Here is a 1077500-nt window from a genome sequence, read left to right on the forward strand (position 1 = left end):
ATTTTTCCCCCCAAATCAAAAATCCGGGAAATTTGGGGCAAAAACCTTTTTGGTTTAAATTTTAAATCAAAAAAAAAAGGGTTAATCAAGGTTTGGAAAATTTTAAAAACCCAAATTTAAAAAAACGATTAAAAATGCGACACTAATTTTTAAAAACGTTTTTTTTGTAGTTTCTACAGGATACCCAATTTTAAAACTTAACTAAATCATTTAAATGAAATGTCTAAGTTGCGTTTTTTTAAGCATGCTTGAAGCAAAAACTAGAGGTATTTTTTCCCAAAATTAAAAACCCAAAAGTAATGAAAAAAAAATTCGTTATTTTTTTAAATACTCTATATCTTTGAACCTCTAAACCATTAGAGAATACAGTGGGAATTAAAAAAATTTAAATTAATTAGTATTAATAATAAGAAATTAGACAGTATCTATAATTAGTTTTTTACGCAAAAATCCCCCTTAGATTCTCCCACGGGGCCACATTCCCTTTGCAAAAAAAGCTTTATTAAAAATATTTTTAACCCCAAGGGAAATTTAAAAAAAGGGAGGATTTTAAAATAATTTTGGAAAACAAACCACAAAAGGTTCAGAAATTTCAAAATTCAGAATATTTAAAAGTTGCAGGTCGGTATCACCTAAAAAGGGGAAAGAGGTTGACACAGTTTTTTTTAGCATTTTTTTTTTCATATGCGGGTTTAAAGGGAAAAAAACTTTTATATTGGGAAAAAGGGGGAGAAAAGGGAAAAAAAGCTGAAAAAAGCTGCAAAAAAGCTGCAGAAAAGCGAAAATTTCCGAAAGCGGGATTTTTCCCCCTTTGGCTTGCAAATAAAATATATGGCTTGCCCAAAACCATCGGGATCGCCCACTTAAAATTAAGGGCCACCATTTTTTAAACCCCGGTATTACGAGGGAAAAAAAATTAACCCCGAGTTTCGGGGTTATCCCTTGGGGGAATTTGCTTGAGCACTTTTCTTTAAACCCATTCCCAAGTTTGAACATGGTGCACAACGGCGCACTTATCTCTTATTATATTAATTATTTACACTTATTTTATTATTTCAGCCCCTTTTCCAGATAGAATGTGGCAGATATGATCACGTGACAGAGCAACAATACTATTCATGACGTGAAATAAGGAGTGATCTATGATAATTAACAACTATCTTAGTTCGACTCCGTGACAGGTGTCGGTTAGAATATAGCAGATAAACTTTAAAATGAGAAGGGAGACTTTGATTTCTACAATCAGGTAGTACTGTAGTGACAGCTTACAGTTCTTATATATAACTATACAGTATACATTTCATATACCACTGTAGTATTGATCGTGTGATTTCACTGATTATGTGTTGTATTTAAATTACTTGATCTCGGAATGGCTTTTTGATAATTGGTTTTTGATAACTGTTTCAAAAAATATAATTGGTTTTTCTTGACTTTTGCAGCTTGTTAAATAATGAATGCTTTCTTTTTTTTAGGTGCACATTTTAACAATAGTCCCAATACACGATGAATATTTTATGTTTTAAATTCAGACTCACAACTTAAAAATAACATCAATATATAAATCATTTAAAGATGAAGCTGTTGGTGGTCCTCTCCGCTATTTGCTCTGTGTGATTGCTACGGATTCTATCTCAGAGGAATCCGACAGGTACCGATTAATGCAAACCAATATAATGGTTATATTCATATCCGTCATCTGATTTGTCAATTTACTACTGAGGCGGCTTAATACAACTAGCTAAACTTGGTGCTATAAAGTCACGTGACACGACGTGACGTCACACCACCTCACAGAAAGTTGCTGATAACAACTAACCAATAACCACAGTAACCACACATAGTAACCATAGTAACCACAGTAACCACACATAGTAACCACAGTAACCACACATAGTAACCATAGTAACCACACATAGTAACCATAGTAACCACACAGAGTATACGGCTACCCAGATGAAGCTACATTAGCTGAAGCTGATTCTATTGTTAACAATGAGGTTGCCTTCGAAATGAATACTGAGCCTATTAACATTGGTGAGTGTGTTATGTTATAATAAGATTGAAATAACCAACAAATTGATATATCGACTGTTTAGACTCTACTGATGAATAATATAGCTTGAAACTAGCTGGAGGGGGTAGTCCCCCAGCATAGCAAACCTGTGTTTCATATTTAAAATACTATAAGTTAAAAGTAGTTAAATAACTGAGTTTAACGGTTTCTGAATTACAAACCCCTTCAGAAGCGAGGACTACTGTGGGAGATGAACTAGTAGACCACGAGGATATTGATGAAATATCAGTCGCTGGGATGGGCAGGAAGTAAACAGAGATAATGAACACTAGCGATAACACGTGACACATGACACGTGACACATGACACGTGACATTATAAAGAGATTATAGAGTCAATGACTAAAAGGTCTATTGTAGGTCGAAATAAGGGCGGGCCTTTATTAATGCCAATTTTAAATGTATTCCTTGTCTTTTTGATTATTTTTGAATTCAAATCGAATTTTGTCAACGAATTGCTGATCTTTCATTTTAATCTTTATTTCGCAGTAGGAATTTAATTTACAACGATTACTAAATAACCCGCTTAATCCGAAAATTCTGATTTTGCCGCAGACTGCAAGCCTAACAATCTCACAGTGACATTTATCTATACTTTATCGCTTAACTAATACAAATATAAAAGAACGAACCATCCTATTATTTACTATTTAGTATTTACTATTTTTCTACTTACTAGCTGACTGAGGGGCTGCTTCTACACATACAGTAACCTGTAATGGAGCTTCTTGTTTTTGCAGCTGTGCCCGGCATTGTCGCCTCCCTGTGGGGTATATCATATTATATATAACATATACAATGTATACTCTTGTAAGTTTGTATATTTACAATGTAATTGTAAATAATTTATATCTTGTGGATGTAAAGTATAATTTCGTTCCAAATCATTGGAATTGCTTTCTCTTCACAGTTCCCGTTACAGCTAATACATTTCCATTTTCGTAAGAATCTGTGTTCAATGTTGTAAGCTACAAGGCTGTAATCTGTCTCATGGTAGCTGTCTGGTAATTAGTTACTAACCAGGTAACTGGTAATTACTTAGTAATCTGATAACTGGCTACTCATCAGGTTACTAATTAGTAATCAGGCTGGTAACTACTTCCGGCATGGGAATTGAAATCTTGTAGACTTTTACGTTCTACAGGCTCTATTTAGCGGGTGTGAATGTTATCTCCATTATCTCTAACAGTTGAGCTTATAGCCTAACAGATAGTCTGTTACAAAACTATTGGTGATAATTTACAAACTACACAAGAGAGAGTTATTTAAACTATGTTAATGATTTTAAAGTATGTAACAACTAACAGCCATGAGAAGAAACATAATAGTAAAATAGCTGATATTAACTACAAGGGGGAATTTAAATTAACACCCAATTATAGTGATCGGTCAATAATTATGTTGTACGTGCGATAGTATTATCATGATATTAGTACAGGTTGTACTACGCAACAAAACTGTTGAAAGTGACGAATATATAATATATATATGTCCACATACTGTACATTATTAAATTTAATTTGGTGTTATTCAGCCAATTTCAGGAGGGGGGTCATAAGTATTTTTGAATCTGAGAATTTGACCATTTTCGCCGGGAATACTCAAAAATGTCTCAAAAATTATTTTTGAATCTGAGAAATTCAGCATGGATTTCTCATTTTCTAAAAAATTGTCCGCTCAAAAATAGTGATATACCAAATAATTCTTCATATCAGTGCAATGTGGTCCAATTGATGGTCCAAAATAATCAAAATCAATTTTTGAGAATGAGTTTTTCGCCTCTCCCGGAAACTTTTTCTCAAAACTACTCAAAAATAATTTTTGAGAATAAGAATTTAGCCCTTTCGTCGGGACTCTCAAAAATACTCATGACCCCCCCCCCCCCCCCCCTCAGAGGTATAATTTACAACTTGACAACATTTTTGCGATTACTATCCCGTACATGCTCCATAATTCAACAATCAATTCAATGTCACATGAAATGTATGAAATAAAAACATCTAAAAAATAAACTTAAAACGTAGCAGATTACGGCTCACAGCAGTAACATAAGATAACAGTAAGTAATAAGAAGCTACAAAGGATTACAAGTGTGACATGTTACAAGTGTGACACGTAACGAGCCCTTAAAAGTTCCCACATTGGATCCAGCTCTTGCCTCATCAGCCACACCCGCAAAAAGAGCAGGAGTCATCCTCTCCTAGTGAATATATTCACCAGAACTACGTAATTCATGCATGCTACAGTGTGGATATTTGATCCTCACCAGTAGTATCCTAGCATTCCCAACATTCCCGAAAAACTCCGTTTGTATTTGCTGAGGAGTGAGGATGCAAGGGAGAAATCCTAGAAATTCAGTAGCTACTGATAGTATGTGACTGACAAGATGCGGTGTAATATAGGAAATGCGGCGGAAGATGGGGGAATTCTCAGCAGTCTCGGTAAATGGTAATATATCTTAACTTAACAGACAAGCTTGAAGGAATTTGTGCTCATGTTTGAAAGAGGGACGCCACTCTGTATAACTATAATCGCCATTCCTTTTCCAATAATTCCATGAGATCATTACAAACGCTAATATTTCAAATCTCTCTGATCCTCATAAATCATTAGAGTATTATAGGTATACACTATCACAAGAAATTTAGATACTGGCAGAACTTAAGACAAATAGATTTTAATTATAACGCTGTGGTAATGAAAATAAACTATTAAAATCATTAACAAGAACGGTTCGGAAACATAGTCTATTATTTATATTGGCTGTATAGTAGGGTATAAGAGTATAAGGCCGCGAAAACAACAGCACAAGCACTTTTAAAGTTTTAACACCCAATTAAGAAAAAACATAAATTTGCTGAATAAACGAGTTCCTGAGTTATTGCACATATCATGTAATCAGCCGAGGGGAGGAGGTTTTCAAATGATTGCTGCTGATTTGGGGACGCACTTGTACTTTTGGAACCAGGCTCGAAAAGTAGCACTTGATGGTCTTAAATTGTGATGGCAATGTTATTATATAACATGACTGTAAAAATATGGCGAGAAATCAAATTGAGTAGGACTATCTCTGGGACTGTGGAGTGTGGATCGTGAAGATTCTTTATCTCACTCCAGTCGAGTAAACAAAATAACTTATAACTATAATAAAAATGAAACTTATCAAGGCATCAGAGGCCCGTGCGTCAGCACTGTGGGTCTTATAAGTGGTTAGATTGCCCAATATCAAACTTCCAATATAATTTAACAAAAAGAATGTTCAGGAATTAAGCTGGGAAACGTTTGATCCAAAAGACCCAATAGAGTACAAAATCTTCTATATCATGTCAGTGGCTGGTTGATTAATGTTCGTCACAGATATTTGATCCTCGCCAGTAGACGTATCCCCGCATTCCCGAAAAACTCCGTTTGTATTTGCTGCGGATATCATCAGGGAGAAATGCAACTTCAGTAGCTTCTGATAGCAGGATACGGAGCAACATAAGAATGCGACCCGTGTGTCAGTACTGCGGGTCGTATGGGAGATAAGATCTCCCAATATCAAACTTCCAATACATTTTGGGAAGGAGAGTGTTCAGGAATTAGGCTGGGAAACGCTTTATCCAATAGACCCGATAGAAGGGTACAAACTTTCAACACTACTATATATATAGTAGTGTTGAAAGTTTTATATATATAAGTATAATTAATAATATAACAAATAATTGATATTTTCAACACTAGACAATAGTTAATATAACAAACAATTTGAGAATATGAGTAATGACACGACGTAGAAATTTCGATACGTGATTTATCTATTCATCTCAGTTAGAACATTTTCATCACTGAGTCTATTCAGAAAAAATCAGAAATTTTCTCGGAAGAATCATCAAATGAGACTCAATAAAACTACACGACTTAATCAGGTTTATCGATAACTGTACTACTTTACGAGATATATTCAAATTTGGTATGAAAGTCGGTGGTTTTTCGAAAAAAACACCATATTTTCGGAGTACCAAATTTTGGTCACCGTCATTATTTTTTCCCAAATTATTTTTCACGTATTTTCCTTAACTATGACTTTATCGATTTACTAGATCAATATAGTAAGTTATAATTATTATTCATCAAACAAATGAACACTAGTATTCTATCATGAATTGCTTTAAAAATGATTTTGGACACGTTCCATTAAAAGTAAGCAAGCTCTGTCAACAAGACAGCACAAATAAAAACAGTGTGTTAACTGAGCTACACTAACCAGACTGGTGCTCTTCTTTTTTCGATCCCACGTCCCTAGGAAGTCCCCCCAAGGTGACTCCAACGACCTCCGAGTAGGGATCACAATGTGACCTCTGTCGTTGGATATTACCTTTGTAGCTCCTCTCCTTGATACTGGACGCTGTGGGAGGATTTCTTGTTTGCATGTCAGTTTCACGTTAGGTTTACATATGGAAGATCTTACTTTTCATAAATTACGAAACGCTGTCACCTCAAAATTCATATTGCACAAATATCAGTGATTTAACAAATATCAGTGATTTAACAAATATCAGTTATTTAACGGTCATTTAAAATTTAGAAAATCATGTCCTACCTCTCTAAAGTTGTCAGATATTTGGTAATTTTGCAGTCTATTACTGCTGTATGCATCTTCGTACTGGAATAGTGTTAGGTATTACATACAAATAAAGAGGGCTGGTATTTTGGTAAAAAGATTACATTTTTATTTGACAAAATTTTTCTCCATCGAGCAAGTTTGATTATTGTCCTAATCGCACTGCAAGGGAGTGATATTGTTGTTATTTACATCTGCAAAACACCACACCAGAAAGGAAAAAGGGCGATTAGTGAAAATAACAGTTCTTACTAACAAAACTGCATTTCTATCATAAATAACACAAAGCTGCTTATCACACAACACTTACAATTAATTAATTGGTAAATTAAACAACACTTACAGACCAAAACATTACCTGATTAGCACTGAAATGAAACGCCATCCCTAACAATTTCCCTAAGATAATATGATTAATTAATGTTATTTACTTAATTTCTTAATCAAAATCAGAAAATAAATTTTGTATTATACAATTGGTAACTATTTTGATCAGTTTATAATCATTACATAATATAATTAAATAAAATATATTTACTTTACTTTAGGTAAATGTGGTAGAGTTTTAGCTAAGGACTGCTTGAATCTATTAACTCATGTTTGAAAGTAAGTCAAAGTAGGTCAAGTTAGGTCAAGAATCCGAATTATCTCTATTGGGATAATTTAGAAGAGATTGTTGTAGCCAGAATTTTGAGATAGATATAAAATTTTTTGAGATAAATATAAAATTATATTGTTATTGTAATTCATCTAAATAATATCCAACTAAATTTTGGCGCTAGATGATAACATCAGACACTATACTATTATAAATATACAGGGTGGGCCAAAAGTTAGTGGGCATACGTTGGCCTTAATAGCTCAGTCACTGATTGCCCAATTGAAATAATTCTTTCTGGTATGACTTACTACCACCACTGGTTCGAGGAATTTGTCAAATCGAAAAATATTCGAGATCATTTTTTTCAAATGAAGGTTTATTTTTGGATTCATTTGATGGTTTGGATAGTCGGATCGAGCTAAATTTTATTGAATTGTGTTTGGCCATTCGAATTACGTTTGTCCTTAAAAAATTAGAACTGTAGCTTCTCAGATGACCGAGATATGAAGCATAACGAGTTTATTCATTACATGTGATCAGGTGATTGGTTTACTTAATCACGTGATTAGGTGAACCCGTTAACCACCCCGTTAAACATTATGGGAATTGTTAAGGGTGCCCAATTAAGGTGTCGTGTCACGGTGTCACAAAATCACCCAGTCAATTTTGTTAACGAGATACAGAAAATGCTTGATAACTTCGTCATTTCTAATCTGTTTTGCCTCATGTTTTCAGATTATATGCAAAATTTAATACTCTACCGTCTCTGAAAAAATTAGGCGGTCAGCATGTTCAGAGAAAACAATATAGGTGTTTTAATATTGAATGGGCGTGGTCTAAAATATTCGAATTTTCAAATTTTGACGACGGAATCCTCGAACCAGTAAGTACAGTATGCCATTTGCAAAGCAACAGCTCTCAAATATAAAACATGGTGGAGCTATTAAGGCCAACGTATGCCCACTGACTTTTGGCCCACCCTGTACTTTAATGGAGTGCTAGCAGCTAGCTGGTATATAATGGACGAGCTGGTAAAGTCGACCTGACCACACTGTCACTCTCATTGGCACAGTTGGTGAAAGGACCCATGCGCAGTTAAGCTTTTATAAGCCCTGGTTGACTGCTCAGAGTGGCGACGGGTTCATCATTATTGATCAAAGTATATTCAAAAATCTGATAATATTGCTACACTCAAGTTAAATGGTCTCAGGCCGAGACCAACATTGAAAACATTGTTATCGAAAGCTGCAAGCTTATTATTGTGTGATTCCACTTTGACCCATTATTATGCAGTCACCTTCAGGCAGTGTCGATGGTCATGTGAAAATCTTTATTGACACGCTATGCCCTAACCATATAAGTATTAAGTAAATCGAAGCATTGCCTGATGTCAATCTGAGTGCTACATTAGTGAGACGTGCATGCACACGCGTATTTGTGTCGAACTGACCAATAGTATATGAGTTATTTAGTTACATAAATTAAACTTCCGCGTTATGTAAAAATATCATTTTATCTTTAGTTGATGTGAACGGTACACCCGTGTGTAACCTACTTAAATGGTTTTTGTGTTTGTGAGGTGGAGCGAGTGTAGAGTGTAATGATTGGCTGAACCTGTTTCTTTCACATGGTGTTCATATGTTGAGATCGACAGGTGTAAAGTGTAAAATCCTATAAATGGTGAGCCTTTCAGACTACATAGATATTATAGTGGCACAACAACTTAAAGTGCACGAAAACACTTCAGGTCACTAGAAAACCTGAAAAATCAATCCACAATTACGAACATATGTAGTTTCATTATGCATAAATTATAATGACTTGCAAAATGCAGCGATTTCATTGAACGAGAGCAACTGTATCATGAGGTTAATTGCTTTTGGCAACGTTTGACCACGATCACAGATCACAAATGGCTACAAATGACGGCGTTTGATCGAAAACCTGGTTTCAGCCCCCCCCCCCCCCCTGTGTGGACAAAAAGAGCTTTAAAATGAGACAATAACACTGAAAGAATTCTCGTATAGGGTATTCAAGTGAAAGTATAGTATTTTGTATTTGCTTCAGCGCTCAATTTTAATACTACAGTGTGAATTGGCGAAAAAATCCGCGGCGCGCCTAAAATTTTAGTTTCATTTTAAAATAATTTTTGGTCATAATTGTATTATAAAAGATACTAGAAAGCCCGTGATCACAGGGAGGAAGCCAATAGTATTCTTTGGTAGTCAGTTTTTAACGGGTGATACTCGTAAAATATCTGTTCCATATACATATACAGGACCGTCGACGAGTCCAACTTGGCGCGCGTCCTGGTAGGTTGTAAACCTACAAGTCAGTTTTTATAGCATCAACAAATATCCGTCACAACCGAAGATACAGCCGATTAAAAGGTAGCTTGCACTGAACACAATGTAATTACCACAAAACCGATCAAAATTTCGCTCGCAAATCTTTGCACATGCGCTTTTGAATACCGTTACCATGGTTACTATGCAAATTCCTATTTCTCGTGTAATTTTCACGTGGGCGGTCGTACATACAGAAATATATAATATCTTTTATATATAACTAGAAAGCCCGTGGTCACAGGGAGGAACCTAATAGTATTCTTTGGAAGTCAGTTTTAATCGTGTCAAAAAGTATTCATCCACCGAAGATAAAGCCCATTGAAATGTAGCTCGCACTGAACACAACGTAAGTACCACAAAACCGATCAAAATGACGTTAAAACAATCATTGCATGTGCCCGTGGGAGTAACAACCCCAGTTACCATGGTTATTATGCAACTACCTATTTCTTATCTATTTGCACGTGGGCTGTCGTACAAACAAACAAAGGAAAACAAATTTTTAAAAAAATAATAATAATAATTCTCTGAATTATAAGTAAGACAAGAAAACCCGTGGTCACAGGGAGGAATTATATATAAATTATTCAAACAATATACACATAATATAGCAATGACCCTATATAAAATCAACCCTTTAAGAATTCAAAAAATTCCCTTAACAATCAAAAAATTTTTTACCCTTGGCCTTGTGGCTCCAAGTTAAGATCTAGACTGTTTATATCAACAATGTTTTTTCTCGCACCTCTGTCTCCACGGAGAGAAATCACTGTTGGAGGAATTACCTAATAGTATTCTTTGGAAGTCAGTTTTTATAGCATCAAAAAGTATTTATCACAACCGAAGATACAGCCAATTAAAATATATCTCGCACTAAACACAGCGTAATATCAACAAAACCGATTAAAATGACGTTAAAACAATCATTGCACGTGCATGTGCGCGTTTCAACCCTCGTTACTAAGCATGGTTACTAAGCAGCTACCTATTTCTTATCTATTTGCACGTGGGCGGTCGTACAGTGTACAGACAAAAGGAATTCTCTGAATTAAAGTAGAGATAATACAATTATGACAAAAAATTAATAAAATTTACATGGCACGAAAGTACCAAAAATGAATCCAAGAAAACCTTACCACTTACTGGTGGGCTTGCTATGCAGAGCTCAAGAAAATTGTTCATTGTTAATGGACAAACCCAGCACGCGCTACTTCACTTCGTAGCACTTGCCTCGGGTAAATATTTCAAAAATGGAGAAGAAAGTGCAGACGCGCGCTACTTCGAAAAAAAATTGAGAAAAGTAACATCCTTGATTATCAATCCTTCCAGATCGTTGTTTTGCAACCATCTCGATGCGAAGCCAGAAGCAAGAATGCTATAGTTTGCGCGCGGCGCGTTGAAGCGGCGAAGTCCTCCAAGTAACATCCGTCAATCTTAGACAATTTGAATATAGTCGATCTGCTTGAATTTCAAAAATTGTTACATGTTCATGTTATCTGGAGCCCAGTCTTTAGCAAGTTTTACACAATTACAAGTCTTACAAGTTTTATTTTGACGTATCAGAGCTACTTTGGACGGATGTTACTCCATACTCGTCTAAATTTATTCGAAGTAGCGCGGGCTGCTTTCTTCTCGAGGTATCGAGCGCCAGGCTAGTACATATTTAATAATGGACAAAGCTACTTCAGTCAGTGAGTTATGTCCAATAGTCTAATCAAAGGTTAAGACTGGATCTGGAGTGTGGAGGAGTCATTTTAGGGCATACGAAATAATTTTCACCAGTATTATATCAAGAGCTGAACACAGGAGGAGCTAAGTGCAAAGAAACTGCTGCTAACTGCTGCTCACTGCATGCTGCTCACTGCTGCTCACTGCTGCTCACTGCTGCTATTGTCCAATTTAAGGTTAAGAATTAACGGGTGTAGGTGATACTCGTAAAATATTTGTTTCAAATACTATACCATGAGACCGTCGACGAGTCCAACTCGGCGCGCGTCTTGGTACTAGGTTATACTTATAAACCTACAAGTTAAGACTAAATCTGGAAGATTCTTACCTGGTTGCTGGGGACCTCAGGCTATCATGTTCATAAACATAGAAATTAGGCGGAATGACTTGTCATACGTTGAATGACCCGCCGCGCGCACGAGTGCGCGGCTCCCCCTGTATCGCGTAGAAACTCTACAGTGAAACGACCGTGTCACGACGTGATACAAGGAATGACGACGTGATACAAGGAATGACAGGCTGAGCGCGGCCCAGTAAGAAGATTCATTCTAGGGTCTACGAAATAATTTTCATCAGTGTTTGGTCGAGCTGAACCATGAACATCCTGCACCCTTTATGCTTTAAACATCCTCGATTTGCTTGAATCTCTAAAATGGCGAACTGGAGGCCAGTCTTACAGGTTTTTTTCCGACGTATCATATCAAAGCTACTTTAGCTAGTGAGTTATTGGTTATGTCAAATTGAAGGTTAAGACTGGATCATATCTGGGGGAGTCATTAAATTTTACTTTTAGGGCCTACAAAATAATTTCCACCGGTATTTTGTCGAGCTGAACATCTGCACTCTTTGATAGTTTGAACTTGACCATTGTTAATGATCTGGCCCGGCGCACGCTACTTCGTAGCTCGTGCCATCGTGCCATCGGGCCATTTCGAGAAGAAAGCGGCGCGCTACTTCGAAGAAATTTAGACGAGTAACATCCGTCAAGTTTGAACATCCTCGATTTGCTTGAATCTCTAAAATGGCGAACTGGAGACCAGACTTTGGTCGAGCTGAACATCCTGCACCCTTTATGCTTTAAACATCCTCGATTTGCTTGTATCTCTCAAATGGCGAACTGGAGGCTTACCTGAGGACCCCAGGCTATTATGTTCATCACAATGCTGGCAAGCATTAACATACACGAATAAAGATTTGGCGGAATGACAGGCTGAGCGCGGCCCAGTAAACTGGAGGCCAGTCTTACAGGTTTTATTTCGACGTATCATATCAAAGCTACTTTAGCTAGTGAGTTATTGGTTATGTCAAAGTGAAGGTTAAGACTGGATCATATCTGGGGGAGTCATTGAATTTTACTTTTAGGGCCTAAAAAATGATTTCCACCGGTATTTTGTCGAGCTGAACATTTGCACTCTTTGATAGTTTGAACTTGACCATTGTTAATGATCTGGCCCGGCGCACGCTACTTTGTAGCTCGTGCCATCGTTGATCGTGCCATCGGGCCATTTCGAGAAGAAAGCGGCGCGCGCTACTTCGAAGAAATTTAGACGAGTAACATCCGTCAAGTTTGAACATCCTCGATTTGCTTGAATCTCTAAAATGGCGCACTAGAGGCCAGTCTTACAAGTTTTATTCCGACGTATCATATCAGAGCTACTTCAGCTAGTGAGTTTTGTCAAATTTAAAGTTAGGACTTGATCTGAATTGAAGGAAAAAGGAGTCATTTTAGGGCCTACGAAATAATTTCCACCAGTATTTTGTCGAACTGAACATCCTGCGGCTGCACCCTTTGAACATCATCGATTTGCTTGAATCTCAGAAATTGCGAGCTGGTAGCCAGTCTAACAGGTTTTATTCCGATGTATCATATCAGAGTTATTTAGCTAGTGAGTTATGTCAAATTGAAAGTTAAGACTGGATCTGGAGGAGTCATTTTAGGGTATAAAATAATTTCCACCGGTATTTTGTCGAGCTGAACATCCTGCATGCACTTAGTTTGAACATCATCGATTTGCTTGAATCTCAAAAATTGCGTGCTGGACTGCTCGTAAAACAGAAAACCGATCAAACTGTGCATGTGGCAGGCTGGTCATTCTCCGTGCGTGATCGCGTGATGATACATAATTGATAATTAGCGCAAAATTTCTCTAACTCTAGCTAGCAGTAGCTCTACTATACGTAAAGGAGGCTATATATTAAGAGATACCACAAAACTAGCCAACCGTCACATTTGATAATTTGGCAACAATGGCCGGTGGGATAATTAGTCTAATCTTGACTTTCACTTAGATAAGCCGCAAATTCTGATTGTCTCAAATTCGATTCGAACCGATTTTGAACGATTGATCATACCCTTAACCATTTATAAATCGAAGACGCTATGTTAATGTATATGAGATTTTTAAAATATTAAATTATTTGTCCAGATCCAGCTGTTCAAGCAACATAATTGAAAATGTGCCACATTATTTGGATGTGTTGGCAACAAATCTTATCTCAGTACAGATCATCCTGGATATATTGTAGACACAAACAAATTAAACAAGTACAACAAGTTATACGTTAATTGAAACCAGTGGAACCTGAAACGGGACGAAAAGATACGGGTAATGTAATAATACTAATAGGCTTATCGTGAAATCCTTCCGGAAGAAATTTTATGAAAACGAGATTAATACAGTGATCAGCTTGGTAAAACTACATGCAGCAAAGAATCTTCAGATCTTGAGTAAAACTGACGGCCGATAAGGTTGATCTCATTAGCAGTTTCACAGATTACTGACCTATGATGTGGGTCGGACGTCGGTTGTTCTCAAATGGTGCGATCTGCCAAGTAGGTCTTCAGTCTCATTTTAAATTCATAATTCGATCAGTAGTCAACATCATAAACTGGAAAAAACCAGTTTATTCCATACCATTATCGGCTAAGCTGAAAAATTTTTTAGGAGCATTCTCAACCAACTCGTCCATACACGTAGTATAGCTGTAAGGTAACTGAGCTTGCTGAGTTTACTTTAAGAGAAACATTTTTCTTTTCCATTTGTATGCCACATTTTCTAGCAGTTGTTGGGTATATCCTCATCTAAATTACACCCCAAGTGCGTCCCATAAAACCATTCAAATAGCCTGTAGGGCCCAATTAAATATATTACTGATTTCACGTGTCTTGCTAACCATAATTTATTTTAGACATCCTTTCATCAAGTTGCGAGATGAACCTATCACGTGAGTACAATACAAATATTTCCTACAAACCACAAACGCTTTCTCGTTCTGCTTTTCTTGCATTTTTGATTGTATTTGTACCATGTCTATGTAAAAATTGTAAGCTAAGGAGATTTGTTTTCAGAAGAGGAGATGTATTCCAAAGAAAAACGTGGTAGTTCGATCAGGAAAGTAATTCTTGTCGTAGTGATGGTTCTCTTCGGTATGACCTACAGCATTTGCAATTCAATACGGTACGGCTTTCTTGCTGACGCCTTTGAACGACGTCATCTCCCAGGAAAAGTGTTTGGTCTACTTGAAAGCAGCATATTCTTAGGTTTCGTGCTCATGTACCTTTCTAAAGGTACAGAATTTATTATGAAAAGAAAACGACATAGGTTTATTTTTGCAGCAATATTAATTGCATTCACGGCAATTTCCTTATCAACTGGATTTGTTTATCTTATAGACAACAACTTACTCATGCTGGTCCTCTCGTTCATTTTGAGAATCCTACAGGGAGCAGCTACCTTCGCTTCTAATCTTCTTCCAGTAGACTTCATTCATGTTCATTTTCCTGACCAATTCGATTTTATGAACAGTGTCGCACTGATGGGATGCTTTTGTGGACACGGAATCTCTGAGAGTATTGGCTGCTTATTATATGACAGATTTGGATACGTTGTTCCTTTCATATTCTCAGCTTCCCTGACCTTTTTGGCCGCTATTCTTCTCCTCCTCACATTCCCTGACACAGAAACCTACCTCTCCTCACAAGATACTGATAAGTCTGGTAACGCAGTCCTCGAACTCTTCTGAAAAAGCTAACCCTCCATTAACAAAGGCTCTGATCTTTCCTTTGATGGTGACCATGTTGATCAATGCCAACCATGGAGTGTTACAGGTAAACCTTTTATAGTGTTAACATTAAACAGCTATGCCAATATCATATTCCATCATGAGAACCAAGATTTTAAGAATCAGGACCAGGATAACAAATCTATTTCTAACAATTTAGCGATACTTACAATTACTTGTAATTGCACATTCTGCAGGTTTCCGTTACACCCTTTCTTCACGAGAACTTTGGTGTGTCTATATCGTATGCAGGGCGGTGTCTAATGTTTCTTGCAGTAGGAATGGCATCAGGTGGTTTACTTACGGGAGTGCTTCTTCAATCTAAGAAACTCAGCCATTACACGGTAATGGCTATCGGAACAGGTTGTCTCTTTGTGGGATTGAACCTAACGTTTCCACCGACCTTCATACCATCGCTCTACAAAGTAGCTCCAACAACTGCATTTCCTGGTGTTTTCCTAGCTGGATTAGGAGATCCTTTAGTCACTATAACTACCCTCACAGCACTCTATGACTTGCAGGTAGGAGAACATGGTTACTGAAATCTATATACAAGTGTAATATTTGCTCCTGTAGCTCTCACACTATTGACTATAAGTATGACAGATCTTGATATGAGATTGTAAATATAATCATGTTTATACATTATATTCCTAATTGTGAGCAGTGCTCTGAAATATATATAATGGATATATATTAAACTGAACTGTTCTCTCTGTCGCAGGAATTGAGAATGGGGCCGCTAACACCAGAGGTAGTGACAAAAATAACTAGTATCTGGCTGATGGGTTATTGTGCTTTCTATTTCGGCGGACCTTTCATTGCTGGATTTCTCACAGACTATCTGTCATTCTCGGGTATGACCATTCAACATTAAAAAGGACAAGGTCGACTTACGAAGATCTTTTAATATTTAAGATTTTTTGTAAATTTGTAAACCGTCAAAAATAATAATTATTGTTACTAATTTGCATGAAAACATGCCAGCACCCTCCGTACACTAGTGAATTACACTATCCTGTAAATTTCCATCTACAATCTACATTCTACATGACTACGATATAATCTACCACCTACCCTCCTGCTACTAGTCTAGTGCACTATAAATAACACTTACATAATGTTATTTTCAGATTCCTCCCTGATTCTGTCGAGTTTGTGTGTGCTGTCTTTAATGATATGTATCGTCATGAGGACAATGACTGCCCGAATGAGAATAAGAAAAAACAGCGAGAAGAGACCTTTGTTGCAGGACAATTTAACGGACTAATATTGAAACTATCTATTTTATCAGACAGTTAGGTAATGATACTGTCAGCTCGTGTAAAATATTATACAATTTTATGGATAGTCAGCTCGTGTAAAACATTATACAATTTTATGGCGCGGCTCACCGTTTCAAAATTGATTTGGGAAAAACCAATATTTAATCAATTTCGATGTTTGTGTAGAATTAGAATTTCATGGGTCAGAAGTCAGACCCGCCACTGTTTTATAATTGAATTGTCAATAAGTGCAAACATATTCGAAGAATTAATATTTTCAACTTCAAGACTTTTCCTCCGAAAAGTTTTGTCATTTACAAAAATACTAACGGTACTGTCGAAATGGACCTCCTATTAATGCGCTCCAAACTCAATTATTCTAGTGTAAGATTCAAAGTTAAAAAATGTTTCATCGCTAAGGATTCAATCAGAATGGCTCTTTACAATTTGATTCATGTTTATTGTCTCCACTTCCAGTTGATTTAAATGATATTCATATCGATATTGATATATGTAAAATCCGGATCGGAATATTGTTTATGAGTCGCATGGTTGCAATCTATTCTTGTATAAATTTGTATTGATCCCGTTTGATGCGACAAGAAAAAATGCTCTTATCAGGAAAGGAATTTCTCAACGTTTCGATGTTACAACATCGTATTCATGATCTAAAAATATTTATATCAAGATCATGAATATATTTAGTGTGTTGCATTCAACACACTAACCTCAATCAAGCCATATTTGGCTCCCACGTTCCACACTTCTCATTGGTCAAAGACCATTCCCGCCATTTTTCACCACGCTATAAACACATACCTACACACGTCAAAAATCTTTTACCTGTTCACCGCGGCTGTAGCATTCCATGCTCATGTAATCACTAATCATGTGTCGTATATTTAGTCTTGTAGTAGTTTTGTATCGCATTTTTGGATAAAGTTGATTGAATTTAAAGTAAATAATCGTATACTAATTTAACCTCCGATCTATGTTTTACGTTCTAAATTTTGATATAAATATTTTTATATCATGAATACGAATGTTGTAACATCGAAACATCGAAAGGTTGAGAAATTCCTTTCCTGATAAGAGCATTTTTCCTTGTCGCATCAAACGGGATCATACAAATTTATACAAGAAGATATTGATATAATTATACTAGGTCATCGAAAATCAGTCTACGCCATCGCCATTTTAAACTTAACTGTGTTACGTTTTTGCTCCTAAGAAACGATGTTCAATTCGAAATTCGAAAGAAAACAAAATAATATAATTCACAATTATACAGCAATTATGCTTATTGCGAAAATAAAACATAATTTAACAATAAATGTAAGGACGAAAACCCCTAGGTTACAAATTGAATAAAATATCGGCAATTCAGTAGTGTGGCATAACACGGTTAAGGCACGGTTAAGGCACGGTTAAGGCACAGTTAAGGCACGGTTAAGGCACGGTTAAGGCACGGTTAAGGCACAAGGGTTACATAAGGCACGGTTAACGCACGGTTAACGCACGGTTAACGCACGGTTAAGGCACGGTCAAATATATAGCACTAAATGTTGGGTGTGTCTTAATTTGAGGGGTTACCCGTTTGAGTTAAGCAGTGTCTTTTTACTTTAAAGAAGAGTTAGGGGCACGTTTAGCTCCGCAAAACTCGAATGTGGCCATTCCAAAACTTTTGAAACTTTAAAAGAAAATCCAGCCTACATTTAGCTTTTTAGAAAAAAAATCCAGCAGCCCATTTTGAAGGGTCCTCCTATTGATGGAGGATTAAATCTTTTTGTGTTTATACCCCCATTATAATTAAGTCGCCTTGCAAGATCTAATTTACTGGAAAACAATAATAGCAGCATTTTCATGATTCGCTGCAAGTAGAGCTGAAAATAAGTTTTACGCTAAAAATCTTTAAATAAGCATTTATAAATATGATCGTTCCAAACACTTTGATGCTTAGGTCAGTTTCCCTGTTCGATATTATCTTGGACGTCTTGAACATCTTTTACCAGACAGTTTTTTCGTCTTGTTCGATGTCATTTTGAACATCTTTTATCAGGGAATCAGTTTTTTCGTCTTGTTCGATGTCATCTTGAACATCTTTTACCAGAGTATCAGTTCTCTCGTCTTGTTCGATGTCGTTTTTAACATCTTTTATCGGAGTATCAGTTTTCACGTCTTTTTCGATGTCATCTTGAACATCGCGAAATTGGCTATCAGTATTCTCGTCTTGTTCAATTTCATCTTGCACATCTTGAACTCGATTATTAGGGTTTTTGCCTTGTTCAATAACATTTTGCATATCTTGAACTTTGTTATCAGTTTTGTTGCTTCCTCCAGTATCATATTGCACATTCTTCACATTTCTTCCTGATTTTTTGCTTTCTGTTTTCATAAGTACCCTCGTTTTTGGGTGACCATCTCCTGCAGCAATGTCCGTATCTGTGGGCACATGAGCACACTTCCGTTTCACTACCGTTTTCGACCATTTAAGCGCTGAACTTACAGTGTCTGCCACGAAATCACTGTACAGTAAAGGGTTGATAACCGAGTTCATTGGTAGAAAAATTATTGAAATGATTGGGTACCAGGGTGTGGCGTTGATAACTTCACTAGAATGAAGGCAGCATGCGATGACAACAGGTAGCCAACAGAAGAAATCTGTTACAATAATCAGTGATATTTTTTGTTGAAGCTTACTGTTTCTGTTTCCAATTTTCTGGCTGACTGCATTAGCTGTAACGTTGATGTACAAGTAGGATACTGAGATGATGATAAAACAGAGCATGTTTATCGATAGAATGATCCAAGTATAAAATCTTTGTGGGTCATTTGGTTTGACAAAAAATTTGAAGAGGCAGACCCCATCATTTCCATAAAACTCGAGTTTCTTTCGGCCGAGAACATCACCTCCATAATCATTGGAAAACATTCCATCAACGAGATCGTTTATAATTCTCCAGCTGAGAGTCCCAGATTTTATTTCCCCGTAGTATTCTTGTAATATACCAAGATGAGCTTCTTTCCCTGGTGCCCCTATGAACAATCTTACTGAAGGGTTATACGTCATACCATTCACAAAGGAATCCTCAAAATAAGGCACCAAGGGGACCACTGCTATGGTCACTGATATCACTAAAATCGCCGCCATCACCAAAACTATCTGCAGAATTGCTTTATTTTTAACTTTCCTCCTCGTGTTATGTTTCCTGTTTACCCCAACTATGCGAACAATACTGAGAACAGTCATGGAAAATAATGACAATTGACTCCCAATCGTGCTGATGACGCCAATAACTGAGCAACCAAAGCTTGACAGCCAAACGAGCTGGTTGAAGCAGTAATTTGCGCCGTACACAATCGTGTCGTTGACAGCCAACCACAGCAAATATACACCCATTAGGAAGTCTCCAACAGAGATCAGAAACACTAAGAGCCTGTTTTTCATCACTGTGGTGTTCTTATCTTCAACGACAGCCCAGGTTCGACAGAATGTCATGAGATTAAAAAGTATTGCTAATATCCCCAAAATCCAACACAACATCTTGAGGAAGGTTTGTTGAACGATATTTTTACCGCAGTCTGAGTTACACTCATCCGAGAAGTCCAGGCAGTCCACGGTTCCATCACATTTCTCAGTTACTGGAATGAACCGCTCTTTTGAGTGACAGCGAAACACATTGGTACAGGTCTCTTCGTCAGAACCATCTCCACAGTCGTCCACAACGTTGCAAACTTTGTCTTGGGTTATACAAAGGCTGTTGCGACATACAAAGAGATCGTTGGTGTAACCGTGTTTTGTTTTCGTTACGAATGTGAGAAAGGAGTTTTGTGCCACTGTATAAACCCGGTTTGGGTATTGCTGAGGGCAAGCGTCGTATCTAATAGTTTTCTTTAATGGGCATTTCGAGTTTTTACAACGGCCTGAACAGCTCAAAATTAAATAGAGTTCTCCAAACGTGTAGTCGCAGTCAATCATTTGATTCGGATAAACGACTGTGATGTCTGAATTTACTCCAAATATGTCTTGTTTTGATAAGTTTACTTTTTCTCTTATACATTTTTCTGAAATGTGTTGAATATCGCTTAGTCCTTGCAAGCAGTACATGAGGCGCTTTTCTTTTTTACCCGATCTTATTATGGTCAAAACTTTGTCAAAGGTAGGAGTAATCTCGTGAGATTTTTGACACACCCCTTTTTCTTGACCGCAAGTCTGCTTACCGCCACAAAGGTCCTGAAACTCAACATATTTAGTCTCTTGTCCCAGTTTACAAAGGAAAACTTCCTCACAAACAGGATTTTTTTCGGTCATGAATCGTTTTGTTGGCCCAAAACCGCAAACTGGCCAGCTATCATCCTCATCAATACCATTCATACAATCTGTCACACCATCTTGAAGCCATGCCAGAGGAATTCTGAGCGGTTGTTCATGTCTGTAAGCTCTATAACACTTTTTTCGCGTGAGTGATTTGCAGCGTTTTAGATCCTCATCTTCATCATTCAGGCAATCTTTTATGCCGTCACAGAGCCTGTGTTTGTGAATAAAACACGTCGGTGAAGCTAACACGCACGCCTGAAAATTGTGAAAAGATTGATTGGTTTAGTAATAAACGTTTATAATTGGGGCATTAACTCTATTACTTACCTGAAATTTTATTTAAGGAGAAAAAGTTGAAGATTCTTACCTGGTCAACTCCGCTGTCGCAAAGTCGAGGAATTATCGTCAATCTATGACACACCAAAAATCTTGACACAGTTGACCTGTATCCTCCTATATTGCAAGTCAAGATACCCCTATTGAGTATCAGGATTACAGTAAATAACGTTTTTCTTGCAATTCAAATTGGTTCAGTAGGTTAGAATAATAGAATTAAAAACAAAGAAATTAAATTAGTAATTTAACCTGTTTGGATCAGTGCAATTTGTCTGGTCCCAAAAGTTAGCACATAGTGGAATGATCGGGAAGGCGTTGGCAGGTTCTGTCCAGGGTGCTACACATCTTGTACTGTTTATTATAGAGCCCACCTGGAGGTCCGTGTATCAAACATTTTACACTTCTCCGTCCAAGTCAAGTTGGTTACATCTGGGCACCCCCGTTCATCCTCACCATTTTCACACAAATACGAATCCAATCCGTTACACATGTCTCCGGGATTAACATAGTTCAGTGCTCCTTGGTAGTTGTTACAATATATTCCATAGAGATAGCCCCCACATAGCGCCTCATCCTCGCAGCGGTAGTGAACGTCACATTTACCATTACACACTGTGGATTGGGGCACCACCATACCTGTCTTTAGCCGGACAGTTGTCTCTGCTGGGCCCTCTGCATCTGTGCAAGCAGGACCGGATAAGTCCAAGTTAGTGCAGACTGGAATTTTCCAACAAGGGTCGACCATCGCAAGGTTGTCTCTGACAAGCCATATTCGGGGGGAGTGAGTATGAACCTAAATATTGGTCAAGAATTGGTGGGAGCTCACAAATGTAGTCCCCACAGAGGGTTTTATTGTTTGATGTTAGTTGATCGTTCCCTTCGCCACAACTCTGATAGAAACGAGGGTCCACCTCGCAAGTGCGATCAAACATACTATAATAGTCCATCTGCTTAACGACGTAGTAGCTGTCAGAGTTATGACACTGGTGAACAGTGTAGCCATGGTCCTCAATGCAAACCTTCTTTAGGAATTTGTTCTTTTCGACTATCGGGCAGTCCTCTGAAATTAATTTGAATTATAACTGGATATTTTGAATTTATAGATCAAGAATATGTTGATCATTCAAAATAAGAAAAAAAAAAATGGTTTGTAAAATACCTATTACTGGTTCACACAGGAGCATCCAACTATCTGCGGGAATCATTGACGAAGATAGTTTACGCTTGAGCTGAACGTCCACATCAAGTGATCCGTTTTTAGTATAGTCACACTTAACTACGTCCAACTGAGCATGCACCCAGTTTCCTTTAACTTTCGTACTGTGATAATCAAACTTGGTTTCCCCCGAGAAGCTGCTGATGGCCTTAGTAAAACCCATTCTTTGGCACATGTGATCAGAAAGGCATTTGGAGTCTCCGTAGATGTTTGCAAGGGGAATTATCTGAAGATGAGCAACTTTTATAATATAATGCAACAAAAATAAGAGGGAATATGGTCCAATTTCAGTTCCTAAAATCAGGACGGTACTCAAAGACCTTGTTCCTTTATGATATTTCGTGATTTCGTTAAGGAAGGAGTCACAAGGACAGTGAACAATATCCTTCCTATGATATGTGAACATGTTGTGTTTTCCATCAAACATTCAAAAGTTATTTCGCGTAGGTATTTAATATCACGAAAAAAAGGTTTTACCTCTTGATTTTCTTCAACAAAGATCCCTCCAAAACTGTTTGTAGAAATTCTGTTGCCACTGTTCACCAAATGAAATTTAATTCCACTGTCCCCTGCAACAAATTAGCAATACTTATGTTGCTGTCCAATTCACGAGAACCACAAATAATCATGAGTAACAAATCATCAAAATTTCGCCGAAAGTATTGATTGCACTTATTTTGTACGGTCCTAATGTCAAGGAGCCTATAGTTTGAATAATGTATGACCTCATCTGCATCGGAAATATAAATTATAAAGAACATCCAAAAAGAGTCAATAAAGCGCCTAAACTGTTAATTCAAGTTGAGTTAACATATTTCAAATTTAGAATCGTACAACCTACCGGTCAAAGATGATCGTACATTATGGATCACTAATAATGATAAGAGAATCGTGTAATTTAACATTGTAGAGACGCCAGGCTTCAGATTTCAACCTATTAAGAAGTTTCTAGAGGGTCTTAACTCCAGATAACTAAAATACGAAAATTTAAAATCGCGCCAGCTAAAAATCGGTTTAACAAATAACTTGAAAACAATACATAAGAACATATTTATTATATAATTTCTGTATAATTTGTAATTAAATATTGCTATTGAGAACATTTTGAGAAGGTACATGTTTAACTTCAAAAAACTGCAACTTTAACATTTTACGATGTTCAGAAGCAAAATACGAACTTCTCAGAGAGGAATAGTTCATTGTATTAAATATCTCCCATAGAAAATCCCCTCATTGGATCGGGGATCCCCTTGAAATGGTGGGCACGCTTTTGACTCATTTTGAACATATATGGAAGAAGCCAAAAGCTAATTTATTCGAAATAATTCATCACAATGCTGGCAAACATTACCGTGCCTCTTATATTCACAATACTATTTACCCCCTTTACTATTTACCCCCTTTACTATTTACCCCTTTATTATTTAGTATTTACCCCCTTTACTATTTACCCCCTTTACTTTTATACCCTCTTTACTACTATACCCCCTTTACTATTATACCCCTTTATTATTTTTCAGGCATTAAGACTCATCGAAAGTAGTTCAACAGGTATATTTAAGTTCAAAACATTCTAATTCAATGTTAAAGATGACAGGAATAAGAAATTTAATAGTTATGTGGAGGTTTTTAAGAAATTTGCGCAAAATACGCGCCAGCATGTTATACGAAATTCGGTAAAAACCCAAAATTGCCATATTCAGGTGCCTTAAAAACCATGTTAAAATTGAGTTAGAGATCTGAAACTTTGCAGGGCGTCTAGACGTTGACTAAATCGACAGCAAAAAAAGTTTAAAGTTTCAGGAGCATCGGAAAGTGGGTTTTCCAGAACCCCTGTTTTACGACAGATTGTCGTGATATATACATATTCAGGGATAGACGCTTTGCCAGTAAAATGTAGTCAATTGTAGCCTAAATTTAACGGCCAGGTAGCGCAGTTGGTTAGCCAGCTTTGCAATCGTGAGGTTGCGGGTTCAAATCCCACTGTCTGCCTGGTCGTGGGGTGAGCGTCGTTGACGTTCAGCTAAGGATCGTGAGTGGTCTATGCAGCCCCCCGGTCTACTCAGCCGAATATTCGAGAAATCGGGTGTGTGGGTTAAATGAGGAGCTGCATATTGCAGCAAAGTCTCGGGCGAAGAAAGTATGGTACACACTACCTTAACCGTCACTGGCTAAAAACAAATCCTTCGGCTTCCTGTAATTGGCTGGTGTCTAGATAAAAATAAAAAAAGTGTCCGTAGATTCAAAAGTATAAAAGATACAGCCATTTCCGACAACAGGTCTTAAAGATAACTGTTTACACTTTAGTTTAAATATATGAACAAAAATTTAACGTCATTATCACCACTTGATGACGTCATCAAGTTAACCGTTTTTAAAACTTGATTTTTGACAAAGTAACACCTTTTCAAATCGATTTTAAACCATTAAGGAGTAATTTAATTAAAATTTTAAGGGAATTTTGAAGTTAGATAATTATTTAAGCATTCTGAAAATCTACCGAAAGTTTGCCTAGCTTGCTTCTTCATAAAGATATTCGTCATTGAAGTTGGCGCTTTTTTGAAGAATTATTTTATAAAAACGTCAATTTTGCGATTTAGTATTCTCTAGTGTTGGGCCATGCCTTGGGTGGTGGAGCTCAGTTCTGCTTCTTATAGGTATAAATTGTGTAATAGGCTAGTTTCAAAGTTGAAAGTCGAAAAGTTGCACACCTGGGGACACGCCCAAATTGATAGAAAATTGCTAAAATCACTGAAAATTGCTGTTTTCATCATTTTCTGTCAACTTTGGAGTGTCGTTGTGATTACATTTACAGTTCTTCTTGAAATACTTTGAAACTTTGTATGGTTATCAAACTATATATAAAACACCAACATGCACAAATTTACGGCAATTCAACATTGGATGCGCACGCAACGTCCGCTCAAAGTTTGCACGTGCGAAAGGTGAGAATTTTGCTCATTCGTGATTTCGAAAAAATTCTGCTTTGCCACGACAGTTCAATGTCATTATATATGAATTTAATGCCAACTTGAGTGAGTATAAAGTGGCATATTCAGTCAGTGATTGACCGATATGCTTACCTAAACACAAGGAAATGTTTTTAAAGGAAACATTTCGAAATCGTTGAAACTTCCTCCTTATTAATGAAGATATCAGTTTATATTTCGACTTTATAAAGTACCCTGACATTATAATCAAAAAGAGATGATATTTGACCAAAACCCATAATCATGGGTAGAGTGGACCGCTGCCAGTGTCTCTCTTTCCCAAACAAAAGGAAATGATATTATTTTGATTGACCGTTCTCAAATGCAAAATGATACCGAGAATAAAATCGGTCGCTCGCTTTTCCCATTCATTTACAATTGTAACAGATTAGGAAGAACTACCCGAAGGCAGCTGTACTCGGCAATAAAGATTTAATAAACTTCAGCTAATTCACTAACTACCACCCTTATCCCGAAATTTACTAGGTATCGACCCTAACGCAACCCAAAGAGATTTTTTCCATCGACTTTTTTTCTTAAAAATCATAATATAAAAATAAGGAATACAAGTTCAATGTGTAAACATTTATTTAATGGTTGAAGCTACAAAATGTTCACGGACATGTCGACCTGCCATATGATATTTTCATCGGTAAGGGAGTTTTAGAAATGAAACACCTCCAAACTTATTGTGTTGAACTTGAAAATGCTCATTGAGCCATTACCAGATTATGATAGCTCCAGTACCACTAAAAGTAAATGTCTTTTATCTTACCTGAGGACCCCTTACCTGAGGACCCCAGGCTATTATGTTCATTAACACAATGAATAAAGATTTGGCGGAATGACAGGCTGAGCGCGGCCGGTGGCGATTACGATATTCCCTCTTGAGGGAATGCTACGCATGTTGTTGACTGTCAGTCTTTGGACAAGGATATGTTCTCGCGCCGTACGTTTATAGTAAAGCATGTTGGTACAATTTGGTACAGAAAGTCAAACGCTTTACTTAGACTTTATGCTAGAAGTCGTTTACTGCCAGTAGGCGGTGCACGATAAAAATAAACTTGCTCGGATTTTCAAAATTTTTGTACCATCGTTTTCTAGAGACTGTGAGAATTTTCACAGTACCAAATTTATTATACCTTTTTGGAATGATCAGTGAGTTTCTCCTAGGTGCCATATTTGATGGTGCGCGGCTTTTGGAGCAAAATTAGGTGTAAAAGTCGCGTAATTTGACGAAATTCGTTGATTTTTGTCGTATTATTCTGTCATATCTTCGGTTCCTGAACATGAATCATGCTGAAAATTTGTCAAAATCTTCCAATCATACTTAACTACCGAACCTAATTTAGTTGGGAGAGATTGGCCTTGATTAAGAGGTCTAAAAATGACAAAATAGGTATAAATTCGTTGATAACTCAAATTCTGACCATCGAAATTGCTCAAACTAAATTAGGGTCAGTAGAACATAAGTGTTTACGTATGCTGACCAAATTTCAACAAAATTGTTATATGGGAAGTATTATAACTTTTCGATTGTTTCCAAAATAATGTGCTGGCCGAAATAAAAGCTAAAAAACCATTCAATGGTCAGCGCGCGCGTCTTATTGTCGATGGCGCACTTTACATATTACGTAATCATCCGAGGGGAGGGAGTTTCCAAAATATGTGAACGACTGCTTGTACGTTTATAATAGTTAAATGCACACAGTTCTGTGAAACCTTAACTTCTAAAAGCTTTAAAAGTTTTTACTTAAAGTCAAAAATATGAATTGAACCTTAAATGCATATAAAAGTTGCTAAAAAAGTAGTAAACGTATAAAAGTGGTAAAAACGTAGTAAACGTATAAAAAAGTATTATAAAAATTTCTGTACTTATTAAGAACATTAATACGTGGTACTTTTTTATTCATTAAGATCAAATTTTTTCCTTGGTCGGTGGCATTTAGCAACTACACATGTTCATATTCAAACACCATAATTTAACCGGTGGTAACAGGCTAGCTGACAGTTTCATATCACTGGGAGCACTCTCCCGTCTCCGCCTTATTAGTCTTAAAAGTGCTGGGAATTCTGCCAGCTTTTAAGAAGTCTTGAACAAGGTAACAAAGTTCAGGTAACAAATTTTTCTTGATCACGTGACAATTTAGAATAAATAAACGTGTGAGATGTTCGTCGGAAAAGTTCCAGAAACGCAGTCTTGACTCGGTTCGGTTCTTGGTCCTCGGTTCTTCTGATGTTGTTCTTAAATCTTAATTGGCTTCTTTCGTTCTCAGTTGATTTGCGGTCATCTCCTGAAACGATTTTACATATCATTCAATTTGCAAAAGTAAGGGCTGCTCTCGAAAATCTCAAAATTCCAGCATCAAACTCCCATTTAGCTTTAAAAAGACACAAATAATTAAAGAATAATTCGACAATGAAGATTATTAGCATAATCTATCTAGATTTTATAATTCTATGTAGATTGTAGAAACCAAACGATATTAGGAGAGGACAATATGTTCACTTCGGTCAAAGTCTTGAAATTTGTATTTCAAATGCATACTGCACTGTGTTTTAAAAGATTTCAATTGACCTTTATAAAACTTTAAGTACATGATATTGTCTAGTCATTGACCATTGATTGCTCAATTATAGAAAACCTTAGAGTTACAATGTGCAAATTATAGATAATTACCGCAACGGTTGCGAGCATCGAATTAATGTTTAATGTGCACTTATACAGCTCAGCTTCTGATTTAGAGCCTCCTGACTCGCGTAACTCAGGGACCAGATTCATTGAAATCTGTTTGCTCATAGCAAGCAATCTTAGGGCCAAAATCTCATGTTGGGGTAAGGGGGCTGGCTCGACAGAATTGTCCAGTCCTGTGTTTTCAACGTCAAACTCGATGGGCAGGTCATCCTTTGGCAGGTCATGATCGTTTGGAAGATTTATTTCGAAAACATCTGCTGAATTCTGTGCAGTTATTCCTGAAAAAGATACATAAGTATAAGTAATAACTTGACAATTCTTTCAGAAAATATGATTCATTAAAATATTGCCGGATTTAATTTAAGCTTTAAAAGTTTCTCATTTTTGTCGGGGAACACCTTTTTATAGTTATTAGTTGATTAGTGATTAGCTACTAACTACCGTAACTATAAATCATAAGGATAATTCGGGTTCGGATCAGGAGGCGGTGCTCCCAAGGAGGCATACTCCCTCATTCCTATGGAACCTGGTAGTCGATAATCTCCTTGCTTGTACAGTTATGAAAGATAACCAAGTTACCCGCAGGTATTTGCAGATGATGTGGGCCCTCTACGAAAGGAAATGATTTATATATCATCTGGGACAGAACATGCAAAACTATCAACACGATAGAGAAACGGTGTAAAACTCAAATAGCCATGTTCACCTGGGATGGAAAGCCGAGAGATCTATCAATACCAACCATGATTGATTCTGGAATGGCACTTAACATAACAACTCCTAGTGCAAACAACACTGAATTCGAATACCGAGACAATTACTTGTTACACAGATGGGTCAAGCACAGACTCAGGAAGTGGGACTGGCTATATCATTACCACTGACAACATTAATAGCACTCTAGAGGAAAGACCGCTCCTGCAATTTTATCTATAATCGTTGCACATAAAAACCACAAAAATAACTCTTATAATTTGAATGTTAAATTGTACATTCAAAGGCCTGTATGCCCATATTTGGACATTATGCCAAATGATCGGCTTTTTATGGAGCTGGAAATCGTTCCCTTTGAAGTTTTGACTATTCTGACATGAATTGACACCAAAAAATTACCCCGTTGTTAACAATTAACATGGCCCCAAATTATCTATTGATTGGGAATTTCAAATACGGAAATTTCGATTCGTGCAAAGATTTTGTGATTGGTCTTCTAGTAATTTGCCCTTTGTGGGACAAGTGTCCAACAGATTCCAAATACGTTTTATAGTACTATTAGAAATTGGTGAAGACTTACTAGTTGGAGAGTTGATAGAATATCAGATATTTAAAAAAATGTAAGCATCCTGTATATTATGTGGAGCTTGATTGAAGTTATAACCCTTACTTATTATTCGTGTTTTTAGCAATCTTCCCAATTTACAGTTTTTACAGACCATTTATTGAACACCCGATTTTATGCGTTTGACATCTTTTGATCTACCAAGTCAAATATCGACTCAAAGTCAAAGTATCACCTTGCCCGAGGGAAATTGCGTTTTATCACATATTCCCACTGTATACCAAGCAGAGCTTTCAGCCATCATTGATAAAAATACCACAATCTTTCGCCAGCTCTCCAATATCCACCTTGAAGCTGCATTTTATATCCTTGAACTACACAATATAAAATAAAGCATGTTTTAGTGTAGACTTTTTGTCACAGTAAGACTGCAACCTATAGTAACAACTATAAACAGAACCCCCAATGTCTGCTAACAATTTTTCACTAACTTATAACACCACGCCTCAATTCAACCGCCAATTACCTCCATCTTCTACACATAGATGTCTCCGGCAACCCTTTACAGGGTTGCCACACCCCAGTGGCAGGCAAAGCATCCTTATGCTGTCCTGCTGTGGACCATATAGGTTATGGTCAGCCTATCAATAAACATTCAAGATTTTAAAAATATAGTTCAAACTGTCGATCGAAATTTTGGTGGAGATATTGATACACTTTAACACTTACCAACTTCCATATCCTTGTTAAAGTAGGGCAGGTTCTGGTAGCCGGTCGGCAGGTCCTTCCATTTTATACTGCCTTCCTCTAAAAGGAAGAAGAAGTGCCGGCAAGGTAGCCGGGTAGCATAAAAGCTTCTACAGCTACAACAGGGCACGCTAACATCAATTTTGTGGTAGATGTCTTCGAAGCCACTACTGATCATGAATACTGACCCATCATTTCGCAGGATTTTTCTCGTTGTTGTCAGCCCTGTAAAATAGTACATATTGTTTCAATCTCACATGAAAGATTTTGAGAACTTGAGTTCTTCTTCTTCTGGTCAGCGTCCTAACTGTCTAATGTCTAATAGCCTTCAGATAAGATTGTTCATTGTGTAATTTCTACTCAACTGGACATTATGTACTATGTCCAGTGGACATAGTACAAAGAAAAGTCTGGATACAAGGATGTTGCGTATGTATGGTGTTGTCATCTTATGGAAGGATTAGAGGTAAGACATTTTTTTGAGAGAATTTTTATTTATTACTGCATCAGATACAGGGTCGATTAAAACAAAACTATTTGTAAAATGTTACTTAATTTTTACCTTTTTCTTCTTTCAACTTCTCTTTGTACTTGCTATCCAAACATTTCTCCTCTTTCCACCGATTCTGGAACAGGATAGGCCGGTCAGTGAGGTAATCAGGAACATCTGAGTTCAACCTTTTTAGGTTTGCTGACATGGAGACATTGCTGGTCACATAATATTTTTCTCTATCCGGCAAATATCGCAGCAGTAAAACCTGTTAATGATAGGGGTTAGTCGTGACCAATAGTTGAATTCATCCAGTGACAACATGCTCGACCGGCGGTACCGCGACAATTGACCCCCCCCCCCCCCCCCCGACAATTGACTTATTGACCCCCCCCCCCCCCGACAATTGACCCCCTATGTAATTACACCGGGGTCAATTGTTTAGGGTTTAGTACAACAATTGACCCCCCGACAATTAACTCCCTGACAATTGACACCCGACAATTGACCCCCTATGTTATTACACTGGGGTCAATTGTCGCGAAATCTAGGGCTTACTCTTAGTACGACAATTGACCCCCCCGACAATTGACCCCACGACAAATGACCCCCATGTACAATTACACTGGGTTTAATTGATCGGGTTAGGGTTAGGGTTAGGGTTAGGGTCAAGATCAGGGTTAGGGTTAGGGTTAGGGTTAGGGTTAGGATTATGGTTAGGGTTAGGGTTAGGGTTAGGGTTAGGGTTAGGATTAGGGTTAGGGTTAGGGTTAGGGTTAGGGTTAGAGTTAGGGTTAGGGTTAGGGTTAGGGTTAGGGTTAGGGTTAGGGTTAGGGTTAGGGTTAGGGTTAGGGTTAGGGTTAGGGTTAGGGTTAGGGTTAGGGTTAGGGCCGGGTTAGGGTCAATTGATCGGGTTAGGTTTAGGGTTAGGGTTAGGGTTAGGATTAGGGTTAGGGTTAGGGTTAGGGTTAGGGTTAGGGTTAGGGTAAGTGTAAGACCCAAAAGTCGGTTCAAGAAAGAGCCGACAGTTGGTATTATCTCACAGTGTTAGTCATAACATCTTACACAATTATATAAAGGCTCCATCTAATCGAGACATGATTAGAATCTGACTACGCCTGGTTAGCATTAGTAAGCATACTTACGGCCGAAGCCGGCAACATGTAGTCAGAGTGGAAGAGTGGTGACGTAACATAATAGTAGAGGCTCTTACGGGCAAAAAGACGTGTTTTCTGCTACGAGTTTAGAGACCTAACCGCTAATTGGACACAATAGTATGATGTCTAAGGATCGATAATATGTTAAGAAGTATAAATTTGGACTTATTAGTCACGTGCTATACCAATGCGCGTTTTAAACTTTGACAGTCTATTACTCTAAGGCAAATAGAGTAATTATATTCATATTTTGTCAGCAATAAGATCACATTATTTTCTATTTAGTGTGAAAATATGAGCTAGAACGGACATAATCTCGCTGAGTTATAGCTGTTTGAAATTTATGATGAACGCGCGGGTGCCAATTGATAACAACTAAATGCTTTTGCGCGTAGTGCGCGTCGAAAATTTGGCAAAAACGCTTGCGGAGTGACAATATTCAAACTTCGATAAAGTATATGAAGTGGGTACTTCTCGGAAAGGAAAAATTTAGGCAAACACGATGTGACTATTTTTGGGTTGATTTAATACAACTGCAAAAAATTATTCAAACTTCAAGCAAAAAAGTCAAAATTTTTACCACTTTTTTGGATTTTTACCTCAGAACAAATAGAGGGATTTGTTTTATTTTTATACAATCTTGTGCGGCTGTCTTTTAGCTATCTTTATGCAAGTTTTGCCGACATGCCAACAAAATTAACTTGCTCAAAATATCAAAAAACATGGTTTTTTGGCCTATTTTTGGCCCAAAAATCGGTTTTTTGCGATTTTACCCCAGAACAATCAGTCCAATCATCTTGAAACCACTTTCAATCGATTCTACGGTCAAAAATACGTCTAGTAAGGTGTATCTGGGGTCCCTAACGTATCGAGCAGACAATGCCCGTAAGAGCCTCTACTATAATGTCACAAGGTTCGGTAAGTCCCCACCAAATAGGTGACACTTTATCTCAAAGAGAGCTTATAGAATTAGTAATTTCAATCACAATTTTTAGAGTCCGGTGCAACCGGCTGTACTTTAGATTAGTTATTGTTATTTCTTAATTCATCTGACTCAAGTTTGAAGAACTTTTGGTAGAGGCTAAAGCCACGGTAGTCATATTACTTTTAGCAGTCTATAACTTAACAAAAGATAGAGTCACATAATTAGGCCGGCAGAATGTCCGGTATTGGGTTTAAAAGAGTAATATATTGTAACTATTGACCAAGGGAACTGACCCGGGATAGGAAAGGAGATCCGTTAGGTGGAGAGCAGGAGAGGTTCCAGTGCGTACTGGATAGCGGATATCCAGGACAGTCTGCATCGATATTGACTGTAGGCCTAGTCAGAGGTCGAGAGAAAGTACTATGTCCGCCGTCGTGTCCAGTGAGAGGTTCCAGGTCCAGCAGCAGGAGAGAGCGAGAGCGGGAGAGAGTGAGTCCAACCTTTTGTTGGAGTGAGAATGAATGTCCAACCTTTGAACGGGGTTCTGGTGGGGTTATATCAAAGAATCTTCCTGTGAATTGGAACGATAAATAAATATACTGGAATACTGTGTTTCCCTGAAGAGGTCTCATTCTAATTGGAACCATCAAGGGGAATTAAATTGAATTATTGGCTGCTAGGAACTAGAAATAAATATACTGGAATACTGTATTTCCCTGAAGAGGTCTCATTCTAATTGGAACCATCAAGGGGAATTAAATTGAATTATTGGCTGCTAGGAACTAGAAATAAATATACTGGAATACTGTGTTTCCCTGAAGAGGTCTCATTCTAATTGGAACCATCAAGGGGAATTAAATTGAATTATTGGCTGCTAGGAACTAGAAATAAATATACTGGAATACTGTATTTCCCTGAAGAGGTCTCATTCTAATTGGAACCATCAAGGGGAATTAAATTGAATTATTGGCTGCTAGGAACTAGAAATAAATATACTGGAATACTGTGTTTCCCTGAAGAGGTCTCATTCTAATTGGAACCAGCGCGGCCCAGTAACTTTTATCAAACTTTCAAGCAATTTGGTTAAATAATTAATCAATTAGTAATAGTATTGATTCAAGACACTGTACATATAGTCAGTGTAATAAGCGCCAAGCGCGAGCACAGAACTTTTTTTCTCCAATTTCGATAAATTTGGTACCAAAAGCTGTCTAAAAATGTGAATAAAATAAATCCACCGTGTAGCAATTTTCGGAAAAAATGCTACACGGCGCTTGTTCGCCGCGCGTGCTTTTTTCGCGCAAATTTTTAGTTTTTGAATTGGCCTATAACTTTCACATTTTAAATTATTATTACATAGTTATTATTGTATCGTAATCAGCTCATCGAGACGAAACTTTTAGTACTAATATTTTAAGATTTAAAGGAATTTTTTTTCAAAAGTTTTTAATCTGAACACAAGGGTCCCCCCTTGTGTAAAATTTTGAACAAATTTTCGAAAAATTTTGTGCTTTAAATATTATAATTTTGGTACCAAAAGTTGCGTTTGATTAAGCTCATTACGATTCTGTAAGAATTATTTCAAAATATTCAATATTTTAGGAGTTATAGGCATTTTAAGCAATAAATTAACCATTTTTCGTCCATAGTACACTTTTGCAATGCACAGGAGGCCCACATACATCTCAACGAATCGTGCTACACGGTGAATTTTCATTATTCACAGTTAAAGGCAACTTTTGGTACCAAATTTATCAAAATCAGAGACAAAAAATTCTGTGCCAACTCATGGCGCTTATTACATAGACTAATAATAATTATTTCATTTAAATACGGTTTGTAAAAACATGTTACTTTTTTATTTTCCTTAACAAAGACCACGCCAAAACTAGTCTTGGAGTGTCCCCCTGTGCTGTTCATTAAATAAAATGGAATTTTACTTTACTGTTACTGTTCCCTGAAACAAATTGAGAAGCATTTTCAGTAAAATTCGGAAAAATGTTATTTATTCTCCTTTACACATATATTCCCTTTATTACTGATTTGAAATAGCAAATTCTGAACGTTCGCGTTTTAATTAATTTTAAACTTCTAAATCTAACATAATGAGAACATGAAATATAAAATTTACCGGCAAACGAGGGTAGTAGATTCAAATAAATCATTATTGAAAATAATATCGTGTAATTCAACATCATGGAGACATCGACCTACGGATTAGATTCATCATTAAATTATAGATTTATCGAAGAATCTACATGAATAAGTAGGCAGTTATGCTATACAAAATTTCGGAGTTTAAGTATAGTCGTGCGCAATGCCGGCCGTGCAATCTGCAATCTGAAAACAAACGAACGAAATATTTTTGAATATATCCCACACATAGTATTTCTCCTCGGTACTAAGAGTAAGACACAGAACCACCGGGACTAAATTTTAAAATAGCTTACAATAGCTTAGTTTACGTCACAGCACACCCGACACGTGCGTAAAATTAGCACGTGCGTAACAATAGCTTGCTCTGTGACAGTGTGACACGTGCCTTAAAAAACACCCTGCGTGACCCGTGACCATACACTATTAATATTATGCATTTTCTGTATTCTATAAAATATAAAGAGACGATTTATTTTGCTGCCCAATATAATGAGATGTAGCAACTTGGGACATATATTTGAGTTATCAAAAACACGATGCTGGCAAGCATGACCGTGCCTCTTATATTCACAATACTATTTACCCCCTATACTATTATATCCCCTTTATTGTTTTCCAGGCATTAAGACTTTTTCGAAAGTAGTTCAGCAGGTACATTTAAGTTCAAAACATTCTAATTCTATGTTTAAGATGACAGGAATAAGAAATAGTTATATGGAGGATTTAAAGAAATTTGCGAAAAATACGCGCCAGCATGTTATACGAAATTAGGTAAAAAACCCAAAATCGCCATATTCAGGTGCCTTAAAAACCATGTTAAAATTGAGTTAGAGATCTGAAACTTTGCAGGGCGTCCAGACCTTGTCCAAGTCGACAGTAAAAAAAAATTTCATGTTTCAGGAGTATCGGGAAGTGGGTTTTCTGGAACCCCTGTTTTACAACAGATTGTCGTGAAGATATATAGGATTTCAAAGGATTTCAAGGATTTCAAAATAAAATGATCATTACAATAAACATTGTGTCGGATCTAAATATTAAAAAATAAAGATAAAATGAAAGTCAAAAACGAAAAAACCGAAACCTGTCCTGAAAAATGCACGGTTGACGGTTATAGTCTAAAGAGTTTAAAAACCGAGCTATTCTAAAAAGGAATGTTCATGACGCGAACAACCAGTCCTTTGTGTCCATGCCTAAGATCCACACATAAATTCCACACTAAATCAAAAGTGTGAAACGCACACGAAAAATAACACACTGTCGGATCCACGTTTCGCATGTTGAGTCCGTGAGTCATGTTGTAGGTCCTTCCTTTTCTTTTCTGTCACTCGGGGGGAACCTCCGCTTGTTCACTTTACTCAAGAATCTGGCAGTTTCTCTGATCAATAGGATATCCTTGAAGAGGTCGGCAAAGGTCTCCGCTCCAGAGGTGATCATGGTTCTCGCCTGCTGACCTATGTTTCGCCTCAGGTCGTCGTAAAGCGAACAATCCGTGAGAACGTGTTTCTCATCTTCAATGATCGGCTCAAACATCGGTAGTTCGGCAAGTATACCGACAGCTTCAAGGTCTGATGAAGAACAGTGCTTACAAATGCGACTGAGCGGATTTTCACGGTTGATGGCGTATCTACCGGTCTCGATGTTGAACTTATGAGCACTCATTCTGAACTGCGCCAGCCGCTTCACCTCTTCTCCACTGAGCTGCAGGTTCAGGTACGCTTCAGCTGTAAATTCACTTTTGATAGTGTTGTAGAAACTGAGCTTCCGGTTGTTTTGCCGCTCATCGTTCCAACAGTTAATAAAAGTACTACGTAGTGCTGTTTTGAATTGGTTGGGGTAGGTCAACCTGCGAGATGATACTGACTGAAGGCTTTGTCGGAGATCTTCTATACCTTTGTACCATGGCAGATTGAGTGTGCGTTGTTCTATGAACGCCTGTCTGGCTAGACTTGTGCAACCAGCTCTGTCCATTTGCTCAAGTCGGTTGAAATACCCAAATACTTGCTTTGATGCCTTTATCACTAGGGGGCAGCGGCCTGTATCACCCCATACACTCGCATTTGAGGTTTTTCTGCCCACTCCTAAGGTCCACTTGAGGAATGAGAGATGAAGCTTTTCGAGAGGATCTCTTGCAGTCTCCTTCAGGAGAGATTTGGTGTTGATATTATCTTGATAGTTTCTGACAAAGAGAGTCTCTGGGAGCCACACCTGACATCCGTATGTCACAATCGGTACCACAAGCGCGTCGAATAGCTTGAATACGATTGTTCGCCTGAAGTGTCTTAAGTCAATACTGCTTTTTAGCGCGAAGTAGCTTCTGAGACCTTTTTGCTTCAGTTTGTTCTGTGCTACTGCTGAAGAACCGTTGAGGGTAAAGGTTATCCCGAGGTAGCAATATTCTCGAACTGATGTGATGTTGGTTTCGCCGAGTTGGAATGTCAGACTCTCTTTAAGGAGCCTCCCGGAACGGTTGAACACCATCACTGCCGTTTTTCCGATGTTAACGGTTAGTCCCCATTCGATACAGTAACTGTGTAAAACGTTTAGAAGTTTCTGTAGTCCAGTATGGTCAAGGGCAAGAAGTATAAGATCATCAGCCCAGAGGAGATGAGTGATATTAACATTATTCAGTTCAGGGACGTTGACTTCCTCAGCGTTATCCAGATCTAGGGAGAGTTGGTGGATGAAACACTTGAACAGCTCAGGAGACATCGGGTGACCTTGCTCAGTCCCACAGTGAATGTCGATTGTCTCTGACAATCTGTTCAACAGTTTGATTTTTGCTGAGGAATGTGAATACATCTGCTCGATACATTGAAAGTATCGACCTCTTACTCCTAGCTCCCAGAGTTTATAGAGCATGGCATCTCGGCACACAGAGTCGAACGCCTTCGCGTAGTCGACGAAGCATCCATATAGCCTCTTTTTCCGTTGCGTTACATACTTTTGGATGCAAGTTGAGAGTGTTAGTATGTGGTCACTCGTCTGTGCTTTTTTACAGAACCCTAGCTGGTTTATGGTGTCTGGACAGTTCAGTGACCGGAATGTGAGTAGGCGCTGTAATAAGATAGTTGAAAACAGCTTCCCAACATTGCTCGCCACGGCTATCGCCCGGTAGTTGTTCGGATCGTATACACTCCCCTTTTTGTGCAAGGGGGTAACTAGAGAGGTCGTCCATGGATACTCCCCGAGTTTCAAACAGTGGTTGAACAGGTTGAGAACAGCTGACAGCATTGGTTCATCTGACGAAATGAGGAACTCATTCAGGATTTTATCTTCGGCGATGGCTTTCCCTTTCTTAAGGCCTTTGATGGCGGTCCGAAGTTCCTCTATTTCGATATCTTTGTCCAGAACTTCCACGAGTTCATGAACACGAAGTTCAGTCTTTCTGCGTTCCGTGAAGTCAGCAGTTTCTTCATTCGGGATGGAAGGTTTTGAGTACAGCTCTTTGAAGAATTTACAGAAGTTCATCATATCGAAAACGTCCAGCTTTGAGCCATTTGAGGAGAAGCTTTTAAGTTTCTTAAAGCGACTCCAGTTTATGTCGCGCCCCTCGTCAACATCACGACAAAGAGATTCCACGAACTTGGCCTTCTTCTGTCTCACGAGCTTTCGGTATTCGCGGCGTTTGTTGTAGTAGCTGTCTCTCAGTTCTTTATCAAGAGGACTTTTACCGTATGTTTTAGCTAATCGATTTAGTTCACGTTTTTCGATGATGCAGGCAATATCAAACCATGGAGACTTCGGTTTTGCCCTTTTGTATCCCCGAGTTTTCCTATTGAGGGGTTTTTGTTTATGTTTTCTAGGTCTTGGTAGGGCCTGATCAGCCATATCACGATAAATGCCGACGATGTTTTCATTGAGCTTAATGACATCCTCCTTTTTTACGCAAACAGCTTCAACCAGTTCCGCGATTCTGCTTGCAAACTGGGGTTCTTTTTGGACATCTAGGAACTGCTGTTTATTCTCTGAAGCATTCTCGTCCCATTTGTGTTTTATTGGGGCTGGCTGGAGTGAGGATAGAATTTCGTCCGGATCAATTATATAATTATGACTCAGTTTCAGTGTGCATAAGCATGGGCGGTGGTCTGAGAATTTCGTAAGATCTAAGACCTTAAGACTTTGCACCGATTCCCTTAGCATGGGGGATGCTGTTACGTAGTCTACAACGCTGTGTCCATTGTAATTAATTGAGGTGGGTTCCCCGAAGATGTCTCCTAGTGTATCACCATTAAGAATGCTAAGGTTCAGACTGGATATGAAGTCCAGAAAGAGTTTTCCCCTTGGGTTTATCACAGAGTCTTTGCTTGATCTTGTTGATTTTTCTGGAAAGCTTGCGATCGTTGAGAAAGCCTCGATGTCAGCTGGAGGTTCATCATCAAAGTTAAAGTTGAGGTCCCCTGTTCTTGCATTGAAGTCTCCTAGAACCAGTTTCTCGCCGAGATCTGTGTTTTCAGCAACAAAGTCAATAATGGATTCGAGTGTTGACTGGGATGGTCCACCATTGCTGTTTTTCAGTCTCTTTTTGTAGGATGACTGCTCTGGGGAGTCGTATACGTTGATTATTGTGAACTTAAGAGTATCATCAGTGGCGGGGCAAAAAGTCACCGCTTGAATATCTGGATGGGAGCTTTTTACGGGCTTGAAGTCTCCTGACAGGGATCGATGGACCCCCACACATAGCCCACCGGAGCGCGAGCCAGTTCTAAGGCTATTGTAGCATTTGAAGTTTGGAAGGTGGAACTCAGCCTTCGTTTCCTGCAGGCAGAATATGTTACACCCAATGAGAAGTTTGACGAAGTCCTCATCATCGGCCTTGGGGCCCTCTTTGAAGGACATTGCGTCATGAATGTTCCACGACAAGATCCTCATAAGGTCTTGTTGGTGGCTCGTAGTCCTATCAGGTATAGAATTAATCATTGCGCTTCCTTTTCGGTTTGTATCCAGTTTCGTCCTCGTAATTCCCGTGACTGGTCTCCATGTCTACAGTTCTATAAAGAGAATCACGAAACTTCAGCCAGGTTTTCCGTTGGCCTCTTTCTGAGAGGAACAGTTCTACGCCATTTTTTCCTGTCCCTTTGTTTATGAATCCACCGAGATTACGATTACACGATGTAAAGACACGGTTTCGGTATTTTTGTCCTGATCTGAGGTTGCTCACAAAAGTTGACAGCAAGCCATTAAAGGATTCAATCTCCTCGGTCAGACGAGGGTAGCCAGGGATTGGGATGATCGCTGATAGGCAGAGTTTAGCCGTTGTCGATTCGAGGATGTTGTAGACCATCTGTTTATATTTACCGAAAAGATCGTCAGCAGAAAGTTTGAGCCAGAATAGGTCTTGAAATCCTGTATGCACGAACACGACATCTGGTTTTGTGTTTCGCACTTTTGATACGAGGCCTCCTTTCGAAATGATATCGTCGACCGAGAAGGCTCGATATGTGCTGATCTCAAAACGACTGCTAAATTTGGTCCCGTCAAATTTGTTGAAAAAATCATCGTGAACAAGGAGACATTTTCGGTTCGACCGCTGGGTCGGATGTGATCTTCCTCTTGGTGTTTCTGGGCTGGTCTGGGCATTCTCCTTTGGTGATTTTTGTTCTGGCTCCATGTGGCTTAGGTTGTTAGCAGATACGGTTTCTCCATGAGTGCTATTTACTGTTGCCACATGGCTAGTTGGGATAGAATCTCCTGTATTTTCAGTTTGATCTATTCCTGGAGTCTTATCCTTATCAAGATCGGTTTTTCACCGTCGTGTCAAACGATATTTCGGAGAAGTCGGGAATACTCCCTAAATCACTAATCATTGACAGCTCACCTATCGGATCCATATTTTGCTCCCGGCGGCCGAATAGGGACACGTTCTTTGTAGATTCCCATATCGAGCGTGATATTCTGGAGATGCCTTGAAGTACGGACATATCGAAGATTGGGTAAGCTGATTTGTCATGTTCCACCTGGGTTGAATTAACAGCGACAACCTGGCTGTTATTCATTGCTATTGGAGACATTTTGGTGAGGTCAACACGCTCCGTAGTGAGGTTCACTATGCTCCTTGTTTCATTCTTGTTTGTATGATCACTGTCTTCTTCTTTATCTTCCTGATCAGTTGTCACACTAGACTCGCATTCATGGAGTAGGCGAGATCTTTTATTGTTTTCATCCTCCTCGTCATCCCCGTCTCCATTTCCATTTGATCCAGTGGTGCTGCTACGGGATCCGTTAAACAATGCTCCTCTGCTTTGGATATGTTTTCTTTTTGACTTTGATGCCGCTGCTGCACTGGAGGAGTTGGTAGAGGAACTGCTATTGGAACTCTCTCCAGTGCTTCCACCTCCCTCCGAGTCTGATAGGTCATTAGAAGCCCTGAGCAGGTCGTCTTGAGAAGAAGCAGCAGAAACTTGATCATTAGGGTAATTCACAAGTGGAAGTCCTGAAGGGACACAAACGAAGAGCAAGCTATCAACTGGCAAATGAGAGCTGCAATCAAGAAACAGATCCCCGCTGATGAGGAGATAAGATACACTGTCAGCCTGCCGATAACGTAGCGTGGTTGGTATGCGCTTATATTTACTAGCAGTCGCAGAGGAGTGCGCGTTGTCATGGCGACGCTTTTTCGCTAATGACGTTAATCCAGCGTCGCGTGACGTAGTTAGCGTGCGCACGCGCTCACCTCGTGCTTCTAGGTATAGTTCTAGTTTCGCTTGATCGAGTGAGTTAGGTGAGTTACTAAATACCGTACACTCCTCATTGTAACTAGAGCTAGATGTGTTATCAAACGATTGTGATGAATAGCTATCGTGAGATTGCATGCAGGTCACCTCCCGCCATGGTGTAGTGGTCCGCAGCTCGGGAGAACACAGTGAGAGGGAGGCCATGCTCCACCCGTGGGCCAAAGTTTTGCGTGTCCCCTCCGTTTTTTGGATTTCTACAGCAGGAGTGGGAAGCAAGAAATTGGACACAGCGGCGCTTGGCTCCCAATCATCAACATACTTATCAACAATGCCTTCATTCTTTGAGCACTGTACAGTGTTCGATTCTAGCCTGTGGTAATAGTAATACAGATTTTTACCACGTCTACTGATCTCGGAGTTAATTGATAGTAGAATCTGGGTAATCATCATAACAATTTGAAGGCTCCACATTGTTTTCAGTTTATTATACAAGATAATATGGACTCTCGCCTTATCAGTTGCAACCTTCATTACAAACAAGATAATCGCTTTAACCGCAGTGCGACATACAATGCGTAAGATCATAGTCAGGCGCAAGCCAGCTCTTATCACTAACAGTTCACCCAAATAAGGAATAATAACAGGATAAAGTTTAGGGTAGGTAAGGCAATTGGAGTTTGGTTTAGTGTTTTGTATCGTGATTAATTCTGTTGCTGGCATAGTGATTACCGGAATAAACATCGTTTCGCTTTGCTCCCTCTGTACGGTTGAATCTGACGTTTCGTAGTCACGTGATTTGCTCCAGCTCGTCTCTTTATCGTCACTGGGGGGTTGTGGGGAGCAGATCCAAGCGTTTGGGAAGGAATCAGAGAAATCCACTAAACTTCGGTAGTACACATACAATGAATAAGGTGACTTGCCTTCCGGGAGGAGGAGAGGAGCCAGTGCGGCAGTTGTCCCAGATGTACAGGGGTCTCCTCGGAGCTTGACCAGAAGGCAGGTGTTGCGAGTTTCGGTGTTGGGGGGCTTTCCTCTAAAGAATCTGTCGGAGATTCTCAGTGTGTGATGATAGTTCATCGTTAGTAGTTACAGCGTAAAAATCGCAACAAAACTGCGCGCAGTAAAGATATATGTATATGTATATAATATGTATAGACGCTTTTTGCAGTCAATTGTAGCTTACATTTAAGTGTCCGTAGATTCAAAAGTATAAAAGATACAGTCATTTCGAACCACAGGTTTTAAAGATAATCGTTTATACTTTACTTTACTTTATATTGAAAAATAATTTATCATCATCATCATCACTTGATGACGTCATCAATTTAAGTGTTTTTAAAACTTGATTTTTGACAAAACAACAACTTTTCAAATCGATTTTACACCATTAAAGAGTAATTTAAAATTTTATTCAAAATCTGAGGACATTTTCATCTTAGATAATTGTTCAAGCATTCTAAAAATCTACCGGAAAAGTTTCCTACCTTACTCTTTCATAAAGATATTTGCTATTGAAGTTAGTGCTTTTTTGAAGAATAATTTTATAAAAACACAAAAGTTGTAAATTAGCATTCTCTGGTGTTGGGCTATCCCTTGGGTTGTGGAGCTCAATTTTGCTTCTTAAAGGTGTAAATTGTGTTATAAGCTAGTTTTAAAGTTAAAAATCGAAAAGTTGCACACGTGGGGACACGCCCAAATTGATTTAAAATAGCTAAAATCACTAAAAATTTTGATTTTCACGATTTTTATCAACTTTGGAGTCCCGTTGTGATCCAAGTTCTATTTGAAATCTTCTGAAACTTTGCATGCTTATCAAACTATATATTAAATACCACTATGCAAAAATTTACGGTGATTCAATATTGTATGCGCACGCAACGTCCGCTCAAAGTTTGCACGTGCGAAAGGTGAGAATTTTGCTCATTCGTGATTTCGAATATATTCTGCTTTCCACGATATTTAAATGGCATTATATATGAATTTAATGCCAACTTGAATGAGTAAAAAGTGCCATATTCAGTCGGTTATCGACAGGTATTCCTAACTAAACACAAGGAAACGTTTTCAAAGGCAGAATTTCGAAATCGTCGAAATTACCTCTTTGTTAATGAAGTTTCGACTAGCTGTGTAAATTATCCTGACATTATAATCAAAAAGAGATGATATTTGACCAAAACCCATAATCATGGGTAGAGTGTACCGCTGCCAGTGTCTCTCTTTTCCAAACAAAAGGAAATGATATTAATTTGAGGAACAGTCCGCTAATGCAAATTGATACCGAGAATGAAATCGGTCGCTCGCTTTTTCCATTCGATCACGGCTCACGAATTGTAATAAAGCTTATTGATTTGAAAAAGCGAGCGACCGATTTCATTCTCGGTATCAATTTGCATTAGCGGACTGTTCCTCAAATTAATATCATTTCCTTTTGTTTGGAAAAGAGAGACACTGGCAGCGGTACACTCTACCCATGATTATGGGTTTTGGTCAAATATTGTAAATGAAATAATAAAATTGGATCCTGAGCAAGAGTTAAAATGTGCACGAGATGTTACTAGAAGTAGGGATGCAGTGCACACTCACACAATATTCTGTACTCAGCCAAATGAGTGATTCTCTGATACATTTAGTGGACTATATTAGTAGAGGCTCTTACGGGCAAAAAGACGTGTTTTCTGCTACGAGTTTAGAGACCTAACCGCTAATTGGACACAATAGTATGATGTCTAAGGATCGATAATATGTTAAGAAGTATAAATTTGGACTTATTAGTCACGTGCTATACCAATGCGCGTTTTAAACTTTGACAGTCTATTACTCTAAGGCAAATAGAGTAATTATATTCATATTTTGTCAGCAATAAGATCACATTATTTTCTATTTAGTGTGAAAATATGAGCTAGAACGGACATAATCTCGCTGAGTTATAGCTGTTTGAAATTTATGATGAACGCGCGGGTGCCAATTGATAACAACTAAATGCTTTTGCGCGTAGTGCGCGTCGAAAATTTGGCAAAAACGCTTGCGGAGTGACAATATTCAAACTTCGATAAAGTATATGAAGTGGGTACTTCTCGGAAAGGAAAAATTTAGGCAAACACGATGTGACTATTTTTGGGTTGATTTAATACAACTGCAAAAAATTATTCAAACTTCAAGCAAAAAAGTCAAAATTTTTACCACTTTTTTGGATTTTTACCTCAGAACAAATAGAGGGATTTGTTTTATTTTTATACAATCTTGTGCGGCTGTCTTTTAGCTATCTTTATGCAAGTTTTGCCGACATGCCAACAAAATTAACTTGCTCAAAATATCAAAAAACATGGTTTTTTGGCCTATTTTTGGCCCAAAAATCGGTTTTTTGCGATTTTACCCCAGAACAATCAGTCCAATCATCTTGAAACCACTTTCAATCGATTCTACGGTCAAAAATACGTCTAGTAAGGTGTATCTGGGGTCCCTAACGTATCGAGCAGACAATGCCCGTAAGAGCCTCTACTATATAATGTGCATCGCCCAACTTCTTTTAGTAACATGTGAATATTCCCCTACCATTTATACCAGAAAAATTGATAAAGGATGATTATGAGCTAGTTTAATGGAATTTGCTTGTTTAAAAATATGGCCGGGTTTGTTTAATAACCTTTAATTAAAGAGCCTTCGACGAGATAACAAAACTAAAGAGCCTTCGACGAGATAACAAAACTAGTGCACATGCAGTGGGGAGACGACTCACAGTGTATTGACACGAGACAGACATTTACGGGTGACTGATGAGTGATGATACTCGTACATGAATATTTGTTTAAGATATTAACATCGTCGATGGGTTGCTAAGCAACTGGGCGCGCGCGTTAGTTGGTTATGAACCTACAATCAACAATATGTATATCAGTATATGTAATAATTTCTAACGTGTTAAAACAACAAGAATTGCGCCCGTTGTTTCGTTGTGGCGGACGCTAGATTTCCATTCACTTCAACTACAAGCTCTAATCACTGTAGAGTCAATCAGCTCACGTCATAATATGATCATTATGTTTTAAATAGGGAAACACTTGTGATTCAGATTGAATTCAATTGCCGTAGAACTTAATTTTTATCTGTAATTTAAGAAATTGTAAGCAAAAAGTGAACTATCTATACATCTAGTAGAGGCTCTTACGGGCAAAAAGACGTGTTTTCTGCTACGAGTTTAGAGACCTAACCGCTAATTGGACACAATAGTATGATGTCTAAGGATCGATAATATGTTAAGAAGTATAAATTTGGACTTATTAGTCACGTGCTATACCAATGCGCGTTTTAAACTTTGACAGTCTATTACTCTAAGGCAAATAGAGTAATTATATTCATATTTTGTCAGCAATAAGATCACATTATTTTCTATTTAGTGTGAAAATATGAGCTAGAACGGACATAATCTCGCTGAGTTATAGCTGTTTGAAATTTATGATGAACGCGCGGGTGCCAATTGATAACAACTAAATGCTTTTGCGCGTAGTGCGCGTCGAAAATTTGGCAAAAACGCTTGCGGAGTGACAATATTCAAACTTCGATAAAGTATATGAAGTGGGTACTTCTCGGAAAGGAAAAATTTAGGCAAACACGATGTGACTATTTTTGGGTTGATTTAATACAACTGCAAAAAATTATTCAAACTTCAAGCAAAAAAGTCAAAATTTTTACCACTTTTTTGGATTTTTACCTCAGAACAAATAGAGGGATTTGTTTTATTTTTATACAATCTTGTGCGGCTGTCTTTTAGCTATCTTTATGCAAGTTTTGCCGACATGCCAACAAAATTAACTTGCTCAAAATATCAAAAAACATGGTTTTTTGGCCTATTTTTGGCCCAAAAATCGGTTTTTTGCGATTTTACCCCAGAACAATCAGTCCAATCATCTTGAAACCACTTTCAATCGATTCTACGGTCAAAAATACGTCTAGTAAGGTGTATCTGGGGTCCCTAACGTATCGAGCAGACAATGCCCGTAAGAGCCTCTACTAATCAGTACACTATACTATATAATAGTACTACGCATGTCAGTGTCACATAAAAATTGGGCTTATTGCCTAGTTCTAATACATTAAAATACACTCGCGCCGTGCATACACTAACTACAAGTACATACACACAACAACAACAATGGCGAACCTAGCAAGCTAGGATCGAGGGGCCGATCTCCTTTTCTTTTGCGGTGCGGCCACGGTCCTTTCGGTACAGATTTCCCTGCAGCATAGTCGGGACGCAACCCCAGGCATGTGCACTCGTGTTATTTTCGCAGCTCTTATGAAAGCCACTACCATTCACACCATGGTTTGGTGAGTGACGGCTGCCCATCAATTTTGAAATCTTGGCCCTACTGCATGGGATTCGAACTCGCAACGTCAGGGGCCAGCAGACAAACAGATTAACCAACTAAGCCACTGAGCCACTAAAGTACATAAAGGGCTATAATAATACATAACAGGCTATAATATACATCTAACATCACATCTCCGCAATTGCAACCCTTGCGCGTCTAGTTGTGTAGTTGTCATGATACGGTTTGACACTTGCAGGTTTATTACCTACCAAGACGCACGCCGAGTTGGACTCGTCGACGGTCTTGTATTTGGACTAATATTTGAAAAAAAAATTTTACGAGTATCGCACCCGTTCATTTTACACTGCGGTTGCTGTTGCTGCAACCACAGAACATTCTATGATCACGAAAAGTTACACTTGGGGGGGGGGGGGGGGGGGGGTCCAACCCGATTTTTCCGATCGATTCCGATCCCGATTTTTGGCCTCATCAACCCTCATATCGGAAAAATCGGGAAAATTTAAATCTTTCCTCTGAGGTTTCTAGGCGATATAGGTAGCTATTTCTGTACTTAAATATGACAAGAAATCGATTGGTGGTGGTCCCAGAACCCCAAAATGGTTTCTAGTTCCAAACAGGAATCGTTTCGTCCGAAAAACGACACACTGTCGTATCAACTCTTGTTTGACAGAAACATCCACCCCGGTCCACATTTGAAAGAGGTACGGTTGGTAATAACAATCGTAACAAATAGGGAACGCTTTAGTAACTTTTGATTTAAATTGTCTCCACAATTTGTAACAGGCTATCTGCAGAAATTGGTAGCACGGTTAATGACCATTGACCATGGTCCTTTCTCAAACTTCCAATCCTCAGTTAGATACAAAGAATAGTCTACACAATTTTAAATAACATTAAAAGAGATGAAAATCACTTTATTCATCAAAATCTTTATTTATCATGTAACAACTTTTCCATAGTACTGGAGAGTAAAACTCTGTTAAACAAAAAATTCTCGAGCACATTTTGAGTCAGTAACAGTAACATGTCAATATGTTACAGACTCAAATGCGTTTAAAAACATTTTAGTAAGTACAATAATTGTGTAAACTGATGAGGAGGAGGAGGAGTACTGAAGAGTAGGACTGAGGAGAAGGAGGAGGACTAAGGAGAAGGATGAGGAGGATGAGACTCATGAGGAGGAGGAGGAGGACTGAGGAGGAAAACTAAGGAGGACGAGGACTAAGGACGAGGACTAGGAGGATGAGGAAAAGGGTTAAGGAAGAGGAGGAGGACGACTGAGGAGGAGGACTGATTAGGAGAAGAAGGAAGAGGAGGATGAGGAGGAGGACTGAGGAGGATAAGGAGGATAAGGAGGAGAATGAAGAGGAGCATGAGGAGGACTGAGGAGGAGGAGGATAAGGAGGAGAATGAGGAGGAGGATGACTCAGGAGGAGGACTCAGGAGGTGGAGGAGGATAAGGAGGAGGACTCAGGAGGAGGAGGAGGAGGAGGACGGGGAGGAGGACTGAGGAAGAGGACTGATAAGAAGGAGAAGGAGGAGGAGGAGGACTGAGGATGAGGATAAGGAGAAGGAGGACTGGGGAGGACTGAGGAAGAGGAGGACTTGGGGAGGACTGAGGAGGAGGATGACTGGGGGAGGACTGAGTAGGATGATGAGGAGGAGGATGAGGCAAGGATGAGGAGAAGGAGGAGAATGAGGAGGAGGACTGGGGGAGGACTGAGGAGGAGGAGGATAAGGAGGAGGAGGACTAAGGATGAGGATGAGGACGAGGACGATTATGAGGAGGACAGAGGATGAGGACTGATGAGGAGGAGAAGGAAGAGGACGAGGATGAGGACGAGGACTAAGGACGAGGACTAGGAGGATGATAACGAGGGCTAAAGAAGAGGACTGATTAGGAGGAGAAGGAAGAGGAAAAGGAAGAGGAGAAGGAGGAGGACTGAGGAGGAGGAGGACTGAGGAGGAGGAGGATAAGGAGGAGAATGAGGAGGAGGAGGAGGAGGAGGATAAGGAGAAGATTGAGGAGGAGGAGGATGACTCAGGAGGAGGACTCAGAAGGTGGAGGAGGACTCAGGAGGACTCAGGAGGAGGACTGAAGAGGAGGAGGAGGACTGATGAGGAGGAGGAGGAAGACTCAGGAGGAGGAGGAGGAAGAGGAGGAGGACGAGGACTAAGGACGAGGAGGACTAGTGTAGGACTGAGGATGAGGACTGATGAGGAGAAGGAGGAGGAGGACTGATGAGGAGGAGGAGGAGACTGAGGAGGAGGAGGAGGAGTGAGGACTGTTGAGGAGGAGGAGGAGGAGGATGATGAGGAGGAGGACTGAGGAGGACTGAGGAGGAAGACTGAGGAGGACGAGGACGAGGACTAAGGACGAGGAAGGGGGGAGGACTGATTAGGAGAAGAAGAAAGCGGAGAAGGAGGAGGGGGATGAGGCTAGGAGGAGGAGAAGGAGGAGAATGAGGAGGAGGACTGGGGGAGGACTGAGGAGGAGGATAAGGAGTAGGAGGACTAAGGATGAGGATGAGGACGAGGACGATTATGAGGAGGACAGAGGATGAGGACTGATGAGGAGAAGGAGGAGGATGAGGAGGAGGAGGACTGGGGAGGGCTGAGGAGGAAGAGGAGGATGACTGACAGAGGCACCTATTAGGTGCGATGGGTGCGGGATCGCACAATTTACCGTTTTCAATAATTTATTGTTTTCCGCACATTTTGTAATTTTCCGCATATTTTCGCATAATCTAGCATTTTCCGCATAATTTTGAAATTTTCGCGTTAAGATTTTCGAGTGTAAAAACTAAAATATGTTAAAAGTCGGGCCCTTTTAGGAAAACCGCACAATTCCAGCACAAATTTCGAAAAATCGCCGCACATTTGCCGCATAATTGCAGGTAAAAATTTACCGCACCTTACCGCACATTTTACCTTTATAGTCGGGTGCGGTACCGCATAATTTCGATTTTTTACCGCACCTAATATGTGCCTCTGCCTAATATGTGCCTCTGATGACTGAGGAGGAGGATGCGGAGGAGGACTCAGAAGGAGGACTCAGGAGGTGGAGGAGGATGAGGAGGAGGACTCAGGAGGAGGAGGACGACTATGAGGAGGACTCAGTAGGACTGATTGGGAGGAGAAGGAGGAGGAGGATGAGGGGGAGAAATGAGGAGGAAGAGGAGGAGAAGGAGAAGGAGGAGGACTGGGAGTAGGACTGAGGAGGAGGAGGGGACTGAGGAGCAGGGTGAGGAGGACTGAGGAGAAGGACGAGGACGAGGAGTCAGGAAGAGGACTGAAGAGAACTGAGGAGGAGAAGGACTCTGGAGGAGGAGGAAGACTTAGGAGGAGGAGGAGGACTGATGAGAAGGAGGAGGAAGACTAGGGAGGAGGAGGACATGTAAATGTTTTGTCTGTTTTTGTCTGTTTTTGTCCGTTTTTGCTCGCCCTACTTTTTGTCCGTTTTGAAAATATAGGGTACCGAACGGACACAACGTACATGAACCCCCAGCCAAGCATGTGTTACGATACAAATGTACTTGACTATACATTTAAGGTGCAGTGTACTAGAGATATTATGGTATGTTTAAAGACCGGACCACAAAATATAACCCGGTACCTAGTGTTGTACTAATACATAATAACAAGTAACAGGGATAAAATTAATGAGCAGAAACAATCGATCTCACGTCAAAAGGCCAAAGCACTCGGGTCTGGGAGTACATGACAACTCCAACTGCAGTAGAAAAACACATAAAACATACTATTGGAATGTCCAATTGGATCGTTTTCTCATAACAATATAGCATATGTAGGGGTTCTGGTTGAATTATATCACTTCTGAGAGGTTTTAGAGATCGATTCTGTAAATTTCTCAATTTTCCGATTTTTCCGATTCCGATTTTGGCCTCATCAACCCTCATATCGGACATCGGGTTGGACCCCCCCCCCCCCACACTTGACAGCGACCATGTTAACGGTTGATACTCGTGAAATATTTGTTCCAGATACAAAATATTGACCAAAATATTAACCTACATAACGACCAAAATGCAACTGTAGATCAAACAATGTAGAACTAGAAATGATGAAGAAAAGAAAGTCAATACTTTTATTAAACTAAATTAATTTAAAAAATCACATTCATAATCATCAGTATCTTCAGTAAAACTTCAAATCAACTCAAAACTCAATGAAACTTAAAAGCACTCCATCAAAATAATATAGTTACTCCTTCATAATATTATAACATAGTTTTAAAGTTTTAAAAATTGTATATATTTCCCCATAATTACAAACATAAATGATCTTCAAATTAAAAACTTAAAATCGAAACTCATGACTCAAAAGGGGCGGAGTTCTAGATCTCGTTTGAGTCTCAGAACTTTCTGGCACATCTCGCTATACGTACTCTTGTAGGTGGAGCATGTCTTCTCCAGACCTGAAGTAACCATGGTAACTAATTACTACAGACCTGAAGTAACCATGGTAACTAATTACTACAGACCTGAAGTAACCATGGTAACTAATTATTACAGACAGCTGCTGTAACGAGTGAAGGGGCGGCGTTCCTTTCCAGCTCACTAAATATGGGTAGTCTCATTAACAAACCATAACCCCCTCCTTTTGGTACACATTGAAGTCCAGCAACCCCACTCCGTTTCTTACGAAGCTCCAAATATACTCTAAAAAATCCAAAGAATATTTATCGATGAGCTTAATAATATTACAATGCTACATAAATGTCACAAAGTTTCTAACTGACATGTTGCGTCGTGACAGTAGATAAATGTCACAAAGTTTCTAACTGACATGTTGCGTCGTGACAGTAGATAAATTTCACAAAGTTTCTAACTGACATGTTGCGTCGTGACAGTAGATAAATGTCACAAAGTTTCTAACTGACATGTCACAAAGTTTCTAACTGCCATCTTCTCGTTCAGCCTCTTCTCGATCTCAAACAGCTGTTTCTGAGAATCCCTGCGTTCCTCTTCACATCTCAGAGTTAAATCAGCTACTTTGGTTTCTGCAGCAGCTAGCTCCAGCTTCTGCCGCTCCCACTCGTCTCTGTATACCTGCGATAGGGTGCTAAGTAACAGTTAGTAACTATGTGCCTCAGGTAACGATAGGGTGCTAAGTAACAGTTAGTAACTATGTGCCTCAGGTAACGATAGGGTGCTAACTGCTAAGTAACAGCTAGTAACCATAACGATAGCTTTATCAAGGCATGACTAAACACATAGACTTGTGTGAAAGAATGGAGGTCAGGAAGTGCTATAAGTTTGTTTTGACACGTGATACTGATTTGGGGGGGGGGGGGGGGGGGGGGGAGGGTCAACCCCCATCCAGTAGGGGGATGTTCCAGTATGGGGGGATGTTCCAGTAGGGACTGCCTAACTTATAAAACTGACCTGATTATATAGGTCCGCTCGTTCTGACACTGCCTAACTTGACTCAGATATCTTCTGTTCCGCCTCTCGTGCTGAAATCTCAGGTATTTCTCCAGCATCAGCTCCCCTTCCGGTACCACTGATTGGTTACTCTCTGCAAAAAGGTTGGTAAAGTAATACCACGTTTCTGTTAACCCTTTTATTTAAGTATTGTAAGTCCCTAAAAAGCTTTTCTACAAGTCTTTTCTACAGCTTCCTCAAGAGAATCATCGTACCTACCAAAACTATCATTTTCAAATCGGTGGCTGTTTTTTCTGCGGTGGACCATTCCAGGAGAAGATACTAATGTCTTGTCCAAATATGTTGATATCAGACCGTCGCTTATCGTGTTAACTTCTGAAATTTTGAGGAGTTATAGATTCGAACATATCACACGGATAAACTTAAGAAAATCCAACGAAAAATAATTTGAGAATGCGTTTTCGAACATGGTAAGATCAATGAATCGAGGCTTAAAGCATACCATATAGAATCAGACAGATAATAATATGAGTAAACTGTGACCAACAGAACGTAACAAGGAAAGCGGCTTGTCGGCCACGCGCGCGGCGTGGGAAATGTTTATATTAGCTGTAAGTATTTACAATTTCAAAATGTTGCCGCGTCTTACGAATATGTTGACAATATTTATGTCCCACTGAGACCATTGGTCCGTTTTGCCAGAATGAAAATGAAGAACTTTTATTGAACTAAAAAGAAGAAATAGGTTCAGTTCTGCCAACAACATTTTAAGTTCAGATTTTTCAATGGGATAAAATTGATTCATAATTCTTGTTCAAAATAGATCTTTTGAAATACTTAAATACTGAATGATTCGGAAAATCCTGCTAGAATGTGAAACACAAGCAAACATCTTTAGAAGAGAAATTTAACAATTCCGCTCCAATAGGGAATTTTTTGAGAGGGTGACCCTTTTTTGGGTAACGTGACCCCTAAAATGGCCCCCCCATTTCATCTGAATGGCCGGCCAAACCTGAGAAGAGGTCGGAACAGTGTCAAGAGCACTGTGATGTAGTGTGTGCAGCATCGAGCTGCATCTCCAACACGTCCAATTACATCCCTTTTAAGGTGGCTAATGGGAAAGCCATTATGGGCAACATGAGATGGTCAGGTGACCACTTTGGCGTTAAATCATGCTATCTTGTGACCTCACGTGTCTCATTACTTGCCGCTCTGGAGGGTAGCAAGGAAATATTCTACAGATCCGAGCAAGGAAAGAGCTAGGTTGACATATAAGTAGGCCTGGGACCACTCAATGGGCAGTTTTAATACTTTCAACACTACTATATAACAAATAATTTGAGGTAAGATTAAGTTCCAATGTGTAACTGGTTCTCTCCGGAGACCAGACTTCACATCTTTTGGTAAGCCTTCCACAAGGAGGGCTCTAATAAACGATGCAATAATAAAGATAAACAGAGCTCCCGGTATTGTATCCCGACAGCCAGCTCCGAGTCATGTCCTCTTAGCATGGTTTTGTGATCACAACCAAAAAGTAGCCAGCAATGTTGTTACAATCAAAGTGCTAATCGCCAGCCATAAAACTAATATTTGCAGGAACTGAGGAATTAATTATTAAATGTAGTGGCCGTAATTTCATAACTTTCGGATACGGCCATACTCGGTTGAATACACCCCATCTCGTTCGATCTGGGAAGTTAAGCAACTGCAGGCCGGGTTAGTACTTGGATGGGTGACCGCCTGGGAATTCCCGGTGCCGTATCCTTTTGCAAATGATTTGTTAATTTCCTCATTTTTTGAGAGGGGGGTTTTTTTGGTAACGTGACCCCTAAAATGGGCCCCCCATTTCATCTGAATGGCCGCGCCAAAACTGAGAGAGGTCGGAACATGTCATGAGCACTGTGATTGTAGTGGTGCAGCATCGAGCTGCATCTCCAACACGTCCAATTTATCCCTTTTAAGGTGGCTAATGGGAAGCCATTATGGGCACATGAGATGGTCATGGTGATCACACTTTGGCGTTAAATCATGCTATCTTGTGAACTCACGTGTCTCATTGCCTGCCACGCTCTGGAGGGTAAGCAAGGAACATATTCTACAGATCCGGCAAGGAGGAAAGAGCTAGGGTGAATATATGTAGGCCTGGGTCACTTCAATGGGCAGTTTTTATACTTTCAACACTGACTTTTTAACAAATAATTTGATGGTATGGATTAAGTTTCTATGTTGTAAATCTGTGTTCTCTCGGAACCAGACTTCACATCTTTTGGTAAGCCTTCCTACAAGGGGGTCTAATAAACGATGCAATAATAAAGATAAACAGCGCTCCCGGTATTGTATCCCGACAGCCAGTCCGTAAGTAAGTACTCTTAGCATGGTTTTGGATCACAACCAATAAAGTTAGCAGCTATGTTGTTAAAATCAAGTGCTAATCGCCAGTTAAAACTAATATTGCAGGAAAACTGAGGAATTAATTATTAATGTAGTGGCCGTAATTCAAAACTTCGGACACGGCCTTACTCGGTTGAAGACACCCCATCTCGTTGTCGATCTGGGAAGTTATGCAACTGCAGGCCGGGTTAGTACTTGGATGGGTGACCGCCTGGGAAATTCCCGGTGCCGTATCCTTTAGCAAATGATTTGTTAATTCTCATTTTTTGAGAGGGTGACCCTTTTTTGGGTAACGTGACCCCTAAAAATGGCCCCCTCCCCATTTCATATGAATGGTCACGGCCAAACCGAGAAAGAGGTCGGTACGTGTCCATGAGCACGTGATGTAGTTGTGCTGCATCGAGCTGCATCTCAAACGTCCACGTACATACTTTTAAGGTGGCTAAGGGGAAAGCCATTATGGGCAACATGAGATGGGTCAGGTGACCACTTTTGGCGTTAAATCATGCTTTCTTGTGACCTCACGTGTCTCATTTACTTGCCGCTCCGGAGTGGTAGCAAGGAAATATTCTCTACAGATCCGAGCAAGGAAAGAGCTTGGGTGACATATAAGATGAGCCTGGGACCACTCAATGGGCAGTTTTAAATACTTTCAACACTACTATTTTAAACAAATATTTGAGGGATGATTTAAGTTCCATTGTGTAACTGGTTCTTCCGGAGACCAGGACTTCACATCTTTTGGTTAAGCCTTCCACAAGGAGGGCTCTAATAAACGATGCAAAAAAAAAAAAAAATAATAAAGATAAACAGAGCTCCCGGTATTGTATCCCGACAGCCAGCTCCGGTCATGTCCTCTTAGCATGGTTTTGTGATCACAACCAAAAGTGCCAGGCATTGTTGTTACAATCCAATAGTGCTATCGCCTGCCATAAATAATAATATTTCGCAGGAAATGAGAATTAAATTAATAAATGGAGTGGCCGTTAATTTCATATACTTTCGGATACGGCCATACTCGGTGGAATACACCCCATCTCTTCGATCTGGGAAGTTAAGCAATGAGGCGGGTTAGTACATGGTTGGGGGACCGCCCTCGGGAATTCCCCGGTGCCGATCCTTTTGCCATAAAGATTTGTTAATCTCCTCATTTTTTGACGAGGGGCACCCCCCCTTTTTTGGGTAACGTGACCCTCTTAAAATGGCCCCCCATTTCATCTGAATGGCCGGCCAAACCTGAGAAGAGGTCGAGCAGTGTCAAAGAGCACTGTGAATGAGTGTGTGCAGCATCGAGCTGCATCTCCAACACGTCCAATTACATCCCTTTTAAGGTGGCTAATGGAAAGCCATTATGGGCAACATGAGATGGTCAGGTGACCACTTTGGCGTTATAATTCATGTCTTTCTTGTGACTCACGTGTCTCATTACTTGCCGCTCTGGAGGGTAGCAAGGAATTATTCTACAGTTACGAGAAGATAGTGCTAGGTTGAATTAAGTAGGCATGGGACACTCAATGGGCTTGTTTTATTACTTTCAACACTACTATATAACAAATAATTTGAGGTAAGATTAAGATTTCCAATGTGTAATGGTTCTCTCCGGAGACCAGACTTCAATCTTTTGGTAAGCCATTCCACAAGGAGGGCTGCTAATAAAACGATGCAATAATAATGATATACAGAGCTCCCGGTTTTGTATCCCGACAGCCAGACTCCGAGATCTGTCCTCTTAGCATGGTTTTGTGATCACAACCAAAATAGTAGCCAGATATGTTTTTACAATCAAAGTGCTAATCGCAAGCCATAAAATTAATTTTTTGCAGGAACTGAGGAATTCATTTATAATTTGTTGTGGCCGTAATTTCATAAACAACTTCGGATACGGCCATACTCTGTTGAATTACACCCCATCTCGTTCGATCGGGAATTTAAGCAACTGCAGGACAGGGTTAGTACTTGGATGGGTGACCGCCTGGGAATTCCGGTGCCGTATCCTTTTGCAATGATTTGTTAAATTTCACTCATTTTTTTTGATAGGGTGACCCTTTTTTGGGTAACGTGACCCCTAATAATGGCCCCCCCATTTCATGAATGGCGGCCATACCTGTGCAGGAGGTCGGTACCAGTGTCAAGAGCACTGTGATGTAGTGTGTGCAGCTATCCGAGCTCGCATCTCCAACACGTCCAATTACATCCCTTTTAAGGTGGTAATGGGGAAAGCCATTTTGGGCAACATGAGAAATGATCAGGTGGACCACTTTGGCGTTAACTCATGCTATCTTGTGACCTCACGGGTCTCATTTTCTTGCCGCTACTGGAGGGTAGCAAGGAAAAATATTCTACAGAATCACGTGGAACGGAAGGAAAGAGCTGGGTTGACTTATAAGTAGGCCTGGCACCAACTAAATGGGCAGTTTAATACTTTCATCTCTACTATCATACCAAATAATTTTGAGGTATGATTAAGTTTCCAATGTGTAACTGGTTCTTCCGGAGACCAGACTTTCACATCTTTGGTAAGCCTTCCACAAGGGGGCCTCTAAAAACGATTGCAATAATAAAGATTAACAGAGTCCCGGTATTGTATCCGACAGCCAGTCTCCGTAGTCATGTCCTCTTAGCTTGGTTTTGTGATCACAACCAAAAAGTGGCCAGCTAATGTTGTTACTATCAAAGTTGCTAATCGCCAGCAAATTTAAATAATAATATTTGCAGGAACTGAGGAATTATTATTAAATGTAGTGGCCGGAATTTCTTAACTTGCGGATACGGCCATACTCGGTTGAATACACCCATCTCGTTTCGATCTGGGAAGTTAAGCAACTGCAGGGCCGGGTTAGTACTTGGATGGGTTGACCGCCTGGGAATTCCCGGTGCCGTATCCTTTTGAAATGATTGGTTTAATTTCCTCATTTTTTGAGAGGTGACCCTTTTTTGGGTAAACGTGACCCCTAAAATGGCCCTCCCCCCCACCCCCCCTTTTTCTGCATGGCCCGGCCAAACCTGAGAGAAGAGGTCGGAAACAGTCGTCAAGAGCACTGTGATGTAGTGTGTGCAGATCGAGCGCATCTCCAACACGTCAATTACATCCCTTTTTATGGTGGTAATGGGAAAAGCAATTATGGGCTAATGAGATGTCAGTGTGACACTTTGGCGTTTAAATCCTTGCTATCTTGTGACCTCTCGTGTTCATTACTTGCCGCTCTGGAGAGGTAGCAAGGAATATTCTCACAGATCCGAGCAAGGAAAGTGCTTGGTTGTCATATAAGTAGGCCTGGGACCACTCAATGGACAGTTTTATTACCTTCATCACTACTATATAACAAATAATTTGAGTAAGATTAAGTCTTCAATGTGGAACTGGTTCTTCCGGAGACCAGACTTCACATACTTTTGGTAAGCCTTCCACAATGGGGGCTCTAATAAACGATGCAATAATAAAGATAAACCAGAGCTTCCGTATTTGTTCCCGACATGCCATGCTCCGAGTCATGTCCTTAGCGGGTTTTGTGTTCACACCCAAAAGGTAGCCAGCAATATGTTGTTACAATCAAAGTGCTAATCGCCAGCCATTAAACTATATTGCAGGAAATGAGGAATTAATTAATTAATGATGTAGTGCCGTAATTTCATAACTTTCGGCTACGCCCTTACTCGGTTGAATACACCATCTCGTTCGAATCTGGGAAGTTAAGCAACTGCAGCCGGGTTAGTACTTGAGGGGTGACCGCCTGGAATTTCCCGGTGGCCGTATCCTTTGCAAGATGATTTGTTATTTCTCATTTTTTGAGAGGGGTGAACATTTTTTGGGTAACGTGACCCCTAAAATGGCCCCCCCATTTCTTCTGATGGCGGAAACTGAGAAGAGGTGGAAACAGTGTCAAGCGCACTGTGATGTAGTGTGTGCCGCATCGAGCTGCTTCTCAACTCGTCCAAAATTACCATCCCTTTTAAGGTGGCTAATGGGAAGCCATTATGGGCAACATGAGGATTGGTCAGGTGACCACTGTGCGTTAAATCAGGCTATCTTGTGACCTCAGTGTCTCAGTACTTGCCGCTCTGGTGGGTAGCAAGGAATATTTACAGATCCGAGCATGGAATGAGCTAGGTTGTGACATAATAAGTAGGGCCTGGTACCCACTAATGGGCAGTTTTAATACTTTCAAACTACTATATAAACAAATAATTTGAGGGAAGTTTAAGTTCCAATGTGTAACTGGTCTCTCGGAGACCAGACTTCACATCTTTTGGTAAGCCTTCACAAGGAGGGGACTCTAATAATACGATGCTATAATAAAGTTAAAAGTGCTTCCCGGTTATTGTATCCCGACAGCCAGCTCCGGTGGATGTCTCTTAGATGGTTTTGTGACACAACCAAAAAGTAGCAGCATCGTTGTTACACATCAAAGGCTATTCGCAGCCATAAAAACTAATATTCGCAGGACTGAGGAATTAATTATTAAATGTAGTGCGCCCGGAATTTCATAACTTTCGGATACGGCCATACTCGGTTGATTACACCCCATCTTCGTTCGATCTGGGAAGTTAGCAACTGCAGGCTCCGGGTTAGTACTTGGATGGGTGAGAACCGCCCTGGAATTCCCGGGGTGCCGTATCTCCTTGTGCAAATTATGTGTTAATTTCCTCATTTTTTGAGAGGGTGACCCTTTTTTGGGTAACGTGACCCTAAAAATGGCCCCCCCATTTCATTGAAATGGGCCGGCCAACCTGAGAAGACGGTCGGAACAGTGTCAAGGCGCACTGTGATGTTGTGTTGTGCTCAGCATGAGCTGCATCTCCAACACGTCCAATTACATTCCTTTTTAGGTGGCTAATGGAAAGCATTATGGAACTATGAGATGTCAGGTGACCACTTTGGCGTTGAATCATTGACTGTCTTGTGAATCCTCACGTGTCTCATTTCTTGCCGCCTCTGGGAGGGTAGCATAGGAAATATTCTACAGATCCGAGCAAGGGAAAGAGCTCTAGAGTGACATATAAGGAGGCCTGGGACCATCAATGAGGCAGTTTTAATACTTTCAATCACTACTATATAACAAATATTTGACGGTATGATTAAGTATCCAATGTGTTAATGGGTTCTCTCCGGGAGACCAGTACTTCACATCTTTTGGTAAGCCTTCCTCTATGGAGGCGCTTAATAAAACGATGCTATATAAATTATAGATAAACAGAAGCTCCCGGTATTGTATCTCGACAGCCAGAGTCTTCGAGTAATGTCCTCTTAGCATGTTTTGTGATCACAACCAAAAAAGTAGCCAGCAATGTTGGTACAATCAAAGTGCTAATCGCCAGCCATATAACTAATATTTGCGGATCTGAGGAACTTAATTATTAAATGTAGTGGCCGTAATTTCATAACTTTCGGATGACGGACATCTCGGTTGAATACCACCCATCTCGTCGTTATTGGAAGTTATAAGCTGCTACTGCAGGGCCGGGTTAGTATTGGTGGGTGACGCCTGGGATTTTCCCGGTGCCGTATCCTTTTGCAAATGATTGTTTATTTCCTCATTTTTTGAGAGGGTGACCTTTTTTTGGGTAACGTTGAACCATAAAAATGACCCCCCCATTTCATCTGAATGGCCGGCACCAAACCTGAGAAGACGGTCCGGAACAGTGTCAAGGTGCACTGTGATGTTGTGTGTGCAGCATCGAGCTGCATCTCAACACGTCCCATTTTCTTCCCTTTTGAGGTGGCTAATGGGAAAGCCATTTGGGGCAAACATGAGATGGTCAGGTGAACCTACTTTGGCGTTAAATCATGCTATCTTGTGACCTCAGTGTCTATTACTTGCGCTCTGGAGGGTAGCAAGGAAATATTCTACACGATCCCGAGCAAGGAAGAGCTAGGTTGACCATTATAAGTAGTGCCTGGGAACCACTCAATGGGCAGTTTTATTACTTTCAACACTACTATATATACATATATTTGAGGTTAAGATTAAGTTCCAATGTGTAACTGGTTCTATACGGAGACCAGACGTCACCACTGTTGGTAAGCCTTCCACAAGGAGGGCTCTAATAACGATGCAATAATAAAGATAAACAGAGCTCCCGGTATTGTATCCTCAGACAGCCTGCTCCGAGTTTCAATGTCCATCTTAGCATGGTTTTGTGATCACCAACCAAATAGTAGCCAGCATGGTTGTTACAATCAAAGGCTAATCGCCAGCCATAAAACTATTATTGGGGAACTGAGAATTAATTATTAAATGTAGTGGCCGTAATTTCATTACTTTCGGTTACGGCCATTACTCGGTGAATACCACCCATCTCGTTCGATCTGGGAAGTAAGCAACTGCAGGCGGGTTAGTACTTGGTTGGGTGACCGCCTTGGGAATTCCCGTTCTCTCACGCGGTGCCGTTTCCTTTTGCTAAATGATTTGTTAATTTGCCTCATTTTTTTGGAGGGGACCCTTGTTTGGGTATCGTGCCCCTAATAATGGCCCCCCATTTTCATCTGAAGGGCCGGCCTAACCTGAGAGAGGTCGGATACAGTGTCAAGTAGACTCATGCGGGAGGTAGTGGGTGCTGCTTTCAGGAGCTGCATCTCAACACGTCCAATTACTTCCCTTTTATGGGGCTAATGGGGAAAGCCATTTTGGGCAACATGAGTTGGTCAGCTTGACACTACTTTGGGCCGTTAATAATCATGCTATCTTGTGACCTCAACGTGTCCTCATTACTTGCCGCTCTGGTGGGTAGCAAGGTAAATATTCTACAGATCCGAGCAAGGAAAGAGCTTAGGTCCCTTGACATATAGTAGGCCTGGGGACCACTCAATGGGCAGTTTTAATACTTTCAACACTACTATATAACAAATATTGAGGTATGATTAATAGTTCCAATCGTGTAAACTGGTTCTCGCCGGAGGACACAGCTTCACATCTTTTGGTAAGCCTTCACAAGGAGGGCTCTAATAAACGACTGCAATAATAATAAGATAAACGAGCTCCCGGTATGGTTTCCCGACAGCCGGCTCCGAGGTCTTGTCCTCTTAGCATGTTTTGTGATCACAACCAAAAAGTAGCCAGCAATGTGGTTACAATCTAAGTGCTAATCGCCAGCCATAAAACTAATATTTGCAGGTAACTGAGGATTCAATTATTAAATGTAGTGGCGTAATTTCATAAAATCTTTCGGATCGGCATACTCGGTTGAATACACCCCATCCGTTCGATTGGGAAGTTAAGCAAACTGCAGGCCGGGTTAAAGTACTTGGATGGGTGACCGCCTGGGAATTCCGGTGCGTATCCTGTTGCAATTGATTTGTTAATTTTCCCTCATTTTTTGAGAGGGTGACCCTTCTTTTGGGGTAACGTGACCCCTAATAATGGCCCCCCCAATTTCTTCTGAATGGCCGGCCAAACTGAGAAGAGGTCGGAACAGTGCCAAGAGCATGTGATTAGTGTGTGCAGCATCGAGGCTGCATCTCCAACACGTCCAATTACATCCCTTTTAAGGTGGCTAATGGGAAAGCCATTATGGGCAACATGAGATGGTCAAGGTGTCCACTTGCGTTTTATAAATAATGCTATCTTGTGACCTCACGTGTCTCATTACTTGCGCTCTGGAGGGTAGAAAGGAAAATACTCTACAGATCGAGCAAGGAAAGAGCTAGGTTGACATATAGTAGCCTGGAACCACTCAATGGGGCAGTTTTAATACTTTCAACACTTCTATATATCATAGAATTTGAGGTAGATTAAGTTCCAATGTGTTCTGGTTTCTCTCCGGAGACAGTCTTCACATCTTTTGGTAAGCCTTCCACCAAGGAGTGCTCTAATAACGATGCAATAATAAAAGATTAAACAGGCTCCCGGTTTATTGTATCCCGACAGCCAGTGCTCCGAGTCATGTCCTCTTCGCATGGTTTTGTGATTCATCAACCAAAAAGTATGCCAGCAATGTTGTTACAATCAAAGTGCTAGTCGCAGACATAAAACTAATATTGCAGGACTGAGGAATTCATTATTAAATGTAGTGGCCGTAAATTCATAACTTTCAGGATACGGCCATACTCGGTTGAATACACCCATCTAGTTCGGTCTGGGAATTTAAGCAAACTGCAGGCCCGGGTTAGTCTTGGATGGGTGGGACGGCTGGGAATCCCCTGGTGCCGTATCCTTTTGCAAATGATTTGTAAATTTCTCTTTTTTGAGAGGGTGACCCTTTTTTGGGTTAAACGTGGACCCCTAAAATGGCCCCCCCCCATTTCTTGAATGGCCGGCCAAACCTGTGAAGAGGTCGGCAACCAGTGTCAAGAGCTACTGTGATGTAGTGTGTGCAGCATCGAGACTGCATCTCCACACGTCCAATTACATCCCTTTAAGGTGGTAATGGGAACGCCATTATGTGCTAACATGAGATGGTCAGGTGACCACTTTAGGGCGTTAAATTCATGCTATCTTGTGACCCTCCACCGTGTTCTCATTACTTGCCGCTCTGCGAGGGTTGCAAGGAACATTTCTACGGATCGCAGCAAGGAAAGAGCTAGGGTTGACATATTAATAGTAGGTGGGACCACTCAATGGGCAGTTTTAATACTTTCAACATACTATTTTTTTATTTTTTAACAAAATTTGAGGTAAGATTAGTTCCAATGTGTAACTGGTTCTCTCCGGAGACCCCAGACTTACATCTTTTGTAAGGCCTTCCACAAGGGAGGGTCTAATAAACGAGTGCAATATAAAGATAAACAGTGCTCCGTATTTGGTATCCCGCACTGCCAGCTCGATTATGTCCCTCTTTAGCATGTTTTGTGATACAACCAAAAAGGAGCATGCAATGTTGTTTACAATCAAAGTGCTAATCGCCAGCCATAAACTAATATTTGCAGGAATGAGGAATTAATTATTTAATGAGTGGCCGTAATGTCATAACTTCGGATACGGACTATACTCGGTGAATACACCCCTTCTAGTTCGATCTGGGAAGTTAATCAATGCAGGCCCGGGTTAAGTACTTGGATGGGTGGACCGCAGGGCAATTTCCCGAGTGCCGTATCCTTTTGGCAAATGATTGTTAATTTCTCTCATTTTTTGAGAGGGAGACCCTTTTTGGGTATACGTGACCCCCTAAAATAGAAAAAAATGGCCCCCCCATGTCTTCCTGATTGGCCGGCAATCCTGAGAAGAGGTCGAACAGTGTCAATGAGCTAAGTGATGTAGTGTGTGCGCTTCGAGCTGCATCTCCAACACGTCCTATTACATCCCTTTTAAGGTGGGGCTAATGGGGGAAAGACCATTATGGGCAACATGAGATGGTCAGGTGACACCTTTGGCGTGTTAAATCATGCTATCTTGTGGACCTCACGTGTATCATTACCTTAGCCGCTCTGGGGAGTAGCAAGGAAATTATTCTACAGATCCGAGCAGGAAAGAGCTAGGTTAGACTTATAAGTAGCGCCTGGGACACTCAATGGGCAGTTTAATACTTTCAACACATACTATATAACAAATTTTTGAGTCAGATTTAAGTCTCCAATGTGTAACTGTTCTTCCGGAGACCAGACTCATATCTTTTGTTAGCTTCCACTAAGGAGGGCTCTATAAACGAATGCAAATAATAATGATAACGAAGCTCCCGGGATTGTATCCCGACAGCAGCTTACGAGTCATGTCCTCTTTGCTTGGGTTTTGTGATCACAACCAAAAGTAGACAGCAATGTTGTTACAATCAATGTGCTAATCGCCAGCCATAAAACTAATATTTGCAGAATCTGAGGAGATTAATTATTATATGTAGTGGCCGTTAATTTCATAACTTCGGATACGGCCATACTCGGTTGAATTACACCCCCATCTCGTTCCGATCTGGGAAGTTAAGCAAACGGGCAGGCCGGGTAGTACGTGGATGGTCAGTGACCGCCTCGGGAATTCCCCGGTGCCGTATCTTTTGCAAATGATTTGTTAATTTCCTCTTTTTTTGAGAGGGAGACCACTTTTTTGATTTGGTATACTTGACCTAAAATGGCCCCCAATTTCATCTGAATGGCCAGGCCAAACTGAGATTGAGGTCGGGAACAGTGTCAAGTGCAATGTGATGTTAGTGTGTGCCTGCATCGAGCTGAATTCTCCAACACGTTCCTATCTCATCCTTTTAGGTGGCTCATGGGAAAAGCCTATTTGGGCAACAGGAGATGGTCAGGTGACCACTTTGGCGTTAAATCATGCTATCTTGTGACCTCCACGTGTTCATTTACTTGCCGCTCTGGTGGGTTTAGCAAGGAAATTTCTACAGATCCGAGCAAGAAAGAGCTAGGTTGAACCATATTAGTAATGCCTGGGACCACTCAATGGGCAGTTTTAATCTTTCAACACTACTATATAACAAATAATTTGAGGGTAAGATTAAGTTCCATGTGTAACTGGTTCTGCTCCGGGAGGACCAGACTTCACATCTTTTGGTATGTAAGCCTTCCACAAGGAGGGCTCTACTAAACGATGCAATAATAAAGATAAAACCAGAGCTCCCGGTATTGTATCCCGACAGCCAGCTCCGAGTCATGTCCCTCCTAAGCATGGTTTTGTGATCAAAACCAAAAAGTAGCCTGCAATGTTGTTACAATCAATGTGCTAATCGCCAGCCATAAAACTAATATTTGAGGAAACTGAGGAATTAATTATTAAATGTAGTGGCCGTAATTTCATAACTTCTCGGATACGCATATCGGTTGATACACCCCATCTGTTCGACTCTGGGAAGTTAAGCAACTGCAGGCGGGTTGTGACTTGGCATGGGGGACCGCCTCCTGGGAATTCCCGGTGCCGTATCCTTTTGCAAAATGATTTGTTAATTTCCTCATTTTGTTGAGAGGGTGACCTTTTTTGGGTATCGTGACCCCTAAAAATGGCCACCCCATTTCATCTGAATGGCCGGCCAAAACCTTGAGAAGAGGTCGGAACTCAGTTCAAGAGCACTGTGTGTAGTGTGTGCAGATCGTGCTCGCTTCTCACAAACACGTCCAATTACAATCCCTTTTAAGGTGGCTAACGGGAGCCATTATGGCGCAACAATGAGATGGACAGTTGACCACTTTGGCGTTAAATCATGTATCTTGTGACTCTCGTGTACTCATTACTTGCCGCTCTGGAGGGTAGCATAGGAAATATTCTACAGATCGAGCTAGGATAAGATCAAGGTTGACATTATAAGTAGGCCTGGGACCACATCCAATGGGCAGTTTTAATACTTCAACACTACTATATAACAATTAATTTGTGTATGTTTAAGTTCTTGTGTACTGGTTCTCTCCGGAGACACGGAAATTCACATCTTTTGGAAGTTCCACAAGGAGGGCCTCTAATAAACGATGCAATAATAAAGATTTAAACAGAGCTCGGTATTGTATCCCGACAGCCAGCTCCGAAGTCATGTCCTCCTTAGCATGGTTTGGTGATCACAACCAAAAAGGAGCAGCAATGTTGGTTACAATCAAAGTGCTAATCGCCAGCCATAAAAACTATTTTTGCAGGAAAAACTGAGGAATTAATTATTAAATGTTAGTAGGCGTAATTTCATAACTTCGGATACGGCCCATATCGGTGAATACACCCCTTCTCGTTCGATTGGGAAGTTAAGCAAATCTGCAGCCGGGTTAGTACTTGGAAGGGTGACCGGCCTGGGAATTTCCCGGTGGCGTTATCCTTTTGCAAATGATTTTGTTAATTTGCCTCATTTTTGAGAGGCGTGACCCACTTTTTTGGGTAACGTCGTGGACCCCTACAATTGGCCACCCCCCATTTCATCTGAATGGCCGGCCATAACCTGAGAATGAGGTCGGAACTGTGTCAAGAGCACTGTTATTGTAGTGGTGCAGCATCGAGTGCATCTCCAAACAACGTCCAATTACATCCTTTAGGGTGGCTAATTGGGAAAGCCATTAAGGCAACATGAGATGGTCAGGTGACCACTTTGGCGTTAAATCATGCTATCTTTGTGCCCTTCACGTGTCTCATTACCTTGCCGCCTCTGGGGGTAGCAAGGGAATATTCTACAGATCGAGCAAGGAAAGAGTGTTAGGTTGGAACATATAAGTAGGCTGGACACTCAATGGGAACTTGTTTAATACTTTCAAAACTACTATATAACAAAATAATTTGAGGTAAGATTAAGTTCCAATGTGTAAATGGTTCTTCTCCGGAGACCTGACTTCACCATCTTTTGGTAAGCCTTCCTCAGGAGGGCTCTAATAAACGATGCATAATAAAGATAAACTAGCGCTCCGGTATTGTATCCGACAGCGCTCCGAGTCATTTCTTTAGCTTTGGTTTTGTGATCACAACTCAAAAAGTAGCCAGCAATGGTTGGTTACAATCAATGTGCTAATCGCCAGCCATAAACTAATATTTGCAGGAACTGAGGATTTAATTTATTAATATGTTGTGGCCGTAATTTATATATTTCGGAATACGGCGCATACTCGGTTGAATACACCCACATCTCGTTCGATCTGGGAAGTTAAGCAACTGCAGGCCGGGTTCTTAGTACTTGGATGGGTGACGCCTGGGAATTCCGGTGCCGTATTCTTTTGCAAATGATTTGGTTAATCTCCTCATTTTTTAGAGGGGTGCACTTTTTTGGGTAACGTGACCCCTAAAAATGGCCCCCCATTTCCATTTGAATGGGCCGGCAAACTGAGAAGAGGTTCGCGGAACAGTGTCAAGAGCACTGTGTTGAGTGTGTGCAGCATCGAGCTGCTTCTCCAACACGTCCAAGTACTCCCTTTAAGGTGGCTACTGGGAAAGCCTTTTTGGGCATCATGAGATGGTCGGTGACCACTTTGGCGCTTTAATCATTGCTATCTTGTGACCTCACGTGTCTCATTACTTGCCGCTCTGGAGGGTAGCAGGAAATATTCTACCAGTTCGAGCAAGGAAAGAGCTAGGTTGACATATAAGTAGGCTGGGACAACTCAATGGGCAGTTTTAATACTTTCACACTACTATATATCAAATAATTTGAGGTAAGTTTAAGTTCCAATGTGTTAACTGGTTCTCTCGGAGACCAGACTTCACATCGTTTGGTAGCCTTCCAAGGGAGGGCTCTAATATACGATTGCAATATAAAAGATAAACAGAGCTCCCGGTATTGTATCCCGACAGCCAGCTCCGAGTCATGTCCTCAGCATGGTTTTGTGATCACTACCAAAAAGTTGCAGCATTGTTGTTTACAATCAAGTGTAAATCGCCAAGCCATAAAACTTAATATTTGCAGGAACTGAGGAATTAATTATTAAATGTAGTGCCGATTTCATAACTTTCGGATCGGCCATATCGGTGAATACACCCCATCTCGTTCGTCTCGAGGAAAGTTAAGCAACTGCAGGCCGGGTTAGTACTTGGTTGGGTGGACCGCCCTGGGAAGATCCCGGTGCCGTTTCCTTTTGCATATGATTTGTTAATTTCTCTCATTTTTTGTGAGGGTGACCCTTTTTTGGGTAACGTGACCCCTAAAAATGGCCCCCCCTTTTCATCCTGAATGGCGGCAAACCTGAAGAAGAGGTCGGAACAGTGTCAAGAGACTCGTGATGTAGTGTGTGCAGCATCGTGCGAATCTCCAACACGTCCAATTATCATCCTTTTAAGTGGCTAATGGGAAAGCATTTGGCAACATTGAGATTGTCAGGTGACCACTTTGGCGTTTAATCATGCTATCTTGTGACCTCACGTGTTCTCATTATTGCCGCTTGGAGGGTAGCAAGGAAATATTCGACAGATCCGAGCAAGGAAGAGTAGGGTTGACATATAAGTAGGCCTGGGACCACTCAAATGGGACAGTTTTAATACTTTAACACTACCTATATAACAAATAATTGAGGTAGATTAAGTTCAATGTGTAACTGGTTCTCTCCGTAGACCAGTCTTCACATCTTTTGGTAAGCTTTCAACAAGGAAGGGCTCAAAATAAACGATGCCTATAATAAAGATAAACAGAGCTCCGGTTTGTATCCGAAGCCAGCTCCGAGTCATGTCCTCTTAGCTTGGTTTTCTGTCACACCAAAAAGTAGCCAGCAATGTGTTACAATCAAAGTGCTAATCGCAGCCATAAAACTAATATTTGCAGGATACTGAGGAATTAATTATTAAATGTAGTAGCGCCGTTAATTTCTTAACTTTACGGATACGGCCATACTCGGTTGATATACACCCCATCTCGTTCTGATCGGGGAAGTTAAGCAACTGCAGGCCGGGTTAGTACTTGGATGGGTGACCGCCTGGGAATTTCCCGGTGCCGTATCCTTTTGCAAATGATTTGTAATTTCCTCAATTTTTTTTGAGAGGGTGGACCTTTTTTGGGTAACGTGACCCCTATAATGCCCCCCCCCCCATTTCATCTGAAATTGCGCCGGCCAATCCTCGAGAAGAGGTCGGAACAGTGTCAATGAGCATGTGATGTAGGTGTGTGCAGCAATCGAGCAGCATCTCCAAACACGTCCTAAATTACATCCCTTTGAAGGTGGCTAATGAATGCCATTATGGCAACATGGAGAGGGTCAGGTGACCACTTTGGCGTTAAATTCATGACTATCTCTGTGACTTCAGTGTCTCATTACTTGCCGCTTGGAGGGTAGACATGGAAATATTCTACAGATCCGAGCATAGGATAGAGCTAGGTTGACTTATAAGTAGGCTGGGACCACTCAATGGGCAGTTTTAATACTTTCAACCCTTACTATCTAAACACATAATTTGAGTTAAGATTAAAGTTCAATGTGTAACTGGTTCTCTCGGAGACCGGACTTCACATCTTTTGGTACAGCCTTCACAAGGAGGGCTCTAATAAACGATGCAATAATAAAGATAAACAGAGCTACCGGTTATTGGAGCACGGACAGCCAGCTCCGAGTCTTGTCCTCTTAGCATGGTTTTGTGATCACTACCAAAAAGTAGCTTGCAAAGTTTTTTGTTACATCAAATGGGCATTAATCGCCAGCCATAAAACTCATATTGCAGGAACTGAGGAATTTATTGATTAAATGTAGTGGCCGTAATTTCATAACTTTCGGATAATGGCCATACTCGGTTGAATACATCCATCTCGTTCGATCTGGGAAGTTAAGCATGCAGGCCGGGTTATTACTTGGATGGGTGACCGCTGGGAATTACCGGTGCGTTTTCTTTAGCAAATGATTTGTTAATTTCCTCATTTTTTGAGAGGGTGACCTCCTTTTTGGGGTAACGATGCCCTAAAATTGGCTCCCCCCATTTCATCTGATTGGCCGGCCAACCTGAGGAAGAGGTCGGAACAGTGTCAGAGCACTGTGATGTAGTGTGTGCAGCATCGAGCTGCATCGCCAAACAGTACCATTACTATCCCTTTTAGGTTGGCTAATGGGAAAGCATTAGGGCAACTGAGATGTCAGGTGACCACTTTTGCGTTTAAATCATGCTACTTGTGACCTCACGTGTCTCATTACTTGCCGACTCTGGGCGGTTGCAGGAAATATTCTACCATGATCGAGCAAGGAAAGGGAAATGAGCTAGGTGACTATAAGTAGGCTTGGGACACTCATTGGGCAGTTTTAATACTTTCAACACTATATATAACAAATAATTTGACAGGTAAGATTAAGTTCCAATGTGTTAGCTGGTTTCTCTCGGAGACCAGGACTTCACATCTTTTGGGAAGCCTTCCACAAGGGAAGGGCTCTAATAAACGATGCAATAATAAAGATAACAGTGGCTCCGGTATTGTTATCCCGACCAGCCAGCTCCGTGAGTCAGTCCTCTTAGGGGTGGGCTTAAAATGGTTTCTGTGTTCCAAACAAAAAGTAAAGCCAGCAATGTTGTTACAATCAAAGTGCTAATCGCCAGCCATTAAACTAATATTTGCAGGAACTGAGGAAATTAATTATTAATGTAGTGGCCGTAATTTCATAACTTTTAGGATACGGGCCATACTCGGTTGATACACCCCCATCTCGTTCGATCTGGAAGTTAAGCAACTGCAGGCCGGGTTAGGACTTGGAGGGTGACTCGCTGGAATTCCCGGTGCCGTATCCTTTTGCAATTGATTGTTATTTCCTCATTTTTTTCGATGAGGGTGACCTTTTTGGGTAACGTGACCCTAAAATGGCCCCCCCATTTCATCTGAATGGCGGCCCAAACCTTGAGAAGAGGTCGGAAACTGTGTCAAGAGCACTGTGAGTAGTGTGTGCAGCTCATCGGCTGCATCTCCAACACGGTCCAAGTACATCCCTTTTAAGGTGGCTAATGGGGTAAGCCATTTTGGGCAACATGAGATGTCAGGGTGACCACTTTGGCGTTAAAATCATGCTTTTGTGACCTCACGTGTCTCATGTACTTGCCGCTTGTGAGGGTAGCAAGGAAATATTCTAAGATCCAGAGCAAGGAAGAGCTAGGTTGAAACATATAAGTAGGCCTGGGACCACTCAAATGGGCGTTTTAATACTATCTACATTCTATATAACATAATAATTTGAGGTAAGATTTAGTTTCCAATGTGTAATGGTTTTCTCGGAGACAGACTTAACCTATCTTTTGGTAGCCTTCCACAAAGGAGGCTCTAATTAACGATCAATAATAAAGATAACAGAGATCCCGGTATGGTATCCCGACAGCCAGATCAGAGTCATGTCTCTTAGCATGGTTTTGTGATCACAACCAAATATGTAGCCAGTCCAATGTTGTTACATTCAAAGTGCTAATCGCCAAGCATAAAAAACTCTAATCATTTGCAGGAAACTGAGGAATTAATTTTTAATTGTAGTGGCAGTAATTTATAACTTTCGGATACGGCAATCTCGGTTGAATACACCATCTCGTTCGATCTGGGTAGTTAAGCAACTCGCAGGCCGGGTTAGTATTGGATGGGTTGACCGCATTGGGATTTCCCGGTGCCGTATCCTTTTGCAATTGATTTGTTAATTTCCTTCATTTTTGAGTGGGTGACCTTTTTTGGGTAACGTGACCCCTAAAAAGAGCCCCCCCCATTTTCATCTGAATGGCGGCCAAAACCTGAGAGAGGTCGGAACAGTGTCAAGAGCACTGTGATGTAGTTGTGTGCTGCATCGAGCTGCCATCTCCAACACGTCCAATTACATCCCTTTTAAGGTGGCTTAATGGGAAAGCCATTATGGCAACATGGGATGGTCAGGCGACAACTTTGGCTGTTTAATCATGCATCTTGGTCACTCACAGTGTCTCATTACTTGCGCTTGGAGGGTTAGCAAGGAAATATTCTACACGATCCGAGAAGGAAGAGATAGTTTGACTTATACAGAGGCCTGGGACCACTCATGGGCAGTTTTATATCTTTCAACCTTACTATATAACAAATAATTTGATAGGTAGATTAAGTTCCAATGGTGTAACTGGTTCTCTCCGGAGACCAGACTTCACCATCTCTTTGGTAAGCCTTCCACAAGGATGGGCTCCTAATAAACGATGCAATAATAAAGATAAACAGAGCTTCCGGTATTGTATCCGACAGCCTGCTCCGAGTAATGTACTCTTAGCATGGTTTTTGTGATCACTCACCCAAAAAGTAGCCAGCAATGTTGTTACAATCCAAAGTGCTAATCGCCAGCTTAAAAACTAATATTGGCAGGAATGAGGAATTAATTTTTACATGTAGGGGGTCCGTAATTTCATAACTTTCGGATACGGCTTATAGGTTGAATACCCCCATCTCGTTCGATCTGGGAAGTTAAGCAAGCTGCAGGCCGGGTTAGTACTTGGATTGGGTGACCGGCCTCGGAATATCCCGGTGCCGTATCCTTTATGCTAAATGATTTGTTAATTTCTCATTTTATGACGGAGGGTGACACTTTTTTGGTATCGTGACCCCTAAAATGGCCCCCCCATTTCATTCTGAATGGCCGGACAAAAAACTGAGAAGAGGTCGTGAACAGTGTCAAGAGCACTGTGATGTAGTGTGTGCAGCATCGAGCGGCTTCTCCAAACACGTCCAAGTAAATCCTTTTAAGGTGGCTAATGAGGAAAGCCATTATGGCAACATGAGATGGTAGGTGGTCACACTTTTGGCGGTTATAATCATGTTTTTGTGACCTCAAGTGTACTTATTACTTGACGCTATGGGAGGGTTGCAAGGAAATATTCTACAAGATCGAGCAGGAAAGAGCTAGGGTGGTCATTTAAGTAGGCCTGGGACCACTCATGGGCAGTTTTAATACATTTCAACACTACTATATAACAAATATTTTGAGGTTAAAGATTAAGTTTCCAACTGTGTAATGGTTCTCTCCGGAGACCTGTCTTCATTCTTTTGGTCCGCCTTCCACAAGGAGGGCTCTAATTAACGATGCAATAATAGATATACAGAGCTCCCGGTAATGTATCCCGACAGCAAGCTCCGGGTCATGTCCTCCTTAGCACTATGGGTTTTGTGATCACAACCAAAAAGTTGCCAGCATGTTGTTACATTCAAAGTGCTAATCGCCATAGCCATAAAAACTTATATTTTGCAGGTAACTGAGGAATTTAATTATTAAATGTAGTGGCCGTTACTTTACATAAACTTTCGGTTACAGGCCATACTCGGTTGAATTAACCCCATTCGTTCGATCTTGGGAAGTTAAGCACTGCAGGCCGGGATTCGTATCTTGGATGGGTGACCGCCTGGGATTCCCGGTGCCGTATCCTTTTGCAAATGTTTGTTTAATTTCCTCATTTTTTTGAGTGGGTGACCTTTTTTTGGGAAACGTGACCTAAAATGGCCCCCCCCATTTTCATTGAATGGCCGGCCTAACCTGTGAAGTAGGGTCGGAACAGTGTCAAGAGCACTGTGATGTTGTGTAGTGCAGCATCGAGCTGCATCCCAACAACGTCAATTACATCCTTTTTTTAAGGGGCTAATGGGAAAGCCATTTTGGGCAACATGAGATGGGTTGGTGACCACTTTGGCGTTAAATCATGCTATCCTTGTGACCTCACGTGTCTCATTTATCTTCGCCGCTCTGGAGGGTAGCAAGGAATATTCTACAGATCCGAGCAAGGGAAAGAGCTAAGGTTGACCATATAAGTAGGCCTGGGATCCACTCAATGGGCAGTTGTTACTTTCATCACTACTATATAACAAATAAATTGCAGTAAGATTAAGTTCCATGTGTAATGTCATCTCCGGTGACCAGACTTCTCATCTTTGGTAAGCCTTCCACAAGGTGGGATTTATAAATCGATGCATAATAAAGATAACAGAAAGCTTCCGGTATTGTATCCCGACTGCCCGCTCCGGAGTCATGTCTTTAGCATGGTTTTGTGATCACAACTAAAAAGTAAGCCAGCTAATGGTTGTTACAATCAAAGTGCTAATCGCCAGCCATAAAACTAATATTTGCAGGTACTGAGGATATTAATTATTAATTGTAGGGCCGTAATTTCATTACTTTCGGCATACGGCCTACTCGGTTGATACACCCCATCGCGTTCGATCTGGAAGTTAAGCAACTGCAGCCGGGTTAGTACTTGGAAGGGTGACCGCCTGGGAATTCCCGGTGCCGTATCCACACCTTTTGCATATATGATTTGTTAATTTCCTCATTTTTTGAGAGGGTGACCTTTTTTGGGTAACGTGACCCTAAAATGGCCCCCCAATTGTCTTCTGAATGGCCCGGCCTAACCTGAGAGAGGTTCGGAAACAGTGTCTAAGTGCACTGGGATTTAGTGTCGCTGGCACATCGAGCTGCATCTCCATACACGTCCAATTACATCCCTTTTAAGGTGGCTTAATGGGAAAGCCATTATGGGCACATGAGATGGGTCAGGTGACCACTTTGGGCGTTTAATATGCTATCTTGTGACCTCACGTGTCTCTCTTTACTTGCCGCTATGGAGGGTAGCAAGAAATTTCTACAGATCGAAGAAGGGAATGAGCTAGGTGACATATAAGTAGGCTGGTACCACTCAATGGCAAGTTTTAATACTTTCAACACTACTATATAACATAAATAATTTGAGGTAAGATAACGTTCCAATGTGTAATAATGGTTCTCTCGGAGGACCTGACTTTCACATTTTTGGTAAGCCTTCCACAAGGAGGGCTTAATAAACGATGCGATATTAAAAGATAAACAGAGCTCCGGTATTGTATCCCGACAGCCAGCTCCGATCATGTCCTCTTAGCATCGGTTTTTGTTGATATCCATACAACCAATAAGTTGCCAGCAATGTTGTTACAATCAAAGTGCTATATCGCCCGACATAAAACTTAATATTTGCAGGTAACTGGAGTGATATTAATTTTTAAATGTAGTGGCCGTTATTTCATATCTTTCGGAGACGGCCATACTCGGTTGAAACCCCATCTCGTTCGATCTGGAAGTTAAGCAACTGGCAGGCCGGGTTGTAATTGGTATGGGAGACCGCCTGGGAATTCCCTCAGGTGCCGTATCCTTTAGCAAATGATTTGTTAATTTTCCTCATTTTTGAGAGGGTGACCCTTTTTTGGGTAACGTGACCCCTAAAATGGCCCCCCCATTTCATCCGGAATGGCCGGTCCAAAAACTGAGAAGAGGTTAGGAAAACATTGTCAAGAGCACTGTGATGTGAGGTGCAGCTTCGAGCTGCATCTCCAACACGTACAATTACATCCCTTTTAAGGTGGCTAATGGGAAAGCCATTATGGGCAACATGAAGTTGTCAGGTGACCACTTTGCGTTTAAATCATCTATCTTGTGACCTCACGTGTCTCATTTACTTGCGCTCTGGAGGGTTGCAAGGAAAATATTCCTACAGTCCGGAGCAATGGAAGAGCTAGGTTGACATAGAAGTAGGCTGGGTCCACTCAATGGGCAGTTTGAATACTTTCAACATACTTTTTAACAAATAATTTGAGGTAGATAAAGTTCCAATGTGTAATGGTTCTCTCCGGAGACCAAGACTTCACATCTTTTGGTATAAGCCTTCCACAAGAGGGCTCTAAATAACGATGCAATAAATAAAGTAAACAGAGCTCCCGGTTTCGTATCCCGACGCCAGACTCCGAGTCATGCCTTCTAATGAATGTTTGTGATCACAACACTAAAAAGTAGCCAGCATGTTGTTACAATCAAAGTGCTAATCGCCCAACCATAAAACTAATATTTGCAGGAACGAGGAATTAATTATTAATGTTGTGGCGTATTTTCATTTAAACTTTCGGTTACGGCCATTACTCGGTTGATACAACCCCATCTCGTTCGATCTGGGAAGTTATAGCATCTGCAGGCCCCGGGTAGTACTGGATGGGTGAACCGCCTGGGGAATTCCCGAGTGCCGTATCCTTTTGCATTGATTTGTTAATTTCCTCATTTTTTGAAGATGGGTGACCTTTTTTGGGTAACGTGACCCTAAAATGGCCCCCCCATTTAATCTGATTGGCCGGCCAACTGTGAAGAGGTAGAACAGAGTCAAGAGCACTGTGATGTAGTGTGTGCAGCTTCGAGCTGCCATCTCCAACTACGCTCAATTACTTCCCTTTTATGGTGGCTAATGGGAAAGCCATTTATGGGCAACATGAGATGGTCAGCGTGACCACTTGGGCGTTAATCATGCTATCTTGTGACCTCCCGTTGTCTCATTAATTGCCGCTCTGGAGGGTAGCAAGGAAATATCATTCTACGATCGCCGAGCAAGGAAAGAGCTAGGTTGACATATAAGTAGGCTGGGACACTCAATGGGCAGTTTTATTTCTTTCAACACTATATATAACAAATAATTTGAGGTAGATTAAGTTCCATTGGGTGTAACTGGTTCTCTCGGAGTCCAGACTTCACATCTTTTGGTATGCCTACCCACAAGGAGGGCTTATTAAACGATGCAATAATAGATGATAAACAGAGCTCCGGTATTGGTATCCCGACTGCCAGCTCCGAGTCATGGGTCCTCTTAGCATGGTTTTGTGATTCACAACCAAAAAGTAGGCCAGCAATGATGTATACAATTCAAAGTGCTAATCGCAAAGCCATATAAAATCTAATATTTGCAGGAACTGAGGAATTTATTTTTTTAATTGTAGTGGCCGTAATTCTTAAACTTTCGGATTCGGCCATACTCGGTGGAATAACCCCATCTCGTTCGATCTTGGGAAGTTTGTGCAATGAGGCGGGTTAGTACTTGGATGGGTGACGCCTGGGGATTTCCCGGTGCCGTATCCTTTTGCAATTGATTTGTTAATTTCCTCATTTTTTGAGAGGGTGACCTCTTTTTGTTGGGTAACGTGACCCCTAAAATGGCCCCCCTTTTCATTGAATGGCCGGCAAACTCGAGAAGAGGTTTCGGAACAGTGTTCGTGTGCAATGTGATGTAGTGTGTGCAGCATCGAGCTGCATCTCCAACACGGCCATAGACATCCCTTTGATAGTGGCTAAATGGGAAAGCCTTTATGGGCAACATGAGATGGTAGGTGACCACTTGGGCGTTAATTCATGCTATCTTGTGACCTCACGTGTCTCATTACTTGCGCTTCTGGAGGGTTAGCAAGAAATATTCTACAGTATCCGAGCAAGGTAAAGAGCTAGGTTGACATATATAAGTAGCCTCGGGTCTTGGGCAACTCAATGGGCAGGTTTTAATACTTTCAACATATATATACAATTAATTTGAGGTAAGATTAAGTTCCAATGTGTAACTGGTTCTCTCGGAGACCAGACTTCCTTCTTTTGGTAAGCCTTCTCAAGGAGGGCTCTAATAAACGATGCAATAATAAAGAATAAACATGTGCTCCGGTATTGTATCCCGACAGCCAGCTCCGAGTCATGTCCTCTTAGCATGGTTTAGTGATCACAACCAAAATTAGCCAGCTTGTTGTTACTATCCAAAGTGCTAATCGCCAGCCATAAACACTAATATTTGCAGGGAACTGAGGAATTTATTATTAAAGGTAGGTGGCGTAATTTCATACTTTCGGATACGGCCATACTCGGTTGAATACACCCCATCTCGTTCGATCTGGGAAGGTAGCAACTGCAGGCCGGGTTAGACTTTGATGGGGATACCGGCCTGGAATTCCGTGCCGTATCCTTTTGCAACATGATTTGTTAATTTCCTCATTTTTGGAGAGGGTGACCCTCTTTTTGCGGTAACGTGGGTCCCCCTTATAAATGGCCCCCCCCATTTCATCTGAATGCGGCCAAACCTGAGAAGAGGTCGGAACAGTGTCAAGAGCACTGTGATGTTGGTGTGTGCAGGCATCGAGCTGCATCTCCAACACGGTCAATTACATCCCTTTTAAGGTGGCCTATGGAGGCCATTCAAGGGCAACATTGAGATGGTCAGGTGACACTCTTTGGCGTTTTTAAATCATGCTTATCTTGTGACCTCACGTGTCTCATTACTTGACGCTCGGAGGGTAGCAAGTAATATTCTACAGATCCGAGCATGGAAAAGAGCTTGGTTGACATATAAGTAGGCCTGGGACCACTCACATGGCAGTTTTAATACTTTTCAACATACTTATAACATATAATTTGAACGTAAGTATTAAGTTCCAATGTTGTAAATGGTTCTCTCGGTGACCAGACTTCCACATCTATTGGTAAGCCTTCCACAGGAGGGCCTAATTAAACGATGCAATAATAAAGATAAACAGAGGCTCCCGGTTTTGTATCCCACAGCTTCTCCGAGTCTTGTCCTCTTAGCCATGGTTATGTGATACACAACCTAAAAAGTAGCAGCATGTTGTTTTCAATCAAGTGCTAATCGACAGCCATAAAACTTATATTTGCAGGAACTGAGGAATTATTATTAAATGTAGTGGCCGTAATTTCTTAACTTTCGGATTCGGCCATACTCGGGTTGTCTACACCCCATCTCGTTCGATCTGGGAAGTTAAGCACTGCAGCCGGGTTAGTACTTGGTATGGGTGACCGCCTGGGAATTCCCGGTGCCGTATCCTTTTGCAAATGATTGTTAAATTCCTCATTTTTGAGAGGGTGACCCTTTTGGGTTAACTGGGAACCTAAAATGGCTCCCCCCATTTCATTTGAATGGACGGCCAAACCTGAGTAAGAGGTCGGGAACAGTGGCCAGTTGCACTTTGATGTAGTGTGTGCAGCATTGAGCTGCATCTCCAACACGTCCATTTACCATACCCTTTTAAGGTGCAATGGGAAAAGCCATTATGGGCAACATGTGATGGTCAGGTGGTCACCACTTTGGCGTGAAATCATGCTATTTGTGACTACGTGTCTCATTACTGCCGCTCTGGAGGGTAGCAAGGAATTTCTACAGTTCCGAGCATGGAAAGAGCTAGGTTGACATATAGTAGCCTGGGACCACTCATTGGGCAGTTTTAATACTTTCAAACACTACTATTTAACAAATAATTTGAGGGTAAGATTAAGTTCCAATGTGTAACTGGTTCTCTCGGAGACCAGACTTCACATCTTCTGGTAAGCCTTCCACAAGGAGGTGCCTAATAAACGAGTGCAATATAAAGATAAACAGAGCTCCCGGTATTGTATCCCGACAGCCAGCTCCGAGTCATGTCCTCTTAGCTTGGTTTTGTGATCACAAACTCAAAAAGTAGCCAGCAATGTTGTTACAATCAAGAGCTAATCGCCAGCCTTTAAAACTAATATTAGCAGGCAACATGTGGAATTAACTTATTAATGTAGTGGCCGTAAGTTCATAACTGTCGATTACGGCCATACTCGGTTGAATACACCCCATCTCGTTCGATTGGGAAGTTATGCAAAATGCAGGCCGGGTTTAGTACTTTGGATGGGTGACCGCTGGGATTTCCCGGTGCCGTTTCCTTTGCTATGATTTGTTAATTTCCTCTTTTTTGAGAGGGTGACCCTTTTTTGTGGTAACGTGACCCCTAAATTGGCCCCCCCATTTCATTATCTGAATGGCCGGCCCAACCTGAGAAGAGGTTTCGGAACAGTGTCAAAAGAGCACTGTGATGTAGTGTTGTGCAGCAATCGAGCTGCATCTCAACCCGTCCAATTACATTCCCTTTTAAGGTGGCTAATGGAAAGCCATTATGGGCAACATGAAGATGGTCAGGTGACCACTTTGGCGTAAATCATGCTATCTTGTGACTCACGTGCTCATTACTTGCCGCTTGGAGGGTAGCAAGGAATTATTCTTCAGAATCGAGCAAGGTATGAGCTTAGGGTGACATATAAGTAGGGCCTCGGGACCCACTCAATGGGCAGTCTTTTAATACTTTCAACCACTACTTTAACACAATAATTTTTGAGGTATGATTAAGTTCCAATGTGTACCACTGGTTCTCTCGGAGACCAAAGAACTTCTCATCTTTTTGTAAAGCTTCCACAGGAGGGCTCTAATAAACGATGCAATAATAAAGATAAACAGAGACTCCGGTCCTTGTATCCCGACAAGCCAGCTCCGAGTCATGTCCTCCTTAGCATGGTTTTGTGATCACAACCAAAAAGTAGCCAGCAATGTTGTTGATAATCAAGAAGTGATAATCGCCAGCCATAAAACGTATATTTGCAGGAAATGTGGAATAATTATTAAATTGTAGTGGCCGTAATTTCATAACTTTCGGATACGGCACAATATACTCGGTTGAATACACCCCATCTCGTTACGATTGGCGGATGTTAAGCAACTGCAGGCCGGGTTGTACTTGGATGGAGTTGACCGCCTTGGGAATTCCGGTGCCGTATCCTTTTGCAAATGATTTGTTAATTTCCTCATTTTTTTGAGAGGGTGACCCTTTTTTGGGTAACCGTGACCCTAAAATGGCCCCCCATTTTCATCTGAATGGCAGGCCAACCTTGAGAGAAGGATCGGAACAGTGTCAAGAGAGGAATGTGATGTAGTGTGTGCAGCCACGGCTGCTCATCTCCAAACGTCCCCAATTACATCCCTTTTAGGTGGCTAATGGGAAAGCCATTATGGGCAACTGAGATGGTCAGGTGACCACTTTGGCGTTAAATCTGCTATCTTGTGACCTCTCGTGTCTCATTACTTGCCGCTCTGGAGGGTAGCCATAGGATATATTCTACTGATCCGAGCAAGGAAAGAGCTAGGTTGACATATATTATGAGGCCTGGACCACTCATGGCAGTTTGAATACTTTCAACACTATTATAACAAATAAATTGAGGGGGAAGATTAAGTTCCAATGTGTAACTGGTTCTCTCCGGAGACCAGACTTCACACTTTTGGTAAGCCTTCCACAGGGAGGGCTCTAATAAACGATGCAATATAAGATAAACAGAGTCCCGTGTATTGTATCCAGACACCAGCTCCGAAGTCATGTCCTCTTAGCCGGGTTTTTGGTGATCACAACCAAAAAGTAGCCAGCATGTTGTTACAATCTAAGTGGCTATTCGCAGCCATTAAACTATATTTGCGGAAACTGAGGAATTAAGTATTTATATGTAGTGGCGTAATTTCAAACTTTCGGTTACGGCCGTACTCGGTTGAATACACCCCATCTCGTTCGATCTGGGAAGTTAAGCAAACTGCGCCGGAGTTAGTACTTGGATGGGTGACCGCCTTGGGAATTCCCTGGTGCCGTTCTCCTTTTGGCAATGATGTGTTAATTTCCTCATTGTTTGAGAGGGTGACCTTTTTTGGGTACCGTGACCCCTTAAAATGGCCCCCCCCATTTCATCTTCTGAATGGCCGGCCCATTATACCTGTGAAGAGGTCGGTTACAGTGTCAAAGAGGCACCTGTTATGTAGTGTGTGCAGCATCGTGCTGCATCTCCAAAACGTCCAATTTACATCCCTTTTAAGGTTGGTAATGGGAAGCCATTATGGCAACCATTGAGATGGTACAGGTGACCACTTTGGCGTTAAATTCATGCTATCTTGGACCTCACGTGTCTCATTACTTGCCACGCTCTGGAGTGGTAGCAAGGAAATATTTACAGATCGAGCTCAAGGAAAGTGCCTAGGTTGGGGACATATTATAAGTAGGCTGGGACCATCAATGGGCAGTTTTAATACTTTCTACACTTACTAATTAACAAATTAATTTGAGGTTAAGATTAAGTTCCAAGTGTAACGGGTTCTCTACCGGAGAACCAGACTTCACATCTTTTGGTAAGCCTTCCACAAGGAGGGCTCTATATTAAAACGATGCAATAATAAGATAAACAGAGCCTCCCGGTATTGATCCCGACAGCCAGCTCCGAGATTCATGTTCCTCTTAGCATGGTTTTGTGTTAACATACTAAAAGTAGCCGCAATGTTTGTTACAATAAAGTGCTATGCGCCAGCCATAAAACTTGTTGCAGGAACTGAGGAATTAATTTTTAAATTGATAAGTGGCGTAATTTCATAACTTTCGGATCGGCATACTTCGGTTGAATACACCCCATCTCGTTCGATCTGGGTGAGTTATGCAACTGCAGGCCGGGTTCAGTACTTGGATGGGTGACCGACTGGGATTTCCGGTTGCCGTATCTTTTGCAAATGATTTGTTAATTCTCTTTTTGTGAGGGTGACCCTTTTTTGGGGTACGTGACCCTAAATGCCCCCCCATTTCATTGAATGGCAGGCCAAACCTGAGAAGTGTCCCGGAATCAGTGTCAAGAGCACTGTGTGTTTGTGTGTTGCAGCATCGAGCTGCATCTCCAACACGTCAATTACATTCCTTGTAAGGTGGCTAATGGGAAAGCCATTATGGGCAAATGAAGATGGTCAGGATTCGTGACACTTTGGCGATAATTCCTGCTACTTGTGATCTCTAACGTGTCCATTACTTCGCTCTGGAGTGGTTGCAGGAAATCTTTCTATGATCCGATAGCAAGGAAAAGAGCTAGGTGACTATAAGTAGGCCTGCGGACCATTCATGGGGCAGTTTTATTACTTTCAAACATACTATATAACAATAAATTTGGGTAAGATTAAGTTCAAATGTGTTACTGGTTCTCTCCCGGAGACCAGACTTCACTTATGTTGGAAGCCTTCCACAAGGAGGGCTCTAATAAACGATGCAATAATTAAGGATAAAAACAGAGCGCCGGTATGTATCCCGACCGCCAGGCTCCGAGTCATGTCTATTTGCCATGGTTTTGTGATCACAACCAAAAAAGTACGCCAGCAATGTTGGTACAATCAAAGTGCTAATCGCCTTCCATTTAAAACTAATATTTGCAGGGAACTGTGGAATTAATTATTAATGTAGTGGCGTATTTTCATTAACTTTCGGATTTCGGCCACTACTAGTTGAATTCGCCCCATCTCGTTCGATCTGGGAAGGTTTAAGCAACTGCAGGCGGGTTAGTACTGGTTGCGGTGACCGGCCTGGGAATCCCGGTTGCCGTATCCTTTTGCAAATGATTTGTTAATTTCCTCCATTTTTTGAGAGGGTGACCCTTTTTAGGGTAACGTGACCTAAAATTGGCCCCCCCATTTCATCTGGAATGGCCGGCCAAACCTGGAGGAAGAGGTCGGTAACAGTGTCAAGAGCACTGTGTATGTGTGTGTGCAGCAGCGTGCTGGCATCTCCTACACGTCAATTTACATCCCTTTTAAGGTGGCTAATGGGTAAGCCATTTATGGGGCAACATGAGGATGGTCAGGTGACACTTTGGCGTAAATACATTGCTTTACTTTGTGACCTCACGGTGTCTCTTTACATTGCCGCACTGGAGGGTAGCAGGGAATATTCTACTGATTCGAGCAAGGGAAAGAGCCTAGGTTGACAGATATGTAGGCCTGGGACCACTCAATTGGGCAGTTGTTTACTTTCATAACACTACTTTTTAACAAATAATTGAGGTATGATTAAGGTCCAATGTGTATCTGCGTTCTCCCGGAGACCAGACTTCAATCTTTTGTTGCCTTCCACAAGGAGGGGGGCTCTTACTATACAGAATAATAAAAGATAACAGAGTCCCGGTATTGTATCACCGCAGCCAGCTACGAGTCATGTCCTCTTAGCATTGGTTTTGTGTTCACAACCAAAAAGTAGCCAGCAATGTTGTTTACAATCATAGTGCTAATCGCCAGCTCATAATACTAATATTTGCAGGAACAGGTAATTAATTTATTAAATGTAGTGGCCGTAATTCATAACTTTCGGATACGGCCTTACTCGGTTGAATACACCCATCTCGTTACGATCTGGGAAGTTAAGCAACTGCAGGCCGGGTTAGTACTTGGAAAGGGTGACCGGCCGGGAATTCCCGGTGCCGTATCCTTTTGCCAAATGATTTGTTAATTTGCTATTTTTTGAGAGCGGTGACCCTTTTTTGGTAACGTGACCCCTAAATATGGCCCCCCATTTTCATCGGAATGGCGGCCAAACCTGGAGAGAGGTCGGATACAGTGTCAGAGACACTTGTGATGTAGTGTGTGCTAGCATCGAGCTGCTTCTCCAAACACGTCCATTCATCCCTTTTAAGGTGCTAATGGGAAAGCCTTTATTGGGCAACTTGAGATGGTCTCTGGTGACCACTTTGCGTTAAATCAGGCTATTTGTGACCTCACGTGTATATTACTTGCCGTCTGGTGGGTTGCAAGGATAATATTATACAGATCCGAGCAAGGAAAGAGCTAGGTTGACATATAAGTAGGCCTGGCGACCACTTCAATGGGCAGTTGTTATACTTCAACAATACTATTGTACAATGAATTTGAGGTAGATTTAAGTTCAATGTGTATCTGGTTCTCTCCGGAGACCAGACTTCACATTCTTTTGTAAGCCTTCACAGGAGGCTCTAATAAAACGATGAATAATAAAGATACAGAGGCCCCGGTTTTGTTATTCCGACAGCCAGAGCTTCCGAGTCATGTCTCCCTTAGCATGGTTTTGTGATCACTACCAATAAAGTAGCCAGCAATGTGGTTACAATCAAAGGTAATCGCAGCCATAAAACTAATATTTGCAGGATGGAGGAATTAATTATTATATGTAGTGGGCCGTAATTTCTATATACTGTCGTGATACGGCCATACTCGGCTTGAATTACACCCCATCTCGTTCGAACTCTGGGAGTTAGCAACTGCAGGCCGCACGGTTAGTACTTGGATGGGTGACAGCTCCTGGGAATTCCCGGTTGCCGTATCCTTTGCAAATTGATTTTGTTAATGTTTCCTCATTTTTTGATGAGGGTGACACTTTTTTGGAGTATAACGTGGACCCCTTAATGGCCCCCCCCATTTATCTGAATGGCCGGCCAAACCTGAGATGAAGGTCGGAACGGTGCAAGAGAACTGTGATCGTAGTGTGGGCAGCATCGAAGCTGCATCTCTACAAGTCCAATTACATCCTTTTTAAGGTGGCTAAGGGGAAAAGCCCATTATGGGCAATACATGTTAATGATGGTCAGGTGGACCACTTTGGCGTTTTAATCTGCTATCTTGTGGACCTCACGTGGTTATTACTTGCCGCTCTGGAGGGTAGCACGGGAAATATTCTACAGGATCCGAGCATGGATAAGAGCTAGGTTGACATCTAAGTAGGCCTGGGACACTCAAGGAGGCAGTTTTAATACTTTCCAACACTAATCTTTGACAAATAATTTGAGGTAAGATTAAGTATCCAATGTGTATACGGGTTTCTCTCGGAGACCAGATTACTTCCCTTTTGGTATGCCTTCCACATGGAGGGCTCTTATAAACGATTAATAATAAAGATAAACAGAGCTCCCGGTTTTGGATCCCGACAAGCCAGCTCGAGTCATGTCTCTTAGCCATGGTTTTGTGTTCACAACCAAAAAATGTAGCCAGCATTGTTGTTTCAGTCCATGTTGCTAATCGCCAGCAATATAACTAATATTTGCAGGAAACTGAGGAATAATTTTATTATAATTTGTAGTGGCCGTAATTTCTAACTTTCGGATACGGGCCTACTCGGTTGAATACCCCCCCATCTCGTTCGATCCTGCGGAAGCTAAGCAACTGCTCAGGCCGGGTGTTAGGACTGGATGGGTGACCGCCTGGGTATTCCGGTGCCGTATTCTTTTGCAAATTGATTTGTTTAAATTTCCTTTTTTTTGAGAGGGTGTCCCTTTTTTGGTAACGTGACCCCTAAAATGGCCCCCCCATTTCATCTGATGGTCCGGCCAATACTGAGAAGAGGTCGGTACAGTGTCAAGGCACTGTGATGTAGTGTGTGCAGGCATCGAGCTGCAATCTCCAACACGTCCTAATTACATCCCCTTTTAAGGGTGGCTTATAGGGAAAGCCATTATGGGCAACATGAGATGGTCGGGTGACCACTTTGCGTTAAATCATGCTATTTGTGGACCCTCACGTGTCTCATTTACTTGCCGCTCCGGATGGTGCAAGGTAAATATTCTACAGATCGACCAAGGAAAGGAGCTTGGTTGACATCATAAGTAGGCCTGGGACCATACATCAATGGGGGCTGTTTTTAATTCTTTCCAACTCTACTATTAACAAAATAATTGAGGTAAGATTAGTTCCATGTGTAAAATCTTGGTTCCTCCGGAGACCAGAACTTCACTTCTTTTGGTTAGCCTTCCTCAAGGAGGGCTCTTAATAAACGTTGCATTAATAAAGATATAAACAGAGCTCCCGGTATTGTATCCCGATCAGGCCAGCTTCGGTGGTCATGCTCATCCGTAGCATGGTTTTGTGATCACATACCTAAATGTAGCCAGCACTGTTGTTATCAATCAAAGTGCTAATCGCCAGCCTATAAAAACTATTATCTTGCAGGAAAACTGAGGAATTAACATTATTCACTGTAGTGGCCGTAATTTCATAACTTTCGGGATACGGGCCATACTCGGTTGAATACACCCCATCTCGTTATGATCTGGAAAGTTAAGCAACTGCGGACGGGTGTACTTGGATGGGTGACCGCCTGGGAATTCCGGTGCCGTATCCTTTTGCAAAACTGATTTGTTTATTCCTTCATTTTTGTTGAGAGGGGGACCCTTTTTGGGTAAATCGTGACCCCTTAAAATGGCCCACCCATTTCATCTGAATGGACGGCCAAACCTGAGATGAGGTCGGAACTGTGTCAAGTAGCCACTGTGATGTTAGCTGTGTGCAGATCGAGCTGCATCTCCAACACGTCCTACTTACATCACCTTTTTAGGTTGGCTAAGGGAAGCCATTATGGGCAAAATGAGATGGTCGGGGACCACTTTGGCGTGAAATATGCTATCTTGTGAACTCACGTGTCTCATTACTTGCCGCTCTCTGGAGGGTAGCTAGGATATTTTTTAGACAGATCAGTGCAGGAAAGAGCTAGGTTGAATATAAGTAGGCCTGGCGACACAATCAATGGGCAGTTTAATACTTTCAACACTACTATATAACACAAATAATTTGAGGTATGATTAAGGCCAATGGTGTAACTGGTTCTCTCCGGCGACCAGACTGCAACATCTTTTGGTAGCTCTTCCACAAGGTGGGCATCTAATTAAAACGATGCAATAATTAAGTAAACTGAGACTCCGGGTTTGTATCCCGACAGCCGCTCCGAGTCATGTCTCGTAGCATGGTTCTTGTGATCACAATACCTCTAAAAAGTAGCCAGCAATGTTGTTACATTCAAGTGCTAAATGCACTGCCTTAAACAAACTAATATTTGCCAGGAACTGAGGAATTAATTATTTAATGTAGTGGCCGTATTTTCATAAACTTTCGGATACGGACATACTAGGTGGTCATCACACCCGCCATTCGTTCGATCTGGGTAGTTAAAGCAACTGCAGGCCGGGGTTTGTACTTTTATGGGTGACGCCTGGGATTCCCGGTGCCCTCGTCTTCACTTTTTGCAAATGTCTTTTGTTAATTTCCTACATTTTTGAGAGGGTGACCATTTTGGTAACGTGACCCTAACATTGGCCCACCCATTTCATCTGATATGGCGGCCAAACCTGAGAAGAGGTCGGATCGTGTACTAAGTGCACTGTGATGTTGTTGTGTGCTCGCATCGAGCTGCATCTCCAAACTCATACAAATTACATCCCTTTTAAGGAGGCTAATGGGAAAGCCATTATGGGCACATGAGTGGTCAGGATGAAACACTTTGGCGTTATAATCATTGCTATCTTGTGACCTCACGTGTCGCATTTCTTGCCGCTTCTGGAGCGGTAGCAAGGGAATATATTCTACAGATCCGTGCAGGAAAGAGCTAGGTGCTTATAAGTAGGCCTAGGGACAACTCAATGGGCAGTTTTCATACTTTCAACACTACGATATAACAAATATTTGAGTAAGATTATGTTCAATTGTGTATACTGGTTCTTCTCCCGGAGACCAGTTCACTATCTTGTGGTAAGCCATTCCACAAGGGAGGGCTCTAATAAACGATGGATTAATAAGATAAACAGAGCTCCCGGTATTGTATCACCGACAGCAGCTCCGTGTCTATGTCCTCTTGCTTGGTTTTGTGATCACAACCAAAAAGTAGCCAGCTTGTTGTTTCAAATGCATGTGCTAATCGCAGCCTTAAAACTAATATTTGCAGGAACTGAGGAAGTAATTATTAATTGTTAGTGGCCCGTAATTTCAATATACCTTTCGGTTACGGCCATATCGTTGAATACACCCATCTCGTTTAGAATCTGGGAGTTAAGCAACTGCAGGACGGGTTAGTACATTGGAATGGGTGACCGCTGGGAATTCCCCGCATGGGGGTCCGTATCTTTTGAACTAACTTGAGTTGTTTTTTCCTATTTTTGGAGGGGTCACCCTTTTTTGGCGTAACGTGACCCCTAAAATGGCCCCCCCCTGTTTCATCTGAATGGCCGGCCAAACCTGTGAAGAGGTCGGAACGTGTCAAGAGCACTGTGTTGGTTGTGTGGGCAGCACTCGAGCTGCTTCCCCAACACGTCCAATGACATCCCTTTTAAAGGTGGCTTATGGGAAGGCATTATGGCAACTATGATGATGGTCAGGTGACCACCTTTGGCGTTTTATTCATGCTATTTTGTGACCTCACGTGTTCTCATTTACTTGCAGCTCTGGTGGGTTGCAAGGAAATATGCTACAGATCGAGCAAGGAAAGAGCTGAGGGTGACATATAAGTAGGCAATGGGACCTACCTCTATGGGCAGTTTGTATATACTTCAACACGAAGATATATCATTTAATTTGTGGTAAGGATTTAGTTCAATGTGTGTAAAACTGGTTCTCTCGGTGACCAGACTGACATCTTTTGGTAAGCCTTCACAAGGAGGGCTCTAATAAAGATGCAATATAACGACTAAACAGAAGCTCCTGGTATTGTCATCCCGACAGCCAGCTCGAGTCATGTCTTCCTTAGCATGGCTTTGTGGCACCAACCATAAAGTATGCCAGCCCATATGTTGTTACATTCAAGTTTGCTAATCGCAAGCCGTTAAAACTAATATTTGCAGGAAGGAGGAACTTAATTATTAAATGTGTGGCCGTATTTCATAACTTTCGGATCGGCCTTACTCGGTGAATACCCCCATCATCGTTCGTTTGGAAGTTAAGCACACTGCAGGCGGGTTAGTACTTGGATGGGTGACCGCTAGGGAATTCGGTGCGTATCCTTTTGCAAATGATTTGTTAATTTCCCTCATTTTTTGGATGAGGGTGACCCTTTTTTGGGTAACGTGAACCCTTAAAAGTCCCCCCAGTTTCATTGAATGGCCGGCCAAACCTGAGAAGATGGTCCGGAAACAGTGTCTAAGCAGCACTGTGGATGTAGTGTGTGCAGCATCGAGAGGCATCTCCAACACGTCCAATTACCATCCCTTTTAAGGTGGCTATTGGAATAGCCATTATGGGCACATGAGTTGGTCAGGTGACCACTTTGGCCGTTAAATCATGCTATCTTGTGACCTCACGTGTCGCCATTACTTCGACGCTCTGGTGGGTAGCAAGGAAATATCTACAGATCGAGAAGGAAAGAGCTAGGTTGAACTTATAAGTAGGCCTGGGACACTCAATGGGCAGTTTTAATTCTTTCAACACCTATATATAACAAATATTTGAGGTTTAAAGATTAGTTCCAATGTGTAAATGGTTCTCTCCGGCGACCAAGACTTCAACATCTTTTTGGTAAGCCTTCCACATGGAAGGGCTCATAATAAACGATTGCAATAATCAAAGGATAAACCGATCCCGGTTTTGTATCCCGACAAGCCAGCTCCGGTCATGTCTCTTAGCTTTGGTTTTGTGATCACAACCATAAAGTAGCCAGCAATGTTGTTGTAACAATCAAAGTGCTTAATCGACAGCCATAAAACTATTATTTGCAGGGGAACTGAGGAAAGTAATTATTTTAATTGTAGTGGCTCGTAATTTCTAACTTTCGGATCGGCCATACTCGGTTGAATACACACCCATCTCGTTCGACTCTGGGGAAGGTAAGCAACTGCAGGGCAGGGTTAGTACTTGGAGGGGTGCACCGCCTGGAATTCCGGTCTGCCGTACTCCTTTTGCAAAATGATTTTGTTTAAATTTCTCATTTTTTGAGAGGGTGACCCTTTTTTGGGTAACGTGCCCTAATTGGACCCCACCCCATTTCATTGAATGTCCGGCTCAAACCTCTGAGTAAGAGGTCGGACGGTGTCAAGAGCACTGTGGTGTAGTGTGTGCAGCATCGTGCTGGCATCTCCAAACCACGTCATTACATCACCTTGTAAGGTGGCTAATGGGAAAGCCCCATTACTGGGCAAACATGTGATGGTCAGGTGACACTTGGCGTTAAATCATGCTATCTTGTGACCTCACGGTCTCATTACTTGCGCTCTGTGGGAGGGTAGCAGGAAATATTCTACGATCCGAGCAGTAGAGCTAGGTAGACATATAAGTTGGCCTGGGAACATCAATGGGCCAGTTTTATATACTTTTTCAACATAACTATATAACAAATAATTTGAGGTAAGATTAAGTTCCAATGTGTAAACTGGTTCTCCCGGAGACCAGGACTTACATCTTATGGTTAAGCCTTCCACCAATGGGGCTTAAATTTACGTTGCTATAATATAAGATAAACCAGAGCTCCCGGTATTTGTATCCCGACAGCCAGCTCCGAGTCATGTCCTCTTAGCATGGTTTTGTGTATCACAACCAAAAAGTAGCCAGCAATGTTGTTACAATCAAAGTGCTTAATCGCCTGCCATAAAACTATTAATTTGCAGGAACTGTGGAATTAATTATTAAATGTAGTGGCCGTATTCTCATAACTTTCGGATCGGCCCTACTCGGTTGAACTACACCCATCTCGTTTTCGTATCTGGGATTAAGCAACTGCAGGCCGGGTTTGTATGGATGGGTGACCGCTGGGAAATTCCCGGTGCGTATCCTTTGCAAATGATTGTTAATTTCCTCATCTTTTTTTGAGGGGAGACCCTTTTTTTGGGTAACTGGGACCACCTAAAATTGGCACCCCCCCCCATTTCATCTGATATGGCGGGCCCCAATCCTGAGAAGAGGTCGGTAACGGTCAAGAGCTGTGAGGTAGTGTGTGCAGATCGAGCGTGCATCTCCAACACGTTTCCAATTACATCACTTTTAAGGTGGGCTAATGGGAAAGCCATTTGGGCAAAATCAGATGTCAGGTGACCACTTTGGCGTTAAATCATGCTTTCTTGTGACCTCCCGGGGTCATTACTTGCCGCTCTGGAGGGCTAGCAAGGGGAAATATTTACAGATCGAGCTGGAAAGAGCTAGGTTGACATATAAGTAGGCCTCGGACACTTCAATTGGGCAGTTTTATTACTTTCAAACACTTACTTATTATATACAAATAATTGAGGTAAGATTAAGTTCCAATGTGTAACTGGTTCTCTCGGAGACAAGAAAGTCACCCATCTTTGTTGTAAGCCTTCCACAAGGCGGGGCTCTAATAAACGATGCAATAATAAAGAATAAAAGAGCTCTCCGGTATGTATCCCGACAGCCAGTCCGAGTCATGGTCCTTTAGCATGGTTTTGTTGGATCACAACCAAAAATGTAGCCACTGCAATGTTGTTTACCAATCAAAGTGTAATCCGCCAGGCCATTAAAACTAATATTTGCAGGAACAATGAGGAATTAAATTATTAAATGTAGTGGCCGATAATTTCATAGCTTTCGGATACGGCCATACTCGGTTGAATACCTCCCCCATCCTCGTTCGATCTGGGAAGTTAAGGCAACTGCAGGCCGGGTTAGAAATGTTAGTAGTGGATGGGGTGGGACCGCCCTGGGAATTCCCGGGTGCCGCGTATCCTTTTTGCAAATGATTTGTTAATTTCCTCATTTTTTGAGAGGGTGACCTTTTTGTGGGTAACGTTGACCCCAAAATGGCCCCCCCAAGTCATCTGAATTGCCGGCAAAACTGAGAAGAGGTCGGAACAGTGTCAAGAGCTTGTGATGTATGTGTGTGAGTCCGAGCTGCTCTCCATACACGTTCCCAATTACATTCCCTTTTAAGGTGGCTAATGGGAAGCCATTATGGGCAACATTGAGATGGTCAGGTGACCACTTTGGCGTTAATCATGCTATCTTTGTGACCGACGTGTTCTCATTACTTGACAGCTTGGAGGGTAGCAAGGAAATATTCTCAGATCGAGAAGGAAGAGCTAGGTTGACATATATGTAGGCTGGGACCAACTCATATGGGCAGTTTTATACTTCAAACACTACTATATAAACATATAATTTGTAGGGTAAGATAAGTTCCACTGTGTAACTGGTTCCTTCTCGGAGACCCGACTTCAAATCTTTTGGGGTAAGCACTTCCACATGGAGGGCTCTATAAACGATCTGCAATAATTAAGATTATAAAAACAGACTCCGTGTTGTAATTCCCGGACAGCAGCTCCGAGTTCATGTCTACTTAGCAGGTTTGGTCAAAACCAAAAAGTAAGCCAGCAATTTTGTTACAATCAAAGTGCTAACGCCAGCCATTAAAACTAATATGTTTGCAGGAACTGAGGAAATTAATTTTATAATATGTAGTGGGCCGTTAATTTCATAACTTCGGAAACGACCATTACTCGGTTGAATATACCCCATCTCGTTCGATCTTGGAAGTTATGCAACAGCAGGCCGGTTAGGTCTCTTGGGATGGTTGACCGCCTGTGGAATTTCCGGGTGGGCCGTAAGTCTTTATGCACTTGGATTGTTTGACTTTCCTGACCCTGCGCCCCCGGCTCCCCGGCCGTCCCACGCTGCGCCCCCGGCGCCTCACAACTTATTTGGGGTAACGTGACCCTAATTGCCCCCTCATCTTTCATCTGAATGGCCGGCCCATTCCTGAGAAGAGGTTTCGGAACAGTGTCAAGAAGCGCACTGTAATGTAGTTGTGTGCAGCATCGAGCTGCATCTCCAACACGTCCAATTTACTATGTCCCTTTTTAAGGTGGTAATGGGAAAGCCATTATGGGGGCGACATGAGATGGTCAGGTGGACCACTTTGGCGTTAAAGCATGCTAATACTTGTGACCTCACGTGTATCATTACTTGCCGGCTCTGGTGGGTAGCAAGAAATATTTCTACTGGATCCGAGCAAGGTAAGAGCTAGGTTGAACTATAAGTAGGCCTGGGACACTCATTATGGGCAGTTTTTTATACTTTTCAACACTACTTATATAACAAATATTTTGAGGTAAGATTAAGTGCATGTGTTAACTGGTCTCTCCGGGAGCCCAGGCTTCACATCTTTTGGTATGCCTTCACAAGGAGGGCTCTAATAAACGATGCATAATAAAGATAAACAGAAGCTCCGGTATTGTATCGACAGCCCGCTCCGAGTTCCATGTCCCTCTTAGCATGGTTTTGTGATCACATCCAATAATTAGCCAGCAAAGTTGTTACAATCAAAGTGCTAATCCCAAGCCATAAAACTAATATTTGCAGGAAACTGAGGAATTAATTATTAAATGTTTGTGGCCGTAATTTCATTAACTTTCGGATTCGCCATACTCGGTTGAATATCACCCCATTCTCGTTCGATCTGGGAGAAGTTAAAGCCAACCTGCAGGCCGGGTTAGTATTGGATGGGGGTGACCGCTGGGAATTCCCTGGGGCCGTATCTTTGTCAAAGATTTGTATTCCCTATTTTTGAGAGGGTGACCCGTTGTTTGGGTAACGTGACCCTAAATGGCCCCCCATTCATCTGATTGGCCGGCCAAACCTGAGGAGAGAGGTGTCGGATCAGTGTCAAGTGCACTGTGATGTAGTGTTGTCAGCATCGAGCTGCATCTCCAAACACGTCCAATTACATCCTTTTAGGTGGCTATTGTGAAAAGCCATTTATTGGGCACATGAGAATGGTTCAGGTGACCATTTGGCGGGTTAAAATCATGCTATCTTGTACCTCACGTGTCTCATTACTGGCCCCGCTCCCGCTCTGGAGGGTAGCAAGGAAATATTCTTACTTGATCGAGCAAGGAAAGAGCTAGGTTGAATATATAAAATAAAAAAATGTAGGCCTGGGACCACTCAATGTTGGCAGTTTTATAATTTCAACACTTACTATAGAAAAATAAATTTGAGGTAAGGTTAGTTCCAATGTGTAACTGGTTATCTCCGGGACCAGACTTCACATCTTTTGGTAAGCCTTCCCAAGGAGGGCTCTAATAAACGATGCAATAATATAAGATTAAACAGAGCTCCCGGTATTGTATCCCGTACAGCCAGCTCCGAGTCATGTCCTCTTAGCATGGTTTTGTGATCACCAACAAAGTAGCCAGCAATGTTGTTACAATCAAAGTGCCCCCAAATCGCCAGCCATAAACTATATTTGCAGGAATGAGGAATTTATTATTAAATGTAGTGCCGTACGTAAATTTCTTAACTTTCGGTACGCCATACTCGGTTGATATACACCCCATCCGTTCGATCTGGGAAGGTAAGCAACTGCAGGCCGGGTTAGTACTTGGATGGGTGACCGCCTGGGGAATTCCCGGTTGCCGTACCTTTTGCAAATGATTGTTAATTTCCCATTGTTGGCGAGGGTGACCCTTTTTTTGGGTAAACGTGAACCCCTAAAAATGGCCCACCATTTCTTCTGAATGGCCGGCCAAACTGAGATGAGGTCCGGACCAGTGTCAAGAGCTCACTGGGATGTAGTTGTGTGCAGCTTCGAGCTGCATCTCCTACACGTCCAATTACAGCCCTTTTAGGTGGCTAATGGGGAAAGCCATTTGGGCAACATGAGATGGCAGCGTGTCCTCTTTGGGCGTTAATTCATGCTTTCTTTGTGACCCTCACGTGTCTCATTACTTGCGACTCTGGAGGGATAGCAAGGAAAGATTCTACAGATCCGAAGCAACGGAAAGAGGCTAGGTTGACATATAAGTAGGCCTGGCCCACTCAATGGGCAGTTTTAATACTTTAAACACTACTATATAAATATAATTTGAGGTAAGATTTCAAGTTCCAAATGTGTAACAGGTTCTCATCCAGGAGACCTGACTTCACATTTATTGGTAAGCCTCTCACAAGGAGGGCTCTAATAATCGAAGCATTCTTAAAGATAAACAGAGCTCCGGTTTTGTATCCCGACAGCACAGCTCTGAGTCAATGTCCTTTAGCATTGGTTTTGTGATCACAACTAAAAGTAAGCCAGCAATGTTGTTACAAATCAAAGTGCTACTCAGCCAGCCATAAAATAATATTTGCAGGAACTGAGGAATTAATTATTAAATGTAGGGGCCGTAATTCTTAATTCGGATCACGGCCATACTCGGTTGAATACTACCCCATCCGTTCGATCTGGGATGTTAAGACTGCAGGCCGGGTTTGTATTGGATGGGTGACCGCCGATGGTATTCCCGGTGCCGTATCCCTTTTGCAAATGATTGTTAATTTCCTCTTTTTTTTGGAGAGGGTGGACCTTTTTTGGGTACGTTGACCCCTAAATTGGCCCCCCCATTTTCATGGATTGGCCGGCCTAAACCTGAGATGAGGTCGGAACAGTGTCAAGAGCACTGTGTATGTAGTGTGTTTGCAGCATCGAGCTGCATCTCCAACACGTCCAATTACATCCCTTTATGGTGGCTAATGGTGAAATCCATTTTGGGCAACATGAGATGGTCGGTGGACCACTTTGGCGTTTAAATCTTGCTATCTTGTGACCTCAACCGTGTACTAGTACTTGCCGCTCTGGAGGGTAGCAAGGAAATGGGGAAAATATTCTTACGTATCCGAGCAAGGAAAGAGCTAGGTTGGACATATAAGGTCTCAGGCCTGCGGACACTCAATGGGCAGTTTTAATACTTTCAAACACGACTTATATTAACAAATAATTTGAGGTAAGCATTAAGTTCCAATGTGTAATGGTTCTCTCCGGAGACCAGAACTTCACATCTTTTGGTTAGCCTTCCACAGTAGGAGGGCTCTAATAAACGATGCAATATTAAAGATAACAAGGTGGGGGGCCCCTTTTCCGGTATTTGTATCCGACAGCCAGCTCCGAGTCATGTCCTCTTAGCATGGTTGTGTTTGATCACAACCAAAAGTAGCCAGCAATGTTGGTTAACAATCAAAGTGCTAATCGCCAGCCATAAAACTAATATTTTGCTGGAAACTGCGGAATTATTATTATATGTATGGCCGTAATTTTCAAAAATTTCGGATACGGCCTATCGGTTGAATTACACCCCATCTCGATTCGATCTGGGAAAAGGTTAAGCAACTGCAGGCCGGGTTAGTACTTGGAGGGTGACCGCCTGGAATTCCCGGTGCCGTTATCCTTTTGCAAATGATTTGTTAATTTCCTCATTTTGTGAGAGGGTGACCCTTTTTTGGGTAACGTGACCCCTAAAATGGCCCCCCTTTTCATTCTGATTGCCGGCCCTCAACTGAGAATGGGTCGGAAACAGTGTCAAGAGCACTGTTGATGTAGTGTGTGGCTGCATCGAGCTGCATCTACAACACGTCCATATTACATCCCTTTTAAGGTGGCTAATGGGGAAAGCACATTATGGGCATCATGAGATGGTCAGTAGTGACCTAACTTTGGCGTTTAAATTCTTGCTAATCTTGTGACCTACGTGTCTCATTATTGCGCTTGGAGGGGTAGCAAGAATATTCTACAGATCGAGCAAGGAAAGAGCTAGGTTGACATATAAGTAGGCTGGGACCACTCAATGGGCAGTTTTAATACTTTCATCACTACTATTTAACAAATAATTTGATGGTTAAGATTCACAGTTCCATGTGTAACTGTTCTCTCCGGGACCCAGACTTCTCATCTTTTGGTAAGCCTACCACATGGGAGGCTCTATTAACGATGTGCAATAATAAAGATAAAACAGAGCTCCCGGTATTGTATCCCGACAGCCAGCTCCGAAGGGCTTGTCCTCTTAGCTTGGTTTTGTGATCAAACCAAAATAGTAGGCCAGCAATGGTGTTACATCAATGTGCTAATCGCCAGCCATAAAACTAATATTTGCTGGAAACTGAGGGAATTATTTTATTAATGTAGTGGCCCGTAATTTATAACTTTCGGTACGGCCATTACTCGGTTGATACACCCCATCTGTTCGATCTGGGAGTTAAGCAATCTGCAGGCGGGTTAGTACTTGGTTGGGTGACCGCATGGAATTCCGGGTGCCGCTATCCTTTTGCAAATGATTTGTTAATTTCCTCATTTTTTTGAGAGGGTGACCTTTTTTGGTAACGTGACCCCTTAATTGGCCCCCCATTTCATCTGAATGGCCGGCAAAACCTGAGATGAGGTCGGAAAAGTGTTCAAGAGCACTGGGAGGTAGTGTGTGCAGCATCGAGGCTTCATTCTCCAAACCGTCCAATTACATCCCTTTTAAGGTGGCTATAATGGGACAAGCCATTTATGGCAACATGAGATGGTCAGGTGACCACTTTGGCGTTATAATCAATGCTATCTTGTGACCTCACGTGTCTCAGTACATTGCCGACTCTGGAGGGTTTAGCACAGAAATATTCTACTGTATCCGAGCAAGGAAAGGAGCTAGGTTGACATATAAGGAGGCCCTGGGACCACTCATTGGCAGTTTTAATTATTTCAATACATACTATTATACAAATTAATTTGAGGTAAAGATTATTGTTTCAATGTGTAACTGGTTCTCTCGGAGAACCAGTCTTCACATTTCTTTTGGTAAGGCCTTCCACATGGGAGGGCTCTAATAAAACGATGCAAAATAAAGATAAACAGAAGCTCCCGGTTTTGTATACCGACAGCCAGCTCCGAGTCATGTCTCTTAGCATGGTTTTGTGATCACAACCAAAAATAGTAGCCAGCTATGTTGTTACAATCAAAGTTGCTAATCGCCAGCCATTAAAACTAATATTTGCAGGAACTGAGGAAATTAATTATTAAATGTAGTGGCCGTAATTTCATAACTTTCGGATACGGCCCATACTCGGTTGAATACACCCAATCTCGTTCGATTCTGGGAGTTAAGCAACTGAGGCCGGGTTTAGTACTTGGATGGTGTGACCGCCTGGGATTCCCGGTGCCGTATTTTTTGCAAATGATTTTGTTAATTTCCTCTCATTTTTTGAGGAGGGTGACCCTTTTTTGGTAACGTTGGACCTTAAAATGGCCCCCCCATTTCATCTGAACCATGACGGCCAAACCTGAGAAGAGGTCGAACAGTGTCAAGAGCACTGTGAGGTTAGTGTGTGCTGCATCGGTGCATCGCCAACAGTCCATTTTAATCCCTTTTATAGGTGGCTAATGGGAAAGCCATTTTGGGCATCATGAGGATGGTTAAGGTGGACCACTTTGGCGTTTTTTAAATTTTGCTATCTTGTGTCCTCAAGTGTCTCATTACTTGCCGCTCTGGAGGGTAGCAAGGAAATGGAAATATTCTATGATCCGAGCAAGGAAAGTGCTAGGTTGACATTATTTGTAGGCCTGGGACCCAATCTATGGGCCAGTTTTAATACTTTTCAAAACATACTATATATCAAATAATTTGAGGTAAGATTAAGTTCTCAATGGTTGTAACTGGTTCCTTCTCCGGGAGACCAGACTTCACTTCTTTTGTAAGCCTTCCACAAGGAGGGCTCTAATAAACGATTGCATTAATAAAGATAAACAGTGATCCCGGTATGTATCCGGACAGCCAGCTCGTGGTATGTCATCTTAGCATGGTTTTGTGATCTCAACAAAAAGTAGCCAGCAATGTTGTTACAATCAACGTGCTATTCGCCAGCCATAAAACTAATATTTGAAGGAAAACTGAGGAATTAATTATTATATGTAGTGGCGTAATTTCATAATTTCGGATACGGCCATACTCGGTTGGAATACACCCCATCTCGTTCGATCTGGGAAGTTAGCAACGGCAGGCTGGTTTAGTTCTGATGGGTGACCGCATGGCAATTTTCCCGGTGCGTATCCTTTTGCAAATGATTTGTTTATTTCCTCATTTTGTTGTGAGGGTGTCCTTTTTTGGGTAACGTGACCCCTAAAATGCCCCCCCATTTCATCTCTGAATGGCCGGCCAACCTGAGAAGAGGTCGGAACAGTGTCAAGGCACTGTGATGTAGGTGGTGCAGGCATCGAGCTTGCAGCTCCAACACGTCAATTACATTCCCTTTTTAAAGGTGGACTAATGGAAAGCCATTATGGGGCAAACATGAGTGGTCAGGGACCACTTTTGCGTTAAAATTCATGCTATCTTGTGACCCTCACGTGTCTCATTACTGCCGATCTGGAGGGTAGCAAGGAAATATTTCACAGATCCGGCATGGAAAGAGGGAAAAGGACTAGGTTTGACATATAAGTAGGCCTGGGACCACTCAATGGGCAGTTTTAATACTTTAACACTACTATAGAAACAGATAATTTGGAGGTAAGATTTAAGTTCAATGTGTAAAACTGGGTTCTCTCCGGAGACCAGACTTCACATCTTTTGGTAAGGCCTTCCACAAGGAGGGCTCTAATAAAACGATGCAATAATAAAGATAAACAGAGCTCCCGGGTTTGTATCCCGCGCACAGCCAGTCCGAGTCATGTCTCTTAAGCATGGTTTAGTGATCACAACCATAAAAGTAGCCAAGCCAATGTTGTTACAATCAAAGTGCTAATCGCCAGCCAAAAAACTAATTTTTGCTGGAACTGAGGAAATAATTATTTAGTTGTAGTGGCCGTAATTTCATAAACTTTCGGATACGGCCTATACTCGGTTGAATACACCATTCGTTCGATCTGGGAAGTTAAAGCAACTGCAGGCCGGGTTAGTACTTGGAGGGTGACCGCCCTGGGAATTCCCCGGTGCCGTTTCCTTTTGCAAAATGATATTGTAATTTCCTCATTTTTTGAGAGGGGTGACCCTTTTTGTTGGGTAACGTGACCCTCTAAAATGGCCCCCATTTCATCTGAATGGCGGCCATAAACCTGAGAAGAGGTCGGAACAGTGTCAATAGAGCACTGTGATGTAGTGTGTGCTGCATCGAGCTGCATCTCCAACACGTCCAATTACATCCCTTTTAGGTGGTCTATATGGGAAAGCCATTATGGGCAACATAGATTGTCAGGTGGACCACATTTTGGCGTTAAATCATGCTAATCTTGTGGACCTCACGTGTCTCTTACATGCCGCTCTGGAGGGTAGCAAGGATTTTTCTACAGATCGAGCAAGGAGGAAAGAGCTAGGTTGACATATAAGTAGGCCTGGGACCACTCAATGGGCAGTTTTAATTCTTTTCAACACTACTATATAACAAATTAATTTGAGGTAAGATTAAGTTCCAATGTGTAATGTTCTCTCCGAGACCAGACTTCACATCTTTTGGTAAGCCTTCAAAGGAAGGGCTCTAATAAAACGATGCAATAATCAAAGACAACACACACACACACCCAGAGCTCCGGTTATTGTTTCCCGACAGCCAGTCAGAGTCATGTTCCTCTTAGCATGTTTTGTGATCACATACCAAAAAGTAGCAGCAATGTTGTTACAATCAATGTGCTAATCGCCAGCCATTAAAAATATATTTGCAGGAACTTGAGGAATTAATTTTTAATGTAGTGGCAGTTTTTCCATAAACTTTCGGATTCGGCCCATACTTCGGTTGAATACACCCCATCTTCGTTCGATCTGGGAGTTTTAGGCAACTGCCTGGCCGGGTTAGTAAGTGGTGGGGTGGTCGCCTGGAATTCCCGGTGCGTATCCTTTTGCAAATGATGTGTTAATTTCCTCATTTCTTGAGAGGGTGACCCTTTTTTGGGTTACGTGACACCTAAAATGGCCCCCACATTTCATCTGAATGGCCGGCCAAACTAGAAGAGGTATCGGAAACAGTGTCAAGTCTCTGTGATGTAGTGTGTATGCTGCTCGAGCGGCATATACCAACATCGTTACAATTACATCCCTTTTAAGGTGGCTATAAAGGGAAAAGCCAGTATGGGCATCATGAGATGGTCTAGGTGACCACTTTGGCGTTAATCATGCTATTCTTGTGACCTCCCCACGTGTCTCATTACTCTGCCGCTCTGGAGGGGTAGCAAGGAAATATTTACATATCCGAGCAAGGAAAGGCTAGGTTGACATATTAAGTAGCCTGGGACCCACGAATGGCAGTTTTAATACTTTCAATCATACTTTATAACAAAATAATTGAGGTAAGATTAAGGTCCAATGTGTAATGGTGCTGCTCCGGAGACCAGACTCGCATCTTTTTGTAAGCCTTCCCACAAGGATGCTCTAAGAAAAACGATGCAATATATTAAAGATAAAACAGAGGCTCCCGGTTATTGTATCCCGACTGCAGCTCCGAGTCATGTCCTCTTGCATGGTTTTGTGACACAACCAAAAAGTAGCCAGCAATGTTGTTACAATCAAAGTGCTAATCGCCAGCCATAAAACTATTATTTGCAGGAACTGCTGGAAATTAATTATTTAATGGGGGGGTTTTTTAGTTGGCGTAATTTCATAATACTTTCGGTATACAGGCCCATTCTGTCGGTTGAATACACCCCATCTCGTTCGATTGGGAAGTTAAGCAACTGCAGCCGGGGTTAGTACTTGGATGGGTGACGCCTGGGAATTCCGGTGCCGTATCCTTTTGCAACTTGATTGTTAATTTCCTCATTTTTTGAGAGGGTGACCTTTTTTGGGTAACAGTGACCCCTAATATGGCCCCCCCATTTCATCTGAATGGCCGGCCAAACCCTGAGAAGAGGTCGGAATCAGTTGTCAAAGAGCATGTGATGTAGTCGTGTTGCAGCATCGAGCTGCATCTCCATCACGTCCAATTACATCCTTTTTAAGGTGGTAATGGGAAGCCCATTATGGGCAACATTGTGAGATGGTCATGGTGACCACTTTGGCGTTAAATCATGCTATCTTGTGACCTCATCGTGTATCATTATTGCCGCTCTGGAGGGTTAGCAAAGGAATATTATCTGATCCGGAGCAAGGAAAGAGCTAGGTTGACTATAAGTAGGCTGGGACCTCTCAATGCGGCGTTTTAATACTTTCAACTACTACTATATATCAAATAATTGAGTATGATTAAGTTCCAATGTGTAAACTGGGTTCTATACCGGAGGACACTGACTTATAACATCTTTTGTAAGCCCTTCCACATGGGGGCTTAATAAACGATGCATAATAAAGATAAACAGAGACTCCCTGGTATTGTATCCCGACAGCCTACGCTCCGAGTCATGTCCTCTTAGCATGGTTTTGTGAATCAAACCAAAAAGTAGCCTGGGGTTGGGGGGGGGGGGGACCGCAATGTTGTTACAATCAAAGTGTTCGCCAGCCTTTAAAACTAATTTTTGAGAACTGAGGAATTAATTATTAATTGTAGTTGGCAGTAATATCTTAATTTCGGATTACGGCCATTACTCGGTTGATACACCCCATCTCGTACCGATCTGGGAAGTTAGCAAATGCTGGCCGGGTTATAGTACTTGGATGGGTGATCCGCCGGGGGATTCCCGGTGGTTGCCGTCAATGTATCCTTTTGACAAATGATTTGTTTAACTTTCTCATTTTTGAGTGGGTGACCCTTTTTTGGGTAATCGTGACCCTAAAAATGGCCCCCCCATTTCATCTGAATGGCCGGCCAAACCGGAGAAAGAGGTCGGAACAGTGTCTAGAGCACTCCGTGATGTAGATGGTGTGCAGCATCGAGCTGCTCTCCAAAACCGTTCCAATTACATCACCTTTTAAGGTGCTAATGGGGAAACCATTATGGCTACATGAGGATGTCAGGTTGACCACTTTGGCGTCTAAATCATGCTATCGTTGTGACGACACGTGGTCTCTTACTTGCCGCTCTGGAGTTGGTAGCAAGGAAGTATTCTCACACAGATCGTGAAGGAAAGAGCTAGGTTGAATATAAGTAGGCCTGGGACACTCATTGGCAGTTTTATTACTTTAACCACTACTATATAACTCAAATAATTTGAGGTTAGATTAAGTTCCTATGTGTAACTGCGTTCTCTCCGGAGACCAGACTTCACATCTTTTGGGAGCCTTCCTCAGGAGGGCTCTATATAAACTATGCAATAATAAGATAAACAGTGCTCACGGTATTTGTATCCCGACAGCCAAGCTCGTGGTCATGTCTATCTTAGCATGGGTTTGCGATCACAACCAAAAAGGTAGCCAAGCAATGTTGTTACAATTCTAAGTTGCTCATCCCCAGCCATAAAACAATATTTGCAGGAAGTTGAGGAAAAAAAATTAATTATTAGATTGTATGTGGCCGTACATTTCTATAACTTTCGGAGACGGCCCCATACTCGGTGTTGAATACACCCATCTCCGTTCGATCTGGGAAGTTAAGCAACTGCAGGCGGGTTTTAGTACTTGGGATGGGGTGACCGCCTGGGAATTCCCGGTGCCGTATCCTTTGCAATATGGATTTGTTAAATTTCCTCATTTTTTTGAGAGGTGACACCTTTTTTGGGGTAAACGTGACCCTATAAATGGCCCCCCATTTTCATCTGGATGGCCGGCCAACCTGAGAAGAGGTCGGAACGTGTCCAAGAGCACTGTGTGTGATGTTTGTGTGTGCTGCCCATCGAGGCTGCATTCTCCAACTCGTCCAGTTACATCCCCTTTTATAGGTGGCTAATGGGAAGCCATTATGGGCAACATGAGATGGTCAGGGAACTTTGGCGTTTAAATTCTTGCTATCTTGTGACCTCACGTGTCTCATTACTTGCCGCTCTGGAGGGTAGCAAAGGAAATATTCTTACAGATCGAGCAAGGAACAGAGCTTAGGTTGACATATAAGTAGCCTGGACCCAGAATCAATGGGCTCTGTTTTAATTACTTTCAACACTACTATATAACAAATAATTTGAGGTAAGATTAAGTTCCAATGTGTACTGGTTTCTCCGGAGACCAGGACTTCACCATCTTTCTGGTAAGCCTTCCATCAAGGTGGGCTCTAATAAACGATGCATAATAAAGTTAAACAGAGCTCCCTCACGGTATTGTTTCCCGACAGCCAGAGCTCGGTCATGTCCTCTCTTAGGCATGGTTTTGTGATCACAACCAAAATGTAGCCAGGCAATGTAGTTACAATCTAAGTCTAATCGCCAGCCATAAAACTATTATTTGCATGGACTGAGGAATCTAATTATTAAATGTTAGTGGCCGTAATTTTCATAACTTTCGGATACGGCAGAACTCGGTTGGGAATACACCCCATCTCGTATCGATCTGGGATGTGTATAAGCAACTGTCTGGCCGGGTTGAGTTCTTGGTGGGTGACCCTGGGAATTCCCGGGTGCCGTATCTCTTTTGCATATGATTTGTTTAATTTCCTCATTTTTGAGTGGGTGACCCTTTTTTGGGTAACGTGACCCCTAAATATGGCCCCCCCATTTCATCTGAATGGCCGGCCTAAACCTGAGAAGAGGTCCGGTACATGTTGAGAGCCACTGTTTGTTGTGTGTGCAGCATCGAGCTGCTCATCTCCAACACGTCAATTACATCCCTTTTAAGGTGGCTAATGGGAATGCCATTATGGGCAACATGAGATGGTCAGGTGACCACTTTGCTTTTTCAGCGTGTTAAAATCATGCTATCTTGTGACCTCCGGTCTCATTACTGCCGTCTGGAGGGGTAGCAAGGAAATATTCTACAGATCCGAGCAAGGAAAGAGCTAGGTAGACTATAAGTAGGCCTGGGTCCACTCTTTGGGCAGTTTTAATACTTTCTACTCTACTATATAACAAATAATTTGAGGTAAGATTAGTTCCAATGTGTGTACTGGTTCTTCTCCGGAGACAGACTTCACTTCGTTTGGTAAGCCTTCCACAAGGAGCTCTAATAAACGTGCAATAATAACAGATAACAGAGCTCCCGGTATTGTATCCGACAGCCAGATCCGAGTCATTGTCCTCCTTTGCATGGTTTTGTGACTCAACCCAAAATAGTAGTCCAGCAATGTTGTTACAATCAAAGTGCTAATCGCAGCCATAAAACTAATATTTGCATGGAACTGAGGTAATTACTTATTTAAATGTAGGGCCGTAATTTTCATAACTCGGATACGGCCATATACTCGGTTGAATACCACCCATCTCGTTCGATCTGGGAAGTTAAGCATACTGCAGGCCGGTTAGTTACTTGGATGGGTGACCGCAGGGAATCCGGTTGCCGTATCCTTTTGCCTAACTGATTTGTTTATTTTCCTCATTTTTTGAGAGGGTGACCCTTTTTTGGGCGTAACGGACCCTCCTAAATGGCCCCCCCATTTCATATACTGAATGGCCGGCCAAACTCTGTGAGAGGTCGGAACAGTGTCAAGGAGCACTGTGATGTAGTGTGTGCAGCTATCGAGCTGCATTCTCAACACGTTCACTTACATCCCTTTTAAGTGTGGCTAATAGGAAAGCCATTATGGCAATCATGTGATGGTCAGGTGACCACTTTGGCGTTAAAATCATTGTAATCTTGTGACCTCACGTGTCTCATTTACTTGCCGCTCTGGAGGGTAAGCAAGGAAATTTCTACAGATTCCGAGCATAGGAAAAAGAGCTTGGTTGACATTAAGTTGGCCTGGACCACTCAATGGGCATTTTATATACTTTCAAACTACTATATAACAAATTATTTGAGGTTAGATTAAGTTCCAATGTGGTAACTGGTTCTTTCCGGAGACCAGACCTTCACCATCTTTTGGTAAGCCTTCCACAAGGGGGCTCTAATAACGCTGCAATAATAAATATTAAACAGAGCTCCCGGTATTGTTTCCCGACAGCCTGCTCCGAGTCATGTCCTCTTAGGCATGGGTTTGTGATCAAAACCAAAAGTAGCAAGCATGTTGTTTACTAATCATCGTGCTAATCGCCAGCCATAAAACTAATATTTGCAGGGTTCGGCAGTTGAACTGAGGAATTTTAATTATTAAATGTAGTGTCAGTTAATTTCATCATTTCGGATACGGCCATATTTCGGTTGAATACACCCCCATTCTCGTTCGATCTGGAGTTAAGCAACTGCCAGCCGGGTTTGTACTTGGCATGGGTGACCGCTGGGGAATTCCCGGCTGCCGTATTCCTTTGCAAATGATTTGTTAATTCCTCATTTTTTGAGAGGGTGACCCTTTTTTGGGTAACGTGACCCCTCTAAAATGGCCCCCCATTTCATCTGAATGGCCGGCCAAACCTGAGAAGAGGGTCGGATACAGTGTCTAAGGGCACTGTGATGTAGGTGTGTGCGCATCCTGAGCCTGCATCTCCAACACGTCCAATTCATCCACTTTTAAGGTGGCTAATGGGTAAGCCATTATGGCATCAACAACATGAGATGGTCAGGTGACCACTTTGGCGTTAAATCTGCTATCTTGTAACTCACGTGTCTCATTACTTGCCGCTCTGGGGGTAGCAAGGAAATTTTCTACAGATCCGAGCAAGGGAAAGAGCTAGGTTGACATATAAGAGGCCTGGGACCACTCAAGGGGCAGTTATAATACTTTCAACAACTATATTTAACAAATAATTGAGGTAAGATAAGTTCCAATGTGATAATGGTTCTCTCCGGAGACCAGACTTCACATTTTTGGTAAGCTTCTCCACAAGGTAGGGCTCTATATAAACGATTCAATAATAAGTTAAACAGAGCTCCCGGGTATTGTATCCCGACAGTCATGCTTCCGAGGGCATGTCTCCTCTTAGCATGGTTTTGTGATCACAACAAAAAGTAGCCAGCAATGTTGTTTCAATCAAGTGCTAATCGCCAGCCTCATAAAAACTTATATTTGCCGGGTACTGGAGGGGAATTAAGTTATTAATGGTAGTGGCCCGTAATTTCTTAAACTTTAGGATACGGCCTTATCTCGGTTGAATACCCCATCTCGTTCGATTGGGAAGTTAAGCAACTGCAGGCCGGGTAGTACTTGGAATGGGTGACCGCTGGGAATTCTCCCGGTGCCGTTTCCTTTTCGCTATATGATTTGTTAATTTTCCTCTTTTTTGAGAGGGTGACCCTTTTTTGGGTAACGTGACCCTAAAAGGGCCCCCCATTTCATCTGAATGGCCGGCAAACCTGTGAAGAGTCGCGAACAGTGTCAAGGAGCACTGTGATGGTGTGTGTGCTCAAGCATCGAGCTGCTTCTCCAAACTCGTCCAATTACATCCTTTTAAGGTGGCTATATGGAAAGCCTTTATGGGCAACATGAGATGTTCAGGTGACCACTTTGGCGTTTAAATCATGCTATCTTGTGACCTCACGTGTCTCATTACTTGCCGCTCTGGAGGGTAGCAAGGAAGTTTCTATGATCCGGCGTGGAAAGAGCGAGTTGACATATTAAGTAGGCGGGGACACTCAATGGGCAGTTTTATACTTTAACATACTATAATAACATTTTATGTGAGGTAAGATTAAGTTCCAATGTGTAAACTGTTCTCTCCGGAGACCAGACTTCAATCGTTTGGTAAAGCCATTCCAACTAGGAGGGCTCTAATAAACGATGCAATAATAAAGAATAAACAGAGCTCCCGGTATCTGTATCCGACAGCCAGCTCCGTGTCATGTCTATTAGCTTGTTTTGTGATCACAACCAAAAAGTAGCCAGCCAATGTTGTTACATTCAAAGTGCTAATCGCCAGCCATTATATAAAACTAATATTTGCGAGGAAAATGAGGAATTAATTATTAAATGTAACGATGTCGGTCGTGATATTTGCATAACTTGAGGATACGGCTTACGCGGTTGAATACACCCCATCTCGTTCGATCCTGGGAAGTTAAGGCGAGCTGCATGGCGGTTTGCGTATCTTTGGATGGTTAGTGACGCCTGGGAATTCCCGGTTGCCCGTATCTTTGCAAATTGATTTGTTAAATTTCCTCTCATTTTTGAGAGGGTGACCCCTTTTTTGGTAACGTGAACCCTAAAATGGCCCCCCTTTCATTCTGAATGGTCCGCGGCCAAACTGAGCAAGAGGTCGGAAACAGTGTCAAGAGACACGGTGTAGTGTAGTGTGTGCCAGAACGAGCGGCATCTCCAACACGTCCATATTATATCACTTTTAAGGCGCGCTAATGGGAAAAGCGCATTATGGGCTCAAATGAGATGGTCAGGTGAGCACTTTGGCGTTTAAATCATGCTATCTTGTGACCTTCACGGTTCATTACTTGCCGCTCTGGAGGGGTAGCAAGGAAATATTGCTACAGGATCCGAGCAAGGAGAAAAGTGCTAGGTTGCTATAATAGCGCCTGGGACCCTCAATGGCAGTTTTTAATACTTCAACCACTTTACTATATAAAATAATTGGAGGAGTATTAGTTCCAATGTGCTATACTGGTTCTCTCCGGATGACAGATCTTAAGCACTCCTTTTGGTAAGCATTCCCATGGAGGGTCTAATAAATGCGATGCGCGCATAATAAGATAAAACAGAAGCTCCCGGTATTCGTATCCCGACTGCCAGCTTTTTTCGAGTCATTGTCCTCTTAGCTATGGTTTTGTGATCACAACCAAAGAGTAGCCAGCAATGTTGTTACATTCAAAGTGCTCTAATCGCCAGACATAAAATTATATATTTGCAGGAACTGAGGAATAGATTATTAATTGTAGTGGCGTTAATTTCATAACTTTCGGATACGGCCATACTCGGTTGATTTCACCCCTATGTGCTCGGCTCGATCTGGGAAGTTTAGCAAAATGCAGGCTCGGGTGTTAGGACTTGGATGGGTGATCGCCGCGGAATTCCGGTGCCGTATCCTTTTGCAAATGATTTGTTAATTTTCCTCATTTTTTGAGGGGTGACCCTTTTTTGTGGTGAAGTGACCCCTAAAATGGCCCCCCCATTTGTCATCTGAATGGGCCGGCCAAACCTTGAGAAGAGGTCGAACAGTGTCAAGAGCACTAGTCGTGATGTAGTGTGTGTGGCTGGCATCGAGGCTGCATCTCCAACACGTCCCAATTACAAGCCCTTTTAAGTTGGCTAATGGGAAAGCATTATGGGCACATGAGATGGTTCAGGTGACCCTTTGGCGTTTTATTATGCTTTCTTGTGACTCACGTGTCTCCTTACTTGCCGCTTGGAGGGGTAGCAAGGAAATATTCTACAGATCCGAGCAAGGAAAGAGCTGGTTGACATATAAGTAGGGCCGGGGACCACTCAAATGGGGCAGGTTTAATACTTTCAAACACTACCGATTATTACAGAATGTAATTTGAGTAAGTATTATAGTTCCAATGTGTAAATGGTTCTCTCCGGAGACCAGACTTCACTCTCTTTCGGTATGCCTTACAAAGAAGAGAGGGCTCTAATAAACGATGCCATATATCAGATAAACAGATGCTCGCCCTGGTATTGTATCCCGACAGGCCAGCAGCTCCGAGTCATGTCTCCTTTCTTAGCATGGTTTTTGATCACAACCAAATTGTAGCCAGCAATGTTGTTACAATCAAAGGTGCTAATCGCCAGCATAGAAACTAAATATTTGCTGGAAAACTGAGGATTTAATTAGAATGTGGTGGCGTAATTTTCATAACTTTCGGATACGGCCAGATCGCGGTTGATATACACCCATATCTCGTTCGATCTGGGAATAGGTTAGAGCAACGCAGCCGGGTTAGTACTTGGTCTTATGGTAGTGACTCCGCCAGGAATTCCGGTGCCGTATCCTTTTGCTAATGATTGTGTTAATTTCCTCTATTTTTTGAGTTGGGTGACCGCTTTTTTGGGTTCACGTGACACCTAAAATGGCCCCCCCATTTTCATCTGAATGGCCGGGCCAAACCTGAGTGAGAGGTCGGACAGTGTCAGAAGAGCACTGTGATGTAGTGTGTGCAGCATCGGCTGCATCACTCAACACGTCCAACTTACATCCCTTTTAAGGTGGCTAATGGGAAAAGCCATTTTGGGCTCTGTACATTGAGATGGGTCAGGTGGGACCACTTTGGCGTTTAAATCATGCTATCTTGTGACTCTCAATGTGTTCATTACTTGCCGCTCTGGAGGGTAGCAAGGCATTATATTTCTACAGATCCGAGCAAGGAGAGCATTAGGGTGACATGGTTAAGTTAGGCCGGGACATATCTAGGGGCTGTTTTTATACTTTCAAACACCTACTTTATATCGAAAATTATTTGAGGTAAGATGAAGTTCCATATGTGTAAACTGTTCTCTCGGTGCCTAGATTCAACGTCTTTTGGTAAGCCTTCCACTAAGGGGGGCTCTAATAAACGATTGCAATAATTAAGATAATCAGTTGCTCCCGGTTTTGGATCCGAATGCCAGCTCGTGTCATGTCCTATAGCTTGTTTTTGGATCACAACCAAAAAGTAGCCAGCAATGTTGTTACAATCAAAGTGCTAATCGCCAGCCATAAAATAAATTTGCAGGAACTGTGGGAATTAATTATGAAATGTAGTGGCCTAATTTCATACTTTCGGATACGGCCTTTACTCGGTTGATACCACCCCTTCTCGTTCGATCTGGGAAGTTAAGCAACCTGCAGGCCGGGTTAGTACTTGGAGGGGTGACGCCTGGGAATTCCGGTGCCGTATCCTTTTGCAAATGATTTGTTAAAATTTTCCTCATCTTTTGAGAGGGTGACCCTTTTTTGGGTTAACGTGCCCCTAAAACGCGCGCCCCCAAATTCATCTGACATGGCCGGCCAAAACCTGAGAAAGAGGTCGGTACCAGTGTCAAGAGCCTCTGTGATGTAGTGTGTTGCAGCATCGGCTGATTATCCACTCGTCCAATTACATTCCCTTGTAAGGTGGCTAATGGAAAGCCCCATTATGGGCAACATGAGACTGGTCAGGTGACCACTTGGCGTTTAATCATTGCTTTCTTGTGACCTCTCGTGTCTCTTTTACTTGCCGCTCTCGGAGGGTAGCAAGGAATATATTCTACAGTTCCGAGCAAGGTAAGAGCATAGGTTGAACTATAAGTAGGCCTGGGTCCATCTCAATGGAGCTGTTTTTAATACTTTCAAACACTACTTATAACAAATAATTTGAGTATGATTAAGTTCCAATGGGTAACTGGTTCTCTCCTGGAGACCTGACTTCTCATCTTTTGGTAATGCCTTCCACAAGGAGGGCTCTAATAAACGATTGCAATAATAAAGATTAAAAACAGATAGCTCCCGGATATTGTATCCCGACAGCCAGCTCCGAGTCATTTGTCCTCGTAGCATGGTTTTGTGATTCTCGTAACCAGAAGTAGCCAGACAATGTTGATTACAATCTTCTCGCAAAGTGCTATTAGCCTCGACCATAAAAACTATCTTGGCAGGAAAACAGAGGAATTAATTATTGTAAGTAGTGGCCGTTAATTTCACTGTACTTTCGGATACGGCCGTATATGCTCGCGCGAGCGCATTGAATACACCCAGTCTCGTTCGGTTCCTGTGTGAGAGCAACTGAAGGCCGGGTTAGTACTTGGATGGGTGACCGCCTGGGAATTCCCGTGCCGTGTTCGCTTTTGCAGATGATTTGTTGAAATTTCCTCCATTTTTTGTGAGGGGTGCCCTTTTTTGGGGAACGTGACCCTTAAATGGCCCCCCCTCCACATTTTCTATCTGAATGGCCGGCCAAACTGGAGAAGATGGTACGGTGGTATCTAGTGTCAAGAGCACGGTGATGTAGTGTGTGCAGCATCGAGCTGCTGCATCTCAACACGTCCAATTACATTACCTTTAAGGTGGCTAAGGAAAGCCATTTTGGCATACTTGAGTTGGGTACAGGTGACCCATACTTTGCGTTAAATCATGCTAGATTGTGACCTCACGTGGTCTCATTACTTGCCGCTCTTGGAGGGTTGCAAGGAAATATTCTACAGTCGCCGAGCAAGGAAAGAGCTCGGTTGAGATATATAATAGGCCTGGGACCACTCAATGGGCAGTTTTAATACTTTCAACATCGTACTATTATAACAAATAATTTGAAGGTAAGATTAAGTTCCAATGTGTAACTGGTTCTCTCGGAGACCAGACTTCAGCATATTTTGGTAAGCCTTTCCACAAGGAGGCTCTAATAAGCGATGCAATAATAGAAAGATAAACGGAGCTCCCGGTTTTGTATCCCGACAGGCGACAGCTCCGAGTCTGTCATGCTTAGCATGGTTTTTGTGATCACAGACCAAAGAAGTAGCCAGGCAAGTTGTTACAATCAGAGTGCAATCGCCAGCCATTAAACTTATATTTGCAGAACTTGAGGAATTAGATTTATTAAAATGTAGTGGCCCGGTATTTCATGTTAACTTGGGAGGAGCGGCCATACTCTCGGTTGAATACCACCCGCATCTCGTTCGAATTGGGTAGTTAAGCATCTCTGCAGTGCGGGTTCGGGAGTATTGGATGGGTGACCGCCTGGGAATTCCCGGTGCCGTATTCTTTTGCAATATGATTTGTTTAATTCCTCATTGTTTTTGAGATGGCGGTGAGACCCTTTTTTGGGTAACGTGACCCCTAAAATGGCCCCCCCATTTCATCTGAATGGCCGGCCAAAACCTGAGAAGAACGGTCGGAAACAGTGACAAGAGCACTGTGATGTGTGTGTGCAGCATCGAGCTGCATCTCCAACAGTCCAATTACTACATCCCGTTTTAAGGTGGCTTAATATAGGGAAAGCCTTATGGGCAACATTGAGATGGTCAGGCTGACCACTTTGGCGTTAAATCATGTATCTTGTGACTCCACGTGTCTCCATTACTTCCGCTTGTGAGGGTAGCAAGGAACATATTCTACAGTTAACGAGCAAGGAAAGAAGGCTAGCGTTGACAAATAAGTAGGCTGGACACTCAATGGGCATCGCGCTTTAATACTCTTTCAACACTACTATTTAACTACTAATAATTTGAGGTAAGATTAAGTTCCAATGTGTAAATGGGTCTCTCCGGAGACCTAGACTTCACATCTTTTGGTAAGCCTTCCACAAGGAGGGCTCTAATAACGATGCAATAATTATAAAGAATAACAGAGCTCCGGTATTGTATCCCGACAGCCAGCTCGAGTCCTGTCCTCTTAGCATGGTTTTGTGATCACATCCAAAAGTAGCCTGCATGATGTTACAATCAAAGTGCTAATCAGCAGCCATAATAAAACTAATATTGCAGGAATGAGGAATTAATGAATTAAATGTAGTGGCCGTAAATTTCTAACATTTCGGATACGGCCATAACTCGGTTGAATACACCCCATCTCGTTCGATCTGGGAAGTTAAGCAACGGCAGGCCGGGTTACAGTACTTGGATGGGTGACCCCCTCTGGAATTCCCGGTGCCGCTATCCTTTTGCAATTGATTTGTTATTTCCTCATTTTTTTGACGTGGTAACCCTTTTTTGGGTAACGTGGACCCCTTAAAAAATGACCCCCCCATTTCATCTGAATGGCCGGCCATACTCTCTGAGAAGAGGTCGGAACCTGTGTCTCAGAGCACTGTGATGTTAGTGTGTGCAGCATCGAGCTGCATCTCCATCACGCCAATACAGATCCCTTTAAGGGGCCTAATGGGGAAAGCACATTATGGGCAAAATGAGATGGTCAGGTGACACTTGGCGTTAAATACGCTTACTTCTTGTGACTCAGTGTCTCATTACTTGCCAGGCGCTTGGAGGGTAGCATGGAAATATTTCTTCTATCCGAGGGCAACGGGAGGTAAAGATGCTAGGTTGACAATATAAGTAGGCCTGGGGACCACTCGATTGGGCCAGGAGTTTTAATACTTTTCATCATACTATTTAAACAAATAATTTGAGGTAACGGATTAGTTCCAATGTGTACTTGGTTCTCTCGGAGACCAGACTTCACATCTTTTGGTAAGCCTTTTTTTCCCACCAAGGAGGGGCTCTATTAACAGATGGCGCAATATAAAGATAAACAGTGCTCCCGGTTTGTATCTCGGCAGCCAGCCTCGAGTCATGTCCTTGTTAGCATGGTTTTGTGAACACAACAAAAATGTAGCCAGCATTGTTGTTACAATCAAAGTGCTAAGCGGCGAGCCATAAAACTAATATTTGCAGGCACACTGAGGAGATTTAATTATTAGAATGTATGGTCAGGCCGTGAAGTGTCATAAACTCCTCCCCACCCCCCCCGCCCTCCCCCGTCGGATTCGGGGCCATACTTCGGTTGAATACACCCCATCTCGTTCGATCTGGGAGTGTAAGCAACTGCAAGGGCCGGCGTTAGTACTTGGATTGGGTGACCGTCCTGGAGAATGCCCGGTGGCCGTATCCTTTGCAAATGATTGTGAGATTTCTCATTTTTGGAGTGGGTGACCCTTTTTTGGGTAACGTGACCCCTGTAATGGCCCCCACCGCTTTCCTTTGAATGGCCTCGGGACCATATCCTTGCGAGATTGGGTCGGAACAGTGGTCAAGAAGTCACTGTGTGTGTTGATGTAGTGTGTGCAGGCATCGAGCTGCATCTCCAACACGGTTCAATTACATCCTTTGTAAGGTGGCTAACTGGTGAAAAGCCATTATGGCTTGCAACATGGATGGTGTCAGGTGGCCACTTTTCTGGCGTGTATATCTTGCTATGACTTGTGTCCTCACGTGGTCTCTTTACTTGCCTGCTTCGGAGAGGTGTAGCAACGGAAAAGTATTCTACAGTCAGGGCAGGGGAAAGAGCGTAGTTGTCGCCTATAAGTAGGCCGGGACCACTCATATGGCAGTTTTAATACTTTCTCAACGCTGACTGATATAACAAATTAATTTGAGGATGAAGATTAAGTTCCAATGTGTTGACTTGGTCTCTCCGAGACCAGGACTTCACATCTTTTTTGGTAAGCCTTCCACAAGGAGGGCTCTAATAATACGATGGCAATAATAATGATAAACAGAGCTCCCGGTATGTTATACCGACAGCCAGCTCCGGAGTTCATGTCCTCTTAGCATGTTTTGTGATCACCAAACCAAAAAGTTGCCAGCATTGGTGTTACAATCAAAGTGCTAATCGCCAGCATAAAAAAAATAATATTTGCAGGACTGAGGAATTATTTATTTGTAGTGTAGTGGGCACGTTATTTCAATAACTTTCGGATACGGCCATATTCGGTTGAATAACCCCATCTCGTTCGGATCTGGGAAGTTTAAGCCAACTGCAGGCCGGGTGCATGTATCTTGGAGGGTGACCGCCTGGGAATTCCCGGGGCCGTTTCGTTTTGCAAATGATTTGTTAATTTCCGTCATTTTTGAGGGGTGACCCTTTTTTGGTAATAGTGACCCCTAAAAATGGCCCCCCATTTTCATCTGAATGGCCGGCCTAACCTGAGAAGAGGTCGGAACAGTGTCAAGAGCACTGTGATGTAGTTTTTGTGTGCAGCATCGAGGCTGCTTCTCCAACACGCGTCCAATTACATCCTTTTAAGGTGGCTAATGGGGAAAGCCATTATGGGCAACATGAGATGGTCAGGTGACACTTTGGCGTTTAATCATGCTGATCTTGTGACCCACGTGTTCATTACTTTTGCCGCTCTGGAGTGTAGCAAGGAAATTATCTCTACAGATCGAGCAAGGAAAGAAGCTGAGTTGATCATATAAGAGGCCTGGGGGACACAGTCATGGGAGGTTTAGATACTTTTCCAACACTACTATATAAGCAAATAATTTGAGGTAAGATTAAGGTTCGCAATGTGTGTAACTGTCTCTCGGGACCAGGACTTCCATCTTTTGGGAAGCCTTCCAATGGAGGGCTCTAATATACGATGCAATAATAAAGATAAAACAGTGCTCCGGTATTGTATTCCGACTGCAGCTTCCGAGTCATGTCTCTGTAGCATGGGTATTGGATCACAACCAAAAAGTAGACAGCAATGTTGGTTACAATCAAAGTGCTAATTCGCCCGCCATAAAAACTAATATTGCAGGAACTGTGGAATTTACATTATTTAAATGTAGTGGCCGTATTTCATTACTTTGGATACGCCATTCTCTCGGTTGAATACCACCCCATCATCTCGTTCTCGATCTGGGAAGATAAGCACTGCAGGCGGGTTAGTACTTGGATGGGTGACCGCCTGAATTCCGCTGTGCCGTATCTTTTGCAATTGATTTGTTAATGTCCTCATTATGGAGAGGGTGACCCTTTTTGGGTAAACGTGACCCCTTAAAATTGGCCCCCATTTCATCTGAAAGGCGCCCCCCGCCCCCCCCCGGCCAAACCTTGAGATGAGGGTCGGACGCAGTGGTCAAGAGCACTGTGATGTAGTGTGGGCAGCTCCGAGCGATCTCCAACCACCGTCCAATTAATCCCTTTTAGGAGGCTAATGGGAAAGCCATTAGTGGGCAACATGAGTTGGTCAGGTGACCACTTTGGCGTTTAAACATGCTATCTGGGTGACCTCGGATGTCTCATTACTTGCCCCGCTCTGGAGGGTAGCAAGGAAATATTATACAGATACCGAGCGAAGAGAAAAGAGCTAGGTTGACCTCTAAGTAAGGTCCCGGGAGACACTCTCAATGGGCTGTTTTTTATAACTTTGTCAACACTACTATATTAACAAAATATTGTGAGGTAAGGATTAAGTTCCAATGTGTAACTGGTTCTCTCCGGAGACAGACTTCATCTCTATTTGGTAAAGCCTTCCAACAAGGAGGGCTCTATAATTCGGATGCAATAATAAAAGATAAAAAGTGAGGCTCCCGCGTATTGGTATCCCGACAGCCAGCTCCGAGTCATGTCCTCTTAGCCTCAGGGTGTTGTGAGCACTAAACCAAAAGTAGCAGCAATGTTGTTACAATTCAAGAGTGCTAATCGCCAGCATAAAACAAATATTTGCTGGACTGAGGAATTAATTATTAAATGTAGTGGCCGTTATTTCATAACTTTCGGATTACTGGCCATACTCGGGTGAATACCCCCCATCACGTTCGATCTGGGAAGTTAAGCAACTGCAGGCCGGGTTAGTTCTGGGATGGTGACCGCCTGGGAATTCCGGTGGCGTATTCCTTTTGCATATGATTTGTTATTCCATCATTTTTTGACGAGGGTGATCCCTTGTTTGGTACGTGCATCCCCTAATAAATGGCCCCCCCATTTCATTGAATGGCCGGCCAACTGAGAAGAGGTCGGTAACAGTGGTCAAGAGCACTGTTGATGTAGTGTGGTGCAGCATCGAGCTGCAATATCACCTTTTCCATTTACATCCCTTTTTAGGTGGCTAATGGGGAAAGCGTTATGGGCAAAATGAGCATTGGGTCAGGTGGGACCACTTTGGCGTAAAATTCATGCTATCTTGTGACCTCAACGTGTCTCTTTACTTGCCCGCTTGGAGGGTTATAGATAGGATTATTCTACAGATCCGAGCACGGAAAGATCTAGGTTGACATGAAGTAGGCCTGGGACCACTCTATGGGCAGTTTTAATACTTTCAACACTATATTATAAAATTATTGAGGTAAGATTTAAGTTCAATGTGTAACTGGTTCTCTGTACGGCTCGACCAGTCATCACAACTTTTTGGTAAGCCTTCCACAAGCGCAGGGCCTCTAATGAAACACGATTTGCAGATAATGATAACAGAGATCCGGTCAAATTGTATCCCGACAGACAGCTCCGAGTAATGTCCTGCTTAGCATGGTTTTGTGATGCATGACAACGCTCTAAAAAGTAGCCGGCTAATGTTTGGTTACAATCAAGTGCTAATCGCCAGCCATAAAAACTAATATTTGCAGGGAACTGAGTAATTAATTATTAAATGTAGTCTGGCCGTAATTTCATAACTTTCGGATGTACGGCCATACTCGGTTGAATCACCCCATCTCGTTTCGATCTGGGTAAGGTTAAGCAACTGCAGGCCGGGTTAGTACTTTGGATGGGTGGGACCCGCCTGGGAATTCCGGTGCCGTCTCCTTTTGTCAAATGATTTGTTTAATTTCCTCATTTTTTTGAGAGGAGTGACCCTTTTTTTGGGTAAGTTCGTGACCCGCCTAAAATGGCCCCCCCATTTCATCTGAATGCCGGCCAAAACCTGTGAAGAGGTCGGAACATGTGTCAAGAGCACTCTGTGATGTAGTGTGTGCAGCATCGAGCTGGCATTCTCTCAAACAGCGTCCAATTAAATCCCTTTTAAGGTGGCTAATCGGGAAAAGCATTATGGGGCAACATGAGATGGTCAGGTGAACCCACTTTGGCGTTTAAATCATGCTTTCTGTGACCTCTCGTGTCTCATTACTTGCCGCTCTGGTGGGTGCAAAGGGATATTCTACAGATCAGCAGCAAGGAAAAGAGCTTAGGTTGACTTATAAGTAGGCCTGGGACCACTCAATGGCGCAGCTGTTAAGTACTTTTCAAACACTTGTATAATCAAATAATTTGAGGTATGATTAAGTTCCAATGTGTATCTGCCGTTCTCGTCCGGAGACCAGACTTCACATCTTATTGGTAAGCCTTCTCACAAGGAGGGCTCTAATAAACGATGCAAATATAAAGATACAGAGCTCCGGTATTGTATCCCGACTGCCGCTCGGAGTCTGTCCTATCGTAGCATGGTTTTGTGATCACACCAAAAAGTGTAGGCATGCAATGTTTGTTACAATTTCATAAGTGGCTAAATCGCCAGCATAAACCACGTATATTTGCAGGAACTGTCGGAATTAATTATTAAATGTAGTGGCCGTAACTTTCTTAACTTTCGGATTCCGGCCAGCGGTGAATACAACCCCATCTCGTTTCAGGATCGGGAAGGTTAAAGCAACGGCAGGCCGGTGTTAGTAATTGGATGGGGTGACCGCCTGGGAATTGTCCCGGTGCCGTATCCTTTTGCAAAAGATTTGTTAATTTCCTCGCATTTTTTGAGAGGGTGACCCTTTTGTTGGGTAACCGTGACCCTCTATGAAAGGCCCCCCATTTCATCTGTGTATGGCGGCCAAACCTGAGAAGAGTCGGAACAGTGTCAAGAGCACTGTGATGTAGTGTGTGCAGCATCGAGCTGCATCTCCAACCGTTCCAATTACTTCCTTTTAGGTGGCTATTGGGAAAGCCATTATGGGAAACTATGAGCTGGTCAGGTGACCACTTTGGCGTTAAATCATGCGATCTGGGACCTCCGTGTCTCATTACTTGCCGCTGGACGGGTTGCAAGGAAATATTCTACCAGGATCCGAGCCAAAGGAAGAGCTATGGTTGACATCTATAAGTAGGCCTGGGACACTCAATGGGCGTTTTATACTTTCAACACTACTATATACATATTAATTTGAGGTAAGATTAAGTTCAATGTTGTACTGGTTCTCTCCGGAGACGGCTTCACATCTTTTGGTATGCCTTCCACCACGAGGGCCTATAAAACGATCAATCATAAAAGATAACAGAGCTCCCGCGTATTGTATCCGACAGCCAGCTCCGAGTATGTCCTCTTAGCATTGGTTTTGTGATCACAAACCAAAAAGTAGCAGCAAGTTGTTCAATCAAAGTGCTAATCGCCCAGCATTAAAAATAATATTTGCAGGAACTGGGACAATTAATTATTTAAATGTAGTGGCCGCCGTAATTCATAACTTTCGGAATACGGCCATACTCGGTTGAATACTCCCCCATTCTCGTTCGATCTGGGGAACGTTAACGCTCAACTGAGGCCGAGGGTTTGTACTGGATGGGTGACCGCCTGGGAATTCCGGTGCCGTTATCCTTTGGCAAATGATTTGTTATTTTCCTCATTGAGAGGGTGACCCTTTTTTGGGTACAAGAGACACCCTAAATGGGGGCCCCCCCCCCCATTTCATCTGAATGGCCGGGTCCAAACTGAGAAGAGGTCGGAAAGTGTCAAGAGCACTGGTGATGTAGTGTGTGCAGCATCGTGCGGATCTCCCAACAAGAACTGTACTCAATTATCCCTTTAATAGCGCTGCTAATGGGAAAGACATTGTATGGGCAACATTGAGATGGGTCAGGTGACCACTTTGTCGTGAAAATCATGTATCGTGTGACAATTCACGTGTCTCACTTGACTTGCCGCTCTTGGAGGGTAGCAGGAAATATTCTGTACAGATCGAGCAAGGAAAGAGCTAGGTTGACATATAAGTAGGCCTGGGACACTCAATGGGCAGTTTAATACTTTCAACACTACTATATAACAAATAATTTGAAGGTAAGATTAAGTTCCAATGTGTAACTGGTTCTCTCCGGGAGACCGACTTCACTCTCTTGTTGGGTAAGCCTTCCACAAGGATGGGCTTAATAAAACGATGCAATAAACATAAAGATAAACAGAGCTCACGGTATTGTATCCGATACAGCCAGCTCACAGTCTTGTGTCTTCTTAGCATGGTTTTGTTGATCACAACCAAAAAGCGCTCGTCAGCAATGTTGTTACAATCAGAACAGTTGCTATTCGCCAGCCATCTTACTAAACTATTATTTGCAGGAACCTGAGGAATTATTTATTTAAATGTATGGCCGTAATTATCATAATTTCGCGATACGGGGGGGGGCCTATACTCGGTTGGAATACACCCATTCTCTGTCGACTCTGGGAAAGTTTAAGCACCTGCAGGCGGGTTCAGTACTTGGACTGGGTTGACCGCCTGGGATAATTCCGGCTTGCCGATGTCCTTATTTGCATTTGATTTGTTCATTTCTCAGTTTTTGAGTGTGGTGACCCTTTTTTGGGTAACGCTGAGCCCCTAAAATGTGCCTCATCCCCCATTTCATCCTGAATGGCCCGGCAATAACTGTCGAGAGGTCGGAACAGTGTCAAGAGCAACTGTGATGTGAGTGTGTGCGCATTCGAGCTGCATCTCCAACACGTACAATTAATCCTTTTAAGGTGGCTAATGGGAAAGCCTTTAGGGGCAACGGAGATGGTCAGGTGACCACTTTGGCGTTAAATCATGCTATTCTTGTGACTCCAGTGTCTCTCATTCTTGCTGCGCTCTGGAGGGTTACGAGAGGAAATATTCTACAGATCGAGCACGTAAAGTCTTAGGTTGACATATAAGTAGGCTGAGGACCACTCATATGGGCAGTTTTTAATACTTTCAACACTACTATATTACAAAATTATTTGAGGTAATATGTATGATTTAAGTTTCAATGTGTACTGGTTTCTCTCCGGAGGACCAGACTTGTTCAATATATTTTGGTACAGGGCCTTCGTCACAAGCGAGGGCTCTAATAATCGCGAGATGACAATATAAAGGATAAGACAGAGGCTCCGGTATTGTATCCCGACAGCACTCAAGCTCCGTGTACATGTCTCCTTTCTGCATTGTTTTGTGTCACAACCAAAAAGTAAGCCAGCAATGTTGTTCAATAAGTTGCTATCTGCCAGCCATAAAAACTAACGCATTTGTAGGATGGAAATGAGGATATTAATTTATTAAATGTAGTGGCCGATTAATTTATAACTTTAGGATACGGCCATACTCGGTTGAATTCACCCATCTCGTTCGATTCTGGTAGTGTTAAAGCATACTGCAGCGTGGGTTTAAGTTACTTGGATGTGTGGACGCACTGGGGAATTCCCGGTGCCGTATCCTTTTGCAAATGATTGTAATTTCCTCATTTTTGAGAGGGTGACCTTTTTGGGTAACGTGGGACCCCTAAAATGGCCCCCCCATTCATCTGAATGGCGGCAACCTGAGAAGAGGTCGGTACCAGTGTCAAGAGCACTGTGATGTAGTGTGTGCAGCATCGAGCTGCATCTCCAACACGTCCTCAATTACATCCTTTTAGGAGAGGCTAATGGGAAAGCCATTATGGCAACATGAGATGGCAGGTGACACTTTGGCGTTATAAATCATGCTATTCTTGTGACATCACAGTGTTCATTTCTTGCTCGCTCTGGAGAGGTTGTGCAAGAAATAGTCTACAGATCCGAGCACTAAGGAAAGAGCGTTAGGTTGAATATAATGTAGGCCTGGGACCCACTCAATGGGCAAGAGTTTTAAACTTTCAACACTACTATTTTAACAAATAATTTGATGGTAAGTTAAGTTCCAATGTGTAACTTGGTTCTCTACGGAGCCCAGACTTCAATCTTTTGGTAAGTGTGCTTCCACAAGGAGGGCCTCTATTTAAACGTGCAATATAAGTTAAACTGATGTCCCGGTCTTTGTATCCGACAGCCTGCTCGAGTGCTCATGTCCTTCTTAGCATGGTTTTTGTGATCTCAGAACCAATGTGAGTAGCCAGCATGTTGTGTTCAAGTCAAAGTTGCTATTCGCCAGCCTAAAATAATATTTGCCTAGGAAAACTGTGGAATTAATTATTAAATGTAGTGGCCGTATATTTTCATAACTTTCGATACAGGCCATACTCGGTGATACACCCCATCTCGTTCGATCGCTGGATGTTAAGTCGAATCTGCAGGCCGGCGGTGAGTACTTGGATGGGTGCTACCGCCTCGGGGTATTCCCGGTGCCGTGATCTTGAGTGCATAATGATTTTTTTTTTCTCGTTATTTCCTCATTTTTTGCGAGGGTGACCCTTTTTTGGGTTAACGTGACCCTAAAATGGGCCCCCCCATATTTCATCTGAATGGCGGCCAACCGAGGAGGTCGGAACAGTGTCAAGAGCACTGTGACTGTAGTCTGTTGCAGATCGAGCTGCATCTCCAACACGTCCAATTTATCCCTTTTAAGTGGCTAATGGAAAGCCATTATGGGCAACAATGAAGATGGTCAGGTGACCACTTTGGCGTTAAATCCATGCTATCTTGTGACCTTCCGTGTCCTCATTACTTGCCGCTCGGGAGGGGTAGCAAGAAAATGATATCTACAGATCCGAGCAAGGAAAGAGCTAGGTTGGACATATGAGTAGCCTGGGCCACTCATGTGGGGCAGGTCTTAATACTTTCAACTCTACTATATAAAAAAGAATTTGATGGTAGATTAAGTTCTCCAATGTGTAACTGGTTCTCTCCGCGAGACCAGATCTTCACATCTTTTGGTAGTGCCTTGCCACAAGGGAGGGCTCTAATAAACTCGATGCATTATAAAGATAAACAGAGCTCCCGTTATTGTATCCGCAGCCGCTCCGAGTCTGTCCTCGTAGCATGGTTTTGTGATCATCAACCAAATAAGTAGCCAGCAATGTTGTTACAATCAAAGTGCCTAATCGTCCAGCCCTATTAAAAACTAATATTTGCAGGAATACTGAGGGAATTTATTATTAAATGTAGTGGCCGTAATTTCATAACTTTCGATACGGCCATACTCAGGTTGAATACACCCAATCGTTCGAATCTGGAAGGTAAGCAACTGCAGGCCGGGGGAGTTACTTGGATGGCGTGATCCGCCTGGAAGTTCCGGTGCCGGTAATACTTTTGCAACATGATTTGTTAATTTCCTCTCACTTTTTTGAGAGGGTGAACCTTTTTTGGGTACGTGACCCCTAAATGGCCCCCCTCCTTTCATCTGAATGGGCCGGCCAAACCTGAGAAGAGGTCGGAACAGTGTCAGAGGCACTTTGATGTTAGTGTGTGCAGCATCGAGCCGCATCTCCCAACACGTCCAATTCAATCCCTTTTCAGGTGGCTTTGGGAAAGCCATTATGGGAACATAGAGGATGGTCAGGTGACAACTTTGCGTTAATTTCATGCTATCTTGTGACCTCACGTGTACTTCATTATACTGCCGCTCTGGAGGGTAGCAAGCAATATTCTACAGATCCGAGCAAGAAGAGCATAGGTTGCATATAAGTAGGCGCTGGGACCACTCATCTTGGCAGTTTTATATACTGTTTCAATCATACTAATAAAACAATAATTTGAGGTAAGATTATAGTTTCCAATGTGTAACTGGTTCTCTCCTCGGAGACCACAGACTTCGAGCATCTTTTGGTAAGCCTTCCACATAGGAGGGCTCTATTAAACGATGCATAATAAAGATGTGACAGAGCCCCGGTATTGTATCCCGACAGCCAGCTCGAGTCCTTTGTCTTTCTTTGCCTTGGTTTTGAGGATCCAACCAAACAGTAGCTCAGCATTGTTTGTTACAATCAAAGTGCTAATCGCCAGCCATTAAAATAATATTGCTGGAGGAACTGAGGAATTAATTATTTAATGTAGTGGCCTGTAATTTCATAACTCCTTTCGGATACGGCCTTACTCGGTTTGGAATACACCCTCACATCTCGTTCGATCTGGGAAGTTAAGCAACTGCAGAGCCGGTGTTAGTAATTTGGGATGGGTGGACGTCTGGAAATTCGGTGCCGGATCCTTTGGCAAATGTATTTGTTAATTTCCCTCATTTTTGAGAGGTGACCCTTTTTTGGTAACGTGACCCCTAAAATGGCCCCCACCTTTTCATCGAATGGCGGCCCAGTAACCTGAGAAGTGGTCGGACTAGTGGCAAGTGCACTGGTGATGGCTAGTTGCTTTTGTGCTGCATCGAGCTGATCTCCATCACGTCCAATTTACATCCCTTTTAGGTGGCTATGGGAAAGCCATTATGGGGCAACATGAGATGGTCATGGTGACTCCACTTTGGCGTTTGTAATTCATTTGCTATCATGTGCCTCACGTTTTCATTACTTGCCGCTCTGGAGGGGTAGCAAGGAATATTATTCTACAGATCGAGCTAGGAAGAAAGGTTGGTTGACATATAGTTGGCCTTGGGACCACTCATATGGCGCAGTTTTAATACTTTACCAAAATACTATTATAACAAATAATTGACTGGTAAGATTAAGTTCAATGGTAACAGTTCTTCTCGTGCCGGAGACCAGATTCACATTTTTGGTAAGCCTTCCTCAAGGAGCGGCTCTAGATAACGATGCTTCTTATATAAGATAACAGAGCTGCCGGTATTGTATCCGCAGGCCAGCTCCGGTCATGTCCTTCTTAGCATTGGTTTTGTGTTCACAACCAAAGTAAGTAGGCCACGCAATGTTGTTACAATCAAGGTGCTAATCGCCAGCCATAAAAACACTGTAATATTTGCAGGAACGGAGGAATTAATAATTCAATGTTGTGGCCTCGTATTTCATAACTTTCGGATTACGGCCATACTCGGTTGAATACACCCCATCTCGTTCGATCTGGGAAGTTAAGCATCTGCAGGCCGGGTGTAGTACTTGGATGGGTGAACGCCCCTGGGAATTCCCGCTGCCAGTATCTTTTGCAATGATTTGTAATTTACTCATTTTTTGATCGTGGTGACCCTCTTTTTTGGGTATACGTGACCCTAAATGGGCCCCCCATTTTCTTCTGAATGGCCGGCCAAAACTGAGAAGGAGGTCGAACAGTGTCCAGAGCATGATGATGTTGTGTGTGCAGCCATCGAGCTGCATATCTCCTACTCGTCCAATTACATACTTTAATGTGCTTAATGGGAAACGCCCTTTAGGGCAAACATGAGATGGTCAGGTGACCCACTTTGGCGTTAAATCATGCTATATTGTGACCGTACGTGTCCTCATTACTTGCCGCTTCCTGGAGCGGTAGCAACGGAAATATTCTACAGATACGAAAGCAAGGAAAGAGCTAGAGTTGACATTTAAGTAGGACTGGGACCACTCAATGGCAGTTTTAATACTTTCAACACTACCTATCTTAACAACTTACATTTGAGGTAAGATTAAGTTCCAATGTGTAAACTGGTTCTTACGGTGACCGACTTCAATCTTTTGGTAAGCCCTTCCACAAGGACGGGTCTTATAAACGATGCAATAATAAGTTAACAGAGCCTCCGGTATTGTATCCCGAACAGCCAGCTCCGGAGTCATGTCCTCTTAGTTGGTTTTGTGATCACAACAAAAGTAGCCTGCATGTGTTACATTTCAGATGCTAGATTCTCTCAGCCTATAAAACTTATTTTGCAGGAAACTGAGGTATTAATTTATTTATTGTAGGGGCAGTAAGTTTCATTTCACTTTCGGATACGGATACTGGGTTGAGATACACCCCATCTCGTTCGACCGGGATCAGTTAAGCTCAACACTGCAGGCCGGGTTGGTACTTGGATGGGTGACCGCCTGGGGATTTCCCGGTGCCGTCTTCCTTTTGCTTCATGATTTTGTTAATTTCTCATTTTTGACCTGAGGGGTGACCCTTTTTTTGGGTAAGTGACCCCTAAAATGGCCCCCCATTTTCATCTGAATGGAGGCCAAACTGAGAAGATGGTCGGTACAGTGTCAGAGCTCTTGTGATGTTTGTGTGCAGCTTCGTGATGCATCTCCAACACGGCCAATACATCCCTTTTATTGGTGGCTGTTATGGGGAAAAGCCTCATTTATGGGCACATGGAGCTGGTCAGGTGACCACCTTTGGCTCGTTAAATCATGCTATCTTGTGACCTCACGTGTTCATTACTTGCCGCTCTGGGGGTTAGCAGGAAATAATTCTACAGATCCGAGCATGGACAAGAGCTTATGGTTGACATTGTAAAGTAGGCCTGGGACCACTCAATGGGCAGTTTTTTATACTTTTCAGAACACTCCTATATAACAAATCAATTTGAGTGGTAAGATTATGTTCCAATGTGTATGGTTCTCTCCTGGAGCCCAGACCTTACATCTTTTGGTTAAGCCTTCCACTAGGTTGGGCTCTATGAACCGATTGCAATAATAAAGATACTCACAGAGATATCACGGTTATTGTGTTTTATCCGACAGCCAGCTCCGAGTCATGTCCTCTTAGCATGGTTTTGTGATCATCAACCAAAAAGTAAGACAGCAATGTTGTACAATCAAAGTTGTAATCGGCTAGCCATGTGAAAACTAATATTGAGGAAACTTGAGGGAATTAATTATTTATTAGTGGCCTCGTAATGTCAAAACTGTTTCGGATACGGCCTACTCGGGTTGAATACACCTCTCGTTCGATCTGGAAGGTAAGAAACTGCAGGCGGGGTTGTACTTGGATGGGTGGACCGCCTGGGAATTCCCGGTGCCGTTTTATTTTGCAAATGATTTGTTATGGCTCCTCTTTTTTTGAGATGGGTGCCCTTTTTGGTAACGTGACCCCTAAAATGGCCCCCCATTTCTTGTATGGCCGGCACAAACCTGAGAAGAGGGGTACGGAAACAGTGTTCAAGGCACTGTTGGGGGGGGGAATGTAGTGTGTGGCGGGTATCCGAGCTGCATCTCCAACACGTCCAATTACATCCTTATAAGGTGGCATATGGAAAGCCATTATGGGCGAACATGAGATGGTCAGGTGACACTTTGCGTTAAATCATTGCTATCTTGTGATCCTAACGTGTCTCTTTTACTTGCACGCTCTGGTAGCGGTAGCAAGGAAGTTGTCTACAGATCCGAGCTAGGAAAGAGCATAGGTTGTCATTTTTATGTAGGCTGGGCCTCACTCGTTTGGGTCAGTTTTAATACTTTCAACCTACACTATTAACAAAATAATTTTGAGGTATGATTAAGTTTCAATGAGTAATATTGGTTTCTCTCCAGGAGACGACTTCAATCTTTTGTAAGCTTTCACAAGGACGGGCTCATAATTAAACGACGCAATATTAAAGACTAAACAGAGCTCCCGGTAATTGTATCCGACAGCCAGCTCGAGTCTAATGTCCTTTACGCATGGTTTTGGATCACAACACAAAAAGTATGCCGCAAGGTTGGTTACCATTCAAAGTTGATGATCGCCAGCCATAAAAACTAATATTTGCAGGAAACTTGAGGAATTAATCTTTCTAAAAAAATAAAAATATGTAGTGGCCGTAATTTCTTAACTTGTTGGATACGCCTCATACTACGGTTGAATATCCAGACCCCTTTTTTTGTTTTTTCCCTCGTTCGATGCTGGGAAAGTTAGCAAACTGCAGCCGGGTTAGTACTTGGCAAGCGGGTGACCGCCCTTGGGAATTCCAGGTGCCGTATCTTTTGCAAAAATGATTTGTTAATTTCTCATTTTTGAGTGGGTGACCCTTTTTTGGGTACGTGACCCAAAAATGGCCCCCCCCATTTCATCTGAATGCCTGGCCACACTGTGAAGCGGTCGGATACAGTGTCAAGAGCACTGTGATGTAGTGTGTGTTTTCCCCCCCCCCCCCCCCCCCCCCCCCCCCACCCCCCCCCCCCCCCCCTTTTTTTTTCCAGCATATTCGAGCTGCACGCTTCCTACACGTCTCAATGTACATCCCTTTTAAGGTGGCTATTGGAAAGCTCATTATGGGCAACATGAGATGGTCAGGTGACCAACTTTGGTCGTTAAATCTTGACTATCTTGTGGACCTCACGTGTGTCATTACTTTGCCGCTCTGGAGGGTAGCATAGGACTCTCACTATTTACAGATCGAGCGCAAGGAAAGAGCTAGGTTGGACATTATCAGCTATCTTAGGCCTGGGGACACTCAATGGGCAGGTTTAATACTTTCCAACACTAATATTTGGACAATTAATTTGCGATGGTAAGATTAAGTTCAATGTTGTAATCTGGGTCTCTCGGAGACCAGACTTCACATCTTCTTTGGGTAAGCCTTCCACAAGGAGGCTCTAATAAACGATGCATTTAATAAAGAATACAGAGCTCCCGGTATTGGGATCCGACAGCCAGCTCCGAGGCATGTCCTTCTTAGCATGGTTTTGTGGTTCACTCAACCCAATAAGTAGCCAGCATGTTTGTACATTCTAAGTGCTTATCGCAGCCTAAAATATATTTGCAGGGGGAACTGTGGAATTAATTATTATATGTAGTGGCCGTAATTTCTTAACTGTTCGGATACGGCCATACTCGGTTGAATACAACCCACATCTCGTTCGATCTGGATAGTTAAGCAACTGCAGGCCGGGTTCAGTCTTGGATGGGTGACCGCTGGGAATTCCCGGTGCCGTATCCTTTTGCAAATGATTTTGTGAAATTTCCTTACTTTTGTTGAGAGGGGACCTTTTTTGGGTAACCGTGACCCCTAAAATGGCCACCCCCATTTCTTCTGAATGGCCGGCCCAAACTGGAGAAGAGGTCGGAACTGTGTCTAGGCACTGTTTGTAGTGTGTGCTGCCCATCGAGCTGCTTCTCCAGAACACGTCCAATACATCCTTTTTAAGGTGGCTAATGGGGAAAGCCATTTATGGGCATAACATGTGTTGGTAGTGACACTTTGGCGTTAATTCATCTATCTTGTGACCTCACGTGGTCTCATTACTTGCCGATCTGGAGCCACAGGTTGCAGGGAAATATTATACCAGATCCGAGCAAGGAAAGAGCTAGGGTTGCATTTAAGGTGGTGGGACCACTATGGGCAGTTTTTTTATACTTTCAACACTACTATATAACAAATAATTTGAGGTAAGATTAAGTTCCAATGTGTAACGGTTCTTCCGTGTGAGACCGACTTCAAATCTTTTGGTAAGCCTTCCACAAGGAGGGCTCCTAATAACGATGCAATAATAAAGATAAACAGGGCTCCGGTATGTATACCGACCGCCCTGCTCAGAGTTCTTGTCCTTTTAGCATGGTTTTGTGTTCCACAACTCAAAAAGTAGCCAGCAATGTTGTTACAATCAAAGTGTGCTAATCGCCAGCCACATAAAACTGAATATTTGCAGGATACTGAGGAAATTAATTATTAAATGTAGTGGCCGTAATATTATAACTTTCGGAGTTACGGCCATACTCGGTTGAATACACCCCATCTCGTTCGATCTGGGAAGTTAAGCTTACTGCAGGCGGGGTAGTATTGGATGGGTGACGACGCTGGGAATCCCGGTGCCGTATCCTTTTGCAAATGATTTGTAATTTCCTCATTTTTTTGAGAGGGTGACCACTTTTTGGGTTAACGGACCCTAAAATGGCCCCCATTTCATTGATGCCGGCCCAAACATGAGAAGAGGTCGGAACAGTGTCAAAAGAGGCATGTGATGTAGTGTGTGCGGCCAGCATCGAGCTGCATCTCCTTCAACGTCTTCAATTACATCCCTGTTAAGGTGGTAATGGGAAAGCCAATTATGGGCTACATGAGATGGTCAGGTGACCACTTTGGCGTTTTAATCATGCTAATCTTGTGACTCTCACGTGTTCTCATTATTGCGCTCTGGAGGGTAGCAAGAAATATTCTACAGATCCGAGCAAGGAAAGAGCTAGGTTGACATATAAGTAGGCCTGTGACACTTCAAATGGGCAGTTTTATATTTCACATACTAAATAACAATATATTTGAAGGTATGATTAAGGGTCCTATGTGGTAACTGGTTTCGCTCTCCGGAGACAGACTTCACATCTTTTGTAAGCCTTCCACAAGGAGGCATTATCTAATAAACGATGCAATAATAAGCTATAAACAGAGCTCCCGGTATTGTTTTCCCGACAGCCAGCTCCGGAGTCTTGTCCTCTTAGCATGGTTTTGTGATCACAACCAAAAAGTAGCCAGCATGTTGTTGTTACAATCAAAGTGCTATTCGCCCAGCCATAAAACTAAGCATTTGCAGGAAACTGAGGAATTAATTATTTAAATGTAGTGGCCCGTATTTTTAACTTTCGGATACGGCCATACTCGGTTGATACACCACCATTCGTTCGATCTGGAAGTTAAGCAACTGCAGGCCGGGTTAGTTAGTACTTGGATGGGTGACCGCTGGAATTCCCTGTGCCGTATTCTTTTGCAAATGATTTGTTATTTTCCTCTTTTTTGAGAGGTGACCCTTTTTGAGGTTAACGTGATGCCTAATATGGCCCCCCCCATTTCATCTGTGAATGGCCGGCCAAACTGAGAAGGAGGTCGGAACAGTGTCAAGAGCGTACTGTGATGTTAGTGTGTGCAGCATCGAGCTGAATCTCATATCACGTCCAATTACATCACTTTTAAGGGTGGCTAATGGGAATGCCATGATGGGCAAATGAGATGGTCAGGTGGGGACTCCATCTTTGGCGTTTATAATGATGCTTATCTTGTGACTCACGTGTCTCATTCTTGCCGCGTCTGGAGGGGTTGAGTCAGAAATATTCTACTGATCGAGCAAGGACTAAATGAGCTAGGTTGACAGATATGATAGGCCTGGACCACTCAATGGGGCAGTTTTTAATACTTTTCAAACACTACTATATAACAAATAAGTTGTAGGTAAAGAGTATAGTTCCAATGTGTAACGTGGTGTCTCTCGTGAGACCAGACTTCACATCTTTTGTCTAGTGCTTCCACAAGGAGGGGCTCTAAAAACGATGCAATAATTAAGATAAACAGGAAGCTCCCGGCGTATTTGTTTATCCCGACAGCCAGCTCCGAGTCATGTACTGTTTAGCAATGGTTTTGTGATCACAACCAAAAACGTAGCCAGCAATGTTGTATCAATCAACAGTTGCTAATCCTCAGCCATCAAACTAAGCTATTGCAGGAACTGGAGGAATTAATTGTTGTGTAATGTAGTGGCCGTAATTCATACTTTCGGGAGGAGGATACGGCCATACTCGGTTTTGAATACACCTCACGACTATCTCGTTCGATCGGGGAAGTGTAAGAACGTGCAGCCGGGTTAGTACTTGGATGGGTGACCCGCCGGGGATGACGCTCCCGTGGTGCTATCCTTTGCAAATGTGATTTGTTAATTTTCCTCATTTTTTGAATGAGGGTGACCCTTTTTTGGGTACGTGAACCCCTAAAATTGGCCCCCTTTTCATCTGAATGCGGCCAAACCTGAGAAGAAGGATCGGATCAGTGTCAAGAGCACTGTGATGTAGTGTGTGCAGCATAGAGCTGGCATCTCCAAAACACGGTCCACTTACATCCCTTGAAGGTGGCTAATGGAAAAGCCATTCGATGGCAACATGGGATGGTCAGGTGAACACTTTGGCGTTAAATATGCTATTTGTGACCTATTGTCTCATTACTTGCCGCTCTGGGGGGTAGCAAGGGAAATATTCTACAGATCCGAGCTGGAATGAGTAGTTGACATATAAGTAGGCCTGGGACCATCAATGGGCAGTTTTATTAATTTCTACACTAATATATAAACTTATTTGAGGGAAGATTAAGTTCCAATGTGTAACTGGTTCTCTCCGGAGGACCAGACTTACACATCTTTTGGTAAGCCTTCCACAGGGATGGGCTCTAATAAACGATGCAAATTCTTAAAGATATAAAAGATGCTCCCGGTATTGTATCCTGACAGCCAGCTCCGACAGTCTTGTCCTCTTAGCATGGTTTTGTCGATCACTCAACCGCAAAAAGTAGAGCCAGCAATGATTGTTACAAACGAACGTGCGTAATCGCCTAGCCATAAAAATTAAAAATTTGCAGGAACTGAGGAACTTAATATACTGAAAGGTTAGTGGCCGTAATTTATAACTTTCGGATATCGGCCATACGCGGGTTGAATACTCAACCCATCTCGTTTCAGATCTGGGAAGTTAGCAAACTGATATGGCGGGTTAGTATTGGATGGGTGACCGCTTGGGAATTCCCGGTGCCCGTATCCTTTTGCAACATGATTGTTTATTTCATCATTTTTGGAGGGGGACCTTTTTTGGGTAACGTGGACCCCTAAAATGGCACCCCCCATTTAGTCGAGAATGGCGGCCAAACATGAAGGGAAGGGGTCGGATCAGTGTCAAGAGCACTGTGATTTGTAGTGTGTGCAGCATCGGCGCTGCCATCTCCACACGTCCAATTACATTCCCTTTTAGGTGGCGTGTTGGAAAGGCCATTTATGGGCAACATGATGATGGTGCATGGGTGACACTTTGGCCGTTAAATCATGCTGATCTGGTGACCTCACGCTGTCTCATTACTGTGCCGCCTCGTGGAGGGTAGCAAGAGAAATATTCTACAGTTCCGAGATAGGAAAGAGCTTAGGGTGTGTGCATATAAGGTAGGCCTGGGACCACTCAATGGGCAGTTTTAATACTTTTCAACACTACTATATAACAAATAATTTGATGGTAGAATAAGTTCCTATGTGTAAACTGGGTTCTCTCCGGAGACAGACTTCACATCTTTTGGTAACTAGCCTTCACAAGGAGGGCTCTAATAACGATTCAATAATAAAGTAAACAGAGCTCGGTATTGTATCCGGCAGCCAGCCTCCGAGTCATGTCCTCCTTGGCATGGTTTTGTGATCACAAGACCAAAAAGTAGCCAGCAATGGTTGTTACCAATCATAGTGCCTAATCGCCAGCCATAAAACTAATCTATTTGCAGGAACTGAGGAATTAATTATTAAATGTAGTGGCGTCAATTCATAACTTTCGGATTACGGCCATACTCGGTTGAATACACCCCTTTCTCTCTCCGATCTTGAGTAGTTGTAAGCAACTCGGCCAGGCGAGGGTCCGGGTTAGTACTTGGTGGGTGACCGCGTCTGGGAATTCCCGGGAGCCGTATCCTTTTGCAAATGATTTGTTAATTCCTCTTTTTTTTTGATGGAGGGTGTCCCTTTTTTGGGTAACGTGACCCCTAAATATGTGCCCCCCCATTTCATCTGAAATGGCCGGCCCAAACCTGAGAAGTAGGGTCGGACGTGTCAAGAGCACTGTGGATGTAGTGTGGCAGCATCGGCTGATCTCAACAGTCCAATTACATCCCTTTTAAGGTGGCTAATGGGAAAGCCTTTATGGGCCGAACATTGAGATGGTCAAGTGACACTTGCGTTTTAAATTCATGCATCTTGGGCCCTTCACGTGTTATCATTACTTGCCGCTCTGGTGGGGTAGCAAGGATATATTCTACGATCCGAGCAGGAAAGAGCTAGGTTGAATTATAAGTAGGCCTGGGACCATCAATGGCAGTTTTAATACTTTCATCACTACTATATACAAATAATTTTGAGGTTAGATTAAGTTCCAATGTGAACTGGATCTTCCTCCCGGAGACCAGACTTCACATGTCTTTTGGTAAGCCTTTCCACAAGGGGGGCTCTAATATAAAACGATGCAATAATAAGATTAACTGAGCTCCCGGTTATTGTATCCCTGACAGCAGCTCCGAGTCATGTCTTTAGCATGGTTTGTGGATCTCACCAATTAAAGTAGCCTGCAATGTTGTTTCAAGTCCAAGTGCTATTCGCAAGCCATTATAACTATTATGTTGCAGGAAGGAGGGGAATTAATTATTAATGTTGTGTGGCGTTAATTTCCTAAATTTTCGGATGTAAACCTCGGGGGCCCTCCCATACTCCGGTTGAATTACATCCCCTCATCTCGTTCGGACTGGGAAGTTTTTAGCAACTGCAGGCGGGTTAGTACTTGGATGGTGTGACGCTGGATTCCGGTGCCGTATCCTTTTGCAATTGATTTGTAATTTTCCCTCATTTTTTGAGAGGGTGGCCCTTTTTTGGTAACGGACCCGAAAATGGCCCCCCCATTCATCGTGAATGGCCGGCCAAACCGAGAAGAGGTCGGATAACAGTGTCAAGAAGCACGTGATGTAGTGTGTGCAGCATTCCGAGCTGCTCATCTCCAACACCGCATTAATCCCTTTAAGGTGGGCTAATGGGAAAGCATTAGGGCATCATGAGGATGGTCAGGTTGACACTTTTGGGGGTCGGTTAAATCATGCTATCTTGTGATCACGTGTCTCACTTTACTTGCCGCTTCTGGAGCGGTTGCAAGGAAATATTCTTCGATCGAGCAAGGTAAAGAGGCTAGGTTGGACTTGCATAAGTGAGGCCTGGGCCACTCTGAGGGCAGTATAAATACTATTCAACATACTATATACAAAATATTTGTGTGAGGTGAAAGATTAAGTTCAATGTGTAACTGGTTCTCTCCGGAGACCAGATTCACTCTTTTGGGTAGTGCCTTCCACAAGGAGTGGTCTCTAATAAACGATTGGCAATATATAGATAAACAGAGCTCCCGGTAATTGTATCCGACAGCCGCTCCGAGGTCTATGTCCTCGTTTTAGCATGGTTTTGTGATCAAAACCAAAAGTAGCCAGCAATGTTGTTACAATGTCAAATGCTAATTCGCCAGCCATAAAATCTAATATTTTGCAGGAACTGAGGAATTTAATTATTAAATGTAGTGGCCGTGTAATATCATACTTTAGGTATACGTGCGCTCCTATGGTTGAATACACCCCATCTCGTTCTCGATTCTGGGAAGTTAAGCAACTGCAGGCCGGGTTAGTTACTTGGAATGGGGTGACCGCATCCTGGGATTTCCCGGTGCCGTATCCTTGTTGCATAATGATTTGTTTAATTTCTCATTTTTTGAGACGGGTGACTACTTTTTTCGCGGTAACCGGTGACCCTAAAATGGCCCCCATTTCTTCCTGAATGCCGGCCAAACCCTGAGAAGAGGGTCGGGAACAGTGTCAAGAGCACTTCATGTGTATGTAGTGTGTGCAGCATCGAGCTGCATCTCCAAATACACGTCCAATTAATCCTTTTAAGTTGGCTAATGGGAAAGGCATTATGGGCAAACATGAGATGGTCAGGTGACACACCTTGGCGTTACAATCAGGCTCTCTTGTGGACCTCACTGTTCGTCTCATACTTGCCGCTCTGGAGGGGTAGCAAGAGGAAAATCTTTACAGATCCGGCAAGGAAAGAGTAGGTTTGACATTAAGTAGGCCTGGGACTCACACAATGGGCAGTCGTCTTAATCTTTCAACATTTACTAATATACAAATAATTTGAGGTAAGATTAAGTTCCAATTGTGTAACTGGTTTCTGTATCCGGAGACCCAGTCTTCACATCTTTTGGTAGAGCCTTCCACAAGGAAGGGCTCTAATAAACGATGCAATAATAAAGATAAACAGAGCTCCCGGTATTGTATCCGACAGCCAGGCTCCGGCATGTCCTCTTAGGAGGGTTTTGTGATCAGACAACAAAAGTAGCCAAGCAATGTTGTTTACAATCTAATTAAGTGCTAATCGCCAGCATAAAAAACTGTAATATTGTTGCTGGAACTGAGGAATTACATTTTTGTAATGTAGTGGCGTAATACTTCATAACTTTCTGGCTACGGCCATACTCGGTTGAATACACCCATCTCGTTCGATCTGGAAATTAAGCAACTGCAGGACCAGGGGATAGTACTTGGATGGGTGACGCCCTGGAATTCCCGGTGCCGTATCCTTTGAAAATGATTTGTTTATTTTACTCATTTTGAGGAGGGTGACATTTTGGGTAACGTGACCTAAATGGCCCACCCATTCTTCGGAATGGGAACGGCCTACCTGAGAAAAGGTCGGAACCAGTGGTCAAGTGCACTGTGAATGTAGTGTCTGTGCCAGCATCGGAGCTGCATCTCCAACACGTCAATTACATCATTTTAAGGTGGTAATGGGAAATGAGCCATTATGGGCAACATGAGATGGTCAGGTGTGACCACTTTGTGGCGTTAAATATGCTATCTTGTGACCTCACGTGTCTCATTACTTGCCGCTCTGGAGTTGTGTTAGCAAGAATAGTCTACTAGATCGAGTGCAATGGGAATGGCTGGTTGACATTATAAGTAGGCCTGGGACCACTCAATGGGCAGTTTTAATTCTTTCAACATACTATTTAACAAATATTTGAGGTACAGATTCAAGTTCCAATGTGGTAACTGGTTTACATCTCCGGAGAAACCAGACTCACATCTTTTGGTAGAAGCCTTCCACAAGGAGGGTCTAATTAAAACGCATAGCAATAATAAGATCTAAACGCAGAGCTCCCGTATTGTATACCCGCGACAGCCAGCTCCGTAGGTATGTGTCCTATTTAGCTTGGGTTTTGTGTCACTGAAACCAAAAAGTAGCCAGCAAGTGTCACAATCGCAAAGTGAGCTAATCGCCAGCCTTAAACTAATATTTGCAGGAACTGGGAGGAATTAATTATTAAATGTAGTGTGTGTAATTGTTCATAACTTTTCGGATACGGCCATACTCGGAAGTTTACACCCGCATCTCGGTTCGATTTCGGGGAAGTTAAGCAATCTGCAGGCGGGTTGTAGCTGGTATGGGTGACCCTGGGAATTCCGTGTTGCCGTCGCTATCCTTTTGCATAATGATTTGTTAATCCTTCAACTCGCATTTTTTGGAGAGGGTGACCCTTTTTTTGGGTAACGTGACCCTAAAATGGGCTCCCCCCCTCGTTTCATGCTGAATAGCCGGCAAACCTGAGAAGAGTGTCGGAACTGTGTACAAGTGCACTGTGATGTAGTGTGGTGCAGATCGAGCGCATCTCCAACACGTCCAATAACATCCCCCACCCCCCACTTTTAAGGTGGCTTATGGGAAAATAGCCATTTGTGGGCAACATGGGAGTGCTGGTCAGGTGACCACTTTGGCGTTAATTCATGCTATCTTGTGACCTCTGACGTGTCTCTTACTTGCCGCTCTGTGGTGGTTAGCAAGGAAATATTCTAAAGTATCCGAGCAAGGAAGAGTCTAGGTTGACAGTATAAGTAGCTTGGGACCACTCATATGGGGCAGTTTTAATACTTTAACATTACTATATAACAAATATTGAAGGTAAGATTAAGTTCCATGTGTAAAACTGGTTCTCTCGGAGACAGACTTCCACATCTTTTGGTATGCCTTCCACAAGGAGGCCTCTAATAATAGTGCAATATAAAAGATAAACACTGTGTCTCCGGTATTGTATCCGACAGCCAGCTCCGTGTCATGTTTCTTCTTAGCATGGTTGTGTTCACAACCATAAAAGTAAGCCAGCAATGTTGTTACAATCAAAGTGCTAATTCGCAGCCATATGTAACTAATATTTGCAGGAACTGAGTGAATTAATTATTAAATGTTGTGGCCGTTATTTCATTAACTTTCGTCGTTACGGCCAATACTTCGTTGTATACACCCCATCTCGTTCGATCTGGGAAGTTAAGCAACTGCAGGCCGGGTTTGTTCCTTGGAGGGTGACCGCCTGGGGATGAGATTCCCGTGCCGTTATCCTTTTCGAAAATGATTGTGTTATTTTTTCATTTTTTGATGAGGGGTGACCCTTTTTTGGGTGACGTGACCCCTCTAAAATGGCGCCCCCCATTTCATGCTGAATGGCCGGCCAAACCTGAGAATGAGGTACCGGTACAGTGTTGCAAGAGCTCTGGGATTGTAGTGTGTGCCAGCTTCGAGCTGCATCTCAACACGTCAATTCCATCCCTTTTAGGTGGCTAACTGGGAAAGCCTAATTATGGGCAAACATGAGTTGGTCAGGTGACCTCTTTGGCGTTAAATCATGCTTATCTTTTGTCCTCACGTGTTCTCATTACTTGCCGCTCTGTGCGGGTAGCAAGGAAATATTTCTACAGATCGAGAAGGAAAGAGCAGGTTGACATTATAAGTAGGGCTGGGACGCCACCTCTATGGCACAGTTTTTATACTTTCACACTACTATATAACAATATAATTTGAGGTTAAGATTAAGTTCCAACTGTGTGTAGCTGGTTCTCTCCGGAGACCAGACTTCACATCTTTTGGTAAGCCCTTCCTCAAGGAGGGCTCCTTATAAACGATGCATCAATAAACGATAAACAGAGCTCCCCGGTATTGTATCCCGACAGCCGCTCCGAGTCATGGCCTCTTTGCATGGTTTTGTGATCACAACCAAATGTAGCCGCAATGTTGTTACAATCAAAGTGCTAATCGCCATCATTAAAACTATATTGCAGGAACTGGAGGAATTAATTATTATATGTAGTGGCGTAATGTCATAAATTTCGGAAACGGCCATTCTCGGTTGAATACACCCCATCTCGTTCGATTGGGATGTTAAGCAACTGAAGGCCGGGTTAGTACTGGATGGGTGACCGCCTGGGGAATTCCCGGTGCCGTATCCTTGTTGCTAATGATTTGTTAATTTCCTCATTTTTTGAGAGGGGTGACCCTTTTTTGGTACCTGTGACCCCTTATTTGGCCCACCCAGTTTATCTGATGGCCGGGCCAAACCTTGAGAAGACGGTACGGAACGTGTTCAAGAGCCACTGTTGATGTGTTGTGTGCATCATCTGAGCTGCATCTCCAACACGTCCAATTAGTCATCCCTTTTAAGGTTGGCTAATGGGGAAAATCATTATGGGCTACATGGAAGGTCAGGTGACCACTTTGCGTTAAATCATGCTATCTGGTGCACCTCATCGTGTCTCTATTACTTGACGCTGGGGAGGGTTAGCAAGGAAATATTCTACTGATCCGAGCAAGGGGAAAGAGCTTGGTTGGACATATAAGTAGCCTGGGACCACTCATATGGGCAGTTTTTAATTGACTATCAACACTACTATATAACAATAATTTGAGTGTTAAGATTAAGTTCACAATGTGTAATGGTTCTCTACGGGACCAGACTTCAATCTTTTGGTATGCTTCCACAAGGGAGGGCTCTAATGAAAACGATGCAATAATAAGTTAAAACAGAGCTCCGGTATTGTATCCTCGATCAAGCGCTCCGAGTCTATGTCCTCTCTTAGCATGGTTTTGTGATCACAACCAAAAGTAGCCAGCTATATGTGTTTACAATCAAAGTGCAATCGCACAGCCAGAAAATAATATTTGCAGGAATGAGGAATTTCATTATTAATGTAGTTGGCCGTAATTTCATAAACTTTCGGGATCGGCCATACTCGTGTTTGAATTTTACACCCCTCCTGTCGTTCGATTCTGGGTAAGTTAAAGCAACGCAGGCCGGGTTAGTTCTTGGTATGGGTGACCGCCTGGAATTCCGGTGCGTATCCTTTTGCAAATGATTTGTTAATTCTCATTTTGTGAGAGGGTGACCTTTTTTGGGTAACGTGACCCTAAAGAATGGGCCCCCCCATTTCATCTCGATTGGCCGGGCCAAACATGAGAAGAGGTCGAACAGTGGCAAGAGCACTGTGATGTGATGTGTTGCAGCCTCGAGCTGCATCATCCACACGTCCATCTACATCCTTTTAAGGTGGCTTAGGGAAATCCATTATGGCAACATGATGATGGTCAGGAGTGACCCTTTGGCGTTAAATCATGTATCTTGTGACTCACGTGTTCTCATTAACTTGCCGCTCTGGAGGGTAGCAAGAAATATTCTACAGATCCGAGCAAGGGAAAGAGCTGGTTGGACATTTAGTAGGCTGGGAACCACTCTATGGGCAGATTTAATACTTTCAACACTTAGCTAGTATAACAAATATATTTGAGGTAAATTAAGTTCCAATGTGTAAGTGGTTCTCTCGGAGACAGGACTTAACATTTTTGGTAAGCCTTCCACAGGAGGGTCTAATTACGATGCATATAATAAAGATATACAGAGCTCCCGGTATTGTATCCCGAAGCCAGCTTCGAGTCTTGTCCTTTAGCAGATGGTTTTCGCTTGTGCGCAACCATAAATAGCCAGGCTCATGTTGTTACAATCGCAAAGTGCTTAAATCGCCCAGCCATAAAACTTATATTGCAGGAACTGCTCAGGTACATTTAATTATTTTAGATAGAGAGTGCCGTATTTTCAATAACTTTCGGATACGGCCATACTCGGATGAATACACCCCATCTCGCTCAGATGTGGGAAGTTTAGCAACTGACAGGCCGGGTTAGTTCTTGGTGGGTTGACCGCCTGGGATTTCCGGGTGCCGTATACCTTTGGCAAATGATTTGTTAATTTCCTCATTTTTTTTTGAGAGGGTGACCTCTTTTTGAGGTAACGTGACCCACTAAAATGGCACCCCCACCTTTTCATCTGAATGGCGGCCATACCTGAGAAGTGGTAGAACAGTGTCAAGAGCACGTGCTGTGTGTGTGCAGCATCTCGGAGAGCTGCGCGATCTCCACTTCGTCCAATTACATCCCTTTTAAGGGGGTTTTGGGAAAGCCATAGGGCAACATGAGATGGTACAGTGTGACCACTTTGGCGTTCCAAATCATGCTATATTGTGAACTCACGATGTCTCCATTACCTCGTGTCCGCTATGGTGGGGTTGAGGAAATATTCTACAGTATCCGAGCATGGAAGAGAGCTTGGTTGACATATAAGTAGGCCTCTGCCATTACGTCGTGGGACAACTCATATGGGCGATGTTTTTCAAGATACTGTCTAAACACTACGCATATAACAAATAATTTGAGGTAAGATTAAGTTCCAATGTGTAACTGGTTCTCTCCGGAGACCATGACTTCACATTTTTGTAAAGCCTTCCACAAGGAGGGCTCTATATTATAAACGATGCAATTATAACAGATAAAAGTGATCCCGGTATTGTATCCGTCAGCCAGCTCACGAGTCATGTTCCTCTTAGCCAATGGTTTTTGTGATCACAAACCAAAAAAGTAGCCAGCAATGTTGTTACAATCAAGTGCTAATCGCCTGCCTTAAAACTAATATTTGTCAGGAACTGAGGACATTAAATTATTAAATGTAGTGGCCGGAATTTTCCATAGACTTTTCGCGATACGGGCATGACTCGGTTTGATAGATACACCCATCTATCTGTGCGATCTGGAAGTAAGCTACTGCAGGCCGGGGTTAGTACTGGATGGGTGACCGCCTGGGAATTCGGGTGCCGTATCCTTTTGCAAATGATTTCTTAATTTCCTCAATTTTTTGAGAGGGTTGACCTCTTTTGGGGTTACGTGACCCCTAAATGGCCCCCTTTTCGTCTGAATAGGTGCCGGCCAAAACCGAGAAGAGGTCGGAACATTGTCAGAGCACTGTGATGTAGTGTGTGCCAGGCATCGCGAGCCTGCTATCTCCAACTCGTCAATTAGACATCCCTTTAAGTGGCTAATGGGAAAGCCATTATGGGCAACCCCTCCCTTCTCCTGAAGATGGTCAGGTGACCCAACTTTGGCGTCCGTTAAATATGCTATCTTGTGACCTCTACGTGTCTCATTACTTGCGCTCTGGAGGGTAGCAAGGGAAATATTCTTCAGATCCGAGAAAGGGATGTAAGAGCTTGCGTTGACTCATTATAAGAGGCCTGGGACCGCACTCAATCGGTGCAGTTTTAATACTTTCAACACTATATAACCTACAATAGTGAGGTAAGTAAGATTAAGTTCCAATGTTGTAACTGGTTTCTCTGCCGGGACCAGACTTCACATCTTTTGGTTATGCCTTCCACAAGGTGGGGTCGCTAATAGAACGATGCAAATATATAAGATAAACAGAGTTCCTGGTATTGTATCCCGACAGCAGCTCCGAGTTCATGTCCTTCTATCTTAGCTTGTGTCGTTGTGACGCACGCAACCTAAAAAAGTAGCCAGCAATGTTGTTACAAGTTCAATAGTGCTAATCGCCAGCCATAAAAAACAAACTAATATTTGCAGGAAACTGGGAATTAATTATTAAATGTATAGTGCCGCGTAATTTCAATAAACTTTTCAGGATTCGGCCTTACTCGGTTGAATACACCCCTTCTCGTTCGAATCCTGCGGGAAGTTAAGCAACGGCAGGCGGGTTAGTCTTGGATGGCGTGACCGACTCCTGGGAATGCCCGGTGCCGTTGTCCTTTTGCTAATGATTTGTTAATTTCCTCATTTTTCTGAGAGGGAGACCTTTTTTGGGGATAAACGTGACCCCTAAATATGGCCCCCAATTTCATCTGTATGGCGGCCCAAACCTGAGAAGAGGTCGGAACACAGAGTGTCAGAGCACTGTGAGTGTAGTGTGTGCACGAGCATCGAGCTGCATCTCAACACGTCCAATTACATTCCCTTTTAAGGGGCTACATGGGGAAGCCATTTATGGGGCAAAATGAAGATGGTCAGGTGACCACTTTGGCGTTAATCATTTGCTATCTTGTGACCTCACGTGCTCTCAGTACTTGCCGCGCTGCTGGAGGGTAGCATGGAAATATTCTATACAGATCCGAGCTAAGGAGGAAGAGCTAGGTTGCACATATAAGTAGCCTCGGGAGCTACTTTCAATGGGCGTTTTAATACGTTCAACACTACTATTTCAAACAACTAATTTGGGTATGATTAAGTTCCAATGTGTAACATGGTCTCTCCGAGGACCAGGACTTCACATCTTTTGGTAAGCCTTCCACAAGGAGGGCTTAAATAAACGATGCAATAATAAAGATAAGCAGATGCTCCCGGTATGTTATCCCGTCAGCCAGCGCTACTCGAGTCATGTCCCTACTTAGCATTGGTTTGGTGATCACAACCAAAAAAGTAGCAGCATGTTGTTACAATCAAAGTGAAATCGCCATAGCCATAAAACTAATATTTGCAGGAACTGAGGAATTAATTATTTAGTATGTGGCCGTGTTAATTTATAACTTTCGGATACGGCCATACTCGGTTGAATACACCCTCTCGTTCGATTCTGGGAAGTTAGTGAAGCAACTGCAGGCGGCGTGAAGACATCAGATCCATAGAAAGGGATGGTGACCGGCCTGGGAATTCCGGTGCCGTATCTGTTTGCAAGATGATTGGTATTTTCCTCATTTTTTTTGTGAGGATGTGACCCTTTCTTTTGGGTAACGTGACCACTAAAATTGGCCGCCCCATTTTTTTTAGTTCCAAATATTTTTCTGAATGGGCCGGCGTCAAACCTGAGAAGAGGTCGGTCAGTGTCAAGAGCACTGATGATGAGTAGTGTTGTTGGAGCAGTGAGCTGCTCGCCTAACACGTCATTTACATCCCTTTTAAAGTGGTAATTGGGAAAGCCACATTATGGGCAACTGTGAGATGGTTCAGGTGACTGCACATTGCGTTAAATTATTGCTGATTCTTGTGTCTGCTCCACTAGTGTCTCTTTTACTTGCGCTCTGGAGGGCTAGCCATTGGAAATATTCTACAGATTCCGAGCAAGGAATAAGAGCTAGGTTGAAATATAAGTAGGCTGGGACCACTCAATGGAGCAGTTTTAATACTTTCAACAGACTACTATATATAACAAATGTAAGTTTGAGGTTAAGTTTATGTTCCAACTCGTGTAACTGGTTTTTTCTCTACGGAGACCGACTTCACATCTCTTTGGTAAGCACTGTTCGGAGCACAAGGAGGTCGCTTATAAACGATGCAATAATAAAGATAAACAGTGCTCCCACGGTATTGTATCCCGACAGCAGCTCCGATCGCCTATGTCCTCTTAGCATGGTTTGTGTTAGATCACAACCAAAAAGTTGCCAGCAATGTGTTTACCAATCGAAAGTGCCTAATGTGGCTGCCAATAAAACGCAAGTATTTGCTAGGGAACTGTGGAATTAATTGTTTAAATGTAGTGGCGTAATTTCATAAATCTTTCGGATTCGGTCCATACTTCGGTTGCTAGATAGCACTCCCACTCTTATCGTTCTGAACTGGGAAGTAGTTAAAGCAACTGCAAGGCCGTGTTAGTACTTGCGAACTGGGTGAACGCTGGGAATTCCCAGGTGCCGTATCATCAGTGTGGATCAATGATCTAGATAGTTACATGCGCGCTATACATTTGAATCTCGAGAGTGGTGACCTTTTCGATGGGTCTCACGTGACCCCGATCTAAATGGACCCCCCCATTTCATCTGAATAGGCCGGCCCAAACTGGCAATGCAAGAGGTCATATGGACACCAGTATGTATATGTCAAGAGGCACTGAGATATGTGCAGTCTCGTGTGCAGCATCGAGCTGCACCTCCTCTTCTAACCAGTCAAATTAACATCCCTGTATGAGTCGTTGGCACTGAGAATGGGAATCACGCCCTCACTGTCTCGGGATCAACTGATGAGATGGCTTCCAGCGTTGATCCTTCTGATACTGGCGTCGTAAATCATGCTAATCTTGTGTACCTCACGGGTCCAGTTACTTGCCGCTCTGAGGTAGGTAGCAAGGATACATGTATTCGCTACAGATCCGCTAGAGCAAGGAACAGAGCTAGGGGCTCGATCATATAAGTAGGCCTGGGACCACTCGAATGGGTCAGTTTTAATTCTTTCAAAACATACTAGATAACAAATAATTTTTGGGGGATCGTAAGATTAAGTTTCCACCAAATGTGCTAACTGAGTTCTCTCCGGAGACCTCAGACTTCACATCCTTTTGGTAAGCACTTCCACAAGGAGGGCTTTAATAAGAAACGACCCGGCAATAATAAGATAAAACAGAGCTATCCGGTATGTATCTCCGACAGCCAGCTCCCGTGTCATGTCCTCTTAGGCATGGTTTTGTGATCAAACCAAAAAGTAGCCAGCAAATGTCGCGCTTTCCTATAATCTCAAAGATGCCTAGTAATCGCCAGCTTAAAATAACTAATTTTTGCAGGGACTGGAGCAATAATTATTAAAAAATGTTGTGGCCGTCTAATTTCCATTACGCGCTAGGGATACGGGCCCCTCTAACCTCGGTTGATCTTTCACCCATCTCGTTCGATTGGGAAGTTAAGCAACTGCAGGCACGGGTTAGTACTTGGGATGGGTGACCGCTTCGGGCGGGATCGTCCCGGTTGCCGTATCTTTTGAAATTGATTTGTTAAGTTTCCCTGCTTTGTTCGTTTGAGAGCGGTGACCCTTTTTTGGGTATCGTGACCCTTTAAATTGGCCCCCCCTTTCCATGAATGGCCGGCCAAACCAGTCGAGAAGAGGTCGGAAACAGTGTCAAGAGCACTGTGATGTAGTGTTGCACATAGCATCGGCTGCATCTCCAACTCACGTCCAATTACATCCCTTTTAAGGCTGGCTATTTGGGAAAGCCATTATGGGCATACATGAGCTGGATCAGGTGACTCACTTTGCGTTAATCATGCTATCTTCTGACCTCACGTGTTCATACTTGCCGCTCTTGAGGGTAGCAAGGGAGATATTTCTACTGATCGAGCAAGGAAGAGCTAGGTTTGGAATATAAGTAGGGCCTGGGACCACTCAATGGGCAGTTTTAATCTTTCAAACATACTATATAACAAATAATTGGTAAGATTAAGTTCCAAATTGTGGTAACTGGTTCCTCGGCGACGAGAGCGTTCCTACAGCTGTTTGGTAATGGGGCCTCGTGTCACAGGTGTGGCTCAATAAACGACTGCAATATAAAAAATGGGGTTTTTTTTTAAACAGAGCTCCCGGTATTGTATCACGACAGCCAGCTTGCCGAGTCAGTCCCTCGTGAAGCAATGGTTTTGTGATCACAACAAAAATGTACGCCAGCAATGTTGTTACCAATCAATGTGTCTAATCGCCAAGCCATGTAAAAACTACTATTGTGTGTGATAGACGAACTGGAGGAGTTAGTATTAGAATGTAAGTGGCCGTAATTTCATAACTTTCGCGGATACGGGCCATTACTCGGTGAATACACCCATCTCGGTCGTCTGGAGAAGTTTAAGCAACCTGCAGGACCGTGGTTTGAGTACTTGGGATGGGTGACCGTTACTGGGGAATTCCCGGTGCTCTCCGTAGTCCTTTTTGCAATTGAATTTGTTAATTTCCTCATTTGTTTATATAGAGAGGCGTGTACCTTTTTTGGCGCTAACGGTTCGCTCCCCTAGTGTATAAGCGGCCCCCCATTTCTTATGAAAGGGGCCTGGCCAATCCCTGAGATAGATGGTCCGGACCGTAGTCAATCGAGCCTGTGATTGTAGTGTGATGCAGGCATCGCGCACGGCATCATCCAACACGATCCAATTACATCATCCCTTTTAAGGTGGCGAATCGGGGGGAAGCATCATTATGGCAAATTAAGAGGGGGCCAGGTGACCCACTTCATGGCTCGCTCTAATCAATCTATGCTATCTCTTGTGACCGCCTCACGCTGTCTCACTTAACTTGCCGCTTCATGGAGGGTTCTAGCAAGGAAATATTTCTACAGAATCCGAGCAAGGAAAGAGCTAGGTCTTGACATTAAGTAGCCTGGGACCACCTTACAATGGCACAAAGAGTCTTACCTCTTCCCTTTTCGAGACGCACTCACTACTATAAACAAAGTTTATAGATTTGACCCCCGTCCCCCCCAAGATTAGCTCCAATGTGTAACTGGTCTCTTCCGGGAGACCAGATCCTTCCTACATCCTTTTGGCTAGCCACTTCACATACAGGAGGCTTCTAATAAACGAAGCAACTGCTGACTAAGATAATAAGAGCTCCCTGGTATGGTAGCCCCGACACCCCAGCCAAGCTCGTCGTTCATGTCCTCTTAGCATGGTTTTGTGAGTCTCAACCAAAAAGTAGCAGCAATGTTGTACAATCAAAGTGCTAATCGCAGCCAAAAACTAAATATTTGCAGGAACTGAGGAATTGATTATTAAAGGTACGTGGCCGTAATTTCATAACTTTCGGTGATACGGGCCATACTCGCGGTTGATACACCCCATACTCGTGTTTTCGTTCTGGAGTTAAGCACTGCAGGCCGGGTTAGTACTGGATGGGTGACGCTGGGTAATTCCCGGTGCGTTTCCTTTGCAAATGATGTGTTAAGTTCACTCATTTTTTTGAATGGGTGACCTTCTTTTGGGTATACGGTACCCCTGAAAAATGGCCCCCCCATTCAAATGAATGGCCGGCCAAACCTGAGAAAGAGGTCGGAACAGTGTTCAAGGGCACTGTGATGTAGTGTGGTGCAGCATCGGCTTGCTTCTCCAACACGTCCAATTTCAATCGCCTTTTTAAAGGTGGCTTAATGGGAAAGCCGTTATGGGCAACATGAGATGGTCAGGTGACCACTTTGCGTTAAATCAGGCTAGCTTGTGAGTCCGCACGTGTCTCATTACTTGCCCGCTCTGGAGGGTTTAGCAGGAAATATTCTACAGATCGAGAAGGAAAGAGCTAAGGTTGACATGATAAGTAGGCCTGGGACCTACTCCTATGGGCAGTTTTAGATTCTTTCAACACTACGGTTAGAACAAATAATGGCTTGAAGGTAAGTTTTAAAGTTCCAATGTGTTAACTGGTTCTTCCGGGAGAACCAGAGTCACATCTTTTGGTACAGCAGCCTATCCACTATGGAGGGCTTAAAAACGATGGCAATTAATAAAGGATAAACAGAGCTCCCGGTATTGTATTCCCGACAGCCAGCTCCGAGTCAATGGCCTCTTAGCATGGTGTTGTGATCACAACCGAAAAGTAGCCAGCTATGTTGATTACTATCAAGAGTTTGCTAATCGCCGAGCCTATAAAACTAATATTTGCAGGAACTGGGAATTAATTATTAAATGTTTGTGGCGCGTAATTTCACATTACTTTTCGGATTTACGGCACATATCCGTCGGTTGAATACACCCATCTCGTTTCGATCTTGCGAAGTTAAGCTACTGCAGGCCGGGTTAGTACTGGTAGGGTGACGCCTGGGATTCCCGGTGCCGTTCCTTTTGCAAATGATTTGTTAAATTTCATCGCATTTTTGAAGAGGGTGACCCTTATTTTGGGTAAACGTGACCGCCTAAAATGGCCCCCCGCCTTTCTTCTGAATGGCGCGGCCAAACCTGAGAGAGGTCGGAACTGTCAAAGTGCACTGTTGATTTACAGTGTGGTGCAGCATCGAGCTGGCTCTTCAAACAGACGTCCAATTACATCCTTTTAAGTGGTGGCTAATTGGGAAAGCTCTCGCCTTTATGGGGCAACGATGAGATGTCAGGTGACCGCCTTTGGCGTTAATTCATGCTAATCATTGTGACCTCCTGTGTCTCATTTCTTCCGCACTGGAGGGTAGCAAGGTATATTCTACAGATCCGAGCAAGGAAAGAGTAGGTTGACATATAAGTAGGCCTGGTGGGTACCACTCAATGGGCAGGTATTAATACTTTCAATACACTACTATATAACAAATTTAAGTTTGAGGTAAGATTAAGTCCATAATTGTGTATCACTGGTTCTCGCGGTGACCAGACATTCATCTTTGTGAAGCCTTCCCACAAGGAGGGCTCTGAATAAACGAGTGCCAATAATAAAGGATAAACAGAGCGCCCGGTATTGTATCCGACCAGCGCAGCTCGAGTCATGTCCTCTTAGCATGGTTTTGTGATCTCAACCAAAGACAAAAGTTAGCCAGCATATGTTGTTAACACAAAGTGCTAATCGTCCAGCTCATTAAACTAATATTTGCAGGGGAACTGAGAAATAATTATTAAATGTAGTGGCCGTTATTTCATAACTTTCGGATTCGGCCATTACTCGGTAGATCTACACCCCATGCTCGTACGATTGGGCGTATTAAGCTACTGCAGGCCGGGTTCAGTACTTGGGAGGGGTGCCGCGCCTGGGAATTCAGCCGGTGGCGTATCCTTTGCAATATGATTGTTAAGTTTTCCTGCGCATTGTTGTTGAGAGTGAGTGACCCTTTTTTTGGTAACGTGGGACCCCTAAAATGGCCCCCCCATTTCATCTGAATGCCGGCCAAAACCTGGAGAGGTCGGAACAGTGTCAAGAGCACTGTGATGTAGTGTGTGCAGCTTCGAGCTGCATCTGCCAACACGTTCCAATTACTTCCCTTTTAAGGTGGCTAATGGGAAAGGCCATTTTGGGCAACTATGAGATGGTTCAGTGACACTTTGGCGTTAATCATGCTATATTGTGACCCTCACGTGGTCTCATTACTTGCCGCTCTGGAGGGTATGCAAGGAAATATTCTAGCAGGTATCCGAGCAAGAAAGAGCTAGGTTGACATATACGAGTAGGCCTGGGACCATCATATGGGCAGTTTTAATACTTTCAACATACTATATAAACAAATAATTTGAGGTATAGATTAAGTTACAATGTGTAACTGGTTCTCTCCGGAGGACCAGACGTCACAACTTTTGGTAAGCCTTCCACAAGGAGGGCTCTAATATAACGATGCAATAATTAAAAGATAAAACAGGAGCTCCAGGGTATTGTATCCCGACAGCCAGCTCCTGGTCATGTTCCTCGTAGCATGTTTGTGTGATTCACAACCAAAAAGTAGCCAGCATGTTTTTACAATCAAGTGCTAATCGCCAGCCATAGAAAAACTAATACGTTGCGAGGAACTGAGGAATTAATTATTAAATGTTGTGGCCGTAATTTCATAACTTCGGATACGGCCATACTCGGTTGGTACACCCCATATCGTTCGATCAGGAGTTATGCAACTGCAGGCCGGGTAGTACTGGTGTGGGTGACCGCTGGAATTCCCTGGGTGCCGTAGCCCTTTTGCAAATGATTTGTTTTAATTTCCTCATTTTGTTGGAGAGGGTGACCCGTTTTTGGGTAACGTGTCCACCTATAAATGGCCCCCCCATTTCATCTTGAATGGCCGCCGAAACCTGAGAAGAGGTTCGGGAGTTCAGTGTAAGAGCACTGTGATGTAGTTTGTGTGCAGCATCGAGCTGCATCTCCAACAACGTCCAATTACATCCTTCTTAAGGTGGCTAATGGAAGAAGCCATTATGGGCAACATGGAGATGGTCAGGTGACCACTTTTGCGTTTTAAAATCAGCTATCTTGTGACGTCACGTGTCTCTTTACTTGGGCTCTGGGGGTAGAGCAAGGAAATATTCTACAGATCCGAGCAAGGAAAGAGGGAAAGAGCTAGGTTGACATATAAGTAGGCCTGGGACCATCATGGCAGTTTGAATACTTTCATACAATTCTAAGTTAACAAATAGAATTGGAGGTAAGATTAAGTTCCAATGTTGTAAACTGGTTCTCTCCGGAGACCTGACTGTCAGATTTTGGTTAAGCCTTCCACAAGGGAGGCTCTAATAAACGATTGCAAATAAGTAAAGATAACAGGCTCGGGGTATTGTATCCCGACAGGTCCAGCTCTCGAGTCATGTCCTCCTTAGCATTGTTTGTGATCACAAACCAAATAAGTAGCAGCCAATGTTGTTACAATGCTCAAAGTGCTATTCGCCAGCCTCTATAACTCAATTTTTGCAGGAACTGACGGAATTAATTATTTAATGTAGTGGCCGTAATTTCATAATACTCTTGTCGGAGATACGGCATTCTCGGTTTGAGTACACCCCATCTCGTTCGATCTGGGAAGTTAAGAACTGCAGGCGGGTTAGTACTTGGTGTCATGGGATGACCGCCTGGGAATTCACGCGTGTTGCCGTGATCCTTTTTGCAAATGATTTGTGAATTTCTCATTTTTGTTTTGAAGAGGGTGACCTTTTTTGGGTAAACGTGACCCTAAAATGGCACCCCATTTCATCTGAATGGCCGGCCAAACCTGAGAAGAGGTCCGGCGGAACAAGTGTCAAAGAAGGCACTGTGATGTAGTGTGTCTGCAGCATCGAGCTGCATCTCCAACCGTCCAATTACATCCCTTTTTAAGGTGGCTAATGGGAAAGCCATATGGGCAACATGAGATGGTCAGTCGTGATCCACTTTGGCGTTTATTAAATCATGCTATCTTGTGACCTCACGTGTCTCATGTACTTGCCGCTCTGGAGGGTAGCTAAGGATGTGTAAAGTATTCTAACAGATCCGAGCAAGGGAAAGAGCTAGGTTGAGACATATAAGTAGGCCTGGGGATCGCCACTCAATGGGCAGTTTTAATATTTCTGACACTACTATATAAACAAATATTTTGAGGTAAGATTTAGTTCCAGATGTGTAACTGGTGCTTCTCCGGTGACCAGGGACTTCACTTTGTTGTAAGCCTTTCCACGAGGAGGGCTCTATTAAACGATGCAATAATAAAGATAAATACAGGCTCTCCCGGTTTTTGTTTCCCGGACAGCCCAGCTCCGAGTCATGTCCTTCCTTAGCATGTTTTGTGATCACAACGCCAAGAGAAGTAGCCAGTCACAATTGTTGTTACAATCAAAGATGCTAATCGCTCGCCATAAAAATAATATTTGCGAGGAAAATCGAGGAAATTAATATTATCATAATGTAAGCTGGCCGGAATTTTATTAACTCTTTCGATACGGCAATAATCGTGTTGAATAAAACCCCATCTCGTTCGATCTGGGAAGTTAAGCAAACTGCAGGCCGGGTTAGTACTTGATGGGTGGACTAGCTGGGAGCATTCCCGGTGCCGTATCTCCTTGCTTTGCAACATGATTTGTTAATTTCCTCATTTTTGAGAGGGGACCCTTTTTTGGGTTAACGTGACCCCTAAATGGGGCCCCCCCATTTCATCAGAATGGCCCCGCCAAACCTGAGAAGAGGTCGGACAGTGTCAGAGCACTGTGATTAGTGTGTGCAGCACTCGAGCTGCATCTCAACCTCCAATTAAATCCCTTTTACGGTGGCTAATGGGGGAATGCCCAATTTATGGGCAAACATTTAGATGGTCAGGTGACCACTTTGGCGTTAAATATGCTAATCTTGTGACCTCACGTGTCTCATTCTTGGCCCGCTCTGAGGGTAGCAAGGAACTATGCTACTGATACTGAGCAAGGTCTAAAGAGCTAGGTTGACCTATAGTAGGCCTGGGACCACGCAATGGGCAGTTTTATTACTTTCATCACTATACTATAACAAATAATTTGTAGGTAAGATTAAGTTCCATGTGTAATGTTCTCTCCGGCTGCTCACCAGACCGCGCTCACATCTTTGGTAAGCTTCCAAAGGAGGGCTTCTAATAAACGACTGCAATTATAAAGATAAACAGAGCTACCGGTTTGGTATTGTCGACAGCCAGCTCCGAGGTTCATGTCCTCCATTAGCATGGTTTTGTGCTCAATACCATATAAGTAGCCAAGCATTGTTGTTCTCAATCAAAGTGCTAATCGCCAGCCATCTATCTCACTACTAATATTTGCAGGAACTGAGGATTTAATTATTAAATGTAGTAGGGCCCGTAATTTCATAACTTAGATAGGAATACGGCCATACTCGGTTGAAGACACCCAGTCTCGTTCAGATCTGGGAAGTTAAGCAATCTGCAGGCCGGGTCGAGTACTTGGATGGGTGACCGCCTCGGGAATTCCCGGTGCCGTATCCTTTTCGCAAATATGATTTGTTAATTTCCCATTTTTTGAGAGGGTGACCTTTTTTGGGTAAACGTGACCCCTAAAATGGCCCCCCCCATTTCATCTGATGGCCGGCCAAACCTGAGAAGTGGCGGATCACAGTGTCTAGAGCACGTGATGTAGTGTGTGCAGCTTCGAGTATGCAACTCTCAGACACGTCCAATTAGATCCCTTTTAGAGGTGGCTAATGGCGAAAGCCATCTATGGGCAAACATTGAGATGGTCAGGTGACACTTGTGGCGTTAAATCATGCTATCTTGTGAATCCTCACGTGTATCATTACTTGCCGCGCCTCGGAGGGTAGCAAGGAATTATTCTACAGTCCGAGCAAGGAAAAGGTGTCTAGGCTCTTGACATATACAGTAGGCCTGGGGACCACTCAATGGGCAGTTTTAATCACTTTTAACACTATCTATTACAAATAATTTGACGGTAAGATTAAGTTCGCAATGTGTAAAATGGTTTCTCCCGAGACCTGACCTTCACCATCTTTGGTGAAGCCTTCCAACAAGGAGGGCCGTCTGTAATAACAACGATTGCAATATAAAAGATAAACTCCAGAGCTCCCCGGTATTGATCGCGACATAGCCAGCTCGAGTCATGTCCTCTTAGCATGCGTTTTGTGATCACAACAAAAAAGTAGCCAGCAATGTTGTTACTCAATCAAAGTGCTAGATCGCTCAGCCATTCAGTACTAATATTTGCAGGAAACCTGAGGAATTAATTATTAAATGTGTTTGGCCGTAATTTTCATAACTTTCGGTACGGCCATACTCGGTTGAATACAATCCGCATCTCGTTCGATTGGGAAGTTAAGCAACTGCGAGGCCGGGTTAGTACTGTATGGGTGACCGCCCGTCTGGGAATTTACCCTGGGCTGCCGTATCTTTTGCAAAATGAGTTTGTGTTAATTTCCTGTCATTTTTTTTTGAGGGGACTCCTTTGTTGTGGTATGCGTGACCCTAAAATGGCCCCCCATTTCATCTGAATGGCCGGCAACCTGAGAAGAGTGTTTGCGGCTGTGTCAAGAGCGTGTTGTGATGTTTTTTGTGGTGTTGCAGCATCGCGAGCGTGTCTTGATCTCCGTAACAGTCCAATTACATCCGCCGTTTTAATGTGTTTGGGCTAAGGAATAGCCATTATGTGGCAACATGAGATGGTCGGTGACGACTTTGGCTGTTTAGAATAGCATGCTATCTTGTGACTCAGTGTGTCGTCAGTACTTGCCGCTCTGGAGTGGGAGCAAGGTAAATATTTCAGAGTCCGAGCAGTGGATAAGATGCTTAGGTAGACATTTTTTAAGTAGGCCTTTGGGACCACTCAATGGCGTTTTGAATACTTTCAAGTCATACTATATATACAAATAATGTTTTTTTTGATTGGTATGTGTGTTTAGAAGTTCCAATGTGTAGAACTGGTTCTCTCCGGAGACCAGATTCCACATTTTGGTTAAGCCTTCCACAAGGTGACGGGCTTCTAATAAACGATGCAATAATAAAGTTAAAACAGATGCTCCGGTCTTGTATCCCGACAGCCGCAGATCTCCGAGTCATGTCCTGTCCTTGGCTATGGTTTTGGATCACAACCCAAAAGAGTACAGCATTGTTGGTTACAATTCAAAGATGCTAATCGCCAGCCTAAAACGTAATTATTAGCAGGAACTGAGGAATTAAGTTATTTAGAAGAATGTAGTGGCCGTAATTTCGTACTTTCGGGTTGTACGCCATACTCGGTTGAATACACCCCCATCGCGTTCGATCTGGGAAGTTAAGCAAACTGCAGGTCCGGTTTAGTCTTTGATTGGTAGTGACCGCCTTGTCCTCGGAATTCCCGGTGCCGTATCCTTTTGCAAATGATTTGTAAATGTGTCCTCATTGTTTGTGAGAGGTCTGGTGACTGTGTTGTTTTGTGGAAACGTGACCCTAAAATGGCCCCCCCCATTTCGAGCTGGAATGTTTTGGCCGGCCAAACGGTGAGGAGAGGTTCGGAAAGTGATCAAGTGCACTGTTGAATGTAGTCGTGTGCAGCATCGAGCTGATCTCCAACACTCGTCCAATTACATCCTTTTACAGGTGGCTAATGGGAAAGCATTATGGCAACATGATTGATGGTCGAGGTGAGCCACTTTGGCGTTTAAATCATGCTATTGTTGTGACTCTGTCAACGTTGTCTCATTACTTGCCGCCTGGAGTGGTTAGCAAGGAAAATTCTACAGATCCGTAGCAAGGAGAAGTGTGTGTAGGTTTGACATATTATAGTAGCCTGTGGGACCATCTCATTGGGTGCTAGTGTTTTAATACTTTCATACACGACTTATATAAACAAATAAGTTGAATGGTGAGTTTAAGTTTCAATGTTGTAATGGTTCTCCCGGGACCAGACTTTCACATTATTTTGGAAGTCCTTCCACAAGGATGGGCTCTTAATAAAACGATTTGCAGTAATAAAGATAAGACAGATTGGCTCCACGGTCTTGTATCCGACAGCCAGCTCCGAGTCATTGTCCTTTCTTAGCATGGTTTTGTGATCACAACAAAAAATAGCCAGGCTATGTTTTGCAATCAAAGGTGGCTAATCGCCTTTGGCCATAAACTAATATTTTGCAGGAATGATGGAATTTAATTATTAAATGTATGTTGGCGCGCGTAGATTGTGTAACTTTCGGAGTGGGCCATAGCTCGTTGCATTCACCCCATCTCGTTCGATCTGGGAGTAGTTTGAAAGCGCGTGCAGGCCGGTTAGTACTTGGATGTTTGTTGACCGCCTGGGGAATTCCCGGTTTCCGTTTATCCTTTTGCAAATGATTTGTTAATTTCCTCTATTTTTGAGAGGGTGATCCCTTTTTTGGGTAATCGTGACCTCCTAAGTTAAAAATGGCCCCCCCATGTTTCATCTGATGGCCGGTCCGAGAAACCGCTGAGATAGAGGTCTGACAACGAGTGTCAAGATGCGTGACTGTTGTGTAGGTCGTGCGCTCGAGCTGCATCTCCAACACGTTCATTCATCCCTTTTAAGGTTGTGCTAATGGGAAAGCATGTTATGAGGCTAACATGAGATGGTGAGGTGACCACTTTGGCGTTAAATCATGCTATTCTAGGTGACCTTCACTGTGGTCTCTATTACTTGCCGCTCTGGAGGGTAGAAGGAAATATTCGACAGATACTGAGCAAGGAAAAGAAGCTAGGTTGACATTTATAAGTAGGCCTGGGACCACTCAGATGGGCAGTGAGTTTTAATACTTTGTCAACACTACTTTATATAACAAAGTATTTGAGGTAGATTTAAGTTTCCAATGTGGTATAACTGGTTGTCTCGTCCGGAGTGACCAGATATTGTAGCGTCTTCTTTTTGGTAAGCATTGCCACATGGAGGGCTTCTCAATAGATCGTATTTGGCAATGAATAAATTTAAACAGAGCTCTCCGGTTATTTGTATCCCAGACTGCCTGTCCGAGTCATGGCTTGGCGAGCATGGTTGTGTGAGCACAGAGACCAATATGTGGCCAGCTATGTTGTTAACTAGCAAACTGCTAATCGCCAGCCTTTAAACTGTATATATTTGCAGAACTGAGGATATTATTTATGAATGGTGGGCGGGACCGTAATTGCTGTCACGGGTGGTGACGGCCTGGGGGGGAGTTAGGGGGGGGGGGGCGGGGGGTGGCGGGGGGGGGGCGGGGGGGGGGGTTGGGGGGGGGGGGGGGGGGGGGGTGTGTTGTGGGGGCTGGGTGGGGGTGGTTTGTCCATTTTTTGTTTTTTTTCCATATCGGTTGAATACACCCATTCTCGTTCGATTGGGAAGTTAAGCAACTGCTGGAGGGTTAGTACTTGGATGGGTGACGCCTGGGAATTCCCGGTGCCGTATCCTTTGCAAATGATTGTTAATTTTCCTCATTTTTTAGAGGGTGACCCTTTTTTGGGTAACGGACCCCTAAAATGGCCCCCCCCAATTTCATCTGAATGGCCGGCCAAACCTGAGAGAGACGGTCGGAACAGTGTTCAAGAGCACTGTGATGGTAGTGTGTGCCAGCATCGAGCTTGCATCTCCAACCACGTCCAATTACCATCCCTTTTAAGGTGGGCTAATGGGAAAGACTATTTATGGCAAACATGAGATGGTTCGGTGACCACTTTGGCGTTAAATCATGCTATCTTGTGACCTCAGTGTCTCATTACTTGCGCTCTGGAGGGTAGCAAGAAATATTCTTCAGATCGAGGCAAGGAAAGAGCTAGGTTTGACATATAAGTAGGCCGGGACCATCAATGGCAGTTTTAATACTTTCAACACTACATATAAACAAATATTTGAGGTTGTAAGATAAGTTCCAATGTGTAACTGGGTTCTCTACGGCTACCAGACTTCACATCTTTTGGTAAGCCTTCCACAAGGAAGGCTCTAATAGATGAACGATGCGGTATTAATAAAGATAACAGAGCTCCCGGTGATGTGTGATATCCCCGATACAGCCAGATCCGAGTCATGTCCTTTCTTTGTGCATGGTTTTGTGTTCACAAGTGCCTAAAAATGTATGAGCAAGGTTGTTGACATATGTCGAGAAGTGCTAAATCTGCGCTGCCATAAGAAACTATGATTTGCAGAAGGATAGTGTTGGGAATTAATTATTGTAAATTGTAGTGTGCCGTAATTTCGTATTAACTTTCGGATGTTGGGCATTGAGTCGTTTGTTAATTACACTCCCAAATATCGCGGTTCGCGCTGATCTGGGAAGTAAGCTGAACTGCAGGCACCGGGTTAGTACTTTGGATGGGGTGGTCGCCTTGTGGGATTGTTGTTCCCTGTGTGCCGTATCCTTTTTGCAAATGATTTGTTAAAATTTCCTTCATTTTTTGAGAGGGTGATCCTTTTTTGGGTAACGTGACCCCTTAAATTGGCCCCCCATTTCATCTGAATGGCCGGCGCCAAACCTGAGAAGAGGGTCGGAAACGTGTCAATTGCACTGGAGTATGTGTGCATGTCAATATTTTTTTTGTCGAGCTGTGCATCTCCAAACACGTCCAGAGAGTCATCCTGTTTTATGGTGGCTAATGGGGAAAGCCATTTATGGGCAAGTAGTTGAGATGGTAAGGTGGTCACTTTGGCGCTATATCTTGCTTATCTTGTGACCTCACGTGTGTCTCATTACTTGCCGCTCTGGAGGGTGTTGTGCAAGGAAAATATTTGTACTGATCCGAGCAAGGAATAGAGCTAGGTTGACATATTAAAGTAGGCCTGGGACCACTCATTCATGGGCCAGTGTTTAGATACTTTACAACAGTCTATATATATATGAAATAATTTGATTGGTATGAGTTGTTAATGTTTCCAATGTGATACTGTGTTTCATCTCCGGAGGACCAGACTTCACATCTTTTGGTAATGCTTCCACTAAGTGAGGGCTCTTTAAAAACGCTCTTGATATTGGCATGTGTAATAAAAGATGTAGTAACAGAGCTTCCGGTATTTGTGTATCCTGACAGCCAGCTCTTGAGTATGTGTTGTTTTTTTTTTTCTGTAGCATGGTGTTTTGTGAATTGCACAACCATATAAAGTAGCCAGCAATGTTGTTACAATCAAAGTGACTGAATCGCCGGTGCCATATGTAAAACTATTATTTGCAGGAGTATGGAGGATAATTAATTATTAATGTTGTGGCCGTTAATTTCAAAACTTTCGGTTACGGGCCATATCGGTTGAATTACACCCCATCTCGTTCGGTTCTGGGAGTTAAGCAACTGCAGGCTCGGTTAGTACTTGGATGGGGGACCGCCTAGGGATTCCCGGTGCTGTATCCTTTTGCAATTGATTGGTTTTAATTTCTTCATTTTTTGTGATGATGTTGTGTGTGTGCCCTTTTTTTTGGGTAACGTGTACCCCTAATAATGGTCCCCTCTCCCTCTTTCATTTGTGAATTGGCTTGGCCAAACCTGTAGAGATGGTCGGACAGTGTCAAGAGCACGTTGTGTTGTGATGTAGTGTGTTGCTGCGGCATCGAGACTGCATCTTCCAACACGTCCAATTTACATCCTCCTTTTAAGGTGTGTAATGGGAGAAAGCCTTTATGTGGCACATGATTGGTTCATGTGTTGACATTTTGTGGCTGTTAAATTAATGCTATCTTGTGATACTTCTGTCGGGTGCTCTATTATTGCCGCTTCGGGAGTGGTAGAGGAAATATTCTACGCTTGGTGTGCAAGGTGTAAGTGCTAGTGTTGACATATAAGTAGGCCTTGGGATACCACTTCATTTATGGCGGCAGTTTTAATACTTTCAACATCTGGTATGTACGCAAATAATTTGAGGTAAGTTAAGGTGTCGCAATGTGTAAAATGGTCTGCTCGGGACCAGACTTCACGAATCTTTTGTAAGCCTTCCACAAGGTGGGCTCTAATAAAACGATGGCAATAATAAAGATTAAAACTGAGCTCCCGGTTATTGTATCCCGTCAGGCCAGGTCGAGTTTCATGTCCCTTATTAGCATGTTTTGTGATCACAACCAAATAAGTAGCCAGCAATGTTGTTACAATCAAAGTGTGTATTCGCCAGCCTTAAACTAATATTTGCAGGAAACTGAGGAATTAATTATTAAATGTAGTGGCGCCGTTTAATTTCATAAAACTTCGGTGTGTGTGGCCATACTCGGGTTGAATACACCCCATCTCGTTCGATTGGAAGTTTAAGCAACTGCACGGCCGTGGTGTTAGTACTGGATGTGCGTGACCGACCTGGGAATTCCCAGGTGCCGTATCCTTTTGAACTATGATTTGTTTAATTTCTCATTTTTTGTGAGGGTGACCCTTTTTGGGTAACGTGACCCTAAAATGGCCCCCCTTTTCATCTGAATGGCCGGCCAAAACTGAGTAAGAGGTCGGGCAACAGTGTCAACGAGCACTAGTGATGTAGTGTTGCAGCTCGAGCTTGATCTCCAACTCGTCCAAATTTTACATCCCTTTGTGTGTAATGGTGTGCTATAGTGGTGTGTAGCCATTGTTGGGCAATGCATTGGAGATGGTCCATTCTTTGGTGACCACTTTGGCTGTTAATGTCATTGCTATGTCGTGTGACCTCACGTTTTGTGTTCATGTGTACTTGCCGCTCTGGAGGGTAGCAAGTGAAATATTATACAGATCGAGCAAAGTTGGAAGGAGCTATGGTTTTGACATAGTAAGTAGGCCTGGGATCCACTCATTATGGGCAGTTTAATAGAAGTGTTTCAACACTACTATATAATAAATAATTTGATGGTTAAGATTAGTTCCAATGTTGTAATCTGGTTGTACCCTCTCCGGAGACCAGACTTTCGCAACATCTTTGTGTTGGTAGCCTTCCACAAGGAGGGCTCTAATGTAAAAACGATTGTGCAATAATAGTAAGATAAACAGTGCTCCGGTATGGTATCCGATCTGAGCAGTTCCGATGTCATGTCCTTTCTTTCGCATGTGCGTGCGCGTGTGATCGTCACAACCAAAATAGTGTGTGTCCGCGGCAGTGTGGTTATGTGAATCAAGTGTAATCGCCAGCCATTAAATACTAATATTTGCTTGGAATGAGAATTAATTTATTAATTGTAGTGGCCGTATTTCATAAACTTTCGGATACGGCATACTTCGGTGGAATACACCCCATCTCGTTCGATCTGGGAAGTTTAGCAACTGCAGGCCGGGTAAGTATTGGATGGGTGACGCCCTGGGAATTCCTCGGTGTGCCGTTCCGTATCCTTTTTGCGCAAATGATTTGTAAATTTCCTCATTTTTTGAGAGGGTGACCCGTTTGTTTTGGGTAAAGTGCGTGACCCCTATAGGAAGGGCCCCCTCAGTGGTGTCTATCTGATTTGTTGGCGTCCGGGTCAAAACGTGAGTAAGAGGTCTGGAGTACAGTGTCAATTGGCATCTTTTCTGTGTGATGAGTGTGTGCTGCATCGACGAAGTGTTGCAGCTGCCAATCACGTCCAATTACAATCCCTCTGTGAAGGTTGGCTAAGTGGGGAAGCATTTATGGCAAATGCGATGGTCAGGTGATCCACTTTGGCGTTAAATCAGGCTATTCATTGGACCTCACGTGTTCATTACTTGCCGCTCTGGAGGGTTAGGCAGAAGGAAATATTCTACAGATTCGGAGGCAAGGAAGAGTAGGTTTGTGTCATATGTAAGTAGCCTGGTGACCATCAGTAATGTGGCTTGTTGTAATACTTTTCAACACTACTATTAACAATAATGTTTTGAGGTAAGATTAAGTTCCAATGTGTAATTGGTTCTTCCGGAGACCGTAGACTTTCACATCTTTTGGTAAGCCTTCCACAAGGAGGGCTGCTGATAAACGATGCAATTATTAAATGATAAACAGAGCTCCCGGTATTGTATCCCGACTAGCCAGCTCGAGTCATGTTCTCTTAGCATGGTTTTTGTGATCACAACCAAAAAAGGTAGCCAGCGCAATGTGTTATACAATCCAAAAGTGCTATATCGCCAGATAAACTAATATTTGGCAGGAACTGAGGAATTAATTATTATATGGTAGTGGCTGTAATTTTCTTAACTTTCGGATTACGGCCATACTCGGTTGAATACCCCCCCATCTCGTGTGCGTATTGGGAGTTGAAGCGCAACTGCAGCGGGGTTAGAGTACTAGGATGGGTGACCTGCTGGGAATTCCGGTGCCGTATCCTTTTGTATATTGATTGTTTAATTTCCTCAGTTTTTTTGAGAGGTTATGACCCTGTTTTTGTTGTAACGTGACCCCTAATATGGCCCCCCATTTCATCTGTAAAGTGGCCGGCCAAAACCTGTGTAGAAAGAGGTCGGTACTACAGTGTCAGAGCACTTTGGTTGTGATGTAGTGTGTGCAGTCATCAGAGCTGTCCATCTCCATCACGTCCAATTACATCCCTTTTAAGGTGGCTAATGGGTAAGCCTTATGGGCAACTTGAGATGGTGCATTGGTGTCTCACTTTTGTGTCGTGTGAAATCATGCTATTCTGTTGTGACCTCACGTTTTCATTATCGCTTTCCGTGCTCTGGAGGGTAGCAATGGTAATAATATTCTACAGATCCGAGCAAGAAGAGCTAGGTTGATTTATAAGTTTGGATGGGACCACATCTATGGGCAGTTTAAACTTTCAACATCTAACTATTTTAACAAATATTTTGAGTTTTTTTTTTTATTTTTTTTTATATTTTTTTTTTCTTCTTATTTTTTTTTTTTTTGGTAAGTTTGAAGTTTACCAATGTGTTGTAACTGGTTCTCTCCGGAGACCAGATCTTCTACATCTTTTGGTAAGACTTCCGACAAAATAGGGGGGGTGGGGGGGGGGAAGGGGGTGGGCTTCTAATATAACGATGCAATAATTAAAGTTAAACAGAGCTCACTGGTATTGTTTATCCCGACATGTACAGCTCCGTTGTCATGTCTCTTTTAGCATTGGTTTTGTTGATCACAACCAAAAAGTAGCCAGCTATGTTGTTTACAATGTGTGCAAAGTGCTTCATCGCCGCTCATTAAACGTTATTATTTTGCAGGAACTGTGATATTAATTATTAAATGTAGTGGCCGTAATTTCCATAATTCGGAGGATACGGCCATTACTCGGTTGAATACACCCCATTCTCGTTCGATATGGAAGTTAAGCAACTGCATGGCCGGGTGGTTGTACTTGGAATGGGTGACCGCCTGGGAATTCCGGTGCCGTCTTTTGCAAATGATTTGTTTTTTTCCTCATTTTTGAGATGGTGTGACCTCTTTTTTGGGTATACGTGACCCCTAATGGCCCCCCATTTCATCTGAATGGCCGGCCAAACCTGAGAGAGGTCGGAACAGTGTCAAGAGCACTGGACTTTGTAGTGTGTGCAGCATCGAGCTGCTCTCCAACTCGTCCAATTACATCCTCTTTTAAGGTGGCTAATGGAAAGCCATTTGTGGGTGAACATTTGTGAGATTGGGTTTCATGGTGTGACTCACTTGGCGTTGTAATTTCATAGCTATCTTGTGTGTGAGCCTTGCAGTGTTCTTTTACTTGCCGCTCTGGAGGTAGCAAGGAAATTTTCATGTGTAGTTCCGTTTGCATGGAGAAAGAGCTAATTTTAATTGACAATATAAGTAGGCTGGGACCACTCAATGGGCAGTTTTAATACTTTCAAACATACGATTATAAACCAAATAATTTGAGGTAAGATTGAAGTTCCTTGTGTGTAACTTGTGTTCGCTTGTCCGGAGACTAGACTTCACATCTTTTGGGTAAAGCCTTTCCACAAGGAGGGCATGTCTAATAAACGATGCAATAATAACGTTAAAAACAGAGCTGACGGTATATTGATCCCGACAGCCAGCTGTCCGAGTCTGATGTCCTTTAGCATGGTTTTGTGATCAGCAACCATAAAATTTAGCCAGCAATGTTGTTACTGTATCAAAGTGCTAATCGCAGCCATAAACTATTTTTGTCAGGAACTGAGGAATTAATTATTTAATTGTTGTGGCCGTAATTTCTAACTTTCGGAACTGGCCAATACTCTGGTTGATATAATCCCCATCTCGTGTCGCGATCTGGGAAGTTGTAAGCAATGTGCAGGCCGGGTTTAGTACTTGGATGGGTGTCCGCACTCTGGATTCCCGGTGCTGTGTATCCTTTTTGCTATTATGATGTGTGTGTTGTAATTTCCTCACTTGTTTGACGAGGTGTTGTACCTTTTTTGGGTTGTCACGTGACCCCGTAACAATTGTGCCCCCTATCCTTTTCATCTTGAATGGCCGGCCAAACCTGGTGGTAGAGGTCGGTTATCGTAGTGTCACAGTAGCGTACGTGGTGATTTGGGTGTGTGAGCAGCGTGCTGGCAGCTCCTACTCGGTCATTTGTGATTTCGCGTCATTTGGTGGGGGCTTTGGGGGGTTTATCTAGGCCCTCTGGGCTCCCGGTCTGGACAGTTCTTGTTGCGGTCTTTCTTTTCCTATTTTCATCCCGCTCCAGTTCTCATACGTAATTATGGGCAACAATGAGATGGTCTGGTGCCCTACGTTGGCGTTATAAATCCATGCTAATCTTGTGACTCCTCACGTGTCTCATTTACTTGCCGCTCTGGATGGGTAGCAAGGAACTATTTACAGTATATCGAGCATAGGAAAGAGCTAGGTTGTCAGTATAACGTGGCCTTGGGACCACTCAATGGAGCCTGTTGTTTTAATCCTTTCACACTACTAGATAACAAATGTGTATTTGATTCGTATAGTTATCGCTAAGTTCCAATGTGTAACTGGTTCTCTCCGGAGACTGACTTCAATCTTTTTGGTAAGCTTCTCACAAGGAGGGCTATAATAAACGGGATGGCAATAATAAGATAATCAGTGCTCCCTGGGTTATCTGTATCCCGACAGCCAGCTCCGGTGTCATGGTCCTCTTAGCATGGTTTTTGTGGAATCACAGATAAAGGTATGCCAGCAATGTTGTTCAGATTCAAAGTGCTAATCGCCAGCATAAAAACTAATATTTGCAGGAAAGTGAGGAAGTATATTATTAAATGTAGTGGCCGTAATTTCATATCTTTCGGATACGGCCATCTCGGTTGAATACACCCCATCTCGTTCGAATGCTGGGAAGTTGTTTAAGGCAAGTGAGGGCGGCGTTAGGACTTGGGATGGGTGACCGCCTGGAATTCCCGGTGCCGTATCCTTTTGCAAATGATTTGTTATTTCCTCATTTTTTTGAGGTGGTGACCCTTTTTTGGGTAACGTGACCCCCTAAATGCCCCCCATTTCCTCTGAATGGCCGGGCCAAACCTGAGAAGAGGTCGGAACTGTGTCAAGAGCACTGTGATGATTGGTGTGTGCTTGCATCGAGCTGCGTCTCCAACACGTCCACTTAATCCTTTTCGAGGTGGCTAAATGGGAAAGCCATTATGGGCAACATGAGAATGGTCAGGTGACCACTTGGCGTTTATTCATGCAATCTTGTGACATATGCTCAGTGTCTCATTACTTGCGCTCGGAGGGTAGCAAGGAAAATATTCTTCAGATCGAGATGGAAAGGCTTGGTTGACATATAAGTAGTCCTGGGGAGCAGAGTCAGTGGGCAGTGTTAATCTTTCAAACATACTATATAAACAAATTAATTTGAGGTAAGATTAAGTTCAATGTGACCTGGTTCTCATCCGGAGACTGACGTTCACATCTTTTGGTTTAAGCTTCCACAAGGAGAGCTCTAAATTAAACGAGCAATAATTATGATAAACAGAGCTCCCGCGGTATTGTATCCCGACAGCCAGCTCCGGTCATGTCCTCTTAGCATGGTTTTGTGATCTCAACAAAATGTAGCCAGCAATGTTGTTACAATCTTCGCAAAGTGCTATCGGCCAGCCATAAAACCTAATATTTGAGGATTGAGGAATTAAAATTAAATATTAAAATGTAGTGGGGCTCCGTAATTTCATACTTTCGGTACCGCCATACCTCGGTGTATACACTTCCCGATGTCGTCGCCGATCTGGGAAGTATGCAACTGCAGGCCGGGTTAGTACTTGGTGGGTGACCCGCCTGGGAAGTTCCCGCGGTGCCGTAGTCCGTTGTCGCAAATGATTGTTACGTTTCCTATTTTTATGTGGAGGGTGACCTTTTTTGGGTAACGTGACCTCTAAAAGTGGCCCCCCCCATTTCATCTGAAGATGGTCTGGGCCAAATCTGAGAAGAGAAGGTCGGAAACAGTGTCAAAGAGGCATGTGATGTAGTGGTGTTGCAGCATCGCATGCTGCAGACTCTCCAACACGTCCAATTACATCCCTTTTATGGTTGGTAATGGGGAAAGTCATTATGGGGCAACTTGGAGATGGTCAGGTGACCACTTTGGGGCGTAAATCATGCTATTAGTGACCTCACGTGTCTATTACTTGCCGCTCTGGAGGGTAGCACAGGAAATATTCTACGATCCGAGCAAGGAAAGAGCTTAGTTGAACATAGTAAGTAGGCGCTGGGACACTCAATGGAGCAGTTGTAATTACTTTACAACACTACTTTATAACAAATAATTTGAAGGTAAGTTTAAGTTCAAATGCGTGTGAAATGGTTCTCTCGGAGCCAGACTTCACATCTTTTGGTGAAGCCTTCCACTAGGGAGGGGCTCTAAATTAACGAGTATGACAATAATAAAAGATAAACTGAGGCTCCCGGTAGTTGTATCCTCGACAGTCCAGCTCCGAGTATGTCCTACTAGCTATTGGGTTCGTTGTGAGTGTCACAACCCTCAAAAAGTAGCGAGCATGTTGTTTACATCAAGTGCTAAGTCGCCAGCCATAAAACTAAGTTTGCGGGATAATGAGGAATTAATTATTAAATGTAGTGGCCCCGTAATTTCATAAATTCGGAGTACGGCCGATACTCGGTGAATACACCCATCTCGTTCGATCTGGAGGTTAAGCAACTTGCAGGCCGGTTAGTTCTTGGGTTGGGTGACCGCCTGGGAATTCCCGGGTGCCGTATTCCTTTTGCAAATATGGTTTGTTAATTTTCCTCATTGTATGAGAGGGTGACCCTTTTTTGGGGTAACGTGCTCCCTAAAATGGCCCCCCATTCATCTGAATGGCGGCAAACCTGAGAAGAGGTCGATCAGTGTCAAGTGCAGCTGTGATGTGAGTGTGTGACACATCGAGCTGCATCTCCAAACACGTCCAATTTACATCCTTTAAGCGCTGGCTATATGGGTAGCATTATGATGGCAAAAAGGAGATGGTCATGTAGACCACTTGGCGTTATAGATATAAATCATGCTATCTTGTAGACCTTCACGTGTTCATTTTTGCCGCTCTGGAGGGTAGCAAGGAAATATTCTACAGTATCCGAGCAGGGGAAAGAGCTGGGTTGCAAATATAAGTAGGCATGGGACCACTCAATGGGCAGTTTTAATACTTTCAACACTACTTATATAAACAAGGATTTGAGTAAGATATAAGTTCCAATGTGTAACTGAGTTCTCTCCGGGACCGAGACTTCCACATCTTTTGGTAGTGCCTGTTGCACAAGGTTGGGCTTCTAATATAAACGATGCCAATAATAAAGATAATCAGAGCTCCCGGAGTATTGTATCCCTGACTGCCAGTCCGAGTCCTGTCCTCTTTGCATGGTTTTGTGATCACCTACCATAAAAAAGTTAGCCAGCTTATGTTGTTACAATCCAAAGGGCTAATCGCCAGACATAAAACGAAAGGTTTGGCAAGGAACTGGGGAATTAATTATTAAATGTAGGGGCTCGTAAGTGTCAGAACTTTCGGGATATCGGCCTATTGCTCGGTTGGAATACACCCCAGCTCAGTCGTTCTGGGAAGTTATGAGCAACTGCAGCCGGGTTAGTACTTGATGGGTGACCGCCTGGAATTCCCCGGTGCCGTTATCTTAGCAAATGATTTAGTTTTATTTCCTCATGTGTTGTGGGAGGGGGTACCCTTTTGGGGTATCGTGTACTCACCTATAATGGGCCCCCCTTTTTATGTAATGGCACGGCCTATCAATGAGAAGAGGGTTCGGAGACCGTGTCAAGCACTGTGATGTAGGTTGTGCAGCGTCGAGCTGCGCATATCCAAACACGTTTTCTCCAACTTAAATCCCTTTTAAAGGGTGGCTAATGGGAAAGCCATTATGGGCAAATGAGATGGTCGTGAGCTTTGGCGTTAAATCATGCTATCCTTGGACCTCACGTGTGGTCGCATTACTTGTCGCTCTGGAGGGTAGAAGAACATATTCTACAGATCCGGCAAGGGAAAGGAGCTAGGTTGACATTATAAGTAGGTCCTAGGGGACCACTCAATGGGTCAGGTGTTAATACGTTTCAAAAGCATACTATATAGACAAATAATTTGAGGGGGTAAGGATTGAAGAGTTCAAGTGTGTAACTGGTTCTCTCGGAGGACCAGACTTCACATTTCTTTGGTAAAGCCTTCCACAAGGAGGGCTCAAATAAAACGTTGCTATGAATTAAAGATTAACAGAGCTCCCCGGGAAATGTATCCCGAGCAGCAGCTCCGAGTCATGTGGTCCTGCTTAGCATGGTTTTGTGATCACAACCAAAAGTAGCCTAGGCGAATGTGGTTACAATCAAAGTGCTAATCGCCTCCAGCCATGAAAAACTAATATTTGCAGGAACGAGGAATATTAATTATTAAAATGTAGTGGACCGTTATTTAATAACTTTCGGAATACGGCCATACTCGGTTGAATAAAGCCAATCTCGTCGAGCTGAGGAAGCTAAGCAACTGCAGGCCGGGGTTGAGAACTTGGAATGGGTGGACGCATGGGAATTCCCGGTGCCGTATACCTTTTGGCAAAATGTATTGTTAATGTCTCATTTTTTGTTGGGGGTGACCCCCTTTTTTTGGGTAAGCGTGGACCCTCTAAAAAATGGCCCCGCCATTTCATACATGAGATGGCCGGCCAAACCTGAGAAGAGGTGGACAGTGTCAAGAGCTACTGTGATGTAGTCGTGTGCAGCATGAGCATGCATCTCCAACAGTGCCAATTACATTCCCTGTTTTGGGGCTAAGTGGGGAAGCCATTAATGGGCAACATGAGATGGTCAGGTGACCTCTTTGGCGTTAAATATTGTATCTTGGACCTCACGTGTCTCATTACTTGCCGTCTGGAGGGTAGCAAGGATGATATATACAGATCCGAGCAAGGAAAGAGCATAGGTTGACATATAAAGTAGGCATGGGACCACTCAATGGCAAGTTTGTTAATACTTTCAACATACTATATAACAAAAAATTTGAGGTAAGATTAAGTGCCTATGTGTCACTGGTTCTCTCGGAGACCAGACTTCACATCTTTTGGTAAGGCCTTCCCCACAAGGAGGGGCTTCTAATAAACGATGCAATATAAGATAAACAGAGATCCCGGTATTGTATTCCCGACAGCAGACGCCGACAGTCTTGTCCTCTTAGCATGGTTTTGTGATCACAACCAAAAAGTAGCCTCAGCAATGTTGTTCCAATCAAAGTGCTAATTCGCCAGAAGGCCATAAAACTTATATTTGCAGGAACTGAGGGACATAAATAGAATTTATTAAATGTAGTAGGCCGTAATTTCGTAACTCTTTCGGATACGGCCATACTCGGTTGAAATACACCCATTTCGTTCGATCTGAGGAAGTAAGCAACTGGCAGGGACGGGTTAGTTCTTGGATGGGTGACCGCCTGGGACATTCCCGGTGCCGTATCCTGTTTGCCGAATGATTTGTTAATTTCCTCATTTTTGTGAGAGGGTGACCCTTTTTTGGGTAATCGTAGACCCCATAAAAGGGCCCCCACCATTTCATCTGAGATGGCCGGCCAAGCCTGAGAGTAGAGGTTCGGAAACAGTGTCACAGAGACTGTGATGTAGTGTCGTGCAGCAAGACGAGCTGCATCTCCAAAACACGTCCGCGTGTACATTACATCGCAGTTTAGAAGGTGGCTAGGGAGAGAAGGCCATTATGGGCAACATGAGTGTGTCAGGTGACCATTTGGCGTTTTTAAATCATGCTATCTTGTGAACCTCAACGTGTCTCATTACTTGGCCGCGCTCTTAGGAGGGTAGAAGGAAATATTCTACAGATTCCGAGCAAGGAAAGAGCTAGGTTGACATATAAGTAGGCCTGGGGGACCACTTCAATGGGCAGAAGAACTTTTAATACTTTCAACATCTACTGGAGAGTATAACAAAGATAATTTGATGTAAGATTAAGGCTTCAATGTGTAAACTGGGTTCTCTCCGCGAGACCAGTACGCTTTTCAACATTCTTTTGGTACGCCTTACACGAAGGAGTGGCTCTAAGAACGATGCAATAGTAACGATTAAACAGGCTCCCCGGGTAATTGATATCCGCGACAGCCAGCTCGAGTCATGTCTAGCTTAGCATGGTTTTGTGATCATCAACAAAAAGTAGCCGCCTATGTTGTTACATATTCAAAAGTGCTAATCGCCAGCCATAAAACTTAAAGATTTGGCAGGAAACTTGGGGAAATTAATTATTAAATGTGGTGGCCGTAATTTGACTATAACTTTCGGATGTTACGGGCCATACTCGGTTGGAATTACACCCCATCTCGTTCGATCTGGGGAAGTTAAAAGCTAATGCAGGCCGGGTTATAGTACTTGGATGGGTGACCGCCTGGGAAGTCCCGAGTGCCGTATCCTTTTGCAATGATTTGTTAATTTCCTCAGTTTTTTGAGAGGGTGATCCCTTTTTTGGGTAAGCGTGACCCCTGAAAGATTGGCCCCCCTTTAATCTGAATGGCCGGCCAAACCTGAGAAGAGGACGGAACAGTGTTCAAGAGCACTGATGATGTAGTGTGTGCTCAGCATCGAGCTGCATCTCCAAACACGTCCTATTACATCCCTTTAAGGTGGCTAATGGGAAAGCCATTATGGGCAACATGAGATGGGTCAGTTTGACCACTTGGCGTTAATTGGGATCTTGTAGGAGACATCACGTGTCTCATTATTGCAGCTCTGGAGGGTAGCAAGGAAAGTAGGTCTACAGATCCGTGCAATGGATAAGCGCTAGGGTTGACTGTTATAAGTAGGCCTGGACACTCAATGGGGCAGTTTTAATACTGTTCAGACACTACTATTTAACAAATAATTTGAAGGGGTAAGATTATAAGTTCCATTATGTGTAAACTGGTTCTCTCCGTGAAGACAAGACTTCACATGCTTTTGGTAAGCCTTTCACAAGGAGGGCTCTAATAAACGATTTGCAATAATAAAGATAACAGAGCTCCCCTGGTATTGTATCCAGTGACAGCCAGCTCGAGTCATGTCCTCGTAGCATGGTTTTGTGATCACAACCAAAAGTAGCCAGCAATGTTGTTATCAAAAAAATCAAAGTGGAATCGCCAGCCATAAAACTAATTATTGCAGAATGAGGAATTCAATTATTAAATGTAGTGGCCGTAATTTCATAACGTTCGGATACGGCCGTTACTTCGGTGAAAAATACACCCTTCTGTTCGATATCTGGGAGTTAAGCAACGGCAGGCGGGTTAGTACTTGGATGGAGCCTGTCGCCTGGGGAATTCCCTGGTGCCGTATTCCTTTTGCAAATGATTTGGTTTAATTCCTCATTTTTGAGAGGGGTGGACCTTTTTTGGTGTAACTGTAGCCCCCTAGAAGAATTGGCCCCCCATTTCATCGTGAATGGCGGCCAACCTGAGAAGACGGTCGGAACCAGTGTCTAAGAGCACTGTGATGTAGTGTGTGCAGCATCGAGCTGCATCTCCAAGACAACGTCCAATTACATCCCTTTTAATGTGGCTAATGGGAAAGCCATTTATGGGCGAACATGAGTTGGGTCAGTTGTGACCACTTTGCGTTAAATATGCTATCTTTGTGGATCTCACGTGTCCTCATTTTCTTTGCCGCTCTGGAGGGTAGCAAGGAAAATTCTACAGATCCGGAGCAAGGAAAGAGCTAGGTTGACTTATAGTAGGCCTGGGGACCAGACTCAATGGGCAGTTTTTTGAATACTTTGAACACTACTATATAACAAATAATTTGAGGTAAGGATAATTTCCAATGTGTGTAATGGTTCTCTCCGGAGACCAGGACTTCACGTTCTTGTTTGGGTAAGCCTGCCACAAGGACGGTGCTGTGTCTAATGTTAAACTGAGCAATAATAAAGATAAAACGAGCTCCCGGTATTGTATCCCCGACAGACAGTCCGAGTCATGTCCTCTAGCATGTTTTGTGATTCACACCAAAAAAGTAGACCAGCAAATGTTGTTACAATCAAAGTGCTAAGACGCCCGCCATAAAACTAATATTTGCAGGAATGAGGAAATTCATTTTAAATGTAGGTGGCCGTAATTTCTAACTTGGATCCGGCCATATCGGTTGAATTACACACCATCTCGTGTTTCGACTCTTGTGAAGTTAAGCATCTGCAGGCCGGGTTGTTCTTGGTATGGTCGTGACCGGCGCTTGGAATTGTCCCGCGCGCGGTGCCCGTATCCTTTTGCAAATGATTTGTTAATTTCCCTCATTATTTGAGAGGGTGACCCTTTTTTGGGTAACGTGACCCCTAAAATGGCCCCCCATTTCATCTGAATGGCCGGCCCCCCTAAACCTGGAAGAGGTCGGTAACAGTGTCGAAGAGTGCACTGGTGAAGTTAGTGTGCCTGCAGCATCGCGTGCTGCATCTCTCGAAAACGTCAAATTTAGATTCCCGTAAAGGTGGCTAAATGGTGAAAGCCATTATGGGCAACATGAGATGGTCAGGTGAATCCACTTTTTTGTTTGGCGTTAAATCGACTATCTGTGGGACCGCTCGACGTGTGATTGACTGTAGCCTGTCTTTCTGGGAGGAGTAGGAGAAAATATTCAGTGGCGGATTCGGCTAAGGAATAGATGCTAGGTGACATATAAAGTAGGCCTGGGAACGCGTCCATGGGCAGTTTTAATTACTTTCAACACTTGTATATAACAACTATTGAGGAGGTAATGAGTAGATGTATCGCAATGTGTTAAACGAGGGAGACTTCTCGGCGAGCAGATGTCAGCTTATTAGATAAGAGCCTTCCCGAAGGAGGATGGCGTCTAATAAACGATGCGATAATGAAAGAAAACATGATAGTCGCGTCGGCGTATTTGTGATGGGTGTGGTGTGGGAAAGCTCAGAGCCAGCCCGAGTCATTGATAACTTAGCATGGTTGTGTGAGCAACAACCAAAAGAGTAGCAGCAATGTTGTTACAATCAATCTAGTGCTAATCGCCAGCCATTTAAACTAATTATTTATTGTGAGGAACTGAGGATTAATTATTACAATGTAGTGTGGCCGTAATTTCTGTATCTTCCGGAAGGATACGGCCCTCTACTCGGTTGAATACACCCCTTCTCGTTCGATCTGGGAAGTTAAGCAAACTGACAGGCCGGGTTAGTACTTGGATGGTTATGTGACCGACTCTGCGGGAATTCCCATGGTGCGTCGTATCTCGTTGTGCAAATGATGTGTTGTTAATTGTTTTCGTCGTGTTGTTGAGAGGGTGGACCCTTTTTTTGGAGTAAACGTGACCCTACAAATGGGCCCCCATTTCATCTGACATGGCCGGCCAAACCTGAGATAGAGGTCGGAACGCAGTGTCAAGAGCACTGTGATGTGTGTGTGCTGACATCGGCTGCTATGTCCAACACGTCCAATTACATCCCGTTTAAGGTGGCTCTATGGGGAATGCCATTATGGGCACATGGATGGTCAGTGTGACCAGATTTGGCGTTAAATCATGCTATCTTGTGACCTCACGGTTATCATTACGCTTGCCGCTCTGAGGGTAGCAAGGAAATATTCTACAGATCGAGCAAGGAAAGAGCTAGGTTGACATATAAGTAGGCCTGGACCCACTCATGGGCAGTTTTAATACTTTAACCTACATATAACAAAAATAATTTGAGGTAAGATTACGTTCCAAGTGTGTAACTGGTTCTCTCCGAGACCAGACTTCACAATCTTTTGGTAAGCCTTACTCACAGGAGGGCTCAAAATAAAACGATGCAATAATCAAGATAACAGAGCTCCCGCGGTATAGATCCCCGTCAGCCAGCTCGAGTCCATGTCTTCTTAGCATGGTTTTGTGATCACAACCATAAAGGTAGCCAGCAATGCTTGTTACAAAACTCACAAAGTGCTAATCGCGCCAGCCATAAAACTAATATTTGCAGGTACTGAGGAAGTTAATTTATTTTTACTTGTAGTGGCCGATTTTCATAACGGTTCGGATACGGCACCACTATCGGGTTGGATTCACCCCATCTCGTTCGATCTGGGAAGTTAAGCAAAACTGCAGGCCGGGTTAGTGATCTTGTGATGGTTGTGAGGACATGACCTGGGAGTTCATCGGTGCACGTAAGAATCTCCTTTTTGGCAGAGGAGATGTTTAGTTTGAATTTCCTGTTGTTTGAGAGGGAAGTGACCCTCTTTTTTGGGGTAACGTGACCCTTGAATAATGGCCCCCCCCATTTCATAATTGAATGGCCGGCACAGAAACTCTGATGAGGGAGTAACGGAGAACTCAGTGATTTCCAAGTGCACTCTGTGATGTTAGTGTGTGCAGCATTCGGCTGCATCTCCAACACGTTCCAATTACATCCCTTTTAAGGTGGCTATTGGGAAAGCCATTATGTAAATAAAAATAAATAAACCAAAAAATAAAACGGGACAAATGAGTGGTCTGGGAGACCACTTTTGGCGTTTAAATCATGCTTTTGTGACCTCACGTGTCTCTTACTTGCCGCTCGGAGGGTAGCAAGGAATATTCTACAGTCCGAGCAAGAGGAAAGGGTAGGTTGACGTTAATAAGTGGAAGCATGGGAGACGTCTACGTAAGCGCAATGGGCATGTGTTAATACGTTTTTGCTAACACTACTTATAACAAATAATTTGATTTGGGTAAGAATAATATCCAATGTGTAATGGTTCTTCCGGAGACCAGACTTCACATCTTTGGGAAGCTTCCACAGAAGGAGGGGCTCTCTAATAACGAAGGCCAATAATAAAGATAAACAGAGCTCCGGTATTGTATCCCTTGACGCAGCGCGCTGCCTGGTCAGTGTTTCCTCTGTTAGCGTATGGTTTGTTGGTGTATCATGATTCCAGATAAGTAGAGCCATCGCAATGTTGTGTTTGACTATATCAATTAGTGTCGATATCGTCCAGCCATTGTAAATGCTTATTATTTTGCAGGAACCCTTGAGGAGATATTAATTATTTGAAATGTAGATGGGCCGTAATTCAATGCTTTGCGAGAGATACGGCATATGTAATTCGGTGTTGAATAGTACCCACCTATGTTCTCGATATGGGAGAAGTTAGTAAAGCAACTGCAGGCGGGTTGAGTATCGTGGAAGGGTGACCGCCTGGGAAATTCCCGGTTGCCGGAGACCTTGAGTGGCTCAAGATGATTTGGAATTTCCGTCGTTTTTTTGAGGGTGACATTTTGATGGGTATCAGTCGTGTTGCCCGCTAAAATGGCCCCCCATTTCATTGAATGGCCGGCCAAAACGAGAAGAGTCGAACAGTGTCCAAATAGAGCACTGTGATGTAGTGTGTGTCAGCATTCGAAGCTGCACTCCAGCGTCCAATTACATCCTTTTAGGTGGCTAATGGGAAAGCCATTTATGGGCAACATGCGTATGGTCAGGTGACCACTTTGGCGTGTTGTAAATCATGCTATCTTGTTGACTTCACGTGTCTCAATTGTGCTTGCCGCTCTGGAGGTATTAGCAAGGGAAATATATCTAAGAATCCAGAGCAAGGAAAGTGCTTGGTTGAACTATATAGTAGTTAGGCTGGGACTCTGTGTTCAGTGTGTTGTGGCCGTTTAATTACGTTCTAATCTAGACGCTTACTATTGTAAAAAATAATTTTGAGGTAAGATTAAGTTTCGTCAAGTGTAAAATGGTTCTCTCCGGAGACCAAGACTTCACATCAATTGTTGTTGAAGCCTGATCCACGAGTGGGCTATCTAAATGAAACTGAGATGCAAGATGTAATATGAAGGAATAATGTGCAGGTAGCTCGCGCGGTTATTGTATCCCGACAGCCTGCTCCGAGGCATGTCCTCTTAGCATGGTTTTGGGATCACAAGTCAATGAAAGTTAAGCCTAGCAATGTTGTTACTCATAATCTCTGAAGTGTCTAACTACCAGCCATAAAACTAAAGATTTGCATGGAATGAGAATATAAATTATTAAAAGAGTAGTCGGCTCTCGTAACTTTCATTAAATGCTTTTTGCGGAGTACAGAGCCAAGATACTCTCGGTGTGAATGAGACAATCCCATCTCGTTCGATTTGGAAGAGAAGCAACTGCCAGGCAATAGGTGTTAGTACTTAGGATGGAGTTGGATCAGCTACGGGGATTCACGAATGCGGATGATATACCTCTTTTGCAAATAGATGATTTGTATAAATTCCTCATTTAATTTGAAGGAGGGATGGACTGTTTGTTTTTGTGTGTAAAGCGAGACCCCTAAAATGGCCCCCCATTTTCTATGCTGAATGGCCGGCCAAAACCTGAAGAAGGTGGTCGGATACTGTGTGTCAAGAGCACTGTGATGTAGTGTGTGCAGCATCGAGCTGCATCTCTAACAGTGTTTGTCAATGAGATATTCCCTTTTAAGGTGGCTAAATCGGGAAAGCCAGTATGGGCAACTTGAGTTGTGGCAGGGGTCCGCACTTGTGGCGAGTTAATCATTGCATATGTCGTTTGGGACCTCTTTTGTGTCTTGATTACTTGCTCGCTCTGGGGGTAGCTGAATGGATAGTGTATTTCTACAGTATTCGAGCAAGGAAAGAGCTAGGTTGACATTTAGATAAGTAGGCCTGGGAAATCACTCAATGGGCGGTTTTAATACTTTTCAACCACTACTATATAACAAATGATTTGAGCGTAACATTATAAGATTAAGTTACGGATATGTTTGTTTGTTGAAAATTCTGGGTGTTCTCTCCGGCGACCAGACTTCATCATTCTTTGGTATGCCTGTTTCCACAAGGAGTGGGCCTGTCTAATAAACGATGCAATATCTAAAGATAAACAGAGCTTGAGCGGTATGTGTGCTTATCCGCCGACGTGACCAGCTCGCGATGTCATGTCCTCTTAGCATGTTTTGTGTTCACAACCAAAAAGTAGCCAGCGCGCATATCGGTTGTGACAATCAAAGTTGCTAATCGCCGGCCTTAAAACGAATTATTTGCGGATTCTGGGAATTATATATTAAATGTAGTGGCCGTAATTTCATAACTTTTCGGATACGGCCATACTCGCTTCGTTGAAATACCCCCATCTCGTGCGTTCTGGGAAGTAAAGCATTCTGCAGGCCGGGTTAGTACTTGGTTTGGGTGACCGACTGGGAATTCCCGGTTGCGTAATCCTTTTGCAAATGAGTTGTTAAATTTTTCATTTTTTGAAGGGTGACCCTTGTTTGGGTAACGTTGGACCCCTTAAAAATGGCCCCCCCATCTATTCTCTGAATGGGCGGCCAAACCTGAGAAGAGGTGTTTCGGAACAGTTGTAAGAGCACTGTGATTGTAGTGTGAGCAGCATCGAGCTGCATCGCCAACACGTTCCAATTACCTCCCTTTTAAGGTGGTAATGGGAAAGCATTATGTTTTAGGAAGGCTAAGGCTAAAATGAGATGGTCAGGTGGTACCACGTTTGGCGTTAAATCATGCTATCTTGTGACCTCACGTGTCTCATTACTTGCCGCTTGGAGGGTATAGTCAAAGGAATTATTCTGAGATCCGAGCAAGGTAAGAAGCCTAGCGAGGTTGTTTTTTTGTTTTTTTTTTTTTGTTTACATATAAGTAGGGCCTGGGACACACTCAATGGGCAAGTTTTGTAATACTTTCAGAGCACTGTTTGATAACAAATAGATTTGAAAAAGGGTAAGATTAAGTTCCAATGTGTAACTGGTTCTTCCGGAGACCGATTCAACATCTTTTGGTAAGCTTCCCACAAGGAGGGCTCTCTTAGATTAACCGATTGCATAAGAAAACAGATAGACTCAGAAAGCAGTGTTTTATTTTCGGTATTGTATCCCTCGACAAGCATCAGCTACCAAGTCAAGTGTGACCTCACTCTTGTAGCAAATGGTTTTGTGATACAACTCCAAAGAGTAGCCAGCCAATGTGGACGTTAACAATCAAAGTGCGAAGTCGCATAGCATGAAAACTAAAGATTTGCATAGGAAAGTGCGGAATTAATTATTAAATGTAGTGGGCCGTGAAGAATCGGTGTCTAATAACTTTCGGGAAGAATAAAATAGAAAAAGAAAGGAGAGGATCCATACTCGGTTGAATACACCCCCATCTCGTTCGATCTAGGGAAGTTAGAGAGTGACTGGATATGGACCGGGTTCGTATTGATGGAGTGGACTATCCTGGGAATTACCCGAGAGAGATGCTAGAGAATCCTATATTTGACCAAATGATTTGTTAATTGATCCTCTCATGATTATAGAGGAGAGAAGAAGGTGACATCGTTGTTTGGGAGAAACGAGTAATGAAGACCTACTAGTGAAATGGTACCCCTCCTGAGTCAGCTGAATGGCCAGCCAAACCTGAGAGATAGGAGGGTCGGGAACACGTTAGGCGCAAGAGCAATCTGTGATAGTAGGGTGTGATTTGGCAGCAATCGGCTGCATCTCCAACCCACGTCCAATTGATAGATCCTTTATTCTGGTGGCGTAATAGGAAGCCATTATAGGGCATGTCAAGGATGATGGTCAGGTGACACTAGTTTGTGGCAGTTAAATCTGTGCTTATGTTTGTGGACCTTCACGTGTCTCAAGATTACTTGCCGCTTGTCTGGAGAGGTGGAAAGGAATATATTTACAGATCCGAGCAAGGAGAGAAAGAGCTGTGGTTGACATTTAGAGTAGGCCCTGGGACCACTTACTCAGATGGGCAGCTTTTTAATTACTTTCTCAACACTACAATATAAGAGCGAAATAGATCGAGGTAAGATTTGAAGGTTTCCAATGTGTGACTGGTTTCTCTCCGCGTGAGACCAGGCTGTGCACATCTTTTGGTAAGACCTTCACAGAAAGGAGGAGCTTCTAATAGAACTGAAGAATATGTAAATAGATAAGAATAAGGGAGTGTGTGCCGGGTATGGTTATGTCGCGTGACGAGTCAGCTCCGAGTGTCGATGTCCTTGTGTTGAGATGGTTTTGTGTGCTGACAACAAAAAGATAGCCAGCGATGTTGTTACAATCAAAGTGCTAATCGCCACAGCCATAAAACTAATATTTGCAGGAATGAAGGAATTAATTATTAAATGTAGTGGCCGTATTTATAACATTCGGGATACGCGCCATTACTCGTTGAATAAACCCCATTCTGTTCGATCTGGGAAGTTAGCAACTGCAGGCCGGGTAGTATTTGGATGGTGTGACGCCTGGGAATTCCCGGGGCCGTATTCCTTTTGCAAATGATTTGTAGAATTTCCCTTAGATTTTTTGAGGGTGAACTCCTTTTTTGGGTAACGTGACCCCTAAAAATTGTGCCCCCCCATTGATCTGAATGGCCGGCCAAATCCTGGAAGAGGTCGGACAGTATCCCACAAGCTACTGTGATGTAGTTGTGTGCAGCATCGTGCTGCATCTCCACACAGTCCAATTACATCCCTTTTAAGGTGGCCTAATGGGGGAAAGCCATTATGGGCAACATGAGGATGGTACAGGTGACCACTTGGCGTTTATTCTGCTATCTTGTGACCTCACGTGTCTCATTTACTTGCCGCTTGGAGGGGTAGCAGGAATTATTATACAGATCCGGCAAGAAAGAGCTAGGTTGAATATAAGTAGGCCTGGGAACCACTCAATTGGCAGTTTTTATTACTTTCAACACTACTATATAACAAATAATTTGAGGTAAGATTAAGTGTCCAATGTGGAAACTGCGTTTTCTCTCGGAGACTGACTTCACCATCTTTTGTGAGTATGCCTTCCACAGGGAGGGTCTCTAATGAAACGAGGGCAATAATAAAGATTGACAGAGCTCCGGTATTGTATCCGACAGCCCTGCTCCGAGTCCTTGTCTCTTAGCATGGTTTTGTGATCACAACCAAAAAGTAGCAGCTATGTTGTTACAATCAAAGTGCTAATCGCCAGCATATAAAAAACTTAATATTTGCAGGAACTGCGGAATTAATTTTCCATCGACTTTTTTTTCTTAAAAAATCATAAGATTATAAATTTATCGAAGAATCTACATGAATAAGTAGGCAGTTATGCTATACAAAATTTCAGAGTTTAAATATAATAATTAGTATAGTCGTGCGCAATGCCGGCCGTGCAATCCGCAATCTGAAAACAAACGAACGAAATATTTTTGAATATAATTATATCCCACACAAAGTATTTCTCCTCGGTACTAAGAGTAAGACACAGAACCACCGGGACTCAATTTTAAAATAGCTTACAATAGCTTAGTTTACGTCACAGCACACCCGACACGTGCGTAACAATAGCTTGCTCTGTGACACGTGCCTTAAAAAACACCCTGCGTGACCCGTGACCATACACTATTAATATTATGCATTTTCTGTATTCTATAAAATATAAAGAGACGATTTATTTTGCTGCCCAATATAATGGGATGTAGCAACTTGGGACATATATTTGAGATATCAAAAACACAATGCTGGCATGAAGCATTACCGTGCCTCTTATATCACAATGCTGGCAAGCATGACCGTCGCTCTTATATCACAATGCTGGCAAGCATTACCGTGCCTCTTATATCACAATGCTGGCAAGCATTACCGTGCCTCTTATATCACAATGCTGGCAAGCATTACCGTCGCTCTTATATCACAATGCTGGCAAGCATTACCGTCGCCCTTATATCACAATGCTGGCAAGCATTACCGTCGCCCTTATATCACAATGCTGGCAAGCATTACCGTGCCTCTTATATCACAATGCTGGCAAGCATTACCATGCCTCTTATATCACAATGCTGGCAAGCATTACCGTCGCCCTTATATCACAATGCTGGCAAGCATGACCGTCGCCCTTATATCACAATGCTGGCAAGCATGACCGTCGCCCTTATATCACAATGCTGGCAAGCATGACCGTGCCTCTTATATCACAATGCTGGCAAGCATTACCGTCGCCCTTATATCACAATGCTGGCAAGCATTACCGTCGCCCTTATATCACAATGCTGGCAAGCATTACCGTGCCTCTTATATCACAATGCTGGCAAGCATTACCGTGCCTCTTATATCACAATGCTGGCAAGCATTACCGTGCCTCTTATATCACAATGCTGGCAAGCATTACCGTGCCTCTTATATCACAATGCTGGCAAGCATTACCGTCGCTCTTATATCACAATGCTGGCAAGCATTACCGTGCCTCTTATATCACAATGCTGGCAAGCATTACCGTGCCTCTTATATCACAATGCTGGCAAGCATTACCGTGCCTCTTATATCACAATGCTGGCAAGCATTACCGTGCCTCTTATATCACAATGCTGGCAAGCATTACCGTGCCTCTTATATCACAATGCTGGCAAGCATTACCGTGCCTCTTATATCACAATGCTGGCAAGCATTACCGTGCCTCTTATATCACAATGCTGGCAAGCATTACCGTGCCTCTTATATCACAATGCTGGCAAGCATTACCGTGCCTCTTATATCACAATGCTGGCAAGCATTACCGTGCCTCTTATATCACAATGCTGGCAAGCATTACCGTGCCTCTTATATCACAATGCTGGCAAGCATTACCGTGCCTCTTATATCACAATGCTGGCAAGCATTACCGTCGCCCTTATATTCACAATACTATTTACCCCCTATACTATTATATCCCCTTTATTGTTTTCCAGGCATTAAGACTTTTTCGTAGTAGTTCAGCAGGTACATTTAAGTTAAAACATTCTAATTCTATGTTTAAGATGACAGGAATAAGAAATAGTTATATGGAGGTTTTTAAGAAATTTGCGAAAAATACGCGCCAGCATGTTATACGAAATTAGGTAAAAAACCCAAAATCGCCATATTCAGGTGCCTTAAAAACCATGTTAAAATTGAGTTAGAGATCTGAAACTTTGCAGGGCGTCTAGACCTTGTCCAAGTCGACAGTAAAAAAAATTTCATGTTTCAGGAGTATCGGGAAGTGGGTTTTCTGGAACCCCTGTTTTACAACAGATTGTCGTGAAGATATATATGTATACCTTATCGGACCTTATTTGGACGGACATTACTTGAACGCTGGAGGCCCTAGCGTTCATCTTAATGTCCGTTCAAATAAAGTCCGTTCAATTAATGTCCGTCCAAGTTAAAGTCCGTTGAAATTTTTTCAAAAATTTTTCCATTTCGAACTTTTTACCCAGAATTTGACAACTATGAGAACTTTATTGTGCCGTAAGTTAACGACGGAAAGGTTCTCCTTGGTCTGCCGGAGGCACAGAAAACTCTACTAGTATATGATGTTTTCAAGGGTCACTTGGCGGAAAAAGTCAACGAAATCATGACACTCAACAACATAGTTCATGAGCTAGTCCCCGCCAACATGACAAACTTGTTCCAGCCTCTAGATATTACGGTAAATCGTGTTGCCAAGGACATTGTCCGACGTTTTTATAGTTCATATTACTGAGGGGAGGTAATGAAACAGTGCTAGGAAAGCTCCACGTGATGTTAAGGTTACCCTTAAGTCGTCTAAGATAAAATCACTTCACGCCGAATGGCTTGTAAAAGTTAACACTGAAATGCAGGACCAGGGTAGTTTGATAAAAAAGGTTTCCACAAAGCTAGAAATCACTGATGCTTGTTTAAGCATGGACTATTTCATGCACGAAAACCTATTTAATGAAGATGATATGTGATATTAGACACTGATCATGTACACATATTTTAACATTTTTACTGCTTAATGACTGCTATTCTTACTTACTGTATAAAAATGGATTAAAAAATCATTTGCTGAAATTAAAAAAACGTCAAAAATTTAAACAAATTCGGATTTTTGATGGTTTTGAATGCCTTCGAGCGTTCATATTAATGTCCGTTCACAATTATGTCCGTTCATGTAATGTCCGTCCAAATAAGGTCCGATAAGGTATAATATGTATAGACGCTTTTTGCAGTCAATTGTAGCCTACATTTAAGTGTCCGTAGATTCAAAAGTATAAAAGATACAGTCATTTCGAACCACAGGTTTTAAAGATAATCGTTTATACTTTACTTTACTTTATATTGAAAAATAATTTATCATCATCATCATCACTTGATGACGTCATCAATTTAAGTGTTTTTAAAACTTGATTTTTGACAAAACAACAACTTTTCAAATCGATTTTACACCATTAAAGAGTAATTTTATTCAAAATCTGAGGACATTTTCACCTTAGATAATTGTTCAAGCATTCTAAAAATCTACCGGAAAAGTTTCCTACCTTACTCTTTCATAAAGATATTTGCTATTGAAGTTAGTGCTTTTTTGAAGAATAATTTTATAAAAACACAAAAGTTGTGAATTAGCATTCTCTGGTGTTGGGCTATCCCTTGGGTTGTGGAGCTCAATTTTGCTTCTTAAAGGTGTAAATTGTGTTATAAGCTAGTTTTAAAGTTAAAAATCGAAAAGTTGCACACGTGGGGACACGCCCAAATTGATTTAAAATAGCTAAAATCACTAAAAATTTTGATTTTCACGATTTTTATCAACTTTGGAGTCCCGTTGTGATCTAAGTTCTATTTGAAATCTTTTGAAACTTTGCATGCTTATCAAACTATATATTAAATACCACTATGCAAAAATTTACGGTGATTCAATATTGTATGCGCACGCAACGTCCGCTCAAAGTTTGCACGTGCGAAAGGTGAGAATTTTGCTCATTCGTGATTTCGAATATATTCTGCTTTCCACGATATTTAAATGGCATTATATATGAATTTAATGCCAACTTGAATGAGTAAAAAGTGCCATATTCAGTCGGTTATCGACAGGTATTCCTAACTAAACACAAGGAAACGTTTTCAAAGGCAGAATTTCGAAATCGTCGAAATTACCTCCTTGTTAATGAAGTTTCGACTAGCTGTGTAAATTATCCTGACATTATAATCAAAAAGAGATGATATTTGACCAAAACCCATAATCATGGGTAGAGTGTACCGCTGCCAGTGTCTCTCTTTTCCAAACAAAAGGAAATGATATTAATTTGAGGAACAGTCCGCTAATGCAAATTGATACCGAGAATGAAATCGGTCGCTCGCTTTTTCCATTCGATCACGGCTCACGAATTGTAATAAAGCTTATTGATTTGAAAAAGCGAGCGACCGATTATGATACTCGTACATGAATATTTGTTTAAGATATTAACATCGTCGATGGGTTGCTAAGCAACTGGGCGCGCGCGTTAGTTGGTTATGAACCTACAATATGTATATCAGTATATGTAATAATTTCTAACGTGTTAAAACAACAAGAATTGCGCCCGTTGTTTCGTTGTGGCGGACGCTAGATTTCCATTCACTTCAACTACAAGCTCTAATCACTGTAGAGTCAATCAGCTCACGTCATAATATGATCATTATGTTTAAAATAGGGAAACACTTGTGATTCAGAATCAGATTGAATTCAATTGCCGTAGAACTTAATTTTTATCTGTAATTTAAGAAATTGTAAGCAAAAAGTGAACTATCTATACATCAGTACACTATACTATGTAATAGTACTACGCATGTCAGTGTCACATAAAAATTGGGCTTATTGCCTAATTCTAATACATTAAAATACATTAAAATACACTCGCGCCGTGCATACACTAACTACAAGTACATACACACAACAACAACAATGGCGAACCTAGCAAGCTAGGATCGAGGGGCCGATCTCCTTTTCTTTTGCGGTGCGGCCACGGCCCTACTGCATGGGATTCGAACGTCAGGGCCAGTAGACAAACAGATTAACCAACTAAGCCACTAAAGTACATAAAGGGCTATAATAATACATAACAGGCTATAAAATACATCTAACATCACATCTCCGCAATTGCAACCCTTGCGCGTCTAGTTGTGTAGTTGTCATGATACGGTTTGACACTTGCAGGTTTATTACCTACCAAGACGCACGCCGAGTTGGACTCGTCGACGGTCTTGTATTTGGACTAATATTTGAAAAAAAAATTTTACGAGTATCGTACCCGTTCATTTTACACTGCAGTTGCTGTTGCTGCAACCACAGAACATTCTATGATCACGAAAAGTTACACTTGGGGGGGGGGGGGGGGGGGGGGTCCAACCCGATTCCGATCCCGATTTTGGCCTCATCAACCCTCATATCGGAAAAATCGGGAAAATTTAAATCTTTTCTCTGAGGTTTCTAGGCGATATAGGTAGCTATTTCTGTACTTAAATATGACAAGAAATCGATTGGTGGTGGTCCCAGAACCCCAAAATGGTTTCTAGTTCCAAACAGGAATCGTTTCGTCCGAAAAACGACACACTGTCGTATCAACTCTTGTTTGACAGAAACATCCACCCCGGTCCACATTTGAAAGAGGTACGGTTGGTAATAACAATCGTAACAAATAGGGAACGCTTTAGTAACTTTTGATTTAAATTGTCTCCACAATTTGTAACAGGCTACCTGCAGAAATTGGTAGCACGGTTAATGACCATTGACCATGGTCCTTTCTCAAACTTCCAATCCTCAGTTAGATACAAAGAATAGTCTACACAATTTTAAATAACATTAAAAGAGATGAAAATCACTTTATTCATCAAAATCTTTATTTATCATGTAACAACTTTTCCATAGTACTGGAGAGTAAAACTCTGTTAAACAAAAAAATTCTCGAGCACATTTTGAGTCAGTAACAGTAACATGTCAATATGTTACAGACTCAAATGCGTTTAAAAACATTTTAGTAAGTACAATAAATTGTGTAAACTGATGAGGAGGAGGAGGAGTACTGAAGAGTAGGACTGAGGAGAAGGAGGAGGACTAAGGAGAAGAATGAGGAGGATGAGACTCATGAGGAGGAGGAAGAGGACTGAGGAGGAAAACTAAGGAGGACGAGGACTAAGGACGAGGACTAGGAGGATGAGGAAAAGGGTTAAGGAAGAGGAGGAGGACGACTGAGGAGGAGGACTGATTAGGAGAAGAAGGAAGAGGAGGATGAGGAGGAGGACTGAGGAGGATAAGGAGGATAAGGAGGAGAATGAAGAGGAGCATGAGGAGGACTGAGGAGGAGGAGGATAAGGAGGAGAATGTGGAGGAGGATGACTCAGGAGGAGGACTCAGGAGGTGGAGGAGGATAAGGAGGAGGACTCAGGAGGAGGAGGAGGACTGATGAGGAGGAGGAGGAGGACTCAGGAGGAGGAGGAGGAGGAGGACGGGGAGGAGGAGGAGGAGGAGGACTAAGAGGACGCGAGGACTAAGGACGAGGAGGACTGAGGAGGAGGACGAGAGCGAGGACGAGGAGGAGGACTGAGGAAGAGGACTGATAAGAAGGAGAAGGAGGAGGAGGAGGACTGAGGAGGAGGACTGAGGATGAGGATAAGGAGAAGGAGGACTGGGGGAGGACTGAGGAAGAGGAGGACTTGGGGAGGACTGAGGAGGAGGATGACTGGGGGAGGACTGAGTAGGATGATGAGGAGGAGGATGAGGCAAGGATGAGGAGAAGGAGGAGAATGAGGAGGAGGACTGGGGGAGGACTGAGGAGGAGGAGGATAAGGAGGAGGAGGACTAAGGATGAGGATGAGGACGAGGACGATTATGAGGAGGACAGAGGATGAGGACTGATGAGGAGGAGAAGGAGGAGGACGAGGATGAGGACGAGGACTAAGGACGAGGACTAGGAGGATGATAACGAGGGCTAAAGAAGAGGACTGATTAGGAGGAGAAGGAAGAGGAAAAGGAGGAGGAGAAGGAGGAGGACTGAGGAGGAGGAGGACTGAGGAGGAGGAGGATAAGGAGGAGAATGAGGAGGAGGAGGAGGAGGAGGATAAGGAGAAGATTGAGGAGGAGGAGGATGACTCAGGAGGAGGACTCAGAAGGTGGAGGAGGACTCAGGAGGACTCAGGAGGAGGACTGAAGAGGAGGAGGAGGACTGATGAGGAGGAGGAGGAAGACTCAGGAGGAGGAAGAGGAGGAGGACGAGGACTAAGGACGAGGAGGACTAGTGTAGGACTGAGGATGAGGACTGATGAGGAGAAGGAGGAGGAGGACTGATGAGGAGGAGGAGACTGAGGAGGAGGAGGAGGAGTGAGGACTGTTGAGGAGGAGGAGGAGGATGATGAGGAGGAGGACTGAGGAGGACTGAGGAGGAAGACTGAGGAGGACGAGGACGAGGACTAAGGACGAGGAAGGGGGGAGGACTGATTAGGAGAAGAAGAAAGCGGAGAAGGAGGAGGGGGATGAGGCTAGGAGGAGGAGAAGGAGGAGAATGAGGAGGAGGACTGGGGGAGGACTGAGGAGGAGGATAAGGAGTAGGAGGACTAAGGATGAGGATGAGGACGAGGACGATTATGAGGAGGACAGAGGATGAGGACTGATGAGGAGGAGAAGGAGGAGGATGAGGAGGAGGAGGACTGGGGAGGGCTGAGGAGGAAGAGGAGGATGACTGAGGAGGAGGATGAGGAGGAGGACTCAGAAGGAGGACTCAGGAGGTGGAGGAGGACTCAGGAGGAGGAGGACGATTATGAGGAGGACTCAGTAGGACTGATTGGGAGGAGAAGGAGGAGGAGGATGAGGGGGAGAAATGAGGAGGAGGAGGAGGAGAAGGAGAAGGAGGAGGACTGGGAGTAGGACTGGGAGTAGGACTGAGGAGGAGGAGGGGACTGAGGAGCAGGGTGAGGAGGACTGAGGAGAAGGACGAGGACGAGGACGAGGAGTCAGGAAGAGGACTGAAGAGAACTGAGGAGGAGAAGGACTCTGGAGGAGGAGGAAGACTTAGGAGGAGGAGGAGGACTGATGAGAAGGAGGAGGAAGACTAGGGAGGAGGAGGAGGACATGTAAATGTTTTGTCTGTTTTTGTCCGTTTTTGTTCGCCCTACTTTTTGTCCGTTTTGAAAATATAGGGTACCGAACGGACACAACGTACATGAACCCCCAGCCAAGCATGTGTTACGATACAAATGTACTTGACTATACATTTAAGGTGCAGTGTACTAGAGATATTATGGTATGTTTAAAGACCGGACCACAAAATATAACCCGGTACCTAGTGTTGTACTAATACATAATAACAAGTAACAGGGATAAAATTAATGAGCAGAAACAATCGATCTCACGTCAAAAGGCCAAAGCACTCGGGTCTGGGAGTACATGACAACTCCAACTGCAGTAGAAAAACACATAAAACATACTATTGGAATGTCCAATTGGATCGTTTTCTCATAACAATATAGCATATGTAGGGGTTCTGGTTGAATTATATCACTTCTGAGAGGTTTTAGAGATCGATTCTGTAAATTTCTCAATTTTCCGATTTTTCCGATTTTTCCGATTCCGATTTTGGCCTCATCAACCCTCATATCGGACATCGGGTTGGACCCCCCCCCCACACTTGACAGCGACCATGTTAACGGTTGATACTCGTGAAATATTTGTTCCGGATACAAAATATTGACCAAAATATTAACCTACATAACGACCAAAATGCAACTGTAGATCAAACAATGTAGAACTAGAAATGATGAAGAAAAGAAAGTCAATACTTTTATTAAACTAAATTAATTTAAAAAATCACATTCATAATCATCAGTATCTTCAGTAAAACTTCAAATCAACTCAAAACTCAATGAAACTTAAAAGCACTCCATCAAAATAATATAGTTACTCCTTCATAATATTATAACATAGTTTTAAAGTTTTAAAAATTGTATATATTTCCCCATAATTACAAACATAAATGATCTTCAAATTAAAAACTTAAAATCGAAACTCATGACTCAAAAGGGGCGGAGTTCTAGATCTCGTTTGAGTCTCAGAACTTTCTGGCACATCTCGCTATACGTACTCTTGTAGGTGGAGCATGTCTTCTCCAGACCTGAAGTAACCATGGTAACTAATTACTACAGACCTGAAGTAACCATGGTAACTAATTACTACAGACCTGAAGTAACCATGGTAACTAATTATTACAGACAGCTGCTGTAACGAGTGAAGGGGCGGCGTTCCTTTCCAGCTCACTAAATATGGGTAGTCTCATTAACAAACCATAACCCCCTCCTTTTGGTACACAGTGAAGTCCAGCAACCCCACTCCGTTTCTTACGAAGCTCCAAATATACTCTAAAAAATCCAAAGAATATTTATCGATGAGCTTAATAATATTACAATGCTACATAAATGTCACAAAGTTTCTAACTGACATGTTGCGTCGTGACAGTAGATAAATGTCACAAAGTTTCTAACTGACATGTTGCGTCGTGACAGTAGATAAATTTCACAAAGTTTCTAACTGACATGTTGCGTCGTGACAGTAGATAAATGTCACAAAGTTTCTAACTGACATGTCACAAAGTTTCTAACTGACATGTTGCGTCGTGACAGTAGATAAATGTCACAAAGTTTCTAACTGACATGTCACAAAGTTTCTAACTGACATGTTGCGTCGTGACAGAACTGCCATCTTCTCGTTCAGCCTCTTCTCGATCTCAAACAGCTGTTTCTGAGAATCCCTGCGTTCCTCTTCACATCTCAGAGTTAAATCAGCTACTTTGGTTTCTGCAGCAGCTAGCTCCAGCTTCTGCCGCTCCCACTCGTCTCTGTATACCTGCGATAGGGTGCTAAGTAACAGTTAGTAACTATGTGCCTCAGGTAACGATAGGGTGCTAAGTAACAGTTAGTAACTATGTGCCTCAGGTAACGATAGGGTGCTAAGTAACAGTTAGTAACTATGTGCCTCAGGTAACGATAGGGTGCTAAGTAACAGTTAGTAACTATGTGCCTCAGGTAACGATAGGGTGCTAAGTAACAGTTAGTAACTATGTGCCTCAGGTAACGATAGGGTGCTAACTGCTAAGTAACAGCTAGTAACCATAACGATAGCTTTATCAAGGCATGACTAAACACATAGACTTGTGTGAAAGAATGGAGGTCAGGAAGTGCTATAAGTTTGTTTTGACACGTGATACTGATTTGGGGGGGGGGGGGGGGGGGGGGGGGGGGAGGGTCAACCCCCATCCAGTAGGGGGATGTTCCAGTATGGGGGGATGTTCCAGTAGGGACTGCCTAACTTATAAAACTGACCTGATTATAGGTCCGCTCGTTCTGACACTGCCTAACTTGACTCAGATATCTTCTGTTCCTCCTCTCGTGCTGGAATCTCAGGTATTTCTCTAGCATCAGCTCCCCTTCCAGTACCACTACTGCTGATTGGTTACTCCCTGCAAAAAGGTACTGCTTGGTAAAGTAATACCACGTTTCTGTTACCCCCTTTATTTAAGTATTGTAAGTCCCTAAAAAGCTTTTATACAAGTCGCAAGTCTTTTCTACAGCTTCCTCAAGAGAATCATCGTACCAATTGAAATCGGTGGCTGTTTTTTCTGCGGTGGACCATTCCAGGAGAAGATACTAATGTCTTGTCCAAATATGTTGATATCAGACCGTCGCTTATCGTGTTAACTACTGAAATTTTGATGAGTTATAGATTCGAACATATCACACGCATACACTTAAGAAAATCCAACTAACAATAATTTGAGAATGCGTTTTCGAACATGGTAAGATCAATGAATCGAGGGTTAAGCATACCATACAGTCTACAGAATCAGACAGATGATAATATGTAGGCCTTACACTGTGCTTTCAGCAATACTCATGAGTAAACTGTCAACTGTGACCGACCACACAAGGCACGCGGCTAGTCGGCCACGCGCGCGCGCGCCGTGGGAAATGTTTATATTAGCTGTAAGTATTTACAATTTCAGAATGTTGCCGCGTCTTACGAATATGTTTCCAATATAAATGTCCCACTGAGACCATTTGTCCGTTTTGCCACAATGAAAATGAAGAACTTTAATTGAACTAAAAAGAAGAAATATGTTCAGTTCTGCCAACAACATTTTAAGTTCAGATTTTTCAATGGGATAAAATTGATTCATAATTCTTGTTCAAAATAGATCTTTTGAAATACTAAAATACTGAATGATTCGGCAAATCCTGATAGAATGTGAAACACAAGCAAACATCTTTAGAAGAGGAATTTAATAATTCCGCTCCAATAGGGATTTTTTTGAGAGGGTGACCCTTTTTTGGGCAACATGACCCCTAAAATGGCCCCCCCCCCCCCCCCCCCATTTCATCTGAATGACCGGCAAAAGTTGAGAAGAGGTCGGAACAGTGTCAAGAGCACTGTGATGTAGTGTGTGCAGCATCGAGCTGCATCTCCAACACGTCCAATTACATCCCTTTTTTTGAGAGGGTGACCCTTTTTGGGCAACATGACCCCTAAAATGGCCCCCCCCCCCCCATTTCATCTGAATGACCGGCAAAAGTTGAGAAGAGGTCGGAACAGTGTCAAGAGCACTGTGATGTAGTGTGTGCAGCATCGAGCTGCATCTCCAACACGTCCAATTACATCCCTTTTTTTGAGAGGGTGACCCTTTTTTGGGCAACATGACCCCTAAAATGGCCCCCCCCCCCCCCCCATTTCATCTGAATGACCGGCAAAAGTTGAGAAGAGGTCGGAACAGTGTCAAGAGCACTGTGATGTAGTGTGTGCAGCATCGAGCTGCATCTCCAACACGTCCAATTACATCCCTTTTTTTGAGAGGGTGACCCTTTTTTGGGCAACATGACCCCTAAAATGGCCCCCCCCCCCCCCCCATTTCATCTGAATGACCGCAAAAGTTGAGAAGAGGTCGGAACAGTGTCAAGAGCACTGTGATGTAGTGTGTGCAGCATCGAGCTGCATCTCCAACACGTCCAATTACATCCCTTTTTTTGAGAGGGTGACCCTTTTTGGGCAACATGACCCCTAAAATGGCCCCCCCCCCCCCATTTCATCTGAATGACCGGCAAAAGTTGAGAAGAGGGTCGGAACAGTGTCAAGAGCACTGTGATGTAGTGTGTGCAGCATCGAGCTGCATCTCCAACACGTCCAATTACATCCCTTTTTTTGAGAGGGTGACCCTTTTTTGGGCAACATGACCCCTAAAATGGCCCCCCCCCCCCATTTCATCTGAATGACCGGCAAAAGTTGAGAAGAGGTCGGAACAGTGTCAAGAGCACTGTGATGTAGTGTGTGCAGCATCGAGCTGCATCTCCAACACGTCCAATTACATCCCTTTTTTTGAGAGGGTGACCCTTTTTTGGGCAACATGACCCCTAAAATGGCCCCCCCCCCCCCCATTTCATCTGAATGACCGGCAAAAGTTGAGAAGAGGTCGGAACAGTGTCAAGAGCACTGTGATGTAGTGTGTGCAGCATCGAGCTGCATCTCCAACACGTCCAATTACATCCCTTTTTTGAGAGGGTGACCCTTTTTTGGGCAACATGACCCCTAAAATGGCCCCCCCCCCCCCCATTTCATCTGAATGACCGGCAAAAGTTGAGAAGAGGTCGGAACAGTGTCAAGAGCACTGTGATGTAGTGTGTGCAGCATCGAGCTGCATCTCCAACACGTCCAATTACATCCCTTTTTTTGAGAGGGTGACCCTTTTTTGGGCAACATGACCCCTAAAATGGCCCCCCCCCCCCCCATTTCATCTGAATGACCGGCAAAAGTTGAGAAGAGGTCGGAACAGTGTCAAGAGCACTGTGATGTAGTGTGTGCAGCATCGAGCTGCATCTCCAACACGTCCAATTACATCCCTTTTTTTGAGAGGGTGACCCTTTTTTGGGCAACATGACCCCTAAAATGGCCCCCCCCCCCCCCATTTCATCTGAATGACCGGCAAAAGTTGAGAAGAGGTCGGAACAGTGTCAAGAGCACTGTGATGTAGTGTGTGCAGCATCGAGCTGCATCTCCAACACGTCCAATTACATCCCTTTTTTTGAGAGGGTGACCCTTTTTTGGGCAACATGACCCCTAAAATGGCCCCCCCCCCCCCCATTTCATCTGAATGACCGGCAAAAGTTGAGAAGAGGTCGGAACAGTGTCAAGAGCACTGTGATGTAGTGTGTGCAGCATCGAGCTGCATCTCCAACACGTCCAATTACATCCCTTTTTTTGAGAGGGTGACCCTTTTTTGGGCAACATGACCCCTAAAATGGCCCCCCCCCCCCCCCATTTCATCTGAATGACCGGCAAAAGTTGAGAAGAGGTCGGAACAGTGTCAAGAGCACTGTGATGTAGTGTGTGCAGCATCGAGCTGCATCTCCAACACGTCCAATTACATCCCTTTTTTGAGAGGGTGACCCTTTTTTGGGCAACATGACCCCTAAAATGGCCCCCCCCCCCCCCCCATTTCATCTGAATGACCGGCAAAAGTTGAGAAGAGGTCGGAACAGTGTCAAGAGCACTGTGATGTAGTGTGTGCAGCATCGAGCTGCATCTCCAACACGTCCAATTACATCCCTTTTTTTGAGAGGGTGACCCTTTTTTGGGCAACATGACCCCTAAAATGGCCCCCCCCCCCCCCATTTCATCTGAATGACCGCAAAAGTTGAGAAGAGGTCGGAACAGTGTCAAGAGCACTGTGATGTAGTGTGTGCAGCATCGAGCTGCATCTCCAACACGTCCAATTACATCCCTTTTTTTGAGAGGGTGACCCTTTTTTGGGCAACATGACCCCTAAAATGGCCCCCCCCCCCCCCATTTCATCTGAATGACCGGCAAAAGTTGAGAAGAGGTCGGAACAGTGTCAAGAGCACTGTGATGTAGTGTGTGCAGCATCGAGCTGCATCTCCAACACGTCCAATTACATCCCTTTTTTTGAGAGGGTGACCCTTTTTTGGGCAACATGACCCCTAAAATGGCCCCCCCCCCCCCCCCATTTCATCTGAATGACCGGCAAAAGTTGAGAAGAGGTCGGAACAGTGTCAAGAGCACTGTGATGTAGTGTGTGCAGCATCGAGCTGCATCTCCAACACGTCCAATTACATCCCTTTTTTTGAGAGGGTGACCCTTTTTTGGGCAACATGACCCCTAAAATGGCCCCCCCCCCCCCCATTTCATCTGAATGACCGGCAAAAGTTGAGAAGAGGTCGGAACAGTGTCAAGAGCACTGTGATGTAGTGTGTGCAGCATCGAGCTGCATCTCCAACACGTCCAATTACATCCCTTTTTTGAGAGGGTGACCCTTTTTTGGGCAACATGACCCCTAAAATGGCCCCCCCCCCCCCCCATTTCATCTGAATGACCGGCAAAAGTTGAGAAGAGGTCGGAACAGTGTCAAGAGCACTGTGATGTAGTGTGTGCAGCATCGAGCTGCATCTCCAACACGTCCAATTACATCCCTTTTTTTGAGAGGGTGACCCTTTTTTGGGCAACATGACCCCTAAAATGGCCCCCCCCCCCCCCCATTTCATCTGAATGACCGGCAAAAGTTGAGAAGAGGGTCGGAACAGTGTCAAGAGCACTGTGATGTAGTGTGTGCAGCATCGAGCTGCATCTCCAACACGTCCAATTACATCCCTTTTTTTGAGAGGGTGACCCTTTTTTGGGCAACATGACCCCTAAAATGGCCCCCCCCCCCCCCCATTTCATCTGAATGACCGGCAAAAGTTGAGAAGAGGTCGGAACAGTGTCAAGAGCACTGTGATGTAGTGTGTGCAGCATCGAGCTGCATCTCCAACACGTCCAATTACATCCCTTTTTTTGAGAGGGTGACCCTTTTTTGGGCAACATGACCCCTAAAATGGCCCCCCCCCCCCCCCATTTCATCTGAATGACCGGCAAAAGTTGAGAAGAGGTCGGAACAGTGTCAAGAGCACTGTGATGTAGTGTGTGCAGCATCGAGCTGCATCTCCAACACGTCCAATTACATCCCTTTTTTTGAGAGGGTGACCCTTTTTTGGGCAACATGACCCCTAAAATGGCCCCCCCCCCCCCCCATTTCATCTGAATGACCGGCAAAAGTTGAGAAGAGGTCGGAACAGTGTCAAGAGCACTGTGATGTAGTGTGTGCAGCATCGAGCTGCATCTCCAACACGTCCAATTACATCCCTTTTTTGAGAGGGTGACCCTTTTTTGGGCAACATGACCCCTAAAATGGCCCCCCCCCCCCCCCATTTCATCTGAATGACCGGCAAAAGTTGAGAAGAGGTCGGAACAGTGTCAAGAGCACTGTGATGTAGTGTGTGCAGCATCGAGCTGCATCTCCAACACGTCCAATTACATCCCTTTTTTTGAGAGGGGTGACCCTTTTTTGGGCAACATGACCCCTAAAATGGCCCCCCCCCCCCCCATTTCATCTGAATGACCGGCAAAAGTTGAGAAGAGGTCGGAACAGTGTCAAGAGCACTGTGATGTAGTGTGTGCAGCATCGAGCTGCATCTCCAACACGTCCAATTACATCCCTTTTTTTGAGAGGGTGACCCTTTTTTGGGGCAACATGACCCCTAAAATGGCGCCCCCCCCCCCCATTTCATCTGAATGACCGGCAAAAGTTGAGAAGAGGTCGGAACAGTGTCAAGAGCACTGTGATGTAGTGTGTGCAGCATCGAGCTGCATCTCCAACACGTCCAATTACATCCCTTTTTTTGAGAGGGTGACCCTTTTTTGGGCAACATGACCCCTAAAATGGCCCCCCCCCCCCCCATTTCATCTGAATGACCGGCAAAAGTTGAGAAGAGGTCGGAACAGTGTCAAGAGCACTGTGATGTAGTGTGTGCAGCATCGAGCTGCATCTCCAACACGTCCAATTACATCCCTTTTTTTGAGAGGGTGACCCTTTTTTGGGCAACATGACCCCTAAAATGGCCCCCCCCCCCCCCATTTCATCTGAATGACCGGCAAAAGTTGAGAAGAGGTCGGAACAGTGTCAAGAGCACTGTGATGTAGTGTGTGCAGCATCGAGCTGCATCTCCAACACGTCCAATTACATCCCTTTTTTTGAGAGGGTGACCCTTTTTTGGGCAACATGACCCCTAAAATGGCCCCCCCCCCCCCATTTCATCTGAATGACCGGCAAAAGTTGAGAAGAGGTCGGAACAGTGTCAAGAGCACTGTGATGTAGTGTGTGCAGCATCGAGCTGCATCTCCAACACGTCCAATTACATCCCTTTTTTTGAGAGGTGACCCTTTTTTGGGCAACATGACCCCTAAAATGGCCCCCCCCCCCCCCCATTTCATCTGAATGACCGGCAAAAGTTGAGAAGAGGTCGGAACAGTGTCAAGAGCACTGTGATGTAGTGTGTGCAGCATCGAGCTGCATCTCCAACACGTCCAATTACATCCCTTTTTTGAGAGGGTGACCCTTTTTTTGGGCAACATGACCCCTAAAATGGCCCCCCCCCCCCCCATTTCATCTGAATGACCGGCAAAAGTTGAGAAGAGGTCGGAACAGTGTCAAGAGCACTGTGATGTAGTGTGTGCAGCATCGAGCTGCATCTCCAACACGTCCAATTACATCCCTTTTTTTTGAGAGGGTGACCCTTTTTTGGGCAACATGACCCCTAAAATGGCCCCCCCCCCCCCCCATTTCATCTGAATGACCGGCAAAAGTTGAGAAGAGGTCGGAACAGTGTCAAGAGCACTGTGATGTAGTGTGTGCAGCATCGAGCTGCATCTCCAACACGTCCAATTACATCCCTTTTTTTGAGAGGGTGACCCTTTTTTGGGCAACATGACCCCTAAAATGGCCCCCCCCCCCCCCATTTCATCTGAATGACCGGCAAAAGTTGAGAAGAGGTCGGAACAGTGTCAAGAGCACTGTGATGTAGTGTGTGCAGCATCGAGCTGCATCTCCAACACGTCCAATTACATCCCTTTTTTGAGAGGGTGACCCTTTTTTGGGCAACATGACCCCTAAAATGGCCCCCCCCCCCCCCATTTCATCTGAATGACCGGCAAAAGTTGAGAAGAGGTCGGAACAGTGTCAAGAGCACTGTGATGTAGTGTGTGCAGCATCGAGCTGCATCTCCAACACGTCCAATTACATCCCTTTTTTTGAGAGGGTGACCCTTTTTTGGGCAACATGACCCCTAAAATGGCCCCCCCCCCCCCCATTTCATCTGAATGACCGGCAAAAGTTGAGAAGAGGTCGGAACAGTGTCAAGAGCACTGTGATGTAGTGTGTGCAGCATCGAGCTGCATCTCCAACACGTCCAATTACATCCCTTTTTTTGAGAGGGTGACCCTTTTTTGGGCAACATGACCCCTAAAATGGCCCCCCCCCCCCCCATTTCATCTGAATGACCGGCAAAAGTTGAGAAGAGGTCGGAACAGTGTCAAGAGCACTGTGATGTAGTGTGTGCAGCATCGAGCTGCATCTCCAACACGTCCAATTACATCCCTTTTTTTGAGAGGGTGACCCTTTTTTGGGCAACATGACCCCTAAAATGGCCCCCCCCCCCCCCCATTTCATCTGAATGACCGGCAAAAGTTGAGAAGAGGTCGGAACAGTGTCAAGAGCACTGTGATGTAGTGTGTGCAGCATCGAGCTGCATCTCCAACACGTCCAATTACATCCCTTTTTTTGAGAGGGTGACCCTTTTTTGGGCAACATGACCCCTAAAATGGCCCCCCCCCCCCCCCATTTCATCTGAATGACCGGCAAAAGTTGAGAAGAGGTCGGAACAGTGTCAAGAGCACTGTGATGTAGTGTGTGCAGCATCGAGCTGCATCTCCAACACGTCCAATTACATCCCTTTTTTTGAGAGGGTGACCCTTTTTTGGGCAACATGACCCCTAAAATGGCCCCCCCCCCCCCCATTTCATCTGAATGACCGGCAAAAGTTGAGAAGAGGTCGGAACAGTGTCAAGAGCACTGTGATGTAGTGTGTGCAGCATCGAGCTGCATCTCCAACACGTCCAATTACATCCCTTTTTTTGAGAGGGTGACCCTTTTTTGGGCAACATGACCCCTAAAATGGCCCCCCCCCCCCCCATTTCATCTGAATGACCGGCAAAAGTTGAGAAGAGGTCGGAACAGTGTCAAGAGCACTGTGATGTAGTGTGTGCAGCATCGAGCTGCATCTCCAACACGTCCAATTACATCCCTTTTTTTGAGAGGGTGACCCTTTTTTGGGCAACATGACCCCTAAAATGGCCCCCCCCCCCCCCCATTTCATCTGAATGACCGGCAAAAGTTGAGAAGAGGTCGGAACAGTGTCAAGAGCACTGTGATGTAGTGTGTGCAGCATCGAGCTGCATCTCCAACACGTCCAATTACATCCCTTTTTTTGAGAGGGTGACCCTTTTTTGGGCAACATGACCCCTAAAATGGCCCCCCCCCCCCCCCATTTCATCTGAATGACCGGCAAAAGTTGAGAAGAGGTCGGAACAGTGTCAAGAGCACTGTGATGTAGTGTGTGCAGCATCGAGCTGCATCTCCAACACGTCCAATTACATCCCTTTTTTTGAGAGGGTGACCCTTTTTTGGGCAACATGACCCCTAAAATGGCCCCCCCCCCCCCATTTCATCTGAATGACCGGCAAAAGTTGAGAAGAGGTCGGAACAGTGTCAAGAGCACTGTGATGTAGTGTGTGCAGCATCGAGCTGCATCTCCAACACGTCCAATTACATCCCTTTTTTTGAGAGGGTGACCCTTTTTTGGGCAACATGACCCCTAAAATGGCCCCCCCCCCCCCCATTTCATCTGAATGACCGGCAAAAGTTGAGAAGAGGTCGGAACAGTGTCAAGAGCACTGTGATGTAGTGTGTGCAGCATCGAGCTGCATCTCCAACACGTCCAATTACATCCCTTTTTTTGAGAGGGTGACCCTTTTTTGGGCAACATGACCCCTAAAATGGCCCCCCCCCCCCCCATTTCATCTGAATGACCGGCAAAAGTTGAGAAGAGGTCGGAACAGTGTCAAGAGCACTGTGATGTAGTGTGTGCAGCATCGAGCTGCATCTCCAACACGTCCAATTACATCCCTTTTTTTGAGAGGGTGACCCTTTTTTGGGCAACATGACCCCTAAAATGGCCCCCCCCCCCCCCATTTCATCTGAATGACCGGCAAAAGTTGAGAAGAGGTCGGAACAGTGTCAAGAGCACTGTGATGTAGTGTGTGCAGCATCGAGCTGCATCTCCAACACGTCCAATTACATCCCTTTTTTTGAGAGGGTGACCCTTTTTTGGGCAACATGACCCCTAAAATGGCCCCCCCCCCCCCATTTCATCTGAATGACCGGCAAAAGTTGAGAAGAGGTCGGAACAGTGTCAAGAGCACTGTGATGTAGTGTGTGCAGCATCGAGCTGCATCTCCAACACGTCCAATTACATCCCTTTTTTTGAGAGGGTGACCCTTTTTTGGGCAACATGACCCCTAAAATGGCCCCCCCCCCCCCCATTTCATCTGAATGACCGGCAAAAGTTGAGAAGAGGTCGGAACAGTGTCAAGAGCACTGTGATGTAGTGTGTGCAGCATCGAGCTGCATCTCCAACACGTCCAATTACATCCCTTTTTTTGAGAGGGTGACCCTTTTTTGGGCAACATGACCCCTAAAATGGCCCCCCCCCCCCCCCATTTCATCTGAATGACCGGCAAAAGTTGAGAAGAGGTCGGAACAGTGTCAAGAGCACTGTGATGTAGTGTGTGCAGCATCGAGCTGCATCTCCAACACGTCCAATTACATCCCTTTTTTTGAGAGGGTGACCCTTTTTTGGGCAACATGACCCCTAAAATGGCCCCCCCCCCCCCCCATTTCATCTGAATGACCGGCAAAAGTTGAGAAGAGGTCGGAACAGTGTCAAGAGCACTGTGATGTAGTGTGTGCAGCATCGAGCTGCATCTCCAACACGTCCAATTACATCCCTTTTTTTGAGAGGGTGACCCTTTTTTGGGCAACATGACCCCTAAAATGGCCCCCCCCCCCCCCATTTCATCTGAATGACCGGCAAAAGTTGAGAAGAGGTCGGAACAGTGTCAAGAGCACTGTGATGTAGTGTGTGCAGCATCGAGCTGCATCTCCAACACGTCCAATTACATCCCTTTTTTTGAGAGGGTGACCCTTTTTTGGGCAACATGACCCCTAAAATGGCCCCCCCCCCCCCATTTCATCTGAATGACCGGCAAAAGTTGAGAAGAGGTCGGAACAGTGTCAAGAGCACTGTGATGTAGTGTGTGCAGCATCGAGCTGCATCTCCAACACGTCCAATTACATCCCTTTTTTTGAGAGGGTGACCCTTTTTTGGGCAACATGACCCCTAAAATGGCCCCCCCCCCCCCCCATTTCATCTGAATGACCGGCAAAAGTTGAGAAGAGGTCGGAACAGTGTCAAGAGCACTGTGATGTAGTGTGTGCAGCATCGAGCTGCATCTCCAACACGTCCAATTACATCCCTTTTTTTGAGAGGGTGACCCTTTTTTGGGCAACATGACCCCTAAAATGGCCCCCCCCCCCCCCATTTCATCTGAATGACCGGCAAAAGTTGAGAAGAGGTCGGAACAGTGTCAAGAGCACTGTGATGTAGTGTGTGCAGCATCGAGCTGCATCTCCAACACGTCCAATTACATCCCTTTTTTGAGAGGGTGACCCTTTTTTGGGCAACATGACCCCTAAAATGGCCCCCCCCCCCCCCATTTCATCTGAATGACCGGCAAAAGTTGAGAAGAGGTCGGAACAGTGTCAAGAGCACTGTGATGTAGTGTGTGCAGCATCGAGCTGCATCTCCAACACGTCCAATTACATCCCTTTTTTTGAGAGGGTGACCCTTTTTTTGGGCAACATGACCCCTAAAATGGCCCCCCCCCCCCCATTTCATCTGAATGACCGGCAAAAGTTGAGAAGAGGTCGGAACAGTGTCAAGAGCACTGTGATGTAGTGTGTGCAGCATCGAGCTGCATCTCCAACACGTCCAATTACATCCCTTTTTTTGAGAGGGTGACCCTTTTTTGGGCAACATGACCCCTAAAATGGCCCCCCCCCCCCCCATTTCATCTGAATGACCGGCAAAAGTTGAGAAGAGGTCGGAACAGTGTCAAGAGCACTGTGATGTAGTGTGTGCAGCATCGAGCTGCATCTCCAACACGTCCAATTACATCCCTTTTTTTGAGAGGGTGACCCTTTTTTGGGCAACATGACCCCTAAAATGGCCCCCCCCCCCCCCATTTCATCTGAATGACCGGCAAAAGTTGAGAAGAGGTCGGAACAGTGTCAAGAGCACTGTGATGTAGTGTGTGCAGCATCGAGCTGCATCTCCAACACGTCCAATTACATCCCTTTTTTTGAGAGGGTGACCCTTTTTTGGGCAACATGACCCCTAAAATGGCCCCCCCCCCCCCATTTCATCTGAATGACCGGCAAAAGTTGAGAAGAGGTCGGAACAGTGTCAAGAGCACTGTGATGTAGTGTGTGCAGCATCGAGCTGCATCTCCAACACGTCCAATTACATCCCTTTTTTTGAGAGGGTGACCCTTTTTTGGGCAACATGACCCCTAAAATGGCCCCCCCCCCCCCCCCATTTCATCTGAATGACCGGCAAAAGTTGAGAAGAGGTCGGAACAGTGTCAAGAGCACTGTGATGTAGTGTGTGCAGCATCGAGCTGCATCTCCAACACGTCCAATTACATCCCTTTTTTTGAGAGGGTGACCCTTTTTTGGGCAACATGACCCCTAAAATGGCCCCCCCCCCCCCATTTCATCTGAATGACCGCAAAAGTTGAGAAGAGGTCGGAACAGTGTCAAGAGCACTGTGATGTAGTGTGTGCAGCATCGAGCTGCATCTCCAACACGTCCAATTACATCCCTTTTTTTGAGAGGGTGACCCTTTTTTGGGCAACATGACCCCTAAAATGGCCCCCCCCCCCCCATTTCATCTGAATGACCGGCAAAAGTTGAGAAGAGGTCGGAACAGTGTCAAGAGCACTGTGATGTAGTGTGTGCAGCATCGAGCTGCATCTCCAACACGTCCAATTACATCCCTTTTTTTGAGAGGGTGACCCTTTTTTGGGCAACATGACCCCTAAAATGGCCCCCCCCCCCCCCCATTTCATCTGAATGACCGGCAAAAGTTGAGAAGAGGTCGGAACAGTGTCAAGAGCACTGTGATGTAGTGTGTGCAGCATCGAGCTGCATCTCCAACACGTCCAATTACATCCCTTTTTTTGAGAGGGTGACCCTTTTTTGGGCAACATGACCCCTAAAATGGCCCCCCCCCCCCCCCATTTCATCTGAATGACCGGCAAAAGTTGAGAAGAGGTCGGAACAGTGTCAAGAGCACTGTGATGTAGTGTGTGCAGCATCGAGCTGCATCTCCAACACGTCCAATTACATCCCTTTTTTTGAGAGGGTGACCCTTTTTTGGGCAACATGACCCCTAAAATGGCCCCCCCCCCCCCATTTCATCTGAATGACCGGCAAAAGTTGAGAAGAGGTCGGAACAGTGTCAAGAGCACTGTGATGTAGTGTGTGCAGCATCGAGCTGCATCTCCAACACGTCCAATTACATCCCTTTTTTTGAGAGGGTGACCCTTTTTTGGGCAACATGACCCCTAAAATGGCCCCCCCCCCCCCCCATTTCATCTGAATGACCGGCAAAAGTTGAGAAGAGGTCGGAACAGTGTCAAGAGCACTGTGATGTAGTGTGTGCAGCATCGAGCTGCATCTCCAACACGTCCAATTACATCCCTTTTTTTGAGAGGGTGACCCTTTTTTGGGCAACATGACCCCTAAAATGGCCCCCCCCCCCCCCATTTCATCTGAATGACCGGCAAAAGTTGAGAAGAGGTCGGAACAGTGTCAAGAGCACTGTGATGTAGTGTGTGCAGCATCGAGCTGCATCTCCAACACGTCCAATTACATCCCTTTTTTTGAGAGGGTGACCCTTTTTTGGGCAACATGACCCCTAAAATGGCCCCCCCCCCCCCCATTTCATCTGAATGACCGGCAAAAGTTGAGAAGAGGTCGGAACAGTGTCAAGAGCACTGTGATGTAGTGTGTGCAGCATCGAGCTGCATCTCCAACACGTCCAATTACATCCCTTTTTTGAGAGGGTGACCCTTTTTTGGGCAACATGACCCCTAAAATGGCCCCCCCCCCCCCATTTCATCTGAATGACCGGCAAAAGTTGAGAAGAGGTCGGAACAGTGTCAAGAGCACTGTGATGTAGTGTGTGCAGCATCGAGCTGCATCTCCAACACGTCCAATTACATCCCTTTTTTTGAGAGGGTGACCCTTTTTTGGGCAACATGACCCCTAAAATGGCCCCCCCCCCCCCCCCCATTTCATCTGAATGACCGGCAAAAGTTGAGAAGAGGTCGGAACAGTGTCAAGAGCACTGTGATGTAGTGTGTGCAGCATCGAGCTGCATCTCCAACACGTCCAATTACATCCCTTTTTTTGAGAGGGTGACCCTTTTTTGGGCAACATGACCCCTAAAATGGCCCCCCCCCCCCCCATTTCATCTGAATGACCGGCAAAAGTTGAGAAGAGGTCGGAACAGTGTCAAGAGCACTGTGATGTAGTGTGTGCAGCATCGAGCTGCATCTCCAACACGTCCAATTACATCCCTTTTTTGAGAGGGTGACCCTTTTTTGGGCAACATGACCCCTAAAATGGCCCCCCCCCCCCATTTCATCTGAATGACCGGCAAAAGTTGAGAAGAGGTCGGAACAGTGTCAAGAGCACTGTGATGTAGTGTGTGCAGCATCGAGCTGCATCTCCAACACGTCCAATTACATCCCTTTTTTTGAGAGGGTGACCCTTTTTTGGGCAACATGACCCCTAAAATGGCCCCCCCCCCCCCCATTTCATCTGAATGACCGGCAAAAGTTGAGAAGAGGTCGGAACAGTGTCAAGAGCACTGTGATGTAGTGTGTGCAGCATCGAGCTGCATCTCCAACACGTCCAATTACATCCCTTTTTTTGAGAGGGTGACCCTTTTTTGGGCAACATGACCCCTAAAATGGCCCCCCCCCCCCCCCATTTCATCTGAATGACCGGCAAAAGTTGAGAAGAGGTCGGAACAGTGTCAAGAGCACTGTGATGTAGTGTGTGCAGCATCGAGCTGCATCTCCAACACGTCCAATTACATCCCTTTTTTGAGAGGGTGACCCTTTTTTGGGCAACATGACCCCTAAAATGGCCCCCCCCCCCCCCCCATTTCATCTGAATGACCGGCAAAAGTTGAGAAGAGGTCGGAACAGTGTCAAGAGCACTGTGATGTAGTGTGTGCAGCATCGAGCTGCATCTCCAACACGTCCAATTACATCCCTTTTTTTGAGAGGGTGACCCTTTTTTGGGCAACATGACCCCTAAAATGGCCCCCCCCCCCCCCCCATTTCATCTGAATGACCGGCAAAAGTTGAGAAGAGGTCGGAACAGTGTCAAGAGCACTGTGATGTAGTGTGTGCAGCATCGAGCTGCATCTCCAACACGTCCAATTACATCCCTTTTTTTGAGAGGGTGACCCTTTTTTGGGCAACATGACCCCTAAAATGGCCCCCCCCCCCCCCCCATTTCATCTGAATGACCGGCAAAAGTTGAGAAGAGGTCGGAACAGTGTCAAGAGCACTGTGATGTAGTGTGTGCAGCATCGAGCTGCATCTCCAACACGTCCAATTACATCCCTTTTTTTGAGAGGGTGACCCTTTTTTGGGCAACATGACCCCTAAAATGGCCCCCCCCCCCCCCATTTCATCTGAATGACCGGCAAAAGTTGAGAAGAGGTCGGAACAGTGTCAAGAGCACTGTGATGTAGTGTGTGCAGCATCGAGCTGCATCTCCAACACGTCCAATTACATCCCTTTTTTTGAGAGGGTGACCCTTTTTTTGGGCAACATGACCCCTAAAATGGCCCCCCCCCCCCCCATTTCATCTGAATGACCGGCAAAAGTTGAGAAGAGGTCGGAACAGTGTCAAGAGCACTGTGATGTAGTGTGTGCAGCATCGAGCTGCATCTCCAACACGTCCAATTACATCCCTTTTTTTGAGAGGGTGACCCTTTTTTGGGCAACATGACCCCTAAAATGGCCCCCCCCCCCCCCCATTTCATCTGAATGACCGGCAAAAGTTGAGAAGAGGTCGGAACAGTGTCAAGAGCACTGTGATGTAGTGTGTGCAGCATCGAGCTGCATCTCCAACACGTCCAATTACATCCCTTTTTTTGAGAGGGTGACCCTTTTTTGGGCAACATGACCCCTAAAATGGCCCCCCCCCCCCCATTTCATCTGAATGACCGGCAAAAGTTGAGAAGAGGTCGGAACAGTGTCAAGAGCACTGTGATGTAGTGTGTGCAGCATCGAGCTGCATCTCCAACACGTCCAATTACATCCCTTTTTTTGAGAGGGTGACCCTTTTTTGGGCAACATGACCCCTAAAATGGCCCCCCCCCCCCCCATTTCATCTGAATGACCGGCAAAAGTTGAGAAGAGGTCGGAACAGTGTCAAGAGCACTGTGATGTAGTGTGTGCAGCATCGAGCTGCATCTCCAACACGTCCAATTACATCCCTTTTTTTGAGAGGGGTGACCCTTTTTTGGGCAACATGACCCCTAAAATGGCCCCCCCCCCCCCATTTCATCTGAATGACCGGCAAAAGTTGAGAAGAGGTCGGAACAGTGTCAAGAGCACTGTGATGTAGTGTGTGCAGCATCGAGCTGCATCTCCAACACGTCCAATTACATCCCTTTTTTTGAGAGGGTGACCCTTTTTTGGGCAACATGACCCCTAAAATGGCCCCCCCCCCCCCCATTTCATCTGAATGACCGGCAAAAGTTGAGAAGAGGTCGGAACAGTGTCAAGAGCACTGTGATGTAGTGTGTGCAGCATCGAGCTGCATCTCCAACACGTCCAATTACATCCCTTTTTTTGAGAGGGTGACCCTTTTTTGGGCAACATGACCCCTAAAATGGCCCCCCCCCCCCCATTTCATCTGAATGACCGGCAAAAGTTGAGAAGAGGTCGGAACAGTGTCAAGAGCACTGTGATGTAGTGTGTGCAGCATCGAGCTGCATCTCCAACACGTCCAATTACATCCCTTTTTTTGAGAGGGTGACCCTTTTTTGGGCAACATGACCCCTAAAATGGCCCCCCCCCCCCCCATTTCATCTGAATGACCGGCAAAAGTTGAGAAGAGGTCGGAACAGTGTCAAGAGCACTGTGATGTAGTGTGTGCAGCATCGAGCTGCATCTCCAACACGTCCAATTACATCCCTTTTTTTGAGAGGGTGACCCTTTTTTGGGCAACATGACCCCTAAAATGGCCCCCCCCCCCCCATTTCATCTGAATGACCGGCAAAAGTTGAGAAGAGGTCGGAACAGTGTCAAGAGCACTGTGATGTAGTGTGTGCAGCATCGAGCTGCATCTCCAACACGTCCAATTACATCCCTTTTTTTGAGAGGGTGACCCTTTTTTGGGCAACATGACCCCTAAAATGGCCCCCCCCCCCCCCATTTCATCTGAATGACCGGCAAAAGTTGAGAAGAGGTCGGAACAGTGTCAAGAGCACTGTGATGTAGTGTGTGCAGCATCGAGCTGCATCTCCAACACGTCCAATTACATCCCTTTTTTTGAGAGGGTGACCCTTTTTTGGGCAACATGACCCCTAAAATGGCCCCCCCCCCCCCCATTTCATCTGAATGACCGGCAAAAGTTGAGAAGAGGTCGGAACAGTGTCAAGAGCACTGTGATGTAGTGTGTGCAGCATCGAGCTGCATCTCCAACACGTCCAATTACATCCCTTTTTTTGAGAGGGTGACCCTTTTTTGGGCAACATGACCCCTAAAATGGCCCCCCCCCCCCCCATTTCATCTGAATGACCGGCAAAAGTTGAGAAGAGGTCGGAACAGTGTCAAGAGCACTGTGATGTAGTGTGTGCAGCATCGAGCTGCATCTCCAACACGTCCAATTACATCCCTTTTTTTGAGAGGGTGACCCTTTTTTGGGCAACATGACCCCTAAAATGGCCCCCCCCCCCCCCATTTCATCTGAATGACCGGCAAAAGTTGAGAAGAGGTCGGAACAGTGTCAAGAGCACTGTGATGTAGTGTGTGCAGCATCGAGCTGCATCTCCAACACGTCCAATTACATCCCTTTTTTTGAGAGGGTGACCCTTTTTTGGGCAACATGACCCCTAAAATGGCCCCCCCCCCCCCCCCCATTTCATCTGAATGACCGGCAAAAGTTGAGAAGAGGTCGGAACAGTGTCAAGAGCACTGTGATGTAGTGTGTGCAGCATCGAGCTGCATCTCCAACACGTCCAATTACATCCCTTTTTTTGAGAGGGTGACCCTTTTTTGGGCAACATGACCCCTAAAATGGCCCCCCCCCCCCCCCATTTCATCTGAATGACCGGCAAAAGTTGAGAAGAGGTCGGAACAGTGTCAAGAGCACTGTGATGTAGTGTGTGCAGCATCGAGCTGCAATCTCCAACACGTCCAATTACATCCCTTTTTTTGAGAGGGTGACCCTTTTTTGGGCAACATGACCCCTAAAATGGCCCCCCCCCCCCCCATTTCATCTGAATGACCGGCAAAAGTTGAGAAGAGGTCGGAACAGTGTCAAGAGCACTGTGATGTAGTGTGTGCAGCATCGAGCTGCATCTCCAACACGTCCAATTACATCCCTTTTTTTGAGAGGGTGACCCTTTTTTGGGCAACATGACCCCTAAAATGGCCCCCCCCCCCCCCCCCCATTTCATCTGAATGACCGGCAAAAGTTGAGAAGAGGTCGGAACAGTGTCAAGAGCACTGTGATGTAGTGTGTGCAGCATCGAGCTGCATCTCCAACACGTCCAATTACATCCCTTTTTTTGAGAGGGTGACCCTTTTTTGGGCAACATGACCCCTAAAATGGCCCCCCCCCCCCCCCCATTTCATCTGAATGACCGGCAAAAGTTGAGAAGAGGTCGGAACAGTGTCAAGAGCACTGTGATGTAGTGTGTGCAGCATCGAGCTGCATCTCCAACACGTCCAATTACATCCCTTTTTTTGAGAGGGTGACCCTTTTTTGGGCAACATGACCCCTAAAATGGCCCCCCCCCCCCCCCCCCCCCATTTCATCTGAATGACCGGCAAAAGTTGAGAAGAGGTCGGAACAGTGTCAAGAGCACTGTGATGTAGTGTGTGCAGCATCGAGCTGCATCTCCAACACGTCCAATTACATCCCTTTAAGGTGGCTAATGGGAAAGCCATTATGGGCAACATGAGATGGTCAGGTGACCACTTTGGCGTTAAATCGTGCTATCTTGTGACCTCACGTGTCTCATTACTTGCCGCTCTGGAGGGTAGCAAGGAAATATTCTACAGATCCGAGCAAGGAAAGAGCTAGGTTGACATATAAGTAGGCCTGGGACCACTCAATGGGCAGTTTTAATACTTTCAACACTACTATATAACAAATAATTTGAGGTAAGATTAAGTTCCAATGTGTAACTGGTTCTCTCCGGAGACCAGACCTCACATCTTTTGGTAAGCCTTCCACAAGGAGGGCTCTTATAAACGATGCAACAATAAAGATAAACAGAGCTCCCGATATTGTATCCCGACAGCCGTCTGCCAGCTCCGAATCATGTCGTCCTCTTAGTATGGTTTTGTGATCACAACCAAAAAGTAGCCAGCAATGTTGTTACAATCAAAGTGCTAATCGCCAGCCATAAACCTAATATTTGCAGGAACTGAGGAATTAATTATCAAATGTAGTGGCCGTAATTTCATAACTTTCGGATACGGCCATACTCGGTTGAATACACCCCATCTCGTTCGATCTGGGAAGTTAAGCAACTGCAGGCCGGGTTAGTACTTGGATGGGTGACCGCCTGGGAATTCCCGGTGCCGTATCCTTTTGCAAATGATTTGTTAATTTCCTCATTTTTTGAGAGGGTGACCCTTTTTTGGGCAACATGACCCCTAAAATGGCCCCCCCCCCCCCCCCATTTCATCTGAATGACCGGCAAAAGTTGAGAAGAGGTCGGAACAGTGTCAAGAGCACTGTGATGTAGTGTGTGCAGCATCGAGCTGCATCTCCAACACGTCCAATTACATCCCTTTTAAGGTGGCTAATGGGAAAGCCATTATGGGCAACATGAGATGGTCAGGTGACCACTTTGGCGTTAAATCGTGCTATCTTGTGACCTCACGTGTCTCATTACTTGCCGCTCTGGAGGGTAGCAAGGAAATATTCTACAGATCCGAGCAAGGAAAGAGCTAGGTTGACATATAAGTAGGCCTGGGACCACTCAATGGGCAGTTTTAATACTTTCAACACTACTATATAACAAATAATTTGAGGTAAGATTAAGTTCCAATGTGTAACTGGTTCTCTCCGGAGACCAGACCTCACATCTTTTGGTAAGCCTTCCACAAGGAGGGCTCTTATAAACGATGCAACAATAAAGATAAACAGAGCTCCCGATATTGTATCCCGACAGCCGTCTGCCAGCTCCGAATCATGTCGTCCTCTTAGTATGGGTTTTGTGATCACAACCAAAAAGTAGCCAGCAATGTTGTTACAATCAAAGTGCTAATCGCCAGCCATAAACCTAATATTTGCAGGAACTGAGGAATTAATTATCAAATGTAGTGGCCGTAATTTCATAACTTTCGGATACGGCCATACTCGGTTGAATACACCCCATCTCGTTCGATCTGGGAAGTTAAGCAACTGCAGGCCGGGTTAGTACTTGGATGGGTGACCGCCTGGGAATTCCCGGTGCCGTATCCTTTTGCAAATGATTTGTTAATTTCCTCATTTTTTGAGAGGGTGACCCTTTTTTGGGCAACATGACCCCTAAAATGGCCCCCCCCCCCCCCCATTTCATCTGAATGACCGGCAAAAGTTGAGAAGAGGTCGGAACAGTGTCAAGAGCACTGTGATGTAGTGTGTGCAGCATCGAGCTGCATCTCCAACACGTCCAATTACATCCCTTTTAAGGTGGCTAATGGGAAAGCCATTATGGGCAACATGAGATGGTCAGGTGACCACTTTGGCGTTAAATCGTGCTATCTTGTGACCTCACGTGTCTCATTACTTGCCGCTCTGGAGGGTAGCAAGGAAATATTCTACAGATCCGAGCAAGGAAAGAGCTAGGTTGACATATAAGTAGGCCTGGGACCACTCAATGGGCAGTTTTAATACTTTCAACACTACTATATAACAAATAATTTGAGGTAAGATTAAGTTCCAATGTGTAACTGGTTCTCTCCGGAGACCAGACCTCACATCTTTGGTAAGCCTTCCACAAGGAGGGCTCTTATAAACGATGCAACAATAAAGATAAACAGAGCTCCCGATATTGTATCCCGACAGCCGTCTGCCAGCTCCGAATCACGTCGTCCTCTTAGTATGGTTTTGTGATCACAACCAAAAGTAGCCAGCAATGTTGTTACAATCAAAGTGCTAATCGCCAGCCATAAACCTAATATTTGCAGGAACTGAGGAATTAATTATCAAATGTAGTGGCCGTAATTTCATAACTTTCGGATACGGCCATACTCGGTTGAATACACCCCATCTCGTTCGATCTGGGAAGTTAAGCAACTGCAGGCCGGGTTAGTACTTGGATGGGTGACCGCCTGGGAATTCCCGGTGCCGTATCCTTTTGCAAATGATTTGTTAATTTCCTCATTTTTTGAGAGGGTGACCCTTTTTTGGGCAACATGACCCCTAAAATGGCCCCCCCCCCCCCCCCATTTCATCTGAAGGATACAAGGATACAACAAGGATACAAAAGTGATAATTACTTTATTGAGTACACAATAGTTGTAATTCTGAAATAATTTAAGTTACACAATTCTAATTATTTACAAGTGTGTAGGGATAATTTAGAAATGTTATATAATGCTAGTTTTAGAAAAATAGATAAATCGAGTTTGTATGGTTCAATCTTATTTTAAGGTCCTATAGCATTATGCACTTGCCAGTATTTGAGTGGAAATCTGGGCTCTTATAATAGGCTGTATAATTTTCGTTCACAGAGAGAATTGAATGGATTGCTCTTGCTGTGGCAGTGAGTGTGGTAGGATCTAGAGTTTTGTTGGAGAGCAAACCGACTAGGTCAGTAATGTTTAGGGGATGGAAATTGAATTTTTCCCTAACTGAGGAGTAGAGCAAACAGTCAATCAATACGTGACTTTCGTCCTCAATAGGCTTTAGCCCTTTGCTGAAAAAGCAGTAGGTGCACCAACGTTCTTCTCTTGGTACAAGGGGGGTTTCATATCTGCCCCTTTCGATGTAGAGGTTGTGGCAGCTGATACGAAACCTTGTCAGACTTTTTCGAACATCCGGTATTTTGATAATTCGTAGGTATGCCTCTGGTTCGAAATCATGTTTAATTAAGTTATAGAATTCTAGTTTTGGCGAGGAGGCCTTGGCAGCTTTCCAGGTATTCACGAATTCTTCCCTCATGTTATGACTGATTTGGGTGGAGAGCTTAGATTTTGAGGAAGATGAGGGGGTGAAGTTGTATTTGGTGAGAAGCTTTGAGATGTTGGTATACCAAGGAAGTCCCAACATGATTTGTTCGTAAAATGCAGCACAGAGTAGTTCGTTTTCAGTGTTTTCAAGGCGACTATAGTAATCTATTGCAAGTTTGCAGGCTTCAAAGAATAGAGGGTGGCGCCCGCTTTCGCCCCAGCAACCTATATTTGATGCTTTTGAATGTACAGACAAAGACCACTTGATAAACTTTAGGTGGAATTTTTCATAGTGGTCTTGTGCAATGTACTTCAAGGTATGCTGGGGGTTGGCTTTGTCATCTATTTTTGAAAGGTATCTCATGGTTTTGAGTGGGGCATAAGACTTGACAGCCATAAAGCAGGATTGGTTTTATTAAGGAGTCAAATAGAATATTAAGGGCACGGTGTGAGAGGGCATCCTTAACTATTTTGCCTTTGAGGCCATAGAGAGCACGGAGAGCCTTGGCCCTCAGCTCAGTATTTGCTGCTGTAAACGATCCATTTCTGTGGAATATTATGCCAAGATAGCAGTATTTATCGGTGTGCTGGATGGGCTGACCTCCCAGTGCGAATGTTTCATAGGACTGCTTTCGTTTGGGAGGGCTGAATATTACAATCTTAGTTTTCTTAATATTTACTTCAAGGCCCATGGAGTTACAGAAATCAAATAGAATGTTGATATTGACTTGCAAGGCCTCGGGACTTAGAGCAAGAAGGACAAGATCGTCAGCCCACAGCAGATGTGATATCAGAACGTCAGCAAGAACTGGATAGTCACCAACAGATTTCAGGAGAGATGAAAAGTCATTAATGTAGATTTTAAAGAGGTCTGGTGATAGGGGGTGTCCTTGCTCCGTTCCTTTGCCAATTTCAATTTTAGGCGACAAGAGTTTGGAAATTTTTATATGGGCAATAGAGTTTTGTACATATCACTTAGGCAGTTGAAGAAGTTACCGGTTATTCCAAGGCATGTAATTTTGTGCAGAAGGAGGTCCATACATACAGTGTCAAAGGCCTTTCTTAGATCAACAAAGCATGCATAAAGACGAGCCTTTTTAGCTTTTGTGTATTTGTCAATTACTGTCTTGAGGGTGAAAACGTGATCGTTAGTTTGGGCACCTTTCGAAAATCCAAGCTGTTCTTTTGGGTCAGGACAGTAGAGCTTTTTGAAGTGTAACAGACGTTCAAGTAAGATGCTAGAGAACAGCTTACCCATACAACTGCCAACTGCTATTGCTCTGTAATTGTCTGGGCTGAAGGGGTTGCCTGATTTATAGATAGGAGTGATAATACTGGTATGCCATGGATAGTAGCCTGAGACCAGAGAGTGGTTGAATGTTTTGAGGATGACTTGGAAACAAAGCGGAGTTAGGCTCTGAAGCATCTCGTTTGAGATCAAGTCATTTGAGCAACTTTTACCCTTTTTGAGCTTTTTGATTGCGGAAGTAAGTTCAGAATCAGATATGGGCTTGTTTAGGATGTCCAGATCTGGTGGTTCAGGGTAATGTCTGTGATTGTGGTGAGTGAGATCTGGTTCCTGGTCTGGTTTATTATAGAGGGAAGCAAAGAAATCATGAAAGCTAGCCAGATCGAATTTGTCTAGTAGGGGACTAGTGTCATGTTCTTGTTTTAGCCTTTTAAATTTTTTCCAGTCAAGAATATGACCCTCTTCAATAGCTTCATTTAGCTTCCTAAGAAAGGATAATTTCTTACTGTTCTGTTCTTATTGAATGACCGGCAAAAGTTGAGAAGAGGTCGGAACAGTGTCAAGAGCACTGTGATGTAGTGTGTGCAGCATCGAGCTGCATCTCCAACACGTCCAATTACATCCCTTTTAAGGTGGCTAATGGGAAAGCCATTATGGGCAACATGAGATGGTCAGGTGACCACTTTGGCGTTAAATCGTGCTATCTTGTGACCTCACGTGTCTCATTACTTGCCGCTCTGGAGGGTAGCAAGGAAATATTCTACAGATCCGAGCAAGGAAAGAGCTAGGTTGACATATAAGTAGGCCTGGGACCACTCAATGGGCAGTTTTAATACTTTCAACACTACTATATAACAAATAATTTGAGGTAAGATTAAGTTCCAATGTGTAACTGGTTCTCTCCGGAGACCAGACCTCACATCTTTTGGTAAGCCTTCCACAAGGAGGGCTCTTATAAACGATGCAACAATAAAGATAAACAGAGCTCCCGATATTGTATCCCGACAGCCGTCTGCCAGCTCCGAATCATGTCGTCCTCTTAGTATGGTTTTGTGATCACAACCAAAAAGTAGCCAGCAATGTTGTTACAATCAAAGTGCTAATCGCCAGCCATAAACCTAATATTTGCAGGAACTGAGGAATTAATTATCAAATGTAGTGGCCGTAATTTCATAACTTTCGGATACGGCCATACTCGGTTGAATACACCCCATCTCGTTCGATCTGGGAAGTTAAGCAACTGCAGGCCGGGTTAGTACTTGGATGGGTGACCGCCTGGGAATTCCCGGTGCCGTATCCTTTTGCAAATGATTTGTTAATTTCCTCATTTTTTGAGAGGGTGACCCTTTTTTGGGCAACATGACCCCTAAAATGGCCCCCCCCCCCCCCCCCCCCCATTTCATCTGAATGACCGGCAAAAGTTGAGAAGTGGTCGGAACAGTGTCAAGAGCACTGTGATGTAGTGTGTGCAGCATCGAGCTGCATCTCCAACACGTCCAATTACATCCCTTTTAAGGTGGCTAATGGGAAAGCCATTATGGGCAACATGAGATGGTCAGGTGACCACTTTGGCGTTAAATCGTGCTATCTTGTGACCTCACGTGTCTCATTACTTGCCGCTCTGGAGGGTAGCAAGGAAATATTCTACAGATCCGAGCAAGGAAAGAGCTAGGTTGACATATAAGTAGGCCTGGGACCACTCAATGGGCAGTTTTAATACTTTCAACACTACTATATAACAAATAATTTGAGGTAAGATTAAGTTCCAATGTGTAACTGGTTCTCTCCGGAGACCAGACCTCACATCTTTTGGTAAGCCTTCCACAAGGAGGGCTCTTATAAACGATGCAACAATAAAGATAAACAGAGCTCCCGATATTGTATCCCGACAGCCAGCTCCGAGTCATGTCGTCCTCTTAGTATGGTTTTGTGATCACAACCAAAAAGTAGCCAGCAATGTTGTTACAATCAAAGTGCTAATCGCCAGCCATAAACCTAATATTTGCAGGAACTGAGGAATTAATTATCAAATGTAGTGGCCGTAATTTCATAACTTTCGGATACGGCCATACTCGGTTGAATACACCCCATCTCGTTCGATCTGGGAAGTTAAGCAACTGCAGGCCGGGTTAGTACTTGGATGGGTGACCGCCTGGGAATTCCCGGTGCCGTATCCTTTTGCAAATGATTTGTTAATTTCCTCATTTTTTGAGAGGGTGACCCTTTTTTGGGCAACATGACCCCTAAAATGGCCCCCCCCCCCCCCCCCCCCCCCCATTTCATCTGAATGACCGGCAAAAGTTGAGAAGAGGTCGGAACAGTGTCAAGAGCACTGTGATGTAGTGTGTGCAGCATCGAGCTGCATCTCCAACACGTCCAATTACATCCCTTTTAAGGTGGCTAATGGGAAAGCCATTATGGGCAACATGAGATGGTCAGGTGACCACTTTGGCGTTAAATCGTGCTATCTTGTGACCTCACGTGTCTCATTACTTGCCGCTCTGGAGGGTAGCAAGGAAATATTCTACAGATCCGAGCAAGGAAAGAGCTAGGTTGACATATAAGTAGGCCTGGGACCACTCAATGGGCAGTTTTAATACTTTCAACACTACTATATAACAAATAATTTGAGGTAAGATTAAGTTCCAATGTGTAACTGGTTCTCTCCGGAGACCAGACCTCACATCTTTTGGTAAGCCTTCCACAAGGAGGGCTCTTATAAACGATGCAACAATAAAGATAAACAGAGCTCCCGATATTGTATCCCGACAGCCGTCTGCCAGCTCCGAATCATGTCGTCCTCTTAGTATGGTTTTGTGATCACAACCAAAAAGTAGCCAGCAATGTTGTTACAATCAAAGTGCTAATCGCCAGCCATAAACCTAATATTTGCAGGAACTGAGGAATTAATTATCAAATGTAGTGGCCGTAATTTCATAACTTTCGGATACGGCCATACTCGGTTGAATACACCCCATCTCGTTCGATCTGGGAAGTTAAGCAACTGCAGGCCGGGTTAGTACTTGGATGGGTGACCGCCTGGGAATTCCCGGTGCCGTATCCTTTTGCAAATGATTTGTTAATTTCCTCATTTTTTGAGAGGGTGACCCTTTTTTGGGCAACATGACCCCTAAAATGGCCCCCCCCCCCCCCCCCCCCCATTTCATCTGAATGACCGGCAAAAGTTGAGAAGAGGTCGGAACAGTGTCAAGAGCACTGTGATGTAGTGTGTGCAGCATCGAGCTGCATCTCCAACACGTCCAATTACATCCCTTTTAAGGTGGCTAATGGGAAAGCCATTATGGGCAACATGAGATGGTCAGGTGACCACTTTGGCGTTAAATCGTGCTATCTTGTGACCTCACGTGTCTCATTACTTGCCGCTCTGGAGGGTAGCAAGGAAATATTCTACAGATCCGAGCAAGGAAAGAGCTAGGTTGACATATAAGTAGGCCTGGGACCACTCAATGGGCAGTTTTAATACTTTCAACACTACTATATAACAAATAATTTGAGGTAAGATTAAGTTCCAATGTGTAACTGGTTCTCTCCGGAGACCAGACCTCACATCTTTTGGTAAGCCTTCCACAAGGAGGGCTCTTATAAACGATGCAACAATAAAGATAAACAGAGCTCCCGATATTGTATCCCGACAGCCAGCTCCGAGTCATGTCGTCCTCTTAGTATGGTTTTGTGATCACAACCAAAAAGTAGCCAGCAATGTTGTTACAATCAAGGTGCTAATCGCCAGCCATAAACCTAATATTTGCAGGAACTGAGGAATTAATTATCAAGTTGTTATATATGGTAATTTATTATGTATTATTATGTAACTTATTTACTAATGTATATATTCCTTAGTCTCCTATGACCATAGTTGGTACAAGAATCAGTGGGTTTCATTTGTCAGATACAGTATATAAAAATGGCGACGAGCTATAAACGGACTTACAACGGCGGATCAGATTTTGATGAGTTTAGTGAACAATTCGAGTTATGGGTGAGCCTCAGAGAAGACTATATCGAGGAGTTACCGGTAAGAGAGAATTTTGCAAATGACGAATCGTTCAATACTCAAACAGGGTTGTATAATGCATGTGAACTGAAGAAACGCAAACAGTTTTTGACAGCGTTGGAGCCATCAGTCTATGCCGATATGAAAAACGTTGTGTATCCACGTCAGTTAGTGCAAATTCCCTACACAGAACTGAAACAGTTAGTGAGAGATCATTTCTGTCCAAAGCCAACAGTGCCAACCGAACGTTTTACATTCAGTCGTATGAAGCAAGGAAACAATGAATCAGTGCAAGCTTATGTTTCAAGATTAAAATCTTGTGCGCAACGGAGTAACTTCACTGGTAATGTGTTCAACACAAGATGTCTTGAACAGTTTATTTCTGGATTGTTTTGCGATGATTTTCGGGACATGTTGTTAGCTGAGGACTGGGAAACGCTCACTTTTATTACTGCTGTAGAGAAAATTGTTACTAAAGAGCGTTCAAAGAGGGAGACTCAGATTGTTGGTAAGGATGCGGTGACGCCGTCTACGTCCGGTGCAGCTGGTGTGAATCGCGTTAACAAGTGGAGGAAACCAGCAGGGGACTATTCTGGCAAGCAGCAAGGTAAAGGTAAGAAGCCTGGTAAACCTAAGTCAAATATAATTTGCAACAAGTGCAAATTGCCGGGACACATATTTAAAGATTGCAAAACGAGATGTTTTAAATGCAAAAGCATGGGACACATTAAGAAGAATTGTGTAAATCATGTGCAACAAGTTGATCATGTAGATACTGATTTTGATAACGATAGTAATATTGCAAATTGGGAACCTAATTCAATTCATATAGTTGATTCTATTAACCGAGTTGATTCTAATCCGAAACCTAGAGTTTCTGTTAAGTTAGATTTAGGTGATGTTCGTAAGTCTGTCAATGTATCTATGGAGTTTGACACAGGTTCCAGTGTTGCTTTGTGTTCGGAACGTTGGTTTGTACAGTCAAGTTTGTCTTGTGTGTTGTCTCCGCATCATCAGCTTCTTAAAGTAGCTAACGGTCAGTCCGAGGAAGCTAAGGGAAAGGCTACTGTTAATGTGACATTCAAAGGAAAGAGAATCCCTGGTTTAGACTTAGTGATTGTCAAAGGGAACTTTCCGGCTTTGTTTGGATGGAACTGGATAACAGCATTCCTGGGTAAGAGTTGGTTGAAAGAGATACTGGAAAGATTCAACGCTGAGGGTAAGAGTAGTTTGTGTCAGTATGTTGTGCGAGAGGTTGAGTCAGTTGGTCTAGACCGTGAGTCCGTGTTGCAGGATCGTGTGTCTGTTGAGTGTGGCAGTGAGGTGTCACATGGTGAGACCATGGACGAGTCAGTCAGTTTGGACCGTAAGTCTGTGTTGATGTCGCAGGAACGTGTGTCCGTAAAGTGTGACAGTGTTTTGTCGCATGGTGAGACTGAGCAGCCTGATGTGTTGTGCAGTGTGAGCGAGAAGTCTGTTGTTCGTGTTAAAGACCCTAGCGAGGATGCTAAGGGAGTCAAAGACTTTGGTAGGAATACCAAGGGAGATCAGAGACTCGATGTAAGACTCATCGAGGATAAAGAAAGAAGAACAAAGACAAAGAATCAACCTGCAGCTACAGTTCTATTCAGAACTCTGGACCAGTTGAAACAGAGTGAAGTGTTCACTAGTGGTCTGGGACTTGTAGAAGGATTCAAAGCTCAACTGAGGATCAAAGACGACGCTACACCTATATCGTTGAAAGCTCGGATGTTACCGTTTGCTATAAAAGACAAGGTGAAAGAAGAACTCCAAAGAATGGTAGAAGACGGAATCTTAAAGAGTGTGGAAAGTTCTGAATGGGCAACGCCCATTGTTGTGGTTACCACAAAGCAAAAGATAAGGATCTGTGGTGATTACAAGTCAACAGTTAACAAGTGTCTCGCAGTGAAGCAGTATCCTATTCCTTCGTTAGAGGAATGTCTTCATGCAGTCAGAGGAGGTGTTGTGTTTACCGTGGTGGATATAGCCAAAGCGTACAACAATCTCGAGCTGAGGGAAGCAGATAAGACATTGACGACGTTAAACACACCTTTTGGACTCTACCGGTGGAATCGTTTACCTTATGGCGTATCAAGCTCGGGTGCTATTTTTCAGGAAGTAGTGGATGAAGCTCTCAAGGGAATACCGATGACTGCATGTCGGATTGATGACATCATCGTGTCTGGGAGAACAAAGCAGGAACACCTGGAAAACTTGAACCGTGTGATACAAATCTTGGAGAAGAAAGGGTTTAAATGCAACCGTGAGAAGAGCCAGTTCGAGAAAGAACAAGTTGTTTACTTGGGTCACGTTATATCGAAGGACGGTATTAGAACTGTGCAGAGTAAGGTGAAAGACTTACAAGCATCTAAAGTTCCAACGAACACGGAGGAGCTAGTCAGTTTTCTTGGAGCAGTTAACTATTATCGACGATTTCTACCAGATCTATCAACAGTAGTTGCACCACTAGATAGATTGAGGAGCAAAGATGTGTCTTGGAAGTGGACAAAGACGGAACAGAAGTCTTTTGACAAGTTGATTGAGATGCTAGGATCAGATCGAGTTTTGACTTATTATCAGCCGGAGTTGGAGCTAAAACTCGACACAGACGCATCTAGTGTTGGATTGGGCGCAGTGCTGAGCCATGTACTACCTTCAGGGGAGGAACGTCCAATAGAGTATGCTTCTAGGACTCTATCGTCAGCAGAGCGAAATTATGCTCAAATTGATAGAGAAGCGTTAGCGATTGTATGGGGGATCAAGAAGTTCAACATATACTTGTATGGACGGAAGTTTAAGCTGATCACCGACCACAGACCGCTCACTTATATCTTTGGAAAGAACAGACTTCCGCAGATGGCTTCAAGTAGAGTAAACCGATGGTCATTATTCCTATCAGAATATGATTATACAATTGAGTACCGGTCAACAAAGCAACATGCAAACTGTGATTTCTTATCCAGATTACCGTGCAGTAAATCTGTGAAAACTTCAGAAGTTCAAGATGATCTAGCTGAGATATTTGCTGTTACTCTGGAGGATGCTTACATTGACGCAGAGCTGATTGCGAGGGAAACTAGAAAAGACCTTGTTTTGAGTAAGGTATTTGGTTACATTCATGAGGGATGGCCAAGTAACTTGAAAGCAGAGGGGGATATGCAAGCATTCTGGAACAGAAGAGATGAGTTAGCATTGGAACTTAACTGTATTACCTGGGGAACGAGAGTGGTGATACCTGCACAGTTAAGAGGTCATGTCATGAAGATCTTACACAGCACGCACATTGGAATGTGTGGTATGAAATCGATAGCTAGAAGCTATGTGTATTGGCCGAGAATAGACGCGGATATTGAAAACACATGTAAAACATGTGATAGTTGTGGAAAGTATGGTAACTCAAAACCTAGAGTCGCTGATCATCCCTGGAATCAACCAACCGGACCATGGCAGCGGGTTCATGTGGATTATGCAGGACCGTTCATGAACAGCATGTGGTTAGTATTGCAAGATGCTTACAGCAAATGGCCGGAAGTTATCAGGATGAACAGTTCAACAGCTCATGCTACCGTGAAAGCGTTACATACGATATTTTCTAGAACAGGATATCCTTGTGTACTGGTTTCTGACAATGGAACACATTTCAAGAACCAGGAAATGAGCGAGTTTACCGAGAAACACAGGATCAAACATCTGTTTATTCCAATCTACAGCCCTAAGACAAACGGGATTGTTGAAAGGTTTAACGGAACATTCAAGAAAGCGCTGAAAAAGATGCGGGAAACTAATAGGGATTTGGACGAATGTTTAGCAGAGTTTCTAATCTCCTACAGGAACTGCCCTCATACGGTGACAAATACCCCACCCGCAGTTCTAATGTACGGTAGAACATTACGTTCTAACCTGCACGCATTAAGGCCAGAGGGGGGGGTAAACGCTCAAAAATTTTTACAAAAATATCATTCTTTAAATAAATTCATTTTTTGATGACAAAAGTTTTGCTGCCATTCACATATTTGTAACTGCTTAACTTTTTTTGATTAATGAGGTTAACCGATTCTTACAAAATTAGGGTTGCAACGTTGAGGTTACTAAAATTGAGGTTAAGATTTTATTTTACTCCAAGATTTTTTGTTATTTCGGTCAGCAAATGTTAACTCTGAATTCTAGGTTCATAATTGTCAGTAAAAACGCTATCTAAACGTTTATAAATGAGGTTAACCTCTTAATTTAGGTATAGCGAAAATAGATAAGACGATAGGGTTGTTATTTTTATCGTAAGATTACGACATACAAATTTCTAAATAGATGTAGTGCTGATTCACTTAATTTTATCTCGAGAAAGTGTTGAAAATGAGGTTAACCATCACACTTGGTATTTTAAGAATTATTTACATACGATTCTTACTTTTGTTATGTACCACAATATCACAGTGAGGTATCTATTTGTATTACAATGCCTCAAATATTATCACGTGACAAAGGTGATTTGGAATGACCATGTTTAAGTAGAAGAGTTCACCCGTAAATGGCTCAAAAATGAGGTTAACCTCTCATTTGTTGAATATTGGGCCAGTCAATCACATGTTAACCTCAAAAACTTTATCGTTACACTGAGCAAATGTTTTATTACATGTATAGCAATGTATTGATAAACCAATCCCAGTGTAATATGGTCTATAGCGAGGTTAACAATCATATTTTTACAACTATTACAAGATATCATGATCTAGTTAACCTCATTTTTAGACAAATTTTGGTTTATGATGTTGATTTTCCCAATATAAAGTATCTCAATGAAGATCTTTACACCTTAAAGCAAAAATTGTATGGAGACGCTACTAAATACGGAAAACAATGCACAATTTGAGATTTTGGCAGTGAAATGAAAACACCAAAACTCATTTTACTCGAAACGGTTTTTTTCATACCAAAATCCTTAACTTGAGAAGACTGGCCACATTCAGAAGCTGAAACTTGGCACAGGTGTTCTTTGGGGTGTTAGGCAAAAACGTTATGTTTTAGAATTTTGATTTTTGCCTTTGTTCTTGAAATATGAGGTTAACTTTACCCCAAATTCGAAATAAAATCGAATTTGGGTTAAAGTTAACCTCATATTTCAAGAACAAAGGCAAAAATCAAAATTCTAAAACATAACGTTTTTGCCTTACACCCCAAAGAACACCTGTGCCAAGTTTCAGCTTCTGGGTGTAGCCAGTCTTCTCAAGTTAAGGTTTTTAAACTTTTTACAGTTTAAGTTAAAGGTTTACATGTAATTACAGGTAAACCTCAATATTTGGCGCGCGATATCTCAAAAACGCAAGGTCAAATTTCGGTCCGGTTTTTTTCTTCTTGTTCGTCTCCAGCAGCTCTGATCAAATATGTGAAAACTGGAAAAACGAATTTTACCCCCCCCCCTCTGGCCTTAAAGCCATCGGATCAACAGAAATTGAAATCTTTACACCCCGACAAGGAACAGAAACTTCTAAATGAAAAGAGGAGAGAGTTTGTGGATAATCAAGACGTCTGGATTCAAGCTACTAACGATAAGACTTGGGAGAAAGCTAAGATATTACAGAGAGTTGGTACGTCGAATGTATACGATGTGGTATACAGAAACCGAGTGATCCAGAAACACGCTGATTCGATAAAAGAGAGAGTAAAAGATGTGTTAAGAAGATCTACAACTGTACCGGACAATGATCACCAGGTTAGAGTTGTGCCGTTTGTACCTGTTGTGGAACCTGTGTTATCTGAGATTGCTGGACCAGTAGTAAGTCCATTGGTTGTGAGTACACCTGAATCTGTGATAACAGCTGAACCAGTTTTTAGAGAACCTGATATTTTAACCGATAGTTTACCTAGTAGAAGTTCTGATATTTCGAATAGAGAGAATGTAAACAGTACACCAGTTAATGTTGATAATCGTAATGTGACAGATGATATTATACCGTTACGTGTTAGTCTTCGATCTAAGCCGAAAGTTGATTATAAGTTACTTGCTGGTTTCAAGAAAACAGCATGATGAACTTAAGAGTTGTTTTTAAAATATTTAGTCCAGTATGATAATTGTTCACTGGCAGTGAAATAATTGTTTTTGATGATTTGGTATTTACTTTATGTTGAGCGCGGAATTATTTTCAGAATACAGACTAGCCAGTTAGTAATCTTTTGTACGTGCGCGGCTTATTTTAATATATAATTTAACACGAGGTATATAATTTAATCTTTGTTGTTTATGTCAAGTGGTTTGAAAATAGAAGGGGAGGTGTTATATATGGTAATTTATTATGTATTATTATGTAACTTATTTACTAATGTATATATTCCTTAGTCTCCTATGACCATAGTTGGTACAAGAATCAGTGGGTTTCATTTGTCAGATACAGTATATAAAACAAGTGTAGTGGCCGTAATTTCATAACTTTCGGATACGGCCATACTCGGTTGAATACACCCCATCTCGTTCGATCTGGGAAGTTAAGCAACTGCAGGCCGGGTTAGTACTTGGATGGGTGACCGCCTGGGAATTCCCGGTGCCGTATCCTTTTGCAAATGATTTGTTAATTTCCTCATTTTTTGAGAGGGTGACCCTTTTTTAGGCAACGTGACCCCTAAAATGGCCCCCCCATTTCATCTGAATGGCCGGCCAAACTTGAGGAGAGGTCGGAACAGTGTCAAGAGCACTGTGATGTAGTGTGGGCAGCATCGAGCTGCATCTCCAACACGTCCAATTACATCCCTTTTAAGGTGGCTAATGGGAAAGCCATTATGGGCAACATGAGATGGTCAGGTGACCACTTTGGCGTTAAATCATGCTATCTTGTGACCTCACGTGTCTCATTACTTGCCGCTCTGGAGGGTAGCAAGGAAATATTCTACAGATCCGAGCAAGGAAAGAGCTAGGTTGACATATAACCAGGCCTGGGACCACTCAATGGGCAGTTTTAATACTTTCAACACTACTATCTAACAAATAATTTGAGGTAAGATTAAGTTCCAATGTGTAACTGGTTCTCTCCGGAGACCAGACCTAACATCTTTTGGTAAGCCTTCCACAAGGAGGGCTCTAATAAACGATTCAATAATAAAGATAAACAGAGTTCCCGGTGTTGTATCCCGACAGCCAGCTCCGAGTCATGTCCTCTTAGCATGGTTTTGTGATCACAACCAAAAAGTAGCCAGCAATGTTGTTACAATCAAAGTGCTAATCGCCAGCCATAAAACTAATATTTGCAGGAACTGAGGAATTAATTATTAAATGTAGTGGCCGTAATTTCATAACTTTCGGATACGGCCATTCTCGGTTGAATACACCCCATCTCGTCCGATCTGAGAAGTTAAGCAACTGCAGGCCGGGTTAGTACTTGGATGGGTGACCGCCTGGGAATTCCCGGTGCGGATCCTTTTGCAAATGATTTGTTAATTTCCTCATTTTTTGATGCGGCCTCAATGAAGGTGGGCGCCAAAACGTCAGAATATGGTTATTGGTTACCGAATAGTTTGATTAATACTAATAACTAGGGCCTAATATTCGGCATTTGATAATAGAATACCGGAATTTCAAGTAAAATGTAAGTTCTTACCGCTATTATTCTTAGAATTGGAAACGTCTGAGGTCTGACAAGCTATACTCCTATTCGCCTGGAATTATCAAACATTGCTACTACTACTATTAAAGAGTTAGTAGTAGTAGTAAACAGTTAGGTGAAAATTGAGAATTGAGATACTGTGTTATATTGTGTGGGGTTAATGACCTGAAACAAACAGATGTAAAAAGCCAAAACGATATTGATATAATCTACAACCATCTAGTTTCAAAAATTGCCCAGATTCAATCTATTAATCCGGGTGTGCATGTATATGTTTGTCCAACAATTCCTTCTAAACGTGCTGATTTAAATAGAAAGCTTATATACTTTAACAGTTTGATTCGATGTAGGCTGCTCCCGTCCAATTTTGGTGTCAGTTATGTGGATGGATTTGATGAGTTCTGTGATAGGGATGGTCTCCTTGACCGCTCTCTCTCTCGCGACCTCAACAAATACCAAAAACCGGACTTCCTTCACCTCAACTGGAGGGGACTAGCAAAGTTAGGTCAATTTATTCGTAACACTGTTCTTCTCAGGATTAACGGTGGTATCGACAAAAGGAAGAGGAGGTCCACAAGGGTAGACGATAGATCCTACAGGGATGCGACTGCTGGAAGAGAAACTGGTCCTGTTGTTCCTGCTGCTGCTAGTCAGGGTCACGTGGATGGTTACCAACCATGACTCCCCTCATTAAGGAGGTATGTCCTGTCTGTTCTAAGAACATAGTCATCGGCCAAACAATAGTTGAATGTTTTCACTGTGACTGCATAATGCACCATAAATGCTATCGCAAATCAAATCCAAATAGCCAATCTAATGAGTTTTACTGTACTCGTTGTATCCATTTAGACAAGGTTAAATACAACCCATTTAAACTACTCACTGACAATGACGACGACGACAACAACCTAGACGAATACACAACCAAAATCTCAAATACTTTAAATGATTGTAACTCATACACTGCATCTGACCTTACAAATATTCTCTGCAACCAAGTAAAGAAACAATCATCTATTCTCTTTCAAAATATTGATGGAAATAAATCAAATTTTGACAACCTTGCCATTGAAACCTGTAGGTACAAAACAAAATTCTCCGTAATAGCCCTAGCTGAAACCAACACTGGAAAAGAATTAAGCAATCTATTTCAGCTCGACGGTTATAATAGTTACTATCAGGACACAGCACCTAACAAACAAAAGGGCACTGGAGTAGCCCTTTATGTTGACGATAAATTAAATGCTACTGTAATTGAGAATATATCACAAGTCACAGAACATCTAGAAATACTTGTCTTATCATTAAGTAACGAAGATCAACCTGTTAATGTAGGTGTTTTGTATCGTCCACCAAGTGGCTGTATTTCCCAAGCTCTAGTTGAACTTTCTAACCTTCTTGATCACATGCCGAAGTTTAGCTATCTAGCTGGAGACTTTAATATCGATCTTCATGATAAAGATAACAAAAATGTTCAAAAATATGAAGAAATATTATTCAGTAAAGGATTTTGTCCGTTAATATCGATTGTTACCCACGAAAAACCAGGCTGTAAAGCATCCTGCATAGACAACATTATTACTAACGATATTGAGAATGTGATTACTTCAGGCACCCTAAAAGAACGAATAACTCATCACTCACCTATTTTTAACACATTTAACTGGAATGTTGAAGTCAACTCTGAAAAAACTTCTTTTAAACAATATTACGACTTCTGTCAATCAAATGTTAACGGCTTCCTAGTGGATCTTGAAGATGAGCTTAAAACTAAAACAATCCATAACTTTACTGAATTCCATGACACTTACAAAAACTGCGTCGAAAAATCGTTTAAACTAGAGACCCCGAAAACGTATAAGAGAACTGTTCAGGTTAACCCTTGGATAACTCCCGGTCTCATTTGCTCAATTAATAATCAGCATAAACTGTACGAAAATTGGGTTGAGATAAGAAATAGAAAATGTAAACTCGGGGAAACTGATAACAAGGGCGGCATTTGCCAGTGCCCTGAATGCTCACTAAAACGTAGTCGCTACCTTATCTACAAAGAATACAGAAAAGTCCTAAAGAAAACACGTCAAACTGTGAAAACAGAATACTTCTCTGGTAAATTTGCTGAAAATAGCGGTGATAGTAAAAAGACCTGGGAACTAATAAATCGTATAAGAGGTAAACGGCGGCGTGAAATAAAGCCGCTGTTCACCATAGACAACGTTAAGATAACAAATAGAAGTATCATAGCAAACGAATTCAATAAATATTTTGTATCATTAGCCTCTGACCTAAATACCGCTTACAATGATCTTGGACAAATTAACATAAACAGTATACCTAGTTTCTATGATTATCTACCGCTTTCAAACACTTCCAGCATTTACATGCATGACTGCACAACAGACGAGGTTAGCAAAATCATATCTGAACTTAAAAATGGCAAGGCAAGTGACATACCGATTCATGTAATTAAGCAGTCCTCTAAAATAGTTACTCCTTTACTCACTGTACTGTATAACGAATGTATGAAAGATGGCATATTTCCAGATGACCTTAAAGTTGGAAGGATTAGTCCCATTTACAAGAAAGATAACCAGGAACTCCTTGAAAACTATAGACCTGTATCAACGCTAGCTGTGTTTGGTAAAATATTTGAAAAGATTATATTCAATAGATTATACAGCTTCTTTCATTCACAGAACTCCTTATATGAAAACCAGTACGGATTCCGTAAAAATCACTCGACCAGTTATGCCCTAAATTACTCAGTGAACCACGTAGAATCTTGCCTCAAGAAAAAACAACACGTTCTTGGAATATTTATTGATCTTAGTAAAGCCTTTGATACAATATCACATGAAAAGTTACTGCATAAGTTAGAAAATTATGGAATCCGTGGAAATGCAAATAACCTTATAGCAAGTTACCTGTCGAACAGATACCAGTATGTCTCAGTATTAGGTGAAGAATCCGAGAAACTTCCAGTAGTCTATGGAGTGCCGCAGGGGAGCTGTCTTGGTCCCTTACTTTTTATTATTTATATTAATGACATCCGTAACTCATCAATTATAGGAAAGTTTATACTATTTGCCGACGACACTAACATATTTATAGAAGACACATGTGTCAAAAGACTATACGAAAAAGGAAATGAAGTTCTATCATTTGTGTACAAGTATATGAAACTAAACTTATTACATATTAACATTAAGAAATGTTGTTTTATTCATTTAAACCCTCACGGGCCAAAGAGGAAGTAGAAAATGACGAGAACATACTAACTTTAAATAATGTAGTTATTAATACTTTCAACACTACTATATAACAAATAATTTGAGTGTTCAGGAATGGTATGTTACAACTCCCCCGAAGGGGCGTACTAAGCTAAGGGTCATCTACACTCTATTAGGGTCATCTACACTTTACTAGGGTCATCAACTCTGAAGTCCTAATCCCCTCCAAAACAAAACACTTAACGGGAGCCGACCCCAAGTCGGATCTATTTGGTCAGTATTACTTATATTTGATTTGAGAATGGCGACAAATAGGAAGAATTCAGGTACTCCTAAAACATCTAATAGCTTGTCTCGCAACATTTTAGCTGAATCTACAGTGGACAATGAAGATCAGGAAAACAGGAAACATAGGGACAAGAAGAAATGTCCATGTCAACGCTCTTTTAACGGTAAAGTTTACCTCATTGACTGTTCTAAGTGTCATCAAGAGTGGCATGTGGACTGCCTGTCTATGAAGGGTATAACGAGGTCAGCTATCAACTCCATGGTAGAATGGCTGTGCCCATACTGCTTCGTGGCACCAGTATCAACACTGAAGAAACAGAGAGGTGAATTTTGTTACAGCTGCAGGAACACAAGGGCTTTGCAACAGGCCAACTCAGATTTTGAAGCATCTACAGCTGTTAAGAATCTCGAAACTGTCAGTGCACTCGTGGCATCAGCAAGCTCAGCAGGCTCAGCTCTTGAAAAATTTGACTTCGAACAGTTCTCTAGGAACCTTGACACTCTCTCCCAGTTCGACGTTCACCTTCAACACCTGCTTCTTAAAGAGAACTCCCTTAATGGGCTAAATAATGAAATAAAGCTTCAGGACAAATCATTAGAATCAATCAATACTAATATTGCCGAACTTCAGAAGGACCTGAAACTTCTGTCATCCAGACCATCTACAGAACCATCCTCACCCTCAGCTTCATCTGAGCAGTTTCTGAAGGACATCTCTGAACAGCTCACTGTACTCTGTGCCAATGAGCACACTGCAGCTGCAGGCATAAGTGAATTGAAACAATCCTTAGACTCATTACAGCCATTGCATAATCCTGGCCCCTGCATTCCTCCCACCCCATTGCATCCAGGACCTCCTACTCAGCACCTTCGTTCTCCAGTCCCTACAGTCCCTGTGCAGCTACCCAATCATGAGCAGAAACCTGTGGAAATGTTCAAAGATGACTACATTGATCAGCAAACAGCAAATGATTTAGGAGAACTTTTTGTTAAGGACAGCAGTCACTTCAAAGTTGAGAACGACCGCTCCTGCCTAACATATGGGGAAAGGTATGATTACCCAGGTTCCAAGTCATCTGAAAAGCCACAGGCAATACCATCGGTTCTCAAGGAACTCATTGACAAAATCAATAATGAGTTCTGCCAGGGTGATCTACCTCAGATCAACAGCTGCTTAGTAAATCGGTTTGAAGGAACAGACAGCAAGCTACCTAGACACTCTGATGACGAGGCTACCATCCATCCAGAGTCTAAAATATTTACTGTCTCGCTTGGTTCTGCATGTCAGGTTTCTTTCTCTGACTCTCACACAGGCACTGATAAGCACAAGCAGCAATGTGACCCACGGTCCTTGTATGTTATGACACGTCATAGCCAAGCACTGTTCGACCATCGTATTGATGCAGGTGATATAGAAGGGCTACGTTACAGCATCACACTTAGATCCGTGAATTCGTTGAACAGAAATGCCACATGCATCATCGGGGATTCAAACACTGGAGGCTTGAAATTTGGTACTGATCCTGCTAAGTCATTCGGCAAGTGGTTACCTGGCAAACGCATCTTCGCTCCGGTCATTGATAATATAGATCCTTATGTCACGTTGGGGTATAGAAACTGTGTAATATTGTGCGGGGTCAACGACCTCAAAAACGAAGACGTCAAGAACCAACATGACATTGAAATTATTTATAACGCATTAGCTTCAAAGATTGCACAGATACAATCTGTCAATCCGTGTATACATGTTTTTGTTTGTCCAGCAATTCCCTCTAAACGTGCTGACTTAAATAGAAAACTTATATATTTTAACAGTTTGATTCGACGTAGGCTGCTCCCGTCCAATTTTGGTGTCAGTTATGTGGATGGATTTGATGAGTTCTGTGATAGAGATGGTCTACTTGACCGCTCTCTCTCTCGCGACCTCAACAAACACCAAAAACCAGACTTCCTTCACCTCAACTGGAGGGGACTAGCAAAGTTAGGTCAATTTATTCGTAACACTGTTCTTCTCAGGATTAACGGTGGTATCGACAAAAGGAAGAGGAGGTCCACAAAGGTAGACAGTAGATCCTTCAGGGATGTGACTGCTGGAAGAGAAACTGGTCCTGTTGTTCCTGCTGCTGCTAGTCAGGGTCACGTGGATGGCTACCAACCACATGACTCCCCTCATTAAGGAGGTATGTCTTGTCTGTTCTAAGAACATAGTCATCGGCCAAACAATAGTTGAATGTTTCCACTGTGACTGCATAATGCACCATAAATGCTATCGCAAATCCAATACAAATAGCCAATCTAATGAGTTTTACTGTACTCGTTGTATCCATTTAGACAAGGTTAAATACAACCCATTTAAACTACTCACTGACAATGACAACGACGACAACAACCTAGACGAATACACAACCAAAATCTCGAATACTTTAAATAATTGTAACTCATACACTGCATCTGACCTTACCAATATTCTCTGCAACCAAGTAAAGAAACAATCATCTATTCTCTTTCAAAATATTGATGGAAATAAATCAAATTTTGACAACCTTGCCATTGAAACCTGTAGGTACAAAACAAAATTCTCCGTAATAGGCCTAGCTGAAACCAACACTGGGAAAGAATTAAGCAACCTATTTCAGCTCGACGGTTATAATAGTTACTATCAGGACACAGCACCTAACAAACAAAAGGGCACTGGAGTAGCCCTTTATGTTGACGATAGATTAAATGCTACAGTAATTGAAAATATATCACAAGTCACAGAAAATCTAGAAATACTTGTCTTATCATTAAGTAACGAAGATCAACCTGTTAATGTAGGTGTTTTGTATCGTCCACCAAGTGGCTGTATTTCCCAAGCTCTAGTTGAACTTTCTAACCTTCTTGATCACATGCCGAAGTTTAGTTATCTAGCTGGAGACTTTAATATCGATCTTCATGATAAAGATAACAAAAATGTACAAAAATATGAAGAAATATTGTTCAGTAAAGGATTTTGTCCGTTAATATCTATTGCTACTCACGAAAAACCAGGCTGTAAAGCATCTTGCATAGACAACATAATTACCAACGACATTGAGAATGTTATTACTTCAGGCACCCTAAAAGAACGAATAACTCACCACTCGCCTATTTTTAACATATTTAACTGGAATGTTGAAGTCAACTCTGGAAAAACTTCTATTAAACAGTATTACGATTTCTGTCAATCAAATGTTAACGGCTTCCTAGTGGATCTTGAAGATGAGCTTAAAACTAAAATAATCCATAACTTTACTGAATTCCATGACACTTACAAAAACTGCATCGAAAAATCGTTTAAACTAGAAACCCCGAAAACCTCTAAGAGAACTGTTAAGGTTAACCCTTGGATAACTCCCGGTCTCATTTGCTCAATTAATAATCAGCATAAACTGTACGAAAATTGGGTTGAGATAAGAAATAGAAAATGTAAACTCGGGGAAACTGATAACAAGGGCGGGATTTGCCAGTGCCCTGAATGCTCACTAAAACGTAGTCGCTACCTTATCTACAAAGAATACAGAAAAGTCCTAAAGAAAACACGTCAAACAGTGAAAACAGATTACTTCTCTGGTAAATTTGCAGAAAATAGCGGGAATAGTAAAAAGACCTGGGAACTAATTAATAGTATAAGAGGAAAACGGCGGCGTGAAATAAAGTCGCTGTTCACCATAGACAACGTTAAGATAACGAACAGGAGGATCATAGCAAACGAATTCAATAAGTATTTCGTATCATTGGCCTCTGACCTAAATACTGCTTACAATGAACTTGGTCAAATGAACATAAACAATCTACCTAGTTTCTATGACTATTTACCGCTCTCAAACACCTCCAGCATTTACATGCATGACTGCACAACAGACGAGGTTAGCAAAATCATATCTGAACTTAAGAACGGTAAGGCAAGTGATATTCCTATTCATGTTGTAAAACAGTCCTCAAAAATAGTCACTCCTCTACTTACTGTACTGTACAATGAATGTATGAAAGATGGCATATTCCCTGATGACCTTAAGATTGGAAGGATTAGTCCAATTTACAAGAAAGATAACCAGGAACTCCTTGAAAATTATAGACCTGTGTCGACACTTGCAGTATTTGGTAAAATATTTGAAAAAATTATATTCAACAGATTATATAGCTTCTTTCATGCACAGAATTCCTTGTATGAAAACCAGTACGGATTCCGTAAAAATCATTCGACTAGTTATGCTTTAAATTACTCAGTTAACCACATAGAATCACGTCTCAAGAAAAAACAACACGTACTTGGAATATTTATTGATCTTAGCAAAGCTTTTGATACAATCTCACATGAAAAGTTACTGCATAAGTTAGAAAATTATGGGATCCGTGGAAATGCAAACAACCTTATAGCAAGTTACCTGTCGAATAGATACCAGTATGTCTCAGTATTAGGTGAAGACTCTGAGAAACTGCCCGTTGTCTACGGAGTGCCCCAAGGGTCCTGTTTAGGTCCCCTGCTGTTTATCATCTACATAAATGACATCCGAAACTCATCAATTATAGGAACGTTTATACTATTTGCCGATGACACTAACATATTTATTGAAGAAACATGTGTCAGAAGACTGTACGAAAAGGGAAATGAAGTTTTAGCATCTGTTTATAAGTATATGAAACTAAACTTATTACATATTAACATTAAGAAATGCTGTTTTATACACTTTAGACCGTCACGTGCCAAAGAGGAAGTAGAAAATGACGAGAACATATTAACTTTGAACAATGTTGTCATTAAAAAAGTCCAAGAAGCTAAATTTCTAGGTGTCATTATCGATGATCAACTTAATTGGAAAACTCACACACGGTCACTTAACTCAAAACTTAAATGTGAAGTAGGTAAGTTATGCAGAATACGACACATTGTCCCTAAACAGTATTATAAGGATTTATACCATACTTTATTCGAATCACATTTGGGATTTGGAATATCTGTATGGGGTGGTATTAGCAACAACCGACTCGAACCTCTCTTTAAAACACAGAAAAAGTGTATAAGAATTCTATTTGGGGATAAAGAAGCTTACTTAGAAAAATTTAGAACTTGTGCCCGGACACGACCATTTGGTGAGCAAAGACTAGGTGTGGACTTTTACAAAAAAGAACACTCTAAACCCTTGTTTAAGAATCAGAAATTGTTAACTGTTCACAACCTGTATAAGTACACTTGTCTCTTAGAACTATTCAAAATTAATAAGTTAGAGGAACCATTATCACTGTACTCATCATTTAACAGGTCACCACGACGAGAGGATTATTTCATCACATCACAACCATCCTCACAATTCATCTACCAATCATCCTACATGTGGAACAGCTGTCGACAAACATCAAGTAAGATAAGTTTTAATACTCCGACAAACGGGTTTAAGAATACATTGAAAATTGCTTTACAAGAATTGCAATTCAAGCATGATACACTTGATTGGTGTGAGCTTAATTTTGCCACGAATAAGCTCAAGTTTTGATTAATGTGAGTTACTAAAATAACCACTTATCTTTCCTCATACATGCAACCACTGCACTCCAACTAAACACATTATTTACCACAGTCCACACACCATACTCCACAGATGATATATTTATATATACACACAAACACACTAGTACCGAACAATTGCACTGTAAAACATGCTCACGATACACTCAAAATTAGAAATATTCGGCTCGTATATGAAACTTAGCGACTTACACTCAGTGTACACCCAGTGTTAACCAGTATTACACACTAGTAAATTCTACGTAACGCGCGAAAACAATAATTCTGTAGCGTTTTCATTGTCACATTTCACGTCGACGGGATTAAACGCGCGCGCGCGTAACAACTTATCTTACTGCTAACTCAGCGACTAAACACACAACGACTTTGACATTTGACAGATGACTAAACAATTGTGAGTTATGACGGACTTAACTGTATGGGTCAACTACTGAAACTATATTGTTTACTATCTTATTCATTATACTGGACATGAGATGACGAAGTATCTTAAGCAGCACTTTATACCCCCACTTAGAACTTGATTAGTCACGAACAATAGAATCATCAAAAACCAATACAATAAAACATCTTGATCAATAAATGCCTAGCAGCACCAGACAGCAGCCGTGTACCTTTTTCGACTCCGTGGAGTCCCTGATGGACTTTTGTTTACTTTTGTTAATAATCGGACTAACCTTTCTTTCTCGAAACATGTATCCTATTGTAATTCATTATAGTATTAAGATGTGAAGATATATAATACTAGATATTACAACGAAATAGAGGTATACCAAATTGGCCCTTGATATGAACTATAACCGTGTTGATGGTTTTAAATTTTGTATGTTGTAAGCACTTTAGTTTGTGAAGCGTTTACTCCTCCCCCTCAGCAAGACAGCTAGATTATAGATTAATGATAATAATTGTCAAATGTCGTTATATATTATATAACAGTTATAAATGTTCAATAGTTGTAGAGCGACTTCAAGAGTAGTGGTCCACAGGGGTCCGAAAAAGCCGTACAGGCACTTGGGTCCTTATCCTTGTCACTAATCTCAATTCTATTCGGTTTACACAAAGCATGAACATTTAGACGTACACATTGACACGATATTTATTAGAAAGCAAAAAGTATAAAATAATACGTGCGTGCGCGGCTTGAGCCGCGCCGCATAAGAACGGATGCGTGCAGGGGCTGGAGTACGCTTGTATGTAAATTAATGAAATGTTGCATTGTAAATATTTAGAATTGACGATATATTTTGATCTAAAAGTAAATTTTACAAAGCTGGCTTTGGATTTAGGTAAGATTATAATTTATTTTAAAAAAAACCACGGATAATTTTAAATGTATTTCTATTTGTCGTATAATCATAAACAATTTAATCATGTTTTTAAGAATGCGCGGCTTTGGCGGCCAGTTATTGACTTATACATTAAATTAAATTTTAAATAGAAATGTGAATATATTAAAATTTAAAACTTTCAAAACGGAGGCTTATAAATATTATTATATTATGATTGTAAAATAAAGGATAAAATTTTAAATTTGTTTCACTAAAATTTGTTTCACTTAAAAGAGTTCAAGAAGCTAAATTTCTAGGCGTTATTATTGACGACCAACTTAACTGGAAATCACATACGCAGTCACTTAACTCAAAACTTAAATGCGAAGTAGGAAAGCTGTGCAGAATACGACACATTGTCCCAAAGCAGTATTATAAGGATTTATATCATACTCTATTTGAATCACATTTAGGATTTGGAATATCTGTGTGGGGTGGTATTAGCAATAACCGACTTGAACCTATCTTTAAAACACAGAAAAAGTGTATAAGAATTCTGTTTGGGGATAGAGAAGCTTACCTAGAGAAGTTTAAAACGTGTGCCCGAACACGACCTGTTGATAAGCAAAGACTGGGGGTGGACTTTTACCAAAAAGAACACTCCAAGCCCTTGTTTAAAACCCACAGGTTGTTGACGGTCCACAATCTGTACAAGTACACTTGTCTCTTAGAACTATTCAAAATTAATAAGTTAGAGGAACCATTATCACTGTACTCATCATTTAACAGGTCACCACGACGAGAGGATTATTTCATTACATCACAACCATCCTCACAATTCATCTACCAATCATCCTACATGTGGAACAGCTGTCGACAAACATCAAGTAAGATAAGTCTTAATACTCCGACAAACGGGTTTAAGAATATATTGAAAATTGCCTTACGAGAATTGCAATTCAAGCATGATACACTTGATTGGTGTGAGCTTAATTTTGCCACAAATGAGCTCAAGTTCTGATTTATGTGAGTTACTAAAATGACCATATATCTTTTCTCATACATACAACCACTGCACTCCAACCAAAAACATTACTTACACCATACTCCACAAATGATATATATATATATATACACAAACACACTAGTACCGAGCAATCGCACTGTAAAACATGCTCACGATACACTCAAAATTGGAAATATTCAACGGCTTGTATATACACTTACACTCAGTGTACACCCAGTGTTAACTAGTATTACACACTGGTAAACTCTACGTAACGCGCGAAAATAATAATTCTATGGCGTTTTCATTGTCACATCTCACGTCGACGGGATTAAACGCGCGCGCGCGTAACATCTTATCTTACTGCTATCTCAACGAATAAACACACAACGACTTTGACAATTGACCGACGACTTAACGATTGTGAGTTATGACGGACTTAACTGTATGGGTCAACTACTAAAACTGCATTGTATACTATCTTAATCATTATACTGGACATGAGATGACGAAGTATCTTGAGCAGCACTTTATACCTCCACTTAGAACTTGATTAGTCACGAACAATAGAATCATTATAAATCAATACAATAAAACATCTTGATCAATAAATGCCTAGCAGCACCAGACAGCAGCCGTGTACCTTTTTCGACTCCACGGAGTCCCTGATGGACTTTTGTTTACTTTTGTTAATAATTTGACCGCAACCTTTCTTTCTCGAAACACAAATCCTACTGTACTTCATTACAGTATTAAGATAATATAAAGCAAATCATGTGAATATATGACTACGAAATAGATCTATAGATTTGTCCATAATATTTAATACCGTATTGATGGTTTTGAATTTTGTATATTGAATTTTAATGTGAAGCGTTTACTCTTCCCCCTCGGCAATTAATTAGAAAGTTAGATTAATGACAATAATTGCCAAATGACGTAGTAGATATAAATGTTCAATGTTGTAGAGTGATTTCAAGAGTATTGGTCCACAGGGGTCCGAAAAAGCCGTACAGGCACTTGGGTCCTTATCCTTGTCACTAGTCCCAATTGGATTCACTTTACACAAAACATGAACGTTTACAATTTAGACGTACACATTGGCACGATATTTATTAGAAAGCAAACAGTATAACATAATACGTGCGTGCGCGGCTTGAGCCGCGCCGCATAACAATTTATGCGTTTAGGGGCTGGAGTACGCGTGTTTACAGATTAATGAATTGTTGCATTGTAAATATTTAAAGTTGACGATATATTATGATTTAATAGTAAATTTTTCAAAGCTGGCTTTGGACTTAGGTAAAATTATAACTTATTTATTTAAAAGACCACGGATAGTTTTAAATTTACATAGTCGTATAACTATAATCAAGTTAATCCTGTTTTCAAGAATGCGCGGCTTTGGCGGCCAATTATTGACTTGTACATATAATTGAATTTTAAATAGAAATGTGAATGTATTAAAATTTAAAACTTTCAAAACGGAGGCTTATAAATATTATTATATTATGATTGTAAAATAAAGGATAAAATTTTAAATTTGTTTCACTAAAAAATTTGTTTCACTGAATGAAAGCAGAACATTATTTTTGATACATTTATTTTCATTAATTCTTTTTCTCAAATCATTTTTTGAATATTCTAAGTCCAATATTCTGAAGCAAGCAAAATTTTATTAAAAATACAATAAATTAAGTTAATTTTAACATACACTGTTACTATCGACAGATTCCCAACTTATATCGTGCATTTCCGTCACCTCGCCCTCTTTAACCCCGGCTATCATCCTCGCCTGAATAAACAATTCTTAATAATAACAATGAAGGGCACACAATAACTAGAACCTTCTTATTTAAATCCCTTTATATAGAGACTCTAGGATATAGATTCGTTCGAGTATGTCATACTAGAACGAATCTATATGCTAGAGGGAGTAACTAGTAGGGTAACTATGGTAACTATGGTAACTATGGTAACCTCGTACAAGAGATCCAGTGTTTCTGTGTAGCAGCTCACCTCCCAGATTATATCATGTGATTCCCAGTCGGACATTGAGTGGGGACACTTCATGCCTTCCTCCTGCAACACAAATATTTCAAATACCTGCACATTCCGCAAATTATATAATTTACAGGTTCCAATATTGGAAGATTTTAGATATTTGTCCCATCTGCAGGACTCTGGGATGTTTATTAAACTAGGTAGCGGTGTGGTGCATTAATAGAGTGACAGCCTACTGATTTAGAGTTGTTTTTAAGTGAGCATAATGGGTATATTTTTGGACCTAAAGGCTGCAGTATGGCAACTTTAAAATTGGTTCTTTTAATCATTTATTAAATATCAGTTTAAAAATATATGAATCTGGAATCTGTTCACACTGTGAACCAGTCCTATAAAAATTTCAAAAACCCTCCTAAATTAAATATTAAAAACGTCTCAATAATGGAAATATTCATACAATTAAGACATTTACCAAATTATTAATATCTACCTAAGAGAAAAATACCTACCTAAGTCAATGTCTACCTGTAATACACTAAATATTAGGTTATATACATAGGTGGTGGAGTCAGCACACATTTACCAAAATTAAATTTTTTAATTGGAAGAACCTGTGGGCCGAGAAGTGAGAACACTGGATTAAATTTGTTGAAGGGGATTGTTTTCAAATGACAGCTGCATTATGTCATTATTGCTTGAGGTCCATGCTGAATCATCATAAGCATGTTGCAGATTTAGAAGTGCTGTTTTCAGGCGACTTTTAGCAAGGCTAATCTTGTAGGAGTAGTCAAAAAGCTTAAGTTTAGGTGCAACTGTGCTTCAAATTTTGGTGGATCTTGATACAAAGTCATTAGATGGGAGTTGTGAGATGAGATTGGTTTGCTGTTGCAGTGATGTTGGGCCGGGCACCTAAGTAGTTTGAGTATTTTAAAAACTTCCATAAATGTATGATATGTATATAATAAAACAACAATTCAAGAAAACAGCAATTTTATTTAGTATCAATTAAAGCAGATAAAAATATATTTCATATATATATATAACTAGCACGAACTTTAGATCAGATATCTTAGGGGACTTGGAGTAGCAAGAGATTGACTAGAAGGTATATACCTTTTACAAAGATACGTCGAGAAGAATCCAGGGTGATACAGGATCGGAGAGTGCAGACCATAAAGTTTACGCACCCACCTTTGCCTCCTATAAATTTTTGAAAGCCAGGATGTTTTGTTGCTTGAAAAGTGGTTTACAGTGCTCTAGTTGGAAGAATGTATGGTCAAGTGCCTGTTTGTCAAACTCTCTTGTTCTTGCACATGTTAGGAACTTGTTTAGGTATGCATCTTTATCACCAAAGAGGACCCGTACGCAGTGCTTCTGAGACAGCCAGATACTTGCTGTCCTAAAGAGTGCTGCATCACCCCAAACTGAGATACAATATGTAAGTTGGGATTCAAATAGTGTGTGGTAGAGGTCTTTATGGAGTTCCTTCGATACAGTGTCCCTAATTCTATTTAAGGTGGCAGAGGCATAGTTTAGTTTACGTTTAAGTGCTGTTATATGAGGCCCCCAGGAAAGCTGTTCGTCAATAACAACTCCAAGAAACTTTGTTGTTTTGCTTTGCTTTTTTTAATTGGAAAGCCATCAATAATCCAACCTTCCAATTGATAAAGTTTAAGTTGCCAAAGGTTTATAAAAATGGGTAAAAGTCTTCTGGGAGGGATGTGATGAGTGTAGACTGTAGGTGTACTGAGAGGTACCTTTACAAGATAAGATAACCTTAATTGACGATGTCAATTCATCGCAGCTCGGCGTGGCACAGTAGCGCATCTCGCCGATCTAGCCGATGTCGCTGTGAGAAGCCTCATTGAGTGCGCATCACGCTACAAAGATAACCGAACCTAGAATCTAGAACCAAACCAAACCTGCGCAAAAGTTTGAAACACGGTACTAATTACTTAATCAGAGACAGCTCAATGAATTGATATTAAATCGATAAGTTACCACTTTATGCACTGACATCTTTCAAAATTGGCGAGTTTGCCTGGATATGGGCATACTATTATTCAAAACCATTTATCATATGATATGGAGCAATTTAGATTTACCTAATTGTTTATATTGACATTTTGTTGGGGACTGGCCCGTGGTACCAGCCAATGTTTACTCAAAAAAAATATATATAATATCAATGGTAATAAGAAATTCATCCCCGTGGGGCACATGCATAAATATAAAATGTAAAGGAAATCTCAAACTATTCAATTTAGATTCTACCGGTAAAGTATGCAATGAAGGTTTATAATTTAAAGTTTTATTTTCCAATGGTTAATAGGTAAAGATAAGAAAAGTAAAACAAGACTGAGCACTTCAAAATTTGTAGAATTTGTAACTTGATTTGAAATCGCGGCGATAAAAAAGAATGTCCTATGTTGGCAGTGTAATTGATGAGATATGCGACTTTTATTGAGTGATGCATAAGTGTGTGCATATAATCTAAGATGTAGAGACAAGGTTATTATCGGCATTTTGGTTTATGTTACGCTTTGATTTTCTTAGTCCTGTTATACAATATAACATGAAATTAGGCCAATCGTCTTCGATGTTTTCATTTTGCTGATCGATGAGCATAGTTTTTATACAAGTTTTGTAAATGTTCAGGTTAAATAGACTCGGCGGGGAAGTTGCTGCAACATTATATCGGTTTATTGCTAATAATGGACCTTTAAAAAATACTGAGTTGTTGTAAGGGTGTTGACCATACTTTTCTGACCATTGTGTAGTGAGAATAGAATCCAGGTTAGTATTAAATAATGGTGCACTTTTGGGAATTGTTTTCTTGAGAGACAATGGTACTAGATTAGGAAAGTTTTTCAATTTATGCATTAAAATGAGTGCGTTCTTTACAATGATACTGTGTACTGTCAATATTTTATGTGAATAAAAGCCAGACTTGGTACTTGCTGGGGGGATACCGTCCTTGTACCAGTAATTGACGAAACCAGGTAATACTGCTCGAAGGCCAATTTTCTGTTTTACAAAAAGCGATTCAATATGAGACTTGGCAGCAAAACCCCATACAAGGCTGCAATAATTAAGGTGTGACTGCACAAAACTTTGATAAATTTGAAGACGTGCTTCGAGAGGCAGATATTTTTTAAGTTTGTACATGACTCCTATGTATCTGGACATTTTCATTTTCATGGCAGAAATATGATGGGACCAGTTTAGTTTATCATCTATTATAACTCCTAAAAAACGGGCTTCTGTTTTTCTCTCAATTGTGACACCAGAAATTGCCACATCGCGATAATTAAGATTTCTTTGTCGAGAGAAGATCATATAATTCGTTTTTTTAAGATTTAGAGCTAAACCATTATTATCTACCCATTTAACTAAAGCATCGCTAAGAGTTATTAGTTTATCGTAAACTTCATTAAGATTTTCTCCTATCAGGAAGATGTTGGCATCATCTGCGTACATAATGAAATTTGCTATATCTGATATTTGAGGTAGGTCGTTTATGTAGATTATAAAAAGTAAAGGTCCTAATATTGACCCTTGAGGCACGCCGTATAAAATTTGGTTGGTTGAAGATTTTGACGAGCCAATTGATACAAACTGTTTCCTGTTAGTGAGATATGACTTAAACCAGTTTAAGGCTTGACCCCTTATGCCGTAATGGTCCAGCTTGCGCAAGAGTATGGAATGATCCACAAGGTCGAAAGCTTTGCTGAAGTCGATTAAAAGAAGTAAAGTTACCTGCTTTTTGGACATTGAATTAAGAATGGTGTCTTTTGCGTTGAGAAGAGCATGTTCACAAGACCTACCCGGGCGAAAACCGTATTGGTTTTCACATAGTATGCTGTATTTATCTAAAAAACTTATAACTCGGTTATGCATTAGCTTTTCAAATACTTTAGAGAAAGAAGCAAGAAGAGATATTGGCCTGTAATTTTTTATGTCAGATTTAGATCCACCTTTGTGAATTGGGACCACCTTCGCTTCTTTCAAAGCCTGTGGAAAGATCCCCTGTTCAAAAGAACTGTTGACAACGTGGGCTAGTACACTAGTAAAACTGGGACAGCTGTTAGCGATTTTTAGAGGTTCAATTTTAGTGTCTAGTGTGGCTTTATTCTTAAGCAGGTTTATGACGTCCTGAATTTCTGTGGCAGTGACTGGCTTTAAGTAAATACTACTTGGAGTGGCGTTGCGAAGTGTGCTATGGGTTCCACCAGGATCAAAAGTGGTCCTACTACTAATTTCAGACTTAATTTTAGGAGCGATGTTTGAGAAGTAATCGTTAAATTTTTCTGCTACAGCTGCCGGAGTGCTGATTGAGCCGTCTTCGTCAGTCAGTTTAATTGAAGTAGGTTTAGATTTTTTCCTATTAAGAAGACTGTTTATCATTTGCCACTGCTTCTTAGAATTTTCTTTGTTTTGCTCAAAAAATTTTTTGAAGTGCTTGTTTTTAGCTTTATCGATGTGTTTATTACAAAACTTCTTCAGACGGTCATATTTACTGCGGTTACTATCAGATGGTTCCTTAACAAAATCGTAATATGACTCATTTTTACGTTCTATAGCTTCTTCGAGCCAGGGCAGCATCCATGGTTTCGGATTAACACGTTCATTTTGTCTTCGTGATTGTCTTTTTGTGGGATAGGCAGACTCGTAAATCTTATTATAAGCCGTATTTAAATTATTGAACTGTTCGTTGGCATCATTGGTATTGTTAAAAATTTCTGACCAACTTTCATCTGTAATTAAGTCTCTGAATTTTTGATTGTTGGTGTCGTTAAATCTACGTGTTTCAGTTTGAGATACATTTTGTGAGTTAGACGCAGAGCGGTAGCTGCTGGTTGGCGTGTTATCAAGATTTATTGTAGTGACTATTGCTAAGTGATCAGACATATCTGTCGTTAAGACGTTACAGCTTATTGTATCCTCAAGATTGTTTGTGTAGATGTGGTCAATAAGCGTGGCACTATGGTCCGTTAGGCGAGTTGGGCGTGATACAATTTGAATAAAACCGTAAGAGGACGCAATATCTATAATGTTCTGACATGCTTGGTTGCTGCTGTGCTTCAGTAAATCAAGGTTGAAATCTCCATGAAGCGTCATATGTTTACGGGTGTGTCTCCCTAGGTTGTGCAGCGTATTTTTGAAAATTTCTAGAAACGCTTCAGGTCTCCTAGCGGGAGAACGGTAAACATTGCCAATTATTTTCGTTCTGTTGTATCCTTTGCACTGATGGAGCTTGATAAATTGGAATTCGCCACTAGTATTAGTTGGTTCAGGGTTTGGAGTGAAAATATCAATTTTATCATAATCGACTACACGTTTGTGTACATAAGTGGCTAGCCCCCCACCTTTTCCAGATGGGCGAATTGGATCCTGGATAAATGGTTCATGAAATCCATCTAAGGTAACGTCGTTTATTCCGTTCGGTAATTTCCCTAAAGTGCAATTAGTTTCGTTAAAACACAATATATCATACTTATCATAAGTCTCAATATCATCACGTAGTTGATCTATATTCTTAATAAGGGATCTTATGTTCATAGAAAATGTTTTAAGTTGAGAGCAGGTAGATTTTTTCACGTTACGTTGTTGTTTATACTGACAACTAGTTAGGAAAGATGAAATATTGCTCCAAGTTGAATCTTGATGCTCTTCGTTGGTCATGGCGTCGCCAATAAGATTAAATCGACTATTCTGATCGTACGGATTAAATATGTCACTATTAAGTTTACTGTAGTCGTCATAGATTTCATAGTAGGTTGCGTGAAATCCAGGAATGATACTTTCACAGCAACTCGAACAGCCTAAATTATCCTTAAAACATTTGACATGGACATTACTTTGACACCATGAGCATGTGCGAATATTTCTAATAGAGTAACACCAGCCGCTGAAAATTGGCCACAGGCCTAAATATTACATATCAATCAATTACAATTCATTACATTAACATTACCAATATTAAAAATTGTTTATATTTGAAAATCAAAAATATAATCTAAAATACACAGCATCGCTCCTACTAAATCGCTCGCCCAAATTTTAAGAAAATTTTTGTGAAAAGGCCCTTAGTACTCTAGTAGCAGAGAGGAGTTGAGTGTGCACTTCGATGTACACAATTTCTGACCACACAGGGTCCTTCATTAGGTCATTCTAAACCAAAATCATCTAGGTACAAATTTGTAAATTGCCCTCAGTCGCGAATGGGGATTTTTGTATTTTGGCCCCTGAAGGTCGTAAAGGCTTCATTTTTAGCTTAAAATGACCGCAATGGGCATGTTTATATACAACTTATGAATCAATATGTGGTCTAAATGTCATATTTTTGGAAATAATCTCAAAAAATTGATTTTTTTTAATTAACACAGAAAAAAAAATTTGTAACTAAAAATCAACGTTTTCGTAGTTCCAAAACTTCTACCTCGTGTTATTTTGAACAATAGGCATCAAAATAAAGAACAAAATGAAGTCCTAATGTGGAAATATCACCCCTGGAACAAATAAAAAGCCTAAAATTTGAACTTGAATTATCTAAGAAAATGTGATAAATTATGGATCATGAAACTAATATATCTTTGATCTCGTATTGCAGATGGAATGGTCGTTCGTTTGTGGATGATGGCTGGATGTACCAGGAATTAACAGCTGATGATATCGTAATCACGCAAATGCCGAAAGCTGTTCTGTCATGAAATATCAGAAACCATTTGAAATTCGACCTGACACGTTAAGTTGAAGATTTATATGAAGACCTTTGATGTCTTTTAACCTAAAGTGGGACGGCAAACATGCATTGGTCTAAGATTGTCATGGGGGCCATTGGAAAGTGGCTAAACGCCTCAGGGATCGGAGAGGCATTTACTAACTCTGGTGTGTTTACCTTAGGAGCAGCCAAGTCAAGTGTTCTACAAGGAGGAGATTATGTTAAAGCCAAGGACGGAATGAACATCATTGCAGAAGCGAGGACTACGAACTAAAGAAGCATCTTCTTGGCCTTGAAGACATCAAGTATGACATGAACGAAGTTTTCGAGAACTTGTATAAGTCCTCTAATGTAGATGCTTTCCAAGGTGCATGGGAGCTGGCTAAGTTGACTCTCGAGAAGCTGAAATCTGCTTTTAATGAGTTTCGAAAGTCCCACAATGCAGATTAAAACTACGAGTACATATGTTTTGGACAGTGCAAGAGCATATTTAGAAATGATTCATGATTTAAACTTTCTGATTTTATTTGTATAGCTTTGATTTATACTGTATGACATGATTTGGAGGGTTTATTTATTCGATTTTATCTATTGTTAGAGAAATAATTTAATTTAAAATCGTCTAACAAATATTGACGAGATAATAGTAGTACCAAGTATCGTAAATAAAATTTTTTTAAATCAATTTTTTGAGATTATCTCCAAAAATATGACCTTTAGACCACATATTGATTCATAAGTTGTATATAAACATGCCCATTGCGGTCATTTTAAGCTAAAAATGAAGCCTTTACGACCTTCAGGGGCCAAAATATGCCCTGTAGCACTAGGACTAGCGACACAAATTGGGTACCTAGATGATTTTGGTTTAGAACGACCTAATGAAGGACCCTGTGTGGTCAGAAATTGTGTACATCGAAGTGCACACTCAACTCCTCTCTGCTACTCTAGTATAGGGTGTGAAATTGATCTGAATCGGTGTATTTTTGGACGCTGATTTCGAATCACCCCCTATGACGTAGGGTAAAAATGCTTCCACGGAGAGTTATGGGTTACTGGGCCGCACTCAGCCTGTCATTCCGCCAAATCTTTATTCGGTTAATGAACATAATAGCCTGGGGTCCTCAGGTAAGTTATGGGCAAAAAACCGTTTTGGTCACGTGACAGGCTAGTAAAACATGGATTCGATTGTTTAGGGCTCGGGTTAGGGTTAGGGTTGTGGTAAGTGTTATGGTTAGCTTCGGGGTTATGGTTAGGGTTACGGTTGGGATTAGGGTTTTTTACGGTTGCAAAATTGTAAAAACCAAAGTCACGTGAAATTTTTGAGCGAGCGAATTAGTAAGAGCCACATAGCATAGATCCCAGTCTCAAAAATTTAGAATAAGGCTTTTGACTTGGACTAACTTCCTTTTCAGAAAAAGATAAAACAGATGTTTTTCTCAGAAAAGGAAATAAGAGATGAAAAGGAAATAAGTCACATTCTTCTCGGAAAAGGAATTATATATCAAGTATATTTCTCAGCGATTGTACACCAGAAGAAATAGAGAAAATCATTAGCGAACTCAAGAATAGAAAAGCTAGTGACATCCCTATTCACGTCATCAAACGAACGTCTAAGATTATAAGCCCACTCCTGTCAGTATTATTTAATGAACACATGAGAAATGGAACTTTTCCAGACCGACTGAAAATTGGTAAAATTAGCCCTATATACAAAAAAGACGGTACAGAATATCTCGAAAACTATAGGCCAGTATCTACCCTAGCTGTGTTCGGAAAGTTATTTGAGAAAGTAATCTACTCCCGTTTGTACAGTTTTCTTGTGTCGCAGAACGTTTTGTTTGAGAACCAGTTTGGTTTTAGGAAGAGTCACTCAACTAACCACGCCCTTAATTACTCAGTTGACTATGTAAACTCCCATATAAAGGAAAAGCAACATGTATTAGGTATCTTTATCGACTTATCAAAGGCATTTGACACTATCAGTCACGATAAACTTCTCTTAAAACTTGACAAATATGGTATAAGAGGTAACGCAAACGAGCTTATTGGAAGTTACCTATCTAACAGACAGCAGTACGTTTCAGTTTTAGGTGAGGAATCTGATAAACTCCCTGTTATTTGTGGAGTACCACAAGGTAGTGTTTTAGGACCGCTACTGTTTATAATTTACATAAACGATATCTATAACTCATCAGACCTAGGAAAATTTATACTTTTCGCTGATGACACCAATATATTTGTAGTCGACAAATCTGTCCAGAATCTCTACCAAAAAGCTAATACTATAATGAATTCTGTTTACAATTATATGAAATGCAATCTTCTCCACATTAACATCAAGAAATGCTGTTACATTCACTTTACACCAGGAAAGAAGGATGTAACTAGTAGTAGTAGTAATAGTAATGATCTTATTTTAACATTGAATAACACAGTCATTAAACGTGTTGATGAAACTAAATTCCTCGGCGTTATTATAGATAAAAACCTTAACTGGAAACCTCATACTGCATATCTTAGTTCTAAATTAAAGTGTGAAGTCGGTAAACTCTGCCGTATGAGAAGATTTATACCTAAAGAGCTGTATAATGACCTCTACCACACCCTCTTCGAATCTCATCTAGGATATGGGATCTCAGTGTGGGGAGGCATATCAAACAATAGGCTTGAACCAATATTTAAAATTCAAAAAAAGTGCACTCGTATTCTATTTGGTGATCAAGAGGCATACAGTAATAAGTTCAAAACATGTGCTAGAACCCGCCCAATTGGATCCCAAAAACTTGGAGCTGACTTCTATAAACGAGAATCAAGTAAACCCCTTCTCAGCAGAAACAAAATACTCTGCGTGCATAATTTGTATAAGTACCACTGTCTACTTGAAATGTTTAAAATAATCAAACTTCACACTCCAATATCGATGTACAATTTATTTTAAAAGTCACCCCGACGTGATAACTACTTTATTAACCCCGCTGCAACCAATTTGTTTGTATATAAAACCTCGAATATGTGGAATAAATTCCTTAAACCTTCTAGTAAGATTGACTTCTCGTCCCCAATTGCACTTGTTAAAGGTCGCATTAAAACTATGCTACTCAATGCTCAAAAAGCTGGAAACACTGATGAATGGTCAGAACTCAACTTTGATGGAAATGACATGTGCCTATAATAAGAACACACAAACTAGTCCATATAGATTTCATACTACACACACAAAATAACACACACAATACACACCACAGTCAAACATAGAAACTATATATTCATGCATATAACACAGAACACTGATCAGCTCATCCGCTTTACACTAGTGTCTGGACTTGTCTGGAGTGTACGTCTGGAACGTGGGACGGACTCACAAATATATTGTGTAAACGTAGCGCGCGAAACTTAAATACTGTATAACTCTATCATTTCATTACCCGGCGTGATTTACCGCGCCAGAATAATGAAATGATGCCGCGCTATATCCGTGAACCTACAGTCGTCACTTATATCTTATATTTTATATTTTGTATCTCTTACTACGTAACGCGAAATTAAGTTGTATCACACTCCCGGTTTTGGACCCCAATGTTAACCTTGCAGCAACTGTGTCAGCCCAATATACTCTAGAAGTATGATCACACTTATTTTAATGAACAAAAGACCCATAATTAATATAATCAGATACTCGTCAACAGCAGCAGTTTCCGTCCGTGTGATGTGTTGTCCTTCTCCTTTCTGTGTCCCCGTCGTTTTGTTTTGTGAAATGTATTGTAGTAGTGTTTTAATATTTAAATCGAACGCAACTCAATAGTTAATAATAACAAACACAAATACAAATACTATTTTAAATAATTGATTAATATCGATTTATACGAACCAAACATTAATTATTCTTTAATAACCTTTTATATACAATATATGTGTTAAACGATCCAGGGCATATCTAAAATTCGATAATGAACTTCATATATTATTAGTGCCGCGTGCTGATAAATATTCTGGGAATCAATCCACCCAATCGTGGCGATAACATATTTTTGTGCTTGGCCGGTTTTAGGTTTGAGTTTGTGCTCCAAAAGTGGTAAATCGGGTGCTAGTAAAGCTCTTGCAGGCAACTGGCTCCTTTTGCCAACTGCTTTTGGTTTAAGCGCTGACTCACATTTGGAACTGGCACTGGTATAATTGTAATATCCTACGAAGTCAGCATGCTATATTATTTTGCAAAACTCGTTTAATATCTTGACAATATTTAAAGTTTATGGTTTTAGGTTTAGGCGCGGCGCACCGCTTATATGTTATAGCTCATTTCAGCGAACTGTTGCTACACACTGTATAACATGTGGGTCAAGCGCGGTGCCGCGCCTAAGCAGCAAAAGAGTTATTTATTTTAAAATTTATTTTTGTATCTCAAAAAAGTTTATGGTTGGTGGATGGTGTGTGACTGTAACGGGTCCGCATGACTGTAAAAGTCAGTACGTTTAACGCCTCGAGGAAGATCGCAGGATTCCTAGTCTACGCTACTCTTTTCATCATGGCTACGACACTCAATTTTGGGACATGGAATGTTTGCGGTCTATCGACCACATACAGGCAACACTTCGTTGCAGAGGACATCGACAGATATAACTTAGACATTTTAGCACTTCAGGAGACCAAGACACGTGAATACTTGGAAACAACACTCCCTGGACATCATCGATTGTTTTTGTTTGATCAGAGACACGATAGACACGGTGGACTTGGGTTTATTGTTAACAAGCGTTTTTTGGAATGTATAGTATCTCATCATCAGATCAGTGACAGAGTTGTTTATATGGACTTTAAATTAAGTGCTAAAAGGGTGGATCAACCACCTTGTCATATCAGAATTGTTAATTGTTACAGCCCTACGAATCCCAAGTCAGTTCAGAATCCCCGATTAGCAACTCAATTTTACGATGAGCTACTCGAGGCTATCAGTGTACCTGCTAGATTTGAAGTATGGATGTTAGGCGACTTTAATGCCAAACTTGGCAAAAGAAGCCCTGTTGATGTAGAAAATGGTTTACATGTGAATATTGGTAGACATGGTGTTGGGAGGAGGAATGAAAACGGTGAAAGGTTGCTACACTTTCTCACTGCTAATGGCCTGTTTGCTGCCAACACTTCATTCTCCCATAGCAGCAGACAGATTACCACACGGACTGGTTGGATTCGGGATCGAGCAACCAGGAAAAGTAAACCTTATTTCCAACAGATTGACTTCATACTCTGCAAGTCCAGAAGCAAGGCACTGCTAACTGATGCCAGGTCATATGCAGGTACAAAGCACCGCAGTGACCACAAACTTGTTGTTGCCAAGGCAGATTTTTCGCAGCGCTTCATTTTGTACAGGGAGATCAGAGCATTTCAGAAGACTTATAACACAACAACCTTGATTGGAAGCAAACAGGCTCAACAACAATATCAGCAAGAACTTCGTCAGAAACTTTAGCAAACTGTATCAGATCCTGACTTTACCTCCAACAACACGAAACAGCAATTTGATATACTTTTTGGTGAATTTAAAGAAGCTGCTGTTTCCACTGTGGGTTTTCGCGAGCCACAGCGAAAGAGGAATCATTCCTCTGACAGTCAAGTTGTTAGCATGTCTGAAGAAAGGAAACAACTTTTACAACAACTGAACAACAACGAATACAGAGACAGGACAGCTCTCAGAGCTAAAATCAACAGGCTCTCAAACGACATTACTAAACGGTTGAAAACATTGAGAGTTGAGTTAGCAAACAGCCTAGCTAACTCTATAGCCACCATAGACGAAGGACGGAGAATGTTTGAAGCTGCTCGTCAACTATCAGGCAAACAGAAAACGGGTGCAGGCTCTGTGTCTGTTTTCAACAATGACAACCAACTGGTAGATAATGAACGAGACAAGGCTGAAATCATTCGCCAGTACTTCGAAGAACACTACACTGGACCTGACAGTGAACCACCACTAGAACCGTTCACAGGTAACCCTAGGCCCCTTCAAAACCCCATTACAGCGTTTGAAGTTGAGCTTGCGGCCAAGAAACTCAAGAACGGTAAAGCTGTTGGACCAGATGGGATCCCAAACGAATTTCTCAAACACTCTCCTGAAATCTTTTTTTCCACATTTGCACAACTTACTAATCGATCCTTTGAGCTCCATGAACATGTACCTTCTTTCACAGAGGGATACCTTACTCCGCTCCAAAAACCTGGAAAGCCACTAGGCCCCCCTAAGAATTTGCGCCCACTTTGCCTACTAAACGGTACTAGAAAGATATTGTCCATGATAGTCTTGAAGCGCATCCAAAGGCAAGTATCTCAATACACTGGTCCTTGGCAGAATGCCTATAAACCTGGCCATAGTTGTGCAAATATCGTTTGGACCCAGCGAATACTAGTGTCAGTTGTCAAAGAAAAACGCTGGTCTCTTCATAAGATGGGCATTGACATGTCCTCTGCTTTTGATACCATAAAGAGGTCGGTATTACTTGACATTTTAGCTGATGCTGGTTGTAGTGAGGACGACATTCGACTGGTAAGGTATTTGCTCGCAAATACTAAACTGAAGATCAAAGTGAACTCAACAATATCGGGAGAGTTAATTGTCACGATTGGAGCTTTTCAAGGCGACAGTTTGTCTGGAAACTTGTTCACTCTATATCTGGCAGCAGCACTTTACCACCTGCGTGCTGTTATGTCCTATCTAAGACCTAACCCTCCCATAGCTGAGAATCTGCTACCCCTCGAGTGGGAGTATGCAGATGATGCTGATTTTACTGATGAGGATAAAAGCAACTTGGAGTCTTTGTTGCCAATATGTAAAGAGATATTGGAAGAGTGGAATCTTTTTGTCAATGAGTCAAAAACCGAGTTCACCCACTTCTATCTGGCCGGCAAGAACGAGGTTGATGACAAAGGAGAGCCACTCAGAGGTAGAGAACCTTGGAGGTCATCTATCTCTCTAGGCTCTAAGTTGTGTAGCATCGAAGATGTCAAGAGACGATGTATACTTGCTAACATTGCTTTTCAGAACTACAAAAAAGTCTGGGAACAAGGTAGACGTATACCCTTGAAGATTCGACTCAAGATATATGAAGCACAAGTTGTTTCAATACTGATGTATAATTGCAACAGTTGGGCAACATCTAAACAACTCCTTCAAAAACTTGATGTCTGCCACAGGAATCATCTCCGTACGATCATCGGCATGACCTACCCTAATGTCATACGAAATGTGACTCTATACAAACGCTGCGAAGTTGTTCCACTAAGTGAGCGTGTTGCTCGTGCACGGTGGAGAATGCTCGGTCACATCCTCCGCAGTGATAATAACTCACCTGCCCAGCTTGCCTTACATTTTGCTGTAGAGAGTCAGAGTTTGATGAGAGGTAGAGTCGGACGACACCAGTCAAACTTGTTAAAAACTATTTTGAACGATTTAAGTGACAGAAACTTTAGACTTGTAAATACAAACGATTTATACCATTTAAGACTTTTTGCAACAGATAGAAAAGCATGGAGAGAGTTAAGCATGATTTAGTTTATTCTGTGTTATTTTTCTCTTGGTGACTTATCAGGTCATCAAGATGTTCTTTATGTTCTATTTTTGATTTGAATAAAGTTATATAATAATAATAATCTCAAAAAATGATGTAAAGTTTTTAATATGACGTAGAATTAAAGCTATTTCGGTACAGCCCAAGTGCTAAGCATGCTCGTTAGAAAAACTATGAACAATGAACATAACATGCTAGCTTTCTTTATTTTTGTAAGTCGCGTCGGCTGACATCTTGAGTTGTACTGGATGTAACAAGTTTATTATCGGATGTCTACTTATATTTATTATGATATCATTATTCATTGTAATGGCAATAAAATTTAAATTTTGTTTTACTTAAAAAATTTTGTTTTACTTAAAGTCCATTCAGTATACAAAATTAACTCAATTATTTGGCATAAAATGGTTATTTCTAATCATATGGATCGAAGGCAGAACGTTATATTTTTTTTGACTAATTGAAATTTGACTTATTATTGATAAATCAACGTGTTTACTTTTGATCTTACAAAAAAAGCGGAGAAAAAACAAAAAACGCAAAAGGAGCAACACAGGAGGAGTAAACTGCAAAGAAACTGCCTCAAACTGCCACAAACTGCTACAAACTGCTATTATACTTACTGCTACAAACTGCCACTAACTGCCACCAACTGCCACCAACTGCTTATACTAACTGCTGCAATCGCGCCCACGCATTCGCGCGCCGTTTGTAGCAGTTTGTAGCAGTTGCGCGCGTGTCTTTACTGCGCAACGCACCCCGCGCGCAACTGCTACAGACTGCTACAAACTACTACTAACTGCCATTAACTGCCACTAACTGCCACTAACTGCCACGACGTGTTACAATAGAAAAGTATTTTGATTAAAAAGCAGAGCGCGCTACTTCGAAAAATTTTACTTGGGGACCCCAGGCTCTTATATTAATTTACTGGGCCGCGCTCAGCCTGTCATTCCGCCTAATCTCTATTCGTTTAACAACATTAAAGCCTGGGGTCCTCAGGTAAATATTAATATATAATGAATTATACATGTGTATTATATATTCATATGCTGTACGTTTATGAGATACCGCGCTACTTGATTCACGATGTCAATCCTTCGCATCTCGCCGATCTGCATACCACATACGTGGTTGCGAGAACAGAGAAGCATTATTTGATGCGCTAGAAGCATTATTTGATGCGCGCGCGACCCAGTAGTGCATCGCGCTACAACCGCGCTACGTATTCATTATCCTTGCAGTTTAACCCTTAACGGCCGGTGATACTCGTAAAATATCTGTTCCATATATTGTTAGGACCGTCGACGAGTCCAACTCGGCGCGCGTCCTGGTAGGTTGTAAACCTACAATTCAACCCGGGTACCAGACGTTGCTGTCACGTGACTCCCAGCTGCGTTTTGATTGGACGTCAGATGAATTTAAGTTCCTTTACTGGGCCGCGCTCAGCCTGTCATTCCGCCAAATCTTTATATGTTAATGAACATAATAGCCTGGGGTCCTCAGGTAAAAGTTCCTCTATAACTAATCTCTACTATAATTCAGAAAATTCTTTCTGTATGTCTGTATGTACGACCGCACACGTGCAAATCAGACGAGAAATAGGAAGTGGCGTAGTTACCATGGTAACGAGGATTGTTACACGCACGTGCACGTGCAATGATTGTTTTAACGTCAATTTGATCGGTTTTGTTGATATAACGTTGTGTTTATAGTGCGAGCAACATTTTAATCGGCTGTATTTTCGGTTTGTTTAGGATATTTTTTGACGCGATTTAACATTATTACTAACAAAAAATACTATTAGCTTCCTCCCTGTGACCACGGGTTTTCTAGTCTCTACTATAATCCAAAGAATTATTTCTGCTGTCTGTATGCTGTATGTACGACCGCCCACGTGCAAATTAGATGAAAAATAGGAATTTGCATAGTAACCGTAGTAACTGGGGTTGTTACACGCACGTGCACGTGCAAAGATTTGTGATTGACATTTTGATCGGTTTTGTCGATATTACGTTGTGTTTAGTGCGAGCAACATTTTAATCGGCTGTATCTTCGGTTGTGTAGGATATTTTTTGACGCGATTGAAACTTATTACTAACAAAAAATACTATTAGCTTCCTCCCTGTGAGCTGTATACAGGGCTGTGAAAAATTTGAGGTATTTTAAATTCTAAAACTTTGATGCACATAACCCTGTGTTTTAATAGATGTAAAAGATAAATATATCACTTAGAAATAATCCCAGGAAATAGCACAAGTGTCCTTACAGCAGATCAAATTAAATATGATTGTCTGTCTGGAATGTTATGAGATATTATTGTGCATTAGAAGAAGTCGGTGAATCCGTTGTGCTGCTGTCCGGTAATTTCATTCCTACTGTCGAGGGGCGGCCCGAGATCTCTGATCAACATTCCCTCCCGAAGGTAGGTGTCGAGTGTGTCCCGACCTGTTTGGAGTATCTCAGGTGTCCATTTTTGAGGAGGGTGCTGATATCCACTCGGCCACGTTGAGGATCCGTGGGATGGGCTGAGAGCGTGTGTCCCCGGAAGCAGTTCGTTCGTTGACCAGTCTCGCACTTGCTTCGTGGGCTCTCATTTTCTTCGGAACTATCTTCCTAGAGCAGCCTACGAACGTGGGTTTATCTTGTGCGGGGCACATGTTGCATGTCAATTGATATTTGATATACATACTACATAGTGCGTGGTTCGGCTTGGCATACCAGCAGCGCAGAAGAGTCAGTCGTATTTGTCACACGATTCGTTGGGTGGAGGGTTGATCATGGATTTGATGGGTCAGCCCGACGTCACTACCAGTCTTGCGTCAATTCCACTTCTATTCACTATTGAGCGCCGTTCTAATTAGTCTAGTGTGGGCTTCACTTATGTACGGCACCTTCAGGATGTATTTGGGGTTGGTCCTGGATTGAGTGGTGATTCAATAACTTCAATAATTGAGAAAGAGAGACACAATGGGAGCGGTCCACTTTACCCATGATTATGGGTTTTGGTCAAATTTAAGAAATGCTTTCAAAAATGCTTTCAAATGTGCGTGTTAACCGTCGCAGCTATTCAGAAGTTATTCAGCTTTGTGCTCCTGTCTAATTCCTTCCGAGTCGGTCAACACCCCATCAATTTTGACTAAGTGTCTGGAAACTTTAGAATCGAAAGTTGCTACTTTTGCATTCTCGATGGGACTAAATCAAATAAGTCAGAATTTGTAGGTTCACGAGGTATGTAATGTGTAATGCCTCATGAGGTTTATCAATAAATTATTCATAGATTCATATCGATCGTGTACACTATAATCTGATCAGTCCTAGCAGCACAACAGTGGAGTGCTATTCATATAGTACAGCTCGCCTGTATAATTATAAAGGGTAAACACGGAATGCAAATGTCAAGTTTGTGATTAATGAAGTAACTACACTGCTACTTATATGATAAATGCTACTAATAAAGATGGACATGTATAACAATGCTTACGGAATATGAATGGTCCACAAAATAGTAATCATACACAATACAGGAACTGGAAGAAGCTTGAAAGCTTCTTGAAAAATATAAATGATGCGATAGTTTGTTAGTAAGAAATGCTATCAAAAATACGTGTTAACCGCGTCGCAGCTATTCAGGAGTTATTCAGTTTCATTTTAATAAAGCGATGGTAGAAATGACATATTTTAACGAAGTACGCAAAACACTCTTGAGAAATACGTATTCGTATGCCGTACGTATTCAACATCCTTGCAGTTCAACCCGGGTACCGGACGTTGCTGTCACGTGACCTCCCAGCTGCGTTTTGATTGGACGTCAGATGAATTTAAGTTCCTCTACTAATCTCTACTATAATTCAAAGAATTATTTTTGTAGGATGTACGACCGCCCACGTGCAAATTAGACGAGAAATAGGAATTTGCATAGTAACCATGGTAACGAGGGTTATTACACGCACGTGCACGTGCAATGATTGTTTTAACGCCATTTTGATCGGTTTTGTTGATATTACGCTGTGTTGAGTACGAACAATATTTTAATTGGCTGTATCTCCGGTTTTGTAGGATATTTTTTGACGCGATTTGAACTTACTTACAAAAAATCCCTGTGACCACGGGTTTTCTAGTCTCTACTATAATTCAGAGAATTATTTCTGATGTAGAATGTCTGTACGACCGCCCACGTGCAAATTAGACGAGAAATAGGAATTTAGGTAACAACCAAAACATTCCATAGCAACGGTGTTTTAATGCACACATGCACGTGCAAAGATTGTTTAAACGTCATTTTGACGGTTTTGTGGTAATTACGTTGTGTTTAAAGTGTTTTATATTTAAATCGGCTGTATCTCCGGTTGGGATGGATATTTTTTGATGCGATTAAAACTTTCTTTCAAAGAATACTACTAGCTTCGTCCCTGTTACCACGGGCTTTCTAGTCTCTACTATAATTCAAAGAATTATTTCTGTATGATGTCTGTACGACCGCCCACGTGCAAATTAGGTGAAAAATAACCATGGTGACGGTATTCAAAAGCGCACGTGCAAAGATTTGCGAGCGACATTTTGATCGGTTTTGTGGTAATCACGTTGTGTTCAGTGCGAGCTACATTTTAATCGACTGTATCTTCGGTTGTGACGGATATTTGTTGATGCTATAAAAACTGACTACCAAAGAATACTGTTAGCTTCCTCACTGTGATCACGGGCTTCCTATATATTATAATTCAAAGAATTATTTCTGCTGTATGAGGTATTGTATATATACGTTAGAATAGCAATAACTTAAGCAGCAATAATAATTAATAAAATGTGCAGGTACGTGAGAGTGTACTCCACACCACACCACACCACACCACACCACACCACACCACACCACACCACACCACACCACACCACACCACACCACACCACACCACACCACACCACACCACACCACACCACACCACACCACACCACACCACACCACACCACACCACACCACACCACACCACACCACACCACACCACACCACACCACACCACACCACACCACACCACACCACACCACACCACACCACACCACACCACACCACACCACACCACACCACACCACACCACACCACACCACACCACACCACACCACACCACACCACACCACACCACACCACACCACACCACACCACACCACAGTTGGTGTGATGTGGTGTTTTTATCCATCTAATAGTACATAAATAATATATACAGGGTGTTTAAAAAATCTTGCAAGGATGTTCTTTTTTGGATAACTTTTAATCCCTTTTATTAATATTTGTCTGAACTTCATTCTGTAAAACTTTATTGGTAGTTCTAAGGTTTAATGGTGACTTCTCAAGTTTTTACGTTACCATGACCACCATAGCAACCGCAATCAGTCCTCTAGCAACCGAGGTAAATTTAGGTAATTTTTTCTCTTATCGACCAAATGGTAGACCAATATTATCTACAAATGATATTGTATTATACTAATGATCATACAGCTTTTCTGAAGAGGCATATTCAACTCTGTTCTAAAGTCCACCCTAAAGTCTACCATAAAATCTAACCTTAAATCTACCATAAAATCTACCATAAAATCTACCCTAAAGTCTAACCTCAGTGGTTCGGCTTCTTAGCTGAACTGCCCATAATTTGAAATGTAACGTGCTATAAGTAATTCGAATTTTGAATTATACAAAGAATAACAGATTCTACTTGAAATTTATTGAAGCGAAAAAGCAATATTACATCTTGAAATGAAAAACTATTATTATTAAACGATTGCAATAAAAAGCTCAGTGAACAACAAAAAGCAGAAAAAAATTATAACTATGGAACATATAACAAATGTTCAAGTTCGGGGCGCTTAAGTTCGGGGTCGGGGACCGGGGTCGAAGTTGAACATCAGAGTTACGAAAGTTTGGCATCTGTTGTTCAGTATCCTGGTATTATTGTCATCTCTGTAACCTAACCTTTCTACACGTGTATCGATTCTGAATTGGCAGTGCAACTCTAACAATGGTTTGCAGAAACATCTGTATGGAGAGAATCTTCAGTGCACTGGTAGGAAGTTTATAAATACCTCCCAAGATTAAGGTAGTGCTAATTTCGCAATCAGACGTCGCTCCATTAAGTAAGGAACCGAACATTAGTGCACCCTTATCCTGGATTCTATTCCAGAAAAGGTAGCAAATTATTCCCAAGTCAAAGCTTATCTCCACCAAACTCGTTAGAAGACACTGCTTGAGATTTCTTTTCTGGTTGCTGCCCACGTCTTGTGTAGAGTTGTGGTAGTAGCCCACTATGTAGATGATGCAGAGTATTGCTGACCCAGCATAGCCCAGAAGGAGCAGTGTTGTTTCTATCACGGACATAATGTTGATGTGCCATCCGAAGTCATCACAGCGCCCACCCCAAACTGCTTCAAACTGCCAAATTGTTAAGGGTACATAAATCATAACCAGCTGAACGAAAACAGCAAAACCTAAGATTTTTTCCATCCTTTTTTTGTGTTCCCTGAAAACGAATGGCTTGTATAGTATGAAGCATTGAAATGAGTAAACTGTTTCTTGATAAAACTTCAGGAAAGTGATCGTTGTCTGGTGCAAACGACCTGAAAAGCTGTAAAAAGCAAGAAAAAGATCATAAAAACTAGACACAACACCTCTTACTATTAGATTTGCAGCGATTTCCTCGCTCAGAATAAACATTCCCATTATCATGTTCATGACAGGAAAAATACATCTCACCAATCTTACCATAATTTTCGACTCCTCCTTCAATTTAAATATAAAATCAATCAAAGCTAAGATAACGAAAACTGATCCAGCTATAAGAATTGCTACTGTTTTTTGTTCAAACGATTCGCTACTCATCAGGGTACCTCTCGTGTTAGACCAGTTTCCGGCTATGCTTCGGTTATTCATTACCTCTTGAAAGCCGGGCAGATCATTTAATGTCTCCTCTAAAGATTTGTGTATGAAATTGATAGCAACATCGACGTTAAGGGTCTCATTTTTTATCTCTAAATGAGCTACGCCATTTTCCTTCAACTCTTTAGTCAAGTCCCAGGTTTTAATCACTTTTCCATCCAACTCCAAATCAACCATAAACATGTCCGCAATATTTGTGAGAGTTTGCTGCCCCGTTTCTTCTAATTTTTCTAGCACAGTTTGAAACCAATCGATGTCACCAGTCTTCATGACGATCGGACGATTATTTCTGCCTCGACCTATAATGAATGAATATATTTTGTTCATTTTGTAAGTGTATGTCGTTTAAGTAATAAACAATTGAGTAAATTTAATATTTCTTATGTCGCATAGAACACATTGATTGTTAGAAAGCCCAAGAGAGCGTTGCTGCTTTATCGATTTATGACGAAAATGGAGAGAATACTGACAAATTACTAAATAAATCCAAAATAATATTGCTAGAACTACTAATTACCTTCGATTAATTAAGTTGAGGTTATAAAAATGAAGTTATTTATAATAACATGAAAGGAAACAAACTATTTTCCAGTTCAAAGAATATAACAAAATCAGGAAAGTCTTACATAAGTAGTGAGTACTCCAGACTTGTGTCTCCGCCGAAGCTCTGATCGACAATTCGGCGGAGAGAGAGAGAGAGCTTGTCCTTCTCATCGAGTTTAATATTCATGTGACGGTGGGCGCAGATTTATATTTATTTATTTTCATTTGTCTCATAGCAGTATTAGTAAGCTGACAACTGTATTGGTCAGTCTTTACCTCTGAGAAACTAATTACAATATTACATGTCACCCAACAAACTACTCGCTGTCACGTGATCCCACGGGCACGTGATCCCACGTGCCCGTGCCCCGACTAACAGAATAGTAACTCAGTTTGTAATAGTCCGCCAAAAATACTTTACATCAAACGTTGAGGGTCATTTTGTCTTACAATCGTCATCCAATACATAATTCATCACTCCTATAATCTGTTGTCCATATTAAACTGGAATTAAACTGGAATTAAACTTGAAATTACCAATGAGAACACTAACGAACTCGTTTTGGCTATACATCAATCATAAATAAATAAGTTCAGATATAAAATAAAAGCCGAATAAAAGTATGAAAATAAAATCCTAAAATTTAACCGCGTTACAATATCACGAAGTGGAAATAAAATCAAATATAATAATTTAAATGCTAGTAAAAATACTGAATGTGTGCATAAAAGCAAGTCCAAGGAGATAGGTTAAACTCAAATACTACTTGATAGGACGATGAAGGAGATGAGTAGGGGAGTCGGGACGTGAAGCGAGTATTAGGACTTAAACTTAGGATTTCGAAGGTTTGAAGAGTCTGTTAGGTGGTGATTACTAGGACTTCTTAGGAGGTGATTACTAGGACTTCTTTTCAGGAGGATGTCGAAGGTGAAAGGATTCTGTGAGGTACTTTCCAAATTCAGTTGCATGGAATGAGTTCATGATGGCCCCATATTCTTTGAGCATCATGAGGCTTTTAAGGTTGTCTGAGAGGTTGGACCTGAGGGAGTTGTAGCTGGGGCATTCATTTATGACGTGGTCCTCGGTTTCAAGGATAGGTGTTTCAAAGAATGGTAGTTCTTCGAAGAACCGCATGACGTCGGTGTCTGACGAGCAGCAAAAGCGACATGTTTTCAGTGCTGTGTTGTAGCGATCTCCAGTGTAGCGACCTTTCTCAATTCTCAGATCGTGACTGCTAGATCGAAGTTTCGCTCTTTTGACCCTGCATGGGAGCTGTAAGTACAGTTCTTCACCAAACTCAGCTTTGACCGCAGCGTAGAATGACATTTTAGGCTGGTTGTGAAGATCCTTCTTCCAGTGGTTAACAAATGTTTCGTGTATGTGTTCACGAGCCGCAAGGGTGTGGGGTAGGTGTGGCTTAGCGACAGTGCTCGTCTTGATGATAGTAGACCTAAGACCATGCATCATACCAGGTAAGGTTCAGCTGTTTCTGTTCCTGAAATGTATGGTGCAAGAGGGTATTCACGTTACCTACTACCGCTTGTGATGTTCTACAGAAGTAGGCAATACATTGAGGGAGGACGGTTACTGTCCAGGGGGTTCTACCTGTATCTCCGTAGCAGAAGTTGTTATTTGCCTTTTTGTGGACACCCAATATCCATTTAAGAATTTTCAAGTGAGTAGTTTCAATAGCATCTTTTGCTGCTGCTTTGGGAAGACTCGCTTCTTGATTTTTCGAGAGGATGGCTTTAACGATGTTGGTTGATGGCAGCCAAATAGGGCATCCATATGTGGCCACTGGCTTGACTAGGCTATCAATGAGTTTTAGCATCGTGCTAGTGGTAAGGGCTCTCGTGTCAATAGTTCGTCTCAGAGAGAAGAATGAGCGAAGAGCTTTCTTCCTAAGTTCATTGATTGCTTGCTTGAAGGAACCGTTCAGGGAGAATTGGATTCCTAGATAGCAGTATTTACTGACAGGTGCGATGTCCAAGTTGCCTAGTTTGAAGCCGTAAGCACATTTCAGTATTCGTGAGCTTGTGTTAAAGACCATCACGCTGGTTTTGTTGATATTCACAGACAGCTCCCACTTTTCAGCATAGTCATGCAAGCAATTGAGCAGTTTCTGTAAGCTGCCCGCATCCAGCGCTAAGAGTACCAGGTCATCTGCCCATAGGAGGTGACTTACTTTTACACCGTTTAATAAAGGTACATCCAATTCCTCGATTTGTTCAAGTCTGATAGAGAGCTCGTGGATATAGAGTTTGAAGAGCTCGGGGGACATTGGATGTCCTTGTTCTGTGCCGATGGTGACGTCGATGGCTGCGGATAGCTTTTGAATCAGCTTGACTCGGGTTGAAGAGTTATTGTACATGTGGCTGATGCAATCGAAGAATTTGCCTGTTATGCCCATGTTGCCCAGCTTGAACAGGAGTGCTTCCCTGCATACGCTATCGAAAGCCTTGCGATAGTCGACAAAGCAGGCGAAAAGTCGCTTCTTCTCTTTCTTGGTGTATTTCTCAATAATGGTATTCAAGGTGAGTAAGTGGTCGTTACATTGGGCTCCCCTCCTGAATCCAAGTTGATACGGTCGGTCCGGACAGGCGCTATTTCTCTAAATTCGATTAACCGTTTAAGGAGAAGGTTCGAGAAGAGTTTGCCGAGACAGCTCCCAATAGTAATAGCACGATAGTTATCAGGGTTTTGCCGGTCACCCTTTTTATGGAGGGGAGTTGTGATCGAGTTGTTCCAGGGGTAAGTCCCATGCTGAAGGCAGGCATTAAAGAGTTTTACCACGACGAGTTGAAGTGTCTCATTGGAGTTTTTCAACATCTCGTTGGATATCAGGTCATCGGACACACTCTTATTGTTTTGGAGTTTTTTGGTCGCATCTTTGATCTCCTGTAAGGTAAAGTCGCGATTCAGTTCATCGACCAGTTCCTTGATAGGCTGCGAATCATTGGACGTAGGAGTAGAAGTGCCATCATCCTTGGAGTGATTGTTCGCGCCACACTTTCGATTGTAGAGATCATTGAAGAATTTGTGAAAAAGGAGAAGATCGTAAATGTCGAAGGGTTCCTCATCTTTGTGCTGGTCAGATAGCCGTTTGAGCGCTGCCCAGTTAACCTCACCACATTCGTTTATCTTCTGGTTCATCTCGTACAGAAATTTCTCCTTTTTCATCCTCTTCATTTTTCGGTACTCCTTTTTTCTGAGAAAGTGCTGGTCACGTAGGAAGTTGCTGTGTGGGTTACTGTTAGCATTTCTGTCAGCTCTGTTGGCTTCCCTTTTAGCCTGTTTGCAGCTTTGGTCAAACCATTTTTTCTTGCTGGTGCGTTTGCCGCTTTTGGTGAATGACTGATCACTCTGTGCTAGCCGGAACTTAGTCGCTGTATCGGCAGAGAGGTTCTCTGATCTGTTCCATTTAAAAGATTTAGGAGCATCTTGGATATCTGGTGATTCAAGACTGGTAGAAATCCTTCTTAAAGGATTTGTGGATATTGACATTGATAGCGCCCTGTGATCAGAGTATTGAGAGATGCTCTCAATTTTCAGGTGGCGGACTCTGTCGTGAAGACTCGTCGAGACGCAAATGTAATCAACTGTGCTGACGCCATGGCGCTGAATACAAGTGGGTTCACCGAATATATCACCGAGAGTTCTACCATTGAGGATGACTAGGCCTGCCGTTTGGAGGAGTTCAATGAAGGGTCGCCCATTCGTGTTTAGCTTAGGGTCTGAGTTATTGCGTTTAGCCAACTGTTTAACGAAATGGGGGTCGATCGCGATGTCTTTCATTTGACTATGGTCAGACAACATGTCGTCCAGGGTGCCAGTTCTAGCATTGAAATCCCCGAGAAGGATGACATCCTCGTTCAGCGGTACACCCGCCAAGAATTCTTGAAGATGCTCTAGAGTTGTCATACTGTCTTCAGTTTCTAGACCTCTTCTTCGCTTCTTGAAGGATCCATTAGTGGGTGAGTCATAGACGTTTATAAGATAGGTGTTTCTGTCTAGGTCGAAGTAGTTAGCTTTCAGTTTAACTACAACGATATCTTCCGTGGAGTTCATACGAACATTGGTTACACCGGCTTTTAAGCTTTTGTGAACTCCTATACATACCCCTCCTGAATTTGATCCCTTCCTGTTAGAATTAAAGCAACAGTAGTTACTTATGTTGATCTCCCCTTTAGTTTCTTGAAGAGCAAAAATATCGTGGTTGTCGAACAGCTCACGAATTTCGGGAATGTCAACCTTGGCTCCTTCAACTTTGTCCCGAGAGTGGTTGATATTCCAGCACAGGAACTTAAGGGAGTGGCGGGACCTCGTTGGTGTGGGTTTAGTCATTGCTAAACCTGTTGGTGCTGCGTCTTGTAGTTGTTTCATCATTGTCGTGGTAGCTTATTCGGGGGAGGCGCAGGGTCTTCCTCAGGCCCTCCCGGAGGCGAAGCCAGAGCATGTTTTGACCTCTCTGTCTTAGTTCGAATCCTGTGTTGAACGAATAAAAGTTTTGATCGCCAATTTTGTCGTTGGTAAAGGTGATCAAGATCCTATCTTTGACATCCGGCCTGTGTTCGCGGAGCCAGCTAACATGGTTTCTAGTCTCCTCGTTGACGACACGTATTCTTTCATTAATGCTAAAATCATTGGAGGATGGTATCAGCGCTGAGAAGCATATTTGGGCCTTTGTGGTGTTCAGAAGATGTTCGTAGAGTTCCTTCACATTACCCACAAGGCTTGATTTCTTCTTGAGGAAATCATTGCTCCCTGTGTGGATATAAATGCACTCCGGTCTGAGTCGCTTTATAGTATTGTTAAGCTGCCTTGTTTTTTTCAGCATGTCTGAATAACTTTTTGCTTTAAAGCAGTGAACATTGAACTGACTGTTAAAGCGCCTTGGATCAAATTTGTCAAAGCTCTCGTCATGGACCAGAAGAACTGTGTGTCGCCTGTAGCTTCCCGTAGCTTTGGCGGCAGAGTTTGCTTCACTAAGACCCCGATCGGGGGTGTTGGTTTGCTCTACTTGGTGTCCAGAATCATTTGTTCGGCTTCTACTGATGAGGCTCCCTTGATTTAGCCTCATTTATTTAGTAGGTTGATCATCTTTGGAGCCCCTTTCATTGTGGTTTTTCATGTTCTGCTTGTTTGCCACTGTGAATCTTTTGTTGTTGTTTTGTTCGACCACCTTTGCCCAGGAAGTCGCTGATTGATTGGGCTCGTTTTCTCCTAGACGTGCTGTGGCATTACTTGAACTGTTACTGAGTGCACTGGGTTTATCGTGATTGGATGTTGATTTAGTGTTCACTGTGAGAGGACTGTTGGGAGCCACAGTTATGTTTGTCGCTGCAGGTTGGTCAGCAGTATTTAGAGCTTGTATAGTGTCCTCTAAGTTGATCTCCAGGGCTTCTATTCTCGTCCTGTTGGAAGCGCTTGTGGTCTCAATTGCATCGACGATGGGGCGAAGCTCGTGTTTGAGTTCTTGGGTTGAGGCATGAGATTGGTTGAGTGCAGACTTGGCAATTCCCTTCGTGACCTTCGTCAAGTTTTCTTTTATTTAAAACTAAAATCTACATGTCCATCTCAATATGTAAATCTGCCCTCACCCTCCTATTAATTTATTATAATTATATGGTAATTAAATCATTTGTATCAACAACTATTGCATTAATGATCAGCTTCACTACGTCCAACATCCGTGGGCTCGGTGTTCAGCAAGATGACAGTCATTAGTCAACATAGTAAACGTGAGTTACTAGGATTAGACTGTGAAAAGTACAATGTCGACATTTGCGCTCTGCAGGAAACTAAAGTCACCGAATCAGACAGCCTTGTTTTGCGCAACGGTTTTAAAGTGTATGTACGACCGCCCACGGCCCACGTGCAAATTATATGAGAAATATGAAGTTGCATAGTAACCTGCATGGTAACGATGATTGTTACACGCACGTGCACGTGCAATGATTGTTTTAAGTTTTAACGTCTTTTTGATCGGTTTTGTTGATATTACGCTGTGTTTAGTACAATTAGCAACATTTTAATTGGCTGTATCTTCGGTTGTGTAGGATATTTTTTGACGCGATTTAAACTTACTAACAAAAAATACTATCAATATTAGCTTCCTTCCTGTAACCACGGGTTTTCTAGTACTTTTATGATTTTAAAAAATATAGTTATAAAATTTTAATAAGTTTAAGATTTTAAAAGGTATAACAATGAAAATGCTTCGTCAATTTAGTTATTTTTTCTATTAATTTTGCTACTGGTTTAGAGTCAAAGTACTAAAAAGGGTAGAGTAGGTAGACACCAGTCGAACTTGCTTAAGACTATTAAATTTGATTTAGGTAGCAGGAACATTCCATTTGTAAATACAGACGATTTGTACAATTTAAGACTTTTAGCCTCTGATAGAGCGGGATGGAAGAAGTTGTTATAGCTTGTGTATCAGGTTTTCTTTTTTTCTGGCTACTTATCAGATCTTTAAGATGTTCATTTATGTTCTATTTTTGATTTGAATAAAGTTATATAATACTGGTTTAGTATTGTCTCCTTTGAAAGTGACGAGAACCTTATCTTAACACACATGAATATTAAATACCAATTAATTAGCAATACGATATAACGAGCTATATTAATTAATAGTTAGCTTACACTTGGATCAGTGACGTGATCAGATTTATAAACAACCAGTCCCACAGTATCTTGAAATAGTAATAATAGATCTGCAACTAGAACTCACAATATCACAGTACAATGTACATTATTTCATGAATTACTTCATGCTGTTGTCTCATTTTTTAACTGAGATTTAAAATAGCTAATTTCCTTGCTTTTAAATACCATGTTAATTTTTGACGATGATATTATTGTTGTTGTTATCGTCGTCACAAGGCTTATGTGGGACGTGGGTGGGACTATAGTCATTATTATAATTCAAAAAATTATTTCTGTCTGTACGACAGCCCACGTGCAAATAAGATGAGAAATAGGAAATTGCATAGTAACCATGGCATGGTTACGAGGGTTGTTACACGCACGTGCACGTGCAAAGATTGTTAGAACGGCATTTTGATCGGTTTTGTAGTTATTACAGTATTAAGTTGTGTTCAGTGCGAGCTACATTTAAATTGGCCGCATCTTTGGTTGTGTAGGATATTTTTGATGCGATAGAAACTGACTACCAAAGAATAGTATTATAGGCATAGCTTCCTCCCTGTGAGTGTGACCACTGACCACGGGTTTTCTAGTCTATATTATGATTCAAGAAGAATTATTTTTGTACGACCGCCCACGTGCAAATCAGTTGAGAAATAGGAAGTTGCATAGTTACCATAGTAATGGTGTTGAAACACGCACATGCACGTGCAATGATCGTTTTAACATCATTTTTATCAGGTTTGTGGTAATTACGATAACGTTGTGTTCAGTGCGAGCTACATTTTAATGCTTTAATGAGCTGTGTAGTTGTGATTTTTTTTGATGCTATAAAAACTGACTACCAAAGAATACTATTACCTTCCTCCCTGTGACCACGGGTTTTCTAGTCTCTTCTTAAAATAAACCAAACCAGCAATCTTGACTAAGTGTCTTGAACTTTAGAATCAAAAGTTGCTACTTTTGCATTCTCGATGGTACTAAATCAAATAAACCGGACGTTGCTGTGACAGCAATGTTGTCACGTGACCTCCCAGCTGCGCTTTGATTGGACGTCATATAAATTAAGGTTCTTCTACTAATCTCTTCCTAAAATAAATCAAACATCCATGTAACTGCATAACATTTTAAGTCTAAAGTCATCCAATTGCAATATTATTCGGATAATCTTTTTCCGTGAGCCAGAAACAATTCTTGAACTGATAGCACCCTTCGGTTCTTTAACCAAAATACCTTTCTGTGCGTATACACTACTGCAGTGTTCCCGGTCTGATATAATACACCTAAGAAAATAGTCATAGTACGGGCGGTACCTTCTGCTGGGCTGAAATATGATTTATGGTCTGAGTGAAATATATAGACTTGCTTCTTCACTAAATTATAAGGGGGAAAAGTTTAAAGTTTAAAGGTTTCCACGAGCTGTATACAGGGCAGTGAAAAATTGGATGTATCACAGTGCTGGCAAGCACGACCGTTGCATTTATTGTGGGTATACTATGTTCCCCATTTACTATTATACCCCCTTTACTATTATACCCCCTTTACTATTATACCCCTTTTACTATTATACCCCCTTTGGTACACGTTACAAGCCTCTTTTGTGCACGCGAAGCGTGCACTCCGGCCGGAGGCGGCGGCCGAAGGCCGCCGCCTCCGGCAGGAGTTTTCCAGGCATTAAGACTCATCGGAAGTCGTTCAGCAGATTTATTTTTAGTTCAAAACATTCTAATTTGATGTCAAAGATGACAGGAATAAAAAATAGTTATGTTCACATTTTTAAGAAATTTGCATAAAATACTCGCCAGCACTGTTATACGAAATTCGGTAAAAAACCCAAAATCGCCATATTCAGGTGCCCTAAAAACCATGTTAAAATTGAGTTAGAGATCTGAAATTTTTCGGGGCGTCTAGACGTTGACCAAATTGACTGCAAAAAAAGTTTCAGGTTTCAGAAGCATCGGGAAATGGGTTTTCTAGAACCCCTGTTTTACGACAGATTGTCGGGACATATACATACAGATATACAGATATATATATTCAGGGATAGACGCTTTGCCAGTCAATTGTAGCCTGTATTTAAGTGTCCATAGATTCAAAAGTATAAAAGATACAGCCATTTCCGACCACAGGTCTTGCAAATAATTGTTTACACTTTAGTTTACATTGTATAAAAAATTTATTTGACGTCATAAACACCCCTTGATGACGTCATCAAGTTAACCGTTTTTAAAACTTGATTTTTGACAAAGTAATAACTTTTAAAATTAATTTTAACTCATTAAGGAGTAATTTTATTCAAAATCTGAGGAAATTTTCATCTTAGATAATTGTTCAAGCATTCTGAAAATCTACCGGAAAGTTTTTCTAGCTTGCTCCTTCATAAAGATATTTGTCATTGAAGTTTGTGCTTTTTTGAAGAATTATTTTATAAAAACGTCAATTTTGCGATTTAGTATTCTTTGGTGTTGGGCCATGCCTTGGGTTGTGGAGCTCAGTTCTGCTTCCTATAGGTATAAATTGTGCATTAGGCTAGTTTTAAAGTTGAAAATCGAAAAGTTGCACACGTGGGGACACGCCCAAATTGATAGAAAATTGCTAAAATCACTGAAAATTGCTGTTTTCGTCATTTTCTGTCAACTTTAGAGTGCCGTTGTGATTACAGTTCTTCTTGAAATTCTTTGAAACTTTGCATGCTTATCAAGCTATATATAAAACAATTACATGCAAAAATTTACGGCGATTCAATATTGGATGCGCATGCAACGTCCGCTCAAAGTTTGCACGTGCGAAAGGTGAGAATTTTGCTCATTCGTGATTTCCAACAAATTCTGCTTTGCCACGACAGTTTAATGTCATTATATATGAATTTAATGTCAACTTGAATGAGTATTAAGTGGTATATTCAGTCAGTGATGGACCGATATGCTTACCTAAACACAAGGAAATGTTTTTAAAAGGAAAAATTTCGAAATCGTTGAAATTTCCTCCTTATTATAATGAAGATATCAGTTTATATTTCGACTTTATAAAGTACCCTGACATTATAATCAAAAAGAGATGATATTTTACCAAAACCCATAATCATGGGTAGAGTGGACCGCTGCCAGTGTCTCTCTTTCCCAAACAAAAGGAAATGATATTAATTTGATTGACCGTTCTCAAATGCAAAATGATACCGAGAATGAAATCGGTCGCTCGCTTTTCCCATTCATTTACAATTGTAATAGATTAAGAAGAACTACCCAAAGGCAGCTGTACTCGGCAATAAAGATTCAATAAACTTCAGCTAATGCAATAAGTGATAACTACCACCCTTACCCCGAAATACTAGGTATCGACCCGAACGCAACCCAAAGAGATTTTTACAGCATCTGATTGACATGTAATCAATCGAAAATTATTACAATTCGTAAGCCGTGAATGAATGGGAAAAGCGAGCGACCGATTTCATTCTCGGTATCATTTTGCATTTGAGAACGGTCAATCAAATTAATATCATTTCCTTTTGTTTGGGAAAGAGAGACACTGGCAGCGGTCCACTCTACCCATGATTATGGGTTTTGGTAAAATTTTAAATTCTAAAACTTTGAGATGCACACAACCCTGTGTTTTAATAGATGTAAAAGATAAATATATCACTTAGAAATAATCCCAGGAAATAGCAGAAGTGTCCTTACAGCAGATCAAATTAAATATGATTGTCTGGAATGTTATGAGATATTATTGTGCATTATTATTACTTTATTAGAAAAAGTCAGTGGATCCGTTGTGCTGCTCTCCGGTAATACTAATTTCATTCCTGCTGTTGAGGGGCGGCCCGAGATCTCTGATCAACATTCCCTCCCGAAGGTAGGTGTCGAGTGTGTCCCGACCTTTGTGGAGTATCTCAGGTGTTCATTTTTTGAGGAAGGTGCTGAATGCTGATATCCACTCGGCCACGTTGAGGATCCGAGGGATGGGCCGAGAGCGTGTGTGCCCCGGCAGCAGTTCGTTCGTTGACCAGTCTCACACTTGCTTCGTGGGCTCTCATTCTCTTCGGAACTATCTTCCTAGAGCAGCCTACGTACGTGAGTTTATCTTGAGCGGGGCACATGTTGCACGCAATTGCTATACATACTACATAGTGTGTGGTTCGGCATGGCATGCCAGCAGTACAGAAGAGTCAGTCGTATTTGTCACATGATTCCTTGGATGGAGGGTTGATCATGGATTTGACGGGTCAGCCCGACGTCACTACCAGTCTTGCGTCAATTCCACTTCTATTGAGCGCCGTTCTCATTTGTCTAGCTGTGGGCTTCACTTATGTACGCCACCTTCAGGATGTATTTGGGGTTGGTCCTGGGTTGAGTGGTGATTCAATTACTTCAATAATTGAGAAAGAGAGACACTGGCAGCGGTCCACTTTACCCATGATTATGGGTTTTGGTCAAACTTAAGAAATGCTTTCAAAAATGCATTCAAATGTGCGTGTTAACCGTTGCAACTATTCAGACGTTATTCAGCTTTGTGCTCCTGTCTAATTCCTCCCGGGTTGGTCAACGCCCCATCAATCTTGACTAAGTGTCTTGAACTTTAGAATCGAAAGTTGCTACTTTTGCATTCTCGATGGGACTAAATCAAATAAACAGGACGTTGCTGTGACAGCAATGTTGTCACGTGACCTCCCAGCTGCGTTTTGATTGGACATCATATAAAGTAAGGTTCTTCTACTAATCTCTTCCTAAAATAAACCAAACCTCCATGTAACTGCATAACATTATAAGTCATCCAATATTATTCGGATAATCTTTTTCCGTGAGCCAGAAACAATTCTTGAACTGATAGCACCCTTCGGTTCTTGAACCAAAATACCTTTCTGTGCGTATACACTACAGTGTTACCGGTATGATATAAATAATACACCTAAGAAAATAGTCATAAGTCATAGGATCGTTCGGAAAAGCGAGCGACCGATTTCATTCTCGATATCATTTTGCACTTGCAGACGGTCAAGCAAATTAATATCATTTCCGTTTGTTTGGGAAAGAGACGTTGTTAATTTCATCTTCTCTTCGTGTTAACCGTCGCTGCTATTCAGAAGTTATTCAGCTCTGTGCTCCTGTCTATTTCCTTCCGAGTTGGTCAACGCCCCAGCAATCTTGACTAAGTGTCTGGAACTTTAGAATCAAAAGTTGATACTTTCGCATTCTCGATGGGACTAAATCAAATAAGTCAGAATTTGTAGGTTCATGAGGTATGCATCTACGAATTTTTTCGATTAGACTCGTGCAAAATGATATTATGATCAATTAAGCAACGAAATACCTTTACAAAATGTGAGAAATTTCCTGAGCTGACGTGGGCTGATCATGGGGGGAGGGGTATAAAGGGGGGTATTGTTTAACGGTGTGCTTAGTTGGTTTATTTCCCGTGTCCTCGCTTCTGCATTAATTTAAGCTGTTGATCGCCCTTATAGTAGGTGGTCAGCCTATCTGACGATCGCATCCACTGACTAGCCTTTTAAGTTTTAACAGGGTCTCCTATATTATATGGGGAAAACTGTCTTAGTGGTATAACATCATATTAGGCGGCTGCAATACTTTGCTTGAATATCCTGGAGTTTCCCTTGGCCTTACTGACTTACTGAGTTACTCTTAGGTAGCTGTCTGAATATGGCATTGGCTTCACGTGGTGCTGTGACATACCATGGGTGTGATCCAGTGGTGCACGCTGCCGCCGAACGCTGCCACCGCCGAGTTTTTGCTCACGCCGCCACGCCGAAGAATAAATCAGCGGCGGCGTGAAAGAATTTTGAAATATCTTCCATCGGTAAAATTGAATTGATTTATCAATCCTGTATCAATATATGTCTGACGTCATCAGCTTTAAACGTGGCACATGCAATGTTACATGTTATTGTGCATTGTAGCATGCTTGGGCATTTTCTTGTTCGAAAACTACAATTGCCAAGGGGCCACGCCGCCGAACGCCGCCGCCGCAAGTTTTGGCCTCGCCGCTGCCGATTATGGCAAAACGCGGCGGCGTGCATCACTGCTGTTATCTTTAAGTTTAACCAAAGGTTCACTTCACACGCCGGAGATATCATAGTCTATTCTCCGTCACAAACACTTAAACACAAGGTCCAATGTCCATCTAATATCCAATATCAGTATTGTACGTCTGACTATTGTACGTCTGACTATTCGCTTTATATTCCTATAAATTGGAATATAAAATTGGCCTGGTAAGGTTATTGGAATGGAATCCTGCAGATTTTTAAAACAAATTTCGGCCTATTTGTTTTGAACACTGAACAATCGGCCACATTTTTAACTAATTTAATTTTAACCCGCCCATTGCACCTGCATGTTGCATATTTTGTTAAAATATAATTGTTTCACGAGTAGCTCCGCAAAAACTTAAGGATCTGCATTTTCGGACCTTATCAGTGGGCCATCCTATATTTCTGAAAATAGAAGAGACGTGAACTTTATTTTATTTAAAAATATCTCAGTTAGTTTGTAGATTTATCCCATTTGTTAGACGGTATTGAAGTTATGAAACAGTGAGTAAACGGTATAGAATGAACTTGCTATCTAAAAAATAGGAGTGTGATGTAATTATATCGAAGTACCTGGTATATAAAGATGTTTCACATTACGTTATATAAACACTGGGCATTTAATAAATAAAATAATGTGTATACTAATAATTAGTAATTACGACATATTTTTATTATCATACCTAATTTTATAGTCGCTATGAGTTTTATGTTTTATTTAATCAAAACTTACCATTCAGGCTGGAAAATGTTATGAAAACTTAAACAGCGAAAACAGTGGACAAGTTTGCCTGCTGACTATTTCTTACAAATTGTGAGTAGTAGAAAATGTATACCTTTTTAATTAAACATTCCTCATGTGCAATAAAACACATGCAGAAAAACGCATGCATTATTTGTCTACTATTTCATATTTCCAAAAGGATATTTCTCAGTATCCTTTTAAAATAGTAATCTTACTATATATAAAGCGAGAAAATATATATGGATGGATCCGTACCATTTTACTGACACCAGAGCATCAACTTTAACGCGACTTTCCGCGAAAACCGTAAAAGAAATAGGAGTTTTAGAACCCAAACCAGCTCACGGTTTTAACATATTGTGAGTAGTAGAAAATTTATAATTTTTATTCGTCTACTATTTCCAAAATATATTTGTCTGTGTCCTTTTGAAATGGTAATTTAAGTGCGGTCCAAACTCTAGAACCCGAGACTCTAGGGAAGCGACCTACAAACCAGGGCTCTAGGGCGTGGAGACTTGAATTGATAAATACATAAATACACATTAGTTACACAAGTATCAAGAGTAATTAGAATTTTGAATTGTAATCATATTTCTTGGTAAAAGCCTGGTAACACAGTCAAATAGCTTTAAGTTTAAACAAACCGTGTTAATTAAAATCATTAATGGGACACATTGCACTGCACCTTGAAAAGCAACACTGTACTGCAAAACACAGCTAGTGTAAAATAGAAGGCGGCAACCAGACTAGTCCTCCCGGGGCGTGCCAATGATAAACTTTGCCTGCTCACAAGTACTACACACTCGTTTAGCGACTAAATTACTAAACTATTATCACCATAAAGTGGGAACGCTTTCAGTTAGGAACTTCAAAATTTCTAGACACATTTGGCTTGATAATTGAAGTGGTTTCCCAAAATTTCAAGTTAGTTGTTCACAAAACAACTTATAGGACAGCAACCGAAGTAAAGCGCTATAAGTTTTAAGGAACGTCAATATCAGTATTCACTCAAAGTGATTAGATCGTCATCCACCAACAGGCTCGTTACCGCCTAATGAGTCTCTTTGTTGCTCGCTAGCGAATAGTCCCGATGAGATTACTGATTAAAGTTATTAAAGGGTTGCTTGTGGGCAGTTACTTTTGGGCCACCCTGTAGTAACTAGTATTGGCCAAAGAAAACTACAACTTTTTACTGCAAAACACGTCTATGCACTGTAAAACATAATCGCAAACTGTATAACACAACACGGAACTGTAAAACACAACACTGAACTGTAAAACACAACACTGAACTGTAAAACACAACACTGAACTGTATAACACAACACGGAACTGTAAATCACAACACGGAACTGTAAATCATAGCACTGCACAGCAGTCAGCACACGACACAGTAACTGACTACTAACATTTCTCTAGGTAACTACCAGTCAAGATGTCTGACCAGAGCATTGAACTGCATACAGCAACTTTACTGGGTAAGGCAAAGGTTGTAAAAGAACTGTTGAAACACAGTAATATTGATGTTAACTGGGAGGATGGGTCAGGTACACCACTATTTATAGCAGCCAATTTGGGTAACACAGAGATTGTAAAAGAGCTGTTAACACACCCTGATATTGCTGTTAACTGGGATGGTGTGTTAGGTACACCACTTTATCAAGCAGCTTATCGGGGTAACACAGACGTTGTAAAAGAGCTGTTAACACACAGTAAAGTTGATGTTAACAAGGGGACTCAGTGGGGTACACCACTGTGTATAGCAGCTGTAAAGGGTAATACAGAGGTTGTAAAAGAGCTGTTAACACGCAGTGATATTGATGTTAATAAGAAGGGCCTGTCAGGTACAGCACTGCATTGGAAAGCTGGGCAGGGAAACACAGAGATTGTAAAAGAGCAGCCGTTATCACATAGTGAGGTTAATGAAGGTGACACTCCCCTCCTGATAGCTGCTAGGATGGGTTATTTGGACATTGTGAAACAATTGTGCCAAGTCGATGGCTTGGATAAGAACCACGTTAATAAATTTGGTTATACTCCCTTCCTCGCTGCTGCTGAGGAAAGTCATGTTGATATACTTAAATACCTTCACAAATTAGGCTGTGTCAATATGGAGCAAGTGGATATCGACCAGGCAATATATGTGTTCTGTAAAAGTTCCGTCTTCAAAACACTTGTTGACATCTTCGTAGATTCAGACGTTAATGAGGAACATTTATCAAGTTTATTGAATGTATTGTACGTAAGTTTGCAGGCTAACATCAAATGTGATGAGGACTGTGGTGAGTCTAACCATCTCCTCCTCCAACTACTCCTCCGACTACTGACCTATAGTAATATGTTACAACTGAGTCTCCAATGCAGTCCAACGAAACCCAAAGAAGCAAAGGAATCTGAAGAAGCGATCGAAAAAGACTCGATTGAAAAGTTTCTTCGAGAAACATTGGGAGGGAATGTTTTCGAAAGATTCTCCGCCCAAATATATAAAATTTCAGATGAAGGATATAGAGGGGACATTGAGGCAAAACTTGTAGCAAAAAGTATTGCTAAAACCTATTTGAAGAAGAAAAAGCAAGGATACTGCGCTCCCATAGAAAATGTTAAAGAGAACATCGAAAAGTGTCTGTTTTCTGCATGCTTTAGCAAGTTTTTTCACAAGTGCAGTATTCGACGTAGCTCTGACTTTTTTACCTGCTTATTAGTAATATTTATTCATATTTCTGATATTGCTTCTGATGTTTATGTAGGCTACAAAACGCTAAACGGCTTTTCTTCAAGATTAGGCATACTAATGCTAGTCCTTGTTTTTGTGACATTGTTCCAAGAGAATATCCGCTCATCAATTTCAACATTTGCTACTGGGATAGAGCAACTCCAGACAAATCTTGGAAAATTCACATTAACAACAAAAGATTTGAAAGGTTCCGAACTAAACTATGGATATGACTTGTGGGTGCCATTTAAATATATAGGACGATTCTTTTGGCCGTTCAAAGTAAAAGGACATACATCAATATTAACATCTGTTAAAGCCGTATCTTTCAACGTACTCTCGATATTTTGGCTTCGGCCAGTCGTTGATCGTCTGCAATTTGTCATGCACTCACCTTCTAAATTACGAGTCATCTATAGGCAGCAGGCCAAAGACAAATCTCTTGCCCAATACTATATGATAATGGAACAGATTCCTGAGCTTCTCATCCAGTTTTATATTTTTCAAATCTACTTCAACATTTTGAGGAAAGATGGGGATTTCAGAAGCTCTGGATGTACGGACTATCATAGTTTCGATTACGATTCAGGGGATTTTCAGTGTGTCGAAAACCTACTGAGATTAAAGATATGCACGTCATGGGTAGAAGTATATTCAATGATAGTGCCGTTTTTGAAGATTCCCAACAACGTGATCGGGTTGGAAGTGATACTTCGGAAACTCCATCCAGCAACACCAAAGATGTCTACTGTTTCCCTCGTGCTATTGTATATAGCTTATGTTCTGATGATTCCTTCTAGACTCTTCCTAATTGCAGCAGTTATGCACTCAGTCCCCAATCACTTCTATGTTGCTGGATATGTTGGATTATTAATTTTAGTTTGGTTTGTTGTTAATAAGATCACGATATTGATAAGTAGAGCCAGCAAGAAAATACCAAGTTCAAAGGATAAAGAAGAAGAACTTACGATACTACGACGTATTGCAAAGGTGACGTCTAGTATTGGTGAAATGTGGTCTCTCCTGCTATTCAGTTTTAGAGATGTTATTGTCATTTCGTTACGTCGACCGAATGCATATCTTATTTCCCCCTCTAAAGTAGGCTACGAAACTTTAAGGACCTGGAAAGAGATGATGGTCATATCAACCTACATGTTTGTCGAGGGAGTTATAGGAGCGGTTTATGTTGAGAATAACTACCCCTGCGGTAGGAATACTGATATCTTCAAATACCAGGGATGGCTCTACCTAATACTACTGATCATTTCAACTACCCTCATAACTTTGCTTTCTTACATTCTCCAGGTCAATAAAACGAACTTTAAAAACTTCCGAATGAAGTCAGCCTTTATCTGCGGATATGGGTTAATTATGTGGTTAATAGCATCTTTGACCTTGTGTATCTCCAAAACAAGATTTAGCCTGATGGAGCTGAAATGGGTGATCATGGTATTAGTGATCCTGATGATTATCTTTCTTGCAGCAGCTATATTATTAAGAAAGTTTAGTGAAGCAAAACTACCGAAAAAAGCTTCCGCCTGCTGTCCGAGCTCTTATTTCAAAAAGCCTTGCTCTAAATCTATCTGTTGCAGATGTAAGACTACTTCAGATGAACTTTCTTTGTCAACCCTGCCACCATCAACTCAGACTCATCGTTGTGAAACTGAAACGGAACGCAGCCCGCTTTTAGCAACCAGACAGGAAGAGAAAATCAGTGATATTGAAGCTCAGAATGTAGAAGCTGACATCACACCAGCAGAAGACGAACACAGGGAGCTCCAAGACTCGCATGTATAGTTTAAAAGCTTTATTATGTTTTTTATTATTATGTTTTATTTATTATTTGTAAGTATTAAATGATGCCTATCGTATCATTCAAATGTTTCAAGAACCCACCTTGAAGAAGACACATATATCTAATCTAAGGATGAGAACCGGTGTTCACAACTTTCATCAGAAGTGCTTTCCTCTATAAGGGAAACAATTTCATACTTTTCACGGATACAAAGATGATATTTTTATCCTCTCACCTTAATCTTATTATCATTAATTCTCTTTTACTTTCTTTTTCCTTCTCAACTTAACACTATCCAACCCGACTCTTTAAAGACAAAAACCTCCGCAAGCAACTCAAGAATCGCTACATTTGAGTTCTCAAATAACAGGTAATTTTAATTTTCGTTCATTTCCACTTGCTTTTAATGATCCTAAGATTTGTTACAAATTTCACTTTAGGTTACTTACTTTGTGTCGTTCTTCAAAATGATACGAGTTCATGTAGGGTTTTTAAGTATTCTATAATTCCGGTATTTACTAAATAATAAAAGGGACAAGCCCGTAGAAAGTCAGGAAATAACCTTGTTTTATCTAATTTGTTTCTCACTAGGCGAGGATCAGTGAAAAGCAGTGATCAGGAGCAGTTTACTTGTGGTTTAGTTGGTCGCTATGGTAACTCTAGACACTCACGTTTAATTGATCCTGTTGAGGCACCTGCACTAATTTGGTAAATTGAGATTAAAGTGGGTGGATCACGTGTATACTATATATCAACTGTTTTAAATAAGTTTAAAATAAGTTTCCAATACAAGTTATCTAGAAACGTTTTGTTATCCCTTGTAAATTGGAAACATGTCTTTCATAAAGATTTCTATTATTACCATGTTTATAAAAACATTTCCTATTGCATAAATATAGCTTAATTATGTATCTATGCAATTACATCTCAGGAGATGTGACTGAAAGGCGACTGAAAGACACGTGATGCCCATATAAGGACACTTATCTTCCAAATCACCTCCATCATTATCTCCTGTACTCCTTCACTGATACTGCAGGTTGAAATTATGGTTATGTTGAATTAATCACATCTACGTATTGCTTTCAATGATATTATATTCAGTGAAAAATCAATTTGGTACTCGGGATACAATATATCCCTTATATGGGCATCACGTGCCATTAGTATACCATGAGATCGCTATATAGGTAACCACGGTTACCAAGGTTACCGTTGTTGTTCCAATACGAGTACCACTACCATGTTGCACTTTTCAATTAATGTTTGGTAAAGCCTAAGGTGTTTGTAATAGGAGATGGCCCATATAATATATTATACCCTTACTGTTTCAGAGAAGAAAGCGGTGTTTATATCCCTTATGTGGGCATCAAGTGTTTGTGAGTCAAGAACTTCTTTTTGTGTTAGAGCTAACTTCACTTCCTCATTGAACAAAAGGTGAGTTTCAATTTTAGCGGATTATACTTGATACAACCGCACAGAAAAACTAATGCTATAAAATCATCTTTCTAACTATTTAAACTTTAATCAATGTCATCATCATCATTAATCAATTAAATGAAATCAATGAATGTAATAAGTTAAATCCTTTTCAATTTCATTTTTAGCCTTTCTGGTGAAAACTTACATCGTGGCAAAATAATAATTTTCTGTCTGAAAATTTTGAGTTTGTCCAGATTAGTACTGTAGTTTTTGAACAACAAACCTGTTAAACTTTATTTTCCTCAGGTTATGAGGGCTGCCAACTTTGACATCCTTCCAAAGAATACACTGCCACCCTTTCCACTCCTCTTCAAAAAGACAGTTGTTCCTGGTTCCATCATCTTAAGTAAAATATATCTGCATTATATAGCTGATTGTGCGATATATTCCGTCTGGTTACACGATATTAAAAATGTGGGGTAAATCAATAATTATGTCTGAGAATTGAGTTGTCAGAACAATGAACATTTAGCTATAGGTTTTTATTGTGAGTCTAGTTGTCAGTTAACAAATCTTACTAAGTTTTTAAATCCAGCTGCACTGCTGTAGTCAATAGTTACCGTCCAGTAAAAATGTAAACTTTTTATTAATATCACTCAGATATTGTTCCGTATATCTAAGTTTTCAGCTGTTTTAGCTAGGTTATGTAACCTCAATTAACTTTCGTCAAATTACCTAATTAAATTATCATTAATTTTTTAACTGATATGTTAGTAAAAGTATTAAACTGTTTTAAATTTGACCGATCATAATCAGACTATATCAGGGCATTTTAAAAACAGCGATTCAGTCGTTTATTATTAATTTTATTTGCAAAGCTACTTTAATTTTGCGGTTTTGATACTGTGTTAAATCCACAGGGTTGTTATAAATTTAACTACTTCAACGTTGTTTTTTATGGCTTGGTATAATGACCTTCAGAACTAATATACATAATAGTTTTCTTTGTAATACAAACTTAAATTACTAGAGCGAGGATAATAACGAAAATTAAGTATTTTCCGAGAATTTTTCAAAATAATACTTTAATTGCTTTGAGCCATCAGAATGTTTAAAGACTAAGCGGTATACAAATATTATGAATAAAAATATAATATGAATACAAATCACTTGGAATACTTTTCCAATAGAGAATAACAAACCCAAAACGCTAATGTCTTCTTTCTCTTTGAAACCATAACACTAAGGGGCCGTTCACTTAATTTTTAACCCCCTTCCCCTCCGCAATCATTTTTAAACATAGCTATTGTGTCAAAATTACACACACTCTCTCTCTCTCTCTCTCTCTCTCTCTCTCTCTCTCTCTCTCTCTCTCTCTCTCTCTTTGACCTATCAGGAAGTGGACTTATTAGTATCAGGAATTATCTGTAGCTCTAAAATTGACTCGTGTCAAAATCGCCAGTTTCGGGGTCTGCGAGACTCATTGTGCCTGGTTCACCCCCCGCTGAGGGTGAAGCTGACCCTTCAGGAAGATATATTTGCACTGAAGCATCTCCTAATTCGTAGGCGAGGGTTCAGAAGCAGAGATGGACAGCAATTTACCCTTTGATTCAACACTTGAGGATCTCGGTCTTTTCCGTTTGCAATTAGTGCTGCTCGTGAGAGGGAAGTTTTAAGCTTGGAGAGGAGTGACCCCTGGGGCCAATTTGCCGTTAATTTTGACTTCTCTGCTTGGTAATCCTGACCATGAGTGGATGTCTGCTGATGAATCTATCAGTGACACGCTTCTGGTTGGTAATAAAGTTGATGACCATTCTGAACTCTGCTCTTACAAAACAAACCAAATTTATTGACAACAAGCCTGAAGGAACAGTTGACGAAGTATTTTCGGGACCAGAAAACGTAAAATCGGTTATCAGAAAACCTCATGAAACACAAGTTGGTCGATCAAAACTTCCCAACTCTCAGTCTAAATCTGAGTCACTGAGACACTCCCAGCACACCTCAGCTTGATGATATGAGAAATAGGAATTCTTCAAAGTTTTATAGCTGAGAAGCAGTTCCAAAATCTTGAAAGGCAATCCCCACTTCCGACTCTGAACACAATGATTCTCTTGCTAGACCGGATACTTGTGTGACTACTAGTACTGAACCTTCGTTTACCAAATCAGATGATAAAATAGTCATGAGTAAACATCCCTCCAATCCTCGGCAGTCATCCAAACCAAAATCTAACGAATTTATAATTGACCAGAGGAGTCTCTTTGATACATGTTGCATGCAACGTATGTCAAGAGCCTCTCAGTAACAATACTAAACTTGACAACACAACTGAAATACATCATTTCAGTAGCAATGCTAAACTTGACAGCACAACTGAAATACTGAATACAGCCTCTCAGAGATTGGAGATGAACCTGGCCTGATCTTTCAAAATAAAAGGCAGTAGGAGCTTTTAAAATAAATATTTAAGCTTTAAATATTCACCAGCTTATATTATTCACTTGTCAATTGCTAATGGACATGGACTTACGGCCCAGCGCGCGCTACTTTGAATGCAGAATGGCAATGTATTAATTGACGATGTCAATTCATGGCAGCTCGGCGCGGCACAGTAACGCATCGCGCTACAAGGCAATGTACAAATATTTCGAGAAGAAAGCGGCGCGCGCTACATGACACGCTACTTTGAAGAAATTTAGACGAGTATTAGTAATATATAATAGTATTATCATCGGTTTAATATTCACCAAATTTTATTAACCAGCTAGAGCGATTGAGTAGAGCTTGCGCTTATATTACAATTATTTTTTTGTGAAATAGTGACATCAAATACAAATTATAATTTAACTTATTTTGTATTGATTGTGAGCATAAACTGATTTCAACACTAAATTTAAATTTTCTTTTTACTATGATAATGATATAATATTTGACCAAAACCCATAATCATGGGTAGAGTGGACCGCTGCCAGTGTCTCTCTTTCCCAAACAAAAGGAAATGATATTAATTTGATTGACCGTTCTCAAATGCAAAATGATACCGAGAATGAAATCGGTCGCTCGCTTTTCCCATTCATTCACGGCTTACGAATTGTGATAAGTTTCGATTGATTAGGTACATCAATCAGATGCTGTAAAAATCTCTTTGGGTTGCGTTCGGGTCGATACCTAGTATTTCGGGGTAAGGGTGGTAGTTATTACATATTGAATTAGCTGAAGTTTATTGAATCTTTATTGCTGAGTACAGCTGCCTTTGGGTAGTTCTTCTTAATCTATTACAATTGTAAATGAATGGGAAAAGCGAGCGACCGATTTCATTCTCGGTATCATTTTGCATTTGAGAACGGTCAATCAAATTAATATCATTTCTTTTTGTTTGGGAAAGAGAGACACTGGCAGCGGTCCACTCTACCCATGATTATGGGTTTTGGTCAAATATCATCTCTTTTTGATTATAATGTCAGGGTACTTTATAAAGTCGAAATATAAACTGATATCTTCATTAATAAGGAGGAAGTTTCAACAATTTCGAAATTTTTCCTTTAAAAACATTTCCTTGTGTTTAGGTAAGCATAGCGGTCGATCACTGACTGAATATGCCACTTAATACTCATTCAAGTTGGCATTAAATTCATTTATAATGACATTAAACTGTCGTGGCAAAGCAGAATTTGTTGGAAATCACAAATGAGCAAAATTCTCACCTTTCGCACGTGCAAACTTTGAGCGGACGTTGCGCCGTGCGCATCCAATATTGAATCACCGTAAAATTTTGCATGTAATTGTTGTATATATAGTTTGATAAGCATGCAAAGTTTCAAAGTATTTCAAGAAGAACTGTTATCACAACGGCACTCTAAAGTTGACAGAAAATGACGAAAACAGCAATTTTCAGTGATTTTAGCAATTTTTTATCAATTTGGGCGTGTCCCCACGTGTGCAACTTTTCGATTTTTAACTTTAAAACTAGCCTAATGCACAATTTATATCTATAGGAAGCAGAACTGAGCTCCACAACCCAAGGCATGGCCCAACACCAGAGAATACTAAATCGCAAAATTGACGTTTTTATAAAATAATTCTTCAAAAAAACACAAACTTCAATGACGAATATCTTTATGAAGGAGCAAGCTAGAAAAACTTTCCGGTAGATTTTCAGAATGCTTGAACAATTATCTAAGGTGAAAATTTCCTCAGATTTTGAATACAATTACTTTTTAATGGTGTAAAATCATTTTTAAAAGTTATTACTTTGTCAAAAATCAAGTTTTAAAAACGGTTAACTTGATGACGTCATCAAGGGGTGTTCATGACGTCAAATAATTTGTTTATATAGGTAGTGCGCCATCGACAGTGAGCCGCGCGTACCGACTGTAGGATGGTTTTTTAGCGCTAATTTCGGCCAGCACAATTTTCTTCAAACAAATAGATATTAAGTATCCTTCCCGACCTCCGATTGCAACAAAAATTGGTAAGCTTACTGATAGACTTACAAGGAAAGTGTCCGAAAAGTTTGAAGCATATCCAACCATCAAACATTATGTTACAGCTAAAAGCAGCGTATTTTGCCCCATTTTGATTACTATATCAACTCCGATATCCACCAAATTTTTCGGACAGTTGTGAAAGCCCTATTGGAAGGTCGTCGCCAATTTTCAGAATGATCTCATTCAAGGAACTGAAGATATATCCAAATAATACGACAAAAATCAACGAGTTTGGTCAAATTTGGTCAAATTACGCGACTTTTACAGCTAATTTTGCTCCAAAAGCCGCGCACCATCAAATATGGCACCTAGGCGAAACTCACTGATCTTTCCAAAAAGGTATGACAAATTTGGTATTGTGAAAATTCTCACAGTCTCTAGAAAACAATGGTACAAAAAATTTTAAAATCCGAGCAAGTTTATTTTTATGGTGCACGCCCTAGTTTATACAATGTAAACTAAAGTGTAAACAATTATTTTCAAGATCAAGACCTGTGGTCGGAATTGGCTGTATCTTTTATACTTTTGAATCTACGGACAATTAAATACAGGCTACAATTGACTGGCAAAGCGTCTATCCCTGAATATATATGTATGTATGTATATGTCCCGACAATCTGTCGTAAAACAGGGGTTCTAGAAAACCCACTTCCCGATGTTCCTGAAACCTGAAACTTTTTTTGCAGTCGATTTGGTCAACGTCTAGACGCCCTGAAAAATTTCAGATCTCTAACTCGATTTTAACATGGTTTTTAAGGCACCTGAATATGGCGATTTTGGGTTTTTTACCGAATTTCGTATAACAGTGCTGGCGAGTATTTTATGCAAATTTCTTAAAAATCTCAACATAACTATTTTTTATTCCTGTCATCTTTGACATCAAATTAGAATGTTTTGAACTAAAAATAAATCTGCTGAACGACTTCCGATGAGTCTTAATGCCTGAAAAACTCCTGCCGGAGGCGGCGGCCTTCGGCCGCCGCCTCCGGCCGGAGTGCACGCTTCGCGTGCACGAAAGAGGCTTGTAACGTGTACCAAAGGGGGTATAATAGTAAAGGGGGTATAATAGTAAAGGGGGTACATAGTATACCCACAATAAATGCACCGGTCGTGCTTGCCAGCACTGTGATATCATTTATTTGTTAATTTATTTGTAGCGCGATGCACTACTGGGTCGCGCGCGCATCAAATAATGCTCCTTGCAACCTTCGGTAGATCGGCGAGATGCACCACTGTGCCTCATCGAGTTGCGAAGGATTGACATCGTGAATCAATTAATTTCTTTTGTATCGATTTTTACTGCCAACACTATATAGTTATACTGTTACCATCGGCTACCTGTCACCGTGTACATATTGTATTCACCGTATACATTGAATCATGGGAAGTAATCCAAATGCAAAGCAAAATGACAGTGAAAAATTTATTAACGGGTGATATCAGTGGCGTAACGAAAGGCCCTGCTGACCCCGCTGTGCAGGGGGGCGCCGTCTTAGGGGGGCGCCAAATCGTCGTTTAAATGTGGGACAATTTCGAAAACTTAACTAAAGTACTAGCAAAACTACGCGTTTTGCTCTAGATACACACTTTTTTAGAGATTTTACCGGCGTATTCTTTAAAATCACCTAATTTGTTCAATTTTAGGGAGGGGCACCAAAAGGGAAGGGGGCGCCCACAGGGGGCGCCTTTTCGGCAGGGGGGCGCCAACAGGCAACGTTACGCCACTGGGTGATATTCTGTACTCGTAATATATTTGTTCCATATATATATTTAAGAGAGGCTGGGCCAAGATAGCCCACGAGAGGATAGCATTGAGATGCTCTGCCTACCTCTGGGGTGTGGCAACCTTGGGGAAGGTTGCCGGTGAAATCAGAGTGATTGGTGGAGGATGGTGTAAGATGATATATGAGTCAAAATGATACGCTTAAATGCCAGCTGGGTTTGGAAAAGTAAAACGAGACGAGACAGCATATGAGATAATACTTTAAGTCACCCCGGTCTGATCCAGCTCTTCCGGCACAATTAAGCGTTTGGTGCGGTTTGCGAAATTGACAATTGTGGTGATGTGTTGGTTGTCAAATATGTCATTGACAGAGAGGTAGTAGTCCTGGAAATATTGACCTCTAATTTGGGCAATAGCTGGACACTGTCCAAGGAAGTGTGAGACAGTTTCCTCTCCGTCGCCGCACATAGGACAAGCACTGGTGTTTGATTTGCAAATGGTGTGAAGGTGTTTGTTTAAGCCGCAGTGACCCGTGATGAGGTGAACTGCAGTTCTGTAATCTTGTCTGTTTTTGCTGAGTGTAGTGTTGAGGTTTTTGATGATTTTTGGCATGCTTGTGGCCGAGTGTCAGTTTGGTGTGTCTGGGACCGTCAGTTAACCAAGTTTCCTGATTCAGTCTGTTGACTTTGTTGTCGATTTGACGCTTGATGTAGGATTGTGGAATTGGACACTTTAAAGTGGATTCACTGGTTGTACCAAGCTTGGCCAGCTCATCTGCTTTTTCGTTCCCCCACAATCCGATGTGTGCTGCAATCCATCGTATCTCTAGCGTGTTGTTGGATCCGAGTGCATTAAGAGAGTCGTAACAGTCTCTTGTAGTTCTACTCCGCGTTGAAAGCGCAGAGATAGCTTGTATAGATGAGAGACTGTCAGATCATATGATGATATGTGTGTTGGTATAGGTAGAGAGATATTTGCAAGCTTCAATGATGGCGGTGAGCTCTGTTTGGTAAACAGTGCAATAATCAGGGAGCTTGAATGATCTTTCTTCAAGGGTGGTGTTATTGTTGTCAGTTGTGATGATATAGCCAGCCCTGCATCCTGAGTCTGTGAGTGACCCGTCAGTGTAGCAGGTGATTGTTTCACTGGTAATGTTGTCAATGGTGTTTTGAAGTGAATTTCTATATTCAGTGGTATCGGCTCCAGGAGTTGTGACGGTGAAGTGCCGTCCCAGCATCATGGTTGGTGTTGTTAGGTCTCTTGTTGCTCTAGGTGGGATAATGAGGTCTGCCATGAATTGTTTGTTGATAGTGGTATGATTTTTGATAGTTCCCTTCCTGAAGGCGATAGTTTCAAGAGTGAGGCTGCCATAAGCTTGTAGCCTGGCCGCACCCTTTGCTGCTTCACCTTGCAGGAACAGTATGATGTCAGAAGTGTCGGTGAGGTGATTCAATGCGATAAAAGGTATGCTTGGCATGGCACCAGACATCATTCTGAGTGCCAATGCCTGAACACGTTTGAGTTTCTTCGCGTTATAGTCCGTTTGAGTGGCCCTGATCCATATACTACAGCAGTAGGATAGGATTGGACAGATGACAGCCGTGTACATCCATTTGCATGTTTTGGGGCTCATACCCCATGTGGGGCCGACAGCTCTTCGACATTGCATGAGGGATGCCGTGAGTTTGCTGTCCAAGGTCACTCCTAGAAATTTAGCAGACTTGGAAAGACCTAGTAGGTTATATAATAAACTTACAAAAAAATTAAAATCACTGTTTGTCATACGTTGTATGACCCGCCGCGCACGAGTGTGCGGCTCCCCTGTATCGTAGAAACTTTACCATAGTCAATAGTGAAACGACCGTGGGGGTCACGACGTGATACAATTAATTTCAAATCCGTTTTTATGTAATTTTTTTTGATCAGATGCAACATGTAATATAAATAATCTACCTGTACTGTTCAGAGAAAACAATATAGGTGTTTTAATATAATGAATGGGCGTGGTCTAAAATATTCGAATCTTTAAATTTTGACGACAAAATCCTCGAACCAGAAGGTATAGTATGCTATCTGCAAAGCAACAGCTCTCAAATATAAACAATAAAACACGGCGGAGCTATTAAGTAAGGCCAACGTATGCCCAATGACTTTTGGCCCACCCTGTACTTTATCAGACAGTTAAAGTCTACTTTCTACTTTTTACTTTATCAGACAGTTAATGTCAATGATACTTTCTACTTTATACTTTATACTTTATCAGACAGTTCAAGTATACTTTCTACTTTTTACTTTATCAGACAGTTAATCAGTTAATGATCAATAATACTTTTTACTTTCTAGTTTCTACTTTATCAGACAGTTAATGATACTGTCAGATCGTGTAAAATAGTTTACAATTTTATGGCGGCTCAGACCCGCCACCGTTTCAAAATTGATTCGGGAAAAAACAATATTAAATTTGTATCACGTTGCGACCCCCACGGTCGTTTCACTAGGTGACGATACAGGGGGAGCCGCGCACTTCGTGCGCGGCGGGTCATACAACGTATGACAATATTAAATCAATTTGGATTTTGGTATTCACATTACATAGCCATGTGTATACGCGTACTGCGGTCGCGCGCTACTGCAAGCGAGAGGGCTCTGGTTAGACTTAGAGCAAATTTTGTTATAGAATTGGAATTTCATGACTCAGACCCGGCTTTTAGTTCTACTAATTCGCTCGCCCAAAAATTTCACGTGACTTTGGTTTTTATGGTTTTGCAGCCGTACAAAACGGTTTTACATAAACCCTAATCCCAACCTTAACCCTAACCATAACTCTGAAGCTAACCATAACCCTTACATGTTACAACAACCCTAACCCTAACCGGCTAACCCGGGCCCTAAACAATCGAATTCGTATTTTACTAACCTGTCGCGTGACCAAAACGGTTTTTTGCCCATAACTCTCCATTTTAACCCTACGTCATGGGCGGGTGATTCGGAATCAGCGTCCAAAAATACACCAATCTTGATCTCTTTCATGCCCAAAGGGCCTTTTCACAAGAATTTTCTTAAAATTTGGGCGAGCGATTTAGGAGCGCTCAGACCCGTCACTGTTTTAAAATTAAATTGTCAATAAGATTAAGGGGTCGTTCAAATATTACGTAATTGGCAATAATTTAAAGTTTTAATTAAAATTCCACACAATTTCACAGTTTCACTCTGTTAGTGATCAAATTTAGAAATTGATCGAATATCTGGCTATAATACTAATAGTAAGTAGTTTAGAAGGTGATTGGCCGGATATCATAACAGTGATTTCAGCTCATCATGATAGCATGATCATGGTAGCATGAAACAAGCCGAGTTGGACTCGTCGACGGTCCAATATATGGAACAGATATTTTACGAGTATCACCCGTTAACATGAAACATAGAGAAAAGTGTTTTCTAGGGAAAAATGTCAAGGGGGGGGGGGGGGGGGGGGGGGGGTCAGGCCATGATTATTGATTACATAATATTGCTGTCAGGAGGGGTGGGTTGGGGTAAAAATTGCTAAAATATTGATTACGTAATATGTGAACCGGAACGAACCCTAAGTGCAAAAATATTCGAAGAATTACTATTTTCAATTTCAAGATACGTTTCCTCCTAAAAATACTACCGGTCCTGTCGAAATGGACCTCCTATTAATGCGGTCCAAACTCAATTATTCTAGTGTAAGATTCAAATTTGAAAAATGCTTCATCGCTAAGGATTCAATCAGAATAGATCTTTATAATCCGATTCGTGTTTAATGTTTATTGTCTCCAGTTGATTAAAATGATATTCAGATTGATATTGATATAATTATAGTACTATAGGTCATTGAAAATCAGTTTACACCAACTCCATTTTAAATTTAACTGTGTTACGTTTTTGCTCCTAAGAAACGATGCTCAATTCAAAATTCGAAAGAAAACAAAATAATATAATTCACAATTATACAGCAATTATGCTGTTTGCGAAAATAAAACATAATTAAACAATAAATGTAAAGACGAAAACCCCTAGGTTACAAATTGAATAAAATATCAAATATATTGCACTAGATGTATATTGTCTTTGTGTTTTGTCAATCTCGCAATCTCTTAAACAAATCATGCATATTGGTGAACAGTATTCCTTAACCCCAATAAACTGCGCTATAATGCCTGAACAGCTCCCTTCCTCGGCCATGTTACATGATCTAGAGGTTACGTTCAATACTGAAAACAGCCAGCACCTGAACATTTTAAAGCGTTTTGCGTGACGAAAATACATAGTGGCCGCAAAATACCGTAGCTAACATTCGCAGCTCTACGAGCTTACTAGTGTTTCATGTTCCATTGTCGATAAAGACGCTAAGGGGGTCGTTCACATATGATCACGTTTTGGCCTATTTTAACCCCCCACCCCCAGCTCCGTAATCAGTTTTACACATAGCTTTAATTACACCAGCCCTCCCTCCCAACGGTTGTCGGTTATAGATATATACATAGTACATATATGTATCATATAATATGTTAACGACCCCTAGACTAACTCTACAAATAATTATCCTTAAAATGAAGATGTAAGTTGCGCCGGTTTGAAAGGTTCAAAAACAGTTATTCCTTTCTCGAATGCTGGGAAACGAACTGAGCGCAGTTGGATAAATTAAAAACTTCCTAATCAGATTGCTAGAGAAAGTTATCCTAAATTGAAGCTTCGTGCTGAGTAAATTAGGATTGGAAGACAACTTTTGGAAGTGTACACACTACACAATACTGTTAGTGTTAGTTGTAGCTGAAAAATATTGTAGACGAACAATGAATAATATTGTTCATGAACAATATCTTAGATGAACAACATTGCATATCCAAGAATATTGTTAACAAAGACCCAGTAATCACTTTCAGGAGAAATAGGGTTATGATAGCTCGGCTGAATAAGTAACACAAATGTTCGTTATATTGGGATAATATCGCTAAAATTAGAGAACTATCATTTTATAATGTCTCAGTTAAATCCTATTATCTCCAATTTTATCCGTCATTATTATTATAGAACTCTTGCTCTTAACTGTCATGTTAGTTAACAATTATATAATATAGGTTGGAAGTTATCTAACATTTAATATTATTGTAAAAAAGACTTGAACATTTGTGGGGAGGCGCTTCATTTTTGTTTTAACACGTTAGAACTTATCACTTATAGTTATACACATTGTAGGTTTATTACCAACTAACGCGCGCGTCGAGTTGCTTAATGCTTAGCAACCCATCGACGATGTTAATATTTGAAACAAATATTGTACGAGTATCATCAGTCGCCCGTAAATGACTGTCTCGTGTCAATACACTGTGAGCCGTCTCCCCACTGCACTAGTTTTGCTATCTCGTCGAAGGCTCTTTAATTAAACGTTATTGAACAAACCCGGCCATATTTTTAAACAAACAAATTCCATTAAACTAGCTCATAATTATCCTTTATCAAATTTTCTGGTATAAATGGTAGGGGAATATTCACGTGTTACTAAAAGAAGTTGAGCGATGCACATTATATAGTCCAATAAATGTATCAGAGAATCACTCATTTGGCTGAGTAAAGAATATTGCGTAAACTGTAAGTGTGCACTGCATCCCTACTTCTAGTAACATCTCGTGTACATTTTAACTCTTGCTCAGGATCCAGTTTTTACCCGCTTGCTTGGGCTTTCCTCTGATTCTTCAATGTTTGCTCGTTTACTACTCGGTATTTTCTCCTCAGATTGTCCCTCCTTATTTTCCTCCGCATCACAAGTAGGCTCTTTCTCAGTGGTTGCTTCAGTTGTATCTTGTTTGTTTGAAGGACCAGCGTCCTCACTTTCCTCCTCCTCTTCTTCTACACCAGAAGAGTTACTATCATCGTCACTCATCTCGTTGTCGCTTCCTGAATCTGAAAAAAGAGTCTTTAGTACGTTGTTGGTGGGAGATATTATACAGTTGATACGTGAATAATAATCAGAACATGTTCAACATGTTCAACTATAGTAGTAATTGGGTGTAGAAATAAATGATACGATATTTTGATAAAAGAGTGTTAAAAGCTTTAAATGACTCATTTTTCTTTTGACGTAAAGACTATCATAAATATCGAATAATGGGGACAAGTTTATTAATAAAAAACATAATACATGATATTGCAGTCGCAATAATGCGAACATTTTCATTCACAATATTATTATTTAAAAAAATTATATCTCAAATATATTTCTCAAGTTGCGACATCTCACTATATTGGACAGCAAAATAAATAGTCTTTATGTTTTATAGAATACAGAAAATGCATTTAGCGGTCACGGGGTTCAACTATAGGAGTAATTGGGTGCAGAAATAAATGATACGATATTTTGATAAAAGAGTTTTAAACGCTTTAAATGACTCATTTTTCTTTTGACGTAAAGACTATCATAAATATCGAATAATGGGGACAAGTTTATTAAATAAAAAACCTAATACATGATATTGCAGTCGCAATAATGCGAACATTTTCATTCACAATATTATTATTTAAAAAAATTATATCTCAAATATATTTCTCAAGTTGCGACATCTCACTATATTGGACAGCAAAATAAATAGTCTTTATGTTTTATAGAATACAGAAAATGCATTTAGCGGTCACGGGGTTCAACTATAGGAGTAATTGGGTGCAGAAATAAATGATACGATATTTTGATAAAAGAGTTTTAAACGCTTTAAATGACTCATTTTTCTTTTGACGTAAAGACTATCATAAATATCGAATAATGGGGACAAGTTTATTAATAAAAAACCTAATACATGATATTGCAGTCGCAATAATGCGAACATTTTCATTCACAATATTATTATCATATCTCAAATATATTTCCCAAGTTGCGACATCGCACTATATTTTACAGCAAAATGAATAGTCTCTTTATGTTTTATAGAATACAGAAAATGCATTTAGTTGTCACAGGGTCAAGCCGGATGTTCTTTTCTTAAGGCACGTGTCACAGAGCAATCTATTGTTACGCACGTGCTAATGTTACGCACGTGCTAATGTTGCGCACGTGCTATTGTTACGCACGTGCTAATGTTACGCACGTGTCACGTGTGCTGGGACGTAAACTATTGCAAGCTATAAAAAATATATACAAATATTTCGTTTGTTTGTTTTCAGATTGCGGATTGCACGGGCATTGCGCACGACTACTTAACCTCCGAAATTTTGAAGCACAACTGCCTACTTATTCATATTGTAGATTCTTCGATAAATTCATAATTTAATGATGAATCTGATCCGTAGGTCGATGTCTCCATGATGTTGAATTACACGATATTATTTTCTATAGTGATTTATTTGAATCTACCACCTTCGTTTGCCGGTAAATTTTATATTTCATGTTAGATTTACAAGTTTGAAATAAAATAAAATAAAAAATCAATTAAAACGTTCGGAATTTGCTATTTCAAATCAGTAATATACTTATAGGGAACATATGAGTAAAGGAGAATAAATAATATTTTCCCGAATTTTACTGAAAATGCTTCTCAATTTGTTTCAGGGAACAGTAAAGTAAAATTCCATTTAATGAATAGCGAAGGGGGATACTCCAAGACTAGTTTTGGCGTGGTCTTTGTTAAGGAAAATGAAAAAGTAATATGTTTTTACAAACCGTATTTAAATGAAATCATTATTATGTATAGTGTATTGAATCAATACTATTACTAATTGATTAACTATTTAACCAAATTGCTTGAAAGTTTGATAAAAGAAATTTATTTTACCAAGCTATCATAAGCTGGTAATGGTTTAATAAGCACTTTCATGTTCAACACAATAAGTTTGGAGGTGTTTCATTTTTAAAACTCCCTTACCGATAAAAATATCACAGCAGGTCGAGTTTCGACATGTCCGTGAACATTTTGTAGCTTCAACCATTAAATAAATGTTTACACATTGAACTTGTATTCCTTATTTTTCTTCCCATATTTAACAGTAACCCATCCTCAGAAAAGCATCCTAACTTCCGTCCAAGGTAATTCAAAATGCCTTTCTAACCACATATGCCAGACAATGGGTTTTAAGCAAGCCCTCAGCTTTTTCTCGGGGACCTCTGACTTTGACTATAACATGACAAAACGCTCGCGCTGGGGTAGTATTACACTGGATCATGTCAAGTGTGATAACGGGACCTCTGGTGCTGACTTTAAGGTTCACGTTAAACGAGCTTTTGATGATTTTAAATATTGGATACTGTTTTGTGAACCGTTAAGAGGTTTGTGAAGCTGTATATAGGTTTATATAGCTAAGATAGGGAGGTGTTTTATTTTCCTGTCCCAATAAGATACCTAAATGACCACAACTGCACGTTTGTGAATTGTGTCTAATGCGCGTGAATATGTGAGATGCGGGATGCTAAACGAACAATTTCTAGCAGTTTAGAAACTAGCTGAGAACTAACTCTATTAAATTAGTAAATACGTAAATTATCATTACGTTTATAATCACTTATTGACAATTGATATATTCCTACAAATATTCGCAATAATTTATGAATTAATTTAATATTGATTTCAGAGGACTGCCCGATAGTTGAAAAGGACAAATTTCTAAAGAAGGTTTGCATTGAGGACCATGGCTACACTGTTCACCAGTGTCATAACTCTAACAGCTACTACGTCGCTAAGCAGATGGACTATTATAGTATGTTTGATCACATCTGCGAGGTGGACCCTCGTTTCTATCAGAGTTGCGGTGAAGGGAACGATCAACTAACATCAAACAATAAAACCCTCTGCGGGGACTACATTTGTGAGCTCCCACCAATTCTTGACCAATATTTAGGTTCATACTCACTCCCCCCAAATATGGCTTGTCAGAGACAACCTTGCGATGCTCGACCCTGTTGGAACACTTCAGTCTGCACTAACTTGGACTTATCCGGTCCTGCTTGCACAGATGCAGAGGGCCCAGCAGAGACAACTGTCCGGCTAAAGACAGGTATGGTGGTGCCCCAATCCACTGTGTGTAATGGTAAATGTGACGTTCACTACCGCTGCGAGGATGAGGCGCTATGTGGGGGCTATCTCTATGGAATATATTGTAACAACTACCAAGGAGCACTGAACTATGTTAATCCCGGCGACATGTGTAACGGGGTAGATTCATATTTGTGTCAAAATGGTGAGGATGAACGGGAGTGCCCAGATGTAACCAACTTGACTTGGACGGAGAAGTGTACTGCGATGGCAGGAGGTCCGGACGAAGTAAGTGGACTGTTAATTGGGATTTCTATTTAGACTTCGTTTTGACGAACTATTATTCGTCATAGTTATATCTAAGCTGTGGTTTACTAACTTCAAACTATTTTAAAGAATGCCAATGATTCCATGTCAGTATACTGAAGGACCTAGTTATGTCTAAGCTGTGGTTTACTAACTTCTAACTATGTTAAAGAATACCAATGATTCCATGTCAGTATACTAAGGGACCTAGTTATGTCTAAGCTGAGGTTTACTAACTTCTAACTATGTTAAAGAATACCAATGATTCCATGTCAGTATACTAAGGGACCTAGCTTCTATTAGGAGGGACTCTCTCCTGGTGATATTGTTTCTGATTTATACTGGTAACCAACCAGAACCCTATCTTGATGAAACAATTTTTCTAAGCCTCATTGTCCACTAACTGAAACACCACATCCTTATTATTGCTTTTAACCCAGTTGTAAAACTGTTGGCTTATCTAGGGCAGGAACCGAGAGTGCCCATTTTCCCACGGTTTGTCACATTTTGTCAATCTGTCATTATATTCTGTCGAATATTGTCGTATATTGTCATATATTGTCATATATTGTCAAATATTGTCAAATCTTGTCATATATTGTCTGAATAGTATATTGTCGTATATTGTCGTATATTGTCAAATCTTGTCGTTTATTGTCACATCTTGTCATATATTGTCATAGTATTATATTGTCGTATATTGTCAAATCTTGTCGTTTATTGTCACATCTTGAAATTGTCATGACATTGGGCACTCTCGATTCCTGCCCTAACATGACGTCACCCTAGGTAATCCCTATCATAAACAGCACGAGATGTGCTGCACTCTGGATGACGCCAGGGGATTACTTTAGTGTCCTCCCCATCTGCACTAACTTCCTGGATCAGACAAATTGCACTGATCCTGACAGGTTAATTGAACTTATTCATCAGGACTTATTCAATTAATTAATTTTCGAATTTCATCAACAAATAAACTTGATTGTCAATTCATTGTACAACCCCAACACCCACAACAGGGGTATATTGACTTGCAATATAGGAGGATACAGTTCAACTTTGTCAATATATTTGGTGTGTCATGAGTTGACAACAATTCCTCGAATGTGCGACGATGGAGTGGGGCAGGTAAACTATCTAACGATTTCTGTAGTGATATTCTACCCCCTGAACTAAATACATTAAAGCCCTAATTCCATAACCATAGAAATCCCTTTTTCATTCACATTGTGTCATAAAACTCATCACGGCCCCGGAGTAATAATCTTGTTTCATATAATATGATCTCTCAGGTATGCGAATCAGTTTCACCGACGTGTTTTATTCACAAACACAGGCTCTGTGACGGTATAAAAGATTGCTTGAATGATGAAGATGAGGATCTAAAATCTTGCAACTCCCTTACACAACGAACGTGTCATAGAGCTTACAGACATGAACAACCGCTCAGAATTCCTCTGGCATGGCTTCAAGATGGTGTGAAAGATTGTGTGAATGGTATTGATGAGGATGATAGCTGGCCAGTTTGCGGTTTTGGACCAACAAAACGATTCATGACCGAAACAAATCCTGTTTGTGATGAAGTTTTCCTTTGTAAACTGGGACAAGAGACTAATATGTTGAGTTTCAGGACCTTTGTGGCGGTAAGCAGACTTGCGGTCAAGAAAAAGGGGTGTGTCAAAAATCTCACGAGATTACTCCTACCTTTGACAAAGTTTTGACCGTAATAAGATCGGGGCAAAATGAAAAGCGTCTGTTGTACTGCTTGCAAGGACTAAGCGATATTCAACAAATTTCAGAAAAATGTATAAGAGAAAAAGTAAACTTATCAAGACAAGACATATTTGGAGTAAATTCAGACATCACAGTCGTTTATCCGAATCGAATGATTGACTGTGACTACACGTTTGGAGAACTCTATTTAATTTTGAGCTGTTCAGGCCGTTGTAAAAACTCGAAATGCCCATTAAAGAAAACTATTAGATACGACGCTTGCCCTCAGCAATACCCAAACCGGGTTTATACAGTGGCACAAAACTCGTTCCTGACCTTCGTAACGAAAACAAGACACAGGTTACACCAACGATCTCTTTGTATGTCGCAATAGCCTTTGTATAACCCAAGACAAAGTTTGTAACGTTGTGGACGACTGTGGAGATGGTTCTGACGAAGAGACCTGTACCAATGTGTTTCGCTGTCACTCAAAAGAGCGGTTCATTCCAGTAACTGAGAAATGTGATGGAACTGTGGACTGCCTGGACTTCTCGGATGAATGTAACTCAGACTGCGGTAAAACTATCGTTCAACAAACCTTACTCAAGTTTCTGTGTTTGATGTTTGGGATTTTAGCGATAATTTTTAATCTCGTGACAATTTGTAAAACCAGATTTGCTGACAAATATAAGGATACTACAGCTATGAGGACTAGACTATTGGTGTTTCTGATCTCCGTTGGAGACTTCCTAATGGGTGTATATTTGCTGTGGTTGGCTGTCAACGACATGATTGTGTACGACGCAAATTACTGCTGTAACCAGCTCGTTTGGCTGTCAAGCTTTGGTTGCTCAGTTATTGGTGTTATCAGCACGATTGGGAGTCAATTGTCATTATTTTCCATGACTGCTCTCAGCATTGTTCGCATAGTTTGGGTAAACAGGACACATAACACGAGGAGGAAAGTTACAAATAAAGAAATTCTGCAGATAGTTTTGGTGATGGCGGCGATTTTAGTGATATCAGTGACCATAGCAGTGGTCCCCTTGGTGCCTTATTTTGAGGATTTCTTTGTGAATGGTATGACGTATAACCCTTCAGTAAGATTGTTCATAGGGGCACCAGGGAAAGAGGCTCATCTTGGTATACTGCAAGAATACTACGGGAAAATAAAATCTGGGACTCTCAGCTGGAGAATTATAAACGATCTCGTTGATGGAATATTTTCCAATGATTATGGAGGTGATATTCTCCGCCGAAAGAAACTTGAATTTTATGGAAATGATGGTGTTTGCCTCTTCAAGTTTTTCGTAAAACCAACTGATCCACAAAGATTTTATACTTGGATCATTCTATCGATAAACATGCTCTGTTTTATCATCATCTCAGTATCCTACGTGTACATCAACGTTACAGCTAATGCAGTCAGCCAGAAAATTGGAAACAGAAACAGAAAGCTACAACAACAAATATCACTAATCATTGTAACAGATTTCTTCTGTTGGCTACCTATTGTCATCGCATGCTGCCTTCATTCCAGTGAAGTTACCAACGCCACACCCTGGTACCCAATCATTTCAATAATTTTTCTACCTATAAACTCGGTTATCAACCCTTTACTGTACAGTGATTTCGTTACAGATGTTGCAAGTTTAGGATTCAAAATGGTGGGAGAAGCAAGGAAGTGTGCACTTGAGATGGACGCGGAAAGTGATCAGCCAACAGAGATAGAAATGCAAACCTTCGACAGAACACCAGTTCAATATTTCCAAGATGATATTGAACAGGACAAAACATCCGATAAAGTATTTCAGGATTTTCAAGATGACATCGAACAAGGCAAAACATCTGTTAACGCAGTTCAAGTTTTCCAAGATGACATCGAACAGGACAAAACATCTGTTAACGCAGTTCAAGATTTACAAGATGATTTGAAACAAGACAAAACATCTGTTAACGCAGTTCAAGTTTTCCAAGATGATTTGGAACAAGACAAAACATCTGTTAACGCAGTTCAAGTTTTCCAAGATGATTTGGAACAGGACAAAACATCTGTTAACGCAGTTCAAGTTTTCCAAGATGATTTGGAACAAGGCAAATTATCTGTTAACGCAGTTGAAGTTTTCCAAGATGATTTGGAACAGGACAAAACATCTGTTAACGCAGTTCAAGTTTTCCAAGATGACATCGAACAGGACAAAACATCTGTTAACGCAGTTCAAGATTTACAAGATGAGATCGAATCTGAAATCAGATTAGATACAACTCGTGATTGATTATTACAGTCGTGACATTAGAATAAGTCATGAAGTTGTTGAAGCAGAAAATTGTCCAAGATCGATTTATTTATATTATACATCATATCATATTATTGTAATTTTTAGATACGTTAGACAATTGTTCGGTATAAACTTCTTCCATTTGATTGAAATATCCTCATGCTACTCTAAAATGCAAAAGATTCTTGATTAAAAAACATAACTCAATCTTCAAAACTAACTTTACTCTCAAATTTCTAACCGTTCTAAAATCTGCAAGTGGATACCGCTCTAGAGTCCTCATAGTATGGGTCCGGTAAGGGAGTTCCGCTCTAGAGTCCTACCCTGGCGATTTGACTCCGCTCTAGGGTCCTACTTCCGACCAAGTCGGCTCTACAGTCCCCCGCTCTAGAGTCCCCCGCTCTAGAGTCCCCCGCTCTAGAGTCCTACAGCCGATTGTTCTATTCATTTGGTTGTCTTTTCACTTTTGTGACTCATACATTTAGTCTTGGGGACAAGCTGATAGTTTATAATATAATTTATGATTAATTGATGAATTTTGCGAATATTTAACTTATGTTTTATTTGGTATTAAAATAAAAATTAGGATAGTAGTAGAAGAGTTCCTGGACTGGTCGAAGAAAATGAAGGCTAAACCATCGAAGTGCCTGTCTATGTCTATGAAGTGTACTGGAGGAAAGTACAACACCTATGATGCAGAGTTTGTACTAAGCGAACAACAGGTGCCGTCCATTATCCAAGCACCAATGAAGTTCCTAGGAATGTACATGTATGTAGATCTTGAGGTGAAGGAAATTCGGTCCATGATTAAGAAGAAGTTAGAGGACCTTTTGGAAACAACGTCTAATGATGAAATCACCGGTCCAATGAAGGCGTGGGTGTATAACCACCTCATCATTAGTAAGATGTCATGGGGGTTTACTGTTTATAACCTGCCCATCACATTTGTGAGAGAGCTTGAGGCACTGTGTAACAGATACCTTAAGAAGTGGCTAGGGTTTGCGTATCCTTCTACCACCACCGTCCTCTACAGGAGTAGAGACCAGAAAGGATTGCAGCTGAAAAACATCTGCACTGAGTACAAAGTCATCCAACTTATTAAGGGACACCAACTTTGTAACTCAAGTGACCCCTACATCAAAAAAGTGTACTCTAACCATAAGGCTATTGCAGACACACAGAAGATGTGGTCTTATCCCAAAGAGCTGAAAGACCGTCAGCGCCAACTTTACTTCCAAGAGTTAGTTGGAAAACCTGCAGTTGGTACAACTGGCCTCGTGTATGGGACAAGATATGAGGACACATCAGAGAGGAAACTGCTAACCAACATGGTGAGGACCTTTGATGAAGAGACACTTATTTGTTCACTTTTTGACAAAAAGCGGCAAAACCTCTTTCTCACATGGGAAAATACAATGACATTTGACACCACGTGGAATAACCTGATCTATCAACTTAGCCCGGAACTGGTTTCATGTCAATGCTATCCATGACACTGCGTCAACACCTAGCAACCTAAAGCTTTGGAATAAAGCCGTTTCAGGAAACTGTAAACTCTGCAGCAAACAAGGGACACTCAATCATATCCTCACGTTCTGCAAGGTTGCACTAAGACAGGGACGTTTCAACTGGCGCCATGATCAGGTCCTACGTGAAATCATGAAGACTGTTTCATCACAGATTGAAGAGTTTAATTCCGACATCGCCAAGGAATCGAAGAGGGCACCGTCGGTCTTTCACAAGGCAGGCAATAAGCGCGAGAAGGTTACCTTAGCTGACCCAACTCATCATAAGACCCAAAGATATTTCTTTTCAGATGCCAACGACTGGAAGATAATATTTGATGGGGATGAGAGACAGAGGAACTTCTCGCAGCACATTGCAGCTACACCACTAAGACCTGATGTAGTGATCTATTCAGATAAAGCAAAGAAGGTTTATCTAATGGAGCTGACTTGTGGAAATGAGCAGAATTTTGCTGATCAAGAGAAGCGAAAGATGAAGAGATATCAGCAGCTGACAGAAGAGATAGAAGCCAACGGATGGGCTTGCAAGCTCCAGACAGTAGAAGTGGGAGCTCGAGGCATTTACAACTATAGCCTCCCAACCTTTATGAACCACCTGAACGTAAACAACAAAGAGAAGAAGAAGGCCTGCATGAAGATCGCTGAGATCAGCCTGAGGGCATCGTATACCATCTATTTGTCCAGAAACAATACCATATGGACAGATGATTGGGAGTTAGTCAAGAGACCAGTAATAGCATAGTAGGAGCGTAGAATGTTTGGACCCAGAAAAACATGTTTAATACCGCTATGAACCCGTCATAAGCCGGGGACTACCATGAAAGTGATGATGCTGTGTTGTTGAAAGACCTTCGACCAATCAAAGATGCACCTCATCACGCCAAGCAGTTATGCTTGTAGGTGAATATACACTTATAGAGTACAACAACTTTATAACACTCCTTCTTAGTTACAGAGCACTGTTTTTGTTCTTGATGCCGTATAAAATATTATATAGTGGTCAAATCATCCAGCCATTTTTTTGATGCACGTGTATGGCGGCCGAGATGGCTCACCAAAATTTTCACTGAAAATTTTGAATTAAAAAATTAATTATACAATTAATCGCAAAATAAAAACGATTTTGAATTTGATTTGTAAAATGATTTTAAAATTTAAATAAAAAACGATTTTCATTTTGAAATTGAAAACGATTCTCATTTTTAAAACGATTTTGAGTTTGATTTTGAAAACGATATTGATTTTGATTTTGATTTTGATTTTGATTTTGATTTTGATTTTGAAAACGATATTGGTTTCGATTTTAAAAACGATATTGATTTTGATTTTAAAAACGATATTGATTTTGATTTTGAAAACGATATTGATTTTGATTTCTAAAACGATATTGATTTTGATTTTGAAAATGGTTTTTTTTTTTTTTTTTTTTTTCCGGTGGCGGCCGAGATGGCTCAGCTAGCTAATTAGCCGTATGGGATTTATGTTCCGGGGTATTTGGAACAGGTTTAGGGGTTTAAATAGTTAGTACCTGTCCCAAACCATCAGAAAAATCAAGTTTCGACCTCCCAACCCACTCAGGCCACTCCCAGGGGCCACGCCCATCCCAAAATAGCTGAAATCCAGGTCGAATCAAAATAGTTAGATGGGCGTGGCCCCCTGTGAAAAAAAACCATTTTCAAAATCAAAATGGTTTTCAAAATCAAAATCAAAATGGTTTTCAAAATCAAAATCAATATCGTTTTTAAAATCAAAATCAATATCGTTTTTAAAATCAAAACCAATATCGTTTTCAAAATCAAAATCAAAATCAAAATCAAAATCAAAATCAATATCGTTTTCAAAATCAAACTCAAAATCGTTTTAAAAATGAGAATCATTTTCAATTTCAATATGAAAATCGTTTTTATTTAAATTTTAAAATCATTTTACAAATCAAATTCAAAATCGTTTTTATTTTGTGATTAATTGTATAATTAATTTTTTTATTCAAAATTTTCTGTGAAAATTTTGGTGAGCCATCTCGGCCGCCATACACGTGTACCATTTTCTTTTCGATGCTGCAACTAACTTAAATTCTATATACTATACCTAGTCTCATTGATTTTGTCGACAAATAGTTTCCGACAAAACATTAACTTAGGAACACTCTCCAAAAAATGCAGATCTCAACCCTATAAGTTAGTCACGTGACACTGACTTACTTTTGAGCTTACTTTTGTAGTCCCGGTCAGGCGGTCAGGTGACCTTGGAAGAAGGCAACGAGAAGGATGCGGCTATTTACATATCCATAGAAAACGATCCACCAAAGATGTATTCTTCGAAAAAATAGCTTTAGGATTCTTCCATATATCTATATATGTTCAAAATGAGTCAAAGGCGTGTCCACCATTTTACGGGGATCCTATAAAGGGCTTTTCTAAGGTACATATATAATACAATCAAATATTCAATATTTATCTTTGAAAAATTCGTATTTCGGCTTCTGAACATCGTAAAATGTTAAAGTTGAAGTTTTTTGAAGTTCAATATTATGCAATGTACCCCCTCAAAATGTTCTCAATATTACCTACAAATTATACAGCAATTATATAATAGATATGTTCTTATGTATTGATTTCAATTTATTTGTTAAACCGATTTTTAGCTGGCGCGATTTTAAATTTTCGTATCTGGAGTTAATAACCCTCTAGAAACTTCTTAATAGGTTGAAATCTGAAGCCTGGCGTCTCTACAATGCTAAATTACACGATTCTCTTATCAATATTAGTGATCCATAATGTACGATCATCTTTGACCGGTAGGTTGTACAATTCTTAATTTGAAATATGTTAACCCAACTTGAATTAACAGTTTAAGCGCTTTATTGGCTCTTTTTGGATCTTTATAATTTATATTTTCGATGCAGATGAGGTCAAACATTATCCAAACTCTAGAATCTAGGCTCCTTGACGTTAGGACCGTACAAAATAAGTGCAATCAATACTTTCGGCGAAATTTTTATGTTTTGTTCCTCATGATTATTTGTGGTTCTCGTGAATTGGACAGCAACATAAGTATTGCTAATTTGTTGCAGGGAACAGTGGAATTAAATTTCATTTGGTGAACAGTGGAAACAGACTTTCTACTAACAGCTTTGGGGTGATCTTTGTTGAAGAAAATGAAGAGGTAAAACCTTTTTTTCGTGATATTAAATACTCATAATTGTTATGCGACCTAATTTTTGAATGTTTGATGGAAAACTCAACATGACAACATGTTCACATATCATAGGAAGGATATTGTTCGCTGTCCTTGTGACTTCTTCCTTAACGAAATCTCGAAATGTCACAAAGGAACACGGTCTTTGAGCACCGTCCTGATTTAAGAAACTGAAATTGGACCATATTCCCTCTTATTTTTGTTGCATTATATTATAAAAGTTTCTCATCTTCAGATAATGCCCCTTGCAAACATCTACGGAGACTCCAAATGCCTTTCTGATCACATGTGCCAAAGAATGGGTTTTACTAAGGCCATCAGCAGCTTTTCGGGGGAAGCCAAGTTTGATTATCACAGTGCGAAAGTTGAAGGAAACTGGACACATGCTCAGCTGGACGTAGTCAAGTGTGACTATACTATAGACGGATCCCTTGATGTGGACGTTCAGCTCAAGCGTAAACTATCTTCATTGATGATTCCCACAGATAGTTGGATGCTCCTGTGTGAACCAGTAATAGGTTTTTTACAAACCAATTTTTTTCTTATTTTGAATGATCAACATATTCTTGATCTATAAATTAAAAATATCCAGTTATAATTAAAATCCATTTCAGAGGACTGCCCGATAGTTGAAAAGGGCAAATTCCTAAAGAAGGTTTGCATTGAGGACCATGGTTACACTGTTCACCAGTGTCATAACTCTAACAGCTACTACGTCGTTAAGCCGATGGACTATTACAATATCTTTGATCACATCTGCGAGGTGGACCCTCGTTTCTATCAGAGTTGCGGTGAAGGGAACGATCAATTATCATCAAACAATAAAACCCTCTGTGGGGACTACATTTGTGAGCTCCCACCAATGCTTGACCAATATCTAGGTTCATATTCACTCCCCCCGAATATGGCCTGTCAGAGACAACCTTGCGATGGTCGACCCTGTAGGAACACTCCAGTCTGCACTAACTTGGACTTATCCGGTCCTGCTTGCACAGATGCAGAGGGCCCAGCAGAGACAACTGTCCGGCTAAAGACAGGTATGGTGGTGCCCCAATCCACGGTGTGTAATGGTAAATGTGACGGTCACTACCGCTGCGAGGATGAGGCGCTATGTGGGGGCTATCTCTATGGAATATATTGTAACAACTACCAAGGAGCACTGAACTATGTTTATCCCGGCGACATGTGTAACGGATTGGATTCGTATTTGTGTGCAAATGGTGAGGATGAACGGGGGTGCCCAGATGTAACCAACTTGACTTGGACGGAGAAGTGTAAAATGTTTGATACACGGTTAGGAGGAGGTGTGTGGGTCAGGGTAAGTTAGCTGTAATATCTTGATTCACTTTCTTATTTCATGGGCCCAGCAAAACGTTTAGCAAGTCTGTGACCACTGATTCTGTCGAAGGGCTTCTTTCAGGATGGGCTTTCCAATGCAACCATACAATTTTCACATATGTTAACATTAATAAGTGGACTATGAATATAGTTCACAGTCAACACTACCTACAGCTACTGATGACAGAAACATGGTAAAGAATTAGGCTAAAACCAAAATTTAAAAAGCTATGAATTTTCGCTGAAAGAAAAGCTTTCAGCTTTTAATCTGTCCATCAACTGAGGAAACCATGCGACCCACCACCTCTAACATAGTGACCTCCCAGGTGAGCTCTATAATAAACAGTACAAGATGTGTAGCACCCTGGAAAAAACCTGCCAACGCCTTCCCGATCATTCCGCTATGTGCTAACTTCTGGGACCAGACAAATTGCACTGATCCAAACAGGTTAAATTACTGAATTTAATTTCTTTGTTTTTAATTCTAATATTCTAACCTACTGAGCCAATTTGAATTGCAAGGAAAATGTTTTTTATTGTAATCCTGATACTCAATAGGGGTATCTTGACTTGCAATATAGGAGGATACAAGTCAACTGTGTCAAGATTTTTGGTGTGTCATAGATTGACAACCATTCCCAGACTATGCGACAGCGGAGTTGACCAGGTAAGAATCTTCAACTATTTCTCCTTAAATAAAATTTCAGGTAAGTAATAGAGTTAAAGCCCCAATTATAAAGGTTTATTACTCAACTAATCAATCTTTTCACAATTTTCAGGCGTGCGAGTTAGCTTCACCGACGTGTTTCATTCACAAACACAGGCTCTGTGACGGCATAAAAGATTGCCTGAATGATGAAGATGAGGATCTAAAATCTTGCAACTCCCTAACACAACGAAAGTGTCATAGAGCTTACAAACATGAACAACCGCTCAGAATTCCTCTGGCATGGCTTCAAGATGGTGTGAAAGATTGTGTGAATGGTATTGATGAGGATGATAGCTGGCCAGTTTGCGGTTTTGGGCCAACAAAACGATTCATTACCAAAACAAATCCTGCTTGCGACGAGGTTTTCCTTTGTAAACTGGGACAAGAGACTAGATACGTTGAGTTTCAGGACCTTTGTGGCGGTAAGCAGACTTGCGGTCAAGAAAAAGGGGTGTGTCAAAAATCTCACGAGATTACTCCTACCTTTGACAAAGTTTTGACCGTAATAAGATCGGGGCAAAATGAAAAGCGTCTGTTGTACTGCTTGCAAGGACTAAGCGATATTCAACAAATTTCAGAAAACTGTATAAGAGAAAAAGTAAACTTATCAAGACAAGACATATTTGGAGTAAATTCAGACATCACAGTCGTTTATCCGAATCGAATGATTGACTGTGACTACACGTTTGGAGAACTCTATTTAATTTTGAGCTGTTCAGGCCGTTGCAAAAACTCGAAATGCCCATTAAAGAAAACCATTCGATACGACGCTTGCCCTCAGCAATACCCAAACCGTGTTTACACAGTGGCACAAAACTCTTTCCTGACCTTCGTAACGAAAACAAAACACAGTTACACCAACGATCTCTTTGTATGTCGCAACAGCCTTTGTATAACCCAAGACAAAGTTTGCAACGTTGTGGACGACTGTGGGGATGGTTCTGACGAAGAGACCTGTACCAATGTGTTTCGCTGTCACTCAAAAGAGCGGTTCATTCCAGTAACTGAGAAATGTGATGGAACTGTGGACTGCCTGGACTTCTCGGATGAGTGTAACTCAGATTGCGGTAAAAATATCGTTCAACAAACCTTCCTCAAGATGTTGTGTTGGATTTTGGGGATATTAGCAATACTTTTTAATCTCATGACATTCTGTCGGACCTGGGCTGTCGTTGAAGATAAGAACACTACGGTTATGAGAAACAGGCTCTTGGTGTTTCTGATCTCCGTTGGAGACTTCCTAATGGGTGTATATTTGCTGTGGTTGGCTGTCAACGACATGATTGTGTACGGGGCAAATTACTGCTCCAACCAGCGCGTTTGGCTGTCAAGCTTTGGTTGCTCAGCTATTGGCGTTATCAGCACGATTGGGAGCCAATTGTCATTATTTTCAATGACTGTTCTCAGTATTGTCCGCATAGTTGGGGTAAACAGGAAAATCAACACGAGGAGGAAAGTTACAAATAAAGCAATTATGCAGATAGTTTTGGTGATGGCGGCGATTTTAGTGATATCAGTGACCATAGCAGTGGTCCCCTTGGTGCCTTATTTTGATGATTTCTTTGTGAATGGTATGACGTATAAACCTTCAGTAAGATTGTTCATAGGGGCACCAGGGAAAGAAGCTCATTTAGATATACTACAAGAATACTACGGGAAAATAAAATCTGAGACTCTCAGCTGGAGAATTATAAACGATCTCGTTGATGGAATGTTTTCCAATGATTATGGAGGTGACGTTCTCGGCCGAAAGAAACTCGAGTTTTATGGAAATGATGGGGTTTGCCTCTTCAAATTTTTTGTAGAACCAAATGACCCACAAAGATTTTATACTTGGACTATTCTGGCGATTAACGTTTTATGTTTTATCATCATCTCAGTATCCTACGTGTACATCAACGTTACAGCTAATGCAGTCAGCCAGAAAATTGGAAACAAGAACAGAAAGCTACAACAAAAAATATCACTGATCATTATTACAGATTTCTTCTGTTGGCTACCTATTGTCATCGCATGCTGCCTTCATTCCAGTGAAGTTATCAACGCCACACCCTGGTACCCAATCATTTCAATAATTTTTCTACCAATGAACTCGGTTATCAACCCTTTACTGTACAGTGATTTCGTGGCAGACACTGTAAGTTCAGCGCTTAAATGGTCGAAAACGGTAGTGAAACGGAAGTGTGCTCATGTGCCCACAGATACGGACATTGCTGCAGGAGATGGTCACCCAAAAACGGGGGTACTCATGAAAACAGAAAGCAAAAAATCAGGAAGAAATGTGAAGAATGTGCAATATGATACTGGAGGAAGCATCAAAACTGATAACAAAGTTCAAGATATGCAAGATGTTATCGAACAAGACAAAAACCCTAATAATCGAGTTCAAGATGTGCATGATGAAATTGAACAAGGCGAGAATACTGATAGCCAAGATGTTCAAGATGACATCGAACGGGGCGAGAAAACTGATACTCTGGTAAAAGATGTTCAAGATGACATCGAACAAAACGAGAAAACTGATACTCAGATAAAAGATGTTCAAGATGACATCGAAAAAGACGAGAAAACTGATACTCTGGTAAAAGATGTTCAAGATGACATCGAACAAGACGAGAAAACAGATACTCTGGTAAAAGATGTTCAAGATGACATCGAAAAAGACAAGAAAACTGATAATCTGGTAAAAGATGTTCAAGACGTCCAAGATAATATTGAACAGGGAAACTGACTTAAGCATCAAAGTGTTTGTAACGATCATATTTATAAAATGCTTATTTAAAGATTTTTTTAGCGTAAAACTTATTTTCAGCTCTACTCAGCGAATCATGAAAATGCTGTTATTATTGTTTTCCAGTAAATTAGATCTTGCAAGGTGACGCAATTATAATGGGGGTAGAAGCACAAAAGGTTTAATCCTCCATCAATAGGAGGACCCTTCAAAATGGGCTGCTGGGTTGTTTTTTTCTAAAAGTAGGCTGGATTTTTTTTAAAAGTTTCAAAATATTTGGAATGGCCACATTCGAGTTTTGCGGAGCAAAAAGTGCCCCTAACTCCTCTTTAAAGTAAAGCTCAGACACTGCTTAACTCAAACGGGGAACCCCTCAAATTAGGACACACCCAACTTGCCACATCTCTGCTTCTTAATGTCCGCTGGTTTTGCAACAATACAAATGTCCGTAATGTGGGTTCTGAACAACGTGTTTAATTCTATTTTAGCTTTTTAGGAGGATGGTTGCCATGGTTGGTTCATTGATGAGTGTGTTGAGATGCAATAAAGCAACAAAAAATAAGAAAACCTCAATGACTTTCTACTGAAACGAGCAGCATGGTGTTATATGAATAACCAACAGTTCTGAGCTCAAGATTTCTTTGCTTTATCATTGGTTGGATAAGAGCACGGAGTCGGTTGCTGTGTTGTGATTGGTCAGGGCTCGAACACGTGGCCTCATGATTCTTACAATCAGAAGCTTTAATAATACTACTGCTTATTATTATTTATGTGCGAACTATAGCAAGGTAAAAAATAATATAGCTCTATTTTGACCACCAATATTAAAGTATTAACCAATATCTCAATATTCTTATTAAGATGCTAGAACAAATATTCTTCAACATCTTGAAATGCAAATACTTACAAAAACAATGGTATTCTATTGTCAGAAAATGAGTTCAGGCAGTCCCAACTTTCTCATTGGTTTGATGACGACAGTTATTATATTGTGATAGGTCGAGATTCAGTCACGTGGTCATGTTGACCTGTCACGTGATGTATCCTGGTTACAGCAGGATTGAAACTATTTCTAACTAGCTCTACTCAGTTCCTCATTTCTAAATTTCTGTTTTTTTGTTAACGTGAGACGTGAGTAAGACGAGAGATAATGACTAAAATCATAATCCTTCTCATCGTCTCAGGAGTGGTGACAGTAGGCTCAGCTTCAGGCAAGCATATTGAGCAAGGTTAGGTTATTGTATCCAATCCGACGGTCGATGGCTCTATGTTGTTGATTTACACGATACTATGTACGCACCATACTCCCCAATTCTACTTTCAACTGAACAGTTAAAGATAATATGTTACAGGGGGCAAGGAGCTAACATTTCATCTGGTGAACGGAAGTATAGACTTGTCTACTAGTGGCTTTGGAATTTTCTTTGCTCAAGATGGAAATAAAAGGGTATGTCATTAAAATTGCTATGTTAGAGCTATATTAGCCATCATATTGGATCAACAAAAAATGTTTGTGCTACTAATGAGTTTGTGTATATAATATACTTCAGTCATCATCATTATCAAATATTTGTCCATATTTAGAGTGTTTCGATTTATCATTTTATTTCATCTTAAAGTTAGTTTTCTTGAACAATTAGTTTTTTTTGAAAATTGTTCAATTGGCTACCTTCTCAAGAATATTACTATCATGTGATATATAAAGATGCCGATATAGAGATTCGCTTCCGAACTGTCTATTATCGACCTCCACGGAAATATTTCCACACTGAAAATGAACTGAGTTCCCTATTATTTCTTTCGAACATAACATTTACTCAATATTCATTTTCAGATAATTCCTGTTACAGATATCCAAGGATATTCCGAATGCTTTTTTGACCATATTTGCCAAAAAATGGGTTTTGAGGAAGGAATTAGTGGGTTCGTGGGGACAGTTAGGTTCGAGAAGAAGAACCCATACCGCAAAAGTGCCGTGTTAGATAACATAAAATGTGATTACAAATCAGACGGAACCGCTGAAGCTCACTATAATTTTGGAATTTCAAAAAAGAATGGGGATGCTCAGAGATCTGATCCAAGTTATTGGATACTGTTGTGTGGACCGATGAAAGGTTTGTTGGTGATTGTTTGGCAAATTATAGGTTAAATGCCGACCGGCTATTACAGTCGGCCGTTACGGTAACAGCCCTCTCACAGCCCTATCAAAACACAAGTAAGCGTCTAATAGTAGACGATATGGCGATTAACTGGCTGTTAGAGGGCTGTTACCGTAACAGCCGGCTATTCTAATAACATCACATATTTTTTTAAGAATATTCCACACTATAGTTGAATTTTTTCCTTTTCACCCTTTTGAAAAAAGGCAATAGTGAAAGGTTACGAATGGACGTTTTTGCAGAAAAACGTGGATTTTGGAGATTGCAGTAGGTGAGTCTGAATATGTCGTCAGTCCTTCCTTACTTCCGTTAGTAACCATGCAACGAAAAAGTTGCGCGCGCGAGGATTGCTTGCGGAGATGTGATGTATAGATAGCCTGTGATCTATGAATGCGCGGCGCAACTGTGTTTTAATGTATACGATGTAATGTATAATATTAGGTTATAAGCCCAATTTGTACGTGGCACGCGTAGTGTATTGATGTGTACACGAGTATAGTTACCTTTGCTTACAATTTAAGTTCTTTGCTTTACAAGTTAAGTTCTTTGGCAATTGAACTGAATTTCAAGTGTTTCCTCAATTCCTGTACTTAATGCATAATTTATCAATATTATTATCATGAAGACTGAAGTGAGCTGATTGGAGCTTATACTTAAATTTATAGTAAATGTGAAATGGAAATCTAGCGTCCGCCAAAACGAAACAACGGGCGCAATTCTTGTTTATAATAACATTGGTTTAAGTTCAACCGTGGTTTTTCACGTAGGGTAATATATGCATTTTCTACGCGCTGCTGATAATAAGAGCAATACCGAAAGTGCATTTTGGTGCTGACAATTTTTAAGCCGCGCCACAACTTTAAATTCTCAGCTGAATGTTTGTTTCCAACAAACTTAGACGCAAAAATTGAAGCCATTTATAAGGTTGCAGTTAAAAATATACTAAAAATTCAAAATACCCTTTTTAAGTTTGCGTTGCTTTCAGAGGACTGTGCGATAGTCAATAAAAACAACTACTTGAAGAAGCGTTGCATCGAGGACCTCGGTTACTCAGTCCACCAGTGTCACAGCTCAAACAGTTACTTCGTGGTTAAAACGTGGGAAACGCAAAGATTAAGTGTGTTTGACCGGATCTGTGAAGCAGATCCTTATTTCTATCAGACTTGTGGTGAAGGGATCCATAACCTAGCATCGAACAATCTAACCCTGTGCGGGGACTACATGTGTAAGCAACCGCCACCGCCTAAAAAGACCTTATCCAGCTACTCGATACCCCCAGATATGGCCTGTCAGAGACAACCTTGCGATTCTCGGCCCTGTTGGATTACTCCAGTCTGCACTAACTTGGATCTGACTGGTGCTGCCTGCATAGATTCACAGGGACCAGTAGAGACAGCTGTCCGACTGAGGACAGGTATGGTGGTGCCCCACTCCTCCCTGTGTAATGGTATATGTGACGTTCACTTCCGCTGTGAGGATGAGGCAGAATGTGGGGGCTATCTCTATGGAAGATTCTGTTATGTAGAAGGGCAGCCGAGACCAAACTACGCTTATCCCTCTACAATTTGTGACGGGGGTATTTCGCACTTGTGTGAAAATGGGGACGATGAATTCGAATGTCCGAATAATATAACTGATTTGCCTTGGACGGAGAAGTGCGAATCCTTTACGAGCAGTTTGGTTAGTGAACTGCTATTTCTATTGAGAGTTTGGTTAGTGAACTGCTATTTCTATTGAGAGTTTGGTTAGTGAACTGCTATTTCTATTGAGAGTTTGGTTAGTGAACTGCTATTTCTATTGAGAGTTTGGTTAGTGGACTGCTATTTCTATTGAGAGTTTGGTTAGTGAACTGCTATTTCTATTGAGAGTTTGGTTAGTGAACTGCTATTTCTATTGAGAGTTTGGTTAGTGAACTGCTATTTCTATTGAGAGTTTGGTTAGTGAACTGCTATTTCTATTGAGAGTTTGGTTAGTGAACTGCTATTTCTATTGAGAGTTTGGTTAGTGAACTGCTATTTCTATTGAGAGTTTGGTTAGTGAACTGCTATTTCTATTGAGAGTTTGGTTAGTGAACTGCTATTTCTATTGAGAGTTTGGTTAGTGAACTGCTATTTCTATTGAGAGTTTGGTTAGTGGACTGCTATTTCTATTGAGAGTTTGGTTAGTGAACTGCTATTTCTATTGAGATTTTGGTTAGTGAACTGCTATTTCTATTGAGAGTTTGGTTAGTGAACTGCTATTTCTATTGAGAGTTTGGTTAGTGAACTGCTATTTCTATTGAGAGTTTGGTTAGTGAACTGCTATTTCTATTGAGAGTTTGGTTAGTGAACTGCTATTTCTATTGAGAGTTTGGTTAGTGAACTGCTATTTCTATTGAGAGTTTGGTTAGTGAACTGCTATTTCTATTGAGAGTTTGGTTAGTGAACTGCTATTTCTATTGAGAGTTTGGTTAGTGAACTGCTATTTCTATTGAGAGTTTGGTTAGTGGACTGCTATTTCTATTGAGAGTTTGGTTAGTGGACTGCTATTTCTATTGAGAGTTTGGTTAGTGGACTGCTATTTCTATTGAGATTTTGGTTAGTGAACTGCTATTTCTATTGAGAGTTTGGTTAGTGAACTGCTATTTCTATTGAGAGTTTGGTTAGTGAACTGCTATTTCTATTGAGAGTTTGGTTAGTGAACTGCTATTTCTATTGAGAGTTTGGTTAGTGAACTGCTATTTCTATTGAGAGTTTGGTTAGTGAACTGCTATTTCTATTGAGAGTTTGGTTAGTGAACTGCTATTTCTATTGAGAGTTTGGTTAGTGAACTGCTATTTCTATTGAGAGTTTGGTTAGTGAACTGCTATTTCTATTGAGAGTTTGGTTTGAATAGAACTTTAATGATTGATGATATTTGAACACCATATAATATGTATTATATACTATTATATTATATGTAGAAATGTAAAAGACGTCATAGCACACCGCCAGGTAAAAGTAAGAGGTAAAACTGCTGCAAACTTAGAGAAATATGTAGCAATACACACCCAATTGAGGGCGGTTTAGCTTATAAGACAGCTGCAAATATACCGGATCCAAACAGCAGGATCCTGGTAAAATTTATCATAATATGAACATACTTCAATGAAGCAAAAGGAGTAATTCACATAAATTATGAAACCAAATTGAAATTCAGTTTGGTGAACAAAGAACACCAAACTGTAGATACTGCATTTAATCCACTTCTAAAACTCGCAGCTGTTCTAATCAAACAACACCTTAGCAACAACACCCTAGCAACAACACCCTAGCAACAACACCCTAACAACAACACCCTAACAACACCCTAACAACACCCTAGGTAAGAGCTATTGTTAACCGTACAAGATGTGTAGCAGCCTGGAGAAAACTTACCAACATTTACAGAATTATACCTATGTGTAACAACTTTTGGGACCAGACGAATTGCACTGATCCAAATAGGTTTATTGACCGAATAGGCGTTGAATTCAATTTTACTTATATTTATAACTGAATTACGGATATAATTCTATTTGAAAAAGAAGATTGTTACTAATTGTAACCCCACAACACCCACAACAGGGGTATATTGACTTGCAACATAGGAGGATACAGTTCAACTTTGTCAATATATTTGGTGTGTCATGAGTTGACAACAATTCCTCGAATGTGCGACGATGGAGTAGGTCAGGTAAGAATCTTCAACTGTCTCTCTTAAATAAAATTTTACCATTTCTGATGGTTTATGTTTACATCTGCAATAATTTAAATGCTTTTTTATTTAACTGCGAACCTTTGGTCCAATTGGTCCAAATAACTATTATAATATGTATATAATTATAACTTTTAAGATTCGTGTAAACAATTCTATAATTGAAATTAAACACACAATAAAATGGTTTCGTATAATGTGATCTCCCAGGTATGTGAATCAGTTTCACCGACGTGTTTTATTCACAAACACAGGCTCTGTGACGGCATAAAAGATTGCCTGAATGATGAAGATGAGGATCTAAAATCTTGCAACTCCCTAACACAACGAACGTGTCATAGAGCTTACAGACATGAACAACCGCTCAGAATTCCTCTGGCATGGCTTCAAGATGGTGTGAAAGATTGTGTGAATGGTATTGATGAGGATGATAGCTGGCCAGTTTGCGGTTTTGGGCCAACAAAACGATTCATTACCAAAACAAATCCTGTTTGCGACGAGGTTTTCCTTTGTAAACTGGGACAAGAGACTAGATATGTTGAGTTTCAGGACCTTTGTGATGGCAAAGATGCTTGTGGTCGAGAAAAGAGAGCTTGTCAAAAATCTCATGAGATGACTCCTACCTTTGACAAAGTTTTAACCACAGTCAAATTTGGAAAAAGTGAAAAGCGCCTAATGTACTGCTTGCAAGGACTCACAGACATACAGAAACTTTCCGAAACGTGCGTGAGGAAGGAAGTGAATTTAACAAAACAGGACGTTTTTGGAGTAAATTTAGATATCACAGTCGTTTATCCGAATAAAATGTTTAACTGTGACTACACATTTGGGGAACTCTATTTAATTTTGAGCTGTTCAGGCCGTTGTGAAAATTCTACTTGTCCATTAAAGGAAATTTATCGATTCGACGCTTGCCCTCAGCAATACCCAAACCGGGTCTACACAGTGGCACAAAACTCATTTCTCACATTCGTCACGAAAACAAGACACGGTTACACCAACGATCTCTTTGTATGTCGCAACAGCCTTTGTATAACCCAAGACAAAGTTTGCAACGTCGTGGACGACTGTGGAGATGGTTCTGACGAAGAGACCTGTACCAATGTGTTTCGCTGTCACTCAAAAGAGCGGTTCATTCCAGTAACTGAGAAATGTGATGGAACTGTGGACTGCCTGGACTTCTCGGATGAATGTAACTCAGACTGCGGTAAAAATATTGTTCAACAAACCTTCCTCAAGTTCATGTGCTGGTTGTTGGGGATTTTAGCGGTCCTTTTTAATCTCATGACCATTTGTCGAACTTGGTTTGCCGCCGAAGATAAGAACACTACGGTTATGAGAAACAGGCTCTTGGTGTTTCTGATCTCCGTTGGAGACTTCCTAATGGGTGTACATTTGCTGTGGTTGGCTGTCAACGACACTATTGTGTACGGGGAAAATTACTGCTCCAACCAGCTCGTTTGGCTGTCAAGCTTTGGTTGCTCAGCTATCGGCGTTATCAGCACGATTGGAAGCCAGATGTCATTACTTTCCATGACTTTTCTCAGTACAGTACGAGTAGCTGGGGTCAACAAGAAAAACACGTCGAGGAGGAAAGTTAAAAATAAAGCAATTCTAAAGATAGTTTCGGTGATGGCAGCGATTTTATTGATATCAGTGACCGTAGCAGTGGTCCCTTTGGTCCATTATTTTGATGATTTCTTTGTGAATGGTATGACGTATAAACCTTCAGTAAGATTGTTCATAGGGGCACCAGGGAAAGATGCTCATCTTGGTATACTACAAGAATACTACGGGAAAATAAAATCTGGGACTCTCAGCTGGAGAATTATAAACGATCTAGTTGATGGAATGTTTTCCAATGATTATGGAGGTGACGTTCTCGGCCGAAAGAAACTCGAGTTTTATGGAAATGATGGTGTTTGCCTCTTCAAGTTTTTTGTTAAACCTAATGACCCACAAAGATTTTATACTTGGACAATCCTGGCGATGAACATGCTCTGTTTTATTATCATCTCAATATCTTACATATACATCAACATTACAGCTAATGCAGCCAGCCAGAAAATCGGAAACAAGAACAGAAAACTACAACAAAAAATATCACTGATCATTGCGACCGATTTCTTCTGTTGGTTACCTATTGTCATCGCATGCTGCCTTCATTCCAGTGAAGTTATCGACGCCACACCCTGGTACCCAATGATTTCAATAATATTTCTACCAATAAACTCGGTTATCAACCCTTTACTGTACAACGATTTTGTAGCGAATTCTGCAAGTTCACTGTTTAAGTGGTTGGAAACAACTCTGAAACCAAAGTGTGCTCAAGAAGTGCCTGCTGATCCGGGTGATGGTATTGGTCACCCTACCACAGGGATACACGTAAAAACACTCACCAGGAAATCGGAAAACAATGTGCAGAATGTGGTAAATAACGTTGAACAAGGTAAGAAAACCGATAGCCCATATCAAAATGTGCAAGTTCACATTGAAGGAAGCGAGAAAACCCATAGCACAGTTAAAAATGTGCAAGTTCACATTGAAGGAAGCGAGAAAACCCATAGCACAGTTAAAAATGTGCCAGTTCAAAATGACATTGAACAAGATCCAGTTCAAGATATGCGAGATAACGTTGAACAAGGTAAGAAAACCGATAGCCCATATCAAAATGTGCAAGTTCACATTGAAGGATGCGAGAAAACCCATAGCACAGTTAAAAATGTGCTAGTTCAAAATGACATCGAACAAGATCCAGTTCAAGATATGCGAGATAACGTTGAACAAAGTAAGAAAACCGATAGCCCATATCAAAATGTGCAAGTTTACATTGAGCGAGGCGAGAAAACCCATAGCACAGTTAAAAATGTGCTAGTTCAAAATGACATCGAACAAGATCCAGTTCAAGATATGCGAGATAACGTTGAACAAGGTAAGAAAACCGATAGCCCATATCAAAATGTGCAAGTTTACATTGAAGGATGCGAGAAAACCCATAGCACAGTTAAAAATGTGCTAGTTCAAAATGACATCGAACAAGATCCAGTTCAAGATATGCGAGATAACGTTGAACAAGGTAAGAAAACCGATAGCCCATATCAAAATGTGCAAGTTTACATTGAGCGAGGCGAGAAAACCCATAGCACAGTTAAAAATGTGCTAGTTCAAAATGACATCGAACAAGATCCAGTTCAAGATATGCGAGATAACGTTGAACAAGGTAAGAAAACCGATAGCCCATATCAAAATGTGCAAGTTTACATTGAGCGAGGCGAGAAAACCCATAGCACAGTTAAAAATGTGCTAGTTCAAAATGACATCGAACAAGATCCAGTTCAAGATATGCGAGATAACGTTGAACAAGGTAAGAAAACCGATAGCCCATATCAAAATGTGCAAGTTCACATTGAACGAGGCGAGAAAACAGATAACCCAGATCAAGAGGTGCAAGATGAAATTGGACATGGTAAGAAAAAGACTGATGATCAAGATCAAGACGATATTGAACAAAGGAAGAGCACTGATAACTCAGTTCAAAATGTGCAAGTTCACATTGAACGAAGCAAGAAAACTGATAACTCACACCAAGATGTGCAAGATGACATTGAAGGAAGCGAGAAAACCCATAGCACAGTTCAAGATGTGCAAGATGACATTGGACATGGTAAGAAAAAAACTGATGATCAAGATCAAAAGGATATTGAACAAAGCAAGAAAACTGATAACTCAGTTCAAGATGTGCAAGATGACATTGGACATGGTAAGAAAAAAACTGATGATCAAGATCAAAAGGATATTGAACAAAGCAAGAAAACTGATAACTCAGTTCAAAATGTGCAAGTTCACATTGAACGAAGCAAGAAAACTGATAACTCACACCAAGATGTGCAAGATGACATTGAAGGAAGCGAGAAAACCCATAGCACAGTTCAAGATGTGCAAGATGACATTGAAGGAAGCGAGAAAACCCATAGCACAGTTCAAGATGTGCAAGATGACATTGAAGGAAGCGAGAAAACCCATAGCACAGTTCAAGATGTGCAAGATGACATTGAAGGAAGCGAGAAAACCCATAGCACAGTTCAAGATGTGCAAGATGACATTGAAGGAAGCGAGAAAACCCATAGCACAGTTCAAGATGTGCAAGATGACATTGGACATGGTAAGAAAAAAACTGATGATCAAGATCAAAAGGATATTGAACAAAGCAAGAAAACTGATAACTCAGTTCAAGATGTGCAAGATGACATTGGACATGGTAAGAAAAAAACTGATGATCAAGATCAAAAGGATATTGAACAAAGCAAGAAAACTGATAACTCAGTTCAAAATGTGCAAGTTCACATTGAAGGAAGCGAGAAAACCCATAGCACAGTTCAAGATGTGCAAGATGACATTGGACATGGTAAGAAAAAGACTGATGATCAAGATCAAGACGATATTGAACAAAGGAAGAGCACTGATAACTCAGTTCAAAATGTGCAAGTTCACATTGAACGAAGCAAGAAAACTGATAACTCAAACCAAGATGTGCAAGATGACATTGGACATGGTAAGAAAAAGACTGATGATCAAGATCAAAAGGATATTGAACAAAGGAAGAGAACTGATAACTCAGTTCAAAATGTGCAAGTTCACATTGAACGAGGCGAGAACACTGATAACTCATACCAAGATGGGCAAGATGACATTGGACATGGTAATAAAAAGACTGATGATCAAGACGATATTGAACAAAGGAAGAGCACTGATAACTCAGTTCAAAATGTGCAAGTTCACATTGAACGAAGCAAGAAAACTGATAACTCACACCAAGATGTGCAAGATGACATTGAACATGGTGAGAAAAAGACTGATGATCAAGATCAAGAGGATATTGAACAAAGCAAGAGAACTGATAACTCAGTTCAAAATGTGCAAGTTCACATTGAACGAGACGAGAACACTGATAACTCACACCAAGATGTGCAAGATGAAATTGGACATGGTGAGAAAAAGACTGATGATCAAGATCAAAAGGATATTGAACAAAGGAAGAGCACTGATAACTCAGTTCAAAATGTGCAAGTTCACATTGAACGAGGCGAGAACACTGATAACTCATACCAAGATGGGCAAGATGACATTGGACATGGTGAGAAAAAGACTGATGATCAAGATCAAGAGGACATTGAACAAAGGAAGAGAACTGATAACTCACACCAAGATGTGCAAGATGACATTGGACATGGTGAGAAAACAGATGATCAAGATGGGTAAACAAAAGGGTTAATTACTAAAGTGACCTCAGACGAATTATATATAACGTGTATTTATGTCATGTATAATATGTATAATACAATGTATAATATGTCGAGTAATTTTATAAACGAGATCTCACCTGAGTTCTGATCTGACTTGTCTTTCTTTGCGCCCGCTTTTTTACCGTTCTTATAGGAGCACTTGTAATCCTGGGTATTTTAAACATGAAAACATTTAACTAGTAACTACGGTATCAGTAATATAATCTAAATAAATAATGGCTTTCTGTAGCCGGGACTCATTTTCAGTTTCTGAGGTAGAAAATGTATTTAAGATTTCAATGAATTACAATGGTTAATCAACTTACAGCGTCGTTTTCCTCGTCATAGAATCCTCCGTACAAACCAGAGTAGAAAGGGTCAGCTTCGTTCTTTTCCATTACCTCCTTCATCCGACAGCCGGCGTTGGCTCGTCTTGATCTTGACGCCGCCATGCTAGTAATTCAAACAGTTATCGATCAGGGTTGATACGAATACGATCAAGCGAATCTAAAATCTAAAATTTGTTTCGGGTTCAGTTATGCAATCACAGAATATGAGCTAGTTAATTTAATACATTCACAAATTCATCGACTAAAATTCAGACTTAAACGAGACCAGCGATCTATCAAATCAGGCATAGAACGCGCATGCATGCGCGCGAAGCATCTTCGATAGATATTGAAACTTTGTCTTCGCCGCATACGAACATGTGAATATATTAGTGTACCGACACTGTGCCAATGACATGGAATGCAGGAAAGTTACCAGAACGAATTACATTCATGATATTTAGCATAATATACATGCATAAACAATAAATTATATGATCATTCCAAAAATTAACAAAATCTGATACAATCGAAACTATAATTCCCAAAAGGAAGTTAAATTAAGGGGTTAAAGATTATTATTAATATCGAATCATATCTGGTCACGGGTTAGATTTCATTCTTTTATATAATTATAAATTCTAAATCTATCTTCTACATAAAAAACCCGAATTTATAAATACAGAACTTAAACCAGGAGTCTGCAATCTATTTAACGAAAACTTTTAATGCTTATAAAAACCCTCGCCAGTCTTATTACCAAGCTTTCCCTCTGAAACCAGCTTTTTGAGAGACTCTGGTGTTTTGAAGAGCTCAACATCAGGGTATTTCTCGCTCCACCCATCAAGGATAAAGCAACATGTGTCGAGTCCAACATAGTCAGCAAGTTGGAGGGGACCCATTGGGTGACCAGCACCTAGCTTCATTGCTGTGTCAATATCTTGCGCGGAGGCAACACCTGAAATTGATACGGGTTCAATCATTTCTCATTATTTTTATTTGTTTTCGCCAAAATATATTTCAGTAATATGTGTCAAACCTCCTACCAAACCCTTCCTTCAAAATGGTAGGAAATCTTTGAATATGAAGTATAAAATGTTTAAAATTCTCTGAAATTTCCCCCAAATGCATACCTCTTTCCAGCATTTTGATGGCCTCAGCCAAATTTGGCACCAACAATCGGTTAACAATAAACCCGGGGGTATCAGAGCACTCCACAGTTACTTTTCCCAGCTTCTTTCCGAATGCTGTCAGGGCTGAAAGTGTCTCGGCAGATGTGTCCGCTGTTTTCACTACCTGTTTAGTTTTTATCAGTTTAAAGTTTTACAAGTTTAAATACAAAAATGAATCAGATATTAGCAATGTAAATAATGTCAGATCAGCGGTACTAAAATGTAATCCGATATCGGTTAATGAATTAAAGTGCATCAATGAAGATTGTGAAAGTTGCTTTCAAAGTCAATTTTTCAATTTTGCTATAATTTAATTTTGTGTCTTAAAAGATAAAAGCTTGTAAATACAGAAGATATTTATAATTTGAATTTGTTAGCCCAAGACAGACCTAAGTGGAGAAAGTTATTTTAGTTTTAGTAGGTTACTTATCAGATTTTTAATTTGTTTATACAATTTATTTATTTGAATAAAGTTTTATAATAATAAATAAAGATAAAAGCTGTCAAACTATTCCTAAACATGTACAGCCAAATTGAATTCTCACAGCATTACGTACGATGGTATTTTGATCTATTATCTGTACATTTTTAGGGGTTGCTAAACACCAGGATACCACACACTGTAGAAGGTAACAAAATTGTCGCAGTTTTACGACAGGCACGAGAAACTAATTGGTGTGACGTCATGACACGTGGTGTGACGTCATGACACGTGGTGTGACGTCATGACACGTAGAAGGTAACAAAATTGTCGCAGTTTTACGACAGGCACGAGAAACTAAGTGGTGTGACGTCATGACACGTGGTGTGACGTCATGACACGTGGTGTGACGTCATGACACGTGGTGTGACGTCATGACACGTAGAAGGTAACAAAATTGTCGCAGTCTTACGACAGGCACGAGAAACTAATTTTCCCAATTTTTTGAGATGAGAAAATGACGGAACACTTATTTATTCATCGCAAAAGGACGGCGATTATATTCGTGAAAATAATGAAATGTCTGCAAATCGAAACAAATGAATTGCCACAATAAGATGTCAATTTACTCAAAGAAATAAACTGTCCTGGTAAGGATACAAAAGTGTCAACTACTTTATTGAATACATAATAGTAGTAATCATGAAATAATTTAAGTCCAAAACAATTCCAATTATTTACAAATATGTAGAAATAATTTAGAGGTGGCACTGTAGTATAAAGATATAAGTACAAACCTCCAGCAGTTTCATGACTGGAACAGGGTTGAAGAAATGTAAACCCCCAAATCTGTCTTTTCGTGAGGTTACCTCTGCGATCTCAGCAATAGACAAGGACGAAGTGTTACTTGTAAAGATAACACTCTGAAATTAATAATTGGTTAATAAATGCTACTAAGTTGTGTAATTAATCAATTAATGAAATAAAAAGGTTCCTATTTATGTAAATCAGAAGGCCAAGGGGTCTTCAAAATTAAATTACTTATAAATTCAGTCATTTTCCAACATCATTTTTTAATATCATGTCATTCAAGTCCAATTCACATGATCAACTTTATTTGATGTCTCTAAATTCACCGACATGTTTCTACGCTGCCCTTACAAATAATTTGGCAGCTCATCAGGATGCCCCCCCCCCCCCCCCCCTGGCCCCGGCCACACCCCCACCCCTCTACTCACTCCTCACAATCTACTAACAAATCCAAACTATAATTTGAGATGATACCAAGAAACAAACTTTTCATTCACTGAAAATACGAGCAATTGTACACCCGGGAACTGTCTCCCGAACTGCAGAGTGTAATAATGCACCTAACTTATCTACTAAATATTTGACATACACATGACACAAGGAATGTACTACCACCCACCAAGGGATGTACTACCACCCCCTGATATAGGGTTACACAGCACACTTAAAATGTCAATACTCCGCAACACGGAAATGAACATTACCTTAACAATTTACATGGGTATGTTAAAACGTGTGTTCTATTCTCATCCTGTGTGTACATTGTGTGATGATGGTTCGTCATTTGGAGATTAAGAGGGTGTCTTTATTATAAGATTAGGGGTGAGTTGCACAGTGGATTCACAGAAGAAATAGACGAACAACATGTATGTGTCAAGATTAAACATTAGCAGTTAGCTTTGGTAGTTGGTTTTTTGGCCAAAAAACCATCTGTTTTAAATTCACTGAAATTATTGTATATCTAACTTATGTAATACTAGTAAACGACCGAGCTCGCTCAAATCATGCAGATGTGTGACATTTTGTGGCAGGAACTAAGTAACTAAGTAACTAAGTAACTAAGTAACTAAATAACTAAGTAACTAAATAACTAAGTAACTAAGTAACTAATTAACTAAGTAACTAAGTAACTGAGTAACTAAGTAACTAGGTAACTAAGTAACTGAGTAACTAAGTAACTAAGTAACTGAGAAACTATGTAACTTAGTAACTAAGTAACTAAGTAACTAAGTATGTAAGTAACTAAGTAACTGAGTAACTAAGTAACTAAGTAACTAAGTAGTAAACTTGTTCATATATTTTATTGTTATAGTTGTAAAATCCTTGGAAGTAGGCAAGAAACAAAATCCCAATCTCCGCCACAAGTAGGCTGTAACAAGGAAATTCTTCTGTCACACACCACACACTCCCTGTAACACACTCCGTGTAACACACTCCCTGTAACACACTCCCTGTCACACTCCCTGTAACACTCTCCCTGTAACACACTCCCTGTAACACACTCCCTGTAACACACTACCTATAACACACTCCCTGTAACACACTCCCTGTAACACACTCCCTGTAACACACTCCCTGTAACACACTCCCTGTAACACACTCCCTGTAACACAGTCCCTGTAACACACTACCTGTAACGCACTCCCTGTAACACACTCCCTGTAACACACTCCCTGTAACACACTCCCTGTAACACACTCCCTGTAACTCACTCCCTGAAACACACTCCCTGTAACACACTCCCTGTAACACTATCCCTGTAACACTATCCCTGTAACACACTCCCTGTAACACACTCCCTGTAACACACTCCCTGTAACACACTCCCTGTAACACAGTCCCTGTAACACACTCCCTGTAACGCACTCCCTGTAACACACTCCCTGTAACACACTACCTGTAACGCACTCCCTGTAACACACTCCCTGTAACACACTCCCTGTAACACACTCCCTGTAACACACTCCCTGTAACACACTCCCTGTAACACACTCCCTGTAACACACTCCCTGTAACACTCTCCCTCTAACACACCCCCTCTAACACAATCCCTCTAACACACTCCCTCTAACACACTCCCTCTAAAACACTCCCTGTAACACACTCCCTGTAACACACTCCCTGTAACACACTCCCTGTAACACACTCCCTGTAACACACTCCCTGTAACACACTCCCTGTAACACACTCCCTGTAACACACTCCCTGTAACACACTCCCTGTAACACACTCCCTGTAACGCACTCCCTGTAACAAACTCCCTGTAACACACTCCCTGTAACACACTCCCTGTAACACACTCCCTGTAACACACTCCCTGTAACACACTCCCTGTAACACACTCCCTGTAACACACTCCCTGTAACACACTCCCTGTAACACACTCCCTGTAACACTCTCCCTCTAACACACTCCCTCTAACACAATCCCTCTAACACACTCCCTCTAACACACTCCCTGTAACACACTCCCTGTAACACACTCCCTGTAACACACTCCCTGTAACACACTCTCCCTGTAACACACTCCCTGTAACACTCTCCCTGTAACACACTCCCTGTAACACACTCCCTGTTACACACTCCCTGTAACACACCCCCTGTAACACACTCCCTGTAACACACTCCCTGTAACACACTCCCTGTAACACTCTCCCTGTAACACACTCCCTGTAACACACTCCCTGTAACACACTCCCTATAACACACTCCCTGTAACACACTCCCTGTAACACACTCCCTGTAACACACTCCCTGTAACACACTCTGTCTCTATGTAACAATGTAACACACTTTGTGTAACACACATAGTAACTCATGATGCTGGCAGGATATTGGTTTATCTACATAACACCTCACCGACTACCAAGACACTAAGTCCGTCGTATTATATACAGTACATAGTATACACTGTATACTGTATACTGTATGCAGTGTGTTAACTGTTAATGTAATATTTACATAAACAACAACGTTTATCACCTATTACTATCTTAAAGATGATATCATAAACACGATGTGTATCTAGTGCCCAACATAAAGGCACGCTTTGCAGCGAAGAGATTGAAAAAAGCATCCGAGCGTCGGGTCACAATTCCACTTTGTTTCTTCATTACTTAAGATAAATCGAGTGACAACGTTATGTGTACACAGTGAATGATCAGCAACTAGTATACTTCTTAAATGAGAGATGATCTCATCAGAGCATAATATATATTATAATATCCCTATCATATCTCACTGAATACCTCTAGACAAATTAACGCCATCACTGACACTATAGAAACGAGTCAGCCGAGCAGTGGAGAGCATTGGTAAACATACATAATATTAATAAAGTCACTTTTAAAACATTTCTATATCTATTATAATATAATAATACAATTTCACGAAAGCCAATATATTATTAGAAACTTTTAATGGTGAATGATGATGTAAAGGAAATTAGATACTGTGCCTGGTAGAAGTCTGTGAAATTAGATACTGTGCCTGCTAGAAGTCTGTGAAATTAGATACTGTGCCTGCATCTTTTGTAAATTGCGATAAGTTCAGTTTGCTGCTACCGCGTAGTTAGCCTTTGCGTGTGTACTTGTACATTCCTATACAAGTACACTATGGAGGATGATCGTAAGGTGACCCAATCTCTGGACCAAATTCAAGGATTCGAGTATGATGAACAGACAAAATTGAAGGACAGTGTTACTAAGTGGTTCATTGCGCTGGGAAAAGAACTGAAAATCGACGACAGAGATATTTGTGGAGATATGGACAGAGAAATTTTTATGGCTCCAACTGTATATAAAAAGCATCTGGCACTTCGGCTTGTGGAAGCAATAGACCTCGTTCAACGGCATGAATGCCAGATGGCTAAAATGGAGGAGATCATCTATTTCTTGAAGACGGAAGCGTTAGAAGACAAGGATAAGGTGATCAGGCTGCAGGGCCAGCTGCTTGTGCAGAAGGACAAAGAACTACAGTTGTTTAAGACGTCGGTTAAGGAGACAGTGCAAACAACGGTGGAGTCAGGGATTAAGAGCTACAGTGCAACTGTACAACAGAACAGTGCAAGTGGTACGGTCTGCAACAGTAACATCCTGAAGAAGGTGATGAAGAGTGTGGCTGCAGAGGAAGACAGGAGCAAGAACCTGATTGTGTTTGGGTTGAAAGAAGAAGAGGGAGAACAGCTTCCAGCGCTAGTAACCGCAGTTCTGGAGGAGATTGGGGAGAAACCTCACTTCGAAGCGACTAGAGTCGGCAGGAAGAGGCCAGGTAGTACGACTATCCGACCAGTCAAGATCACTGTCCCAAGCTCAACAGCGGTTCAACAGATTCTGATGAAAACAGGGAGACTGAGGCTAGTTGAGACCCACAAAAATGTATGCATCTGTCCAGATAGATCTAGTGAAGAACGAGCAACGAGGAAACATCTGGTTACTGACCTGAAGAAGAAGAGGGCTGAACAGACTCATCTCGACCACTATATCCGGTACGGGAAAGTCTGTAGCCGTGAAAAGAAACCACCATGAAGCAATTCATGTCTCTCGGACACTGATCAGTATTTGAATGAGTATTGGGTATCTTAATAGTTTTCGGACGTTATTTGTATTTGAGAGACAATTTTATAAATTATATACTCTATTTCTTGATTGTTTCACACTTCATATTTCATAATTTGTTTCACACTTCATATTTCATAATTTTATTTCTAGGTGGAGGTGACGTTATTGAGACTTTGGGCGGCCATAAACATCGTGTTTTAAAAGTTGTCCTCTGTACTTGTTTCACTGACCCACGCTTTATAGCATTTATACATTTCGGCCCATTTTATATGTTTGTTCGATTTGCTGTACATTTGTATATTTGCTATTTTGTAAAAGTTTCAAATGAAATCAAATCAGAAGTCTGTGAAATTAGATACTGTGCCTGCTAGAAGTCTGTGAAATTAGATACTGTGCCTGCTAGAAGTCTGTGAAATTAGATACTGTGCCTGCTAGAAGTCTGTGAAATTAGATACTGTGCCTGCTAGAAGTCTGTGAAATTAGATACTGTGCCTGCTAGAAGTCTGTGAAATTAGATACTGTGCCTGCTAGAAGTCTGTGAAATTAGATACTGTGCCTGCTAGAAGTCTGCGAAATTAGATACTGTGCCTGCTAGAAGTCTGTGAAATTAGATACTGTGCCTGCTAGAAGTCTGTGAAATTAGATACTGTGCCTGCTAGAAGTCTGTGAAATTAGATACTGTGCCTGTTAGAAGTCTGTAATTAGATACTGTGCCTGCTAGAAGTTTGTGAAATTAGATACTGTGCCTGCTAGAAGTCTGTGAAATTAGATACTGTGCCTGCTAGAAGTCTGTGAAATTAGATACTGTGCCTGCTAGAAGTCTGTGAAATTAGATACTGTGCCTGCTAGAAGTCTGTGAAATTAGATACTGTGCCTGCTAGAAGTCTGTAATTAGATACTGTGCCTGCTAGAAGTCTGTGAAATTAGATACTGTGCCTGCTAGAAGTCTGTGAAATTAGATACTGTGCCTGCTAGAAGTCTGTGAAATTAGATACTGTGCCTGCTAGAAGTCTGTAATTAGATACTGTGCCTGCTAGAAGTCTGTGAAATTAGATACTGTGCCTGCTAGAAGTCTGTGAAATTAGATACTGTGCCTGCTAGAAGTCTGTGAAATTAGATACTGTGCCTGCTAGAAGTCTGTGAAATTAGATACTGTGCCTGCTAGAAGTCTGTGAAATTAGATACTGTGCCTGCTAGAAGTCTGTGAAATTAGATACTGTGCCTGCTAGAAGTCTGTGAAATTAGATACTGTGCCTGCTAGAAGTCTGTGAAATTAGATACTGTGCCTGCTAGAAGTCTGTGAAATTAGATACTGTGCCTGCTAGAAGTCTGTGAAATTAGATACTGTGCCTGCTAGAAGTCTGTGAAATTAGATACTGTGCCTGCTAGAAGTCTGTGAAATTAGATACTGTGCCTGCTAGAAGTCTGTAATTAGATACTGTGCCTGCTAGAAGTCTGTGAAATTAGATACTGTGCCTGCTAGAAGTCTGTGAAATTAGATACTGTGCCTGCTAGAAGTCTGTGAAATTAGATACTGTGCCTGCTAGAAGTCTGTAATTAGATACTGTGCCTGCTAGAAGTCTGTGAAATTAGATACTGTGCCTGCTAGAAGTCTGTGAAATTAGATACTGTGCCTGCTAGAAGTCTGTGAAATTAGATACTGTGCCTGCTAGAAGTCTGTGAAATTAGATACTGTGCCTGCTAGAAGTCTGTGAAATTAGATACTGTGCCTGCTAGAAGTCTGTGAAATTAGATACTGTGCCTGCTAGAAGTCTGTGAAATTAGATACTGTGCCTGGTAGAAGTCTGTGAAATTAGATACTGTGCCTGCTAGAAGTCTGTGAAATTAGATACTGTGCCTGCTAGAAGTCTGTGAAATTAGATACTGTGCCTGCTAGAAGTCTGTGAAATTAGATACTGTGCCTGCTAGAAGTCTGTGAAATTAGATACTGTGCCTGCTAGAAGTCTGTGAAATTAGATACTGTGCCTGCTAGAAGTCTGTGAAATTAGATACTGTGCCTGCTAGAAGTCTGTGAAATTAGATACTGTGCCTGCTAGAAGTCTGTGAAATTAGATACTGTGCCTGCTAGAAGTCTGTGAAATTAGATACTGTGCCTGCTAGAAGTCTGTGAAATTAGATACTGTGCCTGCTAGAAGTCTGTGACTTACCTCGGTGAGCTGAGTCCTAAATTTAAAATGCAAATTGTTTCCTATTAAGTTATTAAACCCTTAGTCACATGGATATGCAGGTTTTACTTCAGTCTGATTGAAGAATAAAGTGCACTATTTGGCAGAAATGTCACTATGCCATTGCAGGTGTATACTGTATTGTCTCCCTAGTTGCAGGTTGCTTTTACAGTCATTTAAAGATTTAAACGATGGCTTCCACTTTCAACCGGATAAATATTATATGTTTGATACAGGCATGGCATAGGCGTAAAAAAAGTGACAAAGTGACAGATTGATGACCTCAATGGCTAGCTCAATCTACCAACTTTACTCGTAAAGTTACAGTATCTAGTGCTAGACAAATTAACACTAGTTGATACTGCAAATATCTGACTGTCACTAGATTCTGTGCTACTCTAATACGTCACCTTGGCCCTGAATTAAAAGAGCTGAAACAAGCAAAATGTCTCGTTTAACAGAAGATAAATCAGTCTGCTACATAAATGGGTGACTGTATATTATAATGTACTCATAATCTGAGTTACATGAAACAATCCAGTACTTTACTGACATACACTCTGTAAACTATGACGCATTATGAGTTACTACAGGGTTAGAGGTATTGTATCGCGTCAGTCTGTCACGCATGTAACATGTAACATGTTTTAATCAATTAACAGATCAACACACACGGCGAGGTCTGCTTTTAAAGAAATTATGTCAAACCAACGAGCCTGAGGCTGCGTGGAAAGTAAGTCCGTGGAATTATGTCGTGAAATTGACTTAAAAGGTAGGCTGGTAGGGTCCGACCTAAATTGAAGTTTAAGAACACCACTATTAAGATAAACGTATACTCAGCTGTGTTTAATCTAGTCATCCCAGAAACTATCATGATAAAAGTTAGGACTGCTATCAAATACTTGAAAATATATAGTGAAAAAGTAGTACTTAATATATGTTATAAAAACAGCTGACCGTACCGATGTAAATCAAATTCTATACCTTTCAGCAATTTTATTCACGTAATTCTAATATTCTGGTCTGTATTTGTTACATAACATTATCTAACTGATAATATTACATAATTTTACCTGAGGTGCAACAGAGTCCAGTTCTTTGAACAGCCTGTGTTTCACAGCCATGTTCTCCACAATTGCTTCTATTACAAGATCAGTGTCCTTTACCACGGAGCCTGAAAGCAACATAACGATTAATTGTGTCATCCAATTACAGCAACAACAAAAACAATGAAAAGAGTGTAAGGTTCTTTTCATAAACGGGGGGTGGGGGCTACCGGCTAACTGACATAGTTTAGTTTGCTTTTATCAGTTTAAAATTGATTTGTTAATGTTTGGGCCAGAAGATTCTAGGTTGCATCTTGCAAAATAACACCTCCAGTACTAGTTATATAATTTATATATAAGTAAGTATATATATATATACTTATAAGTAATAAATAGTTGTTGTTTGGTTTCCCAAAGAGAGTGCTCGACTGCAGTTAAGCAGGAGCATTATAATTCGAACAATTGAAACAAATCAAATTGGCGGGCAAACGATCCGTTTCATGATATGTATAAAAACAATACCAATCATCAGTGCCAAATAGAATAATGAATTGTAGCGCTATGACATGTTGCTCCTTTATAAAATAGTTTTTATCGATCATGAAACATTTTCAAAATTATCAAAATTTACAAAATTTACAAAAAAAACAGTTTACGTATTGTGTCCGTCCCAATTTTAAAATTGTCTATGAAGTAAGGTAGTAAGATATCTTTGGCTTTTAAAGTTGTAAACTGCGTTGGCCTTCGTGTAGTGGTAGAGGAAAATTCTTTACTGAGTTCCGTGAAGCTGGTAGAATTAGGATCCGTATTTGAGAGTTAATTGTTGATTCTGGTTATCAAACAAGAGTGCTCAACAACGACGAGTCGAAGGAGCATAACTAATAAATAGTTGTTGTTTGGTTTCCCAAAGAGAGTGCTCGACTGCAGTTAAAAGCAGGAGCATTATAATTCGAACAATTGAAACAAATCAAATTGGCGGGCAAACGATCCGAATTCATGATATGTATAAAAACAATACCAATCATCAGTGCCAAATAGAATAATGAATTGTAGCGCTATGACATGTTGCTCCTTTATAAAATAATTTTTATCGATCATGAAACATTTTCAAAATTATCAAAATTTACAAAATTTACAAACAAAAAAAACAGTTTATAAGTTTATTGTGTCCGTCCCAATTTTAAAATTGTCTATGAAGTAAGGTAGTAAGATATCTTTGGCTTTTAAAGTTGTAAACTGCGTTGGCCTTCGTGTAGTGGTAGAGGAAAATTCTTTACTGAGTTCCGTGAAGCTGGTAGAATTAGGATCCGTATTTGAGAGTTAATTGTTGATTCTGGTTATCAAACGAGAGTGCTCAACAACGACGAGTCGAAGGAGCATAACTAATAAATAGTTGTAAATTATGTAAATTTTGATAATTTTGAAAATGTTTCATGATCGATAAAAATTATTTTATAAAGGAGCAACATGTCATAGCGCTACAATTCATTATTCTATTTGGCACTGATGATTGGTATTGTTTTTATACATATCATGAAACGGATCGTTTGCCCGCCAATTTGATTTGTTTCAATTGTTCGAATTATACTTATAAGTATATATACATATTGTATTATTTATATAATATATACCAATTTATATGCCAACTTAATTCGATTCTTAACTCGTTGCCGGACATTCCAAGCTTACATATTTCTCTTATTTGATTACTTTCGGACACATAACCCGTACAATTACTGCAGTGTTGTCAATTTAATTCGGTGTTTGAAATAAGAAGTGTAATAAACATACAGGGTGTGTCAAACGAAGGGAGAGGGTGTATTTTTGTGAGATATATCTTAAAGATGTTTTTACAGCACCATAGTTCCCATAACATACATAAACTAAATAGATTCCACGTGATTATTGTAGCAATAATGTCTCTGTAACAAAGGATGCTGGCTCTAGTAGCATTGCTCCAATATTTTGTTTGTTATAGTAGCTCTACGTAAACTACTTACAAAACTGCAGTACTCGTCGCAATAAATCTAGAAGAATTTTAACTATTCATAAAGAAATAGCACGCGAACCTTAGATAGGATTATCGTTGCTAGTAAGGAACATATTGCACAAGATAAAGAATGCAAGTTTGAAATAAAGTCACCCCGGTCCGCTGAATAATGAATTAGATGATAATAACAACACAACCAGCACAGAGTTATGCAATATGGGGCAATATGCAACTTTGCTCAGTTTTGTATACTGGTCGAAGAAAGAACTGCGAGGAGGAGAAAGGTACGACATGATTGAAATCTCTCGCGAGTTACACTTCTAAACTTTTGTTTGGGTTGAAAGAATGGAGCATGTTGGAAGTATTAAATCTGATATTTGACAAAAGACTGATGGTGAAAATTGAACAATTTTTCCCATTTTCCGAGGTTTTAAATAAATATTAGCACTAAAAGCATTATCCTTCACCTCCCTTCGAATTTTTGCACACGCTTTCTAGCTTAAAGAGCTGGAACATCTAAATGGGGTTCTTAATTTTCCCGTGACATCTTTTAAATTCATACTTTAAAACCTTAATGTAAATCGGCTTCTCGTTCAAACCTTTTAAGAAGCTAACTTACAATATATTTATAAACATACATTTTCCAGATACTAATCCAGCGAACTTACAAGCATCAGTAGCAGTAGAAATAGAGCCCATTGTGGTATCCATGAAAGCTTTAGCTCCATCTGCGTCGTCCCCGAACTTCTTCTTGGCGACACGCGCAAGAGACTTGGTGATGCGCGCTGTGGCTCCATCGAGGATGTTTTGGTCAAGATCGACTAGTGTGACTCTATGCCCTGTTTGTGCTGCTACCTAAGGTGGGTAGAACATGTTGAACATAATTCATTAGAAAATAATGTCTTTAAATTTATTTTCAAACAAATTAATGTTTGTAAACCAATAGAATACTAGGCTGTACCAAAATACTAACGTTTGTCCAAAATTAAAGAACGATTCCAGAAAGTTGTATTGGGTTACCGAGAGTTCACTTTTTTGGAGCCCTACTCCAAAATCTTAGGGTTGCTCTGCTCGTTTCCATGGTTACGGCCTAACGCGACGGTGCATGGACCCATAAATGCCATAACATGAGAACTATAGCACCTAGACAGTCGAATAATAGCTTAAAAGATGATAAATGTGTATGTTTATGTTCAACTTATTGGTCAACTATGTGTCTAAAACATTTATTTAAAAGGTTATAGCGAAAAAAACTGATTTTCAACGCGTTTCCATGGCCACCGTTTTGGACAAACTTTAGTATTTTGGTACAGCCTAATAGAATACTCGAAACATAGTTTTAAACTAATTACAACTCTACAAGTACAAATCTATTACTTTTATTGAGAATTATGTGATGTAACGTGATGGAAATATTTTAAACGGGTCATATCCTGTCCAAACCCAGGATGCATAACATGATGAATTCGTTGTAACTTTGTATGAAAAGTAAAGTGTACTTCACTAACACATGGTGTTTACCTGGGTTATCCCGGAGCCCATTAGACCACCCCCAATAATAGTCACGTGACTGACAGATCTGGCACAGGACATAGCTCCCGTTACTAATCCTCTCGTGGCAAACATCCTGCACAATACTGTATTACTAATCCTCTCGTGGCAAACATCCTGCACAATACTGTATTACTAATCCTCTCGTGGCAAACATCCTGCACAATACTGTATTACTAATCCTCTCGTGGCAAACATCCTGCACAATACTGAATTACAAATAGTTGCGTTTTGCATGACAATTCAGGTCGCAATTATTATATATAGATTACGTGATTTAGGTTTAAGGTGTTATGATTTTACGATTATATGAAACATAAAGTATGGGAACTTCATATTATTTTCATCGTAGAATTAAAAAATGTATCATCTAGGGTCGAATAACTGCAGGATGAAGTAGATATTGTTAATTATGTTATATATTTTATGAGAATAAGGAGAAATGTACTCCTTTTCAATGAGCATGCAGTATTGATCTTGTTGTTATCCACGTTTTCTATTAGAACTTCTAAAGTTACCACTGTTTAATTAGAATCTATCAGACTGATGATTGCTCATGATTTACAACTGCTCTGGCACAAACAGAAAGGTTTCTCTGATAAGTGGTAATCCCAGAGTAGCGATATTATAATCAGTAAACCATGGTCCCTATTATTAGTGAGCGTCTCCAACCCACCACAGACAGTACAGTGAGACCTATCACCTGCAGTCTGCACAGTGAGACCTATCACCTGCAGTCTGCACAGTGAGACCTATCACCTGCAGTCTGCACAGTGAGACCTATCACCTGCAGTCTGCACAATAACCTTGTAACCCTCCAACAATAGACCACAAGAATCCTGCACATACACCTCCCACTACAAATACAGCTATACATTTCAGCGCTTTTCACACCTTCCAGCCCAACAAAGAAGATTAGCGTCGTGCCTCTAACTACCCACCACTAATAACGATCCAGTGTCAACACAACACCAATCACAGTCCCAATTGGCTGGTACCTGTCACGTGACTCTGCTAGAAGAGCTCTGATTGGCTGGTACCCGTCACGTGACTCTGCTAGAAGAGCTCTGATTGGCTGGTAACTGTCACATGACTAGACTAGAAGAGCTCTGATTGGCTGGTACAGTGGTACCCGTCACGTGACTCTGCTAGAAGACGATAACGTGAATTCATATCTGCTGTCAGGTTGGATGTAAGTGGTCACGTGGGAACGGGCAACCATTGGTGAGTTTGACGAAGCTTGGCAGTTTATCAAATGTCTGGTTCCTGATCACCACATGACCTCAGGACCTTATCAGTAGTGGAATTGTAGTGGAGTTTATTCTGGAACATTCCATGACATAGCTCATTCTGTAATAATTCTTAAATCACAAACTAGTCCTAACTTCCTAAGCAAACATATTTATACTAGCTACACCTGTTTGACTGCCTTTCATTTCCTTCCATTTTAACCATTTGCAAGAGTAATCATAGTCAACTGAACATATTTGTATATCATGAGCGAAGTTCGTAAACTGATCTTTGATGGTCTTGCAGCCACCAATATTGTTGATAAGAATAATAATTGCATTTATATTTTCATTCATTCCGGACACATTCTTTAACACATTCTTTAAGCAAGTGAAACAATAATTGTATGAGTGTCCAGCACCTTAAAACGAAGCGCATAAGTAATTAACAAAAATAATTATCTTTACACAAGTAAACACAATGCAATACAAAATCACTGATAAACGATAAAACGCAAATTCTTGACTCATGAGTCTACGATAAGGCTCTAGTTAAAGCATATTCAATTACATATTATAGGCATATTCAATTACATATCATAGGCATATGTAGTGGTGGAAAATGGATTGTAATTTTTGGGGGCATTACATATCCCCCTCCCCGTGAGCGGTGAGCGGTATGTTACGGGTATGTTACGGGTTTGTAATATGATAGCGTTAAATTATACGGCACAGCACTGTCTTCAGAACATTTCAAAATTTTTTTTTCCTTTCAAATGAACAATGAAAAATTCCGGACACACTTCACCAAAAGGATTAAAGGTGAATATTATAGGATCAGAATTTCTAACTTTGCGTATTGAATAAATTATATTATTTAAAACACACCATCAACAACAGTTCCTTTCATTGCAGAGGCAACACATAAGATAACATTTTTCAAATAGTGCGATCCTGCACCTGCCTGGCAGTGTTGGAAGGGAAAACACTGCAATTAAGCTGTTCGACAATTTGCAAAATTTCAGCCTTTAGGTACTCCAAGGTTAGATTATTCAACAGCGTAGTATATAAAGGTTACACGATTGTCGAGTTTAACATAACAAATAGCTTACAAGATTAATGTATTAGTTATTACACTGGCTTGTTGAGGTGGCCATGAGCATAATTGTTGCAGAGTATTCAATATTGTTACTCTACAACATCAGATTCAAACACTGTATGTATAACCGTAATCTAAAATGCCTGGAGCCTGCAAGCTATAATAGTATCTAACTTTACCTATTATATAACTATGATTCATGATTATACATCTAATTTAGGCTAATGTGACTAAATTTCAATGTGTTGAGGGATTGCGATCCAGCAGGAGTTGTTCATTTGCCAAAATGCTTCATCTTATGTTTTTCTCAATTATATCGGCCGATGGTGCGGAAAATTGCACTGTTCAATAGAGCGGTCAATAGAGCGAATCTACACCCACTGTACTTATATGTTACCTCTGTAATGCATTGGAGTGTTTTTGGAAACAAATAATTATTGATAAAAAAGTTTCAACTCCTGTAAAAATGTTATCTTTTACACGTGGAGAGGGTGAATCTGAAACTGAGAAAGATAATAATATCCCCACATAACACACACATAACGTGTTATTCAATGATAGATTGATCAGCTTTTTCGCTTATTAACCAATTATAATTATAAATTAACTGATTTATCCCCAAGCAGGCTGAGTGGCATATTGCACTACCAATTTGTCATTAGTCCCAAAACAGTCGAACAAGTTGCCCACGTGCTGATCTAGAGGGGGCGCGAAGTGTTGGGCGATGTACAGGATCACTTGTTCGTCCTGCGGTGTCGTTATGTTATGATCAACAAACTGAGAACTAATTGAGTGTTATTTGAACGTTAATTGAGTGTTAATTGAGTGTTAATTGAGTGTTAATTGAGTGTTAATTGAACGTTAACAAATGGAAATTCTGATATAAAATAATTGTTTAAATACAAATATGTTAATTAGCAGCACTTCAAATTCCTTACATCCTTAAGTTTGAGTTTTCCTTTGATCCAATTAGACATCCACTTAACCGTCTTATTTTTGTCCACCTGACGGGAATTATAAATTAACAAAATTAGATAATTGGGTAATTTTGCGTTTTTTAATTAACAGATTATTAACCAAATAAAATGCAAATAGAAGACCGTTTACATTACAAATTACGTAAGCCAGATTTTTGCCATTTCAGACCCCCCCCCCCCCCACTAGCACTATCTAACAGATAACCACTCTGTATAAACTATACTAGTGTGAGCATTTCAAAACTTTCTCCCACCTTGAGCTGATTACGTTATAACATGAACGATCCCAAACAACACTTATTCAAAAGACCGTGTACAAAAACACAAAGGTATCAATTACAAATCTGACAATGTTCCTGCGTGTAGGCTAAAATTGTAATTTGTAATTTAAACCCTACAATTGTAAGCCCCCATAACTCAAAGATATTCTATTTCGTTAAATCGATTCGTAAAATACGTATATTAACTGTTTGCGATTGCACAACACTTTAATATGACATGTAACTGAAAGGTTTAACTAATATCCCATGTTAAACTCGGTTAGGAGGTTTAATTTTAAACGGTTCTTATGTCACCAACTATTATGTGTTATAGTTATACGTCTGAAATAAATAGAACTTGAAAGTGGGTGAAAGTGGCAAATACATAAATGGGCGCATCTTACACGTTCATTTTTCTACAACAGATAAATAAGATGGGACTTTATAATTAGCAATGCCACAGTATTTATTACTATCGTGATATAAGATACTGAGGTATATTATAGATGACTAGGGAGGGGGCCGGGGCCGCGGCCAAGGTAGGGGGTTTTGCTCAAGTACTCATGTTTCTTGAGTACCCCTCTTACAGACGTTGAGAAAAGCATGTATTCGTGATAACATACCAACGTGACGATGACAAATTACAGATCTGGTATGATTTGTCTCTAACATATAAAAGTTGAGGGTTCAGGTAATGGTACCGTCTTAATGGTACACAGTGAACACCTGATAGCGCTAATAATCTGGCTGGCAAAGAATAGCTTTATAATAGCTTTAATATGTGCGGATATTGTATTTTACTTTCCGCAGAATCTTTTTGTTTGAGAAGTAAGCAGGACTATTGTTACCTACTGAGCTGTGCACCATGCCGGGTAGGCTCATCAGAGATAAAGCAGTATACAGCAGAGATAAGCTGTTCATGAAGAAGTGGCACTGTCATGGTAGTTGTAATGATACCCTGACAGCTGTACACACAATACAGTGAGTATACACGTCCGCACTCCGCACACACCGTGTTATGTAACTAGACACACTACACACACTACACACACTACACACACTACACACGCTACACACACTACACGCACTACACACACTACACACACACACACACACACTACACACACTACACACACTACACACACTACACACATTAAACACACTACACACACTACACACACTACACACTACACACTACACACACTACACACACTACACACACTACACACTACACACATTACACACTACACACGCTACACACACTACACACACTACGCACACTACACACGCACGCCCAGTGTAACTAGATACACATGACATCACCCTCTCACTTGTACAGCACCTGTAAAGACAGCTAAGAGGTTGGAGTAGCTATTCTTACCTTCACACTAGTAGGGATGCGTTACTTATACGCCAAACACCCCGGTAAAATTAGATCAGGCCAGGGTTATTCGATTTTTGGAAAATTTACAATTTATATGGGATTAAACTTCCCCGGAGATTCAATGTAAAATAGAAGAGAATATTTAGCGTTCGTTCTAAGTATAGGATGGCTACCTCATTGGTCAGAGTTTGTTTTAAAGAGAATGCAAGCGAAGGAAACCGGTAACTTCCATGCTTTTGTAGTACCGTTTATAATTTAAACAAATATTAACCAAACTCTGTGTTGTTTGCGGTGCTGGACTAAAAGCGTATTATAGTTTTGCTATGCATGATTTAGGATTTTATAAACCTCTCACTATACAATATACATTAAAGGGGCAGGAGGGTCTTTATGAAATTTCTCTCGAAATTGATTTTATAGTTGTTTCTGATAGAGGAGAGTGATATCTACTAGTTGTTTTTTGTCCCATGGAAAAAGTTTGTTCCTAGCCGAAATTATCGCCAGTCAAAGGTCAGCACTCATGTGTAATTGTATTGCCCGAGCGATTTTCAATCGCGCGCCCTGAAAATCGAGTCTAAAAATCTATTTAAATAATGACCGACGTTGTACATATTATAATGACAGACGTTGTACATATAATTATGTAGAACACACGATACAAGGTGTACAGCAGTAAGTTACGTAGTGTTTGTTGGTTTACACGCCAGATTTGTGGAGGTATGCAGTACCCTGTACCTACATAAACATGCTACAAGTGATCATTAACCATGACGTACAGAATAACAGAATACTCCCGCTTTGGAACCCACCACACCCTACTAGAGTACTAGGAACCTATTAGGAACCTACTAGAGTACTAGGGACCTACTAGGAACCTACTAGGAACCTACTAGGAACCTACTAGGAACCTATTAGGAACCTACTAGGGACCTACTAGGAACCCACCACAACCTTCTAGAGTACTAGGGACCTACTAGGAACCTACTAGGAACCTACTAGGAACCTACTAGGAACCTACTAGGAACCTACTAGGAACCTACTAGGAACCTACTATGAAGCTGATAATCCCGCGTTTAACCGGCCACCACTTTCTTTTTGAGGGACATTTGGAAATGAAAGAGGATACATGATCTTCAATTCTGAATTCCGATGATTAGTATACTATTGACATCATACGTGCGTCATGTAAATTGTAAGTCATAACAATAAAAGAAAATTTGTCAATCTTAACTGCTGAGTAGTGAGAATTAAGGATTAACAGTGTGTTGTTAAACTTCAATATTTATATTAATATTTATTTATGTTACTCTTCTGTGCACGTCAGTGGTAGGATGCTCATCGAAAAACGCGACAGAAAAGTCAAAAGTGGCAAATTTATTTCTCAATATACTGCTTAAAACCGTGCTACACTTTGATCTTAAGCCACGCGTCTCCTCACTAATGAATTGATGGCAGCCAGGAAGTTGCTGGGAACTCCAAAACTGATAAGATTACAAAGGAGCATACAACTAAACTAGCAAATTCCAGGATTACACATTATGACTATCTTGACCTTGCTAGATTCGATTCTATGAATGATTGAGTTAAATAAATTTCTTATAAAACTTTAAAATACAAATTTTCAAAACATCGGATAATATTATAATTAAATGAGATCTTCGTCTAACAATTATTGTTACAAGAAAACATCCGGGTGTTTGGAGGGTTATGAATTATATAACAGTATTGGTAAATTTAGATGTACAACATGAACATGGAGCTATTTTCAAGTAACCGTTCGTTATTTAACCACTCCCCTACGGATTTGTTCTACATCTGCTCAACAATCAAAATGCCGTTCTGAACCACACTTCACTAACCATTCACTGTGACACACGTGATATTTCTGACCCGTGGTATTCTAGAATACATGCTAATTGCAGACGGTAACCTTTTAGTACCTCAAATTGCAATTGGTAACTCGTATGTATATTGGAGGTGCTGTAACAGGTAACAGGGTATTTGGTAACATTTACAATGTAAACTGGGAACAATATAAACGCTTACATTACCGTGGTTATGGTGGTGGTTATTGTGGTTATGGTGGTGGTTAATAGTATTTTATCTAGTATGATGCAATAACTATCACCACCATCTGTGATACCTCTATGTTTCAAACCCTGTTTGAGTGATTACATCTTTGTTAGAACTATGATAAATTATTTAGCCATATTATGAAACAATTGAATATCGAGTGTCATTAGGTATCATCTCATAGCCGACCTAAAGCTATACATAATGGATCATGAAACACACTAGGTACATACAGCAATACACAATACACACAATATAATAATATACAATATATACACTACACCTCAAAATAATGTATAATTTTGGGTTCTACATTATGCTGCATACTGTGTTAATTATAGCGTCTTGACTACCTGTCGTCACTGTTAATTAATTACAAAACTCTGACTTCAGGCTTCAAGACAATTCTACAACATTCCATCACTTTTTACAAATTTTAACGATAAATGCGCCCCCTACTACACATCGCAGCTAGTGTACAACATCTAGCCAGTACGCCAGTTTAAACCCAAGTAACTGTGTATCCGCATCTCTCCTGCCATGATTTCATAGTAACTAACTGCACAGTCTGCATGACAGTGTGATTATGACACAAGGATAGCCGGGGATGACGTAACCGTGACAGAAACGGCCGCCCTGCGGAACGCGGCTGCAACTGTCAAGCCGTACAGTTCAAACTGGACCACTGAGCGGCAGGTGTTGGCAAAAGTTTTGTAAAAACTGTGAGACCTGGTGAACAACACCCTTGTCATGACCTCCCAGAAACCCACTACTAACTAGTAAATCAGTGATCCCGACACACAAACACGATGGTCACCGTCCGGTGTCCCCCGAATCCCAAAATGGAAGGGTCAAGAAAGGAGGTGTAAGGAAAGTTCACGATGTAATAATGAAGCCGTAGAAGCAGCAACAAACAGGAGCTAGTAAGAGAGTGGACAGGTGACAACTGCGGCCGACATGGAGTAAGAGTACTGGTCACTGGAGAGGGTAGTTTATAATAAACTGTTATAAATATATTATATATTACTTGTTGTTAAACTGCAGGATCATGATGGTATGAAATTATGTGGTGAGGTATTTTAAGAGCCGGCGTAAAGTTGACGTCTGGCTTTCTCCTCCAGAGAAAGAACATTCTGATTACAACTGAAAGCCACATAAAAACCTCAAAACTAAAAGTTGAAGGTGTAATTTACAGTGATGTCAGACAGAATCTTTAACTCACTTCACTATTCTACACTAGTTATGAGCTAGACTATCCTTACATTATCCTTACACTATCTTACACTATCTTACACTATCTTACACTATCCTTACACTATCCTTACACTATCTTACATTATCCTTACACTATCTTACATTATCCTTACACTATCTTACATTATCCTTACACTAATTATGAGCTGCACGGTGGTATGTAAAATAAAGAGTTACAATTGGTTGGAAGATCAACCTGGATCAGTATGCAACCTACTAAAACCAATGGAGCCCTCTTCAGGGTCATTCCTCTCGCATTTGCGAGAGTCGTCCCAAAGCTTCATTTTACTTAATTACTATACTCATAATTTACTCATAATTTTTTGTCTGAACACAGCATGGTGATATAAAGTTATAAATTAACTGCTACATAACATAAATTAGCTGCTACATAACCCTGCAATAAATACCTACTAAAGTGACGCCTAGAGAACACGGTCACTAATATTAAATATAGAAGTATTCAAAACTTTACTGGCTGTAGATAAATTGAGGTCGGCTAGCTACGAATGAAACATTATATTATGTGTTACTATGGTTGACTTATTACTACACACTATACAGTATACATACAGTATACATGTATGTTTTCATGGTCACTGATAAAGTCTACATTATGAAGACGCACATTAATTAATGCAACAATATCTTACATAACATTTACTTACACTGTTTAACATATCTGTGACTGGCACGTGTCAATATATTCCAGGCACGTGTCAATATATTCCTGGCACGTGTCAATATATTCCAGGCACGTGTCAATATCTAACTGGCACGTGTCAATATATTCCAGGCACGTGTCAATATCTAACTGGCACGTGTCTGATTTTACTCACGTTGTACTTCTGTTTCTGGAGTATAGGGGCGTTTCCCACATTCCGGAGCACCACAGCTATTTTATCTGACGCTGGGGCTGCAGCCTTCTGAAACAGTGTGAATGTATGTACTGTGTATAATGTACTGTGTATATTGTACTGTGTACAGTGTACTATACACAGTGATAAGGGGTATGTACACTGTACACTGTACAGTGATAAGGGGTCGTTCACAAATTACGTAATCAGCCGAGGGGGGAGGGGGTTTCCAAATGATTACGCTAGTGTAATTTTGAGACAATAGCAATGTGTAAAACTGATTACAGATTACGGAGAGAGGGGGGTTGAAAATTGTCCAAAATGTTATTACGAAATATGTGATCGACCCCCAAGAGACTTTTCCTTGTCGCAATAAACGGGAACACTACAAATTTTGCCCCAGAATCATTACACAAGGGACTACTAAATTTTCCGATCCGGATATTACATACAGTGATAAGCCATCTTAAGAATTACAAATATATCTCATTATTTATTATTGTAAGTGCATGAGAGCATGAGATTAAGTTTTCTCCTTTTCAGTCTTTTGTAATCACTTGAAACAACCCTGAAAACTAGGCCCTGAAAATTAAACCCTGAAAATTAAACCCTGAAAACTAAACCCTGAAAACTAAACCCTGAAAACTAAACCCTGAAAACTAAACCTTGAAAATTAAACCCTGAAAACTGAACCCTGAAAACTAAACCCTGAAAACTAAACCCTGAAAATTAAACCCTGAAAACTAAACCCTGAAAATTAAACCCTGAAAACTAAACCCTGAAAATTAAACCCTGAAAACTAAACCCTGAAAACTAAACCCTGAAAATTAAACCCTGAAAACTAAACCCTGAAAACTAAACCCTGAAAACTAAACCCTGAAAATTAAACCCTGAAAACTAAACCCTGAAAACTAGGCCCTGAAAACTAAACCCTGAAAACTAGGCCCTGAAAACTAAACCCTGAAAACTAAACCCTGAAAATTAAACCCTGAAAACTAAACCCTGAAAACTAAACCCTGAAAACTAAATCCTGAAAACTAAACCCTGAAAACTCCACCCAGATTTCAATGACTTCAATCTTGCCGAAGTGCAACATAGCATTATAAGCTTTAGATTTGACTAATGAGTGTTTTTATGATACTAAATTTAATTAACTTATAAAAGTGGGAGGAGTGGACAAAAGCTGATAAGTGATAACAAACTGTTAATACCCACATCAGTATTATATATATTATATAATATATAACAATTATTGAACACTACTAGTACTAATGCACGGATTACTCATTATAATTGTCATAATATAAAAGTGCCTCATTCATAAATCATTACAGCATACAGTAGAAAAATTCAGCAGAAATATTTATAATTACAACAGTAACCTTCTTGGTCGCTTCACTTGACGTCTCATCTTTACTTTCGTTTTCTTCCGCCATTTCCTACAACATCCGGGTATAAAATAAGATTTTGGAATGTCACAAATTACAAAATTCATTACTTTAATTTTCTCGGTTAATCAAATTACGTAGTAGTATTTTAGCACATACAATACAATTGTATCCCTGTATCCTTATATGTCAAGAATCAAGATCTGCCATTTTACCTTGACATCAACACGTCGCATTAATTAGTATTACCAATGCAGTTTATACAATCATTAACGATGATGTATTCAATTGTAGGATATGCTTTCAGGTTAGCTCTATGAATGACAATTGACAAGCTGAAGAATCTTAAAACTTCTGACAAAATTCCGATTAAGACAGAATTTAGACAATAAGCATTTGACCAGGTACAGATATCCGGCAAAATTAACTTCATCTTAATATAGATATAAAAAGTAAACTATTAAATGGTCATAGCGTGATGCTGATTGCAGATGGTGCCTTTTTATTTTAGTCATTTATTATCATTGATACAAAACAATGGCCAGTTTCCGGATAATTTCCATTGAATGTTGTCTTGTCCTAATTGTATGACTGTATGTCGTATGATGTCGCTGGTGACCATTGTTTTACAGCCCGTATTTCCTGATGATGGTGCATGTAATACGTTTTACAGTGTTCCTAACATAATGACGTCACGCGATCATGTGGTCACTATTAGTGAGCTCTGTAGTGGAGAATTGAACAAAATATGACATAGAACTTGATAATTTTATTTAAAAAGAAAGTGTATCAATTTGAACATTATCATTATGAAATAAGTTAACATAAAATTATTTGTAAAATTCTCTCTGAAAATTTAAAATGGAACGGTGTGTAAAATGTACCCTATGCTATGCAGCATAATATTATAACTATGAAGCTAAAAAAGAAGCCGTAACTCAGTAAATATACTTTATAAATTTTAGAAGAATTTCTCCCAATTACTTAGAAAGGATTTATTTCAACATTCAAATCAACACGACAATTTACTACTTGACACACCAAGCTTCAACACACAAAATTCAGAAATGTCCACCAGAAGAGCTCCCTAAAACCGGTAATCTCCGAAAGTTTTCCATTGATGGTACTGCTGTCTACCACACGCTAACCAAGTAGGAGTACCTCCATCTGCTGGGTTCATGTTATGCTGGTCACTATTGTAGCGCGGGGGACCGATATCACTGTAAGTATTACTGACAGTACCGCTGTAAGTATTACTGTAAGTATTACTGTATGTACTGGTGTGTCTGTGTCGAGGGTGAGGTATGTAGAAGAAGAGTGAGGGCAGGGTGTCAGCGTGTGTGGAGGTGACAAGTTCTTCTACCAGCTGTCTGAAGAGGAAGACATGGTTTAAGTTGGAGGATTACATAGTTGAAATAGTTCTAGTTGAAATGGTTGAAGTTGCGCAAGATCAGGACATGGCAATTTCATATCTATTCATTTAACAAAAGATTCACACACGTATTATAGTGCTATAAATATCGCACGTGCACTATAAATATCGCACGTGCACTATAAATATTGCACGTGCGCCGCGCGAAGGAACACTATCTGACCTAAGTCCATCCCTCATCTGTTGTCTGTGCCCAGTAACACTGATAACACACTCTCCCTCTACTGTCCCCTCATCTAGTTGTATCCACACCCCGTTACTTTCCTCCACGTGCTGTATTACTCTCTTTCTCTTGCGGAACCGTAGTAACTGAGGGAGTTGTTTTTAGGGTTAATTATATGCTTTACAGATATTAGTATATACAATATAATATACGATTTTGAAAATTAATATTGATACATAATACTTATCAATATTAATTTTACTAACATCTGTAGCATGAATCATAGTAGCATGGATTATACAAAATAAAACGACGGATTACGTCAAATATTCTACATCTTAGTTATCACTGAGAAGATCATATTGTTTTGATCGAAGCTTTTGTTTGACGTAACTCGTCGTTTCATTTTGTTTCCGCTCTCGGCTAGCCGATAAGCACTGTCAGCAGACGACGCCTCTCAAAGTATAATATCAGGGATATCGAGGTTGTAAAGCATTGTTTATATTCGAGGCAGTCTCCTAAAACGGAAGTTTCAAATGAACGAATACAGATAAACCGTCCAACATAGATCACAAATTATTAAAACTCACCTAAAATTAACAACAACCTCTAATATCGACTAACCTCTGAAGTAATCATAGCAGGCATAACAATCAACATAGTCTCTTCCCGGGTTTTGCCCACGCTGTTTCTTCTTCTGTCAAAATGCTTGCGGAGGTCCTCTGTTATAGTGTACAAACATTCCAGTACCTGGTATTTATAATTATGTCTATGATTTGTTTATTTTTGAAAATGGAAAAATCTACTTCAAATCAGATATGTCGCCCATTTTAAACTTTTATATTCAAACTGAGAAAGGCTTACAATTGAACTCGACGCGTAATTCTAATATGGTCTGAATTGTTGTATAATTTAATATAACATGTACATTGTAAATATCATAATTTGCTGCTAGTATATAATACTATAATAATATTAAAATGTTGTACCTGTTTGGGACTACCCTTCAGATAAACCTGACACTCTTTATACACAGGGTAGAGGGTTTTAGTGAACCGTAACACACGCAACCTGCAGGGTAGAGGGTTTTAGTGAACCGTAACACACGCAACCTGCAGGGTAGAGGGTTTTAGTGAACCGTAACACACGCAACCTGAATGGCAGGGTAGAGGGTTTTAGTGAACCGTAACACACGCAACCTGCAGGGTAGAGGGTTTTAGTGAACCGTAACACACGCAACCTGCGGGGTAGAGGGTTTTAGTGAACCGTAACACAAGCAACCTGCAGGGTAGAGGGTTTTAGTGAACCGTAACACATGCAACCTGCAGGGTAGAGGGTTTTAGTGAACCGTAACACACGCAACCTGCAGGGTAGAGGGTTTTAGTGAACCGTAACACACGCAACCTGCAGGGTAGAGGGTTTTAGTGAACCGTAACACACGCAACCTGCAGGGTAGAGGGTTTTAGTGAACCGTAACACACGCAACCTGCAGAGTAAAGGATTTTAGTGAACCGTAACACACGCAACCTGCAGAGTAGAGGGTTTTAGTGAACCGTAACACACGCAACCTGCAGGGTAGAAGGTTTTAGTGAACCGTAACACACGCAACCTGCAGGGTAGAGGGTTTTAGTGAACCGTAACACACGCAACCTGCAGGGTAGAGGGTTTTAGTGAACCGTAACACACGCAACCTGCAGAGTAGAGGGTTTTAGTGAACCGTAACACAAGCAACCTGCAGGGTAGAGGGTTTTAGTGAACCGTAACACACGCAACCTGAAGGGTAGAGGGTTTTAGTGAACCGTAACACACGCAACCTACAGGGTAGAGGGTTTTAGTGAACCGTAACACACGCAACCTGCAGGGTAGAAGGTTTTAGTGAACCGTAACACACGCAACCTGCAGGGTAGAAGGTTTTAGTGAACCGTAACACAAGCACCTGCAGGGTAGAGGGTTTTAGTGAACCGTAACACACGCAACCTGCAGGGTAGAGGGTTTTAGTGAACCGTAACACACGCAACCTGCAGGGTAGAGGGTTTTAGTGAACCGTAACACACGCAACCTGCAAGGTAGAGGGTTTTAGTGAACCGTAACACACGCAACCTGCAAGGTAGAGGGTTTTAGTGAACCGTAACACACGCAACCTGCAGGGTAGAGGGTTTTAGTGAACCGTAACACTGCGGTAATTCCTTAGTGAGCAAAGATGTTTTTTACAGTAGTTTGTTACAATAAAAGGTGTTTATAAAAGGTGTTTGTTAAAGGTGTTACACTGTTACAGGTGTTAAAGGTTTTTGTTACAGCTACTAAACTAAACTCTCTCCAGGAGGCAGGAGGTAAGTTATAAAAATGGATGGTATTTTTTAAACACTGCCTGTAATTCATATCGAAAGTGATAGAATATTCTACAGTATTCTCGAAGGCGAAAAGATTTTATTTTTAAATTCTAAGTGTATTAATTAATAATTACCCTTCTTTTATGTAATATTCCTTCCCACGTTGGTTCATGATCCTATTTATCTCTTCAGTTACCAGCACTTTCATAGCAACGTTGTATTTAAGCCCTGATAGAATTACTGTTAATACTAAATAAAAGCAGCAAGTCAGTAACTATAATGAGAAGTACGCACGGTGCTTGGCTTAAAGTACGTACGGTACAGCAACTTTTAAAGGTACGTACCGTACGCCCACATCCAGAAAGTTTTATATTTCCTCCCAGATGCGTTTTTTTCTAAATTCTGTGGCCAGCTCGCTTCGCTCGCAAGTTTGGGGGGGGGGGCTGTCGGCGAGCGAAGCGAGTCGACGTGTCCAATCCAGCTGCGCAGCGAGCAAGCTGTGGCAGGGGTCTGGGGGCGCAGCCCCTAGCGGGGTCCAGGGGCGGAGCCCCTTGGCGGGGGCTAGGGGCGCAGCCCCCGGAATTTTTTTGCGAAATAGGGTGTTTTAGACGGCATTTGGCATTAAAGAAATTTGTAGGACAGCAATAAACTGGGATTGAAAAGAATCAAGTACTCACGTAAATTTGGTAACTTCACAACAGCAATCTGCATTCTCCAATCAGAATATTTCACTGTGTTCCAAAACTGACGGGATGTTCCTCTTTGATTTTTATACAATCGAAACATTTTCTTCAAAAATTTCCTCAATTAATTTGTCTTTATTCCAAAAAAATATTTCGAAATTTAGGAGTTACTTCTCAAAAATTTCCTCTTTTTCTCCCGTTTTTCCTCCCAAAAAAAATTTCCTCCAAGGCTGCCTTGCAAGATGGCGTGTTTCTGGATGTGGGACCGTACGTATTTTTCATCTCAAGTCAGTATATATTCACCCCAAACATCATAATATTATGTCAAATGCGCTAACTGCCTCAGATATAATCATGATAAATCATAACAATCAAAATTACAATTACAATAAGTCATGTCATTAGGTATGAAACTCCAAAATCACTCCGAAATTCTCGATGAAGTCAAAAAATGTTTTTTTGGGAATGGAAGTCTCACAAAAATCCATGCATGGCCATATTCTCTCTAGATATTCTTTTATAATAATAATAAATTGAAGTTTAAGAACACCACTATTAATTAAGATAAGCTTATACTCAGCAGTGTTTAATCTAGTCATCCCAGAAACTATCATGATAAAAGTTAGGACTGCTATCATATATATTATATACTTGAAAATACATCGTTCATACTAAAATCATAGAGTGAAGCTTAAAATTAAAGAACTAACACTAAATATAGGCCAAAATCAGTCATTGATAAAATTATTGAACATTCCTAATGTATTTTAATTCATAGCTAGCTTATTCAATGAGGTATTTTACTTCATAAGACTGCACGCTCCTTTTACAGCTTTTACAAGCATCACTTTACATGGCTTTAGCTTAATCGTAAAATCTTGAACCTATCATAGACTTTAAACAATTTATGTAACTTATTACTACATAATATTACTATATTTATATTGTGTAAAGTACCTGAGTAAACGTTAATCCTGTCCTGGGCTGCTGATGAAGAGTCTCCACGTTGGTCTGCAGTAGAACTGGAGGGCGTGGTCTCTCCTTCCGATGTCGTTATCTGAAGAATGTCTGTCAATTACACTAGTAATTAACACCATGCACCATTAACTTTCCCTGCTATTGGAATTGCATCGTCAATTGTAACACCAACAGCCGATATTCTAGACTCCCAGCCGCGAGCCAAAATAACATTTTTACTATAAACTAGAATTAGATATCAAACCTACACTCGAAGAAGATGTGGCCTCTGAGCTCCTCTTCTCCTCGTGTTTCTTCTGAATAAGTGCCAGTCTCTGTCCCAAAGTCAGTACTCTCCCATCATCACCACATTTGGGGATATTCGCCAGAGAGTACGATCTGATCACTGTAGGCGTGTTGTTTGTCTGTGTGTTTGTCTGTGTGTTTGTCTGTGTGTTTGTCTGTGTGTCGGTCTGTGTGTTTGTCTGTGTGTTTGTCTGTGTGTTTGTATGTGTGTTTGTCTGTGTGTTTGTCTGTGTGTTTGTCTGTCTGTCGGTCTGTGTAATTGATTTTGAGTCATCGGCCCTATTATCATTATCATTACTGCTCAGATTAACATTGTTCTGATTATCTCCGGGTGAAGGCTGGTTGAACAGTTCGTCGTTTAGTGGGTTGATATAGTTGTCACGTAGGTTGCTATAGTTGTCACGTGGGTTGCTATAGTTGTCACGTGGGTTGCTATAGTTGTCACGTGGGTTGCTATAGTTGTCACGTGGGTTGCTATAGTTGTCACGTGCAGCAGAGCTGAAGTATTCCTCAGGGGGGTCCAGGGGCTCATCTTTAATTGTGGTAACCTCTGTTAGCTGCTCCTCATTTCCAATCACCATGCTGAAAATTCTAGTTAAATTATTAGAAAGATGAAACACGTGACAGGTTGTAGTTGTTATCTTCTCGGTGTTCAGATGCAACCAATCATACTATTGTTATAATGTCAGGTGACGATGTTTTTCTTATAACCGAGTCTAATTTACTGTGATATATTTATAGCAAATTGCTGAACGTGGAATTCTATTTTATTTAAACTCTCTCCGGTGATTATTTTTTAAATTATGATTTTTAAATTCTAATGGCACACTTTAGACAGTAAAACGAGAAACTTTATGTCAAAACTTAATAATCAATATTTACACAAGTTTGCAGAAAGATAATAGTTAATATAATGTAACAGAAATGTATAATGATACATCACATCATCAGTCGACAACCAAACCATTATCATTCTTTCCTTATCGCTTGCTTTAAAAACTCATTTTAACGCACCAAACGGCTCTACCATACACTTGTCTAAAAAGAAACTGGAAAACCATCATCAATACAGGATGCACAAATTTAATTCTACGATAGACTACCATACAAATTGAAAGTAAACGAAATAACATTGACTTGTTAGTATAATATACCACGTGTGTTACTATGGTTACTAGGCTTTGTATCGCTGCTAGAGCTAACCCTTGAAAATAATCATATTTGTACGACACGTTTACTAATTTGACTAATTATACAGGACTTTTGTTAGCTACTCGAAATAACTCGAAACTACTCGAAATCAAGATCAAGTGAGCCAACTATTTGTTATCCTGAAACTTCCTAGCATCTATGGTAGGAATTTAATCTAATTTATAGTATACCAAATATCTTAACAAATTTCTGTAGAAAGCACAGTAGAAATTATAAGATTCAATATATTTTCGTAACATTCTAATATAACCCGCGCTACACTATAATAAGAATTTTAAATTATAAGTTTTATGCCATCCAAGTTTTTAAGCCCGACATAACAAAGATTTATTGAATCTCGAATTTTAAAAAGCGGAGCACTGTTGAAAACAATTATTTAAAGGATTCATTATTATTATAACCACAGCAAACATTAACTACAAATTGTAGAGTTTGCCTACATACCTTCGTAAAAATAACAAAGCTTAAATTTACAACAAAAATCGTCCAATTCGGTTTTTATCATCAAATTAAAACGCATATAAAATGTACCTCTTTTCGGTCGTGTCGTTGTCGATCAATAAAAAATTGTTGAAGGTGCAAATGATTTGTACTTCGGACCATGATGAAGAAGATCACAAAGCCCAGTGAGTAAACCACACTGACTTATTTAATTATATCAAACAGTTCTCTCTCTCTCTCTTTTAAGATGAAAAACAAAAAATACAAAGTCTTTAATATTTCAGATCACGACGTGATGAAATAATTCATTTTCCATTTATACAGTAGGTTCATTCGATAAATCTGGAAAATTCGCTTTTTGACACCCTCGAGAAATGGTATTTTTACCATCATAACAATATGATAACAACATGCCGGTGATTTGATAAGTTTTCAGTCCCGTCAAAGTTTTTTCAGTTTTTGTCTCACGTGAGCTGTGTCACGTGTCGTCATCACGTGTCGTCATCACGTGACGTCATCACGTGTACACAGTTTATCTAGTAGTTAGTCTAACAGTGAGGCACAATGCAATGATTACACAACAAGGAGAATTCATCAAACCTATTAAATCTTGCAACACAATATTATGAGGATGAGGATGATTTTAGGACATTATAAGCGTTTTGGTTCCATGCACAGATGCCTGCAAATCACGTGACACTACACGTGACGTCATCACAACACGTGATGTCATCACAACACGTGACGTTATCACCAGACACCAGACTAACAGTTACTACAGACAGGGGCACGATGTCCCACACTCGTGTATCTTTTAAAAACATTACAAAATGTCCCTCACAGGATGGTACACTTTGATTTCTTGCCCCTGCGCCTGTGCCTACCATAGCTCTGGATTGGGATCCTCTCCATCTCCCTCACTAGAGCGGTGAAGATGTCCTGAATACCGATCTCTTGTTTAGCTGATGTCTCAAAAAACGGGCACCCCCACTGCTTTGACAACTCCTTGCCTTCTTGGAAACTTGCTTCACGCTGGTCTTCCAGATCTTTCTTGTTTCCCGCCAAAACTATCGGAACTTCGTCCACATGCTTGATGTTCAGTATAGTGTCCTTTAACGTTGACGCGTCACGCAGAGAATGATAGTTAGCGATGGAGTATACAATAAGGAAACCCTGTCCGTTCTGAATGTAGAGGTCTCTCATACTGACAAACTGCTCCGTTCCCGCTGTATCCAGTATTTCAAGACATATGGGAGTGTTGTCTATTTCGGTGTCTTTTCTGTAGAAATCCTCGATGGTAGGATCGTATTTCTCTACGAAGGTTCCGCAGCAGTATTGGACGGTTAGAGCACTTTTACCGACTCCTCCTGATCCGAGGACCACTATCTTGTACTCTCTTCGAGGCATTTTCCTATAAGCAGTGGGGTGGTTAGAATATGAAGTTATTAATTAAATATTTAATTAATTAAATATTTAATCAATTATTGGCTGACAATACACTTGTACGTGTTGTATAAAGATCACAAGATTAGCTTTTAGTTCTTAAATATATTATTAAAACAGATGTAAATTTGATGATACTTTGACATTGAAAGGCACTCAACAGGTTTGGACGATTGGGAAAATACTTAAGAGTCGAATAAAAACTAAGGAACGAATTGAATAACGGTATATTATACTGCAAGGTGTACACTGTACAGTGCAGTATTATTAAAATATTATAAACTCGTTGTTATAAAACAGCGTCGATAACGATAATAATTTATTGTTAATAATGGTGACAATAATTTAAATTTGTTGGCGAATAGAATAATATGAACTGGAATATAATTGATTATTAAATAATTGATAACTTGTGGGATAGTGCTAAGATAAATCTTAGAAACCTTCAGACTTTTTTTAAAGCAGTCATTTAGAAAACTATCTTGACTGTTTTCTACAATGCTAAACAAGAATAAAGTTAGCATGCAGCTTAGGTGTTTTCTCAGAAATAACATATTAGGTAACTTATCCAAAATATATTCCGATAAGTAACGGACTTGCTAGTTGCTGCTATTCTGAATATAAAATCGTATTTCAAATTAAGCGTATTCTTTAACATAATAACATAATAATTTGATGTAGTGAATTGTTAAATAATACACGTTTAAATTACACGCTACAAAAAAAATGGTTAAAAACGATTGTGATTTATACTTTAATAATGCAGAGTAAAAAATACGATAAAAAATTGTTTGATAAATTTCCGTTTGGGGACACCACATTTGGAATAGTTTTGAGAAATATTTATCACTGATTATAAGGTTTCAAACCTGCAGTCTATTATAAATATCGATAAAATAAAATCTATCTTAAACAAAACTCGGCAGTATCGAAGTAACCCGCCCCTGCCCACGGACAAGCTGTCCGTGGACACCTGCCGGCGGAAAGGGGCGGGCTATTTGGATACTGCCCGAAATTCTGCCTCAAACCTTGGCCTTGGGTTACAAAAATAAGATTAACAAATTGAAAAAACAACTGAAAATCTGCTAACAATTCAAAATATACACAGAAGAGATCAACAACTCTCTGTACTGGTCTAGCCAGAGTAATAATTCAACAAGTAACACTTCATTATACGTGGTTATTTATACCAAAACGTTTATCATGAGAACAAATATGTGTTCTACACAGTAACCACATATTTGCAGTAACCATACAGTAACCACACTTCTACAGTAACCACACTACAGTAACCACACTTTGTGGTTGCCAGTATCACATACGGCCACATTGCCATCTTTGTCGACAGCCACAGCCAGGGGCTTCCTAAGGGTGGTGGCTGCTCGTTCTAGGGTAATAGATCGGATGAAGGTTCCCTTACTATCAAACACCTGAAGTAAAACACTATCAAACACCTGAAGTAAAATTTGAAAAATTTTGTAAATTTAGTGTTACATAAATTCATCCTTGATAGCGTAGGATGGTATAAATCTGAGTCGTTAGTAAGCGACATAACACTATTTACACGATTCACTATCTCATTATTCAATTCAAACAGGTTACTTCAACATTTTAATTGATCGGGGGCCGTGTACGGCAACAACACGAAAAATATTTTTAAATTAGATTCACAAGGAAATAAGATAAGTAAGTTTCATAATTGCATACCTGTATACGGTTATTATCACAGTCACAGACAAACACATTGTCACAAATATCCACAGCTAGATCTGAAGGGAACAGGAACTCTCCATCACCAGAACCTGACAATGAATTACCGATAGAAGATTAAGAATGCCTTAGTTCCCAAATATTGTGCGACGAAAAAATTGGGCGGTCCTCTCGCCCGGATTCAACAAAAAAAACGAAAGAGCATCTTATTGGACGGGCCCTTTTACCACAAGTAAAGATAGCTGTAATAACTTATGAAGGAGTATGAAAATTAGCGAAAGAGCTAGAAGAAGCAGAAGCAATTAATCAAAACACAAAATGGGGGCCGACTATTTTCTGTCTAACTTCAAATTTTAAGGTTCACCTGAAAGAAAAATGAACTTAAAGCCACCCTTACCCCCGCGCCGAACGAACCTTTTTTGCCGAAGTGAGTGATGTATTGTCCCGGTTATCTTGTAAGCAGTGATACGGTGCAGTTCCGTATCGGTCACGTACACGTTATCTAGGGAGTCTAACGATACTCCGCTCGGTGTCCGCAACTATCGGATAGTGCGATTATTACATTTTTAGTGCGATTATTACATTGTTAGTGCGATTATTACATTCCAGGTGCGATTATTACATTCTCAGTGCAACAGATACATTCTCGGCGAATTGCCAAACTATCAGATTAAGATCAAAACGCAATCCTCTTCAAAACAATACACGAGTGCAGTAGTAAGATTTGTGCGTCAAACAAAAGACAAAAGACACCAATTCAAAATACCCAAACAAAATACCCAAACTACTAATCTAAAAGCATGTACAAACATTCTTCTCCAGAATCAACTTTATAAATAGAGTTGGAAATATGTTATTAGCCGAGCCAGAGCATGACTTTAAGGGGGCTCAAAACGGGGGAGAACACGTCTTATTAGGTGGGATTAATATTTAAGAATTCTTTCGGGTGAAGTTATGCTGTTCATTAATTAGCAATCTATGATAAGCCCTAATTAGGTTACATTTAAAAGAGGAAACTAATTAGCTAATTAGCTACCTGTCCTGGAAGAGCACCTTCTTCGCCAATAGTTCTCAAATAAACACCTTCTCGTGTGAAAACCTTCACCTGCGAGGGTTTGTGTGACAACCAGTTAGTGTAATACTAGAACAATGGTAACAAAACGTTGAAACATTATATCAATCAACACGAGACATTAATTAGGGCTTTTCTGAAAACAAAAACGTAGAGATCAAAGTTATGGAAGATCTCATCCTTTTATTTTTATAGAATAGTAACTGTGGGGCGGTGGTGCAAGTGCCTCTGACAGCGATAAATTAATTAGCTTGCAAGCTTACAGTATTCAAATTATTAAATTCCAGAATCACTGTCATGCCCCATGAGTCACCATTACCTTGCCCCACCTCCCCACTAGTATTATCATCGTGTCATAATCTCTGGTAATAGTTCCCCGGGATACTGGTAATACTGAACCCAAATATGTATGGGAATATTATGCTAATTTCGGCTTCAAGTAATAACAACAAGATGAAAAGAGTAAAGGTTAATATGACAGAAACAAGGCTGTAGACACGCGCTGACACAGTGTCACCCTGTGTTATTCACATTGTCATTATGATAAGAATAGACAGCAGACTAGACAAACGCACAAACTGGCTAGTTCCAGTAACCAATAGGGGGAATATTAGTAGACAGCACGGTGGTAGTATTAGACAACATTAGGCAACGTTAGGCAACGTTAGGCAACGTTAGGCAACGTTCAAACTAAGCAAATTGAACTGAGCTTGTAGTGCTTCAAGCTAACATCTGATATAAAATGCAATACTAGTTCTACTCAAATGACAAAGCAACTAGTGACAAAAGCTCAAGCAAACAAATCACGGAATGGTTATCAAATGATCAGAACAAGCTACAGACGCTCAATCAAAGCGGGTGCGGGGTTGCAGCGGTACCTAATTAAATGATCACAATCACGTGAAAATCTTCAAACATATAAACTGTGCTTTGATCTGACCACCTTTATTTTCTTCAAATCACCGTCTTTAACAGTCGCTGGTAACTACACATTCCTTTCAGGTAACTACACAGGTAACTACACATTCCTTGCAGGTAACTACACATTCCTTGCGTGAGCCAGGTCTGAAAATGTAGCTGAAGAGGTTGAGGTTAGTCAGGTGGGTGTGAAGTTTAATTTAGAAAATTAGGAAATTATTTTAACTTTAATGTACTGAGTAAAAGTGGTGGAGCTAGCTTATTTTGAGAAACGTGAAATAAGGGGCTTAACTGGAAATTGGTTAATAAATGGATTAAGTTAATTGATTGATTAATTTAGGAGAAACCAACACAGAGTGCATGCAAATCAGATGCAATGTCAAAAGAGAGAAGAGCGATTCATTCTTAGAAATTATAAAGACTAAAGAGCTTTTAGATAGATATAAGCAATTCAGCATTCAATAATTTAGGAAATATCATGAACAACACAATAACATAATTCTTAATTCTCTTCCCGGATCATTAGTTCAAATAGCTGTTTAATTTGATGGACGAACAATTTGTTATTTGCAAAACACCAAATAAACGATGCTGTCTACTGAAAAGTGAATTATTAAAATCTAGAAACAAAACACGAAACAAAGAAACCATATTCGTAACACAACCTGTGCAATGTGCATTGGCAACTTCAAACAAAATCGTATCAAGAAAAGGTATGAAATTAGCATTAACGACTAAAACGCATGTATCAAATTAAACTGTTACAACGTTCGATCGACAAAATACTGATTGATATCACAAAATAACTGGACGCATAATCAAATACAGTACGATGAGCAATAATAAACGCGATAAATGTATCACTCGTACCATGACGTTTCTATGAGTTTCATTTTCACTCTAGGAATGCAAGGACATATCTACAGTGTAATTAATTCTATTCAGAATTGCACAAATACATACCTGCCCAGCGTAAAATGTTCAACATTATATGCGCGAAATCGCTTACAGTAATTCAAAAAGAGAGCTGGTGGAGATGGGATAGCAGAAGAGGAATTAAAGCTGATAAAATCAAGACACAGACATGCAGTGTAATTAACTAATTGATTAGCTAATTACAGTGTAATTAACTAATTAGACAGTTAAACTCACACAATGATTAGTGGTATCAGCAACCACCACCAGCCCGGTCCTGCTTATCTCAACCCCACGTGGGCCCTTCAACTCTACATCAGCTGGGTTCAGCTTTCTGGGGAGGTGCGTAAAACTCAACATTAAATACTCAACTCTACATCAGCTGGGTTCAGCTTTCTGGGGAGGTGTGTAAAACTCAACTTAAATACTCAACTCTACATCAGCTGGGTTCAGCTTTCTGGGGAGGTGTGTAAAACTCAACTTAAATACTCAACTCTACATCAGCTGGGTTCAGCTTTCTGGGGAGGTGTGTAAAACTCAACTTAAATACTCAACTCTACATCAGCTGGGTTCAACTTTCTGGGGAGGTGTGTAAAACTCAACTTAAATACTCAACTCTACATCAGCTGGGTTCAGCTTTCTGGGGAGGTGTGTAAAACTCAACTTAAATACTCAACTCTACATCAGCTGGGTTCAACTTTCTGGGGAGGTGTGTAAAACTCAACTTAAATACTCAACTCTACATCAGCTGGGTTCAACTTTCTGGGGAGGTGTGTAAAACTCAACTTAAATACTCAACTCTACATCAGCTGGGTTCAACTTTCTGGGGAGGTGTGTAAAACTCAACTTAAATACTCAACTCTACATCAGCTGGGTTCAACTTTCTGGGGAGGTGTGTAAAACTCAACTTAAATACTCAACTCTACATCAGCTGGGTTCAACTTTCTGGGGAGGTGTGTAAAACTCAACTTAAATACTCAACTCTACATCAGCTGGGTTCAACTTTCTGGGGAGGTGTGTAAAACTCAACTTAAATACTCAACTCTACATCAGCTGGGTTCAACTTTCTGGGGAGGTGTGTAAAACTCAACTTAAATACTCAACTCTACATCAGCTGGGTTCAACTTTCTGGGGAGGTGTGTAAAACTCAACTTAAATACTCAACTCTACATCAGCTGGGTTCAACTTTCTGGGGAGGTGTGTAAAACTCAACTTAAATACTCAACTCTACATCAGCTGGGTTCAACTTTCTGGGGAGGTGTGTAAAACTCAACTTAAATACTCAACTCTACATCAGCTGGGTTCAACTTTCTGGGGAGGTGTGTAAAACTCAACTTAAATACTCAACTCTACATCAGCTGGGTTCAACTTTCTGGGGAGGTGTGTAAAACTCAACTTAAATACTCAACTCTACATCAGCTGGGTTCAACTTTCTGGGGAGGTGTGTAAAACTCAACTTAAATACTCAACTCTACATCAGCTGGGTTCAGCTTTCTGGGGAGGTGTGTAAAACTCAACTTAAATACTCAACTCTACATCAGCTGGGTTCAACTTTCTGGGGAGGTGTGTAAAACTCAACTTAAATACTCAACTCTACATCAGCTGGGTTCAACTTTCTGGGGAGGTGTGTAAAACTCAACTTAAATACTCAACATCTTAAAAACTGAAGATCATCTACAGTGTCATCACTCATCATCATTTAGAAATAAATTTTAAATTAAATCAATCATTGAAACTTTATAATGGTGGATTATTAGAGTAGGAAGGAAAATGGCTAACATTTTCTTGGGGAGGTATGGATCACTTGTTTCACGCTTAGTCACATCAGACTTAGTCTCTAAAGAGTCTCTACTATCTCTACGAATGTAAGAGTCGTAGCCTTTCCTTTTAGAATCTCTGTGATGGTGATTATCACCTGTGAATGTGAAAATGTGATTATTTGGGGTATTAATTGCGTTCCAATCTCGATGTTGTACGATAATTGAGATTAAAAACTTACGATAATTGAGATTGAAAACTTACGATAATCTCTGGAATCCCTGTAGTCCCTGTAATCCCAGGAATCCCTGTAGTCACGTGAGGACCTGATGTGATCTCTGGTGGAAACACTGAGCCCAGCTGATTTGTAGTCGTAGTATCCCGCTGGTGATCTGTGTTCATCGGACTGTGAAGAGTAAATTGATTATAGAATTGTACCAGATCAAAATTAAATGCAAGACAGGAAGTCGATTTTAGCCTTTTTAAGGCAAACATTCCATGTCATTATTGAATGATTCTAATTTAGGTGTTTTTTAAAAGTTGGATCAATGAGAAATACGTACCCGGTAAGGTTTGCGGTGAGCTGTATCAACAGGACTACCCTCCAGAGAAGAAGACCTCTCCACGGAGTGTCCTATCACGGGTGAGTGAGGCTGTGTTTTACCTCTCGCTCCTATTTCATGTGTAAATTTACCCTCTGAGGATATTTTGTTTTAACAAAAAACTCCCACGCACAGAGCTAGAGCTTGTAGGTAAAATAATCGTGTAATTTAAGAAGCTTTAACTTGTGATGGAGGTAGATTTGCAAAATAAACGTCGACTTACTAGGGCTGTAAAATAAATGTCAACTTACTAGGGCTGTAAAATAAACGTCGACTAACTGGGGCTGTAAAATAAATTTAGACTTACTGGGGCTGTAAACAGCTATTCTGTGTTTAGAACTATCAGCTACGTAGAAATATCCAGCCTTGTCGACAGCTACCCCATTAGGGTTCTTTAGTTGTCCAAGAAGATTAGTGTTCATCTGTTGGTGGAATGCAAATTCATGATCAATAAAAAACAAAATTATAGACTCCCATGTTTCATTGAAATCATTGAAACTCTCTTATCTGATGAGATATGCACAATCTTTTTAATTTTACGAAGTTAGGATGTGAAATTAAAACTTCATCAATTTGCTAAACATTCTCAAAATCTATTTGGTTCCTTATAACTTACCGTAGTGATCTCCTCAAGGAAGGATCCAGTTTTCTCGAATATCTGAAGAGAATTTGCCCTGTCTACAACAACTACATACCCAAGAGGGTGGAATGTAACCCCCGTCGGAAACTTGAAATCTCCAGCCTCTGGAAAGTGCAGGAATAAAGTTTAGAGGATAAGAGGATTATAGGAGGATTTGCTAACATATTATGCTAACAAGGCCAAAGATGAATATTGTCATGTAGGCTTGCGCTTGGGCATGATATTAAGTTAATATAGATTAAGTGGTCTTAAGTCGAACTAGAACGCACAATATCAGATGAGGTAAAATATCTTACCCTGTCCCTCAGTGCCGAGCAAATGAGGATTTTCTCCAATACTGCAGTAATTGAAGGAACCATAAACTCTTCCGAGCGATGGCATCTTGCTTATCGGACACAACTTGAACTTAGGAATCCTCCTGTTCAACTCAACTTCAGGCCGATAAGCTGTTATCTCAGCTATCCGTGTACGCACCAAGGGTGCCAGTCCTACAAGGTCTTTCATGTTTCCTTGGTAGAAGAGAGCACTCATGAAGTCGAGGCTGCACTGGGAGCTGTCCACAGCGTATCTTAGTTCTTTATATTTTCCTCGTAGTCGATCTGAGCGTGACTTAGCCTTCGTTGATATTTCTTCTAGCAATGTTTTTTCTTGTGCTTTCATCTGATAAGAAAACGATTTTAGAAGACAGGCATTATTAAGGTTTACATTAAAGAGTTTTTAGGATGAACAGAGATTTCCATTACATTAAATTTAAACACTTCCACATAATACCTGAGCGATCAAACTTTCAGTAGCCTCTTTAATTTCTTGTTTGACTTTCTCATCATGCTCTGACTCTTTGGTGTCTTCTTCAACTGCATCTATCAGGCGCTTTAATGGCTCTATCTTGGCTCTTGCCCTCTCGACCTACAAGCAGAAAAGTCTTGAATTAATCTTCACACCTTTTAAATCAAATAATCATCATAAATTGTGATTTAGTTTTTGTTGATTTTTGAATGCTCTGTTTGGAATTTCACTTAATTAACTGTAGAATACAGAGAACTGAAAAATAAATAATTTCTTAATTAAATTTAAATTGTTTTATTAACTAACCTCCTCTTGAAGTTTTCTCCTCTTGGCTGAAGTAAACTCTTTAACAAACCCATAATTGTGATTCTTATGGTTAATGAGTGTGCAATCCCGACAGATCATAGCATCACACGGTTCACAGTACAAGTTTAGTTCATGTTCCTTGTGGTGTACACAGTTCTCTGATTTGACATAAGTGACAGCAATATTCTCTTTTAGTTCCTTGTGGGTCAGGAGCTGGTGGTTGCTGACTGCTTTTATGTTGAGGTGCACTTTTTTACACTTTTCACAGAAATCTGTTTCACATTCCAAACACCTGAAGGAATTTCAGTTAATTTAGTTTTCACAGATTTGATAAGCAATGTACAAACATTTTTCAGGTGCCTTCAATTGAGTGCTGTTTTAAGTTAAAGTTTCAGCATCAAACATTTTAATAACATTCATTATTAATTTATAGCATATATTTGATGATGTTTGACATTTTAAATTTAATTACCAATAGAGAGAAAATTCCTCACAAGTACTACACGTTTTGACCTCTTTTTCCTGAGTTGTTTCCTCACCTGCCTCTACAAGTTTCACATGCTTATCCAGAATAGCGTTTATTGGCAACAAGTCAACTGTTGGCAAGTTTAGTTTGACATTACGAAGGCAGATTGGGCAACTCACTGCGTTTTCTTCACTGATCTGCAATATTCAATTTGATCAAGTCACAATTTATCTGAACTGAATTTCTAATGAAGACAAATATCCTGTAAATGTTAATTGGATTCCCTTATTTAATGGAATTAAATAAGAGTTTCAAAAATGTTTAATAGTTACAACAGTACTATAATCTGAAACATTGAAAGATACTGATTAATTTCCTAGTTAAACATGACTTAGTTATTAAGACGGAAGGGAATCAAAACTACTCACTCTTTTCTGAATACACGAGCTGCAAAAGGTGTGCATACAAGGAAGTATTCGAGGGTGTTGGAACCGCTCAGTACACAGAGGACAGTCTAATGACTTTATACTTCTTACAGCCAGAATTGCCATATCTTTTTTAACTTCAATCACATTTTCTTCTTCTATCTCCATTTCGTCTGCAAAATTATGATTCAGATTGCCAAATTATAACTATTATAGCAGCCCGATACAATCTTATTCTGGAAATTTATTCGGTAAATCTGAATTCTGGGAGCGCACCTTCAGTGTTCTCGTCATCTAATGAGTCACTCCCAGCTCTTGATGATTCTGGGTACACGCTTCTTATTGATTCCAACTGCTTCTCAATTGAAACAACTCTTGGTTTGATGTCTGATCTCTGTTCAAATTTCATTTTAATAGGACTGAAACTGAAAAAAGGGGTTTTTCACAACGAATAATGTTCTTTATCAAAGTGTTCTTTGGTCTAACTAATTTGAATATTCATTCTTCACAGAAAATAAAATTAAACAAACAGCCAGTAAGAACAGATAATTTAAGTATCAGAAAAATAGTTGTGTTAACTTCATAATTATTTCAAACCTCTCAGACATAACTGGAGTTTTAGTGATAGGCAATGTATCTATTTCTTTTGCAGGCAACTTAGGAGTCTCAGGACTTAATGATTTGGCTTTGGATTTTGGATCTTGAAACATACCATCTAGTAATGCTCCAACTCCGCGTGTGTACAGCTTGTGATTGTGGTTGTTTTTGTCTTCATATTTGATAATGGGACTAAGTTCTTGAGATTCGGGAAATTCACCATCTTCCAACTCACTACTTTGAGACATAATCTGTAAAGAAACTGTTACAACAAAACATGATAGCATATCACTTAAAATGAAGACTCTTAATTAACAATAAAATAAATTTGTTTTGATGATTAACCCTTAAACAGCGAAGAGCACTCCATGTGGAGTGCCCCTCCAATGTTTTACCATTTGTGTTCCACATGTAGTAGCAATACCGGTGATACGCCAGCTATCTATCGGCAAGAACACTACCTATCGCCTAAACTATCTGTTTTTTACAAAAATTACTATTTAACATAGTTATGGTTAATTATTAGTTAAAAAAAGGCCAAAAATTGCATTAAATATGTCTAGCGGAGAACCGTCCAGTTGGACGACTAGGTATATGTTACTTTAAAGTGATCTGATTGGTAAGTAAACACCACGTGGACAGCGGATCACATGTCATGTCACAAAGCGCATTGCAATCCAATCGGAGGAGCTTCAAATAACTCAATTATTGAGTTGCACCTTTGAGCTAATGCTCGCTAGTATAAAAACCAATGAGAGCGCACGATTATCTCTTGTGACTGATATTAACGAATCACGAAACCGGATCAAAATATTCGGTAATTTGTCATCGATGATTTATGCTTTGCTCCTGTATTTGTCTTCCTATAAAGAAACCCGGCTACTGTGATTGTGATATCGGCCACTCTTCTTCATTGTTCTTCAGTGTGATTTGCATAATTTCGGCAGATGCTCTCATTTGATAGTTTGATGTCGTTTTTTGCAAAATTGCGAATCCCCACTTCGTAGTATTGTGCAATCAATTTGAAATACATTTTTTGTTTCAGAGTTGCAGCTCAGCACTTATATTCTCCTTTATGGACAAGGAAGTTGGTATTCTATTGAAATAGTACAGCTACAGCTAAGTTCAAATCGACAGTAAAAATAATCCATTTATTTTGTGTGTTGCAATCTATTCAATTACGTTCAAAGCTGATACTTTGACAAACTTTTCTCATTACGTACGTGTGAACATCAAGAATATAGTTATTAAACCAGTGCTATTTAATTTTAAAGGAGTAACAGAAGACGATAACAAAGAGAAGCCGCAGATCGGAAAGCTGTACGACCTCACTAAGTACGGAACTGATTTGATGGATCAGAGGATAGGGTTATATATTAATTATATAGTTTAATTGTCACTAAAATTCCTATTAAAAAAGTACTATATGTATTATGTGTATTATTACTCGAGTAGTACTAATAATAATAATATCTGAACATTTTAGAAATATTTCACAAAATGAACAAATGTTCTTGTTTCAGTCGATACAGTACCAAGGTGAAATCCAACAAGTGGAAACACTGCGTGTGGTATTACATTCTGGACACCACAAGGGTGAACATCCACACTGTCGTCCAACTAAGCAATCCATCAGAGTGGACTCATTCAGGTGGAAAAATTCCTCCTCTGACTTTGGATTGGAATAAGGGCTATCTCTCATGAAGCCTTGGCTAATAGAAAAGCCCATCATTGGACTGTTAGAGCACATGTCCTGACAGCAGCATTCAACATAACGGGGAATCCTAAATTTCGGAGGACAGCTGAAGTCCCAAACAGCATGATTAGTTTCCCCAAGAAAGTTGAAAGCAAGAAGCAGTGTCGTGACTGCCTCTCGAACTGTAAGGGAAAGACTATAAAAAACAGCAAAAAGGTTTCAGCTGTTTATAGCATGTGTGAACTGTGTGGTGAGAGGATTTACCATAAACATCACATGGTGCAGAATGTGCATCTCCTCTTGTTTTATGAAACTTGCTAATGAATCACAATCCTGGTTGTGCAATCTGTTTAAAATCTTCAACCCGCGAATTAGGGTCTTTTGAATTTATCCATGTTTAACAATCAAGTTTTCTTTGCAAAAACTGACAGAAATGGGCTACAATTATTACAAAAATTCGGCAAATAAATCCATGTATTGACACAACCAGGGTTGCGAAATATGTTTATTAGTTTATTATTTATTTTATCAATGAGATTCTTTGAAATTATGATCGCTTGTTTTTGTAGCATAAAATGTTGTTTTGTTTCTTATCAAGTTATCAGTCAAAATTAACGCAGTTATAAATATCGTGTGCACGATCCATTATTGCTGCATATTTCTAAATTTCAAACTGTGACGAAATGAGCCGATTATAAAATAATAGGACGAAATTGTTGCCGTTGATTTAGCCTGTGGCATATTCACAACATTTATTTTCTAAGATACCAGGAAAAAGTAATTTTATTTTTCAAACCTCACAGCCTCATGGCTAAAATAAGACCAAGCTCTGCAATAAAGCAATAAGAAAGAATGGAGCTTTGTACCTCAATTCTCGATACTAAATTTCCCTCGCCTTGGTTATGGTAGAGTATGTTTGCGCTAAATGAAATTAGTTAGCGCTAGTTTTAGATGGGTGCGCTTTTCTATTATCCATATAGTTAGCGGTAGCTACCAGTACCACAAACAGCAAACTGTCAACATTGAACATGGGATTTTGCGATATTTATCGTTAGCTAACCCGAACCGGCGTTAGTGAGCGCTTTTGTCAGTAAATTAGAAGGTGCTAGTTAGTGCTATCATTAGCGTTAGCTAGCTCAACGTAACAGTATAGTAAGTAAGTTGTGGCAGTAGAAAGTAAATAGCAATAAGCAAGTAAATTATTATTGCAGCCATACTCATAGTTAAATGAAGCACAGTAGTGCCGTTACCGTAAGCGCTAACTAGCGCAAGTAATGCTAATTTACAGTTACACTTCCTTCTGCTTGCGCTAATGAGCGTCAAGCGCCGGCTACTGCTTAAGGCCCCGTGACACCCTGGACATTGCGCTTTGGCGCAAAAAAGATGCCTGCTTAAGCTCAAAAGATGCATTTCTACGCTGAAATTTCTTAAAAAACCCGAGTCGTGAACGTGCATCTCTCGATTCTTTACTCGCATCTTTTGGAGTTAGTCTTAACGCCAAAAGATGCGCTTTAGACCGAAAGCTAGAATCGTAATTCGTGTCGTTAACTCGAAAAGATGCGGTTTAAGAAATATTTTGAAAATTTTGTAACGCGTCGCTAAATCGCATCTTTTGAAGTTAAGCTTAACGCCAAAAGATGCGGTTTTAGAAATATTTTGAAAATTTCACAACGCCTCGCTAAAACGCATCTTTTTGAGTTAAGCTTAACTCTTAAAGATGCGATTTGGCGTTACGAAATTAAGTATTCATATTGAAATCTTTAAAACTCCCCACTAAAAAGTGAAAACTGAAATCTTACCTGACAACACAGATTATAATAGTACCATTTTAACTCTCGTGCAAGTTTACTCCTCTACTGCACTGATTTTTATTGAACTTCCAATGTTCCAAGAACTGTCCGGAAGATAAATCAGTCAAAAGCAAATGCCTAAATAGCTAAATTACAAATCTCATCCACGCCCCCGAATGAATTGTAGCAACATATAGTCGGGAGTTTTCCATATCAGCACAGTATTGTACACAACCTTTGTATTTACCCAATTGTATTTGTACACTGTACAGACAGTTCTAATCAAATGCAGAAGAGTTGTTCCCACTTCCCAATTACAATCATGACAAACCCGAAATTGAGGATTGTATGCGGTACTAATTTCTGCCATATAAGCACGGTTCATGTCTTGCAAAAATATAGTCATCAAAATTTAGTCTTGTGTAACACAGGAGTGGCGTGCAGCGTAGAGCGCTTGTCTTGCCAGCCTTGCGGGATGATCGCAGGTTCGATACCCCGTACAGTCAATGTTAATTTTTTTGCACAGATCACTCTGAGCAAAATCATTTTTCATGATAAATATATCATAAACAAAACTGACATGGGCTTTGCTAGGTAACTCGAGCAGCGGTAATGTGCCGATGAATTTTAGCAAGCTAGTGAATAAGTAGATGATGTATTAAAGATACAAATATAGTCTGATAGTAGTAAAAATTCTTATTTTCTTATTCGTACATTAAGAAAGTTCTAAGTCTAGGAAGTAAGGAGGAAGAACAGAAAGTGTAAAACGCTATATCTAATTTTAACAGGAGGTGACCGGGACATGATTTTAGGCCTGACCGGGACCGGGACCGGGACCGGGACTGAGATTATCAATTTACCGTGACCGGGACCGGGACCGGGACCAATAATTTCTGGGATTTCTATCTTACCGGGACCGGGACCGGGACCAACAATCCAATTTGACTGGGATGACCGGGATGACCGGGATGACCGAGATTTGACCGGGATGACCGGGATTTGACCAGGATGACCGGGATGACCGGGACCAAAACTGGTATTCTCATATTGAAAGCTGCAACTTTCATTTACATTATAATTGAACAATTTGAATAAGTAATAACTACAATATTAAATTAGAAAAAACTATAAAAAAACCGTCAATATGGGGCATGGGCCTAATGTACTACACCAATAATGTTCATGTACTGATTACTCAAGTTCACCCTCATTCCTCACTCCTCAATCAATGATCCCTCAAATTATTCAACAGTTTCATTCTCCAATTCCAATTGACAATTGGACGTAGCCCGAGTTGAAAACTTGATGTTAGTTTGCACTTATGAGTTATGTAACGATATTAGTTACCTAAACTTGTTTAGCAATTTTAAACATTGTTTTATTTGGCTCAGAGGTTGTTTAAAGATGAAATTCACAAAAACTTAAAATCACAGTGAATGAAATTATGTAATAGATCCCGGTCAAAATCCCGGCAAATTTGAGTGATTGACCGGGATCGGGACTGTACCCATGTCGTTCTAACTGTTTTATCCCGCTTTATGAATCTCTCGTCATCCTGTAGTCCTGTAAAATAATCTCATTAAATACGCATATCTGACATATTCTTAAATCATATTTTCCATCGAATACTGCCCCTCCCTTTCTTGACAATGGTTAATTAAAACAAATAAAAGGAAAATATAAAAATGTTGAAAAAAAAAGAAACAGCGCAGAGATATTAAAATATCACTGCTCAACTAACTGATAAGCTGTTTGTCACAATTGAAACTGGCGGTTTGTGGCAGATTGTCCTCCGAGAAAGCATCGTTGTCGCAAGCTATGGCACCAAACATGGCCCTGGATCAAAATGTGAGTTCGAGAGGTCGATGCAACTTCTAAATTAAACAGTCATCCCATTAAACATCGTGCAAAATCTTACAAAAAAACTTTTACACGGAACCGCCAGTTTCAAGTGTGAGCACTTTAATTGGGAGTATTACATAACAGCATAGTATTGTATAGAATAGAAATATTGTACTTAATTGTTTACATACAGTCCCTATATCAGTACTTGTGTTTGGTACTATACAAACTCGAAATTGACTAATCCAGTTATATATGCGATGCTAATTTATGCCAAATAAGCATTTTTTACCAAAATATAAAGACAATTATATGATCATTAAAATTTTATATAGGACATCTCCCAAGTAGCTCAGCGGCCAGAACGTTGTTGCAATAAACGGGAGGTTGATGGTTCAAACCTGCGTAAGCGCCGTCTCAGCTTTTGCCCAAATCACTTTTGAGCACAAATTTTTTTTCGTGATAAATAGAAAATAAACTTTTGAACCTATCGAGCCAGTAGCATGAGCAAATAATTTAGACAAGAGCAAAAACTAAGGTAATCCTAGTGCTCAGGATTGAGGACCTAATGAAGAATCGTCTGAAAATATCGGAAATAGCCGAAATTCACGACTAGCTGAAAAGGCCAAGGACTATTTGAAAATTGAATCCGGAAAAGCACTTGCCAGTTACAAAGAGGCTAGGCTTCGACTAGATAACAGACTCCAGTAATCAGTATCAGTACCCAGTGCAGAAGAAAAGAAGATATTTATCACACTCCACTCTTTCCGCTGTTCTTACTGTGTTTCATCTCTGTTTCAGTGTCATTAACCGCTGCTGGTTCTATCCTGAATGCTTGTTAAACCGGGGACCTGTATAAATATATAAGTTACAGTTATTTTTTAAAGTTACAAATATCAGCTGATTTGCAAAATGTAGCAATTCAAGAATTCGGAAGAAGAATTTTGAAATTTCGCGCGAAAGTTTTTCCTAAATCGCATCTTTTTGAGTTAAGGTTAACTCAAAAAGATGCCATTTGAAAACGCATTTTAAGATTTTACGACTTTATCCGTCAAACGGCATCTTTTGGCGTTAAGCTTAGCGCCAAAAGATGCGATTTGGGGATAAATCTTGATTATTTCAAGTCAAAATTATTTGATACGACGTCAAATCGCATCTTTTGGAGTTAAGCTTAACGCCAAAAGATGCGAGTTATTGTAAAAAGATGCGAATTGCTTTGCATTTTTTCAGATAATCGGCATTTTTTTGAGTTAACGTTAAGTCAAAAAGATGCGAATTACGAAAAAATGTCCATGCTGTCACGGGGCCTTGCTTATACTGCTAGCGGCAGCGCTAATGAGCGTCAAGCGCCGGCTAGTGCTACTGCTAGCGGCAGCGCTAATGAGCGTCAACTGCCGGCTAGTGCTACTGTTAGCGGCAGCGCTAATGGGCGTCAAGCGCTGGCTTCTGCTACCATGCTAGCGGCAGCGCAATGAGCGTCAAGCGCCTGCTACTGCTAGCGGCAGCGCTAATGAGCGTCAAGTGCCGGCTACTGCTACTGCTAGCGCCAACGGGCGTTGGGCGCGGGCGCCGGCTACTGCTGCTGCTAGCGCTAACAAGCGCCGGCTACTGCTACTGCTAGCGCTAACGAGCATTGGGCGCCAGCTACTGCTACTGATAGCGCTAACGAGCGTCGGGCGCCGGCTACTGCTAATGCTAGCGCAAAGAGCGCTGGCTGCTGCTAGCGCCAACGAGCACTGGCTGCTGCAACTGCTAGTGCTAGCACAAAGAGCGCTGGCTGCTGCTACTGTTAGCGCTAACGAGCGCTGGCTGCTACTACTGCTAGCGCTGGCTGTTGCCACTGCTACTGCTAGCCCTAGCCATTTTGCTTTGTTGTTACCACTACACTTTTAGTATTACTATTACAAAAAACAAATCATTCATTGAAATGATGATAACAATGAGAATAAATTGATGACGATAATTCACCAAAATATTTTTACTGAACACTTTTGTCATCCTGTGTTTCAATTTGTAAAACAGTATAAATTTAAAATTCAATTTTTGGATACTGCGAGTCCAGCTGCAAGCTGACGGTACGCTTGTGTGTGACTAGGCAAAGATTTTTCATTTTACCGATAGCAAAGGTAAATTTCGGTAAGCAAAATGAAAAGTTAGTCACTGTAAGGCTTTTTCAGCTTCATTAATGAACCTTTAGGACAAACGAGCTGTATATTCAAGCTTTGAAAAGGGGAAACAAAACTTTTTATAATAAAAAACCTCGTATTTTTATTACCTAATTTCGACAGTTTTAGTCAAAATATAAATTCATAATCATAGTTCCAATAAAATCATAGTCATAATTCAAGATATGATTTACGGAGACATGAACATAAATATACAAAGTTGATGTCTTATAATCTTATATGCCTGTTGCTAGTGACTTTACTGAAATGTTTCTCCAACTGACCAACGTATGTTGTGTTTTCTTTCACCTTGGTTATACTTAATATACGGAGATTTGTCACAATTTTATCAACAAACATTACACCAGTGTCACGTAGAACATACTACATGCACAGAATACACAGTTATATGAGTAACATGCTTATCACGTTAACACAGCTTAACTTTAAAGTACACCGTGCCAAGGATCTGATGTTTAGTACACTTTTGACACATATCGAATCTTCAAATATAAAGTAAAACCGATGAAAGACTAAGTTTTATTTCAAGATGGTCACTTTCTAGGATTCCAAATTGTAACTGCACAGCTAGATTTAAATTTATCCGAGCCAACCTTAGAAAAGTGTAATAGCTTACACGGACATAATTGAGTTATTGATACTAAAGTAGCTCTACTTTTGCAGGATATAATGATGATCTAATTTGATGAACAGCGCCTATGCCTTAGATATTAGCGGGAAAATTATTACGTTATTTCATGACACGGGACCAAAATTCTTACCACGTGACCCAAAGGATCGATATCCAAATTGTATGTCACGTGGGGGCCGTCCATATGGAGTGCTCTTCGCCGTTAACAAGCACATATTTGCTTCGCTGTTTAAGGGTTAAGACAGGGCCATTTAGGCCAAAATATTGAGAACAAATGGAATTACAATTGATTATAATATTATTATTGTTATTGTTACATCTTAAATTGCTATTTAATGATGTAATTACTAGCCCCTTTCTATGACCACTCATAATCCTTTCATGAACATTTGTTTACAATTATTTGTCTCTAAACATTACAGCAACTTTTAATCCAGCTATAAGTGAAAATTTGTTGAATAGTTTTTACTTAAAATTGTCTGTGGTCGGGGTATATTTCACTTCTTTACTCAGCTGAACTATCATTTATTACTAAAACCCGCAAAAAATAAGGTATACATACATTTATTTCTAGTTCCTACTCAACCATCATGTAGGCAATCCCGTCTATACTTGATCGAATTAGCAGTGCAGGGTTGTAGCCAAATGAAGCTAGCAGGGGGGGGCGGGGGGCGGGGCGGGGTCTTTATGAAATTTCTCTCGAAATTGATTTAATAGTTGTTTCTGATAGAGGGGAGTCAGATATCTATCTGCTGCTTTTGGTCTCATGGAAAAATATTGTTCCTAGCCGAAGTTATTACCGGTCAAAGGTCAGCGCTCTTGCGTAATTGTATTGCGCGAGCGATTTTCAATCGCGCGCCCTGAAAATCGAGTTTAAAAATCTATCTTCTCCTACATTTTTTGAGCAATCACCTTGAAACTTTCGGGATATCTTCTAAGGACCATTTAGAAGATTCCACTCGATCAGAATTTTAAGATGGGCCTCAGAACATTTTTTATTCCATTTTGAAAATCTTGGACCTGGAAAAATCGTCAAAAACCGAGGTCCGCCAATATCCAAGATGTGTTTTTGGCACATAAGCGGATATTGGCGGACATTAGCAGACAAAAAGAGGGATAAGCTCACATATTTTTACCATAATTAGCAGTTGAGAAGTTGGTGCAGAATTGTAAATTACTGAGAAAGTACATCTCAGTCTTCTGGTCAAATAGTGTATACTATCGAATCTCTGACATGATAGCTGACCACAAAAAAGAAGCTAAGAGTTAGGTCAACAAGAATTTCGCCGTGGTTAAACCACGCACGATCAATTTTCCCTACGACGCGATGTACTTGTATTTTGTACCATTAATTCTTTCGAGTGCAGAGTAAAAAGTGTCACTGGAAAAAAATAATAAATGAGTGGGACTCGCGCATGGTAAAAATTGACGATTTATTTGACCAATGTAGCGCCGCGCGCATCAACAATAAATGAATCCAGAAAATTGCGGAAAATTAGAATTAGAATTAGAATTAGAATCAAATTTACACAGCAATACAATAAGAATAAAAAATAATTTAAGAAGCTTCAATCTGCTGTGCAGGACATTCAAGTCAGTCGAAAACTGTTAGCAGAACACCCTTCTAGGGACATAAGGATAAAATATGTAAAACATAATGAGTAATAAATTAAAATAAAAATAAAATAAATTAAAATTAAAATAACTTTGCGAAGGAGGAACTTCACTGTAATTAATTAACACATGGCTGGCGTCGCGCGCAGCATAACAGACGCTTCCAATACACATAATTATAGGGGCGTGGTCTATACTGCAAAGGAGCAGACTTTTGTCGACACCGTAGGACCGTCGGGCCACCTCATATATCCAAACCCGATTACTTATTCCCTACGATCTTTTTGCCTTCGGCAAGAGTAGGGAAAAAAATCACATCAGAGCACGACTAAGGTTTCATCTGTTAAGAAGCAAACTCTTTAAGAAAATTAAATAAAAAATAAAAATGCTGTATACAATTATGCCATAAAAATTTTCGCCAAAGAATCAAAAGGATACTCTTGCTATTCTCCAACGAAAAAAAGAAATATAGTGATCATTTAAACTCGAAACAGTTGCTCAAATAAGTTTTTTTTTGATTGAAATAAATTTTCTTCCTTCTTCAAAGACCACGAAGTAAAGATGTCTGATTTATTACAACAAGACACAAATGTGAGTAGTAATAGCATCTGTGAACGAACAATTTACAGCATACTATAAGAGCCCAGATTTCCACTCAAATACTGGCTAATGCATAATGCTATAGGACCTCAAAATAAGATCGAACTCTACAAATCCGATCTATTCATAGAAAAATAGCATTAAAAGACATTTCTATTTTATCCCTACACATTTGTAAATAACTAGAATTGTGTAACTTTAAATTATTTCAGAATTATAACTATTGTGAATTCAATAAAATAATCATCACTTTTGTATCCTTGTATCCTAGCATTGGGGTCAGATCAAGAAAATTTGTTGGTATCATCTACTACACACTAGGCATTAAACTAACAATGGTAACTTAGTTTATTTCTCTGTTACAAGTACAAGAATAAAAAGCAGGATGAATATATTTGAAAAAATTTAGAGTTTTCTTCTATGTGATATTTATTGTTGTTTTTAGATGGAAGAATCATGACTCTTGACAAGAAATGTAAAATAAGGCGAATAACAGGTGAACAAAATCAAGTAAAAATATTAAATGTTTAGGCACTCTTAGGTCTTTGATTGATCAAATTACTAATTAAAAATCACAATGTCAGTCTGAAAATTTGTGCTCTGTCAGATCTTTTGAGCGCGCGCAGGGCAATACTGTATACTTCCCTACGAATTCCCTACGTGCACATTAGTTTCATTTTTCTTAAGGGCTTGACAGCGGATGTTTGATGTATTTTAAATCAAATTGTTCAATAGGAAATAATTATTTTTTGATAGCATTTATTTTAAAATTAGTTTGACGAAAATTTGGTTTAAAAAATTTGTAATTGATAAATAAAATCATTTTTCGCGCGGCGCGTTCGCATATGTGCAGGATGACGATTAATCACTCTACACTCGACTGTCACGTGACTTTTTAAACACGTTCTCTCGGTGGCCCTGAATGACTATTCGAAATCCTAGCCCTCTGATCTGATCCCAACCCTAACCCTAACCCAATCTCTAACAAAAGCATATGCCGAAACCCTAACCCTAACGAGAAATTGAACTAACTTCCGTATCACGTATATGGTCATAGTGATCAAGACAGTTTTTCGCCAATATCTCGCTAGGGGATCATTTTAACTCTATGTCATGGGAGGTAATTCGGAATCAGCGTCCGAAAATACATCGATTGAAGTTGGTCTCAACTGTCGGGGGCCCTTTTAGAAAAATCTCGAAGATCAACTGTAGAGTGATTTAGCACGCTCGATATGTGCATTTACTTTTTTGTGTTCAGCGTTGCACTCTATGCTATTCAGGCCATTAAAAAAGCAACCTATAGATTCAGAATAAAACAAATATTCAGAATAAAACAAATATTATATTCAAATCTCTTTATTCGACAATATTAAATCATTATAGAACCTAATTTGTGGCTTGATCGTTATCTTAGGGCTATTCTGTTAGCTGATGCTGACAGGCACCGCATGGGGCAGAGACTTAGGACCATTACGCTGGAGGCTTACAATGACCCTTTTTGAACCCCATGGCAGTGCTAGTTTTATTATGGTACAGATTGTAAATCGAAGTTATGAAAACGATCAAGTCACTCCTGTTTTACACTATCAACAGCTACTTAAAACAACCTAGATTGTACAACTCACTTTGAGGATTCAACTGTTAAGTGATGAGTGATTGGACTCATTAAACATTTTAGTAGCGGAGACATGCGGATCAGCTTCTTGAGGTTCTAGTATTTCATTCAGACAAGAAGTTTTACTTTTTCAAATTTAGTTGTTCAAGCTGCCTGAGTTCAGAAAGTTTGCCAAAGGGGCCCAGGTATTCTTGTCACCTTTACCCTGAGACGAGAGAATGACTTTTTTTACCTTTGATTTGAATACACCATGAGTGATTTCAAGGTCGTTCAGTGCCAACATCTGACGGAATGAATTCCAAAGGCAACTAGATTTGTAAACGAAACTGTTTGAGGGCATGGTTGTTATAAGAAGAGTTTCTTTGCCGGGTCTTTTAGACAAACAGAAAAGTTCAAATAGTGCAATTGGTGTTCGATATTTAAAGACTTTAAAAAGTTCATTGCAGCAGTGATACGCGTATAAATTATGCAATGTCATGAGTGATTGACGGGCAAAAATTGGCTTGGTGTGCTCTCTCTCAAAGAATTTGCTCGTAAGTTTCTGTTCACTGATAGGTCTAGTCCTAGCACATGTCATAAATTTATCAAGGTATGCTTTTTTGTCACCAAACATGATACGAACACACTTTTTCTGGGCTACAAATAGTGGTTGAAGTTTATTATTACTTGCACCTCCCCAAACGGTAATGCCATAAGATAGGTGACTTTCAAACAGTGTGTGGTACAGGTCCTTATGGATAGATGATGGAATTTTATCCTTAATCATGTACAGCCTCCCAGAACAGGACGAGAGTTTTCTAACTAGTTTGTCTCTATGGGGATTGAAAGTTAGCAAGGTAAATACTAAATAAGCCTTAAACTCTTCGGCAACGTATTTTTGAAGGCATGAATGCGAATGATACTCGCAGCTCGACGGCCGACGCGCACGGTTTTTAAATTATTATACAAGCATACATTTTATTTTTGACTTAAATTCCAAAATTAAATTTTAAATACTTTTTATTGTTATAATTAACAGTAAAAACTTATTTGTTTATATTTAATTATTAAATCAAAGGAATAAAAATCCTTTTTATTATGTATTAAATTAAATTTACTTTTTTATAGTCAACAATTAATAGCGCGCGCTTTGTTATTGTTTTGGCTTTATTGTTGAAAATAATTATTGTGAACTATTTCATGCATAAAATGAATGCTGTGCCTATTCAAATATAATAAATGAAGGTATCATCAATCATACAGCTAAAATGTTGCTCTATCCAGAGCCCTCTCGCTTGCAGTAGCACGCGACCACCGAAGGTGGAACTATTTCACTTGTGAAACAAGCGCGTCATGCAGTACGCGTAGACTCATGTCTAGGTGAAGCCAAAATGGATGAAGAAATTAGTTTCAAATTAGCAAAGTCATAATTTTTAAACCGTTTAAGATTTCATTGATATTCGGGCTGGAACAAACAACAAATCTGTGTGATTGTTAATAACATTATGTACCCGAGGATTTAGGACTACCGACTACTGTGTTACTAATTGATACACGGATATACTATACAGATTGACGATTGTGTAAGGGTTACCTTAGGACCAACGGGTCCATCATTACAACTAATAAATGCATAAATTAGATTGAAAATATCTTTTAGGGGGTTAAATAAGAAAGACAAAAAATGTTTGTCCACACTTGTGTATTATTTGGGATTAGTTAAAAGATGCGAGATGTTTAACAGGGTCATTTATGTAACCTTCACTCAAAGCTTTCAGTGGATAAGTTGGCCATAGTGGCAAATATAGATAACGGAGTCCCCATGTCAACAAGTGCAAAGTGCTTTGATTGCCAGTCGTCGCCTGAAGGGCTCCCAATCCAAAGATTGAGGGTCCGAGACCTCCTTGTACCAACAATCCTAGAAGGTACTATAAGGACCCGGCCCCTGTGCTCTAAGCAATTCTCTTAGGTTGACCGAATGGTGAGGAAGTGTTCGAGGATTAAATTAAAGGAACCATACCAAAAGATCTTCTAAATGCACTCTCCAGTACACTTGTAGTGCACTGTATATTATGTAATGGTTGCTCCAACCCAGTTCGATATGCTTAATTTACGTTTTTGTTTGCATTTTAGCAATGAAACTGTTGCCCGGCCCAGGTTGTGCTGCTGCTAGAGGCTCTCCTCCAAAATTTTAAATTGTCGAGCTTCCTCATGCTCATGTATGGGACAAGCATTTACGAATAGTATAAAGATGTTGGTAAAACTTGCACTGTTCTGTGGTTTAGTGCACTACACTTCTGTATTGTCGTCTGTGTTTTGATGCTCATGGTTTGTTAGCTTTAATTCTCAGCTTTGCATGTCTATATTCAGTATTCTTGACGAGGGGATGGGCACTTCTCTGGGATCTTACACACCCACAAGCTGTGTTGGGATGTCCACTCATGGTACCTGCCCAGTGCCCAGGTTAATCAAGCAGTCAAGCTTCCTACATGTTATGTTAAGCATTCACAGTTTGTTACTGCTCACTTGAAGGAGACCGTTTATAATTACTTTAAATAATTAGCTATTTTAGATTTAATTTTTTAAATATTCTTGCCGAAGCAACACTTCAACAAGTAGCAATTCCAGTAATGGACAGTAGACTGCCAATTATTGAGAAGTGACATTTATTAATGCCCCACCACCCCAATTCTCATTTATTATTTAAATATTGTTAATATGAAGATTTGATTCAATTATTTTTTCTTTATTTTGATTTCCACCTTGACTATTAGATGGCTGTCGGGAAGAGTTTTCTCGACCAGTACTCTGTTTTTTGTGTATTCGGATCCGTGGTGGGATGTGTGGTCGTTCCTCTCATCACCCAGGTATGTTGTGCAATGCATATAACATCTGCAATTTTGTTTGTTGTGTTCTGACATTTTTAGTTGGTTATATCACTTCACAATCGTTTAATGACAACAGTGATTAATCTATCTTTCTTATATCGCACAAATTTGAACATCTTATGATATTGAATGAAATCAGCTACACCATCCATAATGCTTTCATTTTGTTTACATTAAAACTTCTATTTTGGTTACTGTTGTCCAGATCCTTGTTCCACAGTAGAGTAAAGGTCTGGTTTAGGATTGGTGCTAAGCAAGGGTTTGTGTTAGGGTCTAGGGGGACAAGGTTTTAGGACAAGGCAATGTGAATCTTTTTAGAAAATTAACATGTATTTCAATTCTTTTCAGAGCGTGGAATCCCTGATCTTCTCCGCAATTGTTATAAGCCTTACTGCGAATAGATTCTCCAAGAAAGTCGTTCTTGAGGTAAATATACAGCTTAATAAAAGCTAGTAAGTTGTTTATCAAATTTTGTTTTACTTAATTTCTTCATTCCCATGGCCATCTTTTAAGAGTATACGGGGATCTTTGATTTATAAAATATTTGTATAATAATTTGATACTGATGCTGTCATTTGTATCCAGCTCAAATATTCCATTTTGTACCCTAAAGGTTACCCCTTTCACTTTCAGCCAAGCATCAAAGGTGAAAGCAAGGAACAAAAGAGTATCAAATGCTCCAAGGACAAAGAAACAAACCTAACTGCCTGCAAGAAAAAGAAGAAACCACCTTCTAGTAGTATAAATGGGGCACAGGTTAGTTGTCTATTATTCATTTAACAATGGAATGTGGTCAGATTTATATTTATAGTATTGTGTAATTTTTGTACTTTTTGTCCTATAGCTTAGGGAACTTCAATCTGCTGAAAGTTTTAAAAACTGTCCTATTTCCACTTGTCATGATTGTTTTAGTGTCCATTCGTTTCAAGTCTGTTAATTACCACATTAACCGCCTCGTTACCAATTGTCAAATGTGTCGTAACAGTAAATTAACAGATGACCAATCTGTCTATGCACAGTTAAAAAGCTAGTTTCTTCTGCGGCTTCATTGCTTGAGAAAAAGCATATAACTTAGAAAATGTGATAGGTTCGCACATTTTATAGTGTTGATATGGTCGGCTCAATACTTCGAATTTTAAATGTGAATAGCGTAGCTGTTAATTATTGTGTTAGGTAGTTAGGACACCGTAGAGTGCACGACGCAAATTCTCGTTTTCTTTCACATCTGAAGGGATTGTAATATGAGAGATATTCACTCCTTAAAATTAAAATTTATCCCTGATAAGAAATTACTGATTATAAAGCTACTTACAAAACATAATATTATCTTATATTGGTTAAGTTGTACATTTTATAATCCAATCTTTTACTTTTTATTTTAACATTTTTGTACCTAAATTTTTTTAATCACCATTATATCAACTTATTGTACTGATGGATGACTCACTTATTTCAATTCAGAAGCTCCAGGAGAGCTACGTGTTAAATATCGATTTTGATTCACACTGACTTTCTGCGTATAATAAATTGTATAATTGTGACCTGTCATAATATTAACAGTGGTTTCAATACGCGTGACATTTCACTTGGTAGTATTTAAATTATATCATAATTTTCTCATACTATGTACACTGTATGTGCGGTGCCACGACCACCGAATTAACCTTTACTTGTCACAAATTTTCAAATACGCTTAATTTTATTAATTGCGTCTAATAGGCCACTTCCGGTACAAATGCGGTAAAGAAGCGCATGTGGCTACATTCCCGTTGTTATATAATGTTGGTACAATAAATCTAGAAGTGTGTACGAGACACCTGCGATACCGCTCCGCAGATCGGCAGGACTGTTTATAATGAAAGAGAACATAGTGTTCTAAGTTATCATGAGTGTAAAGCGTATAAACATTAGAAATTATATATAGATCTTAATATAGAAGCCACACTGAGCAGATGTAAACAGATCTGGTGTTATTGTTCCATGATGTAGAGTGGAGAGCAGTGTTTGTCACGTGTTTGTCACGTGGTAGCAGCGCTAGATTTGTATTGATAAATTTCACATACAGACATGTAAAGAGTAATGGTTATTGTAGTAGTTGTACAGCAATACTAAGGTAATGGTTATTGTTCTAGCCACTGTACAACTCAGGGCGAGGTGTAACCAGATAGGGTGTTCTCTTACTATGGTTCACAAATTATATGAGATTTTGACTTCCGACTTTGGGGTTTTACTTTTTAGGGTAATCTAATAAGAAAATACAGTTATCTCTCACGGGTATTTTGTGGTGCCCGCGCACATGTTGTCTCTTATTAACTTTGGGACACTTCTACCAACTTATTGCTAATAATGATATCTCAACTGAGTTATTGAGTAGTTGTTAACGGGGTCTAATTGTTAATTGAGTAGTTGTATAATTCATTAGTATGATTAATTATTTTCCTCAGAGCGCGTTGTACCACCAACTGTCCCCATCTGAACTCAGAAGGCAGTATAAAGAAGAAGTGGAGAGAAGAGAATATGAGAAACTTCGAGAATTGGTAAGTATTAAAGAAAACTTGAGAAAGTTCTAGAAGTTTTACCTAACACCATGTGTACACTGTGAACACGTGACCCCCCTGTTACAGTTGTCCAGCTAATATGTAGCTGCTTTTCTAATTATGGTATCGTTATTGAGGAATTTAGCGTGCAAAGTGTGGAGGAATTTTAAGTGAGGATCATGACCTGAATTGTGGACTTCTTCAAATATTTGGGCAGCTGTCACGTGCTTGTCAACCCTTAAAAGGTGTCTTGATAAAACGTGAACTTGTATGCGTTTTGGTTGAAGTCGAGAACATTCGCTCCACGACTCCATTAGTTTCCGATCCTGTTATCTTCTTAGTCCCACTTTAGAGCCCTACGAGGTTGATAACATTTCTATAAATAGAATAACATGTGGGAAACTGGTTTACGCGGAAATCTGCCAGAATGTTCGGTGAAACATATTAAACTTGGAAGGGAAGACCGATTATTTTACTTGGTATAAGATTTATTTAATGTATAACTAGGATGGGGTGTACAATATGCACATACTTTCCTTCAATTTACCTTACTTCGTGATGAATTATCATCTTAATCTCAACTGTGTTTAGGAGAGAAAAGAAGAAGAAAAACGAGAGAAGAAGTTAAAAAAGAAAGAAGAAAGATTAAAAAGAAAGAATAATGAAAAGAAAGAACAAGAGGTTGGTTTGCTAAACATTTGCTGTTTGATTTAATAATTTCAAATTAAAAGCTCAAAGTACTTACAGCTTTTAAAAGATAAACATTATTAAATCACTGTTCAGATATTTTTATGTCGCATAAACTGTAATAATATGCATTGATTCACTTAGGCATGTGCAGTTAATCATCGTTACCTAATGGACCGTTTATCGGCATTTAGAAAACGGATAATTGCTAACTTGGTGTTTAATTTACACCCGTACATTTTAACAAACGCTCACTATGTACTGTGACGTTAATGGTAATGATAGTCTGTGACGTGAATGAAACTGTGCGCGTGTGCTATTACCGTCTGTTATAATCCGTGCAAATCACATCTTACTATATATAAAGCGAGACGCGGACGATATATATATGTATATATATATATTTATTTATCCGCACCATTTTACTGACACCACGGCATCAACTTTAACACGGGTTTCCGCAAAAACCGTACAAGATATAAAACTGAAACTTTTTTAACTGATTCAAATGCTTTAATGGCCTTCAAATCAGCATGAAAAAAATCGAAAATCGGCCAAGGAATAAGAATTTTAGTACCCAAAATTTGGACCCCCAAGTGGTGTCAAAAACGCGAATTAAATAAGTAATAATTATTTTTACTGGGAGACTTTAGGGTAGGAAACTGATCCGGCCACCAAAGAGCCTTGACACCAGTCTTTAAGGTTTGACGGGTTCCTGCTAGTTACTTTAAGTTTACTGTGTAAAGGTAATTTGAGGGGCTAGGTCTAGGTGTCAGTATTATGTTTCATATTTAGGAGGTGAAATAATGTGGACAATAAAATCACTTAGGTTACCCTGGAAAACATTGTTAACACTTGAGACATGACCCTGATAACACAGTAAATATTAAAAATAGCGCACGGGCCCTGCACTGGTCAGAGTCAAATAACCACACCTTGAACAAAGCTAATTTCATAGTCCATTAACTTTTCGAATATCTCGGTCAAAACGTTTAAAAACTATTGTAAGAATTTATATTGACTTTGATAACAATTGTCCTGTCCGTATAGCAACAGTTAAGATCGACTTAAACGATTCCTCCAAATAACCATGGCATCAAATTGGCCATTGGCCAATTGCAATGTCAACCCTCTTCCCACATATTATATCCATATTTGTTATCAGCAATATCTCTTAGATCATCTGTAATATTGATGACCGTGTCCCTGCTTAACATGTTGTTGTCATGTATGTATTACATGTGTCATGGATTGTGGAGTCATGCGGCAACGTGTACATATTTTAAACTTAAAATAGCCCGCTTGTTCTCAATTGAACAATGGACAATGATCCTAATTTTGAAATTATCTCACTAAATTCAATTTTTCTGATATCAAATAGTTTAGCTTAATATTAAATATATAGTTACTTTATTTTAATGGAGACCATAGTCATATGCTATGCTCAAGTTGGTAACTTTATTTTCAATTTGAAAAGCCGTAACATTTGTTATCACCCATAAAAACTGCAGAGTAAGATTGTACATGTACATTAGCCCTGATAACACGAACAGTTAACTAAGTTCTTATATTTTATGTAATAAGGATGGACTTTATGAATATTCATGTGTCTCGTCTGTATTGTTCCGTATAAAATTTGAATTTGTTTATTTATTTACTTTTCATCTGACCTGTGGTTGAGATATTAGTGACCTAGCTATAACGGTAATACTAGATGATATGTAGTATAAAATTTACCTTGTATTGAAGATCTAACAAATGATCACTCTGCTGATTCTTCCCATTCTTCCCATAGCTCATTGATGTATAATGTTTAAAAGTATGGACTGAACCTAATGTCACACAATTTCTGAATTTTATAAGAGTTCAATTAATTCCTATAAAACTTTCCATTTGTACGAGCTAAACACCAGTAGAGTATTTTAACTTAGACCAGCTGCTATGGGTGCACTATAAATGATGTGCACTATAAATGATGTGCATTGTGCACGGTGTGCACATGCTAAAACACTCCCGCAAACTCGCCTGGGAGTAGTGAGTACTAGGCACTAGCACATATTACCGGTCTGCGTATATCCTGCATAACAATTACTGCAAACACACGCACAGAGTATAAGAGACTTCTAAAGATGGATAAGGGGGGTCCGACCCCCTTTTTTTCCAGGACCGCCAAATTTTAGCCAAATTGGAATAGACAAAAATGAGGTTGTACCCGAGCACTTTCAAAAACATCTACGAAAAAAAGTTAAAATTTACCAAAAATCAGTTTTTTGGCACAGTTTGGTGGATAATGACACAGGACCCCCCTTAATAAGACCTCTGAGCGAACAGGGCGCGTACCTCTCTCTTTGACACGTGTTTTAGACCCTTCAACACGGCCAACTCTTCAGCAGCTATTTATCAGGAAATCTCTGTTGGCAAATAAATAGTATCAGGGCGTTGCTGGCTTTGTAATTTGTATGGAGATGTAGTTTAGGTTTAGGTTCAGGCTTGTGTTTAGTGATTAAAACCGCGGATATCCGGTTGTAAACCTGATGAAACTTAGTAAACTTAATAAATAAAGATAGCGGTTTTTACAACGGAGCTGTAGAATTACCAATGGTCTGGACTAATTCACTATAAAATGTAAAACTTGTCTAGACTCAATCCTTCCACACGTTCCGCAACTTCTAGTCGCTCTACTTAGTATGTGTAACTTGTCATGATGCAGAGCATGATGTGTAACTTTGTAGCCTCCTAGACAGGTAACACACTGTGTAACTTGTCATGATCCTTAGTCCTGCAGAGCATGATGGAGAGTAGCAACATTGGCTGGTACAGTCGTAACATTGGCTCGTACACTCGTAACATTGGCTCGTACACTCGTAACATTGGCTGGTACACTCGTAACATTGGCTCGTACACTCGTAACATTGGCTCGTACACTCGTAACATTGGCTGGTACACTCGTAACATTGGCTCGTACACTCGTAACATTGGCTGGTACACTCGTAACATTGGCTGGTACACTCGTAACATTGGCTCGTACACTCGTAACATTGGCTCGTACACTCGTAACATTGGCTGGTACACTCGTAACATTGGCTCGTACACTCGTAACATTGGCTCGTACACTCGTAACATTGGCTCGTACACTCGTAACATTGGCTCGTACACTCGTAACATTGGCTCGTACACTCGTAACATTGGCTCGTACACTCGTAACATTGGCTCGTACACTCGTAACATTGGCTCGTACACTCGTAACATTGGCTCGTACACTCGTAACATTGGCTCGTACACTCGTAACATTGGCTCGTACACTTGTAACATTGGCTGGTACACTCGTAACATTGGCTCGTACACTCGTAACATTGGCTGGTACACTCGTAACATTGGCTGGTACACTCGTAAGATTGGCTCGTACACTCGTAACATTGGCTCGTACACTCGTAACATTGGCTCGTACACTCGTAACATTGGCTCGTACACTCGTAACATTGGCTCGTACACTCGTAACATTGGCTCGTACACTCGTAACATTGGCTGGTACACTCGTAACATTGGCTGGTACACTCGTAACATTGGCTCGTACACTCGTAACATTGGCTCGTACACTCGTAACATTGGCTGGTACACTCGTAACATTGGCTCGTACACTCGTAACATTGGCTCGTACACTCGTAACATTGGCTCGTACACTCGTAACATTGGCTCGTACACTCGTAACATTGGCTCGTACACTCGTAACATTGGCTCGTACACTCGTAACATTGGCTGGTACACTCGTAACATTGGCTCGTACACTCGTAACATTGGCTCGTACACTCGTAACATTGGCTCGTACACTCGTAACATTGGCTCGTACACTCGTAACATTGGCTCGTACACTCGTAACATTGGCTCGTACACTCGTAACATTGGCTGGTACACTCGTAACATTGGCTCGTACACTCGTAACATTGGCTCGTACACTCGTAACATTGGCTCGTACACTCGTAACATTGGCTCGTACACTCGTAACATTGGCTCGTACACTCGTAACATTGGCTCGTACACTCGTAACATTGGCTCGTACACTTGTAACATTGGCTCGTACACTCGTAACATTGGCTCGTACACTCGTAGCATACTTGTAGAATGTAGGTCATGTTCTAGGGAACACCATCTCCTGTGATCCTGTATCTGTGATGTGCTGTACAGTGCACTCTAACGTACCCTCACATGTGTCACATGTAATGTAACACTTGTGTCACATGTAATGTAACACTTGTGTCACATGTAATGTAACACTTGTGTCATATGTAGCACGTGGGTAAGTGGGCTGTGACATCAATGTGACCGTGACTTTCTATAACAACTCTCCAGTCTCCAGTAACCCAGAATATAACGTCAAACTGACATGTTACACATGTAACACGACGTGTAAGTTGCAACACATGACACTATGCATGACGAGTAAAACCACGTGTACCACCACGTGTTAGTCGTATCACGTGACGTGTTAGTCGTATCACGTGACGTGTTAGTCGTGTCACGAGTTGTGAGTGTGGCAGTGTCTTTAAGAAGTGTCAGATGTGTCAGCACCCCCTCCTTATCGTAACATTACACTGGTTACTCGGTTATATAATAACTCCTACCACTATTCTCTATACTACGGAGTGTATAAACTAACTTAATAATGAGATGATATGCATTATCGGACTGTTTGGACAGTTCAAAATAACGAGAGTGGGTGAGTTAAAAAAGTATATAAATTGCGGGGTTTTTGTTTCACTTTATGTTATCCAGATAGACAGTTGTACCGAGAGCAACTGTTTCAACTCCTCTAAAAGTTCCAACATTTATAATCGCTGTTGAAAGCTTAATCGGTATGCGGTCTGATTGGTGACTGATCCGTGCAACCTTGTCGTACAGTAAGTAAGTTAGCATAGTGAGTAATGGTTGAAGCTCAACACTGGTCTAAGGATTGTACCTGCTGAATTTTTGTAAACATAACAGATTATATTCCCGAACAATCTCTCCTAGAAGAAGGAAGTACACTCTTTATCTAAAAGAATGACCCTGAGATAAGATAGAGAAGTTAGCGAGTGTGCCAATTTCGCTTCCTTTACATCTGAGTGTTTTGGATGTCCAACTTGGACTTCTAGTACTAGCATGACTTGTTTTGGCTCGCAACTTCTCTGACCAGATATCTCTGATACAAGTTGTGATATTATTAAGAAATGTAAATGAAATGTAACGAAAGGCCAGGTATTCCTGGAATGTTGGGTTAAGTAATCCGGCTACTCGGGAGTGAACTCCGCGATATTGTTCTAGAAGTTTAGTAATATCCTGCACCGTGCAGCAATGTTGAGCGAGAAGAAATGTGACGTATGTTAGACTGGAGCGAACAATGTTAACTTGGCTAGCTAGTAACTCAATTGTCTCTTTAAAAACGGATATTTTTCTTAATTTGTAGATTCTCTACTCATTGTTGAGCTGATATAAATCATCTAAGCATGTGCTAAAAATTAAAACTTTGAAACAGACGGAAAATTTAAACAAATTTCAGCACACAAGTTGCTTTTACATAATGAATGTGAGAGACTAGCACAGCTTGGCACTACATCACACGGTTATGTCACAGCTGTGTAGCGATCTGTTGAATGCGATTACCAAATTAAACCTACTACCACGTTGTCATGGTTACAACAAAATTCAGTGAGCGCTGTACACGGCGCCCTGACATTGTGTTACCTCCCAACTCACAGCTGTAGTGTTATAAGTGTTTAATATTAGTGTTTATAGGTGTTTATAGGCACGTTTATTAAGTAGTGCTGTGTCAAATCTGGTGCCTGATTGTATCAAGATATTGTTTTAACATTGTCTATTCAGTTTGAACCACTGATTATAGAATGTGTGGAGAGTTGTGTAGTTAAAACAATTTCATTGTTACAGATCATTATATAAATTTTATATAGCTCACACAACAGTTTCATTTGTTCAATATACACACAATTCAAGCGCTATATTCACAGTTCAATCAATCATCCAACACGATCATATACATATTATAATGAAATGAAAAACAGTTCCACCTTGTCAAACCACACAAAGGTGTCCGAGATAGAGAGAGAGAGAGAGAGAGATAGAGAGAGCGAGCAGCTTTCTCTTACACCAATAATAATACAAGAACTGACCATGATTTGAATTTCTCATCATCATTATACCCTTTTCAGTCAAAGACGAGCATACCCAAAGAAAAGCTAAGTCCTTCGAGCGACAAGGTGCGTTAATTCCACACACTTGAGCACTTAAATGTTTTATAAAGGAGTAACAGCTGTGCTTGATTCTTATCGTTCCCGGTGTTGATTTGTGGTGGTACAAAGTACAAAGTGACGGTTTATAATTTAGATGCCAAGCGCAGTTAACATGCTGAACTGAATAATATAGTTTACAAATGTAATATCAGTATTCAGTATACACCATAGTTACTGTCACAATAGTTACTGTCACCATAGTTACTGTAACCATAGTTACTGTCACGCTGAACGGCTTCTCCTTTTCAAGGAGGTGTCTAAACTAAACTAAACTAAACTATGCTTTTAGACAAGTACTGAGCATTTATTATTATGAAATCATGATTATATAAAGATATAACGGCGTTATTCGCGTGGTAAACTGGTCATTAAAGATGGTCCAATAAACTGGTTTAAGTTGGTCTAAGTAAGCTATTAAACTGGTTTAAGTTGGTCTAAGTAAGCTATTAAACTGGTTTAAGTTGGTCTAAGTAAGCTATTAAACTGGTTTAAGTTGGTCTCAGTAAGCTATTAAACTGGTTTAAGTTGGTCTCAGTAAGCTATTAAACTGGTTTAAGTTGGTCTCAGTAAGCTATTAAACTGGTTTAAGTTGGTCTCAGTGAGCTATTAAACTGGTTTAAGTTGGTCTCAGTGAGCTATTAAACTGGTTTAAGTTGGTCTCAGTAAGCTATTAAACTGGTTTAAGTTGGTCTCAGTAAGCTATTAAACTGGTTTAAGTTGGTCTCAGTAAGCTATTAAACTGGTTTAAGTTGGTCTCAGTAAGCTATTAAACTGGTTTAAGTTGGTCTCAGTAAGCTATTAAACTGGTTTCAGTTGGTCTCAGTAAGCTATTAAACTGGTTTAAGTTGGTCTCAGTGAGCTATTAAACTGGTTTAAGTTGGTCTCAGTAAGCTATTAAACTGGTTTAAGTTGGTCTCAGTAAGCTATTAAACTGGTTTAAGTTGGTCTCAGTAAGCTATTAAACTGGTTTAAGTTGGTCTCAGTAAGCTATTAAACTGGTTTCAGTTGGTCTCAGTAAGCTATTTAACTGGTTTAAGTTGGTCTCAGTAAGCTATTAAAATGGTTTAAGTTGGTCTCAGTGAGCTATTAAACTGGTTTAAGTTGGTCTCAGTAAGCTATTAAACTGGTTTAAGTTGGTCTCAGTAAGCTATTAAACTGGTTTAAGTTGGTCTCAGTAAGCTATTAAACTGGTTTAAGTTGGTCTCAGTAAGCTATTAAACTGGTTTAAGTTGGTCTCAGTAAGCTATTAAAATGGTTTAAGTTGGTCTAAGTAAACTATTAAACTGGTTTAAGTTGGTCTCAGTAAGCTATTAAACTGGTTTAAGTTGGTCTCAGTAAGCTATTAAACTGGTTTAAGTTGGTCTCAGTAAGCTATTAAACTGGTTTAAGTTGGTCTCAGTAAGCTATTAAACTGGTTTAAGTTGGTCTCAGTAAGCTATTAAAATGGTTTAAGTTGGTCTCAGTAAGCTATTAAACTGGTTTAAGTTGGTCTCAGTAAGCTATTTAACTGGTTTAAGTTGGTCTAAGTAAGCTATTAAACTGGTTTAAGTTGGTCTCAGTAAGCTATTAAAATGGTTTAAGTTGGTCTCAGTAAGCTATTAAACTGGTTTAAGTTGGTCTCAGTAAGCTATTAAACTGGTTTAAGTTGGTCTCAGTAAGCTATTAAACTGGTTTAAGTTGGTCTCAGTAAGCTATTTAACTGGTTTAAGTTGGTCTCAGTAAGCTATTAAACTGGTTTAAGTTGGTCTCAGTAAGCTATTAAAATGGTTTAAGTTGGTCTCAGTAAGCTATTAAAATGGTTTAAGTTGGTCTCAGTAAGCTATTAAACTGGTTTAAGTTGGTCTCAGTGAGCTATTAAACTGGTTTAAGTTGGTCTCAGTAAGCTATTAAACTGGTTTAAGTTGGTCTCAGTAAGCTATTAAACTGGTTTAAGTTGGTCTCAGTAAGCTATTAAACTGGTTTAAGTTGGTCTCAGTAAGCTATTAAAATGGTTTAAGTTGGTCTCAGTAAGCTATTAAACTGGTTTAAGTTGGTCTCAGTAAGCTATTAAAATGGTTTAAGTTGGTCTAAGTAAGCTATTAAACTGGTTTAAGTTGGTCTCAGTAAGCTATTAAACTGGTTTAAGTTGGTCTCAGTAAGCTATTTAACTGGTTTAAGTTGGTCTCAGTAAGCTATTAAACTGGTTTAAGTTGGTCTAAGTAAACTATTAAACTGGTTTAAGTTGGTCTCAGTAAGCTATTAAAATGGTTTAAGTTGGTCTCAGTAAGCTATTAAAATGGTTTAAGTTGGTCTCAGTAAGCTATTAAAATGGTTTAAGTTGGTCTCAGTAAGCTATTAAACTGGTTTAAGTTGGTCTCAGTAAGCTATTAAAATGGTTTAAGTTGGTCTCAGTAAGCTATTAAAATGGTTTAAGTTGGTCTCAGTAAGCTATTAAACTGGTTTAAGTTGGTCTCAGTAAGCTATTAAAATGGTTTAAGTTGGTCTCAGTAAGCTATTAAAATGGTTTAAGTTGGTCTCAGTAAGCTATTAAAATGGTTTAAGTTGGTCTCAGTAAGCTATTAAAATGGTTTAAGTTGGTCTCAGTAAGCTATTAAAATGGTTTAAGTTGGTCTCAGTAAGCTATTAAACTGGTTTAAGTTGGTCTCAGTAAGCTATTAAAATGGTTTAAGTTGGTCTCAGTAAGCTATTAAAATGGTTTAAGTTGGTCTCAGTAAGCTATTAAAATGGTTTAAGTTGGTCTCAGTAAGCTATTAAAATGGTTTAAGTTGGTCTCAGTAAGCTATTAAACTGGTTTAAGTTGGTCTCAGTAAGCTATTAAACTGGTTTAAGTTGGTCTCAGTAAGCTATTAAACTGGTTTAAGTTGGTCTCAGTAAGCTATTAAACTGGTTTAAGTTGGTCTCAGTAAGCTATTAAAATGGTTTAAGTTGGTCTCAGTAAGCTATTAAACTGGTTTAAGTTGGTCTCAGTAAGCTATTAAACTGGTTTAAGTTGGTCTAAGTAAGCTATTAAACTGGTTTAAGTTGGTCTAAGTAAGCTATTAAACTGGTTTAAGTTGGTCTCAGTAAGCTATTAAACTGGTTTAAGTTGGTCTCAGTAAGCTATTAAACTGGTTTAAGTTGGTCTCAGTAAGCTATTAAACTGGTTTAAGTTGGTCTCAGTAAGCTATTAAAATGGTTTAAGTTGGTCTCAGTAAGCTATTAAACTGGTTTAAGTTGGTCTCAGTAAGCTATTAAACTGGTTTAAGTTGGTCTCAGTAAGCTATTAAACTGGTTTAAGTTGGTCTCAGTAAGCTATTAAACTGGTTTAAGTTGGTCTCAGTAAGCTATTAAACTGGTTTAAGCGTTACTGGTTTCTCCTTCACCGCGTTACGTGCCGTGTGTTATGTGTTATGTGTTATGTATGAACACTGAACAGTGTAAGTACCGGCTCAAAACATAAGGTTCACTGGGGCGCGTGTTTCCTTTAAGACTAATGATATTCATAGCATTGCCTTAATATTCATTAGATCAGGAGTCTCTCCAATCTCCATGACAATGACCCTCATAACAGCACCTGCCCCCTAGTTTAACTTCCTTTTCCGGCTTCCTGTTAGGAATATTATCCTGCCAAGACCAAGTGTAGGAAGTATTCTGAATTTTAATATTCAGTATCTTAAGTTCAATGTGAGATAAGATTGACTTGTACTTAGTAACCCGGACACTGTATTGTTGTGTAGTTTCAGCTTTGTAACCCGGACACTGTATTGTACTTAGTTTCAGCTTTGTAACCCGGACACTGTATTGTACTTAGTTTCAGCTTTGTAACCCGGACACTGTATTGTACTTAGTTTCAGCTTTGTAACCCGGACACTGTATTGTACTTAGTTTCAGCTTTGTAACCCGGACACTGTATTGTACTTAGTTTCAGCTTTGTAACCCGGACACTGTATTGTACTTAGTTTCAGCTTTGTAACCCGGACACTGTATTGTACTTAGTTTCAGCTTTGTAACCCGGACACTGTATTGTACTTAGTTTCAGCTTTGTAACCCGGACACTGTATTGTACTTAGTTTCAGCTTTGTAACCCGGACACTGTATTGTACTTAGTTTCAGCTTTGTAACCCGGACACTGTATTCAGTGAAAGCAGGATTAATGAACGAATAGTGTGACATTGGGTTCTCAACCATGGAAATTTAGAAGTCCCTACATGCTGTTCTTTCTGGCTCCATGTGCTAGTTAGGGGTCTGAGGTATCCGAAAAATCATGTTTTGAGTACCCAAAGTGTTCTGGGTGCCAGGAATGAGGTTATTAAAGCGGCGAAAATGACCGATTTTGGACTATTTATGAGCTTTTTTGCCCATTTTCATGAGATTAAGAATCAGGAAAGCTGCTCTAGATGATTGAAATGGTTGATACCAATGAGGATACACCCAACACACATAAATATTCGTGATATATGTGATTTTAATGAGAAAAATATGATCTCAGGGCCCATTTTATACCAAAATTTGCCAAAACCACTCGCACTTGTCAAAGCTTCCTCATTTTAGACACATTTAATGATTATTATGGTATCTAACTTATGGTGGATCTGATAGGAGTATGTCTTAGCTTCATTTTAAGCCATCAATGAGCATGCCCATGCTGGTGTGTATGAAAGTACTTTAATCCTCCCGTCCATTGATATAGTCTGGGCCATGCTTTTACAAACATGAATTTTCTCCCTCAGTATCTATCTAAAGCTTTTAAAGACATGATTTGAATGCTATCCTACTCAGCACATGAGTGCTACAGGATGGTGAAAGAATTTCTATAAAAAATCATTAAATGTGGAAGATATGAGGTCATTATATGTGTGTGCGCGCGCGTTTCAGCTTTGTAACCCGGACACTGTATTCAGTGAAAGCAGGATTAATGAACGAATAGTGTGACATTGGGTTCTCAACCATGGAAATTTAGAAGTCCCTACATGCTGTTCTTTCTGGCTCCATGTGCTAGTTAGGGGTCTGAGGTATCCGAAAAATCATGTTTTGAGTACCCAAAGTGTTCTGGGTGCCAGGAATGAGGTTATTAAAGCGGCGAAAATGACCGATTTTGGACTATTTATGAGCTTTTTTGCCCATTTTCATGAGATTAAGAATCAGGAAAGCTGCTCTAGATGATTGAAATGGTTGATACCAATGAGGATACACCCAACACACATAAATATTCGTGATATATGTGATTTTAATGAGAAAAATATGATCTCAGGGCCCATTTTATACCAAAATTTGCCAAAACCACTCGCACTTGTCAAAGCTTCCTCATTTTAGACACATTTAATGATTATTATGGTATCTAACTTATGGTGGATCTGATAGGAGTATGTCTTAGCTTCATTTTAAGCCATCAATGAGCATGCCCATGCTGGTGTGTATGAAAGTACTTTAATCCTCCCGTCCATTGATATAGTCTGGGCCATGCTTTTACAAACATGAATTTTCTCCCTCAGTATCTATCTAAAGCTTTTAAAGACATGATTTGAATGCTATCCTACTCAGCACATGAGTGCTACAGGATGGTGAAAGAATTTCTATAAAAAATCATTAAATGTGGAAGATATGAGGTCATTATATGTGTGTGCACGCGCGCGCGCGCGCGCTTTTACAAACTTGATATCCTCAGTCCTTTCACATATACTGAGATTTTGTTTCAAACTTAATTGACTCTGAACCGAAATTGCCAGAGGAAACAGATAGTGTAACTCAGAAAGACCACAAATGTATAGTTTGTGAGATATTGAGGTTATACTCCAAATAATTTACAATGATGTCACACCAGAAAACCTCTATTTTTGGTATATTTAACCTCATATCTCGAACGCGCAGTACTGGATTGAGCTAAACTTGGTCAGGTTTTGTAGCCCTGACTATCCTCGATCATATGGAACAGGAATAAAACTGTTTAGATGTTCTATCTTAATTATATTAGGCACTTAGTTCTGAAAAGTGAGAATGTCATTAATACTGCTTTCACTGTATTGTACTTAGTTTCAGCTTTGTAACCCGGACACTGTATTGAACTTAGTTTCAGCTTTGTAACCCGGACACTGTATTGTACTTAGTTTCAGCTTTGTAACCCGGACACTGTATTGTACTTAGTTTCAGCTTTGTAACCCGGACACTGTATTGTACTTAGTTTCAGCTTTGTAACCCGGACACTGTATTGTACTTAGTTTCAGCTTTGTAACCCGGACACTGTATTGTACTTAGTTTCAGCTTTGTAACCCGGACACTGTATTGTACTTAGTTTCAGCTTTGTAACCCGGACACTGTATTGTACTTAGTTTCAGCCTTGTAACCCGGACACTGTATTGTACTTAGTTTCAGCCTTGTAACCCGGACACTGTATTGTACTTAGTTTCAGCTTTGTAACCCGGACACTGTATTGTTGTGGCCGGATATATTTACTATAATATTATACCCGGATATATAGTATATACTATATTTACTATAATATTATACACTATATTATAGTTATTCTATCATTAATTACCATTTCCTGTCTAAATTACTTGGTGTCACTTTCCCAACTGTCTCATAATGTTATAATTATCAAAATGTAATCTTTTAATATTATGCTTTAAATTATGTTCAGTATCATGTATTATTTTGCCTATAATAATAATTTACTTACCTTTTGGTCAAAGCAATACACACAGAAATTAGCAGTAATAAATATCGTACAGTTATGATAACTATTTAATAAGTAGTGACCCTCAGTTTACAAGGTGTACACAGTACAGTACAGTCATCCACTGTAATAAACTTTTATATTATGAGAGTGAGTATCTATAAAGTGTTATGGAACTTAGGAATATTATAACATATTATCCGCATAATAATACCCTTATAATATACTTTGTGTAATATAATAATAGCATAATGAATAATTAGCATAATAATAATATTTTGAGGTTTTATAGCACCCCAGCTCGATCAGCTCATTCAATGGAACTAATTTTATCGCTGCAAGTTCAGCAAAGAGCTGTGAGTGTGCACATATTATTATATATAATTGTGTTTCTTATCGTGGTAATAAAATGGTAGACTTTGTAACACGTATAAATTTTATACGAATATCGTGTCTTATTTTAATATACATGGTGAACATATGTGCCGTGAAACATGCAGCTGGTCAATGATCGGTCATGTTGTGTTGCATGTTTATAGTGCTGTGTTAAAAACTATAAATTCGCTTTTTATGAACTAGTGTTGAGTTTATGATAACATTTCTGTTAATTATGTTGCATTCTGGGTATATAATTGACACTGTAATTGATTGTCTCCGTTTAAAATTATACGGACAATTATTATTATCATCCATTAAAATGAGAGAATTAGACTAAAAGCAGATTATAATTTACAATTGCAGTCAAGGGTGTACAAATTTCTCGGCATAATGCGAATATTTAGTTTCACCAATAATATAACTGACAGGAAATACAATTTGATACGTGGTGTGACGTCATCACCTAGCGTTAACCTATTCTGAGGCATAATGGTAATTGGTATTAATTAAAGTAATTTGCGTCTTTTCGGCAAGAAATTAAAGTTTACAGTAATGCCTTGCTCTGTTAATTATCACTGTACAGTAATGCCTTGCTCTGTTAATTATCTGCATCAGCCCATGTTATATTTGACTTCATTTGGCAAGTGACAGCTATTGACCAATCAACAGGCGACCAATCAAGAGTTTAGTCACGTGATACAACAAACTAACATCAGCCCCGGCTCCCCACACTTAGTTATACATTACTAGGTACACATCCTTAATGTTCTTGGCAGAAAATAGTAAAAACAATTTTTCTCTTGTACAATTACCAACATCCCCCCCAGGGCCGGCTCCCCACCCTTAGTGTACAATTACCAGGGGCTCAGAACCCGCTTAACGTACATTTGAAATGTACTTTAAACCTAAAACCACCCTTAAACCTAAAACCACTCTTCAGTGAGAACACTTAGAACTAAAAACTGCTATACTCTGAATGTATGGGTTCCCCCAAATTATACCCTCTCAATTAAACGAATTACCTCATTGTAGAAGGTGTGGTTCTGTACTGTTAACGGTACTGACCGTACAGTTAACGGTACAGACCACACTCTGTTAACGGTACAGACCACACTCTGTTAACTGTACAGACCACACTCTGTTAACTGTACAGACCACACTCTGTTAACTGTACAGACCACACTCTGTTAACGGTACAGACCACACTTTGTTAACTGTACAGACCACACTCTGTTAACTGTACAGACCACACTCTGTTAACTGTACAGACCACACTTTGTTAACTGTACAGACCACACTTTGTTAACTGTACAGACCACACTCTGTTAACTGTACAGACCACACTCTGTTAACGGTACAGACCACACTCTGTTAACGGTACAGACCACACTTTGTTAACTGTACAGACCACACTCTGTTAACTGTACAGACCACACTCTGTTAACGGTACAGACCACACTCTGTTAACGGTACAGACCACACTTTGTTAACTGTACAGACCACACTCTGTTAACTGTACAGACCACACTCTGTTAACGGTACAGACCACACTTTGTTAACTGTACAGACCACACTTTGTTAACTGTACAGACCACACTCTGTTAACGGTAAAGACCGTACAGTTAACAGTACTGTTAACGGTACAGACCGTACAGTTAACAGTACAGACCGTACAGTTAACGGTACAGACCGTACAGTTAACGGTACAGACCGTACAGTTAACGGTACAGACTGCACTCTGTACAGACTACACACTAAATGTAGAGTAAACTGGCTTCACTGTGCACCTAATTGGACTATAATTAAAGAGGCCGCTATTTTCAGATGTTAGGGACATTACAATAAGGACAATGTAACATGTATATAATTGTGTTAAGACTTACAGAGCTGTCAGTGTTTGCTGACCTGCCAGGTAACTAACAGATCAAATGTCACAGACACAATCCTGCTGTTCAAAGTTAATGAGGCGTCTCATTACCATCTATTTTACGGAATTTAGCACTGGTTAAACATCCTGAACAAACACAGAATGTGATTATTAGAATGATTGGAATGGTTAACCATGTTTTTGCTATTTAAACTATTTAAACAGACGTCTCCCGAGTACCTACCAATCTGAACTAGACAAATCATTACAATTTACATATTGTTAGAAGTGTTGTTATTTTGATGAAGTAGACAAAGTTAACTAATGGGGTCTATGCTAATTACTAATGGGGTCTATACTAATTACTAAAGGGGGCTACACCGTGCTAAACAGTTATCACTCCATTTAATATGCCGAAAATGTTTCCAAAGCGCAGATCTCATTTGTAAACTCATGTAAATCAGTCAGTGATTTGAATGATTCGATTTTTTGGGCCAGCAGCCGAATCATGCAGCTCAAAATCGTATGATCGTAAAATCATATGATCCTGATTGACAGGGAAACCCTGCTTCCCCCTAAAAATCCCGGTAAGATTTTACTGCAAAAAGTATGTTTTTACTACACATTACCATTCTCTGGACAAGGCTTTCTCTCTGCTAATAACGTGACGTAGTAGTTAACAGTTGATATTACCACAGTTAAATGGTTTTATTAACTTCTGCCATGGTCTATCCAGAAGTTTCCATATCTCTGATCAGACAATATTTACACACCAGACGTTTTAAGTTCCTTCTTAGATCCTGATCCCCATCCTACTCAGTGAGTATTGAGTAGTTGCAACTCCATCAGTTGGAATACACGGACCACAAAGTAATCATGTCATCTGTGTTAATGATTGGTTGTCGCTTGGTTTCCCAAAGAGTGTTCAACTGCAATCAAGCAGGATTTCCATCAATATAATATATTATAGGTAAACCTTCTGGCGAGTAGCTGTAATACCCTTGAATACTTAGTTGAGCTTATCAGTGATTTGCGCATATTGTAGAATCTATATTCTGTTAGATTCCTTCTGTTAGGATATCATTGTCTTTCAAGAAGTATGAACAAGAATTAACATAGCTAAAAACGATTAATGTGATAGGCCGGCCGGGAATTTGCCGGCCGGGAATTGGCCGGGGCTGGCAATTTTCTTTAAAATGGAATTAAGTTAGTTTACTTTCGTTCTATTTCATTTATGATTGCTTTTACTTTAATTTGGATTGATGAAATTGTTATCATGATCATGATGGTTTAAACACAATTTTCTATTTATAAATATATGTTTAAAATAAACAGTAATTAAGATGTCATCTAAGTCAACTCTTCAACAATCCCCGGCCGAAATTGTAAATTGACCGGGGCCGGGAAAAAAAGCCTGCCCGGGCGCCGGGAATCCCGGTCGTTTACTCCACATAAGGTGAAAACTAGGGTAGATGGGTAATTCATGCAAAAGATTTGACCATAAAAAGTGGGATGGTGACGGTAAATTCTCAATAAATCTAACGAAGAATTCTTAGTAAATCTCAACTATGGGTACACAATTTTTGCCGAAGCAACATGAAATGAGTTGCTCAGTTTTTAATGAAAATTCTAAGAATTTTCCTACCAGCAGTAAAGTCTATATTTATTATATTATATATAAGTACAATTATATAATGCAGTATTTACTTTATTACATACATGTGTATAGATCTGTATTAGATCACAGTTAAAAATCAGCATTCGATGATCTCATTCCTCTACCTGACTTGACTTACTTGACTTAAGGCGGGTAATATTCCCGAGATCCATTGACAACAGTTCTCCACAGCTTTCCGTCCTCCATCAGTCTAGCTATCTCATCTACTGACTTCAGCCCAGTATCTGCTTTGAGGTTATCTAGAAGTGTTAAGTAAGGTCGCCCCCTGTTGGCTGTTAGTTTGCCCATGACTCGGCTTCCAGAGGATCATTCCTCTAGCTGCATGACTAGTCATGTGACGTATGGTTATATTCGTGTTATCGCTACATATTACATTATTGCATCTTATTATTTTATTACATCTTACATTATTTGATTTTATTACTTTATCAGATATTAGATTATTACATTTGTTATTCTATTACATTTAATCTTTATTAAGATCTTCTCGTGACGCACATTAATTAAATTCGCATTCACGCTGCAACCTATCGTTGTAGACGTTGTACGATATTATATGACACTGTGAACCCTGATAAAGTTTATAAAAATAAACCTTTTATATTAATATTAGATTGTAAATTACATACTTACCCATTTGTAGGGACTCTTAACTTTTTAAATTAATAAAATATTAGATTATCAATTGAACACTAACTCATTTTTAAGGGCTCTTAAGTCTTAACTTTTTAAATTAATACAATATTAGATTATCAATTAAACACTAATTAATTTCTAAGGGCTCTTAAGTTTCAACCGGTACCAGTACCAGTTACCACCAGTTCTAAAATTAGAAATCACCTCATGGATAGGAAAACTTAAATGAGGAGGGATGTCTGCCAAAAGATCAATAATCTTCTTAGGATACCCCTTCAGTACATCTACATTGTAGTGTACTGTGAACATATTACTATTAACTATCACATCACAGGGCACCCTCTAGCTCTCTCTAGCTCTCGTACCGACCACCTCAGATGTCTGTATTAAAGTCACGTGACCGCGCCGCCAGCTCATTAATCTTCACACTCACAATGATTAAATACACTAATATAGTTATTGCTGCTTGTACACTGTGATCACACAAATGAAAATACAGTACATTTTGTACATTTCTTGAGCTTATTGTACATGTTGTGTGTTCACAACAAACAATATCGTTATTAAGTTAATGTATCTTGTGTTGTTGAATTATAACCAGTAATGATACGTCTCATACTATATATTTAACAATGCCCTGTTAGTGGCCAGCACTACTATACTATATATTATACTATAACAATATCTCTAACATTAAATAGGCAATGCGGCATTGACAAGATAATTACCTTTATAATATCGTATAATTACTATAAAATTAGCCTGCTAGGATATATGATATAAATTATACATGATAATTCCGGCGACAACGAGACGGCGTGCAATTAACCTTGCATATAATAACTACCAGCGGTTATGATGAATAAATAATATTATTGTTAAATACAGGCAATGTTACACTGTGTGGCGTGACATATAGACTATTGCGTGCTTACACATTGACACAAACTGTATCACATTGAGTTACAATTGATTTAATAATATTATATATATACATGATTAAAACGATGTAATTCATTGCGTGTAGTGTGTTAGTGCAAACATGATGGTAATATAATATTACTGTATATAAATACTTGTGTTGATATTTAGTCGCAATGATTAGAACATTTACACGATGATGTAAACATACCGTAATAATAGCAGGCTCTCAGGCTCAAGTCACGGACTTTCTTAAATAATTAGGTTACTTGTAATATGAATCACAAATTTCTTCAGAATTTTATAACCTTTAGAAGTCGAGAATAACCGTAGAATTCTATTTTGAAAAGTCCAGAATAATCGACCAACTATCAAGAAAGCCTTTGAAGTTACAGATAAGTTAAAATGTCCTATGAGGTTTCTAAATAATTAGGTAATTTAGACCCAGAGTTATATCTGCCCTTGACAAGATGTACGTGTTTCCTCCCTGCTGCATTTACTCATCAAAATGCTTGGAAGCAGGTAATTATCATAAAGTGAAAAGTATTTTAAAAGTACTGGTATTGTTGTAACATGTGGTCACACAAGCCGACTTGCATGCTTCACTTTTTAACTCTCATAATCTCAATTTTCTCAGAGACAATTGTAGTAGTACAGGAAACCAATCATAACATTTAGTGATATTTTAAACCATAAGAGTGCATCTTGGGCGTAGGGCGTAGGCTCAACGTGTGCTCGTGTTCAAGTTTCAATATGAGAGCACTTAGTAGAGTTAAAATTGAGGCTGGCTTGTAATATTGAACCCTTTCAGTTTACAACGAGTGATTAAATTTAATATTTATATTTATTTATTTACTACCTGTAATAATAATAAAGGGCGACGAGACTAATTGGTGAATATTCAATGCACACATCTGGTTGAGGTATTAGCTGGCGACGAATTAATTTAACAGATTAACTTCCTTTTGTCACGTGGTTAACTCACTGTACACGTGATTCTGTCACGTGGTAGACGCCTCATCACGTGATGTCACGTGACTGCGTGACCCTGATAACGGTTCTGGTTGAATATACAGTGAGTTTTAACAGACGATTTATATATTTATCCCTTTTAAATACCCTGCAAGATGTCTCAAGCTTGTCAAATTCAAACTCAATTCCATGGCATTATTATCTTGAGTAACTCAACCAAAACATTGATTATCTGTTTGCCCCGCCACTCTGCTGATTCCTCAAATGACATCCTTTTATATCCACCAGACTTAAATTTAACTGTCAATTCTGAGACACAATATGATTAGATACATTCGGCAACATGATCTCATTCACTGTCAAGATATTGTCAAGATAATGTCAACATTAAGCGTGCAAAGTGACATGTGTCGTGGCGGGATACACCCTCAATTTAAATACGTTTAAATGTGAAACATGTTTAAATTCCAAAGAATTAATTTAAACCCACCACACGTCATGCTCTTGTCAGGGTTAAGAGATATCATGAACACGCAATATTATATATTATATTTTGTAACCCATATTATTGTTAACATCACTGACTCTCTGTGCTCGCACCTGTAACATAATTGTTCCTAATGGTTACCATGGCGACACCCAATAAGACAACATTATATCGGTCACATGACAATTATTGGCCAATGAAAGAGCTCAGGAGTATCGGCACACGTGGCGCGTTTCAACCAATGAGAATGAAGAAAAGTGGAATTATAACCTATAGCTATGTATAATGTTTTTAAGTGTTGAAGAGAGACTTACATAGATATTAGTGGTAAGGAAACGGTTATGTTACATTCAACTCAAGAGTATAGACTATTACAGCTTATCTGTATTTTAATTGCAGTGTAGCTGTATCTTGGGCAAAATTTGTTTTGCTCCCGTTTTTTACGGGTTTACGACAAGGAAAAGGCTCCTATCAGGAAAGAGATTATTCAACGTTTCAATGTGACAACATCGTATTCATGATCTCAAATCATTTGTTATAATATAGTAATGTTGAAAGTATTAAAAGTGTAGCTGTATACAATGTACAATGTACAATATACAATGTACAATGTACAGTGTAGCTGTATACAATGTAAAAGGTTAGTTGTGAACTTGGCTGACACAATTTACTACTCTATCAACCAGTGTATTGTATAGAGAACATTATAATGTCACAGTCACTGGACTTCTATTATGTCTTTTAAACGTGTAACAAAATACGTCAGGGATATAAATATGTTCACAAGGAGGAGGTATTTGTGTAGAGTTTGTGGGATAGTTTGAATATGTGGAGTGGAATCCTAATTGTGGCTCCAGGATACTGAGCTTATGTCTTGATGATAATCGTTACATTACTTAGCCCAATGAGTCGTTTATTCCCAAGCATTAATTAAGAAATGCTGCGTAATTGTAATGTAATTATTAAACTTTTGTACAAAATTAAAAGCGTTTTCTTATGATCTAGTAAAGCCTTTGATCTATTTGTTATATATCTGTAATCTGTCTATAAACCCTTGGGACACAATTAACATGTATGTTTCGTATTAAATAAAAGAAAGTGTACTGTGCACGATGTACTGTGCTATAAATCTCATTTCAATCTCTCCAGACAAATCAGCCACCACCTGCCTTACCTAATTAAATTCTCTGATATACAAGGTGGAGCTCTACATCACACTTTTTAATCATATTACTTCTTTATACACAGAGATAACCCCGCCCCCCGTATAGAATATGTTCTGTGTGTACTTGCCTTTACTTCATTATGGGAAATACACTATGTTACATTGTTGGTATGAATTATAATTCCGCTCATAACACGTATGAGTATTGCTGAAATATAATATGTTAAACATGTTTATAATAATATTTCTCGTGTTTTAAGTGGAGCTTATTTGTACATGTGAAATAGCTCGCCATGGTAGTACTACGCTATAATGTGGGGGGGGGTCAACCTCATTTTACCTCATGAGGCCAGCCAAAAAAGGCAAAATTGGGATGAGGTAAAATGAGGTAAAATGAGGTAAATAAATCTAGTTTTCTAAGCCTTTTTTTAGAGACAAAAAAGGTTTATTCGAAGTCATTATACTATAATTCGAGGCTGTGCATGGTCTCCCATGATATGTAATGGTTTATTAGGGGTGATGTGGTCCCTGGGAAGGGGCATTCCCAGTTTAACCTACTTACTCTCCAAACTTGGGGTAAATAAAACTTCGCATTATAATTATTATTTATGAAAAGAAAATTGAACATTTCAATTTCCATGATCCATTAGGATATTGTAAATAGCACTTGCTAAGTTTTGTAAAGGAATTAGCAATAACTTTAGTGTCACTTGGGCAGTTGCCAATTTATGGGGATATTTCCGCATTGCATGACATGGACCATTTAAATAATATCTTAATTTGATATTGCGATTATCGAGTCACTCTAAAACAAATTGTGTCTAACTAGACCAAATGTAAACAACAGTTGTGCATGGAAATGGATTGGATATCTACATGAATTTAGTCGAAATTGCATAGTGAAAGGTCATTTCATAATAAAAATTACTCATATAAACTCATACTTCATACAATTCTAAGTTCTTATGTACATGTTCAATGTTTCGCTGTAGAATAAAGGGCGGTTCAGAAAACCACCTTTCGTTGAAATAATTAGATATCACCTCTAATTAGTTGCTCTATTATAGGGTCGGGAACAACCAAAAAAATTGTTGTGTCTCTAAGGTTTCGTATAATACTGACTTGGGCCACGCCCATATTTTTCACCAATTTTTAACAGGTAAAATTCTCTAAATCGTCAATTTAGTCACGAAGGAGTATGGGAGGAGTTCTAAATGTGTGCTCCTCTAATATAAACAGTAGGAAATGGTTAACTTTAGTCGAGGTTTCAGGTCTCTACAATGTCGGGAAGTTCCTGCAGGAATTTGCGCATTGCGCTTGAAGCGCAAGATTCACAGCGCCAAAAGCGAAGGTCGTAGAGACATGAGACCTTGACTAAAGTTAACCATTTCATACCATTGCTATAAGAGTATGCCACTTTCAGAGTCCTGAACACACTCCCATATCTCTTAATCGTCAATTATATGAATTTTACCTGTTAAAATATATCATCTTTAACTGATATCAATTTAGTTTAACACTGTTAATTTTTTTAAAAACATAATTCTTCACACCAAACTAACGCACAATATGATAGTATAAAAAAGGAAGGTTTTCCTTGGATTCCAAATTTAACTTTGATTATATCCTGGCACTGATTATCATTTCTCGATTGTTCTCCATTTTCCAATGCAGTCAGCAAGTTCCAATTAAGGTAGACTAGGTTTTCGAATCTTTATATTATGTTCAGAAGCAGGCCAGAAGGGGTTGTTACCAGAGGAATATCTTCTTGGAACAAGGGAATTAATGAGGTCTTCATTTATAACTCGTCAGTGACAGTCCGGACAGGATGAGCATTGACGAGATCCACTGATTACTTCATAGCTCGTCATTGATAGGATCAGTATTAAATGAGGTCGAATGATTACTTCATAGCTCGTCACTAACTGTATCAGCATAACATGACTAACAACTAACGAGGTCCAGTGATCTCTTGCTGATACGTCAAGACAAGATCAGTAAATAGCTAAAAATATCGAAAAAAATTAGCTTAGAAATTACAGAGTACAAATGCCTTCTTCACAACTAACTCTTCGGCCTCATCTTTTTAAATCACTCATTCCCTCTGAAACAAGATAATGCTTAGGACTAGGAGGAACTTAGTTAAATTCTTGTATGATTCAGTAAGAGGAAAATTCCTTAGTAAGCTAACATTCTTTTGTAGGATGTTACCACTTATCATATCTGTTATCCAGCATAATCCCACAACTAGACCCTCTTATTCTTGAGTCTTGACAATGACAGTAGCAATGTACACTATTTTGATGCTCGGTCCAGGTCTCCAAGAAAACCTTCCTTTTTATATTCTCATATTGTGTGTTAGTTTGGTGTGAAGTATTATTTTCTTTTTTAAAACTAACAGTGTTAAACTAAAATGATATCAGTAAAAGATGATATATTTTAACAGGTAAAATTCATATAATTGACGATTAAGAGATATGGGAGTGTGTTCAGGACTCTGAAAGTGGCATACTCTTATAAGAATGGTATGAAATGGTTAATTTTAGTCAAGGTCTCATGTCTCTACGACCTTCGCTTTTGGCGCTGTGAATCTTGCGCTTCAAGCGCAATGCGCAAATTCCTGCAGGAACTTCCCGACATTGTAGAGACCTGAGACCTCGACTAAAGTTAACCATTTCTTATTGTTTATATTAGAGGAACACACATTTAGAACTCCTTCCATACTCCTTCGTGACTAAATTGACGATTTAGAGAATTTTACCTGTTAAAATTTTTGCCGAGATTTACCTCATTTTACCTCATGAGGCCAGCCAAAAAAGGCAAAATTGGGATGAGGTAAAATGAGGTAAAATGAGGTTGACCCCCCCCCCCTAATGTATTATATTTAACATTGTATTGAGACCTGCTCACTTCTATTCCATGAGATTAGCACACTGGATACAGCAGCTTACACTTCAAATAATGTATATTATATAACTGACCTAGATCTGTCTCTTAAGCAGGAGATTAAAGTAGCGACAGGTGCGAGTTTTAATAATACCTTATTTGAATTGTCTACCAACGCCCGTACGATTCAGCTGCTTCAATCTAATTCTGAGGCCTCCAGAAGAATGTTGCAAATGGAAAAAACGTGCTGATAAATGTCCCCGAAATCACGTACTGCAAAAGAATTTTTTCTTTCAATTATCACCCTGACATCAGGATAATAAATCCAATTTGTAGCGTATCCGATATCATGGTGATCTTCTGCTCTGTGATTGGTACAGTGAAATATCATGGGAGATAGGTGTTAATTAGATAATTGGGTAATTAATTAGATAATTGATTACTTTTCACGACCATATTGCTATAGGCCTTAATTGTGATATACTTATTATTATTATTATTCGTTGAATATTGATTTCGTGGAAAAGAACTATGTAATTTACATAATACTAGAAAGCCTGTAATCACAGGGAGGAAGGTAATAGTATTCTTTGGTAGTCGGTTTTTATAGCATCAAAAATATCATATAATATATACAGTCCATTAAAATGTAGCTCGCACTGAACAAAACGTAATTACCACAAAACCGATCAAATTGACGTTAAAACAATCATTGCACGTTCATGTTCGCGTTTCAACACCGTTACCATGGTTACTTTGCAACTACCTATTTCTCGTCTAATTGGGCGGTCGTGCAGACATTAAATTCTTTTAATTATAAGTAAAAAGATACAGTACCTTAGTTTTATTGTGATTCTGGAGTAAATACAATATGGTATTGCGCAACATAATGATCGTTAATATATATATGTAATTCATATTGGTATTTGGCGACCCTGAATATTTAATATTTACAGATTTTATTTTAAGGTCGCACTATTCGATTTGACGTCAATGCATTTACCGGCGCGGAGCCTAAATCGTTTGTCTGTAGACTGTCAAGGACACAGAGAGGAGAGGGGGGGGGGGTAAAAATCATTTTCATAGTTTTATAACATAATGTGTGATATAGCTGCTGGAGACGAACCCCCTCAAATTTTGAGTCCATCCCCATCCGAACCATCACAAATGTTACAACTATAAAAATGATTTCCCCCTCTAGCTTTGATATCTTAGTGGGTGGTCTCTGTCAGCGGTGATGAAGAGTTATATCATCATATTAATCAGTATCAGTGGTATGTCAACATGTCGTAGATTAACAGCTGTATCTTCAATACTTGCACCATCAGTGACAGTTCTTAGAAATATTATATTTACTTAGAAATGGTTTACTAATGCACTCTAAAAGATACAGGTGGTCAACTATATAATTTGCAATGATTCTTGAGCTTAATCTATTCCTGGATGATCTCAAAAGTTATTGAATAACGCCAATCACATGAATGCTATTGACTCTTACAACCGACCGCAAAGCTTGTTGACTGCCATCGCCGCGCCCGTAGGGCCGATCTTGGAATGATGGGTCAAAGTCACAAATTGCGCTTTCGGTACTAGCAAGACAAACCCTTATTCAGTGCAAAAGCTAGCGCTGCTATTCGTTTCTTGCACATTGTGATCTCGACGCGCGCACCATAACAAAGACTGTCCAGCGCGCGAGAGAAATGCATGGTCCGAACTTCGGTCTGCTTTAAGATCGCCCCCTCCATAGTAGTCCGAACTAGTACAATAAGTTGTTTTACAAACAAGCAAGCAGTACTTCTTACGTTCTCTGTAAAGCTTCAGGGATGAAATACAGTTAAATAAGCAATCTTTGAACCGCCCGAAATTTAACGCTTATTTATTTCAGAACGTACGCAGTGGAGGGATACAAAGTCCTAAGAACGAAGAAAAAACTCCAAAGCAAGAGAGAACACTGAATAACAGCACACCATCACCCACATACACCAACACGACCGCCAGCGCAAATTCTTATTACAACATGAACTCTAGCCGTACCAAAAAGTACGATTATTACAACTACAGGCCCAACATCCCGAGGTTTCAACGTCAAGCAGCCAAACAACGGCAAATGGGATTCCAGCAACAACAGCAACAGCCGACGTGGCAAACGGCCAGATCCACTCCCAGTCCGGACGATTCGTTTTCGGGAACCTTCAGTGAGAATGTCAGCATGCCAGTTTACCAGGATTCATCCGTTATTCAGCCCAAAGTTCAAAGTGTCATTGGATGTCGCAAGTCCCCCGAGCCTCCCTGTAACGGAACCATCATCTCTGGAAATTTAGAAAACATTGTCAAAACCGAGGAATTATCTGGCTGTTACACGCTGTTTGGCGAGAATACAGAGAGTAAGGATTTGGTATCAATCATTCGCCAGGAAACGGGCCTCCAAAAATCTTAGGAACTCCATCCACCGGACACTGTATTTTAGGCACTACTTCCTTTCAAAAAGATTTCTTTTTGTGGATCTCCTTTTTAAATCTCTCAAGAAGTACTTCCTCTATTTTTGTGAATCATACCAATGTGTGCCGAAAAACTTACCGCTTTCGTTTCTAGTACTTCTTTTTGTTGCGAGTTATAATCCTTTATGGATAATTGTTGGTTAATGGTTGTAATACGTGTGCTGGCTATAATTAATAATATATCTTCTTTAATTGTTTTGGCAACGTGAGTATAATTAAAAACCATAAGGTTTTATGCTCCTATTTTAAATGTAAATAGCAAACTGCCTCATTATTAATGCGCTAGTATTGTATTTTTGGCCCGGCGCACTATTTGTTGTTTAAACGTACTTGTTTTACCCCGCTCTGCCTTACTAGTTCTTTTATTTTCCATCCTCGTTGGAGATTATTTAAAAATATTTATAGTTAAATATCAGATTGATCATTGCGTAACGCTTTTGAATCACACTCATCAAGAAATTGTTGAATTTTTCTTGCTTTTATGTTTTTTTTCCTACGGACATTCGAAAAGTCAACCACGACGTAAGCGTTTTTCTGTGCCAAAATGTGTAGATAAGGACCGTTCACCCCTACCCTCTAGTCTAATGGCTGTCCCAAGGAACGCATAATTGATAATGCAAACTTCTAACCGGCAATTAGTACCACACTTGCGGCGCCCTATTATTGGTATTGTAGTACTATAACCTACATTCAATTGGCGTCAGTGGTCGGCTGTAATGGACATTATGAATAGAGATAATCGTAAGCTATTGTTAGACGTACTGTAAATTAGAAACGGAGACTGGGGTACTATTAACTAGTTTCATGTTACAATGCCGAGCGTGGTTAGTAGAGAATACAGTACCCAATACTGAATACACTAGTGTAATTATATAAAAACAGTCACGTGTGATGTGTAAAACTGGTTACAGAGGGGAATGGTGGTTGAAATTTGTCCAAAAACTAAACGTAGTAATTGTGACGTTACCAGTTACATTTTAACGGGTGATATTCGTAAAATATTTCATATTTGTTCCAATTAGTAGTATAGACCTTGTATCACGTGGTGACCCCCACTGTCGCTTCACTATCGTCTTCGACGATACAGGGGGAGCCGCGCACTTCGTGCGCGGCGGGTCATATACAACGGGTCATATACAGCGGGTCATAATACAACGTATGACAAATTAGACCGTCGACAATTCCAACTCGGCGCGCGTCTTGGTAGGTACGTTATAAACCATTACATAGCAATGCACTACTAGTACTTTACTACTATCTAGTACTATACTACTATTATATTTATCTATCTACTAATCTGTAATCTATCTCGCGAAATTTCTTCGAAGTAGCGCGCGCCGGGTCAGTCCATTGTTAATGGACAACGTAGTGTCTGTTTAGTTGTCAATCAAACATCAAAGCATGCACCACCTACGATGAGATAAAGAGTCAGGCTTTTAAAATTATAGCATTAACCTACCACGTACTATGCAAGATGACGCCCAGTTTTATTTTTATCTGAGGACCCCAGGCTAATTATTGCTGCAAAGTTCAAGTACAGTAGTAGCGCGTGTTGGGTCAGTCCATTAAGTTAAACAATGTTGTAGGTTTATAATATAACTTACTTGTATCACGTCGTGACGTGACCCTCATCACTCATTGTCATTTCAATTACTGTAATCGGGGCGAATAAGTCGCGATAAGTAGTATAGTGTCATGGTTTGGAGCCCCGTTTGAGCGCTATCCGAGACACAGTTTACTAAAATGTCATTTTAGCACAGTTGACTAATCTGCCACAACTTTAGCCGGAGGTTTCAAGTTCGAATCCCAGTCGGAGTCGTTCTCCAATGTGATTATATTATTATGGTACACATTTTAACCTAGTTTAACCCATATTCAAGCAATCTAACCCATATTCAAGCAAATCTAACCCTACACAGAGTATCAACTAAATACATTCATCACACAGCAGAAGTCGTTAAATGTATAGTGTACACGTTCACGTACAATTACATCAGTTGTCTATCGACATTATTAACATCTGGTTCAAGGCGACCTCTGCAGTATAATGTACGGATAAAGGGATATAGTGACTTATGTGCTAGCTAAATTTAACTAGAGTGTACAGTTTAGGACAACACCTGGTTGATATGGTAACGTAATGAGAAAGCACTTTTCAGGAAGGTTACTCAATAGTACCAAGATTGTACCGTCATTGTAAAGTAAAGTTACGGCAACAGCTGTGTTTGTACTTGACAGATATTTGCTTAATTTAAGACCCAAACAAAACTAAAGTGAATTGATAAAAATGTGACTTTCTTAAAAGAAATACGTGTCAACAAAATGTAGATTTTGTAGAAGCTGATAAATATATATAGTGTACTCGAGCACGTATTACACTGACTGTTTGATACTTTGATATGCAATGTAATTTATAGAGAGGACTTACAGGACGGTTACTTTACAGCCTCGAGAATAATTTGTCATTGTATAATAGCCATAGACCTAGTACAGAATAATCACGGTAGCAGCTGTGCAATGTATTTGACTCAAATCTCTTGTCAGGACTGGTCTAGATATTTTATATTTCTACAATTATATCAGAAGATCTCAACAAATTGAACAGTGTGCGAGGAATTTTTAAATATAATAACCAATGAAAGATAGTGCTAATTCCTACCTCAATTAGTGGACCGTCCCTTTACATTAGAACTCAGTGTTTGTCTTTGTTAAATATCTTGATAAGGTATAATTACGAACAGGTGCGTGTTTTACTGGACAGTCTCTATCTTCTTCATATCTTGAGGTATTAGCTTTAGGTAAGTGACAACTGGATCAAAGTTGTTTTGTTTAGTTTTATGCTCAAGGTTCGCACTATTCTGCTTTGTTATATTTGAGCTGTCGTATATCAACATAGTATTTTAGTACAATATTAGAATATTGTAGAAATCATACCCGTAAATATTTGCTCGGTATCTGGCAGCAGTTCATCGATTAATGTTCCGTGTTCTGTTTCCTGGTATTTTGTGATCAGAATATTTTCTTGAGTAGGATAAGATGAAATCCGTCACCTTATCTTACACAATACTGAATACTGAATGAAATCTGAATGAATACTGAATACTGAATGTATACTGAATGAATACTGAATGAAAACTGAATACTGAATACTGAATGAATACTGAATACTGAATGAATACTGAATGAATACTGAATGAATACTGAATGAATACTGAATGAATACTGAATGAATACTGAATGAATACTGAATGAATACTGAATGAATACTGAATTAATACTGAATGAATACTGAATGAATACTGAATGAATACTGAATGAATACTGAATGAATACTGAATACTGAATGAATACTGAATGAATACTGAATGAATGCTGAATGAATACTGAATGAATACTGAATACTGAATGAATACTGAATGAATACTGAATATTGAATGAATACTGAATGAATACTGAATGAATACTGAATGAATACTGAATGAATACTGAATGAATACTGAATGAATACTGAATGAATACTGAATGAATACTGAATGAATACTGAATACTGAATGAATACTAATAATAATATACTGAATACTGAATTATAATTATGATGTATTATTTTCTAAAGTTATAATGTAGACAAGGAAACACACGTTTAGATTTTTGAAGATAACTTTAACTAAACTATATTCAATAACTCTATATATCCAAATACTTATCTCAATAATTATCAACGTTTGGTTATAAAGTTCAAGAATCTTCCTGACGATACATTTGTGAAAGTTTAAGAAGCTTGATGATAATATTTTTGTTCTCGTTCATTAGTTTGTTGACATCAGATAGACTTGTAGTCGTGATAACTGCAGTCAAAAGAGCTTGTTCTTCCATACTTAAAATTGTGGCGATGTCTTGTCCACAGTCAATGAGATGCTGCTCAAATTTCTCAAACATTTCCGTTTTCATTATGTAAGAGAATAAAAAGTCCATACATTTGTTCTCCTCCTTGCACAATTTACTTTGTAACAGGACATCTAGAGATTTGAGTAATTTCGACATATCATTTACCTTTTTATTTATTTGCTCGATTGCTACGCCTTTCCGCTTGCCTTTGTGTTGCCGAACTGAGTCAGATTCTAACTCATCACTACTTGATACACTTCTACTATCACTATATGGTGTTTTTGACTCGTAATCAGCACTTGTTTCCTCAGAGTTAGAACCGTCTTGTTGAGATTCTTCAGATATTATCGTATCAGCATCTGAATATGTGGAAGCAGGATAATCCAGTTTTACATCAGTCGCATCCGAGTTAGCTTTTGATAGTGGTTGAATGTTAGAGCTTGTTTCTGACTCTCCGTTCTCTCGATGATACCGACTTTTGTGTGAGGACAAGCTATATTTATTGACAAAAGACTTGTCACAGAATGAATAAGAAATAGGACTCATGATATTACAAAGGATACGTATAGAACGTTTGCAACAACAATCTTCAAATATATTATTCAATCTAACGGGAATGCTTCAAATTTTGTGGAGTAATTAACTCAGACCCACGTGCTATTTTATACAAATAAAAAACAACTAATCTGCTTTCCCTGATCGACGTGTCTTTTTCTTAACCAACGGTTAGGTCCCATTGTATTTGTATGTACAAGTGTTAAGGACTTCGGGCTCCCTCCTTTCCTACCCTCCCTCCCCTGGAGGGAGGGTGGTAGGGTAGGGGTTTTTCTTAACCAACGGTTAGGTCCCATTGTATTTGTATGTACGGGTGTTAAGGACTTCGGGCTCCCTCCTTTCCTACCCTCCCTCCCCTGGAGGGAGGGTGGTAGGGTAGGAAACGTGTGTTTCCTTGTCTACATTATAACTTTAGAAAATAATACATCATAATTATAATTCAGTATTCAGTATATTATTCAGTATTCATTCAGTATTCAGTATTCATTCAGTATTCATTCAGTATTCATTCAGTATTCATTCAGTATTCATTCAGTATTCATTCAGTATTCATTCAGTATTCATTCAGTATTCATTCAGTATTCATTCAGTATTCATTCAGTATTCATTCAGTATTCATTCAGTATTCATTCAGTATTCATTCAGTATTCATTCAGTATTCAGTATTCATTCAGTATTCATTCAGTATTCAGTATTCATTCAGTATTCATTCAGTATTCATTCAGTATTCAGTATTCATTTAGTATTCATTCAGTATTCATTCAGTATTCATTCAGTATTCATTCAGTATTCATTCAGTATTAATTCAGTATTCATTCAGTATTCATTCAGTATTCATTCAGTATTCATTCAGTATTCATTCAGTGATGAAGAGTGGCGCTCTAACAAAACTTTAGGATCGTTGATGTGCACTGTTAAGGATATCAAGAATCGAATATTCCTTGGTAATGTTGCCTTTAGTAAATTTCAGAAAGTTTGGATGAAGAGCAAGATTTCAGTCCAAAGGAAGATCAAAATCTACGAGGCACAAGTAGTCTCTATTCTACTCTACAACTGCAACTCCTGGGCTGCACCACTAGCTTCGTTGAATGAACTTGATATTGCTCATCGCAAACACCTCCGAAGAATCCTCAACATCAGATGGCCTACTGGGGTTATTTCTAATGAGGCACTCTATGCTCGTTGTTATGTCACTCCCTTGTCTGTGAGAGTCTCTAAGTTTCGATGGAGAATGTTAGGACATATCTTAAGAGGACAGGAAGACTCACCAGCATACACCTCTATGTTATTTGCTATAAATTCTGATATTTTTATGGAAGGGAGACGGGGTAGACCATGTTTAAACTTATTAGATGTTATTAGAAAAGACTTGACTAGTAGAAATCTTGATATTAGATTTAAGAATTTGACTGATTTCGAAGACCTTAGATTTTTAGCTTTAGATAGGGAGGAGTGGAAGAAGTTAGAAGATGGTTGATGTTTTTGTTTTCTTTTTTATGCGTTTTGATATCTATAAGGTGCCTAGGATGCTCTTTTAAAGAGATATTTCGTACTTTGAAAGATTTACTACTACTATTCATTCAGTATTCATTCAGTATTCATTCAGTATTCATTCAGTATTCATTCAGTATTCAGTATTCATTCAGTATTCAGTATTCAGTTTTCATTCAGTATTCATTCAGTATACATTCAGTATTCAGTATTCATTCAGATTTCATTCAGTATTCAGTATTGTGTAAGATAAGGTGACGGATTTCATCTTATCCTACTCAAGAAAATATTCTGATCACAAAATACCAGGAAACAGAACACGGAACATTAATCGATGAACTGCTGCCAGATACCGAGCAAATATTTACGGGTATGATTTCTACAATATTCTAATATTGTACTAAAATACTACGTTGATATACGACAGCTCAAATATAACAAAGCAGAATAGTGCGAACCTTGAGCATAAAACTAAACCAAACAACTTTGATCCAGTTGTCACTTACCTAAAGCTAATACCTCAAGATATGAAGAAGATAGAGACTGTCCAGTAAAACACGCACCTGTTCGTAATTATACCTTATCAAGATATTTAACAAAGACAAACACTGAGTTCTAATGTAAAGGGACGGTCCACTAATTGAGGTAGGAATTAGCACTATCTTTCATTGGTTATTATATTTAAAAATTCCTCGCACACTGTTCAATTTGTTGAGATCTTCTGATATAATTGTAGAAATATAAAATATCTAGACCAGTCCTGACAAGAGATTTGAGTCAAATACATTGCACAGCTGCTACCGTGATTATTCTGTACTAGGTCTATGGCTATTATACAATGACAAATTATTCTCGAGGCTGTAAAGTAACCGTCCTGTAAGTCCTCTCTATAAATTACATTTCATATCAAAGTATCAAACAGTCAGTGTAATACGTGCTCGAGTACACTATATATATTTATCAGCTTCTACAAAATCTACATTTTGTTGACACGTATTTCTTTTAAGAAAGTCACATTTTTATCAATTCACTTTAGTTTTGTTTGGGTCTTAAATTAAGCAAATATATGTCAAGTACAAACACAGCTGTTGCCGTAACTTTACTTTACAATGACGGTACAATCTTGGTACTATTGAGTAACCTTCCTGAAAAGTGCTTTCTCATTACGTTACCATATCAACCAGGTGTTGTCCTAAACTGTTGTCCTAAACTGTACACTCTAGTTAAATTTAGCTAGCACATAAGTCACTATATCCCTTTATCCGTACATTATACTGCAGAGGTCGCCTACCTTGAACCAGATGTTAATAATGTCGATAGACAACTGATGTAATTGTACGTGAACGTGTACACTATGCATTTAACGACTTCTGCTGTGTGATGAATGTATTTAGTTGATACTCTGTGTAGGGTTAGATTTGCTTGAATATGGGTTAGATTGCTTGAATATGGGTTAAACTAGGTTAAAATGTGTACCATAATAATATAATCACATTGGAGAACGACTCCGACTGGGATTCGAACTTGAAACCTCCGGCTAAAGTTGTGGCAGATTAGTCAACTGTGCTAAAATGACATTTTAGTAAACTGTGTCTCGGATAGCGCTCAAACGGGGCTCCAAACCATGACACTATACTACTACGATACAGCCGCGCACTCGATCGTGCGCGGCGGGTCTACAATGTTGAATGTACAACGTAAGGCAACAACCTACGAAGACGCGCGCCGAGTACTTTATATTAAGGAACAAATATTTTAATACATAACGGTATCACCCGCGCGTTATATTAATAACAATGTAATTTAATTAACAACATTACCAGCTGGCACGCCAACCTCAAAAAACCGCCAACCTCAACACTCCCAGCAATCCTTACTAGGGGGTGCACCATAAAAATAAACTTGCTCGGATTTTAGAAATTTGTGTACCATTGTTTTCTAGAGACTGTGAGAATTTTCACAATACCAAATTTGTCATACCTTTTTGGAAAAATCAGTGAGTTTCGCCTAGGTGCCATATTTGATGGTGCGCGGCTTTTGGAGCAAAATTAGCTGTAAAAGTCGCGTAATTTGACCAAATTTGACCAAATTCGTTGATTTTTGTCGTATTATTTGGATATATCTTCAGTTCCTTGAATGAGATCATTCTGAAAATTGGCGACGACCTTCCAATAGGGCTTTCACAATTGTCCAAAAAATTTGATGGATATCGGAGTTGATATAGTGATCAAAATGGGGCAAAATACGCTGCTTTTAGCTGTAACATAATGTCTGATGGTTGGATATGCTTTAAACTTTTCGGACACCTTTCTTGTAAGTCTATAAGTAAGCTTACCAATTTTTGTTGCAATCGGAGGTCGGGAAGGATACTTAATATTTATTTGTTTGAAGAAAATTGTGCTGGCCGAAATTAGCGCTAAAAAACCATCCTACAGTCGGCACGCGCGGCTCACTGTCGATGGCGCACTACCTATCCTTACCACTTACTGGCTGGCAATATTGGCTTTTACTAATTCGCTCGCCCAAAAATTTGTGACCAAAACGGTTTTTTGCCCATAACTCTCCAGGGAAGCATTTATATTACCCTACGTCATGGGGGGGTGGGGTGATTCGGAATCAGCATCCAAAAATATGAAATACACCGATTCTCGATTCAAATTAATTTCATACCCAAAGGGCCTTTTCTCAACACTCAAGAATTTTCTTAAAATTTGGGCGAGCGATTTGTAGTACGTAGGAGCGGGCGATATTGATATTATTACAGGTGATTGCGTCTTCACACTTCACAGCTTTTTGAGCTCCGCGCGCGCTCGTACCAATGCGCAGCCCTTTCTCGAGCTTCTCGTGCATATGCTTGATATGATCATCAATAGGTGATACTTTGCTTTATCCAGAGCCCTTGCGCTTGCAGTTAAAGTTTACTTGTGAAACAAGCGCGCCCGCAGCGGCGCGAAAGCACATGGTTAGTGGTTAAGTGATCAAGGTGATACTTTGTACTTGTAAAATATTTGTTTCAAATATTATACCGTCGACGAGTCCAACTCGGCGCGCGTTTTGGTAGGTTATAAACCCACAAGTCTTACTGGGCGGCGCTTTGTCGGGCGCTCAGCCTGTCAATGTCATTCCGCCAAATCTCTATTCGGAACATAAATATAATTATAATAGCCTGGATCGAGTCCCCAGTTGTAGGTTTATAACCTACCAGGACGCGCGCCGAGTTGGACTCGTCGACGGTCCTAATATATGGAACAAATATTTTATGAGTATCACCCGTTAAGGTCCCCAGGTAAAACTCGTCAAGAAATTATTTTTATGCTATGTACAATGTAATTAATAAGTTTTATTCGAAATCATCGTAAAAAATACATACGTATATAGCTTACTTTCTCAGTAAATCCCATAGCTTACTCATAATGAAACGTATAAGCATGTACACAGAATGGTAAAAATCTAATCGCACCCCAGATTGACAGGCTGAGCGCCGCTCAGTACATTATTTGATTTAAAATCAAGGTAGTTCATTTATTTTTGTATTAGCAATTACTATTACTATTAGTATTACGTGATCAATATTTTGTAAATTTAAACCCCTTTGGCCTTCTCCTATTTTATTTATTTCCAGATTGTAGCTCTGCTGCTACGATCTCGTCAAGAGTTCTGCTACGATCTCGTGGTAGATCGAGAGAATCACTATTTGCTATTTTAAATTCTTGAGTGGCGCAGCCATGTACACAGTACACTTACTTATACTATACACTATACAGTACATCGCGCTACGAGTACAAGTACAAAGTTAAGGATTAAGTGTCAATTGTCGATAGATTAATTAAATAATATAATCATAATTGTAAAATGCGCACATACGAATTATACAAAATATGGAATATGGTATCGCCGGTCAGTGTCAGTGTCAGTGTCAACCTGTCAACCAGTGTTGAAATGTTAAAGACGACTATGTAGACAAGCTCATGACCTTATTTTCTGTTTAAAACTGGGACCCCGCGTTGAGTGGGTTTTACGAGACACAGTCCAGACAATGTCTGATATGACTAAAATGGTGTGGCCACGAAAGGTTTCCCAGTGCAATCCTTCATTTATAACCCCCTACTGGATGAAGCCTTAATCGTATACTAATATTTATATATACGCAGTGAAACTGAAATGAGCACCAAGTTGATAGTAAGGGGTCGTTCACATAATCATATTACGTAATCACTGAGAGAGAGAGAGAGAGGGAGGGGGTGGGTTTCTGAATGATTAATATGGAGTGTCATTTTAACACAATAGCTATGTGACTGTGTGTAAAACTGATTACGGAGTGGTGGTTAAAAATTAACCACAATGCACTGATCATCAGTGGTATTTACATTGTTCTCAAACTGTTTAGGTGCAAACAGCACGCATGCAAATTATCGATTATATTTACAAACATTTGCTTTGTACTTGTATGTCGTAATGATGTACACGTGATTATGGTTGGCCCAACCGACAACTATTCACAAACTTGATAATAGGCTGCAATGTATGCAGATCGATTGAATATAGATTATGCGATATACTACAAAACAGATTCCTAGTATTAAAGATTGTTTCCGTCTTGTGCAACAATCAACAATGGTTCAAAGATGTGCAATAGTCGCATCTTCGATACTTTCAATACTTATGTTGCCTGTTCATCTTAACCATATTTTATGAATCCTTCAAAATAACAGTTCTTCGATAAGAAGGTCGTTTAAATTTATTTTTGTATCTTTGACTACCAACTTGTATGAGGATTAGTCTATTTTCTATGGAGACTATATTTTTAATTGAACCTAACATTGTACTAAGATCATTCAAGTGAAAAAAATAAAACAGGTTATTTCTACCAAATGTCATCAGAAATCAAATTCCAACAATATTATGTTAAATGTAAAATGTCATCTTAAATTTAAATAATATTTAATATTTGTTTAATTAAATCTCAAAGTCACAGCAAAATGTGAAAACAGTGCTGAAAAAGCTTTAACATCTTTTCAATAATAAACTGTGTTAATCAAACAAATCCTTTTCTCCAAAATGTATAAACTTTTATTTCGAAATAGAAACACATCATCGCACGTTAAACCAAGCATTCAATTATGGCCGATAAGCATATTATCAACTGATCAATTAGCATCAATTAGCCAATTATAATCTTACTGACTCAGTCACAATAAGCTCGCACGGTAAAAGATTAAAAATCGAAATACAACACAACGACTGCCGGCCGAATAATCATCAAGTCTCATCATATCGAAAACGTTTTAACTTCCCATTAAACATAGAAAATTCGCATCAAAAATTCAGGGACCAAGCAAGGTCGATTTTTATTTCCCCAACCATATCCAAAAACATTCTCAAAAAGTTGCCCTTTACTGTTGTTGTAATCAAAATGTGAGACTGAGAAATTACAGACACAAACGTGAATTTTAATCTTAATCCTCAAATCATTATCTTAGTGAAATCGTAAAAAATCGGGATGCCAAATGCCATTAACACAAAAATCAACGTCTTCAAACTGAGCACTTAAAAATGAAGTTTTACATTAAAAGTTTTTACTTTCTCAGCTCACAAATGATTATCGAATAGAACATTTATTAATAGAAAAGTGGAAGATTACGATGGTAATCCCCCTCCCCATAACGCTCTGTACCCACTTTACGCCGTGGTTCATACATAATACATTACACTGGAGCGAGCTTACACAGTGTAATTTCCTCCAGTCTGCGCCGCATACGTTCATATAGGCGCGCGGCGCAGACTGGAGGAAATTACACTGTGTAAGCTCGATCCAGTGTAATGTTATATGTATGTACTACGGCTTCACGCAGATTTAATATACTCGACCAGCTCCCAGTTCAACACAGTGTCATTTTATTATTACTTTTAGTTTTTGGGGCAGATTTTTAGGAATCTACCCCAAATTAAAGTGAGAAAACTTTTTATAACCCGCGTCTGCAAGATCTGCAAAATTTGAGGTCGGAAGACGAACTGAGAGCGTGACGAGTAAATACGTCGAAGACATAATAGTCTAAATAATTAAACTCGTGGCACTTGGTGCACGGATTAAGCCTAGCTATTCCAGCCAAAAAGGGATCTGATCATCCTTTGATGATCCGGAAACGATAATCAAAGAAAATATCGATGTGATTTTTTTGGAAGTTGGCTGAAATACCTAGCTTTGATAATCACTGATATACAAAACGGTCAAAGAATTTTTTGTCTCATCTCAAATTCAATTTGGGATGATTTTATCACCATGATAATAATATTCATAAAACATATCTTAAAATCAGCCTGTTAATGCACTTAAATATGCGGCCCAACATTCACTGCTTACAACTCAGCAATCTATGTACTTACAGTTTCCTCATCACGAGAATTAAACGTACGAAAAAAAAAAACAACGGCAGGCTGCACATAGTAAATACAAAGTCCTCTGTGTCAATCAAGTCTTTTCATTTGGTGGCTGCGTCTGAGCCGACGTGTTTTACGTAACTGAAACCTTTGCCTGGAACATCACATCACGACCCTCACAACATGACGTCACGAATACATCTCATATCACGTGACGTCACGCGTGAGAAGCCACGCGTTAGTGTGTGGGTATTCATGGGTCCATTTTAGCAACCCAGTCCATAAGTACGTCTCCTTGATTGGCTTTGAATTTGTCGAGTGGAGTCCTCTTGTCTGATGAATTGTACGGCACGTAACTCGTTTGGAAGCCTGTTTTCAGGGTGGAGGATGTGGAGGATGTATTAGAGGCGTGCGCTGAACTGGTTGTTTTGCTTCTGGCTCGAGTGCTGAAACGTAGTAGGGCGGTTAGATACTTGGAAAAGATTATTGGTGTTGAAAAAGATAAGGTAATTCAATAATTTGATCAATTTTTGGAAATCGCCCGGAAATTTGATAAAATGTGCTTTTCTAGCAGGGAACAAAAACACGGACATGTTTGCTCTTTTGGAAAAATATTGCCTTATACAGAGCAGATTTCTGATAACGATCACAGTTGAAAACTTCTACAGAAGGAAATGAAATCAAGAGTAGAAAAACTTACTTTGTATCTCTGTTATTATTTCTGAAGTCGAATCCGGTATCAAGACCAGTGGTGGTAGGGAAACGGGTCTTGTTCTCTTTGTTAGCCTGGACCTCTTGCTTGTAGGCTCGTTTGTGGAGTACGTAGTACTCGTTGTTTGAGGGAATCTTTATAGATGAACTGAGGAAAGGTTAAGGATTAATTATTTGTTAATAATACATACAAACTAATGAACTGTGGAGAGTGGTGAATGGTCGTGATATATTTTCTGTGGTGTTAATGAAACTGCTTTGGTGGTCGTGGGAAAGAAAGGACAGAAGACAATTCGAACTTGGTCGCAGTAAAACCACCGACTACTTGACACTTTGGTATAAAACTACCGCAGAAAACTGAAAATACCTCATTTGGGAGATGGTTGAACACTTGAATAACCCCCAGGCAGAAATATCGACTAATCTTTCGACCACAATATGCAAAATGAATTGTGTTTCGTGTTTACAGCATTAAGGGACCTTCTTGGACCTTCTAATCTAATTTAGATCCGGATATAGCCTAGCGTGGTGCCAATTTCCGGGACAATTCCGACATAGAGCTTCTTAGGGTGCCTATATATCAGCCAACAAAGAAAAAAAAACAAATTAAAATATCTTCATTATTTTTATCACGGAATTCTGAAGTGTCAAAATATTAGCGCAAGAATTACCAATTCTCAGAAAAAGGAGCATGGCAGTGGCAGAGAGAAACATACCAGAGTATATGAGTTTAACTCCCCGGAGCAAGCCTTTCAAGTCAGCCTAATTTTTTAACTTAAGCACAATAATCAAAGAAAGGTTCCTATGGCTTGGCCAGGCTATCAGACAGTTATAAGTTATATGTAGAGGGCACGAGGACCGAGAAGCAGTTAGCAGCTGTATAATGCTAGTATATATAGTATTTATAAATAGTATATATATACTATTTAGCAAAGTATTGTCTACTAATAGAAACTCAATGTCTATAAACGTCTCGAGTTACAATGTTGTCTCGGTACACGTTGTTAAGAACGGGGCAAGTATTTAACTAAAACTAAAAGTATTCCGTTGGTATTGGTAACGATATATGTACTAAGTGAACAGTGTGTTAAGTTATGAGCAGTGTGAAGCCATGTGTGTGCTATGGAAAGTGTAGTGGCATGTGCAAATACTAAATATAACACAAGAGACTATCAGACTCAATATCGGACTCAACAACAAAGGAAACTAACTTAAATAAGAGACGATCATTAGTGTGTTGAATAAGGGGAATTAAAAGAAGATCTGACATGTCACGTGTTATAATGTCACGTGTAATGTCACGTGTAATGTCACGTGTAATATCACGTGTAATGTCACGTGTAATATCACGTGTAATGTCACGTGTAATATCACGTGTAATGTCACGTGTAATGTCACGTGTAATGTTACATACCAGGAGGAGGCTGAAGAGCCGATGGAACTGTAACTAGCGTGTTTACATTTCAGTGTGTTAGCCCAGTCATCATGGGGCGGTCTGTTGGATGATGTGGAGTTTGAAGAGGAACTGTTCGTGTCGTTAAATATCTTCCATTCGCTTTTCCCTGGGGAGAGTCAGGGTTTAGGGGTAATTAGGGGTAATTAATTAGGGGTAATAAAGACAAGTGAGAAGTAATATAGTAAGTGAGAAACACTGTTTAAAAATATGGAGCTCAGTGTTGTTTTTGAAGAGGCCAATATGGAGCTCAGTGTTGTTTTTGAAGAGGCCAATTGATTTATCAAAACAAACGTGGAAGTGGTAACTAAATAAACCAAACAATGAGTGTTGAAAAAAGCACATACCTGGGAGTTTATTAGAGTTGTTCTTGCCGATGCCAAATAGATAAAATTTGTCTGAAACCATGTTGCTGTAAAAGTTGGCGGTTAAGTATTGGGAATTTATAACAGAAAACATTGAATCAGTTAAATTATTCCTTATTTAAATTCCACATCTACAATATGTAATATACATAGGAATTTACCCAAGAAAACATATCAACTATGCGACTCATAAATACTACTATTCCAATCCGGATTTTACATACAATATACAATAACACAATATTATGTTTTACGATATGCAAAACTCCGAGGTAAAAAACAACACAGGGCAAAGATAAACGCATGACACTCGTACAACAAGCAAATGCAAAAATTATGTAAAAACTCTGAAAAACATGGCGTCAAGAACAAAACATGACGAAAAGAAAACTTATTAGGACTGAAATATCAATTACTCCCCTCTGCAGTTCACTTGTAATCAAATGAAATGCATAAAATCGAATAACAAAGCATAAAATTCGATTTCTATAAATAGGCTGCTATCCAGGATTACCCCAAATATACCCCTGGTGTTTAGCTAAAAACAGAATTTATCTAGTTAGCAAAGAGGAACATTATGTAGTTAACAAAGGGGAATATGCCACACTGCGAGAAATGCAACAAGAGCCCTCTCTCTCTCTCTCTCTCTCTCTCTCTCTCTCTTTCTCTTTCAGCAGGTCCGGTATTTTATTAGAAACAAAGTAAGAAACCGATACTGCCTCTCCCCGCGTATAGCCATACTTTTAAAAGTTAAATCCCAATTTATTTTAATTGCATTTACAAGAAAAACTCTTTTAAAAGTTAACAGACGAAATCTACAAGCCAGCAACATAACGTGTCAACAAGTCCGAATTAGGAAACGAAAATGCGAATAACAAGAGCCCTAACGGCTGTTCCTTCAGCCGACCAAATCTGAACATATTAGGTCATAACAGTTCTCTCAAATTAGCGAACTTTGGGAACTGGGTAAACGTTAGAAACTCATAATGCAGCAGACTTTGTCGTTTGTAAGATTCTACAGAGACACATTTCTACCAAAATAGCAGGATGATACATGAATAGCACGACGATACATAATAGTAGAACACGGCTCTCTCCAATTATACGGGTTAACTTTAGACTATTTTAAAAAGAGTTCAAGTCACGTATTCTAGGTCAGGTTATTAAAGTCACGTATTATAGGTCACGTATTATAGGTCAGGTTATTAAAGTCACGTATTCTAGGTCAGGTAATTCACGTACGGTCCCGCTGATTTATACAATACTACGGCTGCAGCAGAGGGAATCATGACAACTGTACTATCATACAGGCACAAAATAGCAACCAGAGAGAGAGAGAGACTGAAGTTGGCACACTTTTCGACACCTGAGAGAGAGAGAGAGAGCGAGAGAGAGAGCGAGAGAGAGTCGGGCTCATGCTCTCTCGATCAATACTGACTAACAAGTTGTTTCTTAGAATCGAGAATCGGCAAATTCTGGTAATCCGCTGTATTTTCCTTATCTTATGTACCTGAGATTCAGATAAGGGACGAGGAATACAGATAAGGGACATTAGACATGTTCAGGGGGAGGTCAAGGTGGACCCATGGGAATATTATACGGTAGACAATGAAGTGCGCTGGAAGTGAGCTTGCGCTGCGTCTGTTTCCCAATGACCTGATGATTCTGAGAACTGCATATGCACCGCTCACCGCTAGTTTCGGGGAAGTACGTGGGTCTATTGTGTAATATTGGCCGTACTGTGGTTTCTTCTTGCTCACATTGTGTGCTATTGTTTGGAGACTGTGGAAGTAGTCTGGAACAAGAGAGAGAGAGAGAGAGAGAGAGAGAGAGAGAGAGAGAGAGAGAGAGAGAGAGAGAGAGAGAGAGAGAGAGAGAGAGAGAGAGTGCTATTGTTTGGAGAGGACTGTGGAAGTTGTCTGGAACAACTCCTGTTCTTCCAGACTTACTGAACAACTGAACAAGAGGCGTGTTGTAGGAGATTATAAAGCTGTGGAGAAGAAACATGTCCATCTTAATTAATAAAATAGTTCACAATTAAATTTAAAACTGGTTATATTACATACAAGCGCAAATTATTCAAACTAAAACGTGATGCAAGCGAGAAAATAATCGTGACAGGGGTAAGAGTATGCATGAGGAGACACAACGCAGTTGTAAACAATGGACTCAACTCTTACCAATGAATGCTTTACATTATGCAGGAAAACACAGTCCCACTTTAAAATTATCACGCAGATATATTAAATCACACCAATAACGAGTGATGCAACATAATATCTGACAAGCACACACGCAGACACATGTGTTTCTCCCACACACGCAAACGTGATACGTGAATGTAATTGTTTGGAGTAATTAAATAAATCTAATTAACTAGACACGGTATAACCAGGAGAGATACAACAAGGGCGGGGAAATGTTGGTTAATACCACGAACACATAGATAGCGCTGGACGGGGGGAGCTGGACGGGGAAATAAGAAAACCACGCACAACAGTTTGCAGTATGATAGTAGTCAGCTGGTATGTGTAGGGTTTCCCAGCGATATATTATGCAGTGCATACATTATGTAATGTTACATATTCTACATATAGCATAATGTTCCTTTGTAAAGCGATGATGATCGCAAACTGCACGGATGTGCTGTAAGGATTCCTGCCGCGATCAGTTGTGGAGGGTTGGGATCGTAGTTAGGGCTAAATATGGTAGTTAGGGTTAAATATGGACATGTTATAGTTATTTGTAGTAGTACAAAGTTAGGATGCACATGTAGCTAGATTAACAGCTATTTGTAGCAATGGGCGAGGAGTACAATATAGAAAGGAGCATAAAGTAAGGAACATATTTAGTAAGGAGCATAATATGATAAAGATAATAATATAAATAGTAAGATAATATTATAAAGGAGCATAAAGTAAGGCACTAATTCATAGCCAGACTAAGTATTATCATCAAAGATAAATGGAGAAATCATGAGACCGCAAGTGGAGTAATAATATGACGAAAGATCACAAATCACCGGTCCCAGAAATGGAGAGATGGAGGGTAATAGTAGTCCATGGTCACGTGCTTGGTCACGTGCTGGCTGATTAGGATTCAACTAGACGTGTTTTATAAATCTCTCTGTGGTTATCTTATTCTCTGAGGAGGACCAATATCATTGGCTAATTTGCTGGCAATTCGTGAAGAATATTATTCTTAAACCATGTACGAATTATGCGACCATATGCGAATAGACCAGGACTACGTGTGTTAGTGTGTGGCTTGTAGCGCGGTTTGTATAAACAGAGGGGAGGAAAGTTGAGGAGAATTTAAAACAGCGGTGTTCAAGCTCTGCCGTTTTCTGCCAAAAGTGCTTAAAGACCACTCAAAAATGTAGGCACATTTCTCAGAAAACAGCAGAGCTGAATAAGTATATATCCACCAGCGTGCGCTTTTCGCATAGCGGGCTCTCACCAGCCCGCTGTCAAAGGGCCCGATATCTCTACAGCCCGCTCATGATATAGCCCGCTAACAAGTGACATTTAATTTGACCAGTAGCAATATAGCCCGGAGTTCTCTAAAATATATACAGCTGGAGCCAATCTTGTACGGTGAATATGGAAATGGCTTGTGCCCACATTGTCTCACAGTTACCAACTCAGAAGTTAGTACGAGATATTTGACATATTCAATGATATTGGACAGTTTTGCAACAGACTTGTAACTGATAACTGTAACTAAGGTGCGGGGGAGAAGACAATATAACACGTACAGTAGCTGAACAAAGAGATAATGAGGGCTCTCCCCGTGAAATACATGGTAATTAGTAAAAAAGTTAATTCACTGTCTCATGATTCGCAGAAAACGTTTCTCTGTGCTACTAAGTAAACATGACGTCATGAGGTACGTCATCTGGTGCGTCATCAAGGGGAATTAATCATGTTACCTACCGCGCGCTACATAGCAAAGCGTTTTAAATAAATAAAGACGGTATAATTATAGGAAATACCGTTATCCAGGGTGAAGGAAATATTGTGACGTCACAATATAATATGTATCGCTAGGAGCAGAAATTTGACGTCACAGCATATCGCTAGAAGGAGAAATGTAACTGCACAGACCGCAAGTATTCAACAAAACACAACTATTCAACAAAAAACAACTATTCAAAAAACGTGAAGCAAGGTAGAGAACAGCAGTGTGACGTCACAATACAGAAAACGATAAGTAAAACTCATTTTTGAAGCAGTAAAAGTGTCACTCTGACTCACAAACAGGTAAATGTTACTGCGTCTAAATGTGTCGACGAATAGAACCGATTTACTTCGCTTTTCACGCTACTCTGTATACTCAGTGTAAGTTTTGAGGTCTGAGGTAAACCGTTAAGTGTTATCTTGTGTCACGTGGGTTGTTATAGTAACACCGCGCCTTGTGTCACGTGGGTTGTTATAGTAACACCGCGCCTTGCTGTTAAACACTGTTTGAGGGTGCGGAAAGCAACTGACAACCAATAGGAACAGAGCAGTAAGTAGCTGCCATAGTATTAAGGATCTTCTAAGACTGAAACCGACCAATCATGTGACAGATTGAGTCTACTGAGAAATCAGCCAATCATGTGGCAGTATCTGTCCTGACAATCATTACCTAACATCCACCGCAGATATCTCGCAACAAACAAAGAACTAATTGTGATGGTAGTAGGACCTAGCAGTAGTAGGACCTAGCAGTGAACCAATCATTTGACTCTCTTGCTAGTTGTATGTTATTAAAATGAGGAGGGTGATATAGTGTTATTAGATGATGTTGTTGCGGCGTGACTTTCATAGTGGAATCAGCCTGCTTGGTGTGATGTTACTGTAGGAATCAACCTAATCGGCGTGCTCTCTCTCTCTCTCTCTCTCTCTCTCTCTCTCTCTCTCTCTCTCTCTCTCTCTCTCTCTCTCTCTCTCTCTCTCTCTCTCTCTCTCTCTCTCTCTCTCTCTCTCTCTCTCTCTCTCTCTCTCTCTCTCTCTCTCTCTCTCTCTCTCTCTCTCTCTCTCTCTCTCTGAGATGAAAATATGTGTCGGCTATCAGCAGGTTAAGGTATTTGGGTAGTACATATTTGTAGAGCGGATATAACACTGGTGGTTATAGGTTAATGTTAGCAGTTTGCAAATGTAGTGCAAATGTAGTGCAAATGTAGTGCAAATGTAGTGCAAATGTAGTGCAAATGTAGTGCAGATGTAGTGCAAATGTAGTGCAAATGTAGTGCAAATGTAGTGCAAATGTAGTGCAAATGTAGTGCAAATGTAGTGCAAATTTATAGCAAATGTAGTGCAAATGTAGTGCAAATGTAGTGCAAATGTAGTGCAAATGTAGTGCAAATGTAGTGCAAATGTAGTGCAAATGTAGTGCAAATGTAGTGAGTTGGTCACTACATAATACATGGTGTAAGACAATGGTAATGGAGGTTTAAATGATGTGATGAGATTCCAAATTAATACACAAGAATGAAGCTGAAAACATAAAATGGAGAACGACGGTTGGACAATGGACAACAATGTCTAATTTCAATTGCAGGTACCACCCGTATTCACACTCAGACCTGAGTTTAGTCATTTTCCGATACGAGATTGGGGACGGGTTCTAAAAACAAACAAACAAACAACAATGTCTAATTTCAATTAAAACAAACGCGGCTCCACCGAGTCACCAGATACAAATTACAAACCCTTATAAGACAGGAATCCCAAATAAATGAACCTCGAATAAACACAACAGAACGAAGTTTTATAATGAATGCCATGAAAAAAAGGCTTCAAACAAGATACGAATCTCTTGGAACAGTCGGTTACAACTTAGTCCTGAGATTCCGAGAAAAATATCTAAAAATTAGCCGGAGAAACCTTACTATATGTAGTGTCGACTACAGAGAGCTAGCTAGGAGGGTAGGAGGGCTGACATATAATCCGTCAGAGAACAGTTTAATACACGGGATTTGTTAGAACATTAATATGTTAAACACGCGCCATACTGCAAGACATAGGTACCCTGAACACAGAGACTAGTAACATGTGTTGTGGGGGAGTGGGCCCGGGTGCTCTGTGCAGAGAGAGGTCAAATACTCGGTATATATTACTTGTATTGAGCCGCTTTGTACAGCCTTCAATTACTAAATCAAACTCGCTCATTGGTACAATGCCACGTGGTGGGAATACCGGTCTCTGATTGGCTGGGGAACATGATGCTTGTTTCTCATTGGCTGGCGAGTCATCCTATTGATCCCTCTCACTATGTGCATTATTATAGAGAGAAGCCACAAATTTGGACAATCCAAGGCAAGTACTCTGGCACCCAAGCTCGACAAGGAATGGGCCAGTAGGAGGCCTGGAGGATAGTCACATGATACTCATTGACCAATCACAGCCCGCAGGAAACCAGCTCATTTTACCGTAACTTCACCGGGATAAAGACAGAAAACTACATACATAATGGTAGAAAGAAATAAGCGTGTCTATAAGAGACACAACACAAGGAACACAAGGAAATGTATACTGTTTCTGTAAACTTCCAGGGTTCCTGGGTCAGAGCCTTCACTAGAATACAGTGTCATGTGACTGTTTTCCAGGCTTCCTATTGGTCAATTACTTAACTAGATGTTAAAGTAAAACAAATATATAATAGTCGTTAACTGACAGTTTAGGGTCCAGATTGTAACATAACTAGATGTTAAGATAGAAATGTGGTTCACTTAAAGCAGTTCAAACTGCTTAAATAATTATTCGAAGTGCCGTAGTAAACTTATTATGAAAACAAAAAGTAAAAGAGATTTAAATATAAGACGTCACATAGTTACTGCAGGTTAATCAATTATCTTCCTTGGAATTTGGTGAGTCCAGACTGTCAAACAACGAACGGTTAAAAATCCATCTCTTTCCAATTATCAAATAAAGGTAGAAATGTGGTCAAACGATCGTGCGGCATGAACTGATATTTGCAAACCGTGCTGTTGTCACACACCGTTATGCGGAACAATATTTCTATGCTAGTGGAAAATTTCTATTGTCAATGATATGGTCAAACTATCATTACTGTCAAACTTTATCACTATAGTGCCGCTATATCTCCAACTATCACTACAGTGCCGCTATATCTCCAACTATCACTACAGTGCCGCTATATCTCCAACTATCACTACAGTGCCGCTATATCTCCAACTATCACTACAGTGCCGCTATATCTCCAACTATCACTACAGTGCCGCTATATCTCCAACTATCACTACAGTGCCGCTATATCTCCAACTATCACTACAGTGCCGCTATATCTCCAACTATCACTACAGTGCCGCTATATCTCCAACTATCACTACAGTGCCGCTATATCTCCAACTATCACTACAGTGCCGCTATATCTCCAACTATCACTATAGTGCCGCTATATCTCCAACTATCACTACAGTGCCGCTATATCTCCAACTATCACTACAGTGCCGCTATATCTCCAACTATCACTACAGTGCCGCTATATCTCCAACTATTACTACAGTGCCGCTATATCTCCAACTATCACTACAGTGCCGCTATATCTCCAACTATCACTACAGTGCCGCTATATCTCCAACTATCACTACAGTGCCGCTATATCTCCAACTATCACTACAGTGTCGCTATATCTCCAACTATCACTACAGTGCCGCTATATCTCCAACTATCACTACAGTGCCGCTATATCTCCAACTATCACTACAGTGCCGCTATATCTCCAACTATCACTACAGTGCCGCTATATCTCCAACTATCACTACAGTGTCGCTATATCTCCAACTATCACTACAGTGCCGCTATATCTCCAACTATAACTACAGTGCCGCTATATCTCCAACTATCACTACAGTGCTGCTATATCTCCAACTATCACTACAGTGCCGCTATATCTCCAACTATCACTACAATACCGCTATATCTCCAACTATCACTACAGTGTCGCTATATCTCCAACTATCACTACAGTGCCGCTATATCTCCAACTATCACTACAATACCGCTATATCTCCAACTATCACTACAGTGCCGCTATATCTCCAACTATCACTATAGTGCCGCTATATCTCCAACTATCACTACAGTGCCGCTATATCTCCAACTATCACTACAGTGCCGCTATATCTCCAACTATCACTACAGTGCCGCTATATCTCCAACTATCACTACAGTGCCGCTATATCTCCAACTATCACTACAATGCCGCTATATCTCCAACTATCACTACAGTGCCGCTATATCTCCAACTATCACTACAGTGCCGCTATATCTCCAACTATCACTACAGTGCCGCTATATCTCCAACTATCACTACAGTGCCGCTATATCTCCAACTATCACTACAGTGCCGCTATATCTCCAACTATCACTACAGTGTCGCTATATCTCCAACTATCACTACAGTGCCGCTATATCTCCAACTATCACTACAGTGTCGCTATATCTCCAACTATCACTACAGTGCCGCTATATCTCCAACTATCACTATAGTGCCGCTATATCTCCAACTATCACTACAGTGTCGCTATATCTCCAACTATCACTACAGTGCCGCTATATCTCCAACTATCACTACAGTGTCGCTATATCTCCAACTATCACTACAGTGCCGCTATATCTCCAACTATCACTACAGTGCCCCTATATCTCCAACTATCACTACAGTGCCGCTATATCTCCAACTATCACTACAGTGCCGCTATATCTCCAACTATCACTACAGTGCCGCTATATCTCCAACTATCACTACAGTGCCGCTATATCTCCAACTATCACTACAGTGCCGCTATATCTCCAACTATCACTACAGTGCCGCTATATCTCCAACTATCACTACAGTGCCGCTATATCTCCAACTATCACTACAGTGCTGCTATATCTCCAACTATCATTACAGTGTCGCTATATCTCCAACTATCACTACAGTGTCGCTATATCTCCAACTATCACTACAGTGTCGCTATATCTCCAACTATCACTACAGTGCCGCTATATCTCCAACTATCACTACAGTGCCGCTATATCTCCAACTATCACTACAGTGCCGCTATATCTCCAACTATCACTACAGTGCCGCTATATCTCCAACTATCACTACAGTGCCGCTATATCTCCAACTATCACTACAGTGCCGCTATATCTCCAACTATCACTACAGTGCCGCTATATCTCCAACTATCACTACAGTGCCGCTATATCTCCAACTATCACTACAGTGCCGCTATATCTCCAACTATCACTACAGTGCCGCTATATCTCCAACTATCACTACAGTGCCGCTATATCTCCAACTATCACTACAGTGCCGCTATATCTCCAACTATCACTACAGTGCCGCTATATCTCCAACAATCACTACAGTGCCCTATATCTCCAACTATCACTACAGTGCCGCTATATCTCCAACTATCACTACAGTGCCGCTATATCTCCAACTATCACTACAGTGCCGCTATATCTCCAACTATCACTACAGTGCCGCTATATCTCCAACTATCACTACAGTGCCGCTATATCTCCAACTATCACTACAGTGTCGCTATATCTCCAACTATCACTACAGTGCCGCTATATCTCCAACTATCACTACAGTGCCGCTATATCTCCAACTATCACTACAGTGTCGCTATATCTCCAACTATCACTACAGTGCCGCTATATCTCCAACTATCACTACAGTGCCGCTATATCTCCAACTATCACTACAGTGCCGCTATATCTCCAACTATCACTACAGTGCCGCTATATCTCCAACTATCACTACAGTGCCGCTATATCTCCAACTATCACTACAGTGCCGCTATATCTCCAACTATCACTACAGTGTCGCTATATCTCCAACTATCACTACAGTGCCGCTATATCTCCAACTATCACTACAGTGCCGCTATATCTCCAACTATCACTACAGTGCCGCTATATCTCCAACTATCACTACAGTGCCGCTATATCTCCAACTATCACTACAGTGCCGCTATATCTCCAACTATCACTACAGTGCCGCTATATCTCCAACTATCACTACAGTGCCGCTATATCTCCAACTATCACTACAGTGCCGCTATATCTCCAACTATCACTACAGTGCCGCTATATCTCCAACTATCACTACAGTGCCGCTATATCTCCAACTATCACTACAGTGCCGCTATATCTCCAACTATCACTACAGTGCCGCTATATCTCCAACTATCACTACAGTGCCGCTATATCTCCAACTATCACTACAGTGCCGCTATATCTCCAACTATCACTACAGTGCCGCTATATCTCCAACTATCACTACAGTGCCGCTATATCTCCAACTATCACTACAGTGCCGCTATATCTCCAACTATCACTACAGTGCCGCTATATCTCCAACTATCACTACAGTGCCGCTATATCTCCAACTATCACTACAGTGCCGCTATATCTCCAACTATCACTACAGTGTCGCTATATCTCCAACTATCACTACAGTGCCGCTATATCTCCAACTATCACTACAGTGCCGCTATATCTCCAACTATCACTACAGTGCCGCTATATCTCCAACTATCACTACAGTGCCGCTATATCTCCAACTATCACTACAGTGCCGCTATATCTCCAACTATCACTACAGTGCCGCTATATCTCCAACTATCACTACAGTGCCGCTATATCTCCAACTATCACTACAGTGTCCGCTATATCTCCAACTATCACTACAGTGCCGCTATATCTCCAACTATCACTACAGTGTCGCTATATCTCCAACTATCACTACAGTGCCGCTATATCTCCAACTATCACTACAGTGCCGCTATATCTCCAACTATCACTACAGTGCCGCTATATCTCCAACTATCACTACAGTGCCGCTATATCTCCAACTATCACTACAGTGCCGCTATATCTCCAACTATCACTACAGTGCCGCTATATCTCCAACTATCACTACAGTGCCGCTATATCTCCAACTATCACTACAGTGCCGCTATATCTCCAACTATCACTACAGTGCCGCTATATCTCCAACTATCACTACAGTGCCGCTATATCTCCAACTATCACTACAGTGCCGCTATATCTCCAACTATCACTACAGTGCCGCTATATCTCCAACTATCACTACAGTGCCGCTATATCTCCAACTATCACTACAGTGCCGCTATATCTCCAACTATCACTACAGTGCCGCTATATCTCCAACTATCACTACAGTGCCGCTATATCTCCAACTATCACTACAGTGCCGCTATATCTCCAACTATCACTACAGTGCCGCTATATCTCCAACTATCACTACAGTGCCGCTATATCTCCAACTATCACTACAGTGCCGCTATATCTCCAACTATCACTACAGTGCCGCTATATCTCCAACTATCACTACAGTGCCGCTATATCTCCAACTATCACTACAGTGTCGCTATATCTCCAACTATCACTACAGTGCCGCTATATCTCCAACTATCACTACAGTGCCGCTATATCTCCAACTATCACTACAGTGTCGCTATATCTCCAACTATCACTACAGTGCCGCTATATCTCCAACTATCACTACAGTGCCGCTATATCTCCAACTATCACTACAGTGCCCCTATATCTCCAACTATCACTACAGTGCCGCTATATCTCCAACTATCACTACAGTGCCGCTATATCTCCAACTATCACTACAGTGCCGCTATATCTCCAACTATCACTACAGTGCCGCTATATCTCCAACTATCACTACAGTGTCGCTATATCTCCAACTATCACTACAGTGCCGCTATATCTCCAACTATCACTACAGTGCCGCTATATCTCCAACTATCACTACAGTGCCGCTATATCTCCAACTATCACTACAGTGCCGCTATATCTCCAACTATCACTACAGTGCCGCTATATCTCCAACTATCACTACAGTGCCGCTATATCTCCAACTATCACTACAGTGCCGCTATATCTCCAACTATCACTACAGTGCCGCTATATCTCCAACTATCACTACAGTGCCGCTATATCTCCAACTATCACTACAGTGCCGCTATATCTCCAACTATCACTACAGTGCCGCTATATCTCCAACTATCACTACAGTGCCGCTATATCTCCAACTATCACTACAGTGCCGCTATATCTCCAACTATCACTACAGTGCCGCTATATCTCCAACTATCACTACAGTGTCGCTATATCTCCAACTATCACTACAGTGTCGCTATATCTCCAACTATCACTACAGTGCTGCTATATCTCCAACTATCACTACAGTGCTGCTATATCTCCAACTATCACTACAGTGCCGCTATATCTCCAACTATCACTACAGTGTCGCTATATCTCCAACTATCACTACAGTGCCGCTATATCTCCAACTATCACTACAGTACCGCTATATCTCCAACTATCACTACAGTGCCGCTATATCTCCAACTATCACTACAGTGCCGCTATATCTCCAACTATCACTACAGTGCCGCTATATCTCCAACTATCACTACAGTGCCGCTATATCTCCAACTATCACTACAGTGCCGCTATATCTCCAACTATCACTACAGTGCCGCTATATCTCCAACTATCACTACAGTGCCGCTATATCTCCAACTATCACTACAGTGCCGCTATATCTCCAACTATCACTACAGTGCCGCTATATCTCCAACTATCACTACAGTGCCGCTATATCTCCAACTATCACTACAGTGCCGCTATATCTCCAACTATCACTACAGTGCCGCTATATCTCCAACTATCACTACAGTGCCGCTATATCTCCAACTATCACTACAGTGCCGCTATATCTCCAACTATCACTACAGTGCCGCTATATCTCCAACTATCACTACAGTGCCGCTATATCTCCAACTATCACTACAGTGCCGCTATATCTCCAACTATCACTACAGTGCCGCTATATCTCCAACTATCACTACAGTGTCGCTATATCTCCAACTATCACTACAGTGCCGCTATATCTCCAACTATCACTACAGTGCCGCTATATCTCCAACTATCACTACAGTGTCGCTATATCTCCAACTATCACTACAGTGTCGCTATATCTCCAACTATCACTACAGTGCCGCTATATCTCCAACTATCACTACAATGCCGCTATATCTCCAACTATCACTACAGTGCCGCTATATCTCCAACTATCACTACAGTGTCGCTATATCTCCAACTATCACTACAGTGCCGCTATATCTCCAACTATCACTACAGTGCCGCTATATCTCCAACTATCACTACAGTGTCGCTATATCTCCAACTATCACTACAGTGCCGCTATATCTCCAACTATCACTACAGTGCCGCTATATCTCCAACTATCACTACAGTGCCGCTATATCTCCAACTATCACTACAGTGCCGCTATATCTCCAACTATCACTACAGTGCCGCTATATCTCCAACTATCACTACAGTGCCGCTATATCTCCAACTATCACTACAGTGCCGCTATATCTCCAACTATCACTACAGTGCTCCTTGTCCTTTGCTCAGTGTATATTACTACTCAAGAGGCGAGCGTTTACTGTATGTTATACTCTAATAATATCATATTACATTTTAGTCGCGACTATAAGACTCCTTCTTAAAAGTGAAGGGGGCACTCTTACTTTGAGGTAATTTTGGGCAGCCAGAAGCAAAAAGAAAGCCCCCCTCTAGACATAGCCATATTGACGAGTATACTTATCTATCAGAGGCGGAGAGTGTGAAATATATTTAAACCAGCAAGCAATATATAAACGTTAACGCCATTTGTGGTCAACACTAGAAACATAAAGTAAAGCACTAGTTAAAAGTGGGAGGAAAGCTGGCGGCAAAATCTCTCTTCCTGTCTTGGAGAGTCAACATTAGTTAAAAATAGACTGTTAAACGTATTTAGTGCAAGAACTGAGGAGGCGCAAAACTTGATAAAACTAATTGTTTAATAAAAAACTGATTTTGTCCCCAGCAATTCATTAAGCTAATAAATAGTAAAACAAGTAAAATAAATAGCAAATAAAATAAAAGTTCGTGGAACACGCGACAAAGGTTGATACTGTCAGGAAGCCAAGAAATGAATTACGGTTAAAGCAAATTATAAGAAGCCTTTGGGGAATTACGAATTGGAAAATGAGATCAGGGCGTGAGATAAACTGATCAAGTGCGGTCTTATAAAATAAGTGAGAGTTCTGCAGAAGTGTCTTATATGATCATAATTCCTCTGTAGCAAGCAATGGGCCAGTAAGAGGCTTGGATGAGAGTCACGGGACACTCATTGACCAATCAGGGGACAGTAAACCCGGTCTAGGGAATTGTATATGATGATATAACCCCTCTACTCTGTAACATCTCCAAAACAGGTAAAATGTGTAATGCAGAAATCATTAGATCGAGACAGCTATCTTATCAGTTATTATATACCCGGTTAGGAATGACAGCCGACAGGATTGGGTGTGATACTGGGTAGATGTAATGTGATTCCATGTCATGTGATTCACTGTGATTTAGTACCGGTTTGATGAAAGAGACACATTCCACACTCACATTCCAAACACGGGAAAGTCAGGCCACTTATCAAGTACACACGCGTTCACAACAATAATAAGAGTCAAGTAGGATATACTTAGTGCACACTGTACCTAGCATTGATAATTCATCAACGACTTTGCCGATTATCTGAATGAGAAGTGACAGAAGCAAAACAAGGGTAGCTTAACCTGCTCTGAGACCTTGTCCACAGTCTGCGCAATAAAAATTAGCTGGAAAGAGTCTGAATTGACCTTAACTATACGATTATATATACGATTATCAAACACAGTAAACCCTAAGACACGACCATAAAGACAGACAAGTTGACCCGGGCCCACTCTAATACTAATAGTCAGCACAGGGCTGCATTTTAAAACAACTCACTCCACAGCCGACCTCCACAAGGTTTTAACCTGCATGAAGCAACCCTGTTCTGCATGCGGAATGTGGGTTGCTATAGCAACCCTGTTCTGCATGCGGAATGTAGGTTGCTGTAGCAACCCTGTTCTGCATGCGGAATGCGGGTTGCTATAGCAACCCTGTTCTGCAGGCGGAATGTAGGTTGCTGTAGCAACCCTGTTCTGCATGCGGAATGTAGGTTGCTGTAGCAACCCTGTTCTGCATGCGGAATGTGGGTTGCTGTAGCAACCCTGTTCTGCATGCGGAATGTAGAGGTGCCCCGCATTCCTGATTCCGCGAGGCAGAAAGTAACGTACTGTCGTGGTACATTACGTGATGCTATTATGGATGCTATATATTGGATTACTCAGAGATGGAATTTACCACAATCCATTAAGCAAGGATCTAATATTGACTATGATGAGAGTTTATTAGCAAGAATAGTAAGTATTAAATATTAAGTAATCGCAGATAAGGAATGCATATCGATAAGTAACTTAAAATCTTTGTTTCAGAGACCTACTAAATAATGGTGATAAAAGCAACTAATAATGCTAATTAACAGATAATGATAGGTTCAACCTAGAACAGTGATAGAAGCACACAAAACAACTCAACAACAGGCCAAAACTGCGTAGATTATCTATGCAGTTATGTTGAAATATAACTACTACTCAACTCCATGAGTTGTATTTTTGGTGCTAGAGCTATTACCAAAGAGAAGGAAAATTACTACCATCTGCACGTGGGCACAATACAGCTCTCTGATTGGCTGACTCACAGCACGTGGAGGATATCGGAGGATATGATTAGCCCACGACATTGCGGTTAGATAATGAGTCGTGTCACGTGGTACAGATCGACAGTGTATATCTGGAATTACAGAACCGTTGGCATAATGGGTCATGTATTGGCAATGCTCTCTCACAGCTCGCAGATAGTATCTAATTACTGTTTGATTACTCACTAATTGCTATTTAATTACTAATTACTGTATAATTACTATTGATCATTACTGTTTACAGGACAAGCAGGTATTATTTACCAGCTAAATACATAGTTTGTTGCAAGGTGTGTTGTGGGATAAAATACATGAAAGAACACCGAATAGGGAGGGAGTGACTAAACTCAGTCCGGGTTCAAAATGGAGATTTAGCGAGGTGATCATTACTATAAGACTAAACAGATAAACAGCACAAAGCACCGAGTCTATGAGGACACAACATGGAAAATTATGAACGGAAAGAAGAACAAAAAAGCCGACTCGACGATAAAAAACCAGCAAAACAAAGAAAACTCAACATCTTTGGATGTAGTCCAAACTATGGTATTGCTCTGTACATTATCACCGTTGCGCTTAATCGGCCCGGAAATCTAATCTGCTAAGTATGAACCCGGCGTGAAACCAAAGGATCCCACCGTGAACCAATGAATTGTGATCCAATTACGGTAATGACCCTAACGGTAATCCATCAGATGAGAACTCATAACTTCGTTCTGTGAGCAGCTAAAAGTCGTGAAGGAACTCTCCTCATGAGAGTTGGACCAGCTCCAACTACAACGTGTGAATCATGACCACACGAGAGATGAGCGTTCATTCGGAGAACTATGAGCATTACAGCTATTGATCCTATAGTCAACCTGGAAATGTGACCAATAGGGAGACGTGGATTGTGTCACGTGAGTCATGGTACGACTTTAACGAAGGAGCTCACACAAGGTAAAGTGAGGTAATAACAATTAGGGTTTCTGCGTTTCGTTGGGAGCTTGTTACCGATTTGAACGAAAGATCCACCTGATGCCACCTGGTGCCACCTGGTGCCACCTTTCTCGGAAAAGACACTTCCTAGGCCTTACAGTCACTAGTGACTAGTGACTAGTGACTTACAGTCACGCAAGTTCTCCACAACAAGGGTCACATAGTTGGAATAATTTAAATGTACAGACTAACTCACAAATAGTCTTCATTTAACAGGAATCCAGGACTAATGTACACAGCCGTTAAAACAACATGAGATTATTAAAAACCACGTATCATCAAGAAACAGCTAGTATATTAGCCGCTTGTGTGATCGCACAAAGTAGAGCACACTTCAAGAAAACAGTAGAGTACACTTCAAGGTTATCCAGGCATGGTGAGAGAGACAAGAAATAACCACAGACGTAAACAACAACTGTTTTCCTCGTATTTATAGCCGAGCTGTCAAGGAAGTGAACACCAAACCACTTTCACACAATTTCACGTACAAACAGCGTTTACTCAGTATACTTCTAATTTAGTTTAGAGTTTAGCCGGAAAAAGCAAAGGTATTACAAGCAGAATTGTAAGGTATATCCGCGATATATTTAAAGTCGTTAGCCCTTATCAAACCCATTACGTAAAGCAGCCCAGTTCAGAAAGAGCTGGAAATATGTTCTGTATAAGTGAGCTGCAGGCCTAGCTCGCTGGGGTACAATATAAAGGGACATCGTCTGCAAATCTTCCTAATGAAATAAAGACCCTTATCTTCGTATCCCACGATAATTATCGACGTGATTCCAGATTCTAAACTGTGATTTGATTGGTTTAGGGCCTGTGAGCTGGCTCCTGATTGGACGAGAGGTGAGGATTGGCTGCGTTGTGGAGAGAGTAACACTTAACCATGCGGCCGAAACTGCAAAACGAATTCTAGTATGCTATGATGAATTCGTCGAAATCCATAATCTAGGAATTGTCAGCTTAATTTTGGGAATAATAGGAGGCTGTATAAATCATTGGGTGATTCGACCCAAACTGATGTGATATTGACTGGGCCGGGCTCAAATAACCTGCAGAAGGCCTTTTAAATCTTAAATCATGCCTCTAATATAGCATGGGTTAATAACGACAACACGTCGGGACGATATTAACAAAGCCGCGAAATGCTTATCGGTATTTCAATTTTGAAACTTAATTTTAATTGCTTCATGACTGGTCTACTTGGCAGAATGACCAGTCATGTTGGAATTAATAAGTGATAATATATCTTATCAGCAATAATGCTCAATATTTATAACATTTATACAAATAAAATACTGATTTTAACGGAACTGCAGCGGGGATCTGCAGCGGGACTGAAGCAGACCAGCAAACTTCACAACTGAATTATGAATTACAGCGCAGAATAATGAAATTTATAAACAAAACCTAATGCTCTGGGCCATGTAATTGTTAAGTGGCTAATGGCGATGAACAACGTTTAAATTGATTAAATTATTGAATATCCAATCCAATTTCTGTTGCTGTTATGAAATTTTTAGACTAATAATTTTTCCGAGTTTGAATAATTTTACGGTCTGAAAACGAGGAAATGACGTTTAAATAAAGACAGTAAGACGAGAACTATTGAATTGATACGGAAACGATCCGTTGAAATTGAATTGATCAACTACTGAACTACCATCCCGGAAATACAGAGAAATAACACATACAGAGAAATAACACATTACAATTCAGTTACTGAAGAACCAAGTTACGGGGAGCAACAAAATGAGTTATGGAACCTGCGCTTCTGTTTTACATCAGTTGAAATACGATTTATCATAATAATGGTGACACTGTAACAACCCCTAATGAGGGGCTCATAAACCTAAAATGAGTTTTGAAATTAAATTACAAATCATATTTACGGGTCTGCTAAATCAATGGGTTCCCACTGCATATTCCTTAGCCGTGCTCAGGTCTCGGTAGAAACATGAAAATTGTAACGGCTCTTTCAAGGGTGACTCTAAGTCATGAGTCACCAGGGATCGAATTATGTATTTTTGTATATTTATTGGCTAAATTTCAGACAGGAGCTATGACTATGGGTACTACAATACCATGATATTATGCGATTTAAAGTAACATGATCTAACATCAAAATATTATGTTGGTTACAGCCACCACACTTAGGTTGTACGCCATTTCGGAGCTTGAGGTTTGAAAGGATAATTGCAGGAGCCTAAAAGGGTTACAAATTTCAAAAAAACTGGAAAAAAAGGAATTAATAAGGCACGGAAAACGGAAAACAAGATAATGAAACATCAAGATAACCTATGATATAAATGATATCACTAATAAATTGGGATATAATATCAGTCAACCGGACTTATTAAAGTATTTGACAATCAATCGGAAGTCTTATCATATTGACGAGATAGTCTGGCCAAATGAGCCTGATAATAACAAACCTCTAATAACAAATATAAACTTCAACAGGAGAAACCCCCACGGAGGAGGCTCACAAACAGCTCACAACAAACTGACAAAGAATACCCTAAAATTCGTTAGAAATCCCACTAACAGCATGTAACCTTTGTTACAGTGAAATTATTGTAGAAACCCATCGGTGAATTCACTTTGATGAAGGAGCAGGGAGTGAACCCATAAAAGTGTTTAAACAACTGCAATAACAACAAGGTTGCCTGAATAACAGTACCACGATTGACGATATCACGATATCCCATTATCTACAAGATATCACGATATCACGATATCACGATATCCCATTATCTATAAGATATCACGAGACACACGACTCCGTGTTGTTTCTGGCATGATCACAAAGCAATCACTTCCAATTAGTAAACCGGTACTTAAAACTATAAACCCTGGTAAAATGACAAAGGCTAATCTTTAGCGGATCACAAACGTGGAGCGCCTCCACAAATAAGGGTAAAACGACGTGAGTAACTCCGTCCAACTGCGCTATTCACAGAAGGGCGACAAAAGCTAATGCGTGATCTAAATGTTGCAATTACGGAGGGGGAGCAGGGGTTTTAGCTGGAGGTGGTTACTTTTTAGCTATTGCTCTCTTTAAACTTTTTAACTACCACTACTACTAAAAGAGAGTGAAGATAACTGCTATAAAACTGAAAGCATGCTTTTAATAGTAATACGAGCAAATGTTACAGTAAAATAGCGTCTCATCGTCAAGTAACATTGTAGCAGGAGGAAAGGAACGTGGTTCTCAGAATCCCAGACAGGGAGCACTGCTGGAATCCTGCTATCAGCACAGAGAGGAGGAGGAGGAGGGGACGAAAGAGACAATAATGGTGAAAGGTATTTAGCTCAGGTCCTCTGATAATGACAGCGCCAGGAGTAGCATGTCATGCTTCCAATTGTTTGGTTTTACTGCCGCTGTATTGTAGTGGCGGCTAGTATGTGGTTTTCTGGTGACAGCCGGGAGAATATAATATGCAGCTCACACAATGGAGGAATGATAAACGACTCTCTACAGAGAGAACGTTCCAGAACACTGAATAACACGTACAGAGTGGAGGAGAAGGAGGAGGAGGAGGAGGAGGAGGAGGAGGAGGAGGAGGAGGAGGAGGAGGAGGAGGAGGAGGAGGAGGGGGAGGAGGAGGAGGAGGAGGAGGAGGAGGAGGAGGAGGAGGAGGAGGAGGAGGAGGAGGAGGAGGAGGAGGAGGAGGAGGAGGAGGAGGAGGAGGAGGAGGAGGAGGAGGAGGAGGAGGAGGAGGAGGAGGAGGAGGAGGAGGAGGAGGAGGAGGAGGAGGAGGAGGAGGAGGAGGAGGAGGAGGAGGAGGAGGAGGAGGAGGAGGAGGAGGAGGAGGAGGAGGAGGAGGAGGAGGAGGAGGAGGAGGAAGAGGAGGAATACCGAATAACACGTACCCGGGGACGGATTATAACGAGGTCTGTCTGCAGACAGGGTAATCTGCAGATAACCAAATACTCTTACAGATTCCTTGCAGAGACCCACGGACAAGATTAGTTCATTTACGGCGACCCGACAGCCAGGAACTGCAATTATGTTCGGTATTTTGATAAATTTACAGGCCCAGAAGATTCTATGGGTAATAAATGCGAATCTACCTTTACCAGGTTTATTAGAGCACTTAAATGTCGTGAGAAAAGTCATGTTTTAGTCATTCGTCAGAATAACGAACAAAAGAGAGGAATAAGAACCACGTACCCAACATCAAATAACAGTAATTATGTAAGAAATATTTAATAATTAATTATGTAAGAAATTTCTGAAATTGTCTAAAAGCCTTGATTTAGCAGCTGCAGGTAAGAACATGTTTAACTGTATTAGAGCTAAAAGGTTCGGCGAGAGTCGGAATTACAAAGCTTTGGAAACATAATGAATTACTAAATATTCTAACTTTTCATAAAACATGGAACCTAACGGAACATAAATCACAGATAATCCTTAATGTATACGCACAATGCACAAACACACGCACAATGCACAAACACAGTGACGAGCCTGTGCGTGACTGTGCGTGCCTGTGCGTGACTGTGCGTGACTGATACAATGTTAGCTCCTAGTTTATTTGTAATCAGCGTGATTAATGAAAGAACGCTTTGTATAAAAGCAACCAATCCACTGATCATGTGATAAACTAAACTAAGAGCAAACATTATTACAACACTCTGAAGGAGATCACTAATCATCATAGTTTGGAAATATCACATACAAGAGTCAAGGTCAATCGAAAAATTGTGAACCTCTGATTTCAACAAAGCATAGTATACCACAAAGCATATCTGGACAGATCACATACAAAAAAACAAAAACCTGGCTGAAATTTACAAAGGTTAATCAAAAACTCGATTTTAACAAAGCATAACAGAAGCTGAGGACAATAAAACTAAACAGCAGATCTAGCCGCACAAATAAACCGAAGACAGAGGAGTGTATAGAGTATATCTGCATAAAACATGAATTTAGATGTTGATGGTGAGGAGAAAACAAAGAAGTAACACTACGATGAATATAATCATACACAGGTTACAACAGAGGTATACAAGGCACAGTAATTACCGTTACGAGTTATATGTTGACGGAGTGGTCTATATAATACACTATGTTGGAGTCTAAGAGCTACAGAGCGTACTATGAAGTAACCTGGTAACCTGGTAACCTGGTAACCTGGTATTTGGTAACCTGGTAATCAGGTAAGAGCTACAGAGCTACAGAGCGTACTATGAAGTAACCTGGTAACCTGGTAACCTGGTAACCTGGTAACCTGGTAACCTGGTAACCTGGTAACCTGGTAAGAGATACAGAGCTACAGAGCGTACTATGAAGTAACCTGGTAACCTGGTAACCTTGTAACCTGGTAACCTGGTAACCTTGTAACCTGGTAACCTGGTAAGAGCTACAGAGCGTACTATGAAGTATGATCTACACACGTGCGGGTTATAAATATTCAGCTATTTATTTCCATTAGAATCTGTCTTCACTGAGTCTATTCAGAATTAATCAGAAATTTGAATGAAAGAACTATCAAATCATGAGACTCTATAACACTACACGAATCCACCTGATTTATACTCTAGCACAGTCCTGTCATGATGGTGCGTTTACACAAACTAAGGTTTCCTCAGACCCAAAAGATGAGGAAGTTTTGCAAGATGAGGCAAAGTAAGGCACAAAGTGAGGGGGTAAAAGTAAAAGCTGATGTGATAGCTAAATAGCCCGGCAGTGTGTATATAATAACGTGCAGCAGCTCACAGCGACCTTGTGCGTCTTCTCCCTCACCCCCGAACCAGCGAGCTAATTATTATCATGGCGCTCAATTTAAAATGTGCATGTTGAGCGTGCATGTTGAGTGGTCACGTGGGCACGAACAGCCAATTAGCGGGGAGTATCCGGGGGAGGAACCAATGGGAAGGCGGGAAGGATGCACACGTGCGGGTTATCAATTTAACAGTGCAGTCAATAGCTGTGTGACAATGTGCCGCCACTCAGTTCACATACGGTGAGTGCGGGGGAATCGAGAAGATTTAAAACTCTGTGCTATATTTAATAACTTTAATGATCCTCACAGTATACACAGTATAACTACTTTGTTAGGTGGTCAGCCAGAGGAAGGGGGCACCAGCGTGAAACATGTTAACGGCTCCATAATCGTGATTGTCATTGAAATTTGGGGAATTTGCTCCTACTATTACAACAAATGATTGGGGAATTTGCTCCTACTATTATAACAAATGATATCAGACACTGTCCACAAGAGTGGAAGCCAGATATACAGACGGCATCCACTCTCCCTCTCTCTAAAGAGACGGTATTTCAATTATATACGCGTCCGAACAATAGGGCTTACTACGATACAATTGTCATGGAGTGGAAACTGATTATTATCGAGCTTCTTCCCTGACAAAATCTCTCTCTCTATAAATAAAACATATGCTACTGTACCGCCATCAAGGCGGTTATAACCCCCAGAAAACACTGTTATACCGCGAGTAGGGCTTATTAAATGTATCAAATTCTCTGTACGTGCTACAGCTAAACCAAATTACAATTTAAGATACAAGATCTGTCTGAAAAGGAGTCAGAAGGATACAAATAGGCTGGCCGATATAATAGTTTTAAGCGAGTAAGCTGAGAGTAAGTGTAGAGTGAGACGAGTGTTGTAGAGTGAGACGAGTAAGTGTTGTAAAGCTGGAGCTAGAAATTCTGAAGGAGCGGTTAAAGGAGGAGAGTTAGAGAATGGTAGAGCTTCAGTGCGTTTTGGAGCGCTGTAAGCACGGTATTTTCCCTGCAGCTGCCTGTTTAGGGCATTTAATAAGTTAATATATGTTGTGTTCGAGTTAGAGAGGAAAGCCAGGCAAGTACCAACCGTGAAATGTTGGTTACAAGGGTAGTCACTGGTCATTGGTCATTGGTCGCACTGGAAACTGTAACTGGTCAATATAGCCAAACTGGTCATTGGTCATGTAGACTGATCAGTTGTCAGTGATATCTTACTTTTGTAGGGCCTTTACTACGAGTACGACAAAGCTAACAATAAAAGCTTAATAATAGTTATCCTGTATAGATTACGATAGCAACTGACCGCACAATTCCGATGTGATCTGGATCCGGTACAGTATGTTCATTGTTCAGGTAAAGCTGGTCTGATTACCCAGACCTGGTTCAATCTGACCAACAAGACAAAGTAATATCACCCGGAGTAAGATATGTTTAAAATCGGTAAAGTAGCTGTAAATCTTCAAAGTAAAGTGTGTAATCTGAAGGAAAGTAAGCAGTGAAGAAGGAGTGACTGATCCTTGTGCTAATAACTGCACAGACACAACCCGTCCCAGCCAATCAGCCGTGATCCGCTAGCCCCCGGTGACCAATCAGAGGTCCTGAGAGGGGGATACCCAATCAGCGGGCAGTATTCCCGCACCACGTGACCAAACGAACCAATCAGCGGGCAGTATTCCCGCACCACGTGATCAAACGAACCAATCAGCGGGCAGTATTCCCGCACCACGTGATCAAACGAACCAATCAGAAGCGCTGGTTAAAACCACGTGGGACGAGGGGACAAACAAAAGTATAATATTCGCATCTGTTTCGGTTACCTTATAGCTATCATGAGACCCTCAGAAACAATGACCTAACATTTCTATAACGGTCGTCACACCGCTATTACCAATATATATAGTAACCAATATATTACTAGTTAATGTAATACTATACTTTAAATAACGAAATTATACAAGAGCATGGTTCTATTGGTCCCCAGGTCAACTCCTCAGACATAAATACATAACAGACTGGGATGTTACCAAAAAAAACATTAGGTCATAGCTTTTACTGTCTTACAATGCCAAGTTCTCGTAAAATAAAGACAAATAAATAGTCTGAGATCATAGTGCAGGTTAAGGTGTGCTTTATTGTATTTAAGTAGCGGAATGCACCTCATCTATTAATTACGGTATGTTTTAGTTTTACAGATTATCATAAACGAAAAAGAGTGAATTTAAAGATTACGTCAGTGTTAAAGCCTTAGTTTTAGTGGCATTGCAAAGATACCCGCTATTGTTAAGATACCCGCTAATGTTAAGATATTAAGACGGAGACTTTTATAATCCTTTTGCAACTTGAGCTGATCTCGTAAAGCAATCAAGCCTGGCATGTAGTGACGACGGTGCTTTGCAATTTGATAGCGGAAATTTGTTACGCTATAGTTAATTAAGTTCCTAACAAATGACCGGATTCGAGTATTGATAGTTCGGAGTTTCTGATCATTTGATCGTTTGATCTACAAATTGTAGACGGTCGGATAATTACGTTTACGTCAATCACGGAAAACTGCGGTTATTATGTTGGGAAACAGATTCAGTTTTTAAAATGAACCTCAAATAAACTGGAAAGGGGAACGGATATGATGACAAAAATAGACCCTGAGCAGTGAATATAGGGATGTTCAGGATGACAGGAACTTAAATGAGCGAATGAACTGGAATCCTGCTTCTGAGTACTTAATGCTGGTAGGTGATCTTATAAAACTTTTAATGCTCTTATGTTACTCTATTCTTAGTACAGTAACCTTTTACATAGTGTAATACAGTGTAATATAGTGTAATATAGTGTAATATAGTGTAATATAGTGTAATATAGTGTAATATAGTGTAATATAGTGTAATATAGTGTAATATAGTGCAATATAGTGTAATGTAGTGTAACATTGTGTAAACACATAATATACTGTTATATATAAATGTAAATTGTAAGTTAATAAAGGGAAATGTTCATGTTGTAAGGAAGGATATCTGTAATATTCAGAATAAATAACACAATAAGAGAGTTATTAAGACGAGCATAAGTTAATCAACTTACAAATCGGTAATATTGGTATAATCGGTATAATCTGAGCTGTAGATGAGTAACATTCCTCATTTATAATGTAACTCTTACCTCTGTTAGATAAAATTCATGATTTATTATCTCTAAAATAATGCATATAGATAAAATATGACTGATGACAACATACTCATAAGTAATAATTAACTACAATTTGTCGAAACATGAATACCTAAGCAATATTACTTGACACAAACTTCGACGAGTTAGAAAATTTTATTATAGCGCTTCGGGACATGAGCAAGAAAAAGCGAGTTGTAATTACACCTTATCGTCACAATAAATCGCAAAAATTTACCATTCAATATTATATATATTGTAAATCGATTTTCCAACAGAGAACCGTACTCTAATCGTCGTTACAATACTTAACAATGGTATGTTATGGTAGGTGAAGAACGTGAAGAATTCAGCGATTAAGCACTGAAATATTTCTCGATATTTTTCTCAATATTTCTCATTTTATTGGTCTCCAGACCTCGTATGGCTGTGAGCTTACTGCTGTGAATTGTAGATTTGTATCGTCCTTAAGAAAGTTTATGAGATGCAATGAAAGTTTCAAAAAAGAATTTCGTGAGAATCTCAACTTAAAAATTAGCGATTGGATGGAAAGGACTTCATATCAATACAGGTTACAGTGCATATTCAACACTTTGTGGACAGAGAAATAGCGTGAAAATTTAAAACTTGCACTCATTTTATAACACCACGAATAGCGGGAGCTCTCACTGATTTAAAAATGCCGATGAAATTATGACATCAACTAAAAGGCGTGCGAACTTGTAATAGGGCCCGAGCTATTCAACACCTTAATACTACAACCATCTATTAGTTAGATCCAGCACCCAAAATAGAAATACTGGAGCTGCAACGCTCAGAGAGAGAGAGAGAGAGAGCTGTGAATAACTCCGGAGCTGTGATGGCATGTTTCTGGATTATTCCATCAAGGAAAATCTAGCCGATAAAAGCCACAACCACCGCATGTGGAACCACTTAGGGGTCTTTTAAAGCTTTTCGAGGGATGGTGCTAATGCAAAACTATTTGGAGTCTCAGATAAAGTTAGCTACAGTTCGTTTGAAACAAATAGAATACCTCTTATATATCTGTGAGTCATAACTCACAGGGTCATAACAAAATAGGGTTTCAAGAAATCTGCAGAGGCTGGCAATATATAAAATATCAAGAATTGGCAGTGCTTAGTAGCAGATAAAATTGATTAACGTTATCGAACTCCAACGTTCTAAGACTAATGGAACTTTCCCATATTATGTTCATATTAATTAATACTTATAATCTAATATATTTAACTGCGATACCAATCAAGTGCATCTAAATATTATCATCAAAAACGGAGACATGATGACAAGGCAGCTCTCAATTCATGTGCCAATATACGGGCTCAGCAGGGCTCGGAGACAATGAGACAGTAAAAATGCAGTTTCAAACATCATGCAGGAATTGTGACTTGAAGCAGCCGGAGCGCTTATAAGCGTGGAGTAGCCCTTTGTAATTAACAGCTCATTAGCTGTAATCACCTTAATTGGGAGCTTAATTGGGAGCTGTCGCGTTAACAAGTGCAGTACTTGTAATCTTGTTAACCTGGATAATTGACTTTGATGGTTACAAAACGTTTCAAGGCTGGAACTTGCGAAAATTGAGCAATTTTGGGCTCTATTTTAGGAGCCATCTGAGTACCAAAATATTTGTAATAATTCCAGCGGGTAATTACCTAAGCTGAAAACTCTTAGCACAGCGCATCTTAAATTAGAATTTATATGATTTCTAAAATCATATCGTCTACAAAGTTTGCAGTACTAAGAAGTTACTGCAATTCTAAGAAAAGCCTGCATTTACAACAATTAGTTTCGAGTATGAAGGTCAAACTACGACATAACACTGTTAAGAGTGACTTCCAGTCCATGGAGAACGAGACGGTCAGCCACTAAACAAAATGAATTGCAAGTTGAAGATGGTCAGCTAACTGGCCCCATGTTGAGATGTTCGCTGAGTCACGTGACCCTAACCAGCCAATCAGCGAGGAGATGTGGGTAACGTGACGCGCACCACGTGACACAGACTGACCAATCAGCGGGCTGTATCAGAACACGTGACGCGTGATACCCAATGGAAGCATCTCTCACGGGGCCGTAATGAATTGCTGAACAAACTCAATTCTATTCGAGTTCGATGTATCACGATACTTCGATACAAAACGTGGACCTGTGGACGTGATGGAGAAATTGATAAAATATAGCACGGTCCTGGCAATCGTATCGAGATACTATTCAACAATCAACAGTCACGTGACAATTCGACAGTCTGTACAGCCTCTGTAATGTCCCTCTTAAGTTGCAGCTGAACTTGAGATAGATAAATCACAACAGTAGCAGTGACCGTCATCTAATGAAATTGCGCTCGGTTTTTATGAGAAGTTAAACTGTGCAGTGATATACTCGAGTTACTTATTATCATCTGATAATAAACATTCCGAATGGCTTGTTGGAAAAGGAAGCAAAAAGACGAAAAAATAAAGTAAATATTTCTCTATGCAATGTAATCCTCGATCTAGAGTCCAGAAGTCCGTACTTAATTAGGGCGTATGATACGATAACTGATGCTGTTCAAGGAATTTGTCAAAAGGTTGGATTCTTAACAAAAGCATGAGCGGAAATCAGATAAATAAAATTTTCATAACTGTAAAGTGTAAACTAATTTATAAGATTTTTTAGATATGATATGCCCGTAATAGCATTGAATTATCCTAATTTGAAGTCTGGGATACTTTGGGTTGGACGGCATCTACTTCCAAATTTTAAAGCTGGAATTCTTAATTAAGAAGCCCAAAAAGTGCTCGTAATGTCGACTGCAGTTACTAATTTAAAGTATGGATGACATACCTTCATGGCTAGTTGACCGAGACAAATTGACCCTGAAAACTATCTAACTTACGATATCAATCGTTATTAAGGAAATCAGCGATCAGCGGAGCTTGCCAATGTCAACGTAAATTAGCCGAGAGGCGACAGATAATGAACACGACGAGGGGGATGACGCTGACAAGTCGAGACTTCTTCTGGCATAGTGCCAGATATCGGGAAGGTGAGGAACACAGAAGATGTAATGAACTTTCTTAGAAAATCCTACTGATCACAGGCAACCCCGGAAGAGGGGGGGGGGGGGGTTACTGTCATTGTTGCCAATTTTGTTAATTTAGGGCAACAAAGTGGCGGATATAGTGGCACCCCCACCCCCACCCTCCGTATTATAAATAGGGCCTGCCCTGCATGCTTTGTTCCGCTCAGTATATAATCTTCTTAATGGAACACGACCCATGAAGGAAACCTTGGAGTCTGGCCAGAGGTCACCATTTCCGGAAATCAAAGGTTGTAGAATCGTGTGGTGAGTGTGTGTGTGTGTTGAAGTATAGTTCGCTATAAAATCGCTGTGATTCTCCACACGTTACAGGCAATGAACCCTAAGACAGTGTTATGTAGAACTTGTTATTAACATGAGCATAGGAATGCTAAATTCGTCTTGAATTATGGAATATATAGTCGAGGTGGGCACTATAACTTCAATTTAAAGGTCGTGACCATCTTAAATTAGTGCGTAGTTTTGCCAAGCGGTAAATATTGTGTTATCTTTGATTTACGAATTTACTGTTTGTGACCCGGCCTAAATTCGTTATCTAAGATTACCCACAATCTTACAGAGCATGTTGCGATCCATAGTCTTCACCCAAGAAAACTGCCAAATGAATTATACCAGAGAAGTTAGCACCGCAATTAAGGTAACAAAGATTGGGCTACTAATAGTGTGACCGGCTAAGAATCAGTAAAGAATCGATTTAGAGCGATCGGCCCATGAAACTGGTAAATAATAATTCCAATCCTGTCAACAACAAATCGTAAAATCGTCTAGAATCTTCTAGAATCTTCTAGAATCTTCTAGAATCTTCTAGAATCTTCTAGAATCTTCTAAGATCCTCTAGAATAAACACTCACTCCAAATATACACTCACCACAAGCACAGCTCTATTACACATGTTAAAAATCTAAGGGACGAAACACGAAGGCGCAGGACGATGGTCACAAATTCAAACTACTGACTACAAAAAATTATCTCTGCTGACTATATGACTATACTGAGAAAATGGGCCATCATACCCTTAATTAAGCCAAAACAAAGCGCACACACCGAATCGTGTCACTGGGTTATGTCCAGGAGTCGTGACTACAGAGGATTAGTACAAGGGTATGTCACGTGACTACAGGTATGTCACGTGACTACAGAGGACTGGTGGTCACAGACATCTGGTGGGTCACGAACACAATATATCACAATGCATCACGATGTCTCTCGGAGTCTGTTGTCGATATCTATGTTTAATATATTTATGGTATATAATTTGGGAGTCTCTCTCTCCGGCAGCAGGAGTTGGAGAATGGGGACGCGTTGTGAAAGCTACCGTAAGGAAGGCTTACTGTCGACGCCGACCAATCAAAAGAAAGAAGCAGTGGTCTTACAGTGGATCGTGAAAATTTAATTTCATCTCTGATGTAGATGTGGTGGTTTGTTACAGAAGCATTTTATATGCTGTTTACTTCAGAGCAAGCGAGCAGTCGATACAAATTACAAAATGAAGTTGACGGATTTAAAATATAAATGGAATGACGGGGAGCTACACGGAGGGGTTGACGTAAATGCGACGTTATCGGCATGAGAAAGGGAGTAGAATTTAATTGGTATATCAAATGTGGCTTAGTGGGTAGGTGAATCAAGTAGGTAATTGGTATCCAATTACCTATATCATACGTCAACAACCCTTGAAATGATTAGAATGATGAGATGGCCTTACCTTTATTACCTTGCCTATTTTAATTGGAACTAAAACTGTACGAACCTAGAATTGGAGCTGATATTGTATAACAATTGAAATGTGGAACTAATGTGATGTGACCAGATGTGAGCTACAGCTCTATATATATACCCCCTTATATTCCAGGAATTACGAATTACCTAAAGTAAGTAGAATTGGGCCAGCGATAGACATAGGTTTTAAAAGTTACCAGGCTGAAGAGGTTAAACCGAATCTTATCTCAAAGCAATTGTTAAAATGTTTAGATAAGAGAAGTATTCAATAATTTCTTTGAAGGAGTTTTGTCAATGTCATTTAATAGAATGTGGTCACGTATCTTTGCTTTTGTAGATTTAATAGAATGTGGTCACGTAGCCTTGCTTGACAAATATTTAATATTGTATTTACCTGTTTAAGAGGTTATCTAATGAAATGGTAAATAGATTAAGTGCTATGAACTTGAAAGGGGTGATGTCATGGTACAGGGTACTGGTGACGGTAGAGTAAGTAGATAATTCTAATCTTCGTCAGGAGGTGCACGTATAAGGGGGAGGAGGAGCACTTTAAGCATCTACGTATGTAATATAATAGATGGGGGAGTTGTGATTAAATTTTTGAACTAACTAAATTAAGATATCAATGTTTGTCTCATAGTTTATCAATTCTCGGTTAGGTTCCTTTTTACTTTGGCAGTCAAAGTTTGGCCCCTTATCTCATCAAAGACATATCTTTACAGCAACTATAATCTGCGACAATAATTTATCTTTGCATTGCTTCATTTCATAACGTAAAAATGAGAAAAATAATAAGTAACGAGGTCTGATCGTCATCTGTTATAGCGTTCGATGTCTGTGTGAAGGTACAAAGGTGACATCCTCTGGAGCAGGCAGAGGTCGAGTATTATCGGGACAACTTCTGTAGTTGTGCAGCAATACTAAGGTAATGAGACTACTCCTTTAGTATTGCTGTACAACTACTACAAAAAATAATAATTCACGAAAACAGAAATTATCAACACTACAGTTTACAAGGTAGGTAAGTGCATAAATAGTAGAAAGTAGAAAAGGCTAATTATATTCGCGGACATCAAACCAAGCGAGCTTACAATCGGGTTCTTTTCATCCAACTCGGTGCAACTCAGTGGATTATAAACTCGATAAAAATCAGAATTAAGTAAAATTCGTTAATCGTTACTGATTACTATCAAAGGATAGACGCATTTTTCATGTTTAGTTACAGAGTCATTACGAGGGAAATCAGGGTGGCTTGTCATTAAACGAGTTGTAAATTAAAAGACATTAGAATCGGACTGAAAATTAAATTGTCTACTGTATCTCCTCGTGAAGAGAGAGAGAGAGAGAGAGAGAGAGAGAGAGAGAGAGAGAGAGAGAGAGAGAGAGAGAGAGAGAGAGAGAGAGATCTCGTCGTGAAGTGCAATAACCTGCTTTATATAAAAAGTTCTATGATCGAGGATAATGCGACAGCACAGAAATAATACGATTTTATGAAAAGAGCCGGGAGGATCAGTATATACATGGAATACCATGGAATACCATGGAATACAATGGAATACCATGGAATACCATGGAATACCATCGAATATGATGTTAAATTGTCGTCATTTATGATAAATCTAAAATGACATAATTTATATGATTTGATAAGAGCCGAAATTATACTTTTGAGCAGAGAACTGCAACCTCTTTGTGCAGTTGCACACCCGGGAATGATGACGCCGGCTGCTCAAGAAGTCACAACACTCAACGCCTAACGAGTGACATCATTATGCAAAATAATGTGGCAGATTGAGTTTGTAATGCCATGAAATGGAGAGGTTTTAACCGCAAATATTACTATTTAATAGTTACTAGTAACTATAGTTATCACCGTTTTCTGACAGCCATGCCCGTGTTAGTAAACCCGTTTTTAAAATACTCCACATTATGTTCATTCCCGGCTACCGGTCTGGAGAAATGACACCGAATTAGATTATCGAGGGCGTGAATTTAGGGCGTGATACCGTGCACAACACATACATAGAGGGAGTTATTTTAAGTTTAACTTTAGATTACAGTCTGAAAATATCTTATCCAGGTTCCTCTGACGTGGTTTAAAGACCGAAAAAACCGATTTAATTAAATACAAAACAAAAAAACTTGGACTGGAAATACTGGCTGTCAGCCAGAAAACATAGTGCCCTAAACTTAGGAAAAGGGCGGAGTTCATCAGGCTTAAATGCCAGGCTTAAATGCCAGGCTTAAATGCCAGGCTTAAATACCGTACGTTAGTGGGTGATTATTTCTAAACTTGAACAATCTATCATGTTCTCATGGTGGGTGGAGTTAACTTTATGTCATGGTGACGTCGCACATCATGCTAACAACCATGGCCCTATGATGGAACATGCACGTCTTGCACACTAAAGGGCGTCGGAAACTTATGATATTGCAATGAATATTTCATTATCATGTTCTTTGAACTGAAGAACTGAGTAACGAAACGTTATAGTTGAACATCTAAATAGTAAATTGTGAACTCTGTCTTTTTGAAAATGTAGACGAATAATTACAAGTACAAGAAATTTGCCATGCAGCTTGTACAGACTAAAGCTGAGCCGGAGCCTCTAATCTACCAGAATTCTGAAAGTCATGCTCGTTATACTGATTTGGAAACCTGCCAGAAGATTATCTTGGCAAGGTATCCGTATCTTTTGGCATGGAATATAAATAGGTCGATCAGTTAACATTGTCTGAATATCCTTCAGGTTTGCAAATGGCAACGAGCACCAATCCAGGAACCGGAGCCGAACCTAACATTCAAACTAACAAACGTGAGATATAAGATCTAGTAATTATTAGAGGTTTGTCAAACGGAACATGCACAGGAGGTAGTTATCTGGCACAAGCCCAAAATGTCAAGATTTTCCGAAGAAAAAATCATTGATTAAATAAAGATCTTTGATACATACCTTAAAATAGAATTGCAAATTGCCAGATCCTGGACTCCACGTTAATACCCAACCCCAAAACGATTTCAGCTTTTGGCTGAACTTAATTGGGCTCCCACTTTCGGAAGGGGTTCGGAGGCTTGTAGCACCCGGACTCTTACTGTTAACCAGACACAAGCTCTGCCCCTAATCACTCCCGAGTCACGCACATCACGACTTAAATCAGAGGACAATACGGATAGGTTCGACGGAAAATTGATAAATTTGATTAGGCTTGTCATGGATTGATCACACTTTTACATGCTCTTCTGTAGAAATACGAGGTATTGGCAGGAGTAAGGATTATAATATTTGTAACAAATAAGAATATAATTATCTTTACTGCTCACTCGTAAGCTTATTAAACCAGGCGGCAATTCCCTTCTTAAGTTGTGACGCATTCTTTACGCATACCTTACTTTAGATACACATACTTTACTTTAGATACGCATACTTTACCTTAGTTACGCATACTTTACTTAAGTTACGCATACTTTACTTTAGATACGCATACTTTACTTAAGTTACGCATACTTTACCTTAGTTACGCATACTTTACTTAAGTTACGCATACTTTACTTTAGATACGCATACTTTACTTAAGTTACGCATACTTTACTTCAGATACGCATACTTCACTTAAGTTACGCATACTTTACTTTAGTTACGCATACTTTACTTAAGTTACGCATACTTTACTTTAGTTACGCATACTTTACTTAAGTTACGCATACTTTACTTTAGATATGCATACTTTACTTAAGTTTTGACGCATTCTTTACCTAATTACTTGAATTTGGCATTAATTTTTCAAATTGACGCTCTCTGGGTTGTTTAGTGAGATTCGAATAGATATTCAGATCGTTAAACTACTCAATAGTAATAAGAATAATCGTGAAAACTATTAGAGGCAACATATAGGTACGGTCAAGAAAACAGGTGGTGCGGTGCGGTGGGTGCGGAATTGCGGAATTGCGCAATTGACCTTATACCGCACTTTTTCGCACCATCAGCCGCTATTCGTTCTATTAGATTTGTGTACTTAGTACCGCTGTGTGCAATGAGATAAGATTGTCATACCCACAACTATGATTAGGGTCAAACTTTTTCATGACGTAACTGTAACATCGGAATGAAGAATTACTTTTAAAAATCGGGAAACAATTTTTCGTTCAAAAATATTCTCAGAAAGTTCATTATTCTTGTCATCAGAGGGTGATTATGCAGAGACTTTTAATATTATCGATGTTTGACAAAAAGACAAGAGAGCGAACCTTGGCAAATGAACAACTCTTCAAGCTGGAACATAATCAGATTGAAATCAGGTCACTTTAGTCACAATTAGATGTATTGTAGTTATAGATAATATTATAGTTTGCAGGAATATTATACACAGCGTGTTGAAATCTAATGCTGTAAAGTTACAATATAGATTACGATATAGATTAATACATCTTGAATTGTCCGGAAACTAGTATAAGATGTTAACCTTGACGTTATATAACGTTATAATATATGGTCATACATCCGAATCCCGACGGCACTGTCGTGGCACTATGGCGGCATGGGCACTCTCGCGGCATAGTAGCAACTTAGTGCCAACTTGCAATATATAACGTTATTGAACAATATAACGCTGTTGAATAATCCAACCTGAGAGTGCCCAAAGACCACAAATTTGGCGAATTTTTCAGCCTAATTACAATGTTTTTTGTCTCCAAATTTGTCGCACATAAAAACATCTAGGCAGGTGCAGAATCGCACTATCTAACTAATAATCCCAGAATGTGTGTTTTCTGTCTGTCTGTCTGTCTGTCTGTCTGTTTGTAATTTCCGAGCGGCTTAATCAATAAAACGGTAAGAGTTGCGGGAATGATTTTTTCGGTAAAGTGCCGACAAAACTCTGACGAAGTTAAATGATAAAGGTTTTTTAAATCGGTCGTTGGTAAGTGGTTTAATTGATGGTTTTGTACCACAAATGTTACATAAAATGGCTTGAGCAGAACGGTAAGAGTTACGGGGCTCGCATATGTAGCTGCATAATTAGTGTAATTGAGTTACCCGGGTAAGATTCGCTGTCTATACTATAATCTTATTAGGGGAGGGGGCACTGTTTGGACTGCAGAGAGAGAGAGTTCATACTTTCATACGAAAATGTTATGCATGTTCACAAATATGATAGGCGGGTGTGGTGTTAAGGGTTAATTTCTATTGATTATTGTTTAAGATACTATTACTATTGTTTAACATACCATTGGATACGTGAGGGCACTCCGAATAGAATTGTTCACCTAATGCGGGTGTTGACTCAACGGGTAAATGCTCCTACCCTTTTTAACTGCGGCAGTGAAATCCCGGCCGGAGGCCGGGTTACACTAGTTTGCACAATATTACCGCACCTACATGTTGCCTCTGAGAATTATTGGGCGATTAATCACATGAAATAGACCCTGGTCAGTGGTCATTAGGAAAATTCGCACGAGATGGACCACGTTTTTCCCAAATTAACTGTAGAAGATTTTCACAGGAAGAACTTTTAAGATAGGCATATGATATTTCACATGTCTATAGTTCAACTAATTGAGTTTCGATTAATGAAATTTTTGAAGGATTTAGTCGAGGGAAAATTGAGGCTAACGAGTCATTTTACATTTTGTTTTCCAAGCATGCAATAAAAGTTTAAACGTGTTTAATCGATTCATCAGATCTCACTCTTTCAGAATCCGAAGAGAAGAGGGACTTTTTCGCTTATTGAGGCTAATTGAGAAAAATGAGGCTAAAAAGTTCTAATAACCAGGATCTATAAGACAGTGTTTTATTAAATATTTGTTTTATTAAGTGCACCTGATTTCGTCTTTTTATTTCAGGGTGAAACTTTAGGTTAACTTTAGGTTACTTTAGGTTAATTAAATTAACTTGATAAAAGTGTAGAATCAGGACTCACTTGTTATTTAAGAGGTCAAGTACTTGTTTAACTAGTCGAGTACTTGTTTAACAGGTCAAGTACTTGTTTAACTAGTCGAGTACTTGTTTAACAGGTCAAGTACCTGTTTAACAGGTCGAGTACTTATGTAACAGGTCAAGTACCTGTTTAACAGGTCGAGTACTTGTTTAACAGGTCGAGTACTTGTTTAACTAGTCGAGTACTTGTTTAACAGGTCAAGTAGTTGTTTAACTAGTCAAGTACTTGTTTAACAGGTTTACATCACGTGTTATAAGAGAGTCCACCTGATTTCGTCTTTTTTATTTCAAGACGAAATTACTTACTAAATTACTTACTTATATACTTTAGGTTAATTAAATTAACTTGATAAAACGTGTAGAATGAGGACTAACTTGTTAAACAAGTCTAAGTACCTCTTTAACAGGTCGAGTACTTGTTTAACAGGTCCACACCTTGGCTACATGATGCGAACGACTTGTTTTAATTCTAAATGGACACCTCGAATACAAGTAGTGTTGAACTTTACTAAGTAGCATTAATAGTGGTCAGCAGTGTACGTACACAGTGCTAAAATTGTGGATTACCGTTTTAAAAGCAATCAAATATAAACTTTAATTCACGTTTTATGATAAAATATCATCTTTGGCGTTCGGGACTAAATTAATCATATACTTTTTAATTTTTTAATTGTTTTCAAAAGATTTTTTAGTCGTATATTCTAACAAAGTAATCAGTAATGATCATAATTTTTCCTCATCTCTTTAAACAAAATACACCAGGTTATTATGTTGTAATTTATATACATGTTCTGTATATATCAAACTTAATAACGTTGTTAAATTAAGGTTATCCATATCTTTAGTTAATGCAATGGAGTCTAACAAACATCTAAAAGGCTCGCCTTTATCAATAAAAGAGACATATAAACAGGTGATGAATCTCTGATATAGACAGGTCAGAGGGGTACGAGACACACCACACCACACTATACCACACTATACCACATCATCGCGTCCCTCCTTTTTTTAGCAGCTCATAATGCTACTAGCTCACACAGTGAAGTTAACGTGAAGTCCTCTCTTTAAACTTTAAAATGAGACGCTTATCAATTCACTACCCTTCTTGTTGTTTCGGGGAAGTTAACGCTTAAAAAACAGATTACTTTCGAGGGCATTCCCAGAAATTTTAGAAACATCGCAGTATTAAAACAGTTAAGAAATTTACTTTTAACATTGAAAATTACTTTAAAGATTAAAATATGTATTTCAGTCGCAGACTGATGGTGTACATCATCGGCGAGTTTTTTGGGAACAACCAACCATTTTAGTTTAAAACGACACGTGCAAGAAAAGTGTTAGACAGCAAAGGTTAAATTTTAAATTTCTGTCTGATTGATAGAGTTTAGGTCGGTGATGTAACCCAGAAATAAGAAGAATAAGTTGGAATACCACGCATTTAGATTTAGATGCTTTTTATGGCTAAAATATGTTTTAAAGTTTTAAAACTTTACTTAAAGTAAAGTAAAGTAAAGTCATTTCTTGACACGTGAATATAATAGGTACTTTTTATTTCTCTCAAGTCAGATAAGAACTTTCGTATTAGTTTTATTAAGAATTATGTAATGTAACGTGATGGAAATATTTTAAACGGGAATATCCTGTCCAAACCCAGAATGCACTACATGAAGAATTCGTTGTAACTTTGTTTGAAAAGCATTAATAAGAACTATACAATGTATAGCATCAAACGAGTGGGTAACATTTCCTTCAGATTCGACAAAAATTTTTGTTTGGAGCACGGTAATTTTACTGCAGTATTTTCCTTAGAACACCACAATTTAATCTTGTTTTGTACACATCTGTCGATTTATCTCCAGCATTCCTATCCAGACATGAGCCTTTTATTAACTGGCTTTTAAAGTACAATGTACCGTGTAATTTAAGATTTAACTTGAAACGTACTTGGAAAAATTGGGTTAACCAGAGTCTGTCCATCAAGACAATTGTATTAATTCTCTAAAATATGTCTCATTCTTTGGAATAATGCAACCAAACGGTCGAATTACGAGATTCAGTGGTGCCAATAAACCAATTAAGAAGTTAAGATACAATTGAAGATAAAGTCTGCAGGGCATAAAATCAATAGCACTACCACTAAACACTGGAAAAGGTAGCAAAATTGAATATTTCCAAAGTGTTAAAACTGTGATATGTATTGAATGAAGCTTGAAAACGGAGAATCACCGCCACCAAAATTCCGATTTCCAAGAAAGCGAAGCTGACGGACTACAAAATAATCAATACTTTTAACAACAAGTCTCCCTCAACTCTTATCTGTAGAAAGAAGTTGGTCCACAGTTGAAATCAGTCGCCTCAAGAGTATGATAAGAACAAGAGAACTAAACATGGGTTTCATTATGAAGGAGCAAATTAAGATTCAAAGCTTAAGAAGTCCACGGGAAAGGACGCGAGAAAGTTCTGCCATTTTTACACAGCTGAAAAGTGTTAATGTCCTGGGCATGGCTGAAAAGTGTTAATGTCCTGGGCATGTCTGAAAAGTGTTAATGTCCTGGGCATGTCTAGGCATGTCCTGGGCATGTCTGGACATGGCTGAGTGAAAATTAATTATTTCAAGCAGGTGTTGAGTTGAGCCTGACAAGGTACAACGAACAGCTGCAGTTAATAACGGTCCGTGTCAAACATACTCAACACATACTCAAGGGAATAACTGAATTTAAACATAAACCCTACTTGAAACAGCCAGATGGGTTGCAAGGGTTAAGTAGAAAATATGACAATTTTATGGGATAAATATTTTTAAGATGCCGCTTAGCTTTTAAATTCGAATACAGTGCCTAAAAGTGAAGTTAAAGTTATCTAGATTCATCGGCAGTTCCTGGTGAAAGATGGGATACATGGTATTGGTACTGGATGTTCAGACCAATAGGTGGGGTACGGTTGGAACAGTTAGGCCAACTTAGGTACCAAGCACCAACAGACATGGACAATAACAATAATCAAATAATAATGAAATTTATATGTATTTACTAGAATATTTACTAGGATTCAAGCTAGTTAAACTGGCATACTGAGGTCTAAACGCTCAACAAATATCATGAAGAAAATTACATTTGTAAACCATGAGAAATCCTGCAGAACTGCTGATGTATGTAAAATTGCACAGAATCATACGATTAACGACACTGACTCGCGCCACCGATCTACTTTTAACCCCGTCGAAACGGAACAATATTTACAGCGGAATTCACTGTGACGCGCTGTAAAATGTAAATTGAAAACGATTCAATTTCCTCTGAGTTGAGATGACACTCATGAATTACCCATTCATATGGAGAGTGTGAACCAGTTATGAAGTCCTTCGTTTTAGCGCTTCTTTCGGCGTACAACGACACCCACAATCAAATTAGGGAGATTTGATCCCAACCGTAATCAGTAGGTTATAGCTACAATGTGAACTGAAATTAATCGGAAGGTGGGAGAGCAACTTGGAATGAACCCAGCAAATGAGACTCTGTCTCGGTTGCTGAGACTCTGTATTTAATAAATTGTTGTTTAAAGATGTGGTTTACTTAATAGGTTGTTTAAAGATGTGGTTTATTTAATAAATTGTTTAAAGATCATAGAGTTTACTTAATAAATTGTTGTTTACTTAATAAATTTTTAGTTAGATAGTTTACTTAATAGGTTGTTTAAAGATACAGTTTACTTAATAGGTTGATCGGTGTTGACGTAAAAACAATTTAAGGATGGGAAACCCCCGCCGAGACGTTTATAAACTTGGTAATTGAAGGTCTCTGTAACTACGATATAGTTGTGATGTAACACTATTTAACTATGTAACACTATTTAACTAAATAACACTACGTGGACGGGATTGTTAAAATAACTTAACTATTGATTTCAATAGAAATATTCAATAAAATGAGTTATAGAAACTAATTTATAATAGAAACTAATTTCTGTATAATAATTATTGCAATTTATATCATTGTAAGATTCATAAGATAAGGCCACTAGGGCCATGTCACGCTACCTTAACAGTAAACCAAACAAAACCCTACTCGAAGGAACGTCAAGTAATGTTGTAACATTGGTTTGTGACCTGAAATAAAATCTTAACTCACATAACAGGGAGTCGGTATTTGAGCTGTGTGGTGTCGAAAATCTGCACATGTGCCAACCCCCAACCTTTTTAGAAATGTAACACTTTCCGGACGGAAGATTGCCGCGCTCCTGACCTTCTGAGGTATTTCAGTGCACTACTAAGCACCTCGAAACGCACACAAATGTCAACCGTCAATAGAAGCACTAAGCAGCGAGTAAAGTATGTAGATTTACAGGAACGAGAAAATAAACCAAGATGGTTCAAGTATTTATTCTTAGGATCCGCAACATTCCACACAATAAATTGTAATAAATTGTAAGTTGTAAATTCTAAAAACACGTACGCAGTTTAACTTAAAGTCTTTAACGCACTAGACTGGACTAGAAGGTTATTTCCTGGCTACTGATTGTTATTCTCTACAAGGAAGCTACCACAAGTACATTTTTTAAAACTATGACATTTTACATAATGGAGCCTCAGAGGCGAAACACAATGCTGCTATATATTATATAACATGATAGAAAAGAAAAAAAGAGGTTTAATGTACATATTAAAACACAATTCAAATAAAACTAAGACAGTACACTCAAGTACGTGGGGAACTCTATTGACTTGATGTTGACGTCACAATTAAATCTAATTAAAGAACTGTGCAAAGTCTTCAAGAGTTTTCTTACATTTCATGATCAACATTCAACAAGGCTCGTTATCATGAGGCTCGTTATCATGAGGCTCGCTGCTCAATTTTTGGCACAATTCTTATCATTATTTTGCACATAAATCATTTAAGCAAAATCAACATAGGATAAGTTATAATAGTAATTAGTATATTCATGGCAAACGAGCGAGATTGACGAAAATTCTGAATCATGAAATTATCTAGATTTCTGCCATTTTTATTGACAAAAAAGTAACGTTAACGGAACCATTTTTGATTGAAAATTTATGAACCCCTTATTACAGACGATTCCCAAAAACAGTTGTGAATAAGGGAGGGGCGGTAAACCCCCGAACACTCTTAATAAAACGTAAACCGATCATTAATCTTAATAGGTTTTTGCAAAATGCAGCTTCAAAAGAAAGAAAATTTATCTTGCACCCTGCGAACGAACAGGCTGCAGCACTGACCACTGCTAGATGGAAATATCTCAATTGAACAGAGATATCAGTTTTAAAAGATATCACACTATTGGGGTATTGGATACGTGCAAAATTCTGACGTGACTATAATAATCAATCGGGCAAGGTGTTCATTATAAAGCTTTTATGATGCTGTACCTTGCTCAAACCATCTGCATCATTAAAGTGAAATTATTATAAAGGCTTTCGCGGTCGACGGTTTTAAAGTATCACAATATTATATTTTGAATATTGTTTGCTGTTTTTTTTTCAGATGAAATATAAATCTGGTAGCAGTAAATTGGTTCTAGAACCTCTAGATTAAATTATGGAACGGAAGCCAAACAGTCGATGACTTAAGTTAAGTTAATGACCAACGGCAATGGTGCGGAAAAATCTTGGCCATATTTTCAAATTGAAAAGCCTAGAACTGGGATTTTGTAGTGTGAGCAATGTTTCATGGGGTCAGATCAAAGAAATAAAGCTCTGTGTTGCGTTAGTGTCTCTCTCATCACCCCAACAGCACCTGACTTATGAGTAGTGACCACATCTTACTAATAGGAATGATATTCTAGAAAACATCGTAGCTTCCAGAGATACTCCAGAAGGCACGGCCCACCTCCCAGGGAAAGGTGATTTGTCTTTCAAGGATGACTGGATAAAATGGTTACAAGCCCAGGACGAAGGAGTGTAGAGGTCGCGGTATGGTGCCGTAAAGACATCAAAGCTTAAGCACGAATTTAATCAGCTTTAGAACGCTCGAAGTTAGTCGACCAGAGAAAGATTACAGAACGTAGAACTAAAGAATGTTAATATAGTTCTAGAACGAATTTACTTAAAAACACAGATTATTGAACTTGCAGAACTGTAAAAATCGTTTAATCTAAAATCTTTTCGTTGTTAAATACGTGGGGGTACTGTACAGCAGGAAGATGCACGTTCTAGAATATGTCCCCATTTGGTCTATATATAAAGGATATAGATTGAGGAAGGAGCAATAACGTAATACCCCAAACGAGGACAATCTCCCAACTCCCAACCGGCCTGTGATTGGACGGAACAAACACTTCTCCTCACTGATTGGTTGCAGATATTCATGTGACCAAGACACTGTGTTCTGATTGGTTGGGAAAGAGTTTGCAGGCTTCCCATTGGTGCTTTTAAAGGAAAAATGCCGGAAGAATTAGGTAAACACGAGTCACCGGATCTAGATACGGATCTATTATTGGTGGAGAATTGAGCCGTGTGACAGTGCACGGCAATCTAACTGGTCTATAAATCAAGAAGTGACGTCGTTGCTTAGCAACAACTCCAGAGGCTTACTTCACAGTCAGGTGATTCCCGCAAATCTCCTCATTTGTAAACAAATCAATGTTTTCCTGGCGCTATGCCAAAATCAACATGCTAGACAGCCCGTCGCCTTAGTCTGGTGAAAGTTCCTAAAATAGCCGGCTACGTACGGGATCCGGACCAACTGTTCATTCTATTTGTAGGCATGATGCGTGTGCCGAGTATCATACCATTAGTATTGCAGCAAGCCGCCTGGTTATGCGCTGTCTACAAGCTGAATCAGCTCACTTTCACTTGACGCATATGATGTATTTCACGGGTTTACTAAAGAACTCAATGAGGCTGTTTCTTGCAGTACGTCATTCTTCCCTCTCTCACAGAGCCGAGTAAACTTCCAGAAGACAGTATTGATTCCAGAACGTGTTGATGTCATAACAGGGTTCACCAACACAATTACAAACGGGTTTATTGAATAATTAACTTTAAGATTTAACAAACAACCCAGTGGAGACTGAAAATAACGTACTGTTTTGGCTGGAAAAGTATAAACACGATATCTGAGTCTTGTATCTTATCAGGAAGTGGCACTTCCACTTCCCAGCCATGTAAAGTACGTGAGCAGCGGCTAAACTAGTGACATAGAGTGAGCACAAGCTATTCAAATGCCTGACAACCCAATTATATTCCTTTCTCAAATTTATAGAATTTCGTGGCACATAGGAACAATGCCGACCGGCTATTAAGCGGCTATTAAGCGGCTATTAACCGGCTATTAACCAGCTGGCAGCTATTGGCCCGATTTTGGGCAAATACCCCTTTGTATTCCCCTGTATCCCTTGATGACGAATCGTCATTGACGATACTGCTGGACGATACTCGGCACAAGTTAAAAGTTATTAATCTTTAATTTGGTATGATTTACAAAATTAAAGATTCTAAGGTTTACCTTTAAACTCATCGTAACAATGGCGGGCTTTAAAACATTAAAAATGCACTTTAAGTTTAAAGCTGTTTGAAAGCCTTTTAACGTTGAAATTTTAAGTATGTTGTATCGCGATTTCTACTTTGAATTGGGCCGCCTTTAAATTTGGGACTCGAAACTGTAAAGGTGTCCGCTACACTTACATAGTTTCAATCTCACGCATGAGTCGAGGTTAACATTTGCAAAGTCCGAGTCAAGTTTTGACCGTTCCATTTTCATGAAGAAGGTATCAAGAAAGAAATACCACAGAGGATACATCTGCATGAAAGAAAATACAAACAATAAAATAGAAGTTTAATACTAAGTTGAATATGTACTACATATGAAAATATTAAATTAGGCCTCAAAAACTCAAATATTGCATTCTAAGGATAAGGATGCAACATTTCCATTTTCAGCAATACAATTAACCACCGCGCTGATCAGGGACAAAAGGATTTCGCGATTATTTTGGCCAAAAATCGCGATACCGCGATTTTTTAACAGACTTAACATTAAACTATACATAAAATTTGTCGCAAATAATGGGAAAAATCGCGATTCCATACATGCCGCGATTTCCTTTTGTCCCTGCACCGCGCTGATTGAGTATTAGCTCCTGCTTGTTTACAGCACAAATCACAACACTTATAACCTCTATCAACACACTACAAATATTTAACATTTGTTGAGAGAGACAGTTTACTAGTCCGCGCTAGATTAATAGTTAGACTCAGTTCGCTTGAAGTGGCAGTTTACTCGGAGTGGCAACTACCCCTCCAGTAAAGTTTCCACCGTGGTGTGTTGCTGAGTTAATATATCTGCAAATGTGCTACAATTTAATATATCGCTGTCGGATAGGCTCTCATTTATAGACAAACAGGAAACCCAGAGTTCAATTCCGGATAGGTTCACCCAAAAGTACTGATCTCTGATAGGCGGGCCAACAAAAGTGAAAGAAAGTCAACTAGACGTCAATTTAACACAAGTGCAACACACAAGGAAGCCAAACCTTCCTTGTAGGTGCGAGGTGAATCTTCCTGGCAGTGGCCTGATTCGTCTCAAAACATCCGACTTTCAAAGGATGAAACTTGGTGGATGTAGCCGGATTAACGAAAGCAATTTCCTAACTTCGGTTCGGTCAAGTAGTCGTGTAATGTTCAGTGCAGCCACAGTAGGTGATTATTGGCAGCCACAGTAGGCAGCCACAGTAGGCAGCCACAGTAGGCAGCCACAGTAGGCAGCCACAGTAGGCAGCCACAGTAGGCAGCCGCAACACCGTTCTTATACCTGTTGTGCCTGCTAACCGGCGGCGGTGTAGGCGGCGGTATAGTACCAGAAATTTATGAGGCGTTTTAGGAAATGCCTGTCGCAAATAAAAAAAGTAGACTGTTATACAAAAATTCCAGAAATAAAATAAACTGATGGAAGATAACTTGAAGATAACTTGAAGTTCATAGCATTAGCGGTTCACTAAGGATGGAAGATAACTTAACAGTTCACCAAGGATGGAAGATAACTTGAAGTTAATAACAGTTCACCAAGGATGGAATATGTACAACAACAAGTGGTGCACTGCCTACTGGCTTATTAGGCAGTACACAGGGGTCCCGGGTCTGTTTCCGGGTATTACTATCCAAGTGCATAATTAGTACAATACCTAGCTAACTAGGTCACGTATCCTAGGTCACGTTCTAATCCTCCTTGCGTCCTAAGATGGCGTTTCTCTTGTATCGCGTATGGTTAAATTTCAAAATGTAATTAATATTATTTCAAAATATCAACCAGCTACAGTCTACACTTACAATATAAGGAGGAGGGTGGCGTCTGAAATCACGGTTAGTTTTATCGTTCTCCTCTCGGTATTAAATGTTATGTCTTTTTCGAGTGCTGATTTTCATGTAAAAACTCTGCAAAACTTATTTGCAACTAACCCCTACCATAGTAAGTAACGAGGTACCCCGTCAAATTAAACAGTAAAAAGTTAAGTGATTTAAGGCCTCGGCCGCGTTCCGAACTTAATTAGAATCAAGCTTATATAGAAATTAACTAATTTATTAGAAATAGAAAGCAATTTGTAAACCTTATGTTTTGACACCATGCTAACCAGTATTTTTAAATGAAAACGATTCTCGTTAAAACAAGGAAGAAAAAAACCGATTCTCGTAATAGGCTAACAGCTTAAAAAATGTAAAACAGACTAACAAGGCCTTTCCAAAGCTATGACTTACAAGGGCCTGAAATAACAATGATAATTAAAGACAAACATGCAGGTAAGTGTTACAGAGAGGATCATCTTCAACATATTGGTTCACTAAAACTGATGCTTAACAAAATCTGATGCTCCTCTAAAACTGATGAAATTGTGGATTATAAGGAACTTTGCTCATTACAGCAGAAAAATCAAGTAAGCGGCCCGTACTTGACCAACACTCAATGACAAAACAGAGTTCAATAGATAGACTCGTACGATTTTGATTTCGACCAAAAGTAATATCGTTCGATTATGTATTTTATCTACTTTACTCAATGACAAAACAGAGTTCAATAGATAGACTCGTACGATTTTGATTTTCGACCAAAAGTAATATCGTTCGATTATCTATTTTATCTACTTTATCTTTTATCTTACGAATGTGCGCCGCCTTGTCTAATTTTCTTACTACTTCATTTTATCATTACAGCTCTGAAACTGATCAGAAATAATCGGATATTTTCTTGAAAGAAATAAAAAACGGAATACTATTTGTTATCTTGGATAGGTCTGCAGACAAACTGTCTACTATTTAAAACGTAATTTATCGCTTATCTTTGCGATAACGGTGCCCCCAACTCTCATCTATGCCAGTCAAATTATAATAGTAAAAAATCCGTTTATTCTCATTTATCGCACTCTTATCTATTTCCTTTTTGAATGATAAGAGCAATTAATACGACACTTATCGGCAGTATCGTGATAGCCCGACCACGGTCCGCGGACCACTGTCCGCGGACCACTGTCCGCGGACCACTGTCTGCGGACCACTGTCTGCGGACCACTGTCTACCAGATCATATTACTGTATAATAACAGTATCCCCTGAATCAAGCAGGGTTCACATCATCCCCTGAGTCAAGCAGGGTTCACATCATCGCACGCGAATTCCAATCAGCGGTGGTGTCAAGGCTTATTAAACGATTAAGCAACCTTACGAGATCAGTTCACATCATGCAATATATAAAGAATAACTATTATCAGACTGCATCAATCATTTCTATCATCAACTCCTTCTTGAACAACTACAACTATGGTCTCAGAGAAAACGAAACGGATGAACTCAGCCCTACCCTGCGACCCTATCTCACCTCTCGACAAGTGGACTCAAGCTGGTAAAACCCTCATCGTCTCCAGAGCCAACCCAAGCTTCTGCGTTTTCTGCAACAAGAGGCATGCTGGTATATCATGCGCTGCTCTGTAGCATCTTCTGATGCCGGAGGTCTTATATACCACATTTTAATCGTAATCATTTATTTCATTGAGCAATCAATATTATTCGTAACTAATTATATTCGAGAGACCACATTTGAATCGTAATCAATAGTTTGATCCAGTAATTTACTACGCTACAATTAATTATGCTAGTCGTAACTAATTGCATCCAAGATACCATTCATATGATATGGTAACCAATCAACTATTCACAAACACCTGTTGCTTGATTCAGGGGATACTGTTATTATACAGTAATATGATCTGGTAGACAGTGGTCCGCAGACAGTGGTCCGCGGACAGTAGTCCGCGGACCGTGGTCGGGCTATCTCGATACTGCCCACTTATCTGTGTTTAGTCAATAAACAGCTTACTGTCAGAAAATTTAAAATTATCTCAATGAATGTAACGAACCCTGAAAACCCCTACATAGATTGGGAAGCCTATCTAGATTACCAGTGGTCCACTGTCAGAGCATATTTGAATATTTGGGTCCAAAAATATTTGCATCGAGTGAGTCTCATTTCTACGACTTTTGGCTTATAATGTAAGATAACTATAAGCAAAGAATGATTCCGTCAAATGAATTGATTGGTGCCTAGCATAGATGATTACAAACATTATTCGTAAATCTCGTCCCTACCTCTGACTGGTTGATGAATTTCCTCTGTGTTCCTTAATTTACACACTAAATAGGGAACGTAGTTTTTCCAGAAATTTTCGCGATACAATTTTCCAAATTTTGAGATAGTGTATTCCTGCATTTCAACTCCTTTTGAGTTCCTTGGTAAATAAACACAAAATTTCAAATTAATCCTTGACTAATATTTCATTTTCATGATATTCTTCGGTCATCTAAACCAGTGCTTAGTGCTTACAATTTTCTTTGACATCTTCTGTAAGTTTATGGTCTGTAGGTTTTACTACTGTAGGTTTTACTACTCCTAGCAGGTAGATAGCCCCGGAGAAATATAACGATATCTGGCCGTTAGTTCAAAAGCCAAACCGTACAGAATTCAAATCCCCGAAACGGGAGCTAAGTATTGTTTCTGATAATATCCGAAATTGTGTTGAAATGATCTTTTGTCAGGCTATTCACTATTACTGACTTAAAGACAACTTAACACGTCAGCTAGACTCGGGCCCTTAATGCTACAACACACCTAATCGAGACCACGGAGTTAAACGATCGTGTGAGGTTCACTTCTTAAGAGGGCCGGGGGGGGGGGGGGGGGGGGGGGGGGGGCGGGGGGCCTTCATCAAAATTATCTCGAGATTGACTTTATAATTGTTTCTGATAGAGGGGAGTGATATCAATCAGCTGCTTTTGGTCCCATGGAAAAATTTTGTTCCTAGCCGAAATTATGGCCGGTCAAAGGTCAGCGCTTATATGTAATTGTATTGTGCAAGCGATTTTGAATTGTGCGTCCTGAAAATCGAGTCTAAAATTCTATCTACTCCTACATTTTTTAACAATCACCCCCAAACTTTCAGGATATGTTCTGGTATAGGCACCATTCAGAAAAGATCGCTTTTAAAAATTTTTTATTTAATTTTGAAAATCTTGGACCTCGTTTTTTGACAATTGTTGAGTTCGAAGGCTTTCAAAATTGAATAAAATTTGTTTAAAGGCCTATCTCAAAATTTTGTCTGACCCCTCCCCCCCCCCCTCCCGGCCCCCTTAAACAGCTCAACCTCATAGACAGCTCCACCACCTTGGAAGGTATTCTTTGGAATATGGATCAGTGTTACCAAGTGTGCAGCTTGTGCATCTCGCTATGGTCACCTCATGAGACGTTACCTACGGGCCACGCTTTTACCGTTAGACACGGTCTAGATTTATCGGTAATGGCTCTCATTTCTCATAATGACGATATATTTTCTCAGAATCAGATCATCAAGTTTACTTAGATCATCAATTATCTATTTTGGGCAATTTGTAAATATTAACAACAGTTTAGCTTTATGAATTCAATCTAATTTTCGCAGAACTGTAAGAAAGATCGACTACTGTAAATAAGTGTGCTAGAGTCCCTTACCCCAGGAACAAAAGAAAAGATTATTTTGCCCAAAAATCGCGATACCGCGATTTTTAACAGACTATACATAAGACTATACATAAAATTTGTCGCAAATAATGGGAAAAATCGCGATTTCCTGCCTTACCATGATCTTTAGTCCCTTATTAGCTACAATAACATCATAACACCAAAAAACAAAATTGTTCAAAAATGAGGATTTGTTGATTACTGGGGACGAAATCAATCAATCTTCATATAGTGAGTGGAGACCCCCTCAAGAGAGCGAAAACCGCAACATAGAAATGAGAATCGTGTGAACGCGATTAGAGTTTATGAGTTGGAACAGGGGCCTGCTGTCTGTAGCTCTATTCAGTATTATTTAGCACTATTCATATATGCCAGAGTAGTAATTTAAATGTGAGTTAGTAAAGGTTTTTAATGAGGGAGCTACAATGTTTTTAACAATACTTTTACTCAAACTATTGTTAAGCAGAACTGTTTCAAACTGCTAATAATATCTAATTAATTAGAATTGTAGAGGGTGTGGTTCTGTACTGTTAACGGTACAGACCGTACAGTTAACGGCACAGACCGTACAGTTAACAGTACAGACCGTACAGTTAACAGTACAGACCGTACAGTTAACGGTACAGACCGTACTGTTCACAGTACAGAACTGTTTCAAACTATTATTAGAAATAATCTGACTGCTGCTGTGGTACAAAACAATTAAACGTACAGTAAAACCACGATTTACCGGGAAAAGGAACCATCCGCGACTTTTGTTACCTCACCAAATCCGCGACCTATCACATGCTTGATTTGAGACTAGTGCTATTTTATTAACTGCCATGTGACATACAAAACCCATTTTATATACTGAAAATAAACAAAAAGCCGTGAACTTTACCTCTTAAGTCATAATATACGATATTGGAAAAAGGCAGGAACCTTCGTTTGTACTATAATAATGTGCACAAGTTATCGCCGGTATAAATAGAATATGTCCTAACAAATAAAGGCAATGTTTTTGTATAGTTATCTACGATGGAGGATTATAAATGTTGGGAGACCTGCCACTGCAGTTTATTTAAGTGTGAGAACTATAGCAATATCAAGAGACTGAGATTCAAGACTCTCACACCAACGAGTCTCACACCGACGAGTCCTACGCCGACGAGTCTCACACCGACGAGTCCTACGCCGACGAGTCTCACGCCGACGAGTCCTACACCAACGAGTCTCACGCCGACGAGTCCCACACCGACGAGTCTCACACCGACGAGTCTCACACCGACGACTCTCACACCGACGAGTCTCACGCCGACGAGTCCCACACCGACGAGTCTCACACCGACGAGTCTCACGCCGACGAGTCCCACACCGACGAGTCTCACGCCGACGAGTCTCACGCCGACGAGTCTCACGCCGACGAGTCTCACGCCGACGACTCTCACACCGACGACTCTCACACCGACGAATCCCAGACCTCCCACTGCGAGAAATGAGAGGAAACAACTTACAACGTCGGAGAGAACCAGCTTCTCTTGTATCACCCTCCCGGGTGGAGACACCAGGTTATGCTAGATCGTAATAACAGAAACATCATCGCAACGTGGGTACCACTCCCTCATATCTGAAGGCAACTGATGCAGACTGCAGATATAGCCGGTCCTTCTTTTGCAATAGCGCGTTATAAATAACTGGTAGGTATTGAATAATTTATTTATGCGGGAACGCCCCCTCTCTCCTGGCCCTCCCAGCTCGATCTTTATCTAACTTACCGTTTTCAATCAGTAACTGACCAAGAAATGTTAAACTGTTCATTATCAAATATCTTAAGAATGTCATACAAAAAATCAAATTCATCCTGGTGTAAATCGAACAAAAAATGTTCCTTAATTCGTTATTAATTTACCAAAAACTAAACATAAATCGGTCACAAGTACAGTGCACAATTACAGTGCACAAGTGCAGTGCACAAGTGCAGTGCACAAGTACAGTGCGCAAGTACAGTGCACAAGTACAGTGCGCAAGTACAGTGCACAAGTACAGTGCACAAGTACAGTGCACAAGTACAGTGCACAAGTACAGTGCACAAGTACAGTGCACAAGTACAGTGCACAAGTACAGTGCAAACAGTAGCTTTTGTTCTCAAAGCAATAGATATAATGTATCTGACCACGAAAGCAGAAGCAAGAGATTTAATTTCCGAAAGAGACAAGTTACACGCGTAAGAAAAATTTACACGCTCGAGTAGAGTGAGTTTGAACGCGCAGACCGCCAAATAATTTCGACGTTCGTTAGTTCTACACAACGAAACAAAAAAACGTACGTGGACTGCGCAGGTCACTCCATTAAATTTTCGTTCGGTGCTGCGCGTTCCGACAAAGCCATATGCAAGATTGCAAGAAATCAACACAGAGGATAATATATTCTCTGTTTTATGGGCTGTGGCCTGTGGCACGGCCCCCATCCTGTAATTTGCATATTATCGAGCTATTACCAGTATTATTCTATCTTAGGCAAAACCCTAAAACATCTTAAGATGGTTTACTTTATTAAGATCTAATATTAAAAAGTATCTTCATAAAAACTACTGTAATCATTATATTTAAATACCAAACACATAAACATAACCACTCTAAACCGGTAAGATACAGATTAGGGCAAGCGTGCCACAGATTGGTGCAAGAAATGGGGGAATGCAAGAAATATTGAGAATACACCTCCTCAATCAAGTTTTCACAACATAGATTTATTATAAGGGCTTAGGAATGTCTTTAATCTCATTATGGCAGTACGTATCTATATATCTATCAAATTATCATAGAAGACAGACAGCATTATGCTCACTTACCTAATTTTTAAGGAGTGCTGTGATCGAGTGATAGATATTTACGTCAACTTTGAAGGGAACATTTCTTTCTACCCAAAAGAATAGATACCTTGTTACCTTTTAACATTTAATGCGACAACATTTAAAATTTGTTTCTAGACATTTGAGCTTTGATTTTGCTCGACCTATATAAATCATGTCAATGATAACCTCTTAACTCTAAAAATAAAAGTATCATAGATGATAAACCTTTGTTCGTGTACATTCTAAGCTAACGATAAAGCCCAAACATTGGAGAGTTCATACCCCTAGTTTAAGTTTAGTTGAACATACCTCGTCGATTAACTTACATTCTAAACTATTTCAGCACAGTACAAACACCGTAAAATGTATGCACGATTTTGGATGTAATTACTCACATCTAACGACAAAGTTTCCACGTTTGCAATTATGCAGCTCTCTTGCGAGAGTAAAAGTAAAAATAGTAGAGATCACACCATAACAGTAACATAATCTTTAACACTGTTAAAGTACACCCCGCCCTGAAACACTCAAACCACTTACTTAACTCTCATTAAATATTTTGTAATATAATTTCTGATATAATTTATTAACATTATTTTAATCTGCAAGGTGACTCCCTTGTGGATGGCTATACATGACTACCATCAAACCACTTAACTTACTTAACTGCCTGATATTTTATCTTGGTCATGTTAGCTACATGGTGTCAAAATTTTAAAATTAGCCCTTAAAATCTAACAAATAGGTCAAATAGTTCGATTTTTCTTTTAAAACTTTTATGACACTTTTATAAAATGGATATTTGTTTACGTGGATCAATAACCTCATAAGTAAGGCATTAGAAAATTTAAAAAGAAAATTTGTACGAGTCAGCTTTTTGTCTTAGATCTCTTCAAACCCACGAAACCTAAAAACTGGAAAAACGCCAAAGAAGAAAGCCCTTTAATCGAATGAAAACGAAATTAACGAATGATCTTATTGATCTATCGTGATTACTGCTAGAATTGAAGATTGAGACAGGAGTTACAAATCTTTAGTTCGTAGAATATTGAATATTAAGTGATTTGCTATTTAGAGTTAGAGCTAAAATAATCACCACGAATAAACTTGAACTGAGATCATGAGCCACTTTAATCCACCAAATAACTAAGTTCAGGTTTAATACTGACTTTACTCTTATTGGTGATATAATTTGTACACTCCTTATATGGGCATCACGTGTGATATAATTTGGTCATTTTATGGACCACCTAAGTCTGTCTACCCTCTCTTTTAAATGTTTGTTCTTTAACTAAACCCAGGATTATTTTGCCTCACAATACTAACTAAATACTATTATTTTGTGCTCTGATTTGTGTCGATTTAACTGATATGAGTGGGGACTATAAACAGTGATAAAACTAAATATATTGTACACCGTACTGTTTGTCAAACAGCGCAATCTTTAATTTATACAACACTGAAGTTGGACTAATTTATTTTTCGTATTATTGGGCATTTTTAGCATAATTAGCACGGTATTAATGTGACAAAAATAAAGACTGTGTGTAAATGATAAAAAGTGTGAAGAACACAGTTGCAACGTATTTACAAACATTGTGCTACATAACGTAACTTAAAACTTCAGAAACCAATTCTTGTAAGACGTATGTAAACTGTAAAGTGTAAAATATAGTAGGGCGGGGACCGAGAGTGCCCATTTTCCCACGGTTCTTCACATATTGTCAATCTGTCATGTACAGTCATATATTGTCGTATATTGTCGAATCTTGTCGAATATTGTCATAGTTTGTCATATTTTGTCGTTTATTGTCATGACAATGGGCACTCTCGGTTCCTGCCCCTTGTAGGCTGAATCCATCTTTTGCACTGTGGCTTTTTACACAGTGAATGATCAAATAGGAATAATGACGTAACGAAATGATCAGTGTTCAATAAATAATGACAGATACTTGACTTATAATTAATCTTTTAATAAAATAAATTACTTACTTAATTAAGTAAATTAATCTTTCATTTGATTGTGTAACTTAAGCACAAAAGATTCGTTTTGCAAAACATTTTGTTCACACATATCATATTTAGCTTGCCACTTTCATCAAGAAATTATGTAACTTCATTACAACTACCAGCTCAATACGACACGAAAAATATACATGTTAGTCACTTTATATTTGATGAATAAAGACACGTGGGAGTATGTTTACATAAACATAAACTTTAGACAACAACATAATATGCATTATGCATTATTCAAGAAGGAAGGGAAAAACATTTGATTAAGTTACAATCATAAAATCTCGTCCACTACGTCCAGTATATTTACGCACGTGGGTCTTTCAAAAAACCGCAGTCGATTTCTTAAGGGGGCCGGGGGGGTCTTCATCAAAAGACCCCCCCCCTCCCCCCCGGCCCCCTTAAACCACCCAATTTAAAACCAGTCTGGTGTCCGGAGGTATTTCAAACATAAGGTATTTCTATAGATAGAAGGAAACTGCAGTGGCCAGGAGAGTAAACAACTTAATAACTGCGGTTTTGTGATAATAATATCTCTTCACGCAGTAATTTCACATATTAATTTTCGGGGAAAGATAACCCAAAAACCCCCTTTTTTAACTTTGGGGAAATTTGGGAAACAATTTTTAAAAAAAGGGGTTTTTATCTTTAATGTGTGCTTTTAGGAATTTCTGATTTTAAATTGTTTTATAAAAGTAAATAAAAAAAAGGAAAGCGCATGGGCCCCATATTTAAAGTGCAATGCGTGGGAATTCTTTAAAAACCCAAAAAAAAAAATAAAATTTTTTTTTTTATTAATTTTTGTTACTAATTAAAAAGGGTTTTTTGTTTAAATTTTTATTTTTGGGCCCCCTCCCAGGATTATATTAAGGTTTTAAAAAACTTCGAACCCGGGTTTTATGTCCTTTTTTTCACATTAAAATTTTGAAAGTTTTTTTTTAGCTCAATTTTTAAAAAAAAAGATCAGAAAGTTTTGTAAAGACTTAAAAAAAAACCCCCTTTGCTGGGTTTAGGGGGGAAAATCGGCGGGAAATCGGTTTTTTACGGTTATTTTAAACTTTATTTTTAAATTAAAAAAATCGATTTGTAAAATCTAAAAACCCTTAAAGTAAAATTTAAAAGACTCCCCTTTAAAAAAAATTTTAAAAAGGGAATAAATAATAACCAAAAAAAAACTTTTTTTTAAAAAAAGAAAAAGCCCTTTATTCTCATTGCGTGTGGGAAAACAAAACTTTTTCCCCATTGTACTAACTCGACACCCCCTAAAGTTTATCTTTTCTGTTTAAAAAGTTCGTTCCCATTTAAAGAAACCCCATGATTAAAACAATGTAATGGTATTTAATTTTGTTTTTATCCTTTTAAAGAGTGAAATTTTCCCCCAAATATTGTAAAAATTTCAGGGGGGGAGGGATAAGTTTGAGGGAGAATAAGTCAGTCCAACCATGGGCTCGGGACAAAAAAAAAAATGTTTTTTTTGCTTAATTTTAAAAAAGTAAAATAATTTTCTTTTCACAAATGTCTTAATCCCAATTTTTATAATTTAAAAATTTATAAATTTAAAGGAAGTAATTAATAATTTTTCGATTTTCACGAAGCCCCTTTTTAAAACCCTCCGTTTTTACAATTAATATTTCATACGGGAGGATCACACATATCAAACACTTTTTAAAGTTTAGGTTTGTTTTTGTAAGCACCCCGGATTAAAATAAGTAAATTAACCCGTTTAAAAATTTTAAAGTTAAAAGTCAAAAATAAAAAAAAATAATTTTTAAGGTTATTTTTTTGAGTCCCAAGTTTTCAGTTTAAACCCGGTTTGCCCCGAGATTTTAGGAGAAATTTTGAATAACTTAATGCCCTTGTTTTTTTTTGAAAAAGGGGAGGGCCGATTCAGGAATTTTTTCCCCTTTAAAGCTGACTTGGTAGAAAACCCCAACCCGAAGTGTCGGGGTTACTTTAATTTTGGGGGGTTTTTTTTTTATTGTTTTTAAGGGGGGTTATTTTAAATGTGGGGTTTTCAAGTGTGGGGTTGCTAAGTGTGGGGTTGCTAAGTGTGAGGTTGCTAAGTGTGGGGTTACTAAGTGAGGGGTTACTAAGTGTGGGGTTGCTAAGTGAGGGGTTACTAAGTGTGGGGTTACTAAGTGTGGGGTTACTAAGTGTGGGGTTACTAAGTGTGGGGTTACTAAGTGTGGGGTTGCTAAGTGAGGGGTTGCTAAGTGTGGGGTTACTAAGTGAGGGGTTACTAAGTGTGGGGTTGCTAAGTGAGGGGTTACTAAGTGTGGGGTTACTAAGTGTGGGGTTACTAAGTGAGGGGTTACTAAGTGAGGGGTTACTAAGTGTGGGGTTACTAAGTGTGGGGTTGCTAAGTGAGGGGTTGCTAAGTGTGGGGGGTTTTCCCAAAAAATTATTGGTGAGAAACGAACTTATCAAGTACATGAACTTTTAAGATAAGGTTTTATTTAAAAACGAAATAAAGCTATAAAATTTTAAGCTGAAAAAAAGAATAGAAAAAGGGGCCCTAAATGGTTTTAGGCAAAAAAGGTGGAGATTGGGGTGTGCGTGAAGATGCCCTGAAGGGGCCGTGAGGGGCCCCCGAAAAAAAGCCCCACTTCTTTAAATTTGTGGTCTCCCCTTTTTGGATTTTAGGGTTGGAAAATTTCACGGTAACACCGTTTAAAATTTTTTTGGTTGGGGTACAGGGAAAACCGGTAATTGCCCATTTAAATTTGCAAACCCCCAAACGGGGCTCTTTAAAATAATCGTTTACCTTTTACGGGTATTTAAATTTTGAAAACATGGGGCAAATTTGATTACCCTAAAAACGTGTTTCATTTTGAAAAAAAATGTTGGGTTTTTTCATTTGGGGTTTAGTTGGGTTTAGTGTTTATTTGGGGGCAGGAGGGTGGGTTTAAAGGAGGGCGGAGTTCCAAAATTCTTTTTCGTGTTTAATTAAAAACTTAAAAGGAAAGGCGGGTTTGTTTTGAGCCCATAAATCGTTTTCTTAATCAGAAGTCCCCGAAACTTTGAAACACTTAGAACCCCCCATTAGCCCCCCAAATTTGAACCCCCCCTTTTGGGAACCCCCCCTTTGAACCCCCCTTAGAACCCCCTTCGCAAACCCCCAACCCAGCAAACCCCCCTTAAAAACCCCGCCCTTTTCCCCTAAAGTTGACCCCTTTGGTTAAAGTTCCCAAATTCTTCTGTGGGAAAGTTAAAATATAAGTATTTTAGGCCCTTTCAAATCCTCGATACCCTTTGGGTTTGTCTCGGGGAGGGGAAGGCGCCTCCAAAATTTAAAGGGAAATTTGCGGTAAATTTTTTTGTCAGTACAGCTTCCGTAGAGGGCCCCTGGCGCCCGTTCCGTCCCCCCCCCCGTTATAAAAGCCCCCTTTAAATGTTCAGTGTTTTAAAGGGTTACCTTTTGGGGGGTTTTTGTGTTTTTCTAAATGTGGGGTTGTAAAGGGGGGGGGCTAAGTGTGGGGTTGGTAATTTTTGGGGTTTCAAAGTGTTTTGGGGGGGTTGTTTGGGGTTGTAAAGTTTTGGGGGTTTTGGGGTAAGTGAGGGGTTGTAAGTGAGGGGTTGTAAAATGGGGGGTTTTTTAGTGAGGGGGTTTCTAAATGGGGGAATCGGGAGGTTTTTTTAGTTTTTAAGCTGTTTTAGGGGGGGAAAATCAGCAATCTTTTTTTAAAATTTTTTGGGAAAAGGTTTGGGTTTGTAGTTGTAAGTAAATCTGGGGCCTTTTATGTTTTCTTTAAAATTTTTCAAAGCTGGGTTTATAAATTGCCCTGAAATTCAGAAACCCCTTTAAAAAATGCCCAAAATTGGGAAACGTTTATGGAGCCCAAAAGGGGCCCTGTTAATTTTTTATAACTTTTATACATTATACCCGTTTGTATACACTGTTACTTTTTTTTTTTTTTCAAACCACCCTTTTCAAAACTTAAAATTTGGGACGATAGGAGATGTTTTATCCACACTAAATTTTTGCATTATTTACTTTTTATTGCCGTCTTTTTATGAGTTGCGTTAAATTACAAAGGAAGGGAATAGTGCGCTGTACTCTATATACCATACGGGTACTTCTTTTTAGTGTCCCTAAAAGTGGTTCGGGGTTTGAGGTTATGTGTATTATTAGTCACTAAATTGGAGGGCGAACAATTTTCCTGGCTCATCACTGATGATATACACACCAACAGACAACAGTTGGGGGACTTTAGTAGACAAGATGTGGCCCGTGGTAACTTGTTGGGTATTCTTTGGGAGATTTTAGGTTTTCCCCACATTAGGGAGTGTGTAAACCAAACCCATGCCCAGAAGTCCCGGGTTTATATATATAATGATCCGTTAAATTTAAATGGAAGTAGCTTATTTCAAAAAAACAATATCTTGTAGACAACTCCACATCAATCTAGAATTAGGGATCAGCTGTGCTCGATCGGGAATTTAAAAAAAATAACTAAAATTTTTGGGATTTACCCGTAACTCAGTTTCTAATGATTTAAATTTGGGTCCCCTTTATCCATGCAGATTTCACTATTAACAAAAAAATCTCGTTTGAAAACCTTTTTAATGGGGTAGTTTTATTGGGGTTTTAAAAAGTTTGGTGGAAATTTAAAAAAATTTGTCCTCCCGGGGCAAATATTTTACCGTAATAGCCCGCTTTTGTGGTCAAATCCCGAAAGTGTTCTGTTTTTTAAAATTTAGTTCTTGTGGGTGGCATAAAATTTTCAAACATTAAACAATCATGGGAAAGACCAAGAAGATACGTTAAAATCAATGCCATGGGAAAACTAATTTTCCTCAAAAAGGTTTGTAAATGTAGTAATTTTTCTAATTTCTGCGCAACACATTTGTGAGTTGTTTTTAATGTAATTGACTATTTTAATTTAATCATTACAGGTTTTCATGGAAGAGAAATCACAACGAAGGTTGCTTTGGGTTTAGGAGGGGGGTTGTAAATGTGGGGTTGCCCGGGGGGGGTTGTTTGTGTGGGGTTGCTAAATGTGAGGTTTTGGTAGGTTTTGGGGTTAAAAAGTGTGGGGTTGCTTAGTGTTGGGGGTTTCTAAAATGTGGGGTTGCTAAGTTTGGGGGGGTAAGTGTGGGGGTTTCTAAGTGTGGGGGTTTTCTAAATGTAGGTTGCTAAGTGTGGGGGTTTCTAAATGTGGGGTTTTCTAAGGGGTTTTGGGGTTTTCGGTGAGGGGGGTTTTAAATGTGGGGGGTTTTAAATGTTTTTGTTGGAAATGTGGGGTTGATAAGTGTGTTGTTGCTAAGTGTGGGGGTTATAAATGTGGGGTTGTAAGTGTGGGAATTTTAAAATGTTTTTGTTTTCTAAGTTGAGGTTGCTATGTGTGGGGGTTTCTAAATGTGAGGGTTTCTAAGTGTGGGGGGTTTCTTAAAAGGGGGGGTTTTCTAAGTGGGGGTTGCTAAGTGTGGGGTTTGTAAATGGAGGGTTTTAAGGTTTAGGTTGTAGGGGTGGGGTTGCTAAGTGGAGGGGTTTCTAAGTGTGGGGTTGCTTGTGTGGGGGTTTTTTAAGGGAGGTTTTTAAATGGGGGTTTCTAATTTTGGGGTTGTAATGGCAGTTGTAAGTGTGGGGTTGTAAATGTGCAGTTGCAAATGTGGGGTTGCTAAGTTTATCGTTTAAACGGTTTTAAACGGTTTTTTGCAGGGCCGCATAAAGGTAGTAACAAATCGTGGGGTTTTGGGGCTTTCTTTGCATTATTCAGTTGTCAGAATAAAAATATTGAGATAAAAAATCTTTTAAAAACCTGGGTTTATATTAATTTTTTTTAAAGAACAATTAGTAAATTTATATAAATTTTTAAGATTGTCCCCAAAATTTTTTTACCCTTTAAAAAACAATCCCCCAGCAGATTGGGGGGACAATTTTGCAATTATTAGCTCTGAGGTAGAAATAAAGGGGTTTAAAAAGAAATAAAATTTTAAATTAATTTTCCCCCCGGGCAACCCAATAAAATGTGCTTTAATTTTTTTAACCTATTCCTTTTTTTTAATTTTTTTTTTTTTTTTTTATTTTTTTTTTTCTAAAGGTTTTAAATTTTTTAAAATTTTTTTTTTTTTTTTAATTTTTTTTTTTAATTTAAATTTACTTTGGTTTTATTTAATTTTTTTTTTAAATTTTTTTAGTTGAAAGGGATTTAAAGTTTTTGGGGGATTTTTTGTTTTTTTAATTTTTTTTGTTTTTTTTTCATTTTAATTTTTAGGGGGGAATTTTTTTTAAAATTAATTTTTTTTAAAAAACTTTTTCAGGTTTTTTTTAATTTTTGGGTTTTTTTTTGCTTTAATTTTGGGTTCCCATTTTTTGGGAAGTGGGTTTGGCGTTGGGTTGGGGGGGGTTTTCAAGGTTTTGGTTTTTTGGGGATACATTTGGGGGGGGGGTTGGGGAGAAAGGGGGGTTGAGGTTATGTTTTTGGGGGTTTTCTTGGGGGGATGGGGGGGAAAAAGGGGGGGTTTTGGGGAATTAGGGATTTTGGAGGGGGGGTTTTGGGGTAGGGGTTATTTTTGGGTTTTTTTTAACTAGGGGGGGAAAAATGTTGGGGGGGTTTTTTACAAATTTCTTTGGGGGGGGGGGGGTTTGGGGGGTTTTGGGGGGGGGGGGGGTTGATGGGGTTTAGGTTTTTTGTGGGGGATGGGGGGGGGCCAACCCCCTTTTTTTTTTTGGGGAGGGGGTGGGGGGTGGGGGGGTTAGGGGGTTTTTATAGGATTTTTGGGGGGTTTATGGGATCTTGGGTTGTTGTTTTGGGGGTAAATTTTGCTTTTTCTTGGTGGGGGGGGGGTTTTTTGGGGCCCGGGGGTTTTTTTTAAAGGGGAATTTTTAAAATTGGGGGGGTTAGGGTTTAGGGGGGGGGGGCCCCCCTTTTTGGGTTAGGGGTTTTGATGGGGGGGGATTTAAATTTTTTGGGAGGGGAAGGAAGGGGGGGGTGGTATTTGGGTTGGGGGGTTCTTAAAAAAAAAATTCTTTTTTCGGGGGGGGTTTTTTAATTTTATTTAAATGTGGGATCTTTTATTTTGGGGGAATTTTTGGGACTTATCAAAGAAATTTTTTGATTTTTTTTAATTTTTGGTTTTTTTTTAAGTTGTTTTTTAAGGTTTTCTTAAAGGGTTTTTTTGGTAAAGTTGTTTGTTTTTTAAAAGGGGAAAATTTTTTTTTGGGTTTTTATTTTTTTAAAAAACCCCTTAAACTTTAATAACTTTTTTTTTTTTTTTTTTTAAAAATTTTTTTTTTTTCTTTTTTTTTTAATTTTTTTTTTAACTTTTTATTTTATTATATTTTTTAATTTTTTTTTCCCTAAAAAAATTAAAATTTTTTATTTCCGTTTTCTTTTTTTTTTTTTGGGTTTTTTATTAAAAAACGGTAATTACTTAAAAACTGGGACCTGAATCTTTAAATTGGAAAAGGGGGAACCTGGGGGAAAAAGGGTTTTTAAAGAAATTTAAAAACCAAAAAAAACAGGATGGTTTTTTTTTTTGCCAAGGAAAGGGGGTTTACCAAACCTGGGGGCTAAAGGGGTTTTTTAAAAAAGGATTCTTTAAAAAGGTGAAAATTGGGACTCCTTGTCAATGCATCAGTTTGGGGCCCATCTTCCCCGGCCCCCAAAAAATGAGGAAATTCCCTTTTTTAAAAACTGTGGGTCCCCTTTTCATTATCTTTTTGGGTTAACTTACCTTTTGGATTGGGCCAAAACCCCCAATTCCCAGGGTTGGTCAATATTCCAAACATTTTTTGGGGCCGGGCCTAAGGGGGAACCCCCGGTTTTTGGGCTGGTTTTTTAGGAAGTTTAAAAAGTAAACAAATAAAATTCATCGGGTTTTAAACCCCCCTCTTCGAAACCCGGTTTACCCGCCTTTAAATTGGGGGGCTAAGGGGAAAAAGGATATAAAAAACCTTCGTCCAATTCAATTTAACCCAGGCAAAAAGGGGAAAAAACACCCAAAAATAATATTTTGGCCCTAATTTAAAAAGGACACGGGAGGAAAGTACTTCCCCAAAAAGGGAAAAGGGCTTGGTTTTTTAAACCCGCTAGGGAAAAATTTTCCCTCTAATTCCCGGTTTTCCGGGGGCCCCGTTTTTTTCAAAGGCAACCAGATTTAATTTCGTTTAAAGAATTTTTGTTTTTACCCCAAAAGAAGCCGGCGCCCACCCAAAGCCCTTGGGTTTCCACCCTTTTTTAAGCAAGGAAAGGTGAAAAACCCGTTTTCCCCAAAAAAGGTTTGGGGGTAATTAAAAAAACAAAATTGGGGCCAAAGGGAAGATCAGTTTTTTATTCCCGGGGAAACCCGGGCAAACCCCCAAGGGGAATTTTCCCGCAAAAGGGGACAAGCCCCCCACTCCTGGGTATGCGGGCGGAGTTAAAAAAAATGAACCCTTAAACCCCCTTTTCGGTTAAGCCTTTAAATCTATGTTTTCCAAAACCCTGGATACAAAACCAAAAGGGAATTGGCAAAGGGAGGGGAACTTCCCAAAAGGCAGAAACTTTTCTTTTTAACTATCCCCCGGGTGTCAAACACAGAAAGGTCGTTTGGGAAATCCAAAAAAAAACCAGGAAAACCCCCCAAATTGAAAAAGGGCAAACCGTTTCAAAAAGGAGGAAAAAGAATTATCTACAGCTTTTTTCCCAAGCCCCCCGGGACAATGGGACTTTTGTCGGTATTTCGGGGAAAATTTTCCTTTTTCTCTTCCCGGTAAAAAAAGTGGGGGGGATTGGGAAAAACTACCTTTTTCAAAACTCTGCCTTCTTTAAACCCAAACCCCTTGGCTTAAGGGGAAAGGTTAAAGCCCGGGAAGGGGGGCTTTTTTTGGTTTTTTTTTTTCCCTTTGGGGCCAATTTTTTTCCCCATTTTTTCCCCAAAGGGGCTAAAAAAATTTTTTTCCTGAAAATAGCAGAGGGATATCCCTCCCCCCCTTGGGTTTCCCCGAAAAACTACAAAAAGGGATTCTAAACCGAATTAGGAGCACTAGAACCTCCTCCGATACAAAAGAAAAGGTTTCCCCCGGGCCCGGAAAAGGGATCGTGAACCCGATTTTGGCTTTTTTAGACGTTATCGAAGGGTTTTTGAATTCCAGCTTCCCTTTTTTCAACTCCCTTTTTTGGGCTTTTCAAAGGCCTTTGGGCTGGGTCTTCAGATGCATCCCTTTCCCCAAACCCGGCTTCCCACGGCTTTCCCAAAAAAAATCATTTAAAAAACCCCTTATGGTCCCCCTTAATCAACATTAAAGGGTTAAAAAAACTGACCCCGAAAAGGGAAAAAACCTTTTGAATTCCTTTCCCCCTCGGAATCTCCCGGGCGAGGGGGTTTTTGCCCTCCATTTTTTTATCGTCCTGGATTTTACTAAGGGCTGGCAAAAAGGCCCAAGGTTTATGGGTTTAAAGTTGGAAAAATAACTAATTTCTGATTTTTGGCTTCGCCGATGACCTGCAACAATTAGACAGGGGTTTGCGGGAAATGCCGCCTTTTCCCAAAGCATTTCGACACAGGGGCCCCTTATTTGGCTCCTTATTAAATCGAAAGCCCCAAAAACCTGTTATAACAACCCCCGGGCCTGCCAAATAGCGATAGAGTTTTATTTTTGGCATCCCCTTTAGAAAAAGTTCATGACTTAAAGGACCGTTAACTGGCAAAAATTTTTTGTTCCAATTTGGCAAGATTTTTAAATTTTAGCTGTGAAAAAACTGGTAAAAAACGTATCGCCGAAAAAAAAACCAAATTTTCTTGGTAGTGTAACGGTGTTATTGCATTTAAAAAGTGTGGCGTCGTGAGTTAAAAAATTTTTTCCGTGCCCCGCTTGCATAGCGTAATAAAATTGCAAATGTTTATCATCGTCAAAAAAACACGTGTAACTCACTTAAATTTTGAATTTTTGGGCTTTTTACCCCTTCTCCAAAATCCTTTTTAGGTTTTTGGTATTTCCCAAAAAGGGAAAAGTGATTGTTTGTACCCGTTTCTCCGTCATGATTTTAAAAAAGTGACTTAAAATTTTTTGAAAAAGTGGGGGGAAAAAAAAGTACGGGAAAAAAAGTTTTGCTATTCAACTTATGTTTATAATGTGATAATTTTTTGGGTTTTTTTCATTGTTAATTACAAAGCGGGGGGACCGGTTTTCCCCTTTTTTTTCCCCGTCCCTTTAAAAATCTAAAGAGTTTTGAAAGGATTAGATAAGTGGGAGTTTTTTCAATTCCGAGAGCAAATTTTTATTTTATCATGCGGGAAATTTTTAACTTTAAAAACCCATGTGTCAGGCCCGTAAAGGGGACAAAAAGTCTGGGGTCCCTTTTCCCCCGTTCCTCTGGGTTATTAGTAGAAATTTGCTTTTTCCCGAACAGTGCCGTGGGGAAAAGAATTCCCGCCCCAAAAAAAACCCCGGTCTACCAAAAAGTAATACTGATTGGTTGTGCGGGGTGTTTTTAATTTGACTTAGGGTTACCTAGTTGTTTTCCTAATTGCATTTTCAAACGGTAATAAATAAAAAACTAAATTTGGAAAATTTTAAAAAACCAAGTGCAAAAAATTTTTGTCATCGGGCCCCTGAAAAAAATATGGGTTTCCAAGACCCATTATTCTTGGATATATTTCGGCCCACGATTTTTAGTGGCAAAAAGACCCCGTTAATTTTACAATTTAAAACTATGGCTGCACTTTAAACTAAAAAAAAATTTCACTTTTTTTTATTCCCTGATTTTTACTTTTTGGGTTTAAAACATTTTCGCCAAGGTTGATCATGGGGAAATAAAAGCTTAATTTGAGGGAAAAAATGACTTAAGGTTTCTTTTAAAATTAACTCTTAAAAATTGTTTTAGCCAGTCATTTTTTGGAATTTATGGAAATGAAACCCGCAATTTTCAAATACTCACGAAAATTTGGGACGACCTTCCCGAAGGATGAATAAAAGATTTCGTTTGGAGTCATTTTTTTACCCTGGGAAACCAGGAGGGGGCCCCGCCCATATTTAAAACCCAAAAACGTAACCGAACCCCGTTCTGAAGGTGTTGGGACTTCTAAATTTGGCTTAAAACCCAAACGGGGATTGCATGTTTAAAATAAAGGGGTTATTTAGCAAAAAACATGGGGCCAAAAAACCTTACTTTCAGAAATTTGCCCAAAAAAACCCCTTTTGGGCGTGGTGCTTTGGCCCTTTTTTTATTTTGGGAAATGTAGGTTTTAGGAAAAGGGGGCCCAAAAAAACGCAAATTTGGGATAATTTTAATTTTTGACTTTGAAAAAACATATGCCTTAAAGTGCTTACCTTTTTTTAGTTTTTAGGGGGAAAAAAAAAAACTGATTTTTGGTTCCCGAAAACATGCTAAAAAATGGGCATTTCCCTAAATTGGGTATGAAGGCCCCACAGATTTTTGAATGAGTGCAAATTGTGCGAATTTGGGGCCCTTTTATATAAAAATTATGATGCAATTTTACCCCTTTAAAATCCTTCTTTTGGTTTTTTGGGGGGAGAAAAAAATTGTATTTGTCCTTTTTACCCGTAAAACCCGTCTCACGAGTTTCAGTGGCGCAAGGGATTTTTTGACGTCATCGCCAAAATTAAAACAACGGGTAATTTCACGCGTTAGAGAGAAATTAGGGGATTTAGGAAAATTTGGGCTCGTTTTTAGTTTTTCTTTTGTCCCAAACTGTCAAAATATGAGGTAACCTTTTTTTTTAGTTAATGGTTTCCCTTTTTGTTCCTTTGGGGGCCCTTTTTAAACCTCAAAAAGGGAGAAAAATCAAAGTCAGGAAAGGCCCCGCATGGAAAGGTTTTCCCGATTTTAGATGCTTTTTGGAAATTAAAATGTCTAGGAAGATCAAGCCCAAGATTTTTCGAAATGCAGTAGAAATGTTTGCTGTTTTGGGGGCAGGGAAACCGGATCTTAAAAAGGTGGATTAAAAGGGACTAGACGGGGTTTACACTAGAAGGGTACGAAGGGTCTTTGGTAAACTCATGGAAAACACTACACCTAACTCCCTTTTTACGGGGAAAAAAATTTATCGGTGGGCAGGGGGACTATAAAGGGCCGAAGACTTTGTTTTTGGGAAATGTTTTCCCCTCTAAAAGGGGCCAAATGTCAACAACTCCCTTTTTTGGGGAACCATCTTGGCCCGCGTTATCGAGGCGACCACATAAAAACCTTCCCCGGGCGTCCTTCTTTAAAAACTGGACTGGAAAACCCGACCAGTGCGTTTATCATGTGTTTATAGGGATAAATGGGGGAGAAGGTTGGCCCAACTGTTCCAGGGTTTCTTGGATCGACTGGGGGTAGGGGAGGGTTGAGAAAGACGTTTACGGTAACGTCGCAATAAAATTAAAGGTTTTTTCAGCGTTTCTTTAGATTATTTTTTAAAAGATTTTGAGTAGTAAAATTTAATCTAAAAAAAATTATATTTATAAAAAGTTTTTAGAAGCCCCAAACAAAAAAAAGAGTAAAAATAGTTGAAAGTATATTAAAGGAAAAGAAACGGTTAAAAGATTATTCATTATATCAAAATAATTTCCAATTTTTTATATTTGAAACGGGTTTAAGATAATTTTCATGAAAAGATAATTTCCTTAAATTTGTAATTTAAGCGGGGGTGTTGCCCCAAAATTTAAATTTTAAAATCAATTTTGGTATTTTACGCTTTCTTCCCAAAAAAAATTCAAAAAAAATTTTTAAAAAAATAGGGGGCCCCCCGTATTAAAGCCGCCCTGGGTACCAAAGCAAAAAACCAAATTTTTTAAATATTGAACATTTTCCCCCTTTTCTGATGGAAATTTTATTTTTAAAAGTTTTTTGCATTTTTTAATTTTCAGAAAATTAAAAGTGATAGACAAGAATAACTTAAAAATTAATGCAAAATTTACCAACCCCTTTCCCCAAAACACGAAATTTTTACAAATTTTTTTCCCTAAAATTTTGGGTTTTCATCCCCCTGGCATAAAATTTTATTCAAATTTTTTCCCTTTAAATTACCATTAAATTTCCAAATTTTTAAAACATTTCTAAACCCCCCCCCCAACCCCCCACAAACCCAAAAAAATTTCCCCCATATCCCAAAATTCCCCCCCCCCCCCCCAAATCACCCCCCCCCCCCCCCTTTTGATTAATACCCATCATTCACCCAGTACAAATAACTGCTACATCACATTCACAAAGATTCCGGGACAACAACTGCAGCTACAAATTTACAAAGTGTGACATGTGACGTTGGTTAAGACAATTCAAATTATAGGTTTCTCCCATGGGACTTTACCACACTCAGTGATCAAATGTCATTCCATTTCAGCACAACTCTGCTCTGTGCTCAAATCATTTCTTTGCAGATCTTGCATTGTGTCCACTCACCACTGACCGACCTAATTGCGACGTGAAATAGAGTTTTTATGAAGGAGCATTATAATTTCATCACAAGTATTAACACGTACAGAACATTATTGGATATTTGCCAGTAATATGATATGGTTTCAACATGGTCGGTTGTCATTTATTACTCCTGTGAGCTAAGGACAAATGCTCGCCTGAACACGACCAGCAACCCCACACTTAGCAATCTTCATGGTGTTTTAAAATCAAGCGTTAAACGAATTGCTGTTAGATTTGGTCTTTAAAACAATGATCTTCTATTGGATGACATGGTGGTGGATATAAAGCGGAGGATGACTGTGGTCAAAAACCCGGTTCACCAGACATTTATTATCTACAGTTTACTGTTAAATGAAATACAAAGAATCTCAATAAAATGTTGGCTCAGATCAGGTACACTTCCTGATTTAACTAAATAATATTTACATTAGAATAAAATCCTAAAGTCTACAGTATATTGTCTAAAATTATCTTCGATGGTCATAAATCCGGGAAGGAAAAATTACAAATTGATTTGTAAGGGTAAAATATAAAAGAATATTAACATTGAGAAAAGACAATTTTTTTGAGAGAAGACAATTTTATTATTAATTAATGAAACTAACGTATTTCCAGCCGAGGTCAGTGTTACAAGTTGAGCACTGCACTGCTGAGATGGAATGTTGACCGGACCATAAAACTGCAAGTCTAGGTTCTTGGCACTTCACGTTTACCCTGTTTTTGGGAATTTTGTTATTTTTCAGGGCTAAAAAAGGTTTTTAATGTGATATATGGCAGCACAAAATCAATGTGGTATCTTTTTTAAATTATTCAAATTGTGATTGTCCTATGGGTGACATTATTGATCGATTATTTGGTCTACCACGAGATTTTTTTGCACAATATTAACTTTAATAAAGTATTATAAATTAGGATAACTTACACTGAAGTAAAAAGATACGCAGGACCGGATGTACCTTCATACTGCTTACTCATGATGTCCTGATGCCTAGCTAAGTTTGTGCGGCAATGTTTACAACTGTACACTTTCCCATCCAGATACTCCGCAAACTTCCCCATCTCCTTTCATGGAACTGTACAAAGCAGTTTTATTAGAATATAAGTTTAAATTAATAAATAATAAACAAAGTCCTAATGATGTATAGTGTTTTACAACTGAATATCAATGATGACACCTATCATCTAGTGTGTGTAGTAAACCCTCATGTAAAATCTGGTCAAGTTTTATATAGTTCAAATCAGATTTTTCTTGTGAACCGGAGGTCCTATATAATGCTACAGAATCGTGATCTAAGTTCTTAGTCAAGTTTTGTAACATCTGATCAACTTTCAGTGAAGATCGATTCTGGTGCCCTTTTAATTAATATGCTAGTTACCAAGATTGAAGACAAATTATGTGGTGTCAGTGTGTTTTTTAAGGATGATGATTAATCACTCTACACTCAACAGTCACATGACTTTTTAACCCGTTCTCTAGCTGACCCTGAACGGCTATTCGAAGCTCTAACTCCCTAATCTTATTCCAACCCCAACCCTAACAAAAGCAAATGCTGAAACCCTTACCCTAACGAGATATTAGACCTACTAGCTTATATGGTCATATCATGTGATCGAGACAGTTTTTTGCCAATATCATCTCGTAAGGGGAGCATTTTAAATTCAGGTCATGGGGGGGGGGGGGGGGGGGGGGGGGGGGGGGGTATTCGGAATCACCTTCCGAAAATACATTAGATAGTTAGTTTCAACTGCCGGGGCATTTTCGGAAAAATCTCGAGATGGTGGTCACAATCACATTATTATTATTATTAAATCTTAGATAGCTAATAATTTAATTTTATTCCCAATCACAGCGTTGTTAGGGAGCTATTGATATTCCATTAGACATGCAAGGGTTCAGGACTCTAAGGCGTGAAACTGCAGGGCGGCATATCCACATGGCTGATCAGATAAAGCAAGTTAAATTTTAGAAACCCAAAAATCCAGGTCCCGTCCCAATGCTTAGTTCTGATCTCGGCGCTTTTTACCAGTCCCGGTCCTGGCCACAGAGGCAGTCCTGTCTTGGTTACTGATCTCAGACATGAAAAATTTTGTTTTACTTATTACAATGAATAATAATATCATAATAAACATAGTTAAACTTGAACATCCGATAATAAACTCATGAAAATTAGATATGCTATGTAAAATACGCTTTTTACTATATACTACTCGAAAATTCATCTCAATCATAAATTTCTATCAGCGTGGTGCTAGTCACTCATTATAATGATGGCGCCGAGCCTAAACTAATGAATTCAAAATTAAATAAAAATTCTAAAGCAGAAGTGAAAGTTATTCTAAAAATATTTCATTAACTGACTTGTATTCTAAATGTTTAAATTTCATAAATCGATAGTCCATAATGCCTTGTTTCACGTTGAAGCCCTGCCGCGAGTGCGCGGCTTCGTCATTCGTGGCTTTCACCACAAAACCACTTAGTGATCGTGCAATGACAGGGGGTTACAACGTGATACAAATAATTCCACGTTGGCATAATTTTAGTTGCGCATGTTCTGAGACCAGAAATGAGACAGTACTGGACTAAAAACGGCTGGCAAAAGGAACCAGTCGCCTGTAAGAGCTTTACTAGTACCCGAAATACCGCTTCTAAAACACCACCCCAAGCCTCATATCAGCTGCAAGCACAAAAGTATAAATTGTTTCAGGATTTTCACAACAAATCAGCTTGTACATACAATTGAATATTGCATATTAGGATGTAAAAGTTTTAATACATAATATATAGTAAAACAAATTTTAGTAAAACAAATTTAAATTTTGGTATTTATTAATAACAATCAAAACATATCATATCATAAAAATAAAGCCGCGCGTTGGTTGACTGCCTCAGTATGGTGAATAATTTAAGCTTGAAGGTGCCCTGCGCATTTACAGAACATTATGCGGCGATCACATGATCACGAGGACCTATGAGCGCCAAATTTAATTTAAACTTTCTAGAAATCATACATCACTACGAGTTACTCATGCTTTTGAATTATAGGAGTGCGGATTGTCAGGTATTTCATTCATTCATACTTAATCAGTTTAAAGCTGTATATTTAGAGCTCACTATTGTTTGAACTATGAAAGCAGAATGTAGATAACGGACAATATACCGACGACAATACCAAGGACCCGAGTGCCGCATTGACTTTTCCGGATCCGTTTTTACCGAAGGCTTATCCACCAGTTACTCATGCTGCATGTATAGTCTGATAATATTTTGTTTTATCTCTAGCAAGCATTCTGTAAGTTGGAGTGTCGTATTTATTATAGAAGAGCCAGCCAACCTCCGCATTACAATCTTTTGTGTGCCAGGTTCGTTTATAAAATCTAATCATATAATAAGATTGATCCAATAGTCTAAGATGAACGGTATATCTTAGCTCATCGTTATTAAAATCCTAATGGATGAATTAATCAAGTAATGTTCCCTTCCAACACAACTAAACAACAAACAAATGCTTGCTCACCAGTGGTGACGCAATCGTAGGGGCATGCAGTTGGTTCAGATAACTCTCACCCCGACGACAGCGTCGAGAAATTATCAAATTATGCATTTGCGCCATACTGGACACATTTTATATTTAATATTTTGTGGTTTGTAGAAATTAGTGTCATCTAAAGTATAGCTTAACTGGCGAGCAAGCATCGTCCCACTCGGCGGGGACGAAAATACCGAGTCCAATCACAGAAAGTTAACCAAAAGATAAAAACAAGAGCTCGGATATCAACAAAAATCACACGCTCCAGACGACGGGGGAAGAGAGGAAAGGAAGTAAGCTGCTGGGCTCAACAAATTTTGATAATTGTAAACAAATTTGTTCTTGTGCCCTATAATAATTTGGTATTGAGGTATGACCCTGTACTGTGCGTGATAGTGAAAATGAAAGTGAATGTGAATCTGTAATGCGAACGAAATGAGTTATGGCCAGACGATTCTTCAATTTCAAAATAATAAAGTCAAAGGACTCTGTTTTAAAATACAAGCTCATTCTTATCAAAGTTTAATTCTGTCCATTCTAATTCTTCGTACCTTGACTGTATCTTGAGTAGCTCACTTTTCAGTGTTACTTTAACTAAGTTCGTTGACTTAGTAAAGCTTATTAAACTGTCAATTTTTCGACAGTCGTTCCACATTTTTGTTGATTGATAAATGAAAGAGGAGGATGGGTTCGGGGTGATGAACTGGTCTGAACGTCTTTGTGATGGTGATCTGTGGAGTAAAGATAGGAGTGAGATTGGAGATTCTAATCTGACAATTTTGAACAGTTCTAATAGACATGTGTATTTGTACAGGTTGTGGACGGTATAGGTAAGAAGGCCGTTCTTGTTAAACAACGGCTTTGTATGCTCTTTTTCAAAGAATTCTCTTCCTAGGATTTGTTCATCTATACAACGTGTTCTGGCACATGTTCTAAATTTATCTAGATATGCTTCAAGGTCACCAAATAGTATTCTGATACATTTTTTCTGAGTGATGAAGATAGGTTGAAGCATATTATTACTCGACCCACCCCATACCGATATTCCAAATCTTAGGTGTGACTCAAATAACGTGTGGTACAATTCTTTATGGTGTTTTTTCGGGATAACGTGTCGTATTCTACTGAGTCTTCCGATCTCACACCTAAGTTTCGAGTTGAGGGCTCTTATTTGAACATCCCATTTTAGCTTTTCGTCAATAATAACACCTAAAAACTTGGTCTCTTTAACTTGCTTTATTACCGTATTATTTAGAGTTAGTATTATATATTCTGATTCGTTATCTGCCTCATTATCAGTAGCTGTACGTGACGGATTGAAGTGAATGTAGCAGCATTTCTTTATATTTATATGTAATAGATTGCATTTCATGTACTGGTGTAACAAACGGAGAATTTCGTTTGCTCTTGCATACAGTTTTTTTCTACATTCATCTACTACGAATATGTTTGTGTCATCTGCAAATAGTATGAACTTGCCCAGATCAGTTGTTCTAAATAAGTCGTTAACATATATTATAAATAGCAAGGGTCCGAGACAAGAGCCTTGGGGAACTCCAAAGAGAACAGGCAGCTTGTCAGACTCTTCGCCCAGTACAGAGACATATTGATATCTATTAGAGAGATAACTAGCGATGAGTCTATTGGCGTTTCCACGTATTCCATAGTTGTCTAGTTTATTGAGTAGTTTTTCATGTGAGATCGTGTCAAACGCTTTAGATAGATCAATAAATATTCCAAGTACATGCAGTTTTTTGCTAAGACAGGATTCTATGTAATTCACTGAGGAGTTGAGGGCATGGCTTGTGGAGTGATTTTTTCTAAATCCGTACTGGTTCTCGTAAATCATTTTCTGGGACTGAAAGAAGCTATACAGTCTGTTGTAAATAATTTTTTCAAATATCTTACCAAAAACAGCTAAGGTTGATACTGGCCTATAGTTTTCCAGCAATTCCTCATTATCCTTCTTATAGATCGGACTGATTCTCCCAGTCTTTAAATCATCTGGGAATACTCCATTCCTCATGCATTCACTGTATAATAAAGATAGTATAGGACAGATCACTTTAGACGATTCTTTAACTACATGTATTGGGATGTCGGATGACTTCCCATTCTTCAGTTCAGATATAATCATTCTAACCTCGTCAGCTGTACAGTCATTAATGAAAATACTGGACGTGTTTGCTCTAGGCAGGTAGTCATAAAAACTAGGAAGATTGTTAATAGTTAGTTCTCCAATTTCATTATATGCCCCGTTTAAATTAGACGCTAGAGAAACAAAATACTTATTAAATTCATTGGCTATTACTCTACGATTGGTTATCTTCTCATTGTTTATAGTAAACAGTGGTTTTATTTGCCGTTTCTGTTTGCCCCGTATTTGATTAATCAGTTCCCATGTCTTCTTATTATTACCGTTTGTGTCTGCAAATTTTCCCATGAAATACTTAGTTTGAACATCTTTGCGATCTTTTTTAACCATCCTTCTATAATCCTTATAAGTTTTGTATCTAGAACGTTTTTCACAACATTTCAAGCATTGACATGTTCCACCTTTATAATCAGTTTCACCGAGTTTACATTTTTTCTTTCTAACTTTAGCCCAATTGTCATAGAGTTGGTGCTGATGCTTGATTTTGGCTATAAGCCCAGGTGTGATCCATGGGTTATTTTGTGTAGTTCTTTTGGAAGACTTAGGGGTTGCCAACTTACACGTTTTATCGATACTACTTTTGAAAACATCATGAAATACCGTGAAGTTGTCAATTACTTTATTCTCTAATTCATGTTCCAAGTCCTTTACAAAAGAGGTAACATTAGACTTACAGTAGTCGTAATATTGTTTATATTGTAGGTTACTTTTAGTGGATCCCATACTCTTTTCAAATATTTGAAAGACTGGTGAGTGGTGGGATATACGATCAGTAAGTGTGCCTGAGGCTATTATACTCTCTACATCGTTAGTTATAATATTGTCAATACACGATGCTTTACAACCTGGCTTCTCATGAGTTGGCAGAGATATTAGGGGAAAAAATCCTCTACTGAACAGGACTTCCTCATAACGTTTTACAGTCGCATTATCCTTATTATGTAGATCAATGTTGAAATCACCTGCCAGGTAACTGCATTTCGGCAAATTATCGAGAATTGCTGAGAGTTCTAATAATGCAACATTTACATCACCACTTGGAGGGCGGTACACTACACCAACAGTGACCGGACTTTTCTTGCTGCTTATTGTAATCTAAGTAAACTATAGGTAAAAATATAATATTAATCATAAGCTAAAATGTACTAATCTTTGTATTCTAAATGGGGAAAAAGAAGAAACATTGTCAGTCAGTCGAGAAAATTGTCAGTCAGGCTATATGGCAGCTTTGTAGATGTTGTGACTATGCTAGTAGTGGTCCCAGGCTTGCGACTGGAATTGCGGTGTTAAATCGATTTAATGGTACCAACGATCCACCTCCCACTTGTTGTTTGGTACTTAGCATTAATAGTGTTAGCTGTAGCCATTTATAGCAAGAATCTTAAAACTAAAGGGGATGACAAGGAAAAGAGGAAGGAAAAAGAATAACGGGACAAACAATTAATTAAAGTATTTATAGGAGCATTAGATATTGTAATTACAAGCTTCAATAATAAATCACTGACTAAAACTTCTAATTAAAATGACACTTGGTACGCTCGCCCATTTTCACTGGTCAGTCTGAACTTCGGTTTAGCACGTTGTACACTTATTCACCTAAGATTCAGAATTTGTTCAGTTTAGCAGAGTTAGTACCCGTGTTTCAATAAATCAAAAGATATCAGGGAGTTCTTTAATAATGTTACGGTCATCTAGAATACCGAACTTCCTGAAAACGTTATCATATTTCCTCAGACAACGTTTAATGCCTTTAATCAGTCTATCACGGCTATATCCTCTATCAATTAGAATTTGAATATTTTGTGAAGATGGGAGGTAAAGATATCCAATCTAGTGCAAACATTACCATATCTAAGAACTTGACTTGAAAAAAACGTTGTAGCCAACCTCGGTTGGGATGTTACTGTGAGGAAATGTAAGGGATACAACATGAAAATTAAAATCATCAGTTTTGTTATACACTGATATTTCTAGTCCTTCTGTGGAAATATTAATATTTAAATCAAGGTAGTTAATGATTTTATTATTGGAACCAGCTCGCTCCATCTCCAATGAATTAGGATAAATATCTTTAATCAATTTATGAAAGTAAAGGTAGTTAATAATAGATAAATCGTCAACATATCGTTTATTATTGGATAATATCTTTGCTAATCCCATTTTCTTTTCCTGAAGTAAACGTTTCATATAATTAAATTCCTTTTTGCCAACAGTGAGATCAGCTATAGGGGAACTTGAATTTCCACCCATAGGAATACCCTTGGTTTGTATGAATACAATCCCACCGAAGACGACATAAGTGTTATAAATAATAAATTTAACAGCCCTCTTTTAGGTCATCTTGACTAAAGCAGGCATGACAATCATAGGTTTTATTGGAAAAGAAACATGTATTACTGTCTCTTTTAGAAATACAAATATATCTATTACGGTCTGAAAATATTAAATCAACAACTTCATTAATCATATTCTCTACTTCAATCAAGTCTAATCTGGTATAAAAGAGTAGTAAAATCATATACTTGTATATTATAAACATCGCTATTTTTGATAGCTTCAAGGAATTCACTTGAGGAATCTATGCTCCAAAACATGTTTATACCGCTGTTGTTGTAGATTGCCTCGCAGTATTTCTTGAAGTATTTCCTCAAAAGTTTCAGACAACAGTTAACTTGGACGTTAAGTTGTTTCGTAACGCAAAAACGGGCACCTGCAATGAACCTCGCCTTGTAAGGGTTCTTATGAAGCTTAGGGTTCCAGAAGATGCGTGCTAGTCGCAAGTTTTTATCTTCAACTTGTACATTAAATCTCTCCTTTAGACTCTCAGATATTTTATTGACATAATGAGTCTCGTCTTCGCTACAGGGTTTATATGTATCATTACCTATACATTCTAGAGTATTAGGATCAAAACCCATTTCATTGACAAGAGTTTTTACATAAAACTTTTTACAAATAAATGAAAAATTACCAGAAGCTTTGTCGATACTACAAATAATGTATTTACTTTTCAGCAATTTAAGACTTCTTTTAACATCATCTTTTTCCAGTGTGTTTTCTTTTATTTCAAATGTTTCAGGAAAGTTTTTCTTGTAATATTCAATACGATTGGAAACTATTGATAACACTTTTTCCTTCCAATCGCTGAACTTTACTTCTTTTTGACAGTACTTTCTACTTTTTGATTTTATAAATTTATCGACAGCTTCGGTAACTGACATATATATCTCATCTGGAGATTTAAATGTGGGAATTCTGTATTTACAACCGTAGGAAAAGTACTTCCCTAAGTTCAACATTATCAACAATATCTAAATTACCAGTAACTACATGTCCATGAGGAGGATAATTGAAAGGGGAGGAGTGACAATCGCATGGACTACCTAAAATAGATTTAATATCAGAAATAGAAAGTTTCTTTAAGAATGAAGCATAGTTACAAATAGAAAGACTTATAGGATCATTATACTCATAATAAATCTGTAATGGTGTAAAAGACTGAATCAAAATGGGAAGCAAATCAATGACTGAAGTGTCAGAGAAAATAGATTTTAGGTTAAGATTATCAATGAATTTGCAATTAAATGGAACAATTATAAATTCTCTATTACTGGATTCAGATTTGTTCTGATGGTATTTGGGGGAAAATGTTGAACAGAAAGAGGAACATACGTTGTAAATCAATCCTGAATTATTTTGACTCAAAGAGTAGAGAGTGTCTAAATCTGATAAGCTATAACATTTTAATGTTTTGTATATGGAATGTTCTGAAGAGATGTTATCTTTCAGCCTGTTAATATCAGACTCTATGGTATCCAGAGACTTCTTAGGCTGAACTTTCTTCTTTCCATTCCCTCTGCCACGTTTGTATCGAGCAATCTGTCCACTAAAATAATTCATAACCCGATCTTGGGAGATGTTGCCCGTTCCTTTCTTCTTGTCATTAAGACCAAGAGGGAATGCTGTCCCAAGCTTCTCTATCCAGTAATCCTCCAGGAGAAGTAAATCATTTTTGACATCAGTGGACATGTCAGAATCAACATAATCTACAATCTGTATGGAAGCATCTGAGAAGACGTGACCAGGAATATTAAAATGTTCATATAAAAATGTGGATGATTTGGCTTTGACACAATTTCTGTGGCCATTGACTCTTTTATGAAGTGGTTGAGTTGTTTCTCCAACATATTGTTTTTTACAGGTGGAACAGGTAATAACATAAATAACATTATTAGTTTTACAATTAAGTATAAAATTTGTATGTCCAAAGATAAAATCATTATTAAAAGTACTGCTCCTAAATGTATTAACAGGATTAAAACTGTTGCAAGTGAGACAACCTCTACCATTGCAACATCTAAAAGTGCTAGAAAAGACATTACTAGGGGTTACCCATTTATTCAAGGATTTTGAGAAAAATTTACCATTACGTTTAAGTCAAGAAGGTAACATCATCCCTTTCGGCGTTTCCGCCTAGACCCAACGACTCGAGATAGGCCAAGGACAACGGGTCGGACATCAACCTATTGTCATGGGGCTGCCATGATTGGGCGGGCGTTAGATGTCATGAACCTAAATAGTTCTCCCACCGACGCAGTGTAGCCTGGCGAGATTCTTCGCGACCATAAAAATCTCTTAGAACCGGATCTTGCACTGCCGCTGTTTCTCGTACCGTAGCATGGCGGACAGCTCACGTCAGAAATGAAATAAACAGGTAAATACAGGATAAATCAGGAGATGTATGTACAACAACAAGACTTCAAGGAGGGCGCCCAAGAAAACAAAGATCAACCAAATCTCGGAACCAATGGCCGGGAGAGATATAAATGTAATTATAGAGCAATATCAAGAAAAGCTATCAATTATGTATCCAACGGGGCGGAAGAACCGACCACCAGTACTTGATACCATGATACGGACGTAATCTAAGTAAACTATAGGTAAAAATATAATATTAATCATAAGCTAAAATGTACTAATCTTTGTATTCTAAATGGGGAAAAAGAAGAAACATTGTCAGTCAGTCGAGAAAATTGTCAGTCAGGCTATATGGCAGCTTTGTAGATGTTGTGACTATGCTAGTAGTGGTCCCAGGCTTGCGACTGGAATTGCGGTGTTAAATCGATTTAATGGTACCAACGATCCACCTCCCACTTGTTGTTTGGTACTTAGCATTAATAGTGTTAGCTGTAGCCATTTATAGCAAGAATCTTAAAACTAAAGGGGATGACAAGGAAAAGAGGAAGGAAAAAGAATAACGGGACAAACAATTAATTAAAGTATTTATAGGAGCATTAGATATTGTAATTACAAGCTTCAATAATAAATCACTGACTAAAACTTCTAATTAAAATGACACTTGGTACGCTCGCCCATTTTCACTGGTCAGTCTGAACTTCGGTTTAGCACGTTGTACACTTATTCACCTAAGATTCAGAATTTGTTCAGTTTAGCAGAGTTAGTACCCGTGTTTCAATAAATCAAAAGATATCAGGGAGTTCTTTAATAATGTTACGGTCATCTAGAATACCGAACTTCCTGAAAACGTTATCATATTTCCTCAGACAACGTTTAATGCCTTTAATCAGTCTATCACGGCTATATCCTCTATCAATTAGAATTTTGAATATTTTGTGAAGATGGGAGGTAAAGATATCCAATCTAGTGCAAACATTACCATATCTAAGAACTTGACTTGAAAAACAAATAGAGTTTCTAGGTTTTCAGATATATGGGACAAATTGCCATTTACTGTAGCACTGAGGGTATCACATACATAAAGAGCGACTCCAGTGCCTTTTCTTTTATCTTGCAAAGTGTTTTGGTAGAAACTATTGTATCCAGTCAGTTGGTAAAGGTCACTTAATTCGGGGCCTTCATTTGTTTCTGCTAAAGCAATGATCGAAAATTTCATATATCTCTGTAGTTCTATTGCCAGAGTATCAAAGTTAGATTTATTACCATCGATATTTTGAAATAATAATGATGAGTACTCGTTCATTTGGTTGCAAAATGTTTTATTAAATTCTTTAACACTATATGGGTTACAGTTATTGAGTAATCGGTTGATGTTTACAAGTGTTTCATCAATGTCAGTACTATTATTTTCAGAGTCAGTATCTTCATATATAAACGGATTGTAACGAGTACTTGCTAAGTGTACACAGTTAGGGCAGTAAAAATCTTCATATATTTTGTTTGTACTGGATTTAGTATAGCATTTATGGTGCATAGCACAGTCACACCTACAACATTCAGCAATGAATTGGCCAATGGAAATGAATTTTGTACAGACAGGGCATACCTCTTTGGTCAATTTATTCATGGGTACGGTACGTAACCTTCCCCATGTTGAGTCGCAGCAGCAGCAGGAGAGGAACCACCCATCGTCTGGGAGTATAAGCGATTGTCAACTTTATCCGATCTCTTCTTCCTTCTATCAGTCCCTCCATTCATCCCAATACAAAGTATTGTATTACGTATAAGAACCCCCAGTTTTGCTGTACCACTCCAATAAACTGAACTGGAAACCTCACATCGAATCACTAAATAAGAAACTAAGAAGTGCTTGTGGACGTATTTACCGCATAAAAAACTGTCTACCTATAAAACTGCACAAGCAGATATACCACACACTATTTGAATCACACCTTACGTTCGCCATCTCAGTATGGGGTGGTGTCTCTAACCAAGTTATCAACCCTGTATTCTTAACACAGAAGAGATGTATTAGAATAATTTTTGGAGATGCAAACTCATACCAAAACAAATTCAAAACATGTGCTCGTTCTAGACCTATTCAATGTAAAATACTGGGTAAATATGAGTCTAATGTTAATAACTCTGTTAATCCACGTATTAAACCATGTGCAAAGTGTGTCCGCTCTAAATCGGTAGTTCATAATAAACTTGTTAGACCCTTATGTTGTCAAAAACTAGGAGCTGAATTCTATTCCAAGGAATCAACCAAACCATTATTTAACAGTCATAAACTCCTTACTGTTCATAATCTTTACAAACTTCGTACTATAACTGAACTTTTTAAAATAGTGAAATATAGGGTACCCATATCTCTCTACTCTTTACTTAACATGTCTGAACTGAGGGATGACCGTCTAATACCACCAAAGCCAAGCCATAACTTTATTTATAAATCTTCTTGGCTTTGGAATCAATTCAAGGACTCCAATCCACAGAATAAACCTGACTTTGTGAACACATCCTGTAACTCAATCAAATCAAGGCTAAACCGATCTCTTCTAGATGCCCAAAGCAGGTTCGATAATGAGTGGCATAATGACAACTTTAACAGTTTTGGACCATGCTAGATTATTGATAAAAACGTGGAATTTATGTAAACAAATACTTAATTACTTAAATATTGCCGTTTCCGTACGGCGCTATACGTAATATATGTTAAAAGCGCGCCGCAGCTACTCCCTACCTCAACATTTGCGCGGGTTTCTTAAGCGCGCACGTACGTTTATTCTTGGCCGTTAATCAGACCCATGACATAACGCTATAGGTGGCAGTGACTGTAATTTTCTTCAACAATTACTGAATTATCCATCCATAAAGTGATTTACAAAATGACACCTAAACCTCGTGTTTCGGTGTTCACTTAAACGGTACTTGGCGGCTGAACTGTGGTGTCTGACGTTTGCAGCTAGATCGGACTCTGCATGATATTGTATTAGCAAATTTGTATAGTGTATAATTGTTTAGTGTTTATAATACTCTGCAACCTGGTAGCACGGCTGACACAAAAACAAAATGTTGGCCTGGCTTGTGCATAACCAAGTAAATAACACGCACTCCGATAAAAGCCGTCTGGAGAAACTCTGCAAAATGTTCATTGTAGTCAACGGGCACAAAGAAGCACTACTAGCAATTGTGTCCTTTACCCTCCTACATAATTTGAACATTTTTGTGGCTAACTCATTGAACAACATCTGAATTAAAATGTGTCTAGTATTAAAAGATTCAGCAAGTAATTTTTTCATGTACGCTGTACACTGTAGTTAGTAAATCAAATCAAACTTTTTCGATCAGCCGCTGTACTGAACCAGTGTTGCACTATAGGTAAAAATTGTGTATATTTTGTTCATTTTTGAGTGTAAATTAATTTATTAATTTATCACAAATTATTTTATTATAATATGACCACTTATGTGAAATGGTTATTTTGACTTTAAATATTTAAACTAAATATGAATTGATTGTGGGTATGAAATAAAATTTGTTTTACTAAAAATTTGTTTTACTAAATTGAGGTGTAAATAGTCCGGTCTCTGGTTTCGTCCAATGTTCCTAGAGAATTGCTGGCTTAGGAGCCCAGCCTCATCACAGAACATGTCAAAACCAGGTACCAAAGTCACACCAAAGTTGGAATGGAGCAGCTCCTTAAAAATTAATTCATTATAATGTGCAACTTTACGATTTAGCTCAATGAGTTTGGTTGGCAGCAGCGGACACACAAATATATTCGCTTTGGGGTTAAGCGCTTGGATCATTTCTACTTTCTGAACAAATGGTTTAAAAACATTGTTCTTGATATAATATAATACATGTTAAAAAGTTAAGTGTCTAGTATTTATGTTTGTTGATATCAACTATTAAGTTCGATTGAAATATTTATTTAAAACACTACTACATGTTTTAAAAAACAAAATATTTACAAAACAAAACGACGGGGACACAGAAAGGAGAAGAACAACACATCACACGGACGGAAACTGTATTATCTCCTTTGAAATTTGCTGGTGATATTTCAGTTCTTGCTGATGCCTTCACATCACATCTGGTCTGAGCTGATGATTGTAATCTTTTCCTACTCGCTGTAAGACCCAAAGCACTACGACTCAACATCAAAATTCTATATGACTTCTGTATATCAGTGTTTATTGAACAAAACCAAGATTTTTATATTTATGCCTTCCAAAGACAAAGAATCCATTAAAACATTTACATTGCACATTGGCCCGGAACAGTAAATCAAATCAAATCAAATTTAAACATTTATGGCATGGCCTCAACCTGGCCTGACCTGATTTGTTGCAGCTTGTAAACTTACTATAGATTTGCAAACGCTACAGTCCCCTTTGAAAATATCAAAAATGCATACTTACTACTAAATTTCCTACTGTAATTATACAGATCTTACGTTTTTCACTATTCTTTTTTTTTTAAGTAAGTTGCATTGTCTACCCAAATTACTTAAATACTTCACTTAAATACTTCACTTAAATACTTCACATAGCCATAATAAATCTTCACGTACTGCGAGGGCTTTGGTTAAAGCAATTTAAATACCATTTAATGAAAATATTTACAAATATCCAAAAATTAACTATTCAGGCATACTCGTTGCATCAAAATTTAATTGACGATGTCAATTCATGGCAGCTCGGCGCGGCACAGTAGGGCATCTCGCCGATCTAGCCAGTGAGAAGCCTCATTGAGTGCGCGGCGCGGCACAGTAACGCATCGCGCTACAACATCAAAATCAGAACAGGCTACCATGTTCCTTAAACGAGTGGCAACACTTCTGGCAGCCAAGACCAGCCAGGACAAAAGCCTCATCATGGCAAATCTTAGGCGTCGTTTGCGATTTGAGCTACTCAAAACAGTTTTGATTGCAGTGAGAGGACACAGAGGACGGTATTATGAGAAAGCAATACCTGTTGACGAACTGGACCTAAACCTCGCACACACCACCAGCGATGAAGACAGGGGTGATGATGTTGATGATGAAGATGAGGAAGTTGATGATGAGGTGGAGAATGTAGAGGAAGAGGTTTCAGAAGAGTGAGCTGAAAAGAAGACAATATTCTATTCTAATTTATTGATTATTATATTTATTGAAATAAACATATAATATCCATTACTCCAGGAGTGATGACAGGATATATAGAAAGAACAAAAAAAAAGTTAATATGAAATTTGCTTTGTTTTGTATTATATTTGTATTCAAAAAATTATTGAATAACGCCAGTCAAATCAATTTTGTTTTTGAAACCATAAATTACATATTTTTGACCGTTTATGAACATATTTTGAGTGATCTTGTTATTTCGCTTATGTTGATTTGAAAAAAATATGACGCGATTTGTGCTTGATACATGTTTCGTATCCAAATATCAGAAGCGGCGGCGCGCGCTTCGCGCGCGAAAAGTGGCATGCAACGTATGTCAAATTTGTGCTGCACTAATAGCTTATAAGTTGGAAATTATATGCGCGGCGTTACCAAGAATTTAAAATATTTTAATGCTAAGTTGTTAGTTATAGTAGTAGTAGAAAATCTTTCAAAGTACGAAATATCTCTTTAAAAGAGCATCCTAGGCACCTTATAGATATCAAAACGCATAAAAAAGAAAACAAAACATCAACCATCTTCTAACTTCTTCCACTCCTCCCTATCTAAAGCTAAAAATCTAAGGTCTTCGAAATCAGTCAAATTCTTAAGTCTAATATCAAGATTTCTACTAGTCAAGTCTTTTCTAATAACATCTAATAAGTTTAAACATGGTCTACCCCGTCTCCCTTCCATAAAAATATCAGAATTTATAGCAAATAACATAGAGGTGTATGCTGGTGAGTCTTCCTGTCCTCTTAAGATATGTCCTAACATTCTCCATCGAAACTTAGAGACTCTCACAGACAAGGGAGTGACATAACAACGAGCATAGAGTGCCTCATTAGAAATAACCCCAGTAGGCCATCTGATGTTGAGGATTCTTCGGAGGTGTTTGCGATGAGCAATGTCAAGTTCATTCAACGAAGCTAGTGGTGCAGCCCAGGAGTTGCAGTTGTAGAGTAGAATGGAGACTACTTGTGCCTCGTAGATTTTGATCTTCCTTTGGACTGAAATCTTGCTCTTCATCCAAACTTTCTGAAATTTACTAAAGGCAACATTACCAAGAAATATTCGATTCTTGATATCCTTAACAGTGCACATCAACGATCCTAAAGTTTTGTTAGAGCGCCACTCTTCATCACCTCTATACACTTTTCCAACAATCACCTTGCGTTTAACAGTGGGTTTAGGATCTGCTAAATAAAAAAGTTGTTAGTTATACAATAAGTAATAAAATTCTTAATTGACGAGTTTTGTGAAAATTATAAATTTATAGTATCAAGATAGCATTATATTATACATAACAGTTCGCTACTCATTAAATATTGTAAACGCGACTAAAGTGTTAACGCGCCGCGCACACAGAAGAGCTAGACTTTGAAAAAAACCAAAAATAAATCGAGCGCTACCATATTTCGGGGATCATAGCGCTCAATTATTTCGAAGTTATTCCCTGCGAAACTTCTTGCGGTACGCTTGTACGTTGCCGTCGAAATTTTCGAAATCTGCCTAATTTTCTGATATTTGTACCCATTGTTCGGGATTAACTGCACACTTTGCCTTAATGGTTTCATTCATCTTTCTCACGCCGACCCTATGCGATTTCGTCAAGATACTGAAGTACGTGGCTTGCACAGGCGGGTAGGCCCATCAGCGATGAACTCGAGGATCTGTTTTACAACTCTCATGCCCGTCCCATAAAATATGAAGTTCTTATTTTTTGGGTGAGAGACTGCAAATGTGCTCATTGAATGGTGCCGAAGTCTCAGTCATCTGCTTTTGGTTTAATAATAAATCCTCCAGCTCTGTTGTCTGCATCTTATCCGATTGTGTGCTTACCATTACCAATGGTGACCGGATTCGCGAAACTTTATCACTTTTGCAGGGAGACCTACATTTCATGATTATTACATCACATCACTACATAACTTACACATCTTCATGAATTATCAGCTGCTCTAAATTATCAGCTGCTTTTGGTCCCATGGAAAAATATTATTTCTAGCCGGTCAAAGGTCAGCGCTTGTGTTTAATTGTATTGCGTGAGCGATTTTCAAAATATGTCCTAGGGATCATTTAGAAGAGATTTTCGGCCAGAATTTTGATTTTTAAATCTTGGACCTCCAATAATTTTCAAAAAATCGCGCAATACAATTACACATAAGTATAAAGAGTTACTTACTTAGGATATAGATAATTAGGAGAGATTTGTAGATTCTTTTACTGGGTCATCGAATAGTTCGACCACCCTTGCAGCATTGCTGCTGCCTTATTCATACTCCAGTCCAGCAAAGAATTTCCCAAGGGTCGACCGAGTCCTCGGCCTCGGTTTTACCGAGGAATAGCGATTTTTCCTCGGCCTCGGCCTTGGTCAGGAGGACAATTCCTCGGTTGTCCTTGGCCTCGGTTTTATCAAAGCAAAATTTCCTCGGCCTCGGTCGCAAATCCTGCCCTCGGTCGACCCTTGGAATTTCCATCAGGGCAGCTGCAGTTGCTCACAGATGGGTTATCTGGAAACTATGTAAAAAAATGATCATACAATGACTGTTGTCGTTGAGTACTGCTCTTGCTGAGACTTGGAATGGTGGCCTTGATTCCGTGTCTTGATGGAATAGAAAATGGATCCCCAGGTCATTTGGGCAGCGTTGGTGTAAGATTTTCCACATATGGATAAAACACTTTTAAACATAACGCTTTTTTCCATTTGCATCGATATTAATTTTAGTGCTTTGAACCGCTGCCAATAGTCAAGATGTCGAGAACCCCAAATCCTTGAGGTGAAGTCAGTTGTGGTACTAGTAGTGTAACACTGAACACTTTTGGTTCGATCACTGAATTTCATTTATTAGAGTTAATCCATAATATAATGGAGATATTGTAGGAGTTTCCTTCTTTAATCAGAGTTTTGGTTGAATTTGTTTGATCGCTGAATTGTAATAAACCCAATAAATTATTGTTCTAATGACATGGACAGTACAAATCACATCTTGAAATTCTTGAATGTTACTACGACTATTTATACATGTTATTATATCTATCAATTTAAAAGTTTCTCTAAATAAAATAACTGAAATTAAAACTTGTAATCAGTACTCCATTAGCAATGTGAATCAGAAGGAAGGTTCCACATAGTCCACAATGACTACCATTGACAGCTCCGCGCCTATCCGTAAGGTGGTGCGGGTCCAGTTTGGTATTCTCAGTCCAGATGAAATCGTAAGTGCTCTTTTTAATTAGTTAGACATCTGCTTTCTACAGGCAAAAGTTAAATTTTAATCGTTATTTTAATCATTATCAAGATAAAGTGATGTTATAATAGTTGATCAAATCTTAATTTTTGATACAATTAGTAATAGAATATTCCAACGTTGTACTGTCTAACTCCTCATTTAACCAAACCCAGAATCTGATCGTATTTTCTAACAATATACAGAGATAAGAAGATAGCATAGTTGGAGTTTCATTCCGATTTATAAATTTGAAGACGTGTAATAGTGCTAATTTCAGCGTCAGATGTCCGTGACTCCGGGCGGTATTAGGTATCCTGAGACTATGGAGAATGGGAGACCTAAATTGTTTGGCCTTATGGACCCTCGTCAAGGTATGATTCACTTAGTTGATCAATTTAACAAGTTTCTCACTTGTATGTTTTAAAGGTTTAAAATGAGTTCTCAAATTCCTTTGTTTAATCCACACCGAATTTATTATTATATTACTTTAATTACTACTACTTATTGTACCTAAAAAGTTCTCCTCGTAGTCGCTGGAGTGGCCTGCACCACACAGTAACTCCTCTTTTCGATGTATGAGACCTCTACAGTCTACAACGTACCTGTTTGTTGCCTTAATTAATTATAGTATGATTCCAATGTTTGTACTTTACATTTTTACTCCCCAGGTGCGGTTGATCGTTCAACAATCTGCAAAACATGTGCTGGAAACTTCCACGACTGTCCAGGTCACTTTGCGCACATTGAGTTGGCAAAACCTGTCTTTCACATTGGTTTTATGAGTAAGACAGTGAGGGTCTTACGGTGTGTTTGTTTCTTTTGCAGTAAACTTCTTGTCAGTCCCGTAAGTTGACTCTTGTTATAGAATTTATTGTTTAACTCATGTATTGGTTGAATATTGATGTTTAGGTGTTATTGAACCACGCATAATCTGGATGTTGTTTTCACAAAATTGTTCTTAAACTTGCAAAACTTCAGGTAACACTTAAATTAATCCGTCCAAATAATTCAGGAAGATCCTAAGATGAAGGAGATCTTGGTAAGATCAATTGGACAGCCCAAGAAACGGCTCTCCCATGTCTACGATTTGTGCAGATTGCGCAGAATCTGCGAGGGTGGCGACACTATGGATAAGAAGTTTGCTGGAGATGATAACAACGAAGAAGAAGAAACGGTACGTGATTTTTGGAACTAACTCAATTTACGTTATTTTTGGACGGATAGGATCATGTAAAGTGCATATCATTGATCGACATACCGGTACACGTACTCTTGTTCGATATGTACCCCAGTTCGATATATATTGAAGTTCGACAAACCCTAAAGTTTTACTGTCATTTCCAATACCCAACTAGACTATAAAAATAGTTTTTCAACATATTTCTGTACAGTTTGAGCTTTGTATCAAGTGATAAACTCTTACTCTTACTCTAATGTAAATTCGCTGGTCGCACTTGCCAGCACTATAATGATAGGTTGAACTTGTGACAAAAGGTGGCAATTGTCCTGTAAAGAAAGCCGCTCTTTCAAGAGGGTCTACAGCAAAATTGTGCGGCACGCGCGAAATATTATTCGATAACCTGAAAACAAGTTGTTCGCAAAACTGGCAATTTTGGCGCGCGTACGTGCAGCGCACAAACAAGCTTTTGCTTTCTTTCCTCGCCTCTTGGCACATGGCGAGGCGGTCGCTATTCCATTAGTTTGATAGACGGCAATTTTCCAGATCCATCACGGTGGTTGTGGCCGATTCCAGCCCAACATCAGAAGAATTGGGATGGAAATCACGGCAGAGTGGAAGAAAGTGAACGAGGAAACGCAGGAGAAGAAGATCACACTGTCGGCAGAGAAATGTCTGTCCATCTTCAAAGGTAGGGTCAATATGATCAAGAACATTTTATTCAGTTTCAGATGAAATGTTATTCTTTGCATAGTCAATATTGTGATTTATTGTCGCCGATACTCTTACTGATCAATAATCACGCAATTATTCACCGACACAACTCCTACAGGAATCACAGACGAAGAGTGCAAAATTTTAGGAATGGATCCAGCTTTTACCCGTCCCGACTGGATGATAATCTCAGTCCTACCGGTCCCTCCGCTAGCAGTCAGACCTGCCATCATGATGAACAGTTCCCAGAGGTGTCACGATGATATTACTCATCAGCTGGCTAGTATTATCAAGACAAACAGGAAACTGCAGGAGGATGAGCAGAATGGAGCTGCTCAGCATATTATTGCTGAGAATGTTAGACTTCTGCAGGTACGGACAGCTCATTACTGATAATATTCATTGAATATTTGAAAAAATGTTATTGAAGTGAAGTTGGTAAAATAAAGTTTCATTAAGAATATTAGGACACATTTGAATTTGTATTTAATTACATTTAACTTCAGTTCTATGTTTCCACGATGGTAGACAACGATATCCCAAACTACGAAAAAGCAACTCAACGAAGTGGAAAAGTGCTCAAAGCTATCAAGTCTCGGCTGAAGGGAAAAGAGGGGCGTGTCCGAGGAAACTTGATGGGAAAACGAGTAGATTTCTCCGCAAGAACTGTTATTGGAGGAGATGTTAACTTGAGTAAGTGATTAGAAATATATTCTGAAACCTGAAATATATTTATATGGTTATACAAATTTGATATTTAAACTGATATTCTAAATCACAAAATTCTTCAGGAATCGACGAGTTAGGAGTGCCGAGGAGTATTGCTCAAATCCTCTCCTGGCCAGAAATGGTAACCCCCTTTAACATTGAACGATTGAGTGAACTGGTGAGACGAGGTACTGATAACTACCCCGGTGCTAAATACATCATCAGAGACAACGGTGATAGGATAGATTTGAGGTTTGTTATTTTCACTTTCGCATATACTCGCTTACAGTAGATTACTGGGCACGAAATGACAGTCATATATTCGCTTGCAGTTAAGAATTTGTAATTCGTGTCGAGAGAATTGCAGAAACATTTCCTTGTTTGATAACACGAATAAATATCCAATTAGGTATATATTTCCATGTAGTGCGATGATACTTTGTAGACATTAGTGATGATGTTATGTAATTTTTTAAACTTTACTTTACTTTACTTTACTTTACTTTACTTTACTTTACTTTACTTTACTTTACTTTACTTTACTTTACTTTACTTTACTTTACTTTACTTTACTTTACTTTACTTTACTTTACTTTAGGTACAACAAGAAATCGAGCGACCTGCATCTACAAGTAGGGTACACAGTAGAACGGCACATGCAGGACGGGGACTTCGTAGTGTTCAACAGACAACCTACTCTCCATAAAATGAGTATGATGGGTCACAAGATCAAAGTTCTACCCTGGTCCACACTAAGGTTTGGGATATGAATATTTTGGAAAAGTTTGAAATTGAAAAACAAAATTGATATTTAGTGAAGCGGTACACTTTGCGAAGGACCTACGAAATTGCTATGAAAGTTAAGACCGATTATTTGTTCTAGCACGAATCTATGCCATTTTTCATAAATCAACTACTATAAATCTATATATACTAATTGACAATCAATCCCTTTCACTAGATTCAACTTGAGTGTAACAACACCCTACAACGCTGATTTCGATGGAGATGAAATGAACGTACACGCGCCCCAGAGCATGGAAGCGAAAGCGGAGATAGCTGAAATAATGGCAGTACCACGTAACATAGTAACACCGCAGAGTAACAGGCCTGTTATGGGTGTGATCCAGGATGCTCTCTACGCTTGTGAGTTCTGGTCTGATATTGAGGGGCAATTATAAAGCTATTTCCTCGAAATAACAGGAAACTAGACAACATGAAAAGAGCATTTTCCCTTTGTCGCATACACGGAATTATCACAAATATTCATCAGAAACATTACAACAATGCAACTCATAAATAATGTTCCGGATAATACATGGAGCTCACAGTATAACATTACAGGCAGAGCCCTAACGAGACGGGACGTGTTTATAGATAAAGATGTCTTCATGAACCTGCTCATGTTCCTTCCTTCCTGGGACGGCAAACTACCCCAACCCTGCATCTGCAAACCTAAACCTCTGTGGACTGGTACTAACACTTTCATTATTCTCCCTATTTCTTCAGATTGAACTATGTTTAAATCATACTTCGCGACTAAGATTATTTCAATAAATCAGAACCTTTCTGAGTCGGTCTGACGCTATCATTGATAATCACACACTATTTCTCCTCAGTTACTTTTCATACTAAATAGATATCTTTAAACACTATTGTGTGAACTGCAATCGAGTTGAGTGCAGTTGGGTTGAGTCTTGTAGAGATGGCTATGTGGCCATAATCTTTATTATTATTACCAGGTAAGCAGCTGTTCTCCATGATAATCCCGGGTCACGTGAACTTCATGAGGAACACCTCTAACCACAAGCAAGACGAGAACAGCACACAGTTTAAGTGGATATCCAACGCGGATACCAAGGTTTGCACTTCAACTTCAATATTAAAGTCACTATTGTGACGGTACATTAGAACTAGACAGAAACAAAGTGTGAAGGGCCTGAACGGAACCCCTCGGTTTCAGTTCCTTGTTTAACACTGCCGTACAGCAAGGACATCCACCGGGTTCTCCAAGGATGGGCACATAGCTCACTCCACACAATATGTAATGCCATTTTACATGCGTGGAATATGTAATTCAGCCATGTGCGTTTGTGCAAATTTAGGTGTAGCATGCGCATTGCGCATTGCGCTTGGACTTCTGGCTTTTGCAGTATGTGGATATTTTATCACGATACTAGTTGAGTTCCAACACGTCTCTCTCTCTTTTCCAACACGTATTTAACAACACGTATTTAACAACCCTCTTCCAGGTGATAATAGACAAAGGCGAGCTATTAACCGGTAACCTCTGTAAAAACACTCTCGGGCAAAGAGGTGGCTCCCTGATGCACATCATCTTCAACGAGCTGGGGAAAGAGGTGGCTGCTGACTTCTACTTTAATATTCAGACTGTGGTTAACAACTGGTTGGTCTACAGCGGTCACAGTATTGGTAGGTTTTATTTAACTTATGTTAGATAACGCAACAGTGTTGTATTCTTCATTTATGCAGCTCTATTATTGAGATTTATTATTGTATTTATTTTTTAGAATTAAATCTTGAAGTTTAAAGCAATTCAACTAACTAATGATAGATATCAATGACTTCTTATAAATGAATAATTAACAAATAACTTTGCAGGTATTGGTGATACTATTGCTGATAACGATACATACTCCGAGATAACCAAAGCTATCGACTACGCTAAGAAAGAAGTGAATGACGTCATCAAAAAAGCGCACAACAATGAACTAGAACCCACCCCTGGTAACACACTGAGGGAAACCTTCGAGAACCAGGTCCTTTTCTACTTTCATTTCAACTTCCTGTTTCTATTCTAGTCTCTGTATGTTTTTTTTTTTCATTTTGAAAAATACCCTTCGGGTAAGACTATATTTTTTTGAAACTTTTGTTCAAGATCTTAATCACTTTACTAATCACTTAATCACTTAATCACTTTACAGGTGAACAAAGTTCTGAACGACGCTCGAGGAAAGACGGGTCGAACAGCCCTCGAGAGTTTGAACCACTTTAACGCCTTCAAAAACATGGTCATAGCTGGGTCTAAAGGTTCCAACATTAACGTCTCACAGATTATCGCTTGCGTGGGACAGCAGGTGAGTTCAGAAGCAGTGTTGGGAAGGGAGCGGGGATATTTTCCAATTCTTCCCCCCCCCCACTACACTTTAGAAACGAATAATTTTACTCGCAGCATCATTTTGAATGTTATAATGTGGCAATATACTGATATACTCGACGGCTTTCAATATAATATAATTCACTAAAACTTACTGTTTCCGTCCAAGTTGGGTCCAATAAAAAATACCCACAATAACCTTACTACGACTCTTCTCAGAACGTAAACGGAAAGCGTATTGCGTTCGGTTTCAAACATCGTTCCCTACCCCATTTCATCAAAGATGATTACGGTCCTGCTAGCAGAGGGTTCGTGGAGAACTCCTATCTTGCGGGGCTTGTTGCTAACGAGTTCTTCTTTCACGCTATGGCTGGGCGAGAGGGTTAGTTGATTTGATATTCAAACAGTCTGATTGTAGGAAATACTGATTATTAATATTCAAGCTTCACCGGCAATAATCAATATACGTACCGTGCCACATAATATTCGTACATTCTTATCAGCCGTGTTATTGTTGTGTATCGTTCTACCACTAGTATTACGATTTAGTATTCCCCACAAAGTTATCATTAATATCGCCTTTTGTTAACGTGTAATCTCTGGTCAGGTTTGATTGATACTGCTGTAAAGACAGCCGAGACAGGGTACATCCAGCGTAGACTTGTTAAGAGTATGGAGGCTTGTACTCTGAAGTATGACGGTACTGTCAGAAGTGCTGGTAGGTTCATAACAAAGATACTATTTATTTCTTGTTAACTCCTTCAATTTGTTGTCGAAATTCCAGTTTAATAGCATTCAAGATCCTGATATATAACTGTTAGGCGATTGGATTGTGAATTGTTAGAGTTAACATTGACATGATTATGTTACTAACAAAATTGTTGGTTTATTTATTTATAATTGAGATTTTAATTTTTATCATTTTAAAAGGTAACCAGCTGATCCAGCTGCTGTACGGTGAGGATGGTATGGACGGAGCTAAAGTTGAGTTCCAGAGTTTACCAACTTACACCGCTTCCGACTACGCGTTCGAGGACAGGTTCGTCCACATTCAATCTTCCACTCAACAACTTAAATTGATTGAATTTATTCGAATAAGTCAGCTAAATGTTGACTAGCATATGAACTAGCCAATCTTTACTCCAACTCTTCACACCCCCTCATTAACCACAAATCAGTTTATTACCTCTGTTAACCACTTTCTAAAGGCCCTTTCTCCACCCCCCTCAGATTTAAGTTTGACTACACGAATGAGAAGAAACTGAAGCACGTGCTGCAGGAGCACATTGTCAGAGACATCCTCATTAACACTGATGTGGAGAGTCAGCTTCAGCAGGCAAGTTTCGATAGAGTCTTTTAATACGTATTTTAAATTTTAAGTATCGACAGACAATTTTGTTGAACGGCCCGATAAAAATGTACTCATTAGTGTACATGAAATTGTACTCATTAGTGTACATCAGGTTTTGGAAGTGAAATTTGAAAATATCAGGAAATTCATTTCATTCTAAAGTTCAAACAGAATAAATCAATTTTTGGTAGTTAGCATTCATTTTATTTCAAAATTATACAGTTTTAATGATCAATAATATATGGTAAATAGTCGACAAAGTCCAAAATACATGCTATTTCAAGGAATAATGTCTTGTCGCCAAAAGAAGGCTTTAAAGATTGTGACTTGCTTACTTTACATCTGATTTACACTTTGATCTCCTGTGCGAGCTGTTGACCAGGTTCCGGGAACTTGTGCGCATCCATTGACACATAAATAGCATAACTCCCATACACCGGGCCAGACATCAGACTGGATCCTGATCCGTGGTCCGTACCTTGCAGTCTGACGTGATGGCAGCTCCCTAACGGGCAATCCTGGATATTGGACACATCATGGGGCCACAGACTTCCTATTCTGGTGTTGTCTAACGGATTACACCTGTAGTCGTTTCCCAGTCCGTGTGTGTTATCGTCATTTTCATTAGCTCCGGATAGGTGTCCTTCTGTTAAAGCTATTCTGCAGCCATTGTTGCCGTATGCCCAGTTGAAAGCTAGGTCTCCACCTACGGAGAAGATGGGATCGTCTTCTAAGTTTTCAGCGTCCTCAGCGATTGATTCTTGGATTGGACCTCCTTCGGTTACAATTTGTCTGCCAGGGTTCATCTTCTTCCGTCCAAACCTGAGTAGTTTATTTCTTATATTGTATTTGTCATTTTATAGGGAAAAGAAAAAACGCAATTCCCAGATGAGATCGAGTTAAGACCAATACAATATTGCTTATAATGCTGACTTTTAAACGTCTAGTTTAGCTGTCGAGTTGAACTGTTACCTGTGAAGAAGGGATTTGCCCCAGTATTTGAACTGCCAGACCTTGACTGCGTCCACAATGCCACCCTGGTGTCGAACTATGGCGATATGATTAGCCGGTTCCTCCCAGACTTCAGCGCTGAGAAAATCCGCTTCCAAAGCTTTTTCGTCACTTCCAATATTGTGACCGGTCGCCCAGCCTGAAATGTGGTTAATAGTTCTTGGCTTTTGTGAATACTTTTCCAATTTATGGATCTCTTAAAAAACGTGTCATTGGATGGTAACCGGCATGTTAATTACCTTGGTAACCGGCATGTTACTTACCTTGGCAACCGGCATGTAACCGGCATGTTACTTACCAGTTACCTTGGTAACCGGCATGTTACCGGCATGTTACTTACCTACAATATAGCCAAATATGTGCCCATCTGCTGGGTTTATGTTCATTCCAAGGTGCCATCTCGCTTGTGTGAGTTTAGCTTGTTCAACTTTATTCTTCTCTAGAGCCTCAACCCTATTGGAGAGTTCACCAAGTTCCCCTCCCAAACTCATAAACCCATCCTTGATACTCTTCCCTCCCCCGGAGTAGCAAACACAAACTAAACAAAGTAAAACGATCGCAACCTTCATCGTCAGGAAATAATACCTTCTCTTGGCACCGACTCTAAGTTTTGGATTGGTGTTTGGATACCAGTTAATGAAATTACGGCTGGGTCACAGGATGATTCTTACATTCATTTTGCTCCGGTTCTTCTTAAATTCCTGCCCTTAAATCTGTTGAATACGATCGATGAGGTCATTGATCATGGTGAAGGTGGATCGAAATTTGAATAAATTCTTAGTCTGCTCTTTTAAATCTAATTTGCCAAGTGCTAATAAAGCCCCGTAGTTCGTCTCCTTATATATCAGCTCGGTACATTCATAATAAATTCCCTTACTTTCACCACGCAATTACTTAAATAATTCAGTCGCCTTTGAAACGATCACTACAGAGTCCCTCAGTTGGCGGGTTCTTCATCGTAAGATTTAACGTTTAATTTTCTGTGTAAAATAGTAGAACTCGAAGATCAAAACCTCGCTATAATATGAATAGAAATTAGAATGCAGTAAAATTGGATAATCCAAAAAGAACGAAAAATCATGAATCAATTTACAATGGTTTGATTTTTTATTTATCACAAATCAATATCTATATAATGTCATATTATAAGATTTAATTTAAGAAAGTAACATATTAAAGTTTTAAATTTGAATGATGATAATGTTAACACTAAAATGTTATTATAAACTGAAAATAAACTCTTGTTAAATGAACAAGCTATGCAGATCATAATTCCATCGAATATTTGTCAAATATAAAATGTGGTTTATTCGAATCTAAAGTGCCTAAATCAAGAGTAGGATTGTGTCTGTAGTCAGGCACGTAGCCCCTCCCCCTGGCTACGTGCCTGTCTGTAGTGGGTGAAAAATGGACAAATCTGAGCTTTATCCCGGATTCAATTTCAGATGAAACGTAAACTTTGATCCATCCATTTGTGGTTACAGTCTAGTGAGCTGTCCTAACCGCTTTTAAAAAGAAGAATAGCGATCTGTCCAACGTAAAAGTAAATAAAATGTTTCGTTTCGTGTGTGACATAGGAACCGAAGTTGCGGCCCACAATACAATGCCATGTTGGGTTAAATTTCCGGTCAAATTCTTTCTTGATGAAAGCTGCGATGTCCTTCTCAATATTGTACTTCTCCAACGCCTAAGAATTGCAGTATATAAGATCATCACAAATCACAAGGGAAAGTAAAGATATCACTATTCTTAACTCCTCTCATCGCCTCCCCCCGTCAGAAACCATCAGCAACACAATTTACCTCTGCCCCCAAAAATATTTCAGATAAATGTATCTACCTGTGTAGCACAGTCGAGAGCGTCTTGTTGCATATCCTCCGACATGTCGGCATTCTTTATAGCCGTCTTTTTTTCGGGAACAGCCATTCTTCTAATACTTCAAATTATTAACTTTTTAAACTTATTTTTAGTTATTAATTTAATTTCTACTATATGTAAATAAATTATGACAATTATGTTAGTTATAGAATTTGTTTGTTTTTAATGACGAAGGCTGTGAAATGTTCACAGTTCTGATAATGAGGAAATCAGAAAGAATGTTTAAAACTAGTGATGATGTTTATGTCATTGTTCTTAATATAATCTAATCTAATCTAATCTGAAAAAATGGCGACAGGCCCAATAATTCGACTGAGGTTATATCTTACAACTTTCAATTTTATAAATGACTGAAATGTCATAATATTTTAATCACTACAACGTTTTCTTACGTAACCTAAAGGATAAATATCGAATATCTTACAAGTAAAGTCGACGTCGTAATAGGCTCTATACGTAGGCACTCTGTGTTTGAAAATATAAAAAAGCACTAATAATACGGAAAACTACTAAAAACTATTCGTAGAACTCGTGGAATTTGACAATAATTAAACCCGCAAATAAATGTAAATGAACACAGAAAGTTGCGCAGTATTGGATGATTTTGTGAGGACCTACTATTTTTTATCACTGATGGAAAAGGGAGCTCGCAACATTGTGCAAGCTGTTGTTGCGAGCTTTTATCTTCGAGTTTTCATTGGCTCTCACAGATTACGAATGGCTTGGCTGTGATACAGACTCAATAATATGTCTTCCTGATATCAGATGCTGATTGGATCATTATATAATTGAATTGTAATCGTTGAGTTGGGCGTGTAATATCCACATTCCACACATACACACAAATTGAAACAGAGCTGAATCAATCAGTTTGCAGCATTAACCAATCAAAACACAGAATTGCTGTCACGTGTCGAACAAATATCTCAACCAGTATCCAGATCTACAATATTCACGATATGTAATAATTATATTACTGTAGAAAAACTCGTGTAAAACATTCACGACCTATATCACTGTATAATACGTGGCTCCTACTGCACTGCACTGACCCCTGTATAGTACATATATATAGGGGGGGGCCGGGGGGGGGGGGGGCATAAATATAGCAAGGATGGTAAATGCGTTTTGGGGAGACTACGCGTAGGTACTACGCGTAGGTACTACGCATACGTATTTCCCGATGATAAATTATGTATTTCAAATTAAGTTGCAGTAACGCGCGAAGATCGATATATAAATATTACATCACAGCATATGGAATCGTGGCCTAATTGGTTAATACGCTAGCTCCAAATCAGCAGATTGCGAGTTCGTGACTCGGATAGGATAATTTTTCCCATACTTTTTGGCAATTATGAATAACTAATGAATAACTAAAAATACCTCTGTAATATAACTAGCAAGGTGAAATGAAATCGTCATCCGGCCGAAAAATTTATTATAGCCGTTTTAAAAGTTTATTATAGCCGTTCTTTCTTTCCAGGCTGGATTCCTAGTCACTTTTTAAACTTATGCCACTGGGAAGTCCGTGTTAATCCGGTAACCGGTTTCAAAATTCAAGCAAGAGAGACTTGTGATCTTAGTCTGCGAATATTGTAATAGATAAAAATGCACTGGAACTGGGTCTCGGTTGAAAGTCTATTCCTCGAGGGAGGCATAACTGCTTTATAACCTGAGAAGCTCTGCTCTGCAGCAGACTGACTGATTGGTTGGTTCAGCATAAGAATAGCAAGTCGCTGCAGCGTTTTCATTCGAGCACCGTGAAGTCTCCAAAACGACTGTCAGTATTGCTATATTAATATACCACTGGGCCAGCGACGCACGCGCAAATATCACTAATCTGTAATCACGTATTTCGAAAGAGATACGCGCGTATTTTGAAAAATTTTACCATCAAAGAATTTAACCGCCAAATTTTGCCGTATTTCACGTATTTCTTAGAATTTTTGAATACGGCGTATTTACAGGCGATTTTTTGACGTATTTACCATCGATGAAATATAGTACTGGCTGCACAATGCTCATCCCGACGAATTCAGTTATTTTCAAACTTCACTGACATAACTAAATCTGGTATCTACTTCTAATTCTTACCTTGTATAAAAAGACAAAGATTTGACTTTTGTCTTCATGCAGCTTCAACAATCAACACAAAACTTGAAACACCCCACATCTCAATTCTAACTTCTCTAAATCCTCCCAGGAGTGGGCTGTGTTGGAGCAGGACAGAGCGACTATCCGGGAAATCTTCCCGACCAGACTGAAGAGAGTGGTCCTTCCCGTACCGCTAGAGAGATTGATAGAAACCGCGCAACATACCTTCAAGATCAACAAGAAAACACCTTCAAACCTTCATCCCCTCAAGGTATTATCAGGCGGCATTTTCGTCAGATCACTATTTTTAAAAGTTCGCCCACTTTTTAATTTCAATTCAAATTTGCTGTTAACTAAATTCTAGAGTAATTATCTTAGCTAGAACACGTGGTTAAACTCCGAGCGACACACTCAACGTATAAACTCCAGGTGATAGAAGATGTAAGAAAGTTAGTGAAGCAGCTGATCGTAGTAAAGGGAGACGACCACTTGTCCCTAACAGCGCAGTACAACTCCAACCTGCTCTTCTGCGTCTTGCTGCGCTCCACGCTGTGCACGGCGCGTATCGCTAACGAGTTCCGCCTCTCAGAACAAGCGTTCGACTGGATCCTGGGAGAAGTAAAGAACAAGTTCCTGACCGCGCAAGCCCATCCTGGTGAGATGGTGGGAGCGCTGGGTGCGCAGAGTATCGGTGAACCTGCCACCCAGATGACACTGAATACTTTCCATTTCGCTGGTGTCTCCGCCAAGAACGTTACTCTTGGTGTGCCCCGTTTGAAGGAGATCATTAATGTGTCCAAGAAACCCAAGACACCCTCACTGACTATCTTCTTGCAAGGACCCCCTGCACGTGACATGGAGAAAGCTAAGGTAGATTATTATTGATTATTTACCAATATACTTGCTAATAAATTACTTAATTAATTGTTTTCGTTTGTTTATTTGCTTGTTTTCTGTTTTTTCCCCTTTGTTACCTTTGTTGATTTCTTTGTTTCCTTGTTGATTAATTAATTTAATTAGAATATTTAACTAATAGTCCACTTCACCCAGGAAGTCTTGTGTAGACTAGAATACACCACGCTTCGTCACGTGACAAGCAACACAGCCATCTACTACGATCCTAACCCGGAGAAAACAGTTATTCCTGAGGACCAGGTAAATTATGTCTTTGGTCTGAAAAGTATATTTAGGATAGAACCAAAACTGTTTTCCCACGTTGGTTAAATGGGTTTTGATAGAGATACAGACTACGGTGGATCATTGCTATTTGCCATTCGCAATAAATCTTTGATTCGTCGCTCCTATTTTTGAACTATTCACACGTTGGAGTGAAAATCAGCCAGTTGCTCACAAGCTGTTATAATTAAGATAGAAACGAGTTCTAGTACATTCTAACCTCCCAGGACTGGGTAAACGTTTACTACGAGATGCCTGATTTCGACGTGACCAACATCGAGCCGTGGCTTCTCAGGATCGAGCTGGACCACAAACGTATGACGGATAAGAAGATGACGATGGAGCATATCGCTGAGAAAATAAACCTGGGATTCGGGGACGATTTGAACTGTATATTTAATGATGACAACAGTGAGAAACTGGTACTGAGGATCAGAGTCATGAACTCTGAGGGTCAGAAGGAGGTTTGTTCAGTGGCAACTGTGTGGCCATTATCGTTTTTTTGTTTGTTTTTTTTCCTATTTAATTTTCTATTCAGTCCTTAATCACTGAGAATTATTGATTAGTTGAATTAGATATTGAGTAATTGACTAATTATTGATTAGTTGAATTACATATTGAGTAATTGACTAATTGCTTAATAATTACCAGGTTGATGAGGAGGATACTGGGGTGGAGAAGATGGACAGTACTCGATTCCTGCAGTGTCTGGAGGCCAACATGTTGAGTGAAATGGCTCTCCAGGGTATTGAGCAGATTAGCAAGGTACTTTCACTAAAATATAGTTTATATTTCTCTTTATACTTCTCTAAATTCACTAAAATATAGTTTATATTTCACTAAAATATAGTTTATATCTCTCTTTCTCAATTTTTGCTGTTTCTTTGACGGTCTCTGCTCTGTGCTCATTGTTTTTTAAATTTATTTACAAATAGTCTACCAATAGTTTCTTCCAGGGTTACATGCATCTGCCTAAAGATGAAGGCAAGAAAAGAACCTACCTCACAGAAAATGGAGAATTTAGAAAAGTAGCAGAGTGGGTCCTGGAAACGGACGGTGTGAACCTGATGAGGGTCCTCAGTGAGAAGAACGTAGATCCCCTCAGAACCACATCCAACGACATCTGCGAGGTGTTCCAAGTCATGGGTATTGAGGCTTGCAGGAAAGCGCTGGAATTCGAGCTGGCAAACGTCATCGAGTTCGACAGCACTTACGTTAACTACCGGCATTCGTCCCTGCTGTGCGAGGTCATGTGTCAGAAGGGCCATCTGATGGCTATCACCCGACATGGTGTTAACAGACAGGACACCGGTCCGCTCTCCAAGTGTTCCTTTGAGGAGACTGTGGATATTCTGATGGAAGCAGCAGCGCACGGTGAGAATGACTGGATGGACGGTGTCAGTGAGAATATAATCCTCGGACAAGTTGCCAAAGTTGGTACTGGAACATTCGATTTGTTGTTGGACGTCGACAAATGCAAGTACGGTATGGAGATACATTCTAATCTTGGACCCGGTGGTATGATGGGAATGATGAACTTTGGAGCTCATGCTGGATCCCCCAGTGATGTAACAACACCAAGGATGACACCTTGGGGCGAGTCTCCGTCGTACGGTGAGGATGCCTTCAACAACCCTCTCTCCATATCAGGCATGACACCAGCTGCTGTCTTCTCCCCCGCCCCGATGAGCGAGTATGGTGGAGGCATGTCACCTGGTATGTCACCTGGTCGCTACTCTCCCTGGTCACCTGGCAGCTCAGCAGGAAGTAGTGTTAGTCCGGGGTACTCTCTCCAGTACCCACAATCCCCCGCCGCTGGCAGCTCCAGCTACTCACCTGCCTCACCCTCCTACATCCCTGCCTCACCCTCCGCTGCGAGCTCCTCCCCGGCCTACTCACCTAGCTCCCCTGGTTACACTCCCTCCTCACCACGACATGGCTACTCACCATCCTCTCCAGCCTACACTCCTACCAGTCCTGGTTATAGTCCATCTTCTCCCGGATACAGTCCAACTAGTCCTGGGTTCAATGCGGGCGCTAGCAGTCCCGGTAGTGGTGGATTTAGTCCTAAATCTCCTGGCTACAGGTAAATATATACATGAATTCGCAACTTTTAATAGCTGAACTTTAACACCGAACCAATTTAATGCCTGGCCACAATTTTAATTAAATTTAGCATCTGAATTCGGACACCGATCATGCAATCTTATGTTTCCTTTAATGTCATGACTAAATTTTCTTCAAACAGTCCTACGAGCCCGAGTTACGCATCAAGGAAGCATTCACCATCTGATCTCCGATACTCTCCTACTTCACCATCCTACTCTCCCACCTCCCCATCCTACAGTCCTACATCCCCGTCCTACAGTCCTACCAGCCCATCCTACAGTCCAAGTAGTCCGAGATACAGCCCTTCATCCCCTGGACGCTCCAGCTTCAGTGGTGAGTTTCAGTTCAGATCACATGACATGATGACACATAACATTTTCAGGTAATTGTCAAGGCAATTAAACATTATAACAATTTCAATTGTAAAAATACATAAACATTAAAAATTCGGAAATCCTCCGGTCCTTGGTTGGATTAAAAAACGGATGAAACTATTATTTTATAATCAAAATCAGGTTGTTTTTCTCTCATAGCCCGCGCTAAATTGGTCATGTGCTTTTTCGTGGCTATCTCTTTTACCCTAGTTCCCTATCTTCTTGTCCCACCTTTTTTCTTATCATATGACAAATCATCTGAGGAGGAAGAAGACGACTCTGAGCATCTCTTATCTCTAATCTTCATCGGATATTGTTCCCGTTCCTGATCAGAATATGAAATATCCTCCATCTCATAGTGATTCCTAACCATGGAGACCATGCTACCCGCTGAATCGTATGTAGTTGTTGAACCTGAACATGTAGACTCAGAATCATCAGATCCTCTGTTGAAACAAGGGCAACATCTGATCCGATTACATCTGATCTTACAGGGTATCCGGGGTTTCTCCAGTCCTTCCACCCCGTACTCAATCAACTTTCCCGCGTACTTATCATTTAGGAGTGGGAAGCGGGACCAAATGATTGCGAGATGGTACTTTAGCCTGGTTTTCTTGATGAGGAGGACTGTAGTGGCGATGAGAAGGAGGATTATAGATATCACTACAACCATGCATACTAGCTCCTGGAGACCTGTTATACCTGAATAATTGGTGATTTAGACAATATAGTCACTTAAATTAGCATGTTTATATTAATATTACAGAGTCAAAATTTGATAGGCAGGAAAGTGAATCTCAACTCGAAAATAATGGCAATAACAAGATAAGTGAAAGGTAGTACCGTTGAACCACTCAGCAGGATTAGTATAACGTTTCCACACAGCTGGGTTAGCTAAACTCTCTCTGTCTCCTGCCTTGTAGTCTATTGCAGTGCTGGGATAAGAGGTTATTGCTCAAAACCTTCCGCAACATTCAGGAATAAAACCAAACATACGAGCTCTTAAAGTGAAGGAGCTCTATTATGAGTTTGTTATCGCCCTTTATTTATCATAAAATAATCGGGACACAAGCACTATCAGGAAATGATAAACTCAAGATAACGAGATCGGTACATAGAGTGGGAATGAGTGACCAATTGAATATCACGTATCTAGTCACGTGGCCTTTATCTTAAACCGAGGATATGGCAAGAGCCGCGCGCACCTGTCCACTCACGCCTGATTGGCTGAAGAGTGGTCACGTGTGGCGGTGATAGGTCGGACGAATCATCGGATCTGCTCAACACACTCATTATTAATATCGTTATCTCTTATTCGTGGGACGGGATGACAATTCCTCTTATTTTTATGTTCTTATATCACGATGTGGGAACACTGGTTAGACATTTCTTCTGGACTTGATGAAATCAACTTCTAACATAAGTGGTCCGGTTCAAAGTTATAGGCAAACTCAAGTTTTAACTGTGACAAATAAAACCACAGAACTCACCTTGGTATCTCGAACTGTCTGTTTTCCTCGGCCTCACAGTAAATTGCTTTACATTTCTCAACATTACTGTCTCCCTTGTGTAAACACAGCTCAGTCTTCCCTGAAACAGCGTTTAAAGTTACATATTATGATTAATTTCGTTAAATAACGGTTCTGGTAATTGCTTAAATTTTAAAGTACTTCGTGAGCACCCAAAGTAATTTACTTAAAGGACCAGTTAACTGAAAAATTTGTAGTCTCCAATTTGGCTAAGATTTAAATCAGCTGTGACAAACTCGTAAAAAATTGTATCGCCGAAAGAACCAACTCTCTAGCTTACGTGTAACGCGTGTTATTGCAATAATAAGCTGTGGCCGCGTGACGTCATAAAGTCCCTCAGTGCGCGCTGGCATAGCGTAATACAATGCACAAATGTTTATCATCGTCAATAAAACACGTGTAACTCACTCAAATTTTAGAGTTATGACTATTTCCCTAGTTCTCCAAAATCCTTATAGTTTTGGCTATCACCCTAACTATATGAATAGCTGATTGGATGTACAGTGCTCACGTCAGGATTTTAAACAGTGACATAAGTTCTTGAACAGTGGCGGGTGAATGTACGGTTAGAAAGTTTCTGCTATTACAAGTTATGTCATATGTGATAATTTTGGATTGTTTTCATTGCTTCATTAAAACGAAGGGAGACTGTACCGATTATTTTTCCCCAGTCCATGAAACTAATACACAAAATAATGTGCTATATATTAAATATAGCTGATCAGAGTGTAACTCTGTAATATAATATTACAGTTGTTCGGAAGAATGCGAGCAGTCAAATGGTTCGCTATCCTAAAAGACATAGTTCCGAGAGCAATTATATTTCTAGCATAGCGAAATTTCTTACTTTAATCCACACGTGCCAGACAGTACAGGAGACATGAAGTCTGGCTATTTTACGGCCGTTCCCATCGGACCATCAGTAGAAGTAGCTCCTATCAGAACGGTGCCGTGGGAACTGAAAAATACCCGGTATACGTAATACTGATTGGAGTGTACGGTGAGCGGTGTGTTTTGAATTTGACTTACCTAGTTATCGTCCTACTTGTATGATCATCGGTAGGTACATAACATAAATAAACTACTGGTAAAATTAAATACCAAGTGCAAACGTGTTCAGTCAATCGACCCACTGAACAAATATAGAATTTCCAAGACCCTATTATTCTTTGGCCATATATATTGCGGCACGATCGATTCTTAGATGGCTAAACGACATACGTTAATCTATACAATTCTTAAACTATGAGATAGCACTTTAATCTAGAAATACACTTATTATATTACTCCTGATTTTTACATTTCAATTTTCATGTAAAACATTGTAGCCATAGGTTGATCATGGACACTGACAGCTTAATTTTAGATAATAATGATTTATGAGTTTCTCTAAAGTTAACTCTAAACTAGTGTAGTCCAGTCATTTAAGGACATTTATGGAATTGAACCTGCAAATTTTCGTATACTCACGAAATTTTGCAAAGACCTTCTCAAAAGTATGAATAAACGATTTTCGGTTGGAGACATATTGACCACGCCGATATTGACCCAATAACGTAACCGACCCTTTGCTTCTGAAGGTCGTAGACTTCTAAATAGGCTTAAACGAAGCGGCATATGCATGTTTATATAGGAGTTACTGAGCAACACATGGCCTAAAATCCTTACTCTTCGAGAAATTTGCCAAAAACCATTTTGGGCGTGGTGCTGAGCCCATTTTCGATAGGATCGTGATAGAGTCTTTAGACAGGGTGCAAAAGAACCGCAATTAGCATATTTATATATGACTTACGAAGAAACAGATGCCTTAAAGTGCTTACTTTTTCAGTTATTGGCGAAAAACTGATTTCCGGTTCCAGAAATCATGCAAAAGTATGGGTATCTTGTAAATTGGGCTATGAAGGCCCTACAGATTTTTGAATGATTGCAAATTGTGCAGAATGGCCATGTTTATATACAACTTATGAAGCAACATGTACCCTAAAACACTTATTTTTCGAGTTATTTAGGGGAGAAATATTGTATTATGTCCATTTTTACCTGTAAAATACAGTCTCACGAGCTCTTCTGTGCGCGCAAGGGACTTTATGACGTCATCGCCAAAATAATACAAACGCTAATTACACGCGTTAGAGAGCAGTTAGAGATTTAGGAATTTCGATTCGTTGCTCAGTTTGCTATTTGTCACAATCTGTCAAAATATGAGGATAACTTTTTTTTGAGTTAACTGGTCCTTTAATAAATTTACTTTAGCATTTCAATAAATTTAATTTGCAGAATTTATTCTAAATCTGAATATTTGAAATATTTGTAACCTACCTTTATTAGTACACCACTGAGTGATCTGAACGTAGTTGTTATAATCAATCGGCACAATCTCTCCTTCCTCGTCGCGCTGATTGTCTATAATGAAATCAAAAGACTCCACCGACTCTCCTGCCAGCCTCATTGACCCATGAAGTTTCCCAACACCCCCAAAAACCGTTATGTTCAGAACTCTGTTCGAATGTTTGTCCAGGAGAGCCACTCCAATAAAATCTGTGAACTGAGAGGAGGAAAAGTGTTGGATGACCCTCATTTTACCAGGGAATGTCAACATAGCTTTTAGTTTATCGTACTGTCTGAATGTGACGATTAGGTGCCGATCCTCATCGACTCTCTGCGCTGTTTGAACTGTTGATGAGAAGTAATCTTCAAGGTTCTGAGCCTCGTTAACCTCCCTGTTGCTGTAATCGGATGCGAATTCAACGTTCACTACATTTTCCTTGCAGTTCACCGTTTCAGCGCTAAAAACTGGTGTCACCTCCTGGTCGTGGTACTGAAGCTCGTCTTTATTGTTGTACTTCAGCCACCCTAACTTGTTCACGTCCCACTCGTTGAGCCCGTTAATCTTGACGTTTGTGAGAACTTCAGCCGTGTCAGATCCTCCGTAATACCAACCATCAGGTATAGGGACAGTCTTTCCAGGGGTCTCAAACGAAACAGCCACCTGCTCCAGGAATATCTTACTCCCTTTATCTAGATCTGCTATAAACTCCCTCGCTTTACTTCCAACCCCACTGCTTAACCTGAAGCTCCCTCTTGTTATGGGTGTGGATATCTCAAAAGCTTTAAACCTCCCCTTCTCGTACGCCTCAAACTCTACAGAGCAGCAGATCTCCGCCGCACCCATCGGACTGAAAACCCCGCACCCATCCGAAGATTCGTCTCCCTTGTAAAAGTTCCAACACCCATCATCACCCTCCCTCCCATCTTCCTTACAGCTGTTCCTGTTCGGCGAGCAGTGATCTTCCAGTCCGGGGCAGTCACAGACGCAGGTAACTGAGGGTGCACCCACAGCGAACTCGTAGGAGTTTTTGTAGGTGAAGATGCTCTCCACGTCGGAGAAGGTGAGGGAGTAGATGGAGGGGGGTGATCCTGGGGTGTAGATGTCTTGAACCTGGCGAGGAGTATTTTAGTATTTTATCACCTGATTGAAATAAGGCATAGTAACCACACTTTTCCTGTGGTTAACGACGCCCACCGTTCGAAATTATCTGTTGAAAATCGCAATGCTGCTAAGACTATCTTACCTCGAAGCATACAGTCTCTTTGAGGCCGATGTTAAAATGGACTTGTGTTTCCTCCGTGTAGCGTTTTGTATCCTGAGTTTTGCGCGTTTATTTAATTAATTAATTTGTTGTTCATTATTTGGCTCAAACTCTGTTAATAGATAAAGCATTTCCTTTTGTTTATGTAAGCTCTCCTTACCTCATTGTACAAATCCACAGTCTCACTCGTAAAGAGCACATTCATACTGCAAATGTTGGATAACACGGTGTGTGGAGAGGCAAGGAGGAGTAGGAAGTAGAGTTTCATTGGTGGTAAAACAGCTGACAGATGTCCACTTGTGTTTGGCTGGTGTTGTTGAAGAAATGTCCACTTTGGTATATGATATGGATTCACTTAACGGCCCGTGGTAAATCAGACATGGTCCTTCTGATCTGTAATCGTAGATTTTAAAACTTTACGTAAAGGTTGATCTGGTTACAATTTCAACGATCTCATGATTGACAATCAGTACAAGCAGAATGGGCTATGGCAACTATTGACAAAATCAATATCCAAAACGAACTAAACTATCCTTAGTGGATTGCCCCTCGTTAAGCATTGCCAACAAAGCAGAACTAACTACAAAGTATACACAACTAATTATATCAATACACGTTTTTAAACAACAAAGTACCAAAATAGCTGGTATTATAATAGCATGTATTTTATGTCATGTGTATAGAATGTAAACAACAGTCAAATTGCCAATCATTAATGAGATAGATTAACGGTAATTAACGGTAAGATCATGCCAACATTGTATACATAAGTAGACTGCGGACTAAAATAAGGAATTGAGAAGCGATCGATCGAAACCGTCCGGTATAAACATGGTTATGATACTCTGTTAGCTCAATGTTACCCAATGTTAACTCTGTTAGCTCAATCCGATTGAAAGACGCGTCCTGACAAAATACAGGGTGGCCCAAAAGTGACTACCCACACGCAACCTCTTAATAACTCACGTAATTCGTCTCCAAATTGTACCAAAGTTTCAGAGATTATAGATATGGGTCAAACTTAGAGTTAGATTTCATGAAAGTTTCGTAAGCCACGCCCAATTACAGTGGGCGTGGCGTGACACTCCCTCTTTTTCACTATTGTCTTCATAAAATGAAAACGCTTTAAGCTAAGAACTCAAAAATTTTTGCACACATTTGGCTTGATAATTTAAAACCTTTCCCGAGGTTTCAAGTTCATTGTCCAAAATTTGGACGCTAACGCCTTACTTTTGATCAGATTGGGTAACGAGATCACTGATTGAGTGCAAAGATCACTGACTGAGTGCTCGGATCACGTATCCGATGGACTTTGAAATGGTCATAACTCAGCCGAATTTTGAACAATCAACTTGAAACTTAAGGAAAAGTTTTAAATTATCAAGCCAAATGTGTGCAAAAATTTGTGAGTTCTTAGTTTAAAGCGTTCTCATTTTATGAAGACAATAGTGAAAAAGAGGGAGTGTCACGCCACGCCCACTGTTATTGGGCGTGGCTTACAAAACTTTCAGGAAATCTAAGTTTGACCCATATCTATAATCTCTAAAATTTTGGTACAATTTGAAGACGAATTACGGGAGTTATTAAAAGGTTGCGTGTGGGTAGTCACTTTTGGGCCACCCTGTATGATAAAATCGTGGGCGTATCTGATATTATCAGATACGTGATAGCATGTGTACGATTTAATTTAAAAGGATGCAACAAGTATTAAATAATCCGAAGAAAAGGGTTTTGTATACTTTGATAAAGCATGATAAAGGCCGATGTAAAGCTTAGAAATAGGAATCATTATCACTTTCATCACGATGACAGGCTTTATAATTTAAAAGTAATTTTAGCAATTAAGATACTGGACACAACAAGGAATTATGTTATGTCTCATGGTTTAGCTTTAGGTAAGTGTATTATGGTTACTAAAGTATATAGATTACAATTTATGTCTCATGTCAACCTAATGTACTTTTTTTGCGTCAAAAAATGTTTCTACAGCAGCGCGCGAAATTTCGTAAAATTTAAAGATTAAAGGTTAATCTCCGTTAATCCTTACAAGTTGGTGATCTTAACATATTTATCTTAACATGCTAAAAGTTTTTTTTTGTTTAATTCACTGAGCAATGAACATCTAGTCAACAAAATGTTTACAGGAGGAGCCAGTCCAAACTACTCTCCTACCTCCCCTAGCTACTCTCCAACTTCTCCATCTTACTCTCCCACCTCCCCATCCTACAGTCCTACATCCCCGTCCTACAGTCCTACCAGTCCATCCTACAGTCCTACCAGTCCATCCTACAGTCCTACTTCTCCATCCTACTCACCAACATCTCCATCCTACAGTCCTACTTCTCCTAGCTATAGTCCTACTTCACCGGGATACAGTCCAACTAGCCCTGCTCTTTCTAGGTAAGATTTTAAGATCTTGTTTTTAAGTTTATCGAGTTATTTTGTGGCACTTTAACATAAAATTGGTACCAATTTGTTTTTTTTTCTAAATTGTTTCTTACTTAATTGATCAGAAAAACTATAACTATGTACAAAGTGAACATTAAATATGTGAACCTACATTTCTTGAAACCTAAAATCACTCCTTTTAAATTCTATAATCCGCTACAGGAAGTCGCCAGCCTACTCTCCCACTTCCCCATCCTACAGTCCTACCTCTCCCACCTACTCTCCCAACTCACCAGGACAGAGTCCAGCCTATAACAGGGGCAGGGACTCTCCTAAATACAGCCCTAACTCTCCCAGGTGAACTTTATGACTGTTAGCAGAAAGGTTTTACAACCACTTAATATTAGAAGTCAGTATCTGAGCAACTAGGCCTTGCTGATACAGAAAATGTGTCCCAATGTGAATATAACGTTATCATCTTTTCACCCTAACACCTCCCTCAGCTACTCCCCCACGTCTCCAGCCTACTCACCAGCCTCCCCCAAGAACACCCCCAGCTACAGCCCTGCTAGTCCTACTCCGCACTACTCTCCAACCAGTCCTGCTTACAGTCCTACTAGCCCTGCTCTGTCTCCTAGCTACAGGTTTGTTTGTTTGTTTGTTTGTTTGTTTGTTTGTTTGTTTGTTTGTTTGTTTGTTTGTTTGTTTGTTTGTTTCTTTGTTTCTTTGTTTCTTTGTTTCTTTGTTTCTTTGTTTCTTTGTTTCTTTGTTTGTTTCTTTGTTTCTTTGTTTGTTCTCTGTTTGTTTGTTCTCTGTCTCTCTGTCTGTTTGTTTGTTTGTATGTCTTTCTGTTGATCATTCTGTCTGTATGTTTGTAAAATGTCTCTCTGTAAAATAGCTAATTAACTAATCATGTCTCTCCCTATCCAGCTAATTAACTAATCATGTCCCTCCCTATCCAGCTAATTAACTAATCATGTCCCTCCCTATCCAGCTAATTAACTAATCATGTCCCTCCCTATCCAGCCCGACCTCACCTGCTTACAGCGCTGGAGACAGTCCTTCCTACAACTACGGAGGTTCTGCAAGTCCAGCTTACAGTCCAACTAGTCCTGCTATTAATACTAAATACGGTTAGTTTCAATTTATAAACTATCTGATAAATTGGTTTGCAGTGATACTGTCTATTTTTAAAATCTGTAGGTTTGAATTATATTTCTCTATTTAAGTTGTTGCTCTCTACCAGGAGGAGTAAGTCCCAGCTACTCCCCAACTTCCCCGGCTATGGGTGCTGACGACGCCTCCCCGGCCTACTCTCCCAGCTCACCTGGTGACCAGTCTCCCTCACCTGATGCCGGCTACTCTCCTAGTTTCAGAGAGGAGACCAGTCCTGCTGCTGCTTACAGTCCTAGTACTCCTGCGTTAGTAAAAACTTTATTTAAAGTTATCGCATGACTACGTGAAAGAGTAAATACTCTATCTTTGCTATTTAAATTGTTTAACTTGTGTCACGTGACTTCTCTAATAATAATGTTGTCCAGGTACTCCCCTGCTAGTCCAGCCTACTCTCCTACAACACCGCGGTACAGCCCCGCCTCCCCCAGGTTTCTAAATCTTTGTTAATTAGAAGATTATAATAAATCTAATTCACTAAGCAATGATAAACAACACTTCTTACTTTCTCCTTAATCTTCACCAACACGTATCTGGTAACCCACCTCAGTAACCCACCTCAGTAACCCACCTCAGTAACCCACCTCAGTAACCCACCTCAGTAACCCACCTCAGTAACCCGCCTCAGTAACCCACCTCAGTAACCCGCCTCAGTAACCCACCTCAGTAACCCACCTCAGTAACCCACCTCAGTAACCCACCTCAGTAACCCACCTCAGTAACCCACCTCAGTAACCCGCCTCAGTAACCCACCTCAGTAACCCGGCCCACCTCAGTAACCCACCTCAGTAACCCACCTCAGTAACCCACCTCAGTAACCCACCTCAGTAACCCACCTCAGTAACCCACCTCAGTAACCCACCTCAGTAACCCGCCTCAGTAACCCACCTCAGTAACCCGCCTCAGTAACCCACCTCAGTAACCCGCCTCAGTAACCCACCTCAGTAACCCGCCTCAGTAACCCACCTCAGTAACCCACCTCAGTAACCCACCTCACTAACCCACCTCAGTAACCCACCTCAGTAACCCACCTCAGTAACCCACCTCAGTAACCCACCTCAGTAACCCGCCTCAGTAACCCGCCTCAGTAACCCACCTCAGTAACCCACCTCAGTAACCCGCCTCAGTAACCCACCTCAGTAACCCACCGCACCTCACTAACCCACCTCAGTAACCCACCTCACTAACCCACCTCAGTAACCCACCTCAGTAACCCACCTCAGTAACCCACCTCAGTAACCCACCTCAGTAACCCACCTCAGTAACCCACCTCAGTAACCCACCTCAGTAACCCGCCTCAGTAACCCACCTCAGTAACCCACCGCACCTCACTAACCCACCTCAGTAACCCACCTCAGTAACCCGCCTCAGTAACCCACCTCAGTAACCCACCTCAGTAACCCGCCTCACTAACCCACCTCAGTAACCCACCTCACTAACCCACCTCAGTAACCCACCTCAGTAACCCACCTCAGTAACCCACCTCAGTAACCCACCTCAGTAACCCACCTCAGTAACCCACCTCAGTAACCCACCTCAGTAACCCACCTCAGTAACCCACCTCAGTAACCCACCTCACTAACCCACCTCAGTAACCCACCTCAGTAACCCGCCTCAGTAACCTGCCTCAGTAACCCACCTCAGTAACCCGCCTCACTAACCCACCTCAGTAACCCACCTCTCCTCAGGTACTCCCCAACCTCCCCCCGCTACTCCCCCACCACTCCCTCATACTCTCCCGCTTCTCCCAAATACTCCCCTGGTGCTGAAGACGAAGATGGGGCCGGAAGTAGGAGCCCCCGATATTCTCCCACTACTGATACTCCTAAATATAGTCCTACTGATCATCTCTCTCCTGCTTCTCCTAGGTTTGTTGCAGAAAATTAGGGGGGATTTTTTGAGGGGGACTTTATATCGGATAAATTTTAATTTCAATACAGGTATCTTTAACATTTCAGATATTATTCCTCCTATCTCGATCCTTACGATCAGGTGATATATTTTGAATTACATACTCAAATGTAACAGCAGACTCATATACCTCTCTTAATCAGATATAGTCCGACTGAAGACGTATCTCCTGGACCGAGATATAGTCCTACTGATACCATCCAATCAACAAGTCCCGCTGCTGCCCGGTACAGCCCAACAGAGACAATACAATCTACCAGTCCCGCTGGACTGACCTCCGCAAGATATAGTCCGACAGATACTATACAGTCCACTAGTCCTCAACTTCCAAGGTAAATCATGGGACAGAAATACAGAACTTAATGAGACAAAATGAGAACCTAATGAGAAATGCAGAACTCAATGAAATACAGAACTTAATACAGAACTTAATGAGAATCATTATTCTGTTTCGCTGTGCACAATCTTGTTCAAATAATTCTGTATTTTACATTTATTTTACTCTTCCTTGTCTCAGATACTCTCCCACTGATTCCGTCCAGTCTACTAGCCCAGTCCTACCCAAATACTCTCCTACTGGTAAGTACACTGTACACATCTCTCTTTAATTAAACTTCTATCTTATTAAGTTATCACTCGGACATTCCACTCCGCAAAGTTATTTTTGACATGTCCGTTTATTTTTATGTTAACCCCGTTTGCAGACCCAGTGGAGTCAACAAGTCCTGATGCTCGGTCAGTTTACTCGCCTTCAGAGAGGCTTGATACCATCAGTCAGCCAAGGTAAATATTTACATCTGATCATTGGGGTGGGAGATAGGGCCGTCATATTTACTTGTTTTTATTTTAAAATGGTTCAGTGTCGGTATTATTGTACTCTTCATACAGTAGTCACATGATCACCCCTCCTCAGATACTCTCCGACGGAGATGCTGGACACAGTCAGTCCTCAGAGCCCTAGTCCACCTGATTCTGATGACGAGAGCGACTGAGATAAGAGTTATCTAGGTATGAACTGACATGTTGGAGTGAAATCACGATTTATGACGTCACGCTTCGATTTGTGACGTCATGTTCAGTGACCTTGAGATGGGGTGACGTCACGTTATTATGGGTAATGGGTTGTAGACATTGAGCATGCCATCTACTAGGGCTTAACTGAATTTATGTTATAGCCTAGAGGAAGGGCTACTCATAACTATCGATTTAGGCTTGAATAATCAAAGACTGATTATTTAATTTTATCTGATGGCTTCTCGCAGAAAGTCACAAAATCACGGCACTTTAAATAGTTGCGACCACTAGAATTTCAATGGTAGCTTGAATGTACCTTCATTTGGCAGAGCTAAGTAAGTGCCTTTGTCGTGCATGATTTTTACGGTTATTTCTTGCTTTTTTATTAGAAAAGATTAAATTATGTTGGGCAGAAGCTTGATAGCTAAATTGCTATAGGTAGAAACCCAGTCTCATGGGTATTTTTTAAATTCTAATTTAAATGAAATAAGCTTCATTTCTTCCCGATTTGAAGCTATCCTACTAATTATAATGTGCCTACAGCAGGTATAAAATTAGCTATTTAGCTATCACAGATTTGTACGTAAATTATTTTATGATAAAAATAAAAAGTTAAAGCTAAATTAAATCATCGCTGTTTACTGTCTAACTCAAATCATTTATTATTTTCTATTGGTCTCAATTATTTTATTTCTCTTTTCTTGATACTACAAAAAGTATAAAATACCACAAGATGAGAGTTCGACAGACAGCGGCGATGTTTTCTAATGATAAGAACAGATTGAATTGAAAAGTGCCAAGTTTTCACTTAATTATCTTAACGGTTTATATTTTCACTATTATTGTGAGAGTGCGATTCGACCCACCAATTTTAATGATTTACGAACTTTTAAAAGAATATTTTTAAGTAACGATAATATTAATAACAAGGCCATATTTATTAAAATGTCCATTTTGGGAGAGAGTTGAACCTCTTTACTTCTCAACGAAGTGCGAATAAATATTATCATCAGTAGACTACTATTTTTCTACTGACTATCTAGTCAGTAGAAAAATAAGTATTATAAGTAAGTAGACCAAATGAAGTTAATCTAGATTAACTTCATTTGGTCTAATCTGTTCTTGTGCCTGTGGTTTCAAATTCTATTTTATGTTCAAGTGAACTTGGCAAAATTCTTGTTTCATTTTGTATTACTATTAATTACGTATCTCTTCTCTTTCCACTAAATTACTTGTCCATTGTCAATGAACTTGCTAGTCTGAGAGCATGCAATTATATTGTCCCACGTTGTGGGCGCACGAATGCATGGTTACGGTAGTAGCGAAATGAACATGAGGATGATCGCGGCGTGTAGTGATACAACAATTGTAGCTTCACGCAATAAATGCAAATTTTTTTGGACTGTGGAAGCTGACCGCTACAACTCATTCCCATTGCTTACCAATACCAGCCACGCATTCCACATTCGCAATTCGGTTGTGCATACTGCACAGCGCGGCGCGGAGTGCAATGTTGAATGTACTGTGATTGTAGCACAATTTACTACTGTTGACTAGTAGTGTGACTATTAGTTATTACTAAACTGAACGGTGTACTGCATGTCTGCATGCATCAAAAAACTCAGCGCACGTACGTTAGTAGGTTTGAAATGGTAAACTTACTTGTATCACGTCGTGACCCCATTCACCGCATTGTCGTTTTACTAGGTAGTGCGCCATCGACAGTGAGCCGCGCGTGCCGACTGTATAGTAGGATGGTTTTTTAGCGCTAATTTCGGCCAGCACAATTTTCTTCAAACAAATAGATATTGAGTATCCTTCCCGACCTCCAATTGCTACAAAAATTGGTAAGCTTACTCATAGACTTACAAGGAAAGTGTCCGAAAAATTTAAAGCATATCCAACCATCAGACATTATGTTACAGCTAAAAGCAGCGTATTTTGCCCCATTTTGATCACTATATTAACTCCGATATCCACCAAATTTTTCGGACAGTTGTGAAAGCCTTATTGGAAGGTCATCGCCAATTTCCAGAATGATCTCATTTAAGGAACTGAAGATAAATCCGAATAATACGACAAAAATGGTCAAATTTGGACGAATTTGGTCAAATTACGCTACTTTTTACAGCTACTTTTGCTCCAAAAGCCGCGCACCATCAAATATGGCACCTAGGCGAAACTCACTGATCTTTCCAAAAAGGTATGACAAATTTGGTATTGTGAAAATTCTCACAGTCTCGAGAAAACAGTGCACAGTGGTACAAAAATATTTAAAATCCGAGCAAGTTTATTTTCATCGTGCACCCCCTAGTTTTACTAAGTATAAATAAATAGTATCGTGTGGTAAAAGACACGTTACGTGCGCGGCAGGTCTACAACGTGCATTAACGTGTGACAAAAATTACATGACAAAGAAATTGTAAAATAAAATAGATATTTACATCACACAATCATGACTAACGACAAACGAGTGATACTGGATACTCGTAATTAAGTATTTGTTGCAAATATTTAAGTTCCAGACCGTTAACAGGTCGATACTCGTAAAATATTTGTTTCGTCGACGAGTCCATCTCGGCGCGCGTCTTGGTAAGTTATAAACCTACAACAAGACCGTCAACGAGTCCAGCTCGGCGCGCGTTTTGATAAATTACTAATCTACAATACGCGCGCGTTATAAACCAACAACAAAAGATCGCCGCGCAATTAAAGGTGTAGAGATTGTTGTACGCGTTGACGGATGTTACTCGTCTAAATTTCTTCGAAGTAGCGCGCGCCGCTTTCTTCTCGAAATGTTACTGGCCCGACGGCAAGTGCTACAAAGTAGCCCGCGCTGGGCCAGACCATTAACAATGGTCAATTGTACGCAACGAGGTAAGATGCTTTTAAATATAATCATTGTTGCTTAATTCATAATTACGAATTTAAAATAATTTTTCTTACCTGGGGATCATACAAATTCTAAATTTTTGACGGCTGACGATGGTAAGTCGCTACGTTTAACTCGGGACTTTTATAGTTTTAAGTCTTGGAGCTCAAAATGTCTCGTGCTGTGGGCCGTATAAACGGCGCACACCACCGCCCCGCCTTACTGCTTACATTACTAATTCATGGTTGCAGGGCGGAGCCGGTGCCGTTTGTCTCGGCCTCGAGTGGCGAGTACTTGCCCATCGAATACACGATTGAAACACTAATTATTTACTGGCATTATACAGTTTCCAAAACGAAGTACGAAGGTATATTAACTTTGAGCTTTGTTTTGGCGACTGCTTCATCGATGGGCAAGTAGGCTATTATGTATTATGTTCATATAGAGAATAGAGATTCGGCGGAATGACAGGCTGATCAGCGCGGCCCATTAAAAATGTTCAAGTTTAATTTCAAAACTCAAACATCAAAATAATTATTAATTTAATTTTTGATCTTTGGGGCTTTGTTCCAATAAAAATAATTTGCTTTAAAAATAAAAGGACACAGTATATACTAAGGAAAACAAAATTTTTAAAAATAATGAAAGCCCGTCAAAATGTTTTAAATATAATTGTGAGGCGGTACAGCTATTTCCGTACATATACACTACACACTAGCAAGCCATATAATATATCGATATATTTTATGTTTACTATTTGATAACACGTTTGTACATTTTATAATATATACTAGACAATTTGCAATTAACAAGTGGAATGGAAGACAAGCATGTAATTTCTTTAAAAAGCTAGCTGATAAACTTTTTAAAATCTTGCTACACGTTGCACACCTCTCGTGTCGGCTGGCTAGGCGCGCGATCAAAAGGGGTTGCAGCGTGTACTGTGTCAAAAATCATATCAGGTCAAAGATCAAAGATAGTGAGGCAATGCACAATGACTTTTATCAGGAAAAGAGTAATATTTGATTTATTGAGAACAGCGACCATTGCTCTTAGAGGGAAAATAGGGTTGAAGAAAGACAGAATTTTAAAGAAAGACAACATTTTTATTTACCACAAAACAATCCATACATAATGTTATATTCATAAATAAATTCAAATTTCAATTTCAATTTCAACCATATATAATGTTGAAGTAGTGAAGTAAAAATAGCAGACTTAGATATAAATTTATATCCAACTAAAATGAATGCTTCTGAAACAACACCCATGATTATTGGTATCATTTATACTTATCCACTCTCATCAATTACTAAACTAGAGTACACAATATAATAATAGAGATGATTCGATTTGCTTTGCTGTTGCCCATAAATTTTTTTTACATTTTAGGAAGGGAATAGTTCCTCGATTGAAAATTTTGATAAGGGGTCGTAATCAACGAGGGGGAGGGAGTTTCTAAATAATTCAACGTTTGTGTAATTTTATCACATTAGTAAAACAGATTACAGAGGGGAGAGGAGGTTAAAAATTAGCCAAAAATTAGTGAAGCAATATGTTGATTGTCATGTTGTAAAGGTCAGATGCGCTATGTTTATGTCACTGGAAAATGCAAGAGAATGTCGATGGTTTATGTATTAAAGCTAAACGTTAAGCTAGAGAATTTTCCCATCAAAAATATAATTAATTAACCATCCCATCTACTGAAACGTAAACTTCAACAAGGTGGCATAAATTTTAGATTTTGCATGTACATGTACATGTACAGATGGAACAAGAATTTTGCTGCCGTTACAGCATGTACGAACAATTTTCTCTACAATGTAATTCCAGTAATTATTCTAAGTGGAAAAATCCTATAACAGCATGCTGCTTTTCAACAATGTATTCGCTTTTTACCATTGCCGAACTAAGAATCAGCGATGAGTTTATCAGATGAGTTATAATGCAATTTGTTTTGACATAGCTGCAAAACTTGAGCACCGGATGATTTATCAGGCTTGTTTCACTAAGATACAATTTACATTGACGTTTCCGTTCAAATGAGTTATATGCTATTATATTCCTGAATTTTATTAAAATGTTATTTATTTGAAACCTGTGTTACAGTCGTAAACCACTAAACATGCTAGTTGCTATGTGTTTAATTAATTATCACACAACTTGCTTGGTGTCACACAGCAAAATAGATGCCTCCACTGAAAGGGTGTGGTCTATATAATACATATAGCTGAATTCAGCCCCCACTGTAGCAACTTTTGGCAACCTCATATATCCAAACCCGATTACTTGTAATAAATGTATTTTAAGCATAGCATATTTAAAAGCGGATTGTTGCTTTAAATACATGATTAAAGAGATTCAATAATATACAAATAATTGAGAGTCCCATAAACAAAATATCAAAACATAGAATAAAATATTGTATTATAACACAGGACAAATGGCTGTTGCTGTGCTTCTAGCAACTTACCCTATGTAATGAAAATCTGAACTCCTACTGCACCTTGATAACTTTATGCACCCTACCACCAGATCCATCAAAGGAAACAGAGTACCAGTCACCCCCAACCAAGTAAGATATTTTTAATTTGGATAAAAAATTTAAGTATCTCATGTAGTGATTGAGTACCCACTGTACTGCAAGTTTTCAGTTTTTACAAGGAAATTCTCAAAGTTACAGGGATGAAGATGTTTATGAATTTCAGGTTTCTACGTATGATCACTCTGGTACATTATACCCACAGCGAAAAGTGTACGGTGTAGGGTCGCTTGCCTTCAACAACAAATCCTTCCCCAACTTCACTGATTCAAGGCCATCAAGCAGATCAAACTTGAGGTAATGAGGTATATATGCACTAATTTAGAATAGCATGCATGGCAGTAGAAGAAGCAGATTAAAATATAAAACAGGGAATAGAATTAGATTTTTAGACCAGAATACACATTAAAGCTAGGTGAATAATTTAATATTAATTATATCACAAAGCTTCAAACTGGTAGAAATAAACAAACTCTGCTATGGCCTTAAATTTATAATAATAATGTTACTATTAAACAAAAAATCAAAGTCACCCTGGTTACCTCAGACTGATTAAGTTTTCAAATCAGATGTGTTTTATATTGTTTCAAAAATTTTAAATCTGGTGCAGTGTATATTCACTATATAATAGTTTAATTATCATTTAAATACAAGCCTGTTACTTGACTTTCTGCTCGTTTTTCTATGGCTAACAATTTGAGTCTGAAATTGAGCAGGTTAAATCATTTTCAGTAACCCTGGCACGCAGCAAAATGTTTTGCCTCAGTCCCATGCCACCGGAATAGTCCCAAATGAGCAGACCACGGCCACGGATGAGAAAACAGGATGTCTCCCTGGGGATAGAGTCGTCTTTGCAGGTTTTTAACATTTACATCAAAATGATTGTATTTCTTTAATTTGTAGCCCTTTACATAGGTTTATTGATAATGTAATTATCATGTAATTTTGTTGTGTCAAAACACATTCTTAGAATGTAGTTTCCATCTGCCAAAATCTGTCAGATATTATTAATATCTATGAGCATATATTGGCTGAGAAAAGCATAAAATTGACAATTATGCACATTTGCTGCGTGTCACTGAATTTTTCAGTCACGTGCACGTTATTTTATCTGCAGATTCATTGAACTGAATGATATTGTTTAAAACCTCACTCTTGTATCATCTATCGTTTGTTCAGCTAACAGTGTTGTTTGAAAGATAGTGGTTTTTAAAATCATGGACAGATTTTTAATATTTTAGACTAATGTACACCGGTTCACTATGATATGCTCTGTTAACAGTTGTGGTAGTTCAATGATCTACTTTCTGACATTGAAATTTTCAGAATCCCCCTCTGCACCTGGAGTTCCCATAGTTTACCGACTACCTGAGGAGAAATCAGCTAACCCAGATCGGTTAAACCTGGACAGGAGACGCCTCACCATTTGTCCTATTTTGGAGGGGGAAGAGAACCTTCGACTTCTTAATTTTCAGCACAACTCTATTGCCAGAATTCAACATTTGTCGTCCTTGCGACGTCTCATTTTTCTGGATCTTTATGACAATCGGATTGAAGAGATCTCGGGTTTAAGTACACTTTCATCGCTGAGAGTTTTAATGTTGGGTAAAAATAGGATATCTAAAATTGACAACTTGAACAACCTTTTGAAACTTGACGTTTTGGACCTTCACGGAAACCAAATTAAGGAACTAGAGAACCTGAACCATCTCTCAGAATTACGTGTACTCAATTTAGCTGGCAATCAACTGACAAAAGCTTGCAATTTTCTGGGACTCTCCTCGTTGACGGAACTAAACTTAAGAAGAAATAAGATACAGTACGTAGGGGAGTTGGATCACCTGCCAAAGTTACTGAGACTGTTCCTTAGTTATAACGATGTTCGCAGCTTTGAGAGCATACGGTGTCTGGGTGGCAGCCAAAGTTTACAGGTTACAACACTTTCTCTTTCGTATAATAAAACAGCAGCATGTACTAAATTAATTTCATGTACGTGTTGATAAACTTAAGTGCAGTGCAAATGTAGATACGATAAAGATCGAGCTAGGAAGAGATCTCAACTGGAAGTGAAAAATGTTCGCAATCGCAACATTCAAACAAACAAAACTTAGAATTCAAATCAGCAATGCTCTGAATTATCAATTTTAATTCTAGATTAAATTTATGCTGCCTTAAAACCCGTAACCAGGTGTACAGTCTATAGGTTATTGTTACGACTTCTGGTCGGAACAGTTCAATAAATCATGCATAATTATGTAGCGTAATTAACATCATGCACAAAATTTTACAGATGATTTGTGGACAGATTTCACAGATTTCGTGTTAACAAGTTTCACGTCGTTGATCTTTCAACTTGTTTCTTTATCAAGGAGTTAGCTCTGGACGGGAATCCATTCACGGCGGAAGCGTCGTACAAACAGATCGTTATAGACCAAATGCAATGCTTGCGGCAGTTGGATCTGAAGAAAGTGACTGATGATGAGCGACGCATGGCAAGCATTGTTGTGAGGAAGGAACAGGAGAAGAAGAAGGAGTGTAGTAAGGTGAACAAATCTTATCTGAACGCACGGCTTTGCCACGTTTTACCTACTTCCAACTCTACAGTTGTACTACAGACTACAGCTGAGTTTCAAATGTTAAATCAATACAGATTAATGTTAGTCATTTTATTGTTTAAACAAAGTGCAGTGTGTATGTTACACGGAACCAAGCATTTTAGTTCCTTGTTTCCTTGTTATCATAGAATAAGTGTATCACTGTTTTTTTTATAAACCTAGCTGTGATCGGTATTAAAAAATCCTGCAAGCACACTCTTCCATACCCCCATGCTCTGAAGAATGTAATGCGAAGTCTCCAGGCCCAAGCAATGAAGGAGCGACGGCGTGTAGCAATACAAAACGCAGAGAAACGTTGGCAGGAGGACAATAACATAAACACGGGAGCAGCACCGTCCCTCAACAACGGGAATCCTGATAACCACACTGTGTCCCTAGGGTTCGAATCTCTGTCTCACTACACCGAGGTCAGGATATGTTTGGCGAGTACTCTGTGCTACCTTTCCATGTTATTTTTACTAATCACTTATTTTATTAATAACTTTATTAATAACTGCTATAACTCTTTGTCAAAGCAGAACATTGTTTGGGTCTGGCTAGAACTGGGAGAAGCTGGAAGTTTGTTCAGACACGTGGCGTAGCTTTCAAATATCCCAAAGTAAACTTGAACCCTAACTGCTACTAATCTAAAATGATTTATTAACCCAAGTTTATCAATGTGTTAGGTAGAAACAGACACTCTGCGTTTGTACGGAGCGGCAGCATTGGACGGGCTAGACAAGAACAACACTGTTAGCAATGTGGCAGCTATATCTCATATCTACTTCAAGTTTATACCTTACGATAGTATTGTTCCTCACTTCCCTAAACTACGAGTCAGGTTTGGAAAAATAACATTTGATTAGTCGTATTCATAAAAAGTTAGTATTCATAAAAAGTTCCAGAGAATTTTGGTATGAAACCCAAAATTGTTCAACTTTTTATAAATACGGCTTAATATGCATTAGAATTGTTCGCTTTGAATTAAATCGAAATTGCTGATTTCAAATCGTAATCACTTGATTAATCATCCAATTTCCAATATCCAATAATAACCTTGTAATTATTCCCAGGTTCCCTGCACTTCAAGGCCTCACCTTCTCCTTCTCCTCCATCTCCTCTCTCAAGCAGCTCAGTTCCCTAACCGCTGTTAGACGTCTTGACTTTATCTCCCTTTCTCCCGAGGGCAACCCTGTTACTAACTTCTCTCTTTGGAAGTAAGAAGGGATGGTGTTTGGGCTTTTTTTGTTTATAACAGCCATTCTCCTATGATCATGGTATGAATGTCCGTTATGTAAAATTCTCTCACTCTTGTTTACGCTAATATATTGTAACTTACCCATGTGATAACTACTTGAATGTGATAACTATGTTCTCTTATGAGTCCTACATTTAGGGTGTGATTAACAGGTAAATAGTGGTGTGATAACTCCTGTTATCACACTCCAAGCAGTGATGAGACTGCTTAATATCAAACTATTCGTCAACAGAAGAAGCTATAATTATTGCACAGATTCTCTCATAGATTAGGTTAAGTAACTCTCCCTAATAATAATAATATCAAACTATTCGTCAGTAGAACATGTAACTATAATTATTGTCAAGATTCAAGTCACTCGACTATCTCCCCCTCTAGGTACTACTTACTGTACAGACTGTCCCACTTTAACCTACGTAAGATAAACGAGGTAGACGTCAGTATGACTGACACAGTCCTGGCTGAGCAGCTCTTCTCCGAGCTGGGGAATGTTACTTTACAACAGTTCGATCTGAGTCGGATACTCGGCCTTCTTCCTGACGTTCGCAGGAAACAGGTTAGATTATAACGCGTTAGATGCCACGTGACGTCATAACACGTGACATCACAAGTTGTATAAAATCCTCGAATTTTCCCACAACGTTGGGCAAGAGGTCAAGCCTTTCTTCAGAATCTCTGATATTATTAAACACGTTGATCATGGTGCTATAATCCCGATTTTCTCCAGGTGTTAGGGCACTGTGATACCTTAGAACAAAAGAAAAACATTTCACAGAGACAGACTGAAGATCGTAGAAAACTGATAATTGCTTCGGAACAGAAAAACAGGCCCATTGGTAGGCAATCCTGCATTTATTACTTTGCTCTCTTCTGTCTCGTCTTCTTGACATTCTTTTTAAAGTCTGTACTGTTACTATTAGTATTATGATTTTATTTTTATTTTGTTAAATTAATAGCTACACTTTCGTCGGATCTTTTCGACAAATCACTGTAGAATATGCTCATCACAAGATCTTAGTAATTAAAATACTAATTAAAATGCTGATTAAAATACTAATTAAAATGCTAATTAAAAAATACCGATTGAATGCCGTATGAGGGCCCTATTGATCGTTCTGAGAACTCCGTTTTTAAAATAATGTTAGCACAGCATACTGAATTTGATGTAAACTTAAATCTATGCTTACCATCAACCATGCAAATCCTTTTTTCACATTAAAAACAGTGAAAGAAAAATTAAGCAACACATTTATATTTGCTAAAGCTGTTAAATTCGTTATACTACTTCTTATTCGCTCTTTGTCTCTGGAATTGAGTTGTATTTGTTTGTAGACTCGAACAAATTATGGACACCTTAATATGCGGTAGATAAATGCAACATTAGGGTGCGGCAATTAGAGACACCTTATGCGGTAGATAGAGGCAACATTAGGGTGCGGCAATTAGAGACACCTTATGCGACCTAGATAAATGCAACATTAGGGTGCGGCAATTAGAGACACCTTACGCGGTAGATAAATGCAACATTAGGGTGCGGCAATTAGAGACACCTTATGCGGTAGATAGAGGCAACATTAGGGTGCGGCAATTAGAGACACCTTATGCGGTAGATATATGCAACATTAGGGTGCGGCAATTAGAGACACCTTATGCGGTAGATAGAGGCAACATTAGGGTGCGGCAATTAGAGACACCTTATGCGGTAGATAGAGGCAACATTAGGGTGCGGCAATTAGAGACACCTTATGCGGTAGATAGAGGCAACATTAGGGTGCGGCAATTAGAGACACCTTATGCGGTAGATAAATGCAACATTAGGGTGCGGCAATTAGAGACACCTTATGCGGTAGATAGAGGCAACATTAGGGTGCGGCAATTAGAGACACCTTATAATGCGGTAGATAGAGGCAACATTAGGGTGCGGCAATTAGAGACACCTTATGCGGTAGATAGAGGCAACATTAGGGTGCGGCAATTAGAGACACCTTATGCGGTAGATAGAGGCAACATTAGGGTGCGGCAATTAGAGACACCTTATGCGGTAGATAGAGGCAACATTAGGGTGCGGCAATTAGAGAATAGAGACACCTTATGCGGTAGATAAATGCAACATTAGGGTGCGGCAAAATTCGCGAACCATGCGATCTCTCATCTCGTACCTTTTCTGATTTCTATTGCAAAATTGCAAGAATATATACGGCAGATAATGCGATCCCGCACGTAAATGTTGCCTCTGTATACGGTACTGGTAGATTTCGACTAGTCGTGTTTCTGTAGTTCTCGTACAAATCATGATACTATCCTTTCTCATGTTCTCCAGACATACGACTGCACTGTTGGTATGTGTTTTGTGATATAGGGTCCTGATTGTTTAATCAGATTGTATTACACAGTTACAGTTTTAAGAGATCTTATTACACACAACCAACACGTCACCGTATACATAGTAGTACTACTGCTAATATTGTTATACATTTTGTATCGTACACTGCAAATAAAACACAATAGATTATACAATCGCCAGAAGACCCCGATCTAGATTTGTTGTCTATGTATAACTGACAGTAAACCCGCTTTTGGGGTCACGTCACTGCTCTTTTGTACACGCAATCAGACAAAGAGCCCACACTTCTGACTACATTACTTGTGACAGTGTATAGTGACACATGCTGTATATTGGAAGACAATGAGTCCTAGCCTGTATCATCACGTGACAATCACCTGTTATCACGTGACAATCACGTGTTATGTATGTGGAATTCATTAGAGTCCTGCCAAGCAATTCATCTAGCAATTCAGTATGTGTCTTTAACGCACTTAGGTCCTAGGATCATGATTGTAACAGTGTGTTACTGTGTGCACTTGATGCACGTTATTATGTGCACATGCACCAATACTGTGCACTTAGTTGTGAGCTGGTCTGAGACTATTCTTACTATCCCTTATTGTGGCAAGGTGTCATTTAATTTAATGATTAATTGCCACTTGAGGCAATATTATACAGGTGCGGTGAAATTGTGAAAATAGTGCGATCCTGCCTCCCTCACCTGCCTAAAATTGTTTTATGTGCGAAAAAATGTGGAGGAAAAAACACCGGGATTAAGCTGAACAATTTGGAAAATTTACAGCCTTTGGCTTTAGGTACTCCCAGGTTGGATCATTCATCAGCGTAGTAATTATAGTACATAATAACGTTGCCTTATACGATTGTTAAGTTTAACACAGCAAATAATTTAAAAGGTTAATGTCTTTAAATACTGAGTTTCCATTCGATTAAACTGTATAATTCTAGAATTACCCTCATCACATACATAATATAGAAGGTTTTACTATTAGATGGGCAGGAATCAGGATAACAGGGCTAGTTGAGCATATACAATAGACTATGAGCATACTTGAGGCAGAGTATTATTGTAACTTTACAACATTAGATTCCAATATTATTATTATAATATACTGTGCACTTAGTTGTCGGCTATATGTGGTGTTAGCAAGGTGTTCATAAACATAATAATACTATAATAATATGATTTGTTAATTATGCTTTTCTGGGTTGCTAGATTTATTATGCTATATAACTCCTTCGATCTTCAAGCGGTCTGGTTAATTAACTAAGCCACCACACCATAAGTTAACTATAACAAATCATTACGTTCTGTAATTGTGAGAACCACAGTCCACAGAAGTTGAAGTACCATTTGTGGTACTTGATTTGCACTCAAGTGTTGGCTCTTCCTAAAGAGATGTCTCAGTATTAATCACCTTCTCAAATTTGTTCAGTTTTTCTCTAACCATGTTCAATTCTAGCAGTTTTATTAAATTTATCGGCTCATTATAAAACTGCAGAGTCCTTACCAATTAAATTGCCACGTGTACAGGCCTACAGTTCTATACCTCAGCGCAAAACCTCTCAGAGAAACTCAATACGGGGCTGTATTGTCCATGTTACTCGCTCAGTACACGTCTTTGTTACAGAAAGAAAGAAAAAACTAGAATATCACTAGTATAGCCCTACATAGAATATCACTAGTATAGCCCTACATAGAATATCACTAGCCTCGGATGAAACGTGCTTCTTACAGCGATTATAATTTGCCCTTTTTCAATGACGAAAGATCTTGCTCTTTATAGACAAAGATAATTCAGTTTAATCTAGCACCCCGCTTTGAGCGGGCGGCTTATGACGTTCACAATTTACTAAAAAATAAAGGGATAGTACAGACTTTATATTGTCCAGCCTGCTGTTTTGTGTTATTATTACACTGAGTTTAAAAGATTAGGCGCGCTGGTCAGTGTAGTTAAAATTGCTTATGAGTAGTCGTTATGAGTCTTAAAAATTACACGTCTTATTTATTCGTATTATAGAGCAAAAATTCGTAAAGAACAAAACTATTAAGTTCTAACAAAACATATTTATAACATTTTTATAATATTTATTTAACATTTTTATTTAACATTTTTGTAACATTTTTGTAACATTTTTGTAACATTATGTAGCATATCCCGAAAGTAAGTAACATTGTTTCCCATCAGGGACAGAGTCACTGAACGTATCAGCGTTAGTGTATAATACAGTAACTAGACCTAAAAGCGCTAAACCTTCTGATAAAGTTACCAGCGCTACCTCCCAAATACTCGACGAGGTTTGAAATTTGATCTGTGATTTGTTAATGAACTGAAATATTTAATTGAAATTACGCCATGAGCTGATAATTACCCTCGGTAATTACTTATAACTGTAGTAACTAATATATGAGTAATATTATGATCTAAAATGACATCTGGAGCTTGTTAAATTGTAAAGACTAATAAATTACACTTTTTTACCACCTCTGACTTAATTATAAATTAAAATTAAAAATCTAATTAGCAAATTGAACAGCTGCTTTAAATTATATAACTATTACTGTAAGTTACATTATACATTATCCATTATACATTATACATTATACATTATACATTATACATTGTACATTATCCAGATAGTAGCGTCAGCTATATCACGACAGAACAAGCTGACTGCACTAGAGAAAGTGTGGAACAGTGTTCTGAGGGACACAGTCCGGGCAGCCACTAACGATTTTACCTGTTTGTCATCAACCGTGGACAAGGCTCTGTCTCAGATACAGGACACGTGACTGTGACATGTAACGTGACGTCATCACACCACGTGACGTTATTAATTCGCCTGGTATCATTGCTCAAGACCTAGACCTCATGTGACGTCACAGTGCAGATGACGTCATGATGACGTCATGATAGTAGACAATTGCTACCCATCTGATACGTGTCCTCTGATCTTCAGACTTTTCATTATTATATTATCTTAAATTATTGAGATTTACTAATATCATATAAGTTGTTTGAAATGGGGGGCAAATGATTTTTGTTAGGCCAGACTTCAGATAGTAACCTTAACCATGTTTTTAATCAGAAAAGCACTAGTTTGCTAGTTTGATAGTTTGCTAGTCATTGCCTGTCTTACTACCAGTATAACCAATATTTGTACATAAAAGTATCCCTATGGTACTATCATAACCTTACATAATGTAAATATGTAATACTAATGATTCAATATTACATAATTTTTAGTTTGTATATATTGTTGTATCATATATATTATTTGATAAACTTTATATTTACAGCACATTTTATTGATTTCATTTCATGCATTGTATAATCTATAGAGCTATAGTAGTTCCAATTGTAAGTAAGTTTAACATGTAACATGTAAGTCTGTCACTTGCACTTGTCCTAAGTTATAATCCAATAACATGCCAACAGTATCCAAATCTAAAGTAAAACCTCCATTATAAGACTATAGCATGTAAAGCATATTTCCCACTATTCTTCAACATCTAATTATATTAATAATAAATTGCGCTAACAAGAGCCCATAACCCACACACCCCAGTAACAACACCCAGATCCCCCAAGGTATGGATAACGCGGATCTAGAGTCCCTAAAACTGGTTCCCGGTCGTCTGAATCCCAAGTTCTCAGCGTCCCTAACAGAGTACAATGTGTTACTCAGCAGTGCGGCTACACAAGTGCGGGTAGAAGGCCTGACTGCAGATAGTGGAGCTAGTTACAGTGTTAAAGGTGCTGAGGGGGAACGAACTGTGCCGCTTAATGAGGGTATCAACTACGTTCACATTGAGGTCTCCGCTATTGACGGCACCACCAAAAATTACACAATAACTGTCACTAAACTAGCTGCTAACCTAGCTGAGCTGCTAAATCTGAATCTGGTTCCTGGCAGGTTAGACAGAGCGTACCAGAAGAAGATAAGTGAGTATTACGCTACACTTGGGTGGGCGGTTAATCAGGTGACAGTGAAGCCGGTGAAGCAGGACCCTAAGATGACGGTGGATATAGACGGGAACCCTCCAGCGACTCCAGTACAGCTGCAGAGCATGGAGACCACAGTTAAAATCAATGTTTTGTCCCCAGATCAAAGTACCACGAAAGTCTACACGCTGCACCTGCTGAAAGAGGATACTGGTTACAGACCAGAGACCGCTAAGACTGATTTGTTGTGTGGAGTTTGCTCGAGTTTGTATCAGTGCCCAAGGAGACTGCTCCAGTGTTCTCACAGTTTCTGTACGGTTTGTCTGGCTGTGAGTCAGCGGACTGATAAGAAATGCCCAACGTGCAGCGCTCCCCCACCCGTTGATCCACCGTTTGATGATGTTGACAGTGAGCTGCGTGAAAAACTCCTCTCTGTGGAAGTGCTGTGTTTTTATTGCGGCACTGGTGTGGGTAGTCCCGGACTCTTAGAACACGCTGTGGAATGTTCTGAGAGACTGGTCACGTGTCCCACATGTGATCAAGACGTGAAATACAGCACTTTAGAACACAGTGATTGCACTGCGTCTTGTAAACTGTGCGGAAAGAAGTACTTGGCGGAGGAGGAGGATATCCATTCTAAGATGTGCCTTCAGGGAGAAAGTCTTCCAAACATTGAGCTCACAGATTACAAGGCAGGAGTCAGTGATTGGGAAAAGAAGTTGAGAGTTGATACCGCAGATGATTTCAAAGAGCTTTATGAATCGGGGGAGAAGTGGGAGAAGGAGTACCACAAAGTTCGCTCCACCACTTCTGATGTCGTTGAAGTGAAGAAGAGGTTGGAAAGTGCTGCCCATGCCTATGCTAATGCTGTAGTTGCAAACTCCAAATCTTATAATGCACATAGCAGATTAGGTATTGTGTTGGAAGAGATTCATTATGTTGAGGATTTGATGGCAAAGCTAAAAAAGGAAAAGGTTGACGCATCAGCATCAAATAAGGAAGCAAAGGACAGCAGCAAGTTCGAAGAAATTGACGCTATTTGCCAATTACATGGAGTAGCTAAAACAGCACCACTCAGTGAAAAACTCAAGGCAATCGACATGGAGTACCATTCGTTAAAAGAAAAAGGAGACTCCTTCAGAGCTGATCGAGTTCAAGAACTTTACGCCTGGAAATCCAAACAGGCTACAACAGCAGAAAAGATTTCGCTCATAGCTGGAAGTGATGAAACATACCTCGGCAAGGCAGGGAGAAAGTACGAGGACGCAGTATCAAAGGAACCTTCCTCGTTTAGTTGCAATTACTTGCTGGGATGGAGCTACCTCCAACAGTTCAGATATGAAGAAGCAGTTACAAGATTCCGGGTCTGTATCGGTGCCAAACCTCTCCTCAAACATGTTAGATATTTGCTGGGGATAGCGTTGTCAAAGTGTCCTGGAGATGATCACGAGGATGAAGCTATCAGGTATCTCAAGCAGGGGGTACTGTCTTACCAACACTGGATATCATGCCAGAAAAGAGAGGGGGCTAACAGAAGTCAAGTAATGGCAGCTGAAACTGAGTTCTCATTATACAAACCTCAATATTTGCGTGGCTTCATATATCTTGCTCGACTCACGGATAGTAAGGAGGAGAAGAGAAAACTATTGCTTTCAGTAGTCTACTTGGTGCCAAGAATCCTTCAAACTTTGGAGCAAAGAGGCCAAACCTACAAGAGCATAGAGGCCGTTCAGTTTTCTGCCATGGATAAACTTCTCTCAATCGTGGAAAAGGACGAAATACAGACGTTTTGTAAGAGACTTAGTGCTCTTTTATCTAAAAGTCCCGACTCAGGGAACAGAAAGCTACTTGAGCTACAAGTTGAGACTAGCAAGAAGTGTGTCGTGGTAGAAGCAAGCAATGGTCAGTCTCTCACCACTCTTGGAGATTCGTTGCTAACCTTGTATGAGATGACTGATTCGAAAACACTGTTGAAAGAGTCAGAACAGTGTTTCCGTGCTGCTATTCAAGTTGAGGGCAAGGCGATCAAGTCTGAAGCCGTTCCCGAGCAAGTGAAAGAAATGCAGTGGTATAAAGAGAAAACTGGTGTTAAATCTCCCCCTGCTGCAGCTGGAAAGGGGGCCAGGGGAGGTCCTGCTAAAAGAGGAGCCCCCGCTGCGAGAGGTGCTGCAAAGGGAGGTGCAGCAAGAGGTGGTGCAGCAAGAGGTGGTGCAGCAGCTGGGAAAGGTGCAGCACGTGGCCGTGGTGGAGCTAGAGGCGCTGCAGCAGGAGCAGCACGTGGAGGCAAAGCTGCACACAGTTGTGTCCCTGCTAAGGGTGGTAAGGAAGAAAAGAAACCAGAGACAGAGCCAGGGAATGAAACAGGTCCTTTAAACGAGAAGAGTGCTGGACCCAGATTAGGGCTGGCCAGAGTGTTGAGTCTGAATGATGGAAATAACGTTGAGGAGAGGAAGGCACTTTATAACGAGGTTATTGTGATAGCGAGTGGTTTACATGATGCGTATATTGAACTGGGTGAGCTGTGTCGGGGCACCATGGAGGCTGTGGATGTTTACGATAAGTTCCCCTTCAGCGAGGAGTTGACATTCGATGATGCGTACATTTTTGGAGAAATGGTTCAAATTCTTATGAAGCTGGAGGAATTTGATGATCCCCGACTGGAGAAGTCCCTGATGGGATATGGAAGTGTCATGGGGTGGAACAGCCTGGAATCCTACGTTCCAAAGCTTGAGAATGCTTTTAAAACAGCTTTGTTGAGGAACGTGTATTGTCATGTCAACAAGAAATGCGCGGAGGATGATGATGTTAAGCAGTATTTCAAGATTAAACTGTGGAACTGAAATGTTGTTATCTTCTGGTAAACTGTAACTTAGAATAGGTTAGATTAGGAGATTATTTTCCAGGGAACTTGTTCTGTATTAGTTAACTTTGCATGTGTGATTCATTATGATTACATATTATATAATAATATGCTAATTTTGCACTTTAAAACTTGAATAGAATTCAGTACCTTGAGTGAACTTTGTGTCACCCAAGTATTTTTGTTAAGAGTAAAAAAATGTTATTAATTTCGTTACAATCGTTACTCAGTCCATATTGTAAATATTCAATAATTTATATTAATGGTAAGTTTAAATGTAAATAATTTTTATTGAACTTGTTAAGCATTTTGTACAGGTGTGTTTATTTTCAGCTCAAAGTTTGTCAGTCTTAAATTATTCAACCACAATGGTTTATGGTTATAATAATATATATTTATTTCCCAATTGAATATTGTAGATATTTTTGTAAATAAGAATATTAAATTTAAATCAGTATAATACATATCAAATTTTTACATTTTTCTACGGATTGAGAATAATTATTATCAGGAATGAAATTCGCTTTATACTTTTTTCGAACCAGCTTGTGTTTAATTACAATGAATCAAATCTCACACAATAATATTGTATTGAAAACAATATGAAGGTCGATGGTCATAAAAAACAACACCTTTTTTGATTTCAACAAAGTTGCATTTTCTTGCCCGCCCGTAAAGCCGTAACAATATGACCGACTAAACATTCACTCCCACCCAAAAATTAAAAAGCAGACTATAACATGGTAATAATAAGACAATCAAGTAAAAACACACAAGTTTAGATTGTAGACTGTTAACAATTGCTACATATTGGCACAGTATTACTACAGTTTTATAAGTATAACAAGAAACAAGTGTAAGACCACTATGTAAATTACAGGTACCCATGACAGCAGGTATCACTATTAGTATTAGTCTATCATATTATATTGTGTTAGTCATCAACAGTTTGTTGTTGTTGTTGTTGTTGTTGTTGTTGTGAATTACTAGAAATTAGTTGGGTAATTATTTAGCAGCTTAGAAAACTTACAGTAAGCTCAGTAAACATTTACTTTGAATAGAACTCTGGTGACCTCAGAATTTTTCAGAATTTTGAATATTTTAGATAGTTTGTCTTTCAAAGAAATGTGGCCCGTAATAAATATATTTGCCACTCATTATAGAAACACAAAAGATTAAGCTATAACACGATTATAGGTAATACTGAGTCCGACACATTTTATTTGCTACGCTAGATGCTGTTAAGCTGTTAGTTTCGTCAAATGCTTGCCAAGCTCGTGTGTTAATGTTCACAGTAGCTATACACTAGGGTGTGCCTCTGATAGTTGACATGGACAGTCAGTCAATTCAGGTGCTAACAAGGGAGGCATCAATAATACACACTCACTTAAAAAAGTGTCACCAGGAAAAGTTAGTAACTTTGTCATAAGTAACCGAAAGGTGTTACTGAAAGGTGTTACTGAAAGGTGTTACTGAAAGGTGTTACTGATTTAACCACAAGGTAATAACTCAGCTAATTAAAACAACACATACTGGACCTGGCAAAATTCCAACTGTTCCACTAATACAGTCACCATGTCTGGGGCCTGCTTAACATTTGTTACATGTAATGTTTTGTAAAACTTGTTTCTAAAACTCTCTTTAACATGTAGAATATGACAATAAGGCTTAATGGAAGACTGATAAAGAAGATTGTACTATATGGAGCAGTCATATTTGCAGTAGTCCTCCTATTATCACAGTTTCACTCTCCCATCCATATACAGGTTAGTGTTTATTTGATATACAGGTTAGTGTTTATTCGATATACAGGTTAGTGTTTATTTGATTATATACTAGAGGTTAGTGTTTATTTGAGGATACTGTAGATTTTAGAAATGAGTTGAACTTGAATTATGGTAATGTTTGATGAGAATATAAGTATCAAAAATTCAAATTTTATCATGAATACAATATCCCTTTCTAAGTATTCAATATCAGATTAGGTTTAGAGTTGAGATAATATGTATGATCTAGAAAAATATTAATTCCTACATTACAGCATTTTCACACATAGTTTCAGATGACACGTGTACAGTGTTTACGTGACACATGACTTTACATGATACTACAAAGTTATGTACATACATTTTGTACATACATTATGTACATACATTATGTACATACATTATGTACATAAATTATAAATGTACATTAATTACACAGTGTTATGCACCAAACCATATTACATCGCACACTCAACATTACCCAACACGACGTGGCTAATATATCGGGTATCGTATTATACAATTATATCCAGTATCATCAACTTATAACGGGATATCGTATGTCAGGTAAAAGTCCTTGACTTAGATTCTATTTCAGGTAAAAGTCCCCGACCCAGAAGACAGTACCCAAAGATTAACAGAAAACCCCGGGGACAAGATACCCCTTCCCATACCCCGTCAGAGACTACCTGAGGCTAAAAAGAAGCCTGATCTCATAGATGATAGGAACAAGTTCCAACCAGCTGTAAGTTTAATAATATAATATAAAGTAATAGTTATATAAGTAATATTAGTATAATATAAAGTTATAGAATATATAAACTTAATAGTTGTATAAAGTTATATCTATCTAACAAAACTGTAAGCTTTTCAAAGATGTATTGTTGTTGGGAATGGGCTGTATATTATGTAAAATGTTGATCAGTAATATTATCGGTTAGAATTTCATTTATTTGATTCCAATCATCTTACAAATAATTAATAAACAACTCTATTTCAGGTGCAGAACAAGCTGCCGGAAAGCAGAACCTACGAGTACACGTGGGTAGAGAGTGCACGATTGCGTGAAGCACGGGAGGCTCTGGAGAAGAAGTTCCAGCAGAAAGTAAGAGATCTGGGTGATGATGCTGAGAAAGTAAAGAATCAGGTCTGTTTTAGGAGTTTGTACTGTTAGATATGTTTGGAGTATTGATAAATTGATATCATGAGGAATTAAAAGAGTTTAGTGCCTATTCTGCCTTTTAATGACTTAAATGTACATCTTCGTTGGGTATATTTTAATGTCTAAGCGTGTGATAAAGTTGGAATTTATTTATTTTATTATCTTTTTAATAAATCAGAGTAAGCATATTTACCAGTTATAAGATATCTTCTGTATTAACGTATAGTTTAAATAATATGTAAATAGGATAATTGATAATTACATAATTACATAATTGGTCAGATCAATAAAACATGTTCCAGGGTACGGTGAACATGGTTACAACTCTCACTTAGCCGAGACTATAGCGGTTAACAGAGATATCGGGGATAAACGGCATCCACAGTAAGTATTGTATATAATACGTTATAATGGTAGAGAAATGTTTATGTAGGAATGGGAAGATTATAGTGGCTGTATTATAGTGGCCGTATAGTGACTGTTTAGTGGCTGTATCGTGGCCGTATAGTGACTGTTTAGTGGCCGTATCGTGACTGTTTAGTGGCCGTATCGTGACTGTTTAGTGGCCGTATAGTGGCTGTATCGCGACATATCGTGGCTAAACCTAATCTCCCAATTTCTCAAATGTAGCTCAAACATACCTTATCCCACCCGGGTATGTGTATTAAAATATGTATAATATTAGTACATACATAAAATATTATGTGTTTATATGCAACAGGGGTGTTATACTTTCATTCCGTGTATTCTTAGTAGCAAGCATGCAGTTTTAACCAGTTGTAACTGGAGATAGGCTTATTTAAAAGTAAGCAAGTTAACAACGTCTACTACGTTTACTGGTAATTCACAGTCGGCTGATCGTGACTTTACATTTGTTTGAGGTAATGTGTAACTTACACCTAAGCTGATCATGTAAAAGTGCTTACAAAAAGCACATACAATTACAAAGTACACACACCCCGCATTTTAAACATTCCAATCCTGTGTAATCCTACTTCATGCCTACCACCATCTCAATCCTGTGTAATCCTACTTCATGCCTACCACCATCTCAACTCATTTTACAGTGGATACACCCACGACCCTATTTGTCATAGTTATTAGAGGTGATGTAATAATGTAGGCTTATTTAGTGACTAGGACTGGTGTGCCGAAAATTAGGTTAAGCAAAATGAAGTTCTGTATTATACAGGAGTGTGAATATATTATCATGTTTCTGATAACATAATGTTAAATTGTAAAACTAATATTAGGTATGACTTATGTTTGAGTTGTTATCCAGAACCTCTTGTTATTGAGAACCTCGAAAGCATTGGTTAAAAGTGGCTAACAAATTATAATCTGTGCATCAATCTCAACAAATCAACATGAAAATTATCCTGACTATTTGCCAAGAAGTACAAAGTTTCATCCTCTATTTATTCATCTCACAGAGCGACTGTTATCATCTGTTTTTCATCAGGTGTAAGAACGGAGGATGGCCCACAGACCTGCCAAGAGCGAGTATAATCTTCTGTTTTACTTCAGGTGTAAGAACGGAGGATGGCCCACAAGAGCGAGTATAATCTTCTGTTTTACTTCAGATGTAAGAACGGAGGATGGCCCACAGACCTGCCTAGAGCGAGTATAATCTTCTGTTTTACTTCAGATGTAAGAACGGAGGATGGCCCACAGACCTGCCTAGAGCGAGTATAATCTTCTGTTTTACTTCAGGTGTAAGAACGGAGGATGGCCCACAAGAGCGAGTATAATCTTCTGTTTTACTTCAGATGTAAGAACGGAGGATGGCCCACAGACCTGCCTAGAGCGAGTATAATCTTCTGTTTTACTTCAGGTGTAAGAACGGAGGATGGCCCACAAGAGCGAGTATAATCTTCTGTTTTACTTCAGATGTAAGAACGGAGGATGGCCCACAGACCTGCCTAGAGCGAGTATAATCTTCTGTTTTACTTCAGATGTAAGAACGGAGGATGGCCCACAGACCTGCCAAGAGCGAGTATAATCTTCTGTTTTACTTCAGATGTAAGAACGGAGGATGGCCCACAGACCTGCCTAGAGCGAGTATAATCTTCTGTTTTACTTCAGGTGTAAGAACGGAGGATGGCCCACAGACCTGCCAAGAGCGAGTATAATCTTCTGTTTTACTTCAGGTGTAAGAACGGAGGATGGCCCACAGACCTGCCTAGAGCGAGTATAATCTTCTGTTTTACTTCAGATGTAAGAACGGAGGATGGCCCACAGACCTACCAAGAGCGAGTATAATCTTCTGTTTTACTTCAGGTGTAAGAACGGAGGATGGCCCACAAGAGCGAGTATAATCTTCTGTTTTACTTCAGATGTAAGAACGGAGGATGGCCCACAGACCTGCCTAGAGCGAGTATAATCTTCTGTTTTACTTCAGGTGTAAGAACGGAGGATGGCCCACAGACCTGCCTAGAGCGAGTATAATCTTCTGTTTTACTTCAGGTGTAAGAACGGAGGATGGCCCACAGACCTACCAAGAGCGAGTATAATCTTCTGTTTTACTTCAGGTGTAAGAACGGAGGATGGCCCACAGACCTGCCTAGAGCGAGTATAATCTTCTGTTTTACTTCAGGTGTAAGAACGGAGGATGGCCCACAGACCTACCAAGAGCGAGTATAATCTTCTGTTTTCACAACGAGAACTTGATAGTATTATTAAGATCTATATACTCGGTACTAATGCGGACACCGCCGGAGCTATTGGCTGATATCATTGTCGTGGACGACTCAAGTACAGAGAAACACCGTAAGTGTTTTTAACTGTTAATCTTCATTTTTTATCAAGCTGTTTTGAGGTAAAAATTTTAAAATGATCACAAGTTTTTCATCGATCGTGCATATTATGAATATAAATTCATGAATATACCAGATTTTCGGAAATCTGCCAGCATGAAGAGTATAGAAAAGTTGGTTACAGCAGAATCGCTACTGTACCCTACTGTAAACATGTAACAATATGTGTTACCAATATGTTACCAATATGTTACCAATATGTTACCACAAATTACATTATTATCCTTCATTACGGTTGAAGTATCGGAATAGTTAGTGGGCTAAATTAGGACACCGTATTTTAAAATATTTGTATCATTGCAATGTAGGAGTAATAGGACTGTAGTCGAATGTACTGGTAGCTAGGAATGTACTGGTAGCTAGGAATGTACTGATAGCTAGGAATGTACTGGTAGCTAAGAATGTACTGGTAGCTAGGAATGTACTGGTAGCTAGGAATGTACTTATAGCTAGGAATGTACTGGTAGCTAAGAATGTACTGGTAGCTAGGAATGTACTGGTAGCTAGGAATGTACTGATAGCTAGGAATATACTGGTAGCTAAGAATGTACTGGTAGCTAGGAATGTACTGGTAGCTAGGAATGTACTGGTAGCTAGGAATGTACTGGTAGCTAGGAATGTACTGGTAGCTAGGAATGTACTGGTAGCTAGGAATGTACTGGTAGCTAGGAATGTACTGGTAGCTAGGAATGTACTGGTAGCTAGGAATGTACTGGTAGCTAGGAATGTACTGGTAGCTAGGAATGTACTGGTAGCTAGGAATGTACTGGTAGCTAGGAATGTACTGGTAGCTAGGAATGTACTGGTAGCTAGGAATGTACTGGTAGCTAGGAATGTACTGGTAGCTAGGAATGTACTGGTAGCCAGGAATGTACTGGTAGCTAGGAATGTACTGGTAGCTAGGAATGTACTGGTAGCCAGGAATGTACTGGTAGCTAGGAATGTACTGGTAGCTAGGAATGTACTGGTAGCTAGGAATGTACTGGTAGCTAGGAATGTACTGGTAGCTAGGAATGTACTGGTAGCTAGGAATGTACTGGTAGCTAGGAATGTACTGGTAGCTAGGAATGTACTGGTAGCTAGGAATGTACTGGTAGCTAGGAATGTACTGGTAAAATGATCACCAATATCTTCGAATGGAGTTGGTGGTCGACTCCGAAGCGATTTCACTAAATACAATTTCCTGATTGACAAGCTAACTTAATATTTTATCTATGAATTTTACTTGATAGAGTGCTTATCTTAAAGTTAAATGTTTTTACAGGCTCTAAGGATGTAGTTTTACGAAGATTTCAAGCCTTACGTTGTGTGTTTCCCTTCGTGTCCAAAAGCATTATATAAATATTTTATCTTTAGAGAGAATGTTCGTGCCATAGTTTTGAGCAAATCCCCAAATAGAACAACAGATGATAACTTTCAATTATGTTACCATGGCGGCTGATATATAACGTGCTCGATATTCATCTCACCTGCCCAAATGGATACATGACAAAATGTGGTAGTACCACAGCAACGTCAGAATTTACATTAATATTAAATTTACTTCTGAGTAATTTCAGACTAACAGTGAACACGCCCTGTTGAGCGGCGTATTATATAACACATCCCGCGGAATACCACGTAATTTGAAATTTATATAAAAAGTAAATATTCTTAATCCAAAGAATTCACCCGATTTAGAGGCACGTGTTTAGACTTTAGTGACAGTTCGCAAAAACATAAAATATCGTAGTATCATGCTATCAGTATTATATTAGTAAACTTAATGACTACCATTATTTGGTGTCTTGATGATTTAATTTTGATTCTCAAGTTCGTGTATATTTTTTAAATTGTAGTTTCGGCATGGTGATCAGTTCTACTGTCAGTAAACATTCCCGTGTACTTTTTTTTGCGATTGAGGAGCACTACCCAGAGGCATTACTCGGCACTAACGCCTTAAAATCTTTAATTACAATCAAATATAAATATATGCACACAATGTATAAAATATGAATAATGTATAAAATATGATTAAGCTATTAGCAAATTTAAATAGTTTTATTAAGAATTTCTAAATAACTCTTATCTCTTGACATAAATTTAGAACAGCGACACAGGGTCTGAAAAATGCGCGGTGATATTTTTATCTTGTAAATGAAAGTGAAATTGCGCGGTAGCGATAGCATTGTAAAAATTCTCGAAGATAGTCATATTTCGATCTGAGGTAAAAGTTTTGTTGCTCGTCACTATCAACGTATGTTGTACCAAATTATTTAAGTTTCTAAAAGTACGAAATTTGAGTTGTTCCAGTCCTTGTCATCCGGGTTAAGTGCTTGTGCAGTGAGCACATGCTTGTTGACTGTAGACTTGAATGAATTTAAGAATTTGTCTTGTAGGTAAGTCGTGACGTATTTTATGTCCTTGTTAATAAAGTTTACCGTTTTGTTATATAACTTAGGCCCAATATAAGAAATGTTCTTGTCTGAATTACATAAACGGTTAAATGGTACTGCAAAGAACTTAGGTTCTCTTCTAGGTGCGTTTAAGTTTGAAAAAGTGAACATTCTTATTATATTTGGTGGTGCAGTGTTAGAATATACTTTGTGCATTAAGCTATTAAGCATAATATACATTTAGCTATCACGTTCGGTAAAGCTTATACTTCTAGTTTATTGAAAATTTTCTTTGTGTGTGAAGGTGTACTGTTCAGATCTTTGTCATAAAAATAGCGGTGGTATTGGTTGTCTGCAGCGCAAATGCCCTTTTTCTGGGCCGAGAAGACTCTTTTAACGGAGTTTAGTGATATTGTTCCCCAAACTGTGCAGCAATAGTACAAGTGAGACTGAACAAAGCTGTTGTATATCAACTTAAGTGCTTTGTTAGGTACTGAGCCTTTGAGTTTGTAGAGAATGCCCGCATTTCTAGATACTTTAGTGGCTAAATGTCTAATGTGGTGGGCCCAATTTAGCTTGGTATCAATGATCACGCCAAGAAACTTTTCGTGATCACTTTGCTTTAATCGTTCACCTCCCATGTAGATTTCTATATCCTCAGTTTTCTTATTTGTAAAGATCATATATTTAGTTTTGCTAGCATTTAATTTAAGCCCGTTATTAGTAGCCCAATCAATTATCAAAGTCAGAATCTCATTCACCATTGCATTAAGTCGTTCAAATGTATCTGTACTTATTATTAGGTTTGCGTCGTCAGCGAAATAAATATTTTTAGCTAAATTACTAATCTGAGGAATGTCGTTGATGTAAATTATGGACAGAATTGGTCCAAGAATGGAGCCCTGTGGAACTCCGTAGTTAAGTTTAAGGTGAGAGGACTTGCAGTTGTTGACGCTCACGTATTGCTCTCTATCGGTAAGATATGAGTCTAACCAAGATAAAGCCAACCCCCGAACTCCATAGTGCTCAAGTTTTCTTAAAAGGATACTTCTGTCAACCATGTCAAAGGCCTTGCTGTAGTCCAAAAGAAGCAGCGCTGTGACCTGCTTTCTTTCTAGTGCCCTTTGGATATGGTTTTGGGCTTCTAGTAAAGCATGTTCGCAGCTATGCCCAGCCCGAAATCCGTATTGATCTGAGTCAAATAGGATTTTCTCTGTCTTTAAGTGATCTAATAGTCAAAAATTTTTGAGAAACTTCCAGTATGATTTAAAGTGTTTTTTAAAGTATTTGAACAAGCTTAACAAGTATTGTGTAAATTATTAATATATAAATATAAAGTATATAAAGTAAGTCCATATAAAGCTTAACAAGTATTAAAGTATTAAGCTTGAGAATGCAAGTTATCTCAGCGAAAAATTTATTTCAGCAAAAATTCAAGTAGAAAGAAAAAATTCTCCGTAAAACGTATAAAATGATAAAGATTGTGGGTAGAATATAATATGGAGTATACTATATATGTAAATATGCGCGAAATATATATGTAGAATAATAGAATGTGTAAGATTAGTAAGTGTATTCACTAACCTTAGTACAGTCTCCTTCCAGCTGATATAAAAGAACCGTTAGACGAGATGGTTGCTCTGATGGGAGGTAAAGTTAAAGTTCTCAGACTCGACCAGAGGTCCGGACTCATTAAAGCTAGGATGGCTGGTGCTGCTTACAGTACTGGAGAGGTACTTTCACTTTCACTTTCACTTTCACTTTCGCAAACCTATTTATAAGTATCATATCTGTGCATTAAACATCCTCTTTTTTCTTGTTCCTTCTATATTCTCAAAATGTGTTTGTGGAGCTGAAGGGAGTGCAAAGAATTATAAATTAGAGCCGTTCCACTTACACACTTACCTTACATAAAATTACAATATACTGTATTAAAATACTCACTACTCTCAATTCTCTCAATTCTCTCCTACATTGAACCTTTAGTAGATGTAACCCTCCTTTAGTAGATGTAACCCTCCTTTAGTAGATGTAACCCTCCTTTAGTAGATGTAACCCTCCTTTAGTAGATGTAACCCTCCTTTAGTAGATGTAACCCTCATTTAGTAGATGTAACCCTCCTTTAGTAGATGTAACCCTCATTTAGTAGATGTAACCCTCCTTAAGTAGATGTAACCCTCCTTTAGTAGATGTAACCCTCCTTTAGTAGATGTAACCCTCCTTTAGTAGATGTAACCCTCCTTTAGTAGATGTAACCCTCATTTAGTAGATGTAACCCTCCTTAAGTAGATGTAACCCTCCTTTAGTAGATGTAACCCTCCTTAAGTAGATGTAACCCTCCTTTAGTAGATGTAACCCTCCTTTAGTAGATGTAACCCTCCTTTAGTAGATGTAACCCTCCTTTAGTAGATGTAACCCTCCTTTAGTAGATGTAACCCTCCTTTAGTAGATGTAACCCTCCTTTAGTAGATGTAACCCTCCTTTAGTAGATGTAACCCTCCTTTAGTAGATGTAACCCTCCTTTAGTAGATGTAACCCTCCTTTAGTAGATGTAACCCTCCTTTAGTAGATGTAACCCTCCTTTAGTAGATGTAACCCTCCTTTAGTAGATGTAACCCTCCTTTAGTAGATGTAACCCTCATTTAGTAGATGTAACCCTCCTTAAGTAGATGTAACACTCCTTTAGTAGATGTAACCCTCCTTTAGTAGATGTAACCCTCCTTTAGTAGATGTAACCCTCCTTTAGTAGATGTAACCCTCCTTTAGTAGATGTAACCCTCCTTTAGTAGATGTAACCCTCCTTTAGTAGATGTAACCCTCCTTTAGTAGATGTAACCCTCCTTTAGTAGATGTAACCCTCCTTTAGTAGATGTAACCCTCCTTTAGTAGATGTAACCCTCCTTTAGTAGATGTAACCCTCCTTTAGTAGATGTAACCCTCCTTTAGTAGATGTAACCCTCCTTTAGTAGATGTAACCCTCCTTTAGTAGATGTAACCCTCCTTTAGTAGATGTAACCCTCCTTTAGTAGATGTAACCCTCCTTTAGTAGATGTAACCCTCCTTTAGTAGATGTAACCCTCCTTTAGTAGATGTAACCCTCCTTTAGTAGATGTAACCCTCCTTTAGTAGATGTAACCCTCCTTTAGTAGATGTAACCCTCCTTTAGTAGATGTAACCCTCCTTTAGTAGATGTAACCCTCCTTTAGTAGATGTAACCCTCCTTTAGTAGATGTAACCCTCCTTTAGTAGATGTAACCCTCCTTTAGTAGATGTAACCCTCCTTTAGTAGATGTAACCCTCCTTTAGTAGATGTAACCCTCCTTTATTTTCAGGTCCTAGTTTTCTTTGATGCGCACATTGAGTGCTCACACGGGTGGGCGGAGCCTATGATGGAGAGAATTTATCACGATCCTTCTACTGTTGTGTGTCCTTGTATTGATATTATCAAGGTAATTAGTGTAATTAGTAATTACTGTTGTGTGTCCTTGTATTGATATTATCAAGGTAATTAGTGTAATTAGTAATTACTGTTGTGTGTCCTTGTATTGATATTATCAAGGTAATTAGTGTAATTAGTAATTACTGTTGTGTGTCCTTGTATTGATATTATCAAGGTAATTAGTGTAATTAGTAATTACTGTTGTGTGTCCTTGTATTGATATTATCAAGGTAATTAGTGTGTCCTTGTATTGATATTATCAAGGTAATTAGTGTAATTAGTAATTACTGTTGTGTGTCCTTGTATTGATATTATCAAGGTAATTAGTGTGTCCTTGTATTGATATTATCAAGGTTATTAGTGTAATTAGTAATCACTGTTGTGTGTCCTTGTATTGATATTATCAAGGTAATTAGTGTAATTAGTAATTACTGTTGTGTGTCCTTGTATTGATATTATCAAGGTAATTAGTGTAATTAGTAATTACTGTTGTGTGTCCTTGTATTGATATTATCAAGGTAATTAGTGTAATTAGTAATTACTGTTGTGTGTCCTTGTATTGATATTATCAAGGTAATTAGTGTAATTAGTAATTACTGTTGTGTGTCCTTGTATTGATATTATCAAGGTAATTAGTCAATTAGTCAATTAATCAGACGATTAGTTAAACAATGTTATAATTTTCTGATATAGTCTGACTTGAAGAATGTAATAGAAACGTTGGTTAGCAGTGAACACAATATTATGATCGTTCACTGTACACACTGGTTAAGGGGACATACACCAAAAGCTTTTATGCCCTGGCCCTGCTGTTAACGTCATATTAAGAAAGTATACATAAAAACAATAAGATTTGATACATTAAAAATTATTTTTGAGGACCCGCACTTTCGAAAAAATAAATATTTTCTTTTTCGAAAATTTTAGAAATTTTGAGAAGTCTGTCACTGTAATACCGATATTTCAGTCATTTTAAACGTTTATTGACTGATTTTTTAACTGAACATTATTTACAATTCGTACAAGAAGCCCTTCAAAGGATTTTATAATTAAAATATAGATGACGAAGTTACAGGCCAAACAAGGTCGAGAGAAGCAAAATTGAAATTTTTGTAAAAATCAAAGTTGTATATTTTACCATTCACCCAGGTCATAAGATATCGCTTCAAAAATTCTTGTGAGTGTAGCTGATGATCATATCCAACTTTTTGGAACAGGATTTCTCTCAATTTTGAGTTTTAAAATTTAAGGTATGAAATGTGGCCTCAAACGACTTAGTAAAATTCATCGTAAAAAGGGCCAAACATGGCAGATTTAAGGCTTAAAATGCCTATAACTCAAAAAGTATCAGTTTTTTTGAAATAATTAATTAATTTAATAAATAATAAAGACTTCTCAAAATTTTCAAAATTTTCGAAAAAGAAAATATTTATTTTTTCGAAAGTGCGGGTCCTCAAAAATAATTTTTAATGTATCAAATCTTATTGTTTTTATGTATACTTTCTTAATATGACGTTAACAGCAGGGCCAGGGCATAAAAGCTTTTGGTGTATGTCCCCTTAATGATATGATGAGCTGTAATCCAGTGGGCAGCGATTGTTATCATTTTCACTGGAATGGTTCTCAAATTTCACCAAACATTACACGGTTACTTTACCGTTAATATATGAGACTCAGGACCCAGTACTCAATGTGCATATTGTATTCTTCTATTCATTAGAATCGATATCATTTGGGAATTCGCTTTTACTACTAGCAGGACTATTTTACACCACACAATGCAAAAATGGACACACTGCATTTATGTTAAGTTATGGTATAATAACTCCTCGACTAAATGTCACTTTGAGAGCTTGGCAAATGTTAAATAAGATTGAAGAATATAATGAAATAGAATATGATAAAATGCATAAATCATGATAGCCTACGTCAACAGTAGTAGCCTTCATCAACAGTCTAAAAGGGAGATAAAATTCACAACTTATTTGATAGCTAAATCAAAACCATATTTCGGGAGCAATCGATAACCAATTCAAGCTCAAATTTTAATAAAATAATGTACACTATGAATTATATTTAATTATTAATAATTCCCCCCTTAAATTCCAGCACGACACGATGGAGTACCCCAACAATGCCCAACAAGAGATACAGAAAGGAGGGTTCCACTGGGGCCTCATTTACAAGTGGATACCTCTTAATGCTACTCAGCGAGCACTAGGAATAACCGCACCCCAGGCGTACGTTAATTTTACACTGCTGTACTTTTATAACTCATATTATCAGGTTTTTCTGGAACATTTGAAATGGAGATTATGGAAAAATCAAAGTAGCAGCAGTAAGACAGATAATTAAAAATAATGATGATGTGTTATAATTTATCTTATAATTAAATATCTTATAAATTACAAACCCCAGGTCTGCCACAATGGCTGGAGGACTGTTCGGTATAGCTCGGGACTATTTCTACCAACTTGGCACTTACGACGAGGACATGAAAATCTGGGGCGGTGAAAATCTCGAGATATCTTTCAGGGTACGTAATACATACTATTATAATGCATTTTACACATAATTGGGCTGCAGTAGACGGTCTGTATACTGTACATTTGTCCAGTTCAGAACATAAATCAATCATTACTTTAAATTTATGTGATATACTGACAAATGGAAAGTACAGCGCTGCTAACATGCCATATCATTACATATCATTACACCCATATCATTACACTACAGTGATTAGCAGCAACACACGCTCCAACGAATTGTAAGATTTCACACAAAAATTCAAATTCTGCACGGCATAACTTCACACTTAAGGTATTCTGAAGTACATTACTTCATTCTTTTAGGTATTTAGGGTTTAATTCTTATCTTTAATTCGTCTTGTTCTCACTTTCGTAGCTCTCAGACCTTGTACCTACATTTTGGGTCCATCAAATTACAGTAATTAAATTTTGGTATACCACATATTTTGGCGTAAAGATTTTAAAATGTATTTGAGAAGCTTCATGTACAAAGGTACGTGACATGCCGTGCTCCACACATTTCTAAAATACTTGTCTCCCTCTCTGGCAACGCATTGTAAAGGTTGTGATATTGTCTCTCTCCCTCTCTGGCAACACATTGTAAAGGTTGTGATATTGTCTCTCTCCCTCTGTGGCAACACATTGTAAAGGTTGTGATATTGTCTCTCTCCCTCTCTGGCAACACATTGTAAAGGTTGTGATATTGTCTCTCTCCCTCTCTGGCAACACATTGTAAAGGTTGTGATATTGTCTCTCTCCCTCTCTGGCAACACATTGTAAAGGTTGTGATATTGTCTCTCTCCCTCTCTGGCAACACATTGTAAAGGTTGTGATATTGTCTCTCTCCCTCTCTGGCAACACATTGTAAAGGTTGTGATATTGTCTCCCTCCCTCTCTGGCAACACATTGTAAAGGTTGTGATATATTGTCTCTCTCCCTCTGTGGCAACACATTGTAAAGGTTGTGATATTGTCTCTCTCCCTCTGTGGCAACACATTGTAAAGGTTGTGATATTGTCTCTCTCCCTCTCTGGCAACACATTGTAAAGGTTGTGATATTGTCTCTCTCCCTCTCTGGCAACACATTGTAAAGGTTGTGATATTGTCTCTCTCCCTCTGTGGCAACACATTGTAAAGGTTGTGATATTGTCTCTCTCCCTCTCTGGCAACACATTGTAAAGGTTGTGATATTGTCTCTCTCCCTCTCTGGCAACACATTGTAAAGGTTGTGATATTGTCTCTCTCCCTCTGTGGCAACACATTGTAAAGGTTGTGATATTGTCTCTCTCCCTCTCTGGCAACACATTGTAAAGGTTGTGATATTGTCTCTCTCCCTCTCTGGCAACACATTGTAAAGGTTGTGATATTGTCTCTCTCCCTCTGTGGCAACACATTGTAAAGGTTGTGATATTGTCTCTCTCTGGCAACACATTGTAAAGGTTGTGATATTGTCTCTCTCTGGCAACACATTGTAAAGGTTGTGATATTGATGACACTACTTGTAGGGTATCTCCGTGTCAAAATCAGGGTCCTCACTACAACAACACTCCTATTACTTATACACTGTACACCTTATACACTGTACACTTTATACACTGTACACCTTATACACTGTACACCTTATACACTGTACACCCGACACCATTCCTTACTACTTCATACGTCAGTCAACATGTACATTGTACACTAGATACCATATAACCGCACCTTTACTGTAAGTTTTTAACAGACAGATCTCATCAGCTGTCTCCACCAATTTGCTCCGTAATCAGTTAATTAGCCGTTAATTAGGTAATTAATTTCAGATATGGATGTGTGGTGGAAGGTTGGAGATTGTGCCTTGTTCCCGGGTCGGGCATTTGTTCCGAGTTAAGAATCCGGTGTCTTTTCCAGATGGTTCGGATACGGTGTCACGTAATACTAGACGTCTAGCCGAGGTTAGTGTATAACACTTTATAAAAATCGAGATGACCCTAATACATGGTAACTAATCTATATTATATCTCAAATTCTACATCCGGTACGGCTCTGTACACATGATATCTCTCTCTGCCATGAAACATGGCTAACCTTTTAAACTATGATTTAAAACCTAAACCTAAACTAAAACTCAACTGGGCTCTCCTGTAGCTGTGTCACCAAACTAAAGTGTATAACACTTTACACTTTACACACTATCTTGTAATATGGGAGGATCAGATACGATTAATGTATATCCTGACAAGTTTAAGCTTTTGATTTAGGGTATTGAGGGTGCGGTGGGGGCAGGAGGTGGGTTTGGGGAAAGTATAATGATTTATTTTGTTACAATACCTATTATGATGATTACATTATGCTGGAATAGAAGCGATATCCAGATATCCTGTAACAGTACGTGTTATTCAGGTTTGGCTAGATGACTACAAAGAATACTACTACGATATACAAGGTGGAAAAGGAAGGGACTTTGGCGACGTCAGCGCTAGAAAGCACCTCCGAGATCGACTGCAATGCAAGGACTTTAAATGGTATGTTAGAGGCGACGACTCCCTTATTAGGGTATTCCACTGTCACGTGACTCCCTTATTAGGGTATTCCACTGTCACGTGACTCCCTTATTAGGGTATTCCACTGTCACGTGATGGTAGCTTTGTTTGCTGGCCGCAGTGACCACACCTGAAATACGAACTGTTGAATACTGTACTACTGCGCAATCTCTTGTCCAGTTTAGAAACTTAGTTGGGAATAAATTGATCCGAAAGTTATTGATCAGTTGCTGATAGCCGTGATTGACAATTATTGATTTGAATGAAGCTGATGGTCAGAAAGTTTGGTGGTTATGACTTCTGATTTGGTTTATTATGTAAGCTGCTTCTGAGTGTTAAAGTGTATTGTATAGAAAGTGTATTTAACAGCTGTAAGTGTACAGTTATTATTGTCGTAATGATGACTAAAGGAGTAGACTGTTCAATTGATAAAATTCGTTATCGCTAATTCATATACACCATGTGATTAGTGATAATGAATCTTATCAATTAACACACTGTATATAAGTGGTAATTTGACCCGGTCCTGACTTTAACCACTCTACAAAAACTGGAGAAAGTACATCTACTCTCCAGCGCTTTTGCAACCCAGCAGCTACCCAAAATATACAGCAGACTTCAAGTCTACCCCCCATGTCAACATCTTCAAACTAACTCCTAAAATAGAACTTCGCTCCACCACTTACGAAATGATGCATTACGTGGTTCCAGCCCCTAATAGCAACACTTTCCCTCCCCGTAATGCTGCATTACGTGGCCCCAGCAGCCCCTAATAGCAACACTTTCGCTCCCCGACCCAGGACCCCTAATCTCGTAAAATATATATCCAAATAATGGGTATTATTCGCTTTTAACTCAAACAGTTACCACTTTTTTACTTTTATGATTCAGCTAAGTGATGCAAACTCGCCACCCGGTGACATGCCGAGGAGCCCCATTAACAAGCATCAAACAGAATCACACAATTCTCAATTCTTCTTTCTCCTCTCTCTCCGTGCTTGCAAAATATATATGATACACTAATACTGTATTTTAGAACACTGTCCGTACACATAGTTTGATGTGCGGTAGATAGTGTCAGGGAAAGATCTGAGAGATTAGAATTAGATTGATGGTAAACCAATGGGACTAAGTTTTAAATGTTGTTAAATCTACAAAATATACAGAAAACTGAAACGACTTAGCCCTTACAATTATATGGCGAGTATTCGAATTTCTTATATAATATATAATTGTAAGGAAAATAAAATCCCAAGTGACATTGTCTGGAATATCCATAAGGGAGTCACACGATTGTGTTATATCTCAATTATATTAGGGACGGTTCACATATTATTACGTCAGCAAGATAGTGTAGTTGTTAGTCTCCTCCGGCCTGTCAGTGACGTCACTAAAATAGTGACGTCACCAAGTTTACAGATAGCGTTTGTGTAGAAATAACAATGTCGTCAGCATGTTTATGACGCATACGTCATGATAATATGTAGACATTTTCTAAATCGTACATTATTTTCAGGTTTGTTAACAGCGTTTATCGAGAATTGGTTGTTCCTGATGACTCCAACTATGCGCTTGGTTCCGTGAGTAAAATTACAACTTTAACTTTATTTAACTTTATTTAACTTTATTTAACTTATTTAACTTATTCAACTAAAGTTCAAATAATAAAATTTTTAATTTTCGCCCTGTAGGAACTGAGTAACAGTAGGTTTTCCAAGCGAACGTGAAATAAAGTTTATATAACATCTCTACTATAATTCAGAGAATTGTTTCTGCTGTCTGTACGACCGCCCACGTGCAAATCAAACGAAAAATATGAACTTTCGTAGTAACCATGGTAACGAGGGTTATTAAGTTGTTACACGCACGTGCAAAGATTGTAAAAACGGAATTTTTATCGGTTTTGGTGATACTACGTTGTGTTTAGTGCGAGAAACTTTTTAATCGGCTGTATCTTCGGTTGTGTATTGACGCGATTTAAACTTACTAACAAAAAATACTATTAGCTTCCTCCCAGTGACCACGGGTTTTCTAGTCATCTCTACTATAATCCAGAGAATTCTGTACACTGTACGACCGCCCACGTGCAAATCAGACGAGAAATAGGAAGTTGCGTAGTAACCATAGTAACGAGGATTGTTACACGCACGTGCACGTGCACTGATTGTTTTAATGTCATTTTAATCGGTTTTGTTGATATTACGCTGTGTTTAGTACGAGCAACATTTTATTTGGCTGTATCTTCGGTGGGGATGAATACTTTTTGACACGATTTAAACTGACTTCCAAACAATACTATTAGCTTCCTCCCTGTGACCACGGGTTTTCTAGTCATCAATACTATAATTCAAAGAATTACTTCTGCTGTCTGTACGACCGCCCACGTGCAAATTATATGAGAAATATGAAGTTGCATAGTAACCATGCTAACGAGGGTTGTTACACGCACTTGCACTTGCACTTGCAAGGATTTGAGAGGGGCATTTTGATCGGTTTTTTTGTTATTAGGTGGTGTTCAGTGCGAGCAATATTTCAATTGGCTGTATCTTTGGTTTTGATGGATATTTGTTGATGCTATAAAAACTGACTACCAAAGAATACTATTAGCTTCCTCCCTGTGACCACGGGCTTTCTAGTAATAACATAATGCAGTTTGTCTGTAGCCAAGTTAGAGCATCTACTCAATATTGAATTTAAATCAAGCTGTTTTAAAGTTGCATAGTTTAACTTGAATTAAATGTTATATGTATAATATAGATATCCAGATTGAATTATGTAGTCAGGGAGACAACCTCCGGGGGGGGGGGGGGGGGGGGGGGGGGACCTTGAAGCCTCACTCTAGGAGTATATTCTCCTCGCTTTATTTGTACGCTATCCTATAGCGTGCGTCATGATGTGGATTGTGGATACATACTCAGACAAATACCAAATACCAGACAAGAAATAATACATATTTTGTTCACAATTCACATCCCCAAAACATATTAACCGTATTTTTTTCACATCCCCAAAGCTCCTTATCTAGAATAAACGTTTTCCAAATCTGACCCCGAGTAGCTTTTGTTTGTGTATCATACTGATCTTTGTTTGATTGTGAACTAAGGGGTCATTCAAATATTACGTATTCACCTTTTGGGCAGTTATAAAACTCCCCATTCCGTAGCTGTAATCAGTTTTACACATGGTTATTGTGTTAAAATCTCACTAGCATTATAAATGATAACCCCTCACTCCCCCTCAGTAATTACTTAATTACATAATATGTAAACTGACAATGTAGGGTATACGAGTAGCGTGTTTAAATAACAAGTATATAGACCAGGGTAGTATATACTCAGGGGAGGTAATGAAACAGTGCGAGTTCGAATCCCACTGTCTGCCTGGTCGTGGGGTGAGCGTCGTTGACGTTCAGCTAAGGATCAAGAGTGGTCTATGCAGCCCCCCGGTCTACTCAGCCGAATACTCGAGAAATCGGGTGTGAGGGTTAAATGAGGAGCTGCACATTGCAGCAAAGTCTCGGGCGAAGAAAGTATGGTACACACTACCTTAACCAGGGTGCTACTGTATCTAGAAGTACGTGTCAGGGTAGTGCATTGTAGGGATTTTTGTACGTGATAAATGATAATGCTGGTAATCGTTGTCAGATTGTATTGGCCGCTCTCCTCTGCACTGAGATCAGGAAACATTAAAATTCTCCTTACATTTCATATTATGCTAATGTTATGATAAGTTTAAATGCATTACAGGCTAGGTTCTATATAAGCCACTGTGATACATACTCTGTAACTCTCTATTTTATTTGTCAACACTGTAAATACGTGGTTAGTAGTTGGGGTTTATATCCACGTCCACTACCGCTAGTACAGATGGGCGGTGCACGGCTCCTACCAAATCTGCAGAGTATTAAAAGAGCGGGAAATTCGAGGTAGTGGTACACCTCAGTATGTATATGGGATAAGATTGGGTTTAAATATAGGATTATCAGTTAACAATGATCTGTGAACATACCTTCAAATCTGCTTGGAAACCCCCCGGTATTCTGAAATACATATTTATATCGAGTCCGTATATAATATAAAATATTATATGTAGTCCGTATTACAATTTCCATATTTCATCATCACTATAGGTAATCTACACGTAATATTTTAGTTATGTCATGTTGAATAAATTTTAGAGTTACATCTTTGCATGATAACTCAATCCTAGTCGTGGAATAAGATTTATAGCTTTTAAATTTAAAAAGCCATTAATAAGCACACGACTTTGGAATTGAAGTTATCAAAAGGGAATTTTCCATGAAGTGAGACTATTGAAGATTATCTGCCTTAAATGAATATATAATGACCTTCCAGTAGTCAATTAGTAAATCAATCACCAAATTAGCTTATTAATTAACTAATTAACTAATTAACTAATTAACTAATTAATTACTTCAGGTACGTAACCCCACATCTAACCTATGCCTGGACGACCTACAGAAACTAGACGATGACAAGGGTGACAAGAAAGTAGGTGTCTACTGGTGTCACGGCCAGGGTGGCTCTCAGTTCTTTATCTTCTCCAAGGACTATGAGCTTGTGGCGCTGCGCAAGAACGACTATTGTTTGGATAATAGTAACTACGCGCCCGGGGCAACTCTTGAGTGGTATCCGTGTCATAAGATGGGCGGGAATCAACTCTGGACCTTCAAAACACAGGTGTGATACAGTAACGGTTTTTTAATTGAAAGTGTAGTCGGTTGTTTATTTCAATTAGTATAACTGGTTATGATGCAGGAAGTATGATTACGAAATGATTTAAACAGAACTTATCATTTCGTAAAAGAGGATTGTAAGTTTTGCGCAATCTAAAAAGTTTTGTAGTTTGTAATTGTAATAACATCTAGATCTGTAATTTGTAATTGTAACAACACGATAACATTTTTCAGACTAAAGAGCTGATACACGTGCCGAGCAATAATTGCCTGGACGCGCGAGGCCTCAAAGCCAAGGACTTAGTTAAGCTTAACCCCTGTGATGGGTCTCTGGGTCAACAATGGGAGTTTAGTAAGGTCAGTCTCTCTCTTTTATTTGTTACAGCCTGGTTGTTAGAATCAGGTTGCAGCTGTGGTGCTGCTTAAACCACATACCAACATACCAACATACCAACATACCAACTCCTTTCACAACTCTGTTTGTTAAATAACATAGTTACAGTACTGTTTAAATGTTTACTTTTACCCAGATATAAGTCTGGTTAGTGTGGGGTTAAAACTCCCATTTTGGTTGTAATGTGGGTCAACGAAATGTCATTGTGTAAATGTCACTCTACCATTGAGACGTGTACTGGTTCTGTGGTAACAGACACCATGGTTTAACATCTTGGTTTGGTTATAATACCATACATCAGCTGTTGTCACCTTACATTTTGTGTGTAAAGCACCGTGCTTTTAATTAGAAGTGGTTAAAAACTCAACTTTTATAAGAAAGTTGATTAATTTCCACGTGAAAAGCCAGCTCACCAATTTTTTTTCAGGTTTACAGTAAAGAAACGTTATGGAAAAAAGTGAAGTAATAAACATTTAAAAGAGTTTATATATTTTTATAATAAGGTTTATATGATACGATCTGCTAATTGGCTTATTAGTTTAATTGCTAATTAGCTAATTATCTAATTAGTTAACTGTTGTACAGGTCGCCTGTGTATTAAACGATTTTTTCCCGATTTGAGTTGCTGTTTTTTAACGCTGTTGAGTATGTTTTGTTTGATACACTCCAATACTCCGTCATAGTGTCGATGTGAAGTCATTATTGTGACGTCATAATCAAAATGATGACGTCATAATCAAAATGATGAACTGCGTCGACATTATGACATCACACGCATTTCACCAACCATTCACAATCGCATCACTTAAATTTCAAATTATGTATTTAAACCTTTATGCACTTTTAGATAGGGGTTTTTAGTGAGGTCTGTTGCTGTTAAAAGACATTTAAGTTTAATGATTTTTAAAATTTAGAAAAAGGCAGCCTATCGAAGAATCTGGATAACCATGACGATGATATGATTTGATTCTGGGATTTGTGCATCGAATATTTGCTTAAAATAATAAAATGAGTTGTCTGTATTTTTAGTAATCTGTATTTTAGTAAATTATTTGGGAATTCCAAGTTAAATTTTGACATTCCGATAATAAACGACGCCACATGAACGAATCTCCGATAAAATGCAGTTGCAGTGTTTGCGTTTCACTTTTTAAATATAATCTAGCTAAAGGGTTGTAATTTAATTTTCAGCTTCTGGTGTCTTTGATTTCAGTTGCCTTATGATAACTAATAATCGATTATTATTTGTTGAATTAATTAGAAATAATAAATGGATTGTGCTAAAAATTGATAAGGTTTATTAACCCATCCATTAATGGGCTTAATGGTGAAATTATCAAGATCTAGCATACTTTAACTCCGGTGTATGGAGGAAAATCTTTACACAGCACCATGTCATCAATTTAAGAGATTTGATTAGAATTACACCAGCGTTCAGGACGTTGTCACGTCATATTGAGTGGTTGCTTAAATTTTAAAATTTGATGTCCTGATAAATGTGTCAAAAATATTACTTCTGAGCCCAAATTTCCGAAAATAACTCTGAATTCGTGACTGGAGCAACTCTTATAAAGTTAAAATGCGCAGCTCAACTGAGTAATGTCTGGAAGGCGCGGTGCTAATATTTTGACAAAAGCTCCTTCGATCTAGCAGTAAGTATATTACAAATGTCGCGCGCAGCGTGTTAGCGGCATATTCCTTGACACATCGACGAACTTCGGATACATTCCATGCATGCATTGCCTGTAGCTGTGGTTTGAAAGTTAGCAGTTATTGTGTGAGTCCACTCCGCCACTTGCTTCCTACATTCCCCAGAAAGTTTTAAAATAAAGAATCATGGCCACTGTACGCACAATTTTTTGTTGCCTACTGCCTTCGTAAACAGTAAAAGTAGAAGAGTAATGTGACTACCTTGTCAGATACGGTGACTTCCTTGACTACACGGTTACCCATTATCCTTGAGGACCTATCGTGATATCATTGATCAAATTAGTTCGAGCAGGATCTGGTAGTACTAGCCATTCTGCGGCCTGTTTGTTATGTATTTCGCACAACTCTGTGCAAATTAACGAATAAATTACCGACAGGGGGCTCGGGTTAAAACTTAAATGGTTAGAGGATTGGTATTAAAGCTTTTGAATCTCTGTTGCAGTGAAGATAATGTAGCCAAGAAGTATGACCCGGTCGAACCCTTAACGGCATTGTGCACTGATAACCCACCAGTACCACATCAAAGTCCATTAGGGGTCGAGTTCGCATATTACGTAATCACTTGTTGGACAATTTTTACCCCCCTCCCCTCCGTTTAATTAGTTTTACACATAGCTATTGTGTCAAAATTACACTACCCTAGTTTAAGTTATTTGGAAACCCCATCCCCCTCGGCTGATTACGTAATATGAGAACGACCGCTTATTATCGATTATCTTCCTTGCTTTTTATCGATATCATACGGAAATACTTTTTTTTGTGTGGATAAGTTTAATTTTGTGCAAGGTTTGATAAATCTTTATAATATTTTTGTAACCAACGACAAGTAATGAGACGTTTATCAACAAAGGAAAATTGAATTAAGAACATTTTGATGTGCTGATTTTATGGACAAAGCCGAGAATAGAAGACCTATTTAGTATTTATTCAATAAATATCGAAGGAAACACTATACATAGTATGGCAGGAATTTTTAAAAGCATTGTTCTTGAACAAACAGTGAAGTTACGAACAAAATAATTTATTGAAACTACCCCGCGTTCAGCCTTTTACATAATTAAGCTAATTACTAATTGCCAATAGATTCTTCAATCAGGTTCATAAATAGACACTAACAGTATAAATAAAACTAGCAATTATAGAGGTCCTTAGTCCTGGCGTACTGCATATTTACATATTGTTTATTAATTTATTTCCAGTTAAGATTAATAAGCTACAAACAAGTTCATACACAAAACTATTTAAGCAAATGTAATTTCTCAGTATCTGTGTCCTTGTCTGTATCTGCCAGCTATAACTGGTTTGAAGTCGTGAGTCTTGGGCACTTCATCAGTAAACGCCGCACTGAAAATACAGTTCGTCAATACATCGTAATAACAAGACAGATTTGTCAGTAATTTTCATCGTTAAGAATAATTGATAATAGCTATGTATGTCAAATTTAAATGTTGACCTACGCCATAACCGGACACTGATTAGTAAAAACTAGATTGTTGAGGTGGTTTCTACTCACTATGGTGAAATATTGTGGTGGTTTTAAACTAATTTCAACACTACAAATTTATTACATTTATTGAGGACGTTACAGAAGGAATTAGTTTAATGTAGTTGGAGGAGTCCCCACTCTCCTCACGTCCAACAATGGCGTTTCTCTCGTAGCAAATATAAAGGTCTGCGCCGCGTACGTTTATATAGGCGCGCGGCGCAGACTGGAGGAAATTACACTGTGTAAGCTCGATCAGGTGTAATGTAATATTTACGGCTTAAAGGTTTACTTACAATTCAGCCATGAAAGGCTCGAATGTTAACACCTCCGCGTGTTCTCGTTCTATTTGTTTCAGCGTTATTCCTCGCTCTACAACGTTAGCTCGATCCACCATGTTTCGTAGGTAGTAGTCTGAAATGTGTTACAAAGTGAGGGAAAGACACGTGACACGCTATAAACCAATCAGGACGCAGCCAGGAATAATCCTGGTGACGATCGCATTATCGCAGTAACGTATCATAAACTCAGCAATTATCAACCAGCAAAAAAGAATTCATGTAGTAAAGTTCATCCACTAGTCTCTCTTTGGAGCGTATTATGCATTCACCCAAATTTCAGCAAATTATAATTTATTAAACGGTTTATGAGTTTATCGTCAATTCACAGAATTGGCCATGGATTGATTTTTAGTCAAAAAGAAAACTAAGTTTGATAACTTACACAGCCAAAATATTCCGAAAAATCCAATAGCAGTTTGGAAGATCGTACTCTTGTTCCATTCAAACGTGGAATCTAAATTTTCTCTCGAAATAAACCACCTGAAAACGAATGATAATGTCAAATTCATGTAAAGAAGATGATAAAGCTTTTCATTAGATACCTCTTCAAAAAGGATGAATCATAACCATCACTTAGGCTTTTTGTACTACCATAAAGGATAGAAACAGTATTTATATTTATAAAGCTTAACTTTGTGAAAATAAAATAACCATGTAACCATGTTATAAACATCACCACATATTTAGATGGATTAAAGTTTAAACATTGAAATACCAACATACCTATCATGGGCTGGGTCCATAAGACGATGCTGACTGTCGTGACGCCACACGTCCATGTTATGGTAAGCCTGAAATATTGCGGAGTTAGAATTAGATAAAATAATTATTTGGTACAACAGCGTGTTATGATACAGAATAACTTAGACTAACCTGCTATAATAGACCAAAATTGGCAAATTTTATTACAATGAAAAGTTTTAGAAATGTTTATGTGGTGCCGAGTAAATTAGAATTGAAACATCACAAAAAATCGAAAATTAACATTTCTGCTACAGAATGGAGTATGAAGAATAACCTTCGTTGAAACTTACCGGAGAAACTTTTTCTCCTCTCTTGTTGATATATTGGTTCCGCGCACGTGCATGCAACGTGTTCGTCACACGTGCAAGGGTCACGTGCGTAAATCTCATGACCTAATAAGGGAGCAAAATTAAAATTTTGAAAATTTGATTTTACACGCTCTTGGAATACATTTCCATCGTTTAATGATTATAACCAGTCAAAATTAACTTGATCTGATACTCTGGATAATATTCATTTGGCAAGAAATATAGAGCGAAAAAGTATCAGTATTTCGAATATGTAAATTATCTGCGAATGATACCTAAAGAAGGAGTTGAAATTTAAATACAAATACGTACAAATATTGTAAGATAGTTAAAACGCGTTCCAGATCTTTTCAATTTTGTAAATTAAGGGTTGAAGAATGTAAGAATATTTTATGAAACCCAGGCCCAGCACGCAGAAAGGTTTACTTTCAAACATTTATTTTCAGCAAGCGATGCATGGGAAGAAATGAGATACTTAACTCGCTTATAAATACATAGTTAAAATTTATTTAATTAAATCCGACATATTAATTAAATTAATTAAAACAGTGGCAAATCTTCACTCGAATGCCATCTTGAAGTTCTTCTCCTGTTCCCGTTTTTTAACGTCGCACAGCAGGCTGACATCCTCCACACGTTTCTGTAGCACTATGGAATGTTGATCTATCCACACTAGTGCGTCCATGTGCATGTTTAGAATTTTAGATATCTGGAGGGAATATTTCTAGATTAATCACTGAAGGAGACGATAGGACAAACAAACAAACAAACAAACAAACAAACAAACAAACAAACAAACAAACAAACAAACAAACAAACAAACAAACAAACAAACAAACAAACAAACAAACAAACAAACAAACAAACAAACAAACAAACAAACAAACAAACAAACAGCTCCTCATTACCTGGTACATTGGATTATTCTCGTCCTGGTTGCTAGAGTTGACTGAGTTGAGGTGTTCTATAACCTCCGTCACGTCCCCTGACATCTGCTGTAATTGTCCGTCTATGTGTTCTGCCAAGGAGTAGGTCTTTTCTCGCTCGTTATCCGAGTACTGGTTGTTTAATGACACTCCTGAGGACAACCTTGTTAACTGCGTCATTTGTATGAATGATTTGTAAACTTGATCAGTTAGATTGGACTAGAAAGATCATGTGATTCGGACATTTATTGAGACAATCATCATATCAATTATATAATGAGGTAACCATCCAACTTCAAATGTTATGTGCTACACTAGAAAATAGTATAACACGGAAGTAAATTACAGTTAATTAGATAAAGAAGGAATAAAACCTGCAGATTTAATCTTCTCCTCGAGAGGTTGGAGCATGTCTTCCAACTCCTGCTGTTGAGATGAGATAAAGTCCAGGTCGTGGTTTAGCCGCTGCTGATCTGCTCGCACTTTTTCTACTTCGTTATTTAAATCTGAAAGATGGGTCACTAAGAGGGATAATGTTCACTGACTCACTTTTAATTCCATTTAAGTTAGATTTGGTCCTAATTTTGTGATCAACCGGTTTTGTCTTGCTTTTGGTATCTGTCATATACTGATTCCTTCCTTCACCTCTTTACGTTACGTTCCAGTTACATGTCAAGCGTTGCTGTCAAATCAAGAAAATCCTCTAGTTAACAGTTTAATAAGTACTAATAAAATACAAACTAACCTAGAACTTGTTCAGCGTTGCTCATCAGCAACTTTAATAAAACACAAACTAACCTAGAACTTGTTCAGCGTTGCTCATCAGCAACTTTAATAAAACACAAACTAACCTAGAACTTGTTCAGCGTTGCTCATCAGCAACTTTAATAAAACACAAACTAACCTAGAACTTGTTCAGCGTTGCTCATCAGTAACTTGTCCCACTGGTTCACTTGGTTAGCTTGTCTCATGAACATCTGCTCCTGTTCCTCCAGATCCACACTCCACTTGTTTATCAGCTCCTCTATCTGCACATTAGTAGGGTAATTTGAGTTAATTAGGGATAATTAATGATTAGTTTAATTAACTAATTAGGACAATTAATTGAGCTGACAAAGAGTATTATCTCCATATAAAATCACTGACCTGTTTATACGAGTAGGATGAAGTAGTAGTCGCGGTGGCGGCTGCTGGTGCGGTCGTGCTTGCTATCGCTGTAATTATGAAATTATTATGTAATTATGAAAAACATTAATGTTTGTAATTATGAAAAACATTCTTTAATCAGAGAAAATAATGAAGTATTACATGAGTTCCCCGCCATTTTATAGGGGGAGTATTGGGTCAGGCTATACTGTGCTTACATTGTGTAAATTTATGCTCAACCCAAGTGAATCCATACTAAGTCTATCAATTTTCATCAGCAGTGGTAACAAACATTAACGATTTTGAACATCAAACAGAATCATTTAAAAGCTCCAAAACTCCCAACAGATAACGTACATGTGGTACCACCGAGACTGAGGCCAGTAGAAGCAGGAGCTGCACTGGTGGTGGTTCCTCCTAACTTAAACCCGGTACTGAGGAGAGAGGAGGAGCCGGTGGTGGTGGTTGAGGTGCTGGCAGGACCTGCGGAGGAAGCTCCCAGTAGTCCACCGCCTGTGGAGTGTGGTCATAAATTTTGGATGACGGAGTTGTATGAAAATTATGATATTCCGGTAACAGAAGCAATGTTCAAAAATTAACGTTAAAATCTCGCATTAAACCATGATAACGAACATCAGTCAATTCTCCAGATTTACGGTATGTTCTACTTCCTTACCTTTTACCACGGCTACTGGAACCGAACAGTTCTGAGTATAATGAACTTCAATAAGACTCACCTAATGAAGGAGTAGCAGTGGTGGCAGCAGAAGATAACCCCCCAAACAAGGATTTAGTAGTCGCAGCACTTGCCGTCACCGCGGCAGCTGTACTAGTTCCCCCAAACATAGACCCTGCAGTAGAGGCTGCTGTTCCAAAGGAGAGAGCTGGTTTTGCAGTGGGAGCTGCAGCAGTACCCCCAAAAAGGGAGGTAGTCCCGGGTGTGGCTGAGGGTGCTGTAGCGGGATTGTATGATAGGTTACCAAAGAGGGATGGAGTGCTGGTTGCTGCTGTTGGGGCGGCGGGGGCAGTTCCTCCAAAGAGGCTTGGTTTTGCTGTTCCTCCTCCTGAATAAAAGAGAAGATCAGTGAAAGTAGATACTTAAAGTCGCAAAAAAAGGTCTGCGATGCACCTGACATGAATTAGAATAAATTGACAGCACTGTTAAGTTAACGTCCAAGTAACTAAAATGTAACTCACCAAAGAGGGGTGTGCTAGCTGCTGGTGCACCGGTCGTAGCACCGAACAAAGATGTTCCACCTGCAGCTAGAAATAGGATGATATTAGTGTTGTTGGATTGTAAGTAAAAATCTTGAGTCTCATACTTAAATTAATATCAACAGTTGGTTTTAACCATCAACAACGATATTCGTAGTCGTCAAATCTTTGATTTAATTTAACTCCGTGTATTTTTTGAACTACTGTCTATCCCGCTACTTTATCACGAAAACTTCAATCACAAATAATATTTGAGAGAAGAGAAACGCCATCTATCTTAGGACGCGAGGAGAGTTAGACTCCACAGACTACATAAAATCAATTCTTATAATCGTATTTATTTTATTATTATATTATGACGCAGTGAAACTATCAATATATTGGGACTTACCACCCCATGGCAACATTAAAATACATTGACTCTATTACATCCCTGTTAATATATGATTTTGTAATGTATGGTCCTGTTAATATATGATTTTAGTTTTATTTAACGGTGGTCCAACATCTACTGATTAAGATACCTGATGAAATGTCCTGAATCTTATTACTAGTGGCAGTAAAGTGATAACTTTCGGTGCGTCAATATTAACAGTTACAAAAATGACAGTATCGTTTTCAGGGAGCGGTAAATACTAAATTGTGGAATTTAAAGTTATAACCTTGGTTATCAAATGCTTTTTAGGTACCTAACAGGTTGTTTTCAAAAATAAGACCAGATGATGAAAAGCTGCCATTAACAACAATAATGAAAATCGCGCAGTGCGCGCGAAAACAAGAGCCCTTTTGTACACAAGTGTTAAATTGATTCGCGTCGTTTGTCGAAGGAGAATTATATAGCAATTCGGAGATTCCCTCATCTCTGTTGAAGGATGGAATCTATGAAGGATCTCTTCATACTGATAACTAGTACTTATCAGAAAACATATAAAGCGTCGAGCAAGTGCAAATTGGTAAATGACAAATCTTTTAAGTTAAGCTCTTGATTTTGTAATGTATGATCCTGTTAATATATGATTTTGTAATGTATGATCCTGTTAATATATGATTTTTACTCACCAGCAGGTGTACCAAAGAGTGATGGTGTACCAGCAGCAGGAGGTTTAGCACCACCAAACAGGTTACTAGCTCCCCCCGTGTTTCCAAACAGAGACATTCTTTATTCTAATGGTTGTTGTTATGGTTATTAAATATGTAAGATTGAATTCCTTGGATGAATAAAATGGTAAATTGTTTTATTTATAGAAGTTATAACGGAATTAAGCCGCTTCGTAGAGTCCTTTTATCTATTAAGACAGGTATTAACTTTATAATCCCTCTCTTTGCACACAAAGATCAAAGTTTTTCAATTTGTCCCCATGGCCCAGACATAAAGAGGACTCTCTAGTTTTATTTAACGGTGGTTCAACCATTCTACTGATTAAGATGACCTGATGAAAAGTACCTGAATCGTATTACCTAGTGGCAGATCAAAGATGATAACTTTCCGGTGCGTCAGATATTTAATCAGTTCACCAAAAATGAACAGTATCGTTTTTCAGGGAGCGGTAAATACTAAATTGTGGTAATCTTTAACAGTTATATAACTTGGTTATCAAAATCTAGTAAGTAACCTACACAAGGTTGTTTTCAAATTAAGACCAGTGCATGAAAAGCGGTGCCATATAACAACAAATAAATAAAATCGCGCAGTGCGCGCGAAAACAAGAGCCCTTTTGTAACTAAAGTGTCTAAATTGATTCGCGCGTTCCGTCGAAGGAGAATTATTATAGCCAGATTCGGAGATTCCCCATTCCATCTTTGTTGAAGGATGGAATCCTATTGAAGGACATCTCTACTCTATACTGATAACTTAGTACTTACCAGAAAAACAATAAAAGCGTGAGCATGGCAAATGTGGTAAAAAAACGACAAATCTTTTAAAATTACAGCTCATTTACATTTTACACCGTACAATACAAATCAAGGTAAAATTGATTACATATGAAACGATAAAACCATTAAAATCATTCACTGCAAGACTGTTCGCATACCTAATAAAACCTATTTTTAAACATTTAAAAAATCATAATCAAAATACACAACTGTCACCTACAAAAATAAATCACGATACTACAGGTATAAAACTATAAATCATACAAGGTTATAGGATTATAGTACCATAAGCACATTATAGTTCTATAATGTACTTATGGTACGGCACAAGACAACAGTCTTGGGAATATCTTCTGACCAAGATTTTGAGTAAAATTTTAAGTAAAAGTCCTTTAAAACTAAATAAAAGGTTAACATGAAAGGAAGAACATGCAAATACCCAATGCTGAAACAGTTCTTGTCCAAAAATATGATCTCGAGGCCCTACCAGGTAAAATCTGAAAAAGAGGAACTATTTCAATAACTGTGCAAAAATTTTAATCAACAAAAGATTAAGTTTCCAGGGGCAGGTTTTCTTGACGCGTGAGAATTTAGACAGCAAAATTGTACATATTGCTCATTTGATGGAAGTTCGATTTTATTACATAGATCGATGGCTTTGTCCTTTTATATTTATGGCAAAACATTCCATCTTTTACATAGTCGATCATTGCATACCAAACTTAGATGCTTATTCACCGGAAGATGATGTAACGCACATCACGATTCATGAAATCAATTAACCGTGAAACGTATAGAATTGTTTGCAAAATACTAAATTATTTCGAATTTCCATTTCCATAAAACCATCAGGATGTTACATACCATATAATGTTACTGTTCTAAATTAAATACCTATCGTCTCCCCCCGTGAAGTGGTTATTTTATTAACATACATGTATTATCATATTATAAGATTACTGGAAATAATAATTTCCGTTTTATTACAATATTTGTACTTTATAACAGTTACTATACTCTTCAGATTAGGTACTTCTTACGTAATCAATGGTTTCAGGCTTATCTCAAATAAATAATATAGAACCCGTGAGTTTCAGCGGCAAACCTTCTAAGTATCAAGTATGATGTTCAAAATATGCTCAAATTAAGCGATAAGGACCTAAAACGTGCATCCTCCCACATAAGATAACGCGTCACACTGCGGTACAGGACTCAAATGCAATTTCATACCTGACAAATTCCGTTCCTGTAGGAACAGTACGGGCGTTTCACTACATTTTGGCAACTTGCTAAATAAATATAATATCGTGTTGCACAGGCAACCCTAGATTTGTAGAGCTTCTTGGTGGAAGTGAAAATAATCTACCAAAAGGGTTAAAAGTAAAGGTCTAAGTTATCAGTAAACAAATTTTAATCGTTTAAAATTTTTAAACTTTTTGAGTTAAAATTTTAAAATTTTAGTTCCTGTTAGAGTTAGGAATGATAATGAAAAAAAAGATAAATTAACACTGTTAACACATAAAGTTATGAATTAAACAAAGCAACGGTTCTGGGCTTTGATAAGGACTGTCTGTACCAGTGGTGTTACGTTGCCTGTTGGCCCCCCTCGCTGAAAAAGCACCCCCCTGTTGGCCCTCCTCCCCTTTAGACGCCCCTCCCTAAAATTGAACAAATTAGATGATTTTAGAAGTGTGTTTCTAGAGCAAAACGCGCAGTTTTGCTAGTACCGTAGTTAAGTTATTCGAGATTGTCCCACATTCAAACGACGATTTGGCCCCCCCCCCCCTGCACAGCGGTGTCAGTGGGGCCCTTCGTTACGCAACTGGCCTGTACGACCTACGTCCGTACTTCTGTGGAAATTTATGGACATATCTTCTAGGCCCTGCAGAAAATTGTTCTCTATCGAGCTACAAAACATTAATACATTAAGATAAAGGCTGTATCGAGATACTGTGACGTATTTATCAATTTGTTTCAAAGAGTTTAGGCACAAGAAAAGCTCAAGGGAGGAACAAAAAGTTAAACAAACTGTTTCATAGTCTACAAGCCTCGCTGTCTTTATGTACTTTCAAAGATGGAAATTGAGTACTAAATATTTCATATACTATAGTTCATACAATTCTCTATTGTTTGGAGTTACTTCAGTGTTTATGAGAGCACGGAGCTACTCGCACAGCATTGAGGACCAACATTGACTTTAACGTGGCAATCCAATACTAAAACAATTGTTTTATTAAATATTTGTTTTATTATATCTGATGTTTCATATGATTTTTGTGTGGCCCTTACTTAGATAAATATACATGGCGGCCGCGGTGATCTCATCCGACCAACAATACTAAATTCAGCCAAGTAATTTATGATTTTATATCTTAATATAGATGAGTTCAGCATCGAAGACCCTGGAGGATTTACTTGTTTCCTCGACATACAATTTACATTTGACGTCGATGGAAACCTCCAGACTGACCTGTATGTAAAGGAAACTGATTCTAGGTCTTATCTATACTTTGGATCCACCCATCCTAACCATGTCTACAGCAGCATCATCTATTCCCAATGTCTCCGTCTCCGCCGTATCATCAATGACAATGATAGGTTAGCCCTAAGAATCGACGAGCTGAAAGAGTGCTTTTCGAACTCAAACTACCCGACAAAGATGATCAACAACATCTCTTCGAAGGTGAAAACATTCGAACGCAGGCTCCCCACCTGCAGGGATACCTCGAACAGTTCTATAATGCTCCCTGTGTCCCCTGATAACACAATACGTGTTATCTCCACCTTCGGAGGTGACGCGGCACTGATAGACGTAATTGAAAAGTTTGAGTCCACCATAGAGACTTCTCCGAGTTTGTCGTCTACCTCTAACACCGACACGACAAGTACAACGGAGACTACCAACAAGGATAGAAACACCGGCAAAAGACTATTCAGTTATGTTAAACGATCAGGTGCATCTTTGCGGAGAAGACTCCTCAACCCACAATTGCACGCAGAGAATAACACTATAACAATAACAGAACCTTGCCATCAAAGAAATTGTAAGTGTTGTGCAATGATAGGAAGTGAAAAGTGTTATTGTATTAATGGAGTCAAGATAAGACAAGCTCCAGGGACCTGTTCTAGCTACAACATAGTCTATATATTCATTTGTAAATTATGTCCATCTCCTTTCTGCTATGTTGGACGTACCATTAGGACTTTGCATGAAAGAGTAACCGAACATAGAGCTAACTATTATAAATTATTGAAAGACCCTTCCTTAAAACTTAGTGATGATTTTTTATCTGATGATAGTGACACCTATAGTTTAGCAGCTCACCTTATAGACTCACATAACCTTTCCAATAGACCTGATTTTGATGCTTCTTATAATGTTTTTATCCTAAAGAATTCTAGTCCTAGTAATTTAGAAGTTAACGAACATCTACTTATACAAAAACTCAGAACTTTGAAACCATATGGTATTAATTCATGTGATCCTTTTGGTATGCCACTTTTATTTGAAAATAAAACTTTTGACAATGGTCCTTAAATTATTTCACCCTTAATGCAGGGACTAGTATATTTTTCCGACTAGTTGGGGCCTCACAACCCCCCATACCCGAGTGCTTCCCATTCCATTTTTGAGAGTTTGGCTTCTTTTTACAGCTATCATCCTTTAGTTCAATTTATAATTTTCTGATATAATTGGAGTATTAACCCTTATCTTTATTAGGTACTGAAGATGTCCGAAAATGTTTTACCAATGATGTTATAAAGATTTTGTTGGAATTTTTAAACTCATTCGTTGTCTGACTGTGGGAACTATTGATTCTTAATTTATGATTTTATCCGAGGGTAGGTACTATAATTAATTCAATAAAAATAATGTTTATTGATTAATGACTTGTCCAAATCTTACAATGTTGCAGTCTACAGATTATGCAAGAGTGTCGGACCATAAACACTTTCGTGCAACCCTGAACATCACCCTAAGGCCTTATTTCATTATTTTTTAACGTTGACGGCTGATTTTATTTTATTTCATCCAAACATTTTAAAAGAAAACATAATTTTAAACAGCGTTACATTTCCCTGGAATCCAGCCAAAAATGTCACCTCCTTTTCCGCAATGTGACGGAATAATGACTCAATCACTGAGTGACTCATCGAATATTTTAAGAGTATACTCGAAAGCAAAACTTTTTTATTAAGTAATACTTGGGAGAAAAGTCTAGAAGGTCGTACATAATGCAATAAATATTACGTAATCAATATTGTAGCAATTTTTACCCCCTCCTGACAGCAATATTACGTAATCATGGCCTGACCCCCCCCCCCTTTCTGACTTGTTTCCCTAGAAAAAACTTTTCTCTACGTTTCATGATACCCTGATCATGATGAGCCGAAATCATTGTTATGATATCCGGCCAAGCACCTTTCAAACTGACTTACTATAGGAGCCGGATTAGATAAGGATTAGATAAGGAGCCAATGGCATAAAATGGAGAATTACCCAAGAGTTTTTTCCATTTTCTCCATAGAAAAAGTCTCAATTTTATGCCATTTTATGCAATTTAAATTATTGTTTATGTAAGTGATACTTGGGAGAAAAGTCTAGAAGGTCGTACATAATGCAATAAAAATTTCTGAGGAAAAATGATCTATGGCCTTTGAGAGTTTGAGGTCATACTGTGCACAAATAATCTTGAGAATTTTGTCATATTTTTGCACTTTACATTCCATTTAAATTAGAATGCCCCTGGAAATTTGTCATAATATATTATCTCTCATCACGATCTGTTAACACACAGACAACATTTTCATCGTGTTAGTAGAAAATAATAATATGATGTGTCGACATTTTTATAAAAATGTGGGGACTGGGAAGTCCAAATTTATGTTTCCCTCTCTGGTGTAATAAAAGAAGATAGATGCTAACTATAGAGGATAATCATGAGTAACTAATAGCAATACTATCGTTTTTGTAGAGGAAAACAAAAATTGTGACTTGAAATGAGTTGCCAGTACCAATGCTGTAACATCATAATATTATAATTTAGACTGTATTTTATTATAATTTATACTGTATATTATCATCTCGAGTCAAAAATATTCCCAACAACATAACAATTATCGCCATGTTTATTTGAACAAACATAAACGAGAAGGGGAGTTGAAGAGATTATAAACGAGTTTTAAAATTATCGTAAAAAATTGCTTAGAAACATAAAAACGTAAGAATAAAGTGATAAAATATTGACGACAAACATAAAATAAGTGATTAATCGTTAATTATAATTATAATCAATCGCTATTAAATGATTATGATCATTTACATCGCTAATTATAATTGGTATAATTATCTAATCTAACAATCTAATCTAATTATCTAATAATCTAATTATCATTTATCTAATCTAATTATCTAATTTGATTTAAGGTGACATTGTATGAATCCTTGTGCTGAGGTCAAAATATTAGTTTGCCCTGGGACATATTGTGAGCCAACAATTTCAATTAAATAACATTGACTCTTGAACGACAAAAGTTAACGCTAGGGCACAAAGGAATGACGATCATCGCCATAATTAATCATATTTGGGCACAGAAACCAGTTAACAATGTGAATTAATACAAACATAATTCGTGGGAGTCGTTGCGAGGCTTTTTGATTTTGTCGATGTTTTTCATAATCTTATCGTACATGGACAACTGAAATACGATTAAAGTTAATAAATTATTCAATTAACATCTTACTATATATAAAGCGAGACGATATATATGGATGGATCCGTGCCATTTTACTGACACCACGGCATCAACTTTAACGCGACTTTCCGCAAAAACCGTAAAAGATATACAACTGAAACTTTTTTGACTGGGTCAAATGCCTTTATGGCCTTCAAATCAGCATAAAAAAATAAAATATTGGCCAAGGAATAAGAATTTTAGTACCCAAAATTTGGACCCCCAAGTGGTGTCAAAAACGCGAATTAAATAGATATTAATTATTTTAGTCTCTTGAGTCTTGACACCACTTTAGGGTTAGACGGGTTCCTGCTAGTATAATTTAACGCTTCGATGTAGACTTATGAACATGATCAATGTTCAAATATTTAATTTTATCTGACATTTTTCATGACAATATCACGTATACTGTATAGGTAGATTCTCGGCGTATGATGTTATAAACACGTACATTGCAATGGGTCTTATAACGGTCGTACATCCGGATCCCGATGGCAGTTTCGCGGCACTCTCGTGGCCACAGTGTCGCAACAGAGCCACGAGAGTGCCGCGACAGTTCCGACATAGTGCCACGACAGTGCCATCGGCATCCGGATGTATGACCCTTATATCATGGGCAATGTTTCATATTTCAGTCCTGTAACTTAATATGAGACTATTTCTAAACTATTTATTTTTCTCGGGAACTAATCCAGTCCCTTGTAAGTTGTATAGGGGTCGTTCACATATTACGTAATCAATTTTTGGACAATTTGTAGATTTGTAACCCCCCCCCCTTCCCACTCCGTAATAAATTTTACACATAGCTATTGTGTCAAAATTACACTAGCGTAATCATTTGGAAACACCCCCCCCCCCCCCCCCCCTAATTTAAGATTTTTAGAACCTCCACACCCAAGCTCCAAAATATGAAGGACTCGTTTTAAATATTAACGAAAAGCTCGAATAAGATTAATAGATTAATATTTAAATAAATAAATAATAGTAACATTTAATTAAATAAAAGTAACATTAAATACTAACGTAGAAATAATATAGCTGTGAGATTGAGAGGCTGAACTTGATGAAGGTTGCTTCGTCGTACTCTTCTATACTCGTCCGTACACAGGCGTGAGCTTTACTTCCGTACTTTTCAAACTTTGATAACAGCCTCGCTCTCTCCACGTAGTACCTGGACAAAGTTTAGAGATCGTTAAATAATGTTGATATTATTCCGAGGATATCTCCTACTTAATCGATAATTCAGTAGGAGATAGCATTATGATATTCTGGCATGATGTCTGAACCGATATATCGGTTATACTGTAGAACCTATATGGACACGTTCATTGAAGTTTGAGGATATTGGTAAATATTAGTGACCCTACTGAATGGCACGATGATGTAAAATGTGTCACACTATGAAACTATATAAACCCTCTAACCCTAAGATAATCGTTTCATCCTCTAGATAAACTTTGTCGCATAACGATATCTTTATCAGACGATAAGATATCGCTTAAATGCGGCCGGCAGTGAGTTGTAAACTTTGTCACACTATAAAACCGTGACGGAGTTTATATGGACCCCTTGTTGCCGTGTTTGACCAAATTTTCGAATTTCCAATTCATAGAATAGCTGTATATGACTATTATCTACATATTTAGCGACTTTTTTCCTTAAATGGTAGCACCATGTAAACTCCGTCACACATTTAAGACATTTATAAGAGGGATGTTTATGACATCCTGACAAGTAATGCCGAATAGTCTAGCATTATTTTGTGAGCTGAATGTGTTTGGAATTGTTCACATATTTCATTGTTATCTGGCAAATACAAATACAGAAGGCAGAAATAGGTAAATTTAGTCACATAAATTTGTATGATATCTCAACATGTGTGAAATTGAGTAAATATTAGTATACCAACCTAAACACCCTATATTACGTACTATGGATCAATTAACAATATTTCAACCATACGCCGGTCATATAAATTATTATATGGCAGTGATATGTTAACATTGGATAAATTTCAACACCTGAACAGGGTAAAAATTTGTAAATTTCGTCACACAAAAAATATTATAACTTTATTTGCTCCGTGTTGGCAAAATAATTAATTTATCGACATAGTGATGGTGATAAAGTAACATTATGGACACCTTCAACAAGACGTTGTCTCACGTTTTGACTTTTTATAAATTGATTTTTAGAGTCTTATATAGTCTATTGGCTATGATAGACTCGATTGATTGGTTGCAGAATCTTCATAGCTTTATGACTATGAAATCAAAATCATGCTATCACATAACTTGACAGAGCTAGACCACGTTAAAGTCCAATGATACAAATATCACATTTTCTGAGATGTGATAATGATACAAATGGGTCTGGAGAGACCGAATGTTATCAGTTTTTTATGAAAATTTCGTAACATGATGCCTGTCTCCTAAGGAAGCAGTGTACAAAAGGAAATCGTTATTTAGGCTCATTATGATACAAATATCACACATTTTCGTTTCAAAATTGTCCATTTTATGATGTGATTATTAAATCCCCTTGACCTCTTTTTTCTGTTTCTTTGAACTCAAACTGTACCAGAGGCAATTCCAAACATAATTAGTGAAAATTATGATACAAAAATCAACCTCCCGTTAGATGTACTACAATTATCACATTGTATTTTAAAACAACGAAATATGGCTATTTTTCGGGTCCAGTTCTCTGGGTGGCTGTTTGAAGGGTACATAATTCATTAATAAAGATGAAACTTCATTCACACCTACAAAAATGGTAACTCAGTATGGATACAAGGATGAAAAATTGTTCCAACCACTTGAAGGATACAAATATCACATTTTTTGTGAACCAAATTTTACAAGTGTAACATTCGTGATAAATGTATCAATATGGGTCTATAGAACGAGATTCTTTTTGATACATGTACAATAAACATTATTACTCCCTGAACATCTTACACAGCACATCTAGGAACCAAAAAATGTTGTGAAGACCGTAGTCGCAGAAGAGGACCGTAGTCGAAATCTTCTTGTTTTCGGTTTGCCGGAGGAGGAGCAGGAAGAGTTAGAGGTAAGAATCGGCGAGGTTTTAGAGGAAATAGGGCAGAAACCGAAGGTGGAAGTAGAGCGACTCGGCAAGAAGAAAACTTCTACCTGTACTCGCCCAGTGAAAGTCTGCCTGACCAGCTCCTTGATCGTACATCAAATCTTAGCAAACGCTCGGAAATTGCGACAATCAGCCAAGTTTAAGACTGTGTTTTTGAGCCCTGACAGATCACTGGAGCAGCGGGAAGCCCGAAAGGAGCTGATTGCCAGCATGAGAGCTAAAGCTTTAGCGGAGCCGGACAAAAAGTTTTACATTAAGGAGGGACAGATATTCAGCTGTAGTCGCAATTGAGTGTACTTATCAGTACATGTGTGATAATGCTTGTTTTTCGGTGTGAGTGAAGTATTAGTTAGTGCTAAGCGGGTGCCTACTAGGCTTATAACTTTCTATACAGGACTGGATAGTCTTCAGACTGTTTTAAAGCTAATTTTTAGTGCAAGAGTTGGTTGCTAGGCATTGCATTTATCTAAGCAGCGCCTGTATTCAATAATTAATGAAATCTTATTAGCGGATTTAGGTATATAATTATTGTATATATTATTGTATGTATAAATTCTTGAGTAAACATTAACCAGTAAACAAAGCTGGTTCCCAATCAATATCACAATTTCAATTTAAATAATTTTTTATTTTTTTAAATTTTTTTTAATCAAGTGATATTTGTATCTGAAAAGTGCTTATTTAATGAAATGCCTATTACTTATTGACTATGTTTAATAATATTGGATGAATTGATCTTCAAAAACAACATTCACACATTATTGACATTGATTCGTGAAAAATATTGAATTTAATGTGATATTTGTATCATTTACAGGTCATTTATTGAATGTCAATCATTACAACATTATTTTACAGCCTAAAGCACCTTGAATAGCATTCAAAGCATCAAAATAGTCCTCACTGGTTGTCATTATAGCCTACCCTAAGTGATGTGTGATAATCGTACCATATTTCGTATATTTAACCATTAATCGCGGTACATATAACACCCACATGCTTCAGAAAGGTTTGATGGTCACATCTATCACGATAACTCTCTCAAATCATGTAAATTCGATTTTACACAGCCATAAACAAGTTTCCCTGTGATATTCTTCTCATAAAGTGTACAAATAACAAATTTAGCTGTTTCATGTTGATGAATGAGTGATTATTGTATCCTTGTTGACCAAACTACAAATTTTTGTGGTAATTGGTTTAAAATTGGCCAAGTAATAACTATCACATGGTTTGGCAGTCAAAATTCGAGCATGTGGCAGTCAAAACGTGAGACAACGTCTTGTTGAAGATGTCCTTATATACTAAATTTTGAGGTATGATTCTTCAAAATAGGGGCAAGAAATGTAAATTTCGTCACATCAGCCATTGCATTAGTTAGATAGATTTTCTTTCATATCAACTGCCCTTATTATAGTTGGAATGGATTTATACAGGAAATATAGAAACCCATGCCCATTTTTCATTACATTGAAATTATACTGTTGGGGCAGGAAAAGTAAATTTCGTCACATTTCGGTAAATTAGTGATATCAAACTCAGCATTGTTAAACTTGAGTTCTGATTTGCTGAAAAATAACCTACCAATAATTCCTGGAAGAATATTGCATTCTAATCGGGGTATGGTTCTTCAAAATAGGGTCAAGAAATGTAAATTTCGTCACATACGTCATTGTAAAATTTAGATACATTTTCTTTGACATCAACAGTCCTAATTATAGTTTGAAATGATTAATTCAGAGATAAAGGAAATATAAAAACCCATGCCCATTTTTCATCACATTGAAATTATACTTTTGGGGCAGGATAAGTGAATTTCGTCACATTTCGGTAACTTAGTATAATTAAACTCAGAATTGTCAAACTTGAGTTCTGATGATCTGCTGAATAATAACCTACTGATAATTCCTGGGGGAATATTGAATTCTAATCGGGGTATGGTTCTTCAAAATAGGGTTAAGAAATGTAAATTTTGTCACATACGTCATTGTAAAATTTAGATACACTTTCTTTCACATCAACAGTCCTAATTATAGTTTGAAATGATTAATTCAGATATAAGGAAATATAGAAACCCATGCCCATTTATCATCACATTGAAATTATACTGTTGGGGCAGGAAAAGTGAATTTCGTCACATTTCGGTAACTTAGTAAAATTAAACTCAGAATTGTTAAACTTGAGTTCTGATTTGCTGAATAATAACCTACTAATAATTCCTGGAAGAATATTGAATTCTAATCGAGGCATGTTTCTTCAAAATAGGGTCAAGAAATGTAAATTTCGTCACATCAGCCATTGCATTAGTTAGATAGATTTTCTTTCATATCAACTGCCCTTATTATTATTGTGACAATTTTTACATCAACTGCCCTTAACTTGAATCAGCTCTATCCGTGCATCGTCCTTATATACAGTTTTCCCGCCTTCCAAACCAAAATCAGATATAAATGATTTCGGCAATTCACCCAAAATTTTAAATTCCAATTATAATGTGACAGAATTTACATCATTTCCCAATAAGTGCATGTATTTGCTAACTTTTCAAAACAACATATTTTAGGGCTATGATTGGTAGAAGAACCATCAAATAATGAGTTGAAAGGGTTTTGAGAACACCTCACAGTAGAAAAGAGGTATCGTATTCTGAGTGTGACAAAGTTTACGAAATATTGCCTTAAAACCGTTCGATCCCTGCCCTTTAGCCAAATGTTGTATCATAATTGTTAGAATGACCTAATCTACTGTATTTTAAACCAAAAAATGCTAATTGGGCAGCTATGGTTAACACAGTCACAAAAATGTGACATTTTTTACATTATAGTGCCTAAAAACAATAAATTGTATTTCTGAGCCGTGTATATGGAAGTATGGGTCACGTGGCTAATGTCCAGAACTTCTGAACACGCTATTTTTGTTGGTTTACCAATGTCCTTAAACTTCAACATGAACGTGTCCATTTACGATTTCGTATCATTTTGTGACGATGTTTACATCAACTGCCCTATACGTCAATCAACTGTATCCGTGTATCGTCCTCATATAGAGTTTTCCCGCCTTCCAAACCAAAATCAGATATAAATGATTTCGGAAATTCGCCCAGAATTTCAAATTCCATATAATGTGACAGAATTTACATCATTTCCCAATAGCCAAGTGCAGTGCATGTATTAGTTAACTTTTCAAAACAACATATTTTAGGGCTATGATTGGCAGAAGAACTATCAAATAATGAGTTGAAAGGGTTTTGAGGACACCTCACAGTAGAAAAGAGGTCTCATATTCTAAGTGTGACAAAGTTTACGAAATGTTGCCTTAAAGCCGTTCGATCACTGCCCTTTAGGCCTACATTGTATCATAATTGTTAGATTGACCTAATCTACTATATTTTAGACCAAAAAATGCTAATTGGGCAGCTATGGTAAACAATGCCACAAAAATGTGACATTTTTTACATAATAGTGCCTAAAAGCAATACATTTAATTTTTGAGCAGTGTATATGGGAGTATGGGTCACGTGGCTAATGTTCAGAACTTATGAACACGCTAGATTAATATATGTTGAAATTAAACTACTATCGTCAAAAACGCTGTTTTAGAAATTTACCAATTTCCTCAAACTTCAATGAACGTGTCCATATATCTATATTCTATATATATAGAAATGTATAATATTGATATTGCCAAACTAATGCTCCAGCAACATCAAACATGGAGTAGTTGAGTCCCAACCCTGTGGAGCCACGCCTATATTTCATATTAGGCGCGTATATGGGAAATGTGTATCTCAGCTTAGATACTCGATTTCACTTAACTTCTAGAGTAGATTATTTTAATAAAACAAATATTTAATAAAACAAATATTTATTTTTACGGCACAATCAAACAATATCAATAATAAATAAATCAGGGGAGGTTTGAAGAGGTTTCAAGTGCCGAAGGCCACTGCTTATCTTTAGGATTTGAGAGTGACCTGTGCTTGAAACCCCCTCAACCATCCACTACGTCAATAAACTTATTATACAAATATAGAAAAATATAATTATCTAAGCTAAAATTGCTTATTGGTCTAGTTTGGTGACATAGGAGAGCCGAGCCCAGTTGAGTTTTAGTTTAGGTTTATGTTTTAAATCATAGTTTGAAAGGTTAGCCATGTTTCATGGCAGAGAGAGATATCATGTGTGCAGAGCCGTACCGGATGTAGAATTTGAGATATAATATAGATTAGTTACCATATTATTACTTGCGCCCAAGTGAAAATCAGTTTTTTCTGAATTCTTTCCAAAAATAAGCATTTTGGGCTTTCATGACCTTCATAGTGCCAATATAAATATGTGCATTGTGGTCATTTTAAGCTCAAGTTGGAGTCTCTAAGACCTTCAGAAGCTGAGATACACATTTCCCATATACGTGCCTAATATGAAATATGAGCGTGGCTCCACCGGGTTGAGACTAGCGACACAACATGCGGCCCGCGGTGATTTGAGTTACCAATGACCTAATGATAATCATATCCAGTAGCAAAAAACTCTGTACATCGAAGTGCACACTCAACTAATCCCTGCTACTGGAGTATAAGCCTCGCTTGAATAATTTAAATGTAGATGTTCGTTGGGTATATTTAAAGTCGGAGCGTGTAATAAATGCTTAAACCGAGTCGATGAGGCTACGGGATGCGTGCTGCCAGGGGTCTAATTAGTGTCAATATACACGCGGGGACTAAAATTATTATAAAAATTATGGTCTTACAAATTGAATTAAATCCGCCATAATATTACGTTGAATAATTCCTTGGCTGTTAACTGTTAAGAGCCTTTTCCTTGTCGCAACTAACGGGATCAATACAAATTTTACCCAAGAAACATAACAACTAGTTTTGCACCATTATTCAGTTTCAAATAAAGATTTTTTAAGTTTAATTTTTAACAGTTATTAGTTTATCATCTCTACTTCACTGAATGAAAATAATTTTCACTATATCTAATATTTATAATAATTAATAAAATAAATTACATATTATAATTACTGTTCTAAACCAAAGATTCTATTCTAAAGTTCTAAACCAAAGAAAAAATTAAATAACTACCAAATTTATGTGAAATTAATTTTAACGTTAATACTATTAACGTAACAATATCAACTTACCCATTAATGTAATAGTAGAGTCGCTGCACGTCAACGGAACAGTCATCACAAGTATTCACGGTCTCGTATTGAAGCTGCACTCCGAGATTATCACCGTCTTCGGTCTTTGGTACCAGCATTGTCACCCAGGTTCTCAACTGGGTGAATACTGCGTAACTTTAGAAATATTCATTAATTAGTTAATTAATTAATTGAGTTATGAGTGGCACGTTATTCCATTATTCCGAAATGCATGGTATTTTAGGGCTGTGCAGTACTAGACTCGGTTCAGTAACTTAACTTACAATTTTAAAACATTCCAGTAAGAAATACGAAATCCCTGAGTCTATTTAAAGTCTATTACAGTCGCACCTTTCTATACCGGATATCTCGATATACTGGGCCTCTTTTAGTTAATAAGCTTGTTTTGTGCAAGAAACTTGACTTTATTTCATTAACTCTTAACGCTTTTGGTGATTTAATTACAGATTGAGCTGAATTGCATCACAATACAATTTGTAGTGTCTTTCTTAGTCCAATATTTGCAAATTGCGTTTACACTTTACACCATGTTACTTGGTTCAGATCACGTGGTCAGCAGACAAGGCAGGTGAAGCATAACTCGACCATATAGCCGTGCCTGCCTCTCCAATGTTTCCCAAAAAAGCGAACATTATGTTTCCAAGGCCAAGGCTAACATATGTCTCTTGAGCTATTTCTATGTTCATAATGTGGCAAAATGCTTCAATTTTCTCAAAAATTAAAAATTCTAAGTTCTAAGATCACATTCTCATTTCTCAGTGAGAAATATCTCTAAAACGTGAAGTCACAATGTGACTTGGAACCTTGATAATTGATATTGACTTGTAAGTTACACCCCATGTCTCACATTCCATCTCTAAAGATCTGAATCAGATTATGCTACAAGTTTTCGAGAAATAAAAATAAAAGCTTGATTACTTGATTCAATCTTTATCCAATTTTCCCTCTTAGTTTCGAGAAATTTCTGAGTATAACCCCTAGATTTCTCACATTTTTTGTTATATATGGCAGTTTATCTCTATTCTGATAAATAGTAAATACCAGTCTCGGTTTCGGCCACATTTACAGCAATAAAGTAGCAGGGGTGAGGACTTGCCTGCTCTGAGAATATTTCCCAAAAAGCTAAAATACCATGTTTCTATGGCTCTGAGGGGTCGTTCACATATTACGTAATCAATTTTTGGACAATTTGTAACCCCCCGCCCCCCCCCCCCCTTCCGTAATCAGTTTTCATAGCTATTGTGCCAAAATAAAATTAATTAATTAATTAATTACTAATTACTATTAATTATTACTACCAGAAGTACCTACCAGAAGACTGTTATCAATGAATTCTCTCATTAGAGGCTTGAGGATAGCAAAGCAGTCTTGTAGGTAAGTGTTAGTGGTGGCAATATCCCCGTCAACAACTGAGCACTTCCTCACCTCCTCTATAGACTCCCATGAAAATTGTGCACTCTGGAAAAAGAAAATTGTTTATAATATTTGTCAAACCAAGGAGGAGGTTGAAACAAATTATGCACTATTTTGGACAGTTAAAATCTTAACAGTTAAATCTTTGGATCATAACTTAATACCTAACTCAATTGATTAATCGCTTTACACTGCTATTTGGCAGAAGACTTTCCAAACTTTAAAATTACAAACCTTGCTAAGACTCTCTAAAGCAGATATTCTTTTCGGTATATCAGTTGCCAGGAGGATGTCTGCCTGAATTTGACTGTATTAATTTTGTATTAATTAATACAGGATATAGATCAAAATAATCAAAATAATCTTCAGAAAACTCAATTTAGTGATGGAGTAAACAGTATTACCTGTTCGCAAACACCAGTCTTGTGATTCAGCTGAAGGATTTCTATGTTAGATATCAAATTAAATGATTCTGTTATATGGTTTTAAATGTCAACAGAAAATTCAAAATAACAGGTATATAGCCCATTTTAATGCCAATGACTATAAATTGCAGATTAACAATATTATACTGTTATTTCACTATCACTAACAAGCCACGAATCAGATAAATTGTCTTCCCATGATATATCAAAATTTATTATTATTAAATCAAAATAGAAAATAATTTAACTGATCATCCGCCTTCCCCTTTATGTCATCTTCAAATAAATCAGGACACGTAGAAGTGAAATTACACAAGATGCATTTTAAATAAGCCCTAATTTCTGATGTATCACTGTTAATTCATTTAGTTGAAAACGGTATGCAACAGATATGCAGTCATACAAACTAGATGAAAAGTCACTCACCAGAAATTTTTTTGATGATTCGTGCGATGTTTCTCCATTTGCCATAGCTGAGAGTTAAAAGATATTAATAAGATTATAGTATCAAGCTATTAAAACTATGTGAATAAAACAACAATCACCCAAATAAAAAGAAAAGCAAACGAAACAATAAAGAAAAGTAAAACACCATACCTCTCAGTCTGAGAGACTAGCGATTAGTGCTTGCAATAGTATTAGCAGCTGGTTTAAATAGCCAGCAGCTGGAGTCAGATGATAGTGTTAACCTTTTGCACTGATCAGCCAAAAGGTTGACAATTTGCTGTGATTCCCACCGCATTTTATTATACTGTGAAACCAGATATATCGTCATCGGTACTCATTTTCGCGAATTTCTAAAAATTAATTTTACTCTGCAGCATTCTAGGACCGGAGAACTGCATTATTGCAACCACGTGACTGCACAAGAAAAGATGACGCTCATCGGTGACAACTCGTAACGAGACCACTCTGGAACACTCGCATCTTCTCCAGATTTTTTCTTCTTTATATAGGCTGGACAAATAAAACACCTTACTAACAAAACGAAAACTAAAGCAAAGATTGATAAACATAACATCACTTTCGCAAAAGCTTCATCATATTCTAAAATAAAATATAGTTTTTTTTCTTCATTTTTCTTTTTGTTAACTTAATGTGCCGTCTGCCAAAGCCCAAGGTGTCCATTGCAAAGCAGCAAAACGCAAAATGAGAAGCTTTCATTACATGGGGAACGTTGGAAATCAGATTTCGTTATCCGCAAAGTTTTGTCATTGAAGTGTTGGTGATCAGTTACCAATACTGATATAAGGGGTCGTTCACATATTACATAGTCACTTTTTGGCCCCTCCTCACTCAGTTTTACACATAGTTACTTTGTTAAAATAACACTAGCGTTACAGCCCAGTTCCACGGCTCAGTTTTGCGACCAGATTTGACACAAAACTCCGCGAAAAGAGTTTTGAAAGGCAAAACTCTGCGATGGCAGTTTTGTTTACAATGTACGTTCCCATGCGGTTGGTATTTGCACACAGATTTGCGCGCACGTGGGTAATGAAATTTCCCACGCGAGCGCCCAGGTTAAAACTGCTTTCACGGAGTTTTGGGTCATATCAAAAATATTTCTCCGTGCGGAGAAATATTTTTGAATTTCATTTCCGGTCGCAAAAATGTGAGAAAAATGTGAGCAAATCTGGTTGCAAAACTGAGCCGTGGAACTGCAGGGTTATCATTTGTAAAGTCTCACTCTCAGTTATTACGCAGTATGTAAACAACTCCTAGCATTTGAGAGAGTTGTCCGACAGTTCCCAACATGAAAATTCAGACCCTCACAGAGAACCCACCGGGCCGAGGGCAAGAAAATCTAAGAGCTCAGCGTACATAAAATAACAGCAACATAGCATGGAATTTCCTAAAATGTAAGGAAAATGATGGAATGAAAAAGCTGTTAGAGGAACGAGTTACAGACTGTCTGAGCATTTTGAACATGTCTAACTTTTGCAGTCTTTACTCCGTACTCGCTGCGGTCAAGATTAAAATACAAATCTAAATATCTATATAATATCTTGCTGTCAGCAAGAGTTATCAATTATGTTACAAAAACGCAAGGTTTTTCAATGCTTGTGAACCTACAATTGAAACGACTATCTATACGCTGGGCCCAGATATGTTAGTAGATATTACTTAGCTTCCTCTGTTTCTTAAGTTGGGTTGATACCGTTCATTTCAATCTCTTCCGGTTGGTCATGTGGATTCATGCGTTCGTTAATAATACTGATAATATATGAAACTTTCTGCTTGCAAGTTTTGTACATGTCACTGTAAAATATTGGGTTTAGCAAACTGTTGATGGGCATCACAAACAGGGCAAAAACTTCAAATACATATTCTGGTGCAGAACTTCCGTCCGCGCCAAAGAAATAGTTAGCGGTTATCATTAGGGATACCCAGCTTATCAGTTGAGATCCGATCATCAAGAAAACCTTGATAAGGAGGTCTTTGTTTTGCTGATGATCCTGGTTGCGGTTGGCGATTGCAGATGACTTGTTATGTTTTACCACAATTACAATGTATGATACTGAAACTACTGCTAGCAGCACCGATATGGCAGTACAATATCCAATTTTATAAGCTCGGTAAGATTCCTGGTCCTGAAATATGTTTTGAATGCAAATCGGTGTGGATCCGTAATATCCAATCACTGTGAAGTCGAAGATGTTAGGCATGTTTGTTATTTGTTTCAATTCATTCAGCATTGTTGTAATGTACTCAGTGGTCTGGTTTGGGATGAATTTGTGATACAGATCTTTAATGTACTGTTCATCAAAGGAGCTCAACAGGGGATTATCCGCCATGTTGACCAAGAAGATTTCCGATTTGAAAATGTGTTCTATTTGGGGGAGCTTTACTGCAGGAATCATTGCATGAATCAAGTTAAGGATGAAAATGATGCAGGAACTTATAATTATGGCTTTATAAGGAATCCTGATAAATGATACATTGCACTGGATGCTTCTTACAATACTCATCAGAGAAACTATCGAAGAGAGATCCATGACTTGCAAAAGAGAAGATCACCCCCAAAATATCACAGTAAACGCTCGACCTCCACCAGTCAGAGAGTACACAATAGTCCCCCTTATACCGGAGAACGAGGGATGCCAACACGATGAAGCAGAGATATATTCCCATTATAAAGTCATATACAAATATTTGTATGCACAGAAGTCTATCAGTTTTCGCGATCAAATTAGAGGGATCGCTTTTAATTGCTTTATAACCGCTCCTTACATTCAGAATCAAAACAGCTAATCCAAAGATGGCATTTAGACAGGATAGAGCATTCGATTTTATGAGGGATTTTGGAGAAGCTATGTTGCCCAGGCCGCAGTCAATATTACACTCATCCATGCTATTTGGGCAATCTTTCACTTGGTCGCATTTTTTATGCGCTGGGATCCACATTGTGCTATTGTTAAGGTGAGACATATTCTCCAAATGGTTGTAGCAGTAGAATCTGTTCGGGCATCCTTTTTCATCTGCCCCATTTAAACAGTCTACCTTACCATCACAAAGTGAGGCCAATGCGGGTCTAAGAAATCTTCCCTCTGTTACTCTGATTTCACATGATAGTTCTGGAAATGAATGTATGCCCAGGGATAGAAGCTTGCAAAAATGTTGCCAGTGATTTTGTTTAAAGAAACTGCTGCAATTATTTTCACAGAGATTTATTATCTGATCATCCGAAAGCTGATATAATATAGAAAAATACTCTGACATACATTGTTCGATTGGATTGAAATAATCCAGGCTAAAGTTGTAAGCACTACAGTTAACTCGGGGTTGAATTTGAGCTATTTGATAGATATCTGAGAATGGCAGCTTTTCACAATATTGTCTTTGCGAGACACAGCCTATCGTTTGATTGTTTCAGTTTCATCTGCACATGGTTTTGACAGAAACACTCGTCACTCCCGTCCAAGCAGTCCATGATGTTATCACAAACCTGTCGTGGGAGGTGCGGTATTTAATTAATACAAACAGGGGTCACAGTGCTGGCAAGCACAACCGCGCCTCTTATATTCACTATACTAATTACCCCCTTCACTATTATACCCCCTTTACTATTTGCCCCCTTTACTATTTACTTCTTTTACTATTTACCCATTTAAGTTTGGTGGTGCCATAGATCAGATACCAGCCCACAATTTACTATTCGTTATAGGAGACCTCAATGCGCATGTATCATCATCAGGAAACTGGACATCTTTCCACAAGGGTCCAGCAAACCGAAATGGTAGACTGCTAGAGGATATGCTGTTGGAGCGACAGCTAGAAATCACAAACACCGTCAAGAACTCCGAAGCATATGGTAGTTTCCACAGTATTGGCTCAGATCACAGAGTAGTCGTAGCAAGGGTTAAGCTTAGTTTACGGATAAGCAAGACGGAGAAGAGGACTCCGCTTCTGGACTGGTCTAAACTTAAAACTGACATCGCTCAACAAGAGAGGTACACAATCTAATTATAGTTAGATTGTAGAGTACATGACCTTGACATAAAAGCAATGTAAGATGCACGCGCGCGACCATCACGTGATAATATGAAGGAGCACATGTTTTGCTTTGTGACACGTGACACCATACGAAAAACATACCTACCCTACCCTACCCATCCTCAAATCGTACCACTTCTAACCATCTTATACTTTTTTAAGAAAAAAAAGTTGATGGAAAAAAACATTATAATATATTTTCGTTACCTGAGAAAAAGAAATACATCCAGGCCGTTGAGCACAGTAGAAGACTGGCATCTGAGTTTCTGTCTGCTCAGTAGTCTTTCTTCCACACCCACACTCGTCAGTTAGGCAATTAGAGAAACCATCACACACATATGATCTAGGGACCAAACACGTCCAATTTGTTGTGTCCAATGTTTTATACACAAGTTGTTCTTCGGAATTCCAATGATTATATGAGTATGAGTATGAGTATAATATATCGGCAACGTTAATTGCCATGGGGCAACTGTAATTCTCGGATCGAAGTAATTTGTGTCTGTTTCTCACTAGGTACATATAATAAGTCCGATCATATGTAATTGAGGTTCCATTCGATTGGACAAAACTAATTGCATCATCTAGGCAGGTGTGTTCATTTTGCGAATCCATCGGTAGTAAGCCACCTAGTTTTTTGTACAGTCCAGCAGCTATAACTATCTTTTCTTCAGAAGGAGATTCCTGTGGAAAGTTGGAGCCGAGAAGAGCATCAAGGTTGGTAATTAAAATTAATATCCCTATCATGACACGGTGTCTTGTTATCTTAGCACTATTTTCAGAAGACCACAAACCAAAATCTGTTATCATGAGGGTTGTCAAACTGTGTATTGATGAAAGATCGACTGCGCGATATTTTTAAATGACCACGCAACAAAATAGGATAATTTGAACAACAGCTGTTCGACTGGGTTATAGATCGATGAAGGTATCAGATAAAGCTGAAACAATAGGTAGCCTCCTCCCTGCACACCCTGCGATTCATTATGAAAATTGTCAAAGAATTAAGTGAGATAGCGTTCTTTTGTGATCTCCAAAGCCATTCAAGAATACTTTGAAAAGCTTTGAAGGTACCAGATCAAGCTGAAACCACAAATAGTGATCTCATTGCACGCGCTGTGATGCATTGAGATAATCGACAAAGGAACATGTGACAAAGCTTTCTTTTGTGTTCTCCAAATTCTCTCAAAAATAACTATTTGCAAAAAAGACTTATAGTGTTGGCAGAAAGGATGACAATTACGCAACTAACTAAGCCTTTTATTCGTTATTGGATATAAATCAGAGTCACACACTCACACTAGTTCCACCACATAACTGAGGCAGAACTATAAATCAGAGTCACACTAGTTTATATCCACCACAATATAACTGAGGCAGAACTATAAATCAGAGTCACACTAGTTTATATCCACCACAATAACTGAGGCAGAACTATAAATCAGAGTCACACTAGTTTATATCCACCACAATATAACTGAGGCAGAACTATAAATCAGAGTCACACTAGTTTATATCCACCACAATATAACTGAGGCAGAACTATAAATCAGAGTCACACTAGTTTATATCCACCACATAACTGAGGCAGAACTATAAATCAGAGTCACACTAGTTTATATCCACCACAATATAACTGAGGCAGAACTATAAATCAGAGTCACACTAGTTTATATCCACCACACAACTTAGGCAAAACTACCGTTCAAGCCACATTATACAACCCAACGTTTATCCCTACCTTTGCCGAAGGCAAAACGATCGCAGGGAATATCAATAATTGGATTCGATATTAGAGGTATTCTAATAGAATTTAACCTTGATATTGATTAAAATTATCAATCCCTGCAATAATTCATCTACAGTCTACATGTATTTTATTTTATTTTTTTAAATTAGATACTTTTCAAATTTTACGGAGTACAGCAATAGATGAATATAAAATAGAATCGTTCAAAATATCGCCCCCATCTGTAAAATATGATGGGCACCCAAACACGGTAAACACATAGTGAACTATGTCCGCAGTAACTTGGACCCATTACATCGAATTAATCTAAATCCAAAAATTTATGAAAAACTATTTAATAACAAACAAATCCATGGTGAATAACTGTGGATATAGAGTCAAAATTGGTATTTCAATACGTCAAATTCCAGATACATTAGATACAGGTCTGATACGGTCATTAATGTGTTAGTAGGTGTGCGGGTGAAGTGTGATATGATGTTGAAAGTATAGGAAGGTAGATAAAAAAATTTATAAAACAAAAAATAATAATATGGGGAGCAAAGAGACTAGGCTAGACTGTTGTTTCACTATCTAATAAACATTTCCATAGATGCTTAGTGACCTCAGCTTTGAAAAGACTAGTAGACACAATCTGTCTTACCTGTAAAGGGAGTCCATTCCACAGTATATGGGTTCTGTAGAAAAATGATTTTGCCAGTGGGCTATTTGAGGTACATATGGTGTGTGAATTCTGACTTAACTTAGGTAAAATTGATGACACAATAGACAGACTGTCGAGGTGGCAACGTCTTAGTCGAGAAGTGCCCTGATATAAAGAGAGATAGTGAGGCAGCGATACAGGAATTAAATTGTTCAGAACTTTGTGGAAAAAGATAAGATCATTCAAGTCAAACTTTTGAGACAAAGGGAGAATGTCGACAAGCTTGCACTTTTTGACATATTGCTCAGGTGGATAACTGTGGCCCTCTTCAGATAGAATCCATTTAAAAGCTCTCTTTTGGAGACTAATTTATCACTAAGTGATTTATTACAAGGGCGCCAGATTATGGAACAATTTTCGAATTGGCTACGAACCAGGGAAAGGTAAAGCGCCCGGCGACGTTTCTGATCAATGACAATATGGCCATTTCTTCTGACCATACCAAGTTGTTGGCAAGCCTTAGTATAAATTCTGTCGCACTGACTATTCCAACTTAGCTTGGGAGTAACATCGACTCCAAGATCTTTTTCTAACTCTACATACACAAGAGGAGAGCCATCAAGATTATATGCGAATGGAGGGGATAAAGATGGTTTTCCTGAAACAATAAGCACTTTACATTTTGCTGGATGGAATCGCATTTTGTTTCTTAGTGCCCAGTCAGAGAGATAGTCTATATCCATTTGTAAATTAGTATTATCAGAAGATGAATGTATTTTACGCCAGATTTTTGTATCATCGGCATACAAAACAATATCAGTATTATCCGAAAGGCCATGCTCTAGAAAACCATGCTGCCTGGGATCAAGAAGGGTACTTGTCAAAGAAAGCAGTTTACGTTTAACAATGCGCTCAAAAACTTTCATGACTAAACAAGTAAGGGATATTGGTCTATAGTTTTCAACCTCACTTTTCTTACCTTTCTTAAATATTGGGACAACATTTGCAAGTTTCCATTCTTGTGGAATGTAGCCGCTGTTGTAGGATCCACGAAAAATGCATGTTAGAGGGTAAGCTAAACCTACGGAACAATTTTTTAGAATTTTACCGTGTATGCCATCTGGTCCCTGGGCTTTATTTGAATTAATATTTGAAAGAAGCTTACGAACATCCCGATGATCAAAGTCAATATCAAAATCAACATCATTGACATAGGGGATGTCAGTGTCATAAAGTGAAGGATCTGAAAACTGGTTATAAAAGAAAGAATTGAAAAGTTCAGCTTGATCTTTGGGTTTGAACCGAAGCTGTCCAGAATAACTAACACAATTAGGATACGGCAGGAGTTAGATTGATATTTAACATGTGACCAAAACTTCTTAGTTATAAGCGCTGGATCATCACTATTGAAAAGATTGTCTCTTATTTTGGCTGATGAAAGCCTCTTAAAATCTTTACGGCTAGTAACAAACTTTAACTCATCAGAAATAGAACCAGAAATTTTAAATTTAGCTCTGAGTCTATCTTTTTTACGGCATGAAGAAAAAAGTTCACTATCGAACCACGGGGGTTGGAACTCTGATTTAATAGTTACTTTAGGAATACCGTATGTATATCAACTAAATTCATAATGCAGTCTTTAACTAACTTCCAAGACGAATCAGGATCTAGGCATTCTAGGACTTGCCAATTAATCGAGCATAATTCACGATTAATCATGTCCCAGTTTGCTTTCTTAAAATTATAGATTTTACGTTTAGGAGTTTTCTTACGGGAAAAGGAGCTTTTAATTGAAAAAGTGACAGGAAAATGATCAGATTTGCACACGGAATGAGGATCACAGACATTCAAGTTATCGATTGTGTTATCATAATTACTGAGAAGAATGTCTATATTGTATATAATAATATTAATTCAAGCGGGAAGAAGCCTGAACATGTTTATAGAATGTATTACTCTCGGCAGTGGTCGACCGGGGGCAGGATTCTGACCGAGGCCGGGGAGCCCCAATATAGCCGGGGCCGGGGCTGACCACTGAGAATTAGCCGGGGCTGGAAAATCTTCCATTTTTCCGGGGCCGGGGCCGGGGGTAGTTTACCAAACTGAAGTCAGAAATTGAAACATGAATTTGATAATAATTTAGGCTGGTGTGATGCAATTGCAATCGGGACAGATTAAACTCAAGGTGCGGCTTATCCTCAACGACTTGAGGATTAAACCACAACTTCGTGCTGTGAACCAACTCAGGATAATCCTCATTATCCTGCCCACATCCAGAAAGTTAAAAATTTCCTCACAGATAAAAATTTTTTGTATTCCGTGGCATGCTCGACAGGACAGTTCTTAAGCATTTGAAGCTAGGCCCCAGAAAATTGTTTGCGTTTTTGCTTGGCCACATTAAAATCGACAATAACAAAATATCTGAAGCCCTTCAAAATAGTGTGTTACAAGATGGCTTTCTCCTACAACAAGTAAAACATGGCCAGCTTGCACCATCTGTCGTAGTTATCACAAATTATTATATGTGCCTTGCAGAGTAGAGGCAACCATATCCTGAGAAATGTAGAGTGCATACAACTTAAACTTTCGCACAGCCCACAGACAGGAAAATTCTTGATGATTTTGCCCACACAGAAGGCCTAGAAGCAATTTGGCAATAGAGATCATTTTCAAACGCAGTTTAAAAAACGATTCAAAGAACTGTTAGTTTTTTCCTCTCTCATTTGTCAACAATTTTGGATCGTTTTTAGAAAATTTCCTCTTCCCAAAAAAAAACTTTGTATCTAAATTTTTCAAATTAATATCGTAAACTTTTGAAATTTCCTCTTTGGCAACAAAAACAGTTTAGGACCAATAAAACCTGAAAAAATAATCCACCTTTATATTATAAAACATGCAATACTTTTTTTAAAAAAAAACAAATAATCAAAGTTTTAGCACAATTTTACAGCATAAAATTTAAACAAATGAAAACATATAATGCTCTTAGTGGTAAATGGCCGTTTGTTCTGAGCTGTATGATTTTTTGACAATCAACTAGCGGGGCAAGGAATGTACTGGCTGGTAGCTTTTGTACACACCAGAACGCTAGTCTGGTTGATTAGTGACCAAATTAGAGGCATTGATGGGAAGGCATTATAATTTGTGGGTGTAAGAGGGAATATTTGGCATGCATTATTCTAGCAGCTATTTTGTAACAAATGGTCTTTACGATTATTAAGGACGGTAAGTATTTTGGGTGTTCAATACTAAATCATGGCTAAATGTCTAAGTGGGGGTTTAAATTTAAGGGAGAAAAAGAAATGAATATTGGGTTATAATATTAATCATAGAAGTCAACCCTGATATAACTATTGTACTAAAAATTTGATCATAATGCTTAGGGTCTTGATTAGAATTCAAATTGGATACAAAAATAGGATCTCTTTACACTACACTTACTCACTCACACATCACATTTAACTTGACAGAGGAATACGCTGGCAGAGTAAGTCGATTTGGTCATGAAATTTTGGAGGTCAGGTGGAATCCCTGCAGGAGCCTACGAAAATTTAAGGTTACAAATATCAAAGTCTTTATTTGTCCAGTCATACACGGCATGACAATGCTGGTTGGAAAGTAGTGAAGATTTCAGTTTGGATTTCAGGCAAGAAATACTAACAGAACAATCAAAGATTTTAAGGTTAGGGGTTATTATATTCCATATTTTCGTTGACCTCGTGTTATGGTTGTCTGGGGGATCCGGTTTATTGATAATAAGCATTGGTTTCCTGGAAGAACGAGAATACTCTTCGTACATAGACATAGGAGTAGAAAACTTCATGATCTTGAATAATTCTATGTAGCTATGGTAAGTATAAAGATTTTGTACAGTGAGTATCTCGTTGTTTTTAAACAGAGGTTTAGTGTGCTCCTTTTTATAAAATTTACTATCAAGTTTCTGGTCAGTAAATGGTCTGGTTCGAACACACGTTTTGAATTTATCCAGGTAGGCTCAGTGGCGTAACGAAGGGCCCTGCTGACCCCGCTGTGCAGGGGGGCGCCGTCTTAGGGGGGGGGCGCCAAATCGTCGTTTGAATGTGGGACAATTTCGAAAACTTAACTAAAGTACTAGCAAAACTGCGCGTTTTGCTCTAGATACACACTTTTTTAAAGATTTTACCGGCGTATCCTCTAAAATCACCTGATTTGTTCAATTTTAGGGAGGGGCACCAAAAGGGGAGGGGGCGCCAACAGGGGGGCGCCTTTTCGGCAGGGGGGCGCCAACAGGCAACGTTACGCCACTGGGTAGGCTGCTCTATCACCAAACAAGACCCTCAGACAGTACTTCTGTGCAGTGAATATTGAGCTTATACGATTTTTAGCTGCCCCACCCCATGCTGATATGCAGTACGACAGATGGGATTCAAAAAGAGTATAGGATAATAAAAAATGTTTCGAACAGTAAAGTTTTAAAAAGTGATTTTTTAAGCATGATTATGATAATGATGACCAACAACCCCAGTTCAAAGGGACAGGGAGTAGACCAGTCACCTTGTATAATTGTTGTGCAACCATCCCCGATCATGTATTTGTGGCAAATTAAAACATGTCACACAGAGAAAAGTTTAGAATGATCTCCTTAGCTCAGAAATCAATGCAAACGAGGCTCACTTCTTATGAACATTCGCCTTTATCGAAATTCACCAAACTTTCAAAAATTAATTAGGCCTCATGGCATTATATTATGTAAAAGGAGCTTAATTGACGATGTCAATTCATCTCAGCTCGGCGCGGCACAGTAGCGCATCTCTGATCTCGCCGATCTAGAGATCGCTGTGAGAAGCCTCATTGAGTGTGCTGCGCGGCACAGTAACGCATCGCGCTACAAGAAGGAGCTTATTAAAATTGCGGTAATATGTAATAAGTAAAGCAAAATTTAAGTAAAACAAAATTTGAATTAAATTGGTTTCTTTGCAGTTTACATAACATTCAATGTTTAAATAATTTTTTCCACAATGTTGCATTGCATGAAAGTACCAAAAATAAAATTAGCGCAAAAATATTAAAATTTGGACACTTTTGAATTTGTACTTAGAGAAAAATCAAAACATGGGTTTTAAATTTATATAGCATATTTATTGTATATAGCATGTTCAGAATTAAAATGTTTTTGGACCTTATAAAGCCGATCCCGAGTACTTTGCAGTATTGCATATTATGGAAAAATGCCCGTAAGGCTCTTTTGTATCACGTTGTGACACCCACGGTCGTTTCACGGTCGACCTTTATCGTCCTGACGATACAGGGGGAGCCGCGCACTTCGTGCGCGGCGGGTCATACATGATACAACGTATGATAAAGGCTCTTTATATTATTTGTTTTAAATTTATTAACCAAAGCCCTCTCGCTTGCACGAAAGCATGTAAGCACACGGTAAGACAGAGGTGCGAGAAAAAACATTGTTGATATAAACAGTCTAGATCTTAACTTGGAGCCACAAGGCCAAGGGTGATTTTTGATTGTTAAGGGAATTTTTTGAATTCTTAAAGGGCCAGGGTTGATTTTATATAGGTAGGGGGTGCACGATAAAAATAAACTTGCTCGGATTTTTAAAATTTTTGTACCATTGTTTTCTAGAGACTGTGAGAATTTTCATACATACATACATGTTACATGGCGAGATCTCCATCCAAAAGGATTAGTCTGCGTCGACTGCGTCATTACTTTGTATTATACAACTTCGGCGGGTAACATTTCTCCATCCCTTTCGGTCTGCAGCTAATCTTCTCATACAATCAATCGTGAGTCCATTCCGATCCAATCTCTGCTCAGCATCCTCAATAAATACATCATTTAAGCTCTTCCTAGGCCTGCCTCTTGATCTCTTCCCATGCTTGGGTTTCCATTCAAGTAAATAGTTGGGTAACCGATCTTCAGGCATTCTACTGACATGTCCAAACCAACGCAGCCGTTTTGTTGTTATTATGTCAGCAAGAGCAGTTATTGATGCCCTTCTTAAAACATCCTCATTACTTACTCGATGGAACCACCTCACTCTCAGGATTCTTCTTAAGCAGTACTGATGGAAAGACTCCAATCTTCTTGTCTGCACTTGAGTCGTGTTCCATATCTCACATCCATAGGTCAGAATGGTAAGAACAGCTGCGATGTAGATTCGCACTTTGTTGTTAATGCTTATGTTCTTATTCTTCCAAATGTTGTTGAGTTGGTTAAAAGCTCCAGTTGCTTTTCCAATCCTGACACTTATTTCTTTATCAATCTTGCCATCTGATGTAATTTTGGCACCCAAATAAGTGAATTGAGTGACCTGCTTTGCAGAGTTTCCATCGACAGTTATATCTATGGTCCTATTCTCTGGGAGTGGGTGCTGCGATGTATCTTTCCCAATGACCATGATCTCTGTTTTCTTTGCGTTCATCTTAAGACCCCCGAGCCCACAGTATTTCGCAATATTGTCCGTAGTTTCTTGCAGTCCTTCAACAGTGTCATCCATTCCTGCGATGTCATCAGCATAGTCCAGATCAATGACACATTTTTCCGGTTGTCTGGAACTTTGTCTGTACTGAAGAGTAAAACCACGGGATATATTTTTAAACTTCTCTGCAAGTTCTAATCCCCAGTTAAGTACAAGATTAAAAATGGGGGGCCCTTGCACATCACCTTGTCCAGTCCCCGAATCGACATCAAACCATCTTGTCAATTCTCCATTGACACGAACTGCACTTTCAGTTGCTCTAAAGAACGCTTTGAAAACATTGATATATTTTGTCGGAAGACCATAATGTTCAAAAGCTTTCCAAATAAAGTCACGATTGATTGAATCAAAAGCAGCTTTAAAATCAATAAAGTTTATGTACAAAGGGACGTTGAATTCTATACAATTGTGTATTATACAATGAAGTGAGTACAGCTGATCTATACAAGAACGGTTTCTCCTGAAACCACACTGATTCTCTCTGAGCAATTTTTCAAGCCCATTACTCAGTCTTTTTAACAACACAATTTGGAATAACTTTGATACAGTTGAGAATTTTCACAGTACCAAATTTGTCATACTTTTTTTTGGAATGATCAGTGAGTTTCGCCTAGGTGCCATATTTGATGGTGCGCGGCTTTTGGAGCAAAATTAGGTGTAAAACTTGCGTAATTTGACCAAATTCGTTGATTTTTGTCGTATTATGTTATCATATCTTCGGTTCCTGAACATGAATCATGCTGAAAATTTGTCAGAACCTTCCAATCATACTTACCCACCGAACCTAATTTAGTTGTGAGAGATTGGCCTTGATTAAGAGGTCTAAAAATGACAAAATAGGTATAAATTCGTCGATAACTCAAATTCTGACCACCGAAATTGCTCAAACTAAATTAGGTTCAGTAAAACATCCTAAGAAAGCAACCATGGAGAAAATGGACACACTCCATCGTAGACACCTCAGGTCCATTTTAAACATCAAATGGCCTAAAGGTATGATAAGCAACAAAGCATTGTATGAAAGGTGCAAAGTTGAAAAGTTATCCAAGCGTATTGAACACCAGCGGTGGAAGATGTTTGGACACATTCTCAGGAGTATGGAGAACACCCCAGCCCAAACGGCTCTCTCTTTTGCTATTGAATCAGATAATTTATTCATTGGTAGATTGGGGAGACCTAGAATGAACTTGTTATCGGTTTTAAGAAGTGATTTAAGTAGTAGAAATTTGCAAATGGACAACTTGCATGAATTGAACGAAATTAGAGATATAGCTGCATGCAACAGATGTTGGGAAAATCTTTTTCAAGGGTACAGTTTACCGCATTAAGGTATTTTTAAGAATCATTTTTGTCGGTAAGATCCTGTTTTATAATAATAATAATAGTAAAACATAAGTGTTTGCGTACGCTGACCAAATTTCAACAAAATTGTTATATGGGAAGTATTATAACTTTTTGATTGTTTCCGAAATATTGTGCTGGCCGAAATAAGAGCTAAAAAACTATTCAATGGTCAGCGCGCTCGTCTTACGGTCGATGGCGCACTGCCTAATATAGGGTCATTGCTATATTATGTGTATATTGTTTGAATAATTTTATATAAGCACACAGTTAGGTAAAGCTCTTTATTATTTAAACTAGCAAACTGGATAATTATAGTGTACTCTTTCGTATTTGGTAGTTGCCTGAACTTACAACAGCAACCAAGGTGCCTTTTTAAAAGATTTTGTATTTTGTGAGGGTATTATTCAACGGCTTGTATATGAAACTTACACTTACACTCAGTGTACACCCAGTGTTAACTAGTATTACACACTGGTAAACTCTACGTAACGCGCGAAAATAATAATTCTATTGCGTTTTCATTGTCACATTTCACGTCGACGGGATTAAACGCGCGCGCGCGTAACATCTTATCTTACTGCTATACTCAACGAATAAACACACAACGACTTTGACAATTGACCGACGACTTAACGATTGTGAGTTATGACGGACTTAACTGTATGGGTCAACTACTAAAACTGCATTGTATACTATCTTAATCATTATACTGGACATGAGATGACGAAGTATCTTGAGCAGCACTTTATACCTCCACTTAGAACTTGATTAGTCACGAACAATAGAATCATTATAAATCAATACAATAAAACATCTTGATCAATAAATGCCTAGCAGCACCAGACAGCAGCCGTGTACCTTTTTCGACTCCACGGAGTCCCTGATGGACTTTTGTTTACTTTTGTTAATAATTTGACCGCAACCTTTCTTTCTCGAAACACAAATCCTACTGTACTTCATTACAGTATTAAGATAATATAATATAAAGCAAATCATGTGAATATATGACTACGAAATAGATCTATAGACTTGTCCATAATATTTAATACCGTATTGATGGTTTTGAATTTTGTATATTGAATTTTAATGTGAAGCGTTTACTCTTCCCCCTCGGCAATTAATTAGAAAGTTAGATTAATGACAATAATTGCCAAATGACGTAGTAGATATAGATGTTCAATGTTGTAGAGTGATTTCAAGAGTAGTGGTCCACAGGGGCCCGAAAAAGCCGTACAGGCACTTGGGTCCTTATCCTTGTCACTAGTCCCAATTGGATTCACTTTACACAAAACATGAACGTTTACAATTTAGACGTACACATTGGCACGATATTTATTAGAAAGCAAACAGTATAAAATAATACGTGCGTGCGCGGCTTGAGCCGCGCCGCATAACAATTTATGCGTTTAGGGGCTGGAGTACGCGTGTTTACAGATTAATGAATTGTTGCATTGTAAATATTTAAAGTTGACGATATATTATGATTTAATAGTAAATTTTTCAAAGCTGGCTTTGGACTTAGGTAAAATTATAATTTATTTATTTAAAAGAAAAAACCACGGATAGTTTTTAATTTACATAGTCGTATAACTATAATCAAGTTAATCCTGTTTTCAAGAATGCGCGGCTTTGGCGGCCAGTTATTGACTTGTACATAAAATTGAATTTTAAATAGAAATGTGAATGTATTAAAATTTAAAACTTTCAAAACGGAGGCTTATAAATATTATTATATTATGATTGTAAAATAAAGGATAAAATTTTAAATTTGTTTCACTTAAAAAAATTTGTTTCACTTATTTCTCGGTATATTTAAATTGTAGTAGCCAAGGGTGATTTTCAAATGTTTCTCCCAATATTTTTGATAGTGAATATATTGAGTTTTTTTTTCTCTCCGGGGAGACAGAGGGGCGAGAAAGAACTTAATGTCATTATAGAAAGTCTAGATTTGAACTTGGAGCCGCAAGACCAAGGGTGATTATCAAAATATTGAGTTTTTGAAGGGTTATTTTTATATAGGGTCATTGTGACATTATGTGTATACTGTTTGAAACATTATATTAGTTATTGTTTAAAAAATATATATATTGAGTTTTTGAAGGGTTGTTTTTATATAGGGTCATTGTGACAATTAGGTGTATATTGTTTGAAAAATTTTCCTTTACGTAAATTGTAGTATACTGTAAACAATATTATCATACTATACCAGTTAAAACTAATTACAACATATATAAAACAAAATTTTAAAACAGGATCAGTACAACTCATTACATTTATTATTATGTGATGGGATGTGACTTTATCCAGGTTTAGTCAGTCCACAACCTGTCCCCATGATATGAAGGCCTTGTTTTAATTCTAAATGAAAAGCTTGTTTCACTATGATAAATGATAAATGCACACCTAGTTACCATTATATCAGTCACTTTTTTTACCAACAAGCTCACCCCAACATTAAGGCATTAAAATCCCAGGGTGAAACATTTTCTGTACTAAAAGTTAAACCTCAGATCAAAAACAGCAGCAAGCATCAAGCTACTATACGAGTTAGTAACAATATCAGGAAAATCATAGAACAACAGGGAGATCGGCTATACATCAGTTCGTTTAGTTGCAAAGTTTATGATCAATTTCATGTAAAACGATGCAACAACTGCCAAGGTTTTGGACACTACAGGTCGGAGTGTGAATCAGAAAAAGCTATTTGTGGTTATTGTTCCAAGAATCATACGTCAGAAGATTGTCCAGAAAAGAAAACTAATAGCATTATTTCATGCTGCATTAACTGCTCTAAGGGCAAGTATCGGGATGAAAGAAACACACACACGGCATTTGATAGGACATGTCCAGCTTATGTTGCTGAACAGCAGCATCTCCGCAAAACTATCAATTACTACAGTTCAAAAAACTTGTAAGCAGTGGTCTGAAATCCTCTCCGGCGGAGATTCTTGGCTGTTGCTGGAATGTGAGATCTCTCAATAATAAGATTCAACCAATCATGGAATCTATAATCGACCAAGGAATCTCTGTCCTTTTTGTCACTGAGACTTGGCTCACCAGCATGAAGAATGATGTTACTGCTACCATCAAGTCTTACGGCTATAACTTGATTCACTACATCAGGAAAGACTCTGCTAAATGCAGAGGCGGAGGAGTTGGAATTATTTACAATTCAAGTGATTTGAACCTTACTCCTGTGTTTGATAAGTGTGGAGATACGTTTGAAGCAGTTTTAGGCAAATTTCGAGACTCATCGGGTGATACTGTCCTCTGTGCTTGTGTTTACCGACCAGGGTCATTGACTGATGTATTTTTTGAAGATTTGGATGAGTTTATTGGGAACATATTCATGAAATACAAGAAGTTTTTAATCTGTGGTGATCTTAATATTCATTTGGATGATCATAAATCAAGAAACACGGCCAAACTGACTGAAGTATTGGCCAGCTATGGACTGCATCAATACGTGAGAGATCCAACTCACAACAAAGGACATATTCTGGATGTTGTAATCTCCTCCCATCAGATAGTCAATCCAAAGAGTGTCACAGTAGACTCACACACCTCGGAAATGTTCCCAAACTGTGACCATTTCCCGGTTACTTTTAGCCTCACAAAAACAGTTGCAAGCAATCTCAACAAGAAAAAAGTTATCACATTCAGAAATGTCAAAGAAATTGACAAAAATTGTTTTGCGGATAATCTTGCTGAGGAATTGGTTACTGTAATGGATCCTGAGGGTCTATCACAAGCTGAAATGCCGTCATTTGAAAGCCGCATCAGCCTATACAACTCTAAGTGCCTAACTGTGCTGAATAACCATGCTCCTCTCCTCACAAAGGAAATCAAAGAACGTAAGTCTGCCCCTTGGTTCGATGGTGAATATAAAGCACTTAGAAGCCAAAGAAGAAAAGCCGAGACAAAGTGGAAAATCTCCGGATCTTTAACTGACAAGAAACACTATGAATCAATCAGAGAGCAGTGCACAGAACTCTCAGACAGGAAGAAACATGAGTTTTTCAAAGTCGAATTCATAAAGCATTCCTATTCTTCTAAGAGTCTTTTTAGATTTGTGGACACCTTTCTTGATCGGGATAAAAGCATTGTGTTGCCTTCGTCGGAGTCTCTCAAGGACACAGTCGAAAACTTTAACGTATATTTTCAGGAGAAAATAAAGGCAATACGAAATAACTTTGATCATGTGGAGTCTGACGATCAAACGCCCTCTTACTGCGGAGAAAAACTAGCTGAGTTCTCTCCAACTACTCTAGAAGAACTAGAGGAGATAATCAAGGCATCTGAGATCAAGTCTTCTTCAATTGACCCTCTACCTGCAAACATCTTTAAAGAAAACCTTGAGGTTCTACTACCCGTCTTAGTTGACATAGTAAATGCTTCATTATCTTCTGGCAGTATTGATGGCGCTAAACTAGCTCATATCACACCCCTGATCAAGGGCCAGGGATTAGATAGTGATAATCTCAAGAATTACAGACCAATATCTAACCTTAGTTTTGTGGGCAAGTTGATAGAAAGAGTAGTGCTCAGGCGTCTAAATGAACATCTAGAAAACAACAACCTGAACATCCCACAGCAGTCTGGATACAAATCAAAACACAGCACCGAGACTCTGCTTGTGAGAGTTGTTAACGATCTACTCATTGCATCTACAGAAAGCAAGGCAACTGTTGTTCTTCTCCTAGATCTCAGCGCAGCTTTTGATACAGTTGACCACTGCAAACTACTGAACATCCTCAGAAATGAGTTGGGAATAACAGGGACAGCTTGGAAATGGTTCAGCAGCTTCCTCACAGGTAGATGTCAAACGATTAAAGTTGGAAATGAGGAATCTTATGAGATAGTGATTAAGTTTGGAGTCCCACAGGGCTCTGTGCTGGGTCCGGTCCTGTTCAACATCTACATTCGCTCTTTGTACTCAGCAGCACATGATTTGAACTTCTCCATCCAGGGTTACGCCGACGATCATCAGCTGTATAAAAGTTTCAAGCCAAACGAGGAGCCCACCGTCCTTATCAACGATGTTCCCAAATGTTTCCAAGAAATTAATGACTGGATGAAAAAACATTATCTACAGCTCAATGCAGGAAAAACTGAGATTCTTGTCTTTGGGACACCGCTTGTCCTCCAGCAGCTGTCTATAGGGGGCGTGTTTGTTAACTCTGAGACGTGTGTCAGGCTGTCACCTGTTGCAAAGAACCTCGGATTTCGTCTCGACTCTCAACTAAACTTTGGTGAGCAAATCAAGCAACTTAAAACATCCTGTTTTCTGAAACTAAGAGACCTTGCTAAGATGAAAACATTCCTCACAACCAAACAGATGGGAACACTGACTCAAGCAATTGTAATCTCATCGCTTGACTACTGCAATGCACTTTACTATGGTTGTAGTCAAGCCTCAATTACGCAGCTGCAGAACATTCAGAACCGAGCATGCCGTCTGGTTTTTGGATTAAAGAAGAGAGACTCAGTCGAGGAGAAGCTCAAATCCCTTCATTGGCTCAAGGTGAAGGAGAGGATTGAGTTTAAGTTATGCTTACTGATTTTCAAAGCAGTCAATGGTGTTGCTCCTGCATATCTGTGTGATCTAGTAACATTTGTTAGTTCGAGTAGCAGAAGAACTTCCTCCTTACACCTACCCGTCGGATCTACAAGATCACACCCAAGAGCGTTTCAGACTGTTGCTCCGAAAATCTGGAACCAACTACCAATTGAAATTAAGACTTGTTCCGATGTTGATCTGTTCAAAACATTATTAAAAACTCACCTGTTTAAGAAAAGTTATGGCATGAGCGATTAATTGACAATATAATAACTTTATGTTATTTGCTTAAACTGTTTAGGATGCAACCTAATGTCATGATCTTTTTGAACTTATTAGCAATTAGACTGTTAGCTCGCTTCACAAGCATGTCATCTTCGTTCCAAAACTTTTTATGTCCTATGCATACACTCCTTGATAGTTATCTTGATCTAGTATCTTTGTTTCACACAATAGAGCATAAGTTTTGTGGTTTATCCACTGGGCTTAGAGTTTGTGTTTAAGCTACCAAATTTTATTATTATTATTATTATATATAAGAAGACCCATTTTGCCCTATGTTTGGGACAGATATTGATACACGTCGTATGCCTCTTTTCACGCAAAGCGCGCTGCGGCCAAAGATAAGAGGTATACAACGTGTATCAAGACAGTGCAGATGTCACTTGCATCTTAAGTTTCCCTACCAGATTCTTATCGAGAGTAGGGGCCGACCTCTATTTTACCTCTCATATCACGCCCACTAAATACATTCGGTACACTTCTTTCAGGAAAAACCAGCCAGGGTAACTTCATTATATCCTGAACAGATTGTTTGGTATGACTGTATTGGATTTTCAGATATAATCTTTATCATCAGTTACTGTTCTGCAGTAAACTTCTTCAATCAATTTTTATTGTATATTGGAAACTTCAGATTGTTTGTATATTTGGAGTCTATAGAATTTCTATGGATTTTTTAAGGAATTTTTATTGAGTTTTTATAGAATTTTTAATATATCAGGGAATTTCATTTTCATAAACCTGATTTTTAAATTTGTTAGGCTGTTGAGTTTCATACTGCGATTTCTGTTAGAAAACCTGCTAACCCTTCTTGGATATCTGCTTGTTAGGTGCATCTGCCTTATTTAGTCACGTTATATTTTACAGTTTTTATCTCCTGTTTTCTGAACAGTTTCTTGTTCCACCCCCGTCTAAGGCAAAGATGCACACTCTCGTTAATTTAAGTATCTTTTACAGCTGTGCATAAGGGTTAAATTTAAATTATTTAACCTTTTGGTGCTGTATAAAAATAACATTAATTTATTATTATTATTATTAACTAAAAATAATGTGATACAAGAGACTTTCAAGTTTTAACCAGTCTCCCTCTGTGTTAGTGCTTCAAGGATTAACAGCTATCTGCATGAGGCAGATGATTAAGCATAGCCGGAGTGTGCATTTCACTTGCTGTCTTAACAATGACACACATTTACTTTGGTATAATCATGATCCTGGTGCGCTGACGAGCACAGCTTGAAAAGAACAGGACCAGCTATTGCGCTATTACAGCCAGGATCCCCCCATTTCTTACTATCCACCTCATCTCCTATATAGTCAAACTGTTTATTTAATTTCAAAACACAATTTTATAGAGGGTGGAGCTTATTTTAAAATTGCGTCAGTGCTTACATTACAATTAACACTACATAACAGGAAGTAAACATGCAACATCAATGGAGCCTCTAATTATCAAGTCATTATTTGGTTGTTTTTACTATGAAACTTCAGCAGAGAGCACTTGCAGTAGTTGTACTGATCGCCATAGTGTGGATTTGCTTATCAGTATTTAAGGTTAGTCAGTAATTGTAGTTTTAATCCAACATTGACAATGACAAGAAAGATGCAGATACAAACATTGGGTTTTATGATCAACATAATATTTTGAATTTAAATGTCTATCAAGTATGACTCTATTTTTCAGGTACACATTGATATTGAGATCGTAGGTGATGAGAAAGATCATGAAAAACTGCATAAAAAGGAAAGAAGTTCAAATTTAGTGAGTTCCTCGTTATAAATTCAATAAAAAGTATTATCTAAAATAACAGTAACCTACTATTTTAAATGAAACCAGCAATTGTTTCTTAACAATTTCATCTTGGTATTTGGTTCAGAGATTGAAACCAACGATTTTTCAGAGTCCAGCAAAGAACAAGCAACCACCACCACCCAGATTCAACAGACCCGTCAAGGACGACAACCCTAATGAACTTGTACCCCCTTTCATTGTTAGTTTTTGTGCTGTTTTATGATTACTGTGTTCTTCAATTGCTTTAATATTTAATAGTTGCTCTGTTTAAAGGAGGAGTAAACTTATTTTAATTTTTGTAAACTTATTTTAATTTTTGTATGACAGCTCACATTCTGCAGTCATTTGAACGTTTAAACTATCTTCTGTTTATTTTATCACCTCATTCGCAATGAATCATAAAATAAGTAATCACTCCATTACTCCATTTTAGTGATGTAATATGAATTATGATAACTGTTTGTTGAATAATGGTGTTTATTCCTGGCAGAAGATCTTTCCGAATACTTAAATGTATACTGATTGTATTGACATTAACTAACCTTATATTGTATTATTTTATAAAATCTTAGAGTAGTAATATTTTCCTTTTTGTAGGGTAAAAGAAACCTGGCACCTATCTACGTGCCATGGTCAGATTACGAGAGTCCATACAGAAAAGAAAAAGAAGATGAGCTTCACGAAACATACAGATTTAATAAATATTTAAGTGACAGACTTCCTATGAACAGGTATGATTTTATCACAGTTATAATGATTATCAGCTTATAGATAATAAATTTAATTGCTTTATCATGTAAAAATCATTTTACTTACCATCATATAATGACCTATTATAATCACCTTGGAGATAACTTCTTGGCTTCAGTCAATGGAGTCAACTGCCGTCTAAGATCTACTGTCTAAGATCTACCGTCTAAGAGCTCTATCACCACGCAACAAGGCCACGGGTCATCCAAGTCACGTGCGAGTGGAAAACATAAAAACAGTAATAACTGCACTACCGGTAATGATGGCACAGGAATACAGGGGAGAGAGAGTGAGAGAGAGAGAGAGAGAGAGAGAGAGAGAGAGAGAGAGAGAGAGAGAGAGAGAGAGAGAGAGAGAGAGAGAGAGAGAGAGAGAGAGAGAGAGAGAGAGAGAGAGAGAGAGAGAGAGAGAGAGAGAGAGAGAGAGAGAGACAGAGAGACACAGAGAGAGAGAGACACACAGAGAGAGAGAGAGAGAGAGAGAGAGAGAGAGAGAGAGAGAGAGAGAGAGAGAGAGAGAGAGAGAGAGAGAGAGAGAGAGAGAGAGAGAGAGAGAGAGAGAGAGAGAGAGAGAGAGAGAGAGAGAGAGAGAGAGAGAGAGAGAGAGAGAGAGAGAGAGAGAGAGAGAGAGAGAGAGAGAGAGAGAGAGAGAGAGAGAGAGAGAGAGAGAGAGAGAGAGAGAGAGAGAGAGAGAGAGAGAGAGAGAGAGAGAGAGAGAGAGAGAGAGAGAGAGAGAGAGTGAGAGAGAGTGAGAGTGCTGCTATCGCATGACTTAAATTATGGACTCGGGGCTACGTCTACATCACCCAGTGCAGCTGTCACATTGCATTCCTAAATCCTAATGAGTAACCAGGTCTGATCTATTGGGTCCCTCGCATAATGTCAGGTGTCAACAAATTACAGAGTATCGGAGGGACAAGCAATGAACTGGGATTGTTTAAGTAGGTGATGACAAACTAGAAGAAACCTAAATGTTGCATGTCCCTTAACAATGGGGGTATCCTCGTAATAGAGCCTTTGTAGGGTTAGCCGGGAACAGTTGTATGGTGGGAATAGGCTATGAGCTCGAGTCATTATGTGGGAACGTGAGAGTTAAATGTTGGGTTAATGAAGCCATGTTCTGTTGCCAGGGTATTGAACACGTTGTTAACGATATATATATATATAATAGTGAATTATGGAAACTATTGCGGATAATCAGATCTAGATGGTGATGATGTTTCAACTTGTTTCCCTTGTCAGTAGCCATATCGCTGTGCTGTGAGAATGAGGGATATTTAAACCCATAAAAAGTGTGTCTAACAGCTCTAACAGCGTGTCGGGTGTGTTGAACTGGGATGTAACCTGTAAAAATCATGTGTACAGAAATATTATTATCCTTGATATTTATCAATGTGTGTGACACAACGTGAGCTTGTGTCAAATTGAATTGAGTCTCAGAAAAACTCTGTTTTGGCTCAAGTCTGTTTTCAGGCTTCGGTGCAAATTATCCCCTAAATTATCTCGTGTGCTTAATTTCACTGAAATAACAGAGAAATAACAGTATTATATTGATTCTTTAGGTACCAACAATCAACATATCATTAAATAGTTACCATATCAGTTAAACATTGTAATAAAATCTCTTTAACAAACCGGAGAAGATTTCAATTTAATAAAGATTTACTTTCAGTTTATGAGTGAAATTAGGCAGGCTCAGCGTTGTTAAATGATTAGCTATCTGTTGCTTACAACTTCAGTATATTAACAACCCATGGCCCTCTACAGAGACGTGGAGGACACTAGACCTGGGTCGTGCTCGTTACAAAGGTTTCCCAAGAACTTGGGAACTGTGTCGGTAGTGTTGATCTACTATAATGAAGCCGTGTCCGTTGTGTTCAGGACTATTTACAGTGTGATAAACAGGTCGCCAAGGAGGCTGCTGCATGAGTTTGTGCTTTACGATGATGGCAGTGTGTGGGGTGAGTTAATCACTTGCTTAATTGATCATTTAATCACTTGCTTAATTGATCACTTAATCACTTGCTTAATTGATCATTTAATCAGTTAATGAGTTTATTGTATCATTACTTTATTGTTATTTACTTATTATTATTATTTGAACTTGATACGTCATAGTAATGTGGAATATTCGAGTGAAGGCTCATTTTGGATCTTGGTATATTGCGTGGATCATAATTTATTTCTGCTGTTCAGCGCGGCGGATACGTTAAATTACAAATTCAATCCGGCCCAAAAATTACACGTAACTGGTGAACTGAACCTTCTTTTTTGTGTACTACAACTCTCAACACTGTTATAAAAATGAAGCTTGTTGAAGAACCAATAAAAAACAAAAAAAACCGAACACGGAACACAAAAACATTCCGTTGCTTGCACTCGTTATATACAAATCCCTAAAAACTCTCAAGCTTAGATATATATGAACCAGGCTCCAAAGGATCTGAAATGAAACAAACGAATATTAAAGATTGTCTGTGTCGTTAGTTAAAGGCAAGGTAGTACGTGATAGTCCGTCATTGTTTGTGGTGACTGGAGAGAGTGAAGCCGTCAAATTACTCGGTTATAAATATATTAATAATATATTAATAATATTACTGGATACAGGTAGATACTAGCTGTATTTGTGTAGAGTGTAGCTGTGTGTACTGTGTATGTAATTACGATGCGTGTTACCTGACTTTAGTGTGAAATCTACAAGTCAGTATTGATGGTATGCAGCTGCCAGTGCAGTGGCGGACTTGAGTCAAAAGCGGGTCGCCTCGAGATACATCGTTTTCATGTGTACATGACTACCATCAGTGTGTATGTAATACCAGCCAGAGAGAGAGAGAGAGAGAGAGAGAGAGAGAGATGCATACTAAATACCCCATGTTGAAAGATAGTTGGGGGGGGGGGGTCCAACCCGATGTCCGATATGAGGGTTGATGAGGCCAAAATCGGAATCGGAAAAATCGGAAAAATCGGAAAATTGAGAAATTAACAGAATCGATCTCTAAAACCTCTCAGAAGTGATATAATTCAACCAGAACCCCTCCATATGCTATATTGTTATGAGAAAACGAACCAATTGGACATTCCAATAGTATGTTTTATGTGTTTTTCCACTGCAGGGGCGCTAGTATACTCACTACTAGTTGGAGTTGTCATGTACTCCCAGACCCGAGTGCTTTGGCCTTTTGACGTGAGATCGATTGTTTCTGCTCATTAATTTTATCCCTGTTACTTGTTATTATGTATTAGTACAACACTAGGTACCGGGTTATATTTTGTGGTCCGGTCTTTAAACATACCATAATATCACTAGTACACTGCACCTTGGCCTTAAATGTATAGTCAAGTACATTTGTATCGTAACACATGCTTGGCTGGGGGATCATGTTTTGTGTCCGTTCGGTACCCTATATTTTCAAAACGGACAAAAAGTAGGGCGAACAAAAACGGACAAAAACAGACAAAAACAGACAAAACATTTACATGTCCTCCTCCTCCTCCCTGGTCTTCCTCCTCCTTCTCATCAGTCCTCCTCCTCCTCCTAAGTCTTCCTTCTCCTCCTGAGTCCTTCTCCTCCTCAGTTCTCTTCAGTCCTCTTCCTGACTCCTCGTCCTCGTCCTCGTCCTTCTCCTCAGTCCTCCTCACCCTGCTCCTCAGTCCCCTCCTCCTCCTCAGTCCTACTCCCAGTCCTCCTCTTTCTCCTTCTCCTCCTCCTCCTCCTCATTTCTCCTACTCATCCTCCTCCTCCTTCTCCTCCCCATCAGTCCTCCTGAGTCCTCCTCATAGTCGTCCTCCTCCTCCTGAGTCCTCCTCCTCATCCTCCTCCACCTCCTGAGTCCTCCTTCTGAGTCCTCCTCCTCATCCTCCTCCTCAGTCATCCTCCTCTTCCTCCTCAGTCCTCCCCAGTCCTCCTCCTCCTCATCCTCCTCCTTCTCCTCCTCATCAGTCCTCATCCTTTGTCCTCCTCATAATCGTCCTCGTCCTCATCCTCATCCTTAGTCCTCCTTATTCTCCTCCTCGGTCCTCCCCCAGTCCTCCTCCTCATTCTCCTCCTTCTCCTCCTAGCCTCATCCTCCTCCTCCTTCTCCGCTTTCTTCTTCTCCTAATCAGTCCTCCTCCTCCTCGTCCTTAGTCCTCGTCCTCGTCCTCCTCAGTCTTCCTCCTCAGTCCTCCTCCTCATCATCCTCCTCCTCCTCCTCAACAGTCCTCCTCCTCCTCCTCAGTCTCCTCCTCCTCATCGTCCTCCTCAGTCCTCCTCCTCCTTCTCCTCATCAGTCCTCATCCTCAGTCCTACACTAGTCGTCCTCGTCCTTAGTCCTCGTCCTCGTCCTCTTCCTCCTCCTGAGTCCTCCTCCTCCTCATCAGTCCTCCTCCTCCTCTTCAGTCCTCCTCCTGAGTCCTCCTGAGTCCTCCTCCACCTTCTGAGTCCTCCTCCTGAGTCATCCTCCTCCTCCTCAATCTTCTCCTTATCCTCCTCCTCCTCCTCATCATTATCCTCCTCCTTCTCCTCCTCCTTTTCCTCTTCCTTCTCCTCCTAATCAGTCCTCTTCTTTAGCCCTCGTTATCATCCTCCTAGTCCTCGTCCTTAGTCCTCGTCCTCATCCTCCTCAGTCTTCCTCCTCAGTCCTGCTCCTCCTTCTCCTCCTCCTCAGTCCTCTTCCTCCTCAGCCTCCTCCTGATCCTCCTCTTTAGTCCTCTTCCTCCTCCTCAGTCCTACTCCTCAGTCCTCCTCCTCATCCTCCTCCTCCTCCTCCTCCTCATCCTCATCCTCATCCTCATCCTCCTCATCCTCCTCAGTCCTCCTCGTCAGTCCTTCTCCTCCTCGTCAGTCCTCCTCCTCCTCTTCAGTCCTCCTTCTCCTTCTCCTCATTCTCCTCCTACTCATAAGTCATCCTCCTCCTCAGTCCTCCCCAAGTCCTCCTCTTCCTCAGTCCTCCCCTCCTCCTCCTCAGTCCTCCTTCTCCTTCTTCTCCTCCTACTCCTAAGTCCTCCTCCTCCTCCTCCTTCTCCTCCTTCTCCTCCTTCTCATCCTCAGTCCTCCTCCTCATCATCCTCCTCAGTCCTCCCTCAGTCCTCCTCCTCCTCAGTCCTCCCTAAGTCCTCCTCTTATCTTCCTCAGTCCTCCCCCAGTCCTCCTTCTCCTCTTCATCATCAGTCCTCCTCCTCAGTCCTCGTCCTCGTCCTTCTCCTTCTTATCAGTCCTCCTCCTCAGTCTTCCTCCTCGTCCTCGCTCTCGTCCTCCTCCTCAGTCCTCCTCGTCCTTAGTCCTCCTCCTCCTCACCAATGAGCTGCTCCTCTTCCTCAGTCCTCCCTCTCCTCTTCAGTCCTCCTCCTCCTCAGCCCTCCTCCTCCTCCTCAGTCCTCCTCGGTCCTTCTCCTCCTCCTCAGTCCTCCCCAGTCCTCCTCTTTCTCCTCAGTCTTCCTCCTTCTCCTCCTCCTCCTCCTCAGTTCTCCTCCTCACCCTCCTCCTCTTTCTCCTCTTCCTTCTCCTCCTAATCAGTCCTCCTCCTCAGTCGTCCTCCTCCTCGTCCTTAGTCATCGTCCTCATCCTCATCGTCCTTAATCCTCGTCCTCATCCTCCCAGTCCTTGTCCTTAGTCCTCGTCCTCATCCTCCTAGTCCTCGACTTGGTCCTCCTCTGTCCTCCTCAGTCCTCCTTCTCCTCAGTCCACAGTCCTCCTCCTCAGTCCTCTTCCTCCTCCTCAGTCCTCCCCCAGTCCTCCTTCTCCTCCTCGTCATCCTCAGTCCTCCTCCTCCTTCTTATCAGTCCTCCTCCTCAGTCCTCGTCCTCGCTCTCGTACTCGTCCTCAGTCCTCGTCGTCCTTAGCCCTCGCGTTCTCTTAGTCCTCCTCCTCCCCGTCCTCAGTCCTCCTCTTGAAATGGGTAGCACGGTCAATGGTCATTAACCGTGCTACCCATTTCTGCAGATAGCCTGTTACAAATTGTGGAGACAATTTAAATCAAAAGTTACTAAAGCGTTCTCTATTTGTTACGATTGTTATTACCAACCGTACCTCTTTCAATTGTGGACCGGGGTGGATGTTTCTGTCAAACAAGAGTTGATACGACAGTGTGTTTTTTTTCGGACGAAACGATTCTTGTTTGGAACTAGAAACCATTTTGGGGTTCTGGGACCACCACCAATCGATTTCTTGTCATATTTAAGTACAGAAATAGCTACCTATATCGCCTAGAAACCTCAGAGGAAAGATTTAAATTTTCCCGATTTTTCCGATATGAGGGTTGATGAGGCCAAAATCGGGATCGGAATGATCGGAAATGATCGGGTTGGACCCCCCCCATAGTTAGCATTTCCTCTGAGAGGATCGTTCTTTGAACTTTCAACTTTTCAACATGATGACGTGTAATCGTCTGAGTGGGTGATAAAATAACTAATTGACAATTAATTAACTAATTGACTTTGCACAGACTTAGATAATATAAACTCATCGGGATTCGGAGATAATATTAGTTCAGTTATTGTAGTGTCTTGTGAGAGAGTAGGGTATTAGTTGCAACAACCACTGTTCACAGTTCATAAAGGTTATTATGATAGACATGCCCGCTCGTATGATGTGAGACTTGAGAGTCATGCTATCCTTGTTATCAAGTACGAGTTTATCAGACCTCTACCGAAAAAATGTATCTATAAAATGGTAAAACCAAGATGAAAATTTCAACTATTACCCCAATTATTTAATATCATAATTTAAAATTTACATTGAACGATATCAGAAAATTATAACAAAAATAATTAAATTTAAAATTGTATTACAATTTACTGATATAATTATAATAACCAACTATACCAGATCTTGAAGATAATTTCTAAGTGATAGCTAATTATCTGCATCTCATCAGATGCTGCAACTTAGAGTCAACACAAGTTTCGGTAGTCTGAATTGTCCAACTTTAAGTTCCATATGAGGCCGACTACAGAGACATAAAATATAATGTGCTCTAAAAACTCTCTTATACACTATACAGGTGTTCTTGATTATACGGTTATAAACAATACGGTTATAAAATTATAAACAATAAACATCTGTTAATTAATTATGAAAGAGCTATTTTTACTATTTAGCTCTAATTTTTTTTGTAAATCGATTTACTAAGAAAATGGTCGCTAAATATAGCTTATTGCTCCTTCAGGAATTAATCTACAGATGTTTGAAATCGTACCAATGTTTTGTGATCACTCTGTAAAATAAATGGAATGAACCCCGAATATCCTACAAAACAGATATTCTGCAAAAATTATTCAGGGGTGCATAATATTAAACATTTCAAAAATTTTGATAACCTTCAGAAACCGTCGTCGTAATTTGGATTCCTTGACTTCTTCTTCTGCAAAACATATCATATTTACAGCAACAACATAAAATACCGTAGATCGCTATTACCATTGGTACGAATGCTATTGCAATTCCAATAGTTATACCATCATCACCCGATCTATAATAGCTACAGTGTGCTGTTCCATTGTTAGAATAGTCCGAGCAATAGTAAATACCAATACAGTTAATTCCATCTCCAGATTTCCCAGCTTTACACTCAGGAATTCCATCGTCAGTAGTGGAACAATGTTTGTATGACTGATCACAGGTTATGTAAGTCTGTTTGAAAGGACCTCTGCCTTGACACTTCTGATTATAGCAGTCGTAGCAGATTGCAGTTGTTAGAAGATTAGCAATACTTATAACAACAAAGTTGAGTTTCATTGTTACTCTGAAGAAATAGTAGAGTTTTAGGAATTTCATATTTTTATTTTAAAAGCCTCGAAAGATGGTAATGCAACTTTTGATTTATTAAACAATTCAAAACTTATTCAAATGAAGATGTACAATGTACATTTTACAATTATTGTACATGAGTTGAATTGAATAAACTGCAGACTAATATAATATACTTCAAAACAAAAGGGTAAATATTTGGTCGAAATAAACAATTTTTGGTCGGAATAATACAAAATAGAAAGCCGTAACTGTTCAGCAAAAGAAAAGCAATGAAATAAGCAGGCATAAAATATGTTGATAAGAAAGTAATTTGATACCCAAATTTAGTTTCAACTCTGAAAATAGAAAAGGTATTATTTGTATTTATAACGTCGGTTATGAGGGCAGCTATAAGCTATGGATGAGGATTCGCCTAACAAATGGGAAAATGTGATCACACTGTTCAATATCCACTCGTTTATATATAATTATATAATAATTTTATTCACATAAATCGCACGTATCAGCTTCTATCTTGTTGATATAAATTCACACGGGACATTTCGGTCAAAACTGTCATGGAGCATTTTGATTTATTGAACAACAAAAACTTGCGTTTCATCCAGAAATTTCACCATATATTTGTACAGAGTACGAGATGAGCTGTTAACGTGATATTTATTTCACCGTGTCACACCAGACACATTAAAACCAATTCAACATGTCTTGTTAAACTCCACCTAAAGATGAGGAACAATATGCAGGCAAACCTATCTGTACACCCTGTACAATGAACCTGTCCGTATTGTCAAGTTATTCGCAATTGTATAATTTACCGGTATCTCAGCTAATTTGCTCGCCATGTAAACCGTTCATATTGCATGTAAACTCTACAAGAATTCTATTCCCTAGGGCAATAATCTAATTAAAACACAGCAGTGGGGGTTACTGGTATGGGCGTGCTCCGGCAAATGGTTAAGTTGATTGCAGCTCGATATATTGTCGTTATTCTGGACGCTACATTCTTCAGATCTCGTAGCATAAATTTGGCGGACCCTTTCAACACTCAGCTATTTATCCAGTAACATTAATTAGCTAGCCGATTTATAGCCGAGTGCTGCTTGCTGAGGACATCAAATTCTTTACAGTAATTGAGGAGTGCCCCTTATAGGTTTATTCATACTCTAGTTGATATATCGCTATCAATGTTATGTATTATAATAATATGTATTATGATGTACAGTGTTTATATATCTTGATTTACCAACTAACCAAAGGATATGATTAATTTGATCATATTGGTATCATCTGCGTATAAGATAAGCATTAACTTTAAGCATTTATCATATCTTTAATAGCCGAACGATAGAGCATTGTTTGTTTCCTCACTCAACATATTTCAGAGGAGAGTATCGGACCGATGAAGGCGGAAGCGGAGAAAGTGTTAGATGTACCGATACGTTACGTCCGCAACACTACACGTGGGGGCCTGATGCGCGCACGAACCTCCGCTGCAAACTTCGCCTCCGGAGATATCCTCATCTATCTAGACAGTCATTGTGAGGTGAGTTGTTGTGGTAATTGGGGGGGGGGGGGGGGGGGTGTTGGGGTAGTTAGGGGGAAATAGTACTGATGTGATAGTTGTTGTGGGGAGGCGTTAACTGGTGTTAATTGTTTACAATTTGTGTTTGCAGCGTCGCTTGTTCTGTGATATTATAACTCGTCTACCTTGGTATCTGTATTAAAGTGGTGAATTCTTCAGAGGAACATTTTAAAAGAAAAATGTTAAATCTATCTTGAGCGTTACTCAGCACTGTTTCCTTCACTTAATTTTAATATTGTAAAGTAGCTTGTTAGCACAGGAAACACCTTAATTGGTACTCACAATTCTCTCAACACTGCATTCGCTGTACTACTACTACTGCAATATTACTACTACTACTACTACTATTGTAGTACTACTACTACTGCATTGTTCTTCAACATTATATCGTAGTGAGAAATATGGAAATAAATAATTGATATTAGTAGTGATTTTAAAAAGTAAATTTTATAACAGTTGCTATGAGTGGTTATACTAGCGGCGGATTCAAGAAGGATGTTTCCGTTGTGTCTACGTCCGCGTCATTTAATTTTATGTGATTTCCCCCCCTTTTTTAGGGCATATTATTACGACAATTTTGAACTGCGATGAAATCCATCAATTTCTGGATGTGGGTACCGACTGCTGTTACACCCCCAGGTCAATATCATTAAAAATATGTCGTATATTATTATATCTGGGTGAAATATGTCGTATATTATTATATCTGGGTGAAATATGTCGTATATTATTATATCTGGGTGAAATATGTCGTATATTATTATATCTGGGTGAAATATGTAGTGGTTTTTATCACCTGATGGGGCATTTTAGGGCCCCACAAATATGTAATGATATTGACCTACTGTTACAACAAGACATAAATACCAATTTGTTGTAACGAGTGAGCAGTCGGATAATTGGTATTAACAATAGTATTATATATATTATATAGTGCTACTAGTCGAGATCAATTAGTGTCATTAACTGTCATTCTCAGTAATAATCTCAACAATGATATCAGGGTATGAGTATTGCTGAAAGCACAGTGTAAGGCCTACACGGACCGCCTCTAACTAGCCAATGATATCCTGCATTATTAAAGTATTAAGTTCGAGATCATAAATATGTTTCTCAGATCTGCACTGAATATTCAGAGCACTCTCAGATTGTCATGTGTTTACTGTTATCATACAGAAATATATAATAAACTTACTTTTACACTTTACAGCAACGTACTGGCATTATCTCTCCTAAAATTTGTCTAACTTTCTGATATTCTCACGTAAAACTTCTGAAAAGTTGGAAAAGTCCCGCTTCATTCAGATTCCTGAATGTGGGACTTTATTAGCTGTTTACAGCTTCCTAAATGTGGGACTTTATTAGCTGTTTACAGATTCCTAAATGTGGGACTTTATTAGCTGTTTACAGATTCCTAAATGTGGGACTTTATTAGCTGTTTACAGATTCCTAAATGTGGGACTTTATTAGCTGTTTACAGATTCCTAAATGTGGGACTTTATAAGCTGTTTTACAGATTCCTAAATGTGGGACTTTATTAGCTGTTTACAGATTCCTAAATGTGGGACTTTATTAGCTGTTTACAGATTCCTAAATGTGGGACTTTATTAGCTGTTTACAGATTTCTAAATGTGGGACTTTATTAGCTGTTTACTGATTCCTTAATGTGGGACTTTATTAGCTGTTTACAGATTCCTAAATGCGGGACTTTATTAGCTGTTTACATATTTCTAAATGTGGGACTTTATTAGCTGTTTACAGATTCCTAAATGTGGGACTTTATTAGCTGTTTACAGATTCCTAAATGTGGGACTTTATTAGCTGTTTACAGATTCCTAAATGTGGGACTTTATTAGCTGTTTACAGATTCCTAAATGTGGGACTTTATTAGCTGTTTACAGATTCCTAAATGTGGGACTTTATTAGCTGTTTACAGATTCCTAAATGTGGGACTTTATTAGCTGTTTACCGATTCCTTAATGTGGGACTTTATTAGCTGTTTACAGATTTCTAAATGTGGGACTTCATTAGCTGTTTACCGATTCCTTAATGTGGGACTTTATTAGCTGTTTACAGATTCCTAAATGTGGGACTTTATTAGCTGTTTACAGATTCCTAAATGTGGGACTTTATTAGCTGTTTACAGATTCCTAAATGTGGGACTTTATTAGCTGTTTACAGATTCCTAAATGTGGGACTTTATTAGCTGTTTACAGATTCCTAAATGTGGGACTTTATTAGCTGTTTACAGATTCCTAAATGTGGGACTTTATTAGCTGTTTACAGATTCCTAAATGTGGGACTTTATTAGCTGTTTACAGATTCCTAAATGTGGGACTTTATTAGCTGTTTACAGCTGGACACTGGACTGTTCTTCCAAAACGAAGGACTAAAATGTCACCACGTTTCAGTACATAATAGCACTCTCGTGATTAGCATATTTTTGCATATTTTATCATATATTAGCAAATTTTACTATGTATTAGCATATTTCACCACTGGTTTGTTTACTGGATCTTTTTACGCGTACGTGACGTCGTGACACCTGAGTCTTGTAAACATTCCTATTAAAAATTACACCGCAATAAAATACGTATACCCAGGATTTCACCGTGTGATTTAAAGTAAATATTTTCTAAATTATGAACTAGAAGTTGAGGTATTCAGTAGGAATTAGTTCATAGCATGTATTTAAACAGTGGTAGTTATAAGATCATACTTAGGTTACTTGATTACACTTCCTCACCACAATCTCGCAGAGTTACGCCTATTCAATTACTCCTTTGTTGCATTTTAAGTTAGAGCAATGAATGTTATATAGGGTATATATTTCGATAAAATTTTACGGCCAAACCCAGATTTCCTCATGTCCAAGTGACACCAAGCTCAGTAAGTGTACCGATTCATAACGATACTGGAAACTTACTAGGTTGGTTACTAGAATGGTTACTAGGTTACTAGATTAGTAACCCCCCGCTCTTTACACACGTGTTAAGTAAGATGACAGGTAATATATTACCACGGTACTCCGCTCAGTACTGGACTGTGCTAATTCAACATAAACGAGGTGGTGAAAATGTCCTTTAGCCTGTGTTTAGTACAGCGTGTGACTACCTGTAGTATTTTAAACCTGTTTAAACACCCCTCAAGTTTTAACGCAATGTAGATTGTAGGACGTAGGTGGATGTGGTTTGAGGCGGGGATGTGTACGAATGTTTTCTGTAAAGGATTTATGGGTTTATATACATTGGAAACCGTATATTGTGGGCAGATAGTCCTGAAAACTTGAAAAGAATCGAATGTGGTGCACAATCGGCACATTATCAGCACAATCAGCACATTATCAGCACAATACTCTTCCTTTTTAGGACAAGTTAAAGCGCATTGAAATCCCTCCGTCACTGTTGCCGAATGCCGATCTATTATTGGGAGGTATTTATACCGTATAATACTCGCAACAAACTTTACATCGGTTGTAAAATATAAATCTATTATGTAAAATAATTGAGGTTCTCGTGAGGTTAACGTATAATTGTTGCTATTGGTAGATACAGTTATTATAGGCAAACTATTGGTAGATACAGTTATTATATAGGCAAACTATTGGTAGATACAGTTATTATAGGCAAACTATTGGTAGATACAGTTATTATATAGGCAAACTATTGGTAGATACAGTTATTATAGGCAAACTATTGGTATATACAGTTATTATATAGGCAAACTATTGGTAGATACAGTTATTATATAGGCAAACTATTGATAGATACAGTTATTATAGGCAAACTATTGGTAGATACAGTTATTATAGGCAAACTATTGGTATATACATGTACAGTTATTATATAGGCAAACTATTGGTAGATACAGTTATTATAGGCAAACTATTGGTATATACATGTACAGTTATTATAGGCAAACTGTTCCATTATTGCTATTGATAGATAGGCAAACTGTTATATTATAACTTGTCGTAGTAGTTTACAAGAAGTCTAACCTGGCCTAACTTCAGCTTCATTAATTATATACAATGCTTTAGACGGATAATTGCTTGTGAAGACATTAACCCATTTACAAAACCCACTCTTTTGGTAAAGTTTCCACATTGGTACACGTAGTTGTTACCTGATCTAGTAGGGGCTATTTACCCATGATCTACACATTATTTACACACACCACTGTAAGTTACAGGTCCTCATTGAACGTTGGTTTCTGTACACGTATATTAAAGAGGTCACATCGCTGTATCTAATTCTAACTGTTTAGCGAAGGGAAGTGATGTGAGAAATTTTAATTATGAACATACTTAATGGTGGTGGAGCACGTTATTTCTTTTACTTATTAAGATAATATAATGATTTAAAATGTATCAGCTGTATTGTGTATATAATATATATGAAACAAGATAACGGGAATCATGGGACGAGAGGATAGTAATTAGTATGTTATTGTATTATAATGTACTTAGTATAACTTTATCGTACAATGCACCTGCTCTGCCCACTGCACATTAATATCTACAGCTAGAAATTCTGATCTAGAACATTTTACGGTACCCTGAAGTTAGAGACCTGTAGTTAGAGACCTGCAGTTAAAAACCTGCAGTTAGACACCTGCAGTTATAAACCTGCAGTTATAGACTTGCAGTTATAGACCTGCAGTTAGAGACCTGCAGTTATAGACCTGCAGGTTTCTCTCCTCCAATAGAAATCATTATTATCCTCTTCTCCCTACCTAGCATTATGCAGTCCCTCATAATTCACAGCCTTTTATCAATTTAGGGTTGAAACCACAACGTTCTACCCATCAAGTGACAGTGTATGACTTGGGGGCCACAGTTTATGATTATAGCGAATTAGCTATTCAGATGGTAGTACTGTTATACGGGATATTTGTACACACACGTGATGCCCATATAAGGAGTGTACACACACGTGATGCCCATATAAGGAGTGTACACACTTGCTCGCTAAATAACCCCACATAGATTGCTAGTTTCATATCATATTATATCCAAACTGTATGTAGAGTAGATCTTTTGCAGAAGGTTAATAATTGCAATTTTTGGGATCATCTGTGAATAAATTCGTAACAAAAGTTTCTCTTCGGGAATGTGTTGTCCATAGTCTCAGGAAACACCCCAAAAGGTTCAAGTCAGACTGAGACTTCCTAAACCAATTTTCTTCCGTACGCCAACCTTGAAAATCATGACTTGTAGGTCTGTGAGATCTCTGTAGGGATAAAAATGACTGCAATTGCCACATTACGACCGACGTACGAGATTTACAAAGTGATCTGAGAATCACATTACATATAACTACACATCACATATAACCAGGCATTAATAACCATACATTTAGGTTATATTCAAGATGTATAAACCTAGAATTACCCTCATAGAAGGTTTTACAATTACAATATTATAACTTTATAACTTGACAATTTAAGATTCCAACACATAGTGTGTTTAAGTGATTAACGTGACTAAAGTGACTAAATTTCAATCTGTTGACGGATTACGATCCAGCTTGACGGTTGACAAGTTGCCAAGATTCACCCTCTTTTAAAAAACTCAAATGTACAAGTAATTCATGAACAACTTTTAACCTTAACCACAGTTATGAGCATGTCGATCTTATCCCATTGCACACATGTTGAAGTACTCAAATCTCATGGAACGAATAACAGCCGATGGTGCAAAAAGTGTGGTGATAGCCGATAGGTCAACAGTGCGATTCCGCGCCAACCGCACTTTAATATGTTACCTCTGAACAATAATGAACAATAATTAACTTTTTAAAGTTACCCATTTACCAACTCCCCCTTATATTTCAGGTACTACCCGGCTGGTTGGAGCCACTGATAGAGCCTATTTTCAGGGATCCCACCGCAGTTACGTGTCCTGTGATCGACGTAAGTTAACTTGAATTACAGTGTATAATATGTAGTTACTACACTTTGTTTTCTTGGTTAAATTTCTATTGATCCCGTTTGATGCGACAAGGAAAAGGCTCTTATCAGGAAAGGAATTATTCAACGTTTCAATGTGACAACATCGTATTCATGATCTCAAATTATTTCTCAAATTATTTGTTATATATAGTTAGTGTTGAAAGTACTACACTTTGTTATGTACAATTTCGTTACCAACTGGTTTATATTACACTGGAATGCGTTATCTCGGTTGTATCCCGAATTTGGTTACTCCTGCAGGAATGTTAGGAATTTGTATCACATATCTTACTAGATTTGACGCATTTCTCAGAAACTTGCCCGACCAATTAAGTGGTTTATTTAAAAGATTAGAACTCTACAAATCAACAACTTGGTCTAATAAGGCCCTATATCAAAACATCTTTATCAAGATAATATCTGCTGATTTAGTCGCAGTGCACTCTAATATACATGATATCTGAACTGCAACGTAAGGTGACATGAAGCCTATAGTAAGATAGTGCCCAACATCTACAGTATGATAACATGAAGTTGACATGAACCTATCAGTCTTCACTCTCTTATCAGATCATTTACCCGCACACTCAAATACTTGTGTGGTTTCCCAAAAGTTGACGGGAAATTATAACGGGGATTATAAGCGAGCCTGGTCGTGTGCACTTAATTAATCACTTAATTGATCACGTGCACTTAATTAATCACTTAATTGATCATGTGCACTTAATTAATAGCTTTGTGTAGTTGCACTTATTTTATGTTACATTGGTTAACAGTAATACGCTAGTGCTGGCGCAATCATTTTATTAAAATATTAGCTCATTATTTGATTAGCTGATGTAAAGATTGTGTTCAATCATCAATGCTAAGTGTGATGATGGATACCAGGATACCATATCTGTGCTGTAACGTTTTAACTTAAAATTAATTTTTAATTATGATAACAAAGGCAGACGTATATAATAAATGTACCTCATAATATAAATATCTACAGTTTTTGGGAGTTCCAAATAGTTTCTGATTATTCTGATTATAATATAAATTAATGACAAAAACATCCGTTTAATATATTGTAGTCCCGTATATTAGACTTGAAATTAGAAAAGCCCCTCATTCCATCTTGGGAGTAGAAGGAAGAACCAAAATGTTTCTTTATTAGCCTACATTTACAAATAACAACCGCCTTATTATACTTACACTGGACTTATCTGGGTTTTAAAGAAAGTAAATACTAGGGTGGAAGTATTGTGGAAACATTTTAGTTGGAGGTTTAAGACTCGAGTGTACTGATAGTAACACGCTACTTTAGTTCCATGTGTATTTTAATTTGAATAATTTCGTTAGAAACCTAGTGATTAGATTCACATCTAATGAATTTCTCGTATATTATATAGAACTTATATACAACTTACGCCACTGTTGAAAGTGGTGACGCGTACTAAATAACTAAAAGACTATAATCGTAACTAAAACATTTAAGTACGAGTCTCTGTGGTAACGTAATGTTTCGTATACACAGTGCAGTAAAACGAATATAGAGAGAGCTTACGAATTTGGGGATGTTCTGCATTCATGAATAAATTCAAATTTTAGAATAAGAATGTTCCTGTAGTCTTTAGTTGTCGTTCTAGAAGACAAAAGAAAACTGGTGAATATAATAAACTTTTATAACTTGGTCCATTTCATCAAATGGGACTGTTGAGTGTTGATGTTTATCGGCCGTATGGCGGGAAGTACAAAAATGTTTGCACTATAACTAGTTTGTAGCTGGATACATAACTACATAAGCAAGACGTTTTTTGTTGAGCAAATATGTTCACAAAATTTGAATGTTCATGACTCAACCCTAACGAAAATTCCTCTATTTATAGACATCCCCCCACAAAATGACGATATTATAAAACCATCACGTTTTATATATTAAATAAATCTGCTTTGTAACTTATAACTTAAGAATGGTAGACTGGAACAACGCATATAATTTTAAATCTTTCACGTGCAATCGAATTAACGATCGTCAAAATTCTTGCACATAAATTTAGTTTCTTTGTTTGTTGTTTACTTTTCAATTCATTGAATAAAATTTGTCATTTCTCAGACAATCGAATGGGACACAATGGACCTCGTGAGTGGGCGACAGCCAATGTCTGCTATAGGTTAGTTTTTAGAACCATATTAACCAATCAGAGATCAGACTTCAATGTTATTATATTAACCAATAATATTACAACGGGTTGCTATGAGTCAATTATCATTCTTGCACCTACGTCACTGTTTCGTTGATTTACTGCATAAATATTTAGTATTAACCAACCTTCAAAATTTACCATTGACTAACTATTTTCTACGGCAGAATTATAGAATATTGAAGTAATAATCATAACTTAAAGTAATAATCATAACTTAAAGTAAGAATCATAACTTATAGCTAGTTGCATAGTTATCACATACAGGCATGGTATAAACCACACCCAAATGATGTCATCATATCATGACGTCACAACACTAACCATGACGTCACAACACTAACCACCGTCACTTAACCAGGATCGTATAACCTTCTGCTGAACTACAACTGGTACCCTATACCGGAGCAGGAGCAACAGAGGCGACGTGCAGAACACGGTAAAGACTGGGCTATTTCTCCTATCAGGTACTGTCCTATCCGGCTTAGTGATAACAGTTCGCTGGGGGAATTTTACACGGAATGTTGGAATTTTGGAATTTCTTGGTTACTTTTGATAGCAATACCGCTTGACAAGCCAACCGACTTTGAGATGTTTAGTTCTTTGATGAATTAATCAAAAGATATGCTTTTTTCAATTTAAAGTATGTAAAAACTAACTCTAAGAAAAACTCACGATGTATTATACAGGTCGGCAGCGATGGCTGGGGGATTGTTTGCGATAAACAGAAAGTATTTCCACGACTTGGGAGCGTACGATACTAAAATGAACGTTTGGGGCGGAGAAAATACGGAAATCAGTATCAGGTGATTACTAAACTTGTTGCAGCATTCGCATTCCTGTATGGCGTATGCCTGGGTGGGGGTGGGGGGAGGTGCAAGATTGTGGCGTTCTATTGGACTGAGCTATATCAATATCTGTATTTATATAAATGGTCAAATTGCGACTTGCAAGCTAATTTTGTCGATGCGAGCTTTTATTGTCTCTGCCCTTACTTCAAATAAAATACAATATGAATATTGCGCTTGAATCTTCGCCTTCGAAGTTTAATATCTCCGAATTAAAAATGACTTTGGTAATGTATTCCTGTAGCGACATAAGTGCACCACAATCTCAGAGATTGTCTTTGATTTAATAAGCGTGGACTATAAGTTAATTTGGTCCACTTTAATCGCTTGTCTTCTCAGCTATGTAAGCTCATCATGAACAATTCAAGGGTTTTTACTGATGAGTTTGTTGTTTGATTGCACATAAGTGCTGTCGAATCTTGTTCCCAGGGAATGATTAATTTGCAATTTATTCGTATGTGCTCCAAACTTGCTTACTTATTTGATAATAGTTTGCTTGCTGTCCCAGGAAAAATAATCATCCTTGTAGACGCAGTAATTCATTGAAAAATGAAACGAGCATGTCTGTAGCGCGCGAAAACTTTCCGCTTGTTAATATAAAAAGCACACTCCAAGCATTTAGTAATACTACGCATTTTCTGCGCGCGCACGCCGCGCAGATATGTAGCGCGCTAGCAGTCAATTTGCCCAAGTACGCGTGTCAAAATGATCTGTCCTGATCAATTTACCACGAGTCACGACAGATTGCAGGAGTGAAATTTCGTTGTATCCAACTATTGGGATTTTACTGATCGGTTAGTAAATCAGTTGAGAACTGAGATGACATTTATGTTTATAATTTAATTAATTAATTATTTAATTGCAGGATTTGGACGTGTGGTGGAACACTACTCTTTACCCCTTGCTCCAAAGTTGGACATATCTTCAGACATGGATACCCTTATGATTTCATGGTAACTAACGTTAACTAAAACTCTTTGAGCTTTCTAACAAGACAAATATATTCTAAACAACAATTTCCACCACTAATCCAGTTTAAGACAATTCTGTAACATGAACTATTACAGGGCGATCATTTCCAAACTGTACTGTTCAACTATAAACGTGTAGCCAAGGTTTGGATGGATGCAGATGAAGAGTTCTACTATAAACTCCGTCCCATGGCGCGTGAGAAAGATGTTGGAAGTGTTGCTGAAAGGTTAGACGAATTACTTTTAAAATATTGCTATCTCTTTTTGTGCTTGTCTCATTTCAACTTAACTTAAAAGGCCACGTTCCAAACCCCCACCCCACATTTTTATTCGCTAAATCTTACCATTCCTCAGATTGCAACTCAGAAAGGATCTTCAATGCAAGTCTTACGAGTGGTTTATTAACACTATTACCCCCAATCTCGTACTGGAGAAGGATCTTTCTCAATATGGCCAGGTATGAACTCGACACTATTTCTAGTAACGACAGATGATTTCTTGTGATTATTAAGTCGCATGGGAAAACTGTTCACTGATTTTAAGAATACACTCCTACCCACTTCCAAAGGTCTATAAGAATTATCTTTCAGATGAAGAGTGGTTACAAGACAAACTTCTGTATTGATAATCTGGGTAATGAATACAAGGGGCACGGGCTGAGTATAGGAACATACCCCTGCCACCCTGCTGACGGTGCTATTGATAACCAGGTATCAGCGGACCTTTAACTTTCACTTATCAGCTTACTTTCACTTATCAGCTTACTTTCACTTTCACTTATCAGCTTAATTTCACTTATCAGCTTACTTTCACTTTCACTTTCACTTATCAGCTTACTTTCACTTTCCATCAGTTCATTTACGATTTTTAAAGACAGCATCAGACTGAATAAATCTCTACTGCCCCGACACCGCCATAATATTGAAATAATAGTATCGCAGAATAGGATCTGATTTATATTATACATATCATTTATTATTTATTAATCATTATAAATCATCTTCTGTTTCAGTTCATGATGTTAACAAAATCAGGAATATTCCGAACTATTGACAGATGCATGACCATCTCTAGTCGGAATGTACTAGCGATGAGCCACTGCTTCGATTTCAACAAACCTAGCTTTACTTGGGAATATAACGAAAATGTAAGTATAACCCACATTATTCGGTCAAGCTAGCCTCATTAATTAAGTGACTAAAACTGTAGCCCTTCAATTAGGCCTGGATTAGGACTGTAACAGTGAGTAGACAAAAGTTCATTCTCTAAACAGCCATTGATCAAACAGCCCTCCCTAATAATTCAAATCAATCCTTTCACCTCAGGATAAAACATTGAAACATATGAAGAGTGGGAAGTGTTTGGACTACGGTGCCGCAGATATGGCAACCCAAATGACCGTTGTCAGCTGCAACGGCAGCGACAAGCAGCAGTGGACATTCACCTATAATAATTAATTAATTAATTAAATGACTCGATAATTGATTGAACTGATGAATCATCGTCAAGTTAGACGAATTTAACTGAGTTTTAGCAGTTGATTAATTATGTGAATCGTTTTGTTCGCGAGTGATGGTGTAGGATCAAAGGGTTATTTCAGATTTTTAGAATTCGTTTTCGTATGATGTGAAAGTGTTCAGCTGTATATAATTTCAAGTTTTCAGACTCTGACAGTTAAGTTTTGAAGTAATTAATGTTTCCAGTTTAAGTTTCGTGGTTTATAAGTATTTTTCGGTTTAGGCGGATCATTAGGACGGAAATGAAGTTTTAGTCAACTATTGGCAAAACTTGTGCGATTATATACGATTATTTTTTCTCAAAAGATGAATTAAATTTTAACATAAATATTAAATAACAAAGTACAGTCTGCAAAATTCTTGAAATGGGCTGAATTATTATTTCCAGTTGGACGGTTGAACTTGAAAAAATATTTGAACAATAAAAACGCAAAGTCAGTAGCTGCTAATATAGTAATATCTTTATGTTGTTTTAAAATATCAAGTTGATTTAAGCTAACCCGATTAAATGCAATTTATTATTTTCATGCTGAGTAATTAGCAAACATTTGTCTCGCTGGGTGGAACTGCACTGGGTTTTGGACTTTGCATTTAATGATACACCATTATTATGACTAAACAGTTGACGGTACTTTAGTGGATATTTAGCTAGCACATTTTATGCATAACAAATATGAATGATATTTTAATTTATTACTACATTGATAAACCTTTAATTTACTGAGTATCACTATCACCAAGACGTGTTAATGACAATAATAAATGATAGCAATAATTAAAAGGTCAAGTTTGAGGGCTGCTCGTTGAACAATCAGTGTAAAATTTAAAGCACTCTTAATCAATTAATGGTACACTGGTACAGTCGTGTACACCAATCCGATCAAATGTACACTGCAAAATGCATTGTAGTTTTTAATGAAATCTCAAAAACCCAATTTTGACAATTCTTTTTCAGACATTTCGTCCCTTTTAAGACGAGTTTATTAATACTTTGCTCTGGGTCCCGCCTTGACAGCTTTTTGACTTAAGCATTCTGGAATAGTTCCTATATTACCTTGAATTCAGTTCAATCATTGTTTTGATTCGTTATCAAAGACCACAAATGGTTATCATGATGTCCATTTTGAATACCGTAGCTTTAAAGTCAGGCAACAATTCTATAATGCACTAACAATAATGAATAACGACCACAATTTATTGCCGCTGCATCATGAAGCTTCCCAGCTAGACTGGAAAATCAAGTCTAGCTGGGTGAATTAAAACTAAGAAATCATATTTACAGTCAAATGTCAATATCATTTTTATTGAACATCTTTTCAAATGGTTTACGGTACACAGAGGATCACGCAATCGAAGTAGTTAGGGGCCATCTACTTAGGACGTCCGCCAAAATCGCAGATTTTCAGACCTCCCTCTGTCCGGGTGTGTCCGAATTTTCAAAACCACCCCTCCCAACTCCCTCCCCCGAACGTCTAGATTTCCAGATACTCTTAAGAGTATAAATAAAACCATGAACTCAAATTCATTGTTAATCAAATTCAAAGAGTTGAAATAAATGGGACTTTTTCGTTATTTCTGCCAAAATTTCCGGACGTCCGGATTTTCAGAAACCACCCCCTCCCCCTGTCCGGATTTGACTGAAATTCCAAAACCACCCCCCCCCCCCCCCTCCCTATTCGCCGGACGCCCTAAGTAGATGTCCCCTTATATAAAATACTAGAAAGCCCGTGGTCACATGGAGGAAGGTAATAGTATTCTTATCTATCTTTGGTAGTCAAGTTTTTAATTAGCAAGATGTGAACTAAACAGACGTGTCCTGTATGTTGGTCTTTGTATTCTTTGAAGTCTGCAGTCCTTCTAGCTGGATCGATGGAATAATGGACGTTTCAAGTACTTCTTCTGCTGGAGTAGCTTTTAAGATAGAAGCAGCTCTTGGGTTGGGAGCAGCTCTTTGGTTGGGAGCAGCTCTTGGGTTGGGAGTGGCTCTTAGGTTGGCAGCAGCTCTTAGGTTGGCAGCAGCTCTTATGTTGGAAGCAGCTCTTAGGTTGGGAGCAGCTCTTGGGTTGGGAGCAGCTCTTGGGTTGGGAGCAGCTCTTAGGTTGGGAGCAGCTCTTAGGTTGGGTCTTTGTTCTACAGTGGCCGGTCTGACCGAGGACAGGATTTGAATAATCTTCAGTTTTAGAAAGGCTCTAAAACTACGCAGAGTTAGAGCATATATAAAGAAGTTTGCTATTATGTTCAAGTATGTGAGGCTGAGGCAACCAAATAATCCTATAGGTAGGAGATTAATGGAGTACGACAGGAAAAAGTATGGTAGCTGGGAGACTAAAAGCACCCCCACAGTCAGCAATACCGTAGAGATTCCCTCCCAACGCAGTCTGTCACCGTGTCTATCTGCTGCTTTTTTTGCAACAACCAGCAGAATTATTGAACTAACGATGACTATCAGCAAAGAGAGGACTGTGATGAGAAAATTAATGATTACAGAAAACAATATTAACCAGACAGGAAATTGATAACTGTCATAACCACAAGATAAGAAGATCTTATCAAACCTAACATCCGAATAGTGGATCATTTTCATCACGAAAAACGGAGCATACAACCCCAGAAAGAGAAGCCACACAGCAGTACAGATTTTGTGTCCAAGCCGAGAGGACCAAGAGCCTGTTCTGAGAGGATACTTCACTATCACCAGCTTCAGGATCGTCAAAGCACAGGTTAACATAATGGTCACGGTATTGGTTAACCACGTCATATTTTCTTGAATATGACAGAACAGCGTCTCGCCCAGAGACATCTCTCCCAAATATGTCACATCCAGATTATAGGAGAAGAGATGATCAGGACCGATGCAGGTTACCAGAATCGTAGGCAACACTCTAAAAATCGTCTGCAGTAGATCACAAACTGCCATGTGCTGCATAACAGCTATCACCACCTTGTGCTGCTTGATAGCCCTGTATTTTATGGTTGCTAAAAGAATGATACTGTCCCCGCTGAGAGAAGTCAAAAGAACTGTTCCCATCCACACATTCAAAATAATGAGATCTAAGGAGGTTGACGTTGCTAACGGAACGTTATAAACCTCCTCTTTGAACCTTATCATGTTTTTGTGAATCTACTCGGTCAAAAACCTGCACATAAATAAAAATTTAGATTTCAGTGACGTTGTCGTTATCGCTTATTAATAAGTTTAACAATTAAGACATAAATTACACGAAAAGTTAATTTGAAAAATAGAGTAAAATTAAGATTGGCGAACTGAAATAGTATGAGACACCGTGGTCCGCGACAGTGCACATATTGTTTTGTTTCTTAAATTGTGCAATGACTGACGCCTTAGAATTAATATATGAAAATGAAGTGTCCAAAAGTAAAAGAGACTACTGAGTACTGATAGTGGCTGCAATGAAAAATATAAAAACTCGTCATTCCGTGAGAATTTGTGGGTGAATTACCGCAATAACGTAAAGGAAAATGGTACTGATAGAGCTGCTGTGTCAGCTACTCATCAAGACATTATCTTAGAGCTCGCCCATTTTACTGTAGTCATATTACAGACCAGGACGGTTTCAGGTCTGTCCCTGAAATTGTCCTGACCAACGTAGCCTAGGGGTATTACTATCATGTATTACTTTTCTGCGTAAGCTACTTAAGTCGTGATTTCGACTGCTTTTTTGTAATCTTTTATTAACGGGTGACACTCGTAAAATATTTGTTCCAAAACCGTCGACGAGTCCAACTCGGCGCGCGTCCTGGTAGGTTATAAACCTACAAAATATTTTACTACGCTTTATGTATAATTATAAATAGAGCTTACAGATAAAATGAATAATGATCCTCAGTCCTCAGTCCTCAGTCCTCAGTCCTCACAATATAATATGAGTAGTGTCCATGACATCATTCATGAAAATACGGTTTCATGCTCACCATCAGTATCACCTGATCTTTTGAACGGGAGTTCAGTGTATCAGTATGACATGAATATACATACTATGTACTAAAAAGCCCGTGGTCACAGGGAGGAAGGTAATAGTAATTCTTTGAGTTATAATAATGATAGTGTCGAACGGTATTCAACAAAATATGCAATAATTGGCCCTTACACCGGAGTCAAAAAGCCGATCACTAACAAATGACGAAAAGGAAGTCCCCAAAACTGTCGGTTAACCGTACTCCGTTACTGGGCGACGCTTAGCCTGCGCCTGTCATTTCGCCTAATCTCTATTCGGATTATGATTATGAACATAAATATAATAGCCTGGGGTCCCCAGGTAACGTACTCCAGTACTCGCTTATTGAGCTAAAGTTAGTGTTTTTACATTGACCAATTGATTGAAAAACGTAGTTCTTGAGCAGGATTCTCGGCCACAGTTGTCAGATTTCAGGGTATTTTTAAAATCCAAATGTTTGAAAAACTCAGGTTCGAGGACTGGTGCAATCTTGTTAACATCTGTCATCTTGTCATCTTTTATTAACATCTTGTTAACATCATTGTCACAGTTATAAGTTTGTTTATGCTACGTCACCACAACAGCACTGTATAATCTGGGTACCATGAACTGACCCACAGTTCGCCAGCTGTCTCTCTCATAATCGTACTTCTCTATAGTTGACACGTTCTTGTTCTTCTTGACCCCTCCAAACACGTACAGTACACCTTCACACACTTCACCCTGCAAATACACAGTTTAGTACAGTACACCTTTACACACTTCGCCCTGCAAATACACAGTTTAGTACAGTACACCTTCACACACTTCGCCCTGCAAATACACAGTTTAGTACAGTACACCTTCACACACTTCACCCTGCAAATACACAGTTTAGTACAGTACACCTTCACACACTTCACCCTGCAAATAAACAGTTTAGATCTTTAATATTTCGAATATTATTATTAATGCTTTTATAGTATACAGATTTCTATATTAACATCACTTTTTTTAATTGAAATCTTTCAAATCGATCAATTACATACAAATTTACACAATGAATGAACAACATTAAATTTTCTCAAAAGTATAAGACTCCGATAAAATCAGATTTTCTAGGACAAAATGTACGTAATCAAAGGACCTGAGGGTCACCAAAACACAGATGTTGAGAGCAAAATGCACCTCCTGCACAAGTATGGGCCCACGAAAATCTTGAATTTTAAATAGAATTTCAAATTTAGAAACACACAAAAATATAAAAAGCAATCAAATCATATAATAAAGTGAAATCCATGATGTGATGATATGCACTAAAATGAGAAATGAGAAATACAGACAACAGGGATTTAAGCTCTTATGAACATATTGTTAGCTTTAGGTAAACTGCCTCACATCTCTGTCTCGAGGGAATAATCTAGATCATAATCAAAGTCCTCCGGCAGAATTTTATCCCACATGTAGGAGGTCAATTTGCTTTTGAACTCAGAAATAGTCTCTATCTCACGTATAGCTAGAGGAATATCATTCCATTTGGAATGGGTCCTAAAGTAAAAGTTCTTAGCAAAAGCGTTAGAGCTTGCTCGTGGTAAGATCGAGCTTACAAAACATAAGGGGTCCATGTGGCTACTTCTTAACCTTGAGTGGCCTTGAAATGGTTGCAAATATGAGGGTAAGGTGACAGGAATATGTTGCTTCACAATTTTAAAGAAGAAAATAAGGTCAAGAAAGTCAAAGCGGTCTTCTATGGGCATAATCTTAAGCTGTCTGCATTTTTGAATGTATGTGGATGGTGGATAACTCATATACTCCTCGCGTAGAATCCACTTAATAGCACGCTTTTGGAGGCCCTCCAGCTTGCTTATCTGGGATTTTGTGACCGGTCTCCATATAGCTGAGCAATGCTCAAATTGACTTCTCATTAAAGTGAGATACAGTACTCTACGACGATTTACATCTTGAACAAAATAGCAATTTCTCCTTGCCATGCCTAATTTTTGGTTGGCCTTTGAAAGGACTTTAGAGCACTGGTCTTGCCAGTCGAGATTCTTGGTCACAAAAACACCCAGATCCTTTTCATGATCGACATAGTCAAGTGCGATTCTTCCCATGGAGTATACAAAGTTAAAGAGTGGTAGGACACTAAGGAGGGAAACTGTTTCGGATATCCTTCCTGCGACGGTGAGGACCTTACATTTGTCGGGATGAAATCTCATTTTATTAGAAAGTGACCAGTCATGGAGATAATCAATGTCCTTCTGCAGTCGCAGGATATCAGACTCCGAAACAATCTCACGCCAAATTTTAGTATCATCGGCATACAGTGACAGTTGTGTGCCTGGTGAAATCCCCACTGATATATCATCAATGAACATAATGAACTTCAAAGGTCCCAAAATTGACCCTTGTGGTACACCAGATTGGGCGTTTCTCATGGAAGAAAACTTACCATAAACTTTGATATTGTTTTGTATGAAAATCTCGTATCTCAAACAGCAGTGAACAACAAAGCGCCTACTTCAAATCTGACACCCACCCTACCTGTATGCAGTCCCTCTGTTTCGGGAAATCCTTCAGCAGACTCCACTGTTTGTTCCTGAAATCATATTTCTCGACAGTTCGTTCGTTCCAGCCTCCTAACGCTATTATTGTACCTGTAACATCATGTCGATGAGATTTGTATTATAGTAGATGTAAACTTCTCTGTGGAGCATTTAAAGCAGCCCAGTTTCAGCAAGTAGAATGTAGAATGTAGAATGTAGAATGAACGATGCATTTCAATTGTTGATTACTGTAAATGAGTCTAAATAGTTCAGCTGTAAATGAGTCTAAATAGTTTAGCTCGATGCAAGAGTCTGGGTTCGCATGTTGTCTAAATGCATTACTCACCTTCGACCATCGCAGCACAGAAAGCGTGCCTGAAATAAAAACAAGACTTTAATTCTCGAAGGACTAAAATAAAAGGAGCAAAATTGTTGCCGTAGCAACAAAGAATCTTGATAGGTTTCCGTTATTGTCTATTCTATAAAATTAAATAAATCACGTACGTGCGCGTAGAAGTTATGAAACTTAAAATTAAGCGCGTTCCATTTCTTACAACTCGTTGCCAGCCAAAACGGCTTTTACCTCAAGTTACGAGTCGCTTCACGAACAGCAGAAGTTTGTTTTTGGGTTTATTCTATAACCGCACAATTTAACAGCAGATAAACTTTAAATCCAGAAAATTAAAAGATATGCTTACTTATCTCGCTCACCTTGGTTTCAACATTGGCGGCATATTTTCCACAGATACCCCATCAGTTATAAGTTCTACAGAGGAGAGCTTATTTGTGCCGTATCCACCTAAAACTAGCACTCTGCTGGCCAATCCTCCGCCACTGTCAATACCTGAGGTGGTCACGTGATCTAGAATACAGAAATACAATGAATAGTCACAAGTTGAATACAACTTTATCGTGCATTATAAGACACGATCGTGCATAATAGTACATTAGCATTATACATTACTGACCGTAATAGTATAAAACCGCATTAAACTTATTTTATCAAAGAGAAGACTTCGAGTAAACTGTAAATTGACCAAGCGCAAAAGGCTTATGAATAATCGATACCAATTGTAATGTAAGCATGAATGTCACGTGAAACACTCAGGTGACAACATAAGAGTTCCTTGAAAAATAATCCTACAATGATTAAAAGTTTCTGATTGAACTACTAGACGCTAAACCGCCTTCACATGATTACTTCTGTTACAGTAGAGAGACTAGTTTGAAGTTAGATCATATTATATACTCCCTCGGAGTATCGTCTTGATATTTACGTGATAATTTGACCACTGCAGAAGTTATCCTATGCATGAAATAATATTCAGATATCGTGGTATGAATTGTAGAGTATGCACTGAATTTTGAATAGAGTACACAATGTATAATGTATATATACATGTATACAGTTTACTATGTATTTATGTATACAATGTACAGTATACTATGTAGTGTATACTATGTGTAAAGCAAATGTATTTTACCGATGGATGTTGCATGAGCCCGGGGGACAGTCAACTCTGGACCTGTTGTCCATTCCTGCGAAGCTGTATCGTATATCTGAAATAAAGTTTAAAGAAATAAACTTTCCGCTATATTAACATCACTAGCAGGAACCCGTCTAACCCTAAAGTGGTGTCAAGACTCGAGAGACTAAAATAATTATTACCTATTTAATTCGCGTTTTTGACACCACTTGAGAGTCCAAATTTTGGGCACTAAAATTATTATTCCTTGGCCAATTTTTTATTTTTTCATGCTGATTTGAAGGCCATTAAAGCATTTGACCCAGTCAAAAAAGTTTCAGTTGTATATGTTTTACGGTTTTTGCGGAAAGTCGCGTTAAAGTTGATGCCGTGGTGTCAGTAAAATGGCACGGATATATACACATATATATATCGTCTCGCTTTATATATAGTAATTAACATCATTACAACATTACTACCATTTAAGAAACAATTTCTAAGACATTCATGCTATCTTTAATGCAATAAAAGTAAGAAAAATTTACCTGAACAAGAGATGAAGGAGTAAGAGATCCAGTATCAGAGAGCTGATAACCCCCGATAACAAACACTTTCTTATCAGAGCTGGTAACAGTCACGTGATCACACCAAACTGGCACTTTGCCAACCTCTTTGTACCGTTGTGAGTGCAACTCCAACTGGTACAACTAATGGATAGGCTCATGTTAATTACGTTCAGTTTCTAGAAGAATGTTTGCGGACTGTCACGTAGCTATTCCATTACTTTCAACTCACAGCGACATATAATATGATACTCACAGCAACATATGATATTCGATCTTTTCAGTAAGAATGAAAAACAAGGCCTTCATCATAAATTTACTGCTAACCAAAAGTAAATTAACTAAATATTTATTACAGTTCAATAATATCACTAACAGTAACAATCCTAACCTTATCAGAAACACCACTATCAGACCGACCCCCCACCAAGTACACAGCCCCGTCCACAACAGTAGCTCCACCTCCATAACTCCTGGTTACATTCCTTCCGCCACATTCCACTGTAACGACTGGGAGCTGTGACGTCATCACTGTGACGTCATCACTGTGTGTTTTTGTGACGTCATCAACCGCTGGTGTGAAGGTGTTCCGGACGAAAGTGTTGGGGTCACGTGATAGCTTCGTGTGGTGAGGGATAAACACCTCAACGTCTGATGGGACTTTCTGGGTTGGGATTGTGTGCGGTGAGTGAGAGTACATACTATTTTTGTTGGTATAAATATTAAGAATAAGTTATTAGTTGTAAGAAATGCAAGCGTTTTACATTTGTCGCTGTAAGCCTTCATTCGAATCATTTTAAACCATACTGTGTAAAACAGTCCAACATATTCAGTAGTAAAGTAGAGTATATTTACCGTGTCTGCGAGCCCCCCGATAATATACACTCGCCCGTTTATCATACCCAGTCTCTCTTTACCCAACCCTTTACCTCCCTTAAAGTTCCTCCGCTTCCCTGACATGTCACGTGATGATGCTGATAATATCTCTTTGTAATGCTGCTTCACGTCCGGGGAGTTCTTCACCAGGTCACTTGTTATCACCTGGTAAACCACGTGGATTGAAGTCGTGTCACGTGGTGTGAAGTCGTGTCACGTGGTGTGAAGTACTGAAGTCGTCATACTAGATTTCGGAAAATTAGATGACAAAAAAATGTTTTTCGCAGAAATTCAAACCTTGTGTAATTCCTGATTCGAGAGAAGATCCACCATTAAACAGCAGAGAAGCTCTTCTTTGTAAAATTTCCTGAAATCTAGCGATAAACTCTGACCATTTTTTGGAAAAAACTGCAAATCGTAAGGTCTTAGCTTGATACTGTGGGATTTATTGTCAAATTGGTGTTTTCTTACATTAATCTGAAAAAAGGAGAAAAAGAAGCAAACTAACCTGCTGACAGGATCATGACCAATCCATCTCTCAATAGCGCTAAAAACAAAGATCTCTTGTGAAATGTTGAGATCACAGTCTGATAACAAATAAAACAGGAGCTTGCTGGAGAAATCTGTGGAATGTGGATGTAATTTCATCAGCTGTACTCGCAATCTGGTTAAACTGTATGTAAAAATATTAAAAGATCTAAGCTGAATTCAATTCGTATTTTTTCTAATAAATTAATTTGGTATAATTAGCAGACCTAAATAATCACTGTCCTCGTAGATCTCTTCAAAACACTTCATTATTATTCTAACTGCTGATCTCTCAGTGTTCTTTAAACCGTGCTGTACTGAAAGCTTGTAGATCTGAAACGGTCAGTCAGTCAGATAATTTAAATTGACGAATTTGTAAAAATATGTAACGGAAAATAAGAATTTTTGATAGCTTAATTAATAATTACACAATACACATGTTACGTCACTAAGAGTGATTTTCAGGAAAGGCTTGCTATTCCACAACTTGTACTGAGATTATCCCACAAAGTTGGCAAACATTCTTAAACTAATTAACATTCTTAATTAACATTCTTAATTAACATTCCTAATTAACATTCTTACATTTATACAGTTGTTGGGTGCTAAATGTTTTCCAAACAATTCCAAACATCTTTGTCTGACTGTTGGAATTTGTAGAAAATCTGCAGTGAGAAACACGTCCTCTATATTGAACGGACTTAACACCAGCTTTCCACTGTAGATGTAATCTGAAGTGTTTAAATACTGTGATACTTCCTTGTCAGAAATAACAACTGAATAACTGAATTAGCAGAAGGAATCAAATTTTGATTAATATTTTGTCTCTTTTTTAATTATGAAAAAGATGCAACCTGCTAAAACCAATGGTGCCCGTTGGAATTGTCCTCCTATGGTATGCGAATTACGAGGAGGTCAGGATTTGTGGCCCACCAAGCTCTAACATCGCTACCGTTGACCAGTGGCCTCCAATAAAGGATGTATCAGATTTAGAGAACTAGAGAATTAGAGAACGAATGATTCACTTACCAACAATAACTTTAACAGATCTGAAGTTGATGTGTTTTAAAGTGATGACATCACTAGACTGTTCCGAGAAAGGAGAGGTGAACATTGCATCAAAGTAATCACTGTACCGTGCTAATAACTCTTTGTCAACCTGATAATAGGTTGCAAAAACTGTTCTTTTATCAACAAAATAACATCATTGGAAAATATTTTTGAACATGTGAAGTATTCAAAATATTTAATTGATTTATTTTTGTAAATAAAATTGTCTGAACAAGCATAAATCTTGGACTAATCACTGGAAATTTTTGGAACGATAGAAATCAAATGGGTGATAAATTTAAAAAATGCTCTATTCAGTATATGCCCGAAATGCTAAAGTATCTATCAGAAATGCCCACAGACAAAATATAAATAAATACCTTAAGTGATTGTGACCCTATCTTTAATTCAATAATCATCTTGCAATTGTTGGATGGTTTTGAACAATGAGGCTTTAACACTTCTGGTGCAATGCCGAGCTGTAATTGAATCATTCAACCATGACCTGCACAGTAAGGGGAGATTTAAAGCATAAACAATTAATGAAACACAAAATTTCAGCCAAAATGTACTGGACTGAAGATTTTTAGAGTCAGTCAGGGCTATTATAGGAGACAAGGACAAAAGCATGATAGTACTGCATACATTTTCAAATATACTTGGGGGGAGGCCGGGGGTGTCTGCTGACATTGCTCTACCGGTAAGCCAAGAGCGGAATACAATTAAGTATGGCCTGTCGTGATATCATGGATTGATTAAGTTCCACCAGGATTCGATCTGGTAGTACACATAATTCTGCGGCCTGTATATGTATTGTTATCTCTCACAACTCCTTAACAAAAATACTAAAATAATCATCAGCATGTGAAAATTTGCAGACATTGATTGGGTTAACATACTTCACCTTGGGAATATCAGAAATCTACTTCTTCTAAACTCTCATTCTATCACTCAATCAAACACACCTTTAAACGAGAGCCCTACTTACAGTTATGCAAAGGCTTCTCTCGTCGTTATAGCACCACAAAACTTAGAATCAGCGCCCATGATCTCCATATTGAAAAAGGCAGATACTCCAACACACCCCGTGAGCAAAGACTATGTGCTTGGTGTCAATCAAGTATGGGCGTCGAGACCATCGAAGACGAGTCACATGTTCTCTACATATGTGACTTGTATTCAAAACAGAGGTCGAAATTAGTCAAAAATCTTTCTCAAATGCCACTCATTGAAATAAGCACTGAAATCACCGACTCAAGCAATATCAATGAAACAAATCTCAAAGTCCATCTTATGGAAATTCTGTCTCCTTACTCAACTGTAATTCCTCAAAATCACCAGAGCCTCCATATTCACTGCCACCGTTCACTTAATATTCAACCAGACACCCCACAGTATATTCAATTTCAAGAAAGGCGCTCCTATGCTGTCAATTGTGTGTGCACTTATTTCCTTCGCTGCTCCGAAGAGCGAAATAGCTTCACCGAAGATATGCGTCAACGTAATTCAAATGCACGAAACTTAAACAATTTTACTATCAACTTGGTGAGAACCTCGCGAATTAGTCATAATTAAGATTTAAGGATAACCCTGGCCCTGACTTCAAGGAAAGATGAATGTTTTCATTAATCTCTGTACAATTATGACGGTCCATGATAATGGATCTATAATTTAATTTTAATCCTGTGTAAATCCTGTGTAATCCTGTGTAATCCTGTGTAAATCCTTGAGATCAGGTGAAAAGGAGCTGACCAGGCCAGAACCCAGTTGATTGGGTCTGAAGTCATGTGACTATGAGCCTGAGGTCCAGTGCAGCGTAATGTTGCCTGTTGGGCTGAAAATCCGAACCCCTGTTGGCACCAGTGGCGTAACGAAAGGCCCTGCTGACCCCGCTGTGCAGGGGGGCGCCGTCTTAGGGGGGCGCCAAATCGTCGTTTGAATGTGGGTGGGACAATTTCGAAAACTTAACTAAAGTACTAGCAAAACTGCTCGTTTTGCTCTAGATACACACTTTTTTAGAGATTTTACTGGCGTATTCTCTAAAATCACCTAATTTGTTCAATTTAAGGGAGGGGCACCAAAAGGGGAGGGGGCGCCAACAGGGGGGCGCTTTTTTCGGCAGGGGGGCGCCAACAGGCAACGTTACGCCACTGGTTGGCACCCCCCCCCCCCCCCCCCCTTTGATGCCCCTCCCTAAAATTGAACAAATTAGATGATTTCATAGGATATGCCGGTAAAATATCTAAAACAGTGTGTTTCTAGAGCAAAACGCGCAGTTTTTCTAGTACCGTAGTTAAGTTTTTCCAAATTGTTCCACATTCAAATGACGATTTGGCGCCCCCTGAAGATTGCGCCCCCCCACCCCCAAACAGGTTGGCGTTACCCCCTATAATAAGAAGGGAAATTATAGAAGCTCAGATTTATTTTCTGACAGAAAGCTAGAAATTATCAAAATTGTCATAAACTCATTTTAATGACCATTCATGACCTTAAATTGCACGATAAATCGATTAAACCTGGATTCTGAACCCAAAACAATAATGCTTCCTTATGCCTTAAAATCCATGTTATACCAATATGGTCCAGTTTATCAGGTGACTGAAAAAACTCCCAGAAATTCCTTTAATCTTAACTACCCCTGTAAGGAAAATCCATTAGTTAGTTAATATATCATAATATAGAAAAAAATCATAATATAGTGACAAGACTGTGCCAGTTTTCAGCATTTTGGACTATAAAGTTTAAAAAGCACATAAAAACTGAATTTGGCGACTTTTAGCTGTTTAAAATTCAGAATATATTTCAGAATTATTCAAAGATTATTTGGATTTTGGTTTGTAGCGCGATGCACTACTGGGTCGCGCGCGCATCAAATAATGCTTCTCGCTACACTTCGGTAGATCGGCGAGATGCACCACTGTGCCTCACCGAGCTGCGAAGGATTGACATCGTGAATCAAGATTTTGGTCAAAATACTTACGTATTAGCTGTGCCCAAAATTGAAAATGATTAAAATGTCATTGATTTGGTAAAATTTTGAGTTTAGATAAAGGGGTTTTTGATTCACGATGTCAATCCTTCGCATCTCGCCGATCTGCATACGTGGTTGCGAGAAGCATTATTTGATGCGCGCGCGACCCAGTAGTGCATTGCGCTACAAAAGGGGTTCGTGTACAAATCCCTTAGCCCATACTTTGAACTGAAACAACTTTCGCAAGAAACGTTGATCTCTAATAATATAACTTGGGAAAAATTTAGTGAGTATGCCTCACTATGTTTGTATTCTGGTATTTACTAAAATTTCATTCAGTTTGACGGATGTTACTCGCGACTCGTCTAAATTTCTTCGAAGTAGTGCGCGCCGCTTTCTTCTCGAAATGGCCCGACGGCAAGTGGTACGAAGTAGCGCGCGCCGGGCTGGACCATTAACAATGGTCAACATTCAGTTCGCGAAGCAATAATGATCCCACTAAAACGCTGATCGCCCCAAGAAAATAATTATTGTGCTGTGAAAAGAGTCCGAGTGTATGAAAGTCTTGTCATACGTTGTATGACCCGCCGCGCACGAGTGCGCGGCTCCCCCTCACAGGGGGAGCTGAAACCAGGTTTACGTTTTCGATCAAACGCTGGTTTCAGTCCCCCCTGTGCCCTGTATCGTCGAAACTCTATAGTGAAGCGACCCTGGGGGTCACCACGTGATACAGTGAAAGTCGCCTGGATCGGTGTATTTTAAAACGCTTATTCCGAATTATCCCCCCCAGGCGAAGGGCAAAAATGCTTCACATTATGGTATACTGAACTGAGGGCCAAGGCTCTCCGTGCTCTCTATGGCCTCAAAGGCAATATCGTCAAAGCAAAGATGCCCTCTCTCACCGTTCTCTAAACATTCTATTTGACTCTCTAATAAAACCGATACTACTCTATGGCTGCCAAATCTTATGTCCTCACTCAAAAACCATGAGATTCCTCTCCAAAACAGATAGCAAAGCCAACCCCCAGCATACTCTCAGGTACATCTCACAAGACCACTATGAAAGATTCCACCTTAAGTTTATCAAGTGGTCCTTGTCTGTCCATTCAAAAGCATCAAATATAGGCTGCTGGGGCGAAAGTGGGCGCCACCCCCTCTTCTTTGAAGCCTGCAAACTTGCAATAGATTTCTATACTCGCCTTGAAAGCACTGAAAATGAACTTCTCTCCGCTGCATTTCACGAGCAGATTATGCTGGGCCTTCCTTGGTACACCAACATCTCTAATCTTCTCACCAAATATAACTTCCCCCACTCATCCTCTTCAAAATCCAAGCTCTCTACCCAAATCAGTCACAACATGAGGGAAGAATTTGTGGATACCTGGAAATCTGCCAAGGCATCCTCACCTAAATTAGAATTCTACAATCAAATTAAACATGATTTTGAACCATACCAGAAACCATACCAGAAACCATACCAGAAACCATACCAGAAACATACTTAGGAGTGGTTAAGATCCCCGATGCTCGGAAAAGCTTAACAAGGTTTCGTATTAGCTGCCACAATCTTTACATTGAGAGGGGCCGTTACGAAACCCCCTACTACCAAGAGAACATCGATGGTGCACTTTTTGCTTTTTCAGCAAGGGGCTTAAGCCTATTGAGGACGAAATTCATGTTCTAACTGACTGTTTACTCTACTCCTCAGTTAGAGAAAAATTTAACTTCCATCCCAAAAATATTACTGACCTAGCCGGTTTGCTATCCGATAAAACACTAGACCCTACAAAATTTACTGCCACAGCAAGAGCAATCCATTCAATTCTCTCTGTGAACGAAAATTTTACAGCCTACTATAAGAGCCCAGATTTCCACTCAAATACTGGCCAATGCATAATGCTATAGGACCTCAAAAATAGTATTATATTAAACATTTCTATTTTATCCCTACACATCTGTAAATAACTAGAATTGTGTAACCTTAAATTATTTCAGAATTATAACTATTGTGAATTCAATAAAATAATTATCACTTTTGTATCCTTGTATCCTTGTATCCTTGTATCCTTAGGGTTGGTATTAATAATTTGCGCGGCACGTCGAAGCGGCGAAGTCCTCAAACATCAAAGAACTTAACAATTAGAAATAATTTATTTTGTACTGCGCCGTGCCGCGCATCCAATAATGAGTCTTGTGAGATTGGAGATGCGCTACTAGGCCTTGCCGAGCTGCGAAGAATTGGCATGATCGTCAATTAAGGATTTCATTTTTATTGATTGATGATGTCAACCTTTTTAGATCTTACTGGGTGGTGCTCAACTTGTCATTCCGCCCAATCTTTATGTTTTTGAACATAACCTTGCATCGTGACCTTCGCCCTGATACACACTATGTAAAATAACAATGGGGTCACAACGTGATATAATAAATGTACACTGTAAACTGTAAAGTGTACAACGATATCCATTTATACTAGTCTAAAAAGAAATTATATTGTAATAGTGCAAAATGTGTTATCCCAAAATAAAATTGCGAAACCCAATTTTGTGGCTGTTATTAAAATTCGCCTGCAACTGATCTAGTTCTCAATTTTGTATTCCACATTCGCATTTTATTTTTACTAATTGATATTAGTAAACAAATTACTTTGTCTTCCTGCCCTCGATATGCTGTCAATTTCACATGCAAAAAGTGCATCAAAGGAAGAAAGGGACTACTTATTAATGGCGTTTAGATAACATATTTTTGACTGATAGTATAGCATGCCGTTCAGCCATCCGAGTAGTGACCCCCTGAGCTGGAGGTAGCTGGTCGACTGGTAGTATGCCTTGAAAACCTTTAAGATCTGGTACAATCAGTGGTCATCCCTGCCCTAGAGCTGCAGACAGCTGGCTCTGGAAAAACTGTTATTAGTACGTGTATATTACGCTGGGATTTTGTTGTCCATGTAGTAGTTAAAACGTTGCAAAACACATAGGCGAAAAGCTGCATTTAATATAAGATTGTAAAAGTGACAGAAGTCCATTGAGGACAAAGAACTCCCTATTTAGCACTGTTCCCCGACAGTTATCAGTAAGCACTAAGCAGGATGTCAGGGCAGCCAACTTTTGTTTTGTTAATAAGACCTTGTCAGCATTTCAGAATGGACTGCCGCTATAATGAAAAGCCACTAATTTAAACACCAATTGAACCACTTACTGCAGTTATTTTGCTTTGTCAGTGTTTTGATGGTAGTATACCAACAACTAAAAACTAGTCCCATTTTCTTGATTAAGTGATTTGTTAATTGCAAACACGCAATTTTCACTCTTATAAATCAAGATACGTACTATCTTTGTTTTACTAAAATTTAAGTTTTACCAATATTCAAATGACTGATATACATGGTAATGTATGATATAGATAATTAGATATGACTTTTCCAATGTTATGTTCAAACATGCTAAAAGTATTCAGAGTTCAGTTAAACAAAAATTTCAGTTTTAATTTGTTTAAAAACAAAAATTGTAATTTTATGCCATTTATTAATCATTCTTTCGCTAATAATTTATATGAATCAAATCATAAAATCATTTGCCCATTAAAAACATTACAGTTCAATGGATGTTTTATTTGAGACATCAATTTTAACATGGGTGGAAGAATCATCTAACAACAAGTTTCGTCAACCCATTACAATCTGCATATCCTACTCCTCCAACAACACAGGTATTGTATTGTAGTAAATTATTTAATATTTTAATCTTGATTGGTTAATCACTAATCAAATAAAATAATTGCATGACTTGAAAAAGTAAATAGTGTATACATAGATGGTGCTGTCAATAATTTTACTGTGTGTAATTATATGCAATGTCTCTATGTTTTAAAATAAGCAAAAATATCAGGACAACGGAAAGATCTCAACATCAGAGCAACGAATCCTGAAAATGCATTCATGCTTTATAACTTAAAATTGAATGAAGACGATTACCATAACCTGAAAACGCAACAAGGTGAGTTTTGTAATGAACTAATAGAACAAATTATACGAATAAGACTCAAATTTGTAACTGATATAAATAAGCCTATTTATATCTGGTAAAATACTTCAGAATCGTCACCTAAGTCTTATGATCTCTTAAATGTTAATTGTGATTCCTTCATAGGACTCCTGATAGATTTTCCTTCCTTCCCTGCAAAGTTTGTAGAGTTGTTACGTGCATGTGAGGGCGGTCAAGACAAGTTTCAACTCCACCTTATCATTCAGCATTCTACTGCTGTTCTCCAGGTAATGTTCCTTCACAGTATAGTAAATTTGTAAATTTCTTGTTGTAAAGTATCAGATAATCGTGTATTACACATCGATGTACCAACATTATTCTTGCCAAAAGGTTAATATTATACTATATATTATTCTTAAATACTATAAAATAAAGTACTATAGTTATTCTTAAAACAGGTAGTAGAAGTAAACCCCTTCAAGCATCTTGTACATCTCTCCCTGAATCTTTCTACAGCTACTGACGCTGTCATCAAGAAATACCTCTCTGGTGAGTGTTCTGCACTAAGTACTTTATTTGTGGTTTAGTATCATTTAGTTCATGGTTTGAAATTCTACCAACTTTAAATTAAGTTAAGGTACTTTATTGGATAAGCAGTATTATTCTTTTATTTAGCTCAAGCTTTAATGCATCTCTTACTCCAGATTGTCTACGAGATTTACAGAAGAAACACAAAGATTTGCATCAAAAGCATGATTCAGAAACTTCACAATTTACAGAGAAAATAAAATGCTTAGAAGAGTCGTCCATACAACTTAAAACTCAACTGCAAGGTTGATAATTGTACTATTTTTGATAATTGTACCATTTTTAATACTTCCAGCACTGCTGTCTGCTATGTAACAGATAGTTAGAGTTCTGATGAACCTGTATGAACAGACAAATCCATCTTAAGCTAAATTATCCCCAATAAGACATCATATCATTTGTTCAACTGTAATAGAGCTTCTAGAAAATATAATATACATTAAACATATTCTATGTGACCAATAAACATTAAAAGATTGCCCAATCATGCAACTTCGTCATAAAACAAACCAGGTGGAGCCCGAGCCAAGGAACTAGAACTAAGCGAGCAAAGCGCATTGTTAAAGGAGCAAATGCAGAAGGAAAGAGATGCAGGTGCTCACTTCCAGAAAGAAATTCAGGTATTTTCAAATCGTAAATGGGTAATTTTATCTTTGTCACGTCATGTGAGTTTCGTGCCATATTTGAGATCAGCGTACTATATTCTAAGAATCAGATCTCAGTTTTTCACAAACTTCTGCTTCTAGTTTAAGAAATATGATCCTACTATCTACTCTCTAAATATCCATCCATCTTCGCTACACTGTTATTTGTACAGCTATATTTTCGTCCCTAAAATGCAAGGGCTTTTGCTGATTCCAGTTACTTACTGGAGTACTACTGTGACATGCTTGTCTGATTGATCTCATGAACTTCTCTAGAGATGTCACATCTTCAGATTTTAAAACAAGTCTTCCAAGACCAAAGCTTCAGTTTAAATCTCTCTGAGAACCTCATATTTAGTCTCTCTGTCATAAATCAGTATTGCTACGAATCCCACCAAAGAAAAGAATAGGAAAAACCCCAAAACAGAATAAGGACTAACATAAAACAACAGGTACACAAGCGCAGTGCCTAAAACACCGCCTGCCTTTCCCCAACCGTTGATAAACCCAGTCGCTGTTGACCGGATGTTCGTGGGAAAACTTTCCGGTATCATGATCCAAACTGTAACATTTATAAAAGCCTCTACGATTTTAGCAATAGTTGATGTTACAAAGGTGAAGGTTTCATTGACACACACAAACATACATCCTATTGAGAGTAACATGACAAAACTTGCCACTCTTATTGGAACCAAACGGCCTATACGTTCTGCTAGAAACAATGCTGCTATAGTTCCGAATATGCTTCCAACAGTCGCTATTGTTATCTTCCACAAATCATCCTGCGAGAGAAGACGACACTCGTGGGTTACTGTGTGAGATGCCCCGCACATATCAGAGCTGAAGATGAGAGGGAGCAGGACTATGAGACCAAATTCTATTAATAGATTGCTGAAGTAAATTACTGAAAGTGCAATGATTGACTTTCTGTGTTCCTTGTTCAGGACTGTGGAGTAGGACCCCAATTCCTCGTTATCAAAGCAAGCCATCTGTATATTACCTGGTAGTTCCCTTCCATTCAGATTAGCCATGGTCCTAACAGCTTCCATAGCTTTGTCCTGTTGTCCACTGACACAGAGAAATCTAGGAGATTCAGGAAGAACAAGTATTAAGACTAGAGCTGGTAAAGCTGGCGTTGAGACAAGCATGATGAACCAGCGCCACCCAACTATTTGTAAGAATAGAAATGCCATACCATTCACTGCAGCTACCCCAACAAACGAGCCTAAAACAACGGTCGTCACTCCATAGGTCCGGTAACGACTCTCAGCAATTTCAGTGGCATAGCAGATAACAACACTCGTGTTGATCCCAATACATGCACCCGTGAACAATCTACTCACAAGAAATACCCATTTATTTGATGATGTAGCCCCGAGAAACGCTGCCAACAACAAAAACATCGTTGACCATATCACAACTTTTTTCCTTCCGTAAATGTCTGCAACTCTTCCAAACACAGCAGCCAACAGTGCATAAGACCCGTACACGGTTATCGTGATGGCTGTTTCAAAGGTGGTAGACAGGCCCCATTCACATCTCAAGATAGGCAGAATTACTGACAGGAGTGTTAACTCAGCATAGTCCGAGTAAACAACAAGCAGGACCATCAACCAGTACAGATACTGGGTCGGGCCTAGTCCTATCATCTCGTATATCTCCTCTAGTTCTAGAATGTTCTCGTCGGATTTTTGGGACGTTGAACCGTAATATTCAGTGGGGGAGTTATCTCGGTCAGCGGTAATATCTTGTGTCTCATCTGCCATGTTTGTCTTTGTTTTTATGCTAGACATATTTATTCACCTGAGATTGCTAGTGTTTAAATGTTATACTAGCCGAATATGGGATTGTTTACATATCAGGCTTGCTTAATGCTTATCTGCAAACGATTCCTAGTTGAACGTGGTTTTAAAGTAGGTACTTTCCTAATCGTAGGTAGGGGGGGGGGGGGGGGGGGCAGGTAGCAACAGTCAACACTACAGAGAACATCTGCAAACAAGAAAAAGATTGTGAAATTTTATATGGTCACAGCTCAATAAGATATAACAGCACCACTGCACGGCTGCACCAGTTTCCCGTGTGGTCTTTCTTTTATATTAAGAAATATTCTTTTATATTAAGAAATGTAACTGTAAAACATTGATGTAAAATGTATAAAATTTGGTCGGAAAACAACTTATCCGTTGTTTTGATGTGAGTCATAAGGTTGGTCATAAGGTGGGCTTATACTTGTCAATTTGTCTACGTTTTTAAAAAAATCGTTTAAATCAAATAATAAAGTACTTATAGATTAGGCGATTCTGCAAACCTTGAGTAGATTTAAATAGTACTGTTCTTGTCGGGCTCGCTTTAAAAAAACCCTCTCATCCGGTCATCACTCTAAACCCTTATCCCTTATCCCTCATTTTCCCTCTTATTTTCCCTTATTTCCCCTCTTATTTCCCCTCTTCTTCTATTCGACTCAGAGTTAAAGATTTCATGTGCATCATTCCACTGGCATTAAAAGTCGCAGCTTAAAAGTGTGAGTGTGTTTGTGCGTGTGTTTGCGTGTGTGTTTGCGTGTGTGTTTGTGTGTGTGTGTGTGTTTTATTGCTAAGCTCGTGAGATTAGAACATGTCATTTAAATTATCGTAACGTTGACTCACTCTTAAGTTGGAACTTAAATGCCTACTATGGTATATGTAACTTATCTAATATAACATGATTAAAATAACATTAAATATTTAACTTACTTTATCGCTCAGGAAAGAGCAGATTTAGCAGAGAAGCAACTGGAGAATAAGATAAAGGATTTGGAGGGTAAAAGTAAGAAGTTGTTTGATGAGAAATGTAGGTACGAGCTTCAGAATAGAGAACTAATCGCTAAGGTGGGTCAATTGTCTCTAAACTTTCTCTAAACTTTCTCTAAACTTCCTCTAAACTTTCTCTAAACTTCCTCTAAACTTTCTCTAAAAGTTCTCTAAACTTTCTCTAAACTTTCTCTAAACGTTCTCTAAACGTTCTCTAAGGAGGGTGAACTTTAATCTAGTCCGAGGAATCCTATCTCTCCTAGCATCCTAATATCCCTAAGATGTTGTTACTCTTGTCTCATATTACTCATTTCTAGTTAAATGTGGAATTGCAGTAAAAATTAATGTTCTTAGCTATTCTCTACAAAAAACACAAGCAAGTAAATAACACAAGCGCGAACTTAGTAAAAAACTCTAGACTTTCAATAGAATTTTTATTATTGTTAAAAAGTCGTCACCTTTGAATGCTAAACTAACTGTTTTTGAAACCTCAGGTGAAACTGTACGAGGAGGAGAGGCTAACTGAAAAGGGAGAGATTAAACACTTGAAGATGGAGCAAAATGAAATGGAGAAAGAAAGGCAAAACGATGTGGTAATTGATTTACTCTTTTTGTAAATATAGCCGAGTAAATACGACAAGTAGAATACACTTTTTAAAGTTTAATTCGCTACTCGCTTGAAGATCTCATAAACTTTTAAATTGAAGTTTTAATTAAAGTTTTGATTGATAGTCATTAACAATAACTGGTCCTCAGAAAGAGTTACACTCGGTAAAGACGCAACTAGCAGTAGCAAGACAAGAACTAAAAGACAACCAGCTTACCATAACCAATATTCAAGAGCAACTTACCGTTTCTACTGCTCAGAAATCCAAACTTGAGAATCAGGTGGAATGTTTGTTAGATTACATATGAATTAAAAGATTAGGCGGTCAAGCTAGTGTTCAAACTACATAAAATCTGACAAATCAACTGTGCTACAAGTTTATAATTATTTGTATTATAAAGAGATTTTTCGACAAATTGAAGGACTAAGCTTATATATTCGGTCCTGATTTAAACAGCATAATAGATTGTACAACTTTTGAATAAATATTTACCGATAAAGTGCTGTATAAAATTTTACTTTTATTTATTTATTTATTTATTATAATGTTTAAATACTCTTCTCCAGATCGACACGCAGCATTACCAATGTGTAAAGTTGGAAAACACTGTCAGAAGCGTTAGTGAGGAGGTGAGATAAGTGGATAATTATCTTAATTACTATTTAATTAAGTAATTACCAGAGTTTAATTTAATTAATTAATTACCAGAGTTTAATTTAATTACATAATTACTAGAGTTTAATTTTATTAAGTAATCACTAGAGTTCAATTTAATTAAGTAATCACTAGTTTTATATAGAGAACGTGTTTCCAAATGGATTTTAACAATGTTTAAACAGGTTGTGAAAGGGAATGAGATTATAACTAAGATGCAGAACGATTTAAAGAATTACCGAAGTAAACTAAAGATAAAACACATGCAGACAGTTCAACAGGAGAAGGTATTTAATTTTAATTAATATAAACCAATTTAATTTAATTTAGCCAACTTAATATTATTGACTCTTAAAGTCAATTCAATGATATAATTAACTAATTATGGACCCTGATCATTAGAAAAGTTCGCAAGAGGCAGATCACTTTCTTTTACGATTTTTCAAAATTTGACTTAGATTTCATAGAAAGGGCTTTTTAGAATTAGGTGTATGATATTTCACACATCTTTGGTTCAACTTATTAACTAGAACTTACGATCCAAAGTATGTTTAATGCATTTAGTCGGGGGCTAGCGAGTCATTTTAAAGTCTTTTGCAGCGAGGGAATTGTTGACAAGCAAGCATGAACTAAAATTTCAACTATAATTTCCGCTAGAATAACAAAATTCTGAAACGTTGTTAGTTGTTATGAGTATAAGTGTAAGTTCCAACCACAAAGTGCGGTGTCTCTCGTTCAGTGACGTTTGATTTATCGTGATTCATGACGTGAAAAGTTAAGTTATCGGAAAAGTTGATAAAGCAAACAAGCGAATAGAAAGGACAAATTATTATTCGAAATGAAAAGCTGATCAAGTTAGTGTGTACGCCGTAAAATTAGGGGTTAGCAACTCTACGATGCAATGGTTCCAGCAAGAAAATTCAGACAAAAGGTTTCTACGAAACACAAACTCTGAATTTATTGCAATGTTTGTTTACGAAAAAGCTTACCTGTAGCCGCGTAGCCGTGTATAACTGAGCAACTTGATGAGGTAGACGTATCGAGGCGCGGTAATTCGGGGTTCTACTGTTTCTCGTATTAACTAATTGTGTAACATTATTCAAGACAATACAAGAGAAAGATGAGGAAACCAGAAAACAGAAAAAGCAGATAGAATCGTCTGAAACGGAGATAACAGACAAGCAGAACATTATTGAGAAACTCGACGCTTGTAAACTTGAGATGGAGCTACGAATCGATGAGGTTGGGACTAATAATAATAAATTGGGACTAATAATAATAAATTCACCTGAGCAATGTTTACCGGAAGTCGGAATGTGATATGCCACGTTTACCTGCCACTCCACATTTTTGTAGAAAGTATCCTAATTTTGGAGATCACTAAAATTAAAATTTATATCCCAGTACCAAAAAACGCTGAAGAGTAACGAAAATGTGATAGCTTGGCTGAACAAGCAAATAAACGACAAAGTGTCCCTGGGTATTGGACCAAGGTCACTTCCCTCGCTGCTGCGCAACACTACTGCTGACATGCGCGCCCCGGGTGCTGACATGCGCGCTCCTGGTCCCTATGGTCCTCCGCCAAATCGGGGTCCTATTCAGGACTTGAGGAACACAGGCTCTGCAAAACCAATGGGACAAGATAGGTAACTGAAATTTTGTAACTTGTAAAATGTTTCCAGGAAAAATTAGGATGGATACTCCGTCTATTTGAAAGCGAGTTGGTGCTGTTTCTTAGATTATGCCTATGGCAAAGATTTTACAATTGTTCAAAAAAACAAAAAATTTTCATTTCAATCAAATACAGCAATATTTCAGATATAACAGAGGTGAAATGAATAGTTCATCAACTCCAGCTATTGATATTTCTAACACTTCACGTGAGTTTATTAACTTTAAAATACAGTCTAGTCTGGCATTGTCATTCCTCTGTTTAAATCATGTCAGTAAGTTTGTTTTTTGTAACCTTTTTTTATTCCACCAAAATTGACGTAACCATGCTAGAAATGGGTAGAAATTAGTCTGATTTCTCTTAGATGTCCAACTTGAATGCCGTTGATTAGAAATGAGCTCATTATAATTTCACTGACAGGAACCCAGCGAGGAGGTGATTACCACCATTTATCAAGTTTTGAGAACAGTAAGAAAGATGACAGTCTACTAGACGAATGTTATTTGAAGGATTCAGAGAATTTAGTGGAAGATACACTGAAATCAGTGTCCGAGACGCCAGAGCAGGTAACTAAAAAAATCATTTAAAAAAAATCGAAAGAAAGTCTGAGAAGTGTGAAATGTAATGACAATCAATTAAAAAACACCCCTTCCTCTAAATTAAGTGCACGACGATGTGATGCAGATATTCTGTGATGTTGTGATACGAACGTGTGTGAACTGTGAAGTGTGAAGTGTGAAGTGTGAACTGTGAACTGTGAACTGTGAAGTGTGAAGTGTGCGAAGTGTGAAGTGTGAAGTGTGAACTGTGAACTGTGAAGTGTGAAGTGTGAAGTGTGGAGTGTGAAGTGTGAAGTGTGAAGTGAAATCGGACATACATAATATGATAGCTGAATTATGTAAGTTTATTTTTTTGACATCATCGTATCATATCAAGTACGGTTTGTCATGATTTTAACATAACTTGCTAAACCAACAAAAAAATTTTGCGTCCCAAAAAAAGTTGGAATAATTTATTCCGTGCGGTATTATAACCACATACATAACAATAGAAATAAGAATTAAACATTTCTTCACCTTCTGCGATCTAAAAATACCTAATTTCTAATTTTCGCAGGTTATTACAATTGGAAACAGGGGAAAGAAAGTGTTGTCCCAAAGACAGAATGATACGATTAGTTCTACACAAAGTAAACCACATTCCATCCTCAAACGTAAGTTTAATCACTGTGTTACGATTTGTTTTTGAGAGTTTGCCACATATAATCATGATAATGTTTCATGATACGAGTTGTTTAAAAAATAAAAATTGCTTTCGGTTTTTTGGGAAAATATTAATATATTCCTGAACAATTTTTTTGCAGGCGGCACAAGATCGAATGAACCGCCTCTTATGAAAGCGTATGCCCCTTGATGCAAAACCTCCTGCTAGTTCATCAGATAATTCAAACTAAACGAAGATCAGTTTTACGCCTTATAAGCCACATTTTGAACATTAAAGAACTTAATCCTTGCATTTGTACAGATACTTCAAATCGATTAGCATATTTATGATAGTTTCTGCTGCCTGGTGCAGAATATTTTGAATTAACCGCCGCTGACCGTATATTTGGCAGTTATGTATCTTTTGTACTCGCAAAATGTGTCCTCAAATGCTTGCAAAGTTGAATTTCAGTGCTCTGTGTAGTAACGCTCGGCGTGCGCGCGTCGGGGGCGGATTCCAGCGCCAATTTCAGATTTATCCACCTTTTCATACCCGAATATACATGATATTCACTGAAGTCTGAATTGTTCTGAATACTAGAGATTGAATGTTACGGCCCTTGTTATTGTTATTTTGTGAAATACTAAGATTTGTACATAATTTACCGGTTGTTGAATTGTTTTACTTGAACTGAAATATTACGAGTTTTGCTTTGTTGTCAAATAAAACCGCGAACTTGTTAAATAAAATGATATTTCATATTTGGCATAATATCAACAGCAAATTAACAACTTGTCATTGTAACCAGATGCTTCTTTCTAGCCCGCAATTAAAAAAACCAAAATCACCTAGTCACAAATACAGACGATCGAACATTGAATCGATCTGCATGATTTCATGTCCCAAATTGATAGGATGGCAATTACTTTTAAAAAGTCGTCTTTCAACTCCTAATATATATGAGAAATAAGGTACTGAAATTGAGCACAGCTTGGCTTTAACAGCGGAAACATCATAACAGAATAACGAGTAACGATACAAAAAGGAAAATTGAAATTTAAGCCATCCAAACTTTGAAGTTATGACAATAAATCTACAGTCCCACTTCTTGGATCGTCTGGATGTCTCTGATAGAAACTATTTAACCCATTCTGAGAGGGATTAGATCGCAAAATTCACCGTCATACAACTTCCGTCCACTACGCTCCTGAGATTATTGTAATTACGAATGGGCATTGACTAGTAACTGAAATTTCATCGCTTCAATGAAAGAATTCAAAGAATACTCAAACATTTTCCTGTTTCACTTCTAATTTCTAAACGAGTCTAAAATACTCCAATATTCTAAGAAATAGGCCCTATGTTACCTGTGAAACTTGCGACGGCAAATGACCGCATCTTTTGCATGCTCGAAGGTAACAACAGCTCTCCTTTCAGCTGGATACGTTAACACTTCCTGGGATGAACATTTTAACGGATACAGTCATCATATCAGATAATGCTGGTTTTAATATTAACGGTGCTAATGAAGTTTCCATCAAATGGTGGAACCCTCTCGTTTAAAGCTAGGTTTGTAGGGTATGGGACATGGGTTCAGCTATTAATGGTTCAGCTGAGTTTCGGGCAAAAGGTTACGTCTAATGTGAATTATGTCAGAGACTCAGAGTATCAAATGTAGCACATCTATCAATACATTGGTGGGCCTTAATACTGGATCAGTCAATACGGTTGTACCCTAAATAATAGCGCAAGAGGTTTACAAAAAGAAAATGGGTTTGCTGTAAACTATAAACTGTAAAGTCTGTAAAGTCTGTAAACAGTAAACTATAAACTGTAAACTATAAACTATAAACTGTAAACTGTAAACTGTAAATTGTAAACTGTAAACTATAAACTATAAACTGTAAACTATAAACTGTTAACTATAAACTGTAAACTATAAACTATAAACTATAAACTATAAACTATAAACTGTAAACTATAAACTATAAACTATAAACTGTAAACTATAAACTGTAAACTATAAACTGTAAACTATAAACTGTAAACTATAAACTGTAAACTGTAAACTATAAACTATAAACTATAAACTATTAACTATAAACTATAAACTGTAAACTATAAACTATAAAGTGACATACCTTGACATTCCCAACGCTTGAGAAAAGTTCCCGAATTCTGCTTTTTGTGGTGCAGACACTCAGATCTGTTATAAGTAAGGTAGTGGTAGGATCGTCTAGTTCAAGCTGAAATAAGTGGAATTGTGAAACAACATATATAACGTGTACGAAAGAAAACAGAATTAGCTGCCATTTATTATTCGTCTTAATCTGGTGGCCCCTGTGACACCTTCGTGGGCCTCTTCATGATTTTGGCCCACAAATTATATTACAATTAATGTCATTACCAATGTATTAGGTGATAGGTAAAAGTATCTCTCGATATTGTAAACACATATTAAACCAATAAAAAACAACAGCATGCAAAGTCATGCTTGACAACAATAATCATCGATGAAAAATCTAGAAATACTTACTCGTTGTTTATGTTTGGGCGATGGAACATACTCGAAGTTAGTATGCAATTTAATAGGACTCCTACTTCTGCTCCTTATCCGGTGACGGTTCATGTGCACTGCCATGGTTCCCCCCTTGATGATCCCTTGTTCTTCTAGATTCTTTAATATCACCTGATTGGTGTATTTATAAAATCTGCTGCTGATTTGTTTGCTGCTTAGAACTTTAGTTTGTAAACCTATGTGTACTAAAGAGGTAGAATACAATAATATATTATATCGGAATACCACATATCCCGATGACTGGAAGGCTATTTTGATGAGCCTAAGCAGACAGAACGAATGTGAAGCACAACCATTTTTACAAAATTAGTTCATTGATTGGTTGCATCAGAAGCAAACGTCATAGCGCTTGCACCCCCGCTAATAACAAATTGTCACGTGACTTACCTCCGTTCTGAACTTGGGGTTAATGTAAATCATCCTTCTCTCCTTAATGTGTGAAGGAGCATACGCAGGAGGAGGATACTGAAATAGGGACGCCTTGAGACATTTAGGGGAAAACAGCCGCTTTTAAAACTGGAATGAAATAGCAATCGAAAAATCTGTGCCTAAAATAGTTCGGCTGTTTCAAATTGAAACTTTTACGATATCTGCCTCATCAGATAAAAACCATACTTAGCTCTATTGTACATGCGTTGTCTTACCCTTGGAGGTTGTGGGAGTACGGGCGGTAACGGCAACATGGGCGGTATAGTAATGTGTGTGCACGTGTGAGGAAGTGGGGGTAGGATCACTGGAGCTGATATTTGAGGTAAAGTCGGCAGGGTCTTCTTGTCCACTGATGGCTTTTGAGACCTGGGAAAATGTAGACTTATTTATGATTCCTCGTTTGCTACTCAGGTTTATTATGTTGTATCTTGTAGCAGGTTTCCCAGAATGTGAAAAACTGAGCAAGGAAAATTCGGAATTTCTTCTGTAGGTTATCCGTTACAGGTATTCCGTATCATGTAACAGATTTATTTTATTTCGTCGATTTTTAGATTGAATTATATATCTAAATCGATCGATCACGCCGCGCAAACAAAATTTGAAAGACGCACTTTTTATACAAAGAAGTGGCCTGGAGTTCGCGCGGGTAATGATGGCATCCACGCGCCATTTTTAGTACCGATTTGAGCGTACTGTTTTAGTTTCAGACTTAAGATTTGTTATTTGTATCTCTCGAATATTTGCAGATTACGCCATATATAGCGGGAAAGTTTTACTGAGCTTTAATTCAACTATATTCCATTGTGCAACTTGTAGGGTTTTTAGGGAATGTAAATTGTATAGTGCTCTATTTATTTATTTATTTAATTTATTCTATTCAATGGTGGTTTTTAAAAACTCGCTTACTTCTTCTCCTTAGAGCCGCCGACTAACACGCTGATTTTCATCTGAGAGATTTCCTTCTCATCCTCCGCCTCATAATCCAAGTCTTCGTCCTAAAATAGAATTGTGTTACATTATCAATTGTTTGTTATTTAACTAGAAACACACTAAATGTTACATTATCTATTGTTTGTTATTTAACTAGAATCACACTAAGTGTTACATTATCTATTGTTTTTTATTTAACTAGAATCACACTAAATGTTACATTATCTATTTTTTGTTATTTAACTAGAATCACACTAAATGTTAAATTATCTATTGTTTGTTATTTAACTAGAAACACACTAAATGAGCAGACTTGCATACTGTACAACGTCAGCATTAAGCAAGTGAATCAAACAAACATTATATTTTTGTTCACTCAAAAGACACAAATTGTTGTCAATTTAAGTTCTAAAAAATTCGAATATTAGAGATATTTACCTCGTTTTCTGACAGAATGTCTTGTTTGACTTCAGCTTTCTTGACAGCTTTCTCTGGCGACTTTTTGTTCATTTTAAAAACTTCGTCTAAGGTGACCTCTTCTCCGCCTGGACAATATCCATATTAAAACAATGTCATAAGGTAGACTTCCTCATTATCTGATCCAATTGTATATTTTAGGAATTTACATGAGGAATTTATCTTACCTTCTGGGGTATGTGAGTCAATATTATCTGTACTCAAATCACTATAAATATCCACCTCTTCAACATCCAGATTCCGCACCATCTGTAACGGTTCTAAGGCAGATACTTTAACTGGTTTAACAGGAGATTCAACCTTTTCTAAAATCACTTCTGGCTCTGATAATTGGATCTCTTTCTCAATATTTGTGAAGTCTATTTTACCCATAACTTTGATCTTCTTAGTAGGCTTCCGATTCTTAACTTGTGCAATATTTTCAACATTATCTGATACTGATTTATCTGGAGATTCAATAAAAGTTGGGCTCATTAGAAGGCTCTCGGAAATAGAATCGTCCCTCTCGGATGTAGTCAATGATATTTCAAGCTCAGATATAGATATTTTATCAGTCTTGCTCACTGAGACGCTATTCTTAGTTTTCCTTCTCTTCGACTTCTTCACGACCACAGGAGATTCCCCCAGTAGTTCCTCCTCCAGAAGAGACGATTCGAGGGAGTTTTTACGTGTTTTAGCATGGTTAACAGGCTCGGTAAACAGGTCGTCCTCGCCCAGCAGCAGGGATTCTTCGATCTCGTCGAATGATTGTTGAGTTTGAGGTTTGTGCTTTGGTTCTTTGGACTTTTTGGACTTTTTCTGCGATTTGGGCATATCACCTATTTAAACGTATATTGATTATTAATACGAAGAACAAAGATAAATATAAGTGTTATTTTGCATAAAATATTCCATCAATAATGACAGAACTAATATATTATAAGTTCTTTAGCAGAGAAAATTTCTGTATCGACTTCTGGTTTTTGCACAAACAGACTTGCAGATAACGTGCAATGTTGCTGATGTGAGAATTAGAGAGAACAATTAGGTTTCATATTTCAAACTCCACCACATGTTCACATATGTTGCAGGATAATAACTGTCGCTGAGAAGTCTCGGAAAAAATCAAACTCAAAATTCACGAAAAGTTTATCACAGACAGAAACCAATCATAATATATAGTTACTCTATGTTATTTAACTAACATAAGTTACTAAAAGACAAATCGTACGTAATTTTTTGGGATACCTCAATTTTAAACATTAAAATCGTTGAATATAAAATCAGCTTATATTTGATAAACCCTCTGAACAATTTAATATTTGTGAAAAACCCTAAAATTAATACAATAGATATGCGAAACATAATCTGTTTCATGATAAATTAAAACAATTATTTATAAAAATTTGTCTCATACAATTAAAATTATCAGGATAGAATTACAAAACAAAGAACAACAAAGAAACGACCACAGAAAGACCACAGATAGATAAACTATTTGGTTATACGGAAATCAGGGTAGAATGAAGGTTTAGATAACAGCATGGGCATCTTATTAAACTTCATTACATGACCAACTAGACATTAGACATGTAGTTACAAGCAAGAAAAAATGAATTTAGATAGAAAATGACTCAATAAAATAAACTTGAATAACTAGATAAAATTCTTTAAAGTAAATCTTGCCAATAGATTAGTTTAAAATAATGGCGACCTTTTCAGTTAACTCATATTGTAGTTAACTTTGGAGTGTCTCGTTAGAAAACCATTCAAGAAATCAACAAAAGCAACAATTTTAATTATAACAATCAAGACACATTTGACATTATATATCATGACACATTATATTTGACAGAGCATAGTGTGGAGTGAGCTATGTGCCCATCCTTGGAGAACCAGGTGGATGTCCTTGCTGTACGGCAGTGTTAAACAAGGAACTGAAACTGAGGGGTTCCGTTCACACTTTGTTTCTGTCTAGTTCTAATGTACCGTCACAATAGTGACTTTAATATATCATGACTTGAATTTTAGAACTACCACACATTACTAACACGTACAATTATTCAACTTATAAGTACTATAGACATAAATATAGCACGCTAACAGAACCAAACTTTCACAAATCAGACATGCATTTAAAAATCACATTTTACTCCTTCATCTACTTTTTCATCCTTAACGTCCACATACCACAAGCGCTTAAAGTTCTATTTTCTTGTACCTATCCTCTAAGAACATGTCTATTTCTCGACCGTAGAAGTTACTGAGAATGTTGCCACCGGGCCCGCCAGGTAGCACAGTTTCTAACACGTTTGTCCCCAGGTCTGTCACCATTTTCCACGCCTGACGAGGAGAGGTTAAGTGAGGTTAGGTGAGGTTAGGTGAGGTTAATTAAGATTAAGTGAGGTCAAGTAAAGTTAGAGGTAAAGGTGCGGCTGTGGCTTCTAGATATTATTGGGGCCCAGGAATCTAGATGGTATTAATAATTAATATGTTTGATATTAATTATCTGAGGCAGGAAGCAGGAAGGGTGGGATTGAAGTTATTGGTAGAACGGTGTGAACTTTCTTATGGTAATTCTGCTTAATACTGGCGAGTGGCGGGTCTATAAGCTTAGGATTATTCGGCCTTAAAATGTTTTGCAATATGAAAACGTATAAAAAATGTTGAAAAGTGAACGTAATATATGCATTTTGCATTGATCAGAAGTCGACGTAATATGTTGTCAACATTATACTTTATAGCTTTGAACTTTGAAGTGTATTCAAATACCTGTGAAATGTAGATAGGTCCACCGAACTGATTGTATCTGGGGTTTCCAACTTTGACACACTCAAAACAGTGTGATGTGGGCATGTCCTTCCTATCCAACCTGCAATAACGATATAAAACAGTGTGATGTGGGCATGTCCTTCCTATCCAACCTGCAATAACGATATCAAACAGTGTGATGTGGGCATGTCCTTCCTATCCAACCTGCAATAACGATATAAAACAGTGTGATGTGGGCATGTCCTTCCTATCCAACCTGCAATAACGATATAAAACAGTGTGATGTGGGCATGTCCTTCCTATCCAACCTGCAATAACGATATAAAACTAAAAACAGTGTGATGTGGGCATGTCCTTCCTATCCAACCTGCAATAACGATATCAAACATGGCGGCATTATTTCAACTTTTTAACATAAATTTCAGCAAATGCACATTGCACCGCTTTGAATTCGGCAGTGAAAAGTGTTATCCAAATATGTTAAAGATCTCAAAAGAATTATTTTAAGATCTCTTTTAAGATCTTATATGTTAAAAATTGACAAAAATTGAAAATATGCACAGTTGATGCAGTCAACATACCCGAGCCAAGACGGAAGCTTTCCGCCAAATATCATGTTATTTATCGTTATCTTTTCAATCTCACCATAATTCTCACCCTTTGGATTAGATGAATATTATTTGTAATATCATAACCAGTAAAACAGATCGAACAATTTCAGGAATGTGGCGGTCGAAGCATAAACAGTTCGAAAAAAACCCAACTTAATTTTGGGTATAAATCAGTACACTGTACAATGAAAGTGTCAAAGCGACCATCACAGTATACAGGGCGACATCCTAAAAGCTAATCACAGATTAAGCAGCAAGATTCCACAACACATCTATAATTTAATGAGATAATGAGATAATGAGATAATGAGATAATAAGATAATAAGAATTACCTTGTACTGGTCTAGAGTGGCCATGATGCTCTGTTTTATGACTGCAGGAGGGAGTAAGGTAACATTGTTGGATTCTACCACCCTGCTAACTAGTTTAGTCAGAGGGTACGCACAGTAGGTGATGTACTTCTCGGCTCGATCTGAAATAACACGTGGTGTGACGTCATGTCACGTGGTGTGACGTCATGTCACGTGGTGTGACGTCATGTCACGTGGTGTGAGGTCATGTCACGTGGTGTGAGGTCATGTCACGTGGTGTGAGGTCATGTCACGTGGTGTGAGGTCATGTCACGTGGTGTGAGGTCATGTCACGTGGTGTGAGGTCATGTCACGTGGTGTGAGGTCATATCACGTGGTGTGAGGTCATGTCACGTGGTGTGAGGTCATGTCACGTGGTGTGACGTCATGTCACGTGGTGTGACGTCATGTCACGTGGTGTGAGGTCATGTCACGTGGTGTGACGTCATGTCACGTGGTGTGACGTCATGTCACGTGGTGTGACGTCATGTCACGTGGTGTGAGGTCATGTCACGTGGTGTGACGTCATGTCACGTGGTGTGACGTCATGTCACGTGGTGTGACGTCATATCACGTGGTGTGACGTCATGTCACGTGGTGTGACGTCATATCACGTGGTGTGACGTCATGTCACGTGGTGTGACGTCATGTCACGTGGTGTGACGTCATGTCACGTGGTGTGACGTCATGTCACGTGGTGTGACGTCATGTCACGTGGTGTGACGTCATGTCACGTGGTGAGTCAGAGGGTACGCACAGTAGGTGATGTCTAAGGAATGTGAGGTCAGTGGGTTTAGAAGGTTCCTATTCCCCCGATTATCCCCCACGAATACCAAACACATATGATAAAGCTAAGCCTAAGACGGGGTTTAAAACGACTAATCTCTAGTGGTAACTGGTATGAACTATCACAGTTGTTAAATAACTGTATAATAAAATATGGATCTTTGACATGTGACAGTGATTTTGGGATTTGATTGGTCAATACTGGAAGCTGATTGGTTAAAATCTTGTTTCCGAAAATATCTAGATGTATTACCCGGTGAAAAGAATTGGTGTAGAATATTTGTTGTCAGTTTTTTGTAGAGGATCTTGAAGAAAGCGGCGGGTTTTGATTCAAGTTTTGAAACAAAGTCCCATTGCAGTAACTCCTTTTCAATATCTAGAGGGAATATTTGGTTACGACAATTGAATTATAAAATTTTGCAACACGAATCAATATTCAATAATTGAAATATGTAGTTCATGTATGTATATATCATACCCCGCATTCACAACATCTACAAATTAGTAAACAACGGCAAATTGACTAGATCATGGAACACTTGCAAATAAATTGATGAGGTCTTCAGTAAGAACAGCTTATTAAAGAAGCACAGAATTTTCAACTTAAATTTATGTCTGTTGTAAAAAAAGCTAAAAATCGCCAAGCAAACATTTCACAATTTTCCGAATTTACCTGAAGTTCCCAGGTAAGGAGCAACAACAGGTAGGATCTGTTCAGCTACGAGAGAGTGTGTGTCTGACTGGAATTCTTTGAAGTCTTCTGTTGAGAACTTATCTTTGCTCTGTAGCAACTGCTTTATCCTGTTGTTGATTATGTAATAACTTATTAATTGTGTAGAGTATAATCAATTATATGTTTATATCAATGATGAGTAAAACAGAGTTATGTTATTTAAAATTGCTCTAATTTTTTAATTCAGTACCAAATCATATCTGGTCTGAATTGATATAATACTTAAAAACGCCATATAAAAGGATAGTGTAAATAGAAAGAGTAACACGACATTCTTAAACTTAAATATTGCTAATATCTGAAAAGATGGAGCTACAATCCTTTGACAATTTGCGTTAACCTGTTAACCCTGTTGGGAAGTGCTGAGAAAGTAGAGACTATAGGTTTATCTGGATCCTGTATGTGGTTGTTTGCTGTGGTGAGGAAGCCCTCAGGCGGATTCACCACAGAGTGGTAGTCATCAGCAGACAGGTACCCCTGCCAGAGGTTTTCAGGTTTCCAGGCGGGTAGAGGTAGTAATCCAGTAGAAGTTTTCCTCGTAGGAACATTTCCTCCCTGATAATAAGATGTAATAATTAGGCTCACAAATTCAATTTATTCTTCATGCATTAAAGGACCAGTTAACTGAAAAATTTGTAGTCTCCAATTTGGCTAAGATTTAAATCAGCTGTGACAAACTGGTAAAGAATCGTATCGCCGAAAGAACCAACTCTCTAGCGTACGTGTAACGCGTGTTATTGCAATAATAAGCTGTGGCCTCGTGACGTCACGAAGTCCCTCAGTGCGCGCTGACATAGCGTAATACGTTGCAAATGTTTATCGTTGTCATTAAAACACGTGTAACTCACTCAAATTTTAGAATTATGACTATTACCCTAGTTCTCCAAAATCCTTAAAGTTTTGGCTATCATCCTAACTAAAGGAATAGCTGATTAGATGTACAGTGCTCACGTCATGATTTTAAACAGTGATATAGGTTCTTGAACAGTGGCGGGTGAATGTACGGTTAGAAAGTTTCTGATATTACAGTTCTTATGTCATATGTGATAATTTTGGATTGTTTTCATTGCTTAATTACACAAGCAGGGAGACTGTACCGATTATTTTTCTCCAGTCCATGAAACTCTAACGAATTTAGAAAGGATCTAGATAAGTAGGAGTTTGTTCAATTCCGAGAGCAATTATATTTATAGCATAGCGAAATTTCTAACTTTAAATCGTATGTGTCAGCCAGTACAGGAGACAAGAAGTCTGGCTACTTTACGGCCGTTCCTCTGGGACCATTAGTAGAAGTAGCTTCTATCAGAACAGTGCCGTGGGAACAGAATTCCCGCCAAAATATCCGGTCTACCAAATAGTAATAGTGATGGGAGTGTACGGTGTGCGATGTGTTTTGAATTAGACTTACGGCTTACCTAGTTGTTATCCTAATTGCATTATCATCGGTACATAACATAAATAAACTACTGGTTAGTTTAAATACCAAGTGCAAACGTGTTCAGTCAATCGACCTACTGAACAACTATAGAATTTCCAAGACCCTATTATTCTTTGGCCACATATTACGGCACGATCGATTGTTAGATGGTTAAACGACCAACGTTAATCTATACAATTCTAAAACTATGAGCTAGCACTTTAATCTAAAAATACACTTTTTATATTACTCCTGATTTTTACATTTCACGTAAAACATTGTCGCCACAGGTTTATCATGGACACTAACAGCTTAATTTGAGATAAATGACTTATGAGTTTCTCTAAAGTTAACTCTAAAGTTGTGTAGTCCAGTCATTTATGGACATTTATGGAAATGAACCTGCAAATGTTCAGATACTCACGAAACTTTGCACAGACCTTCCCGAAGGTATGAATAAACGATTTTCGTTTGGAGACATTTTTTTGACAGTGGAGAAAACCCAGGAGGGCCACGCCCATATTGACCCAATAACGTAATCGACCCCTTGTTTCTGAAGGTCGTAGAGACTTCAAAATAGGCTTAAACGAAGCCGCATATGCATGTTTATATAGGAGTTATTGAGCAACACATGGCCTAAAATCCTTACTTTTCGAGAAATTCGCCAAAAACCATTGTGGGCGTGGTGCTGAGCCCATTTTCGATAGGATCGTGATAGAGTCTTTAGACAGGGTGCAAAAGAACCGGAATTAGCATATTAATATATGACTTACGAACAAACATATGCCTTAAAGTGCTTACTTTTTCAGTTATTGGCGAAAAATTGATTTTCGGTTCCAGAAATCATGCAAAACTATGGGTATCTGGTAAATTGGGCTATGAAGGCCCTAAAGGTTTTTGAATGTGTGCAAATTGTGCAGAATAGCCATGTTTATATACAACTTATGAAGCAACATGTACCCTAAATTACTTACTTTTCGAGTTATTCGGGGAAAAACATTGTATTATGTCCATTTTCTACCTGTAAAATACAGTCTCACGAGCTCTTCTGCGCGCGCAAGGGACTTCGTGACGTCATCGCCAAAATAATACAAACGCTATTTACACGCGTTAGAGAGCAGTTAGAGATTTAGGAATTTCGACTCGTTGCTTAGTTTGCTATTTGTCACAATCTGTCAAAATATGAGGATAACTTTTTTTTCAGTTAACTGGTCCTTTAACATAAGAAACGTAAAAATATATCAAAACTTTGATCACTATTAAATACGAATAATAGGAATCTTTGTTACATTAAGAAATGTTAGAAGTAAACCTGCTGATAGGCTATATTCCCACTAGTATCTGCAAGAACATAATTAGTTCCTAATAAGTTGACTGCTAGTTTATCTTTCATCTCAAAGATATTTTTGGCTAAAACACCAGAAGATAGTAAATCTACCATAGAGCCATCAGCATCAGTAGTTAGAGCATACTTTGCAGCAAGATATCGTCCTGAGCCAATTGGTTTGTTTATGCTCTCCAGGCTTCTTTCAATTGTGTGGCCATCATTGGTATCGTAGAAGTAACAGTCTTTTCCAGCAATTGAGATAACTCTTTCCTTCAACGGGAGAAATTGTCCATCCCTCTCATAACGCATGTTGTCAATGTTTTCAACGAAATAATCAGACATATCAAGCATGCCAAATGTCAAACCCCAAGCAACATAGCTGCTTCTCCCCATGACTATTCCAGGGTTACCAGGTGCAGAAATTCCAATCACATTGAGACCATCCTCTCCAATGTACTGACTTTCATAAAAGATATTGGGATTGTTGCTGATATCCATGTGCGGATCAGTTCCCAAGATAGGAAAACCACTTTGGGATAGTTTCCCGGATACAACCCAATTATTGCTGTTTGTGAGTTTTGGTACATGAATGGTATTTTGATCACCCAGAGATCTAAAATCCTTGATGGTCTTATAAATTTCGATTAATTCATCATTGACATGATTCAAATGAGGCTCAAAAACCATCTTAAAGATTTCTAGTTGGTCAGTCTCCCTGGCAATCTCAAGTACAAGCTTTTCAACAATCAAGCAGATATCGTTAAGTCCTGCATAAGCAATGAACTTATTAATGGTCAGAACATCAGCAGCAACGAAAGGTTCAGGTACATAATTGAATAGTATGAATTCCAGTGGTCGAGGATGGGACTGTAAATAAGAGTTGATACCATCAACATAACCATCAAGTTGCTTCATTTGATCAGACAGAATGTATGGTAAACTTTTCAAAGAATAATCCTGAAAGTTCATTTGTCGGCTTTTGATGTCCTGCTTGTACAACGCCTCACTGTAAGGCAGATACTTTGTCAGAAGTCCTTGTGAAGCCAAACGAAAAATACAGATTTGAACATAGCGATCATGAACATGAGACCATCCCATGGCTTTGTACATGTCAACAACTGTATCTTTTCCTCTTGATACTAATATCATGTCTTGAGATCGCTCAAAAGTTATCAATGAGCCAGTTATATTTACAGTTTCTGACCATCCTGGATACTCATACTGCCAGTGAACTTTTAGAAGAAGAAATCCCAGAAGTGCACCCAGAAATATGCACAACTTTGCTTTAGCCATTCTTGATTTCAGATTATAACTGCCATTTTGATAACATGTGTATATATAATATGCATATCTACCAACCCTGAGAATTGAATGCTTTTAGTTACACTACAGAATACAGAATTAGAATGCAAAAAAGCACTGATATTATAGGATAATTGAATATAGAACACAATAGAGCTTCAATTCTAGCACAATGCTTAATATCAGACTCTTAAGCCAAAAGATTGTACGAATTTTGATCTTTAACTCTCTACACTGTTTGTCAGCTAGTGATAATCAATCAGTTCAGTAATTATCAATCAGTTCAGGGTATTCAGGAAAAAAAAAGCATAACATTGAACCAGTCACACAAATTATGAATGGCTTGTCGGTGGTAGAAATTATTCAAACAATATACACATAATTGTCACATTGACCCTATATAAAAACAACCCTTCAAAAAATCAATACATTCCCTATCTCAAATATTGGGAGAAAAATTTGAATATCAACCTTTGCCTTGTGGCTCCAAATTCAAATCTAAACTGTTTATATCAACAAAGTTCTTTCTCGCATGTCGGTGGTAGATTGGACAATTAGTAACCGAAAGGTTGCAGATTCAATCCCCCTCATTCGAGTACCATCATTCCTAGAATACTCTACTGAATCTACTCACAATTAATTCATTAGATTGAAATATTTTTAAAAAATAAATTGTTTCAAACAGTATACACATAATGTCACAATGACCCTATATAAAAATAACCCTTCAAAAATTCAATATTTTGAAAATCACCCTTGGCCTTGCGGCTCCAAGTTCAAATCTAAACTGTCTATATTGACAAAGTTCTTTCTTGCCCCTCTGTCTCCCCGGAGAGAAATTACCGTCGTTCTTAAGATTTCGAAACGAAGGCGCTTCCTAATGTATCCCACAGCATCTGAGTACCTCTGCCCTGTGTGGTATTCCATCTTACTAGCCAGCTTCTTTACTAGTCTTTCAGCTTCACCACCCATTCCACCAGACGTTGAGAAAACTAACAGCGTGAAGCTTCCTTTCTCTACTTCCAGGACCCTTGCATTGTAACACCGTTTTTTCTCATTTTCATGGGACTGGTACATTGCTGGGATCGATTTGCTTGCATTGGAGGGGGCTGGGGCATGGAATACCCTTACATCAAAAAATGCCCTCTCTGAAGCATTCCAAATCGATCTTGCAGAAATGTCCAGCCTAGCTTGGTCTCCTAGGACTGTTCCCTTTGGCAGCTCTAGGCCATCAACTGGAAGAAGAACTGGTTCAGTCTGCACATCCTTGCATTTCACAGTTCTCATTAGTTCTGCAAAGGTGTCTCTCAACGAGTTGTGCCGCAGTGGCACATATCCACCAAGTTTGCAGATGAGCGCATGGTTTGCTGAATATTTCTGGCCACACGTACATGTTTTAGGGCAATCCTTTAGGTTCAGGTTATATCTGAGCTCTATTGCGTCTGAGAACTGTTGTTTGTTCATCAGATATCCATACTCTTTTAAAGGTAGTGCTGTTAACCAAGCACTTGCCCCTTTCTCAGCAGCTAGTTGGAACATCAACTTTGCCAGTGGTATTGACTCAAGCTGCTGGCGTATTTCTGCTTGTTTTTGTAGATAGAAGAGATTCCGTTTGGTCGTTATTTCGGTTTTCACTCCTTTGCTGTGTTTCCAATCCTCTGTGTAGTTGTCTACCTGCTTGAGAATGGCTTCTTTTAGATGTTTTGTAGCTTTACAGGAGAATTTGTACTCTCGATCTGCCATGTCCATCATAACTGGAATACCTAATCCTCCATATCTTGGTGGTAGAGCCATCATGTTCCTTAGTTCATCAGTGCAGCTAAACAGTCTGTTGATGATAGCTGGGATAAATTCATCACGTGTTACTTGTTCCAGAGGAGTAAGCCTATCTGCAACTCCTGGGGTAGTTCTGCATACATAGTTCCATCTCTTACTACTTTTTTTTATTTTTTTTATTTGAAAATTCAATTAATCATTATATATATAAATCAAGCGTTACATTTCAGCCATGCAAAAATACAATGACATATTTTGATATACTAAATGGTAAATGGTACTGCAATATAAGTTGCTTAATGTTTGGCCGGATGACAACTAACGAGAAAAATAAACTTGATTATATAATAATTAATTCGGCTGAACCAACACATAGCAAGAGCCACATTAACGTTGGGGCCGTCTACTTTTTAATACTTTTTAATACTTTCAACACTACTATATAACAAATAATTTGAGTTCAGGGATGGAAAACAAGGACGGGCAAAAGGGGCACACTGATAGTGCCCCAGCCAGTAGAGAACATGTAGAGACGAATGAACAAGCTGAAAAAGAAAGTACTAAACCTGAAGAAGATTGTTTCTGCAAGGAACACATCGATGATTCTCTATGGATCAGATGTGATTATTGCATTAAATGGTGTCATCTTGATTGTGTTGGACTGACAGGACTTGACGAGGATCAGGTGCTTTTGATCAAACAATATAAGTGTCCACACTGCATTGTCAATGCGACAACAGTGCTGATTAAGTTGAGTGAAACCATTAATGAAACGGTTACCAATGCTGTTAAAAACAGTCTGCAGAACGAGTTACCCACAGCAATGGCTGCTGTCAAAAAAGATATAGTCAATGAATCATCCTCAAAAGTGAAGAGCTACGTTGATGCAGCAAAGGTTGACCTCCAGGCAACTATTAGTGACAAGCCACCAACTCAATTAGTGAATGCAACAGTCCAACAGATTGATGCTGACAAGATCCAACGGATCAAAAGAGAATGTAATGTGATCATTAGACATGTTCCCGAAATGGCTATCAAAGAGAACAGATCTCAAAGCAATGATCTCAAGTTTTTACATGAAACCTGTGGCATGGAAGAAGACGTGATTGTGTCCTGTTTTCGGGCAGGTAAATTAACTGAATCTGGTAAAAGCAGGGAACATCAACCTAGACCGCTGATTGTAAAACTAAAATCAAAAGAGGCTGCACTATATTGGAGTAACTATGGAAAAGGTTGGAAGATAGAAGTGGATTCTGAGAAAGTAAAGAAAGAAGTTTTTTGGATCAATCAGGATCTGAACAGAGCTGACAGAGACGTCCAATTTTTTGTGAGACAGGAACGGAGAAAGCGACTTGCAGAGAAAGCAAAGAATGCCTAAACCTTAAATTGTTTTACAGTAATAGTAATAGTTTATATAATAAGTTTTGTGAATTGAGAAATGCTGTTTCGCTGTACCAGTCTGACATTGTTTGCATAAATGAAACTCATTTTAACAATGAAATTATTGATGCTGAAATTAGCATACCTGGTTTCAAAATATTTAGAAAAGATAGAGATTTTACAGTTAATGAAGAAATAGGAGAAAGTTCTGTTAGTAGTGGTGGAGGCTGTATTATTTATATTAAAGACTCTTTGAACCCAGTTGTCATAGATTGGTTTAGGGTCACTGATTCGATTGCTGTTGAATTCGATAGCAACATTGGTAGGGTAAATATTGCATGTATTTATAGATCAATGTCTCTTTCTAAAGCGCAGAACAATGCGATGACCAAAATGATTGGAAAACTAGCTGTTTTTAATGTTGAATCAATCCTAGTTGGAGATTTGAATTTACCAAATGTATCTTGGCTTAGTGGAACTGTTAATGCTCCTTTAGGAACAAGTAATAAGGGTTTAATTATAGAAAAGAATTTTATGGAATGTGTACAAGACAATGGCTTGGTTTGGTATATCACAGATGAAGTTACCAGAGGCAACTTGGTCGTTTACCACCTGACAGTCTATGCAACGTCTATGCAACGTCCGTGCAACAACAAAAGAACCGTCTATGCAACGTCTATGCAACGTCCCTGCACAATGAACACTCTATGCACACTCCCTGCACGGTCAGTCTATGCAACGTCTATGCAACGTCTATGCAACGTCTATGCAACGTCCCTGCACAGTACCATATGAACACCGGCTACTAGCCGGCTACTAACTGGCTAGTAGCCACTTTTGTAATAACAGCTCCTCAACTTCACATTAACAACCGGCTACTAACCGGCACTTGAAAAGTGGTCACTAGCCGGCTACTAACCGGCTACTAGCCGGCTAGTGACCGCTTTTCAAGTGTCGGCTAGTAGCCGGTTTGGAACTAGAAGGTCCGCTTTAGAGCCGGCTAGTGACCGGTTAGTAGCCACTTGGTGGTTACTAGCCGGTTAGTAGCCGGTTAGTAGCCGGCTAGCGACCGCTTTTCGAGTGCCGGCTAGTATGTCCGCTTAAGAGCCGGCTAGTGACCGGTTAGTAGCCGATTAGTAGCCACTTGGTGGTTACTAGCCGGTTAGTAGCCGGTTAGTAGCCGGCTAGCGACCGCTTTTCGAGTGCCGGCTAGTATGTCCGCTTAAGAGCCGGCTAGTGACCGGTTAGTAGCCGGTTAGTAGCCACTTGGTGGTTACTAGCCGGTTAGTAGCCGGTTAGTAGCCGGCTAGTGACCGCTTTCTAAGTGCCGGCTAGTAGCCGGTTTGGAACCGGCTACTAGTAGGTCCGCTTAAGAGCCGGCTAGTGACCGGTTAGTAGCCGGTTAGTAGCCACTTGGTGGTTACTAGCCGGTTAGTAGCCGGTTAGTAGCCGGCTAGTGACCACTTTCTAAGTGCCGGCTAGTAGCCGGTTTGGAACCGGCTACTAGTAGGTCTGCTTTAGAGCTCGGCTAATAGCCGGCTAGTGACCGCTTAGTAGCCGGTTAGTAGCCACTTTGTGGTCACTAGCCGGCTAGTAGCCGGTTAGTAGCCGGCTAGTGACCACTTTTCAAGTGCCGGTTAGTAGCCGGTTGTTAATGTGAAGTTGAGGAGCTGTTATTACAAAAGTGGCTACTAGCCGGTTAGTAGCCGGCTAGTAGCCGGTGTTCATATGGTACTGTGCAGGGACGTTGCATAGACGTTGCATAGACGTTGCATAGACGTTGCATAGACTGACCGTGCAGGGAGTGTGCATAGAGTGTTCATTGTGCAGGGACGTTGCATAGACGTTGCATAGACGGTTCTTTTGTTGTTGCACGGACGTTGCATAGACGTTGCATAGACTGTCAGGTGGTAAACGACCAACTTCCCTTACCAGACGTAGAGTTGTCAGCGGTAAACTTCAAGAGAGTACACTAGATCAGGTTCTCTCTACAAACGAAGCTATTGTCAATGAAGTAATGATTGTCTCCCCCTTGGGAAAGAGCGATCATGTTTGTTTTAATGTAGAATTAAATCTAAGTCTTAGTAACAGTAAGCAAGATGATGAGGCTGCAAAGGAGCCTAGAAAGTTATGGGGAAAAGTCTCTGGCAAAGAATTGTTACACAGATCAGCTGAAATTGACTGGTCTTTTAGTGAGGGTACTTTAACTTCTGAAGATATGTGGAGTGAGTTACACTCAAAGCTTAACTTAGTATCTGATATAGTTCCAATGGAAAAGAACTTTAAATGTGAGCCTTGGGCAAATTCATCCTTAAAAAGATGCAGGAAAAAAACAGATAAATGTTGGCATATTTTTGATAATAATCCTTCTTCTGAAAATCTTAATGTTGCACTGAACCAACAAGGACAGTTTGATAGTAAGTCATTTAAGTGTAAAGTTGATTATGAAAGAAAAATTACACAGTGTATGAAATATAATACGAAGCCATTTTATGCATATTTAAGAGGGAAAAGAGTGTTAAAAAGTTGTGTATCATCCCTGGAAAAACCGGACGGATCTTTGACCAAAAGTAATTTTGAAACTGCCGAGGTATTGGCTGATGCTTTTGCTTCAGTTTTTGTCAAAGAACCAGATGGACCTTTGAACAGAGAATGTTATTTTGTTGCGGATGAGTTACACATTGAAAATATTGAGATAACAATGGATGATGTTGGCAGAGAACTGAAAAGAATTAATATTAGTAAAAGTAAAGGGCCAGATGGCATTCATCCTAAATTATTAAAAGAACTTGAACATAATTCAAGTTTTGTTTCTGCTGTGACTAAAGTATTTCAAACATGTGCTTCAAGTGGAAAAATTCCAGAACAGTGGAAGACAGCAAATGTTACATCTCTTTATAAAAAGGGTAGTCGGAAAGATGCCCTAAATTACAGGCCAGTGTCACTTACATGCATTTTATGTAAATTATATGAAAAATTAGTAAGGAGGCATATTATGAGTTTTGTTAGTAAGAAGATAAATCCAAACCAGCATGGATTTGTAGAAGGTAAATCTTGTTTGTCTAATCTATTAGAGAGTGTAGAATGTATCATCGAACTATTAGAAGATGGTGCACCCGTAGATGTGTTTTACTTAGATTTTTGTAAAGCATTTGATAGTGTTCCACATCATAGACTACTTACAAAAATGAGAAATTTGGGTGTAAGTGGTAACACTTTAGATATTGTGAAAGACTTTTTATCTGGAAGAAGATTTAAGACATTCGTTGGTGGAGCATATTCCTACCTTCGTGATGTTTTGTCAGGCGTCCCACAAGGGTCTGTTTTAGGTCCTTTATTGTTTGTCATTTTTATCAATGACTTGCCTGATTGTATTAATGGTATATCAAAACTGTTCGCAGATGATCTTAAAGTTATTATGAATGCCAATGACACTGAAAGCACTTTCAATATGTTAGAAAGCTTGCAAAACTGGCAAAATGTGTGGCTGTTAAAGTTTAATCCTAGCAAATGCAAAATAATGCATGTTCCATTTAATGAGAATCCCCTTCAAGAATATGTATTTAGTGGTGTTACACTTGAATGTATTGAAGCAGAGAAAGATCTTGGAGTTTTAACTTCTTCAGATTTGAAATGGTCGAAACATATTAAAAGTTGTATTAGTAAAGCAAACAGTATGATTGCATGGGTTACAAGGAATCTCATTATAAGAGAAATTAACGTTATGAGAAATGTTTATAAAACTATAATAAGACCCCACTTGGAGTATTGTGCTCAGTTGTGGTCCCCGCCTGCCTGCCATGGGAATTGGGCTACTATCATTGAACTGGAAAATGTCCAGAGAAGGTTCACACGCCTTATTGATGATATTGGAACACTTCCTTACAGTGAAAGGTTGGATGCCTTACAGATTACAACACTCGCAGAGAGACGGGTTAGAGGAGATTTGATTGAAGCCTACAAAATTGTAAATGGATTGGTTGAGTATGGAAAAGATATTTTCAATTTAAGTAGATCGGGAGATAAAATTGTTAGCACTAAATCTAACAATATTGATAGAAATATTAAAACCTTGTCTAATAATTTTTTATCAGAGCGTGTTATCAGCTTTTGGAATAAATTGCCATCTTTTGTTAGAAATTCAGTGTCTGTTATTGATTTTAAAATTAATCTAGAAGAATTTAAAAAGACTAATAATTTAGTTGACACAGGCAACTTTTGGGAAGTGTCAAATATAGTTTTAGCAAAAATAGAGGGTGTAAATTATATCGAAAAGAAGAAGCAACAAGTTCAATATTTATATAAAAATCCGTGTGTTGCCAAGAGAAAGGGAATAAATATCTCATGAATTTGTTTTTATTTTATTTTTTAATTAAGGGTTTTTAACTTTTTAAACTTTTTAAATAACTTATTAATTTAATTTCTACTATATGTAAATAAATTATGACAATTATGTTAGTTATAGAATTTGTTTGTTTTGAATGACGAAGGCTGTGAGATGTTCACAGTTCTGATAATGAGGAAATCAGAAAGAATGTTTAAAACTAGTGATGATGTGTATGTCATTATTCTTAATCTAATCTAAATCTAATCTTACTAAGCCCATACACATATGCACTATATGCTATTAGATTGAAATATAGGTTTTTCTGGCTCTTTAGAGACGAATTCCACCCCAGGTATTTGGCAGCGATGAGGCTTTGCTTGTTGACCGCCAGTATTTCTCAAGCTGATATATATAGAGCACAGCTTAATGTGAAGTTTGGTTGATTCATTAAACGATGAGGTTTGGTTGAAGCATTGAACATGTTTGGTTGATTCATTGGACAAGATTTTCTACTACGTTTACTTTTACTTTTAGTTGCCTTTGGAATTCATTCCGTCAGATGTTGGCACTGAACGGTCTTGAAATCACTCATGGTGTATTCAAATCAAAGGTAAAAAAAGTTATTCTCTCGTCCCAGGGTAAAGGTGACAAGAATACCTGGACCCCTTTGGCAAACTTTCTGAACTCAGGCAGCTTGAACGACTAAATTTGAAAAAGTAAAATTTCTTGTCAGAATGAACTATTAGAACCTCAAGAAGCTTGATACATGTTTCGTATCCAAATATCAGAGATATTATTTTTCCGCCTTCGGCGGCGCGCGCTTCGCGCGCGAAAAGTGGCATGCAACGTATGTCAACAAGAAGCTGATCCGCATGTCTCCGCTACTAAAATGTTTAATGAGCCCAATCACTCATCACTTAACAGTTTAATCTTCAAAGTGAGTTGTACAATCTAGGTTGTTTTAAGTAGCTGTTGATAGTGTAAAACAGGAGTGACCTGATGATCGTTTTCATAACTTCGATTTACAATTTGTACCATAATAAAACTAGCACTACCATGGGGTTCAAAAAGGGTCATTGTAAGCCTCCAGCGTAATGGTCCTAAGTCTCTGCCCCATGCGGTGCCTGTCAGCATCAGCTAACAGAATAGCCCTAACATAACGATCAAGCCTACAAATTAGGTCCCTATAATGATTCGGTCGCGCTAAATCACTCTACAGTCGATTTTCTTATTTCATCACTTTTAGTTTCGCATTGGATAAAGCACATGTTATATCCGCGCGTTACGTGTGATCATATTTAATCCTGATTTCCCAATTACGTTTCTACTACATGCAGCTTTATACTTCGGATTTCAAACTTCGAGTTTTCGTCAACAGTCAATAATTATCCATGATTCATCTGCATCAGTGCCACTTGTGTTATACCTTATATGTAGTTATGAGTTATAATCCTATAAGTTTAATGAATAGCTGTTAAAAATGTTGATCCTCATTTGCTCGCAGGTGTACTGACATATGCTATAGGTACAAATAGAATTGTAATTGATCCTAGAAATAGTGCGCAGAGCTGGTTTTGTGGTTAAGTTTTGTAGTTGGAAGGTGTTTTTAATGTAGAGTGGGATCAGCTCTGAGGATTTATAATTCGCATCATTTAGTCGTTTCAGAACCTAGAAATAGTGCTCAAAGCTGGTTTTGTGGTTAAGTTTTGTAGTTGGAAAGTGTTTTTAATGACGTGTTTTATAACTCCCGGCATGGCTGCACAACAGTCTCCCAATTAAGAACACTTTCCACTGTTAATACAAAATAGCATTTACGATGGCTCTTACTAATTCGCTCGCCCAAAAATTTCACGTGACTTTGGTTTTATGGTTTTGCAGCCGTACAAAACGGTTTTACATAAACCCTAATCTCAACCCTAACCCTAACCATAACAGATATTTCCACAGCTATAAGACGGATAATCTGAGCAAGCTTGGGCGAATTTCTATGTGCCAAACTTGAGATATGACTTCAAACACAAGAAAATATCTCCAAATTGGCGGTTTGGCGGAACACAGGAATATATTTCAAGATCTGACGGATAGATTTTCTTTAAACTTTCCAGATAATTACATGGCTATATGACAGATAATGTGTATAGTACGAGTTTGGGATAATGTGTATAGTACGAGTTTGGGAGAATTTCTATGTGCCAAACTTGAGATATGACTTCAAACACAAGAGAATATCTCCAAATTGGCGGTTTCTAACGGAACACAGGAATATATTTCAAGATCTGACCGATAGATTTTCATTAAACTTTCCAGATAGTTACATGGCTATATGGCGGATAATCTGTGAGAGTTTTGGAGAAATTCTATGGGCCAAACTTGAGATATGACTTCAAACACAAGAAAATATCTCCAAATTGGCGGTTTCTAACGGAACACAGGCATATATTTCAAGATCTGACCGATAGATTTTCTTTAAACTGTTGAGATAATTACATGGCTATATATGACGGATAATGTGTAAGAGTTTGGGAAAGTTTCTATGTGCCAAACTTGAGAATATGACTTCAAACACAAGAAAATATCTCCAAATTGGCGGTTTCTAACGGAAAACAGGCATATATTTCAAGATCTGACCGATAGATTTTCTTTAAACTGTTGAGATAATTACATGGCTATATGACGGATAATGTGTACGAGTTTGGGAGAATTTCTATGTGCCAAACTTGAGATATGACTTCAAACACGACAAAACTGTACCATAATATGGATTGGTCGAAAATCGAGTGTTTTAGTGAATAACTTAGAATATATTTTAAATTTTCTCAAGATCTGACCAATAGATTTTCTTTAAACTTTTGAGATAGTTACATGGTTATATGGCGGATAATGTGTGAGAGTTTTGGAGAAATTCTATGTGCCAAACTTGAGATATGACTTCAAACACAAGAAAATATTTCCAAATTGGCGGTTTCTAACGGAAATCAGGCATATATTTCAAGATCTGACTGATAGATTTTCTTTAAACTTTGCAGATAATTACATGGCTATAAGACGGATAATCCGTGCAAGTTTGGGCGAATTTCTATGTGCCAAACTTGATATATGACTTCAAACACGACAAAACTGTACCATAATATGGATTGGTCGAAAATCGAGTGTTTTAGTGAATAACTTAGAATATATTTTAAATTTTCTCAAGATCTGACCGATAGATTTTCTTTAAACTTTTGAGATAGTTACATGGTTATATGGCGGATAATGTGTGAGAGTTTTGGAGAAATTCTATGTGCCAAACTTGATATATGACTTCAAACACGACAAAACTGTACCATAACATGGATTGGTCGAAAATCGAGTGTTTTAGTGAATAACTTAGAATATATTTTAAATTTTCTCAAGATCTGACAGATAGATTTTCTTTAAACTTTCCAGATAATTACATGGCTATATGACGGATAATGTGTACGAGTTTGGGAGAATTTCTATGTGCCAAACTTGAGATATGACTTCAAACACAAGAAAATATCTCCAAATTGGCGGTTTCTAACGGAACACAGGCATATATTTCGAGATCGAACTGATAGATTTTCATTAAACTTTCTTGATAGTTACATGGCTATAAGACGGATAATCCGTGCAAGTTTTGGCGAATTTCTATGTGCCAAACTTGATATATGACTTCAAACACGACAAAACTGTACCATAATATGGATTGGTCGAAAATCGAGTGTTTTAGTGAATAACTTAGAATATATTTTATATTTTCTCAAGATCTGACCGATAGATTTTCTTTAAACTTTTGAGATAGTTACATGGTTATATGGCGGATAATGTGTGAGAGTTTTGGAGAAATTCTATGTGCCAAACTTGATATATGACTTCAAACACGACAAAACTGTACCATAATATGGATTGGTCGAAAATCGAGTGTTTTAGTGAATAACTTAGAATATATTTTAAATTTTCTCAAGATCTGACCGATAGATTTTCTTTAAACTTTTGAGATAGTTACATGGTTATATGGCGGATAATGTGTGAGAGTTTTGGAGAAATTCTATGTGCCAAACTTGATATATGACTTCAAACACGACAAAACTGTACCATAACATGGATTGGTCGAAAATCGAGTGTTTTAGTGAATAACTTAGAATATATTTTAAATTTTCTCAAGATCTGACTGATAGATTTTCTTTAAACTTTCCAGATAATTACATGGCTATATGACGGATAATGTGTACGAGTTTGGGAGAATTTCTATGTGCCAAACTTGAGATATGACTTCAAACACAAGAAAATATCTCCAAATTGGCGGTTTCTAACGGAACACAGGCATATATTTCGAGATCTAACTGATAGATTTTCATTAAACTTTCCAGATAGTTACATGACTATAAGACGGATAATCCGTGCAAGTTTGGACGAATTTCTATATGCCAAACTTGATATATGACTTCAAACACGACAAAACTGTACCATAACATGGATTGGTCGAAAATCGAGTGTTTTAGTGAATAACTTAGAATATATTTTAAATTTTCTCAAGGTCTGACCAATAGATTTTCTTTAAACTTTTGAGATAGTTACATGGTTATATGGCGGATAATGTGTGAGAGTTTTGGAGAAATTCTATGTGCCAAACTTGAGATATGACTTCAAACACAAGAAAATATTTCCAAATTGGCGGTTTCTAACGGAAATCAGGCATATATTTCAAGATCTGACTGATAGATTTTCTTTAAACTTTGCAGATAATTACATGGCTATATGACGGATAATGTGTACGAGTTTGGGAGAATTTCTATGTGCCAAACTTGAGATATGACTGCAAACACAAGAAAATATCTCCAAATTGGCGGTTTCTAACGGAACACAGGCATATATTTCGAGATCGAACTGATAGATTTTCATTAAACTTTCTTGATAGTTACATGGCTATAAGACGGATAATCCGTGCAAGTTTGGGCGAATTTCTATGTGCCAAACTTGATATATGACTTCAAACACGACAAAACTGTACCATAATATGGATTGGTCGAAAATCGAGTGTTTTAGTGAATAACTTAAAATATATTTTCGATTTTCTCAAGATCTGACCGATAGATTTTCTTTAAACTTTTTAGATGGTTACATGGTTATATGGTGGATAATGTGTGAGAGTGGTAACACGACTCCTGTCCGACAGCGACATCTGTCCAACAGCGACATCTGTCCGACTCAGGGTACCAGAAAAAAATCGACATCTGTCCGAAATTGTGACCTGATTTCAATACGACACATTTCCAATTAGAGACATGATCTAAACTGTTACTTGCTAAATTGTATACGTAACATGTCCAATTTGAGATATGATCTGAGCCATAGTTTACTACCACAGTTTATTTTCATTTGATGTCGATAAATTGGACAATAGTTTCAATGTTATTTAAATGTTATATAAATTAATTCAATATAATACAATATCACAGAATCAAATCTAAAGCATACTCAAATTTCCGATAGCTTTAAGGAAATCCATAGGGTTGCTGTAGTTGTCGTAATCATCTACAATTCTCTGAAGTTGTCGATCATAACGGATCCATTTGGGTGCACGTGGCTCAGGTAGTTCCCGCCCGTCTCTTTTGGTTTTCTTCACGTCTGTAAGGGCTTGTTCTGCTTTAAGGCAATCAAGGAACTTCCAAATTGTGGGCTTCGAGCAGGAGAGCATTGAATGGAATCCGTCCTGTGATGTGATCGACAGCTTGTTAGGGTACGGCTAGCACGATCCTGTTCTCAACTAGTCAATCACGTATCGATGGATCAGATCTTAAGGGATCACATCAGCTTTAGAACGTCACGAGATTACCCGTGAGCTTGTGAAATACGAATGTGAACCGAAATGACAATATGATCCAAAATTCGGACAGATGTCACCAAAAACGACTCCTGTCCGACAGCGACATCTGTCCGAAATCCCTAATTCAGCACATAAAAATTCTCCCAAACTCGTACACATTATCCGTCATATAGCCATATAATTATCTGGAAAGTTTAAAGAAAATCTATCAGTCAAATCTTGAAATATATTCCTGAATTCCGCCGAGACCGCCAATTTGGAGATATTTTCTTGTGTTTGAAGTCATATCTCAAGTTTGGCACATAGAATTTCTCCAAAACTCTAACAGATTATCTGTCATATAACCATGTAACTATGTCAAAAGTTTAAAGAAAATCTATTGGTCAGATCTTGAGAAAATTTAAAATATATTCTAAGTTATTCACTAAAACACTCGATTTTCGACCAATCCATATTATGGTACAGTTTTGTCGTGTTTGAAGTCATATCTCAAGTTTGGCACATAGAAATTCTCCCAAACTCATACACATTATCCGTCATATAGCCATGTAATTATCTCAACAGTTTAAAGAAAATCTATTGGTCAGATCTTGAGAAAATCGAAAATATATTCTAAGTTATTCACTAAAACACTCGATTTTCGACCAATCCATATTATGGTACAGTTTTGTCGTGTTTGAAGTCATATCTTAAGTTTGGCACATAGAAATTTGCCCAAACTCGTACACCGTATCTGTCATATAGCCATGTAATTATCTCAACAGTTTAAAGAAAATCTATTGGTCAGATCTTGAGAAAATCGAAAATATATTCTAAGTTATTCATTAAAACACTCGATTTTCGACCAATCCATATTATGGTACAGTTTTGTCGTGTTTGAAGTCATATCTTAAGTTTGGCACATAGAAATTTGCCCAAACTCGTACACATTATCCGTCATATAGCCATATAATTATCTGGAAAGTTTAAAGAAAATCTATCAGTCAAATCTTGAAATATATTCCTGTGTTCCGCCGAGACCGCCAATTTGGAGATATTTTCTTGTGTTTGAAGTCATATATCAAGTTTGGCACATAGAAATTCGCCCAAACTTGCACGGATTATCCGTCTTATAGCCATGTAACTATCAAGAAAGTTTAATGAAAATCTATCAGTTCGATCTCGAAATATATGCCTGTATTCCGTTAGAAACCGCCAATTTGGAGATATTTTCTTGTGTTTGAAGTCATATCTCAAGTTGGCACATAGAATTTCTCCAAAAGAGTTTTGGCAAAACTTTCACACATTATCCGCCATATAACCATGTAACTATTTCAAAAGTTTAAAGAAAATCTATCGGTCAGATCTTGAGAAAATTGAAAATATATTATAAGTTATTCACTAAAACACTCGATTTTCGACCAATCCATATTATGGTACATTTTTGTCGAAAGTCTGAATTTCGGTAACAAATAAGGACTTAATTTGAGTTTACTGCACGCGCGATGAATAATTTGTGTTTATAGAGATCTGCGGCGCGTTATCAGGTTAACCAATGAAATCACGGCGTTTTTGTCACGTGACAGTCGAGTGTAGAGTGATTAATTATCATCCATAATGATTTAATATTGTTGAATAAAAAGATTTGAATATAATATTTGTTTTATTCTGAAAAAAAAATAATATTTGTTATATTCTGAATTATTTTACGATTATAATTATATTATTATATTATCACCCGTCAACTATTTTTAGAAACGAGTCCACTAACAATAAATGCAATCAATTTTAAACTTAACTAAAAGGTGTTATTATTTTTGTTTAATTGACGATGTCCTTTCATCTCAGCTCGGCGCGGCACAGCAGCGCATCTCGCCGATCTAAAGAGGTTGCTGTGAGAAGCCTCATTGAGTGCGCGGCGCGGCACAGTAACGCATCGCGCTACAATATTTTTGTCTTAAAATGTAATTTAATAAATATTTGTCATATAATACGTTGTATGACCAGCCGCGCAAGAGTGCGCGGCTCCCCCTGTATCGTTGAAACGACAATGGGGTCACGACGTGATACAATGCTTTACCTGGGGACCTCAGGCATCAGGCTATTATATTTATGCTCATAATCATAGAGATTTGGCGGAATGATCGACAGGCTGAGCGCCGCCCAGTATAAATTGTCATACGTTGTATGACCCGCCGCGCACGAAGTGCGCGGCTCCCCCTGTATCGTCAGGACGTCTATAGTGAAGCGACCATGGGGGTCACAACGTGATACAAGTAATATATATATATTTATATATATATATATGCTAAGTTTATTATATTGTTTAAAGTTTTAATGTTTAAGTGCAAAAGTGGTTAATAGTGTGGTTGGTTTTATCCGATTATTTTAGATTTTTATGGAGGTTGTACCATTGTAAAACTTACATTGTGACAGTATAGATGGCGAAATATTTTTGAAAATGGTCCTTACACAGCTTTGATAGTAACAATAACATTGGGTGAATAGATTGGGTGAACAAACTATGAAGCAGGCAATTATATGTGCTCATCCATCATTCTGCATATGTAAGCACAGTAGTTTAATTGCTGATTCATACTAAATGGTGACTCGATAGTAGTCATGTGAGGGAGATCACGTGACAACACCTTCTCATAATTATAGCCCTCAGGATCGCATTGCAGGTTACGTTCACCGTAATGTGTATTGAGTTGACATACGTTGCATGCCACTTTTCGCGCGCGAAGCGCGCGCCGCCGAAGGCGGAAAAAGGGGCATACCATAAAGGGAATCGGACTTTTTAGAGGGACGCATATTCTGCGTCCCTATTATCCTATTTGACCAAATATGGGAGTAATTGACTGAGATGGCGCGCGCGCCACCAAAACAGTTAAATGCATTGTTTTTAACCATGTTGCAATATTTTTGAGTTTACTTGGTATCTTTGTAGTATTTTTATTATCTAAACGACTATATTAAGTCATTAGAACCTTCATGCAAACAAAAATTGAATTTTTTCAATATTTCTGTAAACTGAAAACTTGTAATTTTGTTCCAAACTGCTTAATTTTTGTACTGCGCTACTAATTCATGAAAAACGCGCTATATTTATATTTCGCATTGGATATATAGATGACCAATGATGTCGTGGTATTAAAGTTATGTGACACCGCGATGAGCTAGCTGGCGTCTAGCTGCCTAAGATCATATCTATGCTTTCTCCTTTGTCCTTTTTATCACTCGATAGCGGTAACTCTTTACACATGCTTTTTTGTACAACCTGTTGTTCAATTTGTTTAACATCTCTCTGGTTATTGCAAACCACTTCAATCCCCAAATTTATACATCTAACCATCTCTCTGGTTGCTTTCATCTCGTTAAAGCCAAGGCTCGACCGGGACCGCTTTTTTGGGGCTAATATTAAATACTAGTGGACTCTATAATGCAGCTCTTCCAGCACCCCTAATTTTACTGATCTGGAGGTCACATTTTATTGAGCCAGTACAGGCTAATATTAAATACTAGTGGACTCTATGCAGCTCTTCCAGCACCCCTAATTTTACTGATCTGGAGGTCACATTTTATTGAGCCAGTACAGGCTAATATTAAATACTAGTGGACTCTATGCAGCTCTTCCAGCACCCTTAATTTTACTGATCTGGAGGTCACATTTTATTGAGCCAGTACAGCCTAATATTAAATAATAGTGGACTCTATGCAGCTCTTCCAGCACCCTTAATTTTACTGATCTGGAGGTCACATTTTATTGAGCCAGTACAGGCTAATATTAAATACTAGTGGACTCTATGCAGCTCTTCCAGCACCCTTAATTTTACTGATCTGGAGGTCACATTTTATTGAGCCAGTACAGGCTAATATTAAATACTAGTGGACTCTATGCAGCTCTCCCAGCACCCCTAATTTTACTGACCTGGAGGTCACATTTTATTGAGCCAGTACAGGCTAATATTAAATACTAGTGGACTCTATGCAGCTCTTCCAGCACCCCTAATTTTACTGATCTGGAGGTCACATTTTATTGAGCCAGTACAGGCTAATATTAAATACTAGTGGACTCTATGCAGCTCTTCCAGCACCCTTAATTTTACTGATCTGGAGGTCACATTTTATTGAGCCAGTACAGGCTAATATTAAATACTAGTGGACTCTATGCAGCTCTTCCAGCACCCTTAATTTTACTGATCTGGAGGTCACATTTTATTGAGCCAGTACAGGCTAATATTAAATACTAGTGGACTCTATGCAGCTCTCCCAGCACCCCTAATTTTACTGACCTGGAGGTCACATTTTATTGAGCCAGTACAGGCTAATATTAAATACTAGTGGACTCTATGCAGCTCTTCCAGCACCCCTAATTTTACTGATCTGGAGGTCACATTTTATTGAGCCAGTACAGGCTAATATTAAATACTAGTGGACTCTATGCAGCTCTTCCAGCACCCCTAATTTTACTGATCTGGAGGTCACATTTTATTGAGCCAGTACAGGCTAATATTAAATACTAGTGGACTCTATGCAGCTCTTCCAGCACCCTTAATTTTACTGATCTGGAGGTCACATTTTATTGAGCCAGTACAGGCTAATATTAAATACTAGTGGACTCTATGCAGCTCTTCCAGCACCCTTAATTTTACTGATCTGGAGGTCACATTTTATTGAGCCAGTACAGGCTAATATTAAATACTAGTGGACTCTATGCAGCTCTCCCAGCACCCCTAATTTTACTGACCTGGAGGTCACATTTTATTGAGCCAGTACAGGCTAATATTAAATACTAGTGGACTCTATGCAGCTCTTCCAGCACCCCTAATTTTACTGATCTGGAGGTCACATTTTATTGAGCCAGTACAGGCTAATATTAAATACTAGTGGACTCTATGCAGCTCTTCCAGCACCCCTAATTTTACTGATCTGGAGGTCACATTTTATTGAGCCAGTACAGGCTAATATTAAATACTAGTGAACTCTATGGAGAGTGGAGTCTATGCAGTATTATATGCAATTCTGTTTTAGAGAGTGAATTTATTTAAAAAAGGTCTCACCCTCTAAAAAACTCCCGATGGAGATGTTTCTATTAATTTCATATTGGAAAACTTTTCATTGTGTTTGACCTCAACTTAGATGTATTTGTTTTTTTGCTATTATTTAGCAACTCCAATTCTCTTTTTAACTTCATTTTAGGTATGTGTGTGAAACATCAGAACTGAATAATGGACCAGAGAATTCAGAGATCTTTGGTTACTTGTTTCCGGTTTCGTCGTACACATTGCTGGGTTCCTGACCTAGCTTCGCCTGCATCAGTAGATCATATTATAATATGCATTATAGACTATAGTTATACAGCTTGAATTTGAAAGAGCTACATGGTCGTTGTTTCGAGTGCTTTTTCATCTGCTGTGATGAATTGGCAGACAGCATCAACGATTACCAACATAATAGGTGCATTGCAAGTTGTGCAGTGCAATGCTGAATGCATACGTTTTGTCAGTGGCTTCCTTCTGCCTCATTGATGCGAAACCGATAATAAACATGCAAGAGTATCAAAACTCTGTCTTCATCAGTGTAACTCTACATTTCTCTCAGTAGTTATTCTCCCACTCAGTATTAACTCTCTGTCTTCATAAGTATTATTCTACATTTCCCTCAGTAGTTACTCTTCCACTCAGTATTAACTATCTGTCTTCATCAGTGTTACTCTATATTTCCCTCGGTAGTTATTCTCCCACTCAGTATTAACTCTCTGTCTTCATCAGTGTTACTCTATATTTCCCTCAGTAGCTACTCTCCCACTCAGTATTAATTCTCTGTATTAACTCTCTAAATAAATTATGACAATTATGTTAGTTATAGAATTTGTTTGTTTTTTAATGACGAAGGCTGTTCACAGTTCTGATAATGAGGATATCAGAAAGAATGTTTAAAACTAGTGATGATGTTTATGTCATTATTCTTAATCTAATCTAATCTAATCTGTGCTTTGCTGCAGGTGCTTGTCACATGCCTTAGGCTAGGATGTCTCAATCCAAGAGGAATGTCTCCGGTGTGTGGACATTCTTTACTGTGCCAGATCCTGGAGGAAGTCCATATTCGGAGTGCTTGGCTTCTATTAGACTGGGAAAAACAGGCCAAGCGGCCGCCGGCCAAGGATTTCCAGGTATAATACTTTTGTTTTCTAGAAAATTACTTTGAGTTATACTGCCGTTTTCTCAGAAAAGGCAGTAAGTCCAAATTTTCGAAATATGACAATATTGGTATCAAAATTTTCAGTAGAAAATTCTCTACAACATGAGCTACATATTAATGTATAGAAACATTGTTGCATGCAATTCCTAAGGAAGTAAGTCCCTGTTGAGAAACATTATGTTCGGTTTTGGCCAATTATTTTCTGAGAGAAGGACGTAAGTCCGGACTTACTGCCTTTTCTGAGAAAATCTTGAAAATTTTCTGAGATAAGGAAGTTATTCCGTGGACTTACTGCCTTTTCTGAGATAAATTATTTGTGATAGGAAGAAGTAGCTGGACTTACTTCCTATAAAAGCATGCTAAAAACGGAATTTTAGAAAGCGATTTCCCAAAAAGAACATAACTTTACTGCCGATTGATATTTTCGCTTGAAATTTTCAGAATCGATGTATGATTACATTTCAACCTTACGTGAGTGATCAAAATTTTCATTTAGGCCTCAAAAAAAATTTGGTGGCCGATTTTCAAAAACGTCGGATGTATTTTAGTCGCAAAACATAAACATTGGAGCAGTTATTGAGCTGTTATAATCGCAGAAAATGTTTAGTTTAGGTATATCTTTTAGATCAAGTTCATTTTCATCAAAATATCGATAAGATACCATTTAATGCACTGAAATCGTTCAAAATTGGCGAGTTTGCCTAAATAAGGGCATACTATTATTCAAAAACATTTATTATATGATATGGAGCAATTTAGATTTACCTAATTGTTTATATTTTACAATATAATCCAAAATACATAGATCCCAACCTCAAAAATTTAGTAAAAAGCTTGGACTTACTTCCTTCTCAGAAAAATATTGAACAGAGATTTTTCTCAGAAAAGGAAGTAAGTCCACGTTTTCTCAGAAAAGGCAGTAAGTCCATCCAGTATGAAAAATAAGTTCGATTATTTGGCATAAAAATGGTTATATCTAAGCTTATGGACGGCTCAAAGCTTTAATTTTTTTGACAAATTAAAATTTAACTAATTATTGATAACTCAACGTGTTTACTTTCGATCTTACGCAAAAAGTAAGCGGAGAAAAAACCATAAACGCAAAAGTCGCAATATCTCGAGATGGCAAATATGGACTTACTGCCTTTTCTGAGAAAACGGCAGTATATTTATAACAATTTAGGAACCTTTAGCCACAATATTTTTATAACGACTAATGTGCAGTCAATCGTGGACTCTAGCTGGAAAGGAACCAGCAACTATGAACAATCGATATGACTATCAAAATTACTAAATAAAGCTTATCCAGGTAACCATTTGATGGGATCATTTGAAACATAAGCACCCTTCTAAACACAAGGAAGCAACTGCAATACGTGAATCACAGAGGGTCAAGACTCAAGAGACAAAAGTCTGATGAAGTCGAAGCTGAGCGGAGATCGATGTATCAACTGACAACATCTAATCAGCCCACACTGGGGGCAGTCTGGAGCGGCGCCACTGTTACTAGACTGATGAACGTCAAAAAGATCTAAAAAGTTGCTCCTGAAATGGATTATTGATCAGATGCTCTCTACACGACTGTTGAGAATGAACATTTTCAACAGTTTGTTGACGGTAAGATTCATTTGGGACGTTTTTAATAACTTAGCTCAATAACAAAACAACTTTTCTAGGCTCGAGCTGTGATGACTCCAGATTACAATTCCAATTGAGTTCTTTGTGATGATAAAATTTATTGCTATTAAGTAAATTAGCAGCAGATTGACAATCATATGTTGGATAATCATTTACAGATAAATTAAGATCATCTGACTTCCGGCTCATTCAGGTTTGAACAAGAAGTTTGACATACCCTCAGAGAAGGTGGTGCGCACAAAACTGTTTCCTGAATTATATAATAGAGTACAGTTTAAACTGAAGAAATTTATTGACTGAAAGGAGCTGATTACAGTCTGAGCTGTGATGTTTGGTTGTCAAAAGCGCTGGATTCCTATTTGGGGGTCATAATACACTTCGTAACTACAAACTTCGAAAGAAAAGTTATTGTACTGAGATGCCTTCCCTATAACCGAGCACATACCGGTAAGTTCTATCGTTAAATCTGAATAAATTAGCTCATATATATATCTAATTTGTGTCATTTCTAACCCCATGATCAAAGTTCAAACTCAGAACTCAGGACTGCCAATGCCATATCCATATAGATTGTAAAATTCGAAATACATGCTCATTTCGAGTTCATCAGAGTGCGCTTAGCTTTTTGATAGTAGAAAATATTAACCGTTAGCTGCCCACATAGTTTCTAATTACAAATTATTACGTGACTCGTTAAAGAACAATGTGTCATTTGTACTGCAGGCATGGGGTCTGTCCGAAGAGAAACTTCACTGCGTTATCAGCGACACTGCTTCGAACATGAAAAAGGGTTTGTCCGCCTGGATCCTGTTTTCTCCATCTACTGAATCTCATCGTAAAGAATTCTGTTTTTCTCAAAGTGGAGTTAACCGGCTTATCAAAAAGATCAAGAGTCTTATCAAGGAGTTTAGAACCCCTGCAGGTGAGAATCACTACATTTACCTTAGGTTTTCTGTTTGATGATTTCATTGTCACATACTTAATCTGATAATAACGGCTGATTCAAAATATTTTCTTAATGAAATGTACACATTAATAACGTTTGATTAAAATGTTGCCGTAGGTACATGTTCGTTGAGTGACATAATCTTGGCAAAAATATCATTGTTACGACTTGCGTTTATCATTTCTTAACTATCATATGTTAAACTATCCCGCACATGCAGGTAAACGTCTACTGAATGAAAATCAAGCAGTAGAGGCAACTCTCATCAGACCAGTTGCAGTGGACACGAGATGGAACAGTTATTACATGATGTTCCAGGCCTTTCAGAATAAAAAATATGCAATAACAATCACCGCTCAAAATGCAGAGTTATCGTTGTCTGCATCTCAACAGGTCAGTTTACATGCAGCTCTTTTGACTCATCTCTCATTTTCTGAGTAGCACTAGTTAACATCAAGTTTAGAGAATCAATGTCCCTGGAATGTAACTGGAACAAATTCTTGTCCGCTGGACTTCCTAATTTCTAGCTCACTTCTCAATGTACAGGCTAAGTATTGATCAACTGAATTTTGCAGATGACTCCTCACGATTGGGATCTTCTGACCAAAGCTATTGCGGTACTGAAGCCATTCTACATCACCACAAAAGCGGCGGAGGGGGACATGGTTTCTGTTTCGGAGGTTATCCCAAATATAAAGAAACTGGATTACGCTATCAGGAGCATATCCTCAAGTGGAGTCGGAACTCTGAAACCCACGCTGCTTTCCGAAATGTAAAACCAAGTATGTGATATATGAACTTGCAAGTGACCCATGCAACAACCATGTCACCATGTGGTCAAATATTCATTTTTAACCTCCGGTTTGTGCTACCAAGCATTGATTCAGGCGTTATTGGTCGCTCTGCATGTCGTTTTAAGTTACTTTTCAAATACATCCTAATGTTGGGGTTTTTATAAGCTATTAATATAAAAGAAATATTTTTGGGTATGCAAACAAATCAACAATCATGGATTGCCTGTACAGTATCTTTACGTATCATCTAATGATCTATTGTGACATAATATATTTCAGGAGACTGAAGAAATCCAAAGATAGTGCAGCGATCTAAAGAGAATGAGTTAGAAGACCTTCGAAATCTGAAAGTGGAGTCGCTCTACCTTGACGGGAGAAAAGATGCAGCATTGTGATGAGCTTAGGATCGACATTCGACAACTCGCCACTAAGATCTTGTGGCTGTTACGCCACTAACGTCAACACCGGACGTCACAATGGGATTATAGCCCTCTTAGAGAAGAATTTTGGATGGGAATTGCAAAGATTTATTTGGTGCCTTTATAGACCTGCCATTAAAACATTTAAGGGGTTCTGAGTCCTGAACTGTCGAGAGAACGAATTGGTCCTCTCAGCCACGCAAGGTGGATTATAATGCAGTAGAGTTAGTTATATTATCAATATTTACTTACCGCTTGATTTGAATATGAAGTATAAAAGCTCATTCCGAGTTGTGTTCTATGAGTAAGCTAGATGGTAGCATATTTATTTTAAAGGGATTAGATTTATTTATGTTTTGTTTTAGAACCATCTACTTCTGAGCTGCCCTGTCAAAATTAAAAGGGTGTATAGGTTGTCCCGGCAAAAGCCTCCTTAAATTATTAATGGACGATCCTAAAGACCGTAATTTGGTCATGAACACTTCAGAAGAATTGAATGAAATAAAGGATATTGCCCGCTGTAAACAATGTCGGAGGAACCGTTATTGTAGCTTTTGCCCATTTTACGGTGTGAAGATGTTTTTACCATGGTAAATTCGGTACACGTACTCAAGTTCGACACGCACTGTAGTTCGTCACTTACTGTAGTTCGACAAACCCTGAGGTTCGACTCTGTCGAACTAAAGTGCTCTATCAGGACTCAAGTTCGATACGCACTAAAGTTAGACAAGAGAACTTTGACTGTCGGACTACACTTTTGAAATCTCCAATATCCAGCAACGATCCTTTACGAGCTTGAAATCTATTCGTTTGTTTGTTTTCCACTTCTCTCATGCTGTTCAATTATGTGTTTATATAATTTCTATAATCCATATCTATGGACATTTAATTGACCTCTTATAGTAGAGGCTCTTACGGGCAAATAAGGCACTCTTCTGCTGGAGCCCCTAGGCTCCTGGGATGATTGTTTTATGGACTAGTAAGTAGTGCCGCATCGATAGCCGATCTCAGATGCCACTATGGAGGCTGTATAGCCATGTGCTGACGGTTATTTGCTTTTTTCCGCGCACCTCGCTAAATCACAAAATACCCGCTCGAATTTGATTTCAAAATATTCACAAAACTCCTAGATACCTACTTGACGATATTACGTAGCCAGATTTACCTCTGTTGCCTATCTCTTGGTGTTATGACTATTCAAAGTTTCAGATTGTCACGTGACACATTATGTCACAGTAAATGCGCGCAAGAAAAACTTTCACACATATTTTTGATTCGGCGCAAGCGCGTTCCGCACAATTACTACAAAAAGAACCAGGGTTTTTCCCGACGAGTAATACTACTATACGTAATTTATTACTATGTGTGATACGAATGGTAACGAAACTTGTATCATAAGAAACAGTGATTTAAAAACAAGCTGCTATGATAAATGTTGCTATAAATCAGTAAGCACTACCTCGATGTAAGCATATTAGCGGTCGTTCACATAATACGGAATCACCGAGAGGGGGGGGGGGGGGGGGGGTCAAATTAAACGTTGTTCAGGACGTGATTACGTAATATGTCAACGATCCTGTAAGAACATTACATTAGCCGTTACATAACATACATTGAGTTTTACGGGGCTAAATTTGAACTTTAACAAGTTCTCTGTTTGTTGGCATAACAAATACACCATTTGCAGCTTTAAATGTGACAGTGATCAGTGACGGGGAAGATGTAAAATAACATTTAGTGATTTAGTCCGCCGCATTTCCCTAACACCCAGTTTGGAATTTGGATCTTATGTCATGGTCAGTGTAATAAATTCCAACGAATCTTTAGACTAATATCCACCAGGTTCTGAAAATAGCACTTTCAGCTGCTTTAAAACATAAGCTATTTCTAATTTTCGATCTGACTGTAACTTCGTCGATTAGGCGAGGTTTTACAAGATAAAAAACTTTCATATGCCCCGTTTTAAACATCAAACTGTATTTTAATGTAATTAACAATGTAATAAAAACCATTTGTTTAATCAGAACTAAAAATGTCATAGCTGAAATCGATGGATCAGTCTGATAAAAGTTGAAACTGGTATAACGTGCTTCAAACCCCGGGTTGACACTTGGCCGTAAATCTGTGTTTGACATCTAGAGTTCTAAAGCTTACACACAAGAATTTTAGCAAACGCAATGTATTAAGAGAATACAACGTCAGAGAATTAAATTACAAAGAATACAAAAGTAATGTCCACAATCATTGATATAAACAAGATGGATGTTGACGTCTTATTCGCTGAAGGTACTTTTGTAGAGTATAGCTGTGAAGTAAGCTTAATTCCTTTATCCTTCCCTAGACCGTCCTCCAATCTGAAGTTATACAATTGTTATGCAATCTGAATTCTGAAGTTGTAGCAATTCGACTTCTAAACACCTTTCCTTTCTGTCAATATTTCAACAGCAGGATAATTCTGTGATATAATAGTATGAAACACTCAGAATTGTAACCACAAGTCTATATTTATGAAAAGAATCTAGACTTGTGGTTAAAATTCTGAGTCTCTTTCTGTCCTCTGAAGCATGTCGGTACCACGTGACCTCACCTATTATGTTTTAAAGACCCGAGGGCCACACTAAAGGGCTTTGAAACCGGTTTATTGAATACAATATAATATAAAAATAAATAAAACTGCAATCGTAACATTCATGTCGATACTAACTGAAATAATATAATCTGTAGTTAAAATAATAATACTGTCACTTAATTAAGATATATGATATAGGTAATAAAATAAATATCTCTTTTATTTCCACACTAATTCTCACACCAAGCTTTAATTCACACACCAAAACTTTAAATTTTATCAGATTACAAATGTCCTAATATATACGTCTCTTATCTTTAGTTAAAAAGTCAGGGGTGCAGCCGTTGTACTTCAATTAAAATAATTGATCACGCCGGATCACGATGTTATTTTATCAAAATCAGCTAGCCGTTTAGAATTGATTGCTGAGCTCTGTGCAGGCTGTGTGTGGTACTGTGTAGTGGGTGTGTGTGTGTGTGTGTCTGAAGTGAGCGGTAACAGTCCTTGTGAGTGGTTGTTATTATGATGCGCTGAGATCAAGTTGATGATATATTATGTGATTGTGCGTGTTGTGCTGATAAGGCTTTGATTGAGCGATGTTACAGTTTTTGAAAATAAACACATTGCACGAGCACATAAAAGTGTTTTATAAACATTACAGTAATGTGTATCTTTTTTCGCTCTTGTGAGTGGGTCCATCATATTTCATTTTTGGGGACGAAGTGAGAGTCTCCTACAATCAAATATTAGCATATCGCATTGCACTAGATGATATCAGAGTTGAAGTATTAAATCAGATTTCGGAGCGTACAGACTACAGGGTGTTCAAAAATATTGCAAGGATGTACTTTTGAATAACTCTTTATCCACTAGGATTGCCGACTAGGATCAGCTACTACAAAAGTAAACTGCAGTTTAGACAAATGACTTGTCTAAACTTGATTTTGTGAAAAGTTATTGGTAGTTCTAAGGTTTAATGGCTAATTTTGAGTTATGTTTTTCTCGAAGAAATATGGGCAATTTATTCCATGGTCCTATATGGCTGATGGCACACCAAACCATAACTTTTTCCTTGGAATTTACTTTGGAAAGACCTGCATAAACAGTGAGCTAGTGAATTGACGATGATTAAAATTGTGAAACAGTACCAAGGATTAGTTAGGTAAATCAACCAAATTTGCCTCGGTTGCTAGGGCACTGATTGTGGTTGCTATGGGGCCATGGCAACGTGTTATCGAGTTATAAGACCTTGATTTTAGAATTTAATCCCACCAAACCTGCATAATATCAAAGATCCCCTGTACTTTAAAGTAATGCTTACGACGTTTGTGAAATCATTCTTAATTGTGAATAATGGAAAAATCAAATAAATGGAATGGAAAATGGTTTCAAAAAGTCGAAAAATGTGACTAAAATTGTTGTAGACTAAAAATTTTCAAAATTATGGTGACCAAATTTATTGTCAACCAAATTTATTGGCCCTAAGGTAATACGAGCACAAGGCTCAGTCTGTTCAATAATAAAAAATACTGACAATAAATCATTGCTTCTAAGTTGGTTGTAATTGTGGAGGAAAGCTTGAAGGTACACAATTAAGAATAACTAATATTAACTAACCAGGTTACAAGTAAGACAGTCAGTTTGTTGCAGAGGTACATCAGTCACAGTCATAGTGTGAACTAAAGCATCTGGCTCTGGTGTCCATCACACTTGTCCACCGACCACTGTAGATTGTAGCACCGCTTCAAATCATCTCCTAAACAGTTTAAAGCTAAAGTAGTTTAAACGAAGAGTAGCGCAATATATTTTTATCAAGAATAGACCACATTAAAATCAATAAAATCTTGGGCTGCAACTTCAAATTGCCACCTCAATCAAAATGAGCACTTGATTCCTACGTGGATAAGAACAATATCCTTTGAGGAGCTATAAAATAATGACATTATACATCTTTCAATATCATACATTTAAAACACTGCGTGGGGAAGTTAAACATAACTTTCGAGATACAAATCGAAAAGTTCAAACATCCAGACAAGATATATTACTATTAAGTATCTGTGCTCCCAAAAATCTTAACAACCCTCTAACACCAGGTTAGTAGCCAGCTGTTACGGTAATAGCCCAGTCCTCTAACAACCCTCTAATAGCCATAACACCACCAGTAGTTATCAGGTATAATCCACGATTCTGCCTTCACTGATTATCAGCCAGTGTCCACAATTATTTAATAAAGGATAACACTACACAGTGTAACTGTATATATATATGATATGATATTTATGATAAATACAATGTATTTAAACATAAAATCGAGGGTTTAGCTGACACCTACATTTCCCTGGTATCATAAGCCACAATTATTTTTTTACATCACACCAGTTATCCCCAATCGATGAAGATCATTTTCCAGATGTCTTGAAAAACTACAGACCAGTGTCAAACCTTGGGAAAACTAATTAAAAGAGAAGGCTACAGGAGCAATGAGCATGTAATGATGACCTCAATTGTCCTGGACAATATGCTTACAAAAGAGATCATATTTCACTTGTTATTAAGATAGTGTTCATGATATCTTCATAGCAGCTGATGAAAATATGAACATATTTCTGTTCTTCAGATTAAGTCAAAACCTTCGTCAACCGACCGAGAAATTATTTCTTGAGGACAAAGAACTGGATGTTTAAATAGGTACCGCGACAATTGACCCCCTGACAATTGACTTCCCGACAATTGACCCCCTAGGTAGTTAAACTGGGGTCAATTGTCTCGAAATCTAGGGTTTAGTACGACAATTGACCCCCGACAATTGACCCCCTATGTAATTACACTGGGGTCAATTGTCACGAAATTTAGGGCTTAGTACGACAATTGACCGCCCGACAATTGACCCCCCAACAATTGACCGCCCGAAAATTGACCCCCCGACAAGTGACCCCCTGACAATTGACCCCCCATGTAATTACACAGGGATCAATTGATTGGGTCAGGGTCAGGGTCAGGGTCAGGGTCAGGGTCAGGGTCAGGGTCAGGGTCAGGGTCAGGGTCAGGGTCAGGGTCAGGGTCAGGGTCAGGGTCAGGGTCAGGGTCAGGGTCAGGGTCAGGGTCAGGGTCAGGGTCAGGGTCAGGGTCAGGCCTCAGGCCTCAGGGTCAGGCCTCAGGGTCAGGGTCAGGGTCAGGGTCAGGCCTCAGGGTCAGGCCTCAGGGTCAGGCCTCAGGGTCAGGCCTCAGGGTCAGGGTCAGGGTCAGGGTCAGGGTCAGGGTCAGGCCTCAGGGTCAGGGTCAGGGTCAGGGTCAGGGTCAGGTTCAGGTTCAGGGTCAGGGTCAGGGTCAGGGTCAGGGTCAGGGTCAGGGTCAGGGTCAGGCCTCAGGGTCAGGGTCAGGGTCAGGCCTCAGGGTCAGGCCTCAGGGTCAGGCCTCAGGGTCAGGCCTCAGGGTCAGGCCTCAGGGTCAGGCCTCAGGGTCAGGGTCAGGGTCAGGGTCAGGGTCAGGTTCAGGGTCAGGGTCAGGGTCAGGGTCAGGGTCAGGGTCAGGGTCAGGGTCAGGGTCAGGGTCAGGGTCAGGGTCAGGGTCAGGGTCAGGGTCAGGGTCAGGGTCAGGCCTCAGGGTCAGGGTCAGGGTCAGGGTCAGGGTCAGGGTCAGGGTCAGGGTCAGGGTCAGGGTCAGGGTCAGGGTCAGGGTCAGGGTCAGGGTCAGGGTCAGGGTCAGGGTCAGGGTCAGGGTCAGGGTCAGGCCTCAGGCCTCAGGGTCAGGCCTCAGGGTCAGGCCTCAGGGTCAGGCCTCAGGGTCAGGCCTCAGGGTCAGGCCTCAGGGTCAGGCCTCAGGGTCAGGGTCAGGGTCAGGGTCAGGGTCAGGTTCAGGGTCAGGGTCAGGGTCAGGGTCAGGGTCAGGGTCAGGGTCAGGGTCAGGGTCAGGGTCAGGGTCAGGGTCAGGGTCAGGCCTCAGGGTCAGGGTCAGGGTCAGGGTCAGGGTCAGGGTCAGGGTCAGGGTCAGGCCTCAGGGTCAGGGTCAGGGTCAGGGTCAGGGTCAGGGTCAGGGTCAGGGTCAGGGTCAGGGTCAGGGTCAGGGTCAGGGTCAGGGTCAGGGTCAGGGTCAGGGTCAGGGTCAGGGTCAGGGTCAGGGTCAGGGTCAGGGTCAGGGTCAGGGTCAGGGTCAGGGTCAGGCCTCAGGCCTCAGGGTCAGGCCTCAGGGTCAGGCCTCAGGGTCAGGCCTCAGGGTCAGGCCTCAGGGTCAGGCCTCAGGGTCAGGCCTCAGGGTCAGGCCTCAAGGTCAGGCCTCAGGGTCAGGGTCAGGGTCAGGGTCAGGGTCAGGGTCAGGGTCAGGGTCAGGGTCAGGGTCAGGGTCAGGGTCAGGGTCAGGGTCAGGGTCAGGGTCAGGGTCAGGGTCAGGGTCAGGGTCAGGGTCAGGGTCAGGGTCAGGGTCAGGGTCAGGCCTCAGGGTCAGGGTCAGGGTCAGGGTCAGGGTCAGGGTCAGGGTCAGGGTCAGGGTCAGGGTCAGGGTCAGGGTCAGGGTCAGGGTCAGTAAAGGGTCAGGGTCAGTAAAGGGTCAGGGTCAGTAAAGGGTCAGGGTCAGTAAAGGGTCAGGGTCAGTAAAGGGTTAGGGTTAGGGTTAGGGTTAGGGTTAGGGTTAGGGTTAGGGTTAGGGTCAGGGTCAGGGTCAGGGTCAGGCCTCAGGCCTCAGGGTCAGGCCTCAGGGTCAGGCCTCAGGGTCAGGCCTCAGGGTCAGGCCTCAGGGTCAGGCCTCAAGGTCAGGCCTCAGGGTCAGGGTCAGGGTCAGGGTCAGGGTCAGGGTCAGGGTCAGGGTCAGGGTCAGGGTCAGGGTCAGGGTCAGGGTCAGGGTCAGGGTCAGGGTCAGGGTCAGGGTCAGGGTCAGGCCTCAGGGTCAGGGTCAGGGTCAGGGTCAGGGTCAGGGTCAGGGTCAGGGTCAGGGTCAGGGTCAGGGTCAGGGTCAGGGTCAGGGTCAGGGTCAGGGTCAGGGTCAGGGTCAGGGTCAGGGTCAGGGTCAGGGTCAGGGTCAGGGTCAGGGTCAGGGTCAGGGTCAGTAAAGGGTCAGGGTCAGGGTCAGGGTCAGTAAAGGGTCAGGGTCAGTAAAGGGTCAGGGTCAGTAAAGGGTCAGGGTCAGTAAAGGGTCAGGGTCAGTAAAGGGTTAGGGTTAGGGTTAGGGTTAGGGTTAGGGTTAGGGTTAGGGTTAGGGTTAAGGTTAGGGTTAGGGTTAAGGTTAGGGTTAGGGTTAGGGTTAGGGTTAGGGTTAGGGTTAGGGTTAGGGTTAGGGTTAGGGTTAGGGTTAGGGTTAGGGTTAGGGTTAGGATAAGGGTTAGGGTTAGGGTTAATTGTATTAAATTATATTGTCGGGGGGCTAATTGTCGGGGGTCAATTGTCGGGGGGATAATTGTTGGGGGGTCAATTGTCGGGGGAAAATTGTCGGGGGGTCAATTGTCGGGGGGTCAATTGTTGCCCACCCGTTTAAATACTATCTGCAGCTAATGTACATGATTCTAAAACTAATATAAATAATTCTAAAACTCAAATTAAAGTCTTTCGGTCTAATATAGTATTGCTCAATGAGATGGTGTGGAAATCGCTCATAAAACATTAGTAATGTTTGTGCCTACTATTAAAAGCCAGGGAGTGTTTTAGATGAGATTTGTAGTGAAATCAACAAGAAAATGTACGAGGAAATTCAATCTTGCAATTTGATGAACAAGAGATCAGTAACGAAAGAGAAACCATGCGAATGCTTGGAAACTGTTTGTTGTATATTGGACCAGTTCAGTATCACCTGGCTAAGGAAGGCGATACCTCTTGCAGAAGAAATTGACAAGTTGAAAAGTGAGAAGATTTCAGATCAGAGTATTATCATCGATCTTCAGAATAAGGCTATTGAAAGAAGCAACAAACAGCTCAAATCAATGCAGAATACCGTGCAAACGGAGATGAAAAGCTACTCTTCAGTCGTTAGAAAAAGCATCAATCCTGCTTTCGCCCCGAAGAAGATCCACGCTGCAGTTAAAAAAGTAGAAAACCAGATTGAGTGAAGCAAGAACGTAATCATTTATGGTCTATCAGAATCAGAGAACGAGCAACTGCTGAGTAATGATTTGATTTGATTTGATTTGAAACTTTTACAAATAGTACATTATACAATACAGCAAAGAGAATTAAAAATATACGACATTATTATCATGAGGCATTTGTAGGGTAAAAGTTGTAGTCCATATTGTATAAATACTAAAAGCATGGTTAAGTGGTACAAGTTCTGGGGGTATACGTATTACAAGTAATAGTTCTACTCCCAGACTCACTAACACCACCTCCATCTAAACACACAAAATGTATCTAAAACACGCAAATTTAGAATTATCAAAATAAATACATAATGCATCCATGACCTGACTCATAATGCGCCAAAAATTGCGCGCGTATCATCACACAGCGATTAAAAGCAAGATTACAGTCGGATATAAAGTTCGCGTAATCCAGTTAAGTATATTAACTGAGGACTGCACCAGGGTCAAATCATGGTGACAGAACGTAAATGTTATTTAATCATTAATATTATTTAATAGATTTCTTTTTATATTATAGTTGTTAATAGTTGTTAATAGTTGTTTATAGTTGTTAATGTTGAGGAGGTTCTGAATGAAATTAGTGAGAAGCCTTTAGTCAGGGACTGCTGCTGTATTGGAGCTCCGAAAGAAAATGTATCCAGACCAGTAAAGTTCACATTGAGCAGTTCTGACCATGCAACACCAGAGATCAGAAACACCAGTACACTACGCTCAAAGGAGGGGAACAGCTCAGTTTACATCTGCCCTGATAGGACTGCCACGGAATGAAAAGCTTATAAAAAGCTTGTAGAAGAACTGAGACTGAAACGAACTACAGAGCCTGACAAGTTTCATAGTATTAGGAACAATAAGATAGTCAGCTTGTAGAGAGTATAACTAGAGGCGAGACTGGCTAAAATTATTATTCCTACTTATCTAAATTTAAACATTATTATTGATTTTGATCTTGAAGGGACCATAATTTTTGAGGCCATTACTTGCCAATGATGTCAATGTTTATTTCAGGATTACCACTTTTGGAACTCAATAAATGTATCCTTGTATCCTTGTATCCTTGTATCCTATCAGGTCCAGTTACTACAAAATGCCGTAGCCAAAGCTGTTGATAGGCAATATAAACATTACCATCTTGAGGATGAACTGATCAATCTTTACTGGTTGGATAATGGATATAGAGAAGAGGATTGAATTCAAAATCTCACTACAAAATCTCACAAATCCATACTAGGATTGGCTCCAACTTATCTGCAAGATATGTTCGGATTTATGTTTGGTGTAGGTAGCCTCTCTGTAGTAGCTTCTAAGATGTACAATCAATTTGCTAATTCTTTGAAATCATTAAAGCTCTTCTAAAAACTTTGTCGAAAAACTATTCAAGTCATATTTGGTGAAAGACCTTCAATTTAAAAAATATAACCTCATCGAATATTTTGAAATGGCCACAACCCATTTAAATATTTTAGTTTCTCTTATTCCGTCACATCTTACTATACATTTCTAACAAAGTAATCGTATAGTATCAATTAAACCAATTCAGTATCAACAAACCACGATAAACTATGTAGAAGATAAGAGGTATGTCACAAATAGAGCCGACTCTAGAGGAAAAAGCATATGATAAAAACGATAGGAAATAGTATGAATGGGTACTCCACATCAAAGAGAATACATGAAAACATAGTTAGTAATCAAATTACACATCAAAAAGATAACCAAATAGGGTGAAAAGGAGTTTCGAAATGCGACAATAATACTGAAAAACAACCTAGGTATTATTGTGAAAATATGACATTATTTGCTTTAGCGCTCGATTTTCATACCACGGTGTAAATATTCGAAAATATGCGCGGCGCACCTAAAATTTTGGTTCCATTAAACATGAATTTTTTGGTCAAAATTATATTAAATATACTTTAATTAATTGTTATTACAAGATATAAGTTTAAAAATTTTCAAAATATAGCATATAAGTACCAAAAATAAATTGCGCGCAAAAAAGTCAAAATTTTTACCACTTTTTTGGATTTTTACCTCAGAACAAATAGAGGGATTTGTTTTATTTTTACACAATCTTGTGCGGCTGTCTTTTAGCTATCTTCATGCAAGTTTTGCCGACATACCAACAAAATTAACTTGCTCAAAATATCAAAAAACATGGTTTTTTGGCCTATTTTTGGCCCAAAAATCGGTTTTTTGCAATTTTACCCCAGAACAATCAGTCCAATCATTTTAAAACCACTTTCAATCGATTCTACGGTCAAAAATACGTCTAGTAAGGTGTATCTGGGGTCCCTAGCGTATCGAGCAGACAATGCCCGTAAGAGCCTCTACTATTACTACATTGTTAGTTATTAGAATTGTAGGCTTAACGGAGAAATAAAAGAGTAACGTGGTAACTCTTACTTCGTATTGTAGATCTAGATTGTAGTTTATGCTAGTTAAGTATTTAGCTAATTAGTGATTCACTCCCGGCGCGAGAACAAAGCGCCAGGAAAATAAGACAATTTTTCGCGCGAACTTGTAAATTTACTTACGCCGCGCAGAGGTGTTCCTTCATGGTGTATCCATAATATCTCTGATATTTGGATACGAAACATGTATCAAGTATTGAGGTATGTGCTGTACTTGGCGGGCTATGTTTCAATATATAATATAATCAGAGATTAGTATATACATTCTACTCTGAGTCATTGAGTAAATATTCCTGTTATGTTGGAACACACAGGGGAATACCAAAATATTAAACTATTAAAACATAACCCTGAGCAAAATTAATTGTAGTTGTAGTTGTACACCTAATATGATCAATAAAACTAACTTATAGTTTATTTTTACGGACATAAGTTAATAGTTGCAGATGCTACAAGTTAAACCCTAGCGTTTATTTTAATTTCCGCTCAAAATTATGCCGGCCGTTATTATGTCCGGTGGCGGTACGGGTAAAATAACGTCCGATGAGCTATGTTTTAAAAATAACCTTTAGAACTAAAAGCAAGTGTAAAGTGTGAAGTGACCGTTGATAAGTTCAACATGGTACGCTTCTTACAATTATTACTCTTAACTTTACTGTTAGTAATATAGTATGTAACAAACATACAGTTAAAAGTTACACAGTATTAGTATTACTCCGATGTACGCGGAGTTTGGGAGAAACAAACATACAGTTAAAAGTTACACAGTATTAGTATTACTCCGATGTACGCGGAGTTTGGGATGAACAAACATACAGTTAAAAGTTACACAGTATTAGTATTACTATTAATCCGATGTACGCGGAGTTTGTGAGAAAGGAAAAAGCCACGGTAAATCGGGGTTTTGATTGTTTACATTATGTATGTTTTCAGTTATGCACTAACGCTATAACGCTAACGCTGACGTTGACGCTAACGATAGCGTTTAGCTTTAGCGTCAGTGTCAGCATAAGCGTCAGCGTAAGCGTTAGCGTTAACGTTTAGCGTTAATGTCAGCGTTAGCGTTAGCGTTAGCGTTTAGCGTTAATGTCAGCGTTAGCGTTAGCGTTAGCGTAAGCGTCAGCGTTAGCGCGAGCTAACGTTAACGCTAAACGCTAACGTTAACGCTAACGCTAACGCTGGCGCTAACGATAACGTTGACGCTAACGTTGATGCTGACGCTAACGTTAACGCTAACGTTAACGCTAACGTTAACGCTGACGCTAACGCTAACGCTAATGCTGACGCTAACGCTGGCGCTAACGATAACGTTGACGCTAACGTTGATGCTGACGCTAACGTTAACGCTAACGTTAACGCTGACGCTAAAGCTAACGCTAATGCTGACGCTAACGTTGACGCTAACGTTGATGCTGACGCTAACGTTAACGCCAACCCTAACGCTGACGCTAACACTGACGCTAACGGTGACACTAACGCTGACACTAACGCTGACGCTAACGCTGACGCTAACGGTCACGCTAACGCTGAAGTTAACGCTGACGCTAACGCTGACGCTAACGCTGACGCTAATGCTGACGCTAACGTTGACGCTAACGCTGAAGCGTTATCGTCAGCATTAGCGTCAGCGTTAGCGTCAGCGTTAGTGTCAGCGTTAGCGTCAGCGTTAGTGTCAGCGTTAGCGTCAGCGTTAGGGTTGGCGTTAACGTTAGCGTCAGCATCAACGTTAGCGTCACCGTTAGCGTCAGCATTAGCGTTAGCGTCAGCGTTAACGTTAGCGTCAGCATCAACGTTAGCGTCAACGTTATCGTTAGCGCCAGCGTTAGCGTCAGCATTAGCGTTAGCGTTAGCGTTAGCGTTAGCGTTAGCGTTAGCGTCAGCGTTAACGTTAGCGTCAGCATCAACGTTAGCGTCAACGTTATCGTTAGCGCCAGCGTTAGCGTTAACGTTAGCGTTTAGCGTTAACGTTAGCTCGCGCTAACGCTGACGCTTACGCTAACGCTAACGCTGACATTAACGCTAAACGTTAACGCTAACGCTAAACGTTAACGCTGACGCTGACGCTAACGCTAACGATAACGCTTACGTTGACACTGACGCTGACGCTAACGTTAAGGCTGACACTAACATTAACGTTGACGCTAACGTTGATGCTGACGCTAACGCTAATGCTAACGCTAACGTTAACGTTAACGTTAACGCTAACGCTAACGTTAACACTAACGCTAACGCTGACGCTAACGCTGACGCTAACGTTGACACTAACGTTGACGCTAACATTGGCGCTGACGTTGACGCTAGCATTGGCGCTGACGCTAACGTTAACACTGACGCTGACGATAACGTTGAAGCTAACGTTGATGCTGACGCTAACGTTAACGCTAACGCTTACGCTGACGCTTATGCTGACGCTAACACTGACGCTGACGCTAAAGCTAAACGCTATCGTTAGCGTTATCGTTAGCGTCAACGTCAGCGTTAGCGTTATAGCGTTAGTGCATAACTGAAAACATACATAATGTAAACAATCAAAACCCCGATTTACCGTGGCTTTTTCCTTTCTCACAAACTCCGCGTACATCGGATTAATAGTAATACTAATACTGTGTAACTTTTAACTGTATGTTTGTTCATCCCAAACTCTGCGTACATCGGAGTAATACTAATACTGTGTAACTTTTAACTGTATGTTTGTTACATACTATATTACTAACAGTAAAGTTAAGAGTAATAATTGTAAGAAGCGTACCATGTTGAACTTATCAACGGTCACTTCACACTTTACACTTGCTTTTAGTTCTAAAGGTTATTTTTAAAACATAGCTCATCGGACGTTATTTTACCCGTACCGCCACCGGACATAATGTGAACGGCCGGCATAATTTTGAGCGGAAATTAAAATAAACGCTAGGGTTTAACTTGTAGCATCTGCAACTATTAACTTATGTCCGTAAAAATAAACTATAAGTTAGTTTTATTGATCATATTAGGTGTACAACTACAACTACAATTAATTTTGCTCAGGGTTATGTTTTAATAGTTTAATATTTTGGTATTCCCCTGTGTGTTCCAACATAACAGGAATATTTACTCAATGACTCAGAGTAGAATGTATATACTAATCTCTGATATTATATATTGAAACATAGCCCGCCAAGTACAGCACATACCTCAATACACATTACGGTGAACGTAACCTGCAATGCGATCCTGAGGGCTATAATTATGAGAAGGTGTTGTCACGTGATCTCCCTCACATGACTACTATCGAGTCACCATTTAGTATGAATCAGCAATTAAACTACTGTGCTTACATATTATGCAGAATGATGGATGAGCACATATAATTGCCTGCTTCATAGTTTGTTCACCCAATCTATTCACCCAATGTTATTGTTACTATCAAAGCTGTGTTAGGACCATTTTCAAAAATATTTCGCCATCTATACTGTCACAATGTAAGTTTTACAATGGTACAACCTCCATAAAAATCTAAAATAATCGGATAAAACCAACCACACTACAGTGGTTAACCGTCTTTACTGAAAAATACTTATCCATGGTTGGCATAGAATATTGAATTTTTATTGAATAATGGTCATATTGAATAAAATATTCAATATTGGTTGCATAGATTGCATATTCGCATTTGTTGGACAAATATTTTTGTTAAATTTTTCAAACAGTATACAAAAAATGTCACAATGACCCTATAATATAAAAACAACCCTTCAAAAACTCAATATTTTAAAAATCACCTTGGCCTTGCGGGTCCAATTTCAAATCTAAACTTTCTACATTGACAAAGTTCTTTCTCGCCCCTCTGTCTCCCTCAAATATTGACTTTCAACTTTATTTTTATGTTTTAGTCCTACTACATTGTACATACATTTTTGACGGCTGACGATGGTAAGTCGCTACGTTTAATTCGGGACTTTTATAGTCTTAAGTCTTGGAGCTCAAAATGTCTCGTGCTGTGGGCCGTATAAACGGCGCACACCACCGCCCCGCCTTACAGCTTACATTACTTCATGGTTGCAGGGCGGAGCCGGTGCCGTTTGTCTCGGCCTCGAGTGGCGAGTGCTTGCCCATCGAATACACGATTGAAACACTAATTATTTATTGGCATTGTACAGTCTCCAAAACGAAGTACGAAGTTACATTAGCTTTGAGCTTTGTTTTGGCGACTGCTTCATGCAGTAGGTATTTGTTGTTTAGCAGTGTTGAATATTGGAGCAATTATATAATGTATATCTCCATCATAATATAGGCTAGTGTAAACATATATAATCAATAATACAAACAAATAGTATTAGTAACTCGCTAGATTATAGATGTTATTTAAACACATATGCTTACGTCAATTATTACTAAAATTAATATTCTTTTAGCTTTAATATAATTACATGTCACATAATTGATTAGTTGAATGAAACGTGTGCTACAAATGTCTACGCCTCACGCAGAACTGCGTACCGCCTAGTACTTCATGCTTGAGCGGTACTGCTGTTCACAGAGGCGCGCACTCAATTTAATCACAAATAACGAGCGCGCGGTTTTTGGAATCTCTCCATTATTATATTAATTAGATCGCAGTGCTCGCGGCCTGTACTGCGTGAACGACAGAAATATTTTTTAAATTATTTTGCTTCTGAAATTTTGGCTCTAGTAATTAAGAAATGCGACATGTAATTGTAAGATAACAATTAAATAAATCCTGTGCGCGGCGCCTACAGCTGACCTACGAATTTCTGAACAATTGAAAATTGTGGCTGTGTGCGCGGCGTACTGTATATGTGTTTGAAATTGAAATTTGAATTTATTTATGAATATAACATTATGAATTGATTGTTTTGTGGTAAATAAAAATTTTTTCTTTCTTAAAAAAATTTTTTTCTTTCCTTTACATAAGACTGAGGACTCTGTTTGTTTTGTCGTAATATTGCAGTGTTCGAATATGGAATAAATGTTTTGCTGGAGATCAAGCCCGACTAGATATATCAGCAAGATCAGTTTGGAATGCGTTGGAAAGAGCATTTTTTGATGTAAGAGTGTTTCACGCTCCTGCTCCAACCAACGCCGCTAAACCAATTCCTATGATGTATTTGGCCCACGAGACTGAGAAGAAAAGAGCATATAATGCAAGGGTCCTAGAAGTGGAAAAAGCTACCTTTACACCTTTAGTTTTCTCCACAACAGGAGGCATGGGAGTCAAAGCGCAACGCTTGATTAAAAAGCTTGCACAAAAGATGGAATCTCCAACGGGTCAGCGTTATTCAGACTCAGTTACTCGTTGTCTTTAATACCTCAAAGCTTGCGCTTTGAGGTATTAAAGACAACGGTTATTTCGATAAGGGGGGACAGAGGGCCCAAGTTGCGATATAAACCAGACAATATTGAAGATTTAGATTTAAATATTGAGCCCTTTGGCTAGAGAATACTTTCTTGAATATTTTCGATAGTTTTTAATATTGGTAATGTTAATGAATTGTAATTGATTGATATGTAATATTTAGGCCCGTGGCCAGTTTTCACACACGCTCTTGTCTTTTATTCTCATCTGTATTAAATAGATGTCCAGAGTTTAGTCAGTGCCAACGTTGCTTAAATTGCCATTAATCATTATTTATGCCTTTCAGTTTTGCTGAATACGATGGGAAAAATCTTTGTTCAGTGCCTTGTTTTAGGATTATTCAGTATCTGAAATTTATCGTTCCTTGTAATCTATTCTGGATTAGAAGCTAAATTTTGTAATGAAATGTATGTCAAAGAAGAATGTACTTATCGTCATTCTTCCTTCTTATATAAAGCATTTTAAACTAATTAAATCAACGAAATGATCCCAGGGGGGACTCTTAACCCACTGCTTCGGCGGGTAGTTGATACACCTCTCACAAACAAGAGCCACTTTGGTCTACTTCATAGATTTATCACATCATTGCTTTGGGGCGACTGCAGCTAACGAACATCACTGCTAACGAACATCACTGCTGACGTGTATTTTTCTTCCAATGTAAGCACACGCTCAAGAATCCCATAGCTTAATGCATAGTGGTTTAAAGCTTTTGATAACAACTAGAACTATTGTAACCTGGTTACTAATTTGGCATGACTACACCAATAACATGACAATTTTGTATAGCCTTTTATTTTGATATTGATCAACCAGACACCCCACTGGATGTGAAGGCAGACGATTTTTGGACACTATAAAGTATAAGTATAACTGCAAAATGTTGCTTCAAAGTTGTGTTATATCCACATGTCTCGTTTATCTGCATTTTTGCTGTTTTTCAATTCCATTTTTGGAGTGAGACAAATGGAGCTGCGCTTGTATTGACGTCATGTATAATTTCATGTTACGTGATAACTCGGCACTTTGTTTTAATATATAATTGTGTTAAGCATCAACAAGCAGGCGTTCAATAATTTAGCGCAAAAATGTGGGTGCATCTCAAACCCACTTTACATCAAATTATACTTAATAGAGCCCCTCTACAACGTTTTAGATGCGGAGGTTACACAGGGATATCAATTAAAATAATTGCTTGATAAGTATGAAAATTCTTTTCTTGGGAATGATTTGTGTGGGGTGCATCTCAGCACCCACACTAACCTGCATAGAATTTCAAAGCAGATCTAGTCCCAAAGTCTCATCCATGAGCTTCAGAACAGCTTTGTTATCACCTGATGACAATGCACAGAGAAAGTGGCTTGTTGTTAATTAATAAATAGAAATGTTTGACATAGTAATAATTGCTATCATCTATGCCTTGCAAATTTTGACTCTCAGTCAGATCAGATGGTTTCTTGTCCCACTTTACTGATATCTTAAAAACGTTCTCCGTCATATAATATAGTTCTGAAATGTGAATAGCCATTTGGAGCAAGAATAATGTGACTTTAAATAAAAAATACTGTAAAAATTGTAATATTATTTACATCTTTACTTATTTCAATCGGATTTCAGCTCTGCTCAGATGGGATTCCAGCTCTTTCGATGTTACATAATAGCTTAATAAGGTTATTGCTACTGTTAATCAAGTAACAGTTGAATGGGAAATTGATGTTCCTGTGAGTCAAATTAGGTTTGTAATGAGATTTATGTGAAATTTTACGTCAATAACTATAGTATTGTAATAAGTCTACGATTTTTTCAGTGCAATTCTTTCAGGTAGTTCGTTTGTTCATGGTAAAGTGGCCATAAAAAGGCATGTATAAAATAAGGTGTGATGATTATTTCGATTATTGATTATTCGATTATATAAATAACAAGAGAACTCATAAAAATATTGGACTCAGCTTGCAAATCTCATTTCAAACGAAGTTAGGTTCCAATCCTCTCTTTCTATGAAATGCCTCTCTCTTCAAACCCTCAGTGCCATCATCTCACGCCCCTGGTCTCAGTTACTCTGACCTATCAATTTCTGAAAGTTCCTAATCTCTGACCTTTTCCTTCTATGGATATAATCTCATAATCAGTTGTTTTTTGTTCAAATTTGGAACTTTCCAGACAATTTTGAGAAAATTCTTTCGAAATTGACTTAATAATTGTTCCTGATAAATGGGAGGATTAGGATTAACACAGAGTGATATCTATCTTCTGCTTTCGGTCCTATGGAAACATATTGTTCCTAGTTGAAGTTATTGTCGATCAAAGGTTGTGTGTAATTGTACTGTGCGAGCATTTTTCAATAACATGTTGTTGTGATGATTTATGTTTTCAAATCGTTAACCATGTAGTTCGTATGAAAATAACTAAGATCAAGTTCCAAATTAGGAACTTAGGTTGACGTGCTACTGACAATGATTCATAACATGTTTAGCAGATGCTTTATCAAGATATAATTCAGTTATTTTGAAGATTTACATCCATCATCTTGTCTGATCGTTCAATTGGGAAGACTTACCTTGAAGTTCCGAATTACATGATGAGCATTTCTTTGCTTCATTAACCAACTTCTTAGGATGTTACTTCTGGTCATCCTTCTTATCCTTCCCATCTCCCACACTTCCAACATCTTCGCTGGATCCCTCCTTGGTGGAAGTCATCTTACTGCTCTTTACGACCTTGCCCTTATCTTAGCAGATTCTGGACACAACATAACCTTCGTAAACATTGTATCAAGAGGACTGGACAAGTGTGTCCCATATCCTAATATTCATGTTGCCAATATTGTGGTGTGGGACAGTCAAGATGAAGATATGATGTGGAAGGATTGTATAGCAGATGTTATGAAAGGTGACAGTGGCTATGCATTGGAAGCGTTTGGACCAAGCTGCATTGAGGTTTGGAGAGAGGTTTGGAAGAGATCTGCTGGAGTTTTCTCAGGGGAGGAAGTTTTGGATATGTTTAGCAGAAATCAGTTTGATGTTATTCTAGGGGAGAAGGTTGAAAATACTGGTTTGGCATTGCTTGGTACCGTTACAAATGTCCCTGTTGTAAATTACGAGCCTAGTTTCATGATAGAGCTGGCACTGCTTCATAACAACCTGCCAATGTTGGTTTTCAGTCAACCCTCTTTACTATTGAATCACGGATTCCATCGATCTCCTTCATTTACAGAGAAGCTATCAGTGTTAAAAGATGCTTTTATATTCTTGCCTTTTATCCAGTCAGGGGCTGAAGCTATGCAGCCCTTCTTGGAAAAGTTTGGATTCTCCAGTTTACGAGATGTTAAAAGTTCAGTAAAATTGTATCTTACTAACGACCATCCTGCGTTCACTTTCCCGTTTCTTCGCCCCCCAAATGATATCCCTATCGGGTGTGCAAACCTTTTGGAAAGTAAACATGCTCCTATAGAATTCTCCCCTCAAATTGTTCAGTTTTTAGAGGAGTCAGTCGGAAAGGATGTTATTTACGTCTCTTTTGGATCGTATGCAAAGATGAGTGATGTTCCCTGGTTTTCTGAACTCATAAACATCCTTATTGAACTCGATCTAAGAGTAATAGTTAAAGTAGATAAATATTGTGATAAAATATTCCCTGAATCTGTTTTACCGCTTGATTGGGCACCCCAAAAAGATCTCCTAAGATCAGGAAAAGTAAAAGTTTTCGTCAGCCACTGCGGTAACAACGGTAGGTTGGAGACTATTTTCTACAATGTGCCTGCGTTGTGTATTCCCCAGTTTGCTGACCAATTCATCAACGCAGAGCTAGTCAAGCTCAAAGGATTTGGAGAGAGCTTGATGAAGGAGGATATCCCGTATCGAGCTAGAGAAGTAGTTACCTCAATGATCACTGATCATGGAACATATCATGGGAATATGAAGAAAGCTTCTGATATAGTTGAGAATGAGCCGGGTAATGTGAGGGAGAACCTCGTGTTTTACGTGGAGCAAGTGGCTGAGTTTGGCAATGTGGACTATTTGGTGAATGCAGTTACAGAACAACAGAATATGGCAGAAATATACTATTTGGATATAATCATACCTGTCTGTGTGATTGGTACTGCCTTGGTAGGGTTATTATGTTATGCCTTGGTTAAACTGTATAATATGATGTTATATTCCAATGGAATGTCAATATTGAGTTTAAAGTTTTGCCTTGTTACACCTTTGCTCCTTCTCGTATTTAACACTCAGAGTGTACGTAATGTCATAAAAATGTTCAGCTTCGGACTTCAGCTACTTTTTGAAAAGTAAAATTGACGGTCACGTGTTTTTTAAATGTTGATTGGGACCGATAAAATGATAAAATGAGAATAATCATAATGTAAGTTTTTTATTTGGATTTTAACCGCTTTATTTCTACAACACTCAGGGCATTCGATTTTGTAGCATATATTTTACGTTTTCTATTTCAAGAGTTATTAAGCCCAGCTGTTATCTCTATTCAGGACACGCACACTTCCGCCTCGCATTTAACACACTACTTCTACTCCTTAATCAAACCATATTTGGCTCCCACGTTTCGCACTTCTCATTGGTCAGTACCATTCCCGCCATTTCGCGTCACACTAGATACATACCTACACACTTCACATCATCTACCTTGTTCACCGTTGTAGCATTCCACGCTTTTGTAATCATGTGTAGTATATTTAGTCTTGTAGTAGTTCTAGGAGTGTACGTTATTGCTATAAAAGTTTGTCGTCGTATGAACTAATTTTTTTTATGACTTTTTGTATCGCATTTTTGGATAAAGGTTATTGAATATAATATACAATTATGTTGTTTTGTTGATATGTTGTGTACGTCTGTGGAGTAGTAGCAAGAAGGTATCGTATACATTTTAATTTGTTCTCTTGATTATTTATTAATGATTCAAATTCTGTATTTTATGTAGTGTCGGGCCGACCCTACATAAAATACAGAATTTGAATCATCGGCACCAATGTAATTAATATGGTTTTACCACCGTGTTTTGGTTCAGCCGAAATAAATTTTACTATGATGTTTACATAATGTTTCTCACTCCAGCTGCAGTCTGGTAGTGTTGAGTCTCAGGAATATTTTCTAGCTCTCACTTTCCATGTTTTTGCCTCACAGGAGATATTGTGGTCTTTTCTAAATATAACTGTAATACATTGATGTAAAGTTTATTTGAATTTTGAAATATTAAAAAAAGAATTGAAAATAATTATACACTAATTTTGATTCAGATTTATGTTTTTTACGTTTTCAATTTTTGATAGAAATATTTTTATATCATGAATACGATGTCACATTGACATGTTGAATAATTCCTTTCCTGATAAGAGCCTTTTCCTTGTCGCATCAAACGGGATCAATAGAAATTTACCAAAGAAAACATTTCAACTATGCAACTCATGAATAATATTCCAATCCGGATTTTATCTATTCAGGACATTAGCTGTTTGATATTTCGATAACGATTAATTCAAATTGCGATATCAGTATTTTACATTTTACAATTCTCACTCATTTCCGGCTCTCACAGCTCACTATATAATCTGACATGTCACTCTCTCGCACATTCTCTTACTTCTCATTATTTTCAGACTTTTAATTTTACCCGGCCTCAGCTCTAATTTGAAAGCTGTGGGATCATTTAGATCATAAAAGGTCCTTGATCAATCGTTCCTGTTAGTTCGTGGAAAATCTTCATGACATTTCTTTTAAATTTATATAACTACCGTATGATGTTAATGAATTATTAAACGTTTTTTAATCTACCTTTCTGTCCAGATAGGGACGTAATCATGGAGTTCCAGCTATCCCGTATTGATCTCATGACCGTCGGATCTACTTCCATGAAGTCCATGAAAGTCCTTCCAAATCCCCCAAATGCAAAAAAGATGGTTCAGCGTGTTGCGGTTGCCGACCACAGCGGAGTTTTAACCTGCTTTCAGATGAAGCGCAGTGAAACTGTCGTAGACTTCAAAACTCTGCCTGGTCCTAAAGTAGAAAGGTTGGAGCTGGGAGGAGCAAAGGGATCGTTACAAGAAAAGATATTCGTATCCTCCGGATCAGAAGTGCGGGGCTTCACAAAGCGCGGAAAGCAATTCCTGATGTTTGAAACCAACCTGAGTGACAGTATTAAGTCTATGTTCGTTTCAGGACCTGATCTACATATAACGGGCCAGTATATCTACAACATGTACACTAATTGCCAGGATACTCACTTCTACTTATCCTGTGATAAGATTAACGACATGATAGGTATTCCTGGTACTGGCAAGGATATTTTCCCAGTTTTAGGATGTCAGGACAGGGTACTGAGAGTGTTATCAGGAAGTGAGCTGCTCTACGAAGCAGAAGTTCCAGGTTCGCCCGAAACTCTAGCTTTATTTGATATTATGAGTGGCTTCGGACACAATAATCTCATATATGGCACAAAAGATGGGATCATAGGTCTCTGTACTGTCAATAAAGACAATCCCTGCCACAGATGGGAAATAGCAAACTCAAATAATCTAGGAGGGATCACTGCAATCGACACATATGATGTAAACAACGATGGGGTGTCTGAATTGGTGATTGCAAGAGATGATGGTACTGTCGAAGTCTACTCTATCTCGGAAGGCCAACCCAAATTGATAACCTCAAAGAATGTTTCAGAATCCATCACATCAATCGGAGCAGGACTGATCACATCTGCTGGACATGCAGATGTAGTGGTAGCAACATACCCTGGGCACGTGATCAGTTTGACATCCCAGGTAAAGTCTCACGTGGCACAGAACATTATATCACCCTCTGCCAAGACGAAGCTAGATGATCTGAAGAAAGATATTGAGGATCTCAAGCGACAAGTTCTGGCCGAGCGTGAAAAGTATCAAAAGTCTGCCGGTTCGGATTCTGCTATCAGTGCGGTTGTAAAGTTCCATGTTAATGATAAGTTCACTTTAAACCCGGTCGATGCTAATTATCTGCTATCAATAGAAATTCAGATGCCAATCGAGAACGTTCTGCTGCAATGTGACGTGCCCATAGATCTGCTAGACGTGGAAAGGAATTCAGCTGTAGTCAGCCACAGTGCATGTGATCCAGAGGATAAGAACTACCTCCTCGCAACATACAGATGCCAAGCTAACACTACCAGACTGGATGTAAAAGTGCGGTCTATAGAGGGACAATACGGTACACTACAAGTGTACATCACCCCCAGGATCCAACCAAAGACTTGTCAACTTAAGCAATACCAGATCAAACCTCTTTCTCTTCATCGCCGTACCCACATTATCGACAGTGACCGTCCCATGAACACCTTGAAGCTGAGCGGTAAGTTCAGTCTTGGTGAGGTGCATTCCTGGATTGGATATTGTATCCCTGAGGTACCTGACAAGTGTCCTTCTGGGGAGTCTATAACGATGTTCTTTCAGAGTACATTCCTGGACACTCAGTTAGAATGTAATTACAGACAAGGGGCTGTTGAGTTCAGATCTGATAACATCAGCACTATTTCCATTCTCAAGGACGTCATCACCAAGTTAGCTACCCAGAGGAAAATTGCTGTGAACATTACATACGAGCTGAATGAAGAGTCAATCCCCCATTCACTTAGACTAATACATCCTAAGTTAGACGAGCAGCTTCTCCTTGCTAAGAAAGTTCAACTGATTGATGCTTTGAAGGAACTTTCCATGCACGAACCAAACTTGGACTTTCTCTCCCCGGAGTACAAGGACATTATACTGAACGCAGATAAGCTTCAAGCAGCCTTCAAACTCCAGCCCTGTCATCTGGAGAGGTTGTATGGCATGATTACAGATCTTTACATTGACAAGTTCAAGTTTAAGGGACTAAATGTGAAGAGTAAAGTTCCGATGTTGCTGGAAGTTCTGGATAACTACGAGCTTGAAACGCTTGTTGATTTCTTTGAGATATCTGCTGTATGAGGATTGAGGGTTCAGTGTAAATTGTTGTCATTTAGTTATTTACTTTTGGTATCTATCGATACTAATAAAGTTATCGAGATCGATCGGCAATAGAATTTACATCTTTGAAGTTCATTCACGATAAATATGTACATGTTTACTGATGCAGATGGGCCACTGGGACTGATTAAATCTTGAAAATTTGAAAGGAATCATGGCAATACAGTTTTTAGCTATTTAAGATATTGTAAATTATGTTAAATGTACAAAAAATTGTACATAAAATTCAGAGTCAGACGTTTCAGATGAATAAAATTAACGGTTTTAATAAGGTTATTATTTCTTTATTTGATACTGCCGGGCAGTTGTAACTAACATGAACAGGTACATCACTTTTAAGGGATATGACGGGTCGTCAGATTCATATACATATTTTTCATTAATTGTGTTCAATGTTAGGATATAATCATAAAATATTTAATTTATTTGTAAATAATAGTTCAGCTTATATCTTATTATCGTTTCCTTCGCTTCATAAAAATCAAACTTTTTGTAATTTAATACTGTGGCAAATTAATTGCCATCCCAATTGATAAACATGTAAATCGTACAGTTAAATCACAAAATCATCATAACAGAGTAACAGATATTTTCACTAACCTTATTAAATTAAAAATTAAAAAGATTCTAATTACTTAACTTAATTAATTGACTCTAAATTCCACAATTTCCCTCAAGGTATGTGTGTGAAAAGTTTTATAGCGGCATGTGTCACCTTTATAAAGGATGTGTTCACGCTTTACAAGGTCGGTATCTACGAGTGGTTCTGGGCGTTTGCTTATCTGTTTGTCAACAGAAACAGTAAAGTTATCTGTAATGAGAACATTCTCATAACTGGAACAGGTTAGTTTTATTCAAGTTATTTTATATCTGCATTTTATAGATTCCTTTATCTAATGATTGTTGTGAACTAAATGGTATAGTTAAGTGTATATTTGCGATATGTTGTTGTTTACTAAAACACTTTTATCATTGTTGTTAGGTTGTGTTTGATAATATTATATCATATTTTTACCAATCCTGCACAGCTAATAATATTATATTATATTTCTACCAATCCTGCACAGCTAATTTGATCAAAATGAAACACGACGATAATTTATAAAGAATTATGGAAACACGACGATAATTATAACAAATGGAATAAGATAGATGATAATTATAACAAATGGAATAAGATAGATGATAATTATAACAAATGGAATAAGATAGATGATAATTATAACAAATGGAATAAGATAGATGATAATTATAACAAATGGAATAAGATAGATGATAATTATAACAAATGGAATAAGATAGATGATAATTATAACAAATGGAATAAGATAGATGATAATTATAACAAATGGAATAAGATAGATGATAATTATAACAAATGGAATAAGATAGATGATAATTATAACAAATGGAATAAGATAGATGATAATTATAACAAATGGAATAAGATAGATGATAATTATAACAAATGGAATAAGATAGATGATAATTATAACAAATGGAATAAGATAGATGATAATTATAACAAATGGAATAAGATAGATGATAATTATAACAAATGGAATAAGATAGATGATAATTATAACAAATGGAATAAGATAGATGATATAAGTGATCAAACTTTTTGGCTATTATCTGGCTATCAGAGGAATTACCACAAGATTTTCTTTAACATAAAACGTGGCGGTAAAAAATAAATTAACTTAGAATGTTAACCTATATTGTGACTTAAAATCATATGCCAATTAACTGTTTTAATCTTGTACAATAAAACTGTTATAATGGAATTTCTGTTAACTCACATATTACTTAAATCAATGCAAAACCAGGTTTCAAGAAAATAATGCCTAGATGAATCGTTTCTTACTTCGTTCTCAATAGTCTAATGTTTAGATTTAGTTCTTGTATGTATCCCCCTCACTTCTAAAGTTCTAAACAAATTCCTCCTGACCATAAGGACCAGAACCAAACACCTGAACCTCACGAAGGTTGATGTGTACCTCATTTGGTTGTCTAATAATGATCGTTCTGGCGTACACCTCAGTTTCGGCCACGACGCTGTACAAATCACGTGACCCTGACGTAACACCTATAGTAACCCGGTCTGCGGAGACTATGAGACCCGAGCCTCGCTCCTGGCAGCAAGACAGTCTGTTCCAGATCTTAACGGTGTGTATTTTGAAGAAACCGCCCAGATCGATAGAGACTATCTGGTTTACTCCAACTGAGTTGTGTTGTATTGGGTTGAGGGTTTCGTCTGTTGTCGTGGTGTAAACCCCGTCCACTAAGAAGTCGGCTGTTCTGTAACTGGCAGTGGTGTTTTGCCAGCTCAGCTTGTGCTGAGATATTAGCCTGAAGTCGGCTGTTCTGTAACTGTCAGTGGTGTTTTGCCAGCACAGCTTGTGTTGAGATATTAGCCTGACTTCCGATCGTACCACATCATATCCCTTTTTCAGCATCACCTGGTTTTCCTTGACTTCATCCAGTTTGTATAGAGCTGTGGTCAGGTCTGATTTAAGTTGTTCCACCACTTTGTCTTGCTGTACTACCTCGGCCTTATATTCTCTGACTTCGTCAATTAATTCCCTGATCATCCAAAAAAGTGATCTTTCAGAACCTCCCAATATATCTTGTACCTGATTATGATATTTATTATATAATATATTATATTGTATTTAAAGGAGCTATACTAGGCTACGCTATCTTTAATTACAGAAATTCGATAAACTTTTTACATTTTAGTTAATTCCTGTTATAAATTCTAGGTGAAATTTAAATTTTTCACTCTAAAACCATAAAAAATAGGTAAATTATTCCTGACCTCTTCCCTCAAATTGAGCATCTCCTCCTTGAAGTTGAGTCTCATCTCGGTTATCGCATGGTCACTTGAGGGTGGGAGGCGTCTCTCCTGATCGTGAGTTACTGCAGAGCAGTGACACAAGAACAACGTCAACAACAACTGTTTTGTGAACATAATTTCTGTAGAAGCGAGAAACCTAAAATATAATGGTGAATGGTTTCGAAAGAAAACAAAGCTCCAAAACGTACTAAGGACTGATTATAGGAATTTGAATAAAGAAGAGACGGTAAATGGTAAATGTTATCAGTTCATTAAAATTGCTCTGCATTTTTGGAGGCAAATCAGCTGATAAGAATTTCTCTATGGGAACCAGGAAAATTTATTAAATATGATATGATAGTGATTATCGTCCTACCCCGGCCTACCCTCTGCTTATCTATGAACCAGCACCTCATCTCCAATTATGTGGTGGAATTTGGTCTAGGTTTTGAGTCTCTTCGAGAGAACAACCAAGATAACAAACAAGATAACATAAGGCAGTTCTTACCCCCAAAAGCTTGAATTTGAAACTGATTATTAACTTAGCTCTTTGTACAGGTAGTGGTATTGGTAAAGATTTAGCTATCAAGTTGGCTGCAATGGGGAACACGATAATCTGTATTGATATCAACGATGAGGCGAATAAACAGACAGGTAGACTTTTGAACTTTTGCACTTTTGCACTTTTGCACTTTTGCCCATACACCAATATTACCATATCCTGGATTTCAACTGCTGCTATTTCTATAGAGTATGCATATATTAATTAATAATTATTGATCTGCTTGATAATGTCTCGATATATATAATTATAACTCCCAGTTCTGTAAAAATTAGTTGCTCAGAAACTTAATATTATCCACCAATAGTATTACAAGGATGCACCATATTAATATAATATAATTAATAGTAATTATAGTAATAGATAAGATAATATCCCCGCAGTGCGCGAAATAGTGCAGTCTGGGGGACGTGCACATGGGTACTGCTGTAACGTGGCTGACCATGAAAATGTCGTCAAACTTCATGAGCAGGTTATTGTTACTATTCATTTGTAATTACAGTGTTGAAATGTTAAAAATCAGGTTTTTGTGGTATGGTGTTTTTTCCAATTACCCTCAATTAAAAATCGAATTCATGCGCGAAAAATGATTACTTAAATTACCATTTTCATTAAGTTAGATAAAAATCTGTCCAACATGTTTTACATGTTTTAATTAGATTACCTCAGTTGTATTAGCAATCTTGTTTGAATCTATACATTGATGATATTATTGTGTAATGTGTACATTTAACATATATCATTACTTTAAATCTTAAAATAAGTGTATAATAGCTCTACATAAAATTAAGGCAGAAAGTCGAATAAGATTAGGTATAATTGTCGAGATACTGTGTATGTCGATATACAGTGTGATTACCGTTTTAATTAAATGTGATATTTAAAAAATTCAGTTCAATGAATTTGTATGCCTTTCAGACTTTAGCGGATGTAGGAAAAGTGTCGTACGTGTTCAACGTTGCTGGCGTGGTTTCTGGTAAACTCTTCCGAGACCTCACACCTGCTGACATCAAACTGTAAGTATTACTTACTGTAGGTATTTCCTGTTTTTTATTTCTAATTTGACTGTAAGTATTTCCTGTTTTTTATTTCTAATTTGAAAACTGATTTTCTAGTGTCACTAAAGTTAAGTAGGTTTTGGCTCAGTGTATGTTAATTGTTAGGAGTAAGGTAGCAGGTCGGGTTTAGTTATGATCCGGGATTGGCCGGAATTTGTTGTTATATATTTAATATTTTCTGCATTACTGATAATATATTTTGTTTAGGACGATGGATGTGAACGTGTTGGCTGTTTTCTGGGTGACCCAGACTTTCCTAGAAGACATGAGAGAGCTTGGTAAGTACATACATAACTTCTTGGTAATCCGTAATAATCTATACAATATCATGGTAAGTAGCTACTTCTTGGTAAGTACTTGGTAAGTACCCACTAAACTTGGTAAGTACTTACTACTTGGTAAGTACCTACTTGGTTAATGAGAGCTACTGATAATATCTAGCGATCAATTGAATGTAACTACTGAATTACCCATACAAAATGCTCCCACCAGTCACCACTACATTATATAGCAGGCATAACGACATGTACAGTATGTTGTGATGTGTACCATTATTATACACGACACGTAGTCACGTACACATAGTCCCTGGAGGTTGTAGTTCCTCGGAGTTAATACCTCCAGGTACCAGGCTTTGTCTTGGTACCAGGCCTTGTCTTCTGGAGATTATGCTATTAACACAACACTCCAAAATATCTGGGCCGCTAGACAGACACTTTAAATAGTAGGTGCTGACTGTTACAGACATAACTCATAAGTAGCTACTTTGTAATAAACCACATAAACCAAACCTTCTTATTAAAATAGACATTCTTTTCATACTTCATTTAACATCTAGAACCTTCAAACAGTACCTTCAATAGTACTTTGGTTAGTGTACAGAATAAGTTAATAGAACAAAAATGCAAACAGTCGTGCAATACTGGGGCCTGGTGCATATCAATTGAACTGACAACGTACACAACTGATCAACCAAACCTTTTATTATCATGAAAATCTTCAATTTTGGCTGATTGTGTCCACGTGTAGTGTGTATTACTGATTATTACTATTAGTATGAGATAATAAATGCTACATTTTTATACATGTTGATATATTTTAATACATCTGCTTGGCAGGAAATTCTGTATCGGTTTGGAAAGAAGATATGATAGTCAATATCACGGGTTACGTTAGAAGATATAGATTAAAAATTGTAAAAATGCCAAATTCAGCTCACATGCATGCCAATATGGAATGAGATTTAGACAATTTTAACAAGAAATACTCTGATTATCAGTACGAATTAGCCAACATCACGTGCCCTGTTATAACCGTGGTCATATTCGTGATACATTTTTCCCCCATCCATGACTCAAAGTGCCGGGGTTATTTTGCGCGATAATCTGAATTAAATAATTATTGGCGCGGGAGCTGAACTGACCAAGTACATTGTTAATTTCACCATACATAATGTACATATCCATGCAATGTACATATCACACTAGCTGAATTAATTTGATGTAACCCTCCCAAGTAGGAATTTTCCCTTCCTGAAATCGTTTGCTGATAATATACGGTATACCACTTTGCAACAATATTGAGGGAGTTCACGGTTTATGAAATTTGTGATTCCAAACAAAGAAAATTTAATTAGGATCTATGTAGTCAAACTTTCCGTTTTGATGAAATCCTCAAGCATACTAAGGAAACTATTTGCGTGTGTACAGATATAATATGCCTGGCATAGTTTCTAAGTAGGTGTGACAACGACTACACAATACACAATACAGTATCCGTAACAATCTCCTTTTGTCTCATATAATATAACTATATAATACACCTACACGAAAGCAAAAGTTTGTATTGGAATTGTATCAAATTTAAGCTTATTGAGGCTGTGTAGAAAAGGTTTCTTAAAACGACTGCTTCGTCTATTGGGTGACTATTTAAATCTAAAACCCATTGAATTGACAGAAAAAGCTGGTTGGACAAAGGTTTTTACTCGTGTGTACAGTGTACACTGTACACACGAATTTTATTTTTCCCCCCATGATGATACACCCGTGTCCCCCCATGATACCCCCGTGTCCCCCCCCCATGATGATACCCCTGTGTCCCCCCCCCCGTGTCCCCCCCCCCGGCCCCGTGTCCCCCCCCCGTGTCCCCCCCCCGTGTCCCCCCCCCCCCGGCCCCGTGTCCCCCCATGATAACCCCGTGTCCCCCCCCATGATGATACCCCCGTGTCCCCCCATGATACTCCTCGTCTCCCCCCCCCCCCCCCCGTGTCCCCCCATGATGATGTTACAATAGTCGATTAAGGTACTGTGGTCGTTTGATAAGAAGTCTGAAATGTAATAGATCCCCAGATCAACGAGATTGATGTTCCAAAGTTTGGACCCAATGTCAGTGACCGCTTGGTTGGCCAATCAGTCTGACATTATACTCTCACATACAGATCTTGATATTTGTTTGACACGTGACAGATCTATTTATAGATCTGTCATAATGTTTATAAACATTATCTTCAGGGTACGGACACGTGACCACGATTAGCTCAGTAGCAGGACTGTTTGGCTCGATAAAGCTGGTGGATTACAGTTGCAGCAAGTTCGCTGTAATGGGCCTTGTCGAGGCTCTTAGATTTGAGATTATGGCAGAGGTATGTGAATTTTATCTTTTTCTTGAGACACCTCCAGCGAAAATACTTGGGTTTCGCCAAGTTCTGATTTGTTTCTGTTTTTCTATCGCTTATAAAATAATAAAACATCTTCTGAATAATCCATTTTCATTTTAATTAATTTTAAAAAATCCGATTTTATGCAAAACAGCATGGTTTGTTAACAAGTGTAATATTACCTTCAGAATTTGCCGATAGAGTTCACGATGGTAAATCCTTACTTTATAAAGACTGGTATGTTCGAGGGAGTGGTGAGCAAATGGCCTTATTTCATGCCAATGTTAGAAACTGGATGGGTAGGAGACAAGGTATGTTGATATTATCTATTATCTATTATCTATTATCTATTATCTATTATCTATTATCTATTATAATTTGTTGTGGAAAATATTCTACAATTCCTATTTCTCGGATCTTGCAATTCTGGTGGTATCCTCAATATCATGGTGTATTATATTATAATATTATAATATTATAATATTATAATATTATAATATTATAATATTATAATATTATAATATTATAATATTATCTCTACTATAATTCAAAAGATTCTTTCTGCTGTACGACCGCCCACGTGCAAATTAGACGAGAAATAGGAAGTTGCATAGTAACCATGGTAACGAGGGTTAAAAGTGCACTTGCAAGTTGCACGTGCAAGGATTTGAGAGGGGCATTTTGATCGGTTTTTTGTTATTACGTGGTGTTCAGTGCGAGTTATAGTTTAATTGGCTGTTTCTTCGGTTGTGATGGATATTTGTTGATACTGTAAAAACTGACTACGAAAGAATACTATTAGCTTCCTCCCTGTGACCACGGGCTTTCTAGTAATATTATAATATAACCCGGAAACTCTGATGGAAATAGCTGATTTAGTTACTTGCCGGATATTTGGTATTCTATATTATTACATCATAACATCACCGTTTGGCTATAGTAGTCCAGACTTTACAAGCCCGGCTGCTACTTGGCCCGGGGTAAGTTGCACTTCCATTTGGCTATTTATCAAGAATTTGTTTAATAATTTCATGATCTGACATTTTCATCTCTCTCTCAGATAATAGAAGCGGTGGAGCAGAATCGTGTTATTGTTGTAATGCCCAGAATATTCTACTATCTTATGCTAACCAAAGCTTTCTGCCCAGACAGACTCTCCTACCACGTAAGTGTAATGTTTTAAGATTTAGAAATTCTGAAATTCATTCTTCAATCAAAAATTTAGGGAATTTATAAAGCATAGATCGCTGAAGCTATGAAATTTGGTCCAAAATTTGTGTAGCACTTTTTCGGATTTTTTGCTTCTGGAAAACGCTAGATTTAAAACAATGCCCCGAATAAAGAATACCATTGGCGGCATTTTCGGTGAAAGACATAATTTATATGCATTGATTTATTTCTTATTCCAGAGAAGTTCGACAAAATCAAAATTAGATTGCGCAATAACTTAGTCAAACAATTCTCAGTTCCTCACAGTGCAGTGGTTCGGTTGTCACCATGCTCTGAAACACTACCAGATGATAATTTTTTCAAGAAATTTCGATCTCAAAATTTCACACTCACATGTTGAGCTCAAAATATCATGTGATGAACTATAGGAATGTCCATCGCTCCTTCCATTGTCTCCCAAAAAATACAATAAAAAATGTTACCCTCAAATAAGATTGTAATATCACGAGGAATTCTGCAAAGATATTGAGCTACTTTGAGCATTTTTTAAATTCTAGCTCCTACTGTATGTTGAAAAAATGACCGTAATATTATACGTTAGCCTTCAAGCCGCTCGCTTATCTGGTCTACTTCATTGTTTGTTACTTTAGCAAAAAATCAGGTTTTTTAATTTCAAAGTTACAAAATGGCCTCATTGTGGCATTACCTCAATGCACTTGGTATGAAATATGTACGTCTTCGATCTACATTGATATTACATATTATATAATCTTACATAAATATTATGCGTCGTCATAGCATGGGGCTAATGAATAACGAAGATAAGGGGCACATAACACAAAATATTTATGGGAAAATAACTTGCCTTCTAAAAAACAGCTGTTTAATTCCATAGAACCCACTTTTTATCACCATGTCTAGAGCTTCCCGCCAAAAAGTGCGGTTAAACTGTAATAACGACATAGTGTTAAGTTAAGCAGTGAGCATTGTGTATAATTGTGCAGTCCCATTCTTTTGGTCCCATTGGTAACTTACTATAACGTGCTGGATGCCCACACATAAAGCATCCACAGGCTGTAATTATAAGGCTGCAGTAATTAGAAGCAATTAGCGTGTACTAATTAGCGTGTACTAATTAGCGTGTACTAATTAGCGTGTACTAATTAGCGTGTACTATTTAGCGTGTACTAATTAGCGTGTACTAATTAGCGTGTACTAATTAGCGTGTACGTGGGCTGCTGTGTCATGTTGACACTGTTCCTAATTATGAGTACATACACACACGTGGTATACTATTTCCGATACTAAAATGGTTTTGTATAATGGAAATTTTTAAGAAATGTTGGACTCATTAAGCGCTTACATTTTACTTTTTGATAAATACCATCATATCTGAATCCAGCCTAAATATAATATACTGGATTATTGGAATGTTTAATGAAATACTTGGAGTTTTGTCCCATCACAACGCTATTGTTTGAAAATATGTCTATTGATAATTACAACTGTCAGCTGAGTTAAATAGTGGTTGCATCATTAGGGGGGGGGGGGGGGGGGGGGGATCATTACCAACTTGAATAGTACTGAAGTACTGACTATAAAAATACCACGGCTGGACTAAAATTTCAAGATAACAGTTACTCAGTTAAATTATGAAATGAATTGAAAGCTAGAAGCTCTACATTTTGAAGCCAGGTTTTCGCAATTTCGCGGCTGTGTTATAGTTGGAACAAATACTCCAAAACCCTAACAATTGCCTTATCACGTATTGTGTTGCTGTGGTTAACAGTTAATAGTACTATCTTTACACTATGCACTGAAGGGGTATCCTAGGAAGTTTCTTGAACTTTCAACAGGTGCCCCTGCTGCTATGGTCTAATATGAGTATTTTGTGAGGATAAAATATGTTGGCGAAATTGTAAGCATTCGTTAACAGTTATCTTCCGATTGGTAACCAAGAATCAAGGAGCTTGTTTGAGAGTGTCTTAGTCTGGTTTATAAATATCAGAAAAGAAAACAGGATAATATTATGATGTAGAAATGGGAGCAATTAAAATAGACAATACCTCAAATTTATAAAATAAGGTAATTAATTAATGAGATAATAGTTTGGCAAATTTAAACGTGTCGCGTTTAGCTACATATTATATCATAGCTAATGCGTATTGTTGAAGCATGCTGGATAATGGTCTAAGACAACGTGCAGCCAGTTTAAACAAATCACTGTTACATTTGTAGTAATTAAATGCGGGGGTAATAATGTAGTAATCACGTGTGTTTGTAGTGTATCTTTATATTATTGTGTTGTGTTACGCAGCGATGTAGAGCTGATGTAGTCATCATCGAGTGATGTGAACCAGACGCACGAATAAAATGAACATAGATTACTGAGGAGTTCAATAGTTTAATTATGTAAAAATAAATGTTTTTAAATAACAGATTGTTACAAGTGAACAACGCTTGTTTCTAATCTTTTCTTAAGAAACTAATATGTTAATATATAATATTGATTAGTTGTGAATTTAATTGTCTATAAAAGTACCGATTAATAAAAATATGTAAGTCTAACAAATCGCTCTGAGTACTGCAAGGTGTTCCCATCGTGCTGCACCAGAACATTCCTGACCCTGACACTGACCCTGACCCTGACCCTGACCCTGACCCTGACCCTGACCCTGACCCTGACCCTGACCCTGACCCTGACCCTGACCCTGACCCTGACCCTGACCCTGACCCTGACCCTGACCCTGACCCTGACCCTGACCCTGACCCTGACCCTGACCCTGACCCTGACCCTGACCCTGACCCTGACCCTGACCCTGACCCTGACCCTGACCCTGACCCTGACCCTGACCCTGATCCTGACCCTGACCCTGACCCTGATCCTGACCCTGACCCTGACCCTGACCCTGACATACAAGTTATTGTTGGGGATTATTGTACAATATAATATGTTATAATTATATAACTTTATTCGAATCAAAAATATGTCATCTTCACTACAACCAGCGTCAACAAGAAATTCTAAGAAAACTGATATCTTAATATCTAGGGTATCTACCTTACGTCTTACGAGACATATAATTATATTGAACATAATTCCTGTTCGACCTGAATGATTTGGGAACGAAAATATGGGATTGTTTGCCGAAAACCACCGCATTTCGTACCCCAAATTAAATCATGGTATTTGGGCAATTTTTTCATTTCTTTATTTCACAAAAATAAAGCCCAATATTTGAGAAAATCAATAAAATAAAATTTGAAAAATTACAAGTCAATTTCTTTTTGATCTTTTTTTCCTCTCCAGTGTAGTCCCAGGTGTAGGCACCTCTAACAAAGTAACAAGCTGTTTCATCTTATAAACAGTTTCGCCGGCGAAAGTTAGTTTTAACTTGACTTCTAATCCTCCAGACGGAATGAGAGATCGCCGGTATTTGTTATCCTCCACCACTCCCGAAATTTCACCGCCGTGGCAAATGGAACTTACGTACCTTTTAATTAAATTTGTCTCGTAAGGTATACTTCGAAGTATTTGATTTCGAAGCTGACTAGAATTTCGGGTTAAATTTCAAATTTAAGATAAAATATTGCTGAATCGCACATTTACCGGGTAGTGAGCACCTTATCAGAGACATTACGCAAAACTGCATATTATAGCCCCCTACAATAAATTATTTTTACTGACGTCATATTCTAGAAGCCTCCACATTTTTGGTTATACTTACGATAAAAAATAACTACATACTGGTACAAGCGATACAATCATACGTCGCTAATATCCGAGGCGTAGTCTTTCCAAAAAAGTAAGATCGAGCTTAGAATGTTAATAACTAATTATTATTATTAATTAATAACTAACTTTTAAAAATATCCCACAGATAAACAAGTTCTCGGGAACTTTCGATGTGATGCAGTATTTCACTGGCAGACCTGATTCCAAAGAAGCGGATTCCAACACAGAAAAGAGTAAAGACTCATAGATAGGTAGCACCAACCTAAAGGAGAGCTGCTATTACCCACAAAAACTTATATCTCATGTTGTGTTAATCTAGTTACACTGCAACCATAACAATACGGAAACACAATAATATGAAAACATGAGCTTGTTAAGCGTCGTGTATTTCTATATTTTTGAATTTCCACGGTGATTGAGCTGCAGCTAATAGGAGATTTTAATTGTAAAGGGAAATCGCCCGAATCCGATCACGAACCGTTTTATTGGACCACGTTATATCGTAGTGTGATGTAGTGCTATAGTGCTATAGTGCTATAGTGCTATAGTGCTATAGTGCTATAGTGCTATAGTGCTATAGTGCTATAGTGCTATAGTGCTATAGTGCTATAGTGCTATAGTGCTATAGTGTGATGTTCTGTGTAGTGTGCTATTAATAGGTAGTTTTCTAATAATAGATTTTATTAACTTATATAATATCCTTGGAATTTATTTTCACCAGAGTATTTATGTGTGGCTGTAATTTTACCGTGTTTCAAAAACAACGAACTCTATTATTATGGGATTTGTGGTTTCTAAACTATTTGGCTTTTAAAAATCGAATGGGGCTATTCATTTTCTACACAAGATCTAATTAAGTCCATCCCGGAAAGAGCGCACTTTTTGAAAAGCTTCAAAATATTCTGCTTTGTAAAGAAAGCATGATTGTTCCTTCAGAACCCGATCAAATATACATGCCCCAAACTAAAGAAAACCACAGTTGAAGAAGTGGGACTCTGTATCAAATTTTAGATGTTAATTTGTAGTTGCCACTTTGGATTTAATGTTTGTAAACTTGACATTACCACGTCTTGAATTTTTATGGGTGATAATTTCAATTTGCATTATCATGCAGATAAAGTTCATGAATATTGAATAATTCAAAGCCATGAAAAATTAAACTGTTCATTATATGCTGAAGTTACCTAAACTTTTCTCAAGAAAATTGAAGTGGGATAATCTAAAATGTTTAACCTAATTCGGAGTGCTAAACTTAACTCTTCCCTAAGATAACAGGAAGGGAATATGCAGAGATTATGTTGAATATTATGACACCCTAGTAAAAGAGATTTTAGAATTTGTGCATATTTCAAATTCTAAAATCGAACACGCAGATTTGAGCCCCAAACCACTGACACGTCTCCCCCAGTTGGCAGTTACACTTCTATATCTTATTTGCTTCTTGCTCTTTCCTTACATATTTGGGAATTACTCCAGGAATTTCTATCCTGCCAACACAAAGCTACAGCCCCGGAAATCTGTTTCATCACTCATCGAATTATTCGATTGACGTCAATGCCTTTTATTTCATTAAAGTCATTACTAGAAAGCATTATGTGCTATAAATTAACTATAAAATGTTACTCAACTATTATATTCCAATACGTGTACAATGTAAGCTTGTATTAACTGTTAATACAAGCGTACTGCTAAGAAGAATAACGTAGAAGCTTCTAATGTTGCTGTCGTCAAATATTTTGGCTGTCATCCATTTTCAGTTTAGCCACGGAGATGTAATATTACCTGAATTACGGGTAATTTTCGTTTGAGGTCACGTTCCTAATTACCATGTACGCATTATGCTGTAACTTTTATGGGTGCCTCGTTACCGACTACATTCGAGACATTCTAGAAGTTTATCGTCGTGGAAAATGCGAATGACTGATCTAATTTTCTTACATTATTCATGTTATCAGTTTCATTTGGTAAACTGTTCAGCTTTTGTAGGAGATAATTAATGCGATTCACAGGCGACCCCATGTAAGGTGTTTATATAGATATGACTCTAGGATATGCTTACATATTGGAATATTGGAATATTTAATGATTTAACTTAAGTCTCGATGTGGATTATTTAACTGTTACATGAGTGTTATTACTAAAACCAGTGTTTTTGGTGTGGTAAATATTTTATTACATTTTGGTGTCAATTAAATAATGAATTAGTTCCGGTGCCTGTTTTTATTCGTTGTTGCAAATGTGATGGAAAATAGTTAAATTATTTCGATTAGATTATGGTCTTTATTTAAATTGTGCTGCCAGCCGATTTATGCAAATTTAGTTCAGTAACTAGTAAATTATTACCTCCGTATTCCATAAAATCATGTTGATTTAATATTTGATGATTTAAAATTCAATCGATAGCTTCATTTAATTCTGTGGCAGTGCTTGATCCTTGAACTCTGAGGGAATTCACCTGAATTTTCTAGTCTTACTCGCGCACGCAAACTAACCCTTTCATAATTGCCACAATCAGTCACGAAACGAAACCCCAATATATTACTTTAGTTGGAAGACGTTATACAAAAGTAATATGTAAAGTACATTTTTCAGCACCGAGTGTAGTAGGAAAGCAGTGCTCCGAGAGCTGCGCGTCGGCAGTAGGATTAGCATTTAGCAACCTAACCCAAGCAATGACCATCCTGTACACTCCTTAAATTGCAGTCAGTCAATAAGAGATAAGCAAATTTAATATTGTGCGTGTATGAGTAAGGCTTGGTGTTGAGGTCAACACAGGGATAACTGCCACGTGATGGGGCATACGTAGACAGTATCTAGTTTCCTTCTTTGGTCAACGCATTGCACGTTTTTACCAATCAAATTGGGGCTTCGGTACTGACTCCGCCCGAAAACAAAAAAGGTAATTCAATTTCGAATTAGAGATTTGTAAACTGCTAAAAGCTTTAAATCCTTTCATTAGTTTACTATGATGCATTTACCAAGAAGAGAGAAACCCAGTTTTAAATAATTAAATCAATTAACCATTCGCACTGCAAATACATAAAAAATAAAATGATAATAAAATCCATTAGAAAACGTAAAAATTGATCAAAGTTTTGGACTTTTCAATCGTCAAGAATAAATTACTATCGCAAAAACATTACATTAAACTGAAAACAACCAATGTGTTTTAAATCTGATTCAAGACATTCAAAAATGTTGAATTTGATATTATTCTGAACTAATAAAAACTTTCTCCGAAAAATGAAAGTTTGACTTAAAAGATAAACCAGCCAATTACGAAGATCGTGTCTCTGACTGATAATTGAAAAAGCATCAAACTCTTCGTATCACTCCACAAGAATTCATTCGCAGTCGTCAATCATATTTTGGTGAACCTGAGATTAATTGGAATTAGTAGTGTCATACAGTGAAAACGAAGTCATTATCACTAGTTGCAGTAGATAAATGAACAAAATTATAATATTTATAACCAGGCTTTAAAAGCATACCCCAAAAGATTTGTTCTGTGTTCACGCCATTTGAGCGTGATCAAAAGCGAAGAACAACATTGTGCACCTTCGAGACACAGCACTCATTCAACATTTTGTTAGAAAGCTCATGACAAAAAATGGAGTAAACATGAACTTCATGTTTACTCCACTTCATGTCATGAAGTAGGATAACAATGGTGAATCTGCCTCGTGATGCTTTAATCCAGCCCTTGAATTTCATCAGACTGGAACCGTGAATTTAATGCTGCCCTCACAGCAAGCCGATAAATTATTACTTAAAACGCAGATTGTATCGCTGCAGCAGCAGTTGTGCTATCAAAGAAAACAAAAATGTGTATCATACCTCTCGTCGAGTACTGTAGCAAAGTTTGAACAGGTTCAAACATTCCAAATCTTTAGGACAGAAACTGCCGTTGCCACAATCTTTCAGAGTCTTACAGCTAAGTGCGTTCTCCCGTTTTCTTAGCTTGCTGATTGGCTGGAACCGGCCAGTGGTTCTCTGAAACGTAAAATGTTAAATAAAGGTACGCTATGGTAGTTTCTATCACTTTCTCTTTGATTCATCGAGCACCAAGATCAACTTGTCGTATTATATAATGATAGAAAAGAAACGCCATCTTAAAACGGGATGATTGAGACTCCTCGGACTGAATAACATTAACTCCTTCTACAAGACATCAAGCAAATCAGTTAAAGGGTTCACCGTCTCCATGGGTTATTGGATTCTGGAATTCATGATATGAAATGAAGGTGGTATGACACGGTGACGCGTGGTATGACACGGTGACGCGTGACACAAGCATCAGCGAAAACTGGTGTGACGAAGCAGACGTTAAAGCAGAAAGAGACAGTTATGAGTTCAAAGTTTTCTTCTACTTCCTTACTGAGCCTAGCATCACTGAATGCAAAAGGGCTCTCTAAGACGGAGAAACAGGAAGAACTCGGAACGGATTGTTTTGAATATAGTGTTGATATCTTGTGCGTTCAAGAGACAAAAGTCAAAAATCATTCCACTAGATATCTCAGAAACAATTACAAATTGATCATGATGGAGCAAAATCAAGGACGACATGGTGGACTAGGTTTCATCATAAGTCCTAGATTACTACCTTATGTCACAGACTATCAGTATACCTCAGACCGGGTTTCCTATCTTAATGTCGTCATTCCTTCTAATCTCTCATCCCATCCTAAAAATATCAGAATTGTTAACGGTTATGGCCCGACTAATCCTAAAGCAGAAGGAAACCCTGCCCTTCTTAGAAAGTTCTACAGAGAACTCACCCATGCTATTTCAGTTCCTGCATCTCATGAATTGTTTGTTTGTGGTGATCTCAACAGTAAGTTGGGAACCTTATCTCCTTTGGACTATCAGTATGGTGTAACAGAGTATATGGGCAAGTTTGGAATGGGTACAAGGAATTTCAACGGTGAACATTTATTAAACTTCATGTGCTTAAACAAACTGTTTGCTACCAATACCTATTTTGATCATCCTTGTAGACATCGAACTACTTTCTCTATGTGTATTTCTGCCAAAGGTCGCCCTAAAGGTAGCAAACTTACTCGTCCAGTCTTTGCCCAATTAGATTATATTCTGTGCAGAACACGCAGCAGATTCATGTTCCAAGATTGTAGAGCATATGGCGGTCTTGCTACTAACTCAGACCACAGACTCGTTGCTTGTAAGATCAAACTAGCCCCCTACTACAAAATCTTTCCTACAAAAAAGATAAGTTCAGTAGTTAAGAGATATAACAACTCCCTGCTCACCACTGACCTTCCCACCAAAGTCAAATACCAACTTTCAGTCGAACAGAAAGTCAACAACTCTCAGGTAACATCAAACCCTAATGATGATCTCACTAACCTGATGGATGTCCTTAAGACAACTGCTGATGAAGTAATCGGGACACTACCACGCTCCAGAAACCGTAACTTCAGTAGTGACTCAACTGTTGAAGCCCTTGTAAAAGAGAGACAAACCCTGCAAGCTGCACTTAACTGTAACAACCAAGTTGCTGACAGAACTCAAGTCCGTACAAGGATCAACAGGTTACAGAAAGACATCCGTAAGCATCTCAAGAACCTTGCTGACACACGTGCCGATGACATCGCTCGAACCATCATGTCAACAGATGACACAAGGCAGATGTTTGAAGCTGTGCGTACTCTAGCTGACACTAAGCCCAAATCTACTATCAGTGTCCACAATGAAGAAGGTAACTTTGTTGCCACAGATGCTGGTAAAGCTCAAGTGATCAGAGACTACTACGAAAAGCAGTTCACGTGTGAGGATGAACCACTTCAAGCATTTATAGGGGATGGACGCTGCCTAGACATACCCATCACATGTGATGAAGTAAAGAAAGCCGCCCAATCTCTCAAGAACAACAAAGCCACTGGTCCAGATAAAGTCTACAACGAGTGGTTGAAAAATGCTGGTACAAAATTCTGGTCAAAATATGCCGAGATCATCAATAGCGCATTGGAGACCAATTCATTTCCTGATGTTATAGGTGAAGCCATCATCACCCCCTTACCGAAACCTCGCAAACCAGCTGGTCCTGTCACTAGTCTACGACCTCTATGTCTATCAAATGGTGCTCGTAAGATATTATCCATGATTGTACTGAAGAGAATTGAAGACAAAGTTGATGCTTTCACTGGTAGCACGCAGGCGGGGTACAAACATGGTAGAAGTTGTGGTGATCTAGTGTGGGCTGAGCGGATGTTGATATCGGTTGTCACGCGTAAACACTTCCAGTATCACAAGATGGGCATAGATATGTCTCGAGCATTTGACACAATCAAACGCCAGACTATACTTGACCTTCTTGTCAAAGCTGGATGCACAGACGACGACCTCAGGCTAGTAAGACTCCTCTTAACCAACACCATGCTCAAGGTCAGAGTGGAAGGAGAACTATCTGCTGTATTCGAGAGTCTTCTTGGGTCCTTTCAAGGTGACAGTCTCTCCGGCAAGCTTTTCACTCTTGTCCTAGCAGGAGCTCTTATAGAACTACGCCATCGACTAGCAGAGTCTCCCCCACACATACCCAATCCCCCTATTTCAAAAGAAGGTATGCCACTGGAGTCAGCGTATTCAGATGACTGTAACTTCATGAACGTGGAAAAAGAATCCTTAGAAGCTATCCTACCAATAGCTAAGGAAGTCTTCAAGGAGTTTAACCTGTTCATTAACACAGAGAAAACAGAATTTACCCATGTTTTCCTCGCTCCTGTTGGAGAAACAATCCCTGGTCGTGATGATACCATGTTACGTGGAAATGAAGATTGGCGGAAGAGTAAGATTCTTGGGTCATTGTTGTGTAGTGAAAGTGATATAGCTGCTCGCTGCATTGCTGGGAACAATGCCTTCTATAAGTTCACCAAGATCTGGTCTCAGCAGAATATCTCCGTTACCAGAAAGATAGCAGTATACGAAGCCCAAATTGTATCAATCATCATGTACAATTGCAGTAGTTGGTGTCCTACTGCAAAGTCACTAGAAAAACTAGACATTTGCCATAGAAAACACCTTAGATGATAGATCATTACTGAACATTTATTGGCCTCATGGAACAATATCCAATGCAAACTTATACCTAAGATGTAACTCAGTTAAGCTATCAGATCGTGTCCCTAAAGCAAGGTGGAAGCTCCTAGGTCATATCTTGCGTAGTGCTGATGACTCCCCCGCTGCATTAGCGTTAAAGTTTGCTGTCACAACAAACTGTAAAGGGCGCGTCGGTGCGCATCGTAAGAATTTGTTCAAGATTATTGTGAATGATTTGACCCGTAGAGGTTTAAAACTTAACTCTTTGAATGATCTTAATAAGCTTAAGATATTAGCCGATGATAGAGTTGCTTGGAGAAACAAATTTTAACTCTAGCTGTCTTGATCTGTACTGATCACCATTTTAGGATGACTTGATTTCTTTTAGGGGTTTTGAATATTTTAATGGTGTAAACAGTTTCTTAATAATGATATGAAATAAAGTTTGTTCAGATCAGCACGTGCGCGCGAATAAACATACGTGCGCGCTCATTTTAACATGAACGATCCGTTCGGCGGAAGCGGGCGCGCAACATAAGGAAGGCAAAACACTGTAATCCTCGTGTATCATAATAGAGTATATATGTCTTGTGACTCGAATGAGTTGCATCACAATGGAGTACTCAAGTTAATAAACAACCGCAGATTCTTCTCTCTATAGTTCAGGTCGCAACGTTCCTTCGAACATTATTTTCTCCAAGTAAAAGAACTGAACTGAGGACAGAGGATGTCAGCTGATTTTTTATTCAAAGCCGTGCATTCGCGAGGCAGAAGATCAAATTACGTTTTAGAGCGAAAAGTTAAAACTCGAAAATCAGAAACCAAAAATCTAAAATCTTCCACTAGTAACCGTCGTCATCGTAACAGTATTCACGCTCATTTTTGTTCTTCAAAAAGACCTATTATACTACTTAAGAACCACAAACCGCAGTGATTGTTTTGATGGGAAATATAACCAGCAGAAAGACATCCTCCCAATAATATAGAGCCATCACATCACAATTATCTATAAACTAACATAAAATTTACCAAACAAGTTTACCTGGATACAACGCCCACGTGACAGATCACACTCGAACTGATGAGGACAGCAGGAGACACCGTCATTACAACACACACCGTTAGATTGAGGACAGCACTGTCCGCTACAGCATGTGTCTCCTTCAGCACAAGAGGTGCAATCAGCACTTTCCTCGTCCTCTCCTGATGTTTAGATGTATAAAGGTATAAGGAACACGGAATAACTATGGAAATACAAATTAATACCCATGAATATTGAATGTATCGAGTAACCTACTGAGTACTGATTATACTGAATATATATGTAATTTATAATGCTACACTATGCACATTATTCCCTCTATCATATATTCCGTATATAATAAACGTATGTATTTTCTGTAGTTTATAAGAGAAACAAGGAAACTTTAATTTAATCACCGTGAAAAGGAGCCTGACAAGCTACAGAATTAGACTTTTCTACTCAGTTAGAAAGATACATTGATGTCATCATCATACAGGGTGGGCCAAAAGTCACAGAACATACGTTGGCCTTGATAGCTCCGCCGTGTTTTATATTTGAGAGCTGTTGCTTTGCAGATAGCATACTGTACTTACTGGTTCGAGGATTCCGTCGTAAAAATTTGAAAATTCTAATAATTTAGACCACGCCCATTCAATATTAAAACACCTGTATTGTTTTCTCTGAACATGCTGAACGCCTAATTTTTTCAGAGACGGTAGATTATTACTTTACTTTAAGGTCCTGGATTGGGGTTGTTGAGTAATTATGCTCGGGATAATTATTGAAAATTCGCTTTGTCAAAATATGTCAAGACGTGATAAATACAAATGTTGCCTTTTTAAATGATACATAGTATCGTATCATTGATACACAAAAATATTAATAATATCGAATATTGATATTTGAACCCTACTTCGTACTCAATTCCGTAGGAAGGCTCCACAATTAGCAGTTATTTCAGCTTGTTCAATGTTCAGACTTACTGATATTGATAAAATATTAAAAAATTCTCACCGATACCAGAAGAGTTGGAAGGAATGCAGCTTCCTTGCTGTGTACATATTTCAGTCGCCTTACAACAGTTTTTACCATTAGAACAGCACACACCTGAAAATGTTATCACTTTATCTTGATATCACGAGGTTCTCGTAATATGAAATCATGACGTTTTTTCTGTCACAAGTACTGTATTATCTTATCAAGTCTTATCTTATCTTGAGCATTGAGCAGGCCTGAATAACTGAATTAGGGAGTTTCCCAGCTCACCGAATGAAAGATAAATTCATTAATTTAAAGTATTTCAATGAATAAAAATTACTTATAAATTCGCAAACTTGTTTACAATTATAACGACACACAATTATAACGGCACACATATTTACAAAGATAGAACTAAGAGTTGTAACTAAAGAACTAAGAATTTCAACTGAAGAATAAAGAGTTTCAACTAAAAACTAAGAGTTTCAACAAAAATATTACCTTTAACGAACTTGCAGCAGCCAACAGTTTTACCATCTGAATCATAACAACATTTCTCAACGCCACACCACTTGCCGTCCTTACAGAACCCCTTTCCATCATCCCCAGAACCCTCCTCAGGAATGCTTTTATTACTCATACCACGTGATGAAGGAATGTGTTGAGCAGGGCTAATCTCACCCATCACCTGGCCGGCTTGTAGGGTGTTATCACCCATCACCTGGCCGGCTTGTAGGGTGTTATCACCCATCACCTGGCCGGCTTGGAGGGTGTTATCACCCATCACCTGGCCGGCTTGAAGGGTGTTATCACCCATCACCTGGCCGGCTTGGAGGGTGTTATCACCCATCACCTGGCCGGCTTGGAGGGTGTTATCACCCATCACCTGGCCGGCTTGGAGGGTGTTATCACCCATCACCTGGCCGGCTTGGAGGGTGTTATCACCCATCACCTGGCCGGCTTGAATGGTATTATTGGCCTCTGATTGGTGGTGATAGCACTTTTTAGAGCTGGAGTCACATGTATGACCTGAGGGGAAATGAAGTTTATTGTATTGTATTGTTGAAACTTTGATTTCTTATGTTATGTATGCATGGTGGTAGAGTTTGAGCGGAATTTACCTATACAAATATACATTTTATGTATCTTTATGTCCCTATACAATATACATTTATTGAAATATCGCAGAAAATTGTCAATCGTATATTTTCCTTGCTAACCTAACTTTATAACGTTTTAACGATAAAACAATTTAATACTAGGCCTTTTCACTGGCTTTCTGGCCACTAATGATAATGGATAATGGATATTGAAATATGATACGATGATATGTAACACGGTAACATTCCCTGAGAGGAACTTATCAGCAATGGAAACTTTGCCGTGAGTAGAACAAAGTAAACCTTAGTCCGTATAAAAATGCAATAATGGAATGAAGGTATGAAATTCCTTCTACGGAATCCTTCTGAAGGTGATTTATATGCTCCGAGAAGGGTTTTTAGAAAAATTGAGTATGAACTACTAACGTATCATGGGTAGTATGGCTCAATATGGAGCCAAACTGTGGGCTCAAGTACCTAGTGTATCAGCTTATCAGTATTTTAGAGTAGTACCTAGTGTATCAGCTTATCAGTATTTTAGTGTAGTAGCTAGTGTATCAGCTTATCAGTATTTTAGATTTATTATAATTGATAACATAATACTGGACAACGGACACAGAGAACATAACGAGAATCTTTAATCATTTTCAACCAACTCTCACATAAATTAGGTTAATATGAATTTATTTACATTAAATGACGATTTAAAGCGACTGAACGGTTTACAGTTTAAAATAAAATGATCAGAAACAATTAAAATCATAATAAACAAACCATTAGGACAGCAATGTTTTTGATCTTGACAACAAACAGCGTTAGGGTAAGGACAGCAACCGTAGTAGCCGGCCGTCATCTTGCAGCATGATGTACCACCTGGACAGGCTGTACCGTCGCCGCATTCTTCATACCACCCAGATGTGAGCTCTGTGTTTGTACTGGCTCTGTCACATGTTCCTGCACTCACGTCACATGTGTAACCTGTGAGAGAGAAAGAGGAACTTATGTCAATTCCCGACTCAGTGAAAAATGAAAAAAACCAATTAATGATCCTTGATACAAAATCAAAGTTTTAGAAAGACAATAGAAATACAATTAAATACATACTTTTCCGAAGGATCATCATTTTAAGTCCTTTTTGAGAGACAAACCTTGAGGACAGCAGTGCTCTCCATCGTTACAACACACAGCTTCAGGATAAGGACAACAACCCCAGTCTCCAGAAGATAGCTTACAACACGTTGTACCAGTAGGACACGATGAACCATCATCACATTTAATACTTCCAACTGACAACTCAGTTAGTTCAGATTGTGTGTTACTTCTGTCACATGTTCCTGCACTCACGTCACATGTGTAACCTGGGACAAAGAAACTAAAATTAAATAGAGAGAAAAGAAAGTAAAAAATGATAAAAACAATATCCTGCCTTTTTATCTTCAGTCAGGATTCAAAATGCTTCAATCCTTGACTCATAACCTATTCATTTCGTATAATATTTTCGAAGGATCATCATTTTAAGTCATTTTTAAAGAGACAAACCTTGAGGACAGCAGTGCTTTCCATCGTCACAACACACAGCTTCAGGATAAGGACAACAACTCCAGTCTCCAGAAGATAGCTTACAACACGTTGTACCAGTAGGACAATATGAACCATCATCACAACTAACAATTCCAACTGACAACTCAGTTAGTTCAGATTGTGTGTTACCTCTGTTACATGTTCCTGCGCTCACGTCACATGTGTAACCTGGGACAAAGAAACTAAAATTAAATAGTTCAAACAAAATTAAATAAATAAATAATAATAATGGGCGATATACAAGCAATTTATTATTTATTCATTTCAATGACCTGCCTCTTTATCTTAAGTTGGGATTCAAAATGCTCTGATTCTTGACCCATCTTCCAATTAATTTTTTAAAACATTTTCGAAGGATTTAAATCACTTGCTTATTTGTTTCATCAGAAGTTCTGATTGGACGCCACTTTGCAAGCATTTATTTTAAGTTCTTTTGAAAGAGACAAACCTTGAGGACAGCAGTGCTCTCCATCGTCACAACACACAGCTTTAGGATAAGGACAACAACCCCAGTCTCCAGAAGATAGCTTACAACAAGTTGTACCAGTAGGACACGATGAACCATCATCACAACTAACACTTCCAACTGACAACTCAGTTAGTTCAGATTGTGTGTTACCTCTGTCACATGTTCCTGCACTTACGTCACATGTGTAGCCTAGGAGAGAGAATCTACTATTAAAAAGAGGCAAAATGAAATTAAAAATAATAAAAATAATATCCTGCCTCTTAATTTTAAGTCGGAATTCAAAATGCTTCAATCTTCGACCCATTCCATTAGGACACGATGAACCATTTCGTAAGACATTTTTCGAAGGATCATCATTTTAAGTTTTTTTAAAGAGACAAACCTTGAGGACAGCAGTGCTTTCCATCGTCACAACACACAGCTTCAGGATAAGGACAACAACCCCAGTCTCCAGAAGATAGCTTACAACACGTTGTACCAGTAGGACACGATGAACCATCATCACAACTAACACTTCCAACTGACAACTCAGTTAGTTCAGATTGTGTGTTACCTCTGTCACATGTTCCTGCACTCAAGTCACATGTGTAACCTGGGACAAAGAAACTTAAATTAGAAGAGACAAAATAAAATAAAGAATAATAATAATTGGCGGTAAACAAACAATTTATTCATTTCATTGTTCTGCCTCTTTATCTTAAGTTGGGATTCAAAATGCTTCAACCCTTTTACCCATTTACCAATCTATTCGTAATAAATTTTTTAAAAACTTATTTATTTATTTCATTGCCTGTTACCATCACCTCAGCTAAATCTTTGGAATCTTATAAAGCTTTTCCAAAAACTTACCTTTTCAAACTGTCCCCGGATGAACTTGAAAAACTTTATCGATAATTATTGTGGTCATATTTGGAATTTGATCTTTGCATAATTTATTTTACCGTAGTACCATTTTCGGGCTTTAATATTGACGATATATTTTCAAACTTAAGTTATCTTTCAGCTCAGTATTCATGATATTTTCTGGGATGACTAGTTCAAACACTGCTGAGTATAAGTTTTATCTTCAAAGTGGTGTTATTAAATTTCAATTTATTATTATTATTATTTAGTAAAACTTTTTCGAAGGATCATCATTTTAAATCCTTTTGAAAGAGACAAACCTTGAGGACAGCAGTGCTCTCCATCGTCACAACACACAGCTTTAGGATAAGGACAACAACCCCAGTCTCCAGAAGATAGCTTACAACACGTTGTACCAGTAGGACACGATGAACCATCATCACATTTAACACTTCCAACTGACAACTCAGTTAGTTCAGATTGTGTGTTACCTCTGTTACATGTTCCTGCACTCACGTCACATTTGTAACCTGGGACAAAGAAACTTAAATTAAAAAGAGACAAAATTAAATAAATAAATAATAATAATGCAATGGGCGGTATACAGGCAATTTATTCATTTCAATGTCCTGCCTCTTTATCTTAACTTGGAATTCAAAATACTCCGATTCTTGACCCATTTACCAATTAATTTTGTAAAACATTTTCGAAGGATTCAGATTACTCGTTTATTTGTTTCATCAGAAGTTCTGATTGGACACCACTTTGCAACCATTTATTTTAAGTTCTTTTTTAAAGAGACAAACCTTGAGGACAGCAGTGCTCTCCATCGTCACAACACACAGCTTTAGGATAAGGACAACAACCCCAGTCTCCAGAAGATAGCTTACAACACGTTGTACCAGTAGGACACGATGAACCATCATCACAACTAACACTTCCAACTGACAACTCAGTTAGTTCAGATTGTGTGTTACCTCTGTCACATGTTCCTGCACTCAAGTCGCATGTGTAGCCTGGGACAAAGAAACTAAAATTAAATAGAGAGAAAAGAAAGTAAAAAATGATAAAAACAATATCCTGCCTTTTTATCTTCAGTCAGGATTCAAAATGCTTCAATCCTTGACTCATAACCTATTCATTTCGTATAATATTTTCGAAGGATCATCATTTTAAGTCATTTTTAAAGAGACAAACCTTGAGGACAGCAGTGCTTTCCATCGTCACAACACACAGCTTCAGGATAAGGACAACAACTCCAGTCTCCAGAAGATAGCTTACAACACGTTGTACCAGTAGGACACGATGAACCATCATCACAACTAACACTTCCAACTGACAACTCAGTTAGTTCAGATTGTGTGTTACCTCTGTCACATGTTCCTGCACTCACGTCACATGTGTAACCTGGGACAAAGAAACTAAAATTTAAAAGAGACAAAATAAAATAATAATAATAATTTCCTGCCTCTTAATCTTAAGTCGGGACTCAAAATGTTTCAACCCATAACCTATTCATTGCATTTGGTAAAACTTTTTCGAAGGATCATCATTTAAAGTTCTTTTTTGAGGGACAAACCTTGAGGACAGCAGTGCTCTCCATCGTCACAACACACAGCTTTAGGATAAGGACAACAACCCCAGTCTCCAGAAGATAGCTTACAACACGTTGTACCAGTAGGACACGATGAACCATCATCACAACTAACACTTCCAACTGACAACTCAGTAAGTTCAGATTGTGTGTTACCTCTGTCACATTTTCCTGCACTCACGTCACATGTGTAACCTAGGACAAAGAAACTTAAATTTAAAAGAGACAAAATTAAATCATAATACGGATATAATAATTTCCTGCCTCTTAATCTTAAGTCGGAATTTAAATGCTTCAACCCATAGCCTATTCATTGCATTTGGTAAAACTTTTTCGAAGGATCATCATTTAAAGTTCTTTTTTGAGGGACAAACCTTGAGGACAACAGTGCTCTCCATCGTCACAACACACAGCTTTAGGATAAGGACAACAACCCCAGTCTCCAGAAGATAGCTTACAACACGTTGTACCAGTAGGACACGATGAACCATCATCACATTTAACATTTCCAACTGACAACTCAGTTAGTAGATTCTCAATTCCACTGGCTTTGTTGCAACTTCCAATAGTCAAATCACAAATGTATCCTGAAAAAAACGTTTTTTAATCTTGGTTTAAGTTTTTGGATTTTGAATTTTCTAGAAGTTTCCAGGTTTGATTGTAATTGGGACTGAGGAGATTACGATAAAAATGGTCTTACAAAATGAGCAAGCGACCAAAATAGATTGAAATTCATCTGGTTCAGTACATATTATTCAATCAAACTTTAAACGTTTTGAAAAATGCATATTGTCATGCTTTCATAGCAGTAGAAGAGTGAGGAAAGTAGGTTTTATAGAAACTTCAAATACTTTATACTGTTATAATTATATCCAAGTAGAATCATGATATTTTATGAGCTAACAAAACAATGTAAACAAACCATTAGGACAGCAGTGAACTAGATCAGTACAGCAGACAGCATTGGGTAGAGGACAACAAGCCCAACCTCCAGATGCTTCTTTACAGCATGTGCTACCACTAGGACAAATGGAACCATCATCACACTTAATTGCCTCAATTGTTGGTTCAGTTAGTTCAGATTTGGTGTTACCTCTATCACATGTTCCTCCGCTCACGTCACATGTGTAACCTGTGAAAATGAAAATTAACATGAAGTATTAAAGTAATTCGACATTGAAGCTGTTGTTATATTTACTGTAAGTTTCCTTAATTCATCTTAGTTTCTTCAGAATGGTTAATACAAAATTCATTTTTCAAACCTTGAGGACAGCAGTGCTCTCCATCGTCACAACACACAGCTTTAGGATAAGGACAACAACCCCAGTCTCCAGAAGATAGCTTACAACACGTTGTACCAGTAGGACACGAGGAACCATCATCACATTTAACACTTTTTGAGGGTATGTGTGATGTTTTGGCAGGTTTCAAAACTTCACTTAAATCGCTAACTTTTACTAAAGAAGGCATCTTGGCAGGAATCTTCACTGCTAAGGGTATGGAATTCGTTGCACCAGCAGCTTTCTTAGTAGCAGGGAACTTTACACCCAGCGGTATAGACTTTGGTTTCAGGATTGTGTCGATAAATGAACTTGGTTTCAGGATAGTGTCGATAAATGAACTTGGTTTCAGGATAGTGTCGATAAATGAACTTGGTTTGGTGGCTGGAACTTTTAATCCAAGAGGCACTGAACTGGCTGGCTGAGAAGTCTTTGGATATGCTGGTAGTTTCTTTCCCATTGGAATAGAGTTCCCAGGGTTTTTGCATCTTTTAGTCTTGTGATCACACCACATCTCGTGAGGACAGCAGTGCACATGATCGGAGCAACAAACAGCTATTGGAAACGGACAGCAACCGAACGAGCCATCAGTTAGCCTGCAGCAAGTTTGGTTATTACTGCATTCCATCTCTCCGTCGCACACTATGTTTGCAATATCAGGCCGGTCTGTTGAAGCCTGCAGCTTCTCGGTTTTGCTGATAATTTGTTCAACTCCAGAGGGATCACATGTTCCTCTTTCCGTGTTACAAACAGTACTTTTAGGGCAACAATGCACCATGTCACTGCAGCATGTAGCCTCTTGAAAAGGACAGCATCCAAACTGTTCTTTGCCTATCGAGCAGCAAGTCATACCATCTGGACATTTAGATCCGTCTTTACATTGGACATCAGCAGGGCTTACTGTGGAAACTTTTTCTAAGGAAATGTTGCTGCTGTCACTTTTAGGACTTTTACAAGTGTGTGATTTGTGATCACATTCTAAATTTTCTGGGCAGCAATGAATGTGATCCGAACAACAAGTGGCATTTTTAAAGGGACAACAGCCAAAAGTGCCATCAGTTAAACTGCAGCAAGTTTGGTTGTCGGAGCATTGCATCATTGAGTCACAGTCAATTAAATTCCCATCGTTTTTACTTTCCAGGCCATGCATCGTTGAATTGTCAGGACTACAAACGTTAGTATCTTTATCACATTTATATCCCTGAGGGCAAGAATGGACACCATCAAGACAGCATGTGGCATTAGCAAAAGGAGCACAACTGAAATGCTTTTCGGGTGTCACACAACAGGTCTGATCGTCAGTACAAGTATTGTTTAATCCAGGAGGGCATGTATACAGTGTTGTAGCACTGTAATGTGGTGGTGCTTCTTTCTGGGGCGCTGCAGCAGATATTGCTGCGGCGCCTTCTTTGACAGGGATGCAAGTCTGATTTTGGGGAGGTCCACATTGGAATCCTTCGTCACAACACCAAGATTCACAACATGTTGCCTTTTCGGAGTATGGACAACACGTATACGCAACTGTATTACCTGGAAAATTGATTTGCTTGCTTAATATATAATATATTATAGCAAATCATGTAATGAACTTAATATCACTCATTTTTTTGATCAAAAATTATCAATCTCATGAAGACCTATAGGTTCAATACTTTATTATTATTACTGAATCTACAATATTAGAGTTATAATTTTAAAGTGAAATCTCACCATCATTGTCAATAATTGGACAAGGCTTGTTGCCAGTGCATAATGCTCCACCCTTAATAGGATAATCTTCAGATAGCTTCTTAATGAGATCTAATTTCTTTTGCTGTGGTGCAGCAATAATTATTGGCCTATCCTGCAAAGAATTAAACGTTATTAACAATCCAAACATACACATTGATAGTACAACGGTACACTTCGGTGTAATTTATAATTGATAATTGATAAATTGGTATCGAATAACGTGCTTGTACTGTTAATTATCTTGTCACGAACAACATCTCGACATGAATTAAAATACCCTAAATAGACAGCCTGCATAATATGCAATCTAGAGGTTCTTATCAAGTTATTCAATAGTGTGGTAAGTGGTTTAATTGATCACTTTGTGACCCAAATGTGATACTAAAGTGTCTCACGTTCTCTCCCACTCTCGCTCTCTCTCTCACCACATAACAGATTTGCTATATAATTAGGTAACTTGGCAGTGTACCTCAAGATTGCCTATCAAATATTACTATTAGATACATGAGGGCCGAGGGGCACTCAGAATTAAATTGCGGGCTGTTTGGCGAGTTCATACTTTCTCACCGTTTTAACTACGAAAATGTAATGCGTGTTTCCGAATATTATAATAGGGGGTTTATACTTTTGCATTTGCGATGGTGAAGTCCCGGCCGTGGGCACCGGTTACACTAGTAATATAATAATTATATAAATATATTTAAATTGATGAAGAAGTCTTACCGGTTCAGCAGGAACTAAATTCATAATCTGCCGTACAAAAGGATGCGACAGAGGATTACTTAAGGTGTTACCATTTTCTTCATGATGACACTGCAAAATATTTGGGGGTGACAATTAAAAATGTATTATAGTCTCAGCAAAATAAAAGGTATATAATCTAGGTCGGAAAAATATTAAAATTGTATGTCTCAAATCATGATTTAATTTTCAACTCCAATTGAATATGATATAATAGTAAAGCTATGATAGTTGTAATCCTAACCCCGTATTGAGTACATGTGTGATCATGCGGGCAGCAGTGCTTTGAGTATTCACCACAGCAAACTCCATTTACATGAGGGCAACATGCGTATCCACCGTAGGAGTCCTGTGTCAATATTTCATTATTTAAGAACGGCACGGTATAAAGGTTTGTATCAATATTGCATTATTTAAGAACGGCACGGTATAAAGGTTTGACTGTATTTGTATTCTCATCTGACAGCATAAGAAGAAATTCCCCTAAAAAATAATTAACTTACTCTTTGACGACAGCACTTTTGGTCATGGTGACACATTACTTGCATGCCAGGACAGATTGATGATACGTTGGATACCTCTGACCTTTCATTCGACACTTGGATAGGTGTTCCAAAAGAGTACACAATGAGGCATCCCACGATCAGGGCAGGATTTAGACCTGTCATGATCAGCTAAACTTTTATATAATAGCTTGCTTCTCTTCCTATGATATTACTTGTGGTTTGTATTCAGACAATTGAGGGATCTTTATTTTTAGTTGACATTTTTATTCTTGATATTGAAAATTAACTATACATTTAGTTATTAATAATATAAGGGTGTCAACTTTTAAAACCATAAATAACCATTGTCGAACATATTTGTGAAGGTTATAAAATATAAATTTTTAAAATTTATACATCATTTCAGAAATGGCCTCTAGTCACTGACTATAATAATAGGGCCGAATATATAATATCTAAAACTCGGGTCACAAGAGTCAAGAGCAACTGCCTAAATGTGCAGAAGTAAAACAAAATACAATATATGAAATACTAGTAGTCCCTTAAAATTCTAAATTAACAGATTCATTCAGGGCCGAAATAAAACAAGCAACTTAAATTAAATCCTGTTCAAGTAGTGTCACGTGACTAAAATTCTAAGCGTTTAACAACTCTATTAATTAGTTACCATAGTAACCACCTTTATTAAGTTAATCCCATTATTAAACAAAAATCATGGTGAATGAATAAAATTTAAGATTCTTGTTCCGACTTCAACATTATATTGTACAATGTAAACAATCACACAATATGTATGAAAAAATATATACAAAAAAATTTATAAATTCTTATTAAAAATCTGTAAAAAGTACAAAAAATGTATTAGGAGTTTCGTTATATAAGCCTAGGCTGGCATTAAAATTCTGAAAAAAAAAACTTAATAAAAGTATCACCATAAATCTGGAGAAATTCTAGGTTGGTGTATTTCCATCTGATAAAAATCTTCATTAAATACCAACCTCTCAGCATCATTATGTCACCATGACATCTTAGTATCTTAAATTTAACATGCATAATAGGTATCTTAATCATGCTACCAATTCTAAATAATACATTCTTTACCACTATTGGTATCATGCATGAAATTCTGAAGGTTCACCCAACTATAATTTTATAATATGCAATATCACATCTATATTTTCAAGGAGGATTAACTTCACAGTACACAGGTAGTAACTATTCAGATGGAACCCATTTAATCTATCATAGAAGTGGATGAGACAGCGGTTTGCTTAATGTGTGGCCAGTTTCTTCCTGATGACACTGCAAAATATTTGATAATAGTGTTAACAGAATGATTAATTTTTTCAGATAGACTTGCTACAGATCTAAATTTGATGTCTTATGTAACATTTAACAGTTTGATCTCAAATAAATAAGAAAACGGTACAAGATATTGTTTAAGGAAAAAATATAACTCAATATTTATTCCTACCCCCCATTTAGTGCACGTCTCATGTTTTGCGCAGCAATGGCGTGAGGTTTCACCGCAGCAAATTCCATCTTTGTGAGGACAGCACATGTATCCACCATAAGCATCCTGAAAATTGAATTGAGAGTGATCGATTATAACAAGTAAAATATGCATATTTATATACTTATTTGAAAAGGAAAACAAGTTTTAAATTTTTGTATTTATTAATAACAATCAAAACATATCATATCATAGAAATAAAGCTGTGCATTGGTTGGCTGCCTCAGTAAGGTGAATAATTTAAGCTAGACGGTGCGCTGCGCATTTACAACACCTCACACGGTGATCACATGATCACGAGGACTTGTGAGCGCCAAACTTAATTTGAAGTTTTTAAGAATCATATATCATACTATTACGAGTTACTACTTACTCATGCTTTTGAGTTATAAGAGTGCGGATTGTCTGGTATTTCATTCATTATACTTTGAACTCACTGTTGTTGAAACTATGAAAGCAGAACGCAGATAATGAAAAGAAAAATTTGAAGTTTTGATTGAAATAAATTTTCGTGCACATACAGAATGAATGGTTAATAATTTAATATATTATATGTAGACCAAGGTCTGTGCACAGGATGCTTCCTGGAAGAATCCAGTTCTTTTAGCGAGGCACCCTACCTAAAGCCAAATTGAGATATAATAATCATATTCCTAAGAAATAATCAGAAATCGAATAACAATCAAATAATATGATATATAGGAGTAGTAACCATATTTACTATGCAAAATGCCCCAACCACATAGTGTAAATTTATATAGAATTCAAATTCCATATCATCATTAAACCTCAATAGTCAATATAATAGCCCAAGCAAAATTAAATAACTTCTTATATACCTTACTGTCATACTACAAATTAATTAAACATTTAAAATCTGTTAACCAGAGAATAAATTTCTAAACCTAATGCAAGTGAAATAATTTAGATGCAATAATGAATGCCTAATGTGAGTATCATCTGTCAATGTCCTTGTAAAACAGTCTGTACAAGAGATATGAGTAACTAATATAGAAGAAAAAACAGGAAGTTGTCGTCTGTTGAAAAATAAATAAAATATCTAGAATACAAATTAGAATATAAAATAACATTCAGTCAATGTGTCGTCAATAAACTGTACAATTATCAAATGTTAAAACTGGGTGATACAGTCACCAAAAATAAATACTAAGTATAATAAGTTAATAAATTAAATGTGGTCTATAAAACTACCACTAGGTATAATAGGTCAATAAATTAAAAGTGGTTTATAAAACTACCACTGTGCGAACCCCTTCTCCAGTTAAAACATGTCAGTCATGTGCAAAATCAATCAGAATGGTAAGGTGGTAAAAAAGGGAATATCCTTTCGATACATCAATTATATATGCCTCAGATTTAAAAGAATTAGAAGATACTTAGTTATCGTCGACTATGATTGCAGTGTAAAATTTGTCATATGAATTGTCGACGGTATAATTAGGGTCTGTTGTTATAGATGAGAGTAGCTGTTTCTTATACGAATCACTAAAGCTTTTAACATCGGGCAGATTTCGTAGATCTGTTGGAACATTATTCCAACATTTTGCCCCCCAAGTATTGAAAGTTTTTATGTGATGTTGATCTATTAACATATAGGTTGCAGCTTTCGCCGCTCCTACTACCTCCTGATATGTAACTAAATTTGTTCATAAAGTTTGTAGGACAATTGTCATGGATGATTCTAAACATATAATTTGACAGATGGAGTTGTCGTCTAAGATGGAGTGGTAACCATTTCATGTCTCTATAAACATTAAGGCTGCTCTCTGTTTGTGGAACGTTGAGAGCTATTTTGGCTACCTTTTTGTACAGAGTGTCAAGTTCAGCAAGTTTTGTCTTGCCAGCTCTACAATAGATCGTGTCTGAATAATCGAATTGTGGCAACATGAGTGCATTGGCAAACATTTTCCTATATTTAATGGGTAGCAGTGCTTTACTTCTATACATGGCACCAATTCTCTTCATGACCTTCCTAATAATATAATCTACATGGCTTTTGAAGTTTAATTTACTATCTAGAATGAGGCCAAGATATTTTGTCTCTTTGCACTCCTTGATTGTGAAAGTTACCTCATTACATTCAATAAGTTGCTTTATGCGGTTTAAAATTATGTAGATACATTTACTTACGCATTTACAGCACATCACAGGACACCATTGACGCATTCCAGGACACAAAGATGATATTTTGGATACCTCCGGCCATCTTGAATTCGATTCTTTGATAGTTGTTCCAAAGGTGAATAAAATGAGGCAGCCCATTAAAAAAGCAGAATTAAGACATGACATACTCAGCTAAACAGAGATAAATCGTATTACCTAAGAAGTAAGAAATGAATTAGTGGATTTAATAACATTAATGTATGATAAATTTGAGTCACATCCGACTTTAAACATTTAAGTCAACTTAAAATTTAAGACAACTTAAAATTTAAGACAACTTAACATTTAAGACAACTTAACATTTTGAGACAATTTAACATTTTAAGACAACTTAATATTCCAACTAACATAATATCATGTCATACAATGGGATGCTGCTTTCACTGTAGTCGGTGAAATTTGTTCAAAACTGACAGGGAATATAAGTTTGACCCATCTTACTATATATAAAGCGAGACGATATCTTACTATATATAAAGCGAGACGATATATATATCTGTGCCATTTTACTGACACCACGGCATCAACTTTAACGCGACTTTCCGCAAAAACCGTAAAAGATATACAACTGAAACATTTTTGACTGGGTCAAATGCTTTTATGCTTTTCAAATCAGCATGAAAAAATAAAAAATTGGCCAAGGGATAGGAGTTTTAGAGCCCAAAATTTGGACCCCCAAGTGGTGTCAAAAACACGAATTAAATAGGTAATAATTATTTTAGTCTCTTGAGTCTTGACACCATTTTAGGGTTATACGGGTTCCTGCTAGTATATATAATATGGATCCGTGCCATTTTACTGACACCACAGCATCAACTTTAACGCGACTTTCCGCAAAATCCGTAAAAGATATACAACTGAAACTTTTTTGACTAGGTCAAATGCTTTAATGGCCTTCAAATCAGCATGGAAAAATAAAAAATTGGCCAAGGAATAAGAATTTTAGAACCCAAAATTTGGACTCCCAAGTGGAAAATTTATGTATAATTTTCTGACACGAATTAAGTGTGTTATTCAAGGGTTGCATGTGGGCAGTTGCCAGTTACTTCTGGGTCGTTTGATTGTGGGACGATTTTGAAAAACTTAACTACGGACCTTATGATCAAGGAATGTGGTGCCTAATAATGACTTAATTATCCACGAGAAAGAACTGATTATGAGATTATTGTTTAAGATAATATTGGATACGTGAGGGCACTCCAAATAGAATTGCTCATCTAATGCGGGTTTTGACTCAGCAGGTAAATTCTCCTACCCTTTTTATAACTGCGGCAGTGAAATCCCGGCCAAAGGCCATGTTACCGCTCCTACTAAATCGCTCGCCCAAATTTTAAGAAAATTCTTGTGAAACATGCTAGTAAAACATGAATTCGATTGTTTAAGACTCATGTTAGGGTTAGGGTTGTGAAAGGGTTATGGATAACTATGGGGTTATGGTTAGGGTTAGGGTTGGGATTAGGGTTTATGTAAAACCGTTTTATACGGCTGCAAAACCATAAAAACCAAAGTCACATGAAATTTTTGGGCGAGCAAATTAGTAAAAGTCCCGTGTTACACTAATAATGTTTATAGATAGAGAATAAACTCAATTCAAAATAAGGCCTCCCGGCATACACATAAATAAAATTAAATGCGCTCATGCATGGAATTGAGTTACTGGGCCCGGCTGCGCTCAGCCTGTCATTCCGCCTAATCTCTATTCGTTGTTTATGAACATGATAGCCTGAGGTCCCCAGGTAAGAAATTGAGCAGCATATGATTGCAATTTTCTACTTTTTAATATAATCATTAATCCCGGCCCGGCTCGGTGCATGACATGGACAGGCTGAGCACTGCACTAATTGATACATGTTGCGTATCACAAACATCAGAGATATTATGCTATTTTTACTTTTTCCGCCTTCCGAAAAGTGGCATGTAACCTATGTCAACTGAGCACTGCCAAATTAATTAAGCCAGAGAAGGCATGAACTTCTGAAAAGGACAATACAACAACCATACAAAAACTTTAATGAGTTGCAGGGAAGTGTGACTGAAATTTTACGGTAGCGCTCGATTTTTCTCAGAAATTTTCAAAGTTCTCAGCACTGCGAAAAAGATTTTTTTGGTGTTTGGGAGGTTTTTTAAAATTGTGACCGTGTTAACTCTTAGGCGTGCTTATTATATTAATATTAGCTGGTGTGGCATATCAAAATGTATCAGAAACCAAAATATTTAAGCTTTTCCATTGAATTAACCTATCGAAACGTTGCAAAAACCTCAAAAAATGGCCATTTTTGGGGCCAAAAATATAGCTACCCCTTTTATAGATAGTGAATGAAAGTCGGTTAGCAAAGTAAGTTCGTAAAGTTTAAGCAAAAAAATGAACCTGGCATCAAAATAATAATTTATACCCCAAAATACAAAATGAACTCGTAATTAAACCAAATATAGTAATGTGCTGCGATGTAATATATTGAGTATTGAGACCTTGACCATTGTTAATGGTCTGGCCCGGCGCGCGCTACTTCGTAGCACTTGTGACTTGCCGTCGAGAAGAAAGCGGCGCGTGCTACTTCGAAGAAATTTAGACGAGTAACATCCGTCAAATTGAGACACACTATTATTTTCACTTAACATATACGTTGTGAGTTAACACTGTCAATTGTACTTGTAATCTTGCAACAGTGAAACAAATTTTAGTGAAACAAATTTAAAATTTTACTGTCACCAAGATGTAAATCAGATCGAACGAGGAATTAGATCGAACGAGAAATTAGATCGAACGAGAAATCTAATTTCTCGTTCGATCTAATTTCTCGTTCGATCTGATTTATATTTACATCTTGGTGACAGTTTGTAGCGCGATGCACTACTGGGTCGCGCGCACATCAAATATGCTTCTCGCAACCACAAATGCAGATCGGCGGGATGCGAAGGATTGACATCGTGAATCAAGGTGACAGTTATCCTTTATTTTACAATCATAATATAATAATATTTACAAGCCTCCGTTTTGAAACGTTTTAATTTAATTGAAAATTGCCTTACTGGGCTGCGCTCAGCCTGTCATTCCGCCAAATCTTTATTCTTTTATGTTAATGAACATAATAGCCTGGGGTCCTCAGGTAAAAATTGCCTTACGAGAATTGCACTTCAAGCATGATACACAGGGGGGGCTGAAACCAGGTTTTCGATCAAATGCTGCCATTTGTAGTCAAACGTCGCCAACAGTTGCTCTCGTCCAATGAAATCGCTGCATTTTGCAAGTCAGTATGCATAATTGAATTACATATATTCATATGCGGAGCTTGGCTTACATAATGCAGCGATTTCATTGGACGAGAGCAACTTTAGGCAACGTTTGACTACACATTGCAGCGTTTGATCGAAAACCTGGTTTCAGCTCCCCCTGTTATGTGGATACACTTGATTGGTGTGAGCTTAATTTTGCCACAAATGAGCTCAAGTTCTGATTTATGCGAGTTACTAAATGACCATATATCTTTTCTCATACATACAACCACTGCACTCCAACCAAAAACATTACTTACACCATACTCCACAAATGACATAATATATATATATATATATATATATACACAAACACACTAGTACCGAGCAATCGCACTGTAAAACATGCTCACGATACACTCAAAATTGGAAATATTCAACGGCTTGTATATGAAACTTACACTTAATTATGCTTACACTCAGTGTACACCCAGTGTTAACTAGTATTACACGCTGGTAAACTCTACGTAACGCGCGAAAATAATAATTCTATGGCGTTTTCATTGTCACATCTCACGTCGACGGGATTAAACGCGCGCGCGTGTAACATCTTATCTTACTGCTATCTCAACGAATAAACACACAACGACTTTGACAATTGACCGACGACTTAACGATTGTGAGTTATGACGGACTTAACTGTATGGGTCAACTACTAAAACTTCATTGTATACTACATATCTTAATCATTATACTGGACATGAGATGACGAAGTATCTTAAGCAGCACTTTATACCTCCACTTAGAACTTGATTAGTCACGAACAATAAAATCATTATAAATCAATACAATAAAACATCTTGATCAATAAATGCCTAGCAGCACCAGACAGCGGCCGTGTTAGTGTATGTACTAAGAGCATCAACTTGCGGGTGAACATTTTATGTCTCAAAACCCAACATATTATACATCATTGGAAAGGTCTCATTGAGTAGAGTCGTTTGGTACCAAGTTTTGGGCAAATGGCTGTTCCTAGCGAAAGTTATAGCCCGTCAAAGTTCCAAAAATGACCATTTAAAAAATGGGGCGGGGCATCGTGTTCTTAAAGTTTTTGACGAATTTTTTTTACAGCATATTGTTTATCACATTTTTTTACACAAGATTTGCTGTATGCCGTAATTTTTAATCCATTATTACAGTCACAATCAATTTATTTTGTCATCAGAGTTTGAATTACGTAAAGAGACAATCTGTATTCCGCATGGTTCCCGGCGCGCTAGTTTGTCTACAAATTATTAGTTCGCGCGTTACAATATCAGATTTACCCAGCAACGCACATGTTCGCACGTTAGTCAGTGTAATACCTAAGCGCCTCCCTAGCATCAGCTGTAGGAGTAACAGCAGTACAGATGTCAAACTGAAGGTTAAGTTACATGTCTAATGGAAGAGGGTATTTCTCTGTTATTTTTGTGTTTTCAAAACAAAAATAAACGGAGCATTTGATCGAAATTTATTTCAATTAAAATATAGATTAACAGTCATTTAGTCAAGCTAAAAAATCAGACTCTAAATCGAATCGAGAGATCCTTATACAGTTTAAAATTTAAAATTTAAAATGTCTATTTTACTAGCAGTCAATATAATATTTGTTTCACACAACAAGACTTGCTGAATAGCATAGTTGCAAGGTTGCTGCTGCTTTTAAAATCATTCCAAAGATTTAAGCATTTATTCAACGGTAAGAAATGTACAGTCTTTAAGTCCTCCTTATTTGTACGACTCAAAACTGGTTAGCATTTATGTAACATTTCTTTCTCATAAACAAGTTAATCACATCATCAGATAAAAACATTTGAAAAACCATCACTCATTAAGTGTACTATGATTCGAATAAATTTATAACAAAAATACAGCAGATTTCCTTCTCAGTTAGATAATTATTAATATTCTAGTAACTTATAATATTTAAATGGGTAGGCATTTTTTGTCCTGTGAAATGCGACCTCAAAGGACGTATTTAAGATTTTGAATCCGTTCAGTGCATTAAATAACGGTAGTTCGAGCGGTATCCGCTTCAACTACATAAATTACCTCGGTTTGGGCAAGCTTTTAAAATGTTCAGGGAGAAGGACATTTATTCCCTATATATTTACCAGTACAGTGCAGTTATCTTGGATTATCATAACTGGGAACATGACGTACAATTATTATCCGTCATGTAATGGACCAAATCTAAAAAGCCAATAACGACGTTTAAGATGTACAATGTACATTTTAAACGTACAATGTACATTGTACATAAGATGTATATTGTATAATCATGCAAGATGTATGATCCGTTAAAATGGAGTTGGTACTTCCCAAATTGGCGCCATGTCGTCTGCTGTTTTATATACTGTCGTGTGCTCCCGGAAACTCACTCTTATAAGATGACTGTGCCTTAAATAAACAAAAGTTCGGCAAGTACAGAATATAGCGAGACCGCTTAATACATATAATATAACGGCCCTGTGCCGATAAGTGCACAGATAACTGATATATAGTGCAAGAGATTGCAATAAGATAAATTCGGACTTCCGACAGATTTATTGAGTGTGGAAAAGTTACATCCAAATGCGAATAAAACGTCCTAGATAATGATTTTGGAGATATTAATATGTATGGTTAATGGTTATCGTTAAGGGCGATGAGGCAAAAAAATTCTTATGAATAATTTCAGCATATTCTAAACTGTCTGTGCTGGCTGCACTTTTTGTTGGAGAGCTATCTAAAAGCTCTTGCAGTTCTTTTATCGTTTCCTCCTCGTCAATAAGATCAATAATATCTCGTTTGGGTTTCGAGTACGGTGTGGTACTTTCTTCTCCAGTTCTTACAAGTATTGGAGTTGACCTTGTGCTTCTTAATCTTCGTACCCTAATTGAATTGAAATATTCATCGTTAGTTTATGAGATTTAAGCCAATTCTTTCCAGGAACGAAATGCTTGTTATCATACAGAGTTAAAGGGGGGGGGGGGGGGGGGGGGGGGCAATGGATATTTTTTGTGAAACTTGATCACGAGATAGCAACAAACCAGGACCAGTGACCGAACTTTTGAGGGGGTCCCGACCCCAACCCCCAAACGGTACCCGCGGGGCAGCCACACCCATATTTGGTCCAAATTAGGCCCAATTTGTTGGGCCTAACACCACTGTTTTGGTGTATGCCCCCCCTTAAGGGGGCATAGACCAAAACAGTGGTTTGTGCCGTCCAGATCAAATGACCTTCTAGCGCATCAAATGACCTTCTAGCGCACCGTTTAAAGCGAGATTAGGAAGGCAACAAATTTAAATTTTTTCAAAGGATGGCGTCCACTTTAGTTCACTGTTTTTAGAACTTACTAACCATTATTACACAGTATATTTCCAAAATAATTAGCTTCTTGGTAAATGTAACAAATCACTATTATCTGATATTGAATAACCTTTTCATCTTGAGCTTTGTCAACTCAATCCTACCCTGACATCTGGTCACCGAATCAGTACAATCCTGAAAATATTTCACATGAGATTTGCCTTCGTTTCACGTTTGGTGAGAAGGAAAGTTATGCATTTTAAATTGTTATTGCATTAATTAAACCCCCTGTGGTCCTTCTAATAGGACAGTAATATTTTATTAAAAGAACAACCAGCATCAATCAACATAATCTGGTATAAAATATGCTTCGCACAATACTGACCTTACATGTCAGCAAATGCTCCATTTTCTTTAGAGTAGTAGCCATTTTTCTATTCTGAGACAAACACATTTAGCTGCTAATAATATTATAACGCACTATGCAGATAAGCAAAAAAAATATTTAGTATGATTTTTGTGTATGTAAAAATTATCCTTTAAATACTTTTGGGGTGACATTTAGTAGTTCAATGATAGAGAAAATAAAACAGAAATGTATTGTGACAAACATCGAGCCATAATTTATTTCTCTTAAGCAGAGATGCTTCGGTTTTTAAAAGAAACGATTCTTAATCGCAATAATTCATCTATCTAAAATGTTTAATAGCTCTTGCATGCCACTCGAACACGTTGTAAAATAAGACAAACTGTTAACTTGAATTATAAGAATTTAATAACAAAAGGCTGCCGTTGAGCGTTTTTAAACGTCATCTCTGCTAATAAACGATTACAAAATTTCTAATTTTTCTCGAAAGTCAAAGCTCTTTAACAAATTTAAATGCAAGGTACTCATGGATTTTAAATTGTTGATTCAATTTAATTATAGCGTCATATTGGACTCGTCTTGCTTGTCCATTGTCAAAACGTGCGTAAAAAAGTTTATTTGGTCAGGAAAATATATTATACAATAAAAATGGTATAACCAATCAACGTCAATTAATTACAAAACAATATTATTTCCACAATCCTTGGCCCCCACACAAGAGATTGTGACACGAACCAATTTGAAACAGTCATAAATAAATAATATTGGACTCGTCCTGCTTGCCCAATGCCCATCTCAGCTAGACAGCTAAGGGCTCATCTTGATTCTTGAGGCCATCACATTTAACCTAGGATTAGGGGACCGGGTTAGCTTTGCCACACTCTTCATTGAAGTGTGACAAAACGCTCTACAATCATCTAATAGCAGCAGAGTTCGACTGACACCATTACTGGTTCTAATCAGTTTATACAGCAGAAGTTCTTAATGTTCGAAAACAGTTCATCTTGGACATCCTCCAGAGATGCTCTATCATAGCCTGTCACATTACACGGGGAACCCTTGGATCTACAGTACCCTGGTGGACAGCATAGCTCACTAAAGCATAATCGGACCAGGAACAAACAACAATGCAATGCCTCAGGGATGCAAATATTAGGACATCAAAATTTTAACGAATGCATTACTCAAACTTTGGATTCAATTTGTTAGCCCAACGTTAGATGGTAACAATACAGGACAGACAATCCTCCTTTACTTTCATTGATAAAATAATACCCACTATTTGCATTACACATGGCAAGTATCTGGACTAATGATAACTTAGGATCCCCATCAATCATTAATTCCTCTCAGATCCCCAGGCTGCATTTAAAGCGCCTAACAGCACCAGTTTTAACTCCAGGTTCGTTCAGGGACGTAGCCAGGATTTTTCTTCAGGGGGGGGGGGGGGTCTGTCGGCGAGCCAACGCGTCCATTCAAGCTGCGCAGCGAGCAAAGCGAGCAAGCTGTGGCGGAGGTCTGGGGGCACAGGGCCCAGCGTGGCCCAGGGGCGGAGCCACTTGGCGGGGGCTAGGGTGGCGCAGGCCCCGAAAAATTTTGCAAAATAGATTTTGACATTTCCTACGGTCTAGGGGACACTAGCCCCCCCCCCCCTGTCTACGTGCCTGGGTTCGTTCTGAACATCTCAGACCAACTCAATTCAATAGGTATTCACATCGATATTCGCATTTATCCACACTATATTTACATTACACGTACAACGTGATATCGTTATCAGTGCAGTGTGTACAGCATGAAATTGTGCTGTATATGAGTGGTGATTTCGCTCTGAGAATCAGGGTCAGTAGCTCAATTGGTAGAGCAAGAGACGCGAAATCTCGAGGTTCTGGGATCATTCCCCAGTTGTCCCTAGTTTTTCAGAGTTAATCATCACATATAGACAGCATGAGAGTAGGCCAGGCCATCTCGAAGTGATAATAATAATAAAATGTTTCGCAGATTGGCAATTGATCGGTGTAGTTGGTGTTGTACACACTGCACTGATAACGATATCACGTTGTACGTGTAATGTAAATATAGTGTGGATAAATGCGAATATATATTCTAAATAACTGATATTCACATCGAGTAGAACTTGGATGTTCCAGGGCATGAAGGAGTAACGGTAAAGAACTAGCGGATGAATTAGCAAGGGATGATCAATCCAACAACATCCCCATAGGACCAGAACCCTTTCTCCCAATTAGGCCAAACTCAGTGACAAAGGAAAATCACACTTGAGATGTTCCTTCACAAACATAAATACAGGTATTTTAATTTTTCTGGAACTCACATCAGATGGCTGACATGGCCACTGTCAGGATAGATCACAGCCCACTAGTTTAACAACGTCAACTTCGAGACACAAGATTGTGGACACTTTCAGGAGAAGCAGAAACATCCCAGCACCTCCTCTGCAAGGGCATCCATATCATGACACTCAGAATGAGGATAATTGGAAAACCACTAAGGACTACGGAGGATCTTAACTGTTCTAACCAATCTTTCCCCTTTAGCAAAGTCACCCTGAACTCTACCGTGGTGAGTAGAGTGTTACACTTTGTAACTGTGCTTAGCTTTTCTTAGTATTATAGCTTTCAGTTCATGTTTCTAGTAAGATAAGAACTGGTATTGATACTTCTAATTGCATTTATTCTATAATGAATTGCATTACACATTATATATGTTTTTAGATAGATACCAATCATCGTGATTCCATTGCATACATCAGACTAGAGCAATAAACATTAACAACAGTAAATTCAACCATATCTTCAAATTTGTGGAACAGTCGACAATACTGGATAGTATAGGGAAAACCCTGGATTCTTCCTTTAAGTGTATACATACTATTACTATCCAGAACTAAGAATATTTGCATTATACTTTCAAACCAATTTCACAGTGTGATCATTTAAACTTCATGTTGTGGACGTCAGCTGAATTTGATGCAACCGAAAATGCGACATGAGCATGTAAATTTGATATGAGAAAAAAAATTGCGCAACAAAAAATTTGGTTAAATCTCCTTATTGCGATTTCTAACTGCGCGGCGTAGCGCGTACTTTTAAATCCAAATAAAAATTATTTTTGATTAAAATATCAAAAAATAAAATTACGGCATACAGCAAATCTTGTGTAAAAAAATGTAATAAACAATATGCTGTAAAAAAAATTCGTCAAAAACTTTAAGAACACGATGCCCCGCCCCATTTTTTAAATGGTCATTTTTGGAACTTTGACGGGCTATAACTTTCGCTAGGAACAGCCATTTGCCCAAAACTTGGTACCAAAGGACTCTACTCAATGAGACCTTTCCAATGATGTATAATATGTTGGGTTTTGAGACATAAAATGTTCACCCGCAAGTTGATGCTCTTAGTACATACACTATGTACCTTTGTCGACTCCACGGAGTCCCTGATGGACTTTTGTTTACTTTTGTTAATAATTTGACCGCAACCTTTCTTTCTCGAAACACAAATCCTACTGTACTTCATTACAGTATTAAGATAATATAAAGCAAATCATGTGAATATATGACTACGAAATAGATCTATAGATTTGTCCATAATATTTAATACCGTATTGATGGTTTTGAATTTTGTGTATTGAATTTTAATGTGAAGCGTTAACTCTTCCCCCTCGGCAATTAATTAGAAAGTTAGAATAATGACAATAATTGCCAAATGACGTAGTAGATATAAATGTTCAATGTTGTAGTGTGTGGAGTGATTTCAAGAGTAGTGGTCCACAGGGGTCCGAAAAAGCCGTACAGGCACTTGGGTCCTTATCCTTGTCACTAGTCCCAATTGGAATCACTTTACACAAAACATGAACGTTTACAATTTAGACTTAATTGACGATGTCAATTCATGGCAGCTCGGCGCGGCACAGTAGCGCATCTCGCCGATCTAGCCAGGTCGCTGTGAGAAGCCTTATTAAGTGCGCGGCGCGGCACAGTAACGCATCGCGCTACAAAATTTAGACGTACACATTGGCACGATATTTATTAGAAAGCAAACAGTATAAAATAATACGTGCGTGCGCGGCTTGAGCCGCGCCGCATAACAATTTATGCGTTTAGGGGCTGGAGTACGCGTGTTTACAGATTAATGAATTGTTGCATTGTAAATATTTAAAGTTGACGATATTGTATGATTTAATAGTAAATTTTTCAAAGCTGGCTTTGGACTTATAAAATTATAATTTATTTATTTTAAAGAAAAAACCACGGATAGTTTTAAATTTACATAGTCGTACAACTATAATCAAGTTAATCCTGTTTTCAAGAATGCGCGGCTTTGGCGGCCAGTTATTGACTTGTACATAAAATTGAATTTTAAATAGAAATGTGAATGTATTAAAATTTTTTTTAAAACTTTCAAAACGGAGGCTTAGAAGAAATAGAAACATTCTCCAAATTTGACCTCATCTGCCTCAATGAAACCAACTGTAAAATTTCTAATCTTCCTAATGGTCTGAACGACATTGAAATTGAACAGTTTTACGAGCCCTTTATCAAAGAACCTGCACGTAAATCTGGAAAAGGAGGTGGTCTTGCGCTTTATGTTAACAAACGCGTTTGTGATTACGATAAAATACAGGAACTCGAACTCAATCTGAGTACAGAAGAAGTTACTTGCGGAGAATTTCAATTGCTTAAAATCAACAATTTTAAAAACGGAAATAAGACAAAAATCATCGTAAATTTCTACCGCTCGCCATCCACAAGCCCTAAAAAATTCCTTGAAAAGTTTGAAAACGTGCTCAGGGGTCTTGATAGACACTCCAGAAAGCAGATAGTCTTCCTGGGTGATGCAAATATTGATCTTATAAAATACGATACCGACGCTTACAGCCAGGATCTTATAAGCTTACTAGAAAAATATGGGTTTGCCCAGACTGTCTCCAAGCCTACCAGGGTAACTGACCACAGTGCAACGCTTATTGATCACGTGTATACTAATCACGTGACCAACGTTATTAGTTGTAATGTCGTGACGTTGGATATGTCAGATCATCTCGCGGTTAGCACGACCATTAGTTTAGGAGCCACACCTAGTTTGAACGAGCGATTCCGTAGTCAACGTGTAAAGAACAACAACACTAGCTTGAAATTAGAGGCCCGTGTATTTAACGAAGCTAATCATGCTAAATTCAAAGAGCTTATTGTAAGTGAGACCTGGGATGATGCTACCTCCTCAACGTGCGCTGATGAACAATACAATTCCATCTATCAAACGTACATGAAATACTACAATACTGCATATATATATAATACCCCCTGAAGCGCGACAGTTCGAGAAGAAAATTCGAAAGAGCTGACCCAAAGCCTTGGATCTTACCCTGGCTTGAGGCGGCATGCAACCGCAAGAAGTTACTTTTTTTTGAAAAAACTATAAATCCATCACAAAAAAACTGCGACGCGTATGATAAAATGAAAAAGTTTTGTCACAAACATGTGAATCTAGCCAAAGAAAAGTACTATAAGAAAATGTTTGACAAATACCAAAACTGCTCTAAAAATCAATGGAAAATTATCAATGGCCTCCTGAACCGTAACAGAAAAAAGTTCGGGCACACCCGTCTGAAGGACGACGATGGCACGATTATAAGCTCCGATCTGGCAGTCGCTGAGAAATTTAACGGCTACTTCTCCGGTATTGCAGCCAGTATCAAGAGGCAAATCGCTGCCCATCGAACCTTTGACCCAGGTGGTTTCAAGCATTTTCTTAAGGCTTCGTGTAGTAACTCGATGTTTCTTAAGCCTACATCACACGGTGAAGTCCAAAAGATAATATCAGGGCTTAAGAACAAGTCCACACTCGATTGTAAAATTGAGCCATTGAAAATTGCAAACAGCTGCGAAAACTTTACCAGGGCACTAGCTAATGTCATTAACTGTTCGTTCTCCAGTGGTACCTTCCCAAATGCTCTAAAAACTGCGAAAGTCGTTCCTATCCACAAAGGTGGTTCAAAATTGGAAGTAGCTAATTATAGGCCGATCTCTCTTTTGGGATCATTCTCGAAAATTTATGAGAAACTTATGCATGCTCGTGTTTTAGAATTTTTAGATAAGAACGATTCTCTTTTCGAAAATCAATACGGATTTCGGCCAGGAAGATCGTGCGAACATGCACTGCTCAATGCCCAAAATTCTATACTACACTCTCTGAATAAGAAACAAATTTCCCTACTGCTCCTGCTCGATTACAGTAAAGCCTTTGACGTGCTTGATCATGAGACCTTACTTAAGAAGCTTGACCATTGTGGGATCAGGGGAGTCGCGCACGAATGGTTTAGATCTTACCTTTGTAATCGATCTCAATACGTAACTTTAAACGGAACTTGCTCTTCTAGCATGCCCATAGTTTACGGCGTACCTCAGGGTAGCATTTTAGGACCTCTCTTATTTGTAGTTTATATAAACGACCTACCTGGAATTAGTGATTTTGCAAAGTTCATCCTTTATGCCGACGACGCAAACATATTAATTAGTGGAACCACCCTAGAAGAAATACAATTAAAAGCTAATCAGCTAATTTCACGTCTTGTAGATTGGGTAGGTGCTAATGGGCTATCTTTAAATGTAAAAAAGACGTGTTACATGATTTTCACTAGAAAAAGAATCGACTTCAGCGGCTTTAATTTGTCCATTGACAACACTGTAATCGAACGTAAGACTGAAGCAAGATTTTTAGGAGTGATCCTAGACAAAAAGCTCACTTGGCAAAAACACATTACGGCAGTTAGAATAAAGATGGGTCGCTACCTCGGAGTTATGTATAAGCTAAAGCACCTTCTACCTATCAAAGCCCGCCTAAACATTTTCCAAAGCCTTATCCAATCCCATCTAAATTTCTGTTCTTTAGTGTGGGGATTTGCCTCAAAATGTCACATTGAATCTCTGTTCACCAAGCAAAAGCAGGGAATTAGAGCTGTTATGCCAGGATATGTAAATTATAGATATAAAGACGGCAATCCCCCGGAGCACACAAAAAGTGCGTTTAGATTGCATAATATCCTAACAGTCCATAGCGTCATTGTAAAAAACGCTCTTATTCTACTACACAAAGTAAGGAACATGCCAAGCCTTCTCCCTAAATCCATCATAGAACTTTTCCCTCACGATATTCCCACCTATAATTCCACATACGAACATAACCTTTCTTGGTTCACAACTTACAACGGCCCAACATTTAGAAATACTCTTTTCTTCAAAGGACCCATGCTCTCTATTACAAAACAAAGTAAGGATATAACTATTCCAAGTTCTACCTTTTCAATTGAAATCTTTAAAAATTCAGCTAAGCGCGAACTCCTCAAGCTGCAAAGCTCAGGAGACGATGAAAATTGGCCAAATTTCTTACTTTATAGTATACCTGGGCTAAGAAAGTCTCAAAGAGAAGGGCGCTCGCAGATAGACTACAACACCGAGTTAGTAAGCGACAACGCGTAAAGAAAGATCACTCGCGACAAATGACCATGATCTTTTATCAACAACATATCATTTTAATTTCACTGCCATTATGCAATGCCGAATTTACATCTGCCGCGCAAAACTTTTTATCTATTATTATTAAATAGTAATTAGCATGTTTACAAATTGCGACTTCAACCAGTTTTGCAGACCGTTAGTTATATAGTACTTTTAGTAGGGCATTTATTTTAATATATTTTATTTTACATTATTATATTTTAGTGTGACTTCTATAATTTCATTTATGTAATAACCATTGATTAATAAATTGCGGCACACGCCAACCTCCACTGTGGGGTTTCAAAACAATCAAAACAAACATCTTTCATATCAATAGTCCTTATTATAGTTAGAATGGATTTATACAGGAAATATAGAAACCCATGCCAATTTTTCATCACATTGAAATTATACTGTTGGGGCAGGAAAAGTAAATTTCGTCACATTTCAGTAACTTAGTAAAATCAAACTCAGCATTGTTAAACTTGAGTTCTATTTTGCTAAACAATAATCAACCAATAATTCCTGGAAGAACATTGAATTCTAACCGAGGTATGGTTCTTCAAAATAGGGTCAAGAAATGTAAATTTCGTCACATACGAGTACGTCATTGTAAAATTTAGATACAATTTCTTTCACGTGAACACTGAACAGTCCTAATTACAGTCCGAAATGATTAATACAGAGATGCAGGAAATATAAAAACCCCTGCCCATTTTATAATGTATACAGTAATATGTTAAGGGGGCAGGGGGGTCTTTATGAAATTTCTCTCGAAATTGATTTTATAGTTGTTTCTAATAGAGGGGAGTGATATCTAACTGCTACTTTTAGTCCCATGGAAAAATATTGTTCCTAGACGAAATTATTGCCAGTCAAAGGTCAGCGCTCATGTGTAATTGTATTGCGCGAGCGATTTTCAATCGCCTGCCCTGAAAATCGAGTCTAAAAATCTATCTCCTCCTACATTTTTTGAGCAATCACCTTGAAACTTTCAGGATATGTTCTAAGGACCATTTAGAAACTTTTGCTCGTTTTAGAATTTCGAGATAGGCCTTTAAAATTTTTTCATTAGATTTTGAAAATCTTGGACCTCTTTTTTTGACGATTTTTCCAGGTCCAAGATTTTCGTCTAGGAACAAAATTTTTCCATGGGACCAAAAGTAGCAGATAGATATCACTCCCCTCTATTAGAAACAACTATAAAATCAATTTCGAGAGAAATTTCATAAAGACCCCCCCCTGCCCCCTTAATCACAGACTATTTCATTGTTTCCAAATTTAACCTATTTATGATGTCTTATCATTTTGTGACGATGTTTACATCAACTGCCCTCTACTTGAATCAACTGTATCCGTGTATCGTCCTTATATAATAGAGAATTCCCGCAAAATGTAACCTATTTACGATGTCGTATCATTTTGTGACGATGTTTACAACAACTGCCCTATACTTGAATAAACTGTATCCGTGTATCGTCCTTATATAGATTTTCCCCGCAAAATGTAACCTATTTACGATGTCGTATCATTTTGTGACGATGTTTACATCCCGCCTTCCAAACCAAAATCAGATATAAATGATTTCGGAAATTCACCCAGAATTTATAATGTGACAGAATTTACATCATTTCCCAATAACCAAGTGCATGTATTTGCTAACTTTTCAAAACAACATATTTTAGGGCTATGATTGGCAGAAGAACCATCAAATAATGAGTTGAAAGGGTTTTGAGGACACCTCACAGTAGAAAAGAGGTCTCGTATTCTGAGTGTGACAAAGTTTACGAAATATTGCGTTAAAGCCGTTCGATCCGTGCCCTTTAACCAATGTTGTATCATAATTGTTAGATTGACCTAATTTACTATATTTCAGACCAAGGAATGATAATCGGGCAGCTATGGTAAGCAATGTCACAAAAATGTGACATTTTTTACATTATAGTGCCTAAAAGCAATACATTTTATTTCTGAGCAGTGCATATGGGAGTATGGGTCACGTGGCTAATGTTCAGAACTTATGAACACGCTAGATTAATAGCTGCTAAAATTAAGCCACTATCGTCGAAAACGCTATTTTAGAAATTTACCAATATCCTCAAACTTCAATGAACGTGTCCATATAACAAATAATTTGAGGTATGTGACATGTACGCAAACAAGTAGTGGGACCGTAGATAAGACAATACGAAAACTCAGACCAGATAACGCCTCAATACCTGAAACTGAAGATCTCCTTCTTCTCGTCTTCCCAAATATACAAAGTGAGTCTGACCCATATATGTCGGAACCTCTCCGGTTGGTTCAAACTTTTTCGATTTTGATCCAGTCTTTGGCCCAACCTCCTTACTACTATCTAATTAGCTTGGATTTGGTTTTGGTATCTTCATCCTCTTTGGTACTATGCCAGGCGAAACTATTATTTCCTTGACTAATGTCTCAACCCCCCAGATTGACAAGATACACCGTAAACTTCAGCTGATTGCCCCACAGGACTACGACTTGGACGGCAGGATCAAACTATTGAAGTCCAGCGTAATTTACAACAACGGGCTAAGTGAATACAATGAATCTGACATACAGGTGATATTCAAAAATGGTGATTTTGTGGATTTTAAAACAAAAGATGACAGTTTTGAAGGGCTGTTTCCAAAAAACAAGTCTGGCAAAGTGTTATATCCATGCCAAGTATGTGCTGGGGAAGTCACAGACAAAAGCGATTCCAGTGGATCGGGAATTGAATGCGATGGTTGTAACATTAAAAAAAAAAAAAAAATTTTCATAACCAATGCTCTAGCAGACCCCTTACTAAACCAGAATTTGATTTTATTACAAAGTCCCCTGGCTATGTCAAGGTTCTATGTCCACCCTGCAATAGAGTATATATGGCAGTGCTGCCCTCAAGCTAAGGCGAATTGAAAAGAAGGTTACCAAGACGGCAAATACAATTAATCTCATGTCAGATCAGGTAGAGGATCTTGTTAGTATTGCCAGTAAACCATCCTATAGTGGAGTGACCAGTAAAGCAAGTAATGCGGAGTTGAGACACAGTTAATAAACTGCGGAGTGACTAATATACTTTAATAATACTTTCAACACTACTATATAACAAATAATTTGAGGACCCCGAACTCAATTTTGATTCTCTACTGACTTTGCTGATTTGCACTGTTTCACTTTGTAAAAGAAGTGCGCAATGATCGGAGAAGGTAGTGTTGATGATGAGGGTAACAGGTCCTCAATCTCGTTACAGGATGTTATGCAAAAGAATGACGGGAATGTTAGCGAAGATATGTTATCCCCGGCCCCGCAACATTTCACACCTTTCCTGAACTCATCCACATCCTCTGAAAGTACTCAACAGCGACAAGGTAACACTCTTCAATACCAGTTTGCCTACATTAAAGACGGCACTTGTAACACCTGTAATGATGCTCAAGCTAATGACACTGCTCTTACCTGCTTTTTGTGTTGTAATCTGTCCTCGCACTTTCTTCAAAGCATATTCCGACAGAAACGCAACCAAGGGTGTTAACAGTTCCAGATTTGGGACTTTTACGTTTGTGTGTAATGTCTGCAAGACACACTCTGAACAGAACTCCGCAGTCAATGCCGAAAGTAAAGTCGACCTGATTGACAGGCGAGTAGATAATCTGACCCAATCTATGGAGGACATGAAGGGTTTACTTATGAAAGTTGTGAATATGAAAACATCTCCGGACATAACTGAAATTTCTTCTCCTTCATCTCCAGCACCAGTTGCCCCTTCATATCGCTCTGTATTAATCATGTCTAGCAAAACACCAGAAAATCAAGATCAAGATCGCAAAGATGTTGACAAAATCATCAAAGACAACGCCATTCATGCTGACAAACGGTATGTCAACAAGAAAGGGGAAATTGTGGTTGTGTGTCCGACAACGGCTGACAGGGAAAATCTCGTCAAGAAAGTATCCCAGCAACTTCCAGAAATAAAAACGCACCAGCCACCAGAACGTTTGCCCACAATCTCTGTTGCTAACCTTGCTGATAATTATTCTGAAGAAGATCTAGAAGACCTGCTCCTTCAAGCTCACCCCAACATTAAGGCATTAAAATCCCAGGGTGAAACATTTTCCGTACTAAAAGTTAAACCTCAGATCAAAAACAGCAGCAAGCATCAAGCTACTATACGAGTTAGTAACAATATCAGGAAAATCATAGAACAACAGGGAGATCGGCTATACATCAGTTCGTTTAGTTGCAAAGTTTATGATCAATTTCATGTAAAACGATGCAACAAATGCCAAGGTTTTGGACACTACAGGTCGGAGTGTGAATCAGAAAAAGCTGTTTGTGGTTATTGTTCCAAGAATCATACGTCAGAAGATTGTCCAGAAAAGAAAACCAATAGTCCTATCCCATGCTGCATTAACTGCTCTAAAGGCAAGTATCGGGATGAAAGAAACACACACACGGCATTTGATAGGACATGTCCAGCTTATGTTGCTGAACAGCAGCATCTCCGCAAAACTATCAATTACTACAGTTCAAAAAACTTGTAAGCAGTGGTCTGAAATCCTCTCCGACAGAGATTCTTGGCTGTTGCTGGAATGTGAGATCTCTCAATAATAAGATTCAACCAATCATGGAATCTATAATCGACCAAAGAATCTCTGTCCTTTTTGTCACTGAGACTTGGCTCACCAGCATGAAGAATGATGTTACTGCTACCATCAAGTCTTACGGCTATAACTTGATTCACTACATCAGGAAAGACTCCGTTAAATGCAGAGGCGGAGGAGTTGGAATTATTTATAATTCAAGTGATTTGAACCTTACTCCTGTGTTTGATAAGTGTGGAGATACGTTTGAAGCAGTTTTAGGCAAATTTCGGGACTCATCGGGTGATACTGTCCTCTGTGCTTGTGTTTACCGACCAGGGTCATTGACTGATGTATTTTTTGAAGATTTGGATGAGTTTATTGGGAACATATTCATGAAATACAAGAAGTTTTTAATCTGTGGTGATCTTAATATTCATTTGGATGAACATAAATCAAGAAACACGGCCAAACTGACTGAAGTATTGGCCAGCTATGGACTGCATCAATACGTGAGAGATCCAACTCACAACAAAGGACATATTCTGGATGTTGTAATCTCCTCCCATCAGATAGTCAATCCAAAGAGTGTCACAGTAGACTCGCACACTTCGGAAATGTTCCCAAACTGTGACCATTTCCCGGTTACTTTTAGCCTCACAAAAACAGTTGCAAGCAATCTCAACAAGAAAAAAGTTATCACATTCAGAAATGTCAAAGAAATTGACAAAGATTGTTTTGCGGATAATCTTGCTGAGGAATTGGTTACTGTAATGGATCCTGAGGGTCTATCACAAGCTGAAATGCCGTCATTTGAAAGCCGCATCAGCCTATACAACTCTAAGTGCCTAACTGTGCTGAATAACCATGCTCCTCTCCTCACAAAGGAAATCAAAGAACGTAAGTCTGCCCCTTGGTTCGATGGTGAATATAAAGCACTTAGAAGCCAAAGAAGAAAAGCCGAGACAAAGTGGAAAATCTCCGGATCTTTAACTGACAAGAAACACTATGAATCAATCAGAGAGCAGTGCACAGAACTCTCAGACAGGAAGAAACATGAGTTTTTCAAAGTCGAATTCATAAAGCATTCCTATTCTTCTAAGAGTCTTTTTAGATTTGTGGACACCTTTCTTGATCGGGATAAAAGCATTGTGTTGCCTTCGTCGGAGTCTCTCAAGGAAACAGTCGAAAATTTTAACGTATATTTTCAGGAGAAAATAAAGGCAATACGTAATAACTTTGATCATGTGGAGTCTGACGATCAAACGCCCTCTTACTGCGGAGAAAAACTAGCTGAGTTCTCTCCAACTACTCTAGAAGAACTAGAGGAGATAATCAAGGCATCTGAGATCAAGTCTTCTTCAATTGACCCTCTACCTGCTAACATCTTTAAAGAAAACCTTGAGGTTCTACTACCCGTCTTAGTTGACATAGTAAATGCTTCATTATCTTCTGGCAGTATTGATGGCGCTAAACTAGCTCATATCACACCCCTAATCAAGGGCCAGGGATTAGATAGTGATAATCTCAAGAATTACAGACCAATATCTAACCTTAGCTTTGTAGGCAAGTTGATAGAAAGAGTAGTGCTCAGGCGTCTAAATGAACATCTAGAAAACAACAACCTGAACATCCCACAGCAGTCTGGATACAAATCAAAACACAGCACCGAGACTCTGCTTGTGAGAGTTGTTAACGATCTGCTCATTGCATCTACAGAAAGCAAGGCAACTGTTGTTCTTCTCCTAGATCTCAGCGCAGCTTTTGATACAGTTGACCACTGCAAACTACTGAACATCCTCAGAAATGAGTTGGGAATAACAGGGACAGCTTGGAAATGGTTCAGCAGCTTCCTCACAGGTAGATGTCAAACGATTAAAGTTGGAAATGAGGAATCTTATGAGATAGTGATTAAGTTTGGAGTCCCACAGGGCTCTGTGCTGGGTCCGGTCCTGTTCAACATCTACATTCGCTCTTTGTACTCAGCAGCACATGATTTGAACTTCTCCATCCAGGGTTACGCCGACGATCATCAGCTGTATAAGAGTTTCAAGCCAAACGAGGAGCCCACCGTCCTTATCAACGATGTTCCCAAATGTTTCCAAGAAATTAATGACTGGATGAAAAAACATTATCTACAGCTCAATGCAGGAAAAACTGAGATTCTTGTCTTTGGGACACCGCTTGTTCTCCAGCAGCTGTCTATAGGGGGCGTGTTTGTTAACTCTGAGACGTGTGTCAGGCTGTCACCTGTTGCAAAGAACCTCGGATTTCGTCTCGACTCTCAACTAAACTTCGGTGAGCAAATCAAGCAACTTAAAACATCGTGTTTTCTGAAACTAAGAGACCTTGCTAAGATGAAATCATTCCTCACAACCAAACAGATGGGAACACTGACTCAAGCAATTGTAATCTCATCGCTTGACTACTGCAATGCACTTTACTATGGTTGTAGTCAAGCCTCAATTACGCAGCTGCAGAACATTCAGAACCGAGCATGCCGTCTGGTTTTTGGATTAAAGAAGAGAGACTCAGTCGAGGAGAAGCTCAAATCCCTTCATTGGCTCAAGGTGAAGGAGAGGATTGAGTTTAAGTTATGCTTACTGATTTTCAAAGCAGTCAATGGTGTTGCTCCTGCATATCTGTGTGATCTAGTAACATTTGTTAGTTCGAGTAGCAGAAGAACTTCATCCTTACACCTACCCGTCGGATCTACAAGATCACACCCAAGAGCGTTTCAGACTGTTGCTCCGAAAATCTGGAACCAACTACCAATTGAAATTAAGACTTGTTCCGATGTTGATCTGTTCAAAACATTATTAAAAACTCACCTGTTTAAGAAAAGTTATGGCATGAGCGATTAATTGACAATATAATAACTTTATGTTATTTGCTTAAACTGTTTAGGATGCAACCTAATGTCATGATCTTTTTGAACTTATTAGCAATTAGACTGTTAGCTCGCTTCACAAGCATGTCATCTTCGTTCCAAAACTTTTTATGTCCTATGCATACACTCCTTGTTAGTTATCTTGATCTAGTATCTTTGTTTCACACAATAGAGCATAAGTTTTGTGGTTTATCCACTGGGCTTAGAGTTTGTGTTTAAGCTACCAAATTTTATTATTATTTATTATTTAAAATGCTATACAGCAAAAACAGAAAGCTCCAACCAAACACTCCACCCTCATTCCCTCACTCCTCTTGGTGCACAAAACCATTCTAACCTATGTATGTCCCCCCTACGGGTTCCACAAGCCCAACGGTACATAGTTAGACGAAAAACAGAGAAGCCTTGATTGCCAGATCAAGGACTGCATCAGTAGCAGCGAAATACGGATATACCTTCTCCCTTACAGTCAGCGAGCTGACAACTATCTGACTGTGTCTTTTAGGCCTTGCCACACCACCTTCGCTATTGCATCCGCTCGCCCGTATTCACTGACACATGCCACACCTGGGTTTAGTATGAAGATGTACGCATATTCACCCAAGATGCGGAGATGCCTCAGTTTAGCGAGTTGAGATACAACAGCAAACTCACAGGAGCATGGATCAGAATCATCAGTTACCAACCTGACACCGTTTCGGGGCTTTAATCGCAATACGGTTTCCTGTCAGGCGCCCCAGCAGTCCACCCTTGAACCACCATCTGATCCGAGAGTCACTTGAGGATACCCGTTAGAGCTCGCAATTGGCGACGAGATAACGTTTATGGTACCTCTAGATGTTATAGTGAACTCTCAAGCTCCAACCTTCCTGAACTCCCACTCCCTCTTTCTCGATAACAAATAAATCCATCTGGAACAGTGGGCTGCCCAGCTCAAGATTTATGCGAGATTGCGAGCCGGACTCATCGCACAAAATTTGTAAATAAATGAGGAAACAGAAAAAGTTTAACTTAAAAGTTGAGGGAATTAGGAACTTAACATGTATTTTATACTCTTAACGTGTATTTTATCACTTGTTTATAGCGTGAAAACTTCGACGTAACGCGCGCGAGATTTTTGCCAGATTTTTGCGAGTTTCGTTTAAATCTCCGCGAGATTTCGGCACCCTCTTTCAGCACTACATATTCGGTCGCGCGCTTGCATTTTCATCGCTTTTCAGCGTGTTTATTCACTGTACTGTCTAAGTCTTAAAGGATACTAGTTGTTATAAGATCAAGATTCACAGTGGTTACTATAGTTACCATGGTTACCATTAAAGGAGGTACTATTCCTGGCTATATTCTTTCTCAGAATATACTTGATACTGCCATAGGCATAGTGAATATTTCTTCATTAAAAGTTTGAGAAAGGGTCTCTTCAACTGGAGATTGGAGAACTGACTTATTAATCCTAGCAGGTAATTAACTCTGGATCCTCATCACATTGATTCCATTCTAAATTCTAGCCATAAACAAAACAAACATTACCAGATAACTCCGTTTACAATAATTAGACATGTTCCAGTGTGAACGAGGCCTTCCCCGGACAAATCCTTAAATGCCGGTCTTCTCAGTCTCTTAGTTCTCTAGATGAAGTACGAACAGTATAATCTATCGGATAACGTATATTACAAGGTGCTCTGATGATAATTTTAGTAAAATAATTAATAATTGCCAAAAGAATGACCGCTGACGAGACTCGAACCCGAGTCAACTGCTTGACGAGCGCGCCCTCAACCATCGTGCTACGTGAGGCTTACCATAATTACAATATGTAACATAATATAATTCATGAAAATACGCACGTAAATTTTTCGTTATTTATGGATCCAATAACAGTGACATACTTTTCGCTTACAAAGGGACTCGCGAAATCTTTTTAAATAGAAAATAATTTGTGGGGCAAGAAATCTTGCAGGCTGGAGGGGGGGGGGGGGGGGTGGGGAGTACATTTCGTGAAAATCGCACTTCTAGTGTCAAAATCCAATCTCATCGCACTTTTTTTAGAATCTTGATAGGGGGTGGGCTGCCTCTTTCCCGCTGTCCCGTACCAGCTTCTTCAGCTCTCTTCCCCTAAAACCAATCCTCCTCGCAGCTCTCTCCAAACTCTGCGCAACCACTCCCCTAGCTCCAACTTCGACTGCGGCATTATAACAGCACCAACCTTTCGCCTGAATCTCAGCCTGCAGACCGCTGTATCGGTCGAGCTTGTACTCGTGCGATTCAGCGATCCGCTCTTCAGATGGTACTGTTAGCTCCCACCAAATAACTGTCTTTGCCGACCTTGAGAATATCACAAGGTCCGGCCTCAGCCGTGTTTCCACAATCTCACTGGGAAACTTAAGCTGCCCCTCAAGGTCTGACAGCAGTATCCAATCCCGATACCCACTCAGGATCCCAAAACCACGACTCTCCTTCCGGTCGTCTGTACCTGCTTTTCTTTTCCCAGCAGGAACAAAATCAATGAACTGCCTTCCATCGCCGGCCTTGTTCTTATAAGTGTTCACTCGGCGATCACAATGGAAGACAACCTGTTCAGAGATCTGCTTCAGAACCTTGTCGTGCCGCCATCTATACCTTCCTTGACTAAGGGCCACCTTACACCCAGCCAAAATGTGCTGAATGGTGCCCATCCTCTCCTCACATAACTTGCACTTCCCATCCTCATCTTCACTCCACTTGGAAACCATAGAGGGGGTTAAGAGGGTGCCGTACACAGCACTTAGCATGAACCCAATAAGTGAGTCACCATACTTAAAAAGTGTATGCCAGCTCAAATCCGTCTTCATTACGAGCTCTCTCCACTCACCCCACCTGCTCTGCATCTCCAGAGAACCTACTTGCACCTCCCTCTCTCTTTCAATGTTCTCCTTCACTCTCAGCATAACCTCCCTCTCTCTTTCCCGCTCATCCATCCTCTCCCAAGGTTTTTTCCAGTCACCAAAACCGATGCCAACTCTTTTTTGAGGTTGCACCATCCCTCGCACCGATTCACAGACCAAATCTCTTCTGGCCTCTTCCAGTTCTGTCTCAGGCCTCCAAACTCTACCAGAACGAACTTGGGGCTGGACTGCTTTAATCAGGTCATCCTTAGATGTCTGATAGGATTGCAACAGTCGACACTTCTCTATCTTCCATGTATCTGTCAAACTGCTCACCGGTAAGGCCACACTGGATGATTGACTGAACAGACAAAGACCACTCAGAGTGTGCCCCACCCCTAACCACTTCCTGAGGAAACTATTGGTATTCTGTTCCCATCTGGTAACTGTTGTGATCGGAATATCATAGATGGCAAGAGGCCACTTCAGTTTTGGAAGGACCATGTACTGATATCCCCAGCACTTCTGGAGTCCAGTAAGGGAACTTTCATCGAGTCTCCGAAGAAAAGTGTTAAGGTCGACCTTGGTTGAGTCGATGACTGATTTGTCATTTCCTTCCACTCTTATCCATCTCCCAAGGAATTTTATCGGCTTCTCTGACACATTCGGAATCACCTCACCACCCAACTGCAAACACACCTCTTCTCTCTCCACCTCCTCCTCTCCTACCACTACCTCCTCAACCCACCTCACAGCCACTCCCTTCTTCAACACCAGTGCTCTGGACTTCGAGGACTTTAACTTAAATCTGGACCAGTCCACGTACTTCTGAAACACATTGAGTAACGTTTGCATATCCTCTGCACTTGCGGTCGTCAGACAGCTATCGTCCATAAACAGCTTCAGAGTTGGTATCGGTGTGTCATCCTTGATGTACTCAATGCTTCTCGGAACCTTAGACTTTAGGTGTTCATGCCCAAGGTTCATGCACAAGACAAACAAGATGACAGATATCACACACCCCATGAAGATTCCTATCTCAAACTGCTGCCAGTCTGATGTCACCGTTCTTGAGGAGAACCTTCCGAATACCCCGGAGAAGTTGATATTGATAACCTTCTCGGGGACGTTGTAGAAACGGAGGGCCCTGGCAATCAGAACATGGGGTACCGCTCCGTAAGCGTTAGCCAGGTCAAGCCATACCACACTCAGATCCTTCTTCTTGACCTTTGCTTCCTTCAGTACCTCCCACATGGCACCAAAATGCTCCGTGCACCCACGGACGCCTGGCACACCACCCTTCTGTATAGAGAGGTCTACATATCCATTCGAGACAACAAAGCTGGTCAACCTCTTCGCCAGGATCGCCAAATAAATCTTCCCTTGAATGTTACCCAGGGAAATAGGCCGTCCTGAACTTGGTGAAAAGTCGCCATCCGCCTTTGGGATGTAGACACCCTCGAAATACCTACAATTGTCAGGATATTCTTCTAACTTATATCCAGTTCTTAACAGGTCCCAGAGATTCTTGGCAATACCAGGACATCTCTTGTACACTGTGTACGGGATCCCGTTGTTACCCGGGGCACTCTTGCTCCTTGCCTTCTTTACAACCTCCTCAAACTCCTTCTTGGATACCGTTGTGAGGTCAAAGGCAACAGAGGGTTCAGGAGCACACTCAGGCAGACCCTCAAGTATACCAAGGGGCTGCTGCCGGGCTGGATCTCCGTACGTTTTGGCCAAGTGATCATCTAGCTCCTCCTTTGAACACTTAAGCTCCCCCACTGGACTTGGATTTAGCACTCCCTTGACTGTCTTGAAAGGGTTCGTGTCCAAAATCCCCTCTAACTCTCCTTATCTCTCTCTGCTTCTGTCTCCTTTTCTCAGCCCTCCTCAACTTCATCAAACGACCAGCCAACACTCTCAATAATGCCTCATAACCATCCTTCTCTATCTCACTCCTTGCCTTCCTTTTCTTCCTCCTCAACTGCTTCCTCTTTTCAATCAGGCTGTCAATCTCCTCCTTTCGCCTGTTCTTAAAGCTCATGGACTTCTTTCCACTACCAGCACCTACTTCAACAATACCAAACAACTTGACACCCTCGTCGTACACTACATCACAATGACTCACCATCTTCTCTTGAAATGGTTTCCGCTTGAGAACCACTGCAAACTTCTCTACCACACACTCATCAAACTTACTCCATCGACCATCATTGGACGCCGGCCACTTCACCTTGTCTCTTTTGCTAGCAGGTGGTTCGACTGAAATTCTCTTGTCAAGGAGAGCCCGGATATCTCTAGCACTGTGGTTGTTTTCCTGGCTAGATACCTCCGTCGAAGTTACAGGCATACTGCCAGCCAACGACTCCCCTTCCCAAATGCACTTCATTCGACCCCGATGGATATTCCTGCCTTTGACTGTGTCAAACCGACGTCCACATACACAGATACAACTCTGTCCCTCTCCTGCTTCAACCGTCGAGGACTCTCGACTACCTAAATTTGTCCTTTTCCGGAGTACAGGTAAGTGGAGGGATGCCTACAAAGCCTTTATTGTTAACCCGGGCAACTCATCTCTAAATAAAGACTCCCGGGGCCTTAGAGAAGCAGGAGGCGTGGTACCGATGTAGGCTGAGGTAGCCACTTTTATGACCCCGTCTGACTTCTCTATTGCAGATCCGCTGCAGGCTCCGACCACTACCCAACCTAAAGACCAAAACCAGGCATACTATCTGTCTTATCATATGGGTCTTACCCCATGGTAGCTGGCCTATCCCAGCAGTATTCAACAAAGCAGAGTTGAGACACAGTTAATAAACTGCGGAGTGACTAAAATGCTATACAGCAAAAACAGAAAGCTCCAACCAAACACTCCACCCTCATTCCCTCACTCCTCTTGGTGCACAAAACCATTCTAACCTATGTATGTCCCCCCTACGGGTTCCACAAGCCCAACGGTACATAGTTAGACGAAAAACAGAGAAGCCTTGATTGCCAGATCAAGGACTGCATCAGTAGCAGCGAAATACGGATATACCTTCTCCCTTACAGTCAGCGAGCTGACAACTATCTGACTGTGTCTTTTAGGCCTTGCCACACCACCTTCGCTATTGCATCCGCTCGCCCGTATTCACTGACACATGCCACACCTGGGTTTAGTATGAAGATGTACGCATATTCACCCAAGATGCGGAGATGCCTCAGTTTAGCGAGTTGAGATACAACAGCAAACTCACGCGGATCACCATCGAAGTGCTTTGCTTCCTACAAACTTGGTTGAGAGTCTCCACACAATGACTAAATCTACTAGATTTACTAGAATGCAGATAAGCTTAAACGGATAAGAGTGGCAGTCAGACCAGGTGACACTAACATTCGCACCAGTCGTGATATCAGGAAAGAGTTCAACAAACACCACAAAGGCTTAGTCATTAAACACTGTCGCCTAACAGCATCTGGTTCTATAACCTTTGAGTTTGAGGATGAGACCACTGCCAAGTCGGTTCATGATAGCTGGTCTACTGAATTCTTTGGAGGAAATAAGGGCATGAAAATTCCGGGAGCTGACAACACCACTGGAATAGTCAAACACGTTTACGATGACCTATCTGAAGATCAGATGAAAGATGATATCATGAATAATTACTCAGAGGATATAGAGGGCTGCGAGTTCCTCAAGCGCAAAGGTGACAATTCATTCATGGGACTGATTAAAGTTGAATTCAAATCTAGAAACAGCCTGCTCAAAGTAATGGATGAAAAGATAAAATTCTGCAACCAGAGATACATTGTTGAGGAATACAAACGAAAATCAAGAGTAATAAAGTGCAATAAGTGTCAGGGCTGGGGCCATGTTCACAGGTACTGCAACAAATCTGCTAAGTGTGGGAAATGTGCAGGAAATCATGAGAGTCTTTCATGTGACATAACCACAGGATTCAAATGTGCACACTGCAACAAAGATCACAAAGCTGGCTCCTAAGCTATGATTGTGAAGTATACAAGAATAAATTGGCTCAATTCTCAGTAGATCGTCAATATGACTAGCGCTAGTTCCTGTTTAGATATGGGTAGATGTAAAAATAATATCCTAGGAAAAATATGTACTATCAACATCTGTGGGCTCTCCCAGCGAAGCCACATGATGCTAAACAAATATGTGTTTGATAATGATATTATTCTCCTCTCAATCCAAGAAACTGGCAGAAACCAGGAATACAAGAAACTGGACAACATGAAAACTTACGAGGACACCAACAACCAGACCAACAAAGGCTGTGCTGTTATGGTTCGAAATGATGCAATGTTCACCCAATTCTGTGACATCTCTAAGTGTTCAAAGAACATTGATACTGTTTGGGGTATGCTGTGTTGGAGTGGAAAACGGTACATAATTGGTAATGTCTATCTGAAACTGGACTATCTATCCGGTGTGAAGGAATTAAATGGAATGCTTGACAAAGCCTATAATCTTGCCAAGAAACACCAGTGCTCAGCAATTATTACCATGGGGGACTTTAATGCTCGCCACATTATCTGGAATGACTCAGTCAATAACAAATATGATAAGTGCCTTGAGGAATGTCTAGACTGGTCAAAGTTTAGTGTTCATGCTCCTTCATGTCATGACAGAGAATAAAGAAATAGAAAAAGAGTTGTTTGAGACATTCTTCATGGGTAAGCACATTGTAGAAAACATAGATAAATTTGATCAGAACTTCTATAATGAAACCAACAAACTATACTCAGAAATCAAATAGAATGGATTTCAGCCATTTGCTGATTCCATGGATAACTTTCAACACAGCTCAAAGCTTTACTGCCCAGTTACACACGGGGAAATCCTTGGTATAATTAAGGGAAATAAATCCACAGCAGGAAGTTTCGACAACTGCCAAGTTCATCCATCTATGCTCAAACACCTTGGTCCAAACGCATTGCATGCCCTGAGTATACTTTTTAGCCTCTGCCTGAGAAATGGAAAATGGGTTTGGAATGCATCTAACATAATATTTCTGAAAAAAGAAGGAAAGAGCAGTTATGCAAAGCCTGGTTCTTACAGACCAATCTCAATCTCTTCATATTTAGGCAAACTCTTTGAACGGATTCTTGCATGCCGGCTGGAAACATATCTTTTCACTATCGGACTCATTGATAGCAACCAAGAAGGCTTCTCAAAAGGTAGAAACACTATAAGGTATCTGCACAGGCTAACAGCTGGAATTAAAGGAGACATGATGAAAAAACTGACCGTTCTCTGCCTATTCATTGACTTCGAAAAAGCATTTGACTCGGTGTGGAAACAAGGCCTGATAGTGAAACTATGGAAGGTTGGTGTGCATGGATGCTACCTAAGAACAATTGATAGTTTCCTCTTTGGGAGGACGGTAAGCCTCCTCCTAAATGGTTTCATTGGTCCTGTTAGGATGTGCCTCGATTATGGGCTGCCACAAGGCTCTGTTCTGTCACCAATCCTTTTTAAATTTTATGTGTTCGACATGGAGACCCTGTGTCAACTGTATGAGGGGGGGGTGCCACTGTCCATTTTATCCCTGCAAAAAAAAAACTGAAAAAAGACAAAGACAAAAGGGACAAAATGGACAAGAGGGACAAAATGGACAAAAAAAGATAATAGGGACAAAAAAGACAAAAAAGACAAAAAAGGCGGGGACAAAATGGACAAAATGGACAAAAAGGACAGAGACAAACGAGTTGACGGATGTTACTCGTCTAAATTTCATCGAAGTAGCGCGCGCCGATTTCTTCTCGAAACGGCAAGTGCTACGAAGTAGCGCGCGCCGGGCCAGACCATTAACAATGGTCAACAAACGAGACAAATTGACATAACAGGGACAAAATGGACAGTAAAGAGAAGTCGCTGATTTCCGATAGGGTACAGGGTGTCGATTCTTTATGCTTCTTGTGTCTGAGGAAGCGTTCCTTCTTGTTCCACAGTTGTTTACATTTGGCTTCTTTTGTTCGTACTCAAAAAGTTTCGCGGTTGCAAATGCCGGCCCATCGAGGAAAATCTTTCTACTTGGTTTTTTAACCAATATAAAGTATGATTAGTCGGATATAGTACTGAGTTCAAACAGTTCCCGAAACGAAAAAGCAAACGTTTGATTTTTGTTTCGGCGACTAAATCGTCGATGGGCCGGCAAATATTTGTTGTCGAGTAGTGTTGAATACTCATATTAACATGATTATTGATTTAATTTAGGAACTGTATATAAATATGTTTGACCAAGTTTAATTGTTAATGAGAATGCACCCCAGCACTGGGCGCGCGCGGCGGCTTTGATGTTAGCGGCTACAAGCTATTGTAGTCATTGGAAGTCAGTGGATTCTTTCTACCTAATTTTACCTCATCCCATTATGGAACGCGCGCTGGGTAAAAAGAAATCTAGCCAGAGTGGAAGTCGGCGCCCACATTAAATTTTTGGAGAAAATCGCTCGCCAAAATTTTTTGGACCAGGACGACGTCCTAGCCTGGCAGCTCATTGCGCGGCGCGTTGCAACGAGCTTCGTTGTTCGTCGACGTACGACGAGCAACGAGAAAAATTGCGTGGCGCGTCGGGTGGCACATCTTGTAGGTTTACAACCTACCAGGACGCGCGCCGAGTTGGACTCGTCGACGGTCCAATATATGGAACAGATATTTTACGAGTATCACCCGTTAAGGCACATCTTAATGGGTGATACGCGTATAAATTTCGATCGCTGACGTACAGCGAGCAGCACAGCTGCGAGTGGTGTCAGCTAGTAGGATTTCATCCTACAAGGCACATCGCGTTCACCTAGCTAACCAAATGCTTTGGCGCCGCTGCGGGCGCGCTTGTTCCACAAGTCATTTCCGCCTCCGTCGGTCGCGCGCTACTACAAGCGAGAGGGCTATAGTTAGAGCAACACATCGCGCCACAAGCCAAATATTTATCAACATCTTGACTAGCTACGCGATCCTTTTCCGCATGCGCTCGCGCTTTGCTCAAGTTGCGCTTTGCTCAAGTTGCGCTCGCGTTAACTGCGTTAACGACCGAAATTTTCCCAATATGCAATAATTATTTTGCTTCTAAAATTCTCTGATAATTAATAATATATCGTAACATGTAATTGTAAGATAAAAAACCTCGCGCGCGCGGCGCTTACATCTGCACCTGAGAATCTCTGAGCAATGTGTGGCTGTCTGCGCGGCGGGATGTGTATTGAGTATATAGCTGAATTTAGATTTATATTTATTTATAAATGTATAATAATATTAAATATGTATTGGTTGTTTTGTGGTAAATAAAAATTTTGTTTTACTAAATTTTGTTTTACTCTACATTTGAGCTTGTTTAATTTTTTGTCTCATTTGTCCAAAATTTTTGTCCCTTTTGTCCCTTTTGTCCCTACATTGTCCATTTTGTCCACAAAACACTGTCCTTCACAAAAAAATGTAAAAAAAGACAAAGACAAAATGGACAAAATGGACAGTAATACCCCCCCCTATGAGCAGATTCAGGCCTTCAAATTTGCAGATGATGGAACCATCAAAGTGACTGGAAAAGATCTTGAAGAATGTCTCTTTTACCTAGAGCTGGCGATGGGATTCATAGGGGAATGGACTTCTCAATGGAGGATGGTCATAAACTGTAATGTGAATAAAACAGAAGTTATATGTTTCCAATACAATGCCAAGATGCTTCAGCTGTTCCCAAATCCTTTGATCTATGTGGAAACACCATCTATCTCACAGACAGCAGCAAAGTACTTGGTATAACACTTGACAGTAAGTTGAACTTCAAGCAGCACAGCCAGGATGTATACAACAAGCTAATCTACCGCTGGGTTTGTCTGAGCAGGTATACAAACCGTAACTGGGGGATGAACCAAAAGGTCCTAGTGAGGTTGGCCAAAACTGTGATGTTTTCCTCCCTCTTCTATGGCTCGTTTATCTGGCAAACTAATGCCAACATGCTGGAACTGAACAAACTTTGGTACAAGGTTGCAAAATCTGCTGTGGGAGCAGTCTTCAATGTTCAAAATGCCATACTAGAGGTCATCTTGGGAATACCCCCACTCCGGGTTACAAACAGAATAATATCGGTAAAGCACTATCTGAAGGTATTCAGTAGTATACATATCGATGTACACCATGACTTCATATTCAGAGAGATAGAATCCGGAAACACAAAAATTCTGGGCCAGATGCGGGATGTGCTGAAATTTCTAAAGTGGAAGGTGGAAGTACATGCTGACTCTGTTCTGCCAGGTGATGCAATAATAATTGGACTGAATGATGCCTCGAAATTGTTCGAGCTCTCTAGGAAAGCCTGCCATTACACCATGCCAAGGTCTCTATCAAACAATTCACTGAATTCGTATGGCAGGAATCTATTAAGAACCAGTTACAAATGGAGGGCTGGTCTCAAATTCCCGTGGTGTCTACCACACCCCTGAAGTTCCCTTATCATACTAGCAGAGAAACTGAGGTTCTAGTCATGAGCTTGTTTTACAAAAACAATCTTCTAAACTCATTTCTTTTTGTCCTTGACAGACTGAAATGGCCATCTCCCTATTGCTCCTGTGGTCATGAAGAACAAACTGCAATTCATATACTGACTAGTTGTGGTCATGTTGACGAAGACCTTAGGGACCAAGCCTCATATCTTCTCAGTATTGGTAACGAGGTCTCCAACCTGGAAGATCTGGGTACTCCACACTTGGCTATCCTAAACTGCTCCAGAGATCCAAAATTCATCCAAATCTGCAGTGAATGTGTGAATAATGATGACCTCAAGCTAAGAAGGAAGATCTGTATTTCTACAGGGCCCACCCACGCCTAGCTGGGGAGTCTAGTCCCTACATTAGACGGCCAATGCTCTATCCATTGGTATGTACGCGGCCTTACCCAGGCCTGTAATAAATGGGGAGTCCCTCTTAGGACGACCAGTGCTAGACACTGTTTACTACTGACTGAATGGAAACCTACTTTACTCTTTGGATTGGTAGAACCTGTCTGGTTACATGGACATTGGAGCTAGTTTTATATTAACTCACATGATATTATTGTCGACTTAGACTGCTTGGATGTATCACATCTCAACCATTGTTGGGTGTGTTACTTTGTTTTGGGATTCACTTTTAAGCTTTATTGATTTTATCTATAAAATTGCATCTCCATTGATATTTATGTAACTCGAGAAACTTTTTCTACCAAAAACGTTTTCGATCGGGAATCGTCTTTAAATTATTTTGGGGAATATTTTGACTTGATATAACGACGTCGTCGTAATGACACAAGTGACTGATCAACCACCTTATTTGATAGTGTTTTTAAAAATAAAGTATTTATATTTTTAACTTGGGGTGTAAATAATTTTAGGGTTTTTATTTTTTAAATTTCAGATCTTTCATACTATTTGTTACTAAAATGCTCATTGTAGCCTATAATATTTAGATTTTCATCGTCATCATAACTTATTAAAATTAACTTTATTGTTTATGAAGTTATAATTAAAATAATTAAAATATTTGTATGAACATTTTTGATGATTTTATGTATAATTATGTTTTTATTGATTTATGATAATGATTTGTCATCATTTCACTTTTCCTATGTCATTGATAAAGGAGTGGTGTTTACTTCAATGCCCAATGTCACTTCTCACTTAGTTTTTTTGGAGTACATTTTCATGAAAACCCCTGGCCCCAGTGGCGTAACGTTGTATTCCCACTCCCCCTGTTAGTGCCCTCTTACCCTTTTTTAAAAGTAAAAATGTAAAATTGGACAAATTAAGGTGATTTTAGAGGATATGCCGGTAAAATCTCTACTTTAAAAAAGTGTGTTTCTAGATCAAAATGCACAGTTTTGCTAGTACTTAAGTTAAGTTTTTTCAAAATTGTCCCACATTCAAACGACGATTTGGCGCCCCCCTAAAATGGCACCAAGTTCTCAATATAATCATAATATTACTTAGGCTTGAATTAGGTTTCCTCACCAAACGAGTAGGATTCTTACATGAAGCATCCTGCAACACATTAGAAACGCCATTTTATATAGGGTGGCCCAGAAGTAACTACCCACACGCAACCCTTTATTAACTCACGTAAGTCTTCTTAGAATTGCACAGAAATTTTAGAGATTATAGATATGGGTCAAACTTAGATTTCCTGAAAGTTTCGTCAAATTTAATCAATTACAGTGGGTGTGGCACGCCACTCCCTCTTTATCGCTTTTGTCACCATAAGGTGAGGATGCTTTCAGCTAGGAACTTCAAAGTTTCTAGACACATTTGGTTTGATAATTAAAGTGCTTTCTTAAAATTTAAAGTTGGTTGTTCACAATTTAACCGAGTTATAACCCTTTTAAAATCTTGCAGATACGTTGTTTAATGGAACTTTTTAAGATCATTAAGTCACGAGTACCAATTTCGTTATACTACTTATTCAACATATCAAATAGGAAAGATAATCTGTTCATTACACCCTCTCCAACTAATCAATTTATTTATAAATCTGCATGGCTGTGGAACGAATTCCGTAAAGTTGGCCCGTTAAATTTCACCTCCACATGCGGATCTGTCAAGAATTTACTTAAACAGTCACTTCTAAGAGCTCAAAACCGGTATGGAACTGAGTGGTGTGACAGAAATTTCACTGAATTCTGATTATGAAGTGATATTCATTTGCCTGTTATTCCCACTTAAGCACTTACTGACTGACAAGCTTATCTATGAATACCATGCTTGCATTTAGGTAAACAACATACAACTCATTTCCAAGTTACGCTGAGCGCAACCGCCGAATGACTCAGCAATATTGAAACGCGCGCGCATAGCATTGCGCGCCGATGCTATGCGCGCGCGTTGTCGGCCGAAACTTGGGAAGTTCCCGCTCTAATATTCAGACGACAGTGATGACTCATTAAGAGCACTAATTTCGACCACTTTCCCGGTCGAACCATACCAAATCAAACTAATTGACCCACGTGTATAGCCAATGTCCTGGCGGTGCTGAGCCGATGTAAAACTCTTCTGTAAACTCTTTTGTCTCTTGTAACTTGTTTATATTTTATATTTTAGTTATACTGTGTACTGTGTACAATAGTTATAGCGTATAGTGTGTGTAGTGTGTAGTGGTTATTTTGTTGTGACGTGTCACTTTATACTTTGCTACCAACGTCAGCCTTGACTTACCATTTATTGTAATTGGTACAGCATATATCAAAACTAAAACACTGTTTTCGATCTGACGGGTGATGGGCTCTCTCTGATGGGACACAGTTCTAGGGGGTACCCGGGGTACGAGTTAACGAATAGTGTTCGTGTCCTTCCACAATCCCCTCTCATTGTGTTTTTGACGGAGGAGAAGCCTAGTTCATCCGTCTGCATCGCTTAATCGAGTTGAAAATTTAGCCAATAACAAACTAAATTACATGTTATACTGATAGCAGGTGTAGAGTTTATAACATACAAATTCTAAATTTTTGACGGCTGACGATGGTAAGTCGCTACGTTTAATTCGGGACTTTTATAGTCTTAAGTCTTGGAGCTCAAAATGTCTCGTGCTGTGGGCCGTATAAACGGCGCACACCACCGCCCCGCCTTACTTCACGGTTGCGGGGCGGAGCTGGTGCCGTTTGTCTCGGCCTCAAGTGGCGAGTGCTTGCCCATCGAATACACGATTGAAACACTAATTATTTATTGGAATTCTACAGTTTCCAAAACGAAGTACGAAGATATATTAACTTTGAGCTTTGTTTTGGCGACTGCTTCATCGATGGGCGAGTAGGTATTTGTTGTTTAGCAGTGTTGAATATTGGAGCAATTATATAATGTATATCTCCATCATAATATAGGCTAGTGTAAAGATATATAATCAAGAATACAAACAAACGCGAACGGTATTAGTAACTCGCTAGATTATAGATGTTATTTAAACACATATGTTTACGTCAATTATTACTAAAATTAATATTCTTTTTGCTTTAATATAATTACATTGTACATGTCACATGGATTAATGGATTAGTTGAATGAAACGTGTGCTACAAATGTCTACGCCTCACGCAGAACTGCGTACCGCTCAGTACTAATTCATGCTTGAGCGGTACTGCTGTTCACAGTGGCGCGCACTCAATTTAATCACAATAAATAACGAGCGCGCGGTTTTTTTTTGGAATCTCTCCATTATTATATTAATTAGATCGCAGTGCTCACGGCCTGTACTGAGTAAACGACAGAAATATCTTTTAAATTATTTTGCTTCTAAAATTTTGGCTCAAGTAATTAAGAAATGTGACATGTAATTGTAAGTTAACAATTAAATAGATCCTGTGCGCGGCGCCTACAGCTGACCTACGAATTTCTGAACAATTTTAAATTGTGGCTGTGTGCGCGGCGTACTGTATATGTGTTTGAAATTGAAATTTGAATTTATTTATGAATATAACATTATGTATTGATTATTTGTGGTAAATAAAAATTTTTCTTTCCTAAATTTTTCTTTCCTACATGATCCAGCACTTAATCAGTGATATCTTCACTTAATTGTGTTGGGCAGTTACTTCTGGGCCACCCTGTATTATTATACCCAAATCATTGAATATTCATTTGTGTTGCCAAATTTTATAATTTAATTGAATAACCCCCATTAGGTTGTCATGCATGTACGTAAAAGCGTAAATAAATAGACAAAGATGCCAACAACAAAGGTTGCTCCAGACCTGGAAAAGAATGGAAATGTAATTGAAAATTGTGTCAGCAAAGATGCAGCCATTGACTTGAGGTAATAATTTCCTCAGGAGTTCTACTATATTAAAAGGGTGAGCAAAGTTACCTCACATTTTACTTTCTGTGAAACTACACCTAAGCTATGTCATATGTCGTTATCAACTGACTGTTGAAATAATGTTACAATTATACTAAATCAAATCAAAATATAATGACACAAACATCATCACACATCATCACAAATATATCTACTAAAGTTTGAAAATTATCTTAAATCTATTGGCCTAGACAACCATGTTAAAATGAATCTAATTTACATACTTTCCACTACTATATAAGTTGATAAAGCGTTTTTTAGCAACATGAGGATTACACACAAGATATTCATTGTGCTTCTCTTTATTAGTAGCATACTGTAAATTTTAAATGTGTTTTTCAGTGATGATGGTGATCAGAAAGATAAGAAGGGGAAGAAAGGAAAAGGAAAAGATGAAGAAGAAAAAGAGCCAGAGATGGTTCCATTCGGCCAATATGTGAGTCAAATGAATCATCATTAATCATTAGTCATTACACTCCTGCAGAGTGCTGAGTCCCTTACTTATGATGCTTTATTATTACAAATTATCAATAGTTTAAATTCCCAATTAGTCAGACTGAGCAGGTTGAGCTGTAGTAATAAACAGTTCTGAGGTGTTAAAACATTTTCATTACTATCTTCAGTAACATCCTGAATCAGAAACTCGGTTAATATCAGTTCCTACAAAGTTTAACATTGGAAATGAAATGACACAACTAAAAACGATATGAATATAAAAAACATAACTCTTGTGCAGTGGCGTAACGTTGCCAGTTGGCGTCCCCCCGCCGAAAAAGCGCCCCCCTGCAGGTGCCCCCTCCTTATTACCAATTAATAGAATTCAATATTTTTCAGTATCGATATGCTACTAAGTTAGACGGGCTCTTTATAACAGTTGCCATATTCTTTTCTGCTATAAAAGGGTTAGCTTGGCCTTCTATCATGGTCGTGTTTGGTAAGTTCATTAAAATTTGAATGAGTAAAATTCTGGTGATATAACTATTTTCTTAAAAAAGTCCCAAAACCTAATCTCTTTAATATCATTGAAAAAATATTTCATGCTCCAGGAAAAATGATAGATGATCTAGTTGTGATAGATGGAGAAACGGTTCGTGGATCGCAAATGGCTTTGTTTGCTTACATTTACATTGGAATGGGCTTTTGTAAGTAAAAAGATATGAATAATTTTTCATATACCTGTTTTAAGAAATCTGCCACTTTCAACTCAGATCAGGAGTATTTTCAGTCCTGACAATTAGACTTAATTACTTCTAATTAACCAATCAGCTCGCAAGGGCATCCAACATCGGTTATCCAGTGACCATCATCAATACTTAGCCACCTCTTCTCTTGTTATTCACACATTTATTTCGATGTAAGGTCTGACTCGACTGTGTATAATACATTACAGTGAACATATTAGCTGGATACCTCTCGACCACGTTCATGCTCCTGTCAGCGGAACGACAGTCCAGCAAGGCAAGGAACGAGTACTTCAGGGCTATCATGAGGCAGGAAATAGGATGGTTTGATGAAACCTCCAGTGGAGAACTCACAACTAGGCTGACTAGGTTAAATATTCATAATTTTAATCTTATTAGGAGGGTTTGAGATTGTAAATTTCAGTGTTAATTTAATCCATTAATTGTTTGGTTATTTGACTCCTGGTGTGAAACACGCATATAATACAGGGTCGTTTGTTTGTAAACTTGCAATGTCACCTTGACTATTCCGGTAGTTGAACCTCACAATTAGTTACATTACGTCAACCTCACAATAATATGTGCTTTTAACCTTAAATCGTCTAAGTCGTGTAACTTTATGTGCCCAGAAAAATAAAATACTAATTTTTATTTTAGCTTATGATTAATATTATATTTTTACCTATAGTTTACCTAGATTTTAGAGAACAGTTAAAAACCGAGTAAACTTCTGGCCACCAGCATTATCTAACAGGAGTATTATTTCTCTGTAATTTCTAACTGTGTCATGTACCTTGTCTCATACAATGACTTTACTCTTGCCTACAATTTATAGAATAGTCAAGCAAAAATAAAGTGATATGTCTGAATCAGAGTTATTGAGTTTTATATTACAAAATAGGACAAAATCAAATTACCAAAAATGTTGTTAAACAAGTTTGTTGCGCAGTATCTCAGTTAACTAGGTCTTGAATGTAAATTCCTCAGCATCAAAATGGAGGCTAAAATATGTAATTAATATTATAATGCTTTTGGACATGGACACGAAGGGAAACACACAACGTAAGGCTTGAAATCTTCGTAAAACTACATCATTAGAGCCTGTAAAAACATTTAACTTAAGATAAGCACTCTATCCAGTAAAATTAAGCAATATTATGTCTTGACACGAAGCAACATAACAGTGAACATATTTCAGTGATATCAACAAGCTGAAAGATGGTATGTCGGACAAAGTATCTATGGCAGTCCAGTGGATGACAGCCTTCGTGGCCGGCTTTATCATTGCCTTCTTTTACGAGTGGAGATTATCTCTCGTCATCTTGTCTACTTCGCCCCTTCTAGCTATTTCTGGATATTTCCTTAGTAAGGTTAGTCCTCAAGTTAATGATATATTATGATGAGTATTTAATTTTAGTCTGAAAATTTTAATATCTTAAACTCTATTCTTAAAGATACCACCGATTTATTTAATTACTGAGAGTTGTTATTGAAAGTATAGAAAGTTATAGCCATGATAATCAATAATAATAGAGGGGGGTTCCAACCTCATTCTGCCTCATTTGGGCAGCTAAAAAAGGCAAAATTGGGATGAGGCAGAATGAGGTTGGAACCCTCCAATAGAGTTAGTAAAATCAAAATGTTATTTTGAATTGATTCAAACGAATTTAAGGTCATTTGATGTTTGAAGAGTCTTCTGACTCGACTGCATATTTTGATTGTTATAATGATCACTTATCACATATTTTTGCAGTTCATGGCGGAATTTTCCGAAAAAGAGCAGAGTGCGTACGCAGATGCGGGGGGTATTGCAGAAGAAGTTCTAGGTGCAATGAGGACAGTGGTATCATTTGGGGCAGAAAATCACGAGTCAAAACGTTACAACAAGAAGTTAGAATCTTCAGAGGCAAACGGAGTAAAGAACGGCCTGTTTTCAGGAATTTCCATCGGTATGACTATGTTGATCATGTTCTTGACATACGCACTGGCTTTCTGGTGAGATTTTGGATTGTTGATATTATTTTCTGATTTTATCGATTTCTTACGAGGTATAATCCTGTCAAATTTCCTATGTATACCATAGTGTACCAGTGTAACAGTGTAACAGTGCACCAGTGTAACAGTATAACAGTGTACCATTGTAACAGTGCACCAGTGTAACAGTGCACCAGTGTAACAGTGTACCAGTGTAACAGTGTACCATTGTAACAGTGCACCAGTGTAACAGTGTACCAGTGTAACAGTATAACAGTGTAACAGTGTACCAGTGTAACAGTGTAACAGTGCACCAGTGTAACAGTGTACCATTGTAACAGTGCACCAGTGTAACAGTGTACCAGTGTAACAGTGTAACAGTGTAACAGTGTAACAGTGTACCATTGTAACAGTGTACCAGTGTAACAGTGTAACAGTGTAACAGTGTACCAGTGTAACAGTGTAACTGTGCACCAGTGTAACAGTGTAACAGTGCACCATTGTAACAGTGCACCAGTGCACCAGTGTAACAGTGTAACAGTGTACCAGTGTAACAGTGTAACAGTGTAACAGTGTACCATTGTAACAGTGTAACAGTGTAACAGTGTAACAGTGTAACAGTGTACCAGTGTAACAGTGTAACTGTGCACCAGTGTAACAGTGTAACAGTGTAACAGTGTAACAGTGTACCAGTGTAACAGTGTAACAGTGTAACAGTGTAACAGTGCACCATTGTAACAGTGCACCAGTGCACCAGTGTAACAGTGTAACAGTGTAACAGTGTAACAGTGTACCAGTGTAACAGTGTAACAGTGTAACAGTGTAACAGTGTAACAGTGCACCATTGTAACAGTGCACCAGTGCACCAGTGTAACAGTGTAACAGTGTACCATTGTAACAGTGTACCAGTGTAACAGTGTAACAGTGTAACAGTGTACCAGTGTAACAGTGTAACTGTGCACCAGTGTAACAGTGTAACAGTGTAACAGTGTAACTGTGCACCAGTGTAACAGTGTAACAGTGCACCATTGTAACAGTGCACCAGTGCACCAGTGTAACAGTGTAACAGTGTACCAGTGTAACAGTGTAACAGTGTAACAGTGTACCATTGTAACAGTGTACCAGTGTAACAGTGTAACAGTGTAACAGTGTAACAGTGTAACAGTGTACCATCGTAACAGTGCACCAGTGTAACAGTGTAACAGTGTAACAGTGTACCATTGTAACAGTGTACCAGTGTAACAGTGTAACAGTATTAATATCCGACTATTGGCAGGTATGGCGCTAAGTTATGCGGTGAAGGTAAAGCTCTTCCTGGTGATATTCTCATTGCTTTCTTCAACATCCTGATTGGTTCCTTTGCAATGGGCCACGCAGCCCCTCATTTCCAAACCATGGCAGAGGGTCGAGGTGCAGCTTTTACTGTCTTTAAAACTATTGACAGGGTGAGTTGAGAAATATCATAGCTAGGACATGTTTAATAAACAATGTTACTGTATTGTTTAGTATGTATCATGGTTACACGTGCATAACACCTGTACTTAGTAGCATAATCATTCACTTCTAGAAGATATTTTTGAGGTATAAGTCTACTCTATTAAACATTATACAGTATACACGCGATAGTTTCTTGCTGAAAAGACTGCACAGTGAACCGCAACTTTTTATGTAACTGATAGTCAACAGATATAATCAGCCCTGGGACAGCAAATGTGTCATCTGAACCACAATATTTGGGACAATCGCTGTTTATTTATTTATAATAATTAATGATTGATGAGCATTAGTCCATAAGATGAGCTCTAGAGTCTAGATCCAAAAAATCAGCATATTTCAGTGCAATTAAGACTCACGGATTGTTTGATTGATATTCAACTGGGCACTGATCGACTAAGATACGATTTTACTGTGACCAAGTTCTGATACAAAGTTAAATGTGAGATTATGTCAAATAATTGTCAGGAATCTAAAATAAACTACGAGGAAGACCGGGGAATGATTCCCCCGTCATGCGCTGGGAAGATTGAGTTTAAGAATGTCGATTTCTGCTACCCTTCAAGGAAAGATGTTCAAATCATGAAAGGTTTGGCACAAAATGTTGTTTTTAAAATACAACTTTTTGATAGAAATGGAGTGAATTACATTACTTCTATGAAATGTTGCGAAACTAAAATCTAAATCCAAGCTCTTAACGAATGTTGTGAAAGTACAATAATGCTCAGTGAGAGAGTGTTATTGATGAAGGAGTGAAAGAAAGCGTCTAATTCTCCTCACTTACTCAGGGTTCAATTTAACACTGAAAACGGGTGAAACACACGCTCTAGTAGGGCCCAGTGGTTGTGGTAAAAGCACCGCTGTAGGGCTCATCGAGAGGTTCTATGACGCTGATCAAGGAAAGGTTTACAACTCCAAGTTTTCCAACATTACCACTTGTTGAACTGCTCAGCGTCTCCGACAGTACATGATCAAGAAATGTATTTAAAAAAACACTTAAAGGGATCATGAAGTGTCCCCGACTTAATTGTCAAAACATTTCACATATGCTATCACATAGAAACACTAATATAACAATAGGGCTCGGAATTCCCAGATTCGTAACTTAATTATGTCGCGTGAAATCGATACAGGAAGATCGCCCGAATTTGTTGGATTGTGGCTAACTGTCAGACACCGCAATAGAAACAGTGTTAAAACGCACATTTTTATTCATGTGCTGTGGCACCAATTTAATTGATAAAATCTTCAAATTAAAGGACCAGTTAACTCAAAAAAAAGTTATCCTCATATTTTGACAGATTGTGACAAATAGCAAACTGAGCAACGAGTCGAAATTCCTAAATCTCTAACTGCTCTCTAACGCGTGTAATTAGCGTTTGTATTATTTTGGCGATGACGTCATAAAGTCCCTTGCGCGCACAGAAGAGCTCGTGAGACTGTATTTTACAGGTAAAAATGGACATAATACAATGTTTCTCCCCTAAATAACTCGAAAAATAAGTGTTTTAGGGTACATGTTGCTTCATAAGTTGTATATAAACATGGCCATTCTGCACAATTTGCAATCATTCAAAAATCTGTAGGGCCTTCATAGCCCAATTTACAAGATACCCATACTTTTGCATGATTTCTGGAACCGGAAATCAGTTTTTCGCCAATAACTGAAAAAGTAAGCACTTTAAGGCATCTGTTTCTTCGTAAGTCATATATAAATATGCTAATTGCGGTTCTTTTGCACCCTGTCTAAAGACTCTATCACGATCCTATCGAAAATGGGCTCAGCACCACGCCCAAAATGGTTTTTGGCAAATTTCTCGAAGAGTAAGGATTTTAGGCCATGTGTTGCTCAGTAACTCCTATATAAACATGCATATGCCGCTTCGTTTAAGCCTATTTAGAAGTCTACGACCTTCAGAAGCAAAGGGTCGGTTACGTTATTGGGTCAATATCGGCGTGGTCAATATGTCTCCAACCGAAAATCGTTTATTCATACTTTTGAGAAGGTCTTTGCAAAAGTAGTAATATAATAAGTGTATTTCTAGATTAAAGTGCTATCTCATAGTTCAAGAATTGTATAGATTAACGTATGTCGTTTAGCCATCTAAGAATCGATCGTGCCGCAATATATATGGCCAAAGAATAATAGGGTCTTGGAAATTCTATATTTGTTCAGTGGGTCGATTGACTGAACACGTTTGCACTTGGTATTTAATTTTACCAGTAGTTTATTTATGTTATGTACCTACCGATGATCATACAAGTAGGACGATAACTAGGTAAGTCAAATTCAAAACACACCGCTCACCGTACACTCCAATCAGTATTACGTATACCGGGTATTTTTCAGTTCCCACGGCACCGTTCTGATAGGAGCTACCTCTACTAATGGTCCTATGGGAACGGCCGTAAAATAGCCAGACTTCATGTCTCCTGTACTGTCTGGCACGTGTGGATTAAAGTAAGAAATTTCGCTATGCTAAAAATATAATTGCTCTCGGAACTATGTCTTTTAGGATAGCGAACCATTTGACTGCTCGCATTCTTCCGAACAACTGTAATATTATATTACAGAGTTACACTCTGATCAGCTATATTTAATATATAGCACATTATTTTGTGTATTAGTTTCATGGACTGGGGAAAAATAATCGGTACAGTCTCCCTTCGTTTTAATGAAGCAATGAAAACAATCCAAAATTATCACATATGACATAACTTGTAATAGCAGAAACTTTCTAACCGTACATTCACCCGCCACTGTTCAAGAACTTATGTCACTGTTTAAAATCCTGACGTGAGCACTGTACATCCAATCAGCTATCCATATAGTTAGGGTGATAGCCAAAACTATAAGGATTTTGGAGAACTAGGGAAATAGTCATAACTCTAAAATTTGAGTGAGTAACACGTGTTTTATTGACGATGATAAACATTTGTGCATTGTATTACGCTATGCCAGCGCGCACTGAGGGACTTTATGACGTCACGCGGCCACAGCTTATTATTGCAATAACACGCGTTACACGTAAGCTAGAGAGTTGGTTCTTTCGGCGATACAATTTTTTACCAGTTTGTCACAGCTGATTTAAATCTTAGCCAAATTGGAGACTACAAATTTTTCAGTTAACTGGTCCTTTAACGACACTTGATAGATTTGACTTTTATCTTTCGAAAATTGTGGTTGAATAATGTGCATAATATACACAAGCATCAAATAGGTGTCTTATAAGTTTACGTACTGCTGTGTTATGTTGTAGGAAGAAAAACATTCAATTACCAAACACTAAATAACAATACACGTTTGTAAGAACCTATTACTTAAACTAACCTTAAATTATAAATAGTTTTTTCTGGATACAAACATTTACTTGTTAAGTTCATGGCAAAATATGTCCATCATCAGTTCCGATACTGATAAAACCCGTATATCTTGATCCATCTGTGTTTGGAAACTTTTCTCGGATCGCCGACACAACACATGATGGAAGTACGTATCGAACCTTTCTATCCAAATCTTGGGAGCTTATCAAATTCACAAATGATTTGTAGGCTAAATATGTCCACTTTTTTGGTGTCAAATGTGCTTTTAGATAGTCTCCCCGTTTTACAGCATCATTGATGGTGAAACTAAACAGGTATCTTGAATATCTAAGCCCTTGTTCAAATAAGACCATATGAAAAACCAGAAAGCTTCTCCTACTACTGGTGTCTCTTCCCTCACGGTTGTTACAACCTCCGACTGCACAATGTCTTACCATCAACCGTCTTTTGATAAATTTTAACTAGTAAAGAGTTGTTGCAGTGATAATGGAATGAAGCTAAACTAATATATTTAGTAATGTCATAATTGCAAAGCTTGACCTACTATACTCTGAAAACATGTGCCGCAGTCGACAACAAACGCGAAAATTTGTAACAGCTCTGACTTAGTTATTAATTCTTTAATTGGAAGATAAGACTTTTATCTACGGGGTACAGACTACGGATACATATGTTAGGTTCGTGTCTACACATTACACGTTATTCAAGAAAGCACACATTCGCAAGCTTTAAAATACAAAGACCGTACAGAACGAAAGTAAACAAATTGAACACTGATCGTGCTACATTCAAATTCCATGAAGTGAGCTGTCTTTAATTGCTTGTAGGAACTAGATTAATCGCTGTACACCAAATTTAGGAAGATATGTGAAATATAATGGTTTATACCTGATGGTAATCTTGTCGGTTCAACAAAAAAACCAACAGAAAACTTGTTATGGACAATTAAAATCAGGCGTTTTTACACATGTCGTATATGCTATCCCGTCACCTAGCCACAACTTGGAAAAATGTAATTGATATGCCCCATATTATCTCAGCTTGTGAAGCAATTACGACGGAGCTATTTTGGGATTGTGGCAGAATTACCAAGCCTAGCTCACTACCCAAGTTTCGAGTATTTTTGAAGAATTCGCAAATTTACACTTTATGATCTCTTTAAACTTGCTCCTCCCTTTGAGTAAGCACAGATTGACCACCAACTCACCAACACTGAACTGATTGATTACTCCCTTCATCCCAGGTATCACTGGACGGAGTGAACATTAAAGATCTCAACCTAAAGTGGTTGCGTAATCAGATCGGTCTGGTGGGCCAGGAGCCACTTTTGTTTGCTACTACTATCGAGGAGAACATCAGATATGGCAGGAGTGACGTCACTCAGACACAGATTGAGGAGGCTTGTAAGAAAGCTTTCGCTCACGATTTCATTATGGAACTGCCAAATGTAAGTTTACTTTTATCTACATAAATTATTTCTTTGGGACCGTAGATGCTGCAAAGTTTCCCCTATTATGTCCTCAGCCCTGGCATCCAAAAAAGTATCATTTTGATTTAGATCAACGTAAAACTTTCGGGTAAAGCAGTGTTAATAACCGATTTAGTCTTAGATCAAGTATGTACCAGTAACTAAGTTCTAAAAGTCTGTTTTAAAACTTATCACAAACATGTACTGAGTACTCTTATCTTCACTCTTATCAGAAATACCAAACTCTATGTGGAGATCGCGGATCCAAATTGTCGGGGGGTCAGAAACAGCGTGTTGCTATTGCACGTGCTCTGGTGCGCAACCCTAAGATCCTCCTCCTGGACGAGGCGACGAGCGCGCTGGATAACAAGAGCGAGGATATTGTACAGCGGGCACTGGATGTCGCTGCGGAGGGCAGAACTACTCTCATCATCGCTCATCGGCTCTCTACTATCATCAACGCTAACACCATTTCTGCTATTGGTATTTTTTTATTATATTTTTATAATTTTATTTTACTTTCTCAGAGAAGTTAATTCGTTAGTTTTACATCAGTGACTAACGAATCTTATTTTAACCAAGTATTTAACCCCGAACCCTCTGCTCCTTTAATAATAATTACTAAGTGTTTAATTTGACTCTAATTTAAGGAGAAAACAAGTGCATAGCAGAGGAAGGAACGCACGAGGAATTGTTAGCAAAGGAGGGACTTTACCACACACTTGTCATGTACCAGCAACAAGTACAGGTATAGTAAACTTGCCGAGCATGTATTATATCTGAACAGCGTTACAGTTTCTCCAGGCCATAATAATATGATGAATTTAGTTAAAGATCAGTCTTCATCGGGAAAATGGGCGATAATGTTTGGCCTCTATATGGCCACTATACGGCCTCTATACGGACTCTAAAAACTTCACATATAATCACATTATGAGCCACAATAATTTGTGTACATTTAATTTTCTAAAAAATGGTCCTAATTATTGGGGAATTTTCATTGTTCAATGTCCATGCTGAGAATTTACTAAATCAAATTTCAGTTCAAAGAAATGTTTATGTTCTTCAAATGACTATAATACTATAGCTGCACTGATTGATATGTATATGTGATTGATATGTACATGTGTTTCTCATAATTATAAATCTTCTAAAATTGGGGTTTGAGTCATATTGCCACATTGATCAATTACAATTATATTGAAATAATTAATAACTATTAGTGTCTTCGTGTTTTGCTCGGCTGGTATTCTCTGTTCTAAATGTTTAACTCAATTTAAATTGGTCGTCTAAGGACATCGTATATATTATATTTTATTATATATTGTTGTTACTGATATTCCCTTCTGGATAGACAGACCCACAGTGTATACTGTGTACAGTGTACACAGTATTCAAAACACCAAACATCAACTATCCGTAGTCACATCTACGATACTGAAATACTGATACCTCCTAGACGAGGCAATCTTTCAGTAACTGTGTACGTGGTGGTCTTTCTCAAGCAAATAATCTAGCAAACTGGACATTAAGCAAACAAATACGGTCAAATGATTAATTTTAAGACACATGACATGCTGTATTGGCTATAATTCATCATTTAAAATATAGTCACATACTGGTCATATACTGGTCACATACTGGTCACATACTGGTCACATACTGGTCACATACTGGTCACATACTGGTCACATACTGGTCACATACTGGTCACATACTGGTCACATACTGGTCACATACTGGTCACATACTAGTCACATACTGGGCACATACCGGCCATTCAAATGGTACTCACATACATATTTTAGTAAATTTTCACCACATGGTTGTGTTACAAAAGCTGTGCTGTTAAACTAAGTAAAGTTAAACTAAGTAAAGTTAAACTAAGTAAAGTTAAACTAAGTAGAGTTAAACTAAGTAAAGTTTTTTTTTATTTGGCAGAAAGTTCATGCTGGTTTTATATTCACAAGCTTTGTGATATTACAATAATTGTACGAGGTTAAGATTGGCTAATTTTACTGTTAAGGGGGCAGGGGGGGTCTTTATGAAATTTCTCTCAAAATTGATTTTATAGTTGTTTCTAATAGATGGGAGTGATATCTATCTGCTACTTTTGGTCCCATGGAAAAATTTTGTTCCTAGCCGAAATTATTGCCGGTCAAAGGTCAGCGCTCATGTGTAATTGTATTGCGCGAGCGATTTTCAATCGCGCGCCCTGAAAATTGAGTCTAAAAATCTATCTCCTCCTACATTTTTTGAGCTATCACCTTGAAACTTTCAGGATATGTTCTAAGGACCATTTAGAAACTTTTACTCTTTTTAGAATTTCGAGATAGGCCTTTAAAAAATTTTTATTCGATTTTGAAAATCTTGGACCTGAAAAAATCGTCAAAAAACGAGGTCCAAGATTTTCAAAATCGAATAAAAAAGTTTTAAAGGCCTATCTCGAAATTCTAAAAAGAGTAAAAGTTTCTAAATGGTCCTTAGAACATATCCTGAAAGTTTCAAGGTGATTGCTCAAAAAATGTAGGAAGAGATAGATTTTTAGACTCGATTTTCAGGGCGCGCGATTGAAAATCGCTCGCGCAATACAATTACACATGAGCGCTGACCTTTGACCGGCAATAATTTCGGCTAGGAACAAAATTTTTCCATGGGACCAAAAATATCTGGTAGATATCACTCCCCTCTATCAGAAACAACTATAAAATCAATTTCGAGAGAAATTTCATAAAGACCCCCCCCTGCCCCCTTAAGTTAAGTTCAACATTAACAAGCAAGTTACCGCCTATTTTTCTGTCAGTCTGGATTGAAATGTAAAAGCTCTAACTTCTTAACTGAAACTGTAAGGATGCTAATTGCTACAAAAAGCGCAACAAGTTCCAATATCTCATAACAAAACGCATTATCTCAGAACGAAGGTGGGGAAGAGCTACCAGCCCTACCCAGCATTGAGGACGTCCAGAGAAAGGTATATGGACTGTATATTTAAAAAATTTAAAAAATACTTACAGTAACTTACAGCTTTACAGTACAATGACATTCAATGACTTACAATTACTAAAATAATTATAAAAACAACTTTCAATCGCCTGCAATAACTACTATGCAACTTTCAGTAACTTATAGTACAATAACTTACAATTGCTTACAATAGTCAACAGTAACATTATCTGATTGTTAGGGGGTCAGGATGAAGCCCCCTCCCCCCCCCCCCCCCGGCCCCCTCTTTGACACGACATCGACATAAAATACCCAGGCAGCAGATTGCTGCTATCAAAAACTCTCCGCAGCAAACAATTTCTCCTGTTTTTTTATAACATTTAATTACCATACACTCAACACTGTTATTTATTACTGGTACCTGAAATCCCTTTATCACTAATTTGTACACTAATCAGTTTGCCCGCTACTCCAGAATTGTATTGTTTATCATTATGTCGCGTGGAGCAACTGTTATGAGAAGGTTACAACAATTTCTCACCATAGCAACCTGGCAACTCTAAACTTGGAACACGGTCCTCCATCACGTACAAACTAATAATAAATACGGAACGCGCGACACAAAATAACGTGTCGCAAACTTCCACCCTTTCTATTCACTGTGACATAAACGACGCGCATTCGCGCAAGACTCTTGTAATCATGGTTAAAAGATTACATTAGATCTTGGCAGTGAAAATATAAGTGGATTGTGAAAAAATGAGTCCTACGGGTAAATGCCTCACAGAATGGCTAGCCTCACAGAATGGCCAAATTTGTAAATGTTTTTGTAACTAATTTTTTATAAAAGACTGGTAGGTTTTGTGGATACCATATGAAACAAAAGTCTTCTGGCAACACTTCCTGTGGTGAAATCATTAACTAGGACCACATTTTCTGGCATAAATATGACTGTTTATGTAGAAATTTTGAGCACTGAAAAATTTGTTTTCAAATTTTTGAACTAAGTTTACATTTGGGTGAGAACTTCTGGCACCAGTATGACAGAAGATGTTCAAAGAATAGTATTCATCAAAAAAAACGAACATTGTTCAATATAGGAAGAAAAAAAATGCTAAAATGGCTACACGCCTCACAAAATGGCCAAAATATGCCTCACAAAATTTGTTTTCAAATTTTTGAACTAAGTTTGCATTTTGGTGAGAACTTCTGGCACCAGTATGACAGAAGATGTTTAAAGAATAGTATTCATCAAACAAAACGAACATAGTTCAATTTAGGAAGAAACAAAATGTAAAAATGGCTAAACGCCTCACAAAATGGCCAAAATATGCCTCACAAAATGGCCAAAATTTAAAACTCCTTTTATTCAATGAAACCATAAGTCTAAAGTATTCACAAGCTATTTATTATACAATAACACCCCAGATGGAGTGTTTTTACAGCCGAATGAAGGTTATAAATCATGAAATCAGGGAATATGAACAACGCCACACAAAATGGCCATTTTTGGTGTAGGAAATTATGCCCTTTTTATTCAGTTCTAAGAAATTTCACCTATATGGGGGTGTTAAAAAGGCATATTAATACCAGCAGCATGCCTGAAACAAGAGCCAAAGGTTTTAGAAAAATAAAATTTTCTCGTTTTCTTTTTTTTTGCCATTTTGTCAGGCATTTTTTCTTTTTTGTGAAATAATTTTTCACAGCTCAGTTTTTTCGTGAGTTTTAGGTTATTACCCCATTCCTTAATAGGTTTTCTAAGAACGTGTGGTGATAGAAATTTAAAAAGTATCTCCATCAACAAAATTATAGAAATTCAGATTTGGCCATTCTGTGAGGCATGTTTTTTTCGAGGAAGATTTTCCGGCCAATTTTTCTCAAAGAAAAAATGGTTATGAGATTAAATGAACCCCCGGGAAGAAAAATATGAGTGTCAACTTAGCTTCTTATGAGATAAAAACTGGAATAAAGTGTGTTTTGTGACTTTGAGAGACCTTCCTTTTTTTTGGCCATTCTGTGAGGCAAATAGAATCCTCTTTGGGACGCAGATTCAATGGTGCAGATCCACTTTGCCATCTTAAGAGGAACTCATTCTCACAGCGTCCTTTCATTTCATACACTCTTTTGATCCATTTCTATCTTTTATAGGCTATATTACTATTAGTTGTTTTTTTTTAAACTCCAGCTTCTGTTCCCGACAAATGATCAGGAAACATTGCAGGCTTCAGTAAAACGAATGGTGTCCGAGAAATCAATTCAACAGGCTGTATCTGAGAAGGAGAAAAAACTCGAGGTGAAATATTGTTAATTGATTTTAAAGCGAAAATTTGATAAAATCTACTTTAAAATTTAATTTCATAGAGTTTCATCTCATGTAAACATTTTTATTTTTAATTTTACCCAAACATTTATTACTTACTTTAAAATATCAGAACTTTTTAATTTTACCAAAACATTCTTGCAATTTTTGCACATTCTTGCAATTTTATCAGGTAGTAATTGAAGATGGTCCACAAGAGATGGCAAGCTTCCTTGAGATAATGCAGGAGAACAATGCGTACGAGAACGCGTGCATCGTCGTGGGTATGCCAGCTTTTCATATTTTATCTAAATTCTCATTGGAAATGTCAGAAGAAGATTTGTTTGATGTGTCACATGAACGTATGTTTTATGCTACACCTTGTTATTAAAAATTCTGATATTTTAAAGAAGTCATGAAATTAATGATGGTCTAATTCTAACTGGATGATTTTCTTCAGGTGCTTTTGGTGCTGCCGCTAACGGTGCAACCATGCCAGTCTTCGCAGTCCTCTTCGCAGAAGTTATTCAGGTTAACATTATCTTTTTAAAATTCTTAATTTCTACTGTTTGTTTAACATTTATTCTAGATTATAGATATTATCAGTTTATCCTTGGCCGAGTTATCACACCGGGTCTGGATCTAATGAGTCTAGTGAATCAATCCAGATTGAATAGTTGATCATTGAATTTACCTGCAACGTAGATAAGAAGAAGTGCGACTACATCCCACGCTATGATGTTCTAATGGATGTTACGCTATATTAGCGACAAGAGAAACGCCACTTTTGGACGTAAGGAGAGTTCTCACTCCTGGACTCCTCAAACTACATTATATTAGTATTTAAAGTATGGGGTACAATATACATTATTATACATTGTTATATCCTAACATATTTAACCTCGTAGGCCCTGGCTTCAGTGTTACCACCGGATCCAGAAAACGAAGACTACAAACCTGACTACAGCAAAACTGACAAGTGGTCTTTATTCTTTGTAATTGTCGCCCTTGTGGCTGGTCTTGCCAACTTTTTACAGGTATGTAGGATTTTGTATGTTTCTCAGTTTCAAATCTTTTGATTACAGTTTAAATAGGAATATGTTCAAGCTTTTTATGTAACTGCTGTGTTTTCAGATAAGTTCGGCAACAAAAATAAAACAAATTATTATGGTTTTGAATCTGGAAATTATCGTTAATATGACAACCTTAACCCTTATGAATTTTTTCAAGTTGTAACCGGTTCCCTACTGCCATTGTGATTTAAAACTGTGCACCATTATTTCAGATTCATTTCATGAGCCTCAGTGGTTTAAGCTTCACAACGAGAATGCGACGGAAAGCTTTCAAAGCTCTACTCCGAAAGGTAGGTTCCTTTTTAGGTTCCTTTTAGGTTCCTTTTATTTGTGAAAACCTTTTTCCCGGCGGAAGAACTTGACACGTGATGTTTTGAAATACCCGACAAATTAGAAAATTCTCAAAATTTAAATAGGTTTAATCAAAGTATCGTGCGGTTATAATAAAAAAGCATCCAATTCCCTTGAATTAAATTTGAAGTTTTGTGCGGATATGATATAAACGCCTCTATTTTCCAGAACATGGGTTACTTTGACCTACCAGAGAATTCGATTGGAGCACTTACTACACGCTTATCAGAAGATGCGGCTGCTATCAAAGGAGCTACTGGTTTGTTTTCTAGTTAATACATTTAGCTAGTTACCAGGCTTGTTGCTTATAAACCAGCTTTTATTTAGATAAATTGTGGGTCACAGTTTATACTAAAATCAGGTCCTGTTCTGCACCGGATAGTTGAAATTCTTTAAATTTCCCTCAGGAGTTAGGATTGGTACGATATTACAAAACTTAGTTGGATTGGGAGTTGGTATTGGGATAGCCTTCTCTGCAAGTTGGCGTCTTTCTTTGCTCACTCTCGCTTGCATACCTTTCGTAGCAGCTGCAGGTAATACTTGTATATCATCTTCGTTATTGTAAAGTCATTTATCATTCATCCCAGAGAAATTTTCCCAACAAATGGATAACAAAAAGGCGCTGACCCCTTTCCCTCCACATTACTTTGTTTTTCCAGGGAGTGTCCAAATGATGCAACTGACTGGAACCATGAAAACCATGACAAGGCTTTACGAACAAGCTGGCCAAGTTGCTGCTGAAGCTGTTGAAAACATGAGGACTGTTTCTTCGCTGTGTATCGAGCCACTGTTCTTAAAGAAATACGCTGCCTCCCTTAAACAACCTTCCCAGTAAGTTTGGATAACTTAAATACTATTTCGTGTCAGTTCTGTACAATGTTACTTTTTCAAAAAGAAGATATTTCATACATTCCGATTGCCAAATAAGCAAATAATAAGAATTGTAAATCTCAGGAAGTTTAAGAAGCAAGCTCATTTGACAGGAATATCCATGGGGCTGGCTGAAGCGGTCATATTCTTCACCTATGCTGCTGTATTTACGTATGGCAACTATCTCATGAATCTACCAGTTTGTCACAGTGGTAGACTGACTTTTACTCAGCTCATGAAGTAAGCCTTATGTTCATAATTAGGTCTGTTCAATTAACATGCATATGTTTTTGTATTTCTGTTTTTTTTAATTCAAATTTTACAGTGATATGATGTTGGAAGTATGAAGGTATAAGGTAGATAGAGAACAAAAAAATATATATGGGGAGCAAAGAGATCAGACTAGACTGTTCTTTCACTATCCAATAAACATTTCCATAGATGCTTAGTGACCTCAGATTTGAAAAGACTAGTAGACACAATCTGTAACAATTCTGACTTAACTTAGGTAAAATTAGTGACACAATAGACAGACTGTCGGCCAAATTGCAAGTATGAGTCTGATAGAGTTTAAACAAAATGCCGTGAATAATGGAAAATACTTCTTACAGGGTATTTTCTGGGATAGTCTTCTCAGCCATGACAATTGGTGAGACAATGGCCATGCTACCGGACTACGGAAAGGCGAAAGCAAGTGCTTTCAAGCTTTTCAAACTCATAAGAGAACCTCCCATAATCGACGCTTACACCGATAAAGGAATGAAGGTGAGAAGATTATTAGACTTTGGTTGAATCTGAAAAGTATGTATTCAGGTATTCAGGGGAACCTTCGAGATGTTCTAGATGTTCTAGTAGTTCTAGAAGTTCTAGATGTTCTAGAAGTTCTAGATGTTCTAGATGTTCTCTAGAAATCGAATTACACAAATTTGATCCATGTTGCCCAAACAGATGTTTTGCCCATTGGGGGTTTTATTTTTTAACTGATTATGATGTAAACAATAAATTAGTCCATTGGAGAATTCAGAATGGAGATGCTCCCCTTACTAGGGGCTTTCAATCAATAAATATTTGTGGCAAATTTAAATGTTAAATTTATAGCATTACATGCTTGCCAATGATATTAGATCGTAAAGTAACCCATCTTGGGATATTTTAGCTTTTACTAAAATTGTGGCACAGCTTGCCCAAATGGTGGCTAGAAATGGGCCCGTGTGCCTCAAATGTGCTACATATTTTGAGAATACATCCCCTCCCTGCAAGGTTGTTAAATACGTCAAATTTTCGTGAAAGAATACGGCGTATTCGGTTCTAATAAAGAATACGTCGTAATACGCCGTAATACGGTAATTTCTATGGATTGTTAAATACGTCCACGAATACGCCGTAATACGCCGTAATACGCTGATTTGTCAAAATTAAACTTTACAGCTGCGCGCCACCCTCATCATTGATCATGCATTAAAGGAGTGCAGTTATACATGATAACTTAAATTTGTAATCAAATTTCATGGATAATCCGATAAGCTAACATTTTTTGCGAAATTATCAATTACATATTAATACATATTTAATGATTTTGATGTTTAGAATTTAAAGACCGTCCGCGATCAATTTCAACTTCAAGCCAAAAGCCGCGCAACAACTTGCACTACTCCGGTCTGGGAATTAATTTTTCAGTTTGTTAGCCGTCAGTAATTACTAATTAGGAATTAGAGGCTGCTCCTAAAACGATCTCGCAATTATCAAAGTTTAAGACCATTTTCTAAAGTTCAGTCCCCTCAACATATTTGAATTTTTGAATTTTTTGAATAAAGAATACGTCGTAATACTAATACGTCAATTTTCGAGGATTAATACGTATTCGTATTCCAATACGTATTCCCTCCTAATACGTATTTAACAACCTTGCCGTCCTTTAAGTCTTGATATAAAGATGCAGCGCGCGTTACGACGTAGAATTATAAACATACATCGGTCACGTACATAACAACAATCTTCGGACTAATTGATTACGAGCTGTTGTTTAAGTTTTTCTTCAATTATATTCCGAATTCAAAATCTGTTTTGGTTTATTTGTTCAAACAAGATTTAACCTAACACCCCTGTGTATCATCGTTATAATAATTACCGTATTTCAGCCTGAAGTTCAAGGACTTCTCCGGTTCGACAACGTCAAATTCGACTACCCGTCACGACCTGACCTGCCTGTTCTGAAAGGTAAAAATTCGATGAATATTCTGAATATTTTATTTTTTGCATTATAATAGAGAGTGGCTAAAAGTTAGTCTGCTAACTTTTTCAGTCCGTTCACAGTTCACCTATGATAGTAGGCGTACCACTGCATATCGTATTTTTTCAGGTCTCTCGTTCAAGGTGGACAAAGGCAAGACAATCGCCTTGGTCGGGGAAAGTGGCTGTGGAAAATCCACCTCGGTGCAACTTTCAGAACGGTTCTATGATGTCCTCGACGGCAATGTGGTTAGTTACAATGGATATCACACCTTAATAGCAAATTAAATATCTAGAGCGGAATCACATAGAATTTTGGTGATATTTTATAATTGGTATATTAAATACCGAATTCGGTGAAATTAGGCTTGGGTTAGCAGATACGTATACTTAAGAAACGGTAGCAAAGCTCGTATTTCATGTTGGCTGTACGATCACCATTAAATATTGTCCATATCTTTGGGTGGCATTTTAAGGCTCGAGGGCTGGGCAGCTAATCCGGCGCATCTGGTGACCCGTTCAATGAGTTAAATACGGTGAATAGAAATAATAAACTGAAACAAATCCGCACTTTGAAGCAACCTTTGCGCTCGTAAACACAACCATATTTTCATTATCATGTCACTCGATTTAGTAATAGCTTGATTTTGTTAAAATGATCTGACACAGGGACTTGATAGGGTAATTTTAACCGTCTAGTGCTAAACTTGGCTCATATTTCAAGGTTATTTCGAGGAAAACAATGGAATAATAAACTTGATGTTTTCATAATAAACAATTTCCAATCTCAGACGATCGATGACATTGACATCAGAGAGATAAACGTAGCGCATCTGAGACAACAGATGGGGCTCGTTTCACAGGAACCTATCTTGTTCGACTACTCCATTGAGGGTCAGTACAGTTTGTAGTTGAACATATTCGTTGAAATCACAGGTCAATGAGCAGGATTACATTATAAAGATGGGTGAGCTCATTGCCACATATCTTTCAGTTACGTAACAAAATTACTAGCTGTTAACTGAGTTTTTTTCAGAGAACATAAAGTACGGAGCTCTCTTCAGAACGGTGACAGAGGATGAAGTCCGGAGAGCTGCTATCGCTGCTAACATCAACAACTTCATCGTGTCTCTTCCTGATGTAAATCACACAGAACTACTCTTTTATTCATAGTATTAGTATTCATAGTATTAGTTGGTGTCTGTTTTGGATTGTTTAGTACTTGAGTATTTGAATCAAACTAAATCTAAACTTTAAATCTAAAAATCCAACTCACTGTTCACCATATCAGGGGTATAATACCCGTGTGGGTGAGAAGGGAACTCATCTCTCGGGAGGACAGAAGCAGAGAATAGCCATTGCTCGGGCTCTAGTTAGGAACCCCAAGATACTGCTCCTAGACGAGGCAACCAGTGCCCTGGATAACGAGAGCGAGAAGGTAATTGATGATGATCAAGTGATTTTCTGATAAAACATGCTGCGGAATTGTTACAGTTTTATCTAATATCGGCAACCAAAAGTAAATAAAAGAAGCACTATTTTCAAATTGAGCAGATCTACAACTCCTAAATCAGTGTTATAATGTCTGTACTGTGAACAAGTCTGTAGCCCTGATTATCCCCAGGTCGTACAAGAAGCTCTGGACAGAGCACGTGAAGGCAGAACATGTCTGGTGATTGCCCACAGACTCTCAACCATCCAGACAGCAGATCTCATCTGTGTCATCCAAGAGGGTTCAGTTGTGGAGAGTGGGACTCATGCGGAACTGATAGCCTTGAGGGGGGTTTACTACAACCTTAACAAATCCGCTGACAAACATTAGGTTGAGTCTTTCCAGTTGACTGGTTGAGACTTTTCCTGAGTACTAAATATTAATAGAGACTTTTTGGCCAGATGTGGAGATTTAAAGCTCGTATGGTAATAATATTGTGTTTGGCTGCGGTTTATAACTGAGATTTTAAACCAAAATACAGAAATTCTGAAGGTATAGTATAGGAGCTGTAAAACTTGTATTCAATTAAAACTTAATTTTATGATGGTCTGAACTTAATTGTTGATAGTTACTTTGTCCCTTGTCATTTTCTTCACACTATTTCCACTCTATTTGCTAATTCCAAGTTGAAACTTCTGTACACATTTTCTTTGGCCCTTTTCTTGTAAATCAATCGCTGGATGAAATGTTAATATCAAACTCACCAAACGATAGAATTATTTTTTACGACTTCTAATACTGTTTAATATTCTGTGTTTATGTCAAATTAACATAATATGTAATGTGCAAAGTGCAAGTATCAATATAACTAATTCTTTTGTACACTCTTAGCTTGTTAGTTAATTCTTTTCCTTGTGTATAATATTTTTATCAGATAGTTCAAAACATTTTTTAATGAAAAGATGCATTTTTAATTGTCAACACAATTTAGACTTAATCGAATGTAAATAATCTTTAATCTAGGCTTCAACATCCAATTTCAACTAGCGCATCGCTCGACCTGAAGATAAGCGGACTTTTTATCCTATAATTTATAACCATAATATCATCAGTATCCAACAATTTAGACCTACTCGAATTTTACTTTTGTTACATTGATGCACATTTTGCCGGCCGATTGCTGAAATGTAGGGCAAAAAATAGCGATTGAGCAAAAGTTCGTTTCCATTGCACGGATAAAAAACAATAAAACTCTGGTTTACTAGTACGTACTAGCACTTAATGAATAAAATATAAATAAACCAATATCGGCAATCAAAGTAAATAATCATTAAATTTCAAGCGGTACCCCAATTCAAATTAAATAATTTGTACAACCATCTCCAAAAAAGTAAAAGAGTTTAGCAGTTAGTAACGCACTGTTAGAATTACGTTACGATAAAATGCTGCTCCAAGTTTTTTGTTGTTGTTAAAAATCCAACGCTCGGGGTCGGGAGAAAAGTTAATTGGTATGCTAATATACTTTTATACTGCGTGACCATCTATTAAAATTTATGGAAACTTTGATAATTTTACCTTATTAAATATTTTTCGATTTTAGTTGAACTTGACCTGAACGACAATTTTATCTAGTAGGTGGTTAAACTAGTCTCTATTTACATTCATATTTTACAAAATAGCGTTAGTATCGAAATTAAGTATTAAAACATTGAACATACTTCTATTTTGCGTTAACTAATCGAATCAACAAAAACATAAAATGTTTATCAAATTCTATTTATTGTAGGCAGTGCGCCATCGACCGTAAGACGCGCGCGTTGACCATTGAATGGTTTTTAGCTCTTATTTCGGCCAGCACATTATTTCGGAAACAATCAAAAAGTTATAATACTTCCCATGGAACAATTTTGTTGAAATTTGGTCAGCGTACGTAAACACTTATGTTCTACTGAACCTAAATTAGTTTGAGCAATTTCGATGGTCAGAATTTGAGTTATCAACGGATTTATACCTATTTTGTCATTTTTAGACCTCTTTATCAAGGCCAATCTCTCCCAACTAAATTAGGTTCGGTAGTTAAGTATGATTGGAAGGTTCTGACAAATTTTCAGCATGATTCATGTTCAGGAACCGAAGATATTATAGAATAATACGACAAAAATCAACGAATTTCGTCAAATTACGCGACTTTTACACCTAATTTTGCTCCAAAATGCAAAAGCCGCGCACCATCAAATATGGCACCTAGGCGAAACTCACTGATCATTCCAAAAAGGTATGACAAATTTGGTACTGTGAAAATTCTCACAGTCTCTAGAAAACAGTGGTACAAAAATTTTTTATCAAATCATTATTATAATTATGACATGTTTTGACAAAGAAACATGATTTTTAATCACATATCTTATGCTATGATACACTCTACGAATAGTTTAACCAATTATATTCGCAACAAATTTTGAAATTTTATCCGGATCGTTGAACTTAACTTTAAGCTATCGGTTATATAAACATGATAATCATAAAGATTGTAGACTATAAAAATAAAAGTTATAAAAAGTTCGACTTTTTAGTCGTGCCACCGTTCAGTGACAGTATTGTAATATTTAAAAAATTAACTTTCTGCCTGGGGCCGAGCTGAGACAGTTTACATTGACGGATGTTACATTGTTACTCGTCTAAATTTCTTCGAAGTTACTGGGCCGCGCTCAGCCTGTCATTCCGCCTAATCTTTAATTGACGATGTCAATTCATGGCAGCTCGGCGCGGCACAGTAGCGCATCTCGCCGATCTAGCCAGAGAAGCCTTATTGAGTGCGCGGCGCGGCACAGTAACGCATCGCGCTACAAAAATAAAATCAATTACAAAAATTAAAATGTTAAATTAAACTTAAAAACAAAAAAGCTTTTGTAAGACATGATCTGACTAAATATTTAACAACATTTATATACTTCAATTAAGATTAAATTATATTTAGTAAAACATGTCCAGATATTAAATTATTGTCATACTATACGTTGTATTACCCTCCGCGCACGAGTGCACGGTTCCCCTGTATCGTCAGAACGATAAAGTGAAACGACCGTGGGGTCACAACGTAATACAATTGAATTACTGGTCTAAAGATATATAAATAATACGAAGACGTTAACCCTGCTTTTGTCATTTCAAAGATTTGGACCTGAAGCCTGCATATATATATGTTCAATCTTTTAGAAATCAGAATTTTCGATCAGTGTCTCTAAAGTGTGTAAATCTCGTTGTAAACGTACTTTAGTTGCTCACGGAGTTTTTGATAACCTTCATTTATGTTAACTTTGATTTCTGTCGCTAACTCTCCGTGAAGATCCACCTGAAGGATGCAATTGTTTAGTTATTGTTAAAGTAATTATATGTATTGAGTATTCATGTATGTATTGCAGTGCAAATACATACATCAAGTAACAGCAGTTAAACCATAAAATTTATCAAAAAGTACACCCTCCTCTGCCCACTGTTCATAAGCAAAGAACTTTTCTCGCCAATCTTGTAAAAGTCTCTTATCTGCAACTACTTTCAGTCGAACTCCGGAAAATTTCAAAGCTGTTGCCACTGCAATACGTTGTTTTAATATATTTGTTTTGACATCTGGATCTTCGTAAACAATCATTGCCAGGATTTCTAGATAGGGCTTTTTGATAACCTTCTCTTGTGTTAAAAGGGCCACTTGTCATAAACATTCCCAAAAGCTCTCTGTTGTTCAGTATCCAAAATATTTCCTCTTCCAATCCAAACCCTTTTATACTTTTCGTATGTCTCAACAACTCCCACTGAAAGATAGCTAGAGAACCTTCAGAAGATTTAGTGTTTATGTATTTGTTTATAAACATTAAAAATTTGTATAAAAATGTGTTTTCGAGTTGTGAAATATCTTTTACCAAATTTACCTGATCCCAAAACTTTGACATCAAGGAGTGCAATCTGTTTACGTTTTCTGGGAAATCTAGATTTATACTTGTTTAACCGTATCGCATCTCCAACCGTTCCGTTGCAGTTGAAACTGTACAACTGATCTTGTTGGGCCATCCCGTAGGACAGAGACAATCGACCACATTTCTTTTGTACTGTTCCATTTCTTAAAACCAGCACATTAAGAAACTCGATATGTTCCTGCAAACATCTGTCAAATTTTTGAATATTAATTAAACATGGGTGCTTTTCTGGGTAGTTCTCCCAATAAAGGTACTGAAGTTGAATCTCTGAAATGTTAGAAACTCTTTCCAGGTAGAAGTCGACTATAGTCTATAACATTTGTTATTGAATGTTCCACTCTTACAAAAGTTGACAGCGCTCCATCGTAAAATTGTCTCAGGTTTTTTGTCCTGATTTGACCTTTCCTTCTTTAGTGGCTCGTTCAATTTTCAGATCATATTTGTTGACATCTGAAAAATGATGCATATTAGCTCAGAACTTCTGTTCAAAAACGTGGTTCATCAGTTATTTATTTTTCATGGAAAAAATACACATGACCAATTTTGAGATCGAATGAATTCGATGAACTATACAATATTTTATAGTATACATACCATCAACTAGTGCAAATATGCACCATGTTGTTTGTGAGCCTTTAAATTTTCTGGACCCTTGCCAAGTTCCTTGATTGATTCCATTTATCTTTACATCTAATCTTTCAAAATGCCACATTTTTGTCCCTGTGTTCATTACCCTTACACTTTTGAGCTTCCCAATAATTGCAGAATCCTCAAATTTGCACGTGCTTGTTCCTCCTATATTACTGTTGGTATTACAATCGAGCTCTGCAGTTTTCCCTTTACTCCCTATAACCGTGTACAAGTAACCGGAGACTGCTCCGCCATCTTCACCAGTCTGCTGTGTAAATTCGTATTCAACCTGCCCAGTACCTGGCTCAAGTCAGACTTTACGTCGAGATTGTGTCTGAATAACTAAAATTGACTTCAATTTGTTTTAAATAGTTTTAAAATAGTTTCATGCTTATAAGCAGAACTTCCTTTAAATTCCTAATAAGTAAAAGTTACCAACTGCAACCTAGTATAGTTCACTGTTTCAAAATTATGCGGTCATAATTTTCGATGGAGCTGAAGCATACATACCGTTGAGTGTAAATCTGATAGTAAGTAAGTAAGTAAGTAAGTAAAGATTATGACATAACATCATCACAAGTGTCTACAAAATATCATTGCACTAAATAAAAAAATAATTTAAATAAATATATTTTTCCATCAACATTAATAATTTATCAAATTCAATTTTATTAATAAATAAGATCTAATACATTATCTATAAATAATTCATTAATACTTCCCAGTGGAATAAAGATTTATAAAACGCTTCTTTGCCACAAAAGGATGAAACCACAGATATTCATTATGTGTCTCCTTATTGCTTAAATAACTGGGTCCTTCAATTTTCCCTAAAACTTCATTCGAAACATTCCAAAAATAAAAATCATTTACACTGTTTTTAGAAATCATTTCTTTTTTAAATCCTTCCAATCTAACTTTAAAGCTTAAAACTGTCGAGCAGTTCTTGACATCTGAAGGGAGTTTGTTCCAGTAAGGAATGACTCGCTCCGGAAGAAAAGAAGACTGGAGATTCTTAACTTTAGTTACACTCTTATTACACCTATTGGTTGAAACTAGACTAAGACCAGATCTGCTCATTCTGAACAAACCCGATCCATATTCAGTCAAACCACTAGTTACTTTAAAAGCTTCAATAAGGTCCCCACGTATTCGCCGCTCTGCCAGCGTTGTCAAATTGAGGATATCCAGTCTGCAGCTGTATGGAAGAGTACCCACCTCATCAATAAGACGGGTAAACCGCCTCTGGACGCTCTCCAGCTCCAAAACAGTCCCCCAACTTCCATGAGCCGCAACTGGATTCCACAATTGGACACAATACTCAAGATGAGGTCTTATCAAAGCTTTATAAATAGCTATCATTACAACCTTTTCTCTAATAATTAAGTTCCTTACAATCCAGCAGATCATACGATTTGCTTTAGAAATACATGCTTTTATCTGTTCATTCCAAAGCAAGGAGCTATGGGTAATAACCCCCAAATCTTTTTCCTGTGCAGATACTTCTAGTTCTACTCCATTTACAATATAATTCGAGTTAGGATTATTATTCAGATTAATATGGACTACTTTACACTTGGCAGGATTGAAGTTTAAGTGCCAAATACTCTCCCAAATTTCGAGTTCTAAAATATCATCAGATACACTTCTATGGTTAGCTGCATTACAAACTAACTTGAGATCATCTGCAAATAATTTAATCTTATTTTTAACATTGTCAGGTAAATCGTTTATATAAAGAATAAATAGCAAAGGACCCAATACTGACCCCTGGGGAACACCAGATAACACGTGTTTCACCTCAGACCATTGTCCTTCTACACAAACCCTCATGGTTCTGTCTGTCAGAAAATCTTTTATAACATCTAAAACTTTTCCCTTGACCCCAAACCCCTCCAATTTAGATAGAAGTCTAAAGTGGGGGACTGTGTCAAAGGCCTTACTAAAATCAAAATACAAAAGATCGACAGGAGCACCTTCGTCTAAAATATCAAGAATATTATCAAATGTCTCTAAGAGATTAGATAGACAAGATTTACCCTTCACAAATCCATGCTGATGCTTTGAAATTCGTTCTTCTAAAAATGTTAATAAATGTGCCCTCACCAACTTTTCATACACTTTGCACAAAATACAAGTTAATGAGACAGGTCTATAATTTAAGGGATCAGATTTAACACCCTTTTTGAACAATGCTACAACAGATGCTGTCTTCCAAATGTCAGGCAGGACTCCTGTTTCTGAACACTTAATAAATAATTTAGTTACAGCTTCAACAAACTTTTCATCGTATGCTAAGGATTTCAACAACTTTGGATGAACGCCATCCGGACCAGAACTCTTAAAAACATTAAGCTTTAAAAGCTGCTTCTTGATATCAGAACTGCTAATTTCCATATCATCAATAACCTCTTTGTTATAACTCTCATTTTGGGGAAGAGGGCCAGGTGGTTCACGCACAAACACAGAACTAAAGGCACTAGCAAGTACCTCAGCTGACTCAGATGAACTATCTGTGCGTGTACCATCTCCTCTATCTAAAGAAACAACACTTGACTTAACTTGACGTTTATTACGCAAATACGAGTAAAAAGATTTACAATTCTGTTTTAAATTAGATGTAATCTTCTTTTCATAATTTACTTTAGCTTTAATTTCTACCACCTCAAAAATATGCTGCTTGCTATTTGCACAGCTAAAGTTAATATCCGAAGGATTAATATCAAATTCAGCCCATGCTTTATCCTTGTTCTTCCTCATTCTTTTAAGTGAAGTTGTACTCCATGGCAACTTGACAGGTCTGTTGTCGAGATAAACCGAAGCAGCTGGGACAGCTGCAGCAACAGACTCCAATTTACCATGTAGTTCAACCCACATATCTTGAACATTATTTGTACAACTATAATCCCAGTCAATATTATTCATACTAAAGTTAAATAACTCTTCTGAGGAAATCTTACCCCAAATAGGCTTTAAAATCTTTTGTTTGGGACTTTTGTTAGTATTGGGCGAAACAACCAGTTCGACTAGTATCCCAACATGTTCACTTTTGCCAAGCGGAGAAACGATCTTACAACCGTTGACAAGAGCATCATTTGTATACAAAACCTGATCAAGAAGACTCTCCTGGAGAGTATCTTTCACAAGCCGTCTTCTGGTTGTTTCGTTAGTAAAGTACCACGTCAAACCACTGTCGTTAAATAAATCAATATACTTTTGTTGAATCATTAAAACCTGATTCTTACTAGAAATACCACTATTTACACTACCAGTTTCCCAAGATACATTAGGTAGGTTAAAATCTCCAATGATAATGGTTTCAAAAACATTCTTTTCACTAGATATGTTCTTGATGCAAGATAATAACATATTATTCTGCTTTAAATTCAAAGAGGTAGACCTATAAATACAACAAATACTAATCAATCCACCAGAGGTATTGACATTAATAGCTAAAGAGTCTGGTGCTTTTAAAAATGAGCTCACTAATGAAGCATTACAACTGTTTTTAATATAAATAATAGAACCTCCACCTCCACTTATGTTGCTAGTGGAGTTATCGATTTTAAAATCTCTGTCTTTTCTAAACATACTAAAACCTTCAATAAAAATTTCAGCATCTAAAATATCACTATTAAAATGAGTTTCTGTAATGCAGATTACATGAATGGATTTATAAACTGATAAAATACATTTTAGTTCATCAATTTTATTAAATAGTCCATTAGCATTAGTATAAAAAATATTCATGGGCTGACTACATTCCAGGGGTCGACCGAGGGCAGGATTTTCGACCGAGGCCGAGGCCGAGGAAAATACAGTTAGTTAAGACCGAGGCCGAGGACAACCGAGGTTTCTTTTTTTGACCGAGGCCGAGGCCGAGGCCGAGGAGTGCAAATTTTGACCGAGGCCGAGGCCGAGGCCGAGGAATTTTGGCAGAAAAATTGTTGGGAAAAAGGGCATTGTTTATTAGGAAAAGCGCACTGTACCTAATCAGATTGTACTGTGTACTATACTGTGTACACACGTTACAATCATTATGAAGGGGCAAGTTCGCCAAGAGTCAGGAGTGGGCATGCTAATAAGCAGAGCTATCCGAGGTACCGCGACAATTGACCCCCCGACAATTGACCCCCGACAATTGACCCCCCGACAATTGACCCCCCGACAATTGACCCCTATGTAATTACACTGGGGTCAATTGTCGCGAAATCTAGGGTTTAGTACGACAATTGACCCCCCGACAATTGACCCCCATGTAATTACACTGGGGTCAATTGATCGGGTCCTGGGTCAGGGTTAGGGTTAGGGTTAGGGTTAGGGTTAGGGTTAGGGTTAGGGTCCTGGGTCAGGGTTAGGGTTAGGGTTAGGGTTACGGTTAGGGTCCTGGGTCAGGGTCAGGGTTAGGGTTAGGGTCAGGGTCAGGGTCAGGGCCAGGGTCAGGGTCAGGGTCAGGGTCAGGGTCAGGGTCAGGGTCAGGGTCAGGGTCAGGGTCCTGGGTCCTGGGTCCTGGGTCTTGGGTCCTGGGTCCTGGGTCAGGGTCAAGGTCAGCCGTGGGTCAATTGTCGGGGGGTAAATTGTCGGGGGTCAATTGTCGGGGGGTCAATTGTCGGGGGGTCAATTGTCGCCCACCCCTATCCGAACCTTGCTGAGCGTTCAAGGAAATATCTATCTGCGCCGGCGAGCTCAGCAGCACCAGAGAGATTGTTTTCTACAGCAGGGCACATCCTGAAGTTAAATCGCCTCAGCCTTAAGCCAACAAACTTTGAGGGGTGCTTGTTTCTCAAAAAGAACATCGGAACATTTGGGGACAACTTCGGCCCCTGTCCAAATGAATTTGAAGCCCCAAATAAAGAGGACTGTCCCCCTTCTTCTGAGCTGTGCACAGAAGATTATTCTGATTCAGAGTGCTCAGATATTGTCATTTCATCAGACGATGAATCTTAGACTATGATATTTTTAGTTTTGTGTCCTGGTCAATTGGTCGTTTTATTTTCAATTTTACAAATTCGTTTACATTAACCTCACAAACCTTACAAAAATCCTCGGTCAAATCCTCGGTAAAATCGTCAAATTTCGCCGAGGCCGAGGAATTTCGAATCTATTTTTGACCGAGGCCGAGGCGAACCGAGGAATTGTCCTCCTGACCGAGGCCGAGGCCGAGGCCGAGGAAAAATCGCCATTCCTCGGTAAAACCGAGGCCGAGGCCGAGGACTCGGTCGACCCTTGCTACATTCTTTATCACTGCTATTTACTTCTTCTCCACCTTCTTCTCTGTCTTTTCCTTCTCTGCTTCTTCCCGCCTCTTCTTCCTCTCTTCTCTGGCTAAAAAACGGATCTCTCGGTCTGCTCTGCAGAGATCCAGATTTATCCAGTATGATGACTCTTTCCAGCCCTTGCCATGGTTGGAATAATAGTTAACTGACTCCTCATCAGCTGTCTGGATGATCAATGGCCGACAGGAGTCTGGCTTACCTGGATCCACTTTACCTGCACGATGGCAACTGATAAAGTCACTTTTTTCAATCTTTAGTGTCTCCTTGCAGAACTTCGAGTCCTCTTCCTGGCGTAGCTTGGAGTTAGCTTTCTTGCTCTCTGGTACATTCAAAACACACAGATTGAGCTTCCTTAAATTTCGCTCATATGCATCAGTGTGCATCTTTGTCTGAACTTTACTGACAACACTTTGTGAAGCTTGCTGTAAGCTCATTTCTTCTCTGATCCATACTGTAGTTCCATCTTCAACACTTCTCGGCCCGCTCCAAGATCCTCTTAGTTTTCCCATTATTGCTACGTTAAGTGCCACAAATTTCCATTGGTTGCCCCCCTCGTATCTGATCCTCACACCCTGGAGTGTCCCGATAGCTGCAGTGTCTCGGAACGTGCAAAAACCTGTACCCCAATTGCGCGATCATCAATCAGCATAACATTGGTGCTCCGCAGTTTTATTTTTACTTCTGACCACGGTGTAGAAATACTCGGATGATTCTCCTCCGGACCCATCTTTGTCGTTGGTTTGGTGTGTGAATTCGTATTCTTCACCTTCAATGAGTTATAGTTAAGATTTCTCGATGTAGCAAATTTTATTCAGATGAACTTACGTTGGTAGATCTCGAATATAAAGTGTTGCGTAAAATTTGACTATATTTATTTATTCATTTTAGATCTGAACTGTAATTCACACAGCTGTAATTATGTACAGAAAGTTCGGGAGCAAGGGAAAATCTGCGGTAAATCGGGGATTGCAGTAAATCGGGGATTGCGGTAAATCGAAATTGTACTGTACCAGACGTTTGTGAACTAAGATTACCTATTTTAGTCCACTCATCAAGTTCAATTTCTCCCGAATCCCCCGATGATTGAATTATGTTGTCAGGTAACTCCATTGCAGAGGTTGTTCGAAGTTGTGGAGTTGTGGCTGTGGGGTTATCGTATTGACGAAGGAGGTCGAGCTTTGCTTTCCTTAAGAATTCAATGTGTTCTTCACTGGGGAATTCCATAACACCAGGCGTAATTCCACTGTCTGAATAGGTGCTAAGTTGATGTAAAGGATTATTCTTTGTGTTTATGTTATAAAGACCAATGTTTTACCGTCTTGACAATGTGGCACCGTTTTGACAATGTGGCAATGTGGCACTGTCTTGACAATATTTTACCGTCTTGACAATGTGGCAATGTGGCACTGTCTTGAAAATGTGGCAATGTGGCACTGTCGCCAAAATATTTGTATATGAAAGACGTTCTTTTCATTCTCATTACCTGACTCAAGGCTGGCTTGTTCGTCCTCTTCAGACTCCAGAAGCGGCCGATAATAGACAAAGTTGTGATCTCTGAGTAAATATTCGTCATGGTCCTCGATCAACCATGCATCGGCATAGTCTCCAAAATTCGTATACTCAGCATAATCCGTCTGAAGATATAACATGCATCTTTTTTTGTATTTATAATAAGTTGAAGCAAAAATGATTGTTAGTCTAAGTTCTGAATCTAACAAATGTGATTTCATAACGACGATCTAATTCTAATGGAAAATTTCTCGTATCGTTGCTTGATTGAAAAATAAAATCCAACACAGGGGCATTACGTAACCTTAGAACTTATCCAGGATGTAATGGTCTACATATGTGAATGTGATGTCGACAGCGGTTGCTAAACTAGTAGCGGACACCCCTAGACTCAATGTCCCTAATCACCTTCTTGACACACGTAAGTAATTTGTTGAGTGGTTATTACTGATACATCAAGATATCAGGTACTTCTTTTGGAAATTAGTTTAAAGATCATGTGTTACTGATTTGAACCTAACTACCTATAAATGATGAATAGCCAAGGATGGCTGGTTTTAATCATAATGGCATAATAAATACATTGGTGGCTGTCACCATTCATACTTTAGATTATCAGGATATGTTTGGCTAGGATCGCTTCTGAGTGACACGGGACAGTGGCCAGTGCAATGGAAGCCAAGAAATATTTCTTTCACCATGCTACATTTTTCGTTTCAGTTTTTTTGTTTTTTAATTTCTTCAAATACTTCATATCATATCATCTTCAGAGTTGTTCCCAAGTCACGCAACATTGAGCAATGTGTTGGCAACAGATAAGCAGTCGCTTCACTTTAAAGGCTTTCAGCTTGGCAAAGTTCACCGCCAAAAAGTGGTAAGTTATTGAAGGTTTTCCAACTTTTGTTACTGATAGAAGGTAAAGAGCGCGCGTATTACCTGGTTGCCATGGATACATGATTAAACCGCTGTACAAAGTTGACTGTTAGCATTTTATTTTCGAAAATCGTAAGCCGCGCGTCCATTTATTGTTATTCTTCATTTCAATTGTCTTACGATAAACAATCGACATTATTGTTATTATTAATTATCATATTAATTTATTTTTCAGTCCCTGACGAACAAAGCAAATGGAGCACGGAGATTCCATGTGTTATCCCCAGCTTCTGGCTTCTTCAAAATACGGTTCAAAAAGACTGTAAGTTTTTTCAGATGACCAAGACAATGTATGATGTGGTCGCATTATCATTTTGTTACCTACAGTCATTATCATCTTCATTACAATTTATCCATAAAAAATAAAATGTTATAACCGAATTTCCTTTCTGTAGGGAAAATTGACACCGGGAATGAGTTTGGGAATCACTGTGGAGTTTTGCACTAACGAATTTAACTACTACGAAGATTTTATCAAAATTCATTGTGAGGTAAGACATGATCTGAAATAAGCTGCTCATGATATTACATATTTACAATAGTGTTCTTCATGGTTCGTGTTTCTAAATATTATTTCATTTTTTACTAATAATTGAGTAAAAATACTTCGTTTCAGGGAGGGAACAACCTTGTTATCCCACTACATGCGTACCCAGTCCTCGACATGTCCTCTTTTCCTAAACAACTCTCCTTTTCTAACACACCCGTTTGTAAATCGTAAGTTCACAGCATATAACCACACAATACTGTGGACATTTTAAATGTAATGATTTCAATCACAGGTACAAATACTGCCACAAACATCTCAATAAATGAGACCAATTTGTTCTAAAAGTTCACTCTTCTCAGAGTTTTCAAGAAGATAAAGCTCACGTCTCCTGTTCCGGTGGACTTCCTGTTTAGATTACACTACACAGGACACCCTTCCCTTAGCGTGGTACCTTCCAGCGGTATTATACCTGGTTAGTGAAGCTACCTATGTTAACTAATTAATTTAAAGTTTTCCAATTTGTCAAGAGTGCTTACATTAAACGGGTATTTTGAAGTTGAATCACCTAACTACTGTAGATAATTTCCTTCTTTACTTACCTTAACTGCTCAACTACAAAATGTAACACAGAACATTGAGAATACTTTCAGTGACCTCATATCTCATTTTCACCTGAAAACACTGCAGACAGCATTTTATAAAATCTGATTATGCAGCTTATTGTTAAGATAATTTTATAACCTCTAGGTGAGGGGAGCGTTGAACTGAAAGTAACTTTTTGCCCCACTGAGTACATAACCGCAAGTGGAGCGTTTGATCTGGTGATCCAGCAATATGACAACCCTGTGTACAGATGTGCTGTCATGGGTCTCTCTCAACCAGGTCAGTTTTACTCAGTTTTACTCAGTTTTACTCAGTTTTACTTAGTTATACGCTTCGAGTTGGTTGATACAATATGCTGAAGATGGGGATTTATTCGGTAAACAACTTTTGTTTAGAAATTATAAGCTCTCGTAAAACAATGCTCCATACTAGATTTAAGATTACTGCTGTGATTCATGACAAGAGATCGATATTTACGGAATAACGTAATTCATATAAGATTTTCTAGAATCAGGATGCTTGACAATACATTTTAAACTAATTTGCATATCATATGATTGAGTGGGGCTTTACATAGCTACATTTACTACAATTTGCTTTAGCACGTGACATGCTTATGTGCTGTCACGTGTCAAAACATAACAATATTACATCTGATCAGGTGCTGAGCGAGACATAGTATTGGAGAGTGAAAGTGTGGCAATGCCCAGTCTTACAAACGTTAGACGGAAACAGAAGCTTACTGACCCTCTAATGTTGGACCCTTCTACCCTGGCACCAGTCAAGCAGTAAGTTATCAACAAGTTGTAGGTACTATAGGTACCAAACCCTGGCACCAGTCAAGCAGTAAGTTATCAACAAGTTATAGGTACTACTATAGGTACCAAACCTTACATTTGTGAGATCTCTTTTTAGGGCCAGAGCGGTGAGGCTGAGAGGGGAGGGGGGGGGGGATAAACATAATTTTGTCAGATAATCATCTGTTTTTATTTATGGGAGTTAACAACCTAAAAAACATGACAAAATACTGATTAACAATTTACCCAGGTCTAGAAAGGGTAGAAAAAGGCTAGCTCCAAAACCTGTAACAAGTACTGTTGTAGACGGAGTTAGGTTTCCTGATAACCTCAACAATCCTACAGCTGTAGCGTTCGTGCTCAACCAAAAGCCAGGTGGGACAGGGAACAACTGTATTTTGAGGTTTCTTCAGACTATCATTTAGTTCTTTAATTCAAGGATACTGGCCTATTTCGCTTTTTCATGCGGTTATTTTTTCGTCCATCGTTTAGTTATGCATTCCTCCTTAATAAATAGATTTTACTACACACTTTTCACTACATACGTTCTTACCCATCTTTTGTATAATGGTTTAGTACAATATCTTTAAACAATGTTATCAGGTCACCTGAAAGCAAGTGAGCTAAAAACTGGTTCAGCAGCAGCAGAAATAGCGAAACAGATCGGGAACGAACGACAACTGAAATCTGCTGTTTTCGAAAGTTTGGTTAAACAGAAAGCTTTAGAGGAACGTAACAATCGACTGAGGTATTGGATTTTATAATCATTTAATAATTTAATAATATAGTATTATGTAAGATAGTAAGTTATATTGTGAACTTACTTTGTCTTTATGCTGCATTTAGATATCAAATACATTTTGTTACTTTTATTTTATCATAAGTTCAAGAAATAATGTTAATCTTCAAACAGTGATCACGGTAATGAGATAACTAAATCAAGATTTCTAATTAATTAAAACAATTAACCTATTATAATATGATATGACTGATATAACTTATATGATAACTACCATTAAACATCTAAAATATTCCATCCATTCAGATGGACTACACAGCTGGGTTCAGATCCCATGTCCCCCGAACAACAATCTGACGTTGTGGAGGAGCGAGAGAGGGCACAACAGGACTACTTGTTGACACAGGCTGTATTTTCTCATGAGGACGAGTTTAGTCAGACTAAAACTCACTGTTCTGCCGCGAGGTAGGTTATTTAGCGATGTTACTGGTTGAAAATGTGAGATTATATCACGATAACTGAACAAGTCAGGTAATAATGGTATCAAGATAATCCAGTGTATTATCTTAAGATTGATGGTCAATCTTATATTTCACGATAAGAAACAGAATCGGGTCAAGAATTTCTTATCCGGTAGATTTTTGAAGGTCCATTTTTTACTTTTCCTACTCCTACGAAACACCACGTTAACACCACGTTATCACCACGTTATCACCATGCCATGTTATCACCACGTTATCACCACGTTAACACCATGTTAACACCACGTTAACACCATGTTATCACCACGTTATCACCACGTTAACACCACGTTATCACCACGGTAACACCATGCCATGTTATCACCACGTTATCACCACGTTATCACCACGTTAACACCATGTTAACACCACGTTAACACCATGTTAACACCACGTTATCACCACGTTATCACCACGTTAACACCATGTTAACACCACGTTATCACCACGGTAACACCATGCCATGTTATCACCACGTTATCACCACGTTAACACCACGTTAACACCATGTTAACACCATGTTAAAACCATGTTATCACCACGGTAACACCATGCCATGTTATCACCACGTTATCACCACGTTATCACCACGTTAACACCATGTTAACACCACGTTATCACCACGGTAACACCATGCCATGTTATCACCACGTTATCACCACGTTAACACCACGTTATCACCACGGTAACACCATGCCATGTTATCACCACGTTATCACCACGGTAACACCATGTTATCACCACGTTATCACCACGGTAACACCATGTTATCACCATGTTATCACCATGTTATCACCACGTTATCACCATGTTATCACCATGTTAACACTCTGGTTTGATATTCCCAACATTACAAAGTTCTCAACAGGGTGTATAGATTAGCAAACGAACACACCAAGTTGCTACCCACCTTCGATCCATACATGAGCAGCGAATGGGGCAAGAGAAAACTAGCCCTTACACGGTTAGTGGTTTTAATATTATGATAATTATTATAATGATATGATAATTATTATAATTGATTATTTATCATTAACCATTTTGTTGATTGATGACTCTAAAGGAATACATAGATATATATTGTGATCATGATACAGACAAGTTTACTACTTATTCAAAATACGCGTCTCTATTCAGCAACAAAAACTAAACATTGGAACAAACATAGTCTTAACTGTTAACACCCTATATCAACCACAGATTTATCCGAGCAGTCCGGAAAGTGATCGTGACACAACGTGTAGCGAAACGTTTCCAGATGCTGATAAAGCACCACGTGAAGAACGTGAGACACACCCCAGACACACCTGATACGAGCCAGTGTACTGATAATATGGGGGAGGTGACACCTGTTTATCTGCCCTTGTACCATCAGGAGAGAGACGATGTGGATATGACTCCTGCTAAGTTGGGTGATATCCCGTCCCCGGGTGAGTTTTTTTTTTGGGACTGGCCCGAGGTACCAGCCAATGTTTTTGTTGGCTTTAATAAGTTTTCTTGGTCGCTTTAGCTGAAATTTGAGCAAGCATTTGGTTGAGCTTTATGGTAATATATAAGTTGTTCTATGATTGTTTATATGATCAGCTGAAATTATATCTAAATTTACAGCTATATCACTACAACTAGAGGTAGTGAATCCTATATTTAACCTACACGTTCCTCGATCCAGTGATCTTCTGGAATACAGGGTAAGTTTTCAATTTAACGGTTTTTGTTGTTGATTTACACTAAGTCACACACTACATGAGACTATGCAATACAGAACTTCTATTTGGCGAGTGTGCAAAGAAATTATGAGTTCTATCATAATTTGATTGAAGTAGCAATACTTTTTTTGACCGAGGTATTTTTGACCGCTGAGCACTTTTTTCAAAAAAGTTGTTGATGTTAAAAACTCCTTATGATCAGGAGCACGAGATAAGCCTAGCTGCGTCACACGAACCGGAAGTGCCGATAATAGCAGTGGGGGCGGAGGATGAGTTAACTCCGGTCTTACCTGAATCAGACACTCTGGTCACTGAGACTCTCAGCTTCCCTCCTGAAATTAACTTCCCCACTAACTATCCGCCTCTCATGATATTTAACCCCGCTCCAGGAGTCACGGTTAGTTTTATTTTAAATAACTTTTAACAGTATTGGCCATCCCCCCCTCCCCCCCATGTATTAATACTACGGAGGTATACTGTATAGCGTTTTTATTGTGATAAAAAAAGGTTTTCAATTTGTACCTCTATCTTTCCCAAGACTCTAATACTCAAGTAGATGTTACAATAAAACATTTGACAATCAAATGAATGTTAAAACAGGTCGTAGGCAAAATATTAGGTCACGAACCAATGTTATAAGGATAAAATTTGCCACAAAAAATCAATGACATACCTAGATTCGGGTACATTTTAACAAAATAGTGATCAGTAACGTTATTTTGAATACCATCCATACAGAAAATAAAAAAATTTAGCTCGTGGTATTAATTGTCTGATAATCAGAGATATAATAATGTTCCTTCAAAATCCTGATCAGCTTCCTTAGCATTCTACACAGACGTCTGGACACTATGGGAACCGTATCCAGTACTCCCCTTATATTCTTGTAATACTTCTTTATTTTCTTCCACAGTCTATACGGCATAGCACAGTTATATAATAGTATTCCAGGTATTCCGCAGGGCGAAGGGGGGCAGCATGAGCAGCATTCCATAGCTTCAATAACATTCTAAACACTTCTTATAAATAGTTATCAGTGGGAGGGGAATTAGAAATTCAAATTTGGGAATATTTATAATTATATAATATTAATATATAATTATATAATTTTGGGATAAGCGAAGGCTAAGTGCCACGCTGAAGGGGACTGGAAAACATATGCTATTAATGTTCAAGGAAATAATAAAGACAGATTCGTCTGAAAAAATCGATTTACCGAAACAAGAAGTTTTCCGAGAGTTTTTGACGTTTTTGAGTTCCATTCGGTGTCCTTAAGCTTAATGGCTGACCAACCTTTCCAAACTTTTCTTAGTTGGTCAGCCTTTTCTTAGTTGGTCAGCCATTAATTAAGGACGCCGAATGGGATCCAAAACCGTAATAGATCCTCTGAAAGCTTCTTGTTTGGTAAATCGATTGTTTAAGAAGAATCTTTCTGTACTTAAAGGCAGAATAAGTTGACGGTCATTCGACCTGCTCTTCAAAAAAATAACAACCACAAACTCTGCTCATACAACTTATATTTATTTCAAATGAGCAGCGTATACATTGTGTATTTACTATTTACCAAAAATATGGCAGCGGAAAATTCAGAAACTGTGAAATGAGTCCTCGACTAGACTGCAGAGGCAACATATATCAGATTTGTGTGCTTGGTATAAGTTGATATAATTGTGTGCAATGACTAATGCAATGTAATGACTATGAAATACATAACAAAAGAGAGAGAATCTTAGCAAATGACAAAGGAACAACTCGTCAAACTGGATTACAATCTCTCAGCAGATTGAAATCGAGTCACTTTAGTCATGTATTAGAGTTAGCAGGCAATCAAGTATATATACATACATTATGAACCAAGCAGTATGGGATTTTGGCTACCGGATAGGAAAATCTTACTATATAATATAAAGCGAGAGTATATATATCCGTACCATTTTACTGACACCACGGCATCAACTTTAACACGACTTTCCGCAAAACCGTAAAAGATATACAACTTAAATTTGTTTGACTGGTTCAAATGGGGGGGGGGGGGGGGGGGGGGGGGCTCATGTTTTTTTGTCCGTTTTTGTCCGTTTGGCAGCTATATTTTCAAAACGGACAAAAAATAAAGCGGACAAAAACGGACAAAAACGGACAAAAACGGACAAAAAATAACAAAAATTGAAATAACATTTAGATGCTTCCTCCTCCTCCTCCTCCTCCTCCTCCTCCTCCTCCTCCTCCTCCTCCTCCTCCTCCTCCTCCTCCTCCTCCTCCTCCTCCTCCTCCTCCTCCTCCTCCTCCTCCTCCTCCTCCTCCTCCTCCTCCTCCTCCTCCTCTTCCACCTTCTCCTCCTCCTCCTCCTCAGCCATCCTCCTCAGCCATCCTCCTCAGTCCTCCTCAGTCCTCCTCAGTCCTCCTCCTCTGCAGTCTTCATCATCCTCCTCAGTCCTCCTCCTCCTGGGTCCTCCTCCTCCTCTTCATCCTCCTCCTCTTCCTCCTCAGTCCTCAGTCCTTCTCCTCAGTCCTCCTCCTCATCCTTTTCGTCAGTACTCCTCCTCCTCAGTCCTCCCCCAGTCCCCCTCCTCCTCCTATTCAGTCCTCCTCCTCCTCCTCAGTTCTCCTCCTTCTCATTCCTCCTTCTGAGTCCTCCTCATTCCTCCTTCTGAGTCCTCCTCCTCCTCCTTCTCCTGAGTCCTCCTCCTGGGACCTCTTTCTCCTCCTCCTTCTCAGTCCTCCTCCTCCTCCCTCTCAGTCATCCTCCTCAGTCATCCTTCTCCTCCTCCTCCTCCTCCAAGGGGATCCTGTTTTTTATCCGTTTTTTCCGTTCGGAACCCTATATTATCAAAACGGACAAAAAATAGAGCGGACAAAAACGGACAAAAAATAACAAAAATGGAAATAATATTTAGATGCTTCCTCCTCCTCCTCAGTCTTCCTCAGTCATCCTCCTCCTCCTCCTGAGTCCTCCTCCTGGGTCCTCCTCCTGGGACCTCCTCCTCTTGGGTCCACCTCCTCTTCATCCTCCTCCTCTTCCTCCTCAGTCCTCAGTTCTCCTCCTCAGCTCAGTCCTCCTTCTCAGTCCTCCTCCTCATCCTTTTCCTCAGTCCTCCTCCTCAGTCCTGCCCAGTCCCCCTCCTCCTCCTATTCACTCCTCCTCCTCCTCCTCCTCCTCCTCCTCCTCCTCCTCCTCCTCCTCAGTCCTCCTCCTCCTCAGTCCTCCTCCTTCTCAGTCCTCCTCCTCCTCCTCAGTCCTCCTCCTCCTCAGTCATCCTCCTCAGTCCTTCTCCTCCTCAGTCCTTCTCCTCTTCCTCCTCCTCCTCAGTCTTCCTCATATTCCTCAGTCCTCCCCCAGTCACTCTCCTCCTCAGTCCTCCCCCAGTCACCCTCCTCCTCATCCTCATCCTCCTCATCAGTCCTCCTTCGCCTTCTCAGTCCTCCTCTTCAGTCCTCCTCCTCCTTTTCCTGGTTCCTCCTCCTCAGTCCGCATTCTCCTCCTCAGTCCTTCTCAGTCCTTTCCCCAGTCACCCTCCTCCTCATCCTCCTCATCAGTCCTCCTTCTCCTTAGTCCTCCTCCTCAGTCCTCCTCCTCCTCCTCCTGGGTTCTCCTCCTGGATCCCTCTTCTCCTCCTCAGTCCTTCTCCTCCTCCTCAGTTATCCTCCTCCTCCTCCTTCTCCTCCTGGGTCCTCCTCCTTCTGCTCACCAGTCCTCCTCCTCAGTCCTCCTCATCCTCTACATCCACTTACTTCTCCTCGTCATCAGTCCTCATCAGTCCTCCTCCTCCCAAGTCATCCTCCTCCTCCTGGGGCCTTTTCCTGTGTCCTCCTCCTCCTGGGTCCTCCTCCTCAGTCCTCCTCCTCTTCCTTCTCCTCAGTCCTTCTCCTCCTCAGTCCTTCTCCTCTTCCTCCTCCTCAGTCTTCCTCCTCCTCAATCCTTTCCCCAGTCACCCTCCTCCTCATCCTCATCCTCCTCATCAGTCCTCCTTCTCCTTCTCAGTCCTCCTTCTCAGTCCTCCTCCTCCTCTTCTTCCTGGTTCCTCCTCCTGGGTCCTCCTTCTCCTCCTCAGTCCTCCTCCTCTTCCTCCTCCTCCTGGGTCCTCCTGATCCTCCTCAGTCTTCTTTCTCCTTCTACTCCTCAGTCCTCCTCCTCCTCAATCCTCCTCTTCCTCCTAAGTCCTCCCCTCCTCAGTCCTCCTAAGTCCTCCCATTCTCAGTCCTCCTCCTCATCAGTCCTCTTCACCAGTCCTCCTCCTCAGTCCTCCTTATCCTCATCCTTCATCTCCTTCCTTCATCTCCTTTCTCCTCCTCATCCTCCTCATACACCTCCTCCTCATCAGTCCTCCTCCTCACTGCTCACTCCTTCTCCTCCTCCTCCTCCTCCTCCTCCTCGTCCTTAGTCCTCTTTATCAGTCCTCATCAGTCCTCATCAGTCCTCCTCCTCCCCAGTCCTCCTTTTGGTGCCTTTTCCTGGGTCCTCCTCCTGGGTCCTCCTCCTCTTGGGTCCTCCTCCTCTTGGGTCCTCCTCCTCTTGGGTCCTCCTCCTCATCCTTCTCCTTAATCCTCCTCCTCCTCAGTCCTCCTCTTGAGTCCTTCTTCTCCTCCTCCTCCTATTCATTCCTCCTCCTCAGTTCTCCTTCTCAGTCTCACTCCTCCTTCTCAGTCCTCCTCCTCCTCTTCTTCCTGGTTCCTCCTCTTGGGTCCTCCTTCTCCTCCTCAGTCCTCCTCCTCTTCCTCCTCTTCCTGGGTCCTCCTGATCCTCCTCAGTCTTCTTCCTCCTTCTACTCCTCAGTCCTCCTCCTGCTCAATCCTCCTCTTCCTCCTAAGTCCTCCCCTCCTCAGTCCTCCTAAGTCCTCCCCTTCTCAGTCCTCCTCCTCATCAGTCCTCTTCACCAGTCCTCCTCCTCAGTCCTCCTTATCCTCATCCTTTATCTCCTTTCTCCTCCTCATCCTCCTCAGATCATACACCTCCTTCTCCTCATCAGTCCTCCTCCTCACTGCTCACTCCTTCTCCTCCTCCTCCTCCTCCTCCTCCTCGTCCTTAGTCCTCTTTATCAGTCCTCATCAGTCCTCATCGGTCCTCCTCCTCCCCAGTCCTCCTCATGGGGCCTTTTCCTGGGTCCTCCTCCTCTTGGGTCCTCCTCCTCTTGAGTCCTTCTTCTCCTCCTCCTATTCATTCCTCCTCCTCAGTTCTCCTTCTCAGTCTCACTCCTCCTCAGCCCCCCTCCTCTCCCTCCTCAGTCCCCCTCCTCAGTCCCCCCTCCTCCTTTTCCTCTCTTTCATCTCTCAATAATTTGTTCAATTTATAATTATTGTTGGTGTTATTGTTAACATAATTTATTGTTATATACTAAAATGTTTTTAAGCGCATTTGAGTCTGACTCAAAATGTGCTCAAGAATCTTTGTGTTTAACAAAGTTTTACTCTCCAGTAATAAAACTTTTCATCCCTTTTTATGTTATTAAAAAATGTGTAGACTATTCTTTGTGCCTTATTGAAGATTAAAAGTTTGAGAAAGGACCATGGTCATTAACCGGGCTACCCATTTCTGCAGATAGCCTGTTACAAATTGTGGAGAAAATTTAAATCAAAAGTTACAATTTTTGTCCGTTTTTGTCCGTTTTTGTCCGTTTTTGTCCGTTTGGCAGCTATATTTTCAAAACGGACAAAAATTAACGGACAAAAACGGACAAAAACGGACAAAAAATAACATGATCCCCCCCCCCCCCCCCTTCAAATACTTTAATGGCCTTCAAATCAGCATGAAAAAAATTAAAAATTGGCCAATGAATAAGAGGGTTAGACGGGTTAGACGGGTTCCGGCTAGTTAATTCTAATTTTTGGGACATCCATATTATATAAAATGTGACTTTTTTCAACTAATATAATTTTTGACAAAATCAAATTTTTTGAAGGCCTATTTCAAAATTCTGTCTACCTTCCAATGTCTATGGATTGAAACCATGTAAGTAACACCCTGTAAGTAACACCATGAAAGTAACACCATGAAAGTAACACCATGTAAGTAACACCATGTAAGTAACACCATTTAAGGGGGCAGGGGGGGCGGCTTTATGAAATGTCTCTCGAAATTGATTTTATAGTTGTTTCTGATAGAGAGGAGTGATATCTATCTGCTGCTTTTGGTCCCATGGAAAAATATTGTTCCTAGCCGAAGTTATCGCCGGTCAAAGGTCAGCGCTCATGTGTAATTGTATTGTATAGAAGATTCTGTTCTATCAGAATTTTAAGATAGGCTTTAGACAATTTTGTATTCGATTTCGATACAGAACACTCTGTAAGTAACACCCTGTAAGTAACACCCTGTAAATAACACATTGTAAGTAACACCTTGTAAGTATAAAGTAACACCCTGTAAGTAACACCCTGTATGTAACACCCTGTAAGTAGCACCCTGTAAGTAACACCCTGTAAGTGACACCCTGTAAGTAATACCATGTAAGTAACACTCTGTAAGTAACACCCTGTAAGTAGCACCCTGTAAGTAACACCTTGTAAGTGACACCCTGTAAACAATACCCTGTAAGTAACACCCTGTAAGTAACACCCTGTAAGTAACACCCTGTAAGTAACACCCTGTAAGTAACACCCTGTAAGTGACACCCTGTAAGTAACACCCTGTAAGTAACACCCTGTAAGTAACACCCTGTAAGTAACACCCTGAAAGTAACACCCTGTAAGTAACACCCTGTAAGTGACACCCTGTAAGTAACACCATTACAATCCCAGGCGCAGTACGGAGGTACTCAGTGTCTGGAGACGAGTGAGGAGTATTACCTGAACCCCCTCCTCCGCCGACCTATCAGACACAGGGGTCCCATACAACCCCTCCACAAACAGGATGTTATACCCGGCACTCAGAGGTGGCACAAGTTCCCCTGTCAGATGCTGGTAAGTGACCACTGTTGTATCCTGACCACTGTTGTATCCTGACCACTGTTGTATCCTGACCACTATTGTATCCTGACCACTATTACTTGTATCCTGGTCCCACTGTTGTACCCTGACCACTATTACTTGTACCCTGGCCACTATTACTTGTACCCTGGTCCCACTGTTGTATCCTGACCACTGTTGTATCCTGACCACTATTACTTGTACCCTGGTCCCACTGTTGTATCCTGACCACTGTTGTATCCTGACCACTGTTGTATCCTGACCACTATTGTATCCTGACCACTATAACTTGTATCCTGGTCCCACTGTTGTACCATGACCACTATTACTTGTACCCTGGCCACTATTACTTGTACCCTGGTCCCACTGTTGTATCCTGACCACTGTTGTATCCTGACCACTATTACTTGTACCCTGGTCCCACTGTTGTATCCTGACCACTATTACTTGTACCCTGGTCCCACTGTTGTATCCTGACCACTGTTGTATCCTGACCACTATTACTTGTATCCTGGTCCCACTGTTGTATCCTGACCACTATTACTTGTATCCTGGTCCCACTGTTGTATCCTGACCACTATTACTTGTATCCTGACCACTATTACTTGTACCCTAGTCCCACTGTTGTATCCTGACCACTATTACTTGTATCCTGACCACTATTACTTGTATCCTGGTCCCACTGTTGTATCCTGACCACTATTACTTGTATCCTGACCACTATTACTTGTACCCTGGTCCCACTGTTGTATCCTGACCACTATTACTTGTATCCTGACCACTATTACTTGTATCCTGGTCCCACTGTTGTATCCTGACCACTATTACTTGTATCCTGACCACTATTACTTGTACCCTGGTCCCACTGTTGTATCCTGACCACTATTACTTGTACCCTGGTCCCACTGTTTTATCCTGACCACTATTACTTGTATCCTGACCACTATTACTTGTACCCTGGTCCCACTGTTGTATCCTGACCACTATTACTTGTATCCTGACCACTATTACTTGTATCCTGGTCCCACTGTTGTATCCTGACCACTATTACTTGTATCCTGACCACTATTACTTGTACCCTGGTCCCACTGTTGTATCCTGACCACTATTACTTGTATCCTGACCACTATTACTTGTATCCTGACCACTATTACTTGTACCCTGGTCCCACTGTTGTATCCTGACCACTGTTGTGTCCTGACCACTATTACTTGTATCCTGGTCCCACTGTTGTATCCTGACCACTATTACTTGTATCCTGGTCCCACTGTTGTATCCTGACCACTATTACTTGTATCCTGACCACTATTACTTGTACCCTGGTCCCACTGTTGTATCCTGACCACTATTACTTGTATCCTGACCACTATTACTTGTACCCTGGTCCCACTGTTGTATCCTGACCACTATTACTTGTATCCTGACCACTATCACTTGTATCCTGGTCCCACTGTTGTATCCTGACCACTGTTGTATCCTGACCACTATTACTTGTACCCTGGTCCCACTGTTGTATCCTGACCACTGTTGTATCCTGACCACTATTACTTGTACCCTGGTCCCACTGTTGTATTCTGACCACTGTTGTATCCTGACCACTATTACTTGTATCCTGACCACTATTACTTGTATCCTGACCACTATTACTTGTATCCTGACCACTATTACTTGTATCCTGACCACTATTACTTGTATCCTGACCACTATTACTTGTACCCTGGTCCCACTGTTGTATCCTGACCACTATTACTTGTATCCTGGTCCCACTGTTGTATCCTGACCACTGTTGTATCCTGACCACTATTACTTGTACCCTGGTCCCACTGTTGTATCCTGACCACTGTTGTATCCTGACCACTATTACTTGTACCCTGACCACTATTACTTGTATCCTGACCACTATTACTTGTACCCTGACCACTATTACTTGTACCCTGGTCCCACTGTTGTATCCTGACCACTATTACTTGTATCCTGGTCCCACTGTTGTATCCTGACCACTGTTGTATCCTGACCACTATTACTTGTATCCTGACCACTATTACTTGTACCTTGGTCCCACTGTTGTATCCTGACCACTATTACTTGTATCCTGACCACTATTACTTGTATCCTGACCACTATTACTTGTACCCTGGTCCCACTGTTGTATCCTGACCACTATTACTTGTATCCTGGTCCCACTGTTGTATCCTGACCACTGTTGTATCCTGACCACTATTACTTGTATCCTGGTCCCACTGTTGTATCCTGACCACTATTACTTGTATCCTGACCACTATTACTTGTATCCTGGTCCCACTGTTGTATCCTGACCACTGTTGTATCCTGACCACTATTACTTGTACCCTGGTCCCACTGTTGTATCCTGACCACTGTTGTATCCTGACCACTATTACTTGTACCCTGGTCCCACTGTTGTATCCTGACCACTGTTGTATCCTGACCACTATTACTTGTATCCTGACCACTATTACTTGTATCCTGACCACTATTACTTGTATCCTGACCACTATTACTTGTATCCTGACCACTATTACTTGTATCCTGACCACTATTACTTGTACCCTGGTCCCACTGTTGTATCCTGACCACTATTACTTGTATCCTGGTCCCACTGTTGTATCCTGACCACTGTTGTATCCTGACCACTATTACTTGTACCCTGGTCCCACTGTTGTATCCTGACCACTGTTGTATCCTGACCACTATTACTTGTACCCTGACCACTATTACTTGTATCCTGACCACTATTACTTGTACCCTGACCACTATTACTTGTACCCTGGTCCCACTGTTGTATCCTGACCACTATTACTTGTATCCTGGTCCCACTGTTGTATCCTGACCACTGTTGTATCCTGACCACTATTACTTGTATTCTGACCACTATTACTTGTACCCTGGTCCCACTGTTGTATCCTGACCACTATTACTTGTATCCTGACCACTATTACTTGTATCCTGACCACTATTACTTGTACCCTGGTCCCACTGTTGTATCCTGACCACTATTACTTGTATCCTGGTCCCACTGTTGTATCCTGACCACTGTTGTATCCTGACCACTATTACTTGTATCCTGGTCCCACTGTTGTATCCTGACCACTATTACTTGTATCCTGGTCCCACTGTTGTATCCTGACCACTGTTGTATCCTGACCACTATTACTTGTATCCTGACCACTATTACTTGTATCCTGACCACTATTACTTGTACCCTGGTCCCACTGTTGTATCCTGACCACTATTACTTGTACCCTGGTCCCACTGTTGTATCCTGACCACTATTACTTGTATCCTGACCACTATTACTTGTATCCTGACCACTATTACTTGTATCCTGGTCCCACTGTTGTATCCTGACCACTGTTGTATCCTGACCACTATTACTTGTACCCTGGTCCCACTGTTGTATCCTGACCACTGTTGTATCCTGACCACTATTACTTGTACCCTGGTCCCACTGTTGTATCCTGACCACTATTACTTGTATCCTGACCACTATTACTTGTACCCTGGTCCCACTGTTGTACCCTGACCACTATTACTTGTATCCTGACCACTATTACTTGTATCCTGACCACTGTTGTATCCTGACCACTATTACTTGTACCCTGGTCCCACTGTTGTATCCTGACCACTGTTGTATCCTGACCACTATTACTTGTACCCTGGTCCCACTGTTGTATCCTGACCACTATTACTTGTATCCTGACCACTATTACTTGTATCCTGACCACTATTACTTGTATCCTGGTCCCACTGTTGTATCCTGACCACTGTTGTATCCTGACCACTATTACTTGTACCCTGGTCCCACTGTTGTATCCTGACCACTGTTGTATCCTGACCACTATTACTTGTACCCTGGTCCCACTGTTGTATCCTGACCACTATTACTTGTATCCTGACCACTATTACTTGTACCCTGGTCCCACTGTTGTACCCTGACCACTATTACTTGTATCCTGACCACTATTACTTGTATCCTGACCACTGTTGTATCCTGACCACTATTACTTGTACCCTGGTCCCACTGTTGTATCCTGACCACTGTTGTATCCTGACCACTATTACTTGTACCCTGGTCCCACTGTTGTATCCTGACCACTGTTGTATCCTGGTCCCACTGTTGTATCCTGACCACTGTTGTACCCTGACCACTATTACTTGTATCCTGACCACTATTACTTGTACCCTGACCACTATTACTTGTATCCTGACCACTATTACTTGTACCCTGACCACTATTACTTGTACCCTGACCACTATTACTTGTACCCTGACCACTATTACTTGTACCCTGACCACTATTACTTGTACCCTGGTCCCACTGTTGTATCCCGACCACTGTTGTATCCTGACCACTATTACTTGTATCCTGACCACTATTACTTGTACCCTGGTCCCACTGTTGTATCCTGACCACTATTACTTGTATCCTGACCACTATTACTTGTACCCTGGTCCCACTGTTGTACCCTGACCACTATTACTTGTATCCTGACCACTATTACTTGTATCCTGACCACTATTACTTGTATCCTGACCACTATTACTTGTACCCTGGTCCCACTGTTGTATCCTGACCACTGTTGTATCCTGACCACTATTACTTGTACCCTGGTCCCACTGTTGTATCCTGACCACTGTTGTATCCTGACCACTATTACTTGTACCCTGGTCCCACTGTTGTATCCTGACCACTGTTGTATCCTGACCACTATTACTTGTACCCTGGTCTCACTGTTGTATCCTGACCACTGTTGTATCCTGGTCCCACTGTTTTATCCTGACCACTGTTGTACCCTGACCACTATTACTTGTATCCTGACCACTATTACTTGTATCCTGACCACTATTACTTGTACCCTGACCACTATTACTTGTACCCTGACCACTATTACTTGTACCCTGACCACTATTACTTGTACCCTGACCACTATTACTTGTACCCTGGCCACTATTACTTGTATCCTGACCACTATTACTTGTACCCTGACCACTATTACTTGTACCCTGACCACTATTACTTGTACCCTGACCACTATTACTTGTACCCTGACCACTATTACTTGTACCCTGACCACTATTACTTGTATCCTGACCACTATTACTTGTATCCTGACCACTATTACTTGTATCCTGACCACTATTACTTGTATCCTGACCACTATTACTTGTATCCTGACCACTATTACTTGTACCCTGGTCCCACTGTTGTATCCTGACCACTATTACTTGTATCCTGGTCCCACTGTTGTATCCTGACCACTATTACTTGTATCCTGACCACTATTACTTGTACCCTGGTCCCACTGTTGTATCCTGACCACTGTTGTATCCTGACCACTATTACTTGTACCCTGGTCCCACTGTTGTATCCTGACCACTGTTGTATCCTGGTCCCACTGTTGTATCCTGACCACTGTTGTACCCTGACCACTATTACTTGTATCCTGACCACTATTACTTGTATCCTGACCACTATTACTTGTATCCTGACCACTATTACTTGTACCCTGACCACTATTATTTGTATCCTGGTCCCACTGTTGTATCCTGACCACTGTTGTATCCTGACCACTATTACTTGTACCCTGGTCCCACTGTTGTATCCTGACCACTATTACTTGTATCCTGACCACTATTACTTGTATCCTGACCACTATTACTTGTATCCTGACCACTATTACTTGTACCCTGGTCCCACTGTTGTATCCTGACCACTGTTGTATCCTGACCACTATTACTTGTACCCTGGTCCCACTGTTGTATCCTGACCACTGTTGTATCCTGGTCCCACTGTTGTATCCTGACCACTGTTGTACCCTGACCACTATTACTTGTATCCTGACCACTATTACTTGTATCCTGACCACTATTACTTGTACCCTGACCACTATTACTTGTACCCTGACCACTATTACTTGTACCCTGACCACTATTACTTGTACCCTGACCACTATTACTTGTACCCTGACCACTATTACTTGTATCCTGACCACTATTACTTGTACCCTGACCACTATTACTTGTACCCTGACCACTATTACTTGTACCCTGACCACTATTACTTGTACCCTGACCACTATTACTTGTACCCTGACCACTATTACTTGTATCCTGACCACTATTACTTGTATCCTGACCACTATTACTTGTATCCTGACCACTATTACTTGTATCCTGACCACTATTACTTGTATCCTGACCACTATTACTTGTACCCTGGTCCCACTGTTGTATCCTGACCACTATTACTTGTATCCTGGTCCCACTGTTGTATCCTGACCACTATTACTTGTATCCTGACCACTATTACTTGTACCCTGGTCCCACTGTTGTATCCTGACCACTGTTGTATCCTGACCACTATTACTTGTACCCTGGTCCCACTGTTGTATCCTGACCACTGTTGTATCCTGGTCCCACTGTTGTATCCTGACCACTGTTGTACCCTGACCACTATTACTTGTATCCTGACCACTATTACTTGTATCCTGACCACTATTACTTGTATCCTGACCACTATTACTTGTACCCTGACCACTATTACTTGTATCCTGACCACTATTACTTGTACCCTGACCACTATTACTTGTACCCTGACCACTATTACTTGTACCCTGACCACTATTACTTGTATCCTGACCACTATTACTTGTATCCTGACCACTATTACTTGTATCCTGACCACTATTACTTGTACCCTGATCCCACTGTTGTATCCTGACCACTATTACTTGTACCCTGGTCCCACTGTTGTATCCTGACCACTATTACTTGTATCCTGACCACTATCACTTGTATCCTGGTCCCACTGTTGTATCCTGACCACTGTTGTATCCTGACCACTATTACTTGTACCCTGGTCCCACTGTTGTATCCTGACCACTGTTGTATCCTGACCACTATTACTTGTACCCTGGTCCCACTGTTGTATTCTGACCACTGTTGTATCCTGACCACTATTACTTGTATCCTGACCACTATTACTTGTATCCTGACCACTATTACTTGTATACTGACCACTATTACTTGTATCCTGACCACTATTACTTGTATCCTGACCACTATTACTTGTACCCTGGTCCCACTGTTGTATCCTGACCACTATTACTTGTATCCTGGTCCCACTGTTGTATCCTGACCACTGTTGTATCCTGACCACTATTACTTGTACCCTGGTCCCACTGTTGTATCCTGACCACTGTTGTATCCTGACCACTATTACTTGTACCCTGACCACTATTACTTGTATCCTGACCACTATTACTTGTACCCTGACCACTATTACTTGTACCCTGGTCCCACTGTTGTATCCTGACCACTATTACTTGTATCCTGGTCCCACTGTTGTATCCTGACCACTGTTGTATCCTGACCACTATTACTTGTATCCTGACCACTATTACTTGTACCTTGGTCCCACTGTTGTATCCTGACCACTATTACTTGTATCCTGACCACTATTACTTGTATCCTGACCACTATTACTTGTACCCTGGTCCCACTGTTGTATCCTGACCACTATTACTTGTATCCTGGTCCCACTGTTGTATCCTGACCACTGTTGTATCCTGACCACTATTACTTGTATCCTGGTCCCACTGTTGTATCCTGACCACTATTACTTGTATCCTGACCACTATTACTTGTATCCTGGTCCCACTGTTGTATCCTGACCACTGTTGTATCCTGACCACTATTACTTGTACCCTGGTCCCACTGTTGTATCCTGACCACTGTTGTATCCTGACCACTATTACTTGTACCCTGGTCCCACTGTTGTATCCTGACCACTGTTGTATCCTGACCACTATGGACGTGTTCAAACCTGGTTGGTGGTTTTGTTACATTTCTCCCACTCTTTACTTCTGGGCCCCCAGATTGAAATCTGTAACATTTTAAGAAAAACTGAAACTACTGACAAAAACTAGACCCTTTGACTGAGGGCACCCTTGAATCAGAATTTTTGTAACATATTCAGGTCCTGAGATATAGCAGTTTAGTTGGGGGCCCTGGATATTGAATTTTGTAACACATTTCTATGTTACACTTTTTCAATGAGTTTTTAGAGAAGCTTCTTGATAGTTTTTCAAGTTCAGACCAGTTTTTCTAGGTCACAAAGGGTTCCATCAACCATATTATTGACCAAATTTTGTACTTGGGCCCAAAACATTGAATTCTGTAACATATTTATGTTTTCACTGCCAAGGTCATATCTGGAATATTCAATATATTTTTGTATTGGTAACATGGTTTTTAGATTCTCATACAAAATTCTGAAGCAATCCTTATTCATATAATTTGATAAAATGGCTGCGGAACTTGAATTATGTAACATTAGAAATTAAGTGTATAGAGTATGTACCCTAGTGTGAGGGGTGTTAGGTAAGCTTTATTATAGTTTTTGAAGTTCAGACCAGTTTTTTCAGGTCACAAAGGGTTCCATCAACCATATTCTTGACCAAATTTTGTACTTGGGCCCAAAACATTGAATTTTGTAACATATTTATGTTTTTACTACAAAGCTCATATTTGGAATGTTCAATATATTCTTGTACTAGTAACATGGTTTTTAGATTCTCATACAGAATTGTAAAGCAATCCTTATTCGTATAATTTGATAAAATGGCTACGGAACTTGAATAATGTAACATTAGAAAGTAAATTTATAGAGTATAGTATATACAGGGTGGCCCATAAGTGACTACCCACACGCAACCTCTTAATAACTCACGTAATTCGTCTCCAAATTGCACCAAAATTTCAGAGATTATAGATATGGGTCAAACTTAGATTTCCTGAAAGTTTCGTAAGCCACGCCCAATTACAGTGGGCGTGGCGTGACACTCCCTCTTTTTCACTATTGTCTTCATAAAATGAGAACGCTTTAAGCTAAGAACTCAAAATTTTTTGCACACATGTGGCTTGATAATTGAAAACCTTTCCCAAAGATTCAAGTTCATTGCTTAAAATATGGCTAAGTTATGACCATTTCAAAACTCATCGGATACGTGATCCGAGCACTCAGTCAGTGATCTGATCTCGTCACTTGGTTAATGGCCTGTTTGGCTCACATGCACCGCTTGATTGGTTGCAGCCTGCTTATGGGCCGGCCTATACAGCTGACTGCACCTAAAACGCTATCACACGAATTTATGGTGGTGTCACCATTTCAGGGCTTGTTGTATGTATCCTAGTGTGAGGGGTGTTAGGCAAGCTATATTATAGTTTTTGAAGTTCAGACCAGTTTGCCTAGGTCATAAAGGGTTCCATCAACCATATTATTGACCATATTTTGTACTTGGGCCCAAAACATTTAATTTTGTAACGTTTTAATGTTCCGGTCAAGCATTTTGTACACCAAAATTGTAAAATTTTGTATAAATTACGAGTCAATTGTCACTCTGCCACTTCAGTGATTCCATTAAATTTTCTTAGTACATTTAGCTAGTTTATAGTAGATACACACGATCACAGAATAGAGGAGCACAATTGGGCTCTTTGTTCTGCGACCGTGTTTCCTCGGTGGGCCGACAGGTTTTTGTTGTGTAGTAGTGCTGGGGAAGAAACACGCTTTAAATATCAATGAATGTAAATATTGTTAATTGACATTAGTGCCACAGTTTATGTGGTAAAAACAAATTTATGGTCAAACATTATATATCGTAGAAGGGCATGATTTACCCACATCACTAAGCATCTGGATGGACAATTAGCACACAAGGATAAACTGAGCTTTAAACATGACCACCAGCAATAGCATATAACCATAGCTCCAAAATAAATAAATTGCTCTACATAGAAACATCTGGCCTGATCTTATCACATTGTGGTCCCCTGGGGTTCGGTAAAGCCCTTACAGGCAACTGGGTCCTTTTACCAGCCACAATAAAACTAGTCATGCCAGTACTGTCATAAACTGTAACCGACTATTTAAAAATAAGATATATTTTGCTAGAATTCTAAATTTTAAGCCATAGAGCAATCTTCTCAATTTTAAAATTTAAAAATAACTTTTTACCCTAACTATGATGTGGTGGCATTTCATACTTAACTAAAATTCAACTTTGAAAGTCAATAGATTATTAGTCACAACAAAATTATAGTTTAAGACATCCATTTTGCATTGTGTTTCCATTATTAGAATTTATGATATGTATTGATTGAATAATTGGTAATAAATTTAACTTTTGTTTTATTAAAAAAAAAAAAAAAAAAAAAAAAAGTGGATAAACTCGTGACCTGACATTTTATTGTTACAAATTTCAATATAAAGGGCCCAATTTCTATTTTCTATACAATTTGATATATAAATTAAACGTTTTTAAATATCCAACCTTTACTCTAATTAGCTATATTCATTTGATTAAATTTACCGCGTTCTGTCGTAAATTTAAATTACATTACATTCAAATTGTTACAAAATTCAATAATTTGGTCCCAATTATCATTTTTTAAATTTGTTAAGTTGTTTCATGTCTTTATTTTAATGCATCAGCCAACTTAAAACCAATACTAGATCAAACACCTCTGTATAACATACTCATTTGTAACCATGTTACGTTATTCAAAGAAATGGGCCTTTTATTGATTATGAGCCATATACCAAGATTGTTGTAATGCCTTTATACAAGAATTGCTGCACTAATAACCTGGTTTTAGAGTTAAATACATATCCTACACTAGCTGTGGTTGTGACAAACTATAAAGATATCATGAAAACAAGATGTTACAAAATGTCCATTTTGGGCCTTTTTATGAACTCAAAAGTGGGCCTTTTTTCATTCCGCAGCTAAGCAAATACCTAAAGTACATTTTTGTGAAGCAAGAATCTTTAGAATTTAATAATTGGCTGAGCCATTGAAAAGTGTAACCAAATGTTACATTTTTCAATATAACTGGGCCATTTTACAATATTATTCATAGCCGATGACCTGAGACTATTTGTTATGACAATTATGATCATATCTGAAAGTTTCAAGACCATCGAGTAATTATTAATGGAGTTATTGTAAAAATGAGAAAATCGCCCATTTTGGCAGTGTAACAAAACCACCAACCAGGTTTGAACATGTCCCTATTACTTGTATCCTGACCACTATTACTTGTATCCTGACCACTATTACTTGTATCCTGACCACTATTACTTGTATCCTGACCACTATTACTTGTATCCTGACCACTATTACTTGTACCCTGGTCCCACTGTTGTATCCTGACCACTATTACTTGTATCCTGGTCCCACTGTTGTATCCTGACCACTGTTGTATCCTGACCACTATTACTTGTACCCTGGTCCCACTGTTGTATCCTGACCACTGTTGTATCCTGACCACTATTACTTGTACCCTGACCACTATTACTTGTATCCTGACCACTATTACTTGTACCCTGACCACTATTACTTGTACCCTGGTCCCACTGTTGTATCCTGACCACTATTACTTGTATCCTGGTCCCACTGTTGTATCCTGACCACTGTTGTATCCTGACCACTATTACTTGTATTCTGACCACTATTACTTGTACCCTGGTCCCACTGTTGTATCCTGACCACTATTACTTGTATCCTGACCACTATTACTTGTATCCTGACCACTATTACTTGTACCCTGGTCCCACTGTTGTATCCTGACCACTATTACTTGTATCCTGGTCCCACTGTTGTATCCTGACCACTGTTGTATCCTGACCACTATTACTTGTATCCTGGTCCCACTGTTGTATCCTGACCACTATTACTTGTATCCTGGTCCCACTGTTGTATCCTGACCACTGTTGTATCCTGACCACTATTACTTGTATCCTGACCACTATTACTTGTATCCTGACCACTATTACTTGTACCCTGGTCCCACTGTTGTATCCTGACCACTATTACTTGTACCCTGGTCCCACTGTTGTATCCTGACCACTATTACTTGTATCCTGACCACTATTACTTGTATCCTGACCACTATTACTTGTATCCTGGTCCCACTGTTGTATCCTGACCACTATTACTTGTATCCTGACCACTATTACTTGTACCCTGGTCCCACTGTTGTACCCTGACCACTATTACTTGTATCCTGACCACTATTACTTGTATCCTGACCACTATTACTTGTATCCTGACCACTATTACTTGTACCCTGGTCCCACTGTTGTATCCTGACCACTGTTGTATCCTGACCACTATTACTTGTACCCTGGTCCCACTGTTGTATCCTGACCACTGTTGTATCCTGACCACTATTACTTGTACCCTGGTCCCACTGTTGTATCCTGACCACTGTTGTATCCTGACCACTATTACTTGTACCCTGGTCCCACTGTTGTATCCTGACCACTATTACTTGTATCCTGACCACTATTACTTGTATCCTGGTCCCACTGTTGTATCCTGACCACTGTTGTATCCTGACCACTATTACTTGTACCCTGGTCCCACTGTTGTATCCTGACCACTGTTGTATCCTGGTCCCACTGTTGTATCCTGACCACTGTTGTACCCTGACCACTATTACTTGTATCCTGACCACTATTACTTGTACCCTGACCACTATTACTTGTATCCTGACCACTATTACTTGTACCCTGACCACTATTACTTGTACCCTGACCACTATTACTTGTACCCTGACCACTATTACTTGTACCCTGACCACTATTACTTGTACCCTGACCACTATTACTTGTATCCTGACCACTATTACTTGTACCCTGACCACTATTACTTGTATCCTGACCACTATTACTTGTATCCTGACCACTATTACTTGTATCCTGACCACTATTACTTGTACCCTGACCACTATTACTTGTACCCTGACCACTATTACTTGTATCCTGACCACTATTACTTGTACCCTGACCACTATTACTTGTATCCTGACCACTATTACTTGTACCCTGACCACTATTACTTGTATCCTGACCACTATTACTTGTACCCTGACCACTATTACTTGTACCCTGACCACTATTACTTGTATCCTGACCACTATTACTTGTATCCTGACCACTATTACTTGTACCCTGACCACTATTACTTGTATCCTGACCACTATTACTTGTACCCTGACCACTATTACTTGTATCCTGACCACTATTACTTGTATCCTGACCACTATTACTTGTACCCTGATCCCACTGTTGTATCCTGACCACTATTACTTGTACCCTGGTCCCACTGTTGTATCCTGACCACTATTACTTGTATCCTGACCACTATTACTTGTATCCTGGTCCCACTGTTGTATCCTGACCACTGTTGTATCCTGACCACTATTACTTGTACCCTGGTCCCACTGTTGTATCCTGACCACTGTTGTATCCTGGTCCCACTGTTGTATCCTGACCACTGTTGTACCCTGACCACTATTACTTGTATCCTGACCACTATTACTTGTACCCTGACCACTATTACTTGTATCCTGACCACTATTACTTGTACCCTGACCACTATTACTTGTACCCTGACCACTATTACTTGTACCCTGACCACTATTACTTGTACCCTGACCACTATTACTTGTACCCTGACCACTATTACTTGTATCCTGACCACTATTACTTGTACCCTGACCACTATTACTTGTATCCTGACCACTATTACTTGTATCCTGACCACTATTACTTGTATCCTGACCACTATTACTTGTACCCTGACCACTATTACTTGTACCCTGACCACTATTACTTGTATCCTGACCACTATTACTTGTACCCTGACCACTATTACTTGTATCCTGACCACTATTACTTGTACCCTGACCACTATTACTTGTATCCTGACCACTATTACTTGTACCCTGACCACTATTACTTGTACCCTGACCACTATTACTTGTATCCTGACCACTATTACTTGTATCCTGACCACTATTACTTGTACCCTGACCACTATTACTTGTATCCTGACCACTATTACTTGTACCCTGACCACTATTACTTGTATCCTGACCACTATTACTTGTATCCTGACCACTATTACTTGTACCCTGATCCCACTGTTGTATCCTGACCACTATTACTTTTATCCTGGTCCCACTGTTGTATCCTTACCACTATTACTTGTATCCTGACCACTATTACTTGTACCCTGGTCCCACTGTTGTACCCTGACCACTATTACTTGTATCCTGACCACTATTACTTGTACCCTGGTCCCACTGTTGTATCCTGACCACTGTTGTATCCTGACCACTGTTGTATCCTGACCACTATTACTTGTACCCTGGTCCCACTGTTGTATCCTGACCACTGTTGTATCCTGACCACTATTACTTGTACCCTGGTCCCACTGTTGTATCCTGACCACTGTTGTATGATTATCAGAAATACACTCTCACTGCCGTTCATTATCAGAAATACACTCTCACTGCCGTTTTAAAATTGTTAGCTCTCGTTATCGCACTGCTTATCTCTTGATAATTACACCGCTACTGCGCTGCTAGCTTGTTGTGCTGATCTTTACGATGGCAGATTTGGACTTGGAAAGTATCAATTACATGTGGAATGAGATGTTCACCTGGAGCAAAGAGACTCTGAAGAAATTTGGCAAGCCTTACGGAAAGTTAAAGGACATTGCGGACGCTAAGAACTTCAACAGACTGAATAAGCCGGAGATTGTCGATGTGTGTGGTCGATCTTTTGAGTATACGAACTATCTTATGGAGACCGTTGAAGCGTATAAGAATGTGTTGACCAGACTTCAGGGTCAGTTAATTGAGAAGCAAGAGCAGGTTATCAGTGTTCAGGCCGAGCTATCAGCTTGCAAGACTGAGCAACTTGAAGCGATGAAGAAAACTGTGTCAAGTTCAGTTGCTGATTCAGTGAAAGCGGAGTTCCAATCTTACAGCTCAGTCGTTCAAAGTTTGCCAGCACAGTCTCCAGTTATCAGCCCGGAAGCATTGACGTCTGTAGTCAAGACTATTGTTGCAGAGGAGGACCGCAGCAGGAACCTTCTTATCTTCGGTCTGCCTGAGGAAAAAGAAGAGAAGCTCGAATCTCAAGTCAGTGAAGTTCTAGAAACTATTGGCATAAAGCCAAAAGTAGAGGCTCAGAGAATAGGAAAAAAGAAAACGGTTGACTCAACGCGACCAGTTAAAGTTATCACCTCAAACTCGCTCATCATTAATCAGATTCTGAGGAATGCCAGGAACCTGCGGCAGAGTGAGAAGTTTAAGACAGTTTTCTTGAGCCCTGATCGGTCTGTCGAACAGAGGAAGCTCCGGAAAGATCTGGTACAGGACATGAAGAAGCGGGCACTTGCAGAACCGACCAAAAAGTTTTACATAAAGGACGGGCAAATTTATTGTGCCGATGAGAGCAACGGTTGACAACTTTTTTTGAGTGTGTGTTTCGTGTGCTGTTTTGATATGTTTTGGACCTTGTTTGTGAGGGACATATTGGTAGCTGTAGTTATTTTCTATACAAGACTGAATAGTCTTCAGGCTTTAGCTGAGCTTTAATTTCCGACACAGTTTTGTTGAGCCACTAGTCCATGATGGGGAATATTTATATATATAAATTAAAAGTAGCTATGACCATTAAGAGTTAAATATATTGTTTATAAACAATATATTTAACTCTTAATGGTCATAGCTACTTTTAATTTCATGAATCATACAGATTTTAAAGTACGCTGGTACGATTTTTATCTTATTAAATTGCTGTTCAATATCTATTTTAGTAAACATTAACTGGGGTAGTAAAACCCAGTTCCCAATCAATCGTATCCTGGTCCCACTGTTGTATCCTGACCACTGTTGTACCCTGACCACTATTACTTGTATCCTGACCACTATTACTTGTACCCTGACCACTATTACTTGTATCCTGACCACTATTACTTGTACCCTGACCACTATTACTTGTATCCTGACCACTATTACTTGTACCCTGACCACTATTACTTGTACCCTGACCACTATTACTTGTACCCTGACCACTATTACTTGTATCCTGACCACTATTACTTGTACCCTGACCACTATTACTTGTATCCTGACCACTATTACTTGTATCCTGACCACTATTACTTGTATCCTGACCACTATTACTTGTACCCTGACCACTATTACTTGTACCCTGACCACTATTACTTGTATCCTGACCACTATTACTTGTACCCTGACCACTATTACTTGTATCCTGACCACTATTACTTGTACCCTGACCACTATTACTTGTATCCTGACCACTATTACTTGTACCCTGACCACTATTACTTGTACCCTGACCACTATTACTTGTATCCTGACCACTATTACTTGTATCCTGACCACTATTACTTGTACCCTGACCACTATTACTTGTATCCTGACCACTATTACTTGTACCCTGACCACTATTACTTGTATCCTGACCACTATTACTTGTATCCTGACCACTATTACTTGTATCCTGACCACTATTATTTGTACCCTGATCACTATTACTTGTATCCTGACCACTGTTGTATCCTGACCACTATTATTTGTACCCTGTGGTCGCAGTTTTCAACGTAAAATGCGTCCAATACATTCTATTTTAAAATGACTAACCCATTCTCATTTCCCAGGTTAGTGTGAATAACATGAGTACTATAGGAAGTGTTTGGTGTCCGAGAAGAGAAGGTCTGTTACAGGATCCTATACCCGAGTTAATGACTGAACTCACTCCAGATCTAGAGGTTTGTACTTCACTTTCACCTTGTTTCACTTTCACCTTGTTTCACTTTCACCTTCTTTCTCTCGGCCAGTCATGGGAATGTACGTCCAAATTTACAGGAAATCACCAACATCTACAATTGAACCTGTAAATTTAAGTTTATACATTTTACCTTTTCGGCCATTTTGCCATTGTTTCTATCAACAAATTTCAAAAAGAATCATACCCGAACGAATGAGTCTGGGCGATCGACAAATTTTGCCATTTTCTCATTTTGCGCGATCTACATAATTAACACTTTAATAGTTATAACAACGAGAACACCTCTCTCTCTCCAATACCACAGCTGTTTTCTGTAAACCTCAGGAGCTCTAAACAAACTTAATTAATAATAATTAAACATCAGATCGGAGAGGACGAGGAGGTGGGAGCTCTAATTCACCCTACTCCCGAGAGTGTAGCCGAGCAGTTTCTCCTTCAGTTCGAAAAGGAGGAGGATCCCTTACCTCACATGTACACTTCACACGATATTAACGGTCCCATACACAGGTATTTGTTAATTAATTAATTAATTAATTAATGTTGATGTTTATATTATTATTGAGCTGATCGTGTTATTGTCACTCACAATTCAAACAATTACAATCAAATTTGACTAGCTGGAGACTTTGATATTCATCTAATTAAGTTGAATTCGATTTACGAATATCGGTTGTTATTATGAGAAGGCATGTGTGATGTGACGATTTAATAAAATGTATCCCAAACTTCAGATTGACAAGGGAAGAACAACTGGCTGAGTTTGATTTAGAACGACAGAACAAACTCGGCAAGACAATCCATCGCAAACTCGACACCTTACAAGATCACATTCGAAACAAAGACCTTCACTTGGACGTTTAGAAACTTTATCTTGAATATAAGTCGCAGAATGTTGTGATTAAACGGGAATAGTTGTCCAAGAGGGTGTTGAATAAGACAGTAAATCTTAAGGTTTAAAAGTGATAACTTTGTTTGAGGGTTGAGGTTATACATCAGAAATTGGTCAAGTTTGAATTGGAATTGGAATGGCGGACTCTTTTTAGAACAATCTTCCGACAACGTACTTTCACAAACTTTCATAAAAGGTTCAACTACGTGTAAGTTATTGTTTTTACGTCGAAATAAAAATTTGCTATTTAATGTTTATAGATGTACAGATAAGTTCTTGTTAGTAGTTCTACTATTTGCTGCTCATAGCAGCTGTCAGAAATTTATTACAACTAGTTTTATTTTATCTGGTACTGGTTGGGGACATTTGTCCATGTACTTAAGTTTACATATTACGAAATCAGCCGGGGGAGCCGGGAGGGGGACGGGGGTTTCCAAATGATTACGCTAGTGTAATTTTGACACAATACACAATAACTATGTGTAAAATTGATTATGGAGGAGGAGGGGGTGAAAAAATTGGCCAGAAAGTGATTACGTAATTTATGTGAACGCCTCCTTACAGTATAATTGCAAGTAGTTTGTCATTTTGTCCAGTATCCGACTAGTGATGTGAATTGTGAATGCAGCTCAGCTCAAAACACGGTTGAAGTGATTGAAATGGAAGATATATAGAATTAGATGTGGATTATACTGGCGGGGTATTGTTTGTTTACATTAATAGTGAGCACATGTTAAGCAGGCTGAGGAGGTGATAATTGTTTGTTTACATTTTAGGTGGAGCACATGTTAAGCAGGCTGATGAGGTGATACATATTTTGTATTATAGAAGGCGTGTAACACTTGTAACGCCTTCTTGTTACCCCCCTTTGAGGGCCCCGAATTATTTTCTGAACGAAAGCTCAAAAATAACCGAGAAATCGACCTTCTTATTAACTCATTTTGATATAAATAATAATATAATCACAATAAAACTTTGGCTTGAATTAGGTTTCCTCACCAAGGTGGTCCAAAATTAACTACCCACACGCAACCCTTTAATAACTCACGTAATTCTTTTTAGAATTGCACAGAAATTTCAGAGATTATAGATATGGGTCAAACTTAGATTTCCTGAAAGTTTCGTCAAATTTAAATAATTACAGTGGGTGTGGCACGCCAATCCTTCTTTTCGCTATTGTCACCATAAAGTGAGAAACTGAGAACGCTTTCAGCTAGGAACTTCAAAGTTTCTAGGCATGTTTGGTTTGATAATTGAAGTGCTTTCCCCAAATTTCAAATTGGTTGTTTACAATTTAATCGAGTTATGACCCTTTTAAGATATTGCAGATACGTGATCTTGGCATGGCACTTATTTCAGTGATTTCGTCACCCATGTCTATAAATATAATCTCTGAAATTTCTGTGCAATTCTAAGAAGAATTATGTGAGTTATTAAAGGGTTGCGTTTCTGTCATATTTTATCAGTTTCTTCAAAACGGCACAACATATTATAATCATGGTGATGTTCATTATTGTCGTGACTGTATTGCTTTGGTGGCAAGAGATTATTTTTAATCTCAGGGAATAGTGATCGTGTCACTGATAACCTCTCCTATTCCAATGACCATAGTGCGTGATGAAGAATCACATCCTTTTCGAGGTGCTACTATTAAGCATTGTAATCTGTCCTGGGTGACTCCAGTTTAAACAGATGACGTGCAACAAAACACTATGGATCTAGACAGGCAAAGGTCGATAAAAAACCGGGTGCGAGATGCTGGCAACTTTTCCTCTCTAAACATTTGCTGCAGAAACATCACAAAGTAACAACAAGAAACGGTGTGTGGCTCCCTCTGCAAGGACGGATGATACCAGTATGAAGGTGGCGGGGCAAAGCCTAAGGGACCCCCGTGGCCAGATGAGTGTTGGGAGAACACGTCATTGTAGCAGATTTATTTCTCCACAGATCACCCATGTGGACTCCGACTCTAATAAGAAACAGCCAGCGAATTATTCTAAAACAGGTCTTACATTTGGGACATGGAATGTATTATCTCTGACAAGTAGTTCAAGTCAGTTGTTCCAGCTATCAGAGAATATCTCTGAGTATAAGTTGGACTTGCTGGGTATAACTGAGACCCATATGCCTGGTACAGGATCAGAGCTACTGGATAATGGCTCCTTACTTATTTATTCAGGGAGGACGGACGGTATAAGAAGGCGAGGTGTCGGTCTTACCCTTTCAAAGAAGATTAAAAATTCATTAATTTCCTATCTACCAATATCTGACCGTTTGTTGAGTGCAAGGCTGCATAGTCAACACCTGAACATCTCTGTTGTTGTGGCATATGCGCCAACTGAGGGGGCTTCAGATAATGATAAGGATGAATTCTACCAGCAGTTGTCAAGTGCATTCGATGAGCTACCCCGACATGATTTAAAATTACTGCTCGGTGATCTTAATGCTAAGGTCACATCGGACTGCAGTTCTATGTCAGGTGTCATTGGTGGACACTCGCTTCACAGCTCATCAAATGACAATGGTACCCGATTGTTGGACTTTTGCATTGCCCACCAACTTACCATCGGGGGCACTATGTTTCAGCAAAAGGATATACATAAAGGTACGTGGAGATCACCTGATGGTCGTACTGTAAACCAAATAGACCACATCTGTATCAGTAAGAAGTTTGGAGGCTCCTTGCTAAATGTAAAAGTTTGTAGGGGGGCTGACATTGGGTCTGATCACTATTTGGTAAGAGCACGACTGAGAATGAAGCTTATGTCAGTGAAAAAGAAGCAGGAACGTAAGCTTGAGATTCCTGCTATTGAGCATCTGCGTGATCATTCACTTGTTTCCGAATACAATATTGTTCTGAGAAACAAATTTGACTGTTTGGAACCTGAGGTTGACCTGGAATCAATGTGGGACAACTTCAAGACAACTGTCCAACAAGCTTCCATGGAAATCCTTGGGCAAAGACCTCGAAAAAAGAAGGACAGGCACCAATCTCAGAAGACAAAAGAATTATTGAAGAACCGTAAGGAATTTAAGCGTAAAGACCCTAATTCGAACGCTAACAGGTCAGAGTATTCTAGATTGAATAAGCTCTTTAAAAAAAGTAGCAAGGTGGACGATAACAACTGGGCACGTAGAATGGCCAATGACTTGGAAGAAGCTGCGAGAAAAGGTCAGCAACGTGAGGTATGGCAGAAGATCAATGTCATATCTGGAAAGAAGAAGAAGCAGTCAACTGCAGTTAGAGACGTATCTGGCCAGTTGATTGCCGACCCACATGCCCAGAAAGAAAGGTGGAAAGAGCACTTCTCTAGGCTATTGAACCCTCCCCCGCAAGAGGCCAATATTTCTGACCTAGACAACATCCCTCCGCAACCCAGTTTTGACGACCTTTCCGATTCGGATGAAGCTCCTACAAGAAACGAGATTGTTGATGCCCTCAAAAAACTCAAGAATCACAAAAGTCCAGGAGTGGATGGTATCACCAACGAGCAACTTAAATATGGACAGGATGGGTTGGTCGATCAACTAGTTGTGTTGTTCAAGAAAGTGTGGGTAGATGAGAAGATTCCTGAGGATTGGTCCAAAGGTGTTATTATCATCGTTGGAAAGAAAGGTGACACTTCTCATTGCGCTAACAACAGAGGCATTACATTAAGATCCACAGCCTCGAAGCTCCTGCAGATGATACTCCTGCGGAGACTTAGCAATGGCATGGAAAGATTCCTCCGGGAAAATCAAAGTGGTTTTAGACAGAATCGCTCATGTATTGACCAGGTTTATTCACTCCGCTGTATTATACACCAATGCATTGAGTATAATATCCCTCTGTATATTAATTTTGTTGATTTCAAAGCAGCTTTTGATTCAATTGACAGGCAGTTCATTTGGAGAAGTATGCAGCACTACGGCTTACCTGACAAGTACATTAGAATTATGAAAGCGTTCTTCACTCACACAGTTAGTGCTGTTAGGGTCAATGGAGAGGTTACAGGTTGGTTTGATGTCAACTCGGGTACTGGGCAAGGTGATATACAGGGACCACCAGTCTTCAACTTTTGTTTGAATTTTTCGGCATACCTTATGGAACTGAACAAGGTCATTAGCAAAGGGGCTTTATTACAGCTGCCAGCCCCCGGGGTAGAAGAGAAACATCTTTTGGACACTGATTACGCTGATGACATGGCTATGTTAGATAACTCAAAAGAGGGGCTGCAGGAAACCACTGACCTTCTCTGCAAATACAGTGCCTATGCGGGTCTGAAGATTAATGCTGGCAAGACACAGAGCATGGTTGTCAGCAAAAGTGCATCGCAGAGGCCGTATTCTAAAGACGACACTATGGACATCAATGTGGAAGGTCTCCCAATACAGCAGGTCAGCAATTTCACTTACTTGGGTGCAATCATCAGTGCGAATGGAACAATTGACAAAGAACTTTCAGCTCGAATTCAAAAGGCCTCTGGGGCATTCTATCAGCTCAGCAGTATATGGTACAGTCGCAACATCAAGACTCCAACTAAAATCAGGATTTACAAAGCGGCTGTTCTCACTATACTGCTTTATGGAAGTGAGGTATGGAATACCACACAGACGCAGATGAAAAGATTTGAGGTGTTCCATCATAGATGTCTCAGGAGAATCCTGAAAATAAAATGGTTTTATCATGTATCTAATGCTGATGTACTTAAGCGGGCTAACATCGCCCCTGTTGATACTTTCGTACGAGCAGCTAGACTCCGATGGTTTGGCCATGTGGTGAGGATGCCAGAAGAAAGAATACCCAACTATCTTCTGCACTGGATCCCAAAGCATGGTAAAAGGTCAAGAGGTAGACCTCGGAAAAACTGGTTGTCATGTGTCCGGGAGGATGCAGCAATCTTCACAGGTGTCGATAACATCACGATAGAAGATGCAGAACAACAAGCTACAGACAGGGTTCACTGGAGAGGTCTAATACACCGGAGAAAGGAGTTACTTTGTGGTGCAGGCCACTCCAACGACTAGGAGGAGACCTTTTCAAGTACAAGTAAGTAAGTAAGTATTGCTTCAGCTGCAGCTAATATTACAGAACTGTAAAACAACGTACAGTGTGCACGTTTACTGAAACAGAATCTAGAAAATTGCAGTAAGGGTCGTTCACATATTACGTAATCAGCCGAGGGGGGGTTTCAAATGCTTACGGTTGATTACGGGGGGGGGGGGGGGGGGGGGGGGGTTTGGTCGTTGGTTACGTAATCAAAATTTTAATTTTTTACCGATTTTCGAAATACCAATTGGACAATTTTCGTTATATATGTGATCAAAATTTTCGTTTTTTAAACCAATTTTCGTTTAGTAAGTGCTTTGCGAGTCAAAAATGGGGGGGGGGGGGGGGGGGTGTCTAATCTTGATTACGTAATATAGGAGGGCCGGGGTTGGGTCTTGATTGCGGGGGGGGGGGGTCAAATTCCTTAATTATGTAATATAGGGGGGGGGGGGGGGGTTCGGTCTTGATTACGGTTGATTACGGAGGGGGGGGGGGGGCAAAAATTGCCAAAATGTTGATTACGTAATATGTGAACGACCCCTAATAGTATCAATCTTAAACTTTCATAAAAATCTTTTTATTTTTTTCTTCTTTTAAAAGAACAATTATAATTTTATGTCACTCATAATTCACGCATGTTTAAAGATTTAGTCTCTCTCAATATCATACACTTCAATATTAAACATTTCTTTTAACACTTAATTGAATATGATTAGTACTAGTAGTAAGTGAAACGACCTGTTTTGTCTCGCTAGTCTGCCTATCGTTTGAATATTGTCAAAATAAATCTACCTAATCTCCTGAAATGTGTCTTTATATACTCATTCAATGCAGAGTTTCTCAATATGTACACAATAGGATTACAACTGGAATTCAATGTAATCATAACTATATTTAACAGCATGGCGAATGAAAAATTAGGGTCATCAATGTATTCATCTTGACCAGTAGAACCAGTTGCAGTTAGTGTTACAAAATACGTGACACCCCACATGACACTCCACGTGACACCCCACATGACACTCCACATGACACCCCACATGACACTCCACATGACACCCCACATGACACCCCACGTGACACCCCACGTGACACCCACATGACACCCCACATGACACCCCACGTGACACCCCACATGACACCCCACGTGACACCCCACATGACACCCCACGTGACACCCCACGTGACACCCCACATGACACCCCACATGACACCCCACATGACACCCCACATGACACCCCACGTGACACCCCACATGACACCCCACGTGACACCCCACATGACACCCCACGTGACACCCCACATGACACCCCACGTGACACCCCACATGACACCCCACGTGACACCCCACATGACACCCCACGTGACACCCCACATGACACCCCACGTGACACCCCACGTGACACCCCACATGACACCCCACGTGACACCCCACATGACACCCCACGTGACACCCCACATGACACCCCACATGACACCCCACATGACACCCCACGTGACACCCCACATGACACCCCACATGACACCCCACATGACACCCCACATGACACCCCACGTGACACCCCACATGACACCCCACGTGACACCCCACATGACACCCCACATGACACTCCACGCCCCGTTACATATCACAAATACTGTCGAGAGTGTTAGGATCATTATCGCGGCTTTTCTGCTGTTCTCATATTTTATCTTTTGAGCTGTGATGATTTTATTCGAATTTCTTAGAGCCCTCACTGATATTACAGTAAAACTAAATATGCCAACGACTACCGTCAATATGGTTACTGTGAATATTTCAACCATCCCGATTATTTTTAAAATCAGCTGGGAGGAACTTACATTCGAGATTAAGAAAAGGGTGCATAATTTAGTGCCAAATAGGATAAGAATGATAAATATGCAAATGCCAAAAGCCAAATAAACACACTTGCTGTTGATGCACTGTAGAGTGGTTTGGCTAAAGCCAATGTCCGTGTGGCACTTAACATAACTGTTATGAAACATGACAATAAAGCTAAACAAAACAAAGGAAGACCACCATAAATCTGCCAGTTTCGGGTGAAAGCGGTGTTACTGTTATTCTCCCTGGCATGTTCGTTGAAGCAGAATAGATTAGCCAAGGAGAAACAGCAAATCAGCAGATCAGTGATGTTTAATGCAATCAGCTGTGCGTCTCCAAGACTGCTTCTTTGGTGCCTGTTTTGAGAGGTCATTATGGTGAAGGTGCATTGTGCATGAACTGTTGATATGAACAATTTATAGTAATATATTTGTCAACAAACTTAGTCACAAGTTACTTGATCGTTACCTAGTGCTGAGGTTTTTGGACACTAACCTGACAAATAAAGATAAAGATGCTGCATTAGAAAGTATTCCAACTACTGTGGCGGTTCCTAGAGTACTCGATCTTATGTAGTAAGAGAGATCAGAAAAAATTATGTCTTCCATTTTACAACCCAATTCAAGACGCCAAAATGAAGCAGAGCCGCAAAATAATTTGTAAATTCTCAGACTGCCGCCCGAGGACTGAGGAGATAATGAGATTATTAAAACACCTGCCTCAGTTTAGTTGTCCCATGAGCCACAGCCTAAACTGTAATGAATATAATTGTAATTCTTATTAAACTGCCAGTCGTTGTAATCGATCGCACCTTTCTTAAGTTCAAGGTACATGACTCATCAGACTTTGAGAAGATTTACGGTTCAAGTTAAGTTTTAATTTACCTATGCTTTAATTGTCTGCGATAATTGGGACGCGGTGGAATGTAATTCTGACTAGGAGTCTTGATATTAATGTCGTCATTTTACAATCCAATTTAAATTTAATTTAATTCCGAGTTCGAACGAAGTGGAACAGCAACAGAATAATAAAAGTTAGTGATTTCGGGTGATAGAAGTAATGAGGGGCTGGTGGTAAATGGACAATAATTATTAATCTGGAAGGTGGTATAGCAATTTGTCATTCAGATTTGCCATCTTGAAGTCCAAGACAGCAAGACATGGCAGCCAAGAATTTTAACTGTAAGAACTATAATAACAAATAATTTGAGAACACGAGGAAACATGAACAGAACTGAACAGGAACAACAACCACACTCAAAGACTGAGGAATCAGGAGGACTCTGCATCCCAGGAACCGCGATGCAACTATTTAGCTATCATCGCTCAATAAATTTAATCGGTTTGGTATCGACCGGCCTACATACTTTGATTTTCCGACTTTAAAGCTGACTTAGGAAACCAGTGAATTAATTTTACCTTCTTTGTTCTTAACATTAACTCGTTGATTTTATTTAAATATATCGCTTTTTTGTCTTTTCGTTTTTCCCCAAAAAAAACCAGTACATTGTGCAGAAAGTTGGAAATTAATAATTGTGGATGTCGATCGTAAATACTAAAAATTTACAACCTACCAGGACGTTGTATTACGTGGTGACCCCCACAGTCGCTTCACTATATCGTCTTCGACTTCGTGCGCGGCGGGTCATACAACGTATGACAACCAGGATGCGCGCCGAGTTGGACTCGTCGACGGTCCTAATATACATGGAACAAATATTTTACGAGTATCACCCGTTAAACTAGGGGGTGCACGATAAAAACAAACTTGCTCGGATTTAAAAAATTTTTGTACCACTGTTTTCTAGAGACTGTGAGAATTTTCACAATACCAAATTTGTCATATCATAACTTTTTGGAAAAATCAGTGAGATTCGCCTAGGTGCCATATTTGATGGTGCGCGGCTTTTGGAGCTAAAGTAGCTGTAAAAGTCGCGTAATTTGACCAAATTCGTCCAAATTCGACCATTTTTGTCGTACTATTCGGATATATCTTCAGCCCAGGAACCCTGACCGGATGGGGCTTAACTTTGAAAGTAAAAGAGTTGGAGACTTTCGGTTTTTTGTAACATGTTCCTCTTTTAAAAGTAACGTTACCTCTCCAGGAGGAAAATTCAAGACAACGTAATTGTTGAGTTATCTCAAAATCTCCAGAAAAGTCCCCTTTCGGGCCGATTAAAAGTTTGCAACTTTAACTTTGCGGATTCCTGTACTCTGGTTGGCTGAATTGTGTCACGTGGTAGCTGCCTGAACATTGGAATGCGACACGCGTGCAAATCATGCTTGTTGTCGCGCGCGAGGTCAAGCCGTCTGTTTAAATTAAACCAATTCTAGTACCACCACCAGCCGGTAACTTTTCCTGGGTTAACAACAAAAACCATGCTCAAGTAGTGTATGTACTAAGAGCATCAACTTGCGGGTGAACATTTTATGTCTCAAAACCCAACATATTATACATCATTGGAAAGGTCTCATTGAGTAGAGTCATATGGTACCAAGTTTTGGGGAAATGGCTGCTCCTAGCGAAAGTTATAGCCCGTCAAAGTCCCAAAATTGTCACTTTAGACAACGGGGCGGGGCATCGTGTTCTTAAAGTTTTTGACGAATTTTTTTTACAGCATATTGTTTATCACATTTTTTTACACAAGATTTGCTGTATGCCGTAATTTTTAATCCATTATTACAGTCACAATCAATTTATTTTGTCATCAGAGTTTGAATTACGTAAAGAGACAATCTGTATTCCGCATGGTTCCCGGCGCGCTAGTTTGTCTACAAATTATTAATTCGCGCGTTACAATACAGAAGATGAATCCGAGATTGTGGAACCAGATGATACGGTTTTTGAGGCATTTTAATACGGTCATTTTAGTCTGTTAAAGTAATTTCAGAGTGCTGGAAATGGTTTCACGGTGTAGGGGGATGTGTTTACTAACTATTTTGACGTCAAAATTATCGCCAGAGGCTCCCTGAGTCATGGAATGAACGGAATGAACAAAAATGAAATTTTTTCTAAAACTCATCGGATTGCCCCAAAACAGGTCGGAATCGTTTGGTATTGACCCTTATAGTGTTCCTACAAAGTTTGGTGGCCCTAGCACTCCCAGAACGCCCACTAGAGACTTGATTCCATTTCCGTATCAAAAAGCTTCGAAAGAAATCCGACTTAAAGAGGGGGCAGAGATTCTTGCTGTGGAGTTTACAACATCAACGGGCATTAAATTTGTTATCTGTACATGTTATCGTGTTGGTACACTGTGCTTTGCAAATCATGAAAAAATTCTTGGATCTCTGAAAACTCTTCTTCGGAGAAGAGGGCTAAGCAAAGTATTTATCCTGGGAGATTTCAACCTGACTGGAGTCTCCTGGTCTACCTTGGCCGGCTCCTGTCCTATTGAGCAGATTTTTGTCGAATCTTTTGTAGACCTTGGCCTTCGGCAATGTGTACTTACACCCACACATTGCAAAGGCAAAACACTGGACCTTTTGCTCACAAACTCTGAGTCTAATATCAGTGACCTAATGGTAGGTGAGCGAGATAGCGTCTGTAAGTCTGATCATTTTCCAATCAACTTTAAGATCAACATTAAGGTAAATAGGAAGAAGCCGGTTAAGCGTATGTGCTATAACTATAAAAACGTGAACTGGGAGAGGCTAAACCATGAACTCCGGCACACAGACTGGAATGCATTGCTTATAGTAGAGGCTGTTACGGGCAAATATCACGCTTTTTTGCTCGAGCCCTGGGACTTCTTTTAGGGTTCTTATATGATAGAATGGAGTGTACTGAACACTCTGACGGTATCGGGAACCTTCTAGAGCCTTCAGAAGCTGTGTTGTGAGCACTTTACTGCCTAAACTTCGGACATCTACAGACACCGGAATATCGACTAAAAATTTTTTCTGAGTTGTTCCCCTAATTTCTCTTAGGTTGCTTAAGCCCCAGAAAGTGTCAGATCGTCTAAATATTGCTCCATTCCGGTGTTAGAGACCTCGAAAATTTCGACCACGTAGAACGTGTTGCGCGTCGTATGTAGTGTTTACAATGAAAAAAGTGCACTTAAATCTGATTCGGTTGCGGCGCGTGACGTATCTAGCACGATATTTGCTCAAAAGCGCGTCACTGCGCCAGAAACCTCGTGGTACCGTAACACTGTAGAAAATAGATAATCACGAGACACAATAAACGTATCATCACTATGCAAAGTTAATGTTAAAATGATACAATAGCCCTGCTTTAACAGATTAATCCACATAAACACTATATTTCTACAGATGCCACCGATCGGTAAATCGAACATGTTTTTGAAGATAAATCGTCTGACGGAACGATTGCTGATAGAATACTACTAGCATAGTCACAACATCTACAAAGCTGCCATATAGCCTGACTGACAATTTTCTCGACTGACTGACAATGTTTCTTCTTTTTCCCCATTTAGAATACAAAGATTAGTACATTTTAGCTTATGATTAATATTATATTTTTACCTATAGTTTACCTAGATTTCTACATTGAAAGATTTCTTTTCTAATCTCCGTTATGAGTGCTGTCTTTGTTAAAGTGTTATCATCTCTATCCGAATCTATTGTTGTGGCAAGATTAGATATAAACTCGTCTTACCGACATTGTCTTTCTGAAAACTGATGTGATCAGATTAAACATTGCTGGAGTTTGCAGCGTTCTCAGATAAATTAGACGTCACATAGTCATTGTACTTAAGCTTCAAGTCAGACACGAGGTACAGTTCTGGTAAAACATTCTCCTGCTCCAGTTAAAAGGTCCGTACAGCGTCAATACCTGCACTCATTAATGCAGCATTGGTGTTGTCGTGCGTGGACACGTGTCTTTCCATTTTAGAACAGGTTTTTAGAGACAGGTTTTAAACTTACAGCTTCAGATAATTTACCCTTCAATTGTTTCACCCTCGAGTTGCTGTACCTCAAACGACACGTTTTGTGATATCTACCTAGCTTGCTATAGAGATATTTTCCGAGACTCTCAGGGTTAAGAACAGGGCACTTGTTCATGTGCGAATCAGGATTAACATCGATGTTGCACAGATCCTGACGATTTCTGTAGATGTCCACAGATAGTATGTTGCGAAATCGACGAAGAAACTTTTATCTTTTCCTTGAATCAGACTATCCTTTTTCGTTTCTAACGTCTAGGGAAATTCGTATTGTTAAAGAAGAATATCCTCTCATACTCTTAAAATTAAATCGAGATAATATGTATAATAATTATATTTGCGAGCAAAAGTTTCACACAAACCTGTTCAACCTGGCATATGAAACACAAGTCTCAGTCCATTTCAAACAAATCAACATCTGGTCCACTTGATTGGGAACTAAATGAAGAAAGTCTCCACATTTTCTTAGTTCTATTCGAGGAGGCCGAGGGTGACAAAGGCGGGACTTTTTCCACTTGGATGGCAATAGCTTCTTCAATCTTCATCACAAGAAGATTCGTCAATTTCAGAAACAGCACTGTACACCTGCAAATACTTTATTACTTCCCACATTTATATCAACAGTATCATATCACATAAGTTTGAGATCGTACAACCTACAAGTGTTATATCATTTTAAAAGTTTGCAAATCCGATAGAAATGGATTAAAAATTACTACTCGCTGTCTATTTAACTTTGAATAATAATGTTTTTAAATGTTAGTAAAACAGGAGGAAACAACTCACCCTGTTATAGTTGTCTTTTACATAGTTAAGACACTGAATACACAAAAAAGAGGTTTGCTTTGGTGAGTACAACCCAGGATTGATCTTCTGCAGCAGGGCGAGGAATTCTCTAGACTGTTTTGTCATTCGTTCACTTTCAGAGCGGAAGAAAACTGTTTCATTAAAATCCTTTATTTCTATTCGGGTACAGATACAGCACTCTGAAAATTGATGAATGATCATATTTTTGTATACCTTACGGCAAAGTCTTATGTCTGTGGTAAAAGAATGATATTCTTTCAATAGTATTTGTCTGTGAGAGTCTCTAAGTTTCGATGGAGAATGTTAGGACATATCTTAAGAGGACAGGAAGACTCACCAGCATACACCTCTATGTTATTTGCTATAAATTCTGATATTTTTATGGAAGGGAGACGGGGTAGACCATGTTTAAACTTATTAGATGTTATTAGAAAAGACTTGACTAGTAGAAATCTTGATATTAGACTTAAGAATTTGACTGATTTCGAAGACCTTAGATTTTTAGCTTTAGATAGGGAGGAGTGGAAGAAGTTAGAAGATGGTTGATGTCTTTGTTTTCTTTTTTATGCGTTTTGATATCTATAAGGTGCCTAGGATGCTCTTTTAAAGAGATATTTCGTACTTTGAAAGATTTACTACTACTAGTATTTTATTAAAGCCTAAACTTAACTTCTACCAATTCAAAATTGTTTATGTCGGTCTCCCCTCCTTGAGCCACTTTTCACATAGCTATTGAGTATAAATCACTCTAGCACAAGCGACTTCAAACCCCCTCCCCTAGGCTGGATTAGGTTATATGTGAACTGTGCTCTAGTGCATGACTGACTTTACATAATGCAGAGCATGCAAAGTTTTGATGTTTCATAAACTTATGAATAAAGTTTTAAAAATCGTGACATAAAAAGCAGTGGTCGCCCGGTGCCCCGGCCAAAATCACAACCCCCAGCCCTTCCCGGCCCCGGCCAAAAATTAGCAATTCGCCGGGGGTAAACACCGGCCCCGGCCAATAAATTTAACCCCGGCCAATTCTCAGTGGTCAGCCCGGGGGGATACAACGGTCATTAATGTGCATAATTGGGCATAAATGGGCATTAATGTGCATTAATGTATATGTATATTTCAGCAAAATTCTATAATACTGACATTAATGACCAGGTTTTTTTGCAATCCTTTCAAAATTTCGTGTAATACTTATTTTACAACATTCTCGCTCACATGAGCTTGATTGTTGGTGTGCACTGTGCGTGTATGAGACGACGTAAATAGGAACAACAATATTTAAAAAATAATTGAGCTGAGGTTGGAAGTACGATAACCATATTAAAACTGTTGGTAGTTCCAGATAATTTCACCGGAAATTTTGTGCTAAATCAAATTTGGGACTTTGCATAGATATAGATGGATATGATTATGCGCCGCACCCTCGGATTCATGATCACTTGTCATCGCGTTATGAATTAGTTACAGTGAGTTACACTTGTACAGTCGTCAAGTTTTGGTCAAAGACAGTTTAAGCCAATGCTAACTCAGCCGTCAAATTTCAGTCAAAACTGATTTAATGGAGGACTGAGAAGGAGGAGGACTGAGGAGAACTGAGGAGGAGTAGGAGGAGGAGTGAACAGGAGGAGGAGGGGGACTAGGGCCAGGGAGGACTGAGGAGGAGGAGGACTAAGGATAAGGATGAGGAGCAGGACTGAGGAGGAGGATGAGGACTTAGGAGGAGGACTGAGGAGTACTGAGGAGCATGGCTGAGGAGGATGGCTGAGGAGGATGACTGAGGAAGACTGAGGAGTACGAGGAGGAGGAGGAGAAGGAGAAGTAGGAGGACCTAGGAGGAGGAGGACCCAGGAGGAGGACTCATGAGGTAGAGGAGGAGGAGGACTCAGGAGGAGAACTTAGGAGGAATGAGAAGGAGGAGGACTAAGGAGAACTGAGGAGGACAACTGGAGGAGGAATGAATAGGAGGAGGAGGAGGGGGACTGGGGGAGGACTATCATGAGGAAGGACTGACGAGAAGGATGAGGAGGAGGACTGAGGAGGAGGACTGAGGACTGAGGAGGAAGAGGAGGAGGATGAAGAGGAAGACCCAGGAGGAGGACTCAGGAGGAAGAGGACTCAGGAGGAGGACTGAGAAGGAGGACTGAGGAGTACTGAGGAGGATGGCTGAGGAGGATGGCTGAGGAGGATGACTGAGGAGGATGACTGAGAGGGAGGAGGACCCAGGAGGAGGATGAGGACTGACGAGGAGGAGGAGGACTGAAGGACTGAGGAGGATTGAGGAGGATTGCTGAGGAGGATGACTGAGAGGGAGGAGGAGGAGGAGGAGGAAGAGGATTGAGGAGGAGGAGAAGGACTGAGGAGGAGAAGAAGGAGGACCTAGGAGGAGGAGGAGGAGGAGGAGGACCTAGGAGAAGAAGGAGGACCTAGGAGGAGGAGGAGGAGGAGGAGGAGGAAGACTTAGGAGGAGGAGGACTCAGGAGGAGGACTGAGAAGGAGGAGGACTCAGGAGGATGGCTGAGTAGGATGGTTCAGGAGGATGACTGAGGAGGAGGAGGAGAGGGACTGAGGAGGAGAAGGAGGAGGACCTAGGAGGAGGAGGACCAATGAGGAGGACTCAGGAAGAGGACTGAGGAGGACTGAGAAGGAGGAGGACTGAGGAGTGCTGAGGAGGATGGCTGAGGAGGATGACTGAGAGGGAGGAGGAGAAGAAGGACTGAGGAGAAGGAGAAGGAGGAGGACCTAGGAGGAGGAGGACCCAGTAGGAGGACTGAGGAGGAAGAGGAGGAGGATGACTCAGGAGAAGGATGAGGAGGAGGACTTAGGAGGAGGAGGAGGAGGAGGAGAAGGAGGAGGACCTAGGAGGAGGAGGACTCAGGAGGAGGAGGACTCAGGAGGAGGAGGACTCAGGAGGAGGACTCAGGAGGAGGACTCAGGAAGAGGACTCCGGAGGAGGACTGAGAATGAGGAGGACTGAGGAGAACTGAGGAGGAGGGGGACTGAGGGAGGACTGAGGAGGAGGGGACTTGGGGAGGACTGAGGAGGAGGAGGACTGACGAGAAGGATGAGGAGGAGGACTGATGAGGAGGACTGATGATTGAGGAGGAAGAGGAGGAGGATGACCCAGGAGGAGGACCCAGGTGGAGGACCCAGGAGGAGGACCCAGGAGGAGGACCCAGGAGGAGGAGGAGAACGACTGAGGAGGAGGTGGAAGAAGAGGAGGAGGAAGAAGAGGAGGAGGAGGAGGAAGAGGAGGAGGAGGAGGAAGAGGAGGAGGAAGCATCTTAATGTAATTTCTATTTTTGTTATTTTTTGTCCGTTTTTGTCCGCTCTATTTTTTGTCCGTTTTGAAAATATAGGGTACCAAACGGACAAAAAACATGATCCCCCGCCCCCCAGCTAACATAGGTAACAAATTTTGTAGTAGTTCGTGGTCATTTATGTGCATTAATGGGCATAAATGGGCATAAATGGGCATTAATGTGCATTAATGTATATGTATATTTCAGCAAAATTCTATAATACTGACATTAATGACCGTTGTATGCCCCCCGTCAGCCCCAGCCCCGGCTATATTGGGGCTCCCCGGCGGCCGGCCCCGGTCAGAATCCTGCCCCTGGTCGACCACTGATAAAAAGTTAACTCACTGGATTTGTCCAAAAGCGAGAGAAAGTACTATACTGAGAAAGCACTTATACGTCACCACCAGAGGGCCTAGAGAGGTTATCTTTGTCTGTTTAATTGAATATTGAGTATATAATATGAGATTTAAGATGAACATGATAGATATAATGTCCAAATTCTAAAGTTCCACCAAAATTGAGTCACATTAAACTTGGTTAACACAACAATTTTCTTTTCACTATGTCAAATCACCTACTATAATCACCTACTAAATTATAGTAGGTGATTTGACATAGTGAAGTGTAAACTAAATTATTATTTATAATAATTACCTGTCGGAGGGATTTAAGTGTTCCTTTGAACAGTCCTTTTCTGGAAGGTTGAGAGCTTTCAATACATCCAGAGAGCCAAATTGGATTTGTCCTTCTTTCGGGCATTATATGCAGTCTTTGATATGATGCCTTGTACATTTTGAAACCCTGCAGTTATCATTATTCAATACTTATAGAGCCTTAGATAAGGGGTTAGGGGTCGTTCACATAATATTGTGTAATTGCAATATAGTGAGGTTACTGTACATTTCCAACCCTTTGTCATGTATATCACAACAGATGATGTTAAAAGCATAATAATATTATGATACAGTTTTACAGTTTTTGTTACGTGTTGATAATCTAGCTCTTACTTCTATTTTATCGCTACATTACAACTGCCGGTTGGATCACTGAACTCGCGGAAGCTACGAACCGTGACAATGAATCTGAGTTTTCAGTTGAAACGTTCAAAAAGCCAGTGAAGTCAGTTTCAGTAAAACATTTGTAATTTGTATTCTGCGTATCAGACTACCGATAATCATGTAAGTACGTTTCTGGATAACAAGAAAGATATGGAGGAGTTGAAGAGCGATCTGATCCGATCGCAAAGTACTGTTATCAAGCTGCAGGCTGAACTTCTGGAAACTAAATCGAAGCAGTTGGAATCCGTGCACTCCAACGTCAAGACCGCCGGTCAAGACACTGTCCAAGCTGAGATGAACTCATACAGTCAAGCTGTGACTAAAAATGCACCTGTGCTTGCAGAAGAGAGTTTAAAAAAGGTTGTACAGAATGGTGTATCGGAAGAGGATCGCAGTAGGATCGTATCAGCGCCTTTCATTCTACTCAACGCGTTTCATTCTCATATATGTCAAGCTTGTTTAGAGTAGAATGAAACGCGTTGAGTAGAATGAAAGGCGCTGATACGATCTCAATTACATACACAAATACATAGTACTTCCTAGACGGGAGTGATGGTTAATTATAAGGTAAATGTATTATACTCAAATATAATATATAAAAGGCCCCTGACACTACTACTATTTATAAATTCAAAATCATGTTAAGAAGATAGCAGCAACTAATCCATATTATTTACAGTGCTCTATTTTATGTGTACTGAAGAGTGCCTTTACAATATTCCACTTTGTGGTGTAGATTTCCTCCATATCCAACAGGCAACACTGAATGAGTGATGGATGAGGGGGTTTAAGACAGGTGTTCCTGACATGTATTCAAAATTGCATTGAGAAGATAGCAGTAACTAATCTATATTATTTACAGTGCTCTATTTATGTACTGAAGGGTACCTTAACAATATTTCAGTTTGTGGTAGGGTTCCTCCACATCCAACAGGTAACACGGAATGAGTGATGGATGAGGGGGTTTAAGTAAGGCATTCCTGTCAAAAGATCTATAATTAATCTTGTAAGGGTACCACACAGTAGACATTATATTGTTGATTGTGAACCAAAAGTTTATTCATACCCACAATCGATAAATTATAAATCCAAATAGTCATATAAGCAATGCAATACTAAATTGGTGAAATTGTATTAACAAAAGGTATACAGCCAAGTAAAGGTATCTCAACAATATAACATTGAAGTTTAAGTATTAGAAATGGCACTCTACTATTAGAAAACACTTTACTGTACTGTATTAAACAATATTAAATGAAATGAAGCCAGAGAAGGCATGAACTTCAGAAAAGGACAATACACTAACGGTACAAAAACTTAAATGAGTTTCAGGGAAGGGTTACTAAAATTTTACGGTAGCGCTCGATTTTATTCAAAAATTTTCAAAGTGCTCAGCACCACGAAAAATATAATTTTTTCTTCCGCTTTCAAAACTTGTTTTGACGCTGAAAAACTATCAAATAGTATTATTGAACAGTATTAAAACACTTTGTGGGCAAAAATATTTCATTGTGGATGTATAAAGAGCCAAAAAAATTTTGCGCGCAAAAAAACATTTTTTTTTGAAGGTTTTTAAAAATTTTGAACAGGTTAACTCTTATGTGTGCTTATAAACTTAATATTAGCTAATGCGGCATATCAAAATGTATTAGAAACCGAAATATCTAAGCTTTTGCTTGAAATTAACCTATCGATAATCCTGAAAAACCTCAAAAAATGACCATTTTTAGGGCCAAAAATCGGTTTTTTTTCAAATAAAACCAGGTTCCTCCCATTTTCAACACTTCCCACTATCACCAATCGATTCAGGGGCCAAAAATACGTCTTTTAAGATATGTCTGATGACTCTGGTGTATCGAGCAGAAAATCCCCGTAACAGCTCCTACTATTAATGGCACAGAACCTGAAATTGGGTGGAAAAAATTAAAAAAAAAACTTTTTAATATCACTGACAAATTCATCAAGAAATGCTCAGTTAAGACAGATGGACAAGATCCATGGTTTGACTCAGAGTGCTATGATGCATGGCGCAAGAAAATAGGACTGCATAAAGATAGACATAAAAGCGATAGAGCCCAAATAGCATTCTCCCTTGCCAGGAAAAACTTCAAAAATGTGATTGCTCAAAAAATGCGAGAAACATTAAATGAATCAGATGATAGCGCTCTTGTAACAAAAAAATTCTGGTCATATGTAAAATCAAAAACAGCTAGTCAAAGAATTCCTGAGTTTGTAAGCTACAAAGGCATTGTCCGCAACTGCCCAGAGGACCAGGCCAACTTATTTAATGGCTTTTTCTTTGAGCAGTTCTCTGAAGCATCATTATACGACATAGATATTGATTATTCAAACGATTGGCGCTTTGATATTGCATTTGACCACCAAAGGGTTCGAAAAATCCTTTCCAATATTAACCCTAACAAAGCTTATGGGCCTGACGGTATTCATGGGAAACTTTTGAAAAACTGTGCTGTTGGGCTTGCATACCCATTATCACTATTATTTCATTCATGTTACAACATTGGGACATTACCTAGGGAGTGGAAACTGGGACACGTTGTACCCATATATAAAAAAGGTGATAAACACGAGGTTTCAAATTATAGGCCAACATCCCTTACATGCTTAATCACCAAAGTTCTTGAACGCATAATTAAAGATGAGTTACTTGCACTTACTAACGGCATGATCAACGATAAACAACACGGTTTTCGAGCTGAAAGATCATGTGCAACTAATCTTGTAGGTCTATGTGACAGCCTAGCTCTCTCACTGAATGAAAATATGAGAACAGATGTAGTCTACTTTGATTTTGCCAAAGCTTTCGACTCAGTTAACCATGATCTTATATTATTTAAGCTAAAGAGCAAATTTGGTATTGATGGGAGGCTACTGAAATTCATCACTGATTATCTAAGAGACAGGCAACAACAGGTCTTGATAAGTGGTAAGTTTTCTTCCATGAGAAACGCCCAATCTGGTGTACCACAAGGGTCAATTTTGGGACCTTTGTTGTTCATTATGTTCATTGATGATATATCAGTGGGGATTTCACCTGGCACACAACTGTCACTGTATGCCGATGATACTAAAATTTGGCGTGAGATTGTTTCGGAGTCTGATATCCTGCGACTGCAGAAGGACATTGATTATCTCCATGACTGGTCACTTTCTAATAAAATGAGATTTCATCCCGACAAATGTAAGGTCCTCACCGTCGCAGGAAGGATATCCGAAACAGTTTCCCTCCTTAGTGTCCTACCACTCTTTAACTTTGTATACTCCATGGGAAGAATCGCACTTGACTATGTCGATCATGAAAAGGATTTGGGTGTTTTTGTGACCAAGAATCTCGACTGGCAAGACCAGTGCTCTAAAGTCCTCTCAAAGGCCAACCAAAAATTAGGCATGGCAAGGAGAAATTGCTATTTTGTTCAAGATGTAAATCGTCGTAGAGTACTGTATCTCACTTTAATGAGAAGTCAATTTGAGCATTGCTCAGTTATATGGAGACCGGTCACAAAATCCCAGATAAGCAAGCTGGAGGGCCTCCAAAAGCGTGCTATTAAGTGGATTCTTCGCGAGGAGTATATGAGTTATCCACCATCCACATACATTCAGAAATGCAGACAGCTTAAGATTATGCCCATAGAAGACCGCTTCGACTTTCTTGACCTTATTTTCTTCTTTAAAATTGTGAAGCAACATATTCCTGTCACTTTACCCTCATATTTGCAACCATATCAAGGCCACTCAAGGTTAAGAAATAGCCACATGGACCCCTTATGTTTTGTAAGCTCGATCTTACCACGAGCAAGCTCTAACGCTTTTGCTAAGAACTTTTACTTTAGGACCCATTCCAAATGGAATCATATTCCTCTAGATATACGTGAGATAGAGACTATTTCTGAGTTCAAAAGCAAATTGACCTCCTACATGTGGGATAAAATTATGCCGGAGGACTTTGATTATGATCTAGATTTTTCCCTCGAGACAGAGATGTGAAGCAGTTTACCTAAAGCTAACAATATGTTCATAAGGAGCTAAATCCCTGTTGTCTGTATTTCTCATTTCTCATTTTAGTGCATGTCATCACATCATGGATTTCACTTTATTATATGATTTGATTGCTTTTGATATTTTTGTGTGTTTCTATTTGAAATTCTATTTAAAATTTAAGATTTTCGTGGGCCCATACTTGTGCAGGAGGTGCATTTTGCTCTCAACATCTGTGTTTTGGTGACCCTCAGGTCCTTTGATTACATACATTATGTCCTAGAAAATCTGATTTTATCGGAGTCTTATACTTTTGAGAAAATTTAATGTTGTTCATTCATTGTGTAAATTTGTATGTAATTGATCGATTTGAAAGATTTCAATAAAAAAAAAGCTGGTTCCTGAGTATCCGATATTGATACGGTCATTTCAGTCTGTTAAAGGGGCTGCAGAGTGCTGGAGATGATTGTACGGTGTAGGGGGATGTGTTTACTAACTATTTTGACGTCAAAATAGTCGCCCAAGATTCCCTGAGTCATGGAATGAACGAAATGAACAAAAATGAACATTTTTCTAAAACTCGTCGGATTGCCCCAAAACAGGTAGGAATCGTTTGGTATTGACCCTAATAGTGTTCCTACAAATTTTGGTGGCCCTAGCACTCCCAGAACACCCATTATACCCTTGGCTGGATTCAAGAATTTAGAACCAGTTGAGCAGATAAAACGGATTTTGAGAAATTTTGTCTGCTTGTGTTGTTGCAGAGAGTTGAATTTGGTTCAACAGTATTCAAACAAGATGTGTTCCAACTTAGTTTTGTAGCCCTACTAGTTTCAGAACGTCCACTAGAATCCGGTTCCATTTTCTTCCAAGAAGCTGTAGACAAGGTTGTTTGAAATTTAAATTTAACCTCTCTGGTAATACAACTTTTTACTTGGATGGATTTCAATAATTAAAGAGAGCAGATTGTTACTTTGTTATTTTTGAGATTTGATTTTTTGATATCATATGTACAAATGTATAAATCAGTTTCTACAAATTGTAACAGCAATTGGCAGTAATAAAGCGGTAGTAATAGTTTTGCACAACATCAATCATAATATCATTCAATACTTCAATACCTTCAAAATAATTTAACTCGGTTATAATAATTTAAACGCAGATCTAAAAGAACTAAGCACAGTAGTAGGATGAAGTTCCAGGCAAGGTTGGAGGAAGGTAGAGGTGAAGCTGTGGGTAAGGATAGTAGGCTGGGAAGGATCCATTTCTGATCCCGCGAGAGCAAATCCAGTTCCAAGTGAGAGCAAATCCAGTTTCAAGTGAGAGCAAATCCAGTTCCAAGTGAGAGCAAATCCAGTTCCAAGTGAGAGCAAATCCAGTTCCAAGTCTCGACAAGCTGCTTATCATTTTGTTCAGGAGGTATGGGAGCCCGGAGGAAGAATTAGGGTTGGTTTCTGAAGAGGTAGTGATACCAAGATAGGGGATTAGGGGATGTTAGGTAAGTGCTGATAGGTGCTCCCTAGCTAGTTATAACAAGCTATTTTGTCCCATTCGTAAATATCTAAGCTTTTGTTGATCTGAAACTCATTGTCTGGAACTGTTGTTATCAAATTCTGGAACTGTTGTAAGCTTTGTCTGGATCCAGCAGGAGAAGGGGGAAGAAGGAACTCTGTAGCAGGACAAGAAGGCGCAGTCTTCTTTCTTCACGACCAGTTGGCCGCACAAACAATCAGATCACATTCAAAATTACATCATATCTCTCATTGCCAGTAATAAATAATTTAAGTTTCACAGTTAACTCCATCCAGTAATTATTATGATAGTAGTTCAAAATACAAACCAATAGAGCAATGGTCTTTCAACGTTATCTATCTTTGCATCCTGAAGTGGGTTAGGCGAAAATTCGTCGACCGCACGTTGTCGTAGATTCAGAGTGTAAACAAAATTTGTGAAAATGGGGATCGTACAGTTATTTTTCAAATCTGACAGTTGAGAAGTCAAGAAACGTTCTTTTATCAGGCTAAACGAAATATATCAAACTCGAAAAGCTGACATTTGCAAATTTATCGAATGAAAAACATGATTCATCTTTAGGTGTATATTTTTATGATATCTAGGATGCAACTTGGAATACTATATATTATATATATACTACAATGTACTGCAATTCAGAAAATTCTAACGCCTAAGACTGATGAACGAAAGACTTAGACCTGAAATCAAGTTTAAAAGATCTCAATGTTACTTTATTGTGCATTCTAGGAGGCTTAGTGGTAGGAGGGACAAACCTATTCTCTATGAAGCTTTGCCTTACCTTAGAGCGGATCATTGGGCCTCTTAAGTGCTCGTACTGACGGGGATGATGTCCCTTAGATAATGCCCACAAGAAACCTAAAGCCAAAGGACCACAATCATAAGAATTACCCTGCACCTGCGTATCAATATACCTAACTAAAGTAGTGAGAGGTCTTAACTTAAGAATACAGTGAGTGATGGACTTATCTAAAACAGTACTGTTCTCTAAACTAGCTGAGGTTTTCATGGAATCAAAAATTTCTACAACATGAGGTTCACTTATGAAAGTAAGGGCGTTAGATATACAGAACCAATGTAAATTACTAGGATTAATTATCTGGATAAACTTACTGTCAACTGGACTAAAACTACTATAACTATAAGGACTGGATAAGCAAGTGTCTTGAAATGAAAATGAGTTGGAACGATGAATTTTACACATGTTGCTATAACTATTAACTATAATATCATCATACCATGTACTAGAACTTTGACAAATATCATATTGCTCCGAATACATACTAAGTCTTCCTGTGTCGGAGTGAGTGAGCCAGTTACTAGATACTGAAGTTGATTTTGATTCTGCACTAACCTTAATCTTCTTACGCTTAGCACCAGCTTGTGACGGCTGTGCTCTCTTAAAGCCTGAGGACGGTTCAAAATCAAATATATCAAGTACTGGGCGCTTACTTTTATCAACACTAGGTGCGGGCTTAGACTGATCAGAAACAGGGGTACTTAACTTAAAGATTACAAGACAGGCTGAACGTGAAAATTCTAGGAATGCATGTTTAGAGAGTAGATTAGACTTAGTGTTGGAAAACTCATAGCAATTTGTTTATCTCGTTGAGATGATTCTAACCATTGTAATGACCAAGATGACCACTTATTTCCCATCAAAAGACCGAAGCTGAGATATCTTGTATGAAGTGTGTCAATCGATGCTCGTGAGAGTGTAAAAATGGGGTCTGAACTGAAAACACAACAACCCGAAGTCTGAAGACTCTAAAACCATGATCATTTAAAATTAAATACAAAAGACGAAAGTTTAGCTCTTATCAGAAGCAGAGATATCTTTAAACAAGTGAGATAAAGGGTGTGGTCATACATATAACTTTAGTCTAAGGGTCACGAAATCCTCTCCGAACCTCAGCGTGGTGTGGCCTGGTTGGCAGTAACGGGTGGTGTGCTCTCTTGTTGAGTACAAAGGTTGAGACTTGCCAACTCAAAGTTCCGATGTGGCCTGGTTGGCAGTAACGGGTGGTGTGCTCTCTTGTTGAGTACAAAGGTTGGGACTTGCCAACTCAAAGTTACCATAGGAACCAGGAAGTCGACACTAACAGCTACCAAGCATCAGGAAATTTCTCTTTCAGATATCAGGATACCAGATAGTACACGCACGAATGACGACACGTTAGACAAAGATACCTAGCTCTAAGAGCTATTAAATCACCAAGAAATTCTCCTTCGGCTTTTAGGTCCCAACGAAGTCACCCACCACAGAGCTACGGATTCCAATTCGCTCATTCTGACTACAAAGACACACTGATAATTAGTAGTCTTTGCACTCCCTCAAGTAACCACTATTCAGGTCTTTTTCAGTTAAGACAGGTAATGCATAAGGGCTGACACACGCTAGACACAGGCTCGTGATAAGACAGAGTTAGGGATTTCAAATCTCTCACTCTGACTATGAGGAGTGAGGACACACTGATAGCGAGAATCCTTAGCACTTCTCCCTCCAGTGACCATATTCCAGGTCATCTCAGCTAGACAGCTAAGGGCTCATCTTGAGGCCATCACATTTAACCTAGGATTAGGGGACCGGGTTAGCTTTGCCACACTCTTCATTGAAGTGTGACAAAACGCTCTACAATCATCTAATAGCAGCAGAGTTCGACTGACACCATTACTGGTTCTAATTAGTTTATACAGCAGAAGTTCTTAACGTTCGAAAACAGTTCATCTTGGACATCCTCCAGAGATGCTCTATCATAGCCTGTCGCATTACACGGGGAACCCTTAGATCTACAGTACCCTGGTGGACAGCATAGCTCACTAAAGCATAATCGGACCAGGAACAAACAACAATGCAATGCCTCAGGGATGCAAATATTAGGACATCAAAATTTTAACGAATGCATTACTCAAACTTTGGATTCAATTTGTTAGCCCAACGTTAGATGGTAACAATACAGGACAGACAATCCTCTTTTACTTTCATTGAGAAAATAGTACCCACTATTTGCATTAGACATGGCAAGTATCTGGACTAATGATAACTTAGGATCCCCATCAATCATTAATTCCTCTCAGATTCCCAGGCTGCATTTAAAGCGCCTAACAGCACCAGTTTTAACTCCAGGTTCGTTCAAGGACGTAGCCAGGATTTTTCTTTGGGGGGGGGGGGGGGGGGGGGGGGGGGGCCTGTCGGCGAGCCAACACGTCCATTCCAGCTGCGCAGCGAGCAAGCTGTGGCGGAGGTCGTGGGCCCAGGGCCCAGCGGGGCCCAGGGGCGGAGCCACTTGGCGGGGGCTAGGGTGGCGCAGGCCCCGGAAAATTTTGCAAAATAGATTTTGACATTTCCTAGGGTCTAGGAGACACTAGCCCCCCCCCCTGTCTACGTGCCTGGGTTCGTTCTGAACATCTCAGACCAACTCAATTCAATAGGTATTCACATCGAGTAGAACTTGGATGTTCCAGGGCATGAAGGAGTAACGGTAAAGAACTAGCGGACGAATTAGCAAGGGATGATCAATCCAACAACATCCCCATAGGACCAGAACCCTTTCTCCCAATTAGGCCAAACTCAGTGACAAAGGAAAATCACACTTGAGATGTTCCTTCACAAACATAAATACAGGTATTTTAATTTTTCTGGAACTCACATCAGATGGCTGACACGGCCACTGTCAGGATAGATCACAGCCCACTAGTTTAACAACGTCAACTTCGAGACACAAGATTGTGGACACTTTCAGGAGAAGCAGAAACATCCCAGCACCTCCTCTGCAAGGGCATCCATATCATGACACTCAGAATGAGGATAATTGGAAAACCACTAAGGACTACGGAGGATCTTAACTGTTCTAACCAATCTTTCCCCTTTAGCAAAGTCACCCTGAACTCTACTGTGGTGAGTAGAGTGTTACACTTTGTAACGGTGGTTAGCTTTTCTTAGTATTATAGCTTTCAGTTCATGTTTCTAGTAAGATAAGATCTGGTATTGATACTTCTAATTGCATTTATTCTATAATGAATTGCATTACACATTATATATGCTTTTAGATAGATACCAATCATCGTGATTCCATTGCATACATCAGACTAGAGCAATAAACATTAACAACAGTAAATTCAACCATATCTTCAAATTTGTGGAACAGTCGACAATACTGGATAGTATAGGGAAAACCCTGGATTCTTCCTTTAAGTGTATACATACTATTACTATCCAGAACTAAGAATATTTGCATTATACTTTCAAACCAATTTCACAGTGTGATCATTTAAACTTCATGTTGTGGACGTCAGCTGAATTTGATGCAACCGAAAATGCGACATGAGCATGTAAATTTGATATGAGAAAAAAAATTGCGCAACAAAAAATTTGGTTAAATCTCCTTATTGCGATTTCTAACTGCGCGGCGTAGCACGTACTTTTAAATCCAAATAAAAATTCTTTTTGTAGTAGTGGAACAGCAATACTAAGGTAATGGGACTACTGCGGACCCTCTACCGGCCAAACCTTGTTAACAAAGCCGCAGTCAAGGTTCGGTGAACGGTAGTTAAAAGCGCTTAAGGGACATAAGTCAAATTGGTAGAGCAACATCATGTAGTGGACGTCTTAAGAAATGAGGAGTAGGTCCTTCACACAGACATCGAACGCTGTACGAAGATGACGATCAGACCTCATTATTAAAAATTCTTTTTGATTAAAATATCAAAAAATAAAATTACGGCATACAGCAAATCTTGTGTAAAAAAATGTGATAAACAATATGCTGTAAAAAAAATTTGTCAAAAACTTTAAGAACACGATGCCCCGCCCCATTTTTTAAATGGTCATTTTTGGAACTTTGACGGGCTATAACTTTCGCTAGGAACAGCCATTTGCCCAAAACTTGGTACCAAACGACTCTACTCAATGAGACCTTTCCAATGATGTATAATATGTTGGGTTTTGAGACATAAAATGTTCACCCGCAAGTTGATGCTCTTAGTACATACACTAAAGCTTATAGACAGCCTCGTTAAACCAGTCGCTACGTATGCCTGTCAGATATGGCTACCGTGTACAAAAATGGCAAAGGAGATCATGGCTTGCGCTGATGGTTCAAGACAGAACCTTGCTAGAGCTGCAACAAAGGACGCACTTGAGACAACACACCTGAAAATGCTGAAGTGGTTGCTCGGCTTACACAAGAAAGCTAACAACAACTTCTGTTACGGAGATACGGGCAGGTTACCATGGGCCCTGTCGGTACTACCACAATGCCTGAGATACTTCGACAGATTGTCTCAGACATCACCCGACGTGAGCAGCGTCAACTTTCTTGTACATCAGACGTTAGTAGTATATGATGCATTTTTCAATAGCCATTTTGGGAAAAAGTGGGGTACACATAATGAAAGTAAGCATATTACGTAATGTTACCGGCGGCGTCCTTGTAATTAGTGGATATCATGTTCCATGTGGAAGCTATATTAGATGTAACTTGATTATTACGTCATGTTCATTGCTCGCGGTACTTTTGTGATATTATCGTGTAACGATCTTACCAGATTAAAGTGGGCCAAAGTGAGGTAATAATGTGCCACCTGCAGCACGCTATCCTTATCCTATAAAGCACTTGAGTGACTTATTTAATCGTTTCTAGTGATTAATTTACACCAGCTGTCAATATAAACTGATTGATGCTGTTAAAAGTAAAACAAATTATTCGTAACTGGTTAGAAAAATAAATGGAAATGAATAAGTTTTTACGAATAGCATTAGCTGAATATTAATATTATTTACACAATACACATCCAAAAATACGTTTTGACAGAATTGAATTAGGGTCTTAGAGTAGTATGTAATATGGTACCGCTGTATCACCTAAAAGTGAGGTACCAGTTTGACAGTTTCGACAAGAGGGGGGGGAGAGAGAGTGTGTGTGTGTGTGTGTGTGTGTGTGTGTGTGTGTGTTTGTGTGGGTGTATGTGTGTGCGCGTGTGTGTGTGTGTGTGTATATATACTGTTACTTTTATGGCGTGCCTTATTTTTTAGCTTGTTTTATTATTTACTTGAGTAAACAATTTAAAGTGCAACCGCTACACATACCTATGACTTTTTGTGTTTATTTTCTGTAGTTTACTAATATTTCTGTTTTTTTGTCATATTTTTCTCGCAACTTTTTAGCTATAGCATTTTTTATCTTTTTTATCGGGACAGTTACGACTGAAACACAAATATTATTTTAGAATAAATTAAAAAGAATATTGAACAAAGTAAAATCGATACAATATATCACCACAAAATAAGCATTATTCAAGTCTAGCATGCAATATAGTTAATCAAAATTTCGTTTACTCACAATTTTTCAATAACTATCGCAAATAAGTGTCAATTACTCTAAATAAAGTTTAATAGGTAAACATTGATCCTATTCTCATTAACATTCTTAATAAAAACAACATTCATTTAATACTTACAAATTTTTGTGTCCATAACTCAAAGTACTAATACCATCGTCTAAAATAAATTTTTTATCGTCAAAACCAGAAAGTCCTCGTTTTTGTACTACAACACTAAAAATCTTGTTTCCAAAAACGCGAATTGTTTGTGACTTTGTCATCGTTGTTGACTGAGTATCTAATACGTTTCTGTAATCTTCATGTCGGATCCGTCTTTGAGCAGCTTTAGCTATCCCTTTGGCTGTGACAGAATGTCCAATGAAACAAGATGAAGTGCATTCATGTTGTTCACTGCACCTGGTTACAAGCTTCTTTGTCATGACAGAGTACATTTTAGGCTTCAGAGCAATAACCTCACTAATTATTTCAGTCGGTTTCTCGTCTGAAAACTTCCCAGGCACTTTTTTGTTGGTGGGGTCATTAAATCTCGACAGTGGGGTATTCTCAACGTAACCTGATAGATCCATAAGTTCACGTATACTGTATAGATCTTCGTACCCATTCTCTGCAAACACACCATAAATGAAGCTGTCCGTGTCACTTAGGATGAGTTTTATTCTTTCACCATATTTCGGCTTTAGGACGTCATACCAGAACTCTCCCATGATATGTTTGGCATTTTCCAAAACGATAAATCCACAAGCAATGGGTTTGTTTAGTACTAAGTTCCGCTTCACAGACTGTACAACAGTAGTTTGCTCATCCAGCATGTGAAATCCAATAAACTGCGGCTTAGAAGTGAGGCGCTTTGCAGATCTTTCATCTTTTACAATGTCAACATTAGTACGATTTCTCAAACTCTCGATAAACTTACCATAAATTGAATTGTTAGCAAGTTTAAAGAAGTCTTTTTCAAAATCGGACTTGGCATTTCGTCTTTTTACCGAGTTAAATTTAATGTATGGAGTGACAAAGTCTGTTTGATCCGCTGCCATAACTCGGTGAATCTTTTCAAGAATCAACCCTTTGCTCAAACATAATTGGAGTGTCTTGAGGGAGCATACAAAATGCTTCTTATCTTTTAAATCGGGAACCAGTTTACGAGAAGACTTGAATTTTTCGTTGTGCATCTCCAAAAACGTTTTATTGTAGGGTGATAACTGATGCTCATAAATCATTTTGCTTTCCACAGCAAGAGGGAAGTCATTGTGGTGATCGTGCAGATGTTTTGGATAATGTAGGTCAACTTCCAAAATATAGCAGGTGTCACCTTCGGGATCTAAATCACCAATATTCAACGATCTTATTTCATTCTTACTAAGCCAACGGAAATTCTTACAGGGAAGCTTGAATGACATAGACTTTCCATACAGATTATTCGCATCGACATAGTGAATGAAAGATGTTGGTTTACTGCAATCGTAGTCATCCAAATATGGGTTGTTAGCTTTGAATTGACGATGATTGACAGTGGTAACTCCGCCCCGGAGATTTTTCTCTATAAATGTATACATATCGATATCAGTCATGTACTCAATATTGACTTTTGTCATCTTTAGCATAGCATCCCATGAAAATCCTGGCAAACTCATGTAATGACAGCAGTCAAGGCCGTAGTAATCCAGGCAAAGTTTCCGGAAGTTTTCAAACACATCACATAATAGAAGAGCATCAGATTTTACGTACAGCTCCATGTAATCCAACAATGTTTGACAGTTCATGGTTTTGAAGACATTTTGAGCCCTTGAGTAGTCAGAGTCAGAGATATCCTCATCTCTAAGTTTACTGTAAAATGCCTGCTTTGGAGGAAGATTCTTCTCGGAGAAAACTGAGTAAGATGATGCATAGTCATAAAAATACACACCCTTTTCTGACAAAAGCTCATAGTTTTCCGGGAACTCACGTTTTAGTCTCTTGAAGTTTTCAAGACCAGACTTTTTCATGTTAGCAGTTAACTTTTCCAACGAGGTGGAAAGAAAAGCAAAGCTGTCCAAGAAGGTAAATTTATCTGTAAACACTGCTTTAAACTTCTCTAGTGTCTCAGGAACCACATCTAACTTGTCGACCCTTTTTGTCAAATCCAGCAAGAAAAGGTTTAGATCGTATCCTTTTAAATTGTGTGCGAATGCTGGGACCCTTTTGCTTCTATTGAAGTAGTTGATATTGCAAGTATTGCACGCAGCACCTCTAAAGTTATTCTTTTTTTTGAGATGGTCATGATCTCGAACTGGATAATTCGTTCTCGACTCCCAGTTCAGTCTTCTTTTGCAAATATGACAAATTTTAGCACTTTTAAACTTTATTTCATCTTCTGCTGTCATGTCTATTGGGTACTGATTCTTTTCATAGCACTTCATCATATCATCATGGATCTTAGTTAGCTGTGAGATAAACTCTTCAGTCACTTTATTAGGATCTTCATCGCTGAAAGTGACAACTTTGGAGTCATATTCTGAAAACTCTGACACAGTAACAATACAAAAGCTACAGGGCACATGCTTTTGATACTTTTCCGTATAGCTACAAGAGCCTTTTTTGCTGCAAGAACTGTAAGGTACTGTTAAACATTCAAAGTCAAAGTACACAGTAAATAGTTTCTTGTCTTGCTTGTGAAATGCCTTGAATTCAATGACTCCTGGGTCGGGCATCTTTACTAACTGATTGATCCCTTGCTTGCAGTTCTGGTAGTGTTTGTTATGGTTCTGCAGAGATACAAATCCATGCATACATTTTCGACAGTAAAACATCGTGTTATGATGTCTAGAACGATGTCGCATGAATGCATTTAAGTTTTTTATCAGTAGGTAATGGGCACACCCATCATTTTCCAGATAAAGTAGATCAATTTGCGTTCCGACACCACTACCATGTTTTAGAGGCAAGACTTCTTCACTGTCAACGCACCACTGGAAGACAGAAATTGACAACTTGTTTAACTTCTCAACTTTTGATATATCTTTTATTCTGACTGGAAATTGGACAGAGGCCATATCTATCTTACTGGCGTAAGGTAGATATTTTGTATGTCTATCTGGGTTTTGACCATTAACTGGATATATCTTTGCCAAAATGCAATAAAGGAAGCATTTGGTGTCGGGGGATGCTATGTTTAGGATAGATCTCATTTTCTTTAGCTTCTTTGGAATAGACACGTTTCCGGATGCAAAGAGTGGTGAGTACTTTGCTATCTCAACATGAGCACATAGTAGCTCATCGAATATCCAGCCACTTCCACACCGTTGATAAGTTTCAATTCCGTGTCTAATGTAGCTTTTTGCACGCGATAGAAGATCTGCAATATTATCTGCAAGTAGCAAGGGTTCACATATGGATCTAAATACCTTCTCTGAGTAGTCCCGATCGTCAAGTACATGCTTTTGGAATGAAAGAGTGATAACTAGTTGCACTTTTATAGGATTCTTTTGTACAAATGGAGTTATCTTATTTCCAGCTGCAATGCACGAGTCTGACAGAATTTGATCGTAGTCTGAACTTTTCTCTACATCAAGCTTATATGACCTGAAATATCCTGCAATTGAGGTGCATTCTTCTTCGCTATTTAGATGTTCATGAACACCAGAGTGACGATTGCACAAGGATTCGTCAATATCAGAGCTACACAAAAGCTCATGTCTCGCCAACTTGTCAGAGCGAAAAAACTTCTTGCAATTCCTGCAGGGCTTCTCAGGATTATGAGTCGGGATATGCCGTTTCAGGTTGTCAGATCTCATTCTCTTTGAGCAGATAGGACATTCCAAAATTGGGTTTTTGTTGCGATTTTTATCAGCTGTCCTTGCCCCAGGTCCCCTTTTCATGATTTCTTTTCCGTAGCACAAAGATGTGTTGCAGAGCACAAAAAATCAAACGTAACTGAAACAGCAGTTTGAGAAATGAGCTAAAAGTCCACTGGTTCTCCTTTTATAGCCGTTTTCAGAGGAAACACAAAATTTGGTGCTTTCCTGTAAAACTTGATGTGTGTCTTGAACTTGTAGCAGAGCACAAAAATCAAACGTAACTGAAACAGCAGTTTGAGAAATGAGCTAAAAGTCCCCAAGTTCTCCTTTTATAGCCGTTTTTTCAGAGGTAACACAAAATTTGATGTTTGCCTGGAGAACTTGTTGTGTGTCTTTAACTTGTAGCAGAGCACAAAAAATCAAACGTAACTGAAACAGCAGTTTGAGAAATGAGCTTTAAGTCCACTGGTTCTCCTTTTATAGCCGTTTTCAGAGGAAACACAAAATTTGGTGCTTTCCTGTAAAACTTGATGTGTGTCTTGAACTTGTAGCAGAGCACAAAAAATCAAACGTAACTGAAACAGCAGTTTGAGAAATGAGCTAAAAGTCCACCGGTTCTCCTTTTATAGCCGTTTTTCAGAGGTAACACAAAATTTGATGTTTGCCTGGAGAACTTGTTGTATGTCTTTAACTTGTAGCAGAGCACAAAAAATCAAACGTAACTGAAACAGCAGTTTGAGAAATGAGCTTTAAGTCCACTGGTTCTCCTTTTATAGCCGTTTTCAGAGGAAACACACAATTTGGTGCTTTCCTGTAAAACTTGATGTGTGTCTTGAACTTGTAGCAGAGCGCAAAAAATCAAACGTAACTGAAACAGCAGTTTGAGAAATGAGCTAAAAGTCCACTGGTTGTCCTTTTATAGCCGTTTTTTCAGAGGTAACACAAAATTTGATGTTTGCCTGGAGAACTTGTTGTGTGTCTTTAACTTGTACCAAAGCACAAAAAATCAAACGTAACTGAAAAAGTAGTTTGAGAAATGAGCTATAAGTCCACTGGTTCTCCTTTTATAGGCAAATGAACATGTTGTAGTGCAAGTAAAAACACGAGTTGGACACAACTGTAACGCTATAAACTATCATAAAGTAGACAATAGTGATGGATTATATCGATATTAAACGCATTGTAATATCAAAATTCGTTATTTTTCTTTACCTAATCGGCGTCTCTTTTAAATCAGTAGCTTAAGGTAGTCGGATAACTAGATTTTTCAAGTACTTGAGTTATTTTCCTGCTACTTTTGATCATTCAAAAAGATAAAATTTAAGAAAAAGCTGCCCGGACGAGCTCAGTGTACATGCTTTGTTAGTTATTACAGCGTGGTTACTATGTTCATATATATTGGAACAGTGCATATAATCGAAAGTATGCATCCAGACATGTGTATGTGTTCGACCAGAGTTCGTTTCAAAGTCTACAGCTCTCACATAACTCATTTTAGTGGGCATTCCCACAATTATTTGAGATGGAAATGAGTGGAGAGAATGCTCTCCTGATTCCGTATTTTCTCGGGAGCCAACCCCGAACAGTGATATAGCTGACTCATGGTACTGGAGATAGGCTAAGATCTCTCTAACCGAACCGTCAGCATCAGCCATATCACAGAAATTTACTACGGCCTTGACTGCTGTCATTACATGAGTTTGCCAGGATTTTCATGGGATGCTATGCTAAAGATGACAAAAGTCAATATTGAGTACATGACTGATATCGATATGTATACATTTATAGAGAAAAATCTCCGGGGCGGAGTTACCACTGTCAATCATCGTCAATTCAAAGCTAACAACCCATATTTGGATGACTACGATTGCAGTAAACCAACATCTTTCATTCACTATGTCGATGCGAATAATCTGTATGGAAAGTCTATGTCATTCAAGCTTCCCTGTAAGAATTTCCGTTGGCTTAGTAAGAATGAAATAAGATCGTTGAATATTGGTGATTTAGATCCCGAAGGTGACACCTGCTATATTTTGGAAGTTGACCTACATTATCCAAAACATCTGCACGATCACCACAATGACTTCCCTCTTGCTGTGGAAAGCAAAATGATTTATGAGCATCAGTTATCACCCTACAATAAAACGTTTTTGGAGATGCACAACGAAAAATTCAAGTCTTCTCGTAAACTGGTTCCCGATTTAAAAGATAAGAAGCATTTTGTATGCTCCCTCAAGACACTCCAATTATGTTTGAGCAAAGGGTTGATTCTTGAAAAGATTCACCGAGTTATGGCAGCGGATCAAACAGACTTTGTCACTCCATACATTAAATTTAACTCGGTAAAAAGACGAAATGCCAAGTCCGATTTTGAAAAAGACTTCTTTAAACTTGCTAACAATTCAATTTATGGTAAGTTTATCGAGAGTTTGAGAAATCGTACTAATGTTGACATTGTAAAAGATGAAAGATCTGCAAAGCGCCTCACTTCTAAGCCGCAGTTTATTGGATTTCACATGCTGGATGAGCAAACTGCTGTTGTACAGTCTGTGAAGCGGAACTTAGTACTAAACAAACCCATTGCTTGTGGATTTATCGTTTTGGAAAATGCCAAACATATCATGGGAGAGTTCTGGTATGACGTCCTAAAGCCGAAATATGGTGAAAGAATAAAACTCATCCTAAGTGACACGGACAGCTTCATTTATGGTGTGTTTGCAGAGAATGGGTACGAAGATCTATACAGTATACGTGAACTTATGGATCTATCAGGTTACGTTGAGAATACCCCACTGTCGAGATTTAATGACCCCACCAACAAAAAAGTGCCTGGGAAGTTTTCAGACGAGAAAACGACTGAAATAATTAGTGAGGTTATTGCTCTGAAGCCTAAAATGTACTCTGTCATGACAAAGAAGCTTGTAACCAGGTGCAGTGAACAACATGAATGCACTTCATCTTGTTTCATTGGACATTCTGTCACAGCCAAAGGGATAGCTAAAGCTGCTCAAAGACGGATCCGACATGAAGATTACAGAAACGTATTAGATACTCAGTCAACAACGATGACAAAGTCACAAACAATTCGCGTTTTTGGAAACAAGATTTTTAGTGTTGTAGTACAAAAACGAGGACTTTCTGGTTTTGACGATAAAAAATTTATTTTAGACGATGGTATTAGTACTTTGAGTTATGGACACAAAAATTTGTAAGTATTAAATGAATGTTGTTTTTATTAAGAATGTTAATGAGAATAGGATCAATGTTTACCTATTAAACTTTATTTAGAGTAATTGACACTTATTTGCGATAGTTATTGAAAAATTGTGAGTAAACGAAATTTTGATTAACTATATTGCATGCTAGACTTGAATAATGCTTATTTTGTGGTGATATATTGTATCGATTTTACTTTGTTCAATATTCTTTTTAATTTATTCTAAAATAATATTTGTGTTTCAGTCGTAACTGTCCCGATAAAAAAAGATAAAAAATGCTATAGCTAAAAAGTTGCGAGAAAAATATGACAAAAAAAACAGAAATATTAGTAAACTACAGAAAATAAACACAAAAAATCATAGGTATGTGTAGCGGTTGCACTTTAAATTGTTTACTCAAGTAAATAATAAAACAAGCTAAAAAATAAGGCATGCCATAAAAGTAACAGTATATATACACACACACACACACGCGCACACACATACACCCACACAAACACACACACACACACACACACACACACACACACACACACACACACACACACACACACACACACACACACACACACACACACACACACACACACACACACACACACACACACACACACACACACACACACTCTCTCTCCCCCCCCCCCTCTTGTCGAAACTGGTACCTCACTTTTAGGTGATACAGCGGTACCATATTACATACTACTTCTTAGTTTAAATCTATAAATATCAAATCGTACGCACACAATTCTTTCCACAGTCCATTTTGTTGATGGTCTGTGTAGTCGAGCATAGTCAAAGGCATCTTGTTGCTCAATATCCTCAACAAATTGTCTATAATCAGACGGAGTTTCTAATAATCGAGGGAGTGTAAACAGCATCGTGTTGTTTGACGGATGAAAGAACTTTAGTTCGTCTGTAGTCCTGTCCTTGAGAATAAATCCAAACGCCACATTAACTTTGAACTTCTCGTTGTATTTTGAAACAACTTCTTCAGCTTTTCTTAAGATGGCACTATTATCCATGGTGAGTATAGGAAAATGGTAAACATCTTTCAATCGACCCTGTCTCACACTCGTTTTAATTGTGTTCCAACTCCTTTTGTAAATATCCTGATATTCTCCAGGAATTTGTGCAAGTGTGGAACGGTCCATAACTAATAATATTGACAGCAGAAGATTCATTTTGAAAAGCAGTTCTCCCAAATGCTTTTATAGTCTTTGTTCCGGTGGTCAATTTTATTCATTAATTTCAGTCACTTTGATCCTCAGATTGTGAAATGGAATTATTATCTAGAGTGCTTTCTAATTCTGACGAATCAATTTCACTAATATTAGAATCCGATGAGTACTGTTCTTCTTCCTTGTCTGATGCCGTTTCAGATTCTGACTGATCAGTCATAGAGTTATTGTCATCAATATCCGATTTCTCTTCTTCATTTGCAGATTTTATTTCCTGTTTCTCATAATCAGATGGTTCAAATAATTCATCAAGATCAGTTTTCATCCGGTCAAACATGTTCACGAGATGATTAAAATTTTCGTGTATCATTGCTTTTGCCGTTAACTTCGAAGCATTAGATATTTCATTTAGCAGCTGGATTTCCTCCTCACTCAGTTTACTTAGATCTACCGTTTTCAGTATTAACTTGAGGACGTTACGGAGTTTAGTAATATCTGCAGTCACTTCGCCTATATCATTTTCAACAAAGGAGTTCCTTATTTCAATCATACCATCGATATGATCTTCGGCTGCCAGTTCGTTTAAATCAACATCAATCTCTTGTCCAACGTTTTTCTAGACAATATTATCCATAGTATCTTGAATATCTCTAATATCATTTTTGTTTGATTCTACCGTAAGTTTGAGTATTCTGAGTTCATTTGATGGAAGAATGCTGTCCTCATATCTATCAAAGTGAGCATTATTACTCACACTGTCATTACTTTTCGTCTCCTCACTCATGTTCCGGACAAGTCTGTCTAATTCATCGACAGTCGATTGCAGGATATTTAGGTCTGCTTTCATTAGTACAATGTCCGTAACTTTATCCTGTAAATAATCATATCCAGGACCATCTGTTGTGAATTCGTTGGCTGCTGGAAGCTTATTCTTAGTAGCGTAATCAGTACCATACTCGTAGTCGAGTTTCACGGAGTCATTGGGTGAACTGTGGACCTTATCTATATTTCTGCTATCTTTCTGTGCCCGGTGATACGAGTATCGGTGGGTGCGAAGACTTTTAGAATTTTTGTACTGCCTTCCACAACTATCACATGAATATGATTTACTACTCATTTTCAAGCTAGATGAAGAACTATTGAATTCATATTAACTGTTAAAAGCCCCTTATATACCTCCCAGATACTGAGATACCTCTCAGAAACCTCTAACGACAATGAAAGTATTACATTATCAATGATGACGGGTATTAATGACGGGTATTATTATTAATGACGGGTATTATTATTAGTGACGGTATTAATGACGGGTATTATTATTAATGACGGGTATTATTATTAATGACGGGTATTATTATTAATGACGGGTATTATTATTAATGACGGGTATTATTGTTAATAATGACGGGTATTATTATTAATGACGGGTATTATTATTATTAATGACGGGTATTATTATTAATGACGGGTATTATTATTAGTGAATAATAATACCCGTCATTAATAATAATACCCGTCATTAATAATAATAATACCCGTCATTAATAATAATACCCGTCATTAATAATAATACCCGTCATTATTAACAATAATACCCGCCATTAATAATAATACCCGTCATTAATAATAATACCCGTCATTATTAACAATAATACCCGCCATTAATAATAATACCCGTCATTAATAATAATACCCGTCATTAATAATAATACCCGTCATTAATAATAATACCCGTCATTAATACCGTCACTAATAATAATACCCGTCATTAATAATAATACCCGTCATTAATACCCGTCATCATTGATAATGTAATACTTTCATTGTCGTTAGAGGTTTCTGAGAGGTATCTCAGTATCTGGGAGGTATATAAGGGGCTTTTAACAGTTAATATGAATTCAATAGTTCTTCATCTAGCTTGAAAATGAGTAGTAAATCATATTCATGTGATAGTTGTGGAAGGCAGTACAAAAATTCTAAAAGTCTTCGCACCCACCGATACTCGTATCACCGGGCACAGAAAGATAGCAGAAATATAGATAAGGTCCACAGTTCACCCAATGACTCCGTGAAACTCGACTACGAGTATGGTACTGATTACGCTACTAAGAATAAGCTTCCAGCAGCCAACGAATTCACAACAGATGGTCCTGGATATGATTATTTACAGGATAAAGTTACGGACATTGTACTAATGAAAGCAGACCTAAATATCCTGCAATCGACTGTCGATGAATTAGACAGACTTGTCCGGAACATGAGTGAGGAGACGAAAAGTAATGACAGTATGAGTAATAATGCTCACTTTGATAGATATGAGGACAGCGTTATACCTTGATGACCATTTTATACCCAAAGTTCTGGATCCACTATACACTCTTGTTTATTTATTCTCTCGAAATTACAGCCGTGTCTTACCTTTACCCTTTATTTCACAAGTTGTAGCCAGTGGAGTTATCTCCACTACTAGTATTGATATAGAGTCATATTTAAAACCAGTAGTATCTCTCCTTTTTCTCTCCATCTTATGTGCATTTTATTACTCTATATCCACTGACTTTATTCGACGTATTATCTAAAAGAATAAAAAAAAATTTGTGTGCGTGTGTTTTTATATTTATTTTGCTACGGCGCATGTGAAACCCCAGGGCATCCAGCACCGGAGAAGCTGAAATGACACTCTCTGAACCCTTGGTGCCGCTCAGATTTTGCCTCTTGGCTGGTAAGCCGAGTCTTGATCGATTAACTCAGCTTCTTCGGTACAACACAGACCGGAGGGTACTATTAGCTGCTTTGCCGGTGGTATCCTCCTGGTGTCCTGGGGTTTGGCAGGTTCCTCATTAAAAAAAAGAAAAAAAAAAAAAAAAGAAAAAAAAAAAAAAGATATGAGGACAGCATTCTTCCATCAAATGAACTCAGAATACTCAAACTTACGGTAGAATCAAACAAAAATGATATTAGAGATATTCAAGATACTATGGATAATATTGTCTATAAAAACGTTGGACAAGAGATTGATGTTGATTTAAACGAACTGGCAGCCGAAGATCTTATCGATGGTATGATTGAAATAAGGAACTCCTTTGTTGAAAATGATATAGGCGAAGTGACTGCAGATATTACTAAACTCCGTAACGTCCTCAAGTTAATACTGAAAACGGTAGATCTAAGTAAACTGAGTGAGGAGGAAATCCAGCTGCTAAATGAAATATCTAATGCTTCGAAGTTAACGGCAAAAGCAATGATACACGAAAATTTTAATCATCTCGTGAACATGTTTGACCGGATGAAAACTGATCTTGATGAATTATTTGAACCATCTGATTATGAGAAACAGGAAATAAAATCTGTAAATGAAGAAGAGAAATCGGATATTGATGACAATAACTCTATGACTGATCAGTCAGAATCTGAAACGGCATCAGACAAGGAAGAATAACAGTACTCATCGGATTCTAATATTAGTGAAATTGATTCGTCAGAATTAGAAAGCACTCTAGATAATAATTCCATTTCACAATCTGAGGATCAAAGTGACTGAAATTAATGAATAAAATTGACCACCGGAACAAAGACTATAAAAGCATTTGGGAGAACTGCTTTTCAAAATTAATCTTCTGCTGTCAATATTATTAGTTATGGACCGTTCCACACTTGCACAAATTCCTGAAGAATATCAGGATATTTACAAAAGGAGTTGGAACACAATTAAAACGAGTGTGAGACAGGGTCGATTGAAAGATGTTTACCATTTTCCTATACTCACCATGGATAATAGTGCCATCTTAAGAAAAGCTGAAGAAGTTGTTTCAAAATACAACGAGAAGTTCAAAGTTAATGTGGCGTTTGGATTTATTCTCAAGGACAGGACTACAGACGAACTAAAGTTCTTTCATCCGTCAAACAACACGATGCTGTTTATACTCCCTCGATTATTAGAAACTCCGTCTGATTATAGACAATTTGTTGAGGATATTGAGCAACAAGATTCCTTTGACTATGCTCGACTACACAGACCATCAACAAAATGGACTGTGGAAAGAATTGTGTGCGTACGATTTGATATTTATAGATTTAAACTAAGACCCTAATTCAATTCTGTCAAAACGTATTTTTGGATGTGTATTGTGTAAATAATATTAATATTCAGCTAATGCTATTCGTAAAAACTTATTCATTTCCATTTATTTTTCTAACCAGTTACGAATAATTTGTTTTACTTTTAACAGCATCAATTAGTTTATATTGACAGCTGGTGTAAATTAATCACTAGAAACGATTAAATAAGTCACTCAAGTGCTTTATAGGATAAGGATAGCGTGCTGCAGGTGGCACATTATTACCTCACTTTGGCCCATTTTAATCTGGTAAGATCGTTACACGATAATATCACAAAAGTACCGCGAGCAATGAACATGACGTAATAATCAAGTTACATCTAATATAGCTTCCACATGGAACATGATATCCACTAATTACAAGGACGCCGCCGGTAACATTACGTAATATGCTTACTTTCATTATGTGTACCCCACTTTTTCCCAAAATGGCTATTGAAAAATGCATCATATACTACTGACGTTCCAAGAGCAGAAGAATCTAAACCTCTCTTGGTATAATTAGACCTGGAACTCGATCGCTCAGTCTGAATCCAAAGCGGCCAAATTCGCTCGATCCGACCAACGCAGAGCAGCAGGAACGACCTCAACTGCACATGGAAATTTGGTCGATCACTTTGTAAAAGACTGGAGAACAGATTTAGCATCCCAAAAGAAAATGCAATTTTACTGCACTATCAAACAGGTATTCGGAGAGGAGCAGTATCTCAATCTAAAGAATAGTCAATGTCGCATGCACATAGCAAAAATCCGCTCCAGTAGCCATGACCTTCTTATTGAGAGAGGGAGATACACAAAAGAAACTGGAACGTGGACGAGAGCTTGCAGATTCTGCTGCAACAAGGAGAACGTTCAAGGCTTAGAATATCTCCCCTTTTTCGAAGGAACAATCATTGAAAATGAAGAACACTGCCTCACTGAATGTCCAATGTACCACTCAGCGAGACTCTCACTGTCGGAAAACCTTAAGAGTCTTTTGCTGCTCAAGGAATACGGAGCTATCATGAATTCTGCCCATGTGCAAGAACTGGGCAAATTCCTTTGCAACTGTCACCTCATCAGGAACCCGAAAAAGACGCCAATACTGCCTGTCACCCCATCAGGACTACCAACTCAACAGACATAATACAGATCAACCATCATTATGCAGATTTCACGATCTGTTGTACGAGCATGGAACACTAGTGATTACTGTTTCCAGTACGTTGTGACTGTGAGTGGGAGGACTGTTCGAGTATGAATGTGTCTTTTGTGGACTCGAATACTGTTATCGCAGTTTAGTGATCATTGAAGTTGCCTTTTACTACTTCCTCTTATGGTAAATTATTATTTCAGCAATTATTTCTATTTCGGTTGTTTGTACGGGAGTTAAATTTATGTGATTTTGTTTTAAATTTTCATGATTCTTGAAATTCGAATTTTACTTACTCTAGGTATGTTATTCATTCATGTATAGTCGAGACGATGGTGTTAGTGCCATCTCCGACAACTTTACGTTTAATTCCGTTTAATTCCGTTTAATTCCGTTTAATTACAACGTATGACAAGGGTTCTTCTCTCCAATTTCTACTAAGTCCTTGAACCAGTTGGGTCTCCCGAAACGAGTTTTTACCCCGGGAAGGGTGGTGATAGAATCCTCCTCATTGTCCATGTTCATTGCTACGTTCTCCATCATATTCTTGTCGTTGTTAAAACGAGTCAGATGAGGTCGTACCTCCAGATACTGACTACATTCCAGCTCTTTTAGCTGTCAAAATCAAATAGGGTAATGTTAGAATACTCAACTACTGACTACATTCTAGTTCTTTCAGCTGTCAAATAGAGCACTGTTAGAATACTCGACTACTGACTACAGTCTAGTTCTTTCAGCTGTCGAATAGAGCACTGTTAGAATACTCAACTACTGACTACAGTCTAGTTCTTTCAGCTGTCAAATAGAGCACTGTTAGAATACTCAACTACTGACTACATTCTAGTTCTTTCAGCTGTCAAATAGAGCACTGTTAGAAGACTCAACTACTGACTACAGTCTAGTTCTTTCAGCTATCAAATAGAGCAATGTTAGAATACTCAACTACTGACTACATTCTAGTTCTTTCAGCTGTCAAATAGAGCACTGTTAGAATACTCAACTACTGACTACAGTCTAGTTCTTTCAGCTATCAAATAGAGCAATGTTAGAATACTCAACTACTGACTACAGTCTAGTTCTTTCAGCTGTCAAATAGGGCACTGTTAGAATACTCAACTACTGACTACAGTATAGTTCTTTCAGCTATCAAATAGAGCACTGTTAGAATACTCAACTACTGACTTCATATTATAATATATAGATAGATAGACTTCACGAAAATTTGTTGTAAAACAGGGGTTCCAGAAGACCCACTTCCCGATACTCATGAAACTTGAAAACTTGTTTGAAGTTTTGAAAAATGTTTCAGATCTCTAACTCAATTTTAACGTGGTTTTTAAGGCATCTGAATATGGCGATTTTGGGTTTTTACCGACTTTCGTATAACAGTGCTGGCGCGTATTTTGCGCAAATTTGCCAGCACTTTAACGGGTGATACCCGTAGAATATTTGTTCCATATACCGTCGACGAGTCCAACTCGGCGCGCGTCCTGGTAGGTTGTAAACCTACAACCAGCACTGTGATATCTTACTTATAATTCAAAGAATTATTTCTGTCTGTCTGTCTGTACGACCGCCCACGTGCAAATTAGATGAGAAATAGGAATTTGCATAGTAACCATAGTAACGGTGTTGAACGTGCACGTGCAATGATTGTTGTTACGACATTTTTATCGGTTTTGTGGTAATTACGTTGTGTTCAGTGCAAGCTACATTTTAATTCCCTTTTCATCGGCTGAATCTTCGGTTGTGACGGATATTTGTTGATGCTATAAAAACTGACTACCAAAGAATACTATTACCTTCCTTCCTGTGACCACGGGCTTACTTATAATTCAAAGAATTATTTATGTACGACCGTTTTTTATCTAAAAACCAACGACCTTTACTCCTAAATTTCTGTTAAAACGGCAAATTGTTTTATAATGCAGAAAATTTAGAAATATAATGACTTAAATGCGGGAAAGTTATATATTTCATTAGTCGTAAAAGTCACGGTAACTACTACTACTATGTTAAAAATACAGAATATTGTGTAATAACAGCCTCAAAAAAACTTCTGTTCAAAGCATCGGGTTAATGCTGTGGTCTTAATTCGAAATTACTTTTAAACGGTTGAGAATTGTTCTAAGAAACTGTTTTTTGCTAGCTCAACTATTCAGCAAATTATTTACCCTTGGTGTGCATTTGATTAAATTATACTGTTTGCTATAAGCGCGCTTTCCAGATTATCTGCTTATCCAAGGGTAGCCCATTAAAGATAAGCGGCCATTCACTCGCATTGGGTTTCTTGTTGTTCATTTTCAATATTATGTAAAGACTAATAGCTGTCAACTTGATTGATAATGGCCCAATGCCCATCAGTTTAACTTTAAGCGTCAAAAGTGAAGAAAAGTGCCATGAATTAATTAATATTAAAATCTACCATGCCACCAATTTCATACATGAATAACAATTGGCAGGAATATGTCGTATCTGATAAACAAACTGCTGACATGTTTCGGGTGACCGACAACTAGACTGAACCCAACTGAACCTATCTTTCTATATTATAATTCAAAGAATTATTTCTGTCTGTCTGTCTGTCTGTCTGTCTGTACGACCGCCCACGTGCAAATTAGATGAGAAATAGGAATTTGCATAGTAACCATAGTAACGGTGTTGAACGTGCACGTGCACATGCAATGATTGTTGTTACGACATTTTAATCGGTTTTGTGGTAATTACGTTGTGTTCAGTGCGAGCTACATTTTAATTGGCTGTATCTTCGGTTGTGACAGATATTTTTTGATGCGATAAAAACTAATATAATCTTCCTCCCTGTGATCACGGGCTTTCTAGTACTATATAATTACATAAGTCTTCATAAATCTTAAAGTTAAACATTAGCATTGGGCTACAAGGAAATGACACTATCTGTAATTACATAATTCTTCATAAACTTAAAGTTAAAGTTATACATTAGCATTGGGCTACAAGGAAATGACACTATCTGTAATTACATAATTCTTCATAAACTTAAAGTTAAAGTTAAACAATCGCATTGGGCTACAAGGAAATGACACAAAATGAGTACCTATAAGTATAACATATAATAATTCGACGAATCTTGCGAGCTTGGCTCTCCCATTGCACACCTTTCCTGTTTTTACTAACTGGCTCGTTAGAATCTTAATGTTCAGATTATTTTCTTTTAAATTAAGATTAAATTATAAATTAAGATTAAATTAAATTAAATTAAATTAAGATTTTGTGACAATAAGCACGTAGAATTGTAGGTATATTATCATTTTTTCGTTATCTTTTCTTACAATAATAAGATTAAGAAAAGATAATGAATAAATAGTAATAGTATTAGGTGTGTAGGATTCCAGAAATTTCACGACTCACAAAATTATTGTGCATTAAATTTCTATTCCGTTAACATTGGTTAGCACTTTTTGGCCAGTCCCAATCAACAATAAAAATAACGGTCATAACTGGACCATATTTAGATATATACCGTTTGGACTGTGGTCTCTGCATATTATAGAGTGACCTGTAATTCTACATCAACTCTTAAAGGACACACTTATCTTCCAGATCAAGGATTTAGTACAGTAAGCTGCGTCTTGTAGACTGGGCCGGCAATTCCACCACTTCAATAATTCAAGGTACCAAGTTTCTTATAGTAAAGTATATTAAAGTAAAGTATATTAGTAAAGCAGCTCTTAAAGTTAACCGTCCGTTAGACAAGGAGTCCCATGTGGATGAGCATAGTTTATCCTAATTTAATGGGTGCTTACTGCTTACCATGCATTAGTTAGTTTAGCATATTAAGATTTGTCCCTCTCTGCTGATCTCCCAATGCATTGTAATTGTATCACGTCGTGACCCCCGGCCAATGTCGTTTCACTATAGATTCTGCGCACTCAAAATACAGGGGGAGCCGGCCGCGCACTCGTGCGCGGCGGGTCATACAACGTATGACAACCAATGCCTCAGCCCGAAACCAACCACTTTCGGAAAAATCTCCAAGTTGGCAATGTAAATCAGTTCTAAACGGTCAACGTTTGAACAAGGAATCTCATGTGGATGAGCATAGTTTATCCTATTTTAATGGGTGCTTACCATTAGTTTAGCATATGAAGATGTGTCCCTCTTTGCTCTCCCAATGCCTTAGCTCGAAACCAACCACTTTTGGGAAAATCCCCAAGTTGGCAATGTAAATCAGTTCTAAACGGTCAACGTTTGAACAAGGAATCTCATGTGGATGAGCATAGTTTATCCTATTTTAATGGGTGCTTACCATTAGTTTAGCATATGAAGATGTGTCCCTCTTTGCTCTCCCAATGCCTTAGCTCGAAACCAACCACTTTTGGGAAAATCCCCAAGTTGGCAATGTAAATCAGTTCTAAACGGTCAACGTTTGAACAAGGAATCTCATGTGGATGAGTATAGTTTATCCTATTTTAATGGGTGCTTACCATTAGTTTAGCATATTAAGATTTGTCCCTGAGTCCCTCTCCCAATGTCCGGACACAAACCTGGCCAGAGTTCTTTTAGAGAGTTAGAGTTGTGCCTGACGTTTGGTTTTAACTCCTGCTCTCTGGAAATCTAAATTTACCGCGGACGTTTTCCCTCGAGTAAACAGTAAAATCGATAACAACTGTTTTTGCATTTTGGTATAAAAACTGATTTTTAGTCTAATGCGTCCTAAATCTAATGACAATGTCTCCAACTGCTGCTGCTAGTGAGCGCTGCACTCCTACTAAATCGCTCGCATTAATTTAAACGGTTACTGTTAGTTTTACCGTGGCGAAAGAATTTTGCCGCGGTAACAGTAACACCACCCACAATCAAATTTCCCTACCGCACACAAATACAATGTAATTGTTTTACTTTATTATATTATGTATCCGCGGCCCAGAGTGATGTTTGGCGTGCATGTAGTAATCGTTCATATTATATCAGGCGTGCAGAACTTGATAAATCCTGCGCGCATTTACCTGCATGGGGACCGCAGGCTATCATGTTTATAAACGGCGAAATGACAGGCTGAGCGCGGCCTAGTAAGCGCGCATATTTTAAGGTGTCGCCGTCGATCTGTATGTGGTTTGATTGTAGATCAATGATCATTTTATACTTTGCGCGGTTTTGTTTCGTGTTAAAAATAACGATGCGTATCATTTCACGTCATATTATTGCATTGTATGTATGCCAACTTTAATTTTATTGACTGAAATAAAATATTCTGTCTCGTCTTAGTTATTAATAGTATTTGTATCTAACATAAACTAATACGTAGAGTAATACATTTTTATGCTTACTCGACACTCCTACAGCACCATCGACTTTCGAGCTTTTTATTTGATGTAGGATTCTTTATTATATTAAAAGCATACCGCAATTTTGATATTGGTTGCTTCTCCAATGTACATGTAAAATACCATCTGTTCTCAGCTTTGTATTCGCTTTTTACCATTCAGTGTCGATTAATTGTTAAATAAAGAAATAATCAGCCACTACTACTAGTCTATGGTCTATCAGCTGATAACATAATTTTATTTGTTTTGAATCGCTGAATTTTATCACTCGGTAATTTATTAAGCTTGTGTCACCAAAATAACATTTAAATTAATGATTGATCCGTGTGTAACAGTCGTCAAGCACCAAAAACTGGTTGCTATGCCTGTAATTAATTAACACATGGCTTATAGCGTCAAGCACGTAAAATATACTCTTTTTATACACATAATTATAGGGGAGTGGTCCATATTGCGAAGGAGCATACTGTTATCGACAACGCAGGTCCATCGGGCCACCTTATATATCCAAACCCGATTACTTATTCCCTACGTTTTTTTTGCCTTATTATAGAATTATTCTAATTCTGTGTTCGTCAAAACGATAATACACAGTTGCCTCGGTGTGAAAATTTTGTCTCTGTTCCTTGCATATAATATTAATTGTATGTTTATTGTTTATATATCTCGAATCACACAGTATCCTGAACATTTCCCTATTTTTGTAACTTCCTGGCTGTTAGTATGGACATTTTCTCGAGATGAATGGGGTTGATCCCTATTATAATCTTCAGATTATCTAGAGCCGTGCTTTTGAGATCTAGCTATCATGATGCTAGCATGTCTTTGTACTGCTTGCATCCTTTTATTTATTGTACAGGGCTTTGTCAATCCGATGCTACCACACAAAGGTGACAAAACCTAGCTTTGGGAGAATTATTTTGTTATAAATGTATCTCGTTCCTATAACACTCCTCGCCCTATAACACTCCTACAGCTGTAGGAGTGTTATAGGGGCAAATATGTTTTGAATAGCCAAATACAGAAACGTCGGAACACAGCCAGTAGAAGTAGATTTTCTTCACTCCGAAATCAAAGTTACCGCTCTTCAGCTTGTGTCTGAAAGAGTGCAATGATTTAGTGACCTAGTGTGTGACGTAGTGTGTGACGTAGTGAGTGACGTAGTGTGTGACGTAGTGTGTGATGTAGTGAGTGACGTAGTGAGTGACGTAGTGTGTGACGTAGTGTGTGACGTAGTATGTGACGTAGTGTGGGACGTAGTGAGTGACGTAGTGTGTGACGTAGTGTGTGACGTAGTGTGTGGCGTAGTGTGTGACGTAGTGTCCACAAATTCATTTAAGTCACGTGATAGCACGTTGTCGAGTTAATTAGTAAATTTGTATTATGTACTTTCCTCAATCTTCAGTTGTTGATATTTCGTTTAAACATCGATTTTTCTAACAATATAGAATGGCAGACATGCGGAATCTTCAAACGAAGTTAATATTCCTACAAATCATCTCGCTATCTCTCTGTGGTAAGCTACGTGACGTGCATGAGCTGCTATTTTACTTATCATTGATCAAAAATATATCAATAATTTATCGTTATAGAAAATAGAAATAGTACCACTTATACCCGGTGAAATGAGATAATATAGTATTAACCATTAAATATTTTTCGCCAAAACCAAAAATTGGGTAGATTGGACCATCGACCGTATCTCCTTTGACACAAAGGAAGTAGATCAATTAAAGTTACCGTTCTCAAATTTATGCAAAATGATACCGGGAATGTAATCGGTCGCTCGTTTTCCTCATTCATTCACGGCCTGAAAATTGTAACGAATTTAGGTTTACTACATCAATCAAACTCAGTAGAAATCTTTTTGAGCTGCTTTCGGGCTGATACTTAGTGTACGTCGGGATAAGAGCTGTAGGTAGTGTGTCCAATGAGGTGAAGTTTATCCAGTAGAAGTGCAAGTGTCGAAAGTATTATCTTTGAATTGACCACAGGGTGACAGGGATATTCAAACAGAAAAGAATCAAGACCTAAATGAAAACATTGAAAATCCATCTGGTTTCATTACAATAAGTTCAAATTGTTTAATTCTCGGTACTTCACTCCTCTGTTTGCTTCATGCTAAATCTAACAGCTGAAACAAACAGGGGTCTGACTCTGAGTTAACAACTTATACTCAAAACGGCATTTTCTAGATGTCTCAGCCTACATATCATAGACTTAATTGCTGTGGCTTGTGTAGTTACATTATCTGATTGGAGATACATCTATTGTTAAATAAGTGTTTTGTTTAAATATAACTTAAAACTAAGATCTTAATCTTAAGTGACTTCCGTCAATACAATTAACGCTCTAGGGAAAAAAGTTTGCTGTTTTTCAGCATTGTAACAGTCTGTATGCTTTGATCTTTCGCAAATACAACAAGGTGTAAAGTTCTAAAATATTGAGAAAAGACAATTTTTTTGAGAAAAGACAATTTTATTATCTATCACCAATTCAATAAATATATATCCGAATAAATTTGATTTAAAATTAAATGATACAAGTATGCTAGCAGCTAGCGCGCTTGTATTAATTGATCAATATACACGCTGTTAAAATGGGTCTTACCACACCACCACTCACATTAGCACAGTTGGTGAACGGACCCAGGCGCTGTTACAGTTAAGCTTTTATGAGCCCTGGTTGACTGCTGAGAGTGGCGACGGGTCCGACATTAATTTTATCTTAGTTTTCCCTATATTCCAGTAAAATTTTAGTTTTGAGTTATATGATTTTTATGCGATAATTAAGTTACAGTTACCTGGGGACCTCAGGCAATCATGTTTATTTTATAAACAGAATATACTCTATTATAGAGATTAGGCGGAATGTCGAATGACAGGCTGAGCGCGGCCCAGTAAAGTTACAGCTGCGCGCAATACATTATTCATTATAGCTTAAAAATTGTTAAATATGCTCGCTATACACTTAACTTTTAGATACCGTGTGTATAATTATATGTACATATTAGTTCATAATACCAAATAACATAACAGTAATAAATAAATCAAAAGCATGAAGAGGTCCAAAACCAATTTAAGCATGACACCAGGTTGAACACATTGTCACCGGATTATAAAAAATAGTATAATATGTCGTTGTAAGAAAAATTTTTTACAGAGCCGGTCGCATAAATACTGCTGCCTATCGAGTGACGGCAAGGCACCTAATAGGCAGCGAAGTAATCGGGAAATGAAGTAATCGGGAAAAATTTGAATTACATGGTTCCTGCAAACCGGAGCCGGTCGCAAACCGGATAACAGGTTAAATCAAATGATTACATAATATACTGATTAAAAGTTTACCATAATGATATTTATGCGATGTATCGCATAAAAGTATACATTAAGGTCAATAAATTTGGTTCACAATAAATTTGGTTACAAAAATTTTGGTAATACCATAATTTTAGTCACAAATTTCGCAAATTTGTATACTACCAGTACCTATAATAGGAAAAGGAAGTAAGAGCCATACTATGACTGTTGTCACGAGTAAAGGCACGGCCTCTTAACACACTGTGCCATTTGTCATGATTTTAGGCTCGATCTCTAAACATACTATGATAATTGGGATGAAAATAGTAAAATGTGAGTGCTGTCACGTCGGCCGGGTGGTTACGTGGTTTTAATACATTTACTTCCCACACGGACGACTGGGGTTCGATTCCCAGTGGGGACCAATCTGGTTCTCAGTGGTGACTAATTCGGTCGGATGCAGCTCGGCCACCAAACCATGGTTTGATGTTTTCATTAGAACTTCTATTCGAAAAAACTTTTGGCGGAAAAAAATTTTAAATTTTCGAAAGTTTTTTCAAAAACTACCTACCTTTCCCAGTGTTTGATTGTAAACCGAGACGGTGCCCGGGTGGTTCTAATGACTAATTTAAATCTTAACAAATATATTATGAAAATTGTAACAATCCCCCACAATTAGGGCACTGCACTCTTAATAAGAAAATGCCACACTGTGTAGAACAGCAACTTTACGATGGAATTTAATAATCCTGTATCTGGTCAAAACCTGGCACAACTTAGCGAGTTTAGAAGGTTTGAGATGTTATTTGTGCTCCCTAGGGTCTCAACTTCAAAAAAAATTTGGGTGGATAATTTTTTATGTTTGTTTAAACCCGTGACCACGCCCTTTTTAAAGCGTGGGAAAATTTTCCCAAAATTATTGAAATTTGCCTATAATATTTGATGGGGGTCTCTAAATGGCTTGATATGATGCCATCAGTATTACTAGAACATAATAAAATAAAATTTGGGTAAATAAAAGTGTAGTGGCACCCTGACCACGCCCATTTACACAATTTTTGGCGGAAAATTCGAAGTTGTTTACTCTAGCAGCAGGGAGGTGTTTAGTGTGTATTTAAACTGCTGAATCAAGTTAAATAGGTTATATAAGTAACTTAATTCAATTAATTGGGCATGTTGAGCCATTAGTTCAGCCTTGGGGAACCACGCCCATATTTCATATTAGGCGCGTATGTGAGAAATTTTTATCTCAGCTTCTGAAGGCCGTAGAAACTTAACTTTGGGCTTAAAACTACCGCAATATGTAAGTTTATATTGACACTATTAAAGTATTAAGGTGCTGAAGCTCTCCAGGACTTACTTTTGGATAAAAATGAGAAAAACTGATATAATTTACTGAAGCGCATTAACCCATATTCACCCATGGGCCTTTTAAAAAAAAACTTCCCTAGCAGCTAGGTTAAGTCAAGTAGGCACATCAATGTATAAAGTTTTACTCGACACAGTGTCCTTCGTAAGGTCTAAAGGTCATTCTGGGCTAGAATAATTTGATTTTGGGTGCCCACTTTTATTAGTAGTCCAACCCTGTCCTAGCTGTGATAAAATTTCTAAACTGCCCTCAGGCGCAAATATATGATTTTTCTATCCATCTCAGCTCCTGAATATTGTAGGACATTCAAGATAACCACAACAGCAGAAAAGCCATATTTATATACATTATACAAGCTATGAAGCAGTACATGGGGTGCATGAAGCAGTATGGGGTGCATAGTTTTTGAGATATTTATTTTTAAAACATGATTTTTAAATAAATCTTGGGCTACCGCATTTATCTTGGGCTACCGAATTTATGTACCAGTACTTCAGCTTATCTTAGAAATCACAAACAACCCGCTGGGCAGCTATCTCTAGTTAAGCTCATTTCAGTACCCGTTGACTATAATATACCCGTTGACTATAATATACATAAAACATTATCGATTTACAATCTACACACTATTTTCAACTCACCCTGTATGCCCACTTTTATGTCAGTACAACCTCCTAGCTCTTTCCACCCACCTCAATCTCATTTAGGAAACTCCAGCACTAGCTAACTGCAGCTCTAGCTATCTTCTGATATTATCCTTTCCCTCCAATATTAGCTCTTTCTACTGACCTCAATCTCATCAAGTGACAAGTAAATTCCGGTTTTAGCAACCTTCAGTTATCTCTAGGCTCCAAATCTACCCTGTTGCTGCCCTCTTCGACTAATTGTAGCTTCTAGCCTGCTAGCTATCACCAGTATCCTACAAATCTAAATTTTATAGCAACCTTTTGGAGGTCTTTCACATATTAAGTAATCATTTTTGGAACATTTTTAAAGAGCTTTAATTGTAGGATGTTGATGCTATTACATGGATAGAGTAAATTGCAACAGTCGTTGCTGGAAAATGATAAAGTTACTTGAAGAACACAAATGGATGGAGCAGGAAGTTATTGGCAGAAGAACTGGAATAGTAGGCTTCCAGTGGCCGCTGGATAGAGCAGAGGGTTAGAAACCGACCGGTCAACGGTTTTGGCCACCGGACGCGGACCGGAAAAGATAGGATACGGTTTGCCGCATTTTGCCGGACCGGAACCGGGTAATGTCGGCCAATCACTAAGATTCACACTCCCTGGCTCGTAGCCCGTAGGACTAACCCCCTACAACTAGTATACGAGTATAGTGCCTTGGCACAGAGTGCAAGTGGGTTAGGGTTACTGAAAAGGATATAAGCATCTCAGGCCATCCCAATACCGGAAGAGAACTGGGGGTCACAATGGTGAACAATTGTGAAAATGGTGAAATTTTACAATGGAAACAAAATCATTCACTATTTGTCACCATTTTACACGATTTTTCACCAAATTAGAATGAAGTTGAAGTCACTGGAAAGAGCTAGAATTGGAGGGAAAATTAATATTAGGATAGGGCTGGAGGTAACTATTAGTAGCTTCAGCGGCTGCACGACTTCCAGGCCCCCCTATTATTATGGGTCAGATCATATGACGTATAATTAGTGATGTGACGCATAATTAGTGATGTGATCCACCATCTATGATTTACAGAACATGTGATTTGAGTCATTACAACAAGTCAGTAATGACTTGCTGCTCTTTAATAACTCTTAAGGGATATGCAGGGAGCAGCCTCACCTCACTGTCCACAATGACTGACCCAAAGTAAGTCTTCTCGAAATAATTAACTATAGACATTAGCTTAGGCAAGTTTGTCTGTATATAGTACGTTATTTCAGAGAATACTTGCTCGACATCAGATCGGCTCACTCCCGTTGCATTTCTTTGGCACGTACGTCTGACATCCCTAGATACGAGAACCCCCCTTAGCTTTACCATGAGCTCCCGTCCCTTATGTGATATACGAGTCGAGCGGTCAAATCTTAAAGATCATGTTTACTTCTTAATGCACAGCTATGATACATACAGAGTTGACATGTGAACTCTACCCTGTATCTCGCCCATTTCTAGGTCAGTTAAATTCTACCGATGGATCACATCACTAATTATACGTCACTGATTAGTGACATGATCAGATCTCCATGGGACCCTAATAATTGGGGGACCTGGAAGTCGGCCTCCTGCTTCAGCTGGACTTTGCTAGATGAGGTTGTACTGACATAAAAGTGGGCATATATTATAGTCGACGGGTACTGAAATGAGCTTAACTAGAGATAGCTGCCCGGCGGGTTGTTTGTGATTTCTAAGATGAGCTGATGAGTGATGGTGCTGGTTCATAAATGCGGTAGTGTTGAACCTTTGTTGTATTTTTAAGCGCAAGATATATTTAAAAATCATGTTTTAAAAATAAATATCTCAAAAACTATGCACTATAGACCCCATACTGCTTCATAGCTTGTATATAAATATCAATATGGCCATTCTGCTGTTGTGGTTATCTTGAAAGTCCTACAATATTCAGGAGCTGAGATGGATAGAAAAATCTTATATTTGCGCCTGAGGGCAATGTAGAAATTTTACTACCTAGGCCAGGGTTGGACTACTGATAAACGTGGGCACCCAAAATCAAATTATTCTAGCCCAGAATGACCTTTAGACCTTACGAATTTTACTCGACCGTGTCGAGTAAAACTTTATACATTGATGTGCCTACTTGACTTAACCTAGCTGCTAGGGAAGTTTTTTGTTTGTTAATGCGCTTCAGTAAATTATATCAGTTTTTCTCATTTTTATCCAAAAGTAAGTCCTGGAGAGCTTCAGCACCTTAATAGTGTCAATATAAACTTACATATTGCGGTAATTTTAAACCCAAAGTTAAGTTTCTACGGCCTTCAGAAGCTGAGATAAAAATTTCTCACATACGCGCCTAATATGAAATATGGGCGTGGTTCCCCAAGGCTGAACTAATGGCTCAACATGCCCAATTAATTGAATTAAGTTACTTATATAACCTATTTAACTTGATTCAGCAGTTTAAATACACACTAAACACCTCCCTGCTGCTAGAGTAAACAACTTCGAATTTTCCGAATTTTCCGCCAAAAATTGTGTAAATGGGCGTGGTCAGGGTGCCACTACACTTTTATTTACCCAAAATTTATTTCATTATGTTCTAGTAATACTGATGGCATCATATCAAGCCATTTAGAGACCCCCATCAAATATTATAGGCAAATTTCAATAATTTTGGGAAAATTTTCCCACGCTTTAAAAAGGGCGTGGTCACGGGTTTAAACAAACATAAAAAATTATCCACCCAAATTTTTTTTGAAGTAGAGACCCTAGGGAGCACAAATAACATCTCAAACCTTCTAAACTCGCTAAGTTGTGCCAGGTTTTGACCAGATACTTTATTATAAACCTCATCTGACAAATATCGCGAAAACTTAAAGTTTTCTGTGCTTTAACGGCCAGAATGAATGACTGAATCAAACAAAAAATTGTATCACAACGGGACAATTCCCCATCTTCAAGCAAACACTATCGTCCCTAATAAAATAACAACACATGAATTGTAAAAAATACACTCTTGTGAAAGCCACACTCATCTCACTGATTTGTCTTCAGTATGAATTGTCCCTCCTTTGATGTAGTGGTGCTTGTTTGGCTCAGCTTCTTTTTGACACGATCCTTCAAAGAGCGGTCTGGACTAATGAAGACTGAGCTGAACTTCTCTGATTGTCGCAGCTTTCGAGCTTGACTGATTATTTGATAGGCTGTACTGGAACTAGACAGAGTAACCTTGACTGGCCTAGTAGTTTTCTCCTTCGACTTGCCAACCCTACTGAGCTCCATTGCTGGTTTCAGTCCAATCTCTTCAAAAATTTCTTCGACAGTTTTGTTCAAGTCTTTACTGGAATCTTCTGACAAACAAAAAATCATAATGTTCTTGCTCCGGTTTTCTGCTTGCACCACAGACTTGACGACTTCCTTCAAAGTCTCGGCGGTAACTGAACTTTCAGGTTGACAAACCATGACGTTTTCCTGAACTGTATCGCTGTACGATTTAAACTGACTTTCTACCGTGTCTTTGACGACGGTCTGCACTGCCTGCAACTGTTTCTGCAACTGTTTTTCTTTGCAGTCAATTATTGATTCCTGAGCGCTGATGACCAATTTCTGATTCTCAATCAACTGATCCTTGATTGAGCTCAATCTGTTTTTCATCTTCTTCAAATTTTCATTTTGAAAGCGAACCAAATGAAACGATTCCGAAAAAAACGCTGCAAACTTTTCCTTATCCTCTAGATTCAATGTCCTTTTAGTCAAAAAGTGTTTGCACAATACAGAAGTTATGTGAATTGGTTCTTCACAACCGAACTGATCCATAACTCTTGTCATCCAATCCTCAGCTTTAAACATAATACTGTCAATCTCCGTGTCGTCCACAGCTGCCATGATGCGAGGCTAAGCCACAAGGTGAAAGGCACAAAATCTCACCGTTAAACAAGGCGAGATAAGAAAGCAGATAAGATAGCAAATTAATCAAACGTATGCTATTAGTGTAGGGCTGAACTGAAGAAATTCCGATCATTTTGAGCCAATAAACATTTTTATGATTTTTGGTTACTTGCTAATTAGTAACTATCCAATTATCTAATTGTCTGACATGAACATTTGTCTTACAAAAGTTTTTCTCGTCGATATGATAATTACCCTCAATTAATTCGTATCCTTCTACGATGTTCAAGCTGAAGATATTTGACAAACAAGAAAGGAGGTAAAAAGTGGCAAAAGTGGTAAAAAGTGGCCTTAAGACACGTGGACAATTTTGGAAAATTTGGCCACCCGAATGAAACTTAAAATTGAACCTAAAAACTTATAAATCCTCTGGAAGGTTCTTCTGTCAGTATATCGATTTTTTCAGACGGATCTGTCTGTACTATAGTACTATCTTTGCACTCTGCACTGCAAATGTCCATATCACGCAAAATATTGACCTTATTAGGTAATCGTGACGTCACGTTATCCATGACAGTTGGCACGAGTACTGAATAGACTGTGCCTGCAGTCACGTCAGGCACGGATTATCAGCTAGGTACGGCTTTTGAAAAGCCGAGTGCCTGAGGAGTTGTCACGTATCCTTGGCACGCCCTATAAACACACTACGTACATAATATGGTCATTACATCTGACCGCACCATGACAACAGTCATGGTGACAACAGTCATGGTGACAACAGTCATGGTGACAACAGTCATAGTATGGTCGGGCCCTTAAATTCTGAGAATAAACTATGGGCGAAATTCATACAATTCCTTTACAATTTTGCTAGAACACCTCTTCTTTAAATTCATGATATTCATTAATCGTTGCTCAGTAGTCATGAATTAAACATACAATTAACAGGTTGGTTACCAGTCGAACGTAACGTGAAAATAGAGTGGGATTTTGAGTCGACACCTTTAGAAATTAAAACTAATAGTGTGCTGGGGAGAGACGATAGGGTGTCAGTGTGGTTCTTCTCTGCTGAGGGAGAGGATGCAGGAGGAGTCCAGCTCTGGTTCACCTCTACTCCACAACACTTCCTCGGCTACTGCAGCCAATCCTTGACTAACTTCCCTGTTAAACCCCCCTCTACTGCTGACAAGGTGTGGCGTTTCACTCTAACCAGGACTGCAGGTGTTAGACTAGTGATACACTGTAACGAGGTAGAGGTGCTCAACAAACTGCTCTCTCAATCAACTTGTACTGACAGTAGGTGGAGCACGTACTGGAACAGGGACGTGACAAAGATAGAGTTCTCCGGCGACACAGCATCTGATTACTACGGAACACAACCAGGTGACTAATAACAACACGCTTTGTTTTAACAAAGTAACAATAACTTTAATTTACAAATAAGCCAACTTGCTGATTCTCTCGTAAGCTCGTGATTACGCGTTTCTGTCTAAATTTCAAGTATATTATTTAGTTATTTAACATAAACGCATATATTATAGGATATGGGATATAGGATAGTTAGTACATATTGTTATTTATCTCTACTATAATTCAAAAGATTCTTTCTGTCTATCTGTCTGTATGTACGACCGCCCACGTGCAAAACAAACGAAAAATATGAACTTGCGTAGTAACCATGGTAACGAAGGTTGTTACACGCACGTGCACGTGCAAAGATTGTTAAAACGGCATTTTTAATCGTTTTTGTTGATATTACGTTGTGTTTAGTGCGAGCAACATTTTAATTGGCTGTATCTTCGGTTGTGTAGGATATTTTTTGACGCGATTTAAACTTACTAACAACTTAACAAAAAATACTATTAGCTTCCTCCCTGTGACCATGGGTTTTCTAGTAACTTAATAAAGTGGTTTTATCAATTACTGTTCTCCGAATGAAATAAAATCATATTCTTTCAGATTGCAAAATAGCTAACTATAATTTAGAAATATTGCATATTTTGTAGTAGACATCATGGAGACAAGCCATTTTCAGCTACTAAGGTTGAAACAATTATCAATTGAAAACTGATGTTTTTACAAAATATCTTGAACATAAACAGTAAAAGGTATTTTACCAAACAAAATCAAAACTTTTTTGGTTCAAGATTTATTTTGCAGAGTTTACACAATATGTGCATTGTGCTTCATAATTTGTTGATGAGGCGAATTTTTAGCGTTAATCCTAATGACTGATAGCAATTTGAATTAGTATTGGGCTTAGAACCAAGAAGGAAAATTTGTGGTACGAAAATTACAAGAACCGTAAGAGTCTGGGTGGCAATAATTTCCTCGAAAAACCGTGGAATATGTGGATATCTAATTTTTCACATATTTCTATAAATCTAATGTTATTGTAACACATCTGAACTGTATTTAAATAGTTATATAATAAAGATTTTCTTATCTTCCACTACGATTTGCCAGTTTTAACGTTATTAATTCCAGAGCCGTGTGGGGAAGGAACATATCGGAATGATACTATGACAAGCTGTGAGACATGTGACGCTGGATTGACACCAAACTCTGATAAAACAGCCTGTGGTAAGATAACTTTAAAGCTTATTAAATTTAATATTATTGTTATGTTTTAAATTTGAATTAACTGTGCTATTGTTTCAAATCTTATGTAATTGTAACATATCTGAAGTGTACATACATAATAACGATTTTCTTATCTTCTACAACGATTTGCCATTTGTAACGTTAAAATTGTAGAGCCGTGTGGAGAAAAAACATATCGGAATGATGCTATGACAAGCTGTGAGACATGTGACGCTGGATTTACACCAAACTCTAACAAAACAGCCTGTGGTAAGATACCTTTAAAACTTATAAAATTTAATTATAATATTATGTTTTATGTTTTAAATTTGAATTAACTGTGCTATAGAAGTATTGGTACTCACAATAACTTCTAAATAAGGTAGTTCAAATGAATTGCTGCTTAAAGATTTCCTAATTCTTCAGAGTCATGTCCAGCTGGAAGCTACAAGAACATTGAGATGAACACATGTGAAGAATGTCCCGATAACACGATCAGTTCAGAAGGAGCAGCCTTGTGTACAGCTTGTGAACTTGGCCAGGAACGAAACTTAGGGAGAACAAAATGTGGTAAGAATTGTTAACAAGAACTGAGCTGAGATGATTATATGTATAATATATAGATGGGCAAAGATAGGCTAAGGGTTAAGACGGGATAAGGATAAGGCGCCAGATAGGGCTTAGAATCAAGAAAGCAAATTTGTGGTACGAAAAGACAAGAACCGTAAGAGTCTGGGTGGTAATAATTCTATCAAAAAACCGTGGTTGTGTGGATATTTAATTTGTCACCTATTGTTTTAAATCTTATGTAATTGTAACACATCTAATTTGTACTTAAATACTTATATAATAACGATTTTCTTATCTTCCACTACGATTTGCCAGTTGTAACGTTATTAATTCCAGAGCCGTGTGGGGAAGGAACATATCGGAATGATGCTATGACAAGCTGTGAGACATGTGACGCTGGATGGAAACCAAACACTAACAAAACTGCCTGTGGTAAGATAAATTTAAATCTTATATTATTGTTATGTTTTAAATTTAATTTAACTGTGCTACAGAATGGTAAATTGTATATAGTATTTGAGACTTGGACCCCCGAGCAAACGATAGTATAGTAATATTTGAGGTTGCTTGAAAGGGTTCGGGTTGGGACAGGAAAACTAAATCGCGGAACTGCGGAAGAGAACATAAGAAACCGTCAAAATAACCCTTATTAATCAGTTTAACGTTATTTAATATGACATATCGACAGTGAGCTGTACGGGACTGAAGGCTGAGTGGAGAACTGCGATCAGAACAAAAACACAGTTCCCAGTAGTCCCGGGAACCGTGGTGGAAGTGAATTGTATTGAATCCAGAGCTCTCAATAAAGGGAGCAGCGAGGTGACCTGCACCTCAGGAACGGAATTTATTTTCGATTTTAATGAACCCGAGTGTATAAATACAGGTATAATTGTAAAAGCGGATATGCTAAATGACCATAGCATCACTACAAAAGGATAACTAAATTCTTCATATAACCAGGGTAGTATCAGCATAACGGAAGAAAGGGGGTAAAATAATGTCGTAAGGGGGAGAGTTGGTTAATGGTTATATTACTATAGAAAACTGATTTAATTTAATGTTACAGTTGATGGGCTATGACAAATAGCTTAGATGATACTGCAATCTAACTTAGATATCCAAATAAGAAAATGTATGTTTGAGTTTTCTGGGTGGAAAAGTATGACAGCAGAAACCCAGAACCCATAAGTCCCCAGAAAAGTTATCGAGGTAACCTGCTCTTACATCTCAACACAACAGCATTTGACAAAGCAAAATAAAATGTAAAATCAATTTAAATTCAAAAATTTAACAAAGAATGCATTTTCATTAAAACATAGTAAAACACTTTGTTGCATAAATACATTAAATTTAAACTAAAACACTTAATACAATCGTGAGATGTACGTAGAATCCAGCTCAATGTTACAACATAAACCCTTGATGATATAGTTTAGTAAATATTAGAAACTAACCGCACATCCGGTGATTTCCATTTCAAATGACAAAAACCAGAAGATCTTAATAAGGTCTAATGATAATATACTTCTATCTCAAGTTATTAATTAACAACCCCAGGAACAATGACGACGATGTATAAAGTCTATACGAATGTCGACAGAATAGAGATGAACAGGAAGAAACTGAGAGAATATCAGCTCCAATTAATTTATGAGAATTCAAGGTCAGTAAGAAAAATGTCCACTTAAAGTGTTTGTTTTTTTTCATCATATACTGCAACACTCCTATTGTGTTGAATTCCCAAAATTCAATTGCTGTTTAATATTATCTAAATTAATTTCAATTTAATTGTGACCAACATTTTACATTTTGAACATGAACTGTGCTGATCACCATAAATTACATGTACAATACCAGAAATAATGTGTCACTTGGCAATAAAATCACCATTTCAGAATACGGATTACAGAAACGAGCTTCATGGCATTGATAAGTGATGAATACCCTGAAAAAAGACACATAACTCCATCACTGTGAGACACATTTGTGTTTTTAAACATTCATAAACATTATTCAATGTTAAATACATATTATTTGTAAATATGTATTTAACATTAAATTAAATTCAAAATCTATTCAAAGATTTAACAAAGGTTTGATGTATTGCTATTATATCATATTATAACAATTTATTTCAGACCCTTACTCAGTAGGAACAAACCTTTCAACTGCAAAGATGTGAATCCTTTGTTGACCATGTTATGAGCTGTGAGCAGTAAGTACAAAAAGCGGAGGATTACTCTATTCGTCGAAATCTTTCAAAAAACTGCTCAATCAACATCCAAAAAATTTTAACAATATTAAGTTATTAGGCTCATATTAATACTTCTCTATGGCGGCCGAGATGACTCACCAAAATTTTCACTGAAAATTTTGAATTAAAAAATTAATTATACAATTAATCGCAAAATAAAAACGATTTTGAATTTGATTTGTAAAATGATTTTAAAATTTAAATAAAAAACGATTTTCATATTGAAGTTGAAAACGATTCTCATTTTTAAAACGATTTTGAGTTTGATTTTGAAAACGATATTGATTTTGATTTTGAGTTTGAAAACGATATTGGTTTTGATTTTAAAAAAGATATTGATTTTGATTTTAAAAACGATATTGATTTTGATTTTAAAAACGATATTAATTAATTTTTTAATTCAAAATTTTCAGTGAAAATTTTGGTGAGCCATCTCGGCCGCCATACTTCTCATACAAATTTACAACAAAGTCTTCATGTTATGTATCCTGAGTTTGGACAGGATAATATTACCCGCTTAAAATATTTCCATCGCGATACATAATACTCAATAAATGTAATAGATTCGTAGTTAAGTGTTGTAATTAGTTTTGAACTGCTGAAGTTTATACAGCCCTAATATATAACAACCTTAGAAAAGCAAACTTATTTGCCTTCGTTTTTAAACCTACTTTCAGCGTTTATCAGCAGCTACAATTAAGGTACGTACCTATAATTAATACGTAGAATCTAGTTAATTGTAATAACATACACCATTGATAGCTTCGTGATATTTTCTAGCAAATATTAGAAACTGACTGGAAATCCGGTGCTTTCCCTTTCAAATGGCAAAAGCGAGAAGATCTTTATATCGTCAATTAATGATAATTTAATTTAATTTTAAGTTATTACTAAACAACTCCAGGAACGAAGACGATGCTGTATAAAGACTATACGAAGGTTCAACAGGAAGAAAGAGAGGATATCAGCTTCAACCAATCAATGAGAATTGAAGGTTAGTAAAAAATTACCCTTTTTAAAGTGCTTTTTCGTGATAACACTTCTATTGTGCTGAATTCCTAAAATTCGATTGCTGTTTAAAACACACATTGCTATTATCTAACTTATTTTGAACTTGACTGTGATCAAATTTTGAACATGAACTGTGCTGATCACCATAAATTACATGTACAATACCAGAAATAATGTGTCACTCGGCAATAAAATCACCATTTCAGATTACAGAAACGAACTTCATGGCATTGATAAGTGATGAATACCCTGAAAAAGAAACAAAACTCCATCACTGTGAGACATATTTGTGTTTATAAACATTTGTTAACATTATTCAATGTTAAATACATATTATTTATAAATATGTATTTAACATTAAACAAAATTCAAAATCTATACAAAGATTTAACAAAGTTTTGATGTTTTGCTATTACATTATATTATAACAATTTATTTCAGACCCTTTCTCAGCAGGAACGAACCTTTCAACTGAAAAAACAAAATGTGAACTCTTTGTAAACTAATCCTGTATCTGGTCAAAACCTGGCACAACTTAGCGAGTTTAGAAGGTTTGAGATGTTATTTGTGCTCCCTAGGGTCTCAACTTCAAAAAAAATTTGGGTGGATAATTTTTTATGTTTGTTTAAACCCGTGACCACGCCCTTTTTAAAGCGTGGGAAAATTTTCCCAAAATTATTGAAATTTGCCTATAATATTTGATGGGGGTCTCTAAATGGCTTGATATGATGCCATCAGTATTACTAGAACATAATAAAATAAAATTTGGGTAAATAAAAGTGTAGTGGCACCCTGACCACGCCCATTTACACAATTTTTGGCGGAAAATTCGAAGTTGTTTACTCTAGCAGCAGGGAGGTGTTTAGTGTGTATTTAAACTGCTGAATCAAGTTAAATAGGTTATATAAGTAACTTAATTCAATTAATTGGGCATGTTGAGCCATTAGTTCAGCCTTGGGGAACCACGCCCATATTTCATATTAGGCGCGTATGTGAGAAATTTTTATCTCAGCTTCTGAAGGCCGTAGAAACTTAACTTTGGGCTTAAAACTACCGCAATATGTAAGTTTATATTGACACTATTAAAGTATTAAGGTGCTGAAGCTCTCCAGGACTTACTTTTGGATAAAAATGAGAAAAACTGATATAATTTACTGAAGCGCATTAACCCATATTCACCCATGGGCCTTTTAAAAAAAACTTCCCTAGCAGCTAGGTTAAGTCAAGTAGGCACATCAATGTATAAAGTTTTACTCGACACAGTGTCCTTCGTAAGGTCTAAAGGTCATTCTGGGCTAGAATAATTTGATTTTGGGTGCCCACTTTTATTAGTAGTCCAACCCTGTCCTAGCTGTGATAAAATTTCTAAACTGCCCTCAGGCGCAAATATATGATTTTTCTATCCATCTCAGCTCCTGAATATTGTAGGACATTCAAGATAACCACAACAGCAGAAAAGCCATATTTATATACATTATACAAGCTATGAAGCAGTACATGGTGTGCATGAAGCAGTATGGGGTGCATAGTTTTTGAGATATTTATTTTTAAAACATGATTTTTAAATAAATCTTGGGCTACCGCATTTATCTTGGGCTACCGAATTTATGTACCAGTACTTCAGCTTATCTTAGAAATCACAAACAACCCGCTGGGCAGCTATCTCTAGTTAAGCTCATTTCAGTACCCGTTGACTATAATATACCCGTTGACTATAATATACATAAAACATTATCGATTTACAATCTACACACTATTTTCAACTCACCCTGTATGCCCACTTTTATGTCAGTACAACCTCCTAGCTCTTTCCACCCACCTCAATCTCATTTAGGAAACTCCAGCACTAGCTAACTGCAGCTCTAGCTATCTTCTGATATTATCCTTTCCCTCCAATATTAGCTCTTTCTACTGACCTCAATCTCATCAAGTGACAAGTAAATTCCGGTTTTAGCAACCTTCAGTTATCTCTAGGCTCCAAATCTACCCTGTTGCTGCCCTCTTCGACTAATTGTAGCTTCTAGCCTGCTAGCTATCACCAGTATCCTACAAATCTAAATTTTATAGCAACCTTTTGGAGGTCTTTCACATATTAAGTAATCATTTTTGGAACATTTTTAAAGAGCTTTAATTGTAGGATGTTGATGCTATTACATGGATAGAGTAAATTGCAACAGTCGTTGCTGGAAAATGATAAAGTTACTTGAAGAACACAAATGGATGGAGCAGGAAGTTATTGGCAGAAGAACTGGAATAGTAGGCTTCCAGTGGCCGCTGGATAGAGCAGAGGGTTAGAAACCGACCGGTCAACGGTTTTGGCCACCGGACGCGGACCGGAAAAGATAGGATACGGTTTGCCGCATTTTGCCGGACCGGAACCGGGTAATGTCGGCCAATCACTAAGATTCACACTCCCTGGCTCGTAGCCCGTAGGACTAACCCCCTACAACTAGTATACGAGTATAGTGCCTTGGCACAGAGTGCAAGTGGGTTAGGGTTACTGAAAAGGATATAAGCATCTCAGGCCATCCCAATACCGGAAGAGAACTGGGGGTCACAATGGTGAACAATTGTGAAAATGGTGAAATTTTACAATGGAAACAAAATCATTCACTATTTGTCACCATTTTACACGATTTTTCACCAAATTAGAATGAAGTTGAAGTCACTGGAAAGAGCTAGAATTGGAGGGAAAATTAATATTAGGATAGGGCTGGAGGTAACTATTAGTAGCTTCAGCGGCTGCACGACTTCCAGGCCCCCCTATTATTATGGGTCAGATCATATGACGTATAATTAGTGATGTGACGCATAATTAGTGATGTGATCCACCATCTATGATTTACAGAACATGTGATTTGAGTCATTACAACAAGTCAGTAATGACTTGCTGCTCTTTAATAACTCTTAAGGGATATGCAGGGAGCAGCCTCACCTCACTGTCCACAATGACTGACCCAAAGTAAGTCTTCTCGAAATAATTAACTATAGACATTAGCTTAGGCAAGTTTGTCTGTATATAGTACGTTATTTCAGAGAATACTTGCTCGACATCAGATCGGCTCACTCCCGTTGCATTTCTTTGGCACGTACGTCTGACATCCCTAGATACGAGAACCCCCCTTAGCTTTACCATGAGCTCCCGTCCCTTATGTGATATACGAGTCGAGCGGAGTAGTAATGTAGGGACCGTTCAACCAACATTTTGGACCGAACCGGGGCAGGAAGTGATTATAACCCTAACAGGAAGTGATTATCAGCCTAACAGGAAGTATTAACCCTAATTATAGCCCAATTAGACATCAATTACTCTAATCATGACGTACAACAGGAAACTCACCCTTCCTCTCAAAGTAACCGATACAGGAAACAGTACTAACCTAGAGGGACGCAGTGATTATAACCCTAACAGGATGTAATTATGACATTAACAGGAGGTATTAACCCTAATTATAACCCAATTAGACATCAATTACTCTAATCATGACGTACAACAGGAAACTAACCCTCCTCTCAAAGTAGCCGATACAGGAAACAGTACTAACCTAGAGGGACACAGGGATTATAACCCTAACAGGATGTAATTATGACATTAACAGGAGGTATTAACCCTAATTATAGCCCAATTAGACATCAATTACTCTAATCATGACGTACAACAGGAAACTAACCCTCCTCTCAAAGTAACCGATACAGGAAACAGTACTAACCTAGAGGGACACAGGGATTATAACCCTAACAGGATGTAATTTTGACATTAACAGGAGGTATTAACCCTAATTATAGCCCAATTAGACATCAATTACTCTAATCATGACGTACAACAGGAAACTAACCCTCCTCTCAAAGTAACCGATACAGGAAACAGTACTAACCTAGAGGGACACAGGGATTATAACCCTAACAGGATGTAATTATGACATTAACAGGAGGTATTAACCCTAATTATAGCCCAATTAGACATCAATTACTCTCATAATGACGTACAACAGGAAACTAACCCTCCTCTCAAAGTAACCGATACAGGAAACAGTACTAACCTAGAGGGACACAGGGATTATAACCCTAACAGGATGTAATTATGACATTAACAGGAGGTATTAACCCTAATTATAGCCCAATTAGACATCAATTACTCTAATCATGACGTACAACAGGAAACTAACCTTCCTCTCAAAGTAACCGATACAGGAAACAGTACTAACCTAGAGGGACACAGGGATTATAACCCCAACAGGATGTTATTATAGTCGTTAACAGGTAGGATTAACCCTAATTATATCCCAGTCAGTCATTAATTAGCCCAATCATGACGTACAACGGGAAATTAACCCTAATTCATGCCAAAGGAAACGGTATTAACCTAGAGGGCTCGGCTGTGATGATTTTAATCCTAACAGGATGTTATTATAATCGTTAACAGGAAGGATTAACCCTAATTATATCCCAATCAGCCATTAATTAGCCCAATCATGACGTACAACAGGAAATTAACCCTAATTAGTATCAAAGGAAACGGTATTAACCTAGAGGACTGCAGTGATTTTAATCCTAACAGGATGTTATTATAACGTTAACAGGAAGAATTCACCCTGATTATATCCCAATCAGCCATTAATGAGCCCAATAGTGACGTACAACAGGAAGATAATCCTTCACATCAAAGGAAACGGTTCTCAATCTGTTCTCAACTGGTCTTTGAGAGCGAATAAGAATAGAAAACAACAGATTTCGGCTATCTAGAACAGATGTGTTTCATTAGAATATGTTTACTCTTTAATTTGCTCAAAGTTAATACGAGATGACATACAAAATTATAAAATAATTATCAATTTTATAAAATCTTACAAAAATTAATTCCATGTGAAATATTAGAAGCGTCTTAGATCAGTTATAAGTTCCTGTGAACAGATGCGAACATTTATAAGATCTTGTGAACAGATGCGAACATTTATTCATTCCCTTTGAACAGATGCGACCATTTATAAGTTCCTGTGAACAGATGCGAACATTTCTTAATTCCCTTTGAATAGTTGCGAATATTTTATCTGATAAATTAATTCCACAAGAATAAATAAAGGCAAATGTAAATATTTTTAAAATCGCACGGAATATTTTATCTGATAAATTAATTCCGCCGGAATAAATAAAGGTAAATGCGAATAGTTGAGAATATTTTATCTAATAAATTAATTCCACAGGAATAATTAAAGGCAATTGTGAACATTTTAAAAATCGCATGGAATATTTTATCTGATAAATTATTTCCGCAGGAATAATTAAAGGCAATTGTGGACATTTTAAAAATCGCACGGAATATTTTATCTGATAAATTAATTCCGCAGGAATAATTAAAGGCAATTGTGAATATTCTAAAAATCGCACGGAATATTTTATCTGATAAATTAATTCCGCCGGATTATTTTATCTGATAAATTAATTCCGCCGGAATATTTTATCTGATAAATTAATTCCGCCGGAATATTTTATCTGATAAATAAATTCCGCCGGAATAAATAAAGGTAAATGCGAATAGTTGAGAATATTTTATCTGATAAATTAATTCCGCCGGAATATTTTATCTGATAAATTAATTCCGCCGGAATATTTTATCTGATAAATTAATTCCGCCGGAATATTTTATCTGATAAATAAATTCCGCCGGAATAAATAAAGGTTAATGCGAATAGTTGAGAATATTTTATCTGATAAATTAATTCCGCAGGAATAATTAAAGGCAATTGTGAACATTTTAAGAATCGCACGGAATATTTTAACTGATAAATTAATTCCGCCGGAATAAATAAAGGTAAATGCGAATAGTTGAGAATATTTTATCTGATAAATTAATTCCGCAGGCATAATTAAAGGCAATTGTGAACATTTTAAAAATCGCACGGAATATTTTATCTGATAATTCCGCCGGAATAAATAAAGGTAAATGTGAATAGTTGAGAATATTTTATCTAATAAATTAATTCCACAGGAATAATTAAAGGCAATTGTGAACATTTTAAAATCGCAGAGAATAAAATATAAACAAATTATAAGTTAAACTGATGCAGTTTAAAAATCATATAATAAATAAAGCTGAAATGACACACAATTGAATAAAATTACGAAATTTTACATACCAGAACCTATACATTAACAATTTAGACAAGTCTAAAATAGCTGCTCCTAAGTCCTAATTAAATCGGCTTATCTAACACGATAACAGGCTTAACAAGTTCTAGTCCAACCAGTTTATCAGAGAAAATGCAAAACCTCTCGAATCCAGGTTTACTAGTCTGGAAGCGATGTTGCCTACCGTTCCGTATCAGTCTAATGTTCGCTCTGCTAGTGTCCAAGTGACGTCCCATATCCTTGAAATCTTGGTGCAAATCTGTAGTTTCAACTCAATAAAGTAAACTATCTGTATCCGTAAAATATAATTTAATGTCAGTATATTTAATCTTGTGAACGTCATACCAGAATCGATACATTAGCAACTTTCATATTTAATTCCGGTATTATGCTTCCAAAGTTTTAACTATTATTATTACGGGCTTATAATTAAAAAAATAATAATTTGTTCAGTTAGTTGGAAATCATAATTTGGGGTATTATTGTTATTTAGGTATATGATTAACACATGAAACACAGCCCATTGTCGTAAAGATAATTTATTGTCTGCTATCATCAATGTATCAAATCTACATTCAATTATCATTTATAAGCATTCGTAGTCCATTATCATAAATGATCATTTCATTGTCAATAGTCCATAAGACTCTTAATATACTTAATAAATAGACATACAACTGAAGATAATGACTAAATTTCGAATCGCAGTTTGAAAATATCCAAACGAAGGCAGACAATGCGCATTGGGATCCATTTGGTTGATGGTCGCTGAGTTTTTGCATATTCTATCGCGTCTCTGTACTCCACATCCTCCAGCAATGCGTTGATATCTGCATTACTACTGATCCTTTTTGGTGTTTCAAAGATTTTGCTGTTGTTTGAGGGATGAAAAAATTTCAATTGTCCATCAATCCTTTCTTTCAAAATGAATCCAAATGATACATTAACTTTGATCGATCTGCGATAACAAGAAAGAACTCTCTTGATGTTCGATTCGATTTCAGAATCTGTCTCCGTTAGTAATGGGAAATGAAAGATATCTTTCAGTTTTCCTGACTTTGAACCATTCATTGTATGCCAATGATTTTGATAGATTTCTTGAAAGGCAAGCGGGATCTCTGCAAGCGAGCTTTGTAAATTCATTTCTGAGCTAGGTATAATTATTGTGAAGCAAGCTTCTTTCATTTTTAAAAAAATAATATACGGCTAAAAGTTTTGTTAAAATATTAACTTAAAAAAAGTAGTTTGGGATGTTAATTTTAAAAATATACATTTTTATAATAATATAAACATATCTAGCTATTGATTGATCATACATCCTACACTGTTAATGTTTTACTGTTTGGTTTAAAACAATAATTAATCTACTGCTAAAATCAATTAAACAAATAATCAATTAAACAAATAATCGAATAACAAACAAAAATAGATTAATGACATAAAATTGTTTAAAATTAATGGTAACCGTATTCTTGTATAACTTTAAATATTTAGGTAAGTTGTCGAAACACCATCAGCTAGGAGAATCCGTTTACAATAGAAATTTTTCAGACCCTCTTTTGAAGTGTTGTATGTAAGCAATTGATTGTTTTTTAATATAAATCCTCTGTTGGTCTGCAACAATTTACTAGTAATGTCATCGGAATCTTTACTAACCATTTTGTCGTTATCTTTCTCCAGAACTTTCAAGTAATCGTCTCTCGTCAACTTCCAACGCTTACTGATGCCTTTACTACTATATTTATCTAATTTCTCGTCATTGTGGAAGCAGAAGTACGTTTTTGAATTCAATCCAACGAACCCGTGACCACTCCATTCAACTTTGAACAGCCCTAAGATTTAACGATTGAATTTAAAAATAAGTTACTATAATTTTTATATAATGCAACAAAATACCCGCTATAACCCCAATCGATTTACATGACTTAAATTAGAGGTACAGTAATGAAACAAATGATTTGCGTGCGTTTATGCAACAAATGAACATTGAACAAAGCAACTAACCAGGAGTCCTCTTATCGTAAGCAATATTAGCTTTGGTATCTGTCCTAGGGAACCACTTTGTCTTTTCTAACAACCAGACATCCCTCATGTCCTCTTTTATAACCTCGTCCAAAGTGGCAGCGTTGAGTGCCATGTACAGGCTGTCTGAAAAAGCATATTTTAAACTCAATACACGAACAAATATTTTCACTTTTGTGGAGTCAAAAATCTGTGTTTTGACTCCACAACATAATCTTAGACGAACCTTGACTATAGAAGTAAATACTTTATCACAAACCTGTATCCATTTCAAGCAGGCAAAATCGTTTGCGATCGATAAACTTATCTACGACATCGTAGTAAAATCGTAACATGGCCAACTTCGCATATTGATACACAAAGAAACCAAGTTGTAATGGTAAATCATACTTGACCTTCTTGACCTTGGAACGTATCTGAAATAATCGAGTCAAAATATATAATATTGTTTGTGCCTTTAATCATATTATAAATGTGTATTTAAAATAGTTATATACTTATATTGTAGTAATATATAATAAGTATGATCTTAGTCAAATTATGTCGAACTCACTTCGAATGTGTTATCATCATATTGCTCCAAGTCCATGAAAAATGGATCATTCACAGCTTTAGAAGCCTTATCATTGTCCAAAAACTTCACTTTTGAGTGTTTCTCTTTGTTCATTATGCTGTGACCGTACACGCTGTTTCCTGAGTATTTAGTGTCAGTAGAATTACACCGCTCTGTGCTGCCAACCTATCCATTGAAACAATATTACACTACATAAATATATGGATTCAATCTGATATGTCCGAGATTATAAGTTAAATACGGACTTATTTTAAAGATAAGATTACCAGAGATACCATCAGAGATAACTTAAATTGTATTATAACTTCTATTAGGAAACAAGGAATTCTAACCAATAAGTTTAGAAGTATCAGCTACTATCTTCTTGTCAGGATCTTGATCACCTACAGATTCAAGTCAGGAGATGAAAATCATTAATTAGTAATCCAGAATCTTATAATGCTTCACTAAAGTAATGTAACACATTACTGCTTGTTGTGATTGTCTACTAATAATAGTTCATATATAATTCAAATTGTTTGTTAACTAAAACTAAAAACATACCTGCCCGTCGGTCATCAGATACTTCATCGGCAAATGTTTTAAAGCATCGTTTTGGGTTAAACTGAATCAGCTGGTAGATCTTTGTAACTAGCAATCCTTGCTGTAAATACCACCTTAGAAGCGGGGTGATGATCAGTATCTTCTCCCCAAACATTGATCCAATTAGGTAACGTGTTGGTTTAAAATGTTCATCCCGACTTTTTAAGAATGATTGCATGTGCTCCCCAATATCGTTTTCTGTGATCGTAGTATTTTTGAAAATTGGAGTCATTTCAGAAAACTTATCTTTAAGTATCTCTGGTACGTGTATATCACACTCCACAGCTCCAAATATGGTTCCTGCCTCAACTGCTGTAAGTATTTCTGATTGAGTGAGTCTGTATTTCTCTTCAAATGGATACAAGTACTTGTTTACCAACTTTGTTGACAAGGCAGCCTTATCTTCCTTCCATTTACACTCCCATTTTACTTCCAACCTGTACCCATTTTCGGTAATGTACTCGCTTGTCTTTTCTGTTCTCTCAAACCTTTCATCCAATGAAAGCCAACCGTTCTTCTTCTCGTCACGATTATCTTTCTTACAAATTGGGCAGCCGTGAAAGAAACATCCCATAAACTGGTAAACTGTTTTGGTCTCCCTGAAACATAATTTATTAATAATAACAGTAAATAAGTTTTACTGGTCAAATAACTGTTTAAAGTTAATAGCATACCTCACAATAAAGTTAGTCGATAATTTAATGGTTATAAACAGTTTATGGTATAACGGTTCATTGATTATTGCTATTTTGAAAACTTCAATGCATTGACAGAAAAAGCTGACGTAAGGATTAAGCTTATGTGTTCACCTGCAATATCCGTCGACAGGGATCCTTTTGGGTCCAATTTTGTGTTCAGTACCATTTCTTGCATGTGTTATACTTATCTTTTCTTTGTCTTCGATATAACTTAACCATTCAATTGAAACAGCAGAACAAGGACTGGGATATTTTTTGGTGTAGTTGTCTTCCCGTTTTCGCCTTAGATACGGTCCACATGGCATTTCGTCTGCCATACATGCTGGAAAATAAAGGCTTGAGTTACAATCATTGATAAATCAAATACATGATTTGGTATTTCGGTGACGGCAATATTAAAATTTGTTTTCTTTTTACTTGAAAACAAAAAGAAAAAAGTTCTAATCAATCTATTAATATGGTAAATAGTATCTTTATTATTGTTAAACATTATTACCTAAATACAGAGCATTCGCGTCGAAACCAACAATAGCCTTGCAGTCTAATCCGTCACTTCGATGTCGAATCTTTGTAACCCCTGACCAAGAAGGAAATCCGTTATTTTTACATAACCTTTAAGTTAATTACTTAACCATGATTATTAATGTTTGTCATTAAAAATGGACTCAACTTCTAGAAATAAGAAATTTAATAGTTACCACTAATAAAAATGTATTGTGAAATGAAACTTACCGACTTCCTGATATCTATCAAATATAATAGAGGGACCACCGACATTGTTGTTTCTAAATAACTCAACCAAGTCTTTGTTTTGTTTGTTGAACAGATAGAAGACCTCGTCCTGCTTCAGTGTTCTAAACGCGAGCTTTTCAGCAACACCTGGGACTGAAGACCTTTCATTAAATGAGAATTTGAAAAGTATTGAATATAACAATTTTCACTAAAGACAAATCAGTAAAATATTTTTGAGTTTCCAAGAAAAGTAATGCACTACATTATTTTAGATAGCTTACTAAAATTGTATTGGATAGTAGTACTTACCACTCAAGGCTTCTTTAAAAACATCAATTCCCCGTTCTTTGTAATAACCACTCAAGTTTTCAAGTGCAACAATAAATGGTCCGACGTCTAAGTTGTTGTAAAAAGCTAGGTAATCTCTTATACACCAATCATTATCTTGAAACATCGTCATTAACTGTGTGTAGCGGGACATGCCAACACATTTCCCTTCTTCTTTGTGATGGGATCTTTAAAAGATGGAGATCGGCCGATCAATTCAGCCTCTTCGTTACTTAATTTAAGATCCTTAGTCGGCTCCAAAGTGTTCTGATTTTTCAAACTTGAGTAAAATGCCTCGTACTCAGGAAACTGCTTACAGGAAAGCTTATCATAACTATCCAAAAACTCATACGGAAAGTAGGATTTCTGTTGATCAGCTTTGTATGCTTTTAAGAAGGAATCGTAGTTGAAGCCAGGTGCTATGTAGAAAATTATGTCCAGGAACTTGAAATCAGCGGTTTTTATGGTCATATAGGAGGAGCCTTTTTTTATTACATACTTAATGGAGTCTGACTTTACTAAAACAGGAATCAAGTATTTCTTTAAAACATTGAGATCATAACGGGCCCCATTGAATGAGATAACTGGGAGCTCTTCAAGGTAAGACACGAATTGAGCGAGTAAACTTTCGTCACTTATACTTTTGATTACTTCTGCGAATTTTTGTTTAAGAATATCGCTCGATTTCTCACTTATCTGTTTCAAGTATTCTACGAACTGTTCCACCAGTTCTTCTTGCTTCCCATCACCACTAAGTACAAAGCATTGTGGCTCCTCAAACCCTGGAACATTGCTACACACTGACACAGAAACAAGATGGTGTTCTGAAGTGTATTTTGTCTTAACGGTGTCCTCTTGAGAGAAAACCTTACATAGCATACACTCAACATCAAATGTTGCCCGAAAAGGGAACACTCTTAACTTTTGAGGAATAGAAACTCCTCCCTTTTCCAGTTTTTCATAAATACTTTCTTTGACTTCAAATGCTCCCCTACCATAAAACCTTTTTACACCAGCTTCGCAAGTTTTTAGATGCCTATTGAAATGACCATGGTGTCTCCATAAAGCATCACACTTCGGACACCGAAATGATTTTGAGTACAAGTCAATATTTTGATGTAGCTGAAGTGATCCTGAAATAAGTTCATAAGTAATGGATTTTCTCTTTCTAGTGTACTTCTGAAAATGAGATCTGTTACACCGGCCTCAGTCTGCTCATACACTTTGATGGAAACTCCAAAGATACGGGATACCTCTTCAAGTTGATCTAATGTCACTCCCTCAAATTTGATGATTGATGCAGTCGTACAATATTTTTTGAGCAAACCCTTTGCTGCCCCCTCTAATGAATCGATCTTACTTCCATTACGTAAGGCAAGACACCTAAAGAAACATTTCCTATCCGAGTATGGGCGGCCATGCCAAGTTTTCACAAGAGAATATAGACCCTTATTACTTAAGAGATGTTGAGGCAAATCGACGAATGAACCTATAGGAATACCTAGAAGCTTGAAAACATAGAATGATACATTTGTTACTTCAACAAACACCCACTGACTGTTAGGTCGATCAACTGCTTCAATAAGACCAAGATTCTGCAGTTTGTCCAAAGCCAGCTCTTTGTCATTTGAGTTGCGTACTAGTTGCGTTTCTTCAAAGAGTAATTGATTGTTTTGAGAGCTTCGATAGTACGCCAGTTCTCCTGTCACTCGGTTTCTTAAAATAACCCCTAATGAAATGTTAAATTTAAAAGCATTTCGCTGCTCTTTGAAGATAATTTGGAAGTAGTGAGCCAGCTCTAAAGATGATAATTGAACAATCTTGAAGTTGTGTATCGTCCTTATAGATCCACGGCTAACAAACGTGTTTATATGTTTGGCATAGTCTTTATAAATGTCCAAAATATCTTGATCATCTTCACTGTTTGCGTGATTTTCTTCTTCCATTGGGATACTAGAAATATGGTCTTCAGTCATAGAAGTATCATGATCGAAGTTTAAGTTCATTGTATGCTCAACTCTATGTTCTTGGTATTGAGATGATTGAACAGATGCTCCGCAAAAGTCACAGAACTTTCGACATTTACGACCATTTCGGTGGGATTCGAGCTTGTCTGCTCGCTTGATACCACCACACAGGTCGCACTCGACTAGGCGTCTTTTAGGTGCCTGACAAACATGGTACAAAATTTAATTAATTTTTCATTAAGATAAATAAGTGCTTGAAGTTGATTTCTGACAATACTATTTCGTCCTGTAATTTTATGAAATACAACTGATTTTCATTCATTGGACCCCTTTTAAGGAAAAGTCTCGTAATAGAATGTAATACGAAATTTTAGTTGTGCCGAAATTATGCAGATAACTAACCTGTTCCGCTTCTGATGAATCGCTAATTTCCATACAACTTTTGTTTGTTTATATTTTTATTCGTCTCTGTTAACCTAGACAGGAAAATATAAACATACGATTTGTCTTTATCTTTAATCCATTAAATTTAATTTAACATTACAGACTACAATCCGTATCATTTCAAAATGAGCCTAAAATTTATAAAAAAAAATAAATAATACGTCTCTTTGAACAACCTAAATTATTTAAACACAGCACAACCAGTCACGGGAGACCGGTGGCTGAAATTTACTAAATATTAGGCACATACCTGACGTCCTGACGAGACTGGTAACTTCAGTTGAAGAACTACGATACGATTATCAATACAGAAAGACGACAAGGCAACACAATAATAAGGCAAAGGAGTTTTCAACAATTCGACAAGATGTTTCAAATACGAATCAAACAATAGTTTTGAAATGATGAAAACAGTTTTTATACCCAGCGTTGTTTTGTTTGGCTGGCGGATGGTGTGCGGATAAGGAAGTTTTGAACTTCCTTGAACTATTGACATTAAACCCGTAATCGTGTTAGTCCGCTGTTAGATTATAACATGTGACTCACTAGTTTCCTTCCGTAATTGTTTACATTTGTCTAGACACAGCATTAATTGAATATTTGGTGAACAAATAAGGTCAAAAAACCCACAAGGGTTATTTACGCTGTACACTATAATACCAAGACCTTCATTTCCTGTTTTTTTTATTTGGCTGTCAATTCGTCACTCGTTTACCTGCACACATGGAATAAGGAGGTTTAATGTTTCTGAACAAGGTGGCCAATTACTCATATTAGCTTATTAGTGACAATCACTACTTCCCCTTATAATTATTATCGGCCCAGTGTAGGTTTCTTTGAGAGGACGGGGTAGTTTCCGGTTGTACGTCATGTATAGATTCTGGTATAACGTTCTCAAGGTCTAATATACTGACATTAAATCATGTTTTACGGATACAGATAGTTTACTATATTGGGTTGGAACTGCCGATCTGTATAAAGACTATCAGGATATGGCCAGTCATTTTGACACTAGTAATTATCCCACGGTTCATTCATTGTTGCGTTTAAGTTTAACTAACAAGACAGTTCCGGGCTCAATGAAGAATGAATTTGATAATTCACAATTGCCTTTAATTATTCCTGTGGAATTAATTTATCAGATAAAATATTATCTGCGATTTTTGAAATGTTTACATTTGCCTTTATTTATTCCTGTGGAATTAATTTATCAGATAAAATATTCTTAACCTTATTTACCTTTATTTATTCCGGCGGAATTTATTTATCAGATAAAATATTCCGGCGGAATTAATTTATCAGATAAAATATTCCGGCGGAATTAATTTATCAGATAAAATATTCCGGCGGAATTAATTTATCAGATAAAATATTCCGGCGGAATTAATTTATCAGATAAAATATTCCGGCGGAATTAATTTAACAGATAAAATATTCCGGCGGAATTAATTTATCAGATAAAATATTCCGGCGGAATTAATTTATCAGATAAAATATTCCGGCGGAATTAATTTATCAGATAAAATATTCCGTGCGATTTTTAGAATATTCACAATTGCCTTTAATTATTCCTGCGGAATTAATTTATCAGATAAAATATTCGCAACTATTCAAAAGGAATTAAGAAATGTTCGCATCTGTTCACAGGAACTTATAAATGTTCGCATCTGTTCAAAGGGAATGAATAAATGTTCGCATCTGTTCACAAGATCTTATAAATGTTCGCATCTGTTCACAGGAACTTATAACTGATCTAAGACGCTTCTAATATTTCACATGGAATTAATTTTTGTAAGATTTTATAAAATTGATAATTATTTTATAATTTTGTATGTCATCTCGTATTAACTTTGAGCAAATTAAAGAGTAAACATATTCTAATGAAACACATCTGTTCTAGATAGCCGAAATCTGTTGTTTTCTATTCTTATTCGCTCTCAAAGACCAGTTGAGAACAGATTGAGAACCGTTTCCTTTGATGTGAAGGATTATCTTCCTGTTGTACGTCACTATTGGGCTCATTAATGGCTGATTGGGATATAATCAGGGTGAATTCTTCCTGTTAACGTTATAATAACATCCTGTTAGGATTAAAATCACTGCAGTCCTCTAGGTTAATACCGTTTCCTTTGATACTAATTAGGGTTAATTTCCTGTTGTACGTCATGATTGGGCTAATTAATGGCTGATTGGGATATAATTAGGGTTAATCCTTCCTGTTAACGATTATAATAACATCCTGTTAGGATTAAAATCATCACAGCCGAGCCCTCTAGGTTAATACCGTTTCCTTTGGCATGAATTAGGGTTAATTTCCCGTTGTACGTCATGATTGGGCTAATTAATGACTGACTGGGATATAATTAGGGTTAATCCTACCTGTTAACGACTATAATAACATCCTGTTGGGGTTATAATCCCTGTGTCCCTCTAGGTTAGTACTGTTTCCTGTATCGGTTACTTTGAGAGGAAGGTTAGTTTCCTGTTGTACGTCATGATTAGAGTAATTGATGTCTAATTGGGCTATAATTAGGGTTAATACCTCCTGTTAATGTCATAATTACATCCTGTTAGGGTTATAATCCCTGTGTCCCTCTAGGTTAGTACTGTTTCCTGTATCGGTTACTTTGAGAGGAGGGTTAGTTTCCTGTTGTACGTCATTATGAGAGTAATTGATGTCTAATTGGGCTATAATTAGGGTTAATACCTCCTGTTAATGTCATAATTACATCCTGTTAGGGTTATAATCCCTGTGTCCCTCTAGGTTAGTACTGTTTCCTGTATCGGTTACTTTGAGAGGAGGGTTAGTTTCCTGTTGTACGTCATGATTAGAGTAATTGATGTCTAATTGGGCTATAATTAGGGTTAATACCTCCTGTTAATGTCAAAATTACATCCTGTTAGGGTTATAATCCCTGTGTCCCTCTAGGTTAGTACTGTTTCCTGTATCGGTTACTTTGAGAGGAGGGTTAGTTTCCTGTTGTACGTCATGATTAGAGTAATTGATGTCTAATTGGGCTATAATTAGGGTTAATACCTCCTGTTAATGTCATAATTACATCCTGTTAGGGTTATAATCCCTGTGTCCCTCTAGGTTAGTACTGTTTCCTGTATCGGCTACTTTGAGAGGAGGGTTAGTTTCCTGTTGTACGTCATGATTAGAGTAATTGATGTCTAATTGGGTTATAATTAGGGTTAATACCTCCTGTTAATGTCATAATTACATCCTGTTAGGGTTATAATCACTGCGTCCCTCTAGGTTAGTACTGTTTCCTGTATCGGTTACTTTGAGAGGAAGGGTGAGTTTCCTGTTGTACGTCATGATTAGAGTAATTGATGTCTAATTGGGCTATAATTAGGGTTAATACTTCCTGTTAGGCTGATAATCACTTCCTGTTAGGGTTATAATCACTTCCTGCCCCGGTTCGGTCCAAAATGTTGGTTGAACGGTCCCTACATTACTACTGAGCGGTCAAATCTTAAAGATCATGTTTACTTCTTAATGCACAGCTATGATACATACAGAGTTGACATGTGAACTCTACCCTGTATCTCGCCCATTTCTAGGTCAGTTAAATTCTACCGATGGATCACATCACTAATTATACGTCACTGATTAGTGACATGATCAGATCTCCATGGGACCCTAATAATTGGGGGACCTGGAAGTCGGCCTCCTGCTTCAGCTGGACTTTGCTAGATGAGGTTGTACTGACATAAAAGTGGGCATATATTATAGTCGACGGGTACTGAAATGAGCTTAACTAGAGATAGCTGCCCGGCGGGTTGTTTGTGATTTCTAAGATGAGCTGATGAGTGATGGTGCTGGTTCATAAATGCGGTAGTGTTGAACCTTTGTTGTATTTTTAAGCGCAAGATATATTTAAAAATCATGTTTTAAAAATAAATATCTCAAAAACTATGCACTATAGACCCCATACTGCTTCATAGCTTGTATATAAATATCAATATGGCCATTCTGCTGTTGTGGTTATCTTGAAAGTCCTACAATATTCAGGAGCTGAGATGGATAGAAAAATCTTATATTTGCGCCTGAGGGCAATGTAGAAATTTTACTACCTAGGCCAGGGTTGGACTACTGATAAACGTGGGCACCCAAAATCAAATTATTCTAGCCCAGAATGACCTTTAGACCTTACGAATTTTACTCGACCGTGTCGAGTAAAACTTTATACATTGATGTGCCTACTTGACTTAACCTAGCTGCTAGGGAAGTTTTTTGTTTGTTAATGCGCTTCAGTAAATTATATCAGTTTTTCTCATTTTTATCCAAAAGTAAGTCCTGGAGAGCTTCAGCACCTTAATAGTGTCAATATAAACTTACATATTGCGGTAATTTTAAACCCAAAGTTAAGTTTCTACGGCCTTCAGAAGCTGAGATAAAAATTTCTCACATACGCGCCTAATATGAAATATGGGCGTGGTTCCCCAAGGCTGAACTAATGGCTCAACATGCCCAATTAATTGAATTAAGTTACTTATATAACCTATTTAACTTGATTCAGCAGTTTAAATACACACTAAACACCTCCCTGCTGCTAGAGTAAACAACTTCGAATTTTCCGAATTTTCCGCCAAAAATTGTGTAAATGGGCGTGGTCAGGGTGCCACTACACTTTTATTTACCCAAAATTTATTTCATTATGTTCTAGTAATACTGATGGCATCATATCAAGCCATTTAGAGACCCCCATCAAATATTATAGGCAAATTTCAATAATTTTGGGAAAATTTTCCCACGCTTTAAAAAGGGCGTGGTCACGGGTTTAAACAAACATAAAAAATTATCCACCCAAATTTTTTTTGAAGTAGAGACCCTAGGGAGCACAAATAACATCTCAAACCTTCTAAACTCGCTAAGTTGTGCCAGGTTTTGACCAGATACTTTATTAAACCTTGTTAGGCAGCTGTTAATAGTAAGTACAAGAAGTGAAATATATTCTTCTCGTTTAAATTTTTCTATAAACTGTAGAAACTGTTCAATAATTATTATTTCATGAAATGTGATCATTTCGACTTTTACGTTCCGAACACGAAATGTGGTGTTTACCAAAAACTACATAATACCAGATTTTTGTCACTCGACCATTTCAGAATCCAGGAACGAGCCTCATGATATTGAAACGAAGATCACAAGAAAAGACACAGACCTCCGCCACTGTAAGATACTGCTGTAACCAGACATTTTAAGCTATCTTAATGAACAATTTGACGAGTAATAGTATCAACCTACTACTGAAGATGGTAAACATTGTACACACTACAACAGTAGAACCGGTGTCCTTTTTAACATTTTAAGAAATGCAACCGATTGATAAATGGAATCGGATTAATCATTTTAAACTTTTTCATAAATCTGCATGTATTGCTATTATATCATACTAGTGTAACCCGGCCTTCAGCCGGGATTTCACTGCCGCAGTTAAAAAGGGTAGGAGTAATTACCCGCTGAGTCAAAACCCGCATTAGGTGACCCAATAGTTTCTTAAACAATAACAAATAATCTCATAACCAGTTATTTTTTGTGGATAATTAAGTCATTATTAGCCATGAGGCACCACATTCCATGATCATAAGGTCTGAACACCGACTATTACACCTCTTCACTCCCGTCTTGAACCGCTTTCCATTTTTACTTAAATCGTTATAGAAATTAACCCTTGTTAACTCCGCACCACACCCGCCTATTATATTTGAAAACACGCATATATTTACCAAAAACTACATAATAACAAATTTTTGTCACTCGACCATTTCAGAATCCAGGAACGAACCTCATGATATTGAAACGAAGATCACGAGAAAAAAATAGACCTCCGCCACTGTGAGATACTGCTGTAACCAGAAATTTTAAGCTATCTTAATGAACAATTTGACTAGTAATAGTATCAACCTACTACTGAAGATGGTAAACATTGTACACACTACAACAGTAGAACCGGTGTCCCTTTTAACATTTTAAGAAATGCACAACCGATTGATAAATGGAACCGGATTAATCATTTTAAACGTTTTCATAAATAGATAAATCTGCATGTATTGCTATTATATCACATTATAACAATGTATTTCAGACCCTTACTCAGTAGGAACGAACCTTTCAACTGATAAAACAAAATGTGAACCCTTTGTAAACCTTTTTAGCCAGCTGTGATAGTAAGTACAAAAAGTGAAAAATATTCTTCTCGTTTAAATTTTTCTACAAACTGTTCAATAATTATTATTTCATGAAATGTGATCATTTCTACTTTTACGTTCCAAACACGAACTGTGGTGTTTACCAAAGACTATTATATATATAATACCAGATTTTTGTCACTCGACCATTTCAGAATCCAGGAACGAGCCTCATGATATTGAAACAAAGATCACGAGAAAAGACACAGACCTCCGCCACTGTGAGATACTGCTGTAACCAGACATTTTAAGCTATCTTAATGAACAATTTGACTAGTAATAGTATCAACATACCACTGAAGATGGTAAACATTGTACACGTACCGAACAGTAGAACCGGTGTCCCTTTTAACATTTTAAGAAATGCAACCGATTGATAAATGGAATCGGATTTTTTTGAGAGATATAACTTTAAATCATATTGAACGTTTTTATAAATCGGCATTCAACGAGAAATTTTGAGATTTATTTTGAAATTTAAAAAATAAATGTTGTGTGAAGTGTGATTATTTTTCTTTAAGTGTATATTATTACTTACCATTTTTAACTGGTGTTTTTTTAAATAAGAAATTTAAATACATTTTTACTTTACAATTTACATTACTTTTTTAAAGTAATAATTTAAAAGCACATAGTTTTCTTACTTTTGACTTTTCAGTTTTACATTACTTCGTTGGTAATGACTATGATTTGTTTCAAACAGATGCAATAATTAAATGTGTAATATCACAACTCTCTTTCGAATAAAACATTTCAGCAAGGCCTTAAAATAATACATCACAATGCTGGCAAGCATTACCGTCGTCCTTATATTCACAATACTATTTACCCCCTATACTATTATATCTCCTTTATTGTTTTCCAGGCATTAAGACTTTTTCGAAAGTAGTTCAGCAGGTACATTTAAGTTCAAAACATTCTAATTCAATGTTAAAGATGACAGGAATAAAAAATAGTTATATGGAGGTTTTTAAGAAATTTGCGCAAAATACGCGCCAGCATGTTATACGAAATTAGGTAAAAAACCCAAAATCGCCATATTCAGGTGCCTTAAAAACCATGTTAAAATTGAGTTAGAGATCTGAAACTTTGCAGGGCGTCTAGACCTTGTCCAAGTCGACAGTAAAAAAAATTTCATGTTTCAGGAGTATCGGGAAGTAGGTTTTCTGGAACCCCTGTTTTACAACAGATTGTCGTGAAGATATATAATAATATGTATAGACGCTTTTTGCAGTCAATTGTAGCCTACATTTAAGTGTCCGTAGATTCAAAAGTATAAAAGATACAGTCATTTCGAACCACAGGTTTTAAATATAATCGTTTATACTTTACTTTATTTTATATTGAAAAATAATTTATCATCATCATCATCACTTGATGACGTCATCAATTTAAGTGTTTTTAAAACTTGATTTTTGACAAAACAACAACTTTTCAAATCGATTTTACACCATTAAAGAGTAATTTTATTCAAAATCTGAGGAAATTTTTACCTTAGATAATTGTTCAAGCATTCTAAAAATCTACCGGAAAAGTTTCCTACCTTACTCCTTCATAAAGATATTTGCTATTGAAGTTAGTGCTTTTTTGAAGAATAATTTTATAAAAACACAAAAGTTGTGAATTAGTATTCTCTGGTGTTGGGCTATCCCTTGGGTTGTGGAGCTCAATTTTGCTTCTTAAAGGTGTAAATTGTGTTATAGGCTAGTTTTAAAGTTAAAAATCGAAAAGTTGCACACGTGGGGACACGCCCAAATTGATTTAAAATAGCTAAAATCACTAAAAATTTTGATTTTCACGATTTTTATCAACTTTGGAGTCCCGTTGTGATCCAAGTTCTTTTTGAAATCTTCTGAAACTTTGCATGCTTATCAAACTATATATTAAATACCACTATGCAAAAATTTACGGTGATTTAATATTGTATGCGCACGCAACGTCCGCTCAAAGTTTGCACGTGCGAAAGGTGAGAATTTTGCTCATTCGTGATTTCGAATATATTCTGCTTTCCACGATATTTAAATGGCATTATATATGAATTTAATGCCAACTTGAATGAGTAAAAAGTGCCATATTCAGTCGGTTATCGACAGATATACCTAACTAAACACAAGGAAACGTTTTCAAAGGCAGAATTTCGAAATCGTCGAAATTACCTCCTTGTTAATGAAGTTTCGACTAGCTGTGTAAATTATCCTGACATTATAATCAAAAAGAGATGATATTTGACCAAAACCCATAATCATGGGTAGAGTGTACCGCTGCCAGTGTCTCTCTTTTCCAAACAAAAGGAAATGATATTAATTTGAGGAACAGTCCGCTAATGCAAATTGATACCGAGAATGAAATCGGTCGCTCGCTTTTTCCATTCGATCACGGCTCACGAATTGTAATAAAGCTTATTGATTTGAAAAAGCGAGCGACCGATTTCATTCTCGGTATCAATTTGCATTAGCGGACTGTTCCTCAAATTAATATCATTTCCTTTTGTTTGGAAAAGAGAGACACTGGCAGCGGTACACTCTACCCATGATTATGGGTTTTGGTCAAATCATATATATATGATAAACAAATAAATAATTGAACAAGGTACTGTAAGTGCTTCTAAACTCACCATTTAAACAAAATGCCACTATAAGATCCAAAATTAGTGGCTCACGACATGAACTTATTGGCCAAAATTAAAGAGTGAGAAAATATTCTGTTTAAATCATTTATGGCAGAAAGCGACCACAATGTTGTGTAATTTACTATTTGATAATGTCAACGAAATACTATTTAGATTATTATGCTAATTATTTTTAATTTACTAATTTTGTTAATTATAATAATTTTGCTAATTATAATAATTTTTTTAGTTATACTAATTTTGCTAATTATACTAATTTTGCTAATTATGTTGATTTTGATAATTATACTTATTCTGATAATTTCACCTGATTTTTTTGTGAAACTTGGTTTCAAGATAGCAGTTGACCAACAAACTAGGACCGCGGTGACCGAACTTTTGAGGGAGTCCCGGACCCCAACAGCCAAACGGTGCCCGCAGGGCAGCCACGCCCATATTTGGTCCAAATTAGGCCCAATTTAGCCAAATACCCTGAATATGCCTGGTGTCAAGTCCTTCAATGACTGACGCCGTGCTCCTTGTGTACCTCATTGTTCCAGCTTCAACAACAGTAATATATTCGGGTAGAGATATACTTACCAAATCATTTACTATTTTATAGAAGAGCGTAATTGAATTATGGATGAACTTAGATCTAATAGGTAGAATTTTAAGCTCCTTCTGCTTCTCATAGAATACAATATCACTATAGTGATCAAACTGTTGTCCATTGATCCATTTGATCGCTCTGATCGCTTTGATCAACTGCTATCTTAAAGTTTAGCTCTACTCTCTTTCCCTCTTTGGTAGTTTTGTCTTTAGAATGACCGGCTACAGCTTTCAGTAGGGAAGCTGTATAAATAATTGGGGGGAACATTTAAAACAACGTAGATTAGGAGTTATCTACAAATCTCCAGAAAAGTCATTTTGGGCCGATCAAAAGTTTGCAACTTTAACTTTGCAGATTCCTTACTATGATTGGCTGAATTGTGTCACGTGCTGGCTGCTTGAAGATTGGAATGCGCCCCGCGTGCAAATCATGCTTAATGTCGCGCGCGAGGTCAAACCGTCTGTTTAAATTAAACCACCTCTAGTACCACCCGAGCGTACTAAATCACTCTACAGTCGATCTTCGAGATTGTTCTAAAAGGGCCCCCGACAGTTGAAACCAACTTCAATCGATGTATTTTCGGACGCTGATTCCGAATCACCCCCCATGACATAGGGTTAAAATGCTCCCCTGACGAGATACAGGCGAAAAACTGTCTCGATCACGTGATATGACCGTATAAGGAAGTTAAAATTAAACCACCTCTAGTACCACCCGAGCGTACTAAATCACTCTACAGTACCACCACCAGCCAGTAACTTTTGCTGGGAGTTCTTTAAATGAGATCATTCTGGAAATTGGCGACGACCTTCCAATAGGACTTTCACAACTGTCCGAAAAATTTGATGGATATCGGAGTTGATATAGTGATCAAAATGGGGCAAAATACGATGCTTTTAGCTGTAACATAATGTCTGATGGTTGGATATGCTTTAAATTTTTCGGACACTTTCCTTGTAAGTCTATGAGTAAGCTTACCAATTTTTGTTGCAATTGGAGGTTGGGAAGGATACTCAATATTTGGAGGACTTCGCCGCTTCGACGCGCCGCGCGAACTAGCATTTTTGCTTCGCGTCGTCGATCGTTGCTCTGCTTCGCAAAGAAACGATCTCGACGGATTGACATCGTCAATCAACTCAGTATCTATTTGTTTGAAGAAAACTGTGCTGGCCGAAATTAGCTACAGTCGGCACGCGCGGCTCACTGTCGATGGCGCACTACCTAGTTAAACTAAAAATACTCTTGCACAATTGTAACTGCAGTTTTACAGAACTCTAAATACTTAATGAACACACTTGCACTTGCAGTTGATTGACGATGTCAACCCTTCCTAGCTCGGCGCGACCCAGTGGTGCATCTCGCCGATCTACGGAAGGTTGCGAGAAGCATTATTGGATGCGCGCGCGACCCAGTAGTGCATCGCGCTACAACATGGGTGTTTCTAACAACATGGGTGTTTCTAACCTATGCAAAGGTTAGACTAGCCATCTCTACAACAAAGGAAAGGCTCTAATAGCCTCTACTAACCTTAGAACCGCAGCATAACCGCTTTTCCCACAAGCAAATAACACCTTCCGCAGGAAACTAACACGCCCACATGACGTGTGACCCCAGGATTTGGTTTTGGATCAGACACTCAAAACAACGATAGAGGAGCGGTCTACACGCTCACAGGCTACCATGTCTCGTGTAACCCCAGGATTTTACACGTTCACAGGCTACCACGCCTCGTGTACCCCCAAGATTTAACACGCTCACAGGCTAACACGTCTCGTGTAACCCTAGGACTCTAACACTTAACAGACTCTAACACGCTCACAGGCTTCCACGTCTCGTGTACCCTAGGATTTGGTTTTGGATCGGACACTCAAAACAACGATAGAGGAGCGGTCTACACGCTCACAGGCTACCATGTCTCGTGTAACCCTAAGACTCTAACACTTAACAGACTCTAACACGCTCACAGGCTTCCACGTCTCGTGTACCCTAAGATTTGGTTTTGGATCGGACACTCAAAACAACGATAGAGGAGCGGTATACAGTGACGTTACAGGAACATAGCATACTCCTACGAGTAGCACGTAGCAGGCCATGACCTCCCCTGGAAGTCCCTGTCTCTCCGTCGTTAACCCGGCGGGGTTGCACCAGGGGCAGTGGTAACAGAACTTCAAGACTCTCGGAGTCTGTTGTCGATATCTATGTTTAATTGTTAATATATTTATGGTATATAATTTGGGAGTCTCTCTCTCCGGCAGCAGGAGTTGGAGAATGGGGACGAGTTGTGAAAGCCACCGTAAGGAAGGCTTACTGTCGACGCCGACCTTGTAGGTTTACAACCTACCAGGACGCGCGCCGAGTTGGACTCGTCGACGACTCGACGGTCCTGGAACAGGACCGTCGTTTATATGGAACAGATATTTTACGAGTATCACCCGTTAACGCCGACCAATCAAAAGAAGAACAATGGTCAATGTCAAATGTCAATCCTTCGCAGTTCGGCTTGGACATTGCTCTATCCAGAGCCCTTGCGCTTGCAGTAGCGCGCGCTCGCAGTGGCGCGAAAGCACATAGTTAGGTGAAGCTTGGACATGGCTCAGTGGACAATCATGGTATATCGCGCGTTGTAGCGCGATGCGTTACTTATATACTGTGCCGCGCACTCAATGAGGCTTATCACCAATCACAGCAAGATCGGCTACTGTGCCGCGCCGAGCTGCAATGAATTGACATCAATCGTCAATTAAATCGCGCGTTGACGTATTTTTGATTTTACTCTTCTAAATTTCTTCGAAGTAGCGCGCGCCGCTCGCGCTTTCTTCTCGAAATGTGCTACGAAGTAGCGCGCGCCGGGCTATACTAGTCCATTAACGATGGACAAGAGTGTCACTATCAGCCGTTAACAATGGGCCGCGCATAAAATAATGTTGCAGGTAAGCTGTTAGCGTTACATGTTGAACCTAAATCTCAGTGAAAATGAAACACAATCATTTGCTTTGCAAATCTTAAGAACTTAGCCTACACATTACAATTAGTATGACGCCTGAAATTTTCACAACATTTAACATTGAAAATAAGTTATACTTATAAATAGGTTTTTAATCATCATCCAAAGTCCTTTGATTCCTGATGTACATATTTTTACAATAATTGTTGACGTTTTAAAATACCGCCAAAACTTGCGGCAGAAAAATTAATAAAAATATAAAAATTAATCCTTCTTCCAGAAGGTTAAATTAAGTTTTGTAGCCAAATAAAATCATAGACCTACCCAGCATCAGTATATTGTGATCAAATAAGTAACAACGAAACATTATACATATATAAGCGTTAAACGCGATAAGTTATACACGGCGCATGGTCTGTAACCACAGCGGCCGATCTGGATATTTAAAATGATCAGAGATTAAGGAGTAACCCCACTCTCAGCCTCACAACTTTATCATTATGAATGAGACGGTAACTATTTAACAGCCAATCTGAATATTGAATCAAACCTCAATAATGGGTGGTAATGAAATTGACGTAACTAACACGTCTTGATATGAAGATTGAGCTTGTAAAATGATGGTAACGAAATATGATAATTTAAGTAACAGTAACAGTAATAACACGGTACCCTACGTCACGAATAATTCCGGAGTAAAAGTTTGTGATTTAAGGAAGAACCCTATCTCAAACCTATACTTCACACTAGATAACGAACAGAATGATCCAGAATTAAAGTAGAAATCTGTAGGTTCTATACATGGAGGGTATAAAACATATTTTCAACTATTATTTATGCCATATTAAACTCGCAGGTGCATTAATTCTGGAGCACCCTGTATCATATAACCATTCGTGGCCTTTTGGAAGGAACAAAATTGAAATAGACAAATCTCTGTTATCATGGTATTAGTACTTTGGAGGTCAATATTTCACATATTCTTAAAGGGGCAGCTCCTCAACATGATCACGTGACAATAATAATACACAACGAAAACTAGAACCAATTAAACAGCTTGCCGCAGTACCGAACAGAGTAAACACTCTCATTCCCAGGATCTATAAATAGATCTTTCAGACTCTTAGCACGAAGACATTATAATCAATCGGAATGAAAAGTTCTCAGATTTGGCTATATTATTTAACATTTTTGCTTGATCACTTTGAATCCAAAACGAACGGAATAACGATGAGGCTTTACAATCAACATGATGTGAAGGTATCTGACACGCGATCACTCCGCATCAACAGAAGTGTCACAGTCGCCGGAAGAGCCTCGAGAAGTTTCCACATCCGAGAGTGAGTTTCTCTCCAGGCTCAGCACGCTCGTGTCCTGCGCGTCGCTCAAGTCTTGTGAGTTAACTGATAAGTTAAGTTCGAACGAAATAATTCGTTAAGTTAATTCAAAAGCAAATTGGCAAGAAGTGGTGCTCACGGTCTCACTTAACGTCACTTATCGCTCAGTTAAGAGCGACCATGGTCTTAAGCGACAGACAGCCTGCAGGCATATGATCCAAATACGAAATATCCTTGTGTTCGGCATTTAATAGCCCTAATTGGTTACTTCGTATAGGTGAAAGAGCCGGGCACTCGATCGTGCGCGGCGGATCATACAACGTATGACAACTCGGCCGGGCTAGTCCATATTTAACAATGGACAATAGCGCGACTCTTCGACGGTATAACTATAATATTTGGAACAAATATTTCACGAGTATCCCCGTTAACACATGGGCCGCGCATGAAATAATGTTGCAGGTAAGACTAAGCTGTTGTTGAACCTAAATCTCAGTGAAAATGAAACACAATCATTTGCTTTGCAAATCTTAAGAACTTAGCCTACACATTACAATTAGTATGACGCCTGAAATTTTCACAACATTTAACATTGAAAATAAGTTATACTTATAAATAGGTTTTTAATCATCATCCAAAGTCCTTTGATTCCTGATGTACATATTTTTACAATAATTGTTGACGTTTTAAAATACCGCCAAAACTTGCGGCAGAAAAATTAATAAAAATATAAAAATTAATCCTTCTTCCAGAAGGTTAAATTAAGTTTTGTAGCCAAATAAAATCATAGACCTACCCAGCATCAGTATATTGTGATCAAATAAGTAACAACGAAACATTATACATATATAAGCGTTAAACGCGATAAGTTATACACGGCGCATGGTCTGTAACCACAGCGGCCGATCTGGATATTTAAAATGATCAGAGATTAAGGAGTAACCCCACTCTCAGCCTCACAACTTTATCATTATGAATGAGACGGTAACTATTTAACAGCCAATCTGAATATTGAATCAAACCTCAATAATGGGTGGTAATGAAATTGACGTAACTAACACGTCTTGATATGAAGATTGAGCTTGTAAAATAATGGTAACGAAATATGATAATTTAAGTAACAGTAACAGTAATAACACGGTACCCTACGTCACGAATAATTACGGAGTAAAAGTTTGTGATTTAAGGAAGAACCCTATCTCAAACCTATACTTCACACTAGATAACGAACAGAATGATCCAGAATTAAGGTAGAAATCTGTAGGTTCTATACATGGAGGGTATAAAACATATTTTCAACTATTATTTATGCCATATTAAACTCGCAGGTGCATTAATTCTGGAGCACCCTCATGTATCATATAACCATTCGTGGCCTTTTGGAAGGAACAAAATTGAAATAGACAAATCTCTGTTATCATGGTATTAGTACTTTGGAGGTCAATATTTCACATATTCTTAAAGGGGCAGCTCCTCAACATGATCACGTGACAATAATAATACACAACGAAAACTAGAACCAATTAAACAGCTTGCCGCAGTACCGAACAGAGTAAACACTCTCATTCCCAGGATCTATAGATAGATCTTTCAGACTCTTAGCACGAAGACATTATAATCAATCGGAATGAAAAGTTCTCAGATTTGGCTATATTATTTAACATTTTTGCTTGATCACTTTGAATCCAAAACGAACGGAATAACGATGAGGCTTTACAATCAACATGATGTGAAGGTATCTGACACGCGATCACTCCGCATCAACAGAAGTGTCACAGTCGCCGGAAGAGCCTCGAGAAGTTTCCACATCCGAGAGTGAGTTTCTCTCCAGGCTCAGCACGCTCGTGTCCTGCGCGTCGCTCAAGTCTTGTGAGTTAACTGATAAGTTAAGTTCGAACGAAATAATTCGTTAAGTTAATTCAAAAGCAAATTGGCAAGAAGTGGTGCTCACGGTCTCACTTAACGTCACTTATCGCTCAGTTAAGAGCGACCATGGTCTTAAGCGACAGACAGCCTGCAGGCATATGATCCAAATACGAAATATCCTTGTGTTCGGCATTTAATAGCCCTAATTGGTTACTTCGTATAGGTGAAAGAGCCGGGCACTCGATCGTGCGCGGCGGATCATACAACGTATGACAACTCGGCCGGGCTAGTCCATATTTAACAATGGACAATAGCGCGACTCTTCGACGGTATAACTATAATATTTGGAACAAATATTTCACGAGTATCCCCGTTAACACATGGGCCGCGCATGAAATAATGTTGCAGGTAAGACTAAGCTGTTGTTGAACCTAAATCTCAGTGAAAATGAAACACAATCATTTGCTTTGCAAATCTTAAGAACTTAGCCTACACATTACAATTAGTATGACGCCTGAAATTTTCACAACATTTAACATTGAAAATAAGTTATACTTATAAATAGGTTTTTAATCATCATCCAAAGTCCTTTGATTCCTGATGTACATATTTTTACAATAATTGTTGACGTTTTAAAATACCGCCAAAACTTGCGGCAGAAAAATTAATAAAAATATAAAAATTAATCCTTCTTCCAGAAGGTTAAATTAAGTTTTGTAGCCAAATAAAATCATAGACCTACCCAGCATCAGTATATTGTGATCAAATAAGTAACAACGAAACATTATACATATATAAGCGTTAAACGCGATAAGTTATACACGGCGCATGGTCTGTAACCACAGCGGCCGATCTGGATATTTAAAATGATCAGAGATTAAGGAGTAACCCCACTCTCAGCCTCACAACTTTATCATTATGAATGAGACGGTAACTATTTAACAGCCAATCTGAATATTGAATCAAACCTCCATAATGGGTGGTAATGAAATTGACGTAACTAACACGTCTTGATATGAAGATTGAGCTTGTAAAATGATGGTAACGAAATATGATAATTTAAGTAACAGTAACAGTAATAACACGGTACCCTACGTCACGAATAATTACGGAGTAAAAGTTTGTGATTTAAGGAAGAACCCTATCTCAAACCTATACTTCACACTAGATAACGAACAGAATGATCCAGAATTAAAGTAGAAATCTGTAGGTTCTATACATGGAGGGTATAAAACATATTTTCAACTATTATTTATGCCATATTAAACTCGCAGGTGCATTAATTCTGGAGCACCCTCATGTATCATATAACCATTCGTGGCCTTTTGGAAGGAACAAAATTGAAATAGACAAATCTCTGTTATCATGGTATTAGTACTTTGGAGGTCAATATTTCACATATTCTTAAAGGGGCAGCTCCTCAACATGATCACGTGACAATAATAATACACAACGAAAACTAGAACCAATTAAACAGCTTGCCGCAGTACCGAACAGAGTAAACACTCTCATTCCCAGGATCTATAGATAGATCTTTCAGACTCTTAGCACGAAGACATTATAATCAATCGGAATGAAAAGTTCTCAGATTTGGCTATATTATTTAACATTTTTGCTTGATCACTTTGAATCCAAAACGAACGGAATAACGATGAGGCTTTACAATCAACATGATGTGAAGGTATCTGACACGCGATCTCTCCGCATCAACAGAAGTGTCACAGTCGCCGGAAGAGCCTCGAGAAGTTTCCACATCCGAGAGTGAGTTTCTCTCCAGGCTCAGCACGCTCGTGTCCTGCGCGACGCTCAAGTCTTGTGAGTTAACTGATAAGTTAAGTTCGAACGAAATAATTCGTTAAGTTAATTCAAAAGCAAATTGGCAAGAAGTGGTGCTCACGGTCTCACTTAACGTCACTTATCGCTCAGTTAAGAGCGACCATGGTCTTAAGCGACAGACAGCCTGCAGGCATATGATCCAAATACGAAATATCCTTGTGTTCGGCATTTAATAGCCCTAATTGGTTACTTCGTATAGGTGAAAGAGCCGGGCACTCGATCGTGCGCGGCGGATCATACAACGTATGACAACTCGGCCGGGCTAGTCCATATTTAACAATGGACAATAGCGCGACTCTTCGACGGTATAACTATAATATTTGGAACAAATATTTCACGAGTATCCCCGTTAACACATGGGCCGCGCATGAAATAATGTTGCAGGTAAGACTAAGCTGTTGTTGAACCTAAATCTCAGTGAAAATGAAACACAATCATTTGCTTTGCAAATCTTAAGAACTTAGCCTACACATTACAATTAGTATGACGCCTGAAATTTTCACAACATTTAACATTGAAAATAAGTTATACTTATAAATAGTTTTTTTAATCATCATCCAAAGTCCTTTGATTCCTGATGTACATATTTTTACAATAATTGTTGACGTTTTAAAATACCGCCAAAACTTGCGGCAGAAAAATTAATAAAAATATAAAAATTAATCCTTCTTCCAGAAGGTTAAATTAAGTTTTGTAGCCAAATAAAATCATAGACCTACCCAGCATCAGTATATTGTGATCAAATAAGTAACAACGAAACATTATACATATATAAGCGTTATATAAACGCGATAAGTTATACACGGCGCATGGTCTGTAACCACAGCGGCCGATCTGGATATTTAAAATGATCAGAGATTAAGGAGTAACCCCACTCTCAGCCTCACAACTTTATCATTATGATTGAGACGGTAACTATTTAACAGCCAATCTGAATATTGAATCAAACCTCCATAATGGGTGGTAATGAAATTGACGTAACTAACACGTCTTGATATGAAGATTGAGATTGTAAAATGATGGTAACGAAATATGATAATTTAAGTAACAGTAACAGTAATAACACGGTACCCTACGTCACGAATAATTACGGAGTAAAAGTTTGTGATTTAAGGAAGAACCCTATCTCAAACCTATACTTCACACTAGATAACGAACAGAATGATCCAGAATTAAGGTAGAAATCTGTAGGTTCTATACATGGAGGGTATAAAACATATTTTCAACTATTATTTATGCCATATTAAACTCGCAGGTGTATTAATTCTGGAGCACCCTGTATCATATAACCATTCGTGGCCTTTTGGAAGGAACAAAATTGAAATAGACAAATCTCTGTTATCATGGTATTAGTACTTTGGAGGTCAATATTTCACATATTCTTAAAGGGGCAGCTCCTCAACATGATCACGTGACAATAATAATACACAACGAAAACTAGAACCAATTAAACAGCTTGCCGCAGTACCGAACAGAGTAAACACTCTCATTCCCAGGATCTATAGATAGATCTTTCAGACTCTTAGCACGAAGACATTATAATCAATCGGAATGAAAAGTTCTCAGATTTGGCTATATTATTTAACATTTTTGCTTGATCACTTTGAATCAAAACGAACGGAATAACGATGAGGCTTTACAATCAACATGATGTGAAGGTATCTGACACGCGATCTCTCCGCATCAACAGAAGTGTCACAGTCGCCGGAAGAGCCTCGAGAAGTTTCCACATCCGAGAGTGAGTTTCTCTCCAGGCTCAGCACGCTCGTGTCCTGCGCGTCGCTCAAGTCTTGTGAGTTAACTGATAAGTTAAGTTCGAACGAAATAATTCGTTAAGTTAATTCAAAAGCAAATTGGCAAGAAGTGGTGCTCACGGTCTCACTTAACGTCACTTATCGCTCAGTTAAGAGCGACCATGGTCTTAAGCGACAGACAGCCTGCAGGCATATGATCCAAATACGAAATATCCTTGTGTTCGGCATTTAATAGCCCTAATTGGTTACTTCGTATAGGTGAAAGAGCCGGGCACTCGATCGTGCGCGGCGGATCATACAACGTATGACAACTCGGCCGGGCTAGTCCATATTTAACAATGGACAATAGCGCGACTCTTCGACGGTATAACTATAATATTTGGAACAAATATTTCACGAGTATCCCCGTTAACACATGGGCCGCGCATGAAATAATGTTGCAGGTAAGACTAAGCTGTTGTTGAACCTAAATCTCAGTGAAAATGAAACACAATCATTTGCTTTGCAAATCTTAAGAACTTAGCCTACACATTACAATTAGTATGACGCCTGAAATTTTCACAACATTTAACATTGAAAATAAGTTATACTTATAAATAGTTTTTTTAATCATCATCCAAAGTCCTTTGATTCCTGATGTACATATTTTTACAATAATTGTTGACGTTTTAAAATACCGCCAAAACTTGCGGCAGAAAAATTAATAAAAATATAAAAATTAATCCTTCTTCCAGAAGGTTAAATTAAGTTTTGTAGCCAAATAAAATCATAGACCTACCCAGCATCAGTATATTGTGATCAAATAAGTAACAACGAAACATTATACATATATAAGCGTTATATAAACGCGATAAGTTATACACGGCGCATGGTCTGTAACCACAGCGGCCGATCTGGATATTTAAAATGATCAGAGATTAAGGAGTAACCCCACTCTCAGCCTCACAACTTTATCATTATGATTGAGACGGTAACTATTTAACAGCCAATCTGAATATTGAATCAAACCTCAATAATGGGTGGTAATGAAATTGACGTAACTAACACGTCTTGATATGAAGATTGAGCTTGTAAAATAATGGTAACGAAATATGATAATTTAAGTAACAGTAACAGTAATAACACGGTACCCTACGTCACGAATAATTACGGAGTAAAAGTTTGTGATTTAAGGAAGAACCCTATCTCAAACCTATACTTCACACTAGATAACGAACAGAATGATCCAGAATTAAGGTAGAAATCTGTAGGTTCTATACATGGAGGGTATAAAACATATTTTCAACTATTATTTATGCCTTATTAAACTCGCAGGTGCATTAATTCTGGAGCACCCTGTATCATATAACCATTTGTGGCCTTTTGGAAGGAACAAAATTGAAATAGACAAATCTCTGTTATCATGGTATTAGTGCTTTGGAGGTCCATATTTCACATATTCTTAAAGGGGCAGCTCCTCAACATGATCACGTGACAATAATAATACACAACGAAAACTAGAACCAATTAAACAGCTTGCCGCAGTACCGAACAGAGTAAACACTCTCATTCCCAGGATCTATAAATAGATCTTTCAGACTCTTAGCACGAAGATATAATCAATCGGAATGAAAAGTTCTCAGATTTGGCTAGATTATTTAACATTTTTGCTTGATCACTTTGAATTCAAAACGAACGGAATAACGATGAGGCTTTACAATCAACATGATGTGAAGGTATCTGACACGCGATCACTCCGCATCAACAGAAGTGTCACAGTCGCCGGAAGAGCCTCGAGAAGTTTCCACATCTGAGAGTGAGTTTCTCTCCAGGCTCAGCACGCTCGTGTCCTGCGCGTCGCTCAAGTCTTGTGAGTGAACTGATAAGTTAAGTTCGCTGTTGTTCTGGGTGCTACTGCTAGAACTCGAGTTTTGCGTGCTAGAACTCGTGTTTTGAGTGCTTCCACTCGTATTTTGGGTACTACCACTCGTATTTTGGGTGCTGCCACTCGTATTTTGGGTACTACCACTCGTATTTTGGGTGCTACCACTCGTATTTTGGGCGCTGCCACTAGTATTTTGGGTGCTGCCACTCGTATTTTGGATGCTATCTTCCACGCTCAAGTTTTTGGAATCTTCCTCGCTAAGAGATTCCCCTTCATCGCTGTCGTTTGGCAGCAATGCCTCTGCCTGGAGAGGATAAATAGTGATTAAAATTACATTCTGAATAAAGGGCTGAAAAATTTGCAGATAATCCAATACACTTTTAACCGTTATCAATAATGAAAGTTAAGGAAAAACTTGAAGTATAAAAAGTACCTTTTGATGAACGAGGACCGCTGAGTTACTCCTCTCGATGTAAAAGTCGTTCCCGGTTTCATTAGAGAGGTTTCCCCAACTGCCAGGATTGTTTCCATGGTAACCTGGCCGACGTTCAAGCTGCACTCCAAGCCAATTCACAGCTCCTTCCCATCTGAGAAGGGGTTATAATGATAAGAAACAATAACTACGGTACAAAAATAATTGTAACATTTTCTGACGAAAGTTAATTCCAAAAGAGTGGATCATCTCGAACCAAAAAAGGAAAGACAACCACAATCGACTGAATTTGGGTGAGAAGACAAAAATAACCTGAATTTATTGTCAGCATCTTCAAAGAATATCTCAGCAGCAAGAGTGCTGGCAGAGAGTAGGTTAGTAAGACACTTCATACACTGATAAGCTCGCTTCTGGTGATGAGACTTGCTGCGCTGTATAATGTCCAGGAGAGTGTCACGCTCTGGACCTCCTTTCAGAACCAGCTGGATCCTGAACATTGTGACGTTAGGGGGTGTGACGTCACGTTAGGGGGTGTGACGTCACGTGAGGGGTGTGACGTCACGTTAGGGGGTGTGACGTCACGTGAGGGGTGTGACGTCACGTTAGGGGGTGTGACGTCACGTGAGGGTTGTGATGTCACGTTAGGGGGTGTGACGACACGTTAGGGGGTGTGACGTCACTTGAGGGTTGTGATGTCACGTGGGGAGTGTGACGTCACGTTAGGGGGTGTGACGTCACGTGAGGGTTGTGATGTCACGTTAGGGGGTGTGACGACACGTTAGGGGGTGTGACGTCACTTGAGGGTTGTGATGTCACGTGGGGAGTGTGACGTCACGTTAGGGGGTGTGACGTCACTTGAGGGTTGTGATGTCACGTGGGGAGTGTGACGTCACGTTAGGGGGTGTGACGTCACTTGAGGGTTGTGATGTCACGTGGGGAGTGTGACGTCACGTGAGGGGTTGTGACGTCACTTGAGGGTTGTGATGTCACGTGGGGAGTGTGACGTCACGTTAGGAGGTGTGACGTCACTTGAGGGTTGTGATGTCACGTGGGGAGTGTGACGGCACGTGAGGGGTTGTGACATCACGCTAGGGGGTGGATTACACAGGATTACACAGGATTACACAGGATTAAAATTAAATTATAGATCCATTATCATGGACCGTCATAATTGTTTACAGAAGTTAATGAAAACAATCATCTTTGCTTGAAGTCAGGGCCAGGGTTATCATTGAGTCTTAATTATGACTAATTCGCGAGGTTCTCACCAAATTGATAGTAAAATTGTTTAAGTTTCGTGCATTTGAATTACGCTGACGCGTATCTTCGGTGAAGCTATTTCGCTCTTCGGAGCAGCGAAGGAAAAAAGTGCACACACAGTTGACAGCATAGGAGCGCCTTTCTTGAAATTGAGTATACTGTGGGGTGTTTGGTTGAATATCAAGTGAGCGGTGGCAGTGAATATGGAGGCTCTGGTGATTTTGAGGAATTACAGTTGAGTAAGGAGACAAAATTTCCATGAGATGATCTTTGAGATTTGTTTCATTGATATTGCTGGAGTCGGTAATTTCATTGCTTATTTCAATGATTGGCATTTGAGAAAGATTTTTGACTAATTTCGACCTCTGTTTTGAATACAAGTCACAAATGTAAAGAACATGCGACTCGTCTTCGATGGTCTCAACGCCCATACTTGATTGGCACCAACCACATAGTCTTTGCTCACGGGGTGTGTTGGAGTATCTGCCTCTTTCAATATGGAGATCATGTGCGCTGATTCTAAGTTTTGTGGTACTGTAACGACGAGAAAAGCCTTTGCATAAGTATAAGTAGGGCTCTCGGTTGAAGGTGTGTTTGATTGAGTGATAGAATGAGAGTTTAGAAGAAGTAGATTTTTGATATTGCCAACATTTTTTGAATTGATTGGTTAGAGCTTCGATGATTTTAGGAATTCTATACTTTTTGCTGCATAGTGGTTTGATGGATTGACTAAAATTTGACTGATTTATGAGGGAGTCTTTTAATAATTTGTGATCACTTACAGGGTTGGGCGCGGCTTTGTTAGCTGCATTTGTATTGAGAATTCGGTGCGCAGTTACGTGATCTAGTTTGTAAATTTCATCTAGTTCAAGGAGTGGTTTTATGTATCGATACCAAGGTAAGTTTAGTGATTTTTGTTCTTTTACGGCTGCAGTGACAAACGAATTCGACTTTGATTTTGTATTTAGCCTTTTGAAGTAATTTAACGTTAAGCGAATTGATTGATAAATCAGAGGAATTCTTCCTGTTTCTCCCCAAACACCTACATTTGATGCTTTACGATGGACTCCCAATGCCCATTTTAGGAATGAAATATGCACTCTTTCTTGCAGAGAGGCGCTGATTTTTTTAAGTAAGTTAGTAGCGGTTGCTTCTGTCGAGTTAATCGTTTTGCAAAGAGATTTATTGATCGTACTAGTGGGTGTCCATATCGGAGCACCATATAATAGAATGGGCTTGATGAGAGAGTCGAACAGTGTAAGGAGTGCTTTAAAAGATAACTTTGAACGCATGACAACCCTTTTCAGGCCAAAAAATGCACGCATTGCTTTGGTTTTAAGGTTTTGTTGAGCGATCTGTACTTGACCCGATTGATGAAGTTCAAATCCAAGGTAACAATAACTGTCAACAATTTCAAGATTAGATCCGTTGAGTGTAAATTTGATGTTTTGTATGTCCTGTTTTAACGTTTTCTTACCAAAGATGACTGCTTGAGTTTTGAGTTCATTGATTTCAATGCCCCACTCCTTACAAAAATTACCGAGAATATTAAGTTGCTTTTGAGTGGTTTCCTGGTCGAGTGAAAGGAGTATAAGGTCATCCGCCCACAGTAGGTGGCTAACAGTCAAATTTGAAAGTACGGGGCAATTTGGAAAATCTAGGAGGCAGGACATATCACTGAGAAAAACTTTAAAAAGATCAGGTGAGAGTGGGTGACCTTGTTCTGTACCTTTACGTATCTGGAAGCGTTTACTGAGGTGACCAGATAATTTTATGTAAGCGTACGAGTTTGAGTACATATTTTTGAGGACATTGTAGAAGTTTCCAGTTATGCCATTTTTTGCGAGTTTGAGGAAAAGGGCTTGACGGCAGACTGAGTCGAATGCTTTTTTAAAATCAACAAATACTGCATATACAGGTTTCCCCAAAAGTTTATATTTTGAAGCTATAGTTTTCATGGTTAGTATGTGATCGTATGTTTGAGCTTTCTTTGTGAAGCCTAGTTGGTTAGGTGGATCAGGGCAGTTTTCAGAGCGGAAGCGAATGAGTCGTTCTAAGAGAATAGTTGAAAATAGTTTTCCTATGACACTGCTGACAGCAACTGCACGGTAGTTGTCAGGATCTGATTTATTACCCTTTTTATGAAGTGGAGATATAATGCTGACGTTCCAGGGATAAATTCCTTGTGAGAAGCAGGCGTTGAAGAGGTTCAACATAATCAATTTATGATTGGTGTCCAGAGATTTTATAATTTCGTTATTAATCATGTCGAGTGAGGAAGCTTTACCATTTTTTAGGGATTTTATACTAGAGTCAAGTTCTGTTTTGGTGATTAAGGAGTTGAGTGACTCAGGATGAGTTGCACCTTGATTTATCAAGTCAGCTTGATCAATCATAGAAACTTTTTTATTTTCATTTATTGTTTTGTGGTTATCGGAATATAGGTTACCAAAAAAAGTCTCGAATCTATTCATATCATGACTGTCAAAATTTAAAGTTTCCTTTTTCTGATTTTTTAGTTTTTTGAAAGATTGCCAGTTGAGAATTTTCCCCCCCTCTATGTCCTCATTCATACGTGCGAAGAATTCGTTTTTGGCAGAGTTCTTCAAACGCTTATAGCTACCCTTGACAAGATAATAGTTTTCACGTATAAGGTTGTTTGACGGGAATTTTGAGGTTGCATCTGTAGCTTTACGAAATTCTCTTTTACCTAATCTCGTTTTCCAGTTAAACCAAGGTTTGTTTGAGGTGTGAGATTTTTTGGGTGGTTTGGTTTGTTTGAAACACTTCGAGGCCATGTCGCGAAGGTGTTCTGAAAGTCGTTTGTTAATGTCTTTGAGTTCAGTTTCATAATTACGGTCATTGTCTGCTAAAATATTTTGATTGGTGAGTAAGTCGATGTTCGATTGAAGTTCATGGATTAAGGTCAATGATAGATTTTCTGACTGAGCTTCGAAAAAGTCGTCTTTGTTCTCTTCGTTGATAATGTATCTGGTTGGCGCTGTCTGATAAGTGTCCTGTAATGGGGCGCATTTGTTGATCGCGAATCTATTGCATTGTAATTCAGTACTGAGGGGCTTATGATCAGAATGCTCGGTGAATGTCAAGATTTTGAAGTAGTTGATTCTGATCTTTGTGGAGTTGGTCACTGCAATGTAATCAATAACGCTGCACCCATTTTTTTGGATACTTGTGAAGTTTCCTACAAGATCTCCTAGGGTACGGCCATTCAGAATAGTGAGTTGGTTATGTTTGACTAGGTTAAGAAAGTGTGTACCGTAAGTATTTGTGATAGAGTCTAGTGAGTTTCGGGGGAGAAAGTTGTCAGGCTCATAATCGTCTGGTAAGGGAACAACGTTGGTTGAGTCTTCTCTTATCATACCCGTTTTTTGTCCTATACGAGAGTTAAAGTCCCCACACAATATGACTTCGCCCTCCTCCCGAAGTTCGTTCACAACGTCTTCAATGTTTTTTAGAGCATCTTTGCCATTGTCAGTCGGGTTTGAGGCTGATGAATTAAATGGTCTAATGTAAACGTTAACTATAAATGTATCTTCTGATAGGTTAAAGAAATCCTTGTCTAGTCGACAAACTAGGTAGTCTGAACACTCTGTATTCTTGATAAACTCAATCCCTTCAATAAGCTCATTTTTAATGAGGATACCGACACCTCCTGATTTACCGTCTTTCCTTATGTTGCAGATTGATCGATATCCTACCAAGTGAACCTCTCTCCTAATTTCCTGAAGACAGGCTATGTCATGATCTTTGATAACATTTTGAAATGATTCTATTTCAAATTTGCTCCCATCTACTGATGAAGGCGATTGGATATTCCAAGAAAGTATTTTTATGCTATTTTTATTAATTGAAACCTGTGTATTTTTTTGTGTGTTTCTAGTCATGGTATAATGTGTATAAATGAGAATCTATGTCAGTGTAATCACATTCGACTAAGAGGAGAAGGTTCCGATCCCCCTGTAGAACGGACTTTCTTTGGCTTGTGACTTTCTTTGGCTTTGTGACGTCACGTGAGGGGGTGTGACGTCACTTGAGGGTTGTGATGTCACGTGGGGAGTGTGACGTCACGTTAGGAGGTGTGACGTCACTTGAGGGTTGTGATGTCACGTGGGGAGTGTGACGTCACGTGAGGGGGTGTGACGTCACGTTAGGGGGTGTGACGTCACGTTAGGGGGTGTGACGTCACGTGTGGGGTTGTGATGTAACGTTGTCAAACTCAATAGGGATTAGAAAAGTGATGCATTAAACGGATTAAACGGATTAAACGATTCAAAAGTCAAATTACAATGGTAATGTCTGACCAGATATAAAAAATTAAATTTACCCAAAAGTCATAAAGTATATATATATACAATGAACCCCGTAAATCTTAAGAGTGAGATTTAAAATACTTAATAATTTAGAAGAACTCTTCTGAAAGTGTTCCGAGTCATAGATTATAATTTGGCAATATTGTTAATGTTAGGAATTTGTTTGGAGGACGCTTTAGGGAATCTTCGTTCATGATGCATAACATGTAAGATTAGAAATAAAAGTGTTATGTGAGATTTCAAATAACTTACCGTTTCCGTTGCCACGAATCTTGGATAAGAAGTATATGAAGTAGGAACACAAGGTACGGTTTCATATCAGAGCTGTGAACAGACGAGACGTAATACAGTAACTCTGACAAAACCACCTTGCTCGCTTTAGCATTCTCCCAGCTTACGTGCTTTATCATCTGTACAATGTCCTGACGGTACTACTCTTAGTATGTTTTATTTTCATAACTCACTCTTTTATAAGATTTAACACGTGCCTTAATTGTTAGATAAACATAACATTTTATTGATTTAAGATATCGCTAAATAAAACGACATGTTATAAAAATGTCCTGCATTTAGGGGAAAGATTAGAGGTAAATTAGAGGTAAATAAGAGGTAATTCTGTCTACCTCCAGCTCCATAACAGTAGGCTCCTCCAGCAGTTTTCTAAGATAGGAGTAGTTATCAGAGATAAGCAGTTGCTTGGTATCATGGTCTAACGTTCTCTGTAGTATCTGACGGGTAGTGACTGATTTAGTTAATTACATGATAGTAACACAACTACATTCTGAGTCAATTGATATCTCCACTGTCTTCAGCAACACGTGACGTCACAGAACTCAGGTGACGTCACAGCATTCACGTGACGTCACGCCACACTCACCTGGAAGTTATTAACCGGACAGGGGATGTCCGGAGGTAATCCGGAACTGTTCTGCCGGAGTGAGATGAGGTCGACGGAACAAAGGAGAACTGATATGACGTTGTGTAGGGCTGATGTGTCGTTGTATTGTGCTCGCATACTGGAACCTGAATATTTGTAAAATATTAAATTAAATCGATCATGGAATAATTTTAGTAAGTACAATTTAGTAGCTTGTATTGCTCTGCAATTTGTGAAGGGAACCGGTCTTATAACAGCCGTGTAGACTGTAGTTGCACAGGTGTTGGAATGTCTGGCAATTTAGTGTGGGGTCGGGGGCTGTCTCACTGACCAGGAAATCCACACATCCTGGGTCATCGTCCTGTCTCCCATCAGAGTCCTCTTCGGCATCATTGTCGGTACCATTGTCGGCATCATTATCGGCGTCATTTTCGGCATCATTATCGGCATCATTGTCGGTATCATTGTTTTTCCCTCTTCCTGTTGCTCCTCACAATTACGACACGTCAGGGCACAGTGAGCTACCATGGAGCTGTACATGAGAGAGGTGGGACTACACAGAATGGACCTCAAGAACACTTCGGGTCTAAAATCTCAGAACTATGAGCCCATGATTCAATTCTAAATAAAAAGGTTTCGATATGACTCTCGATCTAATAATCTCGGTTGATAAGATTTCATCTTTAAGTTTAACACATCGGCATTAATCTGCAAGCAGAGATCTACACATTACGCGCAGAGATCTACACATTACTTGGAAAGTTGCCAAGTTGGAAAGTTGCCATATTACACCTCACCTGACCCAACATTTGTCTCTTATTACACATTTTTGTCTTATATCACAAATATTCTCGTGAGTCACGATGACGTATACAGATTCATTACACACTATGGCCTCATATTTCGTTGCAAGGTCTGTTATTCGCAATGTGTTGTTACTTAACAAATTATAAGTTCATTATGTTCGCTGTCAACTGTTAATTGTACTTGTTACAGATATTTTGTCACTTTTTCCAGTAAGATAATGTTATTTAAGCACGTACTATTCGGTACACGAACTTTTCACCACGTTATTTAATTAATAATTAATATTAATAATTAATAGATAACCATTCAGCGTGCAATCTAGTTTTTTTTCCTTTCTTTATTGTTGTTGTTGTAATCTTGCTCCTTATCAAGGGCAAAAAACATCACTAACAGCTGAAATAATGAGTAAAAAGCAGAGAAAGAAACCATCATTACTGAATAAGAATAAAGATCAAGGTAAGCCAACATTTTCCGGCGCGGGTATGATTTTTTAATAAGCGATTTCTTCTAATTTTCTATTTTCGAGTTCTCGTTGCCAAACCATTACCAGACTTCATTTTCAGAGATAGGAACATTGGAGCAGTATAAAGATAAAGGAAAAGATATCTGTAAAAAGTATTGCGAGTTTAAAAACCAATATCCGATTATGTTACCGCCTGCCCCCAAACAGACCTACATTGATGTTTACATCGACGAAGAGGGAGCATCCAGCAGTAAATTTGACTATGAGAAACGTTTACAGGATAATTATGAGGTTGAAGTTGAAGTGTATCGAGCTCTAGAAAAGGTGCCGGAAAATTTCGTAGTCCTGCATGGTTTCGAGTACACCCATCAACAGTATCGAATTTGTGATAAAAGTCATGACAGAAAAAACTGCAAGCTATGTAAAGGTAAGGCTGCAGATAAAACAGAATGTGACTTTGTTGTTATCGGGAAGAACTATGTTGTCATTATTGAAGTGAAGAATGTCCCAATTGATGAAGACAGTGAATTAACAGAGGAACAGAGAAAGCAATTGACAGGAACATTTGCAAAATCACGCGATCAACTTGAAAGGACAAAATCGTTGATAAATGGTCTTTTACAACAAGTTTTTGTAGAAATGGAAGTAGAGCAATGCTCAATAATATGCCTGTCCGCGTTTCCTAGCACAAGTCGTGATCTATTTCAGAACATGGATGAACAGACCAAAAAGCAGATATTGTGCAAAGAGGACTTTCTAGATTTCTCAAGCTGGTGGAAAAAACATGACGTGTTAGGTTCGATATCTAGCTTTGTTCAAACTGAAGTTTTTCTCGCCAAATACCAGGAAATTAAACAAGTATTGGTAGCAATGTACTGTACTGACAAACGCCTATGCAATGAACTGAAGTGTAGTTTAGGACAGGCTATATTGGACATTGACGATGAGTTGAAGAAAGGAAATATAACATTTCTCAGCAAAAAACGGGCCCAGAACCCCAATGTGATAAACGTTTCTAATATAGTATCTGCTAATGTAAATCAAAATGGCATAGTCAACATTTTCAAAGACATGCTCGGTATAGAATACTTGACTGCGGAACAACATGATGCTTTCAACAGAGATCAGAATCTGCTGGTAATTAATGGACCAGCAGGTTCAGGGAAAACTATCATCTTGTTGGCTAAAATCATACACCTGATCATGACTAAGGTGGAAATCAGAGTCATTCTGTTCATATCCGCTTTAGAGAACAACTCATGTAAACGCTACCAAAACACATTAAACAAAGCTAACATCACTAACACCGTGGTGGAAGAAGATTGGAGGGACAGTACAGATGTCACAATACAGAAGATATCAGACAGCAAGCAGAACGGCCAGGTGGTTATAGTTAGGATGGAGCTAGTGAGGTCTAACTCCCTGTTGGAGAAGGCGCTGGGTGATGGAGGCAACACACACGTGTTTGAGGGAGGCAACACACACGTGTTTGTTGATGATAGTCAGACGGAGATGTATCAACATGTGGACTCCCCTGCAGAGTTGATGCGCAGACTAACAGAAGTACAATTAAGCTGCTGGGTCTGGATTGGATGTGATTTAAGTCAGAAGTGCTACCTTTCTCACGCAGGATTTTTACAAAATTACTATGAACCAGTTTGTTCATTGTTTCAGAGCATGCTATCTGAAAATATCGTCAATTTATCTCTGAATCTGAGAAATACTTGTGATATAGCTGATTGTCTTTCGAAGGTCAGAGAGCACCTTATTCCGACAGTTCCAGAGGAAGAAACTGCAGATTTAGATGTTGTTTTTCCAGTGCTACAACCAGGACACTTCATACATGGTCCACGGACTGTAGTACACGTTATTGATAAGGCGTTTTCAGTGAACTCAGCTGGTTTGATAGCTAATACTTTAAATATGGAGCTAGATAAATTATACGACCCATGTGTGTTGCGCGGGTTTCAAATAGGTATAATCGGAGATAGTTGCGATAAAAATGTCGTCAAAATGATTGAAAGTGCAATAGAAAAACGGTCTAATTTATCCGGTGTTGAGATAGATTTTTGTGATGCTGCAAGTTGTCATTCAGTAGAGTACCCTGCAGTTATCGTGCTACACGATGTTTCTGGCAGAGCTAGCATATCTTCTCTTTACCTGGAGATATCAAGGGCAAGGGTATACTGTGCTGTCATAATATACAGTTCGAACAAGAAATACTCTTCAGAGAATCGACTGTTAAGGGATCTGTTAAATAAGATTGAAGATAACGTCAGGATATTAAAACAGTATTAATTATCAGATAATACCTATAAAATATGCTTATTTTATCATTTTTATAATTTTCATAATTTTGTATTCTAGATTCTAGTTGAATCAGTTAATGTTTGTTTAGTGTTTACTCACTCCTCAATTAAGATAGCGTACATTTGGATTGTCATATATTTATGAGAATTTACGGTAAATGAAGATGTGTAAGAAGGTTACCATTAGCTACGTTTTTTCATAATTCAGGAATACCCGTTTAAGGAGTTCGAACGACAAAGCCAGATATATCTTATATATTTAGGCATTGAAAAAATGTTTAGTAACCAATAAAATTTAAATTGAACACTTGCTAATGTTGCTGGTATAATAAACGGCTAAGTTGTAATCTAATATTAGATAGTTAGATATAATAGGTGACTTTTATTATGACTTTGTTAACAACTCATGGTTCAGCCATTGACTAAATTCTTTTGTTAAAATTCGACCTACAACCCGCTAACCAATTTATCACCCAAATTTGAAACTCAATAATCGTTGTTCGCCCTGGAAAATGTCCACCAGTTTAACGTCTACTGTCTAGCCTTAATCAAATAGCTCGTTAGCCCTAACTAGCCCTAACTAACGAGAAGCTCGTTAGTTAGCAGAGGAAGAGCTTTCTTATTTAATAACCCCATCTTCTCACTATTACCCATTTTATGTTCTTAGCTGTTTTATCTTTTTACAATTGTAAGTGACTACAATATCATGGTTCACACTAAGCTTATCTTTCTCTTTGGGTGAGTAAAGAATCTGTAATCCTTTAAATCTGATCAAGTAAAAAAGCTGGAGCAGTCACCTTTTTGCTTTTAGGTGGTTTCAAAATAGCGGAATGCGACCAAATCTAAAAATGTTGATTTTACCAATAATAACCCGCAGGTGCTTGTTGGCAGTGTGCCAGAGCTAGTTCATGGATGACACTGAGTGTGTAGATACTGATTCTACTGGCACGTGTGCTTACTTGGAGGAGGAGTTCAACTTGTGTAGTCCCACCTCTCTCATGTACAGCTCCATGGTAGCTCACTGTGCCCTGACGTGTCGTAATTGTGAGGAGCAACAGGAAGAGGGAGAAAACAATGATACCGACAATGATGCCGACAATGATGCCGACAATGATGCCGACAATGATGCCGAAGAGGACTCTGATGGGAGACAGGACGATGACCCAGGATGTGTGGATTTCCTGGTCAGTGAGACAGCCCCCGACCCCACACTGAACTGCCAGACATTCCAGCACCTGTGCAATGACCCCTCAGCTATCGGACAGCGGGTCTACTCGGAATGTCCGGTCACGTGCGGATCCTGTCGTCAGGACGACGACCCTGTTTGTGAGGATGTGCTGGCAAACGCCAAGTCACCTGACCCTACTCTGAACTGTCAGACCTTCAAACACTACTGTGAGGAAGATGGGAATGTTGCTGAGAGGGTGAAAGCTGAGTGCAGGCTTACCTGTGATATCTGTCAACTTTAAGTCTTCCAACATATACCTCTTATACTTACCTTAATATCTTCATTTATTTTAAAACTGTGTATTTTACTTGAATTTATTTTGAATTTTGTAATGCGACAAAATATAGGTCAGTGTCACAGAGAACAAAAGAGAAAAACCTTTAAAAATCAGATTTAAATTTCTTTCAGGAGGCTAAAATGACCATTAAATTTACGATAAAATCACACTAAATAAATAAATTAATGATAAACGAGGATAATTGTAAAAGATAAAAGCTATTACCTTCTTCGAGTAGTATCCTCATAAACCTCTTGTGTACTCCGAGTTTCAGTAACTGTTGTCGCTCAGCGATCCCTCCTTTCATAAAACAGTAGAACACGTGGAACAACTGAAATAATGACGTCACGTGATTAAATGGTGACGTCACGTTATGAAGTAATGACGTCACGTGATGAGGTAGTAACATGACGTAAAGAAGTAGTGACGTCACGTATCGTGGTGAAATAGGGAAGACTCACTTGTTGTAGATTTTTACTGTAGTCAATGCGCCCTGCGTTTAGGATAGCATAGCATCCGCTAATAATGTGCAGGGAGAGCGGTCCTAGGAAGTCTATACCGTAACTATACCTGTGGTATTAAGTAATGAGTAAGGCGATAGTGCTTTATAATGCGAATTTTTTATATGGAATTTCGAACGTAGATTAAGCTGAAAACGAGTAGATGCATGCAGTGAGAAAAGCGATATAAATATCAACTTATTAAGAACTAATTATCTTATTAATAACTAATTAACTTATTAAGAACTAATTCACTTATTAAGAACTAATTCGCTTATTAAGAACTAATTCGCTTATTAAGAACTAACCCGTCAGCTGTCCAGGCGTTAAGCTCCGAAAGAGAAAGTGGTGGGTCGGGGATGCTAAGTTTAGCCAGGGTTACTATGATGAAGGCAAACGAGGCTCTAACATCGGACATAGGGCAATCTAGCAGGTACTGGTAGAATCTGTGAGAGAGGTTTAACATTCTTCATCAGACATGTTAGTCGAGTATTAATTAATATTAAAGAATACTAATTAATATTAATATTAAAGAAAACTTATATCAAAGAAAACTAAAAATAAAGAAACTAACTAAGAACTTATTATTAAAACTGATCATTAACCAACACGTGTGACACTAAACAGTATAAACTAACCTGTTCGGGGTATTAAACAGGTAGTTAGCTGCAAACCACCTCCTGCACACATCACTAGATTGCAGCAGGTTCAGGAGAATATCCTGCCACTCTTCTATACGTCCTCTCACTGCTTTCTTACACAGGAAACCTGTCTGTTAAGGTAAAGACTAATAATTATCAAGTGTTATCTGGTCTTGCTGATCGTTAATTAGATAAGCCGACAGCAGCTCATCGTGTACGTGTCCAATCCTACATACACTGACAACAACACTACAACGCTACTACAGATAACAGAGACCCCAATTTCAATAGCCCCCGCATTTTTTTCTTGCACAGAAAACCTGTCTGTTTAGAGACACAACGTTAGAAAGACTAATAAATATAAGACAGGTAAATAGAAGATAAACACATTGAAAAGTATTTCGCCAAAAGACACATTTCAGATACAGAGATAACCGATTGCAAAGTGCAAATAGACAGACTGGCCCCCCCCCCCCCCCCCCCCCCCGACAGATTCGGGCAGATTCACAAATTGACAGACGTATTTGACGAGTTAAAAAAACAAGCACTATTATAGGGCGTTTCATAAATAATGTCCTGATCAAAAAAACAATACAATTTTTTATAAAGAAGATTTCCAACCTGAAACAGATAGGAAGCCAAGAGATCAAGACAGTCGAGAGCTATCTGTTCAGATGAGCCGTACGTGGAAGTCTCACTGATTAAGCTGGTCTCAGGGGTGGTAGTGGCGTTGTTGTAGACCACGTTGGGTAACACTACGTACTTTATGTACTGTGCAAACTCGGCTGAGTAGAGTGCTCGCTAGAGGGTAGAGAGATGGTTATTGATTCAGAGGTAACAAGAAAATGGGGTTGCAAAGGAAGGGGTGATAAAGGGAGTTAGGGGGGGTTGGGGGTGATAAATGGAGTTAAGGGTGAGGGGGGAGGTTAAGGGGAGGTAAGTTCTATGAGATCATTCGCTTTTCGAATAATCAAGAAAGAAACCCCGAAGTAATGACGTTCTGAAGTGCTGCCCATAATATTTGAATACAATGTCCTTGTTTAAGCCGAAGCTAATCGGGCTGTATTGTGGAGTCATATTGAGGTGATATTTATCTCTAACAAAATATCGTACCCAAAACAAAGGGCTCTCAAACCAAAACAAAGTCTTTAACCACAGCCAGATGCTCACAAACTGACAGGTCCGTGTTAAACAATAACAGGGCCCACTAACTCTATACTTATACCTAAAATAATATTACAGATGAACAATTAATTGAGTTGAATCATGATGGAAGTAACAATTATTTTTACTCGGGAAAAAATAATGATATGCTGGAGAAAACTTCTGAAAAAGTCTTAAACGAAGATCCAATGTCCAGAAATAGTACTAAACCAGTCCCTGATGACGTCACATTCTGTTAAAACAAAATGGCACCCCACACATTTACCCCAACCATTACAGTCCCCTTAATGTATCGTCCCCTAACATGAGGTTTTTAGTTGCAGTGTATTTGGTGTGTTTTCTCAGTGTGTTTAGTGTGTTATCACAGGAAGAGTGCGAGGTGTGGGTCACCTCAGGACCGTGTACAACACACTCGGGATCATGCAGACGACCGGTGAAGAGACAATGTTTGGATGATCACATGTTTTGGTATACGGAGGTTCGGGATGTACGGTGTGAGGATTCTGATTGTGAACACTAATAAAGTAATAATATTATGTTTAATGTTGGTGGTGCAAACTACGATTTAATGATTTTGGATATCGATATCAAATTTCTACCTGAATGTGTTTTCTTAGATACAATTTTAGACCATTTCTAAAATCTATGCTCACAACATTTTGATTTCAAAGGCACACGATTTTTACCTTTAAACGCTTAGTAGGAAATTTGGCGGGAAGGGGAAGGGGATAGGAGAGGGTGGGGTGGCAATTTATGGATAAACAATAGTTTCTAACATTAGATGATTAGCGCCTAATTATATAATTAGCGTCTAACCTGATGAAAGAAAGTGAGATTCTCCTGTCGGACTTGTCTAACCAACACAGCCGGAGGGTCGTACTTCAAATTAAGATCCATCACCCCCTCACAAATCACCTTCACATCATCACCCTCTCCAGCCAGCTCCTCAGCGGGTGCTGGTTCCGGTGGAGTGGGTTCCACTCTTTCGTAGAAGAGAATGTAGGCGTTCCACCACCTCTTCTGAGCCCGACCGATTGGTTTCTTGTCGGGAGAGTCTGCGTCATTGCTGTCTCCTCCGAAACAGAGTCGAGCCATCTGACCCTCCTGGGGGATAAAGTGTCAAGAATCAATATTTCCCGCAATCAGACAACGAATGAGAGTTGAAATTTCAATAAAATTTGTATAACATTGGTAGAATATTTTCTTTCATCATCAGAACCTAAAAAGATATGAGGGACAAAGTGTCGCTGCAGATTAATAATATCGTTAAATGACGTTCCCAGTAATCATGTGACAAAGCGTATAAGGTATTACATACTGCCTTACTGACAGAGATTAGTTGAACAAGTTTAGGTATTCCCGATAATCTAGCTACAAATGGACTAAGTTTCGGTTAATCTCACCTGATCAACATTACACTCGGAAACATCCACATCATCGAACCTGTACCACTTATCTACCACACCACTCTCCTCGTCAATCCTCTGCTTTATGTAGCTGTAATAGTGACCACCACTCGCCTGACCACTGTGTACAACCACACCCACCTGGAGATTGTGTTAGTCACGTGGGGTAGTATCACGTGTTAGTCACGTGGGGTAGTATCACGTGGTAAGAGATCTAACTAAACTAACTAACTAAACTAACTAAACTAACTAAACTAACTAAACTAACTAAACTAACTAAACTAACTAAACTAACTAAACTAACTAAACTAAATTAAATTAAATTAAATTAAACTAAATTAAACTAAATTAAACTAAATTAAACTAAATTAAACTAAAGTAAACTGAATTAAACTAACTAAACTAACTAAACTAAATAAAGTAACTAAACTAAATAAACTAAATAAACTAAATAAACTAAATAAACTAACTAAACTAAACTAAACTAACTAAATTAACTTAACTAATTAAACTAACTAAACTAACTAAACTAACATAAACTAAACTAAACTAACTAAACTAAACTAAACTAACTAGACTAACTAAACTAACATAAACTAACTAAACTAACTAAACTAACTAAACTAAACTAACTAGACTAACTAAACTAACTAAACCAACTAACCAGTCGATAGTTTGAGTGGTCTGATGGAGTCGGAATGTCTTGTCTATCACCTGAAACAGATATGATTAGAAACTCCAAAAGCATTTAAGAAGGCACCTGAATACAAATTAATTAACTTAATAAATTAACTGATTAATTAATAAGATATTGACAGAAACCTGTCTCGATCATCTGATGAGCAGCGGTCTCCTCAATCCTGGACAGGAAGTCCACAGTGTACCTCTCCATTGATAGGGTGTCAGGGAACTCGAAATAGTCGTTATACTTTACAGCACACTCCCTCTCCCAATCATAGCCAAACCTGGTCATGTGACGAGTTAAACCTGGTCATGTGGCGAGTTAAACCTGGTCATGTGACGAGTTAAACCTGGTCATGTGACGAGTTAAACCTGGTCATGTGACGAGTTAAACCTGGTCATGTGGCGAGTTAAACCTGGTCATGTGACGAGTTAAACCTGGTCATGTGACGAGTTAAACCTGGTCATGTGACGAGTTAAACCTGGTCATGTGACGAGTTAAACCTGGTCATGTGACGAGTTAAACCTGGTCATGTGACGAGTTAAACCTGGTCATGTGACGAGTTAAACCTGGTCATGTGACGAGTTAAACCTGGTCATGTGACGAGTTAAACCTGGTCATGTGACGAGTTAAACCTGGTCATGTGACGAGTTAAACCTGGTCATGTGACGAGTTAAACCTGGTCATGTGACGAGTTAAACCTGGTCATGTGACGAGTTAAACCTGGTCATGTGACGAGTTAAACCTGGTCATGTGACGAGTTAAACCTGGTCATGTGACGAGTTAAACCTGGTCATGTGACGAGTTAAACCTGGTCATGTGACGAGTTAAACCTGGTCATGTGACGAGTTAAACCTGGTCATGTGACGAGTTAAACCTGGTCATGTGACGAGTTAAACCTGGTCATGTGACGAGTTAAACCTGGTCATGTGACGAGTTAAACCTGGTCATGTGACGAGTTAAACCTGGTCATGTGACGAGTTAAACCTGGTCATGTGACGAGTTAAACCTGGTCATGTGACGAGTTAAACCTGGTCATGTGACGAGTTAAACCTGGTCATGTGACGAGTTAAACCTGATCATGTGACGAGTTAAACCTGATCATGTGACGAGTTAAACCTGGTCATGTGACGAGTTAAACCTGGTCATGTGACGAGTTAAACCTGGTCATGTGACGAGTTAAACCTGGTCATGTGACGAGTTAAACCTGGTCATGTGACGAGTTAAACCTGGTCATGTGACGAGTTAAACCTGGTCATGTGACGAGTTAAACCTGGTCATGTGACGAGTTAAACCTGGCCATGTGACGAGTTAAACCTGGTCATGTGACGAGTTAAACCTGGCCATGTGACGAGTTAAACCTGGTCATGTGACGAGTTAAACCTGGTCATGTGACGAGTTAAACCTGGCCATGTGACGAGTTAAACCTGGTCATGTGACGAGTTAAACCTGGTCATGTGACGAGTTAAACCTGGTCATGTGACGAGTTAAACCTGGTCATGTGACGAGTTAAACCTGGTCATGTGACGAGTTAAACCTGGTCATGTGACGAGTTAAACCTGGTCATGTGACGAGTTAAACCTGGTCACGTGACGAGTTAAACCTGGTCACGTGACGAGTTAAACCTGGTCACGTGACGAGTTAAACCTGGTCATGTGACGAGTTAAACCTGGTCATGTGACGAGTTAAACCTGGTCACGTGACGAGTTAAACCTGGTCATGTGACGAGTTAAACCTGGTCATGTGACGAGTTAAACCTGGTCATGTGACGACTTAAACCTGGTCATGTGACGAGTTAAACCTGGTCATGTGACGAGTTAAACCTGGTCATGTGACGAGTTAAACCTGGTCATGTGACGAGTTAAACCTGGTCATGTGACGAGTTAAACCTGGTCATGTGACGAGTTAAACCTGGTCATGTGACGAGTTAAACCTGGTCATGTGACGAGTTAAACCTGGTCATGTGACGAGTTAAACCTGGTCATGTGACGAGTTAAACCTGGTCATGTGACGAGTTAAACCTGGTCATGTGACGAGTTAAACCTGGTCATGTGACGAGTTAAACCTGGTCATGTGACGAGTTAAACCTGGTCATGTGACGAGTTAAACCTGGTCATGTGACGAGTTAAACCTGGTCATGTGACGAGTTAAACCTGGTCATGTGACGAGTTAAACCTGGTCATGTGACGAGTTAAACCTGGTCATGTGACGAGTTAAACCTGGTCATGTGACGAGTTAAACCTGGTCATGTGACGAGTTAAACCTGGTCATGTGACGAGTTAAACCTGATCATGTGACGAGTTAAACCTGGTCATGTGACGAGTTAAACCTGGTCATGTGACGAGTTAAACCTGGTCATGTGACGAGTTAAACCTGGTCATGTGACGAGTTAAACCTGGTCATGTGACGAGTTAAACCTGGTCATGTGACGAGTTAAACCTGGTCATGTGACGAGTTAAACCTGGTCATGTGACGAGTTAAACCTGGTCATGTGACGAGTTAAACCTGGTCATGTGACGAGTTAAACCTGGTCATGTGACTAGTTAAACCTGGTCATGTGACGAGTTAAACCTGGTCATGTGACGAGTTAAACCTGGTCATGTGACGAGTTAAACCTGGTCATGTGACGAGTTAAACCTGGTCATGTGACGAGTTAAACCTGGTCATGTGACGAGTTAAACCTGGTCATGTGACGAGTTAAACCTGGTCATGTGACGAGTTAAACCTGGTCATGTGACGAGTTAAACCTGGTCATGTGACGAGTTATACCTGGTCATGTGACGAGTTAAACCTGGTCATGTGACGAGTTAAACCTGGTCATGTGACGAGTTAAACCTGGTCATGTGGCGAGTTAAACCTGGTCATGTGACGAGTTAAACCTGGTCATGTGACGAGTTAAACCTGGTCATGTGACGAGTTAAACCTGGTCATGTGACGAGTTAAACCTGGTCATGTGACGAGTTATTCCTTTTCGATCAGGTAACTTATGAGGAGAGAGAGAGGGGGGGGGGGAGAGAAAGAGAGAGAGAGAGAGAGAGAGAGAGAGAGAGAGAGAGAGAGAGAGAGAGAGAGAGAGAGAGAGAGAGAGAGAGAGAGAGAGAGAGGGGCTGGGGGTATAAGCTTGTTATAGCTTTTATTGATCTTGAAATAAAATCTAATATACTGATAGCATCTCACATAATCACAATGTGTTCGAATAGAAACCGATCGACTGACCGTTTGAGTTGAATAGCCAAGATGTTTGGCAGTCGCTGGAAACAGAGCCGTTTCACGGTGTCTACCTTCTTGTCACACAGTTCACAGTGGTACGCATTGTTCCCTTCTAACAGGTCACCCTGTGTGATAAGAGTGAGTTGAGAATGTGTTACACCAAAGAATAAGCAGTTACATCACTGCTTGGAGTGTGATAACATGTTACATCACTGCTTGGAGTGTGATAACATGTTTTATCCAACGAGTTTGGGTAGTTATCACATTGATAAGTTACATTATATTAGCGAAAACAAGCGTGAGAGAACAACTTGTAGATAACGGACATTTATACATGATCATAGCTTCATAGGAGAATGGCTATTTTATGTCCAATTCCACCTGATTTATAGAACCCTTCGTGTCATATCTTCGATAAGTATATGTAATAGCAATATTTAAGGTGTAAGATTTTTAAGATGTCTCAATCAGGGGATATTTTTTGCTGTCGATAACATCTTGCCAGCTTAAACAGAAGCAAGGTTTTAAGACGAAAGATTTAAGATGTAAATTCAAGATTAAGGAGGTAAGACTCAAGGTGCTATATTTAAAATGAAAAGTGGAAGATGTTATATTTGAGCTTTAAGTTAAGTTTAAGGTGTCACAATATGTAAGAGGTAAGATATCTCACCTTAACGAATTCATCCAAACTATCTGTGAGATTCTCGTGGTTCCTAACATCTACAGAAATAGAAAGAAAAGGTTCTATCCGTGTGTACCTACCGGAGAAAGAAAGTGAAAGTGAAAGTGAAAGTGAAAGTGAAAGAAAGTGAAATCAATTACAAAGAAAGTGATAGATTAGACTTCCAAAATGTTTCAAAGTGACAAAACCTATTCAAATGAATTTAAAATCCTCACAGATATACTTTTTAATCTCCATCAATCAATAACAACACCCCAAACTAGGGGGGGGGGGGGGGGGGGGAATACCCCTTCACCCCACACTATCTCTCAACAATCCCCGTACCTGTGAGGACAATCTTTACAAATCTTCTGATCAGCGAAGCTCCCCTCCAGCATCTCCGTTATAAAAGGCGGCTGTTGGAGAGCTTTAGTTCCCTCGACCAGGTTATCGAGAAGAGCGTTGAAGAACTCCAGACTATCGTGTTGCTCCCGCAGGTTCACCGGCTCTCCCCACAGTTTAAACGCTCTCCAGAAACCGTCAGGGGTGTAGTATTGGTGTTTTGATTCTTTTAGAGCACAGAATATTGATTGAACCTGTGATGGAGTTTAGGTCAATTCTTGACAAGAATGTCTCAGTTACCATGACAACACTATGAAATGGACTATACTTTTATTTCAAGATGACTTGAACATAGGTTTCGGAAACAGTAATTCATTAAAGAGTAATTCATTAAAGAGTAATTCATTAAACAGCTTTATAGTTGAATATATATAAAGTATTATTATGGTCCTGAAACTCTGCTGTATTATAAAAGCACATACTGAACAACCGACCTGTTTAGCAACACCGAGGTGATGAAGCTTAGCTGGGGACATCTCCCCCTCCTCGCCCTCCTTCCCCTCCTTCCTTTCGTCCTCCTCCTCCTCTTCTCTGCCATCCTCCTCCAAACACGGCAAAGAAAGCAGGTTAGCTCGGATATGAGGGATCATGTAGAGCTGTTGCAGAACTGCGTTCATGTAACAGGTCGCTCCGCCGTTCTTTAGTCCAACAAATCCTACGGGTAGTTCATTGTGATTCCAGCGACGTGATTATCAATATCGTTGTATATAACCTAGTGATAAACCTACCTTTTGGGTTCCTAGGGTGGATAGAAGGTGGAAATTCCCATGAGTTGAGTAAGTTCTGTTCGGAGTAGAACAGCTCTTTCGTGGAGTTAACGACAAATCCAAGGTTTTCTAAGCAGCCTTTACACAGTGCTCCAACTAGATTAAATGCAGCTTCCTGGAGAGTGGGTGTACTGATTACAAAGATGAAATCTTCAGTGCTCAGGACACAATAACAATGATTATCAGTACTTCGTATCAAACCAAATGTCGTACAGAATATTATCCCGTTATATTTACACAACTGACCTGTGTTTGAGGGGTCTGGCAGATTGGAAGATCGTCTCTAATCTCAATATCAGGAAACCTTCTCTGATCCAACAACATCTAAAAAAAATAATCGCATCAACACAGTCTCAAACGAAAATAAAGCGTTAAAAAATCTACCAAATAGGATGAAATAGAACACATATGACATAATCTCCAGAGCACGTTTTACCTTGCTTGCGGGGAAGAGATAATTGAAGAGGAGAGAGGGAAGAAGTAAAGGTCCGTTATCTTGGCTACCTAGCAACAGTTTAGTGGGCAGAGAAGAGATTGAAACCAGCTCTCGACAGATCTGGAGATGCCCTGGAGAATATTACTGGTTTGAAATTGTTATCATTGGGTCAAGACGATAGGCTGATTTGCCTTCTTGAGTATTGTTATACCACATCCATCAACGATAGTGACGAGTCCTCATGTGAATCTACCTAACACTCAGTTCTCAGTACAAAAAGAAACTCCCATCAATTATGCACGGATAACCTATTGAGAAGACTGTGAAACCGACACCATCACTCGATTCGAGTGATGGTGTCAATAAAGGCTCTTCTAGCCTTTATTGTTTCTTCCAATTAATGACCACATCCCCTGGTTCATTCCCTGAATTACCCCTACACAATGTTTTCAGTCAGTCCAGCTGCTTCTATGGCAGATAACAGGTGGAGATTGATGAAAGAATACAGTGTCTGATGTCATGGTTTATAGTAATTAGTAAACCTTATGTTTTCAAACCATGGATGGTTGAAAGAACAAATTATACGGTTTCGCTTTTGACCTGGTTATTTCGACGTTCTTGGCCCCTAATAAACTAAAACCTAAAGTCAGAACGGTTAATTTGATTGATTAACCGCGCGGGGTAGCGCGCTAAGTCACGTGACTAATTCAACTAGGGGCGAGAAAATCCTTTATCACAGTAATGTCGCTGCGCGCTACATAAAATAACATTTTGGGTTGGACCGGTGTACTGGTCACACGCGTGTTTTGCTTCTTACCCATACGCCAGTGGCGCGCGGTTCCAAAGATAGAATTTAATTTTGTGACTGCGTTATTGCTTGCGGGTCCTACATCATGTGGTTAACATTTTAAGCGGAGGAATAAAAAATCTCAGAATCGTTGACGGAGGAGGCAAGATTATCCCGCCTTCCATTGAGCAACAACTATTCAAAACATTGAGTAAAAATAGAAACACACCTTTGAGAAGTGTTTCGTTGAGAGGATGAAACTTGTTATGATGTTCTATACTCTTTAACCATGCGACCTGAAACACACAGCTCAGCGTGAGTTGGCTTATTTACACTGTCAAGGAAATTGTTCGGTAAATTGTTGAATATGTAATAATATCGTGTATTATTTGAAGGAATACCTAGTATACAGTAAATTGAAACAGTCCTTCAATTCATCCTCAATGACGTATTTCATGTTGTATGAAATAAAACACTTCGATAAATACAAACTGACACTAAGAAGAACAACTAACGAAAAATCTCAAAACCTTCCAGGGACATTTTTTGCAGTTTTACTGTTTCACCACTTCCATTTTGAAAAACTTCTTATTTCACCCATTCCATTTTGAAATTATCCTATTTAAGATTCTAGAAAACTTCTTATCTATGTACCTACCTCTTGTTCTAACAGAGAGTCTAGTACTAGTACTACTACTATATACTACACTACTAGAAGTAGTACTAGTATAACTCTAATGACCAGGGTCGGGCCAGGGTCACATACCTCTTGTTCTAGGAGGGAGTCGCTGTTACAAACGATTATATTATGATGTGCAGCACAGGCAAGGATTCTACTGAGTAGTCCGAAGTAGAAACAACTGTTATCACCATAGTCCTCTGTGAAACATTAAACAAAGGATTAGCTAATATTATGTGGTAAAGTGGTAATATGTGGTAATATGTGGTAATATGTGGTAATATGTGGTAACATGTGGTAATATGTGGTAATATGTGGTAACATGTGGTAATATGTGGTAATATGTGGCAATATGTGGTAATATGTGGTAACATGTGGTAATATGTGGTAATATGTGGTAACATGTGGTAATATGTGGTAATATGTGGTAACATGTGGTAATATGTGGTAACATGTGGTAATATGTGGTAATATGTGGTAATATGTGGTAATATGTGGTAATATGTGATTTTTTTGTTTCAAATGAGGTGTCAATTTTATTTGAAGATCATGAAGTAAGTTGTCTGTGGGTTTTTAGATTGTTTGACAGCGACTGAACTCAATTGCTCACTCATATAACCATTATATATTGGAATGTGAAAGAAAGATAATATCCAATTTGGTTATTAGTTAGCTATTCCCACTATTTAGTAATCCGTATTTAGTAATTAGTAATCAGTATTTAGTTAACTATCTACTTATCTAGAAACCTGTCTTGTGAAGGTTATCAAATAAAAGCTTGATAACATCGAGGACGCTTTTCCCAGCCACGCAACACTTTACACACATTATATAGAGCTGATCCGATACTACCTGCGATAATTAATTAATTATGAGATAATTAATAAATAAATAAATTAATAAGATAATTAACCTAATATAATGTTCATGTTACAAAATCTAAATTAACGAACCAAAGCCAAGACTTTCGGAATAGTGATTACTGTAATTTAACACTCTTCAAGATTACGAGACAACATAATACTTTAAATGAAATTTAAGAGAATTACAAAAAAGTAGAGTCATTAGTAAGACTGATCACGCACATCACAGTTTCAAAGAACGATTTTAAGTTATATTAAGTTATATCATCTTGTTAAATTACATAAAGTTTGATTACAAAGTTAGTTAACTGATCTAATGGCTTAGTAGGTGATACCTGTCGGACAAACTGACTGGAGCACAATAACAAACCTGTCGGACAAACTGACAGGAGCACAATAACAAACCTGTCGGACAAACTGACTGGAGCACAATAACAAACCTGTCGGACAAACTGACTGGAGCACAATAACAAACCTGTCGGACAAACTGACTGGAGCACAATAACAAACCTGTCGGACAAACTGACTGGAGCACAATAACAAACCTGCCGGACAAACTGACTGGAGCACAATAACAAACCTGTCGGACAAACTGACTGAAGCACAATAACAAACCTGTCGGACAAACTGACTGGAGCACAATAACAAACCTGTCGGACAAACTGACTGGAGCACAATAACAAACCTGTCGGACAAACTGACTGGAGCACAATAACAAACCTGTCGGACAAACTGACTGGAGCACAATAACAAACCTGTCGGACAAACTGACTGGAGCACAATAACAAACCTGTCGGACAAACTGACTGGAGCACAATAACAAACCTGTCGGACAAACTGACTGGAGCACAATAACAAACCTGTCGGACAAACTGACTGGAGCACAATAACAAACCTGTCGGACAAACTGACTGGAGCACACGAGTATCATGTTTACGATAAATTCCTTGAATTCCTCGTTCACCAACAGGTCCTCCAGGATAAGAGGCTGATGCATGAAACAAATCGTCAGATTCTCCATCAGCTCCTGGGGACAACAGCAGGTTTAATGTTTATATATAAACATTAATAGTATATATCATACTAATTAGTTAGTATTGGGCACCGTATTGTGTAAATTATTTAGTTATATTTTATACAATATCTTTGTCGCATAGTAATTAGTAGCGGGGTAGTAAATACAGTGTTTCGTTTCGTTTCGTAGCTGGTTTTCAACAGGCCATCAAACGGTTCTTTTTAACGGTCAACATCAGATAGATTCTTATCTAATCAGTGTTAATTGTGGTTAAATTACTATTATGTGGCGTGTGGTTAACCCTTGGAAAGACCTTGTAGAGTACAAGTATTTTAATAATTCCTGTTTTCAAGCAATTTTCTTCCAAACAGTTGTTAAATTATCTCTCACCAAACAAATTATGATTATTCCTAGTTTTGAGGTTTTTAACGATCTGAGTAAACACTAAACAAACGTATTATCAACTAATTATCAACTAATTATCAACTAATTATCAACTAATTATCAACTAATTATCAACTAATTATCAACTAATTATCAACTAACACGTGTATAATTAACAAACGTATTATCAACTAACACGTGTATAATTAACAAACGTATTATCAAATAACACGTGTATAATTAGAAAATGGGACATGCCACGAACATAGTGGTTTAAAACATACCACCCAACTGCTGACAATAATACATCTTACTACATATTATATCATATATACCCTATAATAAATATATATAAAGATATAAATATATTATATCTGTTGTCATTTTACTGACACAACTTAATACTTTATCATTAAATATCGCGACCTTATCAATAAATCAATTAAACTATTAATTGATTAATTGATTAATTAGCTCACCTGGGCCAGCCAGACATCCTCAAAAAGTATGTTGTTGTTGATTGTAGCCTCATTTACTATAATAGGATGTGGTAGCAAGTCGTACCCAAACGCGCATCTTCGTGTCAAACGAAATATCGCCTGTTAAATGTGAACGGTTACAGTTGATTTTGTCGCAATCAAATAAATTATTCCGTTTCATTTTAAGTAAATTTGATATTTAGATAACTTTGAAGATATTGTTGTGTATACAAATTCATTAAATTTTAAATTGTAAAAGGCTGAACAAACAATATTTAGTTATAAATTTACATGAAAAAACTATGTACAATAATTTTGTGATCTTGTCAAAACATTAAATTAATGCAATCTAATCGATCGATTATCTAAATTATAATTATAATGTCCTGATAGTCAGTACCTGGATGTATTATCAACTAGTTATCAACTAATTATCAACTAATTATCAACTAATTATCAATTAATTATCAACTAATTACCTGGATATACTTCAAGGTAGGGACAGCTTGCTCATTCTTTTGTAGTCTCTCTAACACGAGTTCATTCTGTACGGTGTGATGTGCTGCGTTCCTTAGCACTAGCGGGGAAAGTAATGAGTTTTAGGAGGCAGCCCGGAGGAAAGTTTGTGATATTTTTATTTTAAAATTCAAATAAATTGTACATCAACGTATTACAATTATATATTTTTGTCATTTACACACGAACAAAATATCTACAATGAGGCAAAAATATGATATTATATTTTGAAGAGGTTTAAATGTTTGTTTGAAGGATCAATTTTGATGTCTTATACTTGGAATTTCTCTTCAAAATTGGAAAGTTGGAAAGGTGCTTGCAAAGGTGCAATTCAAATTTTTTGAGAAACAAGCTCCTATTTGTTATTGGAATCTCTTCTCAATTGCGTCAAAAATATCCAGCGGAATGCGAATGTGGCAAGCTAAAATGTAATGATCATTAAATAATTAACCACGTTCAATTGCAGGGTTGGGAATGCTGGTGAGAGAGTTCTGGAGGTTCAGAGCGGCTCGAGATGACGGAGTATTCTTCTGAAATATTATTTACTTGAACTTAACTTAAATATTAAAATTGTAATTTTGTGGCATTACCTTCGCTACTTTTATATTGAAATCAATTCTAATAAACTGTACCTGATAACATTTGCAGATAACAAACCTAATTCCTGTTTTAAAGCCTAAAAATTTTCGCAAACCCAAATAAGAATGTAAAAAAATGTAAAAAAAAGAAAAGAATGTACACAAACCTTGAACAAAGCAAGAGTGCCATAACACAGGGTGGTGAGAACAAACTTTGTTATCTTCGCAAAGATATGCAGACAGCTCCTCCTCGTTTGTTTATCTGCTCCACAGAGGAATCGCTCGTTTTGCAGTAGAGATAAAACTGTTTCTACACCACCTAGACAGGGATCATGACGTCATTGTTGGGTTATGATGACGTCACTTTCGTTAAATTCCAGAAAGTTTAGAGGTTTGTCTCATGATCAGACGTTGAGAATGGGCCACATTTTAAGATTCTTACCAGCTAGAATGAAGTCTGTTCTGAACTTGACACTCTTAGCTGAGGGAACAGCAGGCATGAGTAACGCGTACACTATCTCTAGCTTGTACCTCACTCCACCACAGTTGGAGTCCAGGAATATAGCGGTGGAGAGGGAGCTGTCTGTTGCTGCTGGAGCTGGAGTCTGGGGTATCGGGGGTTAGTTGGGAACTGGGGGTATCGGGGGTTAGTTGGGAACTGGGGGTATCGGGGGTTAGTTGGGAACTGGGGGTATATGGGTTTAGTTGGGAACTGGGGGTATGTGGGTTTAGTTGGGAACTGGGGGTATATGGGTTTAGTTGGGAACTGGGGGTATGTGGGTTTAGATGGGAACTGGGGGTATCGGGGGTTAGTTGGGAACTGGGGGTATGTGGGTTTAGTTGGGAACTGGGGGTATGTGGGTTTAGTTGGGAACTGGGGGTATGTGGGTTTAGTTAGGAACTGGGGGTATGTGGGTTTAGTTGGGAACTGGGGGTATGTGGGTTTAGTTGGGAACTGGGGGTATGTGGGGTTAGTTGGGAACTGGGGGTATCGGGGGTCAGTTGGGAACTGGGGGTATGTGGGTTTAGTTGGGAACTGGGGGTTAGCCGGGGTAGGGAGTTTATTGCGGTATAACTTGTGTTTAGTGTTAGCTGTAAGGTATCCGTATATTGGCTAAATTATCTAACACATTGTATATCAACTTGTCAGGGGGGGGGGGGGGGGGGGGCTAAGTTTACCTCTGTGTTCTCATCTTGTGATTGTACCACCTCGGTAGCCTGAGTAGCAGCTAGCTCTGTTATATCCTGCTCTATCTCCATATCTGGGAGGGAGTTTATAATGATCAAGGAAACAAGAAAGTGAAACCTACGATAGCAGAATACCTGACATACAAATTATTGATTAAAAATACCTGACAAACACCTAAAATACCTAAAATACCTGAAATACCAGACAAACAACTGAAGGAGGAATACCTGTAGGGAATATGTTGAGGATAGCAGTGACAGCATCACATAGGTCTATCTGCTTGTGATGCATTGCAACGTCGCTCACGTACAATAACCACGGGATGTACTTGGTCTGCTTGATAGGACTACCTGGTGTTGCAGTCTGTTATAGAGCTCTAACTTACGTAGCTTACATAGTTACCGTAACTTACACGTAGTTACCATAACTTACACGTAGTTACCATAACTTACACGTAGTTACCATAACTTACACGTAGTTACCATAACTTACACGTAGTTACCATAACTTACACGTAGTTACCATAACTTACACGTAGTTACCATAACTTACACGTAGTTACCATAACTTACACGTAGTTACCATAACTTACACGTAGTTACCATAACTTACACGTAGTTACCATAACTTACACGTAGTTACCATAACTTACACGTAGTTACCATAACTTACACGTAGTTACCGTAACTTACACGCAGTTACCATAACTTACACGTAGTTACCGTAACTTACACGTAGTTACCGTAACTTACACGCAGTTACCATAACTTACACGTAGTTACCATAACTTACACGTAGTTACCGTAACTTACACGTAGTTACCATAACTTACACGTAGTTACCGTAACTTACACGTAGTTACCGTAACTTACACGTAGTTACCGTAACTTACACGTAGTTACCATAACTTACACGTAGTTACCGTAACTTACACGTAGTTACCATAACTTACACGTAGTTACCATAACTTACACGTAGTTACCATAACTTACACGTAGTTACCATAACTTACACGTAGTTACCATAACTTACACGTAGTTACCATAACTTACACGTAGTTACCATAACTTACACGTAGTTACCGTAACTTACACGTAGTTACCGTAACTTACACGTAGTTACCATAACTTACACGTAGTTACCGTAACTTACACGTAGTTACCGTAACTTACACGTAGTTACCGTAACTTACACGTAGTTACCGTAACTTACACGTAGTTACCGTAACTTACACGTAGTTACCGTAACTTACACGTAGTTACCATAACTTACACGTAGTTACCGTAACTTACACGTAGTTACCATAACTTACACGTAGTTACCATAACTTACACGTAGTTACCATAACTTACACGTAGTTACCATAACTTACACGTAGTTACCATAACTTACACGTAGTTACCATAACTTACACGTAGTTACCATAACTTACACGTAGTTACCATAACTTACACGTAGTTACCATAACTTACACGTAGTTACCATAACTTACACGTAGTTACCATAACTTACACGTAGTTACCATAACTTACACGTAGTTACCGTAACTTACACGTAGTTACCGTAACTTACACGTAGTTACCGTAACTTACACGTAGTTACCGTAACTTACACGTAGTTACCATAACTTACACGTTGTTACCATAACTTACACGTAGTTACCATAACTTACACGTAGTTACCATAACTTACACGTAGTTACCATAACTTACACGTAGTTACCATAACTTACACGTAGTTACCATAACTTACACGTAGTTACCATAACTTACACGTAGTTACCATAACTTACACGTAGTTACCATAACTTACACGTAGTTACCATAACTTACACGTAGTTACCATAACTTACACGTAGTTACCATAACTTACACGTAGTTACCATAACTTACACGTAGTTACCATAACTTACACGTTGTTACCATAACTTACACGTAGTTACCATAACTTACACGTAGTTACCATAACTTACACGTAGTTACCATAACTTACACGTTGTTACCATAACTTACACGTAGTTACCATAACTTACACGTAGTTACCATAACTTACACGTAGTTACCATAACTTACACTTAGTTACCATAACTTACACGTAGTTACCATAACTTACACTTAGTTACCATAACTTACGCGTAGTTACCATGACTTACACGTAGTTACCATAACTTGGAAGTTAGATTTTAGGTAGCTGATTGACAAGTTGTTCAAAATAATTCAAATATTGAATAAAATCCACCCACAAACTATCAATTGTCAATTTATTATTATTATTATTTATTTCTACATCTTATCTCTGATTTTTTGAGTAAACAAAAACAGCTGATCGGATCAGGGTAAAAAAGGGTAAAAAATGACACTAACAAGGACTGTTAAAGAGATCGGCGGAGCTGGTACTGGAACTGCTGGGAGAGTTGATGTGGAGTGACGTCATCACACGGACAGTCAGCACTTGTCTGTCTTTTAGATCTAGCTGTATCAGGGCCTTTCTGTCCAGTGACGGCGCCAGTTCCTCGTTGTTAACTCTGGAGGGTTCGGAGAGTTAACTTGGAAATTCAAGATTCGATTTTTATTGATCAAGCAATAGGGAACACTTTTTAAATTAAAAAACGTATTATAGGATTAAGATCATTTCATCGATCTTTATTTTTATATAGTAACGGCTGCACCACATTATATTAGAGTAAATTAAACATTTGTAACCATTTCATTGCCATCATTAATATAATCAATCTTAATATAACAATTAGTTAAATTATAACTTATTAGTTATTAGTTAAATAACTTATTAGTTATCAGTTAAATAACTTAATAGTTATGAGTTAAATAACTTATTAGTTATTAGTTAAACCATAACTTAGTGATGCTAATTATAAAGATACTGTCTAACAAATAAAAAACTCACTTCAGCTGTATGTGAGGGGGTGTTGGTGGAACCTCGTTCTTACAAATGTGAGCTACAAGGTTCCTTCTGATGGTTCCTAGAGTTTCGTTAGTGTGCGTTAGGACTTCTATATTCTCCAGCACCTGTGAGTGTGTTAATTAGTTAAATTAATATTAATTAATACAGAATATTACAGATGATTCGATAAGTCAATGAGGAAGTTTTGTGGATTCTTAAAAATTGTTTAACATACAATTTATGATCCGTTAAAATGATCAGTTAAACGGCTAAGATCGTCAATAATGCGAATATTAAATCAGCATTACTGATTAAACAATTCTCAGCAGAACAAGTGATGATAGAAAAATAAATCCTTGTGTTTGACCTTATCGTGAGGTCCAAGTAGCTGTGCGATGATGATGACAGGTATTCCCTGCCAGGATCGTTCGTGTGAGGGTGTTGTCATACCCTCATGTACCACCCCGGTCACACCTGTACACGTGATACGAGTTATGAGAGGGGAGGGGGTTACATGTTGAGGGGGTCACATGTTGAGGGGGTTACATGTTGAGGGGGTTACATGTTGAGGGGGTTACATGTTGAGGGGGTTACAGGTTGAGGGGGTTACATGTTGAGGAGGTTACAGGTCGAGGGGGTTACAGGTTGAGGGGGTTACATGTTGAGGGGGTCACATGTTGAGGGGGTTACATGTTGAGGGGGTTACATGTTAAGGGGGTTACAGGTTGAGGGGGTTACATGTTGAGGGGGTTACAGGTTGAGGGGGTCACAGGTTGAGGGGGTTACATGTTGAGGGGGTTACATGTTGAGGGGGTTACATGTTGAGAGGGTTACAGGTTGATGGGGTTACAGGTTGAGGGGGTTACATATTGAAGGGGGGGGGGGGGGGGGGGGGGGAGAAAGTTACATATCGAGCACTGAGCCCCAGATAATGAGAGGGCGTATTATCTGGGGCTCAGTGCTCAACCGTAGAAACGTTTTGTATTTACTTCTGTGCTGATCAGTGTTCATGTTTCAAACTTTATCACATTTAAAAAAGCTCATAAATTTTAATTTTTTAGGTCTCTGGAGAACCAACGTCCTCATGTTAAATACCTTTAAAACTAAATACCTTAAATACTTTAATAATAGTAAATACCTAGATTTACAACATCATTCTAACTTTTGAACACTTACTTTTGTCCATGTTGTCCACCACATACTCCCTAAGCACGTGCAGTATTCTGATTGTCTGTCTAGCCAGGAGCTTTGGGTACTGCTGGACCTGATAAGTCATAAGGATTTAATATGTGAGTTTTATACGTCATATTATCTTGCTTTTTACTTTTTTATATTAATTATTGAATCATAATGGTTCTTTTTCTTATGAAACTATTGAGCATAATTATAATGCATTGTTTATTCATAGTTTGAGCATGAATAGCTTTGTTTAAAATATTTCTATCAATATAATAATAATAATAAAATTTGGTAGCTTAAACACAAAATCTAAGCCCAGTGGATAAACCACAAAACTTATGCTCTATTGTGTGAAACAAAGATACTAGATCAAGATAACTATCAAGGAGTGTATGCATAGGTCATAAAAAGTTTTGGAACGAAGATGACATGCTTATGAAGCGAGTTAACAGTCTTTAAATTGCTAATAAGTTCAAAAATATCATGACATTAGGTTGCATCCTAAACAGTTTAATATCGTTATTATTATTCTAACAACCTAAACAGCAGAATCACAATTATTGCATTGCTGGATTACTTTTAAGTAGTCACTAAATATTGATAAAACGCGAGTGATGAAAAATGAAATTAATACAATATATTCACTGATAAAGACACAGCAAACTTAAGAATAAAACTACATTAAAACTTACCCAGAGGTTAGTCTACATATCTTACCTCGTATTGATAAAAACATTGCCGAGCTTTCGTGAAACACGTCTTGATAAACTCGTTATGTCTAACAAACTGAAATGAATTTGACCGATTGAAACCTTTAATTCGAAACCTTTAATTTGAGACCTTAAATTCGAGACCTTTAATTTGAGACCTTAAATATACTTACCCTATCATAACCTTACATATTATAACAATAATAATAAATTGAAGTTTAATAACACCACTATTAAAATAAACAGATAAACTTATACAGTACTCAGTGCAGCAGTGTTTAATCTAGTCATCCCAGAAACTTTCATAATATAATACTTGAAAATATATCGTTTATACTAAAAACAGACTTATGTTCCTGGAAGAACCTTAATGTTACATTCCCAAGCCCTATACTTTAAGTAGAAAATTGATGAATCATGATCATATTGAAAAATTAATTACAAGCTAATTGATCAGTTAATTAATTAATTACTCATCAAATCACCTGGTTAGTAACAGTAGCACTACTGTAGATATCTTTGAGAAGTGCTATAGAATACTCAGTCAGCTCCTCTCTACCTTCTATCACTAATCGCCAGATGTAATCAGTTCCTGAGTTGATGTTAATAGAATGATTAACTAATTGGTAATTAACTAATTAAGTTGGTGATAAACTTAATAAATATAATTGTTAACTAATTGATTAATCGATTGATAAAGATTTTTGGATTATGACCAACAGCAAAAAAAAAGGATTCCCAACACTGCATTGCATGATAGTCTTGATTCTTGATCCCTAAATAAAGTCTTGTGTCGCAGACCCCCCGCCCCCCGCCCCCAGCCCTCCGCAGAACTTCTTACCAATAAAAGGTTCGCATTCCTCATCCGGTAGTTTCTGACTGTTCTTTGTTTCTCTGATCTCATTCTCATTAACTTCTTTGAAATAGTTCTCGAAACATCTGCAACATTATAAAGATTGTAAAGGAATAGGCTAGGCTGAGTAATAAGCTTTATCAATTGGCTCTAGTCGTGAAACAGATTTTAAACAAGGATCCCATTAACATGATTAAATTACATGCTTAAAACACTAATACCATACATTGAATTGTGAAGGTTCGGCGAATAATATTATATAATAATATCATATAATAATATTATGTTATGATATTATATTATAAACCTTAGTCCTGGTTCGGTGTAGGTGGCAGGGTCGAGTGCTAACATTTTCTCCACGAACAGTTGCCTACTAACACAGGCCTCTATGTCTGAGTCTTCCCCCACTAACTCTCCAAACCTGAGGAGTGTTCCTTACTTACTTTTTAATACTTTCAACACTATAATAATACCAAATAATTTGCGAACATGATTGTGATGTAGTGACATTGAAACGTTGACCAATTTCCTTTGTCCCAAAAGAGCATTTTCTCTTTATCGGAATACAATATTATGTTATTATCAGAAATTTTCATCAGAAACATTACTTTTAAACCTTAAAGAACTTACCATTATACATGTGTGCAATAAAGTCTATGAATTTCATTAAAATAATATTCACAGCTTCATTAGCCATGCTCATATTGACATAATATGGTATCCGCCACCCACTTCTTAACTTTACAACAACATATTATAGTATGCTGTATGTATCATCATCAGGATATAAATATCTGAGAGAATATTACGTTCCCTGTGACCTGCATCTCTCTTTTTGAAGATGATAAAACACGTACCATGTGAAGATGATAAAACACGTACCATGTGAAGATGATAAAACACGTACCATCTGAAGATGATAAAACACGTACCATCCGAAGATGATAAAACACGTACCATCTGAAGATGATAAAACACGTACCATCCGAAGATGATAAAACACGTACCATCTGAAGATGATAAAACACGTACCATCTTAAGATGATAAAACACGTACCATCTGAAGATGATAAAACACGTACCATCCGAAGATGATAAAACACGTACCATCCGAAGATGATAAAACACGTACCATCTGAAGATGATAAAACACGTACCATCTTAAGATGATAAAACACGTACCATCTGAAGATGATAAAACACGTACCATCCGAAGATGATAAAACACGTACCATCTGAAGATGATAAAACACGTACCATCTGAAGATGATAAAACACGTACCATCTGAAGATGATAAAACACGTACCATCTGAAGATGATAAAACACGTACCATCTGAAGATGATAAAACACGTACCATCTGAAGATGATAAAACACGTACCATCTGAAGATGATAAAACACGTACCATCTGAAGATGATAAAACACGTACCATCTGAAGATGATAAAACACGTACCATCTGAAGATGATAAAACACGTACCATCTGAAGATGATAAAACACGTACCATCTGAAGATGATAAAACACTTACCATCTGAAGATGATAAAACACTTACCATCTGAAGATGATAAAACACGTACCATCTGAAGATGATAAAACACGTACCATCTGAAGATGATAAAACACGTACCATCTGAAGATGATAAAACACGTACCATGTGAAGATGATAAAACACGTACCATGTGAAGATGATAAAACACGTACCATGTGAAGATGATAAAACACGTACCATCTTAAGATGATAAAACACGTACCATCTGAAGAGGATAAAACACGTACCATCTGAAGATGATAAAACACGTACCATCTGAAGATGATAAAACACGTACCATCTGAAGATGATAAAACACGTACCATCTGAAGATGATAAAACACTTACCATCTGAAGATGATAAAACACGTACCATCTGAAGAGGATAAAACACGTACCATCTGAAGATGATAAAACACGTACCATCTGAAGATGATAAAACACGTACCATCTGAAGATGATAAAACACGTACCATCTGAAGATGATAAAACACGTACCATCTTAAGATGATAAAACACGTACCATCTGAAGATGATAAAACACGTACCATCTGAAGATGATAAAACACGTACCATCTGAAGATGATAAAACACGTACCATCTGAAGATGATAAAACACGTACCATCTGAAGATGATAAAACACGTACCATCTTAAGATGATAAAACACGTACCATCTGAAGAGGATAAAACACGTACCATCTGAAGATGATAAAACACGTACCATCTGAAGATGATAAAACACGTACCATCTGAAGATGATAAAACACGTACCATGTGAAGATGATAAAACACGTACCATGTGAAGATGATAAAACACGTACCATGTGAAGATGATAAAACACGTACCATCTTAAGATGATAAAACACGTACCATCTGAAGATGATAAAACACGTACCATCTGAAGATGATAAAACACGTACCATCTGAAGATGATAAAACACGTACCATCTGAAGATGATAAAACACGTACCATGTGAAGATGATAAAACACGTACCATGTGAAGATGATAAAACACGTACCATCTGAAAATGATAAAACACGTACCATCTGAAGATGATAAAACACGTACCATCTGAAGATGATAAAACACGTACCATCTTAAGATGATAAAACACGTACCATCTGAAGATGATAAAACACGTACCATCTTAAGATGATAAAACACGTACCATCTGAAGATGATAAAACACGTACCATCTGAAGATGATAAAACACGTACCATCTGAAGATGATAAAACACGTACCATCTGAAGATGATAAAACACGTACCATCTGAAGATGATAAAACACGTACCATCTTAAGATGATAAAACACGTACCATCTGAAGATGATAAAACACGTACCATCTGAAGATGATAAAACACGTACCATCTGAAGATGATAAAACACGTACCATCTTAAGATGATAAAACACGTACCATCTGAAGAGGATAAAACACGTACCATCTGAAGATGATAAAACACGTACCATCTGAAGACGATAAAACACGTACCATCTGAAGATGATAAAACACGTACCATCTGAAAATGATAAAACACGTACCATCTGAAGATGATAAAACACGTACCATCTGAAGATGATAAAACACGTACCATCTTAAGATGATAAAACACGTACCATCTGAAGATGATAAAACACGTACCATCTGAAGATGATAAAACACGTACCATGTGAAGATGATAAAACACGTACCATGTGAAGATGATAAAACACGTACCATCTTAAGATGATAAAACACGTACCATCTTAAGATGATAAAACACGTACCATCTGAAGATGATAAAACACGTACCATCTTAAGATGATAAAACACGTACCATCTGAAGATGATAAAACACGTACCATCTGAAGATGATAAAACACGTACCATGTGAAGATGATAAAACACGTACCATCTGAAGATGATAAAACACGTACCATCTGAAGATGATAAAACACGTACCATCTGAAGATGATAAAACACGTACCATCTGAAGACGATAAAACACGTACCATCTGAAGATGATAAAACACGTACCATCTGAAATGATAAAACACGTACCATCTGAAGATGATAAAACACGTACCATCTGAAGATGATAAAACACGTACCATCTTAAGATGATAAAACACGTACCATCTGAAGATGATAAAACACGTACCATCTTAAGATGATAAAACACGTACCATCTGAAGATGATAAAACACGTACCATCTGAAGATGATAAAACACGTACCATCTGAAGATGATAAAACACGTACCATCTTAAGATGATAAAACACGTACCATCTGAAGATGATAAAACACGTACCATCTTAAGATGATAAAACACGTACCATCTGAAGATGATAAAACACGTACCATCTGAAGATGATAAAACACGTACCATCTGAAGATGATAAAACACGTACCATCTGAAGATGATAAAACACGTACCATGTGAAGATGATAAAACACGTACCATCTGAAGATGATAAAACACGTACCATCTGAAGATGATAAAACACGTACCATCTGAAGATGATAAAACACGTACCATCTGAAGATGATAAAACACGTACCATCTGAAGATGATAAAACACGTACCATGTGAAGATGATAAAACACGTACCATGTGAAGATGATAAAACACGTACCATGTGAAGATGATAAAACACGTACCATCTTAAGATGATAAAACACGTACCATCTGAAGAGGATAAAACACGTACCATCTGAAGATGATAAAACACGTACCATCTGAAGATGATAAAACACGTACCATCTGAAGATGATAAAACACGTACCATCTGAAGATGATAAAACACGTACCATCTGAAGATGATAAAACACGTACCATCTGAAGATGATAAAACACGTACCATCTGAAGATGATAAAACACGTACCATCTGAAGATGATAAAACACGTACCATCTGAAGATGATAAAACACGTACCATCTGAAGATGATAAAACACGTACCATCTGAAGATGATAAAACACGTACCATCTGAAGATGATAAAACACGTACCATCTGAAGATGATAAAACACGTACCATGTGAAGATGATAAAACACGTACCATCTGAAGATGATAAAACACGTACCATCTGAAGATGATAAAACACGTACCATCTGAAGATGATAAAACACGTACCATCTGAAGATGATAAAACACGTACCATCTGAAGATGATAAAACACGTACCATGTGAAGATGATAAAACACGTACCATGTGAAGATGATAAAACACGTACCATCTGAAGATGATAAAACACGTACCATCTGAAGATGATAAAACACGTACCATCTGAAGATGATAAAACACGTACCATCTGAAGATGATAAAACACGTACCATCTGAAGATGATAAAACACGTACCATCTGAAGATGATAAAACACGTACCATGTGAAGATGATAAAACACGTACCATGTGAAGATGATAAAACACGTACCATGTGAAGAGGATAAAACACGTACCATCTGAAGATGATAAAACACGTACCATCTGAAGATGATAAAACACGTACCATCTGAAGATGATAAAACACGTACCATGTGAAGATGATAAAACACGTACCATGTGAAGATGATAAAACACGTACCATGTGAAGAGGATAAAACACGTACCATCTGAAGATGATGTCCATGTCGGAAGGATATATTCTGTGAGTAGTCAAGTGTTTCCAGAGTTGCATAGCATGGGTAAGTGACAAATAACAGTTGGCGTGTTTCAATGTGAACCTGTTTAAATGTGTTAGATAATTAGATAATTAGATAATTAGATAATCAGCCAATTAAACAATTCTATAATTATAAAGACTTTAACAGTCAATTCAAATCAAATTTCGAATAAACTTTATTTGAAATTTCCAAGAGATTTCTCAGTGTTATCACGAGTTACTGTAAATGATCGATAAATTATAAAGTTTTCATTGCTTAAAACATTAATAATAATAAATTTAGATATTCAATTAATCGACTCCACCTGATGAACTCCAGCCGTTCGTTAAGCTCGTCAACGTGGGAATAGCATCTAGTAGAAAGTACTTCAGTCGGCTTACAAGTCTCAATATCCGGCAATTTCTTCGTCTGGAGAAACATTTAAAATTAGTCTCAAATTGAAATTAGTCTCAAATTGCTGGATAAGCAACCACGCAATGATGATGTTTGATGTTCTGAATAAAAATACGGCGTGTCTCAAGGCAGTATCATAGGACTTGTACAATATGTTTAATAAGTTTAATATGTAAACTGTAAAGTAATATGTAACATAGGGAGGGGGGTGACATGTCCGCCTATGTCCGCCAATGTCCGCCTATGTCCTGCCAGTGCTGGGTTTTCACCTTCTGAAACCCAGCACTGACAGGCCTTCCCCTAATTTTGTTCATGTTTCATGCTACCCTGATCATTATTAGCCGAAAATATTTGTTCGGTTTTCGAAGTCCGCACCTACCCTTCGATATACGATTTTGGACTCGAGATCGAGGGTTCCCCCCTTGTAATGCGATCTCGGAAATACCCCTTAAAACAGGGTCTACAGGGTGAACCACAAAAAATTTGACTTTTAAAAAAATTATCACCCGCCTCATTAGACAATTTTAACAAAATTTAGCAAAATTTAGCAAAATTTAACAAAATTTTGCTGTCCACTTTTGTCCGCCTATGCCCGCCTATGCCCGGTCCTGTCCTGTTCTTTTTGGATTCTATGAGACAAGCGGACATATACGGACGTTTCACCCCCAAGAAAATAATTATGTAAGATATGTAATGTGTCTCAAGTCAGTATAATGTGACCATCTCACCTGGTCCAGGTAGAACTCTATGTCAGTATAATGTGACCATATCACCTGGTCCAGGTAGAACTCTATGTCAGTATAATGTGACCATATCACCTGGTCCAGGTAGAACTCTATGTCAGTATAATGTGACCATCTCACCTGGTCCAGGTAGAACTCTATGTCAGTATAATGTGACCATATCACCTGGTCCAGGTAGAACTCTATGTCAGTATAATGTGACCATCTCACCTGGTCCAGGTAGAACTCTATGTCAGTATAATGTGACCATATCACCTGGTCCAGGTAGAACTCTATGTCAGTATAATGTGACCATCTCACCTGGTCCAGGTAGAACTCTATGTCAGTATAATGTGACCATCTCACCTGGTCCAGGTAGAACTCTATGTCAGTATAATGTGACCATATCACCTGGTCCAGGTAGAACTCTATGTCAGTATAATGTGACCATCTCACCTGGTCCAGGTAGAACTCTATGTCAGTATAATGTGACCATCTCACCTGGTCCAGGTAGAACTCTATGTCAGTATAATGTGACCATCTCACCTGGTCCAGGTAGAAGCACTCTATGTCAGTATAATGTGACCATCTCACCTGGTCCAGGTAGAACTCTATGTCAGTATAATGTGACCATCTCACCTGGTCCAGGTAGAACTCTATGTCAGTATAATGTGACCATCTCACCTGGTCCAGGTAGAACTCTATGTCAGTATAATGTGACCATCTCACCTGGTCCAGGTAGAACTCTATGTCAGTATAATGTGACCATCTCACCTGGTCCAGGTAGAACTCTATGTCAGTATAATGTGACCATCTCACCTGGTCCAGGTAGAACTCTATGTCAGTATAATGTGACCATCTCACCTGGTCCAGGTAGAACTCTATGTCAGTATAATGTGACCATCTCACCTGGTCCAGGTAGAACTCTATGTCAGTATAATGTGACCATCTCACCTGGTCCAGGTAGAACTCTATGTCAGTATAATGTGACCATCTCACCTGGTCCAGGTAGAACTCTATGTCAGTATAATGTGACCATCTCACCTGGTCCAGGTAGAACTCTATGTCAGTATAATGTGACCATCTCACCTGGTCCAGGTAGAACTCTATGTCAGTATAATGACCATCTCACCTGGTCCAGGTAGAACTCTATGTCAGTATAATGTGACCATCTCACCTGGTCCAGGTAGAACTCTATGTCAGTATAATGTGACCATCTCACCTGGTCCAGGTAGAACTCTATGTCAGTATAATGTGACCATCTCACCTGGTCCAGGTAGAACTCTATGTCAGTATAATGTGACCATCTCACCTGGTCCAGGTAGAACTCTATGTCAGTATAATGTGACCATCTCACCTGGTCCAGGTAGAACTCTATGTCAGTATAATGTGACCATCTCACCTGGTCCAGGTAGAACTCTATGTCAGTATAATGTGACCATCTCACCTGGTCCAGGTAGAACTCTATGTCAGTATAATGTGACCATCTCACCTGGTCCAGGTAGAACTCTATGTCAGTATAATGTGACCATATCACCTGGTCCAGGTAGAACTCTATGTCAGTATAATGTGACCATCTCACCTGGTCCAGGTAGAACTCTATGTCAGTATAATGTGACCATCTCACCTGGTCCAGGTAGAACTCTATGTCAGTATAATGTGACCATCTCACCTGGTCCAGGTAGAACTCTATGTCAGTATAATGTGACCATCTCACCTGGTCCAGGTAGAACTCTATGTCAGTATAATGTGACCATCTCACCTGGTCCAGGTAGAACTCTATGTCAGTATAATGTGACCATCTCACCTGGTCCAGGTAGAACTCTATGTCAGTATAATGTGACCATCTCACCTGGTCCAGGTAGAACTCTATGTCAGTATAATGTGACCATATCACCTGGTCCAGGTAGAACTCTATGTCAGTATAATGTGACCATATCACCTGGTCCAGGTAGAACTCTATGTCAGTATAATGTGACCATCTCACCTGGTCCAGGTAGAACTCTATGTCAGTATAATGTGACCATCTCACCTGGTCCAGGTAGAACTCTATGTCAGTATAATGTGACCATCTCACCTGGTCCAGGTAGAACTCTATGTCAGTATAATGTGACCATCTCACCTGGTCCAGGTAGAACTCTATGTCAGTATAATGTGACCATCTCACCTGGTCCAGGTAGAACTCTATGTCAGTATAATGTGACCATCTCACCTGGTCCAGGTAGAACTCTATGTCAGTATAATGTGACCATATCACCTGGTCCAGGTAGAACTCTATGTCAGTATAATGTGACCATCTCACCTGGTCCAGGTAGAACTCTATGTCAGTATAATGTGACCATCTCACCTGGTCCAGGTAGAACTCTATGTCAGTATAATGTGACCATATCACCTGGTCCAGGTAGAACTCTATGTCAGTATAATGTGACCATCTCACCTGGTCCAGGTAGAACTCTATGTCAGTATAATGTGACCATCTCACCTGGTCCAGGTAGAACTCTATGTCAGTATAATGTGACCATCTCACCTGGTCCAGGTAGAACTCTATGTCAGTATAATGTGACCATCTCACCTGGTCCAGGTAGAACTCTATGTCAGTATAATGTGACCATCTCACCTGGTCCAGGTAGAACTCTATGTCAGTATAATGTGACCATCTCACCTGGTCCAGGTAGAACTCTATGTCAGTATAATGTGACCATCTCACCTGGTCCAGGTAGAACTCTATGTCAGTATAATGTGACCATCTCACCTGGTCCAGGTAGAACTCTATGTCAGTATAATGTGACCATCTCACCTGGTCCAGGTAGAACTCTATGTCAGTATAATGTGACCATCTCACCTGGTCCAGGTAGAACTCTATGTCAGTATAATGTGACCATCTCACCTGGTCCAGGTAGAACTCTATGTCAGTATAATGTGACCATCTCACCTGGTCCAGGTAGAACTCTATGTCAGTATAATGTGACCATCTCACCTGGTCCAGGTAGAACTCTATGTCAGTATAATGTGACCATCTCACCTGGTCCAGGTAGAACTCTATGTCAGTATAATGTGACCATCTCACCTGGTCCAGGTAGAACTCTATGTCAGTATAATGTGACCATCTCACCTGGTCCAGGTAGAACTCTATGTCAGTATAATGTGACCATCTCACCTGGTCCAGGTAGAACTCTATGTCAGTATAATGTGACCATCTCACCTGGTCCAGGTAGAACTCTATGTCAGTATAATGTGACCATCTCACCTGGTCCAGGTAGAACTCTATGTCAGTATAATGTGACCATCTCACCTGGTCCAGGTAGAACTCTATGTCAGTATAATGTGACCATCTCACCTGGTCCAGGTAGAACTCTATGTCAGTATAATGTGACCATCTCACCTGGTCCAGGTAGAACTCTATGTCAGTATAATGTGACCATCTCACCTGGTCCAGGTAGAACTCTATGTCAGTATAATGTGACCATCTCACCTGGTCCAGGTAGAACTCTATGTCAGTATAATGTGACCATCTCACCTGGTCCAGGTAGAACTCTATGTCAGTATAATGTGACCATCTCACCTGGTCCAGGTAGAACTCTATGTCAGTATAATGTGACCATCTCACCTGGTCCAGGTAGAACTCTATGTCAGTATAATGTGACCATCTCACCTGGTCCAGGTAGAACTCTATGTCAGTATAATGTGACCATCTCACCTGGTCCAGGTAGAACTCTATGTCAGTATAATGTGACCATCTCACCTGGTCCAGGTAGAACTCTATGTCAGTATAATGTGACCATCTCACCTGGTCCAGGTAGAACTCTATGTCAGTATAATGTGACCATCTCACCTGGTCCAGGTAGAACTCTATGTCAGTATAATGTGACCATATCACCTGGTCCAGGTAGAACTCTATGTCAGTATAATGGGACCACTCCCCTGGCCGGGTAAACTCTATGAGTATAATTGACCATCTCACCGGGTCCAGGTAAACTCTATGCGGTATAATGTGACCATCTCCCCTGGTCCGGGAGAACTCAAATGTCAGTATAATGTGACCATATCACCGGGTCCGGTAAACTCAGTCATATAATGGACCACTCACCGGTCCGGGTAAACTCTTTTCAGTATAATGTGACCACTCACCTGGTCCAGGAAACTCTATGCAGTTTTAATGTGACCATATCCCCGGGGGTCCATAGAACTCTATGTCGAAATGTGACCAATCCCCGGGGTCCAGGAGAACTCTATTCGTAAAAGGACCAATCACCTGGTCCGGGTAAAAACTTTTGTCAGTATAAGTGACCATACACCGGGTCCAGGAAACCTATGTCAGTATAATTGACCATATCACCGGGTCCAGGAAACTCATTCAGTATAATGGTCCACCACCTGTCCGTAGAACCTTTTCAGTAAAGGACCATCTCACCTGGTCCAGGTAGAACTCTATGTCAGTATAATGTGACCATCTCACCTGGTCCAGGTAGAACTCTATGTCAGTATAATGTGACCATCTCACCTGGTCCAGGTAGAACTCTATGTCAGTATAATGTGACCATCTCACCTGGTCCAGGTAGAACTCTATGTCAGTATAATGTGACCATCTCACCTGGTCCAGGTAGAACTCTATGTCAGTATAATGTGACCATCTCACCTGGTCCAGGTAGAACTCTATGTCAGTATAATGTGACCATCTCACCTGGTCCAGGTAGAACTCTATGTCAGTATAATGTGACCATATCACCTGGTCCAGGTAGAACTCTATGTCAGTATAATGTGACCATCTCACCTGGTCCAGGTAGAACTCTATGTCAGTATAATGTGACCATCTCACCTGGTCCAGGTAGAACTCTATGTCAGTATAATGTGACCATCTCACCTGGTCCAGGTAGAACTCTATGTCAGTATAATGTGACCATCTCACCTGGTCCAGGTAGAACTCTATGTCAGTATAATGTGACCATCTCACCTGGTCCAGGTAGAACTCTATGTCAGTATAATGTGACCATCTCACCTGGTCCAGGTAGAACTCTATGTCAGTATAATGTGACCATCTCACCTGGTCCAGGTAGAACTCTATGTCAGTATAATGTGACCATCTCACCTGGTCCAGGTAGAACTCTATGTCAGTATAATGTGACCATCTCACCTGGTCCAGGTAGAACTCTATGTCAGTATAATGTGACCATCTCACCTGGTCCAGGTAGAACTCTATGTCAGTATAATGTGACCATCTCACCTGGTCCAGGTAGAACTCTATGTCAGTATAATGTGACCATCTCACCTGGTCCAGGTAGAACTCTATGTCAGTATAATGTGACCATCTCACCTGGTCCAGGTAGAACTCTATGTCAGTATAATGTGACCATCTCACCTGGTCCAGGTAGAACTCTATGTCAGTATAATGTGACCATCTCACCTGGTCCAGGTAGAACTCTATGTCAGTATAATGTGACCATCTCACCTGGTCCAGGTAGAACTCTATGTCAGTATAATGTGACCATCTCACCTGGTCCAGGTAGAACTCTATGTCAGTATAATGTGACCATATCACCTGGTCCAGGTAGAACTCTATGTCAGTATAATGTGACCATCTCACCTGGTCCAGGTAGAACTCTATGTCAGTATAATGTGACCATCTCACCTGGTCCAGGTAGAACTCTATGTCAGTATAATGTGACCATCTCACCTGGTCCAGGTAGAACTCTATGTCAGTATAATGTGACCATCTCACCTGGTCCAGGTAGAACTCTATGTCAGTATAATGTGACCATATCACCTGGTCCAGGTAGAACTCTATGTCAGTATAATGTGACCATATCACCTGGTCCAGGTAGAACTCTATGTCAGTATAATGTGACCATCTCACCTGGTCCAGGTAGAACTCTATGTCAGTATAATGTGACCATATCACCTGGTCCAGGTAGAACTCTATGTCAGTATAATGTGACCATATCACCTGGTCCAGGTAGAACTCTATGTCAGTATAATGTGACCATATCACCTGGTCCAGGTAGAACTCTATGTCAGTATAATGTGACCATCTCACCTGGTCCAGGTAGAACTCTATGTCAGTATAATGTGACCATATCACCTGGTCCAGGTAGAACTCTATGTCAGTATAATGTGACCATATCACCTGGTCCAGGTAGAACTCTATGTCAGTATAATGTGACCATCTCACCTGGTCCAGGTAGAACTCTATGTCAGTATAATGTGACCATATCACCTGGTCCAGGTAGAACTCTATGTCAGTATAATGTGACCATCTCACCTGGTCCAGGTAGAACTCTATGTCGTTGATGACAAGCTGGATGAGGGTGTTATCTCGCTCTAGTTGCTTCATCTTGTGAACATAGCCGTATCCGTGGTGAGATTCTGTAATTAATGGAGATGTGAACATGTAATTATTCGACTAATCAGATAATAAGGTCCGACTTAAGCGAGCTGAGTGGAATTGAGCACAAAAACTATTATTATCATCAAGTTGAATATTGGTACCAGACGGGGTACTTAATCATTAATATAATAATAACCAATATAATACAATATCCTATCAAAAATTTAAGTTTTCGCGATATTTGTCAATTGAGGTTTAAATTCCGTCGTTAAGTGCTGATCTACACAGTGTGGCATTTTCCTATTAAGCGTGCAGTGCCCTTGTGAGGGATTATTACTATTTTTATTATATTTGTTAAGATTAAATTTGGTCATTACATCCACCCGGACACCATCTCGGCCCGGTTTACAATCACAATCAATCAATCGAAATTAATCAACATATAACTAATCAGGGATAATTATAAGGACTAATTAGGGGTAATAAAATGGTATGGTATAGGTACTGACCAGAGTAAAGTTTACACATCTCTCGGAGATGCTTCAGAGAAGCAACCACGCAATGATGGTGTCGGATGTTCTGAATACACTTCTCAATCCAATACAGCCTCTGTTTGTCCTTATCTGATATAAGATTAAAGGAATTATTGTAATTATAATTATAATCAAATTTACGCAGCAATATGATTAAAATAGTAAATAATTTAGATATGCTTCGATCTGCTGTGCAGGACATTCAAATCAGTCGAAAAATGTTAATATAAGATTAAAGGATAAATATTCATTACATTAATCAACACTATAACTCTATAATTCGAAATTGTCTGTCCATCTAGCTACAGTCAAGAAATATGGGACTTACCAACCACATTAACCTGAGGCCTGAGGGGTTTATTCACATATTATTACGTAAGAGGAGACGAGCAAAACGAAGAGCCAAAAAGAATCCAGAGAATGATGAGTTTAAGACTAGTCATTTTGAAAAGTGTGTTGACGCAGAAATCACCATCAATCGAGCTAGGGATAGCTACTATATTATGATAAACAGCTCAGTTCTTGCAAAGGAGACTCAAAAGGGACCTATCAAGTCATAAATAAACTTTTATATAAAGAATATGGCACCAAAAATTGCCAAATGGTGAAGATATCGAAGTTGCTGACAAACTCAAGACTTTCTTTGACAAAAAAGTAAAAACCATTTACTCTAATATTGAGATTTGAGAAGGAAATTCAAAACACTTCCATAAACGGTCAAGGTACCAAAGACTCTACTTCGATCTAAGAGAAGTACGAAGACGAAGTTCCAGACTAGATGATGACTTTTTTTTGTTGAAAGTTCCTCCTGCTCCTCACTTCAGACGAACAGATGATTGCTGCATTTATGTTTTGTGGACCAAAAATTTGGAATGAACTACCCTACTCAGTGAGATCATTATCATATTATGTAGAATGTTTTAAAAATGCCCTGGCCCTAAAGACGTTTTATTTCCATCTAGCTTTTAATAATATTCCTAATATTGGTCCATAAAATCTGTACAGGTTTATTATAATATTATGATAAAAGGAATGATTTTCATTTTACAGTTTTAAGCATGCCTAATTTGAAATCGAACGTCCCTGATAGAAGATCATACGATGTATTTTATTCACAATTGTTTACACTATGTAATGTAAATACGAATTTAGAAGGATTTATTAAAGATGTGAAATCTCTTAAAATTGAATTATTCAGAAAAATCAGAATTCTTAAATAAATACATATGTAATGTTAAAAGTTCATAGAGGCTAAATATCCGTGTACACATAAGTTTTATGAGGTTTTAACAACTAACATTTTTATTTAATTGCCCTTTTCTGTAACATTTCTTTCTGTAAAATTAAAATTTTGAAAATTTGTTTTGATGAAGGAGCAAATTTGATATTTTACGCTTCTGAGTCATTCTCCAAATGTCGTATGTTTGGTTGTTATTTTGTTATTGTTATATTATGTTTATATTTGTTTTGATTTATTATTATATTTGTTCTTTTGTTGTATCTTTGCATTAGTAATGTAATTTTGGTATTCAGTAATGTTTTAAATGTTTAGTAAATTTTGTTTTCGTAACTATGTTTATTCAGAACGTTACAGAAGGAATTGATTTAATGTAGTTGGAGGAGTCCTAACTCTCCTCACGTCCGAAAATGGAGTTTCTCTTGTATCAAACATGAATCACATTCTTGCTTATCATTTGATCCTGACTTATGATAACATTTATTTTTGGCAACTTTCCGATGAGTTGCAATTTCGTCTCTTGAGGGGCTCTGAAAGGAAATACAACTTGATATTGTGAAGACCTATTGGATATCTTAAGGCAGACTGGCGGTTTTTCAGGTATAATTGTGAAGTTTTACAGTTTAAGTTTTACAGTTTAATTTTTCATTCAATGATGGCATTATGCCCGTCTTCAGACTATTGTCTATTAGTAATGCACAAATTAGTCACATTTACATAAACTTTAGAACGTCTGTAGGGATATCATGGAAATCAGAGCGGTGATCTTATCTGTGATATGTCACATGATACTATCAGAATCAGCTGATCCGAAAAAGAAGACGACAGAACACATTGGATGCTACAAACGTAACAGCTCAACGTTTGGATGGGAGGATTCAAGCGTCCTGATTAATGTTAACTTTACAACTGATGTGTATCGGGAATGTCAAAAAAAAGCAAGAGTGCAAGGTTCGTCAAACGTTAACATATATTTTTATTGTTTCGAATGAAGGTTAATTATAACATTCATTAGATAGTTCCGATGATCAGATCGAGCCAAATTTTATAGAATTGTGTTTGGCCATTAAAATTACGTTATTCCTGAAACAATGAGAGTTGTAGTTTCAAAGAGCTTCTCCCCCCCCCCCCCCCCCCCCCCCCCCCTTGGATCCGACTTACTCGACTTCGGCTCCAATGTCCTAGCAGATTTGTCTCTCAATCTGTCTATCCAGCATGAGCTTGTTTATCTCCTTGCTGTTGTCAAGCCCTGTGTCCCTCCACAAGATGTCTACGTAGGTGAGGTGTGGACTTCCCCTACGACGATGTCCGTGAAGAGGAAGCTGATGGGTCAAGAGCTCGTCATGTCCAGCGAGATGACCAGCTAGCCTCATTCTCCGCTCAGCTATCTTATCAGTTGCTCTAATGAGGTGTCCATCCGCTCTGACCAGTCTATGTTAAGTGCCATTTTCGTATAACATCCATATAATATAATGTATTATTATATTATATATATATGTATACGCTTCGCGAGGGTTTGGCTGAGAGTCCATGAATCAGAGCCACATAGAAGGACTCGGCTGTAGCCAGGAAGAGTCGTACCTTGACGCATACCAGACTTCCATATCATCTTCATCATGCCCGATTAATAAATTTTAACCTGTTTCAGAACACCATGTAGCTCAGTTTGAGTTCGACGAACATCAACAACTATCGATCAGGTGCAGACCTAAAACCAAAATCCACATATATGAAGCTCTGCTCTTCGATCTTACTCCCGAATGCTCAGGTAGGTTAATAAACATATTATTATTATAGCTATAAAAACAGTGTTACTGAGTTACGAATTCCTGTGCGTGATTTTTGTTTAATGAGGAGGTTTTCATTATCTTTCTCTAAAAGTAGAATTATACGCTCACTATCGCTCATTCATCTAACGATTCAGGTAAAGTAGTTGAAAACGTTACAACGTCAATTTACAACATGTGTTCCGCTGCGGAACAGTGTCAAATATACGACCTTATAGAAGCAGACTACAATGTTGCAGATGGCTGTTATTACGAAAGGCTGAATATCACTTTTGGTTGTATGTACGACAGACAAATACTGATGATTATTCCCCAATTGAAGTCGTTGGATTTTTTAGCAGCATGTACTCATCTTTTGTCGGTAGTAGTATTTGCATATTTATTCGGTGCAATAAGGAGGATGAGGAGACCACAAACCCACCAGCCGCAACTGGTGGCACCTACCCACCACCCGCAACCGGTGTCACCTACTCACCAGCTGCAACCAGTGGCACCTACCCACCAGCCGCAACTGTTGGAGCTAGGATGTCTACCTTATCTGACCACTCACCGCCAAGTTACAATGATGTTACTGACCTCCCACGGCTCACACCGCCAAGTTACAATGATGTCACCACAAGTGGTGGAGGAACTACTCTACCAATGACGGCTGGTTTGCAAAAACATCCTCATCAGTAAACAAGATCAACTAGTGTTGACCCAGTTAAATAGATGACTTACCTCATCAAATTGGAGGTGATAAAAACAGTTACGGAGTACGGACTAACGGACTTAATTAAATACTGTACTAACAACATAATAAGTTAATGTTTTATTATTATTAAGCTAATATTAATATTAAGTTATTATTAATAATTAACAAGCACCATGAGAGTAGATGTAGTTGAGTATTTTGATGTGAGTTGAGAGTGCTAGATCTATAATCTCAGTGCTGCTGTCTCGGCCTGTTATCAGTATCCACAGCACTTGGAGCACTCCTTCCTTATCGTCCTCTGCCAGTCTGACATTTGTTTAACAAAATTTGTTAACAAACTCGACGTGTTGCATCAGAAAGTGCAAATTGAAATAATATTTATTAGAAACAGTACATCAAATAACGGAGTAGTTCGCTGTTTATTAGTCTCATGATTGAAATACCGATATCTGGATATTATCCGGTTGGAAGAGACAAGGACACGTGAAACAAGGAAGTTAGGAGTAAGGGCAAATTTTTTCTTTTTTTCGGCGTCAACGCCATCTTCAGGCTCAAATTATTTGTTATATAGTAGTGTTGAAAGTATTAAAACTTTTAATACTTTCAACACTACTATATAACAAATAATTTGAGCCTGAAGATGGCGTTGACGCCGAAAAAAAGAAAAAATTTGCCCTTACTCCTAACTTCCTTGTTTCACTTGTCCTTGTCTCTTCCAACCGGATAATATCCAGATATCAGAAACAGTACCAATAGTAGATAAAATGAGGGCTCCCGTTCATCACCTTTACAATATCGTGGATCTATTCTAATTGTGTAAATTAAAATTTGCGATATTATGCACTATCGAAATAAAAATTTTAAAAGGATCAAAATCCCTGTCTTTATAGCAACTCATTGCAGAACACAAGTCAGAAAGATTTAATACCATGACAAATCCAAAGGTCATGTGCTCGTATGGTCGAGTTATGATCATTATTCAGTTTGGAAAGAGAAAACACAACCATGTTCTCAAGTATTATTCCTTGAAATATACATAGTTATTTTTGATGACACATTATTTTACTATTGAATTTCATTGCATTGATTTAAATAAATTACATTATTATCTTGAGACTTTAACCCCCATACCAAACCTTTGCAACATCACATCTCCGGCCCCAAATTATAATTAAAAGTCCATCATTTCGGCCAGGCTTATCTCTGTAAAGAGGTCTGACATTCTGCGCCAAATAACACAAACTTGTTTATAATTACCTAACGTCAAGGATTAGAAAGTGAGAGATGAGAAAGTGAGATTCCAAAATTGATCACTTGTACAATCTCACATCTATTCACAATTGTTTAGACTATGTGATGTAAAGTTCATAGAGGCTAAACATCCGTGTACATATAAGTTTGGGAGGTTTTAATATCTAACATTTTTATTTAATTGCACTTTTCTGTAACATTTATTTCTGTAAAAATATTTTTTTCCGTTAAATTAAAATTTTGAAAATTTGTTTTGATGAAGGAGCAAATTTGTTATTTTACGCTTCTGAGTCATTCTTCAAAAATCGTATGTTTTGTTGTTATTTTGTTATTTTGCTATTAAATGTTATATTATGTTGATATTTGTTTTGATTTATTACTATTTTTTCTTTTGTTGTATCTTTGCATTAGTATGTAATATAATATTGGTGTTTAGTAAATTTTGTTTTCGTAACTATGTTTATTCAGAATGTTTATTCAGAATCACATTCTTGCTTCTTATTTGATCCTGACATATGGTTAGATTTATTTTAGGCAACTTTCCAATGAGTTGCAATTTCGTCTCTTAAGGGGCTCTGAAAGGAAATAAAACTTGACATTGTGAAGACCTATTGGATATCTTAAGCCTGCCAGTATAGTTGTGAAGTTTTAAAGTTCAAAATTAAATAACTTAAAATCTTTTAGATGTTAATTTTTCATTCAATGATGGCATTATGCCAGTCTTCGGACTATTGTATATTAGTAATGCACAAATCAGTCACCTAAACATGAATTTTAGAGCGTCTGTAGGGATTTCATGGAAATCAGAGCAGCGATCTTATCTGTGATATGTCACATGGTTCTATCAAAATCAGCTGATCCGAAGAAGAAGACGACAGAATATATCGGATGTTACAAACATAACATCACAACGTTTAGATGGGAGAATACAAGCGTCGAGATTAATGTTAACTTTACAACCGATCGCGATGTATATCAGGAATGTCAAAGCAAAGCAAGAGTGCAAAGTTCGTCGAACATTTACACATGATATTTTATTTTATTTATAGATTTATTCGCTTTTTCGTTCAATCATGTGTTTGATTACCTTACAAGCTTACACTCTACCACTGTGTGATTTTCTACAGTAATACCCCGATTTAGGGGTAAAATCCGCGATAAATCGGGGTTTTGATGTTGTTGATTGTTGAGCCCTATTTGGGGGAAGGAAATGCCCCCCCCCCCCCCGGCACCCTTATTCCTTAAGAACTCATTTTCGGATCATCTCTGCCCGATTAATAAATTTTTAACCTGTTTCAGAACACCATGTAGCTCAGTTTGAGTTCGAAGAAAAGCAACAACTATCGATCAGGTGCAAACCTGAAACCAAGATCCACATATATGAAGCTCTGCTCTTCGATCTTATTCCCGAATGCTCTGGTAGGTTAATAAACATATTATTATTATAATTATAAACAGTGTTACGGAGTTACGAATTCCTGTACGTTATTTGTGTTTAATGAGGAGGTCTTCATTATCTTTGACTAAAAGTAGAATTATATGCTCATTATTACTCATTCATTTAACGATCCAGGTAAAGAAATTGAAAACGTTACAACGTCAATTTACAACATGTGTTCCGCTGCGGAACAGTGTCAAATATACGACCGTATACAAGCAGACTACAATGTTGCAGATGGCTGTTATTACGAAAGGCTGAATATTACTTTTGGTTGTATGTACGACAGATTGATCAAGTTAACTAGATTGACCAGAAGTTCTGATGATAGCGAATATCATTTATTTTTAGCTATATTTTTAACCTTTTTATTTGGTTTTCTTGGGTTGTTTTGTTGGTTCTGGATATACTGTATATGCTGGAAGGGCTGTTATAAGGGCAGGGAGGACAGGGAGGCCACCAACTCACCAACCACAATCAGTGGTACATACTCACCACCTGCAACCGGTGGCACCTACCCTCCAGCCGCAACCAAGGGTCGATTGAATCCTCGGCCACGGCCTCATCGAGGAATATCGATTTCCTCGGCCCCATTACCTGCAACCGGAGGTACCCACTCATCACCTGCAACCGGAGGTACCCACTCATCACCTGCAACCGGAAGTACCCACTCATCACCTGCAACCGGAGGTACCCACTCATCACCTGCAACCGGAGGTACCCACTCAGCACCTGCAACTGGAGGTACCCACCCATCACCTGCAACCGGAGGTACCCACTCATCACCTGCAACCGGAGGTACCCACTCATCACCTGCAACTGGAAGTTCCTACCCACCAGCCGCAACCAGTGGCACTTACCCACCTGCCGCAACCGGTGTCACCTACTCACCAGCTGCAACCAGTGGCACCTACCCACCAGCCGCAACTGTTGGAGCTAGGATGTCTACCTTATCTGACCACTCACCGCCAAGTTACAATGATGTTACTGACCTCCCACGGCTCCCACCGCCAAGTTACAATGATGTCACCACAAGTGGTGGAGAAACTACTCTACCAATGACGGCTGGTTTGCAAAAACCTCCTCATCAGTAAACAAGATCAACTAGTGTTGACCCAGTTAAATAGATGACTTACCTCACCAAATTGGAGGTGATAGAAAACAGTTACGGAGTACGGACTAACGGACTTAATTAAATACTGTACTAACAACATAAAATTTAATTTTTTATTATTATTAAGCTAATATTAATATTAAGTTATTATTGATAATTAACAAGCACCATGAGAGTAGATGTAGTTGAGTATTTTGATGTGAGTTGAGAGTGCTAGATCTATAATCTCAGTGCTGCTGTCTCGGCCTGTTATCAGTATCCACAGCACTTGGAGCACCTTGTCAGAGATTACTCCTTCCTTATCGTCCTCTGCCAGTCTGACATTTGTTTCACAAAATTTGTACACAAACTCGACGTGTTGCATCAGAAAGTGCAAATTGAAATAATATTTATTGGAAACAGTACAAATAATAGATAAAATGAAGGCTCCCGTTCATCACCTTTACAATATCGTGGATCTATTCTTAATGTGTAAATTAAAATTTGCTATATTATGCACTGTCGAAATAAAGATTTTAAAAGGATAAGAATCCCTGTTTTTATATTAACTCTCTCATTGCAGAACACAAGTCAGAAATATTTAATACCATGACAAATCCAAAGGTCATGTGTTCGTATGGTCGAGTTATGATCATTATTCAGTTTGGAAAGAGAAATTGTAATCAAGGTACGTAACCAAATGATACACAACCATGTTCTCAAGTATTATTCTCTGCAACATATTATATAGTTATTTTTGATGACACATTATTTGACTATTAAATTTCATTGCATTGATTTAACTGTCCGCTAAATAAATTACATTATTATCTTGAGACTTTAACCCCCATATCAAACCTTTGCAACATCACATCTCCGGCCCCAAATTATAATTAAATGTCCATAATTTCCGCCAGGCTTATCTCTGTTTAGAGGTCTGACATTCTGCGCCAAATAAAATAAACTTGTTTATAATTACCTAACGTCAAGGATTAGAAAGTGAGGGATGAAAAAGTGAGATTCCAAAATGTATCGCTTACAATCTCACATCTATTCACAATTGCTTAGACTATGTAATGTAAATACGAATTTAGAAGGATTTATTAAAGATGTGAAATCTATTAAAATTAAATCATTGTATCAAAATTTTAATAATGATGTCTTAAATAAATATGTTAAAAAGTTCATAGAGGCTAAACATCCGTGTACATATAAGTTTTGGGAGGTTTTAAAAACTAACATTTTTATCTAATTGCCCTTTTCTGTAACATTTCTTTCTGTAAAAATATTTTTTTCTGTAAAATTAAAATTTTGAAAATTTGTTTTGATGAAGGAGCAAATTTGATATTTTACGCTTCTGAGTCATTCTTCAAATATCGTATGTTTTGTTGTTATTTTGTTATTTTGCTATTATGTTATATATGTTGATATTTGTTGATTTATTATTATTTGTTCTTTTGTTGTATCTTTGCATTAGTATGTAATATAATTTTGGTGTTTAGTAAATTTTGTTTTCGTAGCTATGTTTATTCAGGACGTTACAGAAGGAATTGATTTAATGTAGTTGGAGGAGTCCTAACTCTCCTCACGTCTGAAAATGGCGTTTCCCTTGTATCAAAAATGAATCACATTCTTGCTTCTCATTTGATCCTGACTTATGATTAGATTTATTTTAGGCAACTTTCCAATGAGTTGCAATTTCGTCTATTACGGGGCTCTGAAAGGAAATAAAACTTGACATCGTTAAGCCTGCCAGTATAGTTGTGAAGTTTTAAAGTTTAAAATTAAATAACTTAAAATCTTTTAGATGTTAATTTTTTCATTCAATGATGGCATTATGCCAGTCTTCAGACTATTGTCTATTAGTAATGCACAAATTAGTCACATTAACATAAACTTTAGAACGTCTGTAGGGATATCATGGAAATCAGAGCGGTGATCTTATCTGTGATATGTCACATGATACTATCAGAATCAGCTGATCCAAAAAAGAAGACGACAGAACACATTGGATGCTACAAACGTAACAGCACAACGTTTGGATGGGAGGATTTAAGCGTCCTGATTAATGTTAACTTTACAACTGATGTGTATCGGGAATGTCAAAAAAAAGCAAGAGTGCAAGGTTCGTCAAAAGTTAACACATATTTTTATTGTTTCGAATGAAGGTTAATTATAACATTCATTAGATAGTTCCGATGATCAGATCGAGCCAAATTTTATAGAATTGTGTTTGGCCATTCAAATTACGTTTGTCCTGAAACAATGAGAGTTGTAGCTTCTCAGAGCTTCTCGCCCCCCCCCCCCCCCCCCCCCCCCCCCCTAGGATCCGACTTACTCGACTTCGGCTTCAATGTCCAAGCAGATTGTCTGTCCAGCATGAGCTTGTTTATCTCCTTGCTGTCGTAAAGCCCTGTGTCCCTCCACAAGATGTCTACATAGGTGAGGTGTGGACTTCCCCTACGACTATGTCCGTGAAGAGGAAGCTGATGGGTCAAGAGCTCGTCATGTCCGGCGAGATGACCAGCTAGCCTCATTTTCCGCTCAGCTATCTTATCAGTTGCTCTAATGAGGTGTCCATCCGCTCTGACCAGTCTATGTTAAGTGCCATTTTCGTATAACATCCATATAATATAATGTATCATTATATTATATTATATATGTATACGCTTCGCGAGGGTCTGGCTGAGAGTCCATGTATCAGAGCCATATAGAAGGACTCGGCTGTAGCCAAGAAGAGTCGTACCTTGACGCATACCAGACTTCCATATCATCTTCATCTGGTGGCAGCCCGCCCAAGCCTTAGCTGACCCTTAAGACTTTGAGAACTCATTTTTGGAGCATCTCTGCCCGATTAATAAATTTTAACCTGTTTCAGAACACCATGTAGCTCAGTTTGAGTTCGACGAACATCAACAACTATCGATCAGGTGCAGACCTAAAACCAAGATCCACATATATGAAGCTCTGCTCTTCGATCTTACTCCCGAATGCTCTGGTAGGTTAATAAACATATTATTATTATAGTTATAAACAGAGTTACTGAGTTACGAATTCCTGTCCGTGATTTTTGTTTAATGAGGAGGTCTTCATTATCTTTCTCTAAAAGTATAATTATACACTCATTATCGCTCAGTCATCTAACAATTCAGGTAAAGAAATTGAAAATGTTACGAAATCAATTTACAACATGTGTTCCGCTGCGGAACAGTGTCAAATATACGACCTTACAGAAACAGACTACAATGTTGCAGATGGCTGTTACTACGAAAGGCTGAATATTACTTTTGGTTGTATGAACGATAGATTGATCAAGTTAACTAGATTGACCAGAAATACTGATGATACAAATCCATTTATATTACATTTTGTTATAATATTAGGAACGTGCGGTCCTTTTTTGGCGGTATTATGTTGTATTTGCACAATTTATTGGTGCAATAGGGAGGATGAGGAGGTATGTTGTGGATGCTGTTATTGGTGCAATATAGGTAGGATGAGGAGGTATGTTGTGGAGGTATGTTGTGAATGCACATGTTATTGGTGCAATAAGGATCAGGAGGACACCAACTCAACAGCTGCAACCAGTGGCACCTGGAGCACCAACTCATATCCATTACCTGCAACCGGTGGTACCTACCCATCACCTGCAACCGGAGGTACTTATTCATCACCTGCAACCGGTAGCACATATCCACCTACCGCAACCGGTGGAATCTACCAACCACACGGAACCGTTGGAGCTAGGATATCTACCTTATCTGACCACTCTCCGCCAAGTTACAATGATGTCACCGATCTCCAACGGCTCCCACCGCCAAGTTACAATGATGTCACCACAAGTGGTGGAGAAACTACTCTACCAATGACGGCTGGTTTGCAAAAACATCCTCATCAGTAAACAAGATCAACTAGTGTTGACCCAGTTAAATAGATGACTTACCTCACCAAATTGAAGGTGATAGAAAACAGTTACGGAGTACGGACTAACGGACTTAATTAAATACTGTACTAACAACATAATAAGTTAATGTTTTATTATTATTAAGCTAATATTAATATTAAGTTATTATCAATAATTAACAAGCACCATGAGAGTAGATATAGTTGAGTATTTTGATGTGAGTTGAGAGTGCTAGATCTATAATCTCAGTGCTGCTGTCTCGGCCTGTTATCAGTATCCACAGCACTTGGAGCACTTTGTCAGAGATTACTCCTTCCTTATTGTCCTCTGCCAGTCTGACATTTGTTTTAAAAAATTTGTACACAAACTCGACGTGTTGCATCAGAAAGTGCAAATTGAAATAATATTTATTGGAAACAGTACAAATAGTAGATAAAATGAAGGCTCCCGTTCTTTACAATATCGTGGATCTATTCTAATTGTGTAAATTAAAATTTGCTATATTATGCACTGTCGAAATAAAGATTTTAAAAGGATCAAAATCCCTGTCTTTATAGCAACTCATTGCAGAACACAAGTCAGAAAGATTTAATACCATGACAAATCCAAAGGTCATGACGTGTTTGTATGGTCAAGTTATGATCAATATTCAGTTTGGAAAGAGAAATTGTAATCAAGGTACGTAACTAAATATTACACAACCATGTTCTCAAGTATTATTCTCTGCAACATACATAGTTATAATTTTTGATGACACATTATTTGACTATTGAATTTCATTGCATTGATTTAACTGTCCGCTTAATAAATTACATTATTATCTTGAGACTTTAACCCCCATACCAAACCTTTGCAACATCACATCTCCGGCCCCAAATTATAATTAAATGTCCATAATTTCCGCCAGGCTTATCTCTGTTTAGAGGTCTGACATTCTGCGCCAAATAAAATAAACTTGTTTATAATTACCTAACGTCAAGGATTAGAAAGTGATGGATGAAAAAGTGAGATTCCAAAATGTATCGCTTACAATCTCACATCTATTCACAATTGCTTAGACTATGTAATGTAAATACGAATTTAGAAGGATTTATTAAAGATGTGAAATCTATTAAAATTAAATCATTGTATCAGAATTTTAATAATGATGTCTTAGATAAATATGTTAAAAAGTTCATCTAGAGTAGGAACCGACCGGAAATCCGGCTGAATCCGGATCCGGCCGGATATCCGGCTTCAAAATCCGGTTCCGGCTCCGGCTCCGGCTGGAAAAAAATTTGCCGGATTTTTGCCGGATTTCAGGTTTTTTTACCGAAAAAGAAATCTAAAAAAATCAAAAAAAAATTTCGGCTAATAATAAACAGGGTAGCCTGAACCGTGGAAAAAAGTGGTTTTCAGAAAAACTTAGAAAAAATTTTGACTTAGAAAATTTCGGTCCGAGTCGTTCTCGAGACGTACCTCCTGTATCGATAGCTCCCGCTTCCGAGCTCATGTTGCTAAGGGGAGGCCTGCCTTCCAGAGATCGAATTACCGGGGGAAACCTCGAGTCCAGAATTATGTATCGAGGGGTAGGTGCGGACTTCGAAAAACCGAAAAAATATGTTCGGCTAATAATGAACAGGGTAGCCTGAATCGTGGAAAAAAGTGGTTTTCAGAAAAACTTAGAAAAAATTTTGACTTAGAAAATTTCGGTCCGAGTCGTTCTCGAGACGTACCTCCTTTATCGGGAGCTCCCGCTTCCGAGCTCATGTTGCTAAGGGGAGGCCTGCCTTCCGAGATCGAATTACCGGGGGAAACCTCGAGTCCAGAATTATGTATCGAGGGGTAGGTGCGGACTAAGAAAAACCGAATAAATATTTTCGGCCACCTCCCTGGGCTAGCCCCCGGCTATAAGCGCAACCTTGGCAGTATTAAATTAGAGGAAAACTGAACCTTATTACGAACAGTAGCTCTAGTACTGATATATGCTTGCATGCGAATCAGGGTACAGTTGTGCTTCTGATTGTGACGAAATATGAAGGTCACGTGTTCAGGGTAGCTACCGGCTACGTAATTAGCTCATTACTGCAATCACGTGACTCAGCTCTAGACGCCAGACGGTGATTAGTACTGTACTAGACAGTGCCTGCTTGCGAACAACCCTATTAAGCACCGCTCGTTGTAAGTCACGTGATACAATGATACTCAGACCTGCATGACGAAAAGGGAATTCGCACAAACGCGCTCAATCAGGGGTCTGGCAGCATATGCCAATTAGATATCATTTCTGATAATTACTCGTCTAGTGTCGTGACTCGTGTCTACTCTTGTTATATTTTGTCTGCTACGTACTGCTTGTGTAAACAATGTCTAGTACTAGTAGTAAATCTAAAACATCGTCCGTCTGGTTGTTCTACTCAGAAGAAAATGGGACCCCTTATGCAAGCTGCAAGAAGTGCTCGATAAAGATTAAGCGTGGAAATACTATTAAGAAATTTTAATGAACTTGCTGCATGCCTATCATAATTATGACTTTTATTTGGTTGAAAATTGAACTTAGCTAAAAATTAATCGAAAATATAGGTCGGGCGCGAAAACTGTTAGTTAGACACTATTTTATTGTGTAATTCCACATGATAATGACAAAAGTATAAAAAATAAGAATATAAATTAAAATTTTCCGGCAAGATCCGGCAAAATCCGGCAAGATCCGGCTGCCTTATATTTGACTCTGAAACCACCGGTTCCGGTCCGGCAAAATCCGGCTTGCCGGATTTGAGATTGAAATCCGGCAAGATCCGGTCCGGCAGCCAAAACCCCAATCCGGTCGGTTCCTAATCTAGAGGCTAAACATCCGTGTACATATAAGTTTTGGGAGGTTTTAAAAACTAACATTTTTATCTAATTGCCCTTTTCTGTAACATTTCTTTCTGTAAAAATATTTTTTTCTGTAAAATTAAAATTTTGAAAATTTGTTTTGATGAAGGAGCAAATTTGATATTCTACGCTTCTGAGTCATTCTTCAAATATCGTATGTTTTGTTGTTATTTTGTTATTTTGCTATTATGTTAATATTTGTTTTGATTTATTATTATTTGTTCTTTTGTTGTATCTTTGCATTAGTATGTAATATAATTTTGGTGTTTAGTAAATTTTGTTTTCGTAGCTATGTTTATTCAGGAAATTACAGAAGGAATTGATTTAATGTAGTTGGAGGAGTCCTAACTCTCCTCACGTCTGAAAATGGCGTTTCCCTTGTATCAAAAATGAATCACATTTTTGCTTCTCATTTGATCCTGACTTATGATTAGATTTATTTTAGAGTTTTAGGCAACTTTCCAATGAGTTGCAATTTCGTCTATTACGGGGCTCTGAAAGGAAATAAAACTTGACATCGTTAAGCCTGCCAGTATAGTTGTGAAGTTTTAAAGTTTAAAATTAAATAACTTAAAATCTTTTAGATGTTAATTTTTTCATTCAATGATGGCATTATGCCCGTCTTCGGACTATTGTCTATTAGTAATGCACAAATCAGTCACCTATACATGAATTTTAGAGCGTCTGTAGGGATATCATGGAAATCAGAGCAGCGATCTTATCTGTGATATGTCACATGATTCTATCAAAATCAGCTGATCCGAAGAAGAAGACGACAGAATACATCGGATGTTACAAACATAACAGCACAACGTTTAGATGGGAGAATACAAGCGTCGTGATTAATGTTAACTTTACAACCGATGTATATCAGGAATGTCAAAGCAAAGCAAGAGTACAAGGTTCGTCGAACATTTACACATATTTTATTTTATTTATAGATTTATTCGCTTTTTCGTTAAATCATGTGTTTTGATTACTCTACACTCTACCGCTGTGTGATTTTCTACAGTAATACCCCGATTTAAAGGTAAAATCCGGGATAAATCGGGGTTTTAATTGTTTACAATATATATGTTGATTGTTGAGCCCTATTTGGGGGAAGGAAATACCCCCCTGGCCCCCCCCCCGGCACCCTTATTCCTTAAGAACTCATTTTTGGATCATCTCTGCCCGATTAATAAGTTTGTAACCTGTTTCAGAACACCATGTAGCTCAGTTTGAGTTCGAAGAACATCAACAACTATCGATCAGGTGCAAACCTGAAACTAAGATCCACATATATGAAGCTCTGCTCTTCGATCTTACTCCCGAATGCTCTGGTAGGTTTATAAACATATTTATATGTTTATAAAGAGTGTTACCGAGTTACGATTTCCTTTGGATTTCATTTTTTTAGTGTGCAGGTCTTCATTATCTTTCTTTAAAATTAGAATTATACTCCAATCTGATTTAATTATGAATTCAGGTAAAGAAATTGAAAACGTTACGAAATCAATTTACAACATGTGTTCCGCTGCGGAACAGTGTCAAATATACGACCTTATAGAAACAAACTACAATGTTGCAGATGGTTGTAATTACGAAAGGCTGAATATTACTTTTGATTGTATGTACCACAGATTAATCAAGTTTGACAGATCTAGATATGGAGGTAGCAATTATGGAGGTAGCGATTATTCTTCTAGTGATGATGAAGGACCCCCACCGACCGTCGGTGAAGTTATAATTGGCATCGTTTGCATGGTTTTGTTTATATATTATTAAGCTAAAATTAAACTATTAAACGTGTGGTGTTCAAGCTAGCACTGCTTGCTCACAAGGCGATTGTAGGATCTGCCCCAGAATACCTCCAAGAAATGTTTCGGTACTCCCATCATGGTCACTCTCTCAATTTGATTGTTCCACACGCTTCTTTTCTAATCGTGTAAAATCGTGTCTTCGTTAGCAGGCCAAAGATCTTTCAGCGTGATAGGTCCCAAAATCTTAAACAACCTTCCTCTGTCTGTTCAAAGCAGTTCTACTAGTAACAGCTTCAAATCGGCCCTCAAGACTTATTTGTTCAGTTTATCAACTCAAGATTTGGAAAAACTTTACTCATGAACTCGAGACTCTAGGTTACTGAGTTATATTATTATATCGTGTATTGCCGGGAAGGCTGTTAATTTAGGATAGAGTTTTTGTGGCACTTATCTCAGTTTGTTCTTTTGTAGTTATTCTCACACAGCTGAGTAAAAGTTTTTCAACTTAAAAGCAGTGTTTATAATTCAATTTATTATTATTATTAATAATTAACAAGCACCATGAGAGTAGATGTAAATGAGTATTTCGATGTGAGTTGAGAGTGCTAGATCTATAATCTCAGTGCTGCTGTCTCGGCCTGTTATCAGTATCCACAGCACTTGGAGCACTTTGTCAGAGAATACTCCTTTCTTATCGTCCTCTGCTCCCGTTCATCACCTTTACAATATCGTGGATCTATTCTCAATGTGTAAATTAAAATTTGCGATATTATGCACTGTCGAAATATTTAAGATTTTAAAAGGATCTAAGAATCCCTGTTTTTATACTAGGGATACTATTATAGCAACTCTCTCATTGCAGAACACAATCCAGAAATATTTAATACCATGACAAATCCAAAGGTCATGTGTTCGTATGGTCAAGTTATGATCAATATTCAGTTTGGAAAGAGAAATTGTAATCAAGGTACGTAATTAAATATTACACAACCATGTTCTCAAGTATTATTTTCTGCAACATACATAGTTATTTTTGATGACACATTATTTGACTATTAAATTTCATTGCATTGATTTAACTGTCAGCTTAATAAATTACATTATTATCTTGAGACTTTAACCCCCAAACCAAACTTTTGCAACATCACATCTCCGGCCCAAAATTGTAATTAAAAGTCCATCTTTTCGGCCAGGTTATCTCTGTTTAGAGGTCTGACATTCTGCGCCAAATAATACAAGCTTGTTCATAATTACCTAACGTCAAGGATTAGAAAGTGAGGGATGACAAAATGAGATTCCAAAATTTATTACTATTTACTGGCTAAAATATTGTACACGAATTCGTTTCGAGTGTGCTATATTATATCAGTCTAAACTCGAACTTTCCCGATCCACATTTCAATTGTAACGAAGGTAATTTAGGAAATATTTAATATTGTTTTGATTATTGTATTTATAATAATAATAATAATAAAATTTGGTAGCTTAAACACAAACTCTAAGCCCAGTGGATAAACCACAAAACTTATGCTCTATTGTGTGAAACAAAGATACTAGATCAAGATAACTATCAAGGAGTGTATGCATAGGACATAAAAAGTTTTGGAACGAAGATGACATGCTTGTGAAGCGAGCTAACAGTCTAAATGCTAATAAGTTCAAAAAGATCATGACATTAGGTTGCATCCTAAACAGTTTAAGCAAATAACATAAAGTTATTATATTGTCAATTAATCGCTCATGCCATAACTTTTCTTAAACAGGTGAGTTTTTAATAATGTTTTGAACAGATCAACATCGGAACAAGTCTTAATTTCAATTGGTAGTTGGTTCCAGATTTTCGGAGCAACAGTCTGAAACGCTCTTGGGTGTGATCTTGTAGATCCGACGGGTAGGTGTAAGGAGGAAGTTCTTCTGCTACTCGAACTAACAAATGTTACTAGATCACACAGATATGCAGGAGCAACACCATTGACTGCTTTGAAAATCAGTAAGCATAACTTAAACTCAATCCTCTCCTTCACCTTGAGCCAATGAAGGGATTTGAGCTTCTCCTCGACTGAGTCTCTCTTCTTTAATCCAAAAACCAGACGGCATGCTCGGTTCTGAATGTTCTGCAGCTGCGTAATTGAGGCTTGACTACAACCATAGTAAAGTGCATTGCAGTAGTCAAGCGATGAGATTACAATTGCTTGAGTCAGTGTTCCCATCTGTTTGGTTGTGAGGAATGTTTTCATCTTAGCAAGGTCTCTTAGTTTCAGAAAACACGATGTTTTAAGTTGCTTGATTTGCTCACCAAAGTTTAGTTGAGAGTCGAGACGAAATCCGAGGTTCTTTGCAACAGGTGACAGCCTGACACACGTCTCAGAGTTAACAAACACACCCCCTATAGACAGCTGCTGGAGAACAAGTGGTATTTATGTAAATAACTGTATTGTATTGTATTGATGTATATTGTGTATTTTGAAAATTTTCCCAAAAAAAACTTTTCCGATCTATGGTTTTTGATAATGTTACAAAAACCACCACCTCTGAATGGTGTAAGAACGAGAGTTCATGCTAGTAAGATCTAGCGCATGTCTTGGATTAAATTGGTGTCGCCATGCGTTATAGCTGTTTGCTGGTGTGTCGTATCTATTTCATATAAAATAAAAAGTCTATTGGAACAGGGGAACTAGGGGATACGCGGACACTGCTGGCAAGTTCACGAATTGTGTTCTTTTCTGAATGCTACCTCCTTATATATTGATGGAGAGCAATTAGCGTGGGCATGTAATGTTGATGAGCAAATTCCATCAGCAACCGGCAATAGTTAACCGCCCGGTCGCGGTGCTCAAAACAGGTGTTGTAATTCTCATTTAGCTACGATCAAGAAAGATGGGGCTTACCCACCACATAAAAAAGAAAGTTTGGATTTAAAAAAATTATACAATACCTTTATGAAGGAGCAAATTTTGAAATATGATTCGTTTAAATCAAATGAATCACATTCTTGCCTCTTATTTGATCATGACTTATGACTATCCAATAGGTTCTGAAAGGAAATAAAACTTGATATTATGAAGACCTATTGGATATCTTAAGGCAGACTAACGTTTTTTCAAGTATAATTGTGAAGTTGTACAGATTAAATGACTTAAAATCTTGTGATTTCTTCATTCGTTGATAGCATTATGCTCGTCTTCAGACTACTGTCTGAAGACTGCACAAATTAGTCACATTTACATAAACTTTAGAACGTCTGTAGGGATATCATGGAAATCAGAGCAGCGATCTTATCTGTGATATGTCACATGATACTATCAGAATCAGCTGATCCGAAAAAGAAGAAGACAGAACACATTGGATGCTACAAGCGTAACAGCACAACTAATCCTGTATCTGGTAAAAACCTGGCACAACTTAGCGAGTTAACTAGGTTTGAATTGTTATTTGTGCTCCCTAGGGTGTCTACTTCAAAAAAAATTTGGGTGGATAATTTTGTATGTGTGTTTAAACCCGTGACCACGCCCTTTTTAAAGCGTGGGAATTTTGTTGCCAAAATTGTTGAAATTTGCATATATTATTGGATTGGGGTTTCTAAATGGCTTTTTATGTTACCATCGGTATAACTAGACCATAATGCAAGTAAATTAGTGTAAATAAAAGTCAAGTGGCACCTTAACCACGCCCTTTTACGCCATTTTTTGCCCAAAATTCTAGAATTTCAAAGTTTTTTACTCTAGCAGCAAAGAAGTGTTAATAGTGCGCATTTTACTGCTGAATCAAGTTAAATATGTTATTGGTAGGTCAAATAACTTAAGTGGGCATGTTGAGCAGCTAGTCTTGGGGGACCACGCCCATATTTTATATGAGGCGCGTATGTGGGAAATTTGTATCTCAGCTTCTGAAGGTCGCAGGGACTTAAACTTGGGCTTAAAATGACTGCAATATGTAAGTTTATATTGACACTATGAAGATGCTGAAGCTCCCCGAGACTAACTTTTGGAGAAAAATGAGAAAAACTGAAAAACAAACTAAAAACACTAGAAGCTAGGTTTAGTCGAGTTAGCACTTCAATGTCTTCAATTTTATTTGAAACGGGGTCCTTCATAAGGTTATTCTGGGCTAGAAACATTCAGGTACCCAACATCTATCAGTAGTTCTATACTAGTGGGCACAAATTCTTAATTGATCTGAGCTCTCAGGCGCAAATATATAATATTTGTATCCATATTATATCAGCTCCCGAACATTGTAGGACTTTGCAAATAACCACAATGGCCAAAGTTATATACAAGCTATGAAGCAGTATGGGGTCTATATTGCCTAGTTTTTGAGATAATGATTTTATAACCTCTTTTTTAGGTATCTTAATCTTGGGTTTAAAAGTCATTATAATTAACAGTACAACAAACGTTCAAAAATACCACATTCATGAAACATTTATTAAGTATCAACGATCACATGTATTGCCCCTACATTTTATACTGTAGTTGCATTCAGATTCACGAGCTCCTTTGAGAATTCTAGTTATCACCAGCATCCTCCAATTCTAGACATTCTAGAAACATCATCCTTCCTCTTGAATTGTAGGATGCTGATAGTAGATAGATTAAAATATAGATGGATGCAACTTGGGTTGCTGGAAAATGATAAAGTTGGTAGAACATAAATGATAAATGGATGGAGTTTGTTTGCATAGCTGGAATAGGAGAGTTCCAGTGGTAGCTTGATCGGATAGAGCAGAAGATGCTGAAAAAGAACTGGAGTTTGAGGGATCTAGTGATATAGCTGGATAGAGTATGAGGTAGCTTGATGTAGCTGGAAAAAGCTAAAATTAGAGGGGAAGGGTAATAGTGGAGGAGGATAGTTAGAGCAGCAGTTAGCTAGTGCTGGAGTTTTCTAAATGAAATTGAGGTCGGTGGAAAGAGCTAGAATCAGTCGGGAAAGTAATATAACTGGGTAGAGCTGGAGGTTGAACTGAAGGTAACAACAACTGGATTTTGCTAGATGAGGTTGTATTGGCATGAAAATGGCCGTATGTATAATGCATATATGATAGCCAACAGGTACTCGAAATAGCTTACCTTAGTTCGTATTAGTTCGTATATTTATGGCGGGTAAAAATAATGACAGGTAATATGACGGATTCTCCGGAAATCTGCCAAATTTAACCCGTCAATTTTTTACCTGCATTTTATTTTTTTCAAAGAAATTTGAAAATCCACCGAATTCGACATGCTATATTCATTTTATATTGCAAAATTCGAACCAATTGTCTGATCGCCTTCCCCCCCCCCCCCCCCCCCCATAAAATCTGGACAGGGGCGAAAAGGGGCCAACTTTTTTGACCATCTGCTAAGGTATCTACACTCTACGTACAGTGTAGTTAGATTATCTGCAGTCAAGGTATTGTAGTACAATATCTCTATTATATTGATATGAATACCTTGCTGGACGTTATTATACCAGACATTGCGTGAACAGACTTTATTTTAACGGACATTAAAATGAACGCTAGGGCGTCCAGCGTCCAATTAATGTCCGTTCAAACAAAGTCAGATAAGGTAGGTACAGGTAGTAAGTATGAATATTAAATAGGTAATAAGTAGCATAGCACGGTATCAATCAGTTTAACAGTACTTGTGCGTTCATTACATTGTAATTTACAAACAAAGCTAAAGTATTCAATTTTTCGAATAAAACCACCTAGTTAGTTAGTTATGGTCGGAATACCTAGAAAGTGAGTTCATGATGCTTGTTTCTATGTAACGATAAAATTATCATGCTATATACCCTGTCAGAACTCTAAAATTAGCGGGTAAAATTATGGCGGAATTTACCGCCAAATTAAACCCGGCATAAATAAACGAAGGTAGATAGAAGTAACTGCCCAGAGGGTTGCTTGATTAGTAAGATGAACTGATGGTGCTGGTAGATTTAAGTAGCCTGAGATTTAAGTAGCCTGAGAGAGCTAAAGGTAGCAATATCTAGAATTGGAGGATGCTGGTGATAACTAGAATTCTCAAAGGAGCTCGTGAATCTGAATGCAACTACAGTATAAAATGTAGGGGCAATACATCAACATGTGATCGTTGATACTTAATAAATTTTACATGAATGCGGTATTTTCGAACGTTTGTTGTACTGTACTGTTATTTATAATGTCTTTTAAACCCAAGATTAAGATACCTAAAAAAGAGGTTATAAAATCATTATCTCAAAACTAGGCAATATAATAGACCCCATACTGCTTCATAGCTTGTATATAACTTTGGCCATTGTGGTTATTTGCAAAGTCCTACAATGTTCGGGAGCTGATATGGATACAAATATTATATATTTGCGCCTGAGAGCTCAGATCAATTAAGAATTTGTGCCCACTAGTATTGAACTACTGATAGATGTTGGGTACCTGAATGTTTCTAGCCCAGAATAACCTTATGAAGGACCCCGTTTCAAATAAAATTGAAGACATTGAAGTGCTAACTCGACTAAACCTAGCTTCTAGTGTTTTTTGTTTGTTTTTCAGTTTTTCTTATTTTTCTCCAAAAGTCAGTCTCGGGGAGCTTCAGCATCTTCATAGTGTCAATATAAACTTACATATTGCGGTCATTTTAAGCCCAAGTTTAAGTCCCTGCGACCTTCAGAAGCTGAGATACAAATTTCCCACATACGCGCCTCATATAAAATATGGGCGTGGTCCCCCAAGACTAGCTGCTCAACATGCCCACTTAAGTTATTTGACCTACCAATAACATATTCAACTTGATTCAGCAGTAAAATGCGCACTATTAACACTTCTTTGCTGCTAGAGTAAAAAACTTTGAAATTCTAGAATTTTGGGCAAAAAATGGCGTAAAAGGGCGTGGTTAAGGTGCCACTTGACTTTTATTTACACTAATTTACTTGCATTATGGTCTAGTTATACCGATGGTAACATAAAAAGCCATTTAGAAACCCCAATCCAATAATATATGCAAATTTCAACAATTTTGGTTAACAAATTCCCACGCTTTAAAAAGGGCGTGGTCACGGGTTTAAACACACATAAAAAATTATCCACCCAAATTTTTTTTGAAGTAGACACCCTAGGGAGCACAAATAACTTCTCAAACCTAGTTAACTCGCTAAGTTGTGCCAGGTTTTGACCAGATACTTAATTAAACGTTTGGATGGGAGGATTCAAGCGTCCTGATTAATGTTAACTTTACAACTGATGTGTATCGGGAATGTCAAAACAAAGCAAGAGTGCAAGGTTCGTCAAACATTTACACTAATTATTTTTATTGTATTTATACAGGGGGGGAGGGGGGAGGGGGGGAGGGGGGGGCAAAAGTAACGTTACATACGTTGCGTTGGTCTTTATAGCTCAGTAACGGATTGCCCGATTGAGGTAATTTTGTTGGTATGACTTACTATCACCACTCATTCTCGAGGAATTTGTTGAGTCCAAGAATATATATATTATATATATATATATCTATATACGCTTTGCGAGGGTCTAGCTGCAGCTGACAGTCCATGTTTCAGAGCCATATAATAAAAGGACTCGACTGTAGCCAGGAACAGTCATACCTTGACGCATACCAGACTTCCATATCATCTTCATCTGGTAGCAAACCGCCCAAGCTTTAGCTGACCCTGAAGAACTCATTTTTGGAGCATCTCTGCCCGATTAATAAATTTTAACCTGTTTCAGAACACCATGTAGCTCAGTTTGAGTTCGACGAACATCAACAACTATCGATCAGGTGCAAACCTGAGACTAAGATCAACATATATGAAGCTCTGCTCTTCGATCTTACTCCCGAATGCTCTGGTAGGTTAATAAACATATTATTATTATAATTATAAACAGTGTTACGGAGTTACGAATTCCTGTACGTTATTTGTGTTTAATAATAATGAGGAGGTCTTCATTATCTTTGACTAAAAGTAGAATTATACGCTCATTATTACTCATTCATTTAACGATCCAGGTAAAGAAATTGAAAACATTACAACGTCAATTTACAACATGTGTTCCGCTGCGGAACAGTGTCAAATATACGACCTTATAGAAGCAGACTACAATGTTGCAGATGGCTGTTATTACGAAAGGCTGAATATTACTTTTGGTTGTATGTACGACAGATTGATCAAGTTAACTAGATTGACCAGAATGTCTGATGATAGCGAATTTCATCTAATTTTAACTATATTTTTTATCATTTTCTTTGGTTTTCTTGGGTTGTTTTGTTGGTTCTGGATATACTGTATATGCTGGAAGTCCTGTAATGAGGGCAGGGAGGACAGGGAGGCCACCAACTCACCAACCACAATCGGTGGTACATACTCACCACCTGCAACCGGTGGCACCTACCCACCAGCCGCAACCAAGGGTCGATTGAATCCTCGGCCACGGCCTCATCGAGGAATATCGATTTCCTCGGCCCCATTACCTGCAACCGGAGGTACCTACTCATCACATGCAACCGGAGGTACCTACTCATCACCTGCAACCGGAGGTACCTTCTCATCACCTGCAACCGGAGGTACCCACTCATCACCTGCAAACGGTAGCACCTATCCACCAGCTGCAACCAAGCCTCGGCCTCGGTGTTATCGAGGAATAGCGATTTCCTCGGCCCCATTACCTGCAACCGGAGGTACCTACTCATCACCTGTAACCGGAGGTACCCACTCATCACCTGCAACCGGAGGTACCCACTCATCACCTGCAACCGGAGGTATCCACTCATCACCTGCAACCGGAGGTACCCACTCATCACCTGCAACCGGAGGTACCCACTTATCACCTGCAACCGGAGGTACTCACTCATCACCTGCAACCAGAGGTACCCACTCATCACCTGCAACCGGAGGTACCTACTCATCACCTGCAACCGGAAGTACCCACTCATCACCTGCAACCGGAGGTACCCACTCATCACCTGCAACCGGAGGTACCCACTCATCACCTGCAACCGGAGGTTCCTACTCACCAGCCGCAACCAGTGGCACTTACCCACCTGCCGCAACCGGTATCACCTACTCACCACCCGCAACCAATGTCACCTACCCACCAGCTGCAACCAGTGGCACCTACCCACCAGCCGCAACTGTTGGAGCTAGGATATCTACCTTATCTGACCACTCTCCGCCAAGTTACAATGATGTCACTTACCTCCAACAGCTCCCACCGCCAAGTTACAATGATGTCACCACAAGTGGTGGAGGAACTACTCTACCAATGACGGCTGGTTTGCAAAAACATCCTCATCAGTAAACAAGATCAACTAGTGTTGACCCAGTTAAATAGATGACTTACCTCACCAAATTGGAGGTGATAAAAAACAGTTACGGAGTACGGACTAACGAGTTACTAAATCAAATACTGTTAACAAAATAATATGTTAATATGTTTTATTATTATTAAGCTAATATTAATATTAAGTTATTATTAATAATTAACAAGCACCATGAGAGTAGATGTAGTTGAGTATTTTGATGTGAGTTGAGAGTGCTAGATCTATAATCTCAGTGCTGCTGTCTCGGCCTGTTATCAGTATCCACAGCACTTGGAGCACTTTGTCAGAGATTACTCCTTCCTTGTCGTCCTCTGCCAGTCTGACATTTCTTTCACAAAATTTGTACACAAACTCGACGTGTTGCATCCGAAAGTGGAAATTGAAATAATATTTATTGGAAACAGTACAAATAGTAGATAAAATGAAGGCTCCCGTTCATCACCTTTACAGCTTTACAATATCGTGGATCTATTCTCATTGTGTAAATTAAAATTTGCGATATTATGCACTGTCAAAATAAAGATTTTAAAAGGATAAGAATCCCCGTCTTTATAGCAACTCTCTCATTGCAGAACACAAGTCAGAAATATTTAATACCATCACAAATCCAAAGGTCATGGTTGAGTTATGATAATTATTCAGTTTGGAAAGAGAAATTGTAATCAAGGTACGTAACTAAATATTACACAACCATGTTCTCAAGTATTATTCTCTGCAACATACATAGTCATTTTTGATGACACATTATTTGACTATTAAATTTCATTGCATTGATTTAACTGTCTGCTAAATACATTACATTATTATCTTGAGACTTTAACCCCCATACCAAACCTTTGCAACATCACATCTCCGGCCCCAAATTATAATTAAAAGTCCATCTTTTCCGCCAAGCTTATCTTTGTTTAGAGGTCTGACACTCTGCACCAAATAATACAAGCTTGTTCATAATTACCTATCATCAAGGATTAGAAATTAAGAGATGACAAAATGAGATTCCAAAATTTACCCAAAATTTATTACTATTTACTGGCTAAAATATTGGTACGCAAATTCGTTTCGAGTGTGCTATATTATATCAGTCTAAACTCGATCTTTCCCGATCCACATTTCAATTGTTACGAAGGTAATTTAGGAAATATTTAATATTGTTTTGATTATTGTATTTATGTAAATAACTGTATTGTATTGTATTGGTGTATTTTGTGAATTTGGAAATTTTCCCAAAAAATTTTTCCCGATCTATGGCTTTTTAGAATGTTAAAAAAACCACCACCTCATGGTGTAAGAACGAGAGTTCATGCTAATAAGATCTAGCGCATGTCTTGGATTACATTGGTGTCGCCATGCGTTATAGCTGTTTGCTGGTGTGTCGTATCTATTTCATATAAAATAAAAAGTCTATTGGAACAACGGCATGAAGGGAGAGCAATTAGCGTGGGCATGTAATGCTGATGAGCAAATTCCATCAGCAACCGGCAATAGTTAATTAACCGCCCGGTCGCGGTGCTCAAAACAGGTGTTGTAATTCTCATTTAGCTACGATCAAGAAAGATGGGGCTTACCCAGGCCCGCCACATAAAAAAGAAAGTTGGGATTTTAAAAAATTATACAATAACTTTAAAAAGGAGCAAATTTTGAAATATGATTCGTTATCAAATGAATCACATTCTTGCCTCTTTAAATTTGATCATGACTTATGACTATCCAATAGTCATAGATATTGTGAAGACCTATTGGATATCTTAAGGCAGACTAACGTTTTTCCAGTATAATTGTGAAGTTTTACAGATTAAATGACTTAAAATCTTGTACTAGATGTTATTTCTTCATTCGTTGATTGCATTACGCTCGTCTTCACACTATTGTCTATTAATAATGCACAAATTAGTCACATTTACATAAACTTTAGAACGTCTGTACAGGGATATCATGGAAATCAGAGCAGCGATCTTATCTGTGATATGTCACATGATACTATCAGAATCAGCTGATCCGAAAAAGAAGACGACAGAACACATTGGATGCTACAAACGTAACAGCACAACGTTTGGATGGGAGGATTCAAGCGTCCTGATTAATGTTAACTTTACAACTGATGTGTATCGGGAATGTCAAAACAAAGCAAGAGTGCTAGGTTCGTCAAACATTTACACTTATTTTTATTGTATTTTTACAGGGGGGAGGGGGCAAAAGTAACGTTACATACGTTGCGTTGTTCTTTATAGCTCAGTAACGGATTGCCCGATTGAGGTAATTTTGTTGGTATGACTTACTATCACCACTCATTCTCGAGGAATATGTTGAGTCCAAGAATTTAAGAATATTCATGTTCATTTTTTTTTCGAATGAAGGTTTATTATCACATTCATTAGATAGTTCCGATGATAAGATCGAGCCAAATTTTATAGAATTGTGTTTGGCCATTCAAATTACGTTTGTCCTGAAACAATGAGAGTTGTAGCTTCTCAGATGACCGAGATACGAAGCATGACGAGTTTATTCATTACGCGTGATCAGATGATTCATGATTGGCTTACCTGATCACGTGATTAAGTGAACCCGTTAAATTGTTAAGGCTGCCTATAGCCCAATTAAGGTGTCGTGTCACATAATCACCCAATCAATTTTGTTAACGAGATACACAAAATTCGGCTATGAACAATATTTCCCTATGGGACTAATAGCAGCTGATAAAGTGATAAGTATCACCCCCTGGGATCCGACTTACTCGACTTCGGCTTCAATGTCCAAGCAGATTTATGAGCTTGTTTATCTCCTTGCTGTCGTCAAGCCCTGTGTCCCTCCACAAGATGTCTACATAGGTGAAGTGTGGTCTTATCCTACGACGATATCTGTGAAGAGGAGGTTCCCATAGATAAACCTGATGGGTCAGGTGCTCGTCATGTCCGGCGAGATGACCAGCTAGCCTCATTCTCCGCTCAGCTATCTTATCAGTTGCTCTAATGAGGTGTCCATACACTTTAGCGCTAGTCTGCCGCTCTGACCAGTCTATGTTAATTGCCATTCTCGTATAACATCTGTATATTATAATGTAATATATATAATATACGCTTTGCGAGGGTCTGGCTGCAGCTGACAGTCCATGTTTCAGAGCCATATAGAAGGATTCGACTGTAGCCAGGAACAGTCGTACCTTGGACGCATACCAGACTTCCATATCATCTTCATCTGGTAGCAAACCGCCCAAGCCTTAGCTGACCCTTAAGAACTCATTTTTGGAGCATCTCTGCCCGATTAATGAATTTTTAACCTGTTTCAGAACACCATGTAGCTCAGTTTGAGTTCGACGAAAAGCAACAATTATCGATCAGGTGCAGACCTAAAACCAAGATCCACATATATGAAGCTCTGCTCTTCGATCGTACTCCCGGATGCTCTGGTAGGTTAATAAACATATTTATATGTTTACAAAGATTGTTACCGAGTTACGATTTCCTTTGGATTTCATTTTTTTAGTGTGCAGGTCTTCATTATCTTTCTTTAAAATTAGAATTATACTCCAATCTGATTTAATTATGAATTCAGGTAAAGAAATTGAAAACGTTACGAAATCAATTTACAACATGTGTTCCGCTGCGGAACAGTGTCAAATATACGACCTTATAGAAACAAACTACAATGTTGCAGATGGTTGTAATTACGAAAGGCTGAATATTACTTTTGATTGTATGAACGACAGATTGATCAAGTTAACTAGATCGACCAGAAACACTGATGATAAGAATTCTTCCGTTGGATTAGTGATATTTTTACTGTGTACTCTTTTTTTGTTGCCAACATGTTGTGCATGCTGTGCCAATTGGTGCAAGGAGGATGAGCTGGACGACCACCATGTGTGTTCACTGATTGCTTATTTTTTGGGTGCAATATGTTGTTGGCCATGCATATTACTTTATTGTGTATATTATTGTTTTCTTGATTGTTGCAATATGGAGGATGAGGAGGCCACCAACTCAACAGCTGCAACCAGTGGCACCTACCCACCAGCCGCAACCAGTGGCACCTACCCACCAGCCGCAACCGGTGACACCTACCCACCACCCGCAATCAGTGGCACCAACCCAACAGCCGCAATCAGTGGCACCTACCCACCAGCCGCAACCAGTAGCACCTACCCACCTGCCACAACCAGTGGCACCTACCCACCAGCCGCAATCAGTGGCACCTACCCACCAGCCGCAACCAGTGGCACCTACCCACCAGCCGCAATCAGTGGCACCTACCCACCAGCCGCAATCAGTGGCACCTACCCACCAGCCGCAACTAGTGGCACCTACCCACCACCCGCAACCAGTGGCACTTACCCAGCCGCCGCAACCGGTGGCACCTTCCCACCTGCCACAACTAGTGGCACCTACCCACCACCCGCAACCGGTGGCACTTGCTCACCAGCCGCAACTGGTGGCACCTACCCACCACACGGAACCGTTGGAGCTAGGATATCTACCTTATCTGACCACTCTCCGCCAAGTTACAATGATGTCATTGACCTCCAACAGCTCCCACCGCCAAGTTACAATGATGTCACCACAAGTGGTGGAGGAACTACTCTACCAATGGCGGCTGGACGTTTGCAAAAACATCCTCATCAGTAAACAAGATCAACTAGTGTTGACCCAGTTAAATAGATGACTTACCTCACCAAAATTGGAGGTGATAAAAAACAGTTACGGAGTACGGACTAACGAACTAAATCAAATACTGTTAACAAAATAATAAGTTAATGTTTTATTATTATTAAGCTAATATTAATATTAAGTTATTATTAATAATTAACAAGCACCATGAGAGTAGATGTAGTTGAGTATTTTGATGTGAGTTGAGAGTGCTAGATCTATAATCTCGGTGCTGCTGTCTCGGCCTGTTATCAGTATCCACAGCACTTGGAGCACTTTGTCAGAGATTACTCCTTCCTTATCGTCCTCTGCCAGTCTGACATTTGTTTAATTAGCTTATTGTCTAATTGGAGGATTCGTTAATTGGTTATTATACATATCTTCAAGAATCAGTCTATAATGACGGTTTTTTTTCTAACCAGTTAACTAAACAGAATCTTCCAACAACCAATTTGACAAACATTTAATTCTAAAATATTGATAAAATCATCATCTTCACACACAAAAATAACAAATATTAATTCTAACCTTCCCATAAGTTCTAGAAGTTTCTCCTTAGTCTTATGATTGGCAGTCTCCCAACTCCTCTGGAATCTGATAAAGATAGCATCCAGAGAGTCGGGGTTCAGCACCCAGGCTAACTTAGCCAGAAGATCGTGAATATTCTTTACGATTGCCTCGTGTTTGTCGATCTGAGCATCCCATATGAGGTCTATGTCTGCTGTTGTCAACTTGTCCTCGTGTATTAAAAACCTAGGTTTATAAAAATATGTTAATTATTAATAATTGAAAACTGGCAGATAATTGATCTTAATTTTTAGATTTTAATTAATCACAATTTTAACAGAATTATCGAATATTTTGAATATTTCCAAGAAATTAATTTTGGAAACACTAACTTGAGGGTTTTGTCAAGTTTCTCAACGTATTGTGGCAGGTGGAGGTAGTCGGTGAACACAACGTTAAGAATCTTCTGATCTTTTAGCCAACATCCCAGGTCCTCGGAGGTAATACTGTCCGAGTCTTGGTTCTGTCTCCTTTAGGAGGGTTACTTATTAGCTACTAATTGAAATGTTCACTGATTAGCTGCTAATTAAAACGTTTTAATGTGTTTGAGTATCAACTATCATGGATTAATGAGTCTCACAGAATCAAGTACGGATAGTGAAGAATGGGAAATGACGACAAGTCGTGAAATTGCGAAAATTTACGTGACGTCATCACAATTCTCACGTGACGTCATCACAATTCTCACTCGACGTCATCACAATTCTCACGTGATGTCATCACAATTCTCACGCGACGTAATCAATTAATTGTGAAACGTGAAGCACAAACCGGTTAAAAAGGAAAGGAGTAATGATCCTGTTTAGTTCATTTAGCGCATTCATTTTCCCGTTGAAGCTGCTCGTTTTGATGAGTTTCAGTAAAAGATCCAAATGAAGAATTTCCACACCTTGGACCAACTTCTTCCTGCAGCAAAAATTAATGATATTTGAGAAATAATATTAGATACTGTATAAGTTAAATCAAATAATATTTGACTGTGAAATATTTCCATCATTTACATTAATCAAGTTATATGGGGGAGGGGCCCCCTGTATAGTTCTTGTATAAAGGCTACAAAACGAAAAAAATTGTAACACCAGTTATCCAACGAGGTCATCATTTCATCGAAACATCACGTGACGTCATCACAACATCACGTGACGTCATCACAACATCACGTGACGTCATCACAAAGCTTACTTGTCCTGGGGTGCCCGATGGAGTATCATCTTCAGTGTCTGTATCAGGCCGGAGAGAGTATCATTTCTTGTCTCCACTTTTGTCTCTTTCTTTAGCTGCTCGTCCGACAGGTTGGAAACGTAATCTGAAGAATTGTATTGATTTACAATGGCAAAAGGGTTGTCAAAATTCCCGAAATCCCCTAAACATTTTAAAACAAATTAAATAATATACAGATAGTTTAAGAAGGAATATACAGATGGTTTAAGAAGGAATATGGCGGTACTAACTTGTAACAATAAGGGTACAGGGTACTAGATACGTTTAAGAAGGAATATGGCGGTACTAACTTGTAACAATAAGGGTACAGGGTACTAGATACGTTTGCACGCAGGATGAGGTTAGCAGGTCAATACACAGACCAAACGGCTTGAGATATGCTGATACTAGCTGAAAGTATAGTTGTTTTTACCTAATAATTATGCAAACTTAACTAACTGGTCATTTTAATTTTAATTTATTCAATTGGTAGTATAACTAGTGAGTAGTGACTACTGGAGTTTGATTTAAATTTTATGTAAATTTTTTAAATAACCAGATCTTACCTCTAAGGATGGATTAGCAAAAGCTTTGAACTGATCTAGAACATTCTGAAACCCTTCATCACTCCCGAAGTTGTTGATCAGGTCCACCAGCCATCCCTTCGGGACCCGGAAGTCAGTGGGACGAGCGAAGATGTCAGCTCCGGGAATTTGGGACGAGGGTGGGACAGTTTTGCTGGGTTGGGAGGCGTTGTAGTGGTGAAACCTGTCATGGTGACGTCATTAAAATCAGGTAATTAATGGGTACGTGATATTCGGCCTAACACCAATCGTAGTGGTAGAACTTTATACATACAGCAACTATAATGGGATCATTTACGTCCTAAATATTTTCTTGGATATTATATAATATAAAATATCTTGATTAAATATCATAAAATAACTGATCGGATGGGAATCCACTACTTTTATCAACAAAGAATGGCATTGATAATCTCAAATAACGACTAACTTGGATGTAGGGTTAAAAACGATGGCCATCAGTCTCAGAAGGGCTATATTTTCACTCCTCATCTTCACTGCCATTAGTTTTACCAACAGTACTGAGTTATCAAATATGTAGCCCTGGATAGAGATTTTGTTACTACTACTTAGATGTATAGATGTTTAATTTCAATCTGAGGAGGTAAAATTCTCAGAATTTTTGTGCATTTTACATGAATAAATGATGAGCAGTAGGCCCAATCAAGAAAATAGAGTGCAGGAGAGTCCACAGAAGTGCATTACCCTCTCAAACACACACCACCCCCCATCCCCCACCCCCAACAGATAGCTCTCAGCAACCTCACCTGAATTTCAGGAGTCCAGCTCCCCCCCCCCACAGATAGCACTCAGCAACCTCACCTGAATTTCAGGAGTCCAGCTCCCCCCACCCCCCCCCCCAAATAGATAGCTCTCAGCAACCTTACCTGAATTTCAGGAGTCCAGCTCCCCCCACCCCCCCCCACCCCCCAACAGATAGCTCTCAGCAACCTTACCTGAATTTCAGGAGTCCAGCTCCCCCCACCCCCCCCCCCACCCCCAACAGATAGCACTCAGCAACTTCACCCGAATTTCAGGAGTCCAGCTCCCCCACCCCCCCCCCCAACAGATAGCTCTCAGCAACCTCACCTGAATTTCAGGAGTCCAGCTCCCCCACCCCCAACAGATAGCTCTCAGCAACCTCACCTGAATTTCAGGAGTCCAGCTCCCCCACCCCCCAACAGATAGCTCTCAGCAACCTCACCTGAATTTCAGGAGTCCAGCTCCCCCCACCCCCCAATAGATAGCTCTCAGCAACCTCACCTGAATTTCAGGAGTCCGGCTCCCCCCCACCCCCCAACAGATAGCTCTCAGCAACCTCACCTGAATTTCAGGAGTCCAGCTCCCCCCACCCCCCAACAGATAGCTCTCAGCAACCTCACCTGAATTTCAGGAGTCCGGCTCCCCCCACCCCCCAACAGATAGCTCTCAGCAACCTCACCTGAATTTCAGGAGTCCAGCTCCCCCCACCCCCCAATCTCCCAATAGATAGCTCTCAGCAACCTCACCTGAATTTCAGGAGTCCAGCCCCCCCCCCCCCACAGATAGCACTCAGCAACCTCACCTGAATTTCAGGAGTCCAGCCCCCCCCCCCCCCCCCCCACAGATAGCTCTCAGCAACCTCACCTGAATTTCAGGAGTCCAGCTCCCCCCCCCCCCACAGATAGCACTCAGCAACCTCACCTGAATTTCAGGAGTCCAGCCCCCCCCCCCCACAGATAGCTCTCAGCAACCTCACCTGAATTTCAGGAGTCCAGCTCCCCCCCCACAGATAGCTCTCAGCAACCTCACCTGAATTTCAGGAGTCCAGCTCCCCCCCCCCCCCCCACAGATAGCTCTCAGCAACCTCACCTGAATTTCAGGAGTCCAGCCCCCCCCCCCACAGATAGCACTCAGCAACCTCACCTGAATTTCAGGAGTCCAGCTCCCCCCCCCCACAGATAGCACTCAGCAACCTCACCTGAATTTCAGGAGTCCAGCTCCCCCCCCCCCTAATAGATAGCTCTCAGCAACCTTACCTGAATTTCAGGAGTCCAGCTCCCCCCCCCCCCCCAAATAGATAGCTCTCAGCAACCTCACCTGAATTTCAGGAGTCCAGCTCCCCCCACCCCCCAACAGATAGCTCACAGCAACCTCACCTGAATTTCAGGAGTCCAGCTCCCCCACCCCCAACAGATAGCTCACAGCAACCTCACCTGAATTTCAGGAGTCCAGCTCCCCCCCCCCCCCAATAGATAGCTCTCAGCAACCTCACCTGAATTTTAGGAGTCCAGCTCCCCCCACCCCCCCCCCCCCCCCCCCCCCCCAACAGATAGCTCTCAGCAACCTCACCTGAATTTCAGGAGTCCAGCTCCCCCACCCCCAACAGATAGCTCTCAGCAACCTCACCTGAATTTCAGGAGTCCAGCTCCCCCCCCCCACCAATAGATAGCTCTCAGCAACCTCACCTGAATTTCAGGAGTCCAGCTCCCCCACCCCCAACAGATAGCTCTCAGCAACCTCACCTGAATTTCAGGAGTCCAGCTCCCCCCCCCCCCCCCCAACAGATAGCTCTCAGCAACCTCACCTGAATTTCAGGAGTCCAGCTCCCCCACCCCCAACAGATAGCTCTCAGCAACCTCACCTGAATTTCAGGAGTCCAGCTCCCCCCCCCCCCCCCCACCAATAGATAGCTCTCAGCAACCTCACCTGAATTTTAGGAGTCCAGCTCCCCCCACCCCCCAATAGATAGCTCTCAGCAACCTCACCTGAATTTCAGGAGTCCAGCTCCCCCCACCCCCCAATAGATAGCTCTCAGCAACCTCACCTGAATTTTAGGAGTCCAGCTCCCCCCACCCCCCAATAGATAGCTCTCAGCAACCTCACCTGAATTTTAGGAGTCCAGCTCCCCCCACCCCCCAATAGATAGCTCTCAGCAACCTCACCTGAATTTTAGGAGTCCAGCTCCCCCCCCCACCAATAGATAGCTCTCAGCAACCTCACCTGAATTTCAGGAGTCCAGCTGTTTACAGCACTGTCAGTGAGAACCTTAAGAAAGGAGTTAGATAGAGTTTCCTGGTAGAACTTTTGGCAGGCCTCGTTCTCGTCGTCTTGCTCCGATCTGGCCAGTTCAAGACAAGCTTTGAGAAGCCGCTCTAGCTCCTGTCCTGGTTCTACCGGTACTTTCCAGCCTGGACTGTTCACCATCCTGAGTTGTGGAGAGGGGTTAAAATGCAAAGTCAGCTTTATAATAATTAACATTATTATTAATTATCATTCTGGTGGATTCTAGACCTAGTATTAATTTCTATCAATTTGATGTACATTTAGTTCTACAGTAGAATACTTGCCTGTTGATATATATAATATAAGTCAAACCTGCCACAGCTAGAGAGCCATGAAGGGGCAGCAAGCAAGGCCCGGACCAAAACATACTGAGCCGACTGGGGTCTGGGTATAAAAAATATCAATTTATTGGGCAGTATGTTTTGGTCCGGGCAGTATTGGGCAGTATGTTTTGGTCCGGGCCTTGCTTGCTGGCCCTGCCATGGCTCTCTAGCTTGGGCATTTTTTCCTTATAAGGAAAAAATAGTTAACAACTCGCCTGTCGATAGTAGCTAGGTCAGCGTAAGGGAACTCATCAGAAGCTCCACTAACAGAGATACCAGAGTCAGTGGCGGGTACTGAAGAGGTGGTGTCAAACCCTGAGGTGGTGTCAAACCCTGAGGTGGTGTCAAACCCTGCTTGTGCTTCCGGGTCCACTTCCAGGTCTGGTCCTGAGAGTTTGAGGATCATGTATTACTGTAGGTAATTAAAATGAGTGGAATTATGTGAATACCTACTGAGATAAGTGTTCCTTTAAACTGGTCACCAGTGGTCTTCAGTGGTCATTGAGTCTCAAGAGATTACTTTTGTGGTACCTAAAACAATCTCAAAAGAACAACAATTATTTCTACATGACATCATTATAATACAATATAATACTTATCTGTCTTATTGAGATAATATGACAATCTAGAATCGCACACCATACAAATTGTGTGTGATCCACAAAACTGACCATAAAGAACGTTGTTGAGTTGGAAGACATCGTGAGCAGCGTTACGTCTGGAGGGTCTTGCGGAGTAATTCTCAGGAAATACTGAATCTTCCTCGTAAAACTCCTGCTCAGGATAAAGGTATATAACACAATTTATCAATGAACTAATAAACCTGTAAAATAAAATTAATAATAATGAAATAATAAACCTGTAAATTAACAAATCAATGAAATAATAAACCTGTAAATTAACAAATAAATGGACTAATAAACCTGTAAATTAACAAATAAATGAACTAATAAACCTGTTCGATAAGATCTGGTGAGTTGGAAGGGACAGGAATGTTCCTGCATTTCACAGCTGACTCAGCAGTTGTATCTGATATTATCAGTTCGTCTAGGGATATGGAGTCGATGTCGGGGACGTCGGTCGTCTCTTGACCTAACATGGCATGATATGGCGCAGGGATGAGGCGACACGTGCGTTACATCCTAGTGCAAAGGGTGTTTATTTGCGCGTGCAATTTTATCAAATGTATTTGTTGTGCACAATCATTAGCAGGTGCCAGTTTTACGGGTTTGTGTTTACAAGGAGACTTACTGTGACTAGGTTTTATGGAATTTTGGGATATAATTCTATACATTTACTGTAGTACTTACTGTAAACATCATTATTATTAAAAAACTTTAATTAGTAAACATCACCATATTATTTGGTAACTTTTTAAAACATTTTGATTTAGACTAAAACAATTCTGAAAAGTATTTACCCAAATTGGTACCGTCCTATGCAAGGAGAATTAAAATCAGACAGAAACTTTCAAATTGACTCAGGTTAGTACACTTTATCAAGCTGATTAGCAAATAGTAAACATTTCCTATTTTAATGTAACTAGTTAAAGATTCCTACTATTCAGGGAATCTTTGAAGGGACAACTTTTTACCTTCCAGCAGTGACTAATCATATTCCCGAATCTTCAATTTTTATCACGTGCGAAAACAAATAATATGGCTTACCTGACGACCTGAATCCACATTCCACATCAATAGTTTTCCTTATGAGACCAGATCAAAATTCAATACAATTGTATCTTTATGTTGGTTATATTTATGAGGGCTAATACAAATCAAGATGCCTTTGACAAGAGTAAAACTTTCGATGTAGTAATTTGAAGAATTCATTATTATGAGTTCAGCAATTGCATAGTGTAATTTTAAAACAATTTAAACGCTTCTCAAAAAGTCAATGTGACATTATCATAGCTCCATAGAACGCTCAAAAAGTTTGAATGACCTTTGAAGAAAACAAAATTTAATAAATACAACTTATCTCAAGAAATATCTGAAACAAAAACGAAGCTCACTCAGTATCAAAACAACAAAATAACCACCCAACTCTAACTCCAACTAACGTACCATTTTCCACGATCACCTAAACATATTTCTAAGATTATTTGACATCATCTTATCATTTTGCTTCACTCTGCCCTCAACAACACCCAACAACTTGGTGGTTTCCACGTGATCAGGATCTAGATCGAATATCCTGCTGACATCTCGCTTACAATCCTCAAACTCGTTTATATGACAGTAAGCCCAAGCTCGCCGGTACAGAGTCTTTATAATGTGTTCCTGACATTTCGGGATTTGTACAGCTAACTCCGGGTTGTCGAAACAGTCTAGAACAAACTTACTATGGTAAATAACCCCGTCATAGGCATTCATCTTCATGAAACACAAGGAAATGTTCATGCGAATCAAACATATTTTCTCCTCGTGGTTGTCCTCAGGCACAGCCCTACAACCATCCGAAACCAACAACTTCAGCGCTAACCCGTACTTCTCAGCAGCAAGCAAGTAGTCCCTCCCTTTTAACAGGTTAGTACCCAGCACCTTCATCTCGGCAGCTACACTGTGTTTCTGTGTGATGTCCATCTCCCAGGTATCAACTGCTGGTGAGAAACTCTCCAGTTGTACTTGTATAATTATAAGCTGGTCTAGGTAGTTAGCTCGGAATTCAGAGCATTCACCGCATCTCATCTTCATGAGGCAGGAGTCTATGATGTGCCATGCAATCCCGCTGTTGTGTTGTAGCTTGTAGGAGTGGGGGGTGTCTAGCTGTATGCTTTGGAACAGATCACTGCAATAAATAACCCTGGTTATACACTTGAGAAGTCAGGTGATGCTTCATCTGTACAAAGGTACAATCATGACGTAATCATGACACAATCATGACGCAATAATGACGCAATCATGACGTAATCATGACACAATCATGATGCAATCATGACGTAATAATGACACAATCATGACGCAATAATGACGCAATCATGACGTAATCATGACGCAATCATGACGCAATCATGACACAATCATGACGCAATAATGACGCAATAATGACGCAATCATGACGTAATCATGACGCAATCATGACGCAATCATGACACAATCATGACGTAATCATGACACAATCATGACGCAATCATGACGCAATCATGACACAATCATGACACAATCATGACGCAATCATGACGTAATAATGACACAATCATGACGCAATAATGACGCAATCATGACGTAATCATGACACAATCATGATGCAATCATGACGTAATAATGACACAATCATGACGCAATAATGACGCAATCATGACGTAATCATGACGCAATCATGACGCAATCATGACACAATCATGACGCAATAATGACGCAATCATGACGTAATCATGACGTAATCATACGAATTATTTGAGCCTATAGATTTGATAACATTCTTGTATATGTGAAGTAATTCTAGTATAATATATACAATGTAAAGTAATAGTTGATCTCCTTACCTATTTCGTTGCAGGAGTGTAAATTTTACATCGCTGAACACGTTAGGTAGACTCAATTTCTCTCCTTCAGTAAATACCTTAGACTTCGTTATTAACATCACACTATTTGAAAAACAAGGCATTAGATTAATTATTTAAAGAATAGAACTCTTATTAGCTTACTTCAGGTTGAGAATAACGACATTTTGTGCAACAAATCACCAGAAACGTTTTCATTTTCGGAAGTATTATTTGTTGGATTTCATGATGGCAGTGGGTTCCCAAATCACTGAAATCAGTGCCAACAATGCCACAAACAGAAATACAGTAGAAATACAACTGCAATTTAAAGTTGTTAGCAGAGAATATATAAAAGCCAAATTATATGACTGAAAAAGAAAAAATTGGCAAATCCAAAGGGTTAAAACACCTACAGAGTTAATAAAGATGACGTGTTTGCGTGTAACCAAAAAGTGTGTAAATGCAAACATAGGCCTCACTTTATGCAAAATGTTACAGCTTGGCTGACAGCTTATCTTCAATAGTCTTAGCAGTATTAATCACTTGTTCCCGTAATGTTGTATTAATTCGTAAACTGAATATCTGTTTTTTATGTAAGTAATCACATTTAACACACTTTTAATTTGCTGAAAATCAGTTTCAGGAGACAATCGTCAATCATTACATGTTGAAATTACTCGCAGATAAAATGAACTTCAATAAGATTAACTGAATCAAAGGAACATGACAGTGAAAAATGGCCTCGTACAATTTCAGAGTGTAGGAGCAATGGAGGATGTGATAAAACGTTCGGGGAACACATTTGGCACAAACGAGGCTTTCATCCTAACTCAATTATCCATAGCTGCAGTACCCACTGCAGCTATCATCTTCTTGGACATAATAACAAATCAAATACCACAGGTAAGCTACATTACACTGATCACTTACTTGAGCACTGCTATTATTTTTAGTAATAATAATTATCATACATACATTCCTTTCTGATAATTTTGAGATGAACACTGTAATTTTAAAATAATCATTATCATACCGAGGTCACTAACAAGCGTACACTTTTTAAACAAGGTCTGCATTAAAGATGAAGATGGAAATTGTAATTTGTATCCTGGAGTATCCTTAGATGTATGTGTTAACGACTCATCCACATGGGACTACATTTACCCCCAGGCATCTATTGTCTCCAATTTTGATCTATTATGCTATCCATCGTGAGTGCCTTTTGCCTAATACTATACATACAATGAATCTGATTTTATTGACACACCGAAAAAATCAACCTGTTAAAGCCAAAGCAAAACGACAATAAAAAACCAAGCCCAAAACCAATATATTATATCCTCTTTATAACGACAGGTGGTGGCTGACACTCCCAGCGTTTGTGTTCTACTTGGGTATGATTCTTGGTTGTGTTTTTGCTGGTCTCATGTCAGATTATATTGGCAGGTAATATCGTTAGATTAAAAGAAATATCATGACAAGCATAAATTCTTTAACAGTTGATTTTATACATTTGTCTTTAGCGGATTAGGAATTAATTTGTTGAATGACTTTATTTAAGTTCACTTCACAGTTTCTGATATTCAGTAACATTTCTAAAGCTTGAGGTGTTATAACGATGATCAACTCCATAGCAACTAAAACATATTTCCTGTGGTATTAATCTTTAACTGTGTATAGATAACAGTAAAGATGTTTATCTATCATGCATATATATTACAGGAAACCAGTATTGATGATACTTCTTTTCCTAGAGGATGTTTTTTTAGGACTCCTCATAATTGCTGAGTCTTACCAAGTTTGGCTTGTTTTCAGGTGAGCTCTCATTATAAACTTGACATTTTGGAAAAATAAATAAATCACTCAGCATTTTGTTGTTTTCAAACCTAGGTTAAACATTTTCATAATAATCCATATTTTAATGGTAAGGCAGATAAAAGTTCAATAATTAGTTAATATTTCAGATTCTTTACAGGTCTTTTCATTGGATACTTTGTTGTTTCGAAGGTTTTGATAATAGAAGGATTAAAAGTTCGGTACAGACACTCATTCTTGGCTGCAATATGGTGTTGCTTTGCAGTAGGTAAGTGCTACATAATCGACTTACAATCTGATAACGTAATGTCTTTGTGTCAGATACTTTCGTTTTACTTAAAATTGCACAGAAATCAGATATTATATGCATAATATATTTACCTATTATTATTAGGTTTTCTGTTCCTGTCATTGTTGGCTTATGTATTCACAAAATATATCGATATGATAGCATGCATAGTTCTTCTGGTGGCGTTCCTTTGGGGAATTTATCTTTTCGGTATCGAAGAATCCCTGAGATGGTTATTAGTAAAACGAAAGGTAAGAATTCTTTACTCTGGAATTATGCTCATACACTACGGGCTATTGATTGATACCTCATATTATGACATATCACACTTATTCAAATGAGGATCAGAGTGAAGAGTCTTGAATTTTTGAATAGCTAATAGCTATAATACTATGCAACCATTGCCTTAAATTAGGGACCTTAATTGCATCTTTGATACCATTCCAGGAAGAACAGGCATCATATCTTTTAGGAAAAATATCATACAGAAATAAAGTCGATTTACCAAGCTACAATGAAATAAGGAAACCTCAGGATGATGATTTCAACATTTTGGACATGTTCAGATTAAATGAATCACGTATGTAATCGGATATTCTCGAAATAGCTGAGTTGATACAAATCACAGTTTTTGATATATTATCATCATTACAATTAATACAAATACCTGCTACATGATTGAATTTGTAGTGATTATCGAGGACATTCAGATACAGCATACAAAACTTAGTTAGTCTTCCATCAACATTTCTGTGACACTCAAGGTCTCTGTAGCCAATGTCTTGTCATTTTGACTTGCTTATCAACTACTACAGTATAGCTAACCAACTAATCTTGCAGGATATTTGATGACCGTATTAATTGTCTTAAGTATAGTGAGTTTCTATCTTCTGGTGACTTACACTATAGATGTGGGCATAACCATCTTCAATGTAACAAGGTTGGTATTCTACAAGTTCAACAATAATAATATGATATCTTTACAGCTCAGTACAACAAATGACTATGTAACACTCATTATATTATAATATATGCATTATACAGTGAATAAAGTCCATTTTCTGGTCTATCAATAACAACTGTTCCAGTGTTCCTGTTAATTTGTTGATCGTTGGAGTAGCACATCTAATAGGTGTACTGCTTGCAGCAGTCAGCTGCTACTACTGGGGAAGAAGGGCCACAGTCAGCAGCCTGCATATCATAATCTTGGGATTACTAATACTTATGTGCGGTGAGTTTAATCATGGCTAACAATGTATCCGAGGCAGTAAATTGGTATAGATAAACCATATTGAGCAAAAAATGCTTTAGTCAAAGGTATTTCTAATTCATATGCTCTTTGTTCCATTACAAATTTCAGCCCTCACAAAGTATGTACTGATTACAATGATATGTGCGATCGGAGTAAGATGCTTATCAGCTGGTTTGGTATACTTTTATTCACTGTACTCATTGGAGGTATTTGCAACCCCTCTACGAGCAAAAGCCATGGGAATGATAACATCAGGTATTAAAGTAATAATTTACTCGCAGCTGTTACTGCGAATGTTTATGGCTAACAATATTAAAATAGGTTCCTGAAGAGATTTGTCCATCTAAGGTATCATATTATAACGATACCCTCATGTCTGCATGGTATCTAGGGCTGTGCATTCTGTGAATAAGAGTAGCCTTTGACTGCATTAATATGGCAACTGATTTCATTTTAGGATCAGCTGTGGGTGGACTATTAGCATCATTCTTAGACTTCTTTGAAATGGATCAAGATGTCAACATACCTATCCAGATTGTAACTATAGTAGCTGTTTTTGTTGTGACAATTGCAACATTTTCCTTGAGGGAGACAAAAGGAGCATCTTTGCCAGAGCGCATTGAAACAATGCCTCAGGTAACGACTTTGTTTAAGCTAATCTTCTGAGATCGATAAACTTTTAGCTGAAATCTCTAATTTTTACAGTGCAGTGATAGGAACTCTGCATTTTTGATGAAAAATTGATCAGAAGTGGTTGGGTAATGATTGGTTTAACTTTTATAATGTGTATTTTGATTTACTGACCTCAAGTTACTTCCAGGTTTTACCAAACTTGCTTTCAGATATTGCCATATGAACAGTGGTGTCAATGTACAGCAGATAACCCAGAAAATCACCCACTGCTTACCTCTCCTCAGTTTACACACATTCATATTAATAACGCACTCACCTCAGGTAAGAAAATTAAATTTGCTAATTGTGCCTGGATAGCTTTAACGATTAACCCAGCAGAATAATACCGGGCGCAATCTTTGTCGTTTGAATGTGGGACAATTTGGAAAAACTTAATTATGGTACTAGCAAAACTGTGTGTTTTGCTCTAAAAACACACTTTTTTAGAGATTTTACCAGCGTATCCTCTAAAATCATCTAAATTGTTCAATTTAAAGTAGGGTCGCCAAAAGGGGAGGGGGCACTAACAGGGGGGCTCTTTTTTAGTGGGGCGCCAACAGGCAATGGTACGCCGCTGAATAGGGGAACCGTGATCGGGGGTTAAATAAGTGATAACGCCCTGCCAAAAGATCCTCGATCTCATTAGGACCACCTTCAGTGGCGTAACTTTGCCTGTTGGCGCCACCCCGCTCAGTGACAAAAAGCGCCCCCCCCCCTAAAATTTTTTGTGTCCCTAAAAAAAAATTGAAAAAAAAAAAAAAAAAAAAGGTCAGGTACTTTTTTTCTCGCCCCCCTGAAGCAAAAAAGGGTACCCCAAATATTTTTTTCGCGTCGACCGAACGCTAAATTGGACAGGGAAATACACAAACAAGGCGTTTTTTCAGTGAAAGGGCCTAAAATTCAGGAAAATTGCGCCCCCCCCCCTTATACGGCGCCCCCCCCGCACAGCAGGGTCTGTGGGGCCCTAAGTTACGCCACTGCACCTTCAAGCATGAATTAGATTGTGCTGTAATCTAATCTTATTTTATACTTTGAAAGGGGGAGGGGGGGGGGGCTGGGCCTTTTTTTGGGCGGGACGCCAACATGCAACGTTACATCAATGGGTAAAAGAAGTTATTTATAGTGTGTTGTATTATATTATATACGTTTTCGACAGAGGAATCCCCATTTAGAAATACACTTACCCCAATAAACAAAGACAAAAATACCCTTTATAAAAATTGCAGATGGCCGGACTCACCGCTATACAGAAACACAAAGCTGGATGGGACAAAACTGGCTTACAGAATCACCGACAACTACTACTGAAAGTTCGTCGGGCCGCAGGAGATCAATATAATAAAAAAGAAAGGATGAAATCAGAAATGTTATCAAATTTTTTTTCAAACAGTATATATATACATTCAATTAAATCAAGTGATGCAATTGGCAGAGCACAATCAAATTTTAAGTGTTGCAATTGGCAGAGCACAATTCATTGCTACCAATAATTTTTTCAAAAACATTTTAACAAAACACATGATCTACTCCATTATAGGGGCAGGGATGAGGTTGTATCAAATAGGTTGCTAAGATAGTACTCACATTGACAGTCTTCATCTAAAAACAACTGAAGAAATTTGATAAGTGTCGAATTTGTAGCCAAAACTAACCGTTTTGCTGACTTTTGTTTTCTCAAATAAAAAGCAGGAAGATCTAGTACCAAGAACTGGAATTCAACAATTTGTCAACAGATTAGCAGATCTCATAGCAAGAAAGAGGAAGGAGATGTACTGTGATGTAGTAAGGCATGAATGAAGATAAAATTTGCTATGCTAAGCACAACTGTTATCGCTCTTCGTGGGTACAGAAGCAAGAAGATTGACATCAAACATGAAACCCCTCTATCAGAAGTCTCGTACAACCTCATCCCTACCCCGATAATGGAGTATATGATGTGTTTTGGAAATTTGTGTGTATGTATTTGATTATTTATAGTTCAATTGATAGCAATGCACCATTTCCGTTACCTATGTATTCTGCCGTTCCCTGAGAAAAGGCAGTAAGTCACATCGATGCCATTTTGAGAAAATGGGACAAACGTGTTTGTCGTTTTTGAGGTAATTTTACTCGCATAAAAAGGGGTTAATTTTGACATTTATGCGTAAATAAATTATTGTCATAATATGTCCTCAACATGCTTAAAAGCATAAATTCACCATCTCTGATCTATAAAAACCATTTTTCTCCAAAATACTTACTGCCTTTTATCAGAATTGATTTCAACCGATTCCTCTCTAGAAAGGCAGTAAGTCCATTTTTCCTCAGATAAATGATAAAGTCAACACAAAAATACAACAACAATTCTTTATTTTGGATCATATCTTTGCAATATAATTATGTGGGCCTCCTGTGCATTGCGAGTGTGTAAATGTAATATTGACGAAAAATGGATAATTTCTCGCTAATTTCTCTTGTCATACGTTGTATGACCCGCCTGTATCGTCGAAGACGATATACACTATAGTGAAGCGACAGTGGGGGTCACCACGTGATACAAAATTTCTCCAGGTAAAATCGCAAAAAAGACCGATTTTTGAGCCAAAAAGCCATGTTTTTTAACTTGGCATATCAGAAAATATGCATGAAGATAGCTAAAACACAGCCGGCCGCACATGATGGCATTAAATGTTTGACGGATGTTACTCGTCTAAATTACTTCAAAGTAGCGCGCGCCGCTTTCTTCTCGAAGATGGCAAGTGCTACGAAGTAGCGCGCGCCGGGCCAGATCATTAACAATGGTCAAATTAAACTAGTAAGCAGTATTTTTTTAAAATATTAAGAGACCGAGCGTGTATCAGTTCGACTCGGCGCGCGTCTTGGTACGGTAGGTTATAAACCTATTGGTGATTGGAGGAATTCGCAGCTTCGACGCGCCGCGCAAACTAGCATTGCAGAGCAACGATCTGGAAGGGTTGACATCGTCAATCAATAAATTTACCTCAGCACGCAGGCTATTATGTTTATAAACATAGAGATTAGGCGGAATGACATGTTGAGCGTGGCCCAGTAATGATCAATATAATAAACCTACAACTAATAAATCAGAGGAGGCGCCAAAAAATTTGTAGAATCGGAATTGGAGGCGTTAAAAATATTTTATCTTTTTTAAAGGCAACGCCAAATCACAAATAGTATTAGTAGAATTTGACCAAAACCCATAATCATGGGTAGAGTGAACCGCTGCCAGTGTCTCTCTTTTCCAAACAAAAGAAAATGATATTAATTTGAGGAACCGTCCGCAAATGCAAATTGATACCGAGAATGAAATCGGTCGCTCGCTTTTCCCATTCAATAAGCTTTATTACAATACGTAAGCCGTGAATGAATGGAAAAAGCGAGCGACCGATTTCATTTTCGGTATCAATTTGCATTTGCGGACGGTTCCTCAAATTAATATCATTTTCTTTTGTTTGGAAAAGAGAGACACTGGCAGCGGTTCACTCTACCCATGATTATGGGTTTTGGTCAAATATCACCTCTTTTTGATTATAATGTCAGGATAATTTACACAGTCGAAACTTAATTAGGAGGTAATTTCAACGATTTCGAAATTTTACCTTTGAAAACGTTTCCTTGTGTTTAGGTAGGCATATCTGTCAATAACAGACTGAATATAGCACTTTTTACTCATTCAAGTTGGCATTAAATTCATATATAATGCCATTTTAATATCGTGGGAAAGCAGAATTTATTCGAAATCACGAATGAGCAAAATTCTCACCTTTCGCACGTGCAAACTTTGAGCGGACGTTGCGTGCGCATAAAATATTGAATCACCATAAATTTTTGCATAGTGTTATTTAATATATAGTTTGATAAGCATGAAAAGTTTCAGAAGATTTCAAAAAGAACTTGGATCACAACGGGACTCCAAAGTTGGTAAAAATCGTGAAAATAACAATTTTTAGTGATTTTAGCTATTTTAAATGAATTTGGGCGTGTCCCCACGTGTGCAACTTTTCGATTTTCAACTTTAAAACTAGCCTATAACACAATTTAGACCTTTAGAAAGCAAAATTGAGCTCCACAACCCAAGGGATGGCCCAACACCAGAGAATACTAATTCACAACTTTTGTGTTTTTATAAAATTATTCTTCAAAAAAGCACAAACTTCAATAGCGAATATCTTTATGAAGGAGCAAGGTAGGAAAACTTTCCGGTAGATTTTCAGAATGCTTGAACAATTATCTAAGGTGAAAATGTCCTCAGATTTTGAATAAAATTACTCCTTAATGCTTTAAAATCGATTTGAAAAGTTGTTATTTTGTCAAAAATCAAGTTTTAAAAACACTTAAATTGATGACGTCATCAAGTGATGATGATGACGATAAATTATTTTTCGATATAATGTAAACTAAAGTATAAACAATTATCTTTAAAACCTGTGGTTCGAAATGACTGTATCTTTTATACTTTTGAATCTACGGACACTTAAATGTAGGCTACAATTTACTGCAAAAGCGTCTATACATATATATATATACTAGTGTAACCCGGCCTACGGCCGGGATTTCACTGCCGCAGTTAAAAAGGGTAGGAGTAATTACCCGCTGAGTCAAAACCCGGATTAGGCGAGCAATTCTATTCGGAGTGCCCTCACGTATCCAATAGTATGCTTAAAAGATAGTAATTCTTAATCAATAATCAATAGAAATTAACCCTTAACACCATGCACCACACCAGCCTATCATATTTGTGAACATGCATTACATTGTCGTATGAAAGTATGAACTCTCTCTACAGTCCAAACAGACCGTTTGAGCACTCCCTCCCCTAATAAGTTTATAGTATTATATGACCATGTAATATATACGCCATGTAATATATACGCTACATATGCAGAGAGAGAGAGAGAGAGAGCTAGCCCCGTAACTCTTGCCGTTCTTCTCAAGCCATTTTATGTAACATATTTTGTGGTACAAAACCATCAATTAAACCACTTACCACCGGCCGATTTTTATAAAATTTGCTTATTGGCTTCGTCAGAGTTTTGTCGGCACTATACCGAAAAAACCAGTCCCGTAACTATTACCGTTTTTTTTGTATAACCGTTCGGAAATTACACACAGACACACACACAGACACACACACAGACACACACACATTCTGGTGTTATTAAGTTGATATATATATAGCTTCACGACAATCTGTTGTAAAACAGGGGTTTCAGAAAACCCACTTCCCGATACTCCTGCAACATGAATTTTTTTTTACAGTCGATTTGGACAAGGTCTAGACGCTCTGCAAAGTTACAGATCTCTAACTCAGTTTTAACATGGTTTTTAAGGCACCTGAATATGGCGATTTTGGGTTTTTTACCTAATTTCGTATAACATGCTGGCGCGTATTTTGCGCAAATTTCTTAAAAACCTCCACATAACTATTTCTTATTCCTGTCATCTTTAACATTGAATTAGAATGTTTTGAACTTAAATATACCTGCTGAACTACTTTCGATGAGTCTTAATGCCTGGAAAACAATAAAGGGGATATAATAGTATAGGGGGTACATAGTGTTGTGAATATAAGGGCAACGGTTATGCTTGCCAGCATTGTGATAAAACAAATATATATTAAAATATTCGCTATGTTTTTGAACATGATAGCCTGAGGTCCCCAGGTAAGGGCGGATCTAATTAGACCCAGGCTGCAAAACATAGCTAGCACAATGTTTCTGTACCACACCCTATTACTATTTTAGCAAAAGTTGCAAAATTCGCGGTGTGCACCTTTAAAAGTTGAAAGTATTATTATATCATTATCACTTGTTAATATTTTCACGGAAATCACATTCAATTTAATACTTACCAATTACCATGCGTGTCTATCCGGCCCGTAAGCGTGGTACTTGGAGGACTTCGCCGCTTCGACGCGCCGCGCAAACTAGCATTTTTGCTTCGCATCGTCGATCGTTGCTCTGCTTCGCAGAAAAACGATTTTGATGGGTTGACATCGTCAATCAAGCGTGGTACTCTTTTCGAGTTAATTCTTGCATAAATCAGCAATCAGTGGAGCATCAGCATTCAGCAAGCAATAAATTAGCAAACTCGGAGTCGGTAATGATCACCATTTTAGGATGTCTTATAATTTTCTTCGTGGAGTTTTGAATATTTTATTGGATTTGGTGTACACCACTTGTTTGGGGCCATTTAGTTCTACTTTAAGTAGTCCTAAGTAGTACTTAGGACGTCTTACCTGGGGACCCCAGGCTATTATGTTCATAAACATGTATAATAAAGATTCGGCGGAATGACAGGCTGAGCGCCGCCCAGTAAACAGTAAAGGACGTCCGCCAAAATCGCAAATTTTCAGACCACCCCCGGCCCTCCCTCTGTCCGGGTGTGTCCGAATTTTCAAAACCACCACCCCCCCCCCCCCCCTTCCCCGGACGTCCGGATTTCCAGTTACTTTTAAAAGTACAAATAAAACCAACTCAAATTCACTGAATAATTAGTGTCAAAGAGTTGTATTTGTAATTAATTGGAATTTTTCGTTTTCAGAAAACCCCCCTCCCCCTGTCCGGATTTGTCCGAAATTCCAGAACCACCCCCCCCTACCTATTTGCCGGACGTCCTAAGTAGATGGCCCCTTATTATTTGAATGAAAACATTGATCGCTTCTCTTGTTTGTTGTTTAAAAGTTGTATAAGAAAACGCTTCTTAACAGTGATAGTAATACTTCAGTACCCTAATTGCTAATGTTATTGTTATCAGTAATCATTACATTTACATATTGTTGTCGCTGCAAGTGTATTCTAACTGAAGATAATCCATCAGCTGTCTACAGTTCTTCTCAATAGCACATATGAACTCGCGTGGTAGTTCCTCCTTCCACCGCACAGCAGTCAGCGCAGAGTTCCGCTCCAGACCCATCTTGTCGTCCTTAGCAGAGATGCTGTGAGCGTGGGTGTGCTGTGCGAACCAATCCAGAACACGTTGGGGTGCCTCGTGACCTATCATTTTGTACACGTGACGTATGTTGGTTTCAGGGTCAGTGCAGACGTCTTCGTACGTGACCCTGGTGTACTTGTTGGGGAGACTGTCTCCGAACACAGAGTCATTATAATACCTCCAGCAGAGCGAGTTTGCTATATTACCCACTATTTCCTCTGTTAGCCCATCACGGGGGATCTTCTTACCGTTATAATTCACCACGTCGTATGATAATCGAGAGTTTATTGTCCCTCTCGGGTCTCTGAAACTGTGCACTACAAACACGTTGGGTTTGTCTAAAATACCGAAATCTTGGATAGATTCTATCCCTCTTAACCTAATAAACTTGGCAACTGTTATACCGTACTTTAAACACTCCGCAGTGCGATTTGTGTTCTTCAGACAGTTCCTGTAATCCGGAGTTTCCTCCGTGAACTCCCCACAGCCACTTTGTCTGCTCCTTCGCAAAAAACCCCAATGTAGCGGATTACAGCTCAACAACCTTTCTAGAAACCTCTTCTGAGCACGTGGTCCGACCACACCTAACAGTGGTTCAAACAAGTAGAAAACATCATCGTTCTGATTGAACATTTCACCCAGCAGAGAAGACCCTGATCTGTAGTCACTAACTAGCAACACTACTGTTCGATTCTCTTCTGATCCCATTTCCAGTAAATTTTGCAATTTTTGTGAAGTTTCCAGTACATTTTCCAATTGTTGTGAAGTTTCCAGTACATTTTCGAATTGTTGTAAAGTTCGGTCTAAGTTTTTAGGTGAAGGATTGGCTGATGGTTCTGCAGCAACATAAGGCCATGTGAAACTGTTTGTAATTGCAGTGTTATCTCTTGAAATCTGAGCATTGAGAGTAACTGTGAAATAATCGTCTGGCATTTCTCGTAGTCGTATCATCCCGTTATTCTGGAAGGATGCCAAGACTAAGTAGATGTTAAGTAAAGCTATCAGAGTGAGCAGTATTGTGGTGGTTGGACTAGGACTCATATTTTCTCTCCAAGTCATCGCTGATCAACCTGGATCCAGTACTTTCTGTAAATATTATGTATCGAAAATCTATCAATTAAATTACCAAGAAATCATTTTTAAATATGAAACTATCGATGCTCAGCTACTACTAAAAGTTGTGCCTAAAAAAGAAGAGTGGTACAGTAAAAACGTGGTAGTCAAGACTCTTAACAAAATAGATTTATTAAATACTTTTCAAACTTTACAGAGTACAGCAATTATAACGTAAAAAATAAACTCGAATGAATTATTGCGCCGTCTGTAAAATCTGACGGGAGACCAAACTAGGGTTGCCAACCGATATTATCACTCTACACTCGACTGTCACGTGACTTTTTTAACACGTTGTCTAGGTCGCCCTGAATGATTATTCGAAACCCTAGCCCTCTAATCTGATTCCAATCCTAAATGGAATTGGGACGTGTATAATTTATACTACTTGATTTGATTTGAAACTTTTACAAAATAGCAAATATACAAATGTACAGCAAATCGAACAAACATATAAAATGGGCCGAAATGTATAAATGCTATAAAGCGTGGGTCAGTGAAACAAGTACAGAGGACAACTTTTAAAACACGAGGTTTATGGCCGCCCAAAGTCTCAATAACGTCACCTCCACCTAGTAATAAAATTATGAAATATGAAGTGTGAAACAAATTATGAAATATGAAGTGTGAAACAATCAAGAAATAGAGTATATAAATTATAAAATTGTCTCTCAAATACAGATAACGTCCGAAAACTATTAAGATACACAATACTCATTCAAATACTGATCAGTGTCCGAGAGACATGAATTGCTTCATGGTGGTTTCTTATCACGGATACAGACTTTCCCGTACCGGATGTAGTGGTCGAGATGAGTCTGTTCAGCCCTCTTCTTCTTCAGGTCAGTAACCAGATGTTTCCTCGTTGCTCGTTCTTCGCTAGATCTATCTGGACAGATCCATACATTTTTGTGGGTCTCAACTAGCCTCAGTCTCCCTGTTTTCATTGGAATCTGTTGAACCGCTGTTGAACTTGGGACAGTGATCTTGACCGGTCGGATAGTTGTACTACCTGGCCTCTTCCTGCCGACTCTAGTAGCTTCGAAGTGAGGTTTCTCCCCAATCTCCTCCAAAACTGCGGTTACTAGCGCTGGAAGCTGTTCTCCCTCTTCTTCTTTCAACCCAAACACAATCAGGTTCTTGCTCCTGTCCTCCTCTGCAGCCACACTCTTCATCACCTTCTTCAGGATGTTACTGTTGCAGACCGTACCACTTGCACTGTTCTGTTGTACAGCTGCACTGTAGCTCTTAATCCCTGACTCCACCGTTGTTTTCACTGTCTCCTTAACCGACGTCTTAAACAACTGTAGTTCTTTGTCCTTCTGCACAAGCAGCTGGCCCTGCAGCCTGATCACCTTATCCTTGTCTTCTAACGCTTCCGTCTTCAAGAAATAGATGATCTCCTCCATTTTACCCATCTGGCATTCATGCCGTTGAACGAGGTCTATTGCTTCCACAAGCCGAAGTGCCAGATGCTTTTTATAGACAGTTGGAGCCATAAATATTTCTCTGTCCATTATATCTCCACAAATATCTCTGTCGTCGATTTTCAGTTCTTTTCCCAGCGCAATGAACCACTTAGTAACACTGTCCTTCAATTTTGTCTGTTCATCATACTCGTATAGATAAATAAAACTAAGGTACTATAGATAAATAGATAAATAAAACTAAGGTACTATATGACATTTGAAATTGGCGTTATATTTAAACATTATTCCTCAGTCAGAACGTTGAATGAATATCAATAAGGGGTGTCGAATATTAAGCCTGGCAAGCGATAGAAGGTGGATCGAGTTGATATCGTGTCATGAAGTTCATCAAATTAGGCGACTGTAATACATGGTTCATGATATCAAACAGTTCAATTGCTACGACAAAATTTACCGGACAAATGTAATCTCGCCAGGTGAGCATTTTAACCCTTTGAGATTTGTCGTGTGGGGTGATTCGGAATCCGAAAATACATCGATGCGAGTTGGTATAGAGTGTAAACTGATTTAGCACACTCGGAACAATGGCCGGAATAAATAAGTCCTGATAGGCGTCGGCCAGACACAGCTTGTGTTGTAAAGAAGATCTGGGACACGAGCTCACAAAATACATTGTGTTGTAAAGAAGATCTGGGACACGAGCTCACAAAATACAATGTGTTGTAAAGAAGATCTGGGACACGAGCAGACGAAATACAATGTGTTGTAAAGAAGATCTGGGACACGAGCAGACGAAATACAATGTGTTGTAAAGAAGATCTGGGACACGAGCTCACAAAATACATTGTGTTGTAAAGAAGATCTGGGACACGAGCAGACAAAATACAATGTGTTGTAAAGAAGATCTGGGACACGAGCTCACAAAATACAATGTGCTGTAAAGAAAATCTGGGAAACGAGCTCACAAAATACAATGTGTTGTAGAGAAGATCTGGGACACGAGCAGACAAAATACAATGTGTTGTAAAGAAGATCTGGGACACGAGCTCACAAAATACAATGTGTTGTAAAGAAAATCTGGGAAACGAGCTCACAAAATACAATGTGTTGTAGAGAAGATCTGGGACACGAGCAGACAAAATACAATGTGTTGTAAAGAAGATCTGGGACACGAGCTCACAAAATACAATGTGTTGTAAAGAAGATCTGGGACACGAGCTCACAAAATACAATGTGTTGTAAAGAAGATCTGGGACACGAGCTCACAAAATACATTGTGTTGTAAAGAAGATCTGGGACACGAGCTCACAAAATACAATGTGTTGTAAAGAAGATCTGGGACACGAGCAGACAACACTGACATGCAAGCGACATAAATGACGTCCTCGTGAAGTACTAAGTATGATCTACACTCACATTACTGAAGGAGCAGTGTTCAACTCCGTTTTACATTTCTCTCAACTCCGTCAGTAAATTTGACACGATGGTTATATATTAGGCCGGCTTGAAGATTTTTGAAAGTTTGGCTAAAATGTTTTTAATTCAACTCGCTTATACTGGAGATAGGAAGTATAAGACCGGACGGGTAAGGCATCTTATCGGGGCGGGGCGGGGCGGCGGGCTGAGAGGGTGCATGCGAAGCTGTGCAAAGGTCGGCCACACAAGGATTATTATGCAAATGTTCAACTTGCTGTTTATTCTTTTTGGGAAATTGGGCATTATTTTTGGCCACGATACGGTATTTTTACAGCTAAAGGTACTATGCATGACATTTTAAATTGGCGTTTTATTTAAAGTTAAACATTATTCCTCAGTCAGAACGTTGACATGAATAAATATCAATAAAGCAATAAGGGGCGTCGAGTTAAGCCTGGCAAACGGTGGATCGTTGATATCGTGTCACGAAGTTCATCAAAGTATACGACTATAATACATGGCTCATATCAAACAGTGCAATTGCTACGACAAAATTTACCGGACATTAAATGTAAGTGAGTAACCGACAAGACAAGTTCTGAAACTGGTGCTCCAAGTAATGCAGTGTTACTCGGAATTAAATTACTGCAATTAAACCGATATGTAGATCTGATTATTCTAACCCGGAGGTGTTTATAATACAGGCATAATACAGCTACTATATAATACGGTTACTATACGATCACTAACGTTCATATATTTCATTACTATTAAATTCATTTGAAAGATGAGGTTTGCCGTTAAGTTCGTGGAAGAGGATGCGCTAAATTATTCTGAGAGCCCGCTTTGGAATAATTGTTTTCTATTGGTGAGTACCACCCGGGTTAATAAGCTTCTTGGCTCTGAGGAAATGGGAAAACCTTTGAGGAAATGGGAAAACCTCCGAGGAATCGTGTTTATTTTATTAGTCCCGTCATTTCTGTGCATTTTTGGTTCGGTACAGCTGCAAATCTTCAGATACTCCTGAAATTTTGCACATACCTTCCTTATGCTATGGATGAACGATTTTCGGTTGGAGCTCATTTTTACCATAGCCAACGACCGGGAGGGCCACGCCCATATTATGCATTTGTTATTGAATATTATAGGGCCTTAAATAAGAGCCTAAGCATGCAGACAGACTACAGAGTCTTACTCGATTAGAATGGGTTACAAAAGAACCGTACAAATTGTTTACATCCTTATATTATGACGGTACATTAGAACCAGACAGAAACAACGTGTGAAGGGCCTGGACGGAACCCCTCGGTTTCAGTTCCTTGTTTAACACTGCCGTACAGCAAGGACATCCACCGGGTTTTCCAAGGATGGGCACTTATAGCAACTTATAAAGCAACATATAGTAACAATAACATGTATAAACTAATAATAAAGTATATTCAAACAATGCAAATACTGATGAAATACAATATAGTAGTGGGACAAATTATTTTCAAACTTGTGAAAAACAAAAACAAGCGAGAAGATCAACTTCAAGGAAGCAGTGAAATTTGTCTTCACCGGTAAATAAAGGCATGTCATCACTCACCAATAACGATACGTATAACAGTAGAAGAGCTAGCAGTTATCTAGGGAACCAGGAAATATCAGATCATCTAACTAGTTTGCGAGAGCGCTAAACCAATTACCGGACCTATGAACGATAAAAATCGAAGAGGAGATGATTTAATTTATCTGCGTAGTGTAGATCAATTTCATTTACTGTCCCGCAGAACCACCTCAGTTCACGTTTCGTTGTCTTAGTGATTAAATTGTTCCATTCTCACACCCGATATCCCCTGATAGGTGAAAATATTTTTGATTTCTAGAATATCGAGTATAATCTAAAGCTGAATACAGGAGAGACTGAGTTATTATGCCAAATTTATCGATTATCGCGATTAAAAAACATTTTTACCGATAATGGTAACCCTATACCAAACACGGTACTACACAGTAGAATTTGCTCGCAATTCCATGGCCCCGATATGATTACAATGGTGCTTTAGGATCGTTCATGATTTGTTTATCTGTTCCATACATTACATGCTCAAGTTTCTATAAAACAACGCGACCAATCTATACCCTATATACTATAATCGTCGACCAATGGACGTCTATGAGGACAGCTTTGCTAGAGATGATTTTACAGTTGTTTTGACCGATAAGATCGGAAACCAGCAGTTCATAAAACAAGTGAGAAAATTAAAAATGTCCAATCCACACTCCGCACTGTTCACATTCTTTGATTTTGTTGTATGCTGTATCTCTATAGGAAGCGAAAACTTAAGGCGCTAATTTGAGGGTGATCTAATTAGACCCACGCTGCGAAACATAGCACTATGTTTCTGTATCACGCCCTATTACTATTTTAGCCAAATTTGAATAATTCGCGGTGTGCACCTTTAAAAATATGTCCACCATTGCAGTGACCATACTTGCGAGAGCGTAAAAATAGGGTTTGACGTAATCATTCAATAACCTGAAGTCTGTAAACTTTAAAACCATGCTCGATCCTTATACTATAGTACCTAATCTGATAGTTCTTACCATTTTAATGCCCATGATGAACGCTTATCTCCAATCAGAAGCTGAGAGTGAGATGTCTTGTAATAAGTGTGTCAATCGCTACTCGCAAGAACGTAAAAATGGGTTCTGACCTAATAAAGCCCCTTCCAGCCATTGTCACCTGCCATCTAATATGGCAGGTTTTACAAAAAGGCTGATAATCAATTTGAAGCCTTAATATGATCCCCGCAAAATTAACTGCAATCCTGCCTATTTATCTTATTCGCGCAGAGATGTATCCCACGTGATTATTTAATCGAGTTGTTGATTATTAGAAAAACCTGCAAAAGCCAAAACTATAACAAAACCTGCCTCATCTTTCCACTCCCACTAACCCACAGCAGGTTCGTTCTAATTAGGCAGGTTTTCCGTTAAATAAAAAGTCGAATGCTGCAGATTTAATGCAGATCCTGCGTAACCTTAGCTAATTCTAATCAATTTGTTGCGTGATTAAACCTACATTGGCAGGTTTTGTAATTGTAACAAAGTTTAAGCTGGACAAAAATGTTGATTCTTGCAGGATTTGAGTATATAATGTAGGTAATAGGACTGAGATTTTACTTAGGTTGTGCAACAACAGAATGTCACAATCGCTTGACCAGTAGTCAGTACGTACAAGCCATTACCAGAGATGTCATGATCTTCATTTTATATTCTCTACTTCGGCTACTGTAGATATATTGTTAATAAATCTATAAATATCTATTGTGATCAAACCGCAGTCGAATTTGATTTATATGGTTATCATTTAAGTAGTAAATTCAGGATATTAAAAACTATGGATTGATGAACGAATGCCTAAATCTACAGTCTATAAGTATATTACCCAAGCAATACGTGAAGGTTTAGGTAATGTGTATTTATGTTTAATATAATATAATAAAGAAGGTTACCGTTGATTAATGGTTTTCTAAATTGGACATAACTCACTAACTAAAGTAGCTCTGGTACATCGGATAACGGATTAGAACCTGTAAGACTGGCCTCCAGTTCGCCATTTTTGAGATGAAAATCCAAGTTGAAATACGACAAGGCTGTTGGTCCAGACCAGATACCAAATGACCTCCTAAAATATACACAGCTGACTCTTTTTTGGGCAATATGCGGTATGCGTCCCTCCAGGAACTGAAACCGAGGGGTTCCGTTCAGGCCCTTGACCCTTCACACTTTGTTTCTGTCTAGTTCTAATGTACCGTCACAATAGTGACTTTAAATATATCGTTCGTTTGAGCTCAGCGAAAATTTTCCATCATTTTCAGAAGGCTTTCTGACTCTTCTTCAAAAGCCAGGAAAACCTAAAGGACCACTCAAGAGTGTGAGGCCACTCTGTCTGTTGAATGGTACGAGAAAACTACTTTCCCTGATAACAGTATAAACACTACATAGAACTCAGAGGCAAGTTGCTCAATCTAATAAAGGCCCATGCGAAATGCCTATAAACTAATAAAAACATTAGACCCAACCAAAAGATTTTCGATGGTATATCTCTCACGATTTTCGTGAAAAGTTGTGTTAAAGTTGATGCCGTGGTGTCAGTAAAATGGTAACTGATATATTATATCGTCTTTACATATAGTAAGATATAACTATGTGGGCTTACTATGGAAATTATCCGGTAACTTATCTTCTACAGGGTGTACCGCATAAATTGTAACTTTTTTCCACGTCTTATATAGTTTTTGACAATATCAAACTTCATCGTATTTGTTATTTTTAACTGAATTTTCTCGGAAATATGATTGAATTGATAATATTAATAAAGACTATAGATATGACTAATGATTAAATGTCTGATATAAAAAAAGCCAGCCATCTTAAAAATTACATATTGTAGTTTGTAGAATGTTATCGACATTATTTATGGCCTAGGTCCAACTCTTATAAATGATCTCCTGAACATATTCCGAAAGTTTTAAGGTAATCGATCAAACAATTTTGGAGGATAAATATTTATAGACCCGATTTTCACTACATACGAGGGATACGCTTTTCTGTGCATGGTCTGCAGCTCCAGTGACCCAGGCTGTAGAGCCCATCCCCATTCAGGCTGCTCAACTGGTCACGCCTGGACCAATAAGAAGCAACATGCAGGCCGCACAGCCTGCTCAACCGGTCACGCCTGGACCAATAAGAAGCAACACAGGCCGCACAGCCTGCTCAACCGGTCACGCCTGGACCAATAAGAAGCAACACAGGCCGCACAGCCTGCTCAACCGGTCATGTCTGGACCAATAAGAAGCAACACAGGCCGCACAGCCTGCTCAACCGGCCTGAACCAATAAGAAGCAACAGATTTGAGGAGGCAGGAGTTTAAAGAAGTCTTTCAACGAAAGGACAAGTTGAATGATCTCCTTTCGAACACGGACAGTATTTTATTCGACTACCTTACAATTATATGGGAGAAAACATCAGTAAACAACACGTAGCAAATAACTGGAAATGACATAATAAATAATACGAATAGAACCTGCCTGGGTGTGCTCAATTTGGTTCCTACTTGCTATCACACCATTGGTTAGTGTGACCTGCGTTACCTCAGACCTCAGTCACGTGACAGTTAATTACGTCTGCATGATACCCGTTCGTGGACGACAGATTTGTCCTAAATTGTGTTTTCTTAAGTGTCTCGTGGACAGCAGAAATTGTCGTACTTAAGCTAAGTGCGCACTAAGCTTAAGTTCAAAACAGTTAAGTACAAGTTTCGACGTTTCGTGGAAAGTTGTGAGCATAATTATGAAATTATTTATATAGGATAGGAATGTGTCGTCGATTAATCGACGACACATTCCTATCCTATATAAATATTTTCTTCGAATTTCCTGACCCAATAGATCAGTGATCTAAGAAAACATACTATATACAGGAAGTTAAATGATTTAGTTCTACTTTTAATATCCTGTATGACGTATAATAATAATAATCTTCTATATCACTCCATACCTTATCGGTCAGTTACCAATTTGCAAATTACCGTGCGTTGCAATTTGCAGCTCTCTTCAAATTGTGGCCCTCTCTATAATTAGAGAGAGAGAGAGCGACTTTGGAGAGAGCGACTTTGGAGAGAGCGACTTTTTGCTAAGTACTAGATGCTCTGAGACCCCTTCACTTACACGTTGGATGGAATCGATATACCAACATACAAGCAAGGAAGCATAGCTGACATCAGAACAGCCCTACAACAACATCACTTACAGTCAGAGCGAAATCTGGTCTCACGACGTCTGCTCACGGTTTGGTTTCCCAATCACAAAACCTTCTTCTTTTTCACATGCGCTGAAGTTTTATTATGACTTACTTTTGTCTTCACCTCTACTTTTATCCGTACTCTTCCATTTTCCTTAGTATTTTCTCTAAAGCTGTAACCTGCACCTCTTCTCTTAACTTATAGATCTACTTTCAATTTAGCTTTTAAGGATACTATTTTTGTCACACTGTACACTGTAGTCGTCAGAGCCCTGTAACTCACGCTCAAGCCCATTCTTAGTGTCACTTTCTATGTACTCTTTCGACAGAGTTCTGTTAATCAGATTACGTGTGCGCTCTCTTCAGTGTCACTTGTTTTGTGCACCTTTGTCATAGTACTGTTACTCGCGCTTCCGCCCATCCTTAGTGACACATGTTTTGTGCACTCTTCGAGAGAGTCCTGTACTCACGCTCACGCTCACACGCTAGTGTCACTTGATTGTTCACTCTTTCCCGCGCACGTAGTTCTAGTGTAAAAACCCTGTCAACTCAGCCTTCACCCGGTCGTCTCCTCAGAGGATTAAGGTGTTGGTGCCTAGTCCTGCCTACTGTTGGTGCCTAGTCCTGCCTACTGTTGGTGCCTAGTCCTGCCTACTGTTGGTGCCTAGTCCTGCCTACTGTTGGTGCCTAGTCCTGCCTACTGTTGGTGCCTTGTCCTGCCTACTGTTGGTGCCTAGTCCTGCCTACTCTTGGTGCCTAGTCCTGCCTACTGTTGGTGCCTAGTCCTGCCTACTGTTGGTGCCTAGTCCTGCCTACTCTTGGTGCCTAGTCCTGCCTACTGTTGGTGCCTAGTCCTGCCTACTGTTGGTGCCTAGTCCTGCCTACTGTTGGTGCCTAGTCCTGCCTACTGTTGGTGCCTAGTCCTGCCTACTGTTGGTGCCTAGTCCTGCCTACTGTTGGTGCCTAGTCCTGCCTACTGTTGGTGCCTTGTCCTGCCTACTGTTGGTGCCTAGTCCTGCCTACTGTTGGTGCCTAGTCCTGCCTACTGTTGGTGCCTAGTCCTGCCTACTGTTGGTGCCTAGTCCTGCCTACTGTTGGTGCCTAGTCCTGCCTACTGTTGGTGCCTAGTCCTGCCTACTGTTGGACTTAACTGGACTGCACTTGACCTCTCCTCGTTCACTTGTATGGCCAGGTGAGGTAGCTGACAGCTCCTCAATTCGTTTGCAATTTGTTTGTTTAACGTGACTGGACAGCTCTTGAATCTTGATCACTCATCAAACACTTCTCACACGTGATCACGTGATATCCATTTTCAGACCCTGTTGACATTGTACCCTCAATGTTGAGACATGGTTACTAGCTATTAGTCAATTACTTATACTCAGCCCCGTGCTAAACGTCATCTTCTAACTCTCTCCAATATTATACCAACTTTTATTCACCCACTTCATCACTTTTATTCACCCACTTCATCACTTTTATTCACCCACTTCATCACTTTTATTCACCCACTTCATCACTTTTATTCACCCACTTCATCACTTTTATACCAACTTTTATTCACCCACTTCATCACTTTTATTCACTTTTATTCACCCACTTCATCACTTTAATTGCGGCATAGTTTATAGTTATAGCTTTACTATTCTTAGTCAGGCAGTGGCTTACACTCTGTTGATATCTCTTTCATGAGATTTGATTTGATGCGTCTCAACTTCCCTAGTTGAGTGTGTCCCACAACCAAGCTGATTGCCCAGAAGTCCTGCGTTATATATATTATAATGAACCTGGACATACATGGCGTGCAGCTCTATAAACCAAAACCAAAACCAAAACCAAATACCTTATCGGTTATACTTATAGTTATAATTATCACGGACATTACTTTCACGCTGAAGACCTTAGCTTGAGTAATCTAATAACTATGTCCGTGAAAACAATGTTTGTGGCATTAAAGTCCGGTAATTATTTCCATTAATTTTAGTGTGTGTGTGTGTGTGTGTGTGTGTGTGTGTGTGTGTGTGTGTGTGTGTGTGTGTGTGTGTGTGTGTGTGTGTGTGTGTGTGTGTGTGTGTGTGTGTGTGTGTGTGTGTGTGTGTGTGTGTGTGTGTGTGTGTGTGTGTGTGTGTGTGTGTGTGTGTGTGTTCCGCAGAAGCAATATTAAGAGGCAAGGATCTCATAGAAACTTTTAATTGAATTCCACAATCAAAAGGTGATCGTATGTGATTTGCCTTGAGTCACAGCAAAGGTTTTTGTTTATTACCTGTACAATTAGCTGTCCAGGTAACACAAATTCCAACTGCTCTGATCTACTTTATTAAAAAAAACGTACTACAATTCCAACTGCTGATGATTCTTTCAAAGAAATTTTTGATAAAACAGTAAATATAGTATATATACTATACAGACAGATCCGTCTGAAAAAATCGATCTACCGTCACAAGAAGCTTTTTAAGGATTTTTGACGTTTTTGAGTCTCATTAGGCACTAGGTGCCCTTTATGGCTTAGATACGAGCGTCGGGCAAGGGGTTCTGGTAATAGAGATAATGAGTTCCAGGAGGGTCAGGATTTTTTGGAATGCGAAAACGACAGGACAGATCCTGCGGTCAGGAAGGATTGCTAATGTTATTATTACTCAGTAATGATATTACTGGGCGCCGCTGATCATTCGCCGAACCTCTTTTTATAATATTTATGAACATTATAGCCTGGGGTCTCCACTAAGTAGTGTTATTAAGGATGTTGTGAAGTAAATTAAAAGACAGGTTCTTGTCGCGAATCGCAAGATATTTTGGGGCCATGATGATCAGCTCGCGGGATTCCGATTAATGTGGGACGGATCCAAGAACATTGTAAAGAGCTAGTTGACATTTTAGGCTTTGTGGTCTTTTCTTGCCTTCTTCGAGCTGTCAATGAGCCATGGTGAGGCCATGAAGTAGACAGTAAAACCTACTTATACCGGGCCTCTCGCGGGAGAAACGGAAAATGTACGGTATAGAAACACACCGGTATAGAGCGTTTCATATACCGCATTAAGATTTAAAGGCCATATAATATACACGACACACGTATTGTGGCGTATTGTGATTGAATACAGCTCGATATGTACTTACATCACCCACCAAATGCGATATGAACAACTTGGTTTGAATGTTGAGGAAAAGAAGAAATCTGGAAATCCAGGTAGGCCGGTTTAGATTAGCACATTTGACGGTACAGAGAGGTTTTATTTATTACAAATTTGATTATCTTAACCCCACTGATTCATCATTGAAATCAATAAAATGATAGTACAGCAGAAGTTCGAACTCCTAAACCACCTACACAATAAGAGGAACTTCTCAAGTGAACTTCCCTTCTACGTAGAAAGTCTCCTCTACAAGGTTTCTAGTGACGTCACTCTTTATCCCGTAGAAAACGTTAGAGACCTTGGTGTAAAAGTGTCAAGCGATCTGAGCTGGTCTAAACACGTCGGGGATATGGTCACCAAAGCTAAAAGTAAACTGTCTTGGGTGTTCAGTGTGTTTAAGACACGGGATAAAGTGGTTATGATGACCCTCTACAAGTCTCTAGTCAGAAGCTTATTGGAGTACTGTTGTCCGCTGTGGGACCCAGTCAAGACGACAGAGATTCAGCTTTTGGAGGGGGTCCAGCGTACCTTTACAAGCCGCATTGGTGGTCTATACAGCTTAAACTACTGGGAGAGGCTAGCTCATTTGAAGTTAATGTCCCTGCAACGGAGAAGGGAGAGATACATCATCTTGATGATGTGGAAAACGTACCATAACGTTGTTCCAAATAGCTGTAGCATCGAGTTTGTGGAAACATCCAGATATGGCACTAAAGCAGTTGTTCATTCTCTATCAAAGTCGAGTTCGATGAGAAACCAGACACTGTACGATAGCTCGTTCGCAGTAAAAGGATCCAAACTGTGGAATAAGGTGCCGAGTGAAGTGAAAGCCGATAAAACGTTTGCCAGCTTCAAAGTCAGTTTGTCGAAGTTTCTTGCTTTGATACCGGATAACCCTCCGGTTTCCGGTTATACGTGCAGCTGGTCGAATTCCTTGGTAGACTACACGCCATCACGGTGGTCAGACATCTGATGACCCTTCCTGCTACGAGGATAAACCTTACCAAGTTACCAAGTTACCAAGTTAGTAGCAGGCTATCGGTTCGATCTTGATTGTGCCATTGGTGCAGTTTCTGTGAAAATCGATAAGGCTGTATTGTAATTAGTTATGAAACTCTAATATCGTATAATTAACGTTTTTCAGTTTCAGACCTTTCCACATAGTAATTCCTGATTACTAAAATCTGCCAAAATTTACTGAACTCCAACGACCAACTACAAATATTGGTGATTTAAGTATTCTTGAAACGGGTAAAGCTCCATCGTATACTGGCAAAATCAAGGACAACTCACCAACGGAACGAGTTCAGAAATAGAAGGACTATTTTGCTACTCTTCTAGGTTCACCACCAACAGTAGCGAATGCAGAAGAGGATATTGATCCAGTCCACCCATCTCTGAATATTGGAACAGAAGCGTTCACGTTGGATATGAACAGGAAAGCAAAGTCTAGTATAAAGGAAGGGAAAGCATGGGGTGACGACAACATAGCCCCAGAAGTCTTAAAACGATGCGACCTTGATCAAATTGTCTTAGACTTCTGTAATGGTCAATTGCCAACATCATACCAATTCCAAAAAGGGCGACCTTAGCGAACCAATGAACAGCAAGGCCGACCAAGACAAAGCTACTTGTCTATGTTACTGAAGGAAGTTGGGACAAACTCTAAAGAGGAACTGCGAACCCTGATGGGATATATGGAGGGGGTTATCTGGCGTAGATCGGACTTAGTTCCGACATAGTAGTAGTAGTAGTAGTAGTAGTAGTAGTATAATTAAAATAAGTAAACCACGAAATTTCTCACCATAACCTTCTTCTGATCGGTCAGCGTCGACTGTAAGCCTTCCTTTCGGTGGCTTTCACAACGCGTCCCTATGTCTCCAACTCCTGCTGCTGGAGAGAGAGAGACTCCCAAGGTATATATACCATAAAAGCATAAATATAATATTAAACATAGATATCGACAACAGACTCCGAGAGTCTTGAAACTCTGTTACCACCACCCCTGGTGCAACCTCGTCGGGTTAAAGACGGAGAGACAGGGACTTCCAGGAGAGGTCATGGCCTGCTATGTGCAACTCGCAGGAGTGTGCAGTGTTCCTGGTGGGTGTTACTTCTAAATCTGTTTAATGGGATCGTCAAACAGTCGATACACCGTTGCCTAGGTGCTATTTACATGGGTGACCTGTTCCCATGTAATAATATTCATGTGTGTCTGAAGTCTGTGGCGAAGTTAATTGACTATCATGAAATATATCAGGCATTAACACAAATATACAAATACAAGTGTAACCCGGCCTTCGGCCGGGATTTTACTGCCGCAGTTAAAAAGGGTAGGAGTATTTAGTTATACCCGCTCAGTCAAAACCCGCATATTTAGGTGAGCAATTCTACAGTGTGGGCCAAAAGTCAGTGTGCAAACGTTGGCCTTAATAGCTCAGTCACTGAGTGCCCAATTGAAATACTTCCTTCTGGTATGACTTAGTACCACCACTGGTTCGAGGAATTTGTCAACTCGAAAAATATTCGCGTTCATTTTTTTCAAATGGAGGTTCATTTTCACATTTATTTGATAGTTTGGATAGTCGGATCAAGCTAAATGTTATTGAATTGTGTTTGGCCATTCGAATTACGTTTGTCCTGAAAGAATAAGAACTGTAGCTTCTCAGATGACCGAGATATGAAGCATAACGAGTTTATTCATTACGTGTGATCAGGTGATTGGTTTACCTAATCACGTGATAAGGTGACCCCGTTAACTACCCCGTTAAACATTATGGGAATTGTTAAGGGTGCCCAATTAAGGTGTTGTGTCACGGTGTCACATAATCACCTAGTCAATTTTGTTAACGAGATACACAAAATGCTTGATAACTTCGTCATTTCTAATCCGTTTTGCCTCATGTTTTCAGATCATATGCAACATTTGATAATCTACCGTCTCTAAAAAAATTAGGCGTTCAGCATGTTCAAAGAAAACAATATAGGTGTTTTAATATTGAATGGGCGTGGTCTAAAATATTCGAATTTTCAAATTTTGACGACGGAATCCTCGAACCAGTAAGTACAGTATGCCATCTGCAAAGCAACAGCTCTCAAATATAAAACACGGCGGAGGTATAAGACCCAACGTTTGCACACTGACTTTTGGCCCACCCTGTATATTCGGAGTGCCCTTACGTATCCAATAGTATAAACATAAAATAAATTTATCAAGCGGTGAAGATAAATTCATGAAATTGCAAGCGAAACAATTCCAAACAGTGACAATTGTGAAATTACAAACAAATTCCTGCTAGCGGCTGCAGTATTTGCAATCATTGGATAGAATTGATCACGTGAATAGTATGACCACATCGAGTGGCTAAGGAATCTTGAAGAAAGGGGGCAAACTCAATCAACGTATCAAGCAGTTATTTAGCACAATTTCAGCACATCTCAGTTCCCCCTTATTAATTACATCACACTTGATTATATACAGGGGAGGGGCCAAACTCAAGCAGTAACACATACCTTATCGGACCTTATTTGAACGGACATTAAATGAACGGACTTATAATTATAAACGGACAGTAATATGAACGCTAGAA

At 39.1% G+C, this 1077500-nt stretch overlaps 44 protein-coding genes, 8 long non-coding RNA genes, 8 other non-coding genes and 14 pseudogenes across 73 annotated transcripts; 46 read left to right on the top strand and 28 right to left on the bottom strand.

Moving 5' to 3' along the window:
• Window positions 1-4818: 4818 nt before the first annotated feature.
• Window positions 4819-7103, bottom strand: LOC134825261 (uncharacterized). Its single transcript, XR_010161524.1, has 4 exons — window positions 7038-7103; window positions 6659-6721; window positions 6323-6463; window positions 4819-5582 (listed from the first exon to the last, which is right to left on the bottom strand). It is a non-coding gene; the product is annotated as an uncharacterized LOC134825261 (long non-coding RNA).
• Window positions 7104-14170: 7067 nt separating this feature from the next.
• On the top strand, window positions 14171-17283 carry LOC134824672 (uncharacterized). Its single transcript, XM_063836639.1, has 5 exons — window positions 14171-14581; window positions 14706-15464; window positions 15616-15939; window positions 16143-16275; window positions 16552-17283. Exons 2-5 carry the CDS (start codon window positions 15423-15425, stop codon window positions 16686-16688), a joined length of 636 nt encoding a protein of 211 aa, XP_063692709.1. The 5' UTR covers window positions 14171-14581; window positions 14706-15422; the 3' UTR covers window positions 16689-17283.
• Window positions 17284-54048: 36765 nt separating this feature from the next.
• On the top strand, window positions 54049-54167 carry LOC134825595 (5S ribosomal RNA). Its single transcript, XR_010161575.1, has one exon. It is a non-coding gene; the product is annotated as a 5S ribosomal RNA (ribosomal RNA).
• Window positions 54168-54908: 741 nt separating this feature from the next.
• LOC134825609 (5S ribosomal RNA) lies at window positions 54909-55030 on the top strand (annotated as a pseudogene).
• Window positions 55031-56670: 1640 nt separating this feature from the next.
• On the top strand, window positions 56671-56789 carry LOC134825619 (5S ribosomal RNA; annotated as a pseudogene).
• A 768-nt stretch (window positions 56790-57557) lies between these two features.
• LOC134825608 (5S ribosomal RNA) lies at window positions 57558-57678 on the top strand (annotated as a pseudogene).
• Window positions 57679-68939: 11261 nt separating this feature from the next.
• LOC134825605 (5S ribosomal RNA) lies at window positions 68940-69061 on the top strand (annotated as a pseudogene).
• Window positions 69062-78557: 9496 nt separating this feature from the next.
• On the top strand, window positions 78558-78676 carry LOC134825615 (5S ribosomal RNA; annotated as a pseudogene).
• A 2491-nt stretch (window positions 78677-81167) lies between these two features.
• On the top strand, window positions 81168-81288 carry LOC134825614 (5S ribosomal RNA; annotated as a pseudogene).
• A 2510-nt stretch (window positions 81289-83798) lies between these two features.
• On the top strand, window positions 83799-83918 carry LOC134825610 (5S ribosomal RNA; annotated as a pseudogene).
• Window positions 83919-86458: 2540 nt separating this feature from the next.
• LOC134825612 (5S ribosomal RNA) lies at window positions 86459-86575 on the top strand (annotated as a pseudogene).
• Window positions 86576-93225: 6650 nt separating this feature from the next.
• Window positions 93226-732113, top strand: LOC134824674 (Bardet-Biedl syndrome 7 protein homolog). The gene is made up of 2 exons (XM_063836641.1): window positions 93226-93268; window positions 729469-732113. Exon 2 carries the CDS (start codon window positions 729483-729485, stop codon window positions 731619-731621), a length of 2139 nt encoding a protein of 712 aa, XP_063692711.1. The 5' UTR covers window positions 93226-93268; window positions 729469-729482; the 3' UTR covers window positions 731622-732113.
• On the top strand, window positions 110470-110588 carry LOC134825617 (5S ribosomal RNA; annotated as a pseudogene).
• Window positions 113194-113316, top strand: LOC134825621 (5S ribosomal RNA; annotated as a pseudogene).
• On the top strand, window positions 116863-116980 carry LOC134825620 (5S ribosomal RNA; annotated as a pseudogene).
• On the top strand, window positions 138519-138636 carry LOC134825611 (5S ribosomal RNA; annotated as a pseudogene).
• LOC134825616 (5S ribosomal RNA) lies at window positions 152469-152591 on the top strand (annotated as a pseudogene).
• LOC134825606 (5S ribosomal RNA) lies at window positions 207808-207926 on the top strand. The gene has a single exon (XR_010161584.1). It is a non-coding gene; the product is annotated as a 5S ribosomal RNA (ribosomal RNA).
• Window positions 208688-208806, top strand: LOC134825618 (5S ribosomal RNA). The gene has a single exon (XR_010161585.1). It is a non-coding gene; the product is annotated as a 5S ribosomal RNA (ribosomal RNA).
• Window positions 209564-209682, top strand: LOC134825622 (5S ribosomal RNA). The gene has a single exon (XR_010161586.1). It is a non-coding gene; the product is annotated as a 5S ribosomal RNA (ribosomal RNA).
• Window positions 212928-213046, top strand: LOC134825623 (5S ribosomal RNA). The gene has a single exon (XR_010161587.1). It is a non-coding gene; the product is annotated as a 5S ribosomal RNA (ribosomal RNA).
• LOC134825596 (5S ribosomal RNA) lies at window positions 213805-213923 on the top strand. The gene has a single exon (XR_010161576.1). It is a non-coding gene; the product is annotated as a 5S ribosomal RNA (ribosomal RNA).
• On the top strand, window positions 214692-214810 carry LOC134825597 (5S ribosomal RNA). Its single transcript, XR_010161577.1, has one exon. It is a non-coding gene; the product is annotated as a 5S ribosomal RNA (ribosomal RNA).
• LOC134825598 (5S ribosomal RNA) lies at window positions 222209-222327 on the top strand. Its single transcript, XR_010161578.1, has one exon. It is a non-coding gene; the product is annotated as a 5S ribosomal RNA (ribosomal RNA).
• Window positions 223069-223186, top strand: LOC134825607 (5S ribosomal RNA; annotated as a pseudogene).
• On the top strand, window positions 247887-248903 carry LOC134824800 (craniofacial development protein 2-like). The gene has a single exon (XM_063836776.1). The coding sequence runs from the start codon at window positions 247887-247889 to the stop codon at window positions 248901-248903; it is 1017 nt and encodes a 338-aa protein (XP_063692846.1).
• Window positions 260991-262805, bottom strand: LOC134824801 (uncharacterized). The gene has a single exon (XM_063836777.1). The coding sequence runs from the start codon at window positions 262803-262805 to the stop codon at window positions 260991-260993; it is 1815 nt and encodes a 604-aa protein (XP_063692847.1).
• On the top strand, window positions 275604-277814 carry LOC134825351 (uncharacterized). The gene is made up of 4 exons (XR_010161538.1): window positions 275604-276772; window positions 276994-277110; window positions 277334-277441; window positions 277737-277814. It is a non-coding gene; the product is annotated as an uncharacterized LOC134825351 (long non-coding RNA).
• Window positions 288994-318419, bottom strand: LOC134825162 (prothymosin alpha-like). Its single transcript, XM_063837310.1, has 3 exons — window positions 318297-318419; window positions 318069-318138; window positions 288994-289962 (listed from the first exon to the last, which is right to left on the bottom strand). Exons 1-3 carry the CDS (start codon window positions 318378-318380, stop codon window positions 289709-289711), a joined length of 408 nt encoding a protein of 135 aa, XP_063693380.1. The 5' UTR covers window positions 318381-318419; the 3' UTR covers window positions 288994-289708.
• Window positions 318742-332105, bottom strand: LOC134825073 (hydroxyacyl-coenzyme A dehydrogenase, mitochondrial-like). The gene is made up of 6 exons (XM_063837200.1): window positions 332004-332105; window positions 331151-331337; window positions 328520-328620; window positions 320690-320815; window positions 319433-319595; window positions 318742-319257 (listed from the first exon to the last, which is right to left on the bottom strand). The coding sequence occupies exons 1-6, from the start codon at window positions 332073-332075 to the stop codon at window positions 319025-319027; spliced, it is 882 nt and encodes a 293-aa protein (XP_063693270.1). The 5' UTR covers window positions 332076-332105; the 3' UTR covers window positions 318742-319024.
• LOC134825072 (DNA ligase 1-like) lies at window positions 321053-406661 on the top strand. 2 transcript variants are annotated; one of them, XM_063837198.1, is made up of 8 exons: window positions 321053-321063; window positions 376442-376536; window positions 376906-376983; window positions 377191-377313; window positions 379002-379094; window positions 379686-379775; window positions 385982-386029; window positions 405590-406661. In XM_063837198.1, exons 2-8 carry the CDS (start codon window positions 376444-376446, stop codon window positions 406139-406141), a joined length of 1077 nt encoding a protein of 358 aa, XP_063693268.1. In that variant the 5' UTR covers window positions 321053-321063; window positions 376442-376443; the 3' UTR covers window positions 406142-406661. The 2 variants fall into 2 exon arrangements, with proteins under 2 accessions (XP_063693268.1, XP_063693269.1); XM_063837199.1 differs by lacking the exon at window positions 385982-386029.
• LOC134825232 (autophagy protein 12-like) lies at window positions 334235-342604 on the bottom strand. The gene is made up of 4 exons (XM_063837381.1): window positions 342549-342604; window positions 341149-341232; window positions 335300-335365; window positions 334235-335108 (listed from the first exon to the last, which is right to left on the bottom strand). The coding sequence occupies exons 1-4, from the start codon at window positions 342600-342602 to the stop codon at window positions 334974-334976; spliced, it is 339 nt and encodes a 112-aa protein (XP_063693451.1). The 5' UTR covers window positions 342603-342604; the 3' UTR covers window positions 334235-334973.
• On the bottom strand, window positions 343317-349020 carry LOC134825185 (uncharacterized protein DDB_G0287625-like). Its single transcript, XM_063837335.1, has 7 exons — window positions 348389-349020; window positions 348120-348219; window positions 346614-346707; window positions 345139-345220; window positions 344774-344899; window positions 344150-344295; window positions 343317-343924 (listed from the first exon to the last, which is right to left on the bottom strand). Exons 1-7 carry the CDS (start codon window positions 349004-349006, stop codon window positions 343642-343644), a joined length of 1449 nt encoding a protein of 482 aa, XP_063693405.1. The 5' UTR covers window positions 349007-349020; the 3' UTR covers window positions 343317-343641.
• LOC134825054 (ras-related protein Rap-2a-like) lies at window positions 349277-351485 on the bottom strand. Its single transcript, XM_063837140.1, has one exon. It carries the CDS (start codon window positions 351483-351485, stop codon window positions 350916-350918), a length of 570 nt encoding a protein of 189 aa, XP_063693210.1. The 3' UTR covers window positions 349277-350915.
• On the bottom strand, window positions 351734-361988 carry LOC134824710 (E3 ubiquitin-protein ligase TRIM71-like). Of its 3 annotated transcripts, XM_063836686.1 has the most exons (18): window positions 361717-361988; window positions 361396-361544; window positions 361123-361292; window positions 360701-360891; window positions 360229-360520; window positions 359908-360042; window positions 359433-359796; window positions 359113-359240; window positions 358804-358918; window positions 358458-358591; window positions 358159-358300; window positions 357916-358051; window positions 356374-356470; window positions 355247-355380; window positions 354268-354336; window positions 353646-353770; window positions 353229-353323; window positions 351734-352951 (listed from the first exon to the last, which is right to left on the bottom strand). In XM_063836686.1, exons 1-14 carry the CDS (start codon window positions 361962-361964, stop codon window positions 355258-355260), a joined length of 2424 nt encoding a protein of 807 aa, XP_063692756.1. In that variant the 5' UTR covers window positions 361965-361988; the 3' UTR covers window positions 351734-352951; window positions 353229-353323; window positions 353646-353770; window positions 354268-354336; window positions 355247-355257. The 3 variants fall into 3 exon arrangements, with proteins under 3 accessions (XP_063692756.1, XP_063692754.1, XP_063692757.1); XM_063836684.1 differs by lacking the exon at window positions 355247-355380; XM_063836687.1 differs by lacking the exon at window positions 355247-355380 and having other exon boundaries at window positions 361832-361969.
• Window positions 416992-502365, bottom strand: LOC134825278 (uncharacterized). Its single transcript, XM_063837435.1, has 5 exons — window positions 502362-502365; window positions 421023-421089; window positions 420637-420784; window positions 419212-419370; window positions 416992-418957 (listed from the first exon to the last, which is right to left on the bottom strand). The coding sequence occupies exons 2-5, from the start codon at window positions 421081-421083 to the stop codon at window positions 418765-418767; spliced, it is 561 nt and encodes a 186-aa protein (XP_063693505.1). The 5' UTR covers window positions 421084-421089; window positions 502362-502365; the 3' UTR covers window positions 416992-418764.
• Window positions 507166-535223, top strand: LOC134825052 (DNA-directed RNA polymerase II subunit RPB1-like). The gene is made up of 37 exons (XM_063837138.1): window positions 507166-507293; window positions 507585-507678; window positions 507976-508151; window positions 508320-508481; window positions 509031-509175; window positions 509317-509570; window positions 509705-509891; window positions 509990-510158; window positions 510505-510663; window positions 510868-511052; window positions 511251-511379; window positions 511649-511767; window positions 512159-512339; window positions 512529-512686; window positions 512852-513004; window positions 513244-513406; window positions 513632-513742; window positions 513955-514063; window positions 514255-514360; window positions 519471-519632; window positions 519791-520231; window positions 520412-520516; window positions 520765-521001; window positions 521189-521302; window positions 521494-522623; window positions 522786-522979; window positions 530284-530539; window positions 530750-530884; window positions 531031-531171; window positions 531554-531660; window positions 531774-531948; window positions 532069-532131; window positions 533389-533568; window positions 533755-533943; window positions 534129-534190; window positions 534316-534394; window positions 534525-535223. The coding sequence occupies exons 1-37, from the start codon at window positions 507216-507218 to the stop codon at window positions 534601-534603; spliced, it is 6687 nt and encodes a 2228-aa protein (XP_063693208.1). The 5' UTR covers window positions 507166-507215; the 3' UTR covers window positions 534604-535223.
• LOC134825053 (uncharacterized) lies at window positions 514553-515980 on the bottom strand. Its single transcript, XM_063837139.1, has 3 exons — window positions 515727-515980; window positions 515348-515525; window positions 514553-515197 (listed from the first exon to the last, which is right to left on the bottom strand). Exons 1-3 carry the CDS (start codon window positions 515953-515955, stop codon window positions 514723-514725), a joined length of 882 nt encoding a protein of 293 aa, XP_063693209.1. The 5' UTR covers window positions 515956-515980; the 3' UTR covers window positions 514553-514722.
• LOC134824675 (leucine-rich repeat-containing protein 49-like) lies at window positions 539934-551143 on the top strand. Of its 2 annotated transcripts, none has more exons than XM_063836642.1 (12): window positions 539934-540072; window positions 540206-540336; window positions 540772-540896; window positions 541366-541970; window positions 542409-542582; window positions 542897-543061; window positions 543320-543474; window positions 543707-543850; window positions 544270-544447; window positions 544619-544727; window positions 548425-548534; window positions 548874-551143. In XM_063836642.1, the coding sequence occupies exons 1-12, from the start codon at window positions 540016-540018 to the stop codon at window positions 549027-549029; spliced, it is 2109 nt and encodes a 702-aa protein (XP_063692712.1). In that variant the 5' UTR covers window positions 539934-540015; the 3' UTR covers window positions 549030-551143. The 2 variants fall into 2 exon arrangements, with proteins under 2 accessions (XP_063692712.1, XP_063692713.1); XM_063836643.1 differs by having other exon boundaries at window positions 540206-540344; window positions 548874-549558.
• LOC134824673 (uncharacterized) lies at window positions 549831-553579 on the top strand. Its single transcript, XM_063836640.1, has one exon. It carries the CDS (start codon window positions 549831-549833, stop codon window positions 553020-553022), a length of 3192 nt encoding a protein of 1063 aa, XP_063692710.1. The 3' UTR covers window positions 553023-553579.
• Window positions 554698-556074, top strand: LOC134824685 (uncharacterized). The gene is made up of 3 exons (XM_063836654.1): window positions 554698-554808; window positions 555407-555553; window positions 555809-556074. Exons 1-3 carry the CDS (start codon window positions 554698-554700, stop codon window positions 555980-555982), a joined length of 432 nt encoding a protein of 143 aa, XP_063692724.1. The 3' UTR covers window positions 555983-556074.
• LOC134824681 (polypeptide N-acetylgalactosaminyltransferase 5-like) lies at window positions 556251-575356 on the top strand (the record flags this gene model as incomplete). The annotated part of the gene is made up of 12 exons (XM_063836649.1): window positions 556251-556354; window positions 558567-558739; window positions 562767-562894; window positions 564494-564610; window positions 566710-566840; window positions 567019-567136; window positions 568933-569064; window positions 569513-569634; window positions 571169-571232; window positions 574092-574352; window positions 574583-574705; window positions 575170-575356. Coding segments are annotated over 12 exons (1512 nt in total), but the record flags the coding sequence as incomplete, so codon positions are not given.
• On the bottom strand, window positions 577290-638838 carry LOC134824684 (uncharacterized). Of its 2 annotated transcripts, none has more exons than XM_063836652.1 (6): window positions 638819-638838; window positions 579311-579412; window positions 579000-579067; window positions 578659-578756; window positions 578232-578349; window positions 577290-577796 (listed from the first exon to the last, which is right to left on the bottom strand). In XM_063836652.1, the coding sequence occupies exons 2-6, from the start codon at window positions 579407-579409 to the stop codon at window positions 577712-577714; spliced, it is 468 nt and encodes a 155-aa protein (XP_063692722.1). In that variant the 5' UTR covers window positions 579410-579412; window positions 638819-638838; the 3' UTR covers window positions 577290-577711. The 2 variants fall into 2 exon arrangements, with proteins under 2 accessions (XP_063692722.1, XP_063692723.1); XM_063836653.1 differs by lacking the exon at window positions 638819-638838 and adding an exon at window positions 615867-615876.
• Window positions 579572-583796, bottom strand: LOC134824680 (nuclear pore glycoprotein p62-like). The gene is made up of 9 exons (XM_063836647.1): window positions 583675-583796; window positions 582598-582663; window positions 582138-582464; window positions 581758-581913; window positions 581401-581468; window positions 581159-581282; window positions 580629-580760; window positions 580237-580406; window positions 579572-580037 (listed from the first exon to the last, which is right to left on the bottom strand). Exons 1-9 carry the CDS (start codon window positions 583769-583771, stop codon window positions 579888-579890), a joined length of 1290 nt encoding a protein of 429 aa, XP_063692717.1. The 5' UTR covers window positions 583772-583796; the 3' UTR covers window positions 579572-579887.
• Window positions 584504-638818, bottom strand: LOC134824682 (proteasome activator complex subunit 3-like). The gene is made up of 9 exons (XM_063836650.1): window positions 638807-638818; window positions 600765-600811; window positions 600318-600347; window positions 600148-600210; window positions 599812-599958; window positions 598480-598616; window positions 591250-591397; window positions 590118-590190; window positions 584504-584987 (listed from the first exon to the last, which is right to left on the bottom strand). The coding sequence occupies exons 2-9, from the start codon at window positions 600807-600809 to the stop codon at window positions 584974-584976; spliced, it is 657 nt and encodes a 218-aa protein (XP_063692720.1). The 5' UTR covers window positions 600810-600811; window positions 638807-638818; the 3' UTR covers window positions 584504-584973.
• Window positions 622303-644895, top strand: LOC134824678 (polypeptide N-acetylgalactosaminyltransferase 1-like). Its single transcript, XM_063836645.1, has 16 exons — window positions 622303-622440; window positions 622571-622648; window positions 622788-622877; window positions 623276-623409; window positions 625195-625388; window positions 632539-632699; window positions 638574-638651; window positions 640789-640846; window positions 641238-641343; window positions 641566-641682; window positions 642590-642677; window positions 642792-642922; window positions 643050-643152; window positions 643286-643405; window positions 643708-643842; window positions 644021-644895. The coding sequence occupies exons 1-16, from the start codon at window positions 622366-622368 to the stop codon at window positions 644150-644152; spliced, it is 1800 nt and encodes a 599-aa protein (XP_063692715.1). The 5' UTR covers window positions 622303-622365; the 3' UTR covers window positions 644153-644895.
• Window positions 648376-651450, bottom strand: LOC134824706 (actin-binding protein IPP-like). Its single transcript, XM_063836682.1, has 4 exons — window positions 651405-651450; window positions 651040-651068; window positions 650692-650804; window positions 648376-648891 (listed from the first exon to the last, which is right to left on the bottom strand). Exons 1-4 carry the CDS (start codon window positions 651425-651427, stop codon window positions 648736-648738), a joined length of 321 nt encoding a protein of 106 aa, XP_063692752.1. The 5' UTR covers window positions 651428-651450; the 3' UTR covers window positions 648376-648735.
• Window positions 652152-655595, bottom strand: LOC134824803 (kelch-like protein 41). Its single transcript, XM_063836778.1, has 10 exons — window positions 655557-655595; window positions 655156-655285; window positions 654712-654857; window positions 654354-654459; window positions 654107-654221; window positions 653896-653965; window positions 653578-653763; window positions 653114-653386; window positions 652705-652866; window positions 652152-652253 (listed from the first exon to the last, which is right to left on the bottom strand). Exons 1-10 carry the CDS (start codon window positions 655593-655595, stop codon window positions 652152-652154), a joined length of 1329 nt encoding a protein of 442 aa, XP_063692848.1.
• LOC134824676 (spindle assembly abnormal protein 6 homolog) lies at window positions 661733-670981 on the top strand. Its single transcript, XM_063836644.1, has 17 exons — window positions 661733-661855; window positions 662035-662142; window positions 662296-662417; window positions 662589-662679; window positions 662835-662963; window positions 663232-663338; window positions 666107-666229; window positions 666646-666744; window positions 666908-667039; window positions 667326-667388; window positions 667599-667700; window positions 668518-668655; window positions 668818-669059; window positions 669232-669293; window positions 669506-669651; window positions 670202-670298; window positions 670449-670981. Exons 1-17 carry the CDS (start codon window positions 661747-661749, stop codon window positions 670496-670498), a joined length of 1920 nt encoding a protein of 639 aa, XP_063692714.1. The 5' UTR covers window positions 661733-661746; the 3' UTR covers window positions 670499-670981.
• LOC134825394 (synaptic vesicle 2-related protein-like) lies at window positions 663636-665128 on the bottom strand. The gene has a single exon (XM_063837571.1). The coding sequence runs from the start codon at window positions 665126-665128 to the stop codon at window positions 663692-663694; it is 1437 nt and encodes a 478-aa protein (XP_063693641.1). The 3' UTR covers window positions 663636-663691.
• On the bottom strand, window positions 671025-675528 carry LOC134824679 (formin-binding protein 4-like). The gene is made up of 9 exons (XM_063836646.1): window positions 674870-675528; window positions 674664-674770; window positions 674202-674290; window positions 673511-673661; window positions 673254-673331; window positions 672825-672977; window positions 672430-672534; window positions 671656-671744; window positions 671025-671495 (listed from the first exon to the last, which is right to left on the bottom strand). The coding sequence occupies exons 1-9, from the start codon at window positions 675513-675515 to the stop codon at window positions 671450-671452; spliced, it is 1464 nt and encodes a 487-aa protein (XP_063692716.1). The 5' UTR covers window positions 675516-675528; the 3' UTR covers window positions 671025-671449.
• On the bottom strand, window positions 675819-684075 carry LOC134825558 (penicillin acylase 2 proenzyme-like). Of its 2 annotated transcripts, XM_063837788.1 has the most exons (8): window positions 682664-684075; window positions 680275-680489; window positions 679875-680002; window positions 679455-679577; window positions 678398-678537; window positions 678035-678111; window positions 677454-677553; window positions 675819-677024 (listed from the first exon to the last, which is right to left on the bottom strand). In XM_063837788.1, the coding sequence occupies exons 1-8, from the start codon at window positions 683969-683971 to the stop codon at window positions 676881-676883; spliced, it is 2235 nt and encodes a 744-aa protein (XP_063693858.1). In that variant the 5' UTR covers window positions 683972-684075; the 3' UTR covers window positions 675819-676880. The 2 variants fall into 2 exon arrangements, with proteins under 2 accessions (XP_063693858.1, XP_063693857.1); XM_063837787.1 differs by lacking the exons at window positions 675819-677024; window positions 677454-677553 and adding an exon at window positions 677716-677820 and having other exon boundaries at window positions 682664-684034.
• On the top strand, window positions 703275-708159 carry LOC134824683 (uncharacterized). Its single transcript, XM_063836651.1, has 7 exons — window positions 703275-703444; window positions 704783-705090; window positions 705305-705558; window positions 705835-706033; window positions 706278-706450; window positions 706633-706839; window positions 707131-708159. The coding sequence occupies exons 4-6, from the start codon at window positions 705892-705894 to the stop codon at window positions 706831-706833; spliced, it is 516 nt and encodes a 171-aa protein (XP_063692721.1). The 5' UTR covers window positions 703275-703444; window positions 704783-705090; window positions 705305-705558; window positions 705835-705891; the 3' UTR covers window positions 706834-706839; window positions 707131-708159.
• Window positions 709340-711609, bottom strand: LOC134825317 (uncharacterized). Its single transcript, XR_010161534.1, has 2 exons — window positions 711457-711609; window positions 709340-709624 (listed from the first exon to the last, which is right to left on the bottom strand). It is a non-coding gene; the product is annotated as an uncharacterized LOC134825317 (long non-coding RNA).
• On the top strand, window positions 719173-720769 carry LOC134824804 (serine-aspartate repeat-containing protein I-like). The gene is made up of 4 exons (XM_063836779.1): window positions 719173-719208; window positions 719447-719958; window positions 720132-720252; window positions 720434-720769. Exons 1-4 carry the CDS (start codon window positions 719173-719175, stop codon window positions 720767-720769), a joined length of 1005 nt encoding a protein of 334 aa, XP_063692849.1.
• LOC134825219 (UDP-glucuronosyltransferase 3A1-like) lies at window positions 726152-728915 on the top strand. Its single transcript, XM_063837374.1, has one exon. It carries the CDS (start codon window positions 726286-726288, stop codon window positions 727960-727962), a length of 1677 nt encoding a protein of 558 aa, XP_063693444.1. The 5' UTR covers window positions 726152-726285; the 3' UTR covers window positions 727963-728915.
• A 227-nt stretch (window positions 732114-732340) lies between the features above and the next one.
• On the top strand, window positions 732341-746077 carry LOC134824686 (short-chain dehydrogenase/reductase family 16C member 6-like). Its single transcript, XM_063836655.1, has 9 exons — window positions 732341-732503; window positions 735058-735153; window positions 735445-735533; window positions 735980-736077; window positions 736327-736397; window positions 738630-738760; window positions 738964-739086; window positions 739836-739940; window positions 743827-746077. The coding sequence occupies exons 1-9, from the start codon at window positions 732341-732343 to the stop codon at window positions 743926-743928; spliced, it is 978 nt and encodes a 325-aa protein (XP_063692725.1). The 3' UTR covers window positions 743929-746077.
• A 602-nt stretch (window positions 746078-746679) lies between these two features.
• Window positions 746680-766430, bottom strand: LOC134825040 (uncharacterized). 3 transcript variants are annotated; one of them, XM_063837121.1, is made up of 21 exons: window positions 766246-766430; window positions 764056-764160; window positions 762058-762147; window positions 761314-761446; window positions 759586-761133; window positions 759246-759455; window positions 758698-758910; window positions 758309-758518; window positions 757927-758136; window positions 757536-757745; window positions 757050-757259; window positions 756269-756478; window positions 755866-756075; window positions 755376-755585; window positions 754985-755194; window positions 754611-754814; window positions 753238-753765; window positions 752773-752865; window positions 751777-751937; window positions 747519-747674; window positions 746680-747058 (listed from the first exon to the last, which is right to left on the bottom strand). In XM_063837121.1, the coding sequence occupies exons 1-21, from the start codon at window positions 766402-766404 to the stop codon at window positions 747026-747028; spliced, it is 5313 nt and encodes a 1770-aa protein (XP_063693191.1). In that variant the 5' UTR covers window positions 766405-766430; the 3' UTR covers window positions 746680-747025. The 3 variants fall into 3 exon arrangements, with proteins under 3 accessions (XP_063693191.1, XP_063693190.1, XP_063693192.1); XM_063837120.1 differs by lacking the exons at window positions 764056-764160; window positions 766246-766430 and adding exons at window positions 762320-762424; window positions 762579-762783; XM_063837122.1 differs by lacking the exons at window positions 755376-755585; window positions 764056-764160; window positions 766246-766430 and adding exons at window positions 762320-762424; window positions 762579-762783 and having other exon boundaries at window positions 746682-747058.
• A 5852-nt stretch (window positions 766431-772282) lies between these two features.
• LOC134825069 (uncharacterized) lies at window positions 772283-773263 on the bottom strand. The gene is made up of 3 exons (XR_010161483.1): window positions 773208-773263; window positions 772953-773017; window positions 772283-772404 (listed from the first exon to the last, which is right to left on the bottom strand). It is a non-coding gene; the product is annotated as an uncharacterized LOC134825069 (long non-coding RNA).
• A 9568-nt stretch (window positions 773264-782831) lies between these two features.
• LOC134824687 (cilia- and flagella-associated protein 221-like) lies at window positions 782832-866478 on the top strand. Of its 3 annotated transcripts, none has more exons than XM_063836659.1 (20): window positions 782832-782850; window positions 836203-836303; window positions 836653-836756; window positions 836991-837077; window positions 837211-837306; window positions 837432-837532; window positions 837665-837777; window positions 838053-838187; window positions 838570-838696; window positions 838956-839080; window positions 839309-839453; window positions 839751-839909; window positions 840834-840929; window positions 841166-841395; window positions 841574-841653; window positions 841874-842068; window positions 848401-848562; window positions 865134-865244; window positions 865629-865771; window positions 865996-866478. In XM_063836659.1, the coding sequence occupies exons 2-20, from the start codon at window positions 836231-836233 to the stop codon at window positions 866123-866125; spliced, it is 2412 nt and encodes an 803-aa protein (XP_063692729.1). In that variant the 5' UTR covers window positions 782832-782850; window positions 836203-836230; the 3' UTR covers window positions 866126-866478. The 3 variants fall into 3 exon arrangements, with proteins under 3 accessions (XP_063692729.1, XP_063692727.1, XP_063692728.1); XM_063836657.1 differs by lacking the exon at window positions 782832-782850 and adding an exon at window positions 783805-783831 and having other exon boundaries at window positions 836201-836303; XM_063836658.1 differs by lacking the exon at window positions 782832-782850 and adding an exon at window positions 825858-825867 and having other exon boundaries at window positions 836201-836303.
• On the bottom strand, window positions 790227-793398 carry LOC134824805 (uncharacterized). The gene is made up of 2 exons (XM_063836781.1): window positions 792987-793398; window positions 790227-792856 (listed from the first exon to the last, which is right to left on the bottom strand). The coding sequence occupies exons 1-2, from the start codon at window positions 793396-793398 to the stop codon at window positions 790227-790229; spliced, it is 3042 nt and encodes a 1013-aa protein (XP_063692851.1).
• Window positions 803684-825457, top strand: LOC134824908 (ATP-dependent translocase ABCB1-like). 3 transcript variants are annotated; one of them, XM_063836914.1, is made up of 30 exons: window positions 803684-803853; window positions 804201-804294; window positions 804693-804792; window positions 804905-805000; window positions 805249-805408; window positions 806238-806409; window positions 806793-807034; window positions 808290-808458; window positions 808976-809096; window positions 809296-809411; window positions 813075-813278; window positions 813533-813782; window positions 813950-814047; window positions 816214-816270; window positions 818464-818535; window positions 818735-818825; window positions 819002-819072; window positions 819450-819578; window positions 819827-819904; window positions 820134-820224; window positions 820373-820498; window positions 820625-820796; window positions 820920-821075; window positions 821447-821600; window positions 822974-823052; window positions 823195-823313; window positions 823856-823958; window positions 824101-824204; window positions 824356-824502; window positions 824689-825457. In XM_063836914.1, exons 2-30 carry the CDS (start codon window positions 804274-804276, stop codon window positions 824884-824886), a joined length of 3696 nt encoding a protein of 1231 aa, XP_063692984.1. In that variant the 5' UTR covers window positions 803684-803853; window positions 804201-804273; the 3' UTR covers window positions 824887-825457. The 3 variants fall into 3 exon arrangements, with proteins under 3 accessions (XP_063692984.1, XP_063692983.1, XP_063692985.1); XM_063836913.1 differs by having other exon boundaries at window positions 803684-803816; XM_063836915.1 differs by lacking the exon at window positions 804693-804792 and having other exon boundaries at window positions 803684-803816.
• An 11434-nt stretch (window positions 866479-877912) lies between the features above and the next one.
• Window positions 877913-878914, bottom strand: LOC134825561 (uncharacterized). The gene is made up of 3 exons (XR_010161570.1): window positions 878724-878914; window positions 878300-878522; window positions 877913-878192 (listed from the first exon to the last, which is right to left on the bottom strand). It is a non-coding gene; the product is annotated as an uncharacterized LOC134825561 (long non-coding RNA).
• Window positions 878915-889304: 10390 nt separating this feature from the next.
• Window positions 889305-897659, bottom strand: LOC134824806 (uncharacterized). The gene is made up of 4 exons (XM_063836782.1): window positions 895257-897659; window positions 889985-890110; window positions 889412-889528; window positions 889305-889310 (listed from the first exon to the last, which is right to left on the bottom strand). Exons 1-4 carry the CDS (start codon window positions 897657-897659, stop codon window positions 889305-889307), a joined length of 2652 nt encoding a protein of 883 aa, XP_063692852.1.
• A 17446-nt stretch (window positions 897660-915105) lies between these two features.
• On the top strand, window positions 915106-927043 carry LOC134824807 (uncharacterized). Its single transcript, XM_063836783.1, has 8 exons — window positions 915106-915213; window positions 923846-924280; window positions 925385-925480; window positions 925655-925750; window positions 925907-926050; window positions 926387-926482; window positions 926739-926869; window positions 927011-927043. Exons 1-8 carry the CDS (start codon window positions 915147-915149, stop codon window positions 927041-927043), a joined length of 1098 nt encoding a protein of 365 aa, XP_063692853.1. The 5' UTR covers window positions 915106-915146.
• Window positions 927044-927045: 2 nt separating this feature from the next.
• On the top strand, window positions 927046-928390 carry LOC134825222 (uncharacterized). The gene is made up of 3 exons (XR_010161513.1): window positions 927046-927713; window positions 927946-928023; window positions 928189-928390. It is a non-coding gene; the product is annotated as an uncharacterized LOC134825222 (long non-coding RNA).
• Window positions 928391-928755: 365 nt separating this feature from the next.
• LOC134825220 (uncharacterized) lies at window positions 928756-929818 on the top strand. Its single transcript, XR_010161510.1, has 3 exons — window positions 928756-929298; window positions 929522-929591; window positions 929757-929818. It is a non-coding gene; the product is annotated as an uncharacterized LOC134825220 (long non-coding RNA).
• A 7576-nt stretch (window positions 929819-937394) lies between these two features.
• On the bottom strand, window positions 937395-943189 carry LOC134825576 (uncharacterized). The gene is made up of 11 exons (XM_063837807.1): window positions 943038-943189; window positions 942746-942819; window positions 940359-942544; window positions 940050-940202; window positions 939814-939894; window positions 939429-939639; window positions 938581-939218; window positions 938370-938420; window positions 938017-938156; window positions 937723-937879; window positions 937395-937589 (listed from the first exon to the last, which is right to left on the bottom strand). Exons 3-11 carry the CDS (start codon window positions 940528-940530, stop codon window positions 937441-937443), a joined length of 1752 nt encoding a protein of 583 aa, XP_063693877.1. The 5' UTR covers window positions 940531-942544; window positions 942746-942819; window positions 943038-943189; the 3' UTR covers window positions 937395-937440.
• A 4679-nt stretch (window positions 943190-947868) lies between these two features.
• LOC134825221 (uncharacterized) lies at window positions 947869-949618 on the top strand. Of its 2 annotated transcripts, none has more exons than XR_010161511.1 (3): window positions 947869-947968; window positions 948568-948716; window positions 948883-949618. It is a non-coding gene; the product is annotated as an uncharacterized LOC134825221 (long non-coding RNA). The 2 variants fall into 2 exon arrangements; XR_010161512.1 differs by having other exon boundaries at window positions 948568-948632.
• Window positions 949619-962436: 12818 nt separating this feature from the next.
• On the bottom strand, window positions 962437-1047726 carry LOC134824718 (probable ubiquitin carboxyl-terminal hydrolase FAF-X). Its single transcript, XM_063836695.1, has 57 exons — window positions 1047538-1047726; window positions 1047254-1047356; window positions 1046798-1046969; window positions 1046197-1046401; window positions 1043645-1043757; window positions 1043197-1043398; window positions 1042942-1043041; window positions 1042613-1042736; window positions 1042202-1042336; window positions 1041763-1041900; window positions 1041392-1041616; window positions 1041031-1041179; window positions 1010923-1011036; window positions 1010348-1010451; window positions 1003281-1003384; window positions 1002923-1003036; window positions 998099-998212; window positions 997780-997877; window positions 997424-997530; window positions 996946-997014; window positions 996226-996313; window positions 995417-995523; window positions 995053-995174; window positions 994512-994672; window positions 992376-992498; window positions 992139-992221; window positions 991402-991564; window positions 991127-991278; window positions 990833-990911; window positions 990345-990442; window positions 989866-989985; window positions 988883-989014; window positions 987874-987976; window positions 987212-987324; window positions 986675-986741; window positions 985659-985789; window positions 985469-985546; window positions 985184-985337; window positions 984890-985110; window positions 984399-984649; window positions 984063-984150; window positions 983399-983517; window positions 980323-980465; window positions 980165-980214; window positions 979498-979641; window positions 978911-979198; window positions 977552-977731; window positions 976928-977061; window positions 976598-976735; window positions 976251-976359; window positions 976015-976120; window positions 970706-970851; window positions 970452-970556; window positions 970081-970250; window positions 964550-964726; window positions 964238-964391; window positions 962437-964108 (listed from the first exon to the last, which is right to left on the bottom strand). Exons 1-57 carry the CDS (start codon window positions 1047679-1047681, stop codon window positions 963671-963673), a joined length of 7869 nt encoding a protein of 2622 aa, XP_063692765.1. The 5' UTR covers window positions 1047682-1047726; the 3' UTR covers window positions 962437-963670.
• LOC134824719 (uncharacterized) lies at window positions 971900-974362 on the top strand. Its single transcript, XM_063836696.1, has 2 exons — window positions 971900-971968; window positions 972076-974362. The coding sequence occupies exons 1-2, from the start codon at window positions 971914-971916 to the stop codon at window positions 974271-974273; spliced, it is 2253 nt and encodes a 750-aa protein (XP_063692766.1). The 5' UTR covers window positions 971900-971913; the 3' UTR covers window positions 974274-974362.
• On the top strand, window positions 974942-975753 carry LOC134825395 (uncharacterized). Its single transcript, XM_063837572.1, has 2 exons — window positions 974942-975022; window positions 975162-975753. The coding sequence occupies exon 2, from the start codon at window positions 975193-975195 to the stop codon at window positions 975751-975753; it is 561 nt and encodes a 186-aa protein (XP_063693642.1). The 5' UTR covers window positions 974942-975022; window positions 975162-975192.
• A 934-nt stretch (window positions 1047727-1048660) lies between the features above and the next one.
• Window positions 1048661-1049272, bottom strand: LOC134824808 (peptidyl-prolyl cis-trans isomerase FKBP5-like). Its single transcript, XM_063836784.1, has one exon. The coding sequence runs from the start codon at window positions 1049270-1049272 to the stop codon at window positions 1048661-1048663; it is 612 nt and encodes a 203-aa protein (XP_063692854.1).
• Window positions 1049273-1060781: 11509 nt separating this feature from the next.
• Window positions 1060782-1062121, bottom strand: LOC134824720 (carbohydrate sulfotransferase 1-like). Its single transcript, XM_063836698.1, has one exon. It carries the CDS (start codon window positions 1062087-1062089, stop codon window positions 1060866-1060868), a length of 1224 nt encoding a protein of 407 aa, XP_063692768.1. The 5' UTR covers window positions 1062090-1062121; the 3' UTR covers window positions 1060782-1060865.
• Window positions 1062122-1077500: the final 15379 nt, after the last annotated feature.

The sequence above is a fragment of the Bolinopsis microptera genome, chromosome 13 (genome assembly GCF_026151205.1).
Source record: "Bolinopsis microptera isolate Bmic1 chromosome 13, MBARI_Bmic_1.0, whole genome shotgun sequence".
NCBI classification, from domain to species: domain Eukaryota; kingdom Metazoa; phylum Ctenophora; class Tentaculata; order Lobata; family Bolinopsidae; genus Bolinopsis; species Bolinopsis microptera.

Coding starts and splice junctions, on each gene's coding strand:
- LOC134824672 (XM_063836639.1), top strand. CDS start 15,423: ATGGTGACCATGTTGATCAATGCCAACCATGGAGTGTTACAG. Junction 15,465..15,615: donor CCAACCATGGAGTGTTACAG/GTAAACCTTTTA, acceptor CACATTCTGCAG/GTTTCCGTTACACCCTTTCT. Junction 15,940..16,142: donor CAGCACTCTATGACTTGCAG/GTAGGAGAACAT, acceptor TCTCTGTCGCAG/GAATTGAGAATGGGGCCGCT.
- LOC134824800 (XM_063836776.1), top strand. CDS start 247,887: ATGACTGTAAAAGTCAGTACGTTTAACGCCTCGAGGAAGATCGCAGGA.
- LOC134824801 (XM_063836777.1), bottom strand. CDS start 262,805: ATGACTAAACCCACACCAACGAGGTCCCGCCACTCCCTTAAGTTCCTG.
- LOC134825162 (XM_063837310.1), bottom strand. CDS start 318,380: ATGAAGGAGGTAATGGAAAAGAACGAAGCTGACCCTTTCTACTCTGGT. Junction 318,139..318,296: donor ATGACGAGGAAAACGACGCT/GTAAGTTGATTA, acceptor TAAAATACCCAG/GATTACAAGTGCTCCTATAA. Junction 289,963..318,068: donor CAAGTCAGATCAGAACTCAG/GTGAGATCTCGT, acceptor CTCTTTTTTCAG/ATTCAGGAAGCGACAACGAG.
- LOC134825073 (XM_063837200.1), bottom strand. CDS start 332,075: ATGTCCTGTGCCAGATCTGTCAGTCACGTGACTATTATTGGGGGTGGT. Junction 328,621..331,150: donor TTCTACTGCTACTGATGCTT/GTAAGTTCGCTG, acceptor TGTTGCTTTCAG/GCTCCGTGGTAAAGGACACT. Junction 319,258..319,432: donor CATCAAAATGCTGGAAAGAG/GTATGCATTTGG, acceptor TATCAATTTCAG/GTGTTGCCTCCGCGCAAGAT.
- LOC134825232 (XM_063837381.1), bottom strand. CDS start 342,602: ATGGCGGAAGAAAACGAAAGTAAAGATGAGACGTCAAGTGAAGCGACC. Junction 341,233..342,548: donor CAAGTGAAGCGACCAAGAAG/GTTACTGTTGTA, acceptor CTGTTTCAGAAG/GCTGCAGCCCCAGCGTCAGA. Junction 335,366..341,148: donor TCCAGAAACAGAAGTACAAC/GTGAGTAAAATC, acceptor AATTCCCGTCAG/GTGGACAAAAATAAGACGGT.
- LOC134825185 (XM_063837335.1), bottom strand. CDS start 349,006: ATGGTGATTGGAAATGAGGAGCAGCTAACAGAGGTTACCACAATTAAA. Junction 346,708..348,119: donor CAGGATTAACGTTTACTCAG/GTACTTTACACA, acceptor TAATTCTATCAG/GGCTTAAATACAACGTTGCT. Junction 343,925..344,149: donor CAGATGAGGGATGGACTTAG/GTCAGATAGTGT, acceptor CTTCCTCTTCAG/ACAGCTGGTAGAAGAACTTG.
- LOC134825054 (XM_063837140.1), bottom strand. CDS start 351,485: ATGCCTCGAAGAGAGTACAAGATAGTGGTCCTCGGATCAGGAGGAGTC.
- LOC134824710 (XM_063836684.1), bottom strand. CDS start 361,964: ATGTCTCAAAGTAGTGAGTTGGAAGATGGTGAATTTCCCGAATCTCAA. Junction 359,797..359,907: donor CTGAAAGTTTGATCGCTCAG/GTATTATGTGGA, acceptor TTTTCTTATCAG/ATGAAAGCACAAGAAAAAAC. Junction 356,471..357,915: donor CCATACCTCCCCAAGAAAAT/GTTAGCCATTTT, acceptor GCACCTCCCCAG/AAAGCTGAACCCAGCTGATG.
- LOC134825072 (XM_063837198.1), top strand. CDS start 376,444: ATGGCTGTCGGGAAGAGTTTTCTCGACCAGTACTCTGTTTTTTGTGTA. Junction 376,984..377,190: donor CCAAGAAAGTCGTTCTTGAG/GTAAATATACAG, acceptor TTTCACTTTCAG/CCAAGCATCAAAGGTGAAAG. Junction 379,095..379,685: donor ATGAGAAACTTCGAGAATTG/GTAAGTATTAAA, acceptor AACTGTGTTTAG/GAGAGAAAAGAAGAAGAAAA.
- LOC134825278 (XM_063837435.1), bottom strand. CDS start 421,083: ATGGTTTCAGACAAATTTTATCTATTTGGCATCGGCAAGAACAACTCT. Junction 419,371..420,636: donor GGCTCTTCAGCCTCCTCCTG/GTATGTAACATT, acceptor ACCTTTCCTCAG/TTCATCTATAAAGATTCCCT. Junction 418,958..419,211: donor AATAATAACAGAGATACAAA/GTAAGTTTTTCT, acceptor ACTACGTTTCAG/CACTCGAGCCAGAAGCAAAA.
- LOC134825052 (XM_063837138.1), top strand. CDS start 507,216: ATGACTACCATTGACAGCTCCGCGCCTATCCGTAAGGTGGTGCGGGTC. Junction 507,294..507,584: donor TTCTCAGTCCAGATGAAATC/GTAAGTGCTCTT, acceptor TGCTAATTTCAG/CGTCAGATGTCCGTGACTCC. Junction 530,540..530,749: donor ACTAGCCCTGCTCTTTCTAG/GTAAGATTTTAA, acceptor AATCCGCTACAG/GAAGTCGCCAGCCTACTCTC.
- LOC134825053 (XM_063837139.1), bottom strand. CDS start 515,955: ATGAAGGTTGCGATCGTTTTACTTTGTTTAGTTTGTGTTTGCTACTCC. Junction 515,526..515,726: donor CATATTTGGCTATATTGTAG/GTAAGTAACATG, acceptor ACCACATTTCAG/GCTGGGCGACCGGTCACAAT. Junction 515,198..515,347: donor GGCAAATCCCTTCTTCACAG/GTAACAGTTCAA, acceptor TAAACTACTCAG/GTTTGGACGGAAGAAGATGA.
- LOC134824675 (XM_063836642.1), top strand. CDS start 540,016: ATGCACCCTACCACCAGATCCATCAAAGGAAACAGAGTACCAGTCACC. Junction 540,337..540,771: donor TCAAGCAGATCAAACTTGAG/GTAATGAGGTAT, acceptor AATCATTTTCAG/TAACCCTGGCACGCAGCAAA. Junction 544,448..544,618: donor CTGACGTTCGCAGGAAACAG/GTTAGATTATAA, acceptor GATTTTCTCCAG/GTGTTAGGGCACTGTGATAC.
- LOC134824673 (XM_063836640.1), top strand. CDS start 549,831: ATGGATAACGCGGATCTAGAGTCCCTAAAACTGGTTCCCGGTCGTCTG.
- LOC134824685 (XM_063836654.1), top strand. CDS start 554,698: ATGACAATAAGGCTTAATGGAAGACTGATAAAGAAGATTGTACTATAT. Junction 554,809..555,406: donor ACTCTCCCATCCATATACAG/GTTAGTGTTTAT, acceptor ATTCTATTTCAG/GTAAAAGTCCCCGACCCAGA. Junction 555,554..555,808: donor GGAACAAGTTCCAACCAGCT/GTAAGTTTAATA, acceptor ACTCTATTTCAG/GTGCAGAACAAGCTGCCGGA.
- LOC134824684 (XM_063836652.1), bottom strand. CDS start 579,409: ATGAGATTTACGCACGTGACCCTTGCACGTGTGACGAACACGTTGCAT. Junction 579,068..579,310: donor GAGGAGAAAAAGTTTCTCCG/GTAAGTTTCAAC, acceptor GCAATATTTCAG/GCTTACCATAACATGGACGT. Junction 578,350..578,658: donor TTTCGGAATATTTTGGCTGT/GTAAGTTATCAA, acceptor AACACATTTCAG/ACTACTACCTACGAAACATG.
- LOC134824680 (XM_063836647.1), bottom strand. CDS start 583,771: ATGTCTCTGTTTGGAAACACGGGGGGAGCTAGTAACCTGTTTGGTGGT. Junction 582,664..583,674: donor ACTCTTTGGTACACCTGCTG/GTGAGTAAAAAT, acceptor TCCTATTTCTAG/CTGCAGGTGGAACATCTTTG. Junction 581,914..582,137: donor CACTGCTACTCCTTCATTAG/GTGAGTCTTATT, acceptor CACACTCCACAG/GCGGTGGACTACTGGGAGCT.
- LOC134824682 (XM_063836650.1), bottom strand. CDS start 600,809: ATGGCAAATGGAGAAACATCGCACGAATCATCAAAAAAATTTCTG. Junction 600,348..600,764: donor AATCATCAAAAAAATTTCTG/GTGAGTGACTTT, acceptor GAAATCCTTCAG/CTGAATCACAAGACTGGTGT. Junction 590,191..591,249: donor CACAGCTATATTATTTCTAC/GTTAGTATTTAA, acceptor ATCGTATTTCAG/TTGTCCATGTACGATAAGAT.
- LOC134824678 (XM_063836645.1), top strand. CDS start 622,366: ATGAAACTTCAGCAGAGAGCACTTGCAGTAGTTGTACTGATCGCCATA. Junction 623,410..625,194: donor GACAGACTTCCTATGAACAG/GTATGATTTTAT, acceptor GGCCCTCTACAG/AGACGTGGAGGACACTAGAC. Junction 638,652..640,788: donor TTACGTGTCCTGTGATCGAC/GTAAGTTAACTT, acceptor GTCATTTCTCAG/ACAATCGAATGGGACACAAT.
- LOC134824706 (XM_063836682.1), bottom strand. CDS start 651,427: ATGCCGCCAATGTTGAAACCAAG. Junction 651,069..651,404: donor CCGCCAATGTTGAAACCAAG/GTGAGCGAGATA, acceptor TTTTTATTTCAG/GCACGCTTTCTGTGCTGCGA. Junction 650,805..651,039: donor CTGTGCTGCGATGGTCGAAG/GTGAGTAATGCA, acceptor ATGATGTTACAG/GTACAATAATAGCGTTAGGA.
- LOC134824803 (XM_063836778.1), bottom strand. CDS start 655,595: ATGATTATTGAATTAAAGATAGGGTCACAATCACTTAAG. Junction 653,387..653,577: donor TCGGGGGGCTCGCAGACACG/GTAAATATACTC, acceptor ATCCCAACCCAG/AAAGTCCCATCAGACGTTGA. Junction 652,254..652,704: donor CTCCTTCATCTCTTGTTCAG/GTAAATTTTTCT, acceptor ACTTTATTTCAG/ATATACGATACAGCTTCGCA.
- LOC134824676 (XM_063836644.1), top strand. CDS start 661,747: ATGGATGTTTTATTTGAGACATCAATTTTAACATGGGTGGAAGAATCA. Junction 667,389..667,598: donor TCAGAAGCGTTAGTGAGGAG/GTGAGATAAGTG, acceptor ATGTTTAAACAG/GTTGTGAAAGGGAATGAGAT. Junction 669,294..669,505: donor TGATATTTCTAACACTTCAC/GTGAGTTTATTA, acceptor TTTCACTGACAG/GAACCCAGCGAGGAGGTGAT.
- LOC134825394 (XM_063837571.1), bottom strand. CDS start 665,128: ATGGCAGATGAGACACAAGATATTACCGCTGACCGAGATAACTCCCCC.
- LOC134824679 (XM_063836646.1), bottom strand. CDS start 675,515: ATGCCCAAATCGCAGAAAAAGTCCAAAAAGTCCAAAGAACCAAAGCAC. Junction 674,771..674,869: donor TGACTCACATACCCCAGAAG/GTAAGATAAATT, acceptor GATATTGTCCAG/GCGGAGAAGAGGTCACCTTA. Junction 673,662..674,201: donor GGCGGCTCTAAGGAGAAGAA/GTAAGCGAGTTT, acceptor ACATTTTCCCAG/GTCTCAAAAGCCATCAGTGG.
- LOC134825558 (XM_063837788.1), bottom strand. CDS start 683,971: ATGGCTAAAGCAAAGTTGTGCATATTTCTGGGTGCACTTCTGGGATTT. Junction 678,538..679,454: donor ACACCAATTCTTTTCACCGG/GTAATACATCTA, acceptor GTGTTATTTCAG/ATCGAGCCGAGAAGTACATC. Junction 677,554..678,034: donor AAGCTTCCGTCTTGGCTCGG/GTATGTTGACTG, acceptor TCGTTATTGCAG/GTTGGATAGGAAGGACATGC.
- LOC134824683 (XM_063836651.1), top strand. CDS start 705,892: ATGAAAAAGGGTTTGTCCGCCTGGATCCTGTTTTCTCCATCTACTGAA. Junction 706,034..706,277: donor GGAGTTTAGAACCCCTGCAG/GTGAGAATCACT, acceptor CCGCACATGCAG/GTAAACGTCTACTGAATGAA. Junction 706,451..706,632: donor CGTTGTCTGCATCTCAACAG/GTCAGTTTACAT, acceptor TGAATTTTGCAG/ATGACTCCTCACGATTGGGA.
- LOC134824804 (XM_063836779.1), top strand. CDS start 719,173: ATGTACGCGGAGTTTGTGAGAAAGGAAAAAGCCACG. Junction 719,959..720,131: donor GCGTCAGCGTTAGCGTCAGC/GTTAGTGTCAGC, acceptor CGTTATCGTTAG/CGCCAGCGTTAGCGTCAGCA. Junction 720,253..720,433: donor ACGTTATCGTTAGCGCCAGC/GTTAGCGTTAAC, acceptor GCTAACGTTAAG/GCTGACACTAACATTAACGT.
- LOC134825219 (XM_063837374.1), top strand. CDS start 726,286: ATGTTACTTCTGGTCATCCTTCTTATCCTTCCCATCTCCCACACTTCC.
- LOC134824674 (XM_063836641.1), top strand. CDS start 729,483: ATGGAGTTCCAGCTATCCCGTATTGATCTCATGACCGTCGGATCTACT.
- LOC134824686 (XM_063836655.1), top strand. CDS start 732,341: ATGTGTGTGAAAAGTTTTATAGCGGCATGTGTCACCTTTATAAAGGAT. Junction 736,398..738,629: donor AGAAGACATGAGAGAGCTTG/GTAAGTACATAC, acceptor CATTATCTTCAG/GGTACGGACACGTGACCACG. Junction 739,941..743,826: donor CAGACAGACTCTCCTACCAC/GTAAGTGTAATG, acceptor AATATCCCACAG/ATAAACAAGTTCTCGGGAAC.
- LOC134825040 (XM_063837120.1), bottom strand. CDS start 762,743: ATGACAGGTCTAAATCCTGCCCTGATCGTGGGATGCCTCATTGTGTAC. Junction 757,746..757,926: donor AAAGCACTGCTGTCCTCAAG/GTTTGTCTCTTT, acceptor TCTTTGTCCCAG/GCTACACATGCGACTTGAGT. Junction 755,586..755,865: donor AGAGCACTGCTGTCCTCAAG/GTTTGTCTCTTT, acceptor TCTTTGTCCCAG/GTTACACATGTGACGTGAGC.
- LOC134824805 (XM_063836781.1), bottom strand. CDS start 793,398: ATGCCTGTAACTTCGACGGAGGTATCTAGCCAGGAAAACAACCACAGT. Junction 792,857..792,986: donor GAGTGAGATAGAGAAGGATG/GTTATGAGGCAT, acceptor CTTTCAAGACAG/TCAAGGGAGTGCTAAATCCA.
- LOC134824908 (XM_063836913.1), top strand. CDS start 803,728: ATGCCAACAACAAAGGTTGCTCCAGACCTGGAAAAGAATGGAAATGTA. Junction 819,073..819,449: donor TCTTCGCAGAAGTTATTCAG/GTTAACATTATC, acceptor TTAACCTCGTAG/GCCCTGGCTTCAGTGTTACC. Junction 820,225..820,372: donor TGCTATCAAAGGAGCTACTG/GTTTGTTTTCTA, acceptor AATTTCCCTCAG/GAGTTAGGATTGGTACGATA.
- LOC134824687 (XM_063836659.1), top strand. CDS start 836,231: ATGTCGACAGCGGTTGCTAAACTAGTAGCGGACACCCCTAGACTCAAT. Junction 837,078..837,210: donor AAATACGGTTCAAAAAGACT/GTAAGTTTTTTC, acceptor TCCTTTCTGTAG/GGAAAATTGACACCGGGAAT. Junction 865,245..865,628: donor AACTCACTCCAGATCTAGAG/GTTTGTACTTCA, acceptor ATTAAACATCAG/ATCGGAGAGGACGAGGAGGT.
- LOC134824806 (XM_063836782.1), bottom strand. CDS start 897,659: ATGCCCGACCCAGGAGTCATTGAATTCAAGGCATTTCACAAGCAAGAC. Junction 890,111..895,256: donor GACATGAAGATTACAGAAAC/GTATTAGATACT, acceptor GTTTCTGATCAG/TCTAAGCCCGCACCTAGTGT. Junction 889,529..889,984: donor CTAAGCGTAAGAAGATTAAG/GTTAGTGCAGAA, acceptor ATTGATACGCAG/GTGCAGGGTAATTCTTATGA.
- LOC134824807 (XM_063836783.1), top strand. CDS start 915,147: ATGGCAGACATGCGGAATCTTCAAACGAAGTTAATATTCCTACAAATC. Junction 925,751..925,906: donor CTCTAACAAAACAGCCTGTG/GTAAGATACCTT, acceptor CTAATTCTTCAG/AGTCATGTCCAGCTGGAAGC. Junction 926,483..926,738: donor CACTAACAAAACTGCCTGTG/GTAAGATAAATT, acceptor ACATATCGACAG/TGAGCTGTACGGGACTGAAG.
- LOC134825576 (XM_063837807.1), bottom strand. CDS start 940,530: ATGTCCCGCTACACACAGTTAATGACGATGTTTCAAGATAATGATTGG. Junction 939,640..939,813: donor CGCGAATGCTCTGTATTTAG/GTAATAATGTTT, acceptor TTTATTTTCCAG/CATGTATGGCAGACGAAATG. Junction 937,880..938,016: donor ATGATGATAACACATTCGAA/GTGAGTTCGACA, acceptor CGATTATTTCAG/ATACGTTCCAAGGTCAAGAA.
- LOC134824719 (XM_063836696.1), top strand. CDS start 971,914: ATGAGTAAAAAGCAGAGAAAGAAACCATCATTACTGAATAAGAATAAA. Junction 971,969..972,075: donor GAATAAGAATAAAGATCAAG/GTAAGCCAACAT, acceptor CTTCATTTTCAG/AGATAGGAACATTGGAGCAG.
- LOC134825395 (XM_063837572.1), top strand. CDS start 975,193: ATGGATGACACTGAGTGTGTAGATACTGATTCTACTGGCACGTGTGCT.
- LOC134824718 (XM_063836695.1), bottom strand. CDS start 1,047,681: ATGTTAGGTCAAGAGACGACCGACGTCCCCGACATCGACTCCATATCC. Junction 991,565..992,138: donor CACAAGATGAGAACACAGAG/GTAAACTTAGCC, acceptor CCGATACCCCAG/ACTCCAGCTCCAGCAGCAAC. Junction 985,111..985,183: donor CCACCCTAGGAACCCAAAAG/GTAGGTTTATCA, acceptor AACTACCCGTAG/GATTTGTTGGACTAAAGAAC.
- LOC134824808 (XM_063836784.1), bottom strand. CDS start 1,049,272: ATGAGATGCGGTGAATGCTCTGAATTCCGAGCTAACTACCTAGACCAG.
- LOC134824720 (XM_063836698.1), bottom strand. CDS start 1,062,089: ATGACTTGGAGAGAAAATATGAGTCCTAGTCCAACCACCACAATACTG.